This window comes from Sciurus carolinensis, chromosome 2 (assembly GCF_902686445.1).
Source record: "Sciurus carolinensis chromosome 2, mSciCar1.2, whole genome shotgun sequence".
Classification (NCBI taxonomy): domain Eukaryota; kingdom Metazoa; phylum Chordata; class Mammalia; order Rodentia; family Sciuridae; genus Sciurus; species Sciurus carolinensis.
The window spans coordinates 89747127-90900559 of NC_062214.1; the positions used below are offsets into that span (position 1 = coordinate 89747127).

The 1153433-nt window shown below is 41.1% G+C and overlaps 25 protein-coding genes, 1 long non-coding RNA gene, 5 other non-coding genes and 5 pseudogenes across 63 annotated transcripts; 20 read left to right on the top strand and 16 right to left on the bottom strand.

Annotated features, from left to right (window-relative positions):
• Positions 1-235: 235 nt before the first annotated feature.
• Clpx (caseinolytic mitochondrial matrix peptidase chaperone subunit X) lies at positions 236-35719 on the top strand. The gene is given in 16 exon segments (XM_047541451.1): positions 236-523; positions 7153-7313; positions 9016-9133; positions 16084-16119; positions 16122-16237; positions 18632-18791; positions 20891-20932; positions 24757-24933; positions 25295-25459; positions 26274-26303; positions 26306-26361; positions 27602-27764; positions 31032-31333; positions 32277-32369; positions 34343-34449; positions 35261-35719. Coding segments are annotated over 16 exon segments (1896 nt in total). The 5' UTR covers positions 236-444; the 3' UTR covers positions 35352-35719.
• A 7689-nt stretch (positions 35720-43408) lies between these two features.
• Pdcd7 (programmed cell death 7) lies at positions 43409-54632 on the top strand. Its single transcript, XM_047539646.1, has 5 exons — positions 43409-44331; positions 46183-46321; positions 51220-51456; positions 51712-51799; positions 53453-54632. Exons 1-5 carry the CDS (start codon positions 43465-43467, stop codon positions 53574-53576), a joined length of 1455 nt encoding a protein of 484 aa, XP_047395602.1. The 5' UTR covers positions 43409-43464; the 3' UTR covers positions 53577-54632.
• Positions 54633-54799: 167 nt separating this feature from the next.
• Positions 54800-76692, top strand: Ubap1l (ubiquitin associated protein 1 like). 2 transcript variants are annotated; one of them, XM_047539647.1, is made up of 5 exons: positions 54800-62718; positions 66874-67428; positions 69676-69885; positions 75319-75420; positions 76269-76692. In XM_047539647.1, exons 1-5 carry the CDS (start codon positions 62599-62601, stop codon positions 76401-76403), a joined length of 1122 nt encoding a protein of 373 aa, XP_047395603.1. In that variant the 5' UTR covers positions 54800-62598; the 3' UTR covers positions 76404-76692. The 2 variants fall into 2 exon arrangements, with proteins under 2 accessions (XP_047395603.1, XP_047395604.1); XM_047539648.1 differs by having other exon boundaries at positions 66877-67428.
• A 9831-nt stretch (positions 76693-86523) lies between these two features.
• Positions 86524-89373, bottom strand: Kbtbd13 (kelch repeat and BTB domain containing 13). Its single transcript, XM_047541550.1, is given in 3 exon segments — positions 86524-86808; positions 87780-89348; positions 89350-89373. Coding segments are annotated over 2 exon segments (1377 nt in total). The 3' UTR covers positions 86524-86808; positions 87780-87995.
• Positions 89374-95395: 6022 nt separating this feature from the next.
• Rasl12 (RAS like family 12) lies at positions 95396-108695 on the top strand. 3 transcript variants are annotated; one of them, XM_047542338.1, is made up of 5 exons: positions 95396-95821; positions 97427-97483; positions 102564-102637; positions 103369-103559; positions 106083-106473. In XM_047542338.1, the coding sequence occupies exons 1-5, from the start codon at positions 95719-95721 to the stop codon at positions 106339-106341; spliced, it is 684 nt and encodes a 227-aa protein (XP_047398294.1). In that variant the 5' UTR covers positions 95396-95718; the 3' UTR covers positions 106342-106473. The 3 variants fall into 3 exon arrangements, with proteins under 3 accessions (XP_047398294.1, XP_047398293.1, XP_047398292.1); XM_047542336.1 differs by having other exon boundaries at positions 95404-95821; positions 106079-108694; XM_047542337.1 differs by lacking the exon at positions 97427-97483 and having other exon boundaries at positions 95398-95821; positions 106079-108695.
• Positions 107935-116091, bottom strand: Slc51b (solute carrier family 51 subunit beta). Its single transcript, XM_047542339.1, has 4 exons — positions 115953-116091; positions 110712-110926; positions 109689-109779; positions 107935-108331 (listed from the first exon to the last, which is right to left on the bottom strand). The coding sequence occupies exons 2-4, from the start codon at positions 110806-110808 to the stop codon at positions 108124-108126; spliced, it is 396 nt and encodes a 131-aa protein (XP_047398295.1). The 5' UTR covers positions 110809-110926; positions 115953-116091; the 3' UTR covers positions 107935-108123.
• Positions 116092-126570: 10479 nt separating this feature from the next.
• On the top strand, positions 126571-147664 carry Mtfmt (mitochondrial methionyl-tRNA formyltransferase). 3 transcript variants are annotated; one of them, XM_047542120.1, is made up of 9 exons: positions 126571-126847; positions 129235-129444; positions 131741-131863; positions 133710-133812; positions 134909-134984; positions 138971-139062; positions 144288-144366; positions 145324-145406; positions 147239-147664. In XM_047542120.1, exons 1-9 carry the CDS (start codon positions 126627-126629, stop codon positions 147428-147430), a joined length of 1179 nt encoding a protein of 392 aa, XP_047398076.1. In that variant the 5' UTR covers positions 126571-126626; the 3' UTR covers positions 147431-147664. The 3 variants fall into 3 exon arrangements, with proteins under 3 accessions (XP_047398076.1, XP_047398077.1, XP_047398078.1); XM_047542121.1 differs by having other exon boundaries at positions 129235-129345; XM_047542122.1 differs by lacking the exon at positions 129235-129444.
• On the bottom strand, positions 135705-136112 carry LOC124978072 (60S ribosomal protein L34-like; annotated as a pseudogene).
• A 7294-nt stretch (positions 147665-154958) lies between the features above and the next one.
• Spg21 (SPG21 abhydrolase domain containing, maspardin) lies at positions 154959-180818 on the top strand. 3 transcript variants are annotated; one of them, XM_047540078.1, is made up of 9 exons: positions 154959-155195; positions 159199-159285; positions 161394-161555; positions 165795-165875; positions 166903-167048; positions 174363-174471; positions 175700-175807; positions 178328-178468; positions 180121-180818. In XM_047540078.1, exons 2-9 carry the CDS (start codon positions 159223-159225, stop codon positions 180235-180237), a joined length of 927 nt encoding a protein of 308 aa, XP_047396034.1. In that variant the 5' UTR covers positions 154959-155195; positions 159199-159222; the 3' UTR covers positions 180238-180818. The 3 variants fall into 3 exon arrangements, with proteins under 3 accessions (XP_047396034.1, XP_047396035.1, XP_047396036.1); XM_047540079.1 differs by lacking the exon at positions 161394-161555; XM_047540080.1 differs by lacking the exons at positions 166903-167048; positions 174363-174471.
• Positions 180819-195295: 14477 nt separating this feature from the next.
• Positions 195296-225326, bottom strand: Ankdd1a (ankyrin repeat and death domain containing 1A). Its single transcript, XM_047541549.1, has 15 exons — positions 225321-225326; positions 221436-221539; positions 219325-219423; positions 217239-217337; positions 212301-212429; positions 211499-211597; positions 207480-207578; positions 206823-206921; positions 206596-206694; positions 202415-202513; positions 200577-200675; positions 199620-199715; positions 197867-198071; positions 196318-196449; positions 195296-195486 (listed from the first exon to the last, which is right to left on the bottom strand). Exons 2-15 carry the CDS (start codon positions 221481-221483, stop codon positions 195425-195427), a joined length of 1464 nt encoding a protein of 487 aa, XP_047397505.1. The 5' UTR covers positions 221484-221539; positions 225321-225326; the 3' UTR covers positions 195296-195424.
• Positions 225327-233280: 7954 nt separating this feature from the next.
• LOC124978570 (U4 spliceosomal RNA) lies at positions 233281-233420 on the top strand. Its single transcript, XR_007107539.1, has one exon. It is a non-coding gene; the product is annotated as a U4 spliceosomal RNA (small nuclear RNA).
• A 29790-nt stretch (positions 233421-263210) lies between these two features.
• Plekho2 (pleckstrin homology domain containing O2) lies at positions 263211-290336 on the bottom strand. The gene is made up of 6 exons (XM_047541753.1): positions 290206-290336; positions 284027-284176; positions 279973-280089; positions 273406-273510; positions 271319-271417; positions 263211-269415 (listed from the first exon to the last, which is right to left on the bottom strand). The coding sequence occupies exons 1-6, from the start codon at positions 290215-290217 to the stop codon at positions 268402-268404; spliced, it is 1497 nt and encodes a 498-aa protein (XP_047397709.1). The 5' UTR covers positions 290218-290336; the 3' UTR covers positions 263211-268401.
• An 8293-nt stretch (positions 290337-298629) lies between these two features.
• On the top strand, positions 298630-308428 carry Pif1 (PIF1 5'-to-3' DNA helicase). Of its 2 annotated transcripts, none has more exons than XM_047540261.1 (13): positions 298630-298721; positions 299453-300029; positions 301096-301228; positions 301313-301438; positions 301558-301711; positions 301816-301930; positions 302011-302117; positions 303335-303474; positions 303774-303880; positions 304648-304735; positions 304874-305019; positions 305866-306057; positions 306659-308428. In XM_047540261.1, exons 2-13 carry the CDS (start codon positions 299472-299474, stop codon positions 306716-306718), a joined length of 1926 nt encoding a protein of 641 aa, XP_047396217.1. In that variant the 5' UTR covers positions 298630-298721; positions 299453-299471; the 3' UTR covers positions 306719-308428. The 2 variants fall into 2 exon arrangements, with proteins under 2 accessions (XP_047396217.1, XP_047396216.1); XM_047540260.1 differs by having other exon boundaries at positions 298706-298747.
• Positions 308429-335093: 26665 nt separating this feature from the next.
• Rbpms2 (RNA binding protein, mRNA processing factor 2) lies at positions 335094-360941 on the top strand. Of its 2 annotated transcripts, none has more exons than XM_047542368.1 (8): positions 335094-335821; positions 351196-351273; positions 351834-351872; positions 352660-352722; positions 353040-353190; positions 353803-353840; positions 359486-359555; positions 359806-360941. In XM_047542368.1, the coding sequence occupies exons 1-7, from the start codon at positions 335741-335743 to the stop codon at positions 359546-359548; spliced, it is 513 nt and encodes a 170-aa protein (XP_047398324.1). In that variant the 5' UTR covers positions 335094-335740; the 3' UTR covers positions 359549-359555; positions 359806-360941. The 2 variants fall into 2 exon arrangements, with proteins under 2 accessions (XP_047398324.1, XP_047398323.1); XM_047542367.1 differs by having other exon boundaries at positions 335175-335821; positions 353689-353840.
• A 20444-nt stretch (positions 360942-381385) lies between these two features.
• On the top strand, positions 381386-393115 carry Oaz2 (ornithine decarboxylase antizyme 2). The gene is given in 6 exon segments (XM_047540486.1): positions 381386-381604; positions 390325-390400; positions 390402-390482; positions 391274-391449; positions 392252-392337; positions 392726-393115. Coding segments are annotated over 6 exon segments (570 nt in total). The 5' UTR covers positions 381386-381584; the 3' UTR covers positions 392857-393115.
• Positions 393116-399638: 6523 nt separating this feature from the next.
• On the bottom strand, positions 399639-624183 carry Znf609 (zinc finger protein 609). Its single transcript, XM_047540485.1, is given in 21 exon segments — positions 399639-399668; positions 399670-399713; positions 400187-400234; positions 400237-400351; positions 400353-400403; positions 400635-400771; positions 400774-400809; positions 402876-402917; positions 402920-403241; positions 404918-405736; positions 405738-405887; positions 405889-406111; positions 406113-406698; positions 406701-406899; positions 406901-406990; positions 406992-407009; positions 407011-407260; positions 410350-410437; positions 447870-448095; positions 595953-596826; positions 624074-624183. Coding segments are annotated over 20 exon segments (4221 nt in total). The 5' UTR covers positions 596700-596826; positions 624074-624183.
• LOC124973233 (succinate dehydrogenase assembly factor 3, mitochondrial-like) lies at positions 473708-476615 on the bottom strand (annotated as a pseudogene).
• Positions 624184-630539: 6356 nt separating the features above from the next.
• On the bottom strand, positions 630540-688582 carry Trip4 (thyroid hormone receptor interactor 4). 10 transcript variants are annotated; one of them, XM_047541679.1, is made up of 13 exons: positions 688428-688582; positions 682121-682290; positions 680992-681101; positions 676505-676717; positions 673836-673914; positions 672248-672377; positions 669056-669271; positions 665584-665710; positions 658502-658689; positions 654489-654613; positions 652275-652366; positions 638762-638864; positions 630540-630845 (listed from the first exon to the last, which is right to left on the bottom strand). In XM_047541679.1, exons 1-13 carry the CDS (start codon positions 688526-688528, stop codon positions 630778-630780), a joined length of 1722 nt encoding a protein of 573 aa, XP_047397635.1. In that variant the 5' UTR covers positions 688529-688582; the 3' UTR covers positions 630540-630777. The 10 variants fall into 10 exon arrangements, with proteins under 10 accessions (XP_047397635.1, XP_047397634.1, XP_047397640.1 ...); XM_047541678.1 differs by having other exon boundaries at positions 680992-681125; XM_047541684.1 differs by having other exon boundaries at positions 680992-681125; positions 688419-688542.
• LOC124977819 (dihydrofolate reductase-like) lies at positions 683275-683854 on the top strand. Its single transcript, XM_047541688.1, has one exon. The coding sequence runs from the start codon at positions 683289-683291 to the stop codon at positions 683850-683852; it is 564 nt and encodes a 187-aa protein (XP_047397644.1). The 5' UTR covers positions 683275-683288; the 3' UTR covers positions 683853-683854.
• A 3992-nt stretch (positions 688583-692574) lies between the features above and the next one.
• Positions 692575-702421, top strand: Pclaf (PCNA clamp associated factor). Its single transcript, XM_047541091.1, has 4 exons — positions 692575-692707; positions 693028-693108; positions 694813-694975; positions 702100-702421. Exons 1-4 carry the CDS (start codon positions 692662-692664, stop codon positions 702143-702145), a joined length of 336 nt encoding a protein of 111 aa, XP_047397047.1. The 5' UTR covers positions 692575-692661; the 3' UTR covers positions 702146-702421.
• On the bottom strand, positions 698450-698554 carry LOC124978385 (U6 spliceosomal RNA). The gene has a single exon (XR_007107417.1). It is a non-coding gene; the product is annotated as a U6 spliceosomal RNA (small nuclear RNA).
• On the bottom strand, positions 699214-699286 carry Trnaa-ugc (transfer RNA alanine (anticodon UGC)). Its single transcript has one exon. It is a non-coding gene; the product is annotated as a tRNA-Ala (tRNA).
• A 2512-nt stretch (positions 702422-704933) lies between the features above and the next one.
• On the top strand, positions 704934-870374 carry Csnk1g1 (casein kinase 1 gamma 1). Of its 8 annotated transcripts, XM_047535731.1 has the most exons (16): positions 704934-705094; positions 716531-716622; positions 717305-717362; positions 758485-758887; positions 786414-786454; positions 792716-792785; positions 823406-823557; positions 825274-825508; positions 830871-830956; positions 832863-832947; positions 833206-833354; positions 833993-834100; positions 846431-846541; positions 856870-856976; positions 859802-859825; positions 864559-870374. In XM_047535731.1, exons 4-16 carry the CDS (start codon positions 758707-758709, stop codon positions 864611-864613), a joined length of 1404 nt encoding a protein of 467 aa, XP_047391687.1. In that variant the 5' UTR covers positions 704934-705094; positions 716531-716622; positions 717305-717362; positions 758485-758706; the 3' UTR covers positions 864614-870374. The 8 variants fall into 8 exon arrangements, 7 of the variants coding, with proteins under 7 accessions (XP_047391687.1, XP_047391681.1, XP_047391714.1 ...); XM_047535725.1 differs by lacking the exons at positions 716531-716622; positions 717305-717362; XM_047535758.1 differs by lacking the exons at positions 716531-716622; positions 717305-717362; positions 846431-846541.
• On the top strand, positions 737568-737641 carry Trnaa-cgc (transfer RNA alanine (anticodon CGC)). Its single transcript has one exon. It is a non-coding gene; the product is annotated as a tRNA-Ala (tRNA).
• Positions 771584-772103, bottom strand: LOC124971867 (60S ribosomal protein L29-like). The gene has a single exon (XM_047535793.1). It carries the CDS (start codon positions 772067-772069, stop codon positions 771599-771601), a length of 471 nt encoding a protein of 156 aa, XP_047391749.1. The 5' UTR covers positions 772070-772103; the 3' UTR covers positions 771584-771598.
• LOC124978527 (uncharacterized) lies at positions 828626-828724 on the bottom strand (annotated as a pseudogene).
• A 1854-nt stretch (positions 870375-872228) lies between the features above and the next one.
• Ppib (peptidylprolyl isomerase B) lies at positions 872229-878752 on the top strand. The gene is made up of 5 exons (XM_047542421.1): positions 872229-872527; positions 873174-873287; positions 874128-874221; positions 877287-877471; positions 878422-878752. Exons 1-5 carry the CDS (start codon positions 872393-872395, stop codon positions 878542-878544), a joined length of 651 nt encoding a protein of 216 aa, XP_047398377.1. The 5' UTR covers positions 872229-872392; the 3' UTR covers positions 878545-878752.
• On the bottom strand, positions 876725-882658 carry Snx22 (sorting nexin 22). The gene is made up of 6 exons (XM_047542422.1): positions 881967-882658; positions 881510-881593; positions 881031-881135; positions 880443-880537; positions 879777-879844; positions 876725-879356 (listed from the first exon to the last, which is right to left on the bottom strand). Exons 1-6 carry the CDS (start codon positions 882039-882041, stop codon positions 879235-879237), a joined length of 549 nt encoding a protein of 182 aa, XP_047398378.1. The 5' UTR covers positions 882042-882658; the 3' UTR covers positions 876725-879234.
• On the top strand, positions 882227-887229 carry LOC124978237 (uncharacterized). Of its 2 annotated transcripts, none has more exons than XR_007107343.1 (4): positions 882227-882572; positions 883416-883507; positions 884342-884573; positions 885423-887229. It is a non-coding gene; the product is annotated as an uncharacterized LOC124978237 (long non-coding RNA). The 2 variants fall into 2 exon arrangements; XR_007107342.1 differs by having other exon boundaries at positions 884342-884456.
• On the bottom strand, positions 887219-933476 carry Snx1 (sorting nexin 1). Of its 2 annotated transcripts, XM_047542418.1 has the most exons (15): positions 933227-933472; positions 918754-918865; positions 914257-914384; positions 913622-913688; positions 910628-910671; positions 907664-907805; positions 906659-906737; positions 906166-906241; positions 901678-901791; positions 901361-901454; positions 899879-900084; positions 897328-897471; positions 896671-896751; positions 896182-896253; positions 887219-895627 (listed from the first exon to the last, which is right to left on the bottom strand). In XM_047542418.1, exons 1-15 carry the CDS (start codon positions 933383-933385, stop codon positions 895577-895579), a joined length of 1569 nt encoding a protein of 522 aa, XP_047398374.1. In that variant the 5' UTR covers positions 933386-933472; the 3' UTR covers positions 887219-895576. The 2 variants fall into 2 exon arrangements, with proteins under 2 accessions (XP_047398374.1, XP_047398375.1); XM_047542419.1 differs by lacking the exons at positions 887219-895627; positions 896182-896253 and adding an exon at positions 896261-896350 and having other exon boundaries at positions 933227-933476.
• On the bottom strand, positions 913315-913421 carry LOC124978338 (U6 spliceosomal RNA). The gene has a single exon (XR_007107375.1). It is a non-coding gene; the product is annotated as a U6 spliceosomal RNA (small nuclear RNA).
• A 1649-nt stretch (positions 933477-935125) lies between the features above and the next one.
• Ciao2a (cytosolic iron-sulfur assembly component 2A) lies at positions 935126-958426 on the top strand. The gene is made up of 5 exons (XM_047540716.1): positions 935126-935438; positions 940347-940511; positions 946508-946557; positions 954156-954201; positions 957963-958426. The coding sequence occupies exons 1-5, from the start codon at positions 935315-935317 to the stop codon at positions 958058-958060; spliced, it is 483 nt and encodes a 160-aa protein (XP_047396672.1). The 5' UTR covers positions 935126-935314; the 3' UTR covers positions 958061-958426.
• Positions 958427-979959: 21533 nt separating this feature from the next.
• Dapk2 (death associated protein kinase 2) lies at positions 979960-1095227 on the top strand. Of its 6 annotated transcripts, XM_047539803.1 has the most exons (13): positions 979984-980231; positions 985853-985950; positions 1042654-1042875; positions 1053197-1053335; positions 1070058-1070187; positions 1075412-1075460; positions 1076237-1076263; positions 1078712-1078864; positions 1079865-1079910; positions 1081062-1081369; positions 1092317-1092406; positions 1092517-1092600; positions 1095006-1095140. In XM_047539803.1, the coding sequence occupies exons 2-12, from the start codon at positions 985859-985861 to the stop codon at positions 1092563-1092565; spliced, it is 1305 nt and encodes a 434-aa protein (XP_047395759.1). In that variant the 5' UTR covers positions 979984-980231; positions 985853-985858; the 3' UTR covers positions 1092566-1092600; positions 1095006-1095140. The 6 variants fall into 6 exon arrangements, with proteins under 6 accessions (XP_047395758.1, XP_047395760.1, XP_047395757.1 ...); XM_047539805.1 differs by lacking the exon at positions 1081062-1081369 and having other exon boundaries at positions 979991-980231; positions 1095006-1095227; XM_047539802.1 differs by lacking the exons at positions 1092317-1092406; positions 1092517-1092600; positions 1095006-1095140 and having other exon boundaries at positions 979960-980101; positions 1081062-1083734.
• LOC124976836 (60S ribosomal protein L19-like) lies at positions 1072580-1073153 on the top strand (annotated as a pseudogene).
• A 15439-nt stretch (positions 1095228-1110666) lies between the features above and the next one.
• On the bottom strand, positions 1110667-1111168 carry LOC124978082 (coiled-coil-helix-coiled-coil-helix domain-containing protein 2-like). The gene has a single exon (XM_047542143.1). It carries the CDS (start codon positions 1111166-1111168, stop codon positions 1110704-1110706), a length of 465 nt encoding a protein of 154 aa, XP_047398099.1. The 3' UTR covers positions 1110667-1110703.
• A 38233-nt stretch (positions 1111169-1149401) lies between these two features.
• LOC124975441 (40S ribosomal protein SA-like) lies at positions 1149402-1150278 on the top strand (annotated as a pseudogene).
• The last annotated feature ends 3155 nt before the right edge of the window (positions 1150279-1153433 follow it).

The window sequence follows — 1153433 nt, forward strand, 5'->3', positions numbered from 1 at the left end:
TTCAACTCTAGGATGAAGACGCTTCCACCAAAACTACGCGTTCGGACAGTTGGGGCTAACCGCTTGCCGTAGGACGCTGATTGGCGCCCAGGTTACCGCCCCCTTCCCTCGCCTCACGTTGGTGTCTCACGCACGCACACGCGGCGCGTGCCCACGCCCCCTCCCAGGGCCTAAGACGCAGGCGCGCGCACGCTCCCCGGGCCCGGTAGGCGGGGGGTGGGGGGGTGGAGGGAAAGGGAGGAGGGATAAGTGTCTACTCAAGTGAGTAGACAGCGGTGGGACACGAAGGGCGCGAAGGCCTGGCTGATAGGCGGGTGAACCCTGCACTAGGCCTCGGGCCGGCGGGACGGTTCAGGACCAGTCAGCGCGCCCTGAGAGTAGGAGCCCAGCTGCTGAGAACCAGAGGTCAGCAAGGGGCGAAGCCCCGGCCTAGGCCCAGCGGAGATGTCCAGCTGCGGCGCTTGTACCTGCGGCGCAGCTGCCGCTCGGCTCATCACCACCTCGCTCGCCTCCGCGCAGAGAGGTAACGAAGTAGTCCCATACCCGAGCCCTCGGCCTGGGAGCGTGGACCGGCTGGCGGGTGGGGACCCCGGGGAGGGCCCGAGGCGAACTCACTCGCGGGATGTGAGGGGTTGCGAGGCGCTCTGCCCGGCATCCACCCACACTTTCCCGTGGGATGGTGCTCTGCCAGCTTCTGGAGAAGGTGTTTCTCAAATGTGAAGAAAATCCTTGTGCTCTTGCCTGACCGCTCGCTTTTGGGCCTCCAGAGTTTGGGTTGGGGAACTCTGGAAGAGGCACGAAATGCTCCTCTCATTAAAAAGTGCCCTGAGATCCCACTCGGTCCTTTCGGGGGCCACCGCCTGCGAATGCAGCTTCTCTTCCGGGAGTCTGGCCGAAGCCCCCTTGGGCTGTCGGGGGTACCGGGAGGGGCAGGGCAGAGGGGTTGTCACTTTTGGGGTTCTCGCGGGGCGCCCAGCTGGCCGTCCGGACGCAGGCCGCGCAACACTCGAGGTGTCATTGTGCGGCGGTCAACACCCGGACATAAACGGAGCTCGCAATACTTCCCAGCGCCAGGCAAAGCCCAGGACCCGCAGGAAGCAGCCGGGGAGATGGGGGAAACTACCGGTGGAATTCTTTTTGGAATACTCGGCCATATCAACAGTCGTTTGCCGTCTTTCCCGAACTTGAGGCTTGATATCTTTAGAGTGGTTCTTGTTTACCTTTCCTGTTTATCAGGAGCTGTGAAAGAGTGGTACATGAGCCAAGAAATTCCGGAAAAAGAAACCATCTTTCTCTTCCCCAAACCTATGAATATCAGACTTTGAGGCTAGATCCTATTATTGTCACTAACTTCCAGACTAATTCGTTTCGTTTTTAATCTGTCGCTTTTTGATCCTTGGATAAATAAAACTCCCCCTTTCCTAATTTTTTTTTTTTTTTTGGTTCATTATAACATCCTTATTGTATACTAAATGTTTATCCTGGCAGTTTATTATTAATGTGGGCAGACGCATTTTGTAAAGTGATATATAAATGGGAGGGATGGACCTTAGTACTAAAGTATTATTAAAACTCAACAAGTAGATGTCTCAGTTCCAGAAATATTTGTAAACATTTAAAAATGACAGATATTTTAAACTCATTTATTTGACATACATTTGTTGAAGGCCAATTACATTCCAGGACGTTTTGCTGCTGGAGGTAGTTGAATAAGTCCTGTACCTTCATGTTTAAATCTGGTGGAGTAGATGGTAATAGCATTTTAGGGGTGTATAAAGTATTTTTGGGGGGAGCAGGAACACCCTTATTTTTTTTTTTAATCGTAGAAAGTAAGTTTTATTTAAAAGATGGAAAAGAGATAGCCCCAGAGCTGGGTGTGCCAGGAAGTGGGGGTATGCCCAGGGACACCTTCTTTGAAAAAAGTTCTTGATCTGTTCTAGTCAGGAATCCTTGAAAATTGTATGAATCATAGGAGATAGGCAACTATTTCAAAAGAGTCACTTTTTCCTTAAATTTAAATACATTAATAGGTAAATCAACACAATGGCTTACGATCTACTTCTGTATCCATTAATGTAAGTTGCCACAGGGTTTCAGAAATACAGAACCATTGTTTTCATTGAAAAGGAGTAAACTAAGCCTCAAATATGAGACAGCACCCAGTATCATAGAATTTAATATTTTTATATGACCATGAAATGGGCAAATGATTTTCACATTCAAGACTTTCCTAAGCTTTAACTACATAAATTTTTTTTTCACCCTAATGAGTTGGCTATATTTTTGCAGGCTGGTTTTTACTTCTGACAAGTGATCCTGCCTCTGCCTCCTGAGTGCTGGGACTACAGGTGTGCAGCACCACAGATGACTGAAATATTTCTTTTCTTTCTTTTTTTTTTTTTATATTTTTTAGTAGTTAATGGACCTTTATTTTTCTTATTTATGTGCAGTGCGGAGAATCAAACCCAGTGCCTCACACATGCTAGGCAAGTGCTTTACCTCTGAGCTATACCTCAGCCCAAAATATTTATTTTCTATAGCAAAAAACCTATGTATACAGCCTATAAAAGAGGACTTAATGCCAGGAGGATTATTTTATTTAAGATTCTTAGAAAGAGGAAGAGGGGAAAGAGAAGGAAAAATCAGGATTAAATTTTATTATTTATTCCTATACACATTAGAGTTAAGAATTTCTCATCAAAATACTTGTTATTTGGCCTGGGGTTGTTGCTCAGTGATTGAGCACCTGTGTAGCATGTGTGAGGCACTGGGTTTGATTCTCAGCACCACATATAAATAACTGAATAAAATAAAGGTTCATCAACAACCAAAAATAAATAATTAAATTTTAAAACATACTTGTAATTTTCTAATGAGATGGCGGGAGAATTCTCAGTTCAATGAGTTAATAATAGAAGTGGCAATTGCAGAATTTCTGAAATAGTTTCTATTTCCATGGACCTACCAAGCTAGATTTAAAAATTTTTAAATGGTAGTTTGAAAGTTTAGTAATTTGTTATACTTGATACTGGATCTGTTTTCTTTTCCTGTTGGGCTATATATATCAAATTTAATGTTTTTCTGCCCTATTCTCTTCAAATATGAAAGCTGTAGTAAAGAAATCAAAAAAATTTTGCTAGTGTTTTTCAATTTTGATGTATATTTAACATACTTTGCATATCTGAGATCACATTGCATTCCACATATGTACATTAAGAAATGCTTGATTCCATTTAAAATTTTTTTGAATGACAATGCTTGGTCTGAATTTGTCTGTTTAAGACTAGAAATGTAGGGTATAAATGAAGAGCTCAAACATGTTGGCATCCATAATTTTCATGATAGTTATGTAATGTACCTACCTTGGAACTTTTAGCTAGATTTTATTTATTTTATTGGTACATTATAATTGTACATCATAGTGGGAGTCAATGTGACATATTTATACATGCAGCTAACATAATTTGGTCAATTTCCACAGATCCTCCCTCTACTGGTCTTCCTTTATTATTATTATTATTATTATTATTATTATTATCATTTTTAAAATTTTCTTTTGTGAGGCTTGAGGATTGAACCCAGCCTTGTGCATACTAGGCAAACACTCTACCTCTGAACTATATGCCCAGCCCCTATTATTATTTTTCAATTAGTGCATTATAATTATACATAAAAGTGGCATTCATTGTGACATAGTCATATATACAAGGACGTAGCATAATTTGGTCAGTTTTGTTCTCCAGTACCTCCCTTTGCTCTCTCCTTCCTTTTCAGTCTTCCTTTACTTTATTGGTCTTTTCTATTTTTAGTGAGATCCTTTTTTATTCTTTTTTTTTCTCTGTAGCTTTTGCATGTGAGAGAAAAATATTCACCCTTCATTTTCTGAGTCTGGCTTATTTCACTTTTTGAGCCAGATTTAAATTATTTCTCTTTCCAGTCAAATACAAGACAAATTAAATAAGGCAAAGTGAATAAATGAGGAAGCATCTTTATTTCTGGCATTGCAGAACACCCCCCACGTCCTGCAGGGCTGGGAATTGAATCCAGAGCCTCCCACAAAACTTTTTTTTTTTTTGGTACTTGGAATTGAACCCAGGGGTGCCGAACCACTGAGCCACATCCCCGCCCTTTTTTATGTTTTATTTTGAGACAGGGTCTCGATAAGTTGCTTAGGGTGTTGCTAAATTGCTGAAGCTGGTTTCAAACTTGTAATCCTCCTGCCTCAGACTCCCTTGCCTCTGGGATTACGGGTGGGTGCCAGTGTGCCTGGTTCCCACAAAAAATTTCTTAAGATTTCTCTGGCTGGGGATGTGATTGGTAGCAGAGTGCTTACAAGTAAGGGTCCCTGGATTCAGTCTCTAGTTGCACACACACACACACACACACACACACACACACACATAAGTTCCTACGATTTTTCTTGGGTAGCAGAATGCCTTAATGAAAATCCATCAAACATTTTTAAACTTGAAGAATGACATTACTTTATTAAAAATATTAAGAATTCCCAAAACAACAGTTTGGGCATAAAATGGAAATTTGAGATTAATAAAGGGAGTAAAACATCTTTGAAGTTGCTGACATTATTTTTGAGTTTTTGTTGAAAAAATTTTTTTCAATTTGTGTTAGGAATTAAAGACCAGTTTTCTTTTTGTTTTGCGGTACTGGGGATTGAACCCAGGGGGTCTCTACAACTGAGTTACCTCCCCAGCCCTTTTTAATTTTTTTTATTCTGAGACAGGGTCTCACAAAGTTACTCAAATTTGGCAATCCTCCTGCCTTAACTGGAACCACTGTGCCCAGTCAGAGACCAAGTTTTTTAAGCAGGAATTTAACTTGATTTACTATTTCACCAAGTGTTAAACACACTTGTCAATAAAATAGATGGTAATTTTTAATTCTTTCACATTATTTCTAAAATAAAGATAGATGTATTTTAAGATGAATCATTTGTATGTTTTTGTAGAATCCTTAGTTCAAGATTAAGCATAGAAGTCAATACAGTATTTAAAGTTTGAGTAAATGACCCTCCTACTTCTTAATAGCCCTAAAATGGATGTGCCTAATTCTAATATTTATTTTTAAAAACAGTGTCCTGAAAGTCAGAAAGCTTTATCTGTATGACAGAAGTTTTGAAAACAGTTTAACTTTTAACTGACTTTTATCATTGTTGCCAAGTAGTCTTGCAAAATATACTTTACAGAAATACTTGCCTTTTTTGGCTTTCAGGGGTTCTTCACCTGAAGTTCATGTATTCCCAAGGGGTCTATGAACAGGATTCAGAGATTCTGTGAACTTTGTTTTCACTAATCTCAACTGAACTATAGTGCTTCCTTCAATTATGAATATAGCAACAAATCACAGTTGTCTTAGAAGTATTTGTGAATTTGTCATTAGTCAAAATCGCAAGTATTTTCATATCACATTATAGTTGCTAATATCTCAAAATCTGTACTTTTCGTTACTTCAAAATCATAGTAGTTATTAAAAGAGCTGTTAGATCTTACTTGATTTTGTTACTAAAGAAGCATATTTAAAGTCTTTTTTTTTTCTTCCAGTGGTGCTAAGGATCTAAGACAGGGCCTGTGCATGCTAACCACTGAGCCACATTCCTGGCTCAAAAAATAGTTTGATAAGTATTTCAGTATAATTAATTACCTTTGTTCTACACTTCATGCATTTAAACATTATTCTGTAGAGGTGTTTTGGACTAGATAGAGCAGTGAAGGGAAGGGAGAGTGTATGAGGGGTAGGAATGATAGTAGAGTGAATGGGACATTATTACCCTATGTGCATATATGATTACATAACCTGTATAACTCTGCATCATGTACAACCAGACAAATGAAAAGTTATACTCCATTTATGTATGATGTGTCAAAATGCATTCTATTGTCATATATAACTAATTAGAACAAATAAAAATATATTAAACAAAACACCATTATTCTAGGAAGAGATCAATCCAGAGCCTACATCAGACTGCCCAAGAGATTCATGGTTAAGACTCCCTGATTAATTTGCATCAATGCTTTATATTGAAATATTTCATTAAAATGAATGATTTAATGAATAGTACATAAGTCTTTTTCCTCCAATTTTTTGTTATAGTAAAAAACACATTTCTTATCTTAACCCTTTTTAAATGTTTAGTTTGGTGGTATTAAGTACGTTCACAGTGTTGTGCAACCAATACTACCATTCATGTCCATAACTTTTCGTGTAAAACTGAAACTCTATAACCATTGATATAATAACTCTCCATTTTTCCAGTTCCTAGCAACCACCATTCCACTTGCTATTTCTCTAATTTTGACTACCAAGTACCTCATAAGTGGAATAACACATGATTTTTAAAAAGAATAATTGTAATTTGTATACTTTGTCACATACATTACCCCCATATAATCAAATATACAGCTGTTGCTATCACGTGCTTATTCACGTAAGAATAAGAATATAGGGTGTAATTGGTCTTTTAATAAAACCTACAGGTAGTCAGGCTCAGTGGCACACATCTGTAATCCCAGTGGCTCAGGAGGCTGAGACAGGAGGATGGCAAGTTCAAAGCCAGCCTCAGCAACGGTGAGGCACTAAGCAACTCAGTGAGACCCTGTCTCTAAATAAAATACAGAATAGGGCTGGGGATGTGGCTCAGTAGTTGAGTGCCCCTGAATTCAATCCCTGGTACCAAAAAAACAAAAACAAAAAACAAAAAAACCTACAGGTAAAGCAGATGTTGAACACGTCTCACATTTTAAAAGAGCCACACATTGTTATATGGGGTGGGGGTGTTTTACCTCACTTTGGAAGGATAGTTCCAGAAATAATTTCTTTGCTTACTAAGAGTCTTTCAGAGGCTGTGCCTGGTGGTTTTTTGAGAGGACTTTGACTTTTGATGGTATCACTGTTTTCTCTATTAGTATGTACTGTTGCTGTGAAAACTATAACTGTTTTCTACTTCCTTTATGCTCAAGGATTTTTGTTTCCAGGAGATTTATTAAGGCATGTCAGTATTTGGTAGGTAGGGGCTAGGGATATATCTCAGTTGGTTGAGTGCTTGCCTCGCATGCGCAAGGCCCTGGGTTCAATCCCCAGCACCCCCCAAAAAAAATTTGGTATGTAGAATGATAGATTTCCTTTTATTTTCAGGTATCTCATGTAGTCGCATTCATATACCAGTTTTAGGAAGGTTTGGGACCTTCGAAACTCTGATTCTGCGCAGAGCTCCTCTTAGAACCTTTTCAGAAACACCAGCATACTTTGCCTCGAAAGATGGGACAAATAAAGATGGCTCTGGAGATGGAAATAAGGTAATTATTTTATATTTATTGAAACCCATGTAAATTTTTTTTTTCCCCCCTGCAGTGCCAGAGGTTGAACCCAGGGCTCTGGGCTTGATGGGCAAGTGCTATACTACTGAAAGACATCCACAGCCCCATTTTCCCTCGTTTATTTATTTATTTTTTTCAAAAGAGTTTTTTATTCCCTACACTTCCCACCCCCATTTTCCCTCATTTAAATAGTTAATATAATAGTAGCACTGTATATCCTCTAGGTTTATATGTTTTCTATAGGAAATTTGAGATATATAAAATGAAGAATTTTGTGTAGTTTTATTTTGTGTTTTAGTTTGAACCATCGAGTATAAGCATTGCACTTAGTAAGCATTAATTAAAATTTCTAACACCTCAAAGTAGTAAAGAAATTTCATTAAATAATCTATCTAGGTAGTCACTAGGATCAAGTTAGGAATAACCATCATTTCCTGTTTTCATACAACTCCTCCCCCATCCTACCCCCAGTATTAGAAATTAAACCCAGGGGGACTATACTACCAGCCCTCTGTTATTTTTTATTTTGAGACAGGATCTCACTAAGTTGTCCAGCCTGGCCTTCAACTTGTGATCTTCCTGCCTCAGCCTCCTGAATAGCTGGGATCATGGGTGTGCACCACCATGCCTGGCTCATACAATTCTTTGACAACTTATGATTATATAAACCTCACTCTATTCTCTACCTAAAAGTCTTGGACTTCTGGTATACTTAATATTGGGCTACTCTAGTAGTTAGCAAGTAGATTATTAGCAATTATATCAAGTCAGTGAATTATCAGTTTTTTTCATTGTATGAATTTGACACTTATGTTATGTGCTAGACAAAATTCTATGCACTTTCATATCCATGACTGAAGTAGGTGGAATTATTGCCATTTTAGAAATGAAAAAGGTTACATGTAAGAATGTTAAGTCACTACCTACCGTGATAATAAGTCTTGATGTAATTTCATTGGTGATTTTTAACCTATGTTAATTGGCCCCCAAGTCAAAGAATACTAAACATAGTGTATTTTTATAGTTTTGGAAAGACTTTTTTTTTTTTTTCGGTGCTGGGGATCGAACCCAGGGCCTTGTGCTTGCAAGGCAAGCACTCTACCGACTGAGCTGTCTCCCCAGCCCTGGAAAGACTTTTTAAGTGACTCCATTTCATAGCTGGAATATTAGAGATCTTCAGAGTTTTGCCTTGAAGAAGAGAAGAATCAGTCTGAATAAATCTCCTGCTTTTACTGTTAATGTCAGTAGCTGTCTGAAATGCAATTTTCCTCTATTTCTTTTTTTTTTTTTTTTTTTTTTCTTTTTTGCGGTGCTGGGGATCGAACCCAGGGCCTTATGCTTGCAAGGCAAGCACTCTACTGTCTGAGCTATCTCCCCAGCCCTATTGCTTTTTGAGTCATTGAAAGGAGGCTCTTTATTATACATGCTGGCACATACTGTGTTAAAAAAAAAAAAGAAAGAAAGAATAGGTTAATACATGTGTATTGATTTTTGTGGTAAAAAGATCTTTTGATAACTAGTGATAGTAAGGATATAAACTGTGCTAATAATTCCATTCTGGGAATTATAAAAATTATAAGAGTAATTATGAACTATATCATTTACATTTAAGGTATATATAAAATGATTGACTGAAACTAATAATCTGACAATCTCTTTTTTTCTCCTCCACAAATATTAGAAATCAGTGAGTGAGGGCAGCAGTAAGAAATCAGGCTCTGGGAATTCTGGGAAAGGTGGAAACCAGCTGCGCTGTCCTAAATGTGGTGACTTGTGCACACATGTAGAGACCTTTGTGTGTAAGTATTACTTCTAGTGTTTTTCTTTTTCTCTTCCTTTTAAGTCATTAGATGTATAGAAATATATAAAATTATATAAACCAAAGTTATTTTCTTCCTGATCTTAGGTGATTCTCTAAATGGTCACCAGATATTTAAACTACCTAGGACTATTGATACTTTGTGTTGTGGTAAGAACTGAAGAAAAGTATTTGCTTCTTGTTAGGTATGCTGGTACCTACCTATAATCCCAGCAACTGGGGAGACTGAGACAGAGAGATTGCAAGATCGAGGCCAGCCTTAGCAACTTGGTGAGATCCTGTCTCAAAATGAAAATGAAAAGGGATGGGGATGGAGCTCAGTGATAAAACACCCCTAGGTTCAATCTCAGTACTCCTGTCCCACATCTTTATTTTGATTTTGTGTATTATTTTAAATTTGGATTTTGTGAGTTTTCATATGTGCAATCATTGGGTTAGAGGAGAAACAAGACTTACTCTATATTTATTAGTGCATTCTTCAAATACCTATTAAGCATTTCATTGACTAAAATCAGTCGTTCAAATATTAAGGTAATTTCCTTCTCTGAGAACTCTCTAGAGGAGTAAGCCCTTAATTCTAGGAAATGTCAGATATTTATTAATGATTCACTCAAAAGAAGGGATAGGTCAACTATTCTACTTTTGTTATGAGTTTCTGAAATGCAAAGATGCTACTAGAGATATTTTCTTTTCTATTTATTTATTTATTTAGGTACTAGGGATTAAACCCAATGGTGCTTAACCATTGAGCCATATCTCCAGCCCTTTTTCCATTTTTAAAATTTTTTTGAGACAGTGTCTTGCTAAGTTACTTGGAACCTTGCTAAGTTGCTGAGGTTGACTTTGAACCTTAGACCCTCCTGCCTCAGCCTCCTGAGCCACTGGGATTACAGGCATGTATCACCATGCCTGGCAGATATTTTTTTCAGTCCATCAGATAATCAACAAACTTATTGCCTATATGATTTAGAGTTAATGGTAGTGACTCAAGGGTAAATTACATTGTGTGTCTATGTCAGCTTTCCTGTACAGGTCAGTTGTAAAAAAGCTGATGACTGGGTTTGGTAGGACTCTCAGTTTCTTATAATTAGCTGGAGAAGATTCTCCATGGTCTAACCCTAACACTGAGACTTTAATTAAAATTTCACATTTACCATTAATACTAATGGGCCACCACATGAAAGAGTACTATACACAGCATGCTTTTACAGTTTTGGGCTTTTTTTTTTTTTTTGGCCTTTTTTTGGTGCTGGGGATCCATCTCATGGCCTTGAGCATGTTAAGCAAGTACTCTTATCACTGAACTAAATCGCTAGCCCTAGTTTTGGAAAGACTTCTAAAGTAATTCCAGTTTCATAGCTGGAATACCAAAGATCTTTGGTTTTGTCTGGCAAAACAGAAGAATCAGTCTGAATGAAATTTAATTTGGATTATAATATAGAATGAAAGTGGTAGAACTGAATGATAAAACTTTCTAAACAAAACAAATTTGATGTGATATATAACAATTCTAATATTTTAATCAGGAAATACTTTTTTTTTTTTTTGAGAACGAGTTCAATCTTTATAGACCTAAAGAATAATTTCTTAGAGTAGAAAAGGAAAGAGACTAAATTTAGTAAATGCCAACATACATAATTTTATCTTGTAACCTCACTTTTTTCAGGATGGAATATTCTTATTTTTATAAATGAAGAAGCTGAGACTTTAGTTCACTTAGCAGTGAAAATTTGCTTTTCAGAAGTTCCCCACCCCATATGTTTCTACCAACTGAAGATTCTTTAGGGGTAAACTAGCTCCTCTTGGGATTAAATATTTTTCTTTTATGCAGTGTTTTCAAAACTTGCCAGGTTGTATTAACCATTGTGGGTGACTTTCAAACATGGGTGACTTCAAGTCTCCTTCCCTAGAGATTAAAATTCTGTAGATGTTAGGAGGGGTTCTCAAATCTGTGTAACAGTTAGACCAAGTGTGGAAACACTGCTTTACAATAATCAACTCAAAGCTGAGGCTAATTTCCTTTGGAAATTCTAATTGGAGGTGGGGACTTGAAAATAGAAAATGTGGAAGAAAAGAGTAAAAGAAGAGTATGCACTTATACATAATTTAGCAAGCAAATAACTGTTGAGTCAGATAACTGCCAGGCTCAGAAAATATAGATGAACATGACACTGTCCCCTCTCCTTGGTGCTTTACTTGTAGACCTTGGAGTATGACAAACCTTTCTTCCATTGGTTTTGCCTACCTACAGTAAAAATCTTTGCAGAATGTGTCTTTTTGAATGTGGAGGATCTTCTATGTATACACATTAAACTTGTGCCATCCTCATCCTAAAGAGTTTTGTTTGATCTCAGATTATTTTGTTTAAATCTTCACTTATTTAGTTACTAGTATAAATATCTTTTCTCTTACTTTTGGCCACTTGTAATTCTTTTGTGAATGGCCCATTTAGGTAATTGGCAATTTAAAAATTTTTTTCATTATTTTTAATTACTTGAATACATATGTATCCTTTTATTAAAAAAGTCAGACATTATGGATAAAGTTAAGGTTTTGGAAATAAATCTGTATTGAACATACACTTTTTGAAAAAATATAAATGATATGTTTTTCATATTTTTGCAAACTGCTTCTCTGCCCGAAAAACAATGTTTGAGAACTATATATGTTAATACTCATTCTTTCACTTTCAGGATTTTTAAAATTTATTTACATATGATACATTTCACCATTTTAAAACATACAGTTAGGGATTTTGGTATGTTCCTAAGTTGTACAATTAGTTCTCTAATTCCAGAACATTTTCATCATCCCGGAAAGAAATCTCATAGCCTTTAGTAGTCATTTTCACCTTCCTCTCCTCCTAGCTATGGCAACCATTAACCTAGTTTCTGTCTTTATGAATTTGTCTATTTTGTATATTTCATATAGTAGTATTATACAATAGATGGCATTTTTGTCTGGTTTCTTTCAGTTAGCATATTTTCAAGGTTCATCCTGGTTGTAGCATGTATCAATATTTCAGTTTTTTTTTTTTTTTTTTTTTTGCAGAGGGGTACTAGGGATTGAACTCAGGGACACTCAACCACTGAGCCACGTCCCAGCTCTATTTTGTATTTTGTTTAGAGACAGTGTCTCACTGAGTTGCTTAGCGCCTCACTTTTTCTGAGGCTGGCTTTGAACTCAGGATCCTCCTGCTCAGGCACGTGAGTAACTGAGCACCATGTGCCACCATGCCCAGCTCTTTGTCCTTTTTTTTTTTTTTTTTTTTTTAACTTTATTGTACTTTTTTTTTTTTTTTTATTTAATGTGGTGCTGAGGATCAAACCTTACACATGCCAGGCAAGCACTCTACCACTGAGCTACACCTTCAGCCTTGCTCATTGTCTTTTATTGTTGGAAAAAATCCCATTTTTTAGCCACTCATCTGTTAATGAACATTTGGATTGTTTCTTCTCATTGGCTATTATGAAAAATGTTTCTGTGAACACTTATGCATAAGTTTTTGTGTGGACATACATTTTTACTTCTCTTGGGTAGATAGGAATGGAATTGCTGAGTCATATGGTAACTATGTTTAGTTTTTATAGACTTGCCAGTTTTCTACAGCATTTGTGCCCTTTTACAATCATATCAGCAGTGTGAAGATTCCAGTTTCTCCATGTCTTTTTTAATGTTTACTTTTGATTGGTAGTGATTGTGAAATAGTATCAAATGGTGGTTTTTAATTTGTATTTCCCTGGTGAGTAATGTTCAGAATCATTTCATGTGCTTATTGGCCATTTGTGTATCTTCTTTGAAAGAATAGCTATTTAAATCCTTTGTCCATGTTAAAATTCAGTCATCTTGTTGTTGAAGAGTTCTTTATGTATTTTTGACACTAGACCCATATCCAGATACATGATTTGCAAGTGTCCTTTCTGTGGGTAGTTTTTTCTTTTAAATGTTGTATAGCATAAGTCAGCAAACTTTCCCTGTGTAAGGCCAAATAATAATATTTTAGACTTTTGGGGAAATTTAGTTTCTGTTGCAGCTATTCTACTCTGCAATAGTAGACAATGTAAATGAATGTATGTGGCTGTTCCAACAAAATTTTGTATATGGACAGTGAGATTTGAATTTTATTTAACTTTCATTGTCATTTTTCAGCTATTTAAAGATGTAAAAAACTATTTTAGGTCATGGGTCCTGCAGTACACTGTTCTATCTTCTGAGGATAGTTGTAGTGATTTTTGTTGTTTTCTTTGCTGGTGTTAAAATAGGGTATTCTTGTTTGACATTGTGGAAATAAAATACATTTTTTATAGATACATACCATACGAATATGTGTAAAATCATCCGAAATGGGATGTTAAGAAGAAAATCTAAGAATGTGTGAAAGGACTAATATTCTGTGTATTCTTCTTAAATTTTCTTTTACATATTAAAAATAATTTGTCAAACATGAAGTTTCTTTTATTTAAGATAGACCCTTTAGCTATTTTTATTTTTACATACCTAATACTTGTGAAGGCTTACTGTACTTACGTGTCTGTTGAGGTTGGTATTAAACATTATTACTCTGGTTTGGAGATTTTATTTTGGAACCTGAATTGTGTTTGGAATCATGAGGAACTTTTATTTAAACAAATCTCCCAGGGTTGAGGGTGAAGTTCAGTGGTAGAGCACTTGCCTTGCATGCACAAGTATGATTCCATTCTCAGTACCACACACACAAAACAAAAACAAACAAAAACCAAAGAAAGCAAAAATCTGAGAAGGTTTTCACTAAGGTTGTCTTTCTTATTTTGGCATATTCTACAAGAATATTTATTGGCGTCAGTATTATAGAAAGGACTATATTATGATACTTGTAATCATTTAAAGAAAAAAGTATGTATTTCCTGGTAATTTAACAAAATTAAAATTCATGCCCCCCCTTTTCAGGAATAAAAAGTTAATCCTTACAATGCTTGTATTTTTTCCTTACTTAGCATTTTGATAAATAAAATTCATTCCTTGAACTTGGGTATATATGGAACATTTTTCACTGTAAAATTATATTGTAAATAGAGTATTCAAGTTGAATTTAAGCAGTCTTTCAGAGTAAGCAGAGATGTGATATGTTGATGTTTAATCTCTTTCCCTTTGACCTATTTCCCTAGAGAAATATTTTGTTCTTGTGTTCATAGGCCAGATTTCCTGTCATACAGCCTGAACTAGATCAGAGGCTTCTCTGCCTCTTAATTCTTTCCTTGTTAACAATCAGGTCGCTGGTAAACTGGTGCCTTATTATAAAATAAGACATTGGCTCTGTTCCCATTGGTGGGAGGTGGTGATTATTTGGGCTTATTGCAGGTACTTGGACTGGCTTGATCTTTTTCTTTAGGTTAACGTTTATAGGTGATCATTAAATAGAAAACATGTTTGAGCTCTCCTGGAGTTTTAAAGTTTTATGCTAGAGTTTATCCACATTGTATTCTTAATTGCCTTGTGTTTAAGATTGGAAAAAATAAAAATTAAATTGACTGAATTAATAATGAGTTTTATTTTTTATGTATGGAATAATCTATTCATTTAGATTGTTTTGTGAAGACTTAGGTGTGCTTGCTGGGTAATTATGGATAGATATTAATATTTATAATTTTCCCAAAGAAGAAAAATTTTCTTAAAATTCATTTGTCATCTTTTTTTTTTTTCTTTTTACTTGTCTAGCTGGATGATACACACACACACACACACACAGAAATATCCCATATAATTGTATTATCTAGATTTATCAAATCTGTATTCATTATTTGCATTTGTATGGATGCTCTACCATGCTGCTTTCTGAGGTCCCTGGTTACCATTAATAGGATTAGGCTTGGAAAATGCCAAGAGCATTTATATTCATAAGTCAACATCATATAGCCATATTTTAAAAAGAAAGAAAAGGTAGGAAAATCATATTTGGTTTAACACAGGATAAACTATAGCTGATGGTTTAGAATTGAGAAGCCCATTTTATCTTCATTTTTAACTACCCTTTGTTACTTTCAAAATCTATATGATTGGGGCTGAAGCTGGGGCTCTAGCCCAGTGGCAGAGCGCTTGCCTAGCATGTGTGAGGCACTGGGTTTGATCCTCAGCACCACATAAAAATAAAAACAAATAAAATAAAGACATGCTGTCCACCTACAACTACAGACATTTTTTTAAAAAAAACTATATGATTATCTTTAAATCAAACCAATATAACTAAGGTTATTTTGTTAGTTTCTTAGTGACTTTTCAAACAAAAAAATAGGAATTAGAGACTTGCTTAGTGGTAGAATGCTTGTCTGGCATGCATGAGGCCCTGGGTTTGATTCCCAGCACTGTGGGGGAAAAAAAAGAAAAAGAAAACAAGAACTTGTGGAGTAATTGAGGGTGAAATAAACTATGAAATAATTTGATATATTTACCAAGTCAAGGTTTGAAATTTTTTTTTTGGCAATACTGGGGATCAAACTCAGGGCTTTGTGCTTTCGAGGTAAGCACTCTACCAGCCGAGCTATCTCCCCAGCCCTGAAATTTTTCATAATAAAATATTGGAAAAATACTTTAATCTGTGCTTGACTTTTGTTCACTGTTCATTCAAATATTTCAGCAAAAATATATGATTTTTCAATATTCTCAAAGTGGTTTTTGAAACTGCCTTTAATGAATAGGAACTTGGAATAATCTCAATCTTTTCTTAATGAAATATATCACAAAATGGAAGGAACCTAGTAGAAATGAATAGAGTTTACTGAATTGTCGGTCCTTGTAATATTGTATACACAAGGCTGTTATTGTGGCTAGTGGAGTGAACTGCAACCTACTTTTTGTCACTGCGTAAATTTTCATTTACAGTGAGTCTTTTAGGTTAAAAACACTACTGGGATTATTTTTAAATGTTCCTTTGCTGATTTCTGTTTTCTTTTTCAGCATCCACTCGTTTTGTAAAGTGTGAAAAATGCCATCACTTTTTGTTGTCCTATCTGAAGCAGACTCAAAGAAAAGCATAATTAAAGAACCGGAATCAGCTGCAGAAGCTGTAAAATTGGCATTCCAACAGAAACCTCCTCCTCCCCCCAAGAAGGTATAGGTCTTAGCTCAGTCTTATAAGTATTTTGTCTTGAAAACATTATATTACTTTCCTCTCCCCATTTTATATTGAATCCTAACACTAGTAGGTAAATAAGTATTGTAAATTGGTTTTTTTGTGTGTGTTTATCAGGGACTGAACACACAGATGCTCTACCACTAAGCTACAGCCTCAGTCTTTCTTATAGTTCTTTTTATTTTGAGACAGGAGGGTCTAACTTAGTTTTAGAGGCTGGCTGCAATCCTGCCTCAGCATTCCCAAGTCACTGGAATTACTGGTGTGTGCCTCTATGTTTAGCTGTACATTCTTTTTTTTTTATGTATTTTTTAGCTATAAATGCATACAATACCTTTATTTTATTTATTTATTTTTATGTGGTGCTGAGGATTGAACCCAGTGACTCACACATGCCAAGCAAGTGCTCTACCACTGAGCCACAACCCAGCCCTGTAAGTTCTCACTATAGGCTGTATCTAGTTAACTTGTTATTGATATTTGATGCTTGGAATTTATGTTTGGAGTCCATTGCTTTTTCCCCTGTCATAATTAATACTTAGTATTAATGAAATATAATTGGATATAATTAAAATGGTGTTCATAACTAGTTAATCTGAAATAATATTCTTTAAAAATTCCAGCTATTGACTTATTTTGTTAGTGTGGGCCCCTAAGTAACACTCACTAGTCTGCAATTATCTCCCTTAAATTAGTCTGTTTTACAGTAGAAAAACTTAGTTTAACAATGTCAAGTAATTTTTTTCACAGTTACTGCTAGGGCTGCCCTGTATATCATCTTGGCTTTTGTGATGTGGGCTCTTGCCAGAAGTTTCAAGCAGAGTGTGGTTTAGTCTTGTGAAACATGGCAGAGTGTACGTGATAGCTCCTTTAAAATCACATGATATGTGATTTTTAAGAACCAGGAGATCTTGCCTCCTGGTCTTATTTTTCTATCTGTGTCTCAGATATGAGTACACTTAAATTATTTCTCACTCTGTCTCAGTGTATATATATATGTATATATATATATATTTTATTGCTGTGTATTATATTATGTATTTGTCTCTATCCCTAAATGTGCTGTGACAGATTTGAAGATTCATATATGTAATTTATGAGGAATAGATTATAGATTTTAAAATCTACAATAAAATTTAGTTGTGTGTCAGCTAAGGAATTTGTCATGTAAAAGTAATGTCATAGAAAATATAGCTATTAAGAGTTAGGCATCATGGCACACACTTGTAATTCCATTGACTCAGGAGGCTCAGGCCAGGGAATTGCAAGTTGGAGGCCAACCTGGGCAGCTTAGTGAGATCCTGACTCAAAATAAAAAGTAAAACGAGCTGGAGATGAAGCTCAATGGTAGACTACAGGTAGGGTTCAGTTCTCAGTACCTCATTAAAAATGTTGTGTGTGTGTAGCCATTAAGTTTTATATGTCTCCTAGTTTGTGTAGACTTCAGTTGAGTTAAAGTTTTAGAAAATACATAAGCAGTTTAACTATTTTCAAGGGTCAGTGATTATTAACTGTTCATTTTTATTCACTAAAAACTGAAGGAATTTACCCTGGGAGGCTGAGGGAGGAGGATTGCAAGTTTGAGGCTAGCCTGTCTTAAAATGAAAAATAAAACGAATTGGGGATGTAACTCCAGGGTAAAATACCCTTGGGTTCAGTCTCTGCAAGGAAAAAAAAAAAAAAAAGGTTTTTAGATTGCCATTTAGATAAATGAATACTTTAAGATTAATATCAGAGAAAGAGCTAAGTGTTTATGAGTATTAAAATACATGGATACTTGGGCTGGGGATGTAGCTCAGTTGGTAGAGTGCTTGCCTGTCACGCACAAGGCCATGGGTTCAATCCCTACTACCACCAAAAAAAAAAAAAAATACGTGGATACTGGTAATATAACTTATGCCTTTTACTTATATAATGTCTGTTTCTGAAAAGGGTAGTTTTATAATACAGTATCTTTGAACAATGTTACATTTGCATGATTGAGAGAGGTATAGAAAAGATTTTTTTAAATGATTTACATTAATGATGATACCTTTATATCTGTGGTGGCATGGGTAGGTATTTCAGTGACTTTAATGTTAACTTTTTGAAAAAACATTAGAATCTATGGCATTTTTTTATAGAACAGAAATTAGCATAACACTAATAGAGAACAGTAATATTTTGTTAAGCTACAAACCTAATGATGTAGTTTTGTTCATTTAAGATTTAGACCTTTGAATCATTTCTACTTAATGTATCATGTCCTTAGCATTTTATTTTAATGAGAGTCTGTTCAAATTTAAAACTCTGCCATTATGTTCAGCACATAACTTTATAATGTGTGTGCTTTTATAACTCATAGTAACTTATTTATACCTAATCTTTTTTCAGATATATAACTACCTCGACAAGTATGTTGTTGGCCAGTCGTTTGCTAAGAAGGTGCTTTCAGTTGCTGTGTATAATCATTATAAGAGGATATATAATAATATCCCAGCCAATCTGAGACAGCAAGCAGAGGTTGAAAAGCAGACATCATTAACACCTAGAGGTTAGTACTTTTGATAATTGACCAAACTAGAAATTACAATGCTTAGAAGTAATTTTATTTGTAATTCATTGCTTTTGTCTAAAATGATTTTCTAGGACTTGAACACAGGAGTGCTTAACCACTGATTCCCAGCCCTTTTTATGTTTTATTTTAAGATAGGGGCTCACTAAGTTGCTGAGGCTGGCCTTGAACTTGTGATCCGCCTGCCTCAGTCTCCTGTGCTGCTCAGATTACAGGCATGTGCCACCATGCCTGGCTAAAATGCTTTCAGTACAATGTAGCATTGTTCAAAATGCAGATTGCTTTCCCTTAGTGGATATGAAATCATCTTGGCAGGATGCAAATAGCATTTTTTTTTTTTTTAAGGAGTGAATAGAAAAATACCAGAGTAGCTGGGCATAGAGGCTCATGCCTGTAATTCCAGCAACTTGGAAGGCTGAGCCAGGAGAATTATGATTTAGAGGCTCAGCAACTTAATGTGACTCTGTCTCAAAATAAAAAATAGAAAGAACTGGGAAGGTGGTGAAGTACCCCAGGGTTCAATCCCTAGTACCAAAAGAAAGAAAGAAAATGCCAGAGTACATTACTTGTAGATAAGTTTTAAGTTATACATGTATGGGCTTTAGGTCACAAAATAAAATGTATTGGTGCTGGGGTTGTGATTCAGTCGTAGAGCACCCACCTAGCACACATGAGGTCCTGGGTTCAATCCTCAGCACCACATAAAAATAAAATAAAGGTATTGTGTCTGCCTACAACTAAAAAATATATATTTAAATTTAAAAGAAAATGTATTTCTTGTTAAGGGTCTCAGGAAAGATGTTTGAAAGTGAGGGTGTGTAGATCAGTGGTAGAGTGCTTGCCTAGCATGAGGGAGACCCTGGTTTTGATCCCAAGCACTACCGGGGGCGGGGGAAGTTGAAGACCACTGGGCTAGAGATTGTGTATTGACTTTGAATTACAGACTTCACCATAACTAGTTCACCATGAAAAGATCATTGCAATGCTCTACACTACTCAGTTCTTCTCTTTTGGGTTCAGGATACAGAATTTCATTTGCCTAAGTCAGAGATATGTGGAGATGGTAACTATTAATACAAGACATTTTGCACTCTTTCTTTTGTGGGCCCAAACTGCAGAGTGCAAGGTGAAGGGCAAATTTGTAAGTGATTGTACGTGCAATTTTTATAAATCTTAGATTCTAATATTACCAGTATACTGTGTAATCTCAACTTACTGTAGACAGTAATGTATATTATATAAATAGAATCCTTTCATTAAAAAAAAAAACTGAATAAAATGTAAATATTTAAGTCTATCTTGTTGTCCAGAGAGTCCTGTTTTCTGATTTAGATCTATAGTCCATCCTTTTAGGTTCTTTTAGTCATTACTAATACAATTTGAGGAAATTCTGCTAAACACTTAAAATTTATAACTCTATAATATCTTTCAATTACCTCGAGTAGCTTATCTTGGTATATAACTTTGGTGAAGATGCTTGTTCATTTGTTGAACTTATGGGCAGAATAGTTATGTGGTAGTATCAGTTACTTTATTTTTAGAAAGTGTAAGTCATAACTAATGGAAGACTTGGAACCATCATTTTTACAAGGTCTAAATGAAGCAAAATTTTTTCTGGTTCCTTCAGTCAGTTAAATTGATATTGTTTGAGGTACTGAAAGCAACAGTTATGATATTTATAATATGAAAGATTTTATTTAACTCTTATTGAAAATTTAATTATACTCTTAAAATAGATGCCTATTTTTAATCTGACATATGTGAATGTTAGCAACTGGACAATCATCATTAAGGCCTGGTTGGTTTTGTTTAATATAGAAAAGAGATAGCATATACATTTTTTCATAATGTAATGTAAAGAGCTAAAAACAATGTTAATATATCCTTTTTTTTGGTGGGGGCGGGGGTGCTGGGGATCGAACCAGGGCCTTGTGCTTGCAAGTCAAGCACTCTACCGACTGAGCTATCTCCCCAGCCCCAAATATATCCTTTTAAGTATATTTGAAAGAAGGCAAGAAATGGGATATCATTGTTCCCCAAAACTAGACTAATATGTAATATTTTCATCTTTTTTTTAGAGTTAGAAATAAGAAGACGGGAAGATGAGTACAGATTTACAAGTAAGTGATCTCTCAGGTCCTCCTCTGCAGTCTTCCTTCCTTTTGAGATTTACCTCAGTCAAGTGTGTCAGCAATAGTAATGATAAACATGTACTTGCTTGTATGCAAGAAAGATGTATATTATCTCAGTGTGCTTATCAGACATGGTTTACTTAAGTTGGGAACAATTTATCACACCTAATTTGTGTAATTGGGTTATTTCAGGTAGTTGACTTTATCTTTTCTGTTATGACACTTCTTAAAGCATAACTTGGAGAAATATGAAGTATTGTATATAGTTTTCTTTATAAATATAAATACATTGACAGTTTTTTAGTTATAATTAGAATTGGCCTGCTATAAGTGATTGGAACTTTAATAGAGGCAAAGTATCTTCCAACTACTTTTTGCCAGAAACTAGTTTATTTTTTGGTATTTATGAAACTTGTAGTCTTACAAATTATGAATAAACCCCAGTGCATTGTTTGTAACCATGGATTGCACCTATAAGCATCAGATAGTCTGATGGAGGGTGTAGAACGACCTAATACACCAAGGAGAGTGACCATTTTGATGTCTTAAACCATTGTTTTGGCTGCTGCACAAGAAGGTGAAGGTTCCAGAGGTGTCATAATAAGATTCACATGACTTTTTGTTTTACTAATTAAAATATTAGAGGAAAATTGACAGTTTGGTACTTACACATTTGCCTTTGAACCAAGCAGTATTATATATTGACTCTTTGAAGTGTATTGCACATACAACTGAGCTATTATAATATAACCGTTTTACCACCTCTGGCATGACATTTTCTGCATGTAAGAAAAGTATATTTGTCACTAGTTATTTTTAAATCTGTGGAAATGCTGATATATTGTGCATGGTAAAATTAAGAAATATAATCAATTCAGTAGAATTTGATTATATAAAATGTAAGATCTAAATAAGAAACTAAGGACATATATAATTTATATTTCATAATCCAAAAATATAATTAAGTATTCAATACTCATAAGTATACTGATGACTAGTGGAACTAGTATGAATTAGTAAAGAAAGTCTCTAGTGAATATTTTGAAAGAACTGTCATGTAATACATGTACTTATTTGATGTAATTTAAATGTTAACAATTGACAGTATTTAATAACTTGGGTAAAAGCAATCTGTAATTATATTGGATGACTTGGAACAAAAATTTTAAGTTATATATCATTATGTACAATTTAGTAATGACTTACATAAGATTTTAGGTTCTAAGTTAGGATATTAGACCAAAATCATATGCAATCAAAATTATTCTCCTAAGCCCCTTTGGATACCAGCATACAACTTTTATACTGATGTAACTGTTTTTTCTCCATCATTGGAACATAATATTGTTTCTTAAGTTGAGCACTCAATGAAATCCTTAGTTTGCATTTAAGGGCTATGTTGTCTGAAAAATTAAAAAGTAGGAAAATAGTAAGAGCAAATTTTTTTATAACACACACTAAATCATCTGCCAAGCACTGTGCTAAGTATTTTGCATATATTCATTAATCTTCCCAAACCCATGAGATAGAAACTGTAATTTTCACCCCCATTTTACAGATGAGAAACTGAAAGAAGTGTTAAATAATATGTCAATGGCTACACACAGCTAAAGAGCTTCTTTTTTAATTAATATTTTAGTTGTTGATGGATCTTTATTTTATTTATTTTTATGTGGTGCTGCAGATCAAACCCAGTGCCTCACACATGATAGGCAAGCACTCTGCCACTGGACCCCACATCCCCAGTCCACTAATGAGCTTCTTACCCTTCCTATACTAGCCTGCTTGCTCATAACTCTTATTAGAGAGATCTGCTTAAATAGTGATGAGAGATGCAGGAATGCGAACTACCTAAAAGAATAGAAGAGTTCATCTCAAGTATACTGTGGGGCATATGATCATAAAATGGAATGATGGAGAGCTGGGTATGGTGGTGCTTGCCTACAATACTAGCTACTCAGGAGGCTGAAGTGGAAGGATCCCAAGTTCAAGACCAACCTCAGCAACTTCATGAGACCCTGACTCAAAGTAAAAAATGTAAAGGACTGGGGATGTATCTCAGTGGTTAAAGGCCCCTGGGTTCAATCCCTAGTACTAAAAACAAAAAACAAACAAAAGGAATAAGAAGACACTAGTCTGTACCATTTAAATTATCCCTCTTTTATTTTTTATTTTATTTTATTTGGTACTAGGGATTGAACTCACGGGCACTAACTACTGGGCCACATCCCCAGTCCTCTTCTGTGTTTTATTTAGAGACAATGTCTCTAAATAAGTGAGTTGCTTAATGCCTCACCATTGCTAAGGCTGGCTTTGAACTTGCCATCCCCCTACCTTGGCCTCCTGAGTTGCTGGGATTACAGGGATGTGCCACCGCGCCTGGCAAGTTATCCCTCTTTTTAGAAATTTAAATCACTGAGTAAATTAAATACATATCATGTAGCTCTATTGTAATTAATATACCACTTATAATTTTGTTCACAAATTATTCATCTGAATTATTTTTTTTCCATTGAGCACAGCTAAACTAAAACCAAATTCCTTCCATATTAGATTGACTAAAATTTTAAAAAAGATTTTACCAGCAACAACTTAATTGAACTCATATAGGAGACTAGGTTTTCTTACCTGATATGGATTATGAATTTTTCTCGAATGTGGCACAAATTAAATTCACATGTTAGTTGAATATAGTTAATTTTGATGACTAGAATACCCTTGACCTTAATTATAAAGAGAGTTTTAAAATGACAGTCAGATGGATTAGGACCATAATATGGTTTGTCTACGTGAACCATCTATGGTTTGATTAAAATAATGCATTGGAAAGCAGTGATATTCTTAACCCATTTCTCAGAAATAATCTAAAAAAAATCCAGAAATGTAAACAAGTATGATACCAGATTTCTCAAACGCTAAGAACCAGGAATAATCTAGATATTTACAATTTTGGATAATCTTTAAAAACTAGTTGGATTCTTTCCCTCAACCAAGAGAAAGCAAGAATAAAGATTCATTTTGTAGGGACCCAGCTGATAAACCTGATACTTCACCAACAATATCAATCCTGTCTAATTAAGCATTCCAACTATATTAAAGGTACTCGGGAGCTCCTTTTGAGATCCAGTAAAATCAGATTCAGATAGGGCCAGGAATAGTGAGACTTAACCATGTTTTGTTTTGTTTTGGTTATTCACACAGTCATTCTGAGATGTGAAAGAAACTATAAAGGTTATATTACTATTTTCACATTGCAAATAAGAAGCTGTTCCAGGAAAGTTAAGTGACTTTCCATGGTCCATATCTTGAGCAATAGAATTGAGACTAGAACCTAATTGCTTTTCCCTTCTCTTTCCATTCATTGTTTTTTCTTGCTGAAAATGTGGCCCCCAAATGAATTGCATCTTTTCTACTCCTTTCAACAATGTGTTTGAAATTGACAGGATAAGTATTATTGCTCTTTTGTAGAATAGGAAACAGAATCACAGTGAACGTTGTTCTATAAACATATAGCTATTTGACTCTTAGTACTGTTACTCTCTTCCTTTGTGTGAAGTAGCATTCTTCTTTCACATTTATTAAATAATGAAGGTGGAAAGAATCCATTTTCTTTTCTTGATTCCTTGTACAATTTTGTGTTATACTTTTGTCACTAGACGTAATTTGAGATTTTTTTCCTTTTTAGATAAGACAGAATGTTGACATATTTAAACTTTTCTAAATTGTAATTCAGTTTTAGATGTATAGTTTATGGGGCTTATATTCAAAAAAATTCAGATGCAGCTCTAGTGATTCCTTTGGCATTTTTTCAGAATTGCTTCAGATTGCTGGAATTAGCCCACATGGTAATGCTTTAGGAGCATCAATGCAGCAACAGGTAAATCAACAAATACCTCAGGAAAAAACGAGGAGTGAAGTATTGGATTCTTCTCATGATGATATAAAACTTGAAAAAAGTAATATTTTGCTGCTTGGACCAACTGGGTCAGGTAAATAACTTTCTGGGAAATTTTACTGTTGACTTAAAAAAAATAGAATATAAGTGATTCTGTAACTTATACTGCAATTGAGGGATTCTGGCTTTTAAAAAAGAAAGCCCAAGACTGATTTTCTAAAAACATTGTCAGTTTTCTTGTTTAGGCTTCAAACTAACCTTCAGATATTAGTACTGACCTTCAGGCCATTTCCTAACTTCTTAACAGAAATAATAATAAGATAAAATTAGATCCAAATAATAGTAAGACCTGCCAGTTAATAGCCTTTATTATAAACTAATTTATTTTGCATTTTATAGAAAAATTTATGTCAATTTATTTTTAGTAAACTTTTAGTTTCTGTTTCTATTTATAGGTAAAACCCTGCTGGCACAAACTTTAGCTAAATGCCTTGATGTCCCTTTTGCTATCTGTGATTGTACAACTTTGACTCAGGCTGGATATGTTGGTGAAGATATTGAATCTGTGATTGCCAAACTGCTCCAAGATGCCAACTATAATGTAGAAAAAGCACAACAAGGTATGTTGTCAGCTAGCTTGTCTATCCCTAGATTTAATTTTTTGGGAAATTAATATTAAGAAACAACATTTATTTTGAGTTAATGACTAAAATTCTGTAATTATATAGAAGTACTTTTGTTACATACTTTCTAGCATACCCAGTAAGGGCCACAAGTTTGCTTTATCTTATGGTCACTAAGGTGACTGTTAGGGTCAAGTTATTATTCCATTAGGTCCTTAACATTATCATTGCTTTTCCTGTTCTAACTCCCCTCCAGACTTCTAATGCTGGGGCAGGGGCAGGGTGGGGACTTGAGCAAGAGCAGGCAAGTATAGAATGGGTGAGTCTAGAAAAAGTTTAGCCTGTTGCCCTACAAGGATGGCATAAATGCTTCATTTCTCCATCTATCCTATTTACTTATTTACATGAAGAGCATGACAGCTTCCTGTCCAAATTCCTTTAAGACAAGAATGTAGGTGAGAAAGAATAAGTTAAAGTTTTGCTACTGCTAGCACTGCATATACCTCATGCTTCTGCGCTATATCTCAGCTTCTCATAATAAAGAACTTGAATATATTAGTGGGGTAGATAACTATTATCAAAGAGCTTTGCTTATTGTACTCAAATGATGTTCTGTAGAATAAATTTCAAAATATTTGCACAAAATGATAAATGAACAAGAGAGTAATATATTTTCAAAATATCAACCCATCACATATGTTAAGAATGAAAAATTGAACAGCCTTGCTCTGTAGATCTCTAGTGTTTTAAAGCTGAGGCTATCTTGTGTATATTGTTTTCATATTATAAATAGAATCCTCCTTAATTATAGGAATTGTCTTTCTGGATGAAGTAGATAAGATTGCAGTGTGCCAGGCATTCATCAATTACGGGATGTAGGTGGAGAAGGCGTTCAGCAAGTAAGCAGTTGAATATTTTGTTCAAGCCCACTAAAAGGAAGGGAATACATCAACTTCCCAAATATTGTACGTTTGGTTTCACAATTAGATTTTTTTAAATTACTTTGTTTTATTTCTTCCACCCTAAACTTCACATGTCATTTTAAAGTAGTTCTGATCCTAAAAGTTATTAATGAATTAATGTAACAAATTATTTTTCTTAAAAGAAATTTAAAATATTTTAAAGGACAGGAAAAATAAAATTTTAATTTTCATTGTTTTTATTCCTCAAAGGCCCAGTTAAGCATTCTAAAAGACTACTGAAGAAGGTTCTGGTTCTAACATGAATGAATCATAAATGTTTCTTATTCCCTCCACTTAGTTAGAAGATAGGTGTCAAATAGTGTGTCATTACTTATAGAGTCATAATTGAAGTTACAATGATCTATTGGCCAACTTAACCTTTTTTAAAAATATTTTTTTAAGTTGTAGATGGACATGATACCTTCATTTTATTTATTTATTTGTTATGTGCTACTGAGGACCAAACCCAGTGCCTTACACATGCTAGGCAGGTACTCTACCACTGAGCTACAACCCCAGCCCCCAAATTAACCTTTTTTTTTTTTAATTTATTTATTTTTACATGGTGCTGAGGATCAAACACAGTGCTTCACGTGTGCTAGGCAAGCACTCTCTCACTGAGCTACAACCCCACCCCCAAACTTAATCTTTTAATGGTAATTAATTATGATATAAACTAAAGGTCAAAGCAATTGCTTCACTTTTTCACTTGTTTTTGACAGTGATATACAAAGGTATGTCCTGGATAATTTTTTTTCTTTTATGAAGGCATCTCAAAATATATTCCCAAAGTTTAAACTGGAGTAGAAAAGAATTTATATGAAAGACAAACCAACTATTTTCAAATTTTGAATGATCCCACCATGTTTGGGAACCATTTTATAGAATCTTAATTCTGTCTTTTGGTCAGAATTATGGTTTTATTATCAAAAACAACTTCTTAGATTGACTATTTCCTCAATTATAATACATCAGGAGTCTTGTATCCATTTCAGAATAAATTTATGAATTATTAATGTGATAAGTACATTTGATTTTTCATGTTGTCATGTGGAGTTTCATTAGTTATGCTCATTGACCATAACCACATATTATTTTCCCCATTAAATCCCATTATGTTAAGTATAATAAATAATGCACTTCTATATGGTGATGCTATAAATTATTCTTTATTTAGGGCTTATTAAAACTACTAGAAGGCACTATAGTCAATGTTCCAGAGAAGAATTCCCGAAAGCTACGTGGAGAAACAGTACAAGTTGATACAACAAATATCCTGTTTGTTGCATCTGGTGCTTTTAATGGTTTAGACAGAATCATTAGCAGGAGGAAAAATGAAAAAGGTAAGTTTTTCTGAGGAGTTGGAGCATTACAGAGTTATGGAGGGTGGAATCTCAGTTTCTGTTCTCATATCTACTGACTAGTCATTGGGTTTTTTAAAGAGCATATCAGAAATACATTGTTTGAATTTTAGAGCAGTAATTAGAGGATTTCAAATACTATCTATGTAGGGACATTTTTAAGTATAACAGGATGAATTCAATTTTATATTTATGTATGGAGTTCACTTATTATTTGAGGTAGCTGCTCTATCAGTAAAATTTTTATTCATTTCTCCTGCCCAGTTTACTGGAGTCTAGTAAACAGCTTGTTTCCATTGTCCCTGCCCATAGAGTCTGTCATAAATCATTGCTGGCATTCACAAATCAAGGGAAGCATTTGGGAGTGGGGTTGTCATTTTTTACTAGTTTCATAGATTTTTTTTTTTGAACATTCTTATAAACCCTGTTTTTAACTGGGATCGAGACTTACTTCTTCACGTCTTCAAAGTACATGCCCAGCACCTATTTGTTGATTGATTATATAAAATATAATGTGGCAAGAAGTATAGAGTATACCTGTATTTTCCATGTTTTTGTGCTTTACCTAACAGCCAGCCACAAATGTTCACTTGTATATTACGTAACATTCTACCAAAATGAATACCTCCAATTAGCTGTTCGCTAGATTTTTTGCTTTGAGTCTCCTCAGTTGTCAGTGCCTAGTTTAATGCATGAGTTTAAGTAGCAGTATAGTAGTTATTAGTTGCTCATGGGAGTTCTGTGCGTAGCCTACATGAGAAAACAGGTTTACAAATAATAACTGAACCATGTAATCAGGCTTTATTCAGCATGAATAAGGTTAGATTTTTATTTTTCTATGAATTTATGTAGAATTTTAACTGTAGGAAAAATATAAATTAACTATTAACTGTATTTTCTTACCATTGATATTCTGCATAAATTAATAAATTAGAAGGAATTTTTTTTTCCTTCATGTGTGGGTAAGAGATAACCTTGTATTTGAAATTCTGTAACAAAGACAGGGACCATGTTCTCATACTAATTTATAATTAATATTTCTTTATACTTCTAAAAAGGATTTGATGTTGAAACACGCAGTAGAGCACAATTAAAAATAATATTAGAAAAGAATAAAAACGTGTAAAAGGAAGGTTTAGACAATAGTTTTGATCTATTGAGAATTAAGTTACTCAATTTAGCTATGAACTTATTAACAAAAAATAGGGGGAAGTCATGGGCTCTAGTAATACCTGAGAGAGGAAGATTTTTAGGAGAGACAGTTTTAAAAGGATATGTTACGTATATCTGTATGTAATGGAGAGACATGAGACTCTTCAAGAATGATTTTATAGAAGATTAAGAACATCAATGTAGCTATTGTTTTTTTAATCAACCTTCATTGAAAGCCAAAAATACATTAAATAATATACCATATGAAACTGTTTACAGTCTTTTTATTCCTTTTGCTTTTGCCCATGCCTTCCCCTATATCAATTCAGTCAGCAAATAATGGTTCATCTTTTTTTAAGACTTAGACTATTATGACCATTCAGTTTCTCTGTGAAGATTTTCTTGGTCACCTCTCTCCCCAGTATGTGGATCTTTTCTACTGCCACAGAGCCCAGTAGTCATCTGTCATTGTACTTAAAATACTTTTCTACCTGTATATACTCTCCCTCTTAAGACTTCCCCTTTGGGGTAAAGGCTGTCTTCAGGCATGTATTCTGAGATTTATAATCTTTATAAAATGAGTATATAGATTTATTACTATATATGATTTTATGTTAGATAAATTTCAATGTTTAAATTATCAAATGAAAGGTATTTTGCAACTCTTCATGTACACAGCTTGGAGAATCAGAGGAATAGTGTCTTAATTTATTCAGGCTGCTGTAATAAAATAACAGAGATTAGGTGCTTTGCAAACAGAAATTTCTTTCTCACAGTTCTGGAGACTAGGAAGTCCAGGATCAAGCCACCAGCAGATCTGATGTCTCATGAGGACCTGCTTCCTCATGGATGACTGTCTTCTCACTGTTAACCTTACATGGCAGAAAGGCAAAGGATCTCTCTGTCGGGGGTCTGTAAGGAGACTATTCCCATTCATGAGAACTCCACCCTATGACCTAATCATGTCCCAAAAGCTTACTTCCTAATACCATCACCTTGGGGGTTAGGATTTCAACATTTGAATTTTGGGGAGACACAAACATTTAGTGCAGTGTAGACCAATTTTTAGCTTAGGCTATTATGTTGTTGTTCTTTTTTTTTTTTTTTTTTTTTTTTTTTTAATGTCAATAGGCCTTTATTTTTTTCACTTATTAATAATGTGGTGCTGAGAATCAAACCCAGTGCCTCACACATGCTAGGCAAGTGCTCTACCACTGAGCCACAATCCCAGCCCTTAGGCTATGTTCTTGGATAGCATATACTTCTTTTGTACTTTTAACAAAAACTATATGACATGTCAGAATTACACTTAACAGATGACTATAGTATGGTTCTTGTGTGTTGATTGCAGTAAGATCTATAAACCTTTCAATACTCAACCCTCATTTAGCAAAGTTAGCATTAGGTAGGACTTAGGGTTAGGATCATCCTTAGGTTCCTTACAAAATGTGAATTATTCTAACTCATAGGTTGATGTGTACAGCCCCAAATCATGATTTTAGTAGAATGCTTAACATGACTTGTAATTTTAGTAGAATGTTTCACAATGGAATGCCAAAGCCAAATGAAGCTCCAAAACTACAACAGTGCAGAATCTGATCATTTGTAGATTATTTTTCTGTAAGACTGTTTATTCCATAGCATTATCCTAATTTATAGTAGTGCAAAATTAACTTTGATGACAAAAATTGATATCTCCATTTTCGTAGTTCTTACAGGTTTTAGAAATCACACTTTTCTAGTGGTCTTGGCTAAACTCTGCAACCTTATTAACTGAGTTTTAAGGGACTTCACTTAATAGTTTCTTACATATCTACTTCTGCTAGGATACTTAGGGAGTTGGTTATCCTATAATGGTTATGTTCTTGGTTCTGAAGGCAGAGAGACCTAAGTTCTTGGTTTGCCACTTAACAGCAAGACTTTGGTCAAAGTACTTAATCTCTATAAACCTGTTTTACAACTTTATAAAATGTGAATAATAATAATAGAACTTTCTTTATAAAATTGTTGCAAAGATCACATGAGGTATGTATGTAAAGTACTTAATGCAGTGCAGCTTTATTCTACTGTTTATAATATGCCTGATTCTTTGACAGTATCTTGGATTTGGAACACCATCTAATCTGGGAAAAGGCAGAAGGGCTGCAGCTGCTGCAGATCTTGCTAATCGAAGTGGAGAATCAAATACTCACCAAGACATTGAAGAAAAAGATCGGTTATTACGTCATGTAGAAGCCAGAGATCTCATTGAATTTGGCATGATTCCTGAGTTTGTGGGACGATTACCTGTGGTGGTTCCTTTGCATAGCCTAGATGAGAAAACACTTGTACAAATACTAACTGAGCCACGTAATGCTGTTATTCCTCAATACCAAGCCTTATTCAGCATGGATAAGGTTAGGTTTTTACTTTTCATGTTTAGTTTATTATTTTCTCGCTATTAAAATTCTATGTAAATTAGCCTTCCAGATTTAAAAAGGAATCCTGTTCATCTGGAATAGCTACCTGTTCCTAGGTCTGTATCTATGAATACAGGAAGGCACATGGTGTTACATAGACATATAGGGGTTTCATTTTTTCTGAATTAAATATTGTTGTAATATAAAGCCCAAGGATGTATATAGAAAGAAATAGTCATTAGCCTACCCCTCTAAACCAAATACACAGGATTATCCTTTCATCCTTGACATTCTAAATGTTTTTGTTGTCACGTACCATATACACTTTCATTTATTTTTCCCCTACTACTGGGGATTGAACCCAGGGATGCTTTACCTCTGAGGTTCACCCCCAGCCCTTTTTATTATTTTGAGACAGGGTCTCACTAATTTGCCTCAAATTTGTGATCTTCTTGCTTCAACCTCCCAACTCACAGGGATTACAGGTGTACTTTTATACACTTGTCTAAATAAAGTTTTATTAACTTTCATATCTACACATCTGTAGCAAACACTTGGAGGTCACTCTAGCCCACACATCCATCCAGATAGCAGATGTTTTGGGTTTTATGAATTTAACATCTCTAAATATTAGTCTTATTTTGTCACTGCCTAAAGTCAAGCCCCTTTATCATTCTTGATCTATGCCTTGATTCTCAGTTGGTCTCCCTGTTTTAAGTCTGTCTCTGACCACTACAACTAAAATTGTATTTGGGTCAGCTTATCCAGCTAAAACGTATTTATCTGTGAAGTCAAAGCATTGGTTTCATTTAGTTTTAAAATTCTGTGATTCTAAGAAGAATAATGGTGATAGTTAATAGACCAAATGCTATATGATACATGTTAGGAAAATATCAACAAGGGTTATCTAAGTTTTCATTTATTTTTAATCTGTTTGTAGTGTGAACTGAATGTTACTGAGGATGCTTTGAAAGCCATAGCTAGATTGGCACTAGAACGAAAAACAGGTGCACGAGGCCTTCGGTCCATAATGGTAAGTTGGTGTTATTTTAAAACTAGATTAGTTCTTGGCTTGAGTTTTGAGAATATTAAGCCCCCTGTTTTTCTTTTTGTAAATGTATCTACAGAATCAGCCTAAAGTGTGTGTGTGTGTGAGTGTGTGTGTGTGTGTGTGTGCGCGCGCGCGCGCGCACATGTGTGTGAGAGAGAGACTTTCTTGAGGGGACGAGGAGGAGGGGAGGTCACAGTAGATTTTTCTATCTTTCCAAAAAGGTTCTTTGGGGCTGGAGGTGTGGTTCAATAGTAGAACACATACTTAGCACACATGAATCCCTGGGTTCAATTTCCAGCACTGAAAAACAAAAAGGAAATTTAAGGTGTTTGCAGTAAAGGACACATACATAATATGATAAGTGAAATACAGGAAATCAGGATCAGGGAAAAAGCGATTTGAAAAAAATTCTTTGTGATCCTTTTTTCTAAGCTGAGCCCTTTCTCAGACCAGTTGAAAGCCCCATTTTTATTTGTTTGGAAGTAAGTTGCAGATACCATTTTACCCCTCAGTTCTTCTGTAAGGTATGAACTCACATTTTTATATTTTTCTGTATTGGGAATTGAACCCAGGGCCTCACACATGCTAGGCAAGTACTCTGTGACTGAGTTACACCCCCAGCCCTTTTTATTTTATATTTTGAGATGGGGTCTTGCTGAGTTGCCCAGGCTGGCCTCAGTCTTGGAATCTTCCTGCCTCAGCCTCCATAGTAGTTGGGATTACAGGTGTACACCACCATACCCAGCCTGAACACACTTTTTAATTTTGTAATACATTCCAGAGACACAGACTATTTTCCTGCCACTAACCTCTCTCGAGTTTTTTCCCCTTGCCCCCAGGTCTGACTATATGATGGATGTACTATATCTCTACCTGCCCCCAAAACAAGCACATGTTCCTATTCCCTTTTGAGGATTTCTTTTTCTTTTTTTGGTACTGGGGATTGAACCTAGAGACACATTTACCACTGAACTACATCTTCAGTCTTTTTTTATTTTTTATTTTGAGACAGAGTCTCACAAAATTGTTTAGGGCCTTGCTGAGTTGCGGCCTTGAACTTGGGATTCTCCTGCCTTAGCTACGTAAGTTGCTGGAATTATAGACTTGTGCCATTGAGCCTGGGCCTTTTAAGGTTTTAACTGCTAACTCACTTCCCTTATCTCAGGACTTTTTTTTTTTTTTTTTTTTTTTTATTATGTGATGCTGAGGATTGAACCCAGTGCCTTACATGTGCTAAGCAAGCGCTCTACCTCTGAGCTACAATCTGAGCCCCTCAGTAGGACTTCTGATTGAAACTCTTCATCTATCACAGACAGTTTGGGATTATACTTTCTGATGAGGGCTTGGAAATAAGGTGTTAATGATTAAGGACAGTTGTATAATCATGCAGACTAGAAGAGTGAGTAATAAATTTGACATTTTAAAGAAAATTTGATGTCCTCAATCAGTATTTTCCTTTAGAATACCACCTGTAGCCAAAGCCCCTACCCATAGGCAAATCTGTTTTTTTATAGTAAACAATTTTAGATCTGCAGCATTTGAGACAAATGTTCATTTGAAGTCATAGTTTGAAACTGAAGAGCTTGGTAGGGGTGATTTAGAATTAATTGTTTTCAAAGTAGGGATTTTTTTTTAATCTCCTCAATAGTACAATAAGCCAGGACTGCTCTGAGTTAACATCTGGGTCTGAAAGCATAGTCTTTTTTTATATGCATGTTGACCTAAATAGGCAGAACCTTAGACAGATAGCTTATTTGTAAAATGACTTTTCTGAATTTAGTTAGAAGCTGTTTTTATATAAAGAACATGAAGGTTTTTATATTGATTTCAACATTCAGTTTTGAGTGTATAAAAGACAGTATTTCTGGAGTGAATTAATTCACTTGACCTATAGAATGAAAGTATTTTGTATGTAACCTGTTTTCCATGTAATTCATTACTTTTTATATCTTTAGGAAAAACTGTTACTAGAGCCCATGTTTGAAGTCCCTAATTCTGATATTGTATGTGTGGAGGTTGACAAAGAAGTAGTAGAAGGAAAGAAGGAACCAGGATACATTCGGTAAAGTTTATTTTCAAACCAGAAAAGATCTAAAATTTAAGATCTTTTTTGCTCTTTATTATTATAGTTTATCGATCTGTCATTTTAAAATTACATAATAATCCTTGTATTGGTAAGGGAAGTATTCTCATGAATTTTCTGAAAAATCTAATCTGGATCTATAAAATAGTATTTTGTGAGTCTTTTTGAAAAATTGATCTTCAAAATTAGCATCTACTTTTTCCCCCTAAGGAAAAATTATCAAAAGAAACATAAAATTAGTAAAAATTAAGAGATTAAAGTGACTTTTTTTTCCATGTCTTTTCATAAGACTAAAACTTTGTGTTCATAATTTTTTCTCTCAGTAGTTTTACCAGTTGACAAATTTGACATCTTCCACTGCTTTATTTATCTGTTCCAGGAATCAGCAGACAATCTCATAAAGGGCTAAATATTTTAGGGCTTTATGGTCTGTATTGCAACTATTCAAAACTGCCCTCCTGGCACAAGAGTGGCCATAGACAATATGTAAATGAATAAGCATATCTGTATTCTAGAAAGTCTTTGTTTATAAACAAACAGGTAACGGACTGAATCTGGCTCATAGGTTGTAGTTTTAGTAATATATTTAATACGGAAAATGTTGGAAGTTTATGTGTATCTCTATTGTGTAGTATTTCCCATATTTCACCACTAAGCAATCTTAAAAGTGCTCTTCCTATTTTCTGTTTTGTGGATTTTTTAGCTAGGGAAATTAATTTACTATATTAAAGCTAGAAATCCTATTTATCTCCAGTTTTTATTTAAAAAACAAACATGACTTTCATTATAGGGCCCCAACAAAAGAATCCTCTGAAGAGGAGTATGACTCTGGAGTTGAGGAAGAAGGATGGCCTCGCCAAGCAGATGCTGCAAACAGCTAAACTGTCAGACTTCTGTCCTGTATATAAAGCTTTTCCTTCTTTTGTTTAGGATCATAACTGTTTCTACAGTCTGACATTAAAGGCATTGAATCTATCTTGGATATCATACATGGTCAGAAGCCTTTAGGATAAGAATCAGATCATGTATATTATTGTAACATCACATTGATTTATACAGAGGACATTATGTGGACTTTAATGGCACAATGTTTAGAGATAAAATGTATATTATTTTTGGTTCAGTTTTTTAAAAATATGCTTTAACAAAATTCTTAGGTGTTCTTTTAAGCAATGCAGGTGTTGCAATAACTGTGGATTTTACAATAATGTTACTCTACAAATGGGAAAATAAATTCTTTAAAATTGAATATTGGGGTACCATTCTTTAGTGTTACCTTTTTCTACTCACGTTCATTTCCTAAAAATATTTGAATTTTATTCATCTTAAAAATTGGACCAGGTAGTTTCAAGTAGTTAAAAGTTTCATGGAAAAATAGCCTGAAGAACCATAATTTGATGATTTGTTTAGCTATATTCTTAGTCTTATCTGCTAATGTGTGATACTAACTTCCCAATTGGTACTTTTTTTAAAAAAGCCATTCTGTTACTGACATGTCTGATTTATTTGCCATCTTTGAGCCATTTTTAGTACTAAGGGTGAGTTGATGGAATTAAAGTCTGATATAAATCTTCAGAAAAAGTCTATACATCTCATTCTTTAAATAGCATGCAGTGTCATAGTAACAGCCCTGTGCAAAACAAAATAAAATACCCTGGTAGTGTGTACTTTCCCAAAGTATTGAGCTAGTTTTTTGTTTCATTTTGTTTTGTTTTGGTGCTAGACATCTAATTCTTTGGCTTCATAGAACATTAAAGAATATCTGTGTTTTGCTATCAGCCAAAGTGAATGTGTTCACACTAACATAAGATATTAATTTTCATTACATAGCAAAACTAAAAGGGGAAATTTTTTGGACTTAACAAATGAAAATTACATTATTTAATTCCATAATTACTAAACTAGGTACCCTTTAAGTTTTTTCTTTCCTTCTGTAATGACACAGTTTATATTTTTATTTCAATTCAGTCTCATTTGAAATTATTTAAATCAGAGTACCATTAAGTATTTGTTTTCATTTTTTTGGTTTTTAGTTTTGAGTTTTTCTTTTACTCACTTTTTCTTAGGAAATGAACCCTAAGCTATTCACAGATTGGAAATACCGTTGAAGACTTGGGCTATGATATAATAAAGGGGATGTGAGGTACCTGTTTATGGCTGGGGTAGGACCAGAAATGCACTTTTGCAGAGTTTATAGCCTGACTGCTATAGTGTGAAATAGAAAGAGATATCCTTACTCTCTCTAATGATGGTTCATATTCTCTTTATGAATCTTTCATATTATAACTTTGTTCATTATCTTTTTCTTATAGCATCATTTTCCTTTTTGTAGAGTGAAAATTTGGATAGTTTGTAAATATACTAAAGGTAATCCTCCAGAAATGGACTGGGAGACATTATAGTCAACAATTTACCATTGGTTTCAGAAGTTGTTAACAAAGCATAATTGATATTTTTAAATCAAACACAAATGAGTACAACTACAATTTGTATCTGGGAACTTATGTTTTGGCATTTGAATAAAACAAAAGGACTAAATAAAAGCCATTGTGGTGGTGTGTCAATACTGCAACGGTGCAGGAGCACGAGCACTCTACATTGACAGTAAGAAGGACAGCCAAAACAGCACTGAGGTGGGCTCTTGCTGTGTTCCCCAGGCTGGCTTTGATTTATGTGCTTCAGCTTCTGAGTAGCAGGGATTATAGATGCATGCCACCGTGCCTGGCTAGCAGTGCCATTTTGAAAGGGCACAGATGTTATATGAGCTGCTTTATTCTAGGGATTGGTTAATCCTTCTCTCTCTCTCTCCCCCCCTCCCCCTCCCCCTCCCCCTCGCCCTGCAGGTAGACACTCTGCCTGTCTGCTTAATAAAGTCTCTTGTGACTCTTATTTTGTTTTTCTTAAATGCTATATTTGTCAAGCTCACAATTTTGATCCTACATACTTAGGGGTGTTTCTGCCTCTTGCTGTTGCTGACTTCCTGTCCACCATAAAATTCAACTCTGGACAGTCTTCCCTCTACTGGTGATCTTCCTAAACAGGACCATGCCTGCTACATTGCCTACAAAAGTTCCTACAAGATCAGATACACAAGTTCAACCAATCGGCCATTCAACCGCTTCTCCTTCAAGACTACCAGCCCCTGATACCCAAAGCGGAGACCTGTGATTCACTGTCGACACCTCCAGCTCCAAAACCACTGTTCCCACCTAAAGCCCTCCCTAATCTTCTTTTTATGATACTCTTCGCCCCTAACCAACAGGAAGAAGCTACAAAAGAAAGACCATTGTCTCACCCCTGGTATCTATAAAAACAGGGAGGAATATTGGCATAAGATCTGCTATTTTGCTGCCATTATTCTCCCTCCCCCACACACTTAAACAACCCAGATTGTTAGCCCTCGAAACTCTTAGCCAGCCATTGGTCTGTTATTAGCCTGCAAAATTCCACTACTTAATACACCCCCCCCCCCCCCCGCCAATTTTCTCTCTCCTGGCTTTCACTCTCTCTCTCTCCCACCCTGCAGGGAGACACTGCGCCTGTCCACTTAATTAAATCTCTTGTGTGAGAAAAAAAAAAATTTACAAAAAAAAAAAAAAAAAAAGAGTGGGTACTAGGGATGTAGCGCAATAGTAGTGTCCTTGGGTTCCATCCCCAGTATGACTAAAGAAAGAAAAAAAAAAAAAGATTAAAATCAGAATCTCAGAAGTGTGAAACTACTGGGAGTCTTAGGAGTGAGAAATAGGTAACAACTATGGCTTTCTGTTAACTATTTCATTGAGAAGCCATCTGTGAATCTACCAAATTCATCGCCCAATCTTTTCTAGTTAAAACTGAAGGGGATCCTTCTTACCAAATGCAGTCATTTCACATATGATCTGAGTTCCATAATCCCCTCTCATTTCTCAACGCCTCTAGTTCTTTTGTTAGTTTTCTATTACATTAACTGTTTTTTTCCTTGTGAATTATTCCTAGCAGCATCAAAATACTGCTTAGTATTCCTTGTCCTATAGCAAATCTCCCAAGCCTTTTCACTTGTTTATCTTTCCAACTACATCATAATTCCCACTAGGGTGAAGACCAAACCTGTTGTGTTAACTATAATGAGTACCTACCACAGTGCTTCATATATTTAGTTGATCTGTACATTTTTAAACAAAGCCTTGTATGCAAGGTTAAGTTGTAATTTTTTTTTTTTGCAGAAGTAGTTAGACATTAAGTTTTAAACAGAGAATTGCATATGATTATCTGTACATTTTAGATGGTTGAGAAGGTCCAGCTCTTAGAAAAATGAGTGGAAAGAAATGACTAGAAGTCTACTCAAGAACATTTCTCCAGCACTTGTCCTTCCTATATCTTTTCAGTTTTCTTTTTCAGATGAATTCTCATCGGCATACAGACAAAACAACTTCATTGATTAGTTTTGTTAATTTTTGCAAGTGGTATCACATGTTCTTTAGTGGAAAAACTTTATTATACCTAAAGTAACTTATAAATTTAATATTCTAATAAAATACCAGATTTTTAAAATTAAAACTTTGCAAGCTAATTCATTAGATGAAGAAACTGAAGCCCAGAAGTAGCTTTTCCAAGTTCACCAAACTACTATGTAATGACCAGGATTTAATCCCGGGTAAACTGATTCCAGAGTTCCTATACTTAACACACTGGAAGGGTGAAAGAGGAGGAGTGTTTCTGCTAGTTATTTGAAAAATATAAAGCCTTCAAAATATGTGTACCAAGCCAGGTACAGTGGCACACTCCTGTAATCCCACCTACTAGGGAGGCTAAGGCAGGAGGATCACAAGATTGAGGCCAGCCTGGGCAACTTAGTGAGACCTTGTCTCAAAGGCCTGGGAATGTAACTCAATGATAGAGCACCCCTGGGTTCACTCTCAAGTACTGCCCTTCCAAACGTGTGTACCAGTATATCAGCGAGCAGATAGACCAGTGGAAATGAATGTAAAATCCAGAATCCAAAATACAATGGGAGTTTAATATATGAAAAAGGTGACATTTCAAGTTAAGAAAAAGAATAATCAACAAATGGTGTGAAAACTGACTAGCCATCTGGAACATAAAAATGTTACACCTTAGATAATTAAGGTTAAAAACAATCTTTTGAATATTGTGTCACAATAATAGTTTCTGGTAAGTTTCAGAGGTCCATTAGGAATTGGGGTGAGGGACTTATATTGATTTTTCCTCATGATCTCAGAAGTCCTCCAGGTAAAGAAGAAGAATGCTTCTAGCGCATCTTCCCTCAGCTTTTGGTAAAGAAAGTAATTAATATTTTAAGTAAACATGAAATACAGCATGTCTATCTACTTACTTTGCTCAGAGTAACAAACAGTACTTTGAAAAGTATATATCTTGGGCTGAAGTACAACTCAGTTTGTACTTGTCTAGCTTGTGCAAAGTCCTGGATTCAATCCTCAGCACTGCAAAGAAAACAAACAAAAACAACCAAACCACAATATTCAGGATCTTGGGCTAAGTAAAGAGTTCTTAAGTGTGACAGTAAAAACACAACCCAGGGAAAGGAAAACAAGTTGAACTCAATCAAAATTAAGAACTTCGCTCTGCAAAAAGAAAAATCCTGTTAAGAAAATTAAAAGTCAAGTTATAAACTGGGAGAAAATATTTGCAAACCATATATTAGACAAAAGACTAGTATCTAGATTCTACTATACTAAAAAACTCAGCAGTGAGTAAAACCAAACAATTCATTTACAAAATGGGCAAAAGACAAGAACAGTTAATTCAATGAAAAGGATATACTGAGCCAGGTGTGGTGGTGCATGCCTGTAATCCCAGTCACTAAGGAGACTGAAGCAGGAGGATTCCAAGTTTGAGGCCAGTCTCAGTAATTTAGTGAGACCCTCAGCAAATTAGCAAGACCCTGCCTCAAAAAATAAAGGTCTGTGGATGTGACTCAGTGGTTAAGCGCTCCTTTTCAATCCTCAGTACCAAAAAAAAAGTGTGTGTGTATTCACATTCTATGTAATATACATATACATATATATATATATATATAAATATATATCAAGCATATGAAAAGATGTTCAACATAATTAACCATTAAGGAAGAGTGGATTAAAATGGCAGATCACTACACACCTATCAAGATGTCTGGGAAAAAAAGTACTTTGTGAGAATGCAGAGAAACTGAATCACACATATATTGCTGGTGGGAATGTAAAAAGGTGCAGCCACTCTGAAAAACAATTTGGTGGTCTCTTGTCAAACTAAACACACAACTACCATATGACCTAGCAGTTGCATTCCTGAGCATTCCCAGAGAAATTAATGTTGGTGTTCACAAAAAATGCATCTAAATACTTATATCAGCTTTATTCATAATAGCTCCAAACTGGAAATGAACCCGAAATCCTGCACCAGCAAAATGGTTAAAATGTGGTGTAGCCACATCATGGAATACTGCTCAGCAATGAAAAAGGAACAACATTGTTCCTTTGATACAACAACCTAGATAATTCTCCAGAGGACTGATGGTGCAGAATGTAAAAAGTAAATGCCAAAAGGTTATACACTATATGATTCCACATATAAATACATAACATTCTGGAGAGGACAAAATTTATAGAAATAGAGAATAGGTGGTTTCCAGGGATTAAGGAGAAGGTGGGTTAAGGAAAAGAAGTGATGTGGCTATTAAAGGACAAATGAGGAGTCCGGATAGAGATAGAAACATTCTGTATCTTGACTGTAGCAATATTAATATTGTAAAATGGTACCACAGTTCTACAAGATGTTACCATTAGAAGAAAGTGAGTAAAGTACATGAGATCTCCCTGTTTTGCATCTTATAATTGCATTTAAATTTGCAATTGTCTCAAAATAGTTTAATGTAATAAAATGGCTTGGTTTTTCCTTCACCTACTGCTTAAAATCAATGGTCTCCCCTGGATGTTATAACTTTTGTCCACTTCCCCAAGATCACAGTGTTCCCCTTGAAATAGGATAGAAGGAATGAAAATAGGTAAAAAGGAGACAAAAGGGAAGGAAAAAGAGTCTATTATATATCTTAAAGCCTCAAGCTCACACTTATTCCCCAGACCTATATCACTCCCAGGCCTGTCATTCCCAAATTTCTGAGAATCTACAAAATCTTAAGAGTTACTATAAATCCACTCATCTATGAAAATTGCCTCATTTGATTAAATCTTTGGTGCACTGTTAGCCTACACAGTGTGTTTTCAGATTAGATAAAGAAAAGGGAGATACATTTTAAAAAACTTATAATTTAGGCACATTCCAAAGATTATCTAGATAGAAGAGACAATGTCAAACTGAGGATCCTGGACAGGACCAGATCACCATAAATAGCTTGTGATTTATGATCAAATAACTGAGTTCACCAGGTTGACATGGGTCCCACATGAAGGCTATGAAAAATAACATCCCCACTCCAGGAAGAAAGGAGGACAGTACAGTGTGTCCCAGAAGAGGGGAGGGGGGAGAAGGCAAACATTCACCCCTTCCCAGTGACAATAGGTCCTGAAGGGAGGAGGTGGATACTGAGCACTGGGTCATGGACTATCACCCTTTCCCATTGCCCATGAGTCCTGGAAGGAGAAAAGCAAATAGTGAAGCTCTGGGTAACAGCAGATCCTGGAGGAAGAAGGTAAGCAATGAGCACCAAACTCTGGGCTTTCATCCTTTCCCAGTAACACTGAGTCCTGGGGAAGGCAAACAAATGAGCTCTGGGCTCTAGATTTTTATTCCGTAACAATGAGTTTCAAGCTTTTACAACTGTTTCCTTGAGTTAAAATGAGTTTCAAGTTTTTACAGCTGTTTTCCTGAGTTAGATTTTTAACCTGTACAACTAGTTTCCTGACTGCCCAGTCGGCACATTTCAACTCTCTAATGATTAAGTCACACTAAACATTCTGCTATGATTAACTCTCATTAAGACCTGTAAAAAGCAGATTCCTCTTGTAACCAGTGCCTATTTTCTCCCCTGAAAACGTGCCATATGCCATTCTGCCATGCTTAATAAAACAACTTGCTGATCCGTTTGAGGTATGTTCCCATCAGGTTATTTGTGCTTATACCACATACCTTCCCACATCTACCCCCTCATAAAGTTTCCTTTAAAAGCCAGGCCCCAGTGGGGCATGGTGGCCCTTGGGCCAATAAGCCCAGCGACTGGGGCGACTGAGGCAGAAGGATCACAAGTTTGAGGCCAGACTCAGCAACTTGGCAGGGCCCTATCTCAAAATAAAAAAAAGAACTGGGGATGTACCTCAGTGGTGGAGCACCTCTGGGTCCAATCCCCACTACCAAAAACAAACAAATGAACAAACAAAAACCACACTCTGCTCTTGAAAATGTTTATCTTCACCTTTCACTTTCTAATAAACACCTTCTTCTTTGCTAAAACTTGATGCTTTCTTAAATTCTCTTCTGCAATGTGTCAAGAACCTGGAAGGTCTTGTCACCCACTTACGGTGACACCCTCAGGTCTTCTTTGCTCCACACACACACTTGCATTCCTTCAGTCTCCCCCTGCACTCCCCGCCGACTGGCATACTCCTATCCACCAGTACATGCTGTTCCCATCTGGGCCGTGCTTCCCTCTCTTCTCTTAACTCCTGTTTATCCTTCAGTTTGCAGCAGAAGCCTCAAATCCTTAGGATAGCCTTTAATCTCTGACCAAGTCGAATATCATTTTTACACTCTACATCTGTTGGCAATAATTAATGGATTTTCATTAATAGCCAGTTCCACGTATAGACTGTGTCTCTTTGTCTCGCTGTGCACGGAGCTCACAGCTCCACACCAAGAATACTCAGAACAGTATTTCTTAATTGAAGGGATTAGAGTGGAATCAACGCCCATTGTAACACTGCGTTTCTTGGAGGGGTGTGTCGTAAAGAGTCGCGCATCGTAATACGTCACTTCCGCCCGGAAGACTATCACGGATAACCACTGGAATTCCTGTCACTTCTGTGTATCTCCATCGTGAACATGGCTTTGCCGCCCTTCTTCAACCCGGGTCGCCCGGGCCCGCCACCCCCGCAGCCACCGCCTCCTACTCCTTTCGGCTGCCCGCCACCGCCGCTGCCCTCCCCGGCTTTTCCGCCGCCTCTTCCCCAGCGGCCCGGCCCTTTTCCGGGGGCCTCTGTCCCCTTCCTCCAGCCTCCGCTGGCTCTGCAGCCTCGGGCCCCCGCGGAAGCCTCCCGTGGCGGCGGCGGCGGCAGCGCTTTCTACTCGGTGCCGCCACCGCCGCTGCCTCCGCCGCCGCCCCAGTGCCGGCCCTTCCCGGGGACCGACGCCGGCGAGCGCCCGAGGCCACCGCCTCCAGGCCCAGGGCCGCCCTGGAGCCCACGCTGGGCTGAGGCGCCGCCGCCGCCTGACGTGCTTGGGGACGCGGCACTGCAGCGCCTGCGCGACCGGCAGTGGCTGGAGGCGGTGTTCGGGACCCCCCGGCGGGCGGCCTGCCCGGTGCCCCAGCGCACGCCTGCTGCTCCCAACCTAGGCGAGGTGCGCGCGCGGTTGCGTGGTGCTCTGCGCCTGGTGCGGCGGCTGCGTGGCCTGGGCCAGGCCCTGCGCGAGGCGGAGGCCGACGGCGAGGCCTGGTCCCTATTGCATGCCAAGGCCGCGCCGCTGCGCGCCGAACTGGCTGAGAGGTTACAGCCACTGTCCCAGGCTGCCTATATGGGCGAGGCGCGGCGGAGGCTAGAGAGGGTCCGGCGCCGCCGGCTGCGGCTTCGCGAAAGGGCCCGGGAACGCGAGGTCGAGCGGGAGGCGGAGGCCGCGCGGGCAGCGGAACGGGAGCAGGAGATTGACCGCTGGCGGGTCAAGTGCGTACAGGAGGTGGAGGAGAAGAAGCGGGTGAGAGCAGCGGAGTACTCGGCGGTAGGGGTAGTGGTAGTGGTTGTAATCTGAGCAACTTGAGACTTTAAGTTGCCATGTCTCAGGGCTTAGCCTGTTTCCTTATTTGTAAAATAAGTTAACCAGACTTTCCACTTCGTACCCCTATACTAATTGCGTGTTAGTGATGTATGGCACATAAACAAAAGCTCGTTGCACTGTAAAGGCCTGTAAACCCAAATGTTAGGGTTGTACAGTTGCATTCCTGGGAGGACAAGTCTTATGTATCCAGCCCCAAAGTTGTATTCACTCGTTAATAGTTAAGACTAAAAAAGGTATCCGTGCTTGTGTCTGGTGCTGCCCCGAGTGATTTTAAGAATGCAAAATATAGAGAACTTGGGACCTTGCCTCAAGGAACATTCCCTAGCTGGTGGGGCAATAGTGTTTTTCCCAGGATTCATTTGTTTGCTTGTTTTAAAACATCTGTCAGCCAGATGCAATGGCTGTACTACCCGCGACTAGGGGCCTGAGGTAAGGTGATCGCAAGTTTGAGGCCAGCCTCAGCAATTTGTTGAGACCTGGTCTCAAAAAGTAAAGAGGGTTGGGGATGTAGCTCAGTGGTAAAGCAGCCCTGGGTTCAGTCCCCAGTATCAATAAATAAAACATATGTCCCTAGTTTTTAACAGTCTGTTTTGAGTACTTAACTATACATGTGCTAGGTGCTCCTCTAAGGTATTATATAAACTAGATCATGAGGCTTTATAACAACCATGAGACATAGAAGGAATTATCCCAGTTTTACAGATTAGAAAGTGACAAGTAAAGGTTAACTTGCCAACAATCACATAACCAGTTTGTGGCAGTTTTACTTCAGATTTATACCCAGATTGTCTGATTCCAAAACCTATGCATCTCAAGCTCTTAATTAGGGTCAGGGTGAAACTGTAAATTGGTCAGATACTCTTTTAAGGCCTTCTCATTACCTTTGAGTGCTGTTGGGGTTCCCTTCCCCACTCCCTTCGCTCACCCCAGTCAACTCCTCTTTATGTCTGTTGCTGCTTTGAAGTGTGATATGACTTTGCTGTGAAGTATATTAATGTTAAGCTATATCACTGCACCTCAGAAATAATCATTGCTTTAAAGGAGAATGTCTGGACAGGCAGCACTTTAACCTGAAGGAATTTGAGTCAGGTATTTAATGAGGGCCCATTAGGTGCCAGAACCAGTGCACAATACCAAGGATAGAGATCAGTAGTCCATAGCCCTTGTGCTTGAGAATCTTAGAGCTTCATAGGGAGCATGTCCGTATAGCATGATGGGTGTTAGGATTTCATCTGAACATAGTCTAAGGAGTCAAGGGAAGGAACACCTAGTTCAGATGATATAATGATGTCTAAGCTGAGCCTTGAAAGAAATGTCCAAAGTCAAGTGAAGACAATGTACAGTTCCAGACAGAGGGAACAATCCAAGCAGAGAGTGAAACAGCATTATCTTCCCTGGGAATCTAAATCTTTAGACCTATAGAGTCTGCATTTTTAACAAGAGAGATCCACACTTAATAACATAAGTTGAGAGCAGATGCTCCCTGGACCATGCTTTGAGAAACAAAAAGAAACAAGGACCCAGTGCCCATGTAGAAGATGCAGAGAAGAGAGGTTCTCCTTTAAAAAGGTGATACAGTCAATGGAGGAGGATAAGACCTTGGCTGGGCCATTGTAGAGGGTAGTTGTGCCAGGCCTACAATATTGGGTATAGATTCAGTAGAGTCTTTCTTAACCTTGCAACTGTCTGATCCTTTGAAATCAGCAGCTGTAAGCCCTGCTGTAAAGTTGTTTCTAATACCTGGTCTTATGGTCTCTGTTTCTCCATCAGGAGCAGGAACTCAAGGCTGCTGCTGATGGTGTTTTATCTGAAGTGAGGAAAAAGCAAGCAGACACCAAAAGAATGGTGGACATTCTTCGAGCTTTGGAGAAATTGAGGAAACTGAGAAAAGAGGCTGCAGCAAGGAAAGGTAACTATGGCTTTGTGTTTCTACTTTCATTTTTTCCCCCTCTTTCTTCTTTACCTAGTACCTCTCCACCCCAAATGTTTTTAATGAAAAATATTTGATATTTCACTATTTTCACACTATTGGGTAACTGAACTTGTCAGCAGTAGGTTAGAACTTTTGAAGCAAAAAGCCTCAGAAGATGTTTAGCCCCTTGGAAGACAAAGTTGAAAAGAAAGACAGGTGTGGGAATCCAGTGTACTCTCTTGCCTTCCACTCATCATTCCTGCCCCAGGCATTCAAAGCCAGTTTTCTGAGTGGGTTCATTACAGCTGGTCACCTTTGCCATGTGCCAAGGTTAAAGTTTTCCTCCCCTGATTTGCTGCTCCAGAAAGTGTTGAAAACTTGTCATGCTTCTTCTGATGTGTTTCAAACCAGAATATTGTTAGTTGAAGAGATCTGAGTAGTTGAACAGGGCAGGGAGTGCCTTATAGACCGGATATCCCCACTTTACCTATACGTTCCTTTTGAACTCAGAAGATGTCACTGGTCTTGACCCTGAAAGGAGTATCAGACTCCATAGGCAGACCTCCAAACCTTTCTAGCCACATTGGTTTTCTGGAAATTAACCAGTCATGCTTTCCATTTGCCTGTCTCAATCTTTGCTCTTGCCATTCAGTTCTTTTGTAGGGTTCTCAGTCTCATCTTTGCCATTTTAAGATTTCATTATCCTTCAGAATTCATTACACATGCAGCATCCTCCATCCTTCACTGATTGGGCTGATGTAACCTGCTCCCTCTCACTTGCACCTGGTTTGGACCATATACTGCCTTATTTAGTAGATAACAGGCCTTTGACATTCATTGGGGATATTTGAGAGTACACAAATTAGCAAGTGCCACTGTACTATATGATTTCCCCTGTGTGATTTAAAATATAAATGAAAACTGTGTTTTGTTGGGATGTGACTGTTGTGCATTCAGCTAGGCTCATTCACTAGTTAAGTGATTGGCTTTAGCATGCCAGCCTTCAGAGTAACTAATTTCCACTCAGATCTCAGAATCAAATGACCCCATGCGGGGGAGGGTGTTCAGGATTGAACCCAGGAACACTTTACCCCTGAGTAACAGCCCCAGTCCTTTTTACTTCCTTTAAATTTTCAGACAGTCTCCCTAAGTTGCTGATGCTGTCCTCCAACTTGCAGTCCTCCTGTCTCAGCTCCTGAGTCGCTGGGATTATAGGTATACACAACTCTGCCCAGTTAATGTCATTCTAATTGAAAAGGAATATAGAGGAGGAAGAATTGGATGGGGTGAATCCGTTTAGTTTGGGACCATTTGAGTTTGAGGAACTTGCGATACATCCTATATAAGAGTTCACCAGTAAGTAGCCATAAGTAAGAATGGCCTTTAGATGACTTGGGGCCCAAAAGATAGAAATCCTAGAGAATGTCAAAATCCACCTGGGTAAAGAGGAGAACACAAAACAGACCAGGGGAGGTCAGAGAAAGATGAGGAAAAGGAAGTCTCCTAGAGGAAGATATAAATCTTGTACCTCCTGGAAAGCAACAAGTGCTGAGAGTCATTGTATAATCATGGGTAACTTACTTAAATTTCTCTGTGCCTTGTTTTCCTCAACTGCAAAAGGGTAGTAACGATAGTACCTATCCATGAATGAATATTGTAAGGATTAAATTAATGTGTATAAATTACTTAAAGGCACATAGTAAATGCTATATAAGTGTTTCATATTATTGTTCTTGTTATTTCCAAAGTAATATTAAGGCTAGAAAACATCCATGGGAATTAGTGTGCAGTAAGTCATTATGACCTTTGCAGGGTCAGTTCATTGAAGTGGTTGGGAGAGAAACTGGACTAAAATAGGTTAGAGAGTAGGTAGGAGATAAGAGAAGCAAACAGTGACTTCAACTTATTTAAAGATTGCCTATGAAGAAAAGGAGAGAGAGCAATATCAGCATCTGGCATCATGTCTGGTGTTGATGGTGATGGGTGTTATGTGACTTAGGGTCATGGGAAAACTTGAGCATGTTTAAAAAACTGAGGGAAGGAGCCAGGAAGAAGGGTCAAAGAGAAGCAGGAGTCATAGTGATTCAGAATTTCCCAGAAGGTAGGGAGATTCGGATCCCAGGTGGATTAACCTAAGAAGAGAAGGACCCGTCTCCCTCAGGCATGAATATGAAGGATGAAAAGATGGGAAGTAAGGTAGATGAGTGCAGTTGGGGACAGAGAGTTGACAGATTTCCTGACTGCTGGTCTTCTCTTGGGAATAGGATAGCCGACTTGGTGAGAATCAGTAGAGAAGTAGGGCTTTAAGAAAGTCATGGAAATTTGAAATAATGCTGTGAGGTCAGCAAGAGAACCATGGAAGGTGGTTGCAGAGAGGTGCTGTGGGTCTGACTGATAAACCTTATATATTGAGGTCTCACAACTAATGACTTCTTCCAGGAGTACTCTGCAACTGACAGGGGAGCTCAAGACAGCTTGGGGCTGTTGTGGTTTTTTCTTCATAGAGTAACCACAAGTTTTGGTGAGGAGTGGAAGGAGGATGGAATTGATATATCAGGTCTGGAGGTTTTGATGAAACTAACGGTATCTGGGGAGAAGGAACTAAAAATCTTGAGAAGGTAGAAAGTTATAGACAGAGAAGAGAATAATCTACGTAGATTTCAGAAATGCACAGTTTTTTCTGATGTTGCCAAGGTCCAAAAAGTGGATGAGGCCCCAGAGTGTGTGACTGAAGGGGAATAGGGGTGAATACATCTGCTAAGGGAGTGTGTGGTAGAAGAGGAGGAAACCTACATGATGCCAGTACATGGGGTTGAGAGGAAGACTGGGTGAGGAGCGCCCTTTCCAAAGGAGTGTATCAAGTGAACCAGGAGTGGTCAGTGAGGTGTTAAGAAAGCTGTGTGGGTGACCCAGACCCAGCAGCCTGTGGGAGCAGACCACAACTCCTTGTGGAGTCTGGGCTCACTATGGCTGATGGAGTGTCTGTGTGATTTTTGCCATACCAGAAAATTTAGTATTTGAAACCAAGATGGTATGACTTGTACAACCTAAAATATTTACCACTTAGCTCTTTACAGAAAAAGGTAAAGTGATAGAAATGAAATAAAACCATGAAATTAATACAAAGCAACAAAGTGACAGTTTACATTTGTCAGTGTGTAAAGAAATTTGAACTGAAAACTTGGTAATTTAGAAGAAGATGAATTTGAGTTGTAGAGTTTTCATAGTTGGAAATCAGGGAACAGAAATATGTTCAAGCAGAGAGGTATAAAAAAATGATTAAGAAAAATGTGGGCCTAAAAGGTAAAGGCAGGAGGTTATGAGCTACATAACCATTAAGTAGAGCGATTGAGGGAGAATAATTATACATCCAATTAAAACTTTACAAAAGATAGAACTACTAAACTTGAGGAAATTTTAGTGTTCAAAGCCGGCAGTATTGTGTTTCACAGGTGGCAGTGTAAATTGTTAAATACTGTTAAATTATTAATTCATCAAGTAAACATTTGTTACCTTCTCACTATAAGTAAATGTATAGCTCTTTTAGGAAACTGTTTAGTACATTTTGGTAGTTTTGAAAGTTTATACATAAATATTTCCACTCTTGAGAATTTTTTTAGAAATAATGTATAGGAATAAAAAAAGTAACATGCCCTAGAGTGTTTGCGGTAGAATTATATAGTGATAGGGTATTGAGAACAGCTGAAGGTTCAGGAGTAGAGCACTTGTTAAGTGTATTATGATAACATTTGTTGAAATTGGATAGACATTAAATAACTCTTAAAGACTGGGGAAAAAATGTGGAGAATCAATATGGAGATGTGGAAATTATATACATGTGATGTTGAACTATATGAACTTGATAATATATGGATAGAACAGTATTGTGAAACACAATACTGCCGGCTTTGAACACTAAAATTCCCTTTCCAAAATTGGAAGGGAATATAGGGAAATAAAAATGGTTGAGTAAGGTAGTGGGATTGGAATTTTTTTCTTCCTTGATTCTGGTTGTTAAAATGCTAGGATAATAAATACATTTTCATTTAAAATATTCAAGGATTGACAGAATGAACTATAACCACAGAAGTCTACATGGAATCACCTAGCAGCCTCAACAACTTTTATACTGAAGGACCAATACAGTAGTGAATGCACAATTGTAATCTGTTCAAGTATTCATTAAAATTTTTAAATTTTCATACGAAACTTGAAAAATTTCACACATGCACAAAAATAGAATACATAAGTATCCATCATCTACTATGATATCATTATTACACCAAAAAAATAAAAACGAGCAATAATTCTTTGATATTGCCTAAGTAGTCTGTAAGCAGTTTCCCAATTGTGGCTTTAGTTACATTAGCTGATCTCAAAGATAAATCAGAGTTAACAAATACCCTGGTTTTCCTGGGACACCAGAAGGAAAACAGTTGGTCACCTTATTGTCGTCAGCTATAGGCTGTGAGGTCAGTCAGTGTGGTTGGTTATGTATATCTTCTGCCTCAGGAGTGTGCTTTTCCAGAATTCAGACTGGCAGAGGGAGAATTGTTTATGAGGTCTGGGAGCTGATACTGAGGGAATTTCACAAGTTAAGACAGATGCCTCCCTTAAGAGAGCTTGCCGTCCAACTGGAGGATCAAAACCATTAGAAGGGGACAAAACCAAAGATGAAGTGTGATCCAGAGGGAGAAGATAGAGGAGGTTCTCTGAGTAAGGTCAGCCTAACAGGAGATTCAGAAAAATTAAATTGAGCCTTGAAGACTGGGTAGAATTTCCAAATTCTAAGCAAATTCATAGTAAAAATAGGACATTGAATCTGCTCATTTGAACATGGATTCTGGGATACAAAAAATTGTTATCTCAAATACCATATGGTTCTTTTTGCTCAGGGGTCTGTCCTCCAGCCTCAGCAGATGAGACTTTTGAGCACCATCTGCAGCGACTGAGAAAACTCATTAAAAAGCGCTCTGAACTATATGAAGCTGAAGAGAGAGCCCTTAGAGTTATGTTGGAAGGAGAACAAGAGGAAGAGAGGAAAAGAGAATTGGAAAGGAAACAGAGAAAAGAAAAAGAGAAAATTTTACTTCAGAAACGTGAAATTGAGTCCAAGTTATTTGGGGATCCAGGTAAGTTCTCTTTACCCAGTAGGGAAAAGGAAAACACTAAATTGGCAACTCTTTATCATGTGTAATTTTTAACTTAAGCTAAGAGGTGGTAGGCAACAAATGACAATGATTTGAGACTCTAAACTTTATCATGCAAGTCATGGGTATAGTAAAATATATTTGATCATATTGACATAATCAGGCTCAGTCACCCTGCTTCTGAAGTTCCCTCAATATCAAGCATGATGACGTGGTATCCTGCCTTTTCTCTTTCAGACGAGTTCCCACTTGCTCACCTCCTGCAGCCTTTCCGACAGTATTACCTCCAAGCCGAGCACTCCCTGCCAGCACTCATCCAGATAAGGTCAGAGGGGCAGGCTCTTCCTCTTGCCTTTCCCTGGGTAGCAAGAAGCACTTCATGAAGTGCTTATGTTATTGAGGTCTGTTACTGTACTTTTTTAAAAAAGTTCCTTATAGGTTTATGATGTTGCCAAGTTTCAAGTAGGCCACATAGATCTTGTTTAGTTCTCAGTCCTTGAGAAGTAGATGACTCCATTTTAACAGGTGAAGAAACTGAAACTCAATTGTGAGACTTGTCCTTCTGCATAGCTCTTCTGTTGATTCAGAGCATTGACTTCATTTTTCCTGATTCTCTTCTGATGCTAAACAGATCCAGGAAGAGAAACCCTCCCCTGAGTACTTGACTGTGGAGACTGGCTAAGACCCATGCAGACTTCTGAGTTCCTACAGGTCAGAACTCAGATCTAGAAACAAGGGTCTCATCTGAATCCATGAAAACTTGGATTAAGTTTTCAGCTCTGTGGGTCTCATTCTCCTCACCTGTGAAATGGAGATTGTGGACTAGAATGTGGCCTTCAAACTGAAACAGCAGCATTCTTCCCAAATGCAGTTTTTTGAGAAATCAGTATGTAAAACAAATTGAATACATAAGTTTCCCAGGCAGTATAAACCTTGCTTTTCAAATATGGTTTGAAAATCACTAAAAGAAGTGATCTCTGAGGTCCCTTCCAAGACTCCAACAATTTATAATTTACTGGAAAGAATGCTCTTTAGCACACCAAGTTTATTTTCTGGGAAGAGTTTATTTTTGGCTGATATACAAGTTTCAGCTTTTAAACATAAGTACAGTCTATTTTAATTATTCTTAATAGCTGTGTTCCATCAGGTCACTGAATTACAGAATACTGAACCATTGCTCCTAAAGGAAACATAAGGTTAGATAGATTCCTGTGAGCCTCTGGTCACAACATTTGTATTTATCAACTGACCTGTACCCTGTTACATGTGTGCTTCTTTTTAAAGACACTTTGCTTAACACATTGTCAGTTCATTAACAAGGACCTCATGACTAACAGCACTATAACATGCACAAATGAACACACATTTTCTTCACAAGGTACATCAGTTCTCTGACACTTAGCAACAGTAGCCAACACTTCACCACTACACTTGGGGACCATTTTAAACAGAGAGACTATCAGTAAAAAGCACAAAAATTTGAAAAAAAAAACATGGCAGGAAGTAGGGCCCGAAAAGGACACTTATTTATTATGGTGGAAGAACTGAAAACAAGAAAGCAGAGTGAATGTTGCTTTGACCTTAACTCAGAACAAGTATTTTAGTGACTCAGATTTTTTTTTTTGCCACTCTGCGTCTATGAGTATCCATGAAAGCACCACAAGTGATGATTTAGGGGTTACAAATGAACTTTAGTGAGTAGGCAAATTTGTATATACAGAATCTGCTAATAATGAGGATCAGCTGTATGTTAATTATTTAGTTACCCATAAGGTTGTAAGTTCTTCAGAGTTTTTTCCCTAAATGTATACATTTAAGAAATGTAACCTTTTGCATATGTTCTAGAAATCGTGTTCTGCAGTGGATTAATACATGAGTCATTTGAAAGCTCAGTTCTAGAAATAGAATATTTAGTTATTGGACATCTTGCTTGAAAAAAAATAGAAATAAACAGTTGTTCTATAATGTTCTTATTAAGGCATGATTGGGATCAGTACCTGGTGCCATCCGATCATCCCAAAGGCAACTCCGTACCCCAAGGATGGGTGCTTCCCCCGCTCCCCAGCAACGACATCTGGGCAACCGCCATTAAGCTGCATTAGGAAAGATGCTCCAGGAGTGTGGTCCAGCCAGCGCTCTTTCCAGCTCTAAATATTAGTGGTGCTGCCATCTTGTGCTGTAGACTAAACCATAACTGCTGAACTCCCTGTGTCATTGCCCTAGCCTGAAGTTAAGCTTTCTTATACGCTCTGTCCTGGCCAGAGGTACCTCTTGAATCAGGAGATTAATATGGTTCTGCAGGAAAGGATCTAGGTGAACTGAGTTTATTACCATAGGCAGTGACCTTGGTTCACCAAATTTGCCTCTGTTTTGAGGGGCTTGGTCCAGAGTTGACTTATTGATTTAATCTAGCTTACTTGTATCTTGATGGGTAAGTATACTCAATACATTTAAATACTCAGAATGTGTGTGCTGCATGGATTTAGCAGCCCTTCACCAATAACGGAGTGTAAAGTCAAGCTTGATGCAAAAACCTTCTTATCTTGCTTCCCAGAGAACCCTAACTCCCTGGAGTAAAGGTCAAAAGTTTGACCTTCAGCTTTCTTAAGCCTAGTTGTGGTGTAGTTTGGTAGACTTCGAGTTAGGAAGGTGGCAGTGGCTACAGGTTGGGCTGCCAGAAAACATGATGGCCTAGTCTTAGTGGTCATGCAAACAATGTAGAAAATCTGAAAAGGACCCATACTCAAATTGGATCACATTTTGGTGGACAGTGGCTTTTTCTTCCTCATGTTCCCCATTCTAATTAAACCACCTGGTTTTTTAAGCCTAGGGGTCTAGTTATTGAGAATCTCCCAGGATAGAAATTTCTCTATAGGAGTGGGACCTTAATCTCAGTCAGTCACACTATAGGAGCTGGTTTAGCTGTGGAATTTTCTTAAGAACTCAAGCTTCTCAAAACATCCATGTAGTCATACTTGGGGGGAAAAGAAATAAGAATGACAAAATTTATTTTTTATATTTATTAATAAATACCGTGTGCTTAGAAATGATCTATCATAACATGTCAGTTTTTTGTTTTGGTTTGTTTTGATTTTTGCCAATTTTGTTATTTAATTTCTGAAAAACTAAATAAATATCATTTTTATTTTTTAGTTTGAGCCTTTGCCCCCAATTTGTTGCCTCTCAAATCATTTAACACATTTCACTTCCACATTGCTGAAACATTTTCATTCCAAAACCGAAATTTATTAACAGGCATTTGCTACAGGAAAATTAATCTCAAACACCAGACTTTGTCTGCAAGATCCAATTCAGGCTAAGCAAGGAAGGACACCATCAACTTAGAAATGATTCTTAGTTGGACACTCCTGGGTGCAAGATACTAATGCCTTTGTCCCTTTTCTATTCTTTGATTCATATTGTTCAGTTTGTACTGCACAGTTTAGGTTTCAGAGTTCACAAGGAATGAGGGACCACACTTTTCCAAAGTGCGTTTAAGCTCATAAACCTTAAAATCTGAAGTGATTAGCCTCAAGTAACCCCCACAGTCCTGTGTGACTTTTCCTTTGAAACCTCCACCATTTACTCTGATGAAATGCAGTAGGAGCAGAAATGAAAGATAAATTGTACCACGTGTGTGGTGCCTTAACAGTCTTGTCATTAGTCTATCTGCAATGATGGAGGTAGAGGATGTAATGTAGGGAATCAGGAGAACTCAGACAGCAGAAGGCAAGGAGAAGGGCACATTTATCTTTAGGTAGAGAAAAGAAAACATTCCTCTTTCCTCTCATTGGCTTTTGCAAGATTTTTATAAAGTGAACTTTGGTTTTTGTTTTGTAAGTTCTTCCTGGTTTATTACTTTTGTGCTCTGATGTTTCTTTACAGACTTAGAATCACAGCATATTTAATGAACTGTACTTTCAAAACTACAAAGGGTGCCACTGTAAATATCTTACCCCACAGTCTGGCCTTTTTGTTAACTATGGAAAATTTCATATATATCTAAAAGTAAAGAGGTTAGTGTAACATTTTCTCCCATATACCCATCATCCAGCTTTAAATAACTCATACAGTCTTGTTTCATCTAAATCCCCATCACCTGGATTATTTTGAAGCAAATTCCATCAAATTACTTCATTCATGAATATGTAAATTAGCTTATAGAATCTTAAATTGGCTTAAAAAATTTTAACTACAGTACCATTATCACATATAATGAAATTAGTAATTCCTCAACATCACAAATATCCAATCAAGTGTTGAGATTTCCTTACCTTATAAATGTGTTACATATTTTGTTCAAATAAGGATCTATATACAATCCACATATTGTTGGTTGGTTTGTCTTTTCTGATAATCTGTAGATCTCTTTTCTGCTCCCTACTATGCACTCTTTTTTTTTTCCTTGCAATTTATTTCTTGAAAAAAAAATAGCTTAATTTTTCTCTAAGAGTTGCCAGTCTCTGTCTTACCAGTTGCATCTTTGTGATACCATGTCCTCTGTTTCCATACTTCTATAATTTAGTGATTCAATAGCTGTGTCATCCAATACGGTAATCACATACTAATAAGCACTTGAAATGTGACTAGTTTGAATTAAGTTAGGCATATTGTATGTGGCTCACATTCTTTCTACTAGGTAGCACTGATCTAGAAACTTGATCACATTTGGATTGGAATTTTATGGCAAGAATACCTTACATGAGCTGGGGAATATAGCTCAGTTGGTAGGGTGTGTACCTCGCATGCACAAGGCACTGGGTTCAATCCCTAGCACCAAAAAGAAAAAAAAGAAAAAAAAAAAAAAACCAACAACTTGACATATGTGGTATGTACTTCCATGTACCAGGCACTACTATCTATCCCATTGTGATGTTAGCAGCCACTAATAATCAAAACCTAGATTCATTAATTTATTATGGGTGGGAAAATTATTTAATTCTGTCATTCTTCAATTATTAGCTGGAATACTAAAAAGAGAAACTTCCCCTCATCAACTATTTAGTTATCCTTGAGTTCAAATTGTATAGAAAAGCAAAAGAAATACTTAATTCTTTAAAAAAAATTTTTTTTTGTAGTTGTAGATGGATAGAATGTCTTTATTTATTTTTATGTGATGCTAAGGATAGAACCCAGTGCCCCACGCATGTTGGGCAAGTGCTCTGCCACTGGTACAGCCCCAGCCCAGTTAATTACTTAATTCTTTTTACTGGTTTGTAAAATAATGAACTAGTTTCTTACCATCCCCCAAAGGTAGTCAGTGATTTTTTGTTTTGCTCATTTGTTTGTGTGTGTGTGTGTGTGTGTGTGTGTGTGTGTGTGTGTGCATGTGTATGTGTGTGTAGTGCTAGGGATAAACCCAGGGGTTTGCATGTGAGTTACACCCACAGCCCAAGTTTTGTTTTTAAGTATCTTTATGAACTTGGACCTAAACATTTTTCTTTAAAAGCAGTTATCTTTATTGATTGCTCCATCTTTTGGCCAGTAGGAGTCTCTTCAACTCCTACTGAGTTCCCATACATTCCAGTATTCTGTTCTAAATTTATCTTGTACATCTGCTACCTCAGACCTGGAATTGGTCATACTTTTCCAATGAGCCTTGGTTCCTCTTTAGAAGAAAAAGTATTTATAGACCATAACCTGTATGTTAGGGGTGCTTATTGTTATTGCTTGTCATTTTTGGTCGTTTCTTATTCCTTTTAGTCAACAGAATATTGAACTATGTTGCTGTTGAGTCTTCAGTCCTTTTCAAAATCATGTCCTTCATAAACATGTACCTGAGTTTATATGTTGAACATGAAAGGATAAAAATAGAGAAATCATTCAAGGACTAACCAGAAAGTCAACCAATTAGTTGTTGATTCATCATATCATATATGCAAGCATACTTTTTTTTTTTCTTTTGCATGGTTCTGGAGTTGAACCTAGGGCCTCTCTTTTACAAGCTAGGCAAGCATTCTACCACTGAGCTACATCCCCAGCCCTGCAAGCGTACTCTTATTTCCTAGAAGTGTCATCCCTGAACTTGTGAAGAACTCCAACAAAAGCATTTACTTTTAAGAAATTAGATAAACATAGGAAAGAAAACTATGAGAGAAAGAAAGTGTATTAAATACTAAGAGTATTTGGCCCAAGTGACTGAGTTTATGTTGTCAAAGAATTTGCTGCTATAAGCCAACCAATTAATCACTCTAAAACCATGCTTCTGTGTCCATGTGACTTTTGTAACAAGAAGCTTAGCTAAGATGCCATCTGTTGTAGCAGTTCACTTCTACATGTTTTGTCCACAAAGAAACTCTCCTGGGAATCCCAAGGTAAGTCCAAACTATATCTTGTTCCATTGAAATAAGAACAATAGTCAATAGATTAAAGGAATGTGAATGCTATGAAGTATTAGTAGTGATTTATTTCAGGGAACAGAAATTAAATGACACATTTCCAACTAACTACTTTTTTAATGTTTTGGGTCAATAAATTCTTCCCATATTATTACTTTGTATGGGCACAGCAATTCCTAACTTGCCACATCTGGTCACCTATTAAGAATTTGTTTTGCCTTTTGGAATTAAGGTGGTTTCTCATAGTCTATGAAGCCAAGATCATGGTCTTTGTAGCAAAGTGGTGTTAGAATGCATAACTATGCAGAATAGTAGACTTTTCTTAACTTTATTCATGTTTGCCAGAATCAGGATACCAGAATTGGAACTGTGTTCTTGGAATATGATTTTTTTAAATTTCCCATTTTCTGGGTACTGCATTAGAGGCTGCAAACATAAAAAGGAGCAGACATATAGGATTCCTGCCTTCCTGCAGTCTGAATGTAAATTAGAGAAGTTTAATAATTATATGGATAATTAGAATTGTTAGTTACAATTGTGATCATGCTACAAGAAATAGTACTTACTAATTGTTCATATTTTTTCATTATCAAAATATTTATTTTAAAGTACCCATAGAAGCTAAGCAAAATACCAAACGCTCTCTAACGTCACAGAAAATGCAGGTCATGAGAGAGAGATATTAATACAACAATCATAAAAAATACACTGAGTACTTTGAAGAAAAGGTATGGTTGTAGGAGATATGAAGTAGAAATTTTTTTCAAACATGGCTCTGTAATACAGTTAAACAAAAATAATAGAAAATACTGTCACATAGTAGGGGTAAGAATTATTCCATCTACATATGTGTATGCTAGGTCACAAAATATACTCTTGTCACAGTAAAAAAAAAAAAAATGTATAGTGCCACTGTACTAGGTGGACCTAAACAAGTTTGTAGATAGGGGAAAATCTTTCTTGAAAATGATGTTTCAGCTGAGCTCTGAAAAATGAACAGCTTTTAATTAGTTGTAGAGAAGAGACAAGAAGAACACGGCAAGTATCTGGAATAGCATGTGCAAAGGTCCTGTGGTGAGTCAGGAGACCATTGGCAATTGAAGGCTACCCATGGCTGGAGTGAGATGGGAAGAGAAGGATCAGGAGCTAGATGTTGCAAGGCTTCTGAAGGAGTTTTTAATTCTGAAAGCAGCTGGGAACTATTGAAAGCTTTCATTGCAAGTTAGTGGCTTAGTTTTGTGTTTTGAAATGCTGATTCTTGCTTCAGCGTGTGGAACAAAATTGCAGTAATAGAGCATGAGATGATACATAGAGATCAGTTGTCTAAGTGAAAGAACAGGGGCTAGTGTTCCCATGATAGCAGTGGAGGAAGCACAAAATGGCTACACTCTGAATTTTAGAGAGAACTTGGCAGAGGATTTGACATGGGTGGTAGGAAAGGAGAACATCAGGAATAGGTCCTCATCACCTGGATCAAAGCTGCCATACTTTGAGACAAGGAACCTGGGAAGGGGGATAAATTTGGAGGAAGGGAAAGTCAGTAGTTCACTTGGAATATGTTGAGTTTGAGGCACTCTTGAGACATCTTTGGAGAGATGCCTTGTAGGCAGTTGTGTTTATGAGTTTGATCCCAGAAGAGATCTGGAGAATTTGTGAATCATTGGTAGGTAATTGAAGCTATGGGCAAGCGAAGTCACTTAAGAGAGTATAGTAGAGAGCTTTAAAAAAATAACTGCTGTCATGACCTGGGCCTCAGCCACACGAATCACAACAGCCTCCACCCACCCCCATACTCAGTTGTAGCCAAACGGGCACTGGCACATGAACTGGGATTTGAGAAATCCTGGGTTATATAGTTTGTTGAAGCAAGCACAGCCTGGCTTTCCTAATGTCCCCACTCCTATTCCCCCACCCCCCAGCCTCTTCAGGGCTTTCTCTGCCACCTACTGAATAGAACCAGAACTAAACCTAAAGTTCAAAGTCCTCCCCAAGTGGACCCAAATCTATCCTTTCCATCTTGGTGCAGATTGCTTCCAGCACAAACTACCTACTTGAATCAAGCAGCTTCCTGCCTCTGCTCCCTGGCTCAAGCTGTTCCCTGGAATCTCACTCTCCATCTCAACCCTGCTCACAGGCTTTTCTCCCACCTTCTGGGGCCAGATCAAACCCCATTTGTTTCCTAAAGCTTCCCCAAGCCCAATAATGACTAGAACACTCTCCCTTCCACAGGCATTCCCTGGTGCGGTGTCCTGGTAAGCCCTGAAATTATTACCTAGTGATCTATATCTCTCATTTTGTATTTAGCAAGGTGACCCTCATTTTAGAATATGTTCTAACTAGATCATATCTTAATATCCCTTGCCATTCTTAAGACATATATTCCCAGAATCCTCTAACTCTTAAGTTACCCTGGAAGCAAGTGTAGGGTAGATTAAAGAAGACCAGTTAGGAAGACCAAAGATGAGGAAGAAGGCTGCCCTATACCTGCTAAGTGGACAGTACATTCCCTTTGAGTCTCAATAGAACTATGGCCCTTCCCCATAGCTCAGAATTCAAGTGATAGCTGAAAATATAAATGATAAATCTGAGAATGCCAAAACTTGCTGAACTTGCCCATGTCTCCTTTAACACTGTTGTACCTCAAAAGTGCCCTGTGAGAACTAGCTGACAGGGCAGATGGGTTGCTGGTTACACTAGGACCTGCCTGGTCCTGTACCACGGAGGCAGCATGAGGAGCGGCCTGCTGTGCAAGGGTGCTGGCTCCAGGCATGGAGTGGATGAGTCATATAGAGGAAGACACTGACAAGAATGGACAGGTGGGGGAAGAGATGAGGGAATTAAAGGATTTGCCCACCTGCCCTCACTTGACCTGTCTGCACTCAGATTACCCACCCACCCTACCTCTCTACATGAAACTCTCCTGTAGGGAACAGCATGACCGTACAGTGACCCTAAGCAGCAGGGTTTTGCGTCATCCTGGGAAAGATGACAGATTGTGTTGAGCCAGAGGCACTCTCTGGTGCAGTCTCCCTAGTAAGCCCTGATTGTTTGTAAAATGTCAGACTGTCTTTAGGAGTCTAGAGTTATGGTATAGGTAGTTATAAGCTTAAATTCTGTGTGAATTAGTTTTTTTTTTCCAAGGCATTAGACTCCATATTTAATCCATGGCTCTTGTATTGCTAAACGAAGTACATATACTTACTACACTTGATTTTATCCAAAACACCCAGAAATGATATGTGAATGAGTTTTTAATTCTGGATAAGTTATTTAACCTCATTAATTCTCAGTTATATATAAAATAAACAATTAGATACCACTACACACATGACCATAAATGGTTAAATTAAAAAGCCTGACATTTCAGGTGTTGATGAGAATATGACCATCAGTAACTCTCATGCACTATTGTTATGAAAGTCAAGTAGAACTAGTTCATTTCTAATGAAATTTTGCAAAGATGCTATCTGTTTAAGTATAATGCAGTGGTGCATGCCAATAATCCCAGTGACTCAGGAGGCTGACGCAAAAGGATCACAAGTTTGAGGCCAACCTTGGTAATTTAGCAAGACTGTCTCAAAATAAAAACTTTAAAAAGGACTGTGTGGTTGTAGCTCACTGGTAGAACACCCCCGAGTTCAATCCCCAGTACACACACACACACACATACACACACACAAATGCTACTTATGTGGTTTTTACATATATAGAGATACAGTGACCTCATATCCAATGACCTTGATAAATTATGTTACTAATTCTAAGAGATTTATTAATAGATTATTTTGGATTTTCTCATATAATTATGTCATCTACAAATAATGGTTGCTTTCTTTCATTACAATTCTTTTTTTTATTGTTCTTTTTTTTTAAATTTTATGTGTCAATTTGACTTTTTTTTTTTTTCATTACAATTCTTATACTCCCACAAGAGTTACCTCTAGTGCAACATTGAATAGACTTGTTGGGGAATACCCTTTTCTCTTTTTCAGTACTGGGGATGTCCTTTTGAATTTCACCATTAAGTAGGATGTTTGCAATAGATGTTTTGAGGATATTTTTTAATTGGATTAAGGAAATGACCTTCTATTCCTAAATTGGTAAGGGTCAGTTACTTAAAATCACGAATGGGTGTTCATTTTATGAAGTATTTTTTCTGACTCCATGGAGAATAATATTATATTATTTTGATCTTTATTCTGTTAATATTTATCTTTATTATTATTGATTAATTTTGGAATGTTAAACCAATCTGTCATTTCAGGAATAAATTCAGCTTTAGCAGTGTTGTATTCCTGTTTCCATAATTATTTTTGTTAAGATATTTGCATATTTGTCCATGAGAGAGTGCCTTCTAATTTTCTTGTCAAGTCTGACATCAAGGTTATACTCAAATCAAAATGAATTAGGAAGTATTCTTTATTTTCTTCTTCCTGCAAGAGTTTGTGTAACTTGATGTTATTTCTTCCTTCAACTTTGGAATGGCAACTCTATTGATGAAATGCTTTAGAGCTGGTCTAGGGCTGATGGTATAAAAGCGTGACTTAGACATGAAATAGTCAATCCCTGGCAGTACAAATGTTCTTGTTTTTATTCATATCCTCCCATAAGCAGCTCCAGCCACTTCACCTTTTCCTTTCCAGTTCTGTGGCCCAGCTAAACAACTACACAGACTAGTGAGGCCACTTGAGGTCTGAGCCTGGTCCACAGGACTCTACGCTCTCTCTCTCTGACCCCAGGCAGCCTGCCGAGCACTGCTGAGCCATCTCCACAGTCCTCTGACAGAATGAGTGCCCTCGATGATGTCCCCTTCAAGGTACCCAAGGGTTTTGTGATCAGCACAGAGCCTCTCCCTGCACCAGAGTTCAGTGTCCCTGCCTGCAGGGAGCTTCTGCTGGGTTCTGTGGTAAGTGTGTCTGTCTCTCTAGCTTCTTGTCCCTGGGTCTGAGGTCTGAGGCATCAGTATAAAAGGCAGCTTGACCTCCTTTTGAATAGTCTAGGGAGTATGGAATTAACCCAATAGAGGAAAAAAGAACCAACGTTTCCTGAAGAAGGCTGGTGGCTGGGTGATGAGGATTGTTCAGTGGATCTTGTTTTAGGCTGAGGATAGTGAGAGACTGCTTATTCAAAGTGAGGGACAGTTACTGCAATGGTGTCCAGTTTCTCTTCCCTACCAACCTGCTGCCATGTCTAAAATTCCACCATTAGAATCCCTCTTTTGGGTAAAGTCTCAACCTCTGTTATCCTCTTAAAATGCAGACGGTTACCTGGAGCACATTAGAAGGAATTAGAAGGGAATGTTATTCTACAGACCCACACCTGGAGGCAGCTGAGAAGGACCTCATGTCCCTGGTTCATACCCCTAGATTATACCCTGCTAAGTGCACATTCTCAGGGTATATGGAAGTATCACATAGGCCCTCAAGGAAAAAAATATATATATATTCACTTCCTGGAAAGTCAAGTTTACTTGAAGGTTTAGGGAGGAAACCTACTGTATTTACACTATAACAAAGATAATTCATGGGGTAGAATGCAAAATTCACATGAACTGGGTCGGGGGGAGAACAAGATTGCAAAGAATTGTGGAGCTAGCCTGGATCCTCTGGGGCTGGGTTCCCAGACTTGATGCTCACTCTCCACTATCTGCAGGGTAGTTTGTAGAAAAATTTGAGGGTCTGGTTTGGCTCTCACTCATTTTACATAAGAGAAACCTGAAGTTTAGAGAAGGGAGATCATTTATTCAGTTATTGGCAGTGATTAAGATGAAACCCAGGTCCTGACTCCAGGTCATTTCATAGTAGCTAAGAGTAGGACTTAGAATGAGAGATAAGATACCAGTTGGGGGCCCAGTGAAGTGGCACATGCCTGAAATTCCAGTGGCTCCAGAGGCTGAGGCAGGAGGATCACAAGTACAAAGCCAGCCTCAGCAAAAATGAGGCGCTAAGCAACTCAGAACCTGTCTCTAAATAAAATACAAAATAGGGCTGGGGATTTGGCTCAGTGGTCAAGTGCCCCAGTACCCCGCCACACACACACAAAAAGATACCAGTCTGGGAAGGCAAAAAAATGGGGCAAAGGGTTTTTACAGGGAATTCAGGGGCAGAGAGCATAGTCCAGGAAGGTGAGACCTGGGGAGGTAAAGGGTTTGAGTGACCTGGGGGCACAGGAGAAGACCCAGTGTGAATTTGCCTTCTCTGTAGATGCTGGAGTCACACAGGCTCATCAGAATAAAGGTTTATAGCTGGGAATGGTGGCGCGTGCCTGAAATCCCAGCAGCTCAGTAGGCTGAGGCAGGAGGATGGCAAGTTCAAGGCCAGCCTCAGCAACTTAGCAAGACTGTCTCAAAATAAAAAATGAAAAGGGCTGGGATGTGTCTCAGTGGTTAAGTGCCCCTGGGTTCAATCTCTGGCACCTAAATAAATAAATAAAGGTTTCCAGAACTGAAGAAGCACTGTGAAGCCCAGAGCAGTGTCTATGGGGCGCATGCTGCTGTGTGTAGCAGGAGCTCTCACTCTCCCCTAGCAGCCTGTGCTGCCAGTTTTCTCTCTGTGTTGTTAACAGGAACTTACTTTACCAATCCTGCAATGGTGGTAGATTATCACAGCTTTTCCCTCCTGCTCAGCTCAAACCACACAGAGAAGAGGTTATTGTGAAGGTTCCCTCTCTGGAAGCCCTTTTCCTTCTCTATGTGTGTCGGGGGGTATGTAGTGGAAATAGTAGTAGTCATTTAGTCATTTATCTTTCCTTTTATGGCTTCTGGCCACCTGAGATTATAAAGGATTTCTCTTCTGTTTCTCCTAGTACTTTCATGCTGTCATATTGTATATTTGAATCCTTTTTGGAATTCATCTTTGTGTATGTATAGAGTGAGAATGGATCCAACTTTCTTTTTTCCACTAGCTAACACAATTTATTGAGTAGTCTCTCCTTTTCCTATTGCTTGAGATGCCACCTTTATTACCTGCTAAAGCCCCATATATATTAAGATCTATGTCTGGATTTTCTTTGTACCTTCAATCTGTTTGGGATAGTACCATAGTTTAATTATTGAGAACTGGTAAAGCCAGTTCTCAGTTCTCCTTATTTTATTTTTGTTAACAGAGTTTTTATGGCTATTTTTGTTTGTTTTTTATATTAAATTTATAATCACATTGTGGCATTTCAAAATAAAAAAATGTTGATATTTTATTGTCTTTGTATCTTTTTATCCCTCTAAGTCCCCCTGTCTTTTTATCCCTTAGTCTCTTTCTCTCCATATACGCCTGAGTTATGAAGTTGCCTTTTTCCTTCCTCTGTCCCTTACAACCTGCCTGTTTTTGCTCAAATCTCTTTTTTCTAGTCATTTATTCTGCACATACTTATTAATACCCACTCTGTGCCTGGCCTGCCCTGGGCCTTAAAGATACAGAGAGGAACAAAACCTGGTCCCTGACTTCAGTCAGGTAGTCATACTGGAGCAGCTGAGTCAGGCTCCTCTCCTCAAGGTAGTGTTCTGTCAGTAGAGAGGCAGTGCCTGTTTTCTGAGTGTCCAAGTGTCTGTGTCTGTCTTTCTGCCTACCTGCCCCCTCTTCCCTCAAACACTACTTCCCACAGCCTCTCTCTTCCTTAATTGGCCATGGGAGAGCAGTGAAATTGCCTGTTAGTTATTTGTTCATTTTTTTCAGTGCTGGTGATTGAACCCAGGGCCTTCGGCTTGCTAGGTAAGTGCTCTATCACTAAGCTATACCTGTAGCCCTACGATTTTTAATGGAGTTTTATGTTTTTTTTGCTTAACTGTAAAGGTAAGAAACAGGGCTAGGGCTGTAGCTCAGCGCAGAGTACCTGCCTAGCACATGTGAATCATTGGGTTCAATCCTTAGCACCACATAAAAATAAAACAAATAAATAAAGGCATGCTGTTCATCTACAACTACAAAAAAAAAAAGGTAAGAAACAGGAATTCTCTTACTTTTGACTCTCAAGTTAGAATAATTATATAGACTCCAGATTGCTTTCTTAAGTGACCCAATAGTCAGTGGAGTGAGCACTACAGTCAGGTAGACAGAAATACAAGCTCAGCTCCTCATCATCTATCTGTCTACAGCAAATAAAAAATTTTAAGTCTTGTTGGATGTACTGGCACATGCCTGTAATCCCAGTGACTTGGGAGCCTGAGACAGGAGAGCCAAAGTTCAAGTCCAGCCTCTCAGCAATTTAGCAAAATCCTAAGCAATTTAGGGAGACCCAGTCTCAATATAAAAATAAAAAGGGTTGGGGGATGTAGCTCAGGGTTAAAGCACCCTGGGTTCAATCCCAAGGGGGGAAAAAAAAATTATGAGACTCATTTTCTTAATCTGGAAATAGAAATGACCCCTAACCTACTAGTTTAATTCAACAAAAGTTAGATTATGTATTTCCTGGGCCCCAGAGTATCCTTGGATGACAGCAAACTGGGTGAGGGGCAGGTATTAACTACTCCATAGGGAAGTTTGTCTGCCTGGATGGGCCTCCACCACTGACTGTTCAGTGGCAAACTGCGCTTCTTTGTGAAGAACAAGTTTTTATTGGATTTCCCCCCCCCTGTACTAGGGATTGAACCCAGGAGTGCTCTACCACTGAACTACATCCCCAGCCTTTTTTATATTTTCTTATAAGACAGGGTCTTGCTAAGTTGTTAAGCCTGGCCTCAAACTTTGGAACCTCTTGCCTCAGTCTCCCAAGTACCAGGATTACAAGCATGAGGTATTGCACCCAGGTATTGGAGAGATTTTTTAAGTTGCTATTGTTCAATGACATACTGAATGGTAAAGGACTTTAGATATTACATTTCATTCTATTCAATCATTCTTCATTCTGTCCTTCATGCCAGAGTTTGCCAATAAACTGTTACTGATATCCATTTGCCCCAGTGTCAACTAAAACAGTTGGTGGGAGTGGGCTGTGTAGGATACCCAGGACTCCAAACTGGAAGCCATCCAGACCTGGTAAAGCCTTGGCTGAACAGGGTTCCAGGAGAGCCATTAGGGACGCCTCCCAAGGTCCTCATTTGCCATCTGGACCTCACAACACCTTCTCTCAGCAGCATGACTTCAGCCTGGAAAGGAACACTCTCTTCTGGGTGGAGGCTGCCATCCGAGGACCCTGCTCGCACCAAAGCAGTGATCTGGGGACTGTGTCAGCCCCTCCTGCCTGGCTCTTGCTGGTCAGCCCTGAAAACGGGCTGGTATCTGCGCCTGGCACAGTGAAAGACAAGGAGGTTGGATCCCAGGAGCCATCCGAGGAAGAGGAAAACGAGGAAGAAGGCTTCTCTGCCAGCGAGGAAGAGCTGGACTCCAGCGGCCTGCTGCCCGGTTCCCCAGTGAGCCCTGGCTCCAGTCATCGCCGGCGCTCCCTGGATGTGCTGCGCAGCATGAGGTCTGAGCTGGCTGGGGCGCGGCGGCGGCTCTCTGAGAGCAGGTTGGCTGCCTGTCCCCGCGCGCTCCTGCACCGCTTTCGCGGGCACCGGGCGCTGAGCCTGTGCCCTTCACCGCCACCTGGGCCTGCACCCCAGCTCCCCAACGCCCCTGCCCTGCCCCCACGGCCCTCGACAGCCGGCTCCATGCCCCCACTGCGGAGCCACAAGCCCACGGTTGCGGTAAGGACTGCCTGCTCCCCAGGGCCTCAGCTGGCCGGCCTCAGCTCCGGAGTCCCAGCTCCTTCCTCCCCGTGCTCCTCCTTCTTAGCTTTACCTGTTCTCACCTGTCCCGGTACCCTTTACCTAGAATATTCTTTGGTTAGAGGCCCCCATTCTCTCCGTTTCCCTCTTCGTCCGCTTTGCCTCTGTTGGGGCACATTTCACCATGATTATAATTACCGGTACCTGTCTCCTTGGGTGGAATGAGTTCTTTTAGGGCAAGGATCAGATGGCATTCATTTTTGTTTCCAGGGCATCTAGCAAAGGATTTGACCCATAGAGGGTTTTTAATGGGTGTCTGTTGAATTGCCTTAATGAAGGAGACACAGTTCTAAGGCCTTCCACCCTTTAAGTTTTACCGTAGTCTGGGTAAGCTGGAGGCTCAATCAAGCAATAGTCACGGTAGTTACTTCCTGCCAAATGCTGAGTTGGAAGAGATAGGATCCAAACCAAAGGACAAAGAGAGTTGGCCAAAGGGATGTGACAAGGCCAAGTGTTGTATAGTAGGATCAGGTGTTGAGAGACAGGGCTTCTGCAGGATGGTAAGCCTTCAGGCCCAAGTAGTGATCTGGGAAGAACCCAGAGCAGAGGCAAACTTACAGTGAGGCCAAAGAAGCTTCGGCCTTGGAACTTTTACTTTGTCCCTTCCAAGGCTTTGTACTCAATTTCTTGTTCTTCATTGTATGTTCTTTTTCTTTAAGAAGTCCTCTCCAAATCATTTAAGTATCCCAATCCACAAAACCTAGATCCAGAGCAGATGGAGTAGGTCAGGAATTGGTAGCAGAGAGTAGCACTTGGGCACAACTTTCTGCCAGTCAAGCCAGGAGATGCTGCAGAATAAGGCCGAAGTGAAATTAAATCCCAAAGACAGAGATCTCTCACTCACTGGTGTGTGACCTCAAGCAAATTATTGAACCACTCTGAGTCATCTTTCTCTTTCTAAAAAGTGGGCCAGCAACCCTTCCCATAATTGTTTAGAGCAAACAATAAAGAAGAAAATGCTTTGTAAGTTGGATAGACCATGCTCAAGAATCAGATGCTGATGCCAGGATGTCTCCTCCCTGGTCTAAATTAATTTAGCTCTAGCATCTTCCTGTGGGGAAGATGGGGCAGATATTCTGTTGATGAGGAAACTGAGGCAGAGAGTAAAATTTCAAAGCCAAGAGTAGACCATATTCCTAAAATGTGGATCTCCACTCTAGAGGTAAATGGTAGTCCCTAGAGTTGGGACATGTTAGGGAAACCCAAGAAGATGGGGACAGGTGGGGAATTCATATGCCCCATGTACACTTGGCCCCAGGAGCTAGAGTGACAACTGGTCTTTACTTGGGAGGTGGGACTAGGGTGCTATGTTCAGGGCTAGCCCAGGAGTTCTACCACGCGGGAGGTAGGTTAGGGATGATGTTGGTCAAACCAACTGAAATGGCTTCAAGTCACCTTTCTTAGTCCAGCATTTGTGTGAGTCTCTCAAGCACCACAACTGAGGGGTTGGTGTGCCCAGTTCCTGCTCCATTATACACCCTGCCAGACCCTGGACCCAGATGAACTCAAGAAGGAGGGTCTGGCTGGGAAGACCTTTCCCTGCTCCCCTCACTAAGGTCCATGGGGTAAAGAACCTCTGAGTAGGCTTCAACTCCCAAATGTGTGTTGTGTATTAGATCATTAACTTCTCTGAATCTTGATTTCAATATCTGTAAAATGAGATAATAGGATGGACTTACCATATTCCTTTCCTTCTCTTTCTTCTTGAGATAGGGCCTCATTATGTTGCCCAGGCTGGTCTCAAATTCCTGGTCTCAAATGACCCTCCTGCCTCAGCCTCCCGAGTAGGTGGGACTGCAGGTGTGCACCACAGCACCTAGATACCTATCATATTTCTTTTCCAGGGTATCCTAAGTAATCAGTGAAATATTAGCCTTTGCTGACAGTTTCTGTATGCCAGGTCCTTTGTTGATCCTTTCATTCATGTGGTCATATTTAGGCCTCATAATAACACTGTGAGACACTTCTGAGATTGCCTCCATTTTACATTTGAGTAAAGTGAGTAGACGATGGGGAACTGGGGTCTTCAGGGCACTAAGCCCTCCACAGTGTAACCCCCTACACTTGGTATAGAAAGTGGAACACAAAGGTACCTTTTAAAAATGTCCAGCCCAGCCAGGTGTCACCTCCTGTGGTAACTGACACGCCAGCTTCTCTCTATTTCAGTCTCTCAGTCCATATACCTGCCTGCCACCCCTGAAGGGGACACCCCAGCCTCTCAACCCCCACAGATCGCACCCTGATTCTACAGCTGACCTGCTGTCTGCACTGAGCCAAGAGGAGCAGGACCTCATAGGACCTGTAATTGCCCTGGGATATCCCCTGGGAAGGGCCGTTGAGGCTCTGCAGAAGACAGGGAGGCAGAGCCTGAGCCAGGTGAGTGGGGGACCCAGGACTGAAGAGCCAGGTGAGTGACCATGTGGCTCTGTATCTTGAACTTGAATAAGTTTTGTTTCCTTCCCTTTAGAAGCAGAACCTCAACCTGGTATTAATTACTGGGATCGTGAACAAATCTCTAGTCCCTACTGCTACCTCCTGCATAGGAGTTTATTGGGAATCCCCATGCCCACTTGGGGAGTCTCAGTATTCTACTCCTATCCTAGCCCTTGCCCTACATACAGGGACCAGAGCTTTGTGCGGTCAAGAATCTTTCTAGAACTGTCCAGAACTTTATCTGATGAGAGATGTTTTTTATCTGTGTTGTTCAATATAGTAGCCACAGTCAACTTCATTACATTAAATGTGGCTAGTGTGATTGAAAAACTGAATTTTAAATTTTCTAAAATTGTAATTAACATATTTAAATCCAATCCATAGCGACATATGCCTAGTGGCTACCATATTGGAGGGCACAGCTCTAACCACTTTCCTCAATGAATAGTTTATGTATACTCACATCTATTTTTCTTTCTGCATTCCTCTATCTGGCCAAGAGTCTTTATTGTGCACTTCCTGGGTATATAGCTGCAGCTAGGAGCTTAGAAAAAACCAAGGTACATAAAAACCAGTGCTGTGGGTTGGGTTCCCCAGGAGTCAGAGTCAGATATAAGTTTAGCGTGTAGGATGCTTATTAAGGAGGTCCTTGGGACCAGCTGCTATGGAAGGGAGGGACAGAAGCAGAAGTGGCGGAGGAAGAACTATAATGGAGGACCATCAATAGCATCAGCTAACCCCACAACTCTGGAGCATTTCTGGTCCTCAGAGTTGTCCTAAGTGAGGCTGATATGATCAGGCTTTATGCCCCCACTTCAGGCAGTCATTATACATTGGAAAGGTGTTATGTGACAGACATGGATCTCTGCAGTTTAGGCAGTCCCCGAGGTTGCCTCCTATCCCTCTCAGCATCTGGGGTAATGAGTGCTTCAGTAAAGGGACCTCTGGAAGGTGCATCAGAGTCTACTATAGCCAGATTCTATTCTCAAGGAGTTTACTCTTATTGGAAGAATCGTGGACACTCAATGATGGCACTCAAAGGGTAGCACTTCAAGCTGCTCTACTATTTGGAAGTGGGTCTTGACTCCTAATAGAAGCCAAGAATGTGAGAGTACCTACAAGGGAATGAGGAACCCCAAATTATCTAAAAAGAGCTGCTGGTTACAAGATGCCTGGGAGCATAAGGGGTATGTATATGTGCTGCAGGAGTGTTTCTGTCATCTGTTGCTGTGCAACAAACCACCTGAAACTTTGTGCCTTAATACAACAACCATTTATTTGCTCATGAGATTCTCTGGGTTGGCAGTTTGGGGTTGGACTCAGCTAGGTGATCTTCTGTTGGTCTTGATCTCTCTTGTGGTCATAGTTTCGTGACTTAGTTAGGGTTGAATAGCCTAAGATGGGCTTGTTGCCAGTCCATAGGTTGGTGTAAATTGTCAACTGGACCACACATATCCAGCAAGCTAGCTCACTTGGTTCCAAGAGTGAAAACTTCAAGGCCTCCTGAGGCCTGGGCTGGAATTGTCCATAGTCACTTCCATCTTATTCTGTTGGTCAAAACATGTCATAGACCAGTCCAGATACAAAGGTGGAAAAATAAACTCCTTGATGGGAAGAATGTCAAAGGATTTATGGTCATTCTCAATCTACCACAAGGAGGTTCTAGTGATTAGGAAAAACTACATGGAGGTACCACACATGGAACTGGCCTTCAAGGCTAGATGAGACCTGGCTTTGAAATAAGGGGAAGAGTAATAGGGATAATGTGAGCAAAGGAGTTGGGGGCAGAAAGGAAATGTCGGGGAGACCCTGATCCAGTCAGTCTGGCTGAAGAAGGTACATGAAACTGGCTGGTAGGAGATAAGACAGAGAAGAAGGATTGGGGGCAGATTGAGGACACCTTGAAAACTGGGTTGAGACTGATAAATAAGCCAGTAGGCAAAATGGAATCACAGAAAGATTATGAGTGAGGACAGGAGGTGGCATTGAATGCCACTGTCATTACCCCTAGTGTAGCATCCCCTTTGCATTGTTTTTATAAACACTGGGGCTCTTCATGGTTGGAAAACTGGTCAGAGGGCAGTTGGAACTTCTTCCTTTTTCTCATCTCTCTGCCGCACCACTGCCAGAGGACTTAAACATCTTCTCCTCCTCCTCCTTTTTTTTTGGCAGGGGGTACTAGGGATTGAACCCATGGGTACTTAACCACTGAGTCACATCCCCAGTCCTTTTTATATTTTATTTTGAGGCAGGGTCTCACTAAATTGCTTAGGGCTTCGCTAAGTTGTTGAGACGGTTTTTGAATTTGCAATCCTCCTGCCTCAGCCTACTGAGCCGCTGGGGTCATAGGCATGTACCACTGCACCCAACTGAACACATTCTTCTTAATCACTGATGACTGCAGAATAGCAGGTCCCTGAGGTTCAAGGCTCAGGCCTGCTCCTGGGTGAGGGAGTGGCAGGTGAGTGATTCTCAAACTGGAACCAGAAGCAGGATGTGCGGCTTCGAGGTTGGGGAGTGGGGAAATGTTCCTGTTGTCCTTGTCCACCCACTCCTGCTTCTGCCCTACCCTGGGTTCATCAGTCTATACCCCATCTGGAAGAACACTTCCAACATGATGACAACCCTGTTAGCCAAACCAGGTGGGGAGGAGGGGGTTGCTAACAGATTTTGAACACTTTCTTTGCACTGGTCTCTTAATCTGAGAGTATTCAATTGGGTCTCAATTGTGCAAAGTTGTTATGCTATTACTGTCCTAGACACTTTGCAGATGAGGAAACTGAGACCAGGGGAGTTCAATAGCCTGTCAATGACAACACCAGGGTTGAGTCAGACTGGCCTGACTCCGAATCTTTGTTGGACAGTGCTTTTCTCTCCTAGGACAGCAACATGAGCTGATCTGAGATTTAAGAGCAGATGGAAAGTGGCCCCTACCTTTAGCTGACCTTGGTCAAGAAGTTGGCTAGGAGGGCTGTGAGGGTCAGGCCCACTGTGGGGCTCAGACATGCTTCCTCAGTTCCTTTGCCCCTGTAACAAGGCTGAGGTCTCAGTCCATCATTGTGGAGGTCTGAAGATTAGTGAGAGCCAACTCAGGACACTGACCTCCCAATGTGTTGGGTTCAGATCCTTTTCGGGGGAGCATCAGGTGATGGAGACAGGGCACTTAAAAGAGTCAGGGAGAGGAGATATAAGGGGAGATATAAAAGATAAGCTTGGTGCCTCTCTCCTTCCTTCCACAGATGTGATGTGCCCAAAGGACAGGCCTGAGTGGCATGTGTGAGGGTCCATGGGACAGGCCTAGACTTGTTATAGGATTCCAGACATGCCAGGGTGTTTCCTTATATACAGGATAGAGGAGGAATAAATATGTACTTGAAATCAATGACTTCTGGTAAACCCAGCCTGGAGTCTAAAGGCAACATTTTCACCTGGGGCCTGAGGCAAGTTTGGTACCCTCTACAGTCCCATGGACCCAAAAACTGACCAAGCAGCAGAATCTTTAAAATGCAAATCCCCAGGCCCTGTCCTGAAGAGTCCCAATCAATTTGGGACAGACCCAAGAACTTATAACTTTAAAAGATCAGCAGATGGTCCTAATATGCAGCCTGGCATGGTGTGGAGGTGGTCAGCTATCCCTGGAGTCAGTGATTCCTAACCTTGGTTGCACATTAGAATCACCTAGAGAATTCAAAATACATTCCCAGTGTCCAGGTTACACCTCAGACCAAATATACCAGAGCCTCTGTTGAGGCCCAGGCACAAGCAATTTTCAAAACTCCCAGGGTGGTTGCAATGATCACCAAGGTTGAGAACCATTGCTGTGGACAAGCCAAAAGGTGAAGGGAGCATCCACCATCTGCCCTTGCCCTCCCACCTTCTGGAGATGAGGTTTCTCTAGAAACCCTGTCCACCATCAAGCTACCTCAAAACCTCTCCTCTAGCAACCAATCCCCTTCTCAGACAAGAGGTCAAGTCATCCTGGAACCCTGGGCAAACGACCTGCCCTGCCTTGACCTGTTTCCTCAGTGTGAAAGGCAGCCTTGGGTGTGTGGTTTTCCAAATGTGTTCAGAGCAAGGTCTAGACATCCCAAGCAGTACCTCTGGAGGAGTGCTGGATCTGGGCTCTCACGGTCCTTGCCCTCTGTTCCCAGGCAGCTCTGATCTTTGCCTATTATTATTGAAGCCTCCTGTGCTGGGACAAACAACTCAGGAGTGACAACAGTTTGCAAATCATTAGCCTTGATGATCTGTGCTTTCTGCCTGCTTCTGAAGGTCTGCAGAAACCGGACCTGCTCCTTCTCGGCATATACTCATAATTCTTGTGGTCTGGAGCCTTCATTTGACACCTACTCCCTATAAATCCTGCTTTGATTTGCCTGGCACTGATGTTGTCCTGTGTCTGGTTTATCTCCCCCACTCTGCTGTGAGTTCCTTGAAGGATAGTTCTTAATTCAGTTTATAAACACAGCATATATTTATTGAGCTCCTTCTATTGCCATGCTGGTGCTGGGGACAAAACTGCCCAAGCCCTCCCTTGTGGAGCAAAAAGTGAGTGGATAAGAGAGATTAAATGACACAATTACGAAGTTGTACGTGCTGGGCTGGCAAGCACAGGGTGGTCTGGGAGCACTAGAAATGGCACTCAGTGAAGATGGAGGTGGCAGACAAGCTTCCCCAGGAGAGTGATGAGGCTTGCTTTGGCTTGGGGAGCCAGATTGGCAAAAGCCTGGAAATTTTTGGATGGAACTGAGTCCTAGTGAGGAGGCAGCACTTTATCCTGAGGGTATAAGTAGCCCCTGGTGCCTTATGCAGGGAGTGACTGGAGCAGGTGTTCAGCCCTGTGGGATCCTCCTCTGCCTACCACCCCTCCCTCTGGTTCTGGTGCAGGACTGTTAAGCCTCAAGAAGGCTGGATGGCAGAGATGTGCCTGGGGAAGGGCGGCTGTGCACAGGTGTGGATGGCTGAGGAGACTCCTTCACCAAGGAGGGTGGGCAGGCTGGGGTGAGTGGTGTACGTGTGTAAGATTGCCTAGGGGTGGCCGGTGAGGTGCCCATTTGAGGCCTGTCCTGCTCCCCAGTTAGGTTCCGTGAACACCTTAGCCCACTCTGACAGCCCCTCTCCTGGATTCCAGCCTCCAACTTGGGACAGCTAGTGAGGCATGGACTCACTGTCCACCTGTCCCCAGGTCCTCAGAGGAGGCCTCTTTTCCTCTTCTGTTGGCTCCTGGTATCTCCGGGGTCCCACTGCATGTGGTGGGCTGGCCAATCTGCCTAATTCTGAGCTCGGGACTGAAAAAGGCCCTCGGGTGCCTCTACACCTCGTCTGCTGCCTCTGCCTCTCTTACCATCCTTCCCTCTCTGCCTCCTTCCGGCCCAGTTTCTCAGCTACCTCAGTGCCCATGAAAGGCTTCTGCGGCAGGGCTACGAGGAGGCCCTGGTGGACGAAGCCATGGAGATGTTCCAGTTCTCTGAGAGTCAGGTCAGCTAGACCCCCTGCCTGGGCCCCAGGGGATGGGAGGTATGGGGCACCCCAGTTCCCAGAGCAGCCTGTGGGCTGGACAGGAGGCAGCCTGCAGGTTCAGCCAGGGGAGGAGGAGCTGGTCCAGGGAGATGAAGCATGGTGAAAAGCAGAAGATGGAGGGAGAACCAGGAGAAGTGGGGAGGGCAACTGGAGGTGAAGAAAGCAGGGGTCTTGTTTTATGTAACTGAATCAACATGACATATGTTCTTGAATGCCCATTCTATGTCAGACACCCAGACAGGCATTCAGGGCAGTACAGAGATACTTGAACTCAGGCAGTTTGCTGCCTACCCAGAATGCAGACAGCTGCAGGCCCTACAGAAAATTTTAAGTGCCTGATGACTACCACTTGCTCCTAACCCTACTACCAGCCAGAGCACCTGTTCACAGAGGCTGCTGGAGGGCCAGGGGTGCTGAGGAGGAAAGGGGTCAGCAGGGGAGGGCAAGCAGAGGCTGCATTATGTGAAACCTGGGTGGTGCTGGGGCACCTGGTACCAGTGAGCAGACTTCCTCCTGCCCCAGTACCTGAGCACAGGGCATCAAGGCCAGATGGGAGGGTGGAGGTGAGGCCAGGACAGAGCCAGTAGCCAGGTCAGAGCTTGGGAGCCACATCACCCATGCCACACTTCCTGCACCCAGAAGTACAGGAAGATGGCAGATTCTACCCAGGATCAGGTTCTTCTGGTTTGGGGGACCACAGCTTTCTGGGATGAGGTGCAGTAGGTAGAGATGCAGTACAGGAGATGCTCCTGGGGTATAGTTGGGCCCTGCAGAGCCTCAGCCCCCTCCCACCTCCTCCTCCCTAGGCAGGAGAGTTCCTGCGCCTCTGGGAGCAGTTCAGTGACATGGGCTTCCAGCCACACCGGATCAAGGAGGTGCTGCTTGTCCATGGCAACCATCGTGATCAAGCCCTGGAGGAGCTGGTGGCCTGTGCCCAGTGACCGTTGAGGCTCTTTGCGATGCCTGGGCAATCCTGTTCAGCCTAACTCTATAACTAAAACCAAACAAGACCAACGAAGCCATCCATGCATTCTCACCTGTAAACAATGCCAAGGGTGGGCATCGAAAGCGTTACCTCCCTGCCTCCTGAGAGGGGAGAGGGTGGGCAAGGAATCATGTTTTTCATACAAGCCTTGTAAAAATACTTGTATTTGACTCTTTAAGCTATGCACATTAATAACTTTGAATTTGAGAAAATTAAATAAATCATGGCAGTTCTTTTGAGTCCTATAGGCTTCTGGTTTTGGTGTGGAAAGAACATCTTAACTGTAGGTTAGAAGCCCTGAGTTCTGATGATATCTGAAATCAAGGAGTTTTTGAGTCTTAGATTCTCAAGAAAAAGCAAAAGATTTGACCAGGTCAAAAATTTAAAATGTTCAGACCTAGCTGCTCTCCATAAGATATTCTGATTCAAAAGGCTTAGCTTGGCAGCCTTCAGGAATCTGTTTGGGTTTGCTTGTGGGTTTCTTTTTTCTTTTTGTGAGATCCAGGCTGATCTTGAACTCCTGGACTCAAGTGATCCTCTCGCCTGGGCCTTCTGAATAGCTGGTGCTATTAGTGTGTGCTATCGTGCCTAGCTTTGTTTTGTTTTGTTTTGTGTAAGAAGCCCCTGGGGGTTCTTTACAATGTAATGTGCCCACAGCTAGTGTTTATGACCCTCTGGACCAACCACTCTAGGCCCTCTTCTGCTCTAACAATCTGGGGTCCTGTGTCAGTCTTTCCTTTTTGAGGGTAGGGAAGTTGGCACCAGAGTAGCCTCTAGTCACCCTAGGTCTATTCTTTAGAGGTCCTCAAGGATTCAAAGGACCAGTTGCTTGAGTGGCCTCATGACTGAGGCAAGCAGAGGTCAGAGACCAAGACGCTGGTAGCCCTGCCTTCCCAGCTGGCTCATGCAAAAACCTGAGGCAATTACCACAAAATCCAAATTTCTCAGCCCCACTCCACCCGGCAAATGAGACCGGGCATGGAGCTGAGGTGTGTTAAAAAAAAAAAAAAAGAAAGAAAAAGAAAAGAAACGTAACTTCCACATTTCTCAGTTCTTAGGGCTTCAACCTCAGACACTGTGTTTCAATGTGTAACAGGGATTTCTGCAGGCCTACACTGCAGAACTAGAACCCAAGTCTCCTAAGGCTGGCCAGCCCCTTGATGCTTTCCACTAAGCCTCAATGCCTGCCAACTTGAAATCACATTAAAAATATTCTTTGGCCTTCAAACTTGCTTTGAATAATTTGTAGGCAATGCAGAACTATTAGAAAATCTGGAAGATGGCAGAAAGTTAGTCATGTGTCTATTGCCCAAAATAGAACTACATTTGGAAAAGACAGTAAAGTTCAATTTCTAAGATGCAATGTTAGATCCAAAGCTATTTATGTTTTGACGCCACCAGCCACCAGCGTTTCAGGAACTACAGCTAAGTTGATGAGCTAAAACTACCACCAAAGAACCATTCATTTACTGATTCTTCCACCCTTCAAACCTTTATTGCATACCACACCAGCTGGGCCCAGCAGTGGCGGAAGGTGGGACAAAGCATGGGAAATGGCCTCTTTCCTGAAGTGGGGCTTCCTGGGGCTGGCCTGGTCTGTGGGTCAGTGCAGCAGCTCCTTGTGAGCAGGTTGATGCCTGTGCTGGTGAGGATGGCATTGAGGGCAGGACAGGCAGGCTCTGGCCCAACAAGGGCCTCTGAAGGTTGCACTTTGCCAGTTCCCCTGTGGAACTGGATCCTGGCCAGGCACCCCTGCTGACTCCAACCCCAGCCCAGTGGTGGGGTACCCACCCCAGCCCAGCCTCCAGGCTCCTGATGGTGGCCCTCCCTCCTGCCCATTCTCCTCCTGAACCTGTCCTTATAAGGCCACCCACTCAAGAGACATGCATTCTGTGTCCTCTGGGCAGCTGCCCATGTGACGTCATCTGCTATTTTACTGCTCAAGACTTTTAACCTATGGTTTTATTTTTTTGTCATTAAGAAAATGTTTCCAGGTTGAGCAAAGACATTAACTGGGTGTCAGATGAGGGCAGAAAAATGGAAGCCAGGGACTTTGGGAGCCAAGGACCCAGGCCAGGCCAGCCTGGGGGCATGGCTTAACCACAGATTTCAAATACTCCCAGCAACCCTGCTATTCCAAGGTCTTCAGCAAGCCTTGTGCTGACCATTGCCCCTTATTCTTAAGTGACACCCAGTATAGTTGGGAGAATGCCCCTCCCCCAGATATAGTCATCTTAGTGTGTTCTGCCTAAGTGCCCTGTCATCTGCAGACCAGGGACAGGCACAAGTCATCCACACAGGGCCAGTTGGCCCTGGCCTGTAACCTCAGAACCTTGGGAGCACTTGATCTGGCTGCATCCAGGGGTGGACACAGCTCCTGGAGTCCTGGAGTCCGTAGCCACTGGGCTCCACTCTTCCCCAGCAGGCGCTCTGACCTTCCCAGTGATCTAAGCACCCAAAGTTCTTCTAGTCAGATCCTGTTGTCCTTAACTTAGCCAAAGATGGTTCTGCCTGCTGACAACCAAAACACCAACAGGATACAGGGAGAGAACAGGGGCACAGGCAGCAACCAACTGGGGCAGAGTTCATCCTGTCTCCCTGGGAACCTGGTCTAAGCTGGGGGAGGGAAAGTGGGTCCAGACTGTCAGCAAGGGTGTGGTCTCCTGTGGGGAACTTCCATACTGGGCCTGTAGCTGCTGAGGGAACCATCCTTCTTCCTACTGTGGGGCCGTGGGGACAGGGACTGACCTGGCAGTCTCTCTGCCCCTGAGCCTGATACAGCTTGTGGTTAGGACATTCAGGCGTGCTTTCTGAATGAAGAAAGGAAAAAAGAGGGAGGAGGGAGGAAAACCCAGGAAAGTTACCCCTCTGAGGAGTGGCCCGCGCTGAAGGGAAACTGGCTCCCAAAGAGGCTTAAGGGAATTCCTGGGTGAAAGCACCACCAGGAAGTGTGAAGGAACGCTCTCGGTACTTAGGATGACACTATCAGCAAGGTGATTTTAGGGAATGATGGCAGCCACCCACATTCCTTGGTGTCCAGCTCTCAGAGCCGGGAGGGACCAGGTGACCAAGAATGAAGCAAAGAAGAGATCCTGGTAGCAGCTGTTGATCACGAGAGGCCACCTGGGGCCCGTGGAAGGCAGGGCAGGGGTGAGGGGGAGCCAAGATGTCTCATGGGCTCCTTTGGGGAGCACATGGCACATTTTGCATGGCAGTGGAGTGGAGCAGAGATGAGCCTGGGTCATGCCCCTGAGCAGGTCAGAAGCAGTGGCCACACTCTGTGGTGTAGCAGGTGGAGAGGGGTGGGTGCTGCTGGTCAAGAAAGTCACCACTCCTGCTCTGTCACCCAACTCCTGCCATGTGGGGGGCGGGTGGCCAAAGAGATAGCCTAAGGCAGTCCCGAGCTATTGAGGGTTCAAAGTAGGAAGCTGAAGCTACGAGAAACATTTTGAGCAACTCAGGGTGCAGGACCCCGAGTGGCTTCATCTGTCTTCCATCAGACGCAGCGGTGGGGAGGGCGATCTGCACAGCTCAGGTCAGAGGACAGGGCCCTGCCCCTGCACTTCACACACCCCCCCCTCCCACCTCCGCCAGAGGGAGCACTGCCCCAAGTCCCTAAGTGCCGGATCAGGAGGAATGGCAGGTCAAAAGCCCCTCTTTGGGGCTCCCTCCATTGCTACATAGTCATTAATCACCTTTTCCATTTAAAGGCAGACCAACTGTCACTGCTAGCACAATCCACTGCCCCTGCCTGAGGGTAGAGATTTTCCTGGTTTATTGACATTGTGGGCCCAGCACTGGTTGTTCGAAGTTCTTTCTGTATGGTATCTTATCCTCCTAACAGCACTTAGAGTTTAGGCACTGTTATGCTCACTGACAGAAGTCCACCTGAGATCCAGAGAGGTTAAATTGCCTAAGGTCATACAGTCAGAAAGTGCTAGAACTGAATTAGAATCCAGAAAGTCTGAGTTAGCAGCTGGAACATCCCTACTACTACACTGGGTCCCCACACAATGGGGCCCTCACCTGGTCCCACAGCAAATATAGGCATCAGATAGGTGTCCTATCATCTCCAATGATAGACAGAAAGCAGGCTCAGAGAAGCAATGTAAGCAGCTCAATGTCACCCAGCAAATGGGTGACAGAGCTAAACCTGGAGCAAGGGTCTCCAGAACTCTCACTGTGGAGCTTGAAGAGCCCCTTGGTTAAAGTTGGCGATGGTCAGGTCTGGCCAGGGCAGTGGAGAACAAGGTCCTACCTAGGGGCTGGTGCTGCAGTTCTGCCTGGTCCTCACCCGGAAGGGGATGGCAGAAGCTGCGTGCTCTAGAGTTTATGCCTCTGGTTCTGTTTCCATTCCAACCAATCCTTAGAGAGCTTCTAAAGGTCATTTCCCCCCCCTCAAATTCAAGTGGTTTGGGAGGTAAGGCACAACTTCCAGTCATGGTCACGGAGGCACTGCCCTTGCCCATAAGACATTCCTCTGGTTCCCATCACCGTGTAATCAGGCCAAGGTATGAGATGGACATATTCCAGTATCCTTTCCTGTGCCCAAGCCTAGCCACTCAGTGACACATGCCCAGAGAGAGGGCTGTGGGGGCAGGGCACACATCCAGCAGCTCCTGCCAGGAAAGAGATGACAACTCAAATGGGGTCCCCAGAGGAAAGGTGAGGGATGAGGCCATTTACAAAAGGTTAAGAGCCATTCCAGGAACTGCAAACTAGAGACAGCAGGGCTCTCACCACACCTGACCTGAAGGAGGAGAGTAGGGGTGGCCATCCCAGCTGGAGACTGAAAGGACTGTACAGAAAGGGTCACCTGTCAGGTCCTGTGACTTGGTCAGTGGAAGAAAAAGCACAAGACAGCCACATAGGGAGGGAGCCGGGAAATGAGTCCCCTGACCTCACACTCCCCTCCCACCTCCCCCTGTGCTCCCATTGGGCAGCTTCTAGGAGCACTGAGCACCTCTGTCTATTACACTCACTGCCTCAAAAATGTGCCATGGTTCCCTACTTCCTGTAGAATAAAGCCCAGGTTCTCCAGCTGGGCATTCAAGGCTCCCACACTCAGGCCCTAACCCACCTCTCTGGACCCCCAACAGCAGGTGCTTCACACAATCTGCACAATGACTCTGCATAAGGTGAGTGTCATCATCTTCTTTGTCTCCATTTTATAAGGAAATCATTTGCCCAGGATCACATAGCGGGTAAGTGATGGAGCTGGAATAAAAGCCCTGGTCCCCCCAATGCTAAGGTCTGTGCTTAATGGTTCTGAGTGCTAAATACAGACTGCAAGACTGTGCTCCACTCACCAGGCCTGTGCCTTCCTGACAGCAAGAGCTCAATAAAGGAGGAGGGGAATGTGTGAAGAGGAGGGAGAAGAAAGGAGCATGGGAGGGGGGGATTGAATGTGCTGATTGGTAAATTCTCATTTTATATGTGTATCAACCCTTTGGGGTGGGAATGATCATCTCTGTGTATAGTGGAGAGCCCTCAACTTCAGAAAGATTCAGGAACTTACCCAAGGTCAAACAGCCTTCAACCAACATTTGACTCCCAAACCAGCGGGCTGGCAGGTAGACCCATCTGTCCCCCTGCAGAGGAGGCCCCACAAGATCTTCAGTTCCTGATTTTCACCCCAACCCAGTGCTAGCACTCTCCCTGAGCACCTGGAATTCTCTCTGCTAACCAGCACTTTGGAGTTAGGCACATCATTAGAAAGCCCTAATTAGGATGAAAATAAGTTACCCAGAAAGAGAAGCATACTGAACCAATGGCCTTGGGCCACTCTTAGAATTGGCAAAACTGTTGGGGGGTGCCTTTGAAGGGCCCAGGTACCCAAATATCACCAACTCCTTTGTCCCTCCTTACTGAATCAAAGCGAAATGCTGAAAGGACAGAACGTAAGAGGAGTGAGTTTTACTGGACAAAATAAGGATGGAAATGTGGAATCCGAGATGGCAGGCCTGATGGATCATTGGGGGGAACCTCCCTCCTGGGTGCCTTGGCAGATAACACAACAGATCAGCATAGTACGATGAGAAGAGGAATCTAGAAATGCAAGATTTAGCTCAGGCAAGTACTTGGTCCCTCTTGACCTCATATTCTTCCCCTGTGAAAAGAGAGGAGTCGGACTAGATGTTCATAACCTGCACAAGGCCCTGCCACCCAACAAAAGACCCCCTTTACCTTTATTAATTCCTGAGATGCCAGAGAGAGAGCTCCCTCTTTTCATGCTTCCCCACTCCAGCTGGGGCAAAACCCTGAGGGCTGTGGAGGACATTGTTGGGTGGAGACTTCCTCCAGGGTCCTGTATCCTGTGTCCATGATCAGTACGCTCAGAGGTGGCTGTCTTCTGACAGCTGTGTCTCCCACCAGCACAGTTAATTTTCTGCTGTTCCTGAGAAGTGACAGCAACTTGAAGCAAAGCAATTAGGATGAAAAAGAGGCCCAGCTGCTTGGGGCCAAAGGAAAATAAACAGACAGGCCCTGTGTGTACTCCACCGCCAAGAGGAGCCATTCTTCATGGGATGATTAGCATTTCCAATCCCAGTTTCTTCCCCTCCCTTGAAAGAAGAACAGTGACCCATGAGCTGCTGCTATTCTCAGATCCCCTCTTCCCAGAATGTCCTGAGGATTTGACAGCTCATTTCCTCATGGAAGTCTTCCCTGGCCACCTGCCCACCGGCCCTGCCAGAAATGGTACCCCTCCTCTCTGAAATCCAATTCTTGTCCTGTACCTCTCCTGTGGGTTTTCCCTTGACTCATCAGTTGATTCATTCATTCTTTCTTTCAACAGACATAAATTTGACAAGTTTAAGCCCCTACTATGTTCTAGTCACTGTTTTAGGTCCTGATGTTTCAGTAGTGAATGATACAGACAAAAATCTCTGCCCGTGGACCAGGGATGTGGTAGAACACTTGCCTAGCATGAACGATGCCCCTGGGTTTGACTCCTAGCACTGAAAAAATAAAAATAAAAATTCTGCCTTCATGGAGCTTAAACTTTAGTAGGAGGAAATAGACAATAAACAAGTGAAAATACAGCATGAAAGATGATGATAAATGTTATGGAGGAAAATAATCAGGAAAAGGGAAGAGGGAATGCAGAGAAAGGTGAGGCAGATTTTAAATAGGAAGGTCGTGAGAGGCCTAAGAATCAAACAGACATCTGGGCAAACACCTTGAGGAGATGGGGATGTGAGCCAGATGTCTAAGTGAGGGAGGTACACCAGGCAGAGGGACACAGTTCAATGACCCAGAGCTGGGAGTGCACCTGGTGTTCTTCAAGAACAGCAGGGTGATGGCAGGTGGGGGGCAGTGGTGAGAGATGAAGTTGAGGAGGAAATGGGGTGGGGATATCCTGGAAGAACTTTGGTATTTACTGTAGTGGAAGGGGAGCGCCCAAGGGTTCTGTGTGGAGGAGCAACGTGTCTGTCCAGCATCTGGTTAGAAGGTTCTGGCTACCATGGGAACATGCTGAAGGGAGGCAATCCCAGAAGCAGGCCAGGGGTGTGAGGCAGTGCAGGAAGACCTAACTTCTGCCTCATCTCTACACCTCCTGTAGACAGCTACACAAACAAAGGAGGGTAATCTCTAGGGAGAGGAGAGCTTGGAGTGCAGGGTATCCAGAGTCAAGGTCAAGGAAAAAGCTTGCGAAGACTAGGGAAGAGAGTACCAGGAGTCATTCTCCAGGGTGGCCACAGAGAGTTAGGAAAATGTTCCCTGCTGCTTTAAGATTTGTGTGTGTGTGTGTGTGTGTGTGTGTGTGTGTGTGTATGTGTGTGTGCGCGCGTACACATGCACACACGCACACATGTGTGCCTGACTGTCATCATCAGGACAGATTTTTCAGGTGCCTCTGAGACAGGACAGAGAGATTTAAAACCAGGGTATCTGGGTTCAGTAATTCCTAAGGGCCTCTGTAATTTGCCTACATGCACCTGGTTTGGGCCCCCAAATAGCTTTTTGCAGTGGTCAAGTCTAGATGCCAAGGTATGAGAAGCTGAGAATCTCTCATCCTGGGTTCAGGACTCTGCTCTTCCACTTAACTGGCTGTGTGACTTTGGGTGACTCATGCTGGCTTTCTGCTGGCTTCCTCACCTGCAAAACAGCTATGATAACCATCCCTGCCAAGGCAATACTGGCTATGAATGGAACTACAGAGCCTTAACTCTGAGGACCCCTGAGCCAGAGGAGAAGATGAGCTGCTTCTGAAAACTTCTCCCACACTTCCTGGGAGGGAGGGAGTTTCTGGGAAAGTGCAACTCCCACCCTACTCCATGGCTTTAGCCAGCCATGGAAACCCTCTTGAAGTGGTCCATTAGTTTTCTGGCTAGATCCTAAGATAAGAGAACCCAGGAGAGAGAGGAGAAAGAGCTGGATCCAAGGGAACTGATGAACCCAAAGAAAAAGTAAGGACATTGAGAAAAGGATGAAAGGGAGGAGATGTTAAAGATATGGACGGCCTGTCCATCTCAGAACATCAGCTAAGCAGAGATGCAGCACAGAAAACAAACATGTAGCCCTGGGTTCAAAGTCAGACTGTGCCACTTACTAGCTGTGCATGTAATCTTTGGGTTTGAGGTTTTTATTTGTGAGGAGGAGCAGGGGTGCTATGGAGCTGTCTACCCTTGAAATTCTTATTTAAGTAAGTGAACTGCAGGAAGTCTCTGTATGAATGAATGCTGTGCTATTACTATCGTGCACAAAAGAAGATTCCTCAGAGTGAAGGAACAACCAAATTCAGGGAGCTAGCTCGGCAGCTGGAAGTGTACACACAGTTCTGTGGGTGAAAAAGCCTGAGTGCTGATCAACAAGGACCTCCATGTCACAAATCCCATGTGTTCAGTGCTGGTCAGAAGGCATGGGGGTGGGGAGTGCTCTGAACTGTTAAGAAAACTTATTCATAACTTGGAAAAATGCAAAAGGAGGACTGCAGGTCCTTCAGCGTAACTCTGGGACAATGCTAAACAGTGAAATGCTCCTTAATTGCTAAGGGGCATGTACCTTTGTTTTAATAACTTACTATGGATTAGAGCTGATCCTGTGAAGTCCTCTACTAACTCATGGATGCCTGCACAAGTATGTACATGCATGGATGCGAAGATGCAAAGGATTTCTTGTCCAGGAGAGAACCACAAAAATGATGGTTTTATTGCACATAAGACAGTGTCCAGCAGCATCTCTAGCTTAGCAAACTTATTTCAGCATGTCTTCACCAACTAAATACAAAAAGCCCTGTCTTTCAAATGCTCTTTTCAACCAACTTTGCATTCTTTTGATCCCCTTATTAGTGAGATAAAGAAATCATTGACATGTGATTTTAAAACTATACTTTGACAGAACCATAAATGAGGATCTCTGCTGTGCTGTGTGGCTTTGGGCCAGTTGCTTAGCTTCTGAGCTTTACATATCTCATCTGCCTCATGGAGAGAGTATCAATTTCCAGGACCGTGGCAGGTACAGAGAGGGAGATGGCTATGAAGACTGTGCACAGCATTCACAGGATGCAAAAGTCAGGGTTTATTGTTAAGACTCATCAGACTAGGCTGTTCCCGGGTTGGAAGGTCCAGGGCTTCTGAGAGTAGCATTCTCCAGGCTTGGGACATAGGTCAGAGGAAGAAGCTGTGAGAGGCAGCCCTGACATTAGCCTCCAGGCCAATGCTGTATTCTTCACTTCTGAGGAGGCCAAAGTTTCCCTTGGGACTCAGGTCCTAGATGACAGAGACCACTCAGGACCACTCAGAGAAGTCTACCCAAGTCCATGGACAGGCTGCAGGGCTGTCAGGCATCTGTCTAGAAGCCAGGACTGGATATTCTAGAGGAGGACACCACCAGCCAACTGCCCTAACCAGTGCACCCTACAGCCTGGGTTCTTGCAAGCTCTCATCATTTTATTCTGTAAGTGGGGAAGTGCCCTGCTCAGTTATAAGCACAGGATGTCTGTCCTTACTATCTGTGTAGGTGTGTGGCTACACACATGCGTGCACACGCACACACACACACACACACAATGGTGTCACAGCCAGGGGTCCGTTGAGCAATTGCAGGCAGACAACATCAGGAAAATGAGGAGCTGGATCAGCCAATCCTGCAGAGAGGAGGTGGGTACAGAGCTGACAGAGAAAGAGGAAGGGGGGGGCGGAGAAGGAGAAGAAAAGGGAAGATAAGGAAGAAGAGGAAAAAAAAAAAAAAAGGGAAGAAGAGGAGAAAGGTGTTCTAGGCCGAGGAAATGGCAGGAGCAGAAGCTAGGGGGAGAGAGATGGAACCTGTAGAATAGAGTGGAAGACATACAACTGAGGAGATAAGGCAGGATGGGCTCATACCTTGAGTGAAGTCATGGGGTTAACAGTCCACTGTCCCTGTGGTGATGGCAAAAAAGGGGATTAGCAAGGGGCTTCCACCTGTGTGCCCCCCGATGTTCCATGTCCCCAAGGGTATGCAGGAAACCGTTTCTCTCTCCCACAACTCTCACTCCAAGCTAGGTCATTTTGTCTGTTACAAGTCAGCCCAGTCTCACTCCATCCCTAAAATATCTCCATCTGCAATTGCTTGCCTTAAAGGCTGGCCTCTCAGAGACTTACCAACTACTCCAGTCTTTCCCCAGCTTTCCTCCTGAGCTCTCAGTATCGATGGTCTGAACCTCCCTTTTCAGACAGTATCTTAATCTCTCTCCTGCTTACAATTTGTCTACCCTCCACCTTCCTGAAGTTATATCTTTCCCATCTCCTTATTTTTCCTTTACCCCACTGATTCCTTCAGTGGTTCTTTTGTTATATTATGAATGGGTTTAAAAAGAAAAACAGGTTGCTGGGCATATGGCACACATGGTGGCTAGGGAAGTTGAGGTAGGAGGATTATAATTTCAAAGTCAGCCTCAGCAAGTTAGGGAGGCCCTAAGCAACTCAGTGAGACCCTGTCTCTAAATAAAATACAAAAAATGGATGGGGATGTGGCTCAGTGGTTAAGTGCCCCTGAGTTCAATTCTGGATACCAAAACAAACAAACAAACAAGCAAAAAAAAAAAAAAATGTTGCTTTGTGGATGGAGACAAGTATGTGTAAACCTTTTGTTTTAACTGTTCAGTTAGGATTGAGTTTTTCTGGGCTAGACCCTGAGCTTTGTGGACCCCTGCCTAGCAACTACAGCTCTCATGAGGCCTAGCACTGTGTTGGGAAATTGTTAGGCGACTAATTTGTGCCTACTGATTGTTAGTTTGGTTAACATCACTTAACCCACTCCTAGCCATGCTGGATTGCTGGCCCATTCCGGTATAAGCCTGGATTATTCAAATCCTAACCTCTCTACCCTTTTCACTGACACCATGACCCACCAGCTCTCAGCAGAGTCCAAGTGATTTGAGGGCTCCGATCAGGTATCACTGTTGCTCCCTGAGCTTCTTGGGTATGTTCACACCATCAGAAGGCACGAGAACTGAGTGTCTCAATAGGGAACAAGAAATTCCCAGGAGCTCCTAAAACCAGTCTCACAAACTCAGTCTCGGCTCAGGGAAGACTCAGGGTGTTCTCTCCTACCGCCAGCTCAGGGTTCACAGTTCTGGCAACGGTGTGGCCACAGGCCCAGGAGCGCCAGGGGGCAGCCTCAGGAGAAAGGTCTGCAAGGAGCCGGGCCGGGGAAAGCCGATCTTTTCACTGAGCAACCGCCAGGTGCCACCCTCGATGGCGTAGAGGAGCGTGACCACGCGATTGACAGTATAGACGATGTCGCCGCGCACTACGGCAGTGAAGAGTGCTCCCTTGCTGTTGACGAACTGGCCGGGTAGCGCCGTCCACTGGCCCGTGGTCAAGTTGAGGCAGTCGATGGCGCAGTGCAAGAAGTCATCGGAAGGTCCATTACGCACCACGTAGAGACTGTCACGATGGGCCACCATGCAGTGACCGTAGCTCTGCGGATGTCGTAGCTCGGCTACCGGTAGCCACGCGTCAGTTCGCACCGCATACTCCACTACTGCGGTGATGTCTGCTGGCCGCCACAGGCACACGAAGAGGCGGCCACGTGCCTGGGCGCAGGGCACCCCTGTTGCAGGCTGTGGCAGGTCAGCCATGAAGCTCCAGCAGCCTGTGGCTGGGTCATAGCATTCCACGGAGCTTACGGTTGTCCTCTGGAACTCCCCTCCGATGGCATAGAGGCGGCCGTCGAAGCCCACCAGTGCCGTGTCGTAGCGTGGCTGGTGCGGGCTGGGGAACTCGCGCCATGTGCCTCCTTCGGGGTCGTAGCAGAAGCCCAGCTCCACCACTTCCTTGCTGGCGCCACGCACACCGCCCACAATGTAGAGTTTGTTGCCCAGCGTGGCCACTCCTGCCAGCATTGTGCTGGCCTCCAGGGGCAGCGCGGTCAGCGTGCGCCACACGTCCTCCTCCTCGTCCAGGTAGCACATTGTGCGTGATGCATCCTCCAGGAAGCCAGGCGCAGGCGTGTGAGTGCTCAAGGCCACATAGCTGCTGGGCCGCAGGGTAGCCACATAGGCGCGGGCCTCTGGCAGCACCAAATCGGCCGCCAGCTCGCGCTCGCCGTCGCGGATGAAGAGCGCGGCGCTGTGGAACACGTCTCTCAGGCCAAAGGCGGCGGCTGCGTCGCACAGCAACGTGCAGTTGTCCGACGTGAGACTATGCTCCAGAAAGCGCGACAGCTCCGGCGCCTGCAGGAAGGCGGCGCACTCCACCGCCTGCAGCAGTTCATCATCGGCCGCCAGTGCCGGCCGCTGGCCTCGCAGCACCTGCAGCGTGGTACGGAAGCCACCCGCGCTCAGCGCGCCCAGGCGCACCTCTGCCGCGCGAGCCTCCCGCATGCCGGAGCGGAAGAGGCCGCGGAAGAAGCCACAGTGCTCCACCAGCAGTGCCTGGTCAGCCTGGAAGAGCTGGCCGCCCACCCAGACCTGAACCAGGGACTTCAGGGCCCTGCGGCATGGTGAGCCAGAGGGGCGGAGGCTGCCGCGGGGGACCTGGATTCGCGGAGCCACCGACTCTGGGGCTACCCCGTACTGCGAAAAAAAAACTTCCCCCGGGGATATAAATACCTCCCTGGCTAAAGATAGTAGGCACATGTGATGTGGTGGCCCGCAGGCTGGATGGCCCCGGGCCGGAGGGCATCAGGAGAACTGCGTGGTCACCTCTGTAAAAGAAATAGTGATAAGAACGACTATGTACTGAGCATCTACAGCATGCTAGGCATTGCAAGGGCTACTTGCAAAGATACCCCGTTTAACTTGCTCCATACCAGATGTGTGACCTTGGTACAAAGCAAGTACCTTAACGCCTTGCTTTTCATTTCCCTTATCTTCAGAAAGGGGCTAATTAAGCGCCCGTGGTGGTGTGCACCTGTAGACCCAGCTACTTGGGAGGCTGAGGCAGGAGGATGGCAATTTAGCAACGCCCTGTCTCAAAATGAACGATTAAAAAAGGGCCCCATGGTAAGAGTGCCCCTGGGTTCAATCCCCAGTACCACCCCACCAACACACACACAAAAAAGTGTAGGGGGGCAATAACAATAACACCTATTTCACTATATTGGAACAATATCTGTAAAGCATTCTGAAGGAGGCTCAGAGAGTTTAGGGGAGTTGTCCAAAGGTCATTTAGCTGGGAAGAACAAGAAGAGGATAAATATCCAACCCACTCCATCAACTTAGAGGGGATGGGACCGGCAAGTTGGAGGGAAAGACAGAAGTTGAGCAAATTGAAAGGTTCAGGACCAGGGTTCTCAAGTTCAAGGGTTCTCTGAGTCTCTGCCCCTGTCTCTGGATTAGCCCAATCTGTTTTTGAATTACAGTTTCCTTTTGTGTAAAATGGGAAGAATAGCGATTTTGCTTTGCAGGTGTACATCCAATCATTCACTCTCTGTGGAAGTAATTTCTTACTTGGGATGGGAATAGGAAGCTGAGTCTGTTCTCCACTTGCCCAACCCCTTCATTGCTGTGTGACCCTGGACCTTGAGAGAAGGAAAGTGGGGGTATTGGAGACATCTTATGCCTGTGGATGTAAAGAATGGCTTCTTGGAATAATAACAGCTAATATTTAAATTGCATTTTTATCAGGCATTGCAATAAGCATTTTGTATTAACTTCTATAACCCTTGCAACAATTCTGAGTAGATACTATTTCTCCCGTTTAATAGATATTTGCTCATTGCTTTTAGCAACACTATGAGTTGGATAGTATTATTAATGGCCCCATTTCATAGATGAGGAGACTGAATCACCAAGAGCTTTAATCATATGGCCAGATCTAGGCAGACATAGGATTGGAATGCAGTCTTTTGACTATAGACTGTGTGGCCCTCACCATGGTGCTCTGTGTTACAAAGGCTGGGCTCATGTGGTTCACCACGTTCATTTATAGAGGACCTGGGGCACAGGGAAAGGAAATTAGCCAGGGTCTTGCAACTTGGAGCAGACAGCCCCAGACCTCTTCTTGCCCAGCCTGTGACACTTTACCCACTGCACAGAACTCTCCTAGGTGATCAGCTAAGACTCTGGGTCCTAAAATGTGAGGCTGAAAGGAATTTAGTAATTATCTTCTCCTGCCATCTTATTCTGCAGGTGAGCAAATAGTATCTGCCACTTGGGGGATGTCCAGCTGGTCCACCCTCACCTGCAGGCCTCCTTTGGGAGGATAAAGTAGCTCACAGTGCCATGCAGGAATTGGGAGGAGGGCAGGGGAGCTTTCCTCCCCCTTGGGACACACTTATATGTAGACCCTCAAGGATGAATCTGCAGACCCCAAACAAACGTGCCTCCCCATTTAGGTAACTTCCACCTAGTTTGGCTCTGTCAGAGCCGGGATGGGATGTGGGGACCACTTGTGTGAGCCTGGGAAGCCAGAGGCTTGGAGGAGGCAGCCAGAAATATTTCAGACACTCTGCCCTAGGGACCAGACAGGAAGAGGAGGAGGCAATGGGGGTGGGGGACAGGAGTCTTCATGAATACTATCCCAGGCCTTCTGCCAGCTTCTCTCCAGACTGGCTGAAAGGGCCTGGAGGTCCAGGTAGCAGACATGATAATCATCTCTTGGGGACACTTGCCAGGACCTTGCTAGTGGGCTTAGTGGGAAGGGAGAAGGTGTCTGTTACTGTCTCACAGAAGAGGAAAGGAGGCTTTTTCTTGGTTATGAGAGGGGCTTTTTCTTGGCTTTTTCTTGAAGAAGGACGTGGGACTGGACTGAACCCTGTCCACCAACCCCAGGCCCTGCTCTCTGATTCAGCCTGGCTGCTCCTCTTCACTGACACTAGCTTTGCTGCTTTCTGTGAGGCTCAAGGGGCAGGGCTGGGGAGGGCCGAGCTGTGGCACATTCCTGGGGCCACAGTTCCCTCCCAGCTGGCCTGTTCCAGACACTTAGGAACCAGCAGCCACACCAGATGGAAGCAGCGCCAGCCCTTCTGAGAGCAGGAGGCAGTGGAAGTACAAACCCCTGGTTGAAGTTTGCTCTCTGCTTGCTTTTTCCCCCATCCAGCCTCCTTGAGTGGGTTGGGGCTCATGCACACACCCAGTTTCCAAGTTCAGCAGCCAGGCAGTGGGGAGGGGTGACCCAAGGTGGGGGTCATGGTTCTAAGGCTGGGCTGAGGATAAGCTGTTTGGCCCCACCCCCAGGCCCCATCAGATGCTGTCTGCAGCTGAGGAGAGTTTCCACCTCCCAGACACTGAATGTCCCTCTGGGATTTAGAGAGGACAAGGAACCATCCTGGATGTGGGCAGCCCACAGAGTTCCCAGGCCCTGCCCGACCCTGCACTAACCTCCTCTCCACTTTGCACCCCCGCACTGTGTGGTTGGGGGTGGGGACAAGGAAAGGAGTCTGCAGCAGACTCTGAGCCTTTCTAGAGCACAGACTCAGCCTTGTTCATCTCTGTCCACATGACTGGCACACAGTAGGGGTCTGTTAAGTGGAATTCCAGGCCCTAACCTAAGGCAGTCCCCAGTCTATTTTGGAAGACAGCCCCCATTCCAGGGGAACCCTCCATCTGATGGAGGAGACATAGCCCTTACCCTGGGAGATAGCCTCTACCCACTGTCTCCAGCATCCAGTCCAGTCTGATGGGGAAGTTCTGGCTCTTTCCACCCATGGAGAAGTTTTTGCATACAGGGTAGCGAGTAGCTTGCACTGCCTGGACTAGGACTCAGGATTCTTGTCCTGTGTTTTGATGCTGCACTACCACTGACTTGCAAGAGCTACCCAGCCCCTCCAGGCACCAGTTCTTCATCTTAGAGTTTGGATCTGATTTCTAAGGTTCTGTTCATCTTTGACTTCTGAATTTAACACTGAACATGTTGTTTCTCAAGAGAAAGCAGTGACATAATGAAGGGCTTCCAAAAGCTGAGCTTTAGGTGGAATCATTCCTGGGGGTTGGTGGCCTGGAGCCATCTAGGACCTGGCATCAGGAAACCCTCACATGGCTTATATGCCTAGACCTCTACATGTTCCACCTATTCACTCCAGGGACATCTGAGTATCTGCTTCATGCCCATTACTGGGAACCATGCATAGTTTCTGCATTTTGGGTGCCTGAGGGTCATCTACAAGAGCCTAGATGATGGGGTGGGGTAAGGAATAACAGAATAACCTCTCTTTTGATTTTTTTTTTTTTTTTTTTTTTTTGGTACAGGGGATTGAACCCAGGGGTGCTTAACCACTGAGCCACATCCCCAGCTCTTTTATATATTTAATTAGAGACAGGGTCTCACTGAGTTGCTGAGGCTGCCTTTGAATTTTCAGTCCCCCTGCCTCAACCTCCTGAGCCACTGAGATTACAGGTGTGCACCACTGCACCCAGCATAACCTATCTCTTGAGCTGAAGTGTCCATATTTCTACTAACCACACTGCTCACTGACTTCTTGGCAGGTGGGCCAGGCGTGTGTGCTATTCATGAAGGTGGAGTGGAGGCAGCTATCAGTTGCTCCTTTGGGCCATCTGCCAAGTTCTGGGTGGGATGCTTTCATGTTATCTCATCTAACCCTTAATACCCGTATCTTAAAGAGAGAAACTGAGACCTGGAAAGGCAAAGCAGTTTATTCTAGGGTCTGATGGTAATTGGACTTATTCCTGAGGTCTTTCCAGTCCACAGTGGGAACTCTGGGTGCTGGACAAGCAGCCCACAGGTAAAGAGGCTGAGGGTGGGGAAAGGAACTGGGCACTCTTCCTCCAAAGCCACAGACTTTGAGCCCTCAGCTGTGACAACTGAGGGCCTGAGTAAACTGACTAACAACGAGCTGGATATCTAAACTAAAAGGGAATTAAGAATCATCTCATCCCATTTTGAAAGTCAGGCTGGAGTCTCCTCTACAAAATCTCCTTGACGTGTTGAAGTGTTCACCTCCTTGGTTGTTCTCAAGTTCAGGGGTTCACTTCATCCAAGGACAGTCCCAGATGGTTAGAATTCAACCTCACACTGAACCTACAGCTCCCATCTCCTGGTTGGTCTGAATTTTAAAGAGGAAGAAACTGAGAACAGAATGACATTAAATAATTCCCACACTAGTCCCAGCTGGGAAGTAGCAGAGTTCAAGTTTGCAGGGTCTGTGTGGATCCAGCAGCCCTTCAGGAAGATTGGTTTTCTCCCCACAGACCCCTTCTGGAACCAGCCTGTCTTCACAGGACTGTGGCCAGCCCAAGGATGTGGCTGCAACTTGGTCCCCACATTCTCAACTCCTTCAACTAAAAGGAAAACCCTTTGCCATTAGCTGTGCTAGCATTTCTGGCCTAAGGACGTAATCTGAACAAATTCCTCCCTGTACCTTAGAGCCTTAATAACACAGCTGGCTTACTGTGGTCTCCCTGAAACACAGGCCTGAGTCAATATTCATGTCCTATACAGGAAAAACTATTTTCCTTCTTGGATGGAGAGAAGTTATTCCCATCCTCTTCTGACCCTGGACCCTCTGCCTGCTGACCTGGGTTTCCATGGTTTCTTTTGTGGGATGGATGGGTAGATTAGCTAACCATCTAACCTGGCGTGCATTCCAAAAGACAGTCTCCATAGAGTTCTAGAACATACTCAGTTCTGGAGCCCAGGGCTGATTCTGTCAGTCTCTATTAGGTGAGTCACATCATGGATTATTAGATTTATTTTCCCTTCCTCGAGTATTCATAGTTGGGAACACCGAAGCCAAAGAAGTGAGGTGAGCCCAGAGTGGTGAGCAGGTCTGTAATCCCAGCGGCCTGGGAGGCTGAAGCAGGAGGATAGAGAGTTCAAAGTCAGCCTCAGCAACTTATAGAGGCCCTAAGCAACTCAGCAAGACCCTAACTCTAAATAAAATATTTTAAAAAGGGCTGTGGTTAAGTGTCCCTGCATTCAATCTCCAGACCACAAAAAAAGGAAGGTGACTTGTCCAGGATCACTCACCGGAAGGAGCTGGCCCTAGATCCTGAGTGGCTACGTTCTTGGTGTGGGCCATTTTCCCTGTGTCCAGCATGACCAGGTTTACCCTGAGATCCAAGGGAAATGACCAGGTGACTCCTGCCAGGCTCACCACCAATTTCAGGACTGTAGGCAAGAGGGGTGCCAGGTATTATAACAAATACCCCATTTACACCAGAGACCACAAACACATGCAACTCATTAGATCCCATCAGGGAGAAACAGAAATCCTGGATGAATGTGGTTTCTTGAAGTTGTAAACATACTGGCCATGAAGTCTTGGTAGGAACTCTCTCCCTCTGGGTTCTGCAGTGATGCCACTTAGGGCCCCCACACGGAAGAGCCGGCTTGCGGAAGCAGAGAGCCCAGGTTGAGCTGACTAGCCTGAAGATAGGGCAAGCCCGGGAGGCTTCCTGGAGGAGAAGGTGGAGCCAACTCGGTGGAACAAAGGAAAGGGAGGATTTCCTTGCTGGTGTGAAGAAAGTGGAGGTTTGGAAAAGTCTTTTTCGCTCTGCCTCCGCTCGAGAATCCCTCTCCCCGGTCCTTCGCGGCGGAGCCTGGGGGCGCCGGGGTCCTCAAGGCTGAGCCGGGCGATGGGGGCGCGGCCGGGCGCGGGCCCAGCGGGCTGAGCTCGCCCCGCGGGGGGCTCCCGCGGCCCTTAAAAGGAGTGCGGAGGAGCTTGGCGGCCCCGCCCGCCGGCTCTGCGGCCCCTCCTCCGCGCCGCGTCCCGCCGGGCCGCGGGAACGCAGCCGCCAGCGCTGGGCTCCGGTTCGGGTCCGAGGCGCGGAGACCCACGGCGTCCGCCCAAGGGTGCCAGGGCGGTCGCTCCCGAGGGCTCCGACGGGCGGGTGCGCACTCGGGGCCCGTCGGCCCAAGACACGTGTCGCACTCCCCAGTGTCGCCATGTCCTCGGTGTTCGGAAAGCCCCGCGCGGTCAGCGGGCTGCAGAGCGCGCCCCTCGAGGTCAACCTAGCCATCCTGGGGCATCGTGGGGCGGGCAAGTCTGGTGAGTGGCGCGGGGTTGGGGAGCTCAGGGATGGGGAACACGGCGCTGTGGGCTGGGGACAGGTTGGTTCACTGGCTTTGGGGGCTTCTTTTCCCAGGAGGGTTGGGTGAGCTTGTCCCTTGGTGATACTTTTGGTGACACAAGATACCCCTGGATATCAGAATTTCCCCACTCCACACCCCAGTTCCTTGGAATTCTTGGGCAAACTGCACATTTTAATCAAATGTATTTGTTTCAAGTCAGACCCTTCTATTAACTTTCTGGAAATACTTTGGACTGTGGTCCTCCGTGCCTGGGACTTGTTGATGAACCAAGACCTTGGGCTTCTATTAAGATAATTTCTGTCAACACTGAACTCCGCCTTCACCACTCTTACAGTTGTTGCCCTAGGCAGAGACCTCAGAAAAAGGGTTTGCCCCTCTGCCTGCCACTTTAAGTTCCAGACAGCTGAAAGTGGAGGGCAGAAGGGGACTTCTCCACTGACTGTTTGTCCAGTTAGAGCCATTAGTGAATGACCAACAGAAGCCCAGTAAACTGTGAGCTTCCCTCCTCAGGGTATTCTTTGAGACTCACTGGGGGTGTTACTTTCTGATTTTGAAGCCAGCCCCCCTCTGACTTAAAGAGGGGACTCAGAATCTGGTTGTGCAAACGAAAAGATTTGCCTTTGCCCCTTTGAATATTAGCTTGCTACTCTGAAATTCTGTCACTGATACAGTTTAGCCAGTAACTGCATGAATGAAGGAATTTACATTTTAAAATATGTATCCCCTGGGTATTGGTTTCCAAATGGACACTGGTAGGAATCCTAGGAAAGAATTTTAAGGATTTTTCTCCACAATATCACATTACTTTTTAAGAGCCCAGTGTAATAGTTGGCTGACCCTTGCCTTTATGTGGCTAAACTCTGAAAAAAATCAGAAGCCTGTTGATGCACTGCACTTAGGAGAACTTCATTCTAGAACTTTACATTGTGCTGAGATACCCATGAGGGGTGTGGAGGCCAAGAGAGAGAGCCAGGATCTGAGATGTGGAGGATGGGCACTGGAATGTTAACTCAGGACAGGGATCTTGCCTGGAAAGCCCAGGCACTGGGGACTTCATACCCTCCCAGCAATGGCTCACTGATCAACTCTGCTCTTACTGAGCAGAGTTTGGCTTGCAGCCAAAGCTGGAATAAATGCCCCATGCTTCAGAATCTGTGTGACTTGTCCAGGATGGGGAACATGTCCCTTCGGTTGGGGTCTCGCCAGGCTGACCCAACAGTAGTTGACTGCATGGGTCCTAATCCCTGAGTTAGGGTCTACACAAACATTCCTAAGACTTGCCTCTCATTGTGTTTTTTGCCATTAAAAAAAATTTATATATATATAATCTCCCAGGGTGCACCTAGTGGGACTTGGCACCCCATATTTCTGTTTTATTCTAAGCCTTTCAAACCAATTTCTCAGCTCTCTGGTGTGGTTCCCCAAGAAAATTTAGCTTGGTGTCAGCCAAGGATCACAGAAGGTTAGATAAGGCCTCCCTAAAATGAGAGGGGCATCTTCCAGGGACCCATGGCCAGGTACTGCAGGTGAGACTGAGCCCACCTCTTTCTGCTTCTTGCAGCCCTGACCGTGAAGTTTCTGACCAAGAGGTTTATCAGCGAATATGACCCCAACTTGGGTAAGAAACCTCTGTTCCCTAGACCTACTGCTGCCTATGCCCCAACTGGAGTACTCCCCTGGGACCTACCCCATGGGTGGATTCTGACCACTACTGCAGAAGGGAGTAGCTGTTCCTTCCATAGCCCATCCTAGACAACTTAATGGTTGATCCAATTAAGAGAATTATGGGAAACTGACTTGCCCGAAATTTTGAGGTGTGACGAAAGTTTAAAAAACTGAAAATGAAAAAACAAACATAGCAAGATATTCACATCCAAAAAGATATTGTTCTTTAAGATCATCACTCAGTGTTCTTTTCCAGAAAAACTGAACAAGACATTTGAGAAATTCTCTAGTGATGCTAGCTTCTGAACCAATTTTTTGAACCACATGAGTAAACTAGGCTTGTTTTGTTTGTTTGTTTTGGTTTTTTGTTTGTTTTTAGCTGTATCATAGTATATTGAAAAAAGGGATGTTTTGGTGCCTGTCAGAGCTGAGTTTGAATCCTGACTCTGCCACTTATTAGCTGTGCAATTTCGAAGCAGTCACTTAACCTTTCTGGGCTATTATTTCCCATCTAAAATGGGCATCAAATACCTATCTAAGAGAATTGCTATGAAGATTAAAGAAATAACACATGTTAAAGATCTTGCCTAGAACTTGATCCGTAGTAGATTCTCAATGTACGCCTACTTTTCCATCTTCCTCAATGGCTTCCCATGTATGGCATCTGAGATTCCCTCAAATGAATCATACTGAAAATTATTTTTAGCAGTAGAACCTTTCTCTAAAATAACCTGTTATATGGAACCCTAATACCTAAGACAAACAAAAGTGGAATTTTATTAGGATCAATGTAATTTAAAGCTCACATTTATGACATTGTTATTATAAACTGTCCACAATGGGGTGTCTGAATGATCTTAACATTTTGAAAATGGGTGCTGGATTTCCCCATTCATGAAAATTGAATAAAGCATTGGTGGGACCCCCTAAGGGCTCTCAGAGGAAACCCTGGGCTCTGAACACAGGTTGAAAAACCCCACAATGCAGCACTGCCCACAGCAGCCCCCAATGGATGGCTGCTAGGATACCTGGAGGAAAGAGCTCCTGAACTCTTTGGTGCCCAACAGCCCCTCAGTTCAGCAGAGGAGGCTTCCGAGCTACTTAGCCTTATGGTTTTAATTTTTTTTTCTTGAAGAAAAGAATCCCTTTTTCCAAAGAGATCTTAGAACTCCAGGCGTCAACAGGGAATGTGGAGTGCTTCCCTGGTTAAGTCAGGGGAATGGGACAGGTGATGAGGTGACAGTCTACCAGGGGTTTGTTCCTCATAGTTGTTCCTTGGTGCTGCAGGGAAGGGAACAGGTCTGAGGAACAGAGGTCACAGGGTAAGGCTGAGGGGAGCCCCTTATATCAGCAGAGGCCAACTTTTGAGAGAGCAGGATGAGGGGGACAGTGGCACGCTGGCTGGGGTAGTCCTTAGGAGAGGGAGAACATGGAAGGAGTTGAGTATAGTGGGGTGGGAGGCGGGAAGGAAAGGGAACAGGCAGGGTGTTTGGGGGGTGGACACCTGGCAATTCCCAGGGGCAATGCCTCAAAAGACTTTCTGCCTAGTTCAACTGTTCTAGTTCCTAGTTCTGCCTAGGTCATGCTTATACCAAAAATTATTCCTCGTGTATCTGAGATTCAAGTTAACCACAAAGCCTGGATTTTTCTGGCAACCCATTTCTAGTGTCCCTTCCTCCCTGCTCCTAATCCATTCCCTTCACACAAGTCCCACCAGATGAGCCCATTACAGAGCTGCTTTGAGCTTCCTAATTGAGTAATTGTGGAATTCCAACCTGACAGTGGGATGGGTGGTCACACGTCTGAGGTGGGGGACAGCCACCCGCAGTGGTTGGCCTTTGGTCTCTTGCTTTGCTGAGACAGTCTGCTCACACAAGCTGGAGGCCACTACCATCCCTCAGAGGTTCTGTCCTGCTGCTGGAACAGCCTGAACATTCCAGCCACTGTCCCATTGCTGGTTTCAGCAGCAGCTGAAACTGTGGGACCAGAGCCTTTCCTCCTGTGGAGAAGATTTTGGACATTCATGGCAGAGTAAGCATCAAGAAGATGTTGCTAGAACACCTCTTTAGCTTTCTCCAGGGTCTCCTGAGAGCTTGATCACATTTGGGAGCCCCTTGAGTGGGGAGACACATGCCTAGGCCCAGCATGTTGCACAGTACTAGACACAATATAGATGCTCTTCACTGTGATGCTGAATTTTGGTTTTGGATCACCCTTCAGAGAAGAATTCCTACTATTATCATCCCCACTGTATAGGCTGAGAAACTGAGGCAGAGGGATCAGTGATTTGCCTAGGATCAGGAGACCCCTCAGGGCTTCACTGAGGGCAACCTTCTGCTATAGAGGGCCTCGAGCCAGAGGTCTGTATGGCTCTGGGCTCTCTGAGCCTCATTTTCCCCATCTGGAAAATGGGATAATAGACTGTGCTCTGTCTGTGTTAGTTGTGCCTTGTTTTGGGCTGTAACTATTAGAGCTGGTAGGAACTGAAAATTGAGTGCCTGTGTTGACCCTGCAGAAGGAAGCACATGTCTCCAGGGAAAGTTCTCTCCCAGAAAGGCTGGGGCATCTCTCTGGCTCAGCCAGGGGACAGTGCCTGTTGTTGCCCCTATCTCTTACCTTTATCCTATTCCAGCAAGGACATGGTTATCATTTCTGAAGCATCACCCTATGCACACTCTGACCAGAGCTTCTTTGATGCCTTTAAAAAATTATCTTTACTGTAAATGAAAGAAAAATATTTTGGGAAAGGGCTCTTCTCTCAGCATTGAAGTTCACAGAATAGTAATTAGCACCTGTATTTAAGGACACCAGAGTGCCCCGAGTCAGGGAAGACTACATTACTGTGAATGGGTAAGGATCCTCACAACCCCAACCGTTGAAGCCAGTCACCTCCCCTGTAAAGGGGATGCTGGACAAGATGCCCTCTGAGGCTTCTTCCAGCTCGCATATCTTCACGCCCCACTGGACTGGGCACCTCTGGTCCTCCCTTGTACTCTGCTCAGAGCTGGAGAACTGGCTGCTCCCCCAAGCAGTGGTTGGCCTTTGGTCTCTTGCTTTGCTGAGACAGTCTGCTCACACAAGCTGGAGGCCACTACCATCCCTTGGAGGTTCTGCCCTGCTGCTGGAACATTCTAAACATTCAAGCCACTGTCCCATTGCTGGTTTCAGCAGCAGCAGTGGCAGTGGGTGGGTGGGGGCAGTGAGGAGGCAGTGCAGCCTGGAAGGCTCAAGATCAAGTTCCTTCCACTGAGAGGGTGCTGTGTGGCCTTCTGTAAGTTTTATCCTTCTCTGGGTCTCACTCTTTCATATTTCTATAATGAAGCTACAGCTAACTCAAAAAGCTGTTGGAGTTGGGGGCAGAGAATGGCCAAGTTTAGGCTAACACCTTTCACTGGGCTGGTAGGATGCTGTGCCTGTTTGGAGGGAGTCCCTACAAGGGGTGCATTGGACAACTTTGGCAGGAAAATAAAGATAAATCTGAACAAGATGTAGGCATCTAGGGACAGCTCTTCTTGGGCCAAATATAGTTAAACATTTGGGGCATATTTTCCATTAGATTTTTTTTATCTTTGCATAAGAGCAGCTATTTATCCAAGTCCCCAAAGCAGGCTGGGGACGAGGAGCTGTCTGTGATTCATGCTGGATGCTAGTGGACCTGGAGTGTGTCCAGGCCTGCTCGGCTGCCAGCAGCCCTCAGAGAGAAGTGTTTGACTGTACATTCATCCAGGGCTGGGGTGCTGTTCTCACAGAGGCTGCTGCCAGGAAGGCAGAAAGCAGCCCAATTGTATCCGGAGGGGTCTTGGGGATGACATGCCCCAGGGGCATCCAGAGAAAGGTGAGAACCTAGTACACACACACACACACACGTGCCACCTGCACAGGGGAAGATTAGGAGCAGGAAGATCCATTGCCAATATGGCAATGATGTTCCCTTTGCATGCCTGACCCCTGTCTGTTTACTGCTTTGAGGTTTGAGGTCATAAGAACTGAAAACAAAGCAAAAACAAAAAAAATTTAGAAATAAAAACTTGTGAAATCCAAATAAGGTCAGCAGTTCAGTTCATAGCATGGCAGTTTCTTGGTTTGGAAACTGTATGGTGGCGGTACAGGGTGTTCATACTGGGAGAGGAGTGCACAGGACCTCTGTACCATCTAGCAGTTTCTATGTGGGTCTAAAAGTATTTCAAAAGGAAAAAAAAAATCACCTAGGAATGTGAGCCTGCCCTGTTAACCTTGGAGGTCCAGTCCCCACTGCCCTTTCCAGGCATTTGTGGCTGGCCAGGCCCCATGCCCAAGGGGGTCCATCAAGGTCTCACACAGCCCTGGGCAGTGGAACTATTAAACGTGTTAATGCAAGGACAGGCACTTCACACCATGCCTGGCACAGAGTCAAGACTTGGAAACTGTTAGTGATGTTACCATATTATTCCCATTTAAAATGAGGAAATAGCCCCCAAGAGCTGAAGCGACTTGGCCACCAAAAACTAACTAAAATTTAAAATCCTCTGCTGTTATGTTGACAAAGACTATTTGTAAAACCTTTTGGAATTTCTAAACCAGGCCTGACGGCCCTGCCTCCATCATGTCCTGTAGTTCTTCTTTCTTTCTTCTCCCACTGGGGGCAGGAGATTGTCCTTGGGGGTTCCTGCAGGCCTGATACTGTGGTTGGAGGGTGGGGTTAGGGGCACTGGCAGTGCAGTTTTGGAGCCTCTCCTGCTCTCTGGGCTCATGGCTACACACTCTGCCCTGTTGGCTTTGTGTATAGGCCTACAATACAGTCTGTCCTGGGGTATGTTATATGAGTGGCCTGATGCTCTGAGCTCTACAGGCAAAGCAGCATCTCTTTGGTGGGAGGTTCTCCTGCATTCCCCATGAAGGTGAGAGTGGTTCCAGCTCCTGTAGCCCTGTAGCATCTCCTAAGGTCCCCTCAAGGCTGCACAGGGGTCCAGCACAGAGGGAAAGTGGGACATAGACTCAGTTTATTATTGAGTGGCCTGCCCTGCCTCTGATCTATCTGACCATCTGTGTTGCAGAGGACACCTACAACTCTGAGGAGACTGTGGACCACCAGCCTGTCCATCTGAGGGTCATGGACACTGCAGACCCGGTAACATTACCCCCATTACTCATGGAGGGCCAAGAATCAGTGCCGCCTCCTGGGAAGTCCTGGCCTCAGAGGGGAATTTGGATCTCTTTTAATCTTCAATTTGCTGTGTGACCCTGAATGAGGCACTGACTTCTGTAGACCTGAATCCTTCATTTGCTACATGAGAAGAATGGGATGGAACGGGGGTGGGGGGGGGGGGGGGTGGGACCTGATGATTGTTAGTATCAGGTCTGAGGTTCTGCACTATGGGGCTTTTTGCTCATTATACAGAGACTGGGGCACATCTGTTTATACAAAAGCTCCTGATGAGAGCCCATTGACCCAAGTCCCTCCAACACATGCCCCCCACCCCCAACCCCTGTGTCCTTACCACCCTCTGTTAAGACCAGATGCCAGTTACTCTCTGAAGCCAAAGGGACAGCATGAACCTGACCCAAAACCAGTGGTGCCCAGTGATAGCAAGTCCCTGTAGGGGTCATGCCAGAGTCTTTGGCTCTGGGCCCAAGGAGCCAAGGTCTTCTGGTCTTTGGCTGCGTGGTGGGAGGGAGGTTCATGAGACAATGCCTCCTTTCATGCCAAGCCAAATCCACACTCAAGTGCTCCTTTGAAAAGGGCTCTGCTGGGGAACAATATACAAAGACCTGGGAGTAGGGGGTGTGGGGGCAGCTCAGGTGAAGGCCTTTACCCCAATCTTCTTGTCCCTGAGGGGGGACTCCACTTCTTCACCTCAGGATACCCCCAGGAACTGCGAGCGCTACCTGAACTGGGCCCATGCTTTCCTGGTAGTTTACAGCCTCGAGAGCCGCCAGAGTTTTGAGGGCAGCAGCAGCTACCTGGAGCTGCTGGCCTTGCACGCCAAGGAGACACAGCGCAGCTACCCCACTCTGCTGCTGGGCAACAAGCTGGACATGGCTCAGTACAGGTGAGCACAGGCAGCTTGGCCCTCATCTCCAGAGCCCACTCTCCATATTTGTAATGGCAGAGTGGCCTCTCTAGGCATTGGTGAGCAACCCCCTGGAATTTAGGTAAAAGGGACTGTGGGCATTGGTCTTCCCAGCAGACAAGGAGAGGAAGGGAGGTGCATCTGGGCCACACAGGAACTGACTTCCCAGAAGTGAGGAAAGAAGCCACTCCTTCTATCCTCCTGGGTCTCCATGGTCTCTCTCAGCCCCACCCTTTCTTGCTTGAGTCTGTGTGACCTCTGGTCCCACTCCTAGCAGCTGACTGGTCATTCAGTGGCCAACTCCAGGGAGAACCTCTGATTGGCTCTGTGGATCAGGGGTCTGCTCTGGTCCACCCAGCTTTTGCCTCACCCAAACCCACCCAGTTGGCTGTGCTGAGGGCAGGTTCTCTCCTGGACTTGAATCAGAGGTCATAGACTGGGCCAGAGGGCAGATGACCACAGAACACTGCAGCCATATTTTGCTTGGCTTGACACAGTGTTTTAAAAGTTCTGAAACTGGAATACTTTGAGGTGGGTCATGCTCCCTCCAGTCACCAGAGGCCTGTCCCTCACCCTCTTCATGCATTCACATCACCTGCCTGACCCTGAGGCATTGGAGACAGTGGTACCTATACTTGATGAGTAATCCCACTGGACTGCCAGGTATGGCACCTTCCACCAGCCTTCCCACCACATGCTCTGCTTGTGGCTGCTCACTCCTGATTTCCCAGGCCCCAAAGACCCTGTAACTGCTGTTAGCAGGAAAGGACCTTTTGTTTAAAATGAGTCAGAAGGGCATTGGGGTTTCATGAATAGGGTCTCATTAAGGTGACTCCAACAGCCATCCAATCCTCAGACCCAGACAAATTCTTGTCTCAGGGAATGAGGGAAGTTGTGTGATGTTAAAACCACCAAAGGCTGTCTTTGAGGAATTGCAGAACCTGGAAGGAGGGGTCAGAAGACTGGATTGTGAATAGGCCAGATTTTAATATGGGGGATAAAAACTACAGACCACTCTTTTGACCCCAGTCTTTGCCAAAGGGATTGTCTAAAAATGGTGTGGGAGCAACTAGCTAAGAATATGGGGCTTGAGAGAAACAACATCCGTTCCCTAGGAACATGCCATGACGGTTTACCCCGACTTCCTTCTTTGGTCAAGGCCCAGCATTGGTGGACCAGGGCTCCCTGGCACATTGACTCTTTCAGCTAAGCATTTGTCAGTGTCACCATGATTGTCTTGCTGCCGAGAGTGAGAATGTGGTTTAGAGATTTCCAAACCTCTGACAAAATGTTCACTAGGCTGCAACAATTAAGGAAAGGAGTAATGTCATGTGCCTGTGTCACCCCCATGTGAGCATGCATGGGGTTCTTGTTTTTGAAAATTCATTATTTAAGCCCCCACAATGACAGAGTTGTAGACTCAAGCTCATCATAAAAGCAAATATACCAAGTTCTCTTTCAAAAGGGGACCCTCAGAAAGCAGTGAGCGCACATACAGACCACCAGCCCTGGGTGGGAAGTGATTAGATATTCTGCCCATGACCCTTTTGGTCCCAGTGGTGGGTGCGTTTCTCTCTGACACACCCACCCACCATAGAACAGCACTTTGGGCAACTAGCCTACTCCAGCCCCCTGCTCCTGCCAAATTAGTCTTGTCCCACCACTACCCAGCCTGGTGTTTCCTCTCACCTCATGGGCTGTGCCATGGTCCTCAGGAATGGCAGGTGGGACATTCAGCAGTGCCCAGCAGTCAGGTGGTAGTCAGGAGGATTCAGCCAGTGAAACCTTGGCCTTAAGACCTCAGGGACCTCTGTCTCTTCTCTCATCTGGACACCTGAGCTACCCAAGAGCCAATCTTTTTTTTTTTTTTTTAAGCCTCAGTTCCCTGAACTTTCAAGTCAGAAACTTCCAGAAAACTTCCCAGTTTCAGATATCTATCCTGTCATCATAGGAGGTGGTGTAGGGCCCAGTTGGAGTAGGGCTTGTTCCTCCTGTTTCCCCCTGCTCATTACAAAATGTCATCACCCCTGTTCTCTCCAACTGTACCCCAGGCAGGCAGACAGAACTCCCCATGAGCCCTGAGAGCTGAGCCCTAGATCACCTCTATGGTCCATCTCCTGACCAAGGGACCCATGTTGGGGTAGAGGAGAGGTGGGGCTGAGAGTGGCCTTCTTCCTCTAGCCACTGGTAGGTCTAGCAGCTTCTTACCCTCATGTTTTTTCCTAAATTCTGGCTTTGGCGACATTAGCTACCATTTATTGAGCACTGGCTCTGTGCCAGGTTCTGCATTAAGCACTTGACACTAATTGTCTTTCTTAATCCTAACACCCCTGAGAGGCACATGATGTCATCCCCATTGTACAGATGTGCAAACAGACTCAGAGTGATGAAGATGGGCCCAGGCGCCCAGCCAGTGGGTGGGAAGCTGGGCACAGCCCCTCTGCCTGACTCGGAGCTGCACACTCCTGACTCCCTGCCTCGCCCTGTTTCCTCACCAGGCAGGTCACCAAGGCTGAGGGTGCAGCTTTGGCCAACAGGTTCGGGTGCCTGTTTTTCGAGGTCTCTGCTTGCCTGGACTTTGAGCACGTGCAGCACGTCTTCCATGAGGCAGTGCGGGAAGTGCGGCGGGAGCTGGAGAAGAGCCCCCTGGCCCGGCCACTCTTCATCTCCGAGGAGAGGGCCCCTTCCCACCAGGCCCCACTCACCGCCCGGCACGGGCTGGCCAGCTGCACCTTCAACACTCTCTCCACTGTCAGCCTGAAGGAGATGCCAGCTGTGGCCCAGGCCAAGCTGGTCACTGTGAAGTCATCCCGCGCCCAGAGCAAGCGCAAAGCTCCAACCCTGACCCTACTGAAGGGCTTCAAGATCTTTTGAGAGCCCCTCCTCAGGAACCCTGGGCTTGGCTGCTGGGCAGAGCTGCAGAACAGGGGCTGGCTTGTCACCACCAGTTTTTCCTCTGATGCACCAATGGCCCTCACCCTCTGGTGGACAGCTGGCCCCACCTCCAGCACGAAGCAGTGACCCTACATTCAGTAGTTCACTGTATGAGTTGGAGGGACAGGTAGGGATGCTGTTTCTTTGCCCTCCAGACCTTGGTTTTCATGGTCACCACTACATCCATGACCCTGGAGGGAAACAGCTACTGCGACAGCCCAGAAACCTGGAGTCAGCCTTGATCAGGAATGTCCATCCTGCTGCCAGGACCCCTGCCTTCCCACTGTGGACCCTAGTGGATGGACAGCTCCGAGAGGCCCTGTCCATTTGAAAGCTAAGAACAGTCTGCAGGAGGGATGGTCCTGCGAGCCTGGCACCACCTGGTGGAAGGGAACAGAAGAGCGGTTGCTCAGAGGCCAGAGCCTGGCCCTGCCACCATCATCTTCGGACCTCACAGAAGCCCCAGGCAGCAAACCCTGGAGTTTTTCTGAAGACAATTTAGTTAAAATAATTCTGTAGGAAAGCTTGGACAGGGAAGAGTCCTAGGCAGAGGTATTGCCAGCACTTTGCCTTTCCATGAGGGTCAAAGGGAGGGGGCTGTGGGTCGCCTGGTGGAGGGAGACTCCAGCACTCTTCCCAGCTTTCAGGGTCTTCTTGTCCCACCTTTGTTAAAGACTCTGTTCACAGACACTCAGGACCAGCTTCCTCAAGTTGAATGACCAAAACTGCAGGACAGAGTTCTCTCCAGTGACAGTTCCCCAGGGCCCCAGGGAGTTCACAGCTGGTAGGATCAGCTGCCACCTGGTGGACACTGTTGGCCTGCCCACTCATAGATGGAAACAGCATACCTGTTTGTAGTCTGGCTTGGCAGGACCCAGGACTCCCAGCAGTGGGTTGGAGACAGAACCTAGAGCATTTGGGGTTAATGAAGCAGATTTTTGCATAAATCGTGGTGTTGCCACTGAGCTTATGCCACAACACCATGGCTCAGATCTGGGATCAGGATACTCCTGGGGATCTCACTGTTAGCAAGAGAAGGCTCTCAGAGGCAGGGAGTGCAGTTGTTTCCTAACTTTGCTTACCATGAACCCTCAGCAGATAAGCAGGTACAGGAGAGGACTCTGGGGGGTGGAAGAGCCAACAGGGGATTCCGACCCTGGAATTCTGCTCCTTCCCCTCTCAGCCAGCAGTCCCAGGAGCTTGGATTGGAAACATCTCTAACATAGTCTTCAGCCCCACTCCCAAAATGGAGAAGTTGAAGTTAGGGGGAGTCCATGAATACTCAAGATGGCATACTGAGGGTCCTGGTCAGGGTTCCTGACCCACAGGCCAGCTAGGGATTTTACACTTTCACTCCAAGCCACTTGTGTGTTTGTGGACCACCACCATTTGAACAAACTGTGCACTTCCAGCTGCCCACTCCCAGAAGCTTTTAATAAAATATTATTTAAATAACAAATTTTAGTTTGATTGCAGTTCAGTCATTGTATCTGCTAATAAAAACATTAGACTTCCTAGGGGATACTAAAACCAGAGAAGTTCCAGGCCACTGAGCTGAGCTCAGGTCAGGAGCCCATGCCTGGCTGGGGATGGCACATACTCTGAGCACTTACTGGCCCTCAGTTTCTGGTGGATCTGGAAGCAGGACCATTGAGGCATCCTTCTCTTTTAGCTCAGTTCCCACCTGGGCCGAGTTTGGATTTCCTGAGAGCAGCCCCTCTGTTAGGTTATTGAGGCTGTTGTTTTCTTTGGTTCTGGACTCATCCAAATGCAGGACCTCTGATGTGTCCTTTTCTTGTGGCTGCATCTTTCGATTTCTGGGAGGGGAGGAAACAGTATTGTTCAGAGATGCTGCGGAGTTGGAGCAAGACTGGCTCTCCCCAGTGAGTTAGAGAATTTGAGGGGGAAACCCAATGTGCAGTCTGGGAGCTGTTTGGGAGGAGTGGTTGTGGTTTGACATCCCTTCAATAAGCACCTTATACTTGCATGTGCATCATATCAAATCCTCACTGCTACCGGTGAGCCCAGCTTTTATTACATCCCCCCTTACAGATGAGGAAATGTAGCTTAAAGAGACCAAAGGAGGTTGGGTGCAGTGGTGCACACCTGTAATCCCAGTGGCTTGGGAGGCTGAGGCAGGAGGATTCCAAGTTCAAAGCCAGCCTCAGCAACTTAGCAAGGGCCTAAGCAACTTAGTGAGACCCTCCTCAAAATTTAAAAAAAAAAAAAAATTACATAAAAGAGGGCTGTGGATGTAGCTCAGTGGTTAAGCACCCCTGGGTTCAATCCTCTGTACCAAAAAAATAGACAAAGAAGCACATACCTGAGTTGTACGCTTCAGTCTCCCCACTCTTAGTCCTGTGTTCTCACCAAACCACACTGTGCTCCCCAGGACTGTCATCCTACTTAGTACAGGTCCTTGTCCCCCCTCATCCTACCCCCTGAGCTGCTGCAGGAAATCTCTAATTAATCTGTGTCCATATGCTTCCTTCTCCAAACCAGCCCACCCACACCACCAGTGTACCCTGGCCTGCACACCTCACTCCCTGGCCCAACACCTTCATTGGCTTCCACCACCCACATCCACGACCTGGCATTCCTTCTAATAACTCCCACAAATCTATCCTCTCTCCAAGCTGGTTTCACTTAAGGTATCCCTAAAATTCCTGGGGGGATCTATCTGTGCTAAGAGCTGAGTGTCCAGAGAATCCCTTGAGCCACAGAGGGTACAGGTCACTTTCTGCTGCTCCCATGGGTGGCCACATTGCTTCATTTGACTTGCTTAGGGGATGCTCCCTGACAGGGGGAGAGGGGCAAGGACACCTTCTTAATGGTTACCCGCTGGGTCTGCCTCTTGCTGGTCAGAGCCAGGGAATGGTAGTCAAGAACAATTGCTGGTTTCTTTCTTTTTTAGTTGTTCATGGACACAATACATTTATTTAATTTATTTGTATGTGGTGCTGAGGAGCAAACCCAGTGCCTCACACTGCCGGGCAGCGTTCTACCACTGAGCCACAACCCCAGCCCATTTGCTGGTTTCTTAACAGCTTTGGGTTCTCGACCCTGAGGCAGCATTTTATCCAAAGGGTAGACAGCCACAGACCCTAAATGACCCCTTCCTTCTGGGAAGGCAGGGCCCCTACCCTCCAGGACTACCCCAGACCAGCTCCTCACCTGTTTGCCTGAATGCTCCTTCCCAGGAGGGTGAGGCTTATGACCACCACCACAGCCGCCAGGGCAAGGATGGAATAATTCCAAGGAGACCCTGAGGAGGGACACACCGGACAGAGCCTGAGGAGAGGCCAGGTGCTCCTCAGGCCCACTCCCAGTTGGGGCATGGGCTCAGACCAGCTCACAGCATCGATTGTGCCCTGCCATGGAGACTATCATTAAGGATGAAGAGCACCTTGTCCTAGGGGAACTCCCAGTGGCAGAGGTGGGGGACAACACCATTCCTACCCTAGAGAAGCCCTGATCTAAAGGGGGAGGCACTGCAGTTGGAGAGTAGTGGGGGAAAGGGAGCAAGGGGGAGAAGAGGTGAGTCAAGACCAACTTCCCAATCTTCCATTTTGCCTCCCTGTGTAGTATAAGGAAAGCAGGAAAGAAGGAAGGGAGGGAAGGCAGGAAGGGAAGGAGTGACGGTCACACTGCCTACAGATGGATCATAAGCTGGCTAATCTGAATTTGGCTACTCAAGGTTTGTCCACAATACTGAATGAGGCGGGTTCAGCCTCAGGACTTCTGCATGGTTGTTCCTCTGACAGTGTTCTTCCCTATACTCCACATGGCTAATTCCCTCCTCTTTCTCTGCTTTATTTTTCATCTTATTACACATCAATACACTATGTGTTAGTCACTTGCCTTGTTTATTTACTATCCATTAGAATGTACGCTCCACAAGGACAGAGAGTTTTGTTTTACTCACTACTGTAATCCTGGTGCTGAGAACTGCACCCAGTAGGACCTTAATAAATACAGTTGGGTATGTATTAAGTAAATGACCACACCCTGAGAAAAGGAGGGTGAGGTTCAGACAAACCCTGGACAGCGAGACATCTGGTCTCAGTCAGTCCCTGTCCTGGAGGAAATGTGCTCACTGATGTGTTGGAGGAGACTGAGATAGAGGCTCTGGCCAAATCCTACTCTGTGTGTTGGGGAGTATCACCACCCACCACTCACCAGCCCCTCACCACTTACCATCTTCTACACGAAAAAACCAAACCATTTCTTCCAGCAGCTCCTGAGGCACCACAGTGCCAGCTGGGTCTCCGATAACCTCTTCACTATGGTCCATGTTCTTTGCCCTTGTTAGGGTAGGCTACTGGCACTGAAGTCCTTAAGCCCCTTGGCCACAGCTGCTTTCCTGTCCTCTCCTGGGTTCTGGTCCCTGAGCAGAGAAGCCCTGAAGACCCCTGGAGACAAAGCAGAGAGCATGACTGGATATCCCAACTCAGTTTACCTCCCTTCTGGGCAAAACACAGCTTTTCTCTGGCCCAGGGTTTTAGGGCCAAAACAGTCTCACTCCAGGAGCAGGTGGGACCCGGGACCATAGAAGTAGGAATGACTCAACTCTTTATTAAAACTCATCACATGTGAGAGGAGAAGTACCGAGCTGGGGTTGAAGAGGACTGGGCCAGTGACAGGCCATGCAACCTTGCAGTGGTTCCATGGAATCCCTGCCTCTCTCGCCTGCCCAGCATCCCCTGCCCACTTCACACCCATAGCACTCCTTAGCAAATTATCCCACCTAACAACTTGCATCTCCCACCAATCACAGGCCTTTGTCTCTCCATGTGACAAAGCTGAGGCTTGGCTCACCTGAGACCAAGGGCTGGGAAAAGAAGAACCAGAGAAAGGTAGCTGCCAGGGCTACCTTACCCCAGACCCACTTGGAGAGTACTGCCTGCAGTTCAGCAACCCCCTGAGAACTTTTTCTTCCTTCCTTCCTTTCTTTTCTTTTCTTCCTTTCTTCCTTTCTCTCTCTCTCTCTCTCTCTCTCTCTCTCTCTCTCTCTCTCTCTCTATATATATATATATATATATATATATATATATATATATATATCTTTCCTCCTTCCTTCCTTCCTTCCTCCTTCCTTCCTTCTTTCCTTCCTTCCTTCCTTCCTGCCTGCCTGCCTGCCTGCCTTTTTCTTTTGGTACTGGGGATTGAACCCAGCAGTGCTGTACCACTGAATTATATCTATATTATATCCTTTTTATTTCTTACTTGGAGACGGGGTCTAGCTAAGTTGCTGAGACTTGCCTTGAACTTGTGATCCTCCTACCTCAGCCTCCTGAGTCACTGAGATTATAGTAGTACTTCACAGAGTCTAACCTTCTCCCCGTCCTTCCTCCTTTCTTCCCTCCCTCTCTTCCTTCCTCCTTTCTTTATGCTTCCCTCCATTGCTCCCTCTCTCCCATCTTCCCTGGACAAATCCCTTCCTTAATTTGAGCTTATTTCCATCCCTGCAAAATAAAGCAGTTAAGCTATCTATGTTGACCAAACCTCAGACAATCTCAAGTAGCTAAGTCAACCTGGGGGCAGGGGATGAAGAGGAGAGACTAGCCCAACCAAATAGGGAGACACAAGACCAGACATGAGACCAAGGAATCAGTAATTTGAGAAAGACCTATGTACACATGGGAACTTCACATACAATATCTCTATCAATGTCAGGGAAAGGAAGAATTATAGTAGGGACTTAGAGATTGTTTTTGCAAAAAAGCACTGAGTCTTCACTTGGACCTGCAGATGCCTCACTGGTAACTAAAAGCAGGACAAGAGCCTGCATCTCTGCCTTCATTTTGTTTGTCTCCTTTGCCTTGAACTCTGGATCAGATTCCTGCTCAACTCTCTGTACTTAAGCATGTTAGTTATTTAAGGAGCATCCATCTAAAGCTGGTAATCCTCTCCCTTCAAGAATGAAGATGCCAAGATAAGAGTAACTAAGGTATTTTCAACAAATTATCAACTACCAGTTTTACAACATCCTGTTTCAGATCCCTGGAGTGGCGCCTAGAAGTCTTCAGTCGTCGCCCTAAATTTATTTCCAGAAACAGTGGAGCCTTCCAAGCAGATCACCCCATGTTATGACTGCTCCCCTAAACAGGAGCAATCATCTCATGGGAATCAAATTGCCCCCCTTTCCAGGATCACAGATCTGATAGACATCACATGAAGCAAAACGAGAGTGCCCCTGAGCAGCAGGCAATTTCCTAGGCACCAAATGGAGATTTCCATTACCACCCCCTCTGCAGCAGTAATTTCCTTGACACTGATAAGACTCGGTGCCATCAGAACTGAGATAATGATCAACCAGACCCAACTGACCAGGTCTGCTTGGCTGTGTATTCTTCTTGTCCCCTTCCCTGTGTAATCTTGGAGCTCATATCAATACCCTCCAAAGACACAGCTGCAACACTTGATCCCCCTTGTCTTCCCAATATAGCTCTACTGATTAAATTCCTTTCCTGCCTTTCACCAATACTCTTTCCATTTGATTTCTGGGGTGAATAGCCAGACCTAACTTCTTGGGACTCCCCAAAGTCAGGTCCCCTGCAGCCAAGGACTCCAATAACAATTATTTACTAGGTGGTATAGGGAAAACAGCTTACCATATGGGAAAACTCAGAAGGGATGCATGTCTAACAAATGGCACTTACAGAAACAGGCTGAGTGAATGAAAGACCTAAATGTTAGAGGAGTAATACAAAGTAAGGCCAGATATGGCGGTGTATGCCTGTAATCCCAGCTACTCAGGAGTTTGATCCAGGAGGATTGCAAGTTTGAGGCCAACATGAGCAATTTAGCAAGACCCTGTCTCAAAATATAAAATAAAAGGACTGGAAATGTAGCTCAGTGGCAGAACATGCCTGAATTCAAACCCCAGTATCACAAAAACAAATTAGAAAGTTAGTAGAAGGTAGGTAGGACTTCCTAAATAAAACCATGAGAGTTCAAACCATTCAATATCAGCACACATTTATGAATTTTCATCAAATTAATGCAAATATTTTATTTATTTTCCTAAATAAAACCTTGAAAGTTTCAACCATTCAGTAACAGCACACATTTATGAATCAAAATCATATGAATCATTTTTGCATCAAAACTAAAGATACCTATTCTTGAATAAAGTAACAAAAACATTTCCATTTGGGATAAGGTGCTTGCAATGCTTAAAACCAAGATGGGATTGATATCTAGAATATAGAAAGAATTCTTGCAAATCAACAAGAAAAGACAGGAATCTCAATAGACAAGTTGATGGAAGATGTAAACTGGCAATTTACAAAGTAGGAAACTCAAAAGGCTTGCAAGCATATGAAGAAATGTTCAGGGCCAGGGTTGCCGCTCAGTGGTAGAGTGCCTGCCTACTATGTGTGACAAACTGGCTTTGTCAGCACCACATATAAATAAGGAAAATGAAAGTCCATTGACAACTATGAAATATTTTTAAAAACCATTCAAAATCCTTGGTAATTAGGATGAAAAGAAAAAAATTAGATGCTACTTGACATCTGTTGGAGATTAGCATAGTTTGAAAGCTGGATGGGGGGGTATATAGCCTTAGGAATTGATAGAGGGAGTGGAGGATGGGGCAACCACCTGCAGAGAAAATAAGTCAAATAAGATGTAGACACCTTATGACACTGCAGTCCTGCTCCTGAGAAAGTACTAGAAGAATGATCCTCAGGAGGGATCTATCACAACGTGTTTGAATATTCAAAATATATACACACAAGCAACAACACCTATTTTACAAGAACCCATTTTTAAAAGGACACACATTAAACACATTAGGACAGTTGTTTCTGGGAGAGGGGGGAAAGAGAGCAGGAATGGGGATAAAAATAACCAGAGAAATCAAACAGAAGGGTGAGGTGCAGACTCGCTGTGAAAACATGGCATGGAGCCCTGGTAAGAAAAACGGAAAGGTAAAGAGAGGGAGTCAGTGATGCAAGCCCAGGAGCTCAACAGCCTCATAGCCTTTGGACATTCAGTCAGGTGTGTTCACAAACAACTGAGGGCCAAGCTGAAAAACTGACATTAACCAAAGGACTAGATTGACACCAGCCTTTTCTCCAGCACTAAGAAAACTGAGAAACTGCTCTGAGAAAACTGAAGGAATATCAATAGATTTTAAGGGAAAATATTTTGACATGAATATAATACCGAGTTGAGATTTTTCATATGTGAGTGATCATGTGTCAAGGCAGACATGGAAGTCAGGGGGGAAGACCTTTTTTAAGATGTCTACTACCTGCTTCCTCATCAGAGGGATATAATGGAAAGACAAAGTTACAGAGTGGCTAACAGATGTGATCTTGTCTTCCAGCTCCAACTGACTGTTCAGAACACTGTTCTAAGGATCACGCTAGTCTATCCAAACTCTGCGCCTAGGCTAATCAGTAACATCAGTCAAGGCCCCTGTCCCATATGCTAATCCCCATGACCACAGAGAAAAGCATGTGGCAGTCAGGATTGAAAACTGTCTCCCTCTGGGAAGTGGGATGGGGTGTTCACTTTGAACCCTTTGGTATTGTATAGACCTTTTGCAAGCATGCCCTACATTCATGACAATACATGTAATTATAGTTTGTAGTGAGGATTTAACCCAGGGCTGCTCTACCACTGAGCTACACTCCCGGTCCCCACCCACCTTTTTTTTGGTACAAGGTCTAAGTTACCCAGGCTGGCTTGGACTTGCCATCTTCTTGCTTTGGCCTCCCAAGATGCTGGGATTACAGAAGTGCGCCACCGTGCCAGCTTGTATGAATTTTCAATGAGTGTGTGTGTGTGTGTGTGTGTGTGTGTGTGTGTGTGTGTTTTGCTGGGGATTGAACCAGGGCCTCCCACATATTTGGCAAGGGCTCACCCACTGAGTTACACTGCCAGCCTCTATTGTATCCTTCTGAGACAACAATTCCGATTTTGAATATTTAATTAATGAGACTAATTAAATATATGTACAGAGTTGCAGGTAGGCTGATGTCCACGTGGAGTATGTATTGTAAATATGTATACAAATGTCATAGTAAATACATATCAACCAACAAAAAAACAAAATTTGTAACAAAAATGGTTACAAATTCAAACTGAGAGTCAGTCTTCCCTCCCTGCATCAGATGCCCCCAGAAACAAAGGATAAGTGCCCGAGGACTTATGCAGTTCACTTCTAGAGTGACATCATATTATTACTCTTTTATTGTTGAATTAAACTTCATGCTTTATTTGGATTTCTTTCTTTTCTTCCTAATGTCCTTTTCCCATTCCAGGATCCCATCCAACACATCATACTGCATTTAGTTTTCCTGTCTCCTTAGGTTCCTTTGGGAAATCCCTGAATTTTAATCAGGGCTTAACCATCTGCCATGGGCTGTGATTTCTGCCAAAAACCCTGAACCACCATCCCCATGGCAGGTTGAGAACACTCACCCTGGATCCTGGTTCCTGGGGCCTTGATCTGCTAATGGGTGCAGCACTGATTTCTGTGGTGTCCTCTTCTTCCTCCTCACAGGACGGTCTTTGCACCTGAACTATCCCTAGAAAGGTGCACTTGTGGCCTGGGGGGCAGTGCCAGCAGAGGCTATAGCAGCTAGGCCCATCTGGTAGCTCTGCCCTTAGTATACGCCCAGGCTTGGTGTCTTTGCTGCCACTCTGGGGTGACTGACCTCTTGAGTGAGTGGCCTCAAATGGCAAGCAGGCTCCACCTGACTTTCACAGTCTGAAAGACTCAGGAATTCAGTGCATTCCATCATTGTGGAGGGCCCATTCCAGGCCTGTGTTTCTCATTATTATCAATCTTTAACCAAAGAGCAGGGAGTCAAGGTTGGTCTTTTATAGCCAGTGCTTTCTCAGAGTGAAGGTCATGCATCATGTTAATTTCTTAGAAGCTATAAAATCAGACCTTTGGAGGGTAAGGGTTGGGGAAGACTGTGTGGTCACCAGTGACAGCACAAAGGAGGAACAGGAGCAGGCTTAACACCTTGGAGAGGAAGTAGGAGTCAGGTGTTCCTCTTACCAAGTCAGACCCACTTAATTGTGACAGTCTGTGGGCCCTGGGCTTTTCTACCCAATGGCTCTGCATCTCCAGCAACCATTATCTTTGGCTCAGCCAGAGTGGGATTCTCATTCCACAAATGTAGAAATAGAAACTGAGTGAGGTTGAGTGTCAAGTTCCTCTATGAGTTAAGCCATGGTGAGCAGTGTGGACAACAGCATGGTGCAGAGGGAAAGAGACCCAACCAGGAACCTGGGGGTACCTGGAACCTAGCTCCTTGCCACTCTGTAGTGCATTCATTCATTCATTCATTCAGGAAATACTACTTATGCACCTGCAGTGTGGATACAGGGGGAAGTAGGCACGTGAGGACACTGCTGTCTTGGAGCTCAAACTCCAGGGGAGATAGGCAAAGTAAGACAAACGAGATAACTGCAGTTTGTGATAATTTCTGTGAAGTTTAAACAATATAAGATCTAGAAAGAGATGGGCTGGGGGAGCTCTCAATACTGCATTACTATACTAAAAAATGAATGCCGAGTTAACCATGCAAAGACCTGGGACAGCAGGTGCAAAGACATTGAAGAAATTATGGGCTTAATGAGTTGGAGAAATGAACAGAGGCCAGTGGGGCTGAAGCCTAATGATGAGGGGAAGAGGCTTGAGGATCCTTCAAACTTTCTTTCTCTGGCTCTCTCCCTGCTGCTTTCTGTATTATAACAGGGATTTAGAAAGGCTGACTTTGCTAAAATCAGTGACTTTAGGCCTGCAGATGCCCAGTGGGTAACTGAAAGCAGGATAAAACTTGCCATCTCTGCCTTCATTTTGTATTTGTCTTCAGGTCTCTGCTCAGCTCTGCATATAGGTATATTAATGATTTAAGGAGGGTTCATCTAAAAACTAGTAATACAAGTTTCATTAGCCCTAAATTTACCTAATCTATCTTGACCCCTTTTGAGACTGAGGCAAACTTTGTAGCATCCTGTTTTAGACCCCTGGAGTGGACCTGAAAGAGACTTCAGTTGTCCTATATTTTCCAGGAATGGTAGGAGGCAGCACATCACCCCTCTATGAGATGGCCCCCCATAAACAGGAGCAATCAGCAATCATGTCATGAGAACTGAATTGCCCCCTCCCAGGATCAAAGATCTGTTAGATAAATATCCTGAGCAATAAATGGAAACTGCCCCTTCAAGCAAGAACTCAAGAGTCATCTCACAGAACCGACCTGAGAAAATATCAACTAGACCACAGTTGGACCAAGACTGCCTAATTATACACACCTCTCACCCCCACCCAATTCTTCCTCCTCTTAAAACTACAGTTCAAACCAGGGTGATGGTACAGGCCTGTAATCCCAGCAATTTGAGATTCTGAGGAAGGAGTTTGGAAAATTGAAAGACAGCCTTAGCAATTTTGTGAGAACTTATCTCAGAATTTTATTAAAAAAAGGGCTAGGGATGCAGTTCAGGGGTAAAGTGTCCCTGGGCTCAATCCCCAGGATTTCAAAAACAAAATGAAAAAAATAAACAGAAAACTACAATTCAGTTGGTTGTGGTGGTGCACCCCTGTAATCCTGGTTATTTGGGAAGCTGAAGCAGGAGTTTTGCATGTTCAAGTTCAGCCTGGGAAATTTATAAGACCCTGTCTCAAAATTAAAAAATAAAAATATTCAGGGATGTAACTTAGTGGTTCAGCACTCCTGAGTTTAATCCCTAGTACCAAAACTAAATTACTTAGTTTATTAATTAATTAATTTAAAAAAAATCTGTAGCTCACGTTGACAACCAAAAGACAGGGCTGAAATGCTGGATCTCACTTTGACTTCCTGATATGACAATTTTTTTTTTTTAGCAGTACTAGCATTTGAGTCCAGCACCTCACAAGTGCTAGACAAGCACTCCACCACTGCACTACATCCCCAGCCCTTATTTTATTTTGAGACAGGGTCTAGCTAAGTTGCCCAGGCTGCCCTTGAACTTGTGATTCTCCTGCCTCAGTCTTCCAAGCAGTTGGGATTACAGGAATTCCAGGAATGGAATTACAGGATTTACAAGCCTGTCTCAGTGTATAATCCTTTGTGTAAAGCTTCTTTTGTTATAATATATGTCAGATTCATCTGTTTCATACAGTTGCATTCATTCATTCCTGTTTTTGCATAGTATTTTCTTGTGTGACTATGCTGCTGTATGTGTGTTTTTTATGTTTATGTACATGTTTATATATGTACACATATATATTTTTTCAGTATTGGGGGCTTCACACTTGTCAGGCAAGCACTCTACCACTAGGCTACATAGCAGTCCATATCTGTATTTATTGGATCATGTTTTTTTCCAAATATTTTCATTTTTGTAAGACTATTATTTTAACATGTAATTCCTGCATATTTCTTTTAGATTAGTTTCTAGTTAATCTTTTTAAAAATATTTTTTAGTTGTGGATGGACCTTTATTTTATGCGGTGCTGAGAATCAAATCCAGTGCTTCACACACGTTGGGCAAGCGCTCTACCACTAAACTGTAACTCCAGTCCCTGAATCATGTTTTTATAAGAACATTTCAACTCCTCCACTTATTTCCTCTGTCTGGAAAACATATATAATGGTGCAAAGGACATTTTAGGGTCGAGGTCATTGAATTATAATCAGTGGGCCAAATCTGACCTGCAGCCTATTTTTTTTTTTTTTTGTTAATAAAACTTAAATGGAACATGCCATGCCCATTTGTTTACATAAAGCCTATGACTGCTTTAATGCTACATTAGCAGAATTGACCAGTTGTGATACTGATTGTAGGTCCACAAAGCCTAAAATACTATTTGACTCTTTAAAGAAAAAGCCTGTCAACCCAGAAGACAAGTTATAAGGAATTTGGGTTCCTGGAAGATCTCATGAAGCTGAGCAGCCTGCTTGCCTCTGGGCCACCTGTTATGGAATGTTATGGGAGAAAAAAAAATGTGGGGAATCTCTGTTACAGAAATTTAGACTGTAATGTAACAAATACATGCATCACATGTGCTCAATAGCTCAATAAGTGAATAACATGGCAGCAGAAGACGTTTTAGTCCTTTCCATCCTTGCCTCTGATTAGCTGTGTGACCTCAAACTCGTAGTCATTTAGATGGAAATTCCTTCCTTCTTTCCCTTCCTCTTTCTTTCTTTCTTGGATTTCATTAGGTTTTTCAGGCTGGTTTGAAACTTGTGACAACAAGCGATCCTCCTGCCTCAGCCTCCTGAGTAACTGGGACTCCAGACAAGCACCAAAGCTCAATTTCTTACCCAACCACATAAAGTTTTATAAGGACTAAGAAGAGAAAGTATTTTAGAAATTATTTTCAGGCGGGGACAATTGTGTCATGACAAAGGCCAGGAACGCTTTAAACTTGGAAATTTTCCATCTGGGAACAACCAGTTAACTTTTCTATTCAATAAGGTAAAAACCCACAACCCTTTTTAGGAAAAAGAACCTTTTTCCTAAAGAAATACATGCTGAGCTGTCCAGGGTCCTGACCCCCTCAGCTGGGGCATTTTAACCTCAACCCAGGGCTAAGGTGTCAGGTAACGTCCTGTCCTGAACTCTAGGGCATCTTCTTGCTTCTCATCCTCCTGCCTTCTCATAGTAAAGATGCAAAGTCTGCTCAGTTGACAACCTGCAAATGCTTCAATGTGGTGAAGGCTGTTTGTATTTTTAGGATGAGTTGTTCTGCTCCTCAGGGTGGGCCATTCACTATCAGCTGATACCAGGAGGGGTGACAGGTCCCTGACTAGCTGTTTGTTCTTGGGTAGATGTTACTAGGGATTGAATCCGGGATGCTCTACCACTGAACTTCATCCTCAGACCTGCTTCTATTTTCTTTTGAGATGAGGTCTCACTAAGTTGCCAAGGCTGGCCTTGAACTCCAGATTTTTCGGCCTCAGCCTCCAGAGTAGCTGGGATTATAGGCCTAAGCCACCACCCCTGACTGGAACTCCATATTTTCTTTGAAAGACTAATTTTATGTTAAACTCAGAAGGGTGAAATCAAATAGTGTAATCAGTAAGGGAATTTTATCAGTAAGGATAATCAGTAAGGATAGGGTAATAAATCCAAATTACTGGTGCCTAAGCTCTGACTTGATGGCCTTATCTGCAATAGAATTGTGGAGAGGAATGATGGGCATCCAGAGGAAAGCCATCTCTATGGCAAAGTAAAATGATCTTGGTGAACAAATTCTTTTCAACAGGTAAATTTTTTTTTTCCGGAAACACTTCAGAAATATTTTCAAAGTAGGGGAAGTTTGGACTGGAACTAGTATGAAAAGATTTTTTTAAAGTATGTACTTACTCCAAGAAAAGACTCTGCAGTCACTACCTTTCTCTCCTTTATCTTATCTATAGCATTTAAGACTCCCTATGTCATTGACCCCCATTTGTAATCCTCAGTTATTTCTGTTACTTTGACCCCTTGATCCAAGTTATAGTATAACCAAATATCTTCTTCAGTCCCCAACTAAGTCAGAGTCCAAAGGTAGAACAAAGCCAAGGTTTATCAGCTTTTCCTCTAACTATATCAAGTCTTTGAAGTTTAATCATTCTCAGAGACAGCTTTCTTTGACTAGTTCAATTTGACAGATGCGTTACTCAGCAACATAAGAAATGTCAAACTTCTTCGTAACATTGTGTGTTGATTTGTCTGCATTTTTTTCAGTTCCTACCTTCTCAAGCAAATAAACACTGTTTTTTTCCTCAAGGAACTGGGGATACATTCCTGGTACACTGTGATACACTGTCGGTGGAAATGTAAAATGGTACAACTATGTTGGAAAACAGCTTGACTGTCCTAAAGGTTAAACATAGAATTACCACATGGCCTAGTAATTCCACTTTTAGTTATATGCCCAAGAAAACTGAAAACATATTTCCACACAAAAAGGAGTTCATGAATGTACATGGCATTATTCATAATACCCAACAAATAGAAACAACCCAAAGTCCAACTGATGAATGAATAAGCAATGGAATATTATTGAGCCAGAAGGAACAGTGAAATATTAATATGGGTTAAATGAACATTTAAACATTATGTAAATGAAAGAAGTCAGTTATAAAGACCACATATTGTATGAAATGTCCAGAATAGGCAAATTGGATTGTAGATTAGAGACGGAAAGTAAATTAATGCTCTTTCTTTTTTTCTTCCTTTCTTTTTCTGCAGTGTTAGGGATGTGAAATGCAATTTCTTTCTGGGGAAATGGATATTTCCCAAAATTGTGGTGACTGATGCAAAACTCCGAATTCACTACCAGTCATTGGCATGTATACTTTAAATGGGTGAATTGTGTGGTATGCAGCATGAGGTCCAAAAACAAGTGACCTCAGCTTTTGGTATTTTGTTAACCAGAGTTTCAGGATGCTTCGTGCAACCATAATGGAGGCGCCACAACAAATGTCAGGAGTTCTAGCTTCTCCGGAAGTGAAAAGTCCTTATTGTTGTTTGCTTGTTTACAGGTATCTGCAGGGTTTTTTTTCCCCAAAAGTGTTGTGAAAGTTAATAGACTTTTAAAATATACATTTGTAGCACGGTGCAGTGGTGCACACCTGCAATCCCAGCAGCTCAGGAGGCTGAGGCAGGAGGATCATGAGTTCAAAGCCAGGCTCAGCAACTTAGTGAAGCCCTAAGTAACTCAGTGAGACCCTGTCTCAAAATAAAATATAAAAAGTGTTGGGGATGTGACTCAGTGGTTAAGTGCCTCTGGGTTCAATGCCCATTGAAAGAAAAAAAGTAAAAGTAAAAGTAAAAAAAAAACTATATACATTTGTTCAGTGGTAGAGCACTTGCTGAGCATGCACAAGGCCCTGAGTTTGATTCCCAGCACTGAAAAAAAAAAAAAAAAAGGAAAAGGAAAAACACCCTAAAATATACAACACTTGGAAATGGACAGCAAAAGGCCTCCTGTCATCCATACAAAAAACAAATAAAAATCTTTTTACTACCTTGCATTGAGTACAGGTGGTATCCTTATGATCTTGTATCTGATCAGAGTATTATATGGACATTAGCACTTTATTAATAAACTTCTTCCTTTCCTAACCTTTTCCCACTGCACCAGGCACCTCCTTTTATTTTTGAGAGTTTTTAAGACCCTTATTTAAATTTATGTAAGTGCTCATCAGTCTTTAAACAGCCAAAATATGAACTGCATTAAACATGAAATCTTTTAATTTCTTTGTGGAGGTAGGCAAAGGTACTTTACAAAAAACCCCCACTATTTCTATTAGTTAATGAAACACAGTTTGGTTAACACTGTAAAGCAGTTCTGTGCAGTAACTGGAGTTGAGAAACAAACCAACTCCATTTAAGACTTGGTCTCTTTAAGTTTATTTATTTATTTATTTATTTATTTAATTAATTTATTTATTGTGATTCTAGGGATTGAAACCAGGGCCTTAGTGCTTGCAAGGCAAGCACTCATCAACTGAGCTATATCCCCAGCCCTATTTTCATTTAAAAAAATATTTTTAGTTATAGATGGACACAATACCTTTATTTGTTTTTATGTAGTGCTGAGGATAGAACCAAGTGCCTCATTCGTGTGAGGCAAGCGCTTCACCACTGAGTTACAACCACAGTCTTCTTTATTTTGAGATATTCCCTTGATTTACTAGATTGACCTTCAACAACAACTGGGAACTTCTGTATCCTTAGGCTATTTCTCCTACCTTTGGTTTCACATCTGGTTTCTTTTTCTGGGGCTCCTGGTGTCCCTTAGATACCTTGTCACCTCTCTAGTCTCTCTCCTCAAAAACGCCCTGGGTCCTGTGAGTCCCAAGCTGCCTTTTCCAGCTCCTGGTGGAGGAGAGTGTATTGAGATTTGGCATTTGTGTATCATCCATTCAGGGATGGGAGGAGTGGAAGAATGTGTGTGGCCTTGTAGCGCTGATTCGCAGAGCAGCTGGACAGATTAACGAATGACATCTGCTGAAGTCACACGGGCCAGTAGCAACACAGCATAATCAGAGGTGCGGAAGTGAACTATCCGCCACCTTCAAAAAAGGTTGGTGAGCTGCGCCCCCTCGTGGATTTTTGATGCAACCATAGGCAGGAGATGGCAGAGCGGTGCACCGAGCGGCTAAGAGGAGTTCGTCCCAAAAGGTTTCACTAGATTGCGCCCCTCGGTTCAGTTCCTGCCCTGGCATTGGGCCGGTGCCTGTGTGTGGCAGACCTTCTCCCTGGTCACATGTGGCATTGCCTTTCCGGTCACAAGCAGGAATTCTTGGGGACTCAGGCATCGAGCTAACCAGAGCTCTGGCCATCTTCCTCCTTCAGCCACTGCTTCTTCGTTCCCACGGCTCTCTCCATCCCCGCCTTTTGACAGTACTAAAAGTAGCACTGATGCGCACACATTAGGTCTGTGGTAGGTCTCACCCCACCGAAATCACACACACAAGTTAGGCACAGGGTGGGATGATGGTAACAGAATGTGTTCCCTGTTACCTCCTACCCCACAGTCATGGTGGCTATTCCCACATTCCCGTTCTCTATCAAATATTTCCACTTTCTTTTCTCAAATTTTGTTTCAAAGCACCAGAAGATGAACCGTTGTGATGTTTACCACCACACAGGTTCTTTCTCAGTCGGTGACACTGCTGTTTGTCATGCACACATGCTCTATTCATCAGGGAACAGAAATTTCTGGAAACTGGAGCATCAACTGATTAGCATTACTTGGGTTCCAATCCCCTTGGAGATGCGTTCTGGGAGTCTTAATTTATTACATAAATTTTCTTGCCATTCCGACCAGAGTTCTCATCTTTTCTGTGTGCTTAAGGTAGTTTCAGAGGTGCATTTATTTGTGCTTGGAAGTGTGTCCCCTCCCCTTAAGCCCCTAACTCGCTACCAAGAGTTTCAGAAATGTTTTCACTGGGAAATGGCCTGGGAAAACCTCAGCCATTACAATATTATATTTGGTTTTTCTTTTCTTTTTTTAAAGAAAATGTCTACACACACATCAAACAACTTTCCTCAATTAAGCCAAACCCAATGAAAAGCAAAGTTTTCTGCAAATCAAAAGACCATCTACAAGAAAGTTCAATGTTAATGTTAGGAAGCAGTTCTCTGGAGGAAAGAATCAACTCCTCAGACAGTAGTCACTGTGTGGTAGGCAAAGGACTCCGTTAATGATTCAAGGCAGTTCTAGAGGGCAGAACTACATGGGAGAATCTGGCTTACTGAACATTACATGTGACATAAGGCAGGTTATTTAAGATAAGGAGTTAAAAATCCAACTGGGTGTGATGGTGCATGCCAGAAAGCCCAGTGGCTCCCGAGGCTGAGGCAGGAGGATCTCAAGTTCAAAGTCAGCCTCAGCAATTTAGCAAGACCCTAAGTAACTTAATGAGACTCTTTCTCAAAAAACAAAAAGGGCTGGGAATGTGACTCAGGGGTTAAGCCCCCTTGGATTCAATCTGCAGTATCCCCGCTCCCTGCCTGCCCCCCAAAACACAGGAAGAAATGACAGAAACACAAATACAGAGTCATACTTAACATAGCAGCCAAAATCTATGGTGATAATCCACATAGTTGGGGTTGTATTTTTAGGTCTAGTTGTAGGGGAAAAGACTGGGATTTTTTAAAATTATAAAATCACATTCACTTATCATAGGAAAGGATACTGAAACAGAGCTTGATTAAGGAAACAGACGACTTGGGAATCCTATCTCACTTACCCTCTCTATGTGATCAAATGAGAACCTCCAATGGAATCCCTTCTTCTTTGCCTCTCTTTATTCAATGCATAGGTGAGTTTGTTAACACATAGGTGAATTTGTTAATGTCTACACACACATCAAACAACTTTCCTCAATTAAGCCAAACCTAATGAAAAGCAAAGGTCTCTACATTGTATTGAGGGGAGCATGTGGAGAAAGACATCAGATGATCCATGGAGGCAAGAGCTCAGAATTCTGAAGAACGGATGCCATTTAGAGAGGAAGAGATATGGTTGGGCAATCTAGGAAAGATAGCATGTGCAAAGGCACTGGAGCAGGGGTGTGCAGAAAAAGGTCTGGTTCAGGGTTACTAGGTTTAAGACTATGTGATGGGCAAGGCAGTGAGAATAAGACAAGGGTGGAACATGGCAGTGCTCTACAATCAGAGTCATCTTCATGAACGTGTGACCATTTTTGAGAAGGCTGCAGTACAGGCCAGGAAACACAGAATGTCAGCCCCAACGGTCCTCAGAGGTCTTCAGGTCTTTCCCAGCCCATTTTCCCTAGAATCTCCTTTATAGAATCCATCTGTGTGTGAGGGAGCCTTCAGCTGGCCTAGTAGTGCACACCTGTAATTCCAGCAGCTGAAGAGGATAAAGCAGGAGAATCCAAGTTCAAGGCCAGCTGAGCAACTTAGTGAGACCCTGTATCAAAATTTAAAAATAAATAAAAGGGCTTGGGATGTAGTTCAGTGGTAGAGTGCCCTGGATTCAATTCCCAGTTTCAGGGGTGGTTGGGGGGTGGTGGAAGGAGTCTTCAACTCATGAAGGTGCCTATGGGCAAGTTGACAAGACTGTTTTCTCAGGTGCAAAATCCAGACGTAGGATTACTGTGAAGTCCAAATGGTTAGGATCACAGGCTTTGGAGCTATAGGAACAAGGGTCCTAGCCCTGCTCTGCCATTTACTAGCTGTGCAGATTAGTAAAACCTTAGGCACTAGTAAGTCCTTAATTTCACTGAGCCTTAGTTTCTGTTCAGAAAAATGTAAAATAACCACCTCAGACGTATAATGTGAGGATTAACTGAAATAATGGACATAAAATAGTTTACATAGTATTCAGTAAATATTAGCTATACTGGTTAAGAAAATGATACTTCATTACATAAATAAGTAAGGTTTCATTGTCTGGAAGCACATGTTTTGTTCCCAAGACTTACTTTGGGATATGGCTAAATAGTGCATGTAAATGCAACGATGGAACCTGCAAATTCTTTGGTCAGCTCCAACACAGACCGGCCACGCCTCCACCCCCAGACGCTTGCGTGCCCAGCCCAACGGGTTCCCTTCAGGCCCCGCCCTACGAGTGAGCGCTGTTCCCCCGACGCGCCTGCGCCGGGTGGGCCGCTGCGGGCAGAGGCTATGAGGGTCTTGGTGCGGTGCTGCTGGAGACTGGGGTTGGGCCGTGGCGTTGCGGGCGGAAGCCTGAGCTTCCAGTGGCGGGCTCTAGCCAGGCTCCGCGGGTCCCTCGGCGGGGAGGACGGCCGGGACACCCGAGTCCGCGAGAAGCCGCCCTGGCGTGTACTTTTCTTCGGTACAGACCAGTTCGCCCAGGAGACGTTGCGGGCGCTGAACGCCGCCAGGTACCCGGGCCGGGGCTGGGGGCCTGGCGCTGAAGGCGCCCTTCTGAGCGTGTGCGACCTCTTCGGAGTGGTTTGGACTCCTCTTGGTGGAAAGCAGCAGCACCCCGTTGGCATGGGCCCAGATCTCAGCGTGTCGGCGCGCCGGGAAGGTGCACCACACCCGCCGGTCTGGCTTTGGGCGCCCAGTGCCGTCCGGTCTACCCCCCAACTCCCCGCCCCGTCGGTTTTCCAAGCGCCGGGCGGTGCCAAGCCGGTGGTGCTGCTTTGTCTGCAGCACCTACGACCTGGCCTACCGCCTCCTTGCCGGTGTTGGGTGTGCGGAAACCGAACTCAGGGAGGTTAAGCAATGCCCAAGGTCATGAGCTGAGCTGATTGGAACCCAAACCAGTTCTGACTTAAGAGTTCTCCCCTCTTAATCTTCCTGCTACCTCCCAGCCACGTAATTTGTAGTCTCTAATCCTTTTTTTTTTTTTTTTTTTTTTTTTTTTTTTTTTTAAACCCAGGCTTGACACCCTTTTGTGCACCTGCATCTCGTTCCTTCTGACCCCTGGTCCACCTAGTACACAGCAGGATCCACTTTTCAGGGGCTGAAACGAGGACATATTCCCTGAACAAATTTTTTAAACGAAAACATTTATAAATTAGAATTCTTAGGAGTATATTTAGGATGTATGATGTTTAATAAATCTTATTTACTGGGGGAAAGAAATTGTTTGAAATTCATCCTTCTCTGAAACTTTATGGTGCGTGGTGGCAATAACACATATACTGCTCTCCTTTCTTTCCCCAACTTGTGTATTCTTCATTCTGTTTTTTTCCTGATATCCCCACCCCTATCTCATTTCTGTATCTCACTTCCTCATAGAATCCCTGGTTTATTGTATTCCTCCCTCCACACACCCCTGGGACACCTTTCACACCATGTTCTCTTTGCACACCGTTCTCTTGTTTCCCATATTGCCACATGCATTTCATGCTGACCCTCTGATGATGCTTCACTTGACAGCTCCATTACTCCTAAGTTTGCTTTTTTTTGGGGGGGGGGATGGGTGGGTGGGGGATGGCATGGTATTGGGAATTTAACCCAGGAACACTATACCCCTGAGCTACCTGCCCCACCCCCACTTAGTTTTTATTTTGAGACAGGGTCTTGCTAATTTGCCCAGGCTGTCATTGATCCTGTTGCCTTCTTGCCTCAGCGTTCTGAAACACTGGGATTACAAGCATGTGCCTCCACACCTGTCTGTATGCTTTGTTTTTAGTGCCCTGGTACATATTCCTTTTCTCTTAACTCATCAACATGTGCATGCCTGTTTAATAAATTGACATACAGCCCCTGTAGGCTGGGGTGTAGTTCAGTGGTAGAAACTTGTATGTATGAAGCTCTGTATTTGAACCCCAGCACCCATAAATGAATGAATGTAAATACACTGGAATAATCTGTAGCAGGTAAGAAGAATGAGGTAGTACTAGATGTGATACCATAAAATGATGTTCATGTGATGTATTTTGTTTTTTAAAATTTGTTCTTTGGGGATCTGATGCAGTGCTACATGCCTGCAATGCCAAGGGGAGACTGTGGTAAGAGGACCACAAATTTGAGGCTGGTCTTGGAAAATTAATAAGATCCTATCTCAAAATAAAATTTTTAAAAAAAGTGTTGGGGATGTAGTTCAGTGATAAAGTGCACCTGGGTTCAGTGCCCAGTACTTCCTTATCTTCTAAATTAAATTCAATTAAAACTAAATTTAAAAAAAATTTTTAAGGACTGGGGATACCACTTATTGGTAGAGTGCTTGTCTATAGAGTACTCAAGGCCCTGGGTTTGACCCTAGCACTGCAGAAACAAAAAACAAGTGTTGTGTTATTTGAATCGCATATGGTTATGGTATAAAACTGTAGATTAAAAGGATGCACAACAAAAAGGCTTTTCCTTCCTCTGTGTCCCAACTTCCAATTCTCCTCTCCAGAGACAGCCACTGCTTCCAATTTCTTATTTTAGGCATATTCAGAGCATATACAAACTTGTGACTGTTTAACCCATTAAAAAAAAAAAAAGACATAATAGCACATATAGCATTGTTAGGGGTAAAAAGCAAAATGCAGAACAGTAAGTATAATATCCCAATTGTATGTTTCTGTGTCCAGGAAATCTATAAAATGATGCTTTCTAAATGGTAGCCAGTAGCCACATGTGGATCTTTAAAATGAATAAAATTAAATAAGAAAAGTAAAAATTTGGTCTCTTGATTGTACTCATTTTAATCATTTAGCCCTAAATGCTTCATGAGATTAATAAAAACAAACAAAAACAGTATGTGAAGTACCTTAGCCTTGAGCCATGGCCCTAGAGCTCTCACATTTTTCTCTATTTTGTTTTAATTTAGGGAAAACAAAGAGGAAGAGTTAATTGAAAAACTGGAGGTAGTGACAGTGCCTTCGCCGTCACCAAAAGGATTTCCAGTGAAGCAGTATGCTGTGCAGTCTCAGCTTCCTGTGTACGAGTGGCCAGATGTGGGCTCTGGAGAATATGATGTGGGAGTAGTGGCTTCCTTTGGCCGACTTTTGAGTGAGGCTCTTATTCTTAAATTTCCCTAGTAAGTTTATTTACAAGGAAATACAGTATACAGACTTTGGTCTTTATAAAAGGACCTGGTATTTAAAATTTGATAATTTGAACTCTAATTATACTTGTGGCATGAATTGTTGAAATGTATTAAGTTCCTTATCACTCTCAACAGGCTTTAATCCACCCTCATTTAAATTCCATTTATATAACTGGAGATGTAGCTCAGTGTTAGAGTTCTTGCTTAGCATGCCCAAAATTCTTGGTTCATTCCCAGGTACTGAAAAAAAAATTCTCTACATATGTGCACAACTCCCAAATTTGTCCCTCCAGAACAACTCTTTCCCAGAACTCCAGGCCTCTAATACCCATTCCATTCTCTCTACCTCTGCTCTGATGTCTGATAGGCAACTATGTTCAAGATTCCCAAAACCTTTCAGAATCGTCTCAGTAAATGCACCTCTGTCCTTCTAGTTGGTTGGGCCTGAGTCATTCTTGATTTATCTCCTGCCCTGCATCCAGTCCATCAGGTTCTATTGGCTCTGCCTTCAGAATCATCTCATACTTGCACTTTCCTCCATTACTGCAGTAGCCGCCCCCCCCCCCCCCCCCCCCCCCCCCCCCCCCCCCCCCCCCCCCCCCCCCCCCCCGTGTGATCTCGGTTTTTATCCTTGGCCCTGTCTTTTACCAACCCAGCAAAGTGATCCTTTAAAAGCACAAGTCAGATCATGTCATTTTGCTCCAAATCCTCTGAGCATTTCATTCACAATAAAAGACAAAATTCTTTTGTTGGCTTATGAGCACCTGTATGTTTTAGTCCCCTCCGGCTATCTAACCTCACCTAGGACTGTTCCTCTGGCTCACTGTATTCTAGCCATATTGGCTTCCTTATTGTGCTTTGAATTTGCTGATCCTTTACTTCTTTAAGATCTTTGTATTTATTGTTCCATCTGCCAAGAAAGCTTTTCTCCTGTGTAACAGTCATGTGCCATATAACATTTGAGTCAATGGCAGCATATTTGACAGCTGCCCATGAGTTTTATTGTCTAGTGATGTCGTAGCCATCTGTTTGTGTGAGTACACTCCCTAATTTTCACTAAACAAAATCACCTCACAGTGCATTTCTCAAGACATAACCCCTTGGTTAAGCAACTCATGACTATCTGCATGGCTTATTCCCTTACCCCTTCATTTCTTTGCCCAAGTGTCTTCTCATTGGTAAAACTTTTCTTAGATCACTATTGAACTTGTAAGCCATGCATAGTGGTGCATACCTATAATCTCAGCTGCTTGGGAAGCTGAGGCAAGATCACAAGTTTGAAGCCAGCTGGGCAACTTAGTGAGCTCCTGTCTCAGAAAGTTAAAAGAACCAGGGATTTAACTCAGTGTAAAAGTGCATGAGCAAGGCCCTGGATTTAATCCCCAGTACTACTCCCCACCACCCTCCCCCCACCAAAACAAAACAAAACAAAAAAAAACTGTGAACTCCCATCCAGTACTTCTTTCCCTTTCTCACTTTATTTTTCTCCCTAGACATCAGCACTGTCTGGCAAACTTTAAACATAGCATTTTCTTTTATTGTTTATCCTCCATTCTTTGCATATAAGCTCCCTAGGGGTAGGAGTTTTTTGTTTTTTGTTTTTTCCGTTTCTGTTACTTATACCCCTAGCTAGCGCTAGCACTTAGAACAGCGCCTGCACACAGATTGTACCCAGTGGATACTTGTTGGATGGGTGGGACCAGGCTGCACAGTAGGACATAGAATATAAGGTTTTCTCTCTCACACACACACGCATACACACTCTTTCAAGTGTATGCTTATGCTGACAGAGACAAACCAATGACAGATTAGTAAAATATTTGAATTACTCATCAGTGCATGGGAGGTGTATTGGGATAAACAGTAAAGGTGAACTGGGAATTTTGAAAGCTTGCTTTAGGCATTCTATAAACAAATGATAAAACTGTCAATATAATTTTTTGTGTCTATGACACAATAGGGTTTGAGGGGTTCTTCTCACATTGTGATAAATGTATTTTAAAATTTTATTTTAAAACTCCCAGATATCACAAGCTATTATAGAACACTTTGGAATAATGAATGGTTGTTTTTGCACCATTTTTAATTAAACTTCATTGGTTTCTTATGGTAAGACAGTGAATTGACCTCTGACTTACTCTTTTAGGTGATACAAGACTAGATTTAGCTCTCTGGTCTTTTTTAATTTCTGGGAAAGCTTAATGATGGAAGTATTATATTAGTTTAGGTAATCGTAACTAAATAATAAAGCCCACTGACTTACTAATTTCTGCATTTTCTAATTCAGTGGCATATTGAATGTCCATCCCAGTTGCCTCCCAAGATGGCGTGGTCCAGCCCCTATAATCCATACTGTGCTTCATGGAGACTCGGTTACTGGAGTAACAATTATGCAAATTAGACCTAAAAGGTAGAACATATATTTTTTCCTGAGATTTTTGTGATTGTAAATGTTGATACCAGTCTTTTGGGGGCCTGAGTGAATGGGTAAATGGACAGTGCTCACTAAATTCTGTAACTTCCAGAGCGCTTCCTTGCTTTTATATCCTTTCTGTTGTTTCCTGGTTTCTAACATAAGCCTTCAAAGTCCTTGTGAAATTGTTATTTTGTTAGTTGAAATAAATTATGAACACCTGGATTTCTATAAAAGACATTATGTAAACAAGAGATGGATTTTTTTTTTTTTTTTTTTTTTTTTTTTGAGTGCTGGGGATCGAACCCAGGGCCTTGTGCTTACAAGGCAAGCACTCTACTGACTGAGCCCAGCCCCAAGAGGTGGATTTTTTAAAGTTACTTTGAATCAGTTCTGTTGGTCTTTGTTTCCAAATTATGGTAAAAAATAGTTTTTAAGTCTGAAGTAAGAATATACTGTTACATGCTAATATGTGATACAGTTGTCTTAAACATTTTTTTCTATCATACCTACATTGTAGAAATAGTTATTTAAAATTATTTGAAACATTTATTAAGCCTTTGCCTCTTACCACCTGATTTCACCATAGAAATGAATAATTTACAAGTTCACAAGAATAACATTATATCAGGAATTTAATTTCAAGAAAAAAGGGAGGCAGTAGATGAAACAAGAGTGGAAAAACTGATGATTCTAAAATCACGTGATTTGTGTGTGATGATTCTTTAGACCGTTCACTCTGTTTTTGTGAATGTTTATAGTTTTCCAGAATATTTTATTAAAACTCATTGGCTTTGGCTAGGATTGTGGCTCAGTGGTAGAGTGCTTGCCTAGCATGTGTGAGGCCTTAGGTTCAATTCTCAGCACCACATATAAATAAATAAAATAAAGGTCCATCGTCAACTAAAAAAATATTTAAAACAACAACAACAACAAAACATCTCATTGGCTTACCAGGTACATTGGCATGTGCCTATTGTCCCAGCTCTTAAAGAGACAGGCTGGAGAACTGCTTGAACCCAGCAGTTCCAGGCCAACCTGGGCAATCCAGCAAGAACCTATCTCAAAAACAAACAACAAAAACAAAAATAATTAACAGAGTCTTGAAGTTAAAACTTTTAAATAAGGTACATTTTTATTGAAAACCTATAGCCAGTGTTTACAAAACTTGTAAAATGTAAGGCTTGTGGGAATGTAGAAATACTTGCATCTTCCTATAACCACCATTGACTGATCCAGGCAAGCTCGAATCCTTTGAGGAAGGAGAGATAGAAATAATTATGAATTTTCTAATTGTCCTTACTTGGAAAATACTTTACCTTTGCTGTCTTTATACAGATAGTGATTTTTCATATTGTTTATTACTGGTAGAATTAATTGTAATTGCAACTTAACCTGGCATGCAACTGTAAACTTTTTTCTTCAGGAAAAAAATAGTTTAAAATATAAGTGTAGGCCGTGCGTGGTGGTGCCTGCCTGTAATCCCAGCGACTCTGGAGGCTGAGACAGGAGGATTGAGAGTTCAAAGCCAGCCTCAGCAATGACGAGGCACTAAGCTTCTCCATGAGACCCTGTCTCTAAATAAAATACAAAACAGGGCTGGGGATGCAGCTCAATGGTTGAGTGCCCCTGAGTTCAATCCCCAGTACCAAAAAAAAAAAAAAAAAAAAAAAAAATCTAAGTATAGACCATGTTTTGCTCTCCTTTTAAGCCAACGTTTCTATCTTACTAATGTCCGACAGTCAAATTTGTAGCCTGCAATAAACTATGTTTGTGCTATGTAGACAGATATATTGATCTTAAAAAATAATAATCACATTATCTACTTTCAATTTTTCCCTAGGTTTGATGTAGGCCCAATTCTCAAGCAGGAGACCATCTCTGTGCCACCCAAGAGCACTGCAAAGGAACTAGAAGGAGTGTTGTCAAGACTGGGAGCCAACATGGTATAGTTCTCCTATATTCCTCTGCTTTTCACTTATTCAGTAGGTCTCCCAAGTGGTTCTGAGGGAAGGACAACTTTTATGATTATAATTTTAAGCTTCATTTTAAAAAATGAATGTTTTCTATGCCTTGCTTCCTAAAAAGTAACCTAGTATTTATGGTCTCACAAAATTTTTGAGAATTTGCACAGAGTGGGTTTTTAATAAAGGCTTTCAAATAAAACAGATGATCATCCATGACCTGAGGCCTTTACACTATTCTGCCCACGTCCCTTCTCCTTCCTCTCATGTGTGTACCTTGCCTGCCTGTCAGAGTGAACTGACAATCATTTCCTAAGTAACTCAGTTTTTCTCTCACTTCTGCCCTGGGTTGTAGTCTTTTGTATCTATATGCATTGAAATTCTACTGGCCACCCTACCTGCATATGATCTTTATTTGTGTAACTTGTTCAGTCTGCTAACCATAGGTCTAGATAAATGCTTAGTGACTAAATTCACATGTTTCATTGAAGTAGCTAATTTTATACAATAGAAAAAAATTTTTCACAACTATAGATGTTACTCCCTATTTTGGTACTCCCTTGGAAATGATCTGATAATAGTGGCTGCCATTTATTGAGCATGGACTCATGTGCCAAAACTGTTTTAGATGTCCTGTTTGTCCACACGCCCCCCCGCCAAGAAACCTTTGCACAGTTACTATTGATTGTTTGATGGATTATGACATTGAAGACCACAGACAAGTTAAATAACTTTTGCACAGTGAGACAACTAGTAGGTGGTAGACGTGGGCTTTAGACGCAGAACTGTGACTCCAGAGTACATTCTTTTTCTGAGAGCACAACTGTTTTCTGTGGGGTGAGAATATAGATAGCTGAGCACAGATTGTTCTTATGCTGAGATCTTGCACAGCCAGGGAAAGCCCAAAATTCTCTGGAAACAAATTAGTGCCATACACAGACTCCACTAAGTCAACTTGCATCCTCACAGCTTAAGCCAATTTACTGCCTTTAGCCACTGAACTAACATTGTAGGTATATGATGCTGATCTGCTTTGCTCTTCTGTGCATCTTGAATATATCATGTGTTCTCTTTGTAGCTTATTTCAGTTTTGAAAAATTTGCCTGAAAGTCTGAAAAATGGAAAGCAGCAGCCAGCTGAGGGAGTGACACAAGGTGAGTGAGACTGCAGCGACTCCACATCTTGCATAAGGTTTTGTTTGTCCTGATGGCATCTGAACACTGACTTCTTTGCTGTACTTTTCCTTTAATTTTGACAAGGGTGAGTGTCCACTTACATGTTCTTTTCCAAAGAACGGTTGGTAAGCTCCATCTCTCCCTCTTAGCATCATGAAGGATTCAACTTTTTCCGTTTTATTTTTTTAGTTGTCCGTGAACCTTTTATTTTATTCATTTATTTTTATGTGGTGCTAAGGATTGAACCCAGGGCCTCACATATGCCAGGCAAGCACTCTACCACTAAGCCACAATTCTAGCCCCAACTTTTTCCATTTTATTTTGAAAAATATTAAATGCAGAGATAAATAAAAAGACTAGAATGATGAATATCAATTTATCCCAATAAATTATTAATGTATGACCATATTTTCTGGGTGTATATTTAGTGTATGTATTTTAAAGTTTGCTTATTCGTTTGCAAGTGTGAAAAATGACATTTCATCTCTAAGTATTTTACCATGCATTTCCTAAGAAAAATAATTTCCCAGTAGCATCCAATATTCTGTTCATGCTTAAATTTTCCTCATTATCTAAGGATTTTATAACTGTTTGTTTGTCTTTTTAATCAGGATCCAGGGAACCCATTTTCAAGACTGTTTTCCCCAATTGCATTCCTATTTCGCCCCTAATCAAATAAATGTAATTTTTTAAGCCTTTTGACTTTTTATTATTCAAAGAAGCTTCATTTTTTTATTTGGCTTTCTGACTCTGTGCTTGTGCCTTCAACACTTTCACAACGATTTTCTGTTCCTCAATAAGGAAAGCATGCTTGATCCTGTCACGGACACATTTAGCACACATGGAACCACCATAGGCCCTGCTGATATGTTTTTTTTGTTTTAGACAATCTTATAAGGACTTTGGGTCTCACAGCACGAACCCTTCGAAGTCTGCCTGGGCACACACCACATGCATGTTTTGGTGTTTTCCCAACCTTCTTTGTATAAAGGTACATGATTCTATTACCAGGGGTTCGAGACAGCCTAGTTTTGTTAGAGGCTGTATTGTAGGAAAGCCTACGACGGTATGTCAAATGCCGGACCATTCTGAGTGCCTCTAGACACCATCCCCGGAAGAGCAATTTTTTTGTTTTTGCAGTGCTCTGGATTAAACCAGGGGAAATTTTTTTTTTTAATTAAAAAACCTAGGATCCAGTTATTGGTTGTTATTATCTCTTTTGTCTCTTCAAAATAATTTCTCCAAGCTGGGCACAGTGGCACACACCTATAATCCCAGCAGCTCAGGAGGCTGAGGCAGGAGGATTCCAAGTATAAAACCAGCTTTAGCAGCTTAACAAGGGCCTAAGCAACTTAGTGAGATGCTGTCTCAAAATTTAAAAAAAAAAAAAAGGGGGCTAGGAATGTAGCTCAGTGGTTAAGCTCCTCTGGATTCAAGCCCTGGTACCAAAAATAAGTAAATAACATAAAAGAATTTCTCCACTATTTTCTCCCATTATATCATTAAGTACTTGAAGAGACCAAGTCAATTATCTGATTTGTTTCCTTCCAATATAGTTTATTTTCTATCCTTATATTTTGCATAAATTAAAAGTTCTAAAGGTTTAACTAGACTCAGGTTTGAAGTTTTTAAAAAAGAGTATTTCATAGATGATACTGTATTTCAGTATGTTTGCTTTAGTTTAGGCATTGCTTTTTATTTTTCTTTATAATTTAATTTTTGAATATGTAAAACATACACCTGATTCAGAAGTTAAAACTATTTAAAAGAATATATTCAACAAAGTCTTTATTTTGTCCTCTCCAACCTTAGGTATCACTTTTGTAAGCCATGATACCAGGTTGCATCAAAGCTAAGGGAAAACTTAGAGAAGCTAAGTTTAATTGTTGATTAGAATAGTGACCACTGGATCTTTCCAATGTAGATGTATTTTTTCTTCTGCAATTAGCAAATAATCTCTGGGGTCATACTTTAGCACTGTGCAAGTAATCCTATTTATTTGCTATACATGCAATAGTTTCAGTATTATAATACTGAAACAATACAATCACTAAGATTTAAGATTTCTTAACAATTTTTCCTTCGTCCTTAGAATATATCCTACTAACATATGCAGTCAAATTACTGTGTTCAGGACTTGCTGGAGATAATTGTTTTTTTCTATGTAGTTTTATTACCTACTTTGACACATAGTTAGGTTTGTTCATTTCAGTCTGTTTTCAATTTTAGGAGATGTTTTACTTCTCTTTGTGATTAAATTTTGATTTTTGAAAATATTAAACATTTTCATGTTCAAAAATTAAATCAGCTAGGCCTGGCCCAGTGCCATATACTAATGTAATCCTAGTGCCAGAGACTAAGGCAGTAGGATGGCAGGTTTGAGGCCAAACTCGTCAACTAAACAAGACTTTGTCTCAAAATACAAAATAAAAAGGGCTGTGGATGTAGCCCAGTGGTAGAGCACCCCTGGTTTCAATTCCCAGTACTGGGGGCAAAAAAGAATAAAAAGTTAAACCATTTAGAAAAGTTTGCTCAGAAGTTCCACTTTTATCTCTATCTCATCCAAACCTATATCCGTCCATCTGCAGAGAACTATTTTTTTAAATAGTTGATCATTGGTTGGAATGGTGACTACCAGATCTTTCCAGTGTAAAGAAAATTTCTGACAGTCTTCCAGTGTTTACTTCTGTCAAAATAAGCAAAAATGTATATGTTATTTTGTTGTTTTCCTTTTTTCTTTTTACTCAAAACTGTATTGTAGAGACCACTATCTATTAAGAGATTTTCCTTTCTTTTTTTTTTTTTTTTTGAGGTGGGGATGGTTAAACCCAGGACCTTGTTCTTGCTAGGCAAGTGCTCAACCACTGAGCTACATCCATAACTTCCACAGCTTGCCTCTTTCTTTTTTATGGCAACATAGTTCTCTATTGTGTGGCTATATCATAATATATTCAGCAGAGTTCTTATTGAAGGGCATTTGGGTTGCATCTAGTCTTCTACTGTTTAAATACTACTACTCTGAATAACTTAATGTACTTTGTACTTCCTAATCTAATAGTTCAGAAATTGTATCTTGGAGTAGTTTAATGTCCTTTATTCCTATGAGTAATGATGAGAAGATGAGAATCTCTTTTTTTTTTTTTTTTTTTTTTTTTTGAGGGGAGTGCTGAGCATTGAACCTAGGGGTGCTTTACCACTGAACTCCAGCCCTTTTTATTTTTTATTTTGAGACAGGGTCTTGCTAAATTGATTAGGGCCTCACTAAGTTGCAGAGCCTGGTTTTGGCGATCCTCCAGCCTTAGCTTCTTGAGTTGCTGGGTAAAAGATCTTTTCATATATGTGTAAGAACTATTTGCATTTTCTTTTTTTGAGAGGTATCATTACCTTTGGCCCTTTTTTTCAGTCAGGGTTTCAGTCTTTTTCTTCTCAGTTTTTAGAAGTACTTTATATAATAAATTAGCCCTCTGTGATATAAACTACAGATTCTCTCAGTTTGTTATTGCATATGCTCATTTTCCCACTATGCTGTGTCTTCAGCCTTGTCATTTGTTTTTTGATTTAACTTATGGCATTTCTTTTTCTTATTAAAAAAGCATCATTAGGGGCTGGGGTTGTGGCTCACTGTGATAGCACTTGCCTAGCACATGTGGGGCCCTGGGTTTGACCCTCAGCACCACATAAAAATAAATAAATAAAGGTATTGTGTCCACCTACAACTAAAATACATATTTTAAAAAAATCACTAACTGCTTTTGGACTTTGAGTCCTAGTTAGAAGAGCCTTTTCTACTCCCACATTATAAATTAGTTCACTCATGTTTTGGTGCTTTATTTGGTTTATTTATTTTTACTTCATATTGTGGTAAATTTTGAACACACAAAAGCAGTTGTTATTCAGCATCAATATTTACTAATTCATGAATATTAAACCTGATGTTCTTTCTTGCTCTTGGCTTTACCTTATAGCTCCTAAGATTTCTGCTGGTACCAGCTGTATAAAATGGGAAGAACAAACTTCAGAGCAAATATTCAGACTTTATCGTGCCATTGGAAATATAGTAAGTTGAGAAGTCAGGTTGCAATTTTACCTAATTGGGTTTATTTGTATGTAACTTTCTTTCTGAATATTTTTATTTAAAAATGAATCTTATAAACTAAACCTACAACCTGAAATTTATTTTTTAGATATTATTTAAGTTCCGATAGAGGCATTAGCATCCACAAAGCACTTTTAAATATGTTTTGCGGTTTCTTATAACCAAGTTGTATCATTTCATTTCACAGACAAGGGGAATGAAAACTAGTTGACTAATGTAGGAGCGCTTAGTTACTAAATGATGATTTGAGTCTTCTAACTCCTAAACCAATGTTTTCTAGTATGCCTTTCTCCCTCTGGCCAATTTTTTACAATCAGATTCTTAAATCATTGATTTGTGCATATGACACACAAAGAGGAATTGTAATGTCAAAGCTTAGTAAAACATCCAAGTTAAATTCTCAGTTTCCTGACAAATTTTGTTGCTTTCTTTTTTCTTTCTTTCCCTTCCTTCCTTCCCTCCTTCCTTCCTTCTTTCTTTCCTTCCTTTTCTTTTCTTTTTCTTTCTTTCTTTTTTTCTTTTTCTTTTTCTTTCTTCTTTCTTTCTTTCTTTCAGTGACCATTTGTATTATTTAAATTCTGGGTCTACCTAGTGTGTGGTTTTTAATGGACTACCTCTGATATTAATTTTGGGTAAAATGAGGAACTACCATTGGGTATCTGACATGCCAGGTTCTTCAGTGAGAGAATCACAACTTCATTTTGTACTTATTAATATCTCATTTTAAAGTTGAAGAAATTGAGGCTTAGAGTAGATAGAGGATTCAATGAATTGTTATTGAGTGTTGCTCAAGGTCATATTGCTAGTTAGTGAGAGTCAATGAGATTGGAACAAAACCCATCTGACTTTAAAATCCTGTGCTTTTTCTGGCCTCTGCAGAATGGTACCGGAGAACATGGACTTTAGAGGTAGACAGAGCTGTGTTCCATCTTGTCTATGCTACTTCCTAATTTTGTAGACTTGGGGAAGTTATTTCACCTCAGCTTTATTTGTATCAGAGAATTAGGTCTGATTGATACATATATATATAAAGCATCTTGTACAGTGTCTGGTACAGAATAGGTACTCATTAAGTGATAACTGCTATTGATTTATTCATTAAATAAAGTATGTATTGAAGGCATGTTCATTATCAGGCAATGTGCCAGGGTACTAGAGATATTGATAATGGGACAATGATCAGCTGGCAAAGGGGATAAACTATGTGGGTTTCAATCCATGCAAGCAATAATGATAGTGGACACTGAAATGATTATGTTCTGACTGTCCCTCTTCTTTTTTGCAACACTCTGATGAGCAGGAACTATGTGTTCTAAGTGTGTGCCTAGCATGTTTATTATAATAAGTAATTAATAAAATAGCACATTTCAAAAATATATTTACTCTTTGGAAAGAAAAAAATTACACACATGAAAATCAATTTGTTTCATACCTTTTATTGAGAGTAGGCAAAAGAAAAATGAGCCAGCAAGTTTTAGAAGAGGATATTGTACCATGGTATAACTTAAATAGGGTTGTGAACACCCGTGAACTTTTTCTTCAAATTTATTTATTTGATTTAATTTTAAATCCTTATGACAAACTGTTCTGAAAGTTAGATGTCATTTTTAAGGGATGTCATAAAAAGAGCACTGAGAGCTGAGCTGGAGGATTGTGAGTTCTAGGCCAGCCTCAAACTCCTCTGCCTGTCTAAAAAAAGGGGGCAGGGGATACTGAACTGACAGAACACAGAATCCCTTTCTGATACTGCTGCTTTGGAAAACAACTACATTTCTCTGAGCTTCACTTTCATTTTTTTTTAATTTATTTATTTTGATTCATTGTACACAAATGGGTACAGCGGTTGTTTCTCTGGTTGTACACGAAATAGAGTCGCACCATTTATGTAATCATACATGTACATAGGGTAATAATGTTTGTCTCATTCTGTTATGTTTTCTTCTCTCCATCCCGTCCCCACCCCCCTTTTTCCTCTTTACAATCCATCCTTCCTCCACTCTTACCTCCCTCCCACCCCCAACCCCCTGTTATGTATCATCATTTGCTTATCAAAGAGATCATTCAGCCTTTGGTTTTTTGGGATTGGCTTATCTCACTTAGCATGATATTCTCCATCTGCATCCATTTACTTGCAAATGTCATAATTTTATTCTTCTTTATGACTGAATAACACAGTTTCTTTATCCATTCATCAATTGAAGGGCCTCTAGGTTGGTTCCACAATCTAGCTGTTGTGAATTGAGCAGCTATGAACAGTGATGTGGCTGCATCACTGTAGTATGTTGATTTTAAGTCCTTTGGGTATAAACCAAGGAGTGGGATAGCTGGGCCAAATGGTGGTTCCATTCCAAGTTTTCTAAGCAATCTCCTCACTGCTTTCCAGTGTGGCTGCACTAATTTGCAACCCCACCAGCAATGTGTGAGTGTACATTTTGCTCCACATCCTCGCCAATACCTGTTGTTGCTTGTATTCTTGATAATAACCATTCTAACTGGGGTGAAATGGAATCTTAGGATAGTTTAGATTTGCATTTCTCTTATTACTAGAGATGTTGAACATTTTTTCATATATCTGTTGATTGTTTGTAGATCTTCTGTGAAGTGTCTGCTCATTTCCTTGGCCCACTTATTGATTGGGTTATTCGTATTCTTGGTGTAAAGTTTTTTGAGTTCTTTATAGATTCTGGAGATTAGTGCTATATCTTTAGTGTGTGTGGCAAAGTGTGTGTAGGCGCTCTCTTCACATTGTTGATTGTTTCCTTTGCCGATAAAAAGCTTTTTAGTTTGAATCTATCCCAATTATTGATTCCTGCTTTAATTTCTTGTGCTTTGGGAGTCATGTTAAGAAAGTCTGGTCCTAAGCTGACATGATGAAGATTTGGACCTACTTTTTCTTCTATTAGGTGCAGGGTCTGAGCTTCACTTTCTACATCTGAAATAGAGGATTGAACTACAATCTGAAAATAAATGTATCCAGTTCAGAAAATTAAGAGAACTTATTTCCTGTTATGTATTAATTTTTATTAACATATTTCAATCAAATTCTAGGATATCAGGTATACATAAAGTGATAAAGATGGCATTTGAGGCAAGGGTGAGATGGATTATTTAGTCAATAGCATTGGAGCAATTGGCTAGCCATTGTCAGGGGAAACCCTCAAATCCTACCTTTTAAAATCAAAATAACTGTTGTACAACAGTCCATATATAGTTAAGAACACTACTGTATACCTAAAATTTGTTATAATAGAGTAGAATTCATATTGTTTGTTTTTTACCTCAATAATAAAAATGAAGGGGCTGGGGTTGTGGCTCAGTGGTAGAGCACTTGCCTAGCATGTGTGAAGCACTGGGTTTGATCCTCAGCACCACATAAAAATAAATAAGACAAAGGTATTGTGTCCATCTACAATTAAAAAAAAATTTTTTTAAATCAAGATAAAAATCTAGATGGGTCAAGTAGTTACATGTAAAAAATTAAACCACAAGGACCAGGAAAAAAGCAGTTGAATAATTTTAAACATTTAATAACTTTTAAGTATAGGTGGGCCTTTTTAAACTTTATATGAACTACTGAAGTCATGAGAGACTTGATAAATATGACTTAATAAAAATAAACTTATGCACACACACACAAAAAAAGTCCTTAAGACTCAAGCCAACAAACTGGGAAAATTCATTAACACGTACAAGAATTAAAAGGCTTATTCTCTAAATATGTAATAGGTTTTTGTAAATGATGAACAACCCAATTTTTTAAAATATGGGTTAAGGGCATAAATAGGTAGTTTATAGAGAAATAATTAAAAATATAAGAAAGTGGGCTGGATTGTGGTTCAGTGGTAGAGTACTTGCCTTGCGTGTGTGAGGCACTAGATTCAATCCTCAGCACCACATAAAAATAAATAAGACAAAGGTATTGTGTCCATCTACAACTAAAAAACTAAAAATAAATTAAAAATGAAAATATAAGTAAATACATTGACAACTTCTCAGCCTCATTGATCCAAACAGCAGTTGATTATCATTTTGTTGTTGTTGTTGTTGTTCACTTATAAGGCAGTTTAACAAGAAAATGTTGATGTTCTTTAACCCAAGCTCTCCACTTAAAAAAAAAAAAAACAAAGCAGGGGCTGGGGAGATAGCTCAGTCGGTAGAGTGCTTGCCTTGTAAGCACTAGGCCCTGGGTTCGATCCCCAGTACCCAAAAAAAAAAAAAAAAAAAAAACAAAGCAAAACAAAAAACTCAGTGACTCTGGAGGCTGGCACAGAAGAATTCAGGTCAAAGCCAGCCTCGGCAACTTAGAGCAGCCCTAAGCCACTTAGTAAGACCCTGTCTCTAATTAATTAATTAATTTAAAGGGCTGGGGATGTGACTCAGTGGTTAATCACCCCTGAATTCAATCCCTGGTATCAAAACAAAAGAAAAACAAACCCCAAACCAAAAATATTGGAGCTGAAGAGATAGCTATATGATAAAATCAAAGTGCCTCCTATGCACAAATGCCTGGGTTTGATCCCTAGCACCACCAAAAAGAAACCAAACTATTCTGCAGAAATATATAAGTGCTCAAAGATATATCAGTAGGGATTTTTATTGCATTTTATAATTTAAAATTAGGAATAACTGAAATATTCATCATAAAGGTAGTGGTTGTATACATTATGTTACACACATAAAATGGGATATTGTGTTGCAGATGCAGGGTGAAATAGATCAGTATGTGCTGATGAACAAAGTTACTTGTAAAAGAGTATGTTTTAGATTTTTGTAATGGTAACATATGTAGAAAATACAGGGAAACACATCAGACTATTAACAGTGGTTACCTACAGGGATAAAAATTACAGAATACCATCACTCTAAATTTTTTTAACAAATGCTATAATGTTTGCATCTTTCATAGTGAGCATAAATGTTTAATTGCAAAGACTGATGTAAAGAGTTGCATTTATGTTCTGTTCCATATAATTTAGTGACTTGAGTCCCAGATTCCTCTGTATGTAGGAGAAAAATCAGACTAGATTAACATAAAACTGTAGTTGCAGCAAGTTTGGAGGTTGAGTGTATTTATTTATCATTCCTTTAATTTTTTTTCTTCTCTCTCTCTCTCTCTCTCTCTCTCTCTCTCTCCCTCTCCCTCCCCCTCCCTCCCTCCCTCCCTCCCTCCCCCCTTTTAATTTCAGATTCCGTTGCAGACACTCTGGATGGAGAACACCGTTAAACTTCTGGATTTGGTAGAAGTTAACAGTTCAATCCTTGCTGGTACCAACTTTTGGATTGCTAATGTGGAAGATGTTTTTCACTTCTAATCTATTTGAAAATGTGTCAGTTTTTAGCACAGGTCGCACTTATTAAAAATGAGGATTCTTATTGTTTGTTTCCGTTCAGTAATGAACTTTACATTTCCTTATTGTCATATTCTTTGTAGTGTCCATTCACATGTATTTTCTCATCACAAGAACCTGGAAAGTAGAGCAGAGTTCCTCTCCCTTTTAAGCTGTGTGATTTCCTACATTAAGGTTTTCCAGGGCTGCAAAACTACTTGATTAATTTCATTCTGGTGAATATCATAATGAAAATATATGGGCAGCTCAGTGAGAATCTTGGCCAGGGTGTAGCATTTCAGACCACAGTTCTGTTCTGAGGCCCATCAGTGTCTTCTCTGGTCTAATCTAGAGGTAGTTGGTGCTCTCCAGGAACCTAAGAATTGGGACTTATTTGGGTGGGAATGGAAGGGCCAGTTTAAATCCTAAGCATCCTGTAATCTCTCCACTGGTGGGTACTGATTCCTCCAAAATGACAACACAGAACTTTTAGATGATTGCCAGGAAACTGAGTAAAGGACTTGAAGCTTCTTATTTTTATAGGAAACTTTTTTTTTTTAATATTTTTTTTAGATGTTGGTAGACCTTTATTTTATTCATGTATTTTTATGTGGTGCTGAGGATTGAACCCAGTGCCTCACACATGCTAGGCAGGTGCTGTACCACTGAGCCACAACCCCAGCCCCTCTTTGGGTTTTTAATGTGCACAGAATACCGTAGCTCCATCATAGGTTTTAGATTACAAAGCCAGGGCATTAGGAAATGTGTCCTCTCCAGTATTAGTACTGCCTCCCAAGGTGTTTTTTTATTTTTAAAAAGTACCAAGAAGTTGTATAATTATTTATACACTGTCTTTGTTTCTCATATCTTTTTTTTTTTCTTTTCCATTCTTCAGATGCAAAACTAACAAAACAGACTCTTATTCCAGGATCAGTAGTATACCACAAACAGTCACAAATACTGCTAGTTTGTTGCAAGGTATGTTTTCTTTTGGTTTCAATTTATCATATTTATTTTACTGAATTTATGTTTCTGTCATTTATCATCTTACGTAGGATTTCGCTTAACTGCTTACCAAACAGATTGAACAAATAGTTTAATTTTCTTAAGAAATAGTAAAATCTCTAGCATAAATTTTTGAAAGCAATGAAGTTTACCAAGGCATTATTATTACTCAATCAAGAAGATTCCATAATGATGGCTTTCTTTTTTTCCCTAGTACTGGGATTGAATCCAGGGCCACTCTTCCAGCTCTCTTTATTATTTATTTTTAAATTAAATTAATTTGTTTATGTATTTATTTGGTACTGGGGATTGAACCCATGGTGTTTTTTATTTTTATTTTTTATTCTGAGACAGGGTCTTGCTAAGTTGCATAGGCCCTTGCTGAGTTGCTGAGACTGTCCTAGAACTTGGGATCATCCTGCCTTAGCATCCCTACTTGTTCGGATTTACAGACTGCCACCATGCCCACCTCGAACCATTATTTTTTAAGATAATCGTGTGTTCCCTGAAAAGTGTTCAGTATTTTCTATAGTATGGTAATTATGTAAGATGTTACACACTCAAGAAGGGGGCCTTAGATGTGCTTTAATAGATGAATGGATAAAAAGAATGTGATACACATACACACACACACACACACACACACACACACAAATAGAGTTTTATTCAGCCATATAAACCATACTCAAAAAAGTCAAGGATCCTGTGTTTTCTCTGTGGAAGCTAGAAAGAAAAGAAAAAAAAGGGCATCTCATGAAAATAGAAGGGAAATCAGTTGGAAGGAGACTTGGAGTTGGAAAGGGAGATACTAGAGATTTAAATTGATCAAATTATGTCATGTGCATGTACAAACATGCAACAATGAAACCCACTATTCTGTATAATTATTATGCACCAATAAAAAGTAATTTTAAAAAGCCAGGCATGGTGGCACACACCTATAATCCCAGCAGCTCAGGAGGCTGAGGCAGAAGGACCACAAATTCAAAGCCAGCCTCAGCAAAAGCAAGAGGCCTAAGCAACTCAATGAGACCCTTTCTCTAAATAAAATACAAAATAGGGCTGGGGTTGTGGCTCAGTGGTCAAGTACCTGAGTTCAATCTCCAGTACCCCCCCAAAAAATAATAATAAAAAAAGAAGGGATGCTTAAAATGTGTGATAGATTGATCTGATCCACCCAAACTATAGATACAGAAGTCTTCCATCAACCTCTCTTCATCTCTCTTTAGCCTCTCCTGGAACAGTGTTGAAAATATGTTTTGACATACTTGTCTGAGTTATGTATATATGTAGTCCGTGATCACAGTTTGCTCTCGTGGAAGAAATAGACTGTCAGAACATGGGATTTTGAGTCTTACCAGTTGTGTTACCTTGGGGGAAAAATCATCCACCTGTGTGGGAATCAGTTTCTACTCCTAAAATGGGATTTGTTTTTGGTAATGGGTACTGAACTCGGGGGCATTTTACCACTGAGCTATATCCCCAGTCACCACCCCCCTTTTTTTGAGCAAAAAAGAGTAAGATTTATTCAAAGGAACAGAAAAGAGAGCTCCCACAGAGCAAGAGGGGACCCAATAAGGGTTGCCTCCTTTTTACTTTTTTTTTGAGACAGGTCTGTAAGTTTGTTATCTCTCCATGGTAATAAACTTTTGAAGTAAACGAATTAGTATGGTGTTATTTGCAGCTATACATTTAGTAGGTTTGTTGGTTTGTTTTCATTATAAAAGTTATCATAACCTAAAATTTACTTAGTTTTCCAGTTTTGCCACCACCTGCCTAGTCACTACTTATCCTTTGCCCTTCAGGATGGCTGGATTGGTGTTCGATCAGTAAAGCTTAAGAAAACGTTAACAGCTACCGATTTCTTCAATGGATATTTGCACCCATGGTACCAGAAAAATTTCCAAGTTCAACCAAACCATTGCAGATTTCAGACACTCAGACTTCCAACAAAGAAGAAGCCGGAAAAAAATTGTTGCTATGCAACAGTGCATTAAGTAATTAGGAAGAAGGTGGACAAGAACCTATTGCATATTTGTAATTTATTAAAAGCCTTATTTACAAGGAATTATCTTGACTTTCAGAGAAGATGAGACTGTTGGAGGAAGATTATTATCAAAAAGATGGACTGCCTCTCTTTCCACGTTTTTTGTGTAATAATACTTAAAAGCAGCTTTTTCTACTTGAATAACAAAAGAAGTTTAAATAAATTTTGTATTTATAATGTTAGACTTCAGGAGATGTATATTTCCCCATGAGCAAGGGCAACTGACTCGTATGTATATATTCTGAAGAACTGTTCTTTTAAAAATAGCACATCTACTGAATTTTTTACATGGTGTGTCCCTATGGACTATATTGCTAGGAATATTTAATCTTCATTTCTAAATTTCATTAAGTAGCAAAAATCAGCTCTTTAAATTCCACTTTCATCTAGGTCTCATCAAGTAGCAAACCTAGATAATACTTAATAACCTTTGCCTTGTTCATTTATACTATAAATTCACTTTTGTGAGTGTGTGTGATACTAGGGATCAAGCCCAGGGCCTTATATCTTATGCATGCTAGGCAAGCAGTCTACCACTGATCTACAACCCCAACCCTTTTTTATTTTATTTATTTTTTAAAATTGTTTTAGTTGTATATGGACATAATACCCTTTTTTTCTTTCATTTTTTTTTAATGTAGTGCTGAGGATTGAACCCAGTGCCTCACCCAGTGCTTCTACCACTGAGCCCCAGCCCCAGCCCCTTTTATTTTATTTTGAGACAGGGTCTTGCTAAGTAGCCAGGCTGACCTTGAACTTTTAATTTGTCTGCCTTAGCCTCACAGGTAACCAGATTACAGATGTGCACCCCTGTGCCTGGCTAAATTCACATTTTATATCATTGTTTTCTTGAAGTAGGAAGATGCTAACATTTTTCAACTGGTTTGAAGTAAAGGTTACTGAGCATCTGTTTTCCAAAACCATCTTCTCTGTCTCCAGGAAAGGCAAACACTTCCAAAGGAGATGCAGGTGCAGTGACCTGCTATTGGGTTTTTATTTGAGAATCTTCACATGTCAGCTTTTTCTGCCTTGTTTCTATCAGTTAAAGTTTTTCTCCATTCACTGATTAATCTGTTCATTCAAATTCATTCAATAGAATTTGTTGATAAGTTGATCATATGATTGGTTATCTAAATTATGACACTTTCATGAGTGAAAGGAAGCACTTATTAAAAGTACTGCAGCACAACAGACAAAAGCCCGGACTCTCCCAGGCAAACTGGGTGGTGACATCCTATTAATTGAACATTTGCAGTATAACTAGTCTCTGTGCTGGTTGCCAGAGATTAAATAATATCTAACTTTAATCCACTTTAATCCACTGGGGAGGCAAACATGTAAGTAAATGTAATACAGTTTTAAATGCTGAAACACTAAGTGTCCCTCAGGGGACTTTCTGTGGAGGTAAAACTGAGGTTCACTATGCAGAGTGAGATCTGGAAGGGTATCCTAGCATGTGCAGAGACTTTAAAGAGCACTATCTTACAGGGGCTTTGGTACTAATGTGAGTCTTTGACTGGATAATGGAAGCATGATTGCTCTTTTATTATCATTCTTGAAATCATACATTTGTTATACATTTTCTTGCATGTATGAGCTAGTTATATACTTATGTACATATGTATAACTGGCTAGGGAAAAGCTAATAGTGGATCATGGAGGGAAACCAAATGGTATGTTCAACACGTAAGGACAGAGCACTGTTTTGAAAAATTGCAAGAACTGACATGAATGGAATAAAGTGATATAGATGAGATTGGAAAGCAAGCTGAGGCCAAATAGGGACTGAAAACTTAAGAGTTTGGGGCCTTGTCTTATATGTGATAGGCTTAATTTGTGAGTGACATGAACAGATTTGCATTTTGGAAAGTTAACTTTGGTAGTGGTGTGGAAGAGAGATTGAGGATGAGACCTGGGCAGGAAGATCTGTTAAAAACAGGAAGATCTGAAACACAACAGCAGTTGTAAGCATGGATGGAAATTTGGAAAGATTTTTCCTGTGGAAGTCAGTGAACTTGGGTTTTAGGTCTTTATAGAGTTTAGGCCCTGCCACTTATTAGCCCTTTTATCTCTAACAAGTTACTTGTCAGTGGTAAACACCTGTAATCCCAGCATTACACTCCCAGCAACTGGGGAAGCTGAGGCAGGAGGATTACAAGTTAAAGGCCAGCCTCAGCAATTTAGAAAACAGTGAGAAACCGTGTGAAAAAAAAAAAAAAAATTCTGTTTCTCAGTTAAAATGTATTAGGCACTTACTCCCTGCAGGCACTATGCTCATATTAGGGAGTTCATAAAGAATGAAGGTCAGTGTCCTCTGGGAGTTCCTGAGTGTTTTCGGCAAGGAGGTGTGTTGGCTAGCTTTCTGTCACTGTGACAAAAAACTCAATTTATAAGGAGGGAAATTTTATTTTGTTTCATGGTTTCAGAGGTCTCAGTTCATGGTCAGTTGGTTCATTGCTTTTCGTTCTGTGGCAGCATGGCACATCATGGTGGGATTGTACATAGCGAAAACTTCACCTCATGGAGGCCAGGAAGTAGAGAGGAAGAGAAATAGGGTGGGATACCAATACCCCCTCCAAGGGCATGCTCCCAGTGACATAGCTTCCTCCAAGTAAGCCCCACCTCCTCAAGGTTCTACCATCACCCACTAGTGCCATAGGCTGGGGACCAAGCATTTAAGGCATGGGCCTTTGGATTACCATAGTTTGGATTTCCAAATCCAAACTATGGTAGAGTGCCTACTCAGACACTGCCACAAGGAGTGGGGAAACCTCACTGAAGGCACCACTCATTGCCAAAGCTATGACCCAGGAAAGACTGACTCCATTTGTCCAGTCTTTCCTAATGAATTCACCTAATGAATTTACTACCTGTCCCATTCCCCCATTCTAGAGGTGCAAGGGAAACACCTCTAAAATGCTAGAAGGAATCACAAAGAATATCCTCCAACCTTCATATCTGATGAATCCAAGAATCTTGAAGTATGAATTTTAGCTATTTGTTGCAAAGAATGTGTCTTAATACATCTTTAAGATGGGGTGGGAGTGGTATAACAGTTATTACAGCAGTGAGTAACTGCTATAACTGCAAGGAGGCAAAGACTAGAAAGCCACTTGGAGTAAGGCAGTTGTGGGGTTGGCTTTGCTTACCTTGTCCCTCCCCTACCCCTCTGTTCCCCCTAGTTCCCCTGATGGCATGTGTGTTCTCTTCATGGTTCCGATCTCTTACTACTTACTGGTTAATGGTCTCCAGCCTGCCACTGCACATTCTGGTGAAGCCTATTAGATTGTTTTGTGAATTACCATTCCCCTTGCCCCGTAGAACCTTTGTATCAGACCACTTCTAGTTCTTCATCAATCTGAGTTGAGTCAAGCCTTACCCCCCAGACCACTAATTTCACACTGCATAAAATACAGCTCATGGGCTGGGGATATAGCTCAGTTGGTAGAGTGCTTGCTTCATAAGCACAAGGCCCTGAGTTAAATCCCCAGCACCACAAACAAACAGCTTATTGCAGAGGAGGGGAATGTGGAAGTTGGTCATCATGACTGACATGGTTGTACTACTTGGAACTAAATGAAATACCTTTCATGCATTTGAAATCTTGAGGATGAGATCCATCATATAGAATGCAGTTTCCCAATCAGGAATCCTCAAGCCCATCCTGGAACTATAGTATAAACACCAGGTATGGAAATGCCATCTTAATGTCGGGAAGTAGCTCAGAGGTGGATTGCTTGCCTAGTGTGTGTGTGTGAGGCCCTGAGTTCAATCCCCAATACCACAAAAAAGAAATAAACAATGAACATCCCAAGTAGGCCTCAGGAAACAATATGATCTATTCTTTTTTCAGGCTCCTTTAGAAACCACAACCCAATGTGATTGAGCAGGATTTCTTATTTGAACCAGAGTCACCTGGAGCAGATTCTTGGGCTCTACTCCAAACCTTAAATCAGAATCTCTAGGTATTGGAGTCTGCATTTTCTTACATTCCTCAAATAATTTTTTTTTTTTTTTTTTTTTTTTGGGTACTGGGGATTGAACTCAGCGGAACTGTACCACTGTGCCACATCCCCAGCCCTATTTTGTATTTTATTTAGAGACAAGGTCTCAGTGAGTTGCTTAGCACCTCACTTTTTGCTGAGGCTGGCTTTGAACTTGCAATCTTCCTGCCTCAGCCTCCTGAGCTGCTGGAATTACAGGAGTGTGCCACTGTGTAATCTCTTCTTTGCAACAATATTTTCTCCTCTGGGTGGCAGCAACAGCTTGTGGGGATGCCTTCACACCAATGGGACGAAAAGCATTTTAGAGCAGGCAAGAATCTAGTATCCAAAATTTCATCTTCAAGATGATGAAATAGGGTTCCTGCAACAGTTAGTGATAACATCAGAATTCGAAATCTGAAGACTACAGTAGATTTCATTTTAAAGGATTTTATTCTTCATTTGGTTCAGGAAATAAAAATGTTTCTGAGCAAAAAAATGAGCCCTTGAGAATAATTATAAGGGCAAGGGATGTGGCTCAGTGGTAGAGTTTGCCTAGCATGCCCTGAGTTCAATCCCCACCACCATCATCACCAAGAGTGTGTGGGGGGAATATTGTTTAATATTTCTCTCATAAATTTATAGAATCTAAAATCTTAGAATTGGAAAGAACTTAAGAGATAATTTACCCCAACCTTTTACAGAGAAGAAAACCAAACCTTTGTCCAAGGATAGAACTCAAGTTTCTTAACTCCCAGATGACAACTAATAAATTGTTAATTACAAATAACTGCATATAATTTGTTTGATAAGGTCTCTAGGTTGCAAGCTATAGAATAGCCATGTCAGCATCCTTCTCAGGCAGTTCCAGAATATCCACTCCATGCTGGTCCTACACCCAGTGCAGCATACATCTGACACAGAATTGGTCTGGCCATGAGGAAACAGCATTCATTTTCAGATTGGGGGTTCAGCATAATTTGGTATGTAACACTACAGTCAGTTGTGCCCTGAGAAGCTTTAAAACGATGCTAATAATTGGTATTAGTCTGAAAAAATCAAATGTTGTGTTTCTCCATCACTTTTTACAGACCCTGGTTTTCTGGGGGCAAAAAAGGAGTATTCACTTTAATGGGTCCAATGGAGGGAGGCACCCTAGGTGGAGGGAAAAGTATATACAAAAGTCCAGAGGCCTAAGGCATCAGGAGGTATTGGGGCCCTTCAAGCAGCTGATATGGCTAAAGTGCACTGGGCTTACAGAGAGCCAAATAGAAACCCAGACCTGCTCAAGTCTGTGTACCTTAGATATCAGTTTGAATGCAATGGGGAGCTACTGAAGGATTCAGAGCAGCAGAGTCACAAACAGTTGCTTTTAATTACTTTAGTCACACAAATAATATATGAATAGATTTTTATATAAACTCAAATACTAAATCTATAGTCAAAGCTCTCCTTCACCACTCTCTCCATCCCCAATTCCTCCTCAGGGGTGAACACTATACTGTTTGGTGTGTATCTTTCTCAACAGTTATAAAAATTCATTCACATATGTATATTCATGTACAGAGATATACCTAGGATTGCTTTGTTGATGTGTTTTAAATCATGTTATCCTGTCAAAAGATCAATTAGGAGAGACAAAACATGAATTTGGTCAATTTTGAGAGCCAGCTGGCCATCTTTTTACTTCATTTGGTGTTCACAGCATATTTTCTTAACATTCCAGTCTTTCAGTGAGATTCTCACACAAGAATAGGTGCTGTGGGAATCATGTGGCAGACTTCAGCCAGGACAGCTGCAAATTCTTAGGGCTCTGTGCACCAGGTCCACCTGCTCTGTGGCCTGCCTGGGTCCATAATTTGCTGCCTGCAGTTGTGCATTACAAGACAGCTGGAATTCACAGATATTAAATGCTCCTTGATGAGGTTAGAGAATGGACAATGCACTGCCATGTGTTATGCAACAACTGAGGATACAAACATGACCATGTGGTACTCTTCTAAGGAAAACAATCAAAACATTCACATTTTTACACTGTGATAAAAGTAGATATGTAACAAAACAGATCTACATAGAGATTTTTTTAACATATCAGTAGTCAAGTTAAAAATTATTAATACTACACTAACATGTAGGGTACATCCATAGCTTGGGTCTCCTTACTGCTGTTACTAAAATGAGGGTTAGGGGTGTGAAATTTAAGAAATACAGTTTTAGGAATAAATGTAGACAGATTCATTTATCGCTCATTAATTCAATATATATGTAATATCTATTATTTATGGACCAGATAATCTGCTATAGCAATGAATCACTCTGTTCCCTTTGCTCTAGATTTATACTCCAATGCACCTGGGAAGATAGATAACTAACGTATTGAGTGACCATAAGGGTTTTACATACAACTAGTGGCTTGACAGTTATTCCTTTCATTAAACTATTACAAAATTATGAGAGAAGTTCCCCAATGTTAAAATCATCTGGGAGAATGTACCTCATACACCTATGTGAGACTTAAAATAAAAGATCTCTTCCTGTGACTGACTTGCACCTCCAAAAGAGTGATTTGAGAGAAAAAAAAATAGGGGTGTGAGTGATTAGGCTTTGGGGAAATGCATTTGGGATTTTTCTAGGTTTTAGACTGGAAGCCCAGGCACCTGAGCCAAAGGGCAGAAGTCCCCACTAAAGATGCACTTTACATTGGGATCTACCCTACCTTAAACCCATCAACAGTTGCCTGGGAAAGGGCAAAGTCCAAAGGCCTTTCGACAGGGTATAAGCTTTCACTAGAACACATCAGAGAGGCAATTTCAACAAGACCTTATTGCAGGATTCCTAAGAATCTTCAAACAAGATTTACAAGTTATTCAATCTTATCATACATTATTTCAATACGAACCAGGAAATATTTTACTGAAAAAAGGAATTGTGGCATCTGCAACATCTTGCTTAATAATAACAATTATAAATGTATTAATATTCTCAATACCTGAAGGAAGAGGCTGTGTGTCTGAGGCCAAGCCTAGTGCTGAAGGGATGGGAGGCTGGGTGGGAGAATGTTCCCAGAAATCCCAAAAGACGTCGGCACAAGGCTGGAAAGGGAGGTGGAGGCTTTGAATGAAGAACTGTGGAGGGTGTCTCTGGTTGTGCCAAGACACAAAGAGCATACAAAGCCGTTTAACGAAGCCCACAACCCGAAGATGTTCCCTCGAAGCTTTCCACGACGGAGAGGACCCGCGAACTTGAAGCCAAGAGCCCCTTTCTTCCACTACCATAACTTCCTCCTGGGTGCCCACGTCAGGCAGGTGACCTAGGGCTGACCCAGAGCAACCCGGACTTTGTTCTGCGTCCGCCCCCACAACCGCCAGCATCACTGAAGGCGCCAGGAGTCTACCAGCCTAGTCTACAGAATGCCCCGTCGCCATAGTGACCGCCCGAGCCCCGCCCCTTCCTCGCGACGTGGCCCCGCCCCCTCCGAACCCGGAAGCGGGAGGCTAGCGCCCGCGAAGCACACGGTTCCGGAGGAGGGAGCGCCGCGGCCCGGCCTCGCTCGGCCGCGCGCCCCGCCCCTCGGAGGCCGGGCTCCAGCGCTCCCCTGCCAGCTGTGTCTGCGGGTCCTCGGCGCTCTGTCTGCAGGTCCCACTCGCGCCCAGCTGCCTCCATCTACGCTGGAATAGGAGCGAAGAGCTGCCTGGAGCAGGAGGCAAAGGGACGTGGGAGCGGCCACGGCAGGTGAGGGGTGGGCGAGGCCCTGGAAAGCAGGAGTGTAGGTGTGTGATGTGTGTAGGGTTGTAGGTGGGTGTGTATGGAGCATGCGCGGCTGCCTTGGCCGGGTGTGACTTTGTGTGTAGCCCCCGAGTGGGCCGGTCCATGTGACCATGCACGTGATTGCATACGTGTGTGTGTGTGTGTGTGTGTGTGTGTGTGTGTCTGTTTCTATATCTGAGGCCAAGACTGAGTTTATGGGAGGTGGTCGGTGTGCCTGTGACTCTACCTTTATGTGGCTGTCACCGGTGGGATTAGTGAGGACTGTTTGGAACCTCTTGGTGGGGGTTGGGGGAGGGCAGGTTTTATCAAGGATCCTCCTGCATACACATCCTGGGACTGTGAGGACATAACCCAGGAACATTTTATTTCAGTTAAAAAAAAAATTATACCAGGGATTGAGCCCACAGGCACACCACCCTGAGCTACACCAGCAGCCCTTTTTATTTTTTACTTTGAAACAGGGTCTCTTCAAGTTGTCAGGCTGGCCTTAAAGTTGGCGATTCTTCTGCCTCAGTCTCGGGAGTAGCTGGGATTACAGGCGTGAGCCATTGCAACTGGCTATTTCAGTAAACTTTTAAGAAACGTTTGAGTAGAGGCCAGTCGTTTTGGAGATCGTACCTCAGTCCAAAAGTGACAGGCCATCTATGTGGTTTGTGAATGGAGGATGAGGAAAGGGGCAAGTCCAATGTCTCACTTTTCCTCTTCTCTTCTTGGGAAGTTATAAATTAGAAGCTTATGCTTCTTTGTCTCCACCTGTAGTGGTCCAGCTTCTCTTGGCACAGAGATTCAACAGACTAAGCAGTATCCTAGTAGCTGTGTTCAGTTTTCCAAAAGCTTTTACACTAAGAGCTCGAGAAGATGTGTCACAGAAGTGATATTGGGTAGGCAGTTTTTCCTTCCATGAAATAATGAAATAGATTCCTGAAGAAAAGAGGTATGAATCTCCCCTAGAGAAATCGTGTTAAAAAAAAAAAAGGTAGCTATATATTAGTATGGTGAGGAATGGAGACCTGAATTAAAAAGCCAGTTGCAGGACTGGGGGTGTAGCTCAGTGCTCAGTGGTAAAAGTAAGTGCTTAGCATTCTTGAGGCCCTGGGTTCAATCCCTGCCCACCCCCCATCCCAATAAAAGCAAGCTAAATGTATCACCTGGATTTTTGGGTTCTAATACATTTTTTTTGCTGATATTATTCATAATCACAGATTGCCTATGTGCAAATCAACTGTAGATTAAGATAAGGGGTCAGAAATCTGTGACTAGTTAAGCTGGTTATGTGACATGTGTAAAGATGATTTCCTTGTCTGTAAACTGGGAGATTCTGTTGACTCCTTGAAAGACAGGTACATATTCATCACAACTAGCTGTTTTATTATTCAGGAGCAACTCCTAAACTGTGTTCTTAATCAAGATTAAAACCAATCTCTGTGGCCCTTTTCCCACTAGCCTGAACAGGTGCTTTTGTTTTTGTGAAGAACCAAATCACAAAAGATCAAATCAGTGTTGAGTTCATCATCCACATTCTTTTATATTTCATCCTGACCAGTTTGGTCACAATCTCAGTTAACCTTCTGTGCCATAGACAGACTGTTTCTCTTGTGACTTGGAAAAGTATCTACCCCTTTAGGGGATGAAAGAGAGCTAGAACAAACTTTCCTTTTCATACTACTCACAGCTGCTTTCACTTTGCAGCAGTGAGCCTTTTTTCTCATAGACATCAGCTGGTCAGATGCAGCATTTGCTATCTGTCTCACCTTTCATTACTGCCAAACTTGCACAAGTGTTAAAATCACTTGTCCCTGCAAAAATCTAGTCACAGCTGGGTGAATCTCTCTAGCAAGATTAGTTATAACATGTCATAATACTGAGGTGGTTGTGAATTATACTGAGGACTATTGGTAAGAAACATTTCTCTAGTTTTGCTATAAAAAGAAATGGACAACTGGGTGAATTTGTGTGCCTTTGTGTTTTATGGTAATTTGGTTTGTGTATTGCAACTATTTCCTAAAACTATTTTCATCCTATGTTTATTGACCCTAGAAGCAAACTTTCTGGCTTTAACTAGAATGATGTCTTTTAAATGTATTGAGATTCTGTTTAACATGTTTTTAAATTTCCTCCTATAGAACAGAGTGATTGCTTCTAGAAGTGTAATACTAGAAAATGTCTCCAGTAGGAAGTGTTTAGATGATATGGGAGTATTTAAAGTCTGTCCAGGGGCTGGGGAGATAGCTCAGTCGGTAGAGTGCTTGCCTTGTAAGCACCAGACCCTGGGTTCGATCCCCAGCACCCCAAAAAAAAAAAAATAAAGTCTGTCCAGGTGGAAAATATTCCAGAATTAACTATACGTGCTAGTTGCATCATTTAAAAGTAATAACCAGCTTAGAGAAAGACTAGTTAAAATGACATTGTTTTTTTTAACATGTTAATGTTTAAGATAAAATTGATTATGCAGTGATTTTCTCTATGTTAATATGAATAATAACTATATCTGTGCACAATGATTTTTCAGTGTAAGATTACTAGTGATTTTCTTGGTACTTTAAAGCAACTTAAGGTTTTAACAAACTTTTTTTTTAAAAGTACCATCTTAACTTTGAGACATGATACTATTATTATAATGTCAGAGTTGTAAATCAAGTCTAATATTGGAATGTCTACATTTTTTGTTGTCTGGGGTTTGAGTTTAGTAACTCTCCAAAGTAACATTTGAACTGTTACTGTGTCCCTGTGGAGGCAGATGTGCAAGACAATGAATGAGGAAGAATTCTATGGAGTTTAGAATCCCCTGCTTCTTGCCAGTCCCCAGGACATTCTCTAAACTAACTGTTCAGAGTCAACCCAGGAATTAAGTCCTGGAGTCTCAATTCATCTTAGCCATGCTAGGAAATCTATAGTACAAGATATAGTGCAAGATAAGTATTAGAATCATTACAAACAAATGGGTAAAAGTTCCTCACTTGGCAATAAGACTCTGCAATAGGGAACTATAATTTCAGGTTCCTGTTATGACATAACAGATGCCCAGGCAAAGAGGGGCAGCCTTTAAATCTCTGATACTGAACCAATCCAAAGCTCAAAGATGCCAGGGTTAGAAGGGACTCTAGGAGGGCCTACTTTAGTTCCCTTAGGATGTAGTTGTTTTCTTAGTAGATAATGCTTGCTATGTGTCAAGCACTGTTCTAGATTCTAGGGACACACTGGTGAAACACAAAGGTGAGGAAACAAACCCAAAGAGGGTGATGACTTACTTATCCAAGATTACAGATATAAAAGCTAGAAATCACTAAGCTAACAATAGAAGTCCATGCATTTTTTCTAAAGACAAATGTTATGTTGCTATAGTGCCTTCAAGTTTATATCATAGCTCTTTCTGAGTAACTTATGTAACTTTTTAAATCACATCAATGAGAACAGTAAATATGCCTGTATTTTGTATTACAAACTACATGTGAGTTTCTGAATTTATGTTCCATTAGCGTTAGATTTATGGCATATTGTAAATTTATCGAAAACAGGCTTACTTTAACTCCTTTCTGTAGTGTAGACTGTTCATATAATCAATCAACAACATCTTTATTAAAATGGATTCTTAAGATATAGTCAAAAGATAGGCAGTGGTACTGCACTTTGGAATTACTTAACTGGGACAGGCAGTATAGTGTCAGAAAAGACTGTCTTTCACATGAACCTAGTTCTGCAATAGCCACGTGATCTTGGGTAAGTCATTTAAATTTTCTAGACCAGATTCCTCTTCTGGAGGAACTAGGGGGACTGGAATAATTACCTCTCTTAGTTCAGTGATTATAGCATTTCGCCAATTGTTTTTTAAAGTTTAAGTATATACTGACAAGATAAAATAACCCATTCTCGTTTAAAACTATTGTTGGCATAGCTAGATCAGACTCTACATTTAATTTTTATATAAACATGAATTCTTGACATGAAATATCACATGCTTTTATTTCAGGGCTAACCTCCATTTCAGCTAATCATGGGAGAGATTAAAGTCTCTCCTGATTATAACTGGTTTAGAAGTACGGTTCCCCTTAAAAAGGTATGTATGGCTTTATTATACCTCTTCTTTACAAAATCTTGTATTGCTTTTGCATGTGATTTAGATCCTGTGCCTTAGTAGTGTTTGAGAGTAAAGGTTATTGCCAAGTATCAGACTCTGGGATGCCCTGCATAAAGTTCACCCCTTCCCTGTCACTTTTAAGACTCATTCAAGAGTAAAAGCAAGTATAACAATACTCATTACTTATATTTGCTTTATGTATTCAAGTAACCAGGTATGTGTGTACTCCTTAGTGTGGTGTAGTGGAAGGCTGATAGCACCAACTATAGATTAAGTATAGTCAGGTTCTGTTTATCTTCCTCAGCTTTAAGATTTACAGTGGGTCACATTATGGACTTCAATTTACAATGATATACTTACTCTGTAAGCCTATTTGAGATATTTGTAAACCCTAAACACTTATAAGTTTGACTTTTGACTCTGAGTCTCAACTTAATCCCGAATGTTCAGGGATGACACTAGACAAAGGCTGTTCACATCACAGTGTAAAATCTTTGCTGATTCCCTTGCAGCAATATTAGAGTATTGTGATCTCAAGATCTTCTATGTTTCTGTCATGATCATTTAGCCAGGGTAGACATTGTGGAAGTATCATGCGAGTTTGAATTAATAATAAAAAAAATTGTTCTCCATATAGAAATCTGAGATACAGTTCTCCAGGTGTAGATAGGATTCATACATTGTAGGAACTCCCCAGATGTCTTATTTAACACTTTGAGCAGTTTGAAAAGATGGGTGCTTAGGTGCCATTTCACAGATGAGAAAACAGATTCATAGAGATAATTAACATGTTAAAGGTCACATTACCTGGTAGATTATAGACTGAACTCAGATTAATCTGGTGACAAAGAAGAACTTGGGCTGCTTACCAAAGGGAGCCCCCTTCCATTTTACTTTCTGGGAGACTGTTGCCCATACTAAAAGGAGAGTTGGCCTCTGGGGTCACTACCTGGTCCCATCCCTTCAAGTAATGAGTTCCTCCTGATGGACTCTCTCCCTCAGCATGCTGATCACCAGACCTAAAACACCCAAACTTAACCTAAATATTCCTAGAAATAGTTGTAGGAATTAGTTTCTTACATGTAATTCTTTACAGTTGTCAGTCAGTTTGGTCCATAAGTCATGATGAATTTGCTTGAAATTTTTTGGTTTGATTTTAAATTATCAAACAGATATTGTGTTTTCTTAGGGAATTATGACAAAATTGCCATTCAAGGTTAAAGTGATAAACACATTTATGTTTATAACATCGTCTGTCAGTTTTCAGAATGTACCATTTCAGAACATATTTGTATGAACATTCTATTTTTATGTTATTCTTCCCAATTAGATTATTAAAATAATTCCCTAGGAAATTTTAAAGATGCATTCGTCTTATACTAACATGATTTTGTTACAACAAGATTGGGATTTGTTGTGTGCTGTCGAAGGTCATTAAGAGTTGAGGGGCAGGAGGCTGAGGTGGGAGGATTGTGAGTTCAAAGTCAGCCTCAGTCACTTAGTAAGACCCTGTCTCAAAATAAAAAATAAAAAGGACTGAGGATGTGGCTCAGTGGTTAAGAGTCCCTGGGGACAACCCCTGGTACCAAAAAAAAAAAAAAAAAAAAAAAATGTTGAGGGATTGTTTTTATTTTATTTTGTTCACCCTGCCCTCCCTGTTTTATCCTCTGACCCTATTGATTCCAGCCAGGCCTCTGGACCAGTGCCAGAGAATGACTCTGCATACTGCCCTCCTTGAACACACACATACCACCGAAGTATGGGGGAGAAATAAGATGCCATGTACAGAGTTTACTGTCTAGTGGTAAACAAAGTAGTCTTCTTTCTATTATCATAGATAGGAAAATCAAAAACAGAGAAAAGGCAGCTCTTTGGAAGTTTACAAAGCCGTTCTGTAGAATCTGTTAGCATTGAAGTAAGAAAAGGAAACCAAAGCCTTTTATGCTAATCTGGTGTGATCCCCAGGTTATCTTATAACAAACAAAGCAATACTGTTAAAATTGTCCGTGAAATGATAGTGTACACTAATAGCATAAAACCCAAATTCATAAGGTTTTCCATTTTTTCCTTGTAATTTTTCCCTCCAGATTATCGTAGATGATGATGACAGTAAAATATGGTCACTCTATGATGCGGGCCCCAGAAGTATCAGGTGTCCTCTCATATTTCTCCCCCCTGTCAGTGGAACTGCAGATGTATTTTTCCGGCAGATTTTGGCTTTGACTGGATGGGGCTATCGGGTTATAGCTGTAAGTATTATTGCTTCGATGTTAAAATTCAGATTTGTGACTTTTGTGCTTCTGTTTCTGATCAACTATAGAGATGGGCACTTCTTTTTATTGAGGTAAGATATTCTTTTCCTGTTTTAAAATGTGAGATGAAGCCTGTTGCAGAAACCTGGAGTGTATACATACATAGACATACAGAGATCTGGAAGGGAAAATCTGCTAATGGCAGCCTTCTCTACGCCAGCTTTTACATGCATTCTCTGCTGACACACATCTCATAGCTCCAAGTGGTGAGAAGCATTTGTCCTTGTGTATAGAAGAGGAAATGGAGGTACAGGTCATTTTTAGTGATCACCCCCAGTCACATAGCCAGCAAATGGTGGAGGGAGAAACCAAGCTCAGTCTCATGGCTCCATTTCCCCTCCTGTTGTATCACACCACTGCCTCCAGGGAGCTGAGCATGGAATGTAAGTCAGCGGAGGGATCTACTAACTTACAGGAATCTGCCAACTAAAAACCTTGCCTTTAAAGTCAGTTTTTGACATTCGAAGTAAGGTTCTTTAGTTAACTCATATCCTTAGTATTTGTTAAGAAGTTTTTTTGATTCTCATTGCTATTTTATACTGGAGTTTGGTCTCAAGTCTCAACCTAGGTGTCCCACTGAAGATTCTCAAATTTCTTTCTCTAAAAGAAAGGTGTGTATAAGGAAGGCACTGCTTGTGGCTGATTTTTTTTTTTCCATGCCTGTGTAATATAATAGCACAGGTTGGTGAGGAGGTTGGTCTCCTTTTTTTTTTTTTTTTTGGCAGGGGTGGGTGTTAGTACTAGGGGTGGAACCCAGGGATGCTTTGCCACTAGCTCCATCCCCAGCCTTTTATGTTTTTTGAATCAGGGTCTTGCTAAATTACCAAGGCTGGCCTTGAACTTGACGTCCTCCTGTGTCAGCATCCTGAGTAGCTGGGATTATAGGTGTGGCTACTGTGCATGGTAGGTCTTTTAACTTCTGAGGAAGAAGAGATACTCTTCTTTTTCTGATCCTGGAATATTAGCATGCACATGGTGCTCCCTGTTGGGCTACTGGCTGTAATTATACATTTTATTTACTATCTAAAGAAGAGAAAGTGGATCATCTCTCTTCTCTTGGAAGTTAACTGAAAGTTCTACTAGGGTTACCAACCAGTACTGCCACACCAAATACAGACAAGTCCTCTTCCTTCTGACAGCCTTTCTCTTGAGAAAATAGTTATCAGCATCACCTGCCACTCCCCCCCCACCCCACCCCCATGCCTTTTCTTCTCTGGCTTCATTTCTCATTTCTTAAACTATTTCTAAGATGACATGTTTGAGTCTCTATAGCCTAATTCTAGGTATTCATCATCAGTCTTCATGTACAGCATCCTAGGAGAGCAGTTGGTACACCTTCATCTCAGCCCTTTTTAGCCTGCGAAGGGAAATGAGCCACCCTCAGGTGTCTGGCCTGCTGGAGAGTGCGAGCAGACACTGAGTGTGTTTGTTGCCCCAGACTGGCAGGTCTCAATAACTTTAGCTTCTGCATGATATTTCTTTGCCCTCAAGGTTCTTGATATGGTTGATATGGTTCCTTATTTCATTAGCTAGATATTGAATCAAGAAAAGGCCAACAGTGTCTTCAAAACTGTCATCAGGATTTGATCAGAATGTACGACCCCTTTAAGTTTTGAAATTTATAAGATATTCATTAGTATCTAACAATTAAAATTCATGGATTTTTAAAATTCAAACTTTCATTAAGGTGATTATAGAGTCACATATATTTGTAATAAATAATACAAAATGCTTATGTTGGCAGCACACATACTAATGTTGAAATGATATAGAGTTTAGCATTTCTCCAACACAAAGACAACTTGCAAATTGATGAAGCTTTCTAATTTTTATTACTCCTGTTATTGGTAGTTCTGAACATTAGATTTTTTTTTTCCACAAGATTTTATGGTACCTAAATATATGATTGAGAGTGGAAACATAGGGGACAAAAATCAGATATTGAGGGAGGGGGGGAAGGGAAAAAATGGCAGAATGAATCAAATAACATTACCCTATGTAAATTTATGATTACACAAATGGTATGCCTTTACGCCATGTACAGACAGAGAAAAAACATGTATCCCATTTGTTTACAATAAAAATAAATAAATTAATTAAAAAAAAATCAGATATTGACAGTTTAGTTTTTCTACTTTAATTTGTGAGTTTTAAATATAAATGTAGGGATACAAAACATTAAAATATTGTTAAAATGTTTCAGTGAACTGGTTTCAGCAGTTCAATTTTATAATAGTTATAAATAAACTTTTAAGTTTCTCTGGACAGTGCCAGCTTTTGGATTTAATTATTTGTTTTTTTTTTTATGGTACTGGGGATTGAACTGAGGGGCACTTTACAACTAAGCTACATTTCCATCCCTTTTAAAAAAGATATTTTGAGATGGTGTCTTGCTGAGTTTCCCAGGATGACCTTGAACTTGCAATCTTCCTGCCTCAGCCTCCCTATTAGCTGGAATTATAGGCATGTACTTCTGTGCCTAGTTGGATTTTTTTAAAACAAATTGCTTACTAATAGCAACTAAATGGTGCTTGTAGCATATTATATAGTAGGTTACATTCACTATATTTTTCTGAGTGTTTTTACATGCAAGTATATGTTTTTAATGTTTTCTATGCTGTTCCTGTAAAGCTTGCTATAAAATACATTAGTTTATTAAATAAATAAATAAATAAGTAAGTAAAAAAAAAACAAGGATTGGGACTTAGCTCAGTAGTAGTGTTCTTGCCTAATTTGAGTGAGGCCCTGGACTTGAGCCCTAGCACAACCCAAAGAAAAAGAACAAATGCAAAGAAATATTCCTCTTAGACTTTTTCCAGTTTTTCCCAGTGGTAACATTTTACAAAACTAACACAATATCATAGGTAGGGTATGATGCTAATATAATCTGCCAGTCTTATTCAGATTTCCTTGGTTTTATTTGTACTCAGGTGTGTGTGTTCTGGGAATTGAACTCTAAGCCTTAGGCATGCTAAGTATGCACTTTACAATTGAGCTATACCCCTAGCCTGGTGTGGGTGTTTTAAAGTTAAAGGCTTCATAAAAATATCATCTGGGCTGGGACTGTAGCTCAGTGGTAGAGCATTTGCCTGGCATGTGTGAGACACTGGGTTCACTCCTCAGCACCACATGAAAAAATAAAAGGTTATTGTCTCTATCTGTGCCTAAAAATACTTTAAAAAAAAATATTATCCCCTTTCTTTTAGGTTATCATCTGACTCAAATTTTCAGATGTTCTGCTAGGGAGAATCTGGTCTCCATCCTGTTTCAGAATGGTGGAATCTTTATTCATAAATAGAATTTTTTAAATAAAAGTAATATATCAAATCCAAAACGATCCCATAATTCACATGGCAGTATATTTTCCAGTCATTTTTTTCCAATGACAAAAAAAATCTAAGTGTTGAAACAACAAATCCATCAGACGAATTTTATATGTATTAAAAATGGGAAGCCTTAGAAGACAAGCCTAAGTCCCATTGGAATGAATTTATGACTTGTACTTCTTTTTTCATCATCAACAGCATTAATAAGCAAGAGTCAAGCACCATGTTCTTTTCTTTTCTTTTCTTTTCTTTTTTTTAAGGCACAAATGGAATTACAGGATATTAGATAAAGTCAATTAAAATAATAATTTATTGAACACCCCCTTAAAGAAATGCTACCAAAAAGAGAAGAAACTCAACTCAGATTTTATTTCCTGTTTCCTGAGCAACTGGAGCATCATGTCTTCAATTCAGAATGAAATTGGGTTTAGGGGAAACTGTTTCTTTATTTGAATGAGGTCTGCCTGCTCTATTCACCCTTGAACATTAGTCTTTTTCATCTATTATTATTATTATTTTTTTCTTTTTGGTACTATGGATTGAACCCAAAGGTGCTTTACTACTGAGCTACATTTCCAACCGCATCTCACTAAGTTGCTAAGACTGGCCTCAAACTTGCAAACCTCCTGCTTCAGCCTCCCAGGTTTTATTTATTCTTTTTATTCTTTTAAAATTCTGCACTATTGAGTAAAATGTGTATTATGAAGCCTAGAAGATGAATACTTTCACATATTTTGAATATGAAGCAAAGCTTGAGCAAATAAGAAATGCTATCAGATGAGTCCTAAAATTTTCAGACATGAGTTGCATTTTTTACTTCTATAGTTTTTAAAATAAAAAATCATTTCAGTTGCAGTATCCAGTTTATTGGGACCATCTTGAATTCTGTGATGGATTCAGAAAACTTTTAGACCATTTACAACTGGATAAAGTGAGTACCCTGAAACTAATTATTACTTACATGTGATTGTAATGCCACCTTTATCTTGCAAAGCCTGATGTTTTTATTTTTGTGGTATTGGGGATTGAACCCAGGGGTGCTCCATCTCTAGCCCTTTTTATGTTACAACAGTGTCTTGCTAAGTTGCCCAGGCTGACCTCAAACTTGCAATCCTCCTTCCTCAGTCTTCTGAGTTGCTGGGATTACAGGTATAAGCTTCCACACCTGGCTTCCATCCCTTTTTATTTTTTGAGACTATGACTAAGTTGCCTTGAACTTGTGATCCTCAGCCTCCTAAGTAGCAGAAACTACAGGTGTGTGCCACTGTACTCAGCTCCTTTATCTTTTAAAAATGCTTTGTGGGGCTGGGGAGATAGCTCAGTTTGTAGAATGCTTGCCTTGCAAGCACAAGGCCCTCGGTTCGATCACCAGCACCGCAAAAAAAAAAAAAAAAAAAAAAAAAAAAAAAAAAAAAAAAAAAAAAAAATGCTTTGTGATATAATTCACATAACCTGCAATTATTTTTTTTTTTTTTAAAGGTACTGGAGGTTGAACCCAAGGGTTATGTAACACTGAGCTAAATCCCCCATCCCTTTTTCTTATTTTGAAACAGTCTCATTAAGTTACTAAGTCTGACCTTGAACTTGCCATCCTCCTGCCTTAGCCTCCCAAATAGCTGGGATTACGAGTTTGAACCACTGCACCCAGCCATGCAGTTATCTTTTTAAAATATAAATTTCACTGTGTTTTAATAATTCCTATATATGGAATACACACACACACACACACACACATATATATATACACACACACATATATATACATATATATATATCTGTATCCCATAGTGCCACCACACCCAGTTGTGTTTTCTAAATTTCTAACTCTGTACATAGTTCAGTCTGTTGGGTAGTGTTGACATTATATTCTGTGGTTAGTGAATTGAAGCAACTTTTTGATACTCGTGGTCAAGATTGATCAGTGTTTTAGGATCTGCCTTATGTTTGTTTATAATTAGGTTCATCTATTTGGGGCTTCTTTGGGAGGCTTTTTGGCCCAAAAGTTTGCTGAATACACTCACAAATCTCCTAGAGTTCATTCCCTCATCCTCTGCAATTCCTTCAGTGACACCTCTATCTTTAACCAAACTTGGACTGCAAACAGGTAAGAATATAAACTTTGGGCCAAAAGTGTTGTTTTTGTTCAGTGGAATTTGGGGTTTTTTGGTGCAGTGGGAAAGGAAGGTTCCTATCTTCTGTCTTTTGCAGTTCCTTGGCTTTTGAAACTTCAAAAAAAAAAAAAATTCACTTACAGGTGATTGTTTTAATTTTTTGTTGCTGATGGATCTTCATTTATTTATATGTGGTACTGAGAATCGAACCCAGTGCCTCACACATGCTAAGCAGGTACTCTACCACTGAGCCACAACCCCGGCTCCTAAGTGAACTCTTAATTCAGCTGTTTCGGTTATTCTAAATTATTGCTTAATGTACATTCACAGTGCATCAACTACTACTATGTTCTTGTCCCATTTTTTTGTGTGAATAGTTCTGTATATTGGTTGACAGTTTCATTAGGCATTTGGCTTTTCCCAGTTTTTTATTGCTGCTATAAATCTTTGTAACAGTCATTGCTTTCCTTCCCCTTCTGGGTTATTTCCCTGAGACATGTTCTCCAGTTGGGACGACTGGAGCATTTAGTCCACCAGCAGATGCTCTTCACATCATGACATGTCATGTCTTCAAAAAGACAGAAGTGGTGAAAATGCTCTGGGGGATTACCATTAGGGTACTGTTTCCTCAGAGGCATCCCTTCATTGATTTTATCATTTTAATTAGTTTGATAGATACTGGATGGTACCTTAAAGCTGGTTTACTGTTCACTTCTTTCATTGCCAGCAAGGTAGGTTCTATCCTTAAAAAAAAAAAAAAAAAAAAAAAAAGCCTGTTACCAAACCAGAGTTCATTTACTCCACACTCAAAAGGCCCAGTGAATTTAGGACAAGTTGTTGAGGCAAAGAAAAAGATTTATTCAGTAGACCAGCAAGACCAAGAATGGTGGACTAGCATCCCAAAAGACCATCTTAACACAGGTTTTAATTCCTTTTATCTTTAGGGGGAAACCTGGTAGCTGGTCATCTGTTGATTTGTGCTGCTAATTTAAATTATTAACCAGGGCTGCATGCTTAGGGAGGCACAGGCTCTTTCTAGCAAAGGATATTCATAAGTATAGGCACAATTTTCCCCACTGTCATTACTCCATTTCACAGTCTTGTCAGACAAAGGGCAATGATCACTCTGGCCACTTCCTGCTGAAAGCAGGCAAAGGAGGGGTTATATGAAATGGAATGCTTAACTTGGACTTGAAGTCTTGGCCTCTTCCAGTAAACCCTTGTTATAACATTAGTTCTGATGCATCACACAAGGGATCTGATTACTGCAGGATATAATTTTCTGTTCCTTTCCAACAAAATCAGCACTTCCCCATATAGTGTTCTACATTGGAGTTTTAACTCTGGGCCAGGTTAAACCTAAGTCAACATGCCCTTGTTCTTCAAGGTACTATCAAAATCCCTTTTTTGCAGTGCAGCCTAAGACAAGGTTTGGGCTGTCCCATCTTCTCTTCCCCATGGGGAACTAGTTGTACCTCTTTATAACATCCTTACCATATGATTTCCCAGTAGGATCCCAAAGGAGGTTTTCCTTAAGTATTTGTTCATACCCCTTGTATAGTAAGCATATCCATTAAATCCAGAGATAATGGGCAAACTGAGGGGTTCAAGTAGGACATGGTCATACTGAGGGGAACATCTTAATTTAATCAGCTGAATTTTATTCCCCAAGACCAATCATTCCTGGTCAAACATGAGCAGTTTTATCAAACATTTGAGAGGGTTACCTCCTCATAAGATCAACAAGGAGGAAAAGGTAAATATTACCAATTTCTATTGCTAAACCTCCCATTTTTTTCTTAAGTACTTGAGATTCTCAATTGGAGTGAAAGTTCAGAAATCTGATGACCTTGTTGGATGGCCAAGTCAGTGGGTGTAGATTTTGCCCTTATGTGGTAGATCCACTGTTTTTCTCTGGCTAATTTGACAGAAGAATGATTTCTTGAAAGTACTTCAAATGGTCCCGTCTTTTTTGCCACACACTGTTGGTCTGCTCCTTATTCCTTCTAGGTTTTTAGGAAAAACTCAGTCACCAGACTGAATGGATGGACACATTAGTGGGATATATAGACCTATTGGAAGCAAGCTCATGGACAGAAGTTAATATAGTCCCCAGTGTTTTTGCAAACTGTCACCAGCTGGTCCTGATCCTTTAATAAATCATCATGTCCTCCTATGGGGGAGAAATCTGAAACGGCCTACCATAGCGCATTTTGAAAGGACTCAATTTGAACCTGCTTCAGGGAGCTACCCTGATCTGTAACAGAGCTATTGGTAATGTCTTATCCCAAGTTAAGTTGGTTTCTTGACTTTTTTTTGCATTATTTTCTTTAAAATGTGACTTATCTTCTTGGTATTTCCCATTAACTGAGGCTTCCAAAAACAGTATAATTTTCAAATTATGTATGACATTTTAGATACCTGTTAGGTGATAACTAAAAAGAAGGAAAATCCATTATTGCTTTGGCTTATTAAGCAAGCCCAATCTTGGTCTAATTTCCCAGTCCCAATTTACAAGTGTCTTGACAATTTCAGATTTTTTTTTTAAGTTAAGACAGATAGGTCTCTCTACACCCAGGAAAGGTAGGTGGTACCTGTCAAAGGTACAAAACTAACACATCTGAAATTTCCCAGGACTTAGGGCATTTGAGTGAAATCAATTTGCCAATCTGGCTGGGCCATTCCCCAAAACTGACCTCCCGTTTGCAGAGACCTGGTGGTTATGTCTCCCTTCAGATTATATTTATCAGATTATATTTAGCTCATACCAAGCAGTTTTGAGTGACATACTGAATAGTTTTTATAAATTGGGTCCCATATTTCTGTATCCTTTGGAGGGTGGCATTTCCCCCAAAATGAGTACGGTGGTAGATGTGTTTTATCATTGTTTGGGACTTCTAGGATCTGAATTATTCCTCTGACATTGCCTTTCCTTCCAGGGACTGTTTGGTCATTAGTTCAGCCCCATTCTTCAGCACTTTTTTAGTCTTTATCAAGATAAGTCAGCTTAGAAAACCAGAGGTCCCATCAGGGCTATCACCAGCCACAGTAGCCTTGGCACTTAATCAGCTGGTTTCCCTTATTCACTATGCTCTCCCCTTCTGGTGGCCATAATAGTGTATTACTACCATCTGGAGAGACTTGTGAGCCACCTCTAACAACTGCAAGATTCCAGGGATCCCCTTTTCCTTGGCTAGGGAGAGAACCCTGTAAGGGCAGTGATTTCTGCCTTCAGAACTGAGCTGGAGGGAGGCAGTGCTTTTGTCTTTAATGTTTCTTATAAGGTTACCTCCGCACACGCAGCCTGGCACTTACCTTAGTAGATACAACTATTCCCATCTATAAACAGCTGTAATTTGGGACTAGGCAAAGGCTGATTAGAGATCCAGGTGGCTGGGATACACTAGTTCAATGATCTGCAGGCAGTTATGTTGGGGACAGTGCTCATTTGGGAGTAAGGTGGCCAGACTCAGTGCGGATGTAACCTGTGGTCTCATGCTGGTATTGTTCAAGAGAATGACTTGGTATTTTCCCATTTTTCCTGGGGTGAGCCAGTAGCCTTTTTGTTCTAATGAGGGGACATGGTGGGACACTTACACGGAGGTTGTCACAAGGCAAAGTTTTCTGCCTCCCATAGAATACACAAGTGACTCCAACCTCTGACAAGCATGAGGGTCATCCCTTAGCTATGTGATCTAGTTGTATGGGAAACATGCCACAGGAGACAGTCTGAGGGCTGAATGAAAACTCCAGGCCCTAATCCTTGTTTTTCATGCACAAACAGGCTGAAAGGCTTTTGTATGTCGGGAAGACCCAGGGCAGGAGCTGTTACTAACTTTTCCTTCACCTTACAAAAGTTTTTGAAATTCCTTGGTCCATTCTAGAGGCTCAAGATTATGACCCTTAAGGGCCTCATAGAGCGGATTTACTCTAAGCCCATAAGTGGCAATCCAGAAATCAACCATTTCCCAAAATCCTCTTTGTTGTCTCCAAGCATGTTTATGGTCTGGCAAAGGATCCCTTTGCTCCTGGGACAAAGCAAAACCCAAATAAATGACTTGTTGCTTGCGTATTTGTGCCTTTTTCTGAGACACTCTGTATTCACATTGTCCTAAATAATTCAGTCTATTATCTTGGCAAGACATTTGTCATATGTTGGGCTCACCATGCCACATGCTGTAATAGGAGTCCCTGATTTAAATTAAAAGACCTCAGGTCTTTAGCCAGAATTTTCCTGAACAAGGTGGGAGAATTCTTAAGTCCTTGGGACAGTATAGTCCAATAGCCTTGTAGAATGAACTGAGCATGTGGGTCCTGCCACTCAAATGCAGGTAGTTCTAGGGATTCATTTTCTACCAGAATTGTGAAAAAGGCATTCTTGAGGTCCAGAACTAAAAATCAATATTCTCCCAATATAGTCAGCAGAGTGTATAGATTAGGCACTCATAGATGCAGATCCTATTTTATTATCTGTAGATCCTGAAGAAATTGGTATTCAGTCAAATGTGGTTTCTTGACCCAGAGAATGGTGGTGTTATATGGAGACTGGCAGGGTTTGGTAAGTCCCATATTAAGAAATGTTTCAAAAATGGGCTTTATCCCATGTCAAGCTCCTTTCCCTTCCTTTAAGGCAGTTTGTATTGGGGCAATATCCTTTGCCTTGCCAGGAGTCCTATGTGCCCACATAGTGGGCCTTACCTCTCGCATGACTTCAGGTGTTACTTATTCCTCTGGTTGTTCCTTGGACTTCAGGAGGGCCAGCTGCAGATATCAACTGCAGATATCAACATTAAGGTGGGGCCTTAATGTTGCAATGTCTTGGTAAAAAGATTACTTGAACATTTAATTTACGTAGAAGATCTTGTCACCAAAAGGGAATGGAACACTCTGGCATACACAAGAAACTGTGCTTTAGAATGATATCCCTATGATGGTGTCCTAAAGATTGCAGAAAGGTGTGGTCTTATATTTTTCCCAAGATGCCCATTGTGGGAATAGTATGTAAAGTTTTTTTTTGTGCCAGCTTAGTATTAGGTACTGAGGAAGTAGTGCTTGCATCCACCAGAAAAATCAGTTTTTTCCCCACTGTCAATTTTGTATGGGGCTCCTCTTTCGTATGGGGTGAGTTTGTATCAGGTGCCTTATATCCAAGGGAACTAGCTCCTGGGCCTCCTTGTATATCTGAATCTTCTTTCATTTCTACCATCTACAAGCCCCTAATCTTACTCTTTACTTTTTCTTCTACTCAGACGTTCTTCAACTTAGGACAGTTCCCCGCCCCCACCCGGTTTTCCTCCACTTACAATAAGTGCATTGATCCAAGCTGAGGGCACCTTATCTTTCTTTAAGGAACCTTTTCTTTGAAAGTCTAATGCTGCAGCCATCAAGGAAGCATTGTGTTTGCATCTTCTTCCTGCAGTCACTATCTTTTGTTAAACACCTTAAAAGCTATATCCACCAACTGGGATGGATTCATTCCGAAAGTTTACTCTTTAGTTGTTGCATTTCAGCTAGGACTGACTGAAATAACAAACCTCTAAGTGATCTTGAATAAGAGAATGATTTTAATATAAGCAAAAAGACAGCAGAAGAAAAAATAGACAACTAAAAGTTATGTATTAGTCTATAAATGAATGCACTTTAAGAATTATCTAATTCCTATTCACAAGAGATTTTAAATTGGGCATGCTGATCAACAAAATTATTAAATTAGGTACATAAAGCCATATGAATTCACCAGAAAAAAAAAATGTTATGTTATCTGAGAAATCCCTGCCAAAATAACAGCAGAGTAGCAGGAACCCCTGCCAAAACTATTCTAGGAATCCCAGGGGCAATTTACCTTGGTGTGTGAATTAAATCCTACCCAGTGCTTTCTTCATGACCTATTTTTAAGTCATGTCTTTCTTGACTCCAAAGGATACTGGAACCAAGCAGTATTACAAAAGCATATCATCTTTTTTCCTTTTTAACTCTAGTTAAATCAGTTACCCAAAATCTGCCCCAACAGACTTTCCTTGGGATTGTATTCTTCCCATTCTGAAAACAAAGAGTGAATTCATACAAATGGAATACACAAATGAATGAGTTCTCAGTTTGGGTAAAAATCCAACAACTATTTACTCTCTCCAAATAAAGTACTTTATAGAGAATTTTTTTTTTCCTCCCCCTGTACTGAGGATTGAACCCAGGGGCACTCTACCACTGAGCTACATTCGCAGACTTCCCTCACCCCCCACCCTGCCCTTGAGACAGGATCTCACTAAATTGCTGAGGCTGGCATCAATTGTTGAGGGATTATGACTGGGATTACAGGCATATGCCACCTCTCCTGACTCATTTTCACCTTTAAGAGAAAGTGGTGGTGATGACAGAAAACTTAGCTAACTGGAAGTCAGCCAAGTGGTTCTTTGAAGAGAAGGTCAACTTCCAATGAAAATAAGCATCCGAAGGTGATCTTCACTTTTTATAAATAATTTTCAGCATAGTTTTAGAGAAATCAGCATTTACCCTCCATGCTGATTCAGTATTTGAAATTCATGTAATAAAGTCAATCAAAGATCACATATAGACCTGGGGATGTAGCTCAGTTAGTAGAGTGCTTGCCTCGCACGCACAAGGCCCTGGGTTCAATCCCCAGCACTGCAGAAAAAGAAAAAGATCACATATAGAAATCCACCAAGATTGAATTGCTCTGAATTAATCCAAGTGAGCCTAATAGGAAGTTTTAGGAAGTACAGTAATTTTCATTTTGGTAATCAGAAAGTTTTTGGTATTGGTTTTGTTTTTTTGGGGGGAAGTTCTGGGGATTGAACTCAGGGACACTCATCCACTGAGTTGCTTAGTTCCTCACTGTTGCTGAGGCTGGTTTTGAACTTGCAATCCTCCTGCCTCAGCCTTCCAAGCCACTGGTACAGGTGTGTGCCACCATACCCTGCATCAGTTGTTTTTTCAACTAGAAAGAAGGAATATTTCTCTTAATTATCAGTTTCCCAATGAAAATAGTTTAACCATTGGAAATAAGACCAATTGGGGCGGGGGGGGGGGAATCCTGGAATCATCAGAATGCCTAACTCAGTGAAAGTATTTTTGAAATATTGCTTATATTCTGTATACTCAAAAATTTAATTTGACCATAATTCTTTTGAGAGCTTGGAAAAGTGCATATGCAGTCTACTACCTGCTGAGTTCTTTGACGGGAGTAGGGTTTTTTAAAATCTCTAGATTCCAAGTAGTAAATGTTGAGTGAACATTTGCCATTTAGGTGTAGTATCGAAAGTTTTAATTACCAGGTCTTTGTTTTACAGCTTTTGGCTGATGCCAGCATTTATGCTCAAAAAAATAGTTCTTGGAAACTTTTCGTCTGGCCCAGTGGACCCAATGATGGCTGATGCCATTGATTTCATGGTGGACAGGGTAAGGATCATGATATTAGGGTGGGAACACCTTGTACTGGGAATTTTCACAGCTACTTATTCTCTGAAGATATATCAGTCTCATTGAGTATATAGTAAAGGTCTTTGTTAAGCAACCTTCCATATTTAACACTCTCAACAGATATCACTGTTGTGTAGGGATTTGGCTACATTAGTGCTTCCTAGTAGCTGTTCATCAAAATAACATGGGTAGCTTTTAAAAATATAGATTCTGGGGTAACTATAGATAACAATTTACTGTACATTTCAGAAAACTAGAAATAGATATGATTAACCTGATTTAAGCATCACAAAATGCATACATGTATTGAAATAGCACATTACCTCATTAATGAGCAATATTTTTATATGCCAGTTAAAAGTTTATTTTACTTAAAAAAAATTTTAAATGCAGGTGTAGTGGCATATACCTCTGTAATCCCAGTGACTTCGGAGTCTGAGGTAGAAGGATCTCAAGTTCAAGGCCAGCCTGGACAACTTAGTCACACCCTGTCTCAAAAAAATAAAAAGATTCTAGGACCTCATACCAGACAGTCAATCTGGTATCCTTGGGTATGGGATCCTGGGAATCTGTAGTTTTACTTTACCCTTTCCTTTATCTCTTAAGGTAAATCTGATGAACCATGTCTGTAAGCTTGCTGTATGTGTGCAGTACTAAGGATGGAACCCAGGGGCACTATGCTGAGCTAGACTCCAGCCCTTTTATTTTTTTATCTTGAGACAGGGTCTTACTGAGTTGCTGAGGCTGGCCTAGAACTTGAGTTTCTCCTGCCTCATCCTCTCAAGTAGCTGGAATTCCAGGTGTATGCTACTGTACCTTGCTATAGGCTTACCTTGTAACTTAATAGGCAGGTGATTTCTGAGGTCTCTATTAGCTCAAAGATTCTTTAGGTGTTTATCTGACACCTTTGAGGCGTGGGAATTGGCTTGGTGCCCCCTGCACCTCCTTGAAGCAGGGAGTTTGGTTAAGGACTTTCAAAGACCAGGTTCCATTTATGGGACCTTAATCGGGTTCCAGAACAGAAAAAAGGTCACCACATGAGAAGCCCATTTCAAGGTCTCTCAAATGCATTGTTTCTCTTTATTGGTAACTTTTCTGGCCCCACTGTACATGATACCACCTTTATAAATACAAATGTTACTTGTGAATTTACTGTAAATATAAGAAACAAAATTTTAGAAACTTTATATGTGTTTTTTTCCTGCAGCTGGAAAGTTTGGGTCAGAGTGAACTGGCTTCAAGACTGACCCTAAATTGTCAGAATTCTTATGTGGAACCTCATAAAATTCGGGACATCCCTGTAACCATTATGGATGTAAGCTTCCTGTTAAGTAAAATAGATGTTTTACCTTTTGAAATTATTTGCCAAGATATAATTTTCAAATTTTAAATGTGCTTCTTCAAACACTTGTTTGCCCCCAGCTTTCTCAGTGTTTATTGCTTGACCTGGATTTTTCCTGACAAGAATAATACTATTGAAATAAAAATAAATTTAAACAAACATGGTAGTCTTTGCCCATGTTGGTTTATTTTTGCTTTCTTGCTTTCTTGTGAACAGAAAGCAAAAATATTTGGCATATTTTAGCTGTTTCACATCCGGGCAGCAAAGAGAAAGTGCCCCTCAGAGAATCAAGAATTACATAAAGTCAATTAGCACAAAAACTTTTTTTAATTGTAGTAAAACATATATAACAATATTTACCACATTAGCTATTTTTAAGTATACAGTTCAGTGACATTACATATAGTCACCACCTTCTGTTTCCAGAACTTTTTCATCATCCAAAACAAACTATTAAACATTAACTCCCCCTTTCTCCTTTCCCGCCAGCCCCTGGCAACCAATGATCTTACTTTCTGTCTTTGAATTTTCATTTTCTAAAAGGTACATCATACAGGGGCTGGGGAGATAGCTCAGTCGGTGGAGTGCTCGCCTTGCAAGCACAAGGCCCTGGGTTCGATCCCCAGCACCACAAACAAACAAAACAAACAAACAAACAAAAAGAATAAAAGGTACATCATATAAATGATTCATACAGTATCCTTCTCTGTCTGGGTTGTTTGACTTAGCACAATGTTTTAATTTTTTGCAGTTCTAGGGATTTAACCCAAGGCCTTTTCATGCTAGGCAAGTGCTATACCACTGAGCTACACTCCCAAACCTAGAGCGTTTTTAAGATTCATCAATTCAATAATGTATGTCAGAATGTCATTCCTTTAAGACTGAAGAAGATTCCATTGTTTGTATATTCCACATTTTGTTTATCCAGTCATCTGTCACTTGAGTTGTTGTTCGAATTGTTGTCTTCAACTTTTTGCTGTTGTGAATATTGCTTCTATGAAAATTATTATTAAAAGTAAATGAAGTCAGGCATGTGGTGCATGACTGTAATCTTAGCAGCTCAGGAGGCTGAGTTCAGAGCTAACCCAGCAATTTAGCAAGGCCCTAAGCAACTTAGCAAGACCCTGTCACTAAGTAAAATGTATAAAAGGGCAGGGGATGTGGCTCAGTGGTAAAGCACCCCTGGGTTCAATCCTTGTACCAAAAAAAAAAAAAAAAAAAAATGGTAACTGGGTGAGTCCCTGCTTGTAATCTATGGGTACATACCTACAAGGAGGATTGCTAGATCATGTGACAATTCTGTTTAACTTTTTGAGGAACTGCCATATTGTCTTCCACAATGGCCATAACATTTTACATTCCCATCAGCAATGCACTTCCTGGACAAGACTTGTTGTGTTTTGTTTTGATAACAGCTATCCTAATAGATGTGAGGTGATATCTCACCATTGAGGGTTTTTTGTGTGTGTGTGTGTTAGGTTTTTTTGTACTTTAAACAGTGCTGAGAATTAAACCCAGGGCCTCACACACGATAGGCAAGCATGCTATCAATGAGCCACATCCCCAACCCCTCACTGTGGTTTTGACTTAAAAATTTTGAGGAAGGTACTGAGATCAAACTTAGGGAATCCTGCATGCTAAGCATGTGCTATCCCACTGAGCTACAGCCCCCATTTTTTTTTTAATTATGTAACTACTTTATTTTGCCTCAAATAAATTTAGTCCTAAATTCAAGTAATATGGTATTTCTAAGAATTGATTTGTCAGGAAATTATCTAATACAAGCAGTAAATAACTCCTTATTCTCAACTCTAATTGATATAATCTGACATTTACCATGACATAGAGCAAGCTTTTCAATGGTACTCACAGTGTATTTGCTCAGCCTACTCTCCTTTTGCAGCTATGCTTATTACCTGGGTTTGTAACCACTGAAAACTACATTATTTAGTTGGCAATGTATTTAAAATTATTTGTGTAAATTGTATGTATGTGTATGTAGTTGTTTCTTATTTTTAAATTACTTTTTTAAAAACTTGTTTGGGTATTAAAAGACATGTAGAATCATATGCTCCAGATTTCAAAAAGTGACTACTCCAAGAAAGAATTTGGACTTTTTACCTTATATTCTTTAAATACCTTTTGGAATTTTTTTTTTCCACTGAGTCTATATGACTTAATTTTTTGTGTGTGAGGTACGAAGAATTCCACCTAGGTCTTCACACATGCAAGGCAAGCATTCTACGGCTGAGCTACATCACCAGTCCCTTTTTTTTTTTTTTTTTTTTTTTTAATATTTTTTTAGTCATTGATGTACCTTTATTTACTTATTTATATGTTGTGCTGAGAATTGAACCCAGTGCCTCACACGTACTTGGCAAGCACTCTACCACTGAGCCACAACCCCAGTCCCTCCCCACTACTTTTTTATATTTTATGCTGGGAAAAAACATCTCAGCCTTTTTTTTTGTTTTTGTTTTTGTTTTTTTAAAGGTATTTGACCAGAGTGCACTTTCAACTGAAGCTAAAGAAGAAATGTACAAACTGTATCCTAATGCCCGGAGAGCTCACCTTAAAACAGGAGGCAATTTCCCCTACCTGTGCAGAAGTGCAGAGGTGAATCTTTATGTACAGGTAAGTCCCAACTTGGAATCCAGAGCAATTTGAACCTTAAACCATGATTTGTAACATAAAGCTTTTTTTTTTTTGATAATGGAGTAAATAAGGGAAGAACAGAATTTTCTGTAGGAATGAGAAGAACAAGGCATTAACTTGTTAAATGTGATTTCCACTTATAATTTATAGAAGTCTTCAAACAGGTATATTATGAAAGAACCATGGGCAACTCTCTGGCCACCATCTCTTTCTATAGCCACAGGCCCAAGGTTACACACTAAGGTGGCCACTGGTATGATATGACGTTACCCCTTGGACACAGTTCAGCCAAAGCAAGATGTCTACCAGACCTAAATGAGGTCAATTTGAGTCTCATGAAGCTATTTTTTAAATCTAATTTTAATACATTAAAGAATTTTTAAAACCCTCATCTTTATCCTTTAGGATCTTGGAATAGCATCGACAGGGGATTACTTTGGTAATTTGGAAAAAATTATCAGGAGTCTTACAAAGCCAGTTCTGTCTTCAAGCCTTCCACTCACTTGTGGAAATAGATCCTAAGGAGAGGATCCTAAACAGAAAAACTGATGCCCAGAGATATTAATCCTAGTAGCCTAAGATGGGGAGGAACTAACTCACAGCAACAGAAGAGTAAACACCTGCTCATGTAGCAGCATGCAGCTGTTGAAGATGTTTATGAAGATGCTTCTAGGAACATGGAGAGACTGGTTACAAAAGAAAGCAATTTAGGACCCAAGGTTCCATGTTGTCGTATTTTAAAATTCTTTGATTTTTCTGTGTTTGCTGATTTTTTTCCTAGTTAGTTTGTGTTAGACATTAATTTGAAAAGAATAAAACATCTGCTGTGTTCTCTGGGCATGGTGGCCCATGGCAAATCTGGGGCCAGTCTGGTCAACATACGGAAACACCGTCTGAAAAAAAAAAAAAGACTGAGGTTGTACTTCCCTGGTATAGCACCCCTGGGTTCATTCCTCAGTACTGGGGGGAAAATATCTGCTAATGGTGGTGTTTTCAGACGGGCTTCCCACCACCCCCTTCTGTAATACTGGGGATTGTACCCAGGGCTGCTGTACCACTGAGCTACATCTTGTATTTTAAGGCAGTGTCTCACTAAGTTCCCAAGCTGCAAACCAAGCTGCTTATAATAGGTAATATGCATTCTACTCAGTAATGCAGCCATTGAATATGAGGATACTGGCTGAATGTGGTGGTGCACACCTGTAATCACAGTAGCTCAGAAGGCTGAAGCAAGAGGATGACAAGTTCCAAGCCAGCCTCAGCAACTTAGCAAGGCCCTAAGCAACTTAGTGAGACCCTCTCTCAAAGTAAAAAAGGGCTGGGAATGGGACTCAGTGATTAAGCACCTCTGCGTCAATCTCTGATACCAAAAATAAATAAATAATGATTCTGGTTGGGCATGATGGCATACACCTGTAATCTCAGCTGTTCAGGAGGCTGAGACAGGAGGATCTCAAGTTTGAGGCCAGGCTGGGCAACAGTAAGACCCTGCCTCAGATAACAAAAGAAAGAACCAGGGGTATAGCTCAGTGGTTCCACCCTTGCCTAGCATTAGTGAAGTCCTGAGTTCAATCCCCAGCACTACCAAAAAAAAAATACTTTTTAAACAAAATTATTCTCCATCTCTACAGATACATTTGCTGCAGTTCCATGGAACCAAATATGCCGCCATTGACCCGTCTATGGTCAGCGCTGAGGAGCTTGAGGTGCAGAAAGGCAACCTCAGCATCAGCCAGGAGGAGCAGTAGAAGTGGCTTTAGCTGTTACTGTGAGGTAACCCAGTGTGTTCTTGTACAATCAGTGGCGTCAGCACCGCCAGCCGGCCTCTTCCTTCAGGTTCGTCAGGCTCACCGGTTCTCACTGTGTTTTGGAAGTGGGACTGATGGTCATCTTGACAGGCAGCAGCTCTTGTACACCAATGTAACTAACGGTCCCCTCTTCAGTTTTTTTTAGCTTTTGAAATTGAAAAAGTACTTTTGAAGACTCCCATTTTAAAAATTGTGAAAATTTTACTATCAAAAGTCTTCACCATTGTGTTAAGTGAATACTAATTTCTGAGGTTTGGGATTTTGTGGGTTTTTTGTTTTCTGTTTTCTTGATTTTTATATTATTTTCTGTAAAGGTACACATCCAGATTGTGTATCAGAAGGACACCAGTTATTTTTATGTTTTCTTGGCATAACAATTAACAGAGTGCTAAGGGTGGCACTCTGCTGTTAGCTCTCCTGCAAATCATCTACTTTTAATTTCAGTTAAGCATATTATTTTGAGTGTTAGCTATTTTCTTTAGACATTGCATTCATTTGGAATAAAAATTCAGTTTCAGTGAGTGGCTTTTGTAATTATTGTTGCCATCCAATGGGGCTACATTGATCACAGGTTTTGCTAGTTCTGTGTGGTTTTGTAAATTACTTAACTTCCCTGAAGTGTATTTGCGCATAGCAAGGTAACAGTTGCTTTTACTTATTGAATTGCTACTGTGCTCCAGGTACTTTTTCCTACTTTTTCTCTTTCTCAATACATGTAAAGAGAATAGTATTAGAAAATTCTGAGCTAGTTATGTAGCTCAGTGGTGGAGTGCTTGCCTTGCATGCACAGAGGTCATGGGTTTGATCCCCAGTGCCAGGAAGGAAAAAAAAGTATTAAAAAAATTCCAGCTTATGGATAGTTTGGTTCATCCCTTAACCCACCCTTATTTCTTCTACACACACTCCCATCACTGGATTATTTTAAGCATTTCTGATATAATTTCTACATGTATTTTTAAAAGATAAAATAGGTTATATGGTAACATGTTGAAATTTCTATAGATGCAAGAGATTACATCGAAATTCACATACTGGGAAATCAATTGATCAAATTTTGGGCAATTTTGAAGGCAAAAATAACTTTCCATAACTGGGTTAATTTTATCAATATAAAGTTAGAAAAAATTAACCATACCTGTGATCATAAAAACCAAGGCTCTTGGTAGACAACATGACTGAGTAGCGGTACCCAGCACTTGCCTGCTCCACAGATAACCAAAACATCAGGTGTATAGCTGCGTATTGAGTTAAGTAACTGTGGGAGAACAGTGGAATTCAACAGCAGAGCAGCAGAAGATTTGTAAAATCCAGAGACCTGACACGGCATCATAGCAAGAGAAAAGTCCCATTACCTGCTGCCCCAGCTCCACTGGGGTAAATGTGAAGGAGAAAACTCTCAAACAAATTCTGACAGTGTAGCTATTGGTAAGTTTTGCAGCCCTTGCAAATTTACCAGAAATCTGTATAGTAGCCTGACTTTGGAAAAGGAATTCACATCTCCCAGCAAAGACCCAAGGTGCTATAACCAGGAGCCATTTTGAAAACATTTTTAAAATGTTTGAATTTAAACTGTGTTAGGGAACTGGGTGTGGTGGCACACACTGTGATCCCAGTGACTCAGGAGGCTGAGGCGGAGGATCACAAGTTTGAGGCCCCTGGGTTCAATCCCCAGTACCAAAAAATAAGAAAGAAACTGTTAGGGGTCAAAAACTCCCTCATAGTTGCAACCCTGGGACTCCACAGACATTCCATTGTCTCTATAACCCCAAATAGACATGAACAGAAATAACCCATACCCCAATATATTACAGTTAAACATAGTTAAACAAGTACAGGACAAAAAAAATTTTTTTAAATCAGCAAGAAAAAGGTGTTAAGTCACACTTAAAGGCAACCGTGTTAGACTAACAGCAGATTTCTCAGCAGAAATTCTATAGGCTGGGGATGGGAAAGTGGGCATGGAACAATGTATTTCAAGTCCTGAAAGAAAACTGCCACAGAGTAGGATGGCACATGCTTGTAATCTCAGCTACTTGGGAAGTTTAGGCAGAATTGCAAGTTCAAGGCCCTTAGCAACTTAGCAAGACCGTGTCTCAAAATTTTTAAAAGGACTGAGGACAAAACTCAGTGGAGAACACTCCTGGGTCCAATCCCCAGTCACACTCACATGCACACACACTAAAGAAAGAAAAGACAAAGAAAGAATTACCAACCAGGATTACTTTACCCAGCAAGGCTAACCTTCAAAATAAAAGAAAAAAGATATTTTGAGATAAGCAAAAACTAAGGGAACTCTTGACCATCAGATAAACCTTATAAAGATGCTTAAGGGAGTCTTACACCCAGAAATGGAATAAAGATAACTACCATGATAATAGCAGGTGAAAATATAAATCCTATTAGAAGAGTAGCTACACAATCAGGCATGGTGGCACATGCCTGCAACTCTAGCTACTTTGGAGACTGTGGCAAGTGGATTGGAAGTTTGAGGCCAGCCTGGACAACTTAGCAAGACCCTGTTTCAAATATAAAGGGCATGGGGTGTAGAAGTGGTAGAGAATAAGCCTAGCATGTGTGAGGCCATGGGTTCAGTCCCCAGTATAGGGATGGGATGGGTAAGAAAACCCAATTATACGTTGTCTGTAATAAACTCACCTTACAAGTAAGGATATACACAGAGACTGAAAGCGAAAGGATGAAAATGTTATTCCAAGGAAATGGAATCCCCAAATAAGTAGAAACTGTGCTTATATCTGATAAAATGGATGTTAAGACAAAAACAGGGGCTGGAGTTATGGCTCAGTGGTACAGCGTTTGCCTAGCATTTGTGAGGCACTGGGTTGGATCCTCAGCACCATGAAAAATAAATAAAGGTATTATGTTCATCTACAACTAAAAAAATTTTTTTAAAAAGATAAAAACAATAGGAAAAGACAAGAAAGTCATTGTAAAAGGATCAATTCATCAAGAAGATATAACAATTATAAATCATTATCCACTTAATAATAGCACTCAAGCTTATAAAACAAATAATTTTAGACCTAAAAGGAGAGATAGACTCCCCATTGTTAGGAATTTCAATACCACACTCTTACCAATGGATAGACACCACACCCCCCTGCAGAAAAATAAATCAACAGACTTGAACTACACTATAAATCAAACAGACTTAACATTTACAGAATATTCCATCAAACGGATTCATCAGTGCATGCAACTTTTTCTAGAATAGACCATATATTAGACCATAAAACAAGTCTTAAATTGAAAAACAAATGAAGTCATAGCCTATATCTTTCCTCATTGTACTGAAATGAAACTAAAAGTCAATAAGAGAAATTTTAGAAATTATACAAATGGAGACTGAATAACACTTTTGAATGAACAGTGAGTCTTTGAGGAGGTGAGAAGAGAAATTTTAAAATTCCTTGAAATGAATGAAAATGGTCATACAACATAATGAAACGTAGGATACAGCAAAATGAAATAGGGTCTAAAAGAACAGTACGAAGAATCAATGAAACAATTGGCTATCTGAAAAAATAAATAAAAATAAACCTTTAGTTACTCTAATCAAAGAGGTTGTGGACAGGAGAGATGGAAATAAATAAAAGGAGAAGTGAAAAAAGACGTTACAGCTGATCCTCCAGAAATTCCAAGGTTCGTTAGGGATTATTTTGAAAACTATATAGTAACAAATTGGAAAATCTAGAATAGACAAATTTCTGCCACATGATCTATCAAATGAAACCAAAAAAATATTTTAAAAAACCTGAATACACCAATAAAAAGTAATGAGATTGAATCAGTAATAAAAAGTGTTCCAACAAAGAAAAACCCAGGAGCAAAGAGCTTCGCTGCTGAATTTTAACAAACTTTTAAAGAAACAACACCAAACTATTCCATAGAATTGAAAAGGAGAGAACCCTTTCAAGCTTATTCTATGAGGCCAGCATCACTCTGATGCCAATATCTGACAAGGACGCAAAAATAACAAATATATTATAAACCAATATCCCTGATAAACATGGATGAAAAATCATCAACGAAATACTTGCAGGGGCTGGGGTAACTCAGAGGTGGAGCTCTTGCCTCGCATGTATGAGGCACTGGGTTTGATTCTCAGCACCAAATCTAAATAAATAAATTAAATAAACATCCATCAACAACTAAAAAAATATTTTTAAAAATACTTGCAGCTGGGCATGGTGGCACTCACCTCTAATCCCAGTGACTCCAGAGGCTGAGGCAGGAGAATTGCAAGTTCAAAGCCAGTCTCTGCAACAGCGAGGCACTAAGCAACTCAGTGAGACTCTGTCTCTAACTAAAATACAAAATAGGACTGGGGATGTGGCTCAGTGGTTGAGTGCCCCTGAGTTCAATCCACAGTACCAACAAACAAACAAAAACCTTGCAAATCAAATTCTACAGCACATCAAAAAGATCAGATACTGGACTGGGATGTAGTTCAGTGGTAAAACACTTGCCTCACATTTCAGTCGCAGTACTGAAAAAGGCAAAAATTTTTAAAAAGAAAGAAAACATAAAGCGGGGATCATACAGCATGATCAAACTGGTTTCAGTCCAAGGATGCAAAAATGGTTCAACATATGCAAATCAAGAAACAAAATACATCACATAAATAGAATGAAGGATAAAAACCACATGATCATCTGAATAGATACAGCAAAATCATTTGATAAAATTCAGCATCCTTCATCATAAAGCCCTGAACAAATTAGGTATAGAAGGGTCATACCTCAATATAGTAAAAGTTATATATGACAAACTCATAGCCAACATTATACTAAATGGAAAAAAACTGAAAGCATTTCCTCTAGAACCAGGAACAAGATAAGGGTGTCTTCCCACCATTCTTAATATAGGACTATAAAATTTTAGTCAGAGCAATGAGGCAAGCAAAAAATATACAAATAGAAAGGAGGAAGTCAAACTATCCCTGTTTCAAGACTATATATTTCTTTTTTTTTAAGACTATATATTTCTATACATAGCAAAGCCTAAAAGGAAACTACCAAAAGACTATTAGAACTGATTGATAAATTCAGTAAAATAGGAGACAAAAACCAACATACAAAAATCAGTAACTTTTCTATACGCCAGTGAGTTTGCTTAAAAAAAAAAAATCATAAAAGCAGTCCCATTCACAATAGCCACACACACATACACACACACACACACACACACACACACACACACCTAGGAATAAACAAATGAGGTGAGAGACCTCTACAATGAAAATTATGAGACACTGAAGAAATTGAAGAAGACACTAAAAGGTGGAAAGACCTCCCATGTTCATGGATTGGAAGAATTAATATTGTTAAAATGTCCATACAACCCAAAGCAATCTATAGATTCAATGCAATCCCCACTAAAATATTAATGACATTCTTCACAGAACTAGAAACACGATCCTAAAATTCATATGGAAGCACAAAAGAGTCAAAGAAATCTTGAAAAAAAAAGAGCAAAGTTGAAGGCATCACAATACCTAATTTTAAGACATAATACAGAGCAGGAGTAACAAATCAGCATGGTATTTGCATAAAACAGACACAGTGTATAGAACAGAGACCCCATAAATAATCTCATTCATCTATAGCCATCTGATTCAACAAAGGTACCAAAAACATAAGTTGGAGAAAGTTTACCCTCTTCAACAAATGGTGCTGGAAAATCTGGATATCCACATGAAGTTTGAAGCTTGACTCCTCTCTCTCACCCTGTACAAATATCTAATCAAGATGGATCAAAGACCTTAATGTGAGCCCTGAAACTCTGAAACTGTTAGAGGAAAATGTAGGGAAAACACCAAGATACTGGGGCTGGAGATATAGCTCAGTTGGTAGAGTGCTTGCCTAGCATGCACAAGGCCCTGGGTTCAATCCCCAACACCACAAAAAAAAAAAAAAAACAAGATACTGATATAGGCAATGAGTTTATGGATAGGACTTCAAAAGCCAGGAAACAAAAGCAAGAATTGACAAATGGGATTACATGAAACTAAAGCTTCTGTACACAAAGGAAACAATCAACAGAGTAGAGAGACTACATACAGAATGGGAGAGTCTTTGCCAGCTCTTCATCTGACAGAGGGTTAATATCCAGAATATATTAAAAAAAAAACTCAAAAAAATTTTTAAAAACTAATCCAGGGGGGAAGGGGAAAAATAACAGAATGAATCAACCAACATCATCCTATGTAAATTTATGATTTCACAAATGGTATGCCTTTACTCTATGTACAAACAGAGAAACAACATGTATCCCATTTGTTTACAATAAAAAAAAAAGAACTAATCCAATTGAAAATAGGCCAATGATCTGAATAGACACTTCTCAAAAAAATGCAAATGGCCAACAAAAATATGAAAAAAATGTTCAATGTCATTAGTTATCAGGGAGATGCAAATCAAAACTACGAGATACCATCTCACCATAATTAGAATGGCTGTTACCTTTAAAAATACCAGCAAGGATGTGGAAAAAAGAAACTCTTATATAGTGCTAGTGGAAATGCAAATTAGTACAACCACTATGAAAAACAGCATGGAGGTTCCTCAAAAAACAAACAGCAGAACTGTCAGATGATCTAGCTATAAACACCACTCCTAGTTACACATCTGAAGGAAATGGAAGCAGCATACAAAAGAGACACCTGCATACCCATGTTTTTTGTATCTCTATTCCCAACAGCTAACATATGGAATCAACCTAGGTACCTGTAGACAGATGAATGGATAATGAAAATATCCATATATTAACACTGGAGCATTATACAGCCCAAAAGAACAAAATCCTGTCATTCACAGGAACATGGATAGATCTGGAGGACATGGTGTTAAGCAAAATAAGTCAGACTCAGACAGTATTGCACACTCTCATATGTGGAAACAAAAAGATGACAAAGGATTTCTGGGGCCTTGCAAGGGAGTAGGTGGTGGGGGCATCAGGGTAGAGGGATGGATGTAGTCAATGCACAGTGTCTGCATGTATGGAAAAATCTGTGAATCCCATTATTTTATACAATATGTATTAATTATAATTTTAGAAGAAAATAACCATTATCACACTTAAAAATTTATGGATAAGCTGGGCATGGTGACAAACATGTCCCAGCTGCTCAAGAAGTTGAAGCAAGAGGATGGCTTGAACTCATGAGTTCAAGACCAGCCTAGGGGGCTGGGATTGTGGCTCAGTGGTAGAGCACTTGCCCAGCATGTGTGAAGCACTGGGTTCGATTCTCAGCACCGCATATAAATGAATAAAATAAAGGTCAACTGACAACTAAAAAAAAAAATTTTTTAATATTTACTTTTTAACTGTAGGTGAACACAGTACCTTTATTTTGTTTTTATGTGGTGCTGAGGAGTGAACCCAGGGCCTCATGCATGCTAGGTGAGCACTCTACCACTGAGCCATAACCCCAGTCCCTAAAAATATATTTTTAAAAAGTATCAATAATTCTATCACTTTATCTGATATTCAGTTTTCATTTAATATTCTCCTTCGTTATTGTCCTGTAAAATTTTTTATAGCGGACTTGTTCTAATCAGGTGCCATATAAAGTCTGCATTTATTTATTGTGGTACTGGGAATTGAACCCAGGGCTACTTTACCACTAAGCAACCTCCCCAGTTTTTGTTTTGTTTTTTTTTTGTTTTGTTTTGGAGACAGGGTCTCACTAAACTGCCCAGGCTGGTTCAAACTTGTGATCCTCCTGCCTCAGTCTCCCAGGTGACTGCGATTACAGGCGTATACCACCACCCTGGCCTGCAATTTATGTTTGATGGCAGTGTCTATTAAATCTCTTTTAAACTCCAGTATCTCCTCCTGTGTTTTCTGGGCAGAGATTCAGAGAAGAAGCTAGCTGGCCATGGCTGACTAGCCTCATATCCTTCGACTTGTTTTTCTGGTAGTTACATCTAGAGACTTGATCAGGTCAAGATTGATCTTTTGGGAGGAACCAATGCACACCTCTGGACGCTCATGACACCTGACTCTGTACTGCTCAGTGGATTCAGCCTGATCCTGTCATGAGGAAGCTGACTGATTTAGCTGCCACCACTGATCTCTGTGTGATGTTTCAGTTCCTAACAGGTCATAGAACCATGATGATACTTGAATTGTTTTCATTCCTCCACATTTATTAACTGGAATTTGCCAATTAAGAGAAAAAAAAAAAACTTTTCATCACCACTTCTTGGTTTCTCTGACATGCAGTTTGGGCAAGAAAATACACATCAGTGCTTCTTTCCCTTTATATGCCAGTTTTCAGAATATTGAGTAACCATATCTTCTCAGATTTCATCTCTCCCGCAGCCCTGATGGTACTGATCTTACAGATAAGGCCTGGCAGAGGCCCAGCGCCTTGCTCAGGGACCCACAGTAAGGGGTGAAGCTGGGATGCCAACTTGAGTCTGACTGTTCTGCCCTTTCCCCAGAGGCCACAGTGTTTCCTGATTACCTGTGACTTGATAACTTTTGTGAGTTATGGAAGCACTTGGGAAACCATAACGGCATTGAGTGATGTGTTACTGGTCGCATCTGAGGCTTCCTTAGTTTTCCCTTAATTGCACTGTGTGCATTTTGACTAACCAACTACTGCTAGGGGCACTCCCTGCCTCTCTGGTCTAGGAAGGGACTGTGGACTGCCCTGTGTAAACCCACCCCATCTAAGAGCTACTCCCTGACTCTATACCCAAGTGACTACAAGTTGCAATTTCCAGCCCTGACTGGCCTGAGATACCTATTCAAGCCATCTATTAGGCCAGCTGTAGGGCAGGCCCAAGATGGCTACAGACAGGCTCCCTTGCCAAGGCTTCTGGCGGGCTATGTTTTTAGTGTGTAGTCAAGGTCATGAACACTGATTCAGCGTATGTACTCAAGGTCATAAACATTTGCTTGTGAGCTTGTGCCCACTTATGTAACCTGTTGGCAGTGGGCCTTCTTTGTCTGACCTGCATATAAAAAAGCCCTATGGAAATGATTCAGGGAGCTAAATGGAACTGGCTGGGACTAAATGAAATGAGCTGGAGGCTGAAGGCTGCTGCCACCTCTAAACAAAAAAATGTCTCCTATCCCAACTGCATCTTGCATCTTCTTCCACCTGCTGGGATCCTGAGTCTGTTTCCCAGGGTCTAAGCCCCTGCAGGACACCAGAGCCTTCCACAAGAACTCCAGATTTCACTTAGTAAAATCACCACGTCCCCACTGCTCAAACCTGCCCCTCCTCTCCTATACACACCTTCATGGGTCCTGGCATGGCTGAGCCTCAGATTTCCCAGCTAGAAATTCAGTTCTTAGACCCACCCACCCCCATCCTCTATCCCCAAGTCTCAGGCTGAAGCAGATGTGAGATGACACTTGGGTGTAAGATGTTTAAAGATCAACATCTGTGAAGGAAAGATAGCTTGGGCAGAGGAAGAACAATGATTCAGGCCCAACCAAGCAGCTGCCAATCAAGCAGGGAGCTCTGAAGCTAGCAGTGCCCACTGGAATATTCTCATGGAGAAATGGGATGATGGACTTTATGCCTGTTGCCTTGTTCGGTTCCTCTGTGCAGCCACCATGGGGAAACATGACCGTGGGTAAGGCAACTCTGGGCAGCAGAGGCAGAACCCAGAGGTCATGTGCCCACCACTCTCCCAGCCGCTGGGCTTAAGGCTGTCACCTTTGCCTAGTCACAGGACAGGCATCTCCTGCTCTGACTATTGCAGTGGCTCCTCACAGGCTCCACCAGCCACCGCATCCTAGCCAGCCTCTATGCTGTCCACACACTGGTCTGATTTTGTCACTCATCAGTGAAATAGCTTGAACAAACTGAAATAGGACTTAATAGGACTTTTACCATTTACTGAAGATTTGCACACCAGAAGAAAGGAAAGGAGCAACCTCCAGTAATAAGTGGCTGCATCTTCACCCCAATGCTGGAAATGAGACCCAGAGTCTTGCACATGCTCGGCAACAGCTCTGCCACTGAACTAGATACCCAGCCCCTTTCATTTTTTTATTTTGAGGAAGGGTCTTGCTAAGCTGCGTAGGCTGGCCTCAAACTTGCAATCCTCTTGCTTCAGCCTCCAGAGTAACAAATGCCCAGGGATTACAAATGCCCAACTTTCACCCCAGTTCTTAACATGTGAGTCGTATGGGTTCCTTTTGATAAGTGATGTGATCCAAAGTCTGCCTCACACCTCCCAGAAACTGTCTTGAAATCCATTAGAGAAAGATCTTTCACTATAAGTATATAACTTACAGAGTATATTTAAAAAGATTTTAAGCATACATCTTGCAAAAGGAGGGAATAACAATAAACAAAGTAAATATACACTGGAAAAGATTTACGTGTACATTTTAAATACAGGAAAGTCATAATTAGCAAGGTAACCTGCACTCTGAAAGAAGTGCATTTCTAAGGAGGGCGTGAAATCAAGCCATGAAACAGCAAACGCCCTACAAACTGATCAAGTTGTTTTTCAGGAAGCAGGTGCAGAAACCTAGAACCTGACCAAAAATGGCCTTAGAACTTGGTGAAACCTAGGAATGAAAATTGGGCCTCACAGACCTAGAATAGAAGGGAGGAGTGTAGGATGCTCCAGAATCATCCACAGGTTCCACCTGGGCTGGTGGAGCACACAGTCTCGCAGCTGCAACCAATAGCCCTCTATTTCCCCTCCCCCAATGCCACTTAAATGCCTTTGCTGCTGATGAGGGACAGAGAGTTGAGTGCACCTCCTCTCTTCTTGTCAGATGACCCACAGTGAAGTTCCTTCTTTTGGCAAAAAACACAGTCACAGGGGCTGGGGTTGTGGCTCAGTGGTAGAGCGCTTGCCTGGCATGTGTGAGGCACTGGGCTTGCTCCTCAGCACCGCATATAAGTAAGTAAGTAAATAAATAAATAAATAAAATAAAGGTCCATCAACAAGTAAAAAAAAATTTTTTAAAAACCTACAGCCACAGGGTACTGGCTTCTATGTGTGTCATGCAGCAAATTCTAGCTTAGTTATAGGAATCTATTCTGTTCAGTTTTTGTCTTAGGAGACATCAGTTTTTTAATTATGGGGCGAAGAATGAATTTCTAACATCCCTTCTGCTCCCTTCATACCTCTCCCCATCCTTCCACACTCTGTTCCAGCAACACCAATCCCCTGATGCATCTATTGCCACAACCCCATGCCACTGCATGGATGGCACTTAGTTGAGACTGTCCTTTCCCTACTTCTTTCTCCTCTCTGAGCTTCTCAGACCCCCTTCTTCAAGAAAGAATAAATCCCATAATTCTTCATACCCACCCATTATAGGGCCAGTCACAGGATGTTGCACTTACTGGTGTCCAAGCCCCTCTCCCCCATTAGACTCTAAGCTTCTATGGGCAGGAGTTGTGGGCTACTCAGCTCCATACTGGCTCAGGGCAGGCTGCCCACACAGAAAGGTACTCTAGAACTGTGTACTGGTCGGGCCAAGCTGAGAGCTGAACTCACACAGAACCAACCCAGGACAGGCTCTTGCCTGCTTTGACATCGTGTCCTGGATTTCCCAAACGAAAGAAATGAGGATTGAATCTTAGAGATTATTTCAACATTTCAATGTTTATTTAAGGACATGCTTTTTTCCCTTAGGGAAAAAAAATACAAAATTCATTTTGTAAAAATTCATCCAAATAAATTATCTAAGTCCCATGTGCTAAAAAATATACCTGTAATCCCAGCTACTCTGGAGGCAGAGGAAGGGTTAGAAGCCAATTTGCTGAGACCCTATCTCTAAGTAAAATAAAGAGGAATAAGGGTATAGCACAGTGTAGGGCACTCGTGGGTTCAATCCCCAGTACTCAAAAACTTTTTTTTAAAAGACTCTGCAAAGAGAATAGATGAGGGCCATGTTGCCCAGGCTGGTCTTGAACTCCTAGGCTCAAGTGATTCTCTTACCTCAGCCTCCCAAGTAGTTAGGACTATATAGGTATCTGCCATCACACCTGGCCTTTTCTTCTTCTTCTTCTTCTTCTTTTTTTTTTTTTTTTTTTTTTTTTGGTGTGTGTGTGTGTGTGTGTGTGTGTGTGTGTGTGTGTGTTGTGTTGTGTTTTGAGATGGGGTCCTGCTTTGTTACCCAGACTGGTTTTGAACTCCTGGTGTATTAGTCAGCTTCTTGTCTCTGCAACAAAATACCTGAAATAATCAACTTATAAGGAAGAAAGGTTTATTTTTGCTCACAGTTTCAGAGGTTTCAGCCCGTGATCACTTGGCCCTGTTGCTGTGGTAGCACAGTACAACATGGCAGAAGCACATAGGAGGATGTTTGTTCATTTCAGGGTGGCCAGGAAGCAAGGAGGAGTAGGAAGAGACCTGCATCCTAATATCCCCATCAAGGGCAGCAAGTGACTTAACTTTCTTCTAATAGGCTGTACTTCTAAATGGTTCCACCACTTCCCAATAGTGCCATCAGCTGGGAGTCAGTCCTTCAACACATGGGCCTTTGAAGGACATTCCAGGTCCAAACTATAGTACCTGGGTTCAAGTGATTCTTCAGCCTCAGTCACCTGAGGATTACAAGTGCATACCACTGTGCCCAGTCTGATGGATTGGTTTTTAAAAGCTCTTTTTTTCTTTTTTATAAATTTCTTTTTAGATTTAAAGAGAAATTGAGTGGTACAGAGAATTCCAATGTATCCCTCTTTTATTTATATGAATATAAGTAAATAAAAATATTTTTTCTTGTTTCCTTTCTTACACAATTAGCATTCCATATGCACTGATTCAGATTTTGATTTTTTTTTTCTATTTAATTTATCCTGGATCTCCTTCTGAAATAATACTTGGAAAGTGTCCTTGATCTTCTTTTGTTTTAATTATTGAATAATAGTCCATCACGCAGATACACCATACTTTATTTCACCAGTCCCCTGAAGATGGTCATTTGGTTTATTAAAAAAAAGGGATTAGCCAAGCACAGGGTGCATGCCTATAATCTCAGTGGCTTAGGAGGCCGAGGCAGGAAGATCACAAGATCAAGGCCACCCTCAGCAATTTAGCTGAGGCCTTAAGCAACTTAGTGAGACCCTGTCTCAAAACAAAAAAGTTAAAAGAATTGGGGATGTGACTCGTGGTTAGGTGCTTCTGGATTCAATCCCGGAACCAAAAATAAAATAAAAAACAAATGATTGGAAACAATGTAGTGATAAAGAGCCTCATATGTCTGTTATTATGTACACATACCAACTTATCATAGGATGGGTCACTAGAAGTGGGATTGCTGGGCCAAAGGGGCAAGATGTTTGTGGTTTGGATAGACAAGGCCAGATTGCCTCTCAGAGGACTCGACCATTGTGCATGCCACCAGCCACATGTGACCACTGAAGCTCCTTTCAGTTCTAACAGTTCTGAGTCTGTCTCCTGTCCCGGTCTCTGTCCAGTGGAGAACTCTGTGGGGAGCTTTTCTAAAATGTGGGTTCAAGAATGGCCACAGCTGGGCCGCATGCAGGAGAGCCCACACTAGATACCAATCGCTTTCTGGCAGAACTTCTAGGTTATTCTGCACAGATGGTCTCTGAATTGTGGGAAATCGCAAAGCTTCCAAAAAGTCACATTTTCCTGGAAACATATCTCCTGGTGGGGTGATTGAGCCCACAAGCTGTGTTTGCCTGGCACCTGAAAGCAAAGCTCAGATTGGCTCTGGGGTCCAGTGTGGTTACCACTTGCCTATTTACATCTCAAACAATTGAGGTGAGGGGTAGAGCTCAGGGGTAGAGCGCTTGCCTAGCATGCCCAAGGAACTGGGCTCAATCCCCAGCACCACCAAAAAATATATTTTTTCAAACAGTTAAAATCGAGTAATATTTAAAATTCATTACCTCAGACTCACTAACCACATTTCAAGTGCTCAATAGCCACAGGTCCTAGTGGATACCATCTTGGACAGGGCAGATAGGAAACATTTTTGCAGAACATTCTACTAGATTATGCTGCTACAGAACAGTGACCCTTTTTGTATGGGGCTATTAAAAATGAAAAGACGGTTGGAGTTTAGCTCAGTGGTAGAGCATGTGCTCAGCATATGCAAAACACTAGATTCACACCCCCAGCACCAAAAAAAAAAAAAAAAAAAAAAAAAGGACAGAAGAATGACAACTAGATGCAACCAGTGATCATGGACTGGATCCTAGTCCCAGAAAGGACATGAAGAGCTCAACCGACAAAATTTGAATAAGGTCTGATATTAGCAAACAGCATTGCACAATGTTAATTTCCTGGTTTAAAAAATTATACTGTAGTTACGTAAGTGGGAAAGTTGTCTAAAGAGTATTTGGAAATTCTTCATACTATTTCTGCAACTTTTTTGTATGTCTGAAATGATTTTGAAATTAAAAATTTTAAACATAAAGATTATACAATAAGAAGGGGAAATGAGGGTACATCCCTCCTGGAATTGTCCAAATGTACAAATAAATTTGTAACTACAGCTAGCTGTGGAACAAGCATGGCATTCTTAAAAACCAGTGAACAAACAAGTGTGATGATGCACACCTGTAATCCTAGCTGCTGAGGCTGAGGCAGGCGGGTCGCAAGTTCGAGGCCAGCCTCAGCAACTTAGTGAGACCCTGTCTCAAAATGAAAAATAAACTCTGGGGATGTGGTTCAGTGGTAAAGCACCCCTGGGTTCTCAGTACAGCAACACACACACACACACACACACACACACGCACGCACACGCACGCGAGCACACACACAGTGAATGAGTTAAGAACAGTTCATTTTGAAAGAGATAGATGGAGCCCTTTCCCAGAGTTGGGTGGGAGGGAGGCTGGATTTGACACCAGGTCCCTTCACCTGATTAGTGGTGTGACCAGGGCCTCAGTGTCCGATCTATAAAGATGTCCCTTGAACATTAGTGAAGAGGCTGTGAGAGTCCAAGAGAATGGAGGTGAAAATGAGCAAAGACCCCAAAGGCCTGGGACCAATCACCTGCAAAACCTAGAATGGGCATCTGAATTATAAGCATTTGCCTGCTGGTCTCTGCTTCACTGGGTTTTTCAGTAGAAGCAGCTGGGGGTCTGTTAACACTGATCCTTTGAAAATCCCTTAAGGGTTGGTCATCTTCAGGTGGCCCCTGCCTACATGGCTGTGCACCTCCTGGGGGCCTTCGGCTCAGCATTTGCTTTCTTCCTGATACTTTCTGTAAAACACAAGAATTGTATTGCCTCAGTTCTACCACAAGGGCTGGTTTTATTTTTTAATATCCTGCCAGACATGGTGCTAAGAAAAGGTGCAACAACTTTATATGAGAATATTCTGGAAAAAGAAAAAAGTCATCCCTAATTCCTCCACCCTGAAATAATCCTCTGCTTTCCCACCTTGCCTCTGGCAGCCGTGGGACAGCCACCATGCTGGGGCTTTCCTTGTTGCCTCCTGATTAACGTGGACTCCATGACTATCACTGATGCCTGACACAGCAGCGGCATTTGTCCCATGGTGCCAGATGTCAGTGGACATTGTGAGCTGATTTTGTTTTCAATGAGGGATTAGTACCAGACCTTTTATCCTGCGGGCCTGAAGGTCCCACGAGACTCTCTGAGTCCCAAATCAGGATTTTGGGATTGGCATGCTTAAGTAGGTTGTGAAGGCCTCCAAAGTTTTATTTACCAGATCTGACTGGTTCAACTTATATTAAGCCAGTTGGGTTCACAAGTCTTGTTTGTGAAAAAGAAGTCTGAAGGCTATTCCAGACTTATTCCAAACTATGGGGGAAAATCAAGGCATGGAAGGTTGGCAAGGGAGAGATTATAAGGGGCTGTGAAAATCAGAAGGTTCATTTAGGCCGCCACTCTCACTACAATGATGGGGAAACCAGGGCCAGGGGGCACTGTGATTTGCCCAAGGCTCCTCCTGGGTTTGAGGAGGAGGAGGGCTAGGACTAAGAATCTGGAAGGATCGGTCAGCATCATGGCATTCTGGTCTGAGCAGCCCTTGGGGGCACGCAGCTCCTGAGTAGGAGCCCGACTCTTACCGGCCAGGTCCCTCCTGCCAATGGCCACCAGGCCCTGGAACAGTTCTTTGCTGGGATTCTCACCAGCTGTGGCCACACCATGCAACCAGATGAGCAGCATCCTGTGGCCATGCTCCTGGTAGCTCCTGGTGCCTGAGGATGATGAGGGGAGAGAGAGAAGCCAACCATGTCTATGCAGCCCTGGCCTCCTGAGCATGCCCAGCTGCAAAAGAGGTCAAGGACCTCCCCAGGCCCCTCCACCAGGCTCAGCCCAGAGGTGGCCAGGGGTGGGGAGGAGCAGCAACTCACATAGGGTGGGGTAAGAGTTATGTCTCGGGGACCTAGAATGTCCCAGGCTTTCTCCTGGGCATCCACTGCACAATCTGTCAGTGCCACTCTGAAGAAAGAGAGAAACGGCATTTGTCCCTGCGGTACCGGGATGCACACGATTATGTGTATTATCTCTTCAGCTGATCACAATTTGTGCCTTACAGGCTAGTGGCCCTGTTTCTTTCCTTTCTTTTTCTTTCTTTCTTTCTTTCTTCCTTTCTTTCTTCCTTTCTTTCCCTTCCTTCCCTTCCTTCCTTCCTTCCTTCCTTCCTTCCTTCCTTCCTGTGGGGGTGGGGTACCAGGGATTGAACCCAGGGGCACTCAACCACTGAGCCACATCCCCAGCCCTATTTCATATTTTATTTAGAGATAGAGTCTCACTGAGTTGCTTAGCACCTCACTTTTTCTGAGGCTGGCTTTGAACTTGCAATCCTCCTGTCTCAGCCTCCTGAGCCACTGGGATTACAGGCAGGCACCATGCTGGCCCTGTTTTCTGGATAAGAGAGCTTACTGAGAGGCAGAGCTGGCCATGTCCTCTTCCCTACACCAGTGGTTCTCAGCCTTAGATGCTCATTGGAAAGATCTGGGAAGCATGGGAAAATACTGGCACCAGGGGCTCACCTTGCCCGAATTCAGATGTGCCCGAGTCTGGGTGTGGCTCAGGCCTTGAGCAGTTTCAAAGCTTTTCAGGTGATCCCAGTATATAACCACGTCTGGAAAATAACTGCCCGCACTATCCAGTGTCCAGTGTTGCCGGTTAACGTGTTTTAAACCCTGTGACTAGGTCAGCTCTTCCTGCCTGAAGACAGATGCTTGGCCACAACCATCAGATCCAGATTAGCTGGTTCACTGTCTCATGCTGCTTGCCTTTGATGTGACTGGTGGGAAAACCTCAACTGGTCCACTCAGTTATCTCAACACTATTAAATAGTATTTGTCCCCACTCCCATAATTTGCAAATCTCCTTTATAACATATGAGAATTCTCATTTGCAATAGAGTTTACATTTGGACTCTCGGCTTGGGTTGATTCTGAAGACCATGACATCCTCAGGTCACTGGGAGGGAGAGGAGAGCATACACCCTGAGCAAGGAGCCAGAGGTGGGAAGGGGCCTGTGGGGAGCAGGAAGCAGTGTAGGGCTGGGCCACAGGTTGCACAGGCTCTTTACCCAGGAGCACAGAACAACTCAAGTGTCCCACACTGGGTGCTTTAGGTGGGGTGGGTGAGGCAGGCTGGTACCTGTCCATTGTTGCTCGATGGCATAGATGTGTGCCTCAGTGAACCCCCAGGAACATGCCAGCTTCTTCCACTCCTGGGGCCGGAGATACCTGGAGGCCAGTCGCCACAGCACAGAGCGGAACTGCTGTGTTTCTTGCCGATGGTCCTGCTTAAACGACAAGCTCTTTCCAGAGGAGTCATTGGGGTCCCTGCATGAAAGGTGGTCCTGTGGAGTAGATCCCAAAAGTGAAGAAGCCAGGGTGTGTGGGGGGGTGGTTCCATGCCAAGCTCCCTCTTGTGATCTTGAATAGGAGTGGTACAGGGCTGCAGCCTCAATTACCTACAGCCACCTCTGCTGAGGAGCCTGGAACCAGAGTCAGTGGGACCTGAGGCTCAATGTCCACCACTAGAGTTTCTGACTCCATGCCATGCCTTGGAACCCGAGGTACTCACACTGTTCTTCCACCCAGAATTTTGTTTCTCACCTCCCTGACCCTCAACCCCACTGCCATAGTCAAAAGACCACTCCTGAGCCACCTCCGCCAGGAGGCCTTCCCAAATTCCTCTGGTCAGAAGTTTTTCTCTCTTCATGATTTTTGTTTGATTTGGTTTTGTTGGCAGTGCTGGGGACAGAACCCAGGGTCCTATGAGTGCTAAACCACTGAGTCACAGCACAGTCCCGCTCAGGGTTCTTACAGCGAGGTTGTCAACAGAATGACTGTGGCCAGAATCAGGCAGGCCAAGCATCAGACATGCTGAATCCCAGAAGTAGGGAAGGCTTGGGTCACAGGGTCCTTTCTAGGCAAAGTAGGTGATAACATTTGAGGTTACAAAAGAATTTGGAAAGAACATAAATTAAAACCACAAAAACCTAAGCCCCTCTAAAGGGAATGAATATTGAGTTCTGGTTATTTCAAAGTTCAGGGTGGAAAAAAAACACTTTACTTCTACAGCTCCAGATCTTACATCCTGCTCAACCGTTGGTCTGTGGCCAGTCACCTGTGAGGTGATGACCCGGGAACCTAAAATTAAAAATTGTTTCTTAGGGCCAGGTACAATGGTGAATGTCTGTCATCCCAGAGGGGAGACTGAGGCAGGAGGATCACAAGCTCAAGGCCAGCCTGGACAACTTAGTGAGACTGACTCAAAATAAAATAAAAAGGACTGACAGCGTACCCAGTGGTAAAGTACTTGTCTAGCAAGCACTTGCCCTGGGTTCAATCCCCAGTACCTTAAAAAAAAAATTAACATTGATTTTGAAAACTAAAGCAAATACAAAAGTTTTCTACATATGAAAACATCCCCAAGGACACCTTCCAAACCTCCCCATTCCCTATTCCTATTTGCGGATTGGAACAGCCCAAGCATGGCCTTACATTCTGCTCCTCTACTTTCCCCAGTCTGCAGTAGACATCACCAATCATTTCCAGCACACTTTTCCTCTGGGTTCAAGAAAGTTGCCTAAATAAAATACCCCACGCAGCAATTTCAATCACTTAGAGATGTCAGGGAGATGGAACCACCTTGTCATCCCTTTATTCACCCAAGTATTCAGTCATGCATTCAGTAGCCAGGAGCTCCAGCAGTGTCCAGCAGCAAGATCACAGGCACAGACCTCGATCAACCTTGTTTCAGCGTGCCTGGGTGCAAAGCAGGGATTATCACCCACTTGGAGACAGGGGCCCCAGAACTGGTCAGGTCTGGAACTCAAACCCAGAGCCAAGGCTGTTCTCTTTCCAACATGAGACACCAATGGAGCATGGGGCCTCCATACCTTCTCCCATCTGTAGAAACGGTCCGCTTTGATGATCATGTCCACCAGGTTGATATGGTTGCTGCGGGCGGCCACTTCCAGGGCGGTTTTTCCTTGCTGCAGGTAAGAGGCAGAAGGGAAGCCAGAGTTTCTACAGGAGGGGTGCAGCGTGGCCTCTGCCACTGATTACAGACCCTCCTGTGAGCTGATGTTATTCCCAGTCCCATTTTTCAGACAAAGAAATCAGAGCCCCGAGAAGAGGGTGTGGACTCATCCTTTCATGTTTGCCCACCATCCTGCAGGTGCCAGGTCCTGTGCCTCAGGTCTCCCAGTCACTGCCAGGAACCCACAGTGAGATGGAAAGTTGCCCTTCACATCTGGCTAGCTTCCTGGGGCCCAACTCAAAGCAGGGAGCCTTTTCCCAGGTCTAGCCTGATCCTGGTCTCCAACCCTGACCCCACCATCCCGGCTGGCCTCACTGAGTGATGTGGGCAAGTGCCCTCCTCTCATGTACCTGTGATCTCCAGCCTCATCCCAAGCCTTCCGCTCTTTGGAGAGAGACCTCCAGCAACTCAAGGAAGTAGCCACCCACAGGCACGATGTGCCAGGAAGCATCCCCAAGCCCTGGTACACATGCAGGGGGTGCGGGGCAGTGATACAGGACTCCTGCTACTCCCAGCAACCCCCACCAGGAAATTCAGGGAGTTCACGGTCTGGTGGGGTCAAGAGGCAGAAAGAAACCATAGACTGTGCCGAGACCAGGAGAAGGGTTGGTTGGAGGCTGAGGGACCTCAAAAGAGGGAGGGCAGGGAGTGGGAGGGCTGGAAGTGGGGGGAGGGTGGGAGTGGGAAGGCTTCCTCAAGGAGGCTGCTTTTGAACAGAGGAGAGATCTGGAGGAAGGAGACATTTGCAGCAGGGTCTCTGGCAAGGAGGGAGCTGTGACGGCCTGAGAGGGAGGCAGGCTCTGAGCAGAGGTACCTTATCTCTCAGGGTTAAGTCAACCCCAGTCACGAGGAGCATCTCTGCTATGTCCTGCCAGGCGTGCTCAGCGGCCAGGTGGAGGGGTGTCTGCTGCCTCTGGAGAAGTCAAGGGGACAGATGAGTAGAAAAGCAGGTCTGGTGACCTGCTGCTCAATGCCAGGGCAGGACCTGGGTGGGACACTCCCACTGGGCCTTAACGAAGTTGTGATGAAGGGCAGGAGGGTGGGTTGAGTTGAATCATCATGATGCTCCATGATGATCCTAGTGAATTTCTAGTCCTTTTATATATTTGAGATCATCCTGTATATACATTTCAATCTTATTTTTCCACCTATCATAACACTTTCCATGTATTATAAACTCTGATAAACACTGTATTTACTAAACTCTGATGGCCTATTTATGTCTGTATCATAATTTACCTAATCACTTCTCTATTATTAAATATCTGGGTCATCTTCAAATTGAGAGTTAATAGTAAATATTGGTTTTATTTTATTTTATTTATTCATTTTTTAATTTTTTTTTTGCTGGGGAGGGGTGCAGGGCTCAAGGTCAGGGCCTTCCTTGCACATGCTGAGGTATATCCCTCACCCTGCAATGAAAGTCTCTGCATGAGTTGTTGTTGTTGTTATTGTTGTTGTTGTTGTTTTCCCACTTAGTTTAACACCTCACTCAGTTGACATTTCTTTTTTCTTTTTCTTTTGAGTGGTGCCTTCATTCCAGGTGTTTTGGGCAGCCAGGTAAAAATTAGTGAATCACTCTTTTTCTACACTGCATGAGCTTTTAATACATTCCTTGAGGCTCAGTTCCCTGAAGGGCAAATGCAGATCTTTTCAAAGGTATATGATACACTCTGCCAAACTGCTTCCCACTCCCCATGGGACGTGTGGGCTGGCACCGAATATGATACGGTGGGGGTGGGGGTAGAATGGGGACAAGGATTTAAAAGGGCTCCTTGCAAATCACAACTTCAGGACTTTGGTTACATAAGAATGCCCCAGTCACCTGTGCCCTGAGAATTTTCTCTAAGAAAAAAAAAAAAAATCAATGAAAGGAAGAAATTGAATATAATATGTTCACTGTAGTGTTATACATGTATATATGTACACACATACATATATATTATATATACATATATGTATGTAGATAGATAGAGATAAAAACCTAAAAAACCTAGAAATAACCAAAATGTTCAAAATAGGGAAATGGTTAATAAAACAATATACTTTCAACAGATATTCAAACAACCTTTTTTTTTTTTTTTTTTTTTGGGAACTGGGGATTTAACCCAGGGGTGGTTTACCACTGAGCTGTATTTCCAGCCCTTTTACTTTTTATTTTGAGACAGGTTCTCACTAAGTTGCTTAGGGCCTTGCTAAGTTATTGAGGCTGGCCTCAAACTTGCAATCTTCCTGCCTTAGTCCCCGAGTCTCTGGGATTACAGGCATGCACTACTGCACCCAGCATCAAACAACTTTTTTAAAGCTAAAAAGAGGAGCCAGGGTTGTAGCTCAGTGGTAGAGCACTTTCCTAGCACATGTGAGGCACTGGGTTTGGTCCTCAGCACCACATAAAAATAAATAAATAAAATAAAGGTATTGTGTCCATCTATAATTTTTTAAAAAAGCTAAAAGGAGTAACAATGAAAGTCACCATTATGTATATTTATAATGTACCACTAAAAGTATGGGAAAATAAAATAAAATAGAAATAAAAGCTAAAAAAGGAATTTCTCAACTCTGAACCACTCCGGGAACCCTGGTCAAGCTCTGTCAGCCTTGGAGAGTACCCAGATGCCCCCTGGGGACAGGATGGTTGCTACAAACACTTACATTGTCGATGGCATCCAGGTCACTGTGGACCTCTATGAAGAGCTGGACCAGGGCAGGGAAGTTGTGCTTCACAGCCAAGTGCACAGGAGAAGTACCCTGCTGTGGGAGGAGACACATGGATCAATGGATGTGTCCCTCCCAGGACTGCCCAGTTACAGGCTGGGCATGGGAGTCAGGAGCAAGGAGGCGTATAGTGCTTCTGGGTTTGGCCCTTTTGGCATCTCAAACAACATTCACAACCCCAAAGACTGAATTCCTGGAGTCATCTGTAAAACTAGTCCTAAAAGCAAGTGAGGGTCTGCATATCCAAGATTGAGACTACTATGCCATCTTGGATATGTGCTTACTGTGTGACATTGGGCAAGACATTTCCTTTCCTCTGCTATCTTTTTTCTGGGGGAGGAGGATACCGGGGATTGAACTCAGGGCACTCAACCACTGAGCCACATCTCCAGCCCTATTTTATATTTTATTTAGAGACAGTGTCTCACTTAGTTGCTTAGCACCTCACTTTTTGCCGAAGCTGGCTTTGAACTCGTGATCCTCCTCTCTCAGCCTCTCTAGCCACTAGGATTACAGGTGTGCACCACGGCACCTGGCTTCCTCTACTATCTTCATCTGGCAAGTGATCCTTGGAAAGGCCTCATCTAGCAACACCACCTTCAGATTCTCTATCTCATTAATTCACATGTTCTCTATCTCATTAATCCCATGTGTACACAGGGATGGTACGAATTCTTAGTAGTTTCTTCATCTTCAAATGGAAACACTGAGGTTCAGAAAATTTAAGCAACTTTTCCAAGAACACACAGCTAACAGGCACCGTGTCTTACAAGACTTTCTACCCCCAGCACCTAGGCAAGTGCCTGATAACTATTTACGTATGAAATGAATGAGTAAAAGAACCAGATAGGAACAGGAAAGAGACTTCACTCCAAGCCCAGTGCTCATCCAAGTCCTTTTTCAAGGATGGAAAACACCATCCCCAGTGGTCCCCTTTAGTCCCCTGACTAAATGACAAAGTGGAAACACTACCACAGCAGCCCCCTCTCTAGGCAATGGAGGGACACACATACAGTGGAAGAGTACGAAGCCCGTGAAGTTGATGGTACAGATACATCTAAACTTATTGTGGAAGTTTATGCTCATCTGTTGAGCGTAAAAGGGCTATCGAACATTTTATATATATATACCCATTATTGTCATTACCAGTTTAGGCCAAGGCTGGGGGAGGGTTTTTCAGTATTGGAAAAGAAGATTTTCACAATATCATCATTTGTAGGCAAGGTGGTTGTCTATCTAGACAGGTTAAGATAGTTGCTCCCACTCTGCCCAATAAAACCCTAGTAGAACTAATTTTAAAAAGTCATACAGAGGGTTGGGTTTGTGACTCAGTGGTAGAGTGTTTGCCTAGCATATGTGAGGCACTAGGTTCAATTCTCAGCACTGCATATAAATAAACAAAATAAAGGTTCATCAACAACTAAAAAAAAAAAAAAAAAAAAAAGTCATAGAATCCAGGAGTAGTGGAGCATGCCTGTAATCCCAGTGGCTTGGGAGGCTGAGGCAGGAGGATCTTGAGTTCAAGCCAGCCTCAGCAACTTAGGGAGGCCCTAAGCAACTTGGCAAGGCCCTAAGCAACTCGGCAAGATCCAGTCCCTAAATAAAATATGAAAAAGGACTGAGGACGTGGCTCAGTAGTTAAGCACCCCTGGGTTCCATCCCCAGTACCAAAAAAAGTCATATAGAAGAGAAAAATATCCAAGTTAATAGCATCCATATATTGAATGCCCACAAGAAGTGACACAAATTTAAAAAGATAATCTGTTCACAATGATGGGCAAACAATATAAAGTATTTGTGAAGGATATAACTAGACATGGATAAGATTCATGTAAACAGAAGTCACATAAAATCACTAAAGGATAGTGAAGGATGTAAAGAAATGGCAAGACGTCATGTTCCAAGTGAAAAAAATTAATTATTAATTTAATTAATATTAAATGTGTCATTATTTTCAGGTTTAATATAATTCCAAGCCAATATGTTCATAAATGTCACAAAAAGAAAGTTTTAAAACCCAGGTAAAACTACTAGGAAACTTCAACAGTGTCCTGAAATCATTTGCCAGATGAATGTGATATCAAAATCAGGCTACAAGAAGGCCTGTGAGAGCGGATGAGCCCAGACTGGACAGTGGTTCAAGGGCAGGACTCTGACAAGCCCTGAAACTTGGAGCCATCACGGTGGCTTCCCAAGAGGTGACAGGCTAGAGATACAAAAATCAAATATGCCAGATATGCCTCGGTCTTCCAGGAAACAGATCTGAGCAACGTCATGGGGAGGGAGAATGGTAAGAAAATAAGTATGGCTTTTCATTATTTTATGTTTCGTCTATAAAATCCAAAAGTACCAAAAAGGACAAAAGATCTTCCCACCCCATCAACCTTCTGCTGCATTCTCCCTGGCCTCAAACCCCACTGATAATCTGTTACTGCTTTTCTTGGAGGCTGGGAACGGGGGATAGTGAGTTACTGGGGATTGAACCCAGGGTGCTCAACCTCTAAGCCACATCCTCAGCCCTTTTTATTTTTTTATTTTAAGACAGGGCCTTGATAAATTGCAGAGGCTGGCTTGAACTCACGATCCTCCTGTCTCAGCCTCCCGAGCCCCTGGGATTACAGGCATGCACCACCATGCCCAGCTCCACCCAGTTACTGCTTTTATCTGAACACTTCCAAAGATTTTTTTAAGTATATATACAAGCAAAACATTTTCTAATTTAAATTTAAATTTTGAAATAATCAAAAATTCATATGCAATTAGGAAACAATACAGATAGTCAGTTTCTCCAAAGTTATTGTAAATATCCCAAGAAAGATATTGACAAGATCAGAACATCCACTGATATTTAGAATGTTCCAGTCTCACCTGTGTTTGTGTGTTTACTTCCATGCAATTTTATCACATGTGTAGATTTGTATATCTACCACACATTCAAGACACAGAGCAGTTCATCACAAGGAGCCCTTATGTCATCTCTTTATGACCACAGCCTCCTCCCTCCTCCATCCAACCCCTCTCCCTAAGCCCCAGCAACAAATCTGTTTATTTCTAGTTTTTCATTCCAAGAACGTTAAATCCGTGGCTGGGCATTATGATGCACTCCTATAACCCCAGCAAATCAGGAGGCTGAGGCAGGAAAATCAGAAGTTCAAGGCCAGCTTCAGCAACTTAGTGAGACCCTAAGCAACTTTGTGGGAACATATCTCAAAATAAAATTTTTTAAAAAGGGGTGGGTCCTGGGGATGTAGCTCAGTGGTAAAATGCCTCTGGGTTCAATCCCCAGTAGCACATACACAAAGAGAAAAAAGTTGTAAAAGTGGAATCATACAATACATAAACTTTGAGACTTGCTTTTTTCACCCAACATAATTCCCTTGAGCTCCATACAAGTTGTTGCATGTCAATAGTTTCTTCCTTTGTATTGCTGAGTTGTGATCCTTACATGCTATGGTTTGAATGTAACCCCTAAAGTTCACACATTGGAAACTTAATCTCTAGTCCAACAGTGTTGGGAGGTGGGACCTTCAAGAGATGATTAGGGAAAGAAGGCTCTGCCCTCCTGAATGGAAAGCGCCATTATCTTGGGCTGGGTGCAGTGGTGAACACTTGATCCCAGCAACCAGGGAGGCTGAGGCAGAAGGATTCCAAGTTCAGAGCCAGCCTCAGCAACTTAGTCCCTGTCCCTGGAAGGGGATGTGGCTCAGTGGTTAAGCACCCCTGGGTTCAATCTCTAGTACCAAAAGAAAAAAGAAAGAAAATGTCATTATCTTGGGAGTGGGTTTCAAAATTAAAAATAAAAAGTTCTGGGTATACAGCTCAGTGGTAGAGCACCCCTGAGTTCCATCCCCAGTACCAGGGGGAAAGAAAGACTCAGTACATAAATGAACAGAAAAGAGGAGCAGATAATTTAGCTGGGACAAAGTACAAGCCTGATTTCAGTCCTGTTACAGATAGAACATTATTTGACTCTCCTAAGTACTGCCTGCTCCCCTGGTCCCAGCCCCCACCCCAACCCCAGCGATTGAAGTGCCCCTTTTTACCTGCTGTGCTTCATCGGTGTGGTCATGGGAGACTTTGCAATGGGGACCCCCTTCAGTTCAGGCCCCCACACTTACATGATCAGCCACATTGGTGCAGCCTCCTGCATGAATGAGGGCCCGGCACATGTCCTCAGAGCCACCAAGAGCTGCATAGTGGAGGCAGCTTAGCTTTCTCTGAGGGAAAGAGGCACCAGCTCAATGTCACAGGTCCTCCCAGTGTGGGGTCGACACAGCACTTCAGGATCCGTTTGCATCTCACTACTCTGCTAGGGCTGAGGGCAGACACCAGGAGGCCTGGCTACCTGGGTGAGGGCGTTCACGGCGCTCCCTGCCCGGAGGAGGAGCTGCACGCAGTTGGGGTGGATCCCCTCAGCTGCCGCATGCAGAGCCGTCAGACCTTCCTGAAACACACAGGGTGTGAGGATGTGGGGGAGGCCAAGGCCAGATCCCAAGGTGACAACCCTGTGCCATGGCTCCTAGGCTCCGCAGGTACTCCACTGCCCACTACTGAGGACAAGGGTCTTGGTTACATGGGGCATCTGAGCCTGCACCCAATATTCTCACTGTGTGAAGCATGTACGTGGAACCTTAGTTCTCTGCTCCACATCTCTGTTTATGTCCTCCTCGCCCTTCAAGCCATCGCAGCCCCAGCTTTGTCTATTTCCTCCTACTCCACCCAGGAAGTCCCCCCTGACCATCCTAGACATGGCAACGTCCCTCTTCGTGAAACACCCCGAGTATGAAGTCGTGGTGGTCTGTCACACCTTGCTCCAGCCCAGCCTGGATCTGGCTGCTGCTTATCTTTTCCTAATAGGTGTCATTCTGAGGACATATGCTCAGCTTCCAGGTTTTAGAGTCTCAACCAGGGGGAAATTAGGCTGCTCCACAGGCTAGGAGTTCCTCAAAAGTAGGAAGCCATTGAGTGTCTCACATCTCTGCACCCCTGGGTGGTGACTTACCACATTCTGCTCCTCCAGGTCCAGCCCGATGTCCACAAGGCGCTGCAGCACAGCCACATGGCCCTGCCTAGCAGCCAGGTGAAGGGCTGTGTTCCCCTCCTGCGGGGAGAAGAGCACCTGAGGGACCAGCAGACATGGGGCCCTGGAACCACACAGACTCACGGGACCCCAGGGGCACTGCCCCTCATTTTATAGACATGGAAGCTGAGGCCCAGAAGTGACATGTCCAGGGGTCACAGAGCAAGTATGTGACAAGGTACAGCCTTATACTCTGGGCCAATGCCACATTGCCTCCAAGAACTATACCAAAAAACTACAACCAAGGACACTTTCAAGGGTCAAATCCTGGTCTCTCTTTTCTTATACTTCAAGGTAGACACATTGCTTTCAAAATAAACTGGGCACAGTGGTGCACACCTATAATCCCAGCTACGTGGGAAGCTGAGGCAGGAGGATTGCAAGTTTAAAGCCAGCCTCAGCAACTTAGCAAGGCTCTAAGCAACTTAGGGAGACACTGTCTCAAAATAAAACATAAAAAAAGGAATGGCTTAATGGCATCCCTAGTACCAAAAATGAAATAAAAAAAAAATTAAAAGGGCTGAGGATGTAGCTCAGTGGTAGAGCACCCTGGGCTCAATCCCCAGTCCCACAAAATTAATTAGTTAGTTAATTAATTAATTAATTAATTAAAACCCTGCTTCACCCACATCCACCTGAAGCCAGTCTCCCCTGGGGTACCCTAGATCCATCCCTTCTCACTGCTCCTATAAGGCTCCCCTGGGCTCAGCCGCTGCTTGGCTCATCCGGGGGCCCTTCAGGCCTTTGCTAGGAAGAGGTCGGCTTCTTGCTGAAAGATGGGACTGCTTGACTCGCTCTTCCAACCTGTAGCTCCACCTCTGTCCTCCTGCCCCCGAGCCGCTCTGCTCACCTCTTCCTCTCCCCACTGATCACCTTCCAACACCCTCTGTTACTGATGTCTGCTGTGCTTATCTTTCATAATCTACTTCTTGATGCTGGAGCAGAAGCTGCAGGAGGGCAGGGAGCTCTGACCATTTTGTTCTCAGAAGTTTCCCTAGGTACCTAGAACAGGCCTGGGGTAGAGTCAGTAGCAAGATAGGGTCTTCAGGGGGCCAAGGAGGGCTTGAGAACCAAGGGACAGGTGGTTGCCCTGCACTTGAGAAGTCTAAAGGTGACAGTGACAGAGCTGAGAGAGGTGGCTCCACTGCGCAGGGCAAAGGGCACAATGTCTTTGTATTAGAAGTGGGTGCTCCAAGGTCAGCCTGCTGGCGCAGCCTTTAAAAAGCTCTTACTGCAGAGTGAGGTGAAGAGGCCCCAGAAAAGGAGAAAGCAGCTGGAAATGGCCTACCAGAGAAAAGACATGACCCTAAAGAGGAAGCACAGATAGAGGATCAGAGCAAGGTCCCTGAGGAAACTACAAAGGCATCCAGAAGGGAAGGCCCCGCATTGGCTACTCATCAGGCCTAGAAGCCCCTGGCTCATGACTTAGCTGGACCAGGCACGGGGACTAGCTCAAGCTCTGTTTCCTACCTTGACCCATCTTGATGCCTTCCTGAGGGAGGGAGAGAGGAACGCAGACATTCACATTTAGCACAAATGCTTACAGTCCAGTAAAGATGGGAACATGTACCAAAACCAAAGCAATCCTTAAATTAGCTAAAAACAGAGCTGGGCCAATGGTGCCCGCCTGCAATCCCAGCAGCTTGGGGGCTGAGGAAGGAGGAGCTCGAGTCCAAAGCCAGTCCCAGCAACTTAACGAGCCCCTAAACAACTCGGTGACTCAGTGAAATACAAAAAAGGGCTGGGGAGGTGGCTCAGTGGTTAAGGGCCTGGGTTAATCCCCAATACCAAAAAAATGTTAAAAACAGGAGCTGGGGATGTAACTCATGGTGCATGGTAACAGAAGCCCTGGGTTTGATCCCCAGCATAGCAAAAAAATAAAATAAAAATAAAAATAAATAAAAAACACACTCCCGGGCTGGGGATATAGCTCAGTAGGTAGGGTGCTTGCCTAGTATGAACAAAACCCTGGGTTCAATCCCCAGCACCACCCAAAAAAAAAAAGAATGACACTCCCCCAAATGACCAGTCTACACACTATATCTATTTTATGGGACCAAAGATGAAACATTTAAATTTCCTTTATGATTGTATTAATAAATTTAAAATCTCTCCCCAACAGCTTCATTCTGCTCCTCCTCACCCTCTCCAGGGACACAGTGGCTTTTTCTGGGCTGCGGTAAGCAAGGATCAGTCACGATGTCAGCCTGTGTTCAGAGACACACAGGAAGCAGGTGAACCATGAGGGGCCCACATAGGCCCCAGTTAGCAGGGCACAGAGAAAATGTGGGGCTTTCTTCTTCCTTCTGGAATATCCACACCCATGTTCTGCTCTTCAAAGCTACTAGTGCATGCAGAGACAGCCTCACAGGGGGTTTCTACACTTTCCCGGGCAGGGCAGGGGACTGGGGCAGGAGAGCTGGGCAGAAGGTAGCCTTAGCCTTGGGCCTGATGCCCTCTTCCCCCACCTGGGGGATGCCCAGCTTCTTGACCTGGGAGGCCTCATCGGCAACACCTGGCCACTCCAGTGGCCAGCAGCACCTCTGGGCTCACTTCAGCAGGTGCAGTGGACCCATGTTGTCCTTGACTCCGAGATCCACCCTCCTCGGCAGACCCCAGGGTCCTAGTCAGACCTTCAGGGACCTAAATCTTGAAAAGCTGACTGCACCCCTCCCCAAATGAGATTAAAAATGAAAACACTTCTAATTTGAAAACCGAAACTTAACAGGGGTGCACAATTCTAGAAGCTGCTTTCTAGAATTTCTGATTGTAAGATTCTGGGTCATAGCTGGATTTTTCTTTCTCTGAATTTGATGCTTCTGCTTTCCTGGGGCCCTGAGATCAGATCAATTTTGTCTCCTGGGTGAGCCTGTCCTGCAGAGGGTCCTTGCTCCCTCAGTACATCCAGTTCCTGCCACAAAGCAGGACCTGCTCAGCCTGTCTTTTCAGAACAAAGGAATCCTGCGTAATCTGAGTCTCGAGCCCTGACACAGTTTTTATCCTCAAAGAATGAATGTGGACAGGTCCAGTGCAGACCGCAAGGGTCTGATGCCTTACGAGGCAGCCTGGTAAGTGAGAGGAACATAGGGCGATACACCAGGATGCTATTTTCAAAGTCTACCCTACCTTTATCTTGCTGTGTGACCTTGGCTAAGGCATCTCCCTCTCTGGGCCTCAGATTCCACAGCAGTAAAAGCAAGAAGGCTTCACTGACCCTTAATGAAGAACTTTCCAATACTCAGATCCTGTGGTGCACTTGTTCTGTGAGCTCTCTGTCACTACCTTACAAACAGAACTCCCTTAAATCCTCACCAAGCACATCAACCAGAATACCCATGTATTATTCATCAGAAGATTAATAATGGAGTTCCTCCCTTTGCTGAAAGCATTGTTTAGAATTCTGCTCGTTGACTTATTACGGTCCAATGACATGAGTCATTTTCAGGGGGGTCTCCTCTTCTCAACTTGGTGCAATCCTGCTCATAGGCTCTGCACTCTGAATGAACTGCTCCCGTTCTATGTCGCCCCAACCATGGCAGAGCACAAATGCAGATGTGTGCTACCAGGCAACAGCAGACACTCCACCCCAGTGGAATTACCATCCTGTTCAACCCACTGCAGACAGCACTGCCAACCAATCAGATTTGCCCTTCTGGTTCCCCCCATGGAATCACAGCTCCTTCCTAGGACTATGGCATGGATTTCCTTGAGTGAGAAACTGCATCCTGGGCATCTCTGTGCCCCAGGCCACAGCACAGGGCAGGTCCACAGTGTGTGCACTACAATGCCTGCTGGTGAGCATCAGACCCGCTCTGATCTGTCTCTGGGCACCCCCCTGCACAGCTGGAGTCAGAGTAGGCACAGGTGAGGTGCCAGTGCCAGGAAGGTGGCAGGAGGTTCTGCATCCTGGTTAGAAGCCCAGAACTTCACGGTCACAGTACCTTGTCTTTGACACTGTGGTCACAACCAGAGCCCACGAGGAAGTCCAGAGCATCCAGCTGCCCATGCTCAGCAGCCCTGTGAAACGCCGTCCTTCCCAGCTGGCCAGGGAGAGAGAGAGAGACCTTCCTTGCCCCGTCGTTGGGCACACCCACCCTGCCCACCTGGCCTCTGCTTCCCAACCTCTCTGGGCTTGCAGTGGCCTCTCCTGCCCAGATACTCTCCCCTTTCTGCCCTTGCCCCACACACCCTGCATGGAAAAGCCTGGACCTCACTTCCCAACAATGGCCACTTGGGGGGGTCTCCCCTCTCACTGCAACCATTTGGTGGTTCCCTGCATCCTACTAAATAAAGAGCAGATTCCTGGAGTGCAGATCTCCATAAGAGGTTCCCCATCCCTCCCCATAACACCCCAACCTGTCTTCCTTCCCAAAATTCCAGTTCATCTGAACTCATACACAAAAGGCCCTTTCCCACCTCAGAATTTCCACTGGTGCTCCCCACCTCCTTCCAATCTTACCCCAAATCCAAATCCTTCATCAAATGCCACCTTCTCCAGGAAAGAGCAGCAGGGTGCCCTTCTCTGATCTGTCCAGTCCTTGATCAGGGCCTCTCTGAGGCAACTGCCCATGTTCTGCTTCTGTCCTAACCATTTGTGCCCTAAGGTCTCCACCAGACCAGTGTTCCAAGTGGGACACAGTCACCCACAGATCAAAAGCTGCACTCCAGGAGTAAGCCTTCAGGGTACAAGTGGCTCCAGGAGCCCCAGCCAGTGGGAGGGAGGGGTGGCCCTGCAGTTCTCACCTTGTCTGTGCGGTCCAGGGCCACATCCTCCAGGTCCTCCATTATGAACGCCAGCATAGGCACATGGCCTTTCTGGGCTGCGCAATGCAGTAAGGTCAGGCCGTCCTGGAAACAAGCCCAGGGTGGGCCCTGCAGTCTGTGAACAGAGGCCCTTGCCATACCCTGCCTGTGTCCCAGAACACAGCTTTCCCAGGGAAGTCGCATGGTGAATCACAAATGGGGCCCCCGGGCTGACCCACTGGGGCAACCACTCAACCTCAGAGGGGCTGGTAGGACTAAGGATGCCAGAGATCAAACCCCAGGGTCACACCCAGCAGCTCTGTGGTCTTAGGCCAGTTGCTTCTACCTCTCTGAGCCTCCGTTTGTGCAAGTCAAATTAGGATGCTAATCCCTAACTGCCGGGTAGGGTTGGAGGACTACTACCTATGGAAAAAGTATTTTATAACTGAAAAATGATTTTGAAATGTGAGGTGAGATAATTCAGCACTCACAGCTCCCAAGACATCCCCACAGAATAGGTGAGAATGTTCTAGGCATCTGTCTCCCTTCACACAGCTGCAAATGAAGAAGCAAGTGACTAAGGGCTCCCAGCACTCAGGTCACTAGGAGGTGACTTCTGGTGTGCAGGAACTAGAGGAAGTGGCCTGGTTAGCGGGAGGGAAGAGGCAGGAAGGTCTCTTGAGCTTAAAAGCAATATTTAAATGAAGGAGATTGCAAATTCTATGTTCATGACCCAGAGCTTCTACTGCTGCCTGTACCAAGGTAAGATTATTTGGAGCATTGTTTATCAAATAGTAGATTGCAGTCCATCAATGGGTCATAAAAATCAACAGAACAATGGTCTACATCTTGACGGTGTCAAAAATCTCAGTGAGTATACTTTTTTATTTGTGTGTTTCATTGTATATAAAGAAACTGAACTCTAATGACATGCATGCTGAAGTATTTAGAGGGAAGTGCGTTGATGTCTGCAATTTACTTTGAAATATATCCAAAACATAAAAAGAACTCTGAAAATTCACCAGTGAGGAATTAAACAACACAATTAAAAACAATTTGGCTGTGGAAGTGCCTGAGTTCTGAGTCCCCACACTCAGGAGGTGAGGCGGGAGGACCCTTGAGCCCAGGAACACCAGCCCAGGCAATATAGAAATCTCCTTCCTTTCTCTCTCTCTCTCTCTCTCTCTCTCTCTCTCTCTCTCTCTCTCTCTCTCACACACACACACACACACACACACACACACTCTCTCTCTCTCTCTCTCTCTCTCTCTCTCTCTCTCTCACACACACACACACACACACACACACACACACACACACCTATAATCCATCCACATGGGCAACCATGGCAGGAGGATTGCAGGTTCAAGGTCAGCCTGGGCAATTTAGGGAGACCCTTTCTCAAAATCAAATTAAAAAACAAGGTGGGTATGGTGGTTCTTGCCTGTAATCTGTGACTCAGGAGTCTGAGGCAGAAGAATCGCAAATTCAAAGCCTGCCTCAGCAATTTAGAGAGGCCCTAAGCAACTCAGCAAGACCCTGTCACAAAATGAAAAATAAAAAGGACTGGGGATGTGACTCGGAGGTTAAGTATCCCTGGGGTTCAAGCCTTAGCGCCATAAAAGAAAGTGGGGGGTGGGTTAGGGGCATAGGTCAGTGTTAGAGCATTTGCCTAGCTTGAGGGTATCTTTCTTTCAGCATCACAGAAAGAAAGAAAGAAAGAAAGAAAGAAAGAAAGAAAGAGAAAGAAAGAACAATTTGGAATAAGCTGGATCAGTCCTTTCAAAATGACACCCAAAAAAAAAAAAAACAGGGGTAGCAAATTTACATTTGAAAAATTATCTGACATTATTAGTCATTATTGAAATGCAAATGAAAACCACAAAAAAGATTCTAACAATGGAGTATGAAAAGGGAAAAATGCTGACTTTAGAGAAACCTGCCAGACACCACCTTAAGCAGATGATCAAGGTCAACATCACTAGTGATAGGTAATGTTGGTATCAGGAAGTCCCTGGTAAGACAGGATGAGAAAGGCACTTTCTTGGTGACCTTCATCCCAAATTTATAAATGCAAACTGATCATGAGAAAAACATCAGGTAAACCCAAATCAAAAGATAATCTACAAAACACTTGACTGCTACAAATACATCAAAGTCATGGAAAGCAAAGAAAAGCTGAGAAGTTACCACAAAATTTTGGAAGAAATTAAATAGGTAAGATGACTAAATGCATTGTAGAATGTTAACAAAAACAGGTGCAATGTTAGTATATCTTAAATATATTAAAATGTAGGATTGTGCTATCCTTCTCATCAGGAGGGGGAATCCAATTCAGTATTCTCCTTCCCTTGGATATAGGCTGATCCTGATGGGCTCTGGCCTACAGACACTGGCGGAAGTGATATCATGTGGTTTTCCAGCTTTGGTCTCAAGAAACCTTGCTACTTGAGCTCTTGCTCTTTTGCTGCCTTAAGGCAGCCACATAAGAAGTTCAGGCTGGCCAAGGTGAGGATCAATGACCATCTGGAGAAACTGAGGCACTACCCTAGATGTTCCATCCCTCCCTACAGGGGCCCCAGACACATGGGTGGGATCTTCCACAGTCGGCCAGCCTCAGCTACATGCCTGCTGCCAGCAACCTTATAGGTGAGCCCAGGCAAACCCAGAACTTCCCAGCCAGCCTCAGTGTAATAAGTCATTGTTACTTTAAGACATTATATTTTAGATTGATTTGTTGCCAAATCAGAACATAAAATAGAGGGGATCTGCTTGACTAGAAGAACCCATTACTCAGAACCCCACCCTCCATATACACAAAGACACCCCCCTTTCTAGAATACTGAAGCTCATTCACAACTCTAAAGCAAATCTATCAGAACAGCTTCTGCACTCCCTCAGGCCACTGAGCCCCTCTGAGGCCATATTAGGCCAGGCAGACGGACTAGACAGGAGGACCCTGAGCTTGAACCTGGGTGTCCTCTCAGGGCACCCTTCTGAGGCCCCTCACTTCCACACTCCAGCTCAGATCCTATGACCCAGAACAGGGACATCCTTCCCAGAAGTTGTCAGTCATTCCCCCCCGCCCAACCTGCAAGATCCTGACAATGATATAAGCCAGATTTCATATGTGCCATGGCCCTTTCTGGCACCTGGTAAAGTCTATGGATTTTCTTAGCATGTTTACTTAAATAAATTATATGGGAAAAAAAGTTTAATCAAATACACACGCTTACAATGGTGTATTAATTTCCTAGCTATAACAAATTACTATAAACTTAGTGGCTTAAAACAGCACAAGTTTATTCTCTTATAGTTCTCAGGTCAGAAGTCTAAAATTGGTTGGCAGGGCTACACTTCCTTTGCAAGTTCTGGGGAGAATCTGGCTGTTTCCAGCTCCTGCAGGATACTTAAATTCCTTGGGTCATGACCTGCATCACCCCAACCTCAGCTTCCTTCATCACACCCTCCCCTGACTCTCCTGCTTCCTCTCTCCTTCCCCTGCAAGGACCCCTGTGAGTGCCTTAGACCCATGTGGATAATCCAAGATAATCTCCCTAACTCAAGGTCTTTAATTTAATCGTATTTGCAAAATTCTTTTTGTCGTGTTAGGCTCTGGGGTTCACAGGTTTTGGGGATTAAGATATGGACATCTCCGGCTGGGGCTGTAGCTCAGTGGTGGAGCACTTGCCTTGCATATGTGAGGCACTGAGTTCGATCCTCAGCACCACATAAAAATAAATAAAGATATTGTGTCCCTCTACAACTAAGAAAATATTTTTTTAAAAAGGATATGGACATCTTTGTAGGGGAGCATTATTCTGCCTGCCATAGAGAAAACCAATTTCATTGAAATACAGTTATCAAAATTATTAAGAACCAATTTTCAATCTAGTAACATTTATGCTTTATTGATATATTAAACAATACCATCTAGTGAAGAGTCTAATTACCATTACAATTTTAAAGTAATGATGAGGGTAAGGAGTATTTTAAGATAATTGCAAAGAATTTAATTAATATGAAAACAACTACATTTTCTACCATTGAAAGAAATTCTAGATTCTGAAGTAGAAGTTAATGAAAATAAATATATATATTTTTTGGATCCAAGTTCACAGGTCCCCTGAATTCTCTTCAAGGACCCATGTCTGAGAATTCCTGGCCAAAGGCATTTGGCCTGGAGATGTTTGCATTTTCTGAGGGGCCAAGGACACCCTAAAAGTCAAGAGGCCAGGGAGGGTTCCCTGCACTCTGACCTGCTGGGGCCCTCCTCCCTGAAACCACACACACACACACACCAGTGAGCAGTGAGGGCTGCCAGGTTCCCTAAGGTGCGAGCACATATTGTATGTCATATGCAACACTGTGCTTGCTTCTCCCATGGCTCCAAGGTGGGTAAGAGTATCCCCATTACCTAAGAGGAAAACTGAGGCTCAGGTTGATGAAGAAACTCACTGAAGGTCCTGGGGTTGGTAAATGGGGCCGATCCTTCCATCCAACTGCTGAGCACAGGTGAGAGGGTGGGACAGGAGGGCAGAGGTGAACCCACTTCCCTTTCAGTTCATCATCCTAACTACTTCCTGGGGTGTTCACTGATTTCTCTCCTACAAATAAGGAGGCCAGCCAGAGGGGCTGGGGACCATCCCAACATCACGGAGTAGTAAAGGGTGCAGGGACCAGAAGAAAGAGGCTGTCACTTTCACTGCTGCTGCTGCTGAAAACACTGGAAGCTCCTCTGGGCCCTTCTCCCAAGACCCTGGGGGGAAGCAGCCAGCTTGGAAGCTTCACCGGGATGAGCTAGCACAGCTTCTGAGGGGTTCTCAGAGAGTGGGGCAAGTTCGGAACTGCAGAGGCAGGAAGGAACAGAGTTGGGAGCAGATCTGTGTGTCTGGGGGCAGGGGCAGCACAGAGCAGGGGCTGCCGGCTGGGTCTTACCTTGTTCTCACAGTGGATCTTGGCCCCAGCGTTGACCAGGATCTGGAGGATTCGCAAGTGGCCAAACCAGGCAGACAGGAGAAGCGCGTTCATCCCAAACTGGGGGAAAGGACAGAAAGGTGAGGGCAATGAGGAGGTGTGGCCATGCCACCTGGGCCCTGCATCTATCTACACAGCCAAACCATATAACCACAAGGGGACTGACTATAAGTGCCACTCAGTCCAGAGAGCACTAAGCTTTAGGAACTTAAAGATCAGGAAGTTTGACGGTATTCTTTATGGATTTTATCTATAAAATCTAAAAATGAAACAGTTGCCATCTACTCTTATCATTGTTTTCTAAGGAAGAACTATTTTAAAACAAAAAATGTGAAAGGTGTCAACCTATAAATCTATTCATTGTAATCCAGTGTCATGAAATACATACACAACTTTGTCCTTATTGTCTGACCTACTGGCTGGTGAAGACCTCACTCTGGACTGAGTCTGAGAATCACTCACTGCTGAAATCTCCCTAGAACATCCCCCAGGCTATGACTTCGGTCTGCAGCACTACCCACCTCATAAGACAGCCACACCCAGACGCCGCTACCTTAGGCATTCCTAGCCCTGGCCTGCAGTTGGCACCCTGGTCACTTTCAGCCTGCAGTCCCTCTGCAGCAGGCTGGTCACTCCCTGTGAAGGCAGTCTACCCCTGTTTGAGGGCTGCTCTAACTCCACTTTTTTTTTTCAATACAAATGCAATTTTAAAAATTTGTTGTAATTCATTATACATGACACATTAGAAAGCACTTTGATACATCATATATAATGGGAGTATAATTTCTCATTCTTCTGATTACACATGATGTAGAATCCCACTGGTTGCACAGGTACATGGGGTAATAATGTCTGATTCATTCCACTATCCTTTCTAACCCCATACCCCTTCCCCTCCCTTCACTCCCCTCTACCTAATCTAAAGTAACTCTGTCCTTCCCCTTCTGAGGAGTGCTCCAGGATCATCTCCAGGGACCTCAGCCATGGCAGGGGCAGTCTTGACCTCATCACTTCTGGGTCTTCTCTTGGACATGGGGCCAGGGTTGTGGGGTGTGGGGAGGTTTGCTGCCACATCCCAACCCCAACTAGTAATCAAGTCCCCCTCATGTTGGGGCCTAGGAACAGAGAGAAGCCAGAACAAAGACAAGTATTTTCAGATGCCCAACTACCTGTGAGGCTGAGACAGGAGGATTGCAAGTTCAAGACCAGCCTCAGCAAGTTAGCATGAACCTGTCTCAAAATAAAAATCAAAAGGGCTGGGAATGTAGCTCAGCGGTAGAGTACATGCCTAGCATGCACAGGCCCTGGATTTGATCTCTAGCACTGAAAAAACAAAAACAAAAAAACAGATTGTTTCCATAGACAACTAAATCTCTGCAGGCAAATTTATGATCTTTTTAGAAAATTTAAATTTAGATTCATTCTCCACGCCTCCCCAATGCTAGGAATTGAACCCAGGGCCTTGCACAGCTACTACTGAGTTACACCCCCAGCCCTAAATTTGAGTTCTTAAATGTATTCTTAGGAAATGTCATTATCAGATTCAGCTGGATCCTCAAACCTGTACAGATAATTTTGCAGGTGTTAGTCTTCAGTGCTTTCTTTTCTGAGCAATGTGCTGCCTGTTAATTTATTCAGTAAGACCATTAGTCTCTATGAGAGTCATTGGTTAAAGTGTTAGCCGAAGTTGGGGGCTACCATGAGAGACCTTCTTCCTGGTGACTTTATTAATCAGGCCTTTATCAATTCACCCAATTTTCTGTTCTACAGCCCACAGTTCTCCCTGTTCTTATGCTACCAGGAGGGACTGAGAAGGCTCTTTAACTGAAAGGCCCTTGATAATGGAGAGCTCTTTATCACTGTGCAAGGGAAAAATAGAATCGATGCGATTTCACTGGCCCCTGAAGCTGACTCCCCACCTGAGTCCCTGCATATCAGTGACAATCTCCACGACTAAACTGGCTTACAGACCCAGAGAGATCTCGGATGCCTCTTCCCTCCCCTGAGACACAGACACACACAGACGCGCCTCCGAGAGGGGCCCTACCGCATCCTCAGCATCCACGGCAGCCTCGTGCTCCAGGAGCAGTCGCACAGCCTGCTCATGCCCTGCACCTGCAGCCCAGTGCAGGGCCACCCTGCCCACCTGCAGGAGGGAGAGGAAGCGTATCCCACACCTGCCCCACCAGGAAAACTAGTCTGCAGGCTGGAAGGGCCTTTGCTGGCTCTGGAGACCAGCTGGCTGACCCAGCCTCACTTTAGCCCTGCTCTCCCTGACAGAGCAGAAGCCAAAATAAACATACTAAGACACAAGGACCGACTGCATCTGTCCCTCACCTAAAATTCTTCAAGGCTTCTCACTAGGGACAAACTCCCAACCCCAGGGCCTACAGGGTTCTGCATGGCCTGGCACTGTACACCACTACTTCTCAAAAATGCCAAACAACTTCTCACCCCTAGACCTTTGTTCCTGCTAGCAGACTCATGTAAACTTGGATTATTCCCCAATCCCAAGACCCTCCATCCTGCATGCCCAGTTCTTCCCTCCAAATGGAACTGAAAGGGCCTAACTGTCCTCATTCTCAGGCTTACCCTGGAGATTCATCATGGCCTGTGTCCCTGAGTGCATCTGAGAAGTCAGTTTCCCACCCAGAGACTGCTCCTGCCCTCTGCAGTTTTCAATTGAGGGGACAATGAAAGAAAACACTAATTTTCTGTCTGTGTGGTCTCAGGCAAGTCATATCTCTTCCCTGGGGACAGCTGTTCCTTCCTTCCTTCTTCCCATGCTCTTCCCTCTGCCTGGACACTGCCCTTCTCCACCTGGTTTCCTAGAAGCTTGCCCTGACCCTTCTGGGTGGGCGAACCCCCTCTGACACTCTCCACGTGCTCTTAGGACAGCTTATCACAGTGGGAATGGACTGTGAGATGCTCTGCTTAGCATCTGTCCTCCCCCACCAGCCCATCAGCCCCACCAAAGCAGGGATAATGTCTGACATGGTTTCTACTCTGTCCCTAGCTCCTAGTACAGGGTTGGGAACAGAGTGTGCCTTAATAACTTAGTGAATGAATGAGCGAATGAGCCAATGAGTGTGCAAGAGGATGAATGAATTAGTGAATGTGGTGCTGGCATCCTATCATTCTACAGGGTCATGCTTCCTTGCATGTTGAGACCAGGTTTCAGTCACCAACAACATGCCATATGATCTACAGTGAGCTGTGGCCCCGCTGCACCTGCTTTGAACTATACACAGGGCTAGTACTTCCTGTTCTCTTTATCACTCCAGTTGTGGGGGGCGCATTGCAGGTGAAGACCATTGGGAAACAAGTGGACAATGCTCTGAAAACCACAATGTAACAGACACATCCCAGAACTCCTGTTACCATTACTGCACCCCAGGCAGGCTCCCAGGACCTAGGCAGTACCTGTCATGTCATCCCATATAATGTGGCCTCTGCTGCAGTCTACCCCTGCATCTACCCCTTCTAGCCAGGACCTGGCATCTTCTCCAAGAAGTTCCTGACAGCCAGAATTCCAAGACAGGGAGGGGCTCTGTCCCTGATGTCCCCCACAGAAGAAGTGGCTTCTCCCTCTGAGCCCTTCACTAGCAGGACTGTGTCTCCCCGACTCTTGCAGCATTCCCTTCGGCCTGGTCAGCACATTGGAGCTGCCCCTCCGCCTGGCCTTGGAGGCCTCAGGATGGGATGCAGTGGGAAGGGCAGGTGCTTGGACAGTTGAACTGAATCCCCACCTCACAGGCTCAGTCCCCAGATTCTGGCCTCTCTTGGCCCCAAACCCCTGGACTTGTGACCGCAAGGTACCACTCCACCCTTGTCCCTCCTGGAACCCACTCTCTGCTGCCCATCTGCCAGCCCCTGACTGCTGACCTCCAGCCCCCTGCCCCTCTGTGGCTCTAGCCTTTGTCTCTTAGGTGTGCTTTCAGATGGGTTACCAGGATTCAGAGTCGGAGCTCTGGAATTGCCTTACAGCCTCCTGACCTTAATCCCAACCATCCCAAGTCTCAGAGACCTCAAGACAACCCAGACTTGAGGACAGAGCCTGAACTTCCCTCCAAGCTAGCACATGCAAAACGCCTGTCTCCAGCTCAATGAACTGTCCCCCTGTGTGGCAGTGTCTCCTTGTGGGAGCCCATTACTTACGTGGTTTCTGGCCCTGACATTAACCCTCTTCTCCATCAGTTCCTTCATCCTCTCGATGTGGTTCCTTCGTGCGGCCTCATGGAGCTGCCTCTCCAGGGGAAGCACTACGCAAAAAAAGTGATATAACAGACACATCCCAGAACTCCTGTTACCATTACTGCACCCCAGGCAGGGTTGAGAGGAAGGGTCTCCCATATTCTTTAAGGGCTGCTCTTGGCCGGGTGCAGTGTTGCACACCTATAATCCTACTGACTCAGGAGGCTGAGGCAGGAGGATGGCAAGTTCAAAGCCAGCCTCAGCAATAGCAAGGCACTAAGCAACTTAGTGAAAACCCTGTCTCAAAATGAAAAATAAAAAGGGCTGGGGATGTGGCTCAGTGGTAAAGTGCTCCTTGGTTCTCCTGGTACCAAGAAAAAAAAAAAAAAAAAAAAAGAACAGTTGCTCTTGGGGAAGGGAAATGGAATTCATTCCCACTGGAGTCAGTAACTCCATTCTGCACAGCTCGGTGGGGTGCAGAAGGCAGCCAGGATACGCTGTGTCAGCCCAAGTGAAGCTGGAGGCTCATTGCTCTGCTTCTACACCTTTCACCTTCTGGTTCCTCCCTTTGTCCCCAGATCCCAGCCCTTTCACCTCCGCACTCTGAGACCCACCCACTTTGCCTCCTCTGTGGTCCGTTTTCTCCACTCTCACCCTGCTAGCTCTGCCCTCGTCTCAGAGTCTCAGACTACAGGAGACTCAGAGCTGCCTGTGCCAACCTGTCACAAGCAGTGGTGGGCTCAGGGTCACACTGCAAGTTAGCATCTGAGTGAGGAGGACACGAGGCTGGTGATGTGGTCTGGGGCTCACCCCACCAGACCCCCAGTGCCGCAGTCATGCTGACTGCGCTCGGTTGTGAGGCTTTCTGGTCTCCTTGGTTAGACCAGAAGCTTTGGGGGACCCTGGCCACATCTGCTCATCCATATCCACCCACAGTTCTTGGCAGACCCAAAGCTGGACACAGGAGGAATCCACAAAGCTCTACTTCTATGAGTGTCCCTACCAATCCCCAGACTAATGAATGCCTGACCCACTCAAGAAGGACTCAGACCCACTGTAATAGAGGACAAATATTTTCTGGCCCTTTGTACAGTCATTACAAGGGAAGCAATTTTGTGTTTATGTTGTTGCCAAACCCACATCCCACATGTTTGGTCCAGTGTGAATGTTTGGACCCAGCCCTGGTGTATCCAGGGACAGGTGGTCACTGTCTTGGGAGGGAAGGCTATGCAGTTTGTTTTTCCAGATAAATTCCACACAGCCTTCCAGATGTCGAAGAAGGTCTCAGGCTCTCTGGGTCCTCATGGAGACAACCTGTGGACCTTGTAGTTTCTGCTCCAGGACCACCACATGGCCCTGGGTTCAACTCTGGCAGAAGCATTTCCAGCTGTTGTGACTAAGGTTACTAAATTACCTGGTGCCTCAGTTTCCTCATTTGCAAAATGGGGATGTGAACTTCCCTGCAAAGTTTTATAATCAAAGTTTTAAAAATAAACCTTTACCACTATGTGCCCAAACCACCACCACCATCATTACCACTATTCCTCCAAGGCAAAGAAACAGAGAATATTTTCTATTGACCAAAGACCTGGAGACATTGACGCCTCTTTCAGTAGGGGCCCCTGAACCAGTGAAGCCCAACCAAGGAAAAACACCTTACTCACCTCCTGACATTATTTGGGTTTTTTTTTTTTTCCATATGCTATATTACATATTTATATTGTCTACTTGCTCCTTTATTTTTATTTTTTGTACTGAGGATTGAACTCTGGGCATTTTACCACTGAACTATATCTCTCGCTCTAGCTCTTTTTTACTTAGTTTTAAAAATTTTTAAATATTTTTAGTTGTAGATAGACACAAGGCCTTAATTTTATTTATTTATTTATTTTATGTGGTGCTGAGGGTCAAAGAGTGCCTCACACATTCTAGGTAAGTGCTCCACCACTGAGCTACAAACCTAGTTCTCTTTTTAATTTTTTTATTTTGGGACAGGGTCTCACTAAGTTGCCAGGCCGGCTTACTCCTTTTAACGTAAGCCCATGATGAGAGAGATATTTGTCTGATGGGTTGATAGCTATAGTTCCAAATTTGTGCCCTGGCACAGATTTATTAAATAAATGAGTGAGAGTTGTGGGTAGAAAGTTGGACTTTAGACTACAAGTTGCTGCCCCAATTGAAATTTGCTAGTCCGCTAGAAAAGTGAAATATACGCTCAGGTTAATGGCAGGAAAGAGGCTCCAAGGGAAATGTAGCTTCACCACAATACTTCAGGGGAGGGGGCTGTTTGAGAGAAGTGCCACCTTCCAAGTGTGGTCTCCTCTGATGGCTCCACCTTACCTCTGCCTTCCCTGTAGGTGAGGAGGCCTTCTCAACATACATAACAGGCTTTAGAAGAACATCTCTCAGATCCTAAGGATCTCCAGCATGTACTGTCCTGCACTTACTTTTTATTTTATTTTTTTCTTTTTGGTACTGGAGATTGAACCCAGGGGCACTCTATCACTGAACCATATCCCTAGTCCTTTGATTTTTTTTATTTTGAGACAGAGGGTCTTGGTAAGTTGCTTAGGGCCTCCTCAGCAACTAAGTTGCTGAGGCTGGCTTTGAATTTGTGATCCTCCACCTCAGCCTCCCAAGCCACTGGGATTACAGGTGTGCATCACTGTGCCTGGCTGCACTTTTCTTTCCTCAACTTTTTGCCTGAAAAACCACCATGACCCAGGTTCAGAAGAATTGGCACTTTAACTGTGAGCCGAGGGTAGGTTCCAGTGCCTGCTGTGCCACTTTCCAGTCGCAAAATCCTGGGCTGTTCAAGTCCCCTTACAGGTCTCAGTTTCCTCAGTTGTAAAATTGGGGAACAGTGAAGAAAGGAATCTATTCAGGTTTTTTCTAGTTTCTATACCACTATCCTTCCTGAAGCTTAAGGGAGTCGCCTTCTTTGAATTGATAAACAACCAAGAGTGCCAATGGGGAGCAGGTAGACACTACATAGAGTGACCAGAGAAGCTCAATTTAGAAAGAAATCAAGTCCAGTCTCATCTCTTCCATTCACCTGGCCTCATGCACCTTCTTTCCACCCATGAAAATGCACAGTGTGCTCTCAGACCATGCTCGGTCCTGGGCCCAGAATACCTCCCGCTTATTCCATTGCTATGCATTCTTTGTAAGGTTCGCTTGAGTTGAGGCTGACTCAAGTAAGCCTCTGCCCCAAGCAGACTCCCCTTTGAAATAATTAAGACCTAGAAGGAGCCCACCACTCCAGCACCATCCCTCAGCTGAGTGGATAGTTTGCTCCATCATTTGTGACACCAGTGAGCTGTACTACCGGGATTTAGCAGAGAGCCCTTGAGTTCAAGTATCAGGGCTCAGCCAAGGGCTGCAGGATGGAGGCCTCAGAGCGCCACACTGGCAGCAATCCTCTCCCCTCTCCCACGCAATGCAGCCAAAGCTCCCCCAGGTTAGCTGATGCGGAACTAGTATCACTGCCCTACCTAGGGGTCCTGGCACTGGGCACACTTCCAGAGGAAGGTTCTGGGGTGCCCTCATCCAGCTTGGAGCTGGCCTCAGCTCCTCTCCTCTGGGCTTCAGGTTCCCCATTTGATATGGTTCCATTCCCCATCCAACCCCAACATTCTGGGAAAGCTGGGATCGCCAGCATTTCTAGCAATTAATGGCCATGTGACCTTGCACAACTTACTTAACCGCCTGTTCCTCAGCTATCTCATCTGCGAAGTGGCAATAACAATAGGTCCTACCTATGCGGTTGCAGTGAAGATTAAACAACAATGCCTGACCTGCCTCAAGGCCAGGCACACAAAGCCGGCACTCAGTAAGGATCGCTATTACCTTTATTCTGTCTAGCTAACGTCTCCTCGGCCGCAGCTTCTAAGTGGCCGGATGGATGGCGCCCCCAAGTCCCAGGCGTGCGGCCAATTCCCCCTTGGCCCGCTGTGCGTTCTGCTTGGAACCATAAAGAAACCTCAGACCGAGGTGGCCAGGCGGACCGCGCCAACCTCACCCCTGGCCGCCCTACGCGAACGCGCGGGTCCTGTCGGCCTCGACCGGCAGGAGTCTCCCGGCTCGCAGCGCAGCGGACTCACAGCCGTGGGTCTCCCACGCCAGTTCCTCCTCCATCCCGCCGCCCCGCAGCCCTGTGCGCAGGTGCCGGGGCACGAGGCGCGCGTCCGCCAGCGCGAGCCTAGGAGCACCGAGGGCCGATGCAGAGCTCGGGAGGCGAGCGGCTCCTCCCCACCCCTCGCCCCTACTACAGCTGCTGCTGCTGCTGCTGCTGCTGCTGCTGCTGCTGCAGCGACCGCCGCGGGCGTCCGGTTCGTCCCCCTCCTGCTTCTTCTACCTGCCCACCGGCTGGCGCCCTTCCCACCGGAATCGGGCAGGACAGGGAGCGCTGGGCTCCTCAACAGTCCACCTGGGCGTGTCTGCCCTCAGCTGACAGTGCTCTTGTCTCCAGGCCTCTGGCGGGCATCTCCCACCCTGACTCAGGCGTCTTTGTCTGATCGCCCCCAGGATTAGAGAGTCAGACCCCTAAGGACTGGAGCAGGCATTTAAGGAACAGAAACCCCAACAAAGTCTGCGAATCTGTGAAAACATGATCAGATTTATTCGTGATCAGAAAAATACAGGTTAAAATGACAATGAGATATTACACCAATGAACTGGTAAAAATTAGAAAACTGGATGATGCCAAATGTCAGTGGGAATGTGGGGCTTTCCCAGCTGGTGCCCTACTGGTGTGACTAGCCTGAGGCTGTCATTCTGGAAACGAGTCTGGCAGTAATGAGGGAAATTCACCACAATGAACTAGAACTATGACCCTCAAATCCAATTCTTACATACAGCGCCCCAAACTTCTCTTTCAGTCCCATAAAGGGACGTGCGGAAGGATATTAGTTGCTGGATCACCAGGAGTTGGAGGCGACCTAAGTTGTTCAACATTGGAGAGTGGATAGGTAAAATCTGGCACTGTGCGCCTTAGAAATAGGGCCGGGACAGGCTTAGAATCTCAGCAACTCAGGAGACTGAGTCAGGGGGTAGCAAGTTCCAAACCAGCCGTGGTAACTTAAGGAGACCTGTCTCAAAATTCTAAAAATGAAAAGAAGCAGGGATGTAGCTCAGTGGGATTATACCCCTGGATTCAATCCCTAGTACCCCTGCCCCCAAAAGCAGCAAGGGACCAGATGTGTTCATGGCAACATGGATGTAAACACCTAGTGCTGGATGGAAAAATACCTACAATACAATAGCAATAAAAATATTAAAAATTTCAGCTGGGTGTGGTGGCACACACCTGTAATCCCAGTGACTTGAGAGGCTGAGACAGGAGGATCACAAGTTTGAGGCCAGCCTCAGCAATTTAGCTAGGCCTTCAGCACTGTCTCAAAAAATAAAAGGGCTAGGGGTGTTGCTCAGTAGTAGAGTGCCCCTGTGTTCAATCCCCAGTACCACAGGGCGGGGAAAAAAAAAAGTATATGACAAAACATAAATTTGCAAAGACACATACAAACAAAAAAGTACTATTAAACACATCAGAAGAGATTGTATTTCAGACCAGAGGGGCTGCCAACTGCTGTCCTTGATGTGTCTGTGTCTCTAAATCTGCAGAGCAAAGTGGCTGCCCTTATCACCTTCCTCCTGCAACCACTGCTACCTGGGTACTGTCCATACTCCTCCTGGCTTTCCCTGTGGAACCTGGAGCTGAGACCCAAGAGAATGTAAATCAGCACTGGAAAGACCCACAGGGAGTGGGGGCCTCTCTCCAGGCACAGGCTGACCCATTGTCCCCAGAGCAGCTGCCCTGGCCCAGGCTGAACCACACACACCTAATGCTTCCAGATCAGCTAGAAGGCCCTATGTGCTTTCTCTAGTAGGTTTCCCCAGCTATCAGGGCTTCCGCTCTGTAGCTTAGTAATGGGGTGGGGTCAGGCCCAGAAGGACTGGGAATTGAACCTAGGGCCACATCTGCTGGGCAAATGCTCTACCACTTAGCTACATCCTAAACACTATTTTTTTTTTTTTTTTTTTTTTGAGACAGGATCTCACCAAGTTGCCCAGGCTGGCCTTGAATTTGTGATTCTCTTGCCTCAGTCTTCCAGTCTTCCAAGTATGTGGAATTACAGGCTTGCATTTACCCTTTGACCCAACAATCTCATTTCTAAGTATAGATGCCAGAGACACCTGGAAAACACACCAAATGCTACAAGCCCAATGCTATTCGTTGTAACTCTACCGTAATAGCAACAGAGCAGAAACACGGCAAATGGCCATCAGCAGAGAGAGGTTGAATAAGCCACACAGGGGAGGGTTCTGAGGCTATAAAAAGGATGGAAGATGATCCTGACTACTGCTGGACATCTCTGTGGTGGGTTGTTGTATGTATAAAGCAAGGAGAATATCAGAACAGGCAATCTATAAAGAGAGAAAGTAGACGAATGACTGCCTAGCGCAGAGGGGGCGGTGGTGGGATGGAAAGACTATGTGGGGAGATGGCTAATAGTTACCCAACTCTGAGATGCTAAACGTCATTGAGTTGTACACTTCTGTGGGTGAGTTGTATGATGTGAATTTTGTCAATAAAACTACTACCAAAAAAAGTCCAAAGCAAGAAGGTTGTGTGTGGTGTGCTATTGCAGGAAAAGCAGAATATAGGATTGATTTAAACAGTACAAAGGCAAGCCACAAAAACAGGTATGTGTCAATCAGGAGAGCAAAATTACTTTGAGGTTATGAGTTTGGGGATTGGTCATAGCAATTGTGAATGAAGCTGGGAAAAGAGTGACTAAAAGGAATTGAGGATCAGAGAAGTCACCAGCCAGTCCTTCTGAGAAACCAAGTATGTACAGCTGCTGAAATGGACCCACAGGGGAAGCTCACAGGAAGGTCTACGGGATTGTTTCCACCAAGAGCTAATGCCTCTGGATCAGTCCATCTGTGGTGGCCTGGGGCCACTGTTGGTCAGTAGGCGACTCAACTGGGAAGAAAAACAGGATATGGAATGAAAGAGAATGAGAGCAAGATAGAAGCCACTAGTCATCTCTCCATCCTTCACCACAGCTGACGATGACAGCCTTCTGAGACTCGACTTTGAAACGTGTAGATAAACTGTCATGTAAAACAAAATTAACATTTAAAAGCACCTGAAAAGTAAAACAAAACACATAAGCAATGTACGTTGAATGGGTAGCATAACTACACAGTGAAGTGAATTTAGAACAATAATGTGATTTTATGCCCCTGTAGGATGTAGCCAAACTAAAAGAAAAACTGTTATTTATTTATTCATTTTGCAGTGCTAGGGATTGAACCCAGGGCCTCACATATGCTAGGCAAGTGCTCTACCACTGAGCTACATCCCCAGCCCCAAGAAAAACTTTTTAGAATACTTTGAATGTTTTGGGGAATTGTCTCGTTGATTATTACATTAGAATTGTTACTCTGAGGCTGTTGTGAGCATAAATGAGGATTCTGTTGAAGTCACTGGGAAGTGGGATTTCCAACATGGGAGAAAGAAAACACAGATGTCATTTGATGATATTCAATCAAATCCCGTTGTCTTGTCTTGAATTTGAGTTGATACTTATGATGTGTGTTATGGTCTGGATATTAGGTACCCCCATAAAGCTCATGTGTGAGACAATGCAAGAATGTTTAGAGGTGAAGTAATTGGGTTATAAGAGTCTTAACCTGATCGGTGCATTAATCCCCTGGTGGGATTAACTGGGTGGTGACTGTAGGCAGGTAGGGTATGGCTGGAGGAGGTAGGTCTTTGAGGATGTGTCTTTGGGGTATATATTTTGTCCCTGGCCTGCAGAGTCTTTCTGCTTCCTGATGGCCATGTCCTCAGCTGCCTTCCTCCTCCACATGCCTCTGCCATATGTTCTGCCTCACCTTGTGCACAGAGCAATGGGATCAGCCGTCTGTGGACTGAGACCTCTGAAACCATGAAACCCAATAAATTTTCCCTCCTTAAATATTGTTCTTGTCAGGTTTTTTGGTCACAGTAACAAAAAATCTGACTAAAACAATGTTTTATCAGAAAACAAAAAATGGGCAAACATTTCCTAGCTTGATCTGATGAATGGTCCTAGAAATAAGACCAACCCAACAGTAATGATCAGTAAGGAGCAGCAATGCCTGGATTGTGGTCTCTAAATACCATTTCCATTTAAAGGACCCAGGACTCTTTGGAAACATGGCTGCTTCTAGGACTGGTGCCAGGAACTTGCCAGATCAAACTGGAGTATTTTGTCATGTCAGAAGCCAGGAGTCTATCAAAGACTGCTATGGTTGAAGCAGAAAGTTCAGATCCAACTTGGCCAAGGGTGACATCTGAGCATCTGATCTGAGCATCAATAAGGAAAATAGCATGGGTGGATAAAACACTTGAATATGGTCAGATCTTATTTTATAATGATAATAAAACAAAATACCACCCTGATCACTTCATAGATGCTTGGAAATCATCTCATTACCTGGAAAACTGGTAAATAAAACAAAAAACTACAAAAAGAAGGAATTATTTCCAACAGGAACTATACCTTAGAGTAATCAAATGGTCGATGAGGGGAAGTTTCACTTTTTTAAGCATGCCAGTCAATAGAAAAAGAGCAACAGAAATAGAACACCATCAATTTTCAAAACCTGGCTTAATAAGTGTATAGAGGAAATCATTAATGGCTGTGGAATATCATACAAAGGTGAACAAGATGCTATGCACCTTCTGTTGGAAGAAAGAAGGCTTGCCAAAACTCTCTTTTTATCAGTGTATAATTTATAGAAAATACAGGAGTTAAAAAATAATAATAATAGATGAAACCATGGGGAAAGGGACTGGCAAAGCCTAGATTTCAAGAATCTCTACAAAATAAATGGCCCAATATCTTCAACAAATGAATTATGTGTGTATGAGACAGAGAAGGAGAGGAAGAGAGAGAAGAAATTTATAGACTAAAAGAGAATCAAGAGAAAATCAGAGGACATTAAATGAAATAAGCCAAGCACAGAACCACAAATATTGCATGTTGTTACTTACATGTGGATGCTAAAAAGTTGATATCAAAGAAGTAGAGGATGACAAGGTGGTGCACACCTGCAATCCCAGCTACTCCAGAGGCTGAGGCAGGAGGATTGCAGGTATGAAGCCCGCCTCAGTAACTTAAGAAGACCTTCAGCAACTTTAGCTCAAAATAAAAAGGACTTGGGATATAACCCAGTGGTAAAGAACCCCTGGGTTCAACCTCCAGTAACAAAAAAAAAAGAGGAAGAGGAAAAGGAGGAGAAGGAGGAGGAGGGGGAAGAACTAGAGAATAGAATAGTGTAAGAGGCTGGGAAGGGGTAAGGGAGAGAGGGAAGGAGAGAGGGTGGCTAGCAAGTACAGGGATGCAGTTTAATAGGAGGAATAACTATGTTTGACAAAAAAATGAATATTTCAAAATAACTATCAGAGAGGATTTGAATGTTTCAAAGACAAATAATAAATCTCTGAGGTGATGCATATGTCAATGACCCAGATCTGATAATTACATATTGTATTCATGTGTTGAAAGGCTACACTGTACCTCAAAAATATATACACTTACGATGTGTCAATTAAATTCACATGTCATTTCGCTAGCTATTGTCAAACTCCCCTCGGTGAGATCCATCCTATTTTGCATTCCCATCACCATCGCAGGAGAGTGCCTATTTCCTCCCAATCTTTCTTTCTTTCTCCCGCCCCCCCACCAGCCTTTCTAACTGCAGTTAAGCTTGAATGACTGCCAATCTGATAGGTAACTCATAATTTTAATTTGCATTTCTATCATCACAAGCAGTTGTTTATCTTTTTGTATGTTTAAAAATCACTTTCATTTATTTTTCTGAAAACAATGTGTTCTTATCTTTAGTTCATTTTCTTTATGATTATTGATTCTCAAAACATTTTTAAAAATATTTTGGGTTTTCTTTTTTTTTTTTTTTTTTTAGTTGTAGGCGAACAATACCTTTTTTTTTTTTTTTTATGTGGTGCTGAAGATCAAACCCAGGGCTTCACACATGCTAGGTGAGCGCGCTACCCCTGAGCCACAACCCCAGCCCAACTTTTTTTTTTTTTTTTTTTTTTTTTTTTTTGGTACTGGGGATTGATCTCAGGGGTGCTCTAGTTTGCCTAGGGACAAACAGTGGAGAGTTGAGAGTGGCCTCTAAGTGTGACTCTTTCCAATGGCGAACTCAGTCGGCCCCATGGCACTGCAGCCAATGTGCAGGTGCTGAGATCGGGTGAAGACACAGATCCTCTAGGGCATCCCCGCTCCCCAGGAGACGACCCTATTGCCAAAAAGGAAAGAGATCTGGGGTAAACCTCAGAAAACAAGTCTAGCATGGACCCGGCTCAGAGGACCCAAACCAAGAAGGCTGCGAGCACAAGCGCCCAGCTTCCCTGTACTCAGCCTCCCTCCCAGAACCCCGTCGCAGGGGGCGGAGGCGCAGGGCCCCGCTGCAATTCTTGTTGTTACCACGAGGAGGAGCCAGAACCAGGGAAGAGCCGCTGTGTGTACTTACCGTAATTCCCACAGTTGTGCGCACACATAATCTGTCCCCAGGACCAACACGACAGTGACTCTGACCAGAACCGCTCAAAGAGGAAGAGGCTAGGGGGATACAGGATGTTGTCTATTCTGAGCCACATGGGTTGGATCCGCCGGTGAAAGCCTTCTCATGGAGTCTACTTGCTCCGAGTATCCCCCAACAGGCTCCTCCCCGCCGTACTTCCTGCTATGCTGTTTTCTGAGGTTTTCCCGAAAACTGCCGGTGAGGGTGAGTTCACCGGCAAAGGATTCAGACCTTGAGTCCAGGATGGGGAAGAGGCCTGGCGGCGAGATTTGAGTAAATGTGGGATTAACTGCCCTTCTGATTCCTACTGCCCTTTCTTCCACCTTCTCCAGGGATCTTACCAGAGAGCCTCAGGACTTTCAAACTAGGATAAGACAGAACAACTTCATTCATATAGAAAATTTGCTAATTGCTGTGTGTCCCTATCAAAGGAAAGTGCATATAAAAAAGCTTCAGGAAAGGGGAAACGGTGAACTCAAATGAACTTGTAAAAGTCTCACTTCTGAAACTGACTGGGGAGAGAGGTGTTTGCCTGGAGAAAGAGATGGGCTGACTTGGGCTAATGGGTTGAGGAGGAGTGAGACAGCTTCTGTGATCTGGGTTCCAAAGCGGGAGCAGGGTCCGGCCTACCCTGACAGCCCAGTGCATCTGGGCACATGGGTCCTGTTTGCAGGCCTCTGGAAAAACCGTGTACAGCCAGACTTAGCAGTGCACTGTAATCCCAGCTACTTGTAATCCAGCTGAGGTAGAAAGATTACAAGTTTGAGACCAACCTCAGCAATTTAGTGAGATACTGTCTCAAACAGAAATAGAAAGAGTTGGGGATGTAGCTCAGTGGTGAAGTACCCCTGGGTTTAATCCCCAGTACCACACACACCACACCACACACACATACTCACACACACACACACACAAACACACAAAGTGGGTACAGCCATATGCAGTGTCCTTGGATAGTGCCCAAAGCCCAGGGGTCTGCCTGCAAGACAGGAGGTTGGTCATAGGGAAAGATGGTGGAGAAGCAAGGCAAAGAGAAAAGAAAAGGGGAGCTAAGAGCTGAGAGGCTGAGCCAGCCAAGGTGTGGAACACCTATAATCCTAGCTACTATGGAGATTAAATTGCAGAAAAATCACAAGTTCCAAGCAAGCCTAGGCAATTTAGGTGAGACCCTGTCTCAAAATAAGATTTTTTAAAAAGTTCTTGGAGCTTTGCACAGTGGCTGTATCATAATCAATGAGGTTTAGCTGAGGCACAATTATTGCTAATTAAAAACTTTTCCCAATACCCCAGTGTGACCACTTGCAATATAGTCGGCATTGGAGATTTTTGACAGTCTATGGAGACTGAAAAAAAAAGTCTCCAGATGTAGCTTAGTGATTGAGTGCTTATCTAGCATGTGCAAGGAGACCCTGGGTTCAATCTCCAGGAAGGGGAAGAAACAAACAAACGCAGAGGCTGGAGTTGGGCAAGACCTTCACCCTGCAGGCCTCAGTTTGCTTGTCTGGAATGTAGAGATATTACCTAATGCAAAAGGCTACAGTGAGAATTCAACGAATCTGTGTTCCAGAAAGTGCTTTGTAACCAGTACAAAGCCCAGGCAGGAAACCTCCATGGAAGCTCGCTGGTTGCTCCAAACCTCAGGGGCAGCTCTTCCCTGGGTGCACCCTGTCTTTGGTGCCTGGCCTGCTGGAGGGAACTCTTTTCAACCCTCTCTCCTGCTCCCCCCACTCCCTCCCAGCACCTACCTACAATGGAATCCTTGCCAGACTATGACCTTCTCAAGGCAGAGATGGGTGGCTGATTCATCCCTGCATTCATTCAAAAATACCCCCTGATAAGACTTGGCAAAATAATACTAAAGTTCATCTAAGGAAAAATAAGCCTGTAAAAACAGACAGCAAAGTTATGAAAACAAACAGCAGTGGAAGGGGAGATGGGAACAGATACTGAAACAATTTGACAGCAACTGTCAGAATTTTTTAAAATGTACATTCCTTTTATGCTGACAACTCCATCTCTAAGAATCTGTACTATGGAAAGATAGCAATAATGAACAAAGATAAATGTGTGAGGATGTCTGCTGCAGTATTTTTTTGTAACTGTAGCAAAGAACTGGAAACAACCCAATGGCCCATCAGTAGGGGATGGGGAAATAAATTGTGGTACAGCCATATAAAGCAATGCTGAGCAGCTGTTAAAAACAAAGGAGTGGTCTGTGAGTGCTGAGGTAGGAAGAATCACTGAGAGAGCAAGAGTCAGAACAGGAAGTACAGTAGGAGTCCATATCTTTAAAGATGTTCTCTTACTGCTGCCTTGGAGTCTTCATGTATTAGCTCTCCCTTCCCAGTCCCAGGATGACAATTTGGTAGATACTGTTGTTTTATTTTATTTTTTGCACTACTGAGGATTGAACCCAGGGCCTTGCACATGCTAGGCAAGTGCTCTACCACTGAGCTACATCCCAGCCCTTTTTAAATTTTATTTTGAGACAGAGTCTCACTAAATTACAAAGTCCGGCCTCGAACTTGGGATCCTCCTGCCTCCGCCTCCCCATTAGCTGAGATTACAGGCATATGCCAACCCTCCCAACCAATCTATGCTCTTAACCACTCTGTGTCACCTTAGCTGACTGAAACTTGAGTGGGGCCTTTCCTTGGCTTGGGATTTTAGCAGATGTGCTACATGTCATTAACTAGGTATACTGAATTAATGTAATGATTGCTCTAGTGATAAACGTGGATTATCTTCAGTTTTATGCTGTTGTCTGTGAGCAGAGCTGTGGTGCACTTTTTTGGCATGGAAGTTTTTGTGCACCTATGCAAATATTTCAATAGGTTAGATTTGTAGAAGTCTCAGTTCTTCAATCAAAGGGTAAATTTAGATTTGGACAGCAATTCCAAATACTGTTATTTATATTTTGACTAAAGAATTGGTGCCAGTCTGGCACTTGGAAAGGATATATCTTTGTTATTTAGTTATACTTTTTTTTTAGGCACTGGGGATTGGCATGCTAGCCAAGTGCTCTACATCCTCAGCACTTATTTTATGTTTCTTTAGTGATGAGTAAAAGTGATCCATCTTTTCATGTGTTTACTGTTTTAAATTTTTCTTTTCTTATGAATTTTCTGCTTATACTCTTGGCCTATATTTGAATTTGATTGCTCTTTTTTCAAATATTGACTTAAATATTACCCCTTTATCTGATAATGATTGCAAATAGTTTTTTTTTTTTTTTTGGGTGCTGGGGATCGAACCCGGGGCCTTGTGCTTACAAGGCAAGCACTCTACTGACTGAGCTATCTCCCCAGTCCCTGGAAATAGTTTTTTGTAGTGGTCTTGGGGTGTATGTTATTTATTTATTTAGGGGGCATACTGGGGATTGAACCTAAAAGTGCTCTAACAGTAGGCTACATACCCAGCCCTTTTAATTTTGAGACAAGTTCTCACTAAGTTGCCCAGGCTGGCCTCAAACTTTCAAACCTCCTGCCTCAGCCTCTTGAGTTGCTGGGATTACAGGTGAGCACCATTGCACCCCGTTCTTTTTTTTTTTTTTAATTTGGGGTTTTTTTTTTTAGTTATTGATAGACATTTATTTTATTCATTTATTTATATGCAGTGCTGAGAATCGAATCCAGTGCCTCACACATGCTAGGCAGGTGCTCTGCCACTGAGCCACAACCCCAGTCCCTGACTTTGTTTTTTGACAATCTTCTTGATTCATGTTTTTCATTTTCACATATTCAAATCTATGGCTTCTGTATTTTGGGAGGTGTGTCCTTTTCCTTTTTCAGAATTAAAAAAAAATTTTTTTTTAATTTTTTTTTTTAGATGTTGATGGATCTTTTAATTTTATTTACTTATTTATATGTGGTGCTGAGACTCGAACCCAGTGCCTCACACAGGCTAGGCAGGCACTCTACCACTGAGCCACAACCCCAGTGCTGAGAATTTTCATGCTAGTCTCAAATGTTTATTTTTCCTGATGAAGACTGATCTTTTCCAAGGCTCCTTCCCTAAATCCTATCTGTTTGGATCAGAATCACTTTCAGTTTATAGATCCACTAGAGAAAATGCCCAGCCTTACAACTGAAGGGGTTGTTGGGAATCTTTTCTCCCTGAGGACATAGAGGCTTAGTGCAACTGGCTAGGCCCTCCCAGGGAGGCCCCATTGTCCCAGCACCTAAGAGTGCACCCATGGCAGCACCGTGCCTGGGAGACCAGAGGCTTGGCCAAGGAGCCTAAAGCACAACCCCAAGCTCCTGGGCCTCGCTCCGTAGGATCCTTCATGCAAGCTGTCCTCGGAGGCCCAGGAGAGGAGTCAGATGTGCCCTTAAAGAGCTGATTCATGAGGTAGGAGATTTCACAGAGCCACACCTTGTTTGAGAGACCGAGCACAGTGACACCTTTGAGGAAAATCCTACTGGTCTCAAAGTCACAGCCTTGGGGAGAGGCAGGGACCTGCTGCAGGAACCACAGGAACACAAGAGTCCCTTGGGCACAGCTCTGCGGGCCAGCCTTCCTGCCCAGGCCCAGCTCTGGAGCCCCAGACTGCAGCACCAGCCCCTGCTCCCCCAGGCGGGGGCTCATGTGGGCCCCAAAGGCTTTCCCAAAGTCCAGGAAGACAGAATGGGCATTCATTTATCCAGCAATTATTTATTGAGTGCTTACTGTATGCTAGTCAGTGTTCTAAGCACAAGGGACACAGCAGAGAATTAAGAGAACAAATTTCCTGCCCTCCTGGAGTTTACAGACTTAAACTGTGAAAACAGTCATAATAAATATGTAAATATGTTAGGGGACAAGTGCCATGGGGCAAAATAGGGCAAGGAGGGAGGACTTGGGAGTTGGGGTAGGGAGTGATCTCATTCCCCAAGGTGACCATGCTGGGGACTTCCACTTGCCTTCAGACCCCTAGGGAAGGCTGACCTGAAGGCTGGTATCCTGCTTCTGGCTGGGTTCAGTCAAGGGGTTAGGCTGAGCCAGCAGTGGGGGGTGGGTTGTTCATCCCTGTCCCCTTCCCACATAGTCATGGGTCCTGACAGGTGGTCCTCTCCCACCATTCTCTCCTTTCTAGTTCCAGCAGCTACATCCTGCCAGGTTTGGAAATAGCAAAGCCTACTGCAGCTCAGGGCCTGGGCACTGCACTGTCCCTCGGGGTTTCCTTACCCGCCATCTACATCTTTGTAAAGTCATCCTTGAATAAACCTGATTTGAGTGCTGTGCTCTGTTGAATGCTGAGAAGCACAGTGACATTTGAGCAGGCCACAAGGCAGTAGGGTCATAGCTATGGGAAGAATGTTCTAGGCAGAGGGAACTGCCAGCTCAAATGCCCGGAGGAGGGGGCTGTGCCTGACCTGTTTGAAGAAAAGCAAGAAAGTCCAAGGAAGTGACGCATGCATGTAATCCCAGTGGCTTGGGAGGCTGAGGCAGGAGGATCACAAGTTCAAAGCCAGCCTCAGCAATTTAGTGAGACCCTGTCTCAAATAAAAAAAATAAAAATGGGCTAGGGATGTGGTACAAAGGACTGGGGATGTGACTTGATGGCAGAGCTCTTGCCTAGCATGTGCAAGGGCCCAGGTTCAATTCCCAGCCTCCCCACCCCCACACTAAAAGAAAAAAGAAAAAGAAAGAAAGCTGAGCTGGTGCAGAGGAAAGAGTGGGATGCCAGTAGAAAGTAGCAGCAAAGAGGAGTGTGTTTGGAGGTGGAGACAGCTTTTGCCAAAGTGAGGGAAACTAGAGAGCTTTGAGCTGAGGGGCAACACGACCTTTAACAATGTCACTCTGGCTGCTGGATTGAGAACAGGCCATGGGAGAACAGGGTAGAAACAGAAAGGCTGGTGAAGGGGTGCCGCATCATCCCAGGAGAGATGGAAGAGGCTCAGAGGCTGTGGGAAGGAGGAGGAGAGGCTGGCATAGAGGTGGAACCAGCAGGATTTGCTGTGGAGTGCAGGAGGAAGGTGACAAGGGTGGCTTCATTGTTCATGGTCTGTTGGATTTAGCAAGGCTACTAGGTTTGGGTGGAATCCCTACATCCACCCAGTCTGACCCTTATTCTCTGTCCCTCCAGGGAGGGGGGTGTGCACAGGTGCAGTCCCCGAGGCTGTGCACTGCAGACCCATCTCCTCTGGCAGAACTAGGGGTCTGCCAGCCTCCGCCAGGAGGAGTCCTTGTGTAAGTCACAGCCCCCTTTGCCTGCAGCTGGCTGCCTTCTGGTCCCTGGTCTGGGGTGGGAAGGGAAGCGAGACCTGATCCGGAGGCAGCCCAGTGGGCTGACTGTTCCCATATCAGTGTCCTGCTTTCAGGGACACTCCCAGACCCCTGCCCTGGGGCTGTGCATCAGCCAGCCCTGAATGTGGCAGGCTTCCTCTTCCACCACTGGCTTGGCTGGTTTCCCACAGACTCCAGGCCTGTGTGGGGGCAGATGAGGCCTTGAGTGAGGAACCTCCTCAGAGGTGGCCCAGCCCCTTCCTCATGGCCCTTGGCAGCCCTTTCCCCTCCTGTTGGACATGGTCTTTCAGAATCCTGGGTTGGGAGACCTCCTCCCTTGGCATCCTGTGTGGGGCCCTATGGCTGGATTCCCACTGCCTGAGACCCTGAATTCAGGCCACGAGGCCTTCCGCCTGGCTAGGCCTGGCCTCCATTGATAACAGTGCCCTGCGGAGCCCTTTCCCATACAGAGGCCGGTATTAAAAGTCGACTCTGGGTGCAGCTCTGCCACTCACCTGCATGTGATGTTAGCCAGTCACCTCACTTCTCCAGGCCTGAACATCCTTGTCTGACCTTGTGGTGTCCCTAGCATGTTGGTCTAAGTACTTCCTAAATAAATAACTGTAAGTAATAAGCTTTATTCGGTGCTTGCCCCAGAGTACACGCTCAAAGTCAGCTATGTAACTCATCCCCATCTAGGTGAAGAAACCGAGACTCAGACAGAAATACCACTTGTCCCAGGCCACAGGGTTGGGAAATGGTAGAACCTGGTTCCCCTGTGCCCTGCCCTAGCCGTCTAGCCTGCCCATTCTTCCTGGCCCTTCTGCCCTCACAGGTGGTGTCCCCCGTGAAGGGTGAATGGAGCTTACCCTCTCTAAGAATCCCTGAGGGGAGGAGGGCCTTCTGTCACCATGGGAAATGCAGAGAATTAAACATGGTCTCCTCCCTTAAAGGGCTGCCAGTCTGGAGCTAGGAGCCACAGCACCCGGATGGGCACCCCTCCTGTGTAGAGGACCCAGGAAGCCTCCAGGGAGGCTAGCATCTGGGTTTACAACTGGCCCATTGAATCAGAAATGTCACAAGAAATAGTGACCTTAAACAAGTTTCAAACATTCTGTTCCACTGCTTAAGAGAGGATCAGTGGGGCTGGGGCTGGCGCTCGGCGGCAGAGCACTTGCCTCACATGTGCGAGGCACTGGGTTCGATCCTCAGCACCACGTAGAAATAAATAAATTAAATAAAGGCACTGTATCCGTCTACAACTAAAAATATATTTTAAAAAGAAAGAGTATCAGTGCCCCAAAGAATCCAACGTTGTGACACCTAAATGACCTCAGGTCACAAAAATTCACATTCCTCCACACATCCCAGGTGTAACTTGGGGAAATAGGGTCCCCGCAGATGCCAGCTGTCCCCATCCTGGTGGGTGTATGCATATCTGCACAGACACTTGTGCCACCGAGGCAGAGAGTCACTCTCTCTCAGGCCAGAGGCCGGGCAGCCTGAGCAAGTGCGCCCTCCCTCCCTTCCAAAACTCCAGTGCCGGGCTCTGTGGGGGCTGGAGGGGCCTGAGAGCCCTCCTGGAAACAAACTTGTCCCACACGCTGCTTGTCAACATGAAGGACAGACTGGTCTAGACGACACCACGGTTGCAGTGGGGCAGCCCTGCTGCAGGACTGCCCCGCACAGCACCCCTGCCTCCACTTTTGGTTTCGGTTTCTGTGTGCAGAAATGAGTCCTATCCTTTCCCTCCCCTCTGCTTCTGCCCTGCTCCTCCCCTGCCTCCTTCCTTCCTTCCCTCTCTCACCCCTTGTCCCTGGCTCTGTACCACAGGAGGAGAAGGAAGGGGATAGAGAAGTGGACAGTGTTGCCAAGGCCCTCACTTTATTTCAGGGCTGGACAGCCACTAGCAGTTGTATGTATTGTGCACTGCACAACTCTAGTGGGGACCAATCTCCTCAACATCACTGAAATCACCAAAATTTGCATGATTATCAGCACGCTTTCCAGGCAGATGGAGTAAGACGTCCTGAGAAGGAATATTTTTTTCCTAAGTAGAATGAAGCACTCCGAGCTGGAGTTTCAGCTCTGGTCTCTTAGAAACCCCAAGCTAGTCCCCATCCCACAGACTACTTATCCTCCGTTCCTTGTGCTCTAACCCACAAGGTTAGAGCCCTACTGAAAGACTGTCTCAAAAGAGGATGACCAATCACTTCTAGCACCAACTGTAAGGCCCCAAGCAAATCTCTCCTCAGTCCTCAGTTCCTCCATCTGTAACACGTAGCGTGGACAAGATGATCGCTGAGGATCTGTGCTGGGATACCTGGGAGGCAGGACGCAGGGTCCCCTTTACCTGGAAGAAAGCAGGTTATTGGTTGCCCTCCCCAATAACCAATAAAAGCAGAACTCAGAGAGGATTCGTTTGTTGAAGGATGTGGGTGAGGGCCTCACAAGGTGCTCCAGAGGGGCTGTGTGACCTGGGGCAGGTCCCCTAAACCTGAGTTCCATCCCTGTGAAGATTCCAGAGAGGGATGGATTACAATCGTACTGGCACAGAGGAGGCCCTCCAGGAAGGTGGAGAAGAAGGCCAGCGCAGGGTGCACGCTTGTAATCCCAGCAGTTTAGGAGGCTGAGGCAGGAGGATTGCAAGTTCAAAGCCAGCCTCAGCAACTTAGCAAAGCCCTAAAGCAACTTAGTGAGACCCTGTCTCAAAATAAAAAATTTAAAGGGCTGGGGATGTGACTCAGTGGTGAAGTGTCCCTGGGTTCAATACCTGGTACCAAAAAAAAAAAAAAAAAAAAAAAAAGGTAGAGAAGGACTCCAAGGGACTGGGGCAGTGGGTGGGCTGGCGTTGACCAAGGCTGGGCCTGCAGAGCGCAGCAGCCAGCTCAACCCTGGCTCAGGCTACAGGGCAGGAAACCTACCTGGCTTCCTCTGGGCCTGAGAAGCCACCCTTTCACCTCTCTCCCCGATCCTTCCTGCCCTGTGGGTCACCCTCCCCTCTCTGCATGACCAGGAGGATGGCCAGCTTGCATACTCCAGGGCACACTCCCCTTGGCCTGGCATGCAAGGCCTCCCAGCCCCAGCTCCTCCCCAGCTACGCCCCACACATGCCAGGTACTGCCACCACTCCATGCCTTTGCCCTTGCCAAAGCCTTCTGTGTCACATGCCCTTCCTTCTGTCTGCTCCTCAAGCGAGCCAAATCCTGCATTGTCGAGGACCTGGCTCTGACATCACCTTCTCTGGGAAGGCTGCCCCTGTCCTTCCAGTGAAGAAAAGAATCGCTCTCCCGTTGACTTCTCAGCCCGGGGCTCGCAGCCTTGAAGAGTCCCATAGAGCTGGAGTCTTCACGTCTCCTCACAGAGTCCCAGCACCTTGTTGATAACCTAGAGACAAACCATCTCTGCCTTGCAAGGTGGGGAGTAGATGATTTCAATGAAAAGGGACAAGTAAAGCCTTCAAACATGAGCTCCCCCAAATTCCAGCCAGCCAACCCTATGGGCAGGGGGAGCTTGTCAGGCAGGGTTTCTGTCCTGTTCCAGTTCTCCCAGGGCTGGCTCGCCACTCATTGGAATATCAACCATGATTATCAAGTTTCAGAGCCCAAGGATGGATCTGGCACTTCCTGGAGCAGACCATACACCCATCCTCAGGCAGAGGCCAGGAGCCACTTTTGGGGGTAGGCCTGATTTCTACCCACGGCCTCGTGGCAGCAGCAGCAGCCCGCTGATGACTCAGGTCGGCTCCCCACCCTTCCCGTCCAGGAAGAGGCCCTGTCATAATCGCAGTTGTTCTACATAAAAATAGCTTTGGTTCACAGATACGTGAGTGCAGTCCTTCCCACTGAGGGAAGAGGAAGACAGTTTCCCTGCATGTCTCCCTCGAGCCCCTCAGCCCCTCTTCAAAATCTGATCTTCTGGGGTGGGTCCCAACACTTCTCAGGCATGACTTCCTGCCTGGTGTTGGCACTGAAGGCTTTTTGCTGCTTTGCAATCTGGCTTCACACATTTTATTTGTCCCTTGCATCAGAGATGTGAAGTGGCTGAGATTATAGTATCCATTTTGCAGATGGAGAAACCCAGGCTAAGAGAGGAGGCGACTTGCCTAAGGTCACAGTGAGCTCGTGTTGGAGCTGAGCTGGGGGCCCCTCGCTCCTCCTGCAGGGTTCTTTCTGTATCAGTAAGTGCCTTCTCCTTGGAAAATGTCATAGCCACAACCTGGGCACAAAGAAAAAGGAGAGGAGAGGAAGACTGGCGCAGAGCAGACAGGAGGGGCAAGATACACAGCAAACTTCCGTCAAGCTCCTAGGATGTGCTGGGCACCATGCCAGGCACTGGGGATACAGCAAGAACAAAACACACCTCACTTCTGGCCCTTAGGAGCACACAGTTCATTAGAAAATATATACTGAGTATTTTCTCTGTATTAGATGCTTTGCTAAGCATATTTACATGGATTATATCACTTGTCAAACATCTCCATAAGTAGACATTTATCTTTTGTGTTGCACACCCAAAGTCTGAAATTCTTCCTATGTGTAGGGAATTCTCCATTCATGAGGAAGAACCCAGCTTCCACTAAATATGCTGGCTGCGCCATCTCCCCGCCTCCCTTGCAGCTAAGGCTGGGCATTGACCCCCCCACCCCACCCAACTCCATACTCCATGTTGGAGGCACAACCATACAAACAGGTCACAGAGTACAGGCAGGAACAATACAGACACATGTGACTTCCAGAGGCAGCAACCCTCTTTCACTGCTGGTGCAACCTGCATCTGTGCTCACTGGTGGCAGCCTGTGCTGTCCCTCCAGCTCTGCAGTGATATTGAGCATTGCTCCTTGGCTAGCAGAGAAAGGACCAAGTCCTGCCTTGGCTACAGGTGGAAGGGTGGGTGGGCAGATGCTAGGAACAGCAGGAAATCTGGGCAGGGGCTGAGACTTTCTCTGGGGCCTTCCAGCCGCAGCCCAGAGGCCTAGGCTGGGGTAGAGTGGGCAATAGCAGTCTCAGAGGCCCTGCCTAGTGGCTGCATAAGCATCCCTGCCTGAAACCTGAATCCCGGAGGGCCCTGCCCACTCTCCGCCATCTCTTTTCTTCACCTTCCTTTCCTTCCCACAACTTCAGGCCTGCTTCTAGCCCTTGACCTCCACCTGGACACATGGACATCTGTGACAGCTCTTCCTTGAGTCTACTCACTGCTATCCTTCATCCTGGAGTCAGAATCACCTCTGTAACTCAGAACTGATGGAGTCACACCCCTCCTTTAGCACCTTCCAGGAGACCCTGGCACCTAAGGCCCTGCAACCCCTCTGGCCTGCACACCATCCCCATAGCCCATCCCAGAGCTCTGGTCAGTCACCCAACACTCTTTCCTCTCTAGTAAAATCTCATTTGCTCTATGTGTGTATGATACTGGGGATTGAACCCAGGAGCGCTCTATCACTGAGTCACATTCCCAGCCCTTTTTATATTTTATTTTGAGACAGGGTCTTGCTAATTGATGAGACAGGCCTCAAACTCCTGCCTTAGCCTCCTGAGTCACTGGGATTTTAGTAGGCATGTACCATCACACCCAGTATCTGGCTTCATTCACCCCTCCCCACTTTGGTACTGGGGATTGAACCCAGGGGTGCTTATCACTGAGCTACATCCCCAGCCCTTTTTATTTTTCATTCTGAGGTCTGAGACTAGCCTCGACCTCTCAATCCTTCTGCCTCAGCCTCTGGAGTCTCCAAGCGTGCTTCACTCACTCATAAAGCAGCTTCAGCCAGGCACAGTGGCACACACTTTGATCCCAGAGGCTCAGGAGCCTGAGGCAGGAGGATCACAAGTTCAAAGTCAGCCTCAGCAACTTATTGAGACACTAAGCAACTCAGTGAGACTCTGTCTCTAAATAAAATACAAAATAGGGCTGGGGATGGGGCTCAGTGGTTGAGTGCCCCTGAGTTTGATTCCCAGTACAGCATCCCCCCCGCAAAAAAAAAAAAAAGCAGCTTCAAATGCCGACTTATCCATGCAGCTTCCCTCACTACCACCAAGGCTCCCAGGAATTCTGCTTCCTATATTTTGCCTGTGAGCGAGGTCCTGCAGCACCTTACAGGTGTGAGAGGTACTGCTGTGCTGCTCACATCATCTACTTTGGCACAAAGATATGTGTACCTGTGGGACCAAGACCCAGGGCTCCAGGTCAAATAGACTTCAGTTCAAAATCAGACTTGACCAGTTGCATGCTGAGTTTTGTGAGCAAGTCAGCGAATCCCTCCCAGTTCCATTTCTTCAGCTGCCAAGTGGAATGTTAGTCTCACTTGCCACCCTGTTGTGAGGATCAAATGAAGTGCCTTTGGGGAGGGACGCAGCACAGTGCCTGGTACTGACTGGTGTACAAGTGTCAGTTTTCCTTCTGTGCCTCCCTGAGTGGCCCTCTCCTGATTCCAGGACAAAAGGGTGGTTTCCCTGTCAGTCTCCCCTGCTTGAACATTAGCAACCCTTCCAGGCCCAGGACTGATTGTGCCTTGGCCAGCCTGGGGTCTGGGGACTTTTGCTGCCTAATTGAACCCCTGGGGCATGGCCATCCAGGAGACACCTGTCTGGTTTTCTGGTCTTAGCCTATCCCCTTCAATTTCACTCTCAACTGTGAAATGTCAGGCAGTCAGAGGTCACAGGTGGGAGCTGCTCATTGGACACCTCCTGGCCCAGGGAGAGAGGGCAGGTGTGTTCCCATTCATGTGCATGAATAGTTGAGAGTAAGAGCAGGTGACTGTGTGTGTGCATGTGGCTGTGCACAAACTTGGTTTGTGTGTGTGTGTGTGTGTATGTGCAGGGCTGCTGTGGTTGTCAACTCTGAAAAAGCCCACACTTCCGGTTAAGAATCAATTAGAGCATTTTTAAATATATAAGTAAGTCCCAGATTTCTCAGTACCATGGGTTGGAGAGAGGGGAAGGCAGAACAGGAAAGATGTCTCCCCTGAGCATCGATGGAAATAGAAGTCAGGACTTCAAGTTCTTTGCCTCTGGGCTACCAAGTCACTGCATAGCCTAAACAAGCCACCATACCTCTCTGGGACTCCATTTCCCTTTTTGAAAAAGCAGGAGGGGAGATTAGAGTAGATGCTCTCTCTCTCTCTCTCTCTCTCTCTCTCTCTCTCTCTCTCTCTCACACACACACACACACACACACACACACAGATTAGTATCCAGAGTGCACTCTCCAGCAGGAGACAACTGATGAATCACCCACCCAGACCATCCCTGGAAATACCTAGCCCCTTCCTCACAAATGTATGGAGGAGGAGACATGCAGGGAGTTTCCAGTGGAGAAGGGCGTATTGCCAGACAGTCTCCACCCTCATCAGCAACTTCCTCTCCACCCCCATCCCTCCTTTCCAGTTCCCACATCCTCAACCAGAAGAGAAACAGAAATTAGTTGCTCAATAGGAAAAGGCAAGAGCCCCTCCCCCTCCCATCCATCTCATCTGTAGTTGGGGAGAAGGGACAGACGGCCTGGTGTGGCGGCACACAACTATAATCCCAGCTACTAGGAAGGCTGAGGCAGGAGGATTGCAAATTTGGTAACAACCTCAGAAACTTAGTGAGATCGTGTCTCAAAATAAAAAATAAAAAGGACTGGAGATGTAACTCAGTGGTAGAGCATTTCTGGGTTCCATCTCCAGTACCATGGGGGGAGGAAAAAAAGGTAGGGAGAGGGCTGAGGTCATGAAACTGGTCCCTTCATTTTACAAAAAAAAAAAAAAAAAAAAACCTGCCCAGAAAGGGGCAGTGACTTGTTGGAAGACACCCATGAGACAGGCCAGTGCCAAGATTGAACCCAGCTTCCAATAAGGAGGATCTCCAGCCAATTCCATGTCCACCGAGGATATAATACAAGAACAGGGGCTGGAATTACAGTGAAGGATCTTAAGGTGAACACTTTCTCTTGAGATCTGCAGACCCCAGGACAGGGAGCCAAGGAGCACACCCCTCCTCCCAGGCACGCCTCTTGAGCAGGATGCTGTAGAATGCAGAAGATGACTGGAGAGAGCCTACTTCCAGCCCAAGTTATTCTGCAGGGATGAGGGACAGGGCCCAGGAGCAGGAGGAAAGTCACCATGGCCAGGATGCACGCTCAGCATCACTCCATTCCCACCACAGCTGTAGGAGAGAGGATCCCATTTTACAGGTGAGAACCCAGAAGCCCAGAAAGGTTAAGTGACATTCCCAAGGTCACACGACTGAAAAATAGAGGAACCTATGTGCTATAACCCCCCAAAATCTTTGTTCTCTCCACTAGTTTTCCAAAACATGGACCACAAGATGAATCTAAAAACATGGTCCAGCCAAGTGTGGTGGCACACGCCTGTAATTTCAGCAACTCTGAAAGCTAAAGCAGGAGGTTCAAGTATAAGGCCAGTCTCAGCAACTTAATGAGACCATGTCTCAATTTAAAACTTTAAAACAGGGCTAGCGGTGTACTTAGTGGTAGACAGCCCCTGGGTTCAATCCCCAGTACAGAAAAAATAAATAGAAATAAATAAATCAAAACATGATCCACAAGGGGTGTTTATAGGTGAACAATACATTGATCCAAATGTAAATCAGGAAAAATCAATCGGCTCATCACACTCATGATTTCACAGATCACATAGCTCAGAACTAGGCTAAGTTTTTTGAAGGGCACTGATGTAAAGGAAAATATTAAATGGATAATGTTCAGGGAGCAAAAATCTGGAAAGTTTCACATGAGTGGTTGAAGCTTCAGAAATGTTGTCTGAAAACCCCCTGGTCACAGGCAGCACATCTGGTCCTCTGTTTGGCCACCGTGGTTGGCAAACACAGGTCAGTCCTGTGTGTGGCCCCTCCTGTCTAGTCCTTCTGGCCGTGTATGAGCGGGCAGTTCATCCCTGATAACTTCAGCCTTAGGGAGATATGAGGAAGAGAACCAGGGTCCACCTGCTGGGTTTCGGGGTGGGAGGGAACAGAAGGATGAAGGGTGAGCCTGTGGAGGCTCAGAAGTGTGAGACACTGTCCCCAGACACCTGGAGCCAGCTCTGAAGAGAGCAGAAGTGTCCACTTGGCCTGCCCTGCGTGGGTGCCCCTTCCTCTCTCAGTTTTAGCTCCTTGTTTTGATTCCCGGTTCCTATTCCTCTGTCAGGTCAGTTTCAGCCTTGCTCACTCTCTGAAGAGCCATCAGCAGCGGGGAGGCTCTGGGCCTCCCTGAGGAGGTGGCTCACCCGTGGGCCCGCCCTCATGGGCCTCTAGGCAGGTTCCAGGCAGCAGAGCATGGAGTCTGGACACTGGCTGCCTCCAGGCCCAAGGGACTGAGAGAGCATGCAGAGCCCAGCCAGGGCTTTGGCTGGCTGACTGTGCAGCCTGGGTCAAACCCAGAGGGACAGGCAAATGGGAGGTCAAGCACTCTCACTCCAGGGCTTGACACAGAGAGCCTCCAGGGCAGTATCTTCTCTGCCAGTAGGAAGCCCTGTGGTGGAGGGCCACCTTCCTTCAGCCCCCTTGGGGCTGCCCAGCCTGCCGTAATTACTCTTGGCCTATTCGCTCAATCAGTAGGATCTGAGCCCTGAAAGATCACAATCCTATTCATTAATAAGCATGTGAGACGGTTCCCACAAAGTTCCAAGTTGAATGCTCTTCGTGTAGGACTCCATTTCATCTTTACAACACTCGGGGTAGGTCCTGTTATTCCCTCTTAACAGATGATAAACTCAGTCTTAAAGAAGGGGACCATCTTGCCTGAGGCCAGACACAGGCACAGAAGAGCCAGGATCTGCTCCCGAAGTGTCTGGCTGAACTGTGCCCTTTCTCCTATCTCCAGGAAGTGAGAGTTCACCATTGGAAAAGAGGGTTGGTCCTTCAACCTAGAGTTGAACTCCAACTGAACACAAAGCCCAAGGACACTTTCTCAGTTGTCCATGCTTTAGTGTGAGTGAGTCAACAATCACTGGGACCTCAAATGTGACTATTTCCGCACTCAACATATCATTTAGTCCACACCAACAAGAGCATAAATCATTAACCCCATCTTCTAGCTGAGGAGACTGAGACTGAGCAAGTACCACCAGCCACTCTGACCTCACCACCAGCCCCTCCCTCACCTCCTTTCTCCCACAGCACATCTGGATAGCAGGGAGGGAGACTCAGGACAGGTGGAGAGAGCAGCTGCAGGAGAGAACAGACTACATGGATATTCCCCAGGTGTCCTGATGTCCAAACTCATGTCTTCATGGGATCCCTGGAGCTGAGTGCAGGAATGTTAAGAGCTGCTCTTCTGAAACAATGCAGCTGTCCTGTGTCCTTTCTCCCATAACCCTCCACTGCAGGCCTCTTTTCTACTGAAAAGATGTCAGTGTATTTTAACTGTTCTTAGCACATTGTCTAATTATGGTGATTATACCTGTGTATGGAGAAAAACACGCAGAGGACTCGAGGTGGTTTTTAAGTGAAGTGAAGCAATGTCAATGCCTGCGGGAGGGGAAGCTCTGTAATAGACTGTCAGCCTTTGACTGTGGAGCTGGGTGTTGCTCACCGTGCAGTGATGTTGTGAAGTAGAATTTCACCCGATTAGTGACTTAACCAGTTCGGCATTCAACTTTTTGATGTGACTAGAAAATGACTTTTAAAAAATAAGGATCCATTTTTTGTATATGAGTATCTCCTAAAATTCTGCAGGGAAGGCCTAGGTCAGTAGTTCTTTTAATTTTTTGATACTGGGGATTGAACCCAGGGTACTCACCACTGAGCCACATCCCCAGCCCTTTTTAATATTTTATTTAGAAACAGGGTCTCACTGAGTTGTTTAGGTCCTCTATAAATTGCTGAGGCTGACTTTGAACTCATGATCCTCCTGCCTCAGCCTCCTGAATCACTGGGATTACAGGCATGCACCACCATGCCCAGGCTCAGGTCAGCAGTCCTTAACCTTCCTTTGTGTCCCTGGGCCGCTCCGTCATGTAGTGAAGCCTGTGGATCCCTTTTCAGAATAATGTTCTGAAATGCACAAAATAAAAATAAATAAGTGTCTCAGTCTGATTTTTTGCTGCTAAAACAGAATTCCACAGACTGGGAAAACTATTTGGCTCACAGTTCTGAAGGTTGGGAAGTCCAAGATGGATGGGCAACATCTGGTGAGGACCATAGCATCACAGAAGCGTGGCATAGTAAGAGGACAGCAAAGAGATTCAGAGAGAGACAGAGACACGGAGAGAAAGGGGGCTGATCTCCCCCCTCCTATAACTAACCCACTCCTATGATAAAGACTTTCATCTATTCATGAGGGGTTGCCCAAGACCTAATTTTACCTCTTAAAGATCCCACCTCCTAATATAGTCACAGAGGTAATTAAATTTCAACATTAGTTTTCAGGGGGACATTTAAACCATAGCAAGAGGCTTACAAAGAAAATCAATAATATCAGAATATAGACATCAAACAATTTTATTTATTTATTTATTTTGGTACCAGAGATAGATCCAGGGGCTTTCTCCCACTGAACCACATCCTCATCCCTCTTTTTTTTTTTTTTTTTTTTGTCAGTGGGGAGGGGGCTACTGGGGATTGAACTCAGGGGCACTCAACTATTGAGCCACAACTCCAGCCCTAGTTTGTATTTTATTTAGAGACAGGGTCTCACTGAGTTGCTTAGCACCTCACTTTTGCTGAGGCTGGTTTTGAACTTGTGAAACTCCTATCTCAGCCTCCCCTCATCCTTTTTTTTTCTTTGATTTTTTTCTTAGTTGTCATGGACCTTTATTTTATTTATTTATATATGGTGCTGAGAATCGAACCCAGTGCCTCACACACGCTGGGCAAGCACTCTACCACTAAGCTACAACCCCAGCCCTTCCCCTCATCCCTTTTTGTTTTTTACTTTTTACTTTACTTTTTACTTTGTCAACAGGGTCTCATTAAGTTGCTAAGGGTCTCCCTAAGTTGCTCAGACTGGCCTTGAACTTATGGTCCTCATGCCTCAGCCTCTGGAGTCCTGGAATCACAGGCGTTCTCCACCACACCCAGCCAAACAAATGATTTTTAAAAAAACAAATTTTTGATGTAAACCAGGTGTGGTAGCACACACCTATAATCCCAGCAATTTAGGATTGCACGTTCAAAGCCAGTCTGGGCATGTTTGCCAGACCTTGACTTAAAAAAATAAAATGAAAAGGAAGTTGGGGATGTAGCTCAGTGGTAGAGCACTTGCCTGGCATGCATAAAGTCCTGTGTTCAATCCCCAGTACCACCAAAGAATAAAATAAAATAGAAAGGACCAAGGATGTGGCTCAGTTGTAAAGCTCCCCTGGGTTCAATTCCCAGCCCAAAATAATAATAATTATTATTACTGTTTGAGTAGTGATAGGTAATAATTTATAACAAATGCATGAAACTTCAAGATCAAACAAAAGGTTTAATATCTGCTGTAATTTTGAAATAGGGATGAATATAGACCATATTTTGAATTATCTGCAAAAGCTGTAATATAAATAAAAAATATCTATGATTCTTTTATGACACCATCTCAGGTCCTTGCTGCTATGATTGCCTATACTCATCATCAAAGAGAATGAAAAATTTCAGGTAGAATTTAGTGAAAATAAATAAGCATTTTTTTTTCTCTTCCAAATTTTTAGACTTCTCAAGTTTTACCCTTGGATCTTTGGGGGTCCCATAGACCCCAGGTTAATAACTCCTGTCTATTTCTATCTTTTATTTTGCAGCATATGTATACAATTGTACCAAAGGTCGATTTTGAAATCTGATTAAATATATAAATAAATAAAGTGCCCAGAGCAGGTACTAGATCTCAGGAAATGGGGGCCGGTGTGCCCAAGGCCTGGGTTCCTGCCGTGGCTGTGCTGCTTGGCACTTGGCCAGGCCTTTCCCCACCACCAATGGCCTTTGCTCCTCTCATAATGAAGCTACTCAGTAGGAGAGAAATAGCATAGGTCCACAACCCTGGGCAGAAATTGGCTTCACAGCTGAGTCCTGTGGAGTCCCAGTCTGCATAACACCCCAAGGCCTTCGTCCCCAGGGCCTTGAACTGCCTGCATCCCGGGAATCCCCCCAGGAAGCCCTTGGCGCCTGCTTCCCCTCTTGACTCATTCAAGGTCACATGAGAAGCACGGTTGTTAACCCTCGTGACTAGGTCAGGGCTGACACTCACAAGAGACCCTGGACGCCAGAGGCAGCAGAGCTGAGGGGCTCTCAGAGCCCAGAGGGAAGACAGAGCCTAGAGGAGAGTTCCCTCCAGCTCCGCCAGTTTTGACTTCGGCTTCTGAACAGACCCAACGAGAACTCAGGCTCGAATCCTCAGAGCTCTCCTGCAAGGCTCTGGGGACACAGTGTCCCCTGTGGTTGTGGTCAAGCTCTGCCAGACTACCCAACTCCCTCCTCCAGAACCTGTTCCCTCACCCCTTTCTCTTTCCTCCAAACTCTTCAGTTCTGTGTTCCTTCCGCCTCTGCTCCCCAAGGGGACCGCCAGTTATCAGAGGTGTGTGGAATCGGGAGCAGAAAGATCTGCATTCAAGCGTGGGCTCTGATTAGACAGGAAGGCCACGCCACCTCTGTGAGCCTCTCTGAGGAATGACCTCATCTACTCCATGGACACACCGAAATTGCTGCCCTGCCTCTCATAACTGTTAAGAGGATCAAAAATATTTTTAACCACAATGAAATATCATCTCACCCCAGTTAGAATGGCTACCATCAAAAAGAAAAAAACAAATGCTGTCAGGGATGTGGTGGAAGGGGAACTCTCACACACTGTGGGTGGGAATGGAAATCAGAACAGTCACTTCGGAAAACAGCATGGAGGTTCCTCAAAGAACTAAAGATAGAAATATCACATGACCCAGCGGTCCCACTACTGGGTACACATCCAAAGGAAAGGCAATCTGTTTGTCCAAGACACATCTGCCCGCCCACGTTTACTGCAGTATTCACAACAGTCGAGATGCGGAATCAACCTGCGTCTGTTGACAGAGGAGTGGATAAAGAAATGGAGATTATATACATGATGGAATGTTGTTAAAAATGAATGAAATCATGTCATTTGTGGCTATGGAACTGGAGGACATCACGTAAAGTGAAATAAGTCAGGTGCAGAAAGACAGATAACGCATGTGCTCACCCACAGGAGGGAGCAACAAGAGTTGATTTCATAGTAGAATAGTGGTTTCCCGAGTCTGGGGGGAGGAGAAGGTGGAGAAGTTGGTACAAAAATGCAGTTGAATAGGATTAAATTCTAGTGTTCCATATAGCACAGTAGGGTGACTAAATCTAATAATTCATTATATTCAAAGTAGTTAGAAGTGGGCTAGGGTTGTGGCTCAGTGGTAGAGCACTTGCCTAGCATGTGTGAGGCCCTGGGTTCCATTCTCAGCCCCACATACAAATAAATATATAAATAAAATAAAGGTCCATCAACAACTAAAATTTGTTTAAAAAATAGCTAGAAGAGGGGAGTTTGAATATTTCTGACACAAAGAAATGATAAAATTTTTGAGGCAGAAATGCTGTTTATCCTGATTAGATCACTGCACATTATATACATTTGTCAAAATATCACACTGTATCCCATGAATATATACAATTATTATGTGTTAATTAGAAATTTAAAAAATTTTTAATGTTGGGGATTCAACCCTGTGCCTCAAGCATACTACTCAAGTTCTCTACCACTGAGCTACATGCCCAGCCCCTTCATTTTTTTTTTTAATACTTTTTCAGTCATTGATGGACCTTTATTTTACTTATTTATTTGCAGTGCTGAGAATTGAACCCAGTGCCTCACACTTGTTAGGCAAGTGCTCTACCACTGAGCCACAACCCCAGCACCCCCAGCCCCTTCTTATGTTTTATTTTGAGACAGGGTCTTGCTAAGTTGCCCAGGTTGGGCTTGAACTTGTGATCTTCCTGCCTCGGCCTCCCAAGTAGCTGGGGTTACAGATGTGCCTGACTAAAAACTTTTAGATATGAAATCATAAACTGTAAAGCAGTTTCATAGCTATGATGTGGGGCTCATGGCTGAGTTATTTGATATGTTTCAATTCTCAGACTCTCAGGAGAAATGATACAAAGGAGTGGCTTTGATGGTGGGATTTCAGGCAGGTGGGGGATCCATATAACCAGGGGGCTCTGCCATATGTCCCCTTCCCTAACTCATGTCTTAGGACATGCCCCTGGAGGCAGAGTCTCATTTTAAATCGGGTGGTGAGAGTTTGAAATGACCCCCGGCTCCAGCACAGGAAAGTGGCCTGGGAAGCATGGTGGCTGTTGCAGACTCACATCAAGGCTGATGGGCTGTAGATGTGATCCACCCATTTTGTCTTAGCAACCACTGTGGAGCCAAGAGGGCAACGTGAGATGAAAGGTGTTTCAGAGAAGGAAAGCAGCAGAGGTGAACCCCACTGCAGTGCAAAGCCTGTGGCTCCGGGAGGGGATTTTTCAAACCATGGGGTGGCCTGGAGGGAAACCTGCTGTAGTCACGCAGGTGAGCCCCAGGGAGCCTGGATTCCACACCCTGCTCTGCCCACACCAACCACGCCCACACTGTGTGCCCGGGCAGAGATCAGTGGTCCTCTCCGGGACTATGTTTCCTGTCTGACTTGCAATAATCCCAACTCAGCAGAGTCTTATGAGGATCTAGGGTTCATGACACAAATGCCTGAAGTTGGATTGGGGGATAGGTGCCAGCCCTGTGCTGCCTTCCAGCTGGCACTTGCCAAGGTCTCTGCGTGACCATCTTCTGCGAAGGAAAGCAGGGTCTTCCCCTCTGCTCACAGTGCTGGTACCTGGGTTGTTTGCCGTGTGCAGTGGATGGAGAAAGAGCAGGTGGTGCACTTATAACGTTATTCCAGAGCTTACCTTGTGACAGGGCGGAAAGCCCAGGAGGATCCTTTTCTCCCTGTGAGGCTGCAATCCAGTGTCTACATCTGTGTTGCTTTCACATAGTCCACTTGGTTTTTCCCTGTTGGGGTCACAGAGAACTCCGGCCCTGTCAGCAGCTGCCCCAGTGTCTGGGAGGGTTTCATCAGTGCCCTCTGTCTTTTGGGGTCAGACAGTCTGGCTGGATGCAGTGGCATGTGCCTATAGAACCAGCTACTTGGGAGGCTGAGGCAGGAGGACTGCTTGAGCCCAGGAGTTTGAGACCAACCTGGGCAACAGAGAAAGACCTCATCTCAAAAAAAAAAAAAAAAAAAAAGAAAAAGAAAAGAAAGAAAGAAAAGAAATAAGAAATAGTTCAAATCCTGCTCTTACTAGCTATAATTTACTAGTTATGATCTTGGGCAAGTCACCAAACCATTCTATGCCTCAGTTTCCTCATCTGTAAAACAGGAATATTAATTCAACCTATAGCTGAATAGATGTATGTTCATCTTCACGATAAAAATGCCAAATATAGCTGGATGCAGTGGCACACACCTGTAATCCCAGCAGCTTTAGAGGCTCAGGCAGGGGGATTATAAGTTGAAGCCAGCCTCAGCAACTTAGCAAGGCCCTAAGGTACTCAGTGAGAACTTGTCTCAAAAGAGCTGGGGATAAATGGCAATAATCAAGAATACAAACAATAATAAGTACTGACGAAGATGTGGGGAAAAAGGTACACTCATACATTGCTGGTGGGACCGCAAATTGGTGCAACCACTATGGAAAGCAGCGTGGAGATTCCTCAGAAAGCTTGGAATGGACCCACCATTTGACCCAGATATCCCACTCCTCAACTTATAACCCAAAAGACTTAAAATCAGCATACTACAATGACACAGCCACATCAATGTTTATAGCAGCTCAATTCACAATAGCCAAACTATGGAACCAACCTAGATGCCCTTCAACAGATGAATGGATAAAGAAAATGTGGTACGTATACACAATGGAATATTACTCAGCCTTAAAGAAGAATAAAATTATGGCATTTGTGGATAAATAGATGGAGCTGGAGAATATCAGGCTAAGTGAAGTAAGCCAATCCCCCAAAAAACAAAGACCAAATGTTTTCTCTGATATGTGGATGCTAATTCACAATAAGAGGGTAGGTAGGGAAAAATAGAGGTACTTTGCATTAGGCAGAGGGGAGTGAAGGGAGGGGAGGGGATAGGAGGGTAGGAAGGAGAGTAGAATGAATCATTTATGTATGATGTGTCACAATGCATATATTGTCATGTATAACTAATTAGAACAACAACAACAGAAAGAACCTACTATAAAAAAATAAGAACTGGGAATATAGCTCACTGGTAAAGTACCCCTGGGTTCAATCTCCAGTACCAAAACAAAACAAAACAAAACAAAACTCTAAAGATATTAACCTAATTTTTTTTTTTTTTTTTTTTTTTTTTTTGGTACTGGGGATTGAACCCAGGGACACTCGACCACAGAGCCACATCCCCAGCCCTTTTTCTTTATTATTTATTTTGAGACAGGGTCTCATTAAGTTGCTTAGGGTCTCGCTAAATTGCTAAGGCTGGTTTTGAACTTGTGATCCTCCTGCCTCAGCCTCCCAAGTAGCTGGGATTACAGGTGTGCACCCGGCCTAATTTTTTTTTTTATGAACCTTTATTTATTTATTTGTATGTGGTGCTGAGAATCAAACCCAGTGCCTCACACATGCTAGGCAAGTTCTCTACCACTAAACCACAATCCCAGCCCAAACCTAATTTTTTCTTCTAAATTGCTTTTTGCAGTGCTAGGGATCAAACCCAGGGCCTCCTGCAGGCAAATGCTCTACTGTTGAGCCATACCCGTAACCCCTGAATGTTTTGCTTTTAAGTTATTATTCTATTTACAGTTAGGTTTTTTGTTTGTTTGTTTGTTTGTTTGTTTTGTGTGTGTGTGTATGTGTGTGTGTGTGTTGAGATAATGATTTCTTTTTCTTTTCTTTTTTCAATCCTGGGGATTAAACTCAGGAGCACAAAAACACTGACCATTTTTTTTAAAAGATGATCTCACCAAGGTGCCCAGCCTGGCCTCAAACTTGTGATCCTTCTGCCTCTGACTCCTGAGTCACTGGGATTACAGGCATGCACCACCAAGCCTGATTAATAATCAAAATTTCTGGCTCTATTTGTTGAACAGTCTGGAGTCAATTTTTTTTTTTTTCCTTTTTAATCTTCTAGAGTCAATCTTAACTGGATTCTTAGGAGGCAGGAAGGGAAGACCCAGCTGAAGTTTAACTGCCATAGTTCTCTCTAAACCTGATCAAGGACTTCCTGTGGAGAGTCACAGACTAGAGGACAGAAGCAAAAGCAAACCCTGCCTGTGTCAGCTCAGAATTGACTATTTTATTAATTTAATAGACATAACACTGGAGGCTGAGGGAGGAGGACTATCTGAGCCCAGCCTGGGCAACATAGAAAGACCTCATCTCACAAGAAAAAAATAGCTGGGGATGTAGTTCAGTTGGTAGAGTGCTTGCCTACCATGTGCAAGGTCCTGGGTTCAATCCCTGGTACCACCAAAATGCAAATAAGTAAGAGTTCTGTCTTCAAAAGAAAAAAATAGCATAACCTATGTGTATGACAAATAATAGTAATAATTCCAATAGTAATGAAAAGTATCAGATGAAAAGTTCTCCACCTCCAGAACCCTTATCCAAAGTGGAAACCACTTGAATGATTTTTAGCTCTGACAGCAAATAATATACTCATGCCTCTATTTCATCGATTATCATTTGATTTATCATTTCTAGAACAATTCTAATAATTCTCTGCTGGAGAAAGTTGTGTTCCTTATATCCATCTCATCTCTCATCTCTTGTCACCCTAGTCCCAATATCAGATCTTTTTAAAATTAATGCTAAATGTTCTGCCAAATCCTGAAGCTGCTGCCACAGCTGTATTTCAGGAAGCCAGTCCTGCCCCCCAGCCCCAGCAGGAGTACATCAGACAGGACACTTCCATCAGCCCATTTCCTGATTCGAGACATCAACGCTGAGCTGGACAGAAGGAAAACAGCCTTTTGGTGTCTGGGCGCTTCCCAACAACAGGGCAAATGGCAGGACTGGGCCTGTTTCCTGAAGCGGAAGAGGGAGGGGAGGAGAAACTTGCCAGTGGATTTAGAGTCCCTGTGTGGTCTCAGTCCCTTCCCTTGTCTTTCCATCTGTAAAATACAAGGACTTCCTACCTTAGACTTAATTGTAGGTGGACATGATACCTTTATCTTATTTATTTCTATTCATGTGGTGCTGAGAATCGAACCCAGTGCCTCACACATGCTAGGCAAGTGCTCTACCAATGAGCCACAAACTCAGCCCCCTCCCTTTTTTTTCCCTACCTTGGACTTTCTTTCTAGAGAATGAATCCAGGGGCTCTCTACCACCTAGCTACATCTCCAGTCCTTTGTATTTTTTATTTAAAATTTGAGATTTAGTTTTACTTTGAGAGTTACTAAGGTTGGTGTTGAATTAGCGTGCCACTGCATCCGGCCCTACCTTAGACTTTCTATGGTAAGAGTTATAGCCAGACATGGTGGTGCACACCTATAGTCACAGCCTCTTGGGAGGCCGAGGCAGGAGGATCACGGGTTCAAAGCCAGTCTCAGCAACAGCGAGGTGCTAAGCAACTCAGTGAGACCCTGTCTCTGAATAAAATACAGAATAGGACTGGAGATGTGGCTCAGTGGTTGCGCACCCCTGAGTTCAATCCCTGGTACCAAAAAAAGTTATAGAGAGGGACTTCAGGGAAGACTCTCTGAAAAGAGCAGACAGGCTGCCCTGAGAGGTACTGCAATAACATAAGGGAAGTGAGGGTAGCTGCCACTCCCTGAGGGCATTCTGTGGGCACCACCCAGGTGCTGTCCACGCACAATCCTATTCCATCTTCAGAACTCTCAGGTGAGCATTGTTCTCCTCACACAATAGGAAGAAACAGGATTAGAGAGATTAAGCGAATTGTCAAGGCTCCTAAAGACAGAGGGCCTGTGTCACCAATCCAATCCAATCTGCCTCCGTTGAAGTGCTTGAATATTTGGAAACTCTGAAAAACCCAAAGATTCTTCTGGGGCTTCAGAAACAGGTGGAAAGTCAGGAGCTTAACCCTTCCTGAGCTCATGGACATTCTGCCTCCTAGAGTCTGAGAAGAGTTCCTCTCAGGGCTCTTCCTTCCTGAACTGGGGATTGAAGCCAGTACACTAGACTCCTAATTGCTAAGCCACATCCCCAGCCCTTTTTATTTTTTATTTGAGAAAAGTTCTCAGTTAAGTTACTCAGGGCCTCGCTAAATTGCTAAGGCTGGCTTCAAACTTGTGATACCCTTGCCTCAGCCTCCAGAGTCGCTGGGATTACAGGTGTGTGCCACTGCGACCAGCTCAGGGGCTTTTTCATAACCGAGAAGAGCAGAGTACTCTTTGGCGTGGGAAGACCTTTGCTTCCCTGAAGCAAGAACCCAGACAATGCAGAATAGCTTGGGGGCATTCCTCTTCCCTTGCCCTCCTGGAGACAGAGCTGCCCAGGGACAACCCATCCACAGACCAGCACTTTCTATGCCACACCCTGCCCTGGGGATATTGGGAACCCACAGGCCTAGCCTCAGCATTCCCTGGCACTGGCAGCAGCAAGGCAGACCTGCTTCCCTTCAGACCCCAGGCCAAAGGCCTAGGAAGGAAACTAAGTGGAGGTGGGATGAAGAGAGAGAGGCCCACAATGCTGACTTTGCTGGAAGGGTGCCTTGGAGAGAAGGAGGCAGGAAGGGCCAGCCCAGCTCTTTGGGTGAAGCCTGCCAGGTTGCCCTGGCGCCTCTGTGGATTCAGGGCCACAACACCTCACCTTGACCACCCAGCCCAGGCTTGTAGCCAAGAGCCGGGGGGGGGGGGGGGGGGGGGGGGGGGGGGGGGGTCCTAATTGGGTCACACTGTAAGGGATGAACCTGAACCTGGCCCTGGCTCTGGCCCAGACTATAGGATGTTTTCCCTCAGGAGCAGTCATGAGGGTAGCTGGCAAGCAAAGAAATATGTGTGTGTATATATATATATATATATGTGTGTGTGTGTGTGTGTGTGTGTGTGTGTACATATATATACATATATATATATGTGTGTGTGTGTATATATATATATATATATATATGGCAAGTAGGTACCAGGGATTGAACTCGGGGGCACTCGACCACTGAGCCACATCCCCAGTCCTATTTTGTATTTTATTTAGAGACAGGGTCTCACTGAGTTGCTTAGTTCCTCACTGTTGCTGAGGTTGGCTTTGAACTTGCAATCCTCCTGACAAAGCCTCCCGAGCAGCTGATTAGAGGCGTGCTCCACCACAGCTGACTGAAATGTCTATATTTTAACTAAGCTTCTTTCTTGTGGCTCCAGCCTGGGACTGTGTTGTTCAGAGCCCAACATCAAGAAGTGATTTAAACAAAGAGACACAAACAAGAAAAACAAAAAGCCTCTTTGCTTTTATATGAGGGCAGGAGCTCCCCTCCAAGATGGGGCAAACTGACTAACCCAGGTCTAAGCCGCTGCTGCGCTCTCCTGACTAGTGACTTGTCAGGGACATGTGCCTTGCTCGTCCACAGTGATGACTCCACTCACTCTACAGCCTGTCCCAGCTATGGCAAATGGACCATAAATTGTCCATCTAGGTCAGGGGGCTCAACAGCAGCACTTCCAACATTTGGGGCCAGATATCCTGTGGGACTGTCTTGTGCAACATCTCTGACCTCCACCCACTGAACCCCAGTAGCTACGTTCCCAGTTCTGACAAACTAAAATATCTCCAGACGTCGATAAATGTTTCCCAAATGGCAATATCACCCCTGACTGAGAACCACTGCTCTGGATCCATTCTTTCCTTCTTGAGTAATAAGACGTTTGCTTTTCAGGTAGGACACAATCAGGAAAAAAGACTAAGAAGCTGTGAGACTACCCTTGCAGCCAGGTATGGTCATGACTAAGACCTGGTCCATGAAATGCAGGCAAAAATGCACTTCCAGAAAACATTTTCAGTGGGAAAGTGGCCCCCTTCTCCCTCCTGCTGCTTAGAATATAAGTGCAGTATCTGGATCTGGGTTTCCTGGAAGTCCACTGATAAGATGGCTGTGGAGATTTTATTTAGATCGTATAATGTTCTGTAACTGGATCTTTATCAATAATATGTATGTACAATTTTGTGTTACTTTTTACACTGTTGTGGAAATTTGAATATATTTTTTCAAAAATGAGAGCCTGATCTGTTTAAACGTTAATATTGTGAAACATAAAAACATTTGGATCCTCTTCCACAAGAAGAGGTTAAAAGCTCTCTTAGCTTTTTTGTTTGACTCATGTTTTAGATGTCATGTTGTATTGTTAACTAACATTCATATAGACTCAGAAAACAGTATCTAAATACTTTTTAAAATTATATATAAGAAAGAGACAAATATCAGCTTCAGAGATAAAACGCTTTACCTAAGATTGGTTGAACCCCACCTCACCTAAGTTTTAAGACTCTACCTCTCACCTTAGTCCATGTTAAGATGATTTCAAAGTAGGCTAGACTTAAGCTCATTTAAATTTATGTTCGAAGGCTAAATTTCTGTTGTAAAGATTACTGTGATCTCAAAATAAACAGGAGATGTAATATATAACTAAGGTTTGGGTTATAAAAAATTATGTTTCTTGAATCATAGTTATTAAACAAACTAAATATGTTTTTGCTATTGTTAAAAAAAAAAAAAAATGGCTGAACAGCAAGTGAGAAAGAGGCCAGGTAGCTGCATGGTAGAGATGGCCTCTGACACTGGACTAAATTTACACACAGAAGAAATGAACTTGTGTCAGAGTTATCTTGACCTGCCTTCCCCAGAGCCCAGGGTTAGCCTCTGATGAATTCTGACACCATGGCTTCTTGCCAGTCACAATCAAAGCTAATCCTACATAACATATAAAATATAACTCAGCCATGCCAGTGGTGTCAGTCACCCACTGTCTAGAAACTAGGGACTATCAGAGTGGCCCAACCCAGTTTGGGTACCACTGGACCCCTCCACTGGGTCGTCATCCTCTCCTGTCCTGCTCCTTCCCTAGGGCTCCCCATCTCAGGAAAGGACACTCCCATACCTTCAGAGCTGATTCATCTCTGATGTCACTCCCTCCCACATCCACCAAGCCCTCGATGCCCCATGCTGCCTCCTATAGAATCTAGCCTCTACACCACCCCAATGCCCATTCCAGCTCTGGCCCTCACTACCCCTCACCTTGTCCCCTGTGAAACTGGTCTCCTTGCCTCTGGGCTCCACCTTATGGCCTGTGCCTTCTGTCCTTAAAACCCTCCCATGCCTCTCCTTGGTCTCTGGGGCAAAGTCCAAGCTTTCTGGGTGAACATCATGAACTCCTGCCTTCTCCCACCTGTCCCTTAGTACCTCTCCCTATAGGATAACTTGGGAAGGATTTACCGCAGATCTGGGAACACACTGATTTTCAGTTCCCTCTGTCTCAGGTGTCCTCCCTCACTCCTCTGTTTGGTGAACTCCCACTCTCCATCAAGGCCCAGGCAAGTCACCTGCTCCATGAGGTCATGCCTGATTCCCCCAGTAAAAGCAGCTCATTGATCCCTGCTCTATGCCGCTGTAGAACACAGAGCTTGTCCCACTGTGTTCACAGAGTTGAGGTATCTGTTTTCCACAATGGCAGCAAGCAACATTATATTTGGAGTCCATAGCACCTAATGTCATGTTGGCACCCAGCAGGTGCTCAACACACAATATTATTATCTGTTTACTAAGCCCTTATTATGTGGCAGGCCCTGAGCTTTATCTAAATTACCTCATTTTCGAGGTTAGGGATGTAACTCAGTGGTACAGGACTTGCCTAGCCTGAGCAAGGCCCTGGGTTTGATCCCCAATACCACAAAATAAAACTATTTTTGTTTTCAAAATTCTCTTCCCAGGAGTGATTATCTTTCCTGAGAGATGAAAATGAGCAACTGTTCCGGGTTATGCACAGCACTGTCAGAGACCAGTTCTCTCTGCCACATCTGGCTCTGCCTCAGGCTCTGGCCCCACCTCACTGCCAACCCCAGTCATTGTTTCTAGGGAAGCATTGATCCCCAGAACTAACCAGACATGGTATGGAAAAAGTCCTTTGTCCTTTAAAAAAAGAAAAGAAAAAAAAATTTTTTTTAGTTGCAGATGGACATCATAATTTTATTTTTTAATTTTTTTATGTGGTGCTGAGGATCGAACCCAGTGCCTCACACATGCTAGGTAGGTGCTCTACCACTGAGCCACAGCCCCAGCCCTTTTCATTTTTTATTTTGAGACAGGGTCTTATTAAGTGGCTTAGGGTCTTGCTAAATTGCTGAGGCTGGCTTTGAACTTGCAGTCCTTCTGCCTCAGTTGCCAGGATTATAGGCGTGTGCCACCACCCGGCTTCTTCCTTTGGCATCACTGGAGATTGAACCCAAGGTCTTGTGCACACTAGGAAGCGTGCAACCATTGTGCTACATTCCCCAGCCCAGTTGGGATTTCTTGAAAGGGAACTTTTTCTTTTTTTTGTACTGGGGATTGAACCTAGGGGCACTTAACCACTGAGGCACATCCCCAGCACTTTTTTTTTTTTTTTTTAAGTTGTCAATTGACCTCTATTTTATTTATTCATTCATATGTGGTGCTGAAGATCGAACCCAGGGCCTCACACATGCCAGGAAGTACTCTACCACTGAGCAGCAACCCCAGTACTCCCAGCCCCTTTTTATATTTTGTTTAAACAGGGTCTCCCTGAGTTGCTTAGGGCCTTGCTAAATTGCTAAGGCTGGCTTTGAACTCATGATCCTCCCACCTCAGCCTCTCAAGCCGCTGGGATTACAGGGGTGTGCCACCCCACCACACCCAGCAAAAAGGAAATTTTAATAGGAAAACAAGGAAAAATCAAACACACACTTTTTTTTTTTTTTTTTTTTTTTTTAACAAAACAGATGAGCATGTTCAGATCCTCCCACTGAGCTGTCACTTCCTCCTCTTTAAAATCAGCAGGTGAGACTAGATGGTGTCAAAGATCCTTATCAGTCCAGTATCCTGTGATTCCATGATTAGTTTTGCAGATGGACAGTGTGTTGGTAAATTCTGGAGGGTAGGGCAGTCCCCTAGGGACATGTTACAGGAGAAAGACAGGTGATGCTGCAAACTGACCAGCACCCACCCTTTCCCCTTTATGACTTGATTTTGGAAGTCCAAAGTGAGAAGGGAAGCCGTGCCTAAGAACATCCTTGCACCTCCTCCACAGGCCTCTCTGACGGTCCTAATCAGTCTGAACCCTGGCGGCCTAGAGTGTGGGGTTCAGACCTGTGGGCTTTCTGCTTTGAGAAGTGTTCTGTCCCCTCTCTGCCTCAGTTTATATATCTGCCCTTCCATTAGCCATCCCTTTGGCTTCTCAGGCCCTGCCTGAATCCCCTTCCCCACTCCTGCCAGTGGGGCTTTCCAGATAGCCGCACTGTGCTGCTGACACAGGAAGGGGAGAGGGAGGCCCTGTGGGCGAGTTCCTGCGGAGGCTAAAGCTCTCAGCTGTAGCCCTTGGAACCTCAGTCATTTCCCTTCCCCCCTCCGCCCAGCTGGGAGGCCAGAAGTTTCATCACAGCTAAATTGTTGTCCTTATAAGGAAGGCCTCTTGAGCTGCTCCCTAGGGCCAGGCTAACTGGTGGGGAGCCAGGCTGAGCTTGGGGCATTTCTAGATGCGGGGAAGTGGGGATGCCCCAAGCCCAAGTTCCCAGGCTGAACCTCCACCTGAAGTCACAGACCCTCCAGAGTAATGACAGGAAGCACTCAGTTGTGGCTGTAAGCCAGGACTGCAGAGGGTCAAAATCCCAGGTCCTAAAACTTTGGTCTCCTAAGCAAGTTGCTTAAGCCTGTTTCCAAAGCTGTCAAATGAAGTGAACATTAAATTTTCCTCATGAGACTTCTGCGGTGACAAGGAGAGATCAACAGTCCATGAGGCTGAGTTCATTAAGCATTTCCTATGGGGCTGGGCCATGGGCTAAGTGTTCCCCAGCACCCTTGCAGAGGAGAGAGAACTCATCCATTTTACAGATAGGAAAACAGGCACAGTTAGTCTGAAGTCACTCTTGAGGTTTTTTTTTTGTTTGTTTATTTTTTGTGGTACTGGGGAGTGAACCCGGGGACCTTGCACAAGCTAGGCAAGTGCTCTCCCACGGAGCTACCTCCAGTTCCACTCTTGGGGTTTGAATTTAGGTGTGTCTGTCTTCAAACCTAAAGTATGTTTTTTCTACTTGCACCCAATTGTTTCAGGCAGAAATTTTATTTCTTTAATAAGATTATGACTACAGGGAGGAATTTCTGCCATCACTCTACCCTTCTTGTTCCCTCACACAGAAACCTCCACTTGAGTGAGTCCATGTGGTCTTTTCTGAAAGTTCTATTTATCTGGGACTTGAGAGGAAGGTTAGGAGAGGTAGGAAAGTGAGATTAGGAGGAGGCACAAAATACAGTGGTTCCGGAGACACAGGATGCTTCCAGGGCCCAGGCTCAGGTGGAGGTAACAAGAGAAGGCAAAAGGGATAAACTGCCACCAAGCCTCCCCGCATCCGGGACCCTGTCTGAAGAAGGCAGCCACCTTGTGGTTTGCAAAATCCTGCACTGTACCCACAGGACTTCAGGCCAGAGGTATTGCAGCCTGTTCAAAAAGAAGGCTCCCCTTCTCTTCAGTCCTCAAGACCAGAGGGCAAGTTCTTGCCACAACCGTCCTCAGCCCTGTGGCTAGCCACCAACACCATGTCAGCAGCTGTTCCCTTCAAGGTGGCCCTCCAGAAGGGACCTAATTCTTGGGTCAGGGCTGAAGGGATACTCCCACCAATAAAGACTCCTTTCAGATGAAGGGGCCTGAAAGTGGTTCTTCAGGAGGTTCCCCAGCTTCTGTAGGACACATGTGGTATGGCTGTCACACATCAGATCAGTGACAGGGAAAGTCACAAGGAACACAAGGGTCACAGCCACAGTTGATAGGTCCTGGGTCAGGTGCTTCCTGTTATGTTGGTCACAGGGACTGTGCAGTGGCCCTCACAGAGAAGGAGCGGAGCCAGCCTTTGGCAAGTACAGCGGTGCTTTCCCACAGAGGATTGGGGGGTATTTTAATCCCCTTTTGTGATTGAGGAAAATGAGGACCCCTAAGACTGAGACTTACCCAGAGTCCCTGGGTGGGACTTGAAAATTGGCACCCAAACTGAAGAGTTCTGTTCATGAGCTCAGGGCTTCCCTGAGCACACTTGAGGTGCTGAGATGTGTCAGGGGTTCACAGGCATAAAGCAGAGCCCAGGCTCACCCCTAATCAGCCCCAGGCTCAGAAGATAAAACAGCTGGAACCACCACTTTGAAACCTTTATAGGAAACACCTGTTCATAAGAACCATTGCTCAAAATCGGGGGAAATTGTGTTGGGTGCCACATTTGTGCATGGTCTTAAGACGCCTTGCACAGATTGCTTATTACTTGCAAAAGAATAAACACTGACCACACAGTATAAAAATCAGATTCCTTGCTCAGGTGATAAAAATGAACAGCACCACTCAGAGTCAGATGGATGTCATGCCTCCAGATATGGTACCCTGAAAAGGACCACTACCATCCATGCAGGTTTCTGGCCAAGAATCCATAATCTCAATCTCAAACCCCAAAGGAGGAATGATTTATTAAAAATGGTTAGGAGGAAAGACTATTCCTCCAAAATCAAGAAAGACAAGACAGACTGTAAATGTTTCAGATTAAAGAAGACTAAAGAGAGTTGATAATTGTAATAGCTGACCATGACAGGAGGAAAAACAATAGATATTACTGTGTCAAATGATAAAAATTGGAATATAAAAAATAAACTACTACATTGATGTTACGTTTACTGATACTGATAACTATGGCATGGTTACATGATAAAATGTGTTTTAGAAAACACATACTGAAGTAGTTAGGGGTAAAGGGCCATGATAACCAACTTTCCAATGATTCAGAGAAAAAAAGAAATAATGTGTACATGTGGAATAGAGAAAGTGCTGAGAAGATAAAATAATGGGTCAATCTGGGCACAGCATGTGGGTGTTCTTTGTACTAGTCTTACTCTTGCAACATTTTTATTTCCAAATCATGTTTTTTAAAATGGGAAAGCACTGTTCCTCACATTTAGACCCTGGCCCAGAGAAACACTGGGGGGAGGGGGAATTGGGTGGGGCTGGCTGAAGTTAGCAGGGACCCAGCACTGCTGGGAGGCAATGCCTCCAGCCCAGCCTCCAGGAAGGGGGCCCTGGAACTGTGTTTGGGGACCTGTGATGCCAACTGCCACCTACCCTCTGCTCCCTCAAGGTCAGCCCTGGAGCTGGCTGCCACACCAACAAACAGGCTTGGGACAGGTAAGTTTCATAAAAAGGAATTTATTGCCAAACTTCAAAAAAGGCGCATCATAAGCAGAGGACACAGAATGCCTCCTCCCTAGAGAGGTGGTCAAAGCATGGGAACCAGTGGCATTTGGTCACTGAGATGGTCCCAGAGCTACTTGCCCTGCCACTCAACAGAAGAAGAAACTGAGGCCCAATTCCTGACAGCAGATGACTTGGCTAAAGCCCCAGTCAGTCCTGGCTGCTGGTGGGGGAGGCTGTTCCCTGAGGGCAGGGGTCATAACGTGGTGGGCACCTGATAATATTCTTGCTCTTATACAGAAGAGATCGGAGGCCAGAGGATAATGAGGATTCATGAACCATGGCATTGCTGCTCACCTCTGCCCCTACCTGGTACAGATCAGAGGAGACCTGCCCCTTCTGATCTCTGCCCACTGCCCTCAAGAACAGTGACAGTATAGTAATGAAGACATCAATCTGTACTTGCAGGTCTCAGTGGGCATGACTGGTGCCTAAGGGTGGGTGGGGGCAGTGGCAGAAGGGCCAGGGCATGCTGCTGTGGCCCTCTCTTCTCTTCCGTAAGCAAAACTGCACGTGAAGAAACCTCCTGGGCTGCCCCGACCCCATGCCTAAGGGCCCCAGTCTCCACCCTCAGTCTACTTACTGCAGCAGGATGAGACTGGATGTGCTCTCAGAGCCAGGCACTATGCGGGAGAGGGCTTGGGAGGAGACCAGGAATGGACCAGGAAGGGAGAAAGGAGAAAATCCTCCTTCCACTATGAAGTTAGGGGGGGCAGCCCACCAGGGGCCTGAGCTGGAGAGGGAACAGAGGGGAGAGGGACGTGATGTCAGACTCCAGCATGCCCCATCAGTGTGTGAGGAAATGATGGAGACACTGGACCTATTTGATTTGAGGAACCACAGATACCCAGATAAATCCCATCTGGGGAGGCACAGAAGATGGAGGGGGGTTCTGAGGGCTGACTTATGATAATCACATACAGGTTTTTCTAACGTTGACACTGAGCCACTCAGGGGTTCACCTCTTTGGGAGTGTGCAAGGCTGGACACAGCTAGTCCAGAAGCAAAAACCAAGCTAGAAGACCCTCTGAGTTCCTCTTCTTCCCTGATATCCTCCAGACCTGTGCCTCCAATTGTAGTTCATCAAAGAGAAGGAGGCTGCAGAAAATGCCCTTGCTTTGCAGAAACATGAACAGGCCCAGAGAGGGGCCACACAGCAAATGACTTCCTCACGCGGGTGGGAAAGCATCTGCCTCAAAAGGCCGCAGCTGAGTCCCAGGTTTCACCCAGCTGAGGGATGATCCTATAGCCTACACCCAAGGCCTCTGTTCAGAATAGGTGGAAGAAAGCTGACTTGAAGGCTGTCTGGGAACATCTCAAGATGGGAGGAGGGGCTATAGTGGGGCTCAGCTGTGCTCTATTCAGAAGTCAGGAATGTAAACTACTGGGGGTGGGGAGCAGACATGATGCCACCCCAGAAACCCCAAGAACTGTGCCAAAGCCCTGGGGAAGTTTGGAACAACCACTCAGCACCCAGGGCCTGAGTGTGTGCTCCCAGCCCAGAGCCCCAGATGAGGCCAAGCCAGAGAGACAGACAGTGGTGCTGGTTGGCACCTGGCACCACTGGCCGGGGCAGAGTGGGAAGGACACCAGGAGTCTCTTCAGGTCCTGACCAAACCCTGACATGCCCAGTGGCCCTCTATAGCCGAGTTGCACAAGCACATTTCTCAGTAGGGCTGGGCTCTGATGGGGCGGCCAAGAGGACCTGTGCCTCTAGCCCAGCAGGCCTACGGTGCACTTCTCCTGTAGAGGGTCACCAGTTCTTTCCGCTTCTCCCTTAGCCCAGGGGCTTCCTGGCTCAGGTCTCCCAAATCTTTCATTTCCTGCAGGACCTGAGTGGCCTGTCTCAGCTGCTCCACAGCCTGGCTGAGCAACGTCTCAGCACTCACTGGGGGTGGCTCACTGCCCAGCACCTTGTTCAATAGTTTCTCTGTCTGTTCTGAGGCCATCTTCACCTCCAGTTGAGCCCGATACAGCTGTTCCCTGGGCAGCCGAGGATGCCGGGGGCTTTCCCCAAGCAGGTCCCCAAGGGAGGAGCAGCGGGGATGGAACTGAGGTGGCAAGTCCCAGCGGGGCAGTGCTGTGGATGTTGTTGCATCCTCTGGGGCAGTTCCTGGGGTGCCTGTACCCTGGGATGGCTTGGGCTCAGGACCATTATCCATGCCATTCACTGAGAACGGTGCTGAGCCTGGAGCAGAGGATCCAAGGGTCCCAGAACTCTGGGCTGGCTCAGAAGCCTCCATCCCACTCAAGCAGGCTTTCATTTTCTCTGATAAGATCTTGGGTGGGGGTGTAGGGGGCTTCCCACCCGCCCTGGGGACAGCCTCTGCAGTCTCAGAACAGGGTACCTTGGACAGTTCAGCACTCTCCAGAAGAGGGAGCTCCTTGGGGCTGGGGCTCTCCCAGCTCACCTTCAGTTTGTCAGGCAAGATGCTGTTGGGGGGCTGCTTAGAGTCACTGTCCTCCCCCACTAGGATCTCTGAGTCCTCTTGGCTCTCAGGATGGGCTTCAGAGGTGGCTGAGACTGGGGTTGGGGCTCTCTCCGCCGAAGGGGGTTCCATCTTATCACTAAGGCTGCTGGTCTCAAGTGCTGAGGAAGTCTTCGTAGGAGGCATAAGGGGCTGAGGTGTCTCCCAGGGCTGGACAGCACTGACATCATTGCTGGGGGCAAACACTGGTGGCCCACTGTCCGGAACATCAAGGTCCAGGCGCAAAAGCCCATCAGAAGCTGCGTTGGCTACCTGGTGGGGGGATGATATCTGGGTGTCAAACTGGCTGACTGGCCATTGAGTCAAATGTTGGTTCCCCCAAGTCTGAAGTTCATTCACCTCTGCTTCCCTTCCTAGAGACCTATGTCCCATCTACCAGTTCTTCTCCAGCCCTTGCGTAACCAGGTGAATGCCAGAGGAACCACTATACCAAATCGGCTTACCTCCCCACCTGACTCTGAGGACCCACAGGGACACCCAGCAGCCCAAGTCGTGGGGATCTTCTTAGGGAGCTTCAGAGGTCTTGGAACAGCGCTGACAAGGGGTTTCTCCCAAGCTTCCTCAGATGTTGGGGGTGCTGGCAGGGACCTCACTCCCTTTTACATGCCCCATGTGATCTGGCCAACCTGATCTGAGTCCTTTGGGACCCTCACAGAAACATGCCTCCGACACACACACCCTGTGCCTCCCTGGGTACCTCTTGAGGGCCCGCCTCCAGATCTTCCCCACAGGTGTTCCTGTCCCACTCTGCAGCTCCTCTCCTTCAGCTGACAGACAAGAACAGTTGCCTCATTTCAATAACAAATCTTCTGATGACCCTGGGTTCATCTCTCTCGTGGACTCTGCCCGCTGGGGCATCCACAAATCTCTACACTGACTCCTCTTAGAAAATGTGCTGCAAATATTATCACCTGCCTTTTCCTCATTACTGCCTTGTCAACTGTGGATGCCAACCTGGCTGCTGTTCCCCAGGTCTGGGCCTCTCTCTCTTGAGATGCTCATCAGGGGCACTCTATCACTGATCTGCATTGCCAGTCCTTTTGTTTTATTTTGAAAAAGGGACTCATTAAGTTTGAGGCTGGCCTTGAACTTGTGATACTCCTGCCATGGGGAATACAACTGCATGCCATTGTACCAATTTGGTCTCTCTTGTTTTCTCTTCCTTGGTTGCTATCTACTGCCCCTCTCCAGCCCTCAAATGTCACAGTTGCTGAGGTTCTTTCATAGCCTCCAAAATTTGACCCCCTCATCAGTTGCAGTGGTCTAAGACCCCCTTACCCCTCACTCTTGCTCATACATTCTCCCAAATTCCCCGTGCCCAGTCTTCAGCCCTTTGATACCACTGACCCCCTTCCTGCTCTGTCCAATTCCAGCATTCAAGCAAGCCCAGGTGGCTCTTGCTTCCCAGTGTCTCCCATAGGCCCTTCCCTTCTCATCCCCATCTGGAGCCTGGGAGACCGCCTCCCCCCGTTCTTTCTCTCCCTCAACCCAACCCACCCAGAGGGCCTCAAACTGACCTCTGGATTGTGCCATCCCATTATGTCCCCAACTCTTGCACTCAAGGTCTCCACAAATTCCTCCCTAACCCCACCTTCCCGGACCAGGACCAATCTCCCAAGTCAACAGAGCCACTTGCACACCTTGAACTGTTCTGCCCCATGCTCAACTCACACCATTCCCTCTGCCAGGAATCTCATCATTCCAAGTCTGCCAGCTGAAAGCCCTGCTGTCCTTCAAGGGTCAGCTCAAATGCCAGTGGCTCCTCCACGGTGCCTCCTGCCCTTAACCTCACAGAACTCTTCTCTGTACAAAAGTAGACAGCCTGGGGGAGTCTGTGGACAGGTCTATCTTCCAACTGCAAGCTAAGTTCTGAGGGGCAGGGACTAGTCTTGTGCATCTCAGTTTCCCTCTGGCCAACTCTGGCTACCACCACTGTGTAGTCCATAAAGGAAAAAGACTTTTGGCTCAGGGACATCTATATCCTGAGCGCATATAGCACAGGTGCCCCCACTGCCCTTCCTGTACATCACTCAGCAAGCCCCAATTCCAGGTGTCCTCAGAAAAGAGACTTTCCCAAGACTGGCTGCCACTCTAAGGAGTTGGAGCCCCAGGCCCACGTGACCTCCCACCATCCAAACTGAAGACATAGCCTTACCTCCTTCAGGTGGACTCTTGTTGGTGGCCGGCGCCGCTGGCCCCCCCGCACCCGGTCCCGTGTCACATGCTCCAGGACACAGGTCTTGTCCACCTTTACCTGGGAAGGAGAGGAAAGCAGGTCAGCCCCACCAGGCCTTGGGGAGAGTAGGAAACACCCACTGCCCTGACTTAGGAATAGAGTCTGCACCCTGCATCCTCACTTAACAGGGCTAGCAACCCCCACTGCCCGTGGTGTCTTGCTGCTTCTGGACCTCTGCTTCTAAGTCTACCCTGCCACTAGCAGTCCATCTGTCAAGTCTGGGGCTCTCCTGTTCTCTGCAGCCACCCTCTTTGCCTCAGTCTTCCTGGGCTCTCAGTCCTTATCCATTAGTCTATTATAAATACCTAAGCAACCCTGAGGCTGCTACAGGGCTTACCTGGGGAGTGGGAAGTGGGGCGAAGTCAGACCACAATCCCATGGTATCTGCCTTCCAGCAAAGGCCTTCCCTGAACCCTGCCTTTCTCCCAGGTTCAAGGGAACAGCCCAGGAAAGAGTAAGGTCTCTGTCCCTTGAGCCTGAATATCTGGCTTTCTGAGGGTCAGGAAAGGGGGTCAAGAGCAGCTGGAAAGCCAGAGTAAGACTCACATGGGAACTCTGAACTTTGAACCCTGTGGCTGTGATAGAGTGGAGGCTCAAGCCTGCCTGGAGCTCCAACAGTCTCTGTCCTCAGTGGAGGAGCAAACAGACCCGCTCTGACAAGACTGTGGGTGAGTCCTAGGCCATGGCTCCTGTATCCTCCCCCAACACCCAACACGTGGCCCATCAACACTCCCTGCAAACAGGAATGCTTGCACCAGGTAGTGAAGAACTAAGCGTGACACAGTGACATAGGAGAGTACGTAGGAGCCGCAGCTGGGAGTCAAGAGGATCTGAATGTTAGGAGGGTCTTGTTTGGGAAGATTTTCTCCCCTCAGGTCTCATCCTCCACAATCCAAGGTAGCACTCAAGGTCATTTTATATTCTTTTAATTTTTTTTTTTTTTTAAGTTGTAGGTGGACACAATTTGTTTTTTATTTATTTTTATTTATTTATTTATTTATTTATTTATTGGGTGCTGGGGTTCGAACCCAGGGCCTTGTGCTTACAAGGCAAGCACTCTACCGACTGAGCTATCTCCCCAGCCCCTGTTTATTTTATTTTTATGTGGTGCTGAGGATCACCCAGGGCCTCACACATGCTAGTCAGCGCTCTACCACTGAGCCACAAACCAGTCCCTCAAGGTCATTTTACATCAAATAGCTAAGGATCCATGATGTCAAAGATAAAGACAAATCCTCCCTAAGAGATCCTGGCCTTGTGGGACATGCTGCCCTCCCTGAGCCTGACTGAACCTCAGTTGCCACAGTCACTGCTATGGCACAGGTGGCTGAGGTCACTGCAGACAAACAGGGAAACTGAGGGCTGCAAACCAGCGTATAAACCTTGCCCGACTTCATGGGCAAACTGAAAGGGAGCTCTCAAGCTGAGCTCACGCCCAGGCCTCTCTTGCCTGTGTCACCTGCTATTTCCAGTTGAGGTTGGGTTGGAAAAAGCCCATGGCTGCGACCAATTAAATTCTACCATACCACTTATGTGCTTTTTCTTCTTCTTCTTCTTCTTTTAACTGGGGATTAAATCTGAGGCACTTTACCACTGAGCCACATTCCTAGCCCCCTTTTTGACCCACCCCCAGCCCTTTTTATTTTGAGACGGTCTAGCTAAGTTGCTTAGGGCCTTGCTAAATTGCTGAGGCTGGCCTAAAACTTGTGATCCTCCTGCCTCAGCCTCCCACGTCAATGGGATTACAGCTGTGAGCTACCACACCTGGCAATGTATTTCTTAATTTAAAACAAGTTACTTAATTTGTTTATACTTCAATTTCATCTGTAAAATGGACACCACCACCCACTTTGATGGACTGTTATGAGGGTTAAATGAAGTATACCCCAAGTGTCCTGGTGCTTATAGCAGTGACATAAGTGAGGGGTAGACTGGGGCGAGGTGGGCAGGATCCTCTCCCAGACCACACATGATGGCCACACATGATACACAGGACTGTATCACACCTCATCAAAAGCCTTGTTCTTGCCTCGGCTGATCCCTTCATTGAGGGCTTTGATCCAGGATTCTTTCTCTTCTCCACTGGGTGCCTGGAATTTGATGTCATTGACCTGCAAGGGATGGATGACAGATATTTTATAGAGCTCACATTTAGGGTCACATTTTCATGTCAGAACCCAAGGTCAAACCAAAATGACCCCACATCAGGTCTGACATTGGGACTTGAAGGTTAGGGTAGGGAAATAGCAACAGAGAAGGGGCCTTCCCCTGGCCCATAGCTGCTGGAGGCTTGTACTGGCATTAGCTTTATCCTGTGGAAAGAGCTTGAATCTGAACTCCCAAGCCAGCTGCCTGATCTCTGGGCTTCAGTTTACTTTTTGTGTTTGTTTTTGTTTTGTTTTGTTTTTTGGGTACTGGAAATTGAACCCAGAGGAACTTTATCATTAAACTGCATCGCTGGTCCTTTTAATTTTTTATTTTGAAACAGGGTCTTGCTAAGCTGCTTATGGCTAGCCTCAAATTTGTGATCCTCCTGCCTCAATCTTCCCGAGTCACTGAGATTTCAGGCATGCACCACCATGCCCAGCTTCGGTTCTCTTTGTAAAGTAGTAATAGTCCTAGTCTACACCCATGCCAGCCTGAGTATAATGACAGAGGTGACAGGCATAAGGGGTGCCCATAATGAAGTCTCATTGGACCCAGGACCACCCTCAAGCTCTGTAGAGAGCCCCACACCCAATCCTGGCCCCACTGAAAATATGCCCCAACTTCTGAAGTCCCAGGGTCTCCCTTCTGGACTTTAATCAGACCATAATGAGGTTATTGGAAAGTCAACCCCAAACCCCATCATACAGATGAAGAAACTGAGACTCCGCAGATGAGATGGCACTTGATCCTAAAGTAACCCCTCCTGACTCCCACCTTCTCATCCACATCAATCCCAATCTCTCCCCACTGCAGGCAGGAGCTCTGGAGGGGCAGCTGAGAGCACTGTCCCTATCAAACCTAATGGCCAGAGAGGAGAAGAGAGGAAGGTATAAGGCTGTCTCATGCAGCAGTGAGAGGAACAGAGCTTCCAGGCTGGGTCTTTACCGTTTTCAGTTGTCTGACCTTGGGTCTGTTTTCTCATCTATAAAAGAGAATACCACCACAATCTGCCTCAGGGAGCTAAGAAGATCATTTAAAATGATATATGTAGGAAAAGACAAATTAAAAATACATTGAGATTTATTATCTGCAGTTCAGAACTGCAGCCTTCAAGAATACAAACAAATTAAAGCCAGAGAGGAAATGGAGAAAAAGGAATATTTTTATACTCTTGATGGGATTGTAAATTAGTACAACCACTATAGAAATCAGTATGGAGGTTCCTCAAAAGACTAGGCCTGGAACACCATAGGACTTAGCTATAGCACTCCTCAGTATTTATCCTAAGGAATTAAAGTCATCATACTACATCGATACATACATACCCATGTTCATGACAACACAATTCACAATAGTCAAACTATGGAACCAACCTAGGTGTCCATCAGTGAATAAATGGATAAAGAAAATCTGGCATACATACACGATGGAGTTTTATTCAGTCATAAAGAATGAAATTATGTCATTTGCAGGAAAATGGATGGAACTTGAGAACATTATGTTTAGTGGAATAAACCAAACTCAGAAAGTCAAAGAGCATATGTTTTCTCTCATCTGTGGAAGCTAGAGAGAAAAAAAGGGGGGAAAAAGCAGGAAAGGGGGAATTTCCTAAAATTAGAAGGAAGACCTTCAGAGTAGAGGAAGAGGACTAGGAAGTGGGGAAGGGAATACTGGAAATGAAATTGACCAAATTGCCAGGTGTAGTTTTGCATGCCTATAATCCCAGCAACTGAAGAAGCTGAGGCAAGAGGACTGAAAGTTTAGGACCAGCCTCAGAAATTTAGCAAGAACCTGTTTTAAAATAAAAAATAAGCCAGGTGTTGTGGCACACACCCATAACCCCAACAATTTCGGAGGCTGAGGCAAGACAATCACAAGTTTAAAGATAGCCTCACCACTTTAGTGAGGCCCTAAGCAACTTAATGAGACCCTGTCTCAAAAAAAAAAAAAAAAAAGGGTTGAGGATGTGGCTCAGTGCTTCAAAACCACTGGATTCAATCCCTGGTACCAAAAGTCTTCATCGTCACTGTCATCATCATCAAAGTAAAAAAATTAAAAAATTAAAAGGACCAGGATGTGGTTCAGTGATAAAGTATCCCCAGGTTTAATCGCAGGAAGGAAGGAAGGAAGGAAGGAAGGAAGGAGGGAAGGAGGGAAGGAGGGAAGGAGGGAAGGAGGGAAGGAGGGAAGGAGGGAAGGAGGGAAGGAGGGAAGGAGGGAAGGAAGGAAGGAAGGAAGGAAGGAAGGAAGGAAGGAAGGAAGGAAAAAATTGACTAAATTATGTTTTGTGTATGTACAAATATGCTACAAGGTGACTCAATGGCTCAATGTTTTAGCTTATGTGAAGCTCTGGGTTCAGTCTTCAGCACAATAAAAAACAAATAAATAAAAGATGTATCTAATTTATATACTCATGTTCACAGCAGCATTATTCACAATAGCCAAAATGTAGAAACCATCCAAGTATCCATCAATAGATCGATGAATAAGTAAAATGTAGTGAATACATACAATGGAGTATTATTCAGCCTTAAACAGGAAGGAAATTCTGACACATACTACATTACAGATGAACCTGGAAAATATTAAACTAGTGAAAGAAGCTAGCACAAAAAGATAATGATTCCACCTATACAAGGTATAAAAGTAGTCAAAAATCATAAAGAAAGAAAATAGAACAGTGTTTGCCAAGAGCTGGGAGAAGAAGAAACAGGGAGCTTAGTGCTTTTTGTTCTTGTTTTTATTTTTTATTTTGAGACAGGGCTTGCTAAGTTGCTGAGACTGCTTCAAACTTGTGATCCTCCTGCCTCAAACTTCCAAGTTGCTAGGATTACAGGCATGTGCCATTACATCTGGCTTCAGCTTGTTTTACAAGATAAAAAGGAGTTCTGGAACTGGGGTTGTAGTTCAGTGGTACAGCACTTGCCTAGCATGTGTGAGGCACTGGGTTCGATTCTCAGCACCACATATAAATAAATGAATAAAATAAAGGTCTATCAACATCTTTAAAAAAAAAAGAGTTCTGGAGATGGATGATTAATGATGGCTGTACTACATTGTGAATGTATTTAATGACACTGAACTAACTGTACTTTAAATGGTTAAGACAGTAAATTTTATGTTATGTGTTTTGACCACAATTTTTTTAGATATATCTATAGTACTGAATCTGGAGCTTTGCAAAGTGAAGTAGTTCCCTAGTAGTAGGAATTAATGTATTGCCTTTCTTCTGGATAAATAGTCCCAATTTTGTCATCTGAAAAATGGGATAACATGTCCTACTACAAAGCACTGCTGAGGGAATTAAACATGATTAAAGCCAGGGGCTGGCACACAGTAGGTATTCAGAAAATAGTTACTGAATGAATAAGCCAGAAAATGAATTGGCCCAAGGTTCCTTCCTTTGCCCTGTTTTTGGGCCACTGCCCACTCTGACCTCAAGATGCCCTAGTTCTTTGTTGGCGGTGGCCAGCCTGCCCATCCCCCGCCCTGGTATTAGATAGCGCCTTTCCTCCTGCCACTCTCCCAGTTATGTAACACACAGTACAGTCGGCATGGCCCCCTCAGCATCCTCATTATATAACTTCCTCCTGGTCACACAGCCTCCTCCTCATACAGAGCCTGGGTACCCCCCCCCTCCTCCACACCAGCCATAGCCAAATGCTCATTTGCATGACCAGGGTAAATTCAATCCTGGCAGCAGAACCACAGTTAAGTCAGAAACCCCAGGGCACCTTGGCAACTGCCTCTCAGTCCAGCCATCAGAGATGCTGGAGATCAGGGAGGGACCGTGCTTCATTCAGGGGCTACAAAGGCCACCTAACCCTGTGATGGGAAAGGGGGTCTGGAGCCATCACCTCCGACCCCAGCTGCTGCTCCTATTCAGGGGCTCCAAGCTGGTGACACCCTTGCCTCGTGCAGGCCTTGGCATCACTAAGAGATTGAGAAGAATAAAATGCAAGTCAGTAGCAAGGGAACAAGAGTGGGGCAGGAAAGAGTCAGATGGCTGACCGTACTACTCTGGGTCTCATGGGGACAAGAACAGACCTACTGGATCCTGCTCACCCTGGAGCCCATTCCCCACTGGCCCGGACCACCAGATGCAGGCTGGTGGGAAGGGGTTTGCTCCCCTGGGAGAGGGAATTCAAGGTTACAGGGGACCAAGCTCTACGCTAAGACACCCTGTAATCCTGGCTCAATGAGCCAGGCATTCCACAAGGATGACTAGAATAGAGATGATTAGCACAAATACCAAGAAGTTATGACCTAAAAGGCCACAGGCTACACAGGTCCCTGCCACAAGCCCTTTCAGGAAATCCCAGGAACACTGGTCCTGCTAGGAGCTCAGATGCTAATAAGACTGGCCACAGAATAGGCCCACAAGGCCTGGGGGAAGGGCAGAATGGCAGAGAGGAAAAGTGGGGGAGGGGGAAAAAGGAGGCAGGAAAGAGGAAAGAACCAAGCTGGCCAAGACCAGCAGGGCAGCAAGGCCCAGCAGTGGCCACCCTGCTTCCTGGCAGCGGCTGCTTGTGACCTCATGGGCAGGGGTGTGGGGATGGAGAGGCAGGGGGAGAGGGGTATGCAAGACACTGGAGTCTTTGTTTATTTGATTAGAGGGAAAAAAAGCGGCCTCAGGACCAGACAGCCAGGGTCACATGACCTTCTGGTCGGCTGGAGGCTGCACTGAGGACCTCAGGAACACCCAGGGCGATGGGAAAGGCAGGAGGGTGGGAGAGCGAGAGGATGCTAGTGGTGCCTTGGGCCAGGTCCGCCATCTGACCCCTGGGGAGCCGCTGCTCAGTATGAGCTAAGGAGGCAAGGGTCAGGGGCCTTGAGCCAGAGCCAGGTCAAACCTTTCCCTCAGGCGGCCACAACCACTTGCTCCACAACCCCATCTTCCTACAGATTGCCCTGTTCCTAGAGTCACCCAGAGTCAACTTGAACACTCAGCAGTGTTGGAGAATGGGAGGAGGGTACTGGATGAAGAGGTTGAAAGCGCAGCTGCACAAACAGGCCTCTCTGAAGGTGATGTCCCAACCGGAGCTGAACCCCACCCTCCCAGCCCACCACCAGCTGGTTCTAAAAGCTGGAGAAAGGAGATGGCCCACAAAACAGCATGCGCAGAGGACAGAGAGGCAAGCCCTCCCTCCATGCACATACTAAGAGGCACTCACAAAGACCCCAGCAGAACCAAGGTCAGGGAGACACTCGGCCACACATAAGAAAGTATACACACATGTGCCAGACACACAGGCACAGACCTTCACATACATGGTACTCTGCATCTCAGACATACATACAGCGACCACTTGGAGCGACAGGGTACGGGTTGAAAGATCCAGAGCCCGAAAAGATCAAAATGTGATCCTCTTTTCCTCAAAGAGCCTTAAGCAGATGTTAGGCGAACCCGGGGCTGGCCACATGAATACTCAGGACACTAAACCTGACTCTGCCCTGGAGCACATCCTCCAACTCCCTGCAGTCAGAGGTCCACAGCCCAATCCAGGGCAGTCTTGCTTGCTTCTCTGCCCCTCCCACTGAGAGTAGGACAAAGGGTTAATAGGTAAAGCATCAGGGTCTCCTCCTCTTCCAGGGTTCAAGGCCCCAGGACTACAGAGGACTGAGTTCCTGACCCCTAAAACTGGAAGAGAAACAGAATGGCCTCCAGCAGGCCCAGATGAAACCTACTCCCCAGCAGCCAGCCTCTGTGACTCAGCCCCACTCTGCAAGGCTCCACATGACATGCAAAGGTTAGGGTGAGGTGTGGTGAGAGCTGACAAGAGCTGGCAAGAGGTGCTGCACGCGCCAGCCTCAAACCCGAACCCCCTCCTTAACACCTGTGAAACTGCACCAGGTGTCAACACCCACCAGACTCCCAGCCAGAGAAGAGCGGAGCAAACAGTAAACTTCATCTGTGCACACAGCAGGTCCCAGGGAAAGACTCTCTCAGGCAAGAGACTTTCCCCAGCTACAACCAAGAAAGGCAAGGGTAAGGGGAGGAAAGCTGGAGACCACGGGCTTCTTAGCTCTGGGCCCAGAGCTACTCCTATCTGACTGAAGTACAGGCCTCACCCACAGCTCTCCTGCCTTAGCCCTGGGCCTTCTGTGAGTTCATGGTGCAGAAGAAGGCCAAGGGCCCGTCTCCCAGTGACTACTTCCAATCACAGCCTGAAAGAGGAAGAGGAAAGGAGAACTCTCAGTAGAGACCTAAGTACATCTCCCATTGACCAGAGGCTGGGGATCCTCCGAGACAAAATGAGCAGAAGGTCTAACCTGTCGCAGCCACTGAGTTTGGGCCTCAGCCAACTCAACAGAAAACCTGCAGGCTGCTTCTCAAAGCCCAGACTGCTTCAGCCACCCAGGGGTGATCTTCCCAAGTAGAATCTGGCCCGGAGGGAGGCAGGCAGAAGTAAGCATATCCCTACCTTGTTCCCTGGGGATCTCAGCAGGATAAAGCGGTGTTTCCGCTTGAGGAGGGCACGGAGGTCCTGGCACTTCTCATAGCTACCCAACTCTACAGTCTCCACACACTTCTGTTCATCCTAGGGAGAAAGAAAAAAGTGACATGAGCTGATGAGAACCAAACCCACCAAGGTCATCAAAACCCAGGCCATGCCCAGATCCTGATCCCACTCAGGAAGGGCATCACATCACCAAGTTGTGGTACTCAGATCCTGGCAAGTGGACAGTACTCGGTATGTGTTGACTGGAGGGAAGACCTCAAAGCTCACCGTTCAGGTAAGAAATGGGGCCCCCAGCGCAGGGTTGGGTATTTGTCTAAGGCCTAAATCCAGTGGCATAAAGCCAGAGGAGGAAAAGGAATGGCTGGAAAGGCTTAGAAAAGTATGTGTGGGGCCTATGCAGGCCAGAGGCCAGGCAGAGATTTGTGGAAGAGGTAGCCTTGGAAAAGGGATGCAGGGCGGGATGTCACAAAATTGGAAGAAGACTTTTCAACTCAGCAGTGATCCTGTGTTGGCTCCCCCACTTGGCCTTTTCCTCTGCTGATCCCTGGCTGGGGAGATGGTCCCTCATCCCAGGCTGCAGGTCATGCACAAAAGAGAGGGCAAGAGCTCATTCAAAAGCATCCTACTCTGTCCTCTTGTGTGCCAATCTGAGGCCTCATTGCTAGGCAAGTCAGTGGCCAGGATAATGCCCAGCCTCTACCACTGTCTGCCTTTTTGCCCACCAGCCCTGACACTTAAGGGTTTTCTCCACAGGCTCTACCCATTAGGTGCCTCTCCAGCAAGATGCCTGGGACAAGGTCTCCCTCAATGGTGGTCAACTGGTCCCTCTTCCAGGGAAGACCCAGCTAAACAACTTCCTGGGAAGCAGAAACAGGCTCTTTGGGGAAGACCTGAAGACTGGATGACAAGTTAAGGAAACTTTCTGATGTCCAACACTTAGTGAATACTTTTGCCTCCCTGATTCTCCAGAGTCACCTAAGAACCCTCAAAGTCTAGAGTTGCCAGACACAGTGGTGCCCATAATCTCAGCTTGGGAAGTTGAGACAGGAGGATCACAAGTTTGAGTCCAGCCTGAGCCATTCAGTGAGGCCCTAAGCAACTTAGTGAGACCCTGTCTCAAAATAAAAAATAAAAAGGTCTGGAGACATGGCTCAGTGGTTAAGCACCCCTGGGTTCAATCCCCAGTACCTCAGTATCTGCCTCATTTGACAGGTGAAGAGAATGAGAATGAGGCCCAGAGATGAAGTGATCCGCCCTGGGGACACAAACCTAGACCCACATCCTGACCCCAGGCTAGGGTCAACCTAGCATACTACATTCCTCCCAACCTCAGTCAGTGGCTAGATCAGTTCCTTCTCAATAGGTTGCTCTCTACTAGTGCCCTCCCAATGTGGCACCTAGGCCTGCAGCACTGGCATCACCAAAGAACCTGCTAGAAATGCAAATTCCTGGGCCCCATCGTTAATGAATCATAAACTTAGGGGCACAGGCTTGACAATCTGAATTTTAACTAGGCCTCCGGGAGACCTTGACATATAAGAAGTTTGAGAAACACTGATTTACACCAAAGGTTCTCAATTTTGGAGCTATTAAAAACCCCAACAACCAGGCAACATTCCAGACCAATGATACCAGGATCTCATGGGGTGAAGCCCAGATCTCAGTACTTTTGAAAGCAGATGACTGTACAAACAGGTGGACAATCACTGTTTTGCTCTCTTCTGCCTCTCAGGGTAAGGGAACTAGAAGCCAGAACTACCTGATCTCTCCATCTGGGTTCGATCAGGTATCTTTTCCCATTTGTGCTTCCATACATCTCTTTCCAACCCCTAAAACTTCAATCCCTTTTAGGTTCCTCCATGAAACCCAAGGGCCAGAAAAATCCTCTGGGAAGTTCCCTTGCTGTTTCCCACAACCCCCTAAGCATTGGTGTTCTCCCTCCTTTGAACTCTTTCATCACTTACATCTTGAGGCAGTAAAATACCTACAAAGCAGTGGGGTGCAGTTACCCCACTAGGTGCTGAGGGCACTGAACCTGGCCATGAAGAAGAACAGTCCTATCTCACTGCTCAGCCGGTTCGCTCTACCCTATTCTGTGTGTCTACCTCCTTTCTGTCCCTCCCTTCGTGCTCTTTAAGAGGCAGCCCTCAAGAGGAACATACATAGGACCAGTGTGGTACAATGAGTGCCCGGTTCAGAGTGAGACCCCAGGAAGTCTCCTCCTTCCTGGGGATCCAAGAGGGAAGCTCCAGTGAGAGTAGCTCACCTGCCTTTGTGTCCACAGGCCTCCCCACCTCAGCAACCATTGGCCAAACACACCCTCCTCTGCCTGGGAATAAAAAGTCAGTCCATCTCTGCCACCCAACTCCCTGTAACTGCCTGCCCTGGGTCTCTTCCCATGCTGAAATGCTGAATCATCTCAATCCTTCTGCAGCTCAGGAAAAAAAAGAATAAAGCAGCAGGCACTGGGCGGGGGCAGAATCTTTGGAACGTCAGCCTCTGACAGTAAAGAAACAGTCAAGAGCCATCCACACTCGCCTGGTTCCTTACATCAGAAAGAGAAATTGAGCTTTTAAGCATTTTTCAATTCCTACTCCTGGGCCAAGCTCCCCCACCCCTGAGTGCTAAGTTCTTGAAAGTACATTTAAGTTTTTAATAGTGATCTTTTTTTAAAAAAAGTGTCATTTGGATTTTTCATGTTTGGGGGACATGAAATCCTTCCTGCTTCCCAGGCATGTCCAGATGTAGAGAGTGAGTCCAGGACAAGTCTGGCAGTGCCTGATGGCTTGACAGCTGAGAGACTATCACTCAACTCTTGCAGCAGCTGGCACTGGGGGAAGCTGAGACAACCCTCTTTATTTATAAAAATATCCCTCTGCTGCCACATTCTCAGCCGTGGCACATCCTAATTTGGTCAGAGCCACAGTACAGAACATCTGGGGGACTGTCTGAACACACTTATCTCCTTGCTCTCTTTCCACTGCTTCTCTGATACCCCAAATCCAGGAGCCTAGGGACTCAGGACAGGCAAGGTGATTCTCAAAGGCAGCTCCTTTAAATGCTTAGATCCAGGCTGCTCAGTTTTTATGGACCTGGGCCAATCATGAATTTGCTAGGATATCTTAAGGGAGGTTGAGAGAAACTGATAAGGAAAAGGGACAGGCTCCCCCTTCTGCCCTCATGTATTCCAGCTGTCATATGGTGGATGGGCCCGCTGATAGCCTCAACTCAGAACCCAAACAGCATCTGCAAGGAAAAGCCACCTTTCTTCCTGAGTCTTCACCTGGAGCTTTATTGACTCTTAACACACAATTTTAGCATCCTTGGTTGTCCAAATCCCAAGCCTGCTGAAACAAGGAGGGGCACGAGATTCTGAAGTGGGAAAATGTGAGGACTGTGGGAGGCACTACCAGAATTGGCAGGCAGCAGCTTGAAGTTAAAGGAGAAAGAAAAGCTAAAAGTTGAGTCTGATGGTACAGAACAGACTGACAGGGTTTACTTGCTGGGATCTCCTGATGGAAAGGGTACTGGATTTAGTTCTAGACCTAACTCCTCCATTCACTGTGAGATGCTAAATTCACTGTCATCTTGTCATTAACATTAAACTCTGTAAATATAAATGATGACCACTCTTACTCCCACTGTGAAGAGAGGTATGTAAGAGTTCCAAACAAGTAAGAGGTATTAATTATTACTTCTCTAACTACCACTGAATGGTTTTCTGGAACATTCACTTATATGGAACTTTGCCCAGAGACAGGAAGTTCCAGTACACAGGCCTACAGTTGAGGAGACTGAAACTAGTTGCACATATAGTTCAAAGGAGTTCTCATCCAGGAATCCTAGAGGCATCTTCCCCATATTACACATGGAGACCTAGAAGAAACTGGCACAAGAAGTCAAAAGTGAAGGAGGTCTCCTAGCCCCAGGTCCAGGATCCTCCTGCTAGTCTGGGCTGCCCTTACTTTGCCTCCTGCCCCAGAAGTCCCAATGTCAGGGCCATAAAGGGCCTCACCTCGTTCTCGTAGACCAACAGCTGGGCTTGGCAGAGGAGCAGGTAGCGGTCTTTCCAGAGCCCCAGGAGGCCCCCACTGCTCTTCTTGATCCAGCCAGCCTTGTCTGCTGTCCGAGTTCCCCGAGGCTTCTCACTCCCCTCCTTTAAGCCCTGTAAAACAGCATCAGGACATGCCATGAGGGCTGCTACCACATGTCTATAGGCCACACAAGAGATGTATGTCTATGCTGAGCAACTAATAACATCATCCTATGTGAGGTTCCCCACAACCTCCAAGGCAGATATTCTTAACCAATATCAGAAATAATAGTAATAATAGCAATTACCACCTTTCATTGAACCACGGTATCACATTTCACACAATCTCATTTCCCTTTTATAACTACCCTCCAAGGTAGTAGTATCATTATCCACATGTTATAGCAAACTGAAGCTTAGAGAAAATAGATGACTTTGCCAGAGTCCCACAGCCAGAGGGACAGAGCCAGAACTTAAAGTACACTGCTGGGTGCAGCGGTGCATGCCTGTAATCCCAGTGGTTCAGGACCCTAAAGCAGAAGGATCACAAGTTCAAAGCCAGCCTCAGCAACTTAGTGAGGCCCTATGCAACTTAGTGAGACCCTGTTTCAAAATAAACAAAGGGGGATGGGGATATGGCTCTGTGGTTAAGTGCCCCTGGGTTCAATCCCTGGCACCAAAATTAAAAATTAAAAAATAAGAATAAAGGAAGTCTCTATAACCCATGTTTTACCCATTTGACCCTTCAATCCCCATGTGTTCATTCAACAGTCAACACATGTTGCACTAAGTGCTGATGTCATGGAAGAAAAAAAGTAACACAGTTTCAGTTCTCATAGGGCTCACAGCAGGGTGAAGAAGAGCTGAACAAATAAACACCCAGACACAAACACATTGGCCAGTGTGAAATGGTATAAAGGACACAAACAGGGGCCAATGAGAGGACAGTGGGACCTGGTCCATGTTGGTTGGGGTGGCCCACAGAGGCCTCCTAGAACACAGAATGTTTAAGTAGAAATTGGAAGAGTCGCAACCTCCCTCTCCAACCCACTTTGCAGCCCTAGTTTCCTGCCCCCAAGAAGGAGGCTTCTCTGCCTCATCCCCACCCCAGGCCAGGACCATAGGGCAACCACCCCACCTGGTTCCAAGAACTCTTCTTTCAACCACAGTTTGTACAGGAGTTAATTTCAAGACTTTCCTATGGACAGGGCAGCCACATTGTACTCTTGGGCCAGTCACTGACATCTTATACCCCATCCATTACTTGCTTGGGTGTCTGGGTGCCAGGTACATGCCTACCAGATAGGGCTGAATTCACCTCTGGGTCCCCAGCACTTAGCCCTTTCTTTTACACATACTGGAGTCTCAAGAAATATCTGTGAAGCCAGGTATGGTGGCACATGCCTGTAATCCCAGCGGTTCAGGAGGCTAAGGCAGGAGGATCGAAAGTTCAAAGCCAGCCTCAGCAACTTAGCAAGGCCCTGAGCAACTTAGGGAGACCCTGTTTCAAAATAAACAATAAAGGGAATGGGGATGTGGCTCAATGGTTAAGTGCCCCTGGGTTCAATCCCAGGTACCAAAAAAAAAAGTACTTCTAAGTAATAAGACCCCAAGAGGGCAGAAATTTGTTTTGTATACTGCTGTCCTCAGTGCCTAGACAATGCCTGCCACACAGTAAGTGCTCAATAAATGTCTGTTGCTAACTGAAGATAAGGCAGCATATAAAAGTAGTTTCTAGGATACCCTAAATTTGTAAATGACAGCTGTCATTCATGTTATTACTGTTGTCATTGCCATCTCTTCTAGCTCTGAGGGACCTTTTCCCTGGTTCTGGTTTCTAATTCTGGACAAGGCCTTTCTGGACTAAGGTTGCTGGCCTTGGATCTCCAGAAGCCCCAGGAATGTGGGGAGACCCTCATGGTCTCTTTGAAGAGAAATGGAGCAAGTGGGAAAATCTTCCTGGATGCAGGAAAGAGGAAGTGGGAAGCTGGCCAGTTATAAGCCACCCTGTCCAGGGTAAGAGGAGACTTCAGGGCCCTTTGACAAGAAGTGAGACATTCACTGGCTATGGTGGCACATGCCTGAAATCCCAGGGACTCAGGAATTTGAGGCAGGAGGATCACAAGTTCAAGGTCAACCTAAGTAACTAAACAAAACCCTAAGCAACTTAGAGAGACCCTGTCACAAAATAAAAAGAGCTGGGGATGTAGTTGAGCAGTAAAAGCACTCCTGGGTTCAATTCCCAGTATCAAAAAAATTTAAAATAGATAGAAAGGGGAGGCTGTACCATACTATCATGCACCCAAACTTTCCCTCCCACAATATAACTGATACATATTCAGCCCCCACAGACTATGGAATCCCCCCCCCCAGGAGCTAAGCCCCCCAGTGACCCTGGCAGACTGATATAGGGCCCAAGGCTGGAAGGGAAGAACTGGGAAATACACACTCATAACCCTCCTATCAGCAACGACAGCACTGCTGGCCAGCTCCTGGACCCTCCAGGATGGGCATTCTTAGTATGGGTGTGTATCTGTGTCTTTCTCTTTCTCTCTTTCCCTTCTGTGGTATTGGAGATTAAATCTAGGGGTCTTCTACCACTGACTAAGGTTGAGCTATTTCTCAACCACTGAGCTATTTCCTCGTCCCTTTTTATTTTGAGACAGGGTCTCACCAAATTGCCCAGGCTGGCCTCAAGTTTATAATCCTCTTGCCTTAACCTTTTCAGGGAGCTCACCCAACACCATGAGATCTCACATCTCTTTCTTAACTCACTCCATTTATGACCTCCCCTGCCTGCCTCACCTACTACTTGAAACAAGAAAATTTCCTACCAGCTGGAAGTTCTAGGGCCCAAGGCTGGAACCTTGTTCCTTGATCACTGTCACTTCTTGCATGGGTGTAACATACCAGTGCCCATGAATACTACAACTAGATTAGCTAGAGAAGTAAGTCCAAGGCCTGGAAGGATGGGTGGGACCAGAATAAGAACTGGGCAGGAGGGCTCTTTGGGACAGGGGAGTGGACAATAGAGGGGCTGCAGATGGTGTGAATCAAAGCCCAGTCATCCTACAGGAGGCCTGGCTGGAGGCCATGTTCCTACTTGCCTCCACCCTCCATCCAGTCCCTCAGACCTCCCTCCCATTAGAGGGCCTGGCTATGACCCAGTAAGTTTTAACAAGGGGCCCCTCCCCTTGGCAGGGTTCACAGGGGAGGTTTTGTCCAGCTCAGCCCAGTTTCTCGGCCTCCTCTCCTCTTATTGACCAGCTGACCACTGTTCCCATTTTGCCCTCTCCCCTCCCATCCATCCTTACCCTGGCCCTCTCCTGCCTACTGTAAGTAGTTCCTGAGGCACCCTGGACACCAGCCTGGCTTCCCTGTATCTGACATGGGAAGATGTCTAAGTCATTCATTAAAAAGAAAAAAAAAAAAAAAAAAAGCCAGGTCACCCTGACCCTGTGCACAGAAGACAAATGGAAAGCCACAGCAAAGTTATGACAGAGACAGACCAGAAGAAACTGTGCTGGGACCTCACAGCACAGGCAGCTTATGACAACCTTTGCCCTCAGACTAAACCCAGTAATGCTCTGGTCAAATTGTACTAAGAACCCACCATGTCAGAACCCTGTGATGGAGAAATCAGAGAGGAAGCAGTCTGCTGGGGGCAAAGCAGACCCTGAATAAGGAAGTCTCTAGTTTGAGGGCTAGGTGGTTATCCCCTGCTTGAGGGGCTCCTGTCTATTGGGAAAGACATCACATTTACCCAGAGGGTTCCCCCAATTGGGGTAAGGCCTTGGGTCAGTCTGGCAGCCCTTGAAGAAGGCAGGAAGTGGGTAGGGTATTGGGCCAGGTACACCTGGTCCAGAGAAGGAAAGGAAAAAGAACACTAAAGACCCTAAACTCTCAACCCCTTCCCAACCAGAGAGTGAAAGTACAGCCTCTGTAAGGGCAAGACAGTAGCCCAATGTTACAAAACCAGGGCTGGGACAAGACACTGCCCCATCTTATCTCAAGATGGGAAAGGACAAGTGGGCATCCTGGAGCCAGGGAAAGGCATGACTGTAGGAGGGCAGTGGGACAGAGCCTGAGGACAGACACAGGAAAACCTAGATACAAGGTTTCCAACCTTACTCCAGTGACAACAACACTTCCACTGATATTTGCACATATATCATCACACTTATAGATCGCACACCCCTCTTATTTTATAGATGGGGAAACTGAGAGCCAGACAATACAGGTGAGCAGCTAACTCAGTGCCCAGGCTACCACTTCTTCACCAAGCCTCAGTCTGACAGCAACTACAAGCCCACTGAACAGAGGATGTCACTGAGGCTGAGGGGGTTTGGCCCCAGAGTGGCTAGGGCAAAGGAAGGAAGCTCAAAGCTAACAGAGCTAAAAGCAGCCATGTGGAAGTGAGGTGATGAGATGGCCTGAGGTCATGAGGCAGAGCAAGCAGCTTACTGTGATCTAAGAGGAGTTTTGGAGAAACAAAGATGGATACTGAGGCCTAGAGAAACGAGGGGAAGCTACTGGAAGAAGTAGAAAGGAAGGAGAGGGAGGCAATGAGGCAGGCAATAGGGAGGTCTTGCCTGTGTGGGTGAGGTTTTGAGGTCAGGGAGGAAGTAAAGCAGGCAAGACTTAGGCAGCCCAGATACTCAAAAGAACTTTTGGTATCTGGAAGTCAGAAAGTATCAACCTTAGAGATTAAGAACCAGAGGGAGCACAGGGCTGGGCAGAGCCCAGGAAGCCCCAGGAGAACTTCCTTTAATTGGGGGCCAGAGCATATCAGGAGATGGAGTAATCCTGACCCACATCCTCTGGGAGCAGGGGAGGGGCCTCGGTTAGAAAGCCCAGTCTTCCCAGCAGGAGCCCAGGGCAGTCAGCAGCCCCACCCGTGACAGCAAGAAACAAACCACAGCTAATCACAGTGGTCTGACTTTGCCCCTTACCTCAACCCACTAGAAGAGAAGGGACCACGATCTTATAGATAGGAGTGGGGGAGGAGGCTAGGCCCTATATTTTATAGAAGAGGAAATGCAGGCTGAGAGGGGAAGTGACTTATCTATCATCCCACAGAAATGGAGGGCCTGGACTGGAGGGAACAGCCAGTCTAGTTGCCCCTGAAAAGTGGCTTTAGCAAGTAGGGAGGTGGTCACAAACGGGGACACAAGTATCCTAGTCCACTCAGGGCTCCCCAACAGGCCAGTTATCACAAGAAGGAAAGCTTCGACTTTCCTCTCCTCCCATTCAGGCAAAAACACATCACCTTCCCTTGGGCTGGGAGGAGCAGAAGCTGGGAAACCTCAAAGGGTAAGAAATAAAGTCATCTTCTTATTCCTTCTACAGGCACACATTAAGTACATGGTGTGTGCTGAACCCTTGGATGACCAGGTTGCTGAGAGAAAGAATTTACATGCACAGGGCAGAGGTCACAAAATTACCAGACCCCACCCCAGACCAGGAGTGTCCAGAGAGGGTGGAGGGAGGCTCAAGGGCTACTGCTGGTCCAGCCTTCAGCTCTTCCAGGAGTTAGTCCTTCCAGGGATGTGGGAAAGGTAGGGACCTGACTCCTCAGTTGGTGTATCCTCAGATTGATGTGGAGCAGGGGAAGAGGAGTGGGGAAAGGGAACTCACGGGGACTTACACAAGGGAAAAAAAAAAAAATTCTTCAGGCTTCCTGCCACCGGACACGGTTGTGGCCTCAGATTCCTTTAAACAGGGACCCCGGAATCTACAGGACCTCCCTTCCCCTATCGCACACACGTACAGGGTCTGGTCCCCTCTGGATCCGACCTGATCGGCACGTGAAGTCAACAGTAACGGGGTTCGAAGACAGCAACCCAGGCCACTTTTAAGAGGTCATTAAACTCGCTGGAGCCTCAGTCCCCCGGTCAATTCAATGGGAACAGTAACAACGAGAATTTCCCCACAGATGGCAAAGCCAAAGACATAAAGAAGGAGGTCTGAAAAGTGCGGGACGCGGCCCCCTACCCTCGCCGCTGCTCCATCTGCTTAGGCTCTGCCTGGGGGTAGGAAAAGGAGTGGGAGTGGGGACCAGTGGGAGTGGGGCGGGCAAGAACGAGGGCCTGAGCCCGGGACCCCAACCCCGTTAGGGGCTCGAAGACCCCAGCCCAGACCCCGCCTGGCCCAACCCTCACCTCCTCCTCCATGGTGAGTCCGCTGAGGTCCGGCCACTCCGCCGCTCACTCCCCGCTCCTCGCGGGCTTCGCCAGCTCCATCTACTCAGGGCCGGGCGGCGGCTTTCTACATTCTGTCCCGCCCGCCGCCGGGGGCCCAAGAAACTTCGGGGGGCGGGGCCGGGGGCGGGGAGAGGCTTCCGGGGGCCGAGGGCGGGGCTGGAGAGGAAAAGGGGCGGGGCCGGCGGAGGAGCCAGGGCGGAGCCTGGGCAGGGCAGGGCGGGGCGGGGGCTTGGGGACCCAGCCGAGCAGCCCCGGTGGAGCTGGAGCCAGAGGAAGAGGGCGGGACTGGGCGGAGAGAGGTTTCCCCGACGAGCGGAGGGCGGGGGCCTAGGAGCGGGTATAGAGTGCGGGGGATGCGGCCAGGGGCGAGGGAGGGGACTTCCGGCCCAGGGGCGGAGGCGAAGGATGCGGGCGGGGCGGGGCTGGGGTGGATAGAGAGCGCCCTAAGTGTTGGCGGGCGGTTGTCTTTGAGCTCTCCTGACCAAGTGGGCTGGGGTTGCCGGACTGAACCCAGCTACCCTGGGAGGCCCAGAAATGAGTGAACCTCCTCTTTCTTCCCCGACACCGGAGCAGTGGTGATGACCTAGTCCTCTTCTCGCAGAAATCTTGGGCGAGGCCGGGGCACAGCCCGGACCCGGAGCTGCGGTCTCTCTTCAAAGGGTCATGCAACAGGAAGACCGGGAACCGGTCCTTAGGGGTGATTTTGCCTCTGGTTCAGGGGGACCCCCAAACGCAGTGCTGTCCTGCTCTTCATGGACATCGCTCATCCCCTCTCTAGTTCTCATATCTGAGGGTCGTCTCCCCCACCCTCATTCCATCCAGCGGTCATCTTGCAGCCCTGACATTTACTGAAGAGTGGAACATAGGGACCAGTAGAGAATGGTTTTCGTTAAACCATGTGTACTTATTTTACGTCGGAGAAACAGGCTCGGAGAGAGAAAGTGACTGTTTCCCAGCTTTCAGCACAGCCTCAGCTTTTCTGGTCAGCCCTGCCTCATGCCACAGCACAGAGAATTAAGTGCGTGTGGGATCAATAGTGACCTCCTTTGGCTCTGGCTGCCATAGCAGCAGCTATACCAGTTGACCAAATTCCCTTTTCACTCCCTTTTGCTAGCCCCCAGGCTCCCAGGCCATTTCCAGCCTTTGGTGGAAAAGGGCAGCCTGGGGTGTTAGGGCCAAGGGGAAGGATGTGGGGGCACATTTTTCCCTCATGTTTGGGCCAGGGTTCCTTTATCTACACAGTGAAGAAAATAGCCTGATAATCTGAGAAAATCAGTATATGTGGTAAATTCTTGTAGCTACAACATGGTTTTTCTTCCCTCAGTCTAAAGAGCTGTGCAGTGTTGTACCCTGTCACACCGTGCCAGAAGAAGACTCAGAAGATCTTGTCTCCAGAGACTCAGGTTCTACCTACAGGAGCCAAAGCTCCTGGGAAAATTCATGTTGTTACACAGAAGAAAACTATTTTGGGGTATGTGAGTGGGGAGAGTGTGTTGGCAGTGAGGTCAGGTGAATTTGATATCCAGCCAACTCTTGCTTTTGGGAGTGAGCCACTGAAAACCATTCTGGCCTCAGTTTCCTCACCCAGCCCATGCTGGTCCTCTGGCTGTTGCTTCCATAACACATGCTTTTATTCAACACAATTATTTTATTTACCTTGATTGTCCATCAGGCCCTACACTACTGGAAAATATGGCAGGGCTCAGGGTCCCTTAGGCCTTTTTTTTTTTTTTTTTTTTTTTCTTTCTGGTACTGGAGATTGAACCCAGGGGTGCTTTACCAGTCCGTTTTTTTCTATTTTTAATTTTGAGACAGGGTGTCATTAAATTGCTGGGGCTGGTCTCAAACTTGGGATTCTCCTGACTCAGCTTCCAACTTGCTGGGATTACAGGCCAGGATCCCTAGCATGTAAACAGATAAGAATAGTATGTGCTAAAGGAGAAGGTAAAAGTATAGAGGATGGGCACCAAAACTAGGACGGACATTCTAGGCAGAGGGGACAGGGAGGCATGAAATAACATAGCTTGAGTATGTGTGTACAGGGAAGCCAGGCTAAGGCAAACAGTTCAGTGTAGAAAATGCCAGGTAGGTTGTTTTGAGACCACTTCTTAACCTCAGGACATTGGGAAGTCATTGAAGGCTTCTGGTTTCTGCATGTGCAAAACATTAATCAATCAACAGAGGTTATGGCATGCCTCTTAACTGGGAGTGCTTTACAAAAAAAATAAGTAGGTAACTATCCATGAAATAGATAAAATTGAAGTAGATTTATCCTCATTTTACAGATAAAGAATACAAAGCTTGGGCAGAGCATGGTGGCCCATGCCTGTGATCCCAGCGGCTCCAGAGGCTGAGGTAGGAGGATCTTGAGTTCAAAGCCAGTCTTAGCAAAAGTGAGGCACTGAGCAACTCAGTAAGACCCTGACTCTAAATAAAACACAAAAAATAGGGCTGGGGATGTGGCTCGTGGTCGAATGCCCCTGAGTTCAATCCCAAGTACCCCATCACCCCCAAAAAAGAATGCAAAGCTTGGGCTAGAGGAGAAGCTTAGTGGCACAATGCTTGCCTAGCTTGTACAAGGTCTTGGTTTGATTCCCAATCCTGCAAAAAAACAATTTCAAAGCTGTGAAGAACTTAAATGACTTAGTTAAGGTCACTTGACTGGATTCAAATCCTGCCTGACTCCAGAGTCTGTGCTCCCTACTAAATGACTTTTTTGTTTCATTTTTGGTGCTGGGAATTTAACCCAGGAGTGCTTTATCATTGAGCCACATCCCCAGCCCCTTTTATTTTTTATTTGGAGACAGGGTCTCACTAAGTTGCTGAGGCTGGCTTTTGATCCTTCTGCCTCAGCCTCCTGAGTTGCTGGAATTACAGGGGTACACCACAGTGCCTGGCTAAATGACTATTTTGACAGCTTTGTGTGACCAGGTCACACAAGATCAGGGAGAGTGATGAACCATGGGAGGGCAGACAAGTCCTAAGTTGATAAAGGAGTACAGTGTGTGCTAAGAACTGGTTCCCAGAGGACTGAATTGTATTTTAGCAGTGTAAGCTACATGGGAAGGGAAATAGGAGGAGTTCAGGAAGAAGAAACATTTCACAAAAAGGAGAAGCTATAGGACATGATTTGTTGGGGGAACTGTAGGCACTTTTGTGTGGCCATAGCATGGAAGGAAGGAGGGGCACGTTCTTAAGATGCCATCACAGAGACAGAAGGGTTCAGAGCACAAAGGGCCTTGAGTATAGACCTTGTGTGCTGACCTCTTGCAAGTAGCAGAGGGCCATGGAAGCTTGAAGCAGAGTGTGACACAATCTCATTTTCATGTTACAGGCTCATTTTCATAACTGCTGAGTGGGGAATGGAGTGACTAGGACAAGAGAGAAAGGGAAGTCCATTGGATGGAAGATTGTTCTAGAAATCCAGTCTGGAAGTGATAGGGCCTGAACTAGGGCAGTGGCTATTAGGATGGCAGGGACAGACTCAAGAGAGAGTAAAGAGCTAGGCAGTGGCAGAATCACACAACTTTAATTCCAGTGATTAGAAGGCTGAGGCAGGAGGATCACAAGTTTGAGGCCAGCCTCAGCAACTTGCTGAGACCTTGTCTCAAAATAAAAAACACAGGGCTGGGGAGATAGCTCAGTTGGTAGAGTGCTTGCCTTGCAAGCACAAAGCCCTGGGTTCAATCCCCAGCACCGCAATAAATAAATAAATAAATAAATAAATAAATAAATAAATAAATAAATAACACAAAGGGCTGGGGATGTATCTCATTGGTAAAGTGCCCAGGGTTCAATCCCAGGACAAAAAAAAAAAAAAAAAATTAAAAAAATTCTCTGAGTATTTCAGCTGAGACCAGGAAAATAAGAAAAAAAAACTACACAAAAAGATGAAGTGGGAGAAGACACCTCATGCAGAGGCTAGAGCAAGTGAAAAGACCTGGGGAGCCTGGTGTCAAGGTTCACACCTATAATCTCAGAGGCTAAATTGGGCTTTTTTTTTAAACCAAGGATTGACTCCAAGAGCACTTAACCACTGAACCACATCTCCAGCCCTTTTTATTTTTTATTTTGAGACAGGGTCTCACTAAGTTGTTGACAGTCTAAGTTGCTAAGGCTGGCTTCGAACCTGCAAGCAATCCTCCTGCATGCCCCACCATGCCCAGCTTTTGTTTATTTTTAAGACAAGCAAATACCAGGCTGATTCTTCTTTTAAAATGTATTTTGAAGTCTAGGTAGTGGCACAGGACTGTAATCCCAGCTACTCTGGAGGTCGAGGCAGAAGGGTCACAAGTTCTTAGCCAGCCTGAGCAACTTGACAAGATCCTGTGTTAAAATAAAAAATAAATAAATAAAAAGGGCTGGGATGTAGTTCAGTGGTAGAGCACCCCTGGGTTCAATCCCCAATGTGGGGGAGGAGGAATGAATTAGGTTTTTGTGACGGGTAAAGAAGGAATCAAAGATGAGTAGGTTTTTTACTTGAGCCCCAAACGGTGATGCCATTTACTGAGATTAAGACAGGAGAAAAACGTGTTTACTGCACTGGGGAAACAGTATAAAAAGGTATGTTCTGGAGAAAGTGAGTTTGACATACCTGTTGGCATCCACGTAGAGATATTAGAAAGACAAGTGGAGATAACTTTTGGAATTCCAGGGAAAAGGGAAGGCTGGATATAAAATATTGAGAAACATTTCATAGTTGATAATTAAGTTATGAATTTGGAAGAAAGAAGGGAGGAAGAAAGATTCTTCAAGGAGGGAGTGATCACCTCTGTAAGAGGTTCAACAAAACGACTGTCCGCCGCCCAGTGAGGAAGCAGTGCTAGGAGCAGTTGTGTTCGAAGCTGGAAAACCGTGAAACAAATACTCTTTCAGCTCCTCTTCATGACTGTGCTTGTAAGTCTCAGGCTGCAAAAACAGGATGGCAAAAGCTTGGAGAAAAGGATCCTAAAGTGGAGGGAGGGACTCTGAGTTCATATGATCCCGTCCGGTGCTAATGTCAATACTGTCTTTACTGCCGAGCCAGGGATAAGACTGAGATCTCCCAGCAAGAGACCGCAAATAAAACGTCTGAAAAAGCGTTCCGGAGCAGGAAATTTCATAATGAAGAAAACGCCCTGACAACTTGTTTCAAAATCATGCTTTGGACTTAGGCGAGAGAGAGGAGAGCAGTGTGACACCTTCCTCGGAACTGGTGGCTGCACCAGTGAAGAGGAAACCCAGCAGATACGGAGAAAACCCAAAGCCTAAAGGAAGGAAGTTCGGCCTGAGACAGGAAGACTCCCTCTGGCTCCGCCTCTCTCCACCGGCCTATGAGGATCCAGGGGACCGAGGCGGTGTTGGGGCGGAGAGGAGGGCGGAGTCCGAGGACCGTTAATCCACCCGCCCGGGTAGTCCTTCCAGGACTGACAGTTGTTGCTCTGCAAAGCCTGGGTGGGTGTACAGCCACTTTGGAAAAAGGTCTGGCAGATTCATACAAAACTGAATATTACACCTACTTTAAGACCCAGAATTTCTTACCTAGATATTTATTCAAAAGAAATTAAAGCCTAAAACGGGTGATGCATACCTGTAATGCTAGCAACTAGGGAGGCGGAGGCAGGAGATCGAAAGTTAGAGGCCAGGCTCAGCGACTTAGCAAGACCCTATCTCAAAATTTTAAAAAATAGAAAGGATTGGAGATATAGCTCAGTGGTAAAGCGCCCCCGGATTCAATCCCCAGTACAAGAGAAAAAGAAAAAAAAAAAAAAAAAGTTTAAAAGCCAAAAGAAAAAAATGTTGTAGGAAAATGTACGTGGAACTCTCAGAGACTTCTGTAGAAGCAGGCTAGGGTACGACACAGAGAGAAGGAAAGAGTTGACTGCGCATGTGGCAAGCCTATTTGAGCAGAAGGCATTGGGAAGAGCAAACATAGTCTTTGGAAACTGACTTGGATTAAAAAATCTCTCACTTTCTTTGTGACTGTATTTGTTTCTTATCACTATTGCTTCTTTAAAGAATTACTATATATCTAGGCGCGGTGGTGGAAATTCCAGAAGCCTGTAAATCCCAGAGCTCAGGAGGCTGAGGCAGGAGGATTGCAAGTTCAAATCCAGCCTCAGCGATTTAGCCAAACTCAGTCTCAAAATAAAATATAAATATAAAAAGGGCTGGGGATGTGGCTCAGTGGTTAAGCAACCCTGGGTTCAATCTCTGGTACCCCCTGAAAAAAAAGAATTACTATATGTTTTTTAAACTGGGAATTGAAACAAGATTACTTTACTACTGGGCTACATACCCAGTCCTTTTTGTTTTTTTTATTTTTGAGAAAGGGACTTGTTAAATTGCTTAGGGCCTTGCTCAGTTGCTGAGGCTGGTCTGGAACTTGTGATGATAGCCTCTGGAACCCCTAGGATTACAGGCCTCTGGCACCACAGGGGCTATTTCCTCTATTTTCAAAGCCAGCAGTAACAGTAAGTTATCTTTCTCTGCCTTACTCTCTCCCTCCCTCCTTAGTGTTCTTCCTTTATCACACCTCTGACTCTCTAGTCTACCTCTCCCCTTATTAGGGTCCTGATTACATATCAGATAATTCAGGATAATCTCCATATCTCAATTTTATCCCAATTTTTTTCCCCCACTTTACTTTCTGGTGCTGGGGATTCAACCCAAGACCCCAGTCATGCTTGACAATTACTCTACCATTGAACTACATCCCCAGCCTTTTAATTTTATTTTGAGACAGGGTCCAACCTAGTCACCCAGGCTGGCCGGGAAATTGCAATCCTCCTGCAACCACCTCTGGAGTAAGTAGAAATACAGATATGGGCCACCATGCTGGGCTCAAAATTATTGGCCATATCTGTAAAGTTCCTTTTGTACTTAATTACTTACACATAAAACCTATGTCACAGGTACACAATATGTCAAGACAACACTGATGAGGAAACTTTTCTAAAAGTTTTATTGAGCCAGATGTGGTAGTTTATGCCCATAATCCCAGCAATCTGGGAGGCTGAGGCAGGAAGATCGCAAGTTCAAGGCCAGCCTCAGGAATTAAGCGAGGCCCTAGGCAACTTATCTCAAGATAAAAAGTGGGGGGGCCAGTTGAGAATGTAGCACAGTAGTAAAGTGCCCCTAGTTTCAATCTCCAGTACCAAGAATAGAAAATTTAAAAATTTAAGTTTTATTGAGAGCCAGGCACAGGCTTGGTAATGGGCACCTGTAGTCCCAGTTACAGGGGAGGCTAAGGAGAGGAGAATGGCTTGAGCTCAGGAGCTTGAGGCCAATCTGGGCAACACAGCAAAACCCTGTATCCAAAATGAAAAAAAAAAAAGTGCTGGTGCTATGGTGAATGCCTGTAATTCCCAGAATTTGGGAGGCTGAGGCAGGAGGAACAGAAGTTCAAAGCCAGCCTCACCAATTTAGCAATTTACTGAGGCTCTAGGTAATTTAGTGGGACCTTGTGTCAAAAGGGCGGGGAGGCTGGGAATGTGACTCAGTGGTTAGTTCCCCTGGATTCAACCCCTGATATAGGGAGGAAAAAAAAAAAAAAAAAAGGAAAGAGAGAAAAAGAAAAAGAAAATATGATAGCTATCATTATCTGTAAAATGATGTGCTTATACTTACCTGCAAAAATCTCTTTCAGCTATGTCATTCCAAGGTTTAATGAGCCAAAAATAAAAAAGTGAGAAAAACAAATGATGCTCAGAGATGAGCATCCAATGTAACAAGAGGGATAAGAATTCCCTAAAGACAGGGACTCCCTCCCTTTTCTTCTACCCTTTTTAAAATTTTTTTTATTTGTTATAATTAGTTATACATGACAGTAGGATCCACTTTCATACATCATATGTAATGGAATATAATTTCTCATTCTTCTGACTATACATGATGTAGAATACCACCAGTTGTATAGTTATATTTGTACCCTCTTGACCCTGGCACAGGTTTCAGAGTTCCTCTCCCATGGGCTTCAGCAGGGTGGGAAAGACAAATGACAAAAAATGATTCTTAGAAGGTCAGAGAAGGATGAAGAGTGTTGTGGGGCAGGGTAGGGGACTCGGTAGGCCATGGGGTGATCTCAGAAGTGAACAATGGTACTGAGTGGAAACGGTGAGCCTCTGTGTGTGAGCTAGAGGGAAAAGGGAGTGTGCTGATAGAATAATTCTCAAATCTTCAGAGTTTCATTGTGAGACTACACCATCCGATCAGCCGCAGTTTCTGCCTCCTTACGCCACGCCCACTCGTATGCCAGCAGAGATAGACTGGGGCTTCACAAATAACTTTCCTTGGGTGTGCGATTGGTACAACCCAAATTCAGAGGTGGAAACCGGCGAAAGCCCCGCCTCATAGTCACGCCCCCGCCTTTGATTGGCTGAAGAATTTAAAGATCCAGCCGGTCATAGGTTGATTTTTCTATCTCTAGGATTTGAAAATTCCTAGTTTCTCTGCTTCGCCTGTCTACAGGTTTATTCATCCGACTGCCCGAACAAGTGAGTCCCTGCTCGAGCCCTGAAATGTAAGGCAAAGAATCTGGTTCTTCTAGGGGTCCCCGTCGGGAGGGTACAGAAGAGTGGGTAGGACGGAGGGAGCACGGTTTCCGGGGCCCCGGGGTTCACGTGTGAATTCCTTCGCCATTTATTCTCTACCCCACCCCCACCTTAGAGGTGGGAAACACCAGGCATCAGCATCACACTGACCCTGATACTAGCAGTGTGGCTTATCAAGGGCAAATGAACCTGCCTTTCTCAGTCTGTTTGCACTTCTGTAATAGTGAGACCTGCCTGGTTACCCATAAACCTAACTTGGAAGACAGAAGTCGTGTATTTCATGTAAGTCCCCTTCCCATCCCTATACTTGCGATTCCCCTGCATTTTGGAGAGAGGACCATGACGATTGCCGTGCTGGTTCTGGGGCTCAAAGCAGGCCTTTTGGTCTGGTCCCCCGCGCCTCCCCGTAACGCGGGGTCCTTGCAGGACCACCGAGTTTTCTCCATTTCTGGTACATTTGACGCTGCCCATTCACTGCTGCGGGAATTGTGTGACAGTAAATTTCTGGAGTGGACTTTCGATTAGCCCCAGGGCCCTTTTACCATCTCTGGTGGCTTCCTTGTGTTACCAGTGACAACGTCCATGACCCTCTGTGGCCGTGACAGGGTTCCCGGTCACGGACTCTATACCACCTATTACATCTCTGTGACTGCTGTGCTCGGATCTCTTCACAGACCTGCTGAGGCGGTGGCTATGCTCTTGAGCACCGAGGCGGCGGCGGCGGAATGTGAAGACGCAGAACTGCGGTGCCGTGTGACGGTGGAGGAGCTGAGCCCAGGAGGTCAGCCACGGAAACGCCAGAACTTACGCATCGCGCATCTGAGTCTGGGTCGAAACGAGCGCCGCGAGCTCAGGCTGCGGCTGCAGGCTCCGGGGCCAGCTGGGCAACAGCGCTGCTTCCCCCTGCGCACCGCGCGCCTCTTCACTCGCTTCGCCGCGGCGGGGCGCAGCACTGTGAGGCTCCCAGCAGACGCCGCTCCCCGGGCGGGCGCCGTGCAGCTGCTGCTCTCCGACTGCCCCCCGGACCGTCTGCGACGTTTCCTGCGCACGCTGCGCCTGAAGCTGACTGCGGACCCGGGTCCCGGGCCTGCCTCCGCCCGCGCGCAGCTACTCAACCCGCGACCCCGGGACTTCGTCACTATCAGCCCAGTGCAGCGGGAGGAACTGCGACGTGTGGCAGCCACGCGGGTTCTAGACACCACGCTGGCCAAGCAGCCGATGGAACCCGGGACTGTGGTCAAACCCAGCATGGTGAGAACAGGAGAGTGGGCACTTCTTTGGGATTGAGTGTGTTTAATTATTAAAATGGAAGAGACCAAGGAGGCCCAAGATTGGGGGACTAGACTGGCGATATTCAGGGAACCGCTGTGAGCTCAGAGATGTCATAGGACATCTGAGTATGACAAGGTTGTAGGACTCTTCTGTGCTTCTCATGTATAATCCCAGAACCTGAATAAGCAAGAACAGGTAATGCGAGTTCAGGCCATAATAAAAGAAGAGGAGACCAGGAAAGGAGATTTAAGAAGGCAAAGTAGGCCTGGCGCGGTGGTGCATTACTATGATCCCAGTGGTTTGGGAGGCTGAGGCAAGAGGATTGTGCGTTCAAAGACAGCCCCAGCAATTTAGCAAGATTCAAAGCGACTTATCGAGACCCTGCCCCAAAATAAAATATATTTTAAAAGAGGGGGCGGGAGCTGGGGATGTCGCTCAATAGTTAAGCACCACCCCTGGGTTTCAATCCCTGGTCCAAAAAAACAAAAACAAAAAACAAAAAAAGGGTGGGGGAGTAGAAGTGTATTAATGTATTTGAGGAGAAATGAAGTGGTCAGCAGTGTCCAGTCAACATTCCCATCGGGTGAGGGGAACATGTGGGTGGTCTAACAATTGTTTTTGGACTCGGGCAAACCCCACTGCTGACCTCAGGGTTTTGAGTCTAAGCTAGCGAGAAACTAGCATTGGTTGGGCAGGATTTTGCTTGGATGTTTTGAGGTGAGAGTTTTGTGATAGGAGAAGTGAGAAGAAAAGTTGGATGAGAGAACCAGAAACATTCAGGAAACCAGGGGAGGAAGCTGAGGGAGGATCCAGATCCAGTCATGGGGGGGGGGGGGGTCTTCAGGGCACAAGAAGAGACCTAGACCCCAATAGTTGTTGGCAAGATCTCCAGGGGAACCAGGGCTGTCCAAAGGTTCCAGGGAGTGAAGCCAACAGAGAGAGGAAGAAATACCCTGGTCTGTATTGCACACAGATCAAGAAGGGTGGGAGCAATTTCTAGGGGTGGGGGTGGGAGGAGGCTCTGAGACAGCCCTGTCCCCACCAGGAAGCCCCAAGGTGGCCCCTGCCTGTGAAGAGACTGAGCTTGCTCCCCACCAAGCCACAGCTTTCTGAGGAACAGGCTGCTGTGCTAAGGGTTGTCCTGAAAGGCCAGAGCGTTTTCTTCACTGGGAGCGCAGGTAGCAGGGGCAGAGTCAGGGTTGAGGGGACAGTGGTGGGGCAGGATGGAAGAACAGGCAGCCCTGACTTTGTCTCCTGTTCAGGGACTGGGAAGTCATATCTGCTGAAGCGGATCCTGGGCTCACTGCCCCCCACAGGCACTGTGGCCACTGCCAGCACTGGGGTGGCAGCCTGCCACATTGGGGGCACTACCCTCCATGCTTTTGCAGGTAAGTGGGAGCCCGTGGGGCTTGAAATAAGAGCAAGTCAGGCCTCTGGGGAGGAGGGAAAGCAGGTCAGCATTGATGGAGGCCTGGTCTCAATCTAGGCTTAGTAGTTTGATTCACAGGCATTGGCTCAGGCAAGGCTCCCCTGGCCCAGTGTGTGGCTCTGGCCCAGCGACCAGTCGTGCGGCAGGGCTGGCTAAACTGCCAGAGGTTGATCATTGATGAGATCTCTATGGTGGAGGCAGAACTGTTTGACAAGCTGGAGGCTGTGGCCAGGTTAGTACATACAGTGAGTAACTAATAACTATGGCCAGAATCTGATTATTTCCCAAGTGGAACCTGTCTGCCTAACTTCTAAAGCACTCCCTGCTCCCCTCCAGAGCTGTCCGCCAGCAGAACAAGCCATTTGGAGGGATCCAGCTCATCATCTGTGGGGACTTCCTGCAGCTGCCACCAGTGACCAAGGGCTCCCAACCCCCTAAGTTCTGCTTCCAGGTACCACTCACCTCCTGGTCTTGCCCCTGGGGTGGGCATCAGCTATGTTCCCAGACCCACCCCCACCCTGACTCCAACAGGCCAAGAGCTGGAGGAGGTGTGTGCCAGTGACCCTGGAGCTGACTGAGGTGTGGAGGCAGGCCGACCAGACCTTCATCTCTCTGCTGCAGGCTGTGAGGCTGGGCAAGTAGGTCCTGGGATGAGGAACTAAGCACAGGGACCCAGGGTGGTGGGAGAGATGCCTATTCTTGGCAATAAGCAGTCTACTGAAAGGGGAGTCTTAGGTAGGACACTGGTCAACTCAGGACTGATGGTAGTCAATGACTCCAAAAACATGGTCCTTCCAAGTCTCCAGTCTCCCTCCAGTTTGAATTCCTATCACCCAGCACAAAGACTGGCATAGAGTAGGTGTCAGGAAAGAAAAATGGATAGACAGATAGACATGCAGGGATTTGGAGATGTCAATCTCCCCATTTCAGATGCAGAAACTGGGTCAAAAAGGTGAAGCAACTCATCCAAAGTTCTGTTCAGTAAATGGCTGAGCTGGGACTTGAACCCAGATCTGTGTCTAAAACCCAAGCTCCTTCTACTTTTAGAGCCTGTAGGATCAGGGTCAATTGGTAGGGAAGAGAAGGTTATCTAACCTGCTGAAGTTAAAAATTAAAGTGCTGTGGCTATCTTAAAGTGGAAATGGAAAGGAAGCCAAGAAGGTGGAAGATGGGCAGAGCTGGACCTAGAGAGATAGGTCTGACTGGGATGAGACTCAGGTGAGGAGTCTATGCCTAGGGAACCTTGTTGCAGATATTGGAGGCAGGTGGGAGGGGCACGGCACACACTGACACAGGTGGGGAAGGCCTAGTGGCAGAGATGATTCCAAGCTAATCCCACTTGACTGCTATTGCATCTGGGCCTCCGTGTGAAAGTGGCTTGACACTAGGGAAGACAGAAATACAGGCTAGTTATTTCATCCAAGGCAGCAGGCAAGTGGCTAGAAAATTGTATCTTGGAGGGCAAGCTGATGACAGGGTAGCCAGTATTATCTACATCAGTGTCTTGTTCCAGGCCTGTAAACTTCTGGCTTGTGTTCACTCATCATATCCAACTTCCCAGGGACACTGTGGGTGGGTGTCCACTGTAGGTCAGCACCTACTGGAGGACAGACACAGGAAAGGGTGCTCACATGTGATCACAGCCAGCACCCCTGACCCTACGCTCATTCTCCATATCTAGGGTCCAAGTGGAAAAGGGACAAATTGGCCAGCCTGGGAGCTAGCAAATCTGGCCCTGGTACCCTTTTCCAGTGCTCAGTCCCAACTTATTGCCTGCTGCTCTGACCATACTGACCATGTTCCCCACCTTCTCTGGCGTTAAGTGAGCTCTGCCCTGACAGCCTAGCCCCCACAGGTGCTCCGATGAGGTGATCCGCCAGCTCAAGGCCACAGCTACCCACAAGGTAGGGCGAGACGGAATTGTGGCCACAAGGCTCTGCACCCACCAGGATGACGTGGCCCTCACCAATGAGAGACGGCTGCAGGAGCTGCCAGGTAATTAGGGATCCAGGGCTAGACAAAACCAGCTGGGAGGGGCCATCAGACAGGTGTAGCCCTGGGGCAGCCTGGGCTCATGGGGTCATTTCGATATCAAGGCTCTCAACCCCTGTGGCCATAAAGGCCCTTACATTTGCAGATGTAACTGTGATCTTAAGAGGTTTGGCGAACTGATTCCAAACACCCAGCTAGGTCTGGGCTGCCCATATCCCATACTATGGTCTAATATGTGTTTTTAGAAGCTGAGCCACAAGTCAGTGATTCATAATCCTGTTTTTCCATCTCTCTTTTTCCAGGTGAGGTACATAGCTTTGAGGCTTTGGATAGCGATCCTGAGTTAGCCCGGACCCTGGATGCCCAGTGTCCTGTCAGTCAGCTCCTTCAGCTAAAGCTGGGAGCTCAGGTGAGTAGGGAACTAGGTCTAGATCCTTGGAATCTGGACTGTCTTGTATGGGCCTCCCCAATCCTTATCCCTCTGCCCAGGCCATTCTGTAGCCAGTACACCCAGTTGTGACCTCACAAAAACCTCCATCCAGTTTTCATCTACTTTTCTATCTCAGTTTTCCACTGTCCTCCTCTTCTTACACCTGGAGCTCCTCCAAGGAGCAATGTCACTTTGGGCAAGTCCCTTCCCTTTGCTGAAGCTCAGTTGCCTTGTTTCTAAAATGGGGAGTGAAATAGCTCCCTGCCAGCTGTCTTTAGTTGTGTACCTTATAGATGGCTGAGTCCTCATCCCTCCCATAACAGTGGGGTGAGCAGAGTGGGAGACTTTCCTTCGGGCCCAGAGGGTACCCAAGGGGAAAACAAAGGATAGTGTGGCTGAGACCGGGGCTGGCAGGACCTAAGGCCATCCCTCACGATCTGTGACCCCACAACAGATCAGATCCTATCCAAAGCCCTGTGATATAGGTGACCTCACAGGCTTTACCTCTTCCTCCTGAGGCCAACTGAGCAAATGTATTCCCCTCTGACACAGGGGGAAACTGAGATCCTGGGAATTAAGGCTACCTGCCCCAGGGGTCAGAGTTAGATGGTGGCAGAGCTGAGGATTGGGACTGGGTGCCCCTTAACAATAGGCCCCTGCCCTTGGCCTCTGATAGTGACTGCTGAAGTTGAGCCAGGTGTAGGGACAGGGCCCTTTGCCATCCCTCAAGCCTTCCTTCCCCTCAGGTGATGCTGGTGAAGAATTTAGCTGTGTCCAGGGGCCTGGTGAACGGTGCCCGAGGTGTGGTAGTCGGGTTTGAGACTGAAGGGCGAGGTAAGTGATGGGGAAGGACAGTTGTATTGTGGGTTTGTAGCAGAGCCCTGGGGAAAGTATGGGAGGAAAAGGCCAAAGGCCTCTCCTCCCAGCCACAAAGCAGGACTGAAAGGTTGGACTTCTTTGTGCCTTCTTCAGGGCTGCCCCAAGTGCGCTTCCTGTGTGGAGTCACTGAGGTCATCCGTGCTGACCGCTGGACAGTTCAGGCCGCTGGGGGCCAACTCCTCAGTCGCCAGCAGCTGCCCCTCCAACTGGCCTGGGCGATATCCATCCACAAGAGCCAGGTGACCACTCAGTGCAGGGGTGGGGACAGAGCAAGGCAGAAAGTAGACAGCATATGCCTGGGACACATTGGGGTGTGTGCCTTGAAGGCCTTATGGCCTATGACCTAGATGGAAAGTTCCAGATCAGGAGTAGAATAAACCTTTATCCCCTCCCCCCCAGCCCCAGAATAAACCTTTCTTTAGTGGATTTCCCAGTGCTTCTTCTTAAATCCAGGGAAGGATATAAGTCACTTCCTCTTTGTCATTTGCTGAGCCACTACCAGATACATTAATCCCTACAAAAATAGTATGAAACTGGGTGCAGTGGTGCATGCCTATAATCCCAGTGATTTGGGAGGCTGAGACAGGAGGATCCCAAGTTCAAGGCCAGCCTCAGCAATTTAACAAGGCCCTAAGCAATTTATCAAGACCCAAGCTCAAAATAAAAAGGGCTGGGGATGTGGCTCAGTGGTAAAGCACTCCTGGGTTTAATCCCCAATACAAAAAAAAAAAAAAAAAAAAAAAAAAACTCCAAGAAATGTAATCAATAATCATTCCACTTCACAAAGAACACTGAGGGACTGAGGAACTTGTCCAAAGTCACACAGCTAGGGAGTGTGGGAGCCAGTATTCAGCTGGGTGGCCTAGAGCGTGAGCTCTTTCCTTTCACCCCCTTTCTCAACTCCTACCCTGGATCCATGTCCCCCTATATTTAGGCCCCATCTGCTGTCAGGCTTTCCCTCTGCTAGAGTCTCTCTGGACTAAGTGAAGAGATCTGGAGGCAGTCACTGGGCTGGTGAAGTATCAGCTTTGGGTACAGGGGACTCCAGGCTAAGCTGTCTCTATCTCTGTCTCTCTCTCTCCCAGGGCATGTCTCTGGATTGTGTGGAGATCTCTCTGGGAAGAGTATTTGCCAGTGGTCAAGCCTATGTGGCCCTTTCCCGAGCCCGCAGCCTACAGGGCCTGCGTGTGCTGGACTTTGACCCCATGGTAGTTCACTGTGACCCCCGTGTGCTGCACTACTATGCCACCCTGCGGCAGGGCAGAGACCTCAATATGGTAAGAGGGAGTCAACCACAGGAGGCTGAGGCAGGAGGACAGCAAGTTTGAGGCCAACCTGGGCAACTTAACCAGACCCTGTCTCAGATCTTTTTTAAAAGGGCTGGGAGTCAGACACCGTGGCACATGCCTGTAATCCCAGTGGCTCAGGAGACTGAGACAGGGGGATTGCAAGTTCAAAGTCAGCCTCAGCACAAGTAAGGCGCTAAGCAACTTAGTGAGACCCTGTCTCTAAATAAAATACAAAATAGGGCTGGGGATGTGGCTCAGTGGTCAAGTGCCCTGAACTCAATCCCCGGTACCAAAAACAAAGGGCTGGGAGTATAGCTCAGTAGTGGAGCACTTGCCTAGCATGCACTGAACCCTGGGTTCAATCCCCAACACTATTAAAAATAAAGCGGCGGGGCACCTAAGGGTGGGCCTGTGGTTTTGGCAGGCTGGGAGCAGTAACAGAGGGAAGGCCCAAAAGAACCCTGGTGTGGCAGAGCCCTCTACTGGCTCCTTTGGGGGATGGAGGTAGGAGGAAATAAACGCTGGCCTCTAGGCTGTGGCCCTGGGGAATAGCAAAAGCTTGTGATTAGGTTTTTTGGCTCTGATCCAGGAATCCCCAAATGATGAAGATGCAGCCTCAGACCAGGAGAACATGGACCCAAACCTCTGAGCCTTGGCTGTAAAGAGAAGACAAAGAATGATCTCCCCAACCTCTAGCTCCCTAGTGGGCCAAGGTCCCAGGGAATAACTGGGGGAGGGGGCCAGTGTCCCTCTGTTCCTTCTTGGGGATTCTCCACCTCCTGGCAGGGCTAAAGGAAGCGAGCTTCCCAACACCTACCAGCTGTGCCACAATTTGTCCTGAATAAGCTACTTCCAGGATCAGAAGTAACCCTTTCTGTGCCAGTTGGGAATGGGTTCAGTGGTGTCAGAGGACGAAACTTTCGGCAAAGACTAGACATACAGCCACAGAATCCTGAATGTCCCTCCTTCTAGGTTGCAGAAGGGAAAGGCAGCAAAGACAGATGCTTCAGGGAGCCACATCAGGCCTCTCCAGCCAGGGTCCATTTTATGTTGCTATAACAAAACACCTAAGGGTGAGATATTTTATAAAGAAAAGAAAGTTTGTTGGTGGGCATGGTGGTACATGTCTGTAATCCCAGCAACTCAGGGATTACAGGGAGGCTGAAGCGACAGGATTGCAAGTTTGAGAGCCTCAGCAACTAAGCAAGGTCCTAAGCAATTTAGCAAGAACCTGTCTCAAAATAAGAAATTTTTAAAAGGGCTGGGTATGTAGCTAAGTGGTTAAGCACTGCTGGGTTCAATCTCTACTACCAAAAAAAAAAAGAGAGTGAGAGAGAGGTTTGTTTAGCCTACAGTTCTGGAGACTCAAGAGCATGTTGCCAGCATCTGCTGAGCTCTGGTAGGTCTTCTTGGCAGATGATCAAATGGCAGGGGGACATGCTAGCATGATCACAGGGCATGTGAAACAAGAAGCAAGAGATGGGCCAGGTGAGATGGGCACCTATAATCCCAGCGACTCAGGAGGCTGACCTAGAGCCTGGATTGCGTGGAGAGCTCTGGGCCGTGTGTTTGCTAGTAGTCAAGCCTGTGTGGCCTTCCCCAGGCCTGCAGGAGTCCAGCTTCAGCAACTTGGCAAGACCCTGTCTCAAAATAAAAAATAAAAAGGGCGGGGGATGTAGCTCAGTGGCAGAGCACCCCTGGATTCAATTCCGGTACAAAAAAAAAAGCAAGAAATGGGGAAGAGTCTGGCTTGCTCTTTTCATAACAACTGCTCTGGAGGGAACTGATCCACTCCTCCCACACCTGACTTACTCCTGTGGGACAGCATTAATCCACTGAGAGGGCAGTGCCCGCATGACTTAATTACCTTCTGCCATACCTACATTTTAAAGATTATATCACCTCAGCACCACTACACTGGAGACCAAACTTCCAGTACATAAACCTGGAGGAGACTCATACCAGGTACAGGACAAAGATAGAGAACACAACTTGAGTTATCTCCACAGCTGGGCTCAGCCTAGCACGGCCCAGAGCAAACACCCTCCTGAGCCTTACCTGAGAACATACGCCAGTCAAATGTGTGCCCATACACACACACACACACACACACACACACACACACACACAAACACACACACACTTATTTTAGTTGTAGGTAAACACAATACCTTCATTTTACTTATTTTTGTGTGATGTTGAGGATCAAACCCAAGGCCTCACACGTGCTAGGCAAGCGCTCTACCACTGAGCCACAACCCCAGCCGTCCATGTGCCCATATTTTAAGGTGCTTTTTGCAGGGGAAATAGTGTTCTGGGGCACTGAAATGGTTGTTCCTGGGTTGTGTTTATTTCAGCAAATAAACCTGTGATTGTGTAATCTCTGGGCCTCCTGTCTCCTCTCTCCCCACCATGAACGTGCACACACAGGTATGTGTTCGTGTCACAAGGGCTGTGATCACAGCACCCATATGTGAGGTTTTGTTAGTATCATTGGTCATTTGGAAAGCCGAGTTATTTGAGGCTGGTGACTAATAATGAAATGACAAAGTGAATCACCATCATCCAATAGTCAGACAGGGACACACTAGAGCATTTCTGTTGGCCCTGCTGGGGTTCTGGCTTTATATCCTGATGGGGAAGATGTCATCAGGACTAACCAGTTCCTCAAGAAGTGTGATGGAAGCTGCTCAGGGGTCCTCACAGGCTAGCTAGAACTGGCAAGTTTCTCTGCTTATGACTAAAAGGTATCAATTCTGGGTGGAAAACATGGGCTATAATGGAAGCGAGCATCATCAGCTACAGGTGTCTTTCATTAATAAAAGAGCGCTATAGCTACTTAAATGTAAAATCACCACCAGGCGCAGTGGTGCAACCTGTAATCCCAGAAGTTCAGGAGGCTGAGGCAGGAGGATCGAGAGTTCAAAGCCAGCCTCAGTAATTTCTCAAGGTCCTGTCTCTAAATAAAATATAAAAAGGGGCTGGGTATGTGGCTCAGTGGTTAAGCACCCTGGTTCAATCCCTAGTACCAAAAAAAAAAAAAAGTAAAATCACCAATGATGGGAGAAATTTAGAATAATAAAATCAACTTGGTTGCTGGAGGACACAAAATCTAGGTGCTCAGAGGCTCTTATCCCTGTCTGGAAGAACCATCAGGGGTCCGAGTAAACAGAGGGTAGGTGCTCAGGAAGTGACTGGCTATGTGGTGGAGGCCATTGACATGAGGGCTCAGTGCTATGTTGGTTCAGAGAGGTTATAGGGCTCCACATGGCAGGTCTGTGGAAGAAGTAGAGCAAAGTCCATGGAAAATGAGCAATGGTTTTAACTCAGGAGACATAACCTGGCTTTCCTTCCTGATTTTGCCATTCACAGCTATGTAAGTTTAGGCTGCTACACAATTGTTAGTCCTTCCTCACCTGAAAGGTATAGTGCTAACTGTTCTTTCACTCAGTGTTGTTAGGCCAACAGGGGCTGAGGATGTAGCTCAGTGGTAGAGCACTTGCCTACTTGCATGAGGCCTGGGGTTCAATCCCAGCCCTACTGAAGGTGGTGGGGGGGGAAGCCAGCCATTTGGCAGGGACTCCATCAATAGCTATCACTAATACACTAATATTTATGATCACTATTGATCATTTCTGTGAAGTTTTTTTTTAACCTTTATTTTGTGTATTTAGTTTTTTGTTTGTTTGTTTGTTTGTTTTTTGTTTTGTTTTTTTCTTTTTTTTTAAGTGGTGCTAGGGATGGAACCCTGTGCCTCAGGTGTGCTAGACAAGCGCTCTACCATGGAGCCACAACCCCAGGTCAGACATGCACTTTTTTTTCATTTTTTTTTCTTTCCTTTCCTCTGCCCCTCTCCCCTCCTTCTGTGAAGTTTGTAGAGCATAGTTCTGTCCAGTTCCTACACAGCCTCTTTTTTTTTTTTTTTTTTTTTTTGTGCCAGGGATTGAATACAAGGTCCTTTAAACAATAAGCCACATCCCAGCCCCTTTTTTATGTTTTATTTTGAGATAGGGTCTCACTAAATCCTAAATCCTTGCTAAACTGCTGAGGTTGGTCTCAAACTTGCAATCCTTCTGCCTCAGCCTCCCAAATCACTGGGATTACAGACCTGCGCCACCACATCTGGCTACATAGTCCACTTGGCAGAAAAGATATAACACTCAGAGGAGTGCCATCCTGGCCATGGGAACCCATGCCTGTCGGGTTCTTGTCTCCAACATTAAAGAGTCGAGTGTTTTTTCTGTGGCACAATCCCTTTCTGTGACCTGAACAGAAGACACTGAAGAAATAGAAACTGCTGGGTACAGTGGTACACACCTGTAATTCCAGTCACTTAGGAGGCTGAGGCAGGAGGATTGAAACTTTGAGGACAGCCTTATCAAATTAGTAAGGCTGTAAGCAACTTAGCAAGACCCTCTCTCAAAATAAGAAATAGCTGGGCATGGTGGTATATGCCTGTAATCCCAGTAACTTGGGAGGCTGAGGTAGGAGGATCGCAAGTTCAAAGCCAACCTCAGCAACTTAGTGAGGCCCTAAGAAATTTAGAGAGACCCTGTCTCAAAATTTAAAAAAAGGGCAAGGGATGGCTCAGTGGTTAAGTGCACCTAGGTTCAATCCTTGGTATGTATATATGTATATATGCATGTATAAATAAGTAAGTAAGTAAATAAATAAATAAATGCTGAGAGCCAGGGATATAGTTTAGTGGTAAAGCATCCCCGGGTTCAATCCCCCGCACAAAAATAAGAAGCAGAAGCCAAGCTCACTAGGATGACCCCACCAACAATTGGGCAACCATAGGGTGGGTATTTATTTATTTATTTATTTATCTTTGCAGTACAGGGGACTAAACCCAGGGATGCTCTACCATTGAGCTACATCCCCAGCCCATTTTACTTTTCATTTTGAGACAAAGCCTTCTAAATTGCCGAGCCTGGCCTTAAACTTGTGATCCTCTTGCCTGAACCTCCAGAGTTGCTAGGATTGTAGGCATGCCCCACTGTGCCTGGCTAAGGGGAGAACTTTAAATGTGGTTCCATTTATGTGTCAGAATGTTCCCAATCTGCCCATTCAACACGGTGTTCCTTCTAGCTTTCTTTCTTCCTTTCCTTCTTTTCTTTAGAACTGAAGATTGAATCCAGGGGCACTTTACCTCTGAACTACATCATGCCCCAGGCCCTTTTATTCTTTGACACAGGATCTCACAAAAATGCTGAGGCTGACCTCAAACTTGTAATCCTCCAGAGTTGCTGGGATTACAGGTGTGTGCCAGCATGCCCAGCCCTGTCTCTTATTTTCTATCAGTTCTGTACCCCTTTGGGATCATTGGATGGAAACAGGAGAAATTGACTGAAGATAACTGAAAGCAGGATAAAGATAATAGAAGACTAGCTCACAGAACTGAAAGGAAGCCCTGAAAGTGAGGCTTGGAAACAGTGGAACCAGCGAGGCTAGAACCACTAGCAGGAATGCAGCTGGGAGCAGTCATGCCAGGAGGACCTCTGTGGCTGCCACCAGACACCGAGCACAGTCCCAGGGGAGGGAGTTCTGCACTCTGCCATCTCCTCCCCTTACTCACCCAGGGCTAAGAGTCTTAAGAGTCCTAACCTGGTTGACACCGTCCCCTGCACACATCCTTCAGCTACTAGTAAGTGGCAGAATGTGCCATTCAGGTGCAAGAGGGACCAATGCTTCTGTTGCAGATGGATCTCCCATCATCTCCCAGAGCCAGGCTGTTGGATGTCCAAGGGACCTGGTGATACAGTTATTTCTTCTGCATGCTTTCTGAGATTCCCCATTCTCAGACCCCACCCTCAACACATACTGCTGAGGCAGGCCCACCCACTCGATCCTTTCCCTTCACCCTGGGACCTATTTCAGTTTTCTTTGGTCTATGCACGTTCCTACCTGGCTCAAAGATATCCTCCACTGGGTACCAAGAGGTCCTCTTCTTAACAATCCTTTCTCTTTCCCCTCAGCATCATCCCTGAAGGAACTGGACACAGGAAACCAATCTAGGAAAAACTGTATCCTCAGGAAGCTCCTGGATTTCAGGCAAAGAAATGCAAAGTCCTGGTGACCCACTCACAATAGGCAGGCAGAGGGAAGGGATTAGTATAGGCAGAACAAAGATGAACATATCCCCAGCAATAAAGACTATCAGTGGGCTGGGGGAGTAGCTCAGTGGTAGAGTGCTTGCCTAGCATGTAGCATGCTTGCCTAGCATCCCCAGCACCACAAAAAATTTTTTTAAATTTTTAAAAAGTCCAGGGCTGGGGATATAGCTCAGATGGTAGAGAGCTTGCCTCACATGCACAAAGCCTTGGGTTCAATCCCCAGCACCGCCCCCCCCCCCAAAAAAAGTCCATTCATCCTGTGTGTTCATCCATTCTTTCCATGAATATTTATTAAATGCCCTTAAAATGCCAGGTGCTGGGGCTGGGACTCGAAATCCCATAGTAAATCAGAACAACAGGCCTAAGAAATACTTCCAGTGAGCTGGAGAGAGATTGCTTGTAAGTGAACAAATAAGAAGATAATCTCAAACTGTGATGAAGACTATGTAATCAGAAGAAATGATGATAGAGCTCACTTAATTTTTTATTAGTGCTTTATGTTTATATATAATAGTTGAGTCATCCTGACAAACTCATACATGCAAGAAAATCAGTTTCAGTTTATGATCCTCCTTTTCCCCCTCATCTTTTTTTGTCCTTTTTTGGTGGGAGGTGGGTACCAGGAATTGAACCCAGGGGCACTGAGCCACTGAGCCACATCCCCAACCCTTTTTCTATTTTTTTATTTTGAGACAGGGCCTGGCTGTGTTGCTGAGGCGGGCTTTGAAAGTGCAATCCTACTGCCTCAGCCACCTGAGCCACTGGGATTATAGGTGTGTGCCACCGTGCTGGTAAATAATAGAGCTTACTTATGATGTGGTCATAAGATGATGAGAAAGGGACTCTGAGGGGACATTTAAGCCAAAACTAGAAGGAAGAGTCAAAGAAGTGCAGCAGATGGCAGACTAGGAAGAGGAGCAAGTGCTGTGTGCTTGGGTCCCTTCCCTCCTCCTACCTGGACTTTGCTATACGTTTTTAGTCTAAATGTCCAGATTAGCCCTTCCAGACTCTGCTTAGACATCACTTTCTCTTTGTGCCCCAGGATCTAGCTCAGTCTCTTTTTAGGTAGAATGGTCATTCCCTTTCTGTGACTATATGCATGGAGTTGTCCTTAGCTGCGGGTCTGTCTCCTTCACTAGAAGAGGACCAAGGTCCCTGCCTCGGTAACCCCAGCACCAGCACAGGCATGTGGAACAGGGCAGGCACACAGCAAGGGAGTGAATAAATAACTTAATGGAGGAAGGAGAGAGCTGAAGTTAAGCGGTCCTACGAGCCTGAACTGTCCTGATGTAGGGAGGAGTCTGAACCGCAACGAGGGGGAGTCCCCCCACTTCTGCTTCCCTCCTAGTCACGGGATTCCCCACTCTCCTCCCGGCTCTCTTAACAGGCAGGCTGAAGGTGAGTTTGTCAAGTGGCTGTGTTGGAGAAGGCATGGAGGACAGAGCGACCCCGCCTAGTACAGAGGCAGTGAGGGCTGCACTGCCCCTCATGGAGCATGTTGGCCTCGTTAAAGCAGGAGGTGGTGGGGGTGGGGAGACAGGCCTGGACCTAGGGGGTGGGCCCATGGTCAGGGCTCAGCAGAGGGTGGGCCAGTTCCTACCCAGGAGGCAGGCAGGGGGCTGGGTAAGAGCACGTGGGCAAATAATCTTAGGAAGGTAAGATAATTCTGTGATCTGACTTGCCACAATCCCTGCCACTTCTCAAAAATACTCAACTCTGGGGTTGGGGTTGAGTTCCACACTTGGCTCAGTGTCCCTTGGGATTTGTATCTGAGGGTAGTGAGCAATTTACAAGTCATCTCCTGCCCTGAGAGAGATAGACTAGGGAGTCCCACAAGACTTGGCTTGGATGTCTTTGTGTCCCCACAGCACAATGATTTTAAAAAATAGAGCCAGGCACAGGCCTGTAATACCAGTAGCTTGGGAGGCTGAGACGGAGGATCTTAAGTTCAAAGACAGCCTCGGCAATTTAGAGAGGCCCTAAGCAACTCAGTGAAACCCTGTCTCAAAATAAAAAATAAACAGTTCTGGAGATGTGTCTCAGAGGTTAAGTGCCTCTGGTACCAAAAAAAAAAAAAAAAAAAAAGTAGGTGCTTTGGGCTTGGGTGTAGCTCAGTGGTAGAGCTCTTACCTAGCATGTGGGAAGCCCTGGATTCAATTTCCAGTACCAGGAAAGAGAGAGAGTGAGAGAGAGAGAGAGAGAGAGAGAGAGAGAGAGAGAGAGAGAGGTGCGAGAGAGGCTTCATAAAATGTTTGATAAATGAAAGAAGGCACAGTCTCACAGAGAAGTAGGGAATGTGTGTTCTTGTTTTGTGGAAGAGATAGTGGAGGCCTGGAGAGCTACTCAGTGGCAGGGCTGGAACCAGAACCGTCGCCTCCTCTTGATCTTCACAGAGCTCTCCCAGGGGAACAGGTATGGGGTGGGGACCTTAAGAAGTGGTGTGTGTGCCACCACACCAGGATATCCTTTCTGAGATCCTCCCATATTTTCCCCACCCCTGCTGCTCCAAAGATCCTAGCCAGAGCCAGGTCTTCCAACTCCCCCAGCACCACGCGCCACAGACCAGTAGGTGGAGCCAAGGGGTCATTCAGCCTCTTTTTAGAAACCCAACAGATCCTTTGTGCCCCAGGCTCTATGACTGGATGGGGCACACCTACACCCCAAGAGCTGGGGGCTGAGTTAGTATTGAGTAGTGAGTTCCTTTAAGAAACTTCTCTGCCAGGTGTGGTGATGCTGGAGGATCACAGGTTCGAGGCCAGCCTCAGCAGCTTAGCGAGGCCCTAGGCAACTTGGCGAGACCCTGTCTCAAAATAAAAAATAAAAAGGCTGGGGTTGTGGCTCAGTGGTGGAGCACCCCTGGGTTCAGTTCCCAGTATCCGGAGGCGGGAGCAGCCTCCCCTGGGTGTCCATCGAGTGCTCCTGGTTTGGGTTCATTAGCCCTCTCATTTGGTTTTCACAGCAGCCCTGAGAATAGGGTGGGACAGTTGTCCCTATTTTATGGAGAGATTGAGTGAGTTGGCTAAGTCCACACTGCAAGCTCGGTCTACAACTCAAGTCCCTGATCTAGCGTCCTGGCATTTTGTAGTCAGCGGAAAGCCCTAAAGTCAGATTCCTGCGTTTAAATACTGGCTCCACCGTTCCCCAGATATTCGACTCTGGAGGGTCTACCTAAATCTGAACCCTAGTTTCACCTTTAGTAAAATGGGGACAACAGTCCATCAAATGGGGTTAGGAAGACCAAAGGGCGGGGGTGGGCCAGGTGTGAGAAGCTTCAAGGTGAGCTCTTACTGGCCTTTATCACAATCATCCGAAGGGGCTCCCCTCCCCCTCCCCCACCTCCTCCTCCTCTCTCCAGTGGCCTCTAGGGAATAACAAAAAGAATTAACTGCAGCCCAGGGGAAAGTTTCCGCCCTCTTTTACAAACCCTTCCTCCCCATCTGGCCTCCTGGAGGAGCAGGCAGTGCCCACCCACCCTGGGGAAAGGGAGAATGAAGTCTTCCCCCTCTGCTTCTGGGTCAGTATTCGGTCATAACCTCCCCTCCTCCTTCCTCTGCCCACCTTCCCATTAGATGGTCTTCAACAACTCTGAGTGGGATCTTCCAATCCAGTTTACAGAGGAGGGGATGGAGGGTGCGTGGCCCAAGGTCCTGTGACTGTAAATGGCAGCGCCAGGCCGGGTACCTGGTGTGATGCTTCACCTCAGTGCTGGGCTCAGGTCCCCACAAAAGGGAATGCCTCCTGGCACCTGAGCTTTGTCCCTGGAAGCCCACGCAGGCAAGACTCCACTTCTTGGATTCTAAAAGCACCACCTGCTGAGATAGAAATGGCCCCTTGAGTCCTGGGGGCTGGGTGGATTGGCAACCCAGAACAGGGGCGTCCTCAGATTCTTTCCCCCTGGGCTCCAGCTTCCTCCTTCAGCTTTTCAGCCTTCAGGCAAATGACCGCCCATCCAGAGATGGCCCTCACCTTTCCGCCCCCACCGGTGTTGGGTTCAGTAAGCAGAGCCCCAGCTCACCCGGGAAGGTGCCGAGTGAGAAGGGCATCCTGTTACAAGCTGGGGCTGGAAGGGCGGGTAGGGGCAACCCAAGGGCAGGATCCAAAGTTCTGGGAGCTGATAGTGGGGGCAGATGGCAGGGGGAGGCCCAAGACACCCCCACCTGGCAGGAGGCCCTGTTCTCTGGGCTCATGGCCTCGCTGAGCACCTAAGGTCTGTGGTTTAAAGACCATGGCAGACTGGGGCTGTGCCTGGTGAATTGTACAGGGCCCTGACAGCCCTGAAGAGGTTCTCTCCACACCACTCCTTTCTCCTCCACCCGGAGCAGCCTCCTCCCCGCCCCTCTCCCTGGGCTCTGGCACAGCACTCCACGCCTATTTAAGGCAAATGCCGGGTCGGGTCTCCTTTTAAATAACATTGCTCCTTGTTGCGAAGGCAAGCTGGGTCTGAGCTTAGCCAAAGGGGATAGGAATCCCCAAATAGCTTCTCAGAGGGTGGGAAAGAGAAGAGCAGGGTTGTTGTGGGAGCAGATGTAAACTTCCCTCTCCCAGAGTGAGTTCTGGAAAGGTTCTTGCCCACCACCCCCAGCCTCCCATTTGGCCTCACTGCACAGGTCCTGGTTGGGCTCAAACCCTGGGCAGCACTCCCAGGATGCTACAGTGCAGCCCTTGCAGGGGTGGGAAGATGTGGAATAATATAGCCCTGCAGGAGGGAAGTATGCTTAGGGTCTTGAGTAAGACCTACACCTGACTCCATAGGGCATGTGAAGGATGAAACACAGCTGCTATTTGGTTGTAGAACTGGAAACTCAGAGAGGCCAAGAGACCAGCCCAGGGCAACACAGCTTGGGCTTGGAAGGGTCTGAAATTCAGGCTGGCAGGCTCCAAATTTAATGCTTTCTCCCTTACCCTGCCAGGTCAACTTTGCCTGGGGTAGTATGTGACATGACTCTTTTTTGAGGGGAGGTTTCCAGGGATTAAACCCAGGGCACTGAACTACTGAGCCATATTTCTCGCCCTTTTTATTTTTTTTATTTTGAGACAGGTTCTTGCTAAGTTGCTTAGGACCTTGCTGAGTTGCTGAGGCTGGCTTTGAACTTGGATCCTCCTGTCTCACTGGGCTTATGTGGCACCCAACCACAGTGACTTTTATGTGGGTGGGCAAGGCCAGGAATCATCATCCGGCCTTCCTGGGTCTGCATGGCTCTCAGCAGAGGCCCTGCCTCCCTCCCTTCTGCTTCCTTCCTCTTCCTGCAGGCCCACCAGGCCTGCCCCATCAATGTCCTTCTTTTCTCCTTCTTAGTCTCCCCGCCCAGGTAGCCCTTCCCTACCTCCCATCTTGGCACAGGCACCTCTAACCCCCACCACCCCTGTGGTCCTCATATGACTGAGAAGCCCTCTCCAGGGTTCAAAAGGAGACATCAGGGATCCTTTCCAGATCATGTTGCCTCCTCTGGCCCAGGCATTCACTCCTCAGGCGTTCGAGCTCCAACAGGCTGGCCCCATCCCTGTGTCAGGCTTGCACTGGGGCTGAGGGACAAAAGGAAGGAAGAAACCCTAGCGTGGCCTTCCTATGGTCACTTATAACTGAAGGAGCCATAGAGGTCAGTTGGTCCAATGGTTCATATCACCTAAGAGCAAACTGTGGGTCAAAGAACGAGAAGGCCCTGGGTTCCCATAGTAAGACAGAGGTTAAGCAGGGTCTGATTGGAACCCTGGAAAACCTCAGGAAGGCACTTGATCCCTGGAGGAGGGGAGTGTCCATTATAGAAGGACATTCAGCCACTCTCAATGCTTCTGTGTTGGGTGACTACATGAGGGTGAGCTCTGTGGGTTGCTTTTTGGTACCAGGGAATGGAACGAGGGATGTTTAACCACTGAACCACATCCCTAGCCCTTTTTATATTTCGTTTTGAGATAGGGTCTCACTGAATTGCTAGGACTGGCCTCTAATTTGTGATCCTCCTGCTTCAGTCTCCTGAGTAGCTGGTATTACAGGAAGGTACCATTACACCTAGCAAACCCTGTGTTTAATGGGGGTTTCTTCAAGCTTCTCAGGGTCTTTCTTTCCTAGCTCTACCATTAACCTCTTGTGTGCCCTTGGGTAAGTCCCCTTTCCTTTTGGGGCCTGTTTCCTCACATCAGATGGGTAAATTGGAGAGATAATCATTATCCCTTCTAGCTCAGACCTCCCACATCTCCCACCAGCTCAGACTTGTCTTCACAGACCTCTATTTCTAGGCTCCTGCCCTGGCCCAGGTCTGCCTCATAACCCACTGAAATTCCTCCAGTGTCTCAATGTCACTATCTTCCCTTCTGATCAATTGTATCCACATGTTGCCCAGGTAACCTCCAAGGCCTGGGAAGCTTCCATGGCTCTCCACAGCCCCTCAGAATGATCCACCTCACTACCCCACCGTCAGCACATCCTGCTTGCCCTCCTGGAACCAGTTTCCGCATCTGCCAAGTGGGGATAACAACTCCTTACAGGGAGGGCTTTGGTGTAGACACAGTGAGATGCACTGGTCATCTTGGGAAAAGGCTTAACCAGTGCTCCCAGCTTCTCTGCACAGTAAGGAAAGCCTGCCCCTCCCCCTCTCCCACCCCCACCCCTACTCCTTCCTGTCAACTAGTCAGGTCCTCCAAGACTTGGTCCAAGTCCCAGCCCCTCCTAGACAGAGGCCATTCACCCTCTATGGTCCTAAGAGAGGTGATCTAGAAGACTTGCCTGCCTCTGCCTGAAGCTCGGGCCATCCTGTGGGAATGTAGAAAATGAGGGTTCCTGGGGAGCCCACTGGCAGGACACTTGCTGAGGGAATGGCTGGGTCTGTGGGTGCCTTCCCACTTCTCCTTCCGTCCCCCAGGGCTGTGGTTTTCACATGGGATTATCTTTGACCTCCAGAAACATCCTCACTGCCAACTCCAGAGAAGTTTAGAGTTGGGCCTCAGGGCAGACTCTTAGCTAGAAGTTTTAGACCCCATCTTGCCTGGTTTCATTGACTGACCAAAGAACTCAGACATCTTCCCCAGGGGCAGAGGAAAGGAAATATGTTATCAGAAGAGACTGCTAAGGGAAAAGAAGTCAGAACCTGACCATTTAGAGACTTTCCACTTTGAGGTTCATCACTTACTAGTTATAGGACCCTGGGGAAGTCGCCTTATATCTTTGAGCCTCAGTTTTCTCATCAGTAAAATGGGAATAATGAAGTCCATTTCATCCTATGATGTGAGAATTAACTGATGTATGCAAAGTGCTTAGCTCAAAACCTGGTATCTCACAAATGTACACACACACAATGGTAATGCCAGACATAGTGGCAGACACCTGTAGTCCCATCTACTTGGGAGGCTGAAGTGGGTGGATCACTTGACCTGAGGTGTTCACAACTAGCCTAGGCAACATAGCAAGTCCCCACTTCAAAAGCAAACATGAAAAGGTAGCTAAAGTATGGATTTTTGTTTGTTTTGTTTTGGTACCAAGGGTTGAACTCAGGGGCACTCAGCCATTGAACCACTCAGCTATATTCCCAGCCCTTTTTTGGTATTTTATTTAGACACAGGGTCTCTTGAGTTGCTTAGAGCCTTGCTAAGTTGATGGGCTGAGTTTGAACTCATGATCCTCCTGCCTCAGCCTCCTAAGTGCTGGGATTACAGGTGTGCGCCTATAATCCCAAAACCGCTCCTGGCACGGTTTTGGGTTTTTTTTTGTGGTACTAGGGATTAAACCCAGAGAGAGCCTAGCATATGCTATGCACTCTGCAAATTAAATATACCTCCATCACCACCACCACCACCACCACCCTTTTTTTTTTCTTTTTTCTTTTTTTAGATACAGTCTCACTAAATTGTCTAGGCTGGCCTCGAAATTGTGATCCTCCTGCCTCAGTTTCCAGGACCAACTGGGCTTACAGTCCTGTGCCACGGAGCCCGTCTTATAGAATGTCTTAAATTTTCACTTTGTAGGATCAACCTCTGTTTAGTTGTGTCTTTAAATAGTTGTACTTTTAAGTAGTTTGTTGTTGGATTGAACCCAGGACCTCCCGTGTTCTAACAGCTGTCAATGGTCACACACTAACCCTGGGCCTAGAAACAAGGAAGAAGCTCTATCTTTTCCCATAACCCAGTGACAGACAGCTCTGAGAGGGTTGGGCCTCAAGGCCCACAGGGCTAGGAGGGGCACGTCCCTTGAAGGCAAGGATGTCATGGAAGCTTGGCTCTGGTTTCTGCTCAGCATCCGGTTCTGTTGGGCTGTGTGCGGGCCCCAAGGCACGGGTCTGGAGCTCATCAGCCCTGCCTGTCAGCCTTTCCTGGCTGGCAAGCAGAGGCCTGTGGTTATCGCAGAGGAGAGTGTGGCTGAGGGTGAGCTGAACATGGTCTCAGTTCAGAGGCCTGATGTCCCATCCCTGCTGGGGACCTCAGAACTAAGCTATGTTCCTATCAGCCAAGCACCCCCAGTTTTCCTGAGCTCTATTATGTGATAAGCACTGGGAAGTGTACAAAGACCTTGTTCTTTTATTCATCTATTCACTCAATAAATATCTATCAAACATGTACCCTGTACCTGGCTCTGAGCTGACTCCAGGGAACAAGACAAAATACCCTGCTTGTATTTAGTAGAAGAAGCCTAAAGGAAAGCAGAAATTTAAAAAAGAGTGATTCTCTTTACATACAGTTGTCTGAGAAGGCCCTTTGAGCTGAGAGGGGAAAGTATGACTGACGGAACATTCTAGACAGGAAAGAGCTTGTGCAAAGGCCCCTAGACAGGAAAAATTGGAATGTTTGCAGAGTTGCAAGACTAGTATAAGGTAGACACACAGCAGTCTCCTACAATAAATGCCAACTGAACAAATTTAAAAATTTTTCATAAACATTTCTAATGTCTAGATTTTTTTTTTTAATGGTACTGGGGCTTGAACCCAGGGCCTTGCACATGCTAGAAAAGTGTGCTACCACTGAGCTACAGCTCAAGTTCTTGATAATAAGTATTTCTGACCAGTCAAGATGACTTAAAATCAAGAGCCAGCATGCTGGCCCAGGGAAGTGAGGCAGGAGGATGGCGAGTTCAAAGCCAGCCTCAGTAATTTAGTAAGATCCTAAGCAACTCAGAGACCCTGTCTCTAAATAAAATATTAAAAAGGGCCAGGTGGCACTCACCTGTAATCCCAGTGACTTGGAAGGCTAAGATAAGAGAAACATGAGTTCAAAGCCAGTCTCAGCAAAAGTGAGGCACTGAGCAACTCAGTGAGACCCTGTCTCTAAATAAAATACAAAGTAGGGCTGGGGATGTGGCTCAGTGACCAAGTGCCCCTGGGTTCAATCCCTGGTACCACCAAAAAAAAAAAAAAAAGGGTGACTTAAATGCCCACTAAAACCAACTAAATACACCAACCAAATACACCCCTGCCTATACTTGAAATGACAGGTCTCAACATACTGAAAGGCAGAAAATGAAAAATAGCAAACACTGAGAGTAAGAAAACAATTGAGGGGAACTCTAAGAATGCCCCACCTTGCTACCTAAACAGTTTCCAAACCAGAGCCCAGGAAGAAGCCCAGGTGGAATATAGGCATGTTCCTGCACTGAAAAGAGGGAACTGGAACAGGAACACAAGGTAGCTGGAGTTTTTAGAGCAGAGAATTGAAAAGAAGAGAGCTACACCTAAAGAACTCTAGAGCTCTACAGACAGTACCTCAGCAATTCACATCGGTGAGGGGAGGAAACTGCCAGAGAGCAGGGTAGGATGGAGGATGGAGGACCTCCTAGCTCAGTGGTCCCTAGTCACCAGGATGAAAACTTTGTAATTGACGGACACTGAGTGGAGCACTCAGAGTAGGCAAAACCAGCCAGTGGGTGTACCCATTGGCTTGGGAAGCTAAGGAAGGAGGATCGCAAGTTCAAGACCAGCCTGGGCAACTTAGTGAAGCCCTGTCTCTAAATAAAATATTTGAAAAGGACTGGAAATGAAACTCAGGGTAAAATGCATGATTTCACTGTGTGGGTTCCATCACTGTAAAAATAAATAAAATGAAAATTTGGCAAAGCATATGAATAGATATTTCTCCAAAGAAGATATACAAATGTCAAGAAGCATATGAAAATATACTTGACAACATTAGTAAAATCTTTTTAAAATTTATTCATTTTATTTAAAAATATTTTTTCATATATGTACATAGGGTAATAAGATCCGTCTCAATCCACCGACCTTGACATCCTCACCTGCCCTACCTCTCCCCTCACTCCCCTCTGTACAATCCAAAGTTCCTTTATTCTTTCCCACTCATCCCCCACTATGGCTCGGCATCCGCTTATCAGAGAAAATATTCAGCATGTGGTTTTTTGGGATTGGCTTATTTCACTTAGCATGATACTCTCCAGTTCCATTCATTTACCTACAAATGACATAATTTCGTTCTTCTTTAAGGCCCACCCTTTATTTGTTTGAGGCAGGTCTTGCTAAATTTCCCAGGCTGGCCTTGAACTTGGGATCCTCCTGCCTCAATCTCTCAAGTTGCTGATATCACAGGTATGTGCCACCACATCCAGTGGCATATGCCTCCTTATGATGGAAGGAGGGGTGGAAGCGCTAGCCTCCCTCCTACCTGCCTTGCCTTGTGCATCTCTTCCTTGGTATCCTTTAACAGTTTGCCTTTATAGTGAACTGATAAATATAAGTGAAGCATTTTCCCAAGTTCCGTGAGGCACTCTAGCAAATTAATTGAGGCAGAAGAGGTTAGTTGGTAAGAAGCACGGTAAAACAACATGGAGATTGTGACTGGCATTGTGACTGGCATGGAAAATGGGGGGCTGGCTGGTGATAATGAGCCTTCAATCTGTGGGATCTGACACTATCTCCAGGTAGAGGGTGTCAGAATTGAATTGAGTTGGAGGACACCCAGCTGGTGTCCAATGCAGAACTGACTCATTGAATCCTTATGTACTTATTGGTGACCAGAAGTCAGAGGAGTCTTCTGCATTGGTTGGTGAGTGAAAGAGGAGAAATAACACTTTAGGTTTTTCCTCTCTAGCCTGAGAGCACTTCATTGTATGCCACTTACCCGTTAGTAAATTTCTTTAAAACATGATTGTAAGGAGGTGTATGTGATGTAATGTTTTTGCTGCTAACTTGCCTTGTGAACCCAGGCATAATGGTAAGCCTTTCTGAGACTGAGTTTCTTTCCTATAAAGAAGTAATGGTGGGCTAGGGTTCTGGCTCAGTTGTAGCACACTTGCCTAGCATGCATGAGGCCCTGGGTTCCAGCCTCAGGACCACATAAAAGTAAAGGTATTGTGTCCACCTAAAACTAAAAAATTAAAAAAAAAAAAAAAAAAAAAAAAGAAGTAATGGTACCAGGTGTGGTGGCACACATCTATAATCCCAGTAACTTGGGAGCCTGAGGCAGGATGATCACAAGTTCAAGGTCAGTCTGGAAAATTTAGCAAGATCCTGTCTCAAAAAAAAAAAAAAAAAAAAAAAGGTTGAGGATGTAGCTCAGTGTAGAGTGCCCAGGGTTCAATTACCAGGAAAAAGAAGAAGAATAAGAAGATAGTAATGGAAGCTGTAAGTGCTAATTTAAGCCAAAAGGGGGAATTTAGCAAGAAGCAAAGGCAGCAAGCTTTTTGAGGGAGAAAGAAAATGCCTCAGAAAGTGATAAACATTGTTTATTCCCTTTCCTTTCTTCTTTTTTTCCTGGCTTTCCTGTTTCCCCATGTACATAGCAGACAAAAAAAAAAAAAAAAGTCACTAAGTTTCGAGCTTTGTGTGTCACAGGCTTACTTACTCAGAAAGATGCCGAGATGACTCCCTGCCAGCCTCAGGCTCAAGTGTACATTCCCTGGGAAAGACCTCATTGGTCCACTTGGATTAAGGATCCCACTGTGCACCAAGGACTGGGGTCAGGACCAGGGAGGGACATTTTACCACTTAGCTACATCTCCAGCCCCTTTTTGATTTTTCTATTTTCAGACAGGGTCTCACTAATTGCTGAGGCTGCCCTCAAATTTGCGATTCTCCTGTTTCAGCCTCCAGAGTATCTGCGATTACAGGTGCGTACCAATGTGCTCAGCTTTTGTTGGTCTCTCTGAATATGATGTGGGCTCCAGGGAGGCAGGGATTTGTGTTTTATTTGTTGTTGAAACCCAGTGACTAGAATGATGTCTGATGTAAGGGCATTCACAGCACCCAATAACCATTGATTAAATGAGTGAAACAACCCCTGGACAGGGCAATAGGCGATGGGGCTTCCTTTTCTGGCTCTATTAACTCTCTTGCTGAGCCACATTTCTCATCTCTGGACCTCAGTTGCCTTCTATGTAAAATGGAATGTGAGAGTCAGATGTGAAGCTCCTACTGTTTTGGCTTTGAATCTTCTGTGTTGAAATCTCTTGCTGGGGACCTGCCTATGTTAGGTCTAATGGATATAGGTTATATTTGACTGTGAGCCTTACCCCCAGCCCAGGTCTTGGGGATGAGTGGCAATGGCTCTACAGAGAGATGAGGGAAGGAATGGGTGGGAAGGAGAGAGACCCAGGAATCAGGCTGCAGGGCTGGGCACACAGGGCTATCTCTGGGAGATGTGAGAGCTGCAGGCCAGTGGCCAGGAGGAAAGTGCCCAGAGATGTAACAAGATTGGCACAGTGGTGCACACCTGTGATATCAGCCATGCACCTGAAGGACTGCAAGTTCAAGGCCAGCCTGGGCATCTTTGTGACACCCTGTTCAAATTAAAAAATAATTAATGCAGCTCAGAGGTAAAGCGCCTATGGGCTCAATACTCAGTAGTGTATGAAATGTACAATACAGCAGCCTTGTTTAAAATAGCAAAAAGACTGGAAATAACCCAACTATCTGTCAACAGGGACAGGCTAGATAAGCCAGAACACATGCACCAAATGGAACAGTAAAGGACTGTTAAAAAGGATCTAGTAAGTCTGTAAGATGCAGGCTAATCTCCCAGATCTCTGCTAAGGAAAAGAAACATGGTACAGAACAATGTATACAGGATGCTTCCATTTATAAAAAGGATACACACAAAAGTTTACAAATGCTTAGAACATCTCTGGCACTTGTACCAGTTGATGGGGGCCAAGGCTGGTTGTAGCGGATAATGTTCAATATGCTTTTTTTTTTTTCAAATTAAGGTACAACTCAAATAACATGAAATGAATCATTTTAAAGTATACAATTCAGTACACTCACTGTATTATTTAATTATCATCTCTACCTAGTTGCCGAACATTTGTATTTCCCCAAAAAGAAACTCCTATACCTATTAGCAGTTACTCCTTTTCTCCTCAGTCCCTAGTGAACATTAATCTGTGTTCTGTCCATGGCTTTGCCCATTTTGGATATTTTATATAAGTGGAATCATACAACATGTGAGCTTTTGAATTTGGCTTTTTAAACTTTGCAGGTTTTTTGAGGCTCATTCACTTTGATCCTTCTTTATTTTGTGCAGTACCTGGGATCGAACTCAGGGCCTCAAGTGTGCTTTATAAGCTCTACCACCAAGCTGTAGAGAAAAGAAAAAAAAACCAAAGTGTATATTTATGGAAATAAAATAATAGAGTATTAAAAATGCAGGGGATTGTTGTTCATGTTACTGTTGTTAGATAATAAATTAGTAAATACTTACCTGCATGATTCCTGGAAGGACATTTCACTTTGGACTCTAGACCTCAATTTTTTTTTTTTTTTTTAAACAGTACTGGGGATTGAACCCAGGGGCACTCTACCACTGAGTTACAACCCCAGCCCTTTCTCTTTCTCTCTCTTTTTTTTTTCCCCCTGTGGGGCTGGGGATTGAACCCAGGGCCTCATGCATGTGAGGCACACACACTACTAACTGAGCTGTATCTCCAGCCCCTTTTTCTTCTTTAGTGATAGGGTCTTGCTAAGTTGCCCAGGCTGGCCTTGAACTTTTGATCCTCCTGCCTCAGCCTCCCAAGTCACTGGGATTATAAGTATGTGCCACCACATCCAGTTTCTAGCTCTCAATTTAAATTCCTTCCTTCCATTCCAGTTTCAAGAGTGGGGTATAGGAAACCCTAGGTTTAAATCCCAGTCCTCTCATTTATAGCTGTGTCATCATGCAGATTACTAATCTCTGCATTTCAAATGTAAAATACAGAAAAATCATCTCATGATGCAGCTATGAAGGCTGAATGAACTCAGAGAAGATATGTGCCTAGTCCTGTGCCTGGCATATAGCTGCTGGTGTGTTGGTGGCCTTATATTAGAGGCTGAAAGAACCAATCTCTTTTCCCCTGGGATCCCTGTCTACATGTCTACATGAATCTTGTCTACATGAGCTGCTCTGAATTCAAGGAACTCCAGAGGCCCGGCCCTGCTGGGCACAAGCCCCCTCACAAGTTATTTCACCACCTCTGGTGCCAAATAGTCCAGAAGAGAGGGTTTATTTATTTTTTGGTACAAGGGATTGAACCCAGGTGTACTCAACCACTGAGTAACATCCCCAGCCCTTTTTACTTTTTATTTTAAGACAAGGTCTCGCTAAATTGCTTAGGGTTTTGTTAAGTTGCTGAGGCTGGCCTTGAACTTGGGATCCTCCTGTCTCAACCTCCTGAGCCACTGGGATTACAGTGTATGCCACTGTGTCTGACAGAAGAGAGAGTTTGAGGCAACAGGAACCAGGGTCAGGTACTAGAAAAGAGGTTTGTCCAGAGTTGTCCTGTGACAGGGAACATGGGTTTGCTCTGTGGAACTGTGGAGCCCACAGCCATCATGTATGGAGGTGTCAGAATGCGGCACAGGGACAGATTTAGAAGACAATGGCACTTCCTACACATTACATCTTTTGATTCCATATAAACCCTATGAGACAGGCACTACTCAATTTTACAGATGAGGAAACTGAGACTGAGTTCTTACTACCTTGCCCAAAGTCACAGAAACAAAGATAAAGTATAGCAAGATTTGCACCCAGGCCCATTTCAGTCCAGAACTTGAAAGCTTAACTACTGTGTTAAGAGTTCCCAAAAAATGCTACTTAGCACTAATCACTATCTGGTAACAATACTTTTTTAAAGAGCTGTAGGCTTGGCTCAGTACCGTGGTACATGCCTGTAATCCCAGTGGCTGGGGATTGGGGGGCTTAGACAGGAGGATCATGAGTTCAAAGCCAGTCACAGCAAAAGTGAGGCGCTAAGCAATTTAGTGAGACCCTGTCTCTAAATAAAATACAAAATAGGGCTGGGGATATGGATCAGTGGTTGAATGCCCCTGAGTTTAATCCCCGGTACTCCACCCCATCCCCCAAAAAAAAGATCTGTAGGCTTGACAGTAGAATGAGAAAAATGGGTGGGAGTTAATTATCCCTGAGTTCAGGCAAAGACTGGATTAGTGTTTGGTAGAGAGTCAAGTGTTTGGTGCAAACAGTTGGATTCAGATCCTAGGGTTCCAGTTGCTGGGGTACAAGATTGCCAAGGTCTGTTCCCAGAGATTTGATTGGGATGTAGCTGTTCTCAGATGGGCACCAGGAATCAGTCTTTTTCAAAAGGCAATTCTGGTCTGCAGCCAAGAGTGGAGTCTCTGGCTTGGATGACCTCTTGGGCTCCATTGAACATAGATTCTGTGATACGCTATGTCCTAACTCCACCACTGGGGAAACATTTGAGTTAGGTTATTTGCCCTCTCCCCTTAATGCCTGGTTAAATTCCTGACACCTTAGAGAGAATGAGTATATCTGCTCCTTTCCTCTGTTGGAAGATAGGCTCTTCTGGAAGCCAAAGAATGTGGTAAAGATGGAAGGCATAGGAGCCGCACTGCCACACTCAGTGATGAGGGTAGAGCCAGCTCACCCTTCTTCCTCTCTTCACTCCACCTCACTTCAGGCAGAGTCCCAGTCCCCAAGACTCATCTGTCCCATCCCATCAGATGCTGGTCAAGTACAACTATTCCTACTTTAAGCCCCTTAATTTTTCTCGGAAACTCTGCACATCGTGCCAGTCTCCCAGGCATGCTGGGCAATTCTGCAGTTCATCTTGCCTAGAAAGCCCTCTCCCAGGCTCAGGGAGGCCCAGGTTTCAGGCAGAGAAGCAGGCCAGAGAGGCACTTTCAGTGACCTTTGGTTCACTGGGAAGGCTCAAATCCAGTAAAAGTTTAGCAAGTACTATTTAATCAATGCCGAATGCCAGATTTTAAGACCTTTAAAACATACACACACACACACACACACACACACACCACACTCATTTACTGGAAGATAAAAAAGATCACTGAGGGTTCAATGTAAAAGATCTTTAATTAGTTTTTTTCCTAGAAAGAAAATTTCTAAGTCACCTCCATCCACTTTCTATTGCTGAAACAAAGAATCTGAGGCCAGGTAATTGTTTTTTTTTTGTTTTGTTTTGTTTTTTGCTTTTTGTTTTCTTTTTGGTAGCAGGGATTGAACCCAGGAGTACTTAACCATTGAGCCACATCCCCAGCCATTTTTTATTTATTTATTTTTCTTTTGAGATCAGGTCTTGCTAAGTTGCTGAGGTTGGCTTTGAACTTGGGATCCTCCTGCTTGTCTCTTGAGCTGCTGCAGGGATTACAGGCATGTGCCACTATGTCTGGTGAAACATTTAATTTACAAAAAATAGAGGTTTATGCTGGGTGTGGTGTTTCATGCCTATAATCCCAGAGACTCCAGAGGCTAAGGCAGGAGGATCTCAAGTTCAAGGCCAGCCTAGGCAATTTAGTGAGACCCTGTCTCAAAATAAAAAATAAAAAGGGTTGGGAATGTAGCTCAGTGGTAGAGTGCCCCTAGGTTCAATTTCCAGGAACCCCACCCCCCCACAAAAAGAATAGTTTATTTAGTTCATGGTTCTAGAGGCTGGGAAGTTCAGGAGGATGGCATCAACATTTGCTTGGCACCTGCCTTCTTGCTGAACCACCTACAATTACCATTAACGTATGAATTTGGGGATAAAGATTCCAACACAAAAAGTTTTTGGGGATACAGTCAAAGCATAGAACTACCTGCTTTTTATTTTATTTTTTTGATACATGGTCTTGCTAAATTGCTTAGGACCTCCCTAAGTTGCTGAGACTAGTCTTTTTTTTTTTTTTTTTTTAGTTGTAGATGGACACAAACCTTTATTTTATTTATTTATTTTCATGTGATGCCGAGGATGGAGCCCAGTGCCTCACACATGCTAGGCAAGTGCTCTACCACTGAGCTATAACTGCAGCCTTTGAGGCTAGTCTTGAACTCATGATTCTCTTGTCTCAGCCACCCGAGTTGCTGGGATTACAGGCATGTGTCACCATGCCTGGCTACTACCTGATTTTTACAATTAAACAGAGAGTATGAAAGGTACTCAGTACCTTCCTGTGTAAATACAGGAGAGCTTTTTAGCTACTAAACTTCAGTTTCCGAATCTGCAAAGGCCATTGGCCGTGTGGTGTAGAAAAAGGAAGGAGTGCTGGCTGCTGAGGGAGGCACAAGTAGGGAGCTCAGAATCTAGGTCAAAAACCTTTGGCTTGGGCTGGGGAGATAACTCAATTGGTAAAGTGCTTGCCTTGCAAGCACAGGGCCCTGGGTTTGATCCCCAGCACCGCTAAAAAACAAAAACAAAAACAAAAACTTTGGCTTGCTCATGCATCCCTTTTGGGTTTCTCTTTGTTGTTTCTTAATCCTTTGTACTTTTCCCATGTAGGTTCCTGATATTCCACCTTCCAATTTTGGGAGAGGGGGAAAGTCGTCACTAACATGTTAGTATAAAAACTAATCCTCAGGGGTTTTCCCATGGAAACCCTAGTCTTTCAAACACTTGTTATTTGATGTTTTTTGTTTTTTGTTTTTTTGTTTTTAAACCAGGGATTGAACCCAGTGGTATTTAACCAGTGAGCCACATCACCGGCCCTTTTTTGTATTTTATTTAGAGTCAGAATCTTGCTAAATTGCTTAGGACCTCACTAAATTGCTGAGACTGGCTTTGAACTTGCAATCTTCCTGCCTCAGCCTCCCAACACTGGGATTATAGGTTTGCACCACCACACTTGGCTTTGTTATTCACTTCTGAACTTCCTTTGCCAGGACCTGGTCTAGGCACTGAAGATTCACCTTCCTTTCTTCTCAGGCAGTCCCCCACTAATTTTCAGCCATGTGATAGGAAAAAAGGGGGAAAAAAAAAAAAAAATATATATATATATAAAGGGAAAAAAAAATATATATATATATATATTCCCCACCCCCTCAGGAGGAAACACTGTCTCTCTGGAAGACTGGATCTTAAGTCTATATTCTATTCCTTTGTTGATGTCATAATCATCTCTCCTGTTGCCTTGGAGCTCTGTGGCCATCAAAGAACTTTCAGGATCAGGATTTCATTTAATACTCAACAAAACCTGGGTAACATTCATAAGAGCCTGAAAGGTATCTCTAGTAAAAACTTTGCGAAAACAAAGCCTCAGGGAGATTAAACTACCTGCCTGTGGGCACACAGGTTGCTATAGTCACCTAGATGCAGACCCAGATCTCTTGGCACAGATACCTGGCTACAGTGTTTGTCTTAGTTTTGAACCTGGGATCCAGGTTCAGAATGTGGCCCAAAGAAAGGCAAGAAGGGGAGATCTCAGGGACTTGGAGCTGAAATGACCATTCTCTGACCTTCTCCTATATACTAGGAGTAGGACCACAGGCAGTAACCACAACCACTAAGACCTTATCATGAAGCTCTTGTCTGACAACACATCTATACAATTGTGCACCAGTGTCCCATTTTACAGATGAACTGACCAGTATTTCGTTGGTAATTTGTTCGTTACAGAATCAGAATCCTATCACAAAGTCGTCTCTGCTTTCCTCACCACCCAAGCCATCCACCATTGGCTAGGGGGTTCCTCTAATATTTCTGAACCTCATATTCCTAAATATAAATAGGGATTGCAGGAACAATGGGAGGGTTATGGGAGATGGCATGTTAATGACATGGAGCATTACCCTCCTGACACCTCTAGTACTTAAGACGGAAGAGCCTAAACTTATAAGTATCAAGAAAATAAGTTCAAAAATACCCACCCTTTGGGTTTCAAGGTTACTTGTCTACCTGCCATCTTACTGCCCAGGCTTTCCTGATAGTGAGGAAGCTGGGGTCAGAAATAGGGAGCTGGGGGCTGGGGCTGGGGAGTAGAGTGCTCGCCTCAGTGGTAGAGCACTTGCCTATCATGTGTGAGGCACTGGGTTCGAGTCTCAGCACCACATATAAATAAATAAATGAATAAAATAAAGGTCCATCAACAACCTAAAAAAAAAAAAAAAGTGGGGGCCTGACCTGAAGTAACCAAGTATACCTGGGGGTGGTGTTTCTTGGGGGTGAATCACCTGACTCTTCCCTACTCTGAGAATGAAATTCCACAGGATGATGTAGGTACAGTAAATCAAAGAGAAAAGGCCATAAGCATTAGATAATCCTGAGGCCTTAGTAACATCCTTGTGTAATTTCAACAAAGGTTGATTAGACACCATTTCTATGAGAGGAAATGGCCACCACTCATCTAGCTCTACTGACTCAGCAGGGCTTATGGACACACCTAGGAGACAGTTTCCCATGTGGTATGTGAGACTCTAAGACAAGATATTCCCAACCTCAACAGGATACCAAGAAGAAACTGAGAACATGGTGGAGGGAGGGGGAGGCAGGGCTGGGGAAGGTCAGGAAAATGGGGGAAGGGGACCTCTAGGCAAAGGGGATAGAAATGTGAGAAGCTCAGAGGTGACATGTAGTTTGGTACTGGGGGTTGAGGGGGGCCCTGAAGATTGCTGGAGGCTGGACTACTTAAGGTCACAACTAGGGGAAACAGACTTTAAAGTTCCCACACTTCAAACAATCAGAACTGAACACCCTGAACTCCCCTCTCCAACCCCATCTACATCAACCATCAACCCCACTGTCAGAAGGGAAGGTACTGTGGGGGGGGGGGGGGAAATAACAGAATGAATCAAACAACATTACCCTATGTAAGTTTATGATTACACAAATGGTGTGCCTTTACTCCATGTACAAACAGAGAAACAACATGTATCCCATTTGTTTACAATAAAATTAAAAAAAAAAAAAAAGAAGAAGAAGAAGGGAAGGTACTGGAGACAATTCCGGGAGGTGTGGGTTGGGGGAAGCTCTGCATTTCCATGATCTTCATATATCTGTGGAGTTGGAGAGTCTCCCATTTCAAGGGCTGTGTGGGACCCAGGGTGGAATCAGACAATTGCTGCATCCAAAATGCTTAAGGGCTGATCACACACAGAGGAATCTTTTGGAGGCATTAAGAATTCTCATACAATGCTTATGAAGACAAAAAAAGAAAAAAACTAGAACTAATGTCAATGTCTAACAGAAGATAGGTTAAATAAATAAAGGCAATATACTGGGGGTTAAACAATCATTACATTTGGGGGGATGGTTCTGGGAATTGAACTCAGGACCTTGTGCATGCAAGATAAGCACTCTACCACTGAGCTGAACTCCAGCCTCAATCATTAAAAATTGAGTGAATAATTTAAAAAGAAATGCTCATGATAAGAAAATAAGTATACTGTTGGGTCTAGTGGTGCACACCTGTAATCCCATTGACTTGGGAGACTGAGACAGGAGGATTGCAAGTTCAAAGACAGACTCAGAAATTCAGCAAGGCCCTAAGCAACTTAGCAAGACCCTGTCTCAAAATAAAAAAATTAAAAAGGCTGGAGATGTGGCTCTGTGGTTAAGCACCCCTGGGTTCAATGTCCTGTACCAAAAAAACAAAACAAAATAAACTATAGGGGCTGAGGTTGTGGTTTGGTGGTAGTGTAGTATGCATGAGGTCTTCAGGACCATATAAAAAAAATAAAATAAAGGTATTATGTTCACCTACAACGTAAAAAATACGTTAAAAAAGAAAAAAAAAAAAAAACAACAACTATAGCTTCACTTCCAGTATTCAACAATGGGCATGTAATGTTATTATCATCATAAAAGTAATAAATGTTATTTTAAAAAGTATCAGCAGCTTATTGTGGAAAACAGTGATTTGGGACACCACAGTGGCCCCTGTGTCATTGTCACTTCTTTGGGCCTCAGCTTGCCCCTCTATAAAATGGAGACCAAAATCACAAGAAGACAGCCCCTTCAAATTTACTGGGGATGTAGCTCAGTGGTAGAGTGCTTGTCAAGCATGTGCAAAGTCTTGAGTTCAATTCTCAGTACTGCAAACAACAAAAATTTAAATTAACCATATAGGGGTTACAGGAGCTTAGAAAACTGACCAGGCCAGCTCCCTCCTCCCGGAAAAAGCAGGGTTACAGCAGGATCTGAGGGAAGGGAGGATTTGGATTGTTTGGGGTTGGGAGAGAAAGGGGAAATCCTCTTAAACCCATTGTAAGGGAGGCAGGAGAAAGAATATTACTGGGTCAAAATCATCAGAGACATGCCTGATTGGGAAGATCTGTTGTCCGGCAGAGGGCTGGTGATAAAGCCAGAGTGGACTGAGGTCTGCATGTGAAGGATGGAGGAGGTACCTAAAGGCTCACAAGATTGGTTCCATCTGGTGGTGCCTGAGGCTGGAAGTACCTCGAAAATTCTGTGTAAGGTGATGAGCACATCATGGGTTGGCAGTGCCTGATTCCCCTCGGGTGTTTCTGGCCTTTTGCCACAGCAGAACTGTCCCCTGTCACACAGCAGGTGCTCAGTAATTTTTACCAAATAAATGAATGTCATTGGCAAAGATATCACCCATCTTTAGTCTTCAATTTACTTATTTGTGAGGTGGCAGGTTGAGGTGGAGATTAGAAATTATTTGGGGAAATAAGTCACAGCACGACACTCCAGTACAGTGGAGCTACCCCTACTTACCAGGTCGGTACACTGAGGTTCTCAGGGGCTAAGTTACTTTTCCAAGGTCTGGGGTGCTACCTGGTTGTGACTGCACACCTTTCAAGTCTTCCACCGCTGCGCGTCGCTTCCAGCCCCAAACCCAAGATCTAGCTTGGCTAATTAAGTCAGGACAGGGAGTAGGCGCGGGCGGTGGATCACACCCGATGACGCCTGACCCCTCCGCGTCCCCTAGCCTCTCCGCAGTGGCTATTCAAGGCCGGACGGTGCCTCCGGCCGGGATCCCTCAGGACGCAGCAGGAATTCAGGGATGGGGGCGCGGGAAAGGAGCCCATGCCTCAGGGTTCTTCGCCCGACAGTCGGGGCTCCGGCGCTTCCAGCGCGACCCGAGCCGGGCGCGGGTTTTTACAAACTGGCAGGGGCCGGCCCTGGTCTAGGCGGATTTTCAGATACAAGAGGGAAACCGCGACCGCGTCCTCGTGACCTGTTCGGTGGGGGTCACCACGACCCCACCCGAGCGGCCAGGCTACTCCCCCCTCCCCCAGCGCTCGTCTTTGAATAGGGGGAGAAACGGCGTGTTCGGGGTACTTAGTCCAGGGGTGGAGTGAGAAGACCGAAAAGTCGAGTAATGATAGTGGGGAACCTTCTAGGTCATTCACAGTATCCCCTCATAGGGCTAATGGCCATTAGGGTCCCGTGTTTTCCAGCCTTGAGTGCCATTCAGAGACTGAGAGCGGAAAAGGAGTTTGCCTCCTAAGTCCCACCCTCTGGGCTAGGAGCCTGATGCCAGAGAGGGGAAGTGATTTCCTCAAGGTCACTCAGCAAAACAACGCCCAACCCAAACCAAAGCCCAGGTGTCTGCCATTCTCCCCCTCCCCCGCCTATCATCCTCAGAACCCGGCCCCGCAGCTCTGAGCTGTGAGGACAGCTCGGACTGGGACCTGGAGAGTGGATCTGGGGGCAAAGGTATCGCGTCGAACACCCCATTTTCCTAGACTAGGATAAAAGGGAGTCCACGACCCCGGGGGCCTCGCAGAGGGCGTGCCTCGCGTGGGGCCGCCAGGGCGGGGATGCGGCGTGCCTGGCACTCGGCTCCACCTCCCGCGGGTTAGGACAGCGCGGCGCGCGGCTCCTTTAAGAAAGTTCGCTCGGCCAGTTCATCAAAGTTTAAAAACTTGTCGTGGAGAAGGGAATGTGGGAAGAACAGAGAGGAAGAAGGCTGACCAAGAGAAGAAGGGAGAGGCCGCGCCGAAGGCCCGCGCGTCGCGGCCGGGACCGGGGCGAGACCGCAGTGGGCGGCGGGGATTGGCTGCGCGTTCCCCCGGAGACGGCGGGAGGGCGGGGGAGGGGCTGGCCGGGCCCCAGCTGAGGCCGGTTCCGGCCCCCGCCCCCCGGCGCCCGCCCCCTCCCCCGGCGCCCGCCCCCCGCCGCCGCCGCCGCCGCCGCGGGCGCACTCGCCGGTCGCAGTGAAAAGGCGGAGGCGGCGGCCGCTTGGGCTCAGCTCCGGTTCCCAGTGCCTCCCCCGCCGCACCCCCTCCTCACCTCCTGCACCCGCCAAACTTGATGTGACCCCTGCTTGACGCGGCGGCTGCCCCTCTCACTGCCCCGCGGGCCCCCACTGCCACCCCGCCCCGCACCCCCGGAGCGCACCGCTCACCGCGCCCCTTCCCACCTCCCGGCCGGGGCCGGGCGCCGCGCTCGCTCTCCGCGTTCCCTTCCCCTCGCCGCCCCCTCCCCCTTCACCATGAGCAACCTGAAGCCGGACGGCGAGCACAGCACCGGCACCGGCACGGGCTCGGGCTCCGGCACCACCCTGGAGGAGGAGGTGGGTCTGCGGCCCCGGGGACTTAGGTGAAGTGCACGCGGTGGTGGGCGCCGGAGAGGACGTGCGGGGCCTTCCGCGCTGCGCGGGGTCGGTCAGGCCATCACTTCTGGCGCCTTCCCGCTGCTGCCCTTCGCCCGGGGAGGAGCAGCCCGTGTCCGGCAGGCGGGGGCGTGCGGCCTGGACTGCCTCGCGGGGCAGGCATTGTCTCCCCGCCCTCCCGGGCTCGAGGAGGGCCGCGCGTCGTCCGTGCGTCCAGCGGTGGACTGGCTGCACCGAGTGGGTCCCACGCCTGCTGCCCGCACGTCCCTCGCACCCCACCCCCAGCCTGGCTTGCTGCCCTCGTATGGGGCGCACCTTTCGGGTGGCCGGGACCCCTGTCTTGCATAAAAGCAGAGCGGCTGGCGGGCGTCACCTCACTTTCCACCCTGACCCTTCCCCATGACCTTGGGGGCCTGAGTCAGCCGCTCCGCACCTGGGTTCACTAGAGTTGTAGACATGGGGGCCGGGCGGGCTTTCTTCACAGCCCCCAAACCTGGGCTTTGGCATAGGTGAGCCGGCAATTTACTGGAGTTGGGAAGGAGATGACTAAATACAGTCAGTTCCCGGTTCTTCGGGGTTTTGCATTGGTAGCCAAGGCAGGACCCCAAAGCTGGCTCGGGTGGAATCCTGCAAGGAGAGATGACATCATTTTGTCCACTGGCCATGTGCTAATAGGGAGTACGAGATGGCTTCATGGAATCCCCAACAGCTTGTCGGTAATGGAATGGTGAGGGGCATGTGTGTGGGTGAGGTGGTGGATAAAAACCTCAAAGCTTTGAGCAAATGAGAGCGAGTCCGGTAGAGAGAACTGATGTAGAAAGGGGACAATCTTATTAGCTCCTATGGAGGGCCTCTGCTGTGTCACTCCAGGGCTGAAAGACCCTTCCTGCCTGGTCCTGGAATGTTCTTGCCCAGGAAACCAGGGGCCAGTTATCAATCCAGAGTGCTCTTCCTTTTGGTGTTGGGGAGAAACCGCAGTGTGTGGGGCGGGGTGACTTAGGGTTGCTGCCACCTCCCATTGGGCTATGGGGTTGGTTCAGAATGGCCCTGAGATGCACTGCTGGGCAGAACTCCGCACTGCCAGCTCCCTATCTTGGCAATTCAGAGACCTCCTGACAGCCTCAGTCCACCAATGGCGTGACATCTTGAGAATGTCTGTCTGGATTCCACCTTTTGCTGGGAGGAGCAAGGGAAGAATATACAACTCTTTACTAAGAATGTGAAGAGTGAAGGCCTGATGACAGTCCACTAATGGCTCTGGGGTGGTGGGTTGTTTTGACTCCCTTGGGCTTTGTTTTCCTTGGCCTTGATGCCCACAGAGCCTTCTCTTTGGGCACCTTCACCCCATCCAGATATGTGGTTGTTCTGAACCTTCCCTGAGCTTAGGGGAAGAGTGACAGGGTTGCTGGTGTTTTGCTTGCCCTCACACCCTGTGGGCTGAAATTGGGAGGGCAGTGTCTCCTCTGAAGCTGGGCAAGAACCCTGAACCCCACTACTGCTAAAGTGTTGACTTCAGCAGGGATTTCACACTGCTTGAAAGACTGTGGCTGGGCTGACCCAACCCTCAGACTCAGTGCTCTGGGTGGGAAGAATGTAAACAGAGTAGCCAGTTTAAAGTCTTGAAAAAGGCTTTTGAGGTTTTGGCCACTTTTTTTTTTTTCTTAATTGCCTTTCTGGGAAAGAGGGCAGGCTCCTCAAAAAGTAGGGTCCCTACATTCCTCCTTGGAGGCTGAGGTAAGCTAAAGCACTGTGGTAGTTTAGAAAGTCAAAGGGAGTGAGGGATATGTGCTGTTGTATTTAGCTGAGTTCTAAATCCAAGGACCTCCATTAGTCCTCCTCCTGGAAACCTCCCCTCCTCTGTTAGCCTTTCTCTTGGAAGCCCAGTATTTGTTCTGGTCTGGTAAGAACAGTCAGTCTACTCCTCTCATCAACCATCTGAACAGTGAGCCAAGAGCTATCCTGGGGGCTCCATCTTGTTTTGTCCTTTTGAGTTGGAATGATCTTCCTTTTAGCTTCGAGGTGGCCTAGCAGTGAGTTCTGCAATCCCTAAGAACCATCATCCAGAAGCTCTTGTTAACAATGGTGGTAACTGCTATAGCTGACCTAAGCTGACTCTTTCCAATCAACTATTAGAGATTAGCTAGAGCGAGCATAGAAAACCAAAGAACCCTACTACTGCCCACCATAAGACTTTAATTCCTAAAGGTTCTAGGTCACTGGAGAAAGGGGTGTTTCCATGGTTCTGGGAAGTATCAGTGGAGCTGCTTGTCTTTTGTTTTGCTTGGAGTGGGTGTGGGAATCTGAGATTGAACTCAGGGGCACTCAACCACTGTGCCATATCCCCAGCCCTATTTTGAATTTTATTTAGAGACAGGGTCTCACCGAGTTGCTTAGTGCCTTGCTTTTTATTAAGGCTGGCTTGAACTCAAGATCCTCCTGCCTTAGCCTGGGATTACAGGTGTGTGTCCAGCATGGCTGCTTGTCTTAAAGTACTCTGTATGGCTTTGGCTTTCCCTGCTTGCCCATCTTACCAACAGGCTTCATCTGTATCACATGCATTAGGTTCTTTTTCTGGACCATGGGTTAGGAATACAGGTGAAAGGTTGCAGACTAGGAGAGGTGAGGAGGACCTGCCAGAAGGAAATAAGGGTACGTTAACTGCAACAGTAGATGGAATAAAGGAATGTCAGCTCATGGTACCATGAGCCCTCCCTGAGACGTGTGAGTAGATTGTTTCCATCCCACTCTGGGCATTCTAAGAGGAGGGCCTGGCATGTGTAAAGGTAGGGGGAGTGCATTGTAGAACCTCATGACTCTTTTGGGTTACTACCAGGATTTGCTTTGTTACAGCAATAACGAGGGCCATATTATGAAGAGCCTGATGTCATGTGGGGTTAGGAAGAAATGCATTTTCCTTACACTTGGGAAGGAGATATGTTACGTGTTAAAAGCTTTGATACCCTTTGAAAGCTAAAAAGGACACAGGAAATTAAGAGGAGGAGATGAGTTTCCTTTTTAGTCTGAGGCTATACCATCTTCCAGGTGGGTCTTGCTGGAGCACCAGATGAGCTAACACAGAACCTGAACCCTGCTTGGGGCAGGCTTATGTCCCTGCTGCTGAATTTCCTATCCAAGCCTATCCTGTCCTAAGTGATTCTCCATGGATAGCTAGGTAGTTACAGTTACTGTGTCTCTGGAGAGGGGTTTATGTGGTTTTTATTTTTTAAATGGAGACCTTTTCCAATACAAAGTAACGTTAAATTATAGTAATTTTTAAAAACCACCTTATTAAGGACTGGAGGTGTAGCTCAGTGGTAGAGTGCATGCCTAGCATGTGCAAGCCCTAGGTTCTTACCCAGCACCACAATACAAAAAACAAAAAACAAAAAACCAGGACTGGGGATATAGCTAAATGGTAAAGTATTTGTTTGGCATGCGAGGTCTTGGGTGAGATACCCAGTGCCATAAAAAATAATCAAGCCTTTACTGAGGTATGATCAACATTTAAAAAAAAGCTATCCGTATTTACTGCATTTAACTTAGTGAGTTTGGAGATTTGGGGGTTTTTTTGATGTTAGGGATTGAACCCAGGGCCTTACAAATGTTAGGCATGTTCTCTATATCCCTAGCTCCTATAGTAATTTTTAATTGGGGAGCATCCTGGGCAGTGGGTATTTGGATTCTTGGATTGAAGGGAAGTAAGTTTCTAAGAGGTAAATAAAGTTTTATAGCAACATAATGGTAAGCTATATAAAGACAGGGAATAATGGCAACTAAAGGATCTATAATTTGACTTAAGTTTGCCACCTTCTTACCCTAGTGTAACTGGATCAAGACTGTTCCTTTTGGTAGAGTGTTTGCCTTTCAAGCACAAAGCCCTGGGTTCAATCCCCAACACACACACACACACACACACAAAAAAAAAAAAAAAAAAAAAAAAAGACTGCTCCTTCTGTAACTGTTACTTAGGGTCCATCATATGTCCTCAGAGGGATGTCAGGAGATAGCCAGATTCCTGGCACTACTGAGAGGTTAGAAGTCAATGCTCCCTGAGGTATATGGGTGAGTAGGAGGTTGTTAAACCTGTGGAGGTAGAAAAGGTCAGAGTCTCTAGATGAGTGTGAAGGAATTCCAGGGTCCAGTGTGTGACTTGGGTACCATTTCTTTTATGATATTGAAAGCATTTGAAAACCTGGAACATCTTGGTGCTCTGTCTGCAGTCTTTTTTGGGATACTTCTACGCTTACCTGAGCACTTACCCTAGAAACAGGGCTAAGGCAGGTTTATCCAGGAGGATTCTGGTAGGAAGGCAAGTTCCCCTCCTCTCTGGGGGGTGTTGTGGGTGCCTCCCCTCTGCTTGAATGACCTAATGGAGAGGCTGTACTAATAATAGTAAGCCCATATTCAGTGTTTGCTGCAGACATGGTGCTAAATACTTTACCATTTCAACTCATGTAACCTTCACAACAGTACTGTGAAGTACTTACATGTGTGTGTAAGTATGTGTGGTACTGGAGATTGAACCCAGGGGTGCTCTACCACTGAGCTATATAACAATCCTATTTTATTTTAAATTTTGAGACCTACTCGCCAAGTTGCAGAGCCTGGCTTCAAACTTGCAACTCTTCTGCTTCACCTTCCCAAGTAGTTGGGATTACAGGAGTGTGCCACTGTGCCCTACTGATTGGTTACATTAGTATCATCTTATATAAGTGAATCAAGAGAGGTTAAATAACTTTCATGGAGCTATTAAGTAGGGAGGTTGGGATTTGAGTTCAGAATTGCCTCTTAACCACATACTAAATTTCGGTGAGATTTAAAATAGCAAAGAGGTGTCTGCAACCCAAGTTTTTGAGGGCTGAACTCTGGGTACTTCCTCAGTCCCAAGTAGAAGACCAGAGACTGACTCCTTTGAACTGGGGCATCCCGAAGACTGGGTGATGAGAACTGTTAACCTCTGCCAGGAGGAGCATTCTATCACAGATATTCTTTAGAACCACTGTCACTTAGGGATAATAAACAGACCAAGTCAATTTTATTTTAAATTCTCTACAGATGGCCTACCCCTTGTTTTCTGTACCTGACACTGACTGCTTCCACACCTCACTGCCACAGGCTACTTTGGGTTTCTTCTAAAGAAATATTCTGCAGGCCATACTATTGGATCTTTGTGTTTCCTTCTGCACATGTGCATAGCCTAGCTAGTTTCTTTTCTTTTTCTTTCTTTCTTTCTTTCTTTCTTTCTTTCTTTCTTTCTTTCTTTCTGCTGGGGATTGAATCCAGGGGTGTCATTTTACTACTAAGCTATATCCCCAGCCCATTTTATGTTTTATTTTGAGACAGGGTCTCACTAGGTTGTTGAGGCTGACCTTGAACATGCAATCTTCCTGCCTCAGCCTCCCAAGTTCCTGGGATTACAGATGTGCACCACCACACCCAGCAAGAGTGCCAGCTTCTAAATCTCATTCAACATTTGGATGTGTTGGCTTTCTCTGTCCCTCTCTCCAGGCTGGGACTGGTGAGACCCACAAGTAGGGGCAGGACGTAGACTGTGGATGCTGAATCTTCACATGCTTTCATGTTCTCAAACCATTTATCCCACTGGACCTCAAACAGTCCTGAAAGAGAGATGAGTCCCTCCCACCTGCCCTGAGGGCTGAGCTCCTGATCCAAGGCCACCCACCTCTGGTCACCCAGAGCTCAGTGCAGGGTACTGGCACTGCTTGGTTGCTATTTGCTAGCTGCCCATTGTCCCCTGACCATGGCAAAGCTGAGACAGACAGTGGGACAAAATCTGTTACTTACACTACAGAAACCATGCTGCCATGAGGTGGGACCTGGAACCTGGATGACCCTTAAGGCTTTGTATGCCAGAACCCTTTCCACTGCATTTCAGGGACCAGCACGACTTCCTTATATTCTGCTTCTTCCTTCATTCCACCCTTGACTGGAAAAAATAAGGTCACCTCTGAGATGTGTTGAGACTCAGACTCTTCTGAGACAGAAGAACCCACTGGTGGGTCCATCAATGCCAGAGTCCTCTGGACTGCAGCAGAGCCTGGGAGATGGGAGCGTTTGCCTAGGCCCATCTGCCAGGGTTAGCCACTCATGGCCAATTGGGTAGAGGCTCTTGACTGTTACAAGCCATCAAGGCCGCCTCAGTCCCCCCGGAAGAAGGAAGTAGGACCTGACTTGAACCGAGCCATGGTAGAGTATCTGGAGCATTTAACCCCTCTTTGTGGTTGACCAACCTTCCCCCATGTGGACCTTCCTTTAATTTGGGGGTCAGGGGAGAAGAGTCAGGAGAAGACACTGGAAAGACCTGAGACTTTGTGTGTGTGTGTGTGTGTGTGTGTGTGTGTGTGGTTTTGGGGCTAGCCCAGGGGTACTCTACCACTGAGCTTTATCCCTAACCCTTTTTGTTCTTTGTTTTGAGACAGGGTATTACTGAGTTGCCCAGGCTGGCCATGAAACTGACATCCTTCAACCTCAGCCTCCCAAGTTGCTAGGATTATAGACATGCGCCATTGTACCAGCAATCTAAGACTATTTTTGAGAACGCTTGTTGCTGTGAAGGTTATGTGTATCCTCCACCTTCTGCCCAGATTGTTCTGTTTTAGCTGTATAATGATGGTCATATCCCAGCACAGGTTGGGATGGAGGGATCACTGATGTGTTCTATAGGGGCCCTTCTGACCAGAATACAGGTCCCAGAAGCAACTTTGGTCCCTTAATAGAAACCCTCTCTCAACAGGACCACTGTGTTGGGGACCATTGCTCTTGTCATATTTCACTGACCTTAGTCAAGTGATGGGGCAAGTGTGGTGGGCCCAATGCTGGTGCTCACACTGGCATGGCATCTTGTGGTTTAAGGGTTGGTGGTATTAATTTTGGACCACAATGAGGAGGGCAGTGCAGGATTCCCCTAGCCCAAAGTCTTGAATCTAGTCCCTTCTATGCAGTGGTGTGGCAGTGGTGTCAAATATAACTTTCACCAAGCACTCAGGCAGGTGAGAGATATGTGTTGACTGGCCTCACAGCCCAGAGGGCTGGGGAGGTGAATGAATCTGAGAGGTTTCCCTGCTGGGGTCCCAGTGAGCCTTGCCTCTAAGTCCTGGTCTCTGGCTCTGCCTGGAGATACTTTTAAAGCAGGCCCAGTACCACCTCTAAGCAGCCTTTTGTGGCACCAAGTCTGCACAGCTTGGCTCTTGCTGTTTGGTCTAGTTCTCTAAATAAGGGGTAGGTCAGTGCCCATGACAGGCTTTGACCTATTGTGTTTCCAAGATGTGAAGCTACTGTTCTGGGGCAAGGAACAACTTAGATAATGAGGTCTGAGGCTTACTCACTTAGTATTAATTGGTTGGTTGGTTGGTTGGTTGATTTGGGGGATTGAACCCAGGGGTACTTTACCACTGAGCTATATCCCCAACCCTTTTTATTTTTGAAACAGGGTCTTGCTAAATTGCTGATGCTGGCCTCAAACTTGGATCCTCCTAACTCAGCCTTCTGAGTGACTGGGATTACAGGTGTGTGCCAGTGCACCTGATTTACTTAGTACTTTATATATGACCAATCTGTCCCTCCCTGTAGAGAACTTATTACCCCAACTTGGTTACCCCAGTCATCTCTGCTCCCTTCAACCCTATATACACATCCTGTAAGAACTCTAGGATATGTTGTAGGCTGTAAGCAAAGAGCCTTAAACTTTCCTAGCAACCTGGACTTGATGCCCAACTCTGTCACCAGCTAGCCAGGCATTTAATCCCTGAGCTGTTTTCTTCATCTGTAAAATGGGCCACATACCTGTCCTACCTGTTACATCAAAGAGACTATCAGACTCATGCTGATGATTCAGGTGAAAGAATAAAACTACAAAGTGTGACACAGATTGGCCTCGAAGCCAAGCTCTGGTGGCATGTGATCTGGGCCTGGAATCTGCGGAGTAGGCAGAACATTAGAGCCATCCTTGAACCTGGTAATTTCACACCAGGTTGAGTTGTGATGTTGATGGTAACCTCTGGGGCAAGTGTTATCCAGGTGCGGGCTGCCTGGAAGAGATCTGGAAGCAAGGAGCCCCCTATGTTTGGGGAGCCTGTGTCTGGGTTCACATATACCCTCTGACTGTATGCTGCTTGCTCTCTTTCCCTATGCCCTCGTTCAGCACCTTATAAGTCCTGGGTCTGCTGGCCATGTCACCACATTCCATCCACCTTGCGTCAAGTGGCCCCACTCAGAGGACTGGCTTTCCCCTGGGAAGAGTGAGAGCAACCTGCTGTACCAAGCCTAAGCCTGGGACCCAGGCGCGACCCCCACCCCCCAACACACACACACACACACACACACACACACACACAAAGAAACCTGGTTAGCAGGGTCACACCCAGTGTGTGACTACCCTGAGGTTTCTGCCTGTCAACCTTGGCATAGGCCCAGCAGTGGCCCACACACATACTTCAGGCCCAGCCTGGCCTAGGGGTCCAGGCCCTGGCTTCTGCCTTCTTGTTCTCGCCCAGTTTCATTTTCTATCCCCTTCTTCACACATCCTTTGCCTTCTTGTGGGCAGAAGGAAGCACTGAGGCTCTAAGCAGATGAGGACACTGTCCAAGTCTTGCCCTGAGACTTACTCTCTTTCTCCTGTTTGCTTTAAAATTCTGATATCTTAGCACAGCAATGGGTCTCTTTTCCCTGGGGAAGCCAGATCTGATCTGGGTGTGACGATGATCGGCACCCATCTTAAAAGGATGTCTGGACTGGGGCTGGGGGTGTAGCTCAGTAGTAGAGCATTTGCCTAGCATTAACAAGGCCCTGGGTTGAGCCCCAGCACTACAAAAAAAGAAATTAATTAAAAAAGACATTCGATATCTTTATATCAGGAAAACCATAAACTTCCTATATAATGTGGGCTGCAGCTCATAAATACCTGTGATCTGGACTGGTGGGCATAGCCTGAGTCCTGCTCCTGCATCTATCTCCCTCCCCACAGGGGAGCACAAGGCTGCTCACACTCAGCATTGGAGTTGGCAGTCTCGTAAGTCTTTCCTTTGACCTTCTTATAACCGAATTGACTTTGTTTTGGACTAACCATAGAATCTTGTGGGACCTTCCCCTGCCACCCCAGCTTTTTGCATGATGCTATGAAGGCACCTGTTCCTGGGTGCCTCAGGGTTATTCCACTGGGGTCTAAGTGAATTGGCAAATCAAGGCTTGCGAAAGTGCACTGACTTGAACCAGGCACTTGAGGATCCTGGGGCTGCTTCTGGTATGCATGGTGATCATGAACAGCTCACTGGACCCCTGGGCCTTGGTTTCCATCTAAAAATAAGGTTTCTTCCAGCTCAGATATTCTGTATTTGGGTTGCTGCTAAGGACTTGGAGCAGGGGAAGGATGTGGGAAGGGCTTATAAGAGGCTTGTTTTTCCCTGTTTGGATTTCCCTCCTCTCTCCACCCCCTTCTCTTAAGTAGTATTTTCCATCCAGCTGACACCAGAAGAGCTCACTCCCAGCAGCAAGTAGGAGGAGCCTAGAGCTAGCCTGTTACTCTTAAAACATTTGATGAAGTAGAATGTGGAGGCAGTTTTTCCTTTCCAAATCAAATTATTTTAGATAGGCTAAAGGATTGGTACCAGAAATCAATATTCAGAAATCATTTTTATCTCCTTTGTAGGATGTTTTAATTGCCCAGAAACAAGTTTTCCTGGTTGGGTCCTCTCCCCATGTCCAGTCCTCATGGGGCAGGGATTTATGAGAGGCTGGAGTTGACCTTGAGGGGATACTGTTTTCTAGTGGGATTTCTGTGAGTGGGGATTGGCCCTGGTGTTCTCCTGCTTCAGGATCCTTGGTGGAGAGAGGTCTGTCCTCTGCGTGATGGTCCTTTGAGTCCAGAGTCCAGTCTTGGTGATTCTAGGCTGGGGGTTTGAAGAATACTTTAGTTGTCCTTCACAGTCAAAGGGTAGAGGACTTAATGGCTATGGGTGTTTTTGAAAGCAGTGTTTACCCTTTCCATCACTAATAAAAACTGGCATTTATGGAGCCCATCCTCTTAGCCACAGTAACTGAGAAGCTGAGTGTTTAATGCTCAGTATGAAGGATGTCTTTTGGCATGAAAGGTTGGGGAAAGTTGATGCCTTCTGCATTGGGTCTGTCCCTCCCTTTCAGAGGAGGACACAGGTCTGGTGGGCAGAGGGGCCTCTACCACATCTCTCTGTGTCCTGCCTAACCCTAAATCCTGGTCCTTCCTCGTGGGTCTTTGCCCAGCTGCTTTTGTCTGTTAGTACCCCTCCTGCCAGCCCTAACCCTATTCCTACTGGGCTCTGTATGACCCTGTGAGGAGGGAGACCTGAACAGTTGCTCCTCAGGGCATCGGCCTTGCTTGTGGGCAGTGAAATGACAGCTCTGCCCTAGGGGTATCCAGGGCCTAGAGAGGTGTCTGCTGGAAGCCTCTTCCACACAAACTTGAATTTGTGCTATTAGGCTGGTTCCTTGGGGATCACTAGCACTTTGTTCCTGAAAGCTTGTTTTAATTTAATCTTTTCTGAAGGTCTTTAAACAGACATCAGTTTTTCTGAAGGAAGACCTTCACTGGCACATGGATGGGCTTGTCAGAGCCCTTTCTTCCCACTTCTTTTCTCTCTGGAAAGTCATCCCTTGCCTCCAGGCTGCAGAGGCTGTAAAGGAAGAAGGGAAACCTGGAGAGTGGATGGCAGCCAACACCTCCCTGAAGGAAAAGGCTGGGCAGCTTGTAAGGCTGTAATGGAATTAGCATGGTGAAGAAGCCCCTTTTAAGCCTGTTCTTAGGGCTGGGGATGTAGCTTTGGGGTATAATGCATGCATGCATGAGTCCCTAGGTTCAGTCCCCAGCATTAGAATATTAGTAAGTAAACAGGATTGCTCTTACTGAGAGGGGATTTAAGAACAGTCGGAAGAACAGAGCTGAAGGTCAGGGGCTGATACTGCCTATGCCACTCAGGTGCTGCCCTTCTCCTTTGATCCTGGGGACCTGGATCCTGAGGGGGCATCCCAGAATTGGTGAGAAGAGGTCATGGGTTTGTTGGTCCAGCACTAGCTGGAGGGAAGGAGCTCATAGACCTTTCTCCCTGAGGGACAGGAAAGACCTGGATGACCCAGGAAGTCTGTTAACAAGTGGTAGCCCATGGTGTGGACTTAGCAGGTGGGTGCTGGACCTCTTCCACCACCCGACTCCCAAGCACTTTAGAGGGGAAAGACAGGCAACAGGGCTTGAGTAAGAGGAGAGCAGCCTTGGGGAACCCCTCCGGCCTGGGAGCAGGGACATGGTTGTGGCAAAAGCTGGTCTTTTCTCCTCAGCAGGCCAGGAGCTGACTGGACCTGCAGCAAGGCTGATCTGTTCCTGGCTGTCATGGGGGGTATACAGCTTTGTCTGTGCTGTTCTGTTTGCGGTACAACCCTAGCCAGGTTCCCTATCCATGTTGCGTTTGGTGCTTCCAGTAGATTCTACCAGGCGGGTTCTTCCTCAGCATGTATCAGTTCTCAAGATTCTCCATCTACTTCCCAGTACTCACTGACTGCACACTTACCCTTCAGCTCTGTTAAAGGACAATACTGTGGGCCTAGCACTGTCTGCTCTTATTTGCTTTGAAGGGCACATTTTTTTGTACCAGGGATTGATCCCAAGGTGCTTAATCACTGAGTCCCAGCTCTTTATTATACACACACACACACACACACACACACACACATATATATGACTATTTTGGCAGGGTGTGCTGGGGATTGAATTCAGGGGCACTCAACCACTGAGACACATCCCCAGCCCTATTTTGTATTTTATTTAGAGACAGGGTCTCACTGAGTTGTTTAGGGCCTTGCTTTTTGCTGAGGCTGGCTTTGAACTTGTGCCTCAGCCTCCTGAGCCACTGGGATTACAGGCATGCTCCACCACACCCAGCTTATATTTTTATTTTGAGACAGGGTCTCACTAAGTTGCTGAGGCCAGGCTGGGGTTGTAGCTCAGTGGTAGAATGCTTGCCTAGCATGCATGAGGACCTGGGTTCAATTCTCAGCACCACATGCAAATAAATAAAATAAAGGTCCATCAACAACTTAAAAAACAAAAAAAAGTTGCTGAGGCTGACTTTGAACCTGCAATCCTCCTGCCTCAGTCTCCTGAGCTGCTGGCATTTTAGGAATGTGCCACTGCTCCACCTAAAGGTGACCATTCTCAAAGGGACTGTTCTTAAAGGTCTGTGGTTGCTCTTCACCTTCAGAATGGAAAGGAGAACAATCCCTTGGATTGAGTGGATGCTTCTGCAGAATGGGTGTGTATGGAAGGAGAGGGGCCCAAGAAAACAAGTGTGGTATCTTTTTTTTTTTTTTTTTTCTTGGTGGCAATGCTGGGGATCTAAACCAAGGCCTCATGCATGGTAGGCAAGTGTCTACCACTGAGTTAACCCCCAACCCTGTGTTGAATGATTGTTGTAAACCCATGGAATAGGCAGGACACCTCAGTTCTTCAGATTTGTTGATTGGGCTTTCTGTCATGGCATCAACCGGCTGTTGAGATCTGAATCCTTGTCTGCATGCGGCTTCCCTCCTGAATGGCAGACCCAGGTCCTGAGACTGGCACCAGAAAGTACCATGGTGGGAGAAGGCTCCAGTACTGACTTGAGACACGAAGACTAGCTGGTTAGGCCTTGAAAACATCACTGCATGTCTCAAAGGATCCTGATTGCCATTATTTATTCTGTCACTATCCCAAAACTCAGTTTCCCCTTATTCCCTGATGGTGTTAAATGCTCTCTATTTGCCCTTATTGGATGTTCTCCATGATGCCCTTGACCTGGGACATTACCTCCACAGGGAAGAGAGAAAATAAGAATCCAGTGATCACCTAAGTTTGTCGTATCCACCTTCCCAACTCCAGACTGACCTGGAACTGATCCAGCCTCACTAGACAACCATTGTAAACAAATGACTCATGGTACCTGATAGGGAGGACCTTGTAAGGGAAACAACAGGAGCCCTAAATGAAACAGCACTTGGTGGGCTTGACTTATGTGCCAGGCATAGAGTAAGGTTAGCTCTCAGTCTTGGAGATGGGTGATGGTAAAGAAACAAATTCAGTCCAAATGTGGTGGCGCACAACTGTAATCCCAGAGGCTTGGGAGGCCAAGGCAAGAGGATCATGAGTTCAAAGCCAGCCTCAGCAAAAAGTGAGGCACTAAGCAACTCAGTGAGACTCTGTCTCTAAATAAATTACAAAATAGGGCTGGGGATGTGGCTCAGTGATCAAGTGCCTGAGTTCAATCCACAGTACAACCCCCACCAAAAAAAAAAAAAAAAGATTCTGAAAGATGAAGTAGCTTCTCCAGATTAAGCATAAAACTGGAATACAAAATCTGGTCTAAGTAAAGCCTGCTTGCTCTTTCCTTTACAGTGCCATTCTATGGTCTCTGGCTGTTTGTCCTTTGGAAGGACTTAATGTGTAGAAATGGGAGGTCTCAAATGTCAAAGGCCTGTCCTGGGGCACTTTGGAAGATAGAAAATCTTGCATCTTACTTAGCTTCTGTCTTTAGGGCTTTGTGCAGTCAGGTTGAGAGGGGCTACTCAGACAGGCGAGAACCATATAAGGCGAGGGTGCCAAGGACTGCTGCAGGACTTGGGAAGAGAAGGAAAGGGGAGGGAGGAAATGGGACCTGAAGCATTCATGCCCTTTAGCTAAAGAGCTTAGGAAAGGGTGGCCCGAAGGACAACAGCACAAGCAAATGCTGTGAGATAGGGCACTACAGGTCTTTGTCAGGGGCCTGGAGTGTTGGGAAGGGTTTGGGGTCTGGAGGAGTTGGAAGCAGGAGGGTGGTGCATGGGCAGTGGAGTCTTGTCCTGTCCACGTGTGGCTGTTGAGTTTGTTGAGCTCTTGCTTACCCCACCTCTGCTTTGCCACTTTCTGACTTTTCCTTCCTTTATCACTCTGGCTTTTACTCTCATCTGAAACAAGTGCCAGGAGAAGGGACTGGCTACTGAATATATGTGTGACAACTCTTTCCTCAGATGTGGATCTAGTTAGGCTTCCCAGGTGGATGGTGTTAGACACCATCAGGGTACGTGGTCTCACCTGCCTCTGCTCCTTGGTGAAAAAAGCTGTGCACCCAGGACAAGTTACTGAGCTTTGCTGGGCCTCAGTTTCCCTGTCTGGACAAGGGGAATAGGAGGGCAATATCATTGACTGGGATTGCTAGAATTAAAAAGAACCAAGGAATGTATCCAAGTCAGACTGCAAAGGGTCTGTGGCCTGGCAGACAGGGACACATTGCCTAATCCATAAGTGCCTCATTTCCTGAGAGATGGCTAAGGACAGATTGGGGTCTAGAGTAGCCTTTGGGGGCACTTAAAACCTAAAAGATAGAAACCAGAGGAAAAAGGTTGAGTGGCCCAGAGGGAAGACTGGAAACAAGACTCTGAGCTGGAAATAAGGAAAAGATTCCCTGTGCTCACTCCCTCCCCTACCCCAAGCAGGAAACTTTGTGCTGAGAACTTGCTATTTAAGGGGCCTCTGGGGAGGTCTGGCCAGAAAGGAGCCATTTGAGGGAGGGTTTAAAATTAGTCTGGGCAAAATGGGTGGCCTCTAGGGAGAACTGAGGCAGAGGCTTCTGAGGGGCTGCTCTGACTCTGGGGCCTTGACCCACCCCAGCGCACCCTCCTGGTGAGGAGGGAGAAGAGAAGAGAACTGATTAGGTCCACCCTGCAAGGCAGCTTCAGGGCATAGTGTAGCATAGGATTTAGTTCCACGTACATACATCTTTGCCTCTCAGACTAAATAGAACCTCTCAACTGGAGTATCTTTAGGAAAAACAGATATATATATTTTTCTATGTGCATTTTTGAGGGGTGTGGTACTATACCTTCTGCAGATTCTCAGAGGAGCGGGACCTTGATCTGCAAAGAGTTTGTACACTTTGTAAACAGCGCGTTTCTCCTTGCCTCTCTTGGTCACAGTCTGCGCAGAGGTGTTCAGCAAGTGCTTGCTGAATGACACCTGCTGAATAAACCTAGAGAAGGGAAGGTGTGTGGAAAGGGCTTTGAAAAATTCAAAGCTATGAAACTGAGTGTAAATATGCCTCCGTGGGCTGGGGAGATAGCTCAGTCGGTAGAGTGCTTGCCTTGCAAGCACAAGGCCCTGGGTTCGATTCCCAGCACCGCAAAAAAAAAAAAAAATATATGCCTCCGTATCCAAAGGAGGCCCAGGAAATACTGAATTCCTCCTTAAGCTCTAGAAGGATTCTAGTTTCCTGCTTGAAGGAAGAGCCACCATTCCTGTCCTTCCTGTCCAGCCTGGCCCTGACCACTGTGGTCTCTGTCCTTAGGTTCGGACATTGTTTGTCAGTGGCCTCCCTGTGGACATTAAACCCAGAGAACTCTACCTGCTCTTCCGTCCATTCAAGGTGAGTCAGGACCCAGCCACCCCCAAGGTAGAGCCCAGGACTAGGGAGAAGCAACAGGAATGAATCTCTGAACTGGGTTGAGTACAGGAAGGTAGATTGGCAGCTGTGGTCCCAGACCTGGTTCTGTCTGGTTCTGCTAATGCACTTCTCTTACTTGCTTAGCTCTTTGGAGCTTCTGTTTCCTCATCTGTAAAATGGAGACATAAAGAATCTTAGTAGGCTTTGCTATGTAAGGAATCTTAAGATTTGGTGTAGACTTTTCCATTTGCAGATGAGAGAGCTTAAAAGGTAAGATCTATGCTTTCGGATTACAAGTTATTGGAGCGCGCAGCAGTTTATGCATGAAATGATGAATGCCACCCCATATTAGACCATGTGATTCAGCACAAGGGCCGTGGGAACTTGACAGTGGTGGAGGTTAGAGCGGGTTGGCTTTTGGGGGAGAAGGGTGTGAGAATGATTCCTGGGTCACTGGGGAAAGGTGGGGCTGAGTGGGAAGTGCTGGGTTAGTGCAACAGAGGCTTTTCACCTTCCCCGGTAATGGCCACCTCTCTCTACAGGGGTATGAAGGGTCCCTGATCAAGCTCACCTCGAGACAGGTAATTTCCCCTGCCCCCAGGTTTTTCTTCCTTCTGGCCCATACTGACTGCTGAGCTTATAACTGAGGTCTGGTGCCTTTCCCCTAACATGGAAGCATCTCACCATGGAGATGCACTCTCTGCCATCCATTTCTGTCCTTGGCTGACTAAAGGACAACCTCCAAAGGTCCCTCCTCCTCTTCACCAACTAGTTGGGCCCAATCAGCTCCTGGCCTTCTGTGATTGACTGTGGGATTTGGGAACCACTGCCTGGGCCCCGTGGTTGAGGTTAGTAGAGAGGATAGCTGAGTTCTGACCCCTGGTGCAGGAGGCCAGGGTCCTGAACCTTCAGGGGCCATTTAGGTTCTGGACTGATCCTTAGCAAAATGAAGTTGGAGTAGTTGTCAATATTATCTACATGGGTTTAAACAAGCTCTTACTGAAGGGTGATTTTTAATGCAGTAAAATAAACCTCAGTTTGCATCATTTCCCATGATGTCGGACCACAGAGGGAGACTCGACTTTGAATGCATGTGGATCTTCCATCTGCACCTTAGGAGAGGGTATGGCAAGGGTTTTTTTTCTCCTCTGTTCTCTTATCAGCAGAACAAGTACTGTTTCCAGTTAGGTGATGGCCCTTTCTTACTTGGCAGTGCTGAGGATCAAACCCAAGGTCCTAGTACATACTAGGCTAGAGCTCTACCACTGAGCTACACTGGCAGCCCAGTAGTCTTTTTCGGTTTGTTTTAGATGGGGTAAGTGGAATACTGGGAGAGATGTGAGGGTATTTTCTCTTTTTTCCTACTAGCCTGTTGGTTTTGTGATCTTTGACAGCCGGGCAGGAGCAGAAGCCGCCAAGAATGCATTGAACGTGAGTAGGCGGAGAGTAGGCCTTTCTGTGGTAGGCAGTGAGTGTCCCTGTTCTATCCTTTGCAAACCTTCCCCCATTTCACATCCAAGAAAAGGGTCCATAGGTGGACTTCATTTTCTGCCCATCTCAGGACAAAGTCCTTGATTCCCTGTTTTTGACAAATATCATTACTCACAAGGTCTAAGCCGCATTCCTCTACCATAGCCCCATGTGCATGAGTCTTGTAGGCGAGCTTTGTTCTGGGGCCCTCTGTATCCACTGCAGTTGATAGTGTGGATCCTATAGAGTAAGTCTTTCTTCCTTTCCTTCCTGTGTAGGGTATTCGCTTTGATCCTGAGAACCCGCAAACCCTGAGGCTAGAGTTTGCCAAAGCCAACACCAAGATGGCCAAGAGCAAGCTAATGGCGACACCAAATCCCACCAATGTTCACCCTGCCCTAGGAGCACATTTCATCGCCCGGGATCCCTGTGAGTGGTACTCTGAGCTGCCTTCTTTGCCCCTTTGCTTGACCAGAGCTGGTAGGTCCTACTGGAGTTGCATGCAGAGCAGATATTCAGATTCTTGTTGAAGGAATCAGTCCTGTCTTCCTCTTTCCAGGGGGCTTCTTGTATCCAGAGTCACCTTTGAGACTTCTTCCTTCTCTGTGGCCTTTGCTAAACCTCAGAGGGACTGAGCGCCTGAGCGCTCAGGGTTGTCCCACTTCTTGAAGTCTTCTCTGATTTCTCTTATTTGAGATGGATTGAGGCCTGTGTGAGAACTTACTGCTGCAATCAGGGTGCTTACCATGCTAGGCCAAATTCACATGACTTCTTTGTCTAGTCTTGGGGTCCTCGGTGGGGGAAGTTTGGCATTGGGGTGGAGGTTATGGCTCAATCATAGTGCTGGGTCCCCTTCTCTGTTTGGAAGGGGTTAGTAGGAGGGAAGACCAGTGTTCTGACGATGGAGGCTGTTGTCTCCTGTTATAGATGACCTGATGGGGGCTGCTCTGATCCCTGCGTCCCCAGAGGCCTGGGCCCCTTACCCTCTGTACACCACAGAGCTGACCCCAGCCATCTCACATGCTGCGTTCACCTACCCAGCTGCCACTGCTGCTGCTGCTGCTGCCCTACATGCTCAGGTAAGCCCCTTTGGGTGGAGGAGTAGAAGGGCTCTGAGTTGGCCCTCCCAACTCAGACTTTGTACCTTCCTGGCCATGGGGCCACTCCTGTTCCTAGAGCCACAGAAGAACTGTTGTCTTTCAGGGTGATTTGAAGGGCTAGGCTCCAGGGATCTATAAGGATTGATATCTGACAGAGGGGAAGGAGAATATGAGCAGGGAGTTCATATAGAGACTGTAAGACAGAATGCTGGGAGTGCTGAGAGCCTAGCTGTGGCTCACAGCCCTCAACACAGCTGGCCAGGAGCCTGCCATGCTCTGCCCTGTTGCCCTGTGGTTGATAGGATCACAATTCCATTCCCAATCCGAGCCTGGTCTCTTGAGCCAGACCTGCCTCTGCCTGTCTTTATGAACTTCATCAAGCTTTTAAAGATTTCTCTGCCTCAATTTTTAATCACCTGGAAAATGAGAATACTATACTTTGCCTCAGGGTTGTGTGACAGTTTGATGTTAACAACAATGAAGTGCTAGAATTGTGTCTGGTTGTCCTAAGAGTTCTTGAGTGTTTGCTCCTGTGTTTATGAAGCCGGGCCATTTCCAGTCTTAGGTCAGGATAGAGGGAGCAGGTATTTCTTGGGGAGGGAGTTGGGGAGGGTGAGGACTTAGCCCAGAGGGCTCTGTGTCAAGTGCTGTGTCAGATGCCAGCCTCTGACCACCCAGGCCTTTACTCTGATCTGATTTTTGCTACAAGTACAGGCCTTGGACTATGCTACCAGGGATGTCTCACCTGCTGTGTATGTATGGAGAGTGGTCTGCACAGTAGCAATGACAGGAAGCTGCCAGGCGTGTGGACAGGATGCTGCCAAGGGGCAGTCTTGAGCCCACCTTAGCCTCTGATCAACCAAGTGACCAAGAGTTGAGCCTCAGAGGAGTGAGCTGGCCGGGGGGGATTTGCTGTGCTCTCAAGGGAGCACATAAAGGTAGGTGGCTTGGACCTGACCTAGGAAGTAGGGAGGAGACAAGGAGCGAAAGGACATGAGAAGCCAGGAGGGGAGAGCACAGGAAGCAGAAGCTGTAGGTGAGGGAAGCTAGGTGCTCTGCTGAAAGCTGAGTGCACATCCATCTTCAAGCCCTTTGAGGGGCTTAGTGACATTGAAGTTCACTAGTTCACAAGTTCAGGTTCAGGGACCACTACCTGAGCCAACTTTCCCCCAGCAGGGAATTCCTTGACTACAGCATCTTTTAATTGTACTAAAGGCAGAAATGTGGTTAGACTTGGCACTGTTCCCAGCTGAGTACCACAGAAAGTGCTAGAAAATTGATCAAAGAATAGAAAGATGGCATAGGTCTTCCCCCAGAGGAAAACCTTTGAAGGTTTGAGTGTTTTGCCACAAACCCGGTACTGTGGCAGGGATAGAGGTGGGGAGCAGGAAAGCCCATCCTGTGTGTCTGCCCAGGGCAGACCCACAATGCTCCACCGGGCTGGGCTGTTCAACTGCAGGGGCCTGTGAGGCACTGAAGGGATCACAGAACTAGTCTTACTGGGCTCCTCACCTCTTGTGCTGTGTCCTCATCTGTAAAATGAGAGGGTTGGACTGGACCAGGTGGAAAGGTTCTGCTTCATCCTGAGATGCTAGGCCATGACAGTTAGGGAGGCAGGAAGTAAGTCTGTCAAATGAATCAAGGAAGGCACCTCTGCCTGACTGGCTTGGAGGAACAGCATGCTGCTACCTATCACTGGGCTCCATGCCACAGAGCTGCGTGTCTTCCTATTGTCTTTTTCCAGTTTCCTTCCATCATCTGCAGAAAGGATAGTGGAAGTTTGAGGGAAGAAGACTAATGTCCAGAGGTTAGACCGGGTGGTCATTAGCCAGCCATTCATTCCTCAGCAGTGAAGCGTTGGCTGTTAGACCAAACACAGCAATAGTCTTGAAAACATTTCCAAGTAGAGACTTTTGTTTTCTTTCCAAGAGCCCCTTGACAGTGCTGCCCCAAAGATGGAGGCTGAAAGCATCTAAATAAAGGAAGTGAACACTGTTGATTTGGATTTTTGTTGGGTTTTTCTCAACTCAAAAGATCAGTAGAAAAACTCAGGGCAAGAAGGTGACTGAGAGAAGAGACTGCTGAAAGACAAGAGGGGATGAGGGCCAGTGCCCCTTTCTCTGCTCCATCATGCTCAGCTCCACTGCAGGCCAGGCCTTAGAGGTTATTCTGTCCTGCTGTCTTGGCACAAGGCCATTTTGCTCAGCCTTATAATCCTCATAAGAGAATCTTTGAAGGGATGAGCTTTGAAAGGAGGTGTGGATGGTGGGGGCTCAGTGGGAGTTGGCACATAAAAATGGTGGCTTGGAAGCAGGGATTCTCCATCTCCTCTGGCATCCCAGTGTCCTTCTGAATGGGATTTCATTTTCCATTTTAGCCCAAGGAAATGCAGGTTGTTTACCATGACTCTATCCCCCTTAAACTGTTTCAACCACTTACCAATGACCTGAAGATGACATTAACTCCCCTTGCCTCCATTTTCTGTGTGTATACTGATGTGTCTGGAGATGATGCTGGCATCCGCTTAACAGGTTTTTGTAAGGACTCAATGCAGTTTGTATATGGAAACTACTCAGAACAGCATTTGGTACATGGTGAGTTCCCTCTAAGCATTAGCTACTACAGGTCTACATTTAGGGAAAACAGGTCCCAGGAAAACCACTTGTGTTAGTCCTTGGATTTGGGAATAGGTATGCAGGTAAATTCACAGATGTGAATCTTTTATAAAAATTACTATACATAGTTAATCTTTCTTGAGTTTGAATCTTAGGACAATTTTCCTAGTAAGTAAGCATAGACCTACAGTTGGGATGCCTGGCTGGCATGGCAGTGTATATATGTACCCAGTGCCTGGTGGACAGTAAGCTAGTTGTATGCACACTTGTTTTCTTCCTCGGTGCCCTTGCTCACGTGTCTAGGCACCTATCCTAGACCTATTACAAGGTCTAAGTGCCGGCTTGCCAGCTGAGTTAAGTGTTGGTTTAATTGACCTCCAGACAGGGTTCCCATTTTTCTTGGCTATTCAGATTTCTCATGTAGATTGATTCCTTTACCCTCTTCTTGGTGTGTCTTCTCCATTAGCCAGTCCTAAGATCTGAGAGCAAGCTGAGGCCATGTGTTGCTCTCCTTTTTGGAAGCAGCTCCCCAATAGGCTCATCTGTAGCCTCATCATTGTACCCTGTGGGATGGTCTCTCAGGAGCACATTGGGACATCTAGAGGCCCTCGCTCTAGTTGGGTCCTTAACATGCCAGTTCTGTCCCTGGGTCTGAGGGTCTCAGGCAGTAAGAAGAGATCTAGGAAGTGTCATGCTACTTCTGGAGAGCCACTGGCCTATACCAGGCCCCTGAGGGAAGCGGCCCCTCTAAGTTCATTACATCCACATCAGTGACATAGCTGTCCTGAACCCACAATGGGAGCTTTCTTCCTCTTTTTTCCCAATGAGTCACCTGGCTCATCCCAAGTTGGAGGGAAAGTTGCTGCTTGGGATGCAAGAGTCACAGCACCTCGTGGAGGAGACGTAGAATAGGAACCAGCAACTGTTTGTAAAGCAGCAGCTGGAAGCCTCCGTTTCTCCAGTGTGAAAAGGGTGCAGTAGAGGCTTCCTGAGTCCTTGAGCTGGACTGAACCATGGCCTTTTGGTGGCACCACTGCCAGTTCCTCATGTGTGGAATGAGTTGTAGTGTTCAGCCAGTGACCAGCAGAAAGGGCATCCCCTGGACCACGTCTAGGAAGGGACATGCTGCTAAGGGCAAGAGAAGCTTCTTCCCAAACAGCTGTCATCCTAGAAGGGAAGGATATGCTTCCTGATACCTAGGAGGCAGGATAGAAAATACTGTGACTTCTGAGGTGGGGCAGGCAGCTCCAAGGCAAGGGGAGGCCTTTTCTGTTGGGTGCGGGCTCAACTAAGGTAGTTCCCATGACCCAGGCCATGGATTCTGATGACAGCAGTGCCATATCATCACAGAGCCCAGGGAAATCCTAGTGTTGGTTAGGTGACCTGGGACCTGTCCAGCTATATATTAGTTGTGCAGGCGTTAGGGTAGCCAGCCACTAACTTCTTACTGCAATCCAGGGTGGATGTGTGGCCAGAAATCTGCATTGCACAAAATAACAGCTAGAATTGAGAGAGGCACAGAGCAAATTCTTAGGAAACTTCCCCTCAGCCCCCAGAGGGCCTGGCATTGCTGGACATCCTCTGTTTACCCAAGAGGCAGGAATCATGGCTGCCAAGTGGGTAACTGGGACTGCCTGCTCTGCTTCAGGATATCTGACCATATGCTTGGCTACTAATTGTTCTCTAGAGTTCCTCACTCTGCATGTCTTCCCTTCCTTTCCTAACGGGACCCTGGGCTCCCCTTCTGAGTTCTCATCTCTGCACCACATTCCTGTGATGCCCCTTCCCTCTCCCAGGCAGCCACGGGCAGGCTGGGCAGACATGCTCTGCCATGTGTAATAGGCAAGCGCCTTCCTTGCAGCCACTGTAGCCCTTCTTCCAGAGGACGGGCCCATGGGGACAGGGACAGGATACATGTCATTTTCTCTTTGTCTCTCTCTTTTTATGTGTGTGGTGCTGGGAATTGAACTTGGACCCTCTCAAACATGGCAAGGCAAGTGCTCTACCACTGAACTTCATTCCTAGCTTTCATGTCATTTTCTTGGCCAGACTCTGGGAATCCAGCTTTGGGACTATTGCTCTTTGGGGCCTTCTGGCAATGCTAGAGTCTCGGTAGCTGCTGAGCACTGGTAGGATACTCTGAGGCTGCCATCCCTCTACCTGCTTTGAAGAATCATATAAGGACAGGAGTCTTATCTCTTAGATGACCCTGACCCTGTTTGTTTGTTTTTTTCGTGTGTGTGTGTGTGTGTGTGTGTGTGTGTGTGTGTGTGTTGCAGGGGATTGAACCCAGGGCTTTGTGTATTCCAGGCAAGCACTCTACAAACTGAGCTATGTCCCCAGCCCCTTGTTTTGGTTTTCAATTTGTTTTGGGTACTAGGAATGGAACTCAGAGGGGCTTTCCCACTGAGATACAGCCCCAGTCCTTTTTATTTTTTATTTTGAGTCAGGGTCTTGCTTGCTGAAACTGGCCATGAACCAAACTTGTGATCCTTCTGCCTCAGCCTCTTGAGTCTCTGGGATTGCAGAAGTGCTCCACCATACCCGGCATGACCCTGGTTTTTAATGTACCTTATGTCCTTACCTGATCTATAACTGGGTGAAGATACTGAGACCCAAAGAAACACAATTGAAATTTACTAGGTTTGTTCTCCTACTAATGTTAGGAATATCTTGCTCTCCCAGTAAGCAGGGAGGGCAGATCGTTGTCTGCTGAGATGCCCCTCTGGCAGGCATAACCGGGCACGTGGCTCAGGCTTAGTGGAATATAAAGGCATCTGCATGACCTGCTCTCATAGAGCCTCTGTCCTGCAAAGGAGGTGGGGCAGGCAGTCTTCCCATTTCTGGATGAAGAAACTCATGTTTCAGGTGAGTAACTGGCCCAACCTTTGCCAGCCAGTCAGTGGCACAACCAGGACTGAAGCAGGGACACTGATGACTGAGTTCACCAAGTTCCCTGCTGAAGGGAAGGACTGCATAGCTGGCTCCTGATGGTGGCTTCTCTTGCAGGTGCGCTGGTACCCCTCCTCTGATACCACCCAGCAAGGATGGAAGTATCGCCAGTTCTGTTAATTCTTAAGTAAGTGCTGGCCCCAGAGGCCTGGGACAGAAAATGTCCTAGACTCTGACTGTGGGTTCTCTCTCTGCCCAAGTCCCCAGAGCTTGCTACTGTGAGGTGGCACATGGAGCCTGGTCACTGGGTCATCTGGCTGGTTTTCCCTTCTCCCACCCCTGTGAGCCTGCCATCCCCTCGTGTAGCCTCTACGAAAGGAGGCCCGGGCCAGCTCTATTCCTTCACCTCTGCTCATGGCCACCTCTCTCCCCTCCAGGTCTGGTCGCCAGGGAATTTGGTTCTGGGACTGTGTGGTGGGGCCAGAATAGGGCCCTGAACTTCCACTGCTCCCACCCACCACGGCCTGTGCAGAGCTGCTGCTTCTCCAGAGACTGTGAATCTTAAGCCTGACTCAGTGAACTGCTTCCCCTTCCTTTCCCCCTTCCTCAGGCTTGTTCCACCCCAAAGCCCTTCTCCAAGGCCTCCCTGGAGGATTTGAGGGCCTTCTTGCTGGGACACCCAAACCCAGCTAGGAGGCCTCATTGTGACCCAGCAAGACCTGACCTGACCTCCCACCCAAACTTCTTCAAGCTTCTTTAGCTCCCCCTCGAGAAAATGAGGCATTTAATTTTGCATGTTTTCTGGCATGAATTAAGACACTTAAACTTGTGTATATGTGAGTGTACAGTTTGTTCTTACACTGTCTCCATAGCAACAGGTCCTGGCTTATGGTGTCTGGTCCCACTCTCCACACCCCGCCCTTACACCCACCCTGCTTCAGGGAGGCCTGAGCCCTGTGGCCACTTCTCCCCTGAGGGCCCCTGCACCACACATACTTCCAGGCTCAACCACCACCACACTGCATTCGCCTTGTCATTTCAAACCAGTCCTCTGCTTCCTTCTCAGATGGGCCGACAATTACAAGAAAGCCCTTCCCTCTGCCTGTCTTGCTGACCTCTCCACAGGGCACCCCGCCCCGCCACTGCTCCTTGTTCTTTCCAAACCTTAAAACCAACCAAAACGTGAAAAGTATTTTTGTACCCTGTGTAACAAAATATTTATGCATCATAAAGGATTTTTCATGTGTGTACCATTAATTATTAAAGAGACCTTGTTCGCCCTGTCAGATAAGTTTAATGTTTAGTTTGAGGCATGAAGAAGAAAAGGGTTTCCGTTCTTCAGCAGCAAGCCTTTGTATCAGGCGTTGGTTTAAGAAAAATGAAATGAAGAAAAAATTGTGCAATTTTATTTTGTTTTGTGAGCATATCAGTGCTTTACCTTAGTCACAGCTGTGACTGTCTTGCCATTTCAGATGTGGGAGACTAGGTGGCTGTTGTAATTGCTGATCCTGTGAGAATGTGAAACTGGATAATATATGAAATGTAAAATAAAAAAATCCAAAGTGACTGCTCTTTGACCTTTGCTTCCACCTTCCATGAGACACAGACTGCCAGGTGAGGGCGTGCCCAGGAGATGCTGAGTTAAGGGGAAGGAGTGGAGCGCCCACCTGGAGCTCTGGCCTGGGGGCTGTCAGGGCGGGGAGGGCCATGGAGCTCCTGGTGCCTTTCCTTCCCTCCCTCTCTCCCTCCCTCTCTCTTCACTCAACAAAGTCCTGGAGGGGAAGTGGCTTGCCCAGGGCCCATACAACTGGGAGCAGTGTCTAACAGCCACCCTGTGTTCAGTGAATTCAGCTCCTCATACTTAGTTCCCAGGGTAGGAACTGAGGTTCCCTGCACCCAGGAGAAGCCCTGATACTGGGTCGGGACCGGGGAGGGACCTTTGTTTTCTCAGCATGCCTGTGTCTGCTTGGTTTCACCTTTCATGGCCTGTGGTCTTCTCAAGTCCTCTAGTAGAAAAGGACTGAGGTGTGGGGTGTCAGGCTTCCCCAGTTAGCATCCACCCTTTGTGCACATCTCGTGGTGCTGTGCTGGAAGGAAGGAGAGAGCCCAAGAACCTTGTCAGAAAAGGTTGAACTAAGCCACCCTGTAGGCTGTGGACTGCAACTCTGATTGCTAGGAGGGGAACAGATGGGTGTGAAGGTCCCCAGGGTTGTGTGGTGCCAAAGAGCCTCCTGGGCTGGTCAGGAGGTTGTACCCATTCTGACTCTTAGGTGATTTGGGCTCTCGGTTTCCTCATCTGTGAAGCGGTGGTTAGAAATACTTTGTAGCTTCTACTGGAGGGCTGACCCAATGGTTTTACTTTCCCTTTTTCCATCCACACCCACCTAAGAGAGCTGCCCTGCACCCTACCTCCACCCCATACCTGAACCTGTACCTAGAATGAGAGGGCAGGGCAGGCCCCCAGAGTCTCCCCCCACTGGGGTTCATTCCAACCTTGCTCTGAGCAAAAGCTGGAGGGGAGCCTGCTTCTGTTCCTGCACCTGGGGTGATCCTGGTGCCATCCCAATCCTGCATTGGTTGGCTTGCGTCTCAGGTGCATGTGTCAGGTTCATTCAGGTGCTCTGAGGGAGAAGGAAGAGCCTGGGCCCTGTGGGCAACTGGGTGGCAGGTAGCTGGTTATCTGAACCCCGGAGGGAGGCTCTGGGAAGAGGGGTGTTGGTGCCTTTCTTGCCTCATACCCTTTACCTCACTTGCCAAGCAAGCAAGGTGGTCCCAGCCTGCAGCCCATCCTGGTGTTGGTGGGAAAGCTGCTGTGAGCCTTACAGCCCCCACCCAGGGCCAGCCGATGCCTGACCTACTTCAGCTGTGTCAGGAACCACTGGGTCTTCCCAAGGTGGTGAATTATTTAGCTGGGGCGCCTGGGCCTTTCTGAGAGGGGCTAAGAAAGCTGCTCCATAATTTAAAGGCCCCTGCGCCTGTGGCTTCCCTGGGGGGCCTTCTTCATGCTTTACTGAGCAGGGGCTAGGCCGGGGCCTGGGAGGAGTCCGAAAGGGGCGGGGAGCCCTGCAGCCATTCCAGCGGTGGCTTTCCAGCTGGACTAGGGCTTTTCTCAGGGAGTGTGCAGAAGGGCCTCAATGGACAGTCATGCCTGGACTGAGCTTGAGTTGATGAGCCTCCCACAGTTTAAGGGCTTCCTGGCAAGGGTATAGTAAGACTGTGGTCAGAAACACTGGGTTCTGACTCCCTGTCCCATGATCTTTCCAGAAGGTACTTACTCCTTTCTGAGGTGTGTCATCCTGATCTCTGGTGGCAGGTGTAAGGCTTCTTTCCTTCCTGAAAGGGACCTGAGCATCTGGGAATACCAGAGTTCTTTGAACTGGGGTCTCTTCCCAGCAGCACTGAAGTTTCCCAGGGCAGAAGAGGCCACCTGTACATGTCCCCTTCTCACACCGATGAGGCCAGTGCTAAAGAGATGCCTGTGAGGCACTGTGGAGCCTGCTGCTCCTGTGCCCTGGCCAGACACTAGCTCTCCTTGTAACAGAGATGGTGCTCAGGGCTCCAGCTGTACCTTTCTGGGGAGTTGCTGCCTGGCCAGAAATTTTTAGGGACACAACTTTTTTTCTTTTTTCTTTTCTTTCCTTTTTTTTTTTTTTTTTTTTTGGTAGTGATAGAACTTTTATCTCAGGACCTTACCTAGAGCAGGTTCCCAGGTTCCAGGTTGTGGGGTCTGAATCATGCATCCTAAGAATCCATGCAGGATAAAAGTTCAGGCTGCTTGAGGACTTAGAAGACTGGAGGGACCCTACGAAGCTCCATTTCCTGAAGTTTTGAATAAATCCATTTTGATGTTCAAGAGTTCTGTCAGAACGCAAATACCCCTGAGAAACAGGCCTACTTGGGCTTGCTGGCGCACCCCTGTAATCTCAGCAACTCAGGAGGCTGACGCAGGAGAATCACAAGTTGGAGACCTGTCTCAGCAACTTAGCAAGGCTCTAAGAAACTTAGCAAGACCCTGTCTCAAAAAAAAAAAAAAAAAAAAAAAAAAAATTTAAAAAGGGCTGAGAATCCAGGCATAGTGGTGTGTACCTGTAATCCTGGCAGTTCAGGAGGCCGAAGTAGGAGGACCTCAAGTTTAAAGCCAGCCTCAGCAACTTAGCAAGGCCCTACGCAACTTAGTGAGACCCTATCTCTAAATAAAATACAAAAAAGGGCTGGGGATGTGGCACAGTGGTTAAGTGCCCCTGGGTTCAATCCCTCATCCAAAAAAAAAAAAAAAAAACCAACCAGGGCTATGCCCCTCAGTGCCAGAAGGAGATCCTGCAGGGAAAGGTGAAAAAGACTTCCCTCTAAAGCCAACAGGAGGGAGCAGTTGTAGCCCCACTCTGACTCCCACGGGACCTCCCCCTGGATGCACCACTTCAGAAGAGTAGGACTCTACCTGACATGTTCTCTCAGGTGCAGCTGAGGGCCCACTGTTGTGAGGAGAGAGAAGCTGGGCGGATCACTGTTGTGACCATACCTCAGATCTGACCAAAAGGAACCAAGTCCTGATGCTTTTCCCTTGGCAGTATAGACCATTACCCCGTCCACCTACACACTCTGGACAGTGTAGACAACACCCATGGGCTCCCCTACTCTGGTTGCTGGGTGGGGTCGGTAATGGGAGTCCTTACAACAGTTTGAAGGGAATTTAGTGACTGAGGTCAGGTGGCTCTTGGTCATTGTCTTCATGACCTTATAACCTGTCTTCTGAAGAATGCTTCAGATGACCCTGGAAAACCAAAGTCAGAATGTTACCACTGAGAATGTTGAGTCCATTTCCCTGCCCCATTTTACAGATGAGGAAGTTGAAGCGGGACAAATGGTTTGCTCTAATGGCATAAAGACATGTCTCCTGACTTCTACCTCTGCATATGGCCATTCCAGAACCATATGCACAGGGAGGCAGCAGACTGCAGCCACAGGCTTGCAAACTTCCTTACAGTTCCAGAAGCCAGGACCAGAGCTTGGGTCTGCTGCCTGCAGACCCCTTCCTATTATGCCACACTCTGCTTTCTGCTTGAGGTGTCTTGGTCTAAATATGACCTGATCTTTCCCTGGGATCCTGGGTCCTACTATTTGATTAAGGGACAAAGAGAGGCATTCAGTGGCCCAACTAGCTTCAGCCCAGCCTATGCAGTCTCTCTGGCTTTCTTACACAGAAGTTAGGATTGTTGAGTTTATAAAACCCATCTAGCCCCCAGTTTATGCAAGAACCCTAGAAGTCCATCTGCATTTCTGTCTGTAGTAGAGAAAGCGCAACATAGTTTAGGGGGAGGAGTCTAAAACAAGGATGACTGATCTCATTCCATAAGAACTGACCATTTCCCTCTGAATGTGAATATATTTCTCTGGGACTCCTTTTCCTTCTCTCACAAGGTTATTATGAGAATTAATGACAACACAAGGACATGTTCACAGTAGGTACTATTTTCCAGTTATCTTAAAAACCCATTTTATTTTTTAATTTTTTATTTGTTCTAATTAGTTATACATGACAGTAAAGTGCATTTTGACACATTGTACACAAATGGAGCAAAACTTCTCATTCCTCTGGCTGTACATGGTGCAGAGTCACACCAGCAGTGTAATCATACATGTATATAGGGGAGTAATGTCTGTCTCATTCTACTGTCCTTCCCATCCCCTCCTCTCCCCTCACTCTCCTCTGCACAATCCAAAGTTCTTTCATTCTTCCCTAACCCCCTCACCCTCACTATAGATCAGTATCCACTTATCAGAGAGAACATTCAGCCTTTGGTTTTTTTGGGATTGACTTATCTCACTTAGCATGATATTCTCTAGTTCCATCCATTCTTCTTTAAGGCTGAGTAATATTCCATTGTGTATGTACCACATTTTCTTTATCCATTCATCTGTTGAAGGGCATCTAGGTTGGTTCCATAGTTTGACTATTGTGAATTGAGCTGCTATAAACATCGATGTGGCTATTTCACTGTACTATGCTGATTTTAAGCCCTTTGAGTATAAACTGAGGAGTGGGATATCTGGGTCAGTTGGTAGTTCCATTCCAAGTTTTCTGAGGAATCTCCATACTGCTTTCCATGGTGGTTGCACCAACCTGCAGTCCCACCAGCAATGCATGAGTGTGTCTTTTTCCCCCACATCCTTGCCAACCCTTATTATTGTTTGTATTCTTGATAATTGCCATTCTGACTGGAGAATAAAAAACACATTTTCATATTTCCTCATTTTTACCACAAAATGAAGTCGAGTTGATTTCCACTTATGTACTCCTTGACTACTTCTTCAGTGGATCAGTAGTCATTGAAAGGTTTTTAATGTCTAGAAGAAAGGAGAAGGAAAGACAAAGAAGGGGCCCAGGAACTTAGAGAAGACCTGTAATACCTAGACACTTGGCACTAGGTCTAAGCTTAACCACTGAGCCACATCCCTCGTCGTTTTTATTTATCTTAAGACAAGGTCTCACTGAGTTGCTTAGGGCCTTGCTAAGTTACTGAGGTTAGCTTTGAATTTAGGATCCTCCTGCCTCTGCCTCCCAAATCGCTGGGATTACAGGTGTGTGCTACTATGCCTGGCTGTAACTCTAGCCTTTTTAATCAATGCACTCAGGACTTAGTAGTAATACTAATAGGGGTAACTTGTTCATGTACTGCTTTATGGTTTATAAAACCCATTCACATATACTATCTCTGATGATCACCAGAAAAGCCCTATGAGATAAGCAAGAAATGCATTTTCCTCTACTTTTTGCAGCTATGGGAACTGAAGCTAAATAGGTGCCAAAGAAAGCAAAAAGCTTGATTTCCAGGTTTTCTGGTTCCCCATTCAGAGTTTAATGATTCTGTGATTCTAAATCCACAAAGTCTAGGGCTTCTTCAACTCCTGGGAGAACCAACCCTGTTGGCACCAGATAAACCCAGAATGAACAGAAGAAAAGAGCTGGCAAATGTTTCTATCTACTGGATTAAGAAATATGTTAGAAGCCAGGCATAGTGGCATAGGTTTATAATCCCAGCAATTCAGGAGGCTGAGGCAGGAAAATCAAATTCAAGGTCAGCCTGAGCAATTAGCAAGGCCTTGTCTCAAAATTTTCAAATGGGGGATCTGGGGAATGTCTGTAGCTCAGTGATAAAGCGCTTCCCTAGCATGCACAAGTCCATGGAATCAATCCCCAGGCGCCCCCCCCCCCCCCACACACACAGAGAAGACATAGTCTATAAAAACAAAGAATACATTTGTGGGAGACAAAAATTTATTAACCTGAACAAGAGTGAGCAAAACTCAAAAATATCTTGTCAGACAGCGGCTCACGCCTATAATCCAAGCAGCTCAGGAAGCTGAGGCAGGAAGATCACAAGTTCAAAGCCAGCCTCAGCAATTTAACAAGTCCCTAAGCAACTCGGTGAAACCCTGTCTCTCAATAAAAAATAAAAGAGGGAACAACCAGAGAAATGAAAAGTTGTACTCCATTTGTGTACAATGAATCAAAACGTATTCTGCTATCATGTATAACTAAGTAGAACAATAAAAAATAATAATAAAGGACTGGGTGATGTGACTCAGTGGTTAAGCACCTTGGGTTCAATCCCTAGTACCAAAATAAAAATTTTAAAAATTAACAAGTAGTGGGACTGGGGTTGTGGCTCAGTGGTAGTGTACTCGCCTAGCACGTGTGAGGCCCTGGGTTCGATCCTCAGCACCACATAAAAATAAAATAAAGGTATTGTGTTCACCTGCAACTAAAAATATTAACTAATAAAATCTCAATGTAGACTTTCTTCTTAGTTGGGCCCAAACTAGAATATACATATGCCATTGTCAACTACCTACATCTGAATTTATAACTTTAACATTTTTGGGCAACTATGTGGTTACAATTCTGCCTGAGTGAATAACTTTATGAGTCTAGGCAAATTCTTTGAATTGTTGTTTTCTTTCTTTTTTTTTTTTTTAATGCTGCTGGGGATTGAACCCCCCAAGGCCTTGAGCCTGCTAGACCAGCTCTGTACCCACTGAGCTACATTCCCAACCCTGAATTTGTTGTTTTCAATAACTTAAAATTATGAAGCAGGATGAGAAGGATCTAAAAGCTAAATCCACAGGCTGTTGCCGCAAAGCATTCCCCATCCCTGATCTTCAAAGTATTCTGGGAAGGTCGCCTGGGAATGATAAATTTATGAAGAGAAAGTTCAAGTTCTGAGAGGTTCCAATATCCTACTCAACTGTGATGAGTCAAGCCAGAGCACTGAGCTTTGGGATCTTGTCACCCAGGGGGAAGGGCCACATACCAATTTACCCATTCATTCTCTCATGTCATTTTTTTTTCCAAACTTTTTTTTTTTTTTCTTGCGATACTAGGGATTAAACTCAGTTTTGTGCATGTGAGGCAAGCCTTCTACCATGGAACGACATCCCCAGCCATTTTTTTTTTTTTTTTTTGCGGTGCTGGGGATCAAACCCAGGGCCTTGTGCATGCAAGACAAGCACTCTACTGACTGAGCTATCTCCCCAGCCCGCCCCAGCCATTTTTAAAGACAGGGTCTCACAGAGTTGCCAAGGCTGACCTCGAACTTGTGATCCTCCTGTCTCAGCCTTGGAGAAGCTGGGGGTTCAGGCGTGCGCCCACTCCCAGCTTCATTAAACATACATTGAATGCCAGCTCTCTACTGGAGGCTGCATTTGGGGCTGAGGTGGAGAACAAGGCATGGTTTCATCCTGTGGGGGTCTACAGCCCGGGATCCGAGGGTCTGTGCAGTGGAGCTACTCAAGTGGGGAGTAACCAGGAAGGCAAGTGTTAGGAGTCAGTGGTTCCAAATGACCCACTTTCCCTCTTTTCCCTGGATACTATTCTACTACCAGTCTTGCCCGAACCTGACTTTGGGTGCTGGGTGTTGTTCTGGACTTGACTTCCCAGAATAGCTACATAGGTGACTTAAGAGGTGGGTACTGAGGAAGATGCCCCCATTCCAGAGCAGGGTATCCCCAGGATCCATCCCTTGGTAAAAGTGGTCTCTCAGGACTCTCAGATGTGCTTGTTCCTCTCCAGGCCCAGATCCCCATTCCTGGAATCAGGAATGTGCTTCCTGAAAATTAGCTGTGTCTCAGAGGAAAGATGGGAGCAAGAGGTACCATAGATGGGCAAATGGGAAGAGAAAAGCCCCCTGAGCAATGCTCCACTAGGATTTTCCCCAAGGACATAGTCCCCGATATTTATTTGCATACACATTGCTTAAGCTATATATTTAAATCTGCTGTTTACAGCTGCCTCCGAACCATGCCAAAATACCACTTTCCTAGTTTCAGAGCTTCTAACAGGGTTCTTTAGGGCCTATTCAGGACCCACCCCCACTCTGGGTTTTTGTCCCTCGTTCTGTGTCCTCAAGTCAAGACCTTGCACTGATCCTTGTTAGACTAAGCGTCGTCTTCATCCTCCAAGTAATGGGACACCTCAGGGTGACACTGCTCCAGGTCTCATCTTCTTATGTTGCCTTAGACATGCCTGACAGCTGCCCCGTCGCCCCCAAGGACCTTACTCTCTCTTAGGTCCCCTTCGGGTTCTGTGGCCACCTGCATTTGCAGGTCCCTTGCCTTGGCTTCCTGGGGACCAAGGTGAGGTTTCTGCTTGCCTCATGCTTAGCACGGTGCAGTGGACTTCGATGCAGCCTCCCTCCGCTCAGGAGCTGCCGTGGCCATGAGGCTAGGGCACCCTCTTGTGGCCGAAAATGCTCACAAGCCCCTCACAGGTATCTTTCCCTTTCTGCCTCTAGGATGAACTCAACCTGGGGCTACTTGAGGGTCTTTTTTCTGTGCTGTCTGGGCATCGCTGCTCTAACTAATGCTCGCAGAGGCAGAGGGGGGCAGTAAGTCACAACCATTCACGGGGCTCCTTCTGGGCTTGCACCAGGTATACATTCTAGATTCTAACAAACTGCTGCCACCGGGGACATGAAAATATTAGGGGTTGAGGTTGCAGCTCAGTGGTGGAGTGTTTGCCTCCCATGTGTAAGGCCCTGGGTTCGATCCTCAGAAGTGCATAAAAACAAATAAAGGTATTGTGTCCAGCTACAACTAAAAATATATATATTTTTAAAAAAATGAGTATTAGATCCAGACAGATTTGATTCAGTGCCCTTGGTTCATCAATGGAGAAACTTCAGCCCTAAGAGGGAAAAAAGTACACTCAAATTCATTCAGATATGCACAATTGACATAAAACCAGGGTGTTAAAGGCCGAATGTTTTCTCTGATAAGTGGATGATGATACATAACGGGGTGGGGAGTAAGAGAAGAATGGATTGTGTACAGGGAAATGACAGGGGGAGGGGGCGGGGGGAGGAAAGATGGTGGGCTGAGACAGACGTCATTACCCTATGTACATGTACGATTACACAAACGGTGTGAATCTGTGTTGTGCACAATTATAGAAACGAAAAGTTGTACCCCATTTGTGTACAGTGAATCAAAATGCAGTCTGTAAAAATTAAAAAATAAAATAAAAATTAAAAAAACTCAAGAATGTTCTGACACAGTGTCATAGAAATTCAAGTTGGAACCAGACATGATGTAATCTCATCTACTTGGGAGGCTGAGGCAGGAGGATTATAAGTTTAGGCCAGCCTCAGCAACTTAATGAGATGCTATCTCAAAATAAAATTTTTTTTTAAAAGGTTGGGGGTGGGGCTGGGGATATAGCTCAGTTGGTAGAGTGCCTGCCTCGCATGCACAAGGTCCTGGGTTCAATCCCCAGCACCCCCCCCCAAAAAAAAAGGTTGGGGGTGTAGCTCAGTGGTGGAGCACCCTAAGCTTAAATCCCCAGTACCACCACCACCACCACCACAAAAAAAAAAAAAAAAAAAAATCAGTTTGGTTGCCTCTGTGCACTTCCACCTCACTGATTAAACCCCTACCATAGTATTGACACTGAGCTTAGTAACAGTTGATATTTTCAGAGCTTACATTCCTCATGTTGGGGAGGTTTTATTCCCACTGGAATGGCAGGAATGGACCCCAAGCAAGCTCAGGTTTGGACGGTTCCATGTCACTGCACTGTTGTTCCCACTTGCCTCTCTCAGCACTGCCAGGCACAAATCCCCTACATAAACCTGGATGGTCCCTGCACAGACTGGGAAGCCCCTTTAGGGCACAGATCATGCCGCTGTCGCTCACCAGCACAGTCCAGGGCACTTGGTGGTGTCTGACACATGCTAGCTAATCGGCAACTTCACTTCGGTGACACGTTACAGGCGGTCTCTTCCCATCAGTGGACACAAGTCCTTATGGGAAACCAGCTTCCATGGGAGTCCCCACCTGAAAGCAGTGGAAGCTATCTAAAGGCACGATGAGCTGCCTTAAGGCAATGACATTTTAAATGTCCCCGAAGGTCTTCTAGCATGTAGGAGATGATGCTTAATGAGGATGTTCCTGAGGCAAATCCCCCCCCACCCAAGCTATCTCCCCAGCCCTCCTGAGGCAAATTTAAGCCCTGAATGACTGGGTGGACCCCTGACCTGATGTTTTTCCAACCTTTTTTTTTTTTTTTTTGGTACTGGGGATTGATTCCAGGGCACTCAACCACTTGAGTCACCCCCCCAGCCATTTTTTATTTTATCTTTTGAGACAAGGTCTCACTAAGTTGCTTAGGGTCTCCCTAAGTTGCAGAGGCTGCTCTCAAATTTGGGATCCTCCTGCCTCAGCCTCCCAAATCACTGGGATTACAGGCTTCAACCCTGTTCTCTATCATGAAATGCTGGGCTTGGTCAAGAGTTACAAACCCTCAGCTTGTAAGGGCAGGGAATAAAGAGGTGAGGGAGGTGGCTGAGTGGCAGGAGAGCTCAAGCCCTACTGAACTCATGCTTCTGTCCTTAGCCCCAGTGAATTGCTGCTTAGCTGGATGGGGGTTCCATATGGCTTAATTGTTCTGATTTTTCTAGAAACACTGGACATTGAAATTTTAACCGGCTAAAGGATGATGCATGTGCTTGTCACTTTGTAACTTCAGATCAAAGATACATTCTAGTTTTCACTTTGTGCAGTGACTTCGGGGGACAAAAATCAGCCCCAAGGGCTCACTTATCCCAGCCTATATGTCTGGCTTCAGCCTCCCTCCATTGTTCTTTTCTTCTTCTACAGCCAGCAAAGGGCAATTCATGGAGGCTAGGTTAGCAGAGCTTCTTCCTCTCACCCACACCAATCCTGATCTCTGAGGAAGAAACCCAATAGGGCTTTCTTATTATGAAGTGTCCGCAGTGCTACAAGAGGCCACCAGGGGGAGGAGAGGTGCTAAAAAGATTGGTTGTGACTGGTTAAGCAGTGGGGTCGTCATATTAGTTTTTGTATTCAGGCTTGGAGGGTCAGGAAGGCAGCTGGGGTTGCTCTTTTAGGGTACAGTGTGGCTTGCCATTCCCTGCCATCCCTGCCAGTCAGGGCCCATTGCTTCAACTCTGGGTTGTGGGAGCAACATTTTTTTTTTTTTTTTTTTGTAGAGGGACACAATACCTTTTTTTTTATTTATTTATTTTCATGTGGTGCTGAGGAAGGAACCCAGTGCCTCACCTGTGCTAGGCAAGCGCTCTACCACTGAGCCACAGCTACAGCTAGTAGGGGGTTACCTGGACTTTCTGCCCTTACCTGTCTTTCCTTTTACACTCACCTCATCCCACCTTTGTCCCCCAACCAGCCAGCAGTCTCTGGTATCAGACTGATCTGCCTAAAACCGACCTGATAGACCTTTTTAAGAGTCTTCAAAATAGGGCACAGTGGTGTATGTGTATAATTCCAGCTACTTGGCTGACTGAGGTAGGAGGATTGCCAAGTTCCAGGCCAGCATAGGTAACTTAGCAAGACTGTTTCAAAATAATAAATAAATAAATAAATAAATAGGGCTGGGGTGTAGCTCAGTGTCCCTGGCTTCAATCTCTAGTACCACACACACACACAAAAGCCTTCAAGTGCTCCTCATTTCATACAATTGGACCGCTTTTTCTTCAGTGCAGGGTAGAAATGTGCACCCCTATTACATGAAGGACAGTGGGCTGGAAAAGCTTGGCTTTCATCTCAATTGTAATTGTAAGCCACTGGGATATAGCTCACATCCATGAAGGGCTTGCCTCATATCCATGAAGCCCTGGGCTTGATTCTCAGTTCCAAAGAAGAAAAGATAAAACAAAACAAACAAACAACAATAACAAGGGAAAAAAAAAAATCCACAATCAATTATAACAGTAAGAATAAGCCTAGTCATTCCAAGTTCATCGATGAGAAAAAAAAAAGGTCTAATTCAGTCAAACAGAACACAAATATTTCCTGAATATCCCTGTTAGATAGTGTGGAACATATAGTGACCTTGAAGATATGATTCCCATCCTCTAAGAGGCAACAGCTTGTTGAGAAAACATGACACATTTATAAAAGGTAACCAACTCCCAGTGGCCTCCATATGGATAGGACAGGCAATAATAATGATGGGGATATCAGAGGCTGGTCAGGATAGGCTCCACAGGAGGAGTAGCAGTCTTCAAATGGAGACCTGTGTCTCCAGAGGCATGAAAGGACTTAGTCTTAGTCTTTTTTTTTTTTTTTCCAGTACTGAGGATTGAACATAGGGGAGCTCTATCACTGGGCTACATCCCAGTCCTTCTTATTTTTTATTTTTCTTTTATTTTGAGACAAGTTCTCGCTAAGTTGCCCAGTCTGGCCTCAAATTTGCAATCCTCCTGCCTCAGCCTCCTCAGGAGCTGGAATTACAGGCATGTACCACTGTAGGAAGATTTTTCCAAGGATAGATGGATAGGGTTATGTTTAAGAGAATCGATTTCCAGAAAGTCACCATAAATTACAGCAACTTGGGAGGTTGAGGCAGGAGGATCACAAGTTTGAGGCCAGCCTCAGCAACTTAGTGAGACCCTGTTGCAAAATAGAAATTAAAGGGTTGGAGGTATAAGACCTCTGGTAGAGTGCCCCTGGGTTCAATCCTCAATACTGAAAATTATATATTAAGAAATAAAAATAAACTGTATCAAGGACTACATAATTATAAAAAAGTATTCAGGGTACACACGAGTCAAATTACTAAAAGACCACAGTCTTGAGAGCCGGGCTAGAGATGGCTTGGTAGAAGAGGAGGAGAGAGGTATTCTGAATAGAAGGATGAGAGAAGTTAGGTATGGAAGAAAAATTAGGGCATGTTCAGGGAATTGTGAGTGGACCAGATCATGGAGGACAGTCATCTGAGAGAAACTGAGATCATACTAACAGGTATGAGGCTGAGCATTTCTGTTTATTATTATTCTTAAGTATGTAAGTTATGCATGATTACAATCTCCTTGTAAAGAAAAATTAAAGTTTGAAGGATAAGTCTGGGAACGTAGCCCCTATTTGTTTTCTGTTTTTTTTTTGTACTAGGGATTGAATCCAGAGGTACTTTACCACTTAGCTACACCCTCAGCCTTATTTATTTTTTTATTTTGAGACAGAGTCTTGCTAAGTTACTAAGGACTTCCTTAACTTGCTGAGGCTGGCCTTGAACTTGCAATCTTCCTGCCTCAACCTTGTGAGTCGCTGGGATTGTAGGCATGCGCCACTGCGCCCAGCCATCACCCCCATTTCTGGTTCCCTCTCCACTTCTCCAGAGGTGGCCTTCATTTTCAGTTTGGTGTAAGCTCCTTTGGATGTTTCCTTGTATTCCCAAGCACATGTCACATGTCTCTGCATCAGAGAACACTTAAGCTAAGGAGTTTTAGCTTTGTCATAGGTTCATTAACTGGGGGATGATTTATTACTAGATTTTATTATTACTCTTTTGTGTCTTGAAACTATGCTTTGCTCACTGATAAAATTAGAGTTGTGATCTGGGGGCAAGGAAAGGAGTAGCGGGGTAATTTTAGCATAAGAGCTATGACATTATACAGCCAGAGAATGGCATTAAACACGATGCCAGTGGAAAGTGGAGAGGAGGGGACAGAAAAGGTGGTGAAAGGACACCAAACCCCATCTTTGCTTGCTTAGAGATATGCCTGACTGGGTGGAAGTGTGCTCTCTAGAAATGGGTGACTTTCTTGGTTTCTTTTGTGTCCTCATTCTTGATCAAGATAAGATCGTAGAAAACTATGGAATAATCATACCAGTGTGAGGAGCAACTCAGCCTCAGATTTGGGAACAACTGTGGAGTGATGTGGACTCTGGCAAAATCAACTGCCCAAGCTCTTTCTAATGGGATGGGCCATTATTGAGTCCAGTCAGCTGTTGTCCTAAAGTAATATATATCAATATTATCCATATCTTCCGATTTTTCAAAAAGACTGTAGAAATTGGGATTTTAGTGAATTTCGAAATCTCAATATTGACTGAAAAATATATATTTTTTCAGTACTGGGGATTGAACCCAAGGTCACTCTACCACTGAGCTATATCTGTGACCACCCCCCCCCCCCCCCTTTATTTTTTTCCTTTTGAGACAGGTTCTAAGTTGCCCAAGCCAATCTTGAACCTGTTATCCTCCTGCCTTGGTCTCCTGAGTAGCTGAATCAAAATTTCTTAAACAGTATGTTGGCCAAACAAAGCACTAGTCTACAGGCTGCATGTGGCTTTGGGTCTGCGAGTTTCTGATCTCTGTTTCAGAGTTTCCTGTCTGCCATCATGTGTTTGGCTCCCAGCTCTAGGTGGCTGTGAAGGATTCTCAGCTTAAGTAGATGCGGTGGGAATGATTGACTCCATTCCCCACATCTGGCTCCCACTCCTCTCCAATATCCAGCAAGTCACAGAGCTCTGCTAGGAAGCTTGGAGCTTAGCAAAAGTTTCCAGAAGCACCCCTATGAGTCCATGGAAGTCAGCCAACCTAGATTCACTAGAAGGCAAGACCCCCTCCAGGGAACTGGTCCCAAGACCTCCAGTGTCTTTCTCTCAGGCACTGGGGTATGTTCTTATGCCTCTCCCAGGACAGAGCCCAGTGGGAACACAGACTGGTAACTAGTTCTCAAAGGACTCTGTCCTGTGACTAAAGTCAAGCAAGGCAGTCAGACACAAATGAAAGCATGCGCGCGCGCGCACACACACACACACACACACACACACACGCACACTGTGCACTCCCAAGACCTTTTCCCACGCAGTCCCAGGACAGCCGGAAGGCTAGCTAGTCATGGGAATGAACCCAGGCCTCGCTCCCCCAGTGGTAGCTCCACCCTGATTCATTTACTCCTGGCCATGAATCCCTGGCCCCCTCCGCCCCCTTACTACTTCCAGAGGAGGAAATAGCTGAACAATGTGGCAGATCAGAGAATAGGCACAGAGCCTGGAGCCGAGGCCCAGGAGTGGTCCTCACAGGCCATGGTCTCTGACCCCTGGCTGCCTTGCTCCCTGTCAAATGGCTTCCCTAAATGTGGTTTTCCTCAGGCCTCTCCATCCCTAGAAGACTTCACACAGCTGACACTCCTTTTCCCCTTCCTTGGTTTGCCTCTTTCCTTTTTAATCCACACTCCCACACTCCACTTGGGGCTCCAAGTCGGAGGGGCTAAAGCCAGAATTTGATGGGAATTTTGACCTGTGGGGGCAGGTGGGAAGAAAGGTCATTTTTCTCACATTTGTCCCAGGGGCTAGGGAATGCATATCCTGAGAATGAGATGTAATTGGAACAAAAGCACCAGAGTTCTGAGGTCTCATTCTGTCTTCTGGACAGAGTTGTCCCACGTTGGCAGGAGGAATGGAAGTGCTTGCAGGCCATGAGGCCATTCTCAGAGCAACAGAAGGGAATCCAGGCATTTCCAGTTTCCTGGGGCTGAGAAGTTGGTGGGAACCACTACTTTTGGTTTTTCCTGTTGGTCTAAAATAATGATCTTCCTGGGACCGGAACCCAGGCAGGACTCCCACTGCTTCCTTCCAGTTCTAGTGCTTTCTAGTGCCTCACCTCTACAAGGCACTTCCTGGCCTGTGAGCCAAGGGGCAGGGCTCCTCACAAATCTTTTGCTGCCTCAAAAAGTCAGTGTTCTTCCCCCTTCTCCATGGATCCTGGCTCAGGGGTTGGTAGTGGGATCCAAGATAGACCCTATGAGGTGAATCCTGGATAGGTGTCACAACAGGCCAACCTCACACCCTTCTGCCACACTCACCAAGGTTCCAGGACACAGTGGAGATGAATCCTGAATCTCTTTCTGCTGATTTTTGGTTTCACCTTTAATGATTCTCACCTCTTCTTAGCTTGACCATACACATGTGGTCACTTGGAAATCTAAACGGTATTTTTCGTGTATGTCTGATACTGTGGATCACACCCAGGGCCTCCTGTATGCTAGGTAGGCACTCCGCCCACCACTGGGTTCTAGGACTCTACCTGCCATCCTAAAAGGTCTTAGAGTGGGAATGACTCTTTCTGGATCTATTCCTACCCTTTGTGAAACTGGCACAAAGAGCACATGTGCCTGACTTGAGATCAATAACCAATAGAAGGGGGAGTATTGGGACTCCCCCGCCTTTTTTTTTTGCAGTACTGGGGATGGAATCCAAGGTCTCACATATGCTAGGCACATGCTCTATCACTGAGCTACATTCCTAGCCTTTTATATTTTTTTGAGACAAAGTCTCACTGAGTTGCCAAAGGTCTCCTCAAACTTGCCATCCTCTTGCCTCAGCCTCCCAAGTAGTTGGGATTACAGATGTATTCCACGTTTTGTGTCATAACTATTACCTGATATTCTCTCTCTTTCTCCCTCTCATTCTCCCCTACTCTCTCTTTCTACACACACACACACACACACACACACACACACATACATATATAATTTTTGTTTGTTTGTTTTTACTATTGGGTTCTCCAAAAGAGGAGTCACATATTATATCTTTGGCGACTTTTTTTTTTTGTGTGTGTGTGTGCTGAGGATTGAACCCAGGGCCTTGTATTTGCAAGGCAAGCACTCTACCAACTGAGCTAAATCCCCAGCCCTGGCCTTGAACTTGTGATCCTCCTGTCTTAACTGCCTTAGTCACTGCAATTACAGGAGTGCACCACCACACCTTATTCATATCTCTGTCGTTTATATTAAGCTACATGTTTCCCTCCCCTTCCCCACTTCTTAAGTGAAAAAAGAGATTTCTGATCTTTAGAAACATCCTACATTAGGGATTTTGAGGAGTTTTTTTTTTTTTTTTTTTTTTTGTACCAGGGATTGAACTCAGGGCACTTGACCACTGAGCCACATCCCCAGCCCTATTTTGTATTTTATTTAGAGATGGAGGTCTCACTGAGTTGCTTAGTGCCTCACTTTCACTGAGGCTGCCTTTGAACTCTCCATCCTCCTGCCTCAGCCTCCCAAGCTGCTGGGATTACAGGCATATGCTACCACGCCCAGCTATCGCAGCTATCGACTGCATTCTTTTCCTTTCTTTTTTTTTTTTTTTTTTTGCAGTGCTGGGGATCGAACCCAGGGCCTTGTGCATGCAAGGCAAGCACTCTACCAACTGAGCTATCTCCCCAGCCCGACTGCATTCTTGTGGTGACATTTTTTTAAAAATATTTTTTAGTTGTCAATGGACTCAAACCAGTGCCTTACATATGCTAGGCAAGCACTCTACCACTGAGCTACAACCCCAGCCCCTTGTGGTGACATCTTTTGTCTCTTTTTATTTTCTGTAAACAGTAGTTGGATATAAAAGTTTGCTCTGATTCAGGTTCAAGGCTTTTTTTTTTTTTTTTTGGTGCTAGGGATCGAACCCAGGGCCTTGATGCTTACAAGGCAAGCGCTCTACCAACTGAGCTATCTCCCCAGCCCCAGGTTCAAGGTTTTGGCAAGAATACATCATAGGGGCTGAAGTTGTGGCTCAGTGGTAAAGTGCTTGCATAGCATGTGTGAGGCACTGGGTTCGATTCTTAGCCCCACTTATAAATAAATGAATAAAAAATAAAGGTCTATCAACATCTAAAAGATGTTTAAAAAATAAATAAAACCTTATTGTTTAAAAAAAAGAATACATCATAGGTTGTTGATGTGGTTATGAGGTATAACACTCACATCTCTTCTATAACTACAACAGCTACCAACAATCATTGCGTAGATCCATGATCTCCCTATGAGTTTGCAAAATGGTACCATTGCGGCTGGGGGTGTAGTTTAGTGGTGAGCTCTTTCCCGCTTTCCTAACATGCTGGCAGCCCTGGGTTTGATTCCCAGCATCACAAAAGATTTTTAAAAAAGAGAAAGGAGAGACTTTTTAACGTTCCTTCTCCACCCATTGCCTAATTGGTCACTTAGAGACACAGTCCTAGAGAAAAATAGATTGAATGCTTGTTACTCACTCTTTACAGCTTTCAGAATCACCTCACATCAATTATTTTGTTACCTCGGAGTACAGTTCATATAAGAAAGGCACATTAAATGCTTGAAGATGGCTAATGAAGTTCCTTTTCAATTTCTCCTCCTTCCTTCCCTCCTCTGTCTCTTGCATCAGTAAGCATTCATGAATTCTATCATTATAAATTAGCTTTCTTTAGATCTTTTCTGGAGAGCAGATTTTTATACCAATAGAAGTGGGACTAAATTTATGTTTATGGAACATCTTCTAGACTTGGATTAGGTACTTCCACTGACACTATTTTATGTAATCCCCACAGCAATCTTGGAAGGCAGTGCTATGGTCCCATTTTTCATAGAAGACAAGATAGGCACTAAATAGCCTTGACTAGTCCAAAGTCATAGAGCCAGCAAACGGTCAAGTTCAGATTTGTCTTACTCAATACTTTTTTTTTCTTTTTGTGGTGCTGGGGGTTGAACCCAGGGTTTTGCCCATGCTAGGCAAGTACTCTACAACTCAGTTATATACTAACCTGATGAGATTTGTCTTATTCATGTTGCACCACATAGCTTTTGTCTCTGTGTGCTAGGGATCCAACCCAGGGCCTCAGGCACTCTAGGCAAGTGCTCTATCACTAAGCCACACCCCCAACCTCTAATTCATTTTAATTAATTTAAATAGCAAGGGGATGTCATATAGGATAATACATGTTAGATGAAGATGACCCACATATTTGAATTTTTTCTGGCTGGCCTGGTTTCCATAAGGGTAGTCACTCCTTCAAATAGCAAGCTGGTAGCATAGAGCTTCTGATTCCTCCACTAAATTAATGTAGGCAAAGCACAGGATGAGGCAATCCTGGGTCCAAATTCTAACTTCACCACTTAATAGCTTTGAAGTAGAGCAAATAAATTGACTTGCTTGATATAGATAGGCCCGCAATAAATATTAGCTGACGGAATAAAACTCCCTAAGATTTCATTTTCTTCCTCTACAATAAAGTTGAGGAGCTGTTGTAAAAATTAGTGCTATAGTACTATAGCAAGGTGCTCAATAAATTGTTGCTATTGTTGACATAGTGCATTCTTAGTATTTCCCAAATGATTGACCAGAAACTCCCTCAGACCAAAGGGTTACTTGTCCATGGACTGGCAGAAATTAGCCATCCCAGCTCCATTTGAGAGCCAGGATTGCCCAGGTGGATTACAACTGGGTTCAATAGTCTGATTCTGTTGTACATGCAAGAGCATACCTGGTGTGAACTGGAAAGACTAGATGGGGATAGCTGAAGTGATAAGGTAGAGGATCTTAAAGTGAGCCAGAGTATGGGACTAGTCCTGCTCAAGTATCAAATGATAATCTGGGCAGTTCTGGTATAATTTACCACTTTAATTTTTGTGAAAAAGCTTTAGTCTGGCACTCCAATCTTTATTCTGTCCTATATCCTTATCATCTAAAAACCAAAAGCATGTTTGTGAATAATTGTGTCCTGAGATGACTCTGATGTGTGACATTTGTGAATTGGGGCTATTGTGAACTAGAGGTCATAGTGACCTCTGATCTGGAGTATCCCCTTTCTGGGAAGTCATCCTTCTTCCCCAGTTACTTTTGCTGCAGCCTCCTTCAGACTGAGCGCTCACTTCGTATTGTGATGGACTCTCTGTCTCTCACTCAGAGCAGATTGTGACATCCAAGGCAGGAACCTTGTCTAGTTGGTCACTGAGTATTCCTGTACTCTAACTCATGATTGAGGCACATAGTAAGTAGTTGTTCAATAATTATTGTTGAATAAATGAATGGATGTGATTTGAGGTGATAGTGACCCACTATGAGCTGAGAGTTCACTCTCTCTTGATTGCAATCTGGGTTGACTATGAACAGAGTTGAAACCTGATTGTTTTGAAGTACCTGTGATTGTGACCTGCAATGACTATGATTTGAGGTGTCTATACACCAGTGACTGTGACTTTTTGGCACTTGTCTGTGATAAGGACCAGCAGGGATAATGAATGGAGATGCCTATGCATTAGTAACCTTGCATGATTGACTGAAGTAGCCTGCATTGATTTTGACTTGAAGTGACTGTGAACAAGTTAGTGATGGTGGCTTCCACAACTGCTGTGATGTGGCTGTGATCATGACCGACAGAGATTTGGCTTCTGATAACCAAGTGACTGGCTAGTGATTGGGGCATTGACCATTGACCTGAAATGTGTCTCCAAGATGAAGAGATAGTTGATTTCAGCTTACAGTTGAGGTTATTGATCTGCATTATGAGCTGAGGTAACTGTGATCTATAGGCTTGGACTCAGACCTGGAATGGTGCTAATATGTGTGTAGACCTCTTTAGATTTCTAATTTGGTTTTAATAAAATATACTCTAGAGCCTATAAATGGCACTGCCCTTCTTGACCCCACCAAACAAGGAATAGGAACTAGGACTAGGTTTGATCAGTCTTCAGAAAACGATTTGAAATTCAGTGCATCTTTTGGGCTGTGGGGCATAGCTACGCCACCAACTCAGCCACGGCTTCCCCCTAAAAGGGGCATTCATTCGCAACTCCCCTACCACCATCCCTATCCCCCGCTATCCGTCCCAGAAGCGCCTGCGCGGAGGCGGGGCGGTGCTTTGCCCTTTGTTGTGGGCCCCAGTTTCCCAGGACACCGCGCGGCTCCGGGGTGGGGCTATGCTGATGAGGCACTTGGGGGCGGGGCGGTTGCGGCGTCGGCGGCGGCCGGGGAGGGTCAGTTGGAGGCAGGCGCTTGCTGAGGCAGGAGGAGGGCTCTCGGCCCGAGGCCTGACAGGGACTTAGCCCGCCGAGATCGGCCCGCGCGCGCGACCCCACACCCACCCACTCATCCACCTACCCACTCCCTGCGCCGCCTCCTCCCACCCTGAGCAGAGCCGCCGAGGATGATAAACACCCAGGACAGGTAACGGCCCGGCCCAGGCTCCCCGCCCCCATCCTCTCCTCTTCGGCTCCAGAGGGCCTCCTCCCCCACCAACCAGCCGGTCCCCGCACCCTCCCCTCCCCCCCGGCACAGTAGGTCCCCGACAGGGCTCCGTCCGCCTCCACCGGATCCCTTCAGCCATCCCAGTTGGAGTTCCAGACCCGAAACTGGGCCTCTTTCCGTCTTTTAGCCCCCTTCCTTCAGTCCGGCCCATCCCCCTCATCCGGGCCTCTTCCTCTAAAGCCCCGGCCCCCCAACAAACGGGAACCCAGTCTTTCAGTCAGGTCCTGTGTGTCCTCCTTAAAGGTGTCCCTTTACCCCCACTGGGCTTTCTCCCTCCTATGGATTCCCTGAATATCCCCCTCCCCCCACCAGTGTCCTCCACATATATTTCTTACTCCCCCTGTAAGTCACCGACCCCGTTTTGAATCTGCTTTCTAGTGAAAACTGCACCCCCAACCAACCAGACCCCTCTCTTGTTACTACTTCCTTCCCACCAGTCAGGTTCCATCCTTCAGTTCTCAACTTGACCCCTTACTCCCCACCGCTCCCAGGTCTAATGGTCTTTACAAAGATTCCCAGCCCTTCCTTTGGTCCCTCACTCCAGCTTTATCTTTGCCCTCCTTTCCTCCTTCCACACTCCGCTCTCGGGCTCATTTCCCTTGTCTCCCAATGCCATTCCTTTTATTTCCTCAAACGCTTTGGACTAGATTCTTGTCCTTTTCTCCCTAAGGGTGTCCCCCCACCATTCTAAAACCTCCTACCCTTTAAACACTTACTTTCAACTGGATCTTGTCTTTACTCCTAACTTTTCCCATCTTAACTGATTCCATCTTTTTTTTTTTTTTTGAGTGGTGCTGGGGATTGAACCCAGGACTTCATGAATACTAGGCAAACACTTTACCACTGAGCATATCCCTAGCCCACTGAACCACATCTCAAAGGTCATCAGGTCACAGAACTTAGCCCCATACTACTTCTAGTAAAGACTTTCAAGGAATACCTTCCCTTGGACTTCTCTTCATTCAGATCAGGCTCTGTACTATGGACACTAAGCCTTGCAAGTTTCCTCCTCCCAAACCCAATTCCAGTTTCTCCTCATTAAATGGAGAGAAAGCCTGCACGTCTTTCTGCAACTGAGATACTAGATATCTAAATACTGGATATACTAAATAGATACTGGGTCCAAACTTAAATCCTTTTATCCTTCCCCCGACCTGAACTAAGCTGAATTCATTACTCAAATTTTCTTTCTCTTTTCTCTTTCTAGGCAGTTTCTTCTCACTTATCACCCTCAAATATATTCCATAATTCTGTCCCAGACACTATTCTCTGAAATGGTTCCATAATTTCCTCATTCTCAGTTTTTAACCCTGGTTGTTCCTTGTGCATCAGAGTGACTTCCATTTGCAGTTCAGACCTGATTCTCTTCCTCATTTTTTCTCTAGACATGTTGCTGTCCCTCTGAAATGTGTATGAAGTTCATTAGTTCCCCACACCAGACCCTTTGTCTTCATATTTGCCGTATGACTTCTGCCCATCACCAGGGTCTCATTATTTTGCCAGCAGATCCATTCCCTGTAAATCCTCCTTAAACCATTTCATGGTCCCTCCTAAACTTGACTTTACTTCCTCTCATAAATATAGCCTTACTGCTTTTCTTCACATAGAGCTCTAAGTGCCACTTATGATTCCTTTCTTACTAAATGGTCTCCAAGTTAACATTTCCCAATTATCAGCACCATCCTTATATATTCCAACTGGGTTTCAATTTTCTTGCATCTTAATATTTCTTAATCCTGACTGCACATTTGAAAAAGTCACCTGAGCCCCCCTTCACCGATTGGTCTAATTGGCCTAAGGTAGGGCCTGGATATCTGCACAAATTTTTAAAGCTCCCCAGGTATTCTTTCCAGTGTCTCAATGTTGAAAAACACTGCCCCTCTTCTTTCAACAGGCTTTATTTATAGCTTTTCTCATTATATTCCTTTTAGTGAGTGTCAGCTCTTCTTTACTGAAAAGGGCCTAGTCTTCTTCAGGGATTTCGTAGTCTTTCACTCCCTCTCCAGAAGAACCGGAGATACCTGCAACAGCTTCTTAAATTCTCCTTTCAGTTACCTGGTTCTCATCTTTTAGCCATTTTCTTCCCTAAATTGTTAAACTCTTATCTAGTCTTCCCACTTTCATTTCTTCTCTGTATAAAGAAAATTTACTCCCTATTTCCTGGTTTGTTCCTGTTTGACTCATTATCCCAGCCTCCTAAATCCTCTTTACCTACAATCCCATTCTGCTTTTGTATTTTCCTTTTCAAGACTATCCACACCCAACCCCCATGCATTCCTCTTCCATTCCATCTTCTCTAAAGCAGTCCTTCTGGAGCTGAGGAGGTGGAGGTGGATAGATAGGTAACTTGGATGGTGCAAAAAGTGTTAACTATGTATGGAGGGCTGTGTGTAGAGGATGGATGGCAGGATGAAATGCAGGGGTGGAGGGAAGCAGAGGAACCTACAACAAAACCTGCTCAAAGGGTATGTGAGATGAATTTTCTTAGCTGTTCTTATGCTTTTGTCTGAAAGGTGTCTCAGCAGTCATTCTGTGGAGTCCTCTGAACTGACTGGTCTAGATGCCAAGGCCTTTGTTGGCTGAACCCAGAGTTAAGCACTTGGGACCAACATATAAGGGTCTTCACCAAATGAGTGAGAGAGACCTGAGTTCTAGTTCTGCCTTAGCCAGTGTGCTTACATGTAAGAAGAGGGGATTGGGTTAGCTTAAGTTGAAGATTTCTTCCAGCTTAAGTGGCAGAACAGGCTTGCTGGTCTCCAGGCCCTTCCTTAGTGTGTTGGTAATTTGAGGGGCTTAACTGTGTGAGAGGTAGGTGGAGGGAGGAGCCAGCTGGCCTGGCAGGAGCTGGGCCTTGGATGAGACTTCTCTACTTTGGCCTGGGGGTGGGGTGGGGTGTGCAGCGTTTCTGGTTTCCTTGAGTTACTGCAATCCTGTTTCCCTAGCATGTTTTCCAGCCTCCTCTGGCCTGCTCTAACTTTCTAAAAGAAATCCTGCCTAGGGATTCCGATAAGAGCCGGATGCTCTTTCCAGCCAATGTTGTTGGTGTTTTGTATCCGCAGAGGGGGGAGTTGGCTGGTTTAGCTCCCATTGGGTGGGGGATGGGATTTCCAGCTTCCCCAGCTCCAGTGAAAAATGCAGGAGGAGGTGGAGGCTTAGTTTCCTGAAAGAAATAGTTGAAGAGCCGGCAGTATGTTTTGAAAACAAGGCTCTTCCTTTCCAGCGTTGTTCTGATTGGTGATTACAAAATGTCAAAATTCTTGATGGTGGGGGAGGGAAGATGCAAATTCAAGCCCCTTTATTATGTTTTTTGAACATAAGGTTTAAATCCAAGAGGAAATCAAGCTTCCTGGCCTTCTTCTGCCCAGACCTGTGGGGGCAGGGATACATTATCTGTTTAGGGATATACGAAGGGCTTGCTTCCTATCTTGTGACAGTACAGAATTTGTAGAAGAGCTAGCCCTGGCTTGATAGCCATGTTATAATCATTCTGTGTGCTGATGGACTTTGGGGAGAAGCATTTGGTTCTACAGGTGGTTTTTTGAGGGGTGGGGGTGAGCAGGGCACTAAAGCCATATCAGAACTAACTGAGCATCTTCACTGAATGGTTTTGTGGGTAATAGGATTTCTGTCTTTTCCCAAAGAATTTGATTTGGGTTATTCCTTGTTTATTGGCATTACGGCTATTTGAGTGTAGGGTGGTAGAACCAGTTTTCCTAAGATATGCCTTCAAGGACACCCTACAGAGAGAAAGAAACTCCTGTATAGTTAGGAATTCCTCCAAACTGAATGCTTCAGAAAGCAGTATGGACTAATAATAGCAATTTCTCATTCTGTCAAGAAATCCAAATTTAGCATCAGAGCTGCTCAGAAAAAAACAAACAAACAAACGGGGGGCTGTGGACTGAGGAGTGGGATAGAAGGATATTACAAATGTTAATTTTTAGGAAAAAAGTAATTCATCCCTTTTGAAACAATACACTGTGTTGATGGAAATTGATTCCATGGTTTGGAAGGCTAAGTGAAAACTATAGCTCAGAAATGGCCGTAGATTAGTGAGAATTTTGTTACTTTAAGTGAATAGACAGGTAGTTTTCCTGTTAGCAGCGGCAGAATGCTTTGTATTAGCCTTCAGAAAATTTCCTAGGCCTTTGATACAGTATGAAAAATGAAGTAATTTTATCCTGGGAGAGGCGGCTGGAGACTGTGTGATGAACTTACTATACAAACTAGATCGCAGTATCTAAAATTAAGAAAGTAAAATTAAGGTCTTACTTTAAAGCATGATTACCTCGTCATGCAGCCTACTTTGGTAGCACATGTGGTTGTACCTACTTTTGGTAGAAGATGTACCGTACTATCAGCTGTGTGATAAGCAAACCTCAGGGGCACAGATATTCTGCTACCATACATGTTTATTATGGAGAATAAACCAAAACCCAAATTTGCTTTCAGCCTGTGATTCAGGGTGGTGATGTCATTTTCTTATAATTATGCATAGCAAGTCCTACTCCCTTTGGAATGCATAACAGTGGAGTGAAATGACTTGTGCCTGGCATCTGCCCAAGGCCCCTTTCTCAGATGGAAGGGGAAACTGGCAGCTGCAAATCAGCCTGTATGGTCACACTAGACTGAAGGTAGCCATCACCTCCCACCTTTCTTCCTATTTCTTTTTTGTTAAGTGTGATGGTAGCTCTGAATTGGTCTCCCTTTACGTAAGGATTAGTCATCAGAGATATTCCTAGTCTTAGAGTAAAAGCAGCCTCTGTGAGGGAAATAAGGGCACTCTGGGTATTTTATGAAACAGGGCCTGAGACATGAATGGGTCAGAAGTGGTTAAGAGGGAAATGAATATATAATACTGGAAATGTGATTTTTGTGTCTTTTTTATTTGATATCAAAGGTAGGTAATATCAAAGCCATCTGATCTTCTCTGATAGGTAATGAAACAAGAGAAAAAGGGTGCAGACTTTGAATAGGTTGAAGAAGCCACTGATTGAAGAGAAACCTGATCAAAACTTATCAGAGGATTTGAATTCAAGTGTTTGTTAGATTCTGTGCCTACAGAATTACTTTTACATTAAATCTCAGTTCTGTGTAGCAGGATGTACCCTGCTTTGAGCAAACCAAATATAAAATTCAAAACTGATACAATCAGCTGGAAGTGATTCTTTAACAGAAGATCTTTTATCAAGAGATTTAAGGTTGGTTCTTTTAAAATAGTACTCTAGATATTTAAAAATAGGATTTAAGTTATAAAAATTTGATTTAGCATCAGTGTTTCCAGGAATATATGCTGCACATACTGCCTGTTGATAGCCAGTATATGAAATTATGACCAGTCAAGGATATTTCAGACAGCAGTTTCACAGATGCTTTAAATTAGAAGCAGCAGGGTATGATGTTGGTAGCATTCATTTATATCTTGAGGACTGTTTCCAAGGGCATGTCCTATAACACATGAGAAGATAAAAGGCACCAATAGCCTCTAATCTTCCATCTTCTGACTTGCCTTGTATGCCTGGATACCTGATACCCTCTTTGTCCCTCCCACTCCTTAAAAAAATTTTTTTTTTGGTACTGGGGACTGAACCCAGGGACACTTAACCACTCAGCCACATTCCCAGCCCAGCCTCTTTAAAAATTTTTTATTTTTATTTTTATTTTTGCTGTGCTGGGGATCGAACCCAGGGCTTTGTGTTTGCAAGGCAAGCACTCTACCGACTGAGCTCTCCCTAGCCCAAAATTTTTTATTTTGAGACAGGGTCTCACTAAGTTGCCTAGGGCCTTGCTAAGTTGCTGAGATTGCCCTCAAACTTGCAATACTCCTGCCTCAGTCTCCAGAGCCACTGGGATTACAGATGTGCACCACCATGCCCAGCACATGCCCCTTAATTTCCTGAACTACTGCATATGTACCCATCCCATTTTCCTTCTCATTTAGGCAAAGGTTTTCTGAAAGAGAAGCAATTTGCCATTCATTGCAAGCAACTAATAACAGATGCTTTATAATGGATGAAGACGATAATTATTGTCATCTATTGTCTAACAAGCTTATCCTAAACCCCAACTGTTTCCCTTAGGGAACTGGTACTGGATCACCTGTGTGGAGTCCTGACACACTCTATCCATCCCCACTCACACACATGGTTCTTTCTGCACTTTATGGGGGAGGAGTAGAGCTTCTCTAGAATCCTTATGTGTGAGAGTAGGGAATTAAATTATTTGTTACCATAGCATAGACATCTTGCATTTATTTGGAAAGATCAGGAAACCAGAAATATCACAAGTTTTTTAATAGATTAGTGCTGGACACAGGGCAGGTTCCAGGGATTATTTCTAGAAAACCAAGAGGGATTCTGTATATAAAACAAAACAAACAAAAATCCCCACAATGTTCTGATCTTTTCAGGGGTTTGCCCCCATTGCTTAGGGCCTCACTAAGTTGCTGAGGCTGACTTTCAACTTGCAGTCCTGCTCCAGCTTCCCTTTTTGCTGGGATTACAGGCATTTGCCACTGCACCTGGTTTGTTTCTAATGTTTGCAAGTGCAAATTAGCTAAGAATGAAGATATTGGTTGGAATGCAGGGCAGAGGTTCAGTGTAAATCACTTGTAAAAATGGTTTGAGAAATTTCCTCTGGAAGTGGGAGTCTGGCACCAGAGTTTTAGAATTGTAAGGGCTTTGGTGATCTAGTTGTATTGTGAATCCAAGCAATTCTTCTGGTATGCAAGGTGACTATCTATTCCAGAGGGAATTTGCCCAGTTCTTGGGTAGCTCTGCTGATCAATGCAAGCAAGCCAGTTTTTTCCAGTGGCCCAGTGTTCTGATGCCTATAAAGGAACCTCAATACAGGCCAAAGGGGCCACTGGGGAATGAGAAGGGAATGTGTGTGGGGTGCACCTTTGTTTAGGGAAACTCCTCACCCTTGTTTTATTCTTTCTATCCTGGACACTTCTGCCCCTTAACACTTTGGAAGGGGAAATATAATAGTTTATTGTCCCGAGCAGAAAGTAACTCTCTCAGGCAAACCTCAGAGGAACAGAGATTTGAAAACCCTAAGTGTAGAGATGAGAATGCCTCAGGGTTTTCCAGAAAAGGTAAAAGGTAGGGCATGGGGTAATAATCCCTAGCTGTCAATGCTCCTTCAGGCTCACAGATATTTCCCTGGGAACTCCATTTCCCAAGGAAATTTTCAGGTATGCTTTTAGGCCCCCAGTTAAAATCCCTGAAAGAACAGATCTTAGAAGTTGAGCAGTGATGGCTTTAGACTTCCAATCTCAAATGGAATGCTGATACAGGACTGCTAGTGATGAGGGTCTAAGTGGGCTGCCCTTTGGTTTTGTTGCCATTACCATGTTAAGTGTGTGTGTTTAGTTTTGTCGCTTTTCACTTTTTATCCCAAAATTGGCATGCTGTGATAGATCAAGCCAAGGATAGTGTGAAGAACTGTTGCCTCGTACCATTTCAGGGAGGACAAAAAGCCTTGATTCAGAGCATTTGTTGATTTCTGTACTGTAAATTTACCAACATGGCACTGGGGAGAACCGCGCATAGCATAGTCTTGAGTGCTAGCTCCAGCACACCACGGCAACACTCCTATGCACTGCCTTCCAGTTATCTTGAGGCTGGTGTATGATGGCTAAGGGATAGACCTGTTGCTTAGTCCTGGTGTACATGCAGAGTGAAGTCCTGCTTCACTTGCCCTTGACTTGGGGTTGGCCTAAGGAGCCACTAAAGCAGATTCAAAAAGGTAGTAGAAGAGATCTGGACTCCCCTTCCTGGAAGCCATGGTGCCCAGTAAGGGCACATACCTAGAGGTGAGGGAGAGCTCCTATAGGGGTTTTTCACTTTCTGTAGTCCATCTGATTGTTGGCTTCCTTATTCAGGTCACAGCATATATACCTTTTCCCAGCATGCCCCTTTCCCACAACTAAGTGTCTGTTCTGACCACATCAGTATTACTACATTCCCACACTTGGGTTGCGAAGTGACTAGCAAAGAGAGGCAAGTGGGCCCAGCATTTGCTGGCAGACCAGGGACAAATTCAGACACTGTAATATTGCTCTGGAAGCCAAATCTCATATTTAGTTTTGTTCTTAATCCTAGAAGGATGTGCAGTAGGTGATTTCTCATTCTAGTTCCTTTGTTCGGATGGGGGATGGGGGCCGTAGCTTTGGGAGTTCCGCAGGGACAATACCCAGTGGTCAAGGTCCATGTGCCTTTCTTGAGCCTGACATGTAGGCTTTGTGATTCTGCTGCTTAGCTTGTTGAGGTGTTGATGGCTTAAGGAAGGATATTAGTGTGGGCACAGGTCTGGAGTCCTAGTAGGCAAGCTAGCATCTGGTTCCTCCCACAGTATGCGTCTAGTGCCGCAGAATTTGTCTGAAGATATCTGATCAGTGCTCCTCTTGTCAGACATATCCAGCTGGACTCCCTTGGGCCTTCTGGAATTCCTATATCTCTTCAGGGCTCCTTCAAGAGAGCAATGGTAGTTTCAGAAGCTGAAGTAGGAAGGACTGGGGCACTGGTGGGCCCTTTAGAACACTTGTTTAGGGGAAGCCAGGGTAGGGGCTGGGGTGGAATTTTGGTTAAATTTTCAAGCTTTAGTATTTACTGTATTACCTTCTCTTTCTCTTGCAGTAGTATTTTGCCTTTGAGTAACTGTCCCCAGCTCCAGTGCTGCAGGCACATTGTTCCAGGGCCTCTGTGGTGCTCCTGATGCCCCTCACCCACTGTCGAAGATCCCCGGTGGGCGAGGGGGCGGCAGGGATCCTTCTCTCTCAGCTCTAATATATAAGGTAAGGAGGAACTTGAGAAGGGACGCTCTGGGCAGAGTTCTTAGATACTACTGAGCTGCTGCTCAAAGGGAGCAGTAACTTCATTAGTCTTGCAGGCCAGTAGTGGGACTGGGAAGGACTCTCTCGACTGAGGCTGCTGTGTGGCTTTTCTGGAGTTCTAGAGGGAGGCATCATTGCTGCCTTTTTATCTGCTGCGATTGAGGTCCAGAAGCTGGTTTGGCTTCTCCCTAAGACTGGGATGGAAGGTTAGCAGGACAGCTGAGTTCTGGTCTCTTGACACTGGGATAACATGGACCCTATAGTTCACCTGAAAGCAGGTTTTGGTTGGTTAAGGCCCCAGCCAAACCATCACAGATATCTTTTCAGAGGGAAGGGAAAGAACATGGTGTTAGGAGAAAAGCATAGGCTTTCAAGTCAGACCTAGGTTTGAATCTCAGCTTTGCCATTTATTACCTTGAGAGCTTTGGTTGATATCTTAATTGTTCTTAAATCTCAGATATTAATATCTGAAATACTAATGCCTGTCTTAAGTGCTTTTGAGACTATTAAATGGGACCTTACCGTGCATCATACTCGGTACCTGGTATATACCTCGTAGACATTTCCTTTCCCAACATCAACTGGTTTTAGCAATGGCTTCACTTAGCCAGATGTAGGTCTGTATTTCCAGCATACCCTGTGTCCTATGCCCTTTTTTGGTTCAGTACATTCATAGCACCACCTGGTTAGGAAACATATGACATGGCCAGAGGCAGTAGTGATATGGTCCTTTGCCCTGCTTTCCTTCCCAGGACGAGAAGCTCACTGTGACCCAGGACCTCCCTGTGAACGATGGAAAACCTCACATCGTCCACTTCCAATATGAGGTCACCGAGGTGAAGGTCTCTTGCTGGGATGCAGTCCTGTCCAGCCAGAGTCTGTTTGTAGAAATCCCAGATGGATTATTAGCTGATGGGAGCAAAGAAGGGTAAGGAGCAAGTGCTGAGGAAGGGAAAGGAACAGATGGGAAGATCCTCTTTCAGAGGAAGGTGTATGTTTATTGGGGATAACAGATTTTTAGCAGAGTCCATGCTTTCTTCCCTAGCTCTAGACGTCCCAAGTAGATATCATTTTGTAATGGGTTATTTTTAGCCAGTAAAATAGGCCTGCTCTAAGTTATAATTAAAGCAGATCTTTATCATATTAACCAAATGCCTACTACTTTAATTGCGCCCTGGTTCATGCTTCCAAGCAGATACCAAGTCTCTCTTGAGCCACCTTACAGTGGTGCAGTTCAAAAGGCCAGGAAGCTCAGAGATACAGTTGGATTCCATTTGATTGGGCAAGACCTTCCATGCAGCCCATGAAAGCAGCAGTCCTGAGGATAGAGTTCTCTTGAGTGGCTCCAGTCTCTTGAGGAAATACTTTTAAGCACATCAGGTCCCAGAGTATCCTGCTCAGTGGCAGGTGACCTTATCAAAGTTGGCAATAATCCCTGAAGAACTGGGTTCTTTTCTGGGTCCCCAGCTCTGATTTGTGAATTGCATTAGTTAATATGGTAGTGTTACTTTCAGATGATGAACTTGTCACAGGAAGATATAATCCAGTAACATTTTTCTTAGGGCTATGTGTAGCTTATTTTTTTCTGAACTCAGGGCTCCCAAGATCTCAAAATAGAGAACCTTCCCTCTGTAGCTTCGTATTGTATTGCTGGCTGTTTGGTTCAGAAAAGCCCCTTTTTTAAGGGTTTGGAGTAGGAGGGCCTGACTAGTTTTCTTTGCTTCTTACAGATTGTTAGCACTGCTGGAGTTTGCTGAAGAGAAGATGAAAGTGAACTATGTCTTCATCTGCTTCAGGAAGGGCCGTGAAGACAGAGGTGAGGAGTCAAAGCAGCCAGATACCTCCAGGCTGGGCAGTGAAGTCTGGGAGGAGGATACAGGGCTCCCGTTCAGTGAGTGGGGACTCCCACTTGCCCCACCTAGTACTGGGGATTGAACCTTAAGACTGTTTTACTCTGAGTTACTTTTTGAGATAGGGTCTTGCTAGTTACTCAGGCTGGCCTTAAATTTAGGATCCTCCTGACTCAGCCTCCTGAGTATCTAGGATTACAGGTTCTCGCTGGCAAATTAGGCTGGGAGGGGAATTGCCCAAGGATTAGTAAAGGCCTAGTGCTTGCTTGTTCCATCTCTTTGGAGTTTTCCTTTGATTTAAGCCTATCCTTGTTTTTCTCATCAGAATCCTTTTTATGCTCTTATCTTCTACAGCTCCACTCCTGAAGACCTTCAGCTTCTTGGGCTTTGAGATTGTGCGTCCAGGTCATCCCTGCGTCCCCTCTCGGCCAGATGTGATGTTCATGGTTTACCCCCTGGACCAGAACTTGTCCGATGAGGACTAATGGTCATAGAGGATGCTTTGCCCAAGAGCCACAGTGGGGGAAGAGGGGAAGTTAGGCAGCCTTGGGACAGAGGAGAGGGCTCCTTGCTCTCTAGGGAAGGACGCTGAGGGGCTCAGGGTGAGGGTTGCCTATTGTGTTCTTGGAGTTGACTTGTTGAAATTGTTTTCCATAAAGAACAGTATAAACATATTATTCACATGTAATCACCAATAGTAAATGAAGATGTTTATGAACTGGCATTAGAAGCTTTTTAAACTGCGCTGTGTGATGTGCTCTATCTAGCCTAGGGGAGGGCATTGCCTAGAGGGGGAGGGGCTATCTGGGTCCAGGGGCAAGGGCTGGTGGGCAGCACTGTCAGGCTCAGGTTCTCCTACTGTTGGGCTTTCTGTTTTGGTTTTAAAACTTATGTATTCTCTTTCTTTGCTTCCTGTCACCCCAGGGGCTCCTGAATAGGCTTTTCAGCTCCCGGGTAGTGTTCTTGGGTTTTTTTTTTTTTTTTTGGACACCACCTGGGCTTCTCTGTGTACATTGTATCTGGCCTGGTGTAAGCAGGTCTGACCCCTCCTCTTTTACAGCTTAGTGTTATTCTGGCATTTGGTTAAGCTGGCTTTATCTGTTTAATGTTATCAGTGCATTTAAAATAGGGGCATTGAAGTTCACTCCCACTGATGGGGCTTTTTTTTGGGGGTGCATGGGCCTTAAGAAACACTAAACTCCAACTCTCAAATTATTACCAGGAGTTCTTACTCCTGTGCTCAGGCCCCAAGGTCTCCTTCTAGGGTCACAAAGAGCAGAGAGAGAGAATAGCAACTCAGGGCCTGGGAATTTTGGGGAATCTGTTCTTGGGGACCAGATGCCTCTGGCTGGCTGAGCGTAGTGCTGACTGCCCCTAATAGGTTCTGAGCAGTGCTTAACACACTGCTCTGCAGGGCCTAGGGGCAATAGGAAAAGGGGCTAAAAGTGGCCCGCTCTTTTCTATTTCAATGAACAGCTTTATTCTAAGGGGAGAGGAAGGGACAGGAGATCTAGACTGGGTGAGGGAAAGTGGGGGTGTCAGGGAGGAAAGTGTGTTGTGTTACTGTGTCAATAAACTGATTAAAGTTATGGTTGGTCTGTTCTTTATTCCTTTACCAGGACCAACTTCTTACCACTACTGTCTTTTGAGCTGAGAGCCTTAACTTAATAGGGGTGTGCTAACATGCTTCTCCAGGAGAAAGCTTCAATGCAGTAGGTCTGATAAACTGGCCAAGGTCTCTGGGGCTGTGTTGTACTGTGCATTGTGGGGTTGCTAGGAGTCTGAGACACACTGAGAGAGCCCCCTGGAGAGAGAGGCATGTACAGATCAGCTTCATGTAGAATAGAGGCTCTCCCTAGGATCCAATTGTTCTTACTTTTATAAGTCTGGGTTCTAAAACTGGTTTTTGGCTTTTGCATGGAAGTGCCAGACACTTCTTATTTCTTGAGGTTTCTGAAGGAAGCAGCCACAAACCTTCCCTATTCTTGTTTTCTCCTTTTTTTCTTTTTTCTTCTACCTCCTATAGCTTTGTAACTACTGTTGATTCTTAAAGTTTATCTGTGGGTCTTTGGCCAATTTTCACATTGTATTTCATGGCTTGTGTTTTATCTGGGCCAAATCATTAACTTTGGGTTCCACCAGGTATTCCTTAAAAGACTTGAGGCAATACCCCCACTCTCCACAAATAGTAGAGCAAGTCTGGGACTAGACACATTGAATTGAAATCAGCTAGGCTGTTCCCCATTAAGCATATTATTTCTAGAGGCAGCCTAAAGGAGTTAGGCAGTTTAGGATTCATATGTTAAATCCAAGGAATCTGCTAGTAGACAGGGTAAGAAAAAACCCTCAGTCCTTTACTTTTCCTCCAAAGCCAGCAGAATGGACAGGAAACATTTGAGATTCTCCTGCCATCTGTTGGTGGTTCCTGTTCAATACAGTCAAAGGACTGAATTTGAAACCCTGGTACCCTGGTCAGGATGTCCCTTTCAAAAAATAACTTTGGCTATTGAAAGTCACTGACAGGAAAGAAATTTGGTATCCAAAGTCTGTACTCCAGTTAAAAAAACAACTTGGAAGGCAGAACTTTTTTTTGGCGGGGGGAGGAGTTGGGGGGTAGAGAGGGAGGGATAGAAATGTGAAAGGCAACTAAGTCTAAATTTAAGAACAGGGACATTAAAAACTTTATTCAATAAATACAACAAATAATTTAAAAATATACTTCAATTCCAAGCCAATTAAGAAAAGGAAGAAGAGACAAAGGGAAAAAAAGCAGGGGAGGAGGAAGGTAGAGGAAAGGAGAAAGGTGGAACAATGGTTTGGTTGGGCTGTGTTTCAGAAGGTATCACCCTTTGAAATTCTGATCAAATGCTCTTGATCCATAACCCCTTAGCCCTTTTTCTGATGGGGTAACTACAGGAGTCCACCAGCCATGAATGATTCTCTGGGCTCTGGAGCAGAGCACTTTGGAGGCTGGAATGCATGGGGGTGGGATGGGGGAGTGCTGGGGGTCCTTTTCCAGTCGTTCCTAATCCCCCAGGCAGGTTCAAGTAGTGCAAACTCTTAGGCAGAGAGCTCCCAGCTGCATAGTTTCATGGGTGAGCATTCAAGCCAGGGCCTCTGGGAGATGGGTCCCAGAATACCCAGGGGTCCAAAGCCACTTTGGTGAGTGGGATCTTAGGGTGAAGAGGAGAGGCCAGAACACAGGACAGAGATTCTGGGCTAAGCCAGAAAACAGTGCTGGGCAGGGAAAGGGCTACAGGGCAGATAATCTGGACACTAGATTCAACAGCTTGCCATCAGCCAGGGAAGGTGAAGCTGAGGATGCATATGGAGCAGGACCAGGAATACTGGGGAAAGCTGAGGGGATAAAGAGAAGTTGGGAAGGAGGAGGAGGCAGCTCAGCAGCAAACTCCAGGAGAAATAACCAGCAGCCCTCACAGATTTGTGATTGTCTCTTAAAAAGATTTATTTTCTCTTCTTGCCTGAATGTACAAAGGCAAAAAGAGTACAGTTTGTATATATATATATTTATATATATATATAAAAAAAACAAGGAACTTGGTAATGTACACTTTTACAGAAGGGAAGATCAGGAAGACTGAAATTAAATCCAACAGAGCAACGCCAATGGAATAAAAGCTATGAACAGCAACACTGCCCCTCCAGCCCTGGCCTCCAGCTTGCCCCAACCTGCTCCCAGTGGGAGGGCTGAGCACCAAGGCAAGCGGGTGGGCTGGGGCAGGAGGGGCTAGGGGACAGGGCCTGGGAGGAGCTTGATATCCCAGAAGGAGCCCATGGCAGAGGATCACTGGAAAGCTTCCTGGGATGCCCTAGTAATAAAACAAATGACAGAGGCCCATAATTCTGGAGCCAATTAGCTGCCCAGTTGGATCTTGGGGGCATCGGAGTAGACAGTGGGATGGTAATGGGGTAAATGGGGAAGTACATGACATGAAGGGGCCTCAAAGCTTCTACAATTCTCTAGCCCTTCTGTAGTCTTAATCCCCAACTCCTTAAATGAAATTCTCCTACCCCTACCCTGGAGTCTGGAGAGGAGAGTTAAGAAATGACCATTTCATTTCATAGGGTGCCTTCTTACCCGTCTGTGTGTGGTTCTTTGTCCTTGAGATGTGTGGAAGGAGTGGGGTAAGAAGGAAACTTCATGCATGTACACACATATGTATAAGGCAGGGAAGGAGGATGAAGGGGAACCAGCACATCTTAAATGAGGAAGAAGCAGATGTGAATCCTAAAGAGCAGCTCTCCAAGCTGTGGCTGCCTTTCTTGGGGACGAGATCCTCTTTCCCTGTAGCTTCTCCTCCATGGGGGTGTCCAGGGAGCTATGTTTGTAGGAACCTGGACAGGGATGACTCGGAGAGAGGCTTGGTTTGGTGTTCTGGCCCTTAACCAGAAACCTTTCCAGCCTCTGCTGGTGGGGTGGGGATCCTTGCTGAGTGTCTCGTCCCTTTGACTGGGTCATGGGTGCCACAGGTAGCCCTACCTGTGTTTCTCCTCCCCATATAGGAGAGGTGGATGACAAATCTTTCACTTGGCACTTGTCAAGGATCTCCACAGCTGCTGCTGCTGCTGCTTCTGCTTCATGTTACTTCAGGAAGACTGGACCCAGGAAAGCTCAGAGTGAGAAGGCAGTACCATTCTGCCTTTGGTTGTTTTCACCCTGCTCTTCTAGGCAGCTCCTACTCCTTGAGGGAGACTTGGATATAAGGATCAAAGAGCTAAATGTTTTTTAAGGGGCTGGGAGAAGCAGCTGTTCCCTTCTGCAAAACCCAGGGCTGCCCTACACATAGAGAAGTTTCCTCCTCTGTGTTACAGAACTAAGTGGGAGGGCATGAGTGCGGGGCCATGTCTGCCCAAATGAGAAAGAAAATTATTCCAACAGTTTCTTTACAATATGTACATAGCACGCTGCAGGCCAGCGCCACAGATACAAAACACACAATATTTAAAACAACAGAGATGGGCTCTTGGCTCCACCCCGCAGGAGCCTGGGAAGGCATATCAGGCTGAAATTCAATCACCTTCTTGGTAGGGGTGACACAGGTGGAGTGAAGCTGTTCACAACAGCTACTTCCATAGATGAAAGGGAAGTCACTATGCAGGGCACTGCCCATTGGGCAGCAGGAGGCAGGGGGATGACAGCTGTGAGGGAGGCGGCTTGGGACCTTGCCAACAGGTTTAAAATAATGGGCTTTAGGGGAGGGCTAGAACCCAACTTGAACAAAAACAAGGACTGAGAGCCTAGAGGAAAGGTCTGTGGGTCAGAGGGGCTCCTCTTGGACAAATGACTTAGGCCCATCTATGTATAGGGCTGCAGGGTTTTAGAAACTACCCTCAACTGGGCATTGTGCTTACTGTCCCTCATCCCCCTATTCTCCAAAATTAAGTCAGAGTCATATTCCTGCTATTACTCCTCACTTTTGGCACTCTGTTCACAAACTCTCTAGTCTTGGCTGGTGTCAGTCAGTCTCTCTCAATCCAGAGGGTCAAAGAAAGATAGGAGGGGAGAACAAAGAGATGACACTTCCACACCCCAGGGAAGAAGTGACTCCAATAAAGCTGCTGAATCATCATCATTTTCCCAGTGAACGGAGCACAAAGCTTGGACCCAGAGAGACTGCATTTCTAAGGAGAGCAGAGAAATGTTTGCTACCTCAAAGCACAGCTCCCCTGAATTCATTGTGACTCCGACAAGCAATGCTTGGATGTATTTTCCCAGGGTCTGAGGACAAAAAAACCTCCCATGGCCAGTGGCCCCTAAAACAAAAATGTGTGTTACAAAGACACACAGCTTATATTGGCACATACGGAGGCTATAGTTTGAACTACATAAAATCATGTACTTGTAGACAGAATCAGGCTGTATACATTTGTGGCCCTAAATGAGGAAGTTACTCAGATGGCTGAATGCACAGGACATCTCCAAGAACTGCTGGGTGCTCCCAGGGCCTGCCTTCTGGGCCTTGCCCTAAGTGACCCAGCAGACTCCAAGCTTCCCCAAACTGAGGGGAATACTATTTTATCTGCCTGAGTCTTAAGAGCCAAGCAGTGGAAAAGAAGAGGCAAGATCAGTGTGGGGATCCCCCTGGGAAAAGCACCAAGGGGTTAGGAGGGAAGAAAAAAGGACAGGGAGTTGGGAGATAAGCAGCAGCAGGACTTAGTGGGGATGCAGGTTTCAATTTCATGCTCCAGCTCATTCCTGGTATCCCTGGGGAGCCCTGTGCTGGTGTTGAAACCCCTGCCCTCTGCCTGACAGGCAGCTTCAAGGCCATGGTGGGGCAATGCCTTGGTCTTCCTTTCCAGGCTAGGCTCTGAGCATTTATCTGTGCTCATGTTAGGGTGGGGGGAAGTCTCTATGTTTGAAGACCTTGTTTTCACAATTACAGAGAAAACAGCCCCCAATATCTTTCCTGAGATTCTAATTCCTCCACATGCTATCTGTTCCTGGGGCCCAAACCACTGGGGAGATGCAGGATCTGGTGATGGTGGTAATGATGGTGAGGGTATGGCTGCTGTGCTGTCTTCAGACCTTACCCAGTGCTTGGGTGGGGTGGGGAGATGACCCTCTCTTGGGGGGGCAGGGCATACTGCTTCAGCAGCAGACCAAGGCCTCGGGGAAAACAGCAGTGACTTCTCTGGGCTGAGGCCATGTTTCCCCTGGTTGCTCCCCGTGCCTTCATCTCCACAGAGGCCACAAAGTCATGATGTGGCTGAGAGAATAAATATTTTGCTAAGTACCAGCTCTCCAGCTCCTGAGGAAGAGGGAGGGTCAGGGAGTCCAGGGGTCTAGTGAGGTGAGAGAGCCAAGGGTCTGCCTTCAGGCATGGTAGGAACGGCAAACAGGATGATCAACACCATTTAACTGATGTCTAAATGGCACGTCCAGCACCTCCTTGAGTGAGCCAGTCCAGGCCCGTGAAGTTGACTTTATCCGGGCACTTGGTGTTCTGTAAGGGAAACATGGACAGGTAACCAGGCACTCAGCCTGCTGTCATGATAACCACAAGATGGCGCTCCAAGAAAATAACTGGCCAGTACTAATCCTAGGGGTCACATGTTCCACAGGTCTCTCAGATGCATACAGCTTCACAGGAGACTCTTATACAAGAGGCTTAGCCAGGATTCCACCATTTCCAGACTGCTTACACCTCAGTTAGTCCCTCACTTAGGTGCTACAGGGATGCTGTGATCCAGGTAGCAGCTATCTTTGGCTCTGTTACCCCAAATAAACAAAAGTCACTTACCATTCTCACCTCCTGGGGGGTGGGTAGAGTGAGGGGAGTTGAGCCTTGCTGGCTGGCAACAATGGCTGTAGAAGAAAGCCCTGGCAAGCAGGAGGACATGTTAGTGTGGCATTCACAGAACTCCCCTTCACACTTCCTTTTCACCAGTTGACTAGACACAGGGAGGAGAGCCCCTTAAATTCCTAACTCCACTGAGTTTTGGGGTACTGACAGAAAAAAAATCCGATCCTTTGCCAGATATAGTGGCTGGGGTGAACAGTTCAGGTTTTTTTTTTTTTTAATAGCTGCTTGCTTCTTTTTGGCTGTGGGAACGAACACCTGTTCCTTATTCTCAACATCAAAGTCAACATTCTAGACGAGTCTGAGAATCCCCCGGCTATAAGGAAGTAAATACATGTCATGTTTTAATGACTGCAGGTCATTAGTTTGTACTTTGGAGGGACAGAATCTTGAAAACAAACAAACAAAAGGGTTCTTATGGTGGGGGGCCTTGCTACAGGACTACTACTGGGATGCAGATCAAAAAATAGATGATGGGGGACAACAGACTTACCTGCTGCATAGGGTAGGTTGTACTGTGCTGGGAGCAATGAATACCCAAGTGGTGGTGGTGGTGGTGTGTGGACATCAGGCGCTGGGAAGGGGAGGTGCGGGGCCGGTCAACACTTCGTTCACCCCCGCCTGATCCCCCAACACTGCTACAGCTGCCACCACCCCCCAACCACCCCACAGCCTCCCCGATCTCTCTCCTGAGAAGTTTTATCATTTATCTGGAAAGGAAAGGAAAGGAAACACAGAGAAAACACTATAGTGAGACATATAAGTGATATAACCAGAGCCCACATTATCATTGCCTGAAAATGTGGACACCTTTGAACCAAGAAGGTGTCCTGATGAGTCAGTGAAGCTGTACTGTGTTAGGGACCTGAATTTGCCCACTGCCTCCAAGACTTTGACCCCTGTTATTTGGATAACAGCCAGGATCACTGTACTTCCCTTACCGTGGGAGACTTGCTTTTGTAGTGACTGGCATGCTGCTGCAAGATGTCCAGGGCTTTGGACTCTGAGCTGGATTTACAACTGACACTGGGGCTGGCTCGTGCCTTGTCGGCATCTTCACCACCTGAGAGCTTGCTGCATATGGGGAGAAAGAGTAGCTGGAAGGCAAATAGGAACCTGGGGAAGGAGAAATCAAGTAATCAAGGAATGAAAGGTAGAAGAAACTGCTTTAGTGAGCTTGGTTAGGAGGACATTAGCTTTCCTAGGCATAGGCTGAGGTGTTTTCTACCATGGTGTCTTTGGGATGAGACTAATGGCTTGTCCTCTTTTTACTGAATTCTATAGGGAAAATTGGTGAAGGGATGCCAGGAATATGCCCTCAGTTTCCTGGAGTTGATTGCCCCTGACGTGCTATGGTTCTTTGAGGTATTCTGATTCATTTTGGAGAGGTAACTGGAAAGATCATAGGACATAAAGTCAGCTGGCCTTGTGATCAGCTGTACATCTGAGACTTTCTAGCTTGGTAATATTGAGCAAATTAACAACCTTTTGAGTTTCAGTTTCTTCATCAAAATGAAGACAAGAAAATAATATTCATAAATAACTCAGGATAGTGCCTAGACTGTAGCAAGCCCTCATAATACACAGAACTATTATTTTACATATATGAGTGTGAGTAATAGGAAGTAAGGAACACCTCAAGGGTGAGAAAATTTTCCATTTTTGTTTGAAAAGCTTACTTATCCTACTTAGAATTTCTCTTAAAAGAATGTCACCAGAATGTCATGATTATTTAGGCTGTAGGAGGTTGGAAGCTCTAAGAAGCAAGTTTAGAAGTGCCCAAGTCAGGGCTGGGGATGTAGCTCAGTGGTAGAGTGCTTGTCTACATGCATGAGGGCCCTGGGTTTAATCCCCAGCACTGTAAAAAATAAATAAAATAAAACAAAATAAAATAAAATGCCCAAGTCAATCTGAATGTAGAATAGTGATTACCAAGGGTTGGGGGAGAGGTGAGGAATAAAGGGAGGTTGGATAATAGGTATCCAAACAGGTAGAAGGAATATATTCTGGTACTCCACAGCAATGTGGGTGACTATATTTCACAATAAGCCTACTTATAGATATATAATTTTTTTTTTTTTTTTTTTTTGGTACTGGGGATTGAACTCAGGGGCACTCAACCACTGAGCCACATCCCCAGCCCCATTTTGTATTTTATTTTGAGATGGGGTCCACTGAGTTGCTTAGTGCCTCAGCTTTTGCTGAGGCTGGCTTTGAACTCTCAATCCTCCTCTCAGCCTCCTGAGCTGCTGGAATTATAGGCATGCACCACCGTGCCTGGCCTATTATATTTTATGAAGATCTGGAAGAAAGGAACTTGAAGGCTCAAACATAAAATGCTAATTATCCTGATTTGATCAGTACATGCTGTACACATTTGTTGAAATATGACATTATACACCCCCTTAATATGTACAATTATTATATGTTAAGATAAATAACAAAACAAATTTAAATTAAATTGAGTGCCTTCTACCCCAGAGAATCCCACATGCTCTTTGGGCAACAGAAATTGGCAAGTAGAGTTGAATAAGAACATTTCTTCTAAAAAGTTAAAAAGATTAAATCCTGACTTTGTGCCCCACCTCACTCCAGGAACTCATGGACAACAGTATACAGAGCTAATCTTTCTCAAGCTGAACCTAGCCAGACATCCCGTTGACTTCAAACTGCTCTTCCTATCACTGATTGCCTTCCAACCTTACAGCTGAGCGTGATCTTGCAACTGAATATACACATTGTTCTGATTTGAATTTTATTTGTTCCACGTGTCTCTCCTGCTATTAGGTTGTAAGGTTTTTGAGAAGGGAACTACTCTTCTCTTTTACATTCCCCATAGTGCCTTGTACATTGAAAAATTCTAAATATCTAAAAAAAAAAAAAATCTCAGCTTAGAGAAGATGGTGATACTAAAAAGGGAGTATCAGTGAAAACTGACAGTAGAGGCAACCCTCTAGCTGGAACAATGAAAGGGAGAGCTGGTCCCTCTGACTATAATCAGAAGTCATTTAAGGAGCTACAGCTTAGAGTGACCACTTTACAGAATGATGCAATCAAAAAGGGTTGTCATCTAAACAAGTCTCATTGAGTCTTAGGGACAAGAAACAAAACTCTGAGTTTGAAATCTGTGTTTCATCTCCCTTCCTGGTAAATGAAGCAGAGCTGGCACTAGGGTGCTGTACCTGGGTAGTTCTGCATCATCACAGCAGGCATGCCCCGGTAGCTGGGTGGTTGGGATCATAGGACTGGCTGTAGGAGTAGCCGTGCATATAAGGGATGTAGGACTGGTGCTGGGTGAGGGGGGAGGACACAGGCACATGGACACTTGGTCGTGGCTCCTTGCTCCCAAGGCGGGACTCCTCAGACGTGGACAGCTTGCAGTCACTACTTGTGCTTTCCTTCCCATCCTCCTTGGGGACAGAGTCCTTACTCCGACTCCTTTCCTCCTTCAATTTGCGATCCCGTTCCTCTTTCCACCGCTCATCCTCTGACTTTATATCTGAGTACTTGGCAGGATAAACATATGTCCACATCCGGGGTTCTGCCTCCTACAATAATCACAGAACGAGGACTGAATGTTGTACACATAAGACAGAGATATAGTTAAAGACCAAGGTTCCAATAGAAATACAAGCACTCTAGACACCTGGGGCAGGGTAGGATCCTGCGTTCTATTGATCTTTGCTTACAATCCAACTTTGGTTTCTCTTGTTTAAAAAGCTCCCCACTCAAGGAAACGATGTAGGGAGAGAGAAGGAAAATCTTATCAGTGTGTTCTCTAGGCAAGCACAAACATTCTGGGGCAAAGATTCCAGGAAGAGAAGAGGCTACCTCTTTCTGAGATGTTTAAATTGTTTCCCTTCTTTAGCACCCCCCCCCTTTTTTTTTTTTTGGTGGGGGAGTGCTGGGGATTGAACCCAGATCCTTATACATATCAGGCAGCACTCTACCAACTGAGCTATATCCCCATCTCTACTGTTTCTCTGCTTGAGAGCAAGCTCAGTGGGTAGAAAGCTATCACTGTTGCCCAGGTCAGAGGAAGGGGGTAAACTTCCACCAATAAGGAAGGGAAGAGAGTCTAAGTTCCATGAGTAAAGAAAGATGTGAGACTCTAAATTCTTTGTTCTAACTCCACCTACTAAATCCTTTTCTTTTTTTTTTTTTTTTTTCCTCTTTCTTCAGTTCTGATTGAACACAGGGCCTCATGCATACTAGGCAAGTGCTATACCATTGACCCACATCCCTAGTTCATTTTAAAAATTTTATTTTCAGACAAGCTCTTGCTAAGGTGCCCAGTCTGGCCTCGAAATTTTGATGTTCCTGTCTCAGCCTCCCAAGTAGCTGGAATTACAGACATCATCATGCCTGGCTATAAAATCCTTCTTAAAGAAATTGAGTAGTGTACTTTTGACCTACTCTAAAAAATGGAGAGATACCATTAATGCATTCCATAGGAAATAAACAGTGGAAGGACATTGGACTAGGAAATAAGATACCTAGATTTTCATCCTGGCTCTGCTAAGTGAAGGTTCAAGTAACCTTACACAAATCAAACTAATTTATCTTGGTTTTTTTGTCGAATAGGAAAAAAAAAATCTTTTACAGAGCTAGGTAGTGCTTACCTCCCATCCCCTGAGACTGGGGATTGAATCCAAGGGGCCCTCTACCACAGAACTACCTCCCCACTCCTTTCTTTTTTTTTTTTTTTTATCCCCACTCCTTTCTATTTTGAGATGGTCTCGCTAAGTGGCTGAGACTAGCCTCAAACTTGCAATCCTGTCTCTGCCTCCTAAATTGCTGGGATTACTGCATATGCTACTGCACCTGGCTAAAAATGCTTTTAAAAAAAAATCATTAAGATGATTTATGATGATAGAGAATTCCTAAAATTATACAACATTCCTGCTAATAATCTACATTTTTTTTCTTAAAGGTATTAGTGTTTGAATCCAGAGGTGCTCTACTACTGAGCTACAACCCCAGTCCTTTTTACGTTTTTATTTTTTCAGACAGGGGCTTGCTAAGTTACTCAGGCTGGCCTTGAACTTGGTGATGATCTTCCTGCCTCAGCCTCCTGAGTTGCTGGGAATTCTGGTGTATACCACACCCAGCATTTGCTAATATGAATTCTGTGAACCCTTATCTACAGACATCCCTGATTTGTGATGGAGACAGAAAGTTTTATCAGACAGTATTTCCACTTCCTCCCAAAGGCAAGAGTTACCTGTCGGTACCAGAGTATTGGATCCACCTCTGCCTGTCGGCCACACTCCGTGCCTGTCTTAGCCTCAGAGGCCTCCTTGCCTAGGTGACTGGCCTCATTTAGCTTCACTTTAAGGCCTTCAGGGGCTTGGCTGGGGAGTTTTGAAGAGTCATCTAACTTGGGGATGATGACTGACTTGGCAGGATCAGTCCCTGGCTCCTTGGCCTTGCTGGGTCCTGACTTTACCAAGTCTGTCAGGCTGGGAGCTTTGGTGAGGGTGGGTGGAATTGACGGCTTTTGCTTCCACTCCTCCTTGAGTGCTGACTCCCGTTCCTTCAGACCCATCTCTGCCTTCTTGTCCAGTCCCCGCTGCTGCTGTTCCAAGCTCTGCCGTTTCTGTTGTTCTTCATACTGCTGTCGGTAAGCTGTGTTAGTGCTCAGGAGGTGGGTGTGGTAACTCTGGTCACTGTAGCCATAGGGGGGCACATAGGCATACTGGTTGTAGTACAGGGACTGCATGTACATGTTGGGCCGCTGCTGGATAACCGAGGGCTGCTGACTGGAACTGCTCAGTTCGGGCTTCTTTTCTTCACAGACATCATTCTTCACTTTCCCCTCTATACTCTCAGGCTCCTCATCCTTTTTGGTCTTCAGGGCCTGGCTCTCCACTCCTGCCTGGCTGCTAGGGTTCAGAGTTCCTGGGCTAGACTGTGCATAACTTGGAGAGTAGTAACTCTCAAAGCCTTGGTAATATGGTGAGTCTTTGCTCTGTGACTGAGGAGGGAAAAGAGTTTTCTTAGCCCCTTCCTTAACCAACTGTTCAGGGTCCTTTGATTTGACAACCGTCCACCTTGCCCTCCCCATCCTCCCCAGCATCAGAGATGTCAGAGTATGCAGGGCTGTTGGTTTTGACTGAGCTGGCTTCAGCTCCATTCTGGGTCACTACATGTAAGGGAGTTAGGGGCTGAGTAGGGGTTGTGCTATCTATGCGGGCTGCTGCCTCCGATTGAAGGGCTAGGGGCATTGTCTGTAAAGCTGTAGATTTTATCAGCTTCAGCCTTGATGCTAGCCAGTCGGCTTTGATGGGGGTCTGATGAACCGTTCAGGAGTCCTTCCATTTTCATCCCATCTCCTGATGATTCCCTGAATGGGCTTTTGCCTTCTTCTGTTCGACATACCTTCCCAGGGGTCAGAGGACTTTCAAGTTCCTTGAAGATTCCTTCTTTTTTTGTCTTTCTTTTTCTTGTCCTTGGCTGGAGTCAAGGCAGGGTTGACAGAAAAAGGTTCTCCCATAACAGTAGGCTTGGGCTGAATGGGCTTGAGTTGAGGACTGTTAGGCATGGCTTGGACCACTGTGGTGGTCAAGCCTGAGGATGATCCTGGGCTTGCTGCTGTGAAGGTAGCTGTCTGGAAGGTGTAGATTTGCTGTGGGGGGATAGCAGGGGGCAATGGGCCGGGCTGACTTTAAGCTCTTGGAGGAATCTTTTCAGGTTTCAAACTAGAGGATTTTTTACATTTCTCTTTTTCCATACACTTCCTTTCCAAAGAATCAAAGGCATCATTGCTTGTTTCATCCATTACTGAGGGTCCATCATCAGAGCCATCATTGGATAAGGCCCCAACATCTGTGTCCCCTTCCCCACTCAACTTTTTCTTACAGAGGCCTTTTGTGCTGAATTTGTTTGAAGGAGAGGGGCTATGAGGCTCCACGAGGCGAACTTTGGGGGTAGCTGAACGGGCAGGGGACAAGGAACCTTTTTGTGAAACAGGTGCACCGTTGCAGCTCCCGAGGTCTGCATGAGGGTGGGCTCTTCTCCATACTCACTGTCTCCATCAGCTTCAGGCTTGCTATCATCATCTGTATGGGCATGAGCTTGGTGGTACTTAAGTCCATTGATGTGCTTGTATTTCTTGTTGCAGTTTGGGTGGGGACAGTCAATTAGGACCGGGGAGGGGCAATTTCTGTCCAGAACAGTGGGTTCCATCTTGGTCCCAGGGAGGGGGGCCAGTGGCTGAGCCCATGGAATTTGTACGGACACGCTTGCTCCCTTTGGAGTCCTCGGAGCTAGAATTCAGCTCCATGTCTGAAAGGGGGCTTATTTTTCCGCTTATTTCGCTGAGGAAGGACTGGCCTTCACATCTTCTGAGGTGCTGCTGGCAGGCGGGCGATGCTCTGAAGAATTTTGGCTGCCCCGGCGGCCTTTGCTATTGGCTCCTGCTCGGGTTTTGCTGCTGCTGCTGGTCCCTTTGCTTTCAGAGGCTGTGGTTGTCTCATTGACAGGTGTGTTACTGTTTGGACGCATTCGTTTGCCTCTACCTCGACCATTGCGCATTTCCAAGTCACTGGTGGGGGAGTCACAGAACCTTGGCAAAGAACAAATATAACAGGATATTATTAAGAAGAGAAACCATCTTTATTTATTTATTGGTACTGGGGACTGAACCCAGGGACACTTAACCACTGAGCCATGCCCCCAGCCCTATTTTATTTTTTGAGACAGAGTCTTGCTAGTTTGCTGAGGCTGGTTTTGAACTTGCAATCCTCCTCCTCCAGAGGAGCTCGGATTACAGGCATACACCACCATGCCTGATGAGAAAACATCTCTAAACCAGTTTAGATGCAGCCTCCAGAAGAACCTTCCAGATGATGACTATCACTTTCAACAAACATGATTTGTTCAAAGAACTTGTGTTTGTGTGGGAACTGCATTAACTGGTGAACTCCTAGGATTCTACTTGCATGCCTATTACAAATTATTCCCCAATATTTCTCCCTAAAGCCATGTAGGCAAACAGTATTCATGTCTGCATTTCCTATATGCAGCCATAATTGTGGTTTCAGAAAAGACTACAGATCACTCAGGAAATTGAGGCCAGGAAGCTAAGTGACTGGCTCAAAGTCACAATGTTGATAATGGCAGTGAACACCAGAATTCAGTTCTGCTTTGAGCCCAGTGCTTTTTTCCTATATACCTTACCACAAAGGTATAGATTGGTACAACAAAACACGCATCCATTCATTTAAAAGGCTCCTAAATATGTGCTAAACACCATGTCAGCCAATAGTACATGAGTTTTTTGAATGTTTAGAGATTTGCACCTATGGATCTTTCCTTAGTAGCTCTAAAGTAGCTTTTCATGGAGCCCAAAATACTGTCTAAAATAAACGTTTAGCTTAAGGATGGTTCCTGTTTAGATCTAGAGATGGTTTTGACTCTTGCTTGGGGTAGATGGAACAGATTATTGCTAAGACTGTGGGTGCTACAGCTATGGCAGAAAAAAAGACAATTTTTGTCAAATATCTCCTTTGGGCCTCCGAGCAGTCATATTATAACGCTACTATTTTTATTATTGCCCCACTCACTCACTGTTTCTCTAGATTCTAACATACCCCAAGGCAGAAGTAAATCCTTCCAACAGATTCTCAGAAATAAAAAAGGAGGATATAGAGAACTTTAAAAACTGGTCTTAGGGCTGGTATAGTATAGCTCAGCTGGTAGAGTACTTGTCTTGCAAGTACAAGGCCCTGGGTTCAATCCCCAGCACTGCAAAAAAAAAAAAATAAATAAAATAAATAAAAAACTGGTCTTAGCTGGGCATGGTGGCACAAACCTGTAATTCCAGTGACTCAGGCGGTTAAGGCAGGAGGATCATGAGTTCAAAGTCAGCTTCAGCAACTTAGCAAGACATTGCTCAAAATGAAAAAATGAAAAGGGTTGGGGATGTGGCTCAGTGGGTAAGTACCCCTGGGTTTAATCCCAGGTACAAAAACAACACAACAAACAAACAAAAAACTGGTCTTAGTTCATCTGAATATAGTTTGTTTTTTTGTTTTTTTTTTGTACCAGGGATTGAACTCAGGGGCACTCAACCACTGAGCCACATTCCCAGCCCTATTTGTATTTTGTTTTGAGATGGGGTCTCACTGAGTTGCTTAGTGCCTCAGCTTTTGCTGAGGCTGGCTTTGAACTCGCAATCCTCCTGCCTCAGCCTCCTGAGGCATAAGGATTACAGGAGTACACCACTGCACCTGGCTGAATATAGCTTTATAATACTCTCAAACCTACAGAAGCCTGGTCCAGCATCTCTGATATTAGGAAGCATAAACAACCACATAATCCCAGCTACAGCACATCATACTAGAGAAAAGAAAGTGATCGGGAGTAAAAAAAAACTTCAAAAGTATTTTCCTTGGGACATTCTTGCTGATCTTTGTTTCAAGGAAATAATGAGCAGGTGAAAATTCAATATAGTTTTTGTAAAGAACTGTCCAGATGGTACTACCATTTTCTCCACCCGCCCCTCAGATGGGTCTAGCTGTCTTGTCCAGGCTGGCCTCAAACTTGGGATCCTCCTACTTCAGTCTTCCAAGTAGCTGGGAATACAGGTGTGTACCACTGCACCACATTTGGTAACTACAATTTTTAATGACTATGAGTCATTAAAGAAACTTGTGAATGTGTGGGAATTGCATTAAGTTTTGAGCTCCTTGGATGTTATTTGCATGATAGCTATAAATTATTCCCCCATATGCAGGCTCCCTAATCCCTGGCACACTGGGTACTAATATTAGGAACAAAATATAATATGCTTTTCACTGAAATATTAATTTTTTATTTTTATTTTTATTTTTTTGGTGGTGCTAGGGATTGAAGATTGACCCAGAGCCTTGCACATGCTAGGCAAGTGTTTCTTGAGGTCATATTAGAATTTGAGGGGCTGGGGATGCAGCTCAGTGGTACAGGACTTGCCTATCATGGGTACATGGGTTCTGAGTACCACCCCCTTGCTGAAAAATTTGCAGTTTGTAAAGGTTCTTGTGAAACCCATCTGTTCCAATCTAGTAGGGTATATAAAACTAAACATGTTCTTGAGATAAGTTTCTGGGGAAATACTTACCATTGAAAAGCATCATCAACGCATGTTTGTTCATTCATAGTTAGATTTTATATCCTTGGTCTCAAGGTGACTATAGGAAGATGCTAGAATTTAATTCTAGAAATGGGCTTTAAAAGGATTTCTTTGCCTGGGTGTATTGGCACATGCCTGTAAATCCCAGAGGCTCAGGAAGCTGAGGCAGGAGGATCACAATTTTGAGGCCAGCCTCAGCAATTTAGTGAGACCCTAAGCAACTTAGTGAGATCCTGTCTCAAAATAAAAAATAAAAAGGACTGGGGATATGGTTCAGGGCCCATGGTACCAAACAAACAAGAAAAACAAAACAAAACCAACAAACAAAAAGGATTTCTTTCTCATTCTTCTACCCCCATTTCCCAGCCAACACTTTAATACATAATTCATTTATTCTTTATAAATGCCAGATAAACACAGTGCCTTCTCTTATTTCTACATCATAATGTCCTTTAAAAGATGGGTATATGACTCTAGCAGGATAAGTTTCAATGATTAGAGTGGTTCAAACTAATACAAACTAAGCAGCTGTAGGTGCTCACCTTGGGGGTGCCCAATCATGCCGTGTGCAGTCAAGAAGTGTACCTACATATGTCTTGTTCCTCCACGTTACATTTACCACCAACATCCCTGGAAAACAAGAACAAAGAGATATAGAAAAGACAAACCCTGTTGGCCATTAGGAGGGGTATTCTTTATCTGAGCAGCACTGACTTCTGTGGGAGGGCTTAGGGAGTGCACTGGGCACCAATGGGACAAACAAGATAGGCGAGAGTTAGATAGGTAATAGCTGCAAAGACTTCATGGTCAGTGCAAAACATTCTTTTTTTTTTTTTTTAATTTTTGTTTAGTTGCAGATGGACACAATACCTCCAATTTATTTATTTAGTTTTATATGGTGCTGAGGATTGAACCCAGTGCCTCATGCATGCTAAGCAAGTGCTCAGCCACCGAGCTACAATCCCAGTGCCCTGTAGTAAGGGATTAAAAATATTATGCAGCTGGGCACAAGGGTGCAGTCCTGTAACCCCAGCTACTCAGAGGTTGAGGCAGGAAGAGCTAAGTGTACAGCCAGCCATGGCAATTTAGCAAGACTCTGTCTCAAAAAAAAAAAAAAGTTGGGGATATAGTTCAGTGGTAGGGCCCATAGGTTCAATCCCCAATACTGGGGTGGGGAGAGCAATATTAAAAAAAAAAAAAAAAAAAAAGTATAAAAGATAACCTAATAAAACCTATGATTAGGTATGGTGGCACAAGCTTGTAATTCTGGCAACTGAGGAGGCTGAAGCAAGGGGATCAAAAGTTTGAGGTCACAGAATAGCCAAAGCAGTCCTGGGCAGAAAGAGTGATGCAGGAGGTATCACAATACCAGACCTTAAACTCTACTATAGAGCAATAGTAACAAAAATGACATGGTATTGGTACCAAAATAGGCAAGGTAGACTAACGGTATAGAATAGAAGATACAGAGATGTATCCACATAAGTACAGTAACCTCATACTAGACAAAGGTGCCAAACACTTACAATGGAGAAAAGATAGCCTCTTTAACAAATGGTGCTGGCAAAACCAGAAATCCATCTGCAGTAAAATGAAATTAAACCCCTATCTCTCACCCTGTACAAAATTCAACTCAAAATGGATCAAGGATCTAGGAATTAGACCCTGAGACCCTACACTAAATAGAAGAAAAAGTAGGCCCAAATCTCCATCATGTTGGCTTAGGACCAGATTTCCTTAACAAGATCCCCATAGCACAAGAATAAAAGCAAGAATCAATAAATGGGATACAGTCAAACTAAAAAGTTTTTTCTCAGCATAGGAAACAATCAATAATGTGAAAAGACAGCCTACAGAGTGGGAGAAAAATCTTTTCCACACACACTTCAGAGCACTCATCTCCAAAGTTTATAAAGAACTTAACAAACTTTACACCCAAAATACAAAGAACTCAATCAATAAATGGGCTAAGGAAATGGGCAGACACTTCACAGAAGATATACAGGTGATCAACAAATATCTAGTAATATCTAGTAATTAGAGAAATGCAAATTAAAATCACCCTAAGATGTCATCTCACTCCAATTAGAATGGCTATTATCAAGAAAACAAGCAATAATAAGTGTTGGCGTGGATGTGGGGAAAAAGGCACACTCATACATTGCTGGTGGAGTTGCAAATTGGTGCAGCCACTCTGGAAAGCAGTGTGGAAAATCCTCAGAAAACTTGGAATGGACCCACCATTTGACCCATCTATCCCACTCCTTGGTTTATACCCAAAGGACTTAAAATCAGCATACTACAGTGATGCAGCCACATCAATGTTCCTAACAGCTCAATTCACGATAGTTAGATTGTGGAACCAACCTAGATGCCCTTTAGTTGACAAATGGATAAAGTGATATACACACTGGAATATTACTCAGCCATAAAGAAGAATAAAATTATGCCATTTCTGGTAAATGGATGAAGCCGGAAAATATCATGCTAAGTGAAATAGGCCAAGCACAAAAAACCAAAGGCTGAATGTTTTCTCTGATAAGTGCATGACAATATATAATGGGGGGGAGGTGGCGAGGGGAAGAGAAGAATGAAGGAACTTTGGATGATGTAGAGGAAAAAGAGGTGGGAGCCGGTGGAGAAGGAAAAACAGTAGAATGAAACAGTTCTACCCTGTATATATGTATGATTACATGAATGGTGTGACTCTACATTGTGTACAACCAAAGAAATGAAAAGTTGTACCTCATTTGTGTACAATGAATCAAATGCAGTCTATAAAAATAAAAGATTTTAATAAAAAATTAATAAAATTAAATTTAAAAAATAAGAGAAAAGAAAAAAAAAATTTGAGGTCAGTCTCAGCAACTTAGTGAAGCTCTGAGCAATTCTGACCCTGTTTCAAAATTAAAAAAACAAAAAGAACTGGAGATGTAGCTCAGTGATAATCCTTGGGTTCAATCTCCAGTACCAACAAAACAAAACAAAAAAACAAATTACAGGTGTGGCAGCATACCCCTGGGACTCAGGAGATTGAGGCAGGAGTATGACATGCTTGAGGCCTACCTTGGCAATTTAGAGAGACTCTGTCTCTTAAAAAAAAAAAGTTGGGTTTCTAGCTCAGTGATAAGAGTTCTCCCAGATCCTCGTACTAGGGGTGGGGGATCCAGCAAAACAAAATTTAAAAACCTCCATATGCAACAGAATGAAACTAAACCCATATCTCTCACCATGCACAAAACTAAACTCAAAATGGATTAAGGATCTCGGAATCAGACCAGAGACCTTGCATCTTATAGAAGAAAAAGTAGGTCCAGAGCTTCAACATGTCGGCTTAGGACCAGACTTCCTCAACAGGACTCCCATAGCACAAGAAATAAAAGCAAGAATTAATAACTGGGATAGATTCAAACTAAAAAGCTTTCTCTCAGCAAAGGAAACTATCAGCAATGCAAAGAAAGAGCCTACAGAGTGGGAGAAAATCTTTGCCAATCATACTTCAGATAGAGCGCTAATCTCCAGAATCTATAAAGAACTCAAAAAACTCTACACCAAGAATGTAAATATCCAATTGACAAATGGGCTAAGGAAATGAATAGACACTTCACAGAAGAAGATGTACAAGCAATCAACAAACATATGGAAAAATGTTCAACATCTCTAGTAATAAGAGAAATGCAATCAAAACCACCCTAAGATTCCATCTCACCCCAATTAGAATGGCAATTATCAAGAATACAACCAACAACAGGTGTTGGCGAGGATGTGGGGAGAAAGGTACACTCTTACATTGCTGGTGGGGCTGCAAATTAGTGCAGCCACTCTGGAAAGCAGTGTGGAGATTCCTTAGAAAACTTGGAATGGAAACACCATTTGACCCAGCTATCCCACTCCTTGGCCTATACCCAAAGGACTTAAAATCAGCATATTACAGAGATACAGCCACATCAATGTTCATAGCTGCTCAGTTCACAATAGCCAGATTGTGGAACCAACCTAGATGTCCTTCAATTGATGAATGGATAAAGAAAATGTGGTATATATATACAATGGAATATTACTCAGCCATAAAGAATGATAAAATTATGGCATTTGCAGGCAAATGGATGAAACTGGAGAATATCATGCTAAGTGAGATAAGCCAATCTCAAAAAACCAAAGGAAGAATGATATCGCTAATAAGTGGATGATGACACATAATGGGGGGTGGGAAGGGTTAGTGTTGGGGTTGGAGTTGGGTTTAGGGAGGGGGGCAGGAATGGAGGAAGGAAGGACTGTATAGATGGAGGGGAAGGGTGGGAGGGGAGGGGGGAAGGGAAAAAATGGCAGAATGAATCAAACAACATTACCCTATGTAAATTTATGATTACACAAATGGTATGCCTTTACGCCATGTACAAATAGAGAAACAACATGTATCCCATTTGTTTACAATAAAAAGAAAAAAAAATTTAAAAACCCATGTACCTATCACCCAGCTCAATGAATTTAATGATTCTGTGCCATATGTGCATCAGATTTCACTTCTAAAGAGTAAAATACATAATTGAAAAGCACTATTTATATTTTCAAATTTTATGTTGATGGGATCATGCTGGTGATACAACTTACCTTTCTCACTTAACATTACAGATTTGAGATTTTTTTTTTTTTGAGAAAATGAGAAAGAAGTTTTATTGTTTGCTAGCAAAGAAGAAAATATAGGGACTCCTATTCCAGAGGCTGTGATTCTGCCTATCATAGGGAACAAGGGTTTTTTAAAGAGGTGCTTCAAAGGCTACATTCCAGGTATTCTTTGTCCAGAGTTGTAATGTACTTGCTAATTTGGGAGATAATCACTTCTTAGATACTCTGGAACCATTCCCAAGTGAGCTCAGTATTTATTTCAGTGTATGATTTGACCACAATTTATCTCAATTTATTCTTTAAAATATTTATCACAATTTAGTCTCTTATTGGTGGACATCTTAGGAGTTTTTGGTACATTTTCACTCTGAAATGATGCACAATGAATACTCCTGATGTGTTGCTCATCTTATTTAAAAATACTTTTGAATAGTTAAGGAAATATATTTGTACATTCATCCTTAAATGGTAGCAATATATACACAATGCTTTGAACACTGCTTTTTTCACATACCCATATATTTTGAATCATTCTATATGATTATCCAGAGAGCTACTTTATTTTTCTTAATGGATATATATATATATATATATATATATATATATATATATTTTTTTTTTTTTTTTTTTAAAAAACCCAGGCCTTCCTTGTCTTGGTGAAGCAAGCACTCACCAACCAAGTTATATCCCCAGCCGTTAATGACTATATTTGAATGGATATTTAGGTTGCTTCACTCTTCTGCTATTACAAATAAATGGAAATAAACAGTCTTGTCCAAATGTTTTATCTTACCTATACAAATATACCTATTAAGATAAAATCCTGTAGTAAAACTGCTACAGTGAATTTGTATTTAGAGTTTTGATAAATACTGCCAAAATGCCTCAAAGAGATGTATTAAACTTACCTATTCATCAGCAACCCATGAAAGAGTTCTTGACCTTTCTCTTTGGTAATGTAGTATTGTAAGATTTTTTAATCTTTGCCAATTTATTATTATTATTATTACTATTTAATTTTTTTTTTTTTTTTTTTTTTTTGGTACTGAGGATTGAACCCAGGGGTGGTTAACCACTGAGCCACATCCCAAGCTTGTTTTACATTTTATTTGGAGACAGGGTCTCACTAAGTTGCTTAGGGCCTCGCTAAATTGCTGAGGCTGGCTTTAAACTCGTGATCCTCCAGCCTCAGCCTCCTGAGTTGCTGAGATTATAGGCGTGTGCCACTGTACCCGGCAAAGTATTTTTTTTCTGTGTCTGGTTAAAAAGTAGTTTTACAGTTGGGTGCGGTGATGCACACCTGTAATCTCAGTGGCTTAGGAGGCTGAGTCAGGAGGATTTCGAGTTCAAAGCTAGCCTCAGCAATGGCGAGGTGCTAAGCAACTCAGTGAGACCCTGTCTGTAAATAAAATACAGAAGAGGGCTGGGGGTGTGGCTCAGTGGTTGAGTGCCCCTGAGTTCAATCCCCAGTACCAAAAGAAAAATAAAAGTAGTTTTACATTTTAATGAATTCAAGTTATGTTAAGCTTTTCCTTTATTGTTTGTGTTTTTCTGTCTTATCACAAGGTCATAAACATATGCTGTATTTTAAAGGGATCTTGAACAAGCTAAGAAAGGTTTTGACTTTTTTTTTTTTTTTCGTAGTTGTAGAAGGACACAGTACCTTAATTTATTTTTACATGGTGCTGAGGATCAAACCCAGTGCCTCACACATGCTAGGCAAGTGCTCCACCACTGAGCCACAACCCCAGCCTGGTTTTTACTTTTTTAATGACAGAAAATAAAATGAAAATGAGATTTTGTGATGTGAAATTATGTAAAATTTACTATCATTGCCCATGAATAAAGTTTTATTGGAACATAACCACGCTTGTTTATTTATGCACTGTGTATACCTTCTTTCATACCACAGGACAGAGTTGATGCAACAGAGACTACATGACCTGCAAAGCCTAAGATATTTACCGCATGTTTCCTTAAAGAAAGTTTGTCAATCTGTTTTAGAATTTTTCTCTTTTTTCTTTTTTTGGCTTTACCACTGAGCTATATCCCTAGCCCTAGTACAAGCATTTAAAGATACAAATTTCCCTTAAGGCCTAAATTAGCTGCATCCTACAAATTTTGATATGTTTTCATTGTCATTCAACTCAAAATATTTTCCAGTTTCTCTTCTTTTTGATCTTGAAGCTATTGTCAAATTTTCAAATGTCTGAGGTTTTTCCACTTTAAAAAAAAAATTTAATTTGGGGTGATAGGTCTTGAAGGTGCCTCACCCTTCTTGTAAAGTGCTCTAGCATGAATTACCTTCCCAGCCATTTTTCAGATATGTTTTTGTTATTGATTTCTGACTTAATTCTACTGTGGTCAGAGAACATACTCTGTATGATTTCGATCCTCTTAAATTCAGTGAGAATTAATTTATGTTCTAAAATATGATCTTTCTTGAAGGACAATGTGCACCTGAAAAGAATGTTAAAAAGTATATATTCTGCAGTCATTGGGTGTTCTATAAATGAAAGGTCAAGCTGACAGTGTTATTCAATTCTTCTATATCTCTACTAATTTTCTGCTTGCTTGTTCTTATCAATTATTCGCCCTTTGTTCTTTCTTTTTTCCCCTTATGCAGTGCCGGGGATTGAACCCAGGGAATTGCACATGCAATAATCAGTTCTACTGATTACACTTGTCTGCAGTATACTTTTTTTTTTTTTTTTGGGGGGGGGGTGCTGGGGATCGAACCCAGGGCCTTGTGCTTACAAGGCAAGCACTCTACCGACTGAGCTATCTCCCCAGCCCCCTGCAGTATACTTTTTTAATTTGTGAGTTCATCCCTTAAAAACAAATTTCTTTACTGACATTTAAGTGGGTTATAAGGAAGGAGGCTGATCTACCATGCTAAACTAGAATATTATTTACTTTTATTTATCCTATTTGATATCTGGAGTACCCTATCTAAATTCTTAAATTCCTAAAGGGGAAAATGATCACTTATTTTATATTCATTTATTGCCTGTCACGCATTCATTCTTTTATTTCCAGGACTTGTATTATATGTGTCCTGGAGTCTCTCAAGTCATAACCTATACATTTATTTATTTGTTTTGCAGTATTGGGAACTGAAACCAGCAGCCCTCTGATACAAAGCTAAACCCTAGTCTTTTCTATTTTGAGTCAGGGTCTCACTAAATTGCCCAAGTTTGCCTTGAACTTACAATCCTCCTACCTCAGCCTCCTGAGTTGTTTAAATTATAGCCATGTGCCACCTCACCCAGCAATTACCTGTACATTTAAATAGATTTCCCAATTTTTTCTCTTTATACTTCAATTTTCCAATTATAATTTTCTTTTTGACACATGTAGATTAGAATTCAAGATACTGAGTTAAAAACTTTTTTTCCAATGATTAAATTCCAAGATTTAAACTGGCTAAATTTTTCATATCTATGTGACATTACTTAGTTTTTGGCTGTTTGAGTCAAAGTTTCATCTTATTAATAGATATTATTTTTGTTTCTCTTTAAGAAAACTAAACATACTTAATTACAGTTTTTGTTTAACTGCACCATAAATTAATTACATTAGCTATGCACTTAAGTTCTGATGATTTTTTGTTTGCTTGTTTTAATTTTTTTTTTTTTACAGTCCTGGGGATTGAACCCAGGATCTTGTGCAGGTGAGGCAAGCATGCTACCACTAAGCTATAACTCCAGTCCTAGTCTTGATGTTTTTATTAGTTTTTAAATTTTGATATGTTATCGATTCACATACAGCTGTGATAAATAATAGAAATTCCATGTGCCCTGTAGTCAGTTTCCCTCAATGGTAATATCTTGCAAAACTATAGTACAATATCCCCACCAGGAAACTGATATTGATACAGTGAAGGTACAAAACATTTCCACCAACACAAAGATACCTACAGTTTTGTCCTTTTAGGCTATAGCCACTTTCCCCCCACTCACACCCTTCCTTAAACACTAGCAATCAGTCATCTGTTTGCCTTTTTGTTTTTTCAGTACTGGGGATCAAACCCAGGTCCTTGCATATGCTAGGCAAGAGCTCTGTCCCTAGCTCCTTTTGTTTTGAGACAGGGTGACCCTAAGTTGCCCAGACTGGCTGGAACTTGGAATCCTCCATCTCAGCTTCCCAAGTAGCTGGGATTATAGGCATATCCTACCGTACCTGGTGGTTCAGTTCATTGCCTTTTTCTTTCTTTCTTTCTTTTTTTTTTTGGTACTGAGAATTTGGTACTGAGTGCCCAGGGGGGCACTTTACCACTCAGCTACATCCCCAGCCCATTTTTATTTTGAGATGGGTGTTGATAAATTGCTTAGGGCCTTGCTAAATTACTGAGGCTGGCCTTAAACCTGCAATTCTGCCTCCCAAATCACTGGGATTACAGGGGTGTGCCACCATGCTTGGCAGTTCATTGTCTTTTATTGCTAAGCAGTATTTATGGTATGACTGTATCACAGTTTGTTTTACCATTCACCTGTTGAAGGACATCTGATAATTTCTAGCTTTGGGTTATTATGAATAAAACTACTATGAATATATATGTATAAGTTTTTGTGTGAACATGTTTTCATTCCTCTGGAATAGATACTCAGGAGTGTAATTGCTGGGTGATACTACAGTTGCAAATCTAGTTTTTTAAAGAAACTTTTCTCAGAGCAGCTGTACCCTTTAACATTCCCACTACCAATGCATTAGAGATCCAGTCTGTTTGTATCCTTGCCAGTATTTGGTTTTAGTTGTTAGCCATTCTGTCAGCTGTGTAAGTAACATCTCTTGTGGTTTTAATTATTTTTCTTCTTCTTTTTTTTTTTTTTTTCTTTTTAATTTGTGGTGGGGGGTTACTGGGGATTGAACTCAGGGTCACTTGACCACTAAGCTACATCCCCAGCCCTATTCTTTATTTGATTTAGAGAAAGGGTCTCACCAAGTTGCTTAGTGTCTTACTTTTGTTGAGGCTGGCTTTGAACTTGAGATGCCTTAGCCACCTAGGCTGCTGGGATTACAGGTGTGTGCTGCTGCATATGGCTGTCTTTTGTGGTTTTCATTTGCGTTTCCTTAACAGCTAATGATATTGAACATCTTTTTGAATGCTTATTTGTCATATGTACATGTACAGACTCTTCGGTGAAATGTCTGTTCGTGTCTTTTGTCCATTTTCTGATTGGATTTTTTGTTTACTGTTGAATTTTGACAGTTCTTTATATATTCTAGACAGTACTTTGGTGGAATATTTTCTCCTATTCTCTAGCTCTGTCATTTCATCATTTTAACAGCATCTTTTCCAGAACTAACATTTTAAATTTTGATGAAATCTAATTTATCAATTTTCCCTTTTATGGGATCATGTTTTTAAGAACTATACTTGTTTCTAACTAAAGATTTTCTTTGGATTTTTTTCCTCAAAGTTTTTTGCTTTCTGTGTAAATCCTTGATCCATTTTGAGTCAATCCCTGCACCCACCCCCACCTTTTTTTGATACTAAGATTTGAACCCAGGGGCACTTAACCACTGAGCCACATCCCCAGCCCTTCTGTTTAGGGCCTCAATAAGTTGCTGAGCGGGTCTTTGAACTTGTGATCCTCCTGCCTCATCCTCCCAAGCCACTGGGATAACAGGCATGAACCACCACAACTGGCTCATTTTGAGTCAATTTTTTTTTTTTTTTTTTTTTGCGGTGCTGGGGCTTGAACCCAGGGCTTTGTGCTTGTGAGGCAAGCACTCTACCAACTGAGCTATCTCCCCAGCCCCTTGAGTCAATTTTTGAATGAGATTTGTTTTTATATTTTCCCTCTGATGTTCATTTGTCTTTCACCTGAAGAATTTCCTTTGTGCATTTCCTCCAAAAACCATTTGGGCACATTTGAGTGAGTCTATTCCTGGGTTCTCTGACCTGTGCCATTAATCTATATGTCTATCCCTTTGCCAATTCCGCACATTTTTTAAAATTTTTTTTTTAGTTGTAGATGGATACAGTATCTTTATTTATTTTTATGTGGTGAGGATCAAACCCAGTGCCTTACAAGTGCAAGGCAAGCACTCTACCACTGAACCATCCAGCCCCAGTCCTTCCACACAGTCTTAATTACTGTGGCTATATAGTAAGACTTAAAATTGGGTAGGTTCCCAATTTTATTCTTCTTTTTCAAAATTGTTATAGCTCCCCCCGCCCCAGTTCTGGGGATTGAATCCATGGCCTTGCACACATTAGGCAAGTGGTTATAGTTGTTCCAGTTTCTTATTTATATCTAAGTATCAAAACAAAACAAAGTAAACAAAAAACCAAACTTGCTGCAGGTGTGGTGGTGCATGCCTGTGATCCCAGTGACTTGAGAGGTTCAAGTAGGAAGATCACAAATTTGAGGCCAGTCTCAGCAATTTAACAAAATCCTGTCTCAAAATAAAAATAAAAAGTACAGTAATACAGTGGTAAAGCACCCCTGGGCTCAATCCTCAGTACAAAAAACAAACAAACAAATGACTTGCTGGAATTTTGGTAGGAATTCTATTAAGCCTGTACATCAATTTGGTGAAAACTACCATCTTTACTATGCTGAGTGTTCCAATTTATAAACACAGCATGCCTCTGCATTTATATGGGTCTTCTTTAATTTTTTTCATTAGCACTGTGTAGCTTACAGCATACAAATCCCATAGATGTTTTCTTAGATTTATATCTAAATATTTTATAGTTAGGGTGGTTACTGTAAATGGTATTGTATTTTTAAATTTCAGTGTCCATGTGTTTATAGGTAGTATATAATAGTTACACAACTGATTTTGGTAAGTTTATCTTATGTTCTTTGATCTTGCTGAACTCATTTATTAATTCCAAGAGTTTTTGTATAATTGTTAGGATTTTCTATACAGACATCAAGTGATCTGAAAATAGGAACAGTTTTTGCATTTCCGCCCCCCCTGGTACTGGGGAATGAACCCAGGAGTGCTTTACCATACAGCTACAACCCAGCCCTTTTTATTTTTGATACAGGGTCTTTCTTGCTAAGTTGCTGAGGCTGGCCAACAGGAACAGTTTAATTTCTTCCTTTTTAATCTATATGCCTTCTCTTTCCTTTTCTTTTTAACACTGGTTAAAACTTCTATGTTGGATTAAAAGCAGTAAAGATAAACATCCTTGCCTCATTCCTGATCTTAGGGAGAAAGCATTCAGTCTTTTACCATGAAATACAATGTTCAGCTTCAATTCCACATATGGGATGTGGGAGGCAAAGGAAAACCCTGGGGAATTACCACCATGTTGTTCCTCAGGCCTTGGGTTCTGGGTTCCCTGGCTGGTCTGCCTTCTCTTCTAAACCTTCCACAGTTTTGTCATTTTTGCTTATGTCTAAGGTTTTTAGTTGAACTTAGTGGGAAGAACAGGGAAAAGTCTGTCTATTCCATCTTCCTTGAAGTGGAATTCATAGTCAATTTTTACTGGCTATCTTTCCTTAGCATAAGATTTCTATAATGTAAAATTTTGGTTTTCAGGACTTTTTTTTTTTTTTTGTATTTTTTGAGTGGTTATGAGTTTGGGTTATTAACCCCTAGCCTTTCTCTAATAATTTTACAATTTCTTCCTTCTGTTCCCTTAAGGATCCAATCCAAACAGCTATTGAAACGGTCTGATCATTATTCTAACTCAGTGAATCAGGAGGCAGCTTGACCTAGTCTTTCCAGCTCCTTAGTTTTCCCTCCTCCCCCAATTAAAGGTTCCCTGCATGAGGCTGGTTGGGGTTACCATCTCACTCCCCTAGCTTCAAGTTCTCATCTCTGTGTCTATTTTTTTTTCTCTCCAGTACTGGGGACTGAACCCAGGGGAGCTCTACCACTGAACTACATCCCCAGCCCTTTTTGCTTTTTATTTTGAGACAGGGTCTCACTATGTTGCTTAGTCTGGCCTCAAACTTGTGATCCTCATCTCAGCCTCTCAACTCACTGAAATTATAGGCACGTGCCACCATGCCAGGCAAGTTCTCATCTCTTTATGGGGCATTTGTAATAACTCTTTACCCCTCAGAAACTCAGTAAGTCCACAGCATCAGCCATACTTAGTGACTTGCATCTTTTCTGTTTTTGGTTCATGGAGATGGTTATTTTGTTTTTGAAACCAAATATGTTCTCCCATGTATATGTACTGGACATTGAACCCAGGGGCACTCTACCATTGGGCTGCACCCCTAGCCCTTTTTTATTTTAAGACAGGGTCTTCCTAAATTGCTGAGGTTAACCTTGAACTTGTAATCCTCCTGCCTCAGCCTCCTGAGTTGCTGGGATTACAGGCTTGTGTGTACCACTGTGCCCACTTCTTTTGTTTTTGAGACACAGTCTCATATCTCACTATGTTGTGCAGGCTAGTATCAATCTTGTGGACTCAAGTTGTCCTCCCACCCACCTCAGCTTTTTTGGGGGGGTACCGGGTGTTAAAACCAGGGTGCTTAACCACTGAGCAACAGCCCTTTTTTATATTTAGAGACAGAGTCTCGCTGAGTTGCTTAGGGCCTCACTAAGTTGCTGAGGTTGGCTTTGAACTCATGATCCTCCTGCCTCAGTCACCTGAGCCACTGGGATTATAGGCATGGGCCACCACACCTGGCCCACCTCAGCCTCCCAAGTAGTAAGCAGATGGGACTATATGCTTGCACCACCCCAGTCTTCACATGTTATTTGATTTCTTGTTTTTACATTTTACTTTTACTTCTTGGTAGGTGCTTGGAGGAGAGGATATGTCAAAAGTTTGAGTCCTATAAGTAAATTCTTTTTTCTTTTAGTATTGGGTATTGAACCCAGTGGCACTTGTATCACTGAGCTAACATCCCTTTTAAATTTTTGAATGTCTTGTTAAACTGCCCAGACTGGCCTTGAACTTGTGAGTCTCTTGCCTCAGCCTCCTGAGTCATTAGGATTACAGGTGTGCACCACTGTACTTGGCTCTGTAAATCATCTTTTTTTTTTTTTTTTTTTTTGGTACTGGGGTTAAACCCAGTGATACTCTGCCATTGAGTTACATCCCCAGTCCTTTTTATTTTGAGACAGGATCTCACTAAGTCACTTAGGTCCCCACGCAGTTGCTAAGGATGGCCTTAAATCAGTGATCCTTCTGCTTTAGCCTCAGGAGCCTCTGGATTACAACCATTGAATTCAGCTTTGTAAATCACCTGATTTATGAACAGATTGGAAGTTCCAACACATATTTTCTGTGTATCAAAAGAATAAGTCTGGAGAATCCAGAATTAATCTTTTGTCTTTGGCCACATACTAAAAAAATACTACTTCATCTAGTACTCTCAGGGTCTATCTGTAGTAACACCTATATTCATTTTCTTTGATCTAAAATGCTGTATAAAGATCACTGGACCTAGAGTCAGAAAACCTTAGACCAAACTCTTGCTGTTACAGTGTAACCTTGGACAAGTCATTTGGCCTCTCTGAATCTCAGATTTTTAATCAGTAATATATAATTAAAACAAAAATATAAATCTTAATACTATTAAATAAGACAACTAGCTAACAGTGGAATACAAAGAAAGTGCATAGATCAAACTATGGAATATCAAGACTTGAGCCTTGAACTCTTAGGCATGGCTTTCAGTATGATCTTACTTAGCTTTTGTCTTTTTGTGGAATCAGAATTTATATTATTCAGCTGGGTGAAGTGGCACACATCTACAATCCAAGCAACTTGGAAGGTGTTTTCATATTTCTTACTAAATATTTACAGCTTTATATCATTTCCTTCCCCCTCCCCCTTGGTGCTGGGAATTGAACTCAGGTCCTTGTACTTGCTAGGCTAGTGCTTTATCATTGAGCTACAACCCCAGCCCTTAAATCACTTTTTGAGCAAGGCAGGTTATAAGGAGATAGAAAGCACAATCCTCTCTATAGTCCCGCCACATAGGGATTGTTAAAACTAATCTCCCCACTGACCCGTGTTAGGGATCAAACCCAGGGTCTCCTATATGTGAGACAAGTGCTCTACCACTAAGTCACATCCTGAGTCTCATTTAAAGCCACTTTGAAAACGAGGAAATTAAAGTCCAGAAGAAATAAGTAATTTATTGAAGATCTCACTATTAGTGAGAGCCTTAGCTCATGACATAGCTATCTCTAATGGATTCTGATTCTTTTCACACAATTTCCTTAAATATCCCTTTATTTTGGTTAAAAGACATATATAGAATTGCAAGATGTGGAGATCCAGAGGGGAAAAGGCCTTTTTCAAGGCTCTGGCATCTTAAAGAAATAGCATATTGCCTAAGAAATTATTAAGCAAAATTCTCCCTGGCTATTAGCAAAGTGAATTTATGTGGCCATCTACCCCCAGTGATGGGCTGCTCTGCTTATTGTATAACAATTTTAAATAGGAACAGTGTCCATTTATTTCTAGATAAGGTAAGACTTAGAGGACCCTCATTTATAAGGATGGATGAGTACAACTGCATATAGGGAGCAGGCATACAATTAGAAGACGAATGTTATTCCTACTCTTGAAATAGCTGGGCAGGAACACATGTTTATAAAAGTGGCTTTTTCCTCTGGTATAATCTGTAAACCTTAGCAATAATAAATGAATTGAAAAAAGGTCAGGCAGAGTGCTGGAAATGGGAGGAGAAAGAGGAAAAATTCTAATATGGAAAGATAAAACGGAGGGTTGTTTAAATGTCAAAGGAAACACATTTTGTTGAAATGTAACACTCTTCCTATAAGGTTCTGAGTCAAGTCAGCTGGAAGAATAAGAGGGCAGGAAGGAAAAGCAGAAAATAATACTTAATAGACCTAGTTTCTCTACTAGGGGCAGCTTTAGGGCAATAAGTAGGCTGAAGAGAAAGAGAAAAATAGGTCTTCATTTTAGAAAGCTTCCTATTTTTCATAGTGTTCACAAAATAAGGAAACCCTCAGCATGTTTGGAGATGATAGAAATTCTGCTAAAAATACTGTAATAATAGTCCTGTTTCTCTAGGTGTTTACTGTCATCTTTACCAAAAATTGTACAGAAAATCTTATTAACCATTATTACGTTTTAAAGTGCCGACTATTTTCCATTTTTAAAGGTGATCAACACTAGAGTAAGACAAAGGGAAAATGACTTACTATAAGGCAGTTGTTAGGTCCCCCCTCCCATGTCTTAGGAGATGTGCCATGCTGAGACAAATTCAATCCCAAAGCATCAGTGCTTTGCTTCAGAGGACACATCACAACCTCAAAACATTTATGTAGTCAAAACTGATCCAACTACAAAAGTAGGAAGAGTAAATTTTACCTCCAGGTCCCTTCTCTTCTACTTCTTCTTCTTCTTCTTCTTCTTTTTTTTTTTGGTATTGGGACTTGAACACATTGGCACTTCACTAAGCCACATCCCTAGCCCTAGGTCTTGATAAGTTGCTTAGGGAGTTGCTAAATTGCTGAGGCTGGCCTCCAACTTGTGATCCTCCTGCCTAAGTCTCCCAAATCACTGGGATTACAGGCATGTAATATGGTGCCTGGCATTTTTTTTTGCAGTACTAGGGACTAAACCAAGGGACTCTACCACTGAGCTATGTCCTTGCCCTCCTTCTTTTATCTTGAGACAGTCTTGCTAAGTTTCTCAGGCTGGTTTTGAACTTTTGGTCCTCATATCTAAGTCTCCCAAGTAGCGAGATTTACAGGTGTGTGCTATTGCACTTGGCTCTTCATATATATTCTTAAAAATACATACTATGCATATTATTATTTTGATTTGTATTTAAATTTACTAAATAAGTATTATGTTATAGATCTCATTCAACTTTGCATTATTTTAAAGAACAATCCATATTGCTATATTTTTTCTAGCCCACGGGGTTGTTATAATGTCTATACTTACTTAATAATTAATATTTAATGAATTCTTATCAGTAGGGAATATGGAAATACACAGAAAAGACATGATCCCAATCTATTCTTACAATTTAGTTGGAATAAACACACAGACAACATACTCTCATGTAGATAAGGAAGAAAGTAAAGCTTGGCTGAATAGCTGAGTGACATTATAACATAGTAAAAAAAAAGAATGTGATGTCTAAATCTAAATGAATTGACGTGAAGTTGTAAAACAGTACTGTAAATATTTCTAGACTTTCCTCTAGATAAAGCCAAAGTAGCCATATCATCATCTATAAGTAAAGTTTCCTTTAACATTTAAAAGGAAGAGGTAATTTATAACTCATTAGCACCCTGATGGCTCTGCTACCAGTTTTATAGCCCTTTGGCTCCCAGTCTAGGAGAGTGTGAAATTCTTAACATCATTAAGAAATTAAAACCACAGATAATGCAAACCTTAGTAACTTCTTTTTTTTTAATTTTTTTTTAGTTGTTGATGAACCTTTATTTTATTTATTTATTTATGTGTGGTGCTGACAATAAAACCCAGGGCCTCACAGATGCCAGGCCAGCATTCTACCACTAAGCCACAATCCCAGCCCCTTAGTAACTTCTTACCAGCCCCTTAGTAACTTCTTACCAGCTCCTTAGTAACTTCTTAATTACAAAGAGCTACTAAGTCAAAGCAATATTCTACTTCTATGTGTTTAAGAGTAGGGAAGTGGGATTGAATAAATTTGACTCTTGCTTCCAGAAAGTTTATAATTTAGAATGTAGTAAAGGAGAAAAACTCTCAAGAGCAATGATTACTACTACTAATCCATAAGATCACAGGATGCATAGGGTAGAGAATGAAGAATATTCTAACCAGCCTAAGGAAATAAGGGTTTTTTGTTTTGTTTTGTTTTGTTTTGTTTTGTTTTGTTTTGTTTTGCTTTGCTGGGGATTGAACCCAGGGCCTTGTGCATGCGAGGCAAGCACTCTACCAACTGAGCTATATCCCCAGCCCCGAAATAAGGGTTCTTTAAAGACTAATATTAAGTTTTTAAAGACATATTTCAAATAAAATTACATATTGTTGTTTGTACTTTTTTTTTTTTTTTTTTTTTTTTGGTACTGGGTATGGAACTAGGAGTGCTTAACCAGAGCACATCCCCAGCCCATTTTTTTATGTTTTATTTAGAGACAGAGTCTCACTAAGTACTTAGGGCCTTGCTAAATTGCTGAGGTTGTTCTCAAACTTGCAGTCCTCCTGCCTCAGCCTCCTGAGTTGCTGGGATTACAGGTGTGCACCTACTGTTTATATTTTATAGAAGCTACCCTCAGCTCTGTTATATTGGGCATCTGGAGCAAGAAGGAAATACAGCTGGATATCCTGTCTAGGAAGAACAAAGTGTATATGCTACACAAACTTGTAGTACTGTAGTAATACAGTGCAGTGATAGAAAAATGTAAACTGGGGAATGGGGTTGACTTGTTTTTTTAAAAATTTTCTCAATAACTGAACTTCTAGTACACAGAATTGGAACAACAGTATTTAGAGTAAAGTGAGACAGCTTATCTTATAAGTGAATAGAAACAGAACATTACTACTCCCCAAGAGGGGAGCTATTTACACAAAACTACAGCTAGGAGTCTGGACAGCACCTGTGAAAAACCTCTGCCCAGGCCTTTTCCACCAGCTCTCACTTCCTAGAGCAGCCTCCAAGCCTTTAAAAGGTCATCATCTTACGTTTTTGCTGTGTCTTTGTGTAGTTGTCTCTCCTGCTCTCCTTTTCTTCCTTGTTTTGGTCTGTTTTCCTTCTTCTCTTTGATTGTTTGTTTATGTATTTATTTATAGTACTGGGGATTGAACCCTAAAGTCTCACACATGCTAGGTAAACACTGTAGCACTGAGCTACATCCCCAGTCCCCCCATGCTTTTTTTGTTGTTGTTCTTCTTGAGCCAGGACTGAGACTGGCCTCAAACTTAGAAAATTCCTGCCTCAGCCTCCCACAAAGTTAAGATTGTAGGCATGTGCCCCTGTATCTGGTTTGCACAGTCCTCTTGACAGCTCTTGCTATAGTCTTTCCCCTCCAAGCCAGTGATGAACTGGCCGGGGAACCCCACATTGAAGAGGAGCTAAAGCAGTGGCTCACTGTTCCTGTCTAAAAGGAACAGGTACCTTTTGCAATAACCTGGTTTCCTAGTTTAAAATAATCAGGTTGAAGAAGAGCTGCTATCTGTTCTTATATTAGATACCTAAATAAGATGCAAAGTCAGGCTATGAACACAAATCAGTCTGACTCTAAACTAAAGCCTGCATTTTTAAGGATGCTGCCTCGCAAGATGAGAATATACTTTTTTGGTTCTTCGAAGTTCATAATTCCAAGTGTAAAACATTAAAGATTCTATGTACCGCACTTAGAGAAAAAATTGTGGACAAGAGTGAAAGATATCAACATGTATATTTTTGTCTGAAAAGCAGGTTATTGATTTTGCTTGACTGCCCTCTACCAAAAAAGAGAAGCAGCAATAAAACTTCAGACTAATGGAGGCAGAGATAGGTGGACAAGAGAAATGTCAGTGAGCAAAAGCAGCAAAAAGATAGAAAGCAGAAATGGAGTAGGGGGTCAGAAACTCAAGTTCAAAGCTGCCAAGTTATTATTGTAAAATAATGTGACCAAGTAATACCAGTGACTTAGGAGGCTCAGACAGGAGGAACGCAAGTTCAGGTTAGCCTCAGCAATTTAGGGAGATCTTGTCTCAAAATAAAGACTAAAAAAAAGGCTGGGCATATAGCTTAGTGGTAGAGTACCCCTGAATTCAGTTCAATCCCTAGTAGTACCAAAAAAAAAAAAAAAAAAAAAAAAAGGATAATATGAAAATTAGAATAGTAATTATCTCTGGTTGCTATATTATTTTCTTCTTTGTGATTTGTGATGTCTTCTTTTTCTTTGTTTTCCAAGGTTTTAACAATAAGAAGTTTTTACTTAAAAAAAAAAAACACTATTGTTTCCAAAACTTTTTTATCTCCTAAAACAAATTCTGTAGCCATAAGCAATAACTTCCTCTGCTCTCTAGCCCCTAGTATTTTATCTACTTTTTATGTAAATTCACCCATTCTAAGTACCTCAAATAAGTGGAAAATTAGAATGCTTGGCTTTTTGTGACTGGTTTATTTCACTTAGCATTTGTTTTCCAGGTTAACCATACTATAACATGTATCAGAACTTCGTTTCTTTTTTATTGCTGAAAAATATTCCATTGTATGTTTATCCATTCATCTGGTGATGGACACTTGGATTGTTTCTAACTTTTGGCTGTTGTGAATAATATTGCTATGAAGATTCATATAAAATTTTTTGAATTGCTAGATCATAGGTTACTCATATGTTTAACTTTTTAAAGAATTGACAAAATTGTTTTTCATTATGGCCCCACCATTTTATACTTGAACTGGAATTCTGTAAGAGTTCTGAGTTTTCCACCTCCTCCCCAACAATTTATTTTCCATTTTAAAAAAATACAGGGCTGAAGTCAGGCGTGGTGGCATACACCTGTAATCCCAGCTACTTGGGAGGCTGAAGCAGGAGGATTCCAAGTTCCAAACCAGACTTAGCAGCTTAATAAGACCCTAACCAACTTAGTGAGACCCTGTCTCAAAATTTAAAAAAAGGGCTGGGGGTGTGGCTCAACAGTTAAATGCCCCTGGGTTCAATTCCTGGTACCAAAACAACCATCACCAACACTACCCAGAGCTGGGGGTGTAGCTAAGTGGTTGAGCACTTGCCTAGTAAGTTTTAAGGCCCTGGGTTCAATCCCTACTACTGCAAAAAGAAACAACAATAACAACAAAAAGTTCATTTTAGTAGGTGGTTTTAATCCCTTATGATTAATGGTGCCGAGCATCTTTTTAATGTGTTTACATGGCCAGTGTTTACTGGCCACGTATATATCTTCTGTGGCAAAAAGTCTACTCAAGTCCTTTTCCCATTTTTGAACTGTGTTGTTTTTGTTGAATTGTAATTATACATTCTGGATATTAATTCCTTATTACATATATGATTTGCAAATATTTTCTTCCATTCTTTTTTTTTTTTCTTTTTTGTGGTACTGGGGATCGAACTCAGGGCCTTGTGCTTGCGAGGCAAGCACTCTACCAGCTGAGCTATCTCCCCAGCCCTATTTTCTTCCATTCTATGGATTGTCTTTTCTCTCTTGATAGTGTCCTTTGAGGAGTGAAAACTATTAATTTTTTTTTTTTTTTGGTACTGGGGATCAAATTCAAGGACACTTTGCCACTGAGTACATCCCTTATTTAAACAGGGTCTGCACACGCTGGCCTTGAACTTATGATTCTCCTGCCTCATCCTCTCAGGTCATTGAGACTACAGAGCACGTACCACTCTACCCAGCTCAAAACAGTTTAACACAGTGGCTAACAAAGTCTGTTTTAAGTATTCACATTCCTTCTCTTACTGGACTGTAACCTAGTAGAGATCAAAATATGCATAATGAGCCATGTGTGGTGGCCCATACCTGTAATCCTAGAAACTCGAGGCTGAGGCAGAAGGATCACAAGTTCAAGGCCAGCCTCTACAACTTAACTCTTGGCAACTTAGCAAGACCCTGCCTCAAAATAAAAAGTAAAATGTACTGGGGATGTAATTAATTTAGTGGTAAAGCACTCCTGGGTTTAATCCCTAGCACCAAAAAAAAAAAAAAGAAAGAAAGAAAGAAAATTTTAATGATAAAAAAAAAAAAAGAAAGAAAGAAAGAAAGAAAATTTTAATGATAATGAAAACAAAGCTTGATCCTACAGGATCAAGACTATATCCATTCTGCTTACCATCCTACAGATGGTGTTGCAGGGCATTTGGCATTTATACAGTATCTACTTTGAACCAAAAAGTAAAAAGCAAAAAACAAAAGAAAACAAACAAACAAAACTTAGGCAGAGTTCTTTGACACCAAACCGTTTTATACATTTTATGCAGTTTACAATTGACCTCTAAGACCTACATCTCAAGTCAGAAACTTTGGTAAGGGGATTTATTCCTAGGTATATAAACACCAGATCCATTATGTGTTATAAAATACCCATTTCTTTTTCTTCTTCTTCTTCTTCTTCTTCTTTTTTTTTGTACTAGGGATTGAACTCACAGGCATTTAACCACTGAGCCACACCCCCAGCCCTTTAAAAATTTTTTTTTTAAATTTGAGACAGGGTCTTGCTAAGCTGCTTAGGGCCTTGCTAAGTTGCTGAGACTGGCTTTGAACTTTCGATCCTCCTGGTCAGCTTCCTGAGTCACTGGGATTACAGGTGTGTGCCACCACGCTTGGCCTTTTTCTTCTTTTTTAAAAAAGCTTTTTTACCTCAGAAAATGTTTCCTTGAAAGTTGTATTTCCTTAGCTCGGTGAGAGAAATAAAAAGTGCTAAGCCTAATGTCCAGTGCTAATGTGAGTGGGAACCATAAACATTAATGATCGTTGCTGCTCTAATCTCTTTTAGAAAGATGTTGTCATTTGTATTTTTCTCTTTGCTTTTCTAGTACTCTTTACTCTCTCCATATCTCTTATAATGGCCAATGGTCCTTCTAGCCATCACTAAATGATCAAAAACCTGTTAAGATTCTTTATATTCCCAATTTCTTTCTAAAGGAGAACAACAGACATGTTTGTCTACTGATGTTAGGAGCTGGAGCAAAAAGGAGGATACAGCTGCAACAAATTCCATTTGCTCCATACCCTCTCAATATGAGTTTCAGGTTTTCCAGTCCTCTTTAGAGACAGAGGTGGAAGAAGAGATCAGATGAAAGTCAGTCATTAATAGTTTCTGGAAACCTATAATTATAACTGCATCTTGACTTAAAGCAAGTAATGCTGCAAAAAACTGGCTAGAAGTGAGAGAGGAGGGTGACTTGCAAAGAGAATGCCTGTGAGGAAGGCTTGTTTAAACTCTGGGTACTATTACCTCTGCAAAAGCCCAACTGGGGATGTTGGACTTGTTTTACTTTCCATAGCTAATCTCCAGCATGTTACTGTCTAATATTTAACCTTGACATGATTAGAGAATATACAGATTTCCAGGTACTATTTAATACAGGACAACAGTTCCAACCAGAGATGTAGGGACAGGGTAAGTATAATGAGAAATTCATGTGCTAGGGTTGTAGCTCAGTGATAGAGTGCTTGCCTAATATGTGTGAAGCACTGTGTTTGATCCTCAGCACCAAATAAAAAATAAATAAATAAAATAAAGGTATTGTGTCCATCTACAACTAAAAATATTTTTAAAAATTAGAAATTCACAAGAGTGAGTAGCCTTCAGAAATGAAGAGACTAGAAAAACTAGGACCATCTGTGGCTCTGGCTCATGAACTAGATACGATTTTTTCTTAAATTATGGACATGGTTATTATCTGAGAACTATTCATTTTTTACAGATTTGCTATGGGGTAATATCTGAAACTGGTAAAAATGGCCATACTTCAGGGAAAACTCTAGTTTCAAATTTATCAACTGCAATGAAAATTATGAGATTTCTGCCATACTCTAAATTCTTTAAGACCTGCCAAATCTTATGCAGGCACAACCTCAAATCAACTTAACAGTAACATCTCTAGATTTTTAACCCTATTTATCCTAGCAAACCTTATTCATCTTCAAGTCATGGATCTAAGACCAGAAACCTGAAGGCAAAAAAGTGGTTATCATTCCTTTAGAGAGAGTACTTCCCAAGAGAGCCTTTGCTATGCATCCTTTATTAACATTATAAATATAAATTTCTGAGATGATGGGATAGTCTTCCACAGAAATGTCTGAAGCTGCCATGCACAGTGGTGCATCTGTATAATCCCAGCAATTTGGGAGGATGAGGCAGGAGGAGCTCACATTTGAGGCCAGCCTGGATAATTTTGGTGAGAGGCTGTCTCAATGAATGAATGAATGAATGAATGAATGAATAAATAAATAAATGCCTGGGGATACAGCTCAGGGGCAAAGCACCATTGGGGTTTAATTCCTGTTCTAAAACAAACCAGAAATGTTTAAAGTCTATGGAGGAGCTATGATGTTTTGCAACAGAATGGAAACACCTGGAGATTCATTAAAAAAACAAACAAAACAAAAAAACCCACAGAAATTCTGGTATAATTTAATGGAGTCAAACCTGGGCATAATTTTAAAATCCCTGCCTCAACATTCTAATGTGTAGCAAAATTCAGGAACACTGACAGGGAAAATGATGTCTTCAAATTATTCTGCTTTCAAGTCTGGGACTGATAAGAAATAATCCCTCAGCCCTTGTTTTTAGGATCTTCCGGGATTGAATGAGCCAAAGAAAGCACAAAGGTACCAACATTCATCCTGGAATCATTTTTACAGGAGCATGGTATTATCTCTCCACAGAATTCAGACAAAAGAAAGTAGCCAGTTGAAACCATTATCAAGTAAAGTACCAATCTGGGGAGTGGTTAGGTGTGTGTGTGTGTGTGTGTGTGTGTGTTTTTGGTACTGGGGATTGAATTTAAGGGCACTTTAACAATCCTCCTCCTCAGCCTTCAGAGTTGTTGGGATCACAGGTATGTGTCACCATGCCTAGCTAGATCTGGCACTATAAGCAGGAAAAGAACTCTTACAGGTGTAGAGAAGTAAGGCCAAAGTGCAACCTCCATCAAATGTAAACTACTCCATCCTCAGACTGTGGGGAAGAGGGAGGCTGCAAAGGAATGCTCAAGATCTGATACAATTCCTCCTCCCATTACAAGTTCTTGGACCATGTAAACTAAAAAAGTGTAATAAAGTCTGGTTCACTACACACTTAAGTGGTTCATCCTCCCTTTCCTCTTGCTGAGGTAACCACATACTGTAGCCATGGGTGGAGGAGGCAGTTCAGCAAGGTCATCGTGTCCAGCTGGAATACTGGTCTGAAAATCACTAGAAATAAGAAGGTTCATATCCTCAGTTTTGAGGAAATACCTCCCAGGTTGAGATGGAACCACAATGTCCACAGCTTTACTATTTTATGACCTAGTAGGAAGACCGAGGGATAACAAAATGGCTAAGGCTAGCTAGGCACTTTTTCTTTCTAGCCTTCCTCAGCCACTGGCCTCAAAAGTGCAGTCTATTTTCATTTTTGGAAATCTCTACTTGGTAGTTTCAGGGTTTGTTAATAGAACAGAACTGAAGCTTGTGGCTCTCAAGGAAGGGGAAATAGTAATGCAGAGAGAGTGGAACCCAATAATAGTTGGAGGTCTGAGGATAAATGATCTTTTGCCCCGACTGGCTTTGTGGGAAGCAGTGGCTTTCATTATTTGCACAGTTCTAGATATCTTTCCTTTCTCCAAATTGTGACATTTATTCTGAAATTTTCAATTTTCATTGGTTCCTATTATGGGTTGTGTCCATTGCTGTCCTCTCACCGCTCCCCTGTGTGTATGTGTCTTTTTTTTTTTTTTTTGTGGTGCTGGGGATTGAACCCAGGGCCTCCCAACTGAGCTATATCCCCAGCCCCAGAATGTAATCTTATTTAGAAATAGGGTCTTTATAGAGGCAATCAATTAAAATAAGATCATCTGGATCTGTCCTAATCCAATATGTTTAGTGTTCTTATAAATAAAAGGGTGACATTTCAAATGGGTGTGGTGGCACACACCTGGAATTCCAGTGACTTGAGAAGCTGATGCATGAGGATCGTAAATTCAAGGTTAACCTGGGCAATTCAGAGAGACCCTATCTCAAAATACAAAATAAAAAGGGCTTGGGATATAGCTCAATGGTAGAGCACCCCTGGGTTCAATCCCTAGGACCATTCCACACTCCTGGGTGTGTGGAATTTGGACACTGACAGCTATGTAACCAAGTGATGCATCTACAGGCCATGGAGCATAATGAATTACCAGCAAACATCAGAAGCAAGGAATATTTCTCCTGAGATATGAAAGAGAAAGAGGTGGCCCTGTAAACACCTTGATTTCAGAGTTTTAGCTTCCAGAACTGAGAGATAATCAATTTCTGTGGTTTTAGGCAGTCACCTTCTGGTACTTAGTTACAGCAGTTCTCGGAGACTAATATAATCCCAAATGCAGACCTAGTATTGATTAAATCACTCAACTTTTTATCTTAACTAGCCTCACTGCTAGGTTGCAGTCTAGGTCAGTGGTTCTCAAGTAAGGTAGATAGAGAATAGTGGTGGTGGCAGCAAACCAACTTCCTCTCTCTCTTCCTTATTTCCTTCCTTCCTACCAAGGGCCCTGTGCATGCTCAACAACTGCTCTACCACTGAGCTACATCCCGAGCCCATAAACCGTAATTTCTTGGGGATTTTTTTCACAGTAAACATGCCCAAGCTCTGTTGACTCAGATTATGAGGAGTGGGGAAGAGCTAACATATATTTTAAATAGCACTAAGTGCTATCAGTAAGTTGCTCTGATCTTCCCTCCCCCCAAACTTTCTCCTACTTAACACTAATTTAAGTAAAAGAATAAACTTTGATTCTAAAAATCTATAGTTTCAATGTAACCTTAATCAAAATCTTAGCATGACTTTTTCATAAAAAAATTCACAAGCCAATCCTACAATTTTTATGGAAATGCAAAAAGCCAAGCATAGTATGGCAATCTTAAGGAAGTACAACAAAGCTGGAGGACTTACACTACTAGATATCAAGATTTATAAAGCTGTAGAGTTAAGACAATGTAGTATTGACAGAATATGCAAAAGAATTAAAGGAACAGAAGAAAATTAAAAAATAAACCCACACATGTCCCTGATTGACAGATATGATTGCTGTGAAGTGAGGGAAAGGATGGTCTTTTCAATAAGATGCTGCACAAATTAAATATTCACATGAAAATAAAAAATCTTGACTCAAGTTACATCCTAATCAAAAATCAAATCCAGATATACTATAGATCTAAATATAAAAGGAAAAACAAGATTCTCAGAAAAAACATAGAAGGATATCTTTATTATCATAGAATAGGTAAAACTTTGTTAAACACAAAACAAGGGCTCGGGTTGTGGTTCAGTAGTAGAGCACTTGCCTATCATGTGCAAGGCACTGGGTTTGATTTTCAGCACCACACTAAAAAAATAAATAAATAAAATAAAGATATTGTGTCCATCTACAGCTTAAAAGTTAAAAAAAAGAAACAAAAAACAGAACACAAAACTACCAACAATAAAAGAAAACAGAAGACAAACTAGATTATATAAAAATGAAGAACTTCTATTCATGAAAAGACAGCTTTAAGAGAAAGGTGAGACACAAAAGATATTTATAATACATATATCTGACACAAGACTCATAATCAGAATATAGAAAGATAGGCAACTGCTGGGAGTAATGGCACACACCTGTAATCCCAGTGACTTGGGAGGCTGAGGAAGGACTATTTCAAATTAAAAAAAAATTTTTTAAATGTCTATTTAGATAATTAACCCACTTTTTTGTTTTAATTTTATTTAGTTGTTGATGGACCTTTATTTTATTCATTTATTTATATGTGGTGCTGAGAATCAAACCCAGTGCCTCACACGTGTGGGGCAAGCGCCCTACCACTGAGCCACAACCCCAGCCCAACTATTTCAAATTTGAGGCCAGCCTTGGCAACTTAGTGAGACCCTGTTTCATAAATAAAAAGCAAAAAGGGCTTAGGGATGTAGCTCAGGGCTAAAGTGCCCCTGAGTTCAATCCCCAGTACACACACACACACACACACATAAAATGAAAATAAACAAAGTTAAATACATGGAACAACATAGATGAATCTTGTTAGCTTAATGGTGAGCCAGTTCCAAGATTTAAAAAAAAAGCACACACTATGCAATGTTAAAAATGGATTACACTAATCTATGATGTTAAATCTATGATTGGGGAGGGAGGTGTTGTTAAGACTACTGGAAGGGAGGCATGAAAGGGCTTCTGGGGTTCTGACAATATTTCTTTATCTAGGTGCTGGTAACATGTGGTGTGTTCACTCTGAAAATTCAATGACTTGTACACTTATGACTCATGAATATATTTATATTATTATTCAATAAGACCTATTAACAAGCTGTGCTCAGTGGTGCATTCCTGTAATCCCAGCTACTTGGGAGGCTGAGGCAAGATGATCAAAAGTTCAAAGCCAGCCTGGGCAACTTAATGAGACCCTGTCTCAAAATAAAAAGGGCAGGGGACATAGTTCAATGGTAGAGTGCCGCTGGGTTCAGTCCCTAGTAGGGAAACAAAAAAGAACAATAACAATAACAATAACAAAAAAGTAGGAAAAAGAAAAGACCTATTATCATAAACAAAACAGGACACTTTTGGGTTTGTGAATCCTATTCATCAGTGAAAGGGAGAATGACAAAGTAGCCAGTGCCAGGATCAGCTCGAGATGCAGGCTACTTACATATTTTAGGTAGCCTGCTCAACCTCCAGATCAGCAGACCAGTTTAGTATCTCATGCAACAGCACATGGGGGGGAGGCAGAGGGTTCTACTTTCTTCATCCATATTTTCTCCACATTGATACTTGATTCCAGGAAATTTTAAATATAATTTTAAGGAGAGAGCTAAAAGCTAAAAAGCAGAGGGAACCTTGATAAGTGGGAAAATGCACAGTATTTCAAGTTTATTGAATGATCTGGGAAATTTTTTCCCTTATTTTCTACTGGTGCATTATAGTTGTACACAATGATGGAATTCGTTGTTACATATTTATTTGTACATGCACACAATATGGGAAATTTTTAAGAGGTGGAGAGTCAAATGAAGGTAGGAAATTATTTGATAGTCTTTTTGTTCTTTTAAAATACCCTAAAGAGAAAATAAGAGTACAACTTGTGGGAGGGTGTATACTCAATTCCTGGCATAGCCTTTTTGTCATATAGTTTGTTGCTATGGAGAAGGCTGTGAAGGCAGCAACTAAGGAAAATAAAGAACCTTGCAGGATTAAACATAAGTAAAGTGAATTTTAAAAAATTCCTATAGCAATTAGCAAGTAACAGAACCTATAAATGACATACTTCCCATGTTTTTCTAACCCCTACTCTTCTGAAAGTACATGGGCCTGGTTTGCCATTATAATTTACTCAAAAAACAGAGAAGCTGAATGGGCCCGACAAAGCCTAAACCCAGCAGACAAAATACAAGGCTATTTAACAATGCTACCTCATGCCAGGAGGAATCAGCTACCTGCCCACCATACTTGGGGAAATTATCTCCTGCTGCTTAAATTATAAAGTTGATGCCCTGTGATTTCTTTGTTCTGTAAAGCCTAAGGGAGATGGGATAATAAGCTATCAGAAGAGGTGGAAAACAGCCCCTTGTTTCAGTGAGGGAGAGAGGGAGAGAGGCAGAAAGAAAGTATGAGAGTGTTAGTTCTCACTGGTATTGTTAATAGGCAGTGGGAGCCTCAGTAGCAGCAGCCTTGGAGCAAACCTATGCCTGAACTGGTCTAAAACTACAGACGTGGGAGAAAAGGCTAGTTGCCAAGTTTGTTAATAGCTTCTGTCCATCATTGTTGCAGCAGCTTTATCAACCAAGGCAGAGCCAGGACCTGTTTTTTTAGCTGTATACACACCATGACCAGAGGGTTCTACATTTTCCAAATCTCATCACAACCAATGACCAACAAAGACAATTCCCTTTTCTCTTCTACACAGTGATTACAGAAGTGTAAATATCAGAGCTAATGCAACATTATATGCAAGGGGGCGGCAGAGGGTTCTACAATGACAGGACAATGGAGCTCCTAAACTCAACCTCCTCATTTATAAAATGAGGAAACAAAGACCCAAATGAGTAAAATGACCATTTGACAGGGCAGGAAAACATTCAGGCTCTGAAATGGGAGCTAGAGCCTAGCAATTAATCCCAGGTTAAACTATAACTGTACCTATTGTACCTGAGTTCATGCATAAGTATCAGGAACAAAATTATTTGTTAAAGGATGGCATTAGTAACAAAATAGGCCTGCAAGGATTTTGTTACTGAAATATCAAAAATCTCACTTTGAAGCAACCTTTCCTGTCTGGCAAGACCACAGCCCCCTCACCTGTACTGCCTGACTGCTTTGCTGTCCCTGGGAGGGATGAGATGAGAAGAAATGGGTAAGAAAGCACAAAAAGAGGACATCTCTCTTCCTTGGAGATTAGCCCATTTTGCAGTTTGAAAAATGAAACTTAAAAAAACCTGTGACTGAAATTTTTCCTTAGGGCTTCAGGATTTGAATATATGACAGTGGGCAGATAACATAATCCACAAGGGTATATAAACACATTATGCCCTAAAGCACCCCCTGGGAGTAACCTGCTAGGTGGCAAGAATGTGTTGGCTCCTGTTTTTTGATGGGGGAGGGGTGGGAGAAAGTATTGATTTCCCTAATGTTTCCTTTGTGTGGCTGCTGTTGCCATGTGGTGATCTGTTGCTATGAAGATTTGTGGTGCCAGACAATGGCTGCTAGGTCTTTATGACTATGCTATTGGTAAAGCTCTTTCTGCAAGAGTTAGGCTAGTGTGCATCTGGCTAAGAAGTGGAGAAAGCTTGGTCACAGTGCATCATCTCTCTCCAGATGAGTGTTGAGGCAAGACTGAAGGTGAAAGGGCATTAAGTGTAGCCTATGAGGAAGAAAAGTCAGTAGCTGAGTACCACCTCATTTTTTCAGTAAAAATACCTAAAATCAGATATTTCACAGTTCACATACATATTTTTCTACATCAGAATCAAACAGAATAAACCACGGGGAACTACCCAGGTTACCATTTTCATGAAATAAGATTAACGGAGAGACCCTTCCCTAAGACCCTTCTTAGAGAGAAGGATAAAGACCCACAGTAAGGATCTTCAATTAGATGAGGATGAAGAATCATTGGGGCAGTTTCTCAGCACAGCTATCAAGGACAAACTAACTTCCTGTTAAGCAAACTGCCTATTACTCTGATAATAAGAAAACAACCACCACAAAGCAGGGTTCATCCACAGTTTAAAACAGGGCCAAATGTTTTCCTGGTTAACAGAGGTCAGAGTACACAGAAGTCATCCTGGGTCTGTTTAGATGTCAGCTACTTACCCACCCTCTTCACCCTCTCACACAATCAATGTTCTTTCCATCTGAGAGTACACACAAAACACCACATAGTCCAATACTATAAGCCACTAATTACATATAGCAGTTTAAATTTTAAGCCACGTGGAAAGATTTGGTGGAAAGAAGGAAGCCCATACTTGTAATGCTAGCAACTCAGGAGGCCGAGGCAGGATGATCACAAGTTTGAGGCTAGCCTCAGCAACTTAACGAAAACATGTCTCAAAATTTAAAAAAGAAAAAAGGGCTATGGATGTGGCTCAGTGGTAAAGTGCCCTTGGGTTCAATCCCCAGTACAAAATAAGTAAGTAAGTAAGTAAGTAAATAAATAAATAATCACACAGTTAAAGGTAAAACATATTCTAGAACATAACTTTCCTAACTCTAGTTCAGAAATATTTTTACTGTATTACAATGCCTTTACAGCACTATTATTCCTTCAAATAGTTCTTCTCAAATTATTTCCAGACTTCATTGGAATAGAAATTGTTTATACATCTGAATGACAAAATATCTGTGGAAAAACTGAAAACATCCTTCTTTCCACCAAATCATTAAACTGACTGAGAATTCAGTTTTGGAAGTTAGACCAAGATTATTGTATAGATTTTGATAACCACTGACATACAAGGGAATTGCACTTACTTCAGTTTCAGAAACATGATTTTAAGTCACTATAATTTCTTTCTTACTGATGTTCTGGTGAAAGGAGACCAGAGATATTATAAAAGTAATTTCTACATGGGGAAAGAGGATTAATCTAGATAAGTGACTATCAAACTTTTTCCCCCCAGTCCTGGGTATTGAACCCAGGGGCATTTTACCACTGATCTACATCCCCAGTTCTTTTGATTTTTAAATTTTGAGACAGGGTCTCACTAAGTTGCTGAGACTGGCCTTGAATTTGTGATCCTTCTGCCTCAGCTGCCCGAGATGCTAGGGCTGGGATTATAGCTGTGTGCCACTGCACCTGGCCAGAGCCTCCACCTTTTTTTAAAATAAGGGTTTTCAAAGGAACCTAACATGTAAGTGATCTAAAATTAGAAATGCTTTGAGTTGCAGCTGGTAGGGTAGCTGATGGGAGGGGGCATCCCTCATTTCTATGAATACCATTGTGGTTTCTGGACTCAAGTTTCTCAGGGTATAACATCTCTGAAAGTATCTGTAGGTTCTATCTCTTTTTTAAAATTTCAAATGATTATGGTGGGAGTCATTGTTTAAAAAAAAAAAAAAGCCAGGTATGGTGGTGAATGGCTATGATTCCAGCAAGTCCTAGAGGCTGAAGCAGGAGGATTGCACGTTCAAGGCCTAAGCAAGTTAGTTAGAACCTGTCTCAAAGTAAATTAATTAATTAATTAATAAAAGGGCTGGTAATCTAGCTCATTGGTAAAGCACCCCTGGGTTGAATCCCCAATACCAAAAGGAAAAAAAAAAAAAAAAAAAAAAAGAAAGAAAACAGAAAAGAAAAAAAGAAAGTACAATATAAAATCCCTCATTTACATAGGAAATAAACCAGAGACAGGTTTAAAAAATGCCATTTTCACCACTGTGCTTTGAAAACATGGGTATAAGGCAAAAGCAATATTATAAATAAAATATTTACTAATTTTTTTTTTTACATAAGGACTATACTAGTCCTTGAGAAAATAAAATGAAGTATATAATCCCTGGCCTCAGCCATTCTATAGTCTAATAAAGGAGAAGTCAAAAGAATCCAGAGTTAGAAAGAAATTAAGAACTGGCTTAATGACATTTATGACTGTGTAATCTTAGAAGAGGAGAAAGTCGGTATAAAAAAAAAAAAGTATGAAGAAGTAATGACTAAGCACACTTGAAAGCTAAAGGACATAAACACAGAAGTTAAGTGAACCCCAAACAGAATAAATCCAAAGAAATTCATGCCAGATAGATAATACATCATAACCAAACTGCTGAAAATGCAAAACAAAACAAAACACTTTGAAGTCTGGCACAGTGGTGCATGCACACCTATAATCCCCAGCCACTTTGGAGGCAGAGATAGGCGAGTTGAAAGTTCAAGGTGAGCCTGGGTTAGAGTCAGGGTTTGAGACCCTGTCTCAAAATTAAAAATAAAATTTAAAAAGTGCTAGGGACGGGCTGGAGTTGTGGTTCAGTGGTAGAGTGCTTACCTAGCATGTGGGAGGCAATGGGTTCGATTCTTAGCACCACATATAAATAAATAAAATAAAGGTTCATTGACAACTTAAAAAAAAAAAATACTATGGATGTAGCTCAGTGGTAAAGTGTGCCGGGTTCAATCCCCTGAACTGGAAAAACAAAAACATCAAAAGCAATCACATATATACTTTGATAGCAGCCAGTAAAAAATGACACAGGAAACAATTCAAATAAGTGTGTATTTCTTATCAGAAAACATGATGGCTAAAAGGACACAATAGCCAGGCACAATGGTGTACACCTATGATCCCAGAAACTTGGGAGCCTGAGGCAGGAGGATCAAAAGTTCAGGCCAACCCCAGCAATTCAGGGGTTGAGCAACTGACATCCTGTTTCACTAAAAAGTAAAAAGGGCTGGGACTCAGCTTAGTGGTAAAGTACTTCTGGGTTCAATCCCTAGTACCAAAAATAAATAAATAAAAAAACATAAATAACAGCATTCTCAGAATTCATAACAGTAGACCAGTTCTAAAAGAATTACCAACGGAGGTTCTTCAGACAGAGGGGAAATAATAGGACTCTTAGAATCTCAGGAATGAAGGAAGAGTACCAGAAATGTTAAAATCTGGGTAAAGATAACAAATTATTTTCTTGAGTTCTTTATGGTATATCTGATGGTTGAAAAGGAAAAAAATTTCAAGTAGTCTCATGAGTTTTTCCTCTTTTTGGTATTGGGGATTAAAACCAGAGGCATTTAACCACTGAGCCACATTCCCAGTCTTTTAATTAATTTATTTTACTTTGAGACCCTTCACTAACTTGCTTAGGGTCTCCCTAAATTGTTGAGACTTGAAACTCGGAATCATCCTGGCTCAGTCTCCCGAGTAGCTGCGATTACAGGTGTGCACCAACATACCTGGGCTGATGGGGTTTTCAGTGTATTAGATATAATACATGTGGGTCAACTGTTAGCAAACTTTTAAAATAAAAGCCAAGGTCACAATGATAGTGGCAGAGGTACAGAAATTGCTTGATTTTCACTCCACTGCTCCTTCTACTATATTACAAATTCTTCCATAAAATATATATGCCAAAGTAAACTACCATTTTTGGTTTAGTATTGCTATCACAAAACAATCCACAGAACCTCCTGGAATTCTAAGTCAGTTTTGCCTTTCTTTAAAATACCACAGATGCCAGCAAGCAATTTTGCCTTAGCAAAAGCATATGTCCTAATTTAAGACTTCTTATGTGTTGTTTTCAGGGCCAAGGGTTAAGACTAAGCCTTGTAAACCTGGACTAGCCTTGGTACTTGACCTTTTGATTTGAAGTGAGGTAGGCCAAAGTGAAGCTGGAATGTAAGTGGTAAGAATAAGTCTGAACAAAAACAAAGTATCAAAACAAAACAAAACAAAAAATCTAAGGAAAAATCTAAGGAAAATCTTAGGTGTGTTTTTCTGGAGGGGGTAGTATGGCGTGTAGTGAGTACTGGGCATTGAATCCAGGGACGCCTTCATCTGAGCTACATCTCCAGTCTTTTTATTTTTATTTTGAAGAGGGTCTCACTAATTTGCTGAGGCTGGCCTCCCCAGTCTCTGGGATTATAGGTATGCAGCACTATGCATAGTCCCTTAGGTATTCTTAACAGTTCCAAGATTGAACCTGGTCATGTTTAGACATTTGCAGAGTTGACTGAATTATGAACAGCCTAAAAAGAGATGTAATCTGCAGAAATTTCAAAATGCCTACAAGGCAAAGTTTAAAGTGAGAGATAGGGAGAGTGAAGGAAAGACAAAGCAATACTGGTAGGCAGTTGGAGGCACAACTAAAGAAAGCAACCCCCCAAACAAAACAAAACAACACAGGAATTACTGCCGCCATGACCCCTACACTTATTCTCAGCAAGGTGGCTCACATCTACAGAAACTTCTCAGAAACTTCTCAGCATCCTCCATTCCCCAATGAGGCTAAGCGTTCATAGCTTTTCTCTAAGTTGGAAAAGTTGTTCCCTTTGAAAATAATAGTTTGCTGGGCAGAGACAGAAGTACAAAAAGTCAGGTTCAGACACAAAGTCTAGAAGTCTAGAATTTTTTTTTTAAGTGTCATAGTTCTTATGATTAACTTGAGGAATTACTCAGTACTCTAGATCTTACAGATTTCTTTCTTCCTTTTTTTTTCTTCCCAGTACTGGTACTGGTACTAGTAAATGCCAGGCAATTACTCTATCACTGAGTTGCATCCTCAGTCCTTTTAATTTTGAAACAGGGTCTCACTAAGTAGCCCAGGCTGGCTCTGAACTTGCAATCTTTGTCCTGCCTCAGTCTCCAGAGTAGCTGTGATTACAGGCCATCACCCCCTGACCTAGATCTTACAGATCTTTAGAGAATGGTTTTTGTAGGAAATCTGTTACTTTAAGACGAAAAGGAATGTGAACCAACCCTGAGCCCAATCAACCTTTATCAGCAATTCAGGTGAAAAGCCTTTGAGGTGTCCAAAAAGAAGAAAAAAAAAAAAAAAAAAGGCATATCACTGCAGAACAAGTTCTCCAAGTTCTCCTTCTCTTGGAATGAAAAGAAACAAAAAGTGAAGGTAAGCTTTGAAACACAGTATTTTTTTGTTTTTGTTTTTGTTTTAAAAAATTTTTTGTAGTTGTAGATGGACAAGCATGACTGCTTCTTTTTTTGTATGTGGTGCTAAGGATTGAACCCAGTGCCTCACATGTGCTAGGCAAGTCCTCTGCCACTGACCCCCAGCCCCAGCCCCAGCAATATGTTAAGTGGGAGAAAATCTAGTATTAAAAGTAGAACAGCAAATCTTACAGAATTAGACAAATGAGGATGATCTCAAACCTGCTGAAAGCAGTATTTGAGTTTCAGAGAATTTTAGAAAGTAGTTTGACATGATTCCTAAGTTCAAGCAATATTATAGTCTCTGTTGGATATATTGTTAACATAGATGACAATGGACATGGATGCAAGCATTTATTCAAGCAGAATTTTTTTTTTTTTTTTAAATCAGGAATTGAACCCAGGGGCATTCATCCTCCACCCCTTTTATTTTTGTTTTTGAGACAGGGTCTCCTAAGTCGAGGACCTTGCTAAATTGCTGAGGCAGGCTCAAAACTTGTAATCCTCCTGCCTCATCCTCTAGAGTTAGTAGAATTACAGGCATGTGCCCCCATATTTCTGATAGCTTACTATAGGTGGCAGGTGTTAAGGTTTATTTTTTTTTTTGTACCAGGGATTGAACCCAGGGGCACTTTACCATGAGCCACATCCCCAGCCCTTTTTTATATTTTATTTTGAGACGGGGGTCTCACTGAGTTGCTTAGGGCCTTGCTAAAATGCCGAGGGTGGCTTTTAACTTGCAATACTCCTGCTTAGCCCTCCCAAGTAGCTGAGATTACGGGCATGCGCACCACCACACCGGGATAGGTGTTAAGTTTTGGGGACACAGTAGGGAGCACAAAAAAATCCCTATTCTTAGAATTTCTAACATAGGGGAAGAGACAGAAATTAATAGAAAAATTAGGGCTGGGGCTATAGCTCAGTGGTTGAATGCTTGGCTAGCATGTGCCAGGCCCTGGGTTTGATTCTGTGGGTGGGGGTGGGGTAGGGAGTGGGAAGAGTTAATACAATTATAAACAAATCTGCAAACTGTGATAAATGCTGTGAAATACAGAGAGCATTAAGACTGTCTAAGAGGGGGCCAGGCATGGTGGCACATGTTTGTAATTTCAGCAACTTGGGAGGCTGAGGCAGAAGGGATCACAAGTTTGAGGCTAGTCTTGGCAATTCAGCAAGGCCCTATCTCAAAATAAAAAGGGCTAGGCTAGGCATGTAGCTCAGAGGTAGAGTGCCCTGAATTAAATCTCCCTGATACTACCACCACCTTAAAAAAAAAAAAAAAGTCTTGTTACTAATGCAGAGACATGATGGAACTCTGAGGCCCAGCCTTTCTAGCACATATACTTTATATGCTTTGACAAGGACTTGGATTCTTTATTAAAACAATGTGCTGAAGCACTGGACATGGTGGCACATGCTTGCAATTTCAGTGGCCCAGAAGGCTGAGGTAGGAGGATCCCAAGTTCAAAACCAGCCTCAGCAACTTAGTAAGGCCCTAAGCAATTTAGTTTGCTTATTGCCACAAAATAAACAATAAAAAGGGCTGGGGATGTGACTCAGTGGTAGAGTGCTTGCCTAGCATGCACAAGTCCCTGGGTTCAATTCCCAGCACTGCAGAAAAAAAAAAAAAAAAAAAAAAAAGGGGGAGAGAGAGAGAGAGAGAGCGAGAGACAATGAGCGGGATCACTCCAGATGTTATTATCAAGGGGTCTGAATACCTTTGCATTCCTATTTCATTTTATAAGGCTTATGAATTTCCAAAACAGACAATCTGTTCTCAGGGCAAATGAAATGTACAAGAAGTTTGGACGGTAGCCTTGGACAATAACAACTTATAGCAAGCCAAAGGCTTAGTGGAAGCCTGAAAACAAGACCATGTAAACACTTTCCTATTGACTTGGCCCATAAAAATTTTTACTAAATTGACAGATGCGTGAACTGGCACAGGTGGCTGGGTAATGAGGCAACCAAAGGGAGGAAGGAAGTGGCTACACTAAATGTTAAAAAAGACAAGAGCTGAGCAGGATATGGTGGTACACACCTATAATCCCAACCACTTGGGAGGCTGATGTGGGAAAATCACAAACTCAAGGCCTTCAGCAACTTAGCAAGACCCTGTTTCAAAATAAAAAGTAAAAAGATCTGGGGATGTAGCTCAGTGGTAGAGTATCCCTGGGTTCAATCCCCAGTACCAAAAAAAGAAAATGTAAAAGCTGCATATTCAATAAGCCAAGATTAATTCAATTTGAGTGGTTTCCATTCTCTTGACTCTCTCAGCTGCCATTTTATTACTTTTTTCCTTCAAGTCCAAATTTCATCTATATATCCTAAATCTCCCACATAAAATAATAGAAGGGGTTTGGAGAGTATGGACATAGTTTGAATTACATGGCCAGCCAGCACCTATTACATGATTGCCGAAGTACAAGGGCCAACACTGTTGAATAGTTATAAAGGGAGATAATTAATTTAACAAACTAGCACTAGGGGATCAGGATATAGCCTGGCAGTAGAGTGCTTGCTTACTTTTGATTCCCAGCGTTGCAAAAATAAACAAACAAACCTCGGCATTGGCAATCTCTATAAATGAGATTCTGCTATCCTGTTTGGTTTGCTGCTATCCTATGGGTGTGCCAGCAGAACTGTGGACACATGAGCCTCCTTATAATTACCTGGCAGTATTTACACCAGTAAGCCCCTATTGGCTCGTTGGTGGAAGTAGGTTGAGAAGAGGTGAGAAAACCATACACAGCACTTACCATCTTCTGTTTCCTGCCACACGATGCCTTCAAGGTTGACACTGGTTCCAGGTTCACAAGGGCCTAAGCACTCAGGCTCTGTGGCTAGAGCCACATCACATGTGTTGACACCAACTGATCGTGTCCGAACCATAATCTGCTCACAGGGAGATGAGATGTCATTATTGACCACTGGCACCAAAAGGTGCAGAGGCAGCACTGCTGGTGTGGAGACAGGGGACTCCATCTGTTGGGGAAGACAAAGTAGTAACTGAGTTGTAGTGAGATTATTTAGAATAAGTACCTTTCAGTATTTAAATCAGTCCCACATCTTTTGCTGCCAGAGTGCAGAGGCTCTAAATACTAGACTGTGGTCCTTCCTTTCAGGTTCTAGCTCATAATACCATTATAGACCTGGCTGATTAGATGAGAACACCAACCAACTGACCAACCAACAAATACACAAAACACACCCTGTGCTGGGAGAAGTTCTATTTCTTTCTTTCCTCCTCCTTTCCCCTCTCCTACTCTTTTCTCTCTCTCTTTCTCTTTCCTTTTCTTTATTTTTATAGTACTCAGATTAAACCCAGGGCCTCAGACATGCTAGGCACATGCTCTACCACTAAGTTATACCTCCAAATCCTCTATTTCTTATGAAAGATCTTTCCCATGAACTGTACTTGGCTAAAGTGTTTTTTTTTTTTTTTTTAAAGAGTTGTATGTCGTATTTTTCCTATTTCATTTAACCTCCATTGAAAAAGAATCAGGGCCAAATTTAAATAGAAGAGCAAATAAGACTGATGTGGAAGACCCAGTTTTCCAGGCACGTTCTGCTACTACGATGCTTCCTACCAATCTAGCATTCACCCAATCTACATTCAACAGTCATTATATTAGTTAGGTATAAAATCCATGAATACAGGTGGGGATAAATAGAGAAAGAAATACCCAGATTTAGGAATGCTGTGATTCCTAATGATCCCAGGAGCTTTAGTACAACTTTAGCTAGAAGGAAATTTACTTAAAAGTTATAGAGGGTTGGTTAGTGAGAATGGCATTCTGTAGTAGGATTCTAACATCTGTCTATAAACCTGGGCATAGTGGCACACACCTATAATTCCAGTAATTTGGGAAGCGAGGTAGGAGAATTGCAAGTTTGAGGCAGCCTGGGCAACTGAGTGAGGCCCTAAGCAATTTAGTGAGACCCTGTCCCAACATAAAAAGGGTTGGGGATGTAGCTCAGTGGTAAAGCACTCAATCCCCAGTATCATCAACTGCTTGCCCCGAATCTCTCTTTCTCTAAGAAACAATCCTGAAGCCAATCCACAGCAATCCAAAGCAGTCTGATTATGTACACCTACACAAAAACGTTAAACACCAGCAATCTACCTCCAAAACTATAACCTCTCACAAAAACATAATTAGTAGGTTCTAAGAAGAATAAAACACATCTAGAGATAACATAAAAGTTGTAATGGAGCAGGTGATGATACCTTAACTCTTTATTTAAATCCTAACAAATCTGACAAAGTACCAAATCTGAGCCTAATAATGCCTAAATCCTAACTGAAATCTTGCATACCCAAAGGGACTAAAGATTAAATATGGTACCAATTAGCAGACATAGAAATGAGTCAAGGAGTAAGATTCTTGGGATTCTTTCCCTTTTGTAAAAGACTTTTGAGCTGGGAGTGGTGGTTAATTCTAGCTACTTGGGAGGCTGAGGCAAGAGGATTACAAATTCAAGGCCAGTCTCAACAATTTAGAAAGACTCCAGTCTCAAAATGAAAACTAAAAGGGCTGGGGATGTAGCTTAGTGGGAGAATGTCCCTGGGTTCAATCCCTAGTACTAAATGAAAACAAAACAAAAACAAAAACAATGTTTTTAGTCATATTAAATGTAGTCTTTGAATAAAACATTCAGGGAACCACAGATGCATTCACAATCCAAACTTCTGGACAGATCGGAACTCTGGCTTTGGGATAATTTACTGCATGACCACCATTCTACCTATGATTCACCTCCCTCTCCCCCATACATATACCTTCCTAGCCTTGAAAACTAGTTTAGAAGTTGAGGTATGGATATTGCTTTCATTCTTTACAATTGGCTCTGACTTACTAGCTTAGAAAGTCACCACAAATGAAAAAATAAAAAAGAGGAGCTGGGGGTATAACTCTGAGGTAAAGCACTTGCCTGGCATGTGTGAGGCCCTGGGTTCAATCCCTGGCACCATGAAAAATAATACCTAAATAAATAAATAAATGAATAAATAAATTTATGTCCACTGCTGAGCTTGTTTTCTGATTCTGTTTCACAATTTGTTGTCCTTACTGCTGCTGCTGTTTTCTTATATTTTCTGTTGACAGGGCACCAAAAACCTTGAAGTCAGTCCAGATTGTTTTTTAAATATATCTTTTAGTTGTAGGTGGGCACAATACCTTTATTTTATTTTTATGTGGTGCTGAGGATTGAACCCAGGTCCTCACATGTGCTAGATGAGCCACAACCCCAGCCCCAGTCCACATTTTTTTACTTCCTCCCTTCCTCTCAGCCACTCCAGCTAGGTTATTCAGGGTTCCTGGGAGCTCAGGAGGAAGATACACTGTTATGTTCTAGGTAAAGTCAATTCCCCAATTCTGCACTGAGAAATCCAGAAAATAACATCTACAATACAAGTTGGAAACCCCACTATTACTTTCAAACAGTATGTCCAGAACGTAGAATGTAATCAAACACACTAAATAGTTATATTAATAAAATATCATTGGGGATGTAAACTTTGTTATAGAATATCTGAAGAGACATTAGCTGAAAAGATCACTAAAAAACCTAAAACATTTGAGTTGTTTAACATTTGTACACCAAGACTATATTTACAGATCAGAGTAAGCAGAGTTCAGGATTTTTGTATGAAAATAACTTTATCTCATTATTCAGCTAATTAAAAGAGATATTTGGGGGTAGGAAGAGTGAAGAAATCCACCTATGGGTGTGGCACTATCAGTTTCCTTTTATTTTGTAATAGAAATCTAAAAAGAGATCATAAGAGAAACATAATAGTGTTTAATTACAGACACAGCTCTGCTAATTACCATTTGGTCATATCTGTAATATATATTAGGCCATAATGCATCATAAGCAACTCTGTGATATACGTTTAATAACCAACGCTGCTTTACAAGATTTCACATTCTACTACTCATTGGAAAAAACACAGCTTAATTTATCACTCTTCACAAGAAAATAAAAATCAGGAAAGCACTTATTTTGCTATCTTTCTCATATGCCTGGGACACAAAAGCAGACTGTCAGGAGATTGATGCCAACAAGGAAAAGAATGAATAGGAATATGAAAGAGTTAAGGTCATTAAATACCATAATAACTATAATAACAACACAAATAGGGCCAATACCCTGTCTCTGAAAAGCTAAGAAGTGTCACCATGCCATGCCTCCTGGGACTCTGCTGAATAGGGAGGTAAACAACAAAACAAACAAAAGCCTGATAAAAGGCAAAGAATTTAAAGAGAACACCTCTGGAATTTCCCAAAAGTTCAAGTCCTTTATCTTTTAATGATACTTCTTTTCAATTCACCTTCAGGTATTACTTTTATAGAAACTACTAGGATCTGAGTACAGATAGGCAGGTGATACAGAAAGAGACTAAGAAGAATAAAGAAAAGCCAGAGCCATTAATCTTCCAAGAAGTAATTATACCCTGATTTCAACTGACTCCCATACATGAGAGGCAATGATGGAGAAAAATCTTCAAGGATACAAGGTAATTTTAGGAGAGGGGGTGGTGGCTCACGCCTGTAATCCCAGCAACTCTGGAGCAGAAGAATCACAAGTTTGAGGCCAGCCTCAGCAATTTAGCGAGACTCTGTCTCAAAATAAAAAATAAAAAGAGCTGGGGATGTGGCTCAGTGGTTGAGTGTCCCTGGGTTTAATACCTGGTATAAAATGAAAAACAAAAACAGAAACAAACAAACAAACAAAAAAACAAACAACAAAAGAAAGAAATATTTGGGCTGGGTATACACTTGTTAATCCCAGTGTTTTACTGGTCATATAAGTATCATTATTTACACCAAAAATGTAAGACAATGAAGATGTAAAAATGAAAAATGAGATCTCAACTAAATTTAATTATAATAACTAGTGTGTAAACTTCAGGTATTGCTATGTGGAACCACAGAATTACTTCCTTACGTTACCTGAGGGAAATTTAGGGTATACATTTAGTGTCAACACTGATAATTATTTAATGTTACTTTGAATCATAGTTCCAAGATCAGTCAGGTGTGGTGGCACATGCTTATAATCCCAGAGACTTGAGAAGCTGAGGCAGAGGATCCCAAGTTTGAGGGCAGCCTCAGTAATTTAGGGAGACCCTGTATCAAAATAAACATAAAAAAGAGCTGGAAATGTAGCTCAGAGGTAGAACACCCCTGGGTTAAATCTACAGTATTGCAAAAACAAACACACAAATAGATATTTGGAACAGACTCCTCCCCTTTCAGAATGTGAGTCTGATATCTTCATGTTCATAGTCAAAAGGCAGAAAGGAAGTTTTACTGATTAACTGGGGTAGCTCAACAAAACTCCCTTTTTTTCAAGAATAGAAAGATTACTGGGGATAATGGTGAGATGAATGTTCAGATTTATTCTGAAGTACCAGATAAGATTGTATAGAAAGTACAAACTGTAGGAAGTAGAATGTCACCAAATAAACTAGTAATAAGACATTATCAGCTAGGGATGTAGCCCGGTACTAGAATGCTTAGAGTGCACAAAGTTTGGGACTCAATACCCAGCTCAATACCAATACCAATACTCAATACCAATACTGGTGAAAAAGAAAAAGATCTTATTGTAATGTACAAAGCTGCTCCCCTTGACCTTTCCGGTGCAGCCATTTTCCCTGCCTCCCAACTACTGTCAGTCTGTGAACATCCAGCTAGCTATTGGTTCATCAGTCAGCTTGCAAGTATCCTTCTCTGTTATTGGTCCCCTGTTAGCCTGGCAGAATTCAACTGCTTTACTGTAGCTACCCCGCCATCTTTTCTCATGCTTCTGTCTTTCCTACTCACTTTCTCTATCCTCCTTGCTTTCCACTCTCTCCAGCGCGCGCCCTTTCTCGTTCCCTTTCTTTTCCTCTCATTTTCTCTTTTACCCTGCAGGGAAACACTGTTTGCTTAATAAACTCCCTTATGTGATTTCCCGTGACCGGCATGGTTTCTGTGGGATCCCTTACATTGGTGCCGTGACTCATGATGGGTCCTTCCACTGTCTTTTAAGCGAGTGGAACCCCATCTGAGCCCCAGTGCCCCCTGGACACAGCCTCACCTTCCATTCTGCCCCGAACTTCAGATCGGTGAATCCTCTAGGCTGGCTCCCCTAGGCCGATTTATCCGGGACCCTCGAGGTGACTGAGGGGTGGGGGTACCCCCACAGTCACAACTTTTATAGTTACGGCTGGCCCCTTGGTGGATTCCTGATTTTATGGTGGAGATTCTTTCTCAGGGTTGAGGCTCACCTCACGCTCATGCAATTGTACTCGAAAACCCTGATATCAGGTCCTCAACTCTTCTCGGCTTTTGCCTGGCCCCACATTGATGTTTGTGTGACGACACCATCTATGTGCCGCCTTCTCATCTCCAGTCGACTACTCTGGCCTCAGGATGCCCTGGCCACAGACTCGGCTGTATCAGCCTCCACCATGGGTTCTGGGTCCTCCATTCTGGCAGATTCAACCCCTCGCCTGACTCCCGGTTTATATTTGGCCACAGTACCCTATAGATAATCAATCCAAAATGGCCGCATATGCCCTGGTCACAGACTAGGCTGTATCAGTCTCCATCTTGGGACCTGGGTTCTCCAATCTGGCAGACTCAACCCTGGGAACCCTTCGCCTGGGACCTCTGGCTTAAAGCCATCAAAATTTGTTTGTGTAATGGCACACAGCTTCCGTGAGCAAGCGGGCAGATGGAAAGGGATTCCTTATCTTCCAAGTCTCTTCCTTCTTACTTCTTGGCTCTTCCTGCAAACTCAAACGCCTCCTTCTTCTCCCCCTCTTAATCCCTCCTCCTCCTCCAACTTCGACTCAGCTGTTTCTGCTTCTAATCCCCGGCCCAGCCCACCTAGTCCTCCTGCCACGAGGTCCCACATATGCCGGTGTGGAGGGAATAACCAGCCCAATCATCAGTGGCATGTCCCAGTAAGGAGTATGATATAACAGCCCCATTCCCCACAAGCAGTGGGAGATAATTGTTTCACAATTTTCTGCGTCCAAGCCTGAATTGATTACTAACCAGGAAAAAGGGTTAAAAGGTCCTAGGCATCAAGTTTCTGCTAGAACATTTTAGCCCCTTTCAGATCCAGATCTCAGTCAAGGCTTACATTCAAATGTAAATGGGGGAAACCAGAATGCTCAGTGGGAAACCAGTCTCAAACCCAAGGGAAAAAGTGTCCATTTTAAATTTCTTCTGGGCTGCAACTCAGAATTCTTTTTCTCTCCCTTTCACCTCTTCTCTCTTTCTCATTTTCTCATGCTATAATTAATGACCATTATCATTTTTCTTCTAGGACTTTTGTTTTTCTTAAATGCCCTATTTTTGAGCTCACAATTTTGATCCTACATACCTAGGTTAATGATTTTTGATCAGTTCTTTTTATCCAACTCTAGAGTTATTTTTGAACATCTGTTACATTGCAATGGAGATAAACATTACAAGGTCTTTACTTTTGTGTTAAATATAAGCGTGCATAAAAATTAAAATTTAAAAAATGGATCCAAATACTTTTAATTCACGTGATTTAAAAGTTTCAATTTAAATTGGGTAAACTAATAGAAGCAAAATGTCTTTAAAATTAACTCACAAGTCTCTAGGTGGTCAAACTCATTAAATGTTGATGTTTATAAAATGTCAAACATCAATTTTTCTAGGACTTTTCTTCCACAGGAAAGAGACGGCAAATACTGTTGGTTCACTTGTCTGATATCTTGGTTTTTTTTTTTTTTTTTAAACACTTGTCTGATATCTTGGTTGTTTTACAATAAGATGAGTGAATTAAGAGTTAACATGTATGGAATTAATCAAACGTGTTTGTTAGAGACATCTGATTAATTTACAGTTATTCCATGGAGTAACATACTTAAAAACATTATTCTTTGTATATTAAATGTGTTCCTATTTTCCAGCTATACAAACCTTTAAAGCAGAAAATTTATCAAGCTGCTATTCTCCATATTAAACTTGTCTGTAATGGTAATTTGAAACTCATCATTTAATGTTCTATATAGGACCTGTCATCAATAGGGTATATATAAAATTTGTTAAATGTATTTCTAAAAGTTATTGAGAGCCTGATTTGTTTAAAGGTTAAGCATGAAAGCATTTTACCACTTTGCCACACAAAAGGAAACTTAAAAGCTCTCTCAGCCTTTCTTTAATTCATGTTTTAGATATAATGTTAAATTGTGTTAACTAATGTTCAAATGTTCATATAGACTCAGGAGTCAATATATGTAAACTTCTTAAAATGACATTTAAGAAAGAGTGTAATGCACAGTAGCAAAAATGGGACAACAGTGACTGAGACTGGGGTCTCTGATGACCTCATGCCTGTGGCATGCCTGGTGCCTGGGAGTGCTCCTGTGCAGGGGCACAAGATGCCTAACTGCTGTGGCCGTACATGGATCTCAGGCACACAGCTCTTGGGCAGGAAGGAATTCTTTTGCTAGATAACCAGTGTTTCATCAGCTCCCTTCTCTGGTTCCTGCCCACCTTACAGTAACTTTGAACAGTGGACTTCCTTAAGAGCTACACAGAGCTCCTAACATTGCATTTTGCAGCTCTGAAAAAAGTTATTTTAATGTCCTAGTTTCTGTAACTTTCCTGAAAACAAAGAATAATGCTTATATACATATATAAAGATTGCTGACATAACTCTTTAGATCTGCATTTCCATCAGAGAACAGAGCTAAAAGCCCCACCTTACCTGAGATAAGGCTCTGCCTCACAACCCTGCTGCACACTAGAATGGCTCCAAAGTAAGCCAGACTTTAACTCATTTAAAGTTGTGTTCAAAAGTTTGATGTTTGTTGTAAAGATTACTGTGATCTCAAACAGGGGATATAATGAATTACTCAACCAAAATTTAAGATAGCTATTGCACAAACTGAATGTTTTACTGTTGGTGATTCCATTTTGTATTTCCTTGTAAACTCTAATTGTTGACTAATCAATATTTTGCAGAAGTACTGCTTCAAGAGCGAACACCGTAAATTAACTTGGAATAGTAAGCCATCACCTATAGAGCAGATAATGTAAACCCCAATTAGATAAAAGGGGGTAAATAACTGTAAAGTCATAGACATTGAAGTTAAAGTCCAGTACTCTTATTTTATGACTGGTGAGACTGACTTGCTTGATGGTTAAGATCAAACTTAGAGATTGAGATTAAATACAGAGGTCAAGAAAAGTCCATATTTGGGTCTTGTCCTCAAAGTCAGCATGAACCCAGGGAACAAGAGGACTTCTCTAAGGAGGTTTGCAACTCTGGGTCACAACCTCCTGATCAAGGAGATTGATGAGGCCACTAGAGGAAAAGCCACTCAGTGCACCTGCTGCAGAGGAGGGTCAAGGATAAAGGGAGATATCCCTGGTGCTTTCAAGGGAAGCCACCACATCAAGGAGACCCTGCCTAACTGATGGAGCTAAGAAGCTGCTCTTAAGTTCTCTTTGAGTGAGTTCCTAAAATTAGAGGGGTGAATGAAGCCAGAATTGGGGAGGCAGTTAATGTAGAAATAGGGGACCAGTCAAATGGAGGAAATGAAGTCCATGAAAACCATCTGCCTTTGGAAGTCTGGAAAGAAAATACTTTTTACATCTCACCTGCAAAACCAACCCCAGTCACTTAGGCAGGAAGGAGAGAGAAGGCTTCGGAAAGAACTGGAGAACAAAAGATTTTCTTATAAAAACAGAAACGGGGGAATGTAATGTACGAAGCTGCTCCCCCCGACCTTTCGGTGCAGTCATTTTCCCTGCCTCCCAACTACTGTCAGTCTGTGAACATCCAGCTAGCTATTGGTTCATCAGTCAGCTTGCAAGTATCCTTCTCTGTTATTGGTCCCCTGTTAGCCTGGCAGAATTCAACTGCTTCACTATAGCTACCCCGCCATCTTTTCTCATGCTTCTCTCTTTCCTACTCTCTTTCTCTATCCTCCTGGCTTTCCACTCTCTCTAGTGCGCACCCTTTCTTGTTCCCTTTCTTTTCCTCTCATTTTCTTTTTTAACCTGCAGGGAGACACTCTGTTTGCTTAATAACTCTCTTATGTGATTTCCTGTGTCTGGCGTGGTTTTCATGGAATTCCTTATACTTATCATTTTTCAATAATCCCAAAGGTCCTTCAAGATTTTACAGTGAATTAGTAATATTAATAATAATATAAGTGCACAAGACAGATGGATTAAAATGAATACTTACTGATCCATGGACAGACATTTAAAACTTCATTTTCTCACAGTTTTTATTGTAGGTTATTAAAAAAAAAAGGAGGAAGTAATTGAAAATCCTATTTATTTACATATTTTTGTTTGTTTTGTGCACACTAAACATGTGCTCTACTACTGACCTACAGGCCCAGCCCCTATGTTGTTTATTTCTGACTCTCAAACTAAAATACAGAGGGAAAAAAATCCTTAATTGTTTGAACTGCCTTTGTTGACTGGAATTGTGAAACAAGTTTACTGCATTTAATAATTAAAGATTATATTTGTTTATTCTGAAAAATTAGCAAATCCTTCTGAAAGGTTGGTAGGTAGAAATTACAAAATTGAGAATGTAGGGAGAAATCTGAACTTCTCCTTTCCATAAGGCTCTTGTCAGATGCAACAGAATATCCTGAGTAAATCCTAATAACACAAGTACTGATGGAAGAAACGAGTTCCTTGCAAATACTTAGATTCTGTCTCTCTCTTTAAAAAAGAAAAAGAAAAGAAAAGGAGGTCTGCTGAACTTCCAGATTTCATTTAGGCTATATTGAAAAACATGTTGTAAAAAAAAAGCAAGGAGAAAAAAAGAGAAACAAAATAGATGATTACACAGTAGAGCACTATAACCAGACTTCAACAATTTTAGAAGCTACATGTTCTATTATTCACAGAATTACTTTATTTTTTTAAACATTATTTTTAGATGTTGATAGACCTTTCTTTTTATTTTATTCATTTATTTATCTGTGGTGCTGAGAATTGGACCCAGTGCCTCACACATGCTAGGCAAGCACTCTACCACTGAGCCACAACCCTAGTCCTATTCACAGAATTACTTTAGCACTTAATTTTACCAACCCATACCTGGTCAAGGTCAGCTGTGAAGGCTATTCTGGTGTGTTCAAGATGCAAGTGCAAAGAATATACAATCTGAGAACTACAGGCTTGCCACTGGGGAGTTCTGTAGTGATCCCTATATAGTATCAGGCTTAGAGCCTACAGAACTCTTCTGGTAAAAAGGAGGAAATAGCACAGCCAGGGGTGGTGGGGCACACCTATAATCCCAGCAATTCCAGAGGCTGAGGTAAGAGAATCACAAATTCAACGCCAGCCCCAGCAACTTAGCAAGGCTCTAAGCAACTTGTGAGACACTGTCTCAAAAAATAAAAAGGGCTGGGCATGTGGCTCAGTGGTAACGTGTCCCTGGCTTCAATCTCCATTATTGAGGGAAAGAGAGAGGGTCCAGGGATAGAGAGAAGGAGAAGGAGATAGCAGATCAAATAATTCTATTCCAGCCTGTTTAAATTCCCAGTGTGGGGGAATGGATAAATTTTTTTTAATATTTTTTTTTTAGTTGTAGGTGGACACCTTTATTTTTATTTATTTTATATGGTGCTGAGGCTCAAACCCAGTGCCTCACATGCACAAGGTGAGCACTCTACCACTGAACCATAACTCCAGCTCCTGGATAAAATTATGTTTGAAATTCAACAAAAACAAAAAAATTTCTCATAAGCAAATCAATGCTTAAGACTAATCACTGACTAAGACTATCACTCAGCAGCGTCCAATACTGTGGCAAAGTTTTTTTTCTGCTGAATTAAGTATCTCCTCTGCTCTAAGACTCCTTACTGCATCTTAGGAAAAAATTCACATTTTCCTTAAGCGAAGCTATTAACTTTGCAGCTGACAAGTGATGATAGGGACCTCTAAAGCTGACTGTATTTTTACCACAGAAGGCTAATGATCCCTCCATTTCTGTACTGTTCCAGGGGAAGAACTGCTTCCTAAAAATAAAGAACTTGAGCAAAATTCATTCTTTGGCTGTAACTACTTTCACTCCTGAACATACCTCTTTTTATCTCCTGTCATAATACTTTCCCATTTCCTAAAAAGTCTACTACATAATAAATCTACTACATTATTATAGCTCCACATATAAAAATAAAGAAGCAAACAAACAAAAAAATCCACCAACCACATTGTGAACCCAACAGAAAGCTAAATTCTTTTTTTGAATAATTTAGAATCACAGATGTCAGAAGAAAAACTTTACATGGTGATTCCTACTCTACCACAAGCCAACTTAATCTATAGATGGCTGGACCAAACTATTCTAAAGAACCTAATCATCACTGGGCTGGGGTTCTGGCTCAGTGGTAGCACACTTGCCTAGCCACATGAGGCCCTGGGTTTGATCCTGAGCACCACGTATTAAAAAAAAAAAAAGTATTGTGTCCACCTACAACTTAAAAAAAAAAAAAAGATATATATATATATATATATATATATATATAACCTAATCATCATTCATATTGATGGTCATATGAAAAAACATGAAAATTCTAAAATGAAACCTCTATTGTAGCACAAGAAGGAGAAATGACATGATTCTTCCTGCTCTATGCCAGATGTTCTCAAACTGTTTGGTCTTGGGAATCCTTTAAATTCTCAAAAATTGAGAACTATATTTATTTGGTACTGAGAATTGAAGGGCACTTTACCACTGAGCTACATCCCCAGACCCTTTTGCTTTTTACTTTGAGATAGGGTCTCACTAAGTTGCTGAGGGTCTGGATAAACTGCTGAGGCTATCCTTGAACTTCTGATCCTTCTGTCTCAGCCTCCCCGGCTGCTGTGATTATAGGCGTGCATCACAGTGCCTGGAAAAAATTGAGACTTTCAAAAAGTTTATATTTATGTAGACTGTACCTATTAGTATTTACCACATTAGAAATTAAAATTAGGGGCTGAGGTTGTGGCTTAGTGGTATAGCGCTTGCCTAGCAGGGGTGATACATTGGGCTTGATCCATAGTAGAACAACAAAAACAAAACAAAACAAACAAACAAAAACCCTAAATAAACAAAACAAAGGTATTATGTCCATCTACAACTAAAAATAAAAAAAAACTGGGCTGGGGATACAGCTCGGTTGGTAGAGTGCTTGCCTATCAAGCATAAGGCCCTGGGGTTCAATCCCCGGCACTGCAAAAATAAAAAATAAATAAATAAAAATTAAAACTTAAAAAAAATCAATTAAAATGAAAAGATTCTAGTATGTAGCAGAAAATTTATTTAAAATAACTTAATTTTGTGTGTGTGGAGGACATCGGGGATTGAACTCAGTGGAACTCAACTACTGAGCCACATCCCCAGTCCTATTTTGTATTTTATTTAGAGACAGGGTCTCACCGAGTTGCTTAGTGTCCTATTTTTTTTTTTTTTTTTTTTGTGGTGCTGGGGATTGAACCCAGGGCCTTGTGCTTGTGGGGCAAGCACTCTACCAACTAAGCTATATCCTCAGCCCTAGTGCCCTACTTTTTGCTGAGGCTGGCTTTGAACTCGTGATCCTCCTGTCTTGACCTCCCAGGCCACCAGGATTACTGGTGTACACCATTGTACCTGGTTTAAAATAACTTAATTTTGATAAGACAAAATTAGAGACATAATGCTCAGGGTGTGGCTCAGTGATAAGAGTGCTTGCTTAGAATGTGCAAGGCCCTGGGTTTCATCCCCAGCACTGGAAGGAAAAAAAAAAAAGTTGAGAGACAAAAAACAGACTGGTAGTTACCAGGGATTAAGGATGGGGAAAAAAGGGGAGATAGAAGTGAGGTGAGTGTTGTTATGAAACACTGGAGATCCTTAGGGCGATGGATTTGTTTTGACAAACTGACCCATGACACAATTGCATGGCACTAAACAGACACATATCAACAATTATGTGTCAAATAGGGGAAATGCTGTTCCATTATATAGGTGGTCTGCATCAATATCAACATTCCAGTTTCTGACACTGTACTATCGTTTTTTTGAGATGTTACCACTTCAAGAAAAATAGATAAAGGGTAAAGAAGATCTCTTTGTTTTATTACAATTATTAATACAATAAAATTAAATTATTAAATTAATACAATTATTATTATTACAATAATAATTATCTAAAATAAAAAGATTGATTTTTAAAAATTGAATGCTAGATGCAGTGGTATATGCCTGTTATCCCAGCAGCTCGGGAGGCAGAGGCAAGAGAATCCCAAGTTGGAGTACAGTCTTAGCAACTTAGGGAGACCCTGTCTCAAAAGTGAAAAGGGGGGCTGGGGATATAGCTCAGTTGTAGAGTGCCCTGAGTTCAATCCCCAGCACCGCAAAAAAAAAATAAATAAAAAGTGAAAAGGGCTGAGAATGAAGCTCAGTGGTAAAGCATCCTTGGGTTCAATTCCAAGTACAAAACAAAAACAAACAACAACAACAAAAAGGGCATTTCATGAAAAAACTGGTCAGTTCAGCTTGCAACTAAAATACATGAGTGATTTTCACGGAGACATGTACTTCCCATTTTTTCACAAGGAACATAAAATGACATATACTTTCAAAGGCTAAGTTAAAAGAAAAAAAAAAAATTTTTTTTTTTTTTTTTTGGGTGCTGGGGATCAAACCCAGGGCCTTGTGCTTACAAGGCAAGCACTCTACCGACTGAGCTATCTCCCCAGCCCCAAGAAAAAATTTTTTAATGTTGGGAATTGAACCTGTGCCTTGTGTGAGATATCCTCAGCTCCTGAGAGGTGAGATTTAATAAGATTTTAATACATCATTGAAAACATTTAAAAGTGGAATTGGTTCTTAATTTTTTTGTCTTTCACTTTGCACATATAGTGAAAAGTATGATAACAATTTGTCATCACTGACTTGATTCATGCCAAGATACCATCCGTTTACACACTATTACTTTTGCACCAGAAGTATGGATGTCAACAGTGTGAAACAGTCAAAATGTGTTAGTATTATTATGAAAATAGTTTGACCTTGCAGAACACTTAAAAAGGAGCCACGCATTGTGGTGAGGGAGGCTGAGGGCCTAAGCAACTCTGTGAGACCCTGTACCTAAATAAATACGTAAAAAAGGGCTGGGGATGTGGCTCATGGTAAAGAGTCCCTGGATTCAATCCCTGAAAATAAACAAACAAAATATACCTAAAAAGGTTTTAGGAATACACAGGGTCTGAAGGTCATATTTTGAGAACCAATCAAACTTCATGATCTGGGTATGGGGAAGAGACCAGCACTCCCGAAGCATATTCCCACCTAAATCCTAAACAGAACTGGGATTCTGGTAGGTAGGAAGAGGGACAGTGGTGTTCAGTATGCAAACAGTATATAATACAACAGAGTAGAACAGAAGGAAGGGTAAGGAAAAAAAAGACAAGAAAGTAGGGAAAATTATTAACAAAAGTGGTATAGGAAAGAGCCACCCCTAAGATCCAAACACTAAGGATTTTTTAAGTCATCCCATGTTTCCAGAGTAGGTATTAATAAATTTCAGCAACTCAGTAGTAAGTAGAGTTTTTTTTTTTTTTTTTTTTTTTTTTTTGTACTAGAGATTAAATGCAGGGGCAGTCAAACACTGAGCCCAATCTCCAGCCCCCCCTTTTTAAAATTTTATAAGAGGGTCTTGCTAATTTGTTTGGACCTAGAACTTAGTTGCTGAGGCTGGCCTCGAACTTCTGATCTTCCTGCCTCAGCCTCCTGAGTTGCTGGAATTACAAGTGTATAGCACCATGCTACCTTGTAGTAAGTGAATACTAAAAAAAAAAAAAAAAAAAAAAACTGGAGCCAGGTGTAGTGGCATACGCTTATAACCCCAGTTACTCAGCATGCTGCGGTAAGAGAATTGCAAGTTCAAGGTTAGCCTCAGCAACTCTATATTACAACAAAATAAAAAGGGCTGGGGATGTAAATGGGTGGTAGAGTGCCCCGAGTTCAATCAGTACTGGAAAAAAAAAAAAGTGTGTGTGTGTGTGTGTGTGTGTGTGTGTGTGTGTATAAACATCAAAGGCACCTAAATTTCATAAGGTCACTTTAGTGATTAAGTGAACCCCAAATGCTTAGTATGCAGTGTCCAGCTGTACACGGTAAAGGTTCAATAAATATTAGTTAATAATAATAGTAATAAAAAATATCTTACTAATTCAATTCCATCTTTATCGTGTCTTGTCACATTGTGAATCACTCATTCAGACATTTAGTGCTTGAGCTGAAGTAATACAGTTTTGACTTTTCATCATGCCTTCCCTTTCTTTTCTTCTGGTAGAAGAATCTCTTTCCTATGGAAAATCCATTCCCCCAACCTCACTCCCTCATAGGAGTGGGTCCAGAACTACCCTAACTACACGAAATAGGTTCTCCATGGGCTACAAAAATTCTTTTTTCCTTTGGTACCTGAAGCTAGGACTAGTCAAATCTGCAGCTGCCAGTGGCCACTTTGCCTTACACGTGAAGAAAGCTTCCCTATTCAGGAGAAAGCAAAACAGAGAGGTGAGCAATGTGAGAATACCAATGACATTATTTGATCCCTTACTTAAAACTAATAAACTCTATGCCTGGGAACCTATAAATTCTATGATGATTTATACTAGCTTGAGTCAGGTTTCTGTCACAACTCAAAGTCAGGACCACTATATCACCTACAAGTTTACACACATCTAATTTAGTCACTGAAGTTATAAAAAAATTTTTGAACAAGACTGGACTAAAGGCAATGATACACTATTTCCATCCTAGCTGACAAAAATCTAGTAATCTATATATTCTTTAAATATAACTCTTCACACTATAAAATCACCCAACTGTATCACCATCCATTGCACATTTCATTGACATATCATTTAGAATATCAGAAAAGGCTCTTTGAACTACCCTGACAAAAATCAAGGCACTCTAATCTCCCGACCTAACAACTCTATTGAGGGAGAAGAAGTGGGGTAGATTTTAGCATGTCTTGATTTAGAACTAAATTTGGTTCCTAATAAACATTCTTTTTCTAAATTTCTTTCCTCACTCTGTAAAATTAAATACTACTGTGGTACAGTATATTATGGTAAGTGATTAATAAATAAAATAAAATCCACTGTCCCTAGGTCAGTGGAAACACACGAACAAGTAGTGGTTTGAGGTGGATTAGGAGTGTAGTACAGTGGTAGAGCACCTCTAGGTTCAATTCCCAGTATCCCCACCAAAGTGAACAAGTAATTAAAGCAATGTGATAAAAGATGCAGAAGTAGTAAGTACAAAAGGGGCAAAATCCCTTATGTCTGTCTGAGAGAATGCCAGGTGACATTTCACCAATTTCTTTTCTTTTTATTTTTTTGCAATACTAGGGATTGAACCCAGGCTGTCATGCATGCTAGGCAAGCACTCTATCAACCACTGGGCTACATCCCCAGCCCTTTTTATTTTATTCTGAAACAGGGTCTGGTTAAGTTGCCCAGACTGGCCTGTAACTTGCAATCCTCCTGCCTCAGCCTCCTAAGTAGCTGGAATTATAGCTGAGCCCTGCTTCAGTCGAATCTTAAGGAATAAATTCAACAGAAAGATACGGAAAATTAGGTTATTTTAGTCTTATGAAATATCAATTATATGGCCTGAGAGGGAGCTATAATAGTTTGGCATGAAGAAAAAAAAAGAATGGTGGGAGATTACATGTAATGGTAAAGAAAGTCACTGTGGAGTTATAAGAAGGAGAATGACATGATTGAATATGCTTTTTAAATTTTTACATTACTTTAAAAGGCAAGGACACCAGTTAGGAGCCCGCTATAACAGTCCAAGTAAGACATAACGACTTCAACCAAGACAGAAGTTGTTGTAATGGAAAGAAAGAAATACGTTAAAGGTAGAATCAAATAAGACTCAGAGACTCAGTGACTGACTCTATGTTCAGGAGGTAAGAAAAGATCTGGGCTGACTTTCAAGGTTTAGGTGCTATTATGTCAGACAGGAAACACAAGAAAACAACAGAAGCCACAAGAACAATGACAAACTGTTGGCAGTACAGAATCAGAAAATTATCTCAAAAATGAACTGTGTATGTGTGTGTATGTGTGGTGAGTTCAGGGAGCTAGGAATCAAACTCAGGGTCTCATGCTTGCTAGGCAAGCACTCTACCACCAAGACCTAAACCCTAGATACAAGTTTTAAGTAGGTAGCTGGATGTATAGGACTGGAATAAGGATAAAAGTCAGAGTAGTAAATAATAGAAGCCATGATCTTGCTTTGGTGAAATAGCCCAAGGATACTGGACAGAGAGAAAAAAAGAAAGCAAATTAGGGAAGAAAATACAAGGAATACAACAGTTAAAGAAGGAAATACAGGCCAGGAATGGTGGCACACACCTGTAATCCCAGCAGCTCAGAAGGTTGAGGCACTAAGCAACTCAGTGAGACCCTTTCTCTAAATAAAATACAAAATCGGGTTGGGGATATGGCTCAGTGGTTGGGTGCCCCTGAGTTCAATCCTTGGTACCCCCCCACCCCCAAAAAAGAAGTAAATCCAGGTAGAAGAACACAAGGAAGTCTAAAATTGATAATAATTATGATGATAAAAGCAAACTTTAATTTAGTGCGTGTGGTGCATGTTCTGAGTAATTTTCAAAGATTTTATGTATATTTCATAAAACAACCCTTCGGGTCAAGCATAGTGGTGCAATGCTTGTAATCCCAGTGACTTAGGAGGCTGAGGTCAAGCTTCAAGGTCAGCTTCAACAACTTTGTGAAACTATCAAAAAAAAAAAAAAAAAAAAAAAAGACACTAGGGTATAACTCAGTGATAAAGAATCCCTGAGTTTAATCCTCAAACAAACAAACAACACCCCCCGCCCCTGAGGAGGGGTTAACTACTTTAGCATCAATTAAAAAAAAATTTTTTTTTTACCATTTTTTTGAGTTGTCAATGGACCTTTATTTTATTTATTTGTATGTGGTGCTGAGAATAAGCCCAGGGCCTTAGGCATGCCAGGCAAGCACTGTACCACTGAGCCACAACCCCAGCCCACTTTAGTATCAAAAAAAAGATTTTTTTTTAAGAATTTAACCTTTATTTTATTTTTCATGTGGTGCTGAGGATCAAACGCAATGCCTCACTCATGCTAGGCAAGGGCTCTACCTCTGAGCTACAACTCAAGCCCTAGTTATCAATTTTTAAAGATGAATGTACTAAGGCTAGAGTGGGTGGGTAACTATTGAAGGTATGGTTCCCAGCTTGGAACTATTGGGAGGTGGTGGAAACTATAAGACATGAGGCCTGGAGGGAGGTCTTCAGGTCACTGGGGGCCTGCATTCAGAGGGGATTGTGGTACTTTATTATCTTCTTTCTCTTTTGCTTCCCAATCATGAGTTGAGCAGGTTTACTCTGCCATACATTTCCTGCCTCACCACAGGGACAAAAGCAATGGGGCCCAACCAGTCATAGCCTGAAATCTATAGAATCATGAGCCAAAATAAATCTTGATAAGGTGATTATCTCAGGTATTTGTTATAGTGATGGAAAGATGACTAATGTAGTGACTAACTTGGCCAAATTCACACAACCACCAAGTGGGGAAGCTAGAATTCAGTTAGGTAATCTGGTTCCAGAACCCATTCAGTAACAAAGAAATAAACTAAGGCCAGGCGAGGTGACAAACACCTATAATCCCAGTGACGTGGGAGGCTGAGGCAGGAGGATCACAAGTTCAAGACCAGCCTTAGCAACTTAGTGAAATTCTGTCTCAAGATAAAAAATAAAAAGGGGTAGAGGACGTAGGTTCAATTCCCAGTACTGAAAAAGAAGGAAGGGAGGAAGGAAGGAAAACCAAAACTGGTGTCAAGATATAAAAGGAGGAGATCCAAGATAGAGGACTAGAGGGAGGCTGTGTTCCTTGTTGCTCCATAACTCGGGATTCAAGCAGAGGATATCTATTTCTTGATGAGGCAGTTTTTGCAGCTTATCGATCCCCTGCTGTTTATCCCATGCCTGGAAGTTTATTGTCATAGTACCTGCAGGTTTGGTTACACGTGATTGCTGCCATTTTGAGACAACAACCAGGACTTGTAGGACCCCTGGCCAGACTGACTGAGTCCCATCTCCGGGACCCTTCAGCCCAACTGATCACGCCCTGCCTCCGGGGCCCTCACATTGACTGACTGTTCCCCGCCACCAGGACCCCAAGACCAACTGTGCCCTACCATCAGGACCACCAGACCGAATGATTGCACCCCGCCTCCAGGATCCAGCAACCAGACCAACAACACTCCACTTCCAGGACCCCTGGCCGACCAACCACACCCCACCTCCAGGACCTCCAGCCGACCACGCCTACACCCTGAGCTGCAGCTCCCCATTTGCCAACACATTTGGAAGCCAGAGCAGCCATCTTGCATAATCCTGGAAGTTGTGTCTCCCATCTTTAGGTGAGGCAAATCCCATCATGAGATGCCTGCTGGAGACTTGAAGCTCACTGTCAGGTACCTCTCATATATCAGACTACTGAAGACTGGGAGGTTGAAAACTATCTGACTGATGTAGTGTAGATTTTCTTTTTTCTCCTTATTGAAAAATTTTAAGTTTTTATTTCTTTACTTCTCTTGCTCTCTTTTCCTTTTGTTTACCTGTTTCCTCAGAGTCTCCTTCTCCCTTTTCCCATGCTAACAACCAACTTCTTTTGATTATACGCTCAGTCTTTCTATGATCTAGAACTTCTATATATTCTTTTCTTACCCATTAACAGCTACATCCTACACCTCTCCGCATCCTCTCTGACCTCCATTAGAAACTGCAGACCTTACTGCAAATCTATTTGTTATACTGAAGATAATAATTGAACTCATTCTGTTTATTATGACAATATTGTTAATGTCCTCATAGGGCCTATTTCATTTCGGGTTGCATACTGTCTAAACTGGGCACTACTAATATTGATCTCCCCTTAAAGAAAAGGTTTTGGAAACCTGTAGGGTCACTATAAACCTACAGGGGGAAAACTGCAATACCCCAGATCTGCACTACTAGAGGGGAAGATAAATAAACAACATGAAAAAACAGGGAAGAAAATGATCCAAACAAACCTAGATTCTATGCTAACAGAATCCAGTGACAGTATGGTAGAAGAAATGTCACAAAAGAACTTCAGATTATACAAAATTAAAATGATATGTGAAGTAAAGGATGAGATAAGAGAGCAAATGCAGGCAATGAATGATCATACCAATAAGCCACTGAAAGAGCAACCGCAGGAAGCAAAAGATCATTAACAATGAGATAAGAGATTCTAAAAAAAAAAAACCAAAATACTTGAAATGAAGGAAACAATAAACCAAATAAAAAACTCAATGGAAATCATCACCAACAGACTAGACCACTTGGAAGACAGAACCTCAGACAATGAAGACAAAATATTTAATCTTGAAAATAAAGTTGCCCAAACAGAGAAGATGGTAAGAAATCATGAACAGAATCTCCAAGGACTATGGGACATCATGATAAGACCAAATTTAAGAATTACTGGGATTGAGGAAGGCACAGAGATACAAACCAAAGGAATGAACAACCTATTCAATGAAATAATATCAGAAAATTTCCCAAACCTGAAGAATGAAATGGAAAATCAAATACAAGAGGCTTACAGAACACCAAATGCACAAAATCACAACAGATCCACACCAAGTCACATTATAATGAAAATGTCTAACATTCAAAATAAAGACAGGATTTGAAGGCTGCAGAGAGAAAAGTATCAGATTACACATAGGGGGAAACCAATACGAATAGCCGCAGATTTCTCAGCCCAGACACTAAAAGCTAGAAGGGCCTGGAACAACATATTTCAAACTCTGAAAGAACATGGTTGCCAACCAAGAATCCTATACCCAGCAAAACTAACCTTCAGATTTGAAGATGAAATAAAATCCTTCCATGATAAACAAAAGTTAAAAGAATTTACAAATAGCCTGCACTACAGAACATTCTCAGCAAAATATTCCATGAGGAGGAAATGAAAAACAATAATGGAGGTCAGCAAAGGGAGGAACTACCTTAAAGGAAAAACCATTCAAAGGAGAAACCAAGTCAAGTTAAAAACCAAAAATAAGCCCAAATGACTGGGAATACAAATCATATCTCAATAATGTTAATGGCCTAAATTCATCAATCAAAAGACATAGACTGGCAGATTTGATTAAAAAGAAAGACCCAACAATATGCTGCCTGCAAGAGACTCATCTCATAGAAAAAGACACCCACAGACTAAAGGGGGAAAGGATGGGAAAAAACCTACCATGTATACCATGTACACAGACTCAGTAAAAAAGCGGGGGTTTCCATCCTTATATCAGATAAAGTGAACTTCAAGCCAAAGTTAGTCAGAAGGGATAAAGAAGGACATTTCATACTGCTTAAGGGAATCATAAATCAGGAAGACATAACGATCATAAATATTTATACCCCAAACAATGGTGCATCCCTGTACATCAAACAAATCCTTCTCAATTTCAGGAATCAAATAGACCACAACACAATAATTCTGGGTGACTTTAACACACCACTGTCACCATTGGATCGATCTTCCAAACAAAAACCAACCAAAGAAACCATATAACTCAATAACACAATCAATAACTTAGACTTAACAGACATATATAGAATATTCCATCCATCAATGAGCGGATTCACTTTCTTCTCAGCAGCACATGGAAACTTCTCAAAAATAGACCATATGTTATGCCACAAAGCAGCCCTTAGGAAATGCAAAAAAATAGAGATACTGCCTTGTGTTCTATCAGATCATAATGGACTGAGAATAGAAATCAATAACAAAATAAAAAACGGAAATTACTCCAACACCTGGAGACTAAATAATATGCTATTGAATGAAACATGGATAAGAGAAAACATCAGGGAGGAGATAAAAAAATTTTTAGAGGTCAATGAGAATGACGATACAACATATCAAAATCTCTGGGACACTATGAAAGCGGTACTAAGAGGAAAATTCATTGCATGGAGCGCATTCCAGAAAAGAATGAAAAGCCAACAACTAAATGACCTAACATTATAGCTCAAAGTCCTAGAAAAAGAAGAACAGAATAACAGCAAAAGTAGTAGAAGACAGGAAATAATTAAAATACGAGCTGAAATCAATGAAATTGAAACAAAAGAAACAATTCAAAAAACTGACAAAACAAAAAGTTGGTTCTTTGAGAAAGTAAACAAAATAGACAAACCCTTAGCCAAACTAACAAACAGAAGGAAAGAGAAAATGCAAATTACTAAAATTCATGATGAAAAAGGAAATATCACGACAGACACCACTGAGATACATAACATAATGAGAAGCTACTTTGAAAATCTATATTCCAACAAAATAGAAAATACCAAAGACATTGACAAATTTCTAGAGACATGTGATCCTTCCAAACTGAACCAGGAGGACATACACAATTTAAACAGATCAATATCAAGCAATGAAATAGAAGATGCCGTTAAAACCTACCAACCAAGAAGAGCCCAGGACCAGATGGATTCTCAGCCGAGTTCTACAAGACCCTCAAAGAAGAACTCATTCCAATCCTTCTCAAAGTATTCCAGGAAATAGAAAAGGAGGGTACCCTACCAAACTCATTCTATGATGCTAATATCATTGTCATACCCAAACTAGGCAAAGATACATCAAGGAAAGAAAATTTTAGACCAATATCCTTGATAATTATAGACACAAAGATCTTTAACAAAATACTGGCAAACCATATCCAAAAACATATTAAGAAGATAGTGCACCATGATCAAGTGGGGTTCATCCCGGGAATGCAAGGTTGGTTCAACATCAGTAAATCAATAAACATAATGCATCATGTCAATAGACTGAAGGATAAGAATCATATGGTTATTTCAATTACGCAGAAAAAGCGTTCTATAAAATACAACACCCCTTCATGCTCAAAACACTAGAAAAAATAGGGATAGTAGGAACATACATGAACATTGTAAAGGCTATTTATGCTAAGCCCATGGCCAACATCATTCTTAATGGAGAAAAACTGAAACCAATCCCTTCAAAAATGGAACAAGACAGGGATGCCCTCTTTCACTACTTCTATTCAACATTGTACTTGAAATACTAGCCAGAGCAATTAGGCAGACTAAAGAAATTAAAGGGATATGAGTAGGAAAAGAGGAACTCAAGCTGTCACTATTTGCTGATGACATGATTCTCTATTTAGAGGATCCAAAAACCTCCTCCAGAAAACTTCTAGGCATCATAAATGAATTCAGCAAAATAGCAGGATATAAAATCAACACATATAAATCTAGAGCATTTTTATACATAAGTGATGAAACATCTGAAAGGGAAATTAGGAAAACAACTCCATTCACAAGAGCCTCAAAAAAATAAATAAATAAATAAAATACTTGGGAATCAATCTAAACAAAGAGGTGAAAGATCTCTACAATGAAAACTACAAAACATTGAAGAAAGAAATTGAGGAAGACCTTAGAAGATGGAAAAATCTCCTATGTTCATGGATAGGTAGAATTAATATTATCAAAATGGCCATACTTTTAAAGGCACTATACAGATTTAACACAATTCCAAAAAAATACCTATGACATTTCTCATAGAAACAGAAAAAGCAATCATGAAATTCATCTGGAAGAACCAAAGTCCCAGAATAGCCAAAGCAATCCTGGGCAGGAAGAATGATGCAGGAGGTATCACTATACCAGACCTTAAAATCTACTATAGAGCAATAGTAACAAAAATGGCATGGTACTGGCACCAAAAGAGACAGGTAGATCAATGGTACAGGATAGAAGACACAGAGACGTACCCACATAAGTACAATTATCTCATACTAGACAAAGGTACCAAAAACTTACAGTGGAGAAAAGATAGCCTCTTCAACAAATGGTGCTGGCAAAACTGGAAATCCATATGCAGTAAAATGAAATTAAACCCCTATCTCTCACCCTGTAATATGCAGTAAAATGAAATTAAACCCCTATCTCTCACCCTGTACAAAATTCAATTCAAAATGGATCGAGGATCTAGGAATTAGACCCTGAGACCCTACACCATAGAAAAAAAAGTAGGCCCAAATCTCCATCATGTTGGCTTAGGACCAGATTTCCTTAACAAGATTCCCATAGCACAAGAATAAAAGCAAGAATCAATAAATGGGATACAGTCAAACTAAAAAGTTTTTTCTCAGCACAGGAAACAATCAATAATGTGAAAAGACAGCCTACAGAGTGGGAGAAAAATCTTTTCCACACACACTTCAGACAGAGCACTCATCTCCAAAGTTTATAGAGAACTTAAAAAACTTTACAGGGTTGGGGAGATAGCTCAGTCGGTAGAGTGCTTGCCTTGCAAGCACGAGGTCCTGGGTTCGATCCCCAGTACTGTAAAACAAAACAAAACAAAACAAAACAAAACAAAACAAAACAAAACAAAACCAGAACTTTACACCCAAAACACAAAGAACCCAATCAATAAATGGGCTAAGATACTGGGCAGACACTGCACAGAAGATATACAGGTGATCAAATATATGAAAAAGTGCTCATCACCCCTAGTAATTAGAGAAATGCAAATTAAAATCACCCTAAGATTTTATCTAATTCCAATTAGAACGGCTATTATCAAGAACACAAGCAATAATAAGTGTTGGTGTGGATGTGGGGACAAAGGCACACTCATACATTGCTGGTGGAGTTGCAAATTAGTATACCCACTCTGGAAAGCAGTGTGGAGAATCCTCAGAAAACTCAGAAAATGGACCCACCATTTGAGTCAGCTATCCCACTCCTCGGTTTATACCCAAAGGACTTAAAATCAGCATATTACAGTGATGCAGCCACATCAAGTAGTCCTCTGGTAAATCAAATTTATCTTTTGTAAAAGAATAACCAAAGGTTGTTTAATGGTTTATTTACTGATTGATTGATACTGGGGACTGAACCCAGGGGGTACTTCACCACTGTATCACCAGTTCTTTTTATCTTTTGAGGCTGGGTCTCCCTAAGTTGCTCAGGCTGGCCTTAAATTTGCAATCCTCCTGCCTCAGCCTCCCGAGTCGCTGGGATTAGAGGTGTGTGCCACTGCATCCAGCTTTGTTTTTAGAACTAGATTTGACACTAGTTTTGGTAAATTCTGTTTCATATATTGTGTTTTGCTTAAGTTGTATCATAATGTGGTTCTGATTTTTCAGTACAAATATTCTCTATAAGTGGAACTGAAACATTTGCCATAGTGCAATCAAGTCTGGCTAAACTATATTTCACTTTTCAACAATAATTTTTTAGTTTACTTCTCCTAAAACAGACCAACAAAGCCAAAATATCAAACAAACAAACTATATGAACTTAGAATTTTGTAGGACATGGTTAACAGTTTACAAAATCCTACAGAAATTTAGAGGGGCAATTTATCTTTCAAGGAACAGAATAGTTAAGTTTCTCAAATATCATAATTAGGAACATCAAGACATTCTGATATGGAAAGTACTTTGCTTTTGTTTTGTTTTGTTAAACTTTACTGTATTTACTAAAATTTTGGTTTTACAGACTCAGTAATACTAAATTGCCTGTTGGATTTAGTAGTTTCTCACATCAACTCCTGTAACTGTCCAGTTTGCTCATCAAGAAAGTCATTAAGGTTTTCTTCTGGGAGGGAGGAGCCAAAACATGCTTTTTTAGTTGAATTTTGACTGTATTCATTAGCTTGTTCCCACAATACTTCTGTATATTACTCCCATTCCTGCAAGAAACTCTGAGCCTTGTCAGAACCAACGGCCTTATGTCTCCTAAATTCATCCTTCACGTATTGGTCACCCAGAGATTTGAGGTTGAGGGCAGAACCTGGTGTAGTTGCAAGATCCTCCTATATAAGCTAGTACTTTGTTCTTAAAAACCTCTTTAATCAAGGGCTTGGGATATGGCTCAGTGGTTAAGTGTTTGTCTGGCATGCACAAGGCCCTGAATTCTATCCCCAGCAAAACAACAACAACAAAAAATTAAAAAACACATGAGTCAGTTTGTCACAGTGGCACATGTCTATCATCCCAGCGATTTAGTAGGCTGAGACAGGAGGATCACACGTTTGAGGTGGTCTTTGTTTATTTACCTACTTATATTGATTGACTGATTGATTGATGCTGGGAATTGAATTCAGAGACACTTTACCACTGAATTACATCCCTAGTCCTTTTTATTTCGAGACAAGCTAAGTTGCTCAGGTTAGCCTTGAACTTGCAATCCTCCTGCCTTGGCCTTCCCAGTTGCTAGTATTATATGCCACTGCACTTGGCTCATCTGAGTATTTTTAAAGATGTAAAAATTATATTTGCATACAATGCTCTCCTCACATAAATTTTCACCTATTTTACTGGCAAAGATAAGAGTTGAGTAATCTACCCAAGTAGACAAAGAGTATGTTTAAAAAAAAAAAAAAAAGTATTCTTATGTAGTTAAAATAGTTGTTGTCCTTTCCAGAGGTCAGTTTGGTAATATGTATAAAAATTGACAAAACTATAACCAAAATAACATGGTTTTTGGTTATTAATTTCCATTTCTACAGTTAATATCAAGAAATAATAGGAAGTTGGGCATGGTGGTGTGTGCTTGTCATCCCAGAGACTTGGGACACTGAGGCAGGAATATCACAAGCTTGAGGCCAGCCTCAGCAACTTAGCCTGACCCTCAGCAACTTAGTGAGACCTTGTCTCAAGATAAAAATAAAAAGGACTGGGGATGTACTCTGTTGTAAAAGTGCCCCCACCCCTGTCCCAGGTGCTACACCAGTACCAATCAACTAATAACAGGACAGGTACACAAACACATGTGATATACTGTTTGCTTCAGTGTTTTCTTTCTTTTTTTTTTTTTTGAGTGTGGTACTGGGAACTGAACCCAGGTTTTCACACATGCTAGGCAAACTCTCTACTACTGAATTACACTCTTTTAAAAAGTTTTATTTTGGCACTGGGGTTGTGACTCAGTGGTAGAGTGCTTGCCGGGCATTTGTGAGGCACTGGGTTCAGTCCTCAGCACCACATAAAAATGAATAAATAAAATAAAGGTATTATGTCCATCTACAACTAAAAAAATATATTTTAGAATAAGTTTTATTTTGAGGTAGGGTCTCCCAGCTGCCTAGTCTGGCTTCAAACTTGTGATTCTCCTACCTCAGCCTCCTAAGAAGTTGGGATTACAGGCATGTGCCACCACACCTGGCTCAACATTATTTTTAGTGCCAAATAGAAACAAAACAAAAAATAAGAAACAATCTAAATGTCCATTCTACAATAATCTCTCTCTATGATCAAGGAAAGACATCTGTAACATATTTTTAGTGAATGAAAAGAAAAAAGGATATAATATAGAATGTTCCATATTAGTTCATTAATGTTAAAGTGATTTTTTAAAAAAATATTTTTGTAGTTGTTGATGGACCTTCATTTTATTTATTTGTATGAGGTGCTGAGAATGCCTCACACATGCTAGGCAAGTGCTCTACCACTGAGTTACAACCCCAGGCCTAAAGTGATTTCTTACCTAAATATATATGATTCTAACACAATGTGTAGATTAGCAGATAGAATTAGAGGTTGAGAACTGGAAGGATATTCTAGTACTCACCACTGGGTAGTGAGATTCTAGATTTTTAGTTTCTCTTGTTTTTTGGCATTTTATTTTTTATTACATTAAGAATTTATATTTAAGCATAAAGTTTACTTTTATTTTGAAGGAAAGGGGAGGGAATATTTACATATGTGAAGTTTTACTACAGGAACAAGATCTAGGTTAACAGGAAATAGGCAGGTAGGAGAAGACTAAGAATAGTGTAGCATATTAAGTAGAAGGTAGAGGCAGAAGGATAAGGACATTAAATTAGAACATCTATTGTATGGGTCACTAGGCAATAGGACTGGTATGGAACATCTGGGTGTTTCCTAAGAGCTGGGGGTGGGGCAGTAGCTTAGTAACCTTCATAAGGCAAATATATATTTATAATCTAAAGATAGCTTGTATTCATCTAATTCTAGTTGTCTAGAACAAACAGGCATATTTCATGCATATGTATATATGCAAAATCTTTGTTGAGAAATAAACAGCAATCCCAAACCCTTCTCTGGTGACCAGAATTCTGCCTGGAACAGGGCTAGAAAAAGGGCCTGTTTCCAGCACTTCTGAGAAAACTGTGGCTTCTGCTTATCAAATTAAAATGCAAAGCAGTTCACTCCAGTGTCACTGGGAACTGTCAGAAAGGGATTATGGTTCCCACCCCAAGGATGCAGGTCAGCCAAACAATACCCATCTTCCAGTGCTGAGAAGGAGGGAGAAAGAGGAGAATGATTAGGCTTGTTTCCAAATAGCAGTCCCTCCTGCTTGTTACCGTGGTAACCTCCCTTCCCAGAGCTGCTCTCATTTGTCTTTCTCAGTCTGACCTTCATGTTGCTCTGACAGTAACTGAGGAAGAAAAGGTGCCTGCCTGCCACATAAGCACTCAAGCTGAGGGCACTGAGCAAGAAAAAGAGGCACTCAAAGTCGCTCTCCTTCAAATTCTAAACAGTGACCTTACAGTGATTATAGTTCTGAAAAAGATTTCTTTGTGGCCCTTGTCATTTCATCCTTCCTCCACTGCTCTCAGGGCTACCTCACTTCTCTGATATATCCTTTTAGTGTGAGGAAGCTGAGTCAGAGTCAAGTGGTAGCTGAAAAGTCACAGAAAAGAGAAAAAATGCTGACAAGCTGAAGAGTACAGATAACCAAATATTAACTCAAAGTTGCCTAAGACATAGTGATTCCTTTTTTGGGGGGGGGTATGGAGGATTAAACCCAGGGGTAGTTTATATGCCCAACCTTTTAAATTTTAATCTTGAGACAGGGTCTAAGTTGCCAAGACTGGCCTTGAACTTGTGTTCCTCCTGCCTCAACCTCCCAAGTCACTATTATTACCGGCATGAGTTACCACTTTTGGCCCAAACAGCTTCTTGTTTCCTTTCTCTTCAGAATTCTTGCCATGAATCCAGTCAGCATAGGTATGAGGGCAATTAATACAGTACTTGGGACCAGAATTGGGGGAAGGACACAAATTCTTAGTGCTTTTGTTTTTCAAGCCCTGGCTACATATAATTCAATAATTTAACAAACAGCCAGGCGCAGTGGCATATACCCTGAGGTTCAGCAGCGTGGGAGGCTGAGGCAGGAGAATAACAAGTTCAAAGCCAGCCTCAGCAACTAAGCAAGACCCTGTCTCAAAATAAAAAATCAAAAGGATTGGGGATGTGCCTCAGTGGTTAAGTGCCGCTGGGTTCAATCCCCAATACCAAAACAAAATAAAACATTCCCCCAATACAAAAGGAAAAAAAAAAAAAAGCAAAAACAAATAATTATTAAGTATCCCCTATATGAAACTCCTGGGCTAGGCAATGGATGTAGAATGGTAAATGAAAGAGATGGATAAATACACAGAAATTGGAAACTGCTATTAAGGAACAAATAGGACATATAATAATAAAATATACATTGAGAGATATCTGGTGAAATTGTGACTTGAAAGATGAGAAGGAGAGCTGGGTGTGGTGGCGCAGGCCTGTAATCCCAGTGGCTTGGGAGGCTGAGGCAGGATGATCCATTGAGAGTTCAAAACCAGAATCAGCAAGGTGCTAAGCAACTCAGCGAGATCCCCTCTCTAAATAAAATGCAAAACAGGGCTGGGGATACGACTCAGTGGGTGGTCAAGTGCCCCTGAGTTCAATTCCCTCACCCCCAAAAACATGAGAAGGACCTAGTCACATGAAGAACCAAGGGATAAGTCCTCGTGCCTGCCAAGAGCCACACAGGATGGCAGAGCACTGGTGGGTCTGCATGGAGGTGGGCTTGGTTCAAATACACAGATCTCAGGAACTTAGCAGAGGAAAGAATGCAAAATGTCTTGGTCATGTTTTTATACTGATTACATGTTGAAGTAATATTTTTGATTGATTGGGTTAAGTCAAATAGCTTATGTAAATTTTAAAAAGAACCCAGGGATGAGCACGTCTAGAAGAGGGAACAGCCTACATTAAAACCCTTAAGGCAGGAAAGACCTAGGCATTTGAGGTTCATATTTCATTTCATATTACTAGACATACCCATGGGGAAAAAATGAGTTTGCCAATTTTAGAAGTTTAGGAGGCTCATGGAATGGGCAACATCAAAGGAGTCAAATGTTATCCGCTGAGTTCAAATGACTAAGTTATTATCAATCATGAGAACGCTATGGTATAAGGATTGTTCGCTAGCCAATTTTGTAGAGAAACAGGAGTTACAATACTGGGGTCAGTTTTCTGCTGAAAACAGTTACTGTCATTCCAAAAGACACTTTGTATGAAAGTAAGGCTGACTTCCATTAGTTATCTTAAATGGTATCCTCAAGTTCATCATAGCAGGTTCAGATTTTTGTCTGTTTTCCACCACTTAAATGTTATGTATAACCTTAGGCAAGTAAATTCACTTTTCCAAACTTCAAGAAATGAACTAGTGGGACTGTATGATCTCTAAGGAGACTGTCGTAGGGCCTTTTCAGTTACAAGTGACAGAAAACCACAATACGGTTTAAACAAAAAGAACTTGAAAATCTCCTGCCTCAGCCTTTCTATAGGCATTTTATTTCCTAACACTAACAAAAATTCTTAGATTCATTCTAATTGAAGCAGCTTAAGAAGTTTAAAAGCTAATGTCCCTTAAAAGTTTTATATTTTGTGATTTAGCAAAGCCTGCAATTATCTTAGAAGAGAAACAATTCAGGCAGAGGAGAGAAGTGATATACAACCTTCAGTTAATACAACTAACCAACTAATAAAGCAAACACAATGGAAGTTGAGCAGGAAAATTTCAAGTGTTACTGGGGGAGAGATTTTTTTTAAATTAACATTTTTTTAAGATATAATTGATATATAATGAACTACATATAGTTAGATGATATAATTTGGTAAGTGGTGACATGTATATATTCTTTAAATCATTATCATCATAATGAAGACAATGAATATAATCTCCATCATACAGAAGTTTTATAATACTACTTCATGTTGCTTTGCTATCACAGGTCCGTCCGTATCCCACCCTCATCCCAGAGGTAACGCTGAATGTTTTGTGCCATATATTTGTGTGAATTTTCTATAACTTTAAATATAAAATGAATAATGCAATATACTTTTTCTTATTATCTGAATTCTCATTAGACATGGTTCTTCTGAGATATTTCCACAGTGACTACATGTGTCAACAGCTAGTTAATTTTGACTGCTGAGTAATATTCCATGGTATGGATTTACCACCTGTATGCATTTATCTGCTCATGAACACTAGGACTGTTTTTAGGTTTTAGCTATTGCTAATAAAGCATCTATGAATTTTAAAAAAATCTTTATATTTTGGCTGGGTATAGTGGTACACGCCTATAATGCCAGCCACTTGGGAAGTTGATGCAGAAGGATCGCAAGTTCAAGGCCAGATTGGCAACTTAGCAAATACTTGTGTCACAATAAAATATAAAAAGGGCTTGAGGATATAGTTCAGTGGTAGAAGGTCCCTGGATTCAAACCTCAGTACTGCCAAACAAAAACAAACAAAATCCCCAATTTTATATTTGTAAATATTTATATCCCTTCCAAGTCTTCACCTTTTCCGATTTGAATCTTAAAAACCATAAAACATATTTAGTTTTTGTCTGCCCAGCATCACTCTTTCCTGTAGAAAACTGCTCCTCTCCCCATCCATGTGTCCCTAGTAAGATGGGCAATCACACTGTCCTTCCCACTATCTGTCAATTATATGGGATAAGCATTAACCCATTCCTTTATTTCTTCTAAAATAAGCTGTTGATGAAATATTTCTTTAGTTTTTTTAGAGGGTAGAGCCATGCTTCATTCTTTTTTGTTTTTTTTTTCCCTCCCATAAAAGAGATTGAACCCAGGAGCACACACCCACTGAGTCACATTCCCAGTCCTTTTATTTATTTATTTATTTTTCGAGACAGGGTCTCACTAAATTGCTTAGGGCCTTGCTAAATTGCTGAGGCTGGCTTTGAATTTGAGATCCTCCTGCCTCAGTCTCCTAAGTCACTGGGATTACAGGTGTGTTCCACTGAGGCTGGTCCATGCTTCATTCATTTTCTCTCTCTCTTTTTTTTTTTTTTTTTGGTACTGGTGATTGAACTCAGGGGCGCTTAACCACTGAGCAACATCCCCAACCCTTTACTGTATTTTATTTAGAGTCAAGTTTTCACTGAGTTGCTTAGGGTCTCCTTAAATTGCAGACGCTGACTTTGAACTATCGATCCTTCCAGCCCTTGGGATTACAGGTATAAGCTCCTGTGCCTGGATCCATGCTTCATTCTTTTTTCATTTTTTTATTTTTTGTTTTCATCTGAGGTGCTGGGGATTCAAACCCGGGCCCAGGCACACACTCGGCAAGTGCTCTACAGGTTGAGCTATTTGCCCGCTTCCATGCTTCATTCTTAATGTGCATATTCATAATACCAAAACCTTCACACTCCACCTACTCCTAAAAGTATTACATTTTTGTATGTTCCTGAAATAAAATACTTGAACAATAGTGAAAGTGTTTCATCACAAAAATGTTAAGAAGGCTGGGCAGCAAACATCAATCCTCCTTATCCACTTAGTTCTACTACAGAAATGAGTATGGCTGGATCAAAGATGGGAACTTAGTTACTTGAATTTTTTTTTTTTTTTGTTTGTTTGTTTGTTTGTTTTTTGTACTGGGGATTGAACCCACTGGTGCTTCACCACTGAGCTACATCCCAGCCCTTTTTATTTTTATTTTCAGACACAGTCTCACTGAATTGCCAAGATGGCCTTGAACTCATGATCTCCTGCCTCAGTCTCCTGTGTCACTGGCATTACAGTCATGTGCCACCATGCCTGACTAGATCCCTGGATGGTGGGAACTTTATTGAGGACCAACTATAATTTTCAGATAATGAAAAGCCAGATTATCAGAATTTCACTGCATCATTAACATATTTTTGTGTCAATTACTTTTTGATTAAAATATAACAAATAAAATGTTATAATCTAAAACATAATTTTAAATGTTGGAATAGAATTTTTTCTCTTTTTTTTTTTTTTAAAGAATTTTTTTGGGGCTGGGGAGTTAGCTCAGTTGGTAGAGTGATTGCCTTGAAAGCTGGGTTCGATCCTCAGCACTGCAAAAAAAAAAAAAAAAAAAGAATTTTTTTGGTTGTTAATGGACCTTTACTTTACTCATTTACTTATATGCAGTTCTGAGGATCAAACCCGGTGGCTCACACATGCTAGGCAAGTGCTCAACCACTGAGTCAAAACTCCAGCCCTAGAATTTTCTTGAACAAACAAGCCACAACATTTGACCACTTCCCTACAGATGAACATTTAGGTTGTCCTGATTTTCACTTGTATTTGTATAAATAAAGCTGAGACATTTAGATTTCTTTTTTCCCTCCAGTGCTGGGGACTGAATGTAGGGCCTCTAAAACATGCTACCTCTGAGTTACTCCCCTCAGCACCGTTTCATTCACTATTAAAAGTTCTACATATGAGATCAGAGAAGTGAGTAAAAGTATATGTACACTATAAGGTTTTTTTTTTTTTTTTTTTTTTTTGGTGGTACTGGGAATTGAATCCAGGGGCACTTCAACCACTGAACTATGTCCTCAGACCTTTTTTTTTTTTTAATTATTTTGAGACAGGGTCTTGCTAATTTGCTGAGGCACCATAAAGCTTATTGATGCACACTACTTAACTTCCAGGCTTTCTAGAACTTAAAAGAAAATAAAGTATGGCATACGTTTTGGGGGTAATTTATTATCCTTCTAGATCCTTTTTTAGGTACAACCACTAATTTGCAAAGTATTCTATTTTTGGTATGTATAGTACTGGAGGCTTAATTCAGGGGCACTCACATTCCCAGGTTTTTAATTTTTTTTTTTTTGGTGATAGGATCTCCCTAAACTGCAGAGACTGATCTCAAACTTGCCATACTCCTGCTTCAGCCTACTGTCACTGGGATTATAGGTGTGCACCACTGCATCTGGCCAAAGTATTCTACTTTTGATCTTGTCTTCATCCCCAAAGGCTCATAACATTTTATTTGTTTTTAAAATCTTCCTAATAATAGAACTGTAAGTTGACATTTATAGCCATTGCTTCTGTCTTAAGGAGGTCTACTGATTTCTGATTCCTTTCCTGAGCTACAAGGTTACTCAAGAGACAGACACACACACAAACAAACACACACACAGAGGTTTATCTCACATGCCAAACCCCCACCCATATATGTATGAGTTTATATTTAGCCATAGGTAATCTTCAAACAATTATGACCCACAAATTTAAATACTGGCCAGAGTCTGAGTTTCTCTTAAGCTAGTACAATAAAAGATTAAATTTCTTAGCATAGAGGTTGGCAGTAAAGATATTTAATCAAGAAGCAGTTGGTAGCCAGTTAATGTTTTTAAGTTAAATGGGGGCCATTTATAGTATGTTTTTTCTTTCTCTAACTTCTCCTGACACACCAGCCCAAATTCAGCTCTTCTTATCCCATTATTTTGGAATGTTTTAGCTTTAATCAAAATCAGTATGATTAATCACACTACCTCCATTTTTTTTTTACCAGCATCTATTAGTCTGCTTCACTATTACTTGTCTGTGACACCTCAAAAGCTTGTATACTATCAAGAGCTTTCTATAAAGATAGTTTTTTCCTGCCAAATTCCTATAATGAACAAATCTCTTAAGTATCTGAGTCTGTCTCCAAGGTGTAAAAAAAATTTAAGCATTTTATTTATAATTTTAGCCTTGTTGAAAAGAAAATCTCACATAAAAGAATTTGCCTGAAAAGCTCTACAGAGGGGGACTATTTTAGAAAAGAGTGAAGGGCTTTGGTTTAAATGAGATAAGGGAGGAAAGACTTCTTCAAGTAGAAGTAAAGGATGAAGATAAAAGTAAGGGAGATAGGATGAAGAGAAATAGACTTTGGAGATGCTATCTCCAGTATTAGTTTATGTGCAAATTTAGGGAAGTTGTTCAAATTCTTTAAGGCACAGTTTTTCCATTAAAATGAAAAATCATACTTGTATGTATCTAACAGAGCTATTTCAAGAATTTAAACATCACATAAAAAGCATTCAGCATTGTTGCCTGGCATATGAGGCAGGCATCAGAGCTCTTTTCAGGCTAAGAACAGGTCAGGAGTTGGGTACTAAATCGTAAATTAAAAAATAATCAAAGAGTTTTTCTCTCTCTCTTTTTCTTTCTTTTCATACTATCTTTCTTTCAAGGTGGAATATATGCATAGAAGAAAAGAGTATCTCCACTCTTGGATTCGATCAGAAGAGCTAAAATTGAACATGCTAGTGTTCATCTGAGTAAGACAGAAACAAACCTAGGAGAGAAAGTTCGAAAATAACATTCTGATGTGTAACTAAAACATAGACCCTATTTGGGTGGCTAAACATTGTTTTTGTTACACTATTAAGACTGAGAAAGAACTTATCCCATTAACAGCTACATTCTACATCCCTTTGCATCCTCTTTGTCCTCCATTAGAAACTGCAGACCTTATTGCAAATCTGTTTGTTTTACTGAAGATATTATTTGAACTTATTCTATTTATTATGACAATATTGTTAATGACCTCATAGGGGCTATTTGGTCTAGGATTGCATAGTGTCTGAATTGGGCACTGCTAATATTGATCTCCCAAAGGGTTTTGGAAACCTATAGGGCCAATATAAGTCTACAGGGGGAAATCTGCAATGCCCCAGATCTGCACTGCTAGAGGGGAAGATACATGAACAACACGAAAAAACAAGGGAAGAAAATGATCCAAACAAATCTGGATTCTATATTAATAGAATCCAATGACAGTATGTTAGAAGAAATGTCAGAAAAGGACTTCAGATTATACATGATTAAGATGATTCGCGAAGCAAAGGATGAGATAAGAGAGCAAATGCAGACAATGAATGATCATACCAATAAGCTGAAAGAGCAAGTGCAGGAAGCAAAAGATCATTTCAACAAAGAGATAGAGATTCTCAAAAGAAACCAAATGAAAATCCTTGAAATGAAGGAAACAATAAACCAAATAAAAAACTCAATGGAAATCATCACCAACAGACTAGACCACTTGGAAGACAGAACCTCAGACAATGAAGACAAAATATTTAATCTTGAAAATAAAGTTGCCCAAACAGAGAAGATGGTAAGAAATCATGAACAGAATCTCCAAGGACTATGGGACATCATGATAAGACCAAATTTAAGAATTACTGGGATTGAGGAAGGCACAGAGATACAAACCAAAGGAATGAACAACCTATTTAATGAAATAATATCAGAAAATTTCCCAAGAGGCTTACAGAACACCAAATGCACAAAATCACAACAGGTCCACACCAAGTCACATTATAATGAAAATGTCTAACATTCAAAATAAAGATAAGATTTTGAAGGCTGTGAGAGAAAAGCATCAGATTACATATAGGGGGAAACCAATACGGATAGTCGCAGATTTCTCAGCCCAGACACTAAAAGCTAGAAGGGCCTGGAAAAACATATTTCAAGCTCTGAAAGAACATGGTTGCCAACCAAGAATCCTATACCGAACAAAACTTACCTTCAGATTTGAAGATGAAATAAAATCCTTCCATGATAAACAAAAGTTAAAAGAATTTACAAATAGAAAGCCTGCGCTACAGAATGTTCTCAACAAAATATTCCATGAGGAGGAAATGATAAACAACAATGGAGGTCAGCAAAGGGAGGAACTACCTTAGAGAAAAACCACTCAAAGGAGAAATCAAGCCAAATTACAAACCAAAAATAAGCCCAAATGAATGGGAATACAAATCACATCTTAATAATAACCCTGAACGTTAATGGCCTAAATTCATCAATCAAAAGACATAGACTGGCAGAATGGATTAAAAAGAAAGACCCAACAATATGCTGCCTGCAAGAGACTCATCTCAGAGAAAAAGATATCCACAGACTAAAGGGGAAAGGATGGGAAAAAACCTACCACGTACACAGACTCAGTAAAAAAGTGGGGGTTTCCATCCTTACATCAGATAAAGTGGACTTCAAGCCAAAGTTAGTCAGAAGGGATAAAGAAGGACACTTCATACTGCTTAAGGGAATCATAAATCAGGAAGACATAATGATAGTAAATATTTATGCCCCAAACAACGGTGCATCCATGTACATCAACCAAATCCTTCTCAATTCCAGGAATCACAAAGACCACAACACAATAATTCTGGGTGACTTTAACAAACTGCTGTCACCACTAAGTAGATCTTCCACACAAAAACCAACCAAAGAAACCCTATAACTCAATAACACAATGAATAACTTAGACTTAATAGACATATATAGAATATTCCATCCATCAATGAGCGGATTCACTTTCTTAGCAGCACATGGAACCTTCTCAAAAATAGACCATATGTTATGCCATAAAGCAGCCCTTAGGAAATGCAAAAAAATAGAGATACTGCCTTGTGTTCTATCAGATCATAATGGACTGAGAATAGAAATCAATGACAAAATAAAAAACGGAAATTACTCCAACACCTGGAGACTAAATAATATGCTATTGAATGAAACATGGATAACAGAAAATATCAGGGAGGAGATAAAAAATTCTTAGAGGTCAATGAGAACGACGATACAACATATCAAAATCTCTGGGACACTATGAAAGCGGTACTAAGAGGAAAATTCATTGCATGGAGCGCATTCCAGAAAAGAATGAAAAGTCAACAACTAAATGACCTAACATTACAGCTAAAAGCCCTAGAAAAAGAATAACAGAATAACAGCAAAAGTAGTAGAAGACAGGAAATAATTAAAATCTGAACTGAAATCAATGAAATTGAAACAAAAGAAACAATTCAAAAAATTGATAAAACAAAAAGTTGGTTCTTTGAGAAAGTAAACAAAATAGACAAACTCTTAGCCAGACTATAAAACCAACACGCATAAATCTAAAGCATTTTTATACGCAAGCGATGAAACGTCTGAAAGGGAAATGAGGAAAACAACTCCATTTGCAATAGCCTCAAAAAAAATAAAATACTTGGGAATCAATCTAACCAAAGAGGTGAAAGATCTCTACAATGAAAACTACAAAACATTGAAGAAAGAAATTGAGGAAGACCTTAGAAGATGGAAAGATCTCCCATGTTCTTGGATAGGCAGAATTAATATTGTCAAAATGGCCATACTACCAAAAGTGCTATACAGATTCAATGTAATTCCAATTAAAATCCCAATGACGTATCTTTCAGAAATACAGCAAGCAATCATGAAATTCATCTGGAAGAATAAGAAACCCAGAATAGCTAAAGCAATCCTTAGCAGAAAGAAGGAAGCAGGGGGTATCGCAATAGCAGAACTTCAACTATACTACAAAGCAATAGTAACAAAAACGGCATGGTATTGGCACCAAAATAGACAGGTAGATCAATGGTACAGAATAGAGGACATGGACATAAACACAAATAAATACAATTTCTCACACTAGACAAAGGTGCCAAAAATATGCAATGGAGAAAAGATAGCCTCTTCAACAAATGGTGCTGGGAAAATTGGAAATCCATATGCAACAGAGTGAAAATAAACCCCTATATCTCACCCTGCACAAAAATCAATTCACAATGGATCAAGGACCTCGAAATCAGACCAGAGACCTTGCATCTTATAGAAGAAAAAGTAGGTCCAAATCTTCACCTTGTTGGCTTAGGATCAGACTTCCTTAACAGGACTCCCATAGCACAAGAAATAAAAGCAAGAATCAACAACTGGGATAGATTCAAACTAAATAGCTTTCTCTCAGCAAAGGAAACTATCAGCAATGCGAAGAGAGAGCCTACAGAGTGGGAGAATATCTTTGCCACTCATACTTCAGATAGACCACTAATTTCCAGAATATATAAAGAACTCAAAAAACTCTACACAAAGAATACAAACAACCCAATCAACAAATGGGCTAAGGATATGAACAGAAGCTTCACAGAAGAAGATCTACAAGCAATCAACAAACATATGAAAAAATGTTCACCATCTTTAGTAATAAGAGAAATGCAAATCAAAACTACACTAAGATTCCATCTTACCCCAATTAGAATGGCGATTATCAAGAATACAAGCAACAATAGGTGTTGGAGAGGATGTGGGGAAAAACGTACACTCACACATTGCTGGTGGGGCTGCAAATTAGTGCAGCCACTCTGGAAAGCAGTGTGGGGATTCCTTAGAAAACATGGAATGGACCTACCATTTGACCCAGCTATCCCACTCCTTGGCCTATACCCAAAGCACCTAAAATCAGCATACTACAGAGATACAGTCACATCAATGTTCATAGCTGCTCAATTCACAATAGCCAGATTGTGGAACCAGCCTAGATGCCCTTCAATTGATGAATGGAAAAAGAAACTGTGGTATATATATATACAATGGAATATTACTCAGTTATAAAGAATAATAAAATTATGGCATTTGCAGGCAAATGGATGAAATTGGAGAACGTCATGCTAAGTGAGATAAGCTAATCTCAAAAATCAAAAAGGCGAATGATCTCACTGATAAGCGGATGATGACACGTAATGGGGGGTGGGAGGGGGGCATGAATGGAGGAAGGAGGGACTGTATAGAGGGAAAAGAGGGGTGGGAGGGGTGGGGGTGAAGGAAAAAATAACAGAATAAATCAAACATCATTACCCTATGTAAATGTATGAATATGCAAATGGTATGCTGTTATTCTATGTACAAACAGAAACAACATGTATCCCATTTGTTTATAATAAAAAATTTAAAAAAAAAAAGAAAAAAAAAGAAATTAAAGGGATACGAATAGGAAAAGAGGAACTTAAGCTGTAACTATTTGCTGATGACATGATTCTATATTTAGAGGATCCAAAAAACTCCTCCAGAAAACTTCTAGACCTCATCAATGAATTCAGCAAAATAGCAGGCTATAAAATAGCCAATCTCAAAAAACCAAAGGATGAATGATCTCGCTGATAAGCGGATGATGACACATAATGGGGGGTAGGAGGGGTGCAAGAATGGAAGAAGGAGGGACTGTAAGGAGGGAAAAGAGGGGTGGGGGGAAGGAAAAATTAATAGAATGAATCATTACACTATATAAATGTATGATTATGCAAATAGTATCCTGTTACTCCATGTACAAACAGAAACAACATGTATCCCATTTGTTTACAAAAAAAAAAAAAAAAAAGACTGAGAAAGAGGTTGTCATAATCTCCACTAGTCTCTACAATATCCCCTTTTCCAGTGGCAGTACTGGGCATTAAACCCAGGTCTTTCACGTGCTAGGCAAGGGCTCTATCACTGAGCTACATCCCCAGACCTCTCTTCACCTTCTTGTAAAATAAACCGCATAATCCAGTTGGACACAGTGGCTCATGCCTGCAATTCCAGTGGCTTGGGAGGCTGAGGTAGGAGGATTGAGATCTCAGTTCAAAGCAGCCTCAGCAATTTAAGCGAGGCCCTAAGCAACTTAATGAGACCCTGTCTCTAAATAAAATATAAAAAAAGGGCTGAGGAATATGGCTTGGTAGTTAAGTACCCCCTGGGTTCAACCCCTGGCACCAAAATAAATAAATAAAACAAACTGCATAGTCCAAAAGCATAATTTCCACAGTAGATAAAAACTGGTCAACAGGTGACAAAGTGGTAATAATCCTCTAAATCTCTAAAGAGTTGGAGACAAAGCACTTAATCATCACTTTATCTTATTTTTAATTTTTAAAAAATTTATATATATATATTTATTTTAAAAATATTTTTTTAGTTGTAGGTGGACACAATACCTTTATTTTATTTTTATGTGGTGCTGAGGACTGAACCCAAGCCTGAGCCACAACCCCAGCCCTAATCTCCACTTTAATGAGGAATTTGGTTAATCATTTGGCTGAGAAGGAATCTTTAGAAAAACAAATGGGTGGGACAGCCATACAGTGTGATTCGCATGGCACAAATATACTTTTTAGCTGTCTTTAAAAAGATCTCTCTCCTTTGGGGCTGGGGTTGTGGCTTACGGGTAGAGCGCTTGCCTGGCATGTGTGAGGAACTACGTTTGATACTTAGCGTCACATAAAAATAAATAAATAAAAGATATTTTGTACATTTACACTAAAAAAGAATCCAAAAAACAAAAAACCTCCCTCAATTCATTCTTTCTTCCTCTTCCCTCTATAACAAGCAGATTTTAATTCTGAAAAGAAAATTTCCTGGCACCCTCAAGATCTCTAGGTGCAAGCCTGTAATCCCAGTGATTCTGAAGGCTGAAGCAGGAAGAGTTCAAGTTTGAGACCAATCACAGATTCTTAGTGAAATCCTATCTCAAAATTAAAAAAATAAATAAAGAGGTGGCTGGAGATGTTGCTCAGGGGTAGAATGCTTGTCTAGCAAGCGTGAAGCCTTGAGTTCAGTTCTCAGGACTGCTAAAAAGATAGATGATAGATAGATAGATAAATAAATTGAAAGGGCCAAGGACACACTTCAGTGTTATAAAGCACCTAGCAGTGTAGAGCAACCCTGGGTTCACAATCCTCAGTTCTTGGGGGAGAAGGGAAGGATATGATACTGTGATTCCATTTAACAAAAGAACAAAATCAGGCCTGGGGTTGTGGCTCAGTGGTAGAGTGCTTGCCTAGCATATGTGAGGCACTGGGTTTGATCCTCAGCACCACATAAATAAATAAATAAATAAATAAATAAATAAATAAATAAATAGTATTTAGGGGAAAAAAGAATGAAATTAGACAAAACTAAGAAAAACTGCTTAGGGATACAGAAAAATGGAAAAATATATACAGATAAATGATTAACATAAAATTAGTCAATAGGAAGTAGGAGAAAGAGAAAGTATGAGGAAGTCACAGAAGGAATAAACATAAAGTGTTGCTAATGCTTTACTTTTTTTTGTTAAATTTTTTTTAGTTGTTGATGGACCTTTATTTTTATTTATTTACATGCAGTGCTGAGAATCAAACCCAGTGCCTCACTTATGCTTGGCAAGTGCTCTACCACTGTACAAGATATATTTTACAGTTGAAGACCAAGAGGAGCAAATTACACTCAAAGGCAAAATATTCCTTATAATCTAATGCCTATACAAGGTTACAATGAGCAAACATGCTAAGATTTCTTGATAACCTATGTAGAGATTATAATAGTTTTTAAAAAAACGAAGTCAGAGAGAATTCCATAGACTCTCACAGTATTATTTTTCTTTGATGTCTCCTAAATGTCTTCTTTGCACTCTAGCACCATGCTTGATCATGGGAAGTAACCAATAAATATTTTTCGAATGATTATAATAAATGGATGTCTCTGAAATTTAATTAAGTTGGGATAACTTTTACTAGTCTCTCCACGAATATAAGAAAATGGTCAGATGTGGTGGTGCATACCTGTAATCCCAGCACTCAGAAGGCTAAGGTAGGAGGATTGCAAATTCAAGGCTAGCCTAGCAAGACTCCATCTCAAAATAAAAAGGGTGGGGATGTGGTTCAGTGGTAGGTTTAATATCTAGTACAAAAAAAAAAAAAAAAAGAAAAAAGAAAGAAAACATGCCATAATTTTCCAGAAACTTGAGGTTTCATCTGTTATTAGGTTCCCTGAATCACTATTCCAGAACTTCGTAGCTACTTCAGTATTTATGCAAAACAATTTTTTTTTTTTTTTTTTTAATAAAGATCCTACTGGACTGGGGTTGTGGCTCAGTGGTACAGCGCTTGACTAGCATGTATGAGGTACTGGGTTCAATCCTCAGCAACACATAAATAGTAAAATAAACAAACTGTGTCTGTCTATAACTAAAAAATATTTTTTAAAAAGATTCTACTACAAGTAGGCACCATACTACCATATTAGGTGAAAATATGGCACTGACAAGATAGACAAAGTCTCGTTTATCAGTATAACAACCAGTCCATGTATAAAGGAAGATGGTAAGATAGGATTTCCCCCCTGACATTTAGGATACTGAAATCTACAAAGACAGGGTAGAGACTGCAACAACTGGAGGGGACAAGATTCATTTTAGAGAACAATGGGCTGTCATTTCCTTTGTCTGCTTTCAACCATGAAGTAATTCTTTTAGTCTTTGCCATTCTTGTGAGTTAAAATTATCATCATTCTCTATTCTGCAGAATAGTCTCTCCTACAATATTTAATAAACAACTAAGTATTTTCCTTCTGGAAACTGTTTTCCCCACCCCTAATCTTTTTATTGGCTCATTATAGTAATGATGGGATTTGTTGTTACATATTCATACATGCACAAAATATAACAATATAATTTGGTCAATTTCACCCCCCTGCACTTCTTTGTTGCCTCCTCTTCTCCCACTCCTTGGGCCCTCCTTTCCTATACTAATCTCCCTTTTCTTTTCTTTTTTTTTTATGGGGGGGGGGACTAGGGATTGAACCCAGGGGCATTTTACTGTTGAGACAAGTCCCCAGTCTTTTTTTATATTTTATTTTGAGACAGGGTCTTTCTAAGTTTCTTTAAGTCTGACTATGTTGCTAAGGCTGGCCTTGAACTTGGAATTTTCCTGCCTTAGCCTCCCAAGTTGCTAGGATCATAGGTACGTGCCATTCATGCCCAGCTTCTTCCTTTGCTTTACAGGGGATCACCTTTCCTTTTACTTCTCTAGCTTCCACATATGACAGAAAAAATATGACCCCTGACCTTCTAAGATTGGCTTATTTTGCTTAACATAATGATCTTAAGTTCCATCCATTTTCCTGAAAATGACATAATTTCATTTTTTCTTTATGGCTGAATAAAACTCATATATATACACACACACACACACACACATACACACACACACACATTTTCCTTATCTATTCATCTATGATTTATACCTAGGCTGGTTCTATAGTTTGGCTACTGTGAATTGTGCTGTTATAAGCACTCATGTATCAGTATAGTATGATCTTTAATTCTTTAGGATACATACTGAGGGGTGGTATAGCTGGGTCATATGGTGGTTCTATGCCTAGTCTTTTAGGAACCTCCATACTGATTTCCATAGTGGTTGAACAAATTTACAGTCCCATCAACAATATAAAGAGTTCATACTGATTTCCATAGTGGTTGAACAAATATACAGTCCCATCAACAGTATAAAGAGTTTCTTCTCTTTTTTTTTTTTTTGGCGGTGCTGGGGATTGAACCCAGGGCCTTGTGCATGCAAGGCAAGCACTCTACTGACTGAGCTATCTCCCCAGCCCTAAGAGTTCCTTTTCTTCACATCCTCTCCAGCTCCAATTATTGTTTCCATTCTTGATGACTGTCATTCTGATTGGTGTAAGATGAACTCTCAGTGTAATTCTGATTTGCATTTTTCTAACTGCTAATGATGTTGAATATTTTATTCATGTATTTGTTGGCCATGTGTATTTCTTCTTTTTGTTTTGTGGTACTAGAGATTGAACCCAGGGGTCCTTTATCACTGAACTACATCCTTTGTACTTTTTATTTTGAGACAGGGTCTCACTAATTTGCTGAGGACCTTACTCCAGCCTCAGCCTCCTGAGTTGCTGGGAGTATAGGCATGTGCCACTGTACCCAGCTATATTTCTTCTTTTGACAAGTGTCTGTTAATTCACTTGCACATTTATTATATGGGTTATTGGGGGGAGGGTTGGGTGCTTTTTGAGTTCTTTATGTATTTTATTTACTTATTATTTATTTTTGTGGTGCTGAGGATTGAATCCAGAGCCTTGTGCTTCCAAGGCAAGCACTCTACCAACTGAGCTATATTCCCAGCCCTTTATATATTTTAGATCTTAATCCTTTGTCAGAAGAGCAGTTAGCAGAGATTTTCTCTCATTCTTCCATTCTATAGGTTCTCTCTTCACATTCTTAATTGTTGGAATTTTTTTTTTTTTTTTTTGGTACTGGGGACAGAACACAGGGTAACTATTGAGCCACATCCCCAGCCCTTTTTATTATTATTTTTTTGGAGACAGGGTCTCCCTAAGTTGCTATGGCTAGCTTTGAATTTGGGATCCTCCCGTTTTATCCTCATGAATTGCTGGGATTACCAGTGTGCATCACACAACCTGTTCTTTTTTTCAATTTCTTGATAACTATTTTAATCTAAGGGAGGGTATTTGACGGTTAGTTGTGCCCTTAAAATTTCTTCAGAAGGGAAATATTTGCCTGCTGCTTTGAGAAGGGATGACATGGGAAAAGCAGTTTGGGTTTCCCTTTTAAGAATGTCTTGGGAGGAAGGAGGGACTGTATAGAGGGAAAAGAGGGGTGGGAGGGGTGGGGGGAAGGAAAAAATAACAGAATGAATCAAATACCATTACCCTATGTAAATGTATGATTACGCAAATGGTATGCCGTTACTCCATGTACAAACAAAAACAACATGTATCCCATTTGTTTACAATAAAAAAAAAAAAAAAAAAAAAAAAAAAAAAAGAATGTCTTGGGTCAATTGAAGGGTCTGTAGCAGAAGCCTGGTTCAGGAAAAACAGGTTGTAAAGTCATCTGGGGGAATGGGTGCTCCTTACTGTGGGCAGCAATGCTCCAGGAGACAGGCAAAAAGTAGTCTCTGATCCAGAGGTCTCATGGAGAGAGAGAAAAAAAAACTGGAGGTTCATTGGAACAGGGAGGGGTAAAAAGAACCCCCCAAACATCCTGTTTCCTAGTCATGGAACCAAATGAAAGCACATGAGAGGGAATACAAAAAGAAAAAGAAAAATGGAGCAGATTTTGTGGACCACAGATGTTTTATTCAGCACCAGAGGGGCACATCTTCAGGGATAAAATGGCCTGGAACCTGTTCTTGAAAGCAACAGGCAGAGGTAACTCATAGGGAAAAAAAGCTACAAAGGAAAGAAATTATTATCTTGAAGACAAACATTACTATTCTAGAGATAATAGAAGAGTCATACGTTGCCACATTATAGCTATCTCTCCGGCTACAATATATCAGGAAAGGCTAAAATTAGAGACAGCTAATGAAAACGCAAAGTGTGTCTAATCAACTTGAGAAATATTTAATTTCATTAAAGTCAAAATTCTACCACTGTAACAGACATCACTATACCCAGCATTCCTTTAAAAAAAGGCTATAGTAGAAAATATTGCTGACATATAATAGCTAAAGTTATTCCTTTTTTCCCTTCTCCACTCTCCCTCTTCCTGAAGCCAACCTACAAGTTAAGAAATCAAAGTTGGTAAGGAGTAGTGGAATTAGATAGGACTGTAAGTGGACAATCAGCACCCTCAACATGATAACTTCGTAGAGAGTTAATTTTAACTTCTCCCTGAAAAGTTAAGGAAGTAATCTGACTTCACAAGGCATATTTTCTTTTGTATATTATCTCAATTAAAAACATATATTTCAGAATCCCTTAGATTCAATTTCCTTCTCTGTGAATCATTGTTTATGGGACAAGAATTTGCACTTGAGAAGCTGAAGTAATTCAGTCATGCCTGAATTTACTGAATATGTTTGGTATAAGGTGAGGCCAGAAGTAAATGAGCACTAATTAAAGTTACTGAATACCTAATTGGTTGCTAGGTAGCTATACTGTAAACTAGTCAAGAATATGTGAAAATAAAACTAATTTACTACTATATTCAACTTAACCAGTAAAAACTATTCATAATTTGCTATAGAATTTTTAAAAAAGAATATCAGTAGCAGAAATATACATCAAATTCAGATTATTATTATAGGCAAGAGTAGCAAATATACACATACCCAGGCCTCTCATCAGCGAAAGGCCTTTAAGAATCGGAGAAGCTCCCTATCTCTGGCTAATCAGGTTCAAGGTACTTACTATGAGATAAGCTCAGGTTGGATTTCAATCCTTCAATTTAGTTCCCATCATCAGGGCACTCTCTTGAATGGTACCCCCTGTACAACTGAGGATGATTTACTCTACTTGCAAGTTTTTCTCCTCTCATTTCTAAAACCTCACTAAAATGAAACTAAACAATCAGAAAAATAGGTATAATGCTTGAGAACAAAGAGCAACAGAGAAGAGATAGCAGACAAGCAACAGCAAAAACATTCTTGGAACTGGAAAGCAGATGAACACATGTTAACTTAGCAGACTAAAGAAGGGTGAAACCTAAACCTGTAAGAGACCCGTAAAGGCAGAAGTGAAGAAACTGTGTTAGCACACACATTTAAGACCAAGGAAAAGCTGGGTGAGTTGTGTACACTACAATCCTAGAGATTTGGGAGGCTGAGGCAGAAGGATTTCAAGATTGAGGTCAGTGTCAGCAATTTAGTGAGATCCTCATCAACTCAGTGAAATCCTATCTCAAAATAAGATATAAAAAAAGGACTGGAAATGTAACTCAGGGGTAAAAAGCCTCCTGCATTCAAGGTCCAGTACAAAAAACAAAACAAAACAAAACAAAACAAAACATACCCCACAGAAATAAAAATAAACAAAAATCCAGGAAAAGCTCAGATTAATAGCATCAGCATTCCCCCACCCCCACCTCCCCAACTATGCAACCCACTGTGGTGCCAGCAGACTACAGGCACAGAGACCAGAAAGAGACTCAGGGTTCTGGCATGGCAGGCAAGAGTATTTTGAAAATATGGTAGGGCTCAAAACAGGATGAATGCTCAAAGTCTCAATAGATACAATCAGACCTCTAAATCATCTACCACTTAATGAAGCTTCCCTCCACCTACCTGTCCCTACCCCTAATAATTCTAACATATGTCTGAAGGTTTACTCTGAATATGCTGGAAAAAAAAAATTGTGTATTCGCATCATGTTCAACTGAGAAGAGAAATAAAGTACAACCCTGAAAGCAACAGTAAAGCAAACCCTTTCTTCCCTCATTGGGCTCTGAGAAAGCAGGCAAGAGACTCATTGATTTGGATAAGGGGAAAATGACTTGTTTCTGACAAAAGACATACAGATGCTGATAGGTTGGTTATTCTATCTAAACGGTCAGACAGTTCCTAACAACTAACAACTCCCTCAAAACTTCTAAAAAAGGACTACAGTGTCATTTTTTTCTTCTTCTCTCTCCCTTTTTTAATAGGGGAGGTACTGGTATTGAACCCAGGGGTGCTTGACCACTGATTCCACATTCCCAAACCTTTTTATTTTTTCAAATTTTGACACAGGGTCTTGATAAGTTGCTTAGGGCCTTTGCTAAATTGCTGAAGCTGGTCTTGAACTTATGACCATCCTGCTTCGGCCTCCTGAGTTGCTGGGATTACAGGCATGTTTAGTCTAAACTAAACAAAGAATGAACCAATAGCCAATAGAGATCATGAAGGAACGGAAGAATAAAGAAAGCCTATCTTTTCAGATATGACATCCTGAATTCAGGAACAAAACCCCAAAATTGTGGAACTTCAGAAGACTGTGAAAATTTTAAAAAGACAATTAAAAAGCAAAAAATTGTTTAAAATCTATCACAGAAAGTTGAGGAGTACAGTTGAGGAAATCTAGAAGATAGAGGTGAAAATGGGGAAAAAATAAGAAAATTTAAAAAGCAGCATGGTAGGGCAACATGCAGTCAACAGAGTTGCAAGAAGAAAAAAATAAAGAAAAAGGGGAAGAAGGAAATTTATTTTTTATAAACAAAGGGGGGAAGGAATTCCAAGAAAATTTCTAGACAGTAATTTCTAGAAGGGCCATCTAGAAGTTAGCTGCTAGAAGTATAGATGAAAAGAATTCCAAATCGAAGCATATTACACTAAAATTTCAGAATAGTAAGAATAAAAAATTAAAGGCAAGGACATAATACTTTTGAAATTCTGAGGTAAAATTACATGAAACTGCCTTTTTTGGGGGGTGGTTCTACTGGGAAGTAAACAAGGAGAACTCTACCAATGAGCTATACCACCAGTTTTTAAAAATTTATTTATTTATTTAAATTTTTCTTTTTTTGTACTGGAGATTGAACCCAGGGGCACTTTATCACTGAGTGATATCCCCAGTTCTTTTTTTTTTTTTTTTTATTTTCAAACAGTGTCTAAGTTGCCTTGAGCTTATGATGCTCCTGCTTCAGCCTCCAGTGTAGCTGGGATTACAGGTGTGTACCACTGTGTTACACTGAAGTCATTTTTACATACCAAGAATTGGTACATATACCAATATACACCAGCAATTTCTTTCTTTCTTTTTAAATTGTAGATGGATACCTTTATTTTATTTTATTTTATTATTATTATTTTTTTTTTGTGGTACTGGGGATCGAACTCAGGGCCTTGGGCTTGTAAGGCAAGCACTCTACCAGCTGAGCTATCTCCCCAGCCCCCCTTTATTTTATTTATTTATTTATTTATTTTATATGATGCTGAGGATTGGATTCAGTACCTCACACATGCTAGGCAAGTGCTCTGTCACTGAGCTACAACCCCAGCCCTACACCAGCAATTTCTTATGGTCCAATCTAATACTTTGAATCTTATCCAAGCAAACTTTCCAGATTTATCAGGTCTTAAAAAGTTCCCCTCAGAAAGCTACAACTGAAAGATATGCTCTAGTACCACAAGGAAATAATGAGGAAGAAGCAACCTTGAAATCCAGGAAAGATAATATCTAATCTAAAAGAAAATTCCCAAGATACATTGTAGGACAAAAGCTGTGTAGCTGGATTAAAAAGCTGAGTCCACATTTAGGTTCAGGGACCTCAAGGAGTAATATCTCTTAAGGGGAAAAACTGAAAAACTATCAAATATGTCTGCATATATTGAGATATTTGGTCTTACTGGAAAATTTAGAGATGAAATACTGATGGATACATAAACAAACCAAATATGAAATCCAGGCTAAACAAAACCAAGAAGACTGTATGAGAAAAAGAAGCATAGGAGAGATTCTGTGCATAAAACTGGGAAAGGAGAAAAAAAAGGTGCAAAATTTTATCTTGCCGGGTAGTAGATTAACAAATATATTAATACATTTGAAATACAGGTTGAAAATCCCTAATCTGAAACACTTCAGATTTTTGGATGAGGGGTGCTTCAAAGTCTATGAAGATATTCCAGTATCTGAAACACTTCTGAACCCAAGCATCTTGGAGAAGGGATACTCAAGCTATATCGCAGGTTGAGTAGGGGAACAGAACAAGCATAGTTTATGAACTATAGAAGTAAACTTCAGAAGAGGGGCTGGGGTTGTGGCTCAGTGGCAGAGCGCTTGCCTAGCACATGTGAGGCCCTGGGTCCATTGCCAACTAAAAAATACTTAAAAAAAAAAAAAAAAAAAAAAAAAAAGAAACAAACATCATAAGAAACAAGTAAAAGTCAGGTGCAGTGGCACATACCTGTAATCCCAGTAGGTTGGGAGGCTGAGGCAGGAGGATCCTTTGTTCAAACCAGTCTCAGCAATTTAGTAAGGCCCTAAGCAACTTAGTGAGACCCTGTCTCTAAGTAAAATAAAATCATCTAAATTAATCACTTCAAAATTATACATTGAGTGGACCACATAAATGCACTGAATTTCAATGTTTAAAGTTTGATTGATGGGGTTGTTCCTTAGGTAAATATGGCATGACTGCCTGATGAAACCATGATAAAAATTCATGATGCTGAGCTAATTTCTGGGACTATGCTATTTATCTCCAAATTCCTTTTCTTTCCTTCCTTCCTTCCTTCATTTTTCTGGTGCTGGGGATTGAACCTGGGGGCTCTTTATACTGAGCTACATCCCCAGACCTTCTCATTTTATTTTGAGATAAGGTCTTGAACTTATGTCCTCCTGCCCTGGCCTCCCAAGGAGCGCCAAAACATACAGCTCCCAAATCTGTCCTCTCTCCATTTTTTTTTTTTTTTTTTTTTGTACTGGAGACTGAACCCAGGGGTGTTTAACCACTGCTCCACATCCCCAGCCCTTTTTATTTTATTTTGAGAAAGGATCTTGCTAAATTGCTTATGGTCTTGCTAAATTGCTGAGGCTGGCTTTGAACATGCAATCCTCCTGCTTCAGCCTCGTGAGTCACTAGGATTACAGGCATGCACCATCACACCTGGCTTCCAAATCTGTTTTCTTAAGAAAAAATAATTCAAAAGGAAAACTAGCAACCAAACTGGAAAGGAAGAAATTAAACTGTCTCTCTGCAGATGTCATGATTTATATTTAGAAAACCTTCAAGAGTCTTCAAAAAACTATCAAAACTAATAAATGGCGGAATGTTGTGGCATTCACATTCAGTGGTAAAGCCCCCAGGTTTCAATCCCCAGTACCAAAAAACAAAAAACCCAAATAAAGTAATAAATGAGTTTAGCAAAGTTGAAAGACCCAAAATCACAACAGACAAAAAAGTAAGTGGCATTTATATACACTAATAATGAACTATGCAAAAAAGAAACCAAGAAAACAATCCTATTTACAATGACATCTAAAAAATTCTTAGGAATAAATTTAACCAAAGAAGTAAAAAATTTGAAGCCAGGCATAGTGGCACAGGCATTTAATTCCAGCAACTTGAGGGAGAAGGATCAAAAGTTTGAGGCCAGCCTCAGGAACTTAGAGGCCCTGTCTCAAAATAAAACAAAAGGAATGGGGATGCAACTCAGTCTTATGTCCCTGGGTTCAATCTCTGGTACTGAAATAAATAAATAAAATGTACAGATGGGAGAAACATGCAAATCATATGTGTGATAAGGGGCTGATATCTAAAATATGTAAGGAACTCAAATCAATGGCAGAAATCAAATAATTAAAAAATGGGCAAAGGTCCAGAAAAGACATTTTTCAAAACAAGACGCATAAATGGTTATCAGGGGTTGAGGATGTAATTCAGGGGTAGAGTGCTTTATCTCCAGCACCACTAAAAGAAAACAAAAAAGGCAACAAGTATATGAAAAAAATGTTCAATATAACCAACAGTTATCAAGGAAAATGAAAATTTAAAGCACAGTGAAGCTAAGTCTGTAATCCTCAACTGGAGGCTGAGGCAGGAGTATCACAAGTTTGAAGCCAGCCTGGGCAATTCAGTGAGACCCTGTCTCAAAATAAAATAAAAAATAAAAAGACCTGGGAAGGCTGCTCAGTGGTACAGTGCTAGGATGTGTGATATATTATCACACATCTCTTAGGATTACTTATTAAAAAAAACCAAGAGGTAAGAGACAGCAAGGACATGGAGAACAGGGAACCCTTGCAGACTCATGATAGGAACATAGGTAAGTATAGCCTTATGGAAAATAATTTAGAGGTTCCTAAGAAATTTTAAAATGAAACTACTATGTAATTCAGCAATTCCATATTCAAAGGAAATGAAATCAGTAGCTGAATTCAGAGACATTAGCACAATGACTACAGCATTTTTCACTGTAGATTTTTTCACAATAGTCAAGATATAGAATAACCATTAACTGTCCATCAAATAACATAAGTGTCCATGAATAGATGGAAGAAAATATGGTGTACAAAATGGAGTATTACTTGGCTGCAAGAAGAAGTAAATTCTGTTCTTTGTGACAAAATGAATGAATTTGGAGGATGTTATGCTAAGTGAAATAAAAGTCACAGAAAGATAAATATAATACTGTATGAACTCATTTCTGTGTAGAACCTCAAAACTGCAACTGAGAAGCTGGGAATGATAGTGCACTTCCATTATTCCAGGGTCTTGGAAGGCTGAGGCAGGAGGATCCTGCCTCAGCGATTTAGCAAGATCCTGCCTCAAAATAAAATAAAAAGAGCTGAAGATGTAGTTTAGTGGTAAGGGTGCCCTCAGGTTCAAGCCCCAGTATCACAAAATATCAAAAGAAAACAAACAAAAAACACCCCTACAATTCAGAAGCAGAGTAGAATGGGTTAAAAAATTTCTGGGGGTAGACCGATTGTAAATCTTTTCACCATACATACACACACACGTGACGTAATGGGTATTTTAGTTTGACTTGGTCATTTTACAACGTATACATGTATCAAAACATGGGGGCTGGGGTTGTGGCTCGGTGGTACAGCGCTTCCCTAGTATGTGTGAGACATTGGGTTCGCAAGCCTCAGCACCACATAAAAATAAATAAAGGTATTGTGTCCATCTACAACTAAAAAATATTTTTAAAACCACATCATTTTGATTATTATAACATATATAGGGATCTGGGGATGTGGTATGGTGGTATAGTACATGTTTAGTATGTGCCAGGTACTGGGTTTGCTCTAGGATCACAAAAATAGCAACAATAACAACATCCACAACCACGTAAACACACAGAATATAAAATTAAATACCTTAACTTATTTTCTGGGAAATATTTCCAATAAAACCCAAAGTTAATCACTATTCAAATTAGAATTTTATTTTCTAAAAATAAGTCAATGTGTGTAGGTATGTAAGACCTTTGATAATTATATATCTCCCTAAAATCAACCACTGCTTCTAGAATAGGGCAATTTCATAAAAGATGTGGATTTTCATTCAATCCAAGAATGAAAATCTCCCTAGCTGATACAGTAGCACACCCCTGTAATCCCAGCACTTGGGAGGCTGAGGCAAGAGCATTACAAATACTAGGCTAGCATAATAGACCCAGTCTCAAAGTTGGAAAATAATTTTTAAAAGGGTTAGGGATATAGCTCAGTAACCAAGTGCTCCCTGGGTTCAATTCCGAGCACAAAAATAAATAAATCAAAATAAATAAATCTGGGAAATCCAAGATGGCGGACTAGAGGGAGGCTGCGTTCCTTGTCGCTCCCTAACTCCAGTTTCAAGCAGAGGATATCTGTTTCTTGATTGCTCACTATCAGGCACCTACCATCTGCCATTTGCCTGCCTCTCGCCTGTCCATCGCCTGCCTTACACCTATCCATCACCCAACGCACCAGGTACACCTCTTGATCGTCTGACAACAGTCAGCAAACTGATTGTTGACCGCCAGTTGAGTACCAGCTGCCTGCTGTTGCCTGGAAATTCACTGTTTCAGTACCTGCAGGATCCCGCAGCCCGACCCATCACTCCCTGCCTCTGGGGCCCTCACATCCACTGACTGTTCCCTGCCACCAGGACCCCCAGAACAACTGACTGCGCCCTATCACTGGGACCCCAGACGGACTGATTGCAAACGGCCTCTAGGACCCCACAATATACCAAACACACCCGACCTCCAGGACCCCTACCTGACCAACCGCATCCCGCCTCCAGGACGTCCTGGCTACCTCTGTGATACCCTGAGCTGCAGCTCCCCATTTGCCAACACATTTGGAAGCCAGAGCGGCCATCTGGGAAAATCCTGGAAGCCTTAGCTCTGATCTTTAGATGGGGCAAATCCCATCCTGAGACGCCTGCTGGAGGCTTGAAGCTCATTGTCAGGTACCTCTCATGCATCAGGCTACTGAACTCTGGAAGGTTTCATTACTATATGACTGTTATTTTGTAGATTTTCTTTTTTCTCCTTATTGAAAAAGTTTAAGTTTTATTTAATTTTCTTCCTCTCTTTTCCTTTTGTTTACCTGTTCCCTCAGAGTCTCTTTCTCCCTTTTTGCATGCTACCATCCAATTTCTTTTGATTACACTCTCACCCTTTCTATTATCTAGAACATCTGTATATTCTTTTCTTATCCCATTAACAGCCACATTCTACATCCCTCTGCATCCTTGTTTTACTGAAGATAATATTTGAACTCATTCTGTTTATTATGACAATTTTGTTATTGTCCCCATAGGGCTATTTGGTCTAGGATTGCATAGTGTCTGAATTGGGCACTGCTAATATTGATCTCCCCTTAAAGAAAGGGTTTTGGAAACCTATAGGGCCAATATAAGCCTACAGGAGGAAATCTGCAATACCCCAGATCTGCTCTGCTAGAGGGGAAGATACATGAACAACATGAAAAAACAAGGGAAGAAAATGATCCAAACAAATCTGGATTCTATATTAATAGAATCCAATGACAGTATGTTAGAAGAAATGTCAGAAAAGGACTTCAGATTATACATGATTAAGATGATTCGCGAAGCAAAGGATGAGATAAGAGAGCAAATGCAGGCAATGAATGATCATACCAATAAGCTGAAAGAGCAAGTGCAGGAAGCAAAAGATCATTTCAACAAAGAGATAGAGATTTTCAAAAGAAACCAAATGAAAATCCTTGAAATGAAGGAAACAATAAACCAAATAAAAAACTCAATGGAAAGCATCACCAACAGACTAGACCACTTGGAAGACAGAACCTCAGACAATGAAGACAAAATATTTTAATCTTGAAAATAAAGTTGCCCAAACAGAGAAGATGGTAAGAAATCATGAACAGAATCTCCAAGGACTATGGGACATCATGATAAGACCAAATTTAAGAATTACTGGGATTGAGGAAGGCACAGAGATACAAACCAAAGGAATGAACAACCTATTCAATGAAATAATATCAGAAAATTTCCCAAACCTGAAGAATGAAATGGAAAATCAAATACAAGAGGCTTACAGAACACCAAATGCACAAAATCACAACAGGTCCACACCAAGTCACATTATAATGAAAATGTCTAACATTCAAAATAAAGATAGGATTTTGAAGGCTGTGAGAGAAAAGCATCAGATTACACATAGGGAGACCAATACCGACAGCTGCAGACTTCTCAACCCAGACACTAAAAGCTAGAAGGGCCTGGAACGTATTTCAAGTTCTGAAAGAACATGGTTGCCAACCAAGAATCCTATACCGAACAAAACTTACCTTCAGATTTGAAGATGAAATAAAATCCTTCCATGATAAACAAAAGTTAAAAGAATTTACAAATAGAAAGCCTGCGCTACAGTATGTTCTCAACAAAATATTCCATGAGGAGGAAATGAAAAACAACAATGGAGGTCAGCAAAGGGAGGAACTACCTTAGAGAAAAACCACTCAAAGGAGAAACCAAGCCAACTTATAAATGAAAAATAAGTCCAAATGACTGGGAATACAAATTGTATCTCAATAATAACCCTGAACGTTAATGGCCTAAACTCATCAATCAAAAGACATAGACTGGCAGAATGGATTAAAAAGAAAAACCCAACAATATGCTGCCTGCAAGAGACTCATCTCAGAGAAAAAGACATCCACAGATTAAAGGGGAAAGGATGGGAAAAAACCTACCACGCACATGGACTCAGTAAAAAAGTGGGGGTTTCCATCCTTATATCAGATAAAGTGGACTTCAAGCCAAAGTTAGTCAGAAGGGATAAAGAAGGACATTTCATACTGCTTAAGGGAACCATAAATCAGGAAGACATAACGATCATAAATATTTATGCCCCAAATGACTGTGTATCCCTGTACATCAACCAAATCCTTCTCAATTTCAAGAATCACATAGACCACAACACAATAATTCTGGGTGACTTCAATGCACCGCTGTCACCACTAGATATATCTTCCAAACAAAAACCAACCAAAGAAACCATATAACTCAATAACACAATCAATAACTTAGACTTAACAGACATATATAGAATATTCCATCCATCAATGAGTGGATTCACTTTCTTCTCAGCAGCACATGGAACCTTCTCAAAAATAGACCATATGTTATGCCATAAAGCAGCCCTTAGGAAATGCAAAAAAATAGAGATACTGCCTTGTGTTCTATCAGATCATAATGGACTGAGAATAGAAATCAATGACAAAATAAAAAACGGAAATTACTCCAACACCTGGAGACTAAATAATATGCTATTGAATGAAACATGGATAACAGAAAACATTATGGAGGAGATAAAAAATTCTTAGAGGTCAATGAGAACGACGATACAACATATCAAAATCTCTGGGACACTATGAAAGCGGTACTAAGAGGAAAATTCATTGCATGGAGCGCATTCCAGAAAAGAATGAAAAGTCAACAACTAAATGACCTAACATTATAGCTCAAAGTCCTAGAAAAAGAAGAACAGAATAACAGCAAAAGTAGTAGAAGACAGGAAATAATTAAAATACGAGCTGAAATCAATGAAATTGAAACAAAAGAAACAATTCAAAAAACTGACAAAACAAAAAGTTGGTTCTTTGAGAAAGTAAACAAAATAGACAAACCCTTAGCGAAACTAACAAAGAGAAGGAGAGAGAAAGCTCAAATTACTAAAATTCATGATGAAAAAGGAAATATCACAACAGACACCACTGAGATACATAACATAATGAGAAGCTACTTCGAAAATTCGTATTCCAACAAAATAGAAACTACCAAAGACGTTGACAAATTTCTAGGGACATATGCTCCTCCCAAACTGAACCAGGAGGACATACACAATTTAAACAGATCAATATCAAGTAACGAAATAGAAGAAGTCATTAAAAACCTACCATCCAAGAAAAGCCCAGAACCAGACAGATTCTCAGCCAAGTTCTACAAGACCTTCAAAGAACTCATTCCAATCCTTCTCAAAGTATTCCAGGAAATAGAAAAGGAGGGTACCCTACAGAACTCATTCTATGAAGCTAATATCACTCTCATACCCAAACCAGGAAAAGACACATCAAGGAAAGAAAATTTTAGACCAATATCCTTGATGAATAAAGATGCAAAGATCCTTAACAAAATATTGGCAAACTGTATCCAAAAACATATTAAGACAATTGTGCACCACAATCAAGTGGAGTTCATCCCTGGAATGCAAGGATGGTTCAACATCTGTAAATCAATAAATGTAATGCATCATGTCAATAGACTGAAGGATAAGAATCATATGGTTATTTCAATTGACGCAGAAAAAGCGTTCTATAAAATACAACACCCCTTCATGCTCAAAACACTAGAAAAAATAGGGATAGTAGGAACATACCTGAACATTGTAAAGGCTATTTATGCTAAGCCCATGGCCAACATCATTCTTAATGGAGAAAAACTGAAACCATTCCCTTTAAAAACGGGAACAAGACGGGGATGTCCTCTTTCACCACTTCTATTCAACATTGTCCTCAAAACTCTAGCCAAAGCAATTAGGCAGACTAAAGAAATTAAAGGGATACGAATAGGAAAAGAGGAACTTAAGCTGTTACTATTTGCTGATGACATGATTCTATATTTAGAGGATCCAAAAACTTCCTCCAGAAAACTTCTAGACCTCATCAATGAATTCAGCAAAATAGCAGGCTATAAAATCAACACGCATAAATCTAAAGCATTTTTATACACAAGCGACAAAACAGCTGAAAGGGAAATGAGGAAAACACCTCCATTTGCAATAGCCTCAAAAAAAATAAAATACTTGGGAATCAATCTAACCAAAGAGGTGAAAGATCTCTACAATGAAAACTACAAAACATTGAAGAAAGAAATTGAGGAAGACCTTAGAAGATGGAAAGATCTCCTATGTTCTTGGATAGGCAGAATTAATATTGTCAAAATGGCCATACTACCAAAAGTGCTATACAGATTCAATGCAATTCCAATTAAAATCCCAATGACGTACCTTACAGAAATACAGCAAGCAATCATGAAATTCATCTGGAAGAATAAGAAACCCAGAATAGCTAAAGCAATCCTTAGTAGGAAGAATGAAATAGGGGGTATCGCAATAGCAGAACTTCAACTATACTACAAAGCAATAGTAACAAAAACAGCATGGTATTGGCACCAAAATAGAAAGGTAGATCAATGGTACAGAATAGAGGACATGGACATAAACACAAATAAAGACAATTTTCTAATACTAGACAAAGGTGCCAAAAATATGCAATGGAGAAAAGATAGCCTCTTCAACAAATGGTGCTGGGAAAACTGGAAATCCATATGCAACAGAATGAAAATAAACCCTTATCTCTCACCCTGCACAAAAATCAACTCACAATGGATCAAGGACCTCGAAATCAGACCAGAGACCTTGCATCTTATAGAAGAAAAAGTAGGTCCAAATCTTCACCTTGTTGGCTTAGGATCAGACTTCCTTAACAGGACTCCCATAGCACAAGAAATAAAAGCAAGAATCAACAACTGGGATAGATTCAAACTAAATAGCTTTCTCTCAGCAAAGGAAACTATCAGCAATGCGAAGAGAGAGCCTACAGAGTGGGAGAATATCTTTGCCACTCATACTTCAGATAGACCACTAATTTCCAGAATATATAAAGAACTCAAAAAACTCTACACAAAGAATACAAACAACCCAATCAACAAATGGGCTAAGGATATGAACAGAAGCTTCACAGAAGAAGATCTACAAGCAATCAACAAACATATGAAAAAATGTTCACCATCTTTAGTAATAAGAGAAATGCAAATCAAAACTACACTAAGATTCCATCTTACCCCAATTAGAATGGCGATTATCAAGAAAACAAGCAACAATAGGTGTTGGAGAGGATGTGGGGAAAAACGTACACTCACACATTGCTGGTGGGGCTGCAAATTAGTGCAGCCACTCTGGAAAGCAGTGTGGAGATTCATCAGAAAACATGGAATGGACCCACCATTTGACCCAGCTATCCCACTCCTTGGCCTATACCCAAAGCACCTAAAATCAGCATACTACAGAGATACAGCCACATCAATGTTCATAGCTGCTCAATTCACAATAGCCAGTCTGTGTAACCAACCTAGATGTCCTTCAACTGATGAATGGATAGAGAAACTGTGGTATATATACAATGGAATATTACTCGGCTATAAATAATAATAAAATTATGGCATTTGCAGGCAAATGGATGAAATTGGAGAACATCATGCTAAGTGAGATAAGCCAATCTCAAAAATCCAAACGACAAATGATCTCACTGATAAGCAGATGATGACACGTAATGGGGGGTGGGAGGGGTGCCAAGAATGGAGGAAGGAGGGACTGTACAGTGGGAAAAGAGGGGTGGGAGGGATGGGGGGAAAGGAAAAAATAACAGAATGATTCAAACATCATAACCCTATGTAAATGTATGATTACACAAATGATATGCTGTTATTCCATATACAAACAGAAACAATATGTATCCCATTTGTTTACAATAAATATAAATTAAAAAAAAAAATCCAAAGCCTATTTCCTTATATGGTGCCTTTTAGATTATTACAGTCTTAAAATTAATGTTATTTTATAATTTCATTCAGTTATACTTACATAATAAATGTCATTTCTGTTTGCTTGTTTTTGTTTTTGAGGGGGTGGGTAGAGGTATTTCACTATGTTGCTCAGGCTAGTCTCTAACTTCCAGACTCAAGCAATCCTCCCACTTTCACCTTTTGAATTGGGACTAGAGATATGGACTATGACACCTGGACATTTACATAATAAATGTGGGCCAGGTGTGGTGGTGCAAGCCTATAATCACAGTAGCTTGGGAGGCTGAGGTAGGTGGATCACAAGTTCAAAGTCAGCCTCAGCAATTTAGTCAGGTCCTGTCTTAAAAGAAACAAATTAAAAGGGCTAGGGATGTGGTTTAGGGGTTGAGAGCCCTTGGATTCAATTCCTGGTACCAAAAAAAAAAAAAAAAAAGCAAAAAAAGAAAAAGAAAGGCATATATATATATATATGCCTTTCTTTTTCTTTATATGAATGAACATGATAAAAAAATACATGTTTGTGACCAAAAAAAAAAAAAAAAAAAAAAAAATTTAATGCCAGGGAGCAAACCCAGGGCTTTGTGCATGCTAATAAACATGTTCTACCGCTAAGCTACATCCCCAGTCCCCAAAGTATTTTAAAATACAGGAAAAAATATAAAGAAGTGAAAAATACTGTGGGTACAAAATTCCAAAGAAAACAATTATAAAAATATTTATACTTACCTTTAAAAGAAAAAGAAGCCAGGCATGGTGGCACACACCTGTAATCCCAGCAATTTGGGAGGCTGAGGCAATTTATGAGGCCCTATACAACTTAGTGATACCATGTCTCAAAACAAAAATAAAAAGGGTTGGGGATGTGGCTCAGTGGTTAAGTGACCTTGGGTTCAACCCCTGTTCCAAAACAAAAACCCAAAACAACAGCAAAGAAAGAATAAAGATTCAAACACACACATATATATATACATATATTTTTTTTTCTTTTGAGGTACAGGTGATTGAACCCAGGGACACTCTACCACTGAGGTACATCCCCAGAATTTTTTATTTTGAGAAGGGTCTAATCAAATTGCTGAGGCTAGCCTTAAATTTGCAATCCTCCTGAGTCAGTTTTCCAAATTGCTCAGATTAAAGTCATCCATCACTGTGCCCAGCCAAATACTCTTACTATTTTTTTGGTACCCAGGATTGAAACCAAGGGCACTTAATTACTGAACCATATTCCCAGTCCCTTTTAAAAATATTTTATTTAGAGACAGGGTCTTTGGTAAGTTGCTTAGGGCCTTGCTAAATTGCTGAGGCTGGCTTTGAACTCATAATCCTCCTGCCTCAGTCTCCCAAGATGCTGAGATTATAGGTATGTGCTACTTATAATATTGTTAAGGCAAGCTTACTTTTCATCAGAGTTAAAAACAACAACAACAAAAAAACACTTCTACATGAACATTTTATTCTGCTACCGAGAACATAGTTCTGATAGTTTTTGATGGTAGAACAATGTTTTTTATACAGATGTACTGGAATTTTTCTAACTTATATCCTATAGTCAGAATTTTGTATTAACTGCACTGGGGGTGAGGGTGTGCATTCTGTATTTTACAAAATGCTTCTAATTACCTTCTTGTGACGAACTCCTACACGTGGAATTGTTGTGTCAAAGGGTATAAATATTTCAATACACATTCTTAATATCCTATAGTCAGAATTTTGTATTAACTGCACTGGGGGTGAGGGTGTGCATTCTGCATTTTACAAAATGCTTCTAATTACCTTCTTGTGATGAACTCCTACACGTGGAATCGTTGTGTCAAAGGGTATAAATATTTCAATACACATTCTTAAATTGTCTTCTAGTAAAATTGTAGCACTTAACTTTTCTAGTAACAAGAAATGTGTCATACCTTGATTACAATGGATAGTAGTTTTAAAAACAGCTTTATTGAGGTATAACTGACAAACAAACTTAAAATTTGGCACAAACTTAAAGTATTCATCTACTAAATTTGACAGTGTATAACACTATACATCACCATAATCAAGAGAGTAAACAGTCATGTTTACACACATTGAAGTTTCCTTATGCCTCCTAATCTTTCCTTTCTGGTCCTCCCCAGTCCTTCCACATCTTCCCTAGCATCTTCCCCACCCCATCTCCAGGCAAACATTGATCTGTTCCTTATTGTTATAGTTAGTTTGCATTTTCTAGAATTTTATAAAAATGAAATAATATGAACTCTTTGAGATTCATTTATGTTGGTTGTAATGTGTCAATAAATTACCTGTTTTTATAAATGAGTAATAGTTTATTGAACAAGTAAAAATCTATTCAAATTGTTTCTAGTTTGGGGATATTACAAATAAAGTTTCTATGAATATTTGTGTACAAGACTTTACATGAAGAAATATTTTTATTTCTTTTGAGTTAATGCCCTGGAACAGAATGTATAGGCCATATGCTATGCAAGTATTTACATTTTCTGAACTGTTTTCCAAAGTGGTTTTATCATTTTACATTCCTATTAGCAGTGTAAGACAGTTCTAGTTTTTCCTTACCAACACTGGGTATTGTCAAGCACTATCTCCTTGTAGGTTTAATTTCCATTTCCTTATTGACTAATAATGCTGAGCATCTTTTCATGAACTTATATTTAGAGAAGTTCAGATATGCTTCATATTTTTTAATTGGGTTGTCTTTTTTTTTTTTTACTGAATTTTCATAGATTTTATATATCCAGGATATGAATTCTTTATATCAGATCTGTGATTTGCAAAATTTTTCTCACAATCTGGGGCTTGTCCTTTCATTCTCTTAATTTCTTTCAAAGAACAGAACTTCATCTTTTTTGTTTTGTTTTGTTTTGATTGGTACCTGGGATTGAATTCAGTGGCATTCAAACACTCAGGCACATTCCCAGCCCTTTCTATATATTTTTTTTTCTTTTTCTTTTTTTAAATATTTTCAGTTGTTGATGGACCTTTTAATCATTCATTCACTCATTTATTTATATGTGGTGTTGAAAATCAAACCCGGTGGCTCATGCATGCTAGGCAAGCACTGTACTACTGAGCCACAACCCCAGCCCTCTATATTTTATTATGAGACAGGGTCTCACTAAGTTACTTAAGCCCTCACTAAGTTGCGGAGGCTGGCTTTGAAATCTTGATCCTTCTACCTCAGACTCTCGAGTAGCTGGATTACAGGCATGTACCACCACACCCAGCTGAACTTTTATCTTTCTTACTAAACTCATATTCATTCTCATACTTTTTGGTAGTTTCCATAGCATCTACTACACAGGTGATGCCATCTCTGAATTAAGACAGTTTTAGTTCTTCCTTTCCAATCTAGATATCTTTTCTTTATTTTTCTGACCTTATGAGATTAGCTAGAACCTTCAATGTAATGAAGAATAAATGTAGTGAAATAGGATTTCCTCATCTTGATCCTTAAGGCAAAAGCATTCAGTTTTTCACCATTAAGTACAAGGTTAGCTATGGTTTTATGGTAGATAAAAGCTTCAAGAAAAGTCTCCCTTTTATTCCTAGGTTTGGTGCAAAATTTAAGAGGTGGAGGACACCCAAAAACAAAATATATATATATATATATATATAATATCTTAATGTAACATTTAAAAATAATAAATAATATAAAAATCCACAATAAACAAAATGTCAAAGTTTAAATAAAAACTTGGCTAATATTCTAATTTTTCTTTTACCTTTGGTTCATTGTGGCTCTGCATGACATTGCCACTGATGCCGTGAAGATAAATGAAAGTAGACAATGCACTCAGAAGTAAAACAGCATGCACAATAAAGGGAGGGATGTCTTGAATGCTTAAGGAATATTAAAGAAGCTAGTGTGACAAGAAAAAAGAGACAGTGTAAATGAGGTCAGAATGGAAAGGGGTTAGATAATGTAAGTCACTATAAGGACTTTTTGTTTTTTAATGATATAGGACTACACTAGAGGGTTTTAAGAATAGGAATGAAATAATCTGACATCCTTTAAAATGAGTCTTCTGACAGCTATACTGAAAAAAGGTTATAGGGCATTAAAGACAGGAAGATTATTTAGGACCTAAAAGAATAATCCAGAAGAAGTTAAATAGTAGTTTAGACCAGGCTCATAGCAGTAAAGGTGGTTAAGGAAAGGCTTGATTAAAAATATATTAAACAGGGCTGGGGATGTGGTTCAGTGGTAAAGTGCTTGCCTGGCACGCCTGAGGCCCTGGGTTCAAATCCCCCAGCACACACACACACACACACACACACACACACACACACACGCGTGTGTGTGTGTGTGTGTGTGTGTGTGTATTAAACATACAGCCAGTAGGGTTTGTTGGTGGATTGGATGTGGAGGAGAAAATAAGAATTTAAGGATATGGGCTCAAGCAATTAGAAGAATGGACTGAAAAAAAAATCAGGTATCTGGTTTTGGATATATTAAATTTGAAATGCCTATCAATATCTAAATGGAAATATCAAGTTGGCAGATGAATATGAGACTTATAGTAAATTTGAAGTCAGCATATAAATGAGAGCAGAAGGGATAACAGCAGAATGGGTGTGACAGAGACTCAGTCTGAGAGCTGAGTCCAGAAGAACTCAATGTTTAGAGATTGGAGAGATTAAAGAATTGTGGATCATCAAGAAAGTGAAAAGATCTTCTGTTTTGTATAACTAAAAAGAACAACAACAAAAAAGTGAAAAGACAATTAGAAAATGGGGAATATAAAGATTTCAAATCTTAAGTCTTGTACCGTAGAACTTGTATCCAGAATATATAAAATTCTTACAACCCTACAATAAAAAGACAGTGTAAATAAAAACTGGCAATATCTGAATAAATATTTTCTCAAAGAATTACAAATACAAAAGCACTAGAAAAGATTTTCAGAATGATTAATCCTAAGGGAAATACAAATAAAAACCACAATGAGCAATGGGGCACATCTGTAATCCCAGTAATTCAGGAGACTGAGGCAGAAGGATGGCAAGTTCAAGACCAGTCTAGGCAATTTAGTGAGGCTCTAAGCAACTTACTGAGACCCTGCTTCAAAATAAAAAATAAAGGGCTGGGGATGTAGCTCAGTGGTAAAGAACCTCTGGGTTCAATCCCTAATATAAAACAAAACAAAACAAACACCCAAAAAAACCCCAAAATACCAAAAGCAAACCAAAGGAGATTCCACTTCAAATTCATGAGGATGGCTATTATTAAAAAGATGGACAACAGCTGGGTGTGGTGGCGCACGCCTGTAATCCAAGTGGCCAGGGAGGCTGAGACAGGAGAATTGCAAATTTGAGGTCAGCCTTAGCAAACTAGCAAGTCTAAGTAACTTAGTGAGACCCTGTCTCAAAAAAAAAAAAAAAAAAAAGACTGGGTATGTAGCTCAGGGATAAAACATTCATTGGTTCAATCCCCAGCACCAAAACAAAAAAGCAAAACAAAACAAAACAAAACAAAAAGATGGATGATAATAAGTATTGTTGAGAATGTGGCAAAAATGGACTGTTTGTACATTTCTCATAGGAATATAAAAAGGTACTGTTGCTCTGGCAAACAGTTTGGCACCTCCTCAAAAAGTTAAACACGGAATTACTAACAACTAGCAATTCTACTCCTGGGTATATATCCAAGAGAATTAAAGATGCTTGTTACTTAAAAACTTGAACATTCAGAACATAATTATTCATAATATGCAAAAAGTTGAAATAAGTGATAAATGGATAAACAAAATGTGATACTGCCATACAGCAGAACACTCAGCCATAAAAAGAAAGAAGGTACAGTTGTCCCTCCATATTTGTGAGGGATCAGTTGTAGTCTCCACCTCTGCCAAATACCAAAATCCAAGGATTGTCAAGTCCCTTATATAAAATGGCTTAGCATTTGCATACAACCTATGAACATTCTCCCATAAACTTTAAATCAACTCTAGATTACTTATACTACTTAATACAATGCCTAGAAATTGCTTCATTAGCATGAATTCAGAATAGGACTGCATGTGGCAAACTCAAGTTTTGTTTTTTGGAATTTATGGGAGTGTTTATTATTTCCAAATATTTTGACCACAGATTGGATGAATCCATGGAGGTAGAAGCCATGGATATAACGATCTAACTGTACATGTTATAGTGTGGATTAATCTTTTTTTTTCTTTTCCTTTTTTTTTACTGTGGCACTCAGTATTGAACCCAGGGCCTTGCATATGCTAGACAAGTGCTATACCACTGAGCTACACTTGTAGCCTTTTTTCTTGCATTTTATTTTCAGATAGGGTCTTGCTGAGCTGTCCCGGCTGCCCTCCAACTTGAGATTCTTCTGCCTCAGCTTCTTGAGTAGCTAGATCACAAGCATGCACCTCTGTGCCCAGCTAGATGAATCTCATAAATACTATGTTAAATGAAAGAAACCAGGCACATAGACCACACATTTTATGATTCCATTTACACAAATCCATAGATTTTTAAAGGTATAGTACACTGGTTGCAGTGGTAAATGCCTGTAATTCCAGCAACTTGGGAAGCTGAAGCAGAAGGATCAGAATTTCAAGGCGAGCTTCAGCAAATTTAGTGAGGTCCTAAGGAATTTAGTGAGACCCTGTCTCAAAAATAAAAAGAACTGGGGATGTAGCTCCATGGTCAATTCCCAGTACTGGGGGGGGGGGGATCTATCTTATTTTTAGTTCCATAGATTCAAAAGGAAAAAGGAGTGAAAAAGGAGGCAATACTGAAAGAGTACTAAATTAAAAAGCAGTAGTATTGACATTTAATTCAAGTTTTGCTACCAAGTAGCCTGAAGTCTAATCTGTCTCCTTCCTCACAGACAGAGAAATTCAGTTCCACAGTTTAGTTCCATACCCTCTCTGATTCACAGCTATAGATTATTATAATTATTTCCAACTGGTCAAGTTGACAATAATCTCATTTTTTTAATCCAACTACCATAAAAGTCAGAATTACGGTCCAAAAAACCTTATGTGTATAGTTTATGTAGCTGTTCCTATAAGTCATTAAGAAAAACAAAGGTGATTAATTCAATAGAAAAATGAGAAAAATGAACAAGCAATACACAAAAGATATACAAAAGACTGATACATACATACTTAAAATAATATTCAGGGTTGGAGCTGTGGCTCAGGATTAGAGCACTTGCCTAGCATGTGTGAGGCAATGGGTTTGGTCCTTAACACCACATAAAAATAAATGAATAAGATTAAAGGTATTGTGTCCATCTACAACTAAGAAAAAAATTTTTTTAAAAATTCAACTATATCGATAATTAGCAAGGTGCAAATTAAAATAGCAAAACATTTCTTCCAATAAATAAACATAACCGAATGATAAATACCCAGTTTTGATATCAGGACATGGTAAAACAGAAAAATGTCTGTTACAATCTGTGTCTCTGTGTGTGTGTGTGTGTGTGTGTGTGTGTTCCTGAGGATTAAACTCAGGGAGGCTCTACCACTGAGTTGTATCCCCAGCCCTTTTTGTTTCATTCTGAGACAGGATCTCACTAAGTGAGAACCTCTTGAACTTGAGATCCTCTTGCTTCAGTCTCCTGAGTTGCTGGGATGACAGGTATATGTCACCTAACTCAGACTGCCTATTAAAATCTTATTTACCTTTTGCCTTCAAGATGAAATCCAAACTCACTCATAGAACTGAAGGCCTTTCACAATAAGGTCTTGGCTTACTTTTCCTTTCTCTGTGCACACTGAGTGCTTTATCATACATCACAAAGAAAAAGCATGGACCCACATCATACAGATATATATATTTATCTCCCAGCAATTAGAAATATGCTATTCTCTCTGCCTAAAATAGTCCTATTTCCCTTTGTCTCTTTAATACAAACAGTATTTCTTTTCAGGACATAACTCAAATATCCTTTCATGATGTCCCCAAATTTAGTTGTTCCTCTCATTTGTGTTCTCATTGTACATGTTTAAAACTCAAGAGCTTTAACACTCTTCCACTTTAATGCTGTTAGATAACTGTCTTCCTCAAAGCCTGGAGGGAGGTCCTTGAGACTAGCCTTATTTATTTTGGTAGCCCTGAACACAGATGATGCCCCATAAAAACAGAACAGGTAACATTTTACTTAGCAATTAAAGCTAATAGCAAGTCTGTTTTATTTCTAAAAGTTTACAGAAATTAGTATTATTTTCTCCCCTGATATGGGGGATTGACCCAGTAGTATTCTACCTCTGAACCACGTTCCCAGCCCTGTTTATTTTATTTTGGGACATGGTCTCACTAAGTTGCCTGAACTTTCAATCCTCCTGCCTCAGTCTCCCTGCCAAGTAGCTGGGATTACAGGCATGTGCCACTCTGCCTGGCTAGGACTACTATTTAATATTACCTTAAAATTATGCCTTTTCAATACATCATCCTCATCCAAAAACCCAAATCAAACATAAAAACAAGGTCTTGGTAAAATGGGTTTTATTACTTATCACTTATAAGACTAAAAAAGTCAAGTACAGCTTTTTCAATACAATGTTCTCTGCAGGTTAATTATAAGTAAAAATAAGGTGGGTACAGTAGCACATTCCTGTAATCCCAGCTACATGGGAGGTTGAGGCAGGAGGATCCCAAGTTTGAAGTAGCCTCTGAAATGTAGCAAGACCACTGTCTCAACATAAAAAATAAAAAGGGCTGGGGATGTAGCTCGGTGGTAAAGCAACCCTGGATTCAATTGTATAAAAAAATGTGATGTACATCTGTAATCCCAGTGACTAAAGAGGCTGAGCCAGGAGGATTGCAAATTCAAGTCTAGCCTCAGTAATTTAGTGAGACCCTGTCTCAAAAAATAAAAAAGAGTTGGGGATGTGGCTCAGCGGTTAAGTGACCCTGGGTTCAATTCCTGGTACCAAACAAACAAACAAACAAGTGATCTTGTGATCTAGTTATGGTCAATGAGATACAAAAGTCAATGAGAATAAAAGCCCATTGGGAGCTTCTGGGAAAGGATTCCCAATCCATGTTAATTTCATGTGGTACTTGGATGAAAACTTAGTCACTGCATTATCCAGAACAAACAAAACAAGAAAATACCTAATCTAACTTACTTCTGAACTTCCTGCTATCTTAGCAGCCAAACAGCTCACTGATTGATTGATCTGAGAAGCAGATGTACGTACTGAGCAAGGATTCTCTTCACAATATAATTTCCTGTTTTAAGAGCAGCCAAAGTTAGATGTGGTGGTGTACGCCTGTAATCCTGGCTATTTGGAAGGATAAGGCAAAGGTAGGAGGACCTCAAGTTCACAGCCAGCCTCAGATACTTAAAGAGACCCTGTCTCAAAATAAAAACTCAAAAGGGCTGGGTATATAGCTCATTGGTAGAAAACCCGTGGGTTCAATCTCTAGTACCATTAAAAAGAAGGAAAGAAAAGAAGGAAGGGAGGAAGAAAGAAAGATGGATAGTCAGATATGCTATTGCCTGTAGGCAAACTCCTCTTCTTTTATTCACTCCCCACACTCCAACCTCTAGGTGTCAATGTTCAAGTCACTGGTGTTCAAAGGATAATTTTTCCTTTTTTCTCTTATTGAGAAATGTGTAAGTAGAGGACATTCTAGCCTTTCTCTCGGTTCCCTAAAGTCTTAACACTCACCATTGACTGATGAGATACTCAAACAGAATCCAGATTCTTAAACAGAATAGTTAGGATTCAATATTAGGAAAATACTAGGAAAAGAGACTAACAAATTTAAACTAAGGGCTGGAAAAATTTACATTAAGTTCATAAACTACATAAAGGTTATCTAAAATATTAATAAGCATATGAAGGATCAATATAGACTATAAAATGTGGTCTTGACTTTTCCTTTTTTTTTGGTACTGAGGATCAAACCCAGGGGTGCTTCACCACTGAGCCACATTCCCAGTCCTTTTTAATTTTCATTTTGAGACAAGTTCTCACTAAGTTGTTTAGAGCCTCACTATGTTGCTGAGGCTGGTTTTGAACTTGAGATCCTCCTACCTCAGCCTCTTAAATCACTGGGATTACAGATGTGCAACATCACCCTACCCACCTAACTCAACTTTGATAAGAACTACATTTAACTGCAACAACAAATCTGATTACTAATATTATTAAAAATAAAAAAAAACAAGGGAAATAAACAGTTATTTAAAAATAATTATCCTGAGCCCAGCATGGTGGCATATACCCATTATCCCAGTAGTTTGGGAAGCTGAGGCTCTAAGCAACTTAGTGAGACCCTGCCTCAAAACAAATAATAAAAAAGGCTGGGGTAATATGCCACCATATCTGGCTAGCCTCAACTTCAATAAGAACTATGTTTAACTGCAACAGCAAATCTGGCTCAGTGGTTAAGCACCCCTGGGTTCAAACACTGGTACCCAAATAATTAAAATAAAAATACTTATTCAATCCTATAAGCAAGACACATGCCTAACCTAGAATGCCTAGATCTTCTTTTCTTTTCTTTCTTTCTTATTTATTTATTTTTTTTGGTGGTGCTAGGGATTGAACTCAGGGCCTTGTGCTTTCGAGGCAAACACTCTATCAACAGAGCTATATCACTGGCCCTAGATCTTATTTTCTAATACTGATCTCCAATAAAAAAAAAAAAAAAACAGAGCTCCTTGGGGAAATGGCTAATTGTAGGACTAGGGATGATACATACTAGGAGAGTTTAGCATCTTACAGGGCTGTAAAGTAAGGAAGTCCTCAAACAATAATAACAACAGCACGCACACATACAATGGTAAGAACATCTCAAAGGAGAACAGAAAAAGGAAACTAAGTTAATCTATACTAGCTATGAATTTTAGCTAACAGCAATATACCAATATCAGTTTATTGACAGTAAAAAATATACCAATAGAGAATATTAGTAATAGGAAAAACAAGGTATGGGGTGTATGGGAACTCTCTATATTATGTTCTTAACTTTTCTGTAAATCTCAAAAACAGTCTATTAAAAAAAAAACAATAAGGATCCATATTTCCAAGTCAGAATGGAATTTGATCAAGTCAGGGTGAATGAGGGCATTTAATAAATTAGAGTTCACAAAGAAAAAAGCCACATACTTCCCTCACCTTAGGAAAAATTTGGAACCTATCAAACAATAACTAAACTCAGGCATATAACTTAACAGTTGTCTAACCACAACTGGCTGTGGTTTAGATCAGTTGTCTAACCATGAAGTCACTTGAGTTTCATAGTAACTATATCTTTGCATATCAGAATCAAGCATCCTAACAGATATATATATGGGCTTGCCAAAAACGTGAATGATCTGACAAAAGAATTGTGGGGGATGTAACTTCAAGTAAAAAATTCAGATTATAATTTCCTTTTCTTTTTGTACTGCGGATTGAACCCAGGTGTTCAATCACTGAGCTCCATCCCAGTCCTTTCCATTTTTTATTTTAAAACAGCATCTTGCTAAATTGCCGAGATTGGCCTTGAATTTGTGATCTCTGCCTCAGCTTCTCAAGTTTTTGGGATGACAGCTATCCTTGAATAAGGCTTCAGATTATAATTTCAATTTTCAAGATCAGAGCTTTCCTTGAAAGTAAAAACTAATAAAAATCATGGGAACCTATCACATCCTAAAAGAAAACTACTTACCAAAAAAATTAAATTGACAAAAAATTGAGTCTTAGCTATATTTAAGGAGTTATCACTAGATCAGAATTATTCGAAGTGTAGCCTTCATACTGGCAGAATCAGCACTTCCCAAGTACTAATCGAGCCCTCTTAAATGTATCGAGATTGTTTTCCAGAAACTCCTAGATTAGGTTTTGAGTCTTTTGTACTTTCAGACTGCCTTTTCCTTCATGTTCTCTCCTAGTTAAAAATGAAAAGCACTTTCTGTATCACCAACAAAAGCAATTCAGCAGGATTCATTTTTATATACTGTGCTGCCAAATATAAGCCTCATTAATGAATAGCACAAGGGACTAGGGCTTGGCTTGGTAAAATGATTAGTGTGTCAGGAGAAATTCAACTCTGCAAGCTGCTACTTTTAGAAAAATTCATTAAACTGTAGTCACAAGTCCCTCTGCTTGAAAATCAGATTTTACTCATCCCTAGCAGTAAGATGAAGACCTTAGAGAGAGGGCCCTGACAGCAAACCAGAGGCTGCAGACACATCTTGTTTTAATTGCATTAGCAACTGCTAAGCAATTAATGAGAGGGAGAAAGAGGGAGCATCAGGGCAAAGAGAAAAGGAACTTGTGCAACCATGTGGAAATACTTCATCCTCACCCCAATGAGAGCAGGTTATTTATGGCAGCTGCACAACACATCAAATCTTTGCATCTGAACTCCCAGGCCACTTCCCAGGCAACAATAAAGCTACAAAGTCTAGGTTTCCTCTTACTTAAAGTTTTATATCTTCCATATTCTTCCCTGAAGCCACCAACACAGGTGAGGGAGGAAAAGTCAACAGATCAAATGGGTGATTTAGTTATTAAGTCTTCTGGGCAGATTCTGTTTTGCACAATACTGGGATATGAGGATCAGTAAATACGAAATACTAAGAGCAATGATTTATCAGAACATGTACAAAATAGGCCAAGGGCATGGTGGGACAGGAACTCCATCAATAAATCCCTGCAGGACTCTTCTTTTTCAAGCTATATCTTCACCCTATCACAGACAAGAAAAGCAGCAAGATAAAAACTGCCAATAAATAAATAAATAAATAATCTGTTTAAAAAAGTGAATTCTCAAAAAAAAAAAAAAAAAAAAAAAGTGAATTCTCAAATGTGGCCTTGGGTGCTCCCCAGTCCCCAAAATCTCAGATTGAAAAAGAAACAAAGGCAATTGGCAATTTAATGCCAAGATTCCAGTTGTCATTTCCTTAGTGAAATAGGGAACCCTAATTCATATCAGTGAAGGTTTATGTTTTTGGGGGGTGAAAGGTGAGGGTAAGGGGCCGGGGTCATGGCTCAGTGGTAGAGCGCTTGCCTAGCATGTGTGAGGCACTGGGTTCGATCCTCAGCACCGCATAGAAATAAATGAATAAAATAAAGGCCTATCAACATCTAAAAACATTTAAAAAAAAAAAAAAAAAGAAAGGTGAGGGTAAGAGTTGATGAAACTGATTAATTCACATAGGAAGTTCCTAAGCAGAATAATGTTCAGGTTCCCTCAGTTTCTTCCTTACTCACCATTTACATCAATCACAAGGATCAGAGGTCCTAGGTTTTTTATAATAATGTTGGTTTAAAAATGATTATTTTATGTATAGTTCATCCCAAAGTCCATAGCTTAGTTATGGGATAGAATGTGGAAAGTTGCCATATGCAGGCAAAAAGAAATGACAACTAGACAAAGATGAAGTAGGTAAGAGACAGGTGCCCAAAGGAAAGCTCCCAAAGTAATGAAAGATGAACAACTAACTTGGTCTATGACATACTCTAATGCAGAATTATTTGCATTAATAAAAATACAGACAATGATTCAATGACAAGTATTCCATGGAACTTCCCACTCAACTGCTGCTATTTAGAGGGATAAAAATTGAATTCTTTGGATCCTTACCAGATCTGGTTTCTGCCTACCTTTGTGTCTCAGAACCCCTCTCCCCTTTCTCTATTCTGTCATTCTACAAATACTTAGGTGCCTGCTATATGCTGGCATTGTTCGGGGTACTATGGATGCACTCAGAGCTGCCATGTAATTGTTATTCAATTATTTTTGTAAAGTTAGTTAGGAGGCAAGAGAAGACTAAAATGCAAGTCATGTTTTCCTAGCTAAACTGCATGTCGTGGTGTGGAGCCAAAACCTTTAGGAAAGACTTATTGCTAATTTGCAGGAAGAAGCTCCATGGCTCCAAGAGAGACTCTGGCTAATGAACAAATTAGACAGAAATTCTTGTCCTCATGGAGTTCATACTGTATTGTGGGATAAATATACATGGTATAAAATAAATTCTATGAGACATTAGACAATGATAAATGTTAAGGAGAAAATAAAACAGAAAACTTGTTTAAGTGTGTAATTTTAAATAGAGTATTCAGGGAAGGCTTCACAGTGGTGGTGATATTTCTATGTTTGAAAATAATTTGGTCTTTTTAAAATTTTTAAATTTTTTTTTAGTTGTAGACAGACACAATACCTTTAGTTTTTATTTTTTTATGTGGTCAATAAATGGGCTAAGGAACTGAACAGACACCTCACAGAAGAAGAAATACAACTGATCAATAAGCATACAAAAAATGTTCGTCATCTCTAGCAATTAATGAAATGCAAATCAAAGCTACTCAAAGATTTCATCTCACTTCAGTCAGAATGGCAATTATCAAGAATACAAGCAATAATAAGTGTTGATAAGGATGTGAAGGAAAAAGGTACACTCATTCATTGCTGGTGGGACTGTAAATTGGTGCAAACATTATGGAGAGTAGAATGGAGATTCCTCAGAAAATTTGGAATGGAACCACCATTTGACCCAGCTATCCCAATCCTTAGTTTATACCCAAAGGACCTAGCATACTACAGTGACACAGCCACATCAATGTTTATAGCAGCTCAATTCACAATAGCCAATCTATGGAACCAACCTAGATGCCCTTCAACAGGTGAAGGGATAAAGAAAACGTGGTACATATACACAATGGAATATTACTCAGCCTTAAAGAAGAATGAAATTATGGCATCTACAGGTAAATGGATGGAGCTGGAGATATCATGCTAAGCAAAGTAAGTGAAACTCAAAAAACCAAAGGCTGCATGTTTTCTCTGATAAGTGGATGCTGGTCCATGATGGGGGGTATAGGGAAGAATGAAGGAACTTTGTATTGTGCAGAGGGGAGTGAGGGGAATTGGGAAGGACAGCTGAATGAGAGGACATTATTATCCTATATGTATGATTACACTACTGGTATGACTCAGCACCATGTACAGCCAGAGGAATGAGAAGTTGTGCTCCATTTGTGTACAATGTGTCAAAATGCATTCTATTGTCATGTATATAACTGGAACAAGTTTAAAAAAATAAAAATAAAAAAAAATTTGCTCTTCAGGCCTTTGTACTTCAGGCTGTACTCTCTGCCTAGAACTCCTCCCTCCAACTCTTACTTGATTTTTATATGACTAGCTTTTTATCTTCCGGTTCAGCCTAACTTCACTTTCTCAAAGAGTTATTCCTAGCAGTTCTTAATAAAATAGCTCCCAATATCCCTAGACATTCCTAACCAAATGAAAGATCTATTATTTCCTGGCTTAACCATTGTAAAAAGAATAATAATAGTGCTTAACTTTTGAGGTTGTTGTGAAGATTTATTACAAAAATCATTCCAATAATATAACTGTAAAATGTTAATGTTATCATTTTATTGTGAGAGTTACATATATAGCATTATTCTATGTGTCCTACATTAACACATTTAATCTACTCATTGAATATATTCAAAGTGTTTAGTACTACAATTAACACTCAGTAAATAAATGTTTGCTGCCATTCTCATTACCATAACTGGTGGCAGCACTATCTATTCTGAGGTATCTTAGCACTCGGCTGGACATTCTGCTCCACTGAAGGATCTGTGCCTAACAAGTTCCTCATCTCCCCTCTCCCATTAATACTCTAAAGAAGAAATTTACATATTAACCTTAGTACTCTGTGTAAAGTGATCTCTCATTCCTCACATCAGCATGTACTTTTTTAAAAAAAGACATGAATGTCCACATGGATTACATGTGTTAAAAGTCCAGTGAAAGGAAGTTAATTCAATAAAATAGTGCAAAATTAGAAGTAAAAATCCCTAGATTAAGAGAGTCACAGAACATTTGAGGTTCTCCACATTAATTTCTCTTTTACACATAAAAAATACGGAACTCAGAGAAAGGAAATTATGTGCTGACTTGCAGTTACTTATAGTTAGTTCATTCCACACATAGAAACAGAATCTGATGTCCAGTGCTTTACTCATTACTCCACAGAACCATCACTTACAAGTGCTCATTTGCAATATAAGGAAACTGAATTTGCTCATTGCAGAGGTCTCTTTCAGTATGTTCCAATACTATATACTTATAACTGGGATGGAACCAGGAAGGAAATATAGTTCGAAATAAACTCAATTTGGAGAAATCTTAAGTTTTTAACACTAGATCCAAGTTTGGAAAAGCAACAGAACCGAACTGAATCTAGAAGTTCAGTATCTGTAGCTGTGTGATATTCAGAAGGTTTTCAGAAATAATTTCATTTTGTTGATGTTTCGTGGGCCTCAAGCATGCTATATAAGCATATACCACCAAGCTACATTCCCAGTCCTATATCCTTATTTTGGAGGAAATAGGCACGAGAGCAAAATTCTAAAATTAAATATAAATTCTAAGACTATTAAACTTGATTCTGCCCAAAATGGGAAAAAGGATAAAGCAGAACAGAATTTTTGATCTGTTATTATTTTAATGACTTCATGTAAATCATTTTTTTCCCCTTTAGAACTCAGTTCCTGTAGATGGAAAATGGGAAGGTTAAATTAATTATTTCTAGGGTTCAGATTAAATCTAGGATTTAAGATTAAATACAGAATAACACATTAGTTTAGGATTAGCAATATGATTTCACTCCAAACTGAATATGCTCCCCAAATTTCATTTGTTGGAAATTTGGTACCCAATGCAGCAGAGGTGGAACCTTTGGGAAGTTACTGGGTCAAGGAAGCTCTCCCTTCATAAGTGGATTAATTACCTATGGATTAATAGATTGCTGGGTTACTATGGGAGTTGTTTTTTTTATAAAATAGGGTTCTCTGAGGTAGGTGTATTCTGTCTCACCATGTAACGCCCTGCCTTGCCCTCAAGATTCTGCAGAGCTCTACCAGCAGGCAGGCCTTTACCACATGTAGCCTGCTGACTTTGAACTTACCAGTCTCCAGAACTGTGAACTGATTTTATAAAAAATAAATTTATTCTTTATGAATTACCTGGTCTGTGGTATAGATATGGCAATAGAGAACAGATCAAGACAATCAGTTTGCTATTAGTTTTAAATAAGAGGGAAAAGAGAGGGGAAGAAACAGTTTTAATTATTAAGGCTTAATAATGATGATTTATAATGAATAAGTGCAATAATTAACTTATGAGTGGATGTCTTTTATGGAAGCTATTTAATCATGAAAACTACTTGGTCCAGTGCTTGGCACATAGCAAATTCTCAAAAATTTGTTGAATTAATATACAAAAATGAATGAACTAACAAATTTTGGTGTGTGTGTGGGGGGGGGTTGGTATTAGGGATTGAACCCAGGGGCACTTAACCACTAAGCCACATCCTCAGTCTTTTTATTTTTATTTTTTTTAATTTTGAGAAAGGATCTCACAAAGTTGCTTAGGACATTGCTAAGTTGCTGAGGCTGGCCTCGAACTCATGATCTTTTTGCCTCAGCCTCTCAAGTTATTGGGATTACAGGTGTGTACTACCACACTTGGCTTGATGTGCATTTTTTTCTCAACAGGTCATTCTGACAAAAGAAAACTTTGTCAGCATGTAAGTGAACCTCTTGGCGTTTGGCCCTATAAAGAATAAATAGTTCAGATATACCATATTAAAAAATGCTAACTAATCTAAAAGGAAAATGGTACAGTTTGAACATGGCTTGTTCCCACCAACACTCATGTTGAGGCTTAATCCTCAATGTAGTAGTGTTTTGAGATGGGAACTATCTGGGTCATGGGGGCAAAGCCCTCATGAGTAGATTAATGCCATTTCACAAAAGTGAGTGAGTTTTCATTCTCAAAGAATTAGATTAGTTACTGAGAGAATGGGTTGTTATCTGGTTCTTGCCAGAGGCAGTCAGCCTAATCTTGGACTTCAAGCTTCCAACTAAATTTCTTTCCTTGTATAAAATTACCCAGTCCCAGGCATTCTGTTATAGCGACAGAAAATGAACTAAGATAGTTTATTAGTTGACTGTGGCTACTAAAACAAATTACCACAAACAAATTACCACAAAGCTTAAAACAATAAATTCTCACAGCTATGGAGGCCAGAAGTCCAAAATCAGTTTCACTGGATTGAAATCAAGAGTCAGCAAGGCTCCCGAAGATAATCCATTCCTTGATTCTTCTAGTTTCTGGTGCCTACCAGCATTCTTTGGCTTGTGGCCTCATCACTCCATTCTCCAAAGCCAGCATCTTCCAACCTCTCTCTGTTCTATCTTCATATCGCCTTTTCTTCTCTTTGTATTCAAATCTCCCTCTGCATTCCTCTGGGGAGGGGATACGTGTAAATGCATTTAAAGCATGGCTGAATACTTGAAGATAAATTGTTTCAAGATCCTTAACTTAATCACATTTGCAAAGACACTTTTTCAATATAAGGTAGTATTCACAGGCTTCAGGAATTAGGGCAGGGATATCTGTTGCGAGTCCATTTCTTCAAGCTACCAAGGTTGAATATGAAAAATGAAAAGGGAGTGGTAACTAACATCTAGGAGTTCTTAGTCAGCTATGCAGAAGGCTAAGGCAGGAAGATCACAAGTTTTAGCACAGCTTGAGCAACTCAGGGAGATCCTGTTTCAAAATAAAACAACAGTAACAAAAGCTCAGAGGAAGTATTTGCCTAACATGAGTGAGGCTCTGGGTTCAATTCACCCCACAAAAGTTCTTAAAGTAAGTTTAGAAGAAATACGGTTTGCATGAAAAGAAGGAAAAAAAGTGACTGAGTGAGAAAAGTGAATGTGAGATACAAAGAATGGCATTCAGCAGGGTTAGAAAAGGCTAGGTTATAAGCCATGTGGAGTGGCACATGCCTATAATTATAGGTACCTGGGAGACTGAGGAGGAAGCTTACAAGTCAAGGACAGCCTGGGTGGGCAACTAAGTGAGACTGCCTCCAAATGACAGACATTATGATTTATGTGGTCTGGGATATAGAGGAACTCAGAGTTTTAAAAGCTCAAGTTATTCTAATATGCAGCCCAAGTGGGGAACCATTGCTCTAGAGATCCCCAAATTTAAAACCAGATCAACGTTCAAACAATCTCATCAACTGTTGCTGGATATCAGGTCTATGGCAAAGTGACAAGAAAAAATAAAGCCTTGAGGAAGTAGGGTTATTAGAGTGAGGAGAAGCAAATTGAAATAAATGACTAAATAAAACACTTGCTATACATAGATAACAAAAATATACATATAAGTAAAATGAATATGCAAAACTTAAAAATTATTCAATCTAAGTGGTAGGTGATCAATATACTCCTCTTAACTTTTCAGTACGTTTAAAATTGTTCATAATAGGTGTTTGCAGTCTCCATCACTCTCTAACGCCAGTGCCGCCTCTAGCTCGCGGAGCTACAGTCAAAGGAAAAGGCGGGGGTGGGTAAGTCAGGAGGTCTTTCTACTGTGGCTCATACCAAGCAGACTGCCCGCAAATCTACCTGTGGTAAAGCACCCACGAAACAACAGGCTACAAAAAAACCAGTCGCAAGAGTGCGCCCTCTACTGGAGGGCTGACGAAACCTCATCGTTACATGCCTGGTACTGTGGCACTCCGTGAAATTAGAGGTTATCAGAGTCCACTGGACTTTTGATTCGCAAACTTCCCTTGCAGCATCTGTTGCGAGAAATTGCTCAGGACTTCAAAACAGATCTGCGCTTCCAGAGCGCAGCTACTGATGCTTTGCAGGAGGCAACTGAGGCCTATCTGGTTGACCTTTTTTGAAGACACCAACCTGTGTGCTATCCATGCCAAATGTATAATTATGCCAAAAGACATCCAACTAGCACATGGCACACTTGGAGAACATGTTTAAGAATTAACTATGATGGGAAACTTTTCATTCTCAAATTTTTTTTCTCTTCTTCCTGTTATTTGCAGTTCTGAACATTAGATATTTTTTCCCATGAGGTCAAAAAGTACCTAAGTATATGATTGTGGGTGGGGAAAAAATAGGGAAGAGAAACCAGGTATTGGTCGTTTTTCTATTTTCATTTATGTTTCAATTTTTAATATAAATGTGGTGATATAAAGCATTAATACAAGTCAAAATGTTTCAAGTGAACAAATTCTAGCAGTTCACCTTTATAACAATTATAAATAAAAACTGTTAAATTTTCTGGATAATGCCAACATTTGGATTTTTTAAAATAAGTAAATTTCTTATTGATGGCAACTAAATGGTATTTGTAGCATTTTTATCATACAGTAGATACCATCCATTCACTTGAGTTATCCTACATGTAAGTACATGTTTTTAAGGTTGTCTGTCTTTGGTGCTGTTTCTGTAAGTTTGCTATTAAACTACATTAAACTATAAAAAAAAGTTGTTCATAATAAAAGGCTGGGAGGAGGTAAATATCTTGCCACAATATAATTAGTCCATCATGTTTGGAAAGTTGTCTTCTTGATAATTTTTTATGATGGAATGTCAGACTCTTAGAAGGACCGCCAGTCTACACTATCCCTAATGAAAAGAGTATATAATAAAAGTTTACCTCAACAATATTTTAAGAAGCCAGGTATAGTGGCACATGCCTGTAATCTGAGCAGCTTGGGAGGCTGAGGCAAGAGAATTCAAAGTTCAAAGCCAGCCTCAGCAACTTAGTGAAGCCCTAAGCAACTTAATGAGACCGTGTTTCAAAATAAAACATAAAAAGGGCTGGGGATATGGTACAGTAGTTGAACACCCATGGGTTCAATCCCTGGTACTTTAAAAAAAAAAAAAAAGTTTAAATAAGTTTATAAAAATTTTCTCAACTCTTAATTATTCAGTTCCTTATTCCTTTTTAGTCTTTTATTTCCTTATTATTAAATAATAGGTAAGACTCATATGCTCTACAGAGTTCCTTATGTTTTACTCTTTTTGGCAATTAGATTTCCCAAAGCTTAACACCAAAAACTAATGTGGGCTGTCAGCAGTTTAAGGCTGCCTGCTGTGAAACAGTTCTTACTTCTGAATGACACCAAGAAATACCACCCATGACAGAAGTTGATGATAGCCTCCTGTAGAACTGAGTTACATATTCCTTGGGTGTGACACAATCTCTCTCCATCAGCAGTCAAAAGCAGTTCAGAATTACTGAGCTGTATGTAATAAGGGTTATCTAAGATAAAATAGAGAAGTGGGAATACTGTTTCTACTTACTACTCTTTCCCACTTCTCTTTCCACTAATGGCCGATCACCTGCCAATTCTAAACCTTCCCCCATCTCTTATATCTGTTGGGTTTACTCACACTTAATTTTAAGCTGTGAACCAATTAAATAAATTAATACTAATTAGATGTGTTTGACTAACTGGACTTTCAAGAAATGGTTAGAATTTCTCAATTTTAGTCTCTTCAAATCACATCATGGCCACCCATTCTAATATAAATTGCAATTATACATATTCGGAACTACCCACCTATAGTCTTATTTCAAGTTCCTATAAAATCAAGTCTATTTTTCTCACATTTCAAATGTCAGCCAGTGAGATCATACTTATCTCTTTCCCATGGCTACTCCTAGAGGTATATTTAGAATACCTCAAGTAAAAAGTTCTTTTGAATGAATGTATGGGTCATTGCCCTCCTCGCTTGAACTAAAACTCAAAGTAAATTTTAAAGGACATAAAATATTACACTTAGCTCAATATTAAAGATACTCACTATAATAATCTATCTTGTTGGCGGCGGGGGGGGGTGGTGCTGGGTATTAAACTAAGAGGCACTCAACCACTGAGCCACATCCCCAGTCCTATTTTGTATTTTATTTAGAGACAGGGTCTCACTGAGTTGTTTAGTGCCTTGCTTTTGCTGAGGCTGGCTTTGAATTCGTGAGCCTCCTGTCTCAGCCTCCCAAGCCACTGAGATTACAGGTGTACACCACCACACCTGGCTCACTATCATGCTCCTCTTAAGAGATGTTAAGAATCACTACAGCAATGACTTCAAACCCCTTTGCCAAATCTGATTTTGGTAGTGGTCCATTCTTCTCCCAATGTTTATAAACATAGAGATAATATATTAATTTACTAAAATGCTTATGTAATTTGCTAGGAATTCTTATCTAAGCAAATATGAAGGATTGGGCTGGTGATGCAGTGCAATGTAGAGCACTTGCCTAGCATGTGCCAGGTCCCTGGATGGCAAGTCCTAAGGCCATTAAAAAAAAAAAAAAAAAAAAAAGGTAAATATGGAGCAATTTTGTAAATTATCAATGAAGAACTTACTTTAACCTAGTGAAGGAACATGCATATAATAATAAGGAAAACAAAATTAAGAATTATTAGTGGGGCTGGGGGTATAGCTCAGTGGTAGAGGGCTTACCTAGTATGTACAAGGGCCTGGGTTGAATTCTCAGAACCAAGCGGGGGTGGCGGGGGGAGAAATACCAAGAAACAATGAATGAATGAACTATTAGTAGATGAAGGAGATGTTAGAGAGCAACGTACACACCAACAGATCTATGACATTTATGTCATTCTGGCCTCAAACTTGCCATCCTTCTGCCTCAGCCTCCTAAGTTGCTGGGGTTACAGGTGTGAGCCACCACTAAAACCCCCACTCTTATTTATTTAGCACTATTAGTTAAATTTGAAAAGTTTAATTATGAAGATTTATCTCAGGCAAGAACTCCAAATGTGTGGCTGTATCACAAAGATTATTAGTAACATATGAGTCAGTGTGGGTGTCACATTAGTGCTTCTATCACGTTAAATGATACAGGTAGTCAAGCATGGCGGTAAAATGGTCAGCTCTGAAATTATAGACAGGTGGTAAATCAACTTTTGCTCCTTTCTAGTTGTGTGATCTTGGGGATGCAAATGTTTCTAAATCAAAGTTTCTTCAAATGTAAAATAAGAACAGTTACTATATATGTCAAGGTTGTTGTGAGATTATCAAGATAAATCATTGCCTGGTATGGCTCTAAAGTACATGAGAGCTATTATTACTAATTTCGATGACTTTAAGTGAACAAAATTTTTACATTCATTTGGAGGCCAATATTTATTTAAAGCAGGGGATCTCAATGTGTTGCCCAGGCTGCTTAATGTATTGCTCAAGGGATCTCAGCCTGCCTCAGCTTCCCAAGTAGCTGGGATGACAGTCATGCACCATGATGCCCATTTTGGATAGCAATATTAATCAATATCCTTGGTATTATGCTTAACTGAAAAATAGGTTTGTATTTAAGAAAATGAAAAATGGACCTTGGAAGGGCTGGAGATGTGGCTCAGTTAGAGTGCTTGCCTAGCATGTGCAAGGTTCTGGGTTCAATCTCCAGAACAGTTAAAAAAAAAAAAAAAAAAAAAAAAAAAGACCTTGGAGAGAGAAAACACTGAAATTACTGTGTTTTATACTAGGATCTGATGGTTCTGAAGTTTGGAGATTTGCAAAACTAGAAAACATGATTTGGATATTAGATGGTATCACATATTTCACAGACAGCAAGAGGTTTATGTACCTTTACCTCACTGGAACTTGAACTCTAGTTCTCTAGGTAGTTGAATACATACATTAAACCAGCTCTGAAAATTAAGAGCGACTTCCACGCTTACAATAACCAAATACAACAATGTTCAGTTTCTGGTCCTCAGAGTAGAGGAAACATAATGCTAACACTTAATCTAATCTGTAGCTTAGAATAGGTTTTTGGCAATAATGCTCTCTAGAGATCAGTTCTTTTTTTTTTTTTTTGCGGTACTGGGGATCAAACTCATGAACTCATGGCCTTGCAAGGCAAGCACTCTACCAGTTGAGCTATCTCCCCAGCCCTAGAGATCAGTTCTTAAAAAAAAAAATTAAGAATGAAAACAATTACAAGCATATCCATTTTACATTATAAAGACAATATAGAAATCAGTATTTAATCAAATCTTAAAAAGCAGCATTATTTTTTAAAATTGTGATTCTATTTAGGCTTGCTGTATTAAAATTGATACAATAATAAAGAAAGGAACTGCCTGGAGAGTTAGGGCTAGTAGTGGGCAGCAGCGATGACTCTGGCCTGGACCTGCCTACACACCTAAGTATCCCAGGGTCTGCGGGGAAGAGGAGGAGAAGCTAGCAGTCTGGCCTGCATGGAAAATGGTGTGGGAGCTGGAAGAAAAAGCCACCAGTGTGATTATGAATTATTCAGAGATTATGTTTAAGGTTTGAGAAAGAATGCATGATGATCCTTAGGGAACTTCTGAGCAACTCATGGGAGAGACAATCAAGGTTACATTTATGTATGAATAACTTCCAGAACTTATGAACATGCTTTGGTCTTGACAAGAACTAGAGAATAGTTTATAAGTTGTTGCTACTCCTAGCTTACCTCATAAATAAATGACAGCATGTTGTTACAAGTGCCAGAAAAAAAATTTATGACTTGTGATCTCTAGAAAATTACCACTTTGTAGATGAGCACAGCAAGGATCAAGGTACGAATATTTGCCAGGTGCAATGGCATATGTCTGTAATCACAGTGGCCTGGGAGGTTAAGGCAGGAGGATCCCAAGTTCAAAGTCAGTCTCAGCAATTTAGCAAGGCCCTCAGCAACTTTGCAAGACCCTGTCTCAAAATAAGAAATAAAAGGGCTGGGATGTGGCTCAGCGATTAAGGGCCCCTGGGTTCAATCCCCAGCACTCCTTCCCTCCACCAAAAAAAAGAGTGCTAAAAGAGTCATCAATTAACCAATAGAATCAGCTTCTAAAAAAACACACAAACAAAAACAAGAGTCCTTTTACATTCAGAGATAAATTAGGAGAACTGAGTGACAAAATTGGAAGCACAAATGATGAAACCATCAGCAAATTCTGGTGGAAAATAGAAAAGACTTTCCAGAAAGCAACAATGATGAGGAAAAGAAAGTGAGAAGAGGCAGATCTCCCAAAGTTGATTTTAAAAATGAAGAGGAGGGCTGGGGGTATAACTTAGTGGTAGAGCACTTGTCTAACATGCAAGAGGCTCTGGGTTCAATCCCTAGTACTGCCAAAAGCAAAAAAAAAAAAAAGAGACACACAGACACACAGAGAAAACTGTGACTCACACACAGAGACTACCATAACTAGACACAAGTACACTCTTTCCAAAACCATTTGGAGCAGCACATTATACAGGGAACAAAGTAAGTCCAGACCAAAATGCTTCAACCCATACATCTCAGTCTTTGGTTATGACTCCAGTGTCTAGCATCAAATCGTCTGGTGACCTTGTCGATTTTTTTGATGGTACCAATCAATAGGAGGATTAGCTAATTTATTTTCGAGATTTGCTGACTTTGGCAGTTTCCCTTCCCAAGTAATAGCAACAAGCAGACAGGTGATATAGGGATGGAAAATGCAAATTAAGTCCCCTTTATCAATTAATTAAAATAAATCTATACAAAGAACCATAAATAAATAAATAAAGACAAGAAGAAGGTTGGACAACACGACTCCAGCAAGCAGTGAAGAGATAAGCATCCACCCTCACAAAGATTAATTAGAAAATAAAAACTGACAAGAAAACAAGACAATATAAGAAAGTAATAAGTACTATTAAAAAATAAAACAAAGTTTGGGCTAGAGTAAAAGTCATTGTGGTTACCCCTTTAGATAAAGGAGTCTGAAAGAGCTGAAAGGCTGAATAAGCCAGATCCTAGGGAACAGCAACCAGGCTGATGGACCAGAAAGTATAAAGACCCTGAGGCAAGCACAGTAGATGGTACCTAAGTGAGAACAGTGTTAAGATCAGTCAAATAGGCAGTCCCACTCACATATGCAGAATTTCTATATACAAGAATTAGTGATGCTGAGCCTATGTTCAACATCTAAAGATGCTATTTTCCTGTTAAAGTTCACAGGCTCTTATCAAACCAACATATCCCTCAAATTTCATGAAAAACATATGGTGGAAGTATAGCACTTAAATTAAAATTCAATGAACTTCAGCCATTTTTTACCTGTTTTTCTATTCCTTGTTCCCTAGCTAGTTTAAAAACCCTGTCAATTTCTCCTTCATAATCATCACTTATTTATTTCTTTTTTCAAGCACCTCACTTAAATTATTTTTTCCCCCTCTCTCTTCTTTTTCTCTTCTCTTCCAAATATGTGTTCATGTGTTTGAATGTACACAGATGGGCAGAAAATTTGAGACAACTCTATTGGGAAGAAAGGGTTTTTTTATGTTAGTATTTAAATAATGAGTATGAAAAAGTATTCCATTTTCAAAAATAAAAAATAAGGAGTTCCCTGAGTAAGTGACAGACATGAACAAGAACTAAATAAACTCTAGCTAGATGGAAAAGTTCTGATATGCTGTAGAAAGCCAAAGGTTTCATTATAAGCCATCTTTCTTTTCATATACTGAGATTCTCTTGGATGTCACTTTTTTTTTTTCTTTTCTCCCTCTCTTTTTTTTTTTTTTTGCGGGCTGGGGATTGAACCCAGGGACCTGTGTTTGCAAGGCAGGTACTTTACCAACTGAGCTATCTCCCCAGCCCTACAAGTAGTGTCTTTTCAATTATATGTTTCCAGACATGATTCCCTGCAACTTGTTGCACAACCTTTTATGAAGATATTGGATGACACTTACGTTTTCATTCTTTTTTAAAATTATTTTTAAATTGTTTAAATTTTTTCCTCCCTCCCCCACCCCTCCCTGGATGTCACTTTTAAAAATCCCTCTAACAATGACCATAGCACCAGATACAGCAGATAATAAAATAAATGTCAGTGCTGGGAATACCTTCCACAAAAGTTTTTTTGTTTTGTTTGAGACATGGGTCTCACTTTGTGGCTCAGATTAGCCTTGAACTCCCAGACTCTGCCTTCTGAGCTGGGACTGTAAGTGTACCATGCCTAGCTTAGGTCATGGCTTTTCTAATGCTCAGTTGTAAGGCCCATTCTCAGGATCTGACTTGGTCACCAATGGTTCCCCTTCTTCTTTTTTTTTTTTTTTTGGTGCTGAGGATCGAACCCAGGGCCTTGTACTTACAAGGCAAGCACTCTACCGACTGAGTTATCTCCCCAGCCTGGTTCCCCTTCTTGATACAAATTCATTTCCTCTTGCTTACTCTTACCACTACATTTAATCTTTGAAGATTTCCTCCATTTCCTTCCCTGGCTGACTAACCAATAACTTCATCTTTTGCTCCACCCCTAACTTTTAATGTCTGGATATTGAATCTCACTCATCTTTAAACTAAGAGATCTTTTCTTTTTAAACACAATTTGCAATTAAGGCAGAATCACAAGCACTTTCTTGATCTAAAATTAAAATTTTACATTTTTGAGGTCCCATGTTAAAATGGTTCACAAGATAGGGTCTGGCTGGGAATCATCTATACTCTTTGAGCATTTCATTTATTCTAGCCAAAGTTAAAAGTGGTATATTCAACTATAGATTGGGGGTGGGGGGAGAAAAAGGAAAAAAATATCCCTCAGACATGGGGAAGACAAAATAACCAAAACCAAAACAAACAACAACAACAACAACAACAAACCCTACCTACACAAAGGACTCTACAAAATAAAACTCTTCAAAATAAATTTTAATAGTTTAATTCAAATGCCAGAATTTCCCATTATAGTCAATTTAGTTTCTATTTGAATTGTGTGAGTGTGCTACGCAACAAATATTTATTGAGTAGTTACTTTGTGCCAGCCAAACAGTCAATTAGGCAATGCTTATATAATTCAGTGAGGACAGTACCAGAATCTATGGGAACAGAAAGATGTTTCTAACAGTTCTGGGTCACAAACGACTTCTCTGAATGATACTTATATGCTTATTAAGTAACAAGAACTTGACTTTTCTTTCTTTTTGGTGCTGAGGATTGAACCAAGAAGTTTTACCATGGAGCTACATCCCCAGCCCCCCTTTTTTTTCTTTTAATTTTTAATTTTTGGTACTGGGGATTGAACCCAGGGGTGCTTAGCCATTGAGCAACATCCCCAGCCTGTTTTAATATTTTATTTTGAGACAGGGTCTCACTATGTTACTCAGGGCCTTGCTAAATTGCTGAGGCTGGCTTTGAACTTGCAATCCTCCTGCCTCAGCCTTCAGAGTTATTGGGATTATAGGCATGGGCCACCATGACCAGCATAAAATCTGTTTTAAGAGGATTCCATATCTACCAGTGAAGTCTCCCAAGTACCTCATGAAACAGGAACTATTATTATTATCATTAAAATTGTAAAGCTGATGGAATTGAGAAATTGAGAGATTAGGCAAATTGCTTAAGTCATACAACTAACGGGCAAAACTGGAATTGGAACCCAGGCACTCCAGAAGTACTCTACATCCAATTGAAGAAAGTTCAGTATGGTGGGTTCTTGAGAGAGGGTAAGAATGAATATTTAAGAAAAACCAGATTAAGTTGGGAATCTTTATTACATTGGATTCGAGCAATAAATATCAAACTAAAAAAAAAAGAGAGAAACTCAAGAATCAATCACGTGTGAATTACAGCAATTGGGATATGAAATGATTTACTGTTCTTCCTCTGAGATAATCTTTCTACATACTACTAATAGAATTCTCCATCCTAAAAGATAATTGTCATGATATCACTACCATGACCAAAAAGTCTTTAATAGCTCTTGCTGTGTATGAGATTCATGCCAAATTTATTTATAAGGCTTCACAAAGTGGGCTCCATCTCTTTTCAACCTGTTTCTTCCAATCCTGCACCACAAATTTCTGCTCTAGATAGAATTATATTTTGCCCTTGGAACAAACACAGCTAAATAAAATTTTAGAAGCAATATTTCAATTTCCATATCATACATCAATCAACAAATAATATTCCACACCACTGCAGTTTTATAGTTTTGAATGAATATGTAAAAGGGAGTATAAGAGTGAATTTGTACAAACAGAACCAACTCTTTTTTTTTTTTTTTTTTGGTGGTGCTGGGGATTGAACCCAGGACCTTGTGTTTGTGAAGCAAGCATTCTACCAACTGAGCTATATCCCCAGCCCCAGAACCAATTCTTTAATATGTACTTGGTATTCCTTAAAATGAATGCCTGTATAAAAAATTTCTGACCATCTACTATTGGAAGGTATTATATAAATAACTACATTTCTGATCTGGTCACTGGCAGATATTTCAGCATTCAGAATAATATCTGACATGCCAACATACCATATCTTCAAATTAGTGTATTATGGTTATTTCTAAGACCCACAATCTCAATTTGGTAAGAAGAACTAAATTTAGTACTAAATTGTTTATTCCTAAATGAGCCTAGATTTGGGATATAATTATCCTGTTTCTACTTTAAAGTGTTTAATCTTTAATATTTAATCTTCTTGTAGATCTCATTTGCTATACATTACATTAAATCCTATTAAAAAGTAGAGTATAAATAATACTTTAAGGGGCTGGGGTTGTGGCTCAGTGGTAGAGTGCTTGCCTAGCATGTGTGAGGCACTGGGTCCAATTCTCAGCACCACAGATAAATAAATGAATACAATAAAGGTCTATCAACATCTAAAAAATTTTTTAAAAACTTCAAAAACTATGAAATAGTGGTAGATAACTGTAAATACATACTAGTCACTAAGAAAAAAAAATGCTCAACAAACCAAGGAAATATTACAACTGTAGGAAGGAGGCTAAAACTGGAAGGTGAACACAGTTATTGACACTGGTCAACATGGGGTCATGTGGTTATAAACAGATTGAAAACACTGGCATGGCAGGTCAGAGAAAAAGGAGTAAGTATTAATGATTAGAAGAGAAGGACAAAGATTTCTGTTAAAAACCAAGAGAATTTACAAAATAAATACAAATTGGAGGATGGGTGTAGCCAGTAGCAGAGGCACTGGTTGGAAGGGAGGAAGGAATTATAAATTGGTACAAAACTTTTGAAAAATTGTTTATAACACAGTTATTTTATTTTTACAAATTTACCAAAGGTAGAAAATAAATGCAAACTAAGTTGTACTTATAAAGATGTGCACTGTAATATACCTAAGAATGTATCTTAGAAGGCTGGGCATATAGCTCAGTGGGTAGACTACTTGCTGAGTCCCTAGGTTTGGTCCCTAGCAGTGGAAAAAAGCTATCTTAGATATAAATTAAATACACATTAAAAATAAATGAAATACAAGCTGGGCATGGCGGCACACACCTTTAATCCCAGAGATTAGGGAAGCAGAGGCAGAAGGATGGCAAGTTCCAGGTCAGCCTGGGCAACTTAGCAAGATCCTGTCTCAAAATAAAGAAATAAAAAGGGCTAAAAGTAAAAAGCTGAAAAACAACTCTAAAGTTTAACATTAAAGAATTAAGGAAATGGTTGGTTAATTTATGACAGAACACTCCAATTCTGGAATATTTCACAATAACTGAAAATGTTAGTAAAGAATTTTTAATGACACCAAAAGGAAGGTAAGTTAAAAAAACAAGAGGAGCTCAGTGGTACAAAGCAAAATACATAAAATGAGGAAATGGTACCTAATGTTAAAAAATGGTTACTGCACTGGGTTTGGTGACACATGCCTATAACCCCAGCAATTTGGAAGTCTGAGGAAGGAGGATCACAAGTTCCAGGCCAGTCTCAGCAACTTAGATCTTTCTCAAAAATAAATAAATAAATAAATAAATAAATAAATAAATAAATAAATAGTTATTGCTACATGTTAGATTGTGGGTAATTTTTGTTCTCTATACTTTGTTTTATCTTCCAAGTTTTCTTTATCTTCCAATAAGTTTAGCAATAAGTACATAAACATTTTAAGGTGAAAACAAAAAATCTTAGGGTTCCACCATGCAGAGAACCAGACACACAATCACAGTTCTAACTAAAACTTTATTATTGCTAATAGTGTTACACCAATCTTTAAATTAAAACTAAAAAGTTGGGAGTCATGGTACACCCAGCTCAGGATCACCTGAGCCCAGGAGCTCAAGGATAGCCTGAACAACACAATCCTGGTTCAAAACAAACAGAAACAAAACCCAAACCAAACCAAACCAACAACCACCACTACCACCACCACCACCACCACCACCAAACCCGCTCCCCCCCCCCCCCCGCCAAGAAAAACCCACCAAAAATTGTCTTCATACATACCAAAATCATTTATGACCTACAGGTGGCAGTAAAACTGAAGTGAGAGTTAGAAAGTTATTATTTGTTTTCCAAACCACGTGCACTTTCCTCAACGAAAACATTTTTCATGGAAGAAAAAGCAGGTAGCAGGTAGCAGGTAGCAGGGACAAAAAGAAATACTTGATCCTGAATCAGAATTTGGATCAGAAGACTGAACATGTTAAGTAAGATTTGAAAGCAAAAACTGAAAACCTAAATAAAACTTCCAAAGTTGAAAACTACAATGTCTGAGTTAAAACATACAAGAAAATATTAATGATAGTTAGATATTGAAGAAGAAAATTGTTGAAATTGAAAACACAGCAATAGAAACTGTATAAAATAAAGCATATACAGAAGGATTGGAAAAAACAAACAGAAGAACTTCAACTGGGATAATAAGCATGTAACTCAAATCTCTAAGGAGGAAAAGAAACAGTATTTGAACAAAAGTTGACATTTTTCCAAAGCTGATGAGAACTACAAAATTACATCAACAAGAATCTCAACAAATTGCAGGCAAAAGCAGCATGAAGAAAGCTACATAAAGACAATCTATTTAAAAACATATAATAAAAAAGTTTGAAGCAGTTAAACATAAGAATTTTAATCAAAAGCTTTGTTTTTTTTTTTTGGTAGCAGAGACTGAACTCAGGGGTGCTTAAACACTGAGCTGCATCCCCAACCTGTTTTATGTTTTGTTTTGTGACAAGGTATCCCTAAGTTGCTTAGGACCTCACTACATAGCAATGTAGTACCTTTGAAATTTCAATCCTCCAGCCTCAGCCTCCTGAGTTGCTGGGAGTTTAAAAAGTAGATTTCTTATATATAGAGGAACAGATTTAAGAGTGATCACAGATTTGTCCAAAACAATGTAAGCTTTGAAGACAAACTACCAAACCTCACTCAAGAAGAAAAAGACTCTATTGCAGAAATTAAACTCTCGCATAAAATTGAAGAGGAGGGAATACTCCCTAACATATTCTATAAGTACTCAAATCAAAAGGATTACACAAAAAGCTTAGATTGATATCCCTTACAAGTATATATGAAAAAATTATTTTTAAATTAGCAAATCAAATCTAAGCATATATAAAAAGTTCAATACATCATGATCAAGTTTACACTAGGATCACAATATGGCTAGGTATCTGAAATTCAATCAATATAATTCACCATAACAGAGTAAAATTTTCAAAGTATAAATTTATCTCAGATGCAGAAAGAACATTTGGCAAAATCTAATATCCATTCCTGATAAAACACTCAGCAAAGCAGGAGTAGAAGAGGACTTTCTCAATCTGATAAGGGTGACTATGAAAATCCTGTATCTGACATATTTAAAGGTGAAACAATGCTTTTCCCCTCAGATCAGGAAAGGATGCCTATTCTCATCACTTTCTATTGAGTGACCACTATTAACAGAGGTCCTATTTAGTTCAATAAAAGCAAAAATAAATAAATAAATAAAGCAAAGCATCCAAAATAGAAAGAAAGCAAGAAGTAAACTCCCCTCTTTGAGAATGACATGGTCTTCTAGATAGCAAATTCAATTTGTGTGTGTGGTGTGTTTTACTGAGGCTTGAACCCTGGGTGCTCTTAATACTGGACCTTTTTATTTTTTATTTTGAGACAGGGTATTGCTAAGTTGCCCAGACTAGCCTTGAACTTGAGATCCTCCTGCCTCAGGTTCCCTCGCTGCTGGGATTATAGGTATGCATCACTGTACCTAGCTTGTATGGAATCCTAAAAAAATAAACTGATAAATGAGGTTTTAGCAAGGTTAGATAAGATAAATTTATAAAAATAAGTTTTATTTCTATTAAAGATACCAACAAATACTCAGACACTATATTTTTAAAGTATCATTTATAGGACTGTAGGTATAGCTCGGAGATAAGAGTATTTTAGGACTGGAGGTACAGCTCAGAGATAAGAGTGCATATCTACCATGTACAAGGCCCGGACAAGTTTAGTCCCCAGAAGTACAAAAGAAAAAAACAAAAAACATTTATAATAGCACCAAAATAGGAAATACTTAGGAACAAATCTGGCAAAAAATATGTACTTTGAAAAGTACTGCTAACAGAAATTAAAGAAGTGCTAAAATTGGGGCTGGGGATAAAGCTCAGTTGGTAGACAAACAGTGCTAGAGGATTGGACATCCATAAACAAAAACACAAAACATTTCAGTCCAATACCTTGCATCAGATACAAAAATCAACTTGTTGGATAACAGATCTAAATATAATACCAACAACTTTAAAACTTCTGAGAAAACACGAGAGTATTTTTATAAACTTCATTAGACAAAGATTTCAGATAATAAAAGATTTTTTCTTTTGAGGTACTGGGGATAGAACTCACTGTCTCACATAAGCTAGGCAAGCACTCTAGCATTGAGCTATATCCCTAGCCCTAAACAAAATATTTTAAAAATATATTTCATCAAAAAGCAAGCACAAGGCCCTGGGTTCAATCACTAGCACCACAAAAAAACAAAACAACAACAAAAAACAAAACAAAACAACAACAACAAAAAAAACAAAAAACCACACACACAATCTGTTTGGAAGGGAAAAATAAAAATGACCTTAAAAAAAAAAAAAAAAAAGATACACAGATGCCCAGCAGCTCAGGAGGCTGAGGCAGGAGGATCGCAAGTTCAAAGTCAGCATTAGTAAAGATGAGGTGCTAATCAATTCAATGAGACCCTATCTCTAAATAAAATACAAAACAGGGCTAGGAATATGGCTCAGTGGTAGAGTGTCCCTGGGTTCAATCCCCAGTACACACACACACACACACACACACACACATACACAGATATACAGATGGCAAATAAATTCATGAAAAGACATCATTAGTAAAAAAATAAAATAAAATCACTAAAAGATATAACTACACATTACTAAAATGTCTATAAAAGAAAGCTCATAGCAATTGTTGGCAAAGATACGGAGCAAATGGAATGTTCATATGCTACTGGTAGGAATGTAATATGGTACATATTGCAAACTTGTTGGGGACTTATTTATATTATTGAATAGTATTCCATTTTCAAATTGTATACAAGAATAAAAATGAATGAACTCTATAGATGTAATCTCGAATGCTGAAAGAAGCTAGACAAAAAAAAAAATCTGTTTATATAAAATTCTAGAAAATACATGTTAATCTATAATGACAGAAAACAGACCTGTGGTCACCTGGAGATTAAGACAAGGAGTAGAGAGAGTTGGGAGGAACAGATTCCAAAAGGGCATAGGGACATTTTTTGGGGTGATGGAAATGTTGACTGTCTTGACTGTGCTAAGTTCTCACAGGTTCATCAAAACATATGATATACTTTAAATATGTACAATTTATTATATGTTAATCATCTTGCAATAAACCTATTAAAATGTTTGCTTAAATTTAATAAAAATGTTTTGGGCTGGGGATATAGCTCAGTTGGTAGAGTGCTTGCCTTGCAAGCACAAGGCCCTGGGTTCAATCCCCAGCACCACTACCACAAAAACAACAAAAAGTTTCAAATCACAGAGCACAAACTGAAGTCATAATGTATTCCATACCAACCATTTACTTCTTTTTTTAACCATTTACTTCTTTATCGCCTATCCTCACCTCAACTCATTTAGTTCTGAGTCACAGGAATTTCTTTATTGTTCCTTTAACATGCAGCCACCCTGTCACCTTAGCACCTCTGTACTTGCTGCTTTTAATCAATCCCTCGAGGACATTATTTCTCTGGATATCCTCATCTCACTTCCTTATCTCCTTATACATTATCCTTTATCAAATGATATCTTCTCTGATCACGAATCCTTTACCCTCTTCTCTATAATTTTTTTTTCTGCATAGCACTCATCACCATCTACTACACTATGCAGTTATTTTGCTTATTGTCCATAATGGCAAAGACTTTCCCTCTAGATCCTTTAAAAGTAGTTTCTTAACATCCCTATCTCATAGTTTGACCATCTGAACAATCTCTATGTCTGGTTGTGTTTGCATTTTTTTCTCCTTGCTTTTCTGAATATCTCTTAATGTTTGAATGAAGTGGACATTATGTGTAAAAAAAACAATACAGATGGAAGTAAACAATATTTACGCCTGGAAATGAGCAAACCTGTTTCTGCCAGACCGCAAGGGTGTGAGTTTTGAATCAATCTAGTGAGGATGTGAGCTAAGTGTGGTTTCTACTGTTGCTTTAGTTAGCTCAGCACATCAAAGTCTTCAAATTCTTCCAGTGCTGAATGGAAACTACCTTTACAGAGTTGGGAATGGATTTTTGGGAGTTCCCCCCCCCCAAATTTCTGCACCATCTTTAGTTTTCAGAGGTCTTGCTCACTTGTGCCATAGAGCAGGTATCTCTCCATGCTCTTGTCCTTGCCCCAGTGGCAGACTAGTAATGCTGCTTACTTGGCACAAGGTTAGTGATGGAAACATGGTTTGCTTGCTCCATCCAGTTCATGCCTTAGGCAACTGGGTGCCTGAAATTTAGGGATGGAGCTTTACTCCAATGGCAGATAAACCTGTTTCCTACCCAGTACAAGATCTGTATAGGTCAGGAAGGTTTCCTGCAACCTTTTACTCCCACCCCTCACACTGGTCCTTTCTTCCCCATGGGCCAACAGAACTCTGCCTAATCTGATTTACACTAGGTGTTCATGGGGAGGAAGGAACAAGAGTAAGAATTTTTAACCTGTTTAGTAAAGTGTACCCAGCACCCAGTATTGTGTGCCACATAGTAGGCACTCAACAAATGTGTTGAATTAATTCCACATTGCAGTAAGTATACATTTAAACACACACACAACTGAAAATATGCTTACTAAATATACTGAATTCTTTTCCCCTACCAGTACGAGGGATTGAAGCTAGAAGTTCTCTATCACTGAGTCACTCCTGAGTTCTTTTCATTTTTTTAAATTTTGAGATAGTCTCACTAAGTTGCCTTATACTTGCAGTTTTTGCCTCAGCCTCCAAAGTTGCTGGGAATACAGGTGTATACCACCATGTGTAGCAGGATGAGTTTTTGTTTTTTGTTTTCCCCCTTGTACTGGGGATTGAAGTCAGGGCCTTATATATACAAGGCAAATGTTCTCTACCACTGAGTTATATCCCCAGTCCCCATCCACTAGCTTTATTGAATTTTAATAGTTTTTATGTGATATTGCTTCAAATATAGGGATTTACTAGTTTTTAAAATTAAACATTATAAATTGATACCCTTTTCTTGTGTTGTTGTTCTCCTTGTTCCCATCTCAAGGAGAACCACTATCATGGATTTGGTTTATTATTGACAAATATAAGCTTTAAGTATTTTTTATATATTTAAATATACATAGACATATAAATATACATAGACATCATATATTGTTGTTTTCCAAATTGTTTGCCTTCTTTATACTTTCTTGACTTTTCTAATTTTTAAGTAAGAATACTGTTAAAAATTCTTTACTCTAAAAACAGCAATCCAAGAGGCCAGGGAGTCATACAGCATATGTTAAACATGTGTGAAGCCTTGGGTTCAATTCCTTATATCAAAAAAAAAAAAAAAAAAAGAAAATCCACCAATACAGACGTAATCACCATGGCATACACCGGATTCCCAGTTACTCAAGAGTCTGTGGCTGAAGGACTGCTTGAGCCCAGAAGCTATGGTAGGCTTAGATGATATAGTAAGACCTGACTCTTAAAACAAACAACCTCAGTCATCCTCTTCTTTCTTCCCCCTTCTAAAGACTGAAATTTTCTTAATAAGTAATTTATACTTGCTACTACCATTCTTACCACCTACTTCTCCTAAATCCTTTATGTTAACTTTTTTCTTTTTCTTTTTTTTTTTTTTTTTTTTTTTGGGTAATGCTAGGGATGGAACCCAGGACCTTATACATGCTAGACAAGTGCTCTACCAATGAGCTATACCCTTAGCCCTTTTAAATTTTATTTTGAGACAGTTGCCCAAGCTGGCCTTGACCTTGTGATCCTCCTTGGATTACAAACCTGTACCATTCCACTTGGTTTATACTAACTCTTAAGTTGATGCACACTTGTAGATAAAACAACGGGTTAGAAATTAAAAGAAACCACAGGATAAAAGTTGAGTCCCTCTCTTACACTATAACAAAAATTAATATAAAATGGACTAAAGAACTAAATGTAGGAACTAAAACTATAAAACTCTTAGAAGAATACTTCAGAAAAATACAATAATTTCTTGGCTATAATATCAAAAATACAAGTAAAGATAAAATAAATGAATTGGCCTTCATCAAAATCAAAAATTTTTAGACATCAAAAGACTGAAAGGACAACCCACAGGAGAAACTATTTTCCAACCACACATCTTGTAAATAATTACTATCCTGAATATAGCCAGATGTGGTAGTGCACAATTGTAACCCCAGGAACTCAGGAGGCTGAGGCAGAAGGATCAAAAGTTTGAGGTCAACATCAGCAATGTGGTGAGACCCTACCTCAAAATAAAAAATAAAAAGGACTGGAGATGTAGTTAGTGGTAAAGTATCCTGGGTTCAGTAACCAGGAATAAAAAACAAACAAACAAATATATATATAAAGAACTCATACAACTCAACAAGTCAATTCAAAAATGAGCAAAAGACTTAATAAGCACATGACAAGAAACTCAACATCACCAGCTATTAGAAAATGCAATCCAGGGATGGGGTTGTGACTCAGTGGTAGAGCACTTGCCTAGCAATGTGTGAGGCACTGGGTTCAATCCTCAGCACCACATAAAAATAAATAAATAAAAATAAAGGTATTGATTCCATCTACAACTAAAAAAAAAAAGAAAAAAAAAAAAAAAAAAAAAAGAAAATATGGGGCTGGGGCTGTATCTCAGTGATAGAGTGCTTGCCTCAATCCTGGGTTGCAGCTCAGTGGTAGAGCATTTTGTGAGACACTGCATTTGATCCTTAGCACCACATAAAAACAAATAAAAGAAAGATATTGTGTCCATCTGCAACTAAAAACATTTTTAAAAAAAAGAAAGAAAGAAAATGCAATCCAGCTAAGAGCAGCAGTGCAGGCTGATAATACCACTGACTCTGGGACTCTGGTGGCTGAGGTGGAAGAACTGAAAGTTCAAGGTCAGCCTGGGCAATTTTGCAAGACTGGTCTTGAAATAAAAGAGCTGGAAAGGTAGATGCTCAGTGGTACAGCACCCCTGAGTTCAATCTCTAGTATTACATACACACACACACACACACACACACACACACACACAAAATGCAATCTAAAACCACAATAAACACCATTTCACACCCACTGGATGGTTGATCATTATAAAAGGGTACATTTAAAAAGTTGGCAAGGATGTAGAGAAACTAGAACCCTTTTGCATTGTTGGTAGGAATGTAAAATGGCACATTCACTATAGAAAACAGTATGCAGTTCCTCAAAATTTAAACATAAAATTTACCATGATCCAGCAACTCTACTTCTGGTTATATACTCAAAAGAATTGAAAGACTCGAATAGATGTTTGCACACCTATGATTACAGAGGCATTATTCATAACAGTCCAAAAATGGAAACAACCCAAGTATCTGTCAACAGAAGAACTGATAAGCAAAATGTAGTATATTATATGCAATGAAATCTTCAGCCTTAAAAAGAAAGGAAATTCTGATACATACTACAACATGGATAACTTGAAGTCATAAGTGAAATAAGCCAGTTTATTTTGGCTTCTTTAAAACATATGATTGAAATTATATAAGATAACTGGCATAGTCAAATTCATAGAACCAGGAAGTAGAATGATGGTTACCAGGGACTGGGAAAAGGAGGGAACAGGCAGTTATTTAATGGGTACAGAGTTTCAGTTTGCAAGACAAAAATAGTTCTGTAGACTGACTACAAAATACTATGAAGGTACTAAACACTACTGACCTGCACACTTAAAAATGGTTAGTGAACTGCAGATATAGCTAAGTGCTATAGTGCTTACCTAATATGTGCAAGGGAAAGGTTTTAATTCCTAGCACAAGACAAACAAAAGGTAAATTTTATGTTATGGGTGTTTTACTACAACTATAAGGAAAAAAAAGTAGTAGTTGGGTGTGGTGGCACAGGCTTGTAATCCTAGCTAATGAGGCTGAGACATGAGAATCTCAAGTTTGAGGCCAGCCTGGGCAACTCAGCTAGAACCTGTCTCAAAATAATAAATAAATAATAAATGAATAAATTAAAAAGGTTGGGGATGTAACTAAGAGGCAGAGCACTTGGTAAGCATGTGTAAGATTTTGGATTCAATCTCTAGTACTGAAGAAAGAAAGAAGGAAAGAAAGAAAAAGAGAGAGAGAAAAAGAGAGAAAGAGAAAGAGAAAGAAAGAAAAGAACAAAAAGTGTAGAGTCTAGAGTCAGACAAACTGGCTTCAAATTTTGGCTCTGCTATTTTCTAGTTATGTAAACACTGGGCAAATTCCTAACTGCTCTGTTCCTCCATCTACTCAGTTGTACATGGGGATAATTTTAATAGTACCTACATCAACTTGTGAGTATAAAATCAGTATACATAGGTAAAATTTCTTGTAACAGTGCTAGCATATAGTGAGAACTATTTTTAAGTGTTTGTCATTATTAGGTTCCATTTTGAACATATAATTTCATGTGGAATTCAGATTTATAGGTAAAACTGAGTTTCTTCCAAATAAAGCTGAATAAGACAGTTCATTTGCTTGACTCTCAGGGTGCTTTGAGTGAACACTTGGCATAAAAAGCCTTTATACCTGCATTCCTGTCATAGTTATAGCACTACCAGTTCATAAAATGAGAACAGATTTTCGTATCTTCTCATTTTTTTAAGGATTTCATTCATAACCTTGAATATTTCATCTAGTAGATTATTTTGACAGGCAGAACAAATAAATTTCTAAGATTTTCTCTTTAAGCATTCTAACCAGTAATACAGCACATTTACTAAGGGTTACTGATTCATCAATCTTTAATGAAAGGCATCTAATTTAATAGCCACCTGGTATAACATAATTTCTGTGGCATCTGATGTTTTGTTCAAGTGTCCACAAGTACAATCACTCAAAAGTGACACCTTTTCTATTTCTTTTACATCATCATCTCAAACATAATACTGAACATTTATAAGAAGGTTGGTAAAATGAGCAAGTTTATAATTGTATAAGACGATAATATGTATTTGCTAATGCTGAAAATATTCAGATTTTGTGTAAGTGGAATGTTCTGCAGTGAGAGATTAAGCGTGGTTTGCTTGAAACCATTTCTTCTGAAAATTCTTCCTTGCAAACAAGACAATACCGTGGGGGAAAAAAAGATTAGAGAATATATCTAAACTTAAGATAATTCTCATCAGAGGATCATCACTGACTGAATATTTATGAATTAATTTTTTTTCTTGCTACTTTATAGGGTAAATCGGATGAATTACTAGCTTTAATCAATAAGTAGTCTATATGGATGTTAAAAATAATATACTTTCTCTATACTCCCATTCTCCTTTGCCTCATTCTTTTCCAGAGTCCATCATGGCCTTAATAAACATAGTACATTTATGCTTAATTTTTTTTTTTTGGTACCCTCATCTTTATTTAGGAAGGGGAGAAGGGAAATCCTAGGTCACCCCGCAACCTGTGTGTCCTGCTAAACTCTGTGCTTTGCCCCCTCATGGGCGAGGGGAGGGGACCAGGTGGCTGGGGGCATCTGGAACTGGTGAGGGAGGCAGAGGAGGAGCAGGTGGGTCCTGGGCCACTCTGGGGTGCCAGGTGGGAGGTGTCACATGCAATGCCAGGGTGGGTGGCAGTGGCTGTACAGGAGGGGAGTGCTGCAGGTATGGGGTTTCTTGAGGTTCTGCTCCTTGCAGACCTGGTCCCATGCTTAATATTTATTGTGTATTTCCCCTACAATTGAACAGGGATATCTATCTATCTATCTATCTATCTATCTATCTATCTATCTATGTGTGTGTGTATATATATGTGTGTGTGTGTGTGTGTGTGTGTATGTGTGTGTGTGTGTGTGTGTGTGTGTAAATATATATATATATATATATATATATATATATATATTTAGTGTTTGGTTCACTGGTGTAACCCAGGCACCAAAATAGCAAATAACACCTGGTACCAGCCTGGTGGGCACTCACTCACTAATTATTTGTCCAATGAATGAACCAGTGAATGGCTTTACAAACTGTTAAAGGTAATGTCATTTTCTTCCCAAGAAACCTGGTTTTAGAACAAGCTTCTTTTGAAAAGGATCAGTCCAAAATTTTATTATTCTCTAGAGTACAGGGTCTACTTTATACATTTTCAAAAGCCCAGAGGGAAAGTTTTGTTTACCATCTGTAGTGCCAATTCTACATGACTATTATGAAACTGTATTCATCCACATCATTTCAATGTCTTATGCTTCTATTATGTCATCCTAGCATGTGTTCAATGGCCTACAAAAATTAGGCTGGTGATGTCCTCAGTGGCAGAACACTTGCCTAGCACACACAAGACCCTGGGTTCAATTGCCATTAATTGGGGTGCAGTGGGGTGGTGTGGGGGAGGCAAAAGACCTACACACAACCCACAAATTTAAAAAAAAAATCAAAAAAGCAAAAAGGAAAAAGTTCAGATCATGTAGATCCTATCCTCACTGCCTAAAGGTGAATAAGCTAAGTGTAATATCAACACCATGACTGTCTATGTCTATGTAGAAAATCCTGGGAAATCTAAAAAATAAAATTCCAAACCACGTTGGGCAAGGTGGCATGTACCTGTAATCCCAGCAACTCAGGAGGCTGAGGCAGAAGGATTGCAAGTTCAAAGTCAGTCTCAGCAATTTAGTGAGATCCTGTCTCAAAAATAAAAAATAAAAAGGGCTGGAGATATGGCTCAGTGGTTAAGTGCCCCTGGGTCCAATCCCTGGTACAAAACAAAACACAAATAATCTAACTTTCCTTCAACAAGTAAACAGATAACAAATGTGGTACATTCACACAATGAAAGAATATTTGACAATAAAAAGGAGTAAATTGCTTGGAGCTGGGGGCATACCTCAGTCGTACAGTGTGTGCCTAGCATGCCTGAGGCCCTGGGTTCAATCACAAACACCATTTAAAAAGAAAGAATGAACCTGCTAAATACATGCAACAACTTGGACAATTTTCAAGGACATTACACTGAATGGAAACAGCTGGACACAAAAAGGTACATTGTATAATTCCTTTTACACATAATTTACAACAGACAAAACTAATCTATGGTGCTAGCAATAAGATTAGTTGTTGATTCCAACAGAGGGGCTGATTGCAAACAGACACAAAAAAGTTCTGTGGGAATTAAAATGTTCTACATTTTCAGCGGGGGATGTAGCTCAATTCATAGAGTGCTTGCCCAGCATAAGCCAGGTCCCTAGATTTGATTCCCAGTACTGAAAAAAAGTTCTACATCTTGCTTTGAGTGGTGGTGCAACAGATGCATCCTCTTGTCAAGTCATCAGTCTGGGGCTGAAGATGTAGAGCACTTCGGAGCATGCTGGAGGCCCTGGGTTCAATACCCAGTTTAATTAAAAAAAAAAAAAAAAGTAATTAAGCTGTATATTTAAATTCTTTGATTTCTTCCCCCTTTTTTTGGAGGGGAAAAAAAGTACCCAGTAGGGGATTAAACACAGAGACACTTTTTACAACTGAGACTGAGCTACATCCCCAGCCCTTTTTTTTTTTTTCGGTGCTAGGGAGCTATCTCCCCAGCCCCCCAGCCCTTTTTATTTATAAAATTACCTGGGCTCACCTTGAATGTGCCAAGGCTGGCCTTGAACTCTTGATCTTCCTACCTGTGTCTCCCAGGTTGTCAGGATTATAGGTGTGCACCATAGTGCCTGCCAAAAATCTCTGATTTTAGGCCTATGAACACTATACCAAAACAAATTAATTTTAAAAAATTTTGCCCCTGCATGCCCCCACACACAATCTTATATATCCAGATTCTCTGATCATCATACCAACCCCTCTCTACATTTTTCAAGAAGATCTGATTGTAAATGAAAGGGTTGCAAATATAGCCAAGAAACACAATGACTTCAAGAAAGAAGTGATTTAAGTCCCATTTAATCGTGCTTAGTAGACAGTCTTAATCTCTTTCACCTGCTAATCAGGATGGTGGAACCTACAGGTACATAACTCTCATAATAGGGAGTCTGCAGCTTTCTGCAATTGTCCCATATCCATGGGCCACCTTGAAACATGCAACACAAGACCTTCAACTTAATGTGACAGCAAGAAGAGAGCACCAATTTGTAATCCAGAGACTAAAAACCTAATGCCTTTTAACAACCAAGGTACCTTCCCTGTATTCTTAGCTCATGGCTTTCATGCTGACTGGCAAGAAGGGGGGTTTGTTTGCTGACAACTTAGAGGATTTAAGAGAAGGGATTAGTCCTGATTTTGCTGTTAAGAGAACTTTGGACAAAGTCTGACCAGTGAACCCTGGCCTTGGAAATGAGGCTGTAGGAAAAACTCTGTTTTTCACCTGCTCTGTTTTAGCTCTTTTATCATGAGCTAAAAGAAATGCTACCAGCTATTTCAATAAACAACAACAAACAAGAATAGCCAGAGAACTAACCTCTGACGTTGAGAGCCAAAATATTACTTTAATCACATTTCACATGAATCTGGTTACCCGAAATTGGCAAATATATAAACCACATAACATTATTTTTACAACAGGCTCTAAAGGCCTTTTAAATTCACTGATTTTGCTGAGTGAGCAAATGAGTATTACTTAGTATAAATGAATTTGGGGGAAGGAGAAGTGGAGAGTTAGGGAAGATATGGGAATGAGATTGATCACTGTTATGTGCACGTATGAATATTGCTTATATGCATAATGAAACCCACTATTATGTATACGTTTAATACACCAATCAAAATGAATGAATGCATGAATGAATTCAGGGGCCAGTCACTGTGCATGCCTATAATTCTAGTTACTCAGAAGGCTGAGATAGGAGGATGTCAAGTTCAAGGTCAACCTGGCTAACTTAGCAAGACCCTGTCTCATAATAAAAAATAAATAAATAAAAAATCTGAGCACTGGTTGAGCACCTCTGGGTTCAATTCCCAGTACTACCAAAAAAAAAAAAAAAAAAAAAAAAAAAATCAGTGTTCATTTGAAAACTTTTCTTCACAGATTTTTTTTTTCTTTTGAACATGAATGAGAATCAGCAAATGAGTATTTATAGAGCAGGTACTAGGTCCTGTGTTAAGTGATGTGGAGCCAAAGACAAAGATGTAACATTTGCCCTCAAAAACATCTTACAGTCCAGTGACTTTTAAGGTATAACTAGAAGTTATTAAATTAAAAAAAAAAAAAAAAAAGGCAGGGAGAGTTGTTCTTAGTAGTTTCTTTTAACCAACCTCTGCAACTCAACCTTTAAATCTTAAACTTTTTAAAAAATATTTTTTTAGTTGTTGATGGACCTTTATTTAATTTATTCATTTATATGTGGTGTTGAGAACTGAACTGGTTCAATTCAATAGTCCTCACATATGCTATGCAAGCACTCTGCAACTGAGCCACAACCCCAGTCCTAAATCATAAACTCTTGCTTATTCCTTTTTCTCAAAGAACACAGGCTTTGAAGAGAAGAGGAAGATGGAGGAAGATGGGAGCAAAGAAACTTTTCCTAATGTATTATGAAGTATAGGAAATGAATAGAGAGCTAGCATCATAAACCAGTTAGTAAAAAACCCTTCATTTTAGAGATAAAATTTTAAAAATTTAAACATTCTAGCTTGGCCTATAGTCAAATTTAAAAATATACTCTACGAGGAGTCAAATTTACTAGCAAACTGCTTGATTAACCAGCTGATGAATTAAGGCAAAAACCTTATAAACATTTTGAATTATTTTTCATTTTCCAAAAGCTTAAAATGCCAGGATGGTAAAAAGCTCATGCTGACTGACAGTCAAATTTTTAGCAAATGATTCAGAGATCTAACAGTAGATTTCAATATACTATTAGGAAAACTCACAACTTGAGATTTCTGAGGAAAATCTAACCCATCTGAAAAAAATTTCTACCTTCTAACGCAACAAAGGAAGAAATTAATTAGAACACTATCCAAGAGCATGCATTCTTACTGAGGGCAATATCAGTCCTGGCGGGGAGGGCTGTACGAAGAATAATATAATGGTTTATGTTCAGTCAAAGAAATACAACACAGGACTATTTCCTCTTTTACCCAAATTCTATTTTTTGAGCCCATTTTCTCATAAACCTGTTCCAAAGACTCTTGCCACTGAGTTTCCCCTTTCTTTACATAATTTATAATCTGGTTATTTAAGCCATCACATTTTATGAATCCTACCACCCTGATAAGACGGTGCCTTTCTTCTTATGTACTGTGGTTTCTACTCTGAAAATTCAAAAAGTGTGTCATTTGAGATTCATAGTATAACAGTGGTCTACCTTATGCTCTGAATATAACTCTTGCTGCTCTGCCACTGCAACTTATTTTTAAAATGAACATGTTTCTTTCTCTTCCTCTCTCCCTAATCTCAGGGAAACAGGATTCCTTTCCCATTTTAGGCAGATTTATCAGTCTTTGAGTACACACCCACTATAGGAAATGAAGTAATCCTGACTTTGGGGATGGTACCAGAAGATCTCAGAAATGACTACCTCCCAAATTAACAAGTGAATTAAGGTTCCAGACAGGGAACACATGGAATGTAGCCTTTGAATCACCTTTTTAAAAGGCCCCTGGTTCCTGCTGATGGGTAGAATCACAGTCTTTGAGAGAGGAGTCCCCTGTGTTTCTCCTTTGCAAGCAAAGCAATAAACCTTTTTTCCTTTTTCTCAAACCTGTGTCCTCATTATTGGACTGGCATTGGGTATAAGGAACAATTTTTGGTAACAAATTTGGCAACCCAGATGGGAACTGAGAGCAGTCCTCACTCCAGCTTTCTTGGGCAGACCTGGCTTTCCAAGGAACCCCATGTACATGCTCAGGATGCAAGGTGCTGGCAAATTAAGAGCCAACTACAGGACAGTTAGGAGACTTGGTGAATTTGCCTCAGGTGGAACCAGAGGAGCTGTTCCTGTGAATACAGGGAGGGACTGAGGCACTGTCCCAGCAGCTGCTCAAGCTCCTTTTGCTTCAGGGAACCCCCACCTTCTCTCCCTGAACAGTACAGGTTGCTCCATCGTGATTCACTTTGAGAAAAAGGAAATTGAACTCAGCAAAGTCGCAACAATCTTGGTCATTTGTTAAGTCCCCCGATGTGCACACAAGGACCCTTGATCCCACTTATCTGGTTCCTCTTTCTGGGGACATCTGTGGCACCACTGGTGTAGGAGTCACAATTAAGTGGACTTGAGAACCAAGGGATATTTACTCCCTTGTGATCTGTTCTAGGTTTACATCTGTTTGTTGGCTTGGGAATTCCCTTTGGTTGTCTGTTTTGTTTGTATCTATTACTGCCCCTTTTAAGACATGGCCAGTACTGCATTGATCCTATAGGTAGTCTCCTGGGAAAGATCTTGGCTGGTCAATTTAAAGGTTCCAATCTGTCAGCCATGGTTTTGCGGCTCCTCTCTGGTTGTCTCTCTGTTTCTTTTTTGGACAATCTTGCAATTGGAGTTGGGCTCTCAGAAGTAAAGTAAGTTAAAGAAAAGGCCTCCTACAGGTATAAGCCTGTCTAAGATAATGTTTTACTATAACAATCTGGCTTTGGAATAGCATTCTGGATTACTATACAATCTTGTAGTTGGAGTTGGTCTGTCAAAGGTAAAGTAAATGGAAGAAATTTATACTTCCAAAGTGTCTGTTTCAAAGGTCCCATCTGTCAGTCCTGGTTTTGGTGATCCTCTCTTGTCTGTTTTTTTGTATCTGTTACTGATCCTTTAAGACATGGGCCATGCTGTGTTGATTTTACCAGTAGTCTCTAGAGCAGAGAGATCTTGGCTGAATGGGCCACTTATAGGTATAAGCCTGTCTTGAGAGAAGGACAGTTTACTGTAACACAATCTGGCCTTTGAATAATTTTCCTGGATTATTATGTAATTCTGAGGTTGAAGTTGGTCTGTCAGGGGTAAAGTATATGAAAGAGATTTTGTGTACAGGTATGATAAGGGGTCTGAACTGTCAGGAACTAAGTTAAAGGTGCCAAAAGACACTGCCTGTAGTGTGCAAGGAGAGCAGAAGATGAGAAGAAAAAGTTAAAGATTTCAATCTTTTAAAACTAGTGTTGGCAGTCCCAGCACTGTTTCTCAGCCTGGTCCCAGCCAGGCACAGATCATCTCACAGTGGGCCAAGGACACTAGCCCTAAACTGGGTGGGAAAAAACCCCAAATCCCAGAAAAGTTGCCTGGGCTGTAGAAAAATGGTCAAAGAGAACTTGGCCTCTACCCTGTCTTCCATTCACTTTTGCCCCTGCAGGGTGGGATGCTGGCCACAAAGAATGTGGCAGTAGGTTTCAGCACTGTTAGTTTATGACCTAGGGACAGGAACAGCCTCACCTTTCAAGATCTGACAAAACACCCCATTTGGCCAGGGGATATTCATCACTGGGACAAAGCAATTCTTGCTATAATAGTATCCCATCAAACTAAATGCCTGGGGAGACTGACAGAATAAATAACTGCACCCAGAAAAGAAAAAGACAGAAACTAAGACCAACCTCTGTTGTGGGCAGTCTCTACAAAGGGATTGTCAAGGAAGCCTAAAGAAAAGGAAGGAAGGGGCCTCCTCCATTGCTTATCAATATGCCTAAGATGAGAAAAAGGCCCAAAATGAGTCTCTGGGAACACACTTAAACTTAAAGTTGATGGCATTGTGATAATGATAAGAGAGACAGGTCAAGTTCAAAAATGTCCTGTGACTCAATTCCTTGAATGCAACCTGGAAGAAAAATATTAAAGCACAGTCTTTTTGTATATGCTAGATTGTACAACCCTCTCCTGGGATGAAATTTATTGTGTAAATTAAATGCACATATGACATTCAAAAGGACTGTTTTAGAAATATGAATTTAAGAAAGGGTCCAAAACTAGAAAAGATAAAAGAAAGTTATAGGTATGGAAATATATTTTAGTATGGAAAATTAGAAGGGAAAAGAAATGTTTCTGGATGAGAAAGTATTTTGTCAGGTAAAGTAATATTCTTAGGCTAAAGTCCAAGATGAAAGAGGACAAAACTAAGGAAGGAAAGTTGTCAATGTGTAAGTAAATCACAGAAGGTCTGCATAAGGTAAATCTCAAAAAGTTTGTGTTTGTGATTAAATTGGCTATAATTAACACAGTCAAAATTATTTGAATTTTAATGTACCATCATGAAACAAAGTCTGAAACATTGATATGCTCTTATCTGTCAAGATAATTTTCTTGTATTTGTTAGGTTTTATTACTTGGGAAAACCAAGTCTTAAAGGAATTAGGGTTTGTACCTGTTTTAAAGTCTTAAATGATTACTTTGCAATTGGTTAAACAAACAACTATTATTTAGGTTACAGTAATATAGTTGACACCCTAAATATATGTATGCATCTGAGAACTATATCTGTCAGTCTTGTCTAAGTGTTATGCAAAAGTTTATAAAATGAAAGTTTATGTACTTTTACCAGCAAGATAACCAAATAAGTCTTCTCTTTCATACAGTGTATCTGTCATAAAGGGCCACAATGTCATATGAAGACCTACCTTACATCTGTTCACTTTGACTAATTCAATTTCTGATCATTAACACTGTTGCCTAATAAGAGACTTAAGGTTATCCTTTGATTTTTGTTAACCCATGTAGACCTATGGTTATTGTTACCATATACTCTGTATTCTAAATTATGCTTTAAAAGTTGTAAGAGATTTAGTCAGGTGTGATGGCGCATGTCCGCTGTCCAAGCGGCCTGGGAGGCTGAGACAGGAGGATTGCAAGTTCAAAGTCAGCTTCAGCAACAGCGAGGCCCTAAGCAACTCACTGAGACCCTATCTCCAAACAAAATACAACATATGGCTGGGGATGTGGCTTAGTGGTTGAGTTCCCCTGAGTTCAATCCCTGGTACACGCCCCCCCCCCCCCCCCCCCCCCAGAAAAAGTTATAAGAGATTGAAGACTATCCTTTGATTTTGTTATTCCATGCAGACATGTGATTATTGTTACCATAAACTGTGGATTCTAAATTGTACTTTGAAAGTTAAACTTTCAAAGGGTAGTTTGCCAAGTTTGTGTACTCCAAACTAAAATGATGGGTAGCAAAAGTTTGGGGTTTGTATAGAAATAATAAATTTGCTTTATATTTATTCATGTAATTAATGTTTTATAGCTGGATAAAGTAACCTGTTGTCAGTAAGTTACATATACAATTTGGTATCACTCTTCACACTGGAATTGGAATGTATTTTTTGAAGGTAGTAAGGAGAGCCTGATCTGTTTAAAGGCGACACTGTAAAATATGGAAACATTCTGCCACTTTCCCCACAAAAACAAAGTTAAAAGCTCTTTTGGCCTTTCTTTGATGTTTCAGATGTAATGTTGTATTGTGTTATTTGTGAACAACCCGGCCTTCACCTGAGATAAGGTTCTGCCTCCCACCTTACTCTATGTTAGAATGGCTCCAAAATAGGCTAGACTTCAGCTCAATAGATGTGTTCAATAGATGGATTTTTGATGTAAAGAGTACTGTGATCTCAAACAGGGATATGATGTATAACTAAGTAAAGGTTCAAGATTATAAAAGTCATTTTTCTTGGCTCATAGTTATTACACAAACTGAATATGATTTTGCTCTGTTAATTTCATTTTGTATTTTCCTTGCAAACTTTATAACTGTTGTCTGTTAGTGTTTTGCAGAGGTACTGTTTCTAAAACAACAACAACAACAACAACAACAACCTGGGTTAATGTCAGATAATAAGCCATCACCTAAGGACAGATAGTATATAATGCTGACTTCCAGTACTAATACTAACCCTAATTAAATGAAAGGGGTAACTATAAAATTATACATATTTAAGTTATAATCTGTTACCCTCATGTTAAGACTGGTGAAACTGGTTTGCTGGGTGTTTAAAACCAAAAACTTCTTCACAGAAGAAGATCTACAAGCAATCAACAAACATATGAAAAAATGTTCACCATCTTTAGTAATAAGAGAAATGCAAATCAAAACTACACTAAGATTCCATCTCACCCCAATTAGAATGGCGATTATCAAGAATACAAGCAACAACAGGTGTTGGAGAGGATGTGGGGAAAAACGTACACTCACACATTGCTGGTGGGGCTGCAAATTAGTGCAGCCACTCTGGAAAGCAGTGTGGAGATTCCTTACAAAACATGGAATGGACCCACCATTTGACCCAGCTATCCCACTCCTTGGCCTATACCCAAAGGACTTAAAATCAGCATACTACAGAGATACAGTCACATTAGTGTTCATAGCTGCTCAATTCACAATAGCCAGACTGTGGAACCAACCTAGATGTCCTTCAATTGATGAATGGATAAAGAAACTGTGGTATATATATATACAATGGAATATTACTCAGCTATAAAGAATGATAAAATTATGGCATTTGCAGGCAAATGGATGAAATTGGAGAATATCATGCTAAGTGAGATAAGCCAATCTCAAAAATCCAAAAGATGAATGATCTCACTGATAAGACACATAATGGGAGGGGGGAGGGATGCAAGAATGGAGGAAGGAGGGACTGTATAGAGGGAAAAGAGGGGTGGGAGGGGTGGGGGGGAAGGAAAAAATAACAGAATGAATCAAACTTCATTACCCTATGTGAATGTATGATTATGCAAATGGTATGCTGTTACTCCATGTACAAACAGAAACAACATGTATCCCATTTGTTTACAATACAAATAAATTAAATTAAAAAAAAAAAAACTTGGAGACCAAAGTCAAGGAAGTTAAAAGGGTCAAGGAAAAGCCAGCCAGCCAACATTTTGGTCCTTGCCCTATAAGGTCAGCCTGGACCCAGAGAACAACAGGATCCCTCTCGGGGCCCTGAAACTCTGGTGAGTCACCTATCTGATGATCAGGGAGATCAAGAGGACCCTAGGGAACAGGAAGCCAACCAGTGCACATTCTGCAAAGAGGATGGTTATTGGATATGGAAATGTCCCTGATACTTGCTAGAGAAGTCACAAATGGTCAGCCAGATCCCAACCCATCCTGGCAAGTGGCACCAGTAGAGGAAGGTTAAAGGAGCCAAGAGGCTTCACACATCCCCAAGAGTGATCTCTGAGGAATCTCAGCTGGCTCTTACGAGTACATAGAAACAAGGTCAGTTTGATCAACGTGGTCTTAAAAACCTGGCAGGAGAATATAGCCTGACCACAGTCCTACAGGGATATTTAAAATGAAAAACAATGTTTTTGTTTTGTTTTGCTTTTTATGTAACTTAAGATTGTACAGTTGTGTCAGCCCTACCAAAAGTAAGTAAAGCTGGAGGCTATAAAGGAAGGGTTCTTGTGGGAGAGTGCCTAATAATAATGACTCTAGAGTCACAAATTTGTCTTGAGTTAATTTGAGTATGAGACCTACAAATATTCCTACACTCCTATATTGATAAACTTGTTCTGTTTCTCACTGATAAGATTATGAGTTACCATTCTCATGGTTTTCACAGATTGGTTGAAATACCATTTGTGGCTTCTCTAGGAAGTATCAGGGACATGCTAATTGTTTACAAAGAAGCAATGCTTTGCTGTCTTATTTACTGTTAGTTTAGCATGATCCCTGCCCTATTCCTTGTCCAGTCACCTGCCATATGCCACTGGAAACCTCTGGACTGCTCTGATGCTCAATTCCCTTAATTGTCCATGTCCCATCAGATAGAGAACACGGACTCTGGGTTACTTCCACCAACTTTGCCCCCTTTCAGCAGGAAGCAGTTTGGAGATGTTGTCGCCCATTTTTCCATAGAAATGGAATATAAAAATTGATAGTGGGGAAATGTCTGCTCTGCCACTACAACTTATTTTTAAAATGGACATGTTTGTTTCTCTTCCTCTCTCCCTGCTCTTCCCTAATCTCTTCTCCTTCTTAATCTCAGGAAGACAGGATTTCTTTCCCATTTTAAGCAGATTTATCTGCCTTTGAGTACAGACCCACCATAGGAAATGAAGTAATCCTGACTTTGGGGATGGTACCAGAAGATCTCAGAAATGACTACCTCCCAAATTAACAAGTGAATTATAGCTCCAGACAGAGAACACATGGAATGTAGCCTTTGAATCACCTCTTTAAAAGGCCCCTGGTTCCTGCTGATGGCAGAATCACATCCTTTGGGACAGGAGTCTCTGTGTGTTTCTCCTTTGCAAGCAAAGCAATAAACCTTTTTCCTTTTTCTCAAACCTGTGTCCTCGTTATTGGATTGGCATCAGGGACAAGGACCTTTCGGCAACAATAGCTGCTAACAGAAGTAAACTCTGGTTGATTTACAAAAAAGATGAAAGTTTAGTGAGTGAGTCACAGAACCCCCAGGAACTCTCAAAAAATTAGCAGGAATAGAAAAAGATTACACAGTTGGAATCACTTCAAAAATCATCCCAAAGAATCAGTATGGAAGGGACTCTGCTACTGTTACAGATAGTTCACTTCTTGTCTCAGATGCCAATCCAGTAATGAGGACACAGTTTTGAGAAAAAGGAAAAACAAGGTTTATTGCTTTGCCAGCAAAGGAAAAGCACAGGGGACTCCTATCCCAGAGGCTGTAATTCTGCCTATCAAAGGGAGCAGGGGGCTTTTAAAGAGGTGATTCATTCCATGTGTTTTGTCAGGAGTTGTAATTCACTTGTTAATTTCACTTGTTAATTTCTGAGATCTTTCTGGTGCTATTCCCAAAGTCTGAGTACTATTTTGTTCCTGTGGTGGGTGTGTGCTTAAGGACAGATAAGTTCACCTAGGATGGGGAAGAAAGGTAATCCTCTTTCCCCTAAGATTAGGGAGAGAGAGAAATTAGGGAGGAACAGGAGAAAGGAAGAGAAAGAAACATGACAATTTTAAAAATAAATTGCAATGGCAGAAAGGAAAAGGCTATATTCAAAGCATAAAGTGAACCACTGATAGTACTGCAGATTGTAGGGTGCTCTCAGTACCACCAAAATAAGCAATTCTACACTGTCCCTTGGCATCAGGAATTGACAGAAAGTAATATATCTGGTAGATGAAGCTTAATCTTGTTGCTAAGAGATCTGGGAAGAGAAACATCTGACATTTTCAGATTTTATAGTAGACTCATAAGATGAGGAATAATCAATCCCAAGGGGTAGAGGTTGAGGTAACTGGTAGGGGGGACGAAAAAGACAAATACTCATTATATGTACTGAATTATTCCATCTTCCAAAGTATTAAAGGCATATCTATTTAAAATACTACATTCCAAATAAAAGCACAATATCATAGGAATGAAGAAAAATTCTATTTTTGCAAATGACACAAATGGGCCCAAACAAGTTATACTAAAGGCAGGAATGGTGCTACATGCCTGTAATTCCAGCTACTTGGGAGTCTCAGGCAGGAGGACTGCAACTCTGAGGCCAGTCTGTGTATCTTACCAAGACCCTATCTCAAAATTTAATTTTTTAAAAAGGGGTAGGGATGTAACTCAGTGGTTGAGTACTTGCCTAGCATGCACAAGGCCCTGAATTAAATCACCAATATCACAAAAACAATAACAACAATTCCCCCCAAATTATAGCAATTCACATAGGCAGACAGTGATATCTGACCTTTTATCAGTAATTTTAACCTACATACTAACAGTTATTTAAAAGCAGTTACATTCAAATAAAAGCATGGAGATGAACAATTTTGAACTAAGAGAAGATAGATTTAGTAAAGAAAAATTCTAGCAGCTCTCTCATAATTTCATCCATCATTTAAAAAGATGTGTGTGCCAGACACTAGAGATACATATAGATGCTTAAGAGAAAATAGACACGTAAACAACTGAGTGTAATAAAAAGTTGTGAATATTATGCTTTCTCTGGAGGTTCAAAGAAATGATGCCAGATGGGGTGGGGGATGATGCCAGAGGGAAAGACACAAAGACAGAAAATGCTTTTTTGATGAAATAGTTTTAAGTTCTTGAATGATCAGATGAAAGATAACAGACAAAAAAAGGCAAGAGGAAGAATAAAAATTCCACCTCAATACAAGATAGTCCTAGTTCCATAAATCTCTTTAAACACTGTTTCAAAACAGAAGTAAAAAATAAAAGCTCATTTAAGTGCATATCAAGTGCAAAAGAGATGCCAGGCAAGTTGATCACTGAAATTTATTTTTTGGAAAAAAAAAAAAAAAAGAAAAATATGGATGCAGTTAGTCACAAATTCTTCCCATCCCCAAATTCCTGACCCTGGATTTTTCTCACCAGGACATGAAATTTTACTTTTTGTTTGTTTGTGTGCTGGGGATTGAACCGAAGACCATGCTACACAAACACTCTACCACTAAGTTATACCCTCAACTCAGTTCCTTACTTCTTGAATCTGTGCTGGCATTGTGAATTGGCTTTGGTCAATAGAAGTGACAGCAACAGAACACTGTGTCAGTTCTCTGCCTTAAACATATCTCACATATCCTCTTGTGGAAAAAGATCAACATATGAATAACCACAATACAATCTGCTATAAAAGGAGAGACCTCATGGTAAAGGCAGCTCAGCTGACAACCAAGGTAAGCCAAACTGGCCCAGACCACTAGGACCAAGTAGCTGAACAGACTAAATTGCTGTCCCTCAGAATCAAAAGCCAAATAAATGGTGATTATTTTAAGCCAGTAAGTGTGACGCTTTGTTACACAGCAAAAGGTAATTGATGCAATGGTTTGATGGTTTGGAAAATATTCAGACAGATAACTTTCTATACCCAAAGGTGTTTTATTCACCATTATGAAATTTCTAAAGCAGAGAACTAATAAGGAAGAATTTTCAGACTTCTCTTATCAGCATATTTCTGAAAATGTCCAGTTATTTAAAAAATGGGTGAGAGGTGCTCTAAAAAGTATAAGTACTCAAAAATTCATCAACAGTAGAATGGTTAGAAAATGTGGTATATTCTCACAATGAACTATTATAAGCAAAAAGACTGAACAAATTACAATTACATACAGCTATATGTATGACTCTCACAACCTCCAAAGTATCTAATGTATAACTCCATTTGTATAAAAATTAAACAAAAGCAAAACTAATGAAAGAAACATAGTGGTTAGTCTTGAGAAGTTTGAGATTAGAAGACAGCACAAAGTTTTCAGGGACTAGATATGTTCTGAGTATTGATTTGAGTGCTATTTACAAGGTTGTGTGTTTAAACTGACAAAATTCATTGAGCTGTAAATATATGACTGGTGTACTTTTTTTTTTTTTTTTTTTTTTGCAGTGTTGGGAATTGAACCCAGGGCCTCACACATACTAGGCAAGCACTTTACCACTGGGGGACATCCCCAGCCCACTTTGTATACTTAATAAAACATCTTAGAAAATATGTATTAGTAGGCTGGGGTTGTGGCTCAGTGGTAGAGCACTTGCCTAGCATGTGTGAGCACTGGGTTTGATCCTCAGCACCACATATAAAGAAATAAAAATAAAGGTCCATCAAACAAAAAAAAACCATATTATTCACCAGTGCCATGGCATATGCCTGTAATCCTAGCAATTAGGGATGCTGGGAGGGAGGAAGATACAAGTTTGAGACCAGCCTCAGCAACTCAGTGAGGCCCTAAGCAACTAAACAAAAAGGAAAAAAATAAAAAGGGCTGGAGATGTGTTTCAGTGGTAAAGTGCCCCTGAGTTCAATCTGCAGTACTGCAAAAAAAAAAAAGTATATATTATCCTAGTCTATATAACTGACAATTACTACACCATTTATTTATTTATATTAGTATACCCCAAAAATGTTTAAAAATTGTCAAAAATACACAAAAATAGAATTGTATACATCACTCTATTTTGGTTAGTATTTCTACTGATCTATCTTTCAGTTCAACAATTCTTAGTTTAAAATAAGTAAAAAGAAACAAAACAAGCCAGGCATGGTGGCACACGCCTGTAATCCCTGTGGTTTGGGAGGCTGAGGCAGGAGGATCACGGGTTCAAAGCCATCCTTAGCAACTTAGTGAGGCTCTAAGTAACTCAGTGAGGTCCTGTCTCTAAACAAAATACAAAAAGCGGGGGGGGGGGGGGGGGGGGGGGGGGGGGGGGGGGGGGGCTGGCAATGGGGCTCAGTGGTTAAGCAACCCTGGATTCACTGCCCAGTACCCACCCCTCCACCAAAAAAAAAAAAAAAAAACCCAAAAAAACAGAACAACAAAAACAAGTCCAGGGCTGGGGATACAGATCAGCTGGTAGAGTGCTTGCCTTGCAAGTACAAGGCCCTGGGTTCAATCCCCAGCACCGCAAAAAAAAAAAAAAAACAAGTCCAGGTGCATGCTAGTGATTCCAGCTACTGGGGAGGCTGAGGCAGGAAGATTTTAAGTTTGAGGTCAATCAGCAACTCAGCAAGGACCTAAACAAATTAGCAAGACCCTGTCTCAAAATAAAAAATAAAGTGCTGGGAATGTAGTTCAGCGGTGTAAAGTGCCTTCGGGTTCATTCCCAAGTACCAAAAACAAAAGAAACAACAACAACAAAAACCCAAACCCTAATATACCTCACTTCCTAGTATAAACATACCACCTATCAAACCAAAAACATCTGGAGCAGGGGAGAATCTGGAAAATAGGAATAAGCATGTTTAAAAGCATGGGTATATGACTTCTCCTGAAGCTTTCCCTGAAATCAAAGAATCTTTTCCCCACTTGATATTCTGCATAAGCAGTTACCTGACAGAAGCAGGTTGGGTTTTGGGTTTCAATAGTTCAATTTACATACCATCAAAAGTACTATATCTACTTCAAAAATGAACAACAACAACAAAAATCTAACTAGAATGCACAGGCAGGTGGTCAGAAAGACCAAGGAAAGAAGAGGACAGTGACTAAAAAACAAAACAGCATACTCTGCTAGAAAAACTACCATTCTCTCCAGCAGCAGGAATCTCCTGGTGGGTTCTCCCTTGGGAAAATTCCAATGGTGAAATTTAGAAGAACCAACTGCATTTGCACATTTCATTTGCACATACTCACTCAGATGGTATTCAGAGTTTTATCATTATCATTCCAGAGGCTATTGTTTATTGGATTTTCTTTTCTTTTTTGGTAGCAGGGATTGAAACCAGGGGAGCTTACACTAAGCCACCTCCCCAGACCCTTTTAATATTTCATTCAAAGACAGGGTCTCACTGAGTTGCTTAGGGCCTCACTAAATTGCTGAGGCTGGCTTTGAACTTGAGATTCTCCTGCCTCAGCCTCCTGAGTCACTGGGATTTCAGGCGTGTGCCACCTCACCTGGCTTAGGATTTTTCTTTTTCATTCTCTTGAACACTAGTACATATTAGGGTGAAGAAATGTGAGACAGCACTGAGAAGACCTGCTTAATACAGTGTAAAACACTTATATAGCATTTAAGGATAAATCATGTTTTTCTCTGCTATTATTCTCCTAGGAGAAAACCAAGCCAATAATGACACATTCATGAAGCTTACCTAAGTCCTAATATGTCTTTCTTCTTGTGTTTTGAGATTAGGTAGGAACAGAAAACCACCTGTTACTGAATTAATATAAGACCGTGAATAAAACAAGTATGGTAATGATAATGCAGTATTTTATTACAGTATTAAAAGAACAATATCTCCCTTAAGTTAAATCTATAAAATTAGTGTAACTTTAATCGATAGCGCAATTATGGGAACAATATATCAGAACACTTTTAAAGTCAGTCTAGAAAGGATATGAAGACAATTTTGCCCTGTTACAATAATCTTTTACACAGCATTTACTATGTTGTATAAAATAAAAAGAGCTTTACATATATTAATGCATTTCCTTCTCACAATAACCCAAAATGTATGTTCCTTATCTTACAGATGAGACTGAGGTCTAGTGAATTTAAATAACTTGCACTAAGTCATTTAGCTGGTAAATGCTAGCATTTACTAACATTCAACTAGGCTGCTGACCCCTGAGTTAAGCTCTTAATTATCATGCTATGCCTCCTCCCAGACATTACATTTCATCAAGAAATGTGATATATGGTTGGAGTTGTAGCTCAGTGGTAGAGTGCTTGCCTAGCACGTGTGAGGCACTGGGTTCGATTCTCAGCACTGCATATAAATAAATTAATTAATTAAAGGTCCATCAACAATTCAAAAAGAAATATTGAAAAAAGAAATGTCCTAAGATGATGTAATAAGTGAACTAACAAAAAAGAACAGGAGCAGAAACAGACCTAAAAATGGCATCTTTAGAATAAGAGTCAATTTGTGATAAGAGCAGGCTCACATAATCTAGTTACTTGGGAGGCTGAGGCAGAAGGGTCATAAACTCAAGGCCTGCCTGAGCAACCAGCTATATCCTGTCTCAAAATAGAGTTGGGGACGTGGCTCAGTGGTTAAGTGCCCCAGGGCTCAATCCCTGGCATAATCAATCAATAAACAAATAAATAAATAAAATAGAATTTTAAAAATTGTATGAAGAATAGTTCAATCCTTGGCTAAGTGTGAAGGCACATGCCTATAATCCTAATGATTTGGGAAGCTGAGGTGGGAGGATTGCAAGTTTGAGGTCAGCCTCGGCAATTTAACAAGACCCTAAATAACTCAGTGAGACCCTATTTCAAAATAAAAAATAAAAAGGGCTAGGGATGTGTTCAGTGGCATAGCATCCCTGCATTCAGTACCAGTCCTAAAAAAATTAACAACAACAACAAAGAAGTAGTAGCTATACCCTTAATTCCTTTTCTCATTTAAGATACCTTCTTCCACTCAGAAGACTGAAGGTTTAATTCTCTGGAATAGAGTGCTTCAGGCATAGTGGAGGACACAAGTACCAAACCTAAAATAAGGGTATAATATGTGAATATAAGCATACTGACTGTAGACAGCTGAGTCCATAGACCCCTTTCTCACTTGGCCCAAAGAAAGCTGGCAGACAGTCTTCACCGTCCTCCAAGATTGGAAGAGGCTTTTCTAAGGAATTTGGAAAACCCATAAGTAAAGATCTAAAGATATTGATATCTGGGGTTCCTCTACTTAACAGCCATCTCACTGTGAAGCTCCATAAATGTGTCCTGCAGATGCACTCAGAACTTCCAACACATTTCTCAGTACTCCATCTTAAAGATATTTAAAACATGAGCAGACATCAAGGATTCCAGACATCTGAGAAAAGTCTCTGACATAAAAGAGATCAAAATCATCATATTATAAATAGGCTTGTATCAGCTAAAATTGAGATTCTTATTCTTTATTTTTTATTTTATTTTTTTTATGTGGCGCTGAGGATCGAACCCAGGGCCTCACGAGTGCTAGGCGAGCGCTCTGAGGTTGTAGCACGGAGCCACAACCCAAGCCCCGAGATTCTTATTCTTCACATTGCTCAGTTCATTCATACATTTAGTTATTATTTATTGGGCCAGGTACTATTATAGATATGTGCTTGAGAAACAAAGATGCACAAACCAAAATAAAACAAGTTTCTGCCCTGGTAGAGCTTATATTCCAGTAGGTAAGAGTCAGACAATAAACATAATTAAGAACACACAGAGGGCTGAGGATACAGCTTGATGATAGAGCACTTGCCTAGCATGTGAGGCCCTGACTCAATTAACTGCAATCAATCAATCAATCAATATAAATAAAATACACATATAGGAAATTAGAAGATTAGTGCTCTGAGAAAAAATAATGGGACAGGGTAAAGAGGCAGTTGCAAATTAAAAATAGGGTGACATTTGAGTAAAGACTTAGGAGTAAGGAAACTTAGTAAAGACTCAGTGGATGCTACTAATCTCTAAGAGAATTCTAGTAGTCAGACTGTTGATGTAAGAACCGTACAGGGGATCTGCTGTTCATTAAATAGCAAAGTTCAGTCTGACTGAAGGGAAACAAGAGGGGAAAAACAGAAGATAAGGCCACAAAGGTATGGCAGAGAGAAGCGTGGATCATGTAGGGTCTTATGAGGTCACTGGATCTTTCTCTAAATGAAATGAAGAGCCAAAGTAGAATTCTGTACAGAGGAGTGACATTAGACAAGTTTCAAAGAAACTACTGCTGCTGAGTTGAAAAGAGACTATGTGAAAGCAAAGGATGCACCTTGGAAAGAGAGGGAATGGAATCTCTCAGAATTTTAGAGTTGACAAAGGCCTTGGAAACACTTTTCTTCCAAGTTCTTCAGAAAGCTAAGTGAATTTTCCCAAAGTTATGCAGGCATAACTCACTTTGCTTTGGGTAGTCTCTTGGTGCTTTCAGACTCATCATCTAATTTTGTACTTAAAAATCTTCTGGCCAGTTCAAAGGGTAGCTGATAGCTGACATTCATTTATAAAACAGCTGGCCAAAATTAGAGATTAGGTCTATGATATTCTCTCTCAGTACTTAATCCAAGTTATGGAGTGAACAAACTGACAAAAAAGGGCAGAAACAAACCCAAAAATACACAGAGTCTGCTATCATGTCCATAAGATCACAAAGTACTAAATAATCTAATTCAGATCTTCATATAATGGAAATGACTCATTTCTACATTATCTAATCCATAACAGAGCCAAGTCTATGAAAGGCAGTCTGTGTATGTTAAGGGGAGGGATATACATTACAAATTAAGAAAAAGAACCAGTAATTTTGAGGTCAATGGGAAATAGCAATTTTGCTTCCCATGATACTGTGTGTTCAGGTCTCTTCCCCTCCTCTTTCTCATCCAAGTCTCACGTGCAAATTCCTCAAATAAGAAGGCAACTGATAAACAACCAATTCTCATAAGATGGTTGTTGATAATGGCTCAACGTATTATCGCTCTCCAGGAGTATGTGTACTTTAACAAGAAACAGAAAACCTTCAAGTCTTATCAAGTTAACAGGGACTGGGCTGGGGAGATAGCTTAGCTGGTAGAGTGCTCGCCTCGCAAGGACAAGGCCCTGGGTTCAATCCCCAGCATGGCAAAAAAAAGTTAACAGGAACTATTACTCTGAAAAAGATCTCAGCACTGCCTCAAATCACACTAAATAAATTCAAACTAAACAACTGTTTCTTAATGATCTATCATACTGTTAATTGCAAAGACAAGACATATTTCTTACCCTGAAAACTCTACACCTAGCAACAGAAGACCACACAGGAAGTATTAGCTTTTATTGTCTGCTATACATTAGGTAGTAAGTTAACTGCCTATTCCTTCCCTGTTTTTCCTTCTCCCTCTCTTCCTCCCTTTCCAGATGGGGTCTTGCTATTTTGCCCAGGTTGGTCTCAAACTCCTAGACTCAAACTCCTTGACTCCAGTGATCCTCCTTCCTCAATTTTCCAAGTACCCAGTACTACAGGTGCACACCACCATGCCAGACCTGAACTAACTGGTTTTCATGAGCAATATCTACCAATATTGTGGCCATGACTACCATAATCATTATCTCCATAACTGCATTTAATCTTAATTTCGCTATATGAAGTAGTAAATAGCTTCACAGATGAGAAAACTGAGGTTTAGAGAGGCTAAGTAATATGCTCAAGGTCATAACACCTATTCAGAGCCAGGACTGAAACTCAAGTCTGCCTGATTCTATTAACTCCTATATAATATTCAGTATTTCCATAACATTGATAAGAAAAGTTTAATTTCACCTGGAAGTCTTAGGGGTTGGCTAACAAAAAAATATGCTATAAAGAGGAAGTTACATTTCAGCTTGGTCCTGAATGACAGGGTGAAGTTTTGTTGAGGTAACAAATGATGAGAGTCTGAACATAGGAACTAGCAGTAAGTATAAAGAGGGGATCTCTGTTTCTTGACTGTCATGAGGTAAGCAGCTTTGCTCTGTTATGCCCTTCTGCCATAATGCTTCACCTCAGACTGGAAATGATGCAGTTCGCTGACTGTGAACTGAACCTCTGAAGCTGTGAGCCAAAACAAACTTTCATCCTTAAAAAAAAAAAGAAACAAACAACCAACAACAGAGAAGAGGTATAGTAAAGAGATGTGTAAGACAGTAGGAAATAGTCAATCAAGGATCCTTTGGAGGTGTAGGGATTGTGGCTCAGTGGTAGAGCACTTGCCTAGCATGTGTGAGGCACTGGGTTAGATTCTCAGCATCATTATACTAGATCTGAACAGTGAGGAAAACGTTATCAAGGACAACTCAAAGTTTCTAGTTTCAGTGACTGGGAAGTTGTATTCCCATTACTGAAACTGAGAAAGCAATGCGGAAGTAATAGTGAGAGGTAGTCTTTGGGGCTGAATAATAATTGGACTTGGTAAGTCTGAAGTATATTTGAAAAATTAAACAAGAAATCTATTAGGCACCTGGATATCATTGTTGAATTTAGGAAAGCAGTCAGGGTAAGGGGATAGATACTTAGGAGTCACTGCTTTTAACAATAGTAGTTTTAAATAATGAATGCAAAAGAGATTATACAGGTAGCCCTCATGGCGTCTTACATACCAAACCAAACCAAACACTAAGATCACACTGAATTCTGAAAACAAGCAAGGCTGTAACACATGTCTACAAATCAACAAACTCAACCCTACTATTTTCACAGATAAAAGAGAGATTGCTAGAATAGAGTGTCAATTGATGTCTGAGGACAAAGACCCTTATATACTCAAATTAAGTTCTGAACTGGATATTCAATACATATTTGATGAACGGAAAGCATGAAGGAAGGAAACACAGAGAAATCAAACAGAATGACCAAAGTTAACACTGTTTAAAAAGTGGAATGGATATTGGAATCCAAATGTCTCAGTCTTGTATGCTTTATAATCCATAGGTTTCTCTACCAAGTCACCCTCCCTGTATGTCCCTAATGGATTATCTTGTTTTATTTATATATATTTTATGTGTGTATGTACATATATGCATATATACATACATACATATGTATATATAGATATGTATATGTGTGTATACATATATATGTATAGATATGTATATATGTGTGTTTACAGATATAGATATCCAACTACTCTTAAACAAGAGTATAAATGTGTCCCTTAAAATTACATTACTAATAAAAGCCATCTATGAAAAAGTCCTCAGTTAGTTAACATCATACTTAACAAGAAAAGACTGAAAGTTTCTCCCTGAAATCAGAAACAAGTGGATGAAGTGGTATAGGCCTGTAATCGCAGCAACTTGGGAGGATGAGGCAGAAGGATCTCAAATTCAAGGCCAATCTTGGCAACTTGGTGAGACCCTGTCTCAAAATAAATAAATACAAAAGGCTGGGGATTATAGTTCAGTGGTAGAGCACCCCTGGGTTCAATCCCCAGTACCAGCTCCCCCTAAATCAGAAACATGGTGAAGTTGTCTCCTTTTGCCACTTTTATTCAACATTGTATTGGAGGGTACAGCCAGAAAAGTAGGCAAGAAAAAAGATATCCAGATTGGAAAGGAAGAAGTAAAACTATCTCTAATTGCTAATGGTATGATATCATATTAGAAAATCTTAAGGGGGGATGGGCATATAGCTCAGTGGTAGAATGCTTGCCTAGCAAGCATGAGGCTCTGGGATTAATTCCCAGCACTGCAAAAAAGAGAAAGAGAAGGAAAAAGAAAATCCCAAGGAATGCACAAAAACCCTATCAGTTTTTGCAAGACCGCACTATACAAGATCAATGTATAGAAATCGACGGTATTTCCATGTACTAGTAATAAAACTCCAAGTATGAAAGTGAAAAAAAAACTCCATTTTCAAAAGTGTTTAAAAGTACAAAATATTAGGAGATCCAAGATGGCAGTCTAGAGGGAGGCTGCATTCCTTGTTGCTCCGTAACTCAGGTTTTAAGCAGAGGCTATCTGCTTTTCTGTGAGGCAGTCTTTGCTGCTTATCAATTCCCTGCTATTTACCCCATTTGTCCATAGTGATCACCCGCAGTCTATCAGCATATTGACTACTTTTTGAGTGCGGATTGCTCACTGACTGCCACCGATCATCTGCCATTTTCCCATTTGCCTGCCTCTTGCCTGTCCATCGCCTGTTTTTCAACTACTCATCACCCACCACCTGAGGTCCACCTGCCCATCATCTACCTGCAGATCGTCAGCTGCCTGCTGTTGTGTGGAAGTCCACTGTCACAGTACCCACAAGTTTGGTTACACGTGGATGCCGCCATTTTGAGACAACAGCTATGACCTGCAGGACCCCTCAGCAGACTGACCCAGCTCCGCTTCCAGGACCGCTCAGTCAGAAAGTACAAAATATTTATAAATAAGTTTAACAAAAGAAGTACAAGATTTGTTCATTAAAAAATAAAACATCATTGAAAGAAATTAAAGAAGTCCTAGATAATGGAAAGACAATGGATTGGAAGATTTTTAAAAAATATTTTGTTTTAGTTGTAGATGGACACAATACCTTTATTTTATTTTTATGGTGCTGAGGATTGAACCCAGGGCCTCGTATATTCTAGGCGAGCGCTCTATGAGCCACATCTCCAGCCCCATGGAAGATTTTATATTGCTAAATTATGGCACACTCCAAACTGAGTGACAGATTCAACAAAATCTGTATCAAAATTTAACTGGCTTCTCTGCAGAAAATGGTAAGCTGATTTTAAAATTAATGTGAAAATACAAAGCATTCAGAATACCTAAAAAACAATTTTGAAAAGAAGAACAAAGTTGGAAGACTCATAATTCTCGATTTCAAAACTTCACTGCAAAAATATAGTAATCAGGGCTGGGGAGATAGTTCTGCTGGTAGAGTGCTTGCTTTGCAAGCACAAGGCCCTGAGTTCGATCCCCAGTAACGCAAAAAAAAAAAAAAAAAAAATAGTAATCAAAATTGTAGCTGGGTGTGACAGTACATGAATGTAATCCCAGATACTCAGGAGGCTGAGCCAAGAGGATCAGAAGTTTGAGGAAAGCCTCAGCAACTTAGCTAGACTTTAAAAAAATAAAACAAATAAGAAAATTAAAAATATATAAATAAAAACAAAAAATAAAAATAAATAAAAAGGACTGGGGTTGTAGCTCAATGGTAGAGCACCTCTGAGTTCAATTTCTAATATCACATTTAAAAAAAAAGACTATAACACTGCTATAAGATACATACACAAATTCATGGAACAGAACTGAGAATCCATATAAAAATCCATACATTTACTCTCAATTGGTTTGCAACAAGGGTAATAAGACAATCTAACAGGGAAACAATCTTTTGTCAACAAATGGTTCTTGGAAAATTGTATATATAATGTAAAAGAATGAACGTAGGGCTGGGGATCTGGCTTAGTGGTAGAGCGCTTGCCTAGCAATGTGAGGCCCTGGATTTGTTCCCTCATCCCCCTACCCCCACACACTCTTAACCTATTAAGGGTCAAAAATAAATCTATACATCTATGTAAATATCTAAAAAGTAAAAGCTCTACACTGGTTAACATATAAATCCACACAGAAAATAATATAGGAAAAAAATGAACTTGTTTCTGGGTAGCTTCATTAACCAAAATGTAACTCTAGGAGAAAAGAAAATGTCCCTGTGGATTAGTTTGTCTTAGATTCCATGAAAATTATAAAACAAGAAATATCTTAAGACTGTTTCTTGACCAAGCTCATTGATGAAAGCAAATTATTATATTAACTGATACCACTGACACCTCTTTTCAAAGAGGGATACCAGACCAACATTAAGCCCTCAAAAATAACAAAACTACTATCCCTACACATTCACTTACCACCAGTAATTTAAAAACAAACACCCAGACTTTTAAAGGCAATCACCAACAAAGATAAAAACTTGGTTTGAGACAAACTATAAAAACTCAAACAGAAGATGAATTTCCTACTCCAAGGTGTGAACTCAGCAAATGTAATAAAATCTAGCCAAGGAGGGCCAAATCAGGTCAGTTCTCTAATGAGAAAATTAAAGATGTTTAAAGGAACAAGATTGAGATTCATGAGGTATAGATCATGCCCAAGTCAGTTCAAACCCAATAATGTCTGCCATTATTGGTTTTCTGTCAAGAAAAAAACAAAACAAAACATGGAGCTGGGCAGGTGGTAATACCTGTAACCCCAGCTACTAGGGAGGCTGAGGCAGGATTCCAAGTCTAAGCCCAGTGTGGGCAACTGAATGAGACTGTCTTAAAATAAAAAATTTAAAAATGGCTGCAGATATCCCTCAATGGTAGAGTACTTGCATAGCATGCGTGATTCCCTCAGCATGGATTGGTGGGTATGATAGAATTAAGTAGGATTTTTCTTTTCCTTTTTTTTTTTTTTTTTTTTGGTGGTACTGGGGATCAAACCCAGGGGTGCTCTACCACTGAGCTACATCCCCAGCTCTTTCCAAACTTTTTAAAATTTTGAGACAGGGTCTCACTGAGTTGCCCAGGCTGGTCTCAGACTGGCAATCCTCCTACCTCAGACTCTAGAGTTGCTGGGATTACAGTTGTATGCCATTGTGTTCCGACTAAAACTTTTTAGAAGACATTAACTGTTGGTTTCCATGCCTGAATGCTAAAACCTCATTAGTAGAGAACAGCCTCAAAGAAACATAAAATCATGTGGATGAGTAACTGTACACTGACAAGGTCAAGGCATTCCCACCTGCCAAGTAGACAGTTTACCCTGAGGGCATCAGAGATAGCAATGCTTACACTTTGCCCCAATTTTCTTTCTGACAAAATAGGCTTTTGTCTAAAGTCACCAGATGTCTCAGTGTTAGTTAGCCAAACACCAGAGGCCCAGAACCTAGATAACACAGCTGGAGCATGGTATTCTTACACAAGCATTAAGAAACAATCTCCAGCCCACGACTCTATTGAGCCAACTTTGGCAGCTGCCAGGACCAATAAAGAATAATGAGGGGACAGGGGTCCAGAGGCACAGTTATACTTCTTTTTCCCACAACACTGCTCCCACTTTCCCTTTTCCCCAGATGGCTTACCCTGTTTGCCAGCTCCAGTTCTTACTGGTCTCCTTGCCTTAGCCACCATGACTGCCTATTCCCTTTTAAAAAACCAAGCTAGAAAAGATGGGATTTTAGTAAAACTTAAAAACTTCCAAATACACTGAGGGTTCCTTGTTGGGTATTTTCATAAAGGTTATAAGCCTTGATTTTACCTAGTTAAACCCTTTCTGGCTTTAGTCGTGGCATACAGGCTATTCTAGAAGAGCTATAAAACACTCAATATCCTACTATTTCCTGTACCTTGAAATGTTAATACTAAAGGGGAGGGGAAGAAAAAATAAAACAAGGAAGGAGAAAGGAAAAAAAATTTCCTCTTAGGGCAATGCCCAGACCCCAGAGACCAGGTGGAAACTCTGCCTGCTTCATTTCTAGTCACACGACAGCCAAAACCATTAACAATTGTTCCACTTACAGAGAGCCTTCCACACATTTCTCTTTTCAGCCAACTCTAGAGTCAGGATGAGAAACTTTGTTGGCACAAGCCAGCACTTGTTTATGAGCTCGTTACCACCTTAAAGGCTACTTGGCCCAAGGCCTGCTCTCTCTTTACAGGATCTTTCAAACTTCAAAACAGAATCTTTTCTTGGACTCCTCTCAAAACACTGAGGTGTGTTACTTAACCTATTGCTTTCAGCTTGGGCCCTATCTAAAAACATCTCTAGGGACTAAACTCTCAGGGAGCAGTCAACATCATTTAATATCGAAGGAATTTCTACCCACTCATACAAAGTAAAGACAAACTGAAAAGATTTTATATTAAAGGTAAAAGCAAACCCTTTTGGAAGTAACTTCAGTGGTCATCAGTAAAAGACTAAGATAAGGTGATTGTCTCCTTTGCTGTCACACAGAAATAGGGAATAATAATTCAACTCTGTTTTACACCCAGAATTTATTTTGAAATCTTGTAATAGGAATTTTCCTAAATTGCATTCCATACCCTATTGGCTAAAGTATGAAATGAAAGAAAACAAAACCTGAAAGTCAGAGTCTTAGATTATTCTTTGCTGTCTTTCCATCCTACCATAAATTTCTCTCTTCCCTTAATTCTACCTTGCCAAACTTTAGGAATGTAGTATTTAGTTATAGTTATAGACCAAGAAGTCTGATTCTCTACTTTCTATGAAAATAAAACATTTACAACAGAAAACTGTGCCTATCATATATGTAGAAGTCTGCATTTTCACAAGCTGAACATAGCTATATAAACAGCATCCACCTTTAAAAAAAACAGAGTATTTTAGCAAGGTTCTCAAAACAGAGATTTTGTCCTTCAGGAGACATCTGGCAATGTGTAGGACATTTCTGACTATCTCAACTCTGGGAGTGTGAGGCAGATGCTACTGACATTTAGTGGGTAAAGGAATAAATGCAGCTAAACATCCTATAATACACAGGACCACCCCCAAAACAAATACTTACCTAGCCCTAAATATTAATAGTGCTGTTGCTGAAAAATCCTGGATTACAAATACCCAGAAATTTCCTGGTACTTCCTCTTCAGAAAGGACTTTTACCACTAAAATGCAAGACAACTTTGTTCTGGCATGAAAGCTGCTGTTACATGAAGAGGTGGTATAAAGCATAAAAGACCACAGATGAAACTCATTTGCCCAAAAAATGAAGAGAGGCTTCAAGGAGAAAGGAAAACAAAACAAACATTTGCTGCTGGCCTATATCTATTAGACTATCACATACTATGTATTTACAATGCATTTTGGCTCTATTTTAATCCATACAAAATTTAAGGAAAATGAGATACAAAGAGGTAATTTACAAAAGATCCTCCATCTATAAGTGGTAATGGTGAGATTCAAACACAGGTCTGATTACAATGTCTATGCTTTTGTTTTAATATTATTATGGAAGCTGAGAGTGATCTTAGAGGCTAGGCAGGGAAAAGAAAATACATAGAAAGTGATTTGAAGTAAAATGCAAAGACCACTCTTTCACTGTTCATAAGTCACATGGGAAAGAAACTTTTCCTTAAAATACGCCTCAATACAGTAAAATCAAATAAAACTAACAAACCAAACAATTTCTATAAGATCTTTCAGAGGATTATAAAATGTTTCAGAGACATGTCCCTAGTAATGGGTTTCAGGTGCCCTCCATTACACAGGGAAGTACATTCTAATAAATCATCTAAGTTAGCTTCCTCCTTGGTGTTCTTTAGTTTTATCCTAGGTGCTCTTCATTCAGCACAGACAATGTTTTTCTGGGTAAGTTCACTCACTTCCATGGCATCAATTACCATTTATAGCTTCACATTGGTAACTCTTAAATCTTTATATTTGCAGTTTGCAGGAATATACAATACACAGATCTCAAGGAACATTTTTATTTGGTTCATTCATTCTCTCCTCCAAATTAACTCTACTCATCCTTCAGATATTTACTCAAACTTCATCATGGATATTTTCTCTGATCCTTCCTCTCCCTTCACTTTCAACTTTTTTGCAGGGGCAGGAGGGGAGGGTACTGGGGATCAAATTCAGGGACACTTGACCATTGAGCCATATCCCCAGCCCTTTTTTGTATTTTATTTAGAGAGGGCCTCTGAGTTTCTTAGGGCCTCATGTTTGCTAAGACTGGCTTTGAACTCATGATCCTTCTGTCTCAGCCTCCGGAGCCACTGGGATTACGGGCATGTGCCACCCACTGCACCTAGCATCAGCTCCCAATGTATAGGCCCTTAGCACCCTGTAACTTTTGCTTCTTAATGGTCTTAACAGTGTATAATTACATATGTGATTCATTTTGTCTCTCCTTCTAGACTGTATGCTCCAAGAAGGATGCAATCAAATCTGTTTTGCTTATCATCACATCCGCAGCATATACAATGCAGGTGTCTGAAACATGTCTCAAGTTAAACTCCTAATCCTTTCCTGCAAACTAGCCTTCTTACAGTGTTCCCTCTATCAGTAAAATGTTCCAACAAAAATTTGGCTATGCCTAAAACCTGGGCATGACTCCTGACTTCTTTCTCCTTCAATCTCATCCCAACATGTTATCAGTTACCAAGATACTACCAAGATATTTTGAACTCAAAATCTCTTAAATTCATTCAGTTTTATCTTTTCCTATTAATACTATTCTAATCCAGGTATCCATCAATCTCAACTGTTTTTTGTTAACAGATTCCTAATTACTTCTATCTTGTTCTCCAATCCATTCTGCGGATAGCATCAAGAGTTATTCTTTTTTTTTTTTTTTTAATGAATGTCTTATTGTGTTTCCTAGGCTGACTTTGAACTCAGAATCATGTCTCAGTCTCTCAGATTGCTGGGATTACAAGTGCACATCACCACACCTGGCAAAGAATTATTCTTAAAACTCAAAATCAATCACTTTAATCCACTTAAAAAGTCAAACACTCATTTTCTATAGCTGTGAGGATAAAATCCAAACTAATGAAGTTTCAAGGATCTCTAGCACTCCAGGTTCATCTCTTACCATTCTATACCTCATTCTCTAGTCATAGTGAACTTACTTATAGTTCTTCTATGCTCCAATAATACTTTTACCACTGAGCCTTTGATTATGCTAATCTCTGCCTCAAACACATCTTCTGCCCTCTATTATCATCTGTCAAACTCCTGCTTATCCTTTGAATTTCTTTAAACATCACAGAGATTAAAGATAACTTTCACATGCTTAGGGAGATTTTCCCTGGTCCTACGCTATTCTATACCAGGTACCACTGTTATGTGCACCCATAAAAACTCAAAATCAATCATTTCAATTTTGATCTAGTAACCCATTCGTCTGTTTCCCCCATTACAATATAAACTCTACAGGGCAGTGACCATGACTGTCTTCTTCAGCTCTTCTTCCTTTTTTGGGGGTACTGGGGATCAAAGTCAAGGGTGTGCAATCACTGAACTACCTCCCCATCCCTTTTATTTTTTATTTTGATAGAGTCTCACTAAATTGCTTACAGCCTTGATAAATTTCTGAGTCTGGCTTGAAACTTGGGATTCTCCTGCCTCAGTCTCCCAAATTGCTGGGATTACAGGCATGGATCAAGGTGCCAGGCTCTTCTTCTGTGAAGCGTCTGTTCATATCCTTAGCCCATTTGTTGATTGGGTTATTTGTATTCTTGGTGTAGAGTTTTTTGAGTTCTTTATATATTCTGGAAATTAGTGATCTATCTGAAGTATGAGTGGCAAAGATTTTCTCCCACTCTGTAGGCTTTCTCTTCGCATTGCTGATAGTTTCCTTTGCTGAGAGAAAGCTATTTAGTTTGAATCTACCCCAGTTATTGATTCTTGCTTTTATTTCTTATGATATGGGATTCCTGTTAAGGAAGTCTGATCCTAAGCCAACAAGTTGAAGCAGGCTCAACTCTTTTTTTTTTTTTTTAATCTTTATTTTTTTATGTGGTGCAGAGAATCAAACCCAGTGCCTCACACATGCTAGTGGAGTGCTCTACCACTGAGCCACAACCCTAGTCCTCAACTCTGTATTCTAAGTACCAACAGAGAACATGTCACGTGGTAGTTACTAAGTATTTGCTGGATAAACTAAATGAGTATCTACAAATCTGAATAGCTTGAATAGGATAGCCCTCCAACCTGTAAGTTCAGAGTAATTAATAATTTAATTATAAAGCATCCTAAGTAGGATTTGTTGAATCAGAGAGAATTTTTAAATCAGCTGATGCTATTGTTAAAACAAGAAGTTTAAATTGGGTACAGAGGCACACACCTGTAATCCCAAAGACTCAGGAACCTGAAGCAGGGGGATCACAGGTTCCAGGCCAGCCTCAGCAATTTAGCAAGGTCCTAAACAACTTGGTGACACCATGTCTCAACATATAAAATAAAAAGAGTAGGGGAGATGGCTCAGTGGTCAAGGGTCCCTAGGTTCAATTCCTGGTACCATAAATAAATAAAATAAAAAATAAATAAATAAATAAGGCCAGGAGTCACGGTACATGCCTGTAATTTCAGCGGCTCAGAATGCTGAGGCAGGAGGACAGCAATTTCAAAGTCTCAGCAACTTAGCAAGACCTGAGCAACTTAGTGAGACCCTGTCTCAAAATAAAAAGTAAAAATGGGCTAGGGATATGCTCAGTGGTTAAGTGCCCCTAGATTCAATCCCTGGTACCAAAAATAAATGGGGTTGGGGCTGAAGCTCAATGGTAGAGGGCTTGCCTAGTATACATAAAGCCCTGGGTCTAATCCAGCACCACAAAAACAAACATATAAACAATAAATGAATGTTTCCAAGACAGAGAGGAAGGAGGAGATAAAACTGATATAATACAAGAGACTACTGGAACCTGGCGCAAATTTATCATCACAATCACCCTGACAGTTGATAAATCAGCTTAGACTTATCATTCAGTACCTGTAAAATGAACTCTGGAAATGCTTCTTGAAAGATACAGAAGCACATAAGTAGGATAAATGCAATTATAAGGAATTATATCTAAGAGAAGGTCACTATGAACATATTTTTTAAAATATAATTTAAGCCAGGTTTTAAGCCAAGATAATTTAATTACAGGCACACACCTGTAATTCCAGCTACTAGGGAGGCTGAGGCAAGAGGATTGAAAGTTCAAGGTCAACCTGGGCAACTTTAACAAAATCATGTATCAAAAAATATTTTTTTAAAGGGCTGGGAATGTAGCTCAGAGGCCTAACATGGGCAACATTCAAAAGAAAAAAATAATAAAGGTAATTTAATTTTACTGTGGAGTCAGTTTATACTAGACACCACATTAAAATCTAAGTTTCTGGGGCTGGAGTTGTGGCTCAGTGGTAGAGCGCTTGCTTTTAGTACATGTGATGCACTGTGTTTGATCCTCAGCACCACATAAAAATAAATAAATAAAATAAAAGTACTGTGTTCACCTACAACTAAACATATATATATATATATATATAAATATAAAAGATTATCTAAAATTCTATCATCTCTTGCTATCAGAATCTGAACTATCCTGATCTCAAAATCTAGACAAAATCATCCCTAGTGGGTGTTAAACTAGACATTTGTTATTTTTCTGACCAACAGGAAGCAGGTAGGTAGTAAGGAAAGCACTAAGATGTGTTTGTTGTTAAAAGCAAACCATCAAAATTTATATTCAAGCATTCATTCCTCACTAGCCCAAAGCCTAACCCTACTACCTCTTACCACTACCTTTTGAATACCTCTTAGGCTGCTTTCCAGTTGTAATTCAATAAGCTTTCATTAGTATCAAAGCTCTATGGGAGAGATTAAAATGTGATCTGCCTGGTCCTTTTCTCCTGTTTTGGGTCATTAGATATGAAACAGGAAGAAAGGTGGAATATGACTAGGGAACAAGAGTCAAGAAGAAATCTGAAAATTTTAGTCAAATATGAAAATGTCATTTGGCATTATTCTCCCACTATTGTTCTATGCTTTTTCCTACTTTGAATGCCACCTCAAGTAACTGAGTACAAACTAGAGCCAGTCCTAACTCAGCTTCTAAACGACAGTCAGTCTTAGCCTCTGTGACATGAGGGCATTCACCTACTTAGTTATAGGGATATGATTAGAGGGTTGGGAGGTGACATTAAGTCTCCTCTGTTCTTACCTCCCACCCCAACCCCAACTTTTGAAAAGCAGCTCCATTTCACAAATGCTGAGGGGCAAACACCAAGAGCTTCTCAACTCAATAAGCTCAGAATTTCTATTTCTGGGAGTTTTGTCCCAGCTAAACTGCTTCCCAGGGAGAGGCAAACTGCATATTTCTTTGCCCTCAGTGATGCTGTCTTGGCCTATATCCAGAGTCATTTTTACTCATTTCTTCAACACAGAGGTTAGGGATATAACTCAGTAGCAACACACTTGCTTAGCACACACAAGGCCCCAAGTTCAACCTTTGGCACCAAAACAACAATAACAAAGCCAAGGAAAGCAGTCCTTCAACATGAAAACCTCTGTCTCTCCAGTCCATTTAGGCAAATGCAGTATCTTGTCCAAGAGTAGCCACTAATACACAGCCAAAAGTATAACAGTAGCACCAAGCTTTCAAATGCAGTATACAATCCACAGCAGTGTCATCTTCAAGTAGTGGGTAGCAGCAATTCTGACCTGAGTACACCCTCATTGTCAAAAGTAGTACAGTGGTCTTGACAATGTTGTGCCCAGAATGTAACCAATGACAAAAGTAAAACATATAAAAACAAATACTACTTTTAAATACTTTCAATTGGGGCAAATGGAGAAGCCCATCCTAAACCTGCATAAATATATCTGTTTAAGACAACAACAACTATAAAAATGAGTTTATAACTATTAAAGTAGCTGGGCATGGTGGTACAGGTCTGTAATCCCAACAACTTGGGAGGCTGAGGCAGGAGGATGGCAAGTTGGAGGCCAGACAAAATTAAAAAAATAAATATAAGGGCTGGGGATAGAGTTCAGTGATAAAGTGCCCGTGGGTTCAATCTCCAGAATCAATCAATAAGTAAAAGTAAGCCTCATATGGTGGCAGACATCTTTAATCCCACCTATTAGGAAGGCTGAGATAGGAAGATTGCAAATTTGAGGCCAGCCCTGGCTCAGCAAGACCCTGTTTCAAAATAAAAGATAAAAAGGGCTATGGATGTAGCTCAGTGGTAGAGCACCCTGCTTCTGGATTCAATCCCCAGTACCACAAAAACAAAACAAAAAAACCCACAATGGGATAAAAAGGCATGGTTTAGAGTCTACTGAATGTCAGAGAAAGAAAGCGAAGCCAGGTGTGGCTGCTCAAGAGGCAAGAGGCTGAGGCAGGAGGATCGACCGTTCAAAGCCACCCTCAGCAATTTAGTGAGGACCTAAGCAATTTAAAAAACAAGACCCTGTCTCAAAAGAAAAAGGGATGGGGATGTGACTCAATGGTTAAGTGCCTGTTATGGTTTAGATGTAATGTCCCCCAAAAGTTCACGTGTGTGACAATGCAAGGTTTGGAGAAATGATTGGGCTCTACGAGTCTTAAACCTATCAGTGAATTAATCCCTGATGAGATTAATTGAAGTGGTAGGGTATGGCTGGAGGAGGTGGGAATTGGGGCGTGGCTTTGGGGCATAAATTCCTATGGATACCTCTCTCTCTGCTTCCTGATCATCTTGTGAGTGCTTCCCTCTGTCACACTCTTACACCATGATGTCCTGCCTCACCTTGAGCCCGAGGAATGGAGTCGGCTGTCTATGGACTAAGACTTCTGAAACCCTGAGCCCTTAAATTTTTCTTCCCTAAAATTGTTCTGGTCAGATCTTTTAGTTGCAGTGGTGAAAAAGTTGATTAAAACACCACCTCTGAGTTCAAATCCTGGTACCAAAATTTAAAAAAAAAAAAAAATAGGAAAGAAAATGAGAGGAGCCTCAAAGGAGCTACCAAATGCACTGGGCCTAAGAAAGAGAAACTAGGATCAGGAATATTTATGTTGTTGTTCATTCTGTCTGCAGGATGACTCAAGGGTAAAACCTGATATTATCACATAAAAAGAGTTTTATTTCTTCAGTGACCAAGGGAATCTAAAGAGAAGGGATTTGTAAGTACTGAGGAACATGAAGGTTGAAATTGAAAAGTAAATACTATGGATTCTATAAATGGACATGTAAATTTCCACTAACAAGATAATCGGAATTCTAAGACTTCCTCTTCTGTCATAAAATACTTTTGAACCATGAATAGCCAACTGGGTAAATACATTTACCATAATAAATTCAACTATATGTAGCTGGCAAAAATAAAAGAGAGAACAATGTGAACAGAATGGGTCTTACAACAACTCTAACTTGTTGAGTATATGCTCTGGAGAGAGCCAGAGATGGGACACTTAAACAGTGTATTTATTTAATCTAGTTTCTATTTCCATGCACTTCTCATAGCATAAGCATTTCACTAAGCTTAGGATAAATTCTAGTATTTAAAAATACATATTTTTCATTAATACAGTTTTTTTTAAGATGGACACAATACTGTTAATTAATTTATTTTTATGTGGTGCTGAGGCTCAAATGCAGTGCCTCACGTGAGCTAGGCAAGAACTCTACCACTGAGCTACAATCCTAGCCCTCAATATAGTTCTTAAACACAATCCAACTTTCTTTTTTAAATATCTATTTTTTCACTTTAGATGGACATGATATCTTTATTTTATTTATTTATCTTTATGTGGTGCTGAGGATCAGAACCCAGTGCCTCACACATGCTAAGCAAGTGCTCTACCACTAAACTACAACTCTAGCCCACAATTCCAAAGTTTCTATGAAGTCTTCAACTTAAGAAACAATTTCAATGCCAGAGAAAAGAATCAGTTGTTTGAATTTATAGCCAACATGGCGTCACCCTAAATAATTCTGAAGAGTAGTTTCTGGTTGAGAGCTTTACACTTTGGCTTTAAAATCTGATCTCTGTAAAAGACGGGAAAAGAAAGGAGAGATAACAGAATAACAAAAGAAAATTTCTCAGTCTCTTTCTGAAATTGAAATTAGCAGTCATCTTGTTTGATTTCAAATCCCTACACCCTAAATACAAGCACATATGTATAAGCAAAATGAAAAAATGCCTTATGGCATATTTTTTCTAAAATAGACACTCTACCAGATGTTTAGAAATCTGCATAGGGATTGAGTTAAGATGTAGTCTAATATGGTGTATATAAATGTGCAGTCACTTTGTATGATGACTTTTCCCCCCACATTTGCCAATTTTTCATCTTACTCAGTGGTATATACATTGGAGATACTCCAAAACCTAAAGAAGATCTCCAAGTGTAGGTTAATATAAACTCTGAGAGTAAAGGTAATATATGTATTAGAACTAAAAATCAAGTTTTATATTTCATTACGAGAATAATAATTTTGGCCAAAATTGGTCATCCTACAATGTTGGTAAGAGAGTTCACAGTATATTCAAGTATGTGTTCATCTCTAATAACAATTAGCATTCTGAATACTTTTCCTTAAGTATGAGACTTAAAATATCAGCATGTAATACTTTATACCCAAAAACATTTAATTCTCTTCTTGACTTCAAAGAAACTATGTTTCTTAAAAACAACATTAAAGAACTAAGAAACAGAGTTTTCTGCTATTTCTGTACAGTAATGTTTCTGTGAGGTGAAACAGCATGTTTCATTTAAATGTGTCTAGCAGCAGACTCAGGAATAAGGTCTTTTATGCATAGCAGCATTACTTTACTTTGGAATGTCATGAATTTTCAGAAAAATAGGAATGCCTTTGTCAACATAAACACAGAAATACATTCGTAAACCAATCAGAAATAGGTGTGGTGGCACACAGTGTAATCCCAGCAACTAGGGAGGCCGAGGCAGGAGGATTCAAAATTTGTGGCCAACTTGGGAAACTTAGTGAGACTTTGACTCAAAACAAAAAATAAAAGGGATGAAGATGTAGTTTAGTGGTAGAGCACTCTTGGGTCCAATCCCCAGTATACACAGCAAAACATCACAACCACCACGACAACAAATAAAAAACAACAAGAAAAGAAACTGCTTTTGGATTAGCAAGAAATTTTGATTATCCAAATCTGTCTTCTGCTCTACTAAACTACATGAGGTGGGGGGGATGACAAAAACAACCAAGTTACCTATTTATGATAAATAGATCTTGTCATGAAAATTTTCCTAAAAAATTCTGGAACAATATTTTAAAACTAAATCATAAATGTTAATATAGATGCTATACCTTAAAGGCTTATAATTGTCCAAAATTCAATAATTAGTTCTCCTAATTAAGAGGAAATTGAGAAGTCAGGGTCATTATAGCTCTCTTCCTAAATGACTGACCCCAACAGAAGCTAGTTGAACAGCATAGTTTGAACAATGAAAAAAAGAGAGTTGGAGAACCCTGAGCATATGACATAAAACCCTTAAGAATCACATGATGCCAGCTGTGGTGGTACTCCCTTGTAATCCCAACAATTTAGGAAGCTGAGGCAAGAGGATCATAAATTTGAGGCCAGTGTGGGCACCTTTAGAGAAACCTTGTCTCAAAAATAAAATGGATTGGGGATGTAGCTAGGTGGAAAAGTGCACCTGGGTTCAATCCCCAGTAACTAATACATACACTCCCTCCCCCAAAGAAGTATCTTAATCCTCATTCTTCTCCTGACTGCTCAGGCTACCTGTGCTAATAATCCCCTCAAAGGGCTCTTGCACTCTACAAGGATTAGCAGAGAAACAAAAAACTTCCTAAACCAAAAGCAATCATATTATCTCCCCCTCATATCTTAGGAAAATAATTCAGAAGGAACTGATTAAACATCAAAGGAACTGATTTTTGTGGAAAATGGTTTAGCAAGAGTAGTGGTTCTTCAACCTGAGATCAGTCCCTCTACCTAAAGGAGTTCAATAAACACTAACCTATCAATTAAATAATAAAAATCTCAAACCTCAATGGTTGTAAATGCTCTGAATCAATCTCTCCTTTTAAGCCTTCCTGGAAATCAGAAGGAGTTGGAATATTATCATAAATTCATATTTGCCAAAGACTTCAAGGAGTAAAATGAAGAATTCTTCAAAATGAAGTCTCTTATTAAAGATATCTTTTTTCCTTAATTTCACTATGACTGTGCACCTCACTAGGTTCAAGGTATCCCATGCCTCAGCCTCTCAAGTAGCTGGGACTGTACTGTGCTGAAGTATCTAGGCACCATGCTGAGTGCTTAACGTTCTTAATCCTCACAATAACCATAAGAGGTCAGTGTTATTACTCCCACATTACAGATAAAATTGTGAAGCTTAGAAAGGGTAAATAATTTAAATATCTCTTCTGCTTTCAAAGTCCCAAAATCTTAGATACTCCTTCCAGTTTTAGGTTATCTGTCAGTTTGTCCCTAAAGAGTAAAAATATATCTGGTCATCAAAGAAAAAAGAATCACACCTACTATCCACGGTTACTTTTCATTCCTTAAAATTTCTGATAAAATTTATTTTCAGTTTTAAGACAGAAAGGTGCTCTACAATACTGGATCTGAAACTTCAGTGTGTCACAAACAAAAGAGCAAATGTAAATTGCTGGGTCTCAAGTCTAAAATTTCTGTTTTGGGGACCTGGAATGAGTTCTTAGATTTGAATTTTTTTTTTTTTTAAACGTACTATAGGGCTTATTTATTTACTTTCATTTAGATTTGAATTTTAACAAATTCTCAGACATGTTGATATTACAAGGCGTACTGTTGTATAACATAGGAAAAGGAAGTAGTTCCCTCTCACGTAAGCTACCAACTCATGTAAAAACACTTCTCTATAGTACTTTCAACAACAAACCCACTTAGGGCTTAAAAATACCTCCAGAACCTAAATGCTAAAAATTCTTTTTTTTTTTTTTCCCCTCCAACTTTGCAAAGGCTATAATGGCACTATTAACATTAAGGTGGTAGAAATTCAGACAATGAAAAATTACAGACAGAATGTATGTAGGTAGAATCTGCCCAAGTCTTCTACCACTCCTATTTTACTACTAAGAAGTCTTCCCTTTGGTATTCTAGGGCGAGAGAAGCCAAAAGAAAAAGGAAGTAGATTGTAATACCAATTCCCCCAAAAGACAGGCTTTTAAAATAAAATAAAAGTTTGCTCTATAAAGAGGAAAACCCCCCTTCTGTTTCTCTTTTGTTACATTGTCCTGCATCTCAAAAGAACTATTCCTGGGCAGGAGGGCGGGGTTGGCCTGCGTTGTGGCGCAGTGAGAAAATAAAAAAAAGAACTATTCTTCTTCAGAGTGAACAAAGTCTATACTTTTTTAGGTAGCTTAAGTATTGATTATGCGAATGTCACCTAAGATGAATGACTTCAGGGAAAAGAATGTTAAAGATGTCTCCTCAGTCAGCCAGGAAAGCTTCTCATATGGGTGCTCTCAACCATGACTAAACTGAACTGAGAGAAATATATTTTAAAATATTAATATGGTCTGGCACCTTCCTGATGCTAATGCTTCCAGGCCCATTCCGATGGCACAACTGGGAAATTAACTGAAGAGAAAAGCAATCTTCCCCGCTCTCTACTTTCAGATGTCCCTCCTCCCTAGCTAGCTTTGCTATGCACAGACTCCTTCTATAGATACACAGAGATAAAACAGGCTCACACACACAAATAACTCTCTGCAGGAACTCAAAATCAAAGCCTAACCCCATGGTTTTTAAGTGAGCAAGTCCAATTTCCTTCTTTGTAGCTTTTGACACATGCTGGCTAGGAGCCGTCTGGAGTTTTTCTGCCTTGTTCCTGCACCAGAAGGCTCTGCACTGCAGGTCAGGGGATGATAAGGAAATGAACAGTGTAATTTCCAAGGCCTCTGAACACGGCCCTGTCAGCAGCTCTGGAGGCAGGTTACTCAAGCATAGCTTGAAGAGTGCAAACCACAGAGAGGAGGGCTCAGCCAGCCAGCAGTGGCAGGATCTCAGCTGTGTATGTTACTGTCATCTCCAGCCTGAAAGCCCAAGTCCTGCTGCCTCTGGATAGCTCTGCTGGTGAAAGCTCTTATACCCAAATGGAAAATACACAAGTTCACACTAGGGGAGCAAAATTAAGAACTAGGGCTTAAGACTTTCCATGTATTCTTGTGTAAAAACAAAAACATTTAGTGTTCTTTCAATGTCCCTAAGATTGCATATGCTGGCAAACCCACAGTAACAGCCATCCAACCTACTCCAGGGATGGAGCCAAAAAGTAAACTTAATTCATATGACATCTGAAATTCAATAAGACCACTTTAATATCCTCTAAAGCCTATTTTTGGTCTTTCCCCCTCTTCTAACTATAAATACCAGGGACTATAGAACATCATCAATATGCAAATTTCCCAACCCAGTTTTGGAACTTGTAAGCACAGTACTGACGATCTTATCCAACATGTTTTTTATCTTTTTATACTGGGCTTCCTGTATAGTGGAATGTCGTTATATTTTAGTCCATTATTGCCTAAGATAGACAAAGACATTTTAATTCAAACTGTTTTTCTAATACTTATTGAGTGTTTCTTATTCTGAATTAATTTAATCTTGCAATAACTTTATGTGCACTTTTTTTTGTGTGTGTGTGTGGTGCTGGGGATTGAACCCAGGGTTTTGTGCTTCACAGGCAAGCACTCTACCAACTGAGCTATATCCCCAGCCATGTACATACTATTATTTTCTTCATTTTGCAGATGAGAAGAATGAGGCAGAGCAATTAAGTATCTTGGCCAAGATCATTCGGTAGTAAGTGACAGAGTTGGAATACAAACTCAGGTAGTCTGGCTGTGGAGTACACTGTTAAACACTAAGTCACATATGAGTTGATGTGAAATTTAAGAATGGTATTTAAAATTAGAGGTGGCTCCCAGAATCTGTCTTATAAGAAAATTCACAAAGGTGCTCACAAAGCAATTTGGGGCTGGGGATATAGCTCAGTAGTAAAGTACTTGCCTAGCATATGTGGGGCCCTCGATTCAATCCCTAGTACTGGGGCAAAAAAATTGGAAAGACTTATGGAAGTGCAGACTTCTGAGTTCTTATCCCCAAAGTATAGTCAGCAGATCTGGAGTAGGGCCCAGGAATCTGCATTTTTTTGAATCAAGGGATGTGATTGATATACATGGTTTTAGGGAATACCCTTTTAGGTACTCTGCTGTAGTTGGTGAACTGTAAGCTTTCAAAAAAGAGAGGGACCATCTCTGCTTTATTCACGAGTGTGTAAAACCCATCACCCAGTACAATACCTAAAACCTAAAATGCTCTCATTTGCTGGGTGGCTGGCACATGCCTGTAATCCCAACTCCAGAGGCTAAGGCAGGAGGATTACAAGTTCAAGGCCAGCCTCAGCAACTTAGTGAGGCCTTAAGTAACTTAACAAGACCCTGTGTCAAAAAAATAAGTAACAAGGATTGGGGATGTGGCTCAGTAGTTAAGCACCCCTGGGTTCAATCCCCACTACCAATAAATGAAATAAAATAAAATAAAATAAAATGTGCTTGTTTAATGTACTGAATGAAAGTGACAAGAGTATCTGCAGTGTATCTTCTCTTTATAAACAATTAAAAAGGGCTGGGATGTAGCTCACTGGAACAGTTTGCTTCAAGTGCAAAGCCCTAGGTTTGATCCCCAGTAATAAAAAAAGAAAAAAAAAAAAAAAAAAAAAAGACCCACTTAATAATGACAGTACATTTGAGAATCTGCCTATTACTGATGTGTTCAAGAAGCACTAGAACAGGGTAATTTTTTCCTTACCTGCAATTGCCAAATAAAGAAAGAATTAGCATTACATAATTGGTATCAAAACAGTTATACAGGAGGAGTAAGTTCTACAGCACAGCAGGGTCCAGAAGAGCTGAGTTCAAAGGTTTCCAATAAAAAGAAATGACATGTTTAAGGAGATAGAAATGTTAACTATTCTGATGTGATCATTACACATTTATATATGTATTCAATTATCATACCATAATTCCATAAAGATGTATAATTATTTGTGTGTCAGTTTAGAACTAGCAATGCCTCAATTACAAAAATATTCCAGAACACACAAAACCCCACCCTCCTCCATTAATGAGTTAAGTTCAAAGAAAACTGCCCCCACTTTTTGTGAGTGGGGGGTGCTAGAGACTGAACCCAGGGATGCTTATCCACTGAGTCACATCCCTAGCCCTTTTTATTTTTTATTTTGAGACAGAGTCTAAGTTGCTTAGGGCCTCCCTAAGTTGTTGAGGCTGGTTTTGAACTTGTGATCCTCCTATCTCAGCCTCCCAACTGCTGGGATTACAGGTAGGTGCCACCAAGCCTGGCTTCAAAGGCACATTTTAAAAGTAATTTTCCCTCTTTATATACAACAGGGTATAGGTTTTCCCCTAGCTTTAAATGATTATTCATTGCAAATCATCATCTCACCTAAGAACTTTCAATTCAAAAGATCCTTCATTTACTGAGCGTCTACAATGTTAAAGTTTCTATGAAAACAAAGTGAAAGAATCTTGGGGTACCTGGACAGTTACATTCAATGTTTCTAAGGTAGTCTTTAAAAACTGGAGACTCCATGACAGTTAAAGATTTGTTGAGAAATCCAGAGTAGCAATATGCCATAAGAATTTGGTGTCCAAAAATCTGGCTCCCATGCTTGTTTTGCCATTGATTACCTATGAGATTCTAGACAATCAGATGGCCTCTCTGGTCTTAATTTACTCTTCTATAACATGAGGAAATTTAGGCAAAATAATCTTTATTGGGGCCTTTCTTGAATTACAATACCCAGAAGGAAAATAGAACTGCTGAATGAAAAGATAAATTAAACTTGTAGTTAGAGAATGCAACTCTGTCCCATAAAAATAACAACTTCTTTATTTTTTTCCATGAAGGTAAAAGCTTGAGGGCACTAGGCTTTAGGAAGCAAGGCTGACTGCTATGCTCTCAACAGTTGTAGAAAGTGGAGAAAGGTGAGAAAGCATTGGATCAGAATGAATAAGAGACCTGACCTTGACTGGGCAATGAGGGATTGCGACAAGAGAGAAAGGAGTTGGAAGGCATAAACTAGGGCAGGAATACAAAACCAAGGGCAAAGGAAGATGCTCTCAGAACATGGATATGATAGCATGCATGATCAGAAGGCAAAAGAGAAAAGAACATGCTATGCCATTTTCTTTACATCCTAGATGAATGGGGAAAGTGACAAATATATGCATTATTCTGAAAGGAGAATAAATGTAGGGAAAGCAGAGTGAAGTGCTCCTACCTTGTAAGATAAAAAGCAGCTGTTAAGGAGAGGTAGGGAGCAAAATTTTAGACCCTTCAGCCACTAGAGCCCATGGATACCTCATATGATTTGGAGGGAAAAAAACGAAAAAGATAAAAAAAAGAGGTCTCACCTTAAACTCTTAGACATAAACCCTGACAGCACAGACAGATCACTGCTGTCTGTGGTTTGTAAATTCCTTTTTCCTTGCTTGTCAGACTGGCGACAGAGGCACTAAGCTTAGGACACTCAGACAGAAGCCCTCCTCCCTACTTCTTTTCCATCCCTAAACTTCTAATAACCTATCAGTCAAACCAAACACAAGGAAGCAGGCAGGAGCCAGAAAGCTCTATCTTGTTTATACCTCAATATTCCCTTCCCAGCCTCTTCAGTTGGCCAGAAATATGAAACAGGAGTGCTCACCAATAATTTACGGCAGCAGCAGTTGCTGAGCCATCTCTGGTATCTCATAGAACCCTGGAAAACAACATAGTGTGCCCCCTGACAGAAAGGTATGGTGGAGGAAAAGTGGATGCCATTAATGGAAATCCACATCCCAGACTCAGAAAATTTCCTTGGCCACAGCCTGAGATACCTACTCTGAGAGAGAAAGCCCTAAGGTAGTAATTTAAATATTCAAATCTGCCTCATTAGAGAATAGTCAATGTATGGCAATTCTACCCTGCTCCACGGACTCTACTGTTTTCTCTCCTATTTTCAAAGAGGGTGAAGGGAACTCTCTCTAATTAACACACTCCAAATTTTATGAGTTTCTCCTTTTCATGACAGTTCCCAGTTTGAGGGTATGCAGTTTTAGATTACATCAAAACATCTGTTTTGCTGTTTGATTTTGTTGGTTGTTCCTACAAAGAAAGAACATTCCAAACCAGTTAGGCCATAGACAAGCCTGCCTTTCTTTTTCTTTTCTTTTTTTTGGTACTAGAAATTGAACCCAGGGGTGCTCTACCACTGAGTTACATCCCCAGTTCCTTTTATTTTTTGAGACAGGGTCTTTCTAAATTGTGCAAGCTGGCCTTGGGTTTGTGATCCTTTTGTAGCTAAGATTATAGATGTGCACCATGCTAATTGGCAACAACCCTAACTTCCCCCTCCACCCTGCCCCTTCTTTTAGGGGTACTGAGGACTGAACCCAGGGATGTTTTAACCCCACTGAGCAATACCCCAAGACTTTTTTTTTTTTTTTTTTTTAGTTGTCAATGGACCTTTATTTTATATGTGGTGCTGAGGATTGAACCCCAATGCCTCACACATGCTAGGCAAGTACTCTATCTACCACTGAGCCACAACCCCAGCTCCCCAAAGCCATTTTTATTTTGAGACAGGGTCTCTAAATTGCTGAGGCTGGCCTTGAATTCTTGATCCTCTTGCCACAGCCTACTGAGTAGCTGGGGTTCAGGAGTGCATTGCTATGTCTAGCTAGACCCGCATTTCAGAGAAAAATTCTTAAAAAGAGGTTTTCACAGACTTTGCTTAAAAACGATAATACTAATCATCAAACGATGGTTGAGTACCTCGTATGACCAAAAGCCTGGGTTTTTGTTTCTGAAAAACTGCTCCACTGCAGGGTTCTTACCTTTCTTTCCTTTTTTTTTTTTTTTTTTTTTTTTGGTGTGGTGCTGGGGATTGAACCCTGGGACTCCTGCTTGCTAGGTAAGCATTCTACCACTGAAAGCCATACTCCCAACCCTTCTTTTCCTCCTCTGGTCCCAGAAATGCTCTCTCTCTGAATCATGTGTTTCTATCTCTTAGAAACTTCCAAACAATTATTTAAATAATTATTTTGTTGGACAAAGGCAATATGGCAAAGCACCCTTAGAACCAGTGTGTCCAAAAGGATTGAGGAAAAAGGAAGGAATTGTGAAAAAGGCTCTTGCTTATGGTAACATAAAACTGCACAGCAAATTTTCTCCTTCTAAAAGTACTTCCCAGCAATTTTATATTTATTCCAAAAACTGAAAGCTTTCTGTCTCCCTACTGCCTCTTATTTCACTGCCCCATTCTTACAGTCTGAGAGGCAAAGCATAATAGCAAAGCTATATTACTAAAGGGCAAAACTTCCTGGGACCAAGGTACATTCATTTCATATATTTTTAAGAGTGGATTTTGTTCCCCCAATTTTTTTCTTGGTACATTATAGTTGTACATAATGGTAGGATTGGTTGTTACATAATTGTAAATGCACACACCAAGGTATACTCTTAGCTGAATGTACTGCATCTTTAAGTAATTATAATCTGAAGGGCCATCATCAACCAGTCCCCTACACCAGTGAAAGAAAATGGGTTCCATTTGCTTTTCTGTTGGAGACAACCATGGACATTTGGACTTAAATCCAATATAAAGCTAAACAATAAGCAATATTCATCCTTTCACCCAAGATTACAACTGGGCTTAGAATATTGCAACGTAAGTACACTAAATAGGAAAGAAAATCAAAGTCACCCTCAGAAGTGCTTCTGGATACAGGAAGAACAAAGATTTTGAATATAGATATATGAATATAGAGTTTCCTGAAGTCAGCTGTAGGGAACAGTCTAATGGGCCTGGAACAGAAGTAAGAACTCCTGGTACTCCTAGGCCTCTTTAAAACAGTATTATCCATCTGCACCTCTGAGAAAATGGCAAATCACAGCCAACACAAGATGAGCAATGCCTATAACCAGCTGGAACTTAACTCTACTGAGGTGGACTATGGCATCTGCCACCTAAACACAGGCAGCCTCTCTAGCAGCTGTCACTTGTAAAAGGGAATGAACCATTGTGGTATATTAGTGGAAGAAATTCACAGCTCTCTTACCACAAAAACCCAGATGTTGCTAAAAGCTACAGATGTGCCAGAGGCAAAGACTAAAATACCTAGAGCAAAGAAAACACAAGCTACCACTAAATCCAGGCACTAAGAGGACACCACCACCCAAACATGCACATCCAGCCTTTATTAACACTTACATATGGAAATAGTATTCCCTGCTGTAGTTGATGTAATTACAGAGAAATCAATTTATACTGCATCTGCTGGGATCAGCTGAAAGCACAGGGTGCGCAAAGCACAGAGCAGAAAATCAAGAGCCGATGAACATTTACTTCATCACTGGTTCAGCTGCTTTGTAGGAAATTGTAAGTTGCTCAAGTTTAAGGCAGCCTGAATTGACCCCAGATACACACCTATTCTTCTCCAGCCCTGAGAGACATTCACTCAGACATTTATTGAGATCAACTAAGATCATCTTCTTAGAGGAGGGGCTTAGTCCTGATGCATCCTAGGGCTGCAGGCCCCTAACCTTTTCAGTCAAGCAAAAGACAAGGTATCATTATACTATTTGGCAGCTACAAAACCACCAGGATACTGATTTCCAATAGTTGCAGGAGGTACCTGGCAAAGAGATACCCTTTTAGTGGCCAAAAATTCTTTCTAGGCCAAATTCATAGCCACACTAGTAACTCATAAGGCCTGATTAAGTATTTCGTAGGATAGTCAGGACCTCCTGTCCCTTGTTTACCAGTCCAGAAACTGTGTCCTTGTACTCTTGGGTAGCCACCAATAGAACACTTGGAAGATATGCCATGAAGCTTAATCAATCTTTTGGTTCTTCCAGAAACCCAATACCACTGTTTATTCCATTAAGAATAGCCCTATATATGTAACCAAAAGTCAATTAAGTTTGTCAACTATTATGACTCTAATAATGAAATGTCATTCAAGCTGGAAACCACATAAAGGTTTGGTGCCAGCCTCAAGCAACAAGTGTCTCAGATGGGACAATAACAAGATGGGAGAAAATTCATTCTACCAAGTAGAATTCTAAGAACAGATACATTACTCCAAAATGTCCAGGCTTGCTGTAAATGAGTCTGTAGGGAATCCTCTAATTGGAACAAAACCACATTATCATTACCAGCTGCTCTGACCTTGTAATTGGTCATTACCCACAAACTAATGAGCCTCCAGCACAGTGCACACAGCATTTGGCGGTTAGTCCAGGGCAGTTTTGACTGGAAGTGGGCAGCCAGATCCGGCCACCTCTTACCTTTTCAGACTTGACTTTCTTTAGCGGGCGACACTCATTCTCCCCTTCCTCTGGCTCCGGTTTAGCTCCCAAAGGATTGAGCGCAGCCCCAGGCTCAATAGCTATACTCCCAAGTGGCTCCACAGCTCCTGTATCCACCCCTGTACTTCCATCATACTGACCACCCCGTCCTCCCAAGGGAACCGGCTGGAGGACCCCAGGATCCTTTTCTGAGCAAGTCCCCACTCCTTCGCTTCTCTCCTTCTTGCTCTTAGATGAGCTGTTCTCCTTCTCCTTTTTGGAGCCGGCTACACTGCGGGATGCCTTAGCTGCCTTCTCTGAGCCCTTGGGAGCGATAGCAGTAACCAGGCCTCCTGCATTGGCACCATCTCCTGAGCGCCCCTGCACCTCTTTCTTGCTAGCTGCCCCCTCACTTGGAGTGAACAAGGAAGTCCCTGGAGTGGGTTTGCTAGTGTCTTTTCCACTCTTATTCCTTTTGGATTTTGATTTGCCTTCCTTCCCTTGAGGACCTGGCACTGGGGTCACAAACTTGATGTTGTCTGGTAGTGTGGCCACAGCATTGGGAGCTGGTATCCCCACCTCCTTTGAGCCTGACATTTCCAGTTTCTGCTGGTCCTTTTCCAGATCGGCGTCCAGGTCAATGATGAGATTCCCTACTCCAATGTCCCATTCATCCCCACTGTCGTATGTCTCAACCGGGTTTGCATCCACTCCTTTCCCTCCGGAGGCTCCACTGCTCAAGGACATCTTAGAGTCAACGTCCCACCTCAAGATTCAAGGCTCTTCCTTGCCCCCAGCTTTCCTATTTTCAGCTTCAGCTATGTTCTCAGACCTGCCACATTGGTCAGTACATGCCCAGTGGACAACATCATTGCTGGAAAAAGAAAATTTAAAAAGCTGTTAAAAGAAACAATACAGGCAAGGAAACAGCCTGAAACAAACTCCCACATAAAACAGACCCTTCCTGTGTGGCTATCATATCACAATGGACCAAACAAACAGGTTCAACAGTATTTCTAACCAAATCACACTGGACCTAGAGAAAAGTTAATTCCCATTCCATCTCCCCAGGGGAGAATAAAATATTTCCAATTACCCAGAAATTCTGTAGTAAGTCTTAACTAGGAGTTAGTTTCCCCTTCCTGAGACTTATTTCTACAACCACAACTAGCTGGCAATTCTTCAATTAGTACAGGCCTTGTCATATCACAGATTCAGGCTCCAGCACAACTTTACTCAAACCCCTTTTCTCCTGGCTTTTTGATTTATCATTGCCTCAGAACATGAGCTAACTGAAGCTTCAACATTCTACTTGTAGGGTCAGTACTCACTAAAAACCATACCACCATTGGGAAAAAAGGCCTTATTATGGTTAAGTAAAAGAAAAGTAAGCAGAGCAAAGGAAAATGCAATTTCAGGACAGGGGGCAAAGACTGCAACTAGAGGAAACAATTCTGAGAAGATTCAACCAATCACTTAAATCCAGAGAAAATACATTGGCATTATCAAACTCCAGACTTGAAATCATGTCTAAAAAGCCGAGTTCGATGTGGCCTTTCCCCACAAAATACTTAATGGAGATATTAAAAAAAAAAAAAAAGAAAAGAAAAGAAAAGAAAAAATGTTTTTACCCTGTCAAAATTGGACACTCTAAAATCCAAACACCAATAATGTAGAATAACTTTCACTTTCTTAAATAAGATTGATAGCACTGTATTGATAAACAGAAAGGTTTTAAAAAAGAGATTGGCTTAAATGTGGGTGTGGGATTATTAAAAGGATAATTTATCTCTATTGTCTCCTGACTCATGAGACTTGGGGAGTAAATCATTTATAAAACCCAGCAGTAACAGATACCATTCAAGTATTACTTGAAGATAAAGTCAAGGAGTTCTGTTCTTGCTTACTCCTTTGTGCATTATCTTTCCATATCCATTTAGAAAATAACTTTTCTAAGATAACTGAATAGAAACAGCAAACCAGTACTGTTCACAATGTATCCTACAAAATGGCTATCTAACAGGCAAATGCTATAGATAGTATAACGAAAAGACAAATTGTGCCTTTTCACCTACTCCCTCAAGAGTGTCAAAGAATCAGAGTGCAGGAGCAAAAAAAAGATGTATCCTAGGAAAGCAAAGTTGTACCAGGTGAATGCTTGCTAACTGGGATTTGAGAGAGAGCAAGCAAGCAGGGTGCACATTAATCTGTCATTTAGTTATAGATCTGAAATAAAATACATCCATTACCCAAGTAGAAAACGTATGTCAACAGCAACCAATAACTGTTTATTAGCCAGTCAAGACTACCTTGATCTTCCTTCAAAAAGGATGAGCAGAAAATGGTGGTGGGGGTGGTGGTGAGGACAGGCACTGGATAAGATGTAGGAACTATTAAAAAAAAAAAAAAGTCATGCATAAGGTAAAGAAAACATGATCCCTAATGAGTCAGAGATGATATTTTTGAAAATGATCAAGAATTCTGAAGAAATTTTTAGTGAACAGTTTAGTCTTGAATTCTCAATACTATGCAAGAATTGGTCTCTGTGGAAGAACAACGTAGTATATATTTGTTCGTTCACTTGAAGTTTTTTTTTTAATTTATTGCCTATGAAGTGCTAGGCATTAAACTAGGTGCTGGGAAAACAGCACTGAATAAAATAGGGAAGAAGAGAATGGAATGTGGTATTGAAATAATTCTAACATTAGGGGTTGTGGGCATTTCTAGAAAAGGAAATGCTAAACTGAATCTTCACTGAAGAGGATTATTAGTGCAAACTTCTTTCCAAAATCATAATTTATCACCTCCGCAATCTTTCCAACTGTGGCTGGGTTTAGCACATAATCCACAGGAATCTAAGATCTACCCACTGTCCTCCAGAACTGCACTACCATCAGTGTATAATTTAACCACTAAAGTGAGTCCAAGTTGTTTTATCCCTGGAAAAAGTTAAATGTGCCATAGATTCAAGACTTTAGGAAACAGAATGGCAGAGAGACCCTGCAATAGTATATAAGAGAAAGTATAAACATACAAAAATGTTAGTGTTCACTGAATTTTTTTTTTTTTTAATTTAAAAACTTTTTTTGAAGTGCTGGGGATTGAACCCAGGGCTTTGTGCATGTAAGTCAAGTACTTTACCAAATGAGCTATATCCCCCGCCCTGTCACTGAATTTTTGACAGTTCTCATACTACTATACTGGTTAACCTGATTGTATGAGACAGGACAAATTATGCCAATAAGGGAGAGAAAACAAGAAGGCAACAAGTTAGCTGGGCAAGATGGTGCACTTGTGTAATCCCAGTGATTTGGGAAACTGAGGCAGGAGAATCTCAAGTTTGAGGCTAGCTTCTACAACTTAGTGAGATCCTGTCTCAGAATAAAAATAAAAAGACTGGGGATATAGCTCAGTGGTAAAGCACGCCTGGGTTAAATCCCCAGTACCAAAAACAAAACAAAACAAAACAAAGTATAACAAAAACAAAAACAAAACATAACAAAAAAACTGGCTGAAAAGACATAATTTAATTGAAAGGACAAAAAGATATGAGATTTAAAAAAGGTGAGTTAGAGGTATAGTTCAGTGATAGTACATGTCCTTCAGCTCCAGGTTCACTCCCCAGCACCACAAAAAAAGATGCAAGTAAATAAAAATGCAGTACCAATTAAAAGTCATACAAAAAATCAGAAAGCACAGAGTGGATCAGTTGAAATATAAGAAAACAAAGATATTTTTCCAGAATGCAAGTGAAAAAAAAAGAAGGAAAGAGAGAGAGAGAACATTTCTTACCATTGAAGGAAAATAAGAGATTAGAACAAATGGAAAAAAGCAACCTATCAAATACATAATACATGAATAACACCTTGAGCAGAACAAATCTCACAGACTGGAAAAATTCACTGTATTTTTGGCAAAATCAATTAAAAAGCCAAATGTGCACACATTCTGGAAAAATTTTAAATTACAAACAACAAAAATTGGATTGCTCTCAGAATACTCAACAATATTAAATGATAAAAGACAATGAAGGACTGGGTTGTGGCTCAGTGGTAATATGCTCCCCTCACATGTGTGAAGCACTGGGCACTGGGTTTGATCCTCCGTACCACATAAAAGTAAATAAATAAAATCAAGGCATTGTGTCCCTCTACAACTAAAAAATATTTTTTTAAAAGAGAAGACAATGAAAAGCTACAGAATTTTGAAGAGAAAAGGCTAAGAATCTTACAATAAGCCAAGTTGTTTATCTTGTGTAAAAAACAACATATTTTCAGTTATGTAAGAACAAATATAATGGGGGCTCATCCCAGTGCCTTGGAAGGCAGAGGCATGAGGATCAGAAGTTCAAAGCCAGCCTAAGCAAAACACACACACATATACACGTATATATGACTATATATAGAGATAAAAATCAGCTAGAACACTAAAATCAGTTCAATATAGCATAAATTAAATAATTTTTATAAATACAAATACCAAATAAATTTTATAATTTGAAAACAATGCACATATTAGAAATGATCACTGAGCCAGGCATGGTGACACATGCCTATAAGCCCAGTGACTCTGGACACTGAGGCAGGAAGATTTCAAATTCAAAGTCAGCCTCAGCAACTTAGTGAGACTCTATTTCAAAATAAAAAACAAAACAAGCTAGGGATGTGGCTCAGTGGTAAAGCACACCCAGGTTCAATCCCCAGTATCAAAAAAAAAAAAAAAAAAAAAAAAAAAAAAAAAAAAAAAAACCACAAACAAAAATCCTGAAACTGGGATTCTTCAGTTTGAAAGAACACAGAAGGGAGATGGACTGGTTGTTTCAAATATATGATGGTTAGAAAGTGGGGAGAAAGTTATTCTGTGATGCTGAGGCTATAGAAAAATGTGTGTAAGCAGTTATAGAAAGACAAGTTTCAGAAAAAAAATTCAATAGCCTGAGATTTCCAACAATGACCCACAATATGTAACAAAGCCATGTCTATCACTGAAACTAAGCAGAAAAAGCAAAGTCACTTGTCAAATAAATATACAGAAGACCCCTCTATAGTAGGATTAATTTGGACACACCTAGGGCTTTATTCAAATATACAATTCTATTGATGTATCTTATCAAAAATTTTTTCACTACTAGAGAGACTACTTAGAATTCCTGAATGATCAGAATGTAAACCAAGAAACATATTCTAAGAACTGATCTTTTTTCTTTATTTTTATTTTTTGGTACTGGGGACTGAAGCAAGGGGATTTATCACTGAGCTCTTCTTATTTTTTAAGACAGGGTCTCACTAAGTTGCTGAGGCTGGCTTTGAACTTGAAATCCTCTTTCCTCAGTCTCCTGAGTAACTGGGATTACAGGCATGCACCAACGTGCCTAGCCTGTAGACTGATCTTTAGTGATCTTGATGATTTTTTTGTTTGTATATGGTATTGGGAATTGAACCCAGGAATGCTCCACTGATAACAGCTACATTGCCAGTCCTTTAAAGAAATTTTAATTCCAAGACAGAGTTTTGCTAAACTGCTGAGGCTAGACTCAAACCAATCCTCCTGCCTCAGTCTTCCAAGTTTCTGGGTGCCATAGCACCCAACCCTGATATAGGTTATGGCACTCAGCCCTAATATTCTTCTGGAGAGTTCTGTCGTCCTATATTTGAGAATGGAAATTTTTCGTAAGTATTACTTTCTAACCAGGTGACTTTTCAGAAACCCAGATTTTCAAACTCCACAGGCTTCATAGTGACTTTGGTGGTATGTTTTAAAAGATGCTATAAAATTGCCAAGGATTTTTTAATTAGTCTGGTTACAGCAGTCAAATCTTTTCCATCTGCTTGCTACAGCATCCATGATTTTATACAATAATCGACTCTCTGACAGGTCACTGAAGTGATGTTTAACACTAAAAGGTAGGATAACATGCTAGTTAGAAATGAAGAGCAGTGACCTCTTGCTTTCATGAAAAGGTGCACAATCAGAATAACCAATACCTTCTAGAGAACACAAGGCAACTACAATTTGCAAGAGCATCTGTGAATATTTTCCTTTCTCTCCTTCTGCCTCATGTACTCTATTTCCCTATTAAGGACCACTAATCACCAGACACTGGTATCACTTGTCCACCATTGCTTGTCAATACTATTTGTGCTTTGTTCCTATAGTTGACCACCAAAAACTTCCTCTCTGCATGGATATAGCTAAAGGACCAAGATAAGTCACGAAAATCACTCTTCATGTACCCAACCCAACCAAAGCATTTGTGGTCAAAAGCAGCGTACCACAACCACTGACAAAGTGTTAAGTCCTAGTTTCCTATTTAAAACTCAAATCCAGCTCTTAGACTCCAGCTCACAGAGTGGCACATTTGTAAATTATACATTAAGTTCATTAATTGCCTTAATAAAAGTGTTTTATAGTACTGGGGATTGAACTCAGGGCCTTGAACATGACTAGGTGAATTGCAACCCTAGTCCTTTAATTGCTTTTTTGAGGGCATTTGTCAGACCAGACTATCCTCTACCTCATTCAGGAATGAATGAGGCCTCTCTTCAAGAGGGCTAAGAATGGGCTGGGGAGACAGCTCAGCTGGTAGAGTGCTTACCTCGCAAGCACAAGGCTCTGAGTTTGATCCCCAGTACCGCAAAAAAAAAGGGCTAAGAATGAAAAAAAGGAGTTTTCAAGTGAGGTCTCTGCCCCTGCCCAGAAGGTACAAACAGCAACTGGGGCCTATTTATTTCCAAATGTAACAAGAAAACTGCTTCTCTTTCCACTCAGAAAGAGCTCTGCATTCACTGTACAGTACTTCAAAGGTGATTCCTAATTTGTAATTACCTATAGACAATTACATTTAAAGTAGCAAAAACATTTAAAGTAGATAATTATAATATAATTATAATTATCTATAATTATTTATAGATAATTTATCTATAAATTATCTGTCCTCTTATAGGTTTTGGAATCTTAATAGACTTTGGCATGACCAACAGTTTTGTGTGTATATAATCTGCCTGGGAAGACTCAGGTCTCACACATGAAATATGGATGTCAGGATTGTCTGGCTAGGTATTTTTCTCCAAAAGCTTCATGCCAGAGGAAAAAAAAATGCTATACTCAATTCTAGGAAGGTAAATATGGTATTGTAAAAAGAACACTGAATTTTGAATTAGATGTGATTTCTGAACTCAAATTTCCACTGACACTGGCCAAATTGCTTCATTAAATATTAATTTTCTTGTTATAAAATGAAGGGAGAGCTGCGCATGGTGGCACATGCCTATAATCCCAGAAGTTTGGGAGGCTGAGGCAGGAGGATCATGAGTTCAAAGCCAGCCTCAGTAACTTAGTGAGGTCCTGAGTGAGACACTGTCTCTAGAAAAAATATTTTCAAAAAAGGGCTGGGGGGCATTGGCACTGGGGTTGTGGCTCAGTGGTAGAGCACTTGCCTGGCACTTGTAAGGCACTAGGCTCAATCCTCACATAGAAATACATAAATATAAATAAAATTTTAAAAAATAGGGCTTGGGATGAGATTCATGGTTAAGTGCCCTTAGGTTCAATTCCCAGTACCAACAAAACAAAATATGAAAGGAGGATCCATCATTTCCAAAGCACATTATAAGGACACAAAACTGAAAAATGTAAGACAGTTCAAAAATATAAGATAACTCAAATATTCTTACAAAGTTCTCACGTCTGAACTTAAAAACCTCAGAGTTATTTACCTTTAACAGGTATCAACAGTATTAAAAAATTCAAAGAAAAAGTATTTAAAATATTTTTACAAATTATATTACAGGTTGTACTGAGACTTTTTTGAGTTCTATAAAAGGAATAACAATTCTTTCTTTTTCCATGAACTCAGTGATATGGGTTTTTCTTTTAGGCTATTCCTCCCTCAGATATGTTTCATAACACTTAACACTGTAGTACTTGACAGAAAGACTCCATTTTGCTTCAAAAATCTCTCAGGATCAGGCTGTGGGGAGCAGATATAAGTCAGTAGTAGAGCTCTTGCCAACCATGCCTGAGGCTCTGGGTTTGATCACCAGAACAGGGAAAAAACAAAATAAAACAAAACTTGTCTCAGGGCCAAGGTACCAATCTCATGGCTTCCATTTTAACACCTGGAATATCCTTCCTACCAACCTACTAGGTCACTGACCCCACCTACAGGCTAAGCCTTTCAAATCTCAATTATGTGAAATTTGAAAGGGGTTGCTCCCCTAGGGAACTGTCAATAAACCAATGGGATACAACAAAGTTGCTGAGAAGAGAACCTTATTATATCATCTTCCCTGAATTCCAGATGCTGCCCTGATATCACTTCATATTTAGCTCGCCTCAGGTGGAAGCAGTACAAGATGTAAACCATCCTCAGTGACTCTGAGCTTACCCAGCTGGAAGAACACACACCTCCCTCTCCACCTGCCACACTTCATGGGAGCTCACTAATCAACTGAATTTCCACCTAGGGCTCTAACGAGAAACAATCAACTTCCCTTTGGGCCTCCCCTTAATTTATTACATTAATTACTGTAACAAAGGAACTGTGTCATCTCAAGTACCAAAGCTCTCAGCCTATATCTCCAATGGAGATTAGATAAAGAACAAACTAACAGTGCCAATTTGAGAAGACATCCAATTCAACAGAACTCATCTGACCACGATTCAAATAAGGACAGAAGAAAAAAAGTGTAGCATCTCTGGCTCCAAGTCTTTATATTCTACAGGTCATGAACAGTTTTATGGTCCTCACAGGCTGCTAGCCTCAGACAAAGATTATGAAGCTTGACCTGTTTCATTTCACAGAAACAACTGACACTTTCATCAGAACAAAGCTACTCAACAGGGTTCAGGTTTAGATCCTTGGTGTTTGTCAACACTATTCTGTGTCAGCATATAAAACCCACAATAGGCTATATAGCAAACTGAATCTGTAAATAATCCAGTCCCAACTCCAGAGGGATTTACTTAGTGAAACTGATCCACCCAAGAAACTTTTTCCAAGACCTGTGTGTAAGTAGGTGAAGAAGCAGAAGGCAAAGATTATCTAAAGCAAAAATTCTTAAAAAGCTTGGCCATCTCCTCCCCCCACCTTTTTTTTAAACTTATTTAAATATGTATTTTTAGATGTTGATGCATCTTTATTTTATTCATTTATTTCTATGTGATGCTGAGAATCAAACCCAGTGCCTCACACATGCCAGGCAAGCGCTCTACCACTGAGCCCCAGCCCCAGCCCCTCTCCTCCCCTTTTAATCAGAGGGCACATAGGCCTTTATAATTTAGTTCTTATCCCTAAAGATAAAAAATTTTCTGTACTAAAGAGAAGGCAATGCAAAATTCTCAAGAAAACAATAAACAGTAGAGCAACCTGTGGTGGTACACACCTCCTAATTCCAGCTACTTGAGGCTGAGGCAGGAGGATTCCAAGTTTGAGGCCAGCCTGGGAAACTTGGTGAAACCCTGTCTCAAAATTTTAAAAAGGCTGAGAGGGCTGGGATGTCGTTCTATTGGTAGAGCTTGCCAAATACACATAAAGCCAGGGATTCAATCCTTGGTCCTGCCTCTTCTCCATCCCCCTAAAAAAGGTTTAGGAAGGTTAGAAAACAAAGTAGTTCTCACAATTCTTAAAATGTCATCAGCTCCAGAGTCTTGTTTTAGCCTTCATTCTCACTGCAGTTGATTTCAAAATAGGGCTAGTCCACAAGTCAGGTATTCTAAACATAACCAATTCCTGGAAGCCTCCATGTACAGATGCTCCTTGACTTATAATGGGCTTATGTGCCAATAAATCCACAAATTGAAAATAAGTCCAATACACATTTGTTTGATCTTTGTGTGTGTGTGAATGCACGTGGGCATTGCTGGGGATTAAATCCAGGGATACTCTAGCATTGAGCTACAACTCCAGCCCTTTTTATTTTTTATAGACAGTCTTCCTAAATTGTCCAGATTGGCTCAAATCTGCAATCCTCCTGCCTCAGCCTACCAAGAAGTTGTGATTACTGTCATGTGCTACCACACTAGCTCCAAAATGCATTTAATATGCCTAATTACCAACTGAACTTTCAAAATTAAAAATCATTTTGAAAATCACTACGCTGAAGAACATTGGTTGTTTATCCGTGTGACTACATGGCTGACTGGGAGCTGCAGTGGTTCGGAACCATACCATATATCCTACTAAGAATACTGCACTATATATTGCTAACCTGGACAAACATCAAAATTCAAAACTTGAAGTATGATTTCTGCTGAATGCATATCACCTTTGAATGATCACAGAGTTGAAAAATTATAAGTTGAATCATCAGAAATCAGGGATCATCTGTATATACTTAAATGTATAATAAATGAAATAGTTGCTATCAGAATTAAACCATTTACCCATCACATTAAACACCTATAAATCAAAGTTGACAGGCATGGTGGAGCCTGTAATTCAAGTTACTAGTGAGACTGAAGCAGAAGGATCACACATTTGAGGCCAGCTGTGGCAATCAAGAGAGAACCTATCTCAAGAAGAAAAGGGTTGGGATGTAGTTCAGTGAGAACATCCCTGAGTTTAATACCCCGTACCACAAAACGAAGGAAGGAGGGAGGGGAGGAAAGGAAGAGAGAAAGAAAGAGAAAGACAAAAGGTAATGCCTGAAATGGGAATGCTGACTGAGAAGAAATGAGGGAGCCTTGTAGAGTGTTAGAAATGTTCTGTATTTGGAACTGGATAGTGTATATGGCTGCATACATATGCAACACTGGAGTTGTAAATGCACTTACTATACTTTAATATTTGCATAGTATACAATTTTTTTAAAAAGTAAAGGAGTAAATACCTACAAACATCTGCTAAACTAGATCAGTCCTGGTCCTAAAGTAGCATTTTATTTATTTGCAGTGCTGGAGACTGATCCCAGGGTTTAGTATGTTACATATGTTATGCAAGAACTGTACCACTGAGCTACATCATCCTTAAAGTAGCATTTTATAAAAAGGGAATCATGACATCATTGTCCACAGATTAGGATATTAGGACGATGACAGGAAGGGAGAAAGAGAAAGGGAGAGAGAAAGAAACTAACCAACAATGGATTATTCATATTTGACTACAATGTGAGATCTGTTGCAGAGTCTGGAAAATTAAAGTGATAGGGATGTAACAGACCAAAAAAAAAAAAAAAAAAAAAAAAAGAGGTAAGTAATATTAAGTCCTGCAGGAAGTGGTGCATGCTTGTAAACTCAGCTACTTGGGAGGATGAGGCAGTAAGATCACAACTTTGGGGGCTGGGGAGATAGCTCGGTTGGTAGAGTGCTTTCCTTGCAAGCACAAGGCCCTAGGTTTGATCCCCAGCACCCAAAAAAACAAAACAAAACAAAACAAAACAAAACAAAAAAAGATCGCAACTTTGAGACCAGCCTAGCCAACTCTGAGGACCTTGCCTCAAAGTTAAAAATAAAATGGGCTGGGGGTGTAGCTCAGGAGTAGAGTGTCTCTGGATTAAATCCCCGGTAACACAGAAAAGAAAATAAATTGCATAAAATCATGTATGCGCACACATAAGCACATGTAAATGAATCTAATTAAAATGGGATTCTAAAGACAATAAGTGAATTTCAATCAATGTCGGCATTATGATATTGGAGGAAATTAGATAAAGGATACAAGGGATTCCTCTGCACTATTTTCACAATTGCATGAAGTGCTCAAAAGTTTAATTTAAAAACACAAAACATTTTTAAATTTTTTTCACCTCTAAGGTTAACACATTTTATTTACTTACTATTGGTAAGAGTAGCCCAATAAGTAAGAAAAATTCATTTCTAACTTGAAAAGGGTTCTAAAATAGAACCCTAAGAACTGGTGATCAAGTCTGTACATTTGTTTCATTGCTTGACAGGGTTTGGTAATATTCTGTTTTTAGAAGTTGAGGGGCTGGAAGGGTATAGCTTAATGGTAGAGGGCATGTTTATCATATGCGAGTCCCTGGGTTTAATCCCTAGCACTAAAAGAAAAAAAAGGTTTTGGACTTTGGGGTACAGCTTCATGATAGAGCACTTGCATAGCATCCAAGATGCCCTGCGTTCTATCCCCAGCACCATGATGGAAAAAAAAAAGTTGAAAGTTGTTTTTTTCTTTTAAACATGTCTTCATTAAAGTCTTCATATCCTTTGTTATTAGCTGTGAAATGTATTTCTTGGTGTCACCAGAATACATAACACAAAGAATAGACAAACCTTGGTTTTACATAGCAGGGAGTTTGTTTCATTCATTCATTTATTCGCTGGCGATTGAACCCAGAGGCACCTTACCACTGAGCTACAACCTCAGCCCCACCCCAGGCTATTTATTTATTTATGAGACAGGGTCTCACTAAGATGCTGAGGCTATCCTCAAACTGTCAATCCCCCTTGCTCAGCTTCTCAAGCAATATATATCAGGTGTATGTCACTGTACCTGATGGAGGGGAGTTTTATTTAGTCCTGATTCCCTTCCTAATGGCACACAGCATTTCTCTGGTAGCAAACTGAGTTAATTTTTCTATGAATAGCATAACAAGATTCCTAGTTTCCTCTGGGGCCTGCAATTGTTAGCTAGAAGTTACCCATTCTTAGAAAGTGGTTTGGACTTTCTGCCTATTTTTAAATGCAATTCTCATCCACACTGAAGCTCATCTACTTTTCATCTTTCTCATATAGTCAAGATATTCCTTAAGTACAGTCTGAACAATTGGATACCTAACTCCCTAAAGAGCCTAAAGTCATGGGAAAACCTAAATATTTCCCTTATGTAAAACATTTATTTAAATGTCAAATAAGCCAGGTGTGGTGGCACAGGATTACAAGTTCAAGACCAGCCTTAGCAATTTAGCAAGGCAGGAGCAACTTAGTGAGACCCTGTCTCAAAATAAAAAGCAAGGGTTGGGGATATAGCTCAGTTGGAAGAGTGTTTGCCTCGCATGCACAAGGCCCTGGGTTCAATCATCAGCACTACCAAAAAAAAAAAAAAAAAAAAAAAAGGGAAGAAGGTTAAGGATGTGGCACAGAGGTAAAGCGGCCCTGGGTCCAGTACCAAAAAAAAAAAAAAAAAAAAAAGGCAAATAGGTTGAGTGTCGTTGATTACATTCTTCCACATATCCACATAGAAGAACTTATCAATTTGGTCTTTGGAGTTAAAGTCATGAGGAAGCATCATAATCTGATGGGAAGGAAAAAAAAGAAAGAAAAATAGTGGCACATTCCTCCAATCCCAGTGACTCAGGAGCCTGAGGCAGGAGCATCACAAGTTCTAGGTCAGCCTAAGCAACTTAGCAAGCCCCTCAACAACTTGGTAAGACCCTGTCTCAAAATATAAAAGAAAAAGAACCAGGAATATGGTTCAATGGTAAAGAACCTCTGGATTCAATCCCCAGTAACCACCTCCCTCCAAAAAGGAAAACATGTCCAAAGGCAGAAAACTTCAATTTGCTCTACTCTCCCTAAATCTGTAACAACCTTTGGCAAGTCACTAAATCTATCTGAACCTCAGTTATTTAATCTGTAAACTGCTTAGTAATTAATACATCACATATAGTGTAATGCTCTCAGTAGCAACTAGAACAGCACTCTTGAAATCAAATTCACTAATATTTCTACAAGAAAATATTGATTTCGAAATAGAACAAAAGAAACTAAATAGCCTCTTATTAGCTGGAGTCAGAGTTGCACTTAACTTATAAAAGAATAACTTTGTTTCATAGTCTTATGGTTTTTATTTATTTAAAAAATTTTTTTGAAGTTGTAAATGGACAGTACACCTTTATTTTATTTGTTTATTTTTACGTGGTGCTAAGGATTGAACCCAGTGCCTCATACATGCTAGGCAAGCAAGCACTCTGCCACTGAGCCATGACACCACCCCCGAGTCTTATGATTTTTAGAACTGAAAAGTGACTACAGACTTATGGAACTATCTATCAGAAAGTTAGTTTGTTGGACTGGGGATGTAGCTCAGCATGTGCAAGGCCTTGAGTTTTGATTCCCAGAACTGTAAAAAAAAAAAAAAGAGAGACAAAGAGAAATAAGTAAATTTGCTAGTTCATAGCAAAACAATTTTCTACCACTCCATGACACTCTTATACACCTTTCAAATAACATTTGAAATAAATGTTCTACAGTTTATCCTTGAATTCTTCCTAAATTCTTGGGTAGATAAATTTGAACTCATTCAGTTTATCAATTTGAGCAAGAATAGCTTGAGCAAAAACATGCTGGAAATACTAAATTTTAATATTTTTGAGATAATTTATGAGATTTATTTATATCTTTCTGTATCTGTATCTGTAAAAAAAAAAGGATTTATTCATGTTCTAATCAGAGAAAAAAATAAGTTAAGCATCCATCATTATTTGTCCTAGAAGATATAATCTGGGACAAGAATAAAACCCAGAAGTAGAAATTCTCTAAGATTTTCATCCGTGAATAGATCTTTCACAGCACATTTAAGTAGCCTTACTAATTCTCTAGCTGCCCTTCCATTTTTAATGTGTTCTTTAAAAGAGTAAGAAAACAGAACTCTTACCATCAGTTGTACAGACTTACCAAATTCATCTTTTTTCTTCCGCCTAATTTCTAGGTTGCACCCAAACATTTTGTGGTCTTCTTTGCCCTCAACTGAAAATATTTCTAAATGGTGTTTTTTTGTTTTTTGACCAGGGATTAAACCCAGAGCACCTAATTCCTGAGCCCTTTAGTTTTGAGATAGGGACAAGGGTCTTGCTAAGTTGCTTAATGCTTTACTAAATTGCTAAGGCTGGTTTTGAATTTGTGATCCTCCTGCCTCAGCCTCCCAAGTCACTGGGATTACAGGCATATGCCACTGAGCCCAGTGAAAATGTTTTCAATTTTTAAAAAGACACCTTTCTTCTCTTTACAACTTCTAAGACTATGTCAAATAAACATCTGTTTGGTATGATCCTTTATATTCTTTGCTTTCTTGTAAAACAAATTTCAGATATGGTGGTTTTTAAGTCTTTGAACTTCTAGCAGTTTATTTACTTTTTAAATCTTTCCACTTTTCCTAAAGTATATACATGATCACAGCTTAAGTTCCTTAAACTGAATTCCTATGATAGATTTTGTTCTTCCTCTCTCTGAAGAATGCTGAACTTAATTGTGCTATGATTACTTTTAGAGTGCTTGGCTACGTCAATTCTTGTTGTCAAGATAAAATGCAGGTTCTTTGCTTTGTAGGTTCTAAAACAATAGGAGGGAGTAATTTATGTTAGTCAAAACCTCAAAACCACATCTTCACATTTGCTCTCAATGATTTAACCAACCTATGTACAAACAAGTCCCTCATTAGTTGCTTAATTTTCCAACTTTTCCAGTCTCTCTTAAGTTTCCAGTTCAGTTACCCTATTTTGATTAGAACTGTGACATTTTTATTTAAGCAAGGATTTCAACCCTTCAAGCTTCCATACCCCTTACTCTTTTATAGGAAAAAATGTTTGTAATTAATCAATTTTTTTTGTTGTTGTAAGAGAGAGGGTCTCTGGCTATGCTGCCCAAGCTGGAATGCAGTGGCTAGTCAAAGGATTGGCACAGGGCACTACAGTCCAAACTCATGGACTAAGTCTTGCCTAGTCTCCTGAATGGCTAGGACTAATGGCACATGCCACCATGCCCTGCAAAGATTTTAAAATATCAACATTGTTTGTTATTCCATATAAAAATATGATCCCTTGCTGTCTCTATCATTCCTCTGAACAGTACAATATCTCAATGGTTAGTCTCCCTCCAACAAGTATCTGTGATGTGAATTAAATCATTATAACATTATTTTGTTTGTACAGAAATGAGGAGAAAGAAAACAATCCATAAGGATGAAAAAATGACACTAATAAATCAACACTGCCTGGGCTAACTCTGCTAGGGCTGAAAGGGCCTACTAATATAAACCACAGAAACATTACGATGATGAAACAGTAGCAAACTAAGCTATGCTTTTACTAATGAAAGCAATACAACTTGGGTCAGTAAAATGATATTCTTTCAAACACTAGAGGAGGAAAAAAACAAACTTGGAGTAAGTACTAAAGAAAAAAAAAATCATATACTTGCTGGTTTTAAAGTTCACAATAACAGGGCTGGGGCTGTAGCTCAGTGGCAGAGCATTTCCCTAGCATGTGTGAAGCACTGGGTTCAATCCTTAGCACCACATAAAATAAACAAAACAAAGGCATTCTGTCTATCTATGACTACATAAACAAATAAATCAATACTTTTCAAAATAAAAAAATAATGTTCACCATACAGCAACATTATTGTACCATTTAAGTATATATAATGAGACTATATGACTCAAGTTTCATACACAAAAATACTTGAGAGAAAGAGAATGTAAATTTGCCTAGAAGCCTACTCAACTTTAGATCCCAAATGTTGCCTAAAAGTAAAAGACTTTCCTTAACATAGATGTGAGTTCATTAAGAATTTTTAGGAGCTGGAGTTATAACTCAGTGGTAGAGTACTCAGAATGCATGAGTCCTGTGTTCCATGCCCAGCACTGCAAAAAAAGAAAACAACGAAGTTTTTTTTCCCCACTCTAGAATTATAGTAAAAAATACCACACTTTTACAAAATGGCTAAAGCAAAATGGTTAATGACTTCTTGTGCATTGCAACAGCATAATCTGGTGGTAAAAAGAATTTAAAACATAATAAACAGGTCCAGGTATGACCTGCACCTCAGCTACCTCAAATGACATACAGTAAAACAGGCTGAGATTTTGATGTTCACAAGTTGCACCCTACATAACCCAACAACAGAAATAAGACATTCCATCTCATACATTAGGTAGGAATTTTAGCTTCTAAGCAGTTATGAAAACAGCAGACTGGTCTAAGGAACTTGTTTCCTATCAGTTTCATATATGGAAAAAAGGGAAGAGGTAACAGGAAAAATAATGAAGAAGTAGCACAAGGAAAGGGCAAGTAAAAAAAATTATAAGAAAATATATAATGTACAAGTCAAACAGAAGAATCTGGACATTATATATCTCCATTCTCAAGCTGCTGAACTAGGTCTGTAGATTTCTAACACACAGCTTATGTGTTGAAAGGAAGCCAAAGTACCACAAGCCTGAAAATAACACTAAAGTTTGAAGCACAGTACATACTCTGACAGTTTAAAGAGCCACCAGAAACAAAGTGGCTGAGGCCTTACTAGAAAGAGGAAAAGTCATGATTTAGGGCTTTTTCCTTTGTGGAAGGAGAAAATTCAGAGGCTTAACTCACCTATTACTACAGGTACCCAAGGCCCAGTCAGCAAAAAAGTAAATCTCACCCTTTAGGGAACTGGTTATAAGGTTTCCAGTTCCACTCCTGGTGTCTTCCAGACATAACCAACTGCAATTTTCACCCTGATTAACTTCCAGGAATGCCAGCCAGAGGAACATATTGAGTAGCGATTCCCCTCAGTGTCAGCTGGACTCTGGAATAACTGCAGACACTGCCTTTTTCTGCTGGTCAGGAAAGTATCCACCAACCTTAGGGAAGTGCACTAACACGAATTGTCTTCATGAAAGCTGCAATCCTCCCACCTGACCCTCCTCCATACTCCCAATCCTCTGACTCTGCTTTATTTTTCCCTACATCACTTATCATCTTCTTAATACTATATATTTATTAATTATGCTTATTTCTATCTCCTACTAAAAAGTAAAATCCATTAAGACTGGACTTTTTTATTTTTTCTTTTGTCTGTTTTATTCACTGGCAGATCTTCAGCAGCTAGAACAGTCTCACATGTAGTAGGTATCCAATATACATTTATGGAATGAAAGAAATAAGAAAAGCTAAAAAGACCTTTCAGAGGTCAACAATACCAGGAGGGTCCAATAATGACTCTATTCCTCTAACAGAACCAGACTGGTGCCTGGACTGACCCACTTTTCCTCCACCTGCCATGTACTACCTCCACCCACCTTCTCGACTCTTGCATCCCTTAGGATGTATGGATCCACAGTACTGTTATAAGCAATAAAGGTGACAAAGCTTGTCCTTGAATCTGAGGAATTTCTCAAGGTTTCCATGGTTTGCCTTGTTCCTCGTATATTCAATTTGGGATAAAATGTGTTGAAAGAAGTTAACTTCGCATAAGTCTAAAAAAATCACATTTCTTTTTACAAAAATCAAATTATAATTCAAATAAGCAAGCATTAATTAAAAATAAAGTTATACTCAACACATTGGGTTAGGAGTTATGGGAGACAAGAGAGGAGACAGATTTCTTATGGAGCATGGAATGAAGAAGAAAATATAATAATTTTTAAAAAGTATGATAAAGTATTATAACAAGAGACCCTAGCAAGAAAATTAAAGAGAGGAAGATGAATTTAATTCTGATGAGAGGACAGTGAGAAGTGGAAGTAAAAAACAGCTTCAGGAAGGAGACAGCTTTTTGCTAGGTAAGGGTTAGTTCTGAAAGCTAAATGCCTTGCAAGCAAGGAAGGACATTCCAATAAAAGAGAAAAGATGGGGAAAAGCCCACTAAGATATAGAAACTGAAAAAACAAAAGAGGGTAAGTTGGAGGAATGGTAGTGAAAACATGCAGATACAGAAATACATGAAATAAGTCTAAGGAAGGCCAGGTTTGGCCTGAACACAAGTCTAAGTAGGCATCATGGGTCATTAATGATTCTCCAAGAAATGTTTATAATTGTAATTGTAAAAGTCTTGCTTGGTTTCTTTGTTACATACTATTTTGGAACCAAATTCTTTTCTTCAGTTCATAATCATATATTCATTAGTTGGCTATCGCCCCTCCACTAGACTATAAGTCCCAATAGGACAGGGATCATGTCTGACCTAGTACATGAAATACTCAATAAATATTAGTTAAGTGAATAAATAAAAATCATAATATAGCAGCTGCATGTAGTGTGGAACACAGAAAGAACATGAACCATGAGCATGTTATAATGTATAAAAGATGAAGACCTGAACTAGGTCAGATGAAAAACTGAACAATTAGCTGAAGTAGTGAGAAAGAAAAAAAAAAAAAATGAGAGTCAAAGTTGTGAGCCACAGCAGCTTGAAGAACAGTACTACTCACGGGAGAATAGGGTAGGAAAGTTTGAGAAGCTATGGACTAGAAGTACATATGAAAGTAGATGCAAAGTAGAAAAGTTTCCCCCCTTTCCTGTGTATCTTTAAGACTTAATACCCCATAACGTTCACAGTTCCATTTTTCTTCTTATAGCTCGATTTCTGACACCATTCTTTAGGACCCTACTCTAGAAGCATCAGTTCTATTTCCTCCCTCCCTCCCTCTCTCCCTCCCTCCCTCCCTTCCTTCCTTCCTTCCTTCTTCCTTCCATTCTCCCTCTCTCCCTCCCCTCCCTCCTTCCTTTTTGGCTGTTGTTGAAGTTATCTGTGATAGAACAAAGATAAATGCTGAGTTTTATACCAAACCAGTTCAGCTCACATGAATGAAAGTACATCAAAATCAAACAAAACCAGATTCAAAGTGCCCCACCTAGAAATGTTGCTAGGAATGTTGCTGACAACATAGCAAAAGTCCATTAGTACACTATGTACAGAGGATGGAACAGACATTGCCTTACTCTACAAATACCTAACTACAGTGGACAGCAGTATCAGCAGGCAATGTGGCATCAGTATGCAATGTGGCCTATCAGGATCTCAATTTCATGTTGTGGTCTGATTTCCAAAGGTTATATGGCACCTACACTGGACACTTGCCAATCTAATCCCCCATGTTCCACTTGACACTTTTTTTTTTTAAGTAAGCTCAAAAGCTACTTATATTTCTAATGTACATCTTTCTAAAATCTCACATTCAAGTGAAACACTTCCCAAAATAACCCTTAGATTACCTGAAAATTAGTAATGTGCTACAGATGGTTGGGAATAAAAGAAAAGTACCCCAAGAGTTCTTATAAGTCCAAAACAAACAGTTCCACCCACCAAATTTTCCAATTACAGACCAATGGATGTTTTGAGTGCAAATTTTAAAACAGTGAATTCTGTTTCCAGTGTTCAAAGCTAGAGTAAACATGTGATTTCCCTATATTAACAACAACTAGAAGATCACTATCCTCTTAATATTTAATAAATAGTAGCTACATAACCAGACAGGGTGGCACATGCTTATAAACCCATCTAAGGATCACTGGCCAAGCACTTTCCTAACATGGGTGTCCCTGGGTTCAATCACTAGTACCTGCTAATGCAAATTCCAATCTAAGAATTAACTGGGAAATGCTGATAAAAATCCTAACTCAGGGCTGGGGCTGTGGCTCAGCCTAGCAAGAGTGAGGCACTGGGTTCAATCCTCACCACAACAAAATAAATAAATAAATAAAATCAAGGTACTGTTGTCCATCTACAACTTAAAAAAAAAAAAAATCCTAACTCAGAGAATTAAAAACTTGTTGGGCCTGGAATGGTGGTGCATAACTGAAATCCCAGCGATTCAGGAAGCTGAGGCAGGAGGATGACAAGTTTCAAGGACAATACCAGCAACTTAGAAAAAATAAAATTAAAAGGTCTGGGAATGTTTCAGTGGTAAAGTGCCCTTGTGTTCAATCCCCAATACCAACAAAAGAAAAAAAAGAAAGAAAAAAAAATTAGTTGTGCAATTTTATTTTCTTAAAACTGCTTGAAGAGCCAGGCATGGTGATACACACCTGTAATTTCAGCTATATGGGAGGCTGAGGTAGGACAATTCCAAGTTCAAAGCCAGCCTGGGTAACTTAGCAAGATCCTGTCTCAAACTAAAAAAAGGGATGTAGTAGTAGAGTGCCTCTGGGTACCACCAAAAACAAAAACAAAAATATCCTGCCTGGGGGCCAGGGATGTAGCTCAGTGAGTAGAATATTTGCTTAGCATTCTTGAGGTCCTGGGGTTTGATCCCCAGCACCAAAACAAAGGAACAAATAAAAACCATAAATGTGTCTTCAAACAAACCACTGTGGCAATTCATATTCAATTTCAAGAAGTTAATCCAAAGCAGGGTTTCCACTGACTGGCCAAAAATGGAAAAATGTCCAAGCTGTCTCAACAATCACTTCCATAAAGCACAAATATTTCAGATGTAAGAGATTATTAGGTCCCTGACAGATTTACTTTTTATTTTATGGTGGTGGTATGTGTGATTGAATCCAGGGTCTCACACATACGAGGCAGGAGGCCTACTATGAGTTATATCCCAGGCTCTTTTCAATATTTTATTTTGAGACAGGATCTCGCTAAATTGCTGTGGTTGGCCTCAAATTTGCAATACTCCTGCCTCAGCCTCCCAAATTGCTGGGATTACAGTCATGCACCACTGAACCTGGTTTAACGTCACTTCTTACTGATAACCTGCCACATCCTTCTAGATGATTTCCTTCCCTCAGGTTGAGGTTCCTTTTTTGCAGCTTTCTGGTTCCCACTTTTGTCTTAAGCATAACTAGAAAGAGTATGTGGCAAGCTGATAAGCCTACAAAATGAAGGTATAACACCCCCACCAAAAAAAAAAAAAAAAAAAAATCAGCTTAATAAAAATACAGCTTTCCAAACATATCAAAGAAGAGTAAGAGTCAAGCCCCAGGGAAATAAAGCTGCATTCATTAGCTATTCTGAATACTGATTGTATTTTTGACATAGCAATAAAACTGTTCACTAACGTCAACCATTTTTGCAGTTCTTCCATCACTATTTTCATTTCATAAAAAATTCTACAGCTAAATGGAACTTAAAAAGATCATCTTGTCTAACATGCCCATTTTACAGATGAAGAAAGTAAAAACAAAAGAAGTGGCTTCCATAGTCACTTGGCTAGTTAGAGGCATAGTTATGATTAGAATGTGGATTTTATGACTCCCAACTATGTTTTTTTCTCTGTGCTCTGAAAAATTAAACTAGTAAAGAAAACACATTATTAGCTCAGATTATATCTTAACTGTAATTAAACTACACAAAAATACCTGGACCTGGGTCATAGTTCAGTAGTTAGAGTACTTGCCTAGCATGAATAAGACCCTGGGTTCAATCACCAGCATGGCAAAATAAATAACTAAAATTTCATTCCCAGAGCTAGGTATGGTGGTGCATAGCTGTAATCCAGCCACTTGGGAGGCTGAGTCAGGAGACTCACAAATTTGAGGCCAGCCTGGGCAGTTTAGCAAGACCCTGTCAGAAAAAGAGAGAGAGAGAGAGAGAGAGAGAGAGAGAGAGAGAGAGAGAGAGAGAGAAGGAAGGAAGGGAGGGAGGGAGGGAGGGAAGGAAGAAGGGAAGCAGGCAGATAGGCTGGCTAAGGGTATGTAGCTCAGTGGTCGAGTTCTTGCCTAGCATGCACAAGGTCCTGGGTACAGTCCCCAATATCACATGCAAAAGTGCAAAGGTTTAGGGGAGCAACAAGGCATACATTTTCTGAGGCATTTTATTAATTACCACCTGCTAGAATACATGTTCTGTGTTTCCATCAAATGTAACTCCCTAAGAGGAGACCACGTGAACCTTGAGGCAAAAGTCTGAAAAGTGATGTTTATCCACTATCTGGTGTAGATAGATAACTGATGACCTAAAAGAAACCCACAAATGTGATGCCAGCAACCAAGAAGAAAGGACGAAACGGAAGGGATAGAGATATTTGCTAGGAACAAGTAATTCTGAAAATGGAATAAGAATAAAAATCCAAGGTAGAGGCTAGCTAGACACTAATGACCAAAGAATACAATAAAAAGAAGGCAATTTCAGAGCTTGTCTGGCATCAGAAAGCTCTCACCTGCAAAAGAAAGAAAAAAACTCTCACAAAGACAAGAGAAAAATCCTAGGTTTGCTCTTGAATGATGGACTAAATATGACCTAATAGGTATTTGCCACCTCTTATTTCTGGGACTCTGATCCAAGAACAAACAGCGAGAGAACCATGAAAAATCAGCCCTGTTGGATCTGGAGTTCTGCCTTGACAAGATATAAAGCTCATTCATAGATCTGACTGTGCTCATGAGACTGCAGTTCAACTCCTGCTGCTACAGAAAGGGGAGGGGGAAGGAAGATAGAAAGGGTTGAGGGAAGGAGGTGGAGGATATAGGTTGTGACTATAATAGCTACAGTAATTAGAGTGTTTCCAAGCTGCTAGAGAAGTCTTCAGAGCAGAGAACTGGGATGAGAGATGCGGGGCAGGGAGGAGGGGGGAAGCATGAGGAAGCAAACTACTGAGAATGCTAGAAAAGAATATGGTGGTTTGTGAACAGTTTAAATCAAACAAACAAAAAACTGAGATAGCTTTATATGGAAAATGAAGAAGTTTATACGCTTTCCCAGAGGTCATTATTAAATAATTTACTATTACTAGGCTACCGCTTACAGCCAGGTTACACATTAGATTTAAGCAGATCCTTCCAAATGTCCTAATATATGCAGTGGTCCAAGGGTCCTGATCGCAGAGCCACAGCTTGCCTCACTCTGCCTCAAATTTCTCCATCTTTGACAAACAGTCAGAGCTTTCACTCCATTTACACAGAGGGGAAAAGGGATTTTTGAACAGTATTATTATATATGTATTATATATATATATATATATATACATCTCATATATATTTTTCCTTCAATCAAATCTTAATTAATAAATTCCTTTAGATTATGGGTGCTTCAAAAAGAAGGAGCACATAGTCTAATAAAAAATGATGAGAGGGAACTGAAAAGGTCAGAAAATAACCATCAAGTTACTTATTTATAAATTTTAGGTTCTATACTGCCTACTATAGTGGCATGAATATGTGAAAAATCAAACAGGTGCAGTGGCTCATGCCTATCATTCCAACAACTTGGGAGGCTGAGGCGGGAGGATCGCAAGTTTGAGGACAGCTTCAGCTACTTACAGAGATTCTGTTTCAAAATAAAAAGTAAAAAGAAAAGGGGAGGAGGCACTGGATATTTAACTCAGTGGTAGAGTGACTCTGGGTTCAATCCCTAATACCACAAATAAAATATTAACAGATGATGAAGATTATCTACAAGAAAAGTCTGGGAAATTTAACAAAACCTCAAAATAGAATCTTTTTTCAAGTTATAGGAAATGCTATTACTTGTTTTTAAGATAAATATTTAGTAGCTATATTTCTTTAACATATTAGGTCCTCTGTTGAGAACTGGTTCTAACAAGTAACATTTATCTAAATGTTGGGAAAGAGTTACTAAAGTGCTAGGGAAAACTAAAAATTGAATAAAACAAATGAAGAGATGCAAACTTCATGTGGAGAATTATAATCATAAAATAAAAACACATGCAAATTTCTTTAAGGCACACCAGGTAGATCTACACAAAAAGTCAATTATATCCTTTGCATAAAACCTACTAGGTATTCTAGTGGGCTAAATAATTTTTACCATATTGAAAGCAAAAGATTTTTTGTTTCCTTTCTCCCTCTAATAAACAAGTACTAAAAACACTGAATTACCAATATTTTCTTCCCATTCATAGAACATAAAACCAGAACTCCCAGAAATACAATAGGGTCAAACAGGACCATGTCTAGGGCTTGCTTCCCGGTAATCTAAGAGACATAAGAATCTCTCTTCTCTATTCCATTATCATCTCACTAACAAATCAACAACAGGCATTAAGAAATGTGAAACAAAGTACAATTTCACACATATGAACTGAACCTTAACCACAGAGGACCAAGTATTTTCTTGTCACTGTGGTATATGACTCTAACCACCTGCTCAATAATCCCTGTACAGCTGCACAGCTGCTGCCAATTCCACATGCCTTGCTAGGCAGGTGCTTTGGTGAATTACCTGTTCTCTAGTGAAAAGTGTCCTTCACTTACACTTAATGGACCCAGAACCTGCCAATCAGTATCACCTATCTTCATTGTGTCTGTCACAGATGTTTATCAGTTATGATGAAGGTGTATTTAATATACTATGTGGTTTTGTATTTTGTATAGTTTTTGGATCTTTGTTTCTAAAGGAAACTGATTTTTAAAAATCAAGCAGGAGTGAAAATTCAGTTGCTGAAAAGAAAATCTGCTATATAATATAAGACTATATCTCAGAATGGCCCCATCTACCTGGCAGCATTCCCACCCATGCTAAGTTCTTCTCAATGGAAATAACAATTGCTTAGTTACCTTTGAAGCAGGATAAAGTGACAGTAGAAGTACTAAGTATCTGGCAGAGAAAAACCAGAGAGAAGGAAGATTGGGAATTTCTGGAGAACAAATATCATTCCTGTATGTATTCTCCACATCAGAGCTCAGTAGTGTTAAGAGTCAAATAAATAAGGAGTGGCATTTCCACTTGACAGAGCAATCAGTAAACCCCTCAATAAATTATCCTGTTCCAGTCATTTAGTTGCTTTATGCTAATTGCAACATAATTACTACCAGGAGCCAAAATTATGCTTCCTTATCCTCCTACAAAAAATAAGTACTAGTCTGTTCAGCTATCTAGACTCTAACAAGGAAATACTTCTTACCAAGAAGCTAGGGGGAACATCAAGTACTGTGTGAAAGAAGACATGTAAGAGTCCTTGTGGCAAAGGTTCAATTCTGAAACTATATCTAATTATGGAAAATTTAATCTGAGGCTTCTGTTTCAGTCACCTGACAACATTCAGAAATACCAATAGCCAAGAACAAAAAGCTTTGGATTTAGTTTAGCTGAGGTTTCATTCAGAGACCCAGGGTATACAGTTGGAAATAGTCTAGACAGACACCTCCAGTAAGACAGTTCTGTTATACAAAAATATAATGGTCAGGACTGGGGATATAGCTCCTTGGTTTGCCTAGCAAGCAAGAGGCTCAAGATTCAACAAAACACCACTAGGGGGAAAAAATATGTGCGTCCGTGTGCGTGCGTGTGCATGTATGAATAAAATGGTGAGAACAAACTCTTCCCTCCTTTCAAAAGCCCAACAACTAAGTAGTGGGCCATTATTTTAGGACTCATTGATATAAAGGAATGAAGCAACATAATCAGACTTGCTGCCTTAGAAAGACCTTTATCAAAACCAGACTAAAGTTCCTATTCAAAACATTCTATGCAAAATGGTGGTTGGCTACTGTGTACATCGTGTACTGTATACAATTCTCCCTCTCACAATGATTTTATATCTAATCTCTTTTTACAGTTTTCTTTAATGTCCTAAATAGAAACATCTTTTCTAGCCCCAATAAATTTTTAGAGAATAGTACTAAATACTATTTGTACACTTCTATAAGATATATACAAGGATAGATTCCTACTAGGGTTCTCATTCTTCTCTCATTAATAATTTCCAGGACTTGAATGATATTTTAATGTTCATCTCATTGGTAAAATTTTCCCTAATACAGAGGCAGATATGGACTTCCTACACAATGAGCAAGTTATATCCTTTCATTAGAGTTAAAATAAATTATAAAAGAAAGTTGTTTTGTTTCTACAGGCAAATTGTATGACTTTTTTGTTGTGCAATTATTATTGACCAGGAAGTCAGCACTAAAAGCAGTACTTGGTCCTTGACTCCCTATTTTAACACTGCACAGGTTTTTAGTGGTACTACTAAATCAACAAACAAAAATCAGTGCATGAGTATCCCTTTTCTATAAAAAAAGAAATGCAATATGATGGTTCAAGTACAAATAGAAACCTCCCCTTGCAGTTTTCTTCTTTAAAGGTCTGACACAAACATTAGGGTTCAGTGTCCCAGACACTATTTCTCCACAACTTAGTACAGGCTAACCAAAGAGGCAGGCACAACATGGCTGGCATTCCCTATTCTTCTGAAAAATGTGTGCCAATGAGCTCTGCATTGTTTCTCACTCAAAAAGAAGAGCCTTTCTGTCTGGCCTCCTCCAATGGCAAGCCCCAGTCTGGAAAGGAAGAAAATGGCACTGAGGAGCTTGGGAGATGGAGCATATCCAAAGCTCTCAGACAAGACTTGAACCTATGACCTTCACTGTGTACACAATAGGCGGGTGAGAGGGACCGGTTTATCTCTGCTGCAGCAGTTCTCAGCCCTGGGGTAGCACTCCCGATAAAATGACAAGACTATTGTGTGTGGCAGCAGAACAGTCATCTTCTCACAACAGCCTAAACCAGCACTCCCTCCCCCAAGACAAAGCAGCAGGGGTGAAATTAACTCAAGGCTGCAGACCAAAGCCTAATACTGAGAAGAGAGGCCTGTGGGGGTTTGGGGACTCTCCTTCACCCCTGGAGCTCTGGACACATGGCTAGAAACAGACAGGCTTTCTCCCCCATCTTTTCCACTCTCATTTAGGTAGGAAGCTGCTTCTTAGAGAATTTAATCATCTGTGATTTGTTCAGAAATATTCCCCCGAAGGGCTCTGATCTCTCCACCCTGTGTGAGCCTAATTCCTAGAAGCTGAAATGACTGTTTGCTGCTGCCTGTTTCACAAACACACATTAATTGGTCAGATGTGTCTCCTCCTCCTCAACCCCAGAGGGAGGAAGGAGAATCTGAGCAAAGCACAGAGATGATCCAACCGTAATTACACATAAAGGGGAAAGAGAGCAGCATGGGTTTTCCAAACAGGACAGGGTCACAAACCCTCCCGGGGGTACAAGGATAGCTGTTAAAGTCCAGGCCCAGGGATCCCTCCATCTTGAAGAAAAGAACAGGAGTAAATGTGACCTGAAGAGTGGAAGGGGCACACACCCACAACCTACTTACTGCGCGCTCCCAGCCACCTTGCTCCCCCCTCCTGGGCCGCGCACACGTCCTGTTTCCAACCCTTCGCTCTGAACCCCCCTCCCCAACTCCCTGACTAGCCCCAGTCGCCCGGGGCCCCCTCGACATATCCTGATTTGCCTCAGAAACTCTCTGGCCTGCCCCCACAACCTTGCCAAACCCTAATTCCCTCCTGGGCACCCCTACCCTCAGCCTGAACCGGCCCTGGCCACGCTTTGAACTTCACCTCGCGCCCCTCGAGGTCCCCTCCCCCACCCACGCAACGACCCCCCTTCCAGCCCATACACACCTTCCCCTCGCTCCGCCCCGGCCCCCCCCAACCCCCACTTCCTCCGTCAGGCGCCACTGCCCGCGGCCCCCCTCAGCCCAGGGCCTCCTCAGCACCGCCGCCTCTCTCCTCCCCCAGCCCCGGCTCCACACAAAGCTCCGGACTCACCGCGCGGCCGGTCCCGGGAGCCGCCACCTCCGCCCGCCCGGGGCCCCGGGCCGTAGAGCCGCCGCTGCTATGGGGCCCAGGCCGCCATCCGTTCCCGCGGCCCCTCCCCCCCACCCCACCCCGGCTCCGGCTCTCCGCCCCCTCCCCGCACCGCTCCGCCCCGCCCGGCCGGTGCCGCTGTGTCCGGGGCCACGGGTCCCTCAGCCGCCGCCGCCACCACCGCCGCGATCCGGGACAACCAGGGCCGCCTGGAAGACCCGGATACTGGACTATCGAGCCTTCGGATCTGGACTCCGTGCTGGTGAGGAGTGTGGAGCGGGTGAGCGCAGGGGAAACCCGGAACCTGGATGAATGAGCCAAATCCTAGGTCTCGGAATGCGCTGCTACTGGGAGCCCGGATTAGAGTCGAGCTCGGGGAATGTTGGAAAACCCGGCGAGCCGGTTGCAGCAGAGATAAACTCGAAGAAACCTGGGTTGAAGAGCTCGAACCTAACGCTCCTTCCTCGTGGAAGGGAGAACTCTTGCTGGACCAGACTTCTCGCAGAGGGATATCTGAAGAAGTACTGTACCTTCAGTACAGAAGACCAGTTCGGTAAATGTCCTTCAACCGTGGGGAAAGGCTAGACCCTTACCGGATCTGAAAATGAACATCAACAAAGGGCAGAAGAGCAACCGCAGCTCAGTTGGTTTCATCCATTTTACACCTTAATTCAGCAAAACCCCTCACTTTTAATCCTTTGTTCTCCTGGGTTTCCTTTAGGATTATCACCTGTTCTCCTCTACAGAGTAGCCATTTCTAGTCGTTCGTTCAATATCTCTTTTCATTTCACCATCCTGTATCACTAACCCTTGTTTTTTATTTTCTGATTCCCCCCCACCACCACCCCTCGCCCCCGGTACTGGGCACATGCACATGCTAGGCAGGCTCTCTACCAACTGAGCTATATCCTTAACCCTTACTATCTATGTCTTATTCTGTCCTTATACAACTCACCATTCTATTGCTATGGGTTTTGTCTTTCCTTATCTGCCACTCATCTCTGACCAACACACTCGAAGACAGTAAACATTCTAAGTGAACACTCTCACCCATCACTTGTGAAACATATTCTATTCTTCATTACCTAAGACTTCCACCTTCTACCACAACAGAAATTTATCTTAATCCTCAAGGCTCCCCACTACTTATCCCCTATTATCTCCTTCCTGTGTGCTTGACTGTTTCATTTGCTTTGCAGATCTTTCTTCCTTTATCCTGAGGTATCCCTTCAACAGTGCCACTAAAGACAGCATGTGACTTGGAGTTAAGAGTGAGTGGTAAAATGCCTTTACTTCCCATCTCCAACTCCACACACAAGAAAAGGAGGGTGGGAGGATTGACATCTAAAAATTAACACTAAGACTGTCTGGTCTAGGAAAAATAATGTCCATTTGGTCCACCAATTCTCACATGGTTCTTGGGACAGTTCAGGTCAGAACTGATCCTAAGTGACAGTAAACTTCCAATTTGAACTGTATGATGTTACAATGAGGATTCAACTACTTAGTAGGGGAAGAAAAAAAGGGTTTAGTGTTTTAGATTTATGTGTGATTTAAGTAACAGTTAAACATTCCAGTAGTAATCTCCTAATAAAGGAGCATGACTACCACTGGAGAGGACTAGATTTCAAAAAAGTAAAAGGAAAGGAGAATAAATATTTCTTTCTCTCTCTCTCTCTCTCTTTTTTTTTTTTTTTTTTTTTTTTTTTTTTGTGGTACTGGGGATTGAACTCAGGGGCATTCTATCAGTAAGCTACAATCTCAGCCTTTTTAAAATTCTGAGTCAGAGTCTCACTAAGGCGACCCTCCTGCCTTAGCCTCCCAAGTAGCTGAGATCACAGGCTTGCAGGAGTAAACATTTCTATAGTGGATCTCAATTCTTAGAAGCTCTCAAGCCTGGAAGAATCACTAAAAAAGTTCAAGTAGTAAGATGTACCATACAGTAAAATAATTTTAGCCATCTATGGTAGCAAACAACTGTGATCCCATCTATTCGGGAGACAGGCAGAAAGATTGAGAATACCAAGCTAGCCTGATCAGTTTAGCAAGATCCTGTTTCAAAATAGAAAGGGCTTGGAGTATAGCTCAGTGATAAAACACTCTTGGGTTCGAATCCCAGAACCGCAAAAGAAGGAAAAAAAAATCTTAAACCTTAAACCAGGTGTGGTGGTGTCTGCCTATAATCCCAGCAATTTGGGAGGCTGAGGTAGGATGATTGCAAGTTCGAGGCTGGCCTCAGCAATTTAGCAAGACCCTGTATCAAAATAAAAAAATAAAAAGGGCTGGGGAGGTAGCTCAGTGATAAGGTGTCCCTGAATTAAATCCCCAGTACAAAAATAACAACAACAAAAAAAAAGAATATTAAATTTTGACTTCTTGTACCTCTAGACCAAGGGTTGACAAACTATGGCCCAAGTAATGAACCAGATTTACCACCTGTTGGTATGTCCCATGAACTAAAAATGAGTTTATATTTTTGAATAATTAAAAAATAAGCAAAATAAACCAGGTGTGGTGGCTCACACCTGTAATCCCAATGGCTCAGGAGGCTGAGGCAGGAGGATCTCGGACTCAAAGCCAGCCTCAGCAAAAAGCAAGGCACTAAGCAACTCAGTGAGACCTTGTCTCTAAGTAAAATACAAAATAGGGCTGGGGATGTGGCTTAGTGGTCGAGTGCCCCTGAGTTCAATCCCACTACCAAAAAAAAAAAAAAATCAGAATAACAAGAGAATATTTTGTGACATGGAGATTATGTGAAAATTTCAGTTTCAATGTCTAAATAGTTTTATTAGCTCTACCAGCATTCACTTATTTATATTATCTATGGATGCATTTGAACTACAACAGTAGAGCTAAATAGCTGTAAAGATTACATTCTTAGTTGAAATTTATTTTTTTTGTGTTGCTGAGGACAGAACTCAGGACCTTGTATATACAAGGCAAGTATTCTACCACTGAGCTACATCTCCAGCCCTGAAATTTAAATAACCACCCTTTGGCTAGAGGCTACCATATTAGACAATATGGCTCAAGATTCAAAGAGAAGACATTTGGTGTTATTTTTTGCTTCTTATGCCAAGATCTCACTCCCTTTCTGTGACATACCTCTTTATGGATTCTCAATACCTCTCTCCCACAACACCTATTTTTCTGACTCCAGGCTAGGGTACATTTACTAGATTTTCTTTCTAGGCTCTACCATCATGACTGAAATTCAAAATCTAATCAGTATATCAAGTTTCATTCCACAAATTGAGGCATACTATGTGCACACACATAAATAGACATTTATACAAATGTCTTTGTGTTAGAGGATAGCACAGTGGCTATGTAATTTCTTCTCTGTATAAGAGAAGTAGAAATGCCCTCCACAGGCTAGATCCCTTGTTGCTGCTGGTGAATGGATCACCTCCCTCCAAACACATTCACAGAAGCTGAGAAAAGCAAATGTGTACTTGCTATTTGAATCTCAAGGGAAAAAATTCCTTTACCACAGAACTGACTTTCTTCCTCCAGGCCTAATAAACTGAAGATTACAGATTTCTCTAATTTAATAGATGCTTACTTTTTACTGGTCTTTAGCAAAGGCATTTTAAAAATTAATAGATTAAATGAAATCCACATAAAAGGACTTCAGTAGAGATAGTAGTTAAAATGGAAAGAGATTAAGGGTTATAACTAATAAAAGCCTGTAACTTTGTAATTATTTGTAAAACTAATCTTTAAAGCATAAATTTTTCACACTTCATAGGAAAAAATTATTTCTATAAAACTCCAGTTTAAGAAGAAGAGAGACAATTTTCTTTATCTAGATTAGCTACAGGAAGCAGACAAATAATGCCCCTAAACAATACTGTATTCTAAAATGTCTCTTGCAAAGCCACTAAACCCTGACAGTCTCCAGTTTCATATGTAGCTACTGTAAACTTAAATAAATGACACTTGAGTTCTGCCTGGGGGGAAAAAAATGTTGATTCCTTTAGATACTATACACAAATTGATAGTAACTGAATCCAACCACACAAAAGGGGGCACATATATTGAGGCCAAAACAGAAAACCAACTCAGAAACTCGAAACTTCTCTCTCTCAGGCCAAACTACAAACTATCCCAGAGTTAACAAGGTCAGAGCAAAGTGTTGTAAAGTCTATTCCTGGGCAAGTTCTGGCTCTTAAGAATTTCCAGTAGGCTTTAAATTATGCTATTCATCACTGAGCAACTGAGGGCCATATCCCCCCAAGCCTCTCCCACACTTCCTCTCCATGTCTACACAAGTAAAAGAGAGACCTTATACTACCACCACCATGTGAACTAAAGACAGGCTTTCACAGCCTAACCACAAAAAGAAATTTCCAAGTTACTCTGCCATTTACTTATGTGTCTCCAACAGCATATTATGAATGCTGAGGTGAGTTCTTGTACACTTGTAAAGTTCTTGTAAACTTTCTTATCACAGCATACAAAATGGTTGTATAACATGATCTGTTACGGCTCTCAATGTTTTTCTTCAGCTGTGTACACACAATCTATCCAGGTGGAAAATCAATCCAGACTCCTCTCTGTACAGGCTGTCTTCAAATAAAAATCAGAGAAACTTTTTTGTATTGTTTTTCTCCCTAGGCTTTTTACCTCCTTTTTGCCTTTCAGTTTTATTTTGTGTTAAGAAAGCCAGACAAGCCAGGTGCAATGGTGCACACCTGTAATCCCAATGACTCTGGATGCTGAGGGAGGAGGATCCATAAGTCTGAGGCCAGCTTCAGCAACTGAGCAGTTGCTGACCTGACTTAAAATAAAAATAAATGGAGGACTGGAGATGTAGCCCAGTGGTGAAGCACCCTTGGGTTCAATTCCCAATACCAAAAAAAAAAAAAAAAAAAAAAAAAAAAGAAAGGAAAAGAAAAGAGTAAGAAAGATAGAAAGTCAGACAACTCCAACACAGAATTCAGGGTGCTACTGCTTTATGCCTTCATTAATAGCAGGGTCTCTAGGAGGCCAAAAGAGTCCCGTTCCCCCTCCCCCCAAAAGAAGTGCAATTAGCTGTCCTTGCCACTTTCTCCAGAGGTTGAAGAAAAAAAAAAACTGCATGTTTGCATCACCAGAACAGGAATTGGATGGGTTTTCCCTGGGAATCCAGAATGATCAGGCCCTATAGAACCAGTGCTTACAGCAATGCAACAAGCAGGGTTCACAGTTGAGTGGACATCAATGTATAATGAGTAGAGGCATTTCAATGCAAATAAATGCTGAATATGAAGGATTAAAGAAAGGGGAAATTAATCTTTTCATAATACAGAGTACCTCTTCCCTCTCCCTCACTCTTTGTTTTTTAAGTCATGCACATAACTACTAGAGGGAGTTCAAAATCCCCATGCAGTGGGGGTTTTTTCATAAAAAGCAGAACATACACATTTAAGACCATGAATTTCTTCACAATGCTAGCAATTGAGAGTTTGCTAGCTCTTCAGAACAGACTTAGAAACAAAGTGCTTCACAAAATAAGGTTAGATGGACTAGTAAAAATCTCATTTCAAACCTGCTTCCTGTTTTTCCAAGGCTCTTAGTTTGTGGATGGTTACAGATGGTTTGGGTTTCAGCATTTCAGGGTATTTGGATGTATTTACTTAAGGGATTTTATTTTTCAATTAGTTTCAAATTGCCCTATTCACATGTGCTTTTGCAATACCAACAAAATAAATCGGGTAGCTTCACAATGCCTTAGTAGGTGGCTCCATCTCTTCCCAATCTGATCCTCCATGTCCTGGCTTCTCAAACTAAAGAACAAAGTGGAAGTGCTTCTTTAGGTTATTTCTTCTGCTCCCACCCCCAATTAAAACACTAGCAAGAAAACACTGCCAATAAGAGTTACTCAGCTTTTCACTTTTCAATTAAAGATGTTGGAGTGGGTATGCTGTGCATGTCGGTAATCCCAGGTACTCAAGAGGCTGAGGCAGGAGGGTTGCAAGTTTGAGACCAGCCTCAGCAACTTAGCAAGATCCTGTCTCAAAATAAAGAAATAAAAAGGGTTGAGGATGTAGCTCAGTGGGGTAAAGCACCTCTGAATTCAATACCCAGTACTTGGGGAAAAAAATTCTTGAGATGTTGAACTAGAGCAGAAAGCTTGTTCAAAACCTTTTGTGCCATCTCCAGTTTGAATTACATTTAGGATTCCTTAAACATCCCAATACCCTATCAGACTTTCAATTTGAAAAGAAAATTTAAATCCAAGGAGTTCCTTAAAAATTGCTAACCTAGGTGAAGACACTTCCTAGTTATAAATACATATCTCAGAAGTAATCTCCAACTTGTTCTTCTGGTACTAAGGATCGAATCCAGGGCCTCACATATGCAAGGCAAGTCCTATACCACTGAGCTACCCCCTACCCAGCCCTCTTCTGATACCATTCTGACAAAAATGTCGAAGACCTGGAATTTTTTAAATAAATTTTTATAAATAGAGTATTCAAAGATTTTGACCCACTACATAAAGTAAGAATCCCAATTCTTTAAGAAAAATATACAGATTTTGGTAAGAGTTTAAATTCTGAGAGATTCAAGCCTGATGCCAAGTCTTTAGATTTCTACTGCTTCAATTTCAAAGGATCAGTGGGGATAACAATTTTAGTACACAAAACTCCACTATGCTGTATAGGTCCTTTTTTCCTGGGTCAGACAGCTTTATTCTGCTTCATTAACCCCTTCTTTGCTCCTTGATGGATCTTGGAATCCAGTTTCCCTGTAAGGGAGAAAAAAAGTCTCATTATTTATTTTTTATATTTGCAATGCAAATATTTCATGGTCTCCCAGGTCTTCTGGTTACTGTGTTCCTGTCACATTCAATTATCTTGCTTCAGGACTCAGATACTTCCAAACTTCAGTTTCATTTTGTAAGAATGAGAAAGCAGTGGGAACACTGTATATGGATGGATGGCCATGGACACATATGTATACATACATTATTATTTGTGCAGAGAATCTAAATATTCTAATTTTGTAGCTTCTAGAAAAGAAATATCAAGTTTTTTTCTGAGTATGTGATACTAAGGCAAAGTTTTTAAGATTAACATGTAATAAAGAAAAAAGGATATTTTACACAGTGAGGAATTCATTCTGCTGACCTGTTAACTGGCTGAGCATAATGCATGAATCTCCTTTCACAGTGAGAAAATCAGTTCATCTCACCCACTTTGCTGTCTCAGACTTAATAGGGGGAGTGACCTGAAACAGTGGAATTGAATCCACATGAATGCTTTGCTGACAAAGGGCCCCTTTATCACCAGTTAAGAAGGGTAAAGGTCATAGGCGGTATGATTCTTCTGAGTTAAACTTAGAAACAAGCAATGTTCGGTATCCCAGGTGATCCAAATGAGAGGAACTTTACTAATATGGTCTCTGAACTGTGATTCCTTGGATCTACCAGGATTGCATTTGGTTCAGTGGTAGCTGCCTTTGGAATAATCCACATCATAAAGAGAATCTTCAGAGTTCCTGTCTTTCTGGCCTGAGAAAAGATCTTGCAATTTTCTTTTTCCCAAAAAAGTTTCATCTAAATCAAGAGATGCTGATGCAAAAAATAGAAACGTAATTCAGTTTAGCTTCGGCACTAAAAAATAAATAAAGAGTTGTAAGTATACAAGGACAACCAGGTACACGATGGGCCCACATCTATGACCAATGCCATTTACATGCTGTCACTTTCATTTGTTGAGCAATCAGGTATAACTGAAAGAATACTGACGAGTAAAAGACCAAGGTTCTATTCCATTGACTCTGGTATTAACTATTTGTATGATCTGGGGCAAGTCATTCAGCCTCTGGATTTCAATGGTCTCATTTGTCCAATTAAGGTAAGAATACATGTCCTGATTACCACACAAGGAGACTGGGAGAAAACCTCAGCCTAACAAATATCCCTGTTTTCTTAAATCTCCTTCACCCAGTCTCTCCAGGGCTACACCTACTTTTGGAATAACATTATATCTTTTTCTGGGCTTCCTCGGAAACTGTCACTAAAGGAAACCCTGAATGCCATCAATAGTAGTCACGGTGCTATTGATTTTAATTTGGGCTTTAGAGCATAGGGCATTCCTAGGGTTTTGGGAGTTTTTATCATCCCACAGGTTGCCTGGCTAGAAACCTGAACATGTGCCAGCAATCTGGCAAAGAGCCCCAATACAAGGCAAGTTTGTCTTTGTATTCCTAACATTACCATAGTGACTGTCAAATGGTAGGTGTTCTATAAATGCCTTTATTAAATGACTTAAACAAAGAAAGCAGATACTATAACTTTGTAACCAGAAATAGCTTTGTAACCAGAAGTATAAACTTTATACCCCATAAAAGGTGGTGGTATCAGAAATATAGAGTCTCATTCAGTATTTTAGGACAAGCTAGAACAGAATTTAGAATTTCATCTAAGACTCCAGACATCTAGTTCTCACTATTGAATATGTTGGAAGATTCAGTTCTCAATTTTACTTGAGATTCTAATTGTATAACCTTGAGGATGTTCTGTAGTGACTTTTGTCACAACTCCAAAAGAAATTAGACCAGAGAGTACTGAAGGCCCCTTCCAACCCTATAATATTATGCCCTAAAAACAAAATGTAAATTGGAAGCTAGGCGTGGTAGTACACACCTTTAATCCCAGCCACTATTTTTTTTTTTTCCTTTCTTTCTTCTTTCTTCTTGGTACTGGGGATTGAACCCAGGGGCACTTTACCATTGAGTCATAACCTCAATCCTTTTTATTTTTTCATTTTAAATTGCAGAGGTTGATCTTAAATTTGCAATCCTCCTGCTCATCTCTGGGGTCTCTGGGATTATAGGTATGTGCTACCATGCTTGGCAGTTGCAGTGATTCATGAGGCTGAGGCAGAAGGATCATAAATTTGAAGTCAAAGCCTGGCAATTTAGCAAGACCCTGCCTCAAAATAAAATTATAAAAATGTGGGGAGTGGGGCTGGGGTTGTGGTTCAGTGGTAGAGTGCTTGCCTAGCATGTGTGAGGCACTGGGTTCGATTTTCAACACCACATATAAATAAATGAATAAAATAAAGGTCCATCAACATCTAAAAAAATTTTTTTTTAATTAAAAAAAAAAGTGGGAGCTTGGAATGTAATTCAGTGGTGGAGTGCTTGCCTGACACATGCAAAGCCCTGGGGGTTTAATCCCACAGAAGAAAAAAAAAAAAGTAAATTGGAATGATTTGTTCCTGAGGCAACCTGATAAAGTAAAAAAAAAAAAAGTAGAAAACCTAAAACCAGAAGACTTGAATAAAATACAACTTCTGTAAACTTATTTACTTAAGTGTAAAATCAAAGGAGGAAAAAAACTATTAACTCAGAATTGTTGAAATTACAGGTAACATTATGTGCTCTCTATATACCAGGCACTGTGCTAAGCATTTTACACACATTCTATAATTTAATCAAGTAATAAATTGTAATAATACAGTTGTCCCTCAGCATCTGGGGGATTGGTTCCAGGACCTCAATGTATATCAAAATTCTTAGATGCTGAAATCCCTTACATAAAATTGCATTGTATTTGCAAATACCCTTTGCATATCCTATTGTTTGCTTCTTTGTTTGTTTATGGTACTAGGGATTGAATCCAGGTGCTTAACCACTGAACCACATCCTCAGCCCTTTTTTACATTTTATTTAGGAGACAGGGTCTAAGTTGCTTTAGGGCCTCACTAAATTGCTGAGGCTAACTTTGAAATCCTGATCCTCCTGTCTCAGCCTTCAGAGCTCCTGGGATTATAGGCCTGAGCCACCACAACTGGCCTCCTACATATTGTAAATCACCTTTACATTATTTATGATATGTAATACAATGCAAATACTATGTAAGTGGTTGTTATATTGTTAAGGGAATAATAAACAAGGAAAAAACTCTACATGTTCAGTACAGATGCAATTTTCCTCCAAAATATTTTCAATCTGTGGTTGGCTGAATTCATGAATGAGGAACCCCTGGATATAGAAGGGCAACTCTGTTAAAATTATTTTTTCTTTCCTCTTTTATCACTGGGGATTGAACTGAATGGTGCTGAGCCCCATCCCCAGCCCTTTTTATTTCTGACAGGGTCTCACTAACTTGCTTAAGACCTCACCAAGTTGCAAAGGATGGCCTCAAACTTGTGATCCTTCTGCCTCAGCCTCCTAAATTGCTGGGATTACAGGTGGGAACCACTACATCTGGCTAAAATTATCCTTAAATTCAAAGTCCCCTGAAAAAGTAAGGGTGCTTGTATCATATATGTGGAGGCTTTGGGATTGTATATATTAGTTACAGTCTGTTTCACCCTAGAGTCACCACACAATCCCAGGCAAATAAATAAATAAATTTATATTTATCTATCTATCTATCTATCTATGTTGGATTCCTCAAATTTAAAAAAGAGATCATTTTCTTCACAAAGACTTACTGTATAAGAACATTCCAAATTTAAATTTCAGAAAACTTCTGTCTGATTGTAAAAGGCATTCAAGAGGGACCATGTCAGGTAAAATCAACAGATCAGAACAAAGTAATGGTAGACAAACTAATCACTAACTTTGACAATGATGTCATAAAATATAAAACTAACAGGAGGAAAGTGATCAAAGAGGAATAAGGATTTCCAGGCCATTCCCAGGGATTGTAAAATTCTTTCATCACCTAGGCTATCTAAGAAAACCAGATATGTGCCAATTATTTGAGAACTCTTTTTTAAATCAAGGACATTTTTGTATCCCTAATACCTACCAGAGTGATTGCCAATATGGTATTCAGCCAACTATAAGCAATGAAGCAAGGGACTGAAACTTCTTATGGGAAAAGGCATATCCTCATATTATGGCTATCCTCAGATTGAAGGAACCCTGAGCTGATATCTAGTTGATATTGACCTTTCAAGACTTGAGATCTAGATAGTGAACTCTAGTAAATATATAATACAATCTCTTACTAGGAGAGTGTTAGTTTCTGTATTTACATTTGGTACCTAAAGCATCTCAGTATTAAACCACATCCTCGATCACAGTGCATAAAAGAATATCAAGTGTATGTGCAGCAGATGGGCAAGAAGTTATAAGAAAAAAAGTATTTGTCATCAATCCATATAACTCTCATAGGGATTTTCACATGCTCTGCATAAGATAAAAGGCAGTATAGTATTTACATGAGTGTATACAGCATATAGTTAATGTAAAAAAAAAGTTTTCAGGCTAGGGTATAGCTCATTGTTAAAGCACTTGACTAGAATACAGAGGGCCCAAGTTCAATTCCCAGTAGAACATATACAAAAAATTTTCCCTTTTCTCTTTGAGTATTCAACTTACATATTCTACTATAATTAACTTTTTTTGCATTTCCTAATGTAAGCAAACACAAAGTCAAATGATGTTATATTGCATATTACTCTGTTCTGAATTATTTCAATTTCAGTGACACAAATTACTCCAAGATCAAGCAAGCTCATGTGTCCAAAAACATATATCAAATATATACCTTTAATTTAAGAAAGATATATACTCACATGCATACATGTATACATGTGTGTGCACACACACAAAATATAACACATTAAATGGGGAATATTCTAAAAGTTTACTTGCAAAAATTTAAAATTGGAATATATTTCTCATAGGATCAACTTTTAAAGGGTGACTATATTCCTAAGCATCCTGCATAGTACTGTAAGTAGAGTATTAATATTATTAATACTATGAAATTTAGTTACTTCATGTGGCACTGAGATTAAAATTTTTTCCGGCTCTAGAGAGGCGTGGTGGCATATACCTATAATCCCAGCTACTAAGAGGGCTGATGCTGCTGTATTGAGATCACAAGTACAAGGCCAGCCTTCACAATTTATCAAGACTCTGTCTCAAAATGAAAAGATCTGTGGATGTAGCTCAGTGATAGAACATCCCTGGATTTAATTCCCAGAATTGCAAAAACAAAACAAGACAACAATAAAACTTTCCAGGTCTAAACAATTGGAAGTTTATCCCAGAGCCTAAAGGAAGGGAAGGGAGTTCCAGTAAAGTAGAAGGTTTTTAGAAATGTTAATGAGGAATGAAAGATGAAGGAATAAAAAGTTATAGGGAATAGAAAACTTCACACCAAACTGAATTCTCAGATTAGGCTGACTCTCAATAGAAATATTTTTGAGATCCATATGGACTGGCCAAACTTTTTTTGTTTGTTTGTTTGTTTTGGAGACAGGGTTGGGGTAAAATGCTGAAGCTGGCCTCAAACTTGTGATCTGGAGCATGAGTCTCCCAAGTCACTGAGATTATGGGCATGCATGTGTCACCAAGCCCAGGTCTAGTTCTTCCTTTTAAAAACAGTTTCACTATTGTTTCTGACCAATGATCCACTGTGTCTGGTCTATCATTAATGAACAGAAACAGGAAAGAATGAAAGACAGAAGTTATTAAAACTTTCTCTTAAGAACATTATTCCCCTCCATCCCTTTCACCCCATAGGAGAGAAAAGAAGGACATATATGTGCTGAAGGTGGGTCTCTGAGTAATAAAATACTAAAGTAAAACATTTCAGAGAAATATCTAAACTCTATTTACACAGAATGTTTTCTCACAGGAGCTAAACAGTAGATGAAAATCAAGATAGGGAATAAAGCTGAGAAAAGAGAACTGGAATTAAAGATCAAGTAATAGTTGTTTGAAAGAGAAGACCCATTACCATTTCTCCTCCTTCCACCAGAACTGCCACCAGTGCATAAAGCAAAGTGAGAATGGAATGGGGGAGGAAGGGCTACAAAACCACAATCAAAAACAAGGGAAAGTGAAAGATTTCAGTTCTCAATACTAGAGAAGAAAAAAGAATTTCCAAGGCTACCTGGCCAACAACTGGAGTACAGTGTGAAGTAAATAATCTGAGTAGTCTAAGGCAACTTTGTTCAGATTTTCTGATCTGTAGGAATCTCAGGAAAATATGTCTAATCAATCATGAGAGTTCCCGAATTTTGCAGTAAACACTAAATTCATATTCCAGGCATTTCATCTTGTGATGAAAAGCAATGTTAAAATGTAATCAGCGGGCCAGTTATCATCTGAAAGCAGGACCTGGGATCCTATGTTTCATAGCTTGGCTAGGTGATTTTTATTTTAACATAGTTTGAGAAGTACTTCTCCATAGAACAGATTTATAAAAAGGCAGGTTGATGCCCAAGGTATAGGGTGAAGTAGAGTTGTGCCCAAGTGAAGATGATGCAAGCTCCAGAACTGTCCAATTCATACAATGGGAAAGCAGTGACATGGAGGCACGAAACAGTAACTGACATGAGCAAATAGGAGTTGTTGTTGATGTTTTTCAGTGGAAGTCATTCAGAGAAGGCACCATTAGATTTATTTATTTATTTATTTATTTATTTTTGTGATTGATTTGAAACAGAAGAGGCTACTTCTAGAACTAGACAGAAGAAGAGAAGTTGGGAGCTGATCAGCTAGAAAGAGAAAGTAAAGTCAACAAATCATTTCTTGAGAAGGGAATATGCAAAGGGTATTATAATTACAGAAACCTAAGAGCAAAAGTCACAGAAAATAAATCATTAAGAGATTTCAAAAAGAATGAAAAGCAAGAGGTCTGAGACACAACTATAGGAACCGATAATAAAGGGAAATATAGAAAGTGGTGCCTCTAAAATAGACACTCACTGGACTGGGGGTGTAGCTCAGTGCTAGAGCACTTGCCTAGGATGCATAAGGCCTAAGTTTCAACCACCAGCACCACAAAAAAATCAAACAAATGAAAAACAACTTAAGGGCTGAAGGTGTAGTTCAGTGGTAGAGTGTGCTTAGTATACCCAGGCCCTAAGTTCAATCCCTATCACCAAAAAAAAAATAAATTTAATTTCATTTCATTTAAATTAAATTAAAAAAATATATAGCCAGGCACAATGGCACACTCCTGTAATCCAAGTGACTCCAGAAGCTGAGGCAGGAGGAACACAAATTCAAGGTTGGCCTCAGCAAGTTAGCAAGACACTGTGACAAAAAACAAATAAATAAAAAGGGCTGAGATGTAGCTCTGTGGTAAAGCGCCCCTGGGTCTAATACCCAGTACCAAAAAAAATAAAACAACACAAGGGCTCAGGGAAGGGTTGGCTCAGTGGTAGAACATTGCCTAGCATGTGACAAAACAAATTAAAAAAAAATACTTTTAAGATGTTAAGTTTTGTATGTGTGATATGTCAAAATATGAGTACTGTCATGTATAACTAAATAAGAACAAATTAAAAATTAAAAAAAAGATTTTAAGTTTTATTCTTGGAATGAATACTGAAGAACAATAGATAAATGCCAATAATGTCACTGTACTGGCTTGCTACTTCCTCAGATAAGCATCACAGTGGGGCAAATCACATTCTTCTGGTTGACAAATAGTGTTTTAATGTAATGGGGTCCTAAATGGAAGTTTATGGTGATTCACTATTATGCCAATGATTGTGGATCAAGGTACTTTGGAAAGGCTGTACTGCAGTAAATTGAACATTAAAGTTATTGATAAAAATAATATGAATCCTCCCATTAGGAATACCACAGAAAAGAATAAAAAAATTTTTTTAAGTTAGACAAGTGAGATACAAAACAAAAAAGAAAAAAAAAATCAGACCATCAAAGATAGTGACTTACAGATTTTTGGATTTCCTTTAATAGGAAACTTCACAATCATTTCCTGGGGATTTTTGCAGATGAAAACAAATGGAGAATCAGATTCTTGACTGATGTCTGGAAACTGTGAAATATAAAAATAAAAGTTCAAGCTAGTTAGGATGAATTTTGAATTTTAAAGCGATCAAAGCATGTCCCATATTTCACCTTGACATTCTCTGATGACAGTATTCCTCATTTCACAGGTAAAGAGGATTATGCTCAACAGGCAAGAACAAAACTTCACCTTTCTGCAGTCCTTAGCACAGTTTTACATAGTCTATTGTCTGCCATCTCTGGCTTTCTATAGTAGGAACTGCTTCATAAACAAAGAATGCCTCACATCCTTCCAGGCAAATCAGAACTAACCATTCTTTTAACACAAGCAACTCTGAGTTGGGAGATTTACAGGTCTCTTTCAGAAACATCAGTTCAACTCAAGTGAAACACTGGAAGACTTTAGAAAAACATTTGTGGAAATTCTACCAGCAACAGTAGATACAGCGTTTCTCTTACTAAAGGGAAGGAAGATGATTCATTCGGAAAGGTATGAACACGTAAAAGCTGTCTTGCTGGATGCATTCCAGACCTACTTAGGGTAAAAAGGTAACTGGCAGAACAATTCTGAAAACTGTTTAAAAGCCTTCTTTGGATCTCTTATCACAAAACAAATTTGCTAGAATAGTTATAACTTTTATTCCTTCTACAAAGACAGGCACAGAACCTAAAGTAAGACTATGCTGGCTACACAATCACAATTTAAGGAGCAATTAGGGGTTGGCAGAAAATGTTCTTTAGCAATGTCCAGCTAGCTGATCTGGTCTTATGTTATTTCTTATCTTGGGATGTCCTGTATTTAGTATGTTGGACAAATATGACTGATAGGCATCTGAGTCAGACTTAATTACCAGAGAAGGCTTTTTCCTAGTAACTACTATAAAAATAAGAAATCAGCTTGCCCACTATGCACAAGGTCCAGGGTTTGATCCCCAACACGGCCAAAAAAGACGAAAATATGAAATTATTTTCCACTCTTATTCTTCTAAACATTTAAGACTCTAAAGTAGAAATAAAGGTTTTAGTAAAAATAAAAAATGATAAGAAAATTCAAATTTCTCTACTGGAAGCATAAACTTCTTTACTGGTCACTTTGTCCAAGGTGGTAAGTGATGCTGTAGAGAAAACAGGTAATAGCAGCTTTTGTTCCTGACCACATATCATAGCTTTCAGTATGGGACAGGTGATAAGAAGTAATTGGATGTTGGGTGCCGTGGCACAAGCCTGTAATCCCAGTAGCTAGGGAGGCTGAGGAAGGAGTATTGTGAGTTCAAAGTCAGCCTCAGCAATAGCAAGGCACTAAGCAACTCAGTGAGACCCTGTCTCTAAATAAAATATAAAAAAGGCCTGGGGATGTAGCTCAGTGGTCAAGTGCCCCTGAGTTCAATCACTGGCACCACCTACCTCAAGAAGAAGTAATTGGATAAAAATTAAACTTAAGTATCAACCACAATCATATTCACAAGCAAGGTCAAAATATTCACAGTGGAAAAGAAAGAGTAAAGATGGAAGGGTGAACCATCTTCTTTCCTTATCCCTTGGATCTTAGAATTCAAAGAAAAGCAGGGACCAGTTGTTACTGCTGGGTATTTAGAAGGAAATAAACTCCACATGAGATTCGTATTGAGGTGCTTTCGCACAAATAAGACCAGAGGCTGTTATCAAGATCTTTAAACCTAATTCTATAGAGGCCAAAGCAGCAACAGTCACAATTACCATCTCTTTGATTTTTCTGCTTTCCCTTCTCTATAGCTTACAAAATGTCAATGCACAGGACAATGCTGCTAGGACTTCACAGTTCTGCTTTTCCAAAATGGCCAACCATTTCATCCATTCTTTCTCCTTTCTACCACACATGTAACTCTTCCCACTCTATTGGATTAATCCCATTAACACATAACATTCTGTAATGTTTACTATAAAACAAAAATGTCTCTCCAGATCCTACACTAGCTGCTCTCCCATTTTTCTCAGATCCCCTTTACAATAAAATTATCTGACCAAGCACAGTTGCCCATACCTAAAATCCCAGGGACCTGGGAGGCTGAGGCAAGAGGCAAGTTTGAGGCCAGCCTGGCAACTTATCAAGACTCTGTCTTAAATAAACAAATAGGGCTAAGGATGTAGCTTTGTAGTAGAGTGCCCCTTAGTTCAATCCCCAGTACCATAATAATTAAACAATTAGATAATGCTAAAAAAAAAAAAAAAAAAAAAAGGGCCCCAGGTGAGGTGGCATACACCTGTAATTCTAGTGGCTTGGGAGGCTGAAGCAGGAGGATCACAAGTTCAAAACCAACCTCAGTAACTTAGTAAGGCCCTAAGCAACTCAACGAGAACCTATCTCTAAATAAAATATTTAAAAAGTCTGGGAATGTGGCTCAGTGGTTAAGCACCCCTGGGTTCAATCCCTGGTACACACACAAAAAAGGGCTAGGCAAAAGCTCCTAGGTACAATTCCCAGTAACACCCGCTCTTCCATCACATACATACAAAAGAAAAGAAATAAAGAAAAGAGAAACTACTTCTGACATATATTAACAGAATAAGTAAATGCTGAATAGTGGGAAAACTAGAAAATTGAGGGACAAATATAATGATAGTATGATAGACTCCTTGGACCAATCATGCCTCATAATGAAGATAAACATTAAGATCAACATTCCTAACTAAATATTAAATCCAAGTTCCATGGGAATATCTCTTTTCTTACCACTACCACTCAACATGGGGCTTACAAGAAACAGAGATGAGGAGCTAAGCAGACTACAAAGAATAAAGCAAGGCCTTCACATTCAGAGAAGGATTAGTTTTCATTATTAAGAACACTAAACCAAAGACAACTTGGTACCTCCAAAAAAGCATAATCACTCTAACTGGGGCCTGTGCATTAAGGACTATATTATATACTAACAATTCAGTATTAAGTTATAAGAAAGGGATCTTTGATCTAAGAGTGAAAAGACTAAAATGTAACTGACCCAGAGAAAGAGTAAGAGAAGAGAGATGAAGAATGTGAATAAACTTGATGTCACATTCAGTTCACAGAGGATGCTTGATTAGGTATCAAGAAATAGAATAATACACAGTTTAGGGAATGTGGGTTTTACAATTAAGAACCATCCAAAAAAAAAAAAAAAAAAAAGAACCATCCAAATTTAGTAAAAGACTCTTCAGACATCTGCTGTTGTTCTTGTCTACAAAGACTTCTATCGCCTGGTTTCCAGCCTGAGGAGCAAGGGAGGTGGACCTACTCTTCTTTCATGCCTCATAAATTTCATAGCTCTCTAACATAACAGGTAATTAACTACTAAACAGTCACTGTCTTCTCCTCTCCAGAGGGAAATTATTCACCAGTCATCTAGAAAACATTTATTTTGCCATTTTTATAAGAGGGGGAAAAATAGTACTTTTTGGCAACCACTTCTGATTTAGAGCCAAATGGGCATTTTTACCCAACTCTGCAAGCTTCCATTTAGTTCTTGTACTAAAATGATCAATAACTCCTAAACTATGTCATTCTTCACAATAAGTCTCAGATGACCTATAAATCATATACCTACCTTCATAGCTAAAGCAAAGAGTTAATAAAGAACTCATTGACAAAGCACATATATTTGCTGTAGGTTTTCTTGGTTTGAACTTTGAGGAACTAGATAGGACATGAAATCAGGTTCTGAAATCTAGTTAGCAAGAAACTGACTCCAAGATGATTGAGGTGATAAAGAAAGAGAAGGAAATGAGTCTGATAAAGAGGCAACAAACACAATAGAGTCAAAGAAGCATATCCTGAAAGCAGCTGTATTCTTTTTGTTTTTTTGTTTTTGTTTTTGTTTTTTTTTTGGGGGGTGGGGCAGTGGGTACTGGGGATTGACCTGAGTGTTATTTTACCACTGAGTCATATCCTCCAGTCATTTTATTTTCAGACAGGGTCTCACTAAACTGAGGGTTGCTGAGGGTCTTGCTAAACTGCTGAAGCTGTCCTCGAACTTGTGATTCTGCTGCCTTAGCCTCCAAAATGGCTGGGATAACACCCAGGTGGTAACTGCACCAGTTAAATTAGATTTTTTGACCTTTCATCTTACATATTTGTTACTTAGTATTCTTGACCTACATCTCCCTATTTCCTCCCTGAAATCCTGATTCTAGTAACCAGTGTTTCATTCTTTATCTCTATATATTTGACCCCCCACTTTTAAAAAAGATTTCACATATAAGTGAGATCATACATGATTTTTCTTTTCATATCTGGTTTCTCTCACTTAGCATGAAGTCCTCCAGTCTATTCATGTTGTAACAAATGCCAGGATCACCTCCATTTTTTTAAAAGCTGAATAATATTCTGTTATATGCATATTAACACCAGTATATATGATATACACCAGTTTTTTTTATCCAGTTGTCCACTGATGGCACACTTGTTTCCATTGTTTTCATGTCTTGGTTACTGTGAGTGGTGTTGTAATGAACGTGGGCGTGCAGATATCTTTATGAGGTAATGATTTGGGGTATATATTCAGAAGAGGGACTGCTAGGTCCAGTACTGTCTTTCTAAAACATATATCATTTATTATATCATTTACAGAGTTGCCTTTAGAATTCTGTTCAAATTCCTTCACATGGCATTTATGGTTTTTCACATATCAATCACTATTTGCCTCTCAATATTTACTGAGCTGGGGCTGGGGAGATAGCTCAGTTGGTAGAGTGTTTGCCTTGCAAGTACAAGGCCCTGGGTTCGATCCCCAGCACCGAAAAAAAAAAAAAAAAAATTTACTGAGCATTCACTATGTGCCAGACTGTATGTTAGGAGACATACAGGTGAATAAAACATGGTTGATCTAAAGGAACTAAATGTGAACATATAACCACTGCCTCACTGCCCCCCACTTAAAAAAAAAAAAAAAAAACAAGGAAAGAAAGAAGAAATACAGTAACATAGTAGCTGTCAGAGAAAAACTGGGTTGGGGTTAGGGAGGAATCTATGGAATGACATCTGAGCTGTTTTAAAGGGTGAATAAGAGCTCTCCTTGTAGAAAAAGGCATAATGACTTGATACAGAATAGTATACCAAGGGCTGGACTCAGTGGCACATACCAGTAATCCCAGTGACTCAGGAGGCTGAGGCAGGAGGATCACAAGTTTGAGGTCAACCTTAGCAATTCAGTGAGGCTTTAAGCAACTTGGCAGGACCATGTCTCAAAAACAAAAATAAAAAGGGTTATATCTCAGTGGTAAAGTGCCCTGGGTTCACTCCCTGGTAAAAAAGCAAAACAAAAAAGGTACATTGCTTTTATCAGTGCTTGCCTGTTTTTCAGAGGGGGTGTATACCGGGGATTGAACTCAGGGGCACTCAACCACTGAACTACATCCCCAACCCTTTTTTGTATTTTATTTAGAGACAGGATCCCACTGAGTTGCTTAGTGCCTTGCTGTTGCTGAGGCTGGCTTTGAACTCTTGATCCTCCTGTCTCAGTCTCACTAGCAACTGGGAGCACTGGGATTACAGGCATGTGCCATCACACTCAGCAGGACTTGCCCTTTTTTAGAAGCTTTCTGAACTCTCCCCATTCCATCTAAAGCCAAGCTGAGTTAGAATTTGGGTCCCCTCCTTTGTGCATTCCTCTATTCATATAATAATTATGATTGGGTTTTCTTGTCAGTCTCTTCTAGTAGGCTTAAAACTCTAGAAGGAATGGAAGATCTTATTAAAACTCTGGATCCTTAGTCTTTATCACAATGCCTGGCACATGACACATAACAAATATTCCTTGAATGTGTGATTATATAATATTCTGAGGCATACAATCTTGAATTAGGAGATGATTTGTCACTTGGATGACACAATAGACCAGATGACAAACCAAGAAGGCTTGAACAGGTTGTAAAAACATAGCAAGGCCCCAGCAGAGTCCTTCTAGATCAAACAGATCACTTTCTCTAAGCCTCGGTTAACTTAAAGGTAAAATTAAGGTATCACAACAAGTGATTGATTCTACCTACATTAAATCTCTTTTATCTGTTATTCTCCTGCCTAATTCCATAGGCATTATACTAAAACAGGTCTTTTTATATCTCTACCCTAGACTATAACACTCTTCTCACTAGTCTTCCCACATTCGTAATCTTTTCACTTCAATCCATCTTCCACATTGCTGCCAATGAATTTTCCTCAGGCAAAGCTCTGATCATGTTATTGCCTCATAAAACCTTCAAAATCCTCCTTCCCATCCTGCAACTCACTACAGAAAAAGGTCTTAATTCTGTAGCCTATCATTCAAAGCTATCTACTTTCTGACCACAATCTACCTTTCTATTCTTGCTTGCTGTTCGTTCCTCTTCCCTCACACATTTCTTTCAGCAAGCTGATTTGCCATCATTATTCATACATCCTCATAACATCCCACCAGTGTTCAGGCTGACCTTGACCATAACATCCTGCCTCAGCCTCCAGAGTAGTTGGGATTACAGGTGCACACTGCCTTGTCTGCCCTCCCACCTCTGCCTTTGCTCACATTACTTTCTCTCCTTGGAATATGCTTTTCTTTTTTTATTTTGTGGTACTGGGGATTGAACCCAGGGTCCTGCACATATAAGGGAAGTGCTCTCCCACCAAGCTACATCATCAGCCCTTTTTATTTTTTGAGATGGCCTCCCTGAATTGCCCAGGCTGGCTTGGAACTTGGGATCTTCCTGCCTCAGTCTCCCAAGTAGCTGCGACTATAGGAGTGCATCACCATGCCCAGCAAGAATATGCTATGCTAACATGTAAATAGGAAGACTTGGACAGCAGATTCCCGATTTTAACATGTGAAGATCAACATTACACAAGTTGTTTTTACTCTCTAAGCTTTAAGTTCACTTATCTCTAAAAGAGGGGTAATGGTATCTTGCCTAGAATTGTAAGGTTCAGAAAATAACATATAATAGGCATGGCACAAAAGTGATCAAAAATGATAGTGTTTATTATTTTCTTCAAAGCAAATACAAAACCATTTTTCTTTCTTTCTTTTCTTTTTTTTTTTTTTTTTTATTACTGGGGACTGAACCCAGGGCATTGTGCATATTGAAGCCATGTCTTAATAGTTTTGTGGGTTTCCTCTGAGTTAGAAATAACCATTCCCTTCAAATCAGCAGAGGCAGTCTTAACTCCTGTTAAGACAGTTATCTTGGGCTGGAAGTGTAGGTCAGTGGTATAGTGTTTGCATAGTATATTTGAGGATCTGTGTTTGATCCTTAGCATTATTAAAAAAAAAGTCACCTTTTTAAAAATATTTTATTTGGTTGTTAACATACATATCTATCTGGTAGCCTTTCAGATTTCAAAGGAAAGAACCTATGGATCTTATTGTTTCCTTTAGTGTCTAGAATGGTGTCTGACTTACAGTAAGCCTTCAAATAGTTATTGATGAAAAATACACAAGAAAATTTTAAGAATTACATGTTCACTGTCAGGTGAAAAGATAAACATTGAAGAATTCACATAAATACACTGAAAAGTGGGAATATTCCTCATCTCTCTTCAATTGTGCTTCAGTATAACAGAAAGCACGTATGTACGCACACACACATACCCACACAAAGAGTTATTCCTTAAAACATTTTTTTTTTTTTTATCCTGAGAATTGAACCCAGGAGTACTTTGTCACTGAGTCATATCCCAGTCCTTTTTTAATTTTTTGGGACAGGGTCTCTCTAAGTTGCAGAGGCTGGTCTTGAACTTGCGATCCTCCTGTCTCAGCTCCCAAGTAGCTGGGATTACAGGTGTGTGTCACTGCGCCAGGCTCCTTAAACCATATTCAAATAGGTACTTGATACTCATCTGAAAACAACAATAAAGACAGCCTGTTCTGACCGAGAAATTTTAGTCTTCATGAGAATTCTGAAAATAGGTTCCCTATCTTAGGTGAGCTATGATTTTAAAGAATTGTTTGGGATTAGGCTAGTTGTTAGTGATAATATAATAGCCTTGTGATCCCTTAAGAATATTCTGAGGTCTATGAATTGGCAGATTTTCTCTGTACAACATAGAGGATATTTTTATGTTTTTTTTTTTTTTTTTTTTTTTTATGCTGCTGAGAACTGAACTCAGGGCATCACACATGCTAGTCAAGAGCTTTACCACTGAGCTATACCTTCAAATTCCTCACAAATTTTAAAAGATAATTTAGGGCCTTTGCCTTTTCAAGGCCAATTCCTGGTCTGCATATTGATATTACTTCCTTCAGTTTTCTAATTTCTAATCTCTTAGACTCCATTAGTGATGCAAGCTCTTGACTTACAAACATGAAGTGATATCTGTAATCTTCCTGAAGATCTATGTTGTTTAGACACTCTTTTGAAGGAACAAGTCATACTCATACTCTCTTCTCTACTGGAAGACTGAAATTCTATTGCTGGTGTCAATTACTGGATATAGGCACCCAGCAGAACTGCTTCAGTATAATTCCTTGAAGATAGGGTCTTGGCTGTTATAAAAGCCATAAGATCAAATGAACTAAAGGGTCAGAAAGCTGGCAGGAGACGAATGGATTCAGTTCAAAAGAAACAGAATAATCAATGACCTTGGGGATTTCAGACAAATCAGATTTTCTTTTGAAGGCAGGGATAAAAATAGCACAAACACAACACAGACTCATAGAAACAAAAGCCACTAACTCAACTTTTTGTCTGAAGACTTGTTAGGTCTAGAGAACTGTTCACAACCACAGCTGCTAATGGTTATGGATTTGGCAATCAAAATGTCTTTGTTAGGGGAAAAAAAAAAAGTTTTAACTGCTTTACTATTGAGGTTACAAACCACAGCCTTGATGCATTGTTGCAGTCAGAGTCTTCCCTGCTGTTTTTGAGAGCTTACATCTGCTGCTGGCAGATAAAATGCTGGCAAACTGCTAGGGCTCCTTCCAAGGGAATATAGGAGAACAATACAGAGATGACTCTTCTCTACCTTTCCCCAAGTTAAGTCCACAGCCTTTTCTGGATGACTCCTACCTAGTCTAGGTTATCCTCTGCTATTACTGAGGAGAGTTGGGAGTTGAGAGGGGTTTTTTTCCTGGCACAAATTAGCCACGTTGGCCAAACTAGTCTTAAAACATAAAAGGAAGGCAAGTTCTTAGCTCAGGGAAGAGCATGTTAAGCAAATATTCTTTAAAAGCCACTTACAGTGTAGTTCACTTAATTTTAAAACATTGACAAAATCTTTTCTGTTCTTTCTTTATTTTTTATTTATTTATTTTTTGCGGTACTGGGGATCGAACTCGGGGCCTTGTGCTTGCGAGGCAAGCACTCTACCAGCTGAGCTATCTCCCCAGCCCCTGTTCTTCATTTTTTAGAGAATGAAATGATCACACTATGTAAAAAATAGTGAGGGCTTAGTATATTTTAATTTATCAAAGAAAAGTCAAGAATGTAATGTCAGAAGTAAATAACTGAGTTTCTTTGGAGAAGAAAAATGTTAGGAACAGAAATGGAGAAGTAAAATGTGGTCCAAGTCACATAGGAAGTTACTTTCAGTTGAAATAAAAATGATTAAATCCACACTGTATTTCAAGCAAAATGTGATTCAGTTGGGGATAAGAAATGTGTGCCAAGATACCGAAGGACACACAACTTAGGAAACTTTCCTGGATGGTTCTTTGTATGCACTGACTTATAAGGATAAAGGAGAAACAAATATAGCAGACAAATGCTTCCTAAACTATATATACTATGGTACCAATTTTGCAGTATGTAAAAAAATAATATGCAAGTGTATGTGGTGGGGGGAATTTATGCTAGTAAAGGTTTGGGAGAGCTGGGGATGTAGCTCAGTGATAGAGCATTTGTCTAGCACATGGCCCTAGATTCAATTCCTAGCACTGCCAAAACAAAAAAGGATTTAGGAACATTGTCCAGTATTATCCACCTCTCATAAAGTCATAATGCATACCAGAAAAATTCTGTAGTAATAAACAAATTTGTTTAATCCACAGACATTTTCAAGATGTATATTTCAGAGAACACCTATGCTATGGAACAGTTTTGGGGATGCTAGTATAGAGCTATTGTCCCTAAATTCTCAACTTGTTTCTTTAGAAACAAGAATGAGGCTTAAAGTGTAGAGTACTTGCCTGACAAGTGTAAGGCTCTGATTTGATCCCCAGCACCATGAAAAAATAAATAAATAAATAAGGCTGGTATAACTACACAATTACATTTCTTACATCATAGAACTCTAGTTCAAACAGAGATAGGTAGATGATTACACCAAGGGTGGTTGAGACATTTTCCAAGAAGGCAGCCACTGCCAAAGCTCCACCTTTTTTTTTGTATGTTACTGGGTTTTGAACCCAGAGTGTGCTACCACTGAGTTACATCCCCAGTCCTTTTTATTTTTTATTTCGAGGCAGGGTCTCATTAAATTGCCTAAGTTGGCCTTGAACTAGCCATCCTCCTGCCTTAGCCTCCTGCCTCAGCCTCCTGAGTTACTGGGATTACAAGCATAGCCACTGCACCCAAAGCTACAATTTTTAGAAGTGAGAAGATCTTTATCCAATAAGTAATACCAACTATTATCAATTAGCTTTTTCAATCCTGAGTATATTCACATGTACCCTCAAACACAGGAAAGAAACAATGGTGAAAAGCCACAGAAAAGCTGATGACCATAGGGAAAATGATACAGGATTCTTGTATTTGACAAAACCTAAGCTTCTGTCATTTTGCTATATTTTAATGTCATACATAAGGAAAATTCATAACGAGAACTACCAGGATTCCAGCTGGGAACATATTAAAGGGTTCCTACAATTCTACATGCTGCCCTCAGCAACCTCAGAACATAAACAAAGTAAGTTTAAGGAGGAACATGCTGACGAGAAATGGGTATCCTTGGGAAACCAAAAAAGATTTGTTTTTTTAATTACATCCTAATTCTTGTAACCCTCATGATATTCCATATTTTAGGATTATAGTTTCCTGTATAAATTTGTGGCAGAAAGATCAGTTAACTGTCTAGAGACTGAAATAATTTGACCTTGTGTCAGGAGGTAGTTTTCTTGATCAATAAAGGAGAAAGCAAAACCAGGCCCCTTTCCAAAATCACCATCCACACTGACAGATGCATCTGGGTTCTCTTTTATAGTGTAGCTATACCATGAAGAGAATGATGTACTAAGTCATATTAAACTGTTAAGAACTATAAGTCTCTAAAACTATAAAGCCTATACCAATATAAGGTATTTTTATAATTAATTCTACAGTGGGGGGAAAAAAAAAAGAGCGCTGAGGATGTAGCTCAGTGGTAGCTGCTTTCCTAGCATGCATGAGGCACTGGGTTGGCTCTCTAACACCACAGAAAAAAAGACAAGCAGGGAAGAGAGGAAGAATAATGACACTTGAAAAAAAAAATAATCGAAAGGCCCATAAAAGGGCTGGGGTTGTGGCTCAGTAGTAGAGCACTTGCCTAGCATGTGTGAGGCACTGGGTTTGATCCTCAGCACCACATAAAAAAATAAAACAAAGTTATAAAAAAAATAATGTTTAAAAAAAAGTCAAAGGCTCATAGATAGTATAGGCACAAGAGTGAAAGGAGGTGAAGGGTTCCACACGTTTATGGTTCTGTCTAGGTTTAGATCAGAGACTAATGGCAGAACAAAAGAGGAGTCGTCAAAATTCACACCAAAATATATGCATTGTACTCAAACACAAACAGTAATCAGAACAGACTGAAGTGGCAACCCGTAAGAAAATGAAAGACAGAAATATAGAGGGATAACAACTGTTGACTAAAATCTGTGAGGAAAAGATAGAGAAGTTGGGACGGCTATGAATAGTAAAGGGAAAAAAGGAATTATTAATAGCAAAAATGCAAAGCAGAGCCAGGCATGGGGGTACATGCTTGTAATCCCAGTGGCTCCTGAGGCTGAGTTAGGAGGATTATGAGTTCAAAGCCAGACTCAGCAATTTAGTGAAGCCCTAAACAACTCAGGAGACATTGTCTCTAAATAAAATTTAAAAAAGGGCCTGGGGATATAGCTCAGTTGGTAGAGTGCTTGCCTCACATGCACAAGGCCCTGGATTCAATCCCCAGCACCACCCAAGGAAAAAAAAAAAAGTACAAAAAAGCACTGAGGATGTGGCTCAGTGGTTAAGTACCCTTGGATTCAATCCCTGGGATGGAAAAAAGAAAAAGAAAAAAAAAAAAAAAAAAAAAAAGCAAGGCAGGCAGAGATAGGGGAGTAGCTGAGTGGCAAAGCACTTGCCTAGAATCCATGAGGCCCTAAATTCAATTCCCAGCATTGCTCCCTCTCCCAGAAAAAAAGCAAGTAAGTCTGAAAAACAGAATTTACTGAGAAAAACTAAGCTGAAGCACATTTTGTTAAGCATAGTGGTAGATGTCCTATTGCCTAAAGTATCTGTTCAAACAACAGGAAAACCATAGTTAATAAAATTCTTCAGGCTTCATGAATGGAGTTTCTCATCTTAGATTTTTGCCAATTTGAGACTAAACATAAAAATCCTGTATTTCAGGAATTTATATTAAGCTGAAGTCCTTTGTCTCCCTCTACTGTTCAAAAATGTACTTTGTTATGTCAATTCAATCTTCAGGGATCAAAAATTTAAAAATATAGACATATATGTGTATATCTACACATGCACACACATCTGGCACAGTTCAAGCAATCGGAATTCAAACACACTTGCCTATCATGAGTTCAAATGCTCCAAAAAGCAATAAGAGATCTATCATACCCAATGCCCAATCAAAATGATCTATGGGATAATTGAAGACTTCCTCTCCAAAAGAAGCAGATTTAGAAAGGGATTAAGACCCTATACTTTTTAGCTGGACTATGGCACTAGTTTTCTATTCAGAAACCAGTTCCTCATATGCCAGATAGGGTCTCTTTTCTTGCCCCAATATATTCTTTTTTTTTTTCTTTTTTTAACATTTTTTTAGTTGTAAATGGACATAATGCCTTCATTTTATTTATTTATTTTTATGTGGTACTGAGGATTGAACCCAGTGCCTCACACATGCTAGGCAAGTGCTCTACCACTGAGCTACAGCCCCAGCCCAACCCCAATACATCCTTATTAAAATACTTCTTTAGTGGGTATGGTGGTGCACATCTGTAATCCCAGCTACTCAGGGAACTGAGATAGGAGGACTGAAGTTCAAGGCCAACTTGGGCAAGTTAACAAGACCACATTTCAAAATAAACAAAAATAAAAAGGGTTGGAGACGTAGCTCAGTAACAGAACTCTTGCCTACCATGTGTGAGGCCCTGGGTTCAATCGGTACCAAAAGACAAAACAACAACCAAAAACCCCAACAACAATAAAGAAAAGAAAAAAAGACACCCTGTTTCTTCATATGTCTAAATGTATTTGCTAGCACCTTATTATCAGTCATGATGGCAAATCAAGCATCTGCCCAGGAGAAGTTTTCTTTACCTACCTGCTCTTTAAATTGCTTCTGGGACAAGCAATCAACTAGATCCACACAGCCCAAAAGACAACCTGATGGATAGTCATTGGGAAATTCCACATCTGAATCAAGAAAAACAAAAGGATTAGATAAATTTCCTTCTTTGTGATCTGGAATTCAGGAATCTGTATTGAATTATGAACAAACAACTGTTTCCATTATCTATTTGTAGACATAAGGAAAACAATGAGGTTTTTATTTGGCACAACTGTATTTCAGCAAAATATCTAGTGAATGGCTGGCTTAGTCTATTACCCACATGCTAAGCTAGGAAATTTTCCCTTTAGAAAACTATTCCCTCAGCTGGGTGCAGTGAAATCCCAGCAGCTGGGGAGGCTGAGACAAGAGAATCACAAGTTCAAAGCCAGCCTCAGCAAAAGAGAAGTGCTAAGCAACTCAGTGAGACCCTGTCTCTAAATAAAATACGAAAATAGGGCTGGGGATGTGGCTCAGTGGTTGAGTGCCCCTGAGTTCAATCCTTGGTACCAAAAACAATAAAAAAAAGAAAACTATTCCCTCATATCATCAAAGTTCAAGGACTGCTAATTCAGAATTAAGTGATTCTGGGTGGGGGAGAACCGAGGTAATTTGGACTAGACAGAGGGGATTTAAGGGAGGGGGTATAGGGGTAGGAATAATAGTAGAATGAATCAGACATCATTACCCTACATGCATATATGATTACATAACCTGTGCAACTCTACATCATGTATAACTAGACGAATGAGAAGCTATACTCCATTTATGTATGATGTATCAAAATGCATTCTGCTGTTATATATAACTAATTAGAACAAAATTTTTAAATAAAAAAAAAAAAAGCTCAAGTACCCTACCAGTTTATTTCAAACAAATCATTTCTACTATAATCAACTGGGTCAGACTGCAGCTTGCTGATGATGGAGTTTAGAAATGAAGAAAGCCAGCTACCAGTGACAAATGAAAAACTAAAAATGTGATTAAAAAAAAAAAAATAAGAATGAAGGTCAGGTCAAATCTAAAACAAATCATACCAATCAAAATAGAAATGTGTTCTTCCCGACCCCCCACTTCCTTTCTCTGCCTTTCTTTTTCTGGGGATTGAACCCAGGAGCATGCTAGGCAAATGCTCTACCATTCAATTATGTTCCTAATCCCAGAAATGTGGGTTTTGCTTTTTTATGGTACTAAGGATTGAACTCAGGGTACTCTACCACTGAGTACATCCCCAACCCTTTTTTATTTTTTTATATAGGTTCTTGCTGCCAAGTTGATGAGGCTAGCCTTGAACTTACAATGTTCCTGTCTCAGCCTCCTGAGTCACTGGAATTACAGGTGTGTGCACCACTGTGCCCAGTCAGAAATCTGTTTTAAGCTTGACTTATTAAAAACTTTTAAAGGTGGTTCTGTAGGGCTGGAGCTGTGGCTCAGTGGCAGAGCACTCACCAAGCATGTGTGAGGCACTTGGTTTAATCCTTAACACTGAAAAAAAAAAAAAAAAAGATGGTTCTGTAATTATGCTTTCATTTTATCTCCAAAACAATTCTGATTTGGGTAAGAGAAAGGGAAATAGAATGCCTAAGGGTCAGAAGTCTTTCTTAGGATCCAAATTTACTGTGCTTGGGGTGATTCTGAAAATTATCTACTCAAGTCAATCACCTTTGATCTATCTGAATCCAATAGCAGGTGTCTATTTGGGTCACTCTTGATTAAAAAATATGTATTATTTGTGATTTTTTTTCCCCCAATTTAAGGTTCCAGAGTTTATTAATCATTTATATTAGTTTCATAGTAAAAAAAGTAAAGAATATTTTCTCAGATAAAATTAAGATTAATTGGTTGATTTCTGGTACTGAAAATGATATGTTTTAAAAATATTTTTTTAGTTGTTGATAGACCTTTATTTCATTTATTTATTTTTATGTGGTGCTGAGGATCGAACCCAGTGCCTCACACATGCTAGGCAAGCGTTCTACCACTGAGCTTCAACCCCAGTCCAGAAACTGATTTTTTATTTGCTCTTTTTTGAGGTAATTATGCTTTTAAATAGCTGTCTATGATTTCCCACTAAACAAATAAACAAATGTAAGGTTTAAAAGTCCTTTTCAGTCAAGAAAAAGCCACAGGAAGAAGGAAATGAAAGAAGAGGAACGTCAATGACTCCTCTCCAAATATAAGACTGAAAGGAGAATACATAAATGTTACCTTTCCCACGGAGAAGACGATATGTAGCCTGGAGTTCTGAGACTTCTTGAGGGGAGGGTTTTTTGCCTGTGGCTGCTACCCAAAGACGTCCTCTGTGGGGAGTGTACCAGGATCTGCCCTCCACCCTTAAACAAATACAAATTAAATTCTAGTTTCTTGGAAGATGCCACAATATACCAAAAAACAAAAAACAAAAAACAAAAAAAACTATAGCAAATTATTCAGTTCAACAAAGAGATCTATAGAAGATATCTCACTAAGAGGGATTCTTTTGTGAAAAACATTTTGCTCCCACAGTACCTTTCCTGTGAGGATGAACCCTGTTCTCTAATTTCACCTATCCTCAGAACAAAGTTTATGTCTCTCAACTCCTAGATAGTTGTCACCTTATTCCCATACCTCAGTCCTGGAGTTCTCACTACTCTTGGAACTTCTACAATCCAAAATCTGCATTTTTAAATACATTCAAATTGTACCACAGATATGAAAATCATTGCTATTCTTTGAGTCAAAGGCTAACTTTTTCCTGGAAGACTTGTTGCTTTGTTCTCCAACCTGACAGAAAAATCCTTACTGACACATAACTTTCCAAGAATGGTATTTAATAGAACAGTGATTATAAATAAAATAATTATAAATAAAAATGCTTATGGGCTGGGGAGATAATTCAGCTGGTAGAGTGCGTGCCTCAAAAGCACAAGGCCCTGAGTTTGATCCCCAGTACCCCCACCCCCCAAAAAAGCTTATCTTTATTCTCTAAGTTGCAATGACACCAATATATATTTTCTAATTATTTTATATAGGGTTATGTTCTGTGTGGATAACTAAACAACTTGTTGAGTAGTTTGAAAGAATCAAATGGAATAATAGAATACATTCAGGGCTGGGGTTGTGGCTCAGTGATATAGCACTTGCCTAGCATGTGTGAGGCACTGGGTTTAATTCTCAGCACCACACATAAATAAATAAAATAAAGGTCCATTGACAACTTAAACAATTTTTTTAAAAAGTAGAATTCAATTAATTACTTTGCTATTTTCCAAGGACTACAAAAGATGCTTCTATTCACTTCCCAACAAATGAAATAAAGTACTTTGATATTATATCCCTCTTTATCTCATTTATAATGGAAAATAGGGTTGTGATTTTGTTTTTCCATATTTTTAGTGTTCTAAAGCAGATGAATTAGAGGAATGCCAGGCACGTAGTGGGTACTCATTATGCAGAATGAACCAGTGTATGTCTTCCCTCTAGACCAAATAACCTGAAAAGTTATTGCGAAAATGGTCCCACAAATTTGGCAGAACCACCCACTTTATTTCTGTGGGATTAGTGATTGTAGGAATGGATGCAGTTCATCCTGTTTTTTCCAGTGAGAAAATTTCAATAACAGAGATCCAAAATAGATGAGAGAAATGTAAACATTCTGATTCCCTTAGCAGAAGGCAAGTTGTTTAGCTTTCTACTTTGCAAAAAGACACCTAAGTTGCAGAGAACTGAACGAGAAAAACAGACATCTGAGGGTTTGGCTGTCCTGGAGCAAAAGCAGATTCACATGCATTTGTTCTAACAGCCCTACACACAGACTAGGAGCCAAAGCAAGAAAGCCTGACCTTCCATTAGAGGAGAAAAAGTATATTATTCCTTTAAAAATTAGGGAAATGGCTTAGCTAACAGTGAAACCACTGAAGTAGAAATGACTGTTCCTAAATGCTAATAATTTTTCTTTGTAGAAAGTAGGGAAATGGGCTGGGATTGTGGCTCAGTGGTAGAGCGCTTCCCTGGCACATTTGAGGCACTGAGTTCAATTCTCAGCACACCATATAAATAAATAAGTTAAATAAAGTTCCAACAACTAAAAATAAAAATTTCAAAAAAACAACAACACAAAAAGTAGGGAAATGACTAAAGCCTGCAGAAGAGAGTGTAAAGAACACTTTGAAGACCTATCTCTGCCACTAACTAGCTTTAGCATTTAGAGCAATCTAACTGTATCTTTGCCTGCCTCAGTGTTCTCATTTTAAACTATTACATAGAGCTTCTGATTTGAAAGTTGAAATCCTATTTAAATAAAAGGTATTTTTACTGTTTGAGATAGGACACTGCTAGATACATAAAACTCTGATAAAATAAGAAGGAAAAATGAGCTTGCTATAATGATAACTGAAAGAAAAATTTAGGCAAAATACATATCATGATCTCATTATATAACAATTTGTACAAGAAAAAAACAAAGACTCTAAAATGCTAACAATAGCTATTTCTGATGGTCAGGTTATAGGTGATCTTTCTGTTTCCAGATAGTTTTCTACATTTTACATTTTCTATTTACATGTACAAAAGCAAACTTTAAAAGTTGAATTAAGAAGAAATATAAGGGCTGGACATGGTGGTGCATGCCTGTAATCCCCATGACTTGGGAAGCTGAGACACGAGGACCACGAGTTCAAAGCCAGCCTCAGCAACTCAGTGAGGGTCTAAGCAACTCAGTGAAACCCTGTCTCTACATCAAATACAAAAAAAAAAAGGGGCTGAGGATGTGGTTCAGTGGTTAAGCACCTTTGGGTTCAATCCCCAGTACAAAAAAAAAAGAAAGAAAGAAAAGAAGAAGAAAAAACATAAGAAACCATGGAATAGTAAACTATTATCACTAATAGATATGACTCATCTCTATAATATTTCTAGTTATTCCTCACTACTTCCTCTACTTTAAAAAAATATATTTTAGTTGTAGATGGACCCAATACCTTTATTTTATTTTATTTTTATATGGTGCTGCAGATCAAACTCAGTGCCTCACGAATGAGGCAAGCACTCCACCACTAAGTCCCAACCCCAGCCCCCTTCCTCTACTTTTTGTAGAAAAGGAATTTGTAGTAAAATAGTTTCTCAATATGATTAGGCAGATTAGTAGGAATAAAAATAATAGTTATGCTATTGTCTTAATGTTAGTAACTTAATGAAGTAAATAAATAGATACGAAAGCCTGAAATTTCAAATAGGATCAAATCCTTAAGGTTGCTGAATAATTTATTACAAAAACAAAGCCAAGTTTTTTCTTTCTTTTTTTTTTTTTTTTGCAGTGCTGGGGATTGAACCCAAGGCCTTGTGCTTGCAAGGCGAGCGCTCTACCAACTGAGCTATCTCCCCAGCCCTCAAGTTTTTTCAATAGACTCTCTTCCAAAGATGAACAAAACCTGGTATTCCTCTTTTTCTAAGTACTAAGGATTAAACTAGGGCTTTGTACGCACTAGGGAAGTGCTATACCACTGAGTTATATTATAATTATTTTTATTTTATAATTAGGTTTTTATTTTTTACAGTGCTAGAGATTGCACCCAGGGCCTCACCTATACTATGCAAGGGCTCTACCAACTGAGCTACATCAGTAGTTGCCTTTTTATTTTATTTTGAGGCAGAATCTAACTTACTCAGCCTGCCTTCAAACTTGGGATCCTCTTGCCTAAGCCTCCTGAGTAGCTGGGATTACAGGTATGTGCCACTATGCTAAGTAAAAAAATTTTAATTAATATAAAAAATTGCCAGAAGTAGTGGTGTCAGCTCATAGTCCCAGCTACTAGGAGGCTGAGGTAGGAGGATCACCTGTCCAGGAGCTCAAGAGCAGCTTGAGCCACATAGAAAGACCCAGTTTAAAAAAAAAAATCTACTACCAAGTTAGTAAAATGTTGTTTAAAGTTCTATGTACTGAAAATCATCAGTAAGTTGGAGAAAACTAATTCTAATTCAAAGTTTTTATCAAAGATCTTTCACACCAAGATTCATTTCTATCCTTATATTTTATTTTTTTTAATTTTTGTTATCTAGAATATTTTTTTCACCTTCCACATTTTTTTCAATGGTGTATTATAGTTGCACATAATGATGGGATTTGTCATTACATTCATACATGCACATAATTTAACAATATAATTTGGCCAATATCATTCCCCCGCTACACCTACTTCCCCTTTCCCTATCTGCTGGTCTCTTTCCTCTATTAGTTCTGTTCTTACCTTTTAATCCCTCTGACAAGCAGAGAAGCCCAGGGTTGGTGAATAGATAGGCACCAGCCACCATCAAAGCCTTCCTGGAATTCTTGATCCTGGATTCGCAACTGGTGCTGATATAAATTGAACTCTACTCCCAATCCTGTTGAATGGAAAGCCTTCTTCTGTGAGGCTGCACCTGTGTGGTCTACCCACTATACCAAAAAAAAAAAAAGTTCAGTCTGACAAAGGAAGAATCTGAGGAAGATGAACAAATGCAAATAATGAGGAACTCACACTTGTCTGAAACAAGGCCAAGAAAGGTATAAATTCAGTAAGAGTTCCAGGTATGTTAACAAAGTGCCATATTAAAGGGTAAGTAGAATGTTGAAATCTCCATATAATGCTTAATTCCAGTAGCAGCACAACTACCAGACCAGAAGAACTGTAATTATTTCCATTTTATACTTATTAAGGCTCTATCTTGGATTCTGGAGGTCTCCTAAGATAACTGAACCAGCCAAAAGAAGGTACAACATTTTGGTTCATAATGCTTCTTGTGCTTAGGGCAGACTCACATGTTGGTATCATAACAAAGTCAAACAGATGCAGCAGTTCTCTGACTATAGGGTGTATGAATTATTCTGTTACCCTGAAAAGAACAACTTGTCCACTAAAAGAAGATGGAACACTACTGAAACAAGGTTCCCATTATATAAAGGGAATAGAGAATTACAGATTACAAGTAATTATAGGAGAATAAAGAATCTTGGCAAGAGTTCAGTCAGAGAATCATGAAGGTTAATATTTCTTCCAGAGCAATAAGATCAAGTACTCCAAAATTTAAAATGTTGGTTTCATTTGTTTGTTATTTCCACAATCCCAGAGTGCTGGGGACTCGAAACCACGTCTCCAGCATGAGAGGCAGGCACTCTAGGAGATGGGCTATATGGCCTGCACTCAAAATTTAAAATGTAAAAGAAAAAAGGCTGTTAGGATGGTCTCAATTTTTAAAAGAAAAATTTTAAATATAATAATTTATTTAAAACAAGACTGCTAAAAGTTCCAGTTTTCTCAACTGTCAAAGATGGATCTCTAATCTTTCGGATGAATCTCTAAAATTAGAGAAGAATATTTTCACAATAAAATTTTATGATAAATCAACTCAACAATGGATCAAGGACCTTGAAATCAGACCAGAGACCCTGCATCGTATAGAAGAAAAAGTTGGTCCAAATCTTCAACTTGTTGGCTTAGGATCAGACTTTCTTAACAGGACTCCCATAGCACAAGAAATAAAAGCAAGAATCAATAACTGGGATAGATTCAAACTAAATAGCTTTCTCTCAGCAAAGGAAACTATCAGGGCTGGGGAGATAGCTCAGCTGGTAGAGTGCTTGCCTTGCAAGCACAAGGCCCTGAGTTTGATTCCCGGTACTGCAAAAAAAAAAAAAAAAGGAAACTATCAGCAATACAAAGAGAGAGCCTACAGAGTGGGAGAATATCTTTGCTACACATACTTCAGATAGACCACTAATTTCCAGAATATATAAAGAACTCAAAAAACTCTACACAAAGAATACAAATAACCCAATCAACAAATGGGCTAAGGATATGAACAGAAGCTTCACAGAAGAAGATCTACAAGCAATCAACAAACATATGAAAAAATGTTCACCATCTTTAATAATAAGAGAAATGCAAATCAAAACTACACTGAGATTCCATCTCACCCCAATTAGAATGGCGATTATCAAGAATACAAGCAACAATAGGTGTTGGAGAGGATGTGGGGAAAAAGGTACACTCATACATTGCTGGTGGGGATGCAAATTAGTGCAGCCACTCTGGAAAGCAGTGTAGAGAATCCTTAGAAAACATGGAATGGACCCACCATTTGACCCAGCTATCCCACTCCTCGGCCTATACCCAAAGGACTTAAAATCAGCATACTACAGAGATACAGCCACATCAATGTTCATAGCTGCTCAATTCACAATAGCCAGATTGTGGAACCAACCTAGATGTCCTTCAATTGATGAATGGATAAAGAAACTGTGGTGTATATATATACAATGGAATATTACTCAGCTATAAAGAATGATAAAATTATGGCATTTGCAAGCAAATGGATGAAATTGGAGAATATCATGCTAAGTGAGATAAGCCAATCTCAAAAAACCAAAGGACGAATGATCTCACTGATAAGCGGATGATGACACATAATGGGGGGTGGGAGGGGTGCAAGAATGGAGGAAGGAGGGACTGTATAGAGGGAAAAGAGGGGTGGGGGGAAGGAAACAATAACAGAATGAATCAAACTTCATTACCCTTTGTAAATGAATTGATTACGCAAATGGTATGCTGTTACTCCATGTACAAACAGAAACAACATGTATCTCATTTGTTTACAATAAAAATAAATTTTAAAAAATTTTATGATTCTCAACAGATTTCTTTTTCTTTTTTAAGAATTTAACCTTGAATCAAACACCATTACCCTATGTAAATGTATGATTACACAAATGGTATGCCTCTACTTCATGTACAAACAGAGAAACAAGATGTATCCCATTTGTTTACAATAAAATAAAAAGAAAAAAGAGAAAAAAAGAATTTAACCTTTACTTTTTATTTATTTACTTTTTATGTGATGCTGAGGATCAAACCCATTGCCTCACCAGTGCTAAACACAGTACCACTGAGCTACAACCCCAGCCCTGACATATCTTTTAAAAATACCACGATTAAACTGGGCACAGTGACACACACCTATAATCCCACAGTTGGCTAAAGAAGTTTGAGGCCAGCCTGGGCAACTTAGCAAGACCCCATCTCAACAAAAATTTTAAAAGTATTAGAGATGTAACTCAGTGGTAGAATGCTTGTCTAGCATGCACAAGGTACTGGGTTCAATCCCCAGTATACTAAAATAATACTAATAACAATAATAATAATAATAATATTTTAAAACCACATTTATTGAGTAATTATGTGAAAAGCACAGACTAGGGAAACATAAAATATGAAAAAAATATAATTCTTGCCAGGTGTGGGGCACACACCTGCAGTCCCAGTGGCTCAGAAGGCAGAGGCAGGAGGATAGGAGATTCAAAGTCAGTTTCAGAAATGTAGAGAGGCCCTAGGCAACTTAGCAAGACCCTGTCTCAAAATAAAAAAATTAAAAGGGCTTGGGATGTGGCTCAGTGGTTAATTTCCCCTGGGTTCAATCCTATGTACAAAAAAAAAAAAATACACACACACACACACACACACACACACACACACACAAGTAAGGACAGAAACTCTTGTGTAGAAAGAGAGGAAAAATTGATCTATTATGGAATAAATGATCTTGTAAAAATGTTGGGATGTGAATAATCTTGAGGCCCAAGTCCTTTGTTATGTCTCTATTACAATTCTTGACTCTAACCAAACAGCCACTTTCCTAAATTAATCCCTCATTATCTTTTTTTTTTAATTTTTATTTTTTGAAGTTGTAGATGGACAGAATGCCTTTATTTTATTTGTTAGGTGGTGCTAAGGATTGAACCCAGGTTTCACATGTGCGAGGCAAGCGCTCTGTCACTGAGCGTAATAATCCCTCAGTCCATAATCCCTCATTATCTTTCAATAATACTATTACATAACCTGTTAACTAGTCTACTTGTCTATACAGTTAGTTGTTAAATAACCCTCTTCTACCCTACTGGTACTATGACAGTAACTTGGGTTATCATTGTCTCCCCATTATGTTCTTGCAATAACCCCCTGAGCAATTTTTCTGTTTCTAGTAATAACCTTCCCTCCAATGCACTGTCTGTGTAAGCATGGACAGTTATATCAATCTTCTGTTAAAATTCTTCAAGGATTCTTTTTTGCTTACTTTAGGATAAACTCAGTCCTTATTGTGAAAAACAGAGTTTTTAAGATCAGGTATTGTCTACTACACTGGGTTGAAGAGTATCCCCTGGAGTTCATGTCTACCTAGAATTTGGTAATATGATGTTAGAGAGTTAGAGATATTTAACATGAGATCACAGTGGATTATGGTGAACCCTAAATCCAATGACTGGTATCCTTACAAAAGGAAAGGACACACAGAGATACAAATGGAAGAAGGCCAAGTGAAGAGAGGCAGAGATTGAAGTGATACAGCTATAAGCCTAAGGCCACCAGAAACTGAAAGACAAGAAAATATTCTTGGGTAGAGCCTTTGGAGGGAATGTGGTCCTGCTAACAACTTGATTTTGAAATTTTAGCCTCCGGATATGGGAAAATAAATTGTATTGTCTTAAGTCATCCAATCTGTTTTGTAGCCCTAGGAAACTAACACATCTACAAGTCCATAACAATATTTAATTGCATGTGATTTCCCCAAACCCACAATGCTCTCAAGATGCTGAGTCCTTACACATCTCATACCTTCTGCTTGGAATTCCCTCCCCAGATTTATGTACTTGGAAATTCTTAGTTATTCTTTTTTGTTTTTTCCTTTCTTTTAGTTTTAGATGGACATATTAGCTTTATCTATTTATTTTTATGCAATGCTGAAAATCTAACCCAGTGCCTCACTTGTGCTAGGAAAGTGCTCTACCACCGAGCTACAAACCCAGCCCCTTCTAGTCATTCTTTGTCACTCTCTCTTTTGTGATTTCTCTTAGATTTATGACCATGCTCCTAAATCCTACTGTACCCACAACATATACCTATTGTAGCAATTATCTTAAAGAATTATAATCATGTATTCATACACATCTTGGACTTCCACTGATCTTGGAAGTCCTTAAGGACAAAAGCTGGGCCTTTACCTTTTAATTTCCCACTACCTAACACAGAATTTGGCACATATACAGTGATGAATGAATGTCTCAAGGTAAGCAGTCTAAAGCATTACCCTGAGTGTATTATCTCTCTGCATAAGAACTTACTGTCTCATATTTATTTACAAAAATACTAAAACTTCCTAGCTAAAAAATTCTTTAGCCAGATGCAGTGGCACAGGCTTATAATCCAAGTAACTTGGGAGGTTGAGGCAGGAGGATCGCAAGTTTGAGGTTAGCCTCATCAACTTAGCAAAGCCCTAAGCAACTTAGTGAGACCCTATCTCAAAAAAAAAAAAAAAAAAAAAAAAAAGCCTTGGGATGTAGCTCAGTGATATAGCACCCCTGGCGTTCAATCCCTAGTACTCCTTCCCCAAAAGTAAAAGAAAGAAAAAAAGGTTCTTTAGGGATCTGGTCCTACCTCCCTAATTCTACTCTATTTCTCATTATAATAATCCATCTTGTAAATCCTACCTAGGTAGCACATCTTCACCATTTTATATGTATATATGTTATGATTTGGATCTTGAATATCCCCCAGAGGATCATGTGTTAAAGGCTTGGTTCCAGCTGATAGGGTTACAGGGAAGTGGTACAACTTTTAGTGTAGGGATTAGTAGAAGGAAGTTAAGTAATCAGGGGTGTAACTGTAAAGAGGATATTGGGACCCCAACTCCTTCCTCTTTCTTTCTTTGCTTGCCAGCTGTCATGAGACAAACTATGCTGTTCTAGCATATGTACTCTGCCATGATGTCTTGCCACAGGTCCAAAGCAATGGGGTCAAGTGATTATGGACTGAAACCTCCACAACTGTTGAGTCAAAATAAATCTTTCATTCAGTGCTTGCCTTGCAAGCACAAGGCCCTGGGTTCGATCCCCAGCACCCAAAAATAAATAAATAAATAAATAAATAAATAAATAAATAAATAAATCTTTCATTCTTATAAGGTGATTACCTCAGGTATTTTGCCACAGCAACAGAAAGCTAACACAATACCCTATGTTTTTGTGAGAACATGCCTTTAAAAGGTTCCTATAGTTCAAACTACCTGGAATGTTTTTTTATCTACTATTTCTGAAAATCCATTTTTCTTTTTGTGGTACTGGGGATTAAACCAGGGGTCCTCTACCACTGAGCAATATCTTGAGTCCTTCTTATTTTTATTTTTTAATTTTGATACAAGGTCTTGCCAAGTTACCTAGGCTGGCCTTGAACTTATGATTCTCCTGCCTCAGCCTCTTGTGTAGCTGAGATTATAGGTGCAGGCCACTGTACCTGGTTCCAAAACATTCTTTATCCTGGGCTAGGGTTGTAGCTCAGTGGTAGAGCACTTGCCTAGCATGTGTGAGGAGGCACTGGGTTCAATCCTCAGCACCACATATGAATAAATTAAAGTAAAAAACAAAACCAGAAACATTCATTATCTTGAAATACTTTTAATGAATACCAGTTTCTCTGTAAAACCCACTTTAATTCCCTGCAAATGGAAGTAGTCTTTAACTTCCCTGGATTTCTGCAGCACTTTATTTATACTCTATTAGTATTATGGTTGCTTATGAGGGTCTTTTTCCCTATTGGTCTGAGTTCTTTGAGTATAGAATCAGGATCTGATCATTTATTATCATTTATTATACATTTATCACTTATCATTTGTCATTTGATAATAAAATACAGGCAATAATAAATGAACAAATCAGTAAATTCATTTAAAATACCACTCTTATCTTTTCTGTAAAAGACAAAGGACAGAGAGAGAGAGAGACAGAGAGAAAGAGAGAAAGAAAGGACATTAATAAAACAGTCATGTGATTGTTGTTTAAATAACTCTCTCTTTTTGTGGTGCTATGGATCAAACACACAGGGTCACACCTGCTAGGCATGCACTCTACTACTGAGCTATATCCCCAGCTTACTGTGTAAATTTTCTTTTTCTTTTTTTCCTTTTTCTTTTGGTACTGGAGATTAAACTCAGGGGCACTTTACCACTGAACCACATCCCAAGTCTTTTTATTTTTATTTTGAGATAGGGTCTCAGTAAGTTGCTGAGGCTGGCCTTAAACTTAGGATTCTCCTGCCTCAGTCTCCTGAGTTTCTGGGATTACAGGTATGTGCCGATGCCCTTGGCTCTACTGCCCAAATTTCTACAGTGTTTAATAACTTCTTTAGGAAAATACACATGGATGAATCGAGAGTAGATTGGTATCTATAAATTATAAAACTACACACCTGAGAAATATTTGGGACCCCAATTCTCTCATTATCAGCTAGAGGAAAGGTTCACTAACCTTGGGAGGGGTCTGGTACAAGTTGGGATTTACCAGAACTCCCAAAGGCTCTTCAGAAGATCTATCCATTTTGTTCAGTGGCTGGTTCAAGGTTCCATTGGCAATGGCCTGTACTGTCTCATCTAATCTGTGATAATAAACCAAAAGAAAGCAATAATTGGTAATGTTCTATGCTCAGAATGTCTTTAATTAAAACCAATATAAAACTCTTTTGTAGTATTAAAATTTGGAATTCAAGGAGAAGTCCATGGACAACCTTCCCTCCTCCCTACTCTACCTTCCTTCCACAAAACTTAAGGAAAACAGAGCACACTATAGTTACTTACCTGCTCAGCAAGATTGACAAACATACTAAGAATATAAAAGTTGTCTAAAAGTAGTCTGACTCAGAGAAGAATATTCTATGGCAGCTTGTCTACTCAATATATCCTACAGGTATTTCTTTGTCTACTCAGGAGTCACTTTTTTATTTTTCTATGCTAATTTGAATTCTATTTGCTTCAAGGTTCAGAAATTCAAAAGAGGGTCCCTAAACAGTCATTGGACACATCCCATGTATTCTGTGCTTAAGGTGTTGGCTTTGGGTATTTGGATCTAAACCTATAAAAGAATGTGATGGGGGACTAGGGTTGTAGCTCAGTGGTAGAGTGATTGCTTAGCATGTGTGAGGCACTGGGTTCGATCCTCAGCACCACATAAAATAAATTAAATTAAATAAATAAATAAAGGTTTTCTGTTCATCTACAACTAAAAAAATCTCTTTAAAGAAAGCATGTGATGGGGTTGGGAATTTAGCTCAGTGGCAGAGCACTTGCCTAGTCCCTTCAAGGCCCTATGTTCAGTCCTGAGCCCTGGAGTGGGGCAGAGGAACATGATGATTTTCGTTTGAACACTGTGAAATCTTAATAGCTTAGGAACCCTATCTTATTCCATTCTATTATTCTACATTCCTGTGGCTGTATCCATACTCCTGTCAGATGTCTGATGAATATTTGTGGATGATGATTATAATCCTGAAACATTATAAGATAATAAAAAGCTTCAATTAATAGGAAAGGTTGACCATGACCTTGGATTCAATTCAATATATATTTGTTAAGGAACCGTTTATATGTAGTGCAATCTAAAAGGTAGGAAGGACATGATTCCTGCTTTCAAGAAGCTTTGAATTTCAGTGGCAAGTTTAAGAGAGCTCTCCAGGGCCAGGCACAGTGGCACATGCCTGTAATCCCAGTGGCTGGGGAGGCTGAGGCAGGAGGATTGCAAATTTGAGGCCAGCCTCAGCCACTCAGCGAGGCCCTAAACAACTTAGCAAGACCCTGTCTCAAAATTAAAAAATAAAAAATAGGCTAGGGATGTGACTCAGTGGTTAAGTGCCCCTGGGTCCAATCCCTAGTACCAAAAAAAAAAAAAAAAAAGGCAGCTATAAAGATGTGTGTGATGTGTGTGTGTGGTACTTGGGTTTTAAGCCAGGGTGCTCTATCACTGAGCTACACACCCAGCCTTTTAAAAATATTTTCATTTTGAGAGAGGGTCTCCCTAAATTGTTAAGGCCAGTCTCAAACTTGTGATACTCCTGCCTCAGCCTCTTGAATCACTGAGATTATAGGTGTGTATCACTGTGCCCAGTGATATCTTGTTTTAAAATCTGAATTTTCTGGGCTGGAGTTGTAGCTCAATGGTAGAGTGCCTGCCTAGCATGTGTTCAAACCTCAGCATCACATAAAATAAATAAATAAATAAAATAAAGGTATTGGTCCATCTACAACTAAAAATATTTTTTTAAAATCTGAATTTTCTGATAATTAGTTGAACATCTTTTCAAGTGCTTACTGGATATTTATATTTCCCCATCTGCAGATTATCTATTCTTAGCTTCTGCCCATTTTTCTTCTTTTTTTAAAATTTTTATTTTTGAGGTGCTAGGGACTGATCCCAGGACCATGAACATGCTACAAAAGCACTCTACCACTGAGCTATACTCCCAACTGTACTTATTAAATTTTATTTTGAAACAGGGTCTTCCTAAGTTACTGAGGTTGGCCTCAAAATTGTGATCTTTCTGCCTCAACCTCCCTTGTAGTTGGGATTATGGGCTTGAGCCACCATTTCTATTTTTCTGCTGGATTTTTTTTTTTTTGTCTTTTAATTTATAAGGAGTCTTTATACAGTATAGATATTGTCTCTTTGCTAAAATTTTTCTCCCAATATGGTACTATCTTTTCACTGTATTTAAAACAGTTTAGCCAGGCACAGTGGCACACACCTATATTCCCAGTGACTCGGACGGCTGAGGTAGGAGGATCAAAAATTTGAGGCCAGCCTCAGCAACTTAGTGAGACCCTGTCTCAAAATAAAAAAAATAAGGGCCTGGGGTTGTGGCTCAGTAGTAGAGCACTTACCTAGCATGTGTGGTACTGGGTTCGATCCTTAGTACCACATAAAAATAAATAAATAAAATAAAGATATTGTGTCCATCTAAAAACCAAAATAAATAAATTAATTAATTAAATTAAATAAAAATTAAAAATGGTTCGTTATGTAGCTCAGTGGTAAAATACCCTGGGTTTCAATCCCCAGTATAAATCAAACAAACAAAAATTATTTTTAAATATTTTAAAATATTTTTTAAAAATATTTTTTAAAATATTTTTTTTAGTTATAGGTGGACACAATACCTTTATTTAATTTATTTATTTCTATGTGATACTGAGGATTAAACCCAGTACCTCCCACGTGCTAGGCAAGCACTCTACCACTGAGCTACAACCCCAGCCCCCAAAACAGTTTTTTAAAAAGGAAGAGTAATTATTTATTACAAGTAAGGACAAGGTCTCTTTCCTTGAAGAATTTTCTTAGCTACCTTCACATGTTTTTATGCCCAAATAAACACTGACTTTATTTTTACTGTGCTGGGGATCAAACCTAGGGTCTTGTGCATGCTAAGATAAGCGCTCTAGCACTGAACTACATCTCTAGCCCTAAATATTTATTTTTATCTTTTAAATTTTTATTTACTTGTTTTTTACCACAGTGCTGGGGATCATCATCATCATCTGTTTTTTTTTTTTTGGTACCAAGGATTAAATCCAGGGGCACTCAAACACTGAGCCACATTCCCAGTCCAATTTTGTATTTTATTTAGAGACAAGGTCTCACTGATTTGCTTAGGGGCTTGCTAAATTGCTGAGGCTGGCTTTGAACAATCCTCCTGCCTCAGCCTCCCAAGCAGCTAGTATTACAGGTGTGCACAACCATGTCTGGCTTCATCATCATCATTTTTTTTTTTTTTTTGGGTGCTGGGGATCGAACCCAGGGCCTTGTGCTTGCAAGGCAAGCACTCTACCGACTGAGCTATCTCCCCAGCCCCGCATCATCATCATTTTTAAAAACAACAAAAACATTAAAAAAGGAAAAAAACTATAGGCAACTTACTCCTTTTCTGAGACCCTTTCTGGTGCTGGCCACTTACCTACTGTGATACTCTGCTAATGGATTTTCTTCTTCTAGGATCTTCCGACCTGCAAAGTCAATAGTGACCTTCTTAGAAAGTCGAGAAGCATGTCGAAGTTCTCTTAGCTCCTCTTCTCGCTTCTGCAGGGTTTCCCGCTCAATTTTGGACAACCACTGGTTAGAATCACTGGCAAAGTAATCTGATTCATCATCAATGACCTGGGTCCTTCGAATACTAAAAAAAAACAAACACATGACAATTAGGTCACATGATGACAAATACAGATTTATTACTGGGGAACTGTTTCAAGGTAGCTTACTCTTTTGCTAGTCTACAGGTTAACTGAAATACAAAGTTCAAAAATGTTCCAAAATCAGGTGAAACTCTGCTTGATTCCCAACTTTTGCACATATTTTATCTATACTGCAGCTTGTGGAACTCATTTCAACCATAGAAAAGGCATAGTGCCATAATCCATTGTCATTCTACATTTCTGATTAGTCCAGCTTTCACCTTCTGATACTTGAGCTTCAGTCTGATTTTACTGCATCTGCGTTCATGTTCTGGCAACTTACTCAATATTCTAATTTTTCTACAATTGTGATCCAGTCTATTACTAGTAGGTCCATTTGCTTACTAGAGTTCTATCCTGAAATCTGTCCTAAGGCTTAATTATCTATTATTAGAGCATATTATTACTTGACACCTATGACAGTTTCCATCCCCAACGCCCATCTATAGGACTTCACTAATATACCAAGTTCTAAGATATGACAATCAGGCCTATCTCTAAGATCATACTGACAAAAAACAGACCTAGAAGGAATCTTAATGATCTAACTCTCTCATTCTACAGATAATGAACCTGGGGCTCACAGAAGTTAAGTGATTACTCCAAAGTCACAAATCCAATGAAGACTGTTATTTCTACAGGTCAAGGTGGTGCACACCTTTAAATCCAGATACTTGGGAAGATCACAGGTTTGAGGCTAGCCTCAGCAACACAGGAAATCCCTAAGTATCTTAGGGAGACACTGTCAAAATGAAAAATAAAAAGGACTGGGGATATAGCTTAGTGTTAAAAGTGACCCAAATACAAAAAAAAAAAAAAAAAAAGGACTGAATTTCTCTATAACAATGAATGAGTAATAAACATAGGCATGAGGAAAAAACTGAAATGAGATTCATAAATAGATTTCAATCTTTCAGCCAGGCATGGTGGTACAAGCCTGTAACCCCAGGCAGCCTGGACACTGAGGCAAGAGGATCACAAGTTCAAGGTCAGCTTCAGCAATTTAGCAAGATTCTGTCACAAAATAAAAAAATTAAAAAGGACAGGGGATGTAGCTTAGTGGAAAGCACCCCTGGATTCAATCTCTCCTACACCAATACTACTTCAAGTAGATTTAGAGTGGGAAGTTTAAGAGGACTCGGGAGGAGCCATGTATGGTGGTACATGTCTATAATCCCAGCTACTCAGGGAGCTGAGGCAAGAAGATTGCAAATTGAAAAACTGAGGCCAGTGTGGGCAACTTAGGGAGATCCTGCCTCAAAATTAAAAGAAAAGCAAAAGGGTATTGGTGGGAGGATGTGGGCAGTTAGAAATGCAGTTCGGTGAAAGGGAAGGAAAATGGTGAATCATGCCTCCAATGATAACAGCATTATCTACACTCTCCAAGTGGCAATTTCTTAGATTCTTCAGAGCTCAGTGTAGCAGTTCGATCATGGTAGGGACTCCAATATAGTAATGCACTACCTAATGACATTTCAGCGAACTATGGATCACAAATATGATGGTGCTCTCATATGAGTGAAATGGAGTTGATAATTCCTATCACTTGGTAATATCATCACTTCATTAGCATAATGCAATACTTTTTTTTAATATATATTTTTAGTTGGAGGTGGACAATACCTTAATTTTATGTGGTACTGAGGATTGAACACCAGGCCTCACGCATGCTGGGTGAGCACACTACCACTGAGCCACAACCCCAGCCTGACATAATGCAATTCTTATGTGCTTGTGCTGATATTGCTGTAAACAAATTGAGTACACTGCCAGCTGTATAAAAGTATAGACATAAAATGATGGGTAGTATGTAATTGATAATGATAGTAAATGACTGTTACTGGTTTATATATTTACTAGATTATTCTTTTTATCATTATTATATTTTATATTTATTTTTAGATAGTGAAGATGAAACCCAGTATCTCACACACACTAATGTGATCTACTACTAAGCTACTCCCCTAGCTCCTATCCTTATTTTAGAGTGCATTCCTTATAAATAAGAAAATTTTACTGTAAATAGTATGCTGTGTTAATGCTGGTAGCAGGCTCATACATCTCATATTTATATTATTCTCTTCTCATTTTGTTTTTAATGCTGGGGATCAAACCATGACCTCACACACATAGCAAGTGCTCTACCACTGAGCTACACTCCCAGCCCCTACAGTATCACTTGACCGTATGGGTTTCTCTTGCATTAGTTCAATCTTGTGTTTTGGTCATCATGGCCCTAGGAGCAATAGGCTATGCCATAAATACATATACCACATAGCCTAGGTATGTAGTAGGCTACACTACCTAAATTTGTGTAAGTACACTCTATAATATTTGAACAATGATGAAATCACCTAAGACACATTTCTCAGAATACATCTCCATCATTAAGCAATACATGATGGCATATGTTGATTAGATGAATAAATGGCTACAAGTGAACTAAGTAGGGAATTATGACAACCCAAGTCAATTGTCCAGGGAATATACTAGCATTTGCCAAAACAAACAAATAAACAAACAAACAAACTGGTGCAGAGCACAAAGGCACATACATAGGAGGCTGAGGTAAGAGGATCATAAATTTGAGGCCAGCTGAGGTAACTCCATGAGACCCTATCTCAAAATAAAAAGGGTTGGGGATGTATTTCAGTGGAGAACATTCTAAGTTCAATCCCCAGTATCAGAAAAACAAACTGGTACAGGATAAGATTCTCTTGGTGAGAGCCAATATTATTCAAACATAGATTCAAAAACAAGATGCAGACCTCCTATAAAGAGCATACAGTTCTTTGACTGTAAATAAATCCTTTCATATTCCACCTTGAGAAAGTATCAAATGCCCAAATAGTGTTTTAATGACCAGAATTGGCCAAAAAGTCTATTTCTTAGTACTTGTTATTCTAACCATATCATACCTAGTTCTGTCAAATTCTAACAGTTTATCTTTATGCTTGATAGCCTTCTCCAAACCAGACTTAATTCGAGATTCTTGATGAGGAAGAAGATCCTTGGTAGAGATGTCTACCTTTCCAGAATTCTCCATTCCTGAAATTGAATAAGGAAATCAAATGGTATCAGCCTATAGTACAAATTAGCTGTATTCCTGTTCAGAAAAGAACAAAATATGGGAAGATCTCATTCTGACCTGATGGTCTGGAGCCTTTGTTTCAATGGAAAACAACCAAGTACAGAGGCCAGGTCTAACTTGTAAAGTATCAAGTGTTGCTTGACACATAATAGGTTCTCAATAAACGCTGGGAGCTGGAATTTTGGATCACTAAGGGTACTAAACTGTTTAAATACACAACATAAACATGCTTGATAGGACTGAAGATATAGCTAGCAATCAATCAATAAGTAAACTAAATAAAACACCTTAGAAATGAAAACCTTTACTGAGTAGGGTTGACTATCATTTTTAAATGTACTCTTACAAATCAAAACAAAAAACTAAAAAATGGAAGAAGAAAGAAAAATTTCAGGAAGAAAGCAAAAATGAAAAGTTTAATGCTAAAGCATTTAATATAAATTAAATCATTCAATTATCACAATATTATAAAATAGCTTGAAATTATCTTTGTTGTAAAGATAAGGAAACTGAAATTTACAGATAATAATAAATTTATTGAGTTCACTAAATTAGAAAATAAGAGGAATTAGGCACAGTGGTGCACACCCATAATATAGTGACTAAGGAGGCTGAGGGAGAAGGATGGCAAGTTCAAGGACAGCCTGTCTCAAAATAAAAAAGGGGGTATAGCTCAGTGGCAAAGTACCTCTTGGTTCAATCCCGGTACCACAAAAAAAAAAAAAAAAAAAAAAAAAAAAAAAAAAAAAAAGGAGGAATTAACCTGGTGTGGTGGTAATACCTATACTCCCAGGTACTAGGCAGGAGGATCACTTGAGACCAGGTGTTCAAGGTCAGCCTTGGCAACACAGAAAGACCCCATTTCAAAAAATAAATAAATAAAAATGGAGAAGTGTTCAACCTCACTGACAATTTAAAAAATTAGGGCTAGGGATGTAGCTCAGTGGTAGAGTACTTGCCTAGCATGCATGAGGCCCTGGATCCAGTCCCTAGCACCACACACATACCCCTGAAAAAGAGAGGGAGAAGGAGAGGGAGGAAGGGTGGGAGGGAAAGAGAAAGAAAGAGAGAGAAAGAGAGAGAGAGAGAGAGAGAGAGAGAGAGAGAGAGAGAGAGAGAGAGAAATTCTCTTCTCTATTTCTTAACATATTCAGTTACTTATTTATATGAGTTTGATCTCATGGATATTAATTTTATTCTTTGAGCTGTGATCCAATACTAATATTATATATTTTGTTACTCAAAGTTATGTGGTTTAAATAGAAAACTTTTAAAAATAAATGTTTGTTGAATAGAAGAATGAAAAAACTGCATCTTTTATAAACTGCATCTTTCATAACACAATATAGATAAGAAAAACAATCACAGATACAAGTTATACCCATCGCCATGTCATTTAGAAGATTCCTGTCTACCTGACATGAGCTTCTTCAGCAATTTCTGGCTTTTGTTTGAGTCACGCTGTAAAATGTCCTGTTCTTCATGTGTACATACCTGTAAAGTAAAGAGTACAATACATGATCCAATGGTTAAATTATATGTTTGCTTGATATACCTTAAATGTAACCTCAAATTATACATTAGATATGACAATAAAATGACATTATTGATGCTTTTTCATCAAGACAAATCTATAAAAACACCTAGATCTAAGTAAGTTTTTCCCTCTCTTTTCATTTATGAGTCATAAAAAAAATTATCTCACTGCAAATATTCCTAACAACTTGGTGGGGTTTTATTTTCTATTTGTTTATATCTACTGTACTTTCAAAGGACACGTATTTGTCTTCTGGAGTACTGGAAAAATCAAGTAAGATTTTTTTTTTAATTAAATCTTCTGGTTCTAGAAAAAAGGAACCAGAAAGAAAGAACCAGAAAAAAGAAGCAATACCACTAGTGAAAATTAGATTTACTTTTTTTAAAAAAATATTTTTAGTTGTAGATAGACATAATACCTTTATTTATTTATTTATTTATATGCGGTGCTGAGGATTGAATTCAGTGCCTCACACATGCTAGGTAAGTGCTGTGCCACTGAGCTAAAACCCCAGCCCATACATTTACTTTTATACTATGTATGTGTGTGTGCTGTGTGATTTTTTTTTTTTTTTTTTTTTTTTTTTTTTTTTTGTAGTGCTGAGAGGATGGAATCCAGGGCCTCATGACGAATGCTAGGCAAGTTCTCTAACCACTCAGTTACATCCCTAGCCCAACTATTATATTTTGTTTCTTTGCTTTCAAACATTATCAACTTAGAAAATGATAAATATATTAAGCAAAAAAAGAGCTCACATCGCACAGAGAGTTACTGTTAGCAGTTATACTGCTTTCTCTAGAGAAAGTCTTATGTAGAAGAAGATTCATTGCCTTTTTTTTTTTTTTTTTCTTTTTTTGGTATCAGGGATTGAACCTTGGTGCACTTAATCACTGAACCACATCCCCAACCCTTTTTTGTATTTTATTTAGAGACAAGGTCTTGCTAAGTTGCTTAGGGCCTCACTGAGTTGTTCAGGTTGGCTTTGAACTCTCAATCCTCCAGACTTGGCCTCCTGAGCCACTGGGATTATAGACTTGTGCCCCCATGCCCACTCACTGACACTTTAAAAACATTTTCATTTGGTAAAAGCTACATTTTTTCAGGTCATTCGACTGTCTACCAGTTTAATCTCTGAGCATGTGGAAAAATCAAGGGTCCATTAGAGAAGAGAAAATAAAGCAATATAAAATGGATGCCTTTATCAACATGAAATGTTATTGCTTCTGCTAGACAACTCACCTGGTAAAATAATCTTTTCAGACACCTTGTTAGAGTTTTGTAAGTCATTATTGCTATTTCTCTTTTTTCCTTTTTGGTAGAGCTGGGGATCGAATCCAGGGTCTCATGCATGTTAGACAAGTGTTCTATCACTGAGCCAGATCCCCACATCCCCAGTCCTATTACTACTATATTCTTAAGGTCATTTCTTAGACAAAGCAAAGTTAGAACAGATGTTGTCTCTGAAATAGAAGCTAGAATGACCTGAGGATTATGTCACAATGGCCCTTGCCCCTAGGGTATAAGCTATATCTGAAGACTTTGACAAATTTCTGACATTTCAAGCTCTAAAGTTTGTTTTTATTTTGGTACTATGATGGGCTGATAGATCTGGATCCGTGGGAATGTTATTGGAGGAAATGACTGGACAGACTCCATTTTGCTCTAAGACTCCATGTATGTAGGAAATAAGCTTCTCCCATGGGAGCACTCCGCCTCTGTGCCCATCATCAGTTGCTTAGCATGACATGTTTAGCAATACAAAATGACAATTCTTATGTAATGAAAAATTACTCTCCTTTGATTCCTATTGCTCCTGAACAATGTACCATGTGAACAGCAATTGTGTGGCTGTTAGTAACCATTCTTTAGTTTGTACCTAGGTAAGGGTCGTTTTGACCCACTTCCCCCTCTGTTGATAATCTCATGATGTTAGTTTGTAATTTTGAATCATAGCACAGACGCTTATTATTGATGTGATTTTTGGTATAAGAACCCCTACACCCTATGGTCAGGGCTGTTCTCCCAATAGTCATTTTTTGGGACACTGCGTGAGACAGTCAGTCGGCCGGCTTAATAAAGACTCTCAAATTTGGACTTCTCAGTGGTGATCAGTCTGTTCTTAAGTTGTGCCTCTTAACAGGTACCAGGGATTGAACACAGGGGTTCTTAACCACTGAGCCACATCCCTGTCCTTTTTATTTTTTTTATTTTGAGACAGGGTCTTGATAAGTCGCTCAAGGCCTCACTAAGTTGCTAGCCTGGCTTTGAACTTAAGATCTTCCTTCCTCAGCGACTCCTCTGGAGTCGCTGGGATTACAGGTATTTGCCTGGCTACAACATATGTTCTTAAAACCCTCCTCAGTAACAGGACAGACCTAATAGGCCTCTGTAACAGGATATAACCTAGGGTTTCTGACTAATCAAATCCCTGTTACTAGACTCCTTGGGGAAGAAATTTACTAAGAAAAAGTGAAATTACTAGGGATCTGAATGGCTGTGTGTTTAACAGAAAGCACAATAAAACAAAACAGAAAAGAAACAATTTACCAGAGATCCACAGAATAAGCAGGGGCCGGAACCCTCTTGTTCACAGACAATCCGTCCACAGATCAGACAGTTATTAATGAGTTTATGCTTCTGGCCCAGGCAATCACAAGGGTGGCGACCAGGAAGTAAGACTGCAAGCTTGTCCTGTCCCTCTCTTGTATATAAATTGACAAATTTTGTCTTCTTCTTTACAGAGTTGGTGTTTTCTTGTGCCTAATTGTACAAAGACATCACAAGGACACTGAATAATGAAAATGAAAAGAATGAAGAGGGGAAAACCTCAGTTCTAGTCCATAACAACATATATACTGTCCAAGAACAATGAAAGAAGGGAGAGGGAGAAATACAAATTACTCATAATCAAGGGGCTGAGGAAAAGTTATGCTCCATAGAAACAGATGAATAAATTCCTTGCCTTTTTTTGCTAGCAGCCCTCAGTCTCCTACTATGGTTGGTGGAACATAAATATAGCATTCAAAGCTGTATGACATCTTAAAGCACAGCTAAATTGGAGATTATAAGAAACAAGACTGCCTCTAAAAGAAGATGACATTTATGATTTGGAAAAGTGGACAATCAAAAAGATAATAAAAATGAGAAATTTGTTCAATCAGAAATTAATAAGAAAAAGATAAAAATTTAAAAATGGGCAAAAGATTTAAACAAGAACTTTATAACAAAAGATATCCAAATACCAGACAGACACATGAAAAGATACTTAACTTCATTAGTCATTAAAACAATACAAAATAGGACTAGGGGTGTAGCTTAGTAGCACAACACTTGCCTAGTATGCATGAAGTTCTGAGTTCAGTCCCCATCACTACTGAGGAAAAAACCCCAACCCCAAACCAACCAACCAACCAAGTGAACAAAACACTGGCAATACTAAACTAGGGTGATGGAAATCAAGATGGTTTTTTCCCTTAGGAAAACCTGACTTTTTGTGGGGAGTGGGGGGTACTGGGGATTAAACTCGGGGGCACTCTCAACCACTGAGCTATATCCCCAGTCCTATTTTGTATTTTATTTAAAGACAGGGTCTCACTGAGTTGCTTAGTGCCTCACTTGTTGCTGAGGCTGGCTTTTGAACTTGCAAACCTCCTGCCTCACCTTCCCCAGTCACTAGGATTACAGGCATGTGCCACCGTACCCAGCCAAACCTGTCTTTTTCAATTTAGCCATTCTGATTGGTATGTAGTGGTAGTGCATTGTAGTTTTATTTTGCATTATTTCAATGACTAATAAAGTTGAGTACCTTTTCATGTATCTGTTGTTCATCTGGATATCTTTTATTATGAAGATCTTTGGAGGGCTGAGATTTTTTTAGTACATGGGACATCTTCTAAGCAGAACCAAGAGTAATTTGTTTCTAGTTTTAAATATACATAGGCATGGTCAGTTTGTAAAAATTCATCTTTTCACTTGTGTATTTAGGTCATTAAATATAACTTAAAAAAAAAAAAAACAGATCTATCAGCCTCTGATACTTAAAAAGTATAGATGCCTTTCTTTGCAACCATGTTGTGAATCTACTTTCCCTCTGAGAGTTTTTCAATCATTTCCAGAAATGTTTCAGAGAAGAAAAATCTTTAGGGTTCTTTGGTAAGTAAAGAAAGCAGGTAACATGCTCTAAAGTCCAAAGTAAAAAGCTGAGATACAGGCAATATCAAATAGGAAGTCAGTGAAGGCAAGAATGAAAACCCAAGACAAAGAAATGCTAAAGATTTTATCTAATGAATCAAAATACAGTCTGTAAAAATTTAAAAAAAAAAAAGGTTTTATCTAATCCACCAGGTTGCCATTTTTTTAAATTAATCAATAATATATTTTTGACTCTCAGAGATGGTGGTGAGGGGAAGATTTAAAATCCCTAAGAACAAATTTGGGGGCTGGGGAGATAGCTCAGTCGGTAGCGTGCTTGCCTTGTAAGCACAAGGCCCTGGGTTTGATCCCCAACACCCAAAAAAAAAAAAAAAAAAAAAAAAAAAAGAACAAATTTGTATTCTGACTCCCTTTAAAGTATCATTTATATTAAAACAAAGTATCTGAGGAATTGAGGTGTATGCTTTGATAAGGTCTCTCATTCACAATGGACAATAAATATTTATTTAGAAGGAGAGAGACAAAAATAGTAGAGGGAAGGGGAGAACAGGCAAGCAGGAAAAGGCATGGTATGTCACTCCACAACCAAAAACCTATAAATGGATTATTTTTGTTGTAGTGGTTTTGTCTTTTGCAGTTCTGGGGACTGGACCCAGGGACACTCTATAAGTAAGCTACATCCTCAGCCTTTTTTATTGTGAGACAGGGTCTCCCTAAATGGCTGAGGCTGGCCTCAAACCTGCAATCACCGCCTCACCATCCTGAGTAGCTGGGATTACAGGCGTGTGCCACCACACCCAGTTTATATTTTTAAGTTATGTAAATATGTTAAAAGTATCTGAACATTTCCACAGTTTGTTTTTGTTTTTTGGTACAGGGATTGAACCAAGGGTCAACTATATTCTAAGTGCCTCAGCCTGCTGAAGTCCCTTACAGGTGTATTCCACCATGCCTAGTTCTGGATGTAAGCTGCCAAAGTGCCCTCAAACAGTTTAAATCAATATAAGTTGCCATAGTCATATTCAGAATGTTCCCATTTTAATATAACTTCATTATCACTGGGTATTTTATTTTTAAAATCTTTCACAATTTGACAGGCAATATCTCAGTGATTTAATAGGCGTTTTTTGTTGCTGTGATGGTGGTGGTGGTGGTGACAGTACCGGGGATTGAACCCAGGGTGCTCTACCACTGAACTATATCCCAACCCTTTTTATTTTTTGTTTTGAAAGAGGGGCTTATTAAATTGTTTAAGCTGGTCTTGAACTCTCAATCATGCTGCCTTAGCCTTTTTTTTTTTTTTTTTTTGCGGTGCTGGGGATTGAACCCAGGGCCTTGTGCTTGCAAGGCAAGCACTCTACCAACTAAGCTATCTCCTCAGGCCCTTGCCTTAGCCTTTTGAGTAACTGGGATTACAGGCATGTGGCAACTGTGCCCAGCTTTAATGTATATTTATTTATTAGTAGAGTAACCAAACATCCTGGTTTGCCTAGGAGTTGGGGGAGGGGGTATCCCAGGATATAAGAGTTTCAGCACTAAAACTGGAAAAGTCCCAAACAAACCAGGAAAAAGAGGATAAATTAGTCACCTTAATTACAAGTAAAGTTAAACACTTTTCTATATTAGTCATCTGCACTTTTCTTGTGCTTTTGATGGTCTTTGTTTTTTGTGGTACTGGAAAGTGAATCCAGGGCCACTCAACCACTAAGCCACATCGCCAACTCTTTTTATTTTTTATTTTAAGATAGGGTCTTGATAAATTGCCCAGGCTAGTCTCTAACTTGCAATACTCCTGCTTCCGTCTCTTGCTCAGCTCTTCCCAAATTATTGGGATTATAGGCATGTGCCACAACACCTGGCTGCTTGTGGTGGTCTTTGCTCATTTCATTCCTATTGAGAGAAAACTTTCATTCTCCTATTTCTTTTTTTTAACTTAATATTAATTATTTTTCAAACACTTTTCCATTCTCTCACATCCTGTCTCCCAGCACTGGGGACTGAACCCATGGATTTACATGTGTTCAGCAAGTGCTCTACCAATGAGCTACACTTTCAGCCCACCTATGTTTGTTAGTTTTTGTGGTAATGGGGATTTACCACTGAGCTACATCTCCAGTCCTTTTCATTTTTTATTTTGAGACAAGGTCTTAATAAATTGTCTAAGGGGGGCCCTCAGATCCTCTGTCTTGGCCTCCTATATCCTGGGATTATAGGCATGTGTCACTGTGCCTGGCTCACCCATGTTTTTTTCATGGTAATCACACTCAAAATTTTTGGGTTCAGTATTTCAATCTTAGTTTAACTAACCAGTCTTTTCTTTTGGGAAATTTAGCTTATCAAATTGCCCTGATTATAAATATTTGTTTTTCTTAAGAGTTATTGTGAGAGCCAAGAGAAAATAGAAAATAAGTTCTGAAGGCTAGATGATAATGGTAGTGGAGAAGACTGGTTCAAGAAAAGGAACATCCTTTTTTTTTTTTTTTGCGGTGCTGGGGATTGAACCCAGGGCCTTGTGCTTGTAAGGCAAGCACTCTACCAACTGAGCTATCTCCCCAGCCCAGGAACATCTTTAGTAACAGCTAGCATCATGCATTCTTTCAGCCTTAACCCACAAAAATGTTGAAAGTTGAAACCTAGAACATGTCATTATTTTCTATCATTTGGTTCATATACATTTGGTTCAACCCCTAGAACCACCAAACAAACAAACAAACAAACAAAACTACCATACAGAAAACAATAGGTCATCATTATCACCTTTTCTCCCTAAATTCATGTATTTGTTGAAAATTGCCATTGTAGATCAATTTGTATACTTTGTCTAAAAAGTATTAGTCACTTCTACATAAAGCTAGAAAAAGCTTCATTCTATAAGCACTCACCTTGGCCAAATCAAAAGGTGTTTTGACCTCTGAAGTTGTGTCATGTTCAGCAAATGCAGGAACTTCCTGTTTGTTTCTTCCTTTCCGCCTACCCCGCTTTAGCTGGTCTCCTGATTTATGCATATCAAAAATTTCTTTAAAGAACAAACATACAAACACACACAGATTGATAATAGCAAGAGTCATTAGTTAACAACTTTTTTTTTTCCTCACAGTGCTAGCATTTGAACCCAGGGCCTCACCACACATGCATTAATTAACTTCTATAGTTAATAAACAGAAGGTGATACTTAGTAGAATCAAGACATTGTCAGGCAGAATTCCTTTCAATCCAAAACCAAACAAAACCACCATTTTCAAGATTATAGTCAATAGAAAAGAACTCAAACACAACTGGCTGGGACTAACAATTTAAAATGTGATATTTTTAATTATATATATGGTAATAATACTTAGATCATTTAGTTTGTTTTTCACCTTTGGGTGTTGAGATAGAAACCTCTATTATTTATATATTAATCAATCAGCACTTCTTTATTTTTTTTTCCCCCTTTTTGGTACCAGGGATGATTGAATCCAGGGGTGCTTAACAACTGTGCCACATCCCCAACCCTTTTTTTTTTATTTTGAGACACGGTCTCACTCAATTGTTTAGGGCCTCGCTAAATTGCTGAGGCTGTCTCAGCCTCCCACTGGGATTATAGGTGTGTGCCACCACATGCAGCAGTCAATACATCTTTCATCCAGGTATGTGCATACTGAAAAACATGTATTTTTGTGTGTGTGGTGCAAGGCTTATACCTAGGGCCTCATGCACACCAGGGAAATGCTTTACCATTGAGCCATACCATCAGCCCCTGAAAAATATTGCCTTAATCCATGTATAAATTTTTCAAATTATTCTGAAGCCACATTTCCATCTACAAAGATATTTTAATAATATTTTACAAGCTAAAAAGTCTGAATTAGAACAACATTCATTTCTGATTAATAACTGAACTAAAAATATATATACATATGATTATGCTTTAGTTAGCTACAAAGAAATACAGGTAGCAGAAAATACAAAGTCTTTTAAACCTGCTCATTTACCAACAATATTAACCTTTACCTAATTACATTAACTTACCATCTTTTTTAAAGCATTGCTGCAAAGGATCAGAAAGCAACTCCTGATCATTCTTTTGCCATTTGGTTATAAGATTTTCTATGAATTGACCTTTTTTGCCTTCATTTCCCTGGAGGAGATCTGTCACATATTCTCGTATCTCTTCAGCACTCTCAATTGATAAAACATACCTCAGGAGGCAAAGATATAAATTGTTTAAACAAGGATAACTGGCATTATGCTTTTCAATAATCATAACAGAGATGAAAATAGCAAAGACCATTCATTAGGATTAGAGATGTAACTCAGTGGTAGAGGGCTTGCCTAGCATGATTAAGCCCTGGGTTCAAAACCCAGCACCACAAAATAAAAACAAAAACAAACCCTACTGTTCTATTAGAGTGTTTACTTTGAACTAATACTATGCAAGATACTAAGGACAAAAATTTAATTAGGACAAAGACCCTGATCTCAAGTAGTTCATAATCTAAACTTCATATATATTTAACTATTTACTGTTTTGTTGTAGTTTTAGGATCAAATCAATGCTGTGAAGGGTTGCAGGGCTATCCTTAACATAAGAATACTTCTACAACATAAGAATACCTCTACAACCATCACATTTCCCTGGAAATGATATACACTACTTAATCTCTACAATGCAAAATCTAAATTTCTATTATTTGCTGAAGATTTACTTATGTACTATGACCTAACCAGTTATTTTTTCCTAACCAGTTATTAACTCAACATTATTAAAATTTGTAAATCAAGATTAGTGTCATATCAGAATAAACATTTTTTTTTTTTTTGGTATCAAGGATTGAACCCAGGGGTGCTTAACCACTAAGCCACATCCCCAACCCTTTTTAATATTTTATTTAGAGACAAGATCTTGCTAAATTGCTTTAGGGGCTTCCTAAGTTGCTGAAGCTGGCTTTGAACTTGTGATCCTCCTGCCTCAGCCTCCGGAGATCCTGGGATTACAGACGGGTGCCACTAGTGTGGCAAGCAGATCTATTTTAAGGAAATGCCATAAATTGGATAGAAGTATAAGATAATGCTACTTTCCTAGAAATAAATCAGCCAGTATATTTCAAGTGTTTTGAAATAATCCAATAATTCTACTCATAAGAAACATAGAAAAATTTACACAAAAAAAGCGAGAGGAGGGATCACTGCTACTGTGATGGTTCGTACGCTAAACTGCATCTTTGCAGTGTCCCAGAACATGGGCATCGGCAAGAATGGGGATCTGCCCTGGCCTCCGCTCAGGAATGAATTCAAGTATTTCCAAAGAATGACCACGACCCCTTCAGTAGAAGGTAAACAGAATCTGGTGATTATGGGTAGGAAGACCTGGTTCTCTATTCCTGAGAAGAATCGACCTTTAAAGGACAGAATTAATATAGTTCTCAGTAGAGATCTCAGGGAACTTCCACAAGGAGCTCATTTTCTTGCCAACAGTCTGAACGATGCCTTAAAACTTACTGAGCAGCCAGAATTAGCAAGTAAAGTAGACATGGTTTGGATAGTAGGAGGCAGTTCTGTTTATAAGGAAGCCATGAATCAACCAGGTCATATTAAACTGTTTGTGACAAGAATCATGCAGGAATTTGAAAGTGACACATTTTTTCCAGAAATTGATTTGGAGAAATATAAACTTCTTCCAGAATACCCAGGTGTTCTTTCTGAGGTCCAGGAGGAGAAAGGCATTAAGTACAAATTTGAAGTATATGAAAAAAATGATTAATGTGAAGATGTTTTCTGATTTATTTCAAGTTATCCCTCCCTCTGAAAAATTATATATTCCTACCTTAGAATAAAAGACTTGTGTTAACTTTAGATCTATTAAAAAAAAAAAAAAAGCGAATTGTTGGGCTGTGGTTGTGGCTCAGTGGTAGAGTACTTGCCTAGCATGTATGAGGCACTGGGTTCAATTCTCAGTACTGCATATAAGTAATTAAAATAAAGGTCAATTGACAACTAAAAAATATTTTTAAAAAGCTATTTGCATCATTATTTAAATTAGTAAAAAGTTGAAAGCTATTTAAAATTCCATTTGATAGGGGAAAGAGTAAGTGAGTTCAAGGTTCTGGATTTTACGAAATGGAATCTAATGCTAATATGAAATTTATGAGCTGGGTGGGGTTGTACATGCCTATAATCCCAGCTACCCAGGAAGTTGAGAGAGGACTGCAAGTTTGAGGCCTGCCTGGGCAATAGAGACACCCTGTCTCAAAATAAATTTTTTTAAAAGGGCTGGGATGTGTATCTCAGTGGATTAAGTGTTTGCTTAGTATGCATGAAGCCTTGGGTTCAATTCATAGCACTGCCAAAAAAAAAGTGAAATTTATAAAAAATTATAATCGAGGGGCTGAGGTTGTAGCTCAGTGCTAGAGCAATTGCCTAGCATGTGAGAAGCACTGGGTTCAATCCTCAGCACCACATAAAAATAAATTAATTAAATAAAGGTATTGTGTCCATCTCCAACTAAAAAAAATTATAATCAACCTGAGAAACACTCTTATTTTAATGGCAAGTGAAACAGTATATGATCCCACTTCCCATAAAGGTGTACATACACCAACCTATGTGCAGGAAAAAGGCTAGACCATTATATACCAAATCATTACCTCTGAATGGTAAAATTAAATGCAGTTTTAATTTATTTTTCTTTTCTTTTTCCCACTAACAATGAAAAGTTTTTTAAAAATGCACTGCATTATAATATGCATGGGAGAAAACACTAAGAGAAATAGGTTTTCTCTAGTTTGTGGTATTATGGTAATTTGGTTTCCTTTTTTATCCTTTTCTGATCTTTGTTAGTTATCTACAGTGAATATGTCATTATTAATAAAGGAAGAAGTGATAAAAATATAAATTTAAATACAAGCCAGGTGGTACATGCCTATAATCCCAGCTACTTAGGAGGTCAAGACAGCATTCCCAGTCTGAGGCCAGCCTCAGCAACTTAGTGAGATTCTGTCTCAAAATTAAAAAAAAATTTAAAGGCCTGGGGATGTAGATTAGTGGTAGAGTGCCTGGATTGTTCAATCTCCAATACAACAACAGCAAAAATTTAGATGCAAGACTCTCAAAGCATTTGTAATTCAGACACATTTTAATGAGACACAAGAAAATTATAATAATGTTATATCCTTCAAATGTAAAAAAGAAAAATCACAAAATTGTCCCATCATTGGTAGCATATGGACTGGATACTTTTCCTAGTGTGGTGGTGGAACTGCAGTTATGATCTACAGGTGAAGAAACCTATATCTTTAGGCTTCCTAAAAAGTATATTATAGGGCTGGGGGGATAGCTCAGTTGGTAAAGTGCTTGCCTTGCAAGCACAGGGCCCTGGGTTCGATCCCCAGCACCGCAAAAAAAAAAAAATAATAATAATAATAATAAATAAATAAATAAATAAAAAAGTATATTATAGACTGGGTGTAATTACTGCCTGTAATCCCAGTGGTTATGGAGGCTAAAAGAGGAGGATCATGAGTTCAAGGTCAGCCTCAGCAATGTAGAGAGAACTTAGGCAACTCAGGGAGACCCTGTCTATAAATAAAATATAAAAAAGAGCTGGGGATGTGGCTCAGTGGTTAAGTGCCCTGGGTTCGATCCCTGGTACAAAAAAAAAAAAGTGCACTATAATCACCAGATTTAAAAAAAAAAAAGACACAATTACATTTCAGGTCTTATACATTTCAATTACCTTCTCCTCCAAACTTAGCAGTTTGCATTAAAAGACTAACTGGTATCAAAGACTCACAGAGCTGTATGGAATCTTAAAGGATCATTTAACCCTGAAATTTCAAATTTTCACCAAGGAAGTAAAAACAGTTCTGGAAATATTTTCCTAAATGTTACTTTAACAGTTTAATGAAGTATAATAAAGAACACTCATCTATATGTGTTATATACCAAATATTAACAAAATAGTCGCCTAAAACATGAACTTATGGAGATTGTGAAACAGTTTATTTTGCTCTGTACTCATTTTGATGTCTTACAAACATGTCATTGATTAGGAAGTTAATAATTCTGTGCTATTTTTAAAATTCAGATGACTCACATAAAATTATTCAAGTTAGAATACTCTTGTAATACATCTTGATGATTCTCAACTTATTGCCAGACAAGGCACAGTAAATGCTTTAGTCATGGAATAATAGCCTGTTGTGCAACAACTGGTGAATACTTCATGGTTCAAACAGTATTAAATTATATGTAGCTTCAGTGATTACTGGACATTTGGAAGACTTCTTGTCTAACATATATATAACCAAAAATGCAAGCAGGTGTTCAGTCATACTCAGCGTTTTAATTTTTTTTTGAGGGGGGGTTTACTGGGGATCAAATCCAGGGCCTTGCATATGCTAGGCAAGAACTCTACCTGAGTTATACCCCAGTCCTTAGTGTTTCTTTTCTTTTCTTTTCTTCTTTTTTTTTTTTTTTTTTTTTTTTTTTTGCCCTGCTGGGGATGAACCCAGGGCCCTGCGCTTGAGAGGCAAGCACTCAAAAAAACTGAGCTATATTCCCAGCCCTTAGTATCTCAATTTTAAAATAGGAATATATCACTTCACTTTCAGGGATGTGGATAAGTTTGAGGAAAACCTGATTCTGCCAAAAAAGTTGTTAAATCATGACCTATGAGATCAGAATTTTCTTGATACTGTATGCCCAAAACAAAATTGGACTGTTGAGACTGAGAAGACTGCATTTATCATCTGTACCCCATTTATGTTAATAAAAACACTTTTTTTTGGTTCATACATTGTCAAGTCTTATTTGATAGCATTCCACTAAGTTAAAATGAATGTTGGAAATTGTTTAACCAGATTTTGCATTCAAACAAGGGTAAAGCCAAACCACATGATCTGTCTCGGTGGTTTTTTTGCCCCACCCCCCCAATAGTCTATTCCAGTATTTAAAAAAAAAAATCCTTCCTCTGTTAGCCCGGTGGGGGCAGAATTCAACTGCTTAAGGATAGCTTCCCTGCCATATTTTCTCATGCTTTCTCTCTCCTACTTACTTTCTTTCTCTCTCCTCGCTTTTCACACTCTCTCTAGCGGGCGCCCTTTCTCTTTTCCTCTCATTTTCTCTCTTACCCTGCAGGGAGACACTCCGTTTGCTTAATAAACTCCCTGATGTGATTAAAAAAAAAAAAAAATCCTTTAAAATGGGCTGTGTTGACTATTTTTCTGTCAAGAGTTTCAGTTTTCTCCCAAAGCAAAACTGCCTTACTGCCTACAAACTGGAATCACAATTTAGGTTTCAGAATCAGTGAACAGAAATCAAAATAAGGAACACTTTCAGATTCCTTGATCAAGTCCCAATTTTACAGATATTTTCCCCTCCACCTGAACACATTGCACCTATCCTTTAGTTTTCAGGCAAAAGGCATTCTTTCCAGGTGTCACGAGCTTTTTCTTTATTTTTCCCACTCATCAATAAGGTATATATTCTTTTTTATTCGTGCATTATAATTATACATAATAGTGAGATTCATTATGCCATATTTATACATACACATGATTTGATGAATCCCCAGTACCTTCCCTTCCGAGTATTTCAAATCTTAAAGAGGATTCATTAATGTACTCCCACAACCTCCACTTTCCCCACCTCAGCAACTCATCAAGGTGGCACAACCCAGTTGTCTTGATCGTTTTTGTTGCCCCAGCAACTGGTATGTAGTAGTAGAGCAACATATGTTCATTAATCGATTGAAAGCACATATTAAGACATGTTTACTATGTCTATTTCAAAAGAATTTTAAAGCACGAAAGATAAAATACTAATTATTCATTTACAGATGAAGAAACCAAGGTACAGAGAAGGAAATTAAGTTGCCCAAGATTTCAAAACTGGTAAATGACAGCAGAAAATAGAACCTGTGTTTTATGAGTCAGGAACTATTTGAATTGTACCACATCATCCCCGTTTAAATTCCAGGTCCTGCTTGACACAACTCAGACCGAGCAAGCTAAAATGTTTAAAGTAAGGAATGTCTAAGGACAATTTGACCTGCCCCTTCTCTCTAGAGTCTGTAAGGAAAGTAGATCCTTGGACAGTCTTACAGGTCTAATTATCATGGGTTTTCTAAGGGGAAAAGGCATATCGTGTAGCATGACACCCTTTCCAAAAACTAACCCACAAAGGCGGAGAGCAAAATTCGGTCCTTACAGACCACGAGCAGCCCTTTTATCACATTTCTTGCCTCTCATCAACTTTTCAGTCCTCCCCGCTTTCCTATTCTCTCCGCTAGAGAATATCCCAGAGCTCCTTCCCGCCTTAGGAACCGAACCGGTCTCACTGCATGATCTCCTCGCTGACATCCAGGCCGAAAGTTTTCCGCAACTGCTGGGTGCACCAGTGCACCAGCGGCTCCCGCGACACCGCCCCAGACACCGCCATCTTCCCCAGCCGGAACGAGCTGGACAACAAAAGCCCCACGTCCTGCGCCGGACTAGTTCCCTTCGCAACCCGACCTCGCTCACGCGGGTTCCGCCAGCTTGCACAGCCAGGCGCACTGGCGCCGCCTCCAGTGCAGATCCCGCCCACCTGTACTGCCTCAGGCTTGTTCCCGCCTCCTTGCGTGCTTACAAGAGTACCCAAGCTCCCTCAGCGCCTGTTTCTTCACATTGTTAGATGCAGAATCCAGGAAAGCCACAGTCAACGCTGCCGAGAAGACAACAGAAATACCCTACAAAAACTACAGTTTAGGAAAAAAAGAAAGCAGTACGCTGACAGCTGAACTTTTAAATCTTTCTGGTTTTACATAACACATTTAAAAAAACTCACAAGCTGTTAGTAAGCACTATATTAATTTTTGCTCTGGTAGTGGTAGTTATTAATACCTTCCGTAGTCTAATACTAGACTCACTCCTACAATCTCTAATTTGTTGAACCAGGTCTTTTCCAGGAGGGCTAAGACAATTAAGTAAGCTCAAGGGGGAAAATTAATAACAGATACTGAAATTTGTCTTCGAAGATATTCCACATGAATCCTCAACCCAGAAGACCGGACTTAGGGGTCTTCTGCAATTCCTCACTCTGATAGGGCAATGGGTTTGGTAAAACTTTAGCCAAACTTTTTTGGAGAACATGCTTTCTGATTCACGGCTGGTATTTTGTTACCTTTATAGGTTAAAGCTTTTTCATTCTTGTGGGGCGCGATGGTGCACGCCTGTAATCCCAGCAGCTCCAGACGCTGAGGTAGGAGTTTGAGGCTAGCCTCAGCAATTTAGAGAGGCCCTAACCAACTTAGTGAGACCCTGTCTTAAAATAAAAAAATAAAAAGAACTGAGGATGTCACTCAGTAGTAAAATATCTCTGGGTTAAATTCCTAGTGGTTAAAAAAAAAAAAAGAATTAAAAACAAGTTCTATTAGCCTATTTAGACAATGAATGTTGTCTTACCTTTTTTTTTTTAATGCTAATGTGTTTAATGACATAGATAATCAAAATCACAAAAGTGCATTAACTTATACTGACCTTAGATTGTCCTTGTCATTAATTATGAAAATTTATCATTTTCTAACTTTTTTAAAAAAGTAAAATATTGTCAATATTAAGTAATAGTGGATACATGATTTGTAGGTATGTGATTTCTTTCTTCATAAAAATCTGATTCGGGGCTGGTGTTGTGGCTCAGTAGTACAGCACTTGCCTAACATGTGAGGAACTGGGTTTAATTCTCAGCACCACATTAAATAAATAAATAAATAAATAAATAAATAAAATAAAATAAAGATATTGTGTCCATATACAACTAAAAAAATTTTTAAAAACATCTGATACATTTATTACTAATTATAACATATCCAAATCCTTTACCCATTTCCATATTTGTTCAGTTCCATAACTAAAATATTAACTTCTGGAAGACGGACTATGACCTAAATCCTTTTGCACAATAGAACTGAACAAATCATATAAGTTATAATGAAATGACCAGGTCCTCAAGAATAACTTTTTTTTCCTTAAAGCATATGTTAATGATTATAATTCCTAGGTTGTAATATGTGCATGCAACAACATTTACAATCATTATCATGTATTAAATTACATTTCTGCCTGAGCAAAGCAAGCCCACACAGTTAATATGACTTAAAGATATTCATTGGGGCTGGGGATGTAACTCAGTTGTAGAATGTGTGCTTAACAAGGCCTTGTTTTTTTTTTTTTTTTTTTCTTATGATACTGGGGACTGAACACAAGGGCCATTAACTACTGAGCCAAATCCTCAGCCTTTGTTGAGACAGGATCTCACTAAGTTGCTGAAGCTGGCCTCAAACTTGTGATCCTCCTTGCTTAGCCTCCTAAGTCACTGGGATTAGAGACTTGTGCCGCCACACCCAGCCACTCTGGGTTCTATTGCCAGCACATACAGCATAAACACACACGCTAAAGATATACTTTGGCACAATTTTAAGTAGAAATTTCATTCACATATTTCACAACTTTTTTCACATTGTGTAGTTCTCTGTTTGATTAATTGTAAAGGAGAAGCACTTCTCCAAATCAAATATTTCACTTAAGAATATTTAGTAGTGGGGAGGGAGGGACAAAGTGGTAGGCAGTGATACTGGCCAAATTATATTATTATATCGTGTGTATGTACAAATATGTAACAACAAATCCCATCAGTATGTACATAATGTACCAATTAAAAACAAATTTTTAGTAGGCATCACTTTATTTTTTTTCCCCTCTCATATGCATCCTTCATTGTCATTATCAGTGTTAAAAAGATAGGGTTGGGGATGTAACTCATTGGTAAGAGTGCTTGCCTAGCATACAGGAAGCCCTTGGTGTGACTCCCAGCACACCTTTCTCCAAAAGACATACAAATATAACTTTAGCAATAATAGTAATATGTAGACAGCTCCTATGTGAAAAGGTGTATTTGAAATTCTTTCTAGCAATTTAATTGGCATGTAGAATAGGAAAAATGACTATTTAGGCAGATCCAGTCTTTGTAGGTTTGAGATGTGAGTTCAAATGAAGTAATTCAGCCCTATGTAGAAGGGACTTCCCCCAACCCACCCCTTGGTACTGGGGATCAAACCCAGGGGCGCTTAACCACTGAAACACATCCCCAGCCTTTTTTAATATTTTATTTTGAGACAGGGCCTCACTGAGTTGCTTAGGGTCTTGCTAAGTTGCTGAGGCTGGCTTCCAACTTGTGATCCTTCTGCCTCAGCCTCCTTAACAGCTGGGATTACTGATGTGAGTCACCACACCCAACAGAAGGGACTTTAACTGAAAAGGAAACAGTGGCATTTTTACCAGTGTGAAGTAACTTGATGATAATAAAGGCATACCCTGAGGCTTGTTGATTTTTCAGGTACAAAAGTGTCTGTAACCTTATGCCCCAGGGTTAAGACAAAACTACAGGTAATTGGCAATACATTTCCCACTATTATAATGTTAATTCAATCTGTTGCCTAAATCCTTTAATTCTATAACACAATGTGGTTGTTGTTGATTCTGTTATAGTAGTGAGTAGCCTTTTTTTAAAAAAAAAATTCCAGCATATCCATTCTCCTGGAATGTAGTTCAGTGGTAGAGCACTTAACTAGATGCGAGAGGACCTGGGCTTGATCCTCAGCACTACAAAAAGACAAAAAAACTCAAGCATAATTCTTTGGAAGAAATCAATGCTGTGCTCACACTCTCCAGGGTTGCCTTTCAAATAAGCAATTAACAGAATACACCCCACATCAACTTCATTGGATCCTGCTTTATGCACAGGTATTCACAGTGAAATTCATTTCCTCAAGTTATTGTAATTAGAACATAAGCATAGGGATGGAAAAAATTATTACCTCTCATTCTATTTAGACTTTAGCACATTTGGCAGATTTTTCTCAGAAAGGCATTTTATTATTTCTCTTCATGTGTGTATGTATATACAATTCACCCACTTTTTTCTTTTAGTCTCACATGATTTTAAGTTTTTTAAAAACTTAAAATAATTTGTATTAGTTTCCTTTTCCCAATCCCATGGAATTGTTTTGACATGAATGATGTAGATAGGTCATGCCTGGGGTATGAAAGCTCTCAAAATTCTCATTTTGATTTGCGTTCAAAAGTTCGCTTAATTTTAGGTTTCATTTCCAGGAGTCAATCATTATAGAGTTAATCATATTGTAACTTTTTGAAGAAATGTGATTTTCTGTATTTGCTGTTTTGTTTCTATAAGCAGGCTCATTTACCTACTTCAGAATCTTAGCGCTAAGACATCAGGTAACCCGGGAAAGTGTCCTGGCACCGCCTCCCTGGCGCGGGTACGAATCATAAGCCTCTGCGAGTTGATGGACTGGCCAGCACTACGTTAAGCCTCGCCACTGTCACCACTGGACCCCGGCGATTGGTTTGGGGTTAAAGCACAGAACCAATGGGAACCACAGCTCGCGAGAGTCTTGGGGAGCGCGGGAAAGAGACTAATATAAACGGTGGCGGGAGAGTTGTTTTTCGGGTTCTTGTCCTGTGAAACACCCTTCCCTGGGAAGCTGCGTTTTTCTGGTCTCCTCCCGTTTGAACATGGTGCGAACTAAAGCAGACAGCGTTCCAGGCACCTACAGAAAAGGTGAAGGCATCCAGCGTGCTAGTGGACAGCGAGGGGTGGAGAGGGGTTTCTCCTGGTAGCCTGTCCCCGGGTGGGGAGATGCCCTGGCTCCTCTGAGCCCTGCACGCTCAAACTCCTGCCAGCCAGGAAGCAGCCGCCTGTCCCCTTTACCTTGAGGAGGAGGCTACAGGGACAAGGGATGGTCATTCTGCTGTACTGGATCTCTCGGCTCTCCTCCCAGAGCCGCTGGAGTCTGGGACTGTGGAGAAAACGTGGGGAGACAAGGTATCGAAACCTTCCTGACCCTTTCTGAATGCTCCCCGTTTTGTCTCTCTTTGCAGTGGTGGCTTCTCGAGCCCCAAGAAAGGTCCTTGGTTCCTCCACCTCTGCCACTAATTCTACATCACTTACATCAAGGAAAGGTAAGAAGCGCCCTCCTGAAAAGCTCCTAGAGTAAGAGGAGCCCTCCTAAAAGTTGATCAGGTCACAGTCCTGACCTGATAGTCCCCTGACCTACTTTGGAATTTTATTAGAGATTCTCAGGCCTAACTTTCTTCCCTATCCTCTGAGGGGGCCTTGGTCTATTAGGGGGGTAGAATATTGTTGGAAGTCTCTTGGTAGAGAATCTCAAGTCTTGAGATGGGGACCCACATATTTTATCTTCAAACCTATGTTAATTTTTGTTTACTATTTATTTTATTATCAACAGTGGCTTTTTCTTGTTAGAAACTATTTAAGTACCTCCTCACTAGATTTAGGATGATGGTTGACTGTGCTAACTACATTGTCTTCTTTTTTTTATTTTGAGATAGGGTCTGGCTAAGTTGCCCAGGCCAGCCTTGAACTTGCCATCCTTTTGCCTCAGACTCCCAGGCTACTTGCAATAGAGGCGTGTGCCCCCTGGCCAGACTTACATTGTCTTCTTAGTATAAACACTTTTTCTGCCTTTGCTTTTGCTTTTGCTTTTCTTCCTTCCTCCCTCTTTCTCTCACTCCCTTTCCCTCCTCTGTCTTGAATGTGGTGTCTGCGTGTGTTTAACTTTGTAGCTCCTGATACTGCCTTTGGGAGAGTAGGAGTGGAATCAGGCAAGGGAAATAGCTTCACACTGCTCCTTCTACATGTGGAGAGGATTAGAAAATGCCTTGCCATCTGGTGCCTCTTTCCTTTCAGTAGAAAGTTGAACAGACAGGAAGATTAATTCTACAAGGTTTAGTTACAAACAGAAAGGAGAACACTTTTAAGACTTCATAGATTTTTAAGTCAACTCAAATTTTCCCCATTCAAACACTTCCTCAGAAAATATTTACTATTCCAATCTCTTCAGAGAAAAGGGAATAGTAGTCAAAATATTTGAAAGAAAATGAATTTATTGAGAATACATTACACCCTGTACCACTAGAATAAATTCTATTAGGGCCATATTCCATTGTTTGGCACACTGCTGAATCATCAGAGCCAAATAAATGAACACAGGTTCTTAAAGAATATGCGTTGAACAAATGCACCTTTTATAATGTTTTACAGATCTCTATCTTTAATTCTATTAACTGTTTAATATTGGTATCGTCCTCATTTTTTTCCCCTACCTTTTGGTACTGGAAATTGAACTCAGGGGTGATCTACCAATGAGCTACATTCTCAGCTCTTTTGATTCTTATTTCAAAACGGGGACAAGCTAAGTCGCTGAAGCTGGATTTGAACTTGAGATCTTCCTGCCTCAGCCTCCTGAGTAGCTGGGATTATAGGCATTGGCCACTGCACAGCCTAAATGACCTTATTAAGTAAAATTCTGGCAATTTATTCCATAGGGTGCTTCCTTATGTTAGGAAAAACTATATTGAATATTGTATAACAGTGCATAATAATACCATTTGAATAGCTCTGCTCATGGACAAAGTATGAAAAATATTGTCCAGTTTTAAAAATTGTGTTACTGCTGTTTTTCTTGGATCAAACTACCAAACTGAGCTTATTGACTGATATAGCTTTCCTGTGTCACACTTTCTAGTTGTTTTAAGATGGATGTAATATCCCTTAACACCTTTAAGAATTTGATATGAAAGAAAGAATTAAGTTCTTTAAGTGGTAGTTCTTGGTTCTTATTTAGTTCTGTTTATATTTTATAGCTGAAAACAAGTATGCAGGAGGAAATCCAGTTTGTGTACGTCCAACTCCCAAGTGGCAAAAAGGAATTGGAGAATTCTTCAGGCTGTCCCCTAAAGATTCTGAAAAGGAGAATCAGATTCCTGAAGAGGCAGGAACCAGTGGCTTAGGAAAAGCAAAGAGAAAGTAAGTTTTTATATTCTGCTATATAAAGAAAATATACTCTTGAAAATAAATGATAAATGAGACATTGAATAACTTTAAAGTTTCTCTTCAAGATAATAAGAAAATACAAAATAAAGGTTTTCTTAAACTTGTACTACTTCCTTAATATAAATCATTCCCAAATTTTAAACATCAACAATAATATTATTTTCACTTTTTCCAAAGAGATCAGTTCCCATGCAGATAAGTGCTACATTAACTGTGAACTTACATTGTCTTTTTAAAATTTTTTAAAATTATTTATATTTTTTTGTGCAGTGCTGGGGATTGAACCCAGGACTTTGTGCTTGAAGGCAAGCACTGCATGAATTGAGCTATATCCCCAGCCCTTTACATTGTCTTTATTCTTTAATGTTTACTGTCTTTTTTTGAAAGGCAATTTACATGTTGGTTTATCTCAATTGAATTCTATACAGTCCCCCGAAACTCAAAACTACCAGTTTGGGGCTGAGAATACAGTTCAGTGGTAGAGACTGGTTAGCATACATGAGGCCCTAGGTTCAACCTCCAGCACCAAAACAAAACAAAAAAATACTAGTTCAACTTCCACAAGAAATATGTAACAAATGTAGAAAAGCTGAAAATATAGAAATATCCATCATAGAAACAACCAAGGCTGATACTGTGGTGTATTATCTTTACAACTTCTCTACAAGTACTTAAGAACATTTCAAAACAAAGTAGGGATAAAATTATACATATGCAGAGTTTAATGTGCAAAACTTTTTTTTTTTTTTTTTTTTTTTTTTTTGAGACAGGAGTCTCACTATCTTGCCAAAGCTGGCCTCAAACTTGATATCCTCCTACCTTAGCCTCATGGATAGCTGGATTAAAGTGCTACCACAAACAGTTTTTAAACTTTGTAAGAAGCTAATTAAACTGTGCTTTTTGAGCTTTTAATGACAGGGAATGCTCATGATAAATGTTAATCAAAAATTCTGGATACAAAGGTATAATCTTTGCTATATAAAATCTGATCTGTATCTGTACTGTATGAAAATGTAACAAATATTGGTAACAATTATCTCTGAATGAAAACCTCTTATACTCTGTCCTAACACATTTCAACAAACAAGCCACTTTTAATAATCAGAAAAAAGATAATGCTACTTGGAAAAAAAACATTTGAAACCTGCTTTTTTTTTTTTTTTCATAAGTAATGGGGTCCAGGCAACAATTTTTAAATGTTTTAAAACTTTCAAAAACAAAGTGTTTGGGTGAGGAGAGGGTGTGGCATCTTGGCTGTCATTGTGATGCGATTTGAATATAAGGCCTGGCTTGCTACCTCCACACCAGCCAGGAACTCCGAGATCCTCCAGCCTACAAAAGCAGCAAGTAGGACACACAAGGGTAAGAGGATGATGGCCAGGCTTAGTCTGGGGCTGCTGCTTCTGGTACTGCTCCTACCTATGCAGATTTATTCATTTGTTCCTTTAAGTAGCACACCCGGTGCTACATATTATGAAACCACAAAGCCCTCCACCACCACCAGCTCTAGCGCCTTAAAGACAATGGCCAGTCTCCTCGTGGTCTTACTTACCCTTCTACATCTCTACTATTGAGATTAGACCAAGAAAAAAATCTACAGTTCTCCAACTCATATTCTAAATCTCAATCCAAATGGCATCTGGAAGTCTATCTTGCTAGGAAAAAAAAGAAAAGAAAAGAAAACACCCCCGGTCTTCATCATGTCTGCTAATTCCACTCATTTTATCAACACAGAAAATCTTGACAGTCTCAAACTGAGGTTTGAAGATCATCTGAAGGATTTATTAACTAAATGGTGAATGCCAATATTAAATCTGCTGGAGTTTCATGTACAAGACTGAGGAGAAAGTCAACATCGAAAATTAGTTAACAATTTCTTTAAATGTGGCTTAAGAAATATGGACTTTTAAAACTACCTTGAAGAGAATAATGTAACCTTGCTCTAGAGACAATGGATGAACTGTGGAATGGAAATTCAGTTTTCATGTTGGCTCACTAAATCTAGAAGGCTATAAAATAATTAGGCAATATAAAAAGGTTTCATGACTTATATGTATGTTGGAAGGAACCGCCAGGTATTATTGGAAATTCTGTTTTGTTTTAGCAGTCTTAATTTTATATATTTATTTATTTTGGTGCTGCAGACTGAACCCAGGGCCTTGTGCATGCTAGGCAAGCACTCTTAACAGTAAGCTACATTGCTAACTGCTTGACCTTGCATTTAACTTTCTGTGTAATAACTGACATGTGCAAGGGCAAGGAGAGATTGGAATCTATTCCAAATCCAAGAATGAGTAAGAGTTGCATGTGTACTTAAAAGTGAAATGGTAAGCATTTCTCAGCATGTTACCGTTCAATAAGAGTGTCAGATTCATTAGCTATGATACTTCATTCAGAAGATTAGAAGTGCACTGACTTAAACTCATCTCACAACATAACTTTTTATTTTTGCATATTGAATAATTTTACAATTTAAAAATTTATGATTTGAAGACATTTGATAAATCTTGAGGCAAATATTAAGAAGACAAAAATAATGTAAATTAGGTATTTGGGAAAAGAAAATTGGAAATCCCATTATGTTCACAATTTTATTATGTTCTTTTGGTAAATACTTTTTAAAAACTTACATAGATCAGAATATCTACATCTTGAACACTTTTCATATTAGTTTATACTTTTAGATAGTTAAAACCTAGTCCTAAGCCTTAAGTGGACTCGATTTTAGAAATTAAAACTTTTACAACTGCCTCAATGTACAAAAACCTTTTTAGAAATAGACACTCCATAAAATCTGGTTCACACAGTCATACATTGACACTTAGATGTTCCAGTATCCATTAGGGCTACAGTAGTTTTAAAAAGTTTTAAGCCAATATTTGCCATTTTTAGAAACCTACATTGGGGAAACCAAATCCAACAGATCTCAACCTGTAGTATAGGTGAATGAAAACTCCCTCTTGTTTCATAGTGAACACTGTACATCTGGTGTGGATTCTACATTGTGTTTTGAATTGATTTGCATTGAATACAAACTAAATAAAAACAAATGGCTGAAAAAACAAAATGATTGCTGGAGAAGAGCATACTTGCAATCCCAGCTACTCAGGAAGCCGAGGCAGGAGGATTAAAAGCTTGAGGCCAGCCTCAGCAACTTAATGAGACCCTTCTTAAAATATGTTTTTAAAAAGGGCTTGAGGTGTCACTCAGTCAAAGATTACTTGCCTGGCATGCACAAGGCCCTAGGTTCCATCCCCAGTACTACAAAAAAAAAAAAAAAAAAAAAATCTTTTTTGACAGATGAAAGCATATGAAATTTAAAAAATTATTCCATACTGTATTATTCCATACTGTATCATTTATTAAACTGTTATTGAGTGCCTACTTATCCATGTTATAAGATATTTAATAGTAACTAAATCTTAGGGTTTTTGTTATAATATTATGATTATTTATTTATTTATTTTTGAATTTGCATGTCATCCTTGTGCAGGCCCATGCTAATTTTCTCTATATTGTTCCAATTTTAGTATATGTGCAGCTGAATTGAGCAAATAATTTTTTTTGGGGGGTACTGGGGCTTGAACTCGGGCACTCAGTCACTGAACCACATCTCCAGCCCTATTTTGTATTTTACTTAGAGACAGGGTCTCACTGCTGGGGTCGGTGGCACATGCCTGTAATCCTAGCACTTTGGAGGCTGAGGCAGGAGGACTGCGAATTCAAAGCCAGCCTCAGCAACAGTGAGGCACTAAGAAACTCAGTGAGACCCTGTCTCTAAATAAAATACAAAATAGGGCTGGGGATGTGATTCAGTGACTGAGTGCCCCTGAGTTCAATCCCCGGTGTCTGCACCCCCGCCAATAAAAAGAAAAGAAAAATCAATCATCAAACTTTTTTTTTTTTGTACTGGAGATTAAACCTAAGGGCACTTTATCACTGAGTTACATCCCCAACCTTTTTTCTTTTTTTTAATTAAACTTTTTTTTTTTTTTTTTTGTGGTGCTGGGGATTGAACCCAGGGCCTTGTATATGTGGGGCAGGCACTCTACCAACTAATCTGTATCCCGGCCTTCTAAAAACTTTTTCTTGAGACAGGGACCCTAAGTTGCTGAGGCTGGCCTGAACTTGCACTTTTCCTGTCTCAGCCTCCTAAGTAGTTTGGATTATAGGCATGACTCACCAAGTTTTTTTTTTTTTTTTTTGGGGGGGGGGAGTACTGGGGATTGAACCCAGGGCCTTGTGCTTGCAAGGCAAGTACTCTACCAACTGAGCTATATCCCCAGCCCACTCACCAAGTTTTTTTAATAGGCTTGTTTCCATGATCCTTTTTCTTTTAGTTTCTCCTCATTGCTATAGTTCTTCCTTGTTCTTTCTTATTCTAATATTAATGAGATACTAGTAGTCAAGATTACCTCTATAATACACTTTAATCCTCTTAATTTTTTAACTTAACATGAGGGAAATAAAATAATTTGGCAATTCAGCCAATTGTGGCTGTAATACAGGAATAAGCCTGTATTATATATAGGCTTATATATAGGCTTTCCACCATATGGAAAGGAATCATACATATATTCTCATAAACCACTTTAATCCATGGTATAATAAGATCTGTGCCATAAAAGTATTAATAATGTAATGTAAGAAATAATTACATTATTTGTTTAGGCCCCTTTCTTAGCTTTGCCTTTGTTTAAGACAGTCACAATTATCCCTTTATTGAAATAGTTTATTGGGAGGAATATGAACTTCCAAATTAATATTCTGAAATATAGTTACTCCTGTGGTCTTATTTTCTCCCAAAGGCGCAGGGTAAACACCCATCCATTGCTTGGGAAGAGTCAGAATCAAGAGAATATCTGCCTAAATCTTTGGTGGTTTTTTTTTTTTTTTTTTGGTACTAGGGATTGAACTCAGGCATGCTTAACCACTGAGTCATATCTCCAGCCTTTTTTATGTTTTATTTTTCAATTGGATCTTACTAAATTGCTGAGGCTGGCTTTGAACTCATAATCCTCTTGCCTCAGCCTCCTGAGCAACTGGGATTACAGGCGTGCACCACCATGCTCAGCTTCTATTTAAATCTTGAACAGAACTATGATGCCTAAAGTAAATCAGGCCCTTGTGTAAAGGAAATTTAGGTCATATAGAATTCATTTGTTAACTTGGTTTACTTTCCAGATAACTACAATGAATACCTCTCTGTAATCTACTAATACATGAAGCAATGATAATCATCTTTCTTTTTTGGCCGGGGGTAGGGGGGTGGGGTGTGTGTGTACTGGGAATTGAACCCAGCAGCACTTTACCATTGAGCTAAATCCCCAGCCCTCTTTATTTTTTATTTTGAGACACAGTCTTGTTAAGTTCCTTACGGCCTTGTTAAATTGCAGAGGCTGGTTTTGAACTTTGCAATGTTCCTGCCCTGGCCTCCAGAGTCACTGGAGATATAAGCATGCATCCCTGCACAAGCAATGATAATCTTATACCACGTCTGATTACCTTCATTTTAGTTTCCTTCTTTTGATATCTAGTTCTATGATCATTCAGGCGAACTGGATTAAAATTTAAATCTAAGAATTTTTAAATAGATGTCACAAATCTTTGTCAGCTCTAAAATAAAATTTTTGATTCGTGATTAAGTTCTTAATTGAGTTTTTTCTTTATAAAAAGGATAAATATGAATGGCTTTGGAATAATGGAAATTACTTTGTAAAAGCTACAATTACCATAAGCTAACAAATTTGCTGTTTTCTTTGCTCAAATGGACTGCTTAATTTTTTTACTTTTTCTTATCACTTTAAAAAATTTTTTTTTCTTTTGGTATTAGGGACCGAACCCAGGACTTCAAGCATGCTAGGCAAGAGCTCTGTTAATAAGCTGGGTGTGGTGCACACCTGTAATCCCAGTGATATGGAAGGCTGGAGGCAGGAGGAGTCCAAGTTTAAAGCCAGCTTCAGCAACTTAGTGAAGCCCTAAGCAACTTAGTAAAACCCTGTCTCTAAATAAAATATTAAAAAGGGCTGGGGATGTGGCTCAGTGGTTAAGCACCCCTGCATTCAATCCCCAGTACAAAACAAAAATAAAAACCAAAACCAAAAAAAAAGCAACTCTACTACTGGACTACAACAACCCTTTTATTTATTTTGGGACAGGGTCTCAACAAGTTGTCTTGGTCTGGAACTTGAGATCCTTCTGCCATAGCCCCTTGAGTAGCTGGGATAATAGTCATGTGTAGGCATATGTTACTGGCCAGGATTATAACAAAGTTTTTTTTTTCTTTTCTTTCAATACTGGAGATTGAACCTAGGGAGCATGCTTTACCACTGAGCTATATCCCAGCCCTTTATATTTTTATTTTGAGGAAGGGTCTTACTAAGTTGCCAAGGCTGTCCTCAAACTTGTGAACCTCCTACTTCTACCTCCCAAGCTACTAGGCTTATACCAATTGCAACAGTGCACCTGGCTATTGCAAAGATTTTACTGATAGATTATATTTATCAACTTAACAACCTTAAAAAAAGATGCTATAGGAATGAGATACTGTAAAAAAAAATTGCAACATATTCTAAATGGGAAACATTGATTCTGCAAAATAACAGGCAAAGAAATTGCCAAATATTGTGTTGCACTAGTACTTGAAATTTGTAGATGTTTGTCAATTAATGGAGTTTAATTGACTTTCATTTCTGCCACTTGACCACAGACACTGCAATTTTTTTTTTCTTCTTGATACTGGGGATTGAAACCAGGGGCACTCAACCACTGAGCCATATCCCCATCCCTTTTTCTTATTTTATTTAGAGACAGGACAGCATGTCACTGAGTTGCTTAGGACCTAGCTAAGTTGCCGAGGCTGGCTTTCAACTCACAATCCTCCCACCTCAGCCTCCCAAGCCACTGAGATTACAGGTGTGTGACACCACGCCCAGCCCACTGCACTATAATTACTGTTTCTACAAATTTTAAAAAAAGGCCTTAAAAAACAAATAAATAAAATTACTGTTCCTGATTTCTGTAGGTTTTTTTTTTAACTAATTTTTTTTTTTTATTGATACTTAGGTGACTACTAAAGTTCTCTGTTCTTTCTACAGAGTATGTCCTTTGCAACCTGACCACACAGATGATGAAAAAGAATAGAACTTATTCATCTTTGAATAATGTCTCCTGTTTACTCTGGTATTCTAGGGTGTAAATTTACATAGTTAATGTTTGTTCAATAAGCTTTGTTCAATAGGCATTTAATTTAAAAAATGAGGCTAAAGTTTATTCAAAAACAAGTTATGAAATTGGAGAATTTGTAAAATTACGGTTACTTAGGTTAATATTCAATTCAATGTACTATGTTGGTTCTTTTACCTGTTATAAAACTTCTTGTTCTTGCTAACATTAAATCACTGCCTGATGTTCCAATTACTAATGTCCTGTATTTGAAATTTGTTTTCGTCTATATACTGATGCCATTTATATTGACATTTGGGCACTGAAATGATGCTATGCTTTTATTACCTTTATTTGCTTTAAAAAGGAGAGTTAATGTTTTGCACATGAAAAAAAATTCAGTATTAATTAAACAATTTCTGTCACTTTTCAGAAAGGGGGCCAAAATTTTGGATGGATATGGAAAAAGTTAAGGACAATTTAGCCTTGAGGGTTTAAAGAACTGATAGTCCAAGTTCCTAAAACAACAAAAAGACAAAATACTAACATAGAATGAGGAAAAATGATTTCATAAACCACATTAATAGGAATTTTTCTGGGATATGTATTTGATTTAGTATCATAAAATATTTCCCTTTGCCACCTATACTTTTAAAGTTGGAAATCAATAAAACATGATAGGCAAATCATGCCATAAGCCAAGAGCTATGTCTAAAGTCCTTAGAGCTTTCACTGCATTTCTCAAGATAACCAGTCGTATACCTGAAGAAGTGGGTATAATACTACTTGTTAACTCATGTTCTTGCTTTCCTAGCACACTTTTGCTTACTGAAAAACTGTCAATTTTCAAAATTAACCATGTTTTAACAGGCGTTTTTCTGAAATTTGAAATAAAACTTATTTTCACAATACACATCTATTAGTGTGCTTCCTGAATTAATGCCTGACCAAATGTTTCAATTTTATTCCTTCCAAGTGCAAAATCTGATTTTATCAACTTCCAAACTGATATCTGATTATTATAGATTATATTTTTTGCTTTGTCTTTTAAAGGTGGATGTTAAACAGAATGTTACTGAATTGGGAATAGATTTTTTTTTTTCTTTTTGCAATATTGGGGTTTGAATCTAGAGGAACCTTACCAAGCTACATCCCCAGCCTTTTTTCAAATAGGGTCTCACAAAATTGCCCAGGCTGACTTTGAACTTATCATTCTCCTCCATAGCCTCCTAAGCCTCTGGGATTACAGGTATGCACCAACACGCCAGCTTCAACCAGGTTTTTAAAGAACAATTACTGGATATGCTTTGAAGTGGTGTGTGTGTATGTGTATTCCGAAATGTGCATGCAAAGATGGCAGGAGTGAGAATGTTTTAGATGTACTGACACATTTGGGCCTGAAGTGATTTCCTAACTGGCTTTGCTGAATTGACTGCCTAGAGTATATCAATTTAACACTATCTCATGCATCCTGGAAACCAATAGACCTGGAATTTCTTGAAAGTTATCAAAGCTATTTCCTGTCCGTCCTAGCTCAGGTGGACACCATTCCAATATCAGTGACAAAGGTTATCATGACCCACAAAACTGAAGCCTGCAATTGCAAGTATATTCACTGCTATAGAAGAGAAAAATTTAGAAGTTACTCTCATGCTTTCCGGCTTTTAAACAGACCTATTCAAGATAGGAAAGACAAGATTCTTACTCATTTTCTTTGCATATTTAATTACTAATGATATGGGTCATTTTTATAAAAAAGGATTATTTTTAAACCCCAAGCTATCTTGACATAGAATAAATGAGGTGTCTATTGACACTTTTCTTGTCCACAGTGTAGATATGAACATTTATTTAGAGTGCAGGATTAGATGTGTGTCTCATTTTGAAATTTTATTATGGGGTTCCTTTGGCCTTTTCCTTTGCTTTCTGTTTTAAGTACTAAATTCACTCCAGTCGATTTACACTGATTCTTGCCCCTCTTTAATTTAGCAAGGTTATTTCCAGACCATAAACAAACACGCGCAGCCCTTAAAAAAGATTGGTGAAGGGCTGGGGAGATAGCTCAGCTGGTAGAGTGCTTGCCTCGAAAGCACAAGGCCCTGAGTTTGATCCCCAGTACCGCAAAAAAAAAAAAAAAAAAAAAAAAAAAAAAAGATTGGTGAAGACAAAACTTTGCTCACCATTTGGCTTCAGGGGCTGTTACAGAAGAACGAAGTCTATCAAAAAGCTCTCACACTGAAGATTTAAAATGCAGTTGAAACACAAGGGAAATCCACAAGAGGGAGATGCTTGCTAAACCTCCAGAAAGTAACTCCCGCAAGGCACCTCAAAGAAGAGCTTTAAGAGAGTCACTGGGTCAGCCTGGGACTCAGAGCAGAAGGGAGCGGGTGTATGCAGTTGGTAGGGGCTGATGACCCAAAACGGCTGAAGGGAAAAGAGGGATGGGCTTAATGTCTCCAGCAGAGAGGCACTTCCTCGAACTAAATTCTTGAGTAGACGGTAAGACGATGTTACCATAGGAGAGCACAATTCTCACAACCTACCTCCGGTAGTCCCAAAAGATACGGGGGTGGGAGTCTTTGTAGGCACTTCCGCTTAGCAACCCCACGCTGTTGCTAAGGAGGGGCTGCCGCGGGGGTGACCCGGAAGTGGTAGTGTCAATTTCTTCGTGGCTGCCCTAGGTTTGTCCTATCAAGAGCGTCAGTGTACTCTGCGGGCTCCTGGCCGTGGGCGGGGTCAGCGCTAGTGGTTCCGGTTCGGCTGCTGCCGCCCCTCGGCTCCTTGCCTTCCCCCTCCCCTCCGCCTCCTCTCCTCCCTCCCGCTCTTGGGAAAGAGAAGCTACTGCTGCGGGTGGGTAGTGAAGCGCTCGGCGCCTCCGGGAGGGGACCGCGCCCGCCCGATTTGAGCCCTAGAGCATGCCCGTTCCAGGTACTTGCTCTAGCTTCGACGAGGTCCGGGAGGCTTGAGTCTGAGGGTGTGTTGTGTGTGTGTGTGTGTGTGTGAGAGTGAGAGAGAGAGAGAGAGAGAGAGAGAGAGAGAGAGAGAGAGAGTGTGTGTGTGTGTGAGAGAGAGAGAGAGAGAGAGAGAGAGAGGGTGATGGGTGGCTCTTACCCGGGTCGGGAGGGGGACGCTGGGATCCCGGGTGGGGCGCAGGCCGGCTTGTGTGTCTGTGGAGGGTTGCGGGGGCGGAATGGAGGGGGACACTGCTGGCGGATAGTTTCGGGTGGCTGGTTAGGGACAGACGGAGGAGGTGCCCCTTCTTAGGCAGAAGACTTTCACCAGTGCTGACCGGGAGTTTGCCACCTGGAGGGCTCGCTCTGAAAAGGGGGAGCATCATCTAGGGCCAAAAAGAGAGCATGGACTAGGAGGGGTGGCTTGGGCAATCCCATACTTTCCATTACCAGCTTTTCCTACCCACCCCGCTGAGACGGCGGAGTTTCTGGGGTTGTGGGGGTTCTGATTCGACTGAGCACGGTGGAGCCGCCCTTGGTAGAGCTGGGGCAGAAGAGTGGGTTATGAGACCTCCCTCCACCCAACTTCCGTGCGCTTCCCCCGCTCCTTCCTTTACTGTTCCCTTGCCTCGGCGTCCTATAGAAGCAGTGTCCCCCAAGTGTGCAGGCATCACGGCGTAGAAGAAAGAGGGTGGAACTGGGTCTGTTGCCCCTAAATAATACTTCAGATGTTTAGAAAGTGCCGGAGTGGCACGTTTAACCAAGTCCTCCAGCTAGATATATATAAATGGTACAATTTTTCTTAGAAAAGTGCTATTCTGAAGAGCACCCAGCTGTACTTGGACATTGCCTTGTATAGTAGATGTTCGTGCTTTGGGGAGGGTGGGAGGCAGAAAACAATGACTGGGAAAACGGTATAGATACAGAAGTCTAGGAAAGACATGTTGAGGCAAGCCGTGTCCAACCTCTTTCTTACCTGCCAGTAAACCTGCCCTAGTTTAAATGAAGCAGAAAAATCCTTTTCATTTGTTTCCTTGACTGAATTGTAGGTAGTTTAGTGATGTGTGTCTCAGAATAGATACGTGAACGTTTGGAGAGACAAAATTCTCTGCTGTTGAGCTGTCTTAATCTTTTAAGGAGATAATTGTGATCAAGTGGAAGTATTGGCTTTGAAGTAGATAAATCTGGGATTGAACCCAGACTGCACTACTTGCTAATTGTTGACCTTGGGCAAATCCTTTTTTTTTTTTTTTTTTTTAAATAAATAAAATGTGTTAAAGTTCTTACCAGTATTAGAAGGGGGATAATACATTTAAATAACAGCCCTCCCCACCTTGTCTTGTTGGACATTGAACTTAGGGCCTTGCACATACAGTTGAGCACTGTACCACTAAGCCACATCCCCAGCCCCTGTGTGTAATTCTTAATTAACATCACATTTCTTTAAAAGAGAATTAAAATTGGAGTATAAAATAGAAAGAGTTGTAATTTTAAGGTTAAAATCAACGTCAATTGCTCGAATCCAATTTAGACTAAAGTATTTGCAAAACTAAAGAATTCTTATAACTAATCTGTAAAAATAAATGAATATGGAATACATTTCTGCTGTTAAATCATTCATCATTAGAATATGGAAATAAATCCAAGAAGTGTGTGCTCTTTATATTTGTTGACTTTTTGGATTTAAAGTCATAGTTGATATAATCTATTACATCTCAGATTTTCAACTGACATGGTCTTTTGAACTTGTAGTTAGTAATTTAAAAAGTTGTACATGTACTTCTGTATTCAAAGGAATATAAAGGAGTATAAATAACTTACTTTAGGCTTTGTGTAGTGGTGCAACCTGTAGTATCAGTGACAGGAGAGGCTGAGGCAGGAGGATGGCAAATTAGAGGACAGCCTCTGCAATTTAAGTAGAACCTCAGCAACTTAGTGAGACCCTTGTCCAAAAAAAAAAAATGTGTTGGAGGCAGGCACACACCTGTAATCCCATTGACTAGGGAGGCTGAGCCAGGAAGATGTTGAGTTTAAAGCCAGCCTCAGCAGTTTAGCAAGGCCCTAAGCAACTTAGCAAGACCCTGTCACAAAATAAAACATAAAAAGGGCTGAGGATCTGACTAAGTGGTTAATCGCCCCTGGTTTCAGTCCCTAGTAGAAAAAAAAATGTTTTTTAATGTTTTTTTTTTCCTGTGAAAAGTTGATACAAAGTTTATAATTTAACCTTTCAGAGAGGTTTTTGAGTTTTGTGTAAATTTGAGTCATATTTAAATATATTTCCCTATATTTTTCTTTTAAAGGAAGTTGAAGTTATGTTTTGCTACAGTTATTCAACTTTTAAAATGGCTCTTCCAAGGATGCAAAGTCTTTTGTATATATCTAAACTTTTTACTCTTTTCTTGGATTATTATTTTTCATCAACTTTTATACCTTAAGGTAATATTATCTTGCTTTGATAAAGCTATCAGAAGCTACCATCCCCCCATCTCTTATAAAACTTTCCTAATACATTCATTTTTATGAGAGGATATTAGCCAGCCGGGTGCGATGGCACACACCTGTAATCTCATCAGCTCTGGGGACTGAAACAGGAGGATCTCAAGTTCAAAGCCAGCCTCAGCAATTTAGCAAGACCCTTAGCAACCCAGTGAGACACTGTATCTAAATAAAACAAAAAATAGGACTGGGCTGGGGATGTGGCTTAATGGTTAAGCACTCCTGGGTTCAATCCCCAGTACCAAAAAAAAAAAAAAAAAAAAAAAAGGATATTAGCTGTTAGAGCAAATTGTTCTATCTAAATTGTGTGACTAGAGACTATTAGGGATGATACTTTTCTCTGTGACAAGTATGCAACTGCTATTCCAAGGGTCTTTGCAGTTGTCTATAATGGAATTCACTTGCCAGGAAATCTAAAAATGACTAATCCTTAACCTTGGTTTGTATGTCTTGGATGATCTGAAAAAGATTTAGGTAAGATGTATATACACACATATACACACACACAAACACACACATATAACATATGTGTATATACATAAACATATACGTAATATATACATACACACACATATGTATACTATGACTAGAATCATATAATGAAGAAAGTAGATTTTTTTAAAAAATTTATTTTTGGTGCTGCCAAATCAGGAGTGAAAGAGAGTTACTGTGGAAATGTTAAAAAAAAAAAAAAAATTTCTAGGCACTGCTTTCTCTTCACACAAATCAAATGATTGTTCTTGCAGAGTTTATTTCTATTTTAAAGCACAGTTCTCTTATTTAATCTCTAATAAAGTTAATAATCTGTGTATCAATAAAAATATGGTATCATAACAAAAATTTGATATTGCTGATTTTTTTTCAGAAACTGCTTTAAAGGCTTTACATAAGTAGTAGATTTTCCTGAAAACTTTCAAATTTGTGAAATGATGGTTTTCTCTTTTTAACTTGTAACTTGTCTCTACCCTTTTCTGCCTAATGTAGAATCTCTGAGGGAGGAATCAAGATTAAAAAAAGAAAGAATTTACTTCAGAATTACCATTTTATAGTTTTATAGATTATTTATTTAGAGAGCTAAATTGGATTTTGACATTGGGATTGTGTTCAAGATGGACTCTGGAAAAAAATTAGATGCCATCTGTTTCAGATTCCTTCTTTCCCCACCCCTTCCATGTTTTGTGGCTTTGAATTCATCAAATTATTTTTCAGAAAAAGACAGCCAGTAGATTTGAATTATATATCAGTCTCCTAGTGAACTTGTAATAAAGAACTTGCATTTTTATGTTTAATTGCACAGGATAATGACAGGCGTTGGTTAAAGGTAATTATTTCAAACTCTGAATATTAGGTAGCTTCTTGCATCTTTAATTGTCATTCACATTTTAAACCACTTTTGTCAGTAGTGTTTACCATAGTCTACTTGTTAGTGGAAACAAATTGGATATGATGGTATGATAATAAGGCTTTATTAACATCTTAAAATTAGAAGAAAAGCATCTGAGAATTTTTTATTTTATGGTAAGCCCACTTGAATTTATCCTTCTGGTAGTGGGTTTTGCTTTACCTGTACGCACATTGCTTTGGTTTTATTTAAATGTCTTTACATTTAAATAAAATGCCGCATTTTGCCATTTTTCAGTTTTTATTTGTTTGTTTTTGTGAGGGTTCTGGGGAAAATTTGGATCTTAATATCTTAATAAATTCTGAAGCTAGATTATTGGATTTACCGAACTGAAAAAGACCAGAACTTGCTAAGGTTGTTGTAGTTGGCACTTAACATCAACCAAAAAGATTCAGACATCTTTGAGAAAATATATTCATATTAGTCTGGTATTCCAGAAATGGAGTGAAGCGAGAGCCATCTGGATAGAAGAGTCATGCTTTGTCTGCAGCAGACATGTTCTAGTGAGGTAGGAAGACAGATGGACTGCCCCTGCACTGTTGTATCTGCCCTCACCCAGAATCTTCAAGTGGTTCCTGTAGTTATGATGGGGGCTGGTTTGACAGGGATGGGAATTGTTTGTTTTTGTGGTGCTAGGAATTGAACCCAAGGCTTTGCACATGCTAGGCAAGTGCTCTACATTCCCAGCCCCCCAAATTAATCATCTCTCACTTATCACTATGAGATATGGACATACTTGGAAAAGGGATATTTTCTTGGTTGTTACCATAACCAGAGAAGCTGGGTGAAGAAGTAGCCATTGCTTTTCTCACCATAGAAGACTTGGTGCAGTACTTTTCTGGGTGCTGGGTAAGACAGTCAAGAGTGTTCCACGTGTTGATGTCTCTCTTCATCAAAATGCTGTGTGAATTTTCCAGGAAATAATAGCATTAGAACTACATTGATTTTTGTTGCTTTACATCTTCCAACTCCTAGTCTAGAAATAGGGTCATTGAAAACTTTTGGGCCTCAGAACCAAAGTATCATACATTTACATCTCTCTTGATAAGTTTCAAAATATTCCTTGTTGACTTTAATAAATGACGTAAATATTCTTTGTTGACTGTTAATTTATTGGTGCTTGAGTGTCCATGATAATTATCAGATTTTATTTTAGCCCTTATGATAAATTACTAACCACAGCTGTGGTCAAATAGCTTCCCAGCTGGATGTCTCCTCCATTTCCTAGAGGTCACTCTCTGATGCAGATGCCAGCGAGCAGAGGAATAACCAGTTGCCAGGAAAATGGCAAGGGATTTAAATTTTCACTAGACTAGAATTTTTGTAGTCTACAGTGACAGTATCTACTCTTTAAGATTATGTATGTCTTATTATAGTTGTTTCTATTTTATTTTATATATATTTTTTTTGGTGCTGGGGATTGAATCCAGGGCCTTCATGTGGTAAGCACATGCTCTACCACTAAGCTACCTTCCCAGCCCCTTTGTTAGGTTTTTTTTTTTAAAGATTGGTTTTAGATTTACAGAATAATTGACCAAATAGTACATAGAGTTGCATACGCTCTCCTCTTCCCAACAGTTTCCTCTTTTATTAGCATCCTGCATTAATATGGTACTTTTTTTTTTTTTTTTTTGCGGTGCTGGGGATCGAACCCAGGGCCTTGTGCATACAAGGCAAGCACTCTACTGGCTGAGCTATCTCCCCAGCCCCATGTGGTACTTTTATATAATTAATGAACCATTATTGATACATTATTATTAACTGTAGTCTATAATTTTAATTTAGGGTTTACTCTGTATTGTATAATTTTGTGGTTTTGACAAAACACCTAATGACATATATCCATCATTATGGTTTCTTACAGAATAATTTAACTGTTCAAAAATCCCATGTACTTTACCTGTTTAATTTCTCCTTTCCTTCCTGAATCACTGATAACCACTAATCTTTTTATTGTCTCTATAGTTTTGCCTTTTCCAACATGTCATATGGTTGTTATTATATAATATACAGCTTTTAAAGACTGATTTCATTTCTTTTACTTAGTAAAAAAAAAAAATGTTTCTTTAATGTTTTGTGATTTGATAGCTCATTCATTACTTATTTACTTATTTATTTATTTTGTGGCTCTGAAGATTGCATGCAAGAGTGCTTTATCATTGAGCAGCATCCCCAGCCCTTTTAATTTTTTTTAAATTTTGAAACAATTTCACTAAGTTGCCAGCATTCCATTGAGAGTTTCTTTGACTTCACATCCATACCTGCATTTGCTATTGTCAATTTTTTCTGTATTTTATCCATTATCTAGTAGGTGTGTAGTAGTGTGTCGTTGTCATTTTTTGTGGTGCTAGGGATTGAACCCAGAGCCTTGTGCCTGCTAAGCACGTTCTACCTTTGAGCTATACCCACAGCCCTCATTGTTCTTTTTATTTGTGATTGCCCTTTGACATATTATGTTGGTCATCTTTACACATGCTTATTTGCCCTCCATGTGTCTTTTTTGATGATGTGTCATTTGCCCATTTTGATGATGTGTCATTTACCCATTTTAAAATTGATTTTTTTAAAATTTATTTTTATTGTAAACAAATGGGATACATGTTGTTTCTGTTTGTACATGGAGTAACAGCATACCATTTGCATATTCATACATTTACATAGAGTAATGATGTTTGATTCATTCCGTTATTTTTTTCCTTCCCCCCACCCCTCCCACCTCTCTTTTCCCTCTATACAGTCCCTCCTTCCTCCATTCTTGCCCCCCTCCCACCCCCCATTATGTGTCATCCACTTATCAGTGAGATCATTTGTCTTTTGGATTTTTGAGATTGGCTTATCTCACTTAACATGATATTCTCCAATTAGATCCATTTGCCTGCAAATGCCATAATTTTATTATTCTTTATAGCTGAGTAATATCACATTGTATATATATATACCACAGTTTCTTTATCCATTCATCAATGGAAGGGCATCTAGGTTGGTTCCACAGTCTGGCTATTGTGTGATTTTTTTTTTTTATTGTTGAGTTTTGTGTAATTATTATATATGTTGGATAGAAATTCTCTATCAGATATGGTTTTTTCCACATATTTTCTTCCACTCTGTGGCTTGTTGCTCATCTTAACAATGTCTTTTTTTTTCTCTCTCTCTTTTTTAAAATTTATTTTTATTGTAAACAAATGGGATACGTGTTTCTCTGTTTGTACATGGAGTAAAGGCATACCATTTGTGTAATTGTACATTTATATAGGGTAATGGTGTTTGATTCATTCTGTTATTTTTTTCTTCCCCTTAATAATGTCTTTTGTAATATGAAGTTTTAAGTTTTTTATACAGTATACCCTAAATTATACTCTTTTTTCATATTGGTGCATTATAATTATACATAATAGTGGGGTTCAATATGTCCTATTCTTACATGCACATAACATAGTTTGATTAGTCTCATTCCCCAGTACCTTCTCCTTCCCTTCTTTCCTTCCTCTCCTGATCTGTTTGCTCTACTCTGTTGATCTCCCTTCTGTTATTGTTATTGTCAAAAGTTTTAAATTTTAATATATTTCAAGTTAGAAGTTTTTTCTTTCATGGATAGTGCTTTTGTTGTTGGACCTAAACATTTATTTCCATGTCCAAGATTTTCCTCCCATGTTATCTTTGAGAGTAAGCACTCTACAACTAAGCTGGGGAGGGCTGAGTGCTGTTAAATGAGATTTTCCTAACATTCTTGGATGTCATTAGTGTCATTGTTCAGAGTCTGGTTTTGCCTTACAAAAAAGATTGAGAGTAGGTCCTTAAGTGTTAATCGACAAGTTCTTAATTCTTTGATATGTGTATTAGAGCACTAGAAAGTGTAAGCCAACTGTAGTACCAGCTATAATTAAGGTACAGGTGGCAAGGGGGCTTGATAGGAGATCTTATTTCAGAATTTTTGACTTGTCATAAACCTTAAGGTCTTTGCCACTTAACATTTTATTGTTCAGGGTTTCAGATATAAAATTCTTGACTGCCCTCTCCAATGTTTGCTTCTTTCTGTTACACTTGTTGAAGACTCTGCAGAAGATTGAGCTGGCAAAGACTGTGTAGGAAGATACCAGAATAGTGGCATGGTTCCTTGATTTTCTACAAATCTGACTTGGGCTGGGAGTCTCTTGAGACATTCTTTCTTATATAGTCTAAGAACAGATTTTTTGCTACAATCCTGTATCAGTTGGCTTTATAACTGTCCTGTCCTATACTCTCTTTTTTTTGGAGGAGGGAGTTACTGGGATTGAACTCAGGGGCACTCTACCACTGAGCCACATCCCCGGCTCTATTTTGTATTTTATTTATAGATAGGATCTCACTGAATTGCTTAGCACCTCGCTTTTGCTGAGGCTGGCTTTGAATTCTAGTTCCTCCTGCCTTAACCTCCCTAGCCACTGGGATTATAGGCATATACCACCATACCCAACTCTGTCCCATACTCTTACAGTACCATATTCAAAACATCTTAACCTTTATTGATTTTGTAATATTTAAATATTTTGGTCATCTAGGATATGATGTAAGAATGGTTCAATAACTCCCTGTTTGGTGGGTTTTGTCTGCTTTTCCATTTAGTTAAATAATAACAGATTCAAGGAACTATCTGTGTGAAAACTCTTAGATTCTCCAGAGATAGATGTTCTGCAGATCAATCAGTATGCAAGTCCACTTTGTTTTTAATGGGATCCATTTGGTTAATGCCTGGGTTTTTTAAGTTTCATAGATTATGAAATTATAAAGCTGGGACTGGGGCTGTAGCTTAGTGGTAGAGTGCTTGCCTTACATGTGCAAGGCACAGGGTTTGATCCTCAGAACCACATAAAAATAAATAAAAATATTAAAAACAAGAAATTTTAAAACTAAAAGAAAGTTAAAGCTAAAAGAAAACATGGTGATGGTCTAGATAGTCCCTTTCATTTTTTAGCTGTGAATACATTAAGTGCAGAGGCTAAGTGACTTGCTTAAGATTGTATAGCTAGTTGTGAATCAGACTGCTGTCTAGGCCTCCTGATTCCCAGTGCAGTCCTATTTCTGATATGGCTACACTATTTTTTCATGTTAGTTAATGAAGAAATTATTGTTTTATTGGAAGTTTTCCAAGAAATTTGAGTGGACTATGGTATTTCTTAGAGTTCAAGTATCTGGTTAATCCACATGTCTTAATTGTTAAATAAGTTAGTGTATATTTCTTTCAGGTACCAGGTGCTACTGAATTTTTAGTTAACAGCAAATTTGTTATGTTTCACATTCTAGATAGAAATCGGCCAATTCAAAAACAGTGGTGAAGTTATTATAGCCTATATTTATTGAGCACACGTTTGGCAGCATTAAAATGAATCCTAATGTATTTTTTTTTGTACACTAGAGATAATCTGTTAATATTTAATGCCATAAAGCAACAATGGAATTCTGCTCTTATGTGATGGTGTATTTATAAAACTAGAGTGGAGTGTTATGTAAAAACTAAAAGTACAGATTAATTTAATATGCATCTGGTGAATTCAGGGCTTGAAGGATACACATCTGTTGAGAAAACAAATCATACAACTATTCAGAGCTTCAGTATCTTTAAATATGTATGCTTTGATTCTCTTTAACTGTTTTGAAACAGTCTTTAATGGATTTAGAAAAGGCCATTTGCTCTAAGGAAGCAACTTGTGAAACTATTTATCTGTTCTTATCTGATGCTGTTAATCAGTTTATTATTTGCTGTGGCATTTTGACACCTTTGTATTTTTCTTTTCAGTTCATTTATTGGAGAAGAAAGTGTAGCAAAATAAGTTTGTTGCAGGACTTCATTAAAGCAGGAGGAAATGTAGTTTCCTGAATTGGATGGATTAGAAATATTTTAAGGCTCTGAATTATATTTGAATTTTCAGTCAATGAAAAAATAATCTGAGTTGCTACTGTGTATTCATCTCCATACTAGTACTATAGGAATATAGAAATTAAAAATAGGGTCTCCACCTTCACCGATCAAGTTTAAGAAACAAAAAATAGGTAGTAAAACAATTTAATATGTAATGAAATGCAAACAATATAATCTGCGAACATTATAGGAATTTAGTATTTTAGTTCTTCTGTTCTTAGTTCTTATATGTACCTAAGAATCTAAGAATGGAATTGCTTGCCATATGGTAATTCTGCATTTTACTTTTTTTTTTTTTTTTCCAGTGCTGAGGATCAAACTCAGGGCTTTACATATTCTAGGCAAGTGTGCTACCTTGAGCTATAGACTACAGCCTCCTTTTTTACTTTTTAAGGAATCACCAAAATGTTTTTCTACAGTGACTACAACTACCCTATTTATATTCCTATCAGCAGTATACAGGGTCCTATTCTAGCTCTCTCTCTCTCTTTATTATTATTATTTTTTAATGATGGGGTACTAGGGATTGATAGGGCCTTGCACATATTAGTCAAGTACTCCACTGACCTGTACTTCCAGTGCTTTTAATTTTTTATTTGAAGACAGGGTCTTGCTAAATTGCAGAGACTGGTCTCAGACTTCTGGTCCTCCTGCTTCAGCCTCCTGAGTAGCTGGGATTACAGGTGTGCAATATCATACCTGCCTAAAATCTGCCATTTTAATCTTTTTTTTTTCCACACTAGGAAAACACTATACCACTGAGCTACATCCCCAGTCCATCTTAACCACTTTAAGTGTACAGTTCTGTGGCATTAAGTACATTCACATTGTCGTGCATCTATTACTACCATTAATCTCCAGAAAGTTTTAATCTTTGCCAACTGAAACTCTGTTGAATAAGTATATACATACCTTTTCAAGTTTCTACTTTTATTTGAGTATGTGCCCAGAAATGGAATTACTGGGGCATATGGTAATTATTTAATTTTTTGAGGAATTCAAATACCATTTTCCATTCTTGTCATATGTGAGAGTTCCAGTTTTACCATATCTATGCCAGCATTTATTTCGAGGAGGTGTTTTTGGTTTTGTTTTTGTTTTGTAGTGCTGGTGATAAACACAGGTCCTCACACATGCTATACCCAAGTACTCTAAGTCACACCTCTAGCCCCTTTTGTGGAGTTTTGATTTTATCTGTTCTCTTAGTTGTGAAGTGATATTTCCATTTTTGATTTGCATTTCCCTGATCACTAGTGATATTAACCATGTTTTCATGTATATTTTGGCCATTGTTATATCTTCTGTGAATATTATACTTTTTGTTACATCTTCTGTGAATGTTATACTTTTAACTACTTATATTTAGGTCTTGCATCCATTTTAAGTTCATGTTGGTTCATAGTATAAAGTAAAGGTTCTTTTTATTTTCCTTTTAGATTTCTAGTTGTTCCATTACTATTTGTTTAATAGATTATAAATTATTCATTTTCCTATTCTGGAGATTGATCCCAGCTTTACTGCTGGGCTACATCCCCATCCCTTTTTATTTTTATTTTGTGACAGGGTCTCACTAAGTTGCTTACTAATTAAACTTGCAAATCTTCTTTCTTTTATTTCAGCCTCCAGGTAGCTAAAATTACAGATGTTCACCACTGAGCCTGGCTCTACAGAATGGTCCTGATACTCTGTTGAAAATCATTTAATCATAAATGTATGGGTTTTATTCTGAATTCTCAATTCTGTGCATTTGATATATATGTAACAGTATCAATTACTATAGCTTTGTAGTAATTTTGAAATCAGTTAAGTGTGAGTCCTCCAACTTTTTCAAGACCATTTTGGTTATTCCTTGAAGTTGCATATGAATTTTTAAAGGTATAATTTTATAGTCACCCTATGGGTTACTGTATATGATTACAACCAATCTAAGTCCATTGTATTATACTACTTCACCCTTTGTACTACTGCCCTGTAACATGATTCCCAGTTCCTTCCTTCCATACCTTATAACATTCCTGTGATTCATTTAACTTATCATAATCTCTAATCACTTAATACATGTTGCTGTTATTTTGAACTGGTAGTTATCTAATCAATTAAGAATATGAAAAATTGATGAGCTTATCTTACTTTCATTTCTGTCTTCTGTAATGCTCATCCTTTATGTAGACCCCAAATTTTTACCCATGTCTTCTTTCTCTCTGAAGAGAAACTTTTGATGTTTCTTGTTAGGCAGGTTTTATGGTGACACATTCTATCAGTTTTTGTTTGAGAAAGTATTTCTTGTTCACTTTAGAAGGATCATTTCTGTAAATACAGAATTCTACTTTGGTGCTTTTTTCTACCTTTTTTTTTTTTTTAATTGGGGTTTATTTCACCCTCTCTTCTTTTAGGGTTTATAAAAAGAAATGTCTCTAGTAGAGAGCGTCTGCACCTGGACTTTTGTTTCTGGTAAGTTGTGCTTCTCTGTATCTCTCTTTCTCCCCCAGTTTATGAGGGGTGTTAGTTTGCCCTGTGACCTCAGTTCTCTGATGGATCTAAGAAGAGGTCTCATTTTTTTCTTGTTATGAGGATGGCTAATGATGACTTCAATCTCCTTTCATGTTGGAGCAGTTATGAAGATTTCATGTGACTTCTAATAAGAGCTTTTCAATTTCTATAAAGAAAGGCCATTGGAATCTTGGCAGGGATTTCTCTGAATTTGTAGATCAGTTTAAGTGGTATCACTATCTTAACAATGCTAAAAAAGGTCTTTCAGTATATGAATACAGGATGTCTTTCTAATTACTTAGTTCTCCTTTAATTTCTTTCAGCAGCATTTGCTGGTTTTTGATATGCTAGTCTTACTGGTCTGTGTGTAAATTGAGTCCTTGACAGCATTTAGTTGACTTTAAAATAAATCTCTTCTTTCAAAATCTGTCTTTTTAATTGGAGAATTTAATTCATGTACATTTAAATAACTTTCAAGAGTGTATGTCTGCCATTTAACTATTTGTGTTCTGTGTCTTTTTATTTTCTCAATTCCTCCATCTCACCTCTTTTTACAACTGTTTTTCCTACTATACTATTTTAGTCCCTTTTAGTTTGCCTATTTTTTAGTTTTTTTCTTAGTGTTATCCTTAGAATTACAATTGACATCTCAATTTTATACCAATCAAGTGTGAACTAATATCAACTTAGTTTGAGTAGTATACAAAAATTTGCCCCTAAACAACTCCACATTCCACTTGTCAGTTATTGTCAGAAGTAATATGGTTATATGTTGTATTCCCATTAACATAGATTTTCATTGTTTTATGCATTTGTTTTAAACAGTGTAACAAGAACAACAAAACAGACATTGTAAGCCAATGATGTAATAATACTGGCAGCAGTTTCTCCTTCCTTTTCTTCCTCTTCTCCTTCCTCCCCTCTCCTCTTTTCTCCTCTTCCCCTTCCTCTCTTCCTCCTCCTCCTCTTTCTCCTTTGCCTTCCTTCTTGTGAGATGGGTCTTGCAGTATTGCCCAGGCTGGCCTCAAACTCTTGAATTCCTGGGTTCAAGTGTTCCTCCAATTTTAGAGTTCAGAGTGCTGGGACTATAGGCACATGTTACAGTGGCTGACTTAGTATTGGCTTCTGTATATACCTATGTAGATTTATTCTTTGCTTTTTATGACTCTTAGTTACTTTGTATTGTCAGCCCAAGGAACTCCTTTTTAAATTTCTTGTAGGACAGATCTACTTGTGACAGATGCCATCAACTTTTATTTATCTGTAAATGTCTTAATTTCTCTCTGATTTTTTTTTGTTTATTTATTTATTTTTAACGTTTACATAGGGTAATGATGTTTATTTTTTTTCCCTTCCCCCCCACCCCTCCCACCCCTCTTTTCCCTCTACACAGTCCTTCTTTCCTTCATTCTTGCCGCTGTCCTTAGCCTAACTCTAAACCTAACCCTAAACCTAATGCTAACCCCTCCCACCCCCCATTATATGTCCTCATCCGCTTATCAGCGAGATCATTCGTCCTTTAGTTTTTTGAGATTGGCTTATCTCACTTAACATGATATTCTCCAATTTCGTCCATTTGCCTACAAATGCCATAATTTTATCATTCTTCATTGCGGAGTAATATTCCATTGTATAAATATGCCACAGTTTCTTTATCCATTCATCAACTGAAGGGCATCTAGGTTGGTTCCACAGTCTGGCTATGGTGAATTGAGCAGCAATGAACATTGATGTGGCTGTATCTCTGTAGTATGCTGATTTTAAGTCCATTGGGTATAGGCCAAGGAGTGGGATAGCTGGGTCAAATGGTGTTTCCATTCCAAGCTTTCTGAGGAATCTCCACACTGCTTTCCAGAGTGGCTGCACTAATTTGCAACCCCACCAGCAATGTATGAGTGTTCCTTTTTCACCACATCCTCGCCAACACCTATTGTTGCTTGTGTTCTTGATAATCGCTATTCTAGTTGGGGTGAGATGAAATCTTAGGGTAGTTTTGATTTGCATTTCCCTTATTACTAGGGATATTGAACATTTTTTCATATATCTGTTGATTACTTGTACATCTTCTTCTGTGAAGTGTCTGTTCATTTCCTTCTCTCTGATTTTTGAAGAAAAATTTTTCTGGATATAGAATTCTTGTTTTTTTTTTTTTTTAATTTTTTAGTTGTAGGTGGACACAATACCTTTATTTTATTTTTATGTGATGCTGAGGATCAAACTCAGGGCCTCCTTCATGCTAGGCAAGTGCTTTACCACTGAGCCACAATCCTAGCTTCTGGATATAGAATTCTTGATTGATGATTTTTTCTTTTGGTATTTAAAATTCAACTGCCTTCTGGTCTCCATGGATTCTGGTGAGAAACTGTTGCTTTTCATCTAACAAGGATCCCATGTAGGCGATGAGTTACTTCACGACTTTCATGGCTCTTAGCTTTGACAATTTGACTGTAATGTATTTTGGTGTTTGATGCCTTTCAGTTCATGTTTTTGAAGTTAGTTGAGATACTTAGATGTGTAGATTCATGTTTTCCATCAAATTTAAGAAGTTTTCAACCATTAATTCTAAAATATCCTTTTCATCCCATTTGTCCCCTCTTGTCCTTCTGAGATTTCCATTATATGTATGATGGTACACCTGATGGTGTCCTACAGGTTCCTCAGGCCTTTTCATTTTCATTCTTTTCCCAGTCTGCTCTTCAGAAGGGATAATCTCAATTTACCTATCTTTAGGTTTGTTCCTTTTTTTTTCTTTTAATATTTTTAGTTGTAGATGGACACAGTGACTTTATATATTTACATGGTGCTGAGAAAATTGAGCCCAGTGCCTCACACATGCTAGGCAAGTGCTCTACCACTGAGCTAAAACCGCAGCCCTTTAGGTTTGTTCTTCGTGCTCAGACCCATGTTAACTTTTTCTTTATTTTACCTTTTAGCTCCAGGATTTTTCTGAGTTCTTCTGTAATTTCTACTCATTGATATCATCTATTTGGTGTGATGTCATTTTTTTTTTTTTGGTTTATTTTAGTTATTTGAACACATTTAATATGGTTGATTTTAATCTTTACCTAGTTAAGTTCTTTGCCTGGGTGCCCCAAGGTCAGTTTTTAATAATAATTTTTTTTTTTTTTTAAGAATGAGCAATACTTTCTTGTTTGTTTGAATTTCTTGAATTGTTTGTTTGAGACTGGACATTTTGAATATTAGAATATGACAACTCTAGAATAATCAGATATCTCCCTCTCCAATTTATTGTTGCTGCTTAGAATGGGATGTTATTTTTTTTAGTTTACTTTCTAAACAATTTTGGTAAAGTCTGTATTCTTTGTGTGATCACTGAAGTTTGTTTATTAGCTTTAAACAAAACAAAAACCCCAAAGGTGAAAATACTCTTCTACTTTTGGTTTTGTGCTTGAATACTCCTATGGTTTTTAGCCAGGCCATTTATAATTCTGTCTTAGCCTTGCCAGCTGAAAAGTAGGAGCTAAGTACCCTAGAAATATTTGAGAATGATTAAACAAATTATATCTCATAAGGACTATCCATTTTTACTGTTTTTATATAGTCAACATTTACCTTTTGATCTTGAACTTTTCATCATTTCATAGGCAAGGCTTTGTCCTCTTTGAAATTTAACTTCCTGTTTTAGGACAGTACTGACAGCATAAACCTCTTTATGCACTCACCTATGATTAAACTAAGGTTACATCCTAGGTATTAAAATACCACCTCCCAGTTACTAAACATACTTTAAATCTAAGTTGCCACACTTACCACTACTGATTTCAGGGCCATTGGGATTTATCTATGTGTGGACCAGGTTAGGACAATGAATTTTTTTCCTTGGTAAAAAAATTTTAGTATTAATTATTTTTTTAAAATATTGTATATTGTATATGTGAATGGTGATACCAATTTGTGATTGAGAAGGTTGGGATAAGAAATGTTGAGTTGAATGTTGACTTATCTATGTTTAGAATTCAGAACTTTTATTCCTTAGTCTAGTTCTTAACATTCATTCCCTCTCTGTAGAACATTCTTCTTTATTCAACCATGGATTTCTTGCACTGGCTTTATTCTTGTTATAAAATATACTATATGCCATCTATTTTATGGTACTAGGGATTATACCCAATGGCATTTTACCTCTAAGCTACATCCCCAGCCATTCTTATTTTTTATTTTGAGACAGGATCTTGCTAAGTTGCTGAGGCTGGCCTCGAACTGATCTTCCTGCCTCTGCTTCCCCAGTTGCTGAGGTTACAGATGTGTGCCATCATGCTCAGCTCATTGGCTTTCTTTTCGTACTAAAATATATTATGGTGTTGAGTTAATTTTTTCAGAATTATCAAGAATTTTTTTTACTTGGAAGGAGATAAGCATTGACTCCACTTAATTTTTATAAATTATATTGATTCCTATGTCCAGGATGAGCAAGTACAAAAGTGAGAGAATTTAATTTTATCTTTAATTAGAGTGACCAGAGGAGAGTTGAGATCTCTATTTAAGGAGAGTAGTCTCTGGTATGCCCAACAAGAGATTACTGGTTTTAAGGTAATAAAGTACCTATTCCTAGAAGTGGATTACTGTAGATCTTGAAATAATTATTCACGAATCATAGCATATATATCTATAACATACATGATTATTTTATAACATTCTAATTTAGTGCAACTTAAGTAATGTCATACAGTACAAAAGATAAGGTGTTACGGATTTTGATATAATGTATCCTTCAAGATAGTAATTACTTGTTTTTCTGGTGGTATTTTTACTGAACTCTTGGGTTTCATTGACTCTTGTAAATGTCTTTTTTATTTATTTTTATTTATTTATTTATTTTGCGGTACTGGGGATCGAACTCAGGGCCTTGTGCTTGCGAGGCAAACACTCCACCGGCTGAGCTATCTCCCCAGTCTTTTTTAAATAGCTTTTTAAAAAAATAACTTTTTATTTTTATTTATTTGTTTTTTTAATGTAGTACTAAGGATGGAACCCAGTGCCTCACACTGAGCTACAACCCCTGCCCCATAAAAATCATTTTAAATCTAAATGTTAGTAAGACTTTGTTATTGTAAGATTTTTTTACAGAGGTAAGCATTATCATTATAAAACATTTCAGTTACAGATTTATAACAGTTTGTCCTTTGATTTCATTGAGAAATTTAAGTTTTATGTTTATTTTTTAACATTTTGTTTCTTTTTTTTTTTTCATTTTGTTTCTTTATATATGCTAACTTTAAAAAATTATATTCTTGTTACAAAATATGCTATATGCCTTCTATTTTCTTGCTTGAAATGCTTTTTTTTTTTTTTAAAGCAGCATCTCAGTATTTTGTCAGTGTTTTGAAAATGTGGACTAGGTATTTAGTTTAACTGTTCAATTTATATGATTATTTCATATGTGGCCACTATGAAAATTTGAACAATGTAAAATGTTATAAATAACAAAACAAAACCACATGGAATACCTTCTAGAAAGTAATTTTTATTACCAGTTAAAATTTTTCCAGTTTGTTCAATGATAATATTATATATAAACATTTTTAATAAAATTCAGATTATAGAGGTTTTTTTGTAAATTTTTAGTTTATAGATGGACACAATACCTTTATTTTATTTATTTATTTTTATTGGTGCTGAGGACCAAACCTAGTGCCTCACATATGCTAGGCAAGTGCTCTACCACTGAGCCACAATCCTAGACAGATTATAGAGTTTAATATCTTTCTCTACTTAGTATTGAGAACTTTATTCCATATAATCTGATAGTTATTTAATGTGTAGAATACATATAAATTATTTAATTATGCCTTTTTTGGTTTTTGGATTACTTCATATTTTTGCTGTTAAAAATCCTGAAGCAAAAAACAGGGATGAGAAGAAAGAATTCTGTGGATAGCCCCACATCTCAGATCAGGTTTGTTGTTTTTCTATAGGGGTCTTTCTTATTTTACCAATAAAGCATTTGAGCTATAGTCAGAGGTTACTATTTTCCTACCCATGGCTTTACCCTTTGAACCTTTCTGTGAGTCAGTATTTTTTTCCCCACCCTTGAGCTTGTGAAATCATTCTGACTTCCTTTTCTATAGAGGATGTGCTTTGAAATAGTAGTCATTTATTTATTAGTGATTCCATCCTGATTCCCTTTGTTGGCATATTATAATATTGGGGCTGCATTTGTTTTTCTCATAAAGTGTACTTCTGATTGATTTCTGATAGCCACAAAGAGTAAGTAACTTATACTCTGTCTATAACTTTGAAATGACAGACTTTTCAGAGAGTATTTGAGTTTGGCTGCCCATAGAAATTTGCCAACATCCTGAAACAGTTACCTGATAGAATGACTGATGGTACAGTAATCATATTTTTTATATGATTAATTTTCAACCAAAGGTAGAAAAGGGAAATCAGCCAGTTTAAAATGATCGTGGTGTTCATTTTAATGCATAAATAATGTAATATAAATAATTGAAAATCAAAGGAAAAATGAGAGTTTCACTACCCTAACACATAAATCATTTTTATTTTTCCATTCTTCACTTTTATTTCTATACAGTTATGCCTAGTTTTTATAATTAAGAATATTGAGACTGTTTAGAGATCTTAGGAGGGGTCAGAAAGACTGGAAAGTAATACTTCCTCATAGTAATTTGTAAAAGAAACCTTTTAGGAAGGAACTCTTCTGTTTTGTAATATTGGGGCTTGAGCCGAGGGCCTCACATATGTGAGACAAGCATTCTATCACAGAGCTACATTCCCAACCACCTTTTAAAATTTTTTGTTTTGAGACAGGGTCTTGTGAAGTTGCCCAGTCTTATTTTATTTTATTTTATTTTTATTTATTTTTTTTATTTTTATTTTTATTTTTATTTTTATTTTTTTACATTTACATAGGGTAATGATGTTTATTTTATTTTTCCCCTCCCCCCACCCCTCCCACCCCTCTTTTCCCTCTACACAGTCCTTCTTTCCTTCATTCTTGCCGCTGTCCTTAGCCTAACTCTAAACCTAACCCTAAACCTAATGCTAGCCCCTCCCACCCCCCATTATACGTCCTCATCCGCTTATCAGCGAGATCATTTGACCTTTAGTTTTTTGAGATTGGCTTATCTCACTTAACATGATATTCTCCAATTTCGACCATTTGCCTACAAATGCCATAATTTTATCATTCTTCATTGCGGAGTAATATTCCATTGTATAAATATGCCACAGTTTCTTTATCCATTCATCAACTGAAGGGCATCTAGGTTGGTTCCACAGTCTGGCTATGGTGAATTGAGCAGCAATGAACATTGATGTGGCTGTATCTCTGTAGTATGCTGATTTTAAGTCCTTTGGGTATAGGCCAAGGAGTGGGATAGCTGGGTCAAATGGTGTTTCCATTCCAAGCTTTCTGAGGAATCTCCACACTGCTTTCCAGAGTGGCTGCACTAATTTGCAACCCCACCAGCAATGTATGAGTGTTCCTTTTTCACCACATCCTCGCCAACACCTATTGTTGCTTGTATTCTTGATAATCGTCATTCTAATTATTTTAAACTTGTAATCCTCCGGCCTCAGCCTCCTGAGTAGCTGGGATTACAGGCTTGCAATTACAGAGAACCTTTGGAAGGGGTCAAAGAAGAAAAGAGTAAGGAAAAGAGATATACAGGTAGGTTATAATTTCAGAACCTCTGGTATAATGTAATCTAACATTATCAGTTAAGAATAGGTATGGGAGCTGAGGATGTAGCTCAATTGGTAGAGTGCTTGCCCTGCATGCACAAGGCCCTGAGTTCAATCCCCAGCACCAAAAAAAAAAAAAAAAAAGAGTAGGTATGATTAATTTCCAGTAATATGGGAAACCCCTGTGGGCTGGGGTTGTAGAGCGCTTGCCTAGCATATGTGAGGCACTGGGTCAATCCTCAGCACTGCATATAAATAAAGAAAATAAAGGTGAGTCCATCTACAACTGAAAATTAAAGAAAGTCTTCCTACTACTCACCACCTAAAAATGATGAATTTATTTGAAAAAAAATTTTTGTTTTGAAATATGGCTAAGGTGGCAAAAAAGCAAGGTTAGAAAAACTAGATGACCCCTAAGCTCCAGGTGCCTGCTGCCCTAAGGTCATCTACTAGTTGCAGATGACTCTCATAATTGACTTTTTTTTTCAACTCTTTTTTTTTATTAAAAACATTTTTTTTAATTAAAAAAATTTTTTTTCAGACTGCATTTTGATTCATTGTACACAAACGGGGTACAACTTTTCATTTCTGTGGTTGTACACAATGTAGATGTACACCATTCATGTAATTATACATATACATAGCGTAATACTGTCTGTCTTATTCTACTATCTTTCCTTTGCCCACCTGCTCCCACCCCATTTTCCTCTGCACCAAAGTTCCTTCATTCTTCTCTTCCCCTCACCACCCCCCTTAGTTATATATCGTCATCCACTTATCAGAGAAAACATTCAGCCTTTGGTTTTTTGGGATTGGCTTATTTCACTTAGCATGATATTTTCCAACTTCATCCATTTACCAGCAAATGCCATGATTTTATTATTCTTTATGACTGACTAATATTCCTTTGTGTGTATATATATATATATATATATATATATATATATATATATACCACAGTTTCTTTATCCATTCATCAGTTGAAGGGCATCTCAGTTGGTTCCACAATCTAGCTATTGTGAATTGAGCTGCTGTGAACATTGATGTGGCTGCATCACTGTAGTATGCTGATTTTAAGTCCTTTGGGTATAAACCGAGGAGTGAGATAACTGGGTCAAATGGTAGGTCCATTCCAAGTTTTCTGGGGAATCTCCATACTGCTTTCCAGAGTGGCTGCACCAATTTGCAACTCCACCAGCAATGTATGAGTGTGCCTTTTTCCCCACATCCACACCAACACTTATTATTGCTTGTGTTCTTGATAATAGTCATTCTAATTGGATTGAGATGAAATCTTAGGGTGGTTTTAATTTGCATTTCTCTTATTACTAGGGATGATGAGCACTTTTTCATATATTTGTTGATGACCTGTATATCTTCTTCTGTGAAGTGTCTGCCCATTTCCTTGCCCATTTATTGATTGGGTTCTTTGTATTTTGGGTGTAAAATTTTTTAAGTTCTTTATAAACTTTGGAGATTAGTGCTCCGTCTGAGGTGTCTGTGGAAAAGATTTTCTCTCACTCTGTAAGATCTCTTTTCATATTATTGATTGTTTCCTTTGCTGAGAAAAAGCTTTTTAGTTTGAATGTATCCCATTTATTCATTCTTGCTTTTATTTTTTGCACTGTGGGGTTCTTGTTAAGGAAATCTGGTCCCAAGCCAACATGATGGAGATTTGGGCCTAATTTTCCTTCTTTTTGGTGAAGGGTCTCAGGTCTTAATTCCTAGATCCTTGATCCATTTTGAGTTGAGTTTTGTACAGAGTGAGAGATAGGGGTTTAAATTCATTTTACTGCATATGGATTTCCAGTTTTACCAGCACCATTTGTTGAAGAGGCTATCTTTTCTCCATTGTAAGTTTATGGCACTTTTGTCTAGTATGAGATAACTCAACTTATGTGGGTTTGTCTCTGTATCTTCTGTTCTGTACCATTGATCTACCTTGCCAATTTTGGTGCCAATACCATGCCGGTATTACTATTGCTCTATAGTAGAGTTTAAGGTCTGGTATTTTGATACCTCCTGTATCACTCTTCCTGCCCAGAATTGCTTTGGCTATTCTGGGTCTTTTGTTCTTCCAGATGAATTTCAAGATTGCTTTCTCTATTTCTATAAGAAATGTCATATAAAAAATGTCATAGGGATTTTAATTGGAATTGTGTTAAATCTGTATAACGCCTTTGGAAGTATGGCCATTTTTATAATATTAATTCTGCCTATCCAAGAACATGGGAGCTCTTTCCATCTTCTAAAATCTTCAGTTTCTTTCTTTAATATTCTATAGTTTTCATCGTAGAGACCTTTCACCTCTTTGGTTAGATTGACTCTCAAGTATTTTATTTTTTTTGAGGCTATCGTGAATGGAGTTGTTTTTCTCATTTCCCTTTCAGATGTTTCATTGCTTATGAATAAAAATGCTTTAGATTTATGCATGTTGATTTTATATACTGCTCTTTTGCTGAATTCATTTATTAGGTCTAAAAGTTTTCTGGTGAAGTTTTTTGAAACCTCTAGATATAGAATCATGTCAACGGCGAATAGTAACAGCTTGAGTTCTTTTCCTATTTGTATCCCTTTAATTTCTTTGGTCTAATTGCTCTGGCTAGTATTTCAAGGAAAATGTTGAATAGAAGTGGTGAAAGAGGGCATCCCTGTCTTGTTCCAGATTTTAAAGGGAATGCTTTCAGTTTTTCTCCATTAAGAATGATGTTTGGGGCTGGACTTGTGGCTTAGTGGTAGAGCACTTGACTGGCACATGTAAGGCACTGGATTTGATTCTTAGTGCCACATAAAAATAAATAAATAAAATAAGGTACTGTATTCCACCTACAACTAAAAAAAAAAAAATAAAGAAAAAAAAAAAAAAAGAATGATGTTGGCCGTGGACTTAGCATAAATAGCCTTTACAATGTAGAGGTATGTACCTACTATCCTTATTTTTTCTAGTGTTTTAAGCATGAAGGGGTATTGTATTTTGTTGAACGCTTTCTCTGCGTCTGTTGAAATAATATGTGATTCTTAACCTTAAATTCATTGATGTGATGAATTACATTTATTGATTTCCGGATGTTGAACCAACCTTGCATCCCCAGGATAAACCCCACTTGATTGTGGTGCACTGTCTTCTTAATATGTTTTTGTATGTGATTTGCTAGAATTTTGTTAAGGATTTTTGCATCTGTCTTCACCAGAGATATTGATTTAAATTTTTCTTTCCTTGATGTGTCTTTGTCTGGTTTTGGTATCAGAGTGATACTAGCTAGCTTCATAGAATGAGTTTAGAAGGGTTCCCTCCTTTTCTATTTCCTGGAGTACTTTGAGTTCTTTGAAGGTCTTGTAGAACTCGGCTGAGAGTCCATCTGGTCCTCAGTTTTCTTGGTTGGTAGACTTTTTTTTTTAAAGTTTTTATTTTTATTTGACAAATAGTAGTTGCATTTCTTTATGGGGTATAATGTGATATTTCAACTCAAGCATACATTGTGGAATGATCAAATTGAGGTAATTAGCATTTCTATCACCTCAAACATTGATCATTTCTGTGTGGCATTTGGTAGACTTTTGATGGCTTCTTCTATTTCATTGCCTGAAAGTGATCTGTTTAAATTGTGTATGTCCTCCTGGTTCAGTTTGGGAGGATCATATGTCTCTAGAAATTTGTTGATGTCTTTGATATTTTCTGTGTTGTTGGAGTATAGATTTCAAAGTAGCTTCTCGTTATGTTATGTATTTCAGTGGTGTCTGTTGTGATATTTCCTTTTTCATCACGAATTTTAGTAATTTGCATTTTCTCTCTCATTCTTTGTTAATTTGGCTAAGGGTTTGTCTATTTTGTTTACTTTTTCAAAGAACCAACTTTTTGTTTTGTCAATTTTTTGAATTGTTTCAATTTCACTGATTTCAGCTCTGATTTTAATTATTTCCTGTCTTCTACTACTTTTGGTGTTGTTCTGTTCTTCTCTCTGGAGGACTTTGAGATGTAATGTTAGGTCATTTAGTTGCTGACTTTTTATTCTTTTCTTGAATGCTGACTTTTCCTCTTAGTACTACTTTCATACTGTCCCAGAGGTGTTGATATGTTGTATCATCATTCTCATTTACCTCTAAGAATTTTTTTATCTCCTCCCTGATGTTTTCTTTTATCCATGCTTCATTCAATGGCATATTATTTAGTCTCCAGGTGTTGGAGTAATTTCTGTTTTTTATTTTGTCATCAATTTCTAATTTCATTTCATTATGATCCGATAGAACACAAGGTAGTATCTGGTTTTTTTTTTTGCATTTACGAAGGGCTGCTTTGTGGCATAACATATGATCTGTTTTAGAGAAGGATCCTTGTCCTGCTGAGAAGAAAGTGTATTCGCTCATTGATAAATGGAATATTCTATATATGTCTGTTAAGTCTAAGTATTGATTGTGTTATTGAGTTCTATGTTTCATTTTTTGCTTTTTGTTTGGAGGATCTATCCAGTGGTGATAGCAGTGTGTTAAAGTCACCCAGAATTATTGTGTTGTGGTCTGTTTGATTCCTGGAATTGAGAAGGATTTGTTTGATGTACATGAATGCGCTATTGTTTGGGGCATAAATATTTATGATCGTTATGTCTTATTGATTTATGGTTCCCTTAAGCAGTATGAAATGTCTCTCTTTATACCTTCTGACTAATGTTAGCTTGAAGTCCACTTTATCTGATATAAGGATGGAAACCCCCGCTGTTTTACTGAGTCCATGGGGTTTTTTCATTCTTTCACCTTCAGTCTGTGGATGACCTTTTCTATGAGATAAGTCTCTTGAAGGCAGCTTATTGTTGGGTCTTTCTTTTTTTTTTTTTTTTTTCTTTTTTGGGTGCTGGGGATCCAACCCAGGGCCCTTGTGCTTACAAGGTAAGCACTCTACCAACTGAGCTATCTCCGGGTCTTTCTTTTTAATCCAATCTGCCAGTCTGTGTCTTTTGATTGATGTGTTTAGGCCATTAACGTTCAGGGTTATTATTGAGATATGATTTGTTTTCCCAGTCATTTGGGCTTATTTTTGGTTTTTAACTTGACTTGGTTTCTCCTTTGATTGGTTTTCCTTAAGGTAGTTGCTCTCTTTGCTTACCTCCATTGTTGTTTTTCATTTCCTCCTCATGGAATATTTTGCTGAGAATGTTCTGTAGTGCAGGCTTTCTATTTGTAAATTCTTTTAACTTTTGTTTATCATGGAAGGATTTTATTTCGTCTTCAAATCTGAAGGTTAGTTTTGCTGGGTATAGGATTCTTGGTTGGCAACCATGTTCTTTCAGAGCTTGAAATATGTTGTTCCAGGCCCTTCTAGCTTTTAGTCTGGGCTGAGAAATCTGCTGATATCCATATTGGTTTTCCCCATGTGTAATATGATGCTTTTCTCTCACAGCCTTCAAAATCCTATCTTTATTTTGTATGTTAGGCATTTTCATTATAATGTGCCTTGGTGTGGATCTGTTGTGATTTTGTGCATTTGGTGTTCTGTAAACCTCTTGTATTTGATTTTCCATTTCATTCTTCAGGTTTGGGAAATTTTCTGATATTATTTCATTGAATAGGTTGTTCATTCCTTTGGTTTGTATCTCTGTGCCTTCCTCAATCCCTATAATTCTTAAATTTGGTCTTTTCATGGTGTCCCATAGTTCTTGGAGTTTTTGTTCATGATTTCTTACCATTTTCTCTGGTCAACTTTATTTTCAAAATTAAAAGATTCTGTCTTCCAAGTGATCTAGTCTGTTGGTGATGCTTTCCATTGAGGTTTTTTTGTTGTTGTTTTTTATTGTTTCCTTCATTTCAAGGATTTCTGTTTGGTTCCCCCCCCCCTTTTTTTTTCCCTTGAGAATCTCTCTTTGTTGAAATGATCTTTTGCTTCCTGTAGTTGCTCTTTCAACTGCTTATAGGAGTGGTCATTCATTGCCTGCATTTGCTTTCTTATCCTTTGTTTCACGAATCATTTTAATTATGTATATTCTGAACCCCTTTTCAGACATTTCTTCTACCATGCTGTTATTTGATTCTATTAATATAAAATCTAGGTTTGTTTGGATCATTTTCCTCCCTTGTTTTTTCATGTTGTTCTTGTATCTTCCCCTCTAGCAGTGCAGATCTGGGGTTATTTCAGTTTCCCCCCATAGGCTTATAGTGACCCTATAGGTTTCCAAAACCTCTTCTTTAAGGAGGAGGTCAATATTAGCAGCACCCAGTACAGAAAATATGCAGCCTAAATCAAATAGCCCCTATGAAGATGTTAACAATATTGTCATAATAAACAGAGAGGATGAGTTCAATTATTATCTACAGTATAACAAACAGATTTGCAATAAGGTCTACAGTTTCTATTGGAGGACAAAGAGGATGGGAATGGTATAGGATGTAACTGTTAATGGGATCAGAAAAGAGTATATAGAAGTTCTAGATCTTAGAAAGAGTGAAAGTGTAATCAAAAGAAGTTGCTATTAGCATGAGAAAAGGGAGAAAGAGACTTGAGGAAACAGGTAAATAAAAGGAAAATAGAGCAAGAAAAATAAAGAAATAAAAACTCAAAAATTTTCCAAAGAGAAAAAAAAAAAAAAAAACACTACAACATAAGTCATATAGTGTGCAAACCTCCCAGTCTTTAGCAGGTGTCTCAGTATGGGATTTGCCCCACCTAAAGATGGGAACTTTGCTTCCAGGATAATCCACCATGGCTGCACTGGCTTCCAAATGTGTTGGCAAATGGGGAGCTGCAGCGTGGGGTATTGGCGTGATTGGCCGGGGGCTTTGAAGGTGGGTTACAGTTAATTGGGCAGGGGTCCTGGAGGCAGGGTGTGGTCGGTCAGGCTGAGGGGTCCTGGAGAAGGGGACCCAGTCAGTCCTGCTGGAGGTCCTGCAGGTCTTGGCTATTGTCTGAAATTGTGGCAGCCAGGCAGAACCAAACCTGCCGGTACTGTGATAGTGAACTTCCAGGCAACAGCAGGCAACTGGCAATCCACTGGAGGTCTGTGGTTGATCTGCAAGGTACTGGTAGACGATCAGTAGTTGGTCTTTGGGTGGTGGGTGATGAGTAGGTGAAAGGCAGGCGATGGACAGGCAAGAGCAGGCAAATAGGCAAATGGAGAATGATAGGCACCAGTCAGTGAGCAATCTGCACTCAAAAAGTAGTTGGTATGCTGGCAGACTGCAGGTGATTGCAGTGTACAAATGGGGTAAACAGCAGAGGATCAATAAACAGCAAAGACTCCCTCACAGAGAAAGATATCTTCTGCTTGAAACCCAAGTTGCAGAGCGACAAGGAATACAGTCTCCCTCTTGTCCGCCACCTTGGATCTCTATTTATTAACTCTTGACCAGTTTTGTTTCCGTCTCTTCCTTCTTTTTTTTTTTTTTTTTTTTTTTTGCATCTAGCGACTTAAACCATCGCTCATTTTTAAAATATTCTTTGTTTTGAGACAGGGTCTTGTTGAATTGCTGGGGGCTGCACTGAGGCTGAATTGCTGAAACTGATCTCTCATAATTGGTTTTTAAAAGGTACATATACAACTCAGGAGACAACAAATAGGAGCCATAGGAGCCATGAATATAGGGATAAAGATCAGAGATTCATCTTCCTAAAATCATAACCCCAAAAGGCTAAATACCTTCTATAAAAGAGGAACCAGAAAAAAAAAAAAAGGTCAGTCTAGCAAAGAGAGCTACTCAGAGAACTTATCACCTCTCACCCTTAAATATGACTTTAGAGAGAAAGACGTTTGTCCTGAACATTTTTAATTAGAAACATGACTTCATTGAAGTTTGGGACCCCTCTACCTATGTGACTTGGAAGAAAACAAAAGAAAAAAAAACTTAGACTTAGGCTTAGGCTTATTCTAAAATGTTAAGTTTGATATTATACCCAGGCAGAGATATAAGTGAATCCAGATTGTTTTTGCAGGAATAGTCCCCTCAGCATCCTCAAAGAATTATCATAGATAATATCCCAGAAAACATGAGCTCCCATTAAAGTCACAAAGCACATGAGGAAATAGGTCACATGAGCACAATAGAACACCAAAATCAGACTCAGAAACACTTCAGGTATTGTCATTACTGGATACTGAATATAATGTAAGTGTATTTAATATGTCTGAAGAAATAAATGGGAGAATTGAAAATATGATTGGATAACAAGGGTTTGTCCAAAAATCTCAGAATCTCAGAATGAAAACTGCAATAATTATTAATTTAAGAGTGGATTTAATAGCAAATTAGGAAGATTAAAAGGGAGTTGTAAAGATATTGAGAATGCAGTACAGGAATGCAAAAGAGATTTGAAATATCTATTTAAGATATATGGGGAAAGACTGAAAATGTCTGACATATACATCTGTGGTAAGCAGAAAAATGGCCATGCAAAGATGTCCATGTCTTCATCCCCTGAACCCTTGAATGTCACCTTAAATGAAAAGGAGACTTTGTGACTATGTTTAAAAAAATTAAGGATCTTGCGATACAGAATAGCTAAAGTTATAGTAGACAACTGGGGATATAGCTCAGTGGTAGAGTGCTTGCCTAGCATGTATGAGTGTTTAGTTTTGGTCCCCATCACATCCAAAAAAGTAGTAGAAAGCAAGTGGAATGGAAGAGGAAGACTTCAAATAATAGGAAACAAAGGAGAAACGAAAGTGCAGGGCAAAAATATGATAGAATATGGTAGAAATAAGTGCATATCTATCAGTAATCATAATGAATATAAATGAATTAAAGGCTCTAGTTAAAGTACAAATATTGGCTCAGATGTAATTCTAGCTATTTGTGAGGATAAGGCAGGAAGATAGCAAATTTGAGGCCAGCTCTAGAGATATAGGTTAGTGGTAAATTGCCCATGTGTTAAATCCCAGTACTGCAAAATAAGAAAAAAAAAAAAAAAAAAACAAAGACAAAGGTTGTGAAGCTGTATGTAAAACTGTAAGCCAACTGCATGTTGTTAAAGTAGTATATTAAATTAAAACTTAGAACAGAGGCAAGTTGAAGATAAAAGAATAGAAAATTATATTCCTGGCAAAATAAAAATCAAAAGAAATTAGTATAATTACCTTATAGGTCAAGTATCTGTTAGCTGAAATACTTGGGACAAGAAGTGTTTCAAAATTTTGTAATTTTTTCAGACTTTGGGATTTTTGCATATGGATCAAAAGTTATCTTGGGGATGGGGGCACAAGTCTAAACACTAAATTTATGTTTTGTATACACCTTATTCACAAAGACTAAAGGAATTTATATAATATTTTTAGTACTTGAGTTTTGAGGTTAGGTATGGAATTTACCACATATATGTAAATTCATGTTAGTGCTCAAGATGTTTTGAATTTAGGAGCATACAGAGTAAGGTATTCTCAACCTGTAATAAAATAGACTTCAGAGTAGGGATCATCCTTCAAATAATTGTATTAATATTTCAGATGGGAATTGCCTTTTGCAGTTGGGTAGAGATGGAAGTAACAGTGGCTTAAAGCAGACAGACATTCATTTTTCTCCCACAGAGACTAGAGATTAAGGCTAGGACTGATTATGGTAATTTAATTTTATCATCAAAATGTACACCATCTTTAGCATGTGTTGACTTTATGGTTTGGGATGGTTGCTTGGAGCATCAACTTTCAAAGATTGCTTGTAGGAGAAAGGATGAGTGTGCTTGGATAGAACATATGCACAAGGTATCATGCCATCTTATAAAGTGGTTTCTTGAAAGTTCTACCTAACAACTTCATTTGCTCTTAGCTACAAGGCAGTTAGATGTTTTTTTAGAGTAGCACACTACTGTCCAGAATACAACTGGACTTTCCTTACTAAGGCAAAGAGGAAAGATTGGACATTGGGTAGGACACCAGCAGTCTTTACCACATCATATAATTATAAAAATTTCTCCACCCCAACCCCAGTCCCAAGCAATTACCAGGGTGCTTTGTGTGTCAATAAATTTGCCGTTTCCAATGGTATCGTGCTAATGAATTGTACAATAAAGAAGTTTCAGTTTTCTTGGAAGATGTTAGAATTCTAAAGTTATTTGTATCAGAATAGTTGACATAAACCAAAAGTAACAACTGTAAGGAGAAATTAGTAAATTTACCATCAAACTAGGATTTTTAAAAATGTTTTTAGTTGTAGATGGACAGAATAACTTTATTATGTGATACTGAGGATTGAATCATGTGCTAAGTAAGCACTCTACCACTGAGCCAGAAGCCCAGCCCAAACTAGGAGTTTTTGGTAATAAAATAACAAAAGCTTGAGATATTAGATGAATATAGAACATTGTACTCAAGTTTTGAAGAATCAATATTATATAATTGCTATTATATTTGCATATGTAGTAGTTTATAGAATCCCAAATTTCTGATAATGTGAGTTGGATAGTATACTTTTATGATAGAGTGCTTGCATAGCATGTGCAAGGACCTTAGGTTCAATCTCCAGCCAAACACACACACACACACACATAATTCTGATAATGCAAGATAATCAATATTAAAAGTATCCCTGAAAATATTAAATTTTCAAAGATTACTTATTATACAGACCACCTTCTCTGAAGACAACACAAATTAAGTTAGGACTCAGTTTTTTTAAAAGGTGACATTAAAAACTGCGGTGGGCAAGGTGGTGCATGCTTGTAATCTCATTGACTAGGGAAGCTGAGGCAGGAGGCTGGTAAGTTCAAGGCCAGCTTTGGCAAGCCCTGTCTCAATAAAGAAGGAAGTTTGTAAGTTTAAAAATATACTTCTACATAACAATTGAGGTTGTAGAAATAATGATGGAAGTTTAATAATACTTAAAACTGAGTGATAATGAAAATGTAATATCAAAATATGTTTTTTAAAAAACTTTTATAGTTGTAGATGGACAGAATGCCTTTATTTTATTTGTTTATTTTTATGTGGTGCTAAGGATCAAACCCAATGTCTCACACCTTCTAGGCAAGCCTCTACCACTGAGCTACAACTCCAGCCTTGAGGTTAGTGGTAATTAAGAGGGGAACAGAATCTCAAAAGTTGAGTATTTCAGTGGCTCCTACTAATTTACCTTTTTCTGTGGGGGGGAGGGTTACCAGGGATTGAACTCAGGGGCACTCAACCACAGAGCTACATCCCCAGCCCTATTTTGTATTTTATTTAGAGACAGGGTCTTACTGAGTTGCTTAGCGCTTAGTTTTGCTGAGGCTGGCTTTGCACTCACCATTCCCCTGCCTCAGCCTCCCGAGCTGCTGGGATTACAGGCATGCAACACTGCTCCCAGCTGTCTCCTACTAAATTATTAGCATATTAGGTCCTGTGCAGTTTGACTTCTGACAGTTGTCAGCATTCACTACTATTCCTCCTCTTTCCTTTTATTTAAACTTAATGACATGATTACAGATTACATTACTGGCTTTAAAACTTTAGTGTGTATCAGAGTCATCTGGAGGTTTTTTTAAAATTACAGGGTGGTTGAGTCTCACTCCCAGAGTTTTCTGATTCATCTGATGTGAAGGTGGAACCCCTAAACTTAAATTTTTAACAAACTATCAGATGATGTTAATGCTGCTGGTATAGTAACCATACTTTGAGAACCCCACTGTACTGAGACTGTATTCTATTGACTATCCCTTTGTAACTGCCAGTTCTTTCCTGCAACTCTTTTATTTTCCTCCCTTCTTACATTTAACTTTTTTTCCCCATTGCCTCTAGGAAGTATTTTTAACCACCAAATTGTTAGATGTCTCTTGGCTATGCTTGCTTATATTCCCCAGTACTTCTTGTATATCTGTAATACCCCTAATCATACTAGGTACCACTTTATATCCCTTAGGATGGCTATAAAAAAAATAAAAACCACAATAATATGTATTGGTGAGTATGTGGAGAGATTGGAAACATATATTGCAGGTGTGAGTATAAAGTGGTACAGCCACAGTAGAACACAGCCTAAAAAGGTTAAATATGGAACTATGTGCCATTTGACCTAGCAATTCTTCTGATAGGTATATATCCAAAATAATTAGAAACAAGAGTCCAAAACAGGTATCTGCAGAGCACTTTCATGTCAGCAGCATTACATGACCAAAAAAGGAAGAATCCAACCAAGTGACCATTGATAGGCAAATGGATAAACAAAATGTGGTCATATACATATAATGGGTTTTTTTGTGAGGGGCTACTGGACATCGATCTCAGGGGCATTCGACCACTGAGCCACATCCCCAGCCCTATTTTGTAATGATTTAGAGACAGGGTCTTACTGAGTTGCTTAGCACCTCACTTTTGCTGAGGCTGGCTTTGAATTTGCAATCCTCCTGCCTCAGCCTCCTAGCTGCTGGGATTACAGGCATGCACCACCATGCCCAGCTAATTATTTTTAATCTATATTTTTATCTTTAAATTATTTTTAAAAATATATCAGTTAAGCATATTCTGGCATATAGATAAGGTATTAATGGCAATGGCAGTTAGCACTTATCCTCAATCCTGTAGACTTCTTGAGCTTAAAACAAGAGTGGGCTGGGGATATAGCTCAGTTGGTAGGGTGTTTGCCTCGCAAGCACAAGGCCCTGGGTTCAATCCCCAGTACCGCAAAAAAAAAATAAATAAATAATAAGAAGAAAGAAGGTTAGAAAGAAGTATGTCCAGTATCAGCTGTAAGATTTGAGCATATTGTGTTTTTTTTGGTTTTGTAATTTTCTTATAATTACAGTAAGGAGTGAAATAAGAGGGATAGGATCTAGTTATTTGAGGATGCTTGTTGGGTAAATTTCAGTTAATTCAAAACAGTTCAATTAAACATTTATTTACTCTGACACAGTGCTTAACATTATAGGTATATAAGGAAAACAGCAGCCCCTGGTTCCACAGAATTACACAATCTAGTTTGGTAGACCACAGTCGGTTTGTGTGATGATAGATATATGAACTAAGATTAGTATTATCAATTCCTTTTATCATACATTTATTGAGCAGCTACTATGTGTAAGGTTCAGTGTTGGCAGTAAAGGGTACAATGACTAACAGGAAAGATTTGCACCTACATTGAGAGAGCTTACAGGCATGTTGTAAGTAAATTTTGTGCTCTACCTAGCCTTTAAGTTTTTGAAATGAAGTAACTAGGACAAGACAGAAAGCAGTAGGAATAGACTCTTAAGATAGACTCTTAACATTGGAGTAATTCAAACCATGATGTAACTTTTATGTGAATCTGAAATTCTCTCAACAACAGGAAAGATTGAAATTTGAATCGGTCCCATGAATATTGGAATGACTCTTCATTGCTAAGATTGTGCTTAGTTTTTTTTTTTAATGGTTACAATTAGGTGGAAAGTTTCTAAGTTTAAAGTTCAAATCTTCATTCATAAAACAAATATTTATGGAAGATACATACTGTTCTTTGAGAGGTAGGAAGTGATGAAGAAGTTAATGGAGGACTAAAGCCAGGAATTATTTGGGACAGTCATCAAACTGTCTTTTGGTGTTGTATAGCTAGTTATGCTGTCACTCTGTTACCAAACTGCAGTTATCAAAGCCTTTATTTTAATACATTTAAAGAATTGAAGATTCAGCACCCTATTGCAATTTATGCCAGTGAGAGGTGTTTATGGCTCCATACTGGCTTCATTATGATTGTTTTATTATTGATTTTTCTTGAATAGGAAAGAAAAGCCATCTGCTCAGAGAAAGCGGTTTTTGTTGTTATTGTTCTTAGCATACCTTGGCTGGAAGAAAATTTTAATGAGATTAAAATAAATCACCCTTTTACCAGAAGAGAAGTATATTTTTTCCATAATCCTGTGGTGGGCTACCCTTCTCTTACAGAATCAGTTCTGAAATAGCAGGTGCAAGTGTTGGAAATAAAATTTCTTTCTTTCTTTTTTTTTTTTTTGGTGCTAGGTATTGAACCCAGGGGTGCTTAACTACTGAACCACATCCCCAGACCTTTAAAAAATATTTTATTTAGAGACAGGGTCTCACTGAGTTGCTTACAGCCTTGCTAAGTTGCTAAGGCTGACTTTGAACTCGAGATCCTCCTGCCTCAGCCTCCTGAGCTGCTGGGATTACAGGCATGTGCCACCATATATGATTCATTTTCTTTATATACTGTTAACCAAGCAAACTCTTAGTATTAATAACTAATACTCTGAATCTTTGTGGAAGATCACAACCAATTGTTCTAAGCCAGGCATGGTGGAACATACCTGTAATTCTAGCTAATCCATAAACTGGTGCAGGAAAATCATAAGTTCAAGGGCAACCAATGCAACTTAGGAACACCTTGTCTCAAAATAAGAAAAAGACTGGGGATGTAGCCTTTGTGTGTGTGTCTTAAAACAGTAAAACTAACTGAAAACTGAGATGCAATTGTTTGTTTGCCTTGAATGGGGCAAAGTGAGGTGCGAGTATGATGGGACATACGTGATGTTTGAACTCACTCAGGGCATATCTGAGTTTGAGTTTTCTCTCTGCCATTTCTTAGCTGTGTCAGCTGTGTAAGGCTCCCTGAACCTTATTTCTTAAGTTATACCTCCTAAGGGTAGTTATTAAATAGGTCAGGTGAATTGCCTTATGGTAGTACCTGATATGCAGTAGGCACTCAAAACATGCTTGCTTTCAACTACTGTAAAAATTCAGAGATGTGAAATAAATTCCAATATTAGAGTAAAGGGTAGTTATAATTGTGGATCTTTCAAAATTTTTATTTAATGTAGTTGTGAATCTATTTCTCTAATTTCTATTTGTCACAGAAATGATTAATCTTATGATTCTGGTGCTATGCTTTTTCCTGGTGTGAGATACCATTGTATGACAATAACGCAGCACTAACAGCTTTCTGGGTATGTAGTTTGATTTTTAGGCTTGAGCTTCCCACCTACACCTCCTCCAACTGATATAATTCAGTTATCTTTACTGAAAATAATGAAAGATGCTGATTATGTATGTTTATAGAATTTAAGTAGAAACCTGCTGCTCTGTTCTTGAGTGATAGAATGTAATTGTAACCTTATCCCAGGGAAAGTAAAATATGGTTAAAGACTATTTCGCTTTACATTATTTCATTCATCTTAGAATTAATACTTTATTTTTAAAATAGAGTAGCTAGAATTATAGTAGTTTTATTACTACTTATTGTAAAGAATGATTATAGTAAAAAGTGTCCAGTGTTCCTGATACCACAAAAATTTAAAAGCTCAGTAGTTACTTATTAAAGCCTCTGGTAATCAAATTTTTATGGTTCAGATGCTTTTATGTGTTCAAAAGTTATCCTACCAAACATATTACAGCACTTTATGGTAATAAATTTTACTTTTCATGTTCTTTCCTATTAACAAAAACCTGAGCCTGGGGCGGTGGTGCACGCCTGTAATCCCTGCAACTCGGGAGTCTAAGACAGGAGGATGGCGAGTTCAAAGCCAGCCTCAGAGAGATTGAGGTGCTAAGCAATTCAGTGAGACCCTGTCTCTTAATAAAATACAAAATAGGGCTGGGGATGTTGTTCAGTGGTTGAGTACCCCTGAGTTTAATCCCCAGTACCAAAAAACAAACAGACAAACAGAATGCATTTATACTGAAAATGGCCTGATATTTTCTAAATGCATACATTTTCTTGATTGTTGTATAGTCAGCAATGAATCTTAACAACCAATTGAAGAAATCGAATGAGATTCATTTATAATCTTAGCCACTATAGTAAATGGTCTCAGAGCTTCTCTTTTTTTTCTGGGATGGAGGAGGACTAGAGATTGAACCCAGGGGCACTTTACCACAAGCTACAACCCATAGGCCTTTTGTTTTGAGAAAGGGTCTCACTAAATTGATGAGACTGACCTCCAACTTTTTTTTTTTTTTTTTTTTTTTTTTTTTTTGGGTAAGGGGGATTGAAGCAAGGGATGCTTAACTACTAAGCTACATCCCCAGCCACCTTTTTTGTTTTTTATATTTTATCTAGAGACAGGGTCTCACAGCATTTCTTAGGGCCTCACTAAATTGCTGAAGTCAGCTTTGAACTCAAGATCCTCCTGCCTTAGCCTCCCAAGCCACTGGTATTACAGGCATGCACCACGCGACGCCCAGTTGGCCTCCAACTTTTTTTGTGTGTGTGGTACTGGGGATCGAACTCAGGGCCTTGTGCTTGTGAGGCAAGCACTCTACCAGCTGAGCTATCTCCCCAGCCCAGCCTCCAACTTTTGATCATCCTGCCTCATCCTCCCAAGTTGCTGAGATTACAGGTGTGCACCACTGCACCTGACCTGCTTCTCTTCCTAATATGTTTGATAATCAGTAAAATGATTATAAAAGAGCAGTAGTATAAATCAGGGTCTTTGAGTCATGTGCCAAGTATTATTGATGCTTAGTTTTGTGATCTTATATGTACTGTACTTGATTTCCTTATCTGTGATGTAAGGATGTTAGTAAAAAATGTTACTCTCTTGCAGGGTTGTGGAAGGATTTAATGAATTAATATATTTAAAAAGCACTTAAAAAGTAGCTGGAAAGTAAGGACCTAATACATTTTAGATGTTACAGTTGTCATTGTTCTACAATGTGACATGTGCCTTAATCAGAATGAACTACTTCTTTTCATTATGTCCTATGCAGTGAATTCAGAGAATAATAAAGTCTGTTGGGAAAAAGAGTTGCTTTGTATTAAGAATACTAGAAGGAAAAAAAATCCTAGAAGACTTCTATACCGTTTTGCATTTCTGTGTAGACCATATAATGAGAAGATAATCAGATAATGGCTGTTTTGAAATTATATTAAATATAACTTTAATATTCTAACCAGACAGGTGAACTTGTGTATATGTTTGGGTGCAGAAAATGATTAATAAAAATTCTTTGACATCTGACAAATGTTAAATAAAAATAGAGTAATGTTTATACATTGAGTATACAGTGACAGCAGATTTCGAATAGCATCTCTTCAAGTAACCATTAAATACCACTCAGTGAAACAGTGAACACTCATCCATGATCAAATCAACCAACAGCCCCTGATATTTTTATGTGATAATAATTTATGACCTTTTACATTATAAACCCATCTGTTTGTCATATAAATACTTTCATTATCTCATTGGGGAATAAGCTTTTATTTTGAACTCTGCTCATTTCCGTAGAATAATATGTTAAATTGTTCTTTTTTGGGTTTGAAATTGAGATGTGGAAATTTTTCCTTGAATAAGAAACAGAAATAAATTCATTTAAAAATGCTAAATATGCTATTCTGAATGTCTCTGTAGAAAGACAATAGTTATTTCAGATTCTTGCTTTAAGAATAACCTAGTAACTTCATTACTAGGGTTAACTAGGTACTTTTTATTTTAAAGAGTTTTTTTTGTTGTTGTTGTTGTTTTACTATTTTATGAATTCCCATCCTTGTTTTTTACTTTAAAAGCAATATTTTACTTTGAAAAGTTTATTTTTATTTTAAAATTTTATTTATTTTTTGACATTTGGTCTTGCTATGTTGCCCAAGCTGATCTTGAACACCTAGGCTTAAGTGATCCTCCTGCTTAAGTTTCTGGATATACTAGAATACAGTTGCATACCACTTGCCTGTCTTTAAGAACTTTAGACCAGAGGTTACAAACTGGTAGCTCTGACAGTGTTTAAATTTTTGTTTATTTTGGTTTTCTTTTGGAATTGGGGATTGAACCACGGGTGCTTTACCACTGAGCTACATCTCCAGCCCTTTTTATTTTTTATTTTGAGACAGGTTCTTCCTGTTTTGCCCTGCCTGAACTCAAACTTACAATCCTTCTGTCTCAACTTCCTCAGTACCTGGGGATTTCAGACATGCACCACTGGGTCTTGCTGTGTGTTTAAATTTTTAAATATTGTAAACAAATTGCCAAGTACCAGTGGCACTGGTACAGGTGTGTACCTATAATTCTAGCTACTGGGAAAGTTAAGGCAGGAGGATCACAAGTTTGAGGTCAGACTCTGTCTCAAAATAAAAAAATGAAAGGACTGGGAATGTAGTTTAATGGTAGAGCACCCCTTGGTCTAATCCCCAGTACCAGAAAGGGAAAAAAAAAAAATAATAAAAATAAATAAATAAATAAAATAAAATAAAATAAAATATAAAATAAAATAAAATAAAATTAAATTAAATTAAATTAAATTAAATTAATAAAATAAAATAAAATAAAATCCAACATATAAAAACTGGAAAGTCTCATTAAAATTTCTGAAATATCAGACTTGGCAATGTTGGATCTGTAATCTTAATGACCAAACTCCACAGCTTTAGAGAGAGCTGTACTCTTTTGGTGGGACACTCACTGTTCACTTGACTACTATGCACTTTCCCAGTAATCATCCCTTGTGACATTCAATATCTGTTTATTTCTTGATATGTGCCTATGTCAGTGAATTTACCTGGAGAATAAGGAAAAACCTTCATCTACTTAGGGTATCATTCATTTTTTAAAAAATTCTTCTAGACAATCATTTTCCTTTTCAAGGGAAAGGTAATGTGTTTTATGTCTATAACATAAATATAAGGGAGTAAAATGATAAATTTAGCTAATTCTTAAACTTAAAATAATTTAAAATCCAAACAAGTATTGCTCCTTTAAAATAATCATACCAGGAGCCTATTTATTCTAAAGGCACTACTCAAACTATTTTTGGAAAAAACAAAAAAAGGTTTATTTCTTTTGCTTATTCTTAGGATGTCACATTTTTATTTTTATTTTTTAAATTAAATTATTTTGGTACCAGGAATTGAACCCAGGGGTTCTTAACCACTGAGCCATATCCCCAGCCTTTTTAATATTTTCTTTAGAGACAGGATCGCACTAAGTTGCTTAGGGCCTCACTAATTTTCTGAGACTTACTTTGAACTCAGGATCCTCCTGTCTTAGCCTCCCAAGCCACTGGGATTACAGGCATGCACCACAGTGCTTGGCACATTTTTATTTTTTGAGAGTATATAGGATTTATTAACAGTTGGAAGATACATGTAATTTGACAAAATCAAATGTAACGAAATTTGTTTTTATCTTTATTTTATTTATTTTTTATGTAATGTTGAGGATAGAACCCAGTGCTTCACACATACTAGGCAAGTGCTCTCCACTGAGCTACAACTCCAGCTCAAATGTGACAGATTTTATGAAGTAGCAAGAAGTTGGCTCACAGTCTAATGGATAAGAATCTGAGTGAAACCAAATTTTATCAAACTTCACAGTAAATTTGAGCCTGGATGCATCTGTAGTTTTACATAGTAAATTTTCTTAAGGAAACATGATATAAATACATTTTTATTCCTATCAGCCCTTCAACCTTAACCCCTTTCTAAAGCAATATGGTATAATGAATAAACCAAAAATACAGCTTCTGCTGCTGCTACTACTACTACTATTACTACTACTACTACTACTACTACTATTAGCAAAAGAAAAAGTAGCAGAGAAAATTTTATTGAGGTGATGAAAATCAGATAACTGCTCTAATTTCATTTCACAAATTTTGAGAATTATCTTCCAGTGATAATACAATTTGGACCAGATGGAAAGAAAATCATTTTCAACTGTCCTTTCAGAGAGTACTATATACTGTTGTTAGAACCACATACAGTTTGAAAACTCCTACTAGTAAGTCACAGGGGTAAGAAAGTTAATTGGGTACATGGTTTGTGTGTTGAGACTAACTAGCATGGCTATTAAAGAAATTGTGTATAATTTATTTATATTGATCATTTGCAAAAATACACATATAAGTTAGTATTTTCCCTCCTCTCTGATAAAGCTTCTAGTAGAAGTCCCTCTACCAAACTTAGATAGATAAAATTTAGAGGTAAGGTCCAAAGGTAAGAATAACAGTCATTAGTCTCATAAAATCCTTCTCAGTTATATAGCTCTCTGCCCACCCTATCAAGTGGTGAAATGAGTGAAGCAACTAGAAAAGCTGATTATTTACCAGGTAAACAAATGCAACAAAAATTAATTGCACTGACTGTGGGCTAAGACTAAATTTGAAATCTCCCAGTTCAAAAATTATTTTTAAGACAGATGTGCTTTAAGTAGATGAATACATGGTATTTGAACTATATGTCAATAAAACTATTTTAAAAAACTCAAATGTGTCCCCCAAAGAGAAATTTTGCCACAGAAAGAGGGCATAAATATACTATTAAGTTGAAGAAGAACATTCAACATGGGAAATAGAAAAAACTAATTTGCTTAAGGGAGGGAAAATTAGGCTGCCTAGCAAAAAAAATTGTGAACATATTTAAAATTACCACACACGTTTGTTTTTTATTATTTCAGGAGGACAGTTGAGGCCAGTACACTTTTGACTCAATGGGGCTGAATGGGTGAGTAAGTGAGTGGGCAAGCAGGGTCCTGTGGTAAGTGTGGAAGAAGGAATAGAGAGCTCAGGATTTGGACTTCTCTGACTGGATTGGACTCTGTGACCCAGTCAGTGACCATAAATTTAACCTCCTTTATGAAAAGAAATGATTGTCTTTACCAAGGCAGGTACATCCAGGTTGACTCCATTGAATAGATCACAGAACACCCAGAATCAGTCATTTATAAAATGTAAATGCCGACATTGCTTTAAGTACAAATGTCACTTCCTTGCTTAAATGGCTTTTCATTGCTACAGAAAGGACTGACTAATGAACTCACCCTGCCTCTTCACCTTGCTCATGGTAATCCCCATTTCATTGGTCTTTCACCAACAGCGTTTCTTTCTTCTTCTTTTTTAAAATTTAAAAAATTTTTTTATTTGTTGATGGACCTTTATTTTATTCATTTCTTTACATGTGGTGCTGAGAATTGAACCCACTTCCTCACATATGTGATACAAGTGCTCTACCACTGAGTCACAACTCAGCCCCCCAACAGCCTTTCTTTAGAAGCTATTATTCTCTCTGTCTCAAGGCTATGTCCCTAGCCCTTGACAAGGTTGGCACCTTCTCATCCTTGAGAACACTGTTTAAAAGTGACTTCTCATAAAGTCCTTACCACCCTCTTATCTAAAACTTGTTCTGACTCACCACCCATAAGCTTTATTTCAGGTGGCCACAGTGGCACATGACTGTAATCTCATTGACTTAGGACACCGAGGCACAAGGATTGCAATTTTGAAGCCAGCTTTGGTAACTTAATGAGACCCTGTGTCAAAATAAGAAATGAATGGGGCTGGAGATCTAGCTCAATGGTAAAGCACCTCTGGATTCAATCCTTGGTACCAAAACAGAAATATTAACAACTTACTTTCAGCAACTCTGTTTAACTTGTATCCTGGTTCAGATTTGTAACACTTTTTTTTTTAAATTTTTTTTTTTTTTTTTTTTTTTTTTTTTTCAGTGCTGGGGATTGAACCCAGGGCCTTGTGCTTGCGAGGCAGGCACTCTACCAACTGAGCTATATCCCCAGCCCTGTAACACTTTTTTATTCATGTGGTTGCTTATGATGTCCATTCTATACTGTAAACTCTCTGAGCAGACAATTGTATATGTTGAGTTCACTGTTCTAACTCTAGTGACTATACCAGTTTTTAGGCACATAGAAGGCACTCCCTAAATATTTTTTGACTTAAGAACACTTTAAATAAATGTAAGTGCTTGTGCATTAAATAAATAAAAGTGCTTGTACATTTTCTTTTTGACATCTGGACATGTTTCAAACTCCTTGCATAATTGCTGTCATTCTCTAAGATTCATTTATTTAGAAGTAATATAAAAAAATGCATGTGTACATGTTTTAAGAAACAATTCTTTAAATCTGTTTTTCTATGTTTTAAGTATGACCCTTTTTCTTTTGTAGAAGGTAAATTGAATGGAGGAAAACAAATTGGTGCTGGGGCTGAGAATAAAATTCGATATTTCTAGCACTGATCTTCTTACCTTATCAACTTTGTGCCTATATTAAATAGATGGTTCTTCATGGCCTGGAAAAATACATAAGAACTAAATATTGATAATGTCAGAGAAACTCCCACATGAGAAGACTTAGAACTGGTTCTAAAATAAAACCATTATCTTTGTCATTAGTTTTCAGCTTTTGATGGTCTCTTATAGCATCTAACATAGGTGAAAATTTATTTTTCTAAAGACTAGTGCCTTTTTTAATAGCGATAACATTGCAGATAATTAAAACAAGATATAATTGTCATGATATTTGTAATGTTTTTCCCTCTTAGATTGAGATCTTTGGGATTTGAATTTGAGTTCATTGGTTGAGAACAGAATTGGGAAGTCAATTATACATTTGTATATCCCTTTAATCACTAAATATCTGAGAACTGACTATGGTATTCCCAGTGAGTAAAATGGTGAATGTGATAAGAAACAGTTCATGCCTTCACAAAGTTAGTACACAGGTATTAGTGTTGTTGGTGGGTGCTTTAGTAATACATATGAGGGCTACTGTAATTGCTTGTGGTAGTTAATAAAGATATTTAAGGTGAAAGTTAAATACGTCCATAAGTTAACATCATGAGAAGCAGAGATAAAGAAGGATCCAGGGCCCTTTGGAAGAATTGAAGTATTTCACTATCCATTAACATATAATGTGAGGGGAGGAATTAACAGAAATGAAGTCTTGGAGAGGTGAACAGGTGCCAGATCTGGAAGGATCTACCCCGGGTTCTATCCCCAGCAACTGACAAAGGAAAAAAAATTACTAAAAATGTTAGAAATTTAGAGTTTTATTCTTTTCCTTTTGACCCTATTCCTCAGAAATAAACTGCTGTTAATTTTCACAGACTTCTAAGTATGTGCCAACATATTCCCAGTAGAGTATTTGCAAAAGAATACAGTACTAATTTGTTTTCATTTTACTTCTTTTGGTAGGATAATGATATACATTTTATTCTACACTAGGCTTTTTTACCTAATAGGGTATTAGCTCTTTCCAAAATTAAGACATACATATCTACCTTTTTTCTTTTCAATAGCTATATACTCACTGTTCCACAGCATAGGTATATTGGAGGTTAGCTATTCTCCAAGTCATGGGCATCTAAGTTGATTCTAGTTTCTCGTTATTAATAATAATACTTGGTAGATGGCCTCATCAGTATACTTGGGTCAGATCTTACTCATAATTTGGGTCTCAACTCATCACATGAGATTAATATGTATGGTCACATGTGCTTTTCAGAAACACATAGATTGCCTTTAAATAAATCCAGTGTGGTCAGGTTTTCTTCCAGTGTTGGATCAAATTCTCTTTCTCTAGTTGAGCACCAGGTGAAGTTGTTGTGTGTTCTGCAGTTACATTTTATGAAAAATACATATTTTTTTAAATACATATCTTTAACCAATAAAATTATGTTTCTTGAGAATCATGTACAGTAAGAGCCCTTGTGAACAGAGTCTGAGGGAGTAAAATTCATTTTTCTCATTGGGTGTAATGGTAAATGAGATTGGGCTGAACATTTTACTAATATTTTCTTTTTTTTTGCTACATATATTCACTGATATATATATATATATTATTATGACATTTTAGCAAGATTTTAATGATTTTTTGCCCTTTTGTTCATATTTTTATTGGTGCATTGTAATTATACATAATAGTGGTATTCATTTATTCCTATATGCACATAATTATATAATTTGGTCAGTATCATAATTTTCTATTTATAGATTGTTGAAAATGGGATTTGAGGAAGGTTCAAGGTATTATGCTTAATTTTTACTTAACTTTTGAAATAGTATAAGAATTCTTTAAAAATGGTGTATCATCCTGTACCTTTTGCAGTAGGTTGATCTGTGACTTTTATTTCTTAAATGAAATAGAGGATCACCTGCTAAGAATAAGGAAACACCAGAAGAACTGTACAGCACTGTTCAGTATTCTGGTGAATTAGGAGAGCACATATTTATAATGGTACTAGTTGTAACATTTTTTTTTTATCAGTACTCAGCAGCATAGATGATCAATTGTAAGATTTACACACAGTAGAGACTTTGGCTGAACAGTGATAGAAATTATAGATTATGAAATCTAAGCAGAGTAAAAAAGTAAAGACGGGAAGATGCAGAGAACCCTCCTAAGATGATGAAATCACAGAACAAATAAAATGAGAGTGAATGAATGATAGCTGGAAGGGAAATAAAGTGTCATTATATTTTACCGCAACTGCCTTGCTTATTTCTAAAATATGCAGGAAGTCTGAAAACATATAGCTGGTGACTAATTTATGGAAATGAGATTAGCTCTTTTATTGAAAAAGAGAGCTGAAGATGTAAACCTAAAGACATTAATTTCATTTTAATTTACTTGTTCAGTGGAAGGATTCAGTGTTGCCAAAGATGAACATTATAAAGAAAAATACATTAGGAATAAGTATTACAGATAAGTAGACAATGTTTTCTATGCATTTTTGGCAAATATAATACAAAGAACATGGGCTGGGGTTGTGACTCGGTGGTAGAGCCTGGCACATGTGGGGCACTGGGTTTAATCCTCAGCACCACATAAAAATAAATAAATAAAATAAAGGTACTGTGTCCATCTACAACTAAAAATATTTTAAAAAATAATAATGCAAAGAACATTTTCTCCCCGAACAAGATTTCCCATAGGCCCCAGCATTTTAGTATGTATTTCCTAAATACCCACAGTTTATCTAATCCTCAGGGTCCCTTTAAGTTTTGCCACTTGTCCTGAAATTATAGAGAAAGGATCAACTTCAAAATTATGCTAAATATTTTAGGAAAAGTTACTTTAAGACTTAAGTAAATATCACATTACTAATCAGACTTGTAATTTATTCAATTATACCTTATAAATTCTTCATTTACTTCTTTATTTGGTGGGTTATAATCTTTTGTATAATTTTGATATTCAGATTTGGTCAGTAGGAACCTTCCCTACAAGATAGCTTCTGTATTCTTTCTTTTTAAAAATTATTTTATTTATTTATGGATGTGGTGCTGAGGATTGAACCCAGTGCCTCACACATGCTAGACAAGCGCTCCACCACTGAACCACAACCCCATCCCTTCTGTATTCTTTTGACATATTCCTATCATTCATTGACCATTTCCTTATTTTCATGTTCTAGGCTCATATTGTTCTCTATTAGCTGCCTCAGCTCTAAAATTAGCCATTTCTCCAAGGATTCCTAGTTCCTTTTACTTGAGAATGGTATATGTCAGATGTGTTCATTGCTATTGGGTATTGCTCCCCATAGGTTCTGTTAGTGGATAGAGATAGTAATTATATTATTGCTATATTTATCTGTGTGTGTGTGTAAAAAGTCATGAGTTTACTTTGATATCTCTAATGCCTATTCATCACCACATGTTTCATTCTAGGTTTTTCCTTTTCCATTTTAAAATTCTTATACTGAAAAATTTGACCATAATTGTCCTCAATATGTTACCTATTCAATCACTCTGCCTGTATATAACTACTCTCCTATTGCTACTCTTCTTACTCTATTTGGGTCCCCACTCTGTACCAGACTACTTCCTTCATATGGATGCCATCCTCACCTTGTGCATGTTCCAACATATCATGCTGGATTTTACTTTCCATGCTTGGACTCGAACCACCTGTGCTGCCTTCCTCACTCTTTTCAGGATCAGACATACTACACTGTCCCTCCCCCATCCCTATGTATTTTTGTTTGTGAATTATGTCATACTGATCTCTTTTTTTTTTCATCATATAGATCTTAAACAAACTTTAGTGAGTTTGTGGGTTTTTTTTTGGTACCAGGAATTGAACCCAGGTGCACTTAACCACTTAGCCATGTTCCCAGCCATTTTTTATTTTTTATTTAGAGACAGGATCTTGCTAAGTTGCTGAGGCTGGCTTTGAACTTGCTATCCTCCTGCTTCAACCTTCCAAGTCACTGAGATTACAGGTGTGCACCCCCGTGCCCAGCACTTTGGTGAGTTTTGATAAATGCATTTACCTGTGGATATTCATCAGCCTAGTGTTATCTTCCATTAAATCCCTACCTTTCTCTGGGCAAACACTTCTGGTTCTTTCACCCGGGCTAACTTTTCCTATTTTTGAACTTTATATAATTGAAATAACAGATACGTCTTAATAATTGTGGCTTTAAAAAATGTTCTGAAATTAATAGATTTACTTTGTATTCTGATATTTTTTATTGAAGGAGGAAAACACATAATATAAAATTTACCCTGGTAACCATTTTTAAGTGTACAGATCTGTAGGGTTAATCATATTCACATTGGTATGCAACAGCAATGTTATATATTGCTTTAGAATTTTTTCATCTTGCAACACTGATATTGTATATCTGTCAAACTCCTAATTTCCACTTTTTCCCAGTCCCTGGCAACCACCTTTCCAATTTGTTTTCATGATTTTGACTACTCTAGATATTTCATATATGTGGAATCATATAGAACTTGTATGATCTTTTTGTACACTTTCCTGTGTATTTTAAGATTGTTTTAGCTATTTTGTGTTCTTTGCTTTTCCATGTTCTTTTTTCTTACATTATATGTGTGTGTATGAAAGATTATATACATATATTATATACATATATAAAATTATATACATATATATAAAGATTATTATAGCAGTTGCAAGAAGTGTTAGTTTCCTGGTTGCTATAACAAAATAGTCACAGATTTATTTTGCGGTTTCCATATATACTTTTTAATCAGTTTTTTAATCCCTCTAACCATACTATATTGATTTTGATAATTTAAATTCCTTAAATTTGTCTTTAAGGAAGACTGACATCACAACTTCTAATCCATGAACACACCTTCCAGTCCCTCCAATTACATAAATCTTTAATTTCTCTCAATGGTAGTTTATAATTTTGAGTATAAATGTTTTGTTTTGTTTGTTTTTACAATGCTAGGGATTAAACCCAGGGCCTCACACATGCTAGGCAAGCTTTGTACCCCTGAGCTACATCCCCAGTCCTATATGTGTTATATAAATAGATTCCCAAGTACTTTTAGTCTCTTGGGTGCTGTTTTTAGATGAAATTATTGCTATTTTTAATTTTTAGGAACAGTTTTAGGTTTACAGAAAAATTATGTCAAAAGAACAGAATTTCCATACTCTTACACTCTCTTTCCTTCTCTCTCTTTCTCTCTCTTTCTCTCTCTCTCTCTCTCTCTCTCCCCCCCTCTCTCTCTCTCACACACACACACACACACACTTACACACACTTTATTTTTCCCTATTAAAATATACCATCAGTGTGGTACATTTACTACAATTGATGAGCCAATTATCAATATAGAATAGTTAGACTGCCTGGAAAATCTGTGCTCCAACCATTCATCCCTGCATCCTTCTGTCCCCTTTCTGCCAGGCAACCGCTGATCTTTTTACTATCTCCATAGCTTTACCTTTTCCAGAATGTCATCAAGTTATAGTGCTTAGCCTTTTTATATTGACTTCTTTCAGTTTGCCATATACATTTAACTTTCTTCCATGTTTTTTGGTGACTTACTCATTCTTTTTTTTAAATTGCTAAATAATATTTTGTTGCATGGCTTTACCACAATTTGTTTATCTGTTGACCTATTAAAGTATCCTTGGTTTTGAGGCTTTTTTTGATAATTACAAGTAAGACTGCTATAAGCATTTATGTGCAGGTTTTTGTGGGAACATTAATTTTCAATTCATTTGGGTAAACTCCAAGGAGTGTGGTTATTGAATCATCTGTAAAAATTGTGTTTAATTTTATAAGATTGTTAAAATTCCTTCCAAAGTGATTGTACCATTTTGCATTCCCACCATTAATGAATGAAAGTTCCTGTTACTCTATATTCTTCTCTAAACATTTGGTGTTGTCATAGTATTTTGGATTTTCACCATTCTAATAGGTGTATAATAGTATCTCATTTATTTTAATTTGCAATTCCCTGGTGACATAGTATTGAACATCTTTTCATACACTTATTTGTCATCTGTTTATCAGTTGGTGAGATATCTAATTTACATCTTTTGTCCTTTTTTTTTTTAATTTGCAGAACAAGGGATTGCATCCAGGACCTTATGAATGCTAGGGGAGCACTCTACCACTCACTTCATCCCCAGCCCTTTTTATTTTTTGAGACAAGGTTTTACTAAATTGCCCAGGCTGAAATGCCCCTGCTTCAGCCTCCCAAATAGCTGAGATTACAGGTGTGTGCCTCCACGCTTGGCACTTTTATCATTTTTATCACCAGCAAGATATGACTTTTGATTTCAAAAAATATGTGGAGTTTCATACTTTAAAAAATATCTCATCTTTTCTTTAATTCAGGCATATCTAAATTAATGGGAACCACTAGAATTGAGGTTTCTTAAGGAACTTGCTGGTCTGATTCTAAAAATTCAAATATGGATTCATCACGGTGTGAAACATGTTTAATAAATAAGTTAGAAGTTATTGCCAAATGGTTATTCATTAGAAAAATAAATACATATACATACTTACTGCATTTATATAATTTCTCTACTTTTTTTTTTTTTTTTTTTTTTTTTTTTTTTGGTGCTGGGGATTAGAACCCAGGACTTTGTGCATTTGAGGCAAACACTCTACCAACTGAGCTATATTCCCAGCCCCTCTACTTTTTTAAAAGTGGAATAAAAAGGACTAGAAATAATATGAGATAGATAATAATGTTAAAAAATAAGCATAGTTCGTCTTTTGCTGCTGTCTTTGGAAACCATTTTTTAATGTTAAAGTATTGCTTAATTTTTACTTTGAGTATTAGTTGACCTCCTTCTTAAGCTGACTTTTTTACATGTTATCAACTAGTTACTGTAAATAAACTGTATAATATATGTAATATTCTTTGTGTGTGTGTGGTGCTGGCGATTGAACCCAGGGCCATGTGCATGTGAGGCAAGCACTCTACCAAGTGAGATATATCCCCAGCCCCCAAACCATATCATATTCTTGTGAAGTAGAAATCCTAACCCATCTTAATACTGAATTTAAGTGAATTAATATTAGCTTTTTGATAGATGAATTCTAGTTCTCTATTGTATAAATATTTGATTGTGTTGCTGAAATTTGTTTTGTTACTTGAAGAAGTCCAGCATAAGTATTACTTAATATTTATTGCGTACTACTTTAAGTATATGTAAGAAACTAAAGGTGATATTATAGTATCCCTAAGTTTAAAAACTTATAATCAAATTAGATATTAGAGTATGTATAATTATAATCTGATACATGGTGGGTGACAGATGACTGATAGAGGCAGTGGTGTTTCTAGTGTAAATGACAAATCGGTTGTAGAAGATGTCACCCAGGAGTTAAGCTTTGAGTCAAACCTTTAATGCAAATGGAAGAGTTAAGATGCCATTCTAGATATAAGACTAAAACATGTATTTATGTTGCAGTTTTTGTTTTTCTTGTACTGGGGATTGAACCCAGCACCTTATGCATACTAGACAAGTACTCTTTCACTGAGCTACATCCTTGGCCCTATGTAGTAGCTGTTTAAACAGAGGATTGAGATACAAGCTACAGAGTTTGTGATTGGGAACCAGAAATTCATTTTGAGCAGTGGGTGGTGATAAAGAAATAGGATTTTAAGTCAGGCTTGGTAGTGCAGGTCTGTAATCCCAGCTACTGGGTGTGTATTGTGGGTGTAGAGCTGAAGCAAAAGGGTCACAAGTTGAGACCAGTCAGGGTAACTCAGCAAGACGCTGTCTCAAAATAAAATAAAGCGTTGGAGATGTAGTTCAATTGTAGAGTGCTTGCCTAGCACATGTGAGGCCCTGGGTTCAATTCCCAGTATTGAGGAAGGAGGAGGGAGAGAGAGAAGGAAAAGAGGGGAAGGTTGAAGGAAAGAAGACTTTTTTAAAAAAAATTTTTGGTTGTAGATGGACACAATACCTTTATTTTACTTTATTTATTTTTATGTGGTGTTGAGAATCGAACCCAGTGCCTCACACATGCTAGGCAAGCACTCTACCACTGAGCCACAACCCCAGCCCCAGGATTTTAAAAAAGAATCATTAAGTTACTTTGGTTTCTTAAATGAGAGGTGCCTCATTAAGGTAGTATTGAATATTATTAATCTTTCATAATTATTAATTAGTGCTAATAATATCCCATGCATAGATTCAAAAATTATCACCTTAAATGAATTTTTGCCATGTTTGTGGGCGGTACAGTGATTTTTCTGTTCTACATACGGATGTTATGTCCCAAGCTGAATGAAATTTTTGGCATTTTAGAGGTCTTTCGTCCAGCATGTTCTGTATATTTCTTAATATATTCAGGTCTACCTGGACAGGAAGGGCTGTATGTGAGCACTACTGTTACATGAGTCTAAATGCAAAGGATGAAGTTAGTGAAAAGCATTATAAAAATCTGTTTAAAAGCAGTAAACAAATGAAAAACATGAAGAGGACTACACAATATAGTATAGTTATCAAATCTTAAGAAATGAGACTATTATACTAGTGATACTTTATGAGAATTTGGAAGTTAATCAAATACTCATAAATTGAATAGATAGGATAAGACATATCCTGTTTCCTCAGTTTATTACATAAGAATGTATAGGGTTGGGGTTATGACTCAGTGGTAGAGCACTTGCCTAGCACATGTGAGGCACTGGGTTCAATCCTCAGCACCACATAAAACTTAATAAATAAAACAAAGGTATTGCGTTCATCTACAAATAAGAAAAAAATTTTTTCCAAAAGAAAGTGTAGCTGCCAGTGTCTCATATAGACATACTCCCAAAATTGAGATGAGCCTATAAAGCATTTTAAGTTTTCTCTTTTCTTTCCAATATTGTTTGAGAGATTTGGATAAAAGACAAAGATAGTCAGAGTATATTGGATATAGTTGAACATAAGAGAAAGAATTGAGGAGAAATACAAATTTATAATATTGTTCATGTAGGAAATCTAGTAATTGCTAACCTTGTCTCAAAATAAAATGAGAGTAAAGCAGTAATTTTAACTACTATAATGAAGCAAGCAGATTATATTCTTGTATTATGTACCCACTTGTACAGTCAGCTCTTAGCTTTCTACCTGTGATTGTACTCTTAACATCTAGTGTCCTCAGAAATCTTATAGTCTAAATATTTTTCTCTGTTATATTCTGGTGATGGTAACCAAGTAATTGTTTTTTTTTTTTTTTTTTTGGTACCAGGGATTGAACCCAGGGGCACTTAATCACTGAGCTATATCCCCAGCCCTTTCTTATTTTTTTATTTAGAGACAGGGTCTTGCTATGTTGTTTAGGGCCGTACTAATTTCTGAGGCTGGCTTTGAACTTGCAGTCCTCCTGCCTTAACCTCCCAAGCCACTGGGATTACAGGCGTGTGCCACCGTGCTTGGCTAAGAGATTATTTTTAAATATGAAACATAAGCACGGGTTTAGCACATGAATGGTGACAATAAGAGTATTTTGTTTTCTTAAGGGCATTGAGTTGAGAAAACAGAATTGATTTTCCTCTTCTCACACCTTAATAATCAACATGGAAGACTTCTGTGATCCCAAAAGGTATAGGGATTTCTTCCCACCAGCAAGCAAGCAAGATTTCTGCAGCAGTGGACACTATCTAGCTGTCCTTGTCCTAATTCAATTCAATTCTGACACAGACAGGAGATAGTATCAGATCCCACAGGTTGAGAAAACAGTTGCCAAGATGGTCCCCTTCTCCCACCCTTCAGATGCCATTCCTCAACCTGTTTTATCTCTGCTTCTGAGTGACTGGCTATAAATAGGCCTTCCCACAACCCCTTCCTTGGGTCCATTCTATTAAGTGAGTCACAGAACTCAGGGAAAAGTATATACTGGTTTATTATAGAGAATAGTACAACGGATATGCAAGGAGAGATACATAGGATAAGTTATGGGTCAAGGGGTACAGGATTTCCCTGCTCTCTGTAGGTATGACACCTTTCAGGAATCTCCCAGTCTATAATTATGTTAATAGCTATCCAGAAGTTCTCCAAGTTTTGTCCTTTGTCTTCTTTATGAAGACTTCATTGTGTAGGCATGATTGAAGTGTGGACAACTGTGCAGAAATTTGATTGGATAAAAGCATATGATCTTATGTTAATAATTGACAGTGGGGAAACCCAGCAAGCCTGTCTGTTCAGATTCTTTTGCCTCTCTGTGCAGCATTCTTTCTTGCCAGATATGGGGCAGAGCCCTTTTTCAAATGAGGGTATTATGATCTTCTATGAAACAAGATTGGTCAGAAAATGTCTTTATGGTCAGCACCTCCACAGTAGGAGCAGGGGAACTGGCATTGGAGAATAGATATGCTCTGGGGTATTTATGGTAGGACCCAACTTCAGAATTGGCAAGAAGATAGGTTGTGGGAAGTTCTAAGAACTCACAGTGTAACTTGCCTTGGGGAAAAGAAATTCTAGTTTTTATGGCTTGCCTTGGGGAGAAAAAGGAGCAGGTAAAGGAAGGCAAAGGGAAGGTTATATTTTGTTTTCTGAGGCCTGCCTGTGAGGTCTAAAGCACCCTCACATTATTTTGATGTCTTAGGAAGTAACAAGAACTGCAGATATAGCTCGGTTGATAGAGTGCTTGCCTAGCATGCACAAGGCCTTGAGTTCAATCCCCGGCACCACCAAAAAAAAAAAAAAAAAAAAAAAAAAAAAGTCTTTTCAGGAAATAACAAGGGCTACTGGAGTAATGAACCAGAAACCATGGACAAAAACCAAAACATAATATTACAGATATTCACATGGATTATCAATTATAGCATCAGAATTATCTCATTGTAAACTTTTGTGTTAGATTCAGCTCAATTGGGAAACTGGGGAAATCTGGTAGGGATGAATGTTACGTTTAAGATTTTTTAGTTTCTTGGCTTTATTTTCTCTTTGAGGTTCTGTAATGGATTTCCTTTAGGAACTCTGTCATTGCATACTAAATCCACATCAAAACTAGACCAAAAGTTGAGCTTTCCAAAGCTCCAGTCTATAGCTACTTAGTACCAATCGGGTTGGGAAATACCTTCCTAGAAGTAGTATATGTTAAATGGTAACATTTTGAATTGCCTAAATGCTGCCAGTGCTTGATAAATGATGGAATAGGAAAGAGAGGCAGTGAGTGAGTAACCTCATTTCTGGTTAAATTCTAGATAAATTAAAAAGAAGAGAACTTGTAATTAAATTGTCCACATTTTATTTAACTTGGCCGTGACCTCATTAGATCTTTCTTTTAACCTGTGATGAGAAAGCCAACAAATACTTTGTATTTGGTCATAGGTACATTACTAGAAGAAACCATTTTATGGTAAAGGCTTGTGTGTTCCCTTAGTTTCCATAGTTTGCAGCCCACTGAGCTTATGTTAACACATGAATAACTTAATCCAGATGGTTAAACTGTTGGAGGATATGAAACCAAAACCTATTTCAGGAAGCTATCCATTTTGTTCATCTTTGGATAGGATCCATTCTAATTAGTAGTGACTTTCTCAGTTTGTTTTAAAATTTAATTTTTAACTGCATGTTTTCTTGATTTTTACCTAGGTTACAAAATGTCCTCCTATGCTTGAGACCTACAGACTACATGTCCTACAGGAACTAATCAATGGTTTTTCATCTCCTGGAGATACATTAGAAACATAAATATGGTGCCAAAAGAACTTCTTATATTTCTCTGACTACGGTTTATTTGGACATACTTTTATATTGAAGAGAGGTATACACACTGAGGCTACTCGTTATACAGAGACTTTGTCGTGTAGGATCATGGACCATCCTAGTAGGGAAAAGGATGAAAGACAACGGACAACTAAACCCATGGCACAAAGGAGTGCACACTGCTCTCGACCATCTGGCTCCTCGACATCCTCTGGGGTTCTTATGGTAGGACCCAACTTCAGGGTTGGCAAGAAGATAGGGTGTGGGAACTTCGGAGAGCTCAGATTAGGTAAGAAATCGGATCAGTGGCTTCCACTAACAACAATTGCTATAATAAGCTTGGTATGTTTCAAGACAACAGTTTATAGTTTTGTGGGAAGTTTCTCTTAAGTAGGTCCTGTCGGTATAAGAAATAAAGGATTCGTGAAGGGGACTATGGTCATTATGAGTCATAATTTTATTGTTCAAGGTCTATGTGTGATAGGCTTTAAATTTTTTCAATAATTCTGAGACTTTATGATATAAGTATAGATGCACCCAAGTTATCAATAAAATCCAGATTCTGATTTACATGGTTTAGATAGAGCCCTAAATTCTGCATTTTTAACAAATTCCCACCTAATGCAGATGCTGTTGGTTCTCGAATCACACTTTTAGAAGGTAGTAGGGCCTTGCTTTAGTTCAGACTCTACCATGAAAAGAGAAGAGTTAATTCTTCCTCAGTAATACCCAGACTTAGTCTGCAAGAATCTATATCCCATATAGAGAAGTTTTCCATTACAGAGTTTCTTAGAGTTCCCAACATTAAGATTGAGTTAGGACTCCAGGGAGAAATCATGCAATTTTATTTCCCAATCAAGTGTTAATCTGCGGGTGAAATAATAAAACAATGACAACAACCAGTTTGAAGATGAGATTGAGAAAAAGGTATATAGGGTATTTATATACATTTTAATGAGCCATCCTATGTGAGTGGACAAGAGAAAATAATGACCTTATGAATGGGCTCAGCTTGGAGAATGTAAAAAGTAGCCCCTTTTAGGCTTCATAGCTGTTGGGGCCCTACAAAGACTTATTTTAAGAAACTTTGACCCTTGGAGAAAAGGGAGAGAAGGAACACAAGATGACTATTGTTTGATGATGCCTCTGCTGCTTCTGATGAACTTGCAAAATATGGAAAAAATCTTACCTCTGATCTGCCTTAGAGAGTCTTAGGGAAACATTACTATACTAACCAGAGATCACTGGATACAAGAATTGAGTTTAGTGATACTGAGAATGTGTTTATTTTACTGGTGGAAAGCTTGCATTCTGGAATTTTAGGACCTTACTAGGATACTGAAAGGGTCTTTATATTTAGAGAGTTGTTCTTGTTCGAGTGAGCAAAGCCAAGCAGATGCTACTGAGGAGTAAGATGTGTAATTTCACACTGGTTGACTTCCTAGCAACTACTCAGTTGCTTTAGCAACTAGTTTCACAAATATTCATTTATGTAATGGACTGACTTTGTTTTACCACCACAGTAATACTTGCATTAAATAGGTTATGGCATAAATATCCACAAAGATACTGCTGAGAGGCAGTTCCTAATGCTTATCAATTTGTACATTCTTATATTGTCAGAAACTTTTAATTTCTGTGAAAGTGAAGAAAAACCTTGGGTAGTGAAACTGGGAATTTATTTAATCATTGAGATCTAGATTTGTATTACAAGTTTACATGGGAATGGAAAAATTCATTCAGTTAAAAGGATATATTTGTAACCCCTATGTATTTTGAAAGAAGAAGTCTTTATTTCCTCCAGTGAATCTAGATAATCTTTATTACTCACTTTGACTTGTCTTGTAATTAGTGGAAAGAACTTATTTTTCTTTGAAAGGGGTTTTATTTTTGTGTGCTTATGTTTTCATTAGTCCTGGGACCATATTTTCACAACATTATATCTAGCAGTACTTCTAATCAGCAGAAACCAGGAGAGGTAGTTTGAGGACCTTTTGGCATCTGCCCAACAGTAGAGTGGACTGTGAACCCCATTCCATCCATCATTCTCTTGCTCTGCTATGAGAAAGTAAATGATTGTGCAGACAACAGAAATAGTAGACTAGAAAATGCCAAACCCAAGCAGGTGCTGTGAGTCCTTCACCATGGCTCCACCTACGAAGGCCCTACTTCTCCAAACTCATTTCCTTTTTTTTTTTTTGGTACTCAGGATTAAACCCAAGGGCATTCAACCATTAAGCCACATCCCCAGTCCTTTTTATTTTTTATTTTGTGACAGGATCTCACCGAAGTTTCTTAGGGCTCCCCACTAAATTGCCAAAGCTGACTTTGAACTTATATTTCTCCTGCCTCAGACAAGTTGCTGGGATTACAGGCATTTGCCACCATGCCGGCTCCCTTCTTTTTCTAGACATATTGTCTCTACTGTCTCTCAGATAGCCAAGTGTATTCTTTTTAGTTGCTTCTGCCTGCAGATTTCTTTTCCTAAAATTACCTTCTCAAGGAAATCTGTGACTTTTTTCCTATTACTGTTTAAAGTGGCATGTATCTCCTGTAAGCACCCTCAGTACCATCAGACTGCTTTTTAAAATTCACACATTGATCAGTATTTGTAATCTTACTGTTTACCTTTTAATGGCCTCTTCCCACTTGAATATAAGCCTCTCAGGAGCAGGACTTCTCTATGTATTATTTACTGTTATTTGTGGAATAAATGCTAGCTAGAAAAGAGAAAATTAAAACATGGTTTTCTTTGTGTTCCAGGTATTTATGGGTGGTGGTAGATAGTGACCTTAGGGTTTTAGGTATACTCATGGCTTCCAGACAGAGAACCAAAAAAAAAAAAAAAAAAAAGTAATGTGCAGTACATTTTGGTTCTCTGCAAATCTGTTTGCCCCCTACCATTTAACAGTCGTTTTTTGAATATTTACTAAAACTAGACTTTGGGAAGCTTACAAATAATATAAGATGCAGTTTCTGTTGGGTGTGGTGATGCACACCTGTTAATCGAAGCAGTTTAGGAAGCTAAGGCAGGAGGATCATTGAGTTCAAAGCCAGCCTCAGCAAAAGCAAGGTGCTAAACAACTCAGTGAGACCCTGTCTCTAAATAAAATACAAGGGCTAGGAATGTGGCTCAGTGGCCGAGTACCCCTGAGTTCAATCCCCAGTACCAAAAAAAAAGATGTAGTTTCTTTCACTAAGGATACATGGTGTAGTAGTAGAGAGGGGGAAAAAACCAAACAAACAAAAAACAAATTATAATACAAAGTAAGAAGCATTATAATAGATTTTATGAAAACTACATTGACCCAGGTGCAGTGCTGCATTCCTGTAATCCCTGTGATTTAGGAGGCTGGGCCTGTAGGATTACAAATTTGAGGCTAGCCTCAGCCACTTAACTTGATCCTGTCTCAAAAAATAAAAAAGTTATGGGGATGTCCTCCATGGTAGAGCTCACTTTAATTCAGGACATCCCCAATACTAGGGAGTGGGGGAACACTGGCAGCAAAGGTTAATGAATGATTCACAGAGGAGGTATCATTTGATAATAGGACAGGTTTTCCACTGGTGGGCATAAGGAAGAAGGACTCTCTCTGACTGCGGGATGAACAAGCACTAAGTGTTTGGAAGGTACCCAGCATATTATCAGAGCAGCATCTAGTTATACATGATAGGGTCATAGGATGTGAAGTGCATGTTAGGCAAATTGGGACCAGATTGTGAAGTGTTTACATGATATTAAAACATTTGAACTTTCTCCTATAGACGGTGTGTTGGAATCATCAAGGGTTTTACAATAGAGGAGTGATATCTTGTTTTTATTCTAGAATGAAAGTAAATTCAGATAATAGTACAACTAGATCATATAGGAAAGAAGTTGATGCTTAAAAGATTTTGTTCTAATTGTGGTACTTACTGCATTGTATTTTCTCCTGTTTCTCAATTCTAAGATATGGTTGAGAGAGGCAACACTTTACTTTATTAATCTTTATATCTCCAACTCCTTTCACTGTGCGTGATATGTAGTGGGTGCTCAAAAAATGTTTGTTTGGCTGAATAGTCCAGGTCAGAAATGGCAGGGCCTTAGTTCTTAGCTTAGCTTTCAGAATGGCAATGACATGGACAAAGGAAAAGGTAAATATAAAATTTCAGGATACAATTTATTCACCAGTTATTATAGTGGACAGAGTCAAATGTGACTAAATTTGCCATCTTCGGGAGACAATATGATTGAAGAAACCTTTAATGGAGTTAGGAAATATGCATCTGGGATTGTGGTGGGGAAGGGCAGGTAAGGTAGAGTTTGTGAATATATTGACTTTGAAGAATGTGTGGCACATATGTAGCAATGTGTATCAGATTTATAAAGTTTGGATTTGACATAAGATTAAGAAACTATCACCATGTAGGTGTTGATGAATTCAGGATCATGGGTACTGAGATGATACTTTGTAGAACTTTTATGACTGGGAGAAAAAGGGATGCTGGAAGAGGAAATATTTGAAGAACAGGGAAGTTGATTGATTATTGCCTTTCTTTTACTTTTGTTTAAATATTTCTGAGATATTTCATTTATTTAACAGGAAAAAGAACACACAGAATTAATTACCTGCCTTTTTAAAAGTGAGCCACGTGTATTTTGTAATCAGAGAAAATAAGTAAACAAAGCCAAAGAGTTTCCTTTAAAGCACATTTTTAAAAGAATAACATGCCTGTTGCCAAAGAGTTAAATCCTACTTTAGAAGTATCTCCATAGATGATCACTTATGATTTAATTTTCCAGAATTTCAAAATGTATATTAGCATGTATTTTAGAAATGCAGTCAAATTGTGCTATAAACCTGCTTTTTTATCACTTCATACATAATGAACATCTTATTCCAACTTAAATGTGGATAATTCATTTTTGATATCTGTATATTCAATAATTGATTTAGCTAATCTCATTATACATATAAATTATTTTCCTTTTAAAAATATTCTAATAAAGACTGAATTGAGCATCCCTGATATTCTTAAGCTAAATCCTACTCTGGGGTACTTTGAGTCAAAGGATATGTATATTTGCAGTTTTGTTACACATAAACCAAAAAGCCTTGCATGTAATTTTAATAATCTTGATATTATCCTTGTGAAGTAGAATAGGGTTAGAGAATGTTTTTTGCTTACCTACAAGAAAATAGAGGCACAAAGAATTGACCCTCTTTGTTCTTTTCCATCTTTTATATCTGATTAATGATGTAAAAATACATTAAGCACAAAGTGGGTTTGAGGTGCACATCTGTAATCCCAGCTATTTAGGAGGCTGAAGGCCAGCCTCAGCAACTTCAAAAGACTCTCTCAAAATAATATTAAAAAGGGGACTGGGATGTAGTTCAGTACCTCTGGTTTCAATCCCCAATACTACAAAACAAAGCAAAAAAAAAAATTACCAATGAATATTATATAAAGCATTTGGTTTCATATTATATTCCACAAAGTCTTAGAACCTCTATTTCTCACACCAAGGGACTAGGAAAGGAAAAGTAACCATGTAGAACTCTCCATATTAAATCTAAAAATTTTCTGTACATTGAGTTTTCAGTAAGATTTTTTTCCTGAAAGGTGTGGTTCTGCTGTTTTAACTTTTATTTAAATTGTTCATTTTAAAGAATATAGGTTTAAGATAAAAGAAAATTTAATGGTGTTTCTTATAGACCTTGTAAAATCAAATGCTTTTCATTAATAGTTTCTTTGGAAATATTAACATTTTAAACAAAACTTCATCTTCCAAAAATTCAGCCAACCCACTAAATATAAACGGTACATTGTGCTGTTGCAATATGAAGTTTTATTTTAAATTTGCAAGTTTTTAGGTTCTGTGGATGGAACAAACTAAAACAAGTTTTCGAAGTCTTTTCCTTCCTTTCCTTTTCTTGAAGTCAGATTGTCTTTTTGAGTTTCATTTTCTTCCTCTGTAAAATAAAGATAGTAATATCTACCTTACAGATTTGTGGTAAAGATCTAAGTCAGATAATATATGTCCACTTAAGGCAGTGCTTGATACACAATTTGGATTTTATACATAATATGAAACTCTTCCAAAACTTCGGTTTTGGTTTTTTTTCCCCAACTTTGTATGAAGAAAATTTTCAGTCTTCCAAAAAAGTTAAAAGACTAGGATGTTGACTCTCCATCATACATTGTCACCTAGATTTTACCAGTTGTCAAAATTTTGCATGGTGACATGTATATGTATACATATGTATGTTAGATTATGTGTATATTTAAATTATAGAACTGACAAACATTTTTTCCCTAGTAAGGGAAGTCTTTTTTTAGGTTTCTAGTTTATAGGTGTGTGATAGATTGTATCATTTGTATTATTCCACAATATGTTGTGAAGAGATTCAATTTTAATTACAATTCCAGACAAAATGGATTTTAAATTTCTTATGAACATCAAATGTATATAAAATTCTTATTTCTAGTAGTATCATAGTTCAAGTTTCATATGGAATCATACTCCAGTTTAACTCCAACACAATTTGTTGGAGTTAAAATAGCTTTAAGAGATCGCAAAAAAGAGTGCTTTCTGCCAATAGTGTAGTTGATCAAAAACCAAGAGTAAAGAGTTTCAATCACATTTACTGAAAAGCAGTCTGCATCATGTTGTTGTGATAATTTTAGAAGTGTCACAGATATGATACTTTGAGGATTATATGTTGGCATCTTGGCTAGTTATCAGGAGAATTTAGTAGTAGAACTTCCATACTTGCTAAAACAATTCAGAATTGTTGAGCAGGACTATGAAACGGATGGTTATGGGCACCAAAAGTGTATTAAAAAAAGATGATAATGAGGTAAATTCAGAATCAGTATTTCCATGTGGTCAATCATATAACCTAAGGAGAAAACTGAACTTAAATTGTGTACTTTTCAAGAAAAAGTCAAAGCTCTTAACAAAGGAAGTGAAGTTCACTGCCAGCCATTGTAGTCTTTCAAAGACATTTAATGTGAGATTAATCCATTTTTTTTTCAAGCTGGGATTACTAAGGCAAGAAAGTGCCATAGATATATTTTTTTTAATGATTGATTTATTTGATTTTACTCTTAAATTATTCTTAATTTAAAATCTATAATACATAGATTTTAAAGTCCTCTACAGGCAAGTGGTTTGACTTTTAATCATGTTCTCTATCTTTATTATTTTCAACATTAGTTATTCTTTATTGATTTCTTCACACATGCCATCTATACTAACATACATACATTTGCCATGTTCTCCCAATATACATTGTCATATTTTTTATTACAATATTTTCTACATTTACAGTATTATGGCTCTGAGACTGTTTACAGCTGAGCCTTCAGAGCATAGTTGTATTTCCTTTTTAGTATGACACCATCCTTTCTTTCAAAAGAATTATGAACTATTCATATTTGATTTTTAAAAAATGCTTTTTCTTATTTATCTACATACCTTTCATTAATTCTTCCCCTAAAGTCTCCAAAAGAATTATAAAATTTCTATATCAGTAGGTAATCCATCATTTAGATTCCTTTTTTCTGCTATATATATCTCAGCTCGAAGTCAGTTACTATTTGTCTATTCACTTCTCATCTTCTAACATGTTGACATGTCTAATCTGTTTTTTCCTCACCTATTCTCTTTGTCCTTGTTTCTTTTGTCATTTCAGTGGGGGTTGGGGAAAAGAATAGAGCTTAATGCCTACATTTTATCTGTCATGCTAAAGTATATGTCTCTCTATATTATGCCTTTTCTCTTCACCAAGGCATTTATTTAGAACTTTTGTGATATTCTGGTAATGTGTAGAAATGTAAACTGAGTGATAATTAAGTTGATTTCTAGTTCTGACCATCTTTATCAAAGAGAATTAGTTAATCGATCATTGCCATCACTGGTGCTGAACAACAGAGTACTGATGGATCCTATACACAACGCCATACTTTGGATGTGGCAACAAATACTCTGCTTAACAGGATCAAAGATTCAACGTTATCTTAAATAAGCAATGAGTTGAAAGAAAGTCCTAACTGTGGTTCACAAACTACAGTTCAATGTTGTACTATTCACTTTTGGATCCGATAACTTGATAGCAACAGTTCACATGAAAAAAGATGACTGTAAATTTAATGAGAGACAAGAATGGTCCTGGGCTTCCAAAAAAGTTGTGGTAACTTTGACTGACTTAATAGATACATAAAGTTCAGATCAACTAAGTAACTTAAGTTTTAGACCTGTAAAAACCCTTAGTAGCCAGGCACAGTGGTGCACACCTGTAATCCCCGTGGCGTAGGAGACTGAGGCAGGAGGATCACAAGTTCAAAGCTAGCCTCAGCAAATCAGCGAGACCCTAGGCAACTCAGTGAAACCCTGTCTTTAATAAAATATGAAAAGGGGACTGGGGATGTGGCTCAGTGGTAAAATGCTTGCCTGGCATGCATGAGGCCCTGGGTCCAAATCCCCCAGAACCAAAAAAAAAGAACTGGGAATGTGACTCAGTGGTTGAGCGCCCCTAAATTCAATCCCTTGTCCCCCCACCAAAAACAAACAAAAAAACCCCTTAATATTGCCCAGTTCAGTCCAACTATTATAATTCTGAAGTTGAGATAAATTATAAATTAAATAACTTGGTTCAGGAAAAATAACCAGCTCACCACAGAATTGGAACTAGAACTCAGATCTGGCACATCCCAAACTCATTTCTGTTATACCACGTAGTCTTACCCCATTTACTGATGAAGCATGCAATTGAAAAACCACATGCTGAAGTGTAGTGTTTTTTAACATTAAAATAAATCTCATTACAAGCGTCATAATCATTGACATTTAATTAATTACCTATTACCAGAAAAAGATAAAATATAAAATGATCACTAATGACCTCACCTTTGAGTAACACTGTTTAGTTTCTGTTGTATACTACCCCAACCTTTATCTTTAGAGATTTTCCAGGAATTGAGGAGAAAAAGAATCAGTAAATTATTGCAAAGTACAAATTCTGAAATTTAGAGTAAACCAAGGTGAAGGATATTATAAACACTGCACTATGTTCAAATAAAGAACTACTTGTGGATTTCCATTAATACTTTGCCATTTACTCATTTAACAATTTATATTGAGCATCTGTGTTTTGGCATTTAGTTAGACCCTGAGGGTACAAAGATTATATGTAAGACATGGACCCTACTCTCATAGAGTTCACTATTTGGAGAATTACACATATAACTATCATGTAGTCTACTCAGAAAATAATTTCTTTATGTATACAAGGATGTAATGGTGACTTAGAAGGAGAGAGTGGTATTTCAACTAGAATTTGCAAATGCCAGAAAATCTGCACAAACATACTTGAGTTTAATCTTCAAGGCTGGTATTGAACACTAAAGAAAGAAGTCCAGGGTAAGGGGAAGAACATTCTAAGAGGGAAGGATCAGTACCATACAAAAACTTGGAAGTATGAAACACAAGAAAATGTAAAAAATGCCAGTGCTACTTGGAGTGCATATTGCTAAAATGTATGTAGTGTTCAGTGTGGAGAATTGGTTTTGGAAAATGAGGCTAGAGATGTGAGCAGAACCTGTTCTTGAGCAGCTGTGTTGGCCATAGTATAGATTTTGGACATTATTCTGTATGCCATGAGAAAACTTAGAAGGAATTACATGTTATCTTTTGGCCCCCTCACTCCCACTGAAAAAATAAATTAACTACAGTAATTTTACTCTCCCTACCCCCAAAAGGCAAATTTTATGTATTTTTTTAAAAATGTGAAGCAACCAGTTTATCCAGCGGTACTCATATCTAAAGAATAATGAGCACTCCTCCAGTTTGTTGGAATGGCAAAAAGCTGAGACAGTAATGCCTTGTGATTTAAGTGACTCTAAAAGTGTTTCTTTGGTTAAAGGGCTTTCCCGGGTAGTTTGGGCTAATATTGTATTGTAAAACTAGGAGTCAACATGTTAATACCTAGCAAATGAGGCTCTTTTTGAACTTGTGATGCTATTTTTTATACTTGTTAATCTTTTTTTTTATAATAAACATGAATTAACCTAAATGATGATTAAATAATTTAGATTTGAGCATCTAGATAACAGATTTAGAATAATTCCAATTCATGAAGCTTTTGGTGTTTTATTTTTGTTTGCTGATTTGGGCATTTCTGTTGGGGTGTAGACAGTATTATAACCTCATCACAAGAACTTTGGGTAAAGTCTTTGTTTTGTTGTGTGTGTATATTTATGTATGTATACTTTCATATAAACAAAATTGGAGATATTTTCTGGGTTCTGGTGTCACTTATTGTCTGGGTTCTGCTTTTTTATTTGCTAAATTCCTATGTTTCATTCTTATGCTTTTATTTATTTACATTTTCATTCATTCATTTATTCATTTGTAATACTGGGGATTTAACCGAGGATGCTTTACCACTTAGTTACAACCCTGTCCCTTTTTAATTTTTATTTTGAGATAGGGTCTCATTAAGTTCCCCAGGCTGACCACACACTTCCTCTTACCTCAGTCTTTAGGCCCATTTTTACAAATATAATGGCTTTTTTTCCCACCCCAGTATTGAGTATTGAACCCAGGGCCTTGCACATGTTGGGCAAGTGCTCTGCTACATCCCCAGCCCTATCACATTCTATTTCTTGATGTGGGTTACTAGAGCTATTAACCATAAACTTGGGTTTCCAGTTACATCTAGCTTTTAATTTTTATTTTTTTTATTTTTTAGTTGTAGATGGACACAGTGCCTTTATTTTGTTTATTTAGTTTTTTTTATGTGGTGCTGGGGATCAAACCCAGTGCTTCATGCCTACTCAACCACTGAGCCACAACCCCAGCCCCATCTAGCTTTATTATAAATAAATAGCACAATAAACATTTTCATGAAAATAGATTATTATCAGAAATATGCCTTTTTCTGTGACTTGGATAACTCAATTTTGGGTAGAAAATATATATTGGGCAGGAAATTTACATATCCATGACAAATATACTTTTCTACCTTTATTCTACCCTAAAATATTCATGTTTAAATGTAGTCAAGGCTAAATGTAGAATTTTGCATGAAAATTTATATAGAGCATAAGTTTGTAGTAACATAAATTAGAATTATAAATTACATTTGCTGAAATTTTTAGCTGTGTTATAGTAAAACTAAATATAGTAACGTTGTGTTAACAAGCTCCAGTTCTCTGGAACAAAACTGAGGACTAGGAAACAAACCAAAGCAATACTAAAAATAAAAAACCTCTTAGCAGCCAAAATAGATTGTTAAGATCTATGTTCTCCCAAGTTCCTGTTCTTTAGACTTTTAGTCTGGTACTTACAGCCTCTATGTTCTGTTCTTAATATACATTTCTAATAAGCTTATTCATTTTTCTTAGTCTTCTATAGACTAGAAAAACAGAAGGAAACGGATATTAATAATGCATCACTGACAGACTAATAACAGTAGAGAGTACAAATTACACAAAGGAGAACAGTGTAGGCAGAATAGCCTTACTTACCTGATTAGCCCCTTAGAGCATTACTCAAGTGGTGAAATATAAATTATTATTCATATTGACCAAATTTATCAAGAAAAAAAAAGTCATTATTTTCTTTCTGAAACTTGGAACTTTGGAAACATTTTTATTTTAAATGATATTCCTTTTTAATTCTCAATGAGGAGGTGTCACTTATTTGGAAAATTCACTTGTATAAAATAGCTTTAGTTGATATTGAGGTAATACTACTGAATCAAAAGACATAATACTTTGTGCTTCTGCAATACATATGAAATGATATATATCTAATCTAAAAATGAAATTAAAAAGTTATTTATAATAGTATCAAAAAGAATAAAATATTTAGGGCTGGGGTTGTGGCTCAGTGATAGAATGCTTGCCTCTACCCAGTGTTCATTTTCAGTGCCACATAAATAAGTAGAAAAAAAGTATTGTGTTCATCTACAACTAAAAAAATAAATTTAAAAAAGAATAAAATATTTAGGGAATAAATTTAACAAAATGAGTGTAAATTTTATGCTCTGAAAGCTGTAAAACATCTAAGAAATTAAAGAAGATTGAGGTTGAACCCTTACCTCATACTGTGTACAAAAATGAATGCAAAATAAGTCAGAGACTAAAAGTAAGAACTAGAACTATAAAAGTTTTAGGAGGAGGCATAAGTATAAATCTTATTGCCCTCACATCCAATCCATGACAGTGGATTCTTAGGTATGACACCAAAAGCCCAAGTAGTAGAAGAAAAATAGATATATTCAATTCATCAGAATTAAATAATTTTGTGTTAAGAAAAGAACCATCAGTTAAAATGTTCAGTGAGCTAAAAGAATATGTAAGGAATGAACTTAGAAGATACAGGAAGTGAAAGATCATTTCAATAGATGGAGATTCTGAAAAAGAACTAAACAGTAATCCTGGAAATGAAAGTTTCGATAAACCAAATTAAAAATTCATTGGAAAGCATCACCAGTAGATTAGACCACTTTAAATATAGATTCTCAGACTTTCAAGACAGTATATAAACTTGAAAATGAAGTTGATAATAAAGATGTTAAGGGACCATGACCAGAATATTCAAGAAATGTGGGATAACATTAAGAGACCAAATTTAAGATTCATTGGGGGTAGAAGGTTGCAAAGGAATGCACAATTTTGTCAGTGAAATAATAACAGAAAAATTTCCTAATCTTAGGAATGAGATGGGAATTCAAATACAAGCAGCATATAGAACCCCAAATAGGCAAGATGAGAAAAGATCCTCTCCAAGCACATTATAAAGAAAATGACTAATATACAGAATAAAGGACAGAATTTTATTTTATTTATTTATTTATTTATTTGTTTATTTATTTTATTTATTTATTTTTTTAACAGATCCTGCCTCTGGATTTATTTATACAAACAGCACAGGAGGACACCAGTCCCCATATATAGGGGCTTAGGGGTCACACCAGTCCTTCTGTCCTCACATTCACAGAGGTTTTTATTAAGGAGCCTTTGCAGGGACCTGGGCACCCTTGGGGGCGGGAGCCGGAGCTGATGCTGATACTGGAGCTGGAGTTGTAGCCAGGGTCTTGGCTTGGGCTTTGGCCTTTGGCCGACAGAGCCTGCGTTCCCTGGCCATGTGGGCACGAGCATGCTTCCCATGCTTGGGATGGGCAAGCAAGGCAAGGCGATCAAGTTTGCAGCTGGCACCCTTTGGCATCTTGGGCTTAACCTCCTTAGGCTTTACCAGGGCCTTGACAGCCTTAGCACGTGCACTCATGGCCTTGGCGTTGTTTGCCTGCATCTTTTTCAGGCCCTTCTTGTTGTGCTTCTTGGCAAAACGCATATTTCTCAAGAACTTGGGGTCTACCCCCTTAAGAGATTCATATCTCTGTGATCGGGGTTTCTTGATTCCATTTCTGTGCCATTTTCGGGATTGGTTGTACGTGGTATGGTTCTTGGACTTGGCCATGTCTGCACCGTAAGCCGCTGCTCCCAGAGCGGTTGAGACCCAAGGACAGAATTTTAAAAGCTGCAAAAGAAAAATGGCAGATCACATTTTCAACTGAGTTTTTTGAATACAGACTCTGAGAGCCAGGAGGGCTTACATTGATCAAGCTCTGAAAGAAAAGAGGTGTCAACCAAGACAATAATATCCAGCAAAACCATCCTTCAGAATTTAAGATGAAATAAAAACCTTTCATGAGAAGCAGAAACTAAAAGAATTTGTAAGCATTAAGCATTAGAAATAAAATTAAAATGGCAGGAAATAAAAGTCATCTCTGCATAATAACACTGACTGTAATGGTCTAAATTCTTCAATCAAGACATAGATTGACAGATTGATTTAAACACAAGACTCAACCATATGTTGTTTGCAAGAGATTCACCTTACAGACAAAAGCCTGAAGATGAAAGAATGGAAAAAGGTATACCATGCAAATGAAACTGAAAACAAAGCCAAAATTAATGAGAAGAGACAAAGGTCACTTCCTGCTGGTTAAGGGAATCATTCAACAAGAAGATATAGTGCTTGTAAATATTTATGCCCCAAACAATGGTGCTTGTATGTGCATAAAACAAACCCTTTTTCGTATAAATCAGATAGACGACAATATAGTAATACAGGGTGATTTCAATACCCTTCTCAGCCTTATATAGGTCATACAGACATAAACTAAGTACAGACTCTTCTGAACTGAAAAAATACCTAACAGAAGTCTGTAGAATATTTCATTCATTAACAGTGGAATTCACTTTCTTCTTAGAAGCACATGGAATTTTCTCTCAAATAGGTCATATTTTAAGGGCACAAAGCAAATTCTAGCTAATAATAAAAATAAGATAATTCCTTACATCCTATTAGAACATAATGAAATGAAATCAGAAATCAATGACAAGATAAAAAACAAACCATTCCAACACCTGGAGATTAAAGAAACACTTCTGGATTATAGAAGTAATCAGAGAAATAAACATTCTCAGAAATAAATTAAAATAGAGATACAACATATCAAAAATCTCTGGGACAGCAGAAAGACAATTCTAAAAGGAATGTTTATAGCACTGAGTTCCTATGTTAAAAAAATAGAAAGATACCAAAGAGTATAATGTTACACCTCCAGGTACTGAGGAGCAGGGACCGATACCCAAATTAGTAGAAGGAAGGAAATAAGATCATAGCTGAAGTTAATGAAATTGAGAATAAAAAAAATACAAAGAATCAGCGAAACAGAGTTGGTTCTTTGAAAAGATACAAGATTGATAAAAACCTAGCCAAACTAACCAAAAGAAAGATAAGACCCAAATCAACAAAACTAGAGATAAAAGAAAGAGATATAACTACAGATACTTTTGAAATCCAGAGGATCATTGGAAATTATTTTGGAAATGTACCTCCAATAAGCTAGTATATCTTGAAGATATTGACAGATTCCTAGAGCAATAAGACCTACCCAAATTGAACCATGAAGATAAATGAAAACTTAAACAGACCAATATCAAGCAATGAAATTGAAACAGCTGTTAAAAAGTTTTCCATGGGGCTGGGGTTGTGGCTCAGTGGTTGAGTGCTTACCTAGCATGTGTGAGGCACTGGGTTTGATTCTCAGCACCACATATAAATAAATGAATAAAATAAAGGTTCATCAACATCTTCAAAAAAATTTTTTCCAGTGACAAAAAACTCAGGATCACATGAATTCTCAGCTAAATTCTACCAGAACTTTATAGAAGAACTAATGTCAGTCCTCCTCAAATTATTCCATGAAATAGAAAAGAAGGGAATACTGTCAAATTCATTCTTTGAAGCCATTATCACCCTGATCCCAAAACCAAAGACACATCAAAGATAGAAAACTTCAGACCAATAATCCTGATGAACATAGATGCAAAAATCCTTAATAAAACGTTGGCAAACTGCATTCAATAACATTTTCATCCCAGGGATGCAAGGTTGGTTCAACACAGAAATTAATACATATAATTCATATAAATAGGGTTAAGGAGAAGAATCACATGATTATCTCAATAGATGCAGAAACAGCATTTGACAAAATCCAGCACCCCTTCATGTTTAGAACACAAGAGAAACTAGGAATAGAAGGAATTTATCTCAACATTGTGAAGGCTGTATATGATGAACCCAAAGTCAACATTATACTCAATGGAGAAAAACTGAGAGCATTTCCTTTAAAAACAGGAATAAGATAAGGATGTCCACTCTCATCATCCCTATTGAACATGGTCCTTGAAACTCACAGCCAGAACAATCAAGCAAGAGAAAGAAATTAAAGAAATACAAATAGAAAAAGATGAAGTTAAATTATCTGTTTGATCATAATATGACCCTGTATTTAGAAGACCCTGAAAATTCCACCAGAAGAATTCTAGAGCTAATAAATTTAGTAATGCAGCAGGATACAAGATCAAAATATATGAATTAATTGCTGTTCTGTATTTTAATGGTGAATCTGCTGAAAAAGAAATTAGGAAAACTATCCCATTTAAAATAACCTAAAAAAAAAAAAAAAAAACTTAGGAGGTAAAAGACTTCTATAATGAAGACTATAGAACACTGTAGATAGAAATTGAAGAAGACCTTGGAAGAAGGAAAGACTTCCCATGTCCTTGAATGGGCAGAATTAATATTATCAAAATAGCCAGCTGGGTGTGGTGGCACATACCTATAATCCCAACAACTCAGGAAGCTGAGGCAGGAGGACCTAGGAGTTCAAGGCCAGCCTCAGCAACTTAGGCCCTACGCAACTCAGTGAGACTGTCTTGAAATAAAACAGAAAAGGGCTGGGGATGTGACTCAGTGGTTAAGCGCCCGTAGGATCAATCCCCTGTCCAAAAAAAAAAAAAAAAAAAAGCCAGAATAACCAAAGCAATCCTAAGCAAGAAGGTGAATTTCACCTTCATATCTATCTATAATGGACTAATTAAAAAAAAAAAAAAACAACTATAAAGAAATGGGAAAAGACCAGTAGAATAGAGGAAAGGGAACAAGGGGAGGTAGGAGAGGAGGAAGAAAAGAGTACTGGGGATTGACTTGGAGCAAATTATATTCCATGCTTATGTAATTATGTCAAAATGAATGTATAACTATAATGCATTAATAAAAATATTTAAAAAATAAAGAACCATCAAGTCTCTTTAGTCTTGGCAGCAGAAGCAAGACAAGAAAGGGAATTTCATCGTTTGGAAAGCATCGTGATAAAGTGCACACATTGTGCTACTACTGTGACTAAGCCTACCACCTTCAGAAGTTGACCTGTGGCAAATTTTGGTGCCCTGCCAAGCACAGGAGAAAGTACAACTGGAATGCCAAGACTAAAAGACAAAATTACCTTGACTTGTCAAATGAAGTGCCTAAAAATTGCATACCACAGATTCAGGAATGGATTCTGAAACAACACTTAAACCCAAGAGGCAGCTGTTGCAATATCTAGCTAGTCTACGAGTTTCAGTGAGTAGCCACCCAATAAATGTTCTGGTTTTTAAAAATGTGAAAAATAAATAAATAAATAAATTCAAATTAAAAAATAAAAATGGCCGGCGCATAGTGGCACATGCCTTTAATCACAGCAACTCAGGAGACTGAGGCAGAGGATCACAAGTTTGAGGCCATCCTCAACAATTTAGCAAGATGATGTCTCAAGATAAAATAATAAAAAGGGAACAAAAACTCACACTTCAAATCATATGTCTAGTAAGGTACCAATTTTTAGAATATATGAAGAACTCTTCTTACAAGTCAACGACAAAAAGACAACACAATTAAATATATGGGCACAGGATCTGATAGACATTTCTCTAGACAGTAGACATCCTTTTTAGCAAGGAAAGAATAGCCCATAAGCACATGAAAAGATGTTCAACATCATTATTCATTGGGGAAATACAAATCAAAACCATAATTATCACTTTATACCCACAAGGATGGTTAGAATCAGGAAATAAGAGTTTGCTGAGGAGGATGTGTGGAAATCAGACTTATCATACACTGCTGTTGGCAATGTCAAATGCTAAAACCACTTTGAAAAGCAGCTGGGCATTTCGTTAGAAAGTGAAAACAACCTGAATGTCTGTTATATTCCCTAGTGTGCAAGGTTCCTCCCCTAGTTCCTCATTGGCTGAGTACAATGTGGTGTACAGTCTTTCTGAACATCCCTTAGGTTTTACTGTCTCCTATGGGGTTATTTAAAGAATGTACCTTTAATTTAATTGTCTCCACCTCACTTTGTTCTCTTGTGATGGGAAAGCCTTCTTGGGATGAGTGCACATATGCAGTTTATCTTTGTTGGTCCGGCTGCTCCTTTCCCCTCACCTCCTATTTGTCAAGGAATCTGTTGTGAATCTGGCACACTCGGGTGTTAAGTGCTGGTAACCACCCATTTGTTCTGTTTCTCTTTTGGCTGTTTTCTTTTTACATTCCCAGTATTTTTACATTTAAAGTTAAATACCTAATTTTGAAAATGGACCACCTTTCTATTTTTCACAAAAACTAAAACAGAGATTTGTCTTTTGTTTTTTTTCCCATGTGGTCTTTGTCTGATTGTTTTTTTTTTTTTTTTTTGATGATGCAAAGGATAAAACTAAGGACCATGAACATGCTAGGCAAGTGCTTTATCCACAGCCTACAAATTTTTAAGCTAATCTAACAAAGGCAATTCTTGACTAGGTCTCTTTTTTTTTTTAAGGTGGTGCTCCTTTACAGAATCCATGACTGAATCTGTGGTATATAGTGATATAACATCTGGAATTTGTTTGAAAATAACTCATTTGTTAAATGTAGTCGAGATAATATGTGGGGATAATATCTTTGAAATTTTGAACAATAACATTTTTAAGAAATATAATCTTCAGTATTTTTGTGTTGCAGTGTCATGCCTTGTGGAGCAACTCGTTGTGTTTCCCCCCTACTGCTTTAATGTAGAAAGTGTTACACATTTGCTTTGTAAAAAATACACCTTTAGGACTGGGGATAAAGCTCAGTTGATAGAGTGCTTGCCTCACATGCTAAAGCCCTGTGTTCAATCCCCAGCACCACTAATTAATAATGATAATAATAATAATATGCCTTTAAAAAGTAGTGCACCGACCTAGCCTCTTGAAAGTGGGATGTGACTCCTCCTTCTTTAACCCTATTCATAGATGACATCTACCTCCTTCCTTTTTTTTTAATTGTAAACAAATGGGATACATGTTGTTTCTGTTTGTACATGGAGTAAAGGCATACCATTTGTGTAATCATAAATTTACATAGGGTAATGTTGTTTGATTCATTCAGTTATTTTTTTCCTCCCCCCCACCTCCTTCCTTTTCTTTGGCACCTGCCTCCCTTCACTCATTCCAACCCAGCCTCACTCCAGATGTTCAGTAGTTAGAATGTTGTTAACCAACAAATTGATCAGAATGTCATGTTTAATACTTTAAGAAAGTCATAGGAGCTACTCTAATCACTATCCTAAGCTTTTCATCTCAAAATGAAATAATTGAAACTGCTCTTCTGTTTTTTACTGATGGCATTTATTCTTTTTTTGACCATGGGTCACACTAAAGAATAAATATTATATTGTGTTCCAGTATGTACCCATACTTGTATATATCTGAAATAAAAATTTCCTGAAATAATCCTTTCCCTTAAATGTGACATATTCGCATACATCTTTTTTTTCTTCAAAGAATATGTTGGTTGAGATGTTCTTTAAAATAAGTATTTGGGCTGGAGCTGTAGCTCAGTGGAAGCACTGGGTTTGATCCTCAGCACCACATGAAAAACAAATGAATAAACAAAGATACTGTATCTATCTACAACTAAAAATTTTTTAAATTAAAAAAGTAAATATTCAGGTATATATTTACCTCATATCCCATTAATGGAAAATAATCTGCAGTTTAAAAATATTTTGACATTGTCTATTTTGTTAACAGTAAACATGCTGTATGCTACCACCAGTGCTATGATAAACTGCTTGGTAGGTAATTCCTTAATATCTTGGCAAAGGAAGAAATATTGTCCTTGCTGTTAACTGTATAGTATTTTTGTATAGTATATTATAGTATTAAGATAGTAAAAATGGAAAAGTTCTTTTTTTTCTTGTTGTGCTACGTATTATCTTTTGTGTGTGTTGGAAGTGTACTGGAGATTGAACCCAGGTGGACTTTGCCACTGAGCTAAGACCCTCAATCCTTTTTATTTTTTATCTTGAGATGCTGAGTCTGGCCTCAAACTTGTGATCCTTCTGCCTCAGGCTCCTGAGTTGCTGGGATTATAGGCTTGCACCACCACTCCTAGCCCTTGCATTACCTTCTGTTTTTTTTAGGGTTAGATGAACACAATACCTTTATTTTATTTATTTGTTTTTATGTGGTGCTGGGGATGGAACCCAGTGCCTCACACTTGCTAGACAAGCACTCTACCACTGAGCCACAACCCCAACCCCAATTATTTCTCTCTTTTGGTGGTGCTGGGGATTAGAACCCAGGGCTTTATGCATGTGAGGCAAGCACTCTACCAACTGAGCTATATCTCCAGCTTGTGTTATCTTCTTATACCTAATCATACTTCACCTTTAAAGAGATGCCCCCAGGATAGAAGAGATAATGGGTCAACCTATCCTCTTTGCCCTAAGTAGACCTAGTAACTAATCTGAGGTATGTAGAAGTGGTTACTTGTTTTAACTGCTTATTGCCACAAGTTCATTTGGCTAGATTCCCCTCTACCCAAGTTCTAAGTAGTAATCTGTACATGTACTACTTTCACTTTAGGGCAAGAAAATGTGACAGCTGGAGATCTAACTAAACTGGGAACCCAAGGCTGTATGTTCCTTTATCATTGTGGCTCTGAGAACTGAGATCTGCTTGTTCTTTGAAATAATGCTGTGTCTGATGGAGCTTACGGTAAATGTCTCTGTAGGTGACTTACTGAAACAGGAAGTCTTCATTGAGATGGTTTTATGGGCATTATCACATCCAAGGCTGCTGCTTCAAAAGGGCTGAGTTTATATATAAAGCTCCCAAACTACTATGTAATGAAGTTTCTTTTCCATTAACAATAAAAGAACCCATAGCAGGAAGTGAGCTTGGGAAGCATTGTGAATTTGTGCAAACTAAAAGCTTTGAGTGCTTGGGATTATGCCAGCTCATCGATGGTATTTTCTTGTCCATTAAACTGCTTGCCTTTCTCACAGTTATTGATATATTTTGATTTTTTTTTTTTTAGCTGAAGCAGTTATTCATTTTAAATAGGTAGAATTTTAACCCTCCATCTTTGTAATTAAATTCTTTCAGAGCAAAACTTCTGAGTACTGTATATCATGGAGTATAGCAGTTTGAGTGACTGCCCAGACTACTTTGTGGCTACATTTTATGTTTTTTGTTTTTGTTTTTGTTTTCTTTTTTGTACTGGGGATGTAACCCAGGGGTGCTGTACCACCGCACAACATCCCCACAACACTTTTTAGTTTTTATTTTAAGACAGGGTCTGACTGACTTGCTGATTCAGCCTCCCAAGTAGCTGGGATTACCGCCATGCTCCACTCGGCCTGACTTAACTTGTTCAGTTTTGTTTTGTTTTTTGTTTTTTTTTTAAGTTATTTTTGTAGTTGTAATTGGACAGAATGCCTTTATTTTATTTGTTATGTGGTGCTAAGGATCATACCCAGTGCCTCACATGTGCTAGGCAAGCACTCTGCCACTGAGCCACAACTCCAGCCCAAATTCGTTCGGTTTTAATAATGTATTTGTCCCCTGACAGAATAATTCATTAGAGCAGTGCTTAGCTGAGGAGAATCATTGAGTCACCTCCAGTGCCTCACAGGAATTTAGGATAATAAGAGGGTAATGTGTATTCAGTTCTTTCAATACTCTTAAGAAAATAAGTGAACACAAGCAACCTAGGATTTTGTGATTTATGAGCTACCATGTTTGGTGTTACGTGGGTTGCCTCATTATGTTTTGTCTTCTTTTGGGTTGGAGGGGTAACTCAGTGGCAGAGTACTTGTCTAGTATGTGGGTTTGAGCCCCAGCCCTGCAAAAAAATTTTTCAAATATTATATTCTTTCATATAGATAGGAAAGTTGAGCTGGGAGACATTTCATAATTTGTCTATCAATTTTCAGTTTAGAGAAAACAGAGTAGAATGATCATTGCTAATTCCTCTGACTTTTTAATTAAGAACATCTTTTTAAAATTAAAAAAAATTTGTTCTAAATAGTTATACATGACACTAGAATAATGCATTTATGCATTTTGATAAATCATACATAAATGAAATATAATTTCTCATTTTTCTTATTATATACATATTATATACCTTTGATTTCTTTCTTCTGTCTCATTGTTCTGGCTAGAGTTTCAAGGACAATATTGAATAAAAGTGGTGAAAGAGGGCATCCTTGTCTTATTCCAGTTTTTAGAGGGAATGCTTTCAACTTTTCTGTTTAGAATTATGTTGGCCTTGGGTTTAGCATATATGACTTTTATGATGTTCTGGTATGTTCCTACTATCCCTAGTTTTTCTAGTGTTTTGAACATGAAGGGGTACTGTATTTTGTCAAATACTTTTTCTGCATCTATTGAGATGATCATATGATTCTTGTTTTTAAGTCTATTAATATGATGAATTACATTTATTGATTACCATATGTTGAACCAGCCCTGTATCCCTGGGATGAACCCCACTTGATCTGAGTGCACTATCTTTTAATATTTTTTTATATGCGATTTGCCAGAATTTTATTGAGAGTTTTTGCATCTATGTTCATCAGGGATATTGGTCTGAAGTTTTCTTTCCTTGATGTGTCTTTGTCTGGTTTAGGTATCAGGGTGATATTAGCTTCATAGAATGAGTTTGAAAGGAAGAACATTTTTGACCCTTCTGTTTTCCTTATCCTTCCCATTTAAGTGTAATTTCAAGGTGGTTAGTTTTTCAAAATGGGATATAAATCCTATTTATTATAGTCCTTCTCTTCCATAAATTCTTACCTCATACCTGAAATAACAACAGAAGTAATAAAAATTAGGTTTATCTAGCACTTTGCAGTTGACAAAATACTTGCCTGTATTTTATCTCACATAATCCTTAGAACCACTCTGTGAGGTAGTTGTTATTCTTTAAATGTTCTGCTATAAAAATATCCTATTTGTCATCTTTCTAATTATTCCCTTCTCATTTATTAGGGGGCCAGATTAATAATTTCAAAATATAATTCTCACCATTTACTTTTTCTCTTAGCATAAGACTTGGTGATTTCACAGTAAGGTGAAGAATGAAGTTAAAATTTGTGTATTTACATTTAGGATGATCTCAAATCTAATTCTAATCTACCCTTTTTATTGCCCTTTAAAAAATATTTTTAGGGCTGGGGAGATAGCTCAGCTGGTAGAGTGCTTGCCTAAGGCCCTGAGTTCGATCCCTAGTACAGCAAAAAAAAAAAAAAGAAAGAAAGAAAAAGAATTTTTTAGCTGTAAATGGACACAATACCTTTATTTTATTTATTTATTTTTTATATGGTGCTCAAGATTGAACCCAGTGCCTCACACATGCTAGTCAAGTGCTCTGCCCCCGAGCTACAGCCCCAGCTCATTTATTGCCCTTTTTATATCAAATCAATTTTGTTTATTTCAGTACTTAGTATTTGTCATATTATGTTTGTTGCTAGGGATAAAAAGATGAGGTAAACATTCTTGTCCTCAGGAAATGCACTGCCTAATGGAAATAAAACTGTTTACATAACTAGTTATAACATATGTGAATATGTATGGAAGTGAGTACTGACTTGGTCTTGTAAAACATTGAAAAATGTATTTAGAAAAAGAATTAAAAAAAAAAAAAAAGCATAGGCATCGTAGTGCACGCATGTAATCCCACTGACTTTTGGAAGCTCAGGCAAGAGGATTACTAATTCAAAACCAGCCTCTGCATTTTAGTGAGACCCTGTCTCAAAATAAAAAGGACTGGGAATGCAGCTCTGTGGTAAAGTCCCCTAGATTCAAACCCCAGTACCCAAAACAATTAAAAAGCATTAAATCACAAGGAACCAAAAAATGGGAAGAGAAGAACATAAAAACAGACTGAGAAATGTTAACAAAATTTTGGAAGCTACAAAGCTGGTATGGAAACAGTAAGTGACTTAGCATCCTACAGAATGAGGATCATAAAATAGTCATAAATATAAAGCTGAGTATCATAAAATATACTGAATAGGCTCAGGGATTGAAGACACTAGGAACTTCAGAAAGATTGGGTACAGAAGGGGCTAAAAACAGGAAGCGTAGTTGACAATTAAATGCTCTGTGAAAAAGTGACTGTCTTGCTGAACACAGGAGAAATAAGAAAAAGGTAACACATAGAATGGCAGTTCCCCCAAAGACTTTATATGGAATAAACAGATCCATAAGTGCCTGGGATTTCTTAGACTTCTGGTAATTTTTTTTTCTACAAAAGAGATCTGTGCATAATTTTTATAATGTTTGTTTTGATTTTATATAAAAGACTTTTCCCAACTCTACAAGTACAAATAAGGATTTAAGAATAATATGTCTCATTTGTTATAGCTTGTTACACAGATGCCCTGGAATACCTCCATGTACTTGTTTCTGCATACCTCAGAGTAAGAAGCTTACATTTACTGGGCACAGTGACACACATCTGTAATCCCAGCAACTCAGGAGACTGAGGCAGGAGGATCACAAGTTCAAGACCAGAATGAGCAACTAGAGAAACCCTGTCTCAAAATAAAAACTTTTTTTTTTTTTTTTTTTTCTGTTACCGGGGATTGAACCCAGGGGCACTCAACCATTGAGCCACATCCCCAGCACTATTTTGTATTTTATTTAGAGACAGGATCTCACTGAGTTGCTTAGCATCTCACCATTGCTGAGGCTAGCTTTGAACTCACAATCCTCCTGTCTCAGCCTCTGGAGCTGCTGGGATTACACGTGTGCGCCACTGCACCCAGCTTCAAAATAAAAACTTTTTTTTAAAAAGGGCTGGGACCAGGCCTGGTGGCACATGCCTGTAATCCCAGGCTGAGTCAGGAGGATCAAAAGTTTGAGGTCAGTCTTTTGTTTGTTTGTTTTTTTGCAGTGCTGGGGATTGAACCCAGGGCCTTGGCAAGCACTCTGCCAACTGAGCTATATCCCCAGCCCCTGAGGTCAGTCTTAGCAACTCATCAAGGCCCTAAGCAACTGAGCAACATCCTGTCTCAAAATAAAATGGTCCGGGGGTGTGGCTCAGTGGTTAAGCACCCCTAGGTTCAATCCCCAGTACAAATAAATATATAAATAAAAAGGGCTGGGATGTAGTAGTTCAGTGTAGAGTGCCTCTGTGTTCAAGACCTGGTAAGGCAAAAAAAAAAAAAAAAAAAAATGCAGCAGCAGCAAATGACCTTCAGTGTTATTCACAACTGGTAGTGATCTTTCCTGTTCTGCGTTTCACTATTTCTTCCCACAAATTGTACTCTGATGATATGGATCCACTCATAGTACATCAAGTTCTGCATTTTCTATTGTGTCTCCATGTCATGGTTCAAATTGTTTTTGTTTTTTTAATAGAAAATGCCTTTTATTCTTTCCTCTGTTCATTCTTCAAGAAGCACTTGAAGTGGCACCTACACCTACAGGTGTTATCCTCCCTTATCCAAGTTCTTCTGTTGACGTTTTCATCTTTTTTTGATACTTATCATGTGATTTATTTGACAAACTTTCAAGCCATCATATGCAAGACTGTGTGAATAACTAGAGTACAGTCTGTCTCCAAAGGGTGATAACTGAGTGTGCTCATCTTAAATGCCTGGTGTCTACATATCATGGGTGTTAAATCATTCATAAACTTGCCCCTACCTCTGGTCATTTATTTTTCTAGTTAATTTTTTACACTACCTCATAAGTTGTTATGAACAATTATAAATCTGATTAGGTCACCACCCTACCCTAAAACTTTTCATTTTAAATTTGAAAATAACATTGAGGGCTTTCCCAGTGTGACTTCAACCTTACTTTTCTAGTCTCCTCTGCTGCTGTGTCCATTGTTGCCCCTTCCCCTCTTACTCATGATCAAGACCATCCACCATCTCAGTGTATACCATCTCCATTCTCATTTTTATTTGTTTGTGCCATTTTTCACTCTCTGAGATTTCATTTCTCATTCTTCAACTGTTAAAATCTTGCTCATTCTTTAAGGAGTTGTGGGGGAGGGTGGAGAAAGGAAAGAATTTCCTTCCTGAGACTTTACTGGCTCTCCAACCCTCTATAATTAGTAATTGCCTCTTCTTCTTGCTCATAGATTAGAAGGCAAGTTTATTCCTCTTCACATCAGTTCACCCTTAAATATTGTGTCTGTTGAATTGAAAATCTGTTACTTTAAAGCATATATATTTTAAATATTAAGAATTCTCTAACACTTACAGGGATGCTGTATTCTGAATAAGTGAAGTGTAGACTTTTGTGCCCATACTTCTCTACTCCCCTGTAATTCTTATTGCTTCAACGAGGCTAGGGAGGGGTAGAAGGTCAATAATTCAGAAAGATGGCTGAACATGTTTATAATTTAAACCTGTATAACCTGACCTTTTCCTTTTAGCATTTATATGATTCAACTCTTTGGTAAAATTGGTTTTAAGTTACAGTAACAGGGCAGGAAGGACTTTTCTGAAAAATCTTTCTGCAGTCTCTGTCTCATGTGGAATAAATCCTAGACTAAAGTGAAGTTTCAGTCTGCCTGACATTTGACTTTTACTACCTTTGCTCTTCCTCTCTTAGTTCTTACTATCATTTTCACAATTTCATAAAATATATTTTAAAAATTGTGTTTGATAGGAGCATGAACCAGAAATACAAAATAACTCTTAGAAACTTCCTGCAATTAGTGTACAGAGAGGGAAAATACCTATTTTTTCCTTGTCCCTCCTTTAAAAATGAAGTTATTCATCTTATAGTGGCTTTTTAGGTCTTTAGAAATTTGTGGGTTCCCTTTGTTATATTATTTGCAGGCATAATTACTTCTAAGTTAGTGTATTCTTCAGTACATAGAGGTACTCAGCAACCTGATAGCAGTATTAAAAGTATAATGAGGGCTGGGCTCAGCTGGTAGAGTGCTTGCCTTGCAAGCACAAGGCCCTGAGTTCGATCCCCAGTACCACCCAAAAAAAAAAAAAAAAAAAAAAAAAAAAAAGTATAATGATATATTGTAAAGGACTTTCTGTTGTCTAGAGATTGGTAAATGAGAACAAGTATTACAAGCAGCTTTTTGTTCCCAAAATGAACGGTTTTGATTTTCTTTATCATAAAAACAATGTGTATTAAATAAAACCCAGGAAATGCTGAGGAACAGTAAGTTAAATACATTAATGTACATCTTTTTATATCCTTTTCTGTACATATCTATTCCACTGTGTTTATATAAAAATAACAAGAATTGTGTGTATTATTTAAAACATAGTCATACTATACATACCAATTATTTAAACAAGATTTTGAATGTGATATGCAGAACATGGTCTTAAGCACTATAGAATATTGAGACAATAGGACTAGAAGTAGGACTGGGGAGATATGCTCAGTTGGTAGAATACTTGCCTGTCAAGCACAAGGCCCTGGGTTCAATCCCTAGCATCGCAAAAGGGAAAAAAGAAAAAAAAAAAAAAAAAAAAAAAAAAAAGTAGGGAAGTAGAAAGGAAAAATTGTTACTTCAGAAAGAACTTCAAGATATTTAAGTGTTGTCTAGGTGAAGTATGTTTCATGTATATAGTTAAAGATACAAAGCTAGAGTTCTGGTGAACCATCAAAACAGCTTTGAGAACCATCTCCTTAAAAAAATAGATAAATTTCCAAAAAGGAAATAATTGGTTTTATTTCACACTATCCTTTATTCCATGTAAAGTTGCCACTAAGTGCCAGGACAAGAAATAAATAAATAATTCCTTTTTGTCAGTTTGAAGAATGAGGGTTTAGCTTATTGTGTGAAGGGTTTAAAGTTTTATATTTGATATTCTGGCATTTCTTCTTTATTTGCCTCATGGCTTCATAGTTGGGAAATGAGAGATGGTGAGGGAGAGGGAGAAAAAAGTGGGGGAGATTAGTTGGTTTTTCTTAAAAGCAATTCTCATGTGCAGCTTAAAATTTCAGATTCTTAAGCTGATTTTGTTCTATTCTTGCTGGATCTCATTATCTCTGTTTAGTTTTTCAGTTATAAATCATGTTTCATGTATGTGAACAGCATTGAGGATGTGACTTTTCTCATGACCCTGTGAGCTTTGGCTTTCCCAGAAGAAATGTCACTAAACATATACATTCTGCTTTTCCCTTAGGTAAAAATCTCTACACCAATGAATATGTAGCAATCAAACTGGTGAGTAGAATGTTTGTAGTCTTTCTACTATCACTGCTAAAATCTTTTTACTGGAAATAGTTGTAAGGACTCACTAAAATACTTGCTGGTTTCTTTCCTTGCATATGATCCCCACATAGTCATCTTTCTTCAATTACAGCTTTACAGTGATGAATCACTGTATACTGTATAACACTGTATACTTAGATTCTCCTAACTATAGTGCTATCAATGATTAATCAAAATTGGTTGATTAAAAAGTTACTGAAAGAACTGGGCATGGTGATACATTCCTGTAATCCTAGATTCTCAGGAGGCTGAGGCAGGAGAATTATAAGTTTGAGGACAGCCTCAGCTATTTAGGGGAGACCTTGTCTCAAAATTTAAAGATAACTGGAGATATAGTTTAGTAGTAGAGCACTTCTGGGTTTACTACCCGGTACAAAAAAAAAAAAAAAAGAAAGAAAGAAAGAAAGAAAAGATGGAAGAGCTAGTAATTCTGTGAACTCTGTACATTTCACAGTGGTGTCTTAAAATGATAAAAATCATTTGAAATTTTGTGTTTTTTTTCATGAGCTGATCTATTTTTTTAATGTAAGGTATTCATTAGTATACTTGTATAAAAAAAAAACAAATCTGATCTTTAATCATGCCTTTTTAAAAAGCTTTCAAGCATAAATAATATACCATGTGGCCAAATTGGAAGCAAAGTTGACCCCAAAGCATTTTTTTTGTCATATGATTAATTTGTATGACTAGTTTCTATGGAACTGTGTAAATGTTCGTCCTTCTAGTCAAAATACTAGAAAGTTTCCCAGGTTTACAGGTACCTTCGGGCTTTATTAGTTGCCAGTCAGAATATTTTAAAGGTTGGAGGAACTATCTTGTAATACTTGAGTGCTGTTCTTTTCTAATGAATTACAGTTAATTACAGTCACATATGCTCTGTGTGGTCTCTTCTTTGATTCAACTTGTCAGTTTTTGGAGGAATTAGAATTTTTTTTTTTGGTTGTTTTTTTTTTTGGCTGCTGGGTATCGATCCCAGGACTTTTGCTTACAAGGATTGTTTTATGATGGTTAGGAGATTGGTTTCTCTACAAAGGGATGGACAGGGAGCAGGGCTTAGATCAGGTCAATTTGTAGGGGACCCAGTATTTTGCATTTTGTTTGGTTTTTAGATTTCTTGTTGGGGAGATGTGGGCAGGAAGAGTGGTGATGCATGTAGCAATGCAGGTCAGATATCCTCTCCAATTGAATATTAAAGAAAATTAATCATGTTTTCTTATTTACAGAAATTTGTTGTATAAAAGTGTTCTCTAGTACATCTGTCTTTTTTGGTTTTACTATAGAATAATCATGGGGATAATCTTTGATTATCTGGGATTACTGACAGGAAGAAGTCCTTGAAACACTTTAAAATTTTGTTTTTTTATTTGTATACTTGTTATTATCCCTTTATCAAGACTTCTTTTGAGGCTTTTTGTTAGGAATAGTTCTATCTAGATTTCTACTAGTACGGATCATACTACTTGATTAGTATAGATAAGCTTACATAGCATGTTACTGACATAATCGACCATTCAATTTCACTTTCCTTTTATTACTCTTTTATTCTGTTTTACATGACCAATAATTAAAGCTAAAAATAGGGGTTGAGGGCATAGCTCAGTGGTAGAGTGCATGCTTAGCATGTGTGAGGTCCTGATTTCAATCCTCAGAATAAAAAATAAATAAACAAATAATACAAAAGAAAACCTTAACTACAAATAAAATTTATATCATCTAGTATGGTATATCTCAGTAGTACTGCATTTCTCTTTCAAATAAGTCTTAAATGGAGACATTTAAGAGTTTAACAGTCTTGTCTATGAGCTTCCTCTCTTGCTGTTGTGCTTATTCTCCAAGGGAGATATGAGGATAGTAATTAGCTTCTTTCATTTTAACAGGAAATTTTGCCTTAAGCATCACACTCCTATAAGGTAGCCATCTGCTGTGAGTCTAGGATTTCAGGCAGGCATGTGTGTTCCAGAATAGCCATGATTCTGGCAAATGGCCAGCTCTCTGGAAATGTAACCAACATCTGGCACAGAAATGTAGGGAAGCCCTCCTACTGCTGTTTTGGTTTGTTTGGATCTTCATTGTGAGCTCTTGTTTCTTCATTTCTTAAGAACTTTTAAAAATATACAAATGTACAAAGTAAACAAAATAATGTAATGAATCCCTCCTTTAACCATTCATTATCCAGATTTCTAGGGTAAAAGAATAAAGTAAAATTCTCTTCATGTTGCTAATCTTGCTATCTTTTCTGAGCTTTGGACTGATGTTTGCAAGACTTCTGGAAGCCCCACTTAACTGAACAGACTACAACCATATGATGAAGAGGTTTGCTGAAGTTCCTCAGACTGTGATTAAAAAAAATTTTAAAAAGCCCCTAATGTCTAAACATATGTGGCGTGGATGCCCACTTTTAGTCCTAGAACTCTGATTTAGCTTCTTTCATTTACTTAGTTACCCAAGATCAGATTGAATGTTTCCTATTAAAGTTTCTAGTACAAAATTCATTAAGTTTAAGGAAACATCTGTGGTTTTAAAATTTAAATTATGGTTTGTCAGCATCTAAAGGGTATTTCTCCAGAAAGAACTATTCTTTTCCTGGTGTTTTATCAACCTCTAGTTCCATGTTGACTTACCTTCATTCACTCTTTTTGTTTGGTTCCTTACAAGTTTATCATTAGTGATTTTTGCCAGTGGACAAATTCTGTAACAGGCTTCTTTGATGGTGATATAGTTGAAGATCTTCAACCAAATGAAGAGTCTCACAAGTGGTCTCTCTTTATCTGAAGAGATAAATGAATAAGAAAGTTACTACCTTATTATTAGAATTACATACTTTTATTTTGACTCTGAGAATGTTGAGAAACTTGAAGTTCACCTCAAAGATTGTTGATTTTACACTCAACAGAGAATATATGTTCTTTTCTACCTGCCTATATTGACTTAGGTAAAACCTTCCTAAAATCAGAGGGATAAATTTTATGACTTCAAGAAAACTTCTGAATTCTGTGATTGATGGATTCTGTGTCTTAAGAAAAGTGCAGAAAACTTCAGGTGGTTTCAGGAAAGAGCCTTTAAGATTATCAAATAATTAAAAAATATGACCAATGAGGAAAGATTAAAGAAATTGAAATTACTTTGCTTGAAGAAAGACAGATTAGGAAATGATATGGTAGTTTTGTTATTTGAAGATAGTTATTATAGTAGTCACAAGTTATCCAGGAACTATTTTATCTTATTACCAAGGATGCGAGAGGAACAGGGATGTTTCAATAATAAGATTTGAACTAAATACCAAGGTCTTCCAAACTATGAAACTTGTTAAACACCAGCATGAATTATCCAGGAACACGGTGGAATCTAACTTCCTTGGAGTCTGGACAATTAGCACAAATAACAAATCAAAGGGAAACAGTGTTTTCAACAAATGGTGCTGGTAAAACTTAATATGCACATGCAGTGAAGTTGGATCCTTACCTTACATCATATACAAAAATTAACTCCTGCTGGAACAAAAATCTAAATGTAAGATTTAAAATTATAAAACTCTTAGCAGAAAACAGGGAAAATGTTCTATGATGTTAGATTAGGCAGTGACTTCTTAGATAATACACCAAAATCACAAGCAATGAAAGAAAAAATAGATAAATTCAACAAAATTGAATTTAAAAATTTAATAATATTTAAAATTTATGTACATCCAGGTACACTGTTAACTGTGAGAATGCCTTCATACCCATCAAATGTGCAAAAAATATTTTGAAATTATTAAGGGACAATATCCATAATGTACCATTTTAACCATTTTTAAGTGTACAGTTCTGCATTGTTGTTCAACCATCACCACCATACATCTCCAGAACTTTCTAATCTTCCCCAATTGCAACTTTGGGCCCCATAAACACTACTCCCTGGTCCCTCCTATTCCTCATCCTGATAATAACTCTACTTTCTATGAATTTGACTATCCTCGACACTTCATGTAAGTGAAATCATACTGTGTGTGTCCTTTGTGACTGACTTATTTCACTTAGCACAGTGTCTTCAACATTCATCCATGTTGTAGCATGTAGCATGTGTCAGAATGTCCTTCCTGTTAAAGTCTGAATGATAATTTCTATTATGTATATATACCACATTTTATCCATGCATCCATTGATGAACTCTTGGGTTGCTCACAACTGAGCTATTGTGAATAATGTTGTTAAAAATATGGGTATAGAGATATCTATTTGAATCCCTACTTCCAATTCTTTGGAGTATATATACCCAGAAGAGGAATTGCTAAGTCATAGTAATTCTGTGTTGAATTTTTTGAAGAATCATCATACCATTTTCTGTAGAAGCTTTACTATCTTACAGTCTCACTAGCAAAGCACCAGGGATCCAATTTCTTTTTTTCTTTTTTTTTTTCTTTTCTTTTTGCGGTGCTGGGGATCGAACCCAGGGCCTTATGCTTGCAAGGCAAGCACTCTACCAACTGAGCTATCTCCCCAGCCCCCAATTTCTTTACAACATTTGACAGCACTTATTTTCTGTTTTTTATGACAGCCATCCTAACAGGTGTGTTGATGTTGAGTTTTTAAAGGAGAGATCATGTTAAGTTTTTCATGATTTTTGCCAGAATACAAAAAGGACAGGAAACTCTATCTGTTAGGGATGTTTGATTGCATTATTAGAAGTTTGCCTGGTGTACTGTCAGTCAGAATAATTAACTATCCAGTTCTTGAAATTTGGTATAGAGCAAAATGTGGTTGTCTGCTTGTTTTATCTCTGGATTTTTTTGTTTTTTTGTTTCTTTGTTTGTTTTTGTACTGGTTATTGAACCCAGAGGTGCTTTACCACTGAACCATATCCCCAGCCCTTTTTGTTTTTTATTTTGAGACATGGTCTTGCTAAGTTGCTGAGGTTAGTCTCAAACTTGAGATCCTCCTGCCTCAGCCTTCTGAGTTGCTGGGATTGCAGGCGTGCACCACTATACCCAGCTCTCGGGTATTTCCAATACTCCCATTTTTGGAAACTTGAATATCACCTTATTTAAGATTATGTATTCAAATTATAGTCTTTAATTCTCATAAATGTAAAAAGAAATATATGTAAGGATGTTTCTAACAACATTGTTCATAGTATTTAAAGCCAGAATCAGTGTATATACACACATACACACATGGGAATACTTTAACCATTAAAAATATTAGAAACCTTTACTTACTGCTATGGAAAGATGTCATCATCATCATCATCACGTTCAATTAGAAAGATTACTGAACAGCAAACATACTATGATTTCCTTTATATAAAATCCTGTTTGTGAATCTATTTATATATATCTACATATAAATACATAGATAAAGAAATACTTGAGAGGGCTGGGGTTATAGCTCAGTGATAGAGCACTTGCCTAGCATGTGTGAGGCACAAGGTTCAATTCTCAGCACATAAATAAGTAAAATAAAGGTCCATTGACAACTGAAAATATATTCAGAATAATAGAGATATTTACCACCCTAGATGCTGGCTTTTTTTTTTTTATTTTTTATTTTTTATTTTTTTTATTGTAAACAAATGGGATACATGTTGTTTCTCTGTTTGTACATAGAGTAAAGGCATACCATTTGTGTAATCATAAATTTACATAGGGTGATGTGGTTGATTCATTCTGTTATTTTTCCCCTTCCCCCCACCCCTCCCATCCCTCTTTTCCCTCTATACAGTCCTTCCTTCCCCCATTCTTGCCCCCCTCCCTAACCCTCACTCTAACCCTAAAACTAACCCCTCCCATGTCCCATTTTGTATCATCATCCACTTATCAGCGAGATCATTCTTCCTTTGGTTTTTTGAGATTGGTTTATCTCACTGGATTTTTATTTTTTATTTTTATTTTTTTAAAGATTTGTCATCTGGTTTCATGGGAGAATACATTTCAGGAAAGTATTTCATGCTGAAAGAACTGTCCCTGAATGATGGTTCATGCAGAGTCTATTTTTATTTGACTATTCGTGGAAGGGGTTGAGTGTAATCTAGCTCATCTTCTTTTAGCTGTACTTTCAAAGACAAAGTGTGGTAGGAAAAGGCTGTCATATGTGAATATCATCTCTAAAACATTAAGTGACCTCAGCCCTTGTTTACTCCAAAAATCTAGGAATAGAAAAATTCTATTTGTCTAAATCTGATCACAATTTTTTTTTTCTTTCTTTCTTTTTTTTTTTTTTTTTTTTTGGGTTTCAGGAACCAATAAAATCACGTGCTCCACAGCTTCATTTAGAGTACAGGTTTTATAAACAGCTCGGCAGTGCAGGTAAGTTCAAGTTTGTTTGTTTCTTCCACATAACTTAGTGATATATGTAATTTTTCTTTTTTTGGTCTCGTTTGCCCTTTGTTTCAGACCATATATGTCCCTTGCTCACTGGATAGGTGAGCCACTCTTTTTAGAATCAAAGTGATGTTGTATCATTATAAGTAAAAATTTGTGTCAAAGGCATATGAGGACCAAAATAGTGCAGTCATTGTTTTTACTCTCTAGTGTTTTATCTGTCATTATTCGTCAGATCAGCCATTGATTTGTAAAATATTTAGGTATCTTGATAAGGGAAATTTCTTAAAAACAAAAAAAACCATTCCATTCAGTGAATTAATCAATTTATAAAATGAATGTATGAAATTCTTTGAGAGAAATGATTGATTATGCATCTAAATAGTAGCTATTTCTGTGGTGACCAGAACCCAAGACTTTAAATTCCTAAAATAGGTTATTTTGTGTTGACGTGTGGGGTATGACTTCTTACCATTCTAAATGATTGCTTTTGCTTTCTGAACCTCCATTTCACCTTGATCATATGAACTGGGAATTGACCTGAGTATTGTAATCGTGTGAAGATAGAACGAAAATGGTAGCACTAGATGATAGTGGCCATGGTTCAGGTTGAAGTCTTTCCTCATTGTCTGCCTTTCCTTGTTTAATCTTTACTCCTTCCTTTTCATCAACTCTCTTCTCTACTGAGCAATCACATTTCAAACTTTGTTTGCTGATTGTAGCTTCACTATCAAAATTTCAAGGGCTGGGGCTGGGGCTGGGGCTTAGCGGTGGTACTGGGTTTGATCCTCAGCACCACATAAAAATAAAATAAAGATATTGTCCATCTACAACTAAAAATATTTTTAAAAATAAAATAATTTTGAGACCTGATGATTTACTATGAAGTTAATCAGAAAAGAAAACAAAGAGGGTTTTGAGACCCTTGATACTGAGAACAGGCATCTTGATTTTCATATTAGCTCTTGTTTTTCCTATTTTTATTTACTGTAAAAGCCAAATTATGAAATCTTAAAGGATATTTTAAAAGAAATGATATGCATATTCTTACCACCCTAACCCAGCTACATCTCATTTGAATGTTTCTCTCCTTTCCATGTGTAGAAATATTTCATAGTTAATCTCAGTTCACATGTGACACATGTTCTGTCACTTATTATAGCATTTGTCATGGTACTCCATGGTATTAATTTTTCTTGTCATTACATAAGAGTCTGTCAACTTCATAAATCATAATTTTGGCACCCATTTTCTGTTTTTAGACATTCAGATTATTTTATTTTGAGAAATAATTTTCCCATATTGATTTCTAATACTGAAGTAATATAACTCAAACTTTTATGTGTTCTTTCATTTAGACCCCATATAATATGATGATGATTTTCAAATACTTAAACATTTTTGAAATGAAGATTAGAATTATTCCAAATGATTGCTTTTTCTATTTCTATGAAGAATGTCATTGGGATTTTAATAGAATTTTTTTAGTTATTTTTAATAAAAAAATATATAATATGTATACACACACATACACACATACATTTGTATATATTTATGGAATACGACATGTTGTTTTGACTTTTGTGTACATTGTGGAAGGGCTAAATCAAGCTACCTAACATGCATTACCTATGAAGGGATGATTATGTCATTCTAGGATATTGATTATTTAAATTAAAGGCACTTGAAAGATGATCACTCTGATCTTCCTGGTGTTTCTTAAAAGCAGAAGAAATGCCCATATAAAGATACAACATCCTTATCCTCAAGAAAGAGAAGTCAAGACCAAGAGGATTCATAGATCTGGGTTTTTTTTTTTTTCTTTCTCCTTCCCATCCCCATGACCCTACCCTTCCCCTCTCTCCCCTCTGCATAATCCAAAATTCATTCTTCTGTACCCACCCCCAACTATGGATCAGCATCCACTTATCAGGGAAAACATTTGGCCTTTGTTTTTTTGGGATTGGTTTATTTCACTTATCTTGATAATCTCCAGCTCCATCCATTTACCTGCAAGTGCCATAATTTCATTCTTCTGTAAGACTGAGTAATATTCCATTGTGCATATATACTACATTTTCTTAATCTATTCTGTTGAAGGGCAGCTAGGTTGGTTCCATAGTTTAGCTATTGTGAATTGAGCTGCACTGATGTGACTGCATCACTGTAGTATGCTGATTTTAAGTTCTTTGGGTATAAACTGAGGAGTGGGATAGCTGGGTTAAATGGTGGTTCTGTTCCAAGTTTTCTTAGGAATTTCCATATTGCTTTCTAAAGTAGTTGCACCAATCTGTAGTCCCACCAACAGTATATAAGTGTACCTGTTCCCCCATATCCTTGTCAACACTTATTATTGCTTGTATTCTGGATTACTGTCATTCTGACTGGAGTGAGATGAAATCTTAGTTTTAATTTGTATTTCTCTAATTGCAAGAGATGATGAACATTTTTTCATATATTTGTTGATCAACTGTATTTCTTCTTCGGTGAAGTGTCAGTTCAATTTCTTAGCCCATTTATTGATTGGGTTATTTGTTTTTTGGATGTTAAGTTTTTTGAGTTCTTTATATATCCTGGAGATTAGTGCTCTATCTGATGTGCATGTGGTAAAGATTTTTTTTCCATTCTGTAGGCTCTCTCTTCATGATATTGATTATTTTTCTTTCCTGAGAAGAAGCTTTTTGAATCCATCCTATTTATTGATTCTTAATTTTACTTCTTGCGCTTTAGGAGTCTTGTTAAGGAATCCAGGTCCTAACCCGACATGATGAAGATTTGGGCCTACCTTTTCATCTATTAGGCACAGGGTCTCTGTTCTAGTGCCTAAGTCTTTGATCCACTTTGAGTTGATTTTTGTGCAGGGTGAGAGCTAGAGGTTTAGTTTCATTTTTTGCTGCATATGGATTTCCAGTTTTTCCAGCACCAATTGTTGAATAGGCCATCTTTTCTCCAATGTATACTTTTGGCATTTTTGTGTAGTATGAGATAACCGTATTTATGTGGGTTTGTCTCTGTGTCTTTTATTTTGTACCATTGGTCTACGTGTCTCTTTTGGTGGCAGTACCATGCTGTTTTTGTTACTATTGCTCTGTAGTATAGTTTAAGATCTGGTATTGTGATGCCTCCTGCTTTACTAAGGATTGCCTTGACTATTCTGGGTCTCTTATTTTTCCAATTGAATTTTATGATTGATTTTTCTGTTTCTATGAAGAATGTCATTGGAATTTTAATAGGAATTGCATTGAATCTGTATAACACTTTGGATAGTATGGCCATTTTGACAATATTAATTCTGCCTTTCCAAGAGCATGGGAGATCTTTCCATCTTCTAAGATCTTCTTCAATTTCTTTCTTTAGTATTCTGTAGTTTTCATTGTAGAGGTCTTTCACCTCTTTTGTTAGATTGATTCCCAAGTTTGTTTTTGTTTTGTTTTTGTTTTGAGGCTATTGTGAATGGGGTAGTTTTCCTAATTTCTCTTGCAGTGGATTCATTGGTTGGATTCATTGCTTATGTATAGAAACGCATTTGATTTATGGGTATTGATTTTATATCCTGCTGCTTTTGCTGAATTCATTTATGAGTTCTAGAAGTTTTCTGGTGGAATTTTTTGGATCTTCTAAATATAAAATCATGTTGTTGGCAAATAGTGATAGTTTGAGTTCTTCTTTTCCTATTTGTATCCCTTTAATTTCTTTCTTCTGTTTGATTGCTCTGGCTAGACTTTCTAGGACTATGTTGAGTAGAAGTGGGAATGCTTTCAATTTTTCTCCATTTAGAACAATGTTATCCTTGGGTTTAGCATATCATGAAATTCATTTGGAAAAATAAGAGACCCAGAATACCCAAAGCAATCCTTAGGAAGAAAAGTGAAGCAGGAGGCATTATAGACAGACCTTACACTATATTACAGAGCCATAGTAACAAAATCAGCATGGTATTAGCACCAAAACAGATACATAGACCAGTGGTCCAGAATAGAAGACACAGAGACAAACCCACATTAATACAGGTATCTCATACTAGACAAAGGGGCCAAAAATATTCATTGGAGAAAAGATAGTGTATTCAACAAATGGCGCTGGAAAAACTAGAAATTCATATGTAACAAAATGAAATTAAACCCCTATCTGTCACCCTGCATAACACTCAACTAAAGTGGATCAAAGACTGGGCACTAGAACAGAGACCCTGTGCCTAATAGAAGAAAAAGTAGGTCCACATCTTCACCATATAGGCTTAGGATCTGACTTTCTTAAAGGACTCCTAACGCACAAAAAGTAAAATAAAAAATCAATAAATCGGCTGGATTCAAATTAAAAGGCTTTTCCTCAGCAAAAGAAACAATAACATGAAGAGAAAACCTACAGATTGAGAGAATGTCTTTACCACATGCACCTCAGAGCATTAACCTCCAATATATATAAAGAACTCAAAAAAGTCAACACCAAAAAAAAAATTGAACTGAACAGACACCTCACAGAAGAAATACAGTCGCTCGACAAATACATGAAAAAATGTTCAACATCTCTAGCAATTAGAGAAATGCAAATCAAAACTACTCTAAGATTTCATCTCACTCCAGTCAGAATGGCAGTTGTCAAGAATATAAACAACAATAAGTGTTGGCAAGGATGTGGGGGAAAAGGTATGTTGCTGATGGGACTGCAAATTAGTGCAACCGTTGTGGAACACAGTATGGAGATTCCTCAGAAAACTTGGAATGGAACCACCATTCGACCCAGCTATCCCACTCCTTGATTTATACCCAAAGGACTTAAAATCAGCATACTACAGTGATGCAGCCGCACAATGTTTACAGCATCTTAATTCACAACAGCCAAATTATGGAACCAACCTAGATGCCCCTCAACAGATGAATGGATAAAGAACATGTGGTATATATACACAATGGAATATTACTCAGCCTTAAAGAAGAATAAAATTATGGCACTTGCAGATATATGAATGGAGCTAGAGAATATCATGCTAAGTTAAATAAGCCAATCCCAAAGAACCGAAAACCGAATGTTTTCTTTGATATGTGGATGCTAATTCATAATAAGGGAGTGAGGATAAGGAAAAATAGAAGTGCTTTGGATTGGACAGAGGGGAGTAAAAGGAGGGGAGGGGCTCCGGGGATAGGAAGAATAGTAGAATGAATAGGACATTATTAATCTATGTATATATATGAATACACAACCGGTGTGATTCTACATCATATACAACCAGAAGGATGAGAAGTTATACTCCATTAATGTGTGATATGTCAAAATGCATTCTACTGTCATGTATAACTATTTGGAACAAAAAAAAGGAATTACTCCAGATTATTCTAGAACAAACAAAAATTTTCAAAGAAATATAAGAAGACAACTTTTTGCAAAAAAAATATAGCATGATACTTTTTGCATACTATAAGAAATACATATATAATATAGATATGTCCATAGAAGCATAGAAAATATATGAATGGATATATAAAAGAAATTATTTTCTTTAAGAGCATGAATAAGAATGGGAAGCATACCACGCATGGTGGCACATGACTTTAATCCTAGTGACTCTGAAGGATGAGGCAGAAGGATGCAGTTTGAGGCCAACCTGGGCAACTTAGCAAGACCCTCTGCATCTTCACATGAACCTGTTTCAAACTGAAATATAAATAAGTGGGCTGGGGTTGTAGTTCAGTGGCAGAGCGCTTGCCTAGCACATGTGAAGCACTGGGTTTGATCCTCAGTACCATGCAAAAATAAATAAATAAAATAACAGCATGCTGTCCATTTACAACTACAAAAAAATTTTAATAAGAATATATAAATAAGTAAATAAAAAATAGGAAAGGATTGGGTATGTGGCTCAATGGTAGAGCACACTCTGGCTTCAATCTCTAATGTGAAAAAGAAAATGAATGGGAAGCAGTGGTACTTTTAAGCTTTTACTTTTATCCTTTAGTATTTTTTTCTATTTTTTTACCATGAACAATTATAATAGTAACTAGGTTTTTTTTTTTTTTAAGTTGTCAATGAATCCATTATTTATTTGTTCATTTTTTTGTTTATATGCAGTACCGAGATCAAACCCAGAGCCTCACACATGCCAGGCAGGCACTCTACCACTAACCCACATCTCCAGTTGTAGTCACTAGGTTTTTGAAACAACTGCATCAGTGGGTTTATCATTTGTCTCCTGTGTTTTCTGTCACCATATCATAAGTTGTAAAAAAGCCTGAGCAACCTGCCCCTGCCCATTTATCCTGAGCCATGCTTTAACAGTTTCAGGCATGAGTTCAACATATGATAATAAAGTAAAGCAATACTGTATTTATCTTTCTAAACACCTTCTTGCAGGGAGAGAAAAGAAAATCGTAAATTGAATGAAGTATCTCTTATGTAAGAGAATTTCCTGTCTCTGAGGGCACGGTCATTGTTGAGTGTTATACATTTGGGACGTTATATATTTGCGAGGGAGATTTGTGTGCTATATAGAAGGTTAGAATACTTGGCTATAAGACCTATTTGAACTCTTAAGATTTTATAAGAAGCCCTTAAAGAACACATTACAAGACAAGAAACATCCTGGTTATATTTCTTGTGCAGATGTTTATATTTGGCATCTTCCTCAGTGCCTGAAGACAAAAAGTAATTTCATAAAAGTTAATTACATTTTAAATATAATCCTGGCAAAAGGAACATCCATTGGTCAGTGAATCAAAATAAGATCAGTGTATGTTTTCACAAAATGAGATGGCTGGGGTGGGGAATAGCTTTTTACTTGCTGATGGTTAAATTATTGAACCTATCATTGATTGATGAAGAATTTCTAAACAATACAAGGAGAAAATTTTTAAATGTGAACTTTGTAATTCTATGTAATAACTATGAAAACCTATTGTATTCTTTTTCTCACTGATGAAAAATCAAAAGTTTTAAATTTTCTCTTTTGACTAAGCCAAACAAGATGTTCAGTTTTATTTTTGCTTCATTTCTTCTTATATCACAGTGTTGATTTTTCAAGGCACAAGAGGCTTCCTACATTGAGTACAATTATGCTTTTCTTTGCAGATCTAGTTTCAATAGATTGTTCTAAGCACACAAGATTGGGAGTTGGGGATTTAATAATTAATTCTGGATTCCTTAGAACTTGCTTGTCCTAGTAGCTTCAGTATTTGTTACAGTAGGCCAGCATGCATCACAAGAATGAACAACATTGTTTAATCATAGTAATTACAGGCTATATGCTTTGTAATCAACAGATGAAAGCATTCAGTGAATTGTAACCATCTTTCTTATTTTCTTATCATTTTCTTTAATCATCAACATTGTGATAATTGTATTATAGTCACCATGGGCAAATTTATTTTCCTTGTATGGGAATATTTTTAGGTTTCCCTGTGCCTTCACGATTGTTTATTTAGGAAGGTACATGCATTATTAGTTTTAAAATTTCCCGTCCCACAAATCCTTTATCCAGCATATCCTTTATCCTTTCATTTTGCTTATATTTTAGCACATAGAAACAAGACTTGTATATAACAGGTTTTGGGCAGAGATAGACAAGAACCTGTATCCTAAACAGATCCACATCAGGAGAGTGACAGAGGTGAAGATTCAGCCTGGCATGGTAGTGTACTCCTATAATTCCAGCTACTCAGGAAGCTGAGGCAGGAGGTTCACAAGTTCCAGGCCAACATGGGCAACTTAGTCTCTCTCAAAAGAAAAAGAACTGGGACATAGGTTAGTAATAGAGCATTTTCCTAACATATGTGCAAGATTCATGTTTGTCCCCAGTACCAAAAGAAACAAAAAGAAGGTGAAGATACATATCTAGATATGGTCTGGCCACATGATAAGGGCCTATTATATGTTTAGTAACTGAATAAAAGATGAATAAACCAGGACCAAGCATGCAACTGAAGTGGGAGAGGAGGGGCACAAGAGGGAAGAATGGATCAGCAAGAACAGGGATAAACAAAAGAGGATTAGGCATAGGCAGGTTAGGTAAATGTCAAGAAAATAGGACTCTAGATGCTGTGAGAGTTCATATAGATAAAATATGATAGAATACTCTGATTTGACCAGCAGCTATAAAATTGCTGTTATTGTTGTTTTTGGAGTAAGCTATTAGGAGCAATGGTTTTAAACAATAGCTTTGACATTTTTAGTGAAAGCACTAGAGTAGGTTATGGAAAATTCTCTTCAATGGGTGTTTGGAAAGAATGAACTATAATAAAAATCAACTACAGGGGCTGGGGAGATAGCTCAGTCGGCAGAGTGCTTGCCTTGTAAGCACAAGGCCCTGGGTTCGATCCCCAGTACCAAAAAAAAAAAAAAAAAATCAACTACAATGATCTCTTTGCTTCTGGATTGATCCTAAAGGAATGGAGGAATTCATCATGCCCTTGTTAAACACTTAATTCTACTTCATCCTGCCTGGAAAAACTCCTAAGGATTCTAGGAATAAATTTCATATCCCTCTTATCTTAGTCTAGGTTGTCATGTCCTGACTTTCTAGCAGCTATTCTTATTGGCTATTCTGTTATAAAGGAGGTGCTAATCCTTAAATAAAGAAATGACAATAAGATCCTTGTTGATACTTCATAAATACAACAAAGCCTAGGCAAAAATCTCATTGGGCAGAGAAAACAAGTGAACTTGCTAAATACCAAATAGGCACTTCTTGTGATTATTTAATACCCGCCTCCCCATTTTCTAATACAGAAAAGTATTGTAACTTACTCAGGGTCACACAACAAGCAAACCCAAACTTGGAATGTTTTCCCCATGTTTTTGTACAGATTTTTAAGTTAGGTTCAGGTACCTAGGGCCATCAATCCCTTGCCTAATTATAAATCAGTGGTGGGAGATAGTTGTAAAAGTATTTAATTGGGGCAAAGTCCTAGAACCCTCCCTTTCCTTCCCCCTCAGCGAGAAAGTAGTATTTTCTATTCCACATTGTATCCCTTAATTTTGTGACATAGAAAGCTTTGTTACTTCTAGAACCATTTATGGGCTTTCTAGGTTTTGGAAAAGTAAATTGATTATTTCCAGATGTGGTAGTCAACACCTGTAATCCTAGTGATTTGGGAGACTGAGGCAGGAAGATTGCACATTTGAAGCCAGCCTCAACAACTTGGCAAGACCGTCTCAAAATTAAAAATAAAAAAGCTGGGGATGTAGCTCAGTGATGAAATGTTTCTGGGTTTAAAAAAAAAGAAAAGAAGAAGGAGGAGGAAGAAAGAAATTTAGAAGAAAACCTTTTGTTCTCCAGTTGGGTAGGAAGTTTTCCTAACAGAAAGAAGAATAAAATAGAAAACTTGATTTAAAAAAAAAAAAAAGAGTGAAAGCTAGTTCTTTTTTCTTGCTTTGTGTAAATTTCCCAGAGGTCTCTCTCTACCAGAGGTATTATAAAGGGAAGAGCCATACCACTAAGATACCACTAAGTTCAGGGGGAAATTAAATTAATTAGTATAAAGAAACTGTCTTGAGGACTGAAGATTTCAACATTGCCATCTCTAATTATAGGCAGTGTGAATCAGCTGAGACAACTAAGAATTGGAGCAAGAAAAAAAATGTTTTCCCACTGTCTTCTGTATGATTCAGGGTTAACTCTGTGCCCCTGCTATCTCCCTCAGTTTCCTTATTTATATAAATGGGAAATCTGTTTCTTGAGTTTGCAGGCTTACTGGTGTTGTTGTTGTTGTTGTTCTTGTTTGGGTACCGAGGATTGAACCCAGGATGCTTAACCCCTGAGCCGCATCCCCAACCCTTTTTATTTTTTATTTTAAGACAGGGTCTTGCTAAGTTGCTTAGAGCCTCGCTGAGTTGCTCAGGCTGGCCTCAAACTTGTGATCCTCCTGCCTCAACCTCCCTAACGGCTGGGATTATGGGCATGCCCCAGACCTACTGGTGTTGAATGAGGCAGTATCCATAAAGGTCTTGAAGTCTTGAGGGGAAAAGTGCTTTGTAAACACAAGGCAATATTGTTTTACATTGAAACTGAAGATCTGATTTCCTGTAAAAATGGAAATATCCAGCCTGGCAATTCTGTAATCCCACTGACTTTTGAGGCTGAGGTAGGAGGATTCCAAGTTTGAAGCCAGCCTCTGCAACTGAGTGAGAGTCTCAGCAACTTAATGAGACCCTATCTCAAAATAAAAAGTGAAAAAGGCTGGGAATGTAGTTTAGTGGTAGAGCACTACCACTACCATGACTAGCTGTTGCGAACAGCTCAACCAAACTCTCGGGTCCAGTGAGGGGCAAAGAGGGATTGGAAAATAGAGATTCACAGACACAGCTTTTGAAGATTAGGCTGGGATCAGGTGGAGCCTGCTCTTTGATGGAGATGCAGATCTAAAGAATTACTCCAGCAATCTTTATTTATATACGTCTCATTATCAGGTTAAAGATGGTGCAACCATTATTCTTTGTATTCAGGAAAATTACAGAAACGAGGACATGCTATGTAGCTTTTCCACAGGTGCAATCCATAACTGCAAAGTGCAATGTTAGGAGCTTTGTGTAGCTCTCAGGAAAGTCCATTGTTTAAAGTTACATAAGGCGGGCAGGAACTGGAGAAGCTGAGCTGGTGAAACATTAAGGTTGTCTGGCATAAGAATTCCTTCCCGGGAGCTGTGTGCCTGAGATCAAGGTTAGAACTGATAGGGCTCGTGCACAGAGCCTCCTCATGCAGTGCATTGCCACAGTAGCTAGGCATCCTGTGCCTTGCACAGAAACATTCCCAGGAACTGGGCATGCCTCAGCCATGAGGGCATCAGAGACCCCTAATCTCAGTAACTGCTCTCCCATCCTCTGTCACGGCCCTCAACAACTAGCATCATGCACGAGGCCCTGGGTTACATCTTCAGCGCTGGCAGAGAAAAAAAGGACAACAAAGAATATGTTCTCTTTTTTAGAGAATTTTTTATTTTTATTAAATCAGGATGAAAAGGTAATCATTTCAGTTTTGAAGAATTTTTTATGGATTCTCCAGCAATAGTGAATTAACATTCGCCAATCCTTTCTCTGGTTCAGAAGCTCACCGTTCCACCTTTGGTGAACCCATTACATCTGTCATCTTGAGAGAGATGTTTGTTTCTTTCAGAAGGTTCTAAAGATGCTCCTCTGACTATAATTATGCTAACTTTTGAATCTCCTTTGTGAGAATGAACACTTTTACTTCCACAACTCCACAGCATTTTATACAGTTTGAAGGGCACATTTGGGCACAGACAACTTTACTATATGTGGCTTAAGAATTTCAGAAAGAAAAAAAAAATTAAATTGCCTTATCTTTGTTCTGTAGAATTGTGAAACAGGGCCAGGGATGTACCTCAGTGGTAAAGCACATACCTAATGTGCAAAGGACCTTAGGTTCCATCCCCCAGCATCAATTAAAAAAAAAAATTATCTTGAAACTATTATTCAGGGACCAGGCCAATTGGTTTAGTTCATTTGGTTATCATAACTGGGTACATTTATGAATTCCCAAGAGAAGTGGTGTTATTGATGCTGGACTACAGAGATACAACAAGTAAGGAAGGTTCATTTTGGTAGTCTACAGGTATGTTACTGAATCTCATCCCTCTTACCACCACCCCCAGAAAAAGGAAAGATAGATATATTTGGACTATCTTTTATCTCCAGTGTGGAGGATGAGACTTCTTATAAAGACAGATAGCATAAAGGATCATGTAGTGTTTTAAGCTTTGTGCACTGTCTTTGTTGCACCTACTCAACCTTGCCCTTATAGCACAAAAGGAGCAACATTCATATAGATGAAGGAGCTATATTCTAATACAACTTTATTTATGAACACTGAAATTTGAATTTTATGTAATTGTTGCATGTCATGAAATACTATTCTTGTTAGTTTTTTTATGGTTTCCATAGTTTGTATGGTTTATGATTTCTATTATTTGGTGACCCCTGTGTAACAATGAACAAAACTCCTGTTTGTTTGTTTTTTTTATCACTCCGTGAATATCTGCAAAATATAAAAATAAACTCAAGGAAGTAGATGCTACCCTTGAGGAGCTTTAGTGAAAACCTTTACTGAAAAAGTTGTTTCTCTCTTACTCTGTGGACATTTGAGTGTGATATGCTACTATACTGTGAGCTTTATAAGGCCAAGAAGCATCTTTTATTCATTCTTATATTACTTGCATATAACTTCATCCAAAGAAGTGACTCAACAAATTGGTTAAATTGATGAGCTCTCAGCATGTAAACTCCTGGAGCCACATTTCACTGGCTGCAATGTTGCTGTGTTGCAGCTTCTTTATGTTATCCTCAGCTTCTTCATTTGCTTATGCCAGCAATTCTTGATTAATTGTGTTAAGGAAGCAGAATAGAGATATGAATGACTAAATGAAGATATCAGAGTATAGTTTCCTAATTACTTCTGCAAGGACTAAGTATACTGTAAGTGACGTTGGCATTTTCACTGTTGTGTACTTAGGGTAGCCAGGAGCTCCACGGTGAAAGTTCTGGAGTTTAAGCCTTTTGAAAGTAGCAAGAATGTGCGGTTCTCAACAATATTATGGGTATGGCTTTGCAGATCTTGATACTTAACTGGGCTGTTGTAAATAGCTAGAGAATTACTTGGACACAATCACATTCAACCAGGGGTTCATATCTTGTCAACATTTTCCTGGGCTGTACTCTGAACAGTTCAGCAAAGATAGCTCTCTTGGCCTTCTATTTTGCCTAAAAAAAGGGAGAAACTTTAGAGAAGGTATTTGCAGATGTCTCTGTAAATAGTTTGCCGAAAGGGGAAAAATGTTTCACTTATAAAAGTATTCTGGAAGTTCTAGAGAAAAACTACCACCAGTGAAAGTTTAGAATAATATATTAAAGGAAGATTTAACCTCTCCACAAATTCCTGGGTAAAATGATCCTTCTGCCTCAGCCTCCCATGTAGCTAGGACTACAGGTGTATCCTACTGTGCCCAGTGACTTAAGTATTTTTTATCCATAAATTTTTCATTAAAATTTATCTGATTTAAAGATAATATGTGAATCTGTTTAGCAAGTGAGAAAGATAAATTTCAAACAGCTAATAATCTTTTAGCTTTATTAATGGATTTGAATGATAAGGCACTAACGGGGTAAAATTAGTTAAACAAGTTGAGTGTTATCCAATTTGAAACACTTGAAATATTAAAAGAATTATAAACAAATCAAGGCTGATTAAAATGTCAGAAAATAAGTTGCTGGTGCCAGGTGTGGTGATGCATAACCTGTAATCCCAGTGACTCTGGAGATTGAGGCAAGAAGATCACAAGTTTCAGATCAGCCTGAGCAACTTAGCAAGACCCTGTCTCAAAATAAAAAACAAAAAGTCCTGAAGATGTAGTGAAGTGGTAAAGTGCCCCTGGGTTCAATCCCCACTAGCAAAAAGAAATACAGAAGAAAAGAAGTTGCTGAGGCCCATCTGTGTGCTATTTTGTCGTATTTCCTATATTGAGGTTCTGTGACTATGGTAGCAAGTTGACTACCAATTGGGCCACTAATTTGAGTCTAGGAGCTTTGATTCAAAGCGTAAGGTACCTCTCAGAACACCATATTTCTGGTCATTTGACTGTTAGGATAACATAATAGATAACTAGACCATCCACCAGTTATCATAGATCATGTCTACCTACAAGTTTATAGTTGTCTTATTTAATGCTAGGATCTGTGACAGTTCTTTCTAAGGAAAGTAACTGTTAAACACAGTGGAGTCACATGTGAAACTAGGATCTAAAGTTAGCATTTAAGGTGAAAATTACACTTAAACTTAGCCTTGAAGCAGGATACAATGGCACATGCCTGTAGTCCCATTGGGGAGACTGAGGCAGTAGAATCTCCTGTGCCTATGAGTTCAAGACCAGCCTGTGCAACCTAATGAGACCCTGTCTCAAGTGGGAAAAAAAAAGTTAACCTTAAAATTCTTTACATTTCCTATTGATTATAGTCTAACTGGATGTGTATATATGATCACATTCAGTATTTATGTACTATACAGGGATGTGTCCATATTGTAAAGTACATAATCAATGTATGTCATATCAATATATAGTGAATACATTGTGCACTTTGCAGTGGTTACAAAGTTTATATAAACAAGGGAACATCTGCATAATAACTTATGGTAGTGTTTTATTTTTATATTTTTTAAAAGTATATGATTAAATTTGAGTAAGTAAATTTAGTTCTTATCTATACCACATCAAACTTTTCCTTTTTTTAACCAATTCTTTTTTTAATATTTTTTTAGTTGTAGATGGACACAATATCTTTATTTTATTTTATTTATTTTTATGTGGTGCTGAGGATTGAATCTAGTGCCTCACATGTGCCAGGCAAGCACTCTACCACTGAGCCACAATCCCAGCCCCTTAAAACCAATTCTTATGAAAAGCTTGACCCATGTTTTTTCTTTTTTTTTTCTTTTCTTTCTTTTTTTTTTTTTTTTTTTTAGCTTTTACAATTTTGTTTTATTCTAGGAGTGTAAACAATGCTCTGACTTACATTTAGTTCTTTTTTTTTATTGTAAACAAATGGGATACATGTTGTTTCTCTATTTGTACATGGAGTCAAGGCGTACCATTTGTGTAATGATAAATTTACATATGGTAATGTTGTTTGATTCATTCTGTTATTATTTTTTCCCTTCCCCGCATCCCTCCCACCCCTCTTTTCCCTCTCTACAGTCCTTCCTTCCTCCATTCTTACCACCCTCCTTAACCCTAACCCTTAACCTAACCCTAACCCTAATGCTGACCCCTCCCACCCTCTATTATATGTCCTCATCTGCTTATCAGCGAGATCATTTGTCCTTTAGTTTTTTGATATTGGCTTATCTCACTTAGCATGATATTCTCCAATTTCATCCATTTGCCTGCAGATGCCATAATTTTATCATTCTTTATGGCGGAGTAATATTCCATTGTATATATATATATATATATATATATATATATGCCACAGTTTCTTTATCCATTCATCAACTGAAGGGCATCTAGGTTGGTTCCACAATCTGGCTATGGTGAATTGAGCAGCAATGAACATTGATGTGGCTGTATCTCTGTAGTATGCTGATTTTAAGTCCTTTGGGTATAGGCCAAGGAGTGGGATAGCTGGTTGACCCATGTTTTTTCTAAAACCATGGCAGCTATTTGCTTTTTTGTTTTCTCCCAAAAAGTTCCCTGCTGGCAGAGCCTGGTGTCCTATCTTCTTTTCTCCTCCCTCCCTAGGAGGAGCACCCAGTATAGTACCTTCCATGTATTGAGTGCTTAGGAAATGGTTTAAAGAGGAAGTAGGTGAGCAACTATGTGTGTATATCTTAGTCTCTACTGTTTTGATTACAAATAATAGAAGCTATTCAAATTAACTTGTACTCAAAAGGAGGATTTACTGGAAGAATGCAGGGACTTGTCACCAAACCAAAGAAAGAAACACAGCCCTCAGTAAGAATTGGACAAAACCCTTGGGAAACCTCTAGGAACCAAGAGAACTACTCCGTGTTCCTGACTTTCTAACTCTTCTTTATCTGACTTTCCTTCTCTTGCCTGTACTTTTGTTTACCTGCATCATTTTTTCCACATTACCAGCTTTCTCTGCCTCTCCTAACATTGGTGGAACAGAGCCTCCCTTGCACCCCTTCTCCTCAATTTAAGTACCTACAGAGATTGACTAGAGTCCTACTGTCCCTGTTAGAGGTTCCCAAGAAAGAAACTGGCTGATTCAACTTCAGTTAGCTTTCCAGTCCTAGTCCAGAAATTTTATTCCATTGGTCAGAATCATGTAGGTTCCACTATTCAGCAGAGAGCAGATTCTTTAAGAATGGGGCTTCAAGAACTGGGAGAAAGTGGTTGAAAGTACGACAGACAGGAGATGGCAAGTTCACACACATACTTTACTTTTCTCTTTATGTAACATTTGGTTTAAAAAAAAAAAAAAGACAATCTCAAGAAAATATCTTGAGATTCTCTGAGTAGGGGATAGAGCCTGTGAAAACAACTGTGTGGTTGTTTTCTGTGCCTAGGAGAGTGAGGATTCCCAGAAAGAGACCTGCCCCTTTCACAATGAATGGTTAGCCTCTCTCATTCTTTGAAGGTATCTAGAATGATGAGTTGAGGTTTAAAACTGAATATGTCAAACTTCATCCACTAAGGACCTGCTCATTTCAATGGAAATGGCCTGTTTGAAATAAGTAAATATTAGGGCAACAGCAGAAGACTGACATGAAAAACAAAAAAGTTATAGACCTGCCCACTAGGTAAAGGGTGAGATGGTGGTGGGGGGTGTTGTTTTTGAAAATTCTTTGCAGCACCTGTATTACAGTTGCTCCTCTTAGGAAGTAGAAGATAGAATATAAAAGTTTGCCTGAGTTCATAGCAAGAACCTGAGATCACTATATGGAAAGCAGCCCTGGGTTATAGTAATATGGAACAAACTTCAGATAGGGGAAAATGTGTGTTTGTCATTTCCTGAAAGAGATAGTCCAATTTCACCTGTGTTGTCCAGAAAACATTTTTAAAGGACATTTAACTGTTTCCATTGATGTTACAATTTAAGTCCAATTAGTGACTAAACTTAAATTTATGGGGAGAAAAAAAACAGAAAGCACTTTTCATTTACTAGTCTTGGAAAGGTGTGATTCACATACTCAGTATTAATAATTACTAGTCTTTAACGAAGTTAAGATAGTGATACTGTGAATTTCCAATTATTTTTCTAAAGGTTAAACATCATGAGCTTAATCTTTATTAACCACCTATACTAGTTTGCCAAAAAAGAACTAATATTTCTGAGGCCCAACACTTCTGGATCAGGATGAATTCTTTGGGTGTCTTTTGTATTTTTTATAGCTTAGAACTTTGGGACAACCTTTCTTATATTATCACTAACAGTATACTCTATAGTGAAATATAAGCAAAATAAAATTCTTATGTGATGCTGTAAGAGACTTGTTTATCTGCTAGAGGCAGACCCTGTGTGTCCCTTTCTCTGCCCTTAAAACTCTCAAATGGCTCTAAATCACATGAGACATATGAAGTAATTACCTTTAATTACATAAAATTTTAGAGAATCTATTTTTCTCCCCCCTACAAAAGAAAACCACTTCCGTTTTACACATTTTGGACCAGTAATTTCTTTAATTGCAATTTAAGTGTTTTGATTTTATTATAGAAATTGTTTGGCCTGCATAACTCCTCACACTAACAAAAAGTGCTAACACCTTTTTAATGCACTGTTTTACAAAGTACAGAACTGCTAGAGAGATTTGCTCAGTGTGAAGGCAGAATTGATTGCCTGGATTTTGTCTTCTTACAAGGGACTTCATGAAAAACAGAACATAAGAGTTTCCAAAAAACAGACCCAAGAAACTCTTCTGGATTGAAGAGTTGTGATTATTTGAAGAAAATTGATTTAGTTATTTTGTAGTCAATAGAATAGACACAGATCCTGAAGGTTCTGATGCCATTTTCCACTTTAATTCTAGGTCATACTTCTTTTGTCTCTGCTCACGACTCTCTTACTATGTACCTGCATGTTCTCTTTCTTCTTTATCCTCACAGCCATTCTTCAGACATTGAGTAGCGCTTAGTGACTGCCCTTAAAGAATGCTTATTACCTGGGTATGGTGGCTCATGCCTGTAATCCCAGCGAATCAGGAGGCTGAAACAGAAGGATCACAAGTTCAAAGCCAGCCTCAGCAACTTAGCGAGGCCCTAAGCAACTCAGTGAGACCCTGTCCCTAAATAAAATACAAAATAGGACTCAGGATGTGGCTCAGTGGTTGAGCATCCCTGGGTTCAATACTGAAACCACCCCCCCCAAAAAAAAAAAGCAAATGCTTGTTAAAAATTTGGTCATGGTCAAAGATAGGAATTTTAATCCAAACTAAAGGCTGGAGTATGCCCAGCATTTTACCACATAGAACTCGTAGCCCTCAGCCCCTCGCCTTCGTTACTTATAATACGTCAAGGTTTATCATTTAGGAGGGGTGGAGTGTCACATTTAGCATCCCCAAAGCTATGGAGTAGTATAGAACAAAAGAAATGAGTCATTGAAGTGAATTTTTCCTAAGTTTATGAGAAACTGGAAGCATGTATCTGTGATCTTATATTAAAACTTAACTAATTCCTTTCCAGTATCTGTGTCATTGTTTAGAGAATATTTTCCTTAGGTTCCAGTAATGCATAACATAAAGATTGATAACTCCTTATCCTACTATCAAAATAGTAATTCAGTTGCTAGCTAAGCCCTTTTATATTTATAGAATATAAGTTATCTATAAGCATACTTAAGACAAAAATCAACAAAAGATCAATTTTTAACATTTATGACCAATTATATTGTCATTTTTCTTTCTGTAACTCCTAAGCAAGTAATTTATATTCCACCTACCAAAAAGTCTGTCAGACCTATACACCTCTGCATTCTTGTACTTTCAATTCTATAACAGACATTTTTTAAAATCTTTATTTTATTTATTTGTTTTTATGTGGTACTAAGGATTGAACCCAGGGCCTCACGCTTGCTAGGCAAGTGCTCTACTACTGAGCTACAACCCCAGCCCCCACTCTAACAAACTTTTAACTTTTCCCTATATTTTCCTGTCTTTTTACTTCATATTGCTTTAATTCATCATCCATTGTCAGTTTATAAGTAATCTCTTAATAATAACTACTTTAGTGGTAATGCAAAGAAATGAAGTTTTTACTCACAGAAACATACTATGGTGCTGGGGTTGTAGCTCAGTGGTGGAGCACTTGCCTATTACTGTGAGGTACTGGGTTTGATCCTCAGCACCACATTAAAAAATAAATAAAATAAAGGTATTGTGTCCATTAAAAAAGAAAGAAAAATACTGTGTATCAGATGCAAAAATTCTGTGCATCTATAGCACTATGCTGGATATTTTGAGGGCCACAAGAGTTATAAATAAAATGGTCTCTTCCCTACAGGACACTAGAGCTCATTGCAAAGAAAATTGAATGCTTATTGAGCTTTCAGTATATTCGTGGTATGGCATTGTTTGTTGTACTACCCTTGAAATAGCTCACTAATGTATGTAACTGACTATAACACAAACAGTGGAATAGTATATGTTATTAAACATACATATAAAATGTATGAAGTTCAGAAGAGAAATTTTGTTTTTAAATTTGGAAAAACAGAAGACTTTATAGACAGAGTGACAACAATGGAACTGAACTTTAAAAAGGGGGTGGGATATGATTTATTTGGATATGTTTAAGGGAAGACTGAAGAAATTCTTCCAAGTATAAAACAAGCTGGGGTTCAGTGGCTGGTATGTGTCTGTATTTGTACTAAAGAGCCTTTCATTGAACATCCCACTTGGGTTAAGTACTATTCTAAGCTAAGTCCTGGGGATATAGTAGTGAATAGGTGGACACTGCCCCTGTCTTAACATTGTAAAAGGGAGACAACCTACAAATGGCTTCAGATAAACAGACTTAGCAGGTCTGGAGAGTTCAGAGGAATGGGAGAGTTGTGAGAGCTGAAGACTTCGTGACTGGGGTCATATAAAAAGCCAAGTGTAGAATCCCATTCCAGTTTTGTATATAAGCCACCCGACTTATATCTTTCATAACTCCTTTCAGAGCCAAAATGTGACTAATTCAAAAGTGTTGTAAGTATAAAATAAACACTGAATTTCAAAGATTTAGTATCCCCAAAAAGGTCTGAAATGTAATTTTAAAATTAATATGTTAAAATGATGTTGTTTTGCATATGACTTGAATACAATATATTATTAAACTTAATTTTCCCTTTTCCCTTTTTTAAAATAACTTTTTAAATGTGGCTCCTAGAAAATCTAAAATTAAATTCATGGCTTTCATTAGTAGCTCACATCATATTTCTGTTAGACATATAATACTATGTTCTGTCTTGCTTCTTTATTTAATTTATTTATTTTTTTTTTGAGGCGGGGTGGGCAGGGAGACCAGTGATTGAACGCAGGGATGCTTAACCACTGAGCTACATCCCCAGCCCTTTTTAAAAAATATTTTACTTAGAGACAGGATCTCACTGAATTGCTTAGGGCCTCTCTAAGTTGCTGAGACTTGCTTTGAATTGTGATCCTCCTGCATAAACCTCCTGAGCTGCTGGGATTGCAGGTGTGTGCCACCATGCCCAGCCTTCTTTTCAGTTTTTTAAAATAACATCTGCCATAATTTTTGTAGTTAGTTGTCTAACCAGCTGGGTACTTCAAAATATAAAGAAACTCTAGGTGAAAGCAAAGTAAATCTCAGTTTTTCTAATTTCAAAGAACTATTACCTTGCTTTTGCTCCTGTGCTTGTAGCTCCCTATATGCTTGCTAGTCCCTCAGCCTGCAAACTGGCACTCTCCCCACTCCAGCCTAGTCAGCTTGTAACCATTATTCAAGCTCAGCCTATAACCCCTGCTCTGTTGAGCCTTCCCAACTCCTTCAGTCAAGATTAGGTATCCCCCTTTAAAGCTTACTGTGTTCTCACTGATGACATTTGATGAAGGGACAAAGTGACCATCAGATGCTTGAACTTATTTGAAGGGAGGTGGCAGAACCTTTAGGAGGTGGGACTTAGTGGATGGTCATTGAGGGCACCCTTGAAGAAGAATTGGGACCCTGGCCCCTTCCTTTCTACTTGCTCGGACTGCCAAGAGGTAAGTGGCTTTCCTCTATCACTTGCTTTCACAGTGATGTGCTGTCTCACCACAGGCCCAGAAAGCAAGAAAGTCAAAGGACCATGCCTGAAACTTCTGAAACTGAGCCAAAATAAACATTTCTTCCTTTTAAGTCATTTATCTGTTACTTGTCACAGTGTTGCAAACCTAACACATATACTGAAATGTTAAATATGTATACCCCTTGACTCAGCTCTTCCTTTTCAAGGAATTCAAGGTGCTCTTACATACATAAGCAGAAAGGTTTTTTGCAGTAGTATGCGTATTTGTTTAGGATGCTTTCATTTACAAAAGCTAAAAGTCCCAGTTAAAAACCACTTGAGAGAAAGAAGGCTTTCTTGACCTAAAGAACTGAGAAGTCAGAAATATAGTAGTCCCCCTTGTTCATGGTTTTGCTTTTTGTAGTTTTATTTACCCGTGGTCCAAAAATATTAAATGTAAAATTCCAGAAATAAACTATCCATGTTTTAAATTATATGCCATTCCGAGTAGTATTTTGTGTTATGCCATCTTACCCTGGAATGAACCATCCCTTTTTCCAGCTTATCTACAGTTGTGTACACTACCTGCCCCTTAGCCACTTAGTGGACATCTCAGTTATCAATTTATTGGAGTATTATAATGTTTGTTTATAGGATTTAGTACTATCCTCAGCTTCAGACTGCTGGGTCTTGGAATGTATCCCTGTGGATAAGGGGGACTACTTTATTTTCATTTGATCAGCCAGATCCAGCACCAACACTTCCCTTATTCCTCAGGTGTGTGGTATATATATCTCTTTATCTCTGTTTTGTGTGTGTTTGCTTATTCTCAAATAGGTTCTTTTCATGTGGTCGTCCCTAGTAGCTCTAGACTAAACTTCCACTTTAACAATCTGGAAAGGAGAAACAGAGACACAGAAAAAGAGATCCTTCTCCTCTATAATTCCACAATAGTCCTAAGATTCACTCTCACTATACTGACATAGGTGAAGTACTCATCCCTTGCCTATTTTCTTAGCATAGGCAAATAGAATATTCTGATTAACCTGGCTTAAGTTATATCCATGATGAGACAATGGGAAATGGATTAACCACAGTTTACCTACATGTAGTACATTGAGGAAATACTTTTTCATCGAAAAAGTAGTTTTGTTATCAGAAGGAAGAAAAGGGTTTATGCCAGGCAAATGCAATCACTGTTCACTATAATATCTACCTCTTTTTTAAAAATGTTTTAGTTGTAGATGGACACAATACCTTTATTTTATTTTATTTATTTATTTTTATGTGGTGCTGAGGATCGAACCCAGTACCTCACACATGCTAGGCAAGCACTTTGCCACTGAGCTATAACTGCAGCCCCAATATCTACTTCAGATAACTAGTGTATGGAACAAAGTAAATACCCTTCAGTAGGGGGAAATTGAATAAATATGACATATCATCTGGTGGAATAATATGTAACTATTAAAATGAGGTAAATTCTTGTGTTGATAAGAAAAAATGACCACTGTGTAGAGTATTGAATTAAAAAATAAAGTTGCAGTACATTGCTCTTAATTACCTGCCCTTATGATTCTGAATACTTTATCCTCATATGTTTTATATTGCTTTTGGTTTTCTATTTTATTTGATTGTTAAACTACATACACACAACTGGGCAAGTGGTGCATACCTGTAACTCCAGTGGCTCAGAGGCTGAGACGGGAGGATTGCAAGTTCAAAGCCAGCCTCAGCAACTTAGCAAGGCCCTGTCTTAAACTAAAAAATAAAAAGGACTTAGGATGTGTCTCAGTGATTAAGCACCCCTGGGTTCCATCCTCAGTACAAAACAAAACACACACACACACACAATCACTTGTATAATTTTGAAAAGTAATGCCACAGGTGGCCCCTCTTACAGACCAGGAAATGTAGTAGACAAGGCTTGAGAACTGCAGTGAGGTAGACATATGACAGGAAAGGTAAAAGAGTATTCATGAAATTGATATAAAAATAGTGGAGGACTGGGCCTGGGGCTCAGTGGTAGAGTGCTTGCCGAGCATGTGTGATGCACTGGGTTCGATTCTTAGCACCACATAAAAATGAATGAATAAAATAAAGGTCTGTCAACATCTAAGAATAAATAAATAAATAAAATGTTTAAAAAAGAAGTTACTCTCATTTAAAAAAAAATAGTGGAAACCAAGGGGGTGGGTAGGACATATTAAGCTGTATATGGAGCAACATGTGGGGCTTATATCCTGAAAAGTGATGAAGAATTCTGGGAAAGCTAAAATGTTAACCATAAAGGCACATAGTTTGGAAGAGGTGGGATAGGAAGAATGGAAAATAACTTTAGCAATCACACTAACACAAAAGAATAACAGGGTCAGATGGAGAATGTAAGCAGTCAGCTTAGTGTAGGGAAAAAAAAGCACTGAATCTAAAGTTGAGAGATTAAGTTGTATTATTTGGGAATCTTGTTATCAGAGAAAGGTCACATTGCATTTTTCAGGGATTTTGTTTCATTTGTAAAATGGGATTATTAGTACCTTCCCCTTTTTCTTCACAGAATGACTGTGAAATTCCAATAAGATGGGAAAGGCTGCTTAAATAAAAGATCATTAGGATCAAAATAAAAAATGTGTCTGGAAGTGGATAAGGAGAAGAAAACAGTAGGAGATGATGTCAGATTTTCTTCGTGTATTGGACAACTCAAAAGATGAATTTTGCTGGGCATAGTGGTTCATGCCCATGACTGGGGAGGCTGAGGCAGGAGGAGTGTAAGTTCAAAGCCAGCCTCAGCAACTTGGCAAGTCCCTAAGCAACTTAGTGAGACTCTGTCCCAAAATAAAAAGGGCTGGGAATGTGGCTTAGTGATTAAGCACTCCTGGGTTCAATCCCAATACTCCCCCCGCAAAAAAAAAAAGAGATTAATTTTGTTGGTCGTTTAATATAGACAGGCAGGTGCTATTTTGAGAAAAGGAAAGACATTTATTTTTGTATAACTTTTAGTGCTATTAACTAAGATGAGTAATTCTGCAGCAAGATAAAGTTGTAGGTACCATAAACATCCTTCATGGAAGCAAATATGAAGAAGAAAGTCAATGTAGAAATATTGCAATTCTGAATCACTGTTATTATGATTTCTCATTTGTTATGATGCGTCCCCCCAAAACACCGGTGTCAGTGCAAGAACATTCAGAGCCAAAATGTGTTGGGCCATGACTGGTAAGAGGTGGGTCATTGGGGGTGTACTTCTGTGGCCCTTTCTCCATACCACAAAGAAGTGGCACTTCCCTGAGAGTGTTCTCTCTCTGCCTCTCCTTCCTGACCACCATGCAGTGGGCAACTTTTCTCTAGCACCACCCTTCTGCCATGGTGTTCTGCCTTACCTCAGGCCCAAAGCAATGGAGTCAGCTTACTGTGGTCTGAACCTCTGAACCATAATAAACCTTCCTCTGTGTTGTTCTTGTTAGGCATTTTGGCCGCTGCAGTGCTAAGCTTACTAATACAACTGGGAATCTTTATACTTACTGGGAATCTTCTTACTAGTGACTTGTCTAACAGAATTTTTTTTTTAATAGTCCCATAAAATTTAAACAAGAGGGGCTGGGGTTGTGGCTTAGTGGTAGAGTGCTTGCCTAGCATGTGTGAGGCACTGGATTTGATCCTTAGCACCACATAAAAATAAATTAATAAAGGTATTGTGTCCATCTACAACCAAAAAAATAAATAAGAGAAAAAGAAATTTAAACAAGAACACAGAAAAATCCCCCTATGTTATCATTCCATGCATATTTAAAATTGACTGAATTTGTTTTACCCTGAGTGTGTTTTAGCATTTTGAGGGAAGCATTATGCATTCCAAATAGAAAATTCAAATACTGTGTCATTGAATTGTATTTTTTACTTTTTCAACTCTAATTCTTGTTCTATTCATATCTACCATATGCTTAGACCTGTGCTGGATGTTGACATACAAATATAATTAATACACAGTAGTCACTGCCTTCAGATAGCCTTCTGTTAGTAGAGAAGACAGATACACAGACACAGAAAGGGTAATGGGAGTGAGACTGGATTGTCAGTTCAGCAAGGGAATCTGCTACTTCCTTCACTGTAGCAATTTAAGCTCATGTTAACAGCATATGTCTAGCAATATTCCAGTTCCCAGGAGGCTTGTGAATAAGATCATTGTAAAACATTTTCATCATAGGATAGAATAATCTTGATTCTTAATTCTGGATTTAGCTGTTTTTGTTATTAAACCAGCATTTTGATTAGACTCATGATGAACTGGTTCATATTGTAGAGAGGTATTTTTCTGTCAGAGAAATGAATTCTATTTGTTCTTTTTAAAGAAAGAAACACCATGTATTATTGCCTATCTTTGTTATAATGCATTGTTTTGTAGTTACTCTGAGTTTCAAAAATTATGCTTTTGTTTTTCTTACTTCCTGTGCAGTATCATTTGGTTTATTCATCTGTTTCTCCTTTCTTGTTAAATGTACTTTTTTTTCCAGCAGGGGTGGTAGGGGGAGCTCCAGGGATTGAACTCGGGCACTCAACCACTGAGCCTCATCTGCAGCCCTATTTTGTATTTTATTTAGAGACAGGGAGTCTCACTGAGTTGCTTATAGCCTCGCTATTGCTGAGACTGGCTTTAAACTCACAATACTCCTGCCTCAGTCTCCCCACCCCCAGTCACTGGGATTACAAATGTGCATGTTTAATGTTGTTTTCCCTAATGATACTTCCTCATGTATTTGTAATGCCCTGATCTCTCAAAAACATTGTTCAGATCAGAAGAGAAAGAGTTTAATTTTTTTTTTTTCTTTTTGTGGTACTGGGGATCAAACCCACAGTCTTGTGCATGCTGGGCAAGTGCTATACTACTGAATTACATCCCCAGCCAAGAGTTTAATTTTGGAGAAAAACTTTTATTTATTTATTTATTTTTACGAACTTAAAAAAAATTTGTTTTAGTTGTATATAGGCACAATACCTTTATTTTTATGTGGTGCTGAGAATTGAACCCAGTGCCTTCCCTTTGCCTAGGCAAGTGCTCTACCACTGAGCTTCAACCCCAGCCCCATTAAAAAAAAAAAAAAAAAAAAAAAAAAAAAGTCTTTAAAAAAAACTATATAGATAATATAAAAGAAGAAGCTTACCAAAGTTGTTCTTTCAGTGTTCTCCAGCCTGACTTTAGAAGATAGTCATCACCAATATATACTTTTGTTTTATGTTGAAATATTAATATAATTTTTATATCCAGGCATTAATGCAAGTATAGGACTTATTTAAATTTGCTTTACAGTCCAGTAATTTGATTAGTTAATTAATTAATTTTTATGGTACTGGGAATTGAACCCAGAGCCTCAAAGGTATTAAGCAAGCCCTTTACTATTTTGCTACATCCTAAGGCCCCACCCCTTTTATTTTACTTTGAGAAGTTTTTTGCAAAGTTGCCCAGGCTGGCCTCAGAAAACATGTGATCTTTCTGCCTTAGTCTCTCAAGTAACTGGGATTACCGGCATGAGCCACTTGTCCAACCATAATTTGTTTTTGTTTTTTTTTAAATGAAAGGCTAATTATTAGGCAGTAATGTGATCAAATTATCAAAAACTTCAACATGGTTCTATTTCAGTTCTCAGCCTAATGTGCATTTAAAAATATCTCTACTTAGAGTAGGTATTTTCATAGTACATTATGGAATCTTTTTAAGTAACATCTTGGATGATAAAGAAGACATTATCCTTGATGTGTGTTTAACCCAAGTTAAATTTATGACAGATGAAATTAGCTATAGTGTGAACACCTCACTTCCTGTTCTGTGTACCTTATCATATGTGTGAACCATATGTGCAGCAGGGTTTATAAGAATATGTTATTGATAGATGAAAAGGCTGTTTCATGGTAGGGAAAGTATATAAGTTAACATGTATAGTGTATGTATATAACCTTGCAGTTTTGATTTATAAGAGATTTAACCTATGACTAAACTGCTTCTGTGCAGTTGACTGATTTAGGTAGATCTCATTCATGTATTACTTACAGAGCAGATGAGAGATTATAAAGTCAACTTAGTTTCTGATATACCATAGATCAAAGAATCCAGTGCTTACCTACTCTGTTCAACTCTCCCACACTCATTCCCATTCCCTCATAATTATTTATAGGAAATACCTTGTCTGCCACATGTAGTTTTTGTTGCATTTAAATCTCTGCCCTTACCCCCAGTCGTATTAAAGAATTCCACAGCATAATGTTGATTGATTTAAAAATTATCAAGCAGTGTATTAGAGATAGCTATATAAAAGAAGAGTAAAATACACAGAATTTGTTTTCATTTACATGCAGCCAGCTAATAAACCATTACTGAATGTAATCTCTGATAAAAGAGAGACTTTCTTAGTGGGCCTGTGTGTCTTTTATCACCAACACTAGCTACTTTATGGGCAGTCATGTAAAAATCTAGGCACTGAATAGCACTTGTGTGGGCATTTTCTGAACAGGTAGTTCTAATAAATTAGAACTAGATCTCCCAAAGAGACTTTCATACTTGGCAGCACATTTTCTGTAATCCCTCTTTAAACAGATAAGTCTTTTAACTAACTAAAATCTTTCCCTTCAGAAGGTTTTGAGTCCAGTGTTCTGATCTCAAAGAATTTCTGAAAGAGACCGGTTTGTCAGTGTTTTCTAAGCCCTCGTGATGTATTAGTCATAAAACAGCTGTGCCCTTTATTTCTACTCTCTAGACACAGAGTTTTCTACCTGACAGTAGACATTTGTAGAGCTGTTTGCTTCTACTCCTAGAAATTCTGATTCAGTAGGTGTGAAGTCAAGTTACTCCGTTTTCTTTTTTTTTTGATTTTAGAGGTATTTGTAATATGCACACTTCCAGTTGAGTTCCACTACTACCTTATGTTTGAATTGGCACCACACATATTCCATATAACAAGGAGGTGAGTTTCTTTCATACTGATTTTGTGACTTTACAAAGAAGAACCTGGAAGATAACTAGAAGGAAATTCTAGCCATTAGCAGAATTTAATTTTAAAATGAACAGTTTAACCAGTTGCAGTGGCACACACCAGCAATCCCAGCAACTCGGGAGACTGAGTCAGGAGAATTGCAAGTTCAAAGCCAGCCTCTGCAATTTAGCAAGGCCCTAAGCAACTTAACAAGACCCTGTCTCAAAATAAAATAGAAAAAGGGCTACAATGTGCCTCAGTGGGAGAGTGCAACTGGATTCAATCCCTGGTACAAAAAAAAAAAAAAAAAAAAAAAAGAGAGGCAAAGGAATTTGCTATAGTTGGTAGCAGAAACAAATACTAGATGGATGACTCTGACTTGAGTTCTTTCTATACTAGCATCTTGGACCCTAGTACCTCTCCTAGAATTGCTCCAAAGCCACTCAGTATCTAGAAGTTGTCTTCAGCATCCCCAAACCCATTGGGGCCTTGTGAGATGTCAGGGTTCTTAATAAAAGTACTAATGCCACAAGCAGGATCTCCTCGTTCTTTGACGTTCCTAGGCAGGACTTATGACTGGCATTGTTGTTACAAATTACAGACATGACCCAAAATGCTTTTGTGAATTCCTAGTAAACATGGAAACTTCTGGCAAGAAATGCCTAGATTTTATTCTAAAGATGGTTGAGAACAAGAAGATCATTTGTCTTATTTAACTCATCCTTAAGTACTGGCTGCAAGTCTAGAAAATCATGCCAATGTTTTATTTCTAAGCCGGCATGACTTTTAACTTTGTACTTTAAGAAGAGGATATTGTGCCCAGATTTGCAGTTTAGCCAATTTAAAGGAATAAGATGTGTATTAATTAGAATTTGATTTGGCTATTTAAAAAAAAAAAGTTCAAATAACTGTAGCTCAGTCAAGGTAGAGATTGATTTATCTTTTAGTTAAAAAAATCCAGAAGGAAGGGAAGTCCAACATTGGCATGGCTACTCCACAGGAATGCAGGTTATTCTGGTTTTGCTCCATCCGTTCTTGGAGCTGTGTTAACATTCTCGAGGGGTAATGGCTTCAGGATCTTCAGTGAATCACATCTCCCATTAGAGTGAGCTCCCTTAAAAGAACTTTTCTAGAATGACCCCACCCAGTGATTACTGTTTCCATTTCCTTGGTCATTTTTATTGTCAAGGGAGACTAGAAAGTTTTAAATAAGCAAGATGCTTTTTTGCAACAATCAGAAGTTCTGTTATTACATGGAAACAAGAGGGAATGTATATTGGGCAGGCACCTAACAGACTGTACCACAAGTAGCTTTGAAAAATATAATATTTTATTATTGTGGTGGCACCAAAAAGTATTAAATAGGACATAAAGTTAAAAGATCACCTAACTCCATCTACTGTGTATCTGATAAGTAAAAGCAATAAATCTCTAGAGTAGTGGTTTTGCATTGGATTTCTCAGCAGGACTCATTGGTAACAGCTGTTAGATTTTGTGTGTTTTAAGTAAACTGAAAAAAATGACTTCTTCAGAATGACAGGGGAAAAAAACACTTCAAATTAAATCCTGCTTCCTACAGGGAAAATGAAAACAACCACTAATGGTAGCAGAAGCAGAATATACTATATTAGATGATACAAGCCAGGAATGAGTATACTAAACAAAAATACTAAAGTTAGTACTTAAGTGGAACAAGATAGACTAACGCAGTACATGAAATAGTTAAATATGTGTATATTGCTATGTACACCTTATGTAACTATTGCAATGAATCACTAACTCCAGATATACAAGACTTTCCCTGGAGATTAGGATGTATTAGATGTACATTACTCTGCCTGTATTTCATCCCTACAAATTAGAAGAGGAATGGGAAAATGGAGAAAGTTTTGTTGTCTAAAACACTTGGAAGTAGAAACCAACAGTAATTAATACCATATATGACTGTGGACCTGGTTTACATAAATGTGTGAGATGGAAATATTTCTGCTCTATGAAACCAGATAAGTTTAGTTCTGTAGTTCATAAATACATACTGTTATCATGATGCCAGTAACATGTGATTATTGGATGCCTCATATTTCCAGTACACTTTTAGGGGGAAATTCATTCTAGTACATTCATGCTACTTCAGTAAGAAAGACTAGGGGCTGGGGCTGTGGGTCAGCAGTATGCTTTGAGCCTCAGCACCACATAAAAATAAATAAAATAAAGTTATTGTATCCATCTACAATAAAAAAAAAAAGGCCTAGGTTTCAGCATCTTAAAACTGTGAATTTCAAATGTTGAGAAAACCAGTCTGGTTGTCATTTTTGTTTTTGTTTTCCTCTTCTTTTCCCCTTCACAGTTGCTTATCAGCAACCAAACGCTAAGTGTCTGTTGACTTTTCTTCAGCTGATAGAAAACAGAGCACTACTTAGACTCCCTGTGAGAAAAGAGCCAGTTGTATTGGCCTGGGACCAGACTGTACCCTCTCTGACTTCACCCCTTCAATAGGAGTTCTCCATGGGGCAGCAGTTGCAAACAGCTCCATGTGACTTTAGCAGTAAGCATAAGGAGTGCTAATGAAACTAGCTAATGCAACAAGGTCTATTAGCCTGGTCTTTGAGCTAAGAGCCAGCCTTTGAACCTTTTATGATATTGCACTTACAGGCATCCTTTGGAAAGAATAGTCTACCCTCTGATCCAATGAGGGATCAAGGACCAGGCTCTGTTTCATATAGCAGTAGAAATGCCTTTGGCACTCTGGTATTAAATAACTACTTATTTGAACACATTGTGCAATGACCTAGCCTTTCCCACACATTATTAGTTTCCACTGAAGCTATTGTGCTCACTTTAACTTTTCCAGTAGGGTCTGTGAAAGGAAATGGAAATTTCACAAATTGCACTTTTATTTATTTTTTAACTGCTAAAGCAGTTATCTCATTCTTTGTTTTTTTGTGTCTCCCATTTTATACCTGATTTCCCCTCTACTTTCAGGTGAAGGTCTCCCACAAGTGTACTACTTTGGACCATGTGGAAAATACAATGCCATGGTGCTGGAGCTTCTTGGCCCTAGCTTGGAGGATTTGTTTGACCTCTGTGACCGGACATTTACTTTGAAGACAGTGTTGATGATAGCCATCCAGTTGGTAAGTTGGCATTGGCATTCAAAAGGCCACTCCCCCAGCCATATCCTGTGGACCTTTTGGTTATTAATTAGCTGTGAATTACTTTTTGTAGGCTAATGGCATTCTAGGAAACTGACTGGGGCAAAAAGCGTTAATGAAAGAGAAGTTACACTGAATCTGCAGTTACCTCTATTTTAGAATTTGTACCTTGGAGCAAAACCCTGCCCTAAACCTAAGTAATAGTATATAATTTAGATTAGGGAGAAGGATGATGATTAGGTATAGTTATACAAATTCAAGTAATTTCTTTAGTGTTTTATTTATAAATTTTAAATGTTTTGTCATGTATTCTCTCACAGTGGCATCTTAGAAGAGATTGAAGGTGTAACTCCCTGCACTAACCCTCATTCAGAGTTGTGTAACCAAGAATTTACCTTAGTTCTCTCACATTACAAACTTTGAATTGACCAAAAGGCAGCTTTTGCAGCTTCTACCAAATTATATACTGATACCAGCTACAACAACATTGCAACTGTTCATTTGAAAAGCTTGACAGACCTTAATGCATCTTTGTTCATTTGAAATGGTGATGGTCTTACCCATCCAGTAAAAAATTGGAAGTATTAGAAAATTTTGGGGCTGTGGTTGTAGCTGAGTGATAGGACCCTTGCTTAACACATGTGAGGTCCTGGGTTTAGTCCCCAGCATGGAAGAAAATAAAATAGACTTTGACATTTGAATCTAAATGTCTAAGCTTCCTTTCCTATACTAAGTAAGTAGAAAACTTGGTTGGTAGAAATATTTAATGCAATTTGAAATAATATTGTGATTTTATTTGAGTTATATTTACTTTTATATAAAAACTACAGTTCTATCTCTGCTGCTGACATCAGACCAGTGTTAATTTCTCTGGACCGCACTTTTCTTATCTACAACAGTGAGAGCTGGATAAGATAGTAGGTATGGGCAGTAGGTAGATGTGATGCTGGTACCTGTCCCTGAGGCCACTAGTTGTCTGATGTCCTACCTGGGAATACTTCTCTTCCCTTAGTTAATCCCATTCATCATTTGGAAAATGTGAGATTGTGAGGTAAATTCTACTATCATTTTAGTCAACTGTACTATTCTTTCTTTTTTAAAAAAATATTTTTTAGATGTTGATAGACTTTTATTTTATTCATTTGTTTATGTGTGGTGCTGAGAAACGAACCCGGTGCCTAACATAAGCACTCTACCACTGAGCCACAACCCTAACCCAACTGTACTATTCTTTCTTTTCCTAATCTTGACAGTTATTTATTTGTGAAAGGAAATAGTTTTTACCTTACAAGTCAGGAAAGTAGGTGATAAAGAAGAGATGAGTTTTATTTTTATTTCAGTAATTAAAACCTTATGCTAAGGGTTGGAATGTGGCTCAGTGGTAGAGTGCTTGCCTTGCATGCATGAGGCTCTCAGGTTCAATCCCTAGCACTGACTAGAACCCAACAGACAACGTTATGCTGAGCCAGGTACAGTGTATGCAGTACCGGCAACCTGTGTGAGGGAAGATGAGAGGATTTCTTCAGCCCAGGAGGTCAAGACCCCATCTCACCAAAAAAAAAAAAAAAAAGGGAAAAGAAAATTAAAAAAAAAAAAAAAAATTCAAAAACCTTTGCTGACAAAAGAAAATGTTTTAATGTTTTAATTGCAATAACTTACTTAGAGTATTTCCACTTTTTTTTCCCTTTTTTCTTTTAGCTGTCTCGAATGGAATATGTGCACTCAAAGAATCTCATTTACCGAGATGTCAAGCCAGAGAACTTTCTGATTGGCCGACAAGGCAATAAGAAAGAGCATGTTATACACATTATAGACTTTGGACTGGCCAAGGAATACATTGACCCTGAAACCAAAAAACACATACCTTATAGGGAGCACAAAAGTTTAACTGGAACTGCAAGATATATGTCTATCAACACGCATCTTGGCAAAGGTGTGTCTATTTTCTGCTTCATTAAAGGGGCCAATCATTAGAACAACTTTCTATTCCATTAACACTTTATCCACATTGTTCATTACAACTTGTGGTATTTATCAGAAGGTAAGTGAATTTTCCATCTGAGAAACTGAAATGGTAGTTGGGCATTTTGGCACATGCCCATAACCCTCCTACTGAGGCAGGAGGATCTCAAGTTCGAGGGCAGCCTTGGCAACTTAGTGAGATCCTGATTCAAAATAAAAAGTATAAAGGGCTGGGGATGTAGCTTAGTGACAGAGCACCCCTGGATTCAATCCCCAGTACCTACCCCAAAAGAAAAGAAATTGAAATGATAAGTTAATGACTTTCCTAAGTATCTGATTGACTACTCAACAAATTCTTAATTTAAATTATGTTATGTTTCCAGGTGCTTAGTTTCTCAGTAGTGTGAGTACTTGAACTATTATAATGAGGTCATAGCATTTTAGTGAGTTTAGTAACAAGTTTGGTACTTACAGACCTGTGAACCCCTATATGACAGTCCTGAAAAGGACATTAAACTGATGTTTGCATTAAGGAAGCATGCTTCACTAAAACAGATTTGACTTCTGTTCACTGCATAATTCTTTGAAGAAGAGATTCCGTCTTATATATTAGAAAATATATTTGGTTTAACATGAGTCTTGTATTTTCTTGGTAATTAATAATCTGTATAAATATTACTAAAAGCTTTAATCAAGACAGAAGACCTTCCTTATTAATTAGAGGAACTAGCTGAAGAAGAATATTTGTAAGAGAAGCCCAAGGAACAGTGGGAAGGCTGAACTGGCAGAGCTCTGGGCCTTATGCTAGCTTCTCTAGAAAAGCTTCTGTTTTTATTTGTTTTGTAAATCAAGCTTTCTTGAAAATTTCTATTTGGAGAAAAGATTCTTAGGTGATTAAAAGAATATGTCTGAAAATCAACATCCTAGAATATAGATATATAAACAGAATAATATCAGGTTCCATATTCCCTGACACAGCTAATTATAAAAGGTTTTTAAATATTAATTAACTGCTACACACTAATAAGTATTTGAAGACTAATGTAACAGTCTACTAAGTTGTCTCATTAAGTAAAGTACACAGCTATTTAGATGAGAATTCTGGTGATAGTGAAGAATAAAATGACATTACAAAGTAGTGTGATACAGTTTGAAAAATCATGAGTGCTTCCAGGATTTTTTTCAGTTACCACCTAGAAATCCTCAGTTTACTGAACATGATACTTTAAAATTAAACTAGAAGGTTCTCTGCTTATCAGTGTCATTTCAGACAAGTTACTTAATCTTCCTAATACGTATCTGTAAAATGAGTATTACTTCAGTAGGATGTTTTGAGGGTTGAAAATGGATAATATAAATGAAAGCACCATGCCTATCTTAGTTTGTTTTCTGTTGCTAGAACAGAATACGTGGAACTGGGTAATTTATAGGAAAAGAGGTTTATATAGCTCATGATTCTGAAAGCAAAAAAGTTCAAGATCGGTTGATTCCATTTGGTTAGGGTCTCATGTTTCATCATAACATGGCGATAGCACACATGAAAGAATCAGTGAGAGTGATAAGGGCCACATGCAAAGAAGTGAAGGGACAAAGGGGGCTAGATAGCATTATGTTCTTGGGAGAACTAATCCATTCCCACAAGAATTAATCAAATCTCAAAAGAAGGACATTGACTCCTTTAAGGCCCTACTTCCCAACACCTCTACATTGGCTACCAAATTTCAACATGAATTTTGGCAGGAACAAACAACATCCAACCCATATTAACACCTGTTGACTGTGCTTAATATCCCCTTCTTCATTTATGACATGTAATCTTAGACTGGCTGTACCTTGTAGTAAAGTCATGGTTACTTGTTTGGGTATAGGGGATTGAACCCAGGGGTGCTTTACCACTGAGTCACATCCCCAGTCCTTTCTAGTTTTTATTTTGAAATAAGGTCTCCCTAAGTTGCTGAGAGTGGCCTCAAACTTGAGATCCTCTTACCTCAGCCTTCTCAGTTGCTGGGATTACAAGTGTCCACCACCACACCTGTCTAGTGGTTGTTTTAAGTGACACACTATAAAGGTTGTTCTAATACCTGCTTCCTGGGGTTAACAGCTAGTGTACTGATAGTATTATTCTTGTCAGGAAAGTCAAGAACAGACAAGGGATATCCATTTATGTTTATATAAGGTACAGTGTAATGGTTAAGAAAAGGGGAATACAATCTTGATTCTTAATTGATATGCAATTTTTTAATGATAAACTTCCTTCCTTTGCCTTGGTTATCTCATCTGTAAAATGGATGTGTGAATAGTTCCTGCAGCCTAGAGTTCTGTGGGATATGTATTTAAAAGTTTTAGCCTAGTGGTTGATAATAGTAAGATCATTCCATATGTAGTTATTATTCTTTTTGTGTGTGTGTGTGATGCTGGGGATTGAACCCATACGTAGTTATTATTTATTCAACGAGATATGTTTTTAAGTATTTACCTTGAATTAGATAAGGGTCCTTTATCTCTTGGTATGCTGCCATTCCTCCTAGAACTTCAAATTTATCTTCCTGAATTGCAGAGTTCCTCAGGTCAGGTTCAACCTGTTACCATATTTTGTTCTTCACATTACAGAGAATACTTAAGGATGAGTATTACTGCCTCTCCCAGGTATCAAACCAGAGAGATTTCCATAGGAACTCTGATGCTATTTTTTTAAGTTTGTTGCATCTTTTATGTTGCAAATGATGGGAAAAAAAGACAAATGTATTGTCAAATGACATGGAGAGAATTGGTATTAACTTTCTAAGGGCGGAGAGCAAGGGGGAAAAGCCTCAGATGTGACATTATCACATCAGATGAGTGAGCCATCTTCCTGCTGATTAATCTCTGATTGAGACAACCCAATTTGTATTACTGAATGGTTGAAATTAGGGTGAGAACACTGAGTTACAATATCTCTTTCATTCAAGAAAATATATTTAACCTAAAATCAGGAAGGTAACACATGTAAACCAAGCACATCTTTCTGATTGGTAAAAAGCAGGCCTTTATGGGGTTGAAGGGTTTTTGTTGTTGTTTGCTCGTTTGTTTGTTTGTTTGTTTTGTTTCCAACTGTAACTCCAGACAGGATCCAAAGAAGAGTTTTGCAATCTCTTCTCTGGGTTTTAGGGAGGCTTCTTTGTTAGCCTCTTAAATCACTAGGATTAAAGAATTTTGTGTTCTACTGGTCTTCTTGGTATTGAAATCATTTTTTTTCCTTTGAAAATAAAATATCCTCCATGAAAAAGTGAGGTCCTGTGGAAATAATGAATTGAACAGGTATGAAGTGTTCAAAGAAGTATGGAACTCTGGTTTTTACTATTTTATTGAAAAGATTTATTTATCATTCACTATTTTAGAGCTGAAAAATGATTTTTCCAGTTACCTACACTGACCACTTTATTTTCAGAGGAAGAAACTGAGGCCCCATGTAGATGATTTGGCCATGCTTAATTGCAGTTTAACTGAATTAAATAAATGGAAATGTGAGCCAGGATCTAGATCATTGACCTAACTTACGAACCATTGTTTTCCTGTTACCTCATATTCCACAGCTATTTTTTCACAGTTCTCAGGATTTTAAAGTGTTATTATTTTGAGTGAGAGTGAAATGTTTTAAAATTTCATTTTATAATTGACTTTGCTGTGAGAGAAATCTTTTTTCTATTGGCCTGATTAATGCTGAAAATGTGGAGAGTTTTGCCCTCTAGTGCTCAACTAAAATTCTACCATTTGTCTGGTGAGGGTTTTTTTTTTTTTATTACCAAGGGGATTCTTGTTACAGGAAGTGGATATAAAAAGGGAGAAGCGATTATGTAGGTGTGATATAGTGTGAGAAACTGCAGAGTGTGGTTTCTATCTCTGCCCTACTTTGTAGGAGGCTACAACTCACCCTTTGTATTCTTTCTGGTTTTCATTTGTGTGTCTTTCTGTTCTGTTAAACTGTTTTTCGTGTAAGTGCTTTGTTTTCAGGTATAGGAAATAGTTTGTCCAAATTTCAGACAAGCTATGTAGACAGAAGTGTCTGATGTTCTTGCTTTTATTTCATTTTTTTAAAGCTCATTTCAAGAGATACATACCAACTCAGTATTATGTTATTTATTTCTCTATCAGGATGCCTCCTTCTTTTTCTTTTCTTTTTTTTTTTTTTTTTTGGTTCTGGGGATTAAACTCAGGGCTTCATTAAGCAGGCCCTCTACCACTGAGCTATATCTTCAGCTATTGTTGTTTCTTCTTTCCATTAGTGACCACAGAAAATTCCTTTTTTTTAAAAATCTGCCTGTAGAGTACTGTTCATTCTTTCTCATGCAAATTTTCCATAATTCCAGGCAGCAGTTAAGCAGGTTGCATTTCTCTATCTGGAATTAACTGGGTGGCTTTCCTCGACTGTATGGCAATCTTGGGTTTTACTTCTGCACGCAAAACAAAACCCTACAATCAAATCCACAATCAAGTAGCCTCTTAAATCTTGCTTCTGTAATTTCTTTTGAGAAAGACCTTAACTTGATTTTGAAAAATAAACAAAATGTCCGCAGTTAATTTGCCATAATTGGCAAATTAGACATGGAGACATGTACTAGTATTCAGTTAGACCGCTAAAGAATGTAGAAGCTTTCTGAGATGAAGTTACATTTTTTAAACTATTTTCCCAAAGGAAAAAAAAGCCCAGCAACTTGTTTTAGTTAAGCTCCAAGAATGCCCACACTCTGATTTATGTTCCCATAGAGGACACCTGACTAATGAACTTTAAATTTTTAAGGTGGTTATTGGACATGCTACAAATGTAATAGGAACCAAGATGAAACTGAATTTTAAGTATTAATTTTAGTGATGAACAAAAAGTGCTAAGCATGTATGCCAGGCATTCTACAGCTTGTGTCTTTGCAGGCCTAGCCAGAATGGACTGTTTTAACGGCTTCAGCTGCTTAATCTGCTGCTCACTTTCCCTGGTGGTAATGAAAGGGTAATTGTAGTCTATAAACTGGAAATAGCATTTCATTTAAATTATCTCACTTTCAGGCAGGTGACAGCATTGAGTGAGGGGTGGGCTGCTCACTGTTCAGTGATTGAGGCTTGGTTTTAATTTAAGGTTTGCTTTTTTTACTTGCTGTCTACTTGCCAACAGATCTAGACAAAGGAAGTGCACATTGTTTTCTGGTTTTGATTTTTAAATACTATTTCTGGTTTGGATATACAAAGAATTAGTAAGCAGAGTCTTTTCAGAGCAGAAGGGTTTCTGAAGGGATTACTTGCTTTTGAACCTCTTTCTGCTTTAATAACTGCAAACATAATGTGTGATCTGTCTTCCCTTTTAGAGCAAAGCCGTCGAGATGATTTGGAAGCCCTAGGCCATATGTTCATGTATTTCCTTCGAGGCAGCCTACCCTGGCAAGGACTCAAGGTATCCTTGAAAGTGTTCATTGGAGGGCTTTGTCTCTATGCCGTTGTTAAAGAAGGTGCTGCTGGCTTGGTGCCTCTGAGAAGCCCAAAAGAGAAGAATAGCTACAGAAATGAGGAGCAGGGATTAGTTGAATTAGTCTACGTTATAAATTCCTACCTGGGCTTTGGGAGCTCTTTTTGTTCACATTCGGCTTCTTTCTCTTCTTAATCCATCCTTCTTTGTATTTCAGTTCTCCATAATCTTTTTTTCTCATTCCCTCTTAGCCTTGGCACAAGTGCTGCTTTTCTCTCTGTGTTGGTATCCCTCCTACACTACCATCATGTAGCAGGAGGAGTGTTCCCAGTGTGTCAGGGAATTTCTGGAACAAATTGATGACAGCAGCTGCTACACATTTTACCAGAAAGGCTAGCAGGGGATGCCATTAAGGGGAACTGAAAAATATTTGCTCATCCTATGTAGGCTAAGAACCCACCTGTACTAAAATGAAAATCTAGGCTTAGCATTTCTGTTCAAGTGTATTATTTTGGACAACAGCCATTCCTTGCAAAACATGTAGAGTTTGATTAGACTTCCATAAGAAGGGGTTAGTAGAATGCGTATGTTTCAGTTAACTTTTCATTGATAAATTCTAAGCATTATGATTACTCTTTGCTTCTGGCTATTAGACTAGGGAATGGTGAGCTAAGCATCTTAAGTCCCTTTAGTTAATTAAATGTCAGACATATTTTTAGATGTAACTTATTTGATCATGTTAGTATGGAAATAAAATTGGTAGCTAGAAGGGCAAATGATTCATTCATTTTGCTCTGTAGAAAGTAAGTACCCTTTATCTTCAAGAATATTTTGGTTTTTTGCGCTTAAATTTCTCCCCTGACATCTCATCTATGGTCTTTTTTTTTTTTTTTTAATATTTTTTTAGTTGTTGATGGACCTTTTATTTTTATTTATTTATATGTGGTGCTGAGAATCGAACCCAGTGCCTCACACATGCTAGGTGAGTGCTCTACCACTGAGCCACAACCCCAGCCCCTCATCTATGGTCTTTCCCTAGTCATACCCATCTTCTCACTGACATTGACAACTTTCAAATAGTTATAAATCTTACTTGCTCATCATGTAGCCAAACAGTTCATTAGTGAACATATTATTAATTGCTTGAAACTCTCTCATGGTCCATGAATCATTTTATAGTGATAGTGGTAGATTTAAAATCTCTCCAACTTACTTTATGTCATTGTGGCTTAAATCTCGTTGCAGAAGGCTAGATAGAGCCTGATGAGAATCCCTTAAGAGTTCATTGTTGGTCCAAGATCCAGAAGCGCTTTATCTAGTCCTGAGCATACCAGACTTGAGCTACTTTGTGCCACTGACATACTCAAACTATTAGTCAAGCCTAATAGGATAACTTTTCTTTTTACTATGGAAACACATTATTGAAAAGCATTTTTTCATAAGTCCTTTTTTTCTGTTCAATTTCTCAGTATTTATAATGGGACTGTTTCTCCCACTTGGATTAGGCAATACTTTCAATCTTACCATAGAGCTGATCTGAGAGGGAGAAGGCTGAATCACTATTGAACTCACGTGACCATGGGAGATTACTAAACTGCTATAGTTTTGAAAATATTGTCAAATAGTATTTTATTTTCTTATCCCAGCTGTTCATCTCATCATATTTAATGTTTATCTGAGACTACTAAGGAGAACTTCCCAGAACCCAGGAGATGTTGGTACATACTTAAATATACCATCTCTATTATATTTCTTATTTGTTAGTATTAGAGAGGAAACAAAATTGGGATTGACTGACATATCCTGCCAACTTGAGTAAAACAGCCTTTGCCATACCAAACCTCTCATAACTACCAGCTCTTTCCAGGTAATTTTCTTTCTTTATTTTCTACAGGCTGATACATTAAAAGAGAGATATCAAAAAATCGGTGACACCAAAAGGAATACTCCCATTGAAGCTCTCTGTGAGGACTTTCCAGGTAAGATACTAAAAGGATTCTCCAGCCAATGTGACTTGACACATTTTAAGTAAGTAGATTCCTTGACTTGGTATCTTAAGTCACACCTAAAGGGTGTCCATGTAATTGGCATTTCCTTTCATTGTTATTCAGACTAGGGGTTATCACTTTTATTTGGTTCATAAAGAAAATACTAGTGTCTGCAGATACCACTGTGGCCCAGAACCCCCTAGGAAGCCTTCAGCTAATGAGTATGGCCTTTCACTTCTTTCCTAACAGAGGAGATGGCAACCTACCTTCGATATGTCAGGCGATTAGATTTCTTTGAAAAACCTGATTATGAGTATTTACGGACCCTTTTCACAGACCTCTTTGAAAGGAAAGGCTACATCTTTGACTATGCCTATGATTGGGTCGGGAGGCCTATTGTGAGTATCCTCTTTTTTATTGTATCACCTTCTTTCTTAGACCCGCACGCCCCCACTCGTTTACTTGCCAGTCTTTCTGCTTAAATACTTGCGGGGGGAGGGGGGAAATCCTTTGATTTTAGACTGTGCATGTACTAACCTTTTCAGAATGATGCCATAGAGTGTTTTCACTGAAGTTAGAAAGTAGGAATTGTACATTTTTAAGAATATAACTTGTATATCCTGAGATATTTTAGAATTTAACACAGATTTTTAGAGGTTTCATTTGAATGTTTCAGAAGCTGACACTACATATGCTGTTATGGTACCTGGCTTCTGTAGGAGTGGAACCCAGCACCATAATAAATTTTTAGATTTGCTTTTCTAGCCAAAGGTCCACAGTTCCTGAGAGTATGCTAACAGATACTGCCATAGGATGGTTTTTTACTTTCAAAAGTAAGCTACTCTCCAGTGAACTATTTAGGTCCAGACTACCGCCTTTTGCAGATGAGCAAACCAAGAAGGCAAGATTACTTGAAATTTCTCCTGACAGCTGAAAAGAATTACTATCATTCCATGAGAATTAGAATGGTGCTGTCCTTTACAGAGACATCAAGTAGGCTTTTTTTTAACCACTTGACTTTTATTTCATTTTCTAGCCTACTCCAGTAGGGTCAGTTCACGTAGATTCTGGTGCATCTGCAATAACGCGAGAGAGCCACACGCACAGGGATCGGCCATCACAACAGCAGCCTCTTCGGAATCAGGTATGTGTTGGTCCTTCATTGTTTCAGACATTCGCTGTCTTCATAGCTAACATTAAAACTCAGATTATCCAGCTTCTGTGCATTAGTATGTAGGCTCACAACTTCTCACTGGTTTAATATGACATTCTAGAACCCTCAGGGTATGTGTAATTGCATTGAGATGTAGCCAGGTGCCTTATATGAAACATCTAGTCTGGAGAATCTGGGTCTGTCAGAGTGTTGGCTGAAAGTGGGGAACTAACTATGAATTAGAATCCAAAGCAGTTTACCACAGGCCCAAAGGACCTGCTGAATGGACAGGATATACCAATAGCCCACCCTGGGTCTCATCTGCAGTCCAGTTGGAGCTAATGCCAATTGTGAATTTTCCTTACTGGGTGTAAAGTCATTTAGATTTCCAGCTGACCTGAGCATGAACTGGAACCTCCACACTACACCATGTCACTGTACCCAAGTTAATTCTAGAGCGGGCCAAGATCATAGAGGGATCTTTGCTGAGAAGGCCTCATCATTAGTTCTTTGCTATTTATTATTTGGGAAACTAATCTTTTTTTAAATTATATATATTTTAGTTATAGATGGACACAATATCTTTATTTTATTTCTTTATTTTTATGTGGTGCTGAGGATCGAACCCAGTGCCTCCCACATGCCAGGCAAGCACTCTACCACTGAGCTACAACCCCAACCCTGAAATTAATGATCTTGATCTAGATGAGGGACCTCTCTCATCCTAAAGACAGAGGAGGCAAATACAATAAATTTGACAACATTTTCTAGAAGGACTGGGAATGTAGCTCAATGGTAGGAGGTGTTTATCTACCATGCTCCAGGACCTGGGTGCATTCCCCAACCCTGCCCCTTAACCCCCCAAAAAATAAAAACTAAAGAAAGGGCTAACTGATTGAGAAGTAATTATGACAAAGTATTTTTATATCACCTATAGTTCTAAAACAAAAATGGAGACCCTGCTAGATTAATAAACAAAAAATAATAAGCATTATATATACGTATAATCATCATATATCAAAATTAGCTTGTTCCCCCTCCTCCTACCCTTACATTTTTTTATATTAACAGACATTTTTACAAAATAACATAAAACATATATCATCTCATAGATGCATAGGTGCAAGTATATATGTTGTGAATAGCATATAGAAGTACATGTACATGTATAATGAAGTACATTGACAAATAGAGATCGCTCACCAATAGCTATATATTCTCAGCAAAATGTGTGCCTAATGAGTAAAAAAATGTGTAAAGACTGGAAAAACGGGTTAGAGAATACCTAAAAATTAGGGAGACGAGGGGTCAGGAGTGTAGCTCAGTGGTACAATGTTTGCCTAGCATATGTGAGGCCCTGGGTTGGATCCCCAGCACCACCAAAACCAAGAAAGTGATTGCCTAAGACTTAACAATTTGACTGACTTCTGATTTGACAACAAAATACTGTTGATATCTACAATTGTTCTCTGTTCCTCCTTTCTCTTAAAGGCTAATAATACCCAGTGCAGGTGAGGGGACAGTTAAACTGATACTTGTATATTGCTGTTGACTTTGTAAATTGATAGAATTTCTCTAAAAAGTAATTTGATGAAGTTGCTATCTTCTTTTTGATAGAATATCTTATTTCTTGGAATCAGTCATAATAAAACAAGCTAAAATGCAGGTTAAGTTATGTGCCTAAGACTGTTGCAGTGTCAGAGCAAAGGTTTAGGAATGATCCAGCAATTTTTTTTTTTTTTTTGCGGGGCTGGGGATCGAACCCAGGACGACCTTGTGCTTGGAAGGCAAGCACTCTACCGACTGAGCTGTATCCCCAGCCCTGATCCAGCTATTCTTTATAAAGTACTAATAATGGATCCACCTCAAATCCTATATTGAGTAAACGAGATTATAGTAAAGTGAATTGTAAGATATTTATTTAGTAGAATATTATATAACTGCTAAAAACAGCATTTAGGAAAACTGTAGCAACTTGTAATGGTTTGTATAGTGAAGAGAGAAAAACATAAAATTATAAAGCCCTCATGATTTCCCCTTAGGGGAAGGAAAAATCAGCAAACAGTGGGAGGAGATAATGCCAAAATAGCAGAATTACTGTTGAAAGTGGTAGTACTCTGAGTAATATTTTCCCAAAATATGCTATAATGAAGTTTTATTATTTTATAACAAAATACATTTAGAGAGAAGAATGTATGGAAAGAAAAAATAGACAAGTAATCAGCAGAGTCATAATCAACATATATTCCTGCTCAAAATTTAGAACTTACTTGAACCTAAACATGTTTCCTTTAGCTTATCTTTTCTGCTTCATAATCAATGCTGTTATTTTGAATGAATTTTAAAAGTATGGCAGGGGGAAATGGTTGAAAATCTGGATTGCCAGTGCAGAAAAGTCTTACACAGTAAATTTCAGGTCTACTTTAAAGAACCATCTTTGAATCATCATTGTGTATAATTATTTAGGAGAATCTTATCTGTCAGTCAATAGCTTATTTTTGAATTGTTGACTCTTGAAAGTCTGTCTTCGGTTGGTTGATTTTCTTCCCTTGCTTCTTTTACAGTTTTAGTATCCCATGACTGCTATGGAATTGGGATTCCCTACATTAATGTAAATTTTACACTTCCTTCCCAGCAGGATTCCAAATCCTCTGGGTAAAAGTCTTCAGTGGGGTAAATGGATTTTTAGTGTCTGTTCAGCCTTTACATTGTCTTATGCTATGGTTTCATTACTTTTGTTCCATCTTCAGGGTTTTCTTTTTCTTTTTCTTTTTTGGCAGAGAGTGTTTGCAGCCAAACATGTCCCTTTATTATTCTAAGATTTGAAAACAGTTTGTTTTTCCAAACTAATCCTTTTCAGGTTTTGAAATCAGTAACTGAGGAAAATGAAATTTTTTTCTTGAAAGATATTTACTTCAGGGATAGCTAACCTTTTCTCAGCAACTTTGACTCAGTAAATCTGAGCTGAGGACCTGCTATGTGAAAGCATATCCTATGGATACCAAATATGGAGTCCTTGTCCTTGAAAAGCTGACAGATAAGCCAAGTAGCCAGAAAAATACATCACAAGGCAAAACAGATAAGCATATCACCTGGGTTTGAATAAGGGAGACATTTCATCTAGTCTGAACGTGACAAATTGTTTCATGAAAGAGGCCGCATTTAAAATGTTCTTGGAAGAATTAAGTGGAGATAGACAAAGTATTCAAAGTAGAAAGACTACATGAACAACAATAAATATATCTAGTTTGATTTTGCTAAAATATTTGAGGTGAATAAAAAAAGTCATAGGAAACGAGGGTAAGAAAATAGGTTGGAGCCATTTGATGAGGCTCCTGGAATGTTGGGCTGCAGTGTTGGTGCTTAATTTTGGTACAAATAGGGACTAAAAGTTTTTGTTTTTTAAAAAAAATTTTTTGGTTAGATGGACCACAATACCTTTATTTTGTCTATTTAGTTTTTTAAGTGTGGTGGTGGGGATCGAACCCAAGTGCCTCTTATGTGCTAGGCAAGTGCTCTATCACTGAGCCACAACGCCAGCCCCAGACTAAGGTTTTTAAACAGAGTGATGATAATGATGAAAACTTTGCTTGGGAAATCTTTTGGCCAAGAAGGCAGTAATATCCTGACAGCCAGAGTAGAGACCAATAAGAAGGCATCCACGAATTTCCTTGAGAGCTAAAGGAAACCTAGATGGGATAAAGTAGTGAAAATAAAATAGAATTGAAAATGTTACAGGGATGCAGTCTACCATAATTTGCAAGCACATGTATGTTAGGATAGAAAAAGAAGGATGAGTCAAATCTGTTGCTGAAATTTTGAGCCTAGATAATTTGGAAGCAGGTGTTACTACTATTAGAGATAGGAATGTTGGGGGAGGAATTTATTTGGAATTTGAATTTAGGTATCTTGAGTTTGAAATAGTATTGCTCCTGAAAAGGTCTAGTATCCAGATGTCCCTATGATTGACATAGAAGGATCACAAGTTCTAGGCTTGCAATTTAGTGAAACCCTGGCTCAAAATAAAAAATAAAAAGGCCTGGGGATGTGGCTCGGTGGTAGAGAACCCTTGGGTTTAATCCACAGAACACTCCCTACCCCAGATAAAAAGAAGAGGTCTATTAGACAGAGGGTCTTTCTCAAAAGAGAGCTAGAAAGATATTTGGGAGTCAAGGTATAGAGATGGCATTGATGATAATGCTTGAAAACTCTCCTTGTTCTAAGTAAATCTGTCTATCAGTAGTAGAGGAAGCTAACAGGCTTAGTTTAGTCCCATAGTAAGAGGTGGAGGAGAAAGAATAGGAGCTCATAACTTGGTTTTAATTTATGCCAAAGTTTTGACCATAGGGCATTTAACCTACCTGAGTCCATCATCTTCTCAGATATAAGCCCTGTGAAAGTAGAGATTTTTGTTGTTAACACAAAATCAGTGTCTGGGTACTTGATAAATAATTGAATGAATGATGGTGAATGAATCTGTCAAACAAAGAGTGTTGATGAAATCAGATCTTGTTTATAATACAGTTTTTTATTTAACCTTCCATGAAAAAAAAAATTAACTTTTCTTCTAGCTTGTTTTCCATTTCCACAAAGAACCATTCTGCTTGTGTTAGGCAGCCAAAGAAGGGCTAGATTATCTGCTCGAGGGAAGGGATGTAAAAAACAAAAACAACAAAAAACAACTCAGTAGTCTTGCTGCAAAAAAAAAGTTCATACCTGCAAGCCATGTTGCCTGCCTATAATCCCAGCTATTCAGGAGGCTAAGCAGGAAGATCACAAGTTAAGGTCTACCTGTGCAATTTAGCAAGATCCTGTCTCAAAATAAATTTTGAAGATGGGGTGTGGTAGCCTGGGAATGTAGCTCAGAAATAGAGCCCCCCTGGGCTCAATCTCCAGTACTATGAAAAAGGAAAAATAAAATACAGAAGTTCAGATAATCATATTCTTTTACAACACAATGAAAATCTATTTGCCTCATGTTCTGGGGAAATTGTGCTTTGCTATTCTAGATTTTAGGTATATTGAATTGAATTCTGTTTTGGTCATAGATGCAATAATAGACCCCAAATGTGGTTCCCAAAGAATTGCATTTAAACTTACATATAGTAGATCTGTCTTTTTAAACTTTTTTATTTTTTTTCTTGATATTCAGGATTGAACCTGGGGTGCTTCACCTCTGACCCACATCCCCACCTTTTTTTGTATTTTATTTAGAAACAGGGTCTCACTGATTTGCTTAGGGCTTCACTAAATTGCTGAGGCTGGCTTTGAACCCTCGATCCTGCCTCAGTCTCCTGAGCCGGTGGGGTTACAGGCATATACCACCATGCCTGGCCCCAGCCCTTTCTGTTTTGAGGCAGGGTCTCACTAAGTTGCTAAGACTGGCCTTGAACTTGTGTTCTTCCTACCTCAGCCTTCTGAGTTTCTAAAATTACAGGCATATGCCACCTCACCAAGATAAACTATTTTAATAGTAAATGCTTGCAAATTTTAAATATTAATTTTGCCTAGGGAAATGAAATCATGAGTTTAGATAAATATTTCTAAAAGCTAGATCTATTCAAAAAGATCTGAATGGGTTAGTCTTTTCTATCATTTTACCCTTGGTATTTTACCATTCCCAGTTCCAAATATGGTAAGTTCATGGTTCCGATTTCTTTGTATAAAATTCTGTATTACTATTCAGCAGGAAAAGGTCGAAAATTTTCATAGTTCTGACTTTCTCCACCTGCCCAAAACTTCCTTGGATTCTCTGATCTTAATTCAGTGAGGGATTAAGTCTCACAGGTATCCATAGATTTGATTATTAGTGGGCAACATATTAAACTTCAAAGGTTTTATTCAGTATGCTTGTTCAATATACTAATATAGAATATTGCACTGACTAGGATATGCCTGTGGTAATACTCATTGTGCTCTTTGAGAACTTTACTCCAAGCCTCTGACAATCCTTACTCATATAAATGCTGCACAAACATACAATATGAAGGTTTAGCAATTTTTTTTCACCATCATGATGTTTATTTTTCTCCTCAGAATTACTACATTAATTCATTCAAATGCTACTGTTTTAGCAAGTTTACACTGCCATAACAAATCACTGTAGATTGGGTGGCTCAAATGACAAACACTGCTTTGGTTTTGATACTGTTTCTTTTTCTCCCATTGACCCCATTTATTTGGTATGGTTTTTGTGGGCCTATGAGGCAGAAGAGCTACTTAGCCTAGAAGGTTAGAGAGAACAGATCCTGTTTTGAGATTACAGTCGCATTGACCTTCAAGAGCTATTAAACTAACAGATACTGTATTCTACTACTGAAACTGAATCCCAAAATGGAAGTTATTCATTTGTTCTTGAATATGCAGCATATATTTAAGAGAGGTTATTCTTTGCAAAACTCTCCAATGTAACTAGGAAGAAGAATGTTACTCAAGATCATTAAAAGTGATCTTTCATCCTTCCAGAAGAACCATATTTAAACTAACTGAATACCTTCCACTTAAAAGTAAGCAACAGCGGGCTGGGGAGATAGCTCAGTAGGTAGCGTGCTTGCCTCTCAAGCACAAGGCCCTGAGTTCGATCCCCAGCACCGCAAAAAAAAAAAAAAAAAGTAAGCAACAAAATTAAAAGTCAAATCATATTGAATTCTGAAGAAAATGATCTTCCAGTAAGAGTAGTTCAGATGTATTTATTTGTGCCTAGACTCCAAGGGAATGGTTTAAGGAATATATAGCCTTAGAAAAATGCATGTGGTTTAGTGCTGTCATACTTAATGAATAAAGCTTGTTAGGAGCATAGCATTTCCAAAAGATGAGGCCAGACTGGCGAGTAGCTAAAGTAATTAGAGGTCTTCATAAAAGAAACATCTTTTTTGTAAATGTCCAGTACAATACCAGATGATTAATTCTCCATTCCCTTTTTTTAACAGAGTACTTTTTATTTTCCCTCTATACTCAGTGTTGAATGCAGTGGCCTCTACCACTGAGCTACATTCACCAGTCCGTTTTTACTTTGTATTTTGAGACAGGGTCTCACTGAGTTACTAAGGCTGACCTCTAATTTACAATTCTTTTGCCTCATCCTCCCAAGTAACTGGGATTAGAGGTGTTTATCACTGCACTAGACTTTACAGAGTACTTTTTAGTTCTCACTGAGGCTCAGGATTTGCTAATTGAAGGTGAGATTTGTTTGTTCAGAGATCACTTGCCTCTTCCACCCTGTGTGTAGTTACCTGACATGCTGCAGGAGCACAGGTATGGAGATTGCATGCACAACCTGATCACTCCCCAGCATAGAGCTTAGTGCAGGATAGGGCCTCTCCTCATTCTGGGGCCTTAACTCTTAGGGAAGCATTGAAGCAAACAAATGCAAACCTTCAAAACCTTTTTCTTCTGTCCTGTCACCTAGTCACTGCTGCTTACCTCTGCTCTTAATTTCTTCTACTGCACACATTCTTCAATATTTTGTGTTTCAGCATATACCTATTTCCTGAGCCATCTCCTTATAAGAAGAGACTTGGTGATCCTGGAGTAATTGCATCAAGGGGATTGTTTTGTGCTATCCCTAGAGTAGTGTTTTATACCATTTTGAATAAGGATATGAGACCATTTGCAAATTTCTAATTACTTAATTTTATTTACTTACTTTTTAGAGTTGGGAATCTCACTGTATTCACAGAATGGCATTAAACCTCTGGGCTCAAGCAGTCTCCCACCTCTGCCTCCTGAGTAGCTGGGACTGCTGGCATGTGCCAAGGTGCCTGGCTCAAGTTGCATACTTCTAGAATGTTTCATGTGGGTTTTTTTTTTTTCTAAGAGTTTCACAGAATCGATACTCCTAGTTTTCTGTGGGTATACGTAGTATTGAGCCTTGACATAATCTCTTCCAGGTTGTTTGTGTTGTCAGTGATTTTTAAGTATCCCTCATATTTAATCAAGTTTGTATGTAGAATACAAGAAGTCATTGTTGACATATAAGTGATGGGATTGCATGGAGTAACCCTTGTTTGGCACAAGGAAGTTGGTTCTATTTCATTACCTAAATAGAGAAGTTTTTAGTTTTGTTGAAGTATACATTTCAGTAATCTTGTTGGCTCTTTTTTATTTTTTTATTTTGTTCTCTATTGGTTAAGGTCTTTTTAAAATTTTTATTTTTATTTTTATTTTGAGGGGGATTAGAAAGCCAAGGGTCTTTCTGAGTTGTGATCTTCCTCTCTCAGCATCCTCAGCTCTTTTTTTTTTTTTTTTTGAGACTAACTTGGTGAGGCTGACTCAACATTGCCATTGTACTGCCTCAGCTTCCAAGTAGCTGGGATTATAGGTGTGCACCACTCTCCCTGTCTTGTCAAGATCTTATATACCCCACCCAAAATTTCTTAAAATGCTTGCTTTATTATTAGTCCTGCCCCATACTTTCTGCTTTTTACTTACCTGCACTAAGAAAAGAAAAATGGTTTATCTTGAAAGTATGATAAAACAAAATATGATCTAGTATATTCCTTGCTAACCTTTTGGTACTATTCAATCTTTATTTTTCTTATAGTTGAAGACAGTTAATAAAGCTAAGAAGACTGACTTGAGAGGCCAAAATGTTTTTTGTAGATGGCAACTTATTAAAAGTTTTGGAGCCATAAAACGAAATGGGTAAAGTTCTTTGTAAATGTAATCAATTAATTTTTCAAAATTAGTTTCATACAAAGAATAGGATTTGGTGATTTATTTGCTTCAAGAGAAAAATGTTTATCTTCCTTCTGTGTCAGAACTGTAGCTTTATTTCCAATAGAAATTTGAAATAATTTTCAAGCCGGTTAGGGGTGGTAGCTGAGACATTTTCAGACAGCAATTTCCCACCCCTGTTGTTAGTGTAATTCCTGCCAAATGACTGCAAGGATATTCACCGTCAATTCTTTTGCCATAGGCACAGGTGGTGGTTTTCACCTTTTCACCAGTCTTGCATATTTCTTCCTAGGTGCTTCTTGTTAGTTTTGCCTTCAATATATTCTATGTTGAATTGCTGCTTTCTTTTTTTCCACATTACTTACTGCACAGTAAACCAAGCATTTCTACACAGGTAAAGCAATCACAACTGAAGATTTTAAAGTGTTCCCCCAGGGTGGTACCACTACTTGAGATTTCCGCTTCTGCCTTTGGGACCTTACACACTCCATGTGGACCTCTGTCTTTCAAGTAATGCAGAGAAATTGATCTTGCTGAATGACTCCTCTACCCATGGGCCTCTTGATTGCCTTTTAGATAGATGTGTGTGTGTGTGTGTGTGTGTGTGTGTGTGTGTGTGTGTGTGATATTTAAGAATGAAGTAGTTATATGCTGATCTCCACTGACTTGCTTAGTCTAACAAGCTACTGTGCTGATCATGCCTAATTATAGATCCTGTGTACACAATGTTGCCTAGGCCTAGAATACTTTGCTAGTTATACTAGCAGAATATGTAGTTGTCAGCATCCTTGGTTTCATCCAGCTTCTATGCATTCAGCTGCTTTCTAAGACTGACAAACAGCCCTTTTTAACATTGGTCTTTAGGTACCAGTCTCAGCCCTTAAATTCCAGAAGATAGTTGCCCTAAAGCTTAGCATTTTAATGAAAAGTAGTGTCCAAAGCCATAAAACATCCCCTAAATTCAACTCTTATCACTTCATTTTATTGCTTTCAGTGCATATGAAAGGCACTGGAGGGCTGTAGTATGATGTAGTGTCTTTCCTTGGTTAAAGTGGAAGCTTTTATGAAGGAATCTGGAATGTTAATTTTTTTTCTGTCTTTAAAAGGTAAAAATGCACATTGCTTTGAGGCTGGAGATGGAATATGACTTTTAGTCATTTGAAAAATGTCTTGCTGTTTCATTTAAACAAAAATCTTAATTCTTCCAAGAAATTATTTATCCAGAACTAATATGAACTAGTATATAGTCCTGTGAATCACACAGTATCACCAAGCCAGAGTTCTGATACACAGTTCAGTAAAAATGGAAATAATAACTGATTAACACTCAGGACTTGCTTAACTTTGAAAGCATATGAAGTCTGGGTATAACTCAGTGGTAGAGCACCTACTTAGCTTGCACAAGGCTCTAAGTTCAATCTCCTCCACACACCCACACTCACAGAATGTATATGAATGTCGTTCTCAGCAGTTTTCAATATTATCTGCCTAAAAATATGCAAAAAACAGAGCATAATCATGAGAGAGAAGTAATTAAATTGAATATGTATCAAGCTCAAAAGAATACTAAGTGACTTGTATGGATTTTTAAAAGCATTTAAATTTTTGGAGAACTGACAGTGTTTATACAATAGTGTAGAAGCTTAAATATTCTACTTAAATATTACACACACACACACAAATGTCCCAGAAAATCTAATAGATATTAGTTATAGGTATTACTTCTAATATTAAAAGAATGGGTATATTCTTGAATATTTAGTAGAAGTCAGAATAAATTAAGTGGTATAAGAGTATAGATACCATTAGTAAATTTATAAAATAGTATGATTATGTCATATACCACAGTATCATTTTGGAAAATGAAATACCTGAATATCTGTTGGCAGAAGAAATGAAAGTAAGATGGTTGTGTTGGCTCAGACCTGTAATCCCAGCTACTCAAGAGGCTCAGGCAGGAGGATCACAAGTTCCAGCCTCATCTGAGCAATTTGGCAAGACCTTGCCTCAAAGTTAAAAAAAAAAAGAAAGGGATTGTGTGTAGGGGATGTAGCTTAGTGGTAGACTGCCTCTGAATTCAAACCCCGTTACTGTAAAGGAAAAAAGAGAAGAAGAAGAGGAAAGAATAGGGATGGTGGTGACGTTTGGGGTATTTTTTATTCTCTCTAATAAGAATAGCAGTATAAAACCAAACCCCTCTTCTGTAAGATTATATAGCAAGCAAGTTAATAACAGCCACCTTCTTAGAGAATCTGCTCATTCCCCAAGGAATATCAGAGAAAACGTGGTCAGCATCCTTTGTAGTGCTGCTACCCATGTGACTTCATTTCCATTAATAATGATGAGTAAGTTGTACCTGCTTTATGGGAAATGCCTTTTAGGTGACTTATGGATGAGCTTTAAGCAACTCTCATCAGTGAAGTCCTACAGCAAAGAGTAAAAAAAAGCCTCAAATCAATGCTTTCTTACTCTTCCTTTTCTTTTCTATAGAATATATTTATAGTTACAAACATTTCTAAGATTTATAGGATCCTTACTGGTTTTCATAGAGAGCAGCAATAGCATATCCCAGCCCCTGCTGTTGTTTATATCAGCAGCAATTAAAACTTGATTTATTAATCCCTCTTTGCTGCCTCTTCAACTACTCATTTTTCATTTTTGTAGAGCCTTAGGACTGTTACAGCTGAGCATGATGATGTTAACACCTCCTCAGCCATCTGGTGCAGGGGAAGAGGCACCTAAACAGATTCTTCAGAACAAAAATCACATATGAGCAAGATCAGAATAGTATGAGATCTAAAAAACAGGTAAAGAAGGAATGAAGAGAGCCTGAATGACAGCAAAGGTGAAAGCGGAATCCAAAGAGGTTTTTAACTGGAGGCCCCCTCTTTTGCTGAGAAAAGATCTGCCTTTTGTTTTCTAGAAGAAAATAATTCATAGTATTCATGTAAACTTTTTCTAATTTCAAACTTGAGGCTGTTAACTAGGGGAACCAGAAAACAATCAAGACTTTTTATCTCCCCATCATTTATTCTTGACATATGAATCTGCTTTTGAAAAGATAATTTGTTCATTCTTTTAGATAAAAAAGCATATTTCTGTCACTGCTCCTTTTATCTTAGTAGGAAGTCTCGTGGAAGTTAATGTTGAGAGTAGTAGGTTCCCTATTTAAGGAAAAGGCATATTATTCTTGATTCCTAATCCAGGGATTTCCTTAGTGACTACTGTCTGTACAGATCTTTAGTCAGTGAAATGATTTGTAAGTATGAGTCTTCCTTTGTTCAACAATCTTAAAATTCTGAAATTGGTCTGCTCAGTGGCCTACTTAAATTTTACTAATATGGAAGCTAAAAGGTGATTCCAGCTTTTGACTATCCCCCTTTCCCTCCCTGCTTTTGGTCATTACTGGTTTTTTGTGTCTGGATGAGGATGGTGTGCTATATATAGTCTTGTGTATTGGCTCATCAGGCTGAAATAATGTAGCCATGCTAACTTTTTCTCAGTGCTTTGCAGCATTGGTTAGTTTAAAATCCAAAACAAAACCAAAACCTACAGGGGCACTAATGTTCTTGATTTTGTTTATGCTTGCTGTTGCTTCACCTTTCCTTCCATATCTTGCTCTCATGCTTCCTAATGCCTGAGCAGACTGCATCGTCAGAGCGCCGAGGAGAATGGGAAATCCAGCCCAGCCGGCAGACCAATACCTCATACCTGACGTCTCACTTGGCTGCAGACCGCCATGGGGGATCAGTGCAGGTACTTAACTGCCTTTATTGCCTTTTCCTGGCATTCCCAGCTTGGCTGGTAGAATGTTGGCTTTCTTCTGAAACTTGGATTCCTTTAAAATTGACACTTAAGAGCAAGTTGGAGCTGCTTCTACAGTTAACTCAATATCTGTGTGCTGATTTTTTGTCTTGGTGGACTTGAATAAGAGTCATTTGTTGAGATAATTGCTTCATCTTGTTACTGACTAAAAAATATGTTTGATTTCTGATACTGAGATAACCTAGTCCTACAACCTGATAAACTATAGCAATAACATCAAAATAGTAATGTGTTCATGTCATGTCTGTGAACTGTAAAGACTTGACATATGTTTGGATAGAGGACTAGAGGACTGCATGTATATCTCATTCCATGAAGATATGTGCTTTAGCACATGATAAGCTGAGAATGCTGATTGGCATAAGTCACTTTGTTTGGAGTAGGTACCCAGGATGTTGGATTTTTCCTTTTTTCTCCCTGGAATATGTGTGGTCTTAGAAAATTACTTCCAATTTCATTTGGGCTAGTTTGAGAGTATCTTCCCTGTTTAATACCAAAAACATCTTGCATCTTTTAACTTTTTGTGTACTATTTTATTTTTAATCTTTTATTTTTAATATTTTTCTTGTACTGGTAAGTGATATCACCAGTGAAGTTACAAGTGAATCTTTGCATGCAGAAATGCATCTGGATAGTCTTGATCTTCTAGAATATGCTTTTACAAGGAGTGATTCAGTGAAAGATCTTGTTTCTCACAGAAAGCTAGGAGATACCTTTAGCCCTGTAAAGACCTCAAGTGGGGCTTGAAGGAAAGAAGTCCTAGGAATGTCTAGGTAAAATTGATAGATTGAACACATAGTTCTTATTTCCTTTCACCTTCTCCTGAAACAATGGCAAAGTAATTTTTTAAAAATATTTTTAGTTGTAGATGGACACAATACCTTTATTTTATTTATTTATTTTTATGTGGTGCTGAGGATTGAACCCAGTGCCTCACACATGCTAGGACAAGTGCTCTACCACTGAACTACAACCCCAGCCCAAGAATTTTTTTTTTTTAAATGCGTAAGTCCATATAAAGATGGAGAACACAGAAAAGAGGGCAACAACATATTGGAACTTTCAAAGCAGATGAGCAATTATTAAATGACTTAGGAGTCCCAAGAAAATTGAATCCTGGGGGTCAGGTGGGAAGTGCTGGGAAGTGAATTAGAGAGAGTTGGGTTACATGTGTTTGTGTTTATGTTAAGGTATATCCTGATGTTGTATCATAGCTAAAAAGAATAAAAATTTTAAAATAGATGAAGAAAATTGATTCCTGAACCAGTGGAGGGAAATGCTGAAAATTAGCCCGTTGACACTGGGAAATTTCCCCAAAGACACAGGAATTCGCTGTCTGTAGGTGAAGGTAGGGCAGAGAGGTTGTACTAAAGTGAGGAAAGTCTGTTTAAGAATTCACGTATCCCTCGATGCTCTTCCCCCCACAGCAAAAATCAAAGATTTATTCTCTAGAAAGGGCAAAAGAGAGGGTCTCTAAACTAAGAGATACAAGGTACCTTTGTAGACAAGGTACTGTACTGAGAAGAGGGAGATTAAGTAAATGTGTGCATACTTCCTGCCTGCTTTCCCATTTTAATGTTTCAGAAAGCCAATATCCAGGTTTGTACCTTCCAGGCAAAACATTTTTTTAGAATTTTGTCATTTATTTATTGTTTTACATTTTGTGGTACTGTGGATCAAAAACCCAGGCTTGGGACTGGGGAGATAGCTCAGTCGGTAGAGTACTTGCCTTGTAAGCACAAGGCCCTGGGTTCGAACCCCAGCACCCCCCAAAAAAAAAAAAAACCCAGGCTTTCCTGCATGCTAGGAAAGCTCTCTATCACTGAGCTATACCATAGCCTCAGGCAAGAAATTGAAAGAATATGCTCTAAGAAAACTAACCATCACTAAAGAAAACATCTAAGGATACTGACAGCATTGTTTCCTCATTGAAATGGCCAACCAGGTCATCCCATAGTATAATTCATATATGTCAAGTCCTATCTATGTTCTCAAAGTGCCAATTAGTGTGCCTCCCCCTACTTTTAAAATGAGTAGATAATCAAGAGTTATCAGACTTCGAAAGAAAGTGTTTAATAAGAAAGAGACTAAAGCAAACAACAGCAGCATTGTTTTTTTAAAAATGTGGGAAAAAAAGAGCTCTTGGAAATTAAAAACATAATAAAAATTTAAAACTCCTTAGATTGTAATATAAGGTTGAAGAAGTCTCTGAGAAAGTAGAACAGAGAAAGAGATGAAAAATAGGAAAAAAAAATAGATTAAGATTTGAGGAGAACCTAAGATATCCGATTCTAAGTGTAGGAATTTCAGAAAGAGAACAGAGAAAGTGAAGGGAGGAAATCATTAGCAAAATAATTCCTAGATTTGTTTTCAGAGAACCCAGCCTAATGGATAATAGAATTATAAAGATGCATCATTGTGAAATTTCAGAACACTGAGGACAAAGAGAAGATTCTTTAAGCTTTCAGAGAGAAAAGTCATATACAAAGAAAAGTCCAGGAATTACTATAGCTTTGAAGCTACAAGACAATGAATGATGCCTACAAAAATCTGAGGGAAAATTGTTTCCAACCTAGAAATTCTACACTCAGCCAAACTATCAGTCTGGTGCATGAAGATGTTTGGGGGCTTTTTGTTTGTTTGTTTTTAATTTTTTCTCTTTTGGTACTGGGGATTTAACCCAGTGATGCTTTATCACTGGACTATATCCCCAGCTTTTTTCAGTTTTTAAATTTGAGACAGGGTCTCATTAAGTTCCTTAGAACCTTGCTAAGTTGCTGAGGCTGCTGGCCTCAAACTTGTAATCCTCCTGTCTCAGCCTTCTGAGTCGCTGAGATTATAGGCATGTACCACCACCCCTCACAAAGATATTTTAAAACATCGGTGCTATCAAACATTTTACTTCTCATGAAGCTACAAGAGGATACTCAAAGGAAATTCCCAGTATTATGATAAAGTTAGGATATCCTGGGGTGACAGCTGAATGCCAGTAGAAAAGGGCAGCCTGCACCAGAGGTTGTCAGGAGACTTTGAGAGCAGTTTTTGCTCTCAAATGGCTAGAATACTGATAATGTCAGAATATTGTGAAAGAAGCTATTTAAATGAATAACAGAGATCTGATGGTATACTTCAATGATAGAGCATTTGCCTAGCATGTACAGGCCTTGGGATTGGTCCCCAGCACTACAATCAATAGGAGTTTGGGTAAAATTAGTGATCAGCAATTAATATGTAAAGAGCTAAGTAAAAATAATTTTAAAAGATAATTATTAATTTAAAAAAAGAAATTTATACACAGAAGAAAAGATAACCTTGGTATACTCCATAGCTCAGTTATAAATAGCTCTTAATAGCCACAATGTAAACACTTAGGAATTGATGTAGCCAAAATTGCAGTATAAAATGTATTAAGATAATAGAATGATGGAAAAGCTATACTTGTGAATGTAATGCCTAAAAATGAAAAATCAAAATATATGTTATTTGAAGATATGTATTTAAGAAAGACATCAGCTGTAAAGAAGGGGAAATGGTAGAATCGGGGGGTGGGGGGAAGAGACTACTATTTTCCCCAACAGTCTTCCTAAAAATATTTGTTTATGTACTGATAAAACTGATAAAAAAATATATAACTAATAAAGTGTGTGTGTGTGTGTGTGTGTGTGTGTGTTATCTACCCTTTAGAGCCAGTGAATCCAGTTTCACATAAATGTACTTCAGAAATGTACAAATAACTAAAAATGTATGTTCTGGAATAAAACTGTCCAAATAAAATGAATCACATTTATGATTTTAAATTTTATAGTAACCACATTAAAAAAGAAACAGGTGAAACAAATTTTAGTAATATCTACATGTAGTCAATAAGAAATACTAAGGAAATGTTTTACTTTTTTTTTTAACTGAGTCTTTGAGATCTAGTATTTTACTTTTATAGGAATCTCAATTTGTATTAGCCCTATTTTAGGTGCATAGATATCACATGTGGCAAATAGCTATTATATTGAACAGAGCAGTTCTAGAATCTTTATTGCCAGCTTCTTTATAATATCAGTATATTAAAAGCAGCTAAATGCTCATCAGGTCAACATTAACTAAACAATTATTTCCATACAGTTGAAAGAGAGATCTTTGGGTATTATGGGAAGTCAGGGGATTATCCGTGTACTAATGTATATACAAAGAAAAGAAACAATGTAGAGTAGGGAAAAGTATAAGCCATAGCTGATCACAGTGGTGCACACCTGTAATACCAGTCAGGAGACTAAGGCAGAAGGACTGAAAGTTTGAGACCAACCTGGGCAACTTAGTGAGACCCTATCTCAAAATAAAAAAGACAGGGAATGTAGCCCAATGGTAGAGAGCTTGCCTAGCCTGTGCAAATCCTTGAGTTCAGGTCCCCAGTACTAAAAAAAAAAAAAAAAAAAAAAAAAAAAAAAAAAAAAAGGGGGGGGGGGTCAGGGGGCATATGTGGAAATCACCTCATAGGCATATAATCTGTTAGAGATGTGTCCTAGAACACAGGGGTTCTCATTCGGACAGTGTTTCTACTCTCTATCTGGGAGATATCCTTTGATTAAAAATTTGAGCCCAATTAGAGTATCTCTGGCAGCACTTTTGAAAAATGCAGACTTTATCTTCCTGTAAACTAAGTTCTGCCAGCTTCCTTAGCATTTGGATGGAGGACAGACACTTGCACCATTTACCTAATATTCTGCAGAGTTCTGTTCCTCATTATATCTTGATTTTTTTGGCTTATACCAGTTTTAGCTCCAGCTTTTTAAAAAACACATAAAAGGCTCTACTTTTCACAAATCAAATTAGCAATACCTTTCTGACACAACAGATGTCCAGATATTTCTGAGTTTTCTCACTTTCTAGAGGTAATATCATGAAAACATACTTAGCCTGATGGAGAACCTGCAGGATACCCTTACCCTGAGAAGGAGTGCAGAATCCCAAGCTGAGAAGAGTTTGTTCTCATAAAGCTCATGGACACTCCTGTTCCAATCTATTTAATGGGCAGACCCACTGGTTCTCATCCTAACAGTATTGCCACAAATATTCTACCTGAAGACCAGATTTGAAGAAGACAATGTATTTTTCTCTTTTCAAAAAATTAAAGTTGTTTAAATTAAAATATATAGGAACTTAGTGAGTCCCTGGGCAATTTAGGGAGACCTATATCAAGAGAAAAAAGGGCTGGGGCTGTGCCTCAGTAGTTAAGTGCCCCTGGGTTCAATTCCCATTATCAAAAAATAATTAAATAAATAAATAAAATGTATTTTGTGTGTGTGTGTGTGTGTGTGTGTGTGTGTATAGCTACATGAAATTTCTTGAGATCACCTAAGACCAAAGGACTTGCAACTTAAGAATGACACATCAGCTAAAGTATTATCTATTTTGGTACACAACTCTGATTTTTCCTCACAGTAACATTTTGAAAAATGGAACTAATAACTCAAATTTTGGGGACTCCTTCAAGGAATATTACCAATATTAAGAAGTAAAAGGGGCTGGGGTTGTGGCTCAGTGGTAGAGCACTTGCCTGGCATGTGTGATGCCCTGGGTTTGATCTTCAGCACCACATATAAATAAATAAAAAAATAAAATAAAGGCCCATCCACATCTAAAAAAAAATTTAAAAATAAAAAAAAAAGAAGAAGTAAAAGTCAGCTGGGTGCAGTGGTACCTGCATGTAATCCTAGTGACTCAGGAGGCTGAAGCAGGATGATTGCAAGTTCAAGGCCAGCCTTAACAACTTAGTGAGACCCTGTCTCAAAATAAAAAATAAAAGGTGCTAGAGACTTAGCTCAGTGTTAAAGCTCCCTTGGGTTCGTTCCCCAATACAAAAAGGAAAAAGAAGCAGTAGTGAAGGGCAAAATAATGCTTCATCTTAGTCTTTCTCATAGATAATCCTATAAGATATTACTTTGATTTTGTGTAATATAGCCAGAGGAATGCGGGATTAATAATACTAGTGATTGTAATGAAATAGTGATTATAATGTAATATTCTAGGTATGCAAGTAAATCTTATTTTTTAATGAAGGTAGACCAAAAATTAGAAAAATAGTGGCAATGGCATTTAAATTATTAGTAGTTCGGGCCAGTCACCATGACACACATCTGTAAAATAGCTTCCGGCAGGAGGACTGCATTAGCCCAGGAGTTTGATGCCAGCCTGGGCAACATAGTGAGACCCCCATCTCCAAAAAAGAAAAAATATATGAATAATTTATTGCATTCATAAGGGTCTTTACGGTTTTTCAGCTCTGTTTACTAGATGTCATTGTATTTAACTGCCATGGTATTTGTGGTGTAAACAGGGCTGAGGCTATTTGCTTTCTTACAGAATTAGAAAATAAGGCTCACCGAAGATGTCGATGGTAGAGCTGGGCCTCCAGTCCAGTTCTCTGTCTTACTAGGGTTCCACTGCACATCCAGACAACAGTTCAGTGGTTTGACAAAGTATCTTCAACTTGAAATAATTAAGTGAATGCTGTAAGGGCCTGGGTTCATAGCCATTGATTCCCCAGGCTTGTTTTAGTGCAGTTAAGTTTAAGGGCAGAAAACTGGTGAAAAGGTTCCCATTTGTGCCTGATTATTTGAGGCCAGATGCTCATTGATACAGGCAAGATGTCAGTTTGTAAACTGGAAATACCCCTTCTTCTGTTGATCACCCAAGAACTTTGATTGTAGACTGAGTAGTAATTTATAGGGAAGAGAAATTAGGAAGTATAAGACATGTGAAATGCTGTGAACAGGCATGACCCAATGTCACCAGGTATTTCTCTGTGTGATGCTAATTACTACTTCATTCATGGTGGTAGAAACCAAGACTTTTATATAACATCTTGTCTAGTTCTTCAATTGTTCTTCAAGAAACTATGATTTCTCTGTTAACCCTTGTGCTACATGAATTTACTGTGTTTAACAATAATGTGTAGTCATAAGGGATCCACCAGAAGCAAATGTAGAACTGAGCAAATATAGTATAGTGTTAGAGTATTTCTGTGGTTCTCTACTCTGTAAACCCTCTCTCCTGTTTTTATTTTTGCTGGTTTTTTTCCTCCAGGTGTCCCCCCAACCACCCACCCCTCTAATCGGGGATTGAACCCAGGGGCCTTAACCACTGAGCCATATTCCCCAGATCTTTTTTAATATTTTATTTAGAGACAGGGCCTTGCTAAGTTGCCAAGATTGGTTTTGAACTCACAATCCTCCTGCCTCAGCCTCCTGAGCCACTGGGCTTACAGGTGTTGCCACCACACCTGACTTTTTTCCAGTTTTTATCTTGAAGTTTTCAAATCCACAGGAAAGCTGTGATTTTGAACTAGATTAACAAATTGTTAGGATTTTGCCACATTTGCTTTAAGTCTCTATGTATGCTTGCCTACTTATTTGAAAATAAGTTGCAGAAATCATTACATCTTACCCCCTATACTTCAGCCTGCATTTCCTAAGAACAAAGATATTTTCTCAGGTAGTCAATAACACCATTGCCATTTCTAAGAAAAGTAATAATCCCATAATCTACATCACATTTCCCCCAATTCCACTTGTCCCCAAAATTAATATTATAGTTTTCAGGTTCTAAACAAGGTGCACACATTGCATGGGTTGTTAGGCCTCTTCAGTCTCCTTCAATCCTTTGGTCTTCTAATCCCTTTTAATCTAAGGCAGTCACCAGTGTTTAAAAAAAAAGAAGGGACAATAATACTTTTGCTGTATGGTATTTATTATATCATTGCCAGATGATTATACATATAGTCAGGTTGTCTGCTAATCAGAGATGCTAAATTTAATTTCTAGCAGAAATTTGCATCTCCCTCACACAAGTCCACATTTAATGTTGTAGGAGTTTTTTGGGGTTGTTTTTATTTCTTGTTTGTTTTTGGTTTTTTTTGGTACTGGGGATTGAACCCAGGGGAGCTCTACCATTGAGATATATCTCCAACCCTTTTTATTATTCTTTTATTTTGAGATAGGGTCTCACTAAGTTGCTGAGGGTCGCTCTAGGTTTCTGAGGCTGGCCTCAAACTTGGATCCAGCGTAGTTTTTTTCTGTAACAATAATTCTGTAACAGCATTATTTTAATTTAAAAAAAATCTTATGTAAGAGCAGTAATTATTCTGGTTTAGAAATAATGGTGACTGTAAATTGCTGATAGGTAGTATTCATTCTTTCTGCCCCAAAGGCTGCTATACCAACTATTTCCTCCTACCTTCTTTACGTAAAAGGGAAATAACCTCTTATTCCTTTGATCACCCAAGAAATTTGATTATGGACTAAATTCATAGGGAAGAGAAATTAGAAAGTGTAAGACATGTGAAATTCAGGAAATTTTTCTGGATCAGCTGCTAGTAAGCACCCCAAAGCTAAAGATAGGAATGAATAAACATTTTTAGGCTGGGGACGTAGCTCAGTGATAGAGTACTTAATCAGCATGCAGGAGGCCCTGTGTTCAATCCCCAGTACTACAAAAATAATGATATTAAACATTTAAGATCTAGGCATAGTGGCACACTCCTGAATAATCCCAGCTATTTGTGAGGCTGAGGCAGGAAGATCACAAGTTCAAGATCAGCCTGGGCAACTAAGTGAAACCCTGTCTCAAAATTAATTTTTAAAAGATTGAGGATATAGCTCAGTGGTAGAGTATTGCCTGACATGTGCAAGGCTCTATGTTCAATCCATAGTACTGCAACAAAACAAAATAATATGTAAACATTTATGGAGGGAGGAGAACAGTAAAATGAACATTTAGTGAGCCGTTACCATGTGTTAAGGCACTAGGCCAAGTACTTTATATGGATTAGTCACTATGACCCCATTAGGTAATAAGCAATATTGTTTCCCCACTTACAGACTAGAACACTCAGGCATAGAAAGGTCAAGGACCTTGCCCAAGGATCAGCAGCAAGTAAGTGCTAGAGCTAAGGTTCAAACCCAAGGCTGACTAACTCCAGAACCCATTTCTTTCTTCCTGTGCTGTGCAGCCTCCATTATTTTATACCAGGTATTGTACCCAACACTGTCTCATACATTTCTTGTATAATTCTCACATCAACCTGTAAGAACATTCTCAAATAGGGCATATGATATCTGAACCATTTATCCTATTTTGTGGTTCTCTCCCATGTTTCAGCCAAGGTCTTTAACAGCAGAGTGGTTTGTCCAGCGGGGTCCCTTTTCCCACTCCCCAGCACCCACATAAACAGGAATCATGTGCTGGAAATGAAACCAGGTGGCAGAAGCAGCTGCACAAGCAAGAGAAGCCTGATCGGGTCCACATTAACCAGATGACAGGAGTGAGAGCCTTCATTTACAGTTCGGGGACCATCAGTGAGAACTGGGATGACAGTGAACCTGAAATAAAGGTCGTTGAAATAAGACTGGTTTTCTAAGGGAAAGTGTTTCCTTACCGTTTTTCCCTCTCACCAGAGGGGATGTGGCAGTCTTGTTATTCAAGTAACTTCAAACCAGTGGTCAAAGCCATGAAGAAATTTCTGAAGGAAAGTGTGATTGTTCATAGTTTCTGGTGACCACTTTTAATTTCCTTTTCAGAATTTTTTTTAAACCATCATTATTGAGTCTATATGACTATAGCATAATAAACAGAGGAGTACAATTTACCCACCATGGTCAAGGGAGCAAAGTGGTTTTACCATTAGAAACCAGCTGTGCAGTTATTTTTAATATGATAAAGTACTATATGTATGAAAGAATATGAAAGAATGTATATTTAGGACAGAGTTTTTTCATGGAGGTCCACAAACCCTAACTTAACCTTTAGTTAAAGTTGTTCCTTAGCATTTCCATCTATTTATAAAAAGAAAGTAATATTACCTGTTTCCTAGGATTTTTGTGAGGATTAATTTTACACACACACAGAATGGGATATATCTCATGGTAGAGTGCTTATCTAAAATGCACAGGCCCTGATTTGATCCCCAGCACCAAACAAAATTTACACACACACGTAAAATGTAAGGGAGAGCCTGACACAAAGTAGCACTCAGTGTGAAAGTAATTATTATCATTATATGATTGACTTTAGTGTTCTCACATGATATGGGTCTGGGAACCTTCCTTGAATTAGGACACTTGGCCTGCTAACCCAGGAAAACAAGCATTCTAGACACTACCTGACTCTAGCTTAAGCTAGAGACCTAATCTCCCTTAGTGACCCACTCTGGTACTGGCAGGAGGTTCATACTGCCATGGTGCATGTCACAATCTGTCTTTCTGTTTCAGGTGGTTAGCTCAACCAATGGAGAGCTGAATGTTGATGACCCCACAGGAGCGCACTCCAATGCACCGATTACAGCTCATGCCGAGGTGGAGGTAGTGGAGGAAGCTAAGTACGTTCATATTTCAAGGGGATTCTTGAGTCGTGGGTTGAAAATCTTTTCTGTCTCCTCCTCTCTGTGTACTGCTCATCTCAGACTTGGATTCTTCATGCTAGTGTCCATAGCTTTCTTCCTTTGATCATTTTGTTTTTTGCATGCTACCTTAAGGCTGCTGCTGCCCTTCTTTAGCTGTGATTTCTGGGACAATAGTCACATTTTTCTAGTCCACTTGGTGCAAAGGGCATAATGAACTAAAAGAATTATGTTGTAAGGGCTACAACAGATAGTAGCCATGGGCCTCTGGAAGTCCTAGAGTTTCTTGTTCCCTATAAGGGAAAAAAAACCTGCTAAACCATGAGCCGTGCTCAACAGCATTAAATTTCTGGTTGTTGGCCAACAACTCTGGGTGTACAGTCCTGGAACGAGGGTTTCAGGACCTTTTTATTTTCTCTCAAATGATTCTGGACTCAAGAGAGACTAAATAAATCAGGCAAGAAAAATAGTTTGCACCTGTGATTGAGAGTTTTGGAAAGGAAAGGAAGTGACCCTAATCCCAAGAAGGTGAGGCAGTTACCCTCATACCTTTTTCTGCTTCTCTTGCATGTTTATGTCTTGGGCCTTATCACCAGCCCGTTGGTGCTCTCTGCATGGTATGTGTTTACACTCTTAAATTCTGGGATGGAAGGTGAAATAATTGCTTGTTCTGCTGCAAAAGCACCATTTCTGCCACTTTCCCTTTTGTCTGAGAGGGTTATGCCAGCAGACCATTTTTAGTAAGGAAACATATCAGGAACTTTGGCAGTGTTTTAATACTCAATTTTTCTTCCATTCTCCTCAATAAATATTAAGGTATTCCTACCCTCTGGGCTTTCAACCTTGACTGCACTTTGGAGTCACCTGGGGCATGTTAGAAAATACAGATGCTTGAGTCTGGCTCCAGAGATTCTGACTTGATTTATTGGATTCTGGCCTGAGCATCAAAAAATTTAAAAGTTCAGGTAGTTCTAATGTGCAACCAAGGTTAGGAACCACTACATCAGGCATGGTCTGATCTTGAAAGATAGCCATATTTAGATCACCCCTCCTAGTTCACATTTGTGGCTGTTGCTTTGTAGAAGTTCTGCTCTGGATTTAATATTATACTTTGAATACAAAGATTAAATGGACTTTTAGTCTTATGATATGCCCGATACAGGTTTATTTTCTTAACCCATTCATCTCATTTCATTTTGGTAAATGTATACAGTAATTGTGTATGTGAGTATGGTGTTTGTGTCTTGTGTGTAAGATAGGGGGCCATTCACATAGAGTTCAGTTTGGTGTATTCTGTTGTGGTATAATCTAAATTCTAGACTATAAAGAGTTTAAAGTCTTTCCTTTTAGCAACTGTGCATCTTTGCCACCAGCTCCGGGTTTGGGCCTTCTGAAAGGTGTAGAAATCAGAAGGGGAACCATTGTATTTGACCAGTTGTCCAAAAGCTTATGGCATAGGGTATTTTGTGTGCTGATTTCCCTAGTGATTTTATGTGCTACCAATCCATCTTGTGTAGGGAACTGTCAGGGCCCAGCCATATGTTGTTATTCTTTGCCCTCTGCGGGTAGTGGGGCAGGGACAGGGTAGCCATGTGTTCACTTGCTTGATCATTTTCATGGGAAGAAGTCACAGCTAGAGAAGCATGAGGTGTCTTGAACAACCCCTCATTGCACGCAGCTGGGATGCCATTTGTTCATGCAACCTGTTTGTTGGGATAAGGGAGACTATTGCCTATATTAAGATTCAACTCAGAGGTGGGGGTTGCAACTCAGTGGTAGGACACTTGCCTAGCATGTGTGAGGCACTGGATTCGATTCTCAGCACTGCATATAAATAAATAAAATAAAGGTCTATCAACAACTAAACAACATTAAAAAAAAAAAAAGATTCAATTCGGGTACTGGGAGACTGAAACCTTCACTTTCAAGCTTTTGATTTTGGGTTCCTCATCCAACTTGTTTTCTGTAAAGATGGAAAGATAGGATTTTGGTTTTTGTTCTGTGAGCAAAATGAACATTTGGTGTTCTTTTTTCTGTGGCTGCAGGATACATGTCCTTGTTTAAGTATGGTTGGAAGGGTGGGGAGGGCAAGCAGCTTTTAAGTTGATTTTTTGTTATAGAAAGTACATAGGAATTCCAGGTTATCTAGACTTCAGCTGTGACTTAATAATTATAAACCTTATTTCTCCTGAGAATTAATGAGTAGGTTTAGGCACTTCTCTGGCAGTTATGCCCAGAGCAGTGACCATCCTCCCTCTGGTCCATCTGATAAGACAAAGTAAGTGTCTCTTAAACCTTTTCTCCCTCTTTAAAGCAAGAGTTAACTGCTAGCAGCTTTGGTCAGGTGTGTTGGACTTGTAGAAAGCGAGGGACTTCTTTTTCCCTCAGAGTACAGGAGAGGTTAGCTAACATTGTACAGGAAGACCTTGTGTGGGAACCAAATGGCTCAGCCTTCATGCTTGACTGAGTTTTTACAGGCAAGGGTCATTTGCTCTTTCCCCTGCAGCCTTCCTGAAAGTTGCCCCGAAAAGGCCATCCTGGGGCTCCTACCAATTCTTTTGTTTTGCCTTTCCCCTGAGATCCACCTCCCACTTTGATGCTTCTGACAGGCTCCTGCCCCCTCCACTTTAATGTGGAAACAAAGTGGTCTACTCAGCCTACCTCAACAGGAGGAAACTAAACACAGACACATACTGCATGTTTGCATGGCTCACAGGGAGTCGCTTCCATCTCATCTCTGTGGACTAATATCTCTCTTTCTTTCTTTCTTCCTTTCTGTGTTTTTCTCTTTACATACTCTGTAGCTGCCTGAAAATGCTCAACCTGTGGTGAGTCCCTCTCTCCAGTCCACATGTAAGGGGAGTGGACCAGACTAGGCTGGGATTGGCAAAGCCAAACAAAACGCCTTAGGAAACATAGATGGCTTCCATATGCCTCCTTGTACCTTAATAACCCAGACTGGGGAACTAGATCCACAAAGTGGGGATGGGGCAGACCTATATCCAGGAATTAATCTGTTCCTTCTTTCTTTTTATACCTACCTCATTTTTCTCTGCCACCTCCTTCAAAATAACATTACACATTATCCAAAATTGTTGTTCTTTTTATTTTTGGCCAAGTAAATTTTCTCCCAAAATAATATGGCCAGAATTATTAAAGGAAGAGAGATAGGTAAAAAGGTTAAGATAGCAGTTGTTTAGGTATCAGTTGTTTCCTTGCCAGTCGCAAGGATTAGTATTGTTGCCAGATAATCTCACATTCTGCAACTTGGTTTCTAATCTGGAAATTGATTGCTCTGGAAAAAGAAAATCTTTTTTATTTAGTGAAGTCTTCCATCTGTAGAGTGGGAATCTCAAAAAACCCGAACTCCTTAGGGGGAGATGGACATTTTGTTGTTGTTTTGGGGGTTGTTTTGTTTGTTTTTTGTTTACTGTCTCTCTTTATTCCTATGAGAGTATAGTAGACCAAGGGCTGGCTCAGCTGATGGAGATATTGGAACCTGTCTCATTTACTCCCAGAGAAATCTTCTTCAATGCTTTCTTAGCAACATCAGAGGGTATATATGGAAATAGAAGCCCTAAAGCGTTCATAGTGGTGACAAACATTATTACTACAAGATAGGGCCCCTCCATAGCTCTCTTCCTAGACCATGCTTGTGACCTTCCAGGTGCTCCTGAACTTGTTGGTCTGTTGCAGTCTGGAATTGAAACTCTTCCAAATTGCCTTCATGCATTGGGTCATATTCTACACTGTGAAAACAGCCTGCTGGACTCATTTCTGTTTTCTTCAGTGACTGGGTTGGGCACTAGTTTCTGATCCCTAACCGTTCTAGGCCCAATTGCCTACAGGACTTTCCCTAGGGACAGGAGTGTATTAAAGATAACAGCTGGGTTTTATGGAGGTAGGATTTGTAGTCTTATGGTTTCAAAGAGCACATTTGGCCTATTCATTTTGCAAATATGTGTCTGTGTAATCTGACATTGTTGTGGTCTATATTTTTTCTGTGAGATGTCAGTCACATGATCCTGGTTGAAAATTATTGCAGTCCTCTTGTGCTCATCAAAACCTGTACTTGGGCTGGGTATGGTGGGGCACACCTGTAATCCCAGGAGTTCAGGAAGCTGAAGCAGGAGAGTTGCAAGTTCAAAACCAGCCTCAGCAACTTAGTGAGTCCTTAAGCAACTCAACAAGACCCTGTCTCTAAATAAAATATTAAAAAGGGCTGAGGATGTGACTCAGAGGTCAAGCACCCCTGGGTTCAGTCCCTGGTACCAAAAAGAAAAAACCTGTACTTGGAACTCTAAGGCATCTCAAGGTCTGCCCAGAGTGCTTACCAGAGATGAGATAAGACTTGATATTAGGTAAAATAACAAGGAATTCTCTAGTACGCTTACATTATCATTCCTAGAAGCCTAAAGGGGCCAAGAAATCACTCTGAATGGTCAAGGAATACTTGCAGAACTCAAGCCAAGTTTTAGAAGAAAGGAAGAATGTGCAAGTATGGCAGAAAAGAGAAACATAGCAAGGGAGGAGCTGAAGGGAAAGAGCAGGAAACAATAACAGAGTGATGTGAAAGGGATAGTGAGTCGGAGACCTGCAGGAAGAGTGCCTGATGGCTCCTTGGAGTCTTGGATCAATTTTTGCTCTAGCATGTCCGGTTATTCAAATAATCAAAGAATCAACTGGAAAGGAACCTAAGACATGATAGGAATTGCTCACCTGTCCTGATTTTCTTCTGAGAGTAACACACTAGTATGAAGTCAGTCAGTGGACTTGGTCTGGAATCCAGCCTAGTTTAATGGGTCCTCTTGCTAGTTAACACCACAGAAACCAAACAATTAAAGAGCAGATTGCGGGGCCTGCTTCCTCTTGTGTAGAATTGTTCATAGCTTGTGTTACTGCTGAAGCTTTAACTATAATAACTAAGTAAAAATTAATCTAGGGCTTTAAATTTAAAATATTAATAGTTCCTCTGAAGGATAGTTCATGATGCTCCTCCAATCATTTGATTGGGCACTGCATGTCAGGTTGTGGTATTCCAGTAAACAGATATTAATTTGCTTGACTTGCTTCAGAAGAGGTAAAAGAGAAGTTATAGTACAGTTTGAAATGGACCAGTATTTCAAACATTTTTTGATTTCCTTTTATTTATTTTTATGTTTGGTCGTTCGTTTATTTTATACTGGGAGCTAAATCTAGGGATACTTTACCAGTGAGCTATATCCCCAGTCCTTTTTTTTTTTTTTTTTTTCAATTTTAAGATAGGGTCTCACTAAGTTCCTGAGGCTGGCTTTGAAGTTGGGATCCTCCTGTATCACTCTCCTCCGTTGCTGGGATTATTAGGTGTGCACCACCACACTTGAAAACTCCTTTTATTCAAAAACACAAAATCATCATCTTAGCATCCTCCAAAAAGAATAAGAATAAAAATTAACTTAAAAGTTAATAATACCTATGAAAATCATGGTTAAAAAGGAACAGGTAACACTATTGAACTATTAGGGATCCCATGAGATGAACTTTGCCTCCTTAAATATTGCTGGACATTCAACTTGGAAAGTGTCCAACTCTAATACATACACAAACACACACACACACATGTGCACACATACACAGAACAAGACCATTTTTTTTTTCTTGAATTCTTCCTCAGGGTTCCCACTGAAGACTATGTTAAGCAATCAGAAGTATTGATCATTTTTATTTAGAAGAATTTATTCTGTGCTCAAATCTATATAATACTTTGGTTAGTAATTATACTCACACCCATTAGTGGTATATTTTTTTCCATAGGAAAATCTCTTTTTTAAAAAATTTGTTCTTTTTAGTTATACATGACAATAGAATGTATTTTGACATATTATACTTACATGGAAGATCCCATTCTTATTGTTGAACATGACCTGGAGTTATACTGATTGGATATTCATGTATGAACATAGGAAAGTTATGTCTGATTCATTCTTCTGTCCCATTAATGGTACTTCAAGATGTCATTGTTATGCTTAAAGAAAACTTAACAAGCTCTCCAAAATTTGCAAATTTGATTGATTCAGATATGGTTAAAGCACATCATTTTCTGTGTAAATATTTATTTTTGCCTTCTAAGGAACTTTCTCTGAGATTGCTTTGTTTTGTATTTTTGGTACCAGGGATTGAACCCAGGGGTGCTTAATGCCTGAGCCACATCCCCAGCCCTTTCTATTTTTTTAAATTTTGAGACAGGCTCTTGCTAAGTTGCTTAGAGCTTTACTAAGCTCTTGAAGCTGGCTTTTAACTTGCAATCCTCCTGCCTCCGCCTCCTGAGTCACTGGGTCTTCAAGGTTTTAATAAGTCCATCAGATGTAGTGATATCACAAAATATAACTAAAACAAGAGGTAATCTTAACTAGTGTGGAAAACTCAGAGGTATGGGAAGAGAGCAGTAGTTCTGTATTTCCATATGAATATTCTTAGCATTTATCCTAGAAGGATTAAGCAAGAGACTTAAAGGTAGTTTTCTCAGAAAAGCTTTTCTTTCAAGGATCCAGCAAGTCTGAGCTACAGTTCAAACTTCACTCCCCTCCATCATCTGGCATCATTGACTCATTCACTGCCTTCTGCCCCTCACATTCTCATTTCCCATGTGTCAGTTCCCTGGAGAGAGCATAATCTTTTGCCACCAGCATAGCCCTCATCACCCTACTCTGGATTGCCCAAGCAAGAGCAATGCTTCCTAATTCAAAGCTGGAGTGAGGAAGGGATACTCAAGCTTAGGGAGGTGCCAGAAGCATAGCTGTTCCCCCAGGAGATGGCATGAAGGGAGTAGGCCCCAACCTCTACCCTAAACAAGGTTAGTTCATAACTATATCTGACACAGCCAGCAGTAGTGTCAGGAAGCTACCTAAGGAGTAACCAGCAGCCAGAGAACCTCCTGTGTCTCAGCTCATAGGTTGGGGCATTGGTCCCTCAGAATGAAAAGGGAGCTGTGCTGGTCTCAGGAAATGGGGGTTCACAGTTTTTGTTTGAGTCAGGTCTTCTGCTTGTGCCAGGCATCTAAATGGGGACAGGAGTTGGGGGTGAGAGAATCATTAATCCTTTTCTCCCAGAACTCCATACCTTCTATGGGGTTTATTTGCCTTAGTTTAACTTTCTTGCCTACCAGCTAGTGAGTTGCATTAAATGATTTTCCCTCAATATCAAGGAGCAGAGAGTGAGGGTTAATTTTATGCAGCCCTGAGGACCCCCCGCCTTGTTCTAGACAAAGATGAGGCATCTGGGTTGAGTTTTAGACTAGGAAAGAAGCTGTCTTTATCCTCCTTCCAAAAATGCATGTTTCAGCCCTGCCTAACCTATAACATATGGATGGTTATGTTGGGCAAAAAAAGTTAAGCAGCTATTTCCTTTGGCTTTCCTGGCAGACACTGCCTCCTGCCTCCAGTGGGTACACTGTAGATGATGGGTGGCCCTGTGGGTGGATACCAGAGGGGAAAACCCCACTCTGCAGGAAGCAGAAGCAGGCAGAGGTCTGCTGGAAACTGCAAGCCACTAGCACTGATTTGCAATGTTCCTTGTGCTCCAGGTGCTGCTGTTTCTTTAAGAGGAAAAGGAAGAAGACTGCTCAGCGCCATAAGTGACCAGTGCCTCCTAGGAGTCCTCAGACCTTGGGGACTCTGACTCGATTGCACCTGCAGCTCCTGCCATTTCTCATTGGAAGGGACTCCCCTGTAGGGGAGGGTGGAGATCCAAACCAAAAAGAAGAAAACAGATGCCCCTGGAAGAAGCCAGTGTGGGGCAGCCAGGGACCAGTGGGTCAGTTGCTGTCCCCTCCTGCCTGAGGCTCTGAGCAGGTCCCAGAGCTGCTGCTCCTCCACTACTTGCCCTTGGGGCTACTTGGTTGACTCTCCTTCCCATTGTTTACAGTGAAGGTGTCATTCACAAAAACTCAAGGACTACTATTCTCTTCCCTCCCCTTCTACTTTACCCCGGTTCTTGCCCCACCCTCAACCCTCTCCAGCATAAAAGCTAGTGAGCTAAATGCTCTGTCTGTAATAAGAGCTCAGGAGGCTGGGGGTGTGGCCAAGAAGGTAACAGGAAGATGGCAGCCTGGGCTGAGAAGCATCTTCTCCACTTCTCAGGTGCGTCTGGCAGTATGGCTTCCTTTCCCTCTGGGCAACCTACAACCCAGCTGGCCCTAGGGTTCAGGTTTCTTCCTCCCTCCCTCCTATGAAATTACACTGTAGGACACAAGCTGTGAGAAATCTGCAGTCTACTGTCCCTGTGTGTTGGTGTTCTTAGCTTTTTTGACAAGCAAATTCCTTTCTCCAGGCAGTAGCAGGACATGCAAATTGTTCTGAGCAAAGGAAAGAAAACTGACTTTATTGCACTTTTAATTTTTTTTAAACAAACAAACGAAAAAAAAAAAACGTGGCAGATGCATATTGTGTCTGGTTATATTGGGGGTTTTAACTTTTTTCTGTTTTGAGGGGGATGGACCCAGCCAAGCCATTCAGAGAGAATGTGGGTCCAGAGGACATTCTCAATGGAAAGAGTTTGATCTGCAGCACCCAGAAGAGAAGCCAAACTCTATGTCATTCTGAGTGAATACTCAGGTTTGCAAGAAAACATACTTGAATTTTATTCATCTTCTCAGCTGCTGAAGAATGTCCCTACCAGAGCCTCTTTATCTAATCAGACTGCAGTTTGAAATCCTAGCTCTCCACATGGAATGAGCAGCCAAGTCAGACTGTGACCAGGAGACAGCTCATCCCAGAGAAGGAGATGCTTAACAAAAAAATATCTGAAATGTCTGTTTCCTCCACTGCCAGGGACTTCCTACTATAGCCATGTGACTTTTTGGTGACTTGGGGGACAGGATTAGTGATTAAACAACCACCACCATATTGCCACTAGTGGACAAAAAGAGGACAATGAACCTGCCTTCCAAATGCCAGAGAAGCCTCAGGATGTGGCATCATAGGGCCAGGGAAAGCAAATGACAGTGTGCCCTGTCTGCCCCAGTGGCTGCATTGTAGTATTTAGTCTGGACTGCCTTATCAGAAACCAAGCCCATGAAGTTTTTCTTTGAGCAGGTCCACAACAGCAGGCGTAGAACTCAGCACATGGGGCTACAGTGAATAGGAGATTTGGTGCTGGTAAATTCCAGGGAAAGGGGGCCTGAAGTGAAATGTCGAAATTATATTCTCAATGGGATGTAGACTCCTTCCAGATAAGATGGCCATGCATCTAAGCGGGTATTCCCCAGTACACCCTCCACTTCCCACCATAGTCCAGTCGCATGACATATAACCAACAAGCTTCTAGGTTCCTCATCCTCTGGTTGAAAAATTAATGTGTGGAGTTAATCTTCTCATATTAGAGTTCATTCACATTTAGTGGCTTTTCCAAATAATGACTTCTCATTCCAGATGTGACAGAAGAGAAAGTATAATTTACATCAGGGAAAGTGGTCTTGTATCTGGGAGTAAAGACCTAACCATGCAGAACAATGGCTGATGACTTAGTCTGGTGGTTTGTGGCGCAAACCACAGAAATCTTCACCTCTGGCTTGAGGTGTAGGGGCTGTCTTTTGGACTGGAAGTTTTAGGGATACTTTCTGGTAGTTGGGATTTCCTGACAAGTCCCTTTATGTACCTTGTGTGGAGCAGAGAGAGCATTCACATGAATCAGTTATTGGGCTTCACTTCTTCCATTGGATCTTGGCTAGTGAGTAACATTTCACTGGCTTCAAATGTGCTTGATTTATGTAAAGATTGTAATCTCCCATTTCTCTAAAAGAAATGTTACTATATACGATACTGAGTGTCAGGGCAAGGCAGTCATACCCTTTCCCCACAAAGATTTTGAATATTGGGGTATACTTCCTTGCCATTACCTAATGGTTAAAGCCCATCACTAAAATTTAGTCTCTCATTTGGTATTTGAGTAACTCTAACTTCCTGTACAGAAAATTTAACTTCTTCACCCCTGTATAGAAATGCCTTACCTCTCAAGGGAGGGCAGGGGAAATAGTGGCAAAGCCTGGAGATCTGGGCACACTGTATCCCACAAAGTGCCTCCCGGACCCCGCTTCCACAAAACAGCTTGGCTGTAGGGCAGGCTGCCTTACAGCTGGGTCTGTAGCTTTTTTTTGTCTTAAGATTTTTTATAGGCTAGCTCTTGAGGGGTTGAACCTGAGCAGTTGGTGGTGGTGGTGGGGGCTTCCTAATGCACTGTTCTCACCCTCCAAACCCCCACAAATCTCTTAGATATTTGGTTTCTGAAGAGCCCCAGATCCCTTTAGCATGCAGGGTAATGGTGATCCTTCCAAGGCTATGACTCCAAGGTGGTCCCAGACCTGAGAGATTCTATTATTCCCTAAGAAAAACAAACCAAAACAAAAACTGCATAACCAAGAAACAATTTGATCATCAGTTCCAGCCCTACCTGTTCTACAGTTTGGCTTTATGCCTCAGCCAGATCCTTAAAGAATGGTCACTTCTTCCCCATCTCCCACACTATCCAAGTCTACTTGCTCTATAGTTTTTAAACTTTTTCCATTTTACTCACAGCTATGATGCCAGAGGATCATTTTCTTTGGGATTGATGCAGTTATTTCCTCTTAAAGCTAACTGAACATCTGTTCTTACAAACACATTAGGAGTTATCAGCCAGGTGCTGTGGTGCACGTCTGTAATCACAGCTACTTGGGAGGCTGAACCAGGAGGATCACAAATTCCAAGCCAGCCTGGGTAACTTAGATCCTGTCTCAAGAAGACTTGGGGTTTAGCTCAGTAGTTAAGCATCCCTGAGTTTAGTCCCCAGGAGCTCTCTCAAGCTCTCCTAGGCATTGCAGCCTGAGTGGACCAAACCAAGCAGGCAGGATTCCACCAAGTATCCTCTACTTGTAACTGGACCAGCACTTGTTCCTGTACAGGCTAATATAAGGAGGATTGAGTGTCCCAGCAGCCAGCATGCTTTCATGACTACCTTAATTAACATTCTTCGTGGGGTCTGAATGGTATAAACAGGGTCTAGGAAGGTACAAATCAGGTGCCTAGGTTAGCCTTCAGTTAAAATTGCATTTTAGTTGGGAATGTGTGAGCTGCAGGAGACAGCAGAGTTCCTGTGGTTTCTAATAGAAGTGTTAGTTTCCTGTTTACTTTCAGTGAACTCCATAGAAATAGTCCTTGCCCGGTAGCCAAATGGGGTTTCCATCACCTCTAAAGGAACTTCCAACTTAGTTCAGTGAAATGTATGCTGGTAGTGCTTTTTCAGTGTTGATTTTCAGTGTTGGTAACTGCTTTTAATGTCAGAAATATACAGTATGTTAAAAGTGGTTACTAATGAACTTCGCCTTAACTTTTTGTCAATGTAAAATATATAATCCCATTCCACCTCCCCATGAGCAAGCATGGCCTGCATTTCTCAAAAATAAGAAATGGCAGCCTAGAAAGCATCTCCTCAAAGGAACTTGATCTTTCTTAAGCATCTTTCCCAAACTCACACACCTACTGTGTCCTAGCCACCTCTTCCATTTTCATATTTAAGCCAGTTTTCCATTCCCATTAAGTTACCCTGACAATGTTGTCTCCAGTGTGAGAGCCATACTAAGTCTAAAGTTTCTCAGATTGGGAGTTTGCAAGGCCATACAATCAATATTGCCTTTGCTAGGCCACTGCCATCATTGCCCCAACGTGGGCTGATGAATTCCAGAGACCCTTAGGGAGCCAGGATAACTAAGTACCCTGTCTGGATTGACCATATGGGTCACAGGCACTTATCTCGGGTTCTTGGCTTTGCGGACTCTAGGGAAGTCCCATGTAGAGGTTGATAGCAGCGACTCCCAATCTTCCCTGTGATGGGCTAGTAGGAATTGGGATTCCTTTGGGTTGGAGTGTTTTGTTTGTTGAGGGGAGGAGGTTGGTTTATGTTTCTGAGTAAGAAAAAGAAGTAACCATGGCCCTTCTGTGAGTGTGTAGAGTTTTTGAGCAGTGTTTTAGCCACCAATTGTGAGAGTCCCAATAAGCAATCTTAAAAATATTTTTCCTAACTCCTTTTGCCCCTAAGTGCAAAAGTGTAAGAATAGGTTTCTTATTGTATTCAGAATAGTAAGTAGGTCCCTGAACATAGGTAATATAGTTGACATATTCTCTTAAAAACCAACCAGGAAATCCGCTCCAGTATTTTTAGATCAGCATATAAAGGAAAAAGTGAACATGTACTCCATGTTTTTTGATTACCAAATTTGATGTTACAAAGAAACCTCAGTTGTGTGGACAGAATTTCTTTCATTTTTTTCTCTTTTACTCACATCACTTGCTGGTGCCATTACCACCTTCCAGGTCTCAGAGCAGAGGATTATTCACAGTAATGAATGGGGTACCTGATCAAGAGGACCACTGTCCCGACTGCCCCCAAACCTCTCTTTCAGGATAGGTGAGACATTTTCAGTGTTCTCTTCATGAGCTCCAGACCAAATCCCAGGCCCTTGCACCAAAAGGCTTTTTAGAAGGCTTATCAATCTGTTAGGAATGTCTCAGGAAAGATGAGCCATTTCTTTGGGGAAAAATATACTTAACGATGGGGGTGTGATTGCATGTGTGTGCATGTGTGTGTGTGCTCATCTGTATGCATTTCACTTTCATAAAGTCTCACAACCCAGGCTGCTGGGAACCTTGTGTTCCTGAGTATTCTCAGAGGTAAAGCTATAGTGAGCTTCTAAAATCAGTGTCTCAGCAAGCTGGCTCTGGGAATGAGCCCCAGTTATCAAGCAGAAAGAAGAGTAACAGCAGAGAAGATAAGAGATGAAACCAAAAATATAAACTGCCCCCTCATGGAAAATAATGTTGATTCAGCAATTCCCATTGAAGATATTACATGCTCTAATTTATTATATTATTATTTGTTCAATCTTTGCCCACTCTACTCTTAAAGATGTTGGGATGTTGATTGTGATTTTTTTTAAACTAGATAATGTATAAAACAGCTGAGGAAATCAGTTTTAATTGATGTGTGGAAGTGTATGATTATTAAATGCCTTGTTTTTTTACTTTTTTAAAAATATGTAATATTTCATAAACCCTGGCACTGGTCGCAAAGCTCAGCTGTGAAAATGAAACTTGTAGTATTTTAAAACGTGAATGTCAATTTCAAATGTATTTGAAATGGTTCCTTCGGGAGAGATTTGTACACCATTGGGGAAAACTCCTCTGCAGAGGAAGTAGCCTTCTTTGGAGAAAATGGGTCCTGATAATTATCTCAGAGTGACCCATTTCCTAGAGCACCATGGAAAACACAAATGTGATCTTTAAGTATACCTCTTTCCCGGTTTGGGGAGGAAAGGACTCAGTTTGCACCCTTTTTTGTATGTAAAATAAAATGTCTTACCTTTCTTGACTACTTTTACTTGTTTGTTTGGTTCGTTGGTTTATCTGTTTTTAATGACTTGTGGTTCACTTCTAATTAGGAATCTTAGGTTAGGACTAAATTTGATTTGATTCAGTGCTCCCATGACCAAAAATGCAGGATACTTAGGCATTCTTGCTTTCTCTTGGGTTGAACATTGCCCTCTGTGAGTCACTTCAAAAACAAGTATTCCTAGAATGTAAGAGATACTCACAGGTAAGTTCTTGTATCTTGTGATTCTCAGGTAGTAGAACACCCAGAAGTCAGGTTTTACTCTGTGTAACAACATGTGTATAGACAGAAGATATAATTCATGTGCAGTGTAAAATAACATGCACACGTGGCAACAATCAACAAACTGCCTATGTATTACTCAATAACTGATTTATTTTTTCACTGGTAGGCAAGTAGGAGCAGAAAACGTGTAAGATCATGAGAGAATCTACGTGTTGAGGACATTTTATCCATTAGCTTCATTTTTTTTTTTCTTTTGAAAAGGGGTGGGAGAGAGGCTGCTTTTGTCATTTTAGCCTTAGCTCCTAATGTACAAGAGATCACTTTTTTGGGGCGGGGGGGGGGGGGTACTAGGGATTGAACTCAGGGGCACTCAACCACTGAGCCACATCCCTAGCTCTATTATGTATTTTATTTAGAAACAGGGACTCACTGAGTTGCTTAGCACCTCATTTTTGCTGAGGCTGACTTTGATCCTCCTGTCTCAGCCTCCCGAGCAATGGGATTACAGGCATGCGCCACCACCTGATTGAGGTGCAAGGAAATAGCAAACATCATTTGTGTTTATCTAAGAGAACTGTCTTGAAGTTCTGCAGCCTGACTGTAGTGACATCAGTGTTAGGAAAGGACAAGTTAAGGAATGCCAGTGGCCATGCATAATTCAAATACGTCAGCGCTTCATACAGAGGCCAAATTGCAAAATTCAACTACAGAAATGGAGCCATGCTTACAATCTGGGTGGTGATGAACTAGAATTTCTACAAAGTTAATCCTTTAAAATGAGTTTTAAGAACATTTATTAACACCATGGTCCAAATTTTAGAAAGATGTGTGCCATTCTATTTTTCTAGGTAAGACTTCAAAACAATTTATGTTGTAGACTGGAACAAGAGCAAGCTTCTTTCACAACCTAAATAGTCCAGTGGGGGCATCTGATGACTGTGACCTTCCTGAAGGTCTCTGGAAAAAGTAAAGGGAGGCATCTCTCAGCTCTTTGCATGTATTTCCCACCTCAGTGCTAATGTGAAGGGATCCCAACCAACAGTTGAGCACCAGCGATAAGGAAGCTATATACAGTGCAATAGAGTCCCTTGCTAAAAATGGAAAAAAGAAAAAAGGAATGTGATCTGTTTCGGTAAACAAATATGCAAAGAAAAGAACCAGAGTACAATAGAGTGTGCATTGATTCAGCTAGGCGCAGAACTAGAGAAGGGAGAGAAAAATGACAAAAACGGAAGTTTTACGAGGCGAGTAGAAGCTGTAGACGACAGTGTAAGAATAAATGTACCCTGAGTTTTTGGAAGCTACCACACTGAAACCCAACTTGATAGTGCCTGACGCTCGGCGGGCGGCACAGACCGTAAGGGTGTCCTCCACCCTTGCCCAGGCCACCGTCCTCAGGACACCCGACTCCGCCGCCTCACGCTCGGCATGCCGGGGCCTGTAGTCTCTTCGAAGACCAATCCCCGCGTTCTCCCGGCATCGCCTCCCGCCTACCGCCTTCCAGCAGGTAGGGGGACGAGCTCTGAATCCAATGAGGGAGCAATAACGTGGCAGCCACCCACGAGCCCGCGTCCCGGCTGTCGCGCCGGCCCCGCCCCCTGGGGAACCTACTACCCGGCGCCGAGGCGGAGGGGGGAAGCGGCGCCCGCCCCTGGCTCCGAGGCCGCGAGCAGCCGCGGGCCCCCCGCTCCGTGGCCGCGCCGACCCACGCCGCCGCGTCCCCACCCTCTTCCGGCCCTGGCTGCCCGGGCCGCGTTCGCTCCTGCCGGTGGATGCTGCGCCTCTCGGAGCGGAACATGAAGCTCCTTTTCGCCGCCGCCCTCATTGTGGGCTCCGTCTTCTTCCTGCTGCTGCCAGGACCCTCTGTGGCGGATGAGAAGAAGAAGGGACCCAAAGTCACCGTCAAGGTTCGTACCCGCCTCCCCCGCCCTGCCTGGCGCGGCCTGCGCTCCGCCGCCTGGGATCCGGTCGCTGGTCGTCGTGCCCGGAGCATTTAGGGCCTGGGAGCTCGAGCCTTGGCTTCGAGTGTCCTTGGCCTTCTGGCGTCTGGGCCATCCCCAAATCCCCAGCCCCACCCTGACCCGGGGAGCCAGTTGGAGCCCGGAATGCTCAGCTGCGGCCGCCGCTGGAGCAGCCCTTTTGCAAATACCTTGTAACTGGAGAAATGGTGAAAGATCACGTCTGTCGAATCCTTTCTCCTTGTAAACCAGAATTTTAACCACTTCCAATTTAAAAACACAGGTAAATGCCATCTTAGACTTGCATGGTAAACTTGGGCTCACCTCCTAATGTGGCTTTTTTCTTTTTTATGTGAATTTCTAGAATCTGGGCCCATTGTTCATTTAGTGCAAAGACTGGAGTCTGTGGGGAGTGCAAACACAAACACATTTTTCAAGAATAGGGTTTGGAACTTCCGTTAGATTCTCACATGGTTTTTACCTCCACTGCTTTAAGTGACTGCCCTCTCCCGTCCTCATGGTAGCCTCTTGAACACTTCCTTCCCTAACAAGGTCCCTTTAAAGAGTTTTACTTTGAAATGGTCTTTTTCCTTAGGTGTACTTTGACCTACGAATTGGAGATGAAGATGTAGGCCGGGTGGTCTTTGGTCTCTTTGGAAAGACTGTTCCAAAAACAGTGGATAATTTTGTGGCCTTAGCCACGGGAGAGGTAAGTGACTGGCATAGAAGTTGTCAACTCCTGCAGTAGGTATGGCAGCAGAATGCAGCCCATTTGTAGCAGTAGCTGTCTCTGAGGGCCAGTTGACCATGGCCATGAGGACCCAGTATTGTCATTTTCTTTCCCCAATACTAGGGATTGAACCCAAGAGTGGGCCACAGAGTTAGATCCCCAACCCTTTTTATTTTGAGATGGGGGGGGGTCTTGCTAAGTTGCCTATGCTGGTCTCAAACTGTTTCTCCAGCCTCTCAAGTCACTGAGATCACAGGCATGTTCCACCACATCCTGCTATAGGAGGTTGGTTCTTTGTTTTTCACTTTTTACAGTGTCAGGGCCTGCCACATGCTGGACAAGTGCTGGGAAAGTGCTCTACCACTGAGCTACATCCCCAGCTCTAACATTGCCATATCCTAAGAATAAGGGAAACTTTATCCTGGAATACAGCACAGTGTTTGAAGGCACAGCCCCTTTAATGAAGTTTATATTTCAACTTTGAGTTGTTCCAGCAGGTGACCTTTTTTCTTAAGTTTGTTTTCTTCTGTCTGACCTTATGGTTAGAAGAAAAGAGGGGACAGGCATTCTATAATGAATTGTATCAAGTCTGGCAACTGTATAAAGGCAGAGGAGGGTGGAGTCTTGGCTGTTCCTGTGTCTGTGTGCTCTGGGCCTGGCCTGTAGTTACTATTCACTCAGTAGCATGTTCAGTGATGAATATGGTCAATAGTGGGACCTCTTTGTAAGCAGGAATTGTGGCCTGGGTTCTTGCAGGGCCTATTTGATATCTGCCTTCTGTCTTATGTCATCTCTTTGCTTCCTCATTCCCTTTTCTAGAAAGGATTTGGATACAAAAACAGCAAATTCCATCGTGTGATCAAGGACTTCATGATCCAGGGTGGAGACTTCACCAGGGGAGATGGCACAGGAGGTAACCTTAGGTTCTCTGGGTAGAGAAGGATCTGTCAAGGTTAGTTTCCCAGGTAGAGGGGTCAGGTTGAACCAGGCAAACAAGGTCCCTACCTTCCCCAACTTCAGAAGCAGACCACTTAAGTTGCATTGAGCACAGCTGCATTCTCTGCAAAGTGGACCAGTACAAAGGAGAGGGAGGGATGGAGGTCACGTGGGCTTAAGAAGATCTCTCTCCTGTGCAGACCTGCCGATCCAGGCCTATAGCCTGGTGACTCCCACCCCCCACCCCCACTCTCCCATACTTGTGGAGTGGAGGGCTAGTGGGGAAAGGAGATGGCAGCAAAATGTGGGTGGCACTTCTAGATCAGATATGCAGAGCCTGTATGTATCACCTTCGAAGCCCCAGAAAGGAAGAGAGGGGTTGCTTTCCTTGGTGCTTTCCCACCAGAGACTACCACCTCTGCATTACCTGTTTGCACAGGACAGAAAGACAGATAGCCTGGACTAACCCGTGGGTCTCACTGTGTTTGGGTACCCATCCTGCTGTTCCCTCAGACCCCAGGGAGAGGGCTGAGGACATGAAGATCAGCAGGACATCAGCTCCCTTTTACTTCTAGTACCTGAAAATTCTGAAGTGGGCCACATACAGCTTTTAGAACTCAGGCTCTGTCCTTAAGTTGTTATTGTCTTTCCTAGAAGAAACTCTGAAAGCTACATAGCAACACAAGATTTCTTTCTCTTTTTTATGGACACAATACCTTTATTTTTTTAATTTATTTATTTATATGCAGTGCTGAGGTTTGAACCCAGTGCCTGACACATGGTAGGCAAGTGCTCTACCACTGAGCTACAGCCCCAGCCCACAAGATTTCTGAAGAACAGGAAAAACTCAAATGCAGCAAATGGACAAGAGAGCACAAAACAGGATAATATGAATTGTTTTTGTGGAGTCAGACATGGTCGAGTTTGAGCCAGTGTCTGCCACCTTTTTACCTCCTGAGCTCAGGCAAATGACACTTTAGAGCTCCTGTTTCCTTTTCTGTAAAGGAGAGGGAGCGTAGTGCTGGGAGGATTAGGTGAGATCCTGAGGGTTAAGTGCCTAGAGTGTGGTGGATGCCTAGTAAGGCCGACCACTGTTGAAGTGCTGACAAACAGGAGGCACTAAATGCCAGGGTAATCGGAAAATGGCCTTGTGAACATGAAGGAAGATGTGAGCAAGGGTACTGGATGGAGAATCTGAATGGACAGAGAAGAGGTAAGGTTAAGGACTGAGCCTCACTATGTTCTGTGGCAGGAACTTGGCAAAGGTGGTGTAGTAAAAACAGAAGTAGAGCACACGGTGGAGTGCAGAGAGGTGGGTTATGACCAGGCACTTGGGCTTTGTGCTCTAGGAAGTAGGACCTACTGAAGACTTGAATGGAAGCATTGCCCAGGCACAAAAGATTTGAGGGAAAATGATGTGGCAGGATTTACTGTGTGGAGCCAGGAGCTAGCTGACTACTGAGGGATTGGTGCAGCTCTGCTCAGCAGGGTGACTTGGGCCCAAACCCCTGCAGATTATAGCCTAGTGGGTAAGAGCAGAGACTACTTGATTTGAAATCCAACTCTGCAATTCCTAGTTGGGTGCCTATAACCTTTCTGTATCTTAGCATTTTTTGTCTTTGCAAAGAGTTGTTATCCTGCCTCAGGGTGGGTTGCTGTCAGGTGCTTGGAGCAGTTTCTGGCACACCCTGTCCACACTCCAGGCATTAACTATTATTGCAGGGAGGGCTGCAGGGATGAAAAGAAATGGGGGAGGAGGATGGAGGGTAGAGACAGTGTCAAGCAATGTGCAGAGGAAAAGTTTTCAAAGAGTAAGTGATCTGGAGAGAAGGCTGGTGATGGATGTTGGAACTATCCCTTTGAGTTTGGAATTCCTTGTATCTTTGGAAAGTGGTTGGAGATAAAGGATATAGATTTGGAGATTTTCTGAGTACCAGCAATAATTAAAATATTGCAATTGATTGAGATTTATAAAAAGGATCTTCAAATGGGAACATCTCAACCAGGAGTCACTGCAGAATTGGTGTGGGAGTAAAGGGTAGAACACAGACCAAAACACCTCTTTCCCATCGGCTGGTTCAGTCATTCTTGGTTTGGGGTCTTCCTGCCTGATATGCAGTCAGCAACACCACCCTGGTCAGACTTCGTCTAGGGCAGTTTTCAGCCCAGTTCCATCCTTTGGAACCACAGGATGAACATAGGTGCGTTGAGAATGGAAACAGGTTGACATGTACAAGTGAATTGAATGGTATGGGGTCAAACAAAATGAAAATGGCTTCTTTGCTGCTGGATTTCTCAGGGCCTTGAGCCTGCTAATGCATAGTATGAATCTCCAAGAGGTAACTGAGAAAGAGGGTTCCATTGTTTCTCCTGGAACCACCTTTGGAACTAGGGTCTCAGAAGTGGTGTAGAGACTATGGGTCTGGTTCCCTTCGTCTTGTACCCTTGTCCCAAGTGAACAGACACATTACACATATTCATAAGCTTCTTTTATTTAATGCTCATTTCATTGATAATTTTATGTTCATTTCATTGATAAGGTGTTCTTTACTCTGCAAAACCCAAATGGCAGCCCCTATCTTTTGCCTGTCCTGTTCCCTCCACACTCATCTCTGTCCTGTTTCTGCTTTGCAGCTGTGCCTTTCCTGTCTTTTGTGCTCTTAGGAAGACAAGTTGGTCAGCCAAGCAGTCTTTTTCTGGAAGGTTCTGTCCCTCTCCTACATCCTGCATAGCCTCAGAGCATCTGTCTGCCAGGCCCTCCATGCAGGCCTGAGGCTACAGCCAAGAGTAGCTAATAATGTGTCTTAGTTAAAAGCAGTAAAGCAATCCTTTATGCTGGTCACTCAGTCAGCCTAGCCCGATGCCTCCTTTGGTCTCAGTCTGCATGGTTTGGCTATAGAGCTGGAGGATAGGAAGGGGTGAGCTTTATATGCCACCCAAGCCTGGACTGGTACAGCTGGTTGTACCCCTCAAATCCTCATCCCAAATGTCTGCCTGGTTTAGGCCAATCCAACTCCTCCCAACCTTCTTCTTTCTTCTCAGGAAAGAGCATTTATGGTGAGCGCTTCCCTGATGAAAACTTCAAGCTGAAACACTATGGGCCTGGCTGGGTGAGCATGGCCAACGCAGGTAAAGACACCAACGGCTCCCAGTTCTTCATCACTACCGTCAAGACAGCCTGGCTAGACGGCAAGCATGTAGTGTTTGGCAAAGTTCTAGAGGGCATGGTAAGTTCTGGAGGCGGGGGCTAAACCTGGACAGTTCTCACCAGGGATTCAGCACAAACCCTGGGGCAGGGGCTCCATGAATATTATCTTCCCAAAAGACCCAAAGCCAAAGATTCAGACCAGTGCTTATGTCTGGGGAGGACAATCAAGGATAAACACCTGGCCAGTGCCATAGTGCACACCTGTAATCCCAGCTACTTGGGAGGGTGAGGCAGGAGGATTATGAGTTCAAAGCCAGCTTCAGCAACTTAGCGAGGCCTCAAGCAATTTAGCGAGACCCTGTCTCTAAATAAAATATAAAAAAAAAGGCTGGGGATGTGGCTTGGTGGTTAAGCACCCTGGATTCGATCCCCAGTACCAAAAAAAAAAAATAAATAAAATAAAACAGCCTGGCTGGGTGTAGAGCACACAACTGTAGTACCAGCTACTCGGGAGGCTGAGGAGGGAAAATCGCTGAGACTAGGAGTTTAAGGCCAATCTGGGGATAGCAAGACCCCATCTCAACAAAAAAGAACAGCACCTCTATCCCCCAACGGTTCTAAATCCCTCCAGGCCCTAGACAGGCCTTGTTGAAGCTACACAACTGTAGGATCATCCATTCCATCACTCAGGCAAGGTTGTACAGACTCCCACCCTGAGCTGTATAGGGTACAGCTGATGTCCCTGAGGAGTCACTTGGAACCTTGCTCCCCAGTCACTCACTTCCTCCTTATCCTTTGCCCAATATGGTTCTGAACAAAACTCCTGCATCCACTCATTGTCAAATCTGTGTTCTTCCCACCTTGGCCTGGCACCCTAGCCATACATTCAGTAGAATTTTGGTGCCTCCAGGTTTGTGTATTGTTGATCCCAGGTGGATCTCAGCCCTCCTCAGTCATACTGAGGCTACTGCCCATTGTTGCTGGGCCTCATGACTATCATGCCCTACTTTCCCCATCTTTCTTTTTCAGGAGGTGGTGCGGAAGGTGGAAAGCACCAAGACAGACAGTAGAGACAAGCCCCTAAAGGATGTGATCATTGCAGACTGTGGCAAGATCGAGGTGGAGAAACCCTTTGCCATCGCCAAGGAGTAGGGCCCCAGGGACCACTGAGCAACCCTCTGTGCAGGCCCTGTTGCCCTTGCCGGGGAGAAGGTAGCCCATCACAGGGCTCCATGCTGCACTGGCCCTAGTGCCAGCATCTGATGGAGCAGGCCCACTCCCCTCACATTCCATAGGCCCAGTTTTGTAACAAACTCATATGTTGACCAATTAAAAGAAAAGTGGGGTTTTTTTTGTATAATCTGAGTGTGGTCTGGGCTCTTGAATCTGTAGTACATTCCCCTAGTGTACATCCCAACATGTCTGGGACTCGCCTGTGGCTATAAGATGCTTCCTTCCTGAGGCTCCTGTCTGAACCTATACCCAGATGCTACCCACAAAATACAGGCAGGAGCTTTTTACTGGCTTCTGAACTTTGCAGATCTACGTCTCAGCCTTTACTGCCCTTGCCCTCTTCTGGTCTAGGTTAAGAAATACAGCTACAACTGTACCTTCTCAGTCTACTCCAGATTCCTTCCTTTATTCCTCAACTCCCTGGCCTTGCCTTGGCCCCTAGGCCTTAAGAGCACCTGAATTCTACCACCCCCAGCTGCCAGTGCAAGCTGAGTTAAGAGTAGTTAAGTCATAGGTCCAAGCCAAAGGAGGACACAGCCCTAGTTCCTTATATGGAACTCAGGACAGGCACATGCTTCCTGATAGGTAGCCCAAAGGCTTCTGGGCTGATCAGGGCATTGGTGGCAGAGAAGGTGGGTAACAGTCCACTTTTGGCTGGGCTGATGCTGGGCTGGCACTGAATCCATAGAGGCCCTGGAGCACACCGTTCACCACCACATCTGGTAGAAGCTCTAGGATAAAAATAAAACAATGGAGGGGTGGGGAGTGGTGTAAGACAGGCCTATCCCCAGACTGGCAGTCTCTCTCTGCTGTCCTTGGGATTAGAGCCCTTGTCAAGGTGGCAGATAACAGCTGTCCACCCAAATGAGGCATTGGCATTCCCAGGCCACAATCTGTTTACACACACATCACACATCAGCTTGGTAAAACCAGGCCACTGAGGAATGCAGACCTGGGGACCCAAGCTTATTTTACCAGTGTCTACAAAGCAGGCTATAGAGTTGGAGGAGCAGTGGGTAATGGTCCCAAAGAAGATGTCCCAGAAAGATGCTGCCTGGGGTTCCTGGGAGTGGAGAAATAGTAAGCCCACACTCTAGCCCACCCTGGTACCCAAGTCCTAAGTGCAGAGCGTGGGTCAGGCACCTCCTCACCTGGAGAAGGAGTGGAAATGTATGGATCCGTTCCAAAGCTGATAACAGGCCGGTGGTGTAGCTGCGAGCTGGGAAGAAAGGGTCATGAGCCTTGGCAGCTGGGGAGAAGTCAGGGCAGAATCCCATATGGAGTGGAGACTTAAGGACAGATCACCAGGGACCCACAAAGGAAAAGGTGAGTAGGAAATGGATTCAGGAGGCACCAACAGGAACTGGCCCCAGGCTGCAAGCCCACCTCCTACCATGCAGCCACCAGGGGGCAGCAAGAGGCAGGCAGGCCAGGAATTTGACTTGCCTGCTGTCGCTAGGCAGGAATCCCCCCCACCCCGTGCTGAAAAGAAGAGAGACACTGTAAGCTGCCTGGGGATGACTGGGAGGTGAGGAAGGGGTGGAGACAGCCCAGAACTTCAGTCCCAGGGGACCACTGCTTCTGTTTGTAACAAGTCAGTTCTGTAGGTGGAGGTGGCTGGGGTAACCAAGGCTGTCCAAAAATCAGCCCCTCCACCAGGGTCAAGAAAGCTGATGAGGGAGGTCGTGTCTCAGAGGGAGAACCAAGCAAACCAGGGCCTGGAGGATGTGAGGAGGAAAAAAGCTTACCCTGAAAAACTTTCCTCACCTGCTTGCTGCCAGGAGTCCCTTCCCTTCCCCAACTCTGGCCCTCCTTACCCCCAGCTACTGGTCTTGGGGTCTGTGGGGAAGTGGCGGAGTCTCAGGAATTCCAGTAACTCCTTGGGCACATCCTGGTTCAGGTACAGGATGCCCTAGAAAGGAGGACAGAGGAAACCTAAAATCACACCCAGCTACTAATTTACACAGCCCAGTACAAATGAAAATGTGAGACACTTAGTTCCAAATAAAATTCAAGGTGGTGAGAGCACAGCAAGGCTCTTCTGAGTGCTGGGTCGTGTGTGATTGCACAGGTTGTGGCCCAATGAAGTGGTCCAGCCTGCAATCCTACATCACTGTCGTGGACAAGAACCTACACTGGTATTGCACTGAGGGCACCAGAGAATTTACCCTGGAATGGAAGGGAGCTAGTTTTCATTGAGTTGGGGCTACCTGCCCACTGCTTGCCTCACTCAATCCTTTCAACAATCCAGTGAGGGATATTTGGACTCATGACTGTTCAGAAAATTGAGGCTAGGGATAGTGAACGACCCGCAAGTTGTGAGAGCCCTCCTATATCACCACTTTCTGTCTGGGTCACACCCTGGTCCACCTGGCTGGAGACAAAAGAATATGCCCCTTGCACACCTGGATATAGGCCTCCAAGCCCTGCCGGCGCTGTTCCAATCCTCTGGTCCTCCAATTGGGCAGGCGCTTCGATGGGAAATCAGGCACTTTGTACAGTTTCTTGATCTGCCGGGAGGTTATGGAGGACCCATCACAGTATCCCAACAGAGCCCCTCAAGCCCACCTGACCCTAGCCAAGAGTCCTCTCCGGACCCCTCTTATGGCCCTACCCTGGGACAGACCCTGGTAAGTGGTGGTTGGAACAGATGAGGGTCGCCCGAGGGCGGGTGGGCACGCCAGGGACAAGGTCAGTGTGAGCTGGAATCCGCCCCTTTGTGCCCTCTCCATAGGGGACCTTGCAGCCAATGGGGAGTCTGCCTAGGATCTGCGGCCTTCAGACGCTAGGGTAGTAATGGGGGTGGCCGAAGCTGGGACTAGAGGTCTTCCAACCGCCACCCAGGGGTTAGACAGGGATCAGTTGATGGTCCGCGCCGCCTCACCCGTTTGTGCAGTGCGTGGAACTCGCTGTAGCGCCTTGGCACCGTGTGTCTGCGCCCGCTGCACAGCACCTCCACTCGGAACACCTGGCAGGCGGAGGTGCACTTGAGGCCCCTGGGCAGGATGCAGCAGGGCCCGCTCTCAGCGACCTTCCCACCCTCCCGCCTCAAAGGCACAAAGCGGACTCGGAGCGCCGACGCTCTCTGGGGAACCTCCCACTCCAACAAACACCTGAGAGGAAAAAGCTAGGAGACCCGCCCCTCTGCTCCATGCGGTCCCTCAAGAGCGCAGGCCACCTCCCGGGGACCCGCAAATCCAAACAGTCCGGAAACCCTCAAGTCGGGGTATCCTGGGACTGCGCTGAGAAAATCCGACCTGGAACGATAGGTCCCCATTGCTCTGGGCGCGGGGAAATTCGGCAGAACCCGGCACTCCTTCCCAACTAGTGGTTCTGCTCACCATGTGGCCTTTCTCTGGGCTCTGCCTGGGCCCCTCGGCCTCGGGCCCCACCGACGGAATGTGAACTTCCAGCATCCGCGCACCAGCACCAGCAGCGTTCGCTCCTCCAGTACTGCTCTGAGCGCGAGCTCCCGGGCAGCCGCCAGCGGCCCCTGCGCTGCCGCCCCGCCTTTCGGGCCCGCAGGCCCCGCCCCAGACCCCGCCCCGGGCGTACCCCGCGCAGCCCGGTCCTGAGCCCAGAAGATTAGGCAGGGCGCTGGCTGGCGGGAGTTGAACGCCGCCCCTTCAGTTTAGAGGGGCCGAGCGCAGGGGAGGAAGCCTCAGCAGAGAGTCATCTGTTTGTCAAATATTTGCTGAACGCCCGACTGCCAGGTACGCGGGCAAGCCAAAATTTCACCTGTTCTTTGTTGAGTGCCTATAAGGACTAGAGTCTGCGGCGCTTGGCGTGGGCGGAGGCGTCTGCCCCGAGGACAGTCCTCGGAGGTCCCTTGCTTTCCTCAGACCCTTCTCCGGAACCAGGCCGCCCCGTCTCCTTCCCTTCTTCCCTCCTTTCAGCCTGGCCTTTGGGAGCGCCGGTCTGGAGACTCCAGCTGAGGCCATGCCTGGGTAAGACGTGAATCAGTTCAGCTTTGATGTCCCCTTTCCCCAGCATCCACAGGTCTTCATTCATTTTTTTCTTCCTTCCCTCTTCATATTTTTCAACCTTAACCTGTTTCAGGGACATTTTATAAGGAAGAGGTAGTTTAGGAACCCAGACTCTGCTTTGGGGATCAGTATCAGAAACTGTGTAGACCTTTGCTCATCTGCAAACTAGAAATAATATACCTCTCAGGGCTGGAGACCAAAAACTGAACAAAGCCAGGTGAGATGGCGCACACCTATAAACCCAGTTACTTGGGAGGTTGAGGCTGAGGTGAGGCTGGAGGATGGCTATAGTTCAGGAGTTAAGGCCAGCCTGGGCAACATAGGGAGCCCATCTCAAATAAATAAGATGATGACCCATGTTAAACCCTTAACACAGCAGGTATTGAATAAACAACTTGATTGTAGGCTTGACCTGGAGAGAGGCTGGGTGATGAGTAGGAGAGGTAGGTACAGGGCAGTGGACAGGGAAGGACTGTGGGAGGTGGCACCAGGCTGCTCTTCCCTACCCTTCTTAGCAAGGGTCATCCTGGGAATGTGGAAAGATTTAAATGCAGAACTTTCTCACCCCATGTGCTAAAAAGGCCTGTGCTCCCACCTCTTTACCACACCCCTTAATAGCAGAGCTCCTACCACTCAGAAGTAGCATAACAGGTGCCCTCTAGCTCACTGACAAACCTGAGGTGAAGATGTGATACCCTGCCTCTCAAGAGCTCATACCTACTACCTGGTAGGAGGCCTGGTGGGGTGGGGGGGCAGAGTGCCTCTCTTAAGTGGGTTCTGATGGACTCACTTCTCTCCTAATAGTGCAGAGGTGCTTCAGAACTGGAGCAGAACATCTGCATTCCCAGTCCTGCCCCCAGAGAGGGGCTCAGAGGATGACCCCCCAGTAGTGCCAGGTAGGTCTCATGTGTCCCAAACATTGTCCCTCCAAATTCCATAGCACAGGGGCCCCAGAATCAGGAAGCTGAAACTTCCTGCATCCTGGTGTGGTCCCCTGGAAGGGAAATGACCAACACTGAGGAGAAGTGCTGCCGTTTCATTTCCTCCCTGGCATTCTAGGGCCCCAGCTCTCCTTGACCTTCAGGGCCTTAGCAATGCCTTCTGTTCAGGGCACCATTCTAATGACCATTTGCCCTCTGTCTCTGGACTTCCCTACTTTTCCTTGCCTCCCTCCTCAGTCAACAGAAGGTCCATTCTCTATCCTGCTATCAGACTATGAAAGCATCTACTTTCTCTCTGCTTGGAATAAAACTCACTCTGCCTGCCACAGTCTACAAAGGACTACAACCCACCCTCCATCTCCCACCTCATTTCCTCTCCTCTCCTCCTAAAGCACCAGGCTCTAGCCATAGTGACCTTCCTCTAGTTCTTCAAACCTGACAAGTTCTTTCTTGCCTCAGGGACTTTGTGTTTGTTTTTCCTTTACTTGGAACAGTCTTCCTTGACTTTGAGCCTGGTGGGCTCATCCTCCAATTCTGAGCTTACCTCCTCAAAGAGGCTTCCTGCCTGACCCCCATCATATCACTTGGTTCATGCATGTATTGAGTCTGTAATTATTGTATATTATAAGTCTCCACAGTGCCAAGGATTTAGTCTAGGTCTTTGGTGGGTAGAATGGTGGGATACCTTTCCTCACCCATCATATGGTTCACATGGACATTGCTATAACAAAAGATTAATAAGAGAAAAGCATAATAAAATTTATTTAATCAAAGTTTTATTTGATACAGGACCCTTCCAAAATTAAGGCCCGAAGACCCAGAGGAAACCATTCAACGCTTAGATCTGATGAAGCATGAATAGTCATGTAGAAATGTGACTGGACAAAAGGATATGATAGACCAGGTGGGCAATCCAGTAAGGCCTGTTCAGATTCTTCTCAGCCTCTGGGCCTTATTCATTTCTCCTGGATGCGGGGCAAGATTCCTCTGGAATAAGGGTCTTCAAGGGAGAAGGAAAAGGGTAAATAACTTTTCTAGGTTTTATGGTTTGCTTTAGGGGAATGGGGTTCTAGTTTTTTGTCTGTTTTTGATACTAGGAATTGAACCCAGGACACTCTACCACTGAGCTACATCCTCAGCCCTTGTTTTTTTATTTTGAGACAGGGTTTCTCTAGGTTGCCCAGACTAGCTTTTAACTTGTGATCTTTCTGCATCAGCTTCCCAAGTAAGCTGGCATTAAAGTGCACACCACCACACTTTGTGGGTTCTAGTTTCTGAGACCCACTTTGGGGAAGAGAAATTTTGATTTCTGTGGCTCACTTCAGGGAAGAAAGTAAGGGCAAGAGACTAGAGGGCAAGAGAAGGTCAGAGAGACCTTGCTTCTGAGGCCCTTCCAGTCTTTTTTTATTTTATTTATTTTTGGTGCTGGGATGGAACCCAAGGCTTTGCACATGCTAAGCACACACACTATCACTGAACTACATCCCCAGCCCCCATATTCTTTAGTTCAAAATATTTAGCATGTTGGGTGCCATGTTGGGTGGATTATGAGCCCTAATATACTATAAACAAAAATTTATTGATTGAAAGACTATATAAGAATGAATCTCACTATTATATATAATTGTAAAGCACCAATAATTTTTTTTTAAGTAAAAAAGACTAAATGAGGTGGGGAGATAGAGCAAAGGCTGGGGAGGGAAGAGAAAGCCTTGGAGAGAGGTACAGTGGAAACAGAGGTTGCTAAAGGGTTAGAAGTTCTGCTACAGGGGGAGTACAAGAATCCTTTCCCTACCTTCAGGGTTAGACATCTATCTCTGCCTCTCTCTTTTGAACTGTTGTTCCTTTTATTCATTGACTTAATTTCCAGGTGTTCCTGAGAAGCTTCAAATCAATGGCTTTTCATTGCCAGTTATGGAATGAGATTCAGTGCAACTGACTTGAAAACATCTGTAATAAACATGCAGGTCCTAATTCTACAGTGTCCTGTGACGCAAGGGTGCAAGTCCAAATAAGGAGAAACAAGATCCTTGACCTGGAGGAATTGTTTACAGTGTCTTTGGGGAGATAGAACAAGTTATATGGAATATTTTCCTATAAAGAGCAACACATGGCATGACATAAACTCCAAAGCAGTTATTAAAGTCAAAGAAGAGTTTATTTTCTGTATACTTTAAGCACTGGTCAGTGTGGCAAATGAACACTGTTAAGTTCCAGACTTATACCATGGGTGTGGAGACCTCACAGTGACTTCTGTTTTTAGAATGAGTTGTTTTACTGTAGAAGCTTTGTCTTTCCTCAATCACCATCTAGTATATGAATTTAATGTCTAAGTTGCTGAGTGAAAAATCACCTAAAAGTGTTAATTTATCACATTTTCTTGGTCAGAGTATTTCCATATCAGATTAGAGCAATAGTTTTCAAGTTTTCAGTCTGCAATATTCCCTAACGGTCCTGTTAAATCTTGGATTATAGGGCCCTGACCCCATATTTTCTGATTGTAGTGGCCTACGTGGTACCTAATCATGGACATTTTTAACAGTTCCCTGGGAATGCCTCATGTATTCCTGGTTGGGGACTGTATGGTAGGCATCAGTCTCTTGACTCCCACATCAGCCCTTCAAGGGACTGTGCCACACTGGCTGCTTGTAGACAGGATCATGGACTGAGCAAAGGGCAGGACTGGGGCAAAGATGTACTCCCAACACAGCCCTGCTCCTGTGGTGGTCCTGGTTGCTGGGGGAGCACCCCATGCCAGCACACAGTTGGCTGGCCTGTGCTTCTGCCATGCTTTGCTGGGGCCCTCACCCTCTACCATTGCTGACCGCACACAAAGCCCCCTTTTACCCACTGCTCCAGGGATGCTCAGGAGGTTTGGTTAACCCCATTAAGAAAACAAATAGCTCCTGGGCCAGGTGGGCAGGCGGGTGCTGCTAGGCACAGTGGCTGGATTCTTCTCTGGGGGCAAGTGGGTGGACCAGAGGGAGGGACCCAGCACCAGAGTCTGCCTGACTAAGGGTGAGCCTTGTCTGCTCCACCCAAGTCCTACTCTAGTCACTTGGACAGCCCCTGAACCTGAGTCCTTATCTGTACAACAGAGATTTGTGTGAGGGTTGTGTGTAGGTTAAATGACATCGTGCTTCTGAAGTGCTTATCATGGGGCCTGATACACGGTAAATAAATATTAGCTGTTATTTTTTAACTGAATTATATGAAATTGCTGTTTTTGTAATCCAAAAATGGTAGGCTATTAACAGGTACATATAGTTCAGCCTAACATATTGTTACTGATTTATCAACAAAAACAAATTCTATTCCTTTCAGTATGCCAAGCTCTAAAGGTTAGTTTGAAAAACAAACAACTCTTAGCTACTAACTCTGTGATAAGGATTTTCCTAATTTTTCTCCATAAAAATCCATTTTTCAACCAAAAAAGAAGCAAATGAATTGGAAGCAGAGGTTGGTGTAAATCAGCAACTATCCTATTCATCACAACCACCTCAGAGTTCCTACTGATTGTCTTTTCAGTAAGTACATTTTATTAATTTGAAATAATAAAATTTAAAAACTATTTTTGTTATAATATTGAATTATGGAACAAGATACCTTAAAAAGAGTTCTTTTGCTAAAAGATTTTAAAATTACTTATGTAGCTTAAACTCTTCATTTTTGTTTTTTTTTTTTTTTTTTGGGTGCTGGGGATCGAACCCAGGGCCTTGTGCTTACAAGGTAAGCACTGTACCGTCTGAGCTATCTCCCCAGCCCCTAAACTCTTCATTTTTATAAACAGGAGAGAGAGGCCTGAATGTGAGAAGTGGTTCTGGAAAGGGCTGGATTAGAAGGCACCTCTGTAGAAAATGTCTTCTGAGAGCCCTGAGAGCAAACCTGGCTCAGGGCAGGCTGGCAACCTGCTTTTCAGGGTCAAGCAGGTTCCAGACCTGCAGCCCCAGCCAGCAGTGTCACTCCTCAGGACCTCTTTTCCCCAGCCCAGATATGACAGCTGCTCGCCCAGGGCTGCACCAGCACTGCCTCAGCACTTTCCATGGCACAGCAAATTTTTCTTGTGATAGAACTTCCTAACGCTCCTCAAACCATACGTCACTATACCTGGTTCAGCAAATGTAATAGTTTTTAGTGTCTGCCATTAAAGTTCCCTAGCTGCTCACTAGACCTGCTTCTCTGCTTCCAATGGCTGCTCCTAATACCCAGCTGTACCCAGCTGTGTGCCCCTGTGTGTGTCTGGAGAAAGAGGATCTCAAAGGGGTCAGAGAGGCTCAGATACATACAAGGTCAGGTCAGTAACAAAATGGAACTTGTGCTAGGTACAGTAGCACATGTCTGTAATCCCAGCTACGCAGGAGGCTGAGGCAGGAGGACCTCGTTTGAGGCCAGCCTGGACAACTTAGGAAGATTCTGTCTCAAAATAAAGTAAAAAGGGTTGGGAATGCAGCTTACCGCCATGCCAGCACACAGCACACAGCTTCCGCCATGCCTTGCTGGGGCCCTCACCCTCTACCATTGCTGACAGCACATAAAGCCCCCTTTTACCCGCAGCTCCAGGTACATACTGCCCAGCATGTGCAAAGCACTAGGTTCAACCCCCACTAACGGAGGATGGGAACCAGAATGGGCCTTGTCCTTAACAGGCATACTGTATGGATTTATTGAGGCCTTTAAGAACTTAGTAGTTAATGTTAGCTCTGGGGTGTTGCTGCTTGTTCTCTGAGCCTCAAATCTTTAAATGTAGGTAATAATGTCTACCTTGCAGGTTGATGGTACTGGAGTAGAGGTGTCTTAAAGCCTTGAGCACAATGCATGGCAGATAGTGTTTAATTAAGCTCCACAGTGGGAAGAGGCTACCAGGGGCAGTCTGTCCCTTGCCCTGCACATATTCCTGGCTGCCAGGTGCACCTCATCATTTTATCTGGTAAGGCTACTTATGTGCCACTGCAGGGAGACTTGCTGGTTAGGTCCCTGTGGTCATCACTGCTGCCACTCATAATGGAAGGGGAAGCTAAGAGCACTAAAGTTCGGAGGGGAGAGTCATTTGGAAACAGTTGTCACATCTCTTTAGGGAAAGGTTCTATCTCAGACTGGCCAGGGTTTTTCTGTGGGGTTTTTCTGGACCCATAGTACATCCTATGGAAGATGAACAGCTGGGTTTCTCTGAGCTGCCTTGGGTGGGTGGAGCTTTCTGTCCCAGAGGTCTGGTCATCATAGCCACAGGGGCATTTCCACAACAGATAAGGAAGGCTTATCTTGGGTGAGCCTGATGGGGCAGGTGGCTGTCATGGGTCAGCCCGCAGGGCCCACCTAAGGCTCTGAATACCAGTCTTACCAACCATGGTAGGGCCTACTGAGTCTCCAAATGGCCACATTTCTGAGCTGTTTGAAAAATCTCAGGATCTGTACTCAGTGGGCCGCAGGCTTTTATGGCAATGATGTGGAGCTAAGGAACAGTTACTTCTTCCATAGGCTGCCTTTGAGGGTGGAGGAGGGTACCAAGATGAGTAGAAAATACACAGTCTATGATCTTAAGGAATTCATTGCATAGGAGGCTAATGAGATAACTTCAGAGAGGGCACTGCATAAGGTAGAGACCAGAGTTTAAAAGGACAACAAATACAGTGCAATGCAAAAGGTACAGGAAGTGGAGCTCCCACTCCTGTATGGGATAGGGATGAGAGTGGATCAGAGAAAGCTTTTCAGAGAATTTATGAAGTAGGCCCCAAAGGATGCACTGAATTTTTCTCCCATAATGAAAATAGCTTTATTTGATTTTTCTGCTTATAAAGATAATACATAGAAATTTTAAGCAATATAAATGGTATAAAAAATGGAAAATAATGCAAAATTCCATCTCTAGAGGTGACTATATTTAACAATTTAACTAACATCCTTCCCATATATAAAATTTTATAAAATGTGGATCATATCATACATGCAATACTATAACCTGCTTTTTTCACTCAAAAATGAGTTTTTCTTGTCAAAAAATATAACTACATATCACTTCCAATGGCTATGTAATATCCAGCTGTATGACTGTACCATAATTAATTTGATCCCTTCATGATGGACATTTAGATTCATTCCAGTTTTTGCAACTGTAAACAAACATACAGTTTACAATGGGCATCTCTGGATAGTCTTCATGGGCCTGGTTTCTAGAAGTGTCTACAAGGATCCTCACTGAAGTTCTGACACCATGGTAAATGCCTTCTATCTCCTTACACTTACATGCCCATCCACAGTGTTGAAAAATGTCTGTTTCAGATTGGTTATAATTCTGAAATTGAAGATAAGGATGGGAACTGAGAAAGAATGCCACAGGTACAAAGAATTAACAAAGTCTCCTCCAGTCACAGAAATGAGAAAGGGAAAAAGCATGTTTGTAATCAGTTTCCATGAAATGTCAACAATGTTGTGAGGACTGGGAGATAAACAGAGCAAGGTGAGCTGGGTCCTCTCACAGGTGGCTGTGAATGCCAGGTGGCAGAATCTGCAACTGAATAATCATGCAACAGGTATCTATTTGACACCTGTTTTGAACTACATCTTTTTCTTGAGCCATGAAATGATAAAGACATATAACCTCAGAGTTTATAGTTAGGTGGGAGCATCAACACAAAGCATTAACACAACTAGTATCCCACGACGGTGACATATGCTCCATTCCCAAGGTTTCTGGACAGGATTGAGTTGTTGTCCATTTCTAATTCTTAGCTCAGGCCTGACACTACTCAACCATGGCACAAAGAATCTTAGCCAGTATCTTCAAAGACAAAGTATATAGTTCAGGCATGTGCCAACTGCAGCAAAGATGTGTTGTTTTTTCTGCTAGGGCAGGGATCACTATTCTCTTTCCCTTGTTCCTTCCAAGCTGTCAAGTACTGGTGGAGAAAATCCCACATCTTGGGGTTAGATGTAACCATTATTCATAGACTTCAACCTCATGGAGGCCCTAAGCATGCTCAGCAAAGGATGCTCCTTCCATCACCATACTTTGCCCAATAAGACCTTTGCCCATTTGAGCAGGTTTCCATCAATTCTCCTTTTTAAGATTTGAGTTTCTGCAAAGGCATTCTTTATTTTATTTAGGGTTCCCAACTACAGGTGCATTCAGAATAAAAGCCTTCTGCAAAGACTTAAAAGTTACTAGTATTTATATGTGACACTTTGTATCCATTTTATTTCTACTCCACTCACTTATTCTGTCACAGAATACTTATATTGAAAATTATAGTTTCTCCAGCTCTAAGTCCTGACTTTCAGTTGGAATCCAGATCCTTGAGGAGATAACCCCAGGGGCAAGCAAGGCAATTGTAGACTTATCTCCGTACCTTTTGTCTAAACCTCTTGGCTCAAATAGGTAAACAGAATGTCCCTGCTAGAAGAAGGCATGAAACCCTTCTGCCTTCCCTCCTCCAATAGATTTCTTTCTCATAGCAGACAGCAGTAAGGCTCCCCTGTGAGCATGGGAACTGCTTCCTCCTGTGCTCTGGGCTGCCTTTACTCCCAGATGTGACTCTGATAGTTGTTCCCTTTCTCGCCTCTGAATTTTTGTAACATGCTTAAGTCTGCCCTGCCTTTAAATAAAACTCTGCATCCCCCCAACCTCTAACCACCAGCCTCCCATCCCACCCAGAGGAGCTTCACTGTCCCAACTGCTTCCCCTCCCATCTGCTCTAAACCTGTTTGCCTCCTGTAAACTGTGTTACAATGTGTCACCTATATCCAATACTCAAGCTGGATATCTGAGGGCCATGCCAGCTACCTCCTTCTCCCTCAGGTCTCTCATCAAGTTGGTGGCCAGATCCCAGTTGTTGCATCTCCAACTTCCTGAGTTCTAACCCCATTATTACTGTCCTTAGCCCTATGGATGTCGGGAGGAGCCTGGCAGCAAGGTAGAGACCTCCAGTCTGACACTTTCTGATATGTCTAAATCACAAATAATTCCCTTCGGTAGCTTCCTATACTTGTAGGGTAATATTCAAAGTGCCTCATGAGTTCTCAGGCAGTATGATCCAGCTTCTGCTCGTTACTCTCACCTCACTGATTCAACTCTGGCCACACCAAGCACTTCTATTTCCCTAGATATCTGTGTCTACCTCCAACTGCCAGACAGGAAAGGAAAGCAGAATGGTCCTGGTAGAAGAAGCAAACACCTCTTCACCTTTAAGACACAGTTCAAGCATCACATTCTCCATCAATTTCTTCCTCCTGAATTTCCTTCTTTTGTGCCTTTCTTTATTCCTTTATTCCTTTATTATTTATTTATTCATTTGTGCCTGTTATTCCCTGTAGAGGCTTCTGGCTCAGTACCCCTCACCTGCGTTGGCCTTCTTAATTTCCATGTCTACAAACTGCACAGAAGTGCATAAGCCCTGAAGTCAACTGGCCTGTCAGTTTTGAGACACAGAAGACTCAGAGGGAAGTTTTGAAACCAAAGGAGCAGTCATCCCAAGGAAATAATGAAATATCAAGATGATCACTGGATAGAGCTTAACTAAGCACAGAAAAGTTATTTTAAAAATAAGTCTCAAAAAAAAAATAATAAGCCTCTGTGGAGAAAAGAGTTACAAACGTAGCAAAGGGGACAGACTAGATTAAGTTTATAGGGCTGGACTAGAACTATCAATGTGAATTCATGATTTTTTTCTTATTTTTGTGGTAATGGGATTGAACCCATCATGCCTTGAGCATGGTAGGCAACTCCTCTACCACTGAGCTACACTCCCCACCTCATGATTTTTAATATCTACTTATGTGCTGTATCTCTACCTTTCACAATATTTCTGTATACATCTATATATTTTCTTGTCCTGTCTGTTAAGAACCTTGCAGCAAAGATGTCCCAGTAACAATGAGCACACTCAACACCCAAATCTTGGTTTCTAAATTCTATTCTTCATTAAAGAGAATCAAGGCTTCCTGGAGAAATGGCTGATTCTAAGGCTGGGGCAAGGAAGATATAAGAATGAGCCTAGAACATCTTGTTATGCCAGAAAGTATTCAAAAATTAAAGACACAAGAGCCTGCTACCAATGTAGGGCAGTCTGAGCAAAATACAGTCAAAGCAATATCTTGCATCTGAATACAGTAAGAATTCATGTATCCATATGGATAAACAAGTGGTTAAATAAATGAGGAAAGAGTATGCTTTTCTTTAGAAGGAGAGTGCCAACCAATAAATGTAGAAGGCATAATGGAGCTGGAAAATAACACTGCTGAATCCTTGTAATAATAACTCATTCAGGCAAGACTAATCACCAATGGATGCTATAACAGAGAATAAACAAAATACTTGTGTGATCTCAAAGTATCTTTCACAAATTACTTGATAATTACAAAGGGGAAAATAGTAAATTTAAAATGAAAAACCTGGCAGACATCAACTTAACCAAGTGATCAGATTTATTATCAACATTAATGAGACAACATCGTATGCCAACTTCAGAGGTATGGAGAAGATATCACTTCTATGATGTTCCTATCCAGAGAGGAAGACCCCAGTCATGTGGAACCATAAGAAGAATGCAAATTAAGGAACATTCTACAAAATAACTGGCCTGTATTCTTCAAAATGTCACCATAATGAAAGACAAAGGCTGAGGAATTCTGCATTCAAACAGATATAGGTAGGGCTGGGGAATATAGGTAGGGCTCAGTGATAATGCACTTGCCTAGCATGCAAAGCCCTAGGTTCAATCTCCAGTACTGCAAAAACAAAACAAAACAATTTTTTTTTTAAAAAAGAGAGAGACAAGTAATCATATGTCACAAATAAATGTAACACATGATCCTGCATAACAAAAAAGAAATGATACAAAGGACATTATGGGGACAACTGACAAATTTAAATATGGTGATCATGGGTTAGATAAGTAATGTATCAGTGTTCAACTTTCTGGTTTTGATAACTACTTATGACAAAGTCCTTGTTCTTAAGGAAATGCAAACTGAAGTTTCTGGGGCCATGGGGTTCACTGGTATGCAATTTACTCTAAATGATTCAGAAAATACAATATGTAAATACAGTAGATAAAGCAAATCATAAAGCAAATGGGGTAAAATGTGAATACTTCATAAATTTGGGCAAGGGGTATATAAGAGTTCTTTGTAACATTCCTGCCAACTTTTCTGTAAGTTTTGAAATTAAAAAAAGTTATCAAAACAACCCCCAAACCAAGAATCCAACAATAAAGGATGAATAAAAATTATGGTACAGTCAATCTATGGAAGCCTTAAAATGATATAGCCTTATAAATTTGTGAAGGTATATAAAGATACAGAAAAAAATGCTTACAACATAATGTTGAATGATAAAAGCAGGATACAAAATAATTTACGTGTATATTATTATAAGTATGTAAAAGTAAGCATATTAAAAAGGAGGAAGGATAAAATCAAAAGTGATAATAAAGATACAGAGGAGAAATTGAGTAACTTTTTCCAAAAACTTAACTTGTTGGAAAAAATACTTGCAGCAAAGACACCTTCCCAGGTACAGGTCAGCACCATTTCATGCATTCTCTTGCCTCAGGCTGCCCCTCCCCAAACCTTAGCCACCACCAAAAAGAAGTGAAAGAGCAGGTCTTAGCGCTTCTGTGCAGGGGGCGTGGGGTTGGAGGTGGCAAGATTCCCAGGGTAGGCAGTTAGCCAGCTCTGACCAGTGTGGCTCAGGCAGCTGTGGACACAGCTGAGAGGAAGCCCAGCAATGACTGATCTGAGGCTCTGGCCTTTTCTGGCCAGATCAGTAAAGACCTGTTTGAACACTCTTGGCTTGTGCTTACAACACTTGGGGGGCTCTTCCTGACAAGCTCCCTCTGAAGACATAGACAGTAAAGCTTCTGTGAATCTCAAAAAAGACTCAGGATTTTGGAAATGACCCCATCCAGAGGCAGAAGGTCTGGCTCTCTGTAGGGATAAAGCAGCAAGTCCTTATCATATCTTTACACCTTAACAAGAACAGTCTGTCGAGGATGTGGTGTTTTGCTTGCTTACTTATTTACTATGGCTTATTTTTGGTGCTGGGGATTGATTGAATCAGTGTCTTGTACATGTACTCTACCACTGAGCCACACCCCCCAGCCCCTAAGGACATGCTTTGATGGGTGGCTAGAACATAAAACTTGCTTCCAGAGGCAAGACTCAGAGAGCCTTGGGCAGCTTAGGGCAACAGTAGGAATAAGAGAAAGTTGACCTCCCTTCAAAATAAGTTTTTAAAATTCCTTCTCTAAAGAAACAGGAGTTAAGAATTAGGCAGATTTGGACTGGGTCTGGAGCTCAGTGGCAGAGCACTTGCCTGGCATGTGTGAGGTACTGGGTTCGATCCATAGTACCACATAAAAATAAACAAAATAAAGGCATTCTGTCCATCTTCAACTACAAAAAAAAGAAAAATAAAAAAATAAAAAATAAAAGAATTAGGCAGATTAATGCAGCCTCTGAACAGTACCTGAGGTAGGTAGAGAAAAACAATCCCATTCCACAGGGAAGGAGCAGCAAAAACTTGTGACCTTCTATACAGAGAAACTTTCTACACCTGGGCAGCTTCTTGGTTATGAGTAATTCAGACCTGCTTCCCAACTGCTCCCCGGACTAAAGCAAAAAGCACCACATTCTGAGTCATGTGACCTGATTTTAAAATATTTTATTACATAATCTTTTCATGGCACCATCAGGAGTAACAGAAAACGTTATTCCCAGTTCCTAAACCACATCCTGAAAAATATACATTTGTATTTATATATTTATAGCAATACTCCACCCCTATTCCATAATCCACCACCTATTGTAGGTCTTTTGCTTAAAGCAGGAAACTATTCTCTTAGGTAAGAAAATATATATGGAAGCTAAATGAAATACTGGTTAGAGTAACTGGGAACAGCTTGGTCATAGGGGCAGGGAGGAAGGGGCTAAGTCCAGCCTAGGCAAGATGCATCACTGGGGTCCATCAAGGGGAAGGAGAATGTATAAAAAGGCAGCGTCACACAGGTAGGCTCTGGTATCCTTGGTCCATTAGGAGATGGCCTTTGCCTCAGGAAGGAAGGCTTCCCAATACTTTGCCAGCTGCAAAGAAGTGGGGACAGTAAGCAAGTACCCCCATGTAGTAGCAGGGCCCGAGCTAGCCTGGGAGGGCAGCAAGTACCTCAGCCACCCCAAGGAAGGTGTGCATCTGCTGAGCAGATGCAGAAGCCATATTGCCCTCCCCTCCCTATATGAGCAGGAGCACCAGTTTCTGAGTTCCAAGTGTACGGGAATTCTCTCTAAAGACAATCTTGGATTTGTCCTGAAAGGTGTACCCCTAGAGGCCAGTTTTTCCCAGCTGTTAACTTCTCACAACAAGGCCATTGTTCCACATGCTGATTGAGAAGGCTAGGTGGAGACACAGGGTGGCCACTCAAAGGATAAGGGTTGCCTTTACTGGGAGAGAAGATATAGTTTCTCCTTAAAAACTAACCATAGACTTAGATGTTCCATGCTAGAGTAATTTTCAATTATTAACTATAGCAGGGTCCCCTTCCTCCAAGCAGGGCCTGCCCATTTTGCCACCGAAGGCCTAAGTGGGGAACTGACCCTTGAAGTGGGTAGTAGGGGACAAAGTTCATACATAACTTACATACCTGCTGCTGTGAATACAGGAGTGTCTCAAGGTACTTGATTACGTGGTTTTTGAAGTCCTTGGATTTCTCTTTCTATAGGAGACAGGAGTCTACACTAATCATCCAGACAGTTGCTCCTTCCCCTTTTGATGGGATGGTGGTGTTTTTGCTGATTAAGGCCAAACACAACCTCCAAAAGTAGAGCCAGCAGCTGGAATAACTATAATTTCCAGCCAAATAGCCTCTGCTAACGCTCTGCAAAGCATTCTTGGAGGACAGAGGATGGGTAGGGGAGGAGTAAGAATGGGGGCCCAGAGGGTGCATAGCAGCTACAAACTGTTTTGTGTCTAAACACAAAACAGTTGTGATTTGACAGTTAAGAGAGCTACCATGCTTCAGGAACAAGTGCACATATGTGCATGCACATGTACATACACATGAGCACACGGGAGGCCTTGTCTGTTCATAAGAACTGCACGCTAAGTTAGAAGTTAAGCTCTTCTATCTTACCTCAAACCGTATCACTTCTTTTCGGACCACTGTTGAGATCCTTTCAAAGTCCCTTTCATACTGAGTCACCCGAGACTCCCACTGTAAAGAAAAAGAAAGAAAAGATCATTTAATAGTACGGTATCATTATTAAGCCTTTACATTTGGTCAGAAATTCCACATGAGACCTCAACTGATCATTATGGTTTATGTCCCTCTAGGTAGGATTAGATACATAAGAGATTCAGCATATAAATCAATCCAGCAGAAGGCCACTTCAGGGGCTGCCGAAAAAGAGATGCCATGTGTTCCAGACCAAGCCTGGTCTTTGAGAAAGCTCTGGTACTGCAGTAGCCTCTGATTTAGGTTCTTGCCAGCAGCCCCTAAGAATCTCATTTAATTCTCACCAGGTCACTATTTCTGCATCACCTAAGCAGCCATGCTAGGATCCCCTGCTGAGACTCTGATTTGGCAAGTTTAGGTGGAGCAGGAAGAGAGAAGAGCCAGGCCTCAAGGAAGGCCTGCAAATCACTCTGAGGCTTACCTAGCAGCCAAGGCCCTTTAAACTCAATCAGCTTTCCTGCCTGCTGTGAGGTTCCAAGCATCTGGGTGGGATGGGACCAGGGCTCATTCAGAAGCCAGCAGAATACCGTGGCTGGGATACCTCAGGAAACTCACCTCTGTGATCTCATCCTTGGCCTGCTGTAGCTTGTCAGGCTTGTTGGCCCACAACAGCCGAGCCTCAGCCTCCCGCTTCTTCTGCAGCATGGCTTGAGCATCCTGCCAGCGCTGCCATGTCTTCATGCGCTGGTCGAAGGCAGCCTATGGGGGTGGGGGTTTGGGAGGAGCACAACCAGCTCTTCAGGAGCCCTGCTAGCTCTGCCTTGTGGAGAGGCTCTCCTAGCAGCTGTGCCAGGGAAGGACTGAGCAAGGGCAGGTTCTGCAGCCATGTTAGTGCCTAGCTGCACAGTTTAATGTCTAGAAGCACAAGCCTGGGTAAGATCGTCTCCAAGCCTTCAATGGGGCAGTGCCATGCTGCTTCATGCTACTTCCAGGATTGGATGGCTGGGAGCACAGTAGGTGGCCTGATGCCAGTGACCAATACTATGACTTCCGAAATGCCTCCCTCAGAAAAATCAGTCCATGAGACTACACATTTTCCCTGATGCCAAAAGCTAAGAATACAGTGGCAGTGAAACACATGATTCAGTTTTCATTGAACTTATCATCTATTGGAAAAAGCCATCATTATATTATCAATCACAAATACATACAAGTATATGCAGAGTAGTAGGGAAACAAGCAGGGTATTTTAACATAAAGCTAGGGACCTAGCTTAGCCTGGAGATATGTCAGGGAAATCTAACCCAAGGAAGCAACCTTTCAACTGACACCCAAATGGTATATAGGGTTAGCTTAAGAATTCTTTAAATAAACACTTAAAACAGGACACACTGCTTATATCTCAACCACACACTCACCTTCTCTGGCTATCAATGCTGTCAAGAAGCTCCCCAAAGTCTACTTGCTGATTTTCCCTGTTTCCAATCCCTTGAACACAATCAGCATTTCCAGAGAAAGGCAGTTGTTGATTTAATTAAACTAACCCCACTCCACATTTGCTTTGAAGACCTCAAGAGACAGCACAGATCAAAGTAACTAGAAAGATCCATGCCTAGGGCCAGCCTCCCAGCCCTGTTCCATTAGTTCCCCTTCCCTACAAAAGTTACCTGTACATTTCCTAGGCTTCCTTAACATGGGCCTTTGCCAAAACTTGAACATTAGGGAGTGCAAACCCACCAAATTTACCTTCCTCAGCATAGTCACTGCTGACTGCCTGCAATTACTCAGATGATTTCATATCCAAGACTCAAACTAACAGTGGGCTAATAGTGGTCTAGTTCTAGGTTCAGGGAAGGGCAGGAAAAAAAAACCCCTCTGCTTATCTCTCCAATCCCACAGAAGCATATGACATAAGGTGGGGACATGAAGGGCTCTGAGAAATGATCAATCAAGTTCTATGCTCTAAGTCATACTTCCCCAGCCCTGGCCTGTGGAGCTCCAGGCTAGCCTTCTCTCACTCCTGTACATACAAGCTCACCTTGCCCAAGGGTTATATCCAAATATTCTCCAGAGACCCCCAAACAATGCTCTTCTCATAAAGCTTCCCCTAGACAGAGGTCTTCCTTAAGATGACTCTCCAGTCTAAGTAGTCTGAAGAGTTCTAAGAATTCCATAGCAGGTTATTTTTCAAGCCTCTAATCACTCTGGAGTTAGCAGCAAACCAAAGAGCAAAGGGAAAGGACAATGAGCAGTCTCACAGTCTATATTAAGCAACTCTACTGCGGAGGAAGCGAGAGCTTTGGGAGCATCTTAGTTCTTGACAGAACACAGAAGCTCCCTAGTGGGAGAAATGTTAGGGACAGGGAGTTGGGGGTGGCACCATTCCAACTCAGAGGCTCACACATCCTGATCCCAAGCTGAATAAAACCCTTATTGGATAGGCACAAGGTTCTCTCTTACTTCTTTCTTCTGTTTTAGAGGCCTTGTGAGAGCTAATACCACTGCCCAGTCAAGCTTCCTTAACTGCTCTGAGATGTCATAGGAAACCAGACTTCCCTGGTCACCAGGAGAAAAAGTGAGGTGTTTGACCTGAGGGGCAGGCTACAGTGTTGTTACCAGGGTGGTCAGCACAGCACAGGGGAGGCTCTGGTGACACACTCTCAGACCCCTGGCCATACTCCTCCATGCAACGCCAAGCCAGTTCTGTGTAGTTACCTGACTGCCCACATTGGAGGGACAAGTGGAAGCCAGCAAGAGCTCTTATCAGGGCAAAGCCACCGCTTGCTGTTAAGGAGGCAAAGACCAAAGGACTGAGGAAGTCAGTGCTCTAGGAAGCCAAGATCATAGGTCTGTAATAAGCCTTGCTTGAAAGAAAGAGTACAGAGGACACTGTCCTTCAACAATGGGGTGGGGGGCTATTTGGAAATTCAGGAGTTGTCTTTTCTCCAAATGCATCTAGGAAATTGACTATGGGTCTCATAATAACTCAATCATATTTGACTAACAGTTAAACAGATTGCTTAGTTGGGTGGATACCTTCTCTGTTAAGAGTAGAAAAAGTTACACCTATTTATAAGTTGTAATGAGATCAAACTTTCTTGGGATAAGAAAGAGCAAGAAAAGACAAATTCAATAAAGGAGAGGAGAAAAAGAAACAGAAGCTTACCCGGACTATGGCCAGAAGGCGAATGTAGTCACTCAGGAGCTCAGCAAGGAGGAAGAAGTCATTGTTGGCCTGTTCCTGATGAAGCTGCTCAATTTTTTCTTCCACCTCAGCCAGCTGGGACAGTGCCCGTGACAATGCTGTGTTGTCCTCAGAGCTCCCGAGCATGGCTAGACTCTTTGCAAACTGGGCTGTGTGCAGTGCTAGCTCTGAAAGGAGGAAAAGACAGCAAAAGCCCCTCTGATCTCACAAGAAAAAGGGAGAAGTCAGCTGACCTTACATGACATGCCTTAGCAATTATTATCCCTGTATATCCAGCAGGAATATAGAGGGCTCTATAATCCAGTTATCTATAATACACTCAACCTTATTCAAAAAGTGAAGGGAAAGTGGCCTGGTCACAGGAGGAGGAAGGAGAGGCATCTGCTAACATACATTTCACCAGATGGGCCTATCTGAAGGAAGCAGCTTCAATATTCCTGGAGAACACCAAGGGGCAGTTAATACAAATGGGCCAAAGGAATAATGCTTTTTGTTTATATTTTGATTTTGGTACTAGAGATTGAACCCAGGGTCATTTAACCACTCAGTCACATCACCAGCCCTTTTTATTTTTTATTATGAGATGGGGTCTTGTTAAGTTCCTGAGGCTGGCCTTGGACTTGCAATCCTCCTGCCTCAGCCTCCCGAGCTTCTGGGATTACAGGTGTGTGCCACTGTGCCCAGTGAATTATGCTTATTTTTATGTTAGAGCTCATGCACTATAACCTGTCTACATGAAAGACACATACACTATGTAGTTTTACATGCTCTACGGCAGGGCAAATTTTCTCTGTAAAGGAACATACAGCAAATATTTTAAGCTTTGCAGGCCACACATGGTATTGCTACATGTTCTTTTCTCTCCTCCAACCTCCCTTTAAATATTCCTGCTCATGGCAATAGGCCCCAGGGCCAGGTCATCATTTACCAGTTCTTACACTGGCCTCACATTAGTAGTCTGTCTTAGATTTCTAATTATCAATATGTTTAAGGCAGAGAGGGAAAGCTTTCCAAATTTGGAAAATTTTACTAGCTCTTAAGCAACTCGAAAGAAAGAAAGATGAAAAGGATTAGGAGACATATGGTTTCCCTGCATTTACACACTGCTGGTACAATGATGTAGCTAAAGCATGTATGATTTTTTCTTGCATGTAAGCCACCAACTCAAATCATTTTAACAAAAGCCCTCATCCCAGGTCAATATGTATCTGGGACAGCTTCTTTACATCTCTCCCAGATAGAAAGTGCAATATCCACAGTGGCTGAGTCATGTTACCTGCTAGGAGATGTAGGGCTTATCTTTTTGATCAGAACATCAAGCACGAGGTGGGCTGAGAATTTCAATTTAGATGCCTGAGAGGCTTGGGAACAGCATGCCCTCCCAATCTCCAGCTCACTGGAGACAATTTCCCCCAGGTCCAAGTGCATTTCAGAGGTGGTTACCTTTTCTGTGGTTGACTAGTGTTTCTACCACAGCATGTAGTTTCCTTAGGCGCTGTTCCTCACACTCTACCTCCTGGAGCTTCTCTTCAAACCACTGAAACACAAGGCCAGAGAGTCAACAGAGGTTACTTGTATAGGTGCAGAGCAGTCTTTCCTTAGCAATTTTTTTTTTTTTTTTTTTTTTAGGAACTAAATCCTTTTAAAGTTGTTTTTTAATTGAGAAAAAGTTTATAATCTCAGAAATTTCAGCAATCCTCAGGGCTTCTGACCAATAAATCTGAGGGGTAGAGGTAGCTGAGAGGTACAAGGCTACTCACAATGTCTGATTCATTCATCTTGATGGTCATTTTGCTGACTGCATCTGTGGCTTTGTTGAACATCTTGAGGAGACCAGCACCGCTCAATGTCTGAGTACCAACAGCCCGTGGCAGCTACAAGACCAAGAAGGCGGGGATGGCAAGTTATCTGCTGCCCCTATTTTAGGTTCAGAAGAATTAGTATCCATCAGATGGCATGCCCAAAATTTGCCAAACAAATTATTTGAACTGTAAATTGTTGTATTCTAAGGCAGTTACATCAATCTAAAACTAATATATACAAAAGGAAAATCAAAGAACCATGTTAAAAACAATCAGTAAAGTTTTCAAATTTTGATATTATTCACAGAAAGAAAGTAGACTGGGGGTAATGTGACCAGGTGACCCCACATATGATACTTGTGTGCCTACTCAGGTATGAACTGCTTAAATGCCAAGCATACATTTGTTTAGTCAAAAGATCCTTTGGGGGCTGGGGTTGTGGCTCAGTGGTAGAGTACTTGCCTAGCACTTGTGAGGCACTGGGTTTGATCCACATAAAAAAATAAAGTTCTAAAAAAAAAAAAAAAAAAAAAAGTTCCTGAAGCCAATATCACCCTGATACCTAAACCAGACAGAGACACATCGAGGAAAGAAAATTTCAGACCAATATCCTTAATGAACATCGACGCAAAAATTCTAAACAAAATTTAGCAAATCGCATACAAAAACATATTAAAAAGATAGTGCACCATGATCAAGTGGGTTTCATCCCAGGGATGCAAGGTTGGTTCAACATCAGGAAATCAATAAATGTAATTCACCATATCAATAGACTTAAAGTCAAGAATCACATGATTATTTCAATAGATGCAGAAAAAGCATTTGATAAAATACAGCACCCCTTCATGCTCAAAACACTAGAAAAAATAGGGATAGTGGGAACATTCCTTAACATTGTAAAGGCCATCTATGCTAAGCCCATGGCTAATATCATTCTAAATGGTGAAAAACTGAAAGCATTCCCCCTAAAAACTGGAACAAGGCAGGGATACCCTCTTTCACCACTTCTTTTCAATACCATCCTTGAAACTCTAGCCAGAGCAATTAGACAGACCAAAGAAATTAAAGGGATACGAATAGGAAAAGAAGAACTCAACTATCCCTATTTGCTGATGATATGATTGTATACTTAGAGGAACCAGGAAACTCCACCAGAAAACTTTTAGATCTCATAAGTGAATTCAGTAAAGTAGCAGGATATAAGGTAAATGCACATAAATCTAAGGCATTTTTATACATAAGTGATGAATCTTCAGAAAGAGAAATTAGGAAAACTACCCCATTCACAATAGCATCGAAAAAAATAAAATACTTGGGAATCAATCTCACAAAAGAGGTGAAAGACCTCTACAATGAGAACTACAGAACACTAAAGAAAGAAATTAAAGAAAACCTCAGAAGATGGAAAGATCTCCCATGTTCTTGGATAGGAAGAATTAATATTGTCAAAATGGCCATACTACCAAATTATGAAATTCATCTGGAAGAATAAAAACCCAGAATAGCTAAAGCAATCCTTGGCAGAAGGAATGAAGCAGGGGGTATCACAATACCAGATCTTCAACTCTACTACAAAGCAATAGTAACAAAAACAGCATGGTATTGGTACCAAAATAGAAAGGTGGATCAATGGTACAGAATAGAGGACACGGACACAAACCCAAATAAATACAATTTTCTCATACTAGACAAAGGGGCCAAAAATATGCAATGGAGAAAAGATAGCCTCTTCAACAAATGGTGCTGGGAGAACTGGAAATCCATATGCAACAGAATGAAACTAAACCCATATCTCTCACCATGCACGAAACTAAACTCAAAATGGATTAAGGACCTCAAAATCAGACCAGAGACCTTGCATCTTATAGAAGAAAAAGTAGGTCCAAATCTTCAACATGTCAGCTTAGGACCAGACTTCCTCAACAGGACTCCCATAGCACAAGAAATAAAAGCAAGAATCAATAACTGGGATAGATTCAAACTAAAAAGTTTTCTCTCAGCAAAGGAAACTATCAGCAATGCGAAGAAAGAGCCTACAGAGTGGGAGAAAATCTTTGCCAATCATACTTCAGATAGAGCACTAATCTCCAGAATCTATAAAGAACTCAAAAAACTCTACACCAAGAATGCAAATAATCCAATCGACAAATGGGCTAAGGAAATGAATAGACACTTCACAGAAGAAGATCTACAAGCAATCAACAAACATATGGAAAAATGTTCAACATCTCTAGTAATAAGAGAAATGCAAATCAAAACCACCCTAAGGTTCCATCTCACCCCAATTAGAATGGCGATTATCAAGAATACAAGCAACAACAGGTGTTGGCGAGGATGTGGGGAGAAAGGTACACTCATACATTGCTGGTGGGGATGCAAATTAGTGCAGCCACTCTGGAAAGCAGTGTGGAGATTCCTTAGAAAACTTGGAATGGAACCACCATTTGACCCAGCTATCCCACTCCTTGGCCTATACCCAAAGGACTTAAAATCAGCATATTACAGAGATACAGCCACATCAATGTTCATAGCTGCTCAGTTCACAATAGCCAGATTGTGGAACCAACCTAGATGTCCTTCAATTGATGAATGGATAAAGAAACTGTGGTATATATATACAATGGAATTGGTATATATATACAATGGAATATTACTCAGCCATAAAGAATGATAAAATTATGGCATTTGCAGGCAAATGGATGAAATTGGAGAATATCATGCTAAGTGAGATAAGCCAATCTTAAAAAACCAAAGGACGAATGATATCGCTAATAAGTGGATGATGACACATAATGGGGGGTGGGAGGGTTAGTGTTAGGGTTAGAGTTAGGGTTAGGGAGGGGGGCAAGAATAGAGGAAGTAAGGATAGTATAAGGGGAAAAGAGGGGTGGGAGGAGTGGGGGGAAGGGAAAAATAACAGAATGAATCAAACAACATTACCCTATCTAAATTATGATTACACAAATGGTATGCCTTTATGCCATGTACAGAGATACAACATGTATCCCATTTGTTTACAAAAAAAAAAAAAGGAAAAAAAAAGAATCTTAAAAAAAAAAAAAAGTTCCTTTGGATTAGCATATGCTGCACACAAACCAGAATTTGAAATTATATTGTGATTTCATTTAAGTTTTCTTCATTAAACAAATGTCCAATAATAGGAACATTACTTATTCATATTGAGGTTACTTTTACATAGTAGATTATGCTAAAAAAGTTAGATTTTAATGCTTAGTATTTTATGGCAGTAGGTCTCAATTTGGGATCATTTTGCCCGCCAAGGGGACATTTGGCAATGTCTGGTTGTTACAGCTTGGGAGGCTACTGGTATCTAGTGGGTAGTGGTCAGAGATAGTGCTAAAACATCCTGAAAACTATAGGACAGTCCCAACAAGAATTATCCAGCCCAAAGTGTCCACAATGCTGCCACAGACAAACCCTGTTCTAAGGGTCTGAGGTAAGGATGAGGCAGTGAAAAGGAAATATGGATTTAAGAATACCCAGGGGCAGAATAAAAAGATTTACAGCATCTGACTGAGAATTTTCATTAAGAAATTCATTTTGGAGAAAAAAAATCCAATACATTTAGTACCATTTTCTTCATTAGAGTAACATATTCTATATGCAAATTAAAGAAAAATGTAAAAGTTAAAAACAAAATATAGTCTTATCCTGTCACTTCTAGTTTTCTCAGATAAAACACCTTTTTTTGTTTGTTTGTTTGTTTTTTGTGGTGCTGGGGATTGAACCCAGGGCCTTGTGCATGTGAGGCAAGCACTTTACCAAGTGAGCTACATCCCCAGCCCAAAAACACTTTTATTCTAGAGCTTCTTCTGATCCTTAATGACTTGAGTTTCTACAGCTATATTTATATGCTGTTTCATGTCTCACTTTTTGTAACTCTTTTAAAATATGCTTCCATATACTAGTATTTCTGTATACTCTGTTTATGAAAAGAATAAAGTATTGGTTATATTGATATATTTGATTCTTCAACTATTAGCAATTGTGTTGTCTCTAGTTTTTTACAATCATGAATAGCCTAGGCATAGCCTGTAAAAAAAAGACTGTCCACTTGAGTCCACACTTTTGCTACATGTCAATTCTATGGTTTTTGTTAAATGGTTTTTAACCAATGCTCCTCAGCTCCTGGAACAAATACACATTCAATTGAGCCAACAAGTAATCTATGAAAGACATGCCAAGGACCTGCCAAATAGATCTCTGTGTTAATTCAGTGGATAAAATTAGGCTGCCATTTGACCTCTATAACCAAATTGCTTTTATTTCAAAAGCTAAAAGATACTTATAACTCTTGGGAGCTCACATAAAATTAGGATATAGTCTCATAATAGTTATGTTAAATGCTCAAATATTTGGTGAATGACTAGTTTCACTTCACAAGAGGTAGATATAAATTATGAAATTCAGTTTTGGAATACTGACCTCTTCTTTTTCCAAAAACTCCCTGACATCAGGGTCCTGTAACATGGTAGGATGATTCACAACCCTCTGCAGGTACCTAAAGGGTAAAGAGTTATCATCTGGTTAGATGATCTGACCTCAGAAGGTTTTGGGTAGTGCATGGCTGGCAGAGGCACTTTATCTTTCACTACTTAAAATATCTGTCCTCAGAGAAGGTACTCAAACAGGACTCACGTTCTTCTCATTTACAAAAAGAGATAGTAAAAGAAAGAGATCTAAGAACCATTCATATTTGATTGTTGAAGAAGGTGAATATGATTTGTGCATCAGGATGGAGACAGAAAGGAAGACGGTTTATGCCTAAGATGGGAAGATAAGGGATTTAGAAAAAGGGATAATATGGAGGTGTGACTCTTTAATTCAATCAGTTTTCATGGCTACTAACTCATAATTCTCAATTTCAACATCTTACTTGTTCTCAAGTTATTCAGAAATGTGGTTGGATGGCACCTACCTTTCTAGAGCAGCCCTCCGTTTTTCAAGAAATTCTGCTGAGGAAGAATCTTCCTTCCCAACTTTCACTTTTGTCATTCCTAGAATGGAATTTAAGAAGCAAAATAACCAGAAATCATGAAAAGAATAAATCTATTTTATTTTATAAGTACTGGGGAATGAACCCAGGGAGACCTCTGTCATTGAGCTACACCCCAACTCTTTTCATTTTTATTCTGAAACAGGGCCTAAGTTGCCAACGTTGGCCTCAAACTTGCAATCCTTCTGCCTCAGCTTCTCAAGTCATTGGAATCACAGGGCATGCCCCACTGACCCTGACTGGATAAATGTATTTTAAAAAGTCACAAGGAGGAAAGGCCCCAAGGATAGCACTAAAAAACAACCTAAGGCCACTTCTGTGTCATGAGCAGGCAAGAACAAAAGGTTCTTTACATCAGAGTTACTTTTTTTTAAACTAGTTTCCAGGGCTATGGATATGGCTTAGTGGTAGAGCAGCTGCCTAGTATGTGTGAGGCACTGGGTTTGATCCTCAACACCACATAAAAATAAATAAAATAAAGGTATTGTGTCCATCTACAACTAAAAAAAAAATTAAAAAGATGTTAAAAAAATTAAACTAGTTTCTAGTGTTAAAGATTCTGGAACTTGTAGTGCACGCTTTCTTAAAAAAAAAAAGTGTTTGGGGGGCATAGGACTGAATATAAATTAACAGTCAATTGGTGGTAATGGAAAGGTTCCTCCCTGACCCCAAAACCAACTTAGTACATTTCAATCTGTAGGGAACAGCAGTATTTAAGACTCCTGAATAACAACACAAGACATGAACAGGCTAAAGGATAAAACCAAAGCACCCTACTGTACCCAAGGAAAGAGAACAGTCAAAATATGCTATTTCTCTAGACCTCAAGTGTTCTACATCATTAACAGAAGTAGTCATATACTACATAGTAAATTCATTATAGAAAGAATATAAAGGAAAAACCCAAAAGAAAGACCTCAGCCTTACCTATTAGACTCTTCTCAGGTGGAGGAGGAACAATGAAACCATTCTGAGAGTGTTTCTCTGAAAGTTTCTCATAAAGACCCAGAAAGTCACTAAATCTTCTTTTCACAGCGAACTGTTTACTTCTGAACATTGGTAGGCTGGTCTGGGGTACAGAAAAAACACAAGGTGATTTTATTCCAAACACAGGATGAATGAGTATCTTGAGAGCCATCCAGCTGATATCAAAGGACTCCATTTCCCAGATCCTTGCCCTTTAACCACCTAGCAAATAACTTTCTCCCCAACAGAGACAATCTTGTTTGAGCTGTTTGGCAGTCTGGGAGCCTAATAAGGAGCCCAGCTCAGAATAATGATTTTAAATGCAAAAAAATAAAATATATAGGATTATAAAGGCAACCAACTAAATTCAAATATAGTTTCATTCCTAAATTTGGAATACTTGCTCTAAAGAAATAAATGTTGAATTCTAGTTTAAAGCTAGAATTCTACTCTCCCCAATACCCAGTTCATCCTTTACTGGTCTCCAATAATCAATTTATCCCTTATTGACTTCTATAAAGGTATTAGCTGCTGGAATTAAATTAAAGCAGACAAACTAAAAAATAAGACCAATGAAAGAGTGCTTCTAAGAGGGGCAGGGAGGAATCAGACGATATGTATAAGCTGCAGCCACTGACCTCTCTAGTGTCACGGGTTCTAGAGCTCACAGGAGACAGGTCAAAAGCAGTAAAAAGACAATAAAAAGCAGACTTAGAGTAAAATAAGGACTAACCAGTAAGATAAGTTTAATAAGGATGGCCTAGCCAATTGCTGGCAAGGAAGCGAATCAATGGGAGCTTTTAAACACTGCTAAAAGAAGTATAAACTGGTACTTTTTTTTTTCTTTTCTTTCCTTTTTTTTTTTTTTTTTTTTTTTTTTTTACAAATTAGGAGTTAAAAAATGTAAAAAAAAGTTTTTAAAATTGAACTTCAAAAAGTTTGTATTCCCTGAATTCAACATTTGCAGTACCCGTGACAAAGGGAAATTATTCCTAGTTACGTACCCTAGAGAAACTCCATGAATGTGCTAGAGACATGCAAAAAAGTGCCGAGTTCATAGAAACAAAAACTAGAAACATGTTTCATGACAGGAAAAGATATTCTATGGTATGTCCACACAGTGGACTAACTAACTACAGCTATGCCCTATAAGAATGGGTGTGAGGAACAATGCTAAGTTTAAAAGTACTATTTTCAGTATGATATATGTATTTTCAATGCTGGGGACTGAACCCAGAGCCTCACGCATGCTATGTGAGCATTCTACCACTAAGATACACCCCCAGCCCTTTTTATTTTAAGACAAGGTTGGACTTTTGACCTTGAAATTTCCTATTTTAGCCCTCTGAGTAGCTGACACATGTACCGCACATGGCATGATAGCATTTTTTTTTTTTTTCGGTGCTGGGGATTTGAACCCAGGGCCTTGTGTTTGTGAGGCAAGCACTCTATCAACTGAGTTATATCCCCAGCCCATGATAGCATTTTATGAAACTCAAAATCAAAGCAAAACAGTGTATTATTCAGAGATACATATATAAAGATTCTACTTGTTTATTTATTTAATGTACCAGGGATTGAACCCAGGGGTGCTTATCACTGAAACACATCCCTAGTCCTTTTTATTTTATTATTTTGAGACAGGGTCTCAGTAAGTTGCTGAGAGCCTTGCTAAGTTGCTGAAGCTGGCTTTGAACTTGTGATCCTCCTCCCTCAGCCTCCCAAGCTGCTGGATTACAGTTGTGCATCAATGTGCCTGGCTATAAAGATTTTTTATAAAGGAAATGAGAACTCAGGAGAGTGTCACCTCTAAGGTATGAAGAAGAGAGGGAGAAACATGGCAGGGAGAAACATGAAGATACAGTTAATGGTACTCCTCTTAAAAACTGGTTATAGGTTCTGGGCTTCATTTTGCTTTATAACTTGCATATGACATTGTATAAGTTTCATTTTTGTTTTGTTTTTGAGACAGGGTGGTCTCAAACTCCCTGATCAAGTAATACTCCTACTTCAACCTCTTGCCAGTCATGGATTATTGACATGCGCCACCATGCCTGGATTGTTCCAACTTTTGTATGCATTAAAATTATATTAAATCTGCCATTCCAGGATCTGCTGCAAAAATACATATGTATATTAAAAAATAAGACCAGATTTGAGGGGAAAATGTAAACGTATTAAAAGAAGCTCTCTTTATAAAACCTGAGAAGAGCTGAGGTCTTTATTTGGTACTGGGGATTGAACCCAGGAATGCTTTACCACTGAGTCACATCCCCATCCCTTTTTAATTTTTTATTTTGACACAGGGTCTTGCTAAGTTGATGAGGACCTTGAACTTCCAATCCTCCTGCCTCACTCTCCCCAGTCTCTGGGATTATAGGGATATGCCACTGCACTGGGCTGAGCTGATGTTTTTTATTTTTATTTTTTATTTTTTTTGCAGTACCAGGGACTGAACCCACATACTAAGCTAACACTACCACTGAGTTACACCCCAGTCCTCCCTTTTTAAAATTATTCTGAGACAGAGTCTCACTAAGTTGCCCGAGTGGCCTCCAACTTGGGATCTTTCTACCTCACCCCTCCAAGAAGCTGTGATTACAGACAAGTGCCACTACACCTGGTTGACCTCAGAATTTCTAAACAGGTCTTGGTTTGGGGCAGTCCACACCACACACTTCCTAAAGGGAAGGGGCTAAATCAGATAGATACACAGCACATCTTAATAAAATTTACAGTTTCACTCTGGAAGAATAATGGAAAGGTTCAGTGTGGAGTACCCAGATAAGATCACCTTAGTATGTAGGGGGAATTCTAAACATGAAGGGAAAATGTTGGCAAAGAAATCAAAAGATACCCAGAAATAATGTGAATGATGACCTTGGTATGAGTGGTGTGGTAATAAGCGGGGTCACTGGGACTCACCTGTGTTGTAACTTTGTAGGCCACATAGGCATTCATACCATCCCCTGTGGAAGAACAGGAAAGCAGGAAAAGATTATTCTTTAAATCAAAGCAGTGTAAATCCAGTAACATTTAACCAGGAATCATAAGCTACAGGAACCCTACATAAAAAGGATTTGTTTTGACTCCAAGCTTTACATGCAATCCTAGAATCCAGTTCCTAATTCGCTTCAGGGCCTCTGTGGCACATATAATGCAACCCCCCCCTCCCCACGGATGCTGGCTACACCCCAGTCTGAGTTAGACAAGAGAGTCAGACCCCTGTTCCAAAGCCAGGCTCCATTTATACCCTCTACAAAGCAGCACTGGATACTGACAATCCATCAGTTGTTACCATGCCAATATTTGGGCTGGTTACACACATCTGTCCAAAACCAAACAATTCCCTTGCTGTATAAAGCAGGAGGAGAAGGAAGCAACTGATGTAAAAGGAAACAAGTAGTTCTACCCTAGGCTAGCTCTGGGCTTGGTTTGCTCTTTCAGAAATATCAGCATGGCCCCCTCCACTGGGGCTGGGGGACACTGACCTCTCTGATCTAGCATGTTCACCCAGAGCAAAGGGCCTGGCAGGAAGACACTTGGGCTGCCTGATGTCACACAAATCTCCCTTTCCTGAGGAATTATTTTTATGAAAAAGCCTTTGACTGTTAAATAATTTGGGATTCAAGCAACTGTTTTTCTCTGTTGTAGTGTCCTGACCTAGACCACTTAGGGAGATAAAGGCATCATTGACTCCTTAAGCACTCAAAGGACATACATTGGAATCCATGGAGTCACAGCTCCAGTGCTGCACCATGGTATTTTGGGTTGATTTTGTCCCCTTCCTCCCTTGCCCTGGATTCCTCCCCACATCAAACAGGAAAGCCTAGGTTAACAATCAGTAGTTGCTTAAGCTCCTGAATTAATTCTGGGAGAGGGGTCAGGGGAAGAAGGGATCAGCAAGGTCACATACAACAACTTGGTTTCAAAAAAGATGGCTGGAAATGCTTGCTGTTTTAAATATACAAAGAAGCTGGAGATTATACAGGAATAGAGGGCATGCCTGTTCTACCTTCTCAACATCTAACAAATGAGTATGTATATACAACAGCAATTAAGCTAATTTAAGCTGAGCTTTAGAAATTATTTTATGCTGATTACCACACCTTTAGTTCGCTTCTAAACCATTTGTACTACATTGCCTAATATTACTAAGGATATTTACCACTGGAAAGAAAAAAGCTAAATTTACTTCATAGAAATAGTATTCAAAATTTCATTCATTGTTGAAGTAGTCATGTTTAAATGTACAAAAGACCAGTTTCATAATTTAGTGCCAGCATGATCTTCAGACACTGCCTGTATGTTGGCTGCTTTTAATAAGGCAATGTGTGTGAAAAAAGACATACTGTTTACATATGGACAGAATACATAAGATCTGGAAATGGGTTAATAATAAAAGAGTCTTAAAATTTATATACATTTCCTAAATAATTTCCAAGAGGTGAAGATAGCCTATATAAATTACCAAATTATAGAAAGAGTATCCCGATGAAAGCAGAATTCTAATTTATAAAGATGTGTTCAGGACTAAGAAGCACATATTGAATAAACAGCCCACACATAAAGCTTCAGGCCCTGGTCTGGGGTTGGGCTCAATGGTAGAGCCCTTGCCCAGCACGTGTTGAGACACTGGTTTGATCCTCAGCACCGCATAAAAATAAACAAACAAATAAAATAAAGGTGTTGTGTCCATCTACGACTAAAAATTTTTTTTAAAAATCAGGCCCTAAATATGAAAATGTCTTAATGAGCTGGTTTCTTGGCATCAGCATGACTAAGAATCACAGTCAAGGGGATGAAAGCTTATCACCAAGAGTGATTTGTGTTCAAATAAATCTAATCCATAGGACATTGAAATTATCCTACTGTGGGGTAAATTATGCCCCTCCAAAAAGATATGTTGAATGTCTGAGGTACTAAGGTACCTCAGAATGTGACCGTATTTGGAAACATGGTCTTTAAAGATATAATCAAGTTAAAATGAGGATATCAGGGTGGGTTCTACTCCAATGTAACTGGTGTTCTTAAAAATAGGGAAAGTCAGACAAAGAGTTAGATATGCACCAAAGGAAGATGATGTGGAAATACTTAGGAAAAATGCCATATGACAATGAAGGCAGACATTGAAATAATACATCTATAAGCCAAGGAACACCAGAGGCTATAAGGATCTAAGAGAGAGGCATGGAATTAGACTTTATAAAATTTCTGTTCCTAGTTCTAAGAAACTGTTACATTTGTGTTCTTAACCATATGAACATCACCTTTGTTTAGAAGGACAAAGTTCTGAAATAGCCTTTTCGGTAAGGGACTACACCTGGAACAAGGAAAAGTCAAGGTCTACTGTTTACTGCTAATAATTTTCACAAACCTGGGAAAGGGGAAGGTTATCTTAAAATCCAAGCCTGGCCAAAGTTAAGTATTATATTTTTGAAAATCTAACTTCAATTTGATCATGCTTCAACTTGGGTCCCCTAGTCTTCCATCTATGAGAAGAGGATGCCAACTTCCCCATCTCATTTAGAATATCAATAGTGCATGACAAATGTTATATATAGCAAAAGTTTCAAAGTTCTTGAGGAATTTTTTTTATTTTACTTTTTAAAAATAAATTTGAATGCTTCATGAATTTGCATGTCATCCTTGCACAGGGGCCCTGCTAATCTTCTCTGTATCTTTCCAATTTTAGTATATGTGCTACCAAAGTGAGCACCCATATCCCAGAATTTTAACATATTTTAAGGTACTTAAATGGAATTTATGATCTAAAATGGGAGTAAAGGGCTGGGGCTGTAGCTCAGTGGCAGAGTGCTTGCCTAGCATGTATGAGGCACTAGGTTTGATCCTAAGCACCACATAAAAATAAATAAATAAAATAATCCTAATATCACAAGAAGTCCCAAGGACACTCACCTATCTTCTCAGGATCAGTAATACCAACTGTCAAATCAAAGTGATCCTCCTGTTCTTCTTCCTCTAGCTTTTTAAAGAAAAAATGTCATGAAAATTGATACAAAAGTTTATTAATTTATCCATTAAAAAACATTGATACAAAAAGTTTATTAATTTTATCCATAGTAATATATCTATAACTTTATAGTCATATAACAGAATCAAGATATAACCTTCTATATATCAGTGTCCAGCTCTGTCCATTTCCAATAATTTCAATGAACCAATGCTCACAATTTCAAGTTGGGAGCCAGTTCACAGGTCTTTGTTACATCGATCCCCTTGAAACCTCATTTTGATGACAATGAATAATTACTAGATTTTGGAAGACTTAGACTTTCAGGCTAAGGAGGGAGTGAAGAAAGACTACATTCCTGAATACAGAAACTTCAGACACCATCATTAGTGCTAGCCTCTGGATAACAGACTGTTTAAGAAAGGGTTCTTTACAGGATTCTAGCTGTCTATTAACCACAGAAGGTCTCCTTCAGGAATCATAAATATGTTCTCAAGGTTGATATTCAACTGAACTTCAAACTGGTGACACACAGTCCTAAATATCCAAAAGCATCCAGATCAATAGCACAGATTCTCACCTCCTCATAGCTTGGCTGGGGCTTAGAAGAATTTGTGGCTTCCTGTGGAGGAAGAGAAATGAGTGTTTTGGCTGGTAACTTCTTCTGATTATTTTGTGTGCTGTCCAGTGATAGCTCCACTGTGGCATCTGAAAACAGTTGATATTTTTAAATGAAGGTCAATAATGGGTCTTTGAAGGCTGAACTTCAGTTCCACAGGCTGAGACTCATGCAAACAACAGCAAGTACTCTTAAGTAAATACTTGGAGGCTCTCAGATTAAGAGAGCAAGAATCACAATTTTTACATGGATAAAAGGGAAAGAACATGAGGGAAAGTGTTCTTTTAGCACAGGCTTATGAGTAGAGCAATCTCTCCTTTTTCTTTCCAACCACAACTGCTTGGTCACCCTCTCCCTCTAGAATTTAGGCAAGAACTAGGAATCAAGCCAGGTGGTAGCACATGCCTATAATTCCAGCTACTTGGGAGGTTGAGGTGGAAAGATCAAAAGTTCCAGGCCAGCTGGTCAAACTTAAAAAGATCCTGTTTCAAAATACAATTTTAAAAAAGGCCTGGGATATAGCTCAGTAGCAGAGCATTTGCCTAGCATGTATGAAGCCCTGAGTTCAATCCCTAATACTGCAACGAACAAACAAAAATGGATCAAGCAAAAAGATTCCACAGTCAAAATAAGAGTACCAATTAATTTTATTCTTGGGGGTATTCCTTTAGAACCTGGCATCAAACCTATTTATCCTTGTTGTAACTGTTTGTAAAAGGACAATGTTTGGTTACTTGCTTTACAAATCAATGTGTAAGAAGAGGCAAGCATACTGACAAAAAAATAACATCAAAGGAGAGTCAGGAAAAATGTAAGCCAGAAAAATCAGACTCACAATACAAACACACAGAGCTGGAGTTGTGAGTCAGTTGTAAAGCACTTGCCTCATACACATGAGGCACTGGGTTCGATTCTCAGCACCACATAAAAATAAATAAATAAAATAAAGGTATTGTGTCTATCTACAACTAAAAGAAAAAAAAGATACAAACACACGGGCTGGAATTATAGTTCAATGGTAGACCATTGCCTAGCACAGGTAAGGTGCTGGGTTCAATCCTCCACACCACATAAAAATAATAAATAAAATAAAGGTACTGTGTTCGTCCACAACAACAACAACAACAACAAAAAGATACAAACACAGTTATTAATACACAGGAAAGGGCAGTTTGCCATACCTGAGGACAATCATTGTTATTTTTGCACATTTAAGAATCGTCCAAAATTATAGTTTAGTTATCCTTATAAAGACTGAATCAGATTTAAACATGTTATCCAAACAGGAAAAAATTGTATCTGCAATACCTGAAAATCTTTCTGATCTAAGTAGTGCTTAAGAGCTACTTTTGTCTATCTGGGGAAAACTCAGTTGAGTGGAACTACTTATTCTCTAAATGTTCCAGAGAGGGAACTTTTAAAATAACATTATGTACCATTTTTAGGCATTAAGAGTTCTTATGCAAATAAAAAGGATGTACTTTCAACTTGGAGCAATGAAGCTAGACGTTCTAAACCTAACCAGTTCAATTTTTTTTCTTTTTAAGTAAAGAGAAACATAAATATCCATTCAGGTTTGGTCTGATCAGTAGGTGTTAGTTTGTCTTAGGAACTTCAAAGAAAGCTATTTCTTTTTCTTTTTTAGATTTCCATTTGAAAAACAGAAATGGGGGCCCAGAAGTCATAATCAAGTTCTAGGTCAGTGTGCTAATCATTAAATGTGAATTATGTCTGCAAAGTTGCTACACTGTTAGAAATAGAACCTGATCCCTATCAGGAAAGCAAAAACAGTAGTAATATAATCCCACCAGGAACAGGAATACAAAACAGAAAAAAGTATACATAATGAATATGGTAGGTTGTTAGTAGTCTTTGAAACAGCCAGCTGAAGTATGTGTAGGATATTTCCATCATGCAGGTTCCACATAAATAATATATGTGTTTGTTTGGAAATGAAATAGGAAGTACTACTGCTAATTCAAAAAGTTTGACTTTCATGTTAGTGAAAGGCTTTTGAAAAGGTGTATCTTTTCTATTAAAATTCATATAACAAGATGCTCAAACTTATATTAAAATATGCTTTTTTCTTTGAACTCCTGATAAAAGCAATGGAAAAAGCCTTGGGGTCCATCAGATATTCTGATCATCACTAGACTAAAGATGCAGAAAATAAAATTGAAACATTTAAATTTCTATAGTTAATATGGTGGTGGTGCATGCCTATAATCCCACCTACTTGGGAGATGGAGACATTGAAAGTTTGAGGCCAACCTTGGCAACTGAGCAAGACCCTATCTCAAAATAAAAAGGGCTGGGGATGTAGCACAGTGGTAGAGCACCCCTAGGTTCAACTTCCAGTACCACAAAAATAAAATAAGTAAGTAAATAAAACATTTGAGAAGCTATTCAAGTCCTAAACTAAATGTCTCATTATAGACATTCCTTTTTAGGAATATCTTATGTTCCTTTCTTAGTATTGAGACATACTGGTTGCTTATGAAACTGGAAGGGGAATAAAGTAAATCAGAATCATTATCACTGATAAATATGTCCTTAATAAAGATCTCCAGTACGTACAAAAGCCCAGGCATGGGGGTAAGTCTGTTATACACATGTTAAGTTTTCTCAAAGATAGAAAATTTACCTTTTAAATCTGTCCTATAATGGAAAGAACACATTTTCATGTTTATCATTTCTCCTACAGAAATTTTATCCAAAAAATAATTGCTATCAAATGAATAGTGTGCACTTCAAGTTTCAGGGATAAAAGGAAGTGGAAAATCTTCTAAATCTTTATATTCCTTCTAATCTCTTCTTCCCTCTCAAGTCTTTTTAAAATTTCCTACCAGAGTTCTAATGTGAGAGTCCTCCCAAGATCTTGCCCTTCATCCTCTTGTGTCTCCCCTTGCTCTCCATTTTCTCCTTTGAGACTTTTATTCACATGGCAATTTTGACTACCACCTCAAGGAAGAAGATTCCCACATTTCCAGTTCTTTTCTCTTTACCAGGTAAAGGACCACAGTAAAATCACTTCCTGGGTATTTCTCTTTGCATTCCAATTTAAAATACCAAAAACCCCAAACTAACTTTTCTCCTAAAGTCATTTTTTTCCTTTTTCTTTAGAATTTGGTTCTAAAAATGGTACCATTTTCTTTTCAATTCTTGGACTTGAACCATTTAATTTGGTCTTCGGCCTTCCCTGCTTTTTTGACATCCATTACATCTAAAACTAACACCAGATTTATTTTCCTTTTGAAAAATTTCATCTTTCCCTGATTACTTCCATCATCTTATGTTTGGTCTTTGTCATTTCAGTCTTGAACTGATCTGTGACTGTTTTCTAAAAAGCTTCCTGTTTTTGTCTGCTGCAACTCATTTTATATAATAATTTCTCTACATCAGTTTTTCTAAAACATTACTTTGCCCATATCACATCTGTTACCCCAAACTGCCAAAGGCTCTTAATTGTCATTAGGATGAAAATTCAAACCCAAATTATTGATGTATAAAGCCCTCCTAACCTGTTTCTAAACAATATTTCTCATCTATCTTCCATGGCTTCTCTAAGAATCTCTGCTTTGGCCTACCCATTTTACTGACTGTCCTTCACTTATGCTTTATGCTGCTGGTCCAACCATTTTTTTCTTTTCTCCTACTTTTCCCAGGGGGTCTTCCAAGATCCCTCTAGACACAAGATTTTCTATGTTCTTATTATTGACATTCTGGATTCGACAAGTTTTTGTTGTAAAGGGCTGCCCTGTGCATTTAGGGTGTATAGCAGCATCCATGGCCCTTACCAACTGGATTAACTGTAACATTCCCAATTATGATGACCAAAACAATTCCATGTGATCAGCAAATGTCTTCTGATAGGCAAAATCAACTCCTGTTGAGAACAGAGTAGTCTTCCTCAACAAAGATCTATCTAGCTTAAAGTATTAATAGTGCTAAGGATGAGAAATCCTGCTGTATACTAGTGGTTTTTAAATTGCAGGTTGTAGCTTATTGGTAGATTATGAAATAATTCAATGAGTTATAAAGAACATTAAGGAAAAGAAAAACAATAGAAAAATTTTAGATTTTATTACAAGGACAAATTACTTAAATCTTTTGTTTTAGTTTTATACATGTATATATATTTTGGACTATAACACAAAAATTCTTACTAGGAGTGAGTCTTGGTCGTAAGAGTCTAAAACCACTGCTATAATCAATAATCTTATGTAATCTTTTATTCTTATGAGCTTTTGTGATTTTGAATTTCTATCATTCAGCTATTATTTTATTATTATTTAATAATTTAACTTGTTAAAAAAATGTATTTTTCTGTCTTACTCTCTAAACCTACAGAATTCTGAGGGCAAGGAATATATTTCACATGTTCTGGAATCTTCCACTATAGTGTCTTACATAAAGTTATGTTCCCAATACCTTTTTCAATTTTGAGTCCATACTTGCCTGCAAAGAGATCCTGTGGCTCCTGGTCTTGTTCCTCCTCGATTCCATTTTCTTTGGAGCCATTGTTGATGGGAAGAATGGATGTGGTTCTCTTTGGAGACTGGGGTTTACTCTGAAAACAGTGAGATACTCTGAATAAAACAATACTATTAAAAACAAACAACCTGCCTAGAAAAATTTTGATGCAAATCCCTTCATTCCTAGGTTGTTCCCCCAAGTGTTTTAGGGGACAACAGGATCACTTGTCAGCCAGTTCGATCAGTAGCAAATCATTAATAGTAATGAAAGTGCTGCTACTCAAATGATCACAGAGTTAAAATAGGTTCATACAATTTAGGATTAATTTCTAAAACTATAACCTTGCTGAAATGCCCTATCCCAAAGCACATAACAACAATGGTGTGTGTATGCACAGATAATTTTCAAAAGAATCTGTCCAAATGCATTTCTCCTTCTCAGTTGATGACCTTTATTCTTTCAAATGCTGATGAGGCACATTCTAGTGACCAGGACACCACTCTGGAGTTCAGATTTCAAGCTCTGACCCTGGCTTATTTCTATAGTGTTGGCTGAACTGTTAACTGAAGCCCACTTGTGCAGATATTACGAACCCAGATGATGGGCAAAAGAAGGTATACACTTTACATCTAATGCTGTTTGTAAATACAACTTTCATTTCATCCTTCTCACACGTACAAAATTTTCAACCACACTCTCTCAAGCTAGAAGAATAAAAACCAGTCATGCTTTGCCTACTAGGCACATGGTGAAAATACAGTGAGTACATGGCCTTTATTAAAAGAGGCAAACAAGGGTGGGGTGGGTCCCCAGACCAGTACCAGAGGGAACAAAGCCGGATTGTGCAGCACATGAACAGAAAGCTGGGAATCTGGTTTCAAAAGTCTATCAGTGTGCAATTGCAGGGTTTTGAAGTCGGACCCTAAGGCTAAATCAGTTAAAAGACCTGAACCTTTTATGAAACATGTCCTTAACAAATCTGAGGGATTTTGTTCCTTGGAGACAGACCTTTTCTGACCCAACAGAACAAAGTGAAATGACAGATATATTTCGGTACTCTGAATTTGTCATGCAAACAGCTTCATCACCATAGTGGGGTCACCCACTAGGAAAGAAACTTACCAATATTTAGATATATATTAGTAAATAATGCTTCTACTGCAACTTCTCTATGTTAATAAAGTTTAACGAGCACTTAGTTGTATATGCCTACATGTTATACCAATTCTGTTAAGAGACAGTGGTCCTGTCCTTTATCTGCTTCCACAATCTTCAAAAACAAAACAAAATCACTGTCTGCTGGGCATGATGATGCATGCCTGAGATACCAGTTACTGGGAAGGGGGGAAGTTGCAGAATCACTTGAGCCAGAAGACCAGACTGGGCAACAAAAGCAAGAAGATCCATCTCAAAAAAAAAAAAAAAATCACTACAGAGAAGACAAATAACTGGGTAAAAACAAAACTAGTACTTCCCTTTGCCTCACAAACTGCAACCACCCTCATATACACCCACTTCCTTCCTTCACTCTTGTACAGTACAGTATCTCATAAACTACCCGATTTCTTTTAGTCCCCTTCCCACTGACACCAATCATCTCCAGATGAAGACCCAAGAAAGATTAAAACCCAGTATACAGGAAGAATGTATGTGCACAAATGTAATTTACTAGTAGCTCACGAGGGAGACTAAAGTAACAGGAAAGTCAGTTAAGAATTTAGTCATTTTTAAAAAATGCCTACAAGAATCTATTCCTGTGATATGCAGATGAATAAATTTAAGCCAGCTTTCCACTTCTGATCTATCACCTAATCCTGGAAGGTTTATGACTAATACTTTATGAAGCAGTGTTAAGATAGCAGTCTGTCAAGTGACAGACCCAGATGAATGGGATAAAAAGGGACAACAAGAGCACTAGCACCTGTTTCTCTTCCTCCACCCAGCCACCTTCAAGCCCAAACCAATAAGTTTGACTAGAACTATGATTTAAAAAAATGTGTGCTCCCTCAGTAAGCTAAGTGACTTCAACCTGTGAGACTAGAAAACTGCTCTCAGATCTCCTCTGAGAACCCATTCCCAAAATCAAACACAGTTGATTCTAAGAGAGCTGAAGATAGACTGATTACCATACCTATTACCTTAATTTTCCTCTGCAATTCTTTTATAAAATTATTTTCTACATGTGTAAAACTCTGTGTCCTGTTTCTTCCCCCTACATTTTTTTTTTTAAATCTGTCACCAATAACTGTAAGGCTGGGGGTGTAGCTCAGTGGTAGAGTAGTTGACTAGCATGATGAAACCCTGAGTTCAATTCCCCTAACACCATCAAAATAAATAAATAAATAAATTGGGGGATGAAGAGCTCAAAAGGAACTCTGGTCATTTTGGGGGCTGGCAATGTGGCTTAGTGGCAGAGTACTTGCCTAGCACGTAAGAGGCCCTCGGTTTGATCCCAGCACTGGGAAAAAAAAAAGGTACAAAATCCTACTTTTAGTTACTTAATTCCTTCCCCCACCCTGCCCCCATGGTATCAGGATTGAACCCAGGGAGCTAACCACAGAGCTACATCCCCAGTCTTTTTGACTTTTTTTTTTTTTTTTTTTTTGCGGTGCTGGGGATTTGAACCCAGGGCCTTGTGCTTACGAGGCAAGCACTCTACCAACTGAGCTATATCCCCAGCCCCCCCAGCCCCAGTCTTTTTAAAAAAATATTTTATTTGGAGAAAGGGTCTCACAGAGTTGCTTAGGGCCTCAATAAGTTGCTGAGGTTGGCTTTGAACTCATGATCCTCCTGCCTCAACCTCCCAAGCTGCTGGGATTACAGGCATGACCGATATGCCCAGCATGACTTAATTCCCTATCAAGTGGGTATATCCCAACATAATCATTCTCTTAAGGTTGGACAGTTAGCTAGTTTTCAGATTTCATCAAATAATGCTGTGATGTCCATCTTCAATGTAAGTCCACATTTGATTTTTAGGGGCAATAGATTGTTTGCCGGCCATTGAATCCCCTTGGCTTAACTTGATGTCCTTTGCCTATTTTTGTACATAAGTTAACATCACTTGGGTACACTTTTTTGTTTGCTTTTATTGTTTTGGGGTGCTGGGGATGAAATCCAGGGTTTGGTACATGGGCAAGTGCTCTATCACTAAGCTACCTCCCCAGTCTACTTTTCTTAAATAATATATTAGCCCTCTTTCTGCCATATTGTACAGTACCCCTCTCAACTTTACTTCTTTTCATATTTGTTTTATTTTTGTTTGTCCATATCAAACGTGCCTTCAGTTGATTTGGACTGGCACTGGACAAATTAAGCTGCTTTCTTTGTAGAGTACCCAACACACAGCCTTCAAGCTGTAATAATATTTTCAAGTTTTAATTACAATCATATTTTTTTAAAAAAAAACTAACTGAGCAGAACCACTTTTAAGATACAAAAGGGACACATGTTCATGGCATCCCATATTCACCCAAGAAAACAAGTTTTCCATGAAACTAGAGCTATAATAAAAGTTGTCACCAAAATACATATCCATCCAGGCATTGTAACAATGCATTTCATATGCCATGAAAGGTTAAAAGACCACTTAAAAAATTACTATTAATAATGTATAATTTATATTAGAGAGCTAATTTTTTAATTTGTGCTTTATAATTATATATAATGTGGGGTTTGTTGTTCAATATTGTACATGCACACAATATAAGATAATTTGGTAAATTTCATTTCCAGTATTTCCGCTTTTGTTCCTCTCTTCCCTCCTGTTGGTCTCCTTTCCATTTTATTTCTTATTTTTTTAATTGTAAATAGATTCAATACCTTTATTTTATTATTTTTTATTTTTATGTGGTGCTGAGGATTGAACCCAGTGCTAGGTGAACGCTCCACCACTGAGCCACAACCCCAGCCCTCTCTGTTCCATTTTAGAAAACTAATTTTGATTCAACAATTAAAATTCCAGGATGAACTTATTTTGCAAGAAAGAAGATACACTGATGACATTGAGTAGTAAACTCAAGACTGAAAATAAGCCTTGCTTTATAATCTGTATTTTAAAAACCTTTTGTTAGTCAAGAAGTCAGATAACTCTTCATCTGTTTGAAAGGGGGTAAATTTCTAGGCAACAGATAAAAAGTTAGTTTGTAATAAATAAAGCATCCAAACTGTTATTTCCTCATCTTTTTTTTTTTTTAATATAAAAGCATTCTTTTTTGTTAGTAGATAGAATTTCTAGCTAGGATATCCAACATTTGCTTTACTGCCTTTGGCTATTAATTCTAGCAGGTGGTTCCACTGATAAGCCTGTTTATAATTATAAGAACACAAATACAGACCAATACTAATTTGCAGACAGGTACCAGAAAGATCATCTAGCAAGAGAACACTTTTGTTAAGAGTAAATGGGTATCTCTCAAAAATTACTTGTCTCAAGCTGTGAGGCCCAGGTCATTAACCCTATTTTCTCAGCTCAGGGAAGAACAGATGTGGGCTTGCTGCCCTTCAAAGCTGACACAGTCATTCAGTACTGAAAAGGCCTGCTGTGATTCCGGGTAACTTCCCTGTAGGTTAGCCAGTTGTGGTTCTTCCTCGTGTTGCCAACTGCTCTTTACTTCACGCAGAACCAATGCATTACATTCAAGAGATCTACTTCTGAATATTACTCATTTTTGGAGAGAAAATAAGTATAATTTAGTAAGGCAAGATGGAGCTAAGGAGTTGTGTGATCACACTAAAGTAATAAGGCAAGAAAAATTAGAAATAAGTCAATGACAGGAGCTATACCCAGATGAAAATAGGGCAGCCATATAGTCTTTAAAACATTACCCTGGAAGACTGCAGCATTAAATACAGCTCCTTTTGTCATCTTCACTGATAGAAATGAAATGGGTTAGTATATTTCATCGCTATTTTAATGAATTGTCAAAAATTTAAAGTTTAAATAATGCAAATTTATCACCTTATAGTCCTATACAAGTCTGATACAGGTTTCATCGTACAGGCTAAAATCAAGATGTCAGTGGGACATTTCTTTCTGAAGGTTCTAGGGGACAATTGGTTTCCTTGCCCTTTTCAGCTTTTAGAGGTCTTTCCTTGGTCCCCTTCATCCATCTTTAAAGTCAGCAATGCTGAATCTCTGTGTCTTTCTTCTCAGTCACCTTCCATATTACTCCTCTCACTGGTCCCATGAAGATAATCCAGGATGATTACTTCATCTTAAGGTCAGGTAATTAGCAATTTTAATTCCATCTTCAAATTTAATTCCTCTTTGCCATGTAGCCTAATATATCCACTGCTTCTGGGATTTGGATGTAGATACCTTGCTGGGAAAAGGGGGGGTTTCATTCTGTCTACAACAGGCAAGTGACTCCTGTCCCAGCATCATTCATCTGAATTCACAATAGCCAAACTATGGAACCAACTTATATGTTCAAAAAAAGATGAATGGATAGAGAAAAAGTGGTGTATATGCGCAATGAAGTTTTTATTGTTATAAAGAAAAATGAAATTATGTCATTTGCAGGAAAATGGAAGTTGAGACTAGTATGTTAAGCAAAATAAGCCAAACTCACAAGGTCAAGAGTCACATTTCTCTCATAACGTGGGAAGCTAGACAGGAAAAAGGAAAAGAAAGGGGGGTGTCTCATGAAAATCAAAGGAAGATCCATAGAGGAAGGAAGATCAGGGAGAGGGAGGTGAGGGAAATGAGAAATACTGGGGAATGATATTGGCCAAATTATATTGTTATATTGTGTGCACGTATGAATATGTAACAAATCCCAGTATAACTATAATGCACCAATACAAAAACATGGAGAAAAAATGGTGCATCTGGGCTTATGAGAATGGACATTCATTGTCCACTGGATTTGGGAGTAGAGTGCATCTTACTCTGTGAACTTGGTGAGCTAAAATGATGTCACACTATTACTCCTCTCATAGCTTAAGGAGTTATATTAGGGGTTCTTATCTTGGGTCCATGAACCACAGAATTCAGGGGCTGCCTATGAACCTGAAAGGGAATAAAATTACAATTTCATTTTTCCTAGCCTATAACTGAAATTTAGCATTTTCTTCAACTATAAAGATAAGCAACAAACTATAATTGCAATAACAGTGCTTGAGACTGTATGTTATAGATAATAGGTGCTGGGCTCAGTGGCACATACCTACAATCCCAGCAACTCAGGAGGCTCAAGCAGGAGGATCACAAGTTTGAGACCAGCCTGAGCATTTTAATGAGGCCTCAGCAATTCAGCAAGACCCTTTCTCAAAAAACAAAAACAAAAAAACACAACGACCAAAAAAAGGTTAGGGGATGCAGCTTAGTGGTAATGCACCCTTGTGTTCAACCAAAAAAAAAAAAAAAAAAAAAGGTGTTTTTATAATATTACAGTTGCTACAGATCTTAAAGTGTCATTTGTGCTCATCTCTATTTAAAAGTTATATAGTTATTGTACCTATCACTAGCATTAAAAATACTTGTTATTGGGTTGGGGTTGTAGCTCAGTGGTAGAACACTTGCTTAGCATGTGTGAGGCACTGGATTTGATCCTTGGTATCACATGTAAATAAATAAAGGTATTGTGTCCATCTACAACTAAAAAATACTTATTATTAATACAAAATTATTTTAATGTTGATAACTATATCTCAATATAATTGGTTTCCTTCTTACATGCTATATTTTATAAATGTTTTTAAAAACATTCTGAGAATGGATCCACAGGCTTTACTGGCTTGCCCAATGAGTCCACAGCACAGATAGAGGGTAGGAGGTCTACTGAAAATGGAAAAGGAGGAGCTAGAAGGATGGCAAATATAAGCCTCAACCTGACCATTGCACTACTTAAGGAAAACCATGAGCAAGGTCTCTAGGGATCTCCATCTGAAAGGGCAGTACATTATCTACCAAAATTAAGCTATAGATGTTCTACTTAATTTTCTGCTATAATTTCTCAACAAAACTTTTTGGATCTCAAACTCACAGAACTCAAGAAGGGCCCAGAAAACTGCAGAAAGATCAGAGTACTAATGGATGGTTTTTCTTCTAAATTGAAAAAGCAAACCCAGTCTAACTCTGCTCTGAAAGCAGATTGAAGCCCCAGCTGTCCATTTGACTAAGCAAAAGAATAAGCCAGAAAAAGTTGAGCAACAGGCTCTTCCTGGAGATGAGATACTTACGGCTACTTGCTCTAGCAACAATCAACTACTCATGATTTATTTATGCCAAAAGTTACTTAAGAGTGCTGAGAAGCTTTGAAGACCAAGGGAGAGAAATTAGAGTATTCTTTTTCCCCTCTCCCCTACCAACCTAACCAATTGTAAATGACCAAGTCAAAAGTACCTGAGTAAGCAAAAGGGGCAGCAAATCCCTCCAGAAAGCAGAAAATTCAAACAGTAACCTTTGCTGTTTCTCTCATATGTCCCAAACTCTTTATTTTTTTTTAACAACACTGGGCACTGAACCCAGGGCCTCACACATGGTAGGTAAGGGCTCTACCAATGGGCTACACTCCCAGTTCTTTTTAAAATTTTATTGAGATGGGGTCTTGCTAAATTGTCCAGGCTGGCTTCAAATTTTCAATCCTCCTGTCTTAGCCTCCCATGTTGTTGGGATTACAGGCATCTAACTACCATGCCTGGCCCCAAACTCTAATTTTAAATAAATTTAAAGTTGGGTTCTTATTAGTCAGCTTTATAAGTCTTCTCTCTTCCTCGAAAAGGGCTTTATAACTACATTTTTTTTGGTGGGTGGGTACAGAGGATTGAACCTGAGCCACATCCCCAACCCTTTTTGAGACAGTTTCTCACTAAGCTGCTGAGGCTGACCTCAAACTTAAGATCCTCCTGCCTCAACTTCCTAAATTGCTGGGATTATAGGTATGCCTCCATAATTTTGAAAGTTAGGTTAACTGCTATGGCAATTTAATGATAAATAAATCAATGAGTCTATGTACTTCAGGGAAATATAAATTTTTGATAAGTAAAATCTGTTTATCATTTCACTAAAGTGAATCTTTGGCCATAATACCTATCACTGACTTTTTAAAGAATACTTTTACCAGAATGTGGAATTTCAACTTCTGATGTTAACTCCAAAAAGCAGTGTTTGAAGCAATGTGCCTGTAGAGGCTGAGGCAGGAGGATTATAAGCTTGAAGCAAGTCTGGCCAACACAGAGAAACCCTCAGCAACTTAGCAAGACCCTGTCTCAAAATAATAAATAAATAGGACTGGGGATGTTGCTCAGTGGTAGAGCATTCCTGAGTTCAATCCCTAGTACTGAGGGGAAAAAAAGATATTTTTAAAGAAATTGTTATGTAGATTTACTTTCAGAAGTCTGATTAAGACCACAAAATGTCTAAGAGCCAATAACTTATTGAGGACAGGCTACACTTTGGGAACAACCACTGTGTACTTTTACAGAACAGAGAATTAAAATATTGGCCTGTTGAACTATTAATGTTCTTACTGCTATTAATAAAACTACCAAATTCTGTCCTGGATCCAAAGAAGTTATTCTATAAACACTAAAGGTCTGAAAAGAGCTGAAGTGGGATTGTAAAATGGTGTGACCACTATGGAAAACAGTATGAAGGTTCTTCAAAAAATTAAAATAGAACTATCATATGATTCAGCAATCCCACTACTGGATAAACATCCAAAGGGGTTGAAAGTAGGGCCTTGATGAGATATTTGCACATTCACTTTTTTTTTTTCTTTTTGGTGGTGCTGGGGATTGAACACAGGGCCTTGTATTTGTGAGGCAAGCACTTTACCAACTGAGCTATCTCCCCAGCCCCTGCACATTCACATTCTAAATAGAACTTTTTGCAATAGCTGAGAGGTGGAAGCAACCCAAGTGTCTGGTAGATGATGGATAAACAAAATATGATGGATATAAACAATAGAAAATTATTCAATGTTAAAATGAAATGAACTACTGATACATGCTTCAAAATGGATGAACCTTGAAGACATTATGGTAAGCAAAATAAATGTCAGAAAGTGACAAATACTGCATGATTCTACTTATATATCTAAAATAGTCAAAATCATAGAAACTATGCTAGGTTCAGTGGTATGGCCTGTTACTGCGAAGAGACTGAGGCAAGAGGATGGCTTGAGCCCACCAGTTCAAGACCAGCACAGGCAATAAAGGACTCTGTTTCAACAAAAAAGAAAATTATTTTCATAGAAATGTAACGTTAGAATGGTGATTACCAAGGGCTGGGTATTATTTTTTTATTGTGATGCTGGAGATTGAACCCAGGGCCTTGTGCATGTGAGGCAAGCACTCTACCAACTGAGCTTGGGAGTTGTCCCCAGCCTGGGAGTTATTCTTTAATGGGTAGGGGGTTTTAGATTTGCAAGTTGAAAACATTTTGAAGATGTTCACATCAATATGAACATATTTAACATTACTTAAATGTACATCTAAAACAATTAAGACTGTATATTTTATGTGTTTTTTTAAACTATAATTTAAAACTAATTAATTACTCCCCCCACCAGGATACATACTATACAACTCACAGATTTAAAGCTGGATTCTATGACTATGCCCTTTAAATGTTAATATATAACTTACATTTACATAATTTTCTGCAGTCTACATAAAACACTGTCAATTAGAAGTCAATGCTATCCCCAAGACATTTAAATACCAATAAAAGTAAGTAACACTGTACATTAATCTTAAATACCGGGGCTGGAGTGGTGGCTCAGTGGTAGAGCGCTTGCCTGGCATGCGTGAGGCACTGGGTTCGATTCTCAGCACCACATATAAACAAAAAAAAGTTCATGGACAACTAAAATTAAAAAAAAAAATCTTAAATACCAGTAGACATACAGACACATGTAAATATTTTTTGGAGGGGGTACTGGGGATTGAACTAAAGGAGCTTAACCATTGTGCCACATCCCCAGTCCTTTTTAAAATTTTTTTAAAATTTGAGACAGGGTCTTTCCAAATTGCTTAGGACCTTGCTAAATTGCTGAGTCTGTGACTTGTGATCCTCCTGCCTCACCCTCCAGAGCCGCTGGGATTACAGGTCTGCAGCATCACACCCAGTAACATATGTAAATGACTCTTGACTAATCAAATTATTAAACATATGACTTTTATTTTTTTGGTATTGGGGATTGAATTCAGGGGCACTTAACCACTGAGCCACATCCTCAGTCCTTTTTTGTATTTTATTTAGAGACAGGGTCTCACTGAGTTGCTTAGAGCCCCACTAAGTTGCTGAGGCTGTCTTTGAACTCACGATCCTCCTGCCTCAGTCACCTGAACTGCTGGGATTACAGGCATGCACCACCACGAGTGGCTCAACATACGACTTTTCAAGTTCCCTTTGTTAATCCTTCTTTATCCTATTTCATTTTTTCCAGACATTTCTCTAATCACTAGGGCTTCAATTCACAAAATAAGAGTAATGGGAAAAAATTCCAATTGGCCTGATGTACCATCAAAAGAAGTTGCCAATTTGGCCAAAATATGAACTGAAAATATTTATGCTTTTCTTCCTTTCTGTCAGCATGAGAAGACCTGCCACAGTTCTTCCCTTTTATTTAGAAGATAAATCTAGTCACAGTCCTTGTATGCTGCCAACGAGGGACAGGCATATAAGAACTCCTGGAAAGGCAAATAAAAGAATTTGCTTCAATGTAATCACTTTAGGTTTAGAACTTTGCAAATAAGACCAGTGAGCAATAAGACCATAAGACCATAAACCAAATGAGGGGAAAAATGTATGACATTTATAGTCTTTTTTTGAACATGACAATTTTAAGAATTAGGAGAACCAAAAGAAAGACTTCACTTCAGTCTCTTGTTAAGGGAAAAATTAATCCTATACATCTGGATTCAAATTCAGATAATATATTTAAAGCAGACTTTTCTTATTTATGGGCCCACAAAGAGGCAGAAAGAAGAGAACATCTTAGGTATTATTGTTAAGAATTAGACCTTTCACAAGCTGGTTTTCAGTCTAAAAGCAATGACTTCAGATTTGTTTTAATAATTCTTTTGCTTCAGTCTCTTCCACTCAAATAACTGGTTTATAGATTCTGAGATGTATATCAAGGGCTGCTCTTTCTATTACAAATCCAATCACATTTTTATTATGGTACTAACAAAACCAATACTATACTCAAATCACATTTTTATTTCTGTGCTAACAAAGCCTAGTACTCTTGGGCTGTAAAAGAAAGCAGATGGGATGATTAATAGCAGAAGCTGTTATATTATGTCCAGAAAATTGTATGCATACCATAAATTAGTTTTAAAAATTTATAAGCCTCAACTTCCCAATTCTTTAATGCCCATCTCTTTACCTCCAAAAATAACAAAACACAACATGAAGATTCACTATATCAACAGGAAACTACTCCAGTCACTAAGTGCCTACTTTGATGGCTTTTAGTTAATTAAATCAATCTTATTATTACATTTTTTGTTGTTGTTTTTTGTACCAGGGACTGAACCCAGGGGTGCTTTACTAATGAGCTACATCCCCAGCCCATTTTATTTTTTGAGACAGGATCTCACTAAGTTGCTTAGGGCCTTGCTAAATTGCTGAGGTTGGCTTTGAACTTGCGATCCTCCTGCCTCACCTCCTGAGCTGCTGGAATTATAGGCCTAAGTTTTTTTGTTTTTTTTTTTGGGGGGGGCAGGTACTGAGGATTGAACTCAGGGGCACTCAACCACTGAGACACATCCTCAGACCTTTTTTATATTTCACTTAGAGACAGGGTCTCATGGAGCTGCTTAGCGCCTCACTGTTGCTAAGGCTGACTTTGAACTCTCCATCCTCCTGCCTCAGCCTCCCAAGCCATTGGGATTACAGGCTTGTGCCACTGTGCCTGGCTAGGCCTAAGTTTTTATTTGATAAACTGTATTATCCATTTTTTAGGGTTAATTAACTTTTCTAATCCATTATTACATTTTATGGATTTTTTTCTTAGAATAATTTTAGTTCATAAAATGCTCATCACAAATATAGCTCAAACCCTCAAAACATTAAGTACTTTTAAAAACGTTTATATGTGGAAGGAACTGTTCTAGAATTTCACAGATATTCTAAGTTAATTCTCAAAACAACAGAAGTAAATATAGGAAACCTGGGCTGGGAATGTAGCTCAGCAATAGAGTGCTTGCTAGCATGTGCAAGGTCCTGGGTTCAATACCCAGTACTGGTCCCCCTCAAAAAAAGGTAGTCCCTCCTTCCATATATGATGGGGACTGGAATGGTTCCAGTAATCTACCCAACTGTAGCTCTGCTCCACCCATTTTCAGGGATGCTCAAGTTCACTGTATAAAATGGCATAGTATTTGCGTAAAACCTACACAGCTCCCTTAAACCTAAAATCATCTTAATTACTTATAGTACATAATACAATGTAAACAGTTTTTAATATTGTATTGTTTGGAGACTATAGATAAGAAAGTCTATACATGTTCATTACAGAGCAACCCCCCACAGCCCCAGTATTTACCATCTGTAGTTGGTTGAATTCAGATGTCAAAGTCAAGATAGGGAGCCCAAATGTACTATTACTATTCATATTTTGTAGGTGAGAAACTTTTATAGAGATGTTTATCCAAATTTAAGCAAGCAAGTAGTACAGTCTGGATTTAAGTCAGAATTCAAAGCACACTCTCTTTAATTACTTTATCCTTCAGTGCTGTTCCTTAAAATACAGAAGGGCTGCAATTCCCTATATTTTCTCGCTCACAACTAAAGAATTTATTGAAATATAATTTGTAGTTAATGGCTGTTTAACAAAACAGTTTAACTAGTGAGGAAACTTGTGGTCTCGGCTTCCTGAAAATTAGTATCAAGGAGAGAAAGCTCAAGGAAAGACAGCTTACAAGTGGTATTTCAGTTTCCTTAGCAACTCAGTTTTCTTGGATTGAATATAAATAGAAATATAAATAAATATAAATAAAAATTGTTTTCTGTGGCTGAACAAGGTCATTGTGATCCCCTCCTCCCATTAGCTGGAAAGTAGGCAAGATATTTTAATTTTACAACCTTAGGAGAGAGGTATCATGCCTCCATAAAGTAACTTGGTGAGATAATTAAATCACAGCTTCCTGAACTTCTTTAGAGAACTCTAGATAATGATTTCTCACCCTTCCAGTCATGTTTTGGAAAATAAATCAACAATTGTCCAGGAACCAATCACTTTCAGTGCCAGAATTTCTATTTTCAGATACTTGGTCTGAATATCTCTCATCCCAGCAGTTACCAACAGTAGCTGTTCTCCATGACTTATGGGAGATTAACTATACAAAGACTTGTTTAAAATTTGAACAAAGATAAAATAACAGCAAGAGTTATTTCCTGGAACAACAGACTTCATTAGAAAGTTTAATGCTATGTTAGCATCAGCAAGCACTTTAGGAGCACTGATTATGGGCTTAATTCCTGAATACCATGTAAGGAAAATTCTAATGATTGTCACAGAAGAGGTTTAAAAAGAATGATCTTTTTTTCTGTCACAAATAAGGTTAGTCTCTGATTTTTACAGACACATACTAAATAACAAATTTAAAGTTGTTTTAGTCAATTAGATTCTGAATAGCTACTATGAAGAGAAGCATTATCCAAGATAAAAAGATAAATTCACAGACTCAGCACTGAACTTTAAAACCTGGAACTAACTGAAACTGCTGTGAGTCAGTATTCTCATAAAATAGCCCCAAACATCTCCACTAGTTCCATAACTGATTATTGAGTATGATGTTCCCCATATAAAGATTAGTGTTTTGCAGTCTCTCTTATTAGAAATCTGGATATTTACTATGGGAAATATCATTTCCTCCTCCCATTTACAGATTTGCTCCCAATTAGGTCCTTGGCACTGTAATGCTTTCCTTTAACAGGAACACTGTTTTCTGGTTTATGTAGTAATTTACCTGGCAGGGCCTAAGCTGAACAACGGGCTTTGACCCTATTCTCCTGAAGAGAGAAGTCAACCTAACTTTCATAAACTAAGATCTGGAATGGGCCTTTAGTAATAACTGGTAAGAGCAGAGGATTTGTGGGCGGGTCACCATCCTGGGCTATGCCAGGTAACGTTCAACCTAGCAGCAGTAAGGCAGAGGAAAGGTCTGCTCCCCAACCCCTTATCCTGACCTATTGAGTCAGCATGGCCAGGGCACAACCAGAAAACAGTCCCGTGGATCTGTAGGGTGATCACACCGCAGGGCCAAAGAACGGTCTCGGCTGCTCTTGGCTCTTAAGGACCTCGGCGGCGAAGCCACCACACCCCTCATTCCTCAACCCACCGATCAGCTTTCATTCAGGACCCCCCAGCCCGGACTGCAGACACCGCGGCGACGTCCACCAGGCCCACTCTCCCCAGTTCCCTGAACCCTCTCCTGGCATCTCTTCTCTGTTGGGGCGCTCTGCCGCTAACTGCCCCGAAAGGTGTGAACTCACCGCTGCCGCGGCGCCAGTGAAAATGTCCTCCCCCTCGGTGTCGCTGTCCCCAGCTTCGGGTTCTGACCCCCCGGCTGCCCCCTCAGACTCCGTATCCAAGCCGGGGAACGGCGGAGGGAGTCTCTCCGAAGCGCTACAGCCACCACCTCCCGACGCCATCTTCCTCCACCCGCGGCGGAAGCCACAACAACAACTTTATAGAGAAAGCGCGGTGAGCAAAGCGTTCCAGCGGTGCGAGGAGCCGGAGGGCCGCGACGGACCCTGTGGGATTGGAGGGGCGGGGCCAGGGCTCCGGGGGCAGGAGGGGCGGGGCCACGGCTGCTGCCCTGCAAATCCAAGCTCCGGACCTCGAAGCTGCGCTCTTAACGAGGCGGGCCAAGGGGGCAAAGAAGGAGGGGCTAGGGGCTGCGGGTTCCTAGGGCCCTTTGTGCTCTGCGTAGCTCCATCTAATAGGCTTTTAAGAATTCGTTTGAATAAAGGAGTCTAAAAATATTTGAAAACCTCTACATGCCACCTACCCATTCCAAGTACAGTGCCCTCACAGAAATTCAATAAATATATATATTTTAAAAATTAAGGTCTCTGAACAAGACTACAGGAGTTTTACCACTTATTATTTGACATTCAGTTAATTTATTCAATATATACTGAGCATTTACTGTGAGCCTAGCACCTTGCTCTGCGTTAGAAATACAGAAATAAGCTCTTGGACCATTGGGTGCTTACAATTTAAAGAGGGAGGCGGCCATGTAAGTCAACAATTCAATATGTTCCCTGCTGTAGTGTGTGCTGGGGGAATAGTGAAAGATCATTTCTGCTTGGAGAAGTCGAGAGGCCTCATACAGGGCGTGACACCTCAATGTATGAAATATGGTTAGAAGGAGGTTAGAATTATCCGTTTATTTGCTGTAAGTGGAGTGGAATAGATGACAGGGAAACAAAATGTTCCTGGGACCCAAACTATTCACTGATTGGTCATCCAGTCTAAATCAACTAGACAAACAAGACTGGAATTTAAAGATATGGGACATGTTGTCATGTGATAATTCTGCAACATAATCCTAACTTTGTTTTCAGTACAGACGAAACTTTCACCAACAATGACAAAATGTTGTTTCTAACTGCAAATTCCTAAAAATCAGGTTCACTCCCTCAAGGGCAGGGGCCATGTCTTTGTAAATTTGGCGCCTACAAATCTCGTAAGACAAATTAAGTACCTAATAAATGTTTGAGATTTGGACGGCGGGATGGATGCATAAAACAACATCGTCAACCTTGTAACTGGTACCCATCACAGTTATGAACACCAAAAGGTTTTTTAGGATGGCGATTTCCATTATGTCACTGTTGGGCACACTAAACACATTAAACAAAGTTCTCTCCTTATAAGTTGTTTTTGAAGGAGATTGGCAATAACATTACCCGTAGCGGGTAGTTGCGCTGGACTGAGTCCACAAGAAACGAGAAAACCAAAAAGTCGTCCCCTCCCCATCGCCATGCTTAACTTTCCTTACTGAACTCCCAAGACGTCCCACTTCACCGCAACGGAAACCCACTTCCGGACTGATCAGGAAGTAAGAAAGATTTTGGCTGGAAGCAGCTCCCTTAAAGAAATAACTGTAAAGAGTTTCCGTGTTAGAAACGTCCTCATGCACTAGAAGGTATCCTTTCCCCTACCTCTTCAGGATTCATCATTAGTTTATTGCGGGTGCTGAGTGAGGTACTCAGCGACCAGTAGCTGACCGTTACATTCCACCCCCAGCAGAGACTACAAATTCCAGAATACAGTTCGCTGTCTTCCAAAGGAAACGTCCCATACGTCCCAGCATGCAATACGCCTCAAGAGGCGCCAGGAAGCTTTTCTTGTTCCCCGGAAACCGAGCAAAGCATGCAGGGGCATGTAGTCCTTATGTTTCCCTTCCGTAGGGCCTTCGCGCTAGTCTGTCGGGTCCCGCCTATTCTCTGCTCCCCTAAACCCTCACACTTGTCTTGACCATTTGAAGACCAGGAAGTTGATAAATCCTGAGGCTGACTGCAGAGAGACGGTGGCTCAGATAGGACAGTCGCCAGGGATGGCGGAGCGTGAGAATGGAGCGAGTGTTGGGGCTGCTTTCCTGTACGCTGAGCAGAGCCCTGTGGTCCTCAGGCCTCTCTGAGCAGGGAGCTGCCCGGCAGCCCCGGATCATGGAAGAGAAAGCGCTAGAGGTTTATGGTAATTAATTTTACCCAGTGCAACATTTGGCGTTATACATGGAATTGGCTGGGGAGGCGAGGGGGACAAGGGCCTCACCCGAGGGTTGGGAGTGGACACCTGGTTTTTTTGCCGAATCTAGTGGGTGGGAAGCACGGGAAGCGTTTTCTTCAGGGTCCTAAATCACGCAGAAATGAGAGTCCTTCTAGCACCGGCCTCTTCCTAAACTTGGGGCAAGCTGCGCCTGGGAGTCAGCCGGCTTCATTCCCCTTCTTTGCCCCCCATGCCCTAGTGGCGTTACAAGAGGTGTAGACAGAGCAGAAGTCTAGGGTGGTCAGTTAGGAAGCAGAACTGTCCTGATTGCACCTCTCGAGTGCGTTCCTGGACTCGCACTGTAACCACTTCTGAGGGCACTGCTATGAGTTGGGGACTGGCTCAAGGTCACAGCCACTCTTTTATGTGACAGATTCGATACCCATAGGTCCCTGACAGAAGACAATGAGATAGGCTTCTTATAGTGAGGCCTGGAAATTGCAGTTCCTTAACACAGTTAACCTGTGTTTTATGTATGCATACTATATACACACATATATACGTTCTCCACTGTATATATTTGGTAGTCTCCTCTTGGAACTGTCTTCATTGTACAGATAAAGAAACAAAAGCTTAGAATAGTTAAAGAACTACTTGGAGGTCACACTGTCAGTAAGGAACTAAGCAAAAATTAATTTCTCATTCCAAAGGTAGTGCACTTTTGCACTTCTCAGCATTTCACAATTGCCATTTTTCTCTCTCTCTGCCCCCTGCCCCCGCCCCTTTCCTTCTCCTTTTGTAGTATTTTTGAAAACCAAAAAGATCTCATATAAAAAGAGATCTAAGGCTTAGGACATAGTTCAGTTGGTAGAGTGCTTGTCTCCTATGCACAAGGCCCTGGGTTCAATCCCCAGCAACCCCCGCCCCAAAAGAAAAAAAAAGAAAAGAAAGAGTGATATCTAACCATTACAATACAAATGTAATTGGGGCAAGGACATAGGCCAGTAGAAGAAAGTCAGGGATGGGAAAGACCTTTGGAGCTAGTCTAGTTTACTTCTCTCTTGTTAGAGTCAGGAATACTAAACCCCAACCAGATGATAATTATGAGTGTACAGATCTCCACAAAGCAGATGAACACATTCCTGTTCTGCTAAACCTCTATCTATAGCATTTAGGAACTGCAGGGCCCTGGGAAGACAACTTTGGAAGACAGATGACTCTAACCCTGAAACTTACATTTAAAGAAACCTATTTATGCAGAAATATAGTAATCATTAGAAGGTCGTAGACTTCAATAAGAGATATAGAAGTTTATGGGAAGGGGAGATAATAGTCTCTTTGAGGATCTAAAAGAGTTTAAAGAGAAGGAGCTACTTGAGTTGGGCCTTGAAGAATAGTTGGGACCTGAGGACTAAGGCTATAGCTCAGTGGCAGAGTGCTTGCCTAGCATGTGTGAGGCACTGGGTTCAATCCTTAGCACCACATAGAAATAAACAAATTAAAAAAAAAAAAAAAAAAAAAGAATAGTTGGGACCTGAATATGTAGAGGGTCAAAAGGGTATGCTAAGCCCAGGAGACTGAAGCACAAGTGTGGAGATTGGAAGATAACATAGCTAGGGAATGGGAGATAGATGGAGCTCAAGGGTAGATTTTGTGGTTACAGGTAGACGTGTGGCTGAATGTTGTTTTAGATAGTTTGGAATTGGATACTGAAGCTTGTAAATATAAATGAAGACTAATCAATGCAGAACCATGGAAAAATTTTTGTCAGAAGTAATGTGAGGAGAGCAGCATTGATTTCTTTAAAAAGAAAAACCTCTGAAATCACTAGAAAACTAGAGAAGTTTAATAAGGGGTGAGGTTTAATTTCAGGGTTTAGTTGCATATACAGTATAAACCAGGCACAGTGGTACACATCTTAATCCCAGCTACTCAGGAGGCTGAGGCAGAATCTCATAACTGAGGCCAGCCTCAGCAACTTAGTGAGACTGTCTCAACATTTTAAAAAAACAAAAACAAAAAATGGGGATGTAACTCAGGGTTAGAGGACCCCTGGGTTCAATCCCCAGTACACCTCTCCACACACACACACCAAATAGTACAACTTGGATAAGTGAACCTCACAGGAAGAAAGGTAAAAAAACCTCTTTTTCAAAAAACCCTATAAATCCCATGATAACCCAACTCCTGTAAGAGAAGCTATAGCATCTTTCCTGCCTATATTTTAAAATTGTTTCTAATTAAGAAATAAACCCAGGGGGCTGGGGTTGTGGCTCAGTAGTAGAGCGCTTGCCTAGCATGTGTGAAGCACTGGGTTCAATTCCCAGCACCACATATAAATATTGAATAAAATAAAGGTCTATCAATATCTAAAATAAAAAATATATGATCAGAATTTATTAAAAAATTAAAAGGACTGGGGTTGTAACTTAGTGGTAGCATGCTCATCTAGCATGCCTGAGGCCCTGGGTTCGATCTTCAGTAAGCCCAGGAGATAGCTGGGGAGAAGGTAGAGTTTAATTGATTTTTCCCAGTTGCATTTCTGATTATAGGAGAGCTATAAATAATAGAAAAAAAATGTGAGGCTTGAGAACATCAAGCCTATCCTACCTAAAATTCTACTTTTTTCCTTTCTGTATCACTGTTTCTCTTTATCATTCTCTTCATCCTTTTCTACACTTAGCCTCAGTAAGAAGGAATCTTGTCCTCTCCATGGCCAACCCAGGCTCCCACATTCTTTGTGTGTGTGTGTGTACCAGGGATTGAACTCAGGCACTCACCCTCTGAGTCACATCCCCAGCTTTGTTTTGCAGTATGTTTAGAGAGAAAGCCCACTGAGTTGCTTAGCACCTTGCTTTTGCTGAGGCTGACTTTGAACTTGCAATCCTCTTGTCTCAGCCTCCCGTGAGCCACTGGGATTACAGGCATGTGCCACCATGCCAGCCAGGCTCCCGCATTCTTAATACCATTGCCTTCTGCTTAACTTTACCAGTTTCCATCTATCCCCCTCCCCTTTTGTATTTTCTTCCTCTGTTTGATCCTTCCCTTTGGGTTATCTAACTTACTTGGGTTTCTTCTACCCTTGTCATTGTTCTTCCTCTGCCCCTTTTTTCCCCTACCAAGATACCTTAAGAATACATTTTCAGGGGCTGGGGTTGTAACTCAGTGGTAGAGCACTTGCCTTGAGTGCATGAGGCACTGTGTTCAATCCTCAGCACCACATAAAAAGGTATTGTGTCCATCTACAACCAAAAACAAAAAATTAAAAAAAGAAAAAAGGAATACATTTTCAGTTCTTACTACTTCTCCTTTTGAAGGCTGACTTTGGCTCTTGCTTTTCTGCTGAAACTGCTTTTTTTTTTTTTTTTTTTTTTTAAATGGTACTGAGGATGAACCCAGGGACACTTTACCATTGAACTACATCCTCAGCCCTTCATATTTTTTCTTTTTGAAACGGACTCACTAAGTTGCTGAGGTTGGCTTTGAACTTCTGATCCTCCTACCTCAGCCTCCTGAGTTGCTGGGATTACAGGCATGTGCCACCATACTTAGCTGAAACTGCTTTCTTATAGGTGACTTCCTGGGTGACAAATCAAAGGCCTGTGTTAGCTCTTGTCAGCCTGATTTACTTCAGTGTTTGATGTTGTTAACCACCTTTCCCTTCCTTTCTCTGATTCTTCTAACTTTTCTTTCTCATTCTAATCCTTAAATGTTTCCCAAGGATCTATCCCTACATTTCTTTCTCCTTATACAAATAATTCTCAAATTGAGCTGCACATATGATAACCTGAGAAATTTTTTAAATTCTCAACTCTCAGGCTGTACCCTAACCAATTAAATCAGAATCCCTCAGACATTAGTTTTGTTTCAAAGGTAAAATTCTACTCAGTCTCTGTGAATTCCATGGGTTCAACAACCAGTCTAGCCTTGGTGCCCTCTTAAACACTATGGTACAGTTAAACATTTGCTGAAAAATTCCATTGACTTGCCCCTTATACACCTAGAAATCACCATGTAGGAATTGTCCCAGGCCCCACCCAAATTTCTCTCTTATTTTTATCCTATTAGTGTTCCCCTCAGCACTTGGACCTAAAATTTTAGTATCTTTCCTTGTCTTCTGCATCCAAAGGAGTGTCAAATGCTGTTGATTCTGCCTCTGAAATTACTTCTTCATCTGTTCCTTACTGTTACCATCATGTACTGATTTTAGGGCCAGCTTTTTTTTTAGCTATTATTACTAGCTCTATTCTTTATTTCTGAGTCTGGTAGTTGGTGAATGAATCACCAACTGACAGCAGAGTGCTATTCATGTCACTTCCTTGTTCCCAATCTCTTAAGGACTCCCTGATGACTGTAGCCAGCTGTAAAAGACCCTTGATGGTCTGGCCCAACCCTTATATTCTACTCTTCACTTATGCTGGATTCTAGGCAAATGAAACTTGAAATATTACCTATTTTTATTTATTTATTTATTTATTTTTTGCGGTGCTGGGGATTGAACCCAGGGCCTTGTGCTTACAAGGCAAGCACTCTACCAACTGAGCTATATCCCCAGCCAAAATATTACCTATTTTTAAAGGCTGGATTTCAAACTGCACTTCTATAAAGACTGAAAGAATATTTTTCCAACCCAATAATTCCTCTTGAGTTCCCATGACACATTTCCCATTCTTATTATGTTCTCTCTATAGTGTTGTGTCCAAGAAACTGGATATGGTCTACTAATGATCCAAGAAAACAGTTGCTCTCAAAAGGAAACCAATAGTGGAAATCTGTCAGAAGCCCAGGAATTGCTGTAATATTTGCTTAAAAAGAAGTCAGTACTTAGAATTGGCAATATCCCTATTTAGAATATTCATGATTTAATGTAATACCTTGTCTCTTATAATTCTTTAGATTTGATTCGAACTATCCGGGACCCAGAAAAGCCCAATACTTTAGAAGAACTGGAAGTGGTAACAGAAAGTTGCGTGGAGGTTCAGGAGATAAATGAAGACGACTATCTGGTTATTATCAGGTTCACGCCAACAGTACCTCATTGCTCTTTGGCAACTCTTATTGGTAAGGTTATATGTGTGTATGTGTAAATTCTAAATCATTCATGTGACCTTGACCCAAAATAACAATTTATTTCATGTATCACGCTTTATTGTTTACAGAATATTTTCATTTATTCATCTTCTATCATCTTCACAACTAGTACCTGAGACAGTTAAAATACTATTATCTTCATTTTATAGATGAGGAATTGGAAACTCAGTTCAGATCACTTACTCAGAATCCAATAGACAAGAAATGGTGAAGGTGAGGCTTAAACCCAAGTCTCCTGACTCCAGATCTCTTTCTCTAATTACCTCACAATGTTTCTCTTAGGTATACATGGTCACAATTAACAGAGAGTGGGTATAAGACAGATCTCCTGGTTGTGGAGATTGGAATGGGTGCTGTCAGACTAGCACTGCTGCCATCACCATCTTTGCCATTCAGCTTCTCTGTTGGCTTCCATGTATATGGACGTGGAAGGGTTGGAAGGGTTTTGTTTGATTTGGTTTTGGTTGGTTTGTTTTGGTGGTTTTGGAGATTGAACCCTGGTCTTTCATATGCTCTAGAAACACTCTTCCACTGAGCTATATTCTGAGTCCCTAGGAGGTTTTTTTGTTGTTGTTTTAGTTTTATAGTTACTGGAGATTTAACCTGGGATTACTCTACCACCAAGCTATATCCCCAGACCCTTTTGTTTTGAGACAGTCTTGCTATTGCTGAGGCTGGCCTTGAACTTTCAATCCTCCTGCCTCAGCCTCCCAAGTAGCTGGGACTACAGGCATGTACCATTGTGTCTACCTCTGGGATGGTATTTTTTTAAGCAGTTTTTCACTTGTGAGGCTGCAGTCTCAATATTTTGAATTAATTAGCAGTGCTTTGAATATATAAGTTGTTATAAAGAATAAAAAGGTAATATAAAGGAATATTCCAAAATCTTTGAATATGTACTTATTATAAAGAATATAAAGGAAATTTAAAAAAAAAATTTTTTATATTCAAAATTTTATTCTCTTTCCTAGAGTATACAAAGACTTTAACATCAGGAAATACATGAACCAATGAAAACTCTATTTCCTTAGTTAGATTCTTGTTTCAAGAAAATATACCAGTGGGCTGGGGAGATAGCTCAGCTAGTAGAGTGCGTGCCTCACAAGCACAAGGCCTTGAGTTCAATTCCCAGTACTGCAAAAAAAAAAAAAGAAAAAAGAAAATATACCAAAGAGATCTCAGAATAGGAAATTTATTTTATACCAAATGTTCCCCAGTAGGGGATTGATTAAATAATTAATTATACATATAAATGAAGGAATACTATGCAGCTATAAAAAGAATGAGGAAACTCATTAATAGTAAGTACTTATGACAAACTGTTAAGAAATAAAAATAAGCATAGTGTTGCTACCGTTTATACAAAAAAAGGCAAAAATAGCCAGGTGTGGTGGCACAGGCCTGTGATCCAATGCCTTGGGAGGGTATTGCAGGAGAATTGCAAGTTCAAGTCCAGTCTGGGCAACTTAACCAGACCCTGTCTCAAAATAAAAAATTAAAAGGACTTGGGATGTAGCTCAGTGTAAACACCCTGAATTAAAAACCCAATACCATAAACACACACCAAAAAAAAAAAGACAAAAATAATTTATATTTGATTGTATATATACATAAAGCATCCATAAAAAATGAATAGCTATGATGGGTATAAGTGGGTAATAGTGGTGGTGGGAACTGGGCAGATGGGGGACAGGATGAAAGGGAGACTTTATTGTGTATTATGTTTAAAATTTTTTGAACTGTGGGAATAGATCATCTGTTGAAAAGCAAACAAGTTTATAAAAATTGAAAAGGTGAGTATTTTGTTACTGTTCCCACCATTGTGATTTTATGTCCTTCTCACTAGTTGACCTAGATTCCCTTTGTTAGTGGTTTCCAGCACATGAGCCATATCTTGAGGGACTGGAAGTTCTGTGTATTCATAAGTGTTATTACATTTATTAAAATTTTAATGTTAGGAAAAGTATTATTGAATGCACAGTTATTTTTTGTCAATAGAGAATTTCTGAACCAACAGATATTGGACATACTACCACCATCTTGAGGAAGAGGGAGGTATCTTAAAATATTTTGACATTGAGCATCTTTAAATAGCATCCAAAAGTCTATAGAAAATTCATTTTTTAAAAAATTAACATTTGTTTAAATTATAAAGCGACATATTTATTTGCAATCATTTTGAAACTCCACAACAAAGTATAAAGAAGAAAGTAAAATTAGCTGTCAAAAAGAATGTATACTTTGAACTAAAATCCCAGCTCTGTCAGTTCTCCCATTTTGTAGCCTTGGCAAGTTACTTAACTTTTCTGAGCTTGTTTCCTTATCTGGAAAAGAGGGATAGTAAACATTTTCAGAGTTGTATGGGTTAAGAAATAGAAAGCATAAAATATATGATTTTTTAAAATTTTTGTTGCCTTATGCATGCTAGGCAAGTGCTCTACCGCTAAGCCACACCCTCCCCTCAAAAAATGTTTTTGTTGTATTAGTCTTTAATTACATAGTTATATGTTACATAATAACCATATCAATATAATTATTGCAACTGCTTGGATTGCCTCCAGCCTTTCACAATTATAAATAATACTGTGATGAACAACTGTATATATAAATATTTTTATAAATCTTATTATCTCAGGATAAATTCCTGTAAGTGGAAATATTGGGTCAGGTGATCTAAATATGTTTAGGCCTTTTGATATTTATGGCAAATCCTTATCAAAAAACTTATACAACCCAGGAATTAATGAAATAATTCCATAGAAAAAATACTATTATGTATAAAATGTTTATAATAAATTTAAAATAGTGAAATCTGGAAGAAACTATAGAATCTATTAATAGGGAAATGGCACTAATGTAATATGCTTTCATATTGCTATTAAAAATAAATATGGGCAGAGAAACAACATGTATCCCATTTGTTTACAATAAAAAATAAATAAATAAATAAATATGACCATGGAAACAAAGTATCTGTGTGAGAAATGTAGGGTGGGCATGGTGGCCCACCCCTATAATCCCAGCTACTCAGGAAGCTGATGCACGAGTATTATAAATTCAGGGTCAACTGGGCAACTTAGTGAGACCTTCTCAAAATTAAATTAATTAATTAATTAAGGACTGGGGATGTAGCACAGTAGTAGAGTGCCCTTGGATTTACTCCTAAGTACCAATAATAAATAAGTAAGTAAATAAATAAATAAAAGAAAAGCATATGAGATTTGAATAAGTTCAATCTGCAACATAATTTCAGTTATAGAAAAACTATTTATGGAACAAATAGTGAGTGAATGAGATAAAAATAATGCCTGCGTGAGGATACTAAGTTTATTTAATGGTTGATATTGCAGATGTTTATATATACTGAGCAAAGTTTTTTGTCACTTTTCTTGGCCCTTTTGATATGTATTTCAGTTAAGATTCTTGGCTTTTTAGGGGTCAATATAGTAGGTAATCATGTTCAGTCAACACAGGTGGAAAAACTCAATGAAGAAAGCCTTATTTCTATGTTGAGGGACATTTCTTATGAGCAGATAGTCCCAGTAGAAAAAGTACCAGAGTAAGAGTTCTAGCTTAGATTGTCACCTACTCAAAGTTATCCTGGTGAATGATTCCAAAGATAGGAAAACTCAAAGGGGTCAAGTGAGTAGGCAGGAAAACCAGTTGATGATCATTTGTGTTGAAAACCAGAAGGAATAGCTATAGGCAGCTCTGGTCCTATGGGAAGGGCATAGGATTTGGAGTGAAAAGCTATGGGTTCACAACTTCTACCTCTGCTACTTGTTAGCCATGAGATGTTGAACAAATTGCTATAAAATGAAAATGAAAGAACAGTAACAGCTAATGTTTATTGTACATTTTATGTGCTGTGTACTATTTTAAGCTCATTGCTTAACAATTTATTCCTCATAGCAGCTCTATACCTTGGGATACTAATATAATACCTGTTTTACAGATGAAGAAACAAGCTCAGAGTGATTGGGTAGCTTGCCCAGCATCACAACTAATGTGTAGTAGAGCCACTTTTCAACCCAAAGTATCTTTCTCAGTTATGCTATATTGCCTTTCATGAGGATAATGATGCTCAAAAAGTGCTTTGTGGGTGCTGGGGAGGAAGCTCAGTAGAGCACTTGCCTAGCATGTACAAGGCTCTGGTTTCAATCCCTAGTACCTCCAAACAAAACAAAATAAAACAAAAAGTGTTTTCTGACTTGTAAAACAGTTATTAATTCATTTTATGGGTGAAGCACTTAACCTATAGTGATGAGATCACATGTATATGCTCATAAAAATTAAGGAAACATTGTGGGAGCCAAGAGAGTAGAGCTCTCCTGCTTTAAGGCAGACATCTAAAGGGACTCTATTAAGGAAATGATATCTTTTCTTTAGAGTCCTCTAATACTTAGTAGAGAACTACTGTTTGTTTGGTGCCAGGGACCAACTGTAAGACCTTATCATGCTAGGTAAGCACTCTACCACTAAGATACACCCTCTGCACCTAGAATTACTGTGTTTGAGGCTCTAAGCTGGGCACAGTCTCATTATATCTCATCTAATCTTTTTCTCTCTTCTGGAATTTTTCAAAAGATTGTTTTGGAAACTTAATGGTACTTAGAAAATAAATATAAATTAATTTCATAGCCCCCAAAAGATAGGTAGTTGGACAATTGTACTTTGCTGTGTTAGGGTAGTTTGGGGTTTTATTGTTAATGTATATTTTTAATAAGTCAAAATGCTAAAAAATTATTTTTTATAGCATAAAAGCCCTTATGCATTAGTTGGGGCAAGAAATAAATTGCTCCAAATACAAGGCTGCAAAATCTGATTTATCTTCTGTTGTGTAAGAGTATGGATTTAGTAAAATTTGATTTAAGATTGATTATGTTATATGCATATATGAATATGGCATAATGAATCCCACTATTATGTATAATTATAATGTACCAATAATAAATAAATAAATATTCATTCTTTAATTTGGAGATGGGGGAGAATTTGAACATTGGCACTTGAGGGTATGTTCCAAGTTCAGTTTTAATTACTTTTCTTTCTTTCTGTCTCTCTTATTTATTTATTTATTTATTTATTTATTTATTTATTTATTTATTTATTTATTTATTTTTGTAGTACTGGGATTAAACCCAAGAGTGCTCTACCACTGAGCTACATCACCAGCCCTTTTATTTTTTAAATTTTACCTTGAGACAGTGTCTTACTAAGTTTCCCAGGCTGTCCTTGAATTTGCAATCCTCTTGCTTCAGCCTCCCAAGTAATTGGGATTATAGACATATGCCACCACATTTGGTTCCAGTTTTAATTTCTGGCACAAATCTCAACTGAAAAAATAAATTACTGAACTGTGGCTTAGCTATGGTGACAAACTGAACTTCGGTGGAGCTTGTTTTAGGATAATAATTATTTGTACTTTGCAAGCATAAAGAATTCCCACTTCAAGAAGTTTCATGTGGCCCTTTTTAAATGACTCTTGGTTTTATAATTTTTATTAAATCATTTTTAAAAATATGTGCTGGGGATTGAACCCAGGGCTTCCAGTGTGCTGGGTAAGGACTTTACCACTGAGTCACATCCCCAACCCCTCTTATTTGGTTTAACATTTTTGCATTGCCTGGCCTGTTGTGAATATTTAATAAAGTTTAGTGGATTAATTGACCTTTGCTGGAAGACTAATTGATACAGTAGAAAAGTCATGGATTTTGTAGTGGTCCTAGGTTCCCCTCCCAACTTTTCAGCTTTACTAGTGACTTTGGCAACTTGCATTGAGACTGGTTTCATAATTTATAGAATGGTGTTAGTGATGCCTGTTTACTGGATTATCATGAGGAATACATAAAATTGCATATTAAATTTCCTAGCATTGTACATGTGTTATAACACAGCTATATAACTTTTAAGAATCCAGAAAAGATCAAGAGATGATTGGAGGATTTTTTTTTTCTCTTCCACAGGGCTGTGCTTGAGAGTAAAACTTCAGCGGTGTTTGCCATTTAAGCACAAGGTAAGGAAATGCTTTATCCTTGTCTTGAACCCAGGGCCTCATGAATGCTAGACAAGTACTCCACCACTGAGCCTCATTGCCAGCCCATGTTACTGTCTTTCATACCTGCTCTGTTTGAGATATAATTCATACATATCACATAATTCATGTATTTAAAGTATACAGTCCATAGGGTTTTAGTATATTCATAGAATTGTGCAACCATCACTCTAATTGATTTTAGTATGTTTTCATCACCCCCAAAAGAAACTATGCCCCCATTAGCGGTCATTCCCCTTTTATCTTGAACCCTTCTCCATCTGTGGGTAATATCTGTCTCTAGATTTGTCTATGCTAGATATTTCATTTAAATGAAATTATACAACGAAGCCTTTATGTCTGACTTCTTTGACTTGGCATGATTTCAAGGTTCATTCACATTTTAGCGTGTATCAGTGTTTCCTTGCCTTATGATATTCCATTGTATGAATAAACCACATCTTATTTACCTCTTCATAATTTGTTGGGCATTTGGTTGTTTCTACATTTTGTCTGTTATGAACAATGCACATTTGTGTACAAGTTTTTGTATGGGCATGTTTTCATCTCTTCCACCTAGGAGTAACTCTGACCATACCATTTTACATTTTTACCAGCAAAATATGAGTGTTCCAATTTCTCCGCATCCTCACCAACATTTGTTATTGTCATGTCTTTTTGATTATAGCCATCCTAGTGGGTATGAAGTAATATTGTGGTTTTGATTTGCAGTTACCTGATGAGTAGTAATGTTGAACATCTTTTTATGTGTTTTTTTTTTTTGATATTTGTATATTTTTGGGGGAGAGCTACTGTTCAGATCTTTGGTTCATTTTTAAATTGAGTTTTCTTTTTATTGTCAAATTATAAGCATTGTTGTTTTATTTTTTGTTTGTGCTGGGGATTGAATCCAGAGCCTCACACATACTAAGCATACTAAACTATACCCACAACCCCTAAGTATTCTTTTTAAATACAAATTCCTTATTAGGTATTTGGCAAATATTTTCCCCATTTTGTGGGTTGTGTTTTCTTGATGATATCTTTTGTACAAAAGTTTTTAGTTTTGATGAAGTTCAATTTATCTTCTTTATCTTTTCTTTTATATATGTATACTTTTGGTACAGTATCTAAGGAAGATGTTTTTGACCAACTGTTGAGCAGGAATGCAGATTCACAGTTAATTCATGATAATTGGTTATAGTTCATAAAAGGTCTTATCTCTTTCAATCTCCATAATTCCCAAGCAGTATGCCTTCTATACATAGCTTCTAACTCACCTTTGCTTGGAGTACCCCAATTTTATAGAGTTGCCAACTCTCCAAACTCATATGTCCAAATCCTGCCCAGTTTTTTTCTACCCATCTTTTAAGGCCCAGTGAAATCCTTTCTTCTATGATGTCAGTCTTGATATTTATGACAAAAGTTATTTTGCTCTTTGAACTTACTTCTTTGTCTTCTAATGTAGAAAGTGTCATTTTCTGATATGTTTTCTAACCAAGTTCATGTTTCATCTCCTGGGTTGTCAGTCTTTTATTTTTTTAAGGTGAATTTGTTTCTTCGTTGGTATCTTAGAGTCTCACTCTGTTGCCCAAAGCTGGACTCAAACTCGTGAACCTCCCATCTCAGCCTCTACTGTGGCTGGATTATAGGTGTGTCCCACTACACCTGTCAACTTCTTGAAATCTAGAGTTTTTGTATGATCTATCTCTTTGTTTTCCACTGTGATCTTATACGTAGTAGGAGCTCAATAAATGTGTGCTAAATTGAGTAAATTAAAGAATGCCAGTTCTAGTGGTATCTGATATACTGTAAACTTTGTTTTGCATTTTAACTGTTTTAATTAAAATGTCTAATTTTCAATTTTGGAATGATTTAAAATTTATAGAAAAGGTGGGGCATAGTATAAAAACTCCCATATGTTCTTCACCCAAGTTCACTAATTGTTAATGTTTGCTCCATTTGCTTTATCATTTTCTCCCTCCCAACACATGTATATCCACATATAAACACACACATACATATAAATACTCATATAACCACATTTTTTGAACTGTTTGAGTGCAGGCATTCTACCATCATCTTACTCTTATATATTCTAGGGTGTATTTCCTTAAAAAAACAAAAGGACATTACTGCAATACAATTTTGAAAACCAGGAAATTTAATGAATTTAACGTTGGTACAATACTATCATCTAATCTACAACGCATTCAAATTTCCCTTGTCAATAATACCCTCTGTGATGATCCTCCTCCTGTCTCTGCCTCTTCTCCATCACACATTGCATTAGTATAGTAGTCAATAGATTTAGGCTCCTTTAATCTGGAGTAGTTCCTTTATCCTTTATCTTTTATTATATTGATATGTTTAAAGAATGTGGGTCAGAAATTTTGTAGATTGTGTCCCAAATTTTTTTTTAATTCTCTTGTTTATTTATTTATGTTTTGTTATCAGGGATTGAACCCAAGGGTGTTTAATGACTGAACCACATCCCTAGCCCTTTCTTTTTTTTTTTAATTTTTATTTTTACATTTTGATTCATTGCACACAAATGGGGTACAACTTTTCATTTCTATGGTTGTACACAATGTAGATTCACACCATTCATGTAATCATATATGTACATAGGATAATGGTATCTATCTTAGTCTACTATCTTTCCTTCCCCCACCCCCTCCCACCCCATTTTCTTCTACACCATCCAAAGTTCCTCCATTCTTTTCTTACTCCCCTTACTCACCCCCATGTTATGTATCATTATCCACTTATCAGAGAAAACATTCGACCTTTGCTTTTTTGGGATTGGCTTATTTCACTTAGCCTGATATTCTCCAACTCCATTCATTTACCCTGCAAATGCCATATTTTTCTTCTTCTTTATGGCTGACTAATATTCCAATTTGTATATATACCACAAGTTCTTTATCCATTCATCAATTAAAGGGCATCTCCTTTGGTTCCACAATCTAGCTATTTTGAATGGAGCAACTATGAACATTGATGTGGCTGCATCACTGTAGTATGCTGATTTTAAATACTTTGGGTATAGGTCAAGGAGTAGGATAGCTGGGTCAAATGGTGGGTCCATTCCAAGTTTTCTGGGGAATCTCCATACTGCTTTCCAGAGTGGCTGCACCAATTTGCAACTCCACCAGCAATGTATGAGTGTGCCTTTTTCCCCACATCCACGCCAATACTTATTATTGCTTGTGTTCTTGATAATAGCCATTCTAATTGGAGTTAGATGAAATCTTAGGGTGGTTTTAATTTGCATTTCTCTTATTACTAGAGATGATGAGCACTTTTTCATATATTTGTTGATCACCTGTATATCTTCTTCTGTGAAGTGTCTGCCCATTTCCTTAGTCCATTTATTGATTGGGTTCTTTGTATTTTGGATGTAAAGTTTGTTAAGTTCTTTATAAACTTTGGAGATTAGTGCTCTGTCTGAAGTGTGTGTGGAAAAATTTTCTTCCACTCTGTAGGCTCTCTTTTCACATTATTAATTGTTTCCTTTGCCGAGAAAAAGCTTTTTAGTTTGAATCCAGCCCATTTATTGATTCTTGCTTTTATTTCTTGTGCTCTGGGGGTCTTGTTAAGGAAGTCTGGTCCTAAACCAACATGATGAAGATTTGGGCCTACTTTTTCTTCTATTTGGTGAAGGGTCTCCAAATTGGGTTTTTTGATATTCCCTGATTTGATGATGATGATGATGACTTGGTAAGAATACTGAATAAACGTTTTCTTATTGAATTACATCAGGAGGTCTATAATTTTTTTCCTTCTTCTTTTTTTTCTTTTTCTGGTACCAGGGATTGAACCCAGGGGCACTTAACCACTGAGCCACATCCCCAGTCCTTTTTTTTTTTTTTGGTACTGAGGATTGAACCCAGGACTGCTCAACTACTGAGTCATATCCCCAGCCCTTTTTTATATTTTATTTAGAGACAGGGTCTCGCTGAGTTACTTAGAGCCTTGCTAAATTGCTGAGGCTGGCTTTGAACTCTCGATCCTCCTGCCTCAGCCTCCTGAGCTACTCAGTTTACAGACTTGTGCCACCCCACCAAAGAGACCTATAATTTCACATTTGCCCCATTATTGGTGATAGTTCCTTTCATCAACTGTTAGTTTACCTTGATAGGTATTTCATGTGGAAATAGCAGGGTAAATGCTTGAGTCTTCCCCTTTATTTGTTATTTTTGGGAATAATGAGTCATGTATAAATTTTTTATTGGTACCTAATAATTATACAAAATAATTGGTTTTACTGTGTCGTATTCATATATGAGCATAGCATACTGACATCAACTTTATTCTTAATATCTCCTCTTTTCCTTCCTTCCCCTGGATCTCCTTCCTCTACTAGTTTCATGAGCCTTTTTTTCCTTTTTTCTCTCTAGCTTCCACATATGAGAGAAAACAAGCTCCACGATTCTGAGTCTAGCTTCTTTTGTTTAACATGATGTTCCTCAGTTCCATCCATTTTCTTGAAAATGACATAATATCATTTTTATTTATAGCTAGATAAAACTCTGTTGTGAATATGTACACATTTTCTTTATCCATTCATCTGTTGGTGGACATCTAAGCTGGTTCCATAACTTGGCTGTTGTGAATTGTGCTGCTGTAAACATGGGTATGCATGTATCTCTAGAGGATGATGACTTTAGTTCTTTGGGGTGACTACTGAGGAGTGGTATAGCTAGATCATATGGTGCTTTCATTCCTAGTTTTTGAGGAAACTCCATACTGATTTCTATAGTGACTGTACTAATTTACATTCCTAACAACAGTGTATAAGAGCTCCCTTTTCCCTGCATCCTTGCCAACATTTATTATTCTTTGTAATTAGAATTTGCCATTCTAATTAGAGTGAGATAAAATCTCTGTGGGTTTTGATTTGTATTTCCCTGATGACTAGAGATGTTGAATAGACTTTTTTTCATGTGATTGTTAACCATTTGTACTTTTTCTTTTGAGAAATATCTATTTAGTTCATTTTCCCATTTATTGAATGGGTTATTTGGGTTTTTTTGGTGTTGAGCTTTTGTTTTCTTTAAAATAGATATTAATCCTGTGTTGGAAGAATAGCTAGCACACTTCTTCTATTCTTTAGGATTTCAGTGGTGGGATTATGATATCTCCATTTTCATTTCTAACTTTATTAATTTTACTTTTTCTTTCGGTTAGTTTGGCTAAGGGTTTATCAATTTTGTTTATCTTCCCAAAGAACCAACTCTTTGTTTGATTGATCCCTTTTATTGCTCTTTTATTTTCTTTCATTAATTTTATCTCTGATCTTTATTATTTCTTTCCTCCTACTGGTTTGGGGAATGGTTTGTTCTTGTTTTTCTAAGACCTTCTTATACATCGGTGGGTTATTTAATTGGAATCTTGATGTTTGTTTGTTTGTTTTTAATATAGGCTCTAATAGCTATAAACTATTATCTCTTAGGACTGTCTTTACTGTGTCCCAGAAATTTTGGTGTGTTGTATTCCTATTCTTGACTGAGTCTCAGAATTTTTAAATTTCTCTTCTGATTTCTTCAAATAACCTACTATTCAAGAGTGTATTATTGGGGGCTGGGGAGATAGCTCAGTCGGTCAAGGCCCTGGGTTCGATCCCCAGCACCCTAAAAAAAAAAAAGACTGTATTATTCAGGGCTGGGGTTGTGACTCAGTGGTAGAGCACTTGCCTAGCATGTGTGAGGCACTGGGTTCAATTCTCAGGACCGCATATAAATAAATGAATAAAATAAATGTCTATCAACATCTGAAAAATATTTTAAAATTTTTTAAAAAAGAGTGTATTATTCAGTCTCCCATGTGATTACATGACTTCTGTAGTTTTTTAATTGTTGATTTCTAATTTCATCCCCTTATGATATGATAAGATGCAAAAGAAGTTGAATTACTTCAATTTTTTTGTATTTGCTCAGATGTTTTTATGTTCTAAATGTAATCAATTTCAGAAGAAGTTCACGAGAAGCTGAAAAGAAAGTATATTCAGCTATTGTTGAAGGAAATATCCTATAAATGTCTATTAAGTTCATTTGATTAATAGTATGAATTAACTCTGAAGTATCTGTGTTGATTTTATGTCTGGATGACCAATCGGTGAGAAAGGTGTATTGAAATCACCCAGTATTATTATACTGTGGCCTGAGGCTTTATATCAAATAGTGTTTATTCTATATAGTTAGGTGCACCAATGGTTGGGGAATAAATATTTACTATCATTATATTTTCTTGTTGGATTATTCTCTTTGCCAATATATAGTGACCTTCTTTGTCTTTAATTTTGGCTTGAAATTTACTTTGTTAGATATGAGAATAGCTACTCCTGTTTGATTTTTGATTTCATTTGTATATAATACCATTTCCATCCTTCACATTAAGCTGTGGATGTCTTTGCCTATGAGGTGCATTTCTTGAAGATGATGTATAACTGGGTCTTGTTTCTTAATTCAGTGTAGTTGCACATAATTTTTAACCAAAGTTAATGAATGTGGAGTTATTCTCTACCTTGCTTTGTACAAGGAGCGCATATATGGTATTTTGTCTTTTAAGAGAGTTTAGATGAGATGATCTCTAAGGTCCTTTTTAGCTATAATAGATTATGATTTTTTCGTGGAAAGCATTTATCTCAGTAGTGAATAAGTAAGAATTAGTTCATATGTTCCAGTGTTCTGTGGACAGCATGCTTTCTTTTTTTATATACATTTTCAGTTGTAGATAGACACAATACTTTTATCTTATTTATTTATTTTTATGTGGTGCTGAGGATTGAACCAAGTGCCTCACATTTGCCAGGCAAGTACTCTACCACTGAGCTACAACCTCAGCTCAGAGAGCATGCTTTCTTAACCACAGGATTTGCAGTGATTTTGTAGATTGTCTCAAAAGCTGTAGGTCTTAGAGGCTAACTAATTTGTAGGAGTGCAGCAAGGCCAGGAGGGATAGCTTAACCAATATGATACTTAAGAATAAATGCAGCAAAATAATAGAGGATAAGAAAAGGAGATGCTAAAATTGGGTATATTGTGGTCCCATTGTTCTAAAATAATGAGAAAACACTTCCAACCTCTGTGCGTGCTTGTGTGTGTGTGTGTGTGTGTGTGTGTGTGTGTGTATGTGAAATGTGTGTAAGGTTATATGAGTATAGAGAAAAATATCTAAGAAACTACATGAAATTATTAATGTGGTTTTACCTGGGGAATGGGGCAGGAGGAGGTTTAGATACTAATTTGGGAAGAAGTAGAGTACAGGGGAAAGATATTCCTGAGTAAAACCACACATGTAAGATTTCATTTGCAGAAAATTTTATATGTATTCTTTTAAAAAAAATTCATGCCCCCTACAGGATCTGCTCAGTTGAACAAAATATTATTAATTTCAGTCCTTGTTTTAGAGAAGAATGTGAGGGATTTGAGCCTAAGTCTTTAATGTCTGAAACAGGATTTAGGCTTTTATCCCAAATTTCAGATGTATGGATTCTTGAGTCCACTAAACATTCTGCCTCATTCTGTCATCTTAGAATGCTTTAATGTTTTGCTTCTATTATTTTTTCTTCCCAGTTGGAAATCTACATTTCTGAAGGAACCCACTCAACAGAAGAAGATAGTAAGTGAATCTGCAAATATTAAAAACACCTATAGTTAGTACTTTTTAAAAAAATTTCTTTTTAGTTGTAGATGGACACAATACCTTTTATTTAATTTATTTTTATGTAGTGCTGAGGATCAAACCCAGTGCCTCACACAGGCTAGGTGAGCGCTCTACCGCTGAATCACAATCCAGCCCTACAGATAGTACTTTATCTTGAATACTGGGTTATTCTACCAGCCAAATATCTACTGGGTCACTTGTGAAAAAAGAGTATACTGTCAGTTATTTTGATCCTTCTTCATAGGCAGTGAAATCCAGGCATTTGAAAGAAGTGATTTTTTACACCAAGACTCTTAACTAGAGTCCATGGATACTGAATGACTTGGACCAGAGACTGAACATCTATAAATGATATCTAGGGACCTTCGCCTTTGAGCTGAAGGGCATAATCTGTTCTTTGATGGCAGATTAGAGAGCCGTGTGCTTCAAATTGGAGATCTTGTGATGAAAGCATTAGGGAATCAGGGTAGGTGCTCTTTGGGTTAATGTGTTAGAATAGGAGTTGGGAATCTTTTTTATATTTAGAACCTCTAGCCTACAGTGAGAAATCAAACAATAACTGCTTAAAAATCACAGTGGTGGGATTTGGGAAATGCCAAAGGTAAGAGTTCTAGTTGGTCTCTGGGTTAATTTTTTTTTTATTTGTTCTTTTTAGTTATATATAACAATAGAGTGTATTTTGACATATTATACAAATATGGAGTATAACTTATTCTAATTAGGAGCACATTCTTGTGGTTGTACATGATGTCGAGTTTCACTCATGGTATCTGTATGTTAAATTAAAACAGAATTCTAAGACAGGTTCAGGTATACATGCCTATAATCCCAACTATTATACACACCTATAATCCCAGAGTGTGAGGCAGGAGGATCTCAAGTTTGAGGCCAGCCTGGGCAACTTAGCAAGATCCTGTTTCAAAATAAAAAGGACTAGGAATGTAGCTCAGTGGTGGAGTATTTATCTAGCATGTACAAGGCCCTGGGTTCCATCCCCAGTAACCCAAAAATACAAAAAAATTTTTAAAATAAAAAAAAAAAAAAAAACAATTTTGTACAAATGATAGAGCACAAATAATGAGAAATATATATAAAATGTATGGCTATATTAAGCTTTCATCACTAAATAGAGAAAGCAGAAAAGATATCAGAGGAGAGGAAGAATGAGAGAGCAATATAGAAAGAGCAATAGTAAGATAGGTATGTAGAAAAAGATAGTGACTCCAAAAGGCGCACAAGGCTGGGGAAATATGCACCAAAAAAACAAACAAACAAACAAAAAAAAAAAAGAAAAGAAAAGAAAAGAGATGCAGAGAGGAAAACCTGCTACTTTCACAACAACAGTCTGTTAAAGAAACATTTTAGGTACTGCTATGAAAACTATTAAGGTCATGTCCTATTTTCACAGTTCCAGACTTATAGATCATCATTCTCCTCATGGGCTAAGCTTATTCAAACCCTATAAACTGAGGGCTTCTTACCTCTAATTTAAGAAATAATAGACTGGCCCAGGCACAGTGGGCATGCCTGTAATCCCAGCCGCTTGGGACGCCAAGGCAGGAGGATCTCGAGTTCAAAGCCAGCCTCAGCAATGGTGAGGCACTAAGTAACTCAGTGAGACCCTGTCTCTAAATAAAATACAAAATAGGACTGGGGATGCAGCTCAGTGGTTGAGTGCCCCTGAATTCAATCTCTGGTACCCACCCAGAGGTTGAAGATGTAGTTTAATGGTAGAGCACTTGCCCGGCATGCTCGAGGACCTGGATTTGATCTTGCCACCACAAAAAATAAATAGTTAAATAAGCCATGTGCTGTGGTACATACTTGTAATCCTAGCTACTCAGGAGGATCACTTGAGCTCTGGAGTCCTGATCAAGACCCCATCTCAAAAAATTAAATAATAAAGTAATAAAGTAAAATTTAAAAAATAAAAGAGTTTAAATATCCTTAAGCCACTCAGGTTATCCTTTTTTTTTCTCATTTTTTTTATTGGTTCATTATAGTTGTACATAATGGCGAAATCTGTTATGTATTTGTACGTGCACACAAAACAACAATATAATTTGGCCAATATGATTCCCCAGTATTTCCTCTTTCCCTTCTCTCCTTTCCTGGTGGTTTTTTTTTTTTTTTTTTTTTGTACTGGGGATTGAACTCAGGGGTGCCCTACCATTGGGCTACATCCCCAACCCTTCTTATATTTTAATTTTGAGACAGGGTCTTACTAATTTGCTTGGGCTTGCTAACTTGCTGAGACTGGTGTCCAACTTGGGATCCTCCTGCCTCAGCCTCCCAAATCACTGTAATTACAGCGTGCACCACCATGCCCAGCCTTAGGTTATTCTTTTGAAAGTTCTTTAACCTGTAGGATTTTATAAGAATAATAGTATTAAGTCTTATGATTCTGGTTTTTCATTTTTAATTATTTACTGAGTGCCTTCTATGTGTCAGCACAGTTAACCTTTGAGATATATACCTGCCCATGTGGAGCCTACATTTTCATAGGAAGAAACAGAATGAGCTGCATTTGTTGATACAAGAATGTGTGTGTTGTGGGGGGTGGGGGGCAGTACTGGGGATTGAATCTAGTGTCTCACAAGTCTAGGCAACCACTCTACCACTGAGCTACTTCCTCAGCACTTCAAAAAATTTTTTTAATTTTAAGACAAGGACTTGCTAAGTTTCCCATGCTGACCTTGAATTTATGATCCTCCTGCCTTAGCCTCCTAGTAGCTGGGGTTACAGGTATGTGCCACCATGCCTGACTGTGGGTGTGTTCTCTGCATGAGAAAACCCAGAAAAATCAATTCTCTTTCAGAATATGATTATCTCCCTTTTGAACTCTTCTATTAATAGCACTATTAGTAAATTGTAGACAACAAAATGGGTCAATAGCTTTATTATGTAAAGATCTATGCAAGCTGATTTTAAAAAAAACAGTAGATTAATAGGAAGAGATATTATCAGAAAATTCACACAAGAACTGATCAATAAACATGGAAAATGTTCTATTAATCAAGGAAATACAAATTATAGCAATAATATGGAGCCATCTTTTCTTGTTTTGTATTTACACTTAGGTGTATTGTTTTTATTAATAAAACCAGCTATTGCTAGCAAAATTATAGCTTTTGTATTGTTCTTAAAAATGTAAATTGGCAAATAATCTTGGAAAAAATTCAATAATATGGAGCAAACCATAAAAATATTTATACCCTGTGATTGCTTTCACAATCACATTTTAAATTTTTTGTAAAAGAAAAAAACATGAAAGAAAAGGCTATTTTAAAGTTTTTTAAAAGATCTTAATGGGCTTTATATTTTATTCTAGATTGGGCAACATACAGAAGGCTTTATGCTTAAAGTTGTTTATTATAGCATAGTTTTCATAATTAAGTATCCTGTAGTTTAGAAAATAGGCTTAAGGGGAAAATAAAGAGCCATTTCCAAAATTGTATTTACTCTGAGTGTATACAGTTGTATAGAAATGGACAACCACAGGAAAGAAAGAAATTTAAAATGGTTGTAGTAGGGTTATGGGGAATAGTTTTCTTTTTAAGTCTGCCTTCCAGTCCTTGGAAATTGCATTATGAGTAGTCAGAAACAGCTCTGAGTTCTCAAGGAGTTAAATTCTTTGTTTCAGCAGACTAATAAAAATATTGTGTGGCCCTCTATATTGACACAGTTCTGCTCACTTTTGTCTGTGTGTTTTGCAGTCAACAAGCAAATAAATGACAAAGAGAGAGTGGCAGCTGCAATGGAGAACCCCAACTTACGGGAAATTGTGGAACAGTGTGTCCTTGAACCTGACTAATAGCTATTGTAAGAGTCTCTGAACTGTAATTATTTGATAGATTTGTTTAAACTCTTTGTAAAATGTAAAAGACTCATGTTTAATACATAAATGATTTGTACCTCAAAGCATTTTTTAAAGGATTATTTCCAAGCAAGTTATAATTACAAGGTAGGACCTAATTTGTTCAGTGAATAACATTCTCAGGATTTGTAACATTTAAGTGATCAGACAGAAAAATATTTTCTAGTTCTTATGGTGTAAAATGAGTTACTATTTTTCTGATGCTCATTCTTATACAACTACTTTTCATGTCAAATCTCTACTGTGCCCAAATATATTTGATTTAAGTCATTACTGTAAAATAAATAAAACAGATGATTCTTATAATGTCTCACCTTAGAATTTTTTCGTTGAATTGTAAATTCCACTGTAAATGTCAACTCTTCAAAGATATTTCCAAAGCTTTATTTTTGCTGATTATTATATAGTATCAACTTAAACCCAAAAGGGACCCTTAAGATTGAACCCTGCTTTCTTTCAAGGAGAATCCTGGACACATTTGTATGGGAGGAACAAATGTGAAGGTAAGATGACTTACACAATTTTCAAGATTAAGAAGTCCCCCAAAGGCCTGGAGATGTACCTTAAAGATAGCAGGCTTACCTAGAGTGCAGAAGGTCCTGGGTTTGATCCCCAGCACTGCAAAAAGAATCCCTCCAAAAGGAGCATGTAAACATGCTTAAGATGCTTGAAGCCCTGAATTTAATTCCTAGCATCACCAAAATAAATAAACAGATAGGACTGGGGATATAGCTCAGTTGGTAGAGTGCTTGCCTTGCAAGCACAAGGCACTGGGTTCAATCCCCAGCACTGCAAAAAAAAAAAAAAGAATTATAAATAAGCAGATAAAGTACACATGTCTCCCAAAGAAGTTTTAATTAAATCATTCTAAAATGTATGGTTGGTTCTTTATTTATACTTTGTTCAGTTTATTTGAGGGGTTAATGGTCATTTGAAGTGCAGCAGGGTATAGTAGGCAGCCTTCAAGATAGACCCTCACTTCCTGGCATTTGTGCCCTTGTATAGTCTTCCATATCGATTCAGAGCTGATAGTTTGTGCCTAATAAGGAATGGTAGAGGTGGCAGCGTGTAACTTCTACTCTAGATCATAAAGGTGTCGCTGCTTTTGCCTTGCTCTCTCGGATTGCTCATTCTGCCCGAATCTGTCTGCCATGTCATGAGAATACTGAAGTAGCCCTGTGGAAAATTCTACATGGAAAGGAACAGACCTCCCACCATGAACTAGCACCAACTTTCGAACCATGGGAGTGAACCATGTTGGAAGTGTTCTCCAGCCTCAGTCAGGCTGACAGATTGGAAACTCATGAAAGACTCAGAGCCAGAACTGCTTAGGTAGGCCACTCCCAAATTCCTGACCCAGAGAAGCTCTGAGAGGTAATAAATATTTATTATTTATACCACTAAATTTTGGGGGCACTTTTTTATGAAGCAGTAAGTAACTAATGTAGAAGGTATACCTGTGCTGAGTGCAACCCACATTTTGGCAGAAGTGCGAGGGAAGTGACATCTCTCTCTACCTGGTAAGGGGAATTTCAAGAGGATAACTGAGAGAGTTTGGAAACATGCTGTCTGTAGGTGAGAGACCCAGAAAATTGGTGCCTGACTCAGGCCTAAAAAAGAAAGTGGAACTGTCCTGAAGGCTGAGGTCTGACTCCTACCTCAGCAACCTAGAGGGCAGAAGGTAAAGGTAACTATTTTGAAGGCAGAGCCATACCTGAATGTTTTTCATAGGCCTTGCTGTGCAGTCATTTGACATAGTCCAGTAGGCCATCAACAGGGCCAAGAAGACCTCAGCATACAGCATCTGGACATGTAACTGCCTAGTGCCTAGGGACCTGGTGATGATAGCAGCCAGGGTGGAGATGGATCTGCCAGGATCAAGAGGCTCAGTAGGAACCCCTAGTAAACCTGTGAACCTGCCAAGAGAAGAAGCAGCTCTTATCACCAGGTAGGCCCAGAGAGCACAAAGCCAACTAGCTAAGTAGTAACCGTCCTGAATCTTTAGTATTCCCCCTACTTCCAACTTTGAAGGCAATGGTAGAATAACTACTGAGTTGGGAGTTAGGAGGAGGGAAGAAGAACCATCCACCTCTCCACCGTAGATCTGAGCCTCAAGCAAGCTCAAGATTCAATGCCAAGTTTGTACTTATGACTACTGGCATCAGCTGCTGCCAGTATTCTGCCCACCCGCCACACACACCATTTTACAACCCAGATCGGCAGTCTGCAAACATCCTAGCCAGCCATTGGTCCAGATTGTTAGCCTGTGACACATTTTCATCAGTCATTGGTCCGTTGTTATTAGCCCACGAAATTCAACTACTTAAGAATGGCTCCATTGCCATTCTCCCCCCCTCCCCTCTCCCTCCCTCTCCCTCCCTCTCCCTCCCTCTCTTCCCCCACTCTCCTTCCTCCCTCTATCTCTCCCCTCACCTCTCTCCCCTCTCCCTCCCTCCCTCTCTCTCTCCCTCCCTCTCTCTCTTCCTCTCCCCTCTCCTCCCTCTCCCCTCTCTCCTCTCTCTCCTCTCTCTCTCTCTCTCTCTCTCTCTCTCTCTCTCTCTCTCTCTCTATTTTCTCTTTCTCTCTCTTACCCTGCGGGCAGACACTCTGCCTGTCTGCTTAATAAAATCTCATGTGTGAGTTTCCGTGTCAGGAGTGGTTTCTGGTTGCTTTCAATGACTATTAGAAGTGACCAGATAGATGTTTTAACGAAATGAGATTGTATGGCTAAAAAAGTGACAGGAAGTGGTTGGGGTGTAAATTAGTGATGGAACACTTAGGATACTGGAGGCCCTGGGTTTGATCCCCAGTACCCCTCCCCCCAAAATGATAGTAAGACTTATCTGACAAATCCTGTGTCTTTTCAAATCTTCACCTATGGGCGGAGTAAAATGCTGACCATAAAGAAATTCTTGGGACTGGGATTGTGACTCAGTGGTAGAGCACTTGCCTAGCATACCTGAGGCACTGGGTTTAATCCTCAACACCACAAAAAATAAATAAATAAATAAACATATTGTGTCCATCTACAATAAAAAAAAATTAAAAAAATTCTCTGACAGACTGATAGATAATCTGATGATAGGTCATAAGACCCTTGTTTCATACCCAGGAAGAAGGAACACTGCATAGAGAAGCCAAGAAGAATCTGAACAGACAGCCCTCACTGGATTTCCCCATTCATTCTCTTAGCATTAGATCATACTCTTCTGTCCAATCACATTTCTACATGACTGTCCACTCTAAGCATAACAATAGAACGACAGACAGGGTTCTTGGGTCTTTGGGCCTTCTTTTTTTGCTTGTTTTTGTTTTGTTTTGGTACCAGGGATTTGAACCTCAGGGTGCTTAACCACTGAACCACATCCCCCAACCCTTTTATATTTTCTTTTGAGACAGGGTCTCACTAAGTTGCTTAGGTGTTCCCTAAGTTGCTTAGGGTGGCTTTAAACTCATGATCCTCTTGCCTCAGCTTCCTGGGCCCCTGGGATTGTAGGCATGCACCACTGCTGTGGGCCTGAGCCTTCATTTTTGAAGTCTCCTGTGTCATATAAATAAATTTGTTATGCTTCTCTCCTGTTAATTAGTCTTTTGTTGTAGGAGTGTTGGCTATGACCCTCATAATGTTTGAGGAAAGTTGGTCACACGATTTCCACTCCTATACTTTTTGTTGGGAATTTCCAAATACAGTAAGAGGGTTCTGATGACTGATGTCTACTACATCAATAATATTTGAAAGTGAATTTGAACTGTATCAGTCATAAAAGCATCCACATGCAAGTGAAAAAGAGAAGTACATACATTCATGATGTATATTATCTAGTCTATCTCTGGCAGAGGTTGGCAAACTCTTCAGAAAAGTGCCTAATGGGCAATATTTTAGGGGGCTAAGGATATAGCTCAGTGGTAGAGCACTTGCCTAGCATGTGTGAAGTCCTGGGTTACATCACCAGAACTGCAGAAAAAGAGGAAGGGAGAGAGGGAGAAAGAGAAAAAGAGAAAATATTTTAGTGGTTTCTTTTGGGAGTCAGGGAGCATGGGCTATTCTGGGTTGAACCCAGAGCCTCACATATGCTTAGGCTTCACCACTGAGCTACATCCCCAGTCTTTTTAATTTTGAGACAGGGTTTTGCTATGCTGCCCAGGCTGACCTCCAACTTGTGATCCTCCTACCTCAGCCTCCCGAGTAACTGACCTGTACAACCCAACCTGACTACTTTAGCCTTTTTGAACCATATGCTTTGTTCCAACTATTCAACTCCACCCTTGTAGTACAACAGGAGCCAGGATGATATGTAAATGAATGAATGTGACTCTATTACAATAAAACTTTACTTATAGACACACATTTGAATTTTATATGATTTTCATGTGTCATGAACTAATTTTTTTGTTTTTGTTTTTTTCCCCAACTATTTAAAAATACAGAAGCAAACATTGAACTCCATTTGGACTATGGGTCATTTGTGAATTGCTGATCTACAAGAATGATTCTTTTTTTTTTTTCTTTTGGCAGTGCTAGGGATCAAACCCAGGGCCCTGTGCTTGCAAGGCAAGCACTTTACCAACTGAGCTATCTCCCCAGCCCTACAAGAATGATTCTTAACCTTTTTAGAAGTTCTCAGACCAATTCAAGAATTAGATAAAAGTTACATAATAGATTCTGTTCCTGAAGGATAAAGGCACTCCCACAAAATGTTACATTTGACTCCCATATGTTCATGGAGTTGCTGAGGAGCCGGAACATTCTGACAATAACTCTAGCCTACAAATAACTTGAGTTGAACATTTGGGTTTCCCTTTCCTTTAGTAATTCCTCAGAGCCTTGGGGTTTCAGGGTTAGTAGGTAGCCTTTACTTTCTTAAACCATAACAATCCAGAAGCTTCTCAGCTCCCCTGTGAAGCAAGTACTTTGTTATCAAAACTGCAAATGCTCCAACAGGATACAATTAAATATAATTAAGGGAGGACAGTTTATTAGAAAGGGGAAAGGTTGCTATAAAAGTCACATGGTTTCCATACCCTAACTGGTGTCCCTCACCTATTAATTCAATGACAGAAAATGAGCTGGGGAACATAAGGGTAACTCATACTGACAAACTGTTAACAATTTGGTTTTTAAAAAGCTGCTGTTAGATACTATTTGTTATGCTATTCCTTGTCTCTTTTTGTATCTATGAAATATTTTATAGATAAATATATATATTTTTAAAACCCTTAGATCTAGCCTGGGCTGGAGGTTGTCTGTGACTCAGTTAGACTGCCTATAGGGCAGTGGGTGAACTCAGCTACTGTGTGAACTAATATGGGGCAAGTGTGCTGGGGTAGGCAAATGTTGCCTCGTGGGCTATGAGTTTCTCTCCAAGTGCTACTAGTAGTACACAGATTCTTGATCCTTGCAAAGAAAGTGGTCAGGAGCACAGACCCTGGTGCCTAACTGCCTCCTTGTTTGAATCCTGGACTCAGTCACTTAGTAGCTATATGACCTTGCCTCTGTGCTTTCATTTCCTCGTTTGTAAATGAGATAAAATTACCTATTTATTTCTTTTTGTTTTTGGTACCAGGGATTGAACCCACATCCCCAGCCCTTTAAATTTTTAAAAAATTGTATATGGACACAATACCTTTATTTTATTTATTTATTTTTATGTGGTGCTGAGGATCAAAACCAGTGCCTCTGACGTGCTAGGAAAGCGCTCTACCACTGAGCTACAACCCCAGGCCCCTAATTTTTTTTTTTTTTTTTTTTTTTTTTTTTTTTTAAATAGGCAGGCTCTCACTAGGTTGCGAGGCTGGCTTGCAACCCGGGATCCTCCTACCTCAGCCTCCTAAACCGCTGGGATTACAGGAGTTCGCCACCGTGCCTGAACTACCTACTTATTTCATAGGGATGAAAAGAATTTTGAGCACAATGCCTGGAACCTAGTAAATGCTTTATTAGAGTTTGGTAAAAACAGGAAAAAATCCCTTGGGGATTACTTGTCCGAGGCAACCATCCCCCCACCCCCTCGCCTCCCCATTGGGTGCAATTACTCAGGGAAAACACTAGATGGCAGCAAAGCACGACTCCTTCGTGCACAGCATTGTCCACTTTGGCCTGGGTGTTCACAGCACCTGCAGACTTGAGGGAACATTCACTCTCTAAACAGGTAACATTAAATGGAGCCCTACCACAATGGATTCTGCAGTTTGTACTTTTATTCTGAATGTGATGGTGTCACTGAAGACTTTCTGACACGTGGAATTACTTTGCCAAAAATTATCGATAATTTGGAGACTTTGATACATATTGTTAAATTGCCTTCTGAAGAAATTATATCAATTGCCATCCACCAAGAATGTGGGGTAGGTGTTCCTGTCCTACATTAATATTGGATATTTTTATTTTAAAAATATTTGCTCAACGTAATAAAAAAAGATATCTTTCTTCATTTGCGTTGTTTGCTAACGTTTACCATACAAAAAAATCTGGAATTAAAAAAAATCTGTTTATATCCTTTACCTATTTTTCTATTGAGATGGTCATTTTTTAAAAAGTTAATTATACAATGTGGATATTAGCAGTTTCTGTCATGTTTACTACAAATTTATGTCCCAGTGTTTTGGTTGCATAAACTTGTTTAAACTCTATTCAGTTTTTGAATGAGTGGTTCAACAGTAAAAAAACAAAGAATGTGGTGGGAAAAAACCCTTCCCCAAATAATTCTCACCCTTTTTCAGTAGATTTTATGTTTGATAATTTCTTTTTCTTTTTTTCTTTTTTTTTAGTGATTGGTGGACCTTTATTATTTATTTATTTATATGTGGTGCTGAGAATCGAACCCAGTGCCTCGCACATGCTACACAAGCACTCTGCCACAACTCCAGCCCGGTTGATAATTTCTTACTTGTTATTTAAGAGAGTTTTTAATACCTGTAAAAGCCAATACAAATATATATGCCCACTTTTGCACAATTTTTAGCATACACTATGCTGGACCTTGCTGTTCGATGCTTTGCTTTATTTTTTTACTTAACAATGTATCTTTGTGATCCATTTTCCCATATCACTCTCCAAGAACTTCCTCATTTTTTATAGTATTGCAGTGTTCTATTATGTGTATCATTTTATTTAGCATTAAATAATAATATAATGATGGACATTTAAATTATTTCCATAATTTTGCTGTTCCAACCAATGCTACAATGAACAACCTTACATATGTGTACCTCATATCATATGTACAAGTAGATCTCTAGGATAAATTCCTGGAAACAGGATTGTCAGGTTAAGGGATTATACATAACTATAATTTAGATAGATGCTGGCAAATTGCCCTCTATAAAAATTGTGCTAATTTACGTTGCTACCATCAATGTATGAAAGCACCTGTTTCACTATAGCAAAACAGGCCATTATCAAACTTAGATTTTCGTGACACCTATAGGTGAAAACTTACACCTTAGTGTTTTAGTATTTATCCTATTATGAATGAGGCAGACCATTTTTTTCTTATGCATTATGGGCATTTACATTTCTTTTTCTGTGAACTATCTGTTGTTATCATTTTTCTCAAAAGCAAAATACTAACCAATATGTCAGATGATCTCAATTAAAAACAAAAATGCTTGCATGTATAAAAATAGCTTAGCGGGAAATATATGAAAAATTTAAGAGTTATCTGTCTTTAAAAGTTTATTGCAGCCAGGTACAGTGGTGCACACCTACAATCCCAGTATCTCAGGGGGCTGAGACAAGAGGATCAGAAGTTCAAAGCCAGCCTCAGCAACTTAGCAAGACCCTAAGCAACTTAGCGAGACCCTATCTCAAAATAAAAAAAATAAAATAAATAAAAAAGAGCTGAGGATGTGGGAATGAGACTAATGGTTAAGCACCCCTGGGTTCAATTCCTGGTACCAAAATAAACAAGAAAAAAAAAAGTTTATTGCAATAAATATGTTTTTAATGACTTGATAATCTATAATATTATTTTAAATGACAAAAGTCTTATGGTATATGTGTATATAAACATAAATATCATATATATATATGTATTTCACATATATATATAATTATCCCTCCTGCCCTACAGGTGGTTTTTCTTTGTAAAACCATTAAATGTGTGTGTGTGTGTGTGTGTGTGTGTGTGTGTGTGTGCGTGTGTGTGTAGTACTAGGCCTTGAACCCTGGGACTTGCTTATGCCAGGCAAGAACTCTGTGAGCCCCCTAAAACCTATAAATATTTATTTGTTTATTTTATTTGGTACTAGAAATTTAACCCAGGGGCACTTTACCACTGAACTACATTCCCAGTCTTTTTTTTTTTTTTTTTTTTTTCGGGTATTAAAGATAGAACCCAGGATTGCTTAACCACTGAGCCATATCCCCAACCCTTTTTAATTTTGGATTTAGAGATAGGGTCCTGCTAAGTTGTTTAGGACCTTGCTAAGTTGCTGAGACTGGCTTTGAACTCTGGATCCTTCTGCCTCAACCTCCTGAGTCACTGGGATTACAGGTGTGTGCCACCGTGCCTAGCATCCCCAGTCATTTTTATTTTTTATTTTGAAACAGGGTTTTGTTAAGTTGCTTAGGGCCTTACAAAATTGCTGAGGCTCTTTGAACTTGCGAGCCTTCTGCCTCAGTCTCCTAAGTCACTGGGTTTACAGGCATGTGCCACTCACTATGCTTGTCCTAAAATAAGTTTTCAAGGTGAGAGATAAATAAAATAATACATATTTTCCTTTTAGTAAGTTTTCTGTGATTTTATTCCAAGCCTTGGGTCCTAGTACTGTAGCATACTGCGCACATTCTTGGTCATCTTAAATATGTTTTCTATTTCCTATCTCCTTAGATTCCTCCCACATCTTCCACAACTCGTAATATGGTGTTTGGATACAGTAGGTCTTCCACAACTTCTTGTTGAGTTATTTCAGTCTTACTAGGTCCTAACGAGTGACTGGCTTTACCCAGAGCTTCAGCCTTTGGCATTTCACATGAGGAATGTCCATTGAGCAGGAGGTCAGTGGGCCTACACTTCTGCCCCAAAGAGTATGAACTTGGGTAAATTCCATTTCTCTCTTTGGGATTCCTACTCCCTTCTATAAAATGAAAATGTTTGATGATTTCTAAGGTTTCTTCTGGTTTTAAACTTTTACCTACTAGAAACCACAGTGGATTTTGTTTTAGAGGGAGTTCTGAGGATTCATTGGTTTCATTAACAACCACAAGAGTGATTAATAGTTGCTAATCTGTTGATTCATGCAGAATTTAAAATAATTATGACCCTTTACCAAATCTTGTTAGCATACCATTCTTTTAAAAAGAATGTTGTAGTTCTTAGATTTTTGTTGCTGTCGTTCTGATTAAGCTAATGCAACGGAATTGGGTTATATCAACCCAATTGTTGCTGGATTCCTGGAGGCCATCATATCAGTGTCCTTTGGCTACTTTAAGGTAAAGTCTGTAAGATACAGAGTGAATATGTGTGCAAGCTCAAGTTTGCCTTGCATAGAGAAACTTACATTGCACAACCTTGTGAGAACTTCATTTCTCCAACAGAAATACTTGGCTATTTTCAGGGTTTATAGGGGCTGATTTTGTGTTAATCTTATCCAACTACTTCACTTTATAGGTAAGAAATTGAGACCAGGAGAGGCTTAGTGACCTTTCCACACCTCACAGCATTGAAGAATTGGGACCAAGGTTATGGAGTTAAGATATATAGAAAGAGGCATGGTTTTCAGTTGAGCAATTACCAAGAATCAGCATTATGATTTGGGCAAGACATTTCTCCCTATGGATCAAAGTGAAATAAAAGACTGGTGGAAGTGTAGTTCAGTGGTCATCCTAAATACACACAAACCTCTGTGTTCTAGCCCCAGCACCACATAGAAACAAAAAAAGATAAAATGAAATGCAAAACTTTCTAGGCTGCTGGTCCCTTATTTATTTTGTGGACTGATAATAGGGGTTAAGTAGGTTGACAGACATAGAATTTCCTGATGCAAAAAAGTAGGATATAGTTGGACATAAAAATCAAGATATGGTCTTACTGGGGGCTAGGTTGTAGCTCAGTGGCAGAGTGTTTGCCAAGCATGTGTGAGGCACTAGGTTCGATCCTCAGCACCACAAAAATATAAATAAATAAAGTTATTTTAAAAAGATGGTTCTATTCATTTTGTCAGTTTTATCAATTTCTGAAGGATATTGATAGCTCAGTGTGTCTTCACATTAGCAATTTTAATGTTCTTGGCATTTTTTTCTCTTAGTGGGATTTAGCAAAAGAATACAATGTCCTTAATAAATGTTATTGAACAGAAATTAGACTATTGAAACCAAGTGAGTTCCAAGAAACTCAGCACTCATTAATAGGTCTAAAATGAACATTAATGGGCATTAAACACAATGTGAATTAATTCTTTTCTGGAATGAAGAGACCTCCATGGATACAAATTTACTATTCTCAGAACAGCCTCGATTATAAATATTTTCTTTTATTAATTAACCTCATTTCTTTAATCATAGATGCATACAGAAACATGAGACTGGGGTTGTAGCTCAGTGGTAAAGTGCTCACCTAGCATGCATGAGGCTCTGGGTTCGATTCTCAGCACCACATGAAAATAAATTTTTAAAAAAGTATTGTGTCCATCTACAAGTAAAAAAAATAAAAATAAAAAAAGAATGCAGAAACAGCAAAAACAAAAAAGTTGAAAACGTATAAAATGAAAAGTGTAGAAGTCTGTTTTTTTCCCACTCTAGTGTTATTCACTGCTATGGTCAATGTGTGTATTTCTTTCATATGTTAAAATTCTAACCCCAAAGGGGTTAGGTATTAGGAAGTGGGACTTAGGGAGGTCATAATAGTACAGCCCTTATAAAAGAGTATAAACAAGAGCCCAGTGAGCTACTCTTTCATCTCCACCGTAGGAGGTAGGAGCCAGCTATGACTCAAAAAGTGAGTTTTCTCTAGATACCAAATCTGCCTGGGCCTTGATCTTGGCTGGCTTTCCCAGCCTCCAGAACTGTGAATAGTAAGTTTTTGTTATTTTCAAGCTACCCAGTTTATGGTATATTGTTATAGCAGCCCAAAGAGACTGAGATACTCCCTAAAGACAACCACTTGCAATTTTTATTTGTGTGTTTTTCTGATAATAACTCTAATAAAGTTATGTTTTATTTTCCCCAACTTTTGATTTTGAAACTTTTCAAACTTACAGAGAAATTGTAAGGATTCATCTAGATTTATCAACTGTTATCAGTGTGCCATATTTAGTTTTCTCATTCCATGTATATACAAATTCTTCTTTTGTGTGTGTACCTGTGTGTGTGTGCATGAGTGCAGGCATGGTCCTGGGGATTGAACCCCGGGCCTTGCACATGCTCAGAACATGTGCTAGTGAGTTGTATCTTCAGCCCTCCCCCTTTTTTTAACAGTGATAAAATGCATTTTTATTTACTTTATTGAGTCAGAGAGTCATAAAAAATCATTGCTAAAGTAGATATCAGGGAAACAGACAAGTGCTTTAGAAGTCCAGTTACCTTGAAATTTATTTAAGTTAAGAGAAAAAGGTCATAATGTTTTCATGTAATACTTGATTATTTAGATAACAGTTGTGACAAATAGCAGAAAGAATTAAGGAATGCCGCACTAATGATTCATACAAAACACCAGTATTTTGGGTTGTACATAATTAAAGAAATACTTTAGTTTTAAAAATACCATAATAACCCATACACAGAGGCATGCCTTAGGTGGGCATAGGAATGCAGTTTAAAAAAGGAAAAAAATATCACACTGGAGCTACTCAATTTCTTTAAAATCACTGAGCAAGAAAAGCAACGTTGAGCTTCACAAGGGCTATATAGTACCTTGACTTAAATCCAAGAGCAACGGTTAAGACTCTCCTCCTCTATTTTTGGTAGACAACTGCCTGGTAACGTTAGATGACATTCCCCCCTGGACTTTATTTGGGAGTGACCTTTTTAATATTTTATTTAAAAGAGTACAGATTTGGCACTTCATACTAATATCATCATGTTAATATTTCTTGGGATCTCAGGAAGATTCCTTTTTTCGGGGGGTATCAGGGATTGAACTCAGGGGCACTTGACCACCGAGTCACATCCACAGCACTATTTTGTATTTTACTTAGAGACAGGGTCTCACCGAGGTGCTTAGCACCTCGATTTTGCTGAGGCTGGCTTTGAACTCTCAATCCTCCTGCCTCAGCCTCCCAAACTGCTGGGATTACAGGCGTGCACCACTACATTCAGCACAAATTCTTTTTGTTGAAACAGTAGAGAAACAATTGTAGACACTATGCCATTTCCCCCCGAAATACCTCAACATGCATGCTCTAAGAATAAGGACATTCTCCTCCCATAACCACAATATGATTCTTTCACTCAGAAATACACCATTGATGCAATTATGTAATAAAATGTCCATATTTAAATATCTACACTGTCTTTTTTTTGTGTGGGTACCAGGGATTGAACTCAGGGATACTCAACCAGATCCCCAGCCCTATTTTGTATTTTATGTAGAGACAGGGTTTCACTAAGTTGCTTAGCATTGTCTTTTTTTTTTTTTTTAATTCAGCATTCAATCATTCATTACAGGTTGCACTGAGTTAAGTCTCACCAATCTCCTTTAATTTGGAACAGCTGTGTTTTTGTCATGACACTGATATTTTTGAAGAGTACAGGAAAGTTGTTTTACAGAATATCCCTCAATCTGGATTTGTCTAATTGTTTCCTCATGATTGGATTTAGGATCTACATATTTTTGGCATTAGTACTAAATATATGATAGTAAATCTTTCTCCATGTGACACATCAGCAGGCATATAATATCAATTTGTCTCATTCTTCTTTTTTTGATGATTTATTATTATTCTTTTTTGATTCATTGTGCACAAATGGGGTATAACTTAATTTCTCTGTTGTACACCAAGTAGTGTCACACTGTTTGTATAATCATACATGTCTATAGGGTAATGATGTTTGCCTCATTCCATTTATCTTTCCTTCCTCCACCCCTCCTCACCCCTCATTTCCCTCTATACAATCCATCCTTCCTCCATACTTCCCTTACCCTCCCAACCTCTGTTATGTATCATCATCCACTTATTAGAGAAAACATTTGGCCTTCAGTTTTTTGGGATTGGCTTATCTCACTTAACATGATATTCTCCAGTTCCATCCATTTTTCTGCAAATGCCATAATTTTATTCTTCTTTATGGCTGAGTAATATTCCACTGTGTATATATACCACAGTTTCTTTATCCATTCATCAATTAAAGGGCATCTAGTTTGGTTCCACAATAGCTACTGTAAATTGAGCTGCTATAAATATTTATGAGGCTGTGTCACTGTAGTGTGCTGATTTTAAGTCCTTTGGATATAGGCCAAGGAGTGGGATAGCTGAGTCAAATGGTGTTTCCATTCCAGGTTTTCTAAGGAATCTACATACTGCTTTCCAGAGTGGCTGCACCAATTTGCAGCCCCACCAGCAATGTATGAGTGTACCTTTTTCCCCACATCCACACCAATACCTATTGTTGCTTGTATTCTTGATGATAGCCATTCAAATTGGGGTGAGATGAACTCTTAGGGTAGTTTTTACTTGCATTTCTCTTATTACTAGAGATGTTGAACATTTTTCCATATATCTGTTGATTGCTTGTAAATCTTCTTCTGTGAAGTGTCTGCTCAGTTCCTTAGACCATTTATTTATTATATTCTTGGTGTAAAGTTTTTTGAGTTCTTTATACATTCTCGAGATTAGTGCTCTATCTAAAGTACGTGGGGTAAAGACTTTCTCCCACTCTGTAGGCTCTCTCTTCACATTTGTTGATTGTTTCCTTCGCTGAGAAAAAGCTTTTGAGTTTGAATTGTCTCATTCTTATTGATGTTAAACTTGGTCATTTTTAAAGGAAGTATTTGCCGAATCCTGCATTGTAAAAAGTACTTTGTAATGAGTGTAATGAGTGATTTGTGATAGAGCCCATGTAAATATCCTGCTCCCCAAGAATATTTCAAACAGTGGTTTTAATATCCAGGGATAGTTCTTATCTGAATCACTTATTACTATGTGGTATAAAAATGGTGATTTTTCTAATTCCATCCTTTCTTAAATCTTCAACTGTTTGTGGGAATTCTTTTTTTTAAATGTCATTTTCCTTTCTTTAAAAAATATATTTTTTAGTGGATCAGAACATGTAGATACTTTCAAAAGTACTAGATATATAGGACCTATTCCTATCATTAATTCATTTTCAAATAATTCCAAATCTGGCTAGTGGGAGCCCCTTCAAGCCAGTAACCTTACCCTCCTAACACATTTCAACTGCTTTTTTTGGCACTTCTTACTTTTTGGCACAAGTGCTCTCTGTTTACCTATGTTGTCCCTGTTCCAGGCTTGGAATCAGTCATTTCCTTGGGAGACTTCCTTAATAATTTGAAATAATGCTAACTAGAATGAATCTCTTCTTTCTACCTCTTTTTCTACTTCCCATGTTTGTTTTCTACATGTTTTTTTCATTGTCAATATTTATATAATGACATTTTGATCTGAACCTATTGTCAAACTAATCACTCCTTGGCCCATAGGTTAATTCTCAAAATCAACAATAATGCATTTATTTTATGATTTCATATATTACTCCTTTCTAGAAACAAATACTTGTTGAGCCTCAAGCTTTAGAGTAGAAATGAATCTCCTAAGGGATCTACTAAAGATTCAAGTTCCTCAGTGTGACCCCCACAAGCTCTAAATCAATAACTTCAAAGGATCCAGTGATTCTAAGACATTCTAAAGGAATAGTATTCAATGCATAAAGAAACATAATTCCCTGTCATTAAAAGTTTGACCAAGAATCCTCTGAGTGTCAGTCCCTATTTTCTTTCTAGCTATGCCTTTTTTCTGGGTTATAACAGGTCCAACTGTTTCTTATGTACTCTATCACTTTCTTTCTTGGATTCTTTAAACATTTTTTTTATACCTTCTAGAGTTATTTTTTCAGATGTGTATCATAAAATGATAGTAGATATTTTGACTTGACTAATAAGTCTTGTTGTTGATCTGATTTATATTTTTGAGGCACATGTTTCCCCTCTCTTCTTTTAGGATTTTTTCCCCTATATTCTTAGGGTTCTAAAATTTCATCATGATGTGCCATACTTTTTCATTAACCCTGTGTGGCCCCTGATGAGTTTACTTTTTTTATTTTTGTTTGTTTGTTTCTCTCTCTCTCTCCTTCTCCATATATATACACACATTCTCTTTCCCAGTGTTGGGGATTGAACCCAGGGCCTGGTGCACCCTAGGCAAGTGCTGTACCACTGAGCTACATCCCCATCCTGGTAGGTTCTTTTAACCTGAAGACTTATATCTTTTTTTTTTTTTTTTTTTTTTGGTATATCTTTTTACTATTTCTTTCTTTTAATTTTTTCTTTCGTCCTACCTCTCATTTTATATAAATACTGAACTTCCTAGTCCTGTTCTCTATGCCTTTCAAAGTTTGCCCATATTCTCAACTTTTTGTCTTGTTCTTACATTCTGGCAAACTTCTCTATTCTCCAGTTTATAAACTGTGTAAGTGCATTGGCATGTGAGACTAGCTTTCCTGTCAGGGATGATGTGGGAACATACAGATTGGGGACACACTGCCAAAAAGTAGGGCTTTATTCAGAGCACAGTGCAGCATGGTGTAGTTCACTTCTAGATGGAGCTGTCTTTCCTTTCCGGACTCTGTCCCTTGAGGAGGGTCCGAATTGCCTGTTCCCTGCTTCTCCCTAAGGCCCCCACTGTCTTCATCAGGAGGCCTCCTCAGGCAAGTTGTCCTCTTTCCTGGAGTTACTCCTACTCAGGCTTTCCTCAAATCCAAAGCTGTATCTTCTGGCCACTGTTCCATGAGAAAGAATAGGTCCTGTTGTGCCTAAGGTGGCACTTCATTATCCTGAGGGTCACTGAGCCACCCCAGTCCACTTAGGCAGGCTTCCTTGGCTGAATGCAGAGTTTGGCACTTTAGGGTATGGCAAACCTGGGTCTCTGGATTCATCAGACTGGTTGCATAGGTTTCAATTTTGGCTCTGCTACATATTAACTATGTGAGTCTCAATAGCTTTCACCTGTAAAGTGGGTAAGATTAGTCACTGCCTCAGTGGTCGATTATTCTTGGTGACTACGAAGCCCACGAACTTTAATTTCTTCAGCTATGCTTTTATTTGCCTTTTTTTCTATCAGTCTTTTCCTTTTTTCTTTTAATTTATTTTTTACCAAAGTAACATTTTTGTACTATAGAGCAAAACTTTATGAGTCTTACTACTAAAAACCACCATCCTCCACCCCATCTGGCCCCACACTTGAGCCTGAAAGTCACTAGTTTCAATAATTAAAGCTGTTTCTTTTGTTATTTATCATTGTATTTCTAAAAAACATTATTATAATGCAATTTCATGCTTTTCTCTTTTTTTTAATCTATTGACTTCCAATTATGACTGGGAGATTTAATGCTTATGCTTTTTACATTCCCATCTATCTCTCCACTGAGATCATTTAAAAAGTATCATTTACATTTTAAAAACATGTAAATATTATTCACAGTTCAAAACTGAGCCATAGTGCATTGGTGACATTTCCTTGTTTATATACGTTTTTGTTTTTTCTAGGTTTAATAATCACTTAGTTTTATGTTCATTTAATTTTCCTAGAAAAGGAAAATAAATTCATCACCAAATCTTCTCTGAGACCACTACTCTAGGTTGAAGCACATTGCCTGATGCATCGGTTTCACTTTTTTCTTGGAGACACCCCCGCTGGGCCCCCTTTTTCTCTGCTACAATCTGGTCTGGTTGCTCTCCAGGCCAGCTGCCCGCTGTCAACCTTGGATCCTTGAATCCTGGTGAAGAGGTGGAAAATTCTGGCTGTGCCTGTCTCTCCTAGTATTAGTGAGGTTCTTGTCAACTCAGCACAAAAGGATTTACCAGAAAGCTAAAGGGACTCAGAATCAATGGAGGCTGGAACAGCAGGGACAAAGGGACTCTGAAGGTTGAACATAATCTGTCCAGGATGCCTTGACTGCAGCTGACCCCCTCTGTGATCATCTTGGCATTACTTACTTGGAACTCAAAGTGCTGGGAGGAAGTATCTAATTAGCCAAGTCTAAGTCTCAAGGACTGAGGGAGGGAGGATTTTCCCTTTTCAACTTTGGTGGTGGAAGACGATGCTTTATATCCACTTGCACCCAAATACAGCCACCAAAGCCATTTCCTTCCAAATAGGAAAGTGGAGTTTGGAAATTGCATAGCCTGGATAAATGCAAATATTTGCTGCTCTCTTTGAGTTTTAGTTTCCCCACCTATATAATAAAAAAATTAATAATTGGTTTAAAAATAGGCACTTAACTTGGGGATTAAAGGAAATCATTGGAAAATAGCACAGTGGCTGGCTTATGATAGACTCTACACATGTTGATTTGATCTGGGTAGAAGGATGAAAACACTCTGTATAGATAGAATGATGGAAACCAAGTCTGAGAGACCAGAAAAATCTCATGAAAGAGAAGGGTTGAGGAGGGCTGGGGTTGTGGCTCAGTGGCAGCATGCTCACCTAGCAATGCGAGAGACCCTGGGTTCGATCCTCAGCACCAAATTAAAAAAATAAAATAAAATAAAGGTATGGTGTCCACCTATGACTAAGAAAATATATTTAAAAAACAAAAACAAATAAACAAAAGGGCTGAGGAATCCTGTGTCCCTTAGCTTAGAGAACAGATCTGGAGGGCACAGAGCAGGCCCAGTCCTGTTGGGACAGAGAGCATTATAAATGGCTGGACTTGGCATCCTGTGACTTTGTTTTCCCAGATGCATCTTATCATAACAGAACCTGGGCTCAGTAGAGATGGAGTCAGAGCAAGGAGGGCAGAGCAGGAGCTTTGAGTTCAAGAGGGCCAGACCACACAGAGGTCAGGGGCCAGTCAGTGGTGTAGAAAGAACTGCCTTCAGAGTGACCAGGGATGGCCCTACAGTCAGAGAAGGAGGGGAGGAAATGCTTTCCTACCCATCCTGCCTGTGTGGGGAGGTCTCTGGAGGTCTCTCGTGGGTCCAATCACATGACTGGCAGTGTAGGGAAGGCTGACAGAAGTCGCTCCAAGGATCCACTAGCAAACCCAGAAAAGTGAAACCATATCTTCAGCTCGGCAGATGTGACTGTGAGCTATGGGAAGAGTTCTCTCTTCTCGGGAGCTCCTTTCCCCTGCCCCCTCCCAGGCACTCAGGGATCATCCCCTTATCTCTGGACTCACCTCTCTGGCCCCAGAACACAGGATTCCAGCATCCCAAGGGACCCAGGATGGAAACTAGGAAAATGTCTGAAGAATGAATGAGGTTGGAACTGAGCTAAGCCTTGGCTTGATGAAGGAAAGAAGAAAGCATTTCATAGACATAGGCAGGAACAACATGGCTGGAGAGAGATGGCACAGGGGACAGACTGTATTGAGGAAGGGAAGCCAAAATTTGTGCCAGTGCTTCCTCAAACATTTGGCAAAGTATAGGTGAACCTGATCTTCACATCAGCCCTGAAAAGTATAATCACTCCCATTTTAAAGATGAGGCAACTGAGGCTCTGAGAGGGGAAGTAACTAACCCCAAAAGTGGGTGAGTGGGAATACAAATAGGCCTGGCTGATTCTTGAGCCCAAAGTAGGGGGATGGAGTTCATAACCCTAAAGGAGAGCATGGAAAGGATGTCTCTGGCCCAAAGGGAATGCAATACCATAGGCGTGGATCATGATCCTGTAAGGTGACCCCTGTGTGGCTCAGGTAGAAGTCTGGACAGTAAATGACAGGTAGTTTCATACCCACAGCCCTTTATACACAGCTGCTCCCACTCACCCACCTGTCTCCTCACCCACCTGATCTTCCCTGCCAACAGTATTCTTCTTTCAAGGTGACTCAAGCCTCCCCTTTATCTTGAGGACCCTTCCAGAGGAGACCTGACCCTTTCTGGCTTTAGGCCTCCACTTCTCCCTGCTCCAGTGCCTAACCCCGAAAAGTGGTGTGGAATGTTTGTAGAGTGAATGAGTGTGCACACGTGCCCAGAAATCCCCATCCTCCAGGACCTCCAAGAAGTAAGGCCTCCCATCTTCACCTCCTTCCTCTTCTCTCTCCTCTTCCCTGTCCCATCCCTGTGATGGGGTCAAGGCCTTTCTGAGTCCAGCAAGGTGCTGGCTGTAGAAACCAGTTGGCCTCCTGAGTGGGGAGCGGGAAGGGCTGCCAGGCCTGCCTAGTTCCATGCCCTGACTTTGCCTGGTTGGGTATTGGAGAGCAGAGAGCACGAAGCAGGGTGGCAGGACTGAGAAGGTTGAGAAGTCAGGCTGCCAGTCCACCTTTGGAAGGAGGAGATTTCCTGCCTGCCTGCCTGTTACCCAGGGAGTAAGCCAGCTGGGGAGGAATCACCTGGCCTGCCTGATTGCCAGAGAAAGGTGACAGCACTGGATCCATTGACCAGAAGCCCACATTCCAAACTATCTGACACTTGTTAAGAATCTGGTTTGGGCAACATGGGGGTGAAGTTGGGTGCAAAGGTGAATAAGATCCATCTTTCTCCCTAAGGGAGCTCATACCAGATATTTAAAAAAAGAGCGAAAATAGCTAATACTCATTGAGCGCTTTACGGAGTGCTAGACACTGATCTAAATCTTTCACACGTATTAATAACTAACCAAATAGTAGGTATCCTTGGTTCTACTGTCCTTGAGCCTCCCTTTGTCTCTCCACTGTTACCTTAGTCCCATGTTCAGTGCTCAGTGTCTTGTTTCTGCCCTCAGGTGAGGGAGGGCCTGATGAACTCTCTCAGCCTCAGGCACAAAATGCAACTCCAAATGGTATCCTCCTAGGCAACCGCATGTTGGCAAGTACAATGGAAGGAACATGAGACTGAGAATCTGGAGGAGACCTCGTTCTAATCTTAGCTCTGCTTCTAACCATCTGTGTGAACTTGGACCAGTGACTAACCTCTGAGCCTCAGTTTCCTCATCTGAAAAAAGACTGGGCCGGATGGGTTGACAATGACCCTTCGAGCTACAGTTTTCTCTGACTAATTTGCTAACTGCCAAATTCAAGAATGTCTGCTTTGACTCAGGCCAGGGGATGTCACTGCTGAAAATTAGTTCTGGAACATGAGGATCAGGAGGAAGAGGTGGAGCAGCTACGTACAAGGTGCTCAGCAGTGTCAACTGAGCTCAGGCTTGAATTCATTGCAGCCCAGACACTGGACATGATGCTTCCAGATGATTCAAGTCCCCAGTCATCCAAGTCACTGCCAGCCACTCAAGTCTTCCGTGGTAAGTCCCAAATGTTGTGGAACAGAGATGAGCCCCTTACACTGAGCTGTCTGAATTCTTGCTCCTTAGAATACCTTAATATAATGAAATTATTGTTTTGTGAAACCAAAGTCGAAATGGTGTGTTACATAGCAATAGATAACTGGAAATGAGGGAGCAGGTGTCAGGGATGGTTGGAGGGTGAGGGGCTTCCTATGCAGGTGAGACCTCACCAGTGGGTATCATTCCCCTCTGCCTGCTGACTTCAGTCCTGTCTTTGATGATGGATGTTACCGGGTCTAGCATGGTGCTCTCAGGACAGGCTCAAAGCCTGCCCCCTGTCCTGGAATGTTGTACAGGAAGCTCTGGGATCTTCCCGAGGCTGAGGCACTACTCACTGTGGGGCGGGGTCTATCTTTATTTGTCAGAACCCCAGTGTCCAAAAGGCTAAAGCAGGGACAGGATGTGCACATTGGTAGAGCTCCTCTGGTACATCTTACACACTGTCCCATTTCAGCACCGCAGCAGGTCTGGTGGAAACTACTGAAAGGGATGTTTCTCCCACTTCACTGATGAAGGAAGAGCCATCCCAAGACCACACACAGGGAGGGCAGAATAGGGCTTTTAACTAGGCCATAGGACTCCGCATCTAACACTCAGCTCTCTGGAGGGGCTCTGTGGGTGATCTAGCAATAGCTCCAGGAAGGAGACTGTTTCCTTCCACTAACAGGTTTCTTGTCTTGAAATAAGACCACTGAAGTGGGTTTAACTTGTTTCCCCTTCCTTTCTCCCATTACCTCCTCCGCTATCATTCCTTTTTTCCTTTGGAATTTCCTTTTTCTTCTTCCTTTCTTCTTTCTTTCTTTTTCCTTTGGCAGAGAAAGAAGAAGAATCCACTCCCAACTCCTTTATTAGGAAAATATTTTTGGTGACATGGGGGTTTCACTAACTCTAACTCTGTCAGGACTAGGGATGGAAAGGGCAAATGAGACCGGATGCTCCCAAACTGGGTGGGGGGCAGTTAAGGAGGGGAGTGTTCCCACCACAGCTGCTACCCTGCTGTGAAACGTGGGCGGTGAGGTTCCCAGAAGAATCTGTGCAATGTCAGGGAATACTCTGGCTGCAAGCTGGAAAAGGGGCCTATTTCCCGGCCCAATTTACTCCCTCACGGTGAGGGGGAGGGGGGTTGGAATGAGGTAGGGGGACCAGAAATGCTGTTTTCTGAGCGATTGAACCAGACTATGTAATACACCTATCAGTTCATTAAGACAAGGCTCGGAGAGGGTTTGCTGACTTGCCAAAGGCCGCCCAGCAAGTAAAGGGCAAGAGTGGGAAAGGACGCTCTGACCGTCTTGCCACCTCTTGCCGGTCTCCTGGGAGCCTCAGGGCTCTGAGGTGACGGGCCCGGAGCAGGAGGGCTCCAGGCCCTCGCCCCCTGGGCGGTAGGGAGGGGGCTCCCAGTAGGGGGCGCCCGGAACCCCGATCGCTAGCCGGGCGCGCCTCCAGCCGGCGCCTGGGACGGGGCCGGCCGCTCCGCCCCCTCGGCTCCTCCAGGACTGCGGGCGGGCACTGGGCGCTCTGCTAGGAGAGTGGAGCTGGGTGCCGGGAACGCCGCCGCGTTCCCGTCCCGTCGTGCCCGCCCCGGCCGCCGCCGCGCAGCCTTCCGCCGTGAGTAGCGCTGGTCTGCGGGCTCGACGGGCGGGACAGCGCACACAGCCCGACGGCAGCGGCGCCAGGGGCTGGGGCTGACGGGCAGAGCCCCGGGACGCACTTTCGGGGATCCTGACGCCGGCCCCGGGTATGGCCGGCAGTGCCCTGGGCATTGTGTCTGGTATCAGATCGCCAATCTGCCCCAGGCACTCTCGGAAGCCTGACAGGCAGGGGCGGCGAGCAGAGGCCTGGCGCGGGTGGGGAGCAGACTTCCATCAAATTAAGCCCCCTCAAAAGGGAAGAGCATGCTTGGGGCCAGTTCCCGGGAGAGGAGAGGCCAAGGTTCTCAGCCTCTGTTGTCTTTCACACCTCCTATGCCTATGGCCCAGGAGGTGATGCGGGGAGGGTGCTCAGTACGCCTTGAGCCTCCTGTGTGGCCGAATGAGCTGTGGGCCCCTGCTTCAGGAGCCCCTCTCTGGGGCAGAGCTAGGGTGCGCAGAGCTCAGCCGCCGGTGGAGGCAGCCAGCCGATCTTCTGCAGGCTGGGGTGGAAGGGCATTGCCAGGGTTGACCCGGACTCTGGGCAGGCATTGTGGATGGCTCACAGGCATACCTTGGTTTGGTTAACCCTCACTATAACGCTGCAAGGTGGAAATGGATTTAGCTTTCAAAGGACAAGACGAACTCTAGTGGGGTGAGCTGCTTTGAGGCCATGCAAGTAGTGGTAAGTTAGGGGTGCACAAAGGGTGCACACTGGAGAGGGTGCCATAGCTGGCTGCTGCAATCAGATGGGCACAGCCCCTGGCACCTGTACTCTAAAATCCTGTGGAGGGCAGCTGGGGGATGTTGTTCTGGTTCCAGACACTGTTTCCCAACTGTCTCTGCAAAGGTATTTCAGGGGCAGTCCTATTGACTAAGGGATGCTGGTGTCATGGCTACTTCATGGTTACCTTAGAGCCCTGTTTTTCCCCAAACACCTAACCCCCCAAGATGTGTTTTATCATCTAATTGACCCCACTGATAATTCAGAGGCTTCCTGGAGGGCTTGGATAGGGGCTCAGGAGTGTGTGGTGTGGGTGGACATCTGCTGTCCTGGGCCAAGTTTCTGGCTTGCCCTGAACTGACCCTCATGGCCTCCCTAAAGCTTCCCTATTTGTTAGATGAGGAGGTGAACAAGCAAAGCCAGATCTTTACCAGGAAGATGGAGTTTTTCTCATGTCAGCTCAGGCAGGTGGCTGACCTCTTGTGCCCCAACTTCCTCATCAGGGATCGTGGTGGGTCAAAGCATGGAGTGGCCAGAAGGGCTCTGTAATCCCCCCTCCACTTTCTTTTGGCAGCCTCCCCACAGCCTGAATGTGATGATTCCTAATGTGGGTGTGTGTGAGGGATCAGTCATTTGTGTTTGACCCAAACCACTGCCTGTCCCTGCCATGGTCCTGTTTCTCTCACTTACTGGGCGAGGTGAGGTGAGGAACTCAGAGTTTACTTTTGCAGAGTGAACTGTGGACAATGGGAGAGCGGGCTTAGTGAATGTGAAGTGATGTTTCAGGCTTGTATACCTCCTAGGTTGTCCCCCAGGAGGCCACTGACTTCCCAACCTCAAGCTACCCTTGGAAGGGCTGGATGGCTATCTACTCAAGCCCTGAGAAGTTCAATGAGCTAGCTGTGTGACTGTTGGCAAGTCCCTTCCCCTGTCTGGACCTCAGTTTCCTCCTTTTGTCAAACAAGTGGGTTAGACCAGAAGCAGTGGTTTCACAAAAGTGTGAAACTTCTGTTTCACAGTGAGTTCTTACCCAGAATCCTAGCACATAGAACAGATAGTGTGAAACTACCCTGGCCCCACTTTCTCACCCTATTGGTTCCTGAAGCAGAGTCTAAAATCCCCTAAATAGGTATCTGTGAGGTCCATTTCTGTGGGGTCCTAGGAAATTTGTTAGCACCCCAGGGTATTGCCTGTTATTGAGGTGGTAGGCAGGAATATGAATTCCAAGGATCCCAGTAGGAGAAATGTGGGTACTAATGTGGGCCCCATCCTTGGAATGTCTGGAGTTAATGACCTGTGTCTCTGGCCAAAAGTTGTAGCCATGTCCCTTCCCTCTGCCATGTGGTTTCAGCTTTTCAGGCTCAGAAAGGCGCCTGAGCCTTTAGGTCCTTTTCTGGGTCCTAGCTGGTGACAATAAATCCACCTCAGAGTTTCTCTAGTTTATTTACATGCTTCTAGACTGGTAAAGTGCAGTCAGTTTGGGGGAGGTATTAAGAAAGGGCTTTAAGCTGTTATGTGTTGTTTTACTGTATGAGCTATGTCTTTGAGAAAGGAGGCTGGGGCACTATATGCAAACCAACCAACATTTATGGAGTGTCTGCTATATATCAGCTACTTCGAGGGGACAGGAATGAGAATGTCACAACACTTATGGGGATCCAAGACAATAGGCAGGAGGGGAGAAACTCACATATCGGGATTGTCCAGGGACCATTTCAAACATTTCATGTATCTTACTTATCCATAAAGTAGAAATGTCTAATTTTAAGAATTATATAAAACATGCACATCCCATGTGTCCACATTACCATCACCCAGATTGAGAACCAACTTTGCCAACACCCAGAAGTCTCCTGTGTCCCCTTCTAGTCACAACGTCCCACCCAGATGGAATCATTGTTTTGACTTCTAGCACCACAGGTTAGTTTTGCTAAAATGGAACCACACACTATGTAATCTTTGGCATTTGACTTTCTCATTCAACATGTTCGTTAATGAGATTCAACCCTGTTGTAGCAGGTAGCAGTAGTTTGTTAATTCTCATTGTTGTATAATTCCATTGTATGGATATATCTCAATTTATCCATTCTTCAATTGATAATTATTTGGTTGGATTGCTTCCAATTTTTAGTTATTCCTAATAATATTGTGAACATTCAAACATGGACCATTCTGGAAAACAACCACACACATTGCTTTTTTTTAGAATATTTTTTTAGTCGTAGATGGACATAATACCTTTATTTTATTTATTTATTTTTATGTGGTGCTGAGGATCAAACCCAGTACCTCACATGTGCCAGGCAAGCACTCTACCACTGAACCCCAGACGGAGCTGCATGCATTTCTTTTATTATGTCCCCTGCTCCAGCAGTTTTCCAGAGTGGTTGTCCCTGTATGTACTCCCCTTGACAGTATTTGAGAGCTCTAGTTGCTCCACATACTCAACATCAGCAGGCATTGTATAGGTCTAATTTCCCATGGAAGTAATTTGAAGTTCAGAAAAACTATCCTGTGCTCAGCTAAGGACAATGTGTTTATAAGTGGCAGAGTTGGGATTTGAATCCAGACCTATGTGACTGTGTAATCTGTACTGCCTCCTTCTGAGATAGACACAGATTATGATCTGAACCAGAATGTGCAAAATTCTAACCCTAAATATGTATGAAGAGCACTCTTTGGGAATTTAAACGGGGAGAATTTTCATTTGTTTGTGGGAGGAAGGATCGTGGTGCCTCACAGAGATGGTAGCATTTGGGCTGGGCCTTGCAGGAAGAGGGTTTTGCCTGGAGGGCTCTCCAGGTTGGGCTTCTGTGGAAAGGGCCCTGCTCCAGCAGAGGCATGGCAGGAGTGAAAGTTTTGGGGGAATGGGAAATGTCTACTTTGGCTGTGATATGGAATAGGTGGACAGATAAGTTGAGGTCAAATTCGGCAGGTGAGTTGAACCTTAGGGTACTCCCCTTCTTGCTAACATTGACCATCCTAGATGTGGAGCTGTTTTACTGAGGAACTGGGGCTTCTTCAAATGCATCTCAGCCTCTGGTGGTGAATGGAGCTGACCTCTCACCAAATGGAAAATCTTAACTGTTCCTGAGACCACTCTTAGGGTTTTTGCCAATAAAAAAAATTTTTTTTGGAGTTTCCTGCTTACATCTAGCTATGTGAGTTTAGTCACCCCCACCCTCACGACCTGACCCAAATAGTTGTTTGGAAGGAGTTTTTCAGCAAAAAGAAGATGGTAGACAGCAGTCCCACCACATCTAAGACTAGACTCAGAAGATTTGCCATAATATTGGGGTTGAGGGTAGGCCTAGCTTCTGATTCTGGTTTTGCTGGGGGACTCCGAGACTGTTTTTTCTGAGAAAGGAACCAAATTGGTTGTCTCAATGGCTGTGGGAAGCAGAAACACAAATAATAATCTGAAATGAATCAAGTAACATTAACAATCATCCTCCTTATTTGTATAGCAGTTTATAATCCTTATCACAGTGGATTCCCAGATGGATTTATCACAGTAGGTGATATGGATAGTGTTACCTCTGTTTACATTTGAGAAGACTGAGACCCAAAGAGGGTGCCAATCTGCTGTGGGCCATAGTGCTATTGCACACCAAACTAGTCCAGAGCTGGGGATGCTGCAGCCTGCTCTTTTTGTTATTCTATATCTAGGCTCTGACTGCAGAATAGAGCCCAAGCAAGGAGAGGATACGTAAAGGACTATGGAGGCAGACAGGCAGGTGATCCTGAGAGTTAGACCTTGGAGCCAGGCCAGCTCTGCCTGGGGGTCTTCAGTTGTGTGGCAGAAGGGACAGTGGAGGTAGCATCTAGATAGTGGTGCTCTGATTTGCAGGGGGCAGAACTGGAGGAAAGAAAGTGGAAATGTATATATCCCCTGAGAGTGGAACAGCTCCAACCACTTGGCATTGGTGAGATGTGCCCTTATGTAATGGTGTCTCCACCCAGCCTGGTGAAATTGATCTTTTGAGTTACATGGAGCCTGGGCGTGTTTGGCATGTGATTGGCAGGCAGGGGTGCTGCCCATGCTAGCCAAAATGGGCTCTGAGAGGCCTTTTCTAATTAATGACTTTTGAAATACAGATCCACAAGTTTTATCTTTTTGACTGGCAGACTATGCCCTGGGCCCTGCCCTCCGGGTACTGTCCAGGGTGGCAAGTAGCTGTCTCAGGAATGGGCAAAGATCCCAGGGGAGTATGCAAAGTCTCTTTTGGTAGAGTGATAAGGGCTCCTGATGGCTCAGAGTAGCCCTGTGGTTCTCATTAAGGTGCCCTGGGCGGGAACTTAGTTCCACTTTACAGATGAGGAAACCAAGCCCCTTCAACAAGCAGTGAAGTCACAGATCTAGTTGCAGGCAAAGCTGGAACCAGTACCTCAGGCTTCTGACTCTTGGTGCCTGTTATAATTTGTCACTTCATTCCTGCCCATCTTCCCTTTGGGGTGATGAGTGAGAGCAGTTACCAATCTGTTCAGACTTGCAGTTGGGTGCACAACCCCTCAGGGAGCTGAGGTCATGATAATTCCTTGTCTTTCTATAGCATTTTGTCATTTACAAACAATTTCATGACTTGAAGTTGGTTTTTACAGAATTAACCCATTTTACAGATGAGGAAGCAAAATCCCTTGCAGCCTAAATGATTTACCCAAGCAAAATGGGACTTGAACCTGGGACTTCTGACTCAAAAACTGGTGCTTTCATTACTGTACCACAGTTTTTTCTTTTCTCAGTGGATCTGAACTTAATGAGAACAAATAGTTCACCATGGATCTTTTCTCAGAACTTCTTCAAAAGAAGTAAGAAGGACTCTTTTTCTGTCTCCTTAGTAAATTTGAATAAATAACCAGATGTGGTGGCACTGCTTATAATCCCAGATTCTCCAGAGGTTGAGGCAGGAGGATTGCAAATTTGAGGCCAGCCTGAACAATTTTGCAAGACCCTGTCTCTAAATAAATAAATAAACCGAATTAATTTCAGGTTTCTTCCCATTTCAGGTTTGTATGGTCCAGGCCTCCATGAGGAGCTCAAACATGGAGACATTCAAGCAGCAGAAGGTGGAGGACTTTTATGACATCGGGGAGGAGCTGGGGAGGTAAGAAATTGGTGGAGGGGATGTGACCAAAGCCAGTTATGCTGCCTTTTGGTGGATTGTCAGTTGGTGTTGTAAGACATGGACTTGCCAAGGAATAGTGGGAAGCTTTAAAAACAAGCCCGAGGCTTATTCATTTCATGGGTGACTCTGCAAACTGTCATCTCTATGGAAATAAAGACTTGCTAGTAGAAGGGACTAGAATTGATGAGATCTGTTTTCAGTATAACCTGACAGCTGTGGCAAATCTTAGTGATTCTTGTCTCATCTGTTACTTTTTTCACAATTCCCTCTTTAGGCTCTGGACAGAGACCTGACCCATTGATTTTCTTCTGAGCCCCACTTGGGATTCTCCGTGGTTCCCAGGATTTTGGTTTTTAAGCTCAGAACCTGAATGGGAGGAGGTGGAGTAATCTCCTGTAAATGGATTTGCATCAAGTAAACAGTCACATGGGTCTAGTCATGAAGTTTCTTGGGATCTGAATTACTTAGTGCATTGTTGGGTTTGCTCAACCCAGAATGCAGTCAGAGCTAAACTCTGAGGTATGAAAACAATTACTCTTTGGAGAGAAATTAGGATTTTTCTCGAGTTTTCAGGTCTTCTAATTTTTAATAACTGCTGATATTTAGGTGGTTTTTTTTTTTCGTTTTGGTTTTGTTTTTGCTGTACTGGGGATTGAACCCAGGGCTTGTGCATGCTAGTAGATAAGTGTTCTACCTACCTCTGAGTTACATTCCCAGCAAAATTTTTAAAAAATTTTACCTTGAATTAGGTTCACACTAAATTGCCAGGATTGACCTCAAACTTGTGATCCTCCTGTCTCAGCCTCTTGAGTAGTTGGGATTAATAGGCGTGTACCTTTTCGCCTGGCAAGATGGTGTTTTTTAGTAGTTACAAAACACCAGTCATGAGGTCTGATTCTCACAACAATGTGTGAAATAGAAATTATTTCTACTCTCATTTTCCAAATAACAAAACTAGTCTACAGTTTAAGCGAGCTGCCCAAAGTCACTGAGGCAGCAAGTGACTTGGCCAAGGGGCTGACCAGTTCAGTTTGTATGTGCACATTAGTCCTGCTCTCTTCTCTGAGAATGACACTGCACAGTAACATGGGCTCACCAGAATACCCACATGCCCAGCAGCATAAAACCCTGGCAGTTTAGGGTGTCCATTGTATTCAACAAGTAAAATAAGTGGCCTTTTCCCTTTATAGAACTCTTGGGTCAGGACTAAATCTTTTACTTTAGTTTTTAAAGACAAGCAGAAAGAACTCCAAAGCCAAAAGTTTCATCGTCAGGAAAATGGAAATAGCAGATACAGTGTTAGTTCTGGCTGGCTGGTTAGGTGGGAAGCAAGTGACTGCAGAGACCTCAGAGGAGATGACTCCTCAGCCTTCTATTGGAGACTGGCTGCCCCTGCCAGTGTGGGGCCCAATGAAGATGTGTCAGGAAAACAGAAGGCCAGAGGCTTGGGGGGCTCATCTGGGTTCTGCCTCTAAATTGGAAACCAAGTTCTCTTCTCCTCAGGCCCTTCTGCCCTTGGGAAGTGGCCTCTTCTGCAGATCTTGGCAGGCCCTGCCCATGGTGATAGATTTGGCTTTGCCTTGGCCATATGGAGTATAGGGTGTGTGCTAGATGCCATGAGTTCAAAGATGAGCAAAACACAGATAGCCTCTAGCTCTGCTAGAGCTCCAGCCTGCAATAGGAGCAGCTGCATACACAATGACAAGGACAGAGTGGGATTAGACTATTAGAAATTGAGAAGTCAGATGGGGCAAGGGCCCTGATGAAGAAATAGAGGCAGTTCCCTGGGAAATTCATTTGTCATCTCCTTTCCCATTTACTCTGTACATTTGGGACATAAGTGGAGCTGGGTAAGCTGGTGCCCGTCTATAATCCTAGCTACTTAGAAGGCTAAGGAAGGAGGATTGCAAGTTCAAGACCAAATTCAGCAACTTAGCAAGACCCTGTCTCAAAATTAACAAGGGCTGGGGATGCAGCTCAGTGGGCAATTGTTGTAGCTCAATTCCCAATACTGCAGAAGCAAACAAAAAGGGACCTGAGCTGTTAGAACTGGAAGAGAACTCATGTTTTCTGGTTCTCCCCTGTAGCAGGTGTGAAGGCCCCTCACAGGCTGGGGACTCCCTATCTAAAGTGCTATCTGGGTTAAAGGTGGGTAAGAGGCAAACGAGGCTTGGGGTCTTGAGGCTTTTGGAGTTACCAGGCATGCTAGAACCTGTGGTCTGAAGGTCAGGTGGGCTCGGAGGCTATTAGAGGTCCTCTGTTTTAGGATCCTTATTTGACAGTTGAGGAAACCAAGGCTCAGAGCAGGGAAAGGGTTTTGCTGGGGAACATAGAACAGTTTGGAACTAGAGCTGCCTTCAGGCAACCACTCAGCTTAAAGGGACAGTCCTGTCCTTCTCTCTTCCCCACCTTTTCTTCACTTAACATAATTGAAGACCTACTATGTGCCAAGTACTGCCCAAAGCAGTGATAAACAAAACATATACATTTTGTCCTCTCAAAGTCTGTGGTGTGTTGGTGGGAAAAGGCACCAACTAGTGAACACAGAAGGGTGAACCATCATACAGGGTGTTAGGGCTGCAAAGGGAGGGAACAGGATACTCTGAAAGAATAATGGGGGGCATAGACCAGTGGCTTGTCCAAGGTCACACAGTGAAGATGTGATGGAACTGAGGTGGAGTCTGGTGATCTGACTCCTAGCTTAGGGTTCTAACCATCATACCAGAAGGTTGCTCTGAACTGGCCATTTTGAGAACTGAGTAAATGCCAGGCAAAGGCAGCAGTGTGGACTGGCCCTGTAGGTGGGAAAATCCCAAGGCCAGTGTAGCTTTGGGGCAAACAGTGCCAGATGAGGTAGGTGGGAGCCAGGTCCAGTTGGCAAACTTCCTGCCAACTTGGAGTAGTAAGAGGTTTGGCATTTGGGGTCGTGTGAGTTGGGATTTGAGTTCCCTTCTTAGCTGTGCAACCTCAGGACAACTAATTCAACCTCTGTTTTCTTCTCCATAAAATGTTTTCTTCTCTACACCCACCTCATGGCTGTGGAATGGTATAAGATGTTGAGTCAAAGGTGTTGAGTCTAAGGCGGCCTAACAATGGACTGAGGCTTTGAAGTAAGTTTGGGACATCAAGGCCTCACTTTCCACCTCTACAGTCCCCCAGGAGGAAGGTGTGGGACTCTGCAGGAAGCACCACATGGGGGTTAACTGATTTCTGGAGGATTGTATGTAAACCTGCTTCCTCTTTTTTTTTTTTTTTTTTTTGAGAAATGAACCCAGGGGTGCTTTACTACTGAGCTGCATCCACAGCCCTTTTAATTTTTATTTTCAGACAGGGTCTCACTTAGTTACTTAGGGCCTCACTAAGTTGCTGAGGCTGGCCTTAAACTTGTGATCCATCTGCCTCAGCCTCCTGAGCTGCTGGATTACAAGCATGTGCCACCACACTGGTACCTGCTTTTTCTTCTATCAATGAGCACCCTACCCTAAACTCAAGGTTATCTCATTGACTTTAACTCTTCATAAGTTCTTACTATGCGAAAGTGCAAATGAATGAAAGCTTGTTACCTATCATAATGAATGAAGCTCACAAGCAATCCTGAGCAAGGGAATTAGATTCCAGAATCCATACTATATAATTCCATTCCTATCAAGTTCAAACCAGGCAAAATGAATCCATGGTGTTAGAATTCAGAAAGGCAGGTATCCTCAGGGAACAAGAGACTCAGAGGGTATGGAGAGGATTTCTGAGGTGCAGATATCGTTCTTTCTTGATCTGTACTTGTCTCACGTGTTGTTCATTTCATGTGTATCAAGATGTACATGAATATGTATATTTTCCTGTGTGTATGTGATACCTTAACTGAAATAGACTACTAACAAAGATCATTCAGCTGTACTCCCTGTCCTCATCTGTCCCTGAATCACATGTTTTTGATTCCTTTAGAGGTATTTTCTTCTTTATCCTAGGGGCAAGAGACCCTCTATAAGCTTTGGGTTGGAATAGCGTGCCCTAACTGGGACATCCTGTGCTCAGCTGGGGTCCCACCTGCCTACACAGCTAGCCTGATTTCTGGCTCCCCCCAATGCCCGCAGATGCTTGACTGTGCTCACACTTTGGCACCAGCCTGTTCAGGGTGCTGGAGGTTGTCTGCTCTTCCCATGAGTGTGGAGAAACACTGGCCTGCAGATTTTGGCCTCTCCCAGCCTTGGTATCCATCAGTAGGGCAGAGCAGGGGAGTATTAAAGCAGGACTCAAACAGAGAAGCCTGTTCAGCCCCTCATTTTATGGATGAGGTAAAGAACAGTGGCTTGTCCAAGGTCACACAGTGAAGCTGTGATGGAACCGAGGTGGGGTCTGTGATCTGACTCCTAGTTTAGGGTTCTAACCATCATACCAGAAGGACTCACAACACACAAGATCATTTTTTCTTTTAATGTGAATGCTTCTGGAGAGCTGGAGAGAATACAAAGCAGGGTAGTCTTTTCAGTTTGACCTTGAGGATAAACCATTACAGCCAGAGTTAGGAGGTAGAGCGTTTGGGAAGGAGCAATGTTTCCCAGGAGAAGAGTGCTGGTGGATAGGCCCAGTGGTAGTTTCCGACCTCCACCTACACATCCTGAGGATATAAAGGAAATTAACATCATGTAGCAATCAGAGATTCTTTTTTTCCTATTCTTCAATTACTTTCCTTTGGGCTGGGGATATAGCTCAGTTGGTAGAGTGCCTGCCTTGTAAGCACAAGGCCCTGGGTTCAATCCCCAGCACCACAAAAAAAAAAAAAAAAAAAATCTGCAATTACTTTCCTTCACTTAATTTCCTTTACTTATATTATCATATTAATGTAAAATCATTAAATGTTACCATTAAACTGGATCGCAACAAAAATTTAATTCAAATCCCCCATTTTATAGGCAGGGAAAGTGAGGACCAGAGAGGGGAAGTGATTTGTCCAAAGTCACAAAGCAAGTGATATAGGAGATAGAACTCAAAGGCAGAACCTTCTCAACGATATTGTGCTGGTTTAAACAAATAAACAGACAACAACAAAAACTTAGCATCGGACCTGGTGGTGTGCTCCAGTAGTTCCAGCTATCTGGATGCCAAGGCTAGAGCATGTTTACAGTCCAGGAGTTTAGGGCCAGCGTGAGCAATGTCACAGGACCTCATCTCTCTAAAACAAGAAGATAATTTAAGATAATAAAAGATCAGTAACATTAACCCAATAGCTATTTATTTATTTATTTATTTATTTATTTTGCAGTGCTGGGGATTGAACCCAGGGCCTTATTCTTACAAGGCAAGCACTCTACCAACTGAGCTATATCCCCAGCCCCTAACTCAACAGCTATTGTTATTTCTCTGTCTTCCCTTCTAATCTTTCTGAGGATGTTTCTCATATCCACACACCCCTCCTCCCTGTGTCCACTTGAACCACATATGCTTGCACAGAGTTCACATTCCCCTAAGTGCTAAGCAGGCTGGGGAGAACCAGCAGAGCAGAACAGGAATGGCCCCTGTCCCTGGGAGAGGCCAGGGATGAGATTAGGCCTGTCTCAAATTTGTTTATACTGGGCTGTCAACTCTTCGAAGTCAGGTCCACGTCTCTTCTATTTTGAGCATTATTTAGTACTGAGATGGAGGCCAGAGGTTCCCAAAACTTCTGTGACTCATCTTTATCCTTATTCTTCCCTCGCTCTTGGAAAAACTATGCTTTTCCCTTAAGGACCAGATCAAATGCTATCTTCCCAACAGAGCCTGTCATGACCCACCCTCCAGTCTATCCCTCCCTCTTCTGGTGGATTTAGTTACTTTTTATTCTGGAACACCATCTCTATTGAGTGCTAAAGTCACTGAACCTCATGTTACACAACAGGGTTTATTTGGTCCTCTTCCCTGTTGGACCAGCAGTTTCTCCAAGTTGGCCTTCTGTATTTTTCAGCTTTTATCCATCTGTCCCTGCTACTGTGGTGTCCATTCCAGGCCTTTTGTACTCAACACCCACAGTTCAACTGCAGAACTATCTGTAACCTACCTTAAGTTAATAGTGAGTCAGAAAACCCCCCTTCCCATAACGCTGGACTCCATGAGTGACTGGGACATCTCAGGTACAAAGTGGGAAACACAACATAAAAGTTACTTCTGTGTACCCGACACACACTGTTGTATTTAATTCTTATAATACCATGTGAAGTAGTTATTTCCATCTTTTCTTTTTTTAAAGAAAAGTAGATGTGGATTATTTTTTTAAGCTGTTAATGCACCTTTATTTTATTCTTTTATTTATATGTTGTGCTGAGAATTGAACCCAGTGCCTCACACATCCTAGGCAAGGGTTCTACCACTGAGCCATAACCCCAGCCCAATTGTACTCATCTTGAAGACAAAGAAACTCAGTCTCTAAGATGTTAAATAATTGATGTAAGAAATATAGACCTGCCTTATCAAGGAGAAGCCAAATTGGACATTCAACTCTGTGTGACCCAGTAAATCTCAGAAAAAGTCAGAAATAAAGAGCCCTGTCCTTCACCCTGGCCTGAGATATTTGTGCCCTTATGATCACACACATGCCAGCATTTTCTGCTGCTGGGAAAACAGAAACTACTGGAGTATGTTAGGAATCCACTGCCCTCCTGTCAACCTGGACTGAACCCTTCCCATCCTTCTGGAACAGCACAAGGGGGATTCCATTTCCATTTGACAGATGAGGAGAACAAGGCTCAGAGAAGTTAAATAAGGTACTCATGGTCACACAGTCTGAAAAGGGAAGTCAGGATTCTCTCCTAGATCTGTGAAATTAGAAAACCTGTAGGCTTTCTATGGGAATTTCATGATTTAATCAAAATCTATATGGGAGATTCTTCAAAGGTCATCTGTTCTAGTAGAGGCCAGGGCTCAGGGTGGTGGGAGTTGAGGTAGTTTTACCAGTAACGGGGACTCAAAGTGAAGAAAAGAGAGCAATATATACATCCTCCTCATGGGGCAGTAGCTAGGATGACCCCAAACTGCAGAATTCCCTTGGTGGGATTCCGTCTTGCAACCTTGATGTTGTTCTTATTCTCAAGCCTTCTAGCTATAGGACAGTGGCCCAGCTCAGTGTGGAGAGTGGTTAGACACAGGGGAGGTGGGTGGCAGGAGTCAGTAACAGCCCCCTCAACATCCAGAAGCAAGGAAAAGCCACCAACTCCAGTCCTGTCAACACCACAGAGCAGGCTTCAGATGGGGAGGGTCCTCACCTGGCTCAGAAGTCCTTGTGTCCTCTAACCTGTGGAGTAAATCAAAGGGTAAAGGGAAACGTGAGTGCAGAATGCCACAGTTCAGCACAGTGCTCTATTGTCCCTCAGGCTTTAGGCTTGAGAATTTCCAGGGCCTGTCACAGACAAACTTGGAGTTAGTGGTGAGGAAGCTTCCTGGGCCACAGCTGCCCCCTAGATAAGCCAGTGGTTTCCTGAAACTTAGTGGGTGTGTGGATGTGTACATACATGCACATCTGTACTCTAGGTCATTGTTGCAGTTAACAATAAATATTTTTACCCATGATACCCTGGGAACCTAGATGGAGAGAGGAGACTTAGGAATCAGGCCTGACTCCATAAGACCTTAAGACTCAGTTCAGTCCCGGGGATGTTCTTCTCCAAAGATGAAATGAGCAAAGGAACTAGACCATGTGCTAATGGAGTGACCCCCATTAGAGTTCAGACCCCATGGAGAGTTCAGAGGAGGAAGCCATCACTCTGGGTGGGGCAGCTCCTCATGGTCTAATGTGGGAGATGGCCGTAATCTCCTTGAGTAAGAGCTCTATCAGGACTGTGGGGAGAGGGTGAAGGGATGGAGCTGTGGAGAGGACAGACTGCAGAGGGCCCTGGATGACAGAAGCTGTGGATGAGGGAGGGAGGTGTTTTCATCACCCATTGTTAGGAAAACAAAGCACAAAGCCACTCAAACAAAGTGGTTGCATTGCACATGCTTCAGTCAGAAAGAAGCTCAGCACCCAGTGCAAATCCCTGGCCCTGAGGGGTGGGTCTCATTGAGCTTTGTCTACAGTAGGAAAACTGTAAAAACTGGGGGGAGGGACTGTGGGGGGGTGAGTGAAACCATTATCTCTCCACCATCTGCTGGATATCCTTTCTTTTCTACTTATTTGTTGCCAGTGTGTAAATTCTGTGTTGTGGTTTTGGGTTGTGGTTTTGGACTCATGTTATTTATTTATGTGTATCTTTCCATGCATCTGGAGTTCATATACTCAAAATTCTTTTGTTTTGAAATAACTTCAAATGTAATAGGAAAGGTATAAGAATAATAGAACTCCCATGTACCTTTGACCCAGATATACCCATTTTAACATCTATTTGTCTCCTGTCTCTCTTTCTCTCTCTCCCTTTTTTCCCTTCCCTTCTTCTCCTCTTCCTGTCTTCTTACCTTTTCTTCTGAGTCAGACTCTGTATGTCTCCATCTATCTGACCCATTTGAGGGCAGGTGGCGGACATTCTGTCTCTTCATCCCATAGTACTTCACTGTGTATCTCCTGGGGATGTGGACATTCTCTTTCATCACCACAGTACAGGATCATATGTTGTCACATCTCTTGAGTCTCCTTTAAGTTTTAAGCTGGAATTATTCCTTAACCTTTTTTTTTTCCCACTTTCATGATGTTGGTATTTTTGAAGAATACTGGCCTTTTTAAAAATAAATACAATCCATAGACTTTTGTTAACTTCAAAATATTCAACCACGTAGGCATTCCAAATTTATTTAATTTTCCCCTGTTGTTTTTCATTGCTAAAAATAATAGTATTTCTGTGAACACATTTGTTTAATTTCCTCTCTGCGTTATTTCTGTTGGGCGTACTCCCAGAGGTGGCATTCCAGGGCAAAGGTTGTGACTGATTTGCTTAATGGTTCCAACTAGAAATACTGAACCAGCTTACAGCGTCACCAGCACATACTTATTTCCTTATGGCTTTGCCGACACTCTCATTGTTTTTGTGTATTTTGGGTAGTTTTAGAGTTTTATGAAGATACAGTAATATTTTCATTGTGGGGAAATTTGAAGAGCTTGAAGTCTTCTGTACTTTCCCCTTTATTCAAATCTTATTCCTTATGCTTCTTTATCGTTTTTCATGGTATTTATGTTTCATTTGCATTCATTACCTTTTCATGGATAATTTTAAATTTTGGTAGCAACAGGGCAGGTAATCATTTTATAAGTGATGAAAGGGAGACTTGAGGACTCTCCCTGACCCAGGCCTAGACCCAGAGTTCTTCCCTATAGACCCACGGTGTTGCTTCCTCTTGCCAGAAATAGAATGCATGTTTCTCAGGGCCTCCAGAACTCTTCAAGGAGTCTGCTTCTTTGTCTCTGCCTTTGGAAGCCAGCTGGAAGGGTCCTATTGGGAAGCTTTCTGGGAGAGTGCTATTGGGAGAGGGGTGCTTGGGGTGGATGTGCTTTTGGGAAAGCCCAGGAGTGAGCTCTTGTTCTCCTCCTTGCTGGGGAGAAAGTGAGGGCTCTGAGGCTACCATCTTCTCAGGTCTAGCAAGGAACCCAGAGCTCTGTGGTGCAGGGGGGAAACCCTGTGAGACCCTACAGCTTCCAGTGCCTCCCATAGAGGGGACAGCCCTGGCCTTGAGTCTCCCTTCTGATCACCTCATCCCAAAGCAGCTTTTGAACCCAAGACCTTTACGTTTCAAGGACTCTTGCATCGTCTAGTCCGGGGGACAGAAAACTGTAGCCCTGTGGCTGAATCTGATCTACCACCTGTGCATGACTGACCCTACAGATAAAGATGGTTTTATAGATGAACCAATCAATTTGATGGTAGGGAACACTAACTTTAGACCCACATTAAAAATACCTCTCCCCCATTTCTATTCTTCTCATTGGAACTCCTATATTACAACAAAAACAAAACCAAGCAACTTCACTTATATTACTGTGTTTTGGATTTTATCAATTAAATCTTGTGGAAATTTTGTTTTCTCCTTCATTGTATAAGTACCTATGTAATACTTTAGATTTTGCTTCTTGGTCCTCAGTACCTCAAACATTTACCATCTGGCACTTTGCAGAAAAAGTGTGCCTGCTTCTGAACTCCTCCAGTAGGGTTTACTATTTAAAGCAGAATAACTTTTTGAAAGTGGAACTACTAAGGGGTGGCAGCCCTCAGCGAAGGTGCAGCCTCGGGGGAGCAGGAAGAAGGGCTTAGCGGAGGCCCTCTGCCCTACTCACCACCCATGAGGAACCCCCAGGGACTCGGGGCTCTGGGAAACCTCATTTCAGAACCACTGCCCAGTTGATAAATCCTGCCCTCTTCAGAGAGTGACTAGGAAGAGGAGGGAAGAGCTCAGTATCAGGGACTTTCTTCTCCAACCCTGGCCCTGCACTAGGTGCTGGGGTACGTTACCTGGTTCAATCCTCCTGCAACCCTATGGGGTGGTATATTTCCCATTTTATAGATGAGGAAGCTGAAGCTTAGGCCAATATGGGTGTAGATTTATAACTTCTGACTCCTGTCCAGTGGTCTCTGTGAGGTACAAAGTTGCCTAGGATTCTCTTTTTCCTGGGACACTTAGGTCCCCTCCAAAGAATATGGAGGAGGGTGATAATATTGCTTAGCATTCCTGGTGGTTTAATAGAAGCTGCTCAGAGTCAGTTGTCCGGTGTCTAATCATTTCCAGGGCTGGCACTGGCTCACCCTCAACTTCTTGCTGCCAGCATCTAACCTGAGGCCTCAGGACCCTAATCTTGAATCCTGCCAGCCCTTGGTGACCTGGACATAGGGCCTGGAGAGTGATGAAACATCCTTCTCTTGGTGGGGTGAGGTTTGTTGAGCACCCAGGGGCAGGGTCCACCAGTAGAGAGGAGGATGTGCTGCCGAGGGGCTGCCGTGTGGTTCTTTGGGATGTGAAGTATTCCTATTCATCTGAAATTTGGAGGGGACTGGTTGAGAAAAGGTGAAGGTGCAGGAGAGAAAAGGAGAGCAGAGACCCAGGAGGACAGCCCAGGGCAAGCCAAAGGACCCCAGCTTGGTGGTGACTGTTCTGGGCCCTGGAATTACTAGGTCAGACTGTGACTCTGGCTCAGCCACTGTGAGCTGTTCTACACAGGCAGCTTTGCTCTCACAAGCTGTTTCTTCAGCTTAAGATGCTGCTATCTCACAGGGTTGCTGAAATCCCACAGGTGGAATCTAAGTCCCTTCGTTTTCCAGTCTTAGGGTTCACACAGGAATAAGGAACTTTCTATTCCAGGGAAGCAGGACGTCCTGTTCCCCAGCCCAGCCTTCTGGAGGCTCCCCAGGGAAAACTTACATCTTTCTTCATACTCCAGCCCTTGGAACTCAAGGACCACCTTCCTCCTTCGAGGCATGGCTGTGCCCCCTCTGTGATCCCAGGACTTAGCCCCCTGTTTGAGTCTGACCCTTGTCACTAACACTGACTGCAGGAAACTGAGTTTCATGTAAGGTTTGAAGGTGATGAAAATTTCTTCATGGAAAAGGAAATAGCTTAAATTGGGTAAGAGACACCTCTGTTCCTGTAACTTGTGACCTCTACCATGCCTTCCAGGACTCTACCTGAGGCCCCAAATTTGCTACCATCCTTTATGAATTTACTGCTGAAAGGAGACACCCCTTTTCTTTCACACACAGGCAGTGAAACTCCATGTCGTTAACTACCTTTCCCTGAGTAGATGCTGGGCTTCTCTTTCATAGAACCAAAGGTGCTTTGAAGTTTTTCCCAAACAGAAAGTCATCTCTGACCCATACACAGTGGAGTCTTCTGTCTCCTTTAGCAAGTGGTAACAGCTTTGAGCAGCTTTCAAAATAGCTCTTTTTGCAATCTCGCCACAGAAGTAAGGTGCATGACCTAGTGTGACGGAAGAGCCCAGCGAATGACCAGATATTGATGCCCTTGTCTTAAAGGCCCAGTGGTCAGTTGTTTTGGAGAACTGAATCAAGCAGCTTCTCCTCAGTTACCTCATTTGGTCTTGAGAGTCCTTGTGTGGGGCAGGCAGGCAGGCAGGCAGGTGGGAAGTCATTGTCCCCATTTTACAGAGAAAGTAGTAGGTACAAAGACCCAGTCCTTACGCTTAAGAGCAAGAGACCAGATGGAGTGGAGATAAGTGTGTTCACAGAGTTTCAGAAATATAGATCCAAGCTGCAATGTTAAAATGATTTCTTGAAGCAAGAGATTTATAACCCACCTGCTAACTCTGCAGCATTTCTAGAGTTTAGGGTCATGAAATTCTTCCTGATATCTCCTCTGACTCCTCGCTGGAGTCCACACATGCCTCTGAGAATATGTCAGCTCCCTGCCAGTTAGGAAGCTCTGCCAGGCCCTGGTTAAGTGAGCCTGGCCCACCCACCCTCTCGTACGGTTCCTGGTGCTGCTCCTCAGGCCATCTCTGTGGGGCAGTCAAATCACCTTTGTCTAGCACATGATCAAAAATTTGGCCCTCAAACCCAAGGGTCAAACCTGGGAGTGAATCCCGGCTTTACTAACTGCCTGCATGACCGTGGGCAAGTTTTTTCACCTCACTTAGCCTTGGTTTTCTCATCTATGAAATGGAAAACATACCCTCTACCTTATCAGGCCAGGATTCGAACCCAGATATGTCTTGGCGCTAGAGAACTGATGAAGTTTCAGCTGGAACATGCAACACAGTGGTTGTCATCCCAGGCACATGCCTCAGCATCACAGAGGAGATTTCAAACAATGGGCGCATGTGCCAACTGGTCAGTTCTTCAAAATTGTACTTGAGACACATAGTGGGCTCTCAGAGATGTTAGTTTATTCCTTTCTTTCTTTTTTAAAATATTTTTTTAGTTGTAGATGGACACGATACCTTTACTTTATTTATTTATTTTTATGTGTGCTGAGGATTGAACCCAGAGCCTCACGTGTTAGGCGAGTGCTCTACCACTGAGCCCCAGCCCCAGCCCTTACTTTCTTTCTTTGATTAAGGAAGTCTCTTTGTTATTCTTTGTCTTTGCCTTTACTCACACTAGACCGCTCCTGAGACCCATGCACACGTGTGTGTGTGTGTGTGTGTGTGTGTGTGTGTGCATATGTGTACCACACTCGGCATTTCTTTCTTGCTAAAATCCTCTTTCCCCTTACACCCACAGCACCCTGCTCCATGAGTGGAGCTGGACTGGTCTTTGCATAAGTGGTCCCTCCTTGGAAGAGGAATGTCTTTTGATCCAAGAATGACTCATTCATTGGCTACTTGTATCCTAGGAGTTGGCTGGGCTCTGAAAGCTCTGCCCATTGACTGGCTAAAGTCAATTAAGGAACCTCTCTCTAGGACTTGATGCAGAGTATGAAAAGGAATGGAGCAGCCACTGAAGATGCAGTGGACTTCACAAGCCAATTCCCATTCTTATGTGTTTCCTTCTAGTGGCCACCTTTCTCTCAAAGATCCCCCATAGCATGCTTTCCCTGTGCACAGCCAGATCTCACCCGGCAATTGAGCCCTACTCAAGTTTTGCTTCCTACAGCAGGCAGGGCTGGGTGCCCTCTTCTGTATCCCCTAGCACATGTGGATACCCCTATTGTCCATTCTATAGTCTACTCCCACACTTGAATGCTCTGGTCTTTGCCAAGGAACTACCCAGAGCAGCTCACAGTCCAGTGAGCTGGAGGTCATTCTGTTTTTATCTCTTAGTGTCTTACTCAGAGGTCAGTGCATAATAGATGGACAATAAATATGTAGCTGAAATTACAGATACATGCCACTACATCCAACACCCTTAAAAGTTTTAATAGTATTAGAGATAGGCACAATGGCACATGCCTTACTCTCTCTACTCAAAGGGCTGAAGCAGGAGAATTACAAGTTTGAGGCCAGCCTGAGCAACTTAATGAGACCTGACTCAAAATAAAAGTAAAAATAAAGGACTGGGGATGTAGGTAAAATGATTGCCTAGCAAGGACAAGGCCCTGGATTTGATCCCCAGTGCTGCAAAAAAGTTAAAAAATAAATTTTAATAGCATTGGTCATAGGGAGGTGGTGAGGAAGACAGGGCTGAGGGTAGGACTATGGATGATTTAATTTTTTCACTTATAATTTCTGTATAAGTGAATTTCTTCTAAATTTAAAACATTTAGAATGCATTCTAGTGTCACTTGGAACACATAAATTGCTTCTTCAAAGTATTTCATGCTCAGGAGTTTGGATCACCTACTGATTTTGAGCTGGACTGTCAGGAAGAAAGGTTAATGGGATTGGATGGAGAAAGGAAATGTGGTCCAGTCTGCGAGGAAAGAATCACTGTGGAGAACATGAGGTGAGGCAGACCTGGAAGCTCTTCAAGGGCGAGGTGGAGGCATTTCTGTCTGTACTTTTCACACAGGAGGAAAAGCTCAGGAATCCCTTGTTGAGAATCAACAAGTTAGGATGACAGTAGCTAAAGGAAAGTGAAGAGGTGGTTGGGCACATGCCTGTAATACCAGTAGCTCAGGAGCCTGAGGCAGGAGGATCTCAAGTTCGAAACCAGCCTCAGCAACTTAGAGAGGCCCTAAGCAACTCAGTGAGACCCTGTCTCTAAATTTTTTTTTTTTAAAAAGGCTGGGGAAGTGGCTCAGGTTAAGCACCCCTGGGTTCAATCCTTGGTAGAGAGAGAGAGAGAGAGAGAGAGAGAGAGAGAGACCTGCAAGGTAGTGCCTGTAGTGAGATTCCCATATATTTGCCAGATAAATAGATAAATTCTAGCAGAGACACCACAAGGGATTTGGAAAGAGTTGTTATCTTCTTAAAAGTAGGACTGATACCATCATCTAGCCTCTTCAAAGAACTGTGAGCTCTTTAGGATAACTTCTAGATTTTAAGCAATACAGTCCAGAGGAGAATTTACCAGGCACAAATACTTTCTTGGGCATTGGGAAAAGTGACTTGACTTTCAAAAAGTCCACATTTTGGCCCTGTCTCACTATGTATTGCACAATGCCTAGTTATGATACAGGAAGGAAAACCTCATCAAAAAAAAAAAAAAAAAAAAAGGAGAAAAGAAAAAAAATTAAGTTCTCTTTTTGGGAACTAGCCTGTTGGGTGAATGCAGTACACTTGTAGCTTAAGCCCTACTCCAGCTAGTGCTTCCTTTAGGAAACCAAGTCTATAAAGTCTGGGAAACATCCAAATGCTTGGTGCAAGGAGTATATGTGTGTCTGTGTTTTGTTTTTGCTTTTGGTACTAGGAATTGAAATTAGGGGCACTTTATCACTGAGCTACATCCCTAGCCCTTGTTATTTTTTATTTTGAGACAGGGTCTTACTAAGTTGCTAAGGCTGGTCTTGAACTTGCAATCCTCCTGCCTTGCCTCCTGAGTTTCTGGGATTACAGGTGTGCACCATTGCTCCTGGCTCGCTTTATGCTTTGAAGAATATGACCATTAACATTAAAAGAACTTGATCTATCTGTTAGCAATTGCAGGGTGCTTATTTACGGGTAACAGATGGACGTTTCTTTGTGTCTCTACAAGATTGCCCGGTGGCCAGCACCTACCTGTAACATTGTTGATTAGTTGACCCTTATTAACATTAACTGGATAACCCTTCTAAGATTGTTCTCTATGCCTACTTCATATGTTTCTGATATGTGTACTTTCCCTTTCTGTTGCCACCTTAACTTCCTTTCTGCAGGAAAAGAGCTTCTAGACCAATGCTTAGGCCATGTCTTCCCTATGCAATGTCTGATAAAGAACCAGGACTAATTGACTTGTAGATTAAATTGTAGGATGTGGCTAACTTAATCCCATTACTTTGCCCACTCTACCATAACACCATTTACCTCCTGAACTTTGTCCATTCTCATTGCTCTTTTTATGAACTATTTTTTTCCTCCTTCTGAACACCTCTCTTATCACCCTTCCTGCCTCCTACTTACATATTTCTTACCAGACCTCAAGTCCAGTGAAAATACCTCCTTTCCCTCTGAAACCTTCCTGTGCATTCTTCTTCCCAATCCCATACATCTCTCCAGCTTTAAGCATCTATAGCGCTTACAGTCTGTGCCTCAGACATAATTAATTGTTCCGACATAGAAATTTTTCTAGATGTTCATTCTGCATTTCAAGTCAGACTGTGAGCCCAAGTTTTCTCCTTAATGTTCTTGTTACCTCCAGCATATGGCCATATCCACACTCGACAAACATGGGGGCCTCAGGGTCTTGGCAGGGCTCTGAGTTTGCATCTGCAAGTCCAGGAGAAGGAGAAATTCAGCAGAAGCATTTTCATCAAGGCCCTGTTCACGTGACGTTCTTTGTTTTCTTGTCTGGAGGGGGCAGGGCAGAGAAACAGGACAAATGTGCAGAGTTGTTTGACACCCATTGACTGCATAGAATGCTCACTTGTGTTCCTTCTTATGTGTCAGGATAAGCCCACATTATAACATCTTGCATGGTGTAAGCCTGGTGGCCCCTGTCCTGATTCTGTTTTTCCAAGAAGTGACTGAGCCTGGTTCTTTGAACCCAGTGGGTGAACCTACTCCCAGGGAGAGAAGATGTCAGGGCCCTTCTTTGTGGGCAGGGCCTCCTCCTTAACTGAGGAAGAAGATGAAGAAAAGTCCTATTGCCAAGGAGCTTCCAGATTAGAGTTGTGGCTTTCTTGAGGTTAGCCAAAGATTAGAAGGGTAAAAAGAGGCATCTTTGGCATCTGGGTCATCAGAGACTTGGAGTGAAGAACTTATTTAGGTCGCACATTGGCCACTTTCTTTATGGGTCATGTGTGGCATTTTGGTGGCAGTGGGACCTCAATGCACGTCTCCTCACTTCAGGTTTTTCAGTCTTTCCACTAATTCTCAGAAACACTATAGTCATTTAATATCACACCAAATCCTATCCTTTTCCTTTTGACTTGTTTCTTTTGGTACCCAGGTTGCTTGGAATGGGGACTTTACTCCAAGGACTGCAGTTCAAGGGCTACCCCAAACCATGATTCTCCTGTATTTTCTTTCTATGGGTACTTTCTTCTAAGCCTCAGATTTCATTTGGTTATCCATTGGGTGTTTCTCTTTTGGCAACCATACATCCTTCCCAGAAGAGGCAGGCAAAGTGATGTTGCTTTGGTGAAGCAAGAAATATCGCCCTATAATTGAAGCTTAATAAAAACTTGTCATATGAATGAATGCCAGCAAGAGAACTGATGATGCCATGGTATCACCTTAATCATTAAGAGACCAGGCCACTGGTCTTGGCAGATGCAAGCTCAGAGCCTTTGTGGGCTAGTGCTGGCTGAGGACAGTGTATGACTGCACAAGCACCCTTCACCCTTTGGTGAAATTGACCCTCTCAGAGCAACCTCTGCCCAATTTCCCATCCTGATGAGATGGATTCTGTTTCCCACAACCTTCACTTCTATTTCTCCATGTTGATGTGTTTGAGACAATTTGACAGTGTTGATGTAGAAGCAAAGGGATCCTGACTTTGCTTGTAGAGCTGCATGTGTTTAGACAAGTCCTTTTCCCCAGCAGAGTCTCAGTTTCTCCATTTCTTAAGTACCTTTCAACCTAGCACCTAAACTTCACAATTATGTGAAGCATCCTAGCTGGGCCTGAGCCGCACCCACCCCTACAACCCCGCATTCAGTTAGGGCTGAAATCACTCACTTAGTGCTATGACCTGTGGCACAGTAAAGCCTTCAGGTGCCACTGAGACTGCTGCTGCTGCTGAGATTAGACAAGGGGACTTGGCACCATGTCTGTGACCAGTGCCTGTTTTAGCAACATGGCTAGTAAATATTGACTTTGGCATGAAAATGGAAAGCAGAGATGTCTATGTTAATTCATTCAAAGGGTAGAAGTTCACCAATCGTTGATAAGAAAAGATGTAGTTATGCAATGTATAGGTTTTTCTGCTAATAAATACATTGTGTAGGGATGGGAAAAATGGAAAACAGGACAGGGAAGCCTTCCATGCACAATCAACAGCTGTCTGCACTGCTGGCTCTCTTACTCATTTGTTCATTTCAAAATAAATGTCATAGGGAAAAAAGAATATACAAGACTGGAAAGAAATATACCAAAACTCTGATGGTGGCAGTCTCTAGACATGGTGAAATTGCCATGGATTTCTTTCTTTCATATACCTTTTTTCTGTCTTCTACACTGTCTGTAATGTCATATGACTTTTATAATCCAAAAGGTCAAAGTGTTAGAAATAAAATAATTGTCTTCAAAGAGTCTGAAGGAACTTTTAGAATCATTTAACTACCTTCAACCTGTGTTATTTTGCTTGTGGAACACTGTAATTCCACAGCTTTCAAAAGAAAAGACCATATAAGAGAAGTTACACTTCTGTATAAACTTGATCTCAGTGTGTTTACTTATTGATTTATAACCATAAAAGCAGTATGTGGTGGGAAAAAATTCCATGATTTAGGATTTCAAGAGTAGTTTTTTTTGTTTTTCCCTAAGTAAACAGACACTTACCGAGTGCTCTTTGGTGGCCAGCCCTGTGCTCCACAGCAGCGAGGCCCCAATTGGCCCAGAGCTGGGCAGGGCTGAGGACGGTGCATACTGGGAAGTGGTTACATGGGAGCTGGAGGTGGCTGGAAGGACTAGGCCTTAGAATGTGGAACCCTGGGGTCTGGGTTGGGGGTGGAATGGCACTGAAATAATAATTACCACTGATTAAGCACCAACCATATACCAGGAGCCTTCTACAAATTGTTACTAACTTCACAAAACTTTGTGGGATGGGCATTAACTTTTAGAGATGAGGAAACCCGGGCCAGGGCAGTCACTTCTTCAAAGTTCCAGGGCAACTCAGCAGCAAGCCCTGGATCCAAACCGGTGTCTCGCAAACAGTTCAGGGTTTTGCAGTGGAGAACAGAAACCTCTGAAGGGATCCTGAGCTAACAAACAGGTGTGTGTGGTCCCCATCCAGGACAGAGGGCCTTTGGAGGAAGAGGCAGCCCCAAGTGTGAAATACGCACAGGCTGGAGGTAGGATCCCGCTGTGTCTGCCTTGAATTCAGGACTGCTCTCCTTAGCCCTGGGAAAACCCAGTGGGGGCCAGTTGGCCTGGGCTATGGAGTATGAGAACCACAAACTGACTGCTTGTGATGGGAGGCCGTTTGTCGGGAAGCAGGAGTAAGGGGCTGCTGAATCGAGGCCTGTGGGAGAGAAGAAATTGATTTTTCTGTCCTTCTTTGTACCTGGTTTGTTAAACCAAACAGTAAAAAGGGGTCTTAAGGTAATTTTGCTATTTGGCTGGATTATAAGAGCTAATTTTTGAGCCTGAGGCAGCAGTTGTGTCTTGGGGCTCACAGCCCTTGAGATTTACCTAGGGAGCTCACCTCCTCTTCCACCGCTGCTGAAAACCTCTTTATCTGCAAACTGTGACTGTGAATGGTTATGTCTGCAGCAGGGGAAGGGCCTGCTTTCCGAGAACAGTTATTTCTGAGTTGAGTTTCATCACTTAATGTTGGTTTCCACTGATTTTATCTTCTTAGGAGAAGTTTTGTGGGGAGGGACTGCATTGTGGTTTGTGGTGTTTTTTAAAAACTTTTTTTTTTTTTTTTTTTGGTCTAAGCAGCTGAGTGGATTGAAGCCCAGCAACACACATTATGAAAATGGCTTGTCTTGTGGTTGGAATATTTTTGAGTTGTGGCTAGAATGTTTTTGGTTTCCTGGCAAAGCCACGTAGGATTTAGTAATTTGATGGTGAAGTTTTCAAAGTCACAAAAATTGAAAGGAGCTGCCACATATGTGCTCTCCTCTTTTGGGCCCGGAGTCTGTTCTTCCGATGCATTCATGTGTCTGGTTTTCAACCTGAAGTGATCATTGCAATAATCCCCTGCATTCGTATAGAACTTTACAGTTGACACATTCACATACAATATCTTATTTGATTCTTGTTGGTACATTTCTAGATAGGCAGGAGTAATTGACCCTCTTTTACAAAAAAGAAAACTGAAGTTCAGAAAGGTTAAGTGACCTAGTCACACGACTAGGAAGAGGCAGCATCAGAGTTGAACTAAGGAAAGGCATGGAAGTTTGCTCCCAGTTTAAGGTGTGGGCCTGTGCAGGAAGTTTGAGCACCTTGAGATCTCACCGTGTCTGTCCTAGGCCCAGGAGGCCACCTTAGGGTGCATTCCAGGCCTCAGCGTGGTGCTTTGCCCTCTTCCTAGGCCTTCCATAGCTGCTACCTCTGTTTGGTCTTTACACCTGCCCTGTGAGTCTGTGGGGAAGGTAGATACTTATTTAGCTCTCGTTTTGTAGAAGAGGACAATGATGTTTTAAGAGCACCACTGCTCACCGAGCACCATTTATTCATTATTCACAAATTAAATATCTATTGGGTGTTTATTGGGCATCTAGGGGACTGAGGTCACGGCTAGTGATTGGGGAAGAAGGGACTTGAAGGCAATAAGAGGAAACACAGTAGGTTCTCAGTAGTTCTCTGCTAAATGAGAGACCCTAGGGCCAGCCCTGGGTATCCACCACAGCAAAGAGAACAAGGTGGGCTTAATTCACTATTCCAGAAAAACTTCATTATGATGTAAATAATGGTGATGCAATGGCCACCACTTATGGTGCTCTTGCAGTATAGAAGACCAGAGATAGCAGTTATTTACCCCACTTTACAGATAAGGATGCTCAGAGAGATAAAATCTCTCTTATCCCAAGTCACCCATGATTAAAATCCAGGTCTTTTTAACTCAAAAGTCAGAACAATTTCCATGGAACTATACTGCATCTCTGCAATGATGGGATCCGAGGGTACTTGGTGGGGAAAGATGGTACTGGTTTATTTTGGGAAACTCATGGATGAAGAGTATCAGGTGTGGAGGAAGTTCAGGTGTATGTAGAGGACCATGGCTCTGGGCAGTGAATCTGTGAAATGCTGTACACCCTGTTGGTGGCAGCTCGTAATTGAAAGAGAGGAGGGCAGTGTAGGGCAAGCATCCTGTTCATGACCCTTGTATCCAGCTGGTCTGAAGTCCTCTGGAGGCAGACCCACCTGGGCTCTGTGAGCCTCGCAGAACAGAGGCTGCCCTGTCACATGAACATGTTCCTGAACCCCGCATCCTGCTTCCCTACTCCCCCTTTCCCTGCCATACTAATTTCCTGGGGCTGCCATAACAAAGGCCCACAAAGTGAATGACTTAAAACAACAGAAATTTATTCTTACAGTTGTAGAGCTTAGAAGTCCAAAATCAAGGGGTAGACCTGAGGGAGAAGCCATTCCATGCCTTTACTAATTTCTGGTACCTGCTGGTAATTCTCGGTGTTCTGTTTTGTAGATACCTGACTCCAGATTTTGCCTCTGTCTTCATGTTGCTTTCTCCCTTTGTGTCTCTGTGAATTCTCCTCTCCTGTCTCACTCTTATAAGAACACCTATCATTGAATTTAGGGCCCACCCAGGTAATCCAGACAATCTCATCTCAAGATCCTGAAGTTAATCACAGATCCAAAGACCCTTCTTTTCAAATAAGGTAACATTCACATGTTCTGGGGGTTAGGAAATGGACATATCTTTTGGGGAGCCACTCTCCTGCCCACTATATCTGTTTCCTCTCGCGGTCAATGCACGCACTACAGGCTGGGCCCCATGCCTACAGCAGCAATTTGCTCTGCCCCCAGCAGCATCCTGGACCTTATGGTCAAATGGGTCTTGGCTTCCTGTAGACCAGCAATGGGAGAACCTTGTATAATGAGCTCACAGAGCCCTGGGATTAACTACTTTTGAACTTCAGAATGGTAATTCCTACCTGGAACATGCTGCCCTTGTACTGTGTGGCACAGGCAGGAGAGAGGGTGTCCTTGGCCTTTCAGGGCTCCATGGTCAGCCAGGCTGTTTGTTCTCCTTCCAGACTGCAGCTGGCACAGATCCCTGACCACACAGTACCCTTTCCTACTGCCTTACCTTTATTACCTACCCTGCAAAAGTCTGCTCTTCCCTTCTGTCTAGATCTCCCCATCCTTTCCTGCCCACCTCCCCTTAGGATTCTGCCTTACCACATACCTCTTGGTTATCTGCACTATCCATCTACTAACTTACCTCTCCTCCCTCAACTGTGGCATGTTGTATATTTTCTTAATAGTATTAACCTATCTGAGGGACCAGGTCTCCAATGGGATGTAGGTTCCCCTGTGGTACCCCTCTCCATGGTCTTTGGTAAATAACTACAGATGCCTCCTTGACTGCTCACCTGGTATAGAAAAGTGTTTGCTCTCATCCAATCTCTGTTCCTAAATTGTTGGGTGACTTTGAAAAAGTCACCAACTTTCTGAGATTGTTTTTTCCTCTGGAAAACCAGTCTTAGACTATTCGATACTCTCAAAGGTCCCTTTCTGGTTGAACATTATGTGATTGTCCCTGCAGTGCTCAGGTCCCCGAAGGCTCATGCCTGATAATGGCAAGATTTGGACCAACTTGAATGTTTCTCCTGTGACCAAGGTAGGAGGGGTCAAAGATACCCATCCCTTGACCCCTGTCCCCAGCAGTGCTGCCTGCACATGTAGTATATTCCTAGACAGCATGCTGCAGGAGGGACCCTACTTCTCTCTATAAAGCAGCTTTCATAATAACTTCTACTTCCCATGGATCAGGTTCTCTAGGGTGCTCTAAGGCCATCTTGGAGCCTAGTTAGAGGAAAGCCAACTAAATAAATGCTTGACCTGTATTGGTACAACCTCAGCAAGGACTCAGGCAGCTGAACTTCTGGACCCAGAAATCCTATCTGGAAGGTGTTTCTTTCTGGCAAAGCTGTCAGCCACACACAAAAAGTCCTCTCATTTGTTAAGTAAAATGACTAATTAGTTTTGAAGTGGGAGATTTCTATCTGGTCACAGTGGCATCATGATTTATTGATGTGAGGCCGGGCCACTTGCAGTGAGTGGGCCCTTATTTCCTGTGGCTTCCATGTGATGTGTAACCAATTGTATTTTTCTAGAATCAATATTGAGTATCTTAAATCCATCTTGCTTTCCCAGTTGCTACCAGGAAATCTATAACTCTGGTCGCTCAATAACACTCTCATTCCCAGGTCTGTTGTCATTTTAGAAGAAATGCATTCTTCTTTGGGCCTCAGCTCCTTCTCTGGTGTTGTAGGGGTTGGGCTAGATACTCTCAAGGCCTTTCTAGCACTTAGGTTCTTTTACTTTCTTTTTTTCCCCAATAAATTTTATTGTGCATATCTTAGGGTGATTTTATTTATTTATCTATTTTTTTGGTGCTGGGGATGGAACATGCATGCTAAATACATGCTCTACCTCTGAGCTATATCCCAGCCTCAGGCTCTTATACATTTCTTTTTGCTCCCAGTTAATCCTCCTATTTTGTTGATGTGTCTGCTTCTATAGGACTGCATGGATGGTCATCAGAGACATCTCAACCACTTGGAAGAATCTCTCCTGGTTTCACTTTTTTGCTAATTACTAAGTCTTAAATGCATCTTGTGTCATTTAAGCTGTTGTTAGTTCCTGGCCTCTTAAGATACACAGATTCATGTAATGTCATCCCACCACAGACTCCTAGCCTAAAATCTCAGTAAAGAACCAGTTCTCAGCCCTTGTATAGAGATAATGGCAGGCTCACCCCACCTCCATAATCCCACGCATAAGAAAGGAGTTAGAACCGTCTCACTTTACAGGGTGTTTGAAATACTATTGTGACTGCTTCTGGCTGTGCACTCTAGCTGTGGAATGAGTCAGCTCTTTAATGATTTGGTTTCCATCATGTGGATTGGCTTGGATGGGGGGGTCTCAAGTCTCCTTACAAGACCTAGACTGGGAGGGACAGTGATAATTTTGCTTCTGTAGATTCTTTTTTGTGAGTTTGACATTATGACCACACCAAACATTTAATTTATATCCTATTTCCCCCAATTATGTTGTAGTGGAAACATTTTTCTGTCATTTTCTCAGTTAATATATTTATTGGCCATGCAGTTTTCCAGATAGAATTTTTAACATGATCAAGGTTTAACTTTTATAGTTGAAAAATAAAAATAGTTAATTAAAAAAAAAAATAGTTGCCTTTCACTATCCTCCTGAAACTCTCCAGTCCCAATCTACAGTAGTGACTGTTGTTGAGTTTCTTGTATATCCTTCCAGAAATTGTTTTTACATATACAACTATTCATATGCATATTCTATATTTTTTAAAATTAGATGGGATCAAAGTACACTAATATATGGGATGGGAATGTTGTTTGCAACCTGATTTTTTTTAAATCTTGTGCATTTTCCAAGATCAGTGTGCACATGTGTATCATGTTCTCTCTCTCTCTCTTTCTTTTTGCAGTTTTGGGAATTGAACCCAGGGCCTCATGCATGCTGAGCAAGCACTCTACCACTGAGCTACATCCCCAACCCTTTTAAAAATTTTAAATTTTGCCCTTTTTAAATTTTTAAAAATTTTGCATCAAGGTCTTGCTAAATTGCCCAGGCTGACTATGAATTTGTGGTCCTCCTACCTTAGCTTCCTGAGTTGCTGGGATTACAGGCATTATTGTTGTGGAAACAACAAGACGGCACTCAGAAAGTAGGAGAAACCAAACAGTATTTTAGGCTGGCGGACCCAGAGGAGATAAGCACTCCAAAATTCTGAGCACCTCTGACTAATTTTTCATAACATTTGTAAGCTGTCTAGTGTCATAAATTTTCTAGTCTAAAACAGTACATAGTTGGACACAAGATTTCAAAAAGTAACATAGGCTTGTGTGTAAGGGTTTTAGAGCAGGAACTGTTTACAAAAAAAACAAACTGTGATACAGGAAACTGGCTTACAGGGTCTTCTGTATCTCTAACCTTGAGCCCCAGCTTCCACAGGTGCATTTACACTTCAAAGGGACATGGTTAGGTCCCAGGGAAAGTCCTTCTAAAAGGAAGGAGTAAATGGAGCTAATTAGCTTTCCAGAAGCCCAGCTGGCAGGAACAGCGGGGAGGAGAACTCTCTAGGCAACATCCTCAGTTTACTTTATATCCAGGCCTGGGTCAGTTACCCACTACTTTATCACCACACCTACTTTATCACGTTCTTTCCTCTTCTTTTTTTTTTTTTTCTTCAATTTTTAAATTTGTTCTAATCAGTTATACATGACAGTAGAATGCAATTATGCATTTTGATAAATCATACATGAATGGAGTATAATTTTTCATTTTTCTGATTGTACACATTGCAGGATCTCATTGGTCATGCAGTCATACATGCACATGAGGTGATAATGTCTGTTTCATTCTTCTATCCTTCCTACCCCCATGCCCTTTCCCTCCTTCACTCCCCTCTAAAGTAACTCTATTCTTCCCTAGTGCCACCCCACCTTATTGTATCATGTTCTTTTTAACAGCTTCATAGATCACCTGTTTTGGATGGATCATAATTCATTTAGCCAGTGCCCTGTTGATAGGTTGTTACTGAAATGAGCATCTTTTTGTGTACACCAGTATACCTCATTTACTCATGTCCTGTCTGACAAATATGGTTCTAGGCATTGAGGATTCAACAGTAAACAAGACAAACTCTTATGCCACCCTTGTACTAGTATAATTGTCAAACAAATTCTGGAAAGTAGAGTTGTTGATAAATTGATTTATCACACTTGTTGAATATATGCAACCTGTATAGCACACAGAATATTTTATTTGTTTTTGTAGCACTAGGGGATTGAGCCAAGGACTTTGCACGTGCTAAGCAGTGCTGTGTCTGAGTTACATCCCCAGCCCTTGTTTTTAATTTTGTTTCGAGACAGGGTCTTGCTAAGTTGCTCAGGCTGCTCTCCAACTTGGATACTCCTACCTCAGCCTTCCAAGTAGCTTCCCAGCTTGATTTGAACGTTTGTTCAATTTGGTGAATGTCTGAAGATATCTCCCCTCCCCTTAACCCAGGCCATAGTAGGTTCATCCTCTTCCCAACCTCCCAGTGGCTAAAGGCCCTGGAAGGTGGCTTCTGGAAGGTGGCTCCAGAGCAATAGGTGGTGGCAGTAGTGTGCATTTGCAAGTGCTTAAAGGTTCCTTCCAGTACAGTTTTGCCTTGTAGCCTCACAACTCTGTGAGGAAGTCAGTGACTCGTTTGCACTTTACAGGAAAAAGTGGGATGTGTGGAGAAACCAAACTTGTTGGGGCTGAAAGGGATTCATTCCTAGCTCCCCATGAAGGTGGCTGGCAGCAAAGCCAAGCTGAGGACCCAAGAAGAAGGGTCCTCATGGACCCTTTAAGAATCCCTTAGAGTTTCTGCCATCTAAATGAAGAAAGCATTGGCAAATTGGAAGAGCAGCTTTTTATCTTTTTATTTACTGTATGGAGACAGAGTTCTCAAGACCTTTGTATTTCATGAATTCACTTTGAGTTACACTGTGCAATGTGGTAACCACCAGCCACCTGTAGCTATTTAAAAATTTAAATGTAAATTTATTCAAGATATGTAAAATTGTAAGTAAGTTCTTCATTCATAGTAGCTACTCTTCAAGTGTTCAGTGGCCACATGTGGCTGGGAGCTAGCACATTGGACAGAAGAGATACAGAGCATTTCCGTCATCCACAGTATGGACTTAGAGTACCTGGAAGCTGTACTGTTGTTTTTCTCCTAAACACTTGAATGTTTGGAAGGGATTTTTTTTTTTTTTTTTGGTCATCTTCATTTTCTAACTTTTAGGAAAAGTGATTTTGCTGCCTGTAGTCATGTAGTAGGAGTGCAAAAAGCCACAATTAGAACCAGACTTCTGCCTGGGTTTTCTCTAGTACAACCTGCTACATTTATCCTGAGAACTCCTTTACATATGGCCTCACCTTGCCCTGCCCACTGACTGATCCAGAGGGTCAGATCCAGTGCCTGCTGTGAGCAGGGCCCTCTGCCAAGTAGCTTCAGGTCTGTGTTCATGCATTGTCCCCAAGTCCAAGAGACCACAGAGTGAGTCAGCCACCTTGGCCCTTGGCATGTGGATGCTATGCCTGCAGATTCTCCCCCAGGACTACAGGCCTCCCCTTGAACCTTCTTCTGAGGAGGTCTTCAAGATAAGCACCAACAGTGTACCTACAAGACTAGGGGTAGCTGGCCTGCTGCTGTGCACACAGGCCCATCCAGTCAGCAATCTGCGGGAGTGGGACAAGTGCTTATTACTTGGAGGAACAATGCAGCTTATTTCCGTGGATGGTAGAAAACTGGAGATGCTGGCAGAGACCCCATATTTTCACAAGTGGAGGTGGGTAGACGAATTAGAAACCAAAACTCCTTGGAGGGGCTCAGAACAATTAAAGTTCAAACTCTGTCAACTCACGGCGGGGCCTTGGCTGGAAGTGGTTTTCTGGGGTTAGAAGGTGATAAGAATCATTCAGGACTCAGAGACAAATGGGGATCATCATCACATTGAAAGGGCCAAGAATGTCCATATCCAGGCCTTGTATATTTTATCTTCTACTCAACCTCTTGTTCTTGAAAACTAGATAGCTAGAAAAATTGGCAGAGAATGCTAGGCAGCCAATAACTGCGTTGTTATGATTATTTTTATTGTATTAGGAGTAGTAGTAAACAGAAAGACAGGAGTTAAAAATCACAACCTTAGGTAGTCTTTAGAGGTCAAAGAAACTGACCCTTCTGGTGTACCAGGATATTCCTATTTACATTAGTGGTTCTCAAACTTTAGTGGACTTGGGAACCAGCCCCAGAGTTTCTGAGATCTGGGGTGGGGTCTGATAATTTGCATTTCTAACAAGTTCCCATGTGATACTTATGCCCCTGGCCTTGAAATCACATTTGACAGCCATTGGCTTATACTGTCAGGGTTTAGGGAGACCTCACTAAGTTTCAGAAGCATAGGTCTAAAGTTCTATGTTCTTTTTACAAACCCTCCTATCCAGACCCCAGCAGTGCTGGCTGCCTCTGTACCAGAAACTACTTTGTTGTTTCTTTCTTTTTTCTTTTTGATATGGGAGATTGAACCCAAGGGAACTTTACCACTGAGCTACATTCCTAGCCATTTTTATTTTTTGTTTTGAGACAGGGTCTTGCTAAATTGCTTAGGGCCTTGCTAAGTTGCTGAAACTGGCCTTGAAATTTCAATCCTCCTGGTTTAGCCTCCTGAGTCGGTGGGATTACAGGTGTGTGCCACTATACTTGGCCCCCTTTGTCATTTCCAATTATGACTGGCTTCAGTTTTTAGTCCTAACCCTCATTAAGTCTTTTTTTTTTTCCTGGTACTAGGGTTTGAATTCAGGGGTGCTTTACCTCTGAGTTATACCCCCCAATCCCTTTTATTTTGAAACAAGATCTTAATGATAAGATCTACACTTAACTGTAAGACCCTTAAGTGTCCTCAAACTTGTGGTCCTCCTGCCTCAACCTCCTGAGTAGCTGGGATTACAGGAATGTGCCATTTCGCCAGGCTCCTCTCTATCTTGAGCTTTATAATGTGCCTCTCTTAAAGTTGGTGTAGTGGTCATAGATGAAGTGTATGACATTGTCCTGCCCTTAAGCAGATTAAATCTAGTTTGGAGTTAGGGGACTGACAAACACAGGAAGGAAAAGGGCACAAAAAGATAATTAGTTGTACTCAATTATAGGAGCTGACATATTCAGAGCTAAGGATTCCTGGAGGTTGGCATGGTCAGGAGGACTTCAAGAAGGAGTTGGAACTTGACCTTAGGAGTAGTACTTGGGTAGGCAGAAGGCCTCCCAGGATAGGCAAACAGAGCTAGCAGAAGCCCTCAGATGGGGATGCTCTTGCTGAGCTGTGCCTGCTTGGAAGCCAGATTGCAACTGGGCACATAGAATGGGGTCAGGTGATGAAAGGCTCTGGGGCCCTGCCAAGGAGCTCAGGCTTGATGGGCAGGAGAAAACCATCTTGAGCAGAGGAGAACCTGATGATGTCAGAGTTTAGGGAAGGTGGACTGGCGGATGTGGGCGGTGGACTGGGAGTGTGAGTAGAAGGCTGAGGAATGCTGATCAGGAGGCTGTACTGAGAGCCTTGGTCTTTGAGAGTCTAGCTCAAGAGGATGGCAGGTGATGTAGCCCAGTTTCACTCAGAACACATGTGCTGCAGAACCTGTGTGCCTAGCATCGTATTAGGTGCTGGGGGCTATAAGGAGGGTAATTATGGACTCTGTCCAATGAGGAAGAGGAATATTGTATGGAAAGAGAGAACTTCAGTCAAATGTGCTGAGTGCCATGATGGAGGTGTGCACAGAGGTAAAAATAGAGGAAAGCCTGGTGGCCAGGTCACATTTTGAAGGCAGATCAGTGGTGAGTGAATAACTGCTGGCCAACTTCCTTGTGCCTTCTTTTGACTAAGAGGAGGTTTATAGAGTAAAAAGGGGGGTTCTGCCTTTTCCTCTTGTATCAACTGTAAGACCCTTAAGTGATCCTGTAGCCCAGTGGCCTGTCCCCCAAGTTCACCCTTGATTGGATAATGACAGTGCCCTGCTGTGCTGACTGGAGGATATCCAATCAAGTGTTTCTTTTTCTCATTTCCTGTTAAAACAACATAGGGCTGGGGCTGGAGCTCAGTGGTAGAGCGCTTGCCTAGCGCACGTGAGGCACTGGGTTCCATCCTCAGCACCACTTAAAAATAAACAAAAGGTATTGTGTCCATCTACAACTAAAAAGAAATTAAAGAAGAAGAAAACAACATAGGAACTTTTAAAAGGAAAAGTTTCACTCAACTGTTTATCATCCTCACATACTTTTGTATCTGTGTTCTAGGGTATTTTTTTCCACACAATTATATTTACAGAACAAAATTTGAATCAAACCATATAAATCATTTTCAAATGTTTCTTGTCATTGTTTTATAAACATGTCTCTCATGATATTCATATTTATCATTTTAATGTTTGTGCAATTGCCCATTGCATTCAGACTGTTGTATTGCCACAGCCCTTCTTTAGCAGGAGGTACTTAGCTTATTTCCGGCTTTTCTTTGTCTATGGAGCTGTATTATATGAAAGGATCTCCATGGGATAAATTCTCAGAGAACACTGCACTTGAACCTAGATAATTTGAAGTTTCAGATCTGTGACAAATTATCTCTGCAACCTTAACTTGCCAAGCCTCAACTTCCCAGTCTGTGTAATGGGGATGATAACTGTGCAGGGTATTGAGATATGACCCAGTTTATGTAAAGGTGCTTTGTAAAGAACCTACATATTAAGGCACAGTTGTAAGGGCATGTATTTTTCTGGTTCTTTTTTTTCTTTATAGAGATGTAATTCATGTGTCATGTAATTCACCAATGTATAGTACGTAATTCGGTGGTTTTAGAATATTCAGAGCAGTCGGGTGTGGTATTGCACACCTGTAATCCCAGCAACTTAGGAGGCTGAGGCAGGAGGATTGCAAGTTTAAGGCCAGCCTCAGCAACTTAGCAAGGTCCTGTCTCAAAATAAAAAATAAAACAGACTGGGGATGTAGCTCAGAGGAAAAGTACCCCTGGGTTAAATCTCTAATACCCACCCCCCCAAAAAAAAGAATATGATGATCACCATAATAAACTTCAGAACATTTCGTCACTTCTCCAAAATACCTCTGTACCCATTATCTGTCACTCCCCATTTCCCCCAAGTCCCTTAGCCCTTGGCAAGCATGAATCTACCTTCTGTCTCTATAATTTTGCATGTTCTAGACATCTTATATAAATAGAATTATAATATATCATCTTTTGTGATTGGTTTATTTCACTTAATATTTTTCAAGGTTCATTCATGTTGTAGCATGTAACAGTACTTCTTTTCTTTTAATTGCCAAATAGTATTATTCCATTGTATGAATATACCACTTTTTTTTATCCATTCATTAGTTGGTAGACATTTAGACTGTTTGTTTTTTGATATGAAGTGGTAACTGGCATCTGTCAAACATTGTCTCATGTCCCAAACTCTTTGATGTGCTAGCACATAGGTCTCTTGGTCCCTTTTGCAGCATTTATTAATTAAACTGGAAATTAAGTAACTATTAGGAGATGCCTCACAGAGCTGTCCCGGTGGGTCATGGGAAATCTACCTGCAGAATAGCACCCTGCTCCAAGGGACCTCTGCCTGCCTTCACCACGCTAACCCTCTGAGGCTGGGGATCAGAGGAGGGGCTTCAGGTCTGGCCTTAGAGAATGGAAAGCTGGCTATAACCAGGAGGGGTGGACATCATGGACAGGTGTGAGCAAGGGGCAGGTTGCCATGATAAGGGAGTGAGGGAAGACTGGAGGAAAACTGAGTGGGGGCCAGAATATGACTGTGGGGATCCTACAGCTTCTTGTCATTTGGAGATAATTGAGAGAGGGTTGGGTGGTGAACAGCATGATGCAGTGAGAATGCCTTGTAGCTTTGCCCTCCCTGGTAGCTGATGGAGGTTTTTCCTGAGTGAGGTTTGGGCCTCCCTGCATTTGCTGGTTTCTTGGAGTCAGGCCACCTGTGGGCAGGAGGGAAGAAGTCTCCACTTCCTTCTTGGCTACCTGCTGGATTGATGTAATCGGTACTTGGCCTGATCCCCTTCTAGCTGCCAGCCCTTCCCTGTATAGGTGCCAAGACTGAACTGTCTGAAACATGAGGCTGGGTGGAGAAGAAGGAGAACTGGGCTGCTTGACAGGGGACCTGTCTGGTCCTGGATCTGCCACTGCTTGGGAGAGTGGGCAAGTTCTTCCCCTTCACTGGGCCTCAGTGAGAGTGAATGTGAGAATTTCCCTTTATTTCCCTGGTTCCATGAAGTTGGCCAAGTCTTATCATATACTGGGGGATCTCAGATGACTTTCCTTGGTTGGTTCTGTCCTGCGTTAGTAAGGTGAGAATGGATTTTGGGGAGTTTGTCGTTTTCTTGAGGGTTTTAATGTTAGTGATGAGGTTGTACATCCTTAACTAGGGGCTGTCAAGGACTGACATACACTGTACATACCAGCATGTGATATGAAGAGAAAAAGTCATGTTGGCTTGTGCCCCCAGCTGGTCAGTCTGAAGACCTGTGGCCGTGGTGGCCAGTGCTGACTCTCTGGCTCTAGACTGTTTCTGGTAGACTGACCAAAAGTTACATGCTAGATCTCGGGGGGGTGGGGTGCACATCTCAATGGCAGTTGCTGCTGTGGTGACAGAGGTCAAGCTGTCCAGGGAGGCTAGACGGACCAGAGTAGTGGGCCAGGACCCCTCTGTGGAGGTTAATCCTGAGGCTTTCAGGAATGATGGGTGCCAGGAGCTGCCACAGGCAGAGCCCAGTCAGCAGGCTGGCTTTGCCCAGTTCTCAGAGTTTTACGTGGGCTGGTTCTGGTTGTATTCCTGGATCTAGTCTAGATAATATCTTCTCCTTCATGGTCAAGAGAGTTTTTTGTTTTGGGGTTTTTTTTTCCCCCTTCCCACCTAACCTTGGCCATCTGTCTCCCAGTGCTTGCTGTTAGCCTCAAGCACAAGGGCCTCTACGCAGATTGGTACAAGTCCATTCCCATCTTGGGAGTGCACAGGGCTATCCTCCCACCTTCTGTATTGCTTCAGGCATCCCTTTCCACATCTTCTCCAGCACCTGCACATCTTTTCTGAACTGCACATGGTATTTCTGGGTGACATCTGGGACTTAAGTCAAGGAAAAATAAGTTTATGTTCTTATTACTAATAGCCGTGGTATCTATATTCACTAAAATCCTGATTGAAACACAAGGCCTGAGCCAGGCGAGATAGCGCATCGTGATAGTGCATGCCTGTGATCCCAGCACTCAGAAGGCTAAGGCAGGAGGCGCTCGAGTCTGAGGCTAGCTGCAGCAATTTATTGAGGCCCTCAGCAACTTAGGAAGACCCTATCTCATCATAAAACAAATTGTCTCAAATTAAAAAATCAAAAGGACCATGGGATGTAACTCAGTGGTCAAGTGCCCCCTGCATTTAATCCTGGGGACCACCCCCCAAAAAAACAAAAACAAAAACAAAACCACATGACCCGAAATGCAGAACCTAGATTTCAAGTTCAGATGATTAGCTATGAGCTAACTGAGTCCCCTGCCTGAGGAGAAATCTGCTTCCCTGAGATCACATAACAGATCCTTTATGGGAGAATGTGGATTTACTCAGAAGGCACACCATTGTCCTGTTAAAGGCACAATCTTGTACCCTTAATTTCATGGAGAAGCTAGAGCACCATAGCAGTGGGGCAGCTGAAACTTTGGCTTTGGTTTCCCTGTCGGGGAAGTGGGGGTTCTCTGCTAGTCATCTTCCTTATTCACTTAAGGGCTAGAAGGATTATATAAGAGTCTTTTGAAAGCTCTTGAAAATCCGCATCTAAAAGGACCTATGGGAGTAGGAGTAATTAACTTTTCAAAGGAAAGAAAGTCCATGGCTGCTTTTGGCACAGAAGCCAAGAATGTGAGGTCAAAGAACAACTATGACTGCTAAAAGGAAGGGTGTGGCTTTTAGAGTTATAGGATCCTTAGGTTGGGTCCTTGGCTGACTCAGGAGGCAGTTCTGCACGTGCTTAGTGTGTTTCCCAGAACCCATCAGAAAGCCCACTGCCAAACCAAAGCTCCCAAAGTCGGACTGTTGTGATGAAAACTGAGGGGGAGTCCCCACCCAATGGACCCGAAGTTTCTTTTCTTTTTTTATACTGAGGATTGAATCCAGCGACACACAACCTACCACTGAGCTACATCTCCAGTCCTTTTTATTTTGAGACAAGTCTTGCAAAGTTGCCCAGACTGGTCTTGAACTTGTGATCCTCCTGCCTCAGACACCAGAGTTGCTGGGATTACACTGCACCAGCGTGCAATCTGAAACACAGGGAGAGGGGAGCGTGCAAACAACATGCTTGGGAGGGGAAGGGAGCTCTTTCATGAAACAACTAACTGAGAAGTCAAAGACAAAGGCTCTCATTTTCCTCTCTGGTGACCTGCTATTGTGACTGACAAACTGTGTTATGTGGGAGTTGTCATTTTTTCAATACTTGGCAAACTTGGTTCAGAGCATGCTTGTTCTCAGGAGTTTGGGGCACCTTGTGGGATGCTACTGCCCCATTTGCAAGGGGTGAAGGTAGGGGAGTCTATCTGCAAAATCCAGACTGGAAAACTGTATCCGTCAAAAGACCTGATATTTTCACAAATGAAGTATGAGAAAAAGATAGGGAGGGATGAATGAAGTTGGGTGGGAAAGAAGAGAGAAAGAGGAACATATCAATTAAAAGAAGCATAAGAGATGTATCAAATGCAATGTGTGACCTTGTCTGGATCTGGATTTAATGAAGCAAACTGTAAGAAAACCTTTATGACACAAATGAACACCAACTGAATATTGGAGATGTTAAAGAATTATTTTTGAAAGCATGATCATTACTATGGTTATAGAGTTTTTAAAAAGGAGTCCTTATCTTTTAGAGAAGTACATTAAGATAATTAACCAATTAAACAATATGATATCCACAAACTAATCTAATGGGGAGGAGAATAGGTAGAAATATAGATGAAATAGATGACTATGAGCTGATGATTGTGGAAGTTCCAAATCACCCGGCCTTTTTTTTTTTTTTTTTTTTTTTTTTGAGATGGGAGTCTTGCTGTGTTGCCCAGGCTGACCTTGAATTTGAGAACCTCCTGCTTCAGTCTCCTGAGTAGCAGGGATTACAGTCATGGCCACAATGCCCACAAAGAGCAGCTGTTTCTAGTGAGATCTGGCAAAAACTTTGATGGGAAAATTTGACCCCAAGTTTATTCAGAAACTTTATTGTATAGGAATGCCTCTTAATTCCAGTGTCATGACATTATTGAAGTATTTGAAAATCAAATGAACTCTAATACAGTAGGACACAAAATAGGATAATTTTCTGGGTTGGCACAAACTAGTACTACTACTAATAAAACCTAGTGTCTATAGAGAACCTATGCATTGGATGCTGTTCCAAGCCCTTTGCATTAGCTCATTGAATCCTCATAGCTCTGTGAGAAGGGCTCTTAGCCACCTCAGTTTTTATTATGCACTCTTCATTTGGAATAATTTAGAATTTACAGAAAAGTTGCAAAGATAGTGCAGAATTCATATACCTCTCACCCAATTTCTCTCTAACATTAATACCTTGCATAATAACCATGGTACTTTTGTCAAAACTAAGACACCAAATTTAGTACATCAACTAATTATTGGTATTATCAATTAAACTGCAGACATTGTGTGGATTTCACAGGTTTTTCCTTTAATATTTCTATTTCTCTTCCAGAATTTCATTCGGGATGTTACATTGCATTTCATTGTCATGTCTCTCTGGTCTCCTTAGACTATTTCTCTTTCTTTGTTTTTCATGATCTTAAAGAGTTAGAGGAGACCTGGTAGGATATTTTGTAGGATGGCCTCAATTTGGGTTTGTCTGGTGATATTCATGAGTAAGATGGAGGTGGTGGGTTTGGGGGAAGAATATCTCAGGAGGAATGCCCTTCTCATCCCCCCATATCAGGGGCTCAGGATCCCAGCACGACTGGGATGTTGGTCTTGATTGCTTGGCCAAGTCTCCCACTGTACAGGTACTGTTTTTCCCTTTCCATACTCTTAAGTCCAGCCCACACTCAAGGGGTAGGGAATCAAGCTCCACCTCTTGGAAGGGGAAGCATCTGCAAATATTATTTGAGATAATATTATTTGAGATAATATTATTAAATCCCTAAGATTTAATAACCTTATTTAAAAGAGAGAAAATTGAGGTATAGGGTGGCAAACTAACTTACCCAAGGGATGCCTTCTTATGGGCAACCATTCACTGTGTCTATTTAACCTCAGCAATATCCCAACTCTAAACCTGGCCAGTTTCCTGTGCAGCCAGCAGCCCTGACTTGGCTGGAACAATCACTTTGTCTGATGTACTCTGACCTTCTTCATCAGCTCCCAGCACAAATCACAGATTCCCATAGGGTTGGGACATTGATTTCAAACCACATTCCTTAGAACCAAGGGCCCCCAGGACCACCATAGGGTAGAGGGGACAGGAAATTGAGTACCTAGGCCTATCATTTCTGTTTACATGTCTTTTGCACATGGGCCTTCCTAGCTAAGAAATTTGAAGAACACAGAACTAGTTCTGGTCCCATAATCTCATTCAAAATGAGGAAACTTAGGCCCAGAGAGGATGGCTGACTGGCTCTTGATTCCTGAGCTAGCTAAACCTGGGTTGTCGTTCTTTTCTTTTAATTAGTTAGCTAATTTAAAAATATTTATTATTATGTGCAAAACACTGTGGAAGACACAAGGATACGTAGGAGAAACTGTAAGACCTTTCAGGACCTGGCCATCTTCAAAAAACATTTTGTCATGTAGGTACTGTTGCACAGCCCTGTAATCCCAGTGCCTAGGAGGCTAAGGCAAGAGGATTGTAACTTTGAGGCCAGTCTCCACAATTTAGTGAGACACTCAGCAACTTAGCAAGATCTTGTCTCAAAATTGAAAATAATAGTAATAAAAATAAAGGAGGAGAGGGTTGGGATGTAGCTCAGTGGTAGAGCATCCCTGGGTTCAATCTCTCTAGTAACAACAAAAAAAGTGCATTTTATCAAAGCACTTAATTATTAATTTATTAAGTTATTAATTAACTCTTTATTACTACAGCACATAAAGCCAATTTAGGTTTCCAAGACCCAAATGATAAAGGTGTTTCTGATAAACTCTGCAAATAGAAAAAGTTTAAGCTCGCCCATCCTTTCCTCTGAACACTGCGGTTAACCCACGTTGAACACCAACATCTCCACCAGATGTGGACCAGAAGCCTGCGTTGGGGCTGATGCCAGCACGCTAAGTCTCCAGTGCTTGGCTCCTCCTCTCTAATAGGAGTCAATAACACCTGTTCCCAAGGGCCTCCCAGGATTTTGTGAATAGGAAATGACAGAACTTTTGTGAAACCACTTTGCAAATCATAAAGTCACTCTTCCAGTCTTATTATTCATGGAAGAAGTCATTCAACAGCTTTTTATTAATTTGTGTTTGCTTATGATACTGCTTTTACCAAGGGAGGAAAACAGAGTTTCAGCAGAAAGGTTCAAACTGGAGGGAATTTCGAGGTCCCTAGGATTCTGCTAGGCAGTGGATTGGGGCTTCAGTTTCTAAGACAGCGCTTCTGACGTGTTAATGTCTTTATGATCCACCTGGGGGGCCACATGCAGATTGTGATTCAGAAGGACCCGATGGGCATTAAGAATCTGCTTTTCTAATAAGTTTCAGGTGAATGCCATGCGGCTGGTCCAAGGACCACGCTTCTTAGCTTCACTTCTTTAAGAGCAGTGTTCTCGGGTGCCGTATCCAGTGGTGAGGGGAGGAGAAGTAGTGCAGCCCAGGGCCTCAGGAGGGGTGCAGCTCATTGCTGCCCTGAGAACCATAGAGAGGGATTTCCTGCAAAGTCTTGTTGGGAGCTCTGATTGCTGCTCAGTGCCCCCACTTCCTTCCAGCCGCCATCTGGTGGGCAGAGACTGTTGTCTTCGTAGGCTGTACACTTGCTCTGAATTTGGAAGGAGAAGATGTATGTTGTGATTGCTGAGCCCCGTCTGGAGTGAGGAAGAGGAAGGAGGGAGATTGCATCTTCAGTGTGGTGCTGTTCCTTTGAGGGGACACACTGCATTTCCCCAATGTGCAGCGATCTAGAGGTAGCAGAATGGACCAGTTCCCTCCGTCAGCATCTGATGGAGTCACAGCACAGCAAAATCCAGGGCAGACCAGAAGGTTGTGTTTTTGTTTTGTTTTGTTCTTTGGTGGGGATTGGATGTTGTCAAAGAGGGCTGACTTAAGGGCTTTGGAGAAGGGAAGGACCAAGGAATAAGCAATCTCTCCTCTTTTTGCTGCATTTCTCTTGACACCCTTTGTCCTTACCTATGCCCAGCTTGACAGGCTTGGGGTGCCCACATACTGTCCTCTAGCACTCCAAATACCACTGCAGAGCCCATCTTGCCCTCCCTTCTCCCTAAGTACATATTCTCCCCCATTCCTAACTTTATCCCTTCTCTTTCCCACCCTGACATCAGAATTTCCTTTTCCCCCCTAGTTTAGCTAAGTTCTGCCACTTGGTTAGGAAAGCAACCTAATGCCATTGATTCCTATTAAGAGATTCGTGACTACTAACCCAACAGGCTAAGAGTTATTTACAGCTTTATCAGTTGTGACACATGGATCCCTCTCACCTTTGCCTCTCTCAGTCCGAGTCTACACTTTAGGGAAACCTTGAGACTTTCTAGAAGTCTCTTTTGCTGTAGATGGTGATACCCCCAAGAGTCTGGGTGTGAGGGGAGCTGTGTGAAATATGCCCAGGTCTGCTTGGTACCCGTGTGTCTGTTCATGGGGAAGGGTTCCCTCTGCCTCCACAGCAGGCCCAATGGAAGCAGGAGGCTGTGACATATAGGTTTTGTAGTCGCATGCTTTCCATACCATACTAGAACTGTCCTCCTAGTCCCAGCTGTGCCTAGAAAGGCTTGGGTCTGACACAGAACCTTTCCCCATTTTGCATAGAGAATTCCTCTGCTGGAGAAGAAGAATTTTGAACAAATTACTTTTCTTCTTATTGGCCTCTAGGATCTGTGGGAAAATTCCTCCCAGAACAGGAAGTGACTGGGTGAATGTCCAGCAGAATGTATGGGCCATGGTCCTGAGTTGAGGTTAGTGTGTGTCAGAGTGTGTCTGGTCAGGTGTCCTGGGATAGGAAGAAGTTTCACAAAGTGGCCATGCCCTTAAAGACACAGAACTTCAGTTTAGCAAAGAATCATTGTGAAGGTGGGAATGTGGGGACAGGTAACTCTCTTCTTCCAGTATCCGTTGGTTCCTCTGTGGATGAGGGACAGTGTCTTGTCCATCTTTGTGTTCCCAATGCTGGCACTCAGGATTCATTTATTCAGCAATACTCACTAAACGTTCTTGATGGTGAAAGTACAAAGATGAACAAGATAGTGACAGGGGCCTTTCAGGAGTTGACAGCCCAGGACAGGATTCAAGGCACATAGTCAGCACCATCAGGGGCAGGCAGCAAGAGCTGCCTTGGGGAGGATGCTGAGCTGTCACACAGAGGGTACCTGTTGTTATGGTTATAACAGTCTTAGTTGCTCCTGGCTGCGCTTCTGGACAATGCCCCTGGGTCTACTCTAGGGAGTGGGCCTATCCCCCTACCCACTGCCACCCACCCCCACCCTGCCCCACCCAACAGAAACCCAGGGACCCAGGTGAAGAGCCAGACCCAACCTCTGGCAAGAGACTCTGCAGAAACCCTGACCTGGAAGGAACAGGGTGGTGGCAGGTGGCTCAAGGGAGAGTCTGTCCCCTGGCTGTCCTGGATCCTGATGTATTGAGACATAACTTGGTTTCTCCTTCTGCTCTTAAGGGAAGCTTGGACCTACCAATTCTTAAGATAAGGCAGGGGTGCACCTGTTTGGTCATCCTAAGCCTGTATAGGAATCAGGGACTGTTATTCCATGGGCCTGTCTCTCTCAGGGTAAAGGTGATTTTTCTGGGATATTGGGTGTGGATCAGGAAAGGGCAGCCTGAAATCATGGGTGAAAATGCTTGCTCTGAACATGACACTCCTTGTCTGATTGGTTCATCCTTCATCAACCAGAAACCATTCACTGAGCACCAAGGATCTGCCAGGCTCTGTGCTAATGTTCTTATATTTCTACAGTTAAATTTTCTCAAGGGTCCTTCAGATACACATGTATTATTTTCATTTCACAAATGGGGATACCAAAGCCCAGAAACCTAGAAATAAAATCACGTTTGTCAGTGTTTACCTTGTGCTGGGTGCTGTTCTGGGCACTTGCACAGATCAATGCATTTGATCTGCTTCACAGTCTGTGAGGGTCTTGTCAGCCCCATCTTAATGATGAGAAAACTCGCCCCAGGTCCTACTGCTGGCTAAATAATGAAACTGGGCTGGAGTGATCCTGGGGTCCCTCCCTCCCAGATCTGAGCCCTCTGCATCCTGGGATAGATGCTGGTTGACCTCTGCTCCTCTGTGATTGCAGTGTGGTCCACATGGGCAAGGATAAGTCTACCTGGAGGCAGCTAGAAGGGGAGGCTTGGTGGATGGGAAGAGGCCATTTTAGAGGCTGGACTCATTCCACAATGCAGTCTGGGTACACAGAGCCAAAATAAACCATGTTGGCTGTGACCCATACCTTTGCTGTGTTCTGACAAATAGGTTTGAAGGAAACTTGTCAGGTAGCGCTAAAGCCAGTAATGACATAGAGCTGAGTTAGAGGAACCCAGTAGGGGTGGCAGCCCTGAAGGCGCCTGGGAGCTGCTAATTGGGGGTGGTGATGACAGAGGAGATGGCCCAGTGCCCTACAAGCTGCTTGCACAGCAGAGGCTCTGGCTGCTGCTGGAGTCAGGGCTGGGCAGGGGAGAATCTGGAGGGAAATAGGCTTCTAAGATACTTGGACCATTTCCTTTCACCCCCACCCTGCCCTCCAGTCTTGTGAGCTTAGGGAGGCTGGATGTGGATCTAAAGTCAAATCCTTTTAAGGGTAGGGATGAGAGAAGGGGCCACCTGCTAGGCTGGGGGAAGAAGAGGGTGGGCGGTAGGTACTACTTTATTCCTGTGGGACATGACTTCTACTTTGCAATCAATTGACTTGGCCATTTGGATGACTATGAATGAGTGTTTTGCCTTATGACCCCTTTAACACTGTGGCTCCACCTTTAGCCCTTAGTGAAATGGGCCTAGCCCTATCTTTATTACTCTGCTGCTCATTCTCTCTCTCCTGGGCCACTGAACTCCATAGTAATGGCAGTGCAGAACCACTTATAGTTCTTCCACTCCTGTATGCTGAGAACTTGGGGCAACATAACAGTGAGAGGCACATAGCCAATTCAGAATCTGAAAATAGAAGATTGAAAGCCACAGCCCTCCAAAAGATTATGATTTAGTAAACCTATAATAAGGCCTGAGCATCTATCTATATTTTAACAGGCTCCTCAATGATTCTGATGTACTCCCAAGTGTGAGAGCCACCAGTGCAAAGGAAGGAAGAAGGAAAGATTCAGTCCTGCATAGCTGTTTTTTTTTTTTTGTTTTTGTTTTTGTTTTCCTCTTTAGTACTGGGGATTGAACCCAGGGGCACTTTACCACTGAGCTACATCCTCAGTCCTTTTTATTTTGAAACAGTGTCTCACTAAGTTGCCCAGGCTGGCCTCAAACTTGTGGTTCTCCTGCCTCAGCTTCCTGAGTCACTGGGCTTAGAGGTATATGCCACTGTGCCCAGATCATCTTTGTTGTCATTGACCACTAATACAACAAAAAAGAAATAAGATTGATTATGTCATGCTCTGAAGTGAGGAAGGGTGTCAGTTTTTCAGAGGAGACAAACATCATCAAGATAGTAATTTCTGGGGCTAGGGATATAGCTCAGTTGGCAGAGTGCTTGCCTTGCAAGCACAAGGCCCTGGGTTCAATCCCCAGCACCGCAAAAAAAAAAAAAAAGTAATTTCTGAACGAAAGTTATTGTGTGAGTCCTGTTCTTACAAAAGGGTGCTGCACAACATGATGGATAGTTTCGGGGTGGGGAAAACATTTTGCATCCCTAAAGGAGTCTATTGTCTATTGGGCTGGTTGCTCCCAGAACTGTTGCCCACCCTCAGCGCCACGCTGCAGCAGGATCTGCTCACCCTGGATGTCGTACCTTCCTTCAGCTGATCAGTAGGAGGGACAGTACCAGGAGCAAGAGTGCGATGACTTTGACAGCAGGCTGAGGCAGGAGGATCGCAAGTTTGGAGATCAGCCTTGGCAACTTACCAAAACCTTGTCTCAAAATAAAAAACAAAAAGGGCTTGGGATGTAGCTCTCTGCTAAAGTGCCCTTAGGTTCAATTCCCAGTACCAAAAAAAAAAAAAAAAAAACGTAACTGAAGCTGGATATAATAACTCATGCCTGTAACCCCAGTTACTTGGGAGGAAGGCTGAGGTAGGAGGATTGCCAAGTGTGAAGCCAACTTCAGAAATTTAGTGAGACTCTGTCTCAAAATAAAAATTAAAAAGGTCTGTGGGGGCTAGGGAGATAGCTCAGTTGGTAGAGTGCCCTGGTTTCGATCCCCAGCACCCCCCCCCAAAAAAAAAAAAAAAAAAGGTCTGTGGGTGTAGCTCAGTGGTAGAGCACCCCTGGGTTCAATCCCCAGTACTGCAAATGAAAAATCTTACCAGGGCATAGTCACTCCTGTCAGTGCCCCTTGGGCACAGCAGTTGGATGATTGACAGGCCAGAGAAAAGAGAGTTCTGTAAAGGGGAAAACACCTGGTTAACACCATCTGGTGCTGAGAAAGACCTAAAGCTCCTTTACAAACAATAAGCCTATAAGGACTCAGCCATAAGAAAATCAGTTAGGAAAAATAGTTTGCAACATACATGCAAAGGGTTAATATCGCAAATATGTGAAGAGATTTTACAAATAATCAGAAACAAGCAAATGTTCCAGTAGAAAAATCAGGGAAGTGCATGTAAGTAGACATTTGGAATTACCAATAAATATAGGAAAAGATGTTCTTTTCCTATTCTTACTAGTAATCAACTACAAGTTAATTCAAGTTTTAAAAAAGTGAACTATAATCTTTCAAGTATCAAAAAAGTTGAAAAAATTGAGTGTTTGGTGAGATGTGTGGGGGCTAGAGGTGCTGAGGATATTTATGGCTGATGGGAGTGTTAATGAGACAATCTTTCTGAAGGATAATTTGTTAAGCATTAAAAAACCTTAAAAATGTGTACTCTATGAATAAAATGTGCTCTGTGTACATAAAAAATGCACCTTTTAAACAATGATTCTGCTTCTTGGACTTTATCTTAATCAGAGATGTATTCAGAGATCTATACATAAAAGTATTTATAACATAAAAGTATTTCTACATCAAGGCATTTTAATAATATTAAAATTGGAAACACCAAAAAATGTCCAAAATTACTAGTTTACTTTAAAACCATGTTTTTTTTTTGTATAGTGAGAAAGATGTGCAGCCAGTTAAAATTAGGTATTAAAATAATTTTTAATTGTGTGGAGAAATATTCATGATCTATTATTAGTGGATAATAAAAAAGCAGACTTAAAAATAGTGTATATGGTATCATCCCATTTACATTTTAAAAATGGACAAAGAAAAAGAAAACCAGAGAATACACTGAAAAAAATCCAAATGAGCAGATACCCAAATGGTAATGAAAATGGGATTAAGTTTTAACTTCCTTTTTCTGCTCCTCTACACCACCCCCCATATGGGGTATTGAACCTGGATGCGCTAGGGTGTACGGAACACATTCCAAAGACATACAAGTCAATCTCTGGGTTTTCCAATGCACAGGGGCCAGACATGGGTTCCGGCTACAATGATTTATCACTGAACTGCATTCCCAGCCCTTTTTTTTTTTTTTTTTGTATACAAATGGGATACACGTTGTTTCTCTATTTGTACATGGAGTCAAGGCATACCATTTGTGTAATCATACGTTTACATAGGGCAATGATGTTTGATTCATTATTTTTTTTCCTTCCCCCCCACCCCTCCCACCCTTCTTTTCCCTCTATACAGTCCTTCTTTCCTTCATTCTTACCACACTCCTTATCCCTAACCCTAAACCTAACCCTAAACCTAATGCTAACCCCTCCCACCCCCCATTATATGTCCTCATTCGCTTATCAGCGAGATCATTCGTCCTTTAGTTTTTTGAGATTGGCTTATCTCACTTAGCATGATATTCTCCAATTTCATCCATTTGCCTGCAAATGCCATAATTTTATCATTCTTCATTGCGGAGTAATATTCCATTGTATATATATGCCACAGTTTCTTTATCCATTCATCAACTGAAGGGCATCTAGGTTGGTTCCACACTCTGGCTATGGTGAATTGAGCAGCAATGAACATTGATGTGGCTGTATCTCTGTAGTATGCTGATTTTAAGTCCTTTGGGTATAGGCCAAGGAGTGGGATAGCTGGGTCAAATGGTGTTTCCATTCCAAGCTTTCTGAGGAATCTCCATACTGCTTTCCAGAGTGGCTGCACTAATTTGCAACCCCACCAGCAATGTATGAGTGTTCCTTTTTCACCACATACTCACCAACACCTATTGTTGCTTGTGTTCTTGATAATCACCATTCTAATTGGGGTGAGATGAAATCTTAGGGTAGTTTTGATTTGCATTTCCCTTATTACTAGGGATGTTGAAAATTTTTTCATATATCTGTTGATTGCTTGTACATCTTCTTCTGTGAAGTGTCTGTTCATTTCCTTAACCCATTTGTTGATTGGATTATTTGTATTCTTGGTGTAGAGTTTTTTAGAATCTTTATAGATTCTGGAAATTAGCGCTCTATCTGAAGTATGGTTGGCAAAGATATTCTCCCACTCTGTAGGCTCTCTCTTCACATTGCTGATAGTTTCCTTTGCTGAGAGAAAGTTTTTTGGTTTGAATCTAACCCAGTTGTTGATTTTTGCTTTTATTTCTTGTGCTATGGGAGTCCTGTTAAGGAAGTCTGATCCTAAGCCGACAAGTTGAAGATTTGGACCTACTTTTTCTTCTATAAGATGCAGGGTCTCTGGTCTGATTCTGAGGTCCTTGATCCACTTTGAGTTGAGTTTTGTGTAGGGTGAGAGATAGGGGTTTAATTTCATTCTGTTGCATATGGTTTTCCAGTTCTCCCAGCACCATTTGTTGAAGAGGCTATCTTTTCTCCATTGCATATTTTTGGACCCTTTGTCTAGTATAAGAAAATTGTATTTATTTGGGTTTGTGTCCATGTCCTCTATTCTGTACCATTGATCTACCTGTCTATTTTGGTACCAATACCATGCCGTTTTTTTTTAGTATTGCTTTGTAGTAGAGTTGAAGATCTGGTATTGCAATACCCCCTGCTTTGTTCTTGCTACTTAGGATTGCTTTAGTTATTCTAGGTTTTTTATTCTTCCAGATGAATTTCATAATTGCTTGCTCTATTTCTGCAAGGTACATCATTGGGATTTTAATTGGAATTGCATTGAATCTGTATAGCACTTTAGGTAGTATGGCCATTTTGACAATATTAATTCTGCCTATCCAGGAACATGGGAGATCTTTCCATCTTCTAAGGTTTTCTTTAATTTCTTTCTTTAGTGTTCTGTAGTTCTCATTGTAGAGGTCTTTCACCTCTTTTGTGAGATTGATTCCCAAGTATTTTATTTTTTTCGAAGCTATCGTGAATGGGGTAGTTTTCCTAATTTCTCTTTCTGAAGATTCATCACTTATGTATAAAAATGCATTGGATTTATGAGCATTGATCTTATATCCTGCTACTTTACTGAATTCACTTATGAGATCTAAAAGTTTTCTGGTGGAATTTCCAGGTTCCTCTAAATATATAATCATGTCGTCAGCGAACAGGGATAGTTTGAGTTCATCTTTTCCAATTCGTATCCCTTCCCAGCCCTTTTTATTTTTTATCTTGAGATACATTCTTGCTAAGTTGTTGAGGGTCTTGTTAAATTGCTGAGGCTGCCCTCTAACTTGTGATTCTCACTGGGCACAGGGTGCATGCCTGTAATCCCAGCAACTTGGGAGGCTGAGGCAAGAGGATCTCAAGTTCAAAGTCAGCCTCAGCATCTTAGAGATGCCCTAAGCAACTTAGTGAGACTGTCTCTAAATAAAATGTAAAAAGGACTGGGAATGTGACTCAGTGATTAAGTGCCCCTGAGTTTAATCCCTGGTACCAAAAAAACAAAACAAAACATAATGTGATTTTCTTGCCTCCACCTCTCAAATTAATGGGATTATAGGTGTGTCCCACCATGCCTGGCTCTTTGTTTTGCTTACAAAAATAATGGACATATTTCTTTTCTAATAAAAAAAATGCCAAGAATTTTTTTCTTTTTTAATTGAGGCTGCCAATGAAGTATTCCCGGTGCACTGGGGGGTGCAGGGGAGGCTGAGGGTGATGGGGTCCTTCACCACACTTCCTTCCTCTTCAGTTTAGATCATCATTTCTACAGACACTGGCTGCATACTTCTTTTGTACCCAGTGCTGAGCTGGGCCTATGAGAGTAATAGAGTTGTCAGGTCTTATCTCCAGGCTGGCTGATAATTGAGGGCTAAGTCCAGGTTATTTGCTATAGAAATACTTATGTATTGTTTGGAGTGGCCAACATTTGCTGACAAGAAGATGCTACCTGGGCATTTCTCTGAGAGTTCCTGAGATCTGCTCTCCTTGCCTAAAGCCTTGGTCTCCCTGTCTCTAGAAATTTAGTTGGCTAACATGTGATAAATCACCCATGGCTAGACCTTGTGCAGTGGCTGACCCTGTGCAGTGGGAAGCCCAGAGATCACCTTGTGTGTCTTTTTAATGTGTTTCACCCTGATAGACACATGTGACATAATGACCTGCATCAGAGAATGCTAACAGGTAAGCTGGGATGGGGCCTGACACCTGAAAGAGAGATATTTTGACTAAATATGGTAATACATGCCTGTAGTCCCAACTACTTAGAAGATCACTTGAATGCAAGACTTTGGGACCAACCTGGACAATATAGGAAGACCCTGTCTCAAAAGAAAAACAAGAAACAGAAGAGATATCTTGAGTAATCCTTCATTTCTGATAAGGAAACTGAAACCCCAAGGGGGCTAGGAAGTTAGTGGTAGAACCAGGACTCCTGGCTCTGCCCCAGACATTTGATCTTCCCCATTCACACCCCTGTGTGTTTGGGAGAGGTGATTGTGAGCATTGTCAAGTAATGACAAGGAAGCAAACTTTGAATGAAAAATTCACAGAAATTCTGAGAAACAGGTAGCATCCATCCTAGATGGCTAAGAGTGGAGTACATCAATGAAGAAGTTGCAACAAGAATCTCTCAGTCATTAAGATTCAGGTATAGGGGCTGGGGTTGTAGCTCAGAGGTAGAGTGCTTGCCTAGCATGTGTGAGGCACTGAGTTTGATCCCCAGCACCACATAAAAAAATAAAAATAAAAATAAAATAAATGTATTGTGTCCATTTGTAACTAAAAATATTTTTTAAAAAAGATCCAGGTATACTCCGGTAGGGTATAGATCCGTGGTAGAAAGCTTTCCTAGATGCCTGAGGCTCTGGGTTTGATCACCAGTACCACCAAAAAAAAAAAAAAAAAAAAAAGTAAGAAAGAATAAATGAAAAGAAAAAAGATTCAGGTGTATAGAAGAAAATGGAAAAGGAACAGTTGGTTATGATTAGTACTCTCATTAGTACACCCAGACACACATATTCCTCTGTAGAGCCACCTATTCTGTGTAGAAAGGCCTTTCTACCTCCAGTAGTTTCTCAACTTGCCACCGTTAAAACCCCTTTTTGCTGGGCATGGTGGTCCACACCTATAACGCCAGCTTCTAGGGAGGCTGACACAAAAGGATCTCAAGTTCGAGGCCAGCCTGGGCAACTTAATGAGAGCTTGTGTCAAAATAAAAAATAAAAAGGATTAGGGATGTAGCTTAGTGGTACAACAACCCTGGGTTCAATTTTCAGTAAATCTCACCCTGCACACTTTGCCACAAAAGCCCCTTTTCGGTGGAAGATGCCATTAAAATGTAAACATGTTAGTTTGGAGGGAGGTTAGGTTAATCTTTGGAATTCTTTGTCATTTTATGTGAATTATAAAAAGGATCATAGGGAGATGTGGGTGAGGGAGAAGCAAAAAGTTCACAGGCCGGGTGCAGGAGAACTCTGCACTAAAGGGAAGGTACAGCAGGTGGGAAAGTAGATATTCTAGAAGATGAACCGTTTGCTTCACTATTTTATGAGGGATGGCCCCAAACTCCCCCACCCCCGACACACATAATAATAGGAAAGCAATCCTGGATTTTTCCATCTTTCTCTGCAGTCCTTTTCTTGCTCTTCAGCCTAGGTTCATGCTTAAGGTCCTATCTTTCATGGTCTAGTCTCCTGAGTTTCACCCAGGCTGTGAGGCTGGCTGTTTCCAGGAGTGAGCAAGCTGACCTGTTCTGCTGAAATTCTTTCATTAATCAAACATACATCTGATTGTAGGAACTTGGATGGTAGAAAGTGCCCAATACAACTTAGCACAATTGGTCACCTGACTGCTGGTTCTCCTTTTCCTTCCACCCCCACAAGAAAGAGGAAAGAGCAAGTTCACCTTCCCAGTGTATTTCTTAGAGAAAGTGGCCACTTAATAGGGAAGAAATGAGGTAGAAAGATGATGACCTGGATCCTCCACAGATTGAAGCTCTCATGGATCTCTCTCTCTCTCTAGCCATTGCAGATATTCCTTTCATTTAAGTCAGTGATAAATAAATGAAGAAAATGAACTGGAGAGGTGACTCAGTGGTAGAGTGTTTGCCTGTCAAGCACAAGGAACTGGGTTTGATCCCCAGGACCACGAAATAAACAAATGAATAAATAAAGGAAGAATAGAGGAATACATTCATAAATAGATGGATGGGTAAATGGAAGTTAGGTGGATGGGTGGGTGGGCAGCCCCACTCTGCCACAATAACCTATATCATGTGAGTATCTAGACTCTAAGGGAAATATCAGTGGACACTAATTTGGATTTTCAGTGAAAACCTTTCTATATGTGGCCAAATGTAACTAAAGTGGAGCCTAATTTATTTTAGATCTCGGACTTGTGGGCCTATGTTCATTGGACAACAGTATCAAAATGTGCTTACACTTAAAAATAGATTCCAGGAAGTAATCATCCCTCAGCCCAACTTGGCTCTGCTCAACAATTCCTTCCTTTTTGTGCTTTAGGACTTTTTTTCTTAAAAAAAAAAAAAAAAAAAAAAAAAAAAACCAGAGGAAGGAAGTTAGTCTGCAGGACTAGAGAATTAAATGAGCTAACCTATGAAAGCAGCTGTCACAGGCCAGCACAGAGCAGCCACCTGTGACTTTGTGGATGGGGCCATTTGTAGGTTGGTCTTCAATTCCTTGGACACTTCTGGTTCCTGACCCTTATTCTATACACATTTCTTACTCTTGACCCTGAGTTTATCTTGGTTAGAGTGGCTTCTTGAAAGACTAAATAATAATTTTTTTGCAAATCACCAGTGTGTTCTGTTTCTATTTTTGTGTTTCTTTACAGCTTGAAACATCTTTGGGATCATGTAAGAGCATGCTTCCATGCTATTGAACAGTACTTTTCAGACTGAGTTTCTTGGAGCTTTGGGGGTTCCATAAAGCTCCTGTAACCATAGGGGTAGGGGTGGTAAATGAGTGGTTTGCCTCTCCCCAAAAAGCACCCAGATTTTTTGTGTGTATGGTGGCACTGGGGATTGAACCTAAGGGCACTTTACCATGGAGTCACATCCCCAATCCTTTTTATGTTTTATTTTGAGGCATGGTCTTACTATATTTCTGAGACTGGCTTTGAACTTGAGATCCTCCTGCCTCTGCCTCCCAAGTAGCTGGGATTACAGGCATGCTGGGATTACAAGAATAGTTTTTTATGTTTTACATATTGGACTTCTGTTAAAGGCTTACTTTAGAGAGGGTTCTACATCTCAAATAATTGCAAAAGCCATTGTCAAGAGTCATGGAAGGGGCTGGGGAGATAGCTCAGTCGGTAGAGTGCTTTCCTTATAAGCACAAGGCCCTGGGTTCGATCCCCAGCACAAAAAAAAAAAAAAAAAAAAAAAAAAAAAAAAAGAGTCATGGAAGAGAAGCAGGTTCATTAGATAGCAGGTTTGACTCATTAGCTGAGAGTCCTTTTGAACAGCCCCAGACCCTCTTCTATTGGCAGGTTACTGCTTAGCCCATATTTTGTGGTTCTAGATCTTCCACCTGCTTTGGGCTGGTTTTCTGCTGCTCTCTCCTTATCTTGCTGCCTAGCCCAACATACTGCCCACCTGACTTTGGTTAAAGTTTTGTTTCTTATCCTCATTTCTCTGACCTGGAATCCTGACCTGCTTTCCACTCTGGCTTCTGATAATGGGTTTCGTCTCTGTATTTTGGCTTCCTGGCTATCTGGTCTTGTGCTTGCCCTGAACTTAGGTAACAGTGTCCTAAAGTGTTTTCTGCCTTCCTGGATCCTGACCCCACCAGGAGATCCTGCTTTTCAGTGGCCATGGTCCTCCCCAGCACTATCTACTTTGAAGCTGGAATCTGAGGATGGGGTTCTTTGGGGATGAATCACGTTCCAGAATACACTGGGACTAGAAACTGGAGACAGCATTCAGACGTGGTGATCCAGTGAGTGGAAGGGAATGATAATTCACTTTGGTGGGAAACAGGGCTTATGTGGTGCTTTCACATACTCATTTCATTTCATTCTCATTGTCGTCTGGTGAGACAGGGATGTTCTCACGTCTGTGTTGGGCACAAAGAAACTGAGGCTCAGAGTTATGCAATTTACTAAAGATGGCACAGCTAGAAGTAGAATGTGGATCTTTTGACTTTAAATTCTGAACTTGAGTGTATGAGCTTAGAAACAGATCAGTCACTAAGGCAATGGGGGAAAAGATCTTCTTCCTGCAGATTAGGAGTGAGTTGGTTAGAGGATGGGTATGTTGGGAAGGGCTGGGGATAAGAAGCAGGGTCAGTTATAGAGGTTCCACAGTGGAACCTGGCCAGGTAGAGGAATGGAGAGGGTCCTCAGGGACACCATCTCCAGTCTGGGCATGCCCCCCCTCCACCAACCTGGTCATGCTGATTTGATTCCTCCTGCGTTTGACTGAAGGCCCCATTCTTCCTCTTGGGCTGCACCTGGATTGGCCTTGAGTGGAAGTTTCTAAGCATAATCCCTGCCCTATGGCCCAGAAAACTTGCAGGGTAATTCCAGAGGAATTTTGGCTCATTGTTCTCCTGGGTGGGAAAAGGAACTGCAGTGATCACTGTGGGGAAGCAGGAGGAACATGATCACCATATCTTTCTGTCTTGGAGCACTTCCCATTTGATACTGCTGGCCTCACATGGCATCTTGTCCCTGGGTTGTTGGGACTTTGCATTCTGTGCAGCTCCATCTCCATCTTGATAAACTGAGCAAGTCACTCAATTTATGCCACTTTAGAGATGACTGAGAAAGAGAATGAGTTAGACCTATTGTTTTCATAGACCTTACAAAATCTTTAGCAGCTGGCCCCTGGGAGTTGACAGAACATATCCGGTTGACCATGGCTTTCCATGGAGGATGGGATGGGTGAGCAGTGGGAGTGGTCTGCCTTGATGTGGGCCAGGAGAATTTAACACCAATAATAAAATCAAGTAAAAAAATCACTGTGCCTTTTATTATCAGCAGGTGCCAATGATTTTAAACAAGAGCAGGAGCAGGAATAAAATACCTTTCTGGGAGCTGAGGGCGTAGCGAAGTGGTAGAGCACTTGCCTAGTGTGTGCAAGGCCATGGGTTCTATCCCCAGCATTGCAAAAAACCAACCAAACAAACAAAAACCCATACACAAAAGTCCTTCCTCCTATGGAGGATCCTCCCCCAACTACTTGACACATCACTGCAGGTTAGTTACCTTGAAAGCTTCCCTGAAGCTGGAGTCAGTAGACGTGAATTTGTGTCCTCACTCTGCTGCCTGGCTCAACTTCCAAGTCATTTAACCTCTCTTAGCCTCAATTTTCTTATTTGTAAAATTGAACCAAAGACAATGCCTGCAAATATTAAAAAAGAGGATGAGCCAGGCATGGTGGTGTATGCCTGTAATCCCAGCTACTCAGGAGGCTAAAGCAGAAGGATTCCAAGTTTGAGGCCAGCCTGAGCAACTTAGCAAGATCCTGTCTCAAAAGAAAAAAAAAAGTGGAGATGTAGCTCAGTGCTAGAGAGCTCTTGGGTTCAATCCCTAGTGCTCCAAGGGAAAAGAAAAAGAGAAATAGAAAGAACATAAGATTAGCTTATAAAGAGACTAGTTATAATCTCCACTTTGCTATGCAAATCTATCCCATAGTGTGAAGTTGGGGTCATTTCTGTTAAGTGGGTTATTCCCACTTAACAGTGAAGAATTTGAGAGGGTTGAGCCAGACTCTTTCATGCAGTTTAGGAGCTGGGGTTGGGACATTTCTGAGAACTGACAGGCTGTTCTAGGTGTACTCGTTTTGTGCCATTCCTAATCAGACAACAGGAGAACCTGCATGAGGTGCCAACCTAGACCCAACCAAGTTTAGGAACAAGGTGCATTTGCCTGCAACCTAATCTCCACCCAGCCCTACTTTGTCCTCCCAAGTGCTGAGTGAGTGAGGAGCTGAGCCCTTTGCCTGGGAAGAGGGGCGTGATCTTGACATAATTGCAAGAGAACGTGTTGGCAGGGCAGGCAAGACAGTTTCTGTGTCTTGAGGATTTACTGTCCCTTGCTAAACCTCCTACATGACTTTGTAAGCCGGCCTCAGGCACTGAGTTCCCACCTGTCCACACCTCCTGCCTTTCTGCAGCTGGATTGCAAAGTTCTTTCTCAGACATGATCTCATGATTTCCCAAACAACCCTGGAGATGGGCAGAGCAGGTTTTATTTTCTCCATTTGAGAGGGGAGGAAACTGAGGCCCAAGGGGCTGCCCAGGCTGCTCAGGGTTACAGCTGGTTAGCGAAGGGGCTCTAACTCGAAGCTTTATCTCCTGATGCCAGCCCAGGGGTAGAAATTTGGAGAGTGAAGTGGAAACCTTCATTTCTCTTCAGAGTCGTCACAGGCTCTTTGAAGTTTCTTGGCAGGAGGCTTTCTCAGGTGACAGGGGAGAGAGATGAATTGAGAAGGCAGTTCCTTGTTCATACCTATGAAACTCTTTGTGGCGACGGGGAGTGGGAATGGAAATGGGGTTGGGGGAGATTGAATCCAGACTCTTATGCATACTAGATAAGTGCTGTATCACTGAGCTACATCCCCAGCCCTATTCCCATAATTTTTGAATTAATGTTGGCAATGACAACCATTAGAGGTTGTCTAGCTCTTCTCTGCTCTGTTCCTGCTTGACTCCCTTGGGGTCACTGTCCTAACCTAGAGCAGCCCTTACCACTCACCCCTCTCCCCCCATAACCCAACCGGTTGGCTTCTGTACTGTGGGGCCTCCCTGGTGGGCAGACAAGTGCCTTTCACCATCACTGTCTTCACCTGTCCTTGAGTCTGCTGGCACATTCTGATGAGCATAGTAGGACCATCTCAGATTCTGCTTTTCTGTATCTGTTGGGAGCACAATGGCCATGGGGTGGTCCACTGCAAATTTCCACTTCTCTTACCCCCTGAGGCCTAGGTAATGTGTCCTGATTTGTGAATTAATACCACTGTAATTTTATTGGTGACCCCCTCAAGCAAAAACTGCTGGTGAGCTGAAGGAGGTGGTGCATGCTTATAATCCCAGTCCAGCTACTTGGGAGGCTGATGCAGGAGGATTGTATATTCAAGTCCAGCCTAGGCAACTTAGTAAGACTGTGCCTCAAAATAAAAAAATAAAAAAAGGGCTGGAGATACAATTCAGTGCTTGTCTAGCATGTGCAAGGTTTTGGGCTCAATCCCTAGTTTAAAAAAAAAAAAAAAAAACTGCTGGTGGGAGAGTTGCTCCTTCTGATTCTCTCTCCTTCCCTTAAAGATGAAAGAATGCTGCAGGGAGAAGTATGATATTGCAAAAGACAGAAATGATAAGAGTAACAATGGTGTGGTTTCTTCATCTGTGAATGGAAATAGAGGGCTATTGTAAGTCAGTGGTTCTCAGCCCTGGCTGCACATGAGTTACCAGGGAGCTTTTAAATATGCCTGTCTTCAGGCTGCAGCCAAGAGCAAGGAGCTTAGAATCTCCAGGCTGATACCTAGACCCCAGTAGTTTTAAAATTCCCAGGGGATTCCAATATGCCACCTAGGCATAGGATCAAAGAGTTGACTAATTGTTTAGAACAAAGATATATCCCTGCAGGGTGTGGTAGTACACACCTGTAATCCCAGCTACTTGAGAGGCTGAAACAAGAGGATCCCAAGTTCAGGGCCAACCTCAGGAACTTAGCAAGACCCTCAACAACTTAGTGAGGCCTTGTCTCAAAAAAAAAAAAAAAAAAAAGGTGTTGGGGGGTGTAACTCATTGGTAGAGGGCCCTCTGGTTTCTAGTCCCCATACTGGGGTGGGGGTGGGGAGGAACAGGGATATTCCACATCTGTGAATGCTGGAATCATGGGGGAGAGAGGCTTTTTAAATCATGCCAATTCCCTAGCCATACATTCCAGACCATTTGAATCAGTGACTTCTGGCTCTAGGTGCCTCTCTGTTCAGCTTTCATCTGAACTAGTAGTTATGCTGATGCTGGGCCAACATTATTAATATTTCCAAACTTCAAAATTATCTAGTAAGGAATCATGATTCCCATTTTACAGATAAAGAAACTGATGTTTAGAGCAGGTAGTAACTTGACCCAGGTGATAGCCTAAATATGTTCCTAAGACCTAGTCTGTCTGATCTTGAAGACTGCTATTTCTGACCAATACCCATAGTTGGGGCCTGGGGCCTGGTCTGGAGGGTGTTCTCCTCTCTTCCCTAAATGGCTCAAGCAGAGGAGGAAACCAGCCAGCTGCCTTTGCCCTCCCTGAGACTCCCCACAGCAGGTTAAGCACAAGGTCCTTTGCCAGTGAGGAGAGGTGAGATGCAAGGTGTGGCCTGGCATTTGGCTCCTCTTAGTCACCCACTTTCAAAATACCTTCTTTTGGAGGAAGATTAGGTCTGCTCCAGTCACCTCCCAATGCGATGCTGCTCTCACAAGGAAGAAACTCAAGAGGGAAAAGCAAACACTCCTTTGCTTTTTGAGAGTTTGAGGAATTTTTCGGGCATGTGACATAGAAAAATGCATCTGTTCCCCTCATAATACAAAGGGTAGGCTATGTCAAGGTGACCTGAAACCTTTAGCTGTACTTGACAAAATTGCTTTTGGCCCTTCCCAAACCCTAATGTCGTTAATGCAGATTGGGACTGGGAGCTGGGAACTTGGGTGCCAAACCCAACCCTGTGCCACCTGCATGCTCTGTGAGCTTGAACAAGCCACTTAAAATCCTTCAGCTTCACTTTCTCCATTTGTCGAGTAGAAACTCAGGGCTGCTATAAAAAGGCCCCAAGAACTCTGAAATGCCAGTCCCCGACAGCAGCCTCTTGAGGTGTCAGAAGAGTGTGGTTGCCCGACCACCAAGACTCACAGCCATCTGGAACCAGAATCTTTGTCAAGTGTTTACTGGCACCTGCTCAGTACCCAATGTCCTGGAGGCCAGAAGTAGCTCCTAGTGACCATCTGTGTTAGAGACACACTGAATGCGTTCACTCTGGCTTCACTCCACCTGCATCAGCTCCTAGTGTGTGGATAGCTCAGAACCAATGTTTGGGTCTAAATAGCTGAAACTTGAGAGTTAGTGAACTGTGTAGTATAAATTTGGCTCCAGAAAGCCTTCCTTGCCCAGCCAAGTCCCCAGGAACCCTTTCTCCCAAAACTCCCTCTGCCCCTGTTGCCTGTGCCTTTGGTCCCTGACCCTTACTGCCCAGCACACAGTGATGCTGTGTTGAGTGAATGGAGGATGAGGAAGGAGATATACATGAACCTGTGCTTGTGACATTTCTAAAGTGGATGCCATAGAATGCTGAATAGGTGTTGGTGTATCTATGCCTTGCTGGCTCAACATGACTTTCTTGTTGTCACTCAGTTTATTTTGAAGACCATCTGGTTTAGGATTATTCTAATAATAGAGTGGTTTAGATGCAATGCTATTTTCTGAGATTGGGACAAATATCATGAGTATCTCATCACCCCAGAGCCACTAAGAGTGTACCTCTTTAAACTGGAGCCTGGTGGCCCCTTATTAAGCCATTAAGTCAAACCATAAAACTTTCTGATCTGGGTGTGATAGCTCAAGCCTGTAATCCCAGCTACTGAGGAGGCTGAGGTAGGAGGATTGCAACTTTGAGGCTGTCTCAGCAATTTAATGAGTTATATTCAAAACAAATATAAAAGGGCTGGGGATGTGGCTCATTGGTAGAGAACCCCTGTGTTCAAAATCCAGTACTAAAAACAAACAAAAAACCTTTCTGAGTTACCCAAGCAGTGGGTTTTGGGAGAAAACCTGGGGCAATGTGGAAGGGGAGTGTGAGAACCCGCAAGAGGTGTGGCCACTGACAGTCTGCAGGGACTTAGATTTGCCTCTGCTGATGGCCTGCTTTGAGATGGAGAAGCAGAAGGTTGCTGTCCTTCTTTTGGGGGTGGGCTGCCCTTGGAGCACTGGCTCAGGAATGCTTGCCCCTCTGGTGTGGGTACCCTTTCATGGTTATTGTCTTGAAAGGATGAAATGAAGGATTCCTAGGCCCAGCCCTGGGTCCTCGGGAGCAGGCCTTCACTCCTGTGACTATCTGAAAGATTTTGTGGAGAGTGGGTTAGGCCGCTGACTTTGAGGCCTGGCTTGGCAGTTAGCACTGTGATGACCTCAGGCAAGCCACTGCCTCAGTTTCCTAATTTTATAACTCTGTGGTCACCCTGTCAGGATCTCCCATTATGGTGACTACGTTTGTCAGGCTGCCTGCACCCCAACCAGGACACCCACCAACCCCACCTGCTTATGACATTGTGATTTCATCTGGTGGGTTCCAGCTGAGGCTTTGCAAGGACAAGGCTGTCATCCTGATCAATTCAGTACTTTTCAGGGCCTCAGTGTTCACCTCTGTACACTGGGGATAACAATTTTAACATGCATTCCCTGTTAAAGGTAGAGGACTCATGAGAAGAAGGGAAGCCCATTACCTGTGCCATCTTGGTCACTTGTCAGCTATATGGGGATGCTAGCCAGTGGCATGCTTTGTCCTTTTCTGGTAGAATGACTGAATTAGTAACATGGTAGCTGGCAGTGGGGGGTCACTTCCCCAGTGGGCATAGGGACATTCTAATTGTGTGGGTCTGTGTTTCTTCAGTGGCCAGTTTGCCATTGTGAAGAAGTGTCGGGAGAAGAGCACAGGACTGGAGTATGCGGCCAAGTTCATCAAGAAGCGACAGAGCCGGGCCAGCCGGCGGGGTGTGTGCCGGGAGGAGATTGAGCGGGAGGTGAGCATCCTGCGGCAGGTGCTGCACCCCAACATCATCACGCTGCACGACGTCTACGAGAACCGCACCGACGTGGTGCTCATCCTCGAGCTGTGAGTGAGGTGCCAGCAACCCGTGGGGGCAGCGGGGCAGGCAGGGTGGTGGAAGCTTTAGCTGTAGGCTGGGGGAGAGCGAGGACCAGACCTAAGCTCAGACCAGAGAGGAAGTCAGTGGTGGGCGGTTTCTCTCTGCCTCAGTCACCCCCATGCTGCTTCTGGAACTGGGCCAGAGGAGCTTGCTGAGTAGCAGGGGCAGAGGGTCCTGCTTTCATTGGACCCTGGGGATAGAAGGGAATAAATGACTGGCGCTGGGTCATCTTCTGGCTGGAGGAGCGTGTGAGAAGGTGAGAGGGAGCAGAGGGTGGGCTGGGGAGTAGGGGAGGCTGTCAGGAAGGGATCTGTTCTATGAGGAGGGAAGAACAAACATCCTTTGAGCTCTGTGACGCGCGTCTGCAGCCCTTTCCTGGGGAAAATCCACTGTCTGTACTGTGTTTAACACTGTCATTGTTATGATGATGGCTGTTATTTAGAGAGCCCAACCATAGGCAAGCATTTTCTGGGTGCTTTATGGTTGTCACCTTGTTCAACCCTGTGATGGCGGAAATGTCGTCTAACAGAGGTTATTCTGTGTTCACGGTGCCAAGCATTTCTATTACCTGGTTTAATCCTCATAACAATGCTATCACATGATGACTCTTATTATATTCCCATTTATAGATCAGAACACTGACAGGCCGAGTCACTTACAAGATCCGATAGTCACCACGGTCGGGGGTGGGAAGGAAAGAATGAAGGAACTCTGGATTGTACAGAGGGGAGTCGGGGAAGGAGTGGGGTGGGTGGGGAGGTGAAGGACGGTAGACTGTGAGACAAACATTATTACCCTATTTGCATGTATGAAAAGAATTTTTTAAAAAAATATTTATCACTGTCAAAAAAAGTTAATGAAAATAAATAAATAAAAATTAAAAAAAAAAAAAAGATTTGATAGTCAGGAAGTGGCAGGGCCAGAACTGCAGTCCACATGACTTGTGCAGACAGTTATAGACATGAGGCAGGATAACATGATGTTGGTCTAGCTGAGGAGGACTTCACAGTGGTTGGTGAAATTTGGATAGGTGACATCAAGACTCTGGGGGTTGGTTGGCCACTGTCACATCCTCTTGGTGCCATTTCCATAGAAGAGGCAGGTGGGGCCCTGGCAGACAACAGGGTTTGAGTTGCACAATGGTCCAGGTCACAGTGGCTGTGTCCAGTCCAGAATAATATTCTAGCTGGGCACGTTGGCACACTCCTGTAATCTCAGCTACTTGGGAAGCAGAGGCAAGAGGATCTCAGTTCAAGGCCAGCCTGGGCAATTTAGTGAGAACCAGTCTTGAAATAAAAGTTTATTAAAAATTTAAAAAATAATGTTCTGAGCTTCATAAACATAAGAATCTGCCAGTTAGCAGGGGAGTGGTGGCATTTACCTCAGTGATCCTCGATTTTGTGTCCTTGGGTAGGTTACCTCACACCTCCATTTCAGATCTCACCTGCAAACCAGGTAGCCATCCTTAATCTGCCAAAAGATTGGTTGTACTACCTGACATTTAAAATAATTCTGTTTTGAGAACTATCCTGTTGTTGGCAAGATATAGATTTAAGAAGCACGAGAATATTTGTATACTCTTGAATTTAATTCCAGCCTAATGTTTAAATGCATAAAATTGTCTATGTTCTACCTTTTTTTTTTTTTTTTTTTTTGTGGTGCTGGGGATCGAACCCAGGGCCTTATGCTTGAGAGGCAAGCACTCTACCAACTGAGCTATCTCCCCAGCCCCTGTTCTACCCTTTTATAGCACCCAGTATCCATTCTGATTATCCAGTGCATCTCCCTGCACATGTCTGACTCAGATAAAAGCCTGGTGGGGTCCTCCAGGAATGGCCAGCAGGGCTCACAATCAGTCAATAGTGATGGGCCATTTCTTGGGAGCTCAGTGGCACCATCCATAGCATCACATTGATGCTCCTGCTTGTCTGGGCTACTGTGCTTGTTGAGTTCTGTCTGTTCACAGTTTCTGTCTCTTTCACTTCTAAGTTGTCTCATTTCTCTCTGCTCTCAGGATGCCTGTCTATGGAGTGCTAAGGATTTTTTTTTTTTCTTTTTGGTATTAGGGGTTGAACCCAGAGGTGTTCTACCACTGAACTACATCACCAACCCTTTTTTTTTTTTTTTTTTTTTTTTTTTTTGAGATAGGGTCTTGCTAAGTTGCTGGGGCTGGCTTTTTTTTTTTTTTTTTTTTTTTTTTTTTTTGCGGTGCTGGGGATCAAACCCAGGGCCTTGTGCTTGCAAGGCAAGCACTCTACCGACTGAGCTATCTCCCCAGCCCCCTATTTTTTTTTTTTTTTTTTAAATTTTGAGACAGTATCTCATTCAGGTGCCCAAGCTGTCCTCAAACTCGTGATCTTCTTTCCTCAGCCTCCTGAGTAGTGTGCCACTGTGTCTGGCAGTGCTAAGGATTTTTGAAATTAGAAAAGACCCAAGTTCACTAAGACTGTGTCTAAACCATGTGTGGCCAGAGTCTGAGAGAAAAGACCTCCCTTTTGTGCTTAGACTTGGTGTTAGGCGTGTGGGAGTCTGTGACCCGGGTCCTCACTCTGCCCTGAGTTTCTGGGTTTGCCTACTAGTTGAACATGGGCGTTAGTGTCCACTGCTCAGCTGAAACTGCTTAGTTACAGGTTTGGTTTTTTTTTTTTAATATTTTTTTTTAGTTGTAGATGGACAGAAGCGCTCTGCCACTGAGCCACAACCCCAGCCCTAGTTACAGGTCTGATGGATGGGTCTACCCTGATCCCATGACCCCTCTTAGCACCTTGTCTGGCACAGGGCTTCCATTTGCTTTCTGCTAAAGCAGCTAGTAGGAGGAGGACATGACCAAACCTGACTCAAGCTCCTTTCAAGTGTCATTATCCTATCTGTCACCTCCTTAGAAGGCGCTGCCTCTGGTCATGGCTGCTGAAGGCAGGGTTGAGGATTTAATTGTCCGTACAAGTTGACTTCAGTATGGTAGGAAGAATGTATTCAAAGTCTCAGTAGATTAACTCGTGTCTTATATGGAGCTTTCTGTGAAGAATATTGGCCTTCCTGTGAGGGCCAGGCAGGCCCCTGGTTGTAGCCCCAACTACTTAGGACCTCCCAGACTCCAAGCCTGCAGAAAGTGATACCCTGCGGTTACCTACCAGAGATGGCCTGCCACTGGTGCTGAATCGAGTCCAGCAGCTCTGGCAGCATCCTCCCCCCATTGCTACGTAAGCAAATCTTTTGTGCACACATTCCTGGAAGAGTTCTGGGAAGCATTTCGGCTGGCAGACCAACCCGCAGGGAGGAAGGAAACAAAGGTCAGGTTAGCAGGCAAGGAACAATCCTGGAAGGCTTGAGGAAGAGGCCAGGCTATTAGATTGTGCTTTTCCTATCAAAGCAGGAGATTTGGGTATGAGAAGAAGCTTGGAAGGAGATGGGAAATGACTCCAGAGCTGAGGTCAGAGAGTCAAGAAGACCTTTGTAGAAACTCTGTTGCTGGCATCATTGTGGTGTGTACTCCGAGACCCAGCTGCTCAGGAGGCTGAGGCAGGAAGATTGCTTGAGCCCAGGAGTTCAGACTATACTGCACTATGTGCCCCTTGGGTGCCTACAGGCAGTATTTAGAAGTTCGTAGCCACTGCGCTTGACCCTGTCTCTCTTTTTCTCTCCCGCCCTGTTCCTCCCTCTCACTCTCGCTCCCCTCCCCCTATGGTGCTGGCATTTGAAGCCAGAGCTATGTTAAGCAAGTACTCTACATTGAGATTTATCCCCAGGGTGGGACCCTGTCTCTTTCTAAAAAGAAAAGGAAGAGAAGAAAAAAGTAACTGTGTTCATGGGAAAAAGAAATAAAACCCAGGCTACTTAACTGGACTTTGAAAAGAGGCGACTGAACATTGATATGGATGTCCCCAGCCTGGGTATGCAGGGTGTAGATAGTCACCCTGGGCAGTCTTCTCAGCCTTCCATTTTCTGAGTCTCCAGGGGAGATTCTAAGGGCTGCAATGACAGTTCCCTTCTTCATCCCAAGGAGATCCGATCATGTCACATCAGGTCTCTGCCCATGTCACTTCTTCAAACAGATGACTAATTACTACTTCCCAAAGTCCTCATCTAGCCTCCTTCTTCATTTTAGTGACTTTGGGGTAACAGGATAGATCACCATTAGAATGATAATCTTTTACACTTAAGCAACACCTTATTTAAAGTGGGAATAGTAGAATTATTATTTTAGACTGAGAGATTTGCCTTGTACATCCCACTTGTGGGGTAGGAATATAAAAGACAAGGGTGGAACAGGGTTCTGTGTTTCAGAGGTGACACAATAGATTTGAAAAATTGAAAAGGCTCTGGAGAGGTCCCTTGTCAATGCCAAGTTTTTCTGTCTATATGATACAGGATATTCTGTCTTATTTATTTATTCATTCTTATGTGGTACTAGGGATTTAACCCACAGATCTTGTACTGAGCTACGTCACTACCCCTTTTTACTTCTTATTTTGAGACAAGGTCTAAGTTGCTAAGGCTGACCTTGAACCTGTGATCCTCCTGCCTCAACTTCCAAGTCATTGGGATTATAGGCATGTGCCACAGCCCCGGGCCCATAATGATTTTTTTTTTTTTTTTTTTTTTTTATACCAGGGATTGAACTCGGGGGTGCTTAACCATTGAGCCACATCTCCAGCTCTTTTTATTTTTTAATTTTGAGTCAGGGTCTCACTAAGTTGCTGTGGATCTCACTAAGTTGCTGAGGCTAGTCTAGAACTTTCAATCCTCCTTCCTCAGCCTCCTGAGTCACTGGAATTACAGGCATGCACCATAACTCCTGGCCCGTATTGATATTTTAAGCATTTTGTTTCTTTCCTTTTTTTTATTCACCAAACTTCTATTCTCACACTAGGTGCTGTGTAATCACAGGGAGAGAGTCAGATAAAGAAGTCCAGTGTGTTGAGGGCCTGGTTGCAATGGAACAGTGGGGCAGTACTTGGGTGGCTTTCATTGGGCATCAACAGTTCAGGCTTTGCAATGTGGAGAGGATATGACAAGGGACCTATGGCGGACTTGTATTTAGGACACCTAAGTCTAAATCTTGGTTCTATCACTTACTAGCTACAGGATCTTGGGCAAGTCACTTACTCTCTTGGGACCTTAGTTTCATCATCTGGTGAATGGAGATAGAGGTTCCATCCTGCCTCTCAGGGTGGACAAAAGGTACCAGTGAGAGAATGCTTGGGAAAGCACATTGCACAGGTGGCAAACTTTAAACTCGAAATCAAGCCTTCTCCACCCCCACCACCCCCACAGTGATACCGTGCGTGGTTTTTACTTTGAGGACCTCATGGCCTGTGCCCAACGTTGCATCAAGAATCCTCCCACTCCCACCCCCAACCCAGAGGTGGTGATTAGACTGTTTTCTTCTTGTTTCACAAGAAGGAAAGCTGAGCCCTAGAATTTTCACATGCCCCACCCCAAGGTCAAGGTTGAGTCTTTGATGTAGGAAGATTGGGACCCTGTCTTGACCCTTTAACCCCAGTCTGCAACTCAAGGTGACTCCTGCAGCATCTGTGGGGGTGCTCCAGTTTCCAGCACCTATCCCAGGTCAGGGTAGGGGTAGGGTGGGGCACGGATGACTTCACCCATGAGACACTGGGAAAAGAGTGCACCAGACTCACCTCCAACACTAAGGTGACCACTTGACGGTGTGAGTGAGCGACACTGCAGCTCTTGCAGATGGCTTGCTCCAGTGCGCCATTCTTATCTCACTCTCTTGTCTCCCTCTCACCTTCCTCCTGTTCTTTCTTCTTCTTTTTAAACAATACTTTTATTTTATGTATTTATTTTTATGTGGTGCTGAGGATTGAACCCAGTGCCTCACACATGCTAGGCAAGTGCTCTATCACTGAGCCACAGCCTCAGCCCTCTTCTTTTTTGATGCCATTGATTTGATGGAAAAATATGGTCATTTGTAATTATCTCAGTTCAGATTTAGCTTATTCCTTCCACAGTTATTTAGCTCATTCTTCTGCCCCCTGTATTTCCTGTAAGTTGGTAGTTAGATCAAAAGAAGATGCCTTCCTATTACTACTGTCCAATAGAAATTTAATATGAACTACATATGTAATTCTAGGTTTTCTTTGTGTTGGGGAGGTACTGGGGACTGAATACAGGGGCACTCTACCACTGAACCAGTCCTTTTATTTTTTTATCTTGAGACAAAGTCTCACTAAGTTGCTGGGCTGATCTCAAATTTGTGATCCTCCTTCCTCAGCCTCCCTATTTGCTGGTAATGCAGGCATGTGCCACCACACCCTCCTCTTCCTCCTTCTGCTCCTCATGTATGGTACTGGGGATGGAACCCAGGGATGCTCTACCATGGAGCCACATCCCCAGCCCTTTTAATTTTTTTTTTTTTTTTTTGTAATTTTGAAACAGGGACTCACTAAGTTGCTAAGGCTGGTCTCAAACTTGCATTCCTCCTGCCTCAGCCTCCCAGGTAGCTGGGATTACAGGTGTGCACCACCATATCCAGCTTCATGGGATCTTTTATTCCATTCCAATCTTAATTACTAATACATATATTACTTAAGTCACACATACTTCACACAATGATGTGTAAGTTACTGAACAGCTAAGGGTTAATGTAGCCATAGTGTTAAAGAGGTACCTCTGAGAGCAAAGGCAGAGAGCAGACACAGAGGCAGAATAGTTTCTGCAGGTGGTCAGAGGAGACTACTTGTTCAGCACTCAGAACTTGTTCAAGAGGATCCAGACACCAAGTGGTCTGACAACGTGATGGGTAAAGGACCAGTGTGTGCTGCAGTGGCACTGTCTTAGGTGTCCTTCCTTGTATGTTTCAGCTAAGAGGGTCACATCACTTGGTGGTCTGTTGTGTTTGATAAGCTCATGAACCTGGTTTCTCTGATGAGACTTTGATACACCCCTATATCCATCTGCCTCTAGTTTAATTTGAGAAATTCCTGGGTGCTCTATCACTGAGTCACATACCTGTGGCTCATTTTTTAATTAGCACAATTAATTATTCATCAGTTTGTGCCTTATGATTGTGCTGTGCAGCTGGGGGTTGTTCTTTTTGGTAAGTTCTGTATGTTCAACATCTAGTGGTTATCTAGTGGTTATGACCAGGCACATTAACAAGTCATTCTGCCTTAGCACTTGACTCAAAATGCAGTAACTCAGGGTAAACTGCTGCTTCATAACTCAGAACTAACTCTTGAGCTAGTAACTCAGGGCTAGGCGTGGCCTGAAAACTGCTGTTCCATATAATATGGGAGTAACTCAGAGCAGGGTCACAGCCTGCTCTCTGCAGTCTAAACTCTCAACTGATTCCAGCATCTAATCCAAAGTTTATTTGTTTACTTTGGTGTCAGAAATTGAACCCAGGGCCTCATACATGCTAAGCCAATGCTCTACCACTGAACTACTACATTCCTAGCAACTCCAAAGTTTAAAGTCCAAAGTCCCATCTAAATATCATCTAAATCAGTTATGGGTGAGACTCAAGGTATGATTCATTCTGAGGCAAACTGCTTTCCAGTTATGAATTTGTGACATAAAATGTGTTATATACTTCCAAAATATAGTGGTGAGACAGGCATGGGATGAACATTCCAAAAAGGAGAAATAGAAAAGAGGAAGAGTGACAGTTTTTGTTTGTTTGTTTGTTTGTTTTTATACCAGGGATTGAACCCAGGGGCATTTAACCACTGAGCCACATCCCCAGCCCTTTGTAATATTTTATTTAGACACAGGGTTTCACTAGGTTGCTTAGGGTCTCGCTAAATTGCTGAGGCTGGCTTTGAACTCACGATCCTCCTGCCTCAGCCTCCCTAGCTGCTGGGATTATAGGCATGTGCCACTGCATCCAGCAGGAGTGATAGGTTCTGAGCTCGTCTATAACTTGAGGCTCAAGGGTAGTGTTTGGATGAGTGCTCTGCCCTTCAGGCCCTCTGGGGCAGAGGTCCTGCCCCTACAGCTTTGGGTGGCCCTGTCCCCATGCCTTTGCTGTGTACGGCTTCTCAGTTCTCAGGGGCTCTCCAGGCAGGAATCACACTTGTGGCTCAATTGGTCTGAAGTCTCAAGGACCCCATTCTCACAGCCCAACTAGGTATTGCTCCACTGGGTAGTGTTCTCTGCACTGGCCTCCATCCATGGCCATCCATCTCTGCCCAGGGGACCCCCAGGGAAACCCAGGTGGAGGCAGCCATGCCCACATAGCTTTGCTTCGCACAGAGCCCATACTCAGGGTCCTCTGGGAACCACACAAGAAGTGGCTGAGAAGTGTGACAATAGCATTGGGGACGAGATCCCACAGTGTGAGGCAGCACTGGGCAGTGAGCCCTCCTATGGTGGTTCTGTCCCCCAGGCCCTGGCACTATGGGTCTGTGATAGGAGGGGCAGTCCCCTTTTCTTCCAGGATCTCTGAAATGACTTCAGGGTCTTTCTTTCATTGTCTGGGACAGTAGGTTGACTAATCTCCCTTTAGTATTAGATTAGATGGCTGACTAATCTCCCCATTGTCTTGATGAGTAGCAGCTGGCTTCCCTTGACATGGCTGATCCAGACTAATCTCTTTATGAGTAATCTTTGGCCACACCTTTGTTCTCTCCTGAATAGCTTTTATCACACACACACACACACACACACACACACCCACCGCCCCCAGTGTGATTAGGCTGAGAATTTTAAGTTTTCCTGTCTTTTTGATGGACAACTCTGTCTTTAGAACATTTCTCAGCTGGGCACAGTGGCATTTGCCTGTAATCCCACCAGCTCAGTAGACTGGGACAAGAGGATTGCAAGTTTGAGGTCGACTTGGGCAATTTAGTGAAACCCTGTCTTAAAACAAAATTTTAAAAAATAATTGGCAAGCTGGGAGTGGTAGTAATGCCTGTAATTCCAACAACTCAGGAGACTGAGGCAGGAGGATCCCAACTTCAAAGCCAGGCTTAACAACTTAGTGATGCCCTAAGTAACTTAGACCTGTCTCAAAATAAAAAATAAAAAAGGGTTGGGGGTATAGCTCAGTGGTGGCGTGCCCTTGGGTTTATTCCCCAGTACCAGAAAACAAAAAAATTTTAAGAAAGGGTAACAATATAGCTCAGAGGTAGAACACTGCAGGGTTCAATCCCCAGTGCTACAAAAAATAAAATCAAAATTAAAAATAACTAAGAATAAAATAAATAAATAATTTAAAACATAAAAATTAAAAAAGTTAAAACATTTCTCTTTTCACTTACCATAAGCAGTCAAGGGGAACCAGGTTACTTCTTCAACACTGTACTTAGAAATTTTCTCAGCCAAATATCTGATTCCTTCACTCCCAAGTACAACCTTCCACAAAGCACCAGTACACAGACAAAATTCAGTCAAGTTCTCTGCTACTTTATAAGAAGAGTGACTTTTTCTTCATTTCACAGTATTAGGTTCCTCCTTCTTACTCTCCATATTCCTACCAACATTCTATTCATGACCATTTAGGTATTCTCTTGCAAAACTGAGAATCTTCTCCTCTCCTTCCAAGCCCTTACCAGAATCACGATTCATGATCCATTCATGACAACATGAACTGGGTGGTTTATTTAAACAGAATTTTTTTTTTTTTTTTTTTTTTTGCGGTACTGGGGATCGAACTCAGGGCCTTGTGCTTGCAAGACAAGCACTCTACCAGCTGATCTATCTCCCCAGCCCTTAAACAGACATTTATTTCTCATGCTTCTGGAGGCTGGGAAGCCCAAGATCAAGGCACTAACAGATTTGGTGTCTGGTAAGGGCTACTTCCTTATAGACAGTGTCTTCCCTGTACCCTCACTAGGTCGAAGGGATGAATGAGCTCTCTGGGGTCTCTTTTATAAGGGTGCCAATCCCATTCATAAGGCCTCCACTCTCATGACCTTCACTCCCTGAGGGCCCCACCTCCCAACACTATCACCTTGGGGGTTAGAATTTCAAAATATGAATTTGGAGGAACAAATAGCATCATTCCCCAATGCTTCTTTCCATTCTCTGCCACTTTAGTCATACAGAGAAGATGGTAACAGCCAGGATAACCAGGGTCCTGGGCCTAAGTGTGAGCAAAACCCTTCTGGCTACATCATCAGGGTGATTTCTGCCCTTGACCCCCAAAAGAAAGAATACAGCAGTCAGTCTCCAATGCTGCTTGGACAAGATCCCAGGCAGGGCAAGGGGGATTCTGCCTTCCAGGATACCTGGGGGTCAGCTGCAGGGTGCACCCATCCACCTGACCTCATGACACACAAGGCTGACTGGGCCTGGGCCCTCCCTGCTGGTGTCTTGCAGAGTGTCTGGTGGAGAGCTGTTTGATTTCCTGGCCCAGAAGGAGTCGCTGAGTGAGGAGGAAGCCACCAGCTTCATTAAGCAGATCCTGGATGGGGTGAACTACCTTCACACAAAGAAAATTGCTCACTTTGATCTTAAGGTCAGTAAGGGGAGTAAGGAAAATCAGTTTAGGAAAAAGGGGTTCTGTCCCTCCCAATGTCATTGCCGTGTGGGTCCCAGTGCCCAATTGACTCTCTTCTCTTACCTTACAATTTAAACCCTGGAGGGCAGCTGGGCACAGAGTCACTCTCCTATAATCCCAGTGATTTGGGAGGCTGAGGCAGGAGGATTGCAAGTTCATGGCCAACCTTGAGCAACTTAACAAGACCCTGTCTCAAGACAAAAATAAAAAGGGGTTGGGGATATAGCTCAGTAGTAGAGCAGCCCTGGGTTCAATCCCTAGTACCATAAAATCCAAAAAGAAAAAAAAAAAAAAAAGAAAGAAAGAAAGAAAGAAAGAAATCCTGAGGGCTAGGGATGTAGCTCAGTGGTAGAGCACTTGCCTAGCATGCACAAGGGCCTAGATTCAATCTCCAGTACTGAAAAAAAAAAAAAAAAAATCAATCAATTAATTAAATAATTGAAACCCCGAAATGATGCATGGCAAGTGGCCACCTCTTCAGTTTCATTTCACCTAGCAGACTTTCTGCAAATTGGGGTCTATTACAAGAAGCTTCTTAAATAACTACAGGCACCCTTGTTTCTTCCAGGGGGAAAGTGGGACATAGTTTTTAAATAATTAGACCAATGACAGGAAACTTAAAAACAAACCCATTTCACAAGATTGAACTTTTCAGCAACAAAGAGCTCTGTCCTGAGTGGGCAGAGGGTTTGGAGGATTGCTAAGCTTGGCCACCTCTCCAGTCCCCGGGAGCACAGCACAGCCTCTAGCATTCCTCCACCAGAGTCTGTAAAGCGATCCAGGGACCGCTGGCTGCCCTCTTCCACCCTACCCCAAACACTGGACACAAAACTGCTTCCCCGACCCACTGATCATTTGTGGTAACTGGCATTGAGGGTTGATGAAGTTCACTGTGACCACATAGGACTTCATGAAGAAAGACTGTGGTCAAAGTTAGAAGGATCAGTTCCTTAGTAACTGACCTCAGTCACATAGACATCTGATGAACCTTGCGGATATCTAAAGGTCCTTGAACTTGTGATCAGATCCATGCTTCTGGGAAGGAGGCCCAGTCATCCTTCTATCCAAAATTCCCTGTGGCCTTTCATCCAGCTCTCTCCTGGATACCTGGATATTGCTGCAGATACAAAATCACCTGAGGCCTGTCATGGCTTTGTACAGAAGATAGAAAGGAAAGATCAGTAGCTCTAAGTATTGTAATACAGGGAAGCACAAGGGCACTGGGGAGCCCAAATGAGGATACAGTTAAGGCTGGGGTATCAGAGAAGGCTTCCTGGAAGAGATCGTGTTTGAGTTGTTTTCTGAAGGACTGGTAGGTGTTAGCAGAGGGGAAGGCCCTTCTGAGGAAGAGCGGCCAACAGTGTACACGTCATGAAACAGCACAATTCATAGGAGGCAGACAAAAGGAGTGGGAGCTAAGCCAAGGCAGCTGCACTTTACTCTGAGAGATACAGAGGCCAGGTGAGCAAAGGTGTTTCAAAATGATCCCTCTGGCTGGAATTCGGATAGGATGGGGACGGCCTGGCAGCTGGGGGCCCTGCTAGCAGGCTGATGCAATAATCTGGGTGAGACATGAGGAGGGATGGATTCAAGATCTATTGCAGAGGTCAATCTGAGGATTGATGAGGTACCTGATTCAATGTGGAGATAAGGAAGAGGGCAGAGTCCAAGTTCTGTCAGCAGGGACTGGCCCAGAGGAGGTATGGCCTGCTGTAGTCTCACAACTGTGCAAGGTGGGGGCTCGATTCTCTCACATAGGTTCCTGCCCCACCTCTTACCTTCCCTCAATGGGAGGCACACACAGCTGGAACTTTCTTTTTTCTTTCCCTCATGGGGTGACCTGCTGTGAATCCCCTTAGCATGTCCCCCCTTGTGAGGCTGATTGTCACAGTATTTTGAATTCAGAAAACGTCTCATAGAGTTTCATTGAGGTGTTAGAGTCAAAATTGGGATCACATAGGAGTGTGATGCCTGGACAGTCTTTGGACCTCAGGGTGGTGACATGCCAAACAGGAAATGCTCTGCCTAGACTGTACCTAGGTCTCCTTCCCACAAACAGTTAACTTGTTGCTTTATTGTGTCTGCTGGCTCCAGAAGACTGTCTCAAAACGGGTTCCTTTGTCTTTCTGTTGCTGGAGCCCTGCAGCACCCGTACTGAAACAGGTCCATGGTGTTTGGTTTGCTTCCGTGGCAGGTCATGTGGTACGAGAGGGCTGGCTTGCAGTCAGCTGGATGGAACTTTGCTCCTCACTCCCATGTACCAGTATACATCTGAACCTCAGTTTTTCATCTTGGATGCAACACATTTGGTTGCAGATAACAACAGCTACCTGGCAGAATTGCTGTAACAGAGAGAAGAGGCATGAAGTGCTGAATATGGAATATGTGCTCTGTAATAATAACTGTTATTGCTATTTTCCTTCCCAGAATAGAGGAAAAGAGAACACAAATCTTGTTACAGGGTTTTGGGATTTGATAGCCTAGAGAAATGAACCCTGCTAATGCAGTTCTAAATTGCCCAGCAGACAGCTAGGTGGGACTGCTGGTGGGGACTGGGCTGGTATCTAGCTCCTGGACTCAGTCTGGACATTTTCCATGGCCTAAAGGCTGCCTAGGTTTCCCCTGGAAGAATGTAGGGTGAAGATGCTGCTAACCCCGACCCATGGCCACATATCCTTAGAGTGTATGGACTCTGAGCTTTCTAACTCCCCGGCCCATCAGTCTCTTGGGTCAGGCCCAGCTGGGTGACTTCAGGAAGTGAGGAGTAGCTGGAATTCAGACATTGCCTCATGATTGGGTAGATACTTCCTGCAGTCAGAATGTGGGTATGTGTGCCTCTTAGCTGGAATTTTCTTTTTTCTTTTAATTTTCTCCTCCTCCTCCTCCTCCTTCTTTCTCCTCCTCTTCTTCTTCTCCTCCTCCTCTTCCTCCTCCTCCTCCTCCTCCTCCTCCTCCTCCTTCTTCTTCTTCTTCTTCTTTCTCTCTCTCTCTCTCTCTCTCTCTCTCTCTCTCTCTCTCTCTCTCTCTTTCTTCTGTAATGGAGATCTAACTTAGGGCCTTGTGCATGTGAGGCAAGTGGTCTATCACTGAGCTATTTTTTATTTTAAGACAGTGTCTCACTAAATTGCCAAGTCTGACCATAAACTTCACAGACTTGTGATCCTCTGACCTCGGTCTCTCAAGTTGGTGCAATTACGGGTGTGCACCATTCTGTCTGGCTTGAGCTGGGTCCTTGCTGCCCACAGGATACACGAATCCATTCTCAGCATGGCGTTCAGGCTTTTTTTCACTGTCTTAGCCCTGTTCCTGGCCTCATTCACCCTGCCCCACTCCAAAACCCCAGCCCTGCGCATTCTGGCTTTTCTCCTCCTCTATTCATGCTGCTCTCATCCAGGATGCTGCTGCTTTTCCTTTTCTTCCCCAGTGACTTCCTTATCATTCTTCAAGGTCAGCAGAAATGGCTTTGGGTTTTGTCATCTCTGCAACCTCCAAAAGCATAACTAAGAACTAAACTGCTGACCAGATATGGTGACACATGCCTGTAATCCCAGCAGCTCTGGAGGCCGAGGCAGAAGGATCGTGAGTTCAAAGCCAGCCTCAGCAATTTAGTGAGACCCTAAGCAACTTATTGAGACCCCGTCTTTAAATAAAATATTTTAAAAAGGCTGAGGATATTGCTCAGTGGCTAAGTGCTCCTAAGTTCAGTCCCTGGTACCAAAAGAATAATAAAATAAAAAGAAATAACCTGCTTCTCTGCTTGCTGCCTTTTGTTTAAATTTTGCTAAGAGCATGCATTATTATGAATCACTTTCTGCTGCAGTGTTTGCCATATGATGAGTCACTTTGTGTCAAATGAATGAATGGATACCTTAGTGAAGAACAAATGAGCTTATGGATGTCCAAGGCCCTTTTGTGTCTCACCTGGAAAATGTAAATGAGGTTATAGGTAGAGTGTAATTCACTAATGTGAACATTTCTTTTTTTTAATTAAAATTTTTAAAAATTTTTACAGATTGCATTTTGATTCTTTGAACACAAATGGGGTACAACTTTTCATTTCTCTGGTTGTACACAATGTAGTTCACACCATTCATGTAATCATACTCATACTAAGGATAATACTGTTTCATTCTACTGTCATTCTGTCCCCCACCCACTCCCACCCCATTTTCCTCTACACCATCCAAAGTTCCTTCATTCTTCTCTTCCCCCCCACCCCACCCCTTGTTATATATCATCATCCACTTATCAGAGAGAACATTCAGCCTTTGGTTTTTTGGGATTGACCTATTTCACTTAGCATGATATTTTCCAACTTCATCCATTTACCAGCACATGCCATAATTTTATTCTTCTTTATGACTGAGTAATATTCCATTGGTATATATATCACAGTTTCTTTACCCATTGATCAATTGAAGGGCATCTAGGTTGGTTACACAATCTAGCTATTGTGAATTGAACAGCTATGAACATTGATGTGGGTACATCACTGTAGTATGCTGATTTAAGTCCTTTGGGTATAAACCGAGGAGTGGGATAGCTGGGTCAAATGGTGGGTCCCTTCCAAGTTTTCTGAGGAATCTCCATACTGCTTTCCAGAGTGACTGCACCAATTTGCAACTCCACCAGCAATGTATGAGTGTGCCTTTTTCCCCACATCCGCACCAGCACTTTTTATTGCTTGCATTCTTTTTTTTTTTGTTTTGTTTTGTTTTTGTGGTGCTGGGGATTTGAACCCAGGACCTTGTGCTTGCAAGGCAAGCACTCAACCAACTGAGCTGTATCCCCAGCCCTTGCATTCTTGATAATAGCCAGTCTAATTGGAGTTAGATGAAATCTAATGTGAACATTTCTTGAGGGCCTACTATAACCTACTGGGGAGAGTGACAAATACCAATGTGACATGTACCTGCCCTCCAGGGGTTCACTGTGTTCTGGGAGATGTACATAGTGAGACTCCATGGAGGCCATATAAAATAAATGCTAATGGATTCTCATCAGCAAATGCCTATTCTGATGCAGCTCTCTGCGTTAGCAAAGTGGAGATCATTATGGCCTTTGTTGCAAATTCACCACAGATGTAGCAACGTGGGGGTGGTAAGGTTAGGTGTTGTAGTTACTCAGATGGAAGGGACACCGAGGCTGGCTGCCCCTCAGTGCTGGTTGGCACCTGACAAGCCTCCTGCGAGACAGGCATCTAGGAAGTGGGGCTCAGTACCACTCAGGAACCTCACCCATTTCAACACAGATAAAGGCCTTCTAGTGAGTGTTCGTATGTGGTTTTATGCTTATTTTGGATTTGGGAGTTTTTCCTGAGTATGGGTGTGTCCTCTCTGTCCTCGCCCCACCCTAACCTGATCCAGTTTGAAAACTTGAAATGGAAGGTAGTCTCCAGGAATAATGGCATTTTAAACAAAAGAACAAATCATGAGAAATGATTAAAATTGGGTGCCAACCAGGAACCCAAAACCCCAAGGGAGTCTTTCAATTTACCCCTCTTGTAAGAGGGGGTAAATTCCTGAGCAAGATACTCCAAAACATCCAAATACCTCTATACCTCAAATAACCCTCTGAGCTGCTCTTAGATTCATAGTGTGATGGAGATTGCTGGTCAAGTTTTCATAAGAATGATAATGATAATGCTTTAAATGTATATGGAGCTTTCTAGAACGTAGCATGCTTACACATCTTTTTCCTCATTTAATCTTCATTGAAGTAGAAGGTTGTCACTTTTTTTTAAAATACAAAGCAGCTGAGATTCAGAGAGATTAAATAATTTGCCAAGGATCACACAGATATTGAATGATAAGGACCTGAACTTAGAGAGGAAACTCTAAGAAAAACTGGGTTATTTCACCAGATGCTACCAGTTCATATTTCTTACTTCCTTAACTCATGCTTTTTGCACACAGTTAATCCAAGGTCTATAATGTGCTATAAATATATTATTTACATAGTTAATTTCTCAGCTGGTTACACTGTTTTCCCTTTCTAATAAGCTATTCCTCCAATTAAAAAAAGTTATGAATTACTATGGAATGTGATGCATTTGAGAGTTAGGAACTGGTATGGGCTTGGGACACAGGTGCAGAGGGAAAGGAAAACTGTGGTCTTCAGTCTGTGGGGGCATCCATGATCCCCATTTTTCAAGTGAGGAAACTAAAATAAAAATGCTGTCCTTTCTCACTCTTTTGTCTTTATGTCCTTTCCCATCACTGTTAGGCTTCTCGCTTCTCCCAATTGCCCACTGCCCTCTACTGACCCCTGAACAGGCCTGACCTCACCAAGGTATCATGTGTCCAACTAGAACTTTTTAAGTCACATTCACAGCCACCATTAGCTCTGCCCTTGCAGTGAAACTCAGCAGGAATGAAAGAGTAGAAGTCTGGAAGCAATTAAGAGGGTGGAAAGATCTTGGCAGTCAGAAGTTCTGGGTTTAAGCCTGGCTCCACTACATATTAGTTGTGTGGCCTCTAATAAATTATTCTGGGTATGGTGGTGCACACCTGGAATCCCAGTGATGGGAGGATGAGGCAGGAGATCCCAGGCCAACTTTAGCAACTCGGTGAGACCCTGTCTCAAAATAAAATAAAGAGGTCGAGGATGTACCTCAGTGATAAGCACTGCCTAGTAAACACAGGTCCTGGGTTCAGTCCCTATTACCATTAAGAAGAAAAAAAGAAAAAAAATTTACTCAGTTTTTTCATGCCTCAGTTTCCTCATCTGGAAAACCCAGACAGTGGGCCTGGAGGTGTGGCTCAGTGGTAGAGTGCTTGCCTAGCACATGTTCAGGCACTGGTCCGATCCTCAGCACCACATGAAAATAAGTAAATAAAATAAAGCTAAAAAAAGAGTCTATAAAAAAAAGCCAAAAAACAAAAAACAAAAACAAACAAACAAACAAAAACCCAGACAGTAATTTACTTAAATGAGGTTCTGTTCAGTGGTTTTCTGATAACAGCAATATCCCTGGGGGAAAACGTATGTGCACACATAAGTTTACTATATATTTTACTGATAAAAAGGTTTGTGACACACTAGTTATAATACATATATATAAAATACATATGTAATACTCTTTATTATAAATTCCACATAGCTGATTGATTCTCACAGAACACTGTCCTTGGTTCTTGTCAAACTCTTATATTGGTTCCAACCTGTGGTTGCAGCTAACTAACAAACGTAGTTCTGACAAGAATATTGGCTAAAATTTTTGTTTCCATTAAGTAAGGTGAAAATGAAATAAACATTTTGGGACTTTACTTACTTGCCAATGACATAAGTGACTTCTTTGCTGAATAGGACAGTTTTTTTTTATATTGTTTTTTAGTTGTTGATGGATCTTTATTTTCTTTATTTATTTGAATTGAACCCAGTGCCTCATACATGCTGGGCAAGTGCTCTACCACTGAGCCACAACCCCAACCCAGTGGCTTTTGAATATTGGAAGAATGCTCCATTTTCTGTGCTATTTACAAAATAATGTCTGCAGGCAAGGCACCCTTTTAAGTTTAATCTGTTATTAAGTTACCTTCATAAATTTTTAAAGCCTAAAATCAAAAAGACAACAAATTGAGTCTGGATTTGTAGTGTTTTCCAATTTCTGTGGTGTAAATATACCCATTAGAGCTGATTTCAGGGTACCAACGTGATGTCACTGGGACTGGGGAGCTGTGTGCAGCGGCACACCATTATGGAATACTGACAAATGGGCATACAGGCACAGCAGGCATGAAGAACCTAGAGAGTAGAAAGTACTAAACATAGTGTTTTTTTCCTAAAAAGGAAGTTATGAGTTTCAAGTATTTTCTGCTTTTCACATAAGCTTTAATTCATATAATTTAATTTTTAATTGCCCTTTCAACAACTTAAAAACCTTTTATCATGAGCCAGTAGGCTCCCATACTCTGTAGGCAAAATCATTTTGTAAGCAGGACAGTTCCACACTCAGACTGAGGTTTTATTGTGGCAGCGGTAGTGGAATAATAATGACAGCCAACATTTATTGAGCACTGATTTTCTATGTGCAGGTTTCCTGGGCTAGATATGTATTCAGTAGTGGTGCGCTTGTCTAGCATACATGAGGCCCTGGGTTTAATTTCCATCATAGCAAAATAAATAAATAAATAAATAAATAAATAAATCCCAACTATATGCAGGTATTTATTATTATTATTAATTTTTATGATTTTGGTGACACTTGGCGCTCTACCACTAAACTATATCCCCAGCCCTTTTTAATTTTTTATTTTGAGACAGGGTCTTGCTGAGTTGCTGAGGCTGACTTTGAACTTGCAATCCTTCTGCCTAGGCCTCCCAAGTAGCTGGGATTACAGGTGTGCTATGCAGGCTCTCTTCTAGGTGCCTTGCATGTATTTACTCATTTTATCCATAAAACAACCCTAACGAGAAGGCTCTGTGATTGTGACATGGAAAGGGGAAGTTGCTAGAGGATTCCTAGGGCTTCACAGTGCCTTCTCAGAACCCCTTACCATATTAATCTTTCCATTTGGCATATGAGGGACTCAAGGCTCAGAGAAGTGAGTGACTTGCCAAGGTCACACAGCTAGCACATGGCAGAAATGGAACTTAAACCCAAGTCTGTCTGATGGCAGAGCCCCCAAACGCTGGGTACCAAGTGACTTGACCACAACTGACTCTGAGTTCCACTCCTGGTGAGTTGGATTTAGTTGGCTTGGTATTTTTAATATGATCCCCAGGGAATGACAAGAGGTAACGAGTGTCTGGACACTTGGGGCCCCCAAAGCATAGGTAGGACTCAAAATGCCAGTATACAGCCCTAGATTGCTTGCTGGCTAGATGGGGGCACTGGCTGTCCTGACCTGACCTAGTGGCTTCACAGAGTTGATGAACAGACGTGCAGGGAGAGCCCATAGCAAATGCTAGTTGTCGTGTGGCATACACTGCAAAGCCTGTGTGCTGACTGGCTCAACATTGGGAGTGGTCCTGGAACAGCCTTGAAAGTGAATCCTTATTTCCCTACCTTGCCACCAGAGCATAGAGTCAGGAAGGTAGTGGTTTTCTTTCCTGCTTTACCCAGCAGGGCAGCAGGAGGTCAGAACCAGGCAGTGGCCTTCTCTGGTAGAGGAGTGGCCAGAGGCTGTGGTTTGGCAAATCCAAGTGCATCTGAGTTCAGGCCCTTTCTTAAGCCACAGCTGTGGATTTTCTGGGGAAAATATGGAGCTGGAGCAGCAAAGTGACCAGGCACCAAACCTAGCTTGGAATATCCACTTTCCCAATAGGCAGGGGTGATTCCAAGAGCACCTTTGCATCCACTAGAGGAACACAGGCTATGGGGGACAGTCGAGCTGGGCATAGGGTGCACACCTGAAATCCCAGCTACTCAGGAGGCTGAAGTCGGAGGATCAGAAGTTCAAGCCCAACCTCAGTGACTTAGTGAGACACTGTCTCAAAATAAAAAGGGTTGAAAATGTAGATCAGTGGTATCATGCCCCCTGGGATCAATCCCCAGCATCATGTGCACGCGCGTGCACACACACACACTCACACACACACAGTGGGAAAGTTGAAAGCACACAAGATTTGGGTCAACTCCATTGCCTACTTGCTGAGACCTGTTGGGCAAACACTTAACCTCTCATTCCTCAGTTTCTTCATTTGTAAAACCACAGTGGTGGCAGTCCTTGCCTCACAGAATGGGGTCAAATGTGATAAGTGTGGCTACTTTGTAACCTGTAAAGTGTTATGGGTTTTGCTGTACGTGAACCACTGGCTGAGTGCTTTGAGGAGCACAGCAAGTGCGTCTGCCCTCAGCAAGGGGAGGCACGGTGGTGGAGCCTGGAGGGGAAGGGGCTGGTCTTTGGGTTTAGTGATGCTACCTGGGAGAGACAGGATTTTGTCAGGGCCAGGCAGGGTGAACAACAGTTCAACCATGAGATGATAATAAAGGTTTTCATTTTTAGAAGGAGACATAAGGGAATAGTCACAGGAATGATGATAACAGATAAAGGCCACTTTATGTATCTTGTTTGATTCCTAGTAACCCTTTAGAGGTAGGTTTCATTATCACTCCTAATTTAGAGGTGAGAACTCTAAGGCTAAGAGAGATTACACAACTTGCCCAACCTGAGGATGCTGGTAATTTTGGATTTGAACCCAGATTCCAAAGCCTGTGCTCTTAGCGGTTATCTATATTGATTCTCCAAAAGCAGGATGTGTGAGAGGTGCCTATGTGATTATGCTGACTTGTTCATTCATTTGTCTAGTAAATGATAATGGAGCACCTACTACAATGCCAACCCCTCTTGGTTGCTGGAGATGGAAGTGAGGTTCTCTGCCAGAGGACCTTTGGGTGGGAACAACCAGCTGTACATGATGGAGGGGAGTGGGTCCCAGCAGACATTTTAGTGTGGGTCCTGGAACTGGGTGGTGAGGAAGAGAAGGAGCTTGTCAGGAAAGTCACTCCAGCAGAGTGATCTGCAGGTGGGGTGGGGCGTGCAGAGACGGGGGGATGCAGCAGAGGGCTTTCCAGAGCTGGGAGAGGGGGTCAGAAGGTCCTTGAATGGAAGTGGACTTTGGCATAGGCTACAGTGGAGGCTTGCGGGAGGGGCTGCCTGTGCCAATGTGCCTGAAGGAGAGGGAACCCGCAGAAGCCTGGAAACCTGCCCACAGAGGCCTGGCAGCAAACAGCCTTGCTTTCTCAGGTTGCCCAGTGCTGCCTGAATAATCTGGGCTGGGCTTGCATTGTCAAGTGAAGGTTCTCAGGCAGTTTCCTTGTCCCCATAGCACAGACATGGCTGGTCCTCAGCTCTACTGAGCTGAGTAGCCTCACCCAGCAGCAGGCAGGCCATGCAGGCACCTGGAGAGTACTGGGCTGGGGCTCAGTAGACTCGGGCTCTGCTCCTTGCTCTTGACTTCTCTGGGCTGCTCTACAACGTGAAGGGGCTAAATGATCTGCGAGATCCTTTGAAGCCCCAATTTTGTGAGCCTGGGGGTGAAATAGGGTGAGAGGGAAGCAGGAGATGAGTGGGGAGGGAAAGGAAGGACTGTGAAAGGGTTTGGTCTTCAACTGAGTGCAGGTGATTCAATTAGTACTATCTGAGCTCCCAGGGATGACTGTTAGGGCTGCATCCCAGAAAAGAGTGAACCAATGTAGCCTTGTTCTTCACTATCTCCCTGGGTACAGCTCCTTATATGGACCATCTTTCTGAATCCTCAGAACAACTCCATGACTTGTTAGATGTTGTTCCCATTTTACAAATGGGAAACCAAGGCTCAAAAAGGTCCAATAAATGCCCAGATTTCATATTCTAAGTGACAGAGCTGAGATTTAAACCCAGACCTACCTGACTCCAAACCCTTCTGTTTTGTACTCTACTACATAGCCTCCTGAGGGTGCCTTCATTCTGCATGGGCTCTTGGGTGTGCCATGTTAGGGCCTTGAGTCATGGGTCCCCCCTGGAGGACCAACATCTAGTTGGCACTGTGGCAGGAAGTTTTGGCCAGATCCACCAGGACACGAAGGGACATGTTGGTCTCTCCCAAGATGCCTGCCTAGTGGGCAGAGCTGGATGGGTTGTTTGGACAGGCGGGGGCAGTTCTACTTCCTGGAGGCAGCTCCACAGGCCCAGAGCCAGGCAATAGCAGTACCTACAGGAGTGTGAGCCCTTCCTCCAGCCGTGCTTTGGAGATGATGTCAGGTGTGTGGGTGAAGTATTTGGTTGAAGTAAATCAAGCAGGAGAATGATAGAAGTAAAGGAATATGGATAAGATCCTTCTCCCCAGAGGGTGGGCTGACTTGGGCCCAGCTGTCTGTGACCATAGCAGCCTTTTCTTCCTTCCTGACCTGGGGACAGGAGACTGAACATTTTCATGTCCTGTGTTGGGTCCCAGAGCAGTGGAATTTTGCCCAGCTCACTTGGTAGTTTGTGCCACCTTGAAGTTGCTTAGCTTAGATCTAGTGTCTAACCTAGAACTGGGGACTGAGGCTCAGAGAAAGGATGTGGCCAGCCTAAATTCCCACAGCCTTGAGTGATAGAGTTGGAACTGCAGTTTCCCAGTCCCAAGTCTGGACTCTTTCCACTACTCTGCTATGTTTGGGTAGTAGGAAGTCTTAGACCAAACCTTGGGGGAAGTGCTACTTTGCTGGCCCTTGGACTACCTTTCAGACTCTCCCTTGGTCCTATTTCTTCCTGTCCAACCTTGTAACAGCACCAAGGGGAGGAGTGCACTCTGGCGCCCCTAGTGGTGGTGAAGGATCTCTGTGGGACAGAAAAGAAGGGGCCTCTGGCTCTGCTCCTTTCAATTCATTTCTGCAAAATTAATAACATGCAGCATGCAAGAGAGCATAGGTGGTGCCAGGAATTTAAAACTAAATTGAATTTCCTCAAGGAAAAAGCCACCAACTAGGAAAGTAGTATCATAGATTAGAGTCCTATGGCTTAGGACTGCCAGTGAGTGTTGGCGCTGAAGGAATTAGAACACAGGTCAGGGGAAGAATCACTGAAAGTGTAATGAAGTAAAAGGAGGACCCCTACCTCCCTACATGGGGCATCAACTCTGAAAGCTTGAGGAGAAGTAGGAAAGGCATTCCAGGCAAGAAGAGCAACCAGAGCAGAGACTGGAATTGAGAGATCGTCCTGACAGTAGGGACACAGCCAGGGGTGGACCATGAGGCTGGAAAGGCAGCTTGGGGAGCTGGTGCAGAGCTGCAAGTGCCTCAGATGTCAGGCATGTTCTCTGGCGGTCAGTGGCACCTCTGAAGATAAGTAACCAGGCTAGGTGATGTTGTGGGAAAATAGGGGAAAGACTGCCAGGGAAACTCTCCTGACTCTGCCATCATGAGCTTTGGAACATTGAGCAAGTCATTGATCTCCCTGGGCCTCCTTGAAATGGGAATGCTAATAGTACATTCCATTCAGGATGGATGCAAGGATCACACAGAGCTCTGGCATGAAGCTTGGTTGATAAATGTGTGGTAAATGTTAGTTCCTGCTTGTCCTTCTGGGTATCATCAGGCTATTAGTAGAGCTTCGGAATAGCAAGAAGGAAAGTCTTTCTGAAAGCAGGAAGAGCCAGAGACATGGTGACCCAAGCCCCCTAACCAGCTTGGAACCCCCTCAGTGACCTGGGAAGGAAGCAGAGCATTATTTGGTGGCAAGGAGCTGATGGCCTCTGTTTACTCCCTGCCAGAGCAGGTCTGACTGTGCAGGTACCTATGTCTAAATGGTCTGATGAATGAGCAGTGAGGCACGGATAAGAACCCCAGTCCTGATCACCCAACAAAGCATTCCTTCTGCCCCATGGCCACCTCCTCAGCTGAAATCTCCAGGCCATGTTCCCTTATCCAGACCCAGCTTGGGTCCTTTCCTGCAGGACCTCTGTCTTCTCATCTGAACTATCCAGCTCAGGAGCTCCTGAGTCTCTGAGTACTAGGTCAGGGATGCAGCCTGGTGGGCCACTTACCTGCACGAAAATATCATCAGAAGAAAGGCATCCTGGCACCTGCTCCAGCCACGCACCTGCTCAGCTCAAATGGCCTGCCCTCGCTCCCTAGGATAAAGTCATAAGACCCTTGAGAAATGGAAAGGGGGATCATTTGATGAGAAGAAGCACAAGCTTTGGAGTCTGATAGATAATCATTGAAATCCTTATATTCACCAGCTTTGTGTTAAAATCTTTGTTTCTTTTTCTGCAAATGAGGAACAATAGTTCCCAACCCATGAGGCAGTTGAGAGAGTTGAATGAGGTAGAAAGTGTGTTATGCCCTTGGTCCATGCCAAGTCCTGCATATTTGGGGGGCTTAGTAAATGGCACCTTTACTCACTCAGGGAGCATTTATTGAGCACCTGGTGTCTGCTGGGCCCTATCTAAGTTCTGCTGAGATGATGGGAACTAACCCTTAGGGAGCTTACAGTCCACTGGAGGGAGACAGATAAGTTATCAGACAAGTTCAGCATGTAAGAAGCACAATGCTGGGAAGAACAGGATGTTTTGGGAATTGGGGAGGTGGTGGGCATTGGGGAGACCAGGAAAGGTCTTCTGGATGAGGCACTGTCTTACTGAATGTGAAGAAGAATTAGCTAGGTTTGGGAGAGGGCAGGATGGGAAAAATATTCCCAGCTGGGGAGAAGTGTGCTGTGTGTTAGGTCCTTAGTGTAGGGCTGGAGACAGGCGGCACCGCCCTGGAGATGCCTCCAGTTTTCTCCTACACCTTGTCCCTGCTGCTCTGTAGGCCCAGGGATAGCCGGTGTGGGGTGTTTGTCCATCCCTGTTCAGTGTGGGGGCCCTGAGCTATGGTAGTTAGTAGGACCTGAGTCCTGGCCCCTCAACTTAAGAGGAAAAGTTCCTAACAAGATGACTGAGGAATATAGGTGAATGGCAGAGAAGCAGCCTGCTCAGGAGTGGGGAGGGTGCAGCTCACTTCAAGGGGCACGGGGCACTTGGGGTCCATGGGCAACCACAGTAGAGTTGGGCCCAGGGAACTGGAGTGGAGCCACCTGACTGGGTCCTCTGATCTCTCCCACCCTTCTCTCCTTTCTGCAGAGACTAAGAATTTGCTCTGCCTTGGGAAAGACTTTGACACATTTTCAAAATAAAGTTGAGAGTAATCTCCTGAGGGGAAGAAGAATAAATAAGTTTTAAAAATGCAAAAGGAAATGTGTTATTTATTTTTTTCCAGTGGTGGAAAAAAATGCAGGGGAGGGCCTCAGCAAGCTCCCTTGAGTGAAAGTTTCCAGCCATGGTGACAGGAGGTCACAGAGACTTTAGGGAGGTAGGGGAACCTGGGGGTGAGGGGTGGGCTCTGGTCCAGATTCAGTATGAGTTCAGCTAAGAGGTAGGGCCAGGCTCAGTATGCCACCATCAAGGATCAGTGCAGCTGGGGGTGGGGGCAGTGACAATGCAGTCCTGCATTCTCCCTCCCGCTGAGGACAACTCTGCTAGAAGAGCCAGGCAGACAGCAAACTGACCCCTGGAAGAGGGAGAGCCTGCCAAATGTCATAACAAAAAGATCCAAAGAAGTGCAAAGAGGTCTGGAGGGGAGGGTTCACTGTGGGGTTGTGGGGGCCTCAGGGGCTAGCGGGACCCTGACTGTGTGAGGAAGATCTTCAAGGTGAGAGGGTTAAATTAGACTTTGAAGCTCAGTCAGGATTCAATGCATAGAGATAGAACAGAGGCCTTTGGGGAGGGTGAATGGTGTGAGCAGAGGTGCAAGGTGGAAAATCCCGTGGTACTTTGAGAAACAGGGATATTAGAGTTTCTTAAACATTTATTTATTTACTTAACAGCTTTATTGAGATGTAATTTACATGCCACACTATTCACTCATGAAATGGGTACAGTTTACAAAGTTATATACCACAACCATTCATAGAACAATTAAGGAACATTTTCATCACCCCAAAAGAAGCCATTGTACTCATTAAAAGTCACTCCCCACCCCTCTATCTCCTGCAGCACCAGGCACTACAGATCTACTTTTTTTCTATGGATTTGCCTGTTCTGGATATTTCATATAAATGGGATCTTATGTGACCTTTTGTGTCTGGCTTCTTTCACTTAGAATAATATTTGCAAGCATGGATCAGTACTTTATTCCTTTTTTATTTGACTTAATTGACTTAATTCATTTTTATGGTTGAATAATATTTCTACATGAATGCTATATGTGGTATGTGATTATCATATTTTGTTTATTCCTTTATCAGTCAATGGACATTTTCCACTTTAGGGCTATTGGGAATAATGTTGCTATGAACATTCGTGTATAAATGTATAGATGAATGTTTTTAGGCCATTCCAGTTTGAATGAAATCTAGGACAGTGTGGGACAAGTGGAGGAAAAAAGGTGAAACCAGGGATCTGCCCACCCGATTCCTAGTCTGAGTGTATGTTTGGGAGTAAGAAGGGTGGAGTTTAGGACCCTGTTCTAGCCTCACTGGGAGCCTGGGGTGATTGAGGGCCCAGGCAGGGTTGCCTTGGCTGCCCACCAGCCTGCACTGTTGTGTCGGAGCTGGTAGATACTTGCAGGGCTGGAAATAGTCTGGGGCAGCTGGTATTTTCCCTGGAAATCAGGTGCATTTTTTCCTATGACCTACTGAAGGCCAAAATTAGTTAAACACACAGAGAAGCATGAGCTGCACAGTTAGTCTGGGGAAGAGGGGAGTCTCGTCAACAGGAAGCTAGCTGGCCACGGGAAAGAGGTGGTCAGGAAGCCCAAGGTCAATAAGCCAAATATAAACTGCCACCAAGCCATGATGCCCTGCCCCCATCGCACTCACAGCAGATGTGGCTTTGTTAATAGGAAATGCTGTGAGCATCTTGTTGACCCTGTCTGATAGACTGGGAAATAGAGGCACTCCGCTAAAGGAATCTGTCATTTAGAGAGAGAAAGGAAATAAAACTCAATTCTTGGTCTGTTGTGGGCATCGGGTTTAGTAAAACCCAGGCCTTGCCCTCAGCACTCTGCCTGTTTTTGAGCTCACAGAAGACTGGGGACACAAAAACAAGGCTTATGCTATTTTAGTCTCCTAAAAAAGAACAACAAACTCCACCCCAGTCCCCACAGCGAAAACAAAAAACAGGGCTTTAATCACCATCTCTTCTCTCTTCCCCTTTTTTCCTTTCTTTCTTTTGTTCTCTCTCTCTCTCTCTCTCTCTCTCTCTCTCTCTCTTTCTTCTTTTGTTCTCCAGCCAGAAAACATTATGTTATTAGACAAGAATATTCCCATTCCACACATCAAGCTGATTGATTTTGGCCTGGCTCATGAAATAGAAGATGGAGTTGAATTTAAGAACATTTTTGGGACACCGGAATTTGTTGGTGAGTTTTAGACCTGTTTCTCTCCCAGAAAGAATCTGGAATCAAAATACAGAGAAATCCTGGGAACAAAGTTCAAGTCTGAAGCTGTGGCCTCTGGGCTGAGAGACAATGCCGTGGGACACCCACTATAAACCTTACAGGGGTGGGGGCAGATGACTTGTTAGGGTCCTGGTGAGAGTCCAGGTGCAGGCTTTGAGCACCCGGTGGGGCAGTGGGTAGCCAGAGAGGCCTTTCCAGAGTTGAATCTTCCCAGAGCTGGCCCTACCTCTTGCTCTTAGATAAGTTTATCACACAGATTTAAAATCACCTTGCCCTCTTGCATTCTCACAGACTCAGCCTTCTCTGAAGTAGCTTTTGATTTCCTGAAAAGGAAAAAGGCAATCATTTTCCAAATGCCAGATCCACCCACCTGCCTCTTTTGTGCCTAGTCTTTATTCATGCTTTCGGTATCCAGCTCCAGCAGGACCCTGGCTGCCCTCTCTTCCTTCTGTTTCTCTCACCTTTGATTTAGGCCCCACCTTCCTGTACTCCAGAAGCCCTCTCATGGGTCTTGGGCCAAAGGTTGGGGGAATCACAAAGAAATAGCCCTGCAGAGAGGAAAGGAATGGGAGTTGAGAATTCCATTACTCTGCTTTGGGAGTAGGGGAGGTATTGGGGGGTGGAGGGATGACGTGGTCTCCTCAAAACCTGGGAGTTAAAAACTCCTGATCACAGTCTAATCAAAAAGGAAGATAGGCTGGGGGTGTAGCTCAATGATAAAGCACTTGCCTAGCATGCATGAGGCCTGGGTTCAATCCTTAGTACCACCAAAAAAAAAAAAAAAAAAGAAGAAGAAGAAGAAGAAAGAATGTGTTAGATGTTAGACCTTCCACCCTGAAGGACTCCAGCCCTCATATACCAGCTCTGCAGCCTCTATGGAATGGTGCTGCAGAGACTCGCCCCTGGCTCCCCAGACCCAAGGACAGGGAACCCTGACCATATGCCAGGCACTATGCCTTACACTCTGCTGACTTTGTCTCAGTTAATTCTCAAGTGGCCTCATGAAGCAGATTTAATTATTTTCTCCATCAAGTGCCTTCTTTCAGACAACACAAGCAGTAGATGGTGGCACTAGATTCAAGTACTGATAAGCCAGCATCAAATCTGGGCTCTTTCTATTATACCATGGTGCTCTGAGAAGACTCTGCCCTCAGGCAGCTTTCCATTTAGTTATGGATGTAAGACAGCAAACCACCTAATAAAAGTGCTGGAAGAATCTTTTCTGATCATCTGGTCTAGTTAAACAAATGTGGAAATGGAGGATTGGGAAATTTTCATTAAGGTCACCAAGATTGTTCTTTACCTCCTGTATGACAGTTTTTAGGTAAGGTATGGGAGACACAGTGATGATAAGGAGCCATCCACACTCAGAATGACACATCCAAGGTCACAGGTTGGTGGGAGAGCCAACTGGAACCTGGAGCACAAGATATCTAGACTTAAACTTTGTCTAAGAGAACAGTAACTGCCCCCCTTTCACATATATGGTTGAAGTGCTTATATTCATTAGTTAAGTTCATATGAATTGTTCAATAACAGTCAATAGTTCAACTAGAAATTCGAGGCCATAATGGAAGAGCTATCACAAGCCAGGATGTGATTAATTATAAAGTAAGTAATACAGACAGTCCTGGAAGACTGTTCAGACAAGATATCCACTCTGGCACAGTCAATGGGATTGGTTATGACCCTGTGTCAGTGAGGGGCAAAAAACTGGTGGTTGGGAGTCGGGGGAGAAAGAGAGCCAGGGTTGAGGAGGAGCACAGCCAGTTCAGTGGTAGCACAGCAGTGGGGAAAGGCTAGAATGAGTACTTTTATTGGGACAGGTCAAAGTCCACTCTGCATAAAGTTGAGAATTCATACCAGATTGTTGGCATGAGTGGGTTGTTGATAGCTGGGGCCAGACTTTGGAGGGTTTTGCCCAGTAGTGTGCAAATGTCTAACAACCAAATCTCAAAAACGTGTCTCTAACTTACAGCATCAGCCAATTTCAAGCAACCAATATGTCCCTGAATACAGAGACAGAAGAGATGCACACAGTTGGTTCTCATGCATCAGTATGGTTTTGTTTGCACTGGATTTGTTTATATCTTATAGATTTATAGGGTGTCTTCTCTAGATCCTCTAAAAACTAAGATGACTTTATTTTCTCAAGACTCCTAAGAAACAGGTTATAAACACTTAGAAATTTCAATCTGAGCCTCAGGAATAAAAAGTCAACAGAGTCAGAGTTCTTTCCTTTTGCTGTCACAGCCGCAGCCATGAGAAAACTTTGGAGGACAGATCTTGGGAGTCTCATTTTTGCCAAGGAATGACTACCATAGCCTGATGATGGTTTACTGTATGTCCTAGCATGCTCAGGCTTCAGAAGAGGCTTGCCTCTGGTGCCCTTGCTATGGGAAAAAGGTCTGATTGGACCCCAATGAGACCAATGAAATCACCAATGCCAACTCTTGTCAGCAGATCTGGAGCTAATGGGCTGATCATCTGCAAACCAGTGACTACTGTCCATTCCCAGGCTCGATGCCGGAAAAATACACTGGCTCACTGGAAGGGCAGGCATATGGGCATAGGTAAGCGAAAGGGTACAGCTAATGCTCGAATGCCAGAGAAAGTAACCTGGATGAGGAGGATGCAGATTCTGTGCAGGCTGCTCAGGAAATACTGTGAATCTAAATAGATTGACTGTCACATGTATCACAGCCTCTACCTGAAAGTAAAGGGGAATGTGTTCAAAAACAAGTGGATCTTCATGGAACACATCCACAAGTTGAAGGTAGATAAGGCCCTCAAGAAGCTCCTGGCTGACTAGGCTGAGGCCGCAGGTCTAAGACCAACGAGGCACGCAAGCACCATGAAGAGCGCTCCAGGCCAAGAAGGAAGAGATCATCAAGACTCTGTCCAAGGAGGCAGAGACCAAGAAATAAAGCTCCCCTCTTGTGTCTATACATAGTGGTCTCAGTGATTATATAGATCAGCCCTTGAGGGGGGAAAAAAGTCAACTGAGTCAACAACTGCCAATAGTTTGGGGGATCAGGCATTTAAAAAGGCCCTCTAGCGACATGACTGGATCCATGAGAGAAATTTTCTTTTGAATAAAATTCTTAGGAAATAAGAGAAATCTTTAAAAGTTGTAAGCCCTTCAGCATGACCCATCCCACCCCCAAAAGCCAATGAATTGAACTTAAAGCTGAGCTGCAAAAAGCAAGAAAATTCATAGGAATATTCTTTCTTCCAACTTCCCCTGAAGGCAAGCGTGCATATCAGCAATTCAGTCAAAGGCTAACAAGGTGTAGATGTTCAAAGACAGAAGATACTGAAATTATCAGCTGATGACTATAAAATAAGTGGAATGTATACAGAAATAAAATGTGGAACCACAAGATAAGCAAGGAATAAGAGATGTCAAAAATGATCAGGCAAATTTTTTAAAGAACCACAGAGAACTTTAAGAAATTCCATATATAGTCATGTGCTGCCATCTGTCCTGGACTGCTACTTTAGAAGAGACAATAAAAATCAACTACTCAAAAAATGATCATAGTTTGGATGTCATGGCAATGTCAAATTGCTACAAAAGTCTCTAAATGCATAATTCTGCACCTATCTTCTTGGACCTGTCTGCAGATCTTTGTGGATCCTGCTGTGAAGACCAGGGTCCTAAAGAAAGTTTTTCATGTGCTTATCCATGAACAAAAAAGTTTGTTGCAATATTGTTCCAATAATAAAAGTAATGGAAGCCACCCAACTGCTCTCTTAAGAGGAGAATGACTGAAAAATGTTATATAGTTACACAATGAATTGTTGCATAATAGTGAAAATGGAAGATGGTGGATGAACATTCAATGAGCACTAGAAGCATGTAAAAGACAACCAAGTGACAACAGATGACATGCAGGGTGACACCATTTTTATAAAGCTAAAAATAAGCAAAGCCAGGGCAGTGATTATCTCAAAATGGGGGCAGTAGGAGAGTGGGAGGACAGACACAAACCTGTAGATGCAATGCTTTAGGTATTTTCTAGATAGAGTTTGCCTTTCCCACTCTCTGTCTCCATCCTTCCTCCTCCTCAAGGTACTGCCTTCTCTTTTGCCTCCACTTCATTGCCAATCTTTTTAAGTCATCGCTGCTCTTATCTCCAATTCCTACCTTCTGGACACTGAGCGCTGCAGTGAGCTTGAAGCCCAGTGCTCACTCTCCAGTGCTTACCTGCTCCATCTCTGGGTGGCATATGGTCTTCTGCTCTCCCGGCAGTCTTCTCTCCTACTCAACACCGTGGGCACCATGGTGTTGGCTCAGCTCCTGTTTCTTTCTGTACTTCAGTGACTCCAAATGTGATGACCCAGGCCCACTCCCCTAAAGCCATCTGCCACCCGGACATCTTCCCTGGCTGCCCCTCAGGCATCTTGGGCTCAGAATCTCATCTCAGTGACCACAAGGATACACTCTGCTCCTCAGAGGGAGGTCCCTTCTTTCTACCCAGACTCAGGGGAAGGTAGAGTCCTTCTCTGCCTTTTCTTCCCCATCGCTCTCCAGCACTGACCTGTGTCCACTAGAGAGTTCTAGAGCAGACCTCCATTGCTCCTTTCTCTCCCTTTGCTCCTTCTCCTTTTCTGGCTTTCCTATATGCTTTCCCTCTCCTTCACTATCAAGGCTTGCTTGTGGAAGTTCTCTACCAGATTAACAGGCAACTTGTGACATAGTCTGTCTGAGCTGCTATTAAGAAATGCCTGAGACTGAGTAATTTATAAGCAACAGAAATGTATTGATCACAGCCCTGGAGTCAGGGAAGTCTAAGATCAAGGTGTCAGCAGATTCAGTGTTTCACTGTGTCCTCACATGGCAGGAGGCGTGAACAAGCTCCCTCAGGTCTCTTTTAAAGAGTACTAGTTCCACTCACGAGGGTCCTGCTCTCATGACCTTCTCACCTCCTAGAGGCCCCACCTCTTTTATGCTATTGCACTGGGGATTAGACTTCTACCTGTGACCTTTGGGGGAACACAAATATTCGGGCCATACTTTTTCCTCAAAATTCTTAGATCCAGATCATCTCCATCTGCTGCTCAGATTTTCCTTACTAGAGAGGCAGGATGGAGACAGTTGGCAGCAGATTCCCTAGAATTCCCTACAAGCATTTCCTCTCATTTCTTCCTCCTCTTGACTTCTGAACATGACTCCTTTCAGCTCCAGAAATCGTGAACTATGAGCCCCTGGGGCTGGAGGCCGACATGTGGTAAGTTGTACAGGTCACCCAGGTGGCCTAGGGATCCTTCCAAGAACAGATGTTCTCGGGATCTTCTTCAGGTGTCATCCACTTGACTGTGAGAACACCATTCTCCACACTGACCTCTTAGAGCCTCAGATTGCTCCAGAGGTGCTGCCACTGCTGGAAACAGCAAGGCTAGGACCTGAGTCCAGTTAGTGCAGGGCCAGGTCAGAGCTCTGTCAGATGCACAGAAGCAAGGGTAGGGGCAGGGCCGGAGTGCAGCTCAGCCCTGGGCTGCCACAGCCATGGTCAGGATAACAGTGACAGTGGCTCAGTCAGTCCACCTAGTGTTTAACAAGGGTCTCCCACATCCTGGACACTGTGTTGGTCTGGGGGTGCTGCTCCGGTCAGTTCTCTGCACATGTGGGACTCTTTCATTTGAATGATGCTTGATAGTTGACTGAGCACCTGGTCTTTCAAAATCCTGCCAGCGGTCCTGGGAGGTAGTTCTTATTATCCTCATTATATAAGGAAAAATGGTCTCAGAGGTGGTGAGAGATGTGCCCAAATCACAGAACCTCTAAGTGCAGAGATCAGATCTTGAACTTGGATCCTTGGATTCCATGTGCTGAGTTCAGTGACTCCAGATGCATCCCAGGCTGCTGCTGAAGAGTGGGATGGAGAGAGGTGTGGGGACACCTGGAGGAGTCAAGTGACCTCTTTTCCCAAGACTGCATGGGGAGTCCCTTGCTGGTCTGGGTTGGAGGTAGGAGGCCCTGACTTGACTGTTTTCTGTTTTGCAGGAGCATCGGTGTCATCACCTACATCCTGTGAGTATCCCTGATTCCAGGGTTCCAACCCAGCTTAGATTGTGGGGTCCTAGCAAGAATTGTGGGATCCTGAGAGAGGGGCAAGTAGAAAGATGGACGGACATTGAATGAGTACCCACCATGAGCCAGATGTGCTAAGTCCACAAACCTGAGACTGAGTGTGCTAAACTGTTTCATCCATTGAACCCTGGCATTGAGTTTGAGCAGGCAGCCAGGGGAGCAGCCCTCCCTCCTGCATAACCCATGTCTGCATTCCTTGTGGAATGCCAGGGCTCCCCTGCCATGGGAATGTAGGGGTTAAATAAGACAACGCATGTGAATTCCCTTGTCCCTGCTCTGGAGCATGTGTGGCAGGCTTTTAGGTATTCGGTCCATCAGTGCTTCCCAATCGTCTTTCCCTCACAGCATGCGTGGAAAATGCCATTTTTATGGCCTGCTGCAGTGAGAGTCAGCCCATAGCCAGAGGGAACGGGGGGTACCAGTGCTCCAGGACTGAGGGATCATCTCTCAACACCCCCATGAACCAGCTTTCTGACTCACAGCAGCACTTGGACTGAGAGCTCTGCACAATGACACAGTGGATTCCCCTGAGCTGCAGAAAGGGTCTCAACCCTGGCTGCACAGTTGAGTTTTCAGTACCTACCGTGGCCAGGCCCACCCCAGATCTACATAAGTTAGAATTGCTAGGGGTAGGGCCTCTGCATCAGTCAATTTTAAAATGCCTCGCTGAATTTGATCGAAAGAGAGGCTGAACATCACTTCACCTGATCACTTGATCTATAATGCTGGATGACAGCCAGAATATTCAGATGTCGTCTCTTGAAATCTGGGTTTCTCCAGAACTCTAGTTTTCATACTGAACAATTAAGGAATTCCAGCATCTGCAGGGAACACAGTTGGCTCCCTTGAATTTGACACAGCTTTATCCATGGCCGGCACCATCATGGACATTATACCAGGATCTCAGAATACGGACATGAAGGAGAGCCTTCACTGCTTACCTGGGGCTCCCTGTCTGTGGGAGGCACACCATATAGCAACCTCTCACCCATGGTGATGGAGGTCATGCTGGAGGTATGAACACACCTCTGTGAGACACACAAGGCAAGGTGCTGGTTCCTGGAGCTGCGGAAGGTTTTAGTGAGAGAGAATGAGAAAGGTGTTTAAACTGGGATGTGTGGATGAAGTCAGTTCTCCAGGTGGAAGGGCTGAGAAGAAACAGCATGAGAAAAGGAAAGGTGAATTGTTAAATATGGCTGAAATGTACTGAGCATGTGGCAGTGACCACCTTCTGATGCTTTGCTCAGGGGTTTAGATGTGATCTATGGAAACTGGTGAGTGACGAAGGTTGTTGTATTCTAACAATGACAATAATAAGGGCTGGTAATTGTAGAGCATTAGTATGGTCCAGGATTGCACAGAGCATTTTATATATCTTTGCTCTTCATGTCAATCATGTGAGGTGGAAGCAATTATTTTCTTCACTTTACAAATCAGGAAACTGAAGCTCAGAGATGTTAAGGAACTTACCTAGGTTCACACAGCTAATGAGTGGCACAGCTGAAATTCAAACCCAGCATTGAAATATCCAAAGTTTTCCAGTACACCTTGCTACTTCCCTGCTAACAAAGAAGCAGGGGTTGGGGGTGGGAGATAAATATTCAAGGGATGTCTAGTAAGTAGAAACAGTAAGACTTTTGGCCAGTCAGGTAAGGAGGGACTTAAAAGAGACCAAGGTGACTGCTATGTTTCTAACAAGCACCACTTCACATTTGTGAAGCAATGTCATTGATCAAGGAAAGGAGCACATGCTGCGGGAGTAGGCTGGCACAGTAAGTCCCAGCGCATCTGGGTAGTGTTGTCCCATGAGCAACTGGAATGCAAATCAAGAGGTGGTAGCTTCAGAAGTCACTCTCTGTCTGAGGTAGCCTTGACAAACCCTGTGGGGAACCCACAGACCCCAGTTCCATGCCTCTGAGGATTTTCTCAAGTTGCTCCCTTGACCTGAAAGAGCTTTCCATCTCCTGCTCTGACTGCGGACAACCTCTTCATTCTCTGAGACACGACAATGCAGTTGTCAACTCTCCCATGGAGCTGTGCTGGGGTCCCCCTTTTTGGTGCTCCTCCAGCCTTTTATCTGGCTTTCTATAATTTTTTGCTTTGTTCTGCTGGGGTTTATAAAGAGCTCTGTCTGTTTTTTTTCTCTTCTCAATTTTTGTGTCCACTGAAGATGCAGTTTGTCCTGTCAGGTACTCGATAGGAGCTCCATAAAGTGTGTTGAATTGGACTGCATTGAAGAAGCTGCTGGTTGGCTGCCCAGAGAGGGCAGGCTCTGTTGCCAGGAGCCTCCCAGCCTCGTGCTATAGTATGGGTCAAGGTTCCCAAGTCCATGACCCCCATTTCCATCTCCAGTCCTGCAGTCATGTGGTTTCTCTCTGTTGTGTGTAGCCTCAGTGGAGCATCCCCCTTCCTGGGAGACACAAAGCAGGAAACACTGGCAAATATCACAGCAGTGAGTTATGACTTCGATGAGGAATTCTTCAGCCAGACTAGCGAGTTGGCCAAGGACTTCATTCGGAAGCTTCTGGTTAAAGAGACTCGGTAAGGGAACAGAGAAAGGCACTGGTTTCTCAGGTACTGATCCTCTTCTGTTACCTCTGTCAAAGATGTCAGTTTGTGCTTGCTTTGTGGTCTAATCTGGGCAGATACTAAGAAGAGTGACTGGCCAAGACTTGACTTTCATCTTGTTTACTCAAGTTTTTCTGCTTTCTTCTACTGAAATGCCAATAACTGTGTGTATGTGTGAGAATGTGTGTGTGGGTGTGTGTATGTGTAAATCAGCCTATGTTTCTTAGGACTACCTTGTGTAGTTTTTCCCAAAGGCACCTCAAACTCAAATTAGAGAAATAAAGTGCCAGGGTTTTCAAACCAGTTCAGATGGGGAGTGGAGGAGGTAGACCCAGAGAGGTCAGTACAGTGGAAAGAGAGGAGACATGCTAATCTGACCCCTGCCAGGGCCCAGGGTGAGCCCCATTGTTGTGGGGTCAAAGGAGGACATGGGTGGGGAATATAGGGGTACTGGTTGCCCAGAGGAGGACCTAGACAGGGCACGGGGAAAGGCCCAGAGACTCTAGAAAATTATGTCCTCTTGGTCCCACAGACTTCAGAGAGGGCCATAGTGGTACTAAGTACTAAGGTCAGTACTTGGGACGGCCTCCACTATCTGGGAACAGGGCAGCAAAGGACAGAGGAGGCACCTGGGAGGCAAACAAAAACCAAAGGTTTAGCAATGGAGAACTGACTCTTACAGGATTCTGGAAACTCAGAAGAGCACTTATGACCCCTCTAGAGGGTGGCGTTAGGGCTTTCAACTTTGGAACTGAAGGTGAGGGCTCAGGTCAAAAGGTCCTTCTGTTGTGGTTCTGCCCAAACCTCTTTCCTGGGACCGTGGGGCATGCAGCCAGTTCCCATCCATCTCTGCATCCTCCATTATGCTATGTTGATGACATGGTCAAAGAAGGCCTGAGAATGTGAGAACGGAAGCAGCTGCTCCCAGATCCTATCCTCATGGATCATCACCATTTTCTAATCCTCATTGCAGGAAACGGCTCACCATCCAAGAGGCTCTCAGGCATCCTTGGATCACGGTAAGGGCACAGTGGTGAGTTCCAGTGAGCAGGGGTCCCTGCTCTGTCACCAGGGCTGGCTGTAGCAGCCAGATGCAGAGCCTTTTGCTGGAAACACTGATCCTTGGGCACAGAAGACAGTTAGTCAGGGGCCCCAAGGGGCCTGACTGTTTTCAAATAGTGTTATGCTAACTGAAGTTTGTATTTCTAGGTTCAAATAGCTTATAAAATGAAACCCTGACTTTGTAACCAGGGCTCCTTCTTTCTGATGTTTAGGGCTTAGGTAAAGGATATCCCTCAAATCAGTTAGCTACTTTCCATGGACACCATGAAACCTTAGGAATTGGGCTCTGAGACAGAAGCCTGGTAGAAACAGAGGCTGCTGCCCTGTTAGGGCAATTCTGTTCCATTTAGGGGAGGGCCAGGGGAAGAAGGTGAGTCTCTGTCTAACTCGTCTTGTAATCAAGCTCCAGCCACTGGTTTTCCAGAGGGTCTCACAGTCTGGTATAGTGAAAAGTTTTTTGGGAAAGAGAGAATCAGAGACCAGTAATCTGCTGACTGACTAGCTGTGTACGCTCCAGACTTCTTATTTGCCTTCATCGTTAGAGAAGAAGGCTGGCAGGAATGATCTGAGCGTGCGGACAATAGGGTAGAGATCTGTGGACCATGGGGAGCAGGGAGGGTTGGAGTGGTCTGGGAGATCAGGTCCATCTGCTTGCTGAGGGATGGGGAAGACCAAGGGTCCTCCAGCCGCTTCCTGCTGGGCATGCTGAGTTTTGCCAAGGCCCAAGGAACCCCAAAAGAGAGACATCCCTCTGCCTCCCTCTGCCAGCCATGGCCTTGCCTACTCCAGCCCTGGAGTGGATGTCTGCAGAGTCCTGATTACAGTCTGCTTGTCTGCCTGAGCCCCTTTACATGCTGTGCGTGTGGAAACCCTCTAATAACTGTGGACCCCTGTGCCCTGAAGTGAGCATGCAGGGAGCATTCCTTTACTTCTTGACCTTTCTTATGGACTGTGGGGTTGCTTACCCCACCCTGGCTCTCCCTGTGGCCTGATGCATGCAGTGAATGCCAAAAAGACCAACGTGTGTGCCTTCCACCTGCAGCTTGGACTGCCCTTTGAAGCATGCATCATATTAACATTCTGGTTCTTATGTCTGAACATCTGCCAGTCTGAAGGAGAAGTCAGAGCTCCTGAACAGCGGAAGACCCAACCCACCCAGCTGAAGACCAAGCGTCTGAGAGAGTACACTCTCAAATGCCACTCAAGCATGCCCCCCAACAACACTTATGTCAACTTTGAGCGTTTCGCCCGTGTGGTAGAGGACATGGCTCAGGTGGACCAGGGTTGTCGTGCCTTAGTAGGGGCCCGTGATACTCTCCAGGATGATGTGGAAACCCTGGTGTCCATCTTCAATGAGAAGGAAGCTTGGTACCGAGAGGAGAACGAGAGCGCCCGGCACAATCTGTCCCAGCTCAGGTACGAATTTCGCAAGTTGGAGTCCTTGAAGAAGCTCCTGCGGGAAGACATCCAGGCCACAGGGGCTAGCTTCGGAGGTGTGGCCAGGAAGTTGGACCATCTGCACACACAGTTTGAGGCTTTGAGGCAGGAGCTCTCAGCAGACCTACAGTGGATGCAGGAAGTGATGATCAGCTTCCATTTGGAGAGTGGGGACACAGATGGCCTGGGAGCCATGTTCCACCAGGATGCCAGTGATTCCCTATCGGAGCTGCTCAGCAGGTCGCACACAGAGGAAGTCCTGGCCAGCCTGAAGCTCTGAGCACTAGAACCCCATCAATACAGCACTTTCTCATCCTCCTGCCTCTGCATCCAGCTAGAATCATCCTGTAGAGTGCATGTCTGTAGGGTGGCCTTCCAGCCCTCTCCAGAGAATCCACAGTTGCTGAGGTGCTGGTTAATTATTCATTCCACACCTCCCCTCACCAACCTGGATTTCTGAGAGAGCGCTGGCAGGGCAGCCAAGCTGTTAAAACAATTAGAAAACAAATTCCCCTCACCATACCCTTTTCCACAGGGAGTACAGCACTCCCTGGGGAGATGCTTGAGACTGGATTTGTGGTGATGGGTTTGTTTGCCTCTCTCTTCCCACCTGCATGCCTTAGGATTACAGATCTTGAGTGATATTTGAGTTAACTAAGGATAACTAAGTCAGCATGGTACTTTCCTGCTTCAGAAGCAAGAATTTAAAATGCACAGAGAAAATAATACTGCCTTTTACTTGAATTGACTTCTCACTTAAGAAGTCCTTGTGTCTGTGACCTCACTTGATCCTTAAACAACTCTTTGAGATGGAAAAGTAGGCGATGATATGATTTCCATGTAACTGATGAGAAAACTGACTCAGAGAGGGAGGATGACTTAGGATCATTCACAGCCAGCTGATGCCAATGAAACAGCAATCCAGGTGCGCATCTCCAAGATGAGGCATGTGGGAGGAAGTAGTGAGGCTTATTGTAAATATCCACCTTAGTATTAAAGTTCAGATCCCAGAAGCCGAGTAAGCAACTTTGTGTATCTTTCCAGGGATGAGTGGAGTGTACACACCCGCACACGATCGTTCTAGGAGCCATGCCCCAGACGGTGCAGTCACTGTTCCTACCCAGCCCTGTCCCTGTCTGAGACCAACCTACAGAGCAGGAGGGAAGGGGAGCATCTCCCCTCTCTTCCCTTTTCCCCCCAACTTCTGGCTAAGGGCCCCAACTGTGCATGAAAATGAGGACCTAAAAGTGCTCACCAAGCGGTTCCTTTTCCTAGGTAGTAGGCCATTGGGCCTTGAAGGTCTAAGAGACTCCATCAGTTTTTGAAGAGGGTGGACAAGAAGACTGGGAAGTACAAGGCTCAGTGGTCCCTTCATGACCCAAAGCTTTGAGCATCCCTCCTTGGGAATTATGTAATCCCATCCCCCTTTCCCCAAAGGAGGAAGAAGTCAACATAACCATAAAATCGTATCAGCAGTGCAGGGAGTATGGACACAGCACTGCTAGAAGTTTGGGGTTGGGAGGGGTCCAATTATAGTTTCAAAGTGCCTTCATGGCTTCACAAAACATCCCTGTCAAGTATTTGGATTGAATATTATTCCCAGTTTAGAGATGAGGAAACAGAGAAGATGTGATTTATTCCAGGTCATATCATTAATGACAAAATAGGAACCTTCTGATGACAATCTGTGGCTCTTTCTGCTTCCTCTAACTGCCCCAGTTTCTAGGAGTTTACTGTCAGCTTGTGGAGGCAGATGATATCCAGATTCATCTGTTCATTCACCAGTAATTTTCAGGCACCTACCAACTTCCAGACACTTGGCTTGACTGGTGATACGCTGCTGAGTCAAAAACAGGGCCCATCTCTTGCCTCACGGAGTTCTCAGTCCACTGAAGGATTCCAACATTAACCAAGAATCATTCAACAGTAGAACTGTGACTGGGACATACACTAAGAAAGGGATGCGTTCCTCAGTGCCAGAGCCTGCAGTGGGGCGTTTGATCTGGTCAGAGGAGGTGTTAGTCCCTATGGCAGGGATGCTGGAGCTGAGACCAGCTAAGCAAACAAGGGAGAGAGGTGTTCCCAACAGGGCCATCATGCCAGGGCTCTGTAATGAGAGGGGCATGAAAGACTGGAAGTGGAAGGACAGTAAGAAAACTGGAGGAATGTGGTGTACGTAGACATGGCTGGGAGGAGGCAGGACAAGGACCCTTGGTCACATTAAAGAACTTGCCAGGCATGGTGGCACATGTCCGTAATCTCAGTGTCTTGGGAGGCTGAGACAGGAGCATCGCAAGTTCAAAACGCCAGCATCAGTAATTTAGTGAGGCCCTAAGCAAATTAACAAGACCCTGTCTCAAAATAAAATAAATAAATAAATAAAAGGACTGGGGATGTTGCTCAGGGCTTAAGCACCCCTAAGTTTAATCCCTGGTACCACTATCCCCCCCTGGAAAAAAAAAAAGAAAAAAGAAAAAGGAAAGCTCTGCCTTTGTCCCTGGAGTCATGGGAAGCCACTGATAACTCCTGAACTGGTGTTGGAGGGGAAATGCCCAGTGAGCAACATAGACAGGAAGTGATTTAGGACAATACATATTTTGATGTCATGAAACCATTTCTTCAGAATCTTATCTCCTTTTCTATTATCAAGCTGAATTATTTCAAATATCACCTACAATACTTGAAACAGAATCTTTTCATCAAATATAAGAAACCATGATTTTTTTTTTCTTTTGGTACCAGGGATTGAATCCAGGGCTGCTTAAACACCAAGTCACATCCCCAGCCCTTTTTTATATTTTATTTAGAGACAGGGTCTCCATGAGTTGCTAAGTGCCTCACTGTGGAGGCTAGCTTTGAACTTGTGATCCTCCTGCCTCAGCCTCTTGAGCCTGGGGTTATAGGCATGCACCACCACACCTGACTAAGAAACCATGATTATGAGATGTATCATTATTTTATGTACCATTGAAAAATAAAAAAATGCCCAACATGGAAAGCCTAATAGGAGAGCCCCAGACACATAAAGCTGTGACACTCCTAGTGAGAGGGTAAATGAAGGCTGCCGTGAAGCAAGAGAGAGCAAGGGAACACATCTCAATGTGGAGGCTAGGCGGGGATGAAAAATCCTCCTGAGAATGGGAGGCCCGGGCTGCTTGTCCCCATGCAGGGTTGCACTTCGCCACAAGCTATGTGATACTGAAGAACTTCAAGCAAGGAATGTCATGGCCAATAGTCTGAGGCTGGGTGGCCTCACAAGGCCAGCAAGAGCAGTCCTCTCTGGGAGCACCTGCCTTCACTCCAGGCCCACAGCAATGATATGACATCATTAATTGGGAGATGCCTCCTGATAACTGAGATCCAAAAACCTGGATCTTGGAATCAAGGAAAGATGACAAAAACCCTATTTCTCTATCTGAGAGAATTGGTACAAAATGACCTCTACAATTTCTCCAGAGATTTATCTGCCCTGTCATAGGATGCTGTATACTTGTTTGGCATAAGAGTCTGCAAATATTAAAAGTCCCTTTGGCCACGTCAATAAATGTTGACCTTCAATGCCAGGCTTCCTGAGGCCAGGATGACTGCCAATTGAGCAACACAGGGCATACTTTCTGGTGAAGGTCAAATACATGCAAAATAATAATAATAATAGGAAGAAGAATATGGTGGCAAGGATTTGAAATAGGAAGATTGGTAAAAGGGAAGAAGAAGTGGTTATCTTAGATTTGTGGAATCAGCTACACACCACCCAATATCCTCAATTCATAGCCTAGTAGAGGGCAGGACTTGTTCAGTCTCCAAGCTGATCAGCCCCCGAGCTGGGCACCCAGCCATACATAGTTTTCCTCACACAGTAAAGTGGTCCTGTGTGTGTTTCCAGTCATTGGTAACTGCTTCCCCTTTAAGATGTTTCAAAACCAGAACTTTTCCTGTACAAAGAGCATCTAAAGACAAAGTACATTGAGAAGTGCCCCCATGTCTCTCAGGGAAACCAGAGAAGACTGTGACCTTCCTCTGCCACCTGCCAGTAGAACTCCTTTGGCATCTCAACCTGGTGCTGAGGGGAACCCAAGGAGGTCTGTGGAAAGCAGCCAGTGGACCTGCTTGCTCTGTTCTCCACATGCCCATGGTTGGCATTGGAACAGTGGTGGCAAGGGCAGGACTGGCCATGGTGGATGGGATGTGGGAATGGAGTATTCCCTTGAGGCCTTGAGGGAGGACATCTTGGGGGGCACTGCTCTGTGGACAGGCTTCTCTGCCATCATGGAGGATTTTTAGTTCACCAGAATTAAGTGAATTAAAGGTCAACTATCCTGCTCAGTTTAAAAACCATCCTGGGCCATTTGGGAGGAGAGGGTGACTGTGTAACATCTCCCTGATTCCTAAGGAAGCTGGAGAGTCAGCCCTCTGGGAGGCAGCAGCGGTGACCCTGCCCTGGAGCAGATGCTCATGGCTTATCTCTGTCTGACTAGTTTGTATCAGGAAGGGTGGCGGATGGTTTGGTAGTCAGTGATTTTGCAGATGCTGGAAGCTAATAATGGCAGGAGAAGCCAGAGTGTCCTCTGTGAGCTCCCTCCTCTGCTAGTGACTATGAAGATGGCAGCTTCCATCTTCACTGGATCACATAGCACAATTGGTCCATGTTGGAGGTGGCTGTGTGCCCAGCAATCACTTCCCACTGCCCACCTTTTGTAAATGTCTGTGGAACTGAATGCCTTTTCTCCTTTGTCTGTGAAGTTCTTGGCCTGTGGAGAAGATTCTTTACCCTGGAGAGGAACCCAACAGAGGGCATATTTGAGTTGCAGAGGGGCCAATTCAGTTGAACAAACACTGATTGTGCTCTGGCTGGTGGTGGGGTGGGGTGACTGATAAGGACAAGACAGCCCCTGAATGAAACACTCAGTATCTGCAGTTAATGGGGACCCAACCAACTGGGAGGTGGGAAAGGCCAGGGTAAATGATGAAATAGAATATTCTAAAAATCAGGAGAGAGTTGAATTCTGACTAAGATAGGATAGGAGAGATGCAGAGAGCAGAGGTCTTCTCAGGGCACCAGCCCCATTGCTGACACCCCCACCACCGCCACCAAGCTGTTTCCTTATGAAGAAGGTGCTAAGTAGAATTCCGAGGGATGGCCGTGAGCCCAGATTGGGTCAGGAACTCAGAACTATTGGGTGGAGACTAACGAGAGAGATTACAGAGATTAAAAAGAGGAGAGTTTTTATTTTTAGCTTTTTATTATGGAAAATTTTCAAAACTTACCCAGAAGTACAGAGAATAGTATGGTGAATTCCAGGTACTTTTACCCCACTTCAGCTGGAATTAAGTCATGGTCAGTCCTTTTTTTTGGTACTGGGAATTGAACCCAAGAATGGTCAACTACTGAGCCACATCCCCAGTCCTTTTTTTTTTTTTTTTTTTTGGTGGGGGGTACTGGGGATTGAACTCAGGGGCACTTGACCACTGAGCCACATTCCCAGTCCTATTTTGTATTTTATTTAGAGACAGGGCCTCACTGAGTTGCTTAGCACCTCACTTCCTCACTTTTGCTGAGGCTGCCTTTGAACTTGCAGTCCTCCTGCCTCAGCCTTCCAAGCTGCTAGGATTACAGGCATGCACCACTGTGCCCTGTACCAGTCTTTTATTCATCCCCCTGCCACACACACACTATTTTCTGGAGTATTTCAAGATTTTAACACATACTTCAGACTTAATCAATTCATAAATTCTTTAGCATGAATCTCTGATAGGATTTTTTTTTTTCAATCCTGGAAATTGAACCCAGGGCCTTGTGCATGCTAGGCAAACACTCTGCCACTGAACTACATCCCTGGCCCTTTTTATTTTATTTTGAGACAAGGTCTTGCTAAGATGTCTAGTTTGGTCTCACACTTGGATCTGCCTGCCTCAGCTTCCCAAGTAGCTGGGATTACAGGTTGTATGCCACCAAGCCCAGCAGTACTTTCTTTTTTATATAACCACCATGCCATTATTACACCTGACAAATCAGCAATAATTCCTCCATCTCATCTGGATACTCATTCCACACTCACATGTCCCCACATTTTTCAAGGGTGTCCTATTAAAGGTTGGTTTGTTCATATCAGAATCCAAACATAATTCACACATGGCATTTGGTTGACATCTTTCAAGTCTCTTGAAACAGTACCAGAGGGAGAACTTTGGAAGCTTTTGCTGGAGATGAACAATTGCTCAGAAAACTGAAGGTCCTAGAGAAGAGAATTAAGAGTCCCCATGTGTCCATTCTGAAACCTAACTCAGAAAAGTCAGACCAGGCAAGGAAAGGGGTATTGCCACCTCCTCCCATTCCTTGGTTGCTGTCGGGGACAGCCTGTAGCTCTCCCCACCCATGAAGAGACAGACACCCAGGTACTCACAAGCCTCACCTGCACCTTCCTGAGAAATGGATGTGAGGCCAGCCATGATGGGGCTCCAGCCATGAAAGTAACCAGTAAAGGAAGAGCGGAGGTGCTACCTGGAGAGATGCAATTGAGGAAGGTGAGGCCCAGAGTGTGTCCTGGGCAGGAAGGAAAAATGGGTGACCCAGTTCCATGGTGTATGAGACTGGAGAGATGGAACAGATGGAGATTTGAAAAGTTGCAATCTGTTTTGCTGTTTCTACAGGAAGCCTGGTATTTAGAGAAAAGCATCCGGGGTGTAAAGCTGGGGTCCCTTTTTCATGAATTGTTTGTGACTCCTTCTTCCTCTCCTGGCTCTGTGAATGTGGGCGCCGACCTAGAACAGCCCACCAGACTTTTCAAAGCCTTTTGCATCTGTATAAAAAAATCTGACTCTAGCCACCACTGCTTTCGGTCTTCTTGTCTCCCTTCCTGACATCTTCCCAAAACACAGAACATACTCCTTCAAGAGCCAGGTGGGAATTGCCCAGACTCCTGGTAACCCTGATGGGCCACAAGGTCAGAAGACAGTTACTCACTGTTTGCAGGGAGGAAAGCACCAGGAGAAGGCAGACATAGCTCCTTCTCCCCCTCACATTCTCAATTTAGTCAAAAGTGTTTGTGTCACAGTCCTTCTGGGAGCAAATTTCACTCCAAATTTGTCTTTGACTTTCCAGGCTGGGATGATAGCATTAGCCAGGCGTTGAGCCTTTTAGCAACCAGGGAGTTCCATTGATTAGGAAAAGTAAGCCAGACAGACTCATACCCTGGGTGGCTTCCTCCTCAGGGGTCATACTGTGGTTTTTCGCATATGAACAGGACCCGAGAAGTAATTGCATCACTTTCCATTAATGACCCTGGGAATGGTCTCACCTGGCATTTCATCTGGGCCCCTCTGCTCAGTGGCTGATACTGCTGGGCCAATAGGAAGGGGAGATTCTCCTTAACAGGACCCCCTTGCCTGTGTTGATCTTCCAACCATGAGGTCAGCCATTTTTCTCCTGGGTGAGGGTACCCAGCAGTAAGTGGACAAAAGAGGTTCCTTCTCTCTCAGAGCCTATAACCTCACCTCATAAGCTTTCCTTGTAAGAGACAAGCGTCCTCTGCCAGGGTTCAGCTCAAAGGACAAATTGTGGCTGAGTGAATAACAGGTAGGAGTGAAATTAGAGGTAGAAAGATTTTATGGATTGGGAGGCAGCATGCTAATCACCTTCGAAGGAGATACTAGAAGCCAGGAGGTATTCGGGAGGTGGGACTCACAAAAAGCAGTCCAAATTAATACAGAATAAAATGCCAGGCAGCGACACATGCAGTAGAGAAGACTGTCATAAGCATAGTGAGTAGTGGGGGGCTGTTGGGGAACTGTTTTATCTAGGGGGATCGAGAAAGATTTCCCTGAGGAGGTGATGTTTGAACAATGACCTGAATCAAGAGACAAAGTGATGTAAGAATGAGCAAGGGCAAAGACCCTGAGACCTTGGGTTTAAGATAAGCAAGCTGACCCGTTCAGGGGAGGAGGAGGCAGATGCTGGCCTTGGAGCCTCCAGGAGTATGCTGGGTTGTATGGAGAGTGCTAGAAAGCCACAGGAAGACTTGGAGCAGAGGGAAGGCAAGTCCTCAGCACAGATGGGCTGCCCTCTACCTGCTTTTTTTTTTTTTTTTCTTTTTTCTATTTTTGTTGTTTTAGACATACATGACAGTAGAGTGTATTTTGACATATATGTACATGGACTACAACCCATTCCTAATTAGGATCCCATTCTTGTGGTTGTACATTATATGCAGTTACACTGGTCTGGTTGTTTATTCATATACGAGCAAAGGAAAGTCCTCTGTCTGCTTTTGTGCCTCCCTTCCAGGTGGGACCTGGACCCAGGCATGGCGATAGGTGGTTTGAGGAAAGGGTCAGGAGAGCTGGGCGTGGCCTGATGATCCCTTCTGTGCCCTCATCCTTTTCTCTTCCCTTTACCTGTCTCCTTCTTCCCCTCCTCTTTCCTCCTGCACTCTTTGCCCAAGCCAATGTGTGCCCATTTGGGAAAGTAAGCAGCCCCTGGCTTTCCCATCTCCCATCTACGTCAAGATTGCCAGAACTCTGCCCCTGCTCCTTGGCCCCCAGAGAACTCTGCATCTCACTGATAGACTCATAGCACCCTTTCAGTGGACTCAGCAAGGTGACCTGAGCCTCTCACTGCTGAGAGTGAGCAGGTCCCAGGTCCTTGGATATCATTCTAATTTGTTTCTTGAGCAGCTCAGGGAAACAACCTGGCAGCTATTAAGTACCTAGAGTTGTTGGTTCTGGGCAGAGAGGAGAGAGGGACTGGAGGCATTGATACAGAGATGAAAAAATTTCTGTGCTCTGGGGTTGCTTTCCAGCGGTGAGATGCCTCCACTGAAGAGGTGACAGAGATAGCTGCCACACATGGAACGGTGCATACAGGTGCTTTGGTCATGCCAGGGGGAGACATTTTTTTCTTGGAAGCAATTTGGAAGGAGGTCACACTTGCATTAGGCTTTGGAACACTTGGAAGCCTTCTGGGGGCATTAGGGGATGGTCCTGCAGTGGGTCCCCTGCCAGATGCAAGTCCGGAGCAGCATGGGCCCACAGTATGCGCTGGCTTTCTTTTGGTGCCCGATGAGAAAAGATAAACAAGAATGGAGATGTACTCCGCATGTGGTTAAAAGACAAGACCAGCCCTGGGGAATCAGTGAGCTACCCACCCTCAGCACTCACCAGGGCCAAATATGACCTTGCCATGAGAAGGTTGTCCTAGTAGAGAGAAAAAATCTGCACAGGGACCTTAGGGGTCATCCTGGGCAATTCGTTTTCTTGAGGTCATGGGGTCCTTTAAGAATCTATGAAAGCTGTCAACTCAGAAGAAATGCTTGTCTGTGTAGACACACTAAATTGTTTTTTTATTGAGATATTATTCATAGCTCATAAAAATTGCCATTTAAAAACGTACAATCCAATGCTTTTTAGTATATTTACAGGGTTGTACAACCACCATTGCTTTCTTACTCCAGAGCATTTTTTTCATTACCCCAGAAAGCAATGCCATACTCTTTGTAGTCATCCCCCATTCTCTCCTTTCCCCAGCCCCCAGCAACTTGATCTACGTCCTTTCTCTGGATTTACCTATTCTGGACATTTTATACAAATGGAATCATGCAGTATGTGGTCTTTTGTGTCTGGCTTCTTCCACTAATGTTTTCAAGGTTCATTCATGTTGTAGCACATATCAGTACTCAATTTGTTCTTATGTATAATGTTGCTGAATAATATTCTGTGTATGGATACTATGTTTTGCTTATCCATTCATCAGTTGATGCACATTTGGGTCATTTCTACTTGTTAGCTCTTATGCTATGAATATTCACATACACATTTACACACTAAAATTTGCAGACCACATTTCAGAGATTTACAGAACCCCTGAAACCTATCTCATGACCTAGAAAGGTCTTGTTTTATAAAAAGAGGGAGCCAGACACAGTGTCACTCGCCTGTAATCCCAGCAGCTGGGGAGGCTGAGGCAGAAGAATTGAGAGTTCAAAGCCAGCCTCAGCAACTTAGTGAGGCCCTAAGCAACTTAGTGAGACCCTGTCTCTAAATACAATATTAAAAAATGGCTGGGGAGGGGCTGGGGTTGTGGCTTAGTGGTGGAGTGCTTGCCTAGCACATGTGAGGCACTGGGTTTGATTCTCAGCACCATGTATAAATAAATAAAGGGTCCATTGCCAAATTTTTTAAAAAAGCATATATATATGGCTGGGGAGGTGGTTGAGTGGTTAAGCACCCCCAAATTCAATCCCTATTACCAAAAAAAAAAAAAAAAAGAGGGAATTTGAGAGGAGATGGAGAAGGCAAAAGGGCTAAAGATAATTTATTACTGTTTGTTGAGTGGTGCTAGGTTAAACTCTTTATCTGACCCTCAACAACCCTGTGACATATTATTATTCCCCATTTCAGACAGGAAAACTGAGGCTCAGAGAAGCTGAGATGTAAGCTAAGCCTCCACTGCCAGGCAGCGAAGGGCCACTACACATCTGTCCCCACCTGACTCCCACCAATGTCCCTATTTCCTTCCATTTATTTTCTAAAGATGTGTTAATCCTCCATCTGCCACCTAGGCATCCATTTTGCTAAACCCAGAGCCAGCCCAGCACTCAGGGAGCATCCCAGACTGCTAGAAAAGGACCCTGTCCCTGGAGTGCTGTGTGATGGAAGCCCCTGCCTCCTGCTCTCCCCCTTCAGAAGCCAGGCCTCCAGCCACGCTGGCATGCCTGTCCGGTTGTGGTAATAATAGCTCAGGGGCATCCATCTCCTGAGCAGCGGAGACATCTGTAGCCATTGCCCTCACCCTGACGCTCCCACTGCACACCCTGCCTGGCAGGGAGGTGTCAGGGGCAGGTTGAGGACGGTGTGTGGCTGGGGTTCTGTAGGGAAGTGGGCAGCTGCTGTCTAAAGCCCAGTGACGCCATCACACTCTGCTTTGTCTTGTAGCCGGTGGACAACCAGCAAGCCATGGTGCGCAGGGAGTCCGTGGTCAACCTGGAGAACTTCAAGAAGCAGTATGTCCGCAGGCGGTGGAAGGTGTGTGCGGTTTGGAGTGGCAGGGGGAGGGGGCCAGCCAGGCTCCTGGCCTCTCTCCAGGGTCCCTGGGCACATTCTCACCTGGCAGCTGTTTTCTCTCCCTCCCTCAGCTCTCCTTCAGCATCGTCTCCTTGTGCAACCACCTCACTCGCTCCCTGATGAAGAAGGTGCACCTGAGGCCAAATGAGGACCTGGTGGGTAAATGCAGGACCCTTTTGGGCAGAAATCTGGGGTGGCTTGAAGCTTGGGGGCAGGGGGACCCTCTGTCCCCGCTGAGGCAGGTGGGTATTGGGTATTTCCAGCCTCTTCTGCTGGCACTGTGCTCCTCTTCCCTGGAGGTTAGGGTGTAATCAGCAGAGGTTTATGTTTGGGGGCCTCTGGCTGGTGCTGGGTGGGGTGCTCCAATGGGACAGCATGAGCTTTTGGAGAATCTCGGATTCTTTCCTGCTCCATCTTTGAAGAGATCGCTGCTGCACTCCTCCCCATCCCTGCAGCACCACCCTGAAGATTTATAGCCCTCAGGGGATGGTGGGGACTCTGGAGAATGAGCACCACAGACTGTTCAAAATTTATTTCTGACAATCCAAAAATCTACTTCGGAATGGGAATTTTACATCCTCTTTTCGATTTTTTCCATTTCTAGTTTGCTTTAGATTACCATTATTAATAATAATATTTAGATGCTTTCTTATACTTGTTACAGTTTATGTATCTTACTTAAAATAAGAGGCATATAATGGAACATGCTGATCAAGAGCATAGCCTCTAGAGCCAGACTGTCAGGATTCAAATCTGCTACTTACTAGCTGTGTGACCATGAAGAAATTACTTAACTTTTCTGTGCCAAAATGTCATCATTTGTAAAATGGAGTTCCTACCTCGTAGAGTAGTCATGGGGTTTCAATGACCTGTCCTTGAAGTTTGGCACATAAATGTTCTGTGCATGCTAGCAATTATTATTATTTATTGTTTAAAATCCTCCTGTAGACTTTGAAATACAACACCAGTGTCAGTATTTCAGTCTGTAGCCGTTCCCTGGAAGCATCTCCCCACTGGTCACTGCATGTGAAGGGGGCCACTCAGGAGTGTCTGAGTTGGCACAGACCAGGACAGAAGGCAACTCCCTGATGAAGAAGGGACAGGGAAGCAATTGCCTGAGATGCCCTAAGCAGCCTCAAGATACACAGCACTCAGGCTGCTTCCCAGGACCCAGCACTTCCCGTTTGTCCCCAACCCCCTACATATCCCGGAGTTCTCTTTCTTCAGTCTGGGCTCTTGTTTATTCCTGCTCTTGCCAAGGCTTGAAGATTTATGACCCCAGAAGCCTGCAAGGCTTTGGCCTAGCCAAATGCCTTTCTGGCTGCTCTCCTCGCCTGCTATAAAGGGGACTGGACCACTCTCTCTGCGCATCCCTGTCAATCACATGCAAACTTTACCCAGATTACTTTTTTGTTGCTTGGCTCTGACTCATGTTAAAAAGTTGCTGGTCAGCAGAGCTTGAGTTATTTTTATTGTAATGGCTAGGCTTGGTCCAGGATGTATTTGGCTAAAGTTGATCTTGCCCTTGGATTTCCTGCTAGCTCAGGCCAGCCTGGGAAGGTGCATGACAGGCAATAGGCATGCCTTTCATTAGCCCCTGACCCCACTGCCCTGACGAGATGCAGTCTGTGGAGAGAGAGGACCAGAGAGTAATTGCGAAGAACGCACATTCCTTTCCTAAGTTTTGTCCCAGAATAAACACTTAGAGATGGTTTTCTTTTGACTCAAACACTCAACACTGTCAGCTCCATGGCTCATTCTACAAGTGGAAAAGGATTGAGTCCCAGACATATATAGTTTTCCCAAAAGGGCTTTTCTTTAAAAAAAAAAAAAGAAAAGAAAAGAAAAAAAAAAAAAAAAGATAAAAAGATAATGATAAGACCTTTTGTTTACAAAATATTGAAATTGAACATTCAACAACAAATTTTTAAATGACTTTCTGAAGTCTGAATTAGTTCTTGTTTTAATAATTTTAATGATGAGATTAGTTGGTATGACCTGAACAGAAAGACATCATGCCTTTGGGTTGGTCGCCTGGGCTCTGCTTTAGCCATGTCGGGACTGACAGACTATACTGTATATCTCCTTCCTTGTTCATAAAAATGAGCTTTTCGGAAGTGGTTTCCTTAGAAAAGCTGCAGAGCAAGGCTTGCTGAAGGTGCAACGGAAGCCAGTCAAGAGGGAGGGGGTTGGAATGGTGGCTGCAGAGCGTGGGGAGGAACCTGTAGCTCACCTCTCTCTAGACTGAGCCAGAGACTCAGCAGCCCACAGCCAACTTATCCTTACGTGCAGCCTCAAAGTGCTCCTGATGTAATTTTCATTATTAACGATAGGGCCTCTCTTGGTACCTGGTTTCCCTTAGATGCCCTGCCTGCTTTCCTGCCTCCCAGAAAGCCTCAAGTTTTTGTTCTGGCCTCACTTCAAGTCCCCCACCAGACCCCTTCCTTCCAGTGGTCTCCGGATATACCCCAGCCCAGGTGTATCAACTCAGGCTGCCCGCCCATCTCCATTCCTGGCATCCCATAACCCCCTGCCCTGGTCTTCTTTTTTTTCCCCCCAGAGGAATTGTGAGAGTGACACTGAGGAGGACATTGCCAAGAGGAAAGCCCTCCACCCCCGGAGGAGGAGCAGTACCTCCTAACTTGGCCTGGCTTGCAGTGGCCAACAGGGAGGTCCAGGCCCAGCAGGGCTCTCTTCTGTGCAGACTCTTGGACCCAGCTCATCACCAGCAGCCAGGCGTTCCACATTCCTGAGCACTTTGCAAGAGAGGGGCCTGCAGGATTCAGAAGAATCTGCAGGGGAGCCAGGAGACCCTGGGAGCTCTGGCTATCTCCTATGGAGGAGTCTCCAGCACTTCCAAAGCTCTTTATTCTCCATGAAACTGGCTTTAATCCATCTGCCAATCTCAGAACCTGGGGCGGGGGTGTGGACTTGGGAAAATGATGTAAAACATCATCTTCATCCAGGCGTGAAGGTCAGATTCAGGCAGCTCTTCTCACAGGGTGAACGAGTTCAGAACCAGTCTGGTCAAAAATCACACCAGGAAGACAAAGGCCTCCCATTAAGGGAACAGTGAAGAGAATCTTGGAATATGAGGGACCAATCTGTGACCTCCTAGAACCCACTGGAGTCAGGACATCAGACTGACCAACATACTAGACCTTCTAGAACAGTCATTACCAGCCCACTGTGCTGTAATTTTTTTCATTTTTATTAAACTTTGGATTTACCTATGCTTGGCTTCTTTTAGTGCTACCCACTCCTGATTTCCTGCAGCATAAGGGCCTGCGACTTGAGGGTGCTGAGGGGATAGAACCTCAGAAGGTGATTCTGAACTTTCCCCTCCAGTCTGAGGGTGCCTTCTGCATCCTTCTCTAAAGATATGCAACCCTGACGCCAGCATGGAAGGCCTGTGCTCCCTGCCCCACCCCTGCCACCACTCCTTCTGCTAAGGGCTAATCATGGCTCCCCCGAATTCATATGTTGAAGTCCTAACCCTCACCACCACAGAATATCAGTATATTTGGAGACAGGGTCTTAAACAGGTAATTAAATTGAAATGAGTTCACTGAGGTGGACCCTGATTCTCTATCATCGGTCTCCTTATAAGAAGAGCAAGGCACAGTTGGTACATTCCTATAACCCCAGCTACTCTTGAGGTTGAGGCAGGAGGATTATAATTTTGAGGTCAGCCTGGGCAACTCAGTGAGAATTTATCTTAAAAAAGGAGGGGGGCTATAGGAAGAGCTGGGGATATAGTTCAGTGGTAGAGGGCTTGCCTCGTATGCACATGGCCCTGGGTTTCAGCCCCAGTCCCACAAAAAGGGGTGGTAGGTATCACTTGGCACAGTAGCCTCTCACTATTGTCTCAGATACTGGGGAGGCTGAGATAGGAGGATCATTTGGGCCCAGGAGTTTGAGGCCAGACTAGGTAGCACAGCAAGAACCCATCTCTTAAAAAAAAAAAAAAGGAAGGGGCGGGGAGATTTGGATATGGAGGGAAAAAAACCTATGCAGACACAGAACAGAAAAGTGGCCACCTACAAGCTGAGCAGAGAGGACTCAGGAAAAAAAAAAACAACCCTGTGAACATCTTGATGTCACAATTCTAGCCTCCAGAATTGTGAGAAAATAAATTTCTGCTATTTAAGACACATAGCCTGTGGTACTCTGCTATGTGGTACTCTGTGGTTCTTAAGCCCTAGTAAACAAAACACCTGCCAACCATGGTCAAGATAGAGATGGGAATTTAACAATGCAGACACAGGGGCGCAAAGAGGGCCCACAGAGGGAAAGGAGAGGAAAAAGATGGATTACCCGGACCTTTGGGGGAATATGCAAGGGAACCTCCACAACGTAGAAACCAGATCCTGCTTTCTAGGCAAAAGAATGGCCTTGCTGGCCAGACTCAAGGCAGGACCCAGGGAAGTCAGAAGTGAAGAGGTCAGGGGAGGCCCTGAGACTGGGAAAGTCTGTGGAAAAGAAAGGGGAGTAAGCAAGGGAACCTGCTGAGGAAGAGAGCCAGGGAGCACGGGGTGGGAGGGATAAAAAGGGCAGAAAGGAAAGGGCCCTGGTGGGGGGCATGCACTCCCACTGTCAGCACATTGTGGGAGAGAGCAGGCCAAGCTGCCTTCGTCCTGTGGATGGTTCCTGAGCAAAATGGCCCCTCAAGAACAGAAAGGCCATCCAGTTTCAGAAAATCTCCCAGCAACATACAGGGGGGCTGCCAGCATGCTGCAGAAAGCTCTGCAGCTGACCTGTAGGTCTTGGGCTTCCCCAGTTCTCAGGCAGAACCAGCCCTTTGCCTTGCTCCAGCTTGGAAGGACAACTGAGGCTGAGGATGGCTGAGGATTGCTGACTGCATTCAGCGCCCTGGACCTGTGAAGGATTCTTGACCGTGCCTGGTGAGATAAATCAGCAGGGAATGTTCTGGAACAGGGGTTCACTGGGCACTCCTAGGAAGTCAGTTGTTGTAGAGGGAGGTGGCTCCCCTCCTGCTGGAAAGGAGAGCCATGAAGGACTTTGACAAACCCAGGCTCACATCTGATCATGATCATAGGCTTAGCCTTTTAGAATTTGTCTAACCCAACCACTACATCTTGCTGAAGAGGAAACAGAAGCCTAGAGAGAGGAAGTGACAACTTCTGCTTCACAGAAAGTTTGTGAAATGTCTGGTTTGGTCCACCTAAACTTCCTGACTTCTAGTACAATGCTCATTTTTTCAGCTCAATAAACTGGTGGACATTCTAGGAAATAGGTAGATTTGTCTTTTTATATATACTGGGAATTGAACCCAGGAGCACTTAGCCATTGAGCCATATCCCCAGCCCTTTTCTGTATTTCATTTAGAGACAGCATCTCACTAAGTTGCTTAGGGTCTCACTAAGTTGCTGAGGCTGGTTTTGAACTCCAGATCCTCCTGCCTCAGCCTCAGAGCTGCTGGAATTACAGGCATGTGCCACTGTGCCCAGCTAGATTTGCCTCATTTTTAACAGGCTGTCATCTGTCCTTTACTTTGTCCTTCATTCTTGGAAATGGAGGAAAGTGTCATACTTGTTTCTACACATCTTTCCATATTAAAAAAGGTACTGCCCCTAGGTGAGGACAGCTCAGCAGCCAATCCCCATTGCTGCAAGACAGACAGGGAACTAGTATTTACTGGACTCCCACAATGTGTTTGGCAGTGTCCTAAATGCTGGGGTTAGATCAGGGAAAAGGAAAGACCCAGTCTCTACTCTAAAGGTGTCTACTTCATCATGCCCACAGACAACTCCTCCTGGTCTTCCTGTCCAGGTTATACAAAGCCCTGTTGACTGAGACCCCTCAGCCCAGTTCTCTGGTGTTTGATGACATCTGCTGGATTTCCCAGAATCCTTTGGGAAGCACAGGGCCAGGCAGGGGCAGAGAGGGCCTTTGAGGATGCTTATCCATTGAGGACACCTTTCAGGGCCAGAAGCCAGGCGCCAATGCAATTCCCAGACGTGGCCCCAGTCACTATGGCTCTGCTAACAGATGGCTGCTGGCACGCAGGTGACAGGATGAGTGGAACAGCTAGCCCAGGGGAACCAGGAGTGTTCTGTTGGCTCTGAAGGAGGGTGTGTTGGCCGGCTGACACTTCAAGGCTAAAAGAGGCCACAGTGTGCTCTGAGGCAAATGGAACATTTCCAGGGATAAAAGTCATGCTCAGTGAAGATGCAATTCTTTGAACAGATCTGAGGGTGTCCTGCCCCAGAGCATTTGCTGTGTGCTTCAGGATGCTGCATTAATATTTCACAAATATGCTTATCAATATTTTAACATGTGCTGTGTTTTAATGTCAACCTCACCAGTTTTCCTGACTATAGATCTTAGATTATACTTCTGTTTTCCACTCGCATGTTTATTTGCCAAAAACCTGGTTTTGAAAGCAAATGAAGGTCATACTGTAAGAGGTAAGTCATGAAATCTCTATGAAAAAAAGGTCAAGTCCTATGTTCAGTAAACGAAGCGAGTACACGTGAAAAGAGCTAAACTGAGAACTGGGGTGTTGAAAAGAATTGTATCTGGCACAGGTTTGTAGAACTTTCCATCTGGTCCCCAGCTTGATGTCATCCTGATATTGTTCTATTCACTGTTGCTGCACCCCAAAGAATATCTTCCTGGGTGGTCTGCTGAGAGAATCCCATTCTAAGCAAACCTTAATAGGCTTAGGGACTGGAACAGTTGAAGAGCTGTGAACAATGGTTGACATTTCCAAAAGCAGAGACACAGTTGGTGACTTTCCATTAACAGTTTCTCTCTTTTTGATTTTCCCTCTCTCCCATGAATTCTCTTTCTCTCCCCCTACAACTATTAGCAATTTATAATATATAGCTAAGCATGTATCTTAGTAATTACTTATTGAGTAAAATTCATGTTCCCAGTTCTTAATCTAGAAAACAGTTTATTATATTTTCTAGGGAGAAATCGTTTTGTAAGTATTTTCCCCCTGTGGATCTGTGATCCTCCACCCCCAAGTGAGAGGGGTAAAAAAGGAGCTCACAATCATTTTTTTAAAAAACTCCGCAATAGGAACATTCTTCACACATTTCATGTGATTCTCTTCATAACCTTGTAAGGAAATGAGAACCTTATTTCTATAGATGATGAAGAGGAGACTTGGAGGAGTTAAGAAATTTGCATGCAGTCACGCAGCTGGAGTACTTGGAATCTGGATTCCAGCCCAGTTTTGCCTTCCCCCACATCCACGTTTTTCTCTGCTTTTCCTGGAGAAACACAGTGATAGATGGAAAAAGAATCCTGGAGAACCACGTACAGTATGGCACTATTTTTTTAGAGCTCAAAATCTATAACATATGCTTAGAGATACATGCAAATTGATAACATTATATTTTAGAAGTAAGGCGATGACGAACCCCAGTTCAGGGTGAAGATTATGTCAGGGGGGCTGAGATAGGGAGGAGGACAGGGTGGGCGCTAGGCTTTTGCCAGTGTTCTGACCAGCACCCAGTTCACAGTGGGCTCATGGGAGTTCACTTTATTATTATGCATCCTAAACTACCTATTAGTTGTCTGGTTTTTGCATGTACCAAATGTTACAATGAAAATAATAAAGGGAGGAAGTGAGGTGAAAGAAGCCCACCCCAATGATGATGGGTTGCCACAGTGGCCTCTATTGGGACAGCATATGGCAGCTGCATAGTGACCACCCTGTGTGCTTCTTCCCTCTTGGCGCCACACTGGGCTTTTCCATGTGTTCTTCTACTGGTGCCTCCATCAGCGATCATCACGCCACCCTGTGAAAATAACTGGGCTGAGTTTTTATTCTCACTTTAATGAGAATAATGAATTTTATTCTCACTTTAATGAGTTTTTATTCTCACTTTAATGAGAATAATGAATTTTATTCTCACTTCAATGAGTTTTTATTCTCACTTTAATGAGAATAATGAATTTTATTCTCACTTCAATGAGTTTTTATTCTCACTTTAATGAGGCCTCCCAGCCTCACCTCCTCACGTCACCTCCCCTTGAAGTTTGCCTAACAACATGGGTCCCAGGACATCTTCCAAAAGCAACCAGATTATTGTCGACTTGTGCTCCAGCTGCCTTCATGTCTCTTTGGCTGGGGTTTGAAAAGTCACCTGAGCCATTCCCCTGGGTTCGCGCTTGGGTCTATTTGTTTGGAATTAAGCCAAGGAGAGGCTCTATCATCCTTCAGCTCCCCTTTCTAGTTCTTAACTGTCCTTATTATAGTTCACCACTCAGAGCTATAAAGCTTAGGTGAAGTCCTGCCACTCTTCGGCTACTGTGGGCCTGGATTTTCTTATCTGTGAAATGGCGATAACAACATCAACGTTACTTGTCCTGAGTGTCTCGTTGAAACCAATTTTGTAAAAGACCTTTGTCAACTTTGAAGGACTTGGCAGAATTTTGTTATTTACATAATTTAATTATACTCTGAGAACTCGGGTCAAAAAAACAACTCTGAGAAATGTAGAAGTTGGCCAACATTGTCAATACCGGGACTCACATGGGTCACCTAGATTCTGGGTGGAGGGCTCCTGGGGACCAGCTCTGCTTCTTACTCTCTCTCAGACACACCTGTATGATGCTTGATTCAGCTCACTTAGCAACAGTTTATGAAACAGGAGAAAGAATGAGGGGGGTCTTGCTCTATCACATTGATGTTGGAGGCTCTCAGCGAGGGACACCTCCGGAAAGGTCCTGCTGGGGAGACAGAAAGAGTTCTGGTGGGAGTCAGGTGCAAGAGGACAGTCTTTCCAGTCAGACCTTGATTGTGTAACAACTTTACTTATTTTTTTTTTTTTAGTATTGAGGATTGAACCCAGGAGTGCTCTACCACTGAGCTATATTCTCAATCCTTTAATTTCTTACTTTAAGACAGTCTCGCTAAGTTGCCCAGGCTGTTCTTGAATTGGAGATCTTCCTGCTTCGGCCTCCTGAGTCACTGGGATTACAGGCATGCACCACCAAGCCTGGTTCATGTAACAAACTTTGAAAGAAGAAAATTCAGGACTTTGACAATCTGCCCCCACCCTGTTTTCTCATGTTGTTGGTTTTGGTGTTACATTAGTTTTCAAGGAATCCTATAACAAAACACCACAGACTGGATGGCTTAAACAATAGAAATTTATTTTTTCAATTCCAGGGGTTGGAAATCAAGGATCAAGTTACAGCAGGGCTGGTTTCTTCTAAAGCCTCTCTGGTTGACTCACAGATGGTTGTTTTCTCCCTATGCCTTGTCTATATCTGTGTCCTGATCTCTTCTTACAAGAAGGTCACCAATCATATTGGATTAGGGCCCATGATATGACCTGATTTCACCTTATTATACCTGCACTGCCCTTATCTCCAAATAGGGGCACATTCTGAGGTACTGGGTATTAGAACTGAATTTAGGAGGAGGTGTACAAAATTCAACCCATGACAAATACTTAAAATTTCCTAACCAAGCCTGGTGGCACACACCTGTAATCCCAGCTACTTAGGAAGCTGAGGCAGAAGAATCACTAGTTCAAGACCAGTCTGGACAACTTAGCAAAACCCTGTCTCAAAATAAAAAATAAAAAACCTGGGGATGTAAGTCTATAGTAGAGTCCTTGCCAAGCATACAGGAGGTTCAATCTCTGTGAAAAGAAAACAAATCTTGAGTTTTTGATATTCGTCTCCTCTGGTGGATCATAAACTCAAAGAGGGCAGGACTGTCTGTTTGCTGTATTCTGTGCAGGGACTAGGGGTGCTCAGGAGGTGTTTGTAGGATAAATTAAATGAATGAATTGTCTTCCATTGGTTGATCCAAAGTGGTAAGGAAAGCTGTGGGACCCAAAACAGAGCCTCTGGAACCAAGCTGTGGGTAACTACTCTCTCCTTGAATGCCCCAACTCCTGGATGGATTCTGTTCAATACACACTGGTGTTGAAGGCATACTCTAGTCATAATTTTGATTAGGCACATGAAAGACAGACCATTTATTATCTAATGAATGGACAAGCAAGGAAAAGTGACTAGAAAGAAATCCGAACTAAATAGAGATACATGGCATGCTCTGAAGATACATGGGAGAAACTGCTATTTCTTCCTGGGGATTCCAGAGGACTAAGTGAACAAGGTGGCCTTTAATCTGGCCTTAAAGAATGGGTAAGATTCTGCTTATAAGGGAAGAGAAGTCTCAAGTGAGTATTCGGATTGCTCATCCTTATACCTTCCCATGGCTGGACTTTGGAAAGCTACTAAATAAATACAAGAATGAAAATCCTTTTCTGGGAATTAACTACACCATGGTGAATTAGTAGTTCTTCCATTTTCCATTTTCCTCTCCCCTGCCATTGTATCACTTGTTTTGGGTCAGAGACCCAGAGGGCCAAAGAGCCAGTGTCTATCTTTTGGGCTTGATAGAGACATGCAATGACAGGACAGATCTGACTCTGAATCCTTTGGAAGAGTTTGTATGTCTGTCTGTCTACGTGTGACTGTGTGTCTGCATGTTTCTGGGTTTGCCTAGGTGTGTTGTATGAATCTGTCTCAACGGACAAGTATAGTCTCCACTACCCCACCAATACTGTCTGACCAGGACTGTGGGGGTGTACTTGGATTTGTGTGTGGGTTTATCTCACTGGATGTGTCTGTTTCTGGGTGTGCATGTTGGTCTATTTTGATATATGTATGACTGACTGAGTCTGGGTGTATCTGACTGTGTGTCTGGCTATATGTGGGGGGTCTGTGTTTCTGGCATATATAGGTATTGGAGGGAGTGTGCATCCGGCTGTGTCTGGGTGTCTGGGTTTTGTCCAAAAGGACTCATGGAGAAAATTCCCGTAGGCCCAGACTCAGCAGCATCTATTGAGATGCTGTCAGGCCTCCGACACTGTCTACTTGATGTTCCAGGAGATGAGGCTGAGGACAGCTGCATCTGCTGAGTCATAAGGATGTGGGCTATGTGTGTTCACAGTTGGACATATCTCCTTTCACACACACGGAGAGGAAATTTCAGACGAACTGGCTGACCCTGCAGTTTTTCAGAAGGTCATGACATCAGCTAGCCCTGGGAAGGAGCGGAAACAGGAATGCTCATGAGACCTACCGCTTGGAAGAAGTCAAACTGAGACCTGGGTGTTTCCCAGCTGGGTCCCCCGGGTCGTGACTTTCTCAGACCTTTCCAATAAGCAAGCTTCAGGCTTTGGAAGTGATGGAACATTTCCTGGTGGGGGAGGAAGTTGGGCAGATTTTCTCAAATAGTACAAACTACAGACCTCACCAAACTCTGATAATCAGTGCTGACCCTGGAAAATCCCACTAAGCCATAGAGTCCAGACGCAGAAAATTCATCTCTTCCCTCTCCAGGCCAATCAACCAAAAAATTGACAACACTGCACATGGTATGCTTAGCCACACTACAATCAAGTGAGTCTTTCAAGCTTGTCTGATTTCTACAGTGAAATTTCCCCCAGGGATGGCAGGGACAGAACGCCTCATTCATTGCCTCCTAGGTTGGGACGGATTTCACAGGTTCCTTCCCAATGCAAATTTTACCTGCTGCTATACATCTACCTAGTATGATACCATAGGCAAGAGAGGGTTTGAGCAGGGTGTGGAAGGTAAACACACGCACCTAAGCATTTACTTGGCATCGGGCTATAGAAAATAATAGTCTTCTTCCCAAGGAGCCCAGGCCTGGGGGTACAGCTATAGATCCTCAGCTTACCCATACGTCAGCTGCTTCCTTCAGCCTCGAGAGATGTGAGTAGATGAGAGAAGGTGGTGAGTGTAACATAATGGGGTTAGTCCCCCTGGGGAGGTGGTGATAGGAGGAGGGCAGGGGGCTACTTGGAGCAGGAGGGTGCCACTTCTGGTCACTCCTTGTGTTTAGACAGTGAAGGCCACTGACAAAGTGTCATGCTTGCCAATGATCATTTGCTTCTAGTGAAGTCCAACCCTGGGGGTTGGTCTAGAACCGGGGCTGTGGATTTGGTGGAAGGTCAGGTTTTCCTGGTGAGAGAAGGGCCTGAGAGGGAAGTTGGGATGGGCAGTACTTGGCCTGACAAGGGGCTGCAGAAACTTTGTAGATACTCATCCCTCCTTACTGAAGATGCCCAGGGGTGACAGGGAGCTTGCAATCCCCTGGCAGGACCCTCAGAAGCTGGCATCACACTGTTACTACAAGTTATTTCTCAGGTTGTGCTCAAATCTGCCTCCCCAGAGATTCTTCCATCATCCTGGTTCTGTCTTCTGGGATCATATCCACTTAACAAATATATAGACAAAAATGGAAAAATAGTCCTGCAGAAATCCATAGTCCAGTAAAAGGATGAAATAGGAGCTAAGCTGGGATCTGGCAAAGAAACTCCTCATTCTGACAGATGAGGCCCAGGGGGGGCATCCAGAAAGGTGGCATTTGAGATAAGGTTAAAGGATAAGAGGACTTGTGTCTATGGAAGGGCTGTGGAGTTCAGGCCAGGATCAGCTTAAGCAAAGACCCAGAGGTGTGGGGTAGCCTGCAAGTGGGGCCTGAGATGATGGGAGTGCTGTGGAGCTGATGGGGGCTGGACCACAGAGGGACTTGAACCCAGGCTTGGGCCTCTATTCAGTGAGCTATGGGGAGATCTGGAGGTTTTGTGAGACTTTACCAGAGTCTTGGTTTTCAAAGTGTGGTCCCTGGGCCAGCAGTATCAGTACAGCCTGGGAACTTGTAGAAATGCAAATTCTCTAGCCCACCCCGGACTTCCTGCATCAGAAACCTGGAGGAGGGTGCTTAACAAACTCACCAGGTGATTTTAATGTACTACTTTAGACAATCTGGAGAGCTGAGGGAGAGATGGAGAGGGTGGGAGAAATCAGGAAGGCAGAGGCAGTTTGAGGATGCTAGGACCATCTGAATGAGGCAGGCAAGGGCCTGACCTGAGGCGGGGGCAGGAAGTGTCAGACAGATTTTGGTTCCAGTGGCAGCCCCTTGACCTGTAAGCTTCATAGACAAGGGCAAGTAATTTGCCTTCCCTGGGGCTCAGTTGCAGCATATTCAGAAGGAACCACAGTAAGGATGGTGGGAGATGCTGCCAACCATGTCCCCATAAGAGCAACCACCAGTCCTTGCTTGCTGGACTGGGAGGTTTCATGGGACGTGCACCTTTCAGTGCCCAAAGCAGGAGAATCAGGGCAAAGCTGGATGGTGGATCACTCTACCCCCACCATGGTGCCCAGAGGGAAGCACTGCTCAGAGTGTTCACAGAGGGAACAGGTAAAGGGTGGAGTTGCTGTGGAGCCTGAGGTATAATTTCAAGCATTTTGGTGGCAGTTAAGGTTGCCCATGCCATCTATTTCTGGTGCCCGTTGGACCTGTTAGGAGCCCCTCCTGTGTGCCTCAGCCATGGCCTAGCTCTGGAGACCAGTGGAAAGGGAGGCAGGGCCCAAGCCGGTGGCAAGGGCACAAGGACAGCTTCCCCTGGCCACATTGCCGGCCTGATTCCTTGGTCACATGAAATACAATATGGCTGATGTCTCTCAAACTTGCTGATGCTGCTGAAGGCTGAAAATACCCAGGGCCCTGGCCCAGGCGCCTATGTGGCTCTTCTGGGCCAGGAGTCAGGGAGCAGCTACGGTGTTCCCACTGCGCTCGCTCTCTCGTTACCTAAGCCAGGGAACTCTGGGGGGGAGGGGGTGGGTAGCAGGGATTTCAGGGCCCTACAGCCTCCCACCTTTCCTCCAGGTTGGGTATTTTAAAGTTATCTGGCTTTTCTTTATCATCTGTCTGCCCCGACACATGCCTAGGAGGTGCAGAGTGACTTCACCATGTTAACTGAGGTGTGAGTGCCAGACAGAAAGGTTACCTGCGAACGCTTTCTCAGAAAAGCGGGCAGCCCCTCCTCTTGTCTTGCTGGTCCACATTCGGGTCTATTATAGACTGGGAATTTAGGCCAGGGGATGAGTGAGGGTGATGTGTTTAGGCGTGGGACCCAGCCCCTCAGAATCTGAGGCAGAGTTAGGTTCCTCCGAAACGGGGAGGGGGAATCCAAAGTCATTGGCAAGAGAAGGGGAGTGGCTATAGGGAGGTGGAACTAAGGTCCCAGTTTTCCCCCTTCCCTTCTTCACCGCCTGCTACTGCTGTTTACCCCTTTCTCTACTCTTTCAGGACTGCCTCCCAAGCAAATTCAGTTTCCAAATGAGGCTCCCAACACACACCCACACCTACTCCAGAGATGGTCCTGCTGCAGCCTCCAAAACCTGCAGGTCCTTCCCAAATCCACCCCTGTTCCCTGGAAAGGTTTCCCACTCAGGCAGGAAACCTGGTTTTGGAGTCAGGCTGGGTCTCAGGGTTTGAATCCCAGTGTTGACACCTTCATGACTGGGTGACTTTTAGCAAGGCACTGAACCTCAGTTTTCCCTCTTGTAAAATGGGCATGATAATATGTTCCTTGCAGTGATTCTGTGAAGATTAAATTGAATAAACTAAAGCATGCAAAGTGCTTGGTGTGTAATAATCAGAAAGTGGTCACTTTTGCAACAATTATGCCTCTTATTGACAGGATACAATAAAAGGATAAAAATAAGAAGTTGAAGCAAAGGGAAGAGGAGGATAGAGACTCTCTGTAGTGTTTCTGCCCCTGCCACCCACTCTGGTGACTACGAAGCCTATGGTCAGCAGGGACTTGATGTGAATGAGGGCCATGCCTTCTGCTTTCCCTCCTCTGCCTTGCCTTCCGCCCTGGGGCTAGAGGTGTGGCCCCATGCTCTGCACACTACGTGAATTGTAGTTCGGAAGCCTCATTGCCCAGCCACAAGGCACATTCTGCTTTTCACATGTCTGACCCCTTTAACCAGGACCCCACACCCCGACCATGACCACCACTAAGTGCGAATGAGCTGAGCTTGAGAGGAGCAGCAGCCGACCCTCTTCCTGTTTGTCTGTGGCCCATGTGGTTTGTGTAGGAGAAGCAATAAGAATATGGGCCCCAGTTATAATGCGCCCACCTTGCACCAGGTGGTTTGCACATATTATCTTTAGTTCTCACAACAATCCTGAGAAAGAGCTGGTATCTCTGTTTTACTGATGAGGACACCAAGGCTCAGAGAGGTGAATGACTTTCCTGAAACTGCATAGCTAGAAAAGTAAAGGGCTATTTTGGGTTCAAATCTAATTCTATCAGACTCCAAAGTCTAAGTACTTTCCACCGTATGATGGGTCTCAGAAGACTAAAGGTCCAGGTCAGGGACATCCATTAACTCAGGTAAGACTAGTGCAAGCACCTCCCCTTGTTGGTCTTATTTCCTTACCTGTGAATCAAGTGATGGCTAAGAATTAGGTGATGCCTGCTCTCCTGACATGTGACTTCTTGTAGGGCCTTTTCTGCTGTGGGTAGAAAGGGAAGAATTGTCACCCAGGTGATCTCAGTGTTTCCCAATTTCCTCCTGTGATGCTTGTCCTCTGGGCAGCTGGTGTCTTCCTCCTGCCAGGGAGCCAAATAGTGACCCTTCCTAAGAGCATTTTACCCCAAATTATGAATACCATCCCCCACCACCACCTCTAACAAAATTTATGCAGTTTAATTTCTTATCTCCTGCCATAGTTTGAATCTTGAGTGTGCCCCAAAGACCCATGTGTTGAAGACTTGGTTGCTACTGGGAGGTGGTAAACCTTGAAGAGGTGAGGCCTAGTGGAAGGAAGTCAGGTCACTAGGGGCCTGCCCATGAAGAGAATATTGGGACGGTGGCAATTCCTCCCTCCTTTTGCTTCCTGGACACCATGATATTCTTGGATATATTGTTGGACTACTTCTTGGCAGCTAAAGAAGAAAAAAGATAAAAGGAGGGAGGAAGAGAGTATAGAAATACCAGAAGCATATAGATGTCTTCTTCCTCAATCTTTCCAATGCTTGAGCCTTCCCAGGTCATGGGAAGTACAGGAGAAAGGCTACTTTCTTTTGGGCTGGGGGAGTAAAGTTATCATGAGGTAATTAAAAGGAAGGGAATTAATATTCATCAAGTTCCTGTTGCTGTAGGCATTGTTCTAGATTTGTATACAGACTTTCTCTGAGTTATACAGTATCCCCATTTGGAGGATGAGAAAACCGAGGACCTGAGAAGGTAGACTGCATGAGATGGAGATGGTGGAGCCAGGCTTTGAGCCCAGCTGTAACTCTTTTAAATTCTCTGGGCAGCACTGGGCACAGTGGCACACACCTGTAATCTGAGACTCAGGAGGCTGAGTACTGCAAGTTCAAGGCCAGCCTCAGTGTCTCAAAATTAAAAAAATAGACCACTATTTTTGTCGCCCAGTGGTAACGTGCCCCTGGTTTCAATTCCAAGTACCACAAATGACGTCCATGTGCTTAGCGCTCCTGTAGGCCACCTTGGGGTCTCCTTGGAGCAGAGGCTGTGGAACATTAGGAGAAGTGCCTCATTCTATCAATACACCACACAGGCAGCCCTCGAGGCAACCATGTGCCCTCCAGAGCTCATCCCCTCCAGTCTGTGGGCACAGTGCCATGTTGTCCTCTGTTCTGGTTAGCATCTGCTGGGTATCCCCCACGGATTTTTCCCGAAGGATGCTTGGAATCTTGTGAATGTCCACCAGGTGGCGCTGCAAAAGCGGTAACCTTGACTTGTAAATGTAAGGTTCAGCAGCTTCTTAGGGATGTCTATATCAGGGCAGGACACCCCTAGAGGTTATTGGGGAAATTTTTTAAAAATACAGGCCTAACCCCTGAGTCTGGTTTAATTTCCTGCATAGGTATATGCAGTAATCTGTCGTTTTTTAAAAATTGTGCTAATTTTATGAATTGGTAAAATATCTTCACATGATTCAAAAAAGTATGGCAAGAGGGTCTGGGGGTCTGGCTCAGTGGTAGAGTGCATGCTTAGCATGGGCAAGGCCCTGGGTTTTATCCCCTAGACCAAAACAAAACAAAAGAAGGTATAAAAAGTTATATAGAAGAAAGTCTGCCCCTTAGTAGGTATTAGCAACTTGTGGATCCTTCTAGAGAACATACATATGAATATAATATTATAAAATAACATATAAGTATGTAGTATACATAATAAAAATAATATACAAGGATATATATTTCTTCCCCTTTATAAACAAATAAATTTTTACTGATTTTTCATTTTGTTAGTTTCAATTTCAGAATTATGTTTAATCATGAATTTCATAAGAAGAAAAATATGCACTGCAGTCTTCCATAAAATAAGAGTTGCCATTTAAAGCAATAAAGTAACTGATCTGAGCCTTATTTTATTTGATCACATATAAATAAGATATGACATATGTGTTCAGTAAAAAAAAAAAAGATTTTAATTCAAGTAACAAAATATGAACAATATACTCTTTTGCTTTCCATGAAAATGTAAGTAAAACAAAAATATTAGCCATTAGCAACTACTGATTTGGTAGAAATATGAATATCTTTATTTTCATTCACAAAACCCATTTATTGCATACTTTCATTAAATAACTGGGATTCAAATTTTGGAGATTTGATTGACTCAAGTGAAAAAAAAATACTAACAATAATCATTTTTAAGAGTTATTTCAGTTGAGCATGAAAGCACAAGCCTGTAATCCCAGCAGTTCGGGAGGCTAACGTAGAAAGATCACAAGTTCAAAGCGTGGCCCTAAGCAAACTCAATGAGATCTTGTCTCTAAAAAAGAAAGAAAGAAAGAAAGGCTGGGGATATGACTCAGTCGTTAAACACCCCTGGGTTTAATCCTCAGTACCAAAAAAAAAAAAAAAAAAAACATTCCAGAAGAATAAGCCCAATGTTTCAAAGTTATTGTAGCTTTGTGACTTTGAATTATAATACAACTCTGTAACTTTAAATTATAATACTAACTTTGTAACTTTTAAAAAATTATAATACTAACTTTATGAGTTTAAATTATTATCCTATTCTGAGTAATATATAAAACATGAGTTTAACAAATAAATGCATTTAACTTGGGAAACAACTATTATGGAACTGCATTCTGAAATTTTTTTTTTTTTCAGGAGAAAATCACTTTATTCTAATAAACTCAAAGAACATGAGAACAGTTGTCTTAAGGAGGGCACACAAACATTTGGCCAGCCCCAAATCTGAACCAACTCACTGAACTTCCGTACATTTAGAACTCTCTTTTGCTGCCATTCAGAAACATTGAAGCTATTAGGTGAGGATTTACACTGCAGTTTTACATTTCATACTTTCACTATCGATTACATTTTTATGCTAAAGTAACTTGGTCATCAGAGCCAATTTTCCATTTCTTCAATTTGAGTCTCTCGATTAGACTAATCCGTTAGCAATTCTGCACTGCTTCAGCACCTCATTGAAACCCTCACAGAGCTTAACATCAGCCTGGTTCTGGGCACACTCCAAAAATTGTTTTATTTCATAAAAGCAAGGGCCACCAAGTTGCTGCTGCTGAGCTGGCTGGGTTCCCTGAGGCTCCTGGTAGGCGATATAGGGCTTTGAGGGCTCCACAGCACTCCCTCCGCTGAAGCCTCCCGTGATGGCATGGCCCAGTGTGTGCCCCACAGCAGAGCCCACAGCCACACCTGCCGCAGTGGTTGCCATCTGGGCCATCAGACCTGGCTGCCGGGGTGCTGCAGCAGGTGAGCCCACTGCAGCTGGCGGGGCTGCAGCTGGCGACTGAGCTGCTGATGCTGGCCTGGGCGCAGCTCTCATTTGAGGGGCCTGGCTGGCTGGGGGCGCCACGCGCGAGATGTGGCTCTGGCTTCCGGGCGGCATTTTAACTGAGCGTCGGCTCGGCGTCCAGAAAGCGAAAGTCTTGAAATATTAATATCTTAGTCATGATACTTTAAAAAATTACTTAAACCAATGTGGTGGCTCATGCCTCTGATCCCACCCAGCTGTTCAGCAGACTGAAGCAGGAGCCTCTCCAGCTGGAGGCCAGTCTCAGAAGACCTTGCCTCAAAATAAATGTTAAAAAAGGCTAGGTGTGGGGCTGGGGCTGTAGCTCAGTGGCAGAGTGCTTGGTGCAAGGCACTGGATTCCATCCAAAAAAATAAAAAATAGAAAAGGCTAGGTGTAGGGTTGTGGTTGTAACTCAGTGGTAGAGTGTTTGCCTAGCATGTACAAGGTTCTGGTTTGGACCCCCCAGTACTGGGGTGGGGATTTGATTGATTTTTTAATTGATCAGTCTCAAATTGTGATTTTAGGAATGTTTCATAGTCTGTGTCACCAGGTTTGTGAGCTTTACTTATTTCGTCCTTCTTTGGTGTTGATGATAAGACCTTGATGCATCCTTGATTCTTGGTTGCACAAGACTGTCCAAAAACTGTCAGTCATTATGCTGATGCCACTCATCTTACAAGTGTTCCTGCTCATGTAATTTAATGGAAGCCACAATAGCATGATGCTTGTGATGGCTGCGGTAGATTCTTTCCAGATGTAGCTCAGGCTTTGGGAGACTTGGTCCTCACAGTTACCACTTTGGGAGTAGAGCCTGTAACCTTCCACTATTGATGATGCCAACCTGCTGGCTGCATATTTTCAGACACCCTCAGGATGGGTATGGCAGCTACTACTGTTCCCCATACTGGTGCCCTGCAGAATCTGATTGCACAACTCAGAGGGCTGTTGCTGCAATGCATCTTATAGGGTGAGAGTGTTGCATGTTCTTCTCTGCACATTGTTTTTTGTTTCATTGAAGGATTCATAGTTTTGTTTTGTTTTTTTCAGTTCATGAAGACTTCCTCATTCTTTGTTGCAACTTCATATTAGTCCATTAAATGAATATAACCATTTCCCTAATGGTGGATATTTATATTTTCCTTTGCTGTTCCACACAATGCTATAATGAATAACTTGGTATATATGTCATTTCACACATGGATATCTGAGGATAAATTCCTAGGAGTGGAATTTCTAGATCAAATGGTAAGTATTTTTAGTTTTTGCAATTATAGTTAAATTGCATTTAATAAGGGTTGTACACTTTATACATCTGCCAATAAAGTAGCAGAGAGTGCCTATTCTTCGCCAGTTTCATCAACACAATGTGTTATTGAATATTAGGATTTTTGCTACCTTGATAATGTGAAAAATGGTATCTTACCATTTCTCTTATTATGGGTGAATTTGTGGGCTTTCCATATTTTCATAGGTATTTATATTTTTTGCCTTTTCTTTTCCTTTTTCTCTTTTTAGGTTTGTCTAGGAAATCTGTCCTTTAAAAAATGTTCTTGCAATTCAGGAGGCTGAGGCAGGATTGCCAAGTTTGAGGCCAGCCTCAGCAATTTAGCAAGACCCTCAGCAACTTAAAGAGAACCTGTTTCAAAATTTAAAAAAATTTAAAAAGGACTGGGGATAGAATTCAGTGTTAAAGCACCCCTGAGTTCAATCCCCAGTACCTAACCCCTGTTCCCCATCACAAATGTTCTTCACTTATAACCTTAGGCAAGACACAAAAACACAAAACCTTAAAGGACAAGATGGATATATTTAATTACATTTGAATCACAAACTTCTACATAATAAACAATACCATAAAAAAGTTTAAAAGTCAGAAGAAGAAATACTTGCAACTTGTATTTCCAATAGAACTTGCAGATGGACAAGGAAGGACAAGGGCTGGTGTTCTGACTGGTCACCATCCCTCACCATCTTCATGGCTGGCCAGGAAGGTGCTCAGCTCCCTGGGTGCTTGGAAGCCCTCTCCAGTGGGTGTTAGCATCACACATACAGACTCTAGAATCAGGGAGGGTAGATGAGCTGCCCAAGGTCAAACAGCTAGGGGAGGAGACAGGTGAATTTCCACAGCACCCCAGCTGCCTGCATGACACAGAGACTTTAGCTCTCACTCTGGCTCAGCTGCTCCCAGGGGTTATTTTAGGCAGGCCTCTTCTCTTTCCAGCTCAGTCTTCTTGACTATAGAATGGCTATATTTTTTGGTCCTTGTCAGCTCTAGACTTGTGTGTGTGCTGGGGATGATGGTGGGAGGTAGGAATAAAGGAAGAGGTGGGATGTATGGGACTCGCTGCTGAGGTGTGTCTGGGATGGAAATGGAGAGAGCAGTGAACCTGGGTTGAATCTACACGAGGACATTTCTGCAGCCTGGGAGCCCCTTCCTACAGTTCGCTCAACAAGCCATTCCCACTCAAGAGCTATCTCTGACCCATTCCTGTCAGCAAGGCAAGCCCTCTAGTAGGGGAGGACATTAAGCCACCACCCATTTTTGCCTTCAGGGTTCTCTTGCTGTGACTTCATCCTCACTTTCCAGTGCTTATCATGCCCAGTGCTTCCTCAGAGTCTTCCTGCTTTGAAGGGAATAAATGCAATAAACTCATGCCTTTGAGAGAGGAACGATCTGATGGGGGTGCCACAGGGAGAAGACAACGCTTGACCCTAAAGGGAGATGGCCATTTGCAACATCTGTGAGTGAGGCTGATATTCTGGGACAAGTGGGGGCTCATATCCCATAGAGACTAATCTAGGAGACCTATCTTGTGCAACTAGTCAGCCCTGGGGACAATCTGGACAGCTGAACTTCGTACAGACTACAGGGCGGTGAACGATAGTGGGTCCTGTGAGATTCAGTCACACAGGACAGATGACCCCAGGGCCAGGCTCAGGTAGAAGCAGGATTAGGGAAAATGTTAGCTGCACACCCCCTCTTCACACAGCACTGCAAGGAGGGCCAAGTTTGCCCAGCATGGGCGCACAGCTTCACTAATGGCCGACATTCTCTGAGAAAGAAGAAAAAAAAAAAAAAACTAGATAAACAAACTTTGGAAGTTAAAATCTAAAACAAAACTTGAAAAAATAAAGATTATATTTCATAAATACATTATAATATTCCAGAGTTTCAAGTAGTTCATTGTTGGCATTAGACCTGGATTCTGTGCATGTACAGGTGCATTGAGTTGAACCCAGAGCAGGAATTGATGTGGCATCTGCCCAGAGGCCTTATCCGCCTGTCCCCATACCCCCATGCTCAGAGAAGAACACCCTGGAACGGGCCCCATCCAAATGGAAGAGGAGCTGGGAACAGATTTCCAGGCCTCTAGCCCTGGGCCTGGCCTCCAGAGGAGGAGGTGCTGACAGAAGGGTCAACCCAAGCCTGACCCGAAGGGGAGGGAATCTACCAAAGGAAGGAAGTGGAGAGCAAGGGTCAAAAAGAGGAAGGAGGGATGCACTGGGGACTGAAATGAAGTAAATTAAACTCTCTGCATGGATGATTATGTCAAAAAGAACCCAACTATTATGTATAATTATAATGCTCTAACAGAAGCATTAAAGAGAGAAAGGAAAAGGAGATGCACCCTCTGGGAGACCACAGTAGCTCACACAGCCTTATTTCAGAAACCCAGGCAGAGAAAGAAGCACTTTGACATGCCTGAAGAGATTCTCACAATAAACATGAAGCTCAAAAAGATGATGCTAAATGAAGAAAGCCAGATATGAAAGACCACATATTATATGTTTCCATGTATAGGAGATGTCCAGGATAGAAAAACCCTACAGACAGGAAGTAGATATGGGAGCTTAGGGATTAAGAGGTTTGGAGGATGGGGGAGTGAAGGTGAAAAGGTTTCTGTTTACAGCTATGAAAATGTTCTAAAATTGTGGAAATAGTTATGTATATCACTGAATATACTAAGACCTACTAAACTGTGCACTTCAAATGGGTGAATTGTATGGTATGTAAACTATATCTTAATAAAGTTGCTAAAAAGAAAGAGATTTCCAGGGAGAGAGAGGATCGTTGAGAGCTCTTGGAATAGGATTTACTGGGGAGTGAGCAAAGGAGTAGAGAATCTGGTGAGGACAGGAAGGCTAAAGAAAAGAAGGATTTGAATTAGGCCTTGGGATGGGCAGGATTTCCAATACCTTTCCAGGAGGAAACGGAAGCCTCCTTCTCCCCTATCCCCCTTCTCAAGCCATGGGCTTCATTCTTTATAAATTTTCTTTATAAATTCAGATCTTAGGAGAAAAACCCAGAAGCCCATCTCACAGTCTGGTAGGGTCCTGGGATATGACTTCCCTCAGCCAGAGGGAGGGTGTCTGAGTGTGGTTGGCAGGTCTGTAGTTGATGGCCTCATAACCAGGTCCTTGAGGGAGCGGGTGGTTGGCAACAGATTCTCATTAAGTGTTCACTAAAGATCCACTCTCTCTGCCTGCTGAACACAAGATACAGGAAGACACAGACCACAAGGAATCCAAAGTCTGACTTGCCCCTAGTTCTGAGACATCACAAAATACTTCTAGGTGGGGGTGAGGGGACACAGTAAAGGCCACACAACCTTCCATCCTAGGCAGGCTCTATTTTATGTGAGAATTAAGTTCAAGTTCTTTTGGGCCCGTCATGTGACCTATCTGAACCTCCATCAAATGAGATAAAGAAATCCACTCTGCCTTTTTAAAAATTTTTATTTATTTTCTAATTTTTTTTTTTACAGACTACATTTTGATTCATTGTACGCAAATGGGGTATACATCATTTCGTCTCTATGGTTGTGCACGATGTAGATTCATACCATTCGTGTAAACACACATGTACATAGGGCAATGATGTCTGTCTCATTCCATCGTTTTTCATACCCCCCCATTTCCCTGTATGTAATCTAACATTCCTCCATTCTTCTCTCACCCTCCACCCTTTATCAAGTCATCTAATGTAAATAAATATGCATCATAAGTTGGGAAATGATATGTGCATAATGGTTATAAAATCAATATGCTATGCAGCATTGTTTTACAAAAGTCATGTTGGGAACAATCTAGAGTCCATGAGTAGGGGATGAATGAATAAATAAAATGTGATATAGATGTATGATGAAATATCATTCAACCATAAAAAGCAATGAAATTCTTATATGGATGAAACTAGAAAACTTGCTAAATGAAAGAAGCAGCCAGGCTGCTTTTATTTGCCTTTACAAAAAGACAAATATTGTATGATTTCACTTAAAATGTTCACTTGAAAAGTACCTAGAATAGTTAAATTCATAGAAATTGAAAAAACTGTACTTATTAGAGGCTGTGGGGAAGAAGGAATGGGAGTCTTTGTAATGAGTACTGAGTTTCAGTTTGGGATGATAAAAACATTTAGAATATGAATTGTGATTATTGCACAACAGCGAATATACTTAATGCATCTGAATTATAATCTCGAAAGTAGTTAAAAGGATACATTTTATATTGTGTATATTTTAACATCATCACAACAAAAAAAAATGAACTAAGACTCAAGGACATTAGCATGATGTAGCTAGTTTGTGGTTTGACTGGGATTATAAGAATTATAACAAATACTTGTTAATCCATCTGCCTGCTAAACATTTTATATTACATTATCTCATTTAATCCCCCAACAAGTTGATGCTTCATTATTATTCCCACTTTATGAATGATTGAACTGAAAACTCAGAAAGTTTAGTCCTGTATCCTTTAGACCTTGATTTAAGCAAGAAGCAAGAGGAGACTCAATTCAAAAGACCCAAAATGTAAGGGCTAGGGTGTAGCTCAGTGCTGCCTAGCCTGCTCAAGGACCCAGGTTTGATGCCTAGCATCACAATAAACAATAAAAGGATTTATATCTGCCCTTACAAAAACTGAGTTAAAATGTCTAAGTTTTGGGTCTATTCCTCCTCTCTCAATGAAGGCTCAGATTCTTTTTATAAATATACTTATTTATTGTGGTACTAGGCATTGAACCCAGAGACTCTACCACTGAGCTATATCCCCATCCCTTCCCATCCCTTTTTATTTTATTTATTTATTTTTGGTACCAGGTATTGAACTGAAGGGCACTTAACCACTGAACCACATCCCCAGTCCTTTTTGCATTTTACTTAGAAATAGGGTCTCGCTAAGTTGTTGAGGCTGACTTTGAACTTGAGATCCTCCTGCCTCAGCCCCCTGAGTAGCTGGGATTACAAATATACATCACCACACCCAGCTGAATTGTTTATTTTTTTATAGTGAAACATTCTAAACATTCACACACAAAAAAAATGGAAAATAGAATGAGGACTTGTATACGCATCACCCAACTTAGTCATATCTTTTTTTTTTTTTTTTTTTGCCTTGCTGGGGATTGAACCCAGGACCTTGTGCTTACAAGGCAAGTACTCTACCAACTGAGCTATATCCCCAGCCCCCTTAATCATATCTTAATATTATCATATTTGTTTCAGATTCTTCACTCCTCCATTAAAAAAACAAAAAAGATATAGAAACAGGGAAGGCCTCCTGTGGACCCTACCACAACCCATTCCTCGCCTTCCTAACTTCCTTATAGGAACCAGTAACATGAATTTAGTATATATATCATGCCCATATATAGTTTTATACTTTTGCTATCATATTTGTGTATCCATAAAGGTTGCATGATCAGGTTTTGTAGGTTTCAAAACTTTATTTGCACATTATAATACTATATATTTCCTTCTGCATTTTTTTTTTACTCCACTTAATGGTTTTGAGTTAATTGATGCATGTGGCTCTAGTTCATTGATTTTCATTTTTATGTAGTTTTCCATTGTCACAGTTCAACCTTTCTCCTGTTGATGAACTTTAAAAATTATTACAAACATTACCACGCTGTGAGGCGTTCCTCTCTGCCTGTGCCCTTGTGTGAAAGTTTCTTTAGGGTGTATATTCAGAAGTGGATTTGGCCAGGCATGGTGCTGCAGGTCTATAATCCCAGGTACTCAGGAAGCTGAGGCAGAAGGATATCAAGTTCAAGGCCAACCTTGGCAACTTAGTGAGACCCTGTTTCAAGATAAAAAAGTAAAAAGGTCTGGGGATCAGTTCAGGTCTAATTCAGTGGTAGAGCACCCTTGGGTTCAAGCCCTAGTACCCCAAAACAAAAACAAAAAAACAGTCTTGGGGTCTGGGTTGTGGCTCAGTGGTAAAGCGCTTGCCTAGCATGTGTGAGTCACTGGATTCAATCCTCAGCACCACATAAAAATAAATAAATAAAATAAAGGATAAAGGTATTGTGTCCATCTATAACTAAAAAAAAAAAAAACAAAACAAAAACAGTTGTGGATTCTGTAGGCTTCCAGCTGTGAACATCTTCAACTTATTAGATATTGCTAAATTGTTCTCCCAACCAGTTATATCAATTTAAACTCTCACTATGCAACCCTAATGTGAATCAGCACATCACAATTTTATTTGACTCTGAAATTCTCCCCTTCCATAGCATTTCATGGAACCAAATAGCAGCCAACACCTTCATTTGCATTTTCTTTTCAACCCAACAAACCTTTAATGGGCACCTGCTGTGAGCAAGCCCTGGGAAACCTCAGTTGGTAGCAGGGCTCACTCCTGGCCCTGAGGGCTTTATAGCTAGGGGGTGAGGCAGAACCAAGTATGCAGACGATTATCCAAACCACATGAAATTGTCCATGAGTTACATACAAACAAGACTGTGGATGCTTCACAGCAGAAGTGACTTTACTTTCTTTTAAGTTAAAATTTTAGTTTCTATTCTAAACATAGAAATTTTTTTCGAAAAGAGAGAAAATTGCAAATCCAGAGACAGAAGATAGATGTTTTGCTGCTGCTGAGGTGACTTGTTCTGAGTTGGGAATGCAGCGGGGAGATGGCATTTGAGCTGCGAAGAGGAGAGGCCAGACAGCAGGAGTCAGGGAGGGCCCTGCGTATCCAGGATCTGAACTCTTGAGACAACAGCACCCTCCATTCCCAGAGGGAAATTACATTTAGGGAGGGGACTGTGGTTCCACCAGTCAGGCCAGTGCTGTCACCTTTGTGGGCTCTGTTTGTCTATAGCTACAGTGATGACCTCAAGGTTTTTTCTAGGTTTCAAACTTGGACAGTCTGGGTATAGTGGTATGTCAGAACTGTCTGTTCAAAGTCAAATTATTCTGTCTTGTTTTCTTTGATAACAAGTGAAGGAAAGCAACACCAAGCCCCCATCCCTCTAGACAACAGTCCCTGCTCTCTTCGCCTTCCTGACCCTACCAGCTCTAGGTCAGCCCTGGGCAGGAGGAAATCCACCCTGGAGAATTGTCTTCCACAGCCTGGTCCTGATGATCTGGAAACTGGAGGTCCATCTGCCTCTGGAGACCAGCAGCAAATCATGGGAAAGTGCTGCGTGAGCTTTGCTGTGCTCAGGAGAGGAAGTGGTTTTTATGATGTTTCCGCCAACCCTCCTGATCTTGGTGGGGAATTCTCTGCGTGCCAGACTACCTTCTGGAGGCCCAGGGACTCTGACCACTACTGCTCTTTCTTCACTAATACATGAATCTGCTTCAGAGAGGAGAACTTATCTGAAGGGGGCCATGTGAGGGCCAAAATCCAGGGATATCACACCCAAGGCTGTACCTCCATAGTGTGCGAGGCCTGGGCCTTTGCACATCCTACCTTGTCTTTCCACACAAGGTCAGCTCTCACACCTCGCGACTTACTGTTCTGCCTTGACCCCTGTGGGCCTCGACCCCTGAGGGCCCACCACTTCGAGGAAGTGTGTGTCGTGTTTCAAAGATATAGCTGTTCTCTTAGCAGCACCAGCCCTACCTGCTGGTGTCTGCAATCCTATGGTTAGAAATTCTTCTCTTTGATACGCCCCCTGACATAAAATCTTTTTTTTTCCCTTGGTGGTCCTGAATATTGAACCCAGAGCACTCTACCACTAAGCTATGTCCCCAGCCCCTTTTATTTTTTATTTTAAGGCAGGGTCTTGCTAAGTTGCCCAGACTGGCCTGGAACTTTCAATCCTCCTGCTTCAGGCTTCTGAGTGACTGGGATTACAGGGGTGAGCCACCACGCCAGGCAACATGAAAATATTGTAAGACTTCTCTGTCACAGAGAATATGATGGGATAAATTCGGGAAGGCCCTGTTCCAAGAGCGAGCTTCTGTGGGGCAGGAAAAGAAGGACATGCATCCATGAAGCACCTGGAGGTGGGTGATAAGGGAAATGGGAAGGTACAGGAGGCACAGAGAGGGTGACCTGAGACCCTCTGCCTTAGTTGTGCTCTTCGGATTTTGACAGTGAAAAATATAAGAGATTTTAATGCTTCTCCTTAATTAAAAAATCAGCATAGTGCCAAAAGAAGATGCTTTAGACAGTGACAGAGAGCATGTGGAGAGACAAACTCGGGTCCAAGACTGGTCCTGTTATCCCCCTCTTTTAAGCATTAGTTTCCCCCTCTGTCAGAATGTTTTGGGGAAAAAAATCTCAACAAGCTGTTATTAGAGTGAAATGAGAGAATGTATGGAAGGTACCTAGCCCAATGCCTGCACATAGTAGTTCCACACTAAAAGCGGCCTTCTCTTCCTCTGTTCTCTCCTTGTTTGGATGGTGAGTCAGATGGGTCTTTGGTTGAAAGCAACAAAAGCTGACTGGGACTAACCAGAAGAAGGGAAAAATGTGTTAGGTGTTTACTAGATAACCCCCAAATCAGAACCAACAAACAAACTATGCTCAGGAAGAAGAGTGACAAGAGACCACAGGGATGAGAGACTGTGACACTGATGATTGGGAGCCCAGAGCCTCATTGCCTGCAGGTTCTGGCCATGGGCTGGTTCCCATTTTGAGTGCACAGGGCTGGTGCCTGCTCTTCTGCAAAGTTTTTCTTCCCCAGCTGTCCAAGTTCCTATTAACTCTCAGGAACCTGGGCTCTAAATGCCCTCAGGGATAAGGAGGATCCTAAACAGTCCTGGGCTGATCACATATAAGACCCAAAACTTGATTACTAGCCCAGGGCTCTGACCACCTTTTGGTAGAGTTCGAATTCAACCAAAGAGCTTGAGGGTGAAAGGCTGGGGAAGAGATTTTGTCTCAAAATTATTTTAATTAGTTTTTCATTTGGAGGCTTTTTTTTTTTTTTTTTTTTTTTGTATTATTAAAGTCAAAATACAATCATTTCGGGGCTGGGGTTGTGGCTCAGTGGTAGAGCACTTGCCTCACATGCGTAGGGCACTGGGTTTGATCCTCAGCACCACATAAATAAAAAAATAAAGGTATTGTGTCTACAACTTAAAAAAAAAAAAAAAGATTAAAAAAAATACAATCATTCCTTGATATCTGTGAGGAGTGGTTCCAGATATCCTACATATACCAAAACCTCAGATACTCAGGATTATTATATAAAATGGCATAGTATTTGCATGTAGCCTATGTAAACCGGTCTACATAGTTAAATCATCTCTAGATTACTTTGACTACCTAATGCAGTATAAATGCTATGCAGATAGTTGTTACACTGTGGGTTTTTTTTTTTTTTGCCAAAAATGCATAAATGAATCTAATAGTGAGAAAACATTGAAAAAATCCAAATTGAGGGACATCCTGCAATTTTGAGTCTGTAATTTTTTTATACTTTTTTTATTGGTGCATTATAGTGGTACAGAATGATGGGATTTGTTGCCACATTAATTTGTAAGTGCACACATATAACAAAATAATTTGGCCAATATCATTCCCCAGCTCTCCCTGCTTCCTCCCTGCCTCCCATCCCTACTCCCATCCCTTTCCTTTACTGAGCTCCCTTTGATTTTCATGAGATTCCCATCCCCCCACACTTCTTTTCCTTTTTGCTCTTGAGTTTCCACATAGGAAAGAAAACATATGACCCTTGACCTTCTGAGTTTGGCTTATTTCACTTAATATAATGGTCTCCAGTTCCAGTCATTTTCCTGCAAGTGGAATAATTTCATTTTTCTTTACAGTTGAATAAAACTCCATTGTGTATATATACCACATTTTCTTTATACATTCATCCATTGATGGACACCCAGGCTGGTTCCATAATTTGGCTATTGTGAATTGTGTTGCTATAAACATGGGTATGCATGTATCAGTATAGTATGCTGACTTTAATTGTTTAGGATAAATACTGAGGGGTGGTATAGCTGAGTCATATGATGGTTCTATGCCTAGTCTTTTGAGGAACCTCCATACTAATTTCCATAGTGGTTGTACTAATTTGTATCCTACCAACAGTGTTACACTGTTTTGTTTAGGGAATAATGAAAAGATTTTTTTAAAGTCTGCACATGTTCAGCACAGGTACAATTTCTTTATGCCAAACAAATAAAAAGTAAAAAAAAAAAAATTAAAGAGCACTTTGGTTTTTTTTGAGACAGGGCCTCACAAATTGCAGTTGCTGAGGCTCTCCTCAAATTTGCAATCCTCCTGCCTCAGCCTCCAGAGTCACTCTGATTACAGGGATGTGCCATCTTGCCAATCTGAGACAGTTCTGCTCTACTGCCCAGGCTGCCTTCAAACTCCCGGCCTCAAATAATCCTCCTTTGACCTCCAGGTGGTGTTCTTTATTTTTTCAACACAGAGAGACACAGACAGACAAACAGACACACACACACACATACACACACACACAGATTTTCTACAAAAATGAGCCCATGGTGTCTGTTTTATCTTTTTCTTGTTTAATAATCTATAAGTTTTCACATGTCAACAGATACTCTGCCCTGATACGGGGTTTATTTTATTTTTTGTACTGGAGATTGAACCCAGGGTCGTTTTGCCACTGAGCTATATCCCTAATTCTTTTTATTTGTTTATTTTGAGAAAGGAGCTCACTAAGTTGCTGAGGGTCTAGCTAAATGGCTTATTTAACCTAGAACTTGAGATCCTCTTATCTCAGTCTCTCAAGTCATGGGATTACAGGCATGGACCACCACACTCAGCCCTGACATAATTTTTTTTTTTTTTTTTAGCTGTAGATGGACACAAATACCTTTATTTTATTTATTATTTATTTATTTTTATGTGGTGTTGAGGATTGAACCCAGTGCTTCACATATGCTAGGCAAGTGCTCTACCACTGAGCTACAACCCCAGCCCCTGACATAATTTTTAATGCCTATAAGACACTTCATTGTTTGGCATTTCCATAATGGTATTTATCATACTCTACTCAACATTTACTGTGCTTCTTTTTTTCCCTTATCATAAGTGGCAATACTGAATCCCCTTATTGAATTTCTTTCTTGCTCCTTAGGATAAATTCTTCAATAGAATTTCTGAATCAAAGCAAAGAAAGAATTTTGCAGTAGTCTGATCAATTGCTCTCACAAGATTCATTCCAATTTATACCCCACCTGGGAGTGTTTGTGTATCATTTCTACACATTCATGCCTACTCTGGGCACTTAAAAACCTTTCTTCTAAGCCAATATGAGAGTTTAAAAATAGATTCTTACTTTAATTTTCGTAGTTGTAATTTCTAATGAGGTGGAGTGTGTATTCAGATGTTTACCGGTAATTGGTAACTTCTTTTGTCAATCACCTACCTATACTTTGTCTATTAACCATTTGGATATTCACCTTTAATTTGGAAATTTTATGCGTAAAAAGGATACTCTCTCCTTGTCTGTTACATGTTTTACAAATCTGTTTCCCCGATTTTATGTCTCCTTTTCATTTTTTTATGACCTATCCCCCTCCATCCCCAGCATACATAGTCTTGTGTAGTCAGAACTATAATCAGTGAGGTGGAGGGGCAATCCTGCCCACTTTACCTTGCTGCCTGACAAGCTTGCCTTGAATCTCTCTTATTTTCTCCTATTACCAGTTGGGATCTCACTGACTTCCCCAGGTAGGGGATGCTTCTTGAGCTATAGGGCAAGGCCCAGCATCTAGTCCTGCCTGTCCTGCCTGTCCATCCCTGGAGCCTAGCAAGGTGAAGAACTCTTTCCCCACCCTGTTTCAGGTCACTGAACTCACATCCAAACCTCACTTGGCAAAGATGATCCTGATGACAATGTCAATGTACTGTCAAGGTGAGTTCCAGATTATGCAATGGAAGTCCTACTCCCAAAGTTCTAGTTTTGGTCTTTTTTTTTTTTTTTTTCATTAACTCTTTTTTTGACAGTGATAAATATTTTTTAAAACATTTTTTTCATACATGTACATAGGGTAATAATATCCATCTCAATCCACCGTCCTTCCCATCCCTACCCTCCCCACCCCTCCCCTCATTCCCCTCTGTTCAATCCAAAGTTCCTTCCTTCTTCCCTACCCACCCCCCACTATGGATCAGCATCCACTTATCAGAGAAAACCTTTGGCCTTTGGTTATTTGGGATTGGTTTATTTCACTTTAGCTTTGGTCTTTTTTTTTTTTTTGGGGGGGGGGTGCTGGGGAACGAACCCAGGGCCTGGTGCTTACAAGGCAAGCACTCTACCGACTGAGTTATCTCCCCAGCCCCTAGCTTTGGTCTTGAGCAGGACATTCAGAACTCTGTCAGAGTCTTTCAATGTACAGAGACTGCTCTCCAGGCCTTGCCCTGGAGAAGTTCTGACTTGGGCAGCTTCCCTCTGTTGACCAGGCTGGAGACCCTCTGAGAAAGCAACGGAGGGAGGGAAGAAGAAAGGAAGGAAGGAAGGAAGAAAGGAAAGAAGGAAGGAAGGAAGAAAGAGCAAGTGTTGGGTCTCAGAACACAATACTCCAGGCCAGGTGTGGTAGTGCATGCCTGTAATCCCAGTGATTTAGGATGCTGAAGGGATGAGGATCACAAGTGTAAGGCCAGCCTGAGAAACTGAATGAGATCTCGTCTCAAAATAAAAAATGAAAAAAGGCAGAGTACGTAACTGAGTGGTAGAGTGCTTGCCTAGCATGTGGAGGTCCTGGGTTCCAACCCAATACCACACACACACACACACACACACACACACACAAAACATTACCCATGCTTCAGTTTGCTTAGTACTTTGAAGGAGATTGGAAGGGCCTCAGAAGCAAAACATTTTTCTGAACTTCTCTCGTTCTTCTTTCATTTCTTCCCAGGAGGTTACAAAAACTAGAATTTCTCCCTACCTCCAACAAGCCATAAAACATGAAAATGATGCTCTCTGAAAACCCGCAAGTGACTGGTGTTCCTGCCCTACGTCAGGAGAAGGGAATGCTGCACAGAGAGGTCTGGAGGAATGTGAACAGACAGGCCTTGCTGGGTCCCCTCCTTAGTCCATTACCACTAGATCATTCTATACAGCTGTCCATTTTAAAATATGTTTTTTGTTATCAATGGACTGTATTTTATTTGTTCATATGCAATGCTGAGAATCGAACCCAGTGCCTCACACAAGCTAGGCAAGTCACAACCCCAGCCCCAGCTGTCCATTCTTGATCAAACCTAAAGATAAAAATCATTATCTCTGGTCTTTTATGATAGTTTTTTTAAAAAATATTATTTTAGTTGTATATGAACACAATACCCTTTATTTATTTATTTATGTGTGGTGCTGAGGATCGAACCCAGTGCCTCATATATGGTAGGCAAGCACTCTACCACTTAGCCACAACCCCAGCCCCATGATAGTTTTTATGTTGCATTAAACTTTAAATAAAAATTTCATGCTTTTCTGTCTCTTTTGTTATATGAATCCCTGCTGTGCACTTTGAGATGGGTGGGAGGTGTAAGGTATCACATTTTCTACCCCTGCACATGCAAGCCAGCAAGTACAATAACTGAGCACCTACCGCATGCCAGGTGTCTTCACTTAAGTGTCTCCATCCATCACCACAACAACCCTGAACTTACTACTTTCCTGCCTTGGGGATCAGGAAACTGAGTCTTAGAGGGGTAGGTTATGAGACCCAAGTTATTCCACTAACTCGTGGAAGAACCTGGGCTTGAACCTACTTTCTGTGTCAGTCTCCTAGGTTCTAGGTACCTACTCTCCATAAGACCTTCAGGCTTTGTGCTCTCTCCTTAGCTTCTGGGAAAATGCATAGAGGAACTCATTCATACTAGAGTTCAAATGACTGATAAAACTTTAAAATATTTCCCATGGGACTCCAACATACGGGTTCAAACCTGATTTCAATCCCTTTCGCTGGCAACCTAGGATCGCCAGGGCCATAGAAAGTAGCTTAATTAGGCAATTGCATTTGGAAATTTCCTCCAAACCTGAGACATTTCCCTTTAAGTCTCACTGGAAAGTTCCCAAGAGTCTACTTCCCTGTACCCTTGCCTGGTTGGCTCCAGGCCAGACTGGAGGACTAGGCAAAGATGTGAGAGCGATAGTGCCTAGGAACCTGTCCTCCCACCCCCAACTTGTCAGTGGCCTCTACAAAGGCTGGGATTCTTCAAGTTGGGGGTGGTTGGCATGAGAGTGGGGTTGGGGAGACTTATTCTGATGAGCATGACTTAAAGGAGTCAGACCCTGGTGTTAATGGCGTGGTATGAGAACAGAGGCAAGGTACACTTCCAAAAGCACTGTGGAGCTCCCAGGGGCCGCTGCAATGGCATTATCTCTCTCATGGTCTCCAGGTTTGAGGAGAGTGTGGATTTCAATCCGGGCTCTACTGCTGAGTGCTTGGGAGGAGGTGGCTTAATCTCTGGAACCTTGGCTTCCTCATGGTAAGATGGGAACACCTTAATAATGGACAGTTGTGAGAACTGAAAGAGACAATAAACTGAGAGAGTTCAACAACTCAGGCTGCAGCTTCTGTCACTGGCTTTATCTGCCCAGAGCAGTGTGTTGACAAAGTTGGTGGCAAAGAGTGTTGGGATCAACAGTTGTCTCCACTGGGTGAGAAGAGGTGGGTGGACACACAGCTAAACACCTCTGGCCTGGGGCATAGTAAGTGTTAAATTACTAGGAACTCCCTTTCCCCCACTTTTGAGAAGTCACCTTCCCCACTTGTCACTCCCTTTCCTGCATGAGCCTAGATGTCACCGTCCTCTGCTCCCAGGCACAAACTCATCTGAGGTTTGCATTCAAAAGAAGCCTGGATTCCAACTGCAGAAGTCTGCCTTCCTCTTTTCTTTGTCTCAGGACGCATGTCACTAAAGCATCGGGATGACTGAGGGAGAACTCACTTCAGATGGAGGAATATGTCTAAATGTACTTTGAAACATACAGGGCTAGGGATATAGCTTAGTAGTAGAGAGCCTGCCCAGGATGTAAAGCCCTGGGTTCAATTCCCAGTACTGAAAACACACACACACACACACACACACACACACACACACACACACACGCATACACACACTCGCACAACATATACATGTATAATAGGTCAAATATTTCTTATCTTAAATGCTTAAGACCAGAGTGGTTCAGACTTTGAATTCTTTTTTTTTTTTTTTTTTTTTTCAGATTTGGGAAAAAATTTTGCTGACAAGAATGCCCCAGATGATACTGAAAACATTTGGGCATCAGAAAATTCTTCCCTTACTGGGGTGTAACTCAGTGATACAGCACTTTCTTAGCATGTGCTTCTACATAATGAGATATTTTGGGAACAGAACTCAAATCTAAACCCAAAATTTATTTATGTTTTACATACATAGCCTGAAGGTCATTTTATTACAGAAGTTATATCAAGTCATATTGGGAGAAGGATCACAATACAGCTTAAATAGCTCAAATGTCTTCCAACTTCCCCTTGCTCATTTTGGTCCCGTGAACTCTTAAGTAGCTTTGAGAACTCCTAAGGAATCCAACTTAGTTTCTGTCCTCTCAACATCCATTTACTGAATACTTTGCAGTTTGACTCTGCACCAGGTGCCAGGGATTGTGCTGGAGAAATCACGATGGCCACCCTCAAGGAGTGAGCAAATGAAGCACAGAGACAAATGCCTTTCAGCAGAGGTTGGTATTTAGAGATGCAGGAATTATATACAGGAGGGAAAATGTAGAGTTATAGGGGTGCCCGGCTAGCTCAGGCGCAGGTAAGGGCCGTGGAGTCAAGACCCCCAGACTCTGGGGGTTGGGTGGAAGAAGGATTGTGGCAAGCAGCCTGCAAACTCATTTATTGCGGGACCAGGTATACATTTTATAAGTTTCTTGCCCAATCACAAAGTGCCACAGGGGGATCAGACCACCAGGCCCCTATACAGGTTCCCTTGGTAACACTAGGTCAACTTGGGGCAGTTGTTTACTTTCCTAGGTAGGAGAAGCGGAATGCTCCTCCCTGCAAGTTTACACATTGAGACATTGACTGCTGCGAGCCAAGAACTAGGATTTCTCCCAACATAAAGTGAGGCTTCCCATCTGGTCAGGAGACCCTCACAAGTTGTAGCTTGGTCTCCCATTATCCTCTCAAGTTTTGCTAAAGCTTGGGTTCCCCAGATCTGCTGTGGGGGCTCAAGCCCCATCCCCAAAGGCAGCTCTCGAATGAGGACCCCTCTGGGGGACACAGCTGTGAAGATCTGGGTCCCTGGGGTAGGGGTTCAGGGGAGTAGCCCCTAGGCTAGGCTTCTGTTGGCATATTCTCCACAGATTCCTGAGGCCTGACTGGAGTGCTGGCCCTAAAGAGCCTACTCCTGCCTGTGGAGAGCAGCTCCTGGCCCAGGGGAAGAGTGAACCCCTTGTCGTCAGGTCTTAGTGAGAGGCAGCCTTGGCAACTGAATCCCAAGGGAGGGAAGGTGCGCCCAGCAACTCCCCTTGGACCTATCCTGGAGGTATCCTCACTGTCAAGGGTTAGTTAGGATAGGGCACCCAGCGGCTCCCTGGTGCCAATGAGATCAGAAAGCAGGACTGGGGCATGGAGTCTGGAGACCTGGGCTCTAGTCCTGGCTCTACCTGGGCAAACACAGCAATGTTTGTTCCTACTGTGTGCCCAATACTCTGCAACATCTCACACACTTTTTAAAAAAATACTTTCTCTCTTTTACAGGTAAGGAAAACCGAGGTTTAGAGAGGCTCCCTAAGTTGCCCAAGAGCACACAACTGGAATTTCAGTCCAAGTCTCTCTGACTTCAAAGTGGGCACTCCCCGCTCCCCATGACCTCTATCCCTTCACCTCCTCCTTAAAGGAGCTAGAGTCACTTTGAGGACAGGCAGGAAGGGAGGCTTTCAACTGAACAAGTCTGTCCATGCCCTGCACCCACCCAGGGGCTTACAGTCATTGCCACCAGAGCCACCAGACTGGCATTTCCCAACCGGGCTATACATGGTTGGGTTTGCATCAGGGCTTTGCTTCCTGGGGTTTGGCTCCTGAGATGCCCTATCAGGTGTCCTCAGATGCTGCCTCCCACCCACATGCATTTGCCCAGTCACTGCAGTGTGGACGGTTTTTGTTCTTTCTTGCTCTTTTTCCTCTTCCCTCTTCCTCCTCCTCCTCTTTTCTTCTCCTCTTCCCCCTCTTCCCCTTCCACCCCCTCCTCCCCATCCTCCTCTTCCTCCTCCTCTTCTTCTTCCCACCCCTTCTCTCTCCCCAGCTGGGACTACAGATTCATCTCCAGAAGGAAAATACAAATAAAGGGAAGCAGTGACTGGAGCTGGTTTCTTCAAACTTTCAGGGATTCTTGCCCTTTCCCATCAGAGGCTTCCCAAAGCCAGTCTCTTCTCTCCATTGCTGCCTTCTGCCAGGATTCTGAGGCTGCACTGTCCCCACAGTTCTGTAGCTCTGTAGTTCTTCCCACTCATACTTCACCATCCTCTCAACAGTCTGTGTTGCTGTGGTGGAAGACAGGATTCAATGGGCACACCGTTCCTTGCCCATTCGACAGATGAGGAAACTGAAACCACACAACCACTTGGAGGCAGGTCATCCATCTGAGTCCTGGCCCTTTGCTTAGGGGAATAACTGGCTGAGATTTGGTTATGCTATGCTCCATTTTCCAACTTTCTTTTGCTGAAGCTGTCTAGATCAGGAGAATAGCCTGGCTTCATGGATTTCCCAGGTTACTTCCAGAAGCTCCCAGGCTAGTTTTCTGCAGGATCTGAGAATATCCTCTGTTCCAGTCCTGCTGACAAGAATACCCCAGATAATAATATTAGAAATATCTGGGTATCAGAAAATACTTCCTGTACTAGGGTGTAGCTCAGTGGTGAAGTGTTTTCCTAGTATGTTCAAGGCTCTGGGTTCAATCCCCAACACTACAAAAAAAAAAAAAAAAAAAAAAAAAAAAAAAGAGAGAGAGAGAGAGAGACAGAGAAGGGAAAGGAAGAAACGAAATAGGGGCTGGGGATACAGCTCAGTTGGTAGAGTGCTTGCCTATCAAGCATAAGGCCCTGGGTTCAATCCCTAACACTGGGGGGGAAAAAAAAGTGATGGGAAGAAAGAAACAAAATACTTCCCAACTACTTGTTCTGGCCTTTCTCTATTCCAAGTCAGAAAAGACAATCCCTGCCCCCAACCCCAGTACGCACATAGCCCTGCAGAGGGAGGTTGGGGTAGGACCCTGGAACCAGGGCTTTGCTGCGGCACTTGGGGTCAGCTGAATCAGGGAAACCAAACACTGGCCATTCTCCTTCCAGATAAACTAAAAGTTTCACTTTATTCTTGTTGAGGAAGGAGCAGGCTTTGCCAGGTGACAAAAAAATGCTAATTAAGACCCAAGAGAGATTGTGCCTGGTGGAAACAGTGCTAAACTCTGAATCACATAGGGCTCTGCCTATTCCCAGAGGTGTGACCTTGTGCAACTCAGTCCGCCCCTCTGAGTCTGCCCTGTGGCATTGTTGGGAGCAGATGAAGCAATGCTGCAACTCAGTGGCTTTAGAAAGATGCTTATGATATATTGATAGGAAAATCAGTTTATAAAAGATATGCAGAGTAGGTCCTCATTACTGTGAAACATAGAAAAATAGCTGAAAGCCTTGTACCACGATGCCAACAGCACTTATTCTGAGTGATGGGATCATGGGTGTACTATTCTCCCCTGCCCTTTTTTTTAAAATACATTTTATTTTTTTATTTTAAATTTATTTATTTTGATTCATATTTCCCCTTTTTGATTATCTATATTTTCTACAGTGAGTATATATTATATATTTATCACATAATGCAGTATAACAGACCAGCTCAAAAACTCAGCATATTACAATATAAAAATTTATTCTCAGACTCGCAGAACAGATGCAGTTCAACTGATCTAGGTTGGACATGACAGGGCTGCAGGGCCTGCTCTGTCTCAGGCTGCAGGTCTACTGAGCCTGGCTCCTCATCGTACCACTAGCTCCACAAATCTTCATTTTGGGACCCTGGCTGAAGAGGGCAATAGTTATTTAGAGTTTGTTTCTCCTTCCTGACCACCATAGTCCAAAAGACAAACCCAACTATACAAGTACATATAAAGCCTCTGCTTAGCTCATTTCAATAACATTTCATTGACTAAAGCAAGTCACTTGGCCAAGCCCAACCTCAGTGGGCCAGGAAAGTGTATGTTACCCACAGTGGGAGTATTATGGTAGTGAATATATGTTCATTAATAATATAAATTATTACATAGTACTTGTATAATAAAACAAACATGATGTGTTTTGCTAGATATGTTCATAGTATCCACCAGAGTATTCTGTAGGGTTCTCCAAAAACAAGACAGTGGAGCCATTGTACAATCTTGTAGGCTGACCCCTCTTCCTCCATCTCCTCTGACCCTTTAACATAACCAGATACTACCATTTATGGCACCTATAGTTTCACAAATGAAGGTTAAAAAAAAAAACAATATAGGCTTGCCACAATTATTGCCAAAGGCCAGACCCTCACTAGTTTCCATCCAGTGACTGGTTCCAGTCACTTCCTGCGAACCTCCTGTCTTTTGACTTCTTTCATTTCAAGATTTATTTATTGAGAATCTACTAAGTGCTGCTGCTCTTCTAGTCATGGGTTATATTTGTGAACAAGGCGTTTCCCTGAACAAGGAAACCTTTTTTCATAGGGTTTGTGTTCTAAAATAAAATATAAATAATTTAGGTTATTTTGATTTTAATTATGTGCACCATAAATTAGGGTTTGCATTCCAGTCAAAGGCGGGATGGTTGCTGGGTGTGGGAGGAAATGCTAATGAGACAGATAATGTCATTAAGTGTGAGTGCTAAGAAGTGAATAAAATAGGGTCGTGCACCAGGGAGTAATAGGGCAAGGCAAAGATGGTAGGGTTCTCAGAAGGGGTACTGTTGGAAGTTTTTGGAAGATGTCCCTTGGGCTGTCCAGACCTTGATTCTGAGTCTCACTTGACAATTCTACTTACATTTTCCCACCCCTTGCTCTGCACTGTGGCCTGCCTTGGGAGCTCTCCTGTCCTACTTATCTTTCAGGACCCAGACCAGTTTCTCGTGGCTGCCTGATTTAGCTAGTCCTCAACAACCAGGAAAGCCAGCAAACCCTATTAGATCAAGCCAAGCACACTTACTGAGCACCTATTACGAAGCAAGTGGGCATTTGTTGCATACCTTCTGTGAACCCAGCCAGTAGGCATTCACTGAGCTTCTGGAGGCCTAGCCAACATCACTTGTTGAGTGTTTATTGTATATCCAAACCCACACATGTTTATTTACTGTCTTCCTGAAATTGAGGAGAGCGCAAAGATAATTGCTGCTGCTTTCTAGGAAGTTGCAATCAGGTTGCAGAGGCAAAGGTTTTATGAAAATAGACCATTGGCTTTGAGAGGAAGGACTGGTTATCATAAGGACTTATACAGAATAGCTCTTTGAGAAGACAGAGATGGACCTATAGCTCATTGTAGAGTAGAGTAGCTACAGAAGGCTTCATGAAGAAGGTGAGCTGGTTTTCAGGGTCAATAGGATTTATTTAATAACTTACTTTTTGACCAATTTACTTACTTATATATACATATGTACTTACACACATACTGGGAACTGAACCTAGGGGCACTTTACCACTGAACTACATCCCCAGCCCTTTTCATCTCTTATTTTGAGACAGGGTGTCACTAAGTTTCCCAGACTGGCTTTGAACTTGCAGTTCTTCTGCCTCAGCCTTCTTGAGTCACTGGGATTACAGGCCTGCACCACTGTGATTTAGGACTTAGATAGAAATAAACAGGGGACCTGGGAATGAAGCTGAGTGGTTGAGTGCTTGCCTAGCATGTATGAGCCCTGGGTGGGATCACTAGCACCTCCAAAAGAAAAAAAAAAAAAGATAGGTATTGGGGTAAGCTGTGTGTTTGTGTTTTGGAACTCTACAATATCATTCTAGGCATTCATTATTTGGGGTTAGCACTCTCTTCTTTCTGATGTGTCGGCATTCTTGTAACACCCAGCTATTCCATGACCTTTTTCTTCTGGACCACAGCTGGATTTCTTTGCAGTCCATAATTTGCCCTTGTGATCGGAGGCTGACATCAGCTGACTAAGGTCAGAATGGCTAGCCCTGTGGAAAGGTGTTTGTGATAAGGGCAAAAAAACCATGGAGGTTGGCATTAGGATGTCCAAGTGCAACACATCTATAGTCCACATGTCCTCTCATCTCCTAACTTGGGAGTCTTTAAAACAGTCATGTTCCTCTTCTCCATTTGGGGCTTTGAGACAGTAGCCATAGCTATTTAGAATTCATTCGATTCAAGTATGGACTCAGTGGTCTTTTAAAACATTTCTGAAAACAGGAAGAATGATGTATTATTCTTTTGTCGATTTAGTTGCTAATAATATATTCTGTTTTCCAGAAACTAGTCATGCAGAACTCTGAACTTATAAAATGACTTCATTAAAATATAATCATTTTTTAGGGAGCAAATCTTTTCCACACACAACTCAGATAGAGCACTAATCTCCAAAATTCATAAAGAACTTAAAAAACTTTATACAAAAATACAAAGAACCCAATCAAAAAATGGGCTAAGGAACTGGGCAGACACTTCACAAGAAGGTATACAGATGATCAACAAATGTATAAAAAAGTGTTCAACATCTCTAATAATTAGAGAAATACAAATCAAAATCACCCTAAGATTTAATCTCACTACAATTAGAAAGGTTATTATCAAAACACAAGCAACAATAAGTTTGGCCATGGATGTGGGGAAAAAGGCACACTCATACATTGCTGGTGGAGTTGCAAATTGGTGCAGCCACTCTGGAAAGCAGTATGGAGATTCCTCAGATAACTTGGAAAGGACCCACCATTTGACCAACTATCCCACTCCTCAGTTTATACTCAGAGAACTTAAAATCAGCATACTACAGTAATCCAGCCACATCAATGTTCATAGCTGCTCAATTCATAATAGCTAGATTGTGGAACCAACCTAGATGCCCTTCTATTGATAAATGGATAAAGAAATTGTGGTGTATATACACAATGGAATACTACTCAGCCATAAAAAATAAAATTATGGCATTTGCTGGTAAATGGATGGAGTTGGAGAATATCAAGCTAAGTGAAATAAGCCAATCCCCAAAAACCAAAAGCCGGAATGTTTTCTCTTATAAGTGGATGATGATACATAAAGGGGATGGGGTGGCAGAGGGGGTAAGAGAAAAATGGAGGAACTTAGGATTGTGTAGATGGAATTGGGGCATGAGGGGTGGGGAAGGAAAGATAGTGGACTGAGACAGACATCATTACCCTATGTACATGTATGATTTCATGAATGGTGTGAATCTATATTGTGTACAACCATAGAAATGAAAAGTTGTACCCCATCTGTGTACAATGAATCAAAATGCAGTCTGTAAAAATAAAATGATACAAAAATTTAAAAAACTAAAAATAAATAATAATCATTTTTGGAAAAAAAAAGAAAGGGGGTAAAAGGGAGAGGGAATTTCATCAAAATAGAGGAAAGATACATAGAGTAGAACAAGGGGATTGAGGAGGAAGAAGAAGGGATGGGAAAGGGGGAAAAGAGTGGAATGATCTGGCTGAGATTTTGTATGTGTATGCAGGGATGTGGCAGGGTAGGTCCCCGAGTCAGGTGTATCCACATGACTCTAATTTTTAAAAAGCAGTGAACTGTAAACTGTAAATGGGTTAAGAAGGGATCAGAGGAGTGGAGGGAGGGAGCAGGAATGGAGGAAAGTACTAGGGACTGAATTGGAGCAGATTGTGCTCCATGCTTTTGTGATTATCTCAGGGTGTGTCCTGATGTTGTCTATAACTAAAAAGAATTAAATAATAATCATTTTTTTACTCTAAAAATATTTATCCAGTACCACTCTGTATACTCTGAATATGGGGAACAAAAGGGAGAATAAGCCACAGATTCAGGTTTCCTTTTATAAAACTTGATTCAGTTTGTGGAAAGAGTCTATTTACACAGCTTTCCAGGAAATTTGCTCTCTCCCCCATCTGGGGTTGTCTGTCTATACCATCTGTAAGATTACTTCCCATTTCATTTGCTTCCAGGTTATACGAACTGTGCAGAGCTCAGGAGTCCTTGAGCATCATCACTGTAGAGGGAAGTGTTCAGATTTAAAGCAAAATAAAAACTGTAACTGAGAGGCAGATGCACAACAGGCTTGAAGACTCATTCCATGGGGAAAATAAACCTTCACAAATTGTCTTCTGCACTGGAGTCCAGGGAAAGGCAGGCACACAGCGTTCTCTGCAGTTCCAGACGCAGCTAGTCACTCCTTCTGGAAGGAACTGAGTGAGCTGCAGAAGGAGGGAACTCTGTCACATGCATGTTAAAGATAACCAGGCAGCCGGCTCCATGTTTCATCACAGATGCAGGTGGCATATGATACAGAGAGGGGTTGGTCTGTGCCCACCTGGCTACCACCAGCTGTGCAACTGTTAGCCCAGGTCTGCCAAGAAGTGGACACCAAGACAGGAGTAGGTGGCAGTGGATTATTAGGCAAATGCCTGTGTGTAAAAAGGGGGATGGAACCAGGGAGGATGGGAGAGCCTCAGACCTTAGAACCGCAGTTCTGAGAAAGGTGGGGGCGGGTGAGCAAGGCCAACAGCTTCCCTTCAGAGGAGTCCCCTGACCTCTGGGTCTGTCTCACTGGGAGCAGGCTGTGGGAAGAATGGCTGCAGGGCAAACCCCTCAGGTAAGTTATCGCACCTTTCCAAGCCTCAGTTTCTTCAACTGCAAAATGAAGATTGTTCAGAGGGTTAAATAAAATAACATATTTAAAGTGTTTGGTGTAAAGTACCTACTCATGTTCAATGAACGAGAATTCCCTTCATTCTCTTGTTGCATCTCCTCCAGAGGCAAGGTCAGTACAGTGATGTGGTCTCTCTCCCACTGGGACTTCCCTCAATCATCCTTCCTCCCACCCTTCAGTTAAACACAAAAGAAGGCAGACAGGTGCACTGGCAAAGGCCAGAGCCTGGGGGGTTTTGTTCCGGTAGCCAGTCCTTGGAGAGGAGGGAGACCCCACAGAGATGGATAACATTCTTGCTTGGAGAACTTGCAGCATACATGGAGGGATGAGCACAACCCCTTGGGAACACCATGGGGCAGGATCTACTCCTCCAAATACTTTGGGCTGAGGAGCAGACCACCACTCCCACTATTTCGACCTCACCCTGTCATTCTCCATGGGCCCTATGCTCCTGCCATGCTGTTTGCCAGTCTGTTTCAGTCTGTCCCTCTCCCCAGCCTCATAAATCTAGGCCTTGTTCCCTCCATGCCCTTCCCCTTCCCTCGCCCTCCTATTGAATGCCTCTTCTTAGTCCAGCTCAGGAGTCCCCTTGCTGGATGGCCTTTCCTGACCCACTGCTTTCACGACTGGCTCCAGTCCCTACCTCTCTGTGCCTCAGTCTCTATCTGGGAAATGGGGGTAGTGATAGTAGTGCCACCATCGCTAATCACAGCGTGGTTGTAAAAATTAAGTGAGATGATAAAAGCACCATTAAAGGACTGTATAGGCAAGCATTATGGTCAATGGTAGACAAGTGTCCAGCAGACACTAGCCAGTGAGTAGTGAAGTAGTGGGGGACCCACAGTGTGGTAATGTGGGGGAAGTGCTAGACTCAGAGCTGCTGCTATGCGGGGCTATGTGTTCATGAGCCAACCCTTGTTCTCTCGGTCCATGGTTTCCTCCTTTGAATGGTTGGGCACGGCCTCCACACTTCCTTCCAGCTATGCTAGCTTAGCTCAGAGGCTCTGGGGTCCTGGATTTGGCAGGCACTGAGGCCCTTCTTAGCTCCATTACTGGTGCTGACTTCCCAGGCTGGACAGCTCCCATGCTATCTCTGGAGGAAGCAGAGGCTTCCAACTCTCAGTATCTGGACAGCACCTCAGGCTGGGAGAGCCCAGGCCCTGACAGGCAGGCCTGGCCCAGGGGAGGAGGAAGGCACCAGCAGATCCCAGGCTTCAGAGGGGAGTTGGGGGGGTCTGGGCAGACTCTGGAGCTTAGAAAATGTGCCTTTGGGGGTCAGCTTACAAACTTTGGGGGTTAGATTACAAAAATCATTTAGACCCTCAATGCACTCCTACCCCTAACACTACCACAAAGCACCAAGGTCCTTACATTTATAATCAGGGGCATTTATGTGAAATCATAGATATTTGGACAGGTACATTTATATGTGCAAACAAATAACATGTTTATGAATGTATTTTCGTGTATGAATCCTTGGCCTAGTTTTAAACCAAAATGCCAGCATACAGCTAGACTGACACCTATGAGTTTTTGAATACATATATATGTATATAGGTTTTCCTACATAATTTCACATATATTTTCATTTTTTTCATTTGTATTGATATATATGTCCATTCCCTAACTCTAAACCTAGCTTTGCCCTCAATGTACTCCTACCCCTAACACTACCAAAGAGTGAAAAAGGAGCTCAAGAGATAGCTCCTCTTGGAGAGTGCTCGCCTGGCATTCGCGAGGACCACGGTTTGAATCCCCAGAACCACAAAGAGTGAAAAAGTTCTTGCACATATTAATTAATATGAAAATCATAGAAATTTTGAGAGGTACATTTATATACTCTCATATAATATCACATGTATATATAAATATTTTCATGTATGAGTCCATGGCCCAGTTTTAACTAAAGTATCTGCACAAAGCTAGACTGAAACCTATGAGTTTGTGAAAACAGGTATATTTACATAGATTTTCCTACATAATTTCACCTGTATTTTCATTTCTTTGTTCACTTATATTGATATAAATATTTTTTTCCTAATCCTAAACCTGGCCCTACCCCTAAATGAACACCTTCCCCTAACTCTACCACAAAGTGCAAAGCCCTTGCACATATAAACATGGGCATTTATATAAAAATCATAAAAAATCATAGATATTTTGAGAGGGACATTTATATACACTCATATAATATCATATATATATATATTTAAATGTATGAATCCATTGCCCAGTTTTAAACCAAAATGTCAACACAAAGCTAGACTGACACCTATGAATTTGTGAAAACATACCAATTTTTATAGTTTTTTTAACATAATTTCATGTTTTAATTTTTAATCATTTAAATTTATATATACCTATTCATTCCCTAACCCTAACCCTAACCCTAGCCCTACCCCTCAATGTACTGCTATCCTAACATGACCGCAAAGTTCAAAAGCCTTTGCATACATAATCATGAACATTTATATGAAAATCATAGATATTTTGACAAGCACATTTATATACTCAAATATAATATCATAAACATAAATAATATATATATATATATATATATATTTTTTTTTTTTTGCGGTCCTGGGGATTGAACCCAGGGCCTTGTGCATGAGAGGCAAGCACTCTACCAACTGAGCTATATCCCCAGCCCTAATATATTTTGATATATGAATCCATGGCCCAATTTAATCTCAAATGTCAGCACACAGCTACTCTGAAATATATCCAATTTTAAAAACACATATATATTTTTTCCTACATAATTTCACATTTACTTTAATTTTTAAATTCAATTATATTGAAATATATGTTCATTCCCTAACCCTAACACTAACCCTAACCCTCAATGTACTACTCCCTCTAATACTACCTAGGCTCAAAAGACATTGCATGTATAATTATGGGTATTTATATGAAAATCATAAATATTTTGACAGGTACTTATATATTCACATATATCATATCTATAAATATATTTTCATGTATGAATCCATGACCCAGTTTTAATTCCACAATGTATTACCATAATGTATTTTTTACTTTTAGTTATACATGACAGTAGGATGTATTTTGGCAGAATACACACACATAAAGTATAACTTATACTATTAGGTTCCCACTCTTGTGTCATACATGATGTGGAGTTACCCTGCTAGTGTATACAAATATAAGGCTAGGAAACTATGACCAATTAATTCTACTGTCCTTCCTATTCTCCTCCCCGTCCCCTCTCTCTGTTACACCCTATCCAGTTCAATCTATTTCTATTATTCCCCTCCCCAACTTCCCCTGTTTTGGGTTAGAATCCACAAATCAAAGAACATGCAGTCTTTGGATTTTGGGGATTGACTTATTTCATTTAGCATGATATTCTCCATCGATCCATTTACCTGCAAATGCCATAATTTCATTTTTGTTTATGGCTGAGTAATATTCCACAGTGTATATATACCACGTTTTCTTTATCCATTCATCTGTTGAAGGACACCTAGTTTGTTTCCATAGCTTGGCTTTTGTGAGTTGAGCTGCTATAAACTTGGATGTGGCTGTGTCACTGTAGAATGCCGTTTTTTAGTCTTTTGTATAAAGACTGAGGAGTGGGATAGTGGGTCCATTTCGAGTTTTCTAAGGAATCTCCATACTGCTTTCCATGGTAGTTGCACCAAATTGCAGTCCCATCAACAATGTATGAGAGTACATTTCTCCCCACATCCTTGCCAATATTTATTGTTACTTGCATTCTTTAACTGCCATTCTAACTGGAGTGAGATGGAATTTTAGTGTAGTTTTAATTTGCATTTCTCTAATTGCTAGTGATGTTGGACATTTTTTTCATATATTTGTTGCCCATTCGTATTTCTTCTTCTGTGAGGTGTCTGTTCAGTTCCATTGCCCATTTATTGATTGGATTAATTATTTTTCTGGTGCTAAATTTTTTGAGTTTTTGTATATCCTGGAAATTAATGCCTTATCTAAGGTACTGGTGGTGAAGTTTTTCTCCCAATCTGTAGGATCTCTGTATGCATTCTTGATTGTTTCCTCCTCTGTGAAGTTTTCAGTTTGATACCATCCTATTTATTGATTCTTGATTTTTCCTCTTGTGCTTTAGGAGTCTTGTTGAGGAATTCAGTTTCCAAGCTGACATGTTGGTGAGTTTGGCCTACTTTTTCTTCTAGTAAGTGCAAGGTCTCCGGTCTAATACCTAGGTCTTTGATCCACTTAGAGTTGAGTTTTGCGCAGGGCGAGATATAGGGGTTTGATTTCATTCTATTACAAATGGATTCCCAGTTTTCCCAGCGCCATTTGTTGAAGAGGCTATCTTTTCTCCAATTTACATTTATGGTGACTTTGTCTAGGATAAGATAACAGTATTCATGTGGGTTCGTCTCTGTCTTCTATTCTGTTCCATTCATCTTCATGTCTGCTTTGGTGCCAATATCATGCTGTTCTTGTTACTATAGCTCTGTGGTATAATTTAAGTTCTGATATTGTGATGCTTCCTGCATTACTTTTCATGCTAAGAATTGCTTTGGCTATTCTGGGCTTCTTATTTTTTCAAATGAATTTCAAGATTGTCTCTTCTGTGAAGAACATCATTGGTATCTTTATAGGAATTGCATTAAATCTGTACACTGTTTTTGGTAGTATGGCCATTTTGATAATATTATTCTGCCTATACAGGAATATGGGAGATCTTTCCATTTTCTGAGGTCTTCTTTAATTCCTTTCTTCAGTGTTCTGTAATTTTCATTACGGAGGTCTTTCACCTCTTTTGTTAGGTTGATTCCCAAATATTTTTTTTTTTGAGGCTATTGTAAAGGGACTAGTTTTCCTTATTTCTCTTTCAGCTGATATATCTTTGGTGTTTAAAATGCAGTTGATTTATTGGTATTGATTTAAAACCACGCTACTTTGCTGAATTCACTTATGAGTTTGAAAAGCTTTCTAATAGAGTTTTGCGGGTCTTCTAAATATAGAATCATATCATAAGCAAATCGGGATAGTTTGAGTTCTTCTTTTCCTATTTGTATCATTTTATTTCTTTTCTCTGATTGCTCTGGCTAGGGTTTTGAGGACTATGTCAAATGGAAGTGGTGAAAGAGGGCATCCCTGACTTGTTCCAAATTTGAGAGGGAATGTTTGAATTTTTCTCCCTTTATTCAGCATCCATTCATGCTCAAAACACTACAAAAACTAGGGATAATAGGAACATACCTCAGCATTGTGAAAGCTATATATGCTAAACCCAAGATCAACATATATATTTTTATAGGTTTTCCTACATAACTATGGATATTTTCATTTTTTATTCATGTATATTGATAGATATGTTCATTCCCTTACCCTAAACTTAACCCTACCTACACCTACATGTATCACAGAGCACAAAGTTCTTGCATATATAATCACGTATACATATTTTTTTCATGTATAAATCCATGGTGCACTTTAATTCAAAATGTGAGCACAGAGCTACTAGGAAATGTGTCTGATTTTTAAAAATATATATTTATATAGGTTATCCAACATCTTTTCACATATATTTTCATTTTTTTTATTAATTTGTGTTGAAATATATGTCCATTGGCTAACCCTAACACTAGCCCTACCCCTCAATGTACTCCTACCCCTCATCCTATCACAAAGCACAAATGCTGTTGCACGTATAATCATGGGAATTTATATGAAAATCATAGATATTATGACAGGTACATTTTTATTCTCACATATAATATTTTATACATAAATATATTTGCACATATGAATTGATGATACATATTTAATTCCAAGTGTCTGCACATAGATATTCAGAAATGTTTGATTCTGAAATCATTTATATTTATGTTTTCCTACATAATTTCAACTTGTTTTCATTTTTTTTATTCACTTTTTCATTCCCTAACCCTAACCCTAGCCCTACTGCTCAGTGTACTCCTACACCTAACACTACCGCACAGCACAAAAGACCTTGCATGCATAATGATGGGAAGTTATATGAAAATCATAGATTTTTGACGGGTATGTTTATATTGTTACATATAATATCATATATAAAAATGTTTTCATGTATAGCTTCATGATGCAGTTTTATTCTCAAATGTCAGCACACAGCTACACTGAAACATGTTCAATTCTGATAACATAGATTTGTTTAGGTTTTCCTACATAATTTCATGTATATTTTTATTTTTTATTCATTTGTATTGAAATATATTTCAATTCCCTAACCATAACTCAGGCCCTTGCCCTCAAAGTACTTCTACCCCACAACCTATGACAAAGCATAAAAGCCCTTGCATGTATAATCATGGGAAATGATATGAATATCTTAGTTACTTTGACAGGTACATTTAAATTCTCACATATAATATCATATATATAAATATATTTTCATGTATGAATCCAAGACCCAGATTTAATTCCACATGTTAGCACACAGATACTCAGAAATATGTCCGACTTGAAAGCATATATATTTATACAGGTTTTGCTACATAATTTCACGTATATTTTCATTCTTTTATTCATTTATATTGAAATATACATCCATTCTCTAAACCTAGCCCTACACCTCAATGTACTCCTACCCCTAACACTACCACAAAACATAAAAGCCCTTGCACATATAATCATGGGCATTTATATGAAATTCATAGATATTTTGACACGTACATTTATATTCTTTTTTTTTTTTTAATTTATTTATTTTTTTTTACGTTTACATAGGGTAATGATGTTTATTATATTTTTTCCCCTCCCCCCCACCCCTCCCACCCCTCCCACCCCTCTTTTCCCTCTACACAGTCCTTCTTTCCTTCATTCTTACTGCTCTCCATAGCCTAACTCTAAACCTAACCCTAAACCTAATGCTAGCCCGTCCCACCCCCCATTATATGTCCTCATCCGCTTATCAGCGAGATCATTCGTCCTTTAGTTTTTTGAGATTGGCTTATCTCACTTAGCATGATATTCTCCAATTTCGACCATTTGCCTACAAATGCCATAATTTTATCATTCTTCATTGCGGAGTAATATTCCATTGTATAAATATGCCACAGTTTCTTTATCCATTCATCAACTGAAGGGCATCTAGGTTGGTTCCACAATCTGGCTATGGTGAATTGAGCAGCAATGAACATTGATGTGGCTGTATCTCTGTAGTATGCTGATTTTAAGTCCTTTGGGTATAGGCCAAGGAGTGGGATAGCTGGGTCAAATGGTGTTTCCATTCCAAGCTTTCTGAGGAATCTCCACACTGCTTTCCAGAGTGGTTGCACTAATTTGCAACCCCACCAGCAATGTATGAGTGTTCCTTTTTCACCACATCCTCGCCAACACCTATTGTTGCTTGTATTCTTGATAATCGCCATTCTAATTGGGGTGAGATGAAATCTTAGGGTAGTTTTGATTTGCATTTCCCTTATTACTAGGGATGTTGAACATTTTTTCATATATCTGGTGATTACTTCTACATCTTCTTCTGTGAAGTGTCTGTTCATTTCCTTAGCCCATTTGTTGATTGGATTATTTGTATTCTTCGTGTAGAGTTTTTTGAGTTCTTTATAGATTCTGGAAATTAGCGCTCTATCTGAGGTATGGTTGGCAAAGATATTCTCCCACTCTGTAGGCTCTCTCTTCACATTTCTGATAGTTTCCTTTGCTGAGAGAAAGCTTTTTAGTTTGAATCTATCCCAGTTGTTTATTCTTGCTTTTATTTCTTGTGCTATGGGAGTCCTGTTAAGGAAATCTGATCCTGAGCCAACAAGTTGAAGATTTGGACCTACTTTTTCTTCTATAAGATGCAGGGTCTCTGGTCTGATTCCGAGGTCCTTGATCCATTTTGAGTTGAGTTTTGTGTAGGGTGAGAGATAGGGGTTTAGTTTCATTCTATTGCATATAGTTTTCCAGTTTTCCCAGCACCATTTGTTGAAGAGGCTATCTTTTCTCCATTGCATATTGTTGGAACCTTTGTCTAGTATGAGAAAATTGTATTTATTTGGGTTTGTGCCCATGTCCTCTATTCTGTACCATTGATCTACCTGTCTATTTTGGTACCAATACCATGCCGTTTTTGTTACTATTGCTTTGTAGTAGAGTTGAAGATCTGGTATTGCAATACCCCCTGCTTCGCTCTTGCTACTGAGGATTGCTTTAGCTATTCTAGGTTTTTTATTCTTCCAGATGAATTTCATAATTGCTTGCTCTATTTCTGCGAGGTACATCATTGGGATTTTAATTGGAATTGCATTGAATCTGTATAGAACTTTAGGTAGTATAGCCATTTTGACGATATTAATTCTGCCTATCCAGGAACATGGGAGATCTTTCCATCTTCTAAGGTTTTCTTTAATTTCTTTCTTTAGTGTTCTGTAGTTCTCATTGTAGAGGTCTTTCACCTCTTTTGTGAGATTGATTCCCAAGTATTTTATTTTTTTCGATGCTATTGTGAATGGGGTAGTTTTCCTAATTTCTCTTTCTGAAGATTCATCACTTATGTATAAAAATGCATTGGATTTATGAGCATTGATCTTGTAACCTGCTACTTTACTGAATTCACTTATGAGTTCTAAAAGTTTTCTGGTGGAATTTCCAGGTTCCTCTAAATATATAATCATGTCATCAGCGAACAGGGATAGTTTGAGTTCTTCTTTTCCTATTCGTATCCCTTTAATTTCTTTGGTTTGTCTGATTGCTCTGGCTAGAGTCTCAAGGACGATGTTGAATAGAAGCGGTGAAAGAGGGCATCCCTGCCTTGTTCCAGTTTTTAGGGGGAACGCTTTCAGTTTTTCACCATTTAGAATGATATTAGCCATGGGCTTAGCGTAGATGGCCTTTATAATGTTTAGGAATGTTCCCATTACCCCAATTTTTTCTAGTGTTTTGAGCATGAAGGGATGCTGTATTTTATCAAATGCTTTTTCTGCATCTATTGAAATAATCATGTGATTCTTAACTTTAAGTCTGTTGATATGGTGAATGACATTTATTGATTTCCGAATGTTGAACCAACCTTGCATCCCTGGGATAAAACCCACTTGATCGTGGTGCACTATCTTTTTAATATATATTTGTATGCGATTTGCTAAAATTTTGTTGAGAATTTTTGCATCGATGTTCATTAAGGATATTGGTCTGAAATTTTCTTTCCTTGATGTGTCTCTGTCTGGTTTAGGTATCAGGGTGATATTGGCTTCATAGAACGAGTTTGGTAGGGTTCCCTCCTCTTCTATTTCATGGAATAGTTTGAGGAGTATTGGAATGAGCTCTTCTTTAAAGGTTTTGTAGAACTCGGCTGAGAACCCATCTGGTCCTGGACTTTTCTTTGTTGGTAGGCTTTTGATGACCTCTTCTATTTCATTGCTTGAAATTGGTTTATTTAAGTTGTGTATGTCCTCCTCGTTCAGTTTAGGTAGTTCATATGTCTCTAGAAATTTGTTGATGTCTTCAAGGTTTTCTGTTTTGTTGGAGTATAGATTTTCGAAATAGCTTCTAATTATGTTTTGTATTTCACTCGTGTCTGTTGTGATGTTTCCTTGTTCATTCCGAATTTTAGTAATTTGAGTTTTCTCCCTCTTTCTCTTTGTTAGTGTGGCTAAGGGTTTATCAATTTTATTTATTTTTTCAAAGAACCAACTATTTATTTTATTAATTTTTCCGATTGTTTCTTTTGTTTCGATTTCGTTGATTTCGGCTCTGATTTTAACTATTTCCTGTCTTCTACTACTTTTGGTATTGGTCTGCTCTTCTTTTTCTAGTGCTTTGAGCTGTAGTGTTAACTCGTTTATTTGTTGATTTCTACTTCTTTTTTTGAATGCACCCCATGAAATAAATCTTCCTCTAAGTACTGCTTTCATAGTGTCCCAGAGATTTTGATATGATGTGTCTTTGTTCTCGTTTACTTCTAAGAATTTTTTTATTTCCCTCCTGATGTCTTCTGTTATCCATTCATCATATAATAGTGTATTATTTAGTCTCCAGGTATTGGAGAAGTTTCTGTTTTTTATTCTGTCATTTATTTCTAGTTTCAATCCATTATGATCTGATAGAGTACAAGGTAGTATCTCTATCTTCTTGTATTTACTAACAGTAGCTTTGTGGCATAAAATATGGTCTATTTTAGAGAAGGATCCATGTGCTGCTGAGAAGAAAGTGTATTCATTCTTTGTTGGATGGTATATTCTATATATGTCCGTTAAGTCTAAATTGCTGATTGTGTTGTTGAGATCTATAGTTTCTTTATTCAATTTTTGTTTGGACGATCTATCCAGTGGTGAGAGAGGTGTGTTAAAATCGCCTAGTATTATTGTGTTGTGGTCTATTTGATTTCTGGAATTGAGAAGGATTTGTTTGACGTACGTGGATGAGCCAATGTTCGGGGCATAGATATTTATGATTGTTATGTCTTGCTGATTTATGCTTCCCTTAAGCAGCATGTAATGTCCTTCTTTATCCCTTCTGACTAGTTTTGGTTTGAAGTCCACATTATCTGAGATGAGGATGGATACTCCAGCTTTTTTGCTGTGTCCGTGTGCATGGTATGTTTGTCCCCATCCTTTCACCTTTAGTCTATGGGTGTCTCTTTCTATGAGATGAGTCTCTTGCAGGCAGCATATTGTTGGATTTTTCTTTTTAATCCAATCTGCCAGTCTGTGTCTTTTGATTGATGAATTCAGGCCATTAACATTCAGGGTTATTATTGTGATATGATTTGTATTCCCAGTCAATTGACTCATATTTGTTTTTGACATGATTTGGTTTCTCCTTTATTTGGCTATTCCTTTAGGCTAGCGCCTCCTGTTGCTGATTTGCATCGTTGTTTTTCATCTCTTCCTCATGGAATATTTTGCTGAGAATGTTCTGTAATGCTGGCTTTCTTTTTGTAAATTCCTTTAGCTTTTGTTTATCATGGAAGGATCTTATTTCATCGTCAAATTTGAAGGTAAGTTTTGCTGGGTATAAGATTCTTGGTTGGCATCCATTTTCTTTCAGGGCTTGGTATATGTTGTTCCAGGCCCTTCTAGCTTTTAGGGTCTGGATTGAAAAATCTGCTGATATTCTTATTGGTTTCCCTCTGAATGTAATTTGATTCTTTTCTCTCGCGGCCTTTAAAATTCTGTCTTTATTTTGTATGTTAGGTATTTTCATAATAATGTGCCTTGGTGTGGGTCTGTTGTAATTTTGTATGTTTGGAGTTCTATAAGCCTCTTGTACTTGGTTTTCCATTTCGTTCTTCACATTTGGGAAATTTTCTGTTATTATTTCATTGAATAGATTGTTCATTCCTTTGGTTTGTTTCTCTAAGCCTTCCTCAATCCCAATAATTCTCAAATTTGGCCTTTTCATGATATCCCATAGTTCTTGGAGATTCTGTTCATGATTTCTTACCATCTTCTCTGTTTGTTCAACTTTGTTTTCAAGGTTAAATATTTTGTCTTCAATGTCTGAGGTTCTGTCTTCCAGGTGTTCTATCCTATTGGTTATGCTTTCTATGGAGTTTTTAACTTGGTTTATTGTTTCCTTCATTTCAAGGATTTCAGTTTGGTTTTTTTTCAGTATCTCTAACTCTTTATTGAAATGATCTCTTGCTTCCCGTATTTGGTCTTTTAACTGTTGATTGGTGTGATCATTTAATGCCTGCATTTGCTCTTTCATCTCCTCCTTCAATGCCTGCATTTGCTCTTTCATCTCCTCATTAGCTTCCCTGATCGTTTTAATTACGTACATTCTGAACTCCCTTTCTGACATTTCTTCTGCTGTGCTGTCATTGGGTTTTATTGATGTAGTATCTAGGTTTGTTTGGGACATTTTCTTCCCTTGTTTTCTCATAATGGTCAGTTGTCAGTGGGACCCTGAGATATTGCAGTTTTCCACTATTGGCTTATAGTGTCCCAGTAGATTTCCAGTGTATCACCTCCCAGCCTTCAGTAGCCTGATGTCTTGGAGGAATCTGATAAAGCAGCTCATTCGAAGAATACTGCCCCTAGCCCCCTACTGGTTCCACGTTTTGGAACTGGCTCTGTGCGGAAATGCTCTCACTGTGGGCCTGCACCGTGCAGCTGGCCGTGTGGGAGGAGCCCACTGCCGGAGTGTGGAAGGCTACCTTAGGAAGACTCTAGCTGCCCTGCCCGGCTCCGATAAGCCACCTCTATCTGGGCCTGCCACCCAGGCTGAGCTTTACCCAGTGGGCAGACTCACCCGTGGCTCCACTTCAGTCCGAGTCTCTCAGTGCCTCCCCTTCTTAACTCCTGGGTTGTGGAGCGACTGGAAGTGCAGTCTCCCTCTAGGCCGCCATCTTGGATCGCCCCGTGGAGAGAGCCCGCAGCCGGAGTGGGCAGAGCCGCCTGAAGAGGTCTCCGGCTGCCCTGCCCTTATCCCTGAGGCTGATTGCAGATCGAGACTCTCCGCTGGTTCTTTGCAGGAGTACACTGCACTGCAGCGGCTCTGGGACTCGGAGCCTGCTCTGTTCAGACAGGCTCTCACTAGCGGGCCAGTTCCGTTCCGAGAACCTGGAGAAGCTGGCTGTGTGGGCGGGGCCCACCGCCTGAGTGCGCAGGACTGCCTGTGGATGACTCTAGCTGCCCTGCCCGGCTCCGATAAGCCACCTCTATCTGGGCCTGCCACCCGGGCCGAGCTTTACCCAGTGGGCAGACTCACCCGTGGCTCCACTTCAGTCCGAGTCTCTCAATGCCTCCCCTTCTTAACTCCTGGGTTGTGGAGCGACTGGAAGTGCAGTCTCCCTCTAGGCCGCCATCTTGGATCGCCCCCGGTACATTTATATTCTCACATATAATATCATATATATTTTTTTCTTGGATTCATATATGATGTACTTTTAATACCACAGACACTCAGAAATATGTCCCATCATGAAAAAAATATATATATTTATATAGATATTCTTATATAATTTCATGTATATTTTTATTTTTAAATTTATTTATATTGAAATATATTCCATTCTCTAACCCTCACCCTCACCCTACTGCTCATTGTACTCCTACCCCAAACATTACCACAAAGTGCAAAAGCCCTTGCACCTATATTCATGGTAACTCATATGAAAATCTTAGATATTTTGACAAGTACATTTTAAATTCATATAATATCATATATACAAATATATATTCATGTATGCAAATATGGAACTCTTTTAATCCCCAATGTCAGAACAAAGCTACTCAGAAATATTTCCAGGCTTTCCGCGCTACCCAGGGAGGGGTCCATATGGCGTTCTTGATTTCCAGCGTCCTAACTTAAAGGGAGACGGTCACAATGTCCGGAGCCCTAGATGCCCTGCAAATGAAGGAAGAGGATGTCCTCAAATTCCTTGCTGCAGGAACCCACTTAGGTGGCACCAACCTTGATTTCCAGATGGAACAGTATGTCTACAAAAGGAAAAGCGATGGCATATACATCATAAATCTGAAGAGGACCTGGGAGAAGCTTCTGCTGGCAGCTCGTGCCATTGTTGCCATAGAAAACCCGGCCAACGTCAGTGTCATATCTTCTAGGAATACTGGCCAGCGGGCTGTGCTGAAGTTTACTGCTGCTACTGGAGCCACTCCTATTGCTGGCTGCTTCACTCCTGGAAACTTCACTAACCAGATCCAGGCGCCCTTCGTGAGCCACGGTTTCTGGTGGTTGCTGATCCCACGGCTGACCACAGGCCTCTTACGGAAGCATCTTATGTCAATCTGCCCACCATTGCTCTGTGTAACACACTCTCCTCTGTGCTACGTGGACATCGCCATTCCATGCAACAATAAGGGAGCTCATTCTGTGGGTCTGATGTGGATGCTGGCCGAGAAGTTCTGCGCATGCGTGGCACTATTTCCCTTGAACACCCGTGGGAGGTCATTGCTGATCTCTACTTCTACAGAGATCCTGAAGAGATTGAAAAGGCAGAGCTGCTGCTGCAAAAGCTGTAACCAAGGAGGAATTTCAGGGTGAATGGACTGTTCCAGCTCCTGAGTTCACTGCTACTCAACCTGAGGTTGCAGACTGGTCTGAGGGTGTGCAGGTGCCCTCTGTGCCTATCCAGCAGTTCCCTACTAAAGACTGGAGCGCCCAGCTGACCACTGAAGACTGATCTGCAGCTACCACTGCTCAGGCTACTGAGTGGGTAGGAACAACCACTGAGAGGTCTTGAGCTGTTCTGCAGACACTTATTAAGCAAAATGGAAATAAGGTTATGGAAAATAAACACCAGTTTCTTAAAAAAAAAGAAATATTTCCAATTATGAAAACATATATATTTATATAGGTTTTCCTACATGATTTCACATATATTTTTGTTTTTTATTCATTTATATTGAAATACATGTCCATTCCCTAATCCTAACCCTAGTCCTTCCACTCAGTATACCCAAACCTTTAACACTATCACAAAGTGCAATAACACTTGCAGGTATAATCAATGTAACTCATGAAAATCTTAGATATTTGGATAGGTAGATTTATTAACTCACATGTAATATCATATATACAAATATATTTTCAGTATAAATCCATGACTCAGTTTTAATACCAAATGTCAGCACAGAGCTACTCGGAAACATGTCAGATTGTGAAAGCATATATATTTATATAGGTTTTCCTACATAATGTCATGTATATTTTCATTTTTTGATTCATTGATATTGAAATGTGTGCCCATTCCCAAATTCTAACTTTAGCCCTACCACTCAATATACCCCTACCCCTAATACTATCACAAAACTAAAAAGCCCTTGCATGCATAATTATGGGAATTTACATGAATATCAAAGATATTTTGACAAGTTCATTTATATTCTCACATATAATATCATATATACAAAAATATATTTGTGTATATGAATCTGAGGCCCAGATTTAACTCCAAGTATCTGCACACAGCTCCTCAGAAACAAGTCCCATTATGAAAAAATACACATTTATATACCTTTTCCTATATAATTTCACATATATTTTCATTTTTAAAATTCATTTATATTGAAATATATGTCAATTCCCTAACCCTAACCCTAGCACTACTCTTGGAATTACTCCTACCTCGAAGACTACCAGAAAGCATAAAAGCATTTGCACATATATTATGGTAAGTCATATGAAAATCTTAGATATTTTGACAGGTACATTTATTAAGGCACATATAATATGTATGTAAATATATTTCCATGTATAAAACCATGAAGCTGTTTTAATACCAAATGTCATAACACAGCTACTGAGAAATATGTCCAATAATAAAAACATATATATTTATGTAGGTTTTCTTACATAATTTCACATGTTTTCATTTTTTATTCATTTATATTGAAATATAAGTCCATTCCCTAAACCTAACTATAGCTCTACCCCTCAATGTACTCTTATCCCTAACACTACCACAAAATGCAAAAGCCCTTGCATGTATATTCATGGGCATTTATATGAAAATCAAAGATATTTTGACAGGTACATATATGTACTCACTTATAATATCATACATATAAATGTATTTTCATGTATGAATCTATGACCCAAGGTTAATCCCAAATTACAGCACAAGTTACTCAGGAACTTGTCAATAGTGAAAACATATATTTATATAGGTTTTCCTTCATAATTTCAGGTTTTTTTTTATTCATTTATTTTAATATATATGTATATTCCCTAACAGTAACCCTAACCATAACCCTCCATTTACTCCTGTCCCTAGCACAATCACAAATTGCAAAAGTACTTACATGCATAAACATAAGCATTCATATGAAAATCATTGATATTTAACAGGTACATTTATGTACTGACATATAATATCATATATATACATAAATTTCCAGTATTAATCCATGGGCCAGTTTTAATTCTAAATGTCAGCACAAGGCTACCCAGAAACATGACATTGTGAAATACATATAAATATTTATATAGGTGTTTCTTCATAATTTCATATATATATTCATTTTTATTCTTTTATATTAATATTTATGTTCATTCCCCAACCCTAACCATAGATCTACTTCTCCATGGTCTCTTACCCCAACACTATGACAAAGGGAAAAAACCTTGCTATATAAAATCATATGCATTTATATGAAAATTATAGATATTTTGATAGGTACATTTATGTAATCACATATAACATCATATATGTGAATATATTTTCATGTATAAATACATGACCTAGATTTAAACCAAAATGTCAGCATATAGCTATACTGACACCTATGCATTTGTGAAAACATATACATTTATATAGGTTTTTTTACATATCTTCACTTTTTATTCATTTATACTGATATATATGTTTGTTCTCTAACCCTGAGCCTAGACTTACTCCTCAATTTACTCCTACACATAACGCTATCACAAAGCACAAAAGTCCTTGCATGTATAATCATGGGCATTTATATGAAAACCATAGACATTTTTTCAAGTACATTAACATACTGACATATAATTTCAAACATATAAATACATTTTTATATATGAATCCATGCCCTAATTTAAACCAAAATGTCAGCACACAGTTATACTGACACCTATGTGTTTGTTGAAGGATATATATTATGTAGGTTTTTCTTTATTCACATATATTTTCATTTTTTATCCATTTATATTAATATATATGTTCACGCCCTCATCTTAACCATAGATCTACTCCTCATTGCAGTTCTACCCCTAACATTACTACAAAGTGCAAAAGCCCTTCCATGTAAAATCATGGACATTTATATGAAAAGTATAGATATTTTGACAGGTATATTCATATACTCACATATAATATTGTATGTATAAATATATTTTCATGTATAAATCCATGGCCCTGTTTTAATTATAAATGTCAGCACACAGGTACTGAAAGAACTATCAGATTTCAAATGTATTGTGAAAACAATACATTTATATAAAATTTTCTACATAATTTCACATATTTTAAAAATTTATTTATATTGCTATATATGTTCATTCCCTAACCCTAACACTAGCCCTACCCTCCTTCCATGGAGTCCTAACCCTAACACTACCACAAAGTGCAAAAGCCCTTATACGTATAATCATTGGCATTTATATGAAATTATAGCTATTTTGACAAGTACATTTATGTATTCACATGTAATATCATATATATAAATATATTTTCATGTATGAATTGCTCATATAAACAAAAATGTCAGGACACAGCTATATTGACAGTTATGTGTTTATGAAGACATATATTTAAATAGGTTTTCCTACATAATTTCACAAATTTCATGTATTTCACTTTTTTAATCATTTATATAGATATATATATTCAATTCCTAAACCTAACCCTAGCCCTACCCCTTAATGTAC

Excerpts from the sequence above, each read along its gene's own strand:
- Pdcd7 (XM_047539646.1), top strand. The coding sequence starts at position 43,465 with ATGGCTTTGCCGCCCTTCTTCAACCCGGGTCGCCCGGGCCCGCCACCC. Across the intron at positions 51,457-51,711 it reads CAAGTTATTTGGGGATCCAG|ACGAGTTCCCACTTGCTCAC; the intron begins GTAAGTTCTCTT and ends TTTCTCTTTCAG. Across the intron at positions 51,800-53,452 it reads CCAGCACTCATCCAGATAAG|GCATGATTGGGATCAGTACC; the intron begins GTCAGAGGGGCA and ends GTTCTTATTAAG.
- Ubap1l (XM_047539647.1), top strand. The coding sequence starts at position 62,599 with ATGAGTGCCCTCGATGATGTCCCCTTCAAGGTACCCAAGGGTTTTGTG. Across the intron at positions 69,886-75,318 it reads GGAGGCAGAGCCTGAGCCAG|TTTCTCAGCTACCTCAGTGC; the intron begins GTGAGTGGGGGA and ends CTTCCGGCCCAG. Across the intron at positions 75,421-76,268 it reads TCCAGTTCTCTGAGAGTCAG|GCAGGAGAGTTCCTGCGCCT; the intron begins GTCAGCTAGACC and ends CCTCCTCCCTAG.
- Rasl12 (XM_047542336.1), top strand. The coding sequence starts at position 95,719 with ATGTCCTCGGTGTTCGGAAAGCCCCGCGCGGTCAGCGGGCTGCAGAGC. Across the intron at positions 97,484-102,563 it reads CGAATATGACCCCAACTTGG|AGGACACCTACAACTCTGAG; the intron begins GTAAGAAACCTC and ends TCTGTGTTGCAG. Across the intron at positions 102,638-103,368 it reads TCATGGACACTGCAGACCCG|GATACCCCCAGGAACTGCGA; the intron begins GTAACATTACCC and ends TCTTCACCTCAG.
- Slc51b (XM_047542339.1), bottom strand. The coding sequence starts at position 110,808 with ATGGACCATAGTGAAGAGGTTATCGGAGACCCAGCTGGCACTGTGGTG. Across the intron at positions 109,780-110,711 it reads GTTTTTTCGTGTAGAAGATG|GGTCTCCTTGGAATTATTCC; the intron begins GTAAGTGGTGAG and ends GTCCCTCCTCAG. Across the intron at positions 108,332-109,688 it reads AGGAGCATTCAGGCAAACAG|AAATCGAAAGATGCAGCCAC; the intron begins GTGAGGAGCTGG and ends CTCCCCTCCCAG.
- Mtfmt (XM_047542120.1), top strand. The coding sequence starts at position 126,627 with ATGAGGGTCTTGGTGCGGTGCTGCTGGAGACTGGGGTTGGGCCGTGGC. Across the intron at positions 126,848-129,234 it reads CGGGCGCTGAACGCCGCCAG|GGAAAACAAAGAGGAAGAGT; the intron begins GTACCCGGGCCG and ends GTTTTAATTTAG. Across the intron at positions 144,367-145,323 it reads TAACAGTTCAATCCTTGCTG|ATGCAAAACTAACAAAACAG; the intron begins GTACCAACTTTT and ends TCCATTCTTCAG.
- Spg21 (XM_047540078.1), top strand. The coding sequence starts at position 159,223 with ATGGGAGAGATTAAAGTCTCTCCTGATTATAACTGGTTTAGAAGTACG. Across the intron at positions 159,286-161,393 it reads GTACGGTTCCCCTTAAAAAG|ATTATCGTAGATGATGATGA; the intron begins GTATGTATGGCT and ends TTTTCCCTCCAG. Across the intron at positions 165,876-166,902 it reads ACCATTTACAACTGGATAAA|GTTCATCTATTTGGGGCTTC; the intron begins GTGAGTACCCTG and ends GTTTATAATTAG.
- Ankdd1a (XM_047541549.1), bottom strand. The coding sequence starts at position 221,483 with ATGAAGGAACTGATGGAGAAGAGGGTTAATGTCAGGGCCAGAAACCAC. Across the intron at positions 206,922-207,479 it reads ACCTGGAGGAGCAGAATGTG|GAAGGTCTGACGGCTCTGCA; the intron begins GTAAGTCACCAC and ends TGTGTGTTTCAG. Across the intron at positions 199,716-200,576 it reads ACTTAACCCTGAGAGATAAG|CAAGGAAAAACCGCCCTGGA; the intron begins GTACCTCTGCTC and ends TCTTACCTGCAG.
- Plekho2 (XM_047541753.1), bottom strand. Across the intron at positions 280,090-284,026 it reads TGTTGGTCTACGAGAACGAG|GATGAACAGAAGTGTGTGGA; the intron begins GTGAGGCCCTTT and ends CTTTCTCCCTAG. Across the intron at positions 269,416-271,318 it reads CAAGAGTCCACCTGAAGGAG|GTAGCCAACGCAGCTTCTGA; the intron begins GTAAGGCTATGT and ends TCCCCCCACCAG.
- Pif1 (XM_047540261.1), top strand. The coding sequence starts at position 299,472 with ATGCTCTTGAGCACCGAGGCGGCGGCGGCGGAATGTGAAGACGCAGAA. Across the intron at positions 303,475-303,773 it reads ACGGCTGCAGGAGCTGCCAG|GTGAGGTACATAGCTTTGAG; the intron begins GTAATTAGGGAT and ends CTCTTTTTCCAG. Across the intron at positions 303,881-304,647 it reads AGCTAAAGCTGGGAGCTCAG|GTGATGCTGGTGAAGAATTT; the intron begins GTGAGTAGGGAA and ends CCTTCCCCTCAG.
- Rbpms2 (XM_047542367.1), top strand. The coding sequence starts at position 335,741 with ATGAGCAACCTGAAGCCGGACGGCGAGCACAGCACCGGCACCGGCACG. Across the intron at positions 351,274-351,833 it reads TGCTCTTCCGTCCATTCAAG|GGGTATGAAGGGTCCCTGAT; the intron begins GTGAGTCAGGAC and ends CTCTCTCTACAG. Across the intron at positions 353,191-353,688 it reads TTTCATCGCCCGGGATCCCT|ATGACCTGATGGGGGCTGCT; the intron begins GTGAGTGGTACT and ends CTCCTGTTATAG.
- LOC124977819 (XM_047541688.1), top strand. The coding sequence starts at position 683,289 with ATGGTTCGTACGCTAAACTGCATCTTTGCAGTGTCCCAGAACATGGGC.
- Trip4 (XM_047541678.1), bottom strand. The coding sequence starts at position 688,528 with ATGGCGGTGTCTGGGGCGGTGTCGCGGGAGCCGCTGGTGCACTGGTGC. Across the intron at positions 672,378-673,835 it reads GCTGAAGAAGCTCATGTCAG|GAATGGAGAATTCTGGAAAG; the intron begins GTAGACAGGAAT and ends ATTCAATTTCAG. Across the intron at positions 638,865-652,274 it reads AGAAGCAATTTAAAGAGCAG|TTTCCAGACATCAGTCAAGA; the intron begins GTAGGTAAAGAA and ends TATATTTCACAG.
- Pclaf (XM_047541091.1), top strand. The coding sequence starts at position 692,662 with ATGGTGCGAACTAAAGCAGACAGCGTTCCAGGCACCTACAGAAAAG. Across the intron at positions 692,708-693,027 it reads TCCAGGCACCTACAGAAAAG|TGGTGGCTTCTCGAGCCCCA; the intron begins GTGAAGGCATCC and ends CTCTCTTTGCAG. Across the intron at positions 694,976-702,099 it reads TTAGGAAAAGCAAAGAGAAA|AGTATGTCCTTTGCAACCTG; the intron begins GTAAGTTTTTAT and ends TTCTTTCTACAG.
- Csnk1g1 (XM_047535731.1), top strand. The coding sequence starts at position 758,707 with ATGGACCATCCTAGTAGGGAAAAGGATGAAAGACAACGGACAACTAAA. Across the intron at positions 823,558-825,273 it reads TGATGATAGCCATCCAGTTG|CTGTCTCGAATGGAATATGT; the intron begins GTAAGTTGGCAT and ends TTTTTCTTTTAG. Across the intron at positions 825,509-830,870 it reads CAACACGCATCTTGGCAAAG|AGCAAAGCCGTCGAGATGAT; the intron begins GTGTGTCTATTT and ends CTTCCCTTTTAG.
- LOC124971867 (XM_047535793.1), bottom strand. The coding sequence starts at position 772,069 with ATGGCCAAGTCCAAGAACCATACCACGTACAACCAATCCCGAAAATGG.
- Ppib (XM_047542421.1), top strand. The coding sequence starts at position 872,393 with ATGCTGCGCCTCTCGGAGCGGAACATGAAGCTCCTTTTCGCCGCCGCC. Across the intron at positions 874,222-877,286 it reads CAGGGGAGATGGCACAGGAG|GAAAGAGCATTTATGGTGAG; the intron begins GTAACCTTAGGT and ends CTTTCTTCTCAG. Across the intron at positions 877,472-878,421 it reads GCAAAGTTCTAGAGGGCATG|GAGGTGGTGCGGAAGGTGGA; the intron begins GTAAGTTCTGGA and ends TTTCTTTTTCAG.
- Snx22 (XM_047542422.1), bottom strand. The coding sequence starts at position 882,041 with ATGCTGGAAGTTCACATTCCGTCGGTGGGGCCCGAGGCCGAGGGGCCC. Across the intron at positions 880,538-881,030 it reads GCTTGGAGGCCTATATCCAG|GGCATCCTGTACCTGAACCA; the intron begins GTGTGCAAGGGG and ends CCTCCTTTCTAG. Across the intron at positions 879,845-880,442 it reads CCCAAGACCAGTAGCTGGGG|CTCGCAGCTACACCACCGGC; the intron begins GTAAGGAGGGCC and ends CTTTCTTCCCAG.
- Snx1 (XM_047542418.1), bottom strand. The coding sequence starts at position 933,385 with ATGGCGTCGGGAGGTGGTGGCTGTAGCGCTTCGGAGAGACTCCCTCCG. Across the intron at positions 906,242-906,658 it reads CGGAGGGCTGCTCTAGAAAG|GTACCTGCAGAGGGTTGTGA; the intron begins GTAGGTGCCATC and ends TTTACCCTTTAG. Across the intron at positions 897,472-899,878 it reads GCCTTCTGGCCATAGTCCGG|GCTGCCTTCGACCAGCGCAT; the intron begins GTAAGCTTCTGT and ends CCACCCCCATAG.
- Ciao2a (XM_047540716.1), top strand. The coding sequence starts at position 935,315 with ATGGAGCGAGTGTTGGGGCTGCTTTCCTGTACGCTGAGCAGAGCCCTG. Across the intron at positions 935,439-940,346 it reads GAAAGCGCTAGAGGTTTATG|ATTTGATTCGAACTATCCGG; the intron begins GTAATTAATTTT and ends ATAATTCTTTAG. Across the intron at positions 946,558-954,155 it reads GTTTGCCATTTAAGCACAAG|TTGGAAATCTACATTTCTGA; the intron begins GTAAGGAAATGC and ends TTTTCTTCCCAG.
- Dapk2 (XM_047539802.1), top strand. The coding sequence starts at position 985,859 with ATGGTCCAGGCCTCCATGAGGAGCTCAAACATGGAGACATTCAAGCAG. Across the intron at positions 985,951-1,042,653 it reads ATCGGGGAGGAGCTGGGGAG|TGGCCAGTTTGCCATTGTGA; the intron begins GTAAGAAATTGG and ends GTGTTTCTTCAG. Across the intron at positions 1,070,188-1,075,411 it reads TGGGACACCGGAATTTGTTG|CTCCAGAAATCGTGAACTAT; the intron begins GTGAGTTTTAGA and ends GACTCCTTTCAG.
- LOC124978082 (XM_047542143.1), bottom strand. The coding sequence starts at position 1,111,168 with ATGCCGCCCGGAAGCCAGAGCCACATCTCGCGCGTGGCGCCCCCAGCC.